The sequence below is a fragment of the Pleurodeles waltl genome, chromosome 6 (assembly GCF_031143425.1).
Source record: "Pleurodeles waltl isolate 20211129_DDA chromosome 6, aPleWal1.hap1.20221129, whole genome shotgun sequence".
Lineage (NCBI taxonomy): Eukaryota > Metazoa > Chordata > Amphibia > Caudata > Salamandridae > Pleurodeles > Pleurodeles waltl.
The window spans coordinates 1,507,978,139-1,509,131,571 of record NC_090445.1 but is presented as its reverse complement, the minus strand read 5'-3'; the positions used below and the strand labels follow the sequence as shown (position 1 = coordinate 1,509,131,571).

The 1,153,433-nt window shown below is 44.4% G+C and overlaps 3 protein-coding genes across 7 annotated transcripts; all 3 read left to right on the top strand.

Moving 5' to 3' along the window:
* Positions 1-74,102: 74,102 nt before the first annotated feature.
* GABRD (gamma-aminobutyric acid type A receptor subunit delta) lies at positions 74,103-223,049 on the top strand. 2 transcript variants are annotated; one of them, XM_069241002.1, is made up of 9 exons: positions 74,103-78,030; positions 151,997-152,109; positions 153,885-153,952; positions 162,973-163,193; positions 165,997-166,079; positions 182,325-182,462; positions 182,853-183,008; positions 188,407-188,618; positions 219,190-223,049. In XM_069241002.1, the coding sequence occupies exons 1-9, from the start codon at positions 77,948-77,950 to the stop codon at positions 219,496-219,498; spliced, it is 1,383 nt and encodes a 460-aa protein (XP_069097103.1). In that variant the 5' UTR covers positions 74,103-77,947; the 3' UTR covers positions 219,499-223,049. The 2 variants fall into 2 exon arrangements, with proteins under 2 accessions (XP_069097103.1, XP_069097104.1); XM_069241003.1 differs by having other exon boundaries at positions 75,841-78,030; positions 182,856-183,008; positions 219,190-223,017.
* Positions 223,050-269,038: 45,989 nt separating this feature from the next.
* On the top strand, positions 269,039-285,431 carry LOC138301780 (transmembrane protein 26-like; the record flags this gene model as incomplete). Its single annotated transcript, XM_069242283.1, has 4 exons — positions 269,039-269,229; positions 279,345-279,480; positions 281,695-282,260; positions 285,422-285,431. Coding segments are annotated over exons 1-4 (903 nt in total), but the record flags the coding sequence as incomplete, so codon positions are not given.
* Positions 285,432-524,296: 238,865 nt separating this feature from the next.
* Positions 524,297-1,128,504, top strand: PRKCZ (protein kinase C zeta). Of its 4 annotated transcripts, XM_069240998.1 has the most exons (19): positions 524,297-524,462; positions 542,005-542,203; positions 633,568-633,689; positions 680,420-680,509; positions 698,405-698,455; positions 884,252-884,337; positions 913,112-913,243; positions 957,429-957,510; positions 961,439-961,491; positions 961,932-962,120; positions 1,007,031-1,007,128; positions 1,012,164-1,012,250; positions 1,014,308-1,014,443; positions 1,017,125-1,017,212; positions 1,035,165-1,035,284; positions 1,043,319-1,043,398; positions 1,059,471-1,059,560; positions 1,099,105-1,099,220; positions 1,125,729-1,128,504. In XM_069240998.1, the coding sequence occupies exons 2-19, from the start codon at positions 542,091-542,093 to the stop codon at positions 1,125,811-1,125,813; spliced, it is 1,818 nt and encodes a 605-aa protein (XP_069097099.1). In that variant the 5' UTR covers positions 524,297-524,462; positions 542,005-542,090; the 3' UTR covers positions 1,125,814-1,128,504. The 4 variants fall into 4 exon arrangements, with proteins under 4 accessions (XP_069097099.1, XP_069097100.1, XP_069097102.1 ...); XM_069240999.1 differs by lacking the exons at positions 1,099,105-1,099,220; positions 1,125,729-1,128,504 and adding an exon at positions 1,074,373-1,074,564 and having other exon boundaries at positions 524,326-524,462; XM_069241001.1 differs by lacking the exons at positions 524,297-524,462; positions 542,005-542,203; positions 633,568-633,689; positions 680,420-680,509; positions 698,405-698,455 and adding an exon at positions 727,375-727,629.
* Positions 1,128,505-1,153,433: the final 24,929 nt, after the last annotated feature.

Genomic DNA, 1,153,433 nt, shown 5'->3' with positions numbered 1-1,153,433 from the left:
ACCTTCTGTGTACCTTGTTCACCTCTCTCGTAATCCTGGGACATAGATACCTCAGCTCTTCTTCCGAGTAGGACTCTAACCTATTCATACCCATAGTCCCTTCCACCAATTCTTCTGCTTCCATGTTCAACCTGACCCTATTCAGATAGTCCTCTCCCTTTCCGCTGGCTGAGCCTTGTGTGGAATTCAGACTGTTGAACCACTGTGTCAGCTGTTGTGCATTCAACCCCATCAGTGTAGCATTCGCATCGACTGCCATTGATGGTTGCGGCAACTTCTCAGTGTTCGATGTTAGCGGTATCATCAGTGGGGGACTCGACCTCACCACTGTTGACTGAGCACATATGGGACTAAACTCCATCAAGGACCCAGATCCAGTTGGCAGAGCCGCTATCGGAGTTGTTTCTGGAGTGTTTTCTATGCACCTCCTTTCCGTCCCATTCTGCACCACTGATCCTTGACCGCTCATACCTAAGCTAGGATGAGTGTACAAAGGTACCGGTGGACCTACAGTAATGGGTAGGGTTATCGCATCTGGATTCTGTCCATTCCCCATGTTCTGAGGCATGTTCATTCCCACACTATGGGTCATCATTGCCGGCATGCCCATCTGGCTCCCCGTCATCTGAGCATGTGCGGTTCCCCCCTGCATCTGTTTTTGAGGCATCAAAAACTGAGTTGATTCAGCTTGTGCCAATGTTGAGTTGCGACCATTCTGTACTCCCATTACGGTTGGATCTAGAACCATTCCCGTACTGTTGTCACTGCTGCAGTACCTTGGGACCTGCGGCTGATAATTTTCTGCTGGTTTCAATATAGGCACATCTGGATATATTCTCCTAACCTGCGGTATCTGCGGGGTAAACAGTAAACTCGGGTCCTTAGATCCCGATGGCGTTTCTGAATTCAGAGTTTCATTATTCTGTACCGGTGCCGGAGGGGCAGAACTGGTACTTGGACCTTGTCCACTCGCTGCATAGGGTGGTGGACGGTCGTTCAGCAATTGGATGATGAACTCCTCATCCTCTGACTCGTCTTCTCTATCTTTGGAACACCTCCTGTTTGTCTTACAGGTAGCTTTCTTGCCTGTCTCTTCTTCTTCCTTAGCAATTGCGGGAAACAATTTTATCCCCTGCAATATATCTGACCTCCACACCTTCTGTGCATTATCCCACCTAGCGTCTGCTAGTGTCTTTTCTACCTTTCTCATCCTGGTCTCGAACTTCTTTTGCTGTTGCTGTCTAGCCATTAGTTCCCAAATCGCTAGAGCCTCAAACTGTGCTGGCCTTGGAGGTACCTTCATGTCGTACATCGGGAATCTCAAATTCTCTAGAATTCTTATATTGAATGTCCCATGGATCGGGAACGCTACGCTCCCATGTTTCTCTGTCAGCTTGTGCCATTGCTTTAGCCAAAGGCACGGAGCTACCCCCTTTTCCTCCATTACAATGTAAGCTGGTGTACCTTCGGGTGGCGTCTCCTCTCCTACGCTCGCTTTAATGTAAGACTCTCCCTTCATCGCACTCTTTAATGCTTTAAAAAATTTCATTTTCTCGTCTTTTATTTCACAAAATTTGTAATCAATAGGTGACTTTAATTCCCGGAATACTCTTCGCCTGCCTTTCCCCTTCCAATCGAGCCCCACGGACTGCGTCCAATCCGTGCGCGACCCTTCTCTGCAACCAACCTATCCCAGCGCGGCTCCTAGTGACGTCACACTCACACACTGCGGCTGACAAAGCCTCGCGGCTTGTCCTCCTTCACTCAGCTCCTCTCGTAACAACTTCTAGCATATATCGCGAGCAACCAAAAAATATAAAACAGATCTGTCGGTTTACTACAGGAAGGGTAACACAATCGCTTTAGGACCTTAGGGATTTTTCACTAGCCTCGGCAGTTATTCCATCTTTCTCGGTCCCCACTTTCGCAAGCAAATCTGACCCGCAGACTCTGCTCTCAACTTGTCAATGATCTATTCTAGTGCACTTAGAATTTGTCAAAGCCCGAAGTCGAAGTTTTCTTTCACTCCCTTAACACACGTACCGACTCGTTGACCACGCCCGATCAACCTATTAAACCGACCAGACCACAACATAAAACAAGTGTCTCATACACTTTTCAACATACTCCGGAGTCTCTTGACCTCGCAGGGCCCGTCTCAACAACAACAACCACGTGGACCTTTTTCTGCACAAAGCGCCACATACACGTGAAGTTCGACGACTTCCCTACTCTCACACTCGGAGTCACACCTCCGCTATTTTCTATGAAGTTCGACGACTTCCCTACTCCTACACTCGGAGTCGCACCTCCGCTATTCTCTAAAATCCTCGCAACCTTTTCACACAATCTGCGGCAATAAGCTGTGCAAGCGCAAAATCCTAACTTCACTCATACCGTCACTAGTACCACCAACGCTGATTCCACACCTCCATTCTTTCCATTCACAAGCTCCGAGATCCCGGGAAAGTCGCGGGGGACTTAGCCCATCATCATCCTCTCAATCTGTTTTACCCAAGAAAAATCTAATTCAACTTCTCGAGTGGGATCTCAAAAAGTCGAAACCGTTAATTCAACACCATGTATGTCTCGAGTGGGGTCCAAAAAGTCGAAACCGTCCTCTGCTACCATCTACTGATAGAGCGTTCCACCCTAATAATTTACCTGTATCTGGACGCTCTTGGGTCGATGTATCTTTTGACCAAGTGGGACACTCTTCACCCGAGAGTAATCAATCAAATCAACAATTAATAATCAATAACGAACATAAGCAATACCCTGATCAACATAACACTTAACAATCAATCCAGAAAACATTTCGGCGAACCATGACCTTTCGGCCATGAATAACCACACCAGTTTATTCAAAGTGAATGCATTTATTTCCCTATATTAACAAAGCTAGCACAATATAAATGTGTCTCAACACCAAGTGATATATGTAAATGAACATTAATAGCTGTCCATAGCGGCGAAACAGATGCAATCTATGCAGCATTTGAATAATAATGCCTTCGATAATAGCAACACAAACCACTAAAACTATAATCTGTAATGAACTAATTGCATACATTGGTCAGCATAACAAGGTCGCAAATTGCATCGTGCATCAAATGAATCCTCATCTAACCCCAAATTAGCATCAGCATGTGGGTCTTCATGCAAAAACAATTTAGCAACATTAATTTGGAAAACTCCTAACTAGGGCTCTTATCAAAAATCAGCAGTTGGTTACCTAAAAAGAAAACACAATCAATGCAATTGTACATTTTCCTTTCATATTTACCAAATTCAATCAGCATTCAAGGAAGTCTTCGTCTCACAGGTACCGGTTTCAATCAGCATGGGACGGGGCAAAGGGGCAGGATGGACGGGGCAATTGCCTCACGGCGGCAAGATAAAACTACTACTTCATGCAAAGGGGTAAATCAAAGTTAAAGTCTCTAGGGCGAGAATTTCTTAAAAGTCTCTAGAAGATGGCAAAATGACGATGTCTGCAAGATGGGCCATAATGGCTGCAATGTCCTGCAAAATGGCGGGTATAGGGGCGATGTCTCTCGTAATGTCTGTAATGGCTGGTAAAGTTCGTAATGGGCAGAAAATGGCGGGCAATGGCTACTTTCTTCTTGTGCACCTGGTTTAAATAGACAACAGTTCAAATCCAGTAGGGTCTGCCATTGGAGGGTTCATAGGTTGGCTTCAAATTGTCCAATCAAAACAACAGTTCTCAAGCTTTCACCTAAGCATACATTATCCTTGGAGTCGGGAACGTAAGTTGCAACATATTTTACCAATTAACTCACTTTCAGAGCTTCCATTGTCCGCACCTGCAGATTGACCTTGGAGCAAAGAAGAAGATGCCAGGCTGGCATGAAACCTTAAAGATAAGCATGTGAACCGATCTCACTGGAAAAGTACAGCTTCAAGCAAGAATACACGTTTATTAGCACATTGGAAAAATACGAGCATCTAAACCATGAGACATGGCAACTAGGCCAAAGCCTCCACTAAAGTTATGCTAAGCTAGAACATTTCAAACAAGTAAATCATAGCACACGTTTACGATTATGTCGGATTAGTGCAATTCTAATACATCACGTTATATAAAGCATGCTTATAAATGTTGGCGAACTACTCTAAGGGCACATTTGTCCCCGTACAATCTTCATTAGTTCGGTTAAAGTCACACTTGATTATTGCAGCACTACGTTTATGCACTAATAAATGTAAAACCTTCATTTCTGCGTCATCACGAATTCTAGGCTCAGACATATAACGGTAAAAGTAAATCTACAAGCCCCAATATGCAATGTGCCATCAGCTAAAAAGGCTGGACTAGTGGAAAACATCTCAAACAAAATGGGCCAGCTGGCACCTGTGTACCATGACAAAATATTTATTGGAACTGAAAGGATAGCCAATGCACAGAGTACCTTGTGACAAAGATGGCAGACACAGAAATAAAGCATTAACTGAAACAGGTCTGGGTCAGAAACTGGGTTACATACAATAGCGCTGAGAAGTGAGGCTCAAGTCAATCAGGATGCATGGCCCATGTATATGGCACCGATCAGGGGAGCAACAAGTCGAATCGGTCTCTGGTTCCCCAGCTACCTTTATTTCTGTGTTCCCATGGATACCTTGATGCATTTGATTAATAGACAATGTCCCATATTTATCTGCACATCCAGAGAGTGCTTCGAGAGCATCATTGCAATTCAAAGACAGATACTGACTGTATGAACTATCGCGAGAAAGAATTAAAAAATGGCCAACGCCAGGAACTCAATGCAGAAAAACACATTATCTCTGATTACTTTCAATTTGCTGTAATGTATGTATCCAAGTACCTTTATTAAACTGGGATTTTCTTAATGAAAGCACAGACAGGATGGTACGCTGATCGCTAGAGCATTAGGAGCAGCATCCAGCCATGAGGTCCAGCTTCCCCAAGGTGTCCGGCACTTAATTTGAGCCGGTGATGCTCAAAGGCACTCATTTTAGGGAACCAGTACTTATTTTTTCTAATCAGACATTTCCCAAGGGGAAGAGAGATAATCACACGAACGTTAAAGGAGAAAGAGAAAAACGGAACAACCCTGACAAAGGGAGAAAACTGGGACCTGAAAGCAAGGCCGGCCTTTGCACCACCTCCGCCACAGATTCCCTCTCTAGCACCCTTTAACAGTGCCCATAAGTAAATCTTGCATAAGACAGAGGACTACAAGGTATAGGAGTCACACGTCATCCATAATGGTAGGTGTCATGTTGTCGCACCGTTCTTGCGCATGAGACCGATAATTAATGACGCCACAGGCTGATCTTTCTGTACCTGATGCCAAGAGAACTCAAATATTCTGTGAATCCTCTTCCTTGAAAGGACCATTGTCAGTCCGAATTTTTTTAATCACACCATGAGTGGCCAACACCTTTTCCACTTTAGGGATGGCTTCTGTCACAGACAGTGACTTGATTATCTACACTTCCGGGTATTGTGAAAAAATGTCAATCATCATGAGCATGTGTCGGCCATCTGGTAGACTTCCGAAATCAAGACTCGCCTACCTCCATGGTTTTTGAGATCGACTTTTGGTTACAATGGGGGCAGGTGGATTCAGTTCTCCTGTCACCAATGGCATGACCGCACCCGCGCTTCAACCTTTCCGACAATCATTGGGAACCATACTTTGGTTTGTAACCTACTCTTGGTTTTTACCATGCCTTGATGGCCAGCATGGGCTAACTGTACGGCTCTGTCCGTGAGACTGCGGGAATCACTAGTCGGTGTCCTCAAAGGAGGCATATCTCATCACTGACGTTCAGTTCTTGTCGGACATGATGGAGACACTCCATGGCCTTCCTGGCTTTTGAAGTGATGGTATGCGTTTGTTTCGGGATACTGTGCCACTGGTTCATTCGTAATGAGTTCATGATTCTTTGTAGATTCTCATCTTCTTTGGTGGCCTGACTGATGGTTTCGAGAGAAATGGGCAAAGGTCGGGACCTTTCAACCACACATCTCATGTATTCCTCAGTCTTGGATGTCTTGAGAAAATAATATGCAGGATTATTGGTTCCCTGGCGATATTCTATCTTGCAGTTGTATTCTTGCAGCTGTAACATCCATTTCTCTATTCGTGGTGGCGGCTTGGAGGATGTGCCATTGAATAGGAAAATGAGCAGCTTGTGGTCAGTAGTGATGGTAAATGGGTGCCCATAAACCTACAAGTGAAAGTGTTTGCACTCCCAGTGAATGGCAATAGCCTCTCGTTCAATTTGTGAGTACCTGCTGCTCCGGGCCCATTCCTTTGCCTCGACCTTTTGCATCAGTACTGCCCCCAGTTGGGCTGGCATCTACTGCTATGATAGTGTCTTTTCTGGGGCCAAAGTACTGCAGAGTTGTGTCTGTGGGTAGCACACCTTTGGTTGCTTGAAATGCGCTCACCTGCGCCAGGCCCCATGACCACACGGTTGCTGCTTTTGTCAGGTCTCTCAGTGGTTGCGTTAAGGAGGTGAGGTCTTTGATGAAACACCCACAATAGTTTACCATTCCTAAGAAACTCCGAACCTCTTCCACACTAGTGGGTAAAGGAGCATTCCTGATGGCATCCACTTTCTCAGGGTCTGGGGCCCTTCCTTCTGCGGAGAAGACGTAGCCGAAGAACTGCAGCTTGTTTTTCAGAAATTCACATTTTTCTTTGTGAAGGGTGAGTTCAGAATCATGTATTTGTCAGAGAACTTTCATCAGTTGCTCATGATGTTCTTAGATAGTTTTCGCATTGATTAGAATATCGTCACTGGCGTTGATAACACCAGGGAGGTCCAGTAGTAATTTGCGGATGGTGTTTTGAAACACCTCTGCAGCACTGGAGATGCCAAAATTTAACCTCCGATAGCGGCAAAGTCCAACGTGGGTTAAAAAGGTGGTAATATATCTAGATCCTTCAGCTAGGACCAGTTGATGATATCCTGATCGTAGGTCAAATTTGAGAACCACTGAGTTTCACCCAGCTCCCCGATTAGGTCATCTATGGTTGGAGTGAAGTGTCGCTCCCTCTTTATTGCTGCGTTGGGTAGTCTCATGTCTACACACATTCTGACCTCTATGTTCTGTTTTGGTTTCTTGGGTACCACAATTGGTGAGACACATGGCGTTGGACGTCTACTCTTTCGATTATCCCAGCAGCTTCAAGCTTCTCCAGTTCTCGTTCCACTAGGGGTCTCAAATGGAAAGCTATCTGCCAGTGTCGGAGGGCCACTGGCTGTATCGATCTGTCCATGTGGAGATTGATTTCCTTGTCTTTGAGGCAGCCAATTCCTTCAAATACCTGTGGGAAGGCTTCTAGAATGTTATTGAGGGACTGGAGATGTACGCCGAACGTGAAAGCCACTAGGCCGAGAGCTTCAGCCGTGTGGCATCCTAGGAGTGTGCATTGGCCTTCTTCAGCCAAGTATCTGTGCTTCTACTTCATTGGATCCATGTCGAATTTGCATCTGGAATTTCCCTTTCATGGTCAGCAGTTGGACTTGCCCATACGCGAACACCTAGGCTTGTGCTGGCTTCAGGGGAGGTAGCAGCTGAAGGCTCTGGTACGTGGCTTTTGACATTATGTTGATGGATGTCCCCGTGTCTACGATGGCGAGGACAGGACATCCCTCGACTAGTGCCTTGCATTTGGGCAACCCTCTGCTCTTCTGCGCCTTTAGTGCTGCAGTGAGGGTGAGGTGCGTCTTTGGTTCTGCTTCAGCAATTGTTTTAGATATGCGGTTTATGTTTTTCCCTCCTAGATACAGTATCATGGTTCTCTTTTGTGCATTTTCAATTTTCATGGCTTTAAATAAATTTCTTATGTCTCCCCCTTTTTTTTTTTTTTTTATATTACGTGTGTGGAAAGTGCTGACAGCACCCAGGTGTTGGATTTACATGGATCTCCAGGGCTCGTGGAGAGTTTCTACACGTTGGAGCCCTCAGTGCGTTGCTGTGCCTTTAAGAGGCTTTCCTGGGACTTTCCTCATGCAGGCAGTGGGCGTGGCCATCCCTGACTCACCGGCTGTTGGAGACGGAGCGCGTCTCTCCTGAGGACACGGGAGCCTCCGTTGAGCCACACGGTTGAGCAGCTGCTAAGCACCAGAGCACCCCGCTGGTATTGCTGTGCCAATCTGGTTGGCTCCGATCGAGGGCACTGACAAGGTCAGTGAGGTTGCTCGTCCTACCATGCAACGGCCACCATTAAGTAGGGAGGGGGGAGAAGAGGACAGCTGGGAGAAGGAGACGCGGCACAAGCACCGCAGGCCACGTGTTGCGGTTCGCGTGCGCCACATATCGGTGAACGCTGGAGGTAAGACCCCCACCTTCGTCGCCAGTGTGGTGTTGTCACGCGGTTCTTGCTCGTGCACCCCAGATAATTAATGACGCCACACTTTTTAATATTTTCAAGTGGCTGGGACAGGCGGGTGAGGCTATCCCTTTCACTCCATCATACTCGTTCTGTCTAGGCCCGCCAGCCGCACCCACATTTATAAACACACACCACATGACCACCAGTTCACAATATAGCAGGAACTACAACAGGGGTATCTCCAAAGCACACCTCGCTACCCAAACAGTAATGGTGGTGCCTGCAGCTCACTGCGTCACAAGTGCGACACTACAGTGGGCAGTATAGTTTAAGAGTGCTTGGTTTGGAGAAGCACAAACTCAGAATTTAAAATGTAACACCATGGGTGGGGGTTGTCTTTAATAAAGTAGAATTGATTTATACCCACATGAACCCTTTTTGCAACGTTAGGCAAATGAAAGACTGGGGAAAAAAATCATAGTGCTCTAATCTCTAGCTTGCAGTAGGCATGCAGCTCTTTGGTGACAATTAATACCTCGGTGCTTTATGTTAGATTTTTAACTTATAGACTGTAAGTAACAAAAGGGCCTCACTGAAAAAGCAGTAACCCACTGACCTATTTGCATTATATGCACTTTGTGATCTGCACAGTGCACATTCTTCGGAGCAGGCATATTAACCCTCTGCTTAAAATTTTACACTGGTCGCACCGCCCTAGGGCTGGCCCTGCCTGAAAGAGTGAGATAAATGGGCAGAGGGTGTCTGGCAGAGGATTAAAGTGGATTCAGGACTATACAGCCTTGGTATTCGGAGTGCTGACATTGAATTGCACCGGCCAGGGCTTCTGAGCAGAGCTTCAGGCACTGGAGTTCATTATTTTACAAACTAAGCACCGGAGGATCCATTAAGTTATTTGCTTCACAATATGGTGCAGCTAGGATCATGGAACCCAAGAGTAAAGTTGTGAATGATGCTTTATTCAGTATCAATAACCTAGACCAAGATTCTGTGGTATAACGAAACCTGAGGCCACCTTGCCCCAATGAAGCATGCGGGGCCCTTCAGCCCAATACAGATTTTCAAGGCGACGATGACAGGAGCTTGAGGGGGCATCCCGAGGACCAAGAGCTTTTTTACTCCCCTGTCCCTGATTACCATTGCAGCGTACATACACCTCAAAATCCCGGAGCCGATTCGCTGGTTGAAAAATCAGATCGACGAACGTATATAGGTGCAGACCCTCTTTTTATCTTCAGTATCCAGGCAAAATGACCTAATGGAAGGCAGAGGGAGCGGTGAGGGACCAGAAACCCCTTGTGTGAAATCATTTAAAGCCAGATTTTCGGAAAATGGCAAGCTTTGCAAAGGCGAGAACTCAAATCACAACATAATAAAATGACCCTGAGAGTCGCACGTGTTGTGACTCATAGTGTCAATGTCGTATTTCAATGTCAGGAAAAAAGCGAGGACTATGTTTTCACTACCTGTTGTGTCTCGGTCAAAGAACCTTCATCAATTACAGCAAACGTCCAACTATATGAGCTTAGAAAGAGAAACCGCAGGGCACAGGGAACACTGAGTCCATATTCTGAGACATCACTTAGAAAGCCCTGTTCTTTGCACAGAAGCAGTCTAATCATCTTAGCTCCCATCTTCTGTTCAAATGACACCACCAAAACACCATATGTTTTCATTCCTGATCTTGCTCTGTTCATTACCTTAAAAAAAGACACAAGACAATGTAAGTGTGCACTCTGAGTGTTCTTGCGGTCTGGGAGAATGATCCAGTGGTTTTGGATGACAGTATATCCAGGAGGCAATGACAGGGACCCTTATAACACCTTGGACGCTGAGCTCACTGCTACCATGTCACACCATGACACTTCGCTGTATCTTTCTCTTCTCAATCTCACTATAATGTTGCGTTTCTTTTCTTTTGCTCATTTATTGTTGCTAGTTCTCATTGTAAGCACACTCCCACCCATCACATTTCTCATATGTTGGCTGCATATTTTGGGGATTATTTATAAGCGGCCTTTGCTGTCAGTGAGTCACTTTTTGTGACACACCGGCGGCACAGGCTGCTGACCCATATCTCCAATGTGTTTTGGGTGGATTTGCTTGGCCTCGTAGATATAGAGTAAGCTTGCATCAGGGATGTGTTTCAATATGTGTTGCGTGGGTGTTCCCATGCAAGTCATGGATTTTGATCTATTCCCAGATTAACAAGGTTTTGTAAACCTTGGAATGAGTTAGAAGCCTATGACAATCCAGGCGTGGTTTATGGGTGATGCAAAAGGGAGAAATGTCTTTATTTCTCCCCATTTTTTGCCCACATAGAAAGAGGAAACGCCTCTTGTGATTGTTTTTGTGCAGGAAGGGTGGCTGCATTGGTGCATCGCTGCAATTTGAGCAATTTAGATCATTTTGATTTATCTCTTTTACAAATATGGTCCAGAGGTTGAAGGACATGGGGTATAAGGATAAGACTTTGAGGAAAGCGTGCAGTAAGGTAGCAGAGAGAAGTCAAGAATCCTTTTCATTTGGTGCTCAGAAATCAAAACAAAGATGCAATATAGATTTACTACATACAGTACAGCACATATGGAAGTGACAGCCTTCCTGAGAAGACATTGGCACCTGCGTAGAAGTGTTCCAGGGTTGAGTGAGAAACTTACTAGAAGCCCACTGTTGACTTATAGGAAGAATAAATCACTAAAAGACAATGTAGTGATGAGTGATATCAGGGAAAGTAAGGGCACACGGTTAAATCCAGTAAGGGGTTTAAAGAATGTGCTAAATCTAAAGCTTGTAAAAATGGAGAAAGTATTATGGAACTGAAAAGAGCAGGAAGAACGGTACACAAAAAACAAAGGACAGTTTACATGCAAGAGTGAGTTTGTAGTATGTATATTGAAATTCAGCTGTCCCAAGATTTATGTAGGGAGTACCATACTCCAGGTTCATAGAAGGATCTTACAACATCTTAGGGCAATTAAAAATTGGGACCTAATATACCCTGTTTCTAGACACTATAAGGAAATACATGAAGGGGATGCGAGAGATCTTAAGTATAGTGTGATTGATGGCATAGAGGTGGATGCCAGAGGAGGTAACAGAGAAAAGAGTTTAAGAATATTGGAGTCCAAATATATACTTGCCTTAAATAGTTAAGAACCTAATGGATTAAATTGTGGGGAAGAACTACATATGCATAGTTAGTGGTACAGAACATTATGCTCATTAGAAAATTTATACAAATTGCAACCCTCTAAGCTGTAGATGTGTAGATTGAATATTGTTCTGTTCAAGGTTCTGTTAAATTTCAATGCTTTTAAATTCTGTTTTTGTGTTGTAGAGCTGAAAAAAGTGATTCGACATTCAAGAAGTGCAATAGAGACTATTATATCTTAATAACTTCAACATGTCAGATAATAAGTAATTCATTTTCATGACACTAGTACGAAGGTCGGATTAGAATTTTTTTGATATTTATTACTGCTAAGCGTGATACAGGACAGGACCATCTTGTCCACTGGGGTACCAGTTCGATGAGATTTATTGCTATTTGAAGAATTTATTAATGATACGGTATTGTGTATATATTTATATCCCCAGATTTGAGAGGTGGGGGGACGCAGGGGACAAAGGTTGGGGAGACGAAGTGGACAAACGATCCAGTAGTTTACAAGGAGACAGTGATGCTGTCCCTGTTTAAACTTCATTCGTTTTAAACATTAAACACATTAGAAACATGGGGACTGAAAAACAAATGAAGTTTAAAAGTACTGCTGAATTAAATTCAGAATGTCTCTTTTCCCAAAACCAAATGTGCACCGCCCGTTACACTAGTTACACTAAAAGGGCCTCAGCTCCCCATTCCCAACTTCCTCTTTTAATTGTTTCTTGTACCGCCTGTGGTCTTTCGCTCTCTTCAGACCACTTGCAAAGTGTCTGTTATAGACTTGGTGGGGACCGATAAACATGGATGAATAGCTTCATTGCCATATTTGTCCCCCTTGACAAATACACTGCAGTAGTACCTTGTCACACTCTGAACTACTTCAAGGAGAGGTTACACAAGTTTCCTTCAAAACATAAATGAACAGCACAGTTACATTATTTTATAATATACACATTTCTACAGCACTTTCCTAACCCTTGTGAGTCCCGAGGAGATATAACCAAATATTAACAACAGGACATAAATGCTAACACTTTTAAAATGTTCTTAGCACCTTGAAACCATTCATAACATAATACACTATTTACACAGAATCTTTAATAAAAACAGTTATTTTTATGTCATGAAGTTCTATAAATTATTTTATTTAATGGCCCAGCCCTCCATATTCATCCGCTCTTGTCATTCCAGGTATTTGTTGCATGTAGCAAAGTGTATTGTATGTGTTATAGGCTCTGTTGCACTGTAAAGTCACGTCGCATTTTCCTACTAAGGAACCAACTTTGCCTTTTAACTGCATGATGCACTGGGTTTGTACCTCTGACAGGTCGTAGCCTTCCTCTCATATCAAAATAGTCCAAACATAAGCCAAAATGCACTTACACACTTCTATCTATCCATATATTAGAATCAGTCAAACACAACCTATCCGTCTCTCCTTTTCACCTCAAATGTATGCATACGAGCAGCGAAACCACATGGTAAGGGCACAACTCTGATTCCCACGTACAACAGACATGCAACCTTTGGGCATTAACCAGTACTAATGAGATTAAACCTTTCCCCATACAGTGTTAAGATTTGTAAAAAAGGCAATGTAATGAATTAATACCATCACAAAAAGTGTTATACTATGCAGCAAAATTTGCTTTTTACTGCTGAATAATTTAGTCAAGGCTTTCACATAATTTGGTCCTCCCTGATCTGAAAAAATCCATCCTTCTGAGAGTAAAGTTTAGTTGGTTAAAATGGAGGTGGTTGAGCCAAAAATTAACAGGGCAACCATGCTCCAAGTCCAAAGTTCTGGTTTTGCTTTTAGAGTCCGTGCACAAGCTGAACCCTGAAAATGTTTGCCATGAAAATGACACACCATACATCACTAAAAATATGATAAAGTCTCTTCAAAATTCGAAAAATTGGGTTAACATGTTGAAGTTTTGAATTAATATGTCCCATTGTAGCACTACACTGAGATTTATTAAGATGATACTTTTTAAACAGGAACTTAGAACTATTCCTGCCCTAAGAGTTGTCATATGAATCGGTTATGCAGCCCACATTCTTATAAAATAGAGCAACATCATAGTCTATTAAATAAAACACAATAGGTTTTGTACAGCAGATACTCTGAAATCATGAACCTGAAGGTGCCTTCATATGCAATAGTGAAGAAAAAGAAGACAGATTTTAAAAAGTATTTGTCTAAGATCAAACAATTTGGTTAAGCGGGGAAGCCATGATTAATCCAGATTTTCTGTTTCACTTTGAACAAATCAGCCACTATACTGGAATTTATTTTCTTTCCTTTTTACTTCAAATGTCAATGTGTTTACCTTTTATTGCATGCAGGGAGAGTGAGGATGACAGGCAGAAGTCACATGAAAGTTCAGCTTGTTAAGGGCTCGAAGTTCCAACGAGACTCCGATCTCAACCAGGGACAGTCTTCAGGCTTGATCTTGCTTGAGCTTTCAGTGGCTCACCCACCCCTAGGTTAATATGATGACTTCATATATTTTTTATCTATAACTGGTTAGTGCACTGTGGACTACTGTAGGAAGCTGGCTATTTATGTAGTGTACCAATGTAGAGGTTCACCATGCATATAGTCCAGATTACCCTTATTGTTTTACAGGGTTTAAATTAATAATCCCAAATGCTCTCTTTGTGGTAGTGTGAGTGAGCAGTTTAGGTTTATTAGAGGGTAGTGTTAAGCATTTGTTGAACCCACAGATTCAATAAATGAGGCACACACTCAAGAAGAAATTTGAGACCAATTTAGAAAAATAACAGATTTTATATTAATTTAGATACCAAGATCTTCGAGATCAGGTAAGTACTTTTTGAGTTAGTGATATTTATACATACAGATGGTGGAACCCTTCTTTCATGGAGCACATCAGGTAACCCACCTTAGGGGTGTGTCTAACCTGGTGGTGCAACATGCCTACTGCATAGCTAATTTCCTACCTGTAGTGGTGAAAAAACGTGCACCATTGCAGGGAGAGACAAAATCAGTGTCATACCTATCGCTAGATATTGTGCTGTTCTAATATCTCCTATTGATGCAGGAAAGCAATTTTGGTTACTTTGCTACTTTGTATCAAACGTTACAAATCTCTCTCTCAATGTTTAAATGCTTACAGTGCTTTAAAAAATATTTCTTGTAGTACTACACATTCGGAATGTACATAGTGCAAACCTTACCAGGACTGATAACAACCTTGGAGTGCCTTTCAAAAGAATAACTCTGACATCAGGAAGCTTCAAATAATTCAATGAGTTAAAGCCTGCACTGGCTCCAAGCAGACCTTAGATTTGCTTATTACCCAAACATCATCCACAAGCATCTTGTTCGACATATTTAACTATACTGAATTTCTATGAGCATCTCAAAGGTCAATGCCACATTTCTCATTGTTTCAAGCATCTCACGACGAAGGGTACTCTGTGTCTCTCACAGCAAGCTTTATGCATTTGAATAACCTGTCACACACACACAATGCATTTCGTTTTTGCAAACGTGTTACACACACAATGCATCTTCTTATGAAGGCATTTCACATACTAGCCTTTATGTATATTTCTCTTTCACATCAGGTTTTTCACATTTATAAAGCTTCTATTTCCAATACACACACACTGTGCCTCTCATTGTGTGACAATCTCCTACAGAAGGCATGTTTCATGTCATGTTTGCTGTGTCTTCAGATACTCAGTTTGTGAGCACTTTGCAGTAATGACATCCATCTGCACTCATTCTTCCCTCAGATTAGACTGCATAAGTTTAAAGATGTTCAATTGTGTTTAATATTTGTGCTGCATTGAGTGCATAAAGTGCCTCGATTTTCATCTTCTAGTCTCAGAAGGGCAAGCAATACACTTAAGCTGTTTGTGGAAGTATCTTTACTCCTCCTTTCAGTTCTGTGCAATGCTAAATCAAATGGCAGCAGAGTTATATGTTAAAAATATGACTGACCATGAGCACACAGTTTTTCAACAGGGAAGGTGGCAATAATAATCATTTTTCCTGGTTACACATTGCCCACAGCACTGCCGTTATGGTGGGGTAGGTTTTGATGTGCCCAAAGATTGCCATTGTGGCAAATGCCACCGCTGGAAGCCTGTGCAGATTTGAATTCAGTGCTTATTACATCATACTTTTATTTAAAAAAAGGGCAAACTGCGATCAGAAATCTTATAGCTCTTTGACTAACTGGACCACAGTTAGTGGCATGCTGCTGTCCGCTAATGTCAGTGATTGCTAACTGGAGAACTGGACGAGGGTTTTTGGTAGTATTGTTTCTACGCGCTTTCAGTTTTTGACACGCAGATTGCTAAGATTGTTCTAGAGGCCTGGAGTAGTGGGAGGTTACTGAATGATGGATACTGTACGAAACTGGTGTTTTGATTGACTGGGATGAAACCCCTTCTCAAGCAACAACCACAATCCTAGTCATGGTGAGCCACAAAAGTCACTAAAGTAATTTGTGCTTAACCCCCTGGTAGCTTGGCACAAAATCAGTTAAGCTTAACATAGAGGTACGGTGTTAAGTATTTATGCAGCACACAAGCAGTAATACAGTAACAAAACAACACAAGAAAAAACCCACACCAATTTAGAAAATAAAGTAATATTTCATAAATAAAATGAGATCAAAATGACAAAAATCCAATCAGTAGAATTGGAGATATGCAATTTTAAAGGTTTAAATAAAAACAGCAGCAAGAATCAGAAAGCTCTAACTGTAGGTATATGGTTGCTAGACTAGAACAAAGTAATAAGTTCAGGCTGACCACAATGGGGTGCAGGTTGGATACAGGCACCAAGTTAGACCCACTGAAAACGGTTACCTTCTCAGAGTCATGCAAGAGGTCAACACCCTGACCCTTAGAGTCACTCTGGTAGTCCTCTGATTTAAGTGAGCGCCACAATACGTTCTCCAGGCCCACTAACAGCATTTAATTTACAGTCCCTGGGGACATGCAGTACCCCATTACTATGGACTTGTAAGTATATTAAATGAGCTAATTGGATTTTAGCCAATTTTACCGTGTTTAAAGGAGAGATCACAAGCACTTTAGCACAGGTTGGCACTGGTAATGGGCACAGAGTCCTAAAAGCCAACTAAAATGGGTTTGGAAAAAAGAAGAGGGAATAGAAAACATTTAGGGGTGGCCCTACATAAAGGCCCAAGTCCAACAGACACTGCTTTTATTATTGGTGTCTCATTGCCTAAGATATTTATAAATTCCAAATCAAGAAGACTTTACATAACCAACTCTCCTTTAGTAGCAACGGTGGGTGGTCAGGGTTTCATCGAGGTAAAAGAGGGGTGCTGGCTTCTTTCTGGTATGATACATTAATCACACCCATAAAAATTCAATGAATGATTAACCACTCCACTTTATCGTTCAAAATGAATCAGGGCTTATTGTACAGTTGACGGTATGGACCGAAACCTCAAAAATGGACACAGAGACACACACACGACACCATTCCTCAATAACAAGAAATTGACTCTTTGCTACCCTTGCCTCAGTTAAATGTATTATCAAGTATGTTAAAGTACTCTTCAAGGCCAGAACCTGCAGTCATACTTTTAAAGAATGATTCCAACACAGAGGGATTCTTTTTTACATAGGTTGAAAAGCTACAACATGTTATCTTAGCTACTCCAATATCTTCTTTGAGGCTGAGAGAAACTTATTTGGTCTCACCAACTGAAAACTTGGTTATGGCCAATTATGCCCCAGAAAAAAACTGAATCATGCCATAATCAACATATATAAATAAATGATTAATTGTTTGACATACAGGCAATAGCAAAAGAATTTGTCCTCCAAAATGAACATTGCAAGAAAAGATTTTTTGAAACAAAATTTCGGGAGTTTATTATAATTGCCTGTAGCAAAAGTAATGGTTTCTGATTAGTTCAGTTGCACTTCAATGTTTAAAAATGTTGTTAAGATTTTGTTTATTCTTCCTTTTTTCCCTTCCACCCTTATTTGCTTTGTGCATGAAGATGCGAGATTCATGTTTATTCACATATTTTCTATTTACTTTCCAGATGTAAGTAACAATAAAGCATACATACAGACTGTGAGGACATGCCCTCCTTTCTTGTTATTTCACTTCAGAACTATGCAACTGCATACATTTATGGCAGTCTCACATGGTTGGCATTTTCTATAAAGTCAATGAAAAGTCCCCAAGGCTGTCCTTGTCACCCCAGAAATGTAGTGTCTCCTACGCCCCTGGAAATGAGAGCACTCTTTTACTTTGACTATCAGCAACAGCTCTTTTGATGAGGGCTGAAACTCTGGAGGAGTGATATTAATAATGCACTTCCATGTTCTCACCTTCTTGTTAGACATCAGGGTGTGACCCCTCAACAAAGATAGCAAGAGAAACCCTCTTCCTGACTCCACATATCTGACACCGAGACAGAGCTGGACGACAAAGGCTACCTTGACATTGTGAGGACCTTGAAACCTTCAGATTCTGCATAGTAGGATCTTCATTGATAGTCGTGAACGTTTGCATGATTTCCCATGGATCTGAATGTTTTTTCAGCGACTGGTTAGAGGAATTATGCTTTGTTGTTGATATACTCGCTGTCCACCGGGAGTCTGAGTGCAGGCGAGGAGATGGAAGGACTGTGGACCCTAAACAGGAGGCAAGAGATGGGAGCACCTAGGACACACCTAGGGGATGAAGACTTCCTGTTAAATTGATCCTGGGGTGCTGAGATGCAGAATGATGAGAAAGTTCCAAACTAACAAATTGTTAAAGCTTATTGAGAGTGGAAAATCTACGACTGCACAAGAAAGCGCAATTGAAGAAATAAGAGCTATGCGAGTCTTCCGGAACCCCATGCAGCCGAGCAGGTAACATACAAAAAAAACAAGCCTTCCGTGATTCCCGGGACCTGCCACGTCCAAGGAGGTATTTCACTGCTTACTGATATTAGAGGGAATCCAATGGCAGACAAAGGAGGCTGATTACAATTATGAAAATATATGTTGGTATTAGTCATGCTTAAATGTGAAAAACCGATAGTTTACAATAGAAATAACACTACAGAAATGTTAGGAAGCCTGAGCTTGCTTCTGCTGGGGTAGCCTGAGTCAGATGAACATATGACTAATTTTATATTTTTTCCACAGTGTAACCAGCTGAATGCATCCTGGTTTAAAGCCACTTACTTCATAAGTGGAACTAGATGTTGTAAAAAACAGTATTACTTTGGTTGCTAGGCAATATGTCTACAGAAATAAAGTGAGCGGTCAAAAGGATTCTGCATCTGGTGCAATCAACTCCAATGTGATTCCAAACCACCACGGGTTTTGCAAAAAACATCTTTCTCTAAAGGTATTCTCACGTATTGGCAAAGTACGGCTGAAGGATTCTGATGCACAACTGATCAATAGTGGCCCCATCATCTTGTGGTTTTCTACGCTGGTCCAGCGCAGACGGGGCCTGTGCGCTTCTTTTGGCTCTTAAGCACATTCGTTAACTCGAAATATTTCCAAGTTAATGCATGCGTTTTCTGACAGCAGGCATGGGAAACACAGAGCAGTTATTGCCTCCTTATGTTTCCGAGCTCTGCTGTCAGAAAACATTACGTAACTTGGAGATATTTAAACATAAAAGGAAGCACGCAGTGTAAAAAAAGCGCAAACGTTGGTAAAGCTATTGCCTTTGTCAATATTTTAGCACATCATGGCTGTTAGATTAAAAAAAAGTGGCTATGACGCAGCCATTGGCACATGTAAGAGCTCGTATAGAGAGACCTATTGGCTTTGACAATACTTGTTAACTTGGGTGATGCAATTTCCTGTAATGCTACCGGGGTTTAAATATCACATGTAATCGTATCCTGCAATGTCACCACGAACAAATGGTATACACTTGTCAATTCCTGGAACAAAAGGTGTGATGCGACTTTAGCTATTCTGGGCATTTTGGTGAATCAATGTCCATGCTCCCAGCACTCAACCGTAGTAAGAAACAGCACATTGCATCCGGTGCATCTGCATATATACTAGGAACACACACTAAAGTGAAAACAAACAGAAGAAAATTGCGATTCAATAACAAATATTCTACAATAAATACAAGGTAACAACAATAAATACAAGGTAACAATAAATACAAGGTATTTTGCAACAGAAAAATACAAAAACTTCAGTGTGTTCCTATTCCACATGTAGGGTCATGCTGTACTCATACTAGTGTTTGTACCAAGCCACTCTCCGAGGGCTGGCTTTCTACAATCACTCCACACCCATCCAACACAGGGGTCATAAGTGACGTGGCACTAGCAAATAAAAGGTGCTGGGAGTATGTGCCCTAGCAAGTTTTATGTACCCCAACTATGTGTCAGTGTGCCTCATTTACTTAGCATGTGGGTCCAGGGCCCATGACATTACAGTGATGGTGAATGGGTCTGATCCAACCGGCTGCGCTGCCCCGAGTAAACTGACGTGTGAAGAAGGGGGAGATATATAACTTTGCAGGTGCTGCCGCAATAACCTGCCAGGGGAAGTGAGCACATCACCCAGTGATGAGGGTGAACCCTTTCCTCGTAGCAAGTAGAAGATAACGGACACTGTCTCCAACATCTCGCCAGTGGAGAAGCAGACAGCAGCGCTGTTGGCAGGACGTCTACGGAGGACGTGCTCATCAAGGTATTCCAGGGCCTGTGACATGATATGCCCCATACTCAGTGCTTTAAATGGGCCGGCACTGAGTACAGGCACTTTTTTATTTTCTGAGGGGGAGTACCTGCACTTCTCAAGAAAAACGTAATACCTTTAATTGGGGAGTACCAGCACTTCTCAGAAACAAGCAGGTACTCTGGCACAGAGTACCTGAACTTCTATTTTTACACTTCAAGCAGTGCCCATACTGGATGAGGCATCCATAGCTGGTTGAGTTTACTGCCACCTGTCCCGGCATGGGGGCCCCGCGGAAATGCTGTACGCAGTCCAGTCTTTCCGCAGGAGCATTCGGGCTGGAAATGACGGCTGATAGTTAGGATAGGCTTGGGAAAGGGTTGGGGAGGGTCTTGAGGGTTAAGATAAAAGGAGGTGGGGGTGTCGCTGCACGAAGTTTGGCCACCTGCCCGCCCTACAGTCAAACAGAGGAAGGAGGGGTCTTGGATGCGGTCGGACAGGGTTGGGGTTGGGGGTGTTTTATGCCAGTCTTAGGGCAGGTTTCTTGGTGCAAGCAGTAGATGGGGGAGGGTGGAGAATCAGATGCAGGCTTGTCCACCCTTCCAGGGGGGAAAAAGAAGCAGGTGAAAGATGTCAGACTGGGGTAGGCCCGAGTCAGGCAGGGGGTATGAAGAAAAGGCGATGTGTGGGAATGAAAGGGGAAATTGAGTGAGCAAGGATACGTGGTGGATTGAAGTGAGGATGTACAAAGGGGAGTTACAAGTTTTAAGATAAAGTTATCATTCAAGTTATGGCTATATTGTTGTGTATCATGATAAGCAAGCCTATCCTAATAAATGGCCTTTTACACTACAAAGAAGGGTGTCAGAGTCTATGTCCCAAAGAGAAATGAGGAGCAGCGCACTCCCAATGAGGCGAGAGCCACACGCAGAAACCTCCAGTGAGGCCCGTACGAATCACTCTATGCAGAGCAGCTGCTTCCAACAGACCTTGAAGCTCCCCCACCCTTTGCCTCCTCTGAGGTGCATGGGAGAGAAATGGCGGCCTTATGAAAAGTGCTTCAGCCAGTAGCCATCTGCAGCACCCTCCTAGTAGGGAAGAAGATCGAAACTGCACCCCAGCAAGAGAGATGACTTGCGACATCAGGGAAAATGCTGCCATTCCATGAAGAGTGGCTGCAGTACCAGCAAAGTTTCCGGCACCACAACCTGGCCATGCCCCGGAGGACGAGTAAGCAACCCGTACAGGAGCGGCCCCATTTAAATTGACACTCTGCTACAAGTTCAAACCCCCTCCCGCAACAGCACATAGCCCGCACCACCATCTCTAACACCCCTGCTCCTGCATTGGGCTGCATGGTGCAGAAACCCACACGGACATCTCAAGTGCCCAGCAAGGTCCACAGAACTCGAGAAGCTGCAACGGCCTCCTGAAGTAACTGTAGTGTAGAGGGCCACCGGGCTCTTCTGTACTTTGTTGCCTCTCGGGCCGAGAGGCAGGGCTTCAGCCCACTTGTTTTAAATAAAGGAGCCGGCTGGCCGTTGTGGTTGTCCGGCATGCTACAGTTATAAGTATATCGTGTGTGTGTCTTTCGCTGGCCTGTGCGTGGCCTCCCAACACCCTGAAGCCTGCTGTGCACCGCTACATTTGCAATGAGGGTGGGGCGCTATCCTTGCCTCCTAGGCCCTCTGGCATACCCTTTCACACCAGGGGTAGCGCCAGCACACGAGACCCGTGCATGTTCCGGCGGACCCTGAGGCACGGCTGCCTCATCTGATCACCTCATCAAAGTTGGCTGGATGCTGCGAGCAGGTGCCACACCACAGCTTGTGCCCCGGGTCTGGCGCCTCGCAGGCTGCTGCAACACGTCGGAAGACCCTGGCCCCACCTCAGGGTGTCCAGCCGTGGGCTACATTCACCCAGGAGCGACGGCCTGTTTCGCACTCGCAGTGGACTCCAAAGCTGCCCTCTGTGGTGCCGGTGGCTGTTAGAGGAAGCAACTGCCCCTCCTCAGCCAAGAGCAGCAGCGCTAAGACTGGGTGTGATACAATGTGCACATCATAAAGACTGGGGGCAGAGATACACAAAAAATAACAGGAAGACAGGGGAGACAGTGGAAAAGTGAGGTGAACTCTTGAATCACAGGGCAGACGCACTAATAAAAATAACAAAAATAAAAACAATGAGCGTATCGCCCCAGCATGACTGCCAACGTGCTGCACCTAACCTGGGAGCAAATGCTTTAGTCACCGCGCTGCCTCCTTTCAGCCGGTTGCCGGACCCAGCCACAGCCGCACCACGTTGGTGCCACTGGCTCGGCAGATTGAGACACTATTTCTGGGCCACCAGAGAAACAGAGGGTGCGGTCCAAATATCACTCATGCTACACTTCAGGGGCAATGAGCTCTATGAACTCTTCGAGACGCTGCCCAACACAGGTGGCTACGATGATTTCATCACAGCTGTGGATGCTCTCAATCGATACTTCGACCCCCAGCTCAACGCCGATTACAAGAGATTCAAGCTAAGGCAGGCAAAGCAGACAGACACAGATTCAGTAGACATGTTTTACGCGTGACTGTGCAAACTCGCAAGCACGTGCACAGGCCTCAATCAGCACGAGGAGAGAAGGGCCCAGATAATCTAGGGGTGTCACTCCAACCAACTGCGCAAGCTCATACTACAACATACCGGCATCTCGCAAGATGAAATCCTAATCCCAGCTCACCCCCAAGAGTTCTCCAACAGCTGCGCAGAGGACATGGCCGCCGCCCTGGGGCAATTCACCCAGGCGCTGAGTTCAACAAAACTGACCCCTGTGAAAGAGGAACAAATCAATCTCCTCCAAGGGACCCAAACAACCTGTGACTTCCTCGTCCTCAGAGGCCGGACGACAAGGGCTGCAGTAACTGCAGTTTTGACCACAAAACACCAAGGGGGTGCCCGGCAAAGGGGAAGGCCTGCTCCAAATGTGGTAAGCCAAACCATTTTGCCAAGGTCTACCGGGGGGGGGCGGCCCAGGCACGGAGCCGCGAGAAGAGCCGCAGTACAACAAGTGACACCCCTCAAAGACTCCTGTGCGTTGGTCTCGGAGACTTGCCCAGGGAGCGCACAGTATGAGGATGAAGAGGACGAGGACATCTTGTTTGCAGGGAGGCCAGAGCAAAAATGGAGACCACCGCCCATGTGCACCGTGAACATCAATGGTGCCCCAGTACAGGCGCTCATCGACACCGGCGCCTCCATAAATGTCTTGGACATGGAGCAGTACCACAAGCTGTCTCCCCCGCCTCCCCTCCTGCCATGTCACACAAAAATCTACACCTACGGGGGCCAAGACCCGATACCCCTGAGAGGGGCGATTGAGGTAGACATCAGCAGGACCCGCCACTTGACAAGAGCAAGGTTCTACATCGCCGATGGGAAAGAGGAGACTTTGCTGGGCTGCCACACAGCCGAAGACGTCAGGCTGGTCTTCTTTGCAAGATAAATACATGACTTCCAGGCGGAGACCGTGCTCGCAGAATTCCTTGGGCTTTTCAGAGGGCTAGGCAAGCTCAAAGAGAAGCAGTTCATCTACATGTCGACCCTGCAATCAAGCCCACCGCCTTGAGGCATCGACGGGTGCTGTTCCATCCACGGCATCTCGTGGAACGGGAACTCTGTACTCTTGAGGAACAGGGATTAATTGAAAAGGTTACAAGCCTGACGTCCTGGGTGTTGCCCCTCGTTGTCGCCCCAAAGCCGAAACAACCAGGGACCATCCACCTGTGTGTGGACAGGTGACTACCTAATGAGGCCATCCAGTGGGAGCGTCACATCACCCCCACTATGGACGACATCATTGCGGACCTCAATGGAGCCCAGTGGTAGCTCAACGAAAGCTCAGTATGCCTAGATTGAGAGGGAGGCGCACGCCATCAGGTGGGCCTGGTAGCATTTTCATCTATATTTATGCGGGCATGAATACTGCCTGGTCACTGACCACAAGCCTCTGGTACCCCTCTTCGCCAGCAGTGCCAGACTTGCCCCACCGAGGATCAAAAGGCAGGCGGGCTCCTCCAGCCCTACAGATTACAAGTCATCTACCAACAGCCCTGGTGGTGCAGGAGATCACCGACGCCTCTAGGGAGGACACGGTCATTGGCAAGCCTCAGGAAGCACTAGCAAATTGTCAATGGAAACGCTTCTTAGATGGTGCAAGGTCCCTCGATCACGAGAAGCGAAAGGCCATGCAACTGGTCTGGAGGGTGAGGTCTGAGCTATTGGTGAGCCGTGAGGGGCTCCTGCTTCGAGGCCAGTGGTTAATGATACTGTGGTCACTCCAAAGTCAGGTGGTGGAGATGGCCCATCAAGGACCCCCAAGGGGCCGCAAAAACCAAGGGCTGGCTCAGGAGCAAGGTTTTGTTCTAGGGATGGATGCCCTGATCGACGAGAAGGTGAGGACATGCCACCCCTGTGCTATAACCTCCCGGGATTCTCCTCCTGCTCCTGTGATGACCAAGCAAGCGACCATGGTCTCAAATAAGGCTGGATTTTCGAAGCTTCCCAGATGGCCGGCTGATGACCGCCATGATTGACTCCTGCACCCTGTTCCCAGTGGTAGAGCTGGTGAACTCCACCACGTTTGAGCATGTTCCGCCAGTGTTGAAGAAGGCAGTTGCAATGCTCGGCCTGCCGGACGAGGTGCGAACAGACAACGGGCCCCTTTTCATGGACAAGAGTTTCAGGACTATTTGCAGTCTCTGGCTATCAGGCACCGCAGAATTAACCAACAGTGGCTTCAGGAGAACAGCAACATTGAGAGGTTTATAAGAACCCTCAACTGAGCCCTGCGGATAGGGGTAGCCCAAGGTGAGGACGCTGAGGCCCGTATTTATACTTTTTGACGCTAAACTGCGCTAACGCAGTTTAGCGTCAAAAAATTTTGCGCCGGCTAACGTCATTCTGAAGCGCCATGCGGGCGCCGTATTTATTGAATGGCGTTAGCCGGCGCAAGCAGACCGGCGCTGCCTGGTGTGCGTGGAAAAAAACCACGTACACCAGGCAGCGCCGGCGTTGGGAAAAGTGGCACTAGGGCGTCTTAAAAATGGTGCAAGTCAGGTTGACGCAAAAAAACGCCTCCACCCGATTTGCGCCATTTTTAACGACGCCCAGACACCATTTACATGACTCCTGTCTTAGTAAAGACAGGAGTCATGCCCCCTTGCCCAATGGCCATGCCCAGGGGACCTATGTCCCCTGGGCATGGTCATTGGGCATAGTGGCATGTAGGGGGGCACAAATAAGGCCCCCCTATGCCACCCAAAAAAAAAAAAAAAAAAAAATTATACTTACCTGAACTTACCTGAATGTCCCTGGGATGGGTCCCTCCATCCTTGGGTGTCCTCCTGGGGTGGGCAAGGGTGGCAGGGGGGGTCCCTGGGGGCAGGGGAGGGCACCTGTGGGCTCATTTTGAGCCCACAGGCCCCTTAACGCCTACCCTGACCCAGGCGTTAAAAAGTGGCGCAAATGCGGGGTTTTTTGACCCGACCACTCCCGGGCATGATTTTTGCCCGGGAGTATAAATACGACGCATTTGCGTCGCCGTCATTTTTTTAGACGGGAACGCCTTCCTTGCATCTCATTAACGCAAGGAAGGCGTTCACGCAAAAAAATTACGCTATTTGCCCATACTTTGGCGCTAGACGCGTCTAACGCCAAAGTATAAATATGGCGTTAGTTTTGCGCCGAATTTGCGTCGAAAAAAACGACGCACATTCGGCGCAAACGGAGTATAAATATGCCCCTGAGTGCTCTCTGCACAAATTCTTGAGAGCCTACAGGCAGACACCCACCACACAACCGAGTGTGCCCCCATGGCCCTTTTGTTCTGGCAGCCACCCCATGACTGCATCCCAGCCGAGGAGGAGTGGCAACCAGCGACACAAGCTGTGGCCGGGGTGCCGAGAAAGATACTCCAAACAAACTTGAAGGCTAGTGAGAGTTGACGAGCGAAGCAACCCGACCTGCGGGTAGGGAATCCGGTCATCCTGAAGGATCACCATCCCACGTGGAAATTCAGAACATCTGGGTGGTGGAGAGAGTCAAAGGAACCATGATCACGGCTAACCGGAAATGGACGGCATGTCACCCGCAATGTGTCTTGGTTGCAAAGGGTGGTGCCCCAAGATAAGGGTACCAGCACCTGGCCCTGAGACGAGGGCAAGGAGGACGCAGGAGGCGGTGACGTGCCCTGAGGTCTGCCGTGCACGGCTACAGTAAAACAGTCGGAAGATGGCAGCAATTGTGAAAAACAGCAAACACATTACATACCCCTCACAAATTGACTGAATGCAAGTACCAGTGGGAACAGCCCTGCACTCAAGCTTTGCAGCCAGGACTGCGCATTTGGAGGAGAGCCGAAACTGGCAGTTAGAGCACTGCACGCCCCCTAGTAGTCCCCTGCTGCCAGCGCATGCTACCTCAACCGCCTGTCAGTGCAGCAATGAAAAGAACAATGAATGGCCCCCTCAATGGCCTCAAGGCGGGGGCCAGAAAGGAAATGATGACCGGCCTCTAGTGTAAGAAAAGCAGAGACTGCCTGAGGGAATGACACCTGGTGGCCATATACCTCCATCGCAAAGAAGAGGAAGACAAGACCTTTCGGCTTCTGTACTGATCTAACTGCCGCGTTGGAGGTAAGGCAGAGCCTACTCATGTTGCACAGACCACAGTAGATTGGACAGAGGACCCCGTACCCCGACCCCAGCGCAGAACAGCTAATGCAGGAAATGGAAAGAAAAAAAACAACAGCCAGCCTGAAGAGACAGACCTGGACAGGAGCTGCAGTGCTGGAAGAGAGGAGCGGTAACCCTACTGCAAGCACAGCACTGCTGCTACCCCCACTGGTAGCAGGGCAGAGGTATAGAGGTGAGACTCTGAGACAGAAGTTAAGTCTAGACTTGGCTGCCCAACTCCATAGAACTAGTGGCCTGGGGCAAAGAGAGAGAGGAAAGAGATTAAGGTACATAAAGTGACTACGCAGCCTTGAGGTGCAAGCACCACGCCCTCGAGCAAAGGCAGAAGGAAGGTATCTCTCCATCTAGGGAGTGGAACACCAAGAAGATCCCTGAGGAAGGAACAGGACCTGCGAGAGGTCCCAGAGGAGAGAAGAGTCAAATCCTACTGACAGGACCAGGCTTGCAAGAGGTCCACGGTGGAAGAAGATACACAGTCTTAGGAACCAGACGCAACCAGCAAGAGATCCATGTGAAGTGAATATACGACACGTGGCAGGACGCCACATCACTGTGAGGAACTTGGTCAGAAGGAGAGAAGAGTGTGGCACAACACCTCATCACAAAAGAGAATGGAAAGGAAAAGAGAGAAACACATGGCACAACACCCCATCACGAAGATGACTGAAAAAGAGAGAATGGTGTGTGACAGACCTGTCACATGGAAGATACCGACAACCACACGTGCGCAGGAGAGATGAAGAGATGTGTCAAGACCAAAGATGGGTACCGCTACCCAAAAGGGTATCAACACAAGCCAGCCACCAGGGTACAGAGACACCACTGGAGACAGCGCAGCGGGAGTACCGAATGTAAGATGCCTGCATGCGCGAACTGCACATCTGCCCCACTCTTGAGGCAGGTGGCATCCTTGCTTGTAACTGCAGTGACTGTCCATGCCAAAGAGGAAGAAGACCAGCACATGGCTACGAAATGCGTCCAGTCATCCTCACTCCAAGCAAGACCGCTACTTGTAGCACGAGTTGTCAAATAGTAAATTTGTCATCATTACCATGTGCATCACCATAACCAACTAAGGAGCATCTCGACGCCAGAGTGGAGCCTTACACCTGCAAACCATCCGGAGACAGACAAGGCACTCTTGGCACCTTGGAGGGCCACTCACTCTGACTATCTGTTAGACTTCATGTGCACATGAGTCCTCCTGGCAGAGCACACCCGACAATGACTCATCTACCCTTGTAGTGCATGAGCCGCTTGCCTGTGGCCCTGTTGGTGATTCTGTAGCAAACCCTTAATGCAGCCAACTGAGAAGGTGCACATACCTATGCAGTTCCATGGAAACCTAGCAAAAGGGCCTCAAGGGAATTCCGGCGTGAGAGAATCCAGGCACGAGAGATGAGTCTGAAGCTGCTCCACCGACAGGCACCGGGAGGCACCGAGGCCTCAGTGGAAGATGCCCAAACATCACACTGTCGTCCCAGTCTTTGCAGGTTTGCCTCTTACAGAACCAGACTGCCTCCAAAGAAACCTCTACAGACCTCCTGATGGACCCCAGTTTAAACTGTTAACATCAACTCCAACACCATGAGAGCAGGCAGGACTGAACAAAACCACATAGGTGGACGGTAACCTTATGGGTCGAGAGATCCAGATACCATCCACACTGCGTTCATCCCTAAAGTCATCCGTTGAAGCTAAGGATGTGATGCCAGAGTGCTCCCAGCTCCACCTGTCCCCTTATCCCGTTCTGTTCTGTGGACTACCTGAAGAGATTGTGAGACTCAATGACATCTTCTTTTGTTAATTATTATTTCCTGCAGGTTGGACTTGTTTGGTTGTTTTTTTAATGAAGTTTAGGAAGGGTGTACAGTCCTGCTGGACTCAAATTAGTGTTTGTACCAAGCCACTCCCTGAAGGCTGGCTTTCCACACTCATCCCACACCCATCCAACACAGGGGCCATGAGTGACGTGCCACCTGCAAGTAAAAGGGGCAGGGCACACAAGCCCTAGGTCAGTTTTATGTACCCCCATCTATGTGTTTGTGTTCCTCATTTACTTAGCATGTGGGCAAAGGGCTCATGACATTACACCACACGAGGAGATCATCATGTTTGTTTTTCATTCAGGAGTCTAAGACGTATGTGAAGAACAAGAAATTATGGTGATCATTTTGCTGTTTGTAATCTTATATTTAACAGCATCAATAGCAAGGCCAGTCCCATCTCATGTGAAAGAAAGGACAGTGTTAGGACTGGAGAGTGGATCTGACTATTGACTCACTCAGTACTCTTCCTGTTTATGGCAGTGACTGAAGAAGATGGACAGTGGGAGCACAGAGAATTCACTAAACAGAACACATAAGCATTGACAAAGTCACTAGGTTTGACTTTGGCACTCAAGAGCTGGCATAAACAATATGTCTGCTACACTGAAAAACAATTAAAAATGTTTATTTGTTTATACAATGCATGGATAAGGTAAATAAACATGTGGAGACAGAATGCCACTTTCAGAAGTAAAATAGCCTCTTACATATGCCAATAGAAGCAAAAGGATACACTCAAACCTTAGAAAGATGAGAATAAAATAATACTAAGGGATGATCAAAGATATGATTGACAATGTCTGCATAGGAAACAACATATTCACCATGAATGGCATATGTGACAATGGATGTCAAGCCTATAACAGGGGCAAAGACAGGGTGACCAGCAGTGCTTTATTTGTAAAAAAAACAAGTGCCTGTGCCCAAATCGTTTCACAGACACCTGCTGCTGGTGCCATAAAATGTCTGATCGCAAATAGCAAGTGTGTGCAGTCCCAGATTCACTTCAGGCCTCTTTAATCCACTGCCAGGCACTCTCTGCCCTGTTATCTCACTCTTACATGTGTCTGTTTTCTCCCCTGGTGGCGGATTTTCTATATTTCTCTTCTTCGGTCTTTTCGTTTTTGTTTGTTTTCCCTCTGTTGGTCACAGGAAATGTTTGATGTGCAAAAATAAGTGCCAGTCCCCAAAAATAAGTGCTGTTGCTCTCCACTGGCAACCACTGGCTCAAATTAAGCACTGGTGACCAGGCTTCCCAGATTTGATGGGACAGTCCTGGTTTTTCACCAGGTTTTCTGGCAGGTTTCAGCTAATTTGCTCATGCCTATGTTTTTGCAGAGAGTGGGCTGAAAAAATAGTGAAACAGGTTTATATATGTTCTAAGACAGAACAAGATAACTACTCTTATAAAAAAGCATTTTTAATATTGAATATATATATTGATTTTAAAGGCACAAAACCAAGCTTAGAGTTCTGGTGAATATTAATCTAATGAGTTCCTACAATAAAAATATCCCCCACTCTCCCTCTTGAACTATCCAACCCTAATGTATTTTGTAGGTTTCTCTCCTCCCTTTGCCTACCGTGGTTGGGAGTGCAACATTAATCCACAATTCCTTTGCTTCCCTCAGCACCTCATAGCCTGTGGTATGTTCTCCACTTTCCCCACACTCTTTCATACTTCCTGGTACATCCTCTACTCTCCGACACCACTCTTTCTGCCTCCATGCAAATATTCATTATTCATTCCCTTTCTCTACTAAACAATGATTGGTGCTTGTATCTGTCCCCACATCTAGCTTGGCTACCTTGAACCCCAACATGCAAAACCCCAGCGGATCTCATGGAATGTCCATGTCATTTGATATCCCAAGAGTTTTAGTTGGAGAATTCCCAGTATCTCCTGGCTGATAACTGCTTCCAGCTCCTGTATCACATCCCTCTAGTATCCTTCATTTTTGGGCATCTCCATATGGTATGCAGGTATGTTCCCTCACTGGAAGTACATCTAAGGCATCCAGGGGTGGTTGCCCTTCCCATTCTGAACAATTTACTACTAGTCTAGTAGATCAGGTGTAGTATTTTTAACAGTACTAACATTAATCAGGACATGATGGCTACTTACCTTGGCTGCATGAGGGCCGCCTCTCAATCTATGGCATCCATTTCTCCAATGTCTGCCCCTGCCCCTCCATCTGGCTTGTAGTGCTTGAAGGTCATCAAGGTACGGTAAAATAGCAATACCACTTTCTGGATTTTTTCTCCCTGCGACACCCATTTTTCCATAGGAGAATGTCCAGGAATATCTGCCCTCATCAACTGCTCTTTCCGGAGTGCATGTGTTAATTGTCAATATTTATGTCTTTGGCTGGTGGCCAACTGATATTCTTGCTGTAAGCTTTTGAAGAATTGTAGTTTTCCGCCCTTAAGGAGATCTCCTAGGACATCTATCCTGATTTTGTCCCACATCCTAAAAGAAAGAAATTGAATTAACACCCATGAAGTTGAGTTTGAAAAGTTTAATTTAATTTAGTCCCTTAGGCCCATATTTATACTTTTTCAGCGCCGCTTTCTGATGCAAATTTACTAAATACAATTGTATTTTGCAAGTTTGCGCCGTTTTTGCATCAAAACATGACGCAAATGCTGCGCTAAGAAATAATAAATATGGGCCTTAGTGCCTCCTTCTCTGTGTTTGTAGTCCTCCTTCTGTGTTTCCTAAGTGTTTCCGTTTTTGAGTTTCAAAATGTGATCACTCTACCAAGAGTGTCACCTTGAATGTGTGCAGTACGTTGCTGTAAATCACTGAGATTAAGGGCCATCCGACATTCAATTAGGCGTAATTTAGAGGCAAAGGAGGACCAATCCATGCGAACATACTCCTGGCATAGGCCTAGGACTGGCGCAGTTTAGGGTGCCAACACCTGGTGAATTGAATCAAAAGGATGCTCCTAAAATGGCACTGCATGGAGAGTTGCAAGGCAAAAAAAAAATGGGTAGGGAGTCTATGCACTCTTCCTATATATTCATCAAAGAATAAACTTGAAAACTGTGAGGAAGAGGGGAAATGGAGTGTCCGAGGGGAATGGAGAGGGAGGAGCGAGCACATGGAGGGCAGCAGATGAGGAGTCAGCCGCAGTAGTCTGAGAAGGCTACGCTGACCCATTTACCTGCTAAAAGCATTGCGGCTGTGCTGCCGAAGTGTCAAGTAGCGTGTATTTGACAATTGAAAAAATAGATCCATTGAAACTTATGAAGTGTAAAACGCAGGTTATCCACGAGGGTTGAACTCGTGGCCTTCAGATTATGAAACTGCCCTAAAAAACCCTTATTTCAAAGATATATTGAGAAAGATCACCAGACAGTTTTTCTGCTGTTTAGTATTTCATGTGTACATATTCTTTATTCATATAAAGTTTAACTCATCGTCGTTTTGATGTTTTTGTTCGTATGTTTGCTTGGTGCTTGAATTATAAACTCAAAAATATTCAAACTAACCAACAATAAAATGAAACCCTAAATCGTTTGGAGTGGCAAACAACCATGGTTTACAATGTAGCAAGAATATAGAGGACAGACTAGCGCACTGTTCTGCAGGTCTAAATGAGCTACTGGCGCGCAAAATACCGAGTCTAGGGCCAGAAGTAGGTAGCCTTTTGCGCCTCGCAAACGGCGAAAAACGCCATTTGCGAGGTGCAAAAGGCCTCACGCGATGCAGAAACACGTTTTGCGAGTCGGTACCGACTCGCAAAATGTGTTTCCGACTCGCAAATAGGAAGGGGTGTGCCCTTCCTATTTGCGACCGCATTGCGATGCAGAGTTGATTTGTGACCGCGAAAGCGGTCGCAAATCAACTCGCAGTTACCATCCACTGGAAGTGGATGGTAACTCATTCACAAACGGGAAGGGGTCCCCATGAGACCCCTTCCCCTTTGTGAAGGCAAACAAAAATATTTTTTCAGAGCAGGCAGTGGTCCTGTGGACCACTGCCTACTCTGAAAAAAACGAAACAAAAAGGTTTCAGTATTTTTTCTATTTGCAGCTCGTTTTCCTTTAAGGAAAACAGGCTGCAAAAAGAAGAAAAAAAACTGCTTTATTCACAAGCAGTCACGGACATGGTGGTCTGCTGTCTCCAGCAGGCCACCATCCCCGTGAGTGCCTAGACTCGCTATGGGGTCGCAAACTACGACCCACCTCATAAATATTTATGAGGTGGGTCTTTGCGACCCCATAGCGAGTCGCAGAAGGTGTCTGAGACACCTTTCTGCATAACATTTTGCGTGGTGCAAATTGCGAGTCGCTGGTACTCGCAATTTGCACCTTGCAAAATGTTTTCTTCCTACATCTGGCCCCTAATGTGCAAAAGACAAAATAAGAGCAAGCCGTGCCTGTAGTTCTCCGCCCACTATCACCCTCGCGATAGTTCATTGCTCGGGATATGCAATGCACTTTGGATACCCCCTGGCCAGGCGTGGCTGGGGGCTATAAATAAAAGGGTACTGGACCGCAGGTGGTCTTTGGCCCCTACCAAGGGTGACCAGATTTTGAGGAGCTAAAACCGGGACAGGTCGGACCTAAGAGATGGACTAACGACTTTACTCTCACTTTTATATCTGGCCTGTCCCGTTTTTTTGTAGCTTTGTGAATGTGCGCCTATACATGTGTGTGTTTATATATATATATATATATATATATATACATATGTATATATATATATAAACACACACTCATACTTACACACATTTACAAGACTACATATATAAAATTAGCTATGGCTTGACATTCCACCCTGCACCCCCAACCCGCCCCCACTAACCTCTCTCTGCTCCCCACTCCGTCTCTCTGCTGGGAGCAGACAGGGGACTGTGTTGCTTGACAGTAACATTACTTTAATTATTTCATACATTGTAGGCGTCTTTAATTTATGCTTCCCTAGATGATCTGACCTTTGTCCCAAAAAACTGGACATTTATTTAATAAACTGACCTTTGTCCAAAAAAACTGGGACATTCATTTAAAATTAGGAGAAGTGTCGGGACACCGGACCAGTCCTCTAAAAACCGGGACTGTCTGGGGAAATCCGGGACGACTGGTCACCCTGCCCAAACCACTACTCTATGTGCACGTGTTCTTTATTGCTTTGTTGGTTGGGCCTATCCCATGGAGGGAAGCGCGCACTTATATATATTGGCAGTGGCGGCCAGCAGCTTTAGGAGGGAGGGGCAGTGGGAAGCACACACACACACACACTCATTCTTTCGCACACAGACACGCACGCACATCCATTAACAACACTCATACCATTCAAACATGCACGGACGCACCAAACATTAATTTTAAAACATCACACACACTCATTCTTTCACGCACGCACGCACGCACATCCATTAACACTCATAACATTCAAACATGCACGCATGCACCAAACATTCATTTTAAAAGATCACACACTCATTCTTTCACACACGCACGCATGCACGCAAATCCATATAACAACACTGATAACACTCAAACGTGTACGCATGCACCAAACATTCAATTTAGAACATCACACACATACACACACACGCACACACACACACTTACCTTCAGCCTCCAGGTCCCAGGAGGGTTGGGACTGCTGCCTTCCCTCATTGGCTGACCTTAGGTCAGCCAAAAGGCAGCAGTCCCAGCCTCGTCACAGAGTGGCATGGGGTCAGTGAGACTGCTGACCCCACCCCACTCTGTGGCGAAGTGTCACTGATTGACACTCGCCCTGGGCGCTTCAGGGCTTAAACCTAAAGCACCCAGGGCGAGTGTCAATGGATGACGCTTTCCTCGTCACCCAGGGGAGGGCCTCGAGGCACCCTTGCTGAGCCGAGGAGGTCACACCCATAGGAGCTGTGACCTCCTCAGCCCAGCAAAGTTCAGCTCAGGCAGCCAGGAGTCTGCGCAAATCAAGCATGGCTTACTCCTGGCTGTCTGAGCTGAAAATGAAGAGTGTCTGTCAGGCTGGCCTTTGTTCAGCCTGACAGACACTCTTCATGAGGGGCAAAGGATGGGGGCGTGGCCCCTCCGCACTAAAGGACGGGCCGCCACTGTATATTGGTCTGCTACAATGCTCACGCAAGCCCTAATTACTCCTCCAGCACCTTCCCCTCACCGGGTTACGCACTCTTTGTGCCATCCCAAGAACTCTAAAATGGAAAGATTCTGACCATAACAAACATTGGCAAAGTCAATAGGTCCCGGCTTAAGGACATATTGACTTTGTTAATGCTAATAGCGCATGCGTGCATACAAAGGCAGCCATGTCATTATCCTCATTTTTTTTAAAATTTACTGATTCCAGATGGACTGGTAGATTAAACAAGCGTGGATTGTGAGACAAATCTAAAGGCTTGAAATCAAAATCCTTCCAAAGTCGTTTGTCACAACCAGCAAAATTAATCCGGCTGCCACACATGGAAGAAAAGAAAGGCAATTAAAGTGATGACCAGTGGTTGTAATAAGTAATAATTGGTCACTAAGATGTTTTTAGATTTTTTTTAAACAATAGACTTTTAAGCAACAGTGCGTGGCCAATTGACTTGCAAGCAACAGTGCATGCGCTCTGTCAGGTGTGACCTAAAAATGTATCTGACCTTGTGTAATGTAACTGGTGCACATGTAAAGAGCTCCAGTGCCCACGGGTCGAGTTCGTGCTATATAAAGCTAGAAAAAGTTTTTTTTTAAAAACAGGGATTCCTTCGGCGCAGGCGCAGAAAACGGCTGCATGATACAGACCGAGGTGTGCGATCAGAGATTTCCCAGCAAGGCTATGCCTCAAAAAGATAAGAAGGGCTGAGTCAGTCATGTCATGCACCTCTGATATTTGACTCATTCTTCCCCTTCCCTGCTACACTTCCAGAGGCACCGAGCTTCTCTATAGGCTCTGTAATATGGCACATCCACACCTTTAACTGGGGCAGCAAGATTTAAAGGGAATCTACACCAAAAATAAGTCGCTCTTGATAAAGACATAATTTCTATTTCATTTGTATAACTGGAATATTCTGTGTTCCAAGAAACAGCACTTTTTCGTAGAAGGAAAGGTGGTGCAGTCTAAAACCTTCTAGGAACTGGGCAATTCTTTTCTAATACCCGTGCAAGAAAACTCACTTCACAAACAATGCACTGGCTTTCAGCCCAGCAGCTGAGGGGCGAACCTTAGCTGAGGGTCCAGGTCATGGTGGTCATGGGTCTGACTGTAGATGTAATCCTTCTTGAGGATATCTTGTAGCAGCCATCTGTTGTGGTCGGGTTTGTTGGAGTTAGACCCCTCTCAGGTGACCATGAGAATCCCTGTGATGCATTCATACTAGGGGGACATGACCAAGGACTCCAGAATCCTTGCATGTGGCGCAGGCAAGGTACATCATACTCTTCTCTCCCTGATGTTTTTAACCTTGAACGAGAATCCTTACGATAAATAAAATATATATGTTTTGTAGGTTCTTGAGCCAATTATACGTTTTTTCTCTCTCCGGCTCCTCTTATTATGTAGGTTCAAATTGATCCTTACATCTTTTCAGCCTGGCACGTACTTTGCTTTAAGATCTCTGGCAAAGAGCCCCCATATGTGGCCCGCCATACATTGCAGTGCCAGTCTGACGAGGAGCAACCCCTATGACGAAGCATGACATCCAATGAATGTGCGAGGGCTCTTGCTTCTACTTTTAGGAGTGCCTAGTGGATCTCTTTATTTTCCTTTGGAACAGTGTACTCATTTGGATTGTTATTAATATTAGAGAGACTGTACACTGGACCACATAATCTCCCGGTCTCTCCTATGGTTAGATACATCTTTAAGTAGACACATTCTGGTCTTGGCACAAGGTTGCATGTCAGAATATTGTATACAGAAATATCACCCGATGCAAACATGTCATAAATAATCTACAAAATTATTATCTGCAAATATTTTAATATTACCTTAAAAGGAGCACCATTATTATTATAGAATATATTTATGTCAGACAATATTCCCCACAACGATGTTCTGGAATGTGCCGGCAGTTGCCTTTTTGATGAATGTAACTCACGTTGACATTGCTTGTAAAGCATTTAAGGCACTTACATGGCCTATCAGACAGTAACACAACCTTGAGGTGTGGGAACGCTCTAATTATTGTTGTTTACCTGGGGTGTAAACGCAGCATGGCCTACTCTGGTTCAATGGCACCTATACACTGCAGTATGGGATTACGGAAAGGAGCCAACCTGAAATTGATGTCATGCGCTCAGGGCTTTCTCTCGCATCTGCCATACGCTGCACAGATGTTTTGCCAGCTCTATGCTGCTTTTTGTGCGCGCGGGGGTGGGGCACCAAAAGCATCCCTGGCATAAATGCTCAAGCCAGTTCACACTAAAATGTTCAAAGCAGCGTCCTGTCGCCCCCTCTTATTCCCTACATTTATTAGTGCAGTTGCGGGCTTCAGAACACAACGTTAGGCCCTGGCACTAGTTATTTTACAAATTAAGCACTGTCTGCTGATAATACTGTTACTGCACTATGATTCGCAGTTAGGCCCTATACTATGTTCTGCATAAAAGGACACTGATCCTGATACACCGCTTTCCCACATTGTTATCAACTTTGGACAAGAGCAAATAAAGCGTGAACATTATTTCTGAGCAATATGCTTGAAGGCGATTAAGCATAGAGCTCATTGAAATGATTATTAAGCCGTCATGACGTTTGCTCTGTGCTGAGGAAGGGGTGGTGGGAGCGAGACGGAACGGGAACGCCCATGCTTGGCCATGCCTTTTGAGGGTTTAGCCCGGCCCGTCCATATTTAATGTTTACTTCCCAAATCCTTTTACCTTTGACCTCCGAGTGGCCCCGGTAGCAGGTAGGCCCAGTCTCTGCTTTCAAAAGAAACAAGAAATCATTCACCCCGTGAAAGCCAGTGTGGAGTATCTGCTCTCGCTGTGAAGCACTCATCTGCAGAACGGTAAAATCTCCCTTCCCATCGAGAGTGATTAAATGATCATTACGTTTAATTGTTCTTGTGGTTCAAAATTAAATGAGGGTGCAGAAAGCATCTGAACACAGTGATAGAACAATCATGCTGCACAAACATAATGCGTTCATTAATAAACTGTGGTTATATATTTATTTACGTCAGAATGGAAACCCACGTGACTGATTTTTCAAAGGATTGTGGGTCAAAGCAAACCACTCACTTTGCGATTTTCATACAGGGCACCATCCTGTCACGTCTATAAGGGTATGCCCCTATCTCACTAATTTCATAGTAGTGCCCCTGCATTTCATTTCATCCAATTATAACCTCAAAGAAAAGCGGCGGAATAACGGAATATGTTTTATTCTTAAATAGCTCTCCCCAGGTCACAACTAATAACGAGAAATGTGTGGAATAACAAGCATACAGAATGATGCCATATGAAATGTTTTTACGGGAAGTGACGTCACAAGCCTACAACACACCTGACTTTAATATCCACGTCAGTCTATGACGGTCTGATATCACAACCATCCCCTAATAGAGAATTCTATCTTGTTGCATAGACACACCCATATTTATGAATGTTCATTTTGTTGTTCTCGTGCCCCCCTTAATGGTAGACGGTGGCATTACAACCCTGCACATGTGCCTGTCTGTGAGTTATTTAAGGTGTCTCCCTGCAGGGTTGCCCGTCCGTATTTATCCTCAAAGGCTACAGTTTTCTCACATTTCTCTTTATTTCCACCCAGGGTTGGAGCTGGACCTAAAATAGACGAGGACACCAGATTAAAGGTGCCCCCCATTTATAGGTACTGGAGGTAGAGGTGGGGGTGGGGTTGCTGCAGCTCCCCCCAAAATAACGCTGCCGAGGTTCAGAAAGTGAATGAAATATAAAGATACGTTTTTATTTTGTCTCATTCATTTCCTGTGAGTTCAAACCTACAGGTCGCATGTTAGGCTATGTATTTGGGCAAACTGCCGCCTTTTCCTATACTATGGAGACTGGTGTTTTCGCTCTCTGACTGCAAATCCTGAGGCTTTTGTACACTAAGCTACGTTACAATCTTGCTGAGCTACGGCGGGCGGGGGCGGGGGGGGGGGGGGGGGGTGTAAAAAGGAAGGCTATGTTTTTTTTAAACACTTTTAAACTTAAATATCTGGAAATGAACTGTGCAAATATTTCAAAAATAACAGCAGTGAGGAAAGCACATGGTGTTCACATCTTGAATTCTAAGGTGTGATGGAAAAACATTTTAACAGGATCAACACTAATCAAGACACTTTACTTGGAGTTGTGCAAATGATACATAGCGGCTGAAATCCAAGCCATTTCTTTTGTGCGCTATATAGTTTTATGAGTACAACTGCACGTCTGAGCAAATTTGGTAGCCATTTCAATGGAACTTGTGCTGTCTGTAACGAGAGTGTGCTATCATACCCTGCTTTAGTAATATATTTGAGATTATGTGCTCCATAATGCACCACCAGCTGCATTCCATACCCTTACCACTTCACTAGTGAAAGGGCATGGCTCATTTGCTACACTTGTCATTAGTGTGAGGCTTAGATTTTTCACAGCTCCGATGACTTCAGTGATATGGCTCTGATTGCAACACCCAACACTATGAATTTGTTACAGCACCTTTGTGTGTAATTGGAGCCTGCCCACGCAATGGGGATAGGGTACGGTGAATGACTGAACTTTGCATGAAGAGCTCTATACAGGTTGAAAGGCTGTGTGTAATAGGGGCTTGTGATGACAGGTTGGCTTCTTCATGAAGAGCTCAGTACTGGGCGAGGCTGTGCGAAGTATGAGCTTGGCCACATATTGGTGCTTAGTCATGGTGAGGGACTGTCTTCTTCATGAAAAGCTCTGTATAATGAGAAGGCTGTGTGTAATTGGAATTTGCTCATATAATGGGGCGATGGTGTGGTGAGGTACTGGCCTCTCCATGAACACTTCTGTAAAATGGTGAAGGGTGTGCCTAGTAGGGACTGGGCCAACTAAGGGGCTTGGGTGTCTGGGGCGAGTGGGCTCTCTGTGAAGATATCTGTACAAGATGAAGGGTGTGCCTAGTAGGAGCTTGGCCACAAAATGGGGTTTGGATGTCTAGAGAGTTACACACATTACTAAGCGTGGCAAGCATTTTTTTTCAGTTACCAAGATCTGCCACTCTTCCGATTTTAGGGCATGTGATGTGAAAGCCAATAGGCTTTCTCCATTCCTCCCTTTTTGAATAAGAACTACCTATAACTTGTGTCAACTGTTAATCTGGCAATCAGGGTGACAAAAGCTGTTAAATAGGTGCTCCGAATAATTTTCTCTTCATTTTGGAAACACCAGCCATTTATGCTATTGGCAGGTCCTTCCAGGTAATACATACATGTAACATTAATATCAAGCCAGGTTGTTTGCCAACATGAGAGCCCTAACTCCTTTGTGTGTGTGTATGTGTGTTCAGAGCTGAAAGTTGACATTATTTGTGCTAACAAGGATTGAAATGTTCTGCTTCAGCTACAAGGTGATCTGGTTTTGCACAAATCAGGCTTGGAAGGAAATAAAAAATGGCAACATTTGCCTGCCTTCTGTGACCTTCTTTAACACAAGGAATGCTAGTGTTTCAGAGCAAATATACGAGAAGCTGTGCACGAGTTTCCCACCACTCTCCATAGAAAGTCATTGGAGGGCAGGCTATAAGGAGTACTCAGGGTCTGGGTGGGATAGAAATGAGCACTAATTAGTCGAGCAATATGCCAAAATACATCTATCCAACTGCAAAAGCCACGGCTGTTTTAGGTATCCAAGGATACTTATATAGCTTGTTATATGAATAGTTAGGGAATTCTAATAGCAGTACATAATAAACATTAGTATCATAACATGTTAGGTAAGGATGAGACTAATGTAGTAGAGAGTGGAGGGATGTGCGATGGAGACTGTTTGAGGCACTTCTAGTATTCACCTTATTCAGAGGCACAGCACTTCTGGTAAAACCCGAGACTCCCTTTCGGCTATTAAGTGAGTTGAATGGCTCTCAAGGGCAAGATAACATACTTTTAGTTATAGTTTATGGTAAACACTTCACTAGTATCTACCCATATGACCCTAACAGAGATGATGCAGTTCATTAAAAAAGTCGGTGGTCTGTGTGCACACCTATCCCGTCAGACTGCACTGTGGGGGAAGATTTTAACCTAGTACTCAAAACACAGGTGGATTGCCCAAATTCCATTGGCTGCACGCACCAGCAGCAGCCACTGCATTAAACAGCATATTGAGGGTCTGGTTGACATCTGGTTCTTGAGACATCCCATTCTTTCGAAGGGTACACACACACCTCCCAGTACACAGGTCCTGAGCATGATTAGACTACTGGCTGGGTCCTGGAATGTCCACACTAAGGTATTGGTGGAATCTACTTTTAACATATTTTTAAATCACTACTTATTAATTTCAACTGTTTGTGCTGCCGATCATAGATTACTGTTTATTTAATTTGTTCTGCTAATCTTTTACCTGATCGAGGGGGGAACCTTTGGGCAATATTGAGGGAAGGGGATCCTTCTCACAATGTACCATGGCAGTGTTTAGAGCCACTTCCGGGGTTGCCATCACTTCTGACTATATCTGCCATTTTGACAGTGTGGTCTAGTCATTTATCAGAAGTCTGACCCAGTATATAAGGCACACCGGAGGTGCACCAAAGGCAAGCCCATCTGCATCCGTCCATGTCCAGCAGGGCCCGGGCCAGGGCCCGGAAACTCTGCTTACTTTAAGATGGGTCGAACTTTTTGATCAGAAGAACTGCACTTAATTAACAATACTATGAAGAGCAATTGTAGGAGGATAATGCAAGTCAAAAACTTACCCTTAGCCTGTTGGAAGTGCAACTGGAAGGGAGGCAGCTGTAGTACATCCACTGGTAAGAGTCCTCCCACTAGTAAGGTTAACTGTTCTAAAGCACTGGGCTATCACTACCAATTGCAAATGTACCTACTGTATTGCAGATCCCTCCCAAAGCACAGAGCTGAGCTATTTCTGTTTATAGAGGAAAGGAGACCGGATGCCATGTTTTTAACAGAAACCTGGCTCAAGACCGAGTCAACCACAGATATTGCCATGGCCCTCCCACTCGGCTATTTAATAGCAAGTCAAAATAGAGAGGGCTGCAGAGAAGGGGGGTATCTATAATATATAAAGAGGATTACATCGATACATTTACTCCCATTGATATACAGGAATGTTAAAGTCTTCCATTTGCTCTAGAGGTGAGCTTGACTTTTACATTCTCTGGGATCGTAGTATACCACCCTCCTGGAACACTCTCCCAATTTGTTGAAGCACTACCGGAGTTAATGGCTGAACACAGCGTACGGAAATCTAACTTCACCTTATAAGGTGATCTCAATTTGCATTTCAAAGGAAAGGGAAGTGAAAATGCAAAACTGTTCTCCAAGATCTTGAAGCACTTCAACTCGCCAAATAGTAAAAACATCCACTCACGAACAGGGGCATCTACCTGATCCTGTGTTCATGAACCTTAATAAGCTGGCCGTAGATGAAGCCCTACCTATGTCTTGGTCCAATCATTTCATTCATAGTCTCCAACGGCTTGTAGTGTTAGAAACAACAACTAGGCAGCCCCTGCCCCAAAAACCCAAGCGACTTAGGTCTAAGCTTAATTTGAGGGAATGGCAGGATACGCTGAATGAATTAATTCCCAGTCTGAAGGGTGACACATCGGACAGGTATAATATCTTTGAGAACTGGCTGACTAAAACACTAAGCTTCAGGTTCACCTGAAAGTTCTTAAACCTAACCAAACTAAAAACAGGGCCCCAGAGTATACACCAGAGTTGACCCTGAGGAAGAAAGAAGTCAAAAGAAGGGAAAGACAATAGAGGCAGGCATACAATGGTGATAGCAAAATTCTATATAGACTGGTCTTAAAAGACTACAAGAAAGTAATACGGCTGGCCAGATGTGAGTATTTTAATGAAAAAATAGAAAGCGCCCCCAATGCCACAAAGGAATTATTAAAGGTAGTAAAGGATTAAATGAGTATCCCTTCCTCTTCTATAGATAGGCCTTCTACCCAATGATGCAACTCTTTATCAAAACAAATTCTCGAGAGAGTTAACAAAATGCTAAATGTATTAGCATAGCCAACTACCGCAATGACTACCCCAGTAAGACAGAGGTCAGGTCCCATCCTGTCAGCCTTCCCTGTTTTGAGTCAGGAAGATATTGAAATCTTCCTCAGATCGATTAAGTCAGGATCCCTTGCAGACCCAGCTCCTCTGGATGTTTTATCTCAGGGTGGGCCCACTCCTATGGCTATCTTTCTAGACATACTTAATCATTCCTTGGCAATGGGCTGCATTGCACGAAAATGGAAACATGCAATGGTAAAGCTGCTTTAAAAAAAAACCAATGGCAAATCCTTTGTTAGCAGAGAGCTATAGGGCGATCTCATTGCTTTCAGCAACAGGCAAAATACTAGAGAAGCATGTTAAGCACCTGAGTATTTTTTTTGGAATCCTATGATATTCTTCATCCTTAGCAGACAGGTTTCAAAATAGGCAGTAGTACAGAAACAGCTTTGCTGACAGCTACTGAGGAACTCAGGGCAATCCTACATCAGGGAGGTTCAGCGGCCATGATTATGCTGGACTTGAGTGCAGCATTTGACACCGTATCACATTCCAAGCTCATCCCTAGGATGGGGGAAGTTGGAATCACAGGAGATAACATTAAATGGCTGAAGGCTTTCTTGGCTGACGGCTTTCTTGGCTGACAGAAGTTTTCAACTGTGTGAAGGTGCTGTGCATTGTGGAGTTCAATCTCTGTAGTGTGGGGTTCCACAAGAATCCCTCTATTAGCTCCACACTTTTTAATCAGTATGTTTTACCCCTTGCGGAGCTCGTACAATCATATAGTTTCACTATTGTGTTATATGCAGAGGACACTCAGCTCATTATGGCCCTTACACCTGAAGTCAGCCACTCCTTCACTCTCCTTAAGATATGGCTTAATAAAGTTATAGACTGGATGGCCGCTAGCACCCTAAAACTCAAAACAGAGGTGATTCTGGTAGACAATAACAGGTCTAGGTGGCCGGAGTTATCCTGGCCAGAACAACAAAGCCAACTACCCAAACTGGCCAAAGCAGTAGAAAGTATTTTTGGATTGGCAAAAATCACTCAATGGAAACACAAGCCAGACAACTAGCCGGCTCATGTTTTGGCATTCTTAGATCCCTAAGAAGACTCCTGTATTTATTACCTCAACATATCAAAGAGTTGTTGTGCACTTTCTTATAAATTCATCATTAGATTACAGAACCCCTTTTCTTAGGGAGTCCAAAATGCGTAATAAGAACACTGCAAGTGGTTCAGAACGTTGCAGTCAAAGTCCTGCTCAAAATACCTAAATATCAATCAGCAAGGCCGGCCCTGGCAGCACTTCATTGGCTGCCTGTCCAAAAAACAATTTACCTAAAGGTTCTGTGCATTGCTCATAGGGCCTTTTTTGGAAAAGGCCCACCCATCATTAGAAAACCTGCTTACCTCATATGTCCCCAGGAGACACCTCCATTCAGGCAGTTTAAAACTCCTGTCGGTGCCTAGGGCCAGAAAAGCAAGACGTTGTGGCCACTCCTTTGCTTACCTGGTACCCAAATTGTGGAATAGCCTTCCTCTCTCCCTCAGATGTCAAGAATTGAAAGGATATTTCAAAAACTTTTTAAAACTCACCTTTTTTGATTGCCAGTTAGTACCAAAACTTCACTTGGAAACTATAGTGTTTATTGCATTAAAAGCTAGGTGGCCTGGTCGTACTTAAACACTATATATAAAACAACTAAACTAATGTGTGCGCTTGGGTAGAGGCGATCAACCATCTTTCTCGCACATTTTCAGATTACGCCCCAGTCAATCTAATATTAGAAAGGCCTACATCTAAACACTGAGAATTCATGTGGAGACTCACTCCTGTGGACTTGCTTGATACAGTGTTTGGCGACTATATTAGATCTGAGATTACGGATCATTTCCAGACAAAAGAGCACTTGGTGGAATCAGAGGATACGGTCTCTAAGGCCTTTACGGCTTACCTGTGCAGTGTGACCGTTCTCCTCAAGAGATCCTCCAAGTTGAAAAGGACACTGAGAAGATAGTATATTGTTGTGTAGCCATTTTTGTTATTGCTCCATGCACGTTATTTTAACATACTAGGCCTGCCGCTGTGCATTTTAACCTAGATAAAAAAAAATCAGCTTCATTTTATTATTCTTACAATAGCAACTTTTGGGGTTTTGTTTTATTTCTCTCTATCTAGATGTTTTTGACTAGGCCAGCACTATGTTCTCAAACAAGACATTCTTGCTCACTCTGTGCTTCTTTCAAGTCTGTAGTAAGATAGGTTGTCGGTGAACGTGGTACAAGTTTTGTCTCTGACATTCATAGAAAAACACAAATCCTTACGTAGGGACTTTTTCTCAGAACATCAGCTGTTTTATTATAAAAACACTTCCCTGTCCATTACACGTTAGAGGGAGATTCCAGCCAGAGAACCACGACTGCATGCTTATTGCTGAACGCTTCGCTACAGCTGCTTATGCAGACTTCAGGCCTTTGCTCAGGTATGGGGGAATGATGTATTCCCAGGGGAACCTGAAGGGCAGAATTAGAGCTTAACACGCTGTGCTATATAAATAGCATAGGTAGGAATTAGTCTATTGACTCTAGTGACAATATGGTAGTGTTATTTTTATGCTTTACTCTCCTTGTCACAATTTTAATCTTGTCATGCTGTATTGTCCTGGTTATTGCAGCAAATGCTTTGCTATCTAAGATGCAGTCGCTTCATTCAAATCTTATTGAAACATATACTGCATCTGTTTGTCATTGTGTATGTGAGAATAATGTAACTGAGAGAAACGGATGGGGCCTGAGTGACCATGGTTTCCCTGAGAAGTCAATTATGTCATGCACTCGGCTGCCCAGTCATCCCTGCCCATGGGTAGAGATGAGGCACTGCTCGTTAGCCAGAGCAAAACAGATTGGGGCGACAGGTGTCACCTGTAGTGGGTCAGACTCAGTCTCCCACACCGCAGGCGATTCTGCCACTCAAAATCCAGTAGTCTCATTACAATAACAAGAGCCTGCGTGACAATATGAAGTGAAGGATATATTGGAAGAATGTGTGCAGTTTTATTCCTACTTTTATACCTGCCACACAGATCCAGACCCCACAGACTACTCCACATTTTTGACCATACAGCTCTCATGTGGCTAGAGGGCCCTGGGGCATTCCCTAGATGCCCAATCATGCCTGAAGAGATTGATATTCAGCCTCTCCAGATGCAAGGCCCTAGGAAGGAAGGATTCCCCATAGAATTCTATAAAACCTATTCACAGCTGCTAGCTCGTACATTATTGCAAGTGTACAACAACAAGGTATACTCAATAGAATCCCTCCCCCCAACCTTTAATGAAGCCACACTCATTACTCTTATAAAACTGGATAAACCCCCTGTACAGTGTAACTCATACCACCAGTTTTCTTTATTGAACGTTGACTTAAAAATACTGGTGAACCTGCTATTATTGCTCCTTCCAGATCTGGTTCTCCCTGACCAGGCAGGATTTATTCTAGGGAGAGCCATGTCACACAATCTTAAAACTCTGTTTGCAGTAATGCACCAATTAAACACCTACTTAAATATGGCAGGGGTTTTACTCGATCCTACCAAGGTGTTTGATACATTGGAGTGGACCTATCTGTTTACCACACTGAATAGGATGGGGCTTCACCATTTTCATCAAGTGGATCAAATTGCTATTCATGACTCGCCTTCTCTTCTGCACTATTACTAGCAAAACACTAGTGGCCTGTGTATGGAGCAGGAATAGGATTCCCATGGTCAAGGAATGGCTGAATTTAATGGTGTATTTTAAAGGCCTATACTATACTGTGATTCCGGAAGCCAGCAGGCCAAAAGACTTTTGGACTCTGCTGCAAACGTCTCAGCTGAATGCAACTGCACAAGGAGACAAACTCGGGTAGGGGTATGAAACCAGTTTGGAATGGCTGCTTACGTGCAGATTTATTGAATATAGGGAGGATTGCACACTATGGGCCTGATTACAACTTTGGAGGAGGTGTTAATCCGTCCCAAATGTGACGGATATACCACCAGCCGTATTACGAGTTCCATAGGATATAATGGACTTGTAATACGGCTGGTGGTATATCCGTCACTTTACCGTCACTTTTGGGACGGATTAACACCTCGTCCAAAGTTGTAATCAGACCCTTAATGTTGTTTGTCACAACTATGTATACATGTCAGAGCAGCTGAATTTTGGCCAACCACTCGCCTCTGAAATAAACAGTGTGCATATTGACTGCAACATACGTTTTGGCTTTGATGTAACACAGATTTGCATGCTTGCCTTTTAGTTTTGTTGGTTTCTGCTATTGTAAAACAAATCAAATACACCATATTACCTATTAAAACTGCCGAATTAAATCATTCTGATACATAAGATATCTGTACAAATAGCGCATAATATATATCCTTTTATTTGAAAAATACCACCATTTATGTGTGTCTATTATTTCTAGAGTTCTAGATGGGGATCTGTATCTATGTACAAAACTCTGAATGCAGGTGAGAGTTACTCTGACAGGGTTATCTGACTCCCAACACCCCTAAGGAGTGAGAGAAACGTGTAGCTCTCCTTTTTTTCTGAAGAGGGTATATTATACTTATTTTCTCTTCGAGTCGAAGACATGTAACCCAGGTGTGACTCTTACAGAAATGGGGTGCAAGACATTTCACCTTCTCATGTAAATTTTGCACCTTTTGTAATAGACTTTTGAGAGGGTTTGGAATATAATTAAAATTTGGAAAAAACTTGATGTAAAATTCCTAAAGTCCTAAGAAAGATAGCACTTGTGCTATTTTGGAAGCTGCAGGAGCTTCCTGGACAGACTTTCACAATCTTTCCCTCTGTTGAATTTTCTCTGCTAACATTACATGCCCTAACTTTCTGATTTTAAAATTATGCATTTATGTTCGCACAGCCCCGTCCCTAGTTTTCTCAAAACATTTACAAATGAAAAAAAAAATTATCATGCACATCCCATTTCTCCACAAACACTAGAGAATCATCTTGAAAAGCTAATTTGACATTCCTCCATTTGAACAACCCATGCTCAATACATTGAACTAGAGCTCCTACTGACGTTGTCCTGAGTAGCATCTTCTTGAATTGATAGACAAACATCCAGGGCAACAAAGACTATGCCATGAGAGGACGAGATTTTGAAGACAGCAGTACATGGTGGTAGTTTGACCATTTCGCTCCATTCACAAATATTTTGCTCACTGAATTATGGTCATCCTGTCATCGATTTTAGTGAGGGGATTCCCGTCAAGCCATATGGCCCATTTCAAATCCAACAAGCCAATACAAACACGTAGAGCTGTGCTGCTTTGGAATGCCACAAAAATGTGTAATTCTCAGAGTGATGATTCTGCAGTTTCGATGCCCCTTCTTCACACATGGTATCAATCAAACTAATGAGCTCTTTCCCGACAATTAGAAGCACATTCCATTGTTTGTGCTTCACGGTTTTGGCATTTTTCCTAAGCTTACTAATTTGTTTGAAAACTAACAGCTCTCCCACTTTTGCTTGAAACACTGCATCCTTCAGTAACGGCGAACCCGCATTCATCACATCCAGTTCTCCATTTTGTTTGATGTCCAAAACTATCTCCATGCACTTATGCCCTTCATGTTCATCATTCCCTGGCACCCACCTACCTATCCCAAGTATCATACCCAAAGACCCCAGAGAAACCTTTCTAGAGTTTCCTGCCCTTTAAGCACCACATATACCTTTCCATAAATTATTTCCTTTAAATTGTATCCAAGCTTTAAGCAACTCAATTAAAACAATTTTAAGTTCTCCGTAGGCTCTAAGACTTGCATCATATTCTTTGAGCCCCCTAGACTGCTGCACCCACTTAAACAATGTCTCCGATATAATGGTAACTTTCACTTCAGTCATCATCAGATCGATAATCATTCCATGAACAACTATTTGAACTTTGGGATCCCAAAATAGTTTTCCATTCATCCTTTTCTCTTCGTTGCCACGCCACATTCCCCATACCTTCCATTAATTCCATCTTCACTCACCACATTGCCTCACCTATCCTATCTGATGCTCTGCACACTCAACAGAAAGGGCAGCCACCCCACAAACCTTGCATTATTTAATCTATGCATGACAAAATGTAGAGTTCACCATACGCCACTCAGATCCCCCTGAAACCATTCTGTCATACACATGTTGAAAGCCCTGCTACGCTTTTTGGTGGGGGCTTTATTGAGGCTACCGTTTCAAAATCTCTTTTCGATGCTGAATACTCAAACTGAATCTCCTCCTGTTTTATTCAGTTCTTTCTCATTCCTCTACAAATTCACAATCCTGTTGGGTATCTCCAGTGCTTTAACATGGGTATGATTCTCGAAGGTCAGCTGTTGTTGAATGTTCTTGTTAGAACATCTTATCACTAATTGACCATGTATCAATTGTTTCTTGAATTTTTCCTACACATACACTGTTCTACACGAGTACACAGAGAGCTGCAATAACGATACTCTTCTCTTGCCTATGCATGTTGTTCTTTAGAAGAAAACATATGTCTTCTGGCCACTAGGTGTTTGCAAAGTTAAAGGTTTTTCCAGTCTTTTCAGCCTTCATTCTACTCATGTACCCTTCAACTTCATGTGGGACAGCTAATTACAAATGTTCAAAGAGGTTCTGTTCCTCCATCTCAAACAGTGTTCTGAAATGCATCTCTTCCTACCACGCTAAAATGAAAACCGCCAGTCGCTCCTAGATATACCTTGAAGCTATAGGTGGCTCCCACTGTGTTGCAATATTATCTCCATGGTGACAGATATAAATGGTCTCAAAAGGCACATTACATGGTGATGAATAAAAGATAAAAAAGGTAAGAATTTGATCCTACAAGAGATCGAAAGAAGAATATGGAACAGTATAGTACTCCAATGAGATGTACAAAGCAAACACACTTGTGATCCCCTTTGCAGGTTCAAATGCCAAACACCAAATCAGTGTTGGCACAAGCGCTTCCGACTTTGGTGATGGGGAACCAGGCTCGAGACTCCCATCGGCTCTTTATCCTGTGATTATGACCAAATCACTTAATGTCTCTGTGCCTTAAAAAAAAATCTGACATTGTACAATGTAACTGGTGTTCATGTAAAGTGCTCCTGTGCCCTTGGGGCAAGTATGAAGCATATACTAAAAAAATAAATACAAATAAATAAGGAAATTGCTGAAGTAAATATTGTAACTCCAGGGGTATCGTGGCATCTCACTATTCAACAACTTTGTGCGACGGTGCAGAGTATTCCCCCGACAGGTGCAGCACAACAGTGCTTAATGCTGTAACTCTCACTCACTTCTCTCAGAGAACTACTGATTAACCCAAACCGTTTGATCTGCACAAGCCATCACTGCATCAAGGCCATCTGCCCAACTCTTGAAAACGGAATCGATTTTAATGACGTTTGGTACGCAAAGTACAGTGCCTGAAACAAAATGGCGCCTCTGTACGGTGACGTCCCCAGAGGGCTTTGGCTCATACGCGCAGGAGTAACCCGCAAGAGAGTAGCTTGGCCAGTAAGATTGGGACAGAGTGAGCTTCAGATTCCCCAACAACCGCGGTGGCATATCATGTAGTGCTGCTTGTTCACGATACTTAAAACTAAATATTATGTGAACTAACCACCGTGTTTTAAGAACGTCAAAACAAAGATGAGAGTGTGTGTGTTTTGTCAGGATGTGCGTGCATGCAAACATTCCAGGTGATATCCGACAGACACCTCACCTTTGCTGACTGAAAGCACACGAACCCAACTATTTACTTGAGAATACATTGTATTAGGGGGGTGTAACACCCAAAATACCTCCCAAGTTACGCCCCCGGTTACCAGTTACCTCTGTGTGCTGAGTCGTGTGGAACAGTTGAAGATTTCAAGTTGTTGAATTACTGAACTATTCCGATCCACTAAAATAAGTAGAATTCCGCTCTGAAACAGCATCCCGAGTTCCTCTGCGCTCTGCCCTGGTTTTCACTGTAGGGATGACAGCGGTAAGATAAACATCTTTAATACATTGCCCCGCAAAGGTAAGAAGATCCTTAGATCGAGGTCTGAGCTTGGAACTAACTGCGAAGTCCTCTGAAATGTTCTCGGTTTAACTATTAACATTCTACCCTATAGTGACATCATGAACTTCTAGAACAGAGCATAACGTAACACAATTCAGAACCTGCCACGAGGCGGGACTTAACGCTTGTGTATAAACAATTACTCCCGGATAAGTACTGTGGGTGTCGTGTAGCTTCTTCTGTTTCTTTCCCCCTTAAAATCATATTAAGTTGCAAATCTAATGCAGGGGCTATTGGTAAAGCGTAGTGTATGTTTTTGATGAGCACAGCCCACAGTTGGATATCTCACACAGGTCTGGGGGTGGAGCTCACCGGGGGCTCACGGGAGTCGTGTTGGAAGGGAGAACCGAACTGTTCGGGTGAGGTCCCTGCTGGGACACTCCCCTCTGTCTCTCTGTCAGCTTCCGGGAAGTAGACATCATCGAGTTGGAGAGGGGAGGTGGAAGATACAGTGGTGAGGGCACAATAGCTCTCCTGCTCAGGCTGGTCTAGTTGCAACTGGAGGAACAAATGTGCAACCACAAATTTGAGGAGGTACATGACCCTTATTGCAGCTCTTATGGCGTGCAGGTAAAAAGGGTTGTGCCTCGTGACTGTTTACCAGCTATCTCCTTCCGTTAGTCCTATCGTGGCCTGGCCACGAGGACAGAAGTCACTTGAGGTAAAAGGAGTTCCTCTGTAAACGCACCCCTGTCTCCCAACAGGGTGTGAGGTAGGTCGACATGCAGGAAAACATATCAGGTCGGTCAGATTGAGAAGATGAGGAGCAGGGTGTGGTTCGGCCTCTGCAGCTTGGACTTCTGACCATGCAGTACGAAAAAGAGTGGGGAAAAAGTGTGTGTGTGAGAGAGCGAGTACAGCCTTTGTCTACAGAAGTCAGAGGGAAGGTGTAGCAGATGGTTGAGGACAAGCGGGATAATTGCAGGGCAACATGATTGTGCCGTGCCCCTGAGCTTGAGCCTCCTTTCAGATTGTCTCTCACTTGTTCATCCAAAATATTGTTCGTACACTCACATTTCCACAGTATTCTTCCTAGCAAGCCATCACATCACAGCCATTTTTCTCTGCCACCTCTTAGATCTCTCTTTAAACCTCACTCTCTGTTCTCAGAGTATCCTTCCTTCTTTCTAGTCTATCCTCGTTCCTTTTCTATTGTACCTCTTTGGTCTGAAGCAGCCTTGGTTTGGCATAAGCACTGTACATGCAAACAACCAATGTAGCATAGCATTGTAACACATCCTCCATGGGCCCAGTTTATATAAGAACTGGCAAAGCCAAAGGTGTTTTTTTGTCTAATGAAAGTGTATAGATTGGCAATGTTATGTTTGTGGTTGCAGACCCCCATATATATGGTTAGGAACTGCACACTCCATCACACACCTAAATATGTTATTGATCACCCAAAAGTGGCATTAAACACACAAGCGTGGGTTCCAAAATCTACATACGTCCACACTCACTTTACTGCAATGCCATTGCCCATGATTATACCCTCACAATAAAAAGTAAGAAATTTGTGCCAAAATTGGTAGGACCCTGGAACTAGCAAGAGATTGCGGCCATTGGAATCATTCACAATATTGGTGCACAGGGGAATCTCCAGTACAGCCACATATTTGTAGAAAGTAGCTTGGACTGCTTATGCATTCTCAGGTTTCTTTATAGTTGCCTAAAGTTGGTGACAACTTCATATTGCAATCATCCTTTATGGTATTAGGAATAAACTGGGACCACCTTGCTACTGGCTTCCAAAGCGGAGGCCCAGAATCTCTTGCAATAGCAATGTGTCTGCAGGGAGGCTTGAGAAATTGATTGCCTAACAAATTCTTCGTTCGGATGGGGGTCGGGGGGCTGCAGATCAGAATTCTTGTATTTTCCATATCAAATTGGGAAGACCTTTTTACAAGCAGACCATGTCCATTAGAGGTGTTATATTTACCATTTGAGAACACAATGAGAGACGGATGCCTGGACGACTGCGACTGCCTCATGATTATCAAAGAAAAGCTTCCCACTGGGAACAGCCCCTGTCAGAATTCTGTCACCCTGCCACTAGTTGTCACTCATGAGGGCCTTTTATGGACCTGCCTTTATATCAGTATAGGTCAGTAAACACATCAACACTTACCACCCTTAGGTGCTCCTTATGACTTTGGGGAGCAGCGGGCCACCCACCAAAGTCCCATGTCAGGATGACTGCATAGGTGGCCATCCCTCCGCGGTACCTATTACGAGTTTCCTGCTCGGCCCACATGCGGCAACAACGTTTCCACCCTCCGGCCCAGCGGGAAATACACCACAATATTGACGCCGGCTCCTAATAGAGCAGGTGGCAATGTTGTGGTGCATCAGGTGCGACAGCACCCGTCGTGTATTTCACTGCCCCTAATTCGGGCAGTGAAAAGCGAGACGGGGCTGTCCATTGGGGCCCTTGCACTGCCCATAATAAGTGCATGTGTCCCCATGGGGTCCCCGGCCCCACCTTTCCACCAGCCTTCGGATGGCAGTGGGACCGCCATGCAAAGGCTTGCGAAAAGGCGGGTCATAATCTGGAGGGCAGCGCTGTAGCGGATTGAGACCACCAGCACTGCCAAGCCATTGGCTGGGGGCAACCTGGTGGTGCCGGCAGTTGGACCGTGGCAGCTCCTTCACGGTCATAATATGGTGGTCGGACCGGCCCTGTCAGTGGTGGTCCATGGACCGCCAGATCCCTATTGAGGCCTTTAGTTTTGTGTCACCTTTTAATCTAGGTTTCTGTTCTAAATCTCAATAGCCTTATGGTACTTGAAGTTCTCTATGTCTTCAGACACTTCCATGATCATGCCCTAATGCTGGTTTCTTGTTCACTAGATTTCTTCCTGGATTCTTCGGTTATTCTGACCCCTTTATATTTGCATTCTGGACCCTTCTTTATATTTGTTCTGGTACATACTCTGTTCCAGGTTTTCATATTCCATGTCTTGTGTCTTCTGGTTCCCCTGCTTTACCTTCCTGTTGTTAGCACTTGTGTTTTCCCTGAAGACTTATAGTTCCCTATTCACTGCCCGTTCAACCTGCTGCAGACCTCAGCTCATGTCCTACTTCCCTTCCAGTCTCCAGTGCTCTGTTTTTTATACTACACTATGCTAAATCCCTAACAGCCTCTTAGAGTCAGTTACCAATCCTTTTTGCGGTATCAGTGTCTGTTCAGTGGTTTACAACTGTAATTGTTGGTGCAAACCATTTATACATAACATTACAAACCCATGGTTTTGTACCTGGACCGTTTATTAAACTGCTTTCATGGACTTTGTGAGTGCAGGGAGGACATTTTACTTGCGTACTAGACATAGGTCACTATCTTTGTCCAGCTACATAATGGTAACTCTGAACCTAGGCATGTTTGATATCAAACATGTCAGAATCATACCCCAAAACTGTTGCCAGTATTGGAAGTATGATTCCATGCACTCTATGGACTCATTAGAGCAGTGTTTTTCAACCTTTTTTGGGCAAAGGCACACTTGTTTCATGAAAAAAAATCACGAGGCACACCACCATTAGAAAATGTTACAAAATTTAACTCTGTGCTTATATTGACTATATATAAAGTAATTCTCTTGAATAGGAATCAAATAAACGCAAAGAAAGTATTTTATAATTACTTTATTATGAAATAGTAAGTAAACAGAAATATGAAAAATTATAAAATACTTTATTCAGTGCGCAACCTGGGCCTGTTTGGCTGAACGGGTAATGGTGAGGGGTCTCTAATTTAGTGCATCGTGCTCCCAAGTGGACAGGAAAACAAGACTGTCCTCGGTTGCGGTTATTGTGCCCCTACCCTTTCTCCTCTCCCAGCTCCCCTATTTCCTTCCCCAGTGCCCTTTTCCCTCTAGGTTCCCGCGTCCCCAGGAGGGACCTTACCTTTGCAAGCCACGACCCTCCTGGGTCGTGGCTGGCTCCTCGGCTGTTCTGCTCCGGCTCTTCTCCGTGGTAGACCTCCTTCTCCTTGTCTCTCGTTACTGCCGCTCTCTCGTCCTCCTCGTCCCGCTCCTTGACTCCAGTTCTTCCTGACTTGACCTCCTTCACTCCTTCGTCTCGTCCTGACCTCGTGGCGCTCTCCCTCTCCGCGTCTTTCGGCTCCGGCCCCTTTTCACCGTTGCTGCCCCAGAAGTCCTCAAGCGTTTCCCTGGAAACAGGGAAACGCGTCATCGACGCCCGGAGCGTTCCCATGGAGACATGGGAACGCGGAACTGACTCATCGGGCTTTCCTGGCGAGAAGCTGGTTGGCGCTGGCGTGGACGTGGTCGTAACGACCCGTTCACAATGTCCTACTGTGATAGGTCCAGGCTGGAGTCTGGACCAATCACAGCCCGGACATCAGAAAAGTGGAGGGTGTCCCCCTGAGGAGCGCCAATCGGCGCCCCTGCTGGCCGAGGGTGGGGTCAAAAACCCCACCCCCCCCATACCCAGGACACAGTCCGGCGCCCACCTAGTGGGCGAAAATGTGACATTTTTTTTTTTTTTTAAATCTTTCGAATTTTTCAATTTTTCCCACGGCACACCAGGCAACATCTCGCGGCACACTAGTGTGCCGCGGAACAGTGGTTGAAAAACACTGCATTAGAGGACCCCCAGCCTTGCTCCTACCAGCCTTCTGGGGTTTTCCGGGCAGCCCAAGCTGCTGCCACCCCTCTGACAGGTTTCTGCCCTCCTGCTGCTTGAACAGCTCAAGCCCAGAAAGGCAGAACAAATTATTTCCTTTGGTGGAGGTAAGCCCTTGCCTTCCCACGCATGACAATACCGCCATGCACTGCATCTCTTGCAGCTACCAAGGCTTGTTGGCATCTCTCCCAAGGGATCTTCAGGCTCTGTGTAGACCCAGCACTTTTCCCTGTGACACACAGCCCTCTGCGTGCTTCTCCTGCGGTGTGGGACCCTTCTTCACTTCTGCTGCATGGGCTCCTCTCTAACTCCTGGTTCCTCTTCCAGTGGGTCTCCTGAGGGGGCTGCCTTTTCTTTTGTGAATTCTCTGCCTAGGTGAGAGCCCCCATCGGGACTCCCTCATGGGTTGAGTCCCCCAGGGCATTGCTGGTCCCCGCAGCTCCACTTTTGCTTTTTCGCAACTTCTGCCTTTGCCAAGGCGTATTGGTGGCTTTTCCATGCCACTGACCAACTGCAATCGTCCATCCTGCGTGAGACATCGACTGCATCCTCCAGGAACTCTTCTCCAGCTCCAGCGCTGCAGTGCTGACTGTCTTCGTCCTACCGTCGACCTACTCCTGCAACCACAGACAGGTGGGTAGTGGCTCCTGCCCCCACCGGACACTTTTGTGACTTCTGGACTTGGTCATCTTCTTCCACAGGTCTTCCTCTTAAGGAATCCACTGTGGTTTCTTGCAGTCTAGTCTGGGTCTTGCATTTGCTTCCTTTTAGTCCTTTTGAGTGGTTTGGGGAAAATCCAGTAACTCTGTCCTGTCTTCCTGTTCGCTGGGGGGCACTGTGGTACTTACCTTTGGGGTTTTCTAGTGCCTCCAGCTCCCCTCTACACATTCCACTTACCTTGGTGGAGTTCCTGCATTCACTTTTCATTTTCTTAGTATATGATTTCAGACCCCCTAGGGTCACTATTGCATATTGCTTTTGCACTTTTTTCTACTGCTTTTAAGCCTATTTCTGAATAATAGTGTACATATCCAGTGTGTTACTTACCTCTTATTGGAAGGTTGCCTCTCTAGTACTTTTTGGTAATTGTGTCACTACAATAAAGTACCTTTATTTTTGTAACACTGAGGCCCTCATTACGAGTGTAGTGGTCTCAAGACCGCCACACTCGCGATGGCGGTTTGACCGCCGCAGACAAGGCGGTCCGACCACCCTATTATAATCTTGGGAGATGGCCCACGGTCCGACCGCCGGCACCACCAGGTTGCTACTTGTCGACAGCCTGGTGGTATTGAGGTTAAAAAAAAACAAAGGCTGGCGGAAAGGGGGCATCGGGGGCCCCGTAGGAGCCCCTGCACTGCCCATGCCAAGAGCAGGGGCACCCATGGAAAGCACCCGACGCACCACAACATTGATTATGAGCCGGAGTCAATGTTGTGGCCCAGCAGAAAACTCCTAATAGTGCAGCCAGCATACCTCCAGCACTGGCGGTATGCTGGCTGCAGCTGCTTCAGCAGTCTTTCAAAAAGATCGCCAAAGCTGTAATGAGAGCCAGGTGAATAATAGCCACCTAACTTTTACCTCATCAGGAGTGACACATATCAACTCCTACTGCTGTAGAGTGCTAACACAAGAGGTGATTTCACACTCTCACATTCCTAAAGCTGTCAATCTGAATCCTGTTAGTTGCCGAACCCATATGTACACCCATGTTCACAATTCATTTCTAAGTTAAGTTGTTTCACACCAAGCCATTGCCTCCACTGTGCCATCAGAGAACTTTACCCAGCTATTTATTTGGTGTACATGATGGCAGGGATTTCGCACTCTTCACCATATATCGTGCAAATACTCAGTTCCAAGAAACGTTGTAGACCCAGCACCATATTATTTTAAACAGTCTATATTTATTGACCTGATAAAACATATTTACACCTAAATGCAATTGTCAAATTAAGTTATTACCAATTTATTGAGTATGTGATATCAAACTTGTTTTATGAATGTCTCATTCACAGTAATAAATACGCTTGGACTAAATCCCCAGGATCCTTCCTGACTTCCTGTGGCTTCGTAAGGCACAGCGGTCTCCTGCAACGTGGGATGCATCTGGGCCAAGGGCGAGCCCATCTACGCCTGTTGGAGTCCAGAGGAGGCTGGGCCACCCCTCTTGGCCCTGCCATCAAGATACTGTCAGATCTCACCTTGATATTTTCTGCAAGAGTGATAGGAAACCTTGTGGCAAATTCCCAACTTCCCTCACCACCAGGACAGCCCAACGGGCTCAAAGCCAATCTGGGCAAATGGGGGAAGAGGGGCTGGAATAGAAAGAAACACTGCTCCCATGAAGTAGCGCAGGTAAGTACGTGTTGCCCAGTGACTTTCTGTATGTCTTTCCTGAGTGAAAAGAGAAACGAAAACAAAGAATGAGTGTATCTATTCTCAACAGGAATTAAAGTCAGTTCATTCAGTCAGATCTTACAAGTGCTTTTAGTATGCCCGGGTAAAAAAAATAGATTAGGTGCGCTTTATCTGCTTACAGTTCAGAACATAATAAAAAATTATCCCATTAATAATCACAGGTTCGTCTCAGTTATGGCACGTAGGAGACCCCAGTAATAGCGTGCCAGCATCAGGTAAGTACGCGCAGTTAACCAGCAGAAAATGTGCCCAGCGCGTACATAAAAAGTATGCGATATTGCTTTAAAAGTTCTTGTTTCTTTTAGCTTCAGGGAAAAGTCAGAAGGTGTAGCAGAAGGAGCCTCCCTTAGAAGTCCCAGGAGGCAGGCTCCGTATCAGATAAGTAAATGCCAAAATAAAATACATCAAAGAATTGCAGCGCTCGTTACCGCAATGTTGGGTAAGAAGCGCGTGATGCTTTAAAGGTCCTTCCTTTCTTCTTTTATAGGTGCAGGTTTGGGGCTTCACGAGGAGACCGAAATCACTGGGGAAGATGAAGTAGACCCGCTGAGGCGCGACGATGGAACGCCAAGAGCGGCGTGACCCGCCAGCGGAAGGTGGGCATGAACGGTGGCAGGAAATCTGCAGGCGCAAAAGGCTAGAGCGCCAAGCAGTCTCCTGCCCTATGGAGGAAGCCTTATGCTGTTCGTGCTCCGCCCGCGCCGCATTCGGAACGCAGCACGCGGCAGGCAAGACAGGTACTGTGTGGTTGTTTCCTTTGCTGGTACATATACTCTATTTGTTTTCACTAGTTGCTTTCCCACTGGTATGCAGGGAAATAAAATACTCTTGGGGCCAACCAGCTTCCAGTTCTCCACGGAAATATCCTGCTATTGATCAAATGTTGGAAAGGGCCATGGGGGTTGTCAGCTGCGAAACTGACAGAGAGAAGGCTTTGGTTGAACACAGGTACGGTATCCTCAGTGACTTTCAATGAGGCGATCTTTGACAATTCTTCTGGTGTGGCCTTGGTGTATAGCCCATCTCAAGTTGTTTACTAAGTTGGTCCCGGATACTGTGGACACCTTTGATTCATCTGTTTCAGACCCCCAGAAACCATTACTACTCCTTCTCTAACTAATAGGAAAACAAAGCGAGGAACCCACAGCAAGAGAAAAACAACATCTAATAAGACGACCCACGCAAGCCAAACTGTAATTACGCACCCTCTCCCCACCATTAACACGGCTCTTTCTATTCCACCACTTCAGGCGGGGCCCCAGGGACCTTAACAATGGAGCAGTTTTGTACTTATCATTGCATGGAAGTTTGCTGTGAAAAAATCAAGGGACATTTTCATGTCTACTCTCTTCTCTTATTGAGCGAATCAAAACTATTGAACTGAAAGTGTCGTCACTATTTAGGCAGCCCAGTCATTTAGAGTTTGTTGCATCAGGAGTTAACACCCCTATATCTGCCACCTTGTCTCCGCCACGCAGTTCATCAATGCTATTTACACTTGGAGAGCCAAAAGGGCAGCATCCTGGCCGGCCCTCTGCTAGTCCTCAAACATCAGGGCCTGGGGGTAAAACGACTTCAGGGCTATGTTGTCCTCTGCTATCTGACAAGTCTAGTCTGAACAAGAGCAGAAGTAGTTTTCATACTAATCTGCATGCACAGGGGCAACCCAGAAATGAATCACATCTTAATTTAATGCAGCCAAAAATATCTTCCTCCGGCCACCTGTCCTAATGTGGCTATTCTTATTGGAGCCCCCCCCCCTTTGGGTACGTAATAAGGCTTTGAACTGGCTTGTATGCAATGTAGGGGTTTCTTTTGCCTTTGCTAATGACATCTTGCTACTCGAGGAGCTGAATGGATTGGGCCTGGCCCAGTTGTTGCAGAAGAGGGCTATGTTGTTGTCAATTTTAGAGCTCCATTTTTTGTGAAGTCTCTTGTTTGGGCCTCTGAGTCGTGCTATGGTGGGGGCAACATATCTTTGGTTCATTTAGGTTACCTTTATAGACCTAGCTTTTTTTCTCATCAAGCACGGCCCACCTCCTTGCTAGTATACCAACAAAAATGTATGCGAGCACTCAAGTCGGTCCCTTCAGTTCTTCTGATGTTTCACAGTCATCAGGGGAGATCCTAAGCCCTCTTCATAGTAGGCAGGTCATTTCGATGTCCTTTCTATTGTGGCTGACTCCCAGGTGGCACTCAAGATGATAACCAAGCTCTTCCCTCTGTACCTTACAGCAACCCCATCCTTCGGGACTATAGGGTTACCCCAAAGGGCTCCACGAATGTTAGCACAAGGAGCTCTTTTACCTCGATGAGTTAGAAAATGGCTGGCTTCAAAACAAGATTACTAACCCAGGTTGGTTACATTTAGTCACAAAATATTGATTTATTGCTCTGCAGGAAATATAGGACAACCCTTCTTCCTGCCCTGGCTTTGCATGTTACTCTTGCCCGAGTATGACAATGCATGTTACCTTCCAAGAAGTAATCCATGCTGTTAGAAAAAAGGCCAAGGTGTAAAGCTCCAGGACCGGGTGAGGTCTCAATGAACCTTATTAAGTGTAATACCTATCTATCGAGGGGGGCTGTTAAAAAAGCTTTTTAATAATTCGTTATGTAGTAAGATTCCAAGCTAGTGGGCCCTATTTCTGAGAAGTTGTATTGCATGTCGCCCGAAATGTTATTGGCCCATTTCTCTTATTGATAGCTCAGTTAAAATCATTAGACAGGTGATTTTTAACTGTCTAAAAACACGGCAAATCATAACAACATCCTATGTCCCTTTCAATTTGGGTTTTGCCAGGGGCTGGGTACAGTGGCACAGTGCTTAAATTTAAATCTAGTTATTGGCAAGTACACCATCGCTAAGCGCTGTCCACCGTACCTGGCCTTTATGGACTTGTCAACAGCATTCAACTGTGTTAGTAGAACCAAACCTTGGTTATTGCTTTTGGACTAAGGGGTTCAGGTTGCATTTCTGAATTTCTTGCGTATGCTTCACGAGAGCTTAGAAGCAAAGGTCCGGTTTGGCTCAGCAGGAGAAATGTCTGATACTTTTCCCACATCCCATGGGGTGCGACAAGGATGTATCCTGGCCCCACTACTTTTTATTATTTTCATGACTAATCTGTGTTCTGATTTAACCAAAGCCAATAGAGACATCCCAATAGTATCTCAAGTTTCTGTACCAGCGTTGCTTTACCCAGGGAAAAAGGTATTCATGGCACAAACTCCAGAGGCATGACGCATGTTGGTGGAATCTTTTATATCTTTTATGAACGAGCTGGACTTGGCCACACATTATGGAAAGTCACACATTATGATATGTGGGCCAGACAAGGAAACCATATCCAAATTAACGGTGAGGGGGAATCACTTGCCATTGTGTGCAATTTTAATAAGCTGGTGATTGTTTTTAATAGTTCAGGTTTTTGGCAAGCACAGATTTGTTGGTCGGTTGGAGTGTTATTTAACATGCCACAGGCTTCACCTTTTCTGAATACTTATAATGCTGCTACTTATAATGCTGCAGTGTGTATCTGAGGCCCTATATGGTGCTGGGATATGCGGACACCACAATATTATGACCTAGCAAACTGAGGAAAACCGCATTTGTATGCAGCTCCTGCATCTGCCTCCCACTAGTTCTCATTTTATTACTCACTTAGAGCTTAACCCACAGCACATATCTGATAAAGCTAAGTTGGCTCCTCTTCTACTCTGTGTTAGTGTTTTGGCCAATACTGATGCTAGCTTGAATATGGACATCATCTTAGATTGCCTCAAATTGGACAACAGCGTTCAATCCACTGGTGAGATTATGTCCAAAAAAGTTTCACAGTCTTGAGCCTACCTGGCTTTAATTGATGCACCTTTCACTTTAAAAACATCAGGTGCCACAATGGTGAAGCTTAGTTTTTTTAGAGTTCCGTCACTTGCTGAGATTGCAGACTCAATCGCGCAAGACCCCTATTAAAGATTATCTCATGTTTTTCGCTCCTGCGGATCCTGTACTATAACTCTCTGACGTTGGGAGAGACTCCTACTTTTTAGCTTTAGGGCTGGTTCCATGTGGCGTTTAATGAGCTTATCCAGTACATGTGGTTATTAGGGGCATCAGTTTTGGCATGTCCTTGTGACGGATTTTTGGAGCAGTCTTTGATACATTTTATGTTTTGTTGTAAATTCTATAAAACATTGTTGGCAGTTATTTAGTAAGCCAATTTTAAAATCTTTGAGGTTTAGGAAATGCTGAGATGCACTGATCTGTCTTTAGTTTTTAAGTAGCCATGATGTTTGTTGTGGCTTTTGCTCCTTTCTTTAAGCAGCTGTGAGAAGCAAGAAATCGATGGAGGGTTAGCGCAATATTAGTTTGATATCCACGGAAGTGGGCAAAAACTGAATCAAGCCTTCTAATTGTGGGAGGTGGTTTGAGAGGACATAAACTCAGGGGGGAACGCAGTGGTCATTAGGATCTGTCTAGTTTATTAACTTTTAGATTGTTATGTTGCTTGTCAAAGGCAGCTGAAGTTTGATTGTATTGTGCTGTTTTTTAATGTTGATCTGGCCATGTAATTATAATGTATTTTATACATATTTTATTATTTATGTGCCTTTCGTGGCTCCTTTTTAGCCTAATAAAATGTTGTGTGTGTAATAAATAGTTATGTATGTAGGTACTTCACACACAGATTTCAATTTAATTATTCCCAACAAAGTAGTAGCCTCATCAGAATATACGAACAAGTGCAGAAAAGGCTGACATGGCTCCAGACGAATACCGCATAAAAATGAGTTGAATCCTATGCAGTATCCGAATGTAGAGTTTACACAAGGGGGCGTTTCTTCATCTCCAGTACTGTGTAACCCTTGGAACAGCAAATACTGAGTCTCCTAAAAACAAACTATCAATGTTTTCTAGTACATGGCCTGGCAATCAAGTCATGTGCCTGGATTGGGCAGTAACATTCTTATACCATATAAACTACCTTTGTCTTGTTTTGGACAGACTATTCTCATATTCTGATTTTTTTCTTACTTTGCCAGGGATATTTGTGTTTCCTTTTACTTCTTTTTTCTTCTACTTCTTCTCGTTAAGCATTGCGATTAAACACAAACATCCACAAACTATAACTTTTATCCTAAGCAGAGCATACCTAAAGGATTTTTTAGAGATATCTATAGCTCCATCAGGCTTAAACTTCCCTCAGATTTATGTTACAAAGACTGCAATAAAGACTGTAACCAGCTCCTTTCTTTGGCTCTGTATTAAATATAAGAGGGATGCACTGACCCTTGCTAACATCCTCAAGTATGTCAGTCCTACCTGCTGCTGTCTTGTTAGAGTCCAGGGGGCATATTTATGAGAGCTGTGTGTCATGTGAGCTCCAGGCAACCTGGTAAATGTATGATGAAAACTGCTAAGTCAGATTTTTGAAGCCACACAAAGCCACTTTGCGTGGCTTTGTGGCTTAAAAAGTCTCGAGTAATACAATGCAGTACAAATTGCTGCGTTGCATTACTCTGCACAAGAGAGGCATTCCATGGGCCTTGTGTGAGTGGTCCCACCAAACGCCCTTGTTTTTTGACACATTCCCAGATTTACTAAACCTGGTAATGTGCCAAGAAGATACGCCTCCCCAGGAGAGGCGTAACAAGGAGAGATATCTTTATTTCTACTCGTTACGTCCTCATTCTGCAACACATAAAGCTAGAGGAATATGTCTCTAAGGATTGTTCTTGTGCAGGAAGGAATCCTACATGCAGTGCAGGCACCCTTGTACCATGGTGTAGAGGTGTCTGCTTTGGCTACAGGCAGCCCATTGTGTGCCAATGCAGGGGTAAAAACAGGAATGCGCTGTATGCCTTAAATATGGCGCATTCCTGCCCTTTTCCAGTGGTGCAGCACAGCAAGGTGACTTGCTGCCCTGCACTGTGCCACTTTGCCATAAATATGGCCCAAAGAGTTTAAACCTTCCAAAAGAGCAACTGAAGTGGTATCCAGGTTCAACCATGATCCTTTGACTGTGAGGTCCATCCTGAGCTCTAACACTGAAGCAGGGAATTGGCATACCTGAATTAGGTAATAATTCATATAACTAGGGTGTGTATCACAACAAATAAGAGAGAGCTTAGGCGGGTTTTTAAAAGTAAAATGTACCTGGGGAGTTACCTCTATGACACACATTACAAGATGCCCCATAACTAGAGGGGGGATTACAGAAACCTCTCATTATCTTCATCACACTTAACAATCAGCACCAGTTGCTGAGCCTGGAACTGGGGAAAACATGCAGGTTCAGAATTTTCCTGAATGGAGTTACCCCATTCAGGGCTTTTCATAGCTTACATATTCCTCTTCTTTTCAGCAAGTGACAAATCTGTGCAGTGAAGCATTGAGTTATACCGGGTGGGTGTCTGCACCCAGTAAACTAAGAATCGTACAGGCATAGGTGGTTGAAGAACGGTTGCGAGGGTGCTGCAGCACCCCCAGAATAATCATGCCGGAGTTCAGAAGGTGAATGAGAAATAAAGATGCATTTAAATTGTGTTTTTATCCTATCACATTTGCAGTGCATTCAGAGAAAAAGGTCAAACGTCAGGCTATGTATGACAAATTGCTTCTGCAAATTGAGATGAATTTGTAAAGTGAACTACTGAACTAGGCATCCTTGGCATGGTTTTACCGTTTTTGCCTTCAGACCTCCTGTTTTTGCTGGTCTGAGGGCTCTGAGCACGTTACCACTGCTAACCAGTGCTAAAGTGCTTGTGCTCTCTCCTTAAAACCTTATGTTGGCTTATACACAATTGGCATATTTAATGTGCTTGTGGGTCTCTAGTAAAGTGGGTGTGCCTGTGCCCAGGACCTGTAAATTAAATGCTACTAGCGGGCCTCCTGCACTGATTGTGCTACCCACTTAAGTAGCACTTTAAACATGTCTCCGGCCCTGCCATTGCAGGGCCTGTGTGTGCAGTTTTAAACTTCCATTTTGACCTGGCAAGGTAAATATTTTGCCAGGACTAAACTTTATTTTTTAATACATATAAGTCACCCATACGGTAGGCCTTGGACAGACAGGAGGGCATGGTGTAAGGTATTAAAAAAGTTGGACATGTACTTTCAGGTTTTACATGTCCTAGTAGTGAAACACTCCTAAATTCGTTTTTCGCTACTGCAAAGCCTACCACTCCCATATGATAATCAGCTGGGGCCCAGCGATTATCAGAAAGCCAGTGGCAACATAGTCTTCCTGGGGCATCAGTACATGTCCTCTTTTGCTTCTTCAAGAACCTGAAGTTGCTTGATCAGGACAGGCGGACAACTTAGGTAAGGGTTGTTCTTGCTATCTCATTAGCACCTAGATTCCCCAAGGTATCCAGAAGTGCACCTGACATCACCCTTCAGGAAATCAAAGACACCAGCCCCCAAAAGGAAGTGTTAGCACACAGCTTCCTCTATGCACATAGGGTTTCACCTGTAGCTACAATAATGCACCATCATGATACTCGAGACTTCAACTGAGGGTACAGTACCCTGGCCTTTTGATGTACTGCCCATGCCTCAGAGCACGTCAATGACTTTGTAGCTGAACTCTGTACATGTAAGGGTTAAAAGAATACCAAGTGATGACACCAGTATGTGGCAATAGCTCACACAGTGCAGCAGAAGGGGCCAGCAAAGCAAATGAGGGGAGCAGGAAAGGGGGCGAGGGAAAGAGCTGGTGCAGCCGTCTATTGTGCAGGAAGTGCAGCCAGCACCTGAAAGTCCAAGCTTGGGAGTTCCAAATATTGTATTCCCCCTTCAGAAATTGACAAATACAGCACCTGAGCTTTCCTGTAGAGCACAAAATAGAATAGCATGGGTGGGAGGCAGTCAACAGCCTCTAGGCAGCCATGCTGACGGGAGGGGGCACCATGCAAGAGAAGCTTGGGGAAAGAAGTGCCGGGAGCATGGGACTGTGAAAGCACCACAGCAGCTCGCAAGCACCTCTGGCCGGGGAGTCAAACAAGGGGTCTGTGCACAAGCACTAGCCGCAATAAAGGGAGGAAAACTGAGTCTGGGAAAGCCTCTGGGGGGTTAGAACAGTGAGAAAACATGCCCTAGGGGAGAAGTAGCTCCACTGACTCTTGAAGTGGTCTCTTGGTGTGGGTCTTAAGTATACTTTCCAATAAGTGAATCTTTACCGGCGCTTTGAAGAGTGTTTTCAAAAAGTCTCTGAAGACTCAGAAAATGGAGATGAAGTGGATACCAGTTCTAGAATTGGGGGACACCTTCCCCCATGGAGAAGGCCCTACAACCCTCTGGACCACATTGTGTAGAATATGAGTCATTAGGAGATCGCAGTATAAACTACTAAAGTTCTTAATAAGAGTACATGCATGCATTGTGTTTCATAATTAAAAGGTAACCTTTGCAAACATTTGAATACAAGGCAGGAGGCCCACCTGGAAAAAGGCAGACGTTCTGCCTGAACCGTGTCACTGAATGATAAGCCACTGGTTCATCAATGTATGCTGTCATTAAATGGTCGAACAATGTTTGGCTGAGTACAACCGAGGTGGCATGGTGAGCAAAAGAACAATGGGCTGGGCTGGCCCAGAGTAATTACCAGTGGCTGAGATTAATTCAAGTTTTCCAGACATCAGTTTTTGTATACTTTAATAGTAAGAATCTGGGCCACACACGAGTGCTCATGACAGCTAACTGGCCTCTTATTTCACAAGTGGCACTGTCCTCCAGGAAGCGGGCATAACTGTTTCCAAGAACAAACTATCACTTTTAATATTTGCTTCGCAATTCAGTTGTATAATTTGGTGTATTTACATAAGACGCTTCTGCATGTCAAATAAATACACTAGTTTGAATTTTGTAGAGACTTTATCATATTTTTACAAGGTGTTTGTTGCGCGAATTACATGCTGAGCATTTTCATGGCATGGCTCCTGCAAGGGCTTTTCTAGCCAACCCAGACCCTTGGCTTGGCTCTTCCTGTTAATTTATTGGCACGCCCGCCTCTAACCCTTAGTTTCAAGATTATGTCTAGGTGCAGAATGTCTGTTTGTGCACACTGGAAGGACTCTAGGAACTCTAATTACATTTAGGCGGGAAAACACATACAGGTGCAAAGATGCATTAGAAGCTAATCATTGTTGCACCTGCGGCAGGAGCGTGGACGCCGTTTTAGGAGCCCAAATCATATTTACAACCAAACTTACATATAGGTACAAAATCATTCTTGGTGTAACATTAGTAGGGCAGAAACACTTTTAGGTACAAAAGACATTTAGGTGCTAAAACATTTAAATGCAAAATAGGTTTTATGCACAAATCATCCTCGTTGCAACATAAGCAGGAACGTTTATACACTTTTAGGTGAAAAACCACATTCAGCAACAAAAAACACATTTAGGTGCACAGATGCAGTTATGTGCAAAATCTCCCTTTTTGCAAAGTCAGAAAGAGTGTGGTGTCACACGTAGGTGCAAAATCACTCAGTATGGCGTGAAAGTGGGGGTGTGAGATGTCACATTAAACGTAAAAGGTGTACATCCCTAAGACATCGATTATGCTTGGCAAAACACTGAAGTGTAAAACTACCCAGCAGGAATGTGAAATACATTTTATAGCTTCATGAGACCTTGCCCGGTCAGCGCTGGCCTCGGTTTAACCTGCTTTCCGTAGCTGGCAATGGGGGCCTGAGCACAAATGGCCGAGAGCACAGGTAGTAAGTAAGGGCGATTGGAGTACTGGCATGGACATCATTTAGAGGTTGCCAGGGGTCGAAGCTGCGACCCCTGGCGTGCCCTTTGCTACCCCTGGCAGTGCCTTTGCGACCCCTGGTCTAAGAGGTGGCAAATTCAGTGCCAGGAACACTGGGGCAGTTCGCCCTCATTGAGGCTCCGCACTCTTTGTTTTCTGTCGATTTTTATTACACTAAAAGTGAATAATAATATTTTATTTATTATTAGTGTAATAATAATGGAGTACAATTAGCTGGAATGTGCTCCTCCGTGGCAGATTCGGTGAGTAAAAAATGCTTTTAGATGTATGTTGTGTGCGTACTTGCGGGTGAGAATGTGTTTATGGGAGCGAGAGTGAGTGAAAGTGTGAATTTGTGTGTATGTGTAAGTATGAGGGTGTGAGTGAAAGTGGAGGTCAAAGAGCATGTGATGTCACTCCCGCTGCGCCTGGCATTTTGGTGAATTGACTTCCATTAGTACTGGCGCATGGCTGACTCTAGTACTGGCAGTTTGGGTCACTGGGAATAACCTTTGTAAGGGTGACAGGAATATTGTGAATGAGTGATTCGAGTGCTCGTTGTGAATGTGACTGAGGTACTGGCAGCGAGGGTGATAGTGAACGTTTAATGTGATGGTGAATGGAATAGTGGTACTGATGGAGTTCTTAGTACTCCTACAAGGGTGCCTGGGTGATAGGAACGAGGGTGTTTAAGTGCTGGTAAGGCTCATTGGAATACTGGCAGTAAGGGTGACGAGAATCCCCATTGTAATGGAAGACTGCTGTACTGGCAGCGAGGGTGACCGGGTCCTCGTAAGACTGGTTAGGGTACTGGCAGTGGGGGGGCGGGGGGGGCTCTGCTCATTATTACAGGTAGTGGGGTACTGGAGGGAGACCGTTCCGAAGTCAGCTCAGAGAAATGCCAATGAGAGTAATGGCGCTGGGGTTCATTCGCAGGTGGCGCTGGCTCTGGAGGTACCGGCAATGGAGTACTGGCAGTGATGTGACCGAGAATATTGATACCGATGTGATATGGGTACTGGAAGTGATTATGACTGGTTCATTGGCAGTGATGTGACTGTCAGTGAAAGGTTACTGGCAGCGAATCGAAGTGACTGAGAGTGCTGGGAGTGATGTGGCCTGGGTATCCGATGTGATGTGACTGAGAGCACTGGTGGTAGTACTGTTACTGGTGGAACTGAATACTGGCAGTGTTGTGACTGAGAGTACTGGGAGTGATGTGACTGCGATTTCGCCGTGACGTGACTGGGAGCACTGGGAGTGATGTGACGGGTGCCTGCAGTGATGTGACAGTGGTGCGACTGGGTACATGTAGTGATTTAATTGAGAGTATTTGTAGTGGTGTGACTGGGGTACCCGCTGTGATGTGACTGGGAGTATAGGGAGTGATGTGACGGCGGTTACGGGACTGATGTGGCTGGGAGTACTGGTAGTGATGTGACTTGGAGTACTGAAAGTGATGTGACTGGGAGTGCTGGTGGCAGTACCGGTAGTGGTGTGACTGGATACTAGCAGCGATGTGACTGAGAGAATTTAGAGTGATGTGACTGAGTACCCGCCGTGATGTGACTGGGAGTACAGGGGAGTGATGTGACTGGGGTTGACGCAGTGATGTGACTAAGAGTACTTGTAGTGATGTGACTGGGAGTACTAGAAGTGATGTGACTCGGAGTATTGGGAGTGAGGTGACTAAGGTACCTTCTGTGATGTGACTGGGAGTACTGGCCGTCATGTGACTACTGGTAGTGGTGTAATTGGGTACCGGCAGGGATTTGACTGAGTGTACTGGTAGTGGTGTGACTGTCTTACTTCCAGTGATGTGACTGGTAGTGGTGTGACTGGGGCACCGCTGTGATGCGACTGACAGTACTGGTGGTATTACTGGTGTGACTGGATACTGGCAGTGATGTGAGTGAGAGTATTGGTGGAGATGTGACTGGGGCACCTGCTGTGATTTGCCTGAGGATACAGCAGTGATGTGTCACAGATTACAGGTAGTGGTGTGACTGGGGAATCCTCTGTGATGTGTCTCAGAGTACTGGGAATGATGTGACTCGGAGTACTGGAAGAAGTGTGACTTGGATACTCGCTGTGATGTGACATGTAGTACTGCCAGTGGTGTGACTGGATACTGCAAGTGATATGACTGAGAGTACTGGGAGTACCCGCTGTGATGTGACTTGGAGTACAGGGAGTGATGTGACTGGGTACTGGCAGTGATGTGACTGAGAGTACTGGTAGTGATGTGACTGGGTACTGCAGTGATTTTTGTTCTCAATGGCAGTAATGTGACGGCAGTGAAAAAAGGGTAGGGGTGCTGGTAGCTATGTGAATAAGGGTACTACTGGTTGTGATGTGACGTGGGCACTGGGAACGTTCGTGAGTGGGCTACTGGCAGCCATGTTTTCTCGGGACACTGGTAGCATGTGGCAGAGGGCACGGGCAGTGATGTAACTGAGGCACCGAGGAAAATGCAAAGGTGGTGAGTGGAATCACTCGGGCTGCATTCCTGTCCATCGTTTTTCGCCCAGTGGAACACTCCAGGCAGAGACTAGCTGTATGCAAATGAACCCAGGAGCTGCTCCAATAGAAACTGGGTGCCCACAGAGATGGTCACCTGGATACTCACGTTAATGGTGCCTGAGGGCAGTAGCAGTACTGGTCACTGGATTCGTGTAGGTGCGCGAGCAATGAAGTGACACTGGTTGCCGACAGTGGTGATGACGCGAGTAATGACAAATTCTGGCTGGGGGTATTGGCAGTGACGGTGAGTAGCGGTAGCAGCATAGTGAACACTTATAAATATAGCGAAGGGGTCTTGCATTGAGAATGATAGTACTGGGACACTGGCAGTACTTTATTAAAACTGTTGGAAAAGGCGGTCCCGTGGGTAATATGACTGTAGGCACTGTTAGTGCGCCAGTGGCATTGCACGTGGCCCCGTCCAGGGCGCTGTCATTGGTGGTGGCTGGATGCAGGGAGCACTGGCACTGTTGGTGACTGAGGCACTCGCATTAAAGACATTAGCAAAGATGGTGGCCACAAGTATTTGCGACTGTGCCACTGGCGGTGTGAAATCGATAGTAATCATGGATGATTGCACTAGCAATGATGGAGGCTGGGGTACTGACAGTGTGGAATCAGTACTAATAATGAATGATTGCACTAGCAATGATTGTGGGGTAGTACTGGCAGTGTGAAATTTGCACTGCCCACGGATGATTGCACTAGCAGTGATGGCGGCCGGTCTATTAGCAGTGCGCTTTCAGTAATAATCGCAAATGATTGCACTGGCAGTGATGGCAGCTGGTGTACTGGTAGCGTACCTTCAGTACTAATCGCAAATGATTGCACTGGCAGTGATGGCAGCTGGTGTACTGGTAGCGTACCTTCAGTACTAATCACAAATGATTGCACTAGCAGTGATGCCTATTGGATTACTGGCAGTGTGAAATCTGCATTGTTCACGAATGTTTGTACTAGCAGTGATGGCGGCTGGTGTACAGTGAGGAAGTAGCACTGATCATGAATGATTGCACTAGCAGTGATGCCTATTGGATTACTGGCAGTGTGAAATCTGCATTGTTCACGAATGTTTGTACTAGCAGTGATGGCGGCTGGTGCACAGTGAGGAAGTAGCACTGATCATGAATGATTGCACTAGCAGTGTTAGCGACTCGGCTGGGGTACTGGAAGTCATGTGACTAAAGTACTGCTGGTAAAGATGACTGGGTCTCAGGGTACCGGAAGCCTCGTTACTTTCAGTATTGAAGTAGTATCACAGAATGCACTGCAGTAATGGGGTATAAGAGGAAATAAGTATTAATTGTGAATTGTTTAACGGCGGAAGGGGGTGAATGAAGTTTACGGGTGCAAGCAGCAATCACACGATGCTGCCCGGGGGTAATGCAATGACGTGTGACTGGGTTAGTGGCAGTAAAGATACTAGAGTATTGGAAGTGAGGGTTGGATTGTTGCCTGCAGTGTAAGGGCTGTAGTACTGACCCTAAGGATGACTTGTGTACTGCAATCGGGGTTTATTGCACAGATGGTAAGTGGGCCCTTTGGCCGCGAGGCTTTCTAAGGTAGCTGCAGAGGTGACATTGCAGCTGATGGTGGCTGCGGTCCTGATCGTGAGTGCCACAAGGGTACTGGAAGTGGGAGTACTAGAACTTGGTGACATAGAGTACTGACATTGGTGTGACTCTAGGTCCTGGCGGTAATTTCACCGGGGTACTGCAGTGTACACGCCTGGTGGCACTTGCAGATATATGCCTGTGGGTACTGGCAGATGTGATGAGATGGGAGGCACTGGCATTGATAACCCCGGAGACGGGGGCATTGGCATCGAGTTGGTGTTGGCAGTGGGGGCTTGTGCACTGGCTCGGGTTGGATACTCTCAGTGAAACTCACAAATTTGGCGATTGATGGATGGGCCGTCCAACTGTGTGTGTACGTACCAGAGTCTGCCCCGTCAGTGCCCTCAGTACCAATGTCTACCCCACCAGTCCCTCAGTACCAGTGCCTGCCCTTCTGGTACCCCACTGGCAGTGACTGTCCCGCCTGTGCTCACAGTCACCACCATACCAAGTTTTCAAGTTTCAAGTTTATTTGTTTATTATGTTACGGAACTCCACTGGAGGTCCACATAAGATGATACATATTTATAAAAAACAGAGAAAAAATAAAAGGGTTAAACTTTCCTAGACAGTTGATTACATTAATACAATGTTAAAAAACACTTAAAATAGTTACAAACTCTAACACAAAACATTTCATTTGGAGGAATGAAAAGGGCTTGTAATAACTCAGAAGCAGTACGAAAGGAAAAAGTGAAACAAATAGGGCTCAGCCACCTGCAACGATAAAGCAATAAGGCCGGACAAATTAGAACAACATGTTTCAAATCTTGGACAAAGTTTACAAATGGTGGAGGAACTGAACCATCTGGCCTGTAATGTATTAAGTGGAAGTTGCCCCTGTCACAGCAGGAGCCAGAACCTTCTCAACCCATGGGGCATGTTCCAGATGAGGGATGGCAGTGTAACCCTCGGCCTTAAGGTTTCAGATAAGATGTGAAAGATCTGCCTGTGTACCTGTACCATTATCTGCCATCCCAAGACCCCAGCACCAATGTTTGCCCCTCAGTACCCAAGCCTACCCTACAAGTACCCTCAGTAGCAGTGTCTACCCCACCTGTACCCTTGTATCAGTGTATGCCCGCCTGTACCGCAGTACCAGTGTCTGCCCTTCTGGTAATCCAGTAGCAGTGCCTGGCTTGCCAGTACTCACAGTCATCCCCGTTCTAGCAACTGCCATTGCAGTACCCCAGTACCATTCTGCGCCACCAGTGCACTCAGTACCACTGTCTGCTCAACCAGTACCCTCAGTACCAGTCTCTACCCCACCAGACCCTCAGTGCCAGCGCCTACCCTATGAGTACCCTGAGTGCCAGTGCCTGCCCGGCCAGTACCTTCAGTACCAGTGTCTGCCCGGTCAGTACCCTGAGTGCCAGTGTCTGCCACATCTGTACCTCAGTAGCAGTGCCTGCCCTTCTGGTAACTCAGTAGCAGTGCCTGTCCCTCTTTTACTCACTGTCACCACCGTACCAATATCTGTCATCCCAGTACTACAGTACCAGAGTCTATCCCATCAGTACTCTCACAACTGGTGTCTGCCCAGCCAGTACCCTCAGTACCAGTGTCTGTCCTTCTGGTAACGCAGTTGCAGAGCCTGTCCTGCCAGTACTCGCTGTCACCACCGCAATAGTATCTGTCGTCCCAGTACCCCAGTACCGGCGTCTGCCCCACTAGTACACTCAGTATCACTGTCTGCCCAGCGAGTACCCTCAGTACCAGTGTCTGCCCCGCCAGACCTCCGTACCAACGCCTACCTAACAGTACCCTCAGTACCAGTGTCTGCCCGGCCAGTTCCGTCAGTACCACTGTCTGGCCCGCCCGTACCCTCAGTACCAGTGTCTGCTCCGCCAGTACTTCTAATCAGGAACAATGCTAGTGTCGCGCGGCCATTGGCCCACGCACACTGTCGAAACCATCTGAGCTGCAGTGAGTTGTGCTGATGCCTCTTCTCAACAATTTTCAGGTTTTTTTTGGCGATTCCTCTGGAATTCCCTCTGCAGTTCGTCGCAGAAGGGACTGATGCGCGAGCACGAATGCTGCCTGTAACAGTACAGAGAGGGGGTGGGGTAATAAGATATATTTTACTAATCAAGCAGTTATCAGGGGAAGTCCAGGGCACCGTATCTTTGCGGAGAAGTGGATGCGCCCCTCAGGACGGAGTGCTTTCCTGCGCGATGTAGCTTGTTTAATGGTGTGTGCACGTCGGGGGGCTTCTCCCTAATAGATAGTTCACTGGTGCATTCCCACTTGCACGTGATTGGCTCTTTTCAACCTGCGCTTCTCAGCTCTGCCATTTCAGAGTGGGATGCGTGTGCTCAGTGCTACGGATCTGTTGGAAGGCGAGGATCAGAGAGCTGTCCGCGAAGAGCTCCGAAGCACCTGGGGTCCAAGGGGCAGGCGCATGCGGGCCCCGAGGGAGCATACTCGAGGCAGTCCAGGGCGCACCAATGAATTGTGAAGTAAGGCTTTTCTGGCATCTGTGCCAGGGTCCCCAGAGGTAGGCGAGTGCCAGGAACCTCCGAAAGCTGTGGGTGGTATCCAGAGAGTGGGGGTTAGAGCCCTAGAGGGAGCTGTGTGAGTCAGGGTGCTTCGAGAACTGCGAGTACAGGAGCTTCAGAGAGTCGAAGGTTTCAGGGCGCTAGGAAGAACTCCCGACAGCCTGGGTCCTTCTCGGAGAGCTGTGGGCGCCAGGGTCAACAGAGATTTGTGGGTGCGAGGGTTCTAGGGGAGAGAAGTGGTTGCTAGGGCACTCGGAGAGCTGCGAGCGTCAGGGCCCTTAGAAAATTGTGAGTGCCAGGGCCCCAAGGGAGCTGTGAGTGCCAGGGCCCCAAGGGAGCTGTGAGTGCCAGGGTCCTCAGAGAACTCTGAATATCTCGACTCTCAGAGAACAGTGAGTGGTAGGGCCCTCGCAGAACTCTGAATATCAAGACCCACAGAGAGCAGTGAGTGCCAGGGCCCTCGGAGAGCTGTCTGACTCCGGGCTTCATGGGAGAGCTGTTGAGCTGTGAGGGCAGGAGCCTCAAAGAGCTGTGAGTAGCAGGGCCTCAAGGGAGCTTTGGGTACCATGACACAAGAGAGCTTGAGTATTGGGGCCTCAAGAGAGCTGTGAGTGCCAGAGCCCTCGGAGAGCTGTGAATGCCAGGGCCCTCGGAGAGCTGTGAGTGCCAGGGCCGTCGGAGAGCTTTGAGTGCCAGGGCCCTCAGAGAGCTGACAGTGCCAGGGCCGCCAGAGAGGTGTGAGTGCCAGGGCCCAGAGAGCTGTGGGTCTCAGGGATCCATTGGACAGCTGTTACCACCAGGGACCTCTAGAGCTTCGAGGCAGAAGCCTCAGAGAGCTGTGAGTACAAGACTGTCGGAGAGCTGAAGGTGCCAGGATCTGTGGAAAGTTGTGGATTCCAGGGCTATCGGAAGGTGGATAGTTCCCCCCTTGCCAGCTGGAAGTGTCAAGGTTGACAGATTCGGTGCCTGGGTCTCGATAACTACAGAGGTCAGGATCATACATGGCTGTGAAGGCAAAGCCCTCAGCATGTTGGTGCCAACGATCCTCGTGAGATGGTGAGTGCCAGGGTCTTCATACACCTGTATGTACCAGGGCTGGAGGAGAGCGTTGCGTGCCAGACTCCTACACCTCAGATGGACCTTGGGTGCCACGTTTCATAAAGAGCTGTGGGCACCAGCATCCTCAGATAACCGTGGGTGCTGTGGTTGTTAAAGAGTTTTGGATGCTGACGGTCCTAAGGTAGTGGTGGGTGCCCAGAGCCCCCAGGCATTAGCGAGTGTCCAGGTATTTGAAGGCCTGATGATGATAAGGTCTTCGCAGAGAAGGGTGTCTTGGAGTTTACTGTCCCATGCGTGCTACAGTTGCCTAAGAGACGTGGGTGCCAAAAGTCTTCCAACAGATGTGAGTGCCCTGGTCTTTGGAGAGCTGTAGGTGCTAAGAATTGTGGGCACTAATAGTTATGCGTGTTCCCCCTTCAGGTGAGTTCTGGCTCCAAGGATCTTTATGGAGCTGTAGGTATTAGGGTCTTCTCTGAGCATATGGAATTGGAGGCACCAGAGATTTGGAGCCTAGTTGTCTTCAGAAACAAGACTGGCAGACCATTAATGTGCCTGTGGTTGCTAGGATTACAATAAATGTGGGTGTGCAGCGCAAATACTGGCTTGGAGTTCTGAGGATCATTAAAGACCTGGAGTATTATAATTTTCAGGGGCCTTGAGTTTGAAAATTTTCGAAGATGTGGAGCTTCGGTGTACAGAGGCATGAAATCTGAGGTTATTTTACAGGCCTAACATTTAGGAGTCTTCCACAGCCTGAAGTTTGAGGGGTTCAAGGATCCGGAATTTGAGGACTTTCAGTGACCTGAGGTCTGAGAGTCTTCAAAGGTTTTAAGTGAAAGTCTGGACAGATCTCTTATTTGGATTACGCAGACACCTTGAGCTTGAGTCTCTACCAAGGCTTGAGGCCCGATAGTCCACAGAATCTTAGAGTGTGAAAGTCTTCAAGTAGCCTGTCTACTAGTGTCTTCTTATTTGTAGGAGTACATGGTCTTCTGAGACTTGGTGGGCTAGGGTCATGTTCCACTGCATAAGGATCATTAGAGAATAGGAGGTGCCATGATTTTCAATGATGTGTTGTGTCAGGATATTACAAGATCTCAGAGTGGAATCGGTGTTCTGTGAAAGGGGGTGTCAGGATTTTTTGGCAGCATCGAGTGCCAAGTTCTTAAATATTTAAAAAGATAAAGCAACATTTGTTGTAAATATAAAGAGAACTTTAGACTCTTTTTTTTAACACCAATGACCTTAGAGTGTCATCAGACAGTTTTCTTCAGATTTCCATGGAGAAGCATTAGTAGGATCATCATAGAGTGGAGATGCCAGGTTCTTCGTAATACTTCATCCTTAGATTCATAGGAGATGTGGTGTTGGGATCAAAAGAGAGGTGAGATGCTGGGCTCTTCATAGCACTGCATGGTTAAATTCCTCAAACATGTGGTGTTGGGATTAGAAGAGAGTTGGGATGTTGTGTAGGACTGAGGGCTTAGATTTGTCTAAATTGTAGTGTTGGGATCTTCAGAGAGTTGGGAAATCAGGTTTTTCATAGAATCCCGAGCTTAGGAACATCAATTATGTCATGCTGGGATCTTCAAAGAGTTGTGATGTTGGGTACTTCATAGTACTCCAAGCTTAACCTCATCAGCGATATACTGTTAGGATCTTTTTACAAGTACTGCAAGCTTTGACTTATCCGAGATGAGATCTTCAGAGTTTGGTCACTTGGGTGTTCTGGGAGTTGTAGTGCCCTGATCTTAGATGAACTGAGCTATAGCTCCCTGTCGACGCCTGGATTGTTGTATCTACTGAGAGGTTTCCAGTAGATAAGAAACACAGCCCTTTGGGAACTGGTGAGGATTATGCCAAGGCTTCCTCTTGCCCATAAGATCTACATGTGACGTGGAAATCCTGCTCCATTTCTCAGAGCGAAGGTGAATCTGGTAGGATTGCACCTACCTGACACTTGGAATTTACAGGGTTCTGATATAAGGGAGTTATGGACCAATGTTGTACTTGACATTTGTGGAAGACTGGTACCTATGAATTACAAGAGTGTTTGGCAATAGGAACTGGCAGAATTCTGACGGCTTACGTTCAGATGATATCTAACCCTTGGGAGAGAGATGGACTTTTAAGATCCCGCAGAGGAAGGGAAATCAAATACTTGGGACAGAGGTGGAAATTTAGCTCCTGGGACATACATGAAAAGTTAACTCTTGAGATAAAGATGGAAGTTTAACACTTGGGACTGCAAGGGAAATCTGATACAGCGATGAAAGTCAAGCACCTGGAACAATCATGGACACGTAATCCAGAAGAGAGTGGGAAATTAAACACTTGGGCCAGAGATGACAGGCTGACACCTGGCACAGTGATGTCAATGTGATGCCAAGGACAGAGATGGGCCTTCCCTCCTGGATCTTCCACACCCTCATCTTCCTCTTCCTCATCCTGGACAGGTGCATCAGGTAAGAAGAGCTCTGCAGCCACAGGCTTAGGATCTGTCAGCTATTGCACCCAATTTTGATTTTGTAATTTATATACAAAATGGGATTCTGTATCTCTGTACAATTAGTGATTTCAGCACAACTTAATTAGTTGAAAAAAATCGTTGGTCATTATAGTAATTAACAGACCTCGCGTGCTGCATAGATGGTGCAAAAATAATTTTCAATAATATTTCTGCTCTTTCTACACAGTCTTATTCCAAAACATTGCTCATGATTTGAACTAATTAAATAATATAATTTCTAAACCCAATACCATTGCACACAGATATGGCACAACGTTCCACATCTAGTTTAGGGGTGTGAATTGCACCAACATTTCTAACCATTTTTGGCCTCGAGGCATCACTGAAATTGTAAGGTTATCGGATTAACGGGTGTAGTTACGCGTATTTGCAAGAGCGTTCTTCGAGAACTGTTTTAAAGTGTCAAAGCGCATAGATTGTTTTTCTTGCCGCCCTTTTAAGGTCGGTGAAATAATGGGATAAACGCGCGGCAACCTATTTGATAAACATCATCCACCAATTCATCCCGGGTAAAACTGCAGCAGCAAACTCGCATGGATTTCGAGTCTGCGCAATGTTAAAACAGGAGACCAGGGTCAGCCAAACTGTGTGATCCTGGACAGATCTCCTTATATTCCCAGGCCACCCTTCCCTTATCTGCAAGAAACACGGCAGCGCCCAGAAACAGGCCGATCGTCAGAATAAAGCGCCGTCTAAAATGCACATTTACTACTGTAGGCATATTGTACAGATGGCGTGAAAACTGTCGAACTGCGAGTCACAGAAAATAAGGACGAATGCATTGATGGGAAGACAATAGAACAGGCGTGGAATAGCAGTGAAAAATTAAAACCATAGAAAACATCGATGACTGCAAATATCACGCAAATCAAGTATGGGGTGGTTTGCGAAGGGGGTGGGCATCGGGAGCCCTGTCAGAGCTCCGCTTGTCACTTATGTGCCAGGCTTCACAGCCCGGATGGTTTCCTGCTCACACAAAGTGTCTCCCCCAGTATGTAAGGAGTTTGCTGGCAGCCAGGCGTGGGCTGGTAACTAGGAGCCAAGTTATATATAGACTCCGTGTGTGGCTCGAGATTTTTTTTTTGTCGTGGGGATAAAGTTTATGTGAAAAAGGGAAAGGGGTCCGGGTATTTGCGGTGGATGTGGACAGAGCATGGGCTGTCCGATTGGTCTGCAGAGCATGGGCCAGGCAGGACGGGAACACTTTCCTTGTGACGTGTGTGTGTCAATGTTCTGAAGTGAGGAGAGAGGTGGCAGGGAACACCGTGGGGGTGGAGGGAAGAAGCGGGGGTTGGAAGCGCGTGGAGGGATAAAAGGGTCAAGTCGTACCGCGAGGGATGAGAGGGTGGGGTAGAGAAAAATAAATAGATATGAGGGGGAAGCGGGGGTAGAGAGGGCGCAAGGCAGAGCGGAGGAGGCGCAGAGGAGGGTGAGAGCGGGGAGGACAGAGGATGCGCGTTTTGGGGGGAAGCGAGGGATGGTAAGGCGGAAGAGAGAGAGAGAGAGAAGGAAGAGAGGTAGACAGAGAGAAATTGGTAATTTATGGGGCCAAGCAGAAGATAGTGAAGTGGGGTTAACGGAGAGGTGAGAGGGTCAGGATGGGAGTGAGAGAGGAGGACAAAGGTACCACGAGGGGTCGTAGACGGGCAAGGCTGGTGTTATTTATATTCGGAAACCAGAAGAGAGGGGAGAAGGAGGGTAGAAACAGCAACCCGGAGGGGAGAGAAAATAAAAGGTGAAGGGTGAGGGAGATGGAAGATTTAGGAGGGGTTAGAAAAAAGGTTAAACCGGCGGAAGGAGCTGCGCATTGTGGGGAGAACACTGGGGGCAGAAGTGGTGTCAACACGGAGGGAAAGGGGCGATCGTGAGGAGGGAAGAGACAGACACGAAACTGAGGGAGAAGAACACATATTTGTAGAAATTCAGAAGAAGAGGGTGCGGGGTTAATTGGGAAAGGCGGGAGAGCGGTGAACGCAACATATAGCGCTGAGAGGAGGGACTCTGAGCAGGGGTGCTGCAACAATATTCATAGTGGGGGTGCTGACCAGGGACACAAGCCCGGGAGGGTGGGGGATGTGGCTTTGGATTCTTACTGGACAAGCTATAAGTGGGCTCCAACGGTGCACTTGGGAATGTTTTCCTAAATATATTAGTGAAATGTATTTTCATTGCGACAGGTACTTTATAGTGAGCTTATTCAACAGGAAAGACATTTGGATGCCAATAAATCATAACTAAAAAGATTTTTGGGACACGAAGAAAAAGATGCCACATGCTCCTTACTATTATAAATTATTCATTTTAATCTATTATACACTATTTCAGTAATTTCATAGGGAAAACTTTCACATTATATTTTACAAAGAATTATTATTTTATTTTTAAAAAAGATGCTCACATTTCAGAGCTCTGACCTGAAAAAGACACTACAGACTTAAGGTACCATATACTGCACCGATCTACATGGCAACACAAAAATGTATGTTACACAGAAGTAACTTGTAGAAACAAGAGTCTTTCAGAGACATCGTCACAGACCACAGCCAACGCTTGTTTTTTACGACACACACACCTCTTTTTCAAGGCTTTCATTGAAGGTACAATTATTCCTCAGATACCAACAAATTCATGTTTCAGCACCGATGAGTTATCAATAAGATCCAGTCTTCTCCCTCCTCAGCAGCACAAGGATTGTGTTCCTTGGCTTTGAACATCCAGGGCAGACTGGTAATGACCTGATTCACCATTCACCCTCTACCATTATTTTCAAGACTTTTTGTTCTGTGTTTGTTGGAAAAAAATAGAAAAGCAATAATTCAGTTCTTCAAATTGAGGCGGATTCTATTAAAGCGTGAAAGGGAAAACCTCGTTGGAAATGTGTCATGGCTCTCCTCTCGTATGAAAGGATTGGTTGATGTATACATATTTGGGGATGCATCCCTTAGAACAGTGTTTCAAAGCCTACTTAAGGGGGTCTTGACTGCTTAGAAAATTAAATAATACTAATAAAGTGTATACAAATAGAGATGCAAAATATTAAATTGAAGGCCCAAAATTAAGTTGGTGTCCTCAGATTGATTTGTGGGAGTAGTGCCCAGAAGAAGAAATAGTATGAAATATGAGTGGCCTTAAGTGAATGAAGAAAAGCTCCAACCTTTCTGTTAAAATTAAAATTTAGATTTTTTAAATATTTGTTTGTGAATTAAATCAAATATTTCATCATTTTTGTATTTCTTTGTTGAATACTTGTTTCTGTATTTTTTTCTTTATTGTTTTGCTGTTCAAATAATCTAAAATGATTAGGCCGGGGGTCCCTGGCTTCTAGTATTAACTCGGTGGAGGTCCCCAGATTCAGGAATGATGCAGTACAGGTCCCTGGGTTCCAGTAGTGAGTAAGTGGGAGCCCGCTGAATTCAAAAGGTTAAGAACCAATGCCTTAGAACATTACATTCATCCACCCCTATTTAGAGAATTGAGGTACCACATCACACTGTATGCTTTGTTGTTAGTATTTGAGCAGCATGCAGTTTTCCCTTGGTGTGGCCTGGGGTGCTTTCAGGATTTCCATTTCAGACTAGAGTCTGGTTTCGTTTGCGATGTGGTGTCTTGGTTACTGCTTTGATTACTTACACATAAACATCATTACTCTGATTCCTATACGTTCGTCGCCACAGTCCTTATGTCATGAGGGTCCTATACAAAAAAACCCATTCAAATTCCATCTTGAAGAAGATACATTTTCTAGGCTCTTTCCCTTTTTTGTGCCATAAACAGAGTCTACGCCCGCATACATCCTGTCTAGTGGTTGCCACTCCACACGCCAGGCAAGGACAAGGTTAAAGTCGGAATGTGACGAGGAAGACCAGGACTCAGAGTAATGATGGTAGCAGTAAGTAATCAATACATCAGTTTCTAGTCAGTCTTCCACACCTCAGCCTCTCATGCAGACGTACCAAAGAAGAATCAACCACTGGGGAGAAAAGAAAACAAAAGAATGCATACGTAAAATACAGACATACAATTTTACTTTCATCAACAAAGGAAACCAATAAGGTGTGGTAAAGTACAGAATACAGAACACAATCACCAGACTCTGCTGAAAAATCGCCACCCAACTGAAGTCTGTAGTAAACTGCGGCATTGTGGTGGGATATCAAAGTGGCTGCATTGTCACATACCTTTAAGGGAAGCCCCCTTGAAACTGTCCAAGAAAAGTAGACACCCCTGATGAAAGGTCCCTGGACTGGGCCCGCAGGAGTTGCTCCCAAAGCAACGTAAGCTGAAGAGATGTGTATGCAGATCCAGTGTTTTAAGACTATGGCGGTCGAGTGTCATACCTTGCCTTCAAGTAAACAGCCAACCTGGCAGAATGAAGCTTTTCTGGGCATATACATAGAAAGGGTCTTGTTTATATAAAAAATAAATAAAACTTCTCTTCAGAAGTAAGAGAGGGATGGTAGAGTCAAGTCCTGGGCACTAGATATCACTTTCCGTATTTCCTGTTACCTCGGAAACAAACAAATGCAGCCTCTCTTAATCCTGCAAGATCACCTCCATAATAGAATGAGGTAAATCAGCAATCCTTGGTAAAGGCAAGCCATCCTGAGCATGAACTGCAGTGCAGGGCCCTCCTCTCTCAACAGCCACACAGGAGGCAAGATTAAATAAACAGTGGGATGCACCAAACCTCTGCTGCCAACCACATTTCTTCCACTTGTGACATCCAGAAAGGAGACAGTGTGATTATAAAAAAACACCATCCCAGTCCTCAGGTACTGTAGGAAGGGGGCCAAGACAGAAGTCACTTTCACAAAAAGATACAGCAGCTTAGTACATTTTTGACCTCACCAAACAAAAGACTTCAACGATGGGAAGACAAACTAAGAGGATTCTTGACAGAAAGGTCTCACCCACTTTACCATGGCATGCTTCATCATTGTCCAGGCCACTCTACCGTGTTAAAACAGTGCCTACAATACCACCGGTGCACACCTCGCATTCGCACTGTAGGTGATATCACAGGAGTTGTTTCTTGACAAATGTGTGATGACTGGAGTGGTTCCCCACCGGTGTGAATAGGTGGCTTGAACCCTAAAGCAATAGAGCAATAACAAATTACCAAACAAGTAGAAGTAAGACTTACTCTTACCTGTATGCACGGACACAAATGTGGGACGGACTGTAGGGGTACCTGTTTTGCCCTGACAAGGGACCAGACTCCCTCCTTTTTTTAGGGGTATCTTTTTATGTGGCCGAAACATGTTGGCAAATGTTGATTATGATGGATGTCTGAGGCACTGACTTACGCTAACCTCCAGTGTCATAATCTAATCCTGTCCTGGGTACCCACAGGATAAAGGGAACTCCTTGGGTTTACCCTGAGGTAGTGTTAGGAATATATCCGGATCCCTTGTTCGACTAGAAACACTTATCTTGTTCACCCTTTTTGAAATTTTAGAAAGGTTGAGACCACTTTATGCACTGCTTTAACACAGTGGGGAAGACGGCCAATGATGAAACATGCCACGAAAAAGTGAGTGAGGCCTTTCCGTCCAGGATCTTCTGAGTTCGTACTCCAGTCGCTAAAGTCTTCTGTTTGGTGAGGTCAACAATGTATTAAGCTGATATATCTTTTTGTGATTGTGAGTTAGGTGTAGAAGGTGAATGGCAGGATAAAATCCTCTGTCTCTTCCTTCAGTGTATTACCCAGGCAGGAGCCCAAGGCATGGAGGTGGAGCAATCCTTCCTGCATCGAACAGTCCCACCGTTCTAGACCCAAGCACTGGCTGGAGCACAGTCACAGGGATATGCAGACGGTTAAAATACACAACAAATTGAATATGGAAACAATAATATATTATTTTATATATATATATATATATATATATACACAAAACAGAACGAAACAAGGTGAATGTTGGGGGCAGTCCCTCTTTATGGCACAAAGGAAGGGGCGGAGTCTAGATAAAAACAGTTTTAATGTGTTGTTTTTAGGATAAGTAATTCCTGTGCACAGATGAGACAAACCTAAGAACTGGGACTATGAAGACAGTCGATGGGTTAACGCTTTAAGGGCTTGGTGCAGAGTCCCAGCGCTTGAAGCAGGGCCAAACCACGAATGCTACCTGCTCTCGGCTATCTCCAGCACCGGCCAGGTGTGATACTCTGTTACTGGCCTTTTTTATCGCCAAAATTCTGCCCTTGGTATGTCCTGGTAACGCCATCAGCAGTCCCAGTCTTTCTGCTAGGTAAAGTCATGAACGTCAATTTGCCAAAATGCTAGGGGCAGCGGAACTGACTCACACGCCATATATATTTATATTTATATATACACACACACACACACACACACACACACACACACACACACACAAACACACACTCTCTCTCTCTCTGTCTCTCTCACGCACACACCATACATTTAAAAGTATGTTTACTTATCTCAGATGCCAGAGAGGGTCATATTTCAACTCATCTTTACTACAGTAATAGTGACTCATATTTTAATCACTATTAGTGTAAACAATCACTGACAGAAAGCAAGAAAAATGGAGCTGCAGCCACGACTGCAAGGAGGAGCTGCCCCTGTGCTCCTGGTACTGATTTTGCCACCTCTAAGTTCAGCGGTCACAAAGAGAGTGCCAGGGGTCGCAAGGGGAAGGCTGGGGGTTGCAGCTGCGACTCCCGACGACCCCTAAATGACGTCCATGGGTGAAGTGGTTCCCTTTCCCTAAACGAAAGACCATGGGCTGAATCAGTCCGTGCAGATGCGTTAGGCGCAGCGTGTGCTTGTGTTTTTCTCCGATATTGAGTCTGTGTCTTATTTATTGAATTCTGGCAATATTATTTTATTTATTTGTTTGGGATCTGGAATGGAATGAAGGGGTGACAGCTTGATAGAGGGCTTGAGGGCAAGGCGCCTTATCTTCTAGATTTTTTCGAAGGGGGGGGGTTGCTGGAGGTTGAAATCTGGGTGAAGTTCTATGCGTGCCACCTGGCCAATTCGTAGTAGCAAGGTGGCTACTATGTTATGGTATTAGAATATAATGCAGGTAAGGAAAATAGACCCCCTGCGGATGCCGGCTTGGTGATAAAAAAACACATAATTGATGTGCAGTGGGCTCCTCACACCTAGGCCCCGGTATCACTGCACTAGTACTAGCTGCCTTCCTGTTTACGGACCTGCAAGGTCCTCATTTTACCTGTCTTTTCCTCTATCCTCCCTGTCCTCAGACGTCCACCCTCTCAGCTTCTTCCTCTTTTGCACTCTCTCCATCCTCTCCTCTTCTGCTATCTCTCACTTCCCTTCTTCTATCTCGTACACGTTATTCATAGTTCTCCTTTCTCTGTGACATCCTTATTTCTGACCCTTTCTCCCCCTATTTCCTTGCCCCTCCTCCTCGTCCTTCTCTGAGTTCTCTTTCCCTTCCATCACTATCCAACTTTTCCATTCTGTCACTCAGTCCACTCCTCCTCTCGTTTCTATCTTTCATACTCTCCTTTTCTTTTGTCTTTATTTTCTCTACTCGATTTTGCCTTTTTCCTCCAGTGCTGCTGTAGAATAAATATAAACACAGAGCAATGCTTCAGTCAGAGCAGGAGGCCTTTCAAATAATTTCAGCTCGTGATGGTCAGGGTGCGCACACACACCTATAATCCCCGGTGCCACTGCTTGGGCTGCACCATTTATAGCTTGGTCCCTGATTCTTTATGGAAAAGACAGGGACTGTTTCAGTTTTTTAGGAACTTTTGCTTCATTTTCAAAGGCTAACTATCCCTCATTTTGAGGGATTGTTTTTTTTAGGTCGAGCGTAACAATACGACCTCATGTATACTTTTAAGTATACTTCTTCTGTGGGCTTACAGCTATTTCATTTGTTAGTCTCAGTGTCATTTAAAAATCCTTGCTTGCCTCTTTGTCCCTCCTTCTGTGTGGGAGCAGGGACCAACTACTGTATAAATATGCTTTGTTCTCTTTATCTGGTCTGTAGGAGACATTTTTTTAACTTTGTTTCCTGCTCCTGTCCAGGGACGCTTCCCTTTTCATTTGCAGAACATTCTTACTCTGAGCTTAGCTGTAAACAAGGCTATAAATCAGGCTGTTACCTTGGTCAGATTTGGTCTTTGTGGGCTCTCTGGACCTTCTCTCAGCTGCCTGGCTGCACCCTTCCTTGGCTTGGATTTTCATGTCTGCCTGTGAACTGAGAGCACGGGCAGAGGATCACTTGTATTTGCTTATAGCCTTGGCACCCAGCACTACCTGGGTTCCGCAATCCTTAGCAACAGTACCCACTGCTGCTCCATACTGGGATCCCACTCGCACCTTCATCAGTGCACCTCAGTTCACACACTCCAAACCCTCAGCGGTGCCAGTGCCAGAAACCCCACACATGCTGTCTGCTAGAGCACCTCAGTTCTTGCAGTCAGTACACTCTGCTGCTCCACTACTTGGACCTCGGGCACAGCTCCATCAGTGCACCTCAGTTCACACACTCCAAGCCCTCAGTCGTGCCAGTGCCAGGAACCCCACACACCCTGTCTGCCGGAGCACCTCAGTTCTTTCAGTCAGTACACTCTGCTGCTCCAGTACTGGGACTTCGGGCGCAGCTCCATCAGTGCACCACTGTTCACACACTCCAAGCACTCAGCGGTGCCAGAACCCCACACACACTGTCTGCCAGAGCACCTCAGTTCTTACAGTCAGTACACTCTGCTGTTCCAGTACTAGGACCTCAGGCGCAGCTCCATCAGTGCACCTCAGTTCTACACCCACAAGGTCACTTCCTTTCCTATACTGGGACCCCGCTCACATACAGTTCCATTGGAGCAGCTCAATTCCAATATGCAGCCCAATTGCTAAGCCAATACTGGTCACAAAAGAGCAAAACACAGGTCAGCCAGTACACCTCAAGTATAACATTCAACCCCACTGTTGTTAGGAACCACCACATCTCCCCCAGAATCCATCAATTCTAACATTCAGTGTACATTTCTTCTCAGTACTAAGGCTCACACACACGCCCTTCAGGACTCCCGCTTCTATGGTTCAGAGGCAATGCCACTCCCATACTGGGCCCCAGTCGCAGCTTCACCAGGGCACCACCAGGCTAACATTCGGCAACACTGGCTCGCCAACACTAGGTTCCATACATAACTCCATTAACATACCTCACTTCTGATCTTGTGTGCTTGTTACTCTTCCAGTACTGCAGCCCACATACAACTCTGTCAGTGCACCTCAGCCGTAACCTGCAGCGCCCCTTTATACCAATAAAGAGAATTACATAGCGCTCCGTTTCTTATTCCTCACCCACTGCCTTTCTGTTATTCCAGTTCTGGGCCGTGACACAGCTCTGTCTATACCTACAATCCTGATCTGATGCACCCCAATATTGCTATATTGGGGTTCACATACAACTCTGCTAATGCACCTCCTGCTGTTCTGCAGTGCCCCCTGCTGTTCCACACTCTGACTTCTGTTTGAGGACGTAGGGGAGTCAATTAAATCTATTCTTAGCTACCATCTTTATTTGGGAGGGTCTGTTACACCTATCTCATTCCGTTCATTCCTTTACTCTGTTTACTCTCAGTGTTTTCTTTCTCCCCCACTTTTCTCTTTCTAGCTGTTAAAATCCACACATTAACAGTTTCGCTCTTTCTTTCAACTGTTTATTTCTACTCCTCTTCTTTTTTTTTATTTCCCTCTTCCTCTTGCCTCCCCCACTTTCAAACTCGCAAAAACTTGGTTATTTCTTTCCTTGTTTTGTTCCACTCTTTTTTCGTCATCAGGCATTCATACTTTCACTATTTTTTCTTTTCCCTTTATTCTTTCTTTGTTTGCTCCTTCCTTTGACTCAGTAATCGTCCTTTCACTTTTTTTTAAATATCTCTCTTCCTTCCTTTCTCTGGTGTTTTTCTTATGTTTATCTGTCAATTCATGTTTGACTATAAGGCCCTCTTTTTCCTGTCTGTATGTGGAAGCCACAAATTACGTGTGGGGACCCAACGTGTCAAAGTGTTTTTCCCATTCTGTGTCTGTGGGAAATGTGTCAGTACATACATGCCCTGGTTCTTTCGCTGCTTGTTTCTCTCACCATCTCTTTTTTTTTTCTAATTCTCATTTTTCTGTTTCTCTTACACTTCTTTCATGATTTTTTCCTCTTTGCCTTTCATTTGCTTGCCTCCTTCCCATTTTTTTTGTCTCACACGTTGCTCTATTGCGTCTCTTAGTTGCGTTTTCTTTTTCTCATTCTTTTTCCCTTCTTTCATTTCCTTGCGACCCCTTCTCTTTTTTCCTTTTGTCTGTTGTATTCTTTTCACTTCTCTTTTTCTGTCCCATCTGCTTTCTCTCCTGAGGCATAGTTCTCAATGAAGCAACATATGAAGAGTCACCAGGGCCCAGAGACTTATGGACCTCACTAAACTCTAATTACTGCTGAATTTTCTTACCAAAATTGCAGTCAACCATTTTCCTTTCTTACTCCAGGGCCCATGACACTGTTACTACACCACTTGTCCTCTCCATCTTTACTCCTGACTCCCTCTTTCCTTTCACCCTCCAGTCAATCCCAAATTATATTTTTGTTATGTTTTTTGAGCATTACACTCTAATGCCAGAAGTTTATTTCTGATAAAGGTTTATATGATAATTGTATATGTTTTAAGATAGAGGAAGAAGGTAAATGGAAGTGCTTTAGTTAAATGCTGGCCACTGGAACTATATAGCAGGAAAAGAGGAAATTATGAGGCAGGGTTGACCAATGTATGTGGCAAGAAAAGTCCAGTTGTGAATTCACAATGCCAATAGCTCCAACTCAAGAAAATGCAGGACCCATTGCATTGCAAATGCTTGTTTTTTTTACAATCGCATGAATGATGATTTTGGCTCTACAATCGCTATAGAATTGCTGCTAATTCCATTGCTTTTCCTGAGAATCATCCCTTGCCTCAAAGTCCACAGAAATGTATGGGAAAGCCACAAATTCCACTTCCATGGAGGGAGTTATAAGAAAGAAAAATGCTTTGCTTTCTCTAAGAATGGTGTAAATGTGGTCCTTGCCTTTCTGTATAGCGGACTCCGGGATGAAGCCAACCGGCACCACTGGGGCATCTGCCTGCTCGATTGCTTAGGCGTGCCCCGGACGCAGATGCAATCATTGTCATAAGATACACTCAGACCTCTAAGAGAAATATCACATGACAGAAAGGTGGAGTTGTGTTACTTTTGTTTGAAAAGGCCTAAGGGCGGTACCAATCATACCTTAGCGTTAATTTTATCATTTTCATGGGGCAGAGTGTAACAGAAGTAATATTGGACTGATTATAGTAAAGTGAGTATACAATGCCCCAAAAAGAATGAGTATGTTCAATCTTATACTACGCTAGTTAAGTCCCGAGCCGTCAGTGTTGGCCAATGCTTAATTTTTAAAACTATAAGTGCCAAGCCCCAAGGTTTTTCTTAGGATGCAACTATCACTGCACCACCTGCTGCCCCCTGCCAGTGCTGCAAAATGCCAGCACCAATGGTCTAGATATTCTCCTATTATAATTTGAATTGCTAAACTGATGTTCTCTGCTGAAAATAGGCAGACAGCTCCATCATTTGGTGAACTGTCATAACAAGTGTCATGTTTAAAGAAATAAGTGCTGATGACAAGCACCGGCACAAATTAAACACTGGTGACTACAGACCGGGAATAATGCAACTGTTCTCAATTGTGGATGGCAATAAGGCCTATGTCACTCACACAGGAAGTACGCAACAAAGATCGGTATTATGTCCATGTCATATTCGTTTCTGTGAATGAAAACAAACATCATTGAGTGCTAGACTGAAAATTGTAGTCTGCGGTTATCAAGCACAATGACATCTTACCACAAGGGCTGCATCCAATGATGAGTCCCAGAATCCCACAGAAAGACTGCAGAGAGCTCAATAGTGCTGATGAAGATAAAGGCTATGCCAGCCGTTGTATTTGCCAACACCTGGCATTTAGTTGTGACCGTCCAGGCCTGTAAGAAAAACATACATTCATTTTTATTCATTAATTCATTCATTTTTACAAATTAAACCCTCCGAGAAAGAAAAATGAGGAATGGTGGAACTGTGACCTCCGATCAACTGGACACTTCACCATTTTTGCACTCTGTTTAGAATTCACGATGTGTCCCATTTCCTTGTGTATCCTCTATACAAACAAGGATGCAATATGGGATTACTATGATTAATAAAACGTATCGTCCCTAAAAAAGAGCAAGGACACAGGTCCTATATTCACTATGTGTCTTTTCCTTCCAATGAATGATACAGTTACTGACATTGTCTACGTTAACCATCCACTGAAAAATGCAAATTAACTCCTTTAAGAACGTTGCTTTAGCTCTGTGTTATATACCCAATTCCAAATTTGAATTCAAGGTTTCTCCGATATTATAAAAATCATGGCAAGGAGGGCTTCAGAATGGGCCTTGATTATAAAGTATTATCAATGGGCAACTGTGAATAGCAGGAAAGCTTTTCCCCTTTGATTCTGAGTCATAGCCATCATAGTCGACTGGAGTTTCTCACTTGTCTTTTTAATGTCACTCATAAATTCATAATTCCTTGGTAAAAAAACATCCTTTATTCGCATTTACCCATCTTTAATTTTATGTGACGTATGGTCCCCTCATTTTTATTTCTCACTGCTACCATCACCTGTACAGGAACAGAGAATCATGGGAAACCCTTACTCAACATGATCTCACCTGTGCATGCCCGTGGCCTATTTTAAACCTGGCACCTTGCCACCCAAACCGCGACCCTCTGACTATCCCTCTCCTTCATTACCGACTTACTAAAAAATGCTGGACTCCTGCCACCATCTCACACCACCCTCAGCATTACTGTCCTTTTTTCCTTATAAATCTTAAAAAACACTAGGCAGGTGTAAAAACACCTCTCTCTGCATAACCTTCACTTCTCTTCGAAATGAAACAATTCTGGTGTCCTTCGCCCATCCACACCACCCTCTTTCCAATGCCTCCAACTCCTCAATACATAAAGTAATTGTGTCCTCCCACTTACCCATGTCGCCCTCTTTTCAATCACCCTCCCCCCAAATATATAAAGATAATACTTGGTTTTCTGCCATTCACCCCATCTCTCTCTGTGCCTCCCCAGCTCCAGGATGTTCTCTCTGCTGTCCATCAGAGCAGAGAGCTCTCCCTGAGAGCCCAGTCACTGCATCCTGGAATTCCCTGTGACATCACAACAGAGGAGTCAACTTTTGTTTTTGACTGCTGTGAAGTAGCAGAGAATAACTGGATTTGGAATCCAGTATTCACTGTTACATACCAATGAGGAAATTATCTACTTTAGATTAATGCTACTCAAAGTCCTACCCTCTAATGTCTGCTGTCCAGATATCATATGCTTGGAAGCTGTCACTCTTCTTCTCTCCTCCTAAGGTCTAGTCCTCAATGCTATAGTAACTCTGGCAGCAGGTGACCTCCGTACATTCTCTGGTGTCCACCCGGTGGCCAGCTGATAGAGGCACAGCATACCCACAGACGTTTCAAGGCATGGGCGAACTGGAATGAACTTTCCCTCAGTTTGACCCCTGTCTGTTCTGTTTCTTTTTTTAAACCTCTCTCCGTCTCTACCTTCCTCTCTACTCCTCTCTCTCTACCCAGTGTCATCTTAAGAAGTTTTGGGGTACCAAACAAGGCTTATTTCATCTGTTTTTGTATGATACAGTTAAAAGTTAGCATATAGTTCAGCACTATTTGGCATCATGAAAGCTTGAATTAACTAGAAATAGGTAATAAAATTCAAATTTGTTCTCTTTCAGGACCACCAAAAGATTTCTTGCCCGGGGCCCCCAACATCCTTAATCTCTTAGCTGCTGGGCCTTTCCCCCCCCCCCCACGGGCTGAGCCCTTTTTTTGGCTATTTGGGGTAGTTTGCGCTTAGGCCTTCATAACTTTTTGTCGACATAAGCTATCCACGCCAAATTTGCGTCCTTTTTTCCCAACATCCTAGGGATTCAAAAGGCACCCAGAGTTTCTGGGTTCCCCTGGAGGAGACCAAGAAATTAGACAAAATACACCGACATTTTTTTTATTTAAAAAACAATGGGAAAAAAAGGCTGCCGAAGAAGGCTTGTGGTCTTTTCCCTGAAAATGGCACCAACAAATGGTTTGCGCTACTAAAATCTCCATCTTCCCAGCTTTTCAGGAACAGGCAGAGTTGAATCAGAAAACCACATTTTTCAGCACAATTTTGGCATTTTACTGGGACATACTTCATTTTTACTATTTTTGGTGCTTTCAGCCTCCTTCAGTTAGTGACAGGAATGGGTGTGAAACCAATACTGGATCCCAGAAAGCTAAGCATTTCTGAAAAGTAGACAAAATTCTGAGTTCCGCAAAGGGTCATTTGTGTAGATCCTACAAGGTTTTCCTACAGAAAATAACAGCTGAAATAAAAAAATATTTAAATTAGGCTGAAAAAACAGCCATTTTTCTCCACGTTTTACTCTCTAACTTTTTCCTGCAATGTCAGATTTTTTAAAGCAATATACCGTTACGTGTGCTGGACTCTTCTGGTTGCAGGGATATATAGGGCTTGTAGGTTCACCCCTAGGTACCCAGAGCCAATAAATGAGATGCACCTTGCAATGGGTTTTCATTCTATTCCGGGTGTACAGCAATTCATTTGCTGAAATATAAAGAGTGAAAAATAGGTATCAAGAAAACCTTTCTATTTTCAAAATGGCCACAAGATAAGGTGTTGAGAAGCAGTGGTTATTTGCACATCTCTGAATACCGGGGTGCCCATACTAGCAGGTGCATTACAGGGCATTTCTCAAATAGACGTCTTTTTTACACATTGTCTTACATTTGGAAGGAAAACATGTAGAGAAAGACAAGGGGCAAGAACACTTGTTGTGCTATTCTGTGTTCCCCCAAGTCTCCCGATAAAAATGGTACCTCACTTGTGTGGGTAGGCCTAATGATCGCAACAGGAAAGGCAATATGGACACATCCATTTTTACACTGAAATCTGACGTGTTTTTTGCAAAGTGCCTAGCTGCACTTTTGAAAACCAGACACCTAGGGGAATCCAGGATGGGCTGACTTGTGTGGCTCTCACTAGGTTCTGTTACCCAGAATCCTTTGCAAACCTCAAAATGTGGCCCAAAAACACTTTTTCCTCACATTACGGTGACAGAAAGTTCTGGAATCTGAGAGGAGCCACTAATTTCCTTCCACCCAGCGTTCCCCCAAGTCTCCAGATAAAAATGGTACCTCACTTGTGTGGGTAGGCCTAGCGCCTGTGACAGGAAATGCCACAAAACACAATGTGGATACATCACATTTTCCTAAAGAAAACAGAGCTGTATTTTGCAAAGTTCCTAGCTGTGGATTTTGGCCTCTAGCTCAGTCGGCACCTAGGGAAACCTACCAAACCTGTGCACTTTTGAAAACTAGACACCTAGGGGAATCCAGGATGGGCTGACTTGTGGGGCTCTCACCATGTTCTGTTACCCAGAATCCTTTGCAAACCTCAAAATGTGGCCAAAGAAACACTTTTTCCTCACATTTCGGTGACAGAAAGTTCTGGAATCTAAGAGGAGCCACAAATTTCCTTCCATCCAGTGTTCCCCCAAGTCTCCCGATAAAAATGGTGCCTCACTTGTGTGGATAGGCCTAGCGCCTGCGACAGGAAATGCCACGAAACACAATGTGGAAGCATCACATTTTCCTAAAGAAAACAGAGCTGTTTTTTGCAAAGTGCCTAGCTGTGGATTTTGGCCTCTAGATCAGCCGGCACCTAGGGAAACCTACCAAACCTGTGTATTTTTGAAAACTAGACACCTAGGTGAATCCAGGATGGCCTGACTTGTGGGGCTCTCACCATGTTCTGTTACCCAGAATCCTTTGCAAACCTCAAAATGTGGCCAAAGAAACACTTTTTCCTCATATTTCGGTGACAGAAATTTCTGGAATCTGAAAGAAGCCACACAATTCCTTCCACCCAGCGTTCCCCCAAGTCTCCTGATAAAAATGGTACCTCACTTGTGTGGGTAGTCCTAGCGCTTGCGACAGGAAAGGCAATATGGACACATCCATTTTTACACTGAAATCTGACGTGTTTTTTGCAAAAGTGCCTAGCTGCATTTTTTTAAACTAGACACCTAGGGGAATCCAGGATGGGCTGAATTGTGGGGCTCTCACCAGGTTCTGTTACCCAGAATCCTTTGCAAACCTCAAAATGTGGCCCAAAAACACTTTTTCCTCACATTACGGTGACAGAAAGTTCTGGAATCTGAGAAGAGCCACAAATTTCCTTCCACCCAGGGTTCCCCCAAGTCTCCAGATAAAAATGGTACCTCACTTGTGTGGGTAGGCCTAGCGCTTGCGACAGGAATTGCCACAAAACACAACGTGGACACATCACATATTCCTAAAAAAAACAGAGCTGTTTTTTGCAAAGTGCCTAGTTGTGGATTTGGGCCTCTAGCTCAGCCGGCACCTAGGGAAACCTATCGAACCTGTGCATTTTGAAAACTAGACACCTAGGGGAATCCAGGATGGGCTGACTTGTGGGGCTCTCACCATGTTCTGTTACCCAGAATCCTTTGCAAACCTAAAAATGTGGCCAAAGCAACACTTTTTCCTCACATTTCGGTGACAGAAAGTTCTGGAATCTGAGAGGAGCCACACATTTCCTTCCACCCAGCGTTCCCCCAAGTCTCTTGATCAAAATGGTACCTCACTTGTGTGGGTAGGCCTAGCGCCTGCAACAGGAAATGCCACAAAACACAACGTGGACACATCATATTTTCCTAAAGAAAACAGAGCTGTTTTTTGCAAAGTGCATAGCTGTGGATTTTGGCCTCTAGCCCAGCCGGCGGGAAACTTACCAAACCTGCACATTTTTGAAAAAAAGACACCTAGGGGAATCCAGGATGGGCTGACTTGTGTGGCTCTAACCATGTTCTGTTACCCAGAATCCTTTGCAAACCTCAAAATGTGGCCAAAGAAACACTTTTTCCTCACATTTAGATGACAGAAAGTTCTGGAATCTGAGAGGAGCCACAAATTTCCTTCTACCCAGTGTTACCCCAAGTCTCCCGATAAAAATGGTACCTCACTTGTGTGGGTAGGCCTAGGGCCTGCAACAGGAAATGCCACAAAACACAACGTGGACACATCACATTTTCCTAAAAAAAAACAGAGCAGTTTTTTACAAAGTGCCTAGCTGTAGATGTTAGCCTCTAGCTCAGCAGGCATCTAGGAAAACCTACCAAACCTGTGCATTTTTTAAAACTAGACACCTAGGGGAATCCAGGATGGGCTGACCTGTGGGGCTCTCACCAGGGTCTGTTACCCAGAATCCTTTGCAAACCTCAAAATGCGGCCAAAAAAACACTTTTTCCCCACATGTCGGTGACAGAAAGTTCTGGAATCTGAGAGGAGCCACAAATGTCCTTCCACCCTGCATTCCCCCAAGTCTCCCAATAGAAATAGGTCCATTCGTGACGCAGGCACTAGGTATAGGCACTCAAGTGGGGTAGTGTTTTTATCAGGACAGGTGAGGAATCACTGGGTGGTAGGAATTTTGTGGATCCCAGCTTATTCCTGTAGTTTGTGTGACAGAAATGCAAGAAAAATTGAGTTTTTATTAATCATTTCAGCTTTGCAGGATATTCTGGGTAAGAAAACTTTGGGGAATCCGCACAAGTCACACCTCTGTGGACTCCCCCGGATGTCTAGTTTCCAGAAATGTTTGGGTTTAGTATGTTTTCCTATATGGCCGCCGAACCCAGGACCAAAAACACAGATGCCTGCCTTACAAAACCATTTTGTTTTGTGATAGATAATTCTGATGTCTCCATAATACGATTTGGGCGGTGGAATTTGGGGTGAACTAAATTGGGGAGCTCCCAAGAGAGCACTCTCTCTCTGTGCTTGCCGCCGAATTTACCTGCTCTCTGGGTTGGGCTAACCCACTATTGCCCCTTTGCAGAGTCTGTGCTTGTGAAGAGACAGCAGGACTGTCCTCATCATCTCCCTCATAATTTACTGGAGAGGAGTTATCCATTGTGACTTCTCCGACTGAAAAATCACTCCCAGAGTCTGTGCCATTGTCCTATCCCTCAGATGCTGTCTCAGTATCTGCTGTCTCAGTCTCTGATCCTATGTCAGAGCTGTCCTCTATAACCAGAGTGACAGCGTCAGCAGCAATCATCCATCAAGATGCCATCTCTGCTATTAGCTAAACTGTTGCTCTAATACACTAGCCTACGTAGACAGTCACAAAATTGCTGGTGTGTGTGTGATACGTGCAACAGTAGAGGTCACCTTACCTGCGCTTCGTCCCTCAATCAGCGCGTTCTTTCAAAACACTCAAAAAACTCCTTGTCATATACCATTCGTCACAGTCTTTAGCACCTCCTGAGCCCAGTCAAACAATCATTATTGGTGCTCCCACTCCGATGTCCTCCTCCTCGGATTCCCTCATTACCATTCAGCAAAAGTGCCTTTCATCCCTCCATAGCGGCGACCCATCCTGCACATACATTTGATTAGTATTATAGCGTAGGAAGTTGCTCACTTTACTAATGTACTCAGCTATTTACATAAAATACAGATTTGCTCTTTGCAGTAGGCATATAAACCTTCGGCGCTTCTTTATGGCACTAAAACTGCCACTAGACAAAAGTCTGATCCTTTTGTAGCCGTAGCAGAAACATAATCACAAGACTTACTTAACTTTTTGTATTGCTGCCTAAAAGCTACAGTTGAAATGCGTCAGATGAAGTATGTGCATTGCTTTGAAGACGCAAGCTGCAACTACAAGACAACTGGTGGCAAATATATATATATATATATATATATATATATATATATATATATATATATATATATATATATATATATATATGTATGTATATATATATATATATATATGTATATATATATATATATATCACAAGAAACTGGCCTTTGATAGCGACGCGCCTCTCTGCCGGTGCAGGTGTTAGGGTTCAGGCCAAGGACCCTCAATTTTAACATCGATTTGACGGCACACACTAACTTTTACTTTGTTTATTGTGGCGAAACAATTCCTGAATTGTGGAGGGGAGAGATAAGTGCCAGAAGGACACTTTTTGGAATGAGCAAATGATCGTAAACATAAAATCAATATCGTTTTTTGCAGGCACGTACCCCCATGAAGGTGAGATCATATCAGGAAATGAAATAACATATTTGCACATTTTTTGTTTTGAAAGGTTTGTGCTGAAATAAGAACCAAATGACATTATTGGTTTCAGGTGTAAGGCAGTTATGGACTTAATGTCCCAGAATGCATAAGTACTTACTTAGATGGCAGGAGAAAAATCGAGAAAGCAAACTAAATCACCTGGAAGAAGACTTGTTTGTCGAAACGCGTCGTGGGGTTTGCTGTAAAGATTTCATGTTATGTGGTGAATAAAGAATGGGTTTCAGTCCCCGGGAGTGCGGTGCTGTTTTCCCTGATGTCATATATATATATATATAGATATATCTATCTACATGGATTTTACTATAGATATATATATGTATATATGTATATTTGTATATATATCTATATATATAGCCATACAGATTGATATATCTATCTACATAGATAAATATATCTATATGTATAGATCTATATATATATATATAGATCTATATTTTTTTAGTAGTTGTATGGTTTCCTTAGGGGCTAAAATGGCCCCCAGGGAAACCCTACAACTACTAAAAAAAAGTATTGCACCCATAGGGGGTCGCCCAGCCCACGGGTGACCCCCGGTCAAATTCTTTCTTTTCTTTTCTTTTTTTTTAAAAATGAACCCGGGGGGGCACGATCGAGCGCAATCGCGCTCGATTGCGACCCCCCGAACAACAATGTGACGCCAGCGTGCCTTGTGGCGAGCTGACGTCACAAAGGTGCGGGTGGGGGGCAGGGGAGACACGGAAAAGCTTCCGTGTCTCCCGGGTAGTGAAAAAAAAAATCCTCGGGTGCGCCGCAACTGGGGCTTTTCTAACCCCCTCCCTGGTGTCGTCGCACTCAATGGGTTAAGATGACACTGGGCCTACCCTAGCTGCATGGCCACTGCCACTATCGCTGGACCCATTCGGGCTCCTCCCACCTCCAAAAAGGCTAGAGCAGCAACATTCTAAATGCTCACGTTAAGAAAACAACAGGCTCGCAGCAACTAATCTTAACCTCCACCACAGAGACTGCTTTGAGATTGTTACTCTTGTAGTGCGACGGGCATTTCAAATATTCCAATTAGACCTCTTGTTGTGCTCCCTCTTGCATTTGCAGAAACAGCTTTTTGGCCGCACCTCTGACAATAAATTAAGAATGTAACCGACTCTCTTTTTAAATTTATAACATTTACTTTCATCTCCTTCCATAATTTATCAAAGCAAACTGAATTCATGTCACTTATAAAGTATAAATAAAAATGGCTGATGTTTTTCATGTTGATCATCATCTCGGCGGGGCTGCAATAAATCAATATGAAAAAAAACAATTACTAAGATGTCAATCTGTTAGGAATTCATATTTTTTTACTTTAATTCTGCTTGGATACTTGGGCTCTCATTACGACTTCGGCGGTTTTCTTGAAAGACCGCCAAAGCCCCTACAGCCACCATACTACCAGTGCTGGCGGTATGCTGCCCGCCCTATTAGGAGTTTTCTGCTGGGCCAGCACGCAAAAACAGCGTTTCCGCCTGCTGGCCCAGTGGAAAACTCACCATAACATTGACACTGGCTCGTTATCAAGCCGGTGGCAATGTTGTTGTGCGTCGGGTGCGACACCACCCGTCGCACAGTTCACTGCCCATAATTCAGGCAGTGAAATGTGCGACAGGGCTGTCCATTAGGGCCCCTGCACTGCCCATGCCAAGCGCATGGGCAGTGCAGGGGCCCTCATCAGGCCCTGACGCCCCCTTTCTGCCAGCCTTTGCAAGGCAGTGAGACCACCATGCAAAGGCTGGCAGAAAGGGGACTCGTAATCCCCAGGGCAGCGCTGCTTGTATCCGGCGGTCGGATCGTGACCCATCTGCCAAGGTCATAATAGGTCAGTCGGACCGCCCTGTCTGCGGCGGTAAGACCGCCATCATGAGTGTGGCGGTCTTGAGACAGCTACACTTGTAATGAGGGCCTTAGTGTACAGTTTTCATGCATATTATACATAAAATATTTATTGTGGAGTTTTTAATCCACATAATGCATCAAATAGTGATTTCATTTTTATTTTGAAGCGCTAATGTCTGCAACTGTGGGCAGTAATTAGTGTTAATAACCCTTCTGGTAGTTATGGGCCTGTGCCACAGGCGAGGGCGCATAGCAAGGACTGGGTATAATTAACAGCTGTTTATGCCCTGCAGGTGAGGGAAATATGGCACCTCCCTCGTCAGCAGGGGACGCTGCTGGAGCACAAGCAGCCTCGCAACTGAATGTTTGGTTCATTAAAAACTGCTGTTTCCTCCCTCACCCTCTTTTAATGGAGCTGTTGTCTGTCTGGCCTACTCCACCTAATTTTAATGAAAGAAGACCAAGCAGCCAATCAAAAGTAGAAAACATGTGTTTACGTTTTCTACCTTTCTTTGGTATATTGTGCTTTCTTCTCGCCAAAATCAAAAGCATGAGACTGTGAAAGGCATGTGTGTACCTTCAGGTATGAGACAAGAGAGGAGGGGGCGCTGTGGAAGGATGGAGCTGTTTTTTAAATCTAGACATTCAGGAGAGCGGCTGTTCCTGTTCTGCAGCATTCTGTGTTTGCCACAGGGCTTCATATAAATGGATAAATAACACAAAAGTTACTGAAGATGCTCTGCAACCCTCAGGTAAATCCTGCCCAAATGTCAAGAACCTTCCATGGCTAATTCTGTCAAGGTAGTTATAGGGATGCCCCAGTACCAACAAATGACCACCTGCTAAATGCTTTTGCTCCCTGTGCACTTTCCCTTCACCCACTGACAACGTTTCTCTGCCTATGGAAATACACGTCAACTATTGTGCCATGTTCTTGTCCCATAAAAGGGTGCACCACATATCACCATCAGTAAAATAAAATAAAAATTGTTGTGCAGCCTGAAAGACAGTGGTCGGGCACCAGACTTTCAGGTTCTTCAGTGGAGCTGCCGTGGCAGAGGCTGCTTTTTGAAGGCACAGACCACTGCTAAGCTGGCAGAGCTCTTTTAATGTCACAGCGGCCAGTCCAGCCAGGATGGCAGAGAAGATGACCTCCATCACCCTAATTGACGCGGACCAACCGCCAGGTTCTAAATCACAGCCTAAGAATGTATATTTGTTATGATGCTGAATGCAATTGAATTGCATTTTTTAAACAAAGAACATCTCTGTGAAAGTGAATCTGGTGTCTTTAGGAGGAAATAGTCCTAACTTTGTAATTCAGTCTGACACACAGCTCAAAACGAATGGTCTTTTTTCAATATACTGTACTAATAGTTGTTATTTTTCCCCAAGTCAGCTGTGATTATTTTTCGCCGTTATATTGATAAAAGTTTGAGTCAGTCTCACTAGGATGTTAAGCTGTGACCTATAAGTTGCTCCTTTATGTCTATACTGGCTACTTTTACCAGTGGGGCTTTTTCCTGGGTTTCTTCAACAGAGAAACCCTGTATTGATTGTTTGGGGAAGCAACACAGCAGTAAAACACACCATGACTCCTGTACTGGAAACCTCCTCATCCCCATTAGGACTGCCTAAAAATATCTAGGGCATCCCTCACATTTTCGGAGTTTTTTGGTCCGGTGTCTTTCACAGTTTTTTGTCAAAACCGCAGCATTTTTCAAATAATGCTGTTAAAGAGACCTTCATTTTTTACATTATTTACCTTACTAAAGAAGCATGGCCTGGCTGATTCCTTTAATTATTAGTAAGAGTCCATGGCTTTATAAGTATGAGCAGTTCATGACCCAATTTAGGTGATTATTGGAAGGCACACTTTACAGATGACCTTTATGAGGCTTCCCTCACATTTTCGGTGTTTTTTGGTCCGGTGTCTTTCACAGTTTTTTGTCAAAACCGCAGCATTTTTCAAATAATACTGTTAAAGAGACCTTCATTTTTTACATTATTTACCTTACTAAAGAAGCATGGCCTGGCTGATTCCTTTAATTATTAGTAAGAGTCCATGGCTTTATAAGTATGAGCAGTTCATGACCCAATTTAGGTGAGTATTGGAAGGCACACTTTACAGATGACCTTTATGAGGCTTCCCTCACATTTTCGGTGTTTTTTGGTCCGGTGTCTTTCACAGTTTTTTGTCAAAACCGCAGCATTTTTCAAATAATACTGTTAAAGAGACCTTCATTTTTTACATTATTTACCTTACTAAAGAAGCATGGCCTGGCTGATTCCTTTAATTATTAGTAAGAGTCCATGGCTTTATAAGTATGAGCAGTTCATGACCCAATTTAGGTGATTATTGGAAGGCACACTTTACAGATGACCTTTATGAGGCTTCCCTCACATTTTCGGTGTTTTTTGGTCCGGTGTCTTTCACAGTTTTTTGTCAAAACCGCAGCATTTTTCAAATAATACTGTTAAAGAGACCTTCATTTTTTACATTATTTACCTTACTAAAGAAGCATGGCCTGGCTGATTCCTTTAATTATTAGTAAGAGTCCATGGCTTTATAAGTATGAGCAGTTCATGACCCAATTTAGGTGATTATTGGAAGGCACACTTTACAGATGACCTTTATGAGGCTTCCCTCACATTTTCGGTGTTTTTTGGTCCGGTGTCTTTCACAGTTTTTTGTCAAAACCGCAGCATTTTTCAAATAATACTGTTAAAGAGACCTTCATTTTTTACATTATTTACCTTACTAAAGAAGCATGGCCTGGCTGATTCCTTTAATTATTAGTAAGAGTCCATGGCTTTATAAGTATGAGCAGTTCATGACCCAATTTAGGTGATTATTGGAAGGCACACTTTACAGATGACCTTTATGAGGCTTCCCTCACATTTTCGGTGTTTTTTGGTCCGGTGTCTTTCACAGTTTTTTGTCAAAACCGCAGCATTTTTCAAATAATACTGTTAAAGAGACCTTCATTTTTTACATTATTTACCTTACTAAAGAAGCATGGCCTGGCTGATTCCTTTAATTATTAGTAAGAGTCCATGGCTTTATAAGTATGAGCAGTTCATGACCCAATTTAGGTGATTATTGGAAGGCACACTTTACAGATGACCTTTATGAGGCTTCCTCCTTCAGGACAGGAAATTAAGACCTTGTTGTCTATATTTGTCAGTTCCAGCATTTTATAGCTGGACCCACATGGACAGAAGAGGAGGCTGCTGTTGCCTTTTATCAAGGTCTTAAAGAGGAGTTAAAGGATGCGCTTCCTCTGGCGGTGAATCAATCGACTTAAGCCACAGTTGTCATAGATCTGACTTTGCAGATAGATGCCCAACAAGGCAGAAAGAAGGTCAGAGGGTTTCATTGTTGTATTTGCTATTCCACCAGCCCAGAAAGTTGGGAATAAAAAACCTCCAGTGAGGAACTGATGCCTGTAGGAAGCAGCCGGCAAAGATCACAGCTTAAAAGGCGTTGGAGAGGCAACTGTGTATTGATATATGCAAATGCTTCCTAGAAGGCTCATTCAATGGTCGGTTTCTTGAGGTGTATTTCCAGCTTCTACCTGGTGCTCATCCAAGATTTCCTGCCAGAGTGAAGACCAGCCTCACCATGAAATTGTTCTGTGTCTGTTTCATGAGTTTTATAGAAAGCACTTGCATGTACGAATGCTCAACCACATCTCCCAGCCCCATAAGCTGTGATCGTGTGACTTAGCTGCTGCTTCCTGCCTGCATCAGCTCCTCACTAGAGTTTTTCTCTTCCCAATCTTCTGAGCTGGGAGAATTTGGAAAAACACTGGAAATTATGCACAGGAATTCACAAAAAATAAACACTCAAATGATGAATCCCTGCCTTAGGGATTCATGTAAAAATAAAATGATGCAAGCTTATTTTCTCGAACAGATTGACATCCACAATACTTCTCTGTAATCTGGATGTCTAATCAAACTCTCAAGAAGACAAGTTCCACAAATGCAAATCTTAAATCCGTGAAGCAAGGGCTCTGACTGCGGCAGCATAACAACTTAATTGCGCACCAAATAAGTTCTGATATGCAAGAAAATTTAGACTCAGTAATCAAAGTGAATCGCGATCATCTACAAACAATGCAAAAGCCCAGGAATTGTGTAACTTGTAGTTCACAGGGAAGATGCCATCCCACAAAGTGCTGTCCATGAGCACATAGCCATCTGCCTAGTGGCACCAATACTATGTACTACCAGCCTTTCCTTTACTGCAGTGATCTAAGCACAGGCAGGTTCTGAGTAATGTGTCCCTGAGCCCACTGGAACATGATCCATCAGTTCGGCTTCTTGATACAGAAGACTTTTCTAGTTTTAGCTTCTGGATGTTGTAAGGGTAGGTATGGCAGATAACGTTGAAGGATTTGATGAGGTCTATTGAGAGCTGGATATTATACATAAGATAAAAACTGTAAAATAAAAACAGGCAGTAGAGGATAGGAAATAAAGGCAGGGACAAAACAAAGGCGAACCTTAAGAACATACAGGGAATGGGCAGATTACAAAGAGCAGTAAAAGGTCTGCAGGAGAAAGTTCCTGATGGGGTACAAAGTTCTCATGCACATATAGGAAGATGGCAAGAGGCATAAAGGACACAAACACTGATGACAATCAGGAATACCAGAGGAGACGAGTAGCCATAAAAAAAAAAAAAATGCATATAAATCTCCCTCAGTCCCTTTAAGTGACAGTACATAGTGTAATTTGGGTTTGCTACATCAGCCCCACAAAATGTATACCATATTCAAATATAACTCATCAAACCAAGGGCTTAAATATATTTCACATGCAAATGTCAAGATCTTCACAACATTGCCGAGTGTCTCTATGTGCAACCAGCCAATTTTTCCAAAATTGAAGGCAGACGATTCATCCAAGCATGATCCTAGTATTCCTACGAGCTTGTTATTATCATTTTAGCCTGCCGTTCAGAATGGATCAGTATGGCAGATGACTTACAATAGGTGGTGATTAAAGAGCGAGCAACTAGCATTCGTATGAAAAGAAAATTTTTACTATTTTCGTTCAATCTGATAATATGATCTACAAACCCTAAAATGGATGTTTGGGGTTCAGAACAATAATTATACAGATATTAATGGTAATATCCTCAAAGATATTCTGCCAAAACTGAGTTTGTTCTCCATAAATCCAAAATGTGTAACCAATTACCTGTGTTATTACACTTAAAATTAATGGCTGAAAACATTTAGTTCAGTATACAGGGGCTGTAATAAAGGATAAAACTGTTTAAAATGTCGTTTTAGCCCCTCTCAGAACTGTATAACTTAAGTTGAAATAGTCTTTCCGGGGTGAAAACCTATTTGAATTCCTGCTTGATTTTTCCATTTGCTCCTAATGCCAGTGTTCAGTTGAGTGCCATGGAACAACTCCCTAAACCACCAATTCAGAGACAAGTTCTGTCTTTTATCACAAAAAGATTGATGTTGTTATTTCACTTTTAGACAGGTGGGAAAAGGTGGATCTTATCTATAAAAATGAAAACTAATAACTTTGTCGGTTGGGAATTTTACCTGGGCAAAGTTTTTAAAAATCTGTAAATATTTCTCCTTCTGCAAAATCTATCTTTTTTATTCCTAATACCTTTCATTTTTGTGTGAGCCCATTTGTAAACGTCTTATTCAGGACTCAAGACAAATGCTGGACACCTGTGCTGCAGTCTTAGCAGAGCTCCATCATTATGTATCTCGGCTAAATCTTAAGTTCAGCATAACAAGTATAGATGAAATGCTAAGATTTATAAAGTCTCCCCCAAATGAATTTGGATGTTATAATGTTTTCCAATTTTTAAAATCCATTCTGAAATTGTTTTGAATGTTTTATATATCTGCACACTTGGCTCTACAGTGTGACTCTAGTAATTTTATCTCATTTTATATTATTGAAATATCATATCATTAAAATCTTTGACTTGACTTGACTTGTCTGAATGTAAACTTTAGTGTTCGTGTGTAATATGTGCAAATCCTGCAGCTCAGAGCCACCCTTTTCTTTAGGCAGTTGTACAACATTAATGTTAATTTGGTGACATTTTTTCCATTTTAAATTGCAAAGATGACCTTCCAGTTTTACATTAAACTGGTGTCCAACTTAGGTGCAATAGTCAAAAAATAAAACAAAAACAAAAGCAGTTTGGCATTTTAATTCGAGTTACACTGTTGACCACAGACAGAGATAACAGCTCCCAGACTCTCAAGAATCTTTTAACCCTATTTGATAATGGAACATAATTGTTTATAAAGAGACCATTATATTGTTCTGAGAAGAAGGCCCCTAAATATGTGTTTAGTTTGTTTCTATGATTAGAGCTTAGGGTCTGGAGTAGAATTACAGAAGTGTCATTAAACAGTGCTGATTCTGTTTTCAATTCATTATTTCCATGTCCTCCCAAAATAGTATTTTTGGATTTGTTTCAAAGCAGTAGGACCAGGTGTCAAAAATAAAACAATGTCATCTGCCTAAAGTTTAAGATTAGTATTCTTATGATGTGGAGCAGAGATAGAGTTAATAGTACCCTATCTAGATAGATTGTGCCAAGGGTTCAAGTAAAAGAGCAAAGGAAATAGGGGAGAGATGACATCCGCAATGTGAATTTCTAATGGAGAAAAAGTTGCTAGCTGTTTGCTTACTTATGATTACTTAAGCTGCCATCCCGTGGTAAAGTGCAGAGATAAACCTCATTAGCTGGAGTGGGAAATCACATTTTCCCAGAATTTTAAATACAATTTTCCAGCTTGTGGTGTCATATGCTATTTCAGCATTCTAATAAGATACTTGTCACTGACATTTTACCAGCAGTCACTATATCACTGAATTCCGACATGTAATGCGTATTGGCAGGAAGGTTTCTGCATAATGCAAAACCATTATGATTTAGAAGTATGAGATGTGGGACAAAAGTGATGTGATGATAGTTAACATTTTATAATTACTGTTAGGTAATGGTATAGGGTAGAACACATCTACCATGAAAAGGAAGAAGTTTGGATACTTTCTAGTATAGTAGTAAACAAAACCTCTGAGGGTTAACCAAAAATAAATAAATGTCATCCACAAAACTGTAAGCCAAAACCATTCTCTCCTGTGGTCCTACTATTAGATATTTGTTTTATCATCTTTTTAATTTCCATGTCTGAAAGGGATAGTCTAACAGGTACCCAGCTTCTGGCGAAAGTGCAGGTAAGTCAGTTCTTTTAAGGAACTTATCTATCTCCTGATCATGATGCTGTGAATCTGATTTTGGTTTATTATATAAAAGGTATGACAAATAGTTTCTGAAAACATTCATTATTGAAGAGTTATAAAAACTCACTGATTTAAAAATCAGATTTTGAATAGAAGCGATCAAATTGTGATTCTGTTTCTCCTTAGAGACTGAACCAATAAAAGACCTATTCTTTCTCCTTTTTCATAACCTTGATGTTCATCCGATACTAGCAAGTTCTCACTGAAAATAACTCTCACATTATATTTATTTGACTTACTGTCAAATTTGTTAAAGTATCATGAGAACTGTCTAAAACATCTCTAGTTCGGATTGACTCAAACTTATTGTCTCCTTATCTTTTTTGATACAATGCACTTTTAAAGGTATAAAAAGATTTGTTATTGTGGCTTTGAAGGCCTCCGAGACCATAATTTGTTGAGGTCTCAATGAGCAACAAATGATTCTCAATCTCTGTACTTCATATTTTTATCCTTGCTTCTGACAAAGTTTTATCAAAAGTCATTTATACTGTATGGCGGGTCTACCACCTAACACCACCATTATATTACAAAGGAGCACAGAACTCTCCCCACTGCCTTGTACAAGCCTTCCTTGCTGCGGCTTTAAACAAGCAGGTCTGCACTGTTGAAAAAGTCAATTGCCATTTAACTTTATCTCTGAATTAGCGGGGTATAAGTGCTACATTTGGGCCTTCAATTTGATTAATTTGCCTATGCCTTAAATTAATTACTAATTAATTAAATAATTATGATTCATTTCTTCCATCTCAATTGCTGCTGGTTCTCTACATATGTGATTATGATTTGTATTGAGTATTTATTTACTTATTTTCTTTCTCCTCTAGAGTCAATCTCTGTTCATGATTTCATTGATCATTTTCATGGTCTGGCCTGACAGCGCAGTTGTCACTGACAATTAGGTGATCATCACTAGTGAGGGGCTTTGACTGTGCCTGCATGGTGGGAGCCAGGATGATATGTTTTGATTGGACAGAATTTGTGTGCTTCCACGAAAATAGTGCATGCCCTCCACAGCTGTGATCATTTTGTTTATTTATCGAGCTGCCTGAGCTTGAACTTTCATGGGCACACATGCTACACTGGAATGATATTAAAGTATCTTAGATAGCTAGATACTTTATGTTGTTTTTCTTTGGCAGCAGCACAGATGGGAGAAGGGCAAATATTTACCTTCATGGATTTTTAGATCTGGCTTGACAGTGCAACCTTCACCTGACCTTCTGATCTACACTAATATTATTGAAAAGTTATTTGCTTCCACACAAATACATATCTATTTCCATGTTATTTATTTGCAGATGTTTCCAATTACCATCCAACCCAAAGCTAGACTTATTGGCATTGGCAATGCTTGTTGTACTTGTGCAGTATAAAGTGTTTACCTATCTTTCCCTGAGCTTGTACAGACAGGCACTGTGTCTGATGCCTTCATAGGTGTCCAAGCTGAGAGGGGTTAACGCCCTGCACCGTCTTTTCCTGTTGATTTTGGCACTACTGTATTTGCTCACACTTGTGGATTAGGTGGCGCTACTCAAAATGATAAACTGCTGGTGGAAAGGAGCAAGTGGGTATTATATTGCTGGGGACGTTGAAGATAACTGTACCTGTTATGCTGCTTATGCATCTCCTGCAATTCTGTTTCTTTGCAGTTTTATGTCGTGTGAAATTGGCCCATGGACATTAGAGCACCAGTTCCTTTATAGACAGCCAGGTTCATATTTTTTAAGGAACGGGTAAGTGATTTGTCCAGAATCACAGGATGTTGAGCCCATGCCAGGATCCAAACCTGGTTCCCCAATTATGAAATGGGCCACTCTACTAGTAACGTCACATTTTTGACCCCTGAATCCTCTTTGACACTTACATGGACTTCTATCCTCTGCTGCTCACTGGGCTCCTCAGAGAGCTGAGAAGATGTTTGAGCAGACTAAGAAGACAGGGACGGTGAGCTGATAGTAGTGGAATAGCATTCCAAAGCTATCATTTCCTCGGCAGCAGCAGCCATTTTCCTCTTTGTCGTGTGGGGTCACAAGGACTAGCTGTCATCAAATGCACATAATTCAACTGCAATTCTTTCTTAATCACAAACTAAGCCATATCCAGCAAAGAAATTAAAAGTTGTGTGAAATATAAAGGGGGCTATTCTAACTTTGGAGGAGTGTTAATCCGTCCCAAAAGTGACGGTAAAGTGACGGATATACCACCAGCCGTATTACGAGTTCCATAGGATATAATGGACTCGTAATACGGCTGGTGGTAAATCCGTCACTTTTCCGTCACTTTTGGGACGGATTAACACCTCCTCCAAAGTTAGAATAACCCCCAAAGTCTTCTTCCGGCCCAAAAACTTCTAAGCCCGTTGAATTGACCCTAATAAAAGAGCCACTGCATTCTACCTGGACATTAATGGAACCAGATCTATAAACATGAATGATTAAAAAGAAAGTGATCAGGCTTTAAATTCGCTATGCATTACAGTGGATCCTAAATCCAAAACCTCAATGATGGAGGATTTAGATAGAATATCTGTAAATGGGGCTATTGCTGGTAAAAGCAGCTTGGATGAATATAAATTTGAAATACAGATAAATAGAGCAGAACAAGAAAACAGCCTAACTAAAACCACAGACTTATAAGACTACCCACGCCTTGTTGTAACGCCTTCTTGCCACCCCTTGAAAGGGATTTACTACTGCAACCTTCTAAAGCCTTGTGGCAGAGATATTGGCAGTAAATCAATTTATGCCTATCAGGAATTATTTAGTAAATTGCTGGCAGGTTTAAAATGGATGTGTTTGGCATATGTGGACGATTGCAGATAGAAATACCTTTTTGAATGAGCCCTTGCTGTTCATATTAAGTTATTTGAGTTGTCTTAGTTCAACAACAAAATAGAAGAGAAACCTATAACCATGGGTAGACCAAAAAGAAACCACCTGATTGTGTCACATTACTGCTACCTAACTGTGCTTCAGAACTGCAATAGGCGGGACGGAGTGTCTTCAAGAGACTCCCATTTTACAAGGTTTCAGACCCTAAGATAGCTCCAGTGTTATCCTGGGTGTTAATCATTCATTGCATAATGTTGGTGCATTAAGAGAGGAGCTTCCTAGGAAGTGGATCCACGAACAGGACTTGAGTCTTCCAGTTTTCATTGCTGATTTTCAATGTTTTTGCACTTCTATTTAAGCGTGGTATTTAAGTGGAAATAACTCAGACTTGACACTGATATAAATTGTGTGCTACAATAACTAGAAGGAATCTTTAAACTTCCTCATCTGGTCTAGACGTTCTCTGCTCTCTCAACCTATGTATGAAAATCAAGGAAACTTTGGGGCCCAATTTTCTGTCTGAAATTAGGGCTTAGTGTCTATGTCAGTAGGGAGCACCTGTAGTATCACCCATGATACAGTAAAACGGTCCATAGAACTTGACGATTGAAAACAAACCCTGATAGGACCCTTCTGAATGGATGGAAACATTTTTTGGCCCTTAACAGGCCTTGGCAGCAATGTGTGTCACAACTTTTTCTGTAGCGCTCTGCTTGATTTTAATCCATCTTTTGTGGCAGTGGTTAGAGGGAATTTGGAGAAGGAGTAGTACAATATCTATATTTGAATTAAAAAATAAATGTTCTAAAGTGTAGTTCCATCTGGTTGGGTGAGATGCAGGTGGACAGTTGTGTTGTATAAACTTTTCATACTATTTCTTCATGATCTCTTCTTCAATAACACAGAATTTAAATATGTTGTCTCTGTAGATGTGGAAGACTAGGTGCACACAAGCCCTTGTATCATAGCGCCTTACATTTAATGTGGTAGATGTTTAGTCTGTGATACAGTGTGATTTCTGTTTGCTGTGTCCAGCTGTTTAGTGTGTTGCTTTTCACGTGCTCTTCAGTTTCCTGTTTACGATTCTTCTACGTACAGAAACTTTCTAATTATTTTTAACCCCTCCATCACTGCCACACAAGGCACAAGTGAGTCCAGAAAAAAGACACTATACATCTTTCTTTTCCCCATGATGGTTGGTACACTAAACTGTTGCCCTAATACTGACACCCGCGGTGATCGTGAGTCAATACATGAACTACAGCAACACTAAAAAGGGAAACAACACTTAACACACACTATCTAGCACAACATATACGAAAGGTATGTGTCTGTTCTAATAAAAATGAACGCAAAGGGTTGATGAAGGTGTAAAGGGTTTGTGTGTATGCAGATATCATACAAGGATTGCCCATATTCGGATGAATATGCAATTACTTTAAAGGATGCAGTAGTAAATGCTTATTCAAATGCCACAAAACACAACCAAAGCCCCTGAGTGTGGCATCTGTCAGACCACTTGGTCCAGAGTCTTGCCAGAGACACTCCTTGATGCTCCTGCTACAATTCACTCTGGGCTATGCCACCTCCACAGACCATTTCTCCCCTATGAATTTTAGTAGAATTTGTATTTAATATCTCTTTATGAAGCACTGGGCACAGAATATAGAGTACACTTTATTTTCCTTGCAGGATTAACGCCTTGGCAAAGGGGTGCCTTTAAAATTGGAGGCAAAAGGAAATCACATTGTTGTTTTTGCTGACATGAGTTTCAGGGGCACCAGAATGCACAGAGCATCTGACCACTACTTACGATACCACATCGTTTGGTTGACTTTAGATGGGCATCTATTAACAACAGAAGGAACTGCACCCTTGTTCCTGACTTCAGATGGAGCTGCAGTAATGACCTGAGGAACGTCTCCTTTTCCGTCCACTTCAAAGGGACCGCTAGTAATGACCTGAAGAATTGCAACCTTCTGCTGACTTCAAAAGGACCTCTGGTAATAAACTGATGATTTCCCCCCTTTCTGCTCACTTCAGAGTGACATCTTCTTGCAGCTGTGGTAATGCACATGTACACTTGCACTAAACTGCAGCCTAAAGAGAAATACACTTATAAAGAAATATTTGTTGGCGATGGATGGGGGTTAGAGTATTATCAACCTGAACACACTGCATTACATACAAATGAAAATCGCGTATTTAAATGTTATCCAATGTGACGTTTTTGTTTATATGTTCACAAATGGAATGCAGCAACATTACTAAGTGACGTTGCAAATAAGAGTGGGAACTAATGATAAAAGAGTGATGGTAAAAAATCTCAAAGTGCTCGAATGATTATCGTGTGATTGTGCAACGGGCGCATGAAACCATGCCTACTAAGTAATGGTGAAAATCTCATATAACACCCAAGGTTTCTGAGTGTAGATCTGATTAAATATTCAAAAAACATGAGTGGCAGCACAAATCTGAGCACACTGAAGGCATTATTGAATGACGGGGTAAATTTAAAAATGCACTAAAGATTACTCAGTTAGGAGGCTAATCTAAACATGCTGACAAGTTTAATGAGTGATGGGGCAAATCTGAACATGCATTAAGGATTACTGAGTGAGAGGGAAAATATGCCCAGTAATAACGGTGGTCATTCTTCTCCTGTCATTAACACTCCTGATATGTCCATTCCAGTGTAAAACTTGCACTGCAATAGCGATGATATAAGCAGCACAAAATTGCTTAGTCCTAGACTGATGGTGGCACTAAAATAACATTGGTAATTCTTTCCATTTTTATAAAATTGTTAATAATGCTTTTTCAGGCTTTGACCTGTAAGATGGCATTAACCACATGTATGCACTTACACATTAATCAATTAATGCACTTACTAATTCATCTAGCTATTGTTAATGTGCTCATGTATTTCACGATTCATTTATGAATTATTCCCCATCAAATTCTTTGTAGTCAATGTTTACATAGAACTGCACATAGACATAAAACGATATGACATGCCGGTCTTTTTTTGTGTGGAACTCTCCACCCCAACGTACTATTAAATTGGAGTTTGTAAATTCCAAAACAACCGTAAACTTACACAAAGTTTAAGTTTACAATTATGATTCAGGCCCTCAATTGACATGAAAAAAGCCATACATTGATGACTACCCACTTCTTTACGTGACTCAAACTCTGGCTGATGAGGGGAATAGACACATAACTCCACTCCCCACAGAGGCTCCATTTTCCAGATGTTCTCCATTAAATCTAGTTTGTAGGAATCCTCACGGACAATGGGGGAATAATTTTAAGCATGCAAATCTGTTATTATTCAATGTAATTCAATTCAAATTCTTTAGTCAGTCAGAATGACCATAAAAGCACAATTTCAGTTGCCCATGGAAAAACAGAATAAAATATATAAGTTTACATTCAGTTTCATACAACATCTCAATCTTAATATAACTCAGCATAGCAAAACAAGTTAGGAAACACTGAGCTTTATAGGTGTGATATGCCTTCAATATATAAAATAAAGTGTTTGTCCAAACATAAAACATTTCAAATTGATAATTTAAGAAGCATAACTTTTCCCCAGCATTATAGCAACCCTGATATAGCTAAATACAGCAAAACAAATTGCAGGGGAGGCAAGACGTTTTAAATATGCTATGCCATCTTTATAGGAGGTTAAGTGCTTGTATAAAAAGATTGTTCTTAAGTGACGGTATAGAGTGCAAAAAAAGCATAAAGTGCACAGTAGTTCAAGGAAACGCAAGCTCACATGGACAGTGTGGAAGGTTGAGGAACCAAGCTTCAACCAGAGGAAAGGCGACTAAAAAGTTAACAGTATTCAATATAAATGTAGTCAAGTAAACTACATTTTCGGGATTTGTAATCCAGGTTAGATACAATTCCATGCCTGGGGTGGAAGAAATTAGCATGTACCTAAGGACTGAAACCTTGCCAAGAGATTTCTCAATTCTAGCGACTTCTTTTTGTGAGATAAATCTTACCTTGACAATTTCTTTTGCTTGAGAGCCAATGCACTCAGGAGAATCAAAAAAGGAATTCATTCCTAGGCCATAAAAGGGGAGCCAGACCCACCTGGTCCTCCAGAAAACCCATCCCCAGCCATGAATGTGAAATACGGCTCAATGTAGTTTTTGGAATGTTTGAGAACCTACACAGGGATTTATTTTCCATTACTTGTAGTTTTCCTGGGGCATTAAGGGCCAGATGTAGCAAAGGTTTTTACCCATTCTGTGTCTATGGGAAAAAGTGTTCGTACATATGGCCTGAAGTTCCCCCAAATCTATTATTATATCTGTTAACATCCAAATTTAACTTCACCTTCAACTTGGAATGAGTGCTTTCATTTTTCGTTTTCATTGGCAAGGACTGTAATCGCCACGTCCAACTGTTCTACTTTGATATGATAATTTCTTCTATTTCTGCAAATTACTTTTTTATACTCTGTGATCAAACTGAAAATTATAGTATCACATTATTTGCTGAGTCAGATCCAATGACTCAACAAGCCTGGTAAGCCTTAATAGAAGTTTAGGAACAATGTGTATAGATGACATTATGTTTATGAAAACCAAAAAGAATTCTTATAAAGCAAACACAGTTGACAACTGAAAACATGATAATTGAAAGCTTGCTAATCGATCAGGTCAATTTCAGGGATTCCCAGATCTACTCTGAAGTGTCCAAGTACTAAAATACAGTACCTACTTTCAGGGAAGCAAATAATACACCTCAAATGCTAAGGCAGTTTTAGGGGTTTAGACAGCAGGAATTTAGCTTTGATGGGGATTTTGGTATGCACTCTGAAATGCAGCCAGTGCCAATCAAAATGTATTTTAAGAAGTCCCAATAATTATACAATAAAACCTACTACCTAAAGAACAAAGTGGCTACTCTATACTTGTCAAGTAAAATTATGGTCCACATTTGCAAGAAACTAGCACATCAGCATCGATGCACCAGTTTTCTTGCACCAGCCCTAGACCCCTTAACAACACCATGGTAGCACTGTATTTATGATACAGCGCTCTATCGCATACGATTCTACAGATGCCTTAGAAATTTTGTTGCATCTGTTGGTGCGAAATGGCGCAGCGCTGTAGTAGCGTCGGTAATCTGATGCTACTCGGTAATCTGATGCTACTCAAGCAATGCGAGAAGGGTCCCATGTTAAAAAGCCCAGCGTGTCTTTAATGCCTGCTCTGAGCAGGCCTTAAAAAAGTGACGCTGTGAAGGCGCAATGAAATGTAGTACATTTTACTGCACTAGTTCTATTTGGCTTTAAAGTGGGAACGCCCTCCCTGCATACAGGTATAAGTTGCGCAGGGCTTTACAAACTGGTGCAATGGTAAATGTGGCACAGTGTACAAAAAAGCGATGCTACGGCAGCGCAAGGGGCTTGTACATAAGAGCCGATGTCTTTATTTTTCCTGGCAATGTCCTCTGCTGGACACTACATGTTTGGTCTTCAGTGCAAGGAGCTTGGGGCACAGTCAAAGGGAGTCTGGAGTCCAGTGGCCACTGGCTGCAGGGCTAGGGACAGTAACTTATCAATGTGTCAATGCACCAAGAATGCCCCTTACATGGTCAGTGGGGTAGGGTTCTCTTTATCTTGCAACCAGATTTTCTGGTGGTGAGGGCATCCATGAGTCAGGGGTCATCCACAACAGGCACCAGAGTAGCCAGTCAGATACTAGACTGGACATTGGTACCAACTCGGAATCAAACATGCAATATCTCCTGAACCACTTCCTAGCCCTAGCCACTACTGATTAGAATGATAATTGTAACCTTTCCATACCCAGGGTAGCCTCATCCAGTATGTGGCATAGGTGAGTCAGTCAAAATCAGGATTTCTGTAGCCCTCAGCCTGTGACTATGGAGGCCAGTGAAGGGCCCCTAGGAGCTTGAGAACGGTCGAGGGGATGGAGCTGGCTTGCTCTTGACTGACCGTGAGGAGACATTTCCAGGACCAACATTTTAACATGCTGGTCATCGTAGCGCATCATGCTATGGCATCCTTATGCCTTCTGGACAGTCTTGGTCCATCTGGTGGTCTTCCATATGTCCTGCTCTAGATAATGTGCTTCTCCTAGTAGTTGCAATAAAGCTTCTCACACAGGCAGGTAGTTATCCCTCATTTCAAAGGTCAGCAGAAATGCTTCATAGTCTTTCCCAGATTACAGGGAGAGTAGCATCCTTCTAACGACCTCCTCTTTGATCTCCCAATTACCTTTCCTTCAGTGGTGTGCAATAATTTATATGATGTTGATAGGAAACATTGAACACTGGTTTGGCTGCAAGGCACAATACCTATCTTTCCCTCTTGTTAAGGCCAGCTAATCAAGTGATTAGTAGTTTTCAAATGTAGAAGAGTTTTTCCAGTTTTGTAGAAGCTTGGCTGACCACTCTGACTTTAGGCAGTTTCGTGAAATGAGTAGAGACAATAGGTCTTCTCCTGAAATATGCAGATCCAGGCAGAATATGGGGTAGGTATTAGGAATGCTCTGTCCTGTGAGAGAATGAGGTGCAATGGATTTGAAGGTTAATCCCACAATCTCCTTGAATAGATGTTATCAGCTCCCATTCAAGGACCATGTGGCAGACAGCAACTAATTAGCCCCAACCTATGTGGTTGAGGACGTTTGCCACTGTCCTTGGGTCTTTTCTACTCTGGGTAGAAAGGACGAGCACTTACCGGCTTCTCAGGAAGATAGTATGTGAGGACAAGAGGTCCAAACGCAACAATCAATCAACAGATACAATAACGCCCAGTGCTTATCTTTTAGAAAAAAGCAAGTACTATAATCACACAACAGAACTAAGTATTTACATTTATGGTAAGCGAATACAGGGTTTTCTACCTAATTGCATTTTATAGAAAATGCTACATATTCACGATCAATTATTATCTCCAAACCAGGATAATTCTACAAACTATCATTCCTGTATCTGGTGGCAGAGGCATGAATTAGGGACTAGTAAGATTATCACGTTTACCCTCATGGGGCTTAGAGTCCAACTCAGTCACTTGTTCTTAATCTTATTTTACTATGGGCAGAAAGTAGGAGTCTCTGTGCTTGATTCAATTGGAGCACATCTCAGTTCTTTTGCTCTAGTCCCTGTTAAGCCTCACAAGGCCAGCATGCAGATTCTTCCAGGCCTGGTGGTGAGGTGTGACGGCTAATGCTTTCTGTCTTCATGGTAGGCTCTCTCTGGTGCCAGGATCTTTGGGTGAAGGCAGAAGTCTGGTCCAGTATCACAGAATAGGTCCTCCATCAGTTGCTGCCTGCTAGTCTGATCGGGCTCACAGTTTCAACATTCATTTGTGGTCTCCTAGGCTGATTGGGCTTATAGTGGCGAAAATGCTGGTATGGCCTTCAGGGCTGTTCAGGTTCAAAGCAGTGGTGAGGTGAATTTGCTGCCTCCCAGACTGATCATGCTCACAGCAGCAAGGTGCAGAAATGGTCTCACAGGTCAATAGGGCTCAGAGCAGCTCAATGCCTTCTTGATCGTCTGGCATCAGCAATAGCAGCAATAGTTCAATGCCCACAGTGGCTGATAATCACACTTGATTTGATGCAGCTTAAGGGACGTTTCTCAGATAGGAGACTGTGGGGCACACTCATGATCTAGTTTGCTCCTTGCTTCATAATTTTATACTGCCTGCTTTGTCTGGGTGCTCAACATTTCAGGTACATGATGAATGTCCCTTCTTCAAGAGTCTCTCCTGCAGGGTAAGGCATACTCCTACCCACTTGCAGCAGACAGGCTGGCTGGGTTTAGGTACAAGGCAGAACCCTAAGTACTCAAGCAGAAAATGCAGACTTCAGGTGCTGTCTCCTTACTTCTAGGAGACTGACTGTCCAGCAGACACCAGCACCTGTTACACAGATTCTCCAGAAGATTATTTTTTTCTTGGCCAAGAAGGACTTAAGGCTGGAAAAAAGTGGGGTCGTTTGGATCCACTTCTATTAAAATTTTCTAGACAGGGCATATGGACCCACTGTCTTAAATGTAAGAATGATTTGTGTTCATCCTCCTTTTAAATCCCCTTTTCAAACTGATTTTAAGAAACAGCTGCTTTGTAAAGTAATGCTTCTGACAACAAGTTGCACTGGGATTTGCTTCATGCAATCGCACCCACTACATGGATACAGTAGAGTGTGAGTTCCCTGCACTTGGCTGTCATCAGCTTTTCTAAAGCAGTAATCATGATAGACACACGGGAAAGCATGGCTTAGAAACTTCCTTTACTGACCACTCACCTCTTGAATCTACCAAAGGGCAGTGCTCAAAAAGATCTAGCAGAAGACCCTTGCTAACAAAGGGCCTAATTTAGATTATGGCGGATGGGTTACTCCATCACAACAGTGAAGGCTATCTCATCCGCTGAAATATGAATCCTATTATTTCGTATGAGATTTATATTTCATCTGACAAGCCATCTGTCACAATTGTGTCGGAGTAACCCATTCACCCAAATCTAAATGAGCCCCAAAATCTTTCTTAAAGCAGCCCTGTCTCCATCCTCCTCACTTTAGTGTCTGCGTCACCCCCTTCCAGCCAAGGGAATGCCAGCACTACACATCGACTATCTGGGGAAGCTGTCCCCACTCTTTATCTTTTTCAGTGCTTTACAAGGAGCATCTAAAATGGATTTGACTTCCTTCAATACTTGGACTCATACACTCAGAAAGCCTTATTACCACACATGTAATATGTGCTTACTATACGTAGACATTCTTGATAAACACAGAATGTCAGCTCAATTTTCCGGGGTTCACTTATAAGTGGAAATTCGAAGAAGAGGTGTGCATAGATCACACTCGAATTGACAATGATAAAAAGGTGTGGTGATTGTAAGGACTCATAAAACATGATATGCTGCTATAACCACTTTCTGTGCTACACCAAGAACAGAGACAGTAGGCCAATGTTCAGTCTGAAAGCACCCTTGCTGTCCTTCCCCTAGCTCACAGAACAGGTCCTAGACCTCACATTGTTATGGAAAGGACTAGGCGTCTGCGCACATGCTAGATAAGCATGAAGCCAAAGCCACCTTAAAAGTCAGTATTCCATATTCACACGCAGTCGGACAATCATGGCAGGAGAACATGCCTGTATACCATGTAGGGAACATTAACATCCCAACATAAATCCCTAGAGTTAAATTATTGTATGTACCTGTAAGAAAAAGTACCACACTGGGTAGGAGGGGGGATGGGGTGTGTGTGTGTGTCTGTGTGTGTATGTGTGTGACCAGCTAGACATGTGTTACAACACCGACAACCACTTTCATTAATAGGTACATACAAGCTAACTCCATTCGTGTTCCAAACATGATGGAGAAAAATTGCTCTATGTGTGATGGACTATATACAGGGAAGTTGTATAAATCTTTCTGGTGCTCATCATGATTGTGACAATGCAGTGCTCCTTGCCTGTAACCACAATACCAGGAGATGTTAAAGGTGATGTGGGATAATGGACAATGAGAGAGGCCAGGAGGGCTGAGAGACTAAGTAAACAGATTCAGAGGAGAAGGAGTACGAGGTAGTGGTTAGAAACATGCTTCAGCTTTACTGATGAGCTGCCTTAAGGTATACGAGACACAGGAATGTGTGAAACATCACCAGCCACTATAATGGGACACTACAACTGTTATAGTACACTGGGGTGCAGCAGGTACCAAGCACTGGAATTAGGGAAGGTTTACAAAAGTTCCATCACATGAAAGAGCAGTGGGGCACCAATCTCTCAAGGAATTTCCAGCAGTTATGAAGTGCATGAGAATGCAAGAAGCATCAATCACTCAAGGTGTGGGTAGTGTTTGCAACAGTTTTGCAATTCATAAGGTTCAATGTGGACATGGATATGGACCTATTTTGAAAGAACTGAGGGTGAGGCCTGGCTGTCAAGCCAAATACACCAATATGATGTGAAGCCTTCAAACCCCAGGAAAAAACGGCCATTGTGTTTTTTTGTTTTGGTGTCCTCATTTATCCAGAGGGAAGATAGCTAATTTTTTCTTAGCATTGGCAGGCGACAAAAAGTATTCTATAGAGGTGCCATGGGAGGTGGAAGGCAGGGTAGGGTGGATATAGAGTACTGAGTCCAGAGTCCCAGAAGGGATGACACAGGAACCAGCCCTCTGACCCAGTGACCCATAACAGCGGAGTGCTAAGACGACACTGCTCTGCAGTGCAAAGGATATATGTAAGTCTTTCGTGGAGCAATACAGTGAGATGGGCGTTGGATATGGATTTCTAGAGAACAGGGTACAATTTCCCTCGGTCTTTGTTTATCTAATTGCGATGATCCCAGTGAAGACTCTAAAGGTCAGATGTACGAAAATGCAATTTTGTATTTCTTAAATAGCGACTTCATAGAAATCGCTATTTAAGAAATGCAAAATGCAATGTACAAAGATACGGTTTAACTAATAGCGATTCCTATAAAGTAGGAATCGCTATTAGGAAATCACTATTAAGAAATCCCATTACATTTGAGTCAATGGGCCGGTTTTGATTTTCCCAAATAGCGATTTCTTATTAGGCTATCGCTATTTAAGAAATGCAAACCAAGGACGGCAATGAGCAAAAAGCCCGCCTTGGTGCACCCCAAAAATAGGGGTGCACCTGTAGAGCATACATATGCCCAAGGGACATGTATGTACTCTATTGCAATTTCAAAAAAGCACTTTGGAGTGCCTTTTTTTAAATTGCAGCTGCTTACCATTGACTTCAAGCCGATGGTAATTGCATCTCCTAAATGCCTATGTCCCATTTAGGACATGCATGGTACATCAGAATGAGAATCGCAAATAGGAATTCCCTATTTCTGATTTCCTATTTTGGGAATTGCAAACTGCGATTTCTACAGGGTAGAAATCACAATTTGTGATTCCTTAAAGGGCTTTGTACATAAGAAAAGCCCATTTTGTATTTCTTAATGGCCCGAAATAGCGATTCGGACCATTAAGAAATGCAAAATGGCTTTGTACATCTGGCCCTAAGTTGTTTCTGTGCCCTTGTCCTGGAAAGGTAATTTATCCCCTCTGCCTTCCTTACTGCAAGGAGTTCGTTAAAGTTCATGTATGAAGATGCAATTTTGCATTTCTTAAATAGCGACTTCATAGAAATCGCTATTTAAGAGATGCAAAATGATATGTACAAAGATACAGATTTCCTAATAGCGATTCCTACAAAGTAGGAATTGCTCTTAGGAAATCGATATTAAGAAATCCCATTGCATTTTAGTCAATGGGCCGATTTTGCATTTCCTAAATAGTGATTTCTTATTAAGAAATCACTATTTAGGAAATGCAAAACCAGCGATGGAAATGAGAAAAAGGCCCCACTTAGTGCACCCCAAAAATAGGTGTGCACCTGTAGAGCACGCATATGCCTAAGGGGCATGTAAGTGCTGTATTACAATTTAAAAAAATCACCTTGAGGTGCGCCTGGTTACCACCGACATCAAGTTGGTGGTAATTGCGTTTCCAAAATGACCAAATTGCATTTTTGAAATGCATAGTACATCAGAACAGGAAATGCAAATAGGAACAATGGGCCGTTTGAAATCGCAAAAATGCATTTTGATATGTAACAAGTCCAATTTACGATTTGGTAACTTGTTACCGAATCGCAAATTGGATTTGCGACTACATACCTATTCGGTATTAGGAAGGGGCGTGTCAAGGGCATACCCTTCCTAATACCTAATCGCAGAGGTATGTATGATTGTTTTGTGACCATGAATGCGGTCGCAAAAAAATCACAGTTACCACCAATTTCAAATTGGTGGTAACCCAATCACAATGAGGAAGGGGTCCCCAAGGGACCCCTTCCACTTTGTGAATGCATGCAAAAACGTTTTTTAAGAGCAAGGTCCCACAGACCACTGCCTTTTCTTAAAAAATTAAATGAAAACTTTTCATTTTTCATTTTTAAACGCATCCTGTTTTCCTTCAAGGAAAATGGGCTGCAATAAAAAAAAAAAGATTGCTTTATTGAAAAGCAATCACAGACATGGTGGTCTACTGAGCCCAGCAGGCCACCATCCCTGTGATTGTAGCCACTCGCAATGGCTCACAAATTGCGACCTACCTCATGAATATTAATGAGGTAGGTCCATTTGTGCACCCTTGCCAATTGCAGTATGCAACTCGTGGAGTTTCATACATTCCAATAGCGATTTGTTAAAAATCACAATTAGGTCATCGCTATTGTGAAAAATGATACATCTGGCCCTTTGTACATTAGAAAAGCCCAGTCTGCATTTCTTAACGGCCCGAAATACCGAGTTGGACCGTTAAGAAATGCAAACAGGCTTCGTACATCTGGCCCTAAGTCCCTTAATCTTCACTCGTTCCACCATTCCTTTGTCTTTTATTATTTCTACCTTCAGTTTTCAGGCACATTTCAATGCAGATGATTCTGGAGTTTACTTTTTATTTATTTCTTTATCTGGCTCTGCCCATGTTCATTTTATCTGTCTGTCTTTCTGCCATCGAAACCCGGATGGTATCTCGTTTCTCCGCTTGAATCTTGCTAAGATGAACATATTTTTCCTGTTACTTTTTCCATTTCCTATTCTTGGAACTCCTTTCTTTTTCCTCTGTTGCTCTCAGTGAGTCGGCCTATAATTAGGGTACAATTGTTTTGTACACAACCTTTTGTAAAAAAATAACTTCTATGTTTTCAAGAACGTGGTGCTTCCGGCTAAAGTCAAATCAGCTAAAAATAGAAAAGAAAATCCAAGCCTCTCTTCCCTTCTCAGCAACTGAACGTCCTATTCAGTCTCTCGCACTCAGTTGCTTTGGTTATGCTCGCGTTCTATTGAGGCTTCCTCGAGAGTGTCTTTCATCCGTCGCCATCTGTATTTTCCACTGCTTTGCGAGTCTTTTACATTGTGTTTGGAACTGTGATCGCGTCACAGCTGATCTATCTTGTTTGCCTTGGTTGCCTATTTTCATTTCGTTTTTATTTTCATTACCGTTGCACTGTTTTTAAATAGATTCAGGGTCTTGCTTTTTCTTACCTTACTGAATTGCCTCATCTTTATCCGTCTACCAGAAATGTAGTTTTAACAAGTCTAGGTTTTTTGGTCTTCCTTTTGTTTCCTCCTATTTCAAGTAATTTTATTTGCCCTTGCCAAACAATAAAGAATGCTTTTCTTGTCTGCATTAGAATTTCTCCATCGTTGACACAGATCACTAACGCTTTACTTTTTTAACGCAAACCCGGTGTTGTACTGGGGATTACTATTCAATGCAAGTCAAGAAATGCATTGGATAGTTTTCCAAAGTTGCGTCAAGAGGCATTCCATGGGTGACACATGGGAGTTCCCGTGCAACTACGCATGGGTTTTATTGCATATCAGATCTACAAACATTCGTACACAAGAATTTTCGCCAAGATCTTACACTTTCTCGTGGCAGGCATAATGAGAAGAAATGTTTTCATGCGTGTTGAAAGCACACAAAGCAAGAACAGGAGTGGCATTGTATGGAGTGGAGTGAAGTTCCATTGTGTGGTGTGGAGCAGAATTGTGTGGAGTGTAGGGGCATTGTGTGGATTGGAGTGGAGTGTCTGTGTGGAGTAAAGTAGCGTTGTGTGCCATTGTATGGTGTGGAGTGGCATTGTGTGCAGTGGAGTGGCCTGGGGTGGCATGGAGTGAAGCAGAGTGGCATTGTGTGGAGAGGAGTAGCATTGCATTGTGTGGCATGGGGTCAAGTAGCATTGTGTGGCAAGAAGTGAAGAGGCATTAGTGCAGTGAGAAGTGGAGTGGTGTTGTGTTGCGTGCAGTGGTATTCTGTAGTGTGGAGTGGCATTATCTGGTGGGGAGTGGCATTGTGTGGAGTGGAGTGGTATTCTGTGATGTGGAGTATAGTGTCATTGTGTAGAGTGGAGTGGCATTGTGTGGCGTGTAGTAGAATTGTGTGGTGTGGTGTGACATGGAGTGGACTAGCATTGTGTGCCATGGATTGTGTGGAGTGGTATTGGTTGGCCACGAGTGCATTTTGTAGTATGGTGTGGCATGATTGGCATTGTGTGCATTGGAAAGTTGCCCAAATTGGCACGGAATTGCTCTATAGTGCTTCAATGCCTTGCATACAATTATAGTACAATATGTTTCCAATTATCGTCACCTACAATCTCTATAAACATCTGATGCCTTTAATCCTGTGCAGCAGCATGTTAGTATGATACATTTTCTGAGAGAACTGGGTTGTTTACAAATAAATGTGGTTTAGACTGGGAGGGTATAGTGGGTGAAGGAACAACATATATTGTACCTGCTAGGGATAAAGGAGATAGAGTCAGGTGGCAGCAGTGTTGTGGAGCTACAAATATTAAAAGTCTTTTCCAAACAGGAGTAGCAGAGGTGCTCAGAACAGATGATCCAGGGTTGAAATCTGGGAGCGCGATGACAAGTCTCTCAGACGTTGAGGTGAAGGTGGGGGATGGGAAGAGCAACAGAGAGAAGGAATGAGCGGAAGGGGGAAGAACTACCATGGACAAAGGGTTTGGAAGGAAGAAGAAATAGTATCTCAATTATAGTGCTAGTAGCGGACAGACACTAATTAAGATGAATTAATCTGTGCTTGGTCCATGCTACACAGACACAAAAGGTGACATCTGGCATGCGCTTACCAGTTAGGAGGTAGCAAATAAGGTGACAATGATGACAATATATGGTAAGCAATGGACGGGTTCCAAGCCTTTGTAGTACACAATACCTGTGCAGCAACAGCACATGCTCTGTCTGGAGGCGAGAACTAAAAATTGCAGCTTTCCACAAATGTAGAAGTAGGATTAAAATTTTGCATCAAGCTTGCGGCACATAATTAATTATTTGACAGCACTCACCAGTAAAAACGTGAATAAATGCAAGTTTTGTACACAGAGTATCATCTGTTTTTTTAATTGCTTTCTCATAAAGGCTGCAAACTCATCCTGCACTTGAACACATGGAAACTCGCCTCTTTCTGTGCGTTGTTGACTCTCTCTAAAAGCTGGGACATGTGTTAAATTAAGTGAAACATGCCAGGATGTGTGGTGAAAAAACAGAATGAAAGCCGGCGAAGAAGAAAAGGGGTGAAGAACTGTAGGAAAAACAGTACAAATGTAGGAGCCTTATGAAGGTTCCTTTTATGGTCAGTAAAAGCATGTTCCAGTGTCCAAAGCACAAGGAAAAGGAGTGTGACATGCATTTTGTGTGCATACATTTGAGGTGTAGCTGGCTCTGCGCCACTTAAATGTACAGTTTAGTTTCAGAAGCTGCTTGTGATCTCTTAACTGTGGCCTAGATTACGAGGGGTGGAATTTCATCGAGGGGAGGGGACAGAAAGGCCTTTGATTCCACCAGACATTTCCCCAGTTGGCTCTGGCCTCTAGAGGCCATTTTGAAAAGTCCATATGTGATCTTGGTGCCTCAGACACTTCCCCAGGTCCCAGAGTTTAAGTGCAGCAGGCACAGGGGTGAGAGGCACGTAGAGAAAGAGCTGTCACAGAGGGAGGAGATGAAAGGAGCGTGGCTGCTGTGAGCATTTTTGCCAAGGATGATTTTCTCTCCCTAGCCCGAGCTATAACTTCAGGTAGAATTTCGCCACATGAATTCCAAGTATGTCCGAGCCCAGAATGACCATGTCTGCAAATTCTGGACCAGATGATTCCGGGAGCAAGGCCACCAGTTACTTGTATACATTCCAGGGGCAGAGGCTGCCGACAGGAGCACAGCCTACCGTGCCTACCCCGGCAGTAACATGAGGGGAGCAGACAATGCCCAACCGACTCGCTAGTCCCCACCGACCCTCCTACAAGCACTTTCTACCCGCTCAGAACAGGTGGAAAATGTTAGCAGTTTACCCCTGTAAATTTGGGAAAACCGCTCAGAAAAGGAAGCAGTACTGGTCTGTGTGGCAATTCCCCATTCCGTGGAGAAAGCTCGTAATTACTGGTTTTTCGAACAGGGATATTGATGGAAATGGGGGATCCTGGCCCTGCGGTGCTCTTGCAACTAAACACATCAATATTGTAATCAGGGCTTCAGTGTACAGCTTAGAGAAGCAACTTTCCGTCTGCCCAGTATGTGGCAAGTACTCATGTGGGCGACAGAAAAGTGCCAGGGTGTATTAGCAATACATAAACGGGGCTTTTTAACTGGGTCACTGACACTTCAGGGAGGACTCCCGGAACAGTGCGATGGCTGCCTTTGTGGAAACGAGCAGAGACCTTCATCAATTTTTAAGCGGATTTCTGCCCTGCTGCTAGAGATATGCCTTTCAAGATTAGCACTGCAATTGAGCTAAGTTTCGCCGTCTCCTTACAGGCCTGATCTGGTAGTTACAAGTTTCTGGTTTATATGGGTCAGATGTTGAATTAATTTCTGTTAAATATTCAGATGCCTGCATTATTCAAAGTATGATGTTATGAACAACCTCATCTCGTACTTTTGCAGTCGGAATCCCCCCATGGATCTCTCTAATGTGCATCCTGAGGGCCGGGAATGGGAGACCCTGGCTCCCCCCTCCACTCCGCGCAGGCCCCCATCCTGGACTCACCAATCATCAAGTATTGAGAAGGCAGCAGGGTAGTAGCCAATACATGAAAATACCCACCCTCTGTGTGTAAAGAACCAATAAGAAGCACGCCTGCGATTCCGCATAAGAGTTCCGTGCGCTCTTCTATTCATCCTTTCACCATTCATTTATCCATCGTTTTACGAATCCATCTTTTTACACTTATTGTATCCGTCCATTTGTCCACCTATCCTCTCCGGCCTTGTTTTCTTTCTTCTGATCAATTTTTCTTACATAAAAAGTGACCAGTAGCAAGGAGATATTTATGGCAACATGTTTATGTTTTCGATGGTAGGAAAAACTCGAATCTCTGCATGTTCTTAAACATTCTGACCTTCAACATTTATTTTTATTTTGGCTGAAATTATACTGAACCTAATATTTTCTGCAATAAATTACTAACTGCTTTTTGCGTGTGTTTGATTTCACACTAAATATTCCACTTCTATTCTTCATGACTGGAAGCATACTTGTCTTTCAGATGAAATAGCAGAACACTAAGGATGTAAGGCGTTTGTGGGAAGAGTGATAGTGTGGCCATATATTATGAGGAACAAAATACCCTCTGCTGAACATTAGAAGGTTATCGATTATCGCAAGTTGTCTCGGAGTTTCATGATCTTATAAATGAACTCAGCCTTTGGTTTCTTTCTTCTAAATGGTCATAGAGCTCCTTAATGACTTGCAATATGCTTACAATATATGGCAAGAGGTACTTTATTCCATATATTATTAGCATGTCACCCACTCATCATATTACTTATAAAACACTTTGACAAAATATAATGTAATTCTAAATAAATGAAAATGTATAAGAATAAGTGCTTATTTTTTAAAATTAAAAGATTTAAAAAATGCAGGTAATCAAAGTTTTATTAGGAGCCTGCACCAGCGCTGTTGAATCCAGGGGTAGCCAGATACCAAGGCTGTCTAGTTTTAATTTCATCACATGCCTTTTCCATCATATACTTCCTATTTATTTATCTTACTCTTTTTTCCCCTTTTCTTCATTGTTTTTTACAACATATAACAGAACCAGTGGCTTAACCGGGCCTCAGCCCTTTGCCAAGAACATACACATTGGAGTCAAAGTAATGCGCACATCTACGACCTAATACATATCAGTATGTTTGCGTTTCAGACCTACATTGCACAAATATAGGATAGCATGTGTGTGTTTGGAATGATTTGTAGGGGTTTTCCGTTAGAAGGGAACAGCTATATAATACCTACTAGCCTGCTGTGTCCGACCCATATTTTGAAGGGCTATGATGGCGTGTTGTTGAGAACATTATGTGATCAGCTATGGGCAGGAACTGGTTGTGTATGTTGTAAGGGGTATTCATGTCTGAAACTGCACCCTTATGGCCTCTGGACATTCGATGGTACTGTGACTGGCCCCAGGACCTTCAAGGGGGCATGGTGCAGCTCTTACTTACCCTCTGCCAATATTCACTTAACTGCGCAATATTAGATTGCGTAGTGGGAAGTGCCCGGTGGGACACTCAGGCTGATCGTGTGCCATTTTTTGCTTCCAGGTTCCTAATGTATAGGTCCCATGTCATTACCCCAGCTCTGTCTCAACTACATCTACCGGTCTCCTCGAGGACATCAAACTCAGCTTCTGCAACAAGGTGTGGAGCCAAAATTGCTTGTCAGGGGCTGTCTGAGATTTGCAGGACTTTGCTATCTGTTGTTTGAGCACTATAAATGCTACGTCAATGGAACTGTGTAGGTACTTATCTTCCTTAGATTTGGGTCTAATGTCCAACAAACATGATTCCAGTGTGGCCAAAACCACATGTTCAACCAAAGCGGAGTTGGTTCCTGTGATCTCTCCTGCCCAATCTCCTGGCAATCCCACACCATGTGGAAAAAACCCACATCAGGTACACTTCATCTGTGGCACTTGGAGGAGGCATTTGGGTACGTGTGTTTTATGCACTTTGGTGTGAAGTACGTCTGCTGTAGGAGGTTAAATTGGGTGTAGTGAAATTATGGATTTCGTGAGACCCCTTTTACCTGCTCCAAGACTTTGGCCCATTGTTTATCTGGGAATTGCGTTTGAAGGTCCAGCATCGAGCATTCGCGAACCCTGGTTGTCTGGTTTGCGGTGATGGGCCAACAAAACGGTATAGAGAGCTGTTATGATGTTTGCGTGCCTCCATGTGACAGTGTGGTGTGTAGCGTTAGTGACATGGGTGGTTCAGTTCAGCTCTGTCCCCATTGTGTGGTAATTCGCATGTTGCATAGATTTGTATGTCAGAAAGTGACCCTCTGTTATGTATCCATTAGCTCCTGAAAGGACTGTAGTACGCCTTCTGTAAAGAGATCCCCTGTATGCTCTTTCTGCATCCCTCCAGCATGCTATATCATAGTGCCAGCTAACCTCTTGGAGTGCTGCCACTTGCCAAATGGGTATCAATGGCAAGTACAGACAAGCATGGGGGTGTGGCTTGTTACAATGTGTATTTTATGCCAGCACTGGTGTGCTTTTCTCATCGGGTGTGTCACACGTGAGGGGTGTAACTCTGGGTTTGATAACCAGGTGTATATATGCGTCCTGTCTAGTAGACATTGGATGCCTGTCAACTCTGAGCAGGAGGTTGTCCACAACCAACACACCAGCCACTGTAATTGAGTTGCTGTGTAATATAGTTTGCAGTTAGGGGCACCAAGTCCCCCCCCAAGTAGTGTTTGTTGTAATTTATTGAGTGCTATTTGCTGCCTACCCGTGCCCCATATCAACTTAGGAAACCTGTGCAGGTCAGCGAAGAAGCGTGCTGGAAGTATGAGTGGTAGGACTGCAAAAACAGTAGTAATCATAGTAATCGTGGCAGTGTGAGAATCTTGGATATCACCACATGACCCACAGGTAAGAGCGGGACAAACATCCAAAATGGGATAGACCTGCTGATCGAACCCAACGCTTTACATACATTTCCCTCTTCAAGGTCGCTGTCCGAGTAATAAAACTTTAAACCTAAACATTTGAATGAATCATACTGTCACATAACTTGGATTATGGTAGCATCTCTCTGTTATACTCTTGGACCGGGTAGAGGGGGATCAGGCAGAATTTAAAACACTTCACCCTGAGGGCCTACATAGTCCCAAATTCACCCAGCATCTCCATCAAAGCTGGGAGTGTGGCACTGGCCTCTCATAAGTAGAAAAGGGCGTTGTCTGTGAATACAGGGATCATATGGTAACCTCTGTGCACCATTATTCCCCATTGTTGTGCCTGCATGTGTAGTCTGAAAGCCAGTGGCTCCATGGCGAGGGTGAAGATCAATGAGGGCAGTGAGTAGCCCTGCCTAGTGCCTCTTTGTATATCAAAATTGTCAGAGATCAACTGCCTCGTTTGCACTCTTGTTAACGGTCGCCCATTTAAAGCACGGATCCAGCTGAGGTATCTCGGGCCTATGTGCATTACTCCATTATCACAAATAAATAGTTCCACCCCAGGGTGTTAAACACTTTTCTAGATCGAGCTACACTGCCACCTGTTCATCCATACTGGTTGGGTTGGCCATCATCAGATGAAGAAGACAACAGATATTGAGGAATGTGTTGCATTCAGGTATGAACCTGTTTTGTTTGGTATGTATTAAAGGACTGATAATGGGGAGCAGACTTTTTGTCATTAGTTTCTTCGATATCTTATAATGTAGATTTAAAAGTGATAGTGGCCTGTAGGAACAAACATATTGCTAGTTGCGGCTGGTTTGAGGAGTACTACTATCAGTGCTTTACGAGGCATGTCTGGGAGATGTCCCCATCCTGCATCTCATTGTAGATTTTGAATAGCTTTGGGGAAAGTGATGTTCTAAAGGTGGCATAGTATTCTATAGGGAGGCCAGCCGTACCCGGGATCTTATTTCAAGCTATTTGAGTGATATCCATATAGATCTCCTCAATTTGAAGAGGTTTGTCTAGTTCAGCTCTCTGGAGCGGATTCAGGTGGGTCAAGGAAAGCCCATGTAAATAGTCCTTTAGCTTGTCTGTGGGGGGCACACTACCTCTGTATCGAGGAAACGATCGAAGTCCACGAAGCGTGTGCAAATTTACCAAAAAGACAACAAACCTAGACTTGAGTCTACCAACACTATGGGAATTGAGGTCACTAACTAACTGTAACAGCAAAAACATGATCTACATTATATAGTGTCCCTGTAAGCTGAAGTACATTGGCATGACAACAAGAAGGGTTGGAACCTGTATTTGTGAACATAGGAGTACTATTGATGCAGACGAGATTCAACAAAACGTATTTGCCACTACATTATGAAAAATCACAGTGCAGATGACATGGGGTGGTATGTCATCGATAAACAAAAGCTGATATGAGCCAGCTCCTCCTGCAATACGAACAGAGATGGGTTTGGCGTCTGCAGACATACATACATGGGTTAAACGACAAGATACAATGGTCATTGTTACAAAAGTAAGCCATATACTAGATTTTATTCCCAGAAAAGCCGAAACAATCTACTGAGTACAGGTAGTAGTTTATAGCGATATGCCATTGATTTTTTGAATTTTTGTTTGATTCAATATCAAACAAGCAGCACCACGGTAGCAACACGGATATAGATTGATACGCTTTGTGTTAGACCCAATATTATAATCCTTTTTGAGACCGCATCAGTGACTGGGAAACTATAAGTTAAAATCCTCCTTTCCCCAACCGTGTACTGAGGGTCCGTAACATAGTTTATGTGTGCAGTGCCATTATGTGATTGAAATTGGGGTGAAGACAGACACACCTGGGGGAACGGACAAGCAAGGGACTCAATTTCCTATCAGCCCCCAATCACGGCAGCATACTGATGACGCAACCGATGCTCGCTGGCTTGATACTTTGCCAACCCACATGCGGGCGCTTATAGAGGAGCATATCCTCCTCCGCACTCTCAGGAAAGTGGCTGGGAGAAGGCTGAAGTAGGTGTGGAAACATGATGCACCCTTTGATGAAGCAAGTGAGGTGGGCACAAGGGACTAGCACAAGGCAGGATCGCCTGCCCGTGCAGATTTCACTCCTTACAAATTGGCAGACTGCCTTTTTAATATTTGGCAGATTGTCACCAGTAACGTTATTCTTACGAGGGTCACTGGGGGCAGTGTGCATCGCAGTCCTCTGCCCTGCCTGCATAGATTATTCGGATTACCTCACTATGTAGTCTACACATACGGAGCACGAGTTATGATTCTCCTAGCATACTGTGATCAGAAATTATATACATACATGGGTTCATGGGTGTTGTATGCTTTATAGTTCTCCACCCTGCCCGCTGAAATTGCTTGGAGTACCTTACTATTAAATTAAGTCTAACAATTAGAGCCTGAGAACCTTCCTACAAAGACTATTTGTTATATTCCTGAATGATGGGTACATTTCCAGTGGCAAGACAAGCTAAAGGGTTGACGAGTGGCAGCGCATGTATAAGTCTTTCCTGCCCACGATCTTAGTTCCATACATGCTGTGGTTGAATGTAGCAAACAATATACACAGGAATATTACTTTGAGAAGTTCTCCAGTCATATTAAATGCCCACTGGGGTGACACAAATGCTCAATATGGAGCACTGTGTTCATCCCACCCTAGGACTGAATAGGATGTGTGTAGGAGATAACTTGAAACAATGCCCACTTTCTTAGTATTTTATTCCTTCCGCAGTGTGAGACTACAAGGGGCATCATCCCCAGTCCCAGACTAGAGGCCCGAATCCCTAAAGTTTAGGGTAAGAGTGGGTGTAGTGATTAACAATGGTTAGCACTATATTTATAGGAATAAGGTCCTGCATGTTGTGTTTTATTAAAATGTAATTTGGCAGCTGTGTTTGCAGTGATTTGCAGTATTTTACCATGAGGCATGTTCACTGAATTGGTTTTTAGTGTGTGCTTTCAATAGAGCATTTTTCTGTGGAGTTGCTCTTCTCATTTGTTTTGTTTCTTTCCATGAATAGGAATCCATAATCAATTGCTGTCACTCAGGTAGGCCTTGAGTGTTTGGATATCAAGTGCTCCTTTCCAGTAGTGGGATAGAATAGTATTGAGCTCTCTTATGTATGTATGGTTGGGATCCTCGGGCCTGAAGAACGCCTAGGTATTTTTAATGCAACTGAATCCCTTCAGGATCCAGAAAACTTTATCTAAGAACTCCCTCTGGGTGCATCTCACTGTGAGGTCAAGCCCGCCCTGGTGGCATTGTCCTACTAGGGTGGGGATAGGTGGGGATAGGTGGTCTATGATAAAGCCTGACACTGTTAAGTATATGAGACCACCTGTTGCATAAGGAAGAATTCCCCACATAGGTCCCAACACAATAGTCTTTAGTAAGAACCCCAAAGAAAATATTGACAGGATCACAACCAAAGCAGTTGCTACTGATAGATTGATCTTATTTCCTCCATACCCATTCTGTAAACTATGCGCATCTCCTCCATTATCACCAAAAAATAGTTTCACCCCAGGGTGTCAAACACTTTTCTAGATCGAGCGACACTGCCAACTGTTCACCCATAGTGGCTGGGTTGGCCATCATCAGGTGAAGAAGAGACGACAGATATTGAGAAATGTGTTACATTCAGGTATGAACCTGTTTTGTTTGGTTTGTATTTAAGGACTGATAATGGGGAGCAGAATATTTGTCATTAGTTTCTCCAATATATTATAATCTAGATTTAAAAGGGACAGCGGCCTGTAGGAGTGACCATCTTGCTAGTTGCGGCTGGTTTGAGGAGTACTACTATAAGTGCTTCACAAAGTGTGTCTGGGAAATGTCAGCGCTCCTGCACCTCATTGTAGATTTCCAAAAGCTTTGGGGAAAGTGATGTGCTAAAGGTGGCATAATATTCTATAGGGAGGCCAGCCGTACCCAGGATCTTAATTTGAACGATTTGAGTGATTGCTATATAAATCTCCTCGATTTGAAAAGGTTTGTCTAGTGCAGCTCTCTAGAGCGGATTCAGGTGAGGGAAGGGAAACCCATGTAGGTAGTCGTTTAGCTTGTCCGTGGAGGGCACACTGCTGCTGTATCGAGGGAATGATAGAAGTCGATGAAGGTGGCATTTATGTCTGCTTGTGTTTTGAGCACAGTGCCACTGTCTAAATGTATTGCCCCTATTGGTGGGCATGTCTGGTCAGCACGGACCAGCTATGTCAACCTCCTACCCTCGCTAAGTAGTCGGGCAAGGTGTTGCCTATAGTCAAGTTTCCACAGACATGCCTCGAGGTCCCTCTGGTCTTTACTCAGCTGTCATACTTGGTCCACCTTTGCAGCCTGCGATGGCAGCTCAGTCTCGACCTGCCTCCTTTCCCATTCCATAACCAGGAGTTTTGTATGTGGGTTCTGGTGGACCCCCCACATGATAGCTATACAGTGCCCACACATGACCATTTTATGAGAATCTCACTCCACTACTCTGGAGGTGGTGGAGCCCCCTTTGGGTTCGAAACATTGGGTAATTTGCAATACCAGGCTTCATGAAAGGGTGTATCCTAGAGTGACTCAGTTTGGAGGTTCCTGGTTGGTATGCTGGATGGTGGTCTTAGAGGGTGCACGCCAGATATTCTTTTTGCACGATTAGAGTGCCTAGTGCTTTGTTACAGAGGAAAAGGTAAAACCTGGTGTGGATGTTGTGGACCGTGAGTAAAATGAGAACTCACTATCCTCAGGATGTTGATGGTGCCATGTACATGCTCTTCTACTATTCATCCACCATCTAAAATGTGTTACTCTACGTCAGAATGCTCCATCCAGAAGAGGGGTGGAGCAGTCTCTAATATATATCTGGGACACACTTAAAATCGCCGTCCCGTATGCCAGGAGTATGAGGGTCACGGAAAAGAGCTGAGGTCAGGTGGTTGAAGAATGCAGAGTGATTAATGTTTGGGGAATAAATAGCTAGCAACGTGAGGGGTGTGCCTTCAATACGTTTTTCCACCACTTCGTATCTACCCTCTGTGTCTACCTTGTGAATGTACATCATTAATGGAACACCAAGGGCTATCCGGATCAGAACACCCTTTATGTATTCCAAAGTGGTAGTGCCATGTACCTGCCCTCTCCACTTTGCAGTGAGTTTTTAGAGTTCAATTTGCATCTATTGTGTCTCTTGCAGGAAAGTTACATGTAAGGCATTTAAGGTAAGCATGGACACAGTACCTTTTAGAGGGGGTGGCCACACCCATTACATTCCAGGTCAGTAGTTTGCATTGAGAAGTTGTGAATAGTTCCGGTGTGCCCGCTGAGTATACCTACTTATAGTAGTGGGTCGTCTTCTCTGTGGTTCCAGGGTGTGGTTCCTCCCTAACATCCCCTAATGTGTGTGTACATGGAATGTTGTCAAGGTAGGCTAGGCAGTTGTATGTGGGTGTCCCTCACTGTGTAACACATATATAAACAGCATTCTCAACCCCCCTCCCTGCGTCCCGGTCTCAGGACCAGGCATTCCTCGCTGCACTGATCAGCTATCACCTGTGTTTTTATGCACTGAATGTGTAACAAGGTCCACACATCCTCGGGATTTGAGAAGAAGTGGGTTAATTACCTTCCATCACCTTGAGTTTTGCAGGATAAAGAAGTGCATGTTTCAGGTCCAAGACCCTCAGGTGCTGTTTGACCAGTGCATAGGAACTGCAGCGGTGCTGCATCTCTGCAGTGAAATTGGGATAGGCAGTGGTGGCGCTGCCCTAGAATTGCCAGGAGCCTTTTGTCTGAAACAGTTGGAGAATCAAATCTCTATAGCTGTAATTAAGTAGCTTTGCAATCACAGGTCTCAGCTGAGCCCCTGGTGGAGGAGGTCTTCCCAGTTCAAAGAAGAGTTCCATGCTCAGACCCTCGGAGTGCTCCAGGAAGCCCAAACAGTGGACATTATTGTGCCTTGATCGCCCCTCTGCATATTCTGCCTTCCGCTGTAGAGCAGTTATTTCGGCCTTCATGCCCGGTAGTTGAGTTTGTAGTTCATGCAGTGTGGGGTGCATCAAGGGTAGGAGCAGAGTGAGTGTCATCCACCAGCCCTGGCAACCTCCTGCACACATCCAACAATACAGCATCTATGTAGGACTCTAGGGTGGTTTTAGTGTCCAGTATTGCCTGTAGTATATTTTTGAATTTGGCAGATTGTCTGTCGAGGGTGGCATCAACTTTGCACAGTGTGCTAACCCCGTGCCTGATCAGAGTCTTGGACTGTTAAATCCCCCTTGGGTGGGGAAGATTATAGCACGTTTTGGCTTCACCATAGTCGCAGGGCAGTGCAGGCTGCACATGGTTGCCTCACCAGCCTCCGGAGGGCGTTCCCATGTCTGGCTCACCAACACCCACCGATGTGTGCCGGGTCGTTGGCTAGTTGGGCCCATGTATGTTGTCTGGGAGGCCAGGTCGCAGTTCAGGGGTGGTTCGGCACCAACCACTATCCTCCATGTAGAAGTGTGCGGCAGTGCAGGTTCACTGATTTATCCAGCGTATGGTGTGGATGAACATGAAATGCTCCCACTCATGACATAGAAGGGCTGGGGCATCGACAGGGCCCTCTGACAGCTGGCCTGCTAGAGCACAGCCCGGGTCTTCTTACAACACCCCCAAGGGCACCAGCACAAGCTGCCATAGCCCCCCTTACTTCTGTGCCCATCGTGGACTTCAGGCCTATGGTCACATCTGCCAGGCCTACACAGGAACCGCAAGTCCCCAGGCCCCATGGCAGCTGCTTTTGAATCTCCATGGTAGGACAGTCTCCCCCTGGTTGTCCACCAATGCCTTATCAGTGGGGTAGGGTGCGGCCGTCTGCCAGTCTGTGCCACCCTCAGTACGGGGTGCTTCAGGCTGTTCGCACGGAGGCATGGGGGGGAAGCAGCTGGCCAACAGCACTAGAACTCCCAATCTCCACAGCCTGGTTGGGGCTGCTCCCGCAAACCTCATCACCACTGGAATCAGTTCACAAGACTACCTCCACCAGCCAGGATGTTTCGGACACACGGGCCTCCCACGAACTCACTCAGTTTGGCAACCTCACTCAGGGTGGCCCATGAACAGGAGCCGTGCTACGGTCCCAGCCTGATCAGCGTCTCCACTTGTTCCCAATGGCTGTGTGTCACCCAATTGCATGCCCCACTTCATTGGGCATCTTGGGGGGCATTCATATGCATATCAATGGAAGTCTCCGGGTTGGGCCGTGCAGGATGAGGAAGGATTCCAGTAAGGCTCGGGCCGGATCTCAAGCAAGCACATCTGCTTTGGTCGTCATCTCAGCCATGCCCCTCTATTTATCTCACTCTAAGTTCGTTTTCATTACTGCTTTCTCCTTTTGTCACTGTTTTCATGTCTTTCTCTTTCCCAGTTATTCACAACTACATTCAGTCCTAAAAGGAAGCGTTGCATCCATTTTTTGTAGACTTGAGTGTTGTGAGCATGTGCTCTACTGTAGAGAATGCAGCTTGGAAGCAGCATCATGGGCATTCGCCACATATGACAGGGTACTTCTCTTTCCCGATTTTACGCACCACAGAGTTGTGCCCTTGCATCCTCATGTAACAGTGTACTACTCTTTCCCAGTTTCCCAACACCAGCAACTGAGGGACTTATCTTCCTCAAATTGCACACTAAACCCCCATGTGCACCATAACCACATTCACAACACACACTTTGGAACTAAATATAATTTCCCCAATCTGTCACCCAGGCTTCACTTACAATTCACAATGTACACCTTCACACTACATAAGTAAACTTTTAATGTACTGTAAGTGGCCAACAAACTGTCGAGATAAACAAAATTGTACCAAAAGCATGACAAATATAGCCTCCCCCTTTACCATAAATATCCCAATTTCCACATATGTTAGGTTTAAACTTTAGGTCAGCCATTTAAAAAAAAAAAAAAAAATATATATATATATATATATATATATATATATATATATATATATATATAATACAAAATTACTTTCAGTTAACTGTACTACTACAGCATTAATCTTAGAGACACAAGAATAACATTTTCCCACATAATAAATGCATCCAATAACTAGGCTAGCCCTTCATTTGTCTTAAACAAAAACTGGCCACTACTTACATTAGTGCCACAAGGTTAAAAGTCATCTGTTCAACAGTGCCCCTTCATCTTTAGCAGTGGTCCATCATCCTTGTCCATTACACTGTTCAAGGTCTCTGGTGCCTTAGGTTATAATGCACTTATAAAACACTGGCAGGATCATCGCATTTATGACAGAATAACTTATTCACCAAACTCTAAATCAAGACATTTATTATAAAAAGTCCTCCATCTACTGCTGTCTTCACGCTGGGTACCACAACTCTGGAACAGTAATCCTTTATTTTTAATGGCTACTATCATGCCCACCTCCTGAAACGCAGGTTTAATATCCTTGTGGAGCCCATTTGACAATCACCTCCATAGGAGTGTTCATAGAAGCCGAGCTGATTCCTTAGGTAGTGCTTCACTTTGCTCTCTAGAAATGCACCCAATATGGGCATGTACCACATTTTTCTCCATTTACCTTCACTGCCACTGGCCACCAAATAATTTGGATACCCAGCCCCCACAAGCCAGCTTATGAGGTTAGTTGCGCTCAGGGCGACAAGCTGAAGATACTCAGTAGCTGATGGCTCACAGTACTCTCAGAATGCTTTACCCCAGCATTCTTAGGACAGAACCCTGATGTATGAGGACCTTCCGCGGTCATAGAAACTGTCATGGAGGGTGAGTTCATGCCTCACACCACAGGGCACTGACGGCTCATGAGCATATTAAGTAGCATAACTCTCACCACAGCAGGCAGCCCATACCAAAAGATGAAGCCATTGCCACTGTCCAAAATAGATGATACAAGCACCACAGTTTTCTCCTTTTCTCTGTCCAACTAAGTGACCCCCACCACCGCTGTACACCTAATGTTCAATTCTGAATGCATTTCTCACATAAAGAAGCACAGTAATTTTGTTCACCACCCATGGTATCACACACTTGCTGCTTCCCTGCATGTCTGATATGATGCTTTGGGCTCTTCAATGAGAGGTATTGCCACAGTTGTAACTCCACTGAGCTGGTTTCTTGTTCTCTCCACTGGGCACTTGCCCACCCTCCTTACTGTGAAGCAAAACAGTGTAGAGACACACTTAGGGGATGCAAGGGTTGGTGCTTTCAATTATGCCCAAATTTATCATACCCCGGTTCTGTCTGTAAAGAAGTGTTGAGGACAGCCAGGCATCACCTAAAGTGGCAGTGTTTCCAGACCTCAGAGAAAGAAAACACCTTGCCCTGTAGTTTGACTGTAGCTCAGCACATCCACCTGTCTCTTCCTTGTCAGCCAACACTAGAAGACAGTGGGATCTGGGAGCACGAATAGGTCTTTGTTGAATGAAAGCGATCTTGCTTTGCAAGTGTCTTTCTTCTTCAATTTCCCCTGGCCTGTTGCCTGTCTGACACATCCTCTTCCCTCTAGCCAGAGCCCAGAAGGAGGAAGCTGCTGGTCGGGCACCTACACACATGGTGTTAGGTTTCCCCCGACCCCAGAGGTGCAGAGCTGCAATGCACAGCTCTCACTACCCAAAGCCTCATGGAAGCCTATGACCAAATGGCTAGGAGCTCTTGACAGCATTTGTGCTACTATCAGGAAAAGTATACCCATTCTTCATGAATTGGTCATGAAAAGCAGATTCAGTCCACACGTTACAATAGTACATGTGAGTGATTGGGGAAAGTCACAAAACTGTGGGTCAAATGTACAAAATGTATAGATTACGATTTCATAATTGTGACTTGTACGTAATAAGAAATCGCAATTCATAGTGTAAGAAAACTTACCTCTGGTAAGCAGCGATTCCTAGTGGTTTGCAAATTGACCTGCCTCTTGAATATTAATGAGGTAGGTCGCAGTTTGCAACCCATTAGGGATTGCAGCCATCACAGGGATGGATGCCTGCTGAGGTCAGCAAACCACCATGGCTGAAATTGCTTTTTAATAAAGAAGTCTTTTTTTTTTTTATAAATGCAGACCATTTTCCTTAAAGGAAAACGTAATGTGTTTCAAACAATAAAAAGAAACATTTAACTTTCAGTTTAGAGTAGGCAGTGGTCCGTGGGACCCCTTCTCGTTTGCGAATGGTTACCACCTCCTTTGAGATGTCGGAAAAAGAATGAATGTTTTGCAACACTAATTCATTGCACAACATTCAGACATGCCACTTTGATTATGTATTAGAAAGGAATGCTCTAAACACAACTGTGCCAAATTCCAAATTGCTAATCACAAATTTTGATTCAGTAACATGTTATCCAATGGCAATTTGTGCTTTGCACATATGAAAAAGCGGGCAGAATATGCCCTATTCTTTGGATTGGGCCTTTTACGACTGCAAATGTCTTTGTACATATAGCCTAAGTTTAGAAATAAAACATGTCTTTACCAAAACTAAAAATGTACTTCAGAGAGAAGTACTGTTATTGCTTAAAGCGAATGAGACAATTCTCTTTGAAGGAATTAATCTATTTACTGAAAATGAATGTTTCTATTTCACTGTGAAATGTCTCATTTTTCAGAAATCAGTACATTGATGTTTCAGACAAAATATTTGCATTTAAGAAACATAGTTCAAACTTTTATTTCATGCATAATCCATTCTGAGTTTGAGATGAATATTGATAGTTTTGGTTCTTTGATTAGAGGAGGCATGTACTGTGAGGTGTGGCCTTGTGTATGCATGTGAATTTACCTGTGAGTGTGTATGTGTGCTTTTGTATGGCTGCCAGCGATGAGACGAGGGTTAGTTGTCTTAAACATAACACAGGCATCTTGGGTGCCTGGCATATTGTGACTGACTTGCTATCCTTGAAAGGTTAATGAAAGAAACCTGATCTGCTGTCCCTGCCATAAATGTGGTACATACCTAACATGTTCTAATCAATCTTGGTGGCATTCAGGCTATGTAAGGAATAATAAAGGCACACACCTGACTCATTATGGGCAGTCATGATGACAGTCATCTCTAGAATAGGATACTGTAGACATCCATTTCAACATTTTGGTACTTTTAGCATAAACGGCCCATCTGTGACATACTGTTAGCATTTTTTATGGATCCCTTCCATAATATTTTCATTCTGGTGCTGGAGCAGGGATCTCAGTAAATTATTGATTTACGAGAAAGATATTAACATTGATCCAGAGAAAAATCCCCACTATTCATTCTGGGCCAGTGGATCTTTGTTAGTTGAGATTAACCAAGAGCTAGCTGTACATCAAATATAAATATCATCACAATACCTATTCTATTTTCTGTCAATAATGAGAGCTGATGTGAGTTTTAAAGGTGTTATTGATCACACATTTTTAGTATTTCATCTTTATTGTGTCAGCAAGTAAATTCATCAATATCAATCATTAGTGTTGATCAAAAACAAGCAGTCAATAAATCATAATAAGCACATTAAGCATGTCCCATAAAGGAAAGCATCCTTATTCTAGGAATGGGGAAGAAAAAGGTGTCAGTTACATCCCATAAAGAGTTCCAATTAGAGAGAGTTCAATAGGCAAAACACCTTGGCATTAATATCAGCTCAGTAATTCAATAGCCAATCAAAGCAGAACGTCCTATGAAGAGAGCTTCAAGAAACTCAGTAGAGTCTCAGCTTGAACAATGTAAGGCATATGCAAGGGAAAATGGTAATTGAATGAGGTAACCTACTCTAGTAACACGGGCTATTATAGACATCTTAATCTAAGCAGTTGCAATATGTTGCTTCTTTTCTCTTCTGTCTGCCAATCCGCTTTCTGATGCTCTCTTGGGATCAGGATTTCTCTCTGTCTACTCACCAGGAATACAATACTCCACAGACGTCCATGTCAAATTGAACATTTTTATCAAATACAAAGTGTATTCTCCTTGTGGATGTACACCATTCATTGGCCTTAGAAATGCTGTATTTTAAAGTATAACCTTCTACATTACCTCACTAGCCAAAATGTTTCTTATCATATGGTAACAATGTTCTTTGTTTAAGTAGAAATATTTGCAGAATTAAGTGAAAACATTTTATACAACTGTTATTAATTATGAAAAAGTATCTATGGGAAGGTCAGGAAAAATAACGTTTCACAGTTTTTGTATTTAAAAGCACTTAATTTCATTTAAAGCTTACATCTTATTTCTGCACATTATAGCATTATTTCAGTCGACATTTAAAAATCTTCGGCACCATCTACCCTTGGTGTAATAATGGCCAAACCTTGAAGTATTATGAGCATTCCCATTGATTTAGTGGCATATCCATGACATATTGTGGGGTTTCTTGTTGGCATTCTGCTATACCTGGCATAAAATGGACTTCTCCTTGATATGTGTTTGAAGTTTTGGTGACATTCTAGGTATCCCTGGTATAATGATGTCTATGCTTAATATACTGTGCGTATTCCTGAAATAATTGTGGCCATCCCTTAGATAGCGGTGAACAACCCATTGTTTTCCTGGTATATTGTTTCCTATTCTTGTTTTGGCAGGGCTGGCACTATGTGTGGTGAAGCAGGCTCAGTGGCACCGGTGCCAGGAGAGGAAAGAGCCCATTGCACACCTGCTTACGCCATAACTACCTACTGATACAGATTAGGGCTTCATTTTATTATCAAATTAATGGGATGGGAGCCCGTTTTATTTGTTTTGCCACCGTTTTTTCAAGGATTGCAGGGGGAGGGGGAGCCCCTAAAAATGCCCCCGCACACACACAGAGGAATGATACTGTCTCTCCAAAGTGCAACCTGTAGGTTCCACACAGCTTTCTGTTACAGGTGAATAACCTACCAGGTCATCGTACTGGTCTTGACATTTTGTTACTTGAAAGGTACACACAGGTCTCTGTTGTAGCCATTCCCAGCTCTAAGTTAAGTATGGGTTTGCAACTTGCAATATTCAGGTTCCCATAAAACGTGCTCAATTCATTGAGCGAGTACCATCTTATTTTACTATCTTTGTATATAGAACAGTCAGATCCAAATTAATAATCTGTCAGACTGGGGGGTGTATTGACTGCACCCAGTAAATGATAATACCACATATAAGATATTTAGATACCCCTGGTAAAATATTTAATGGGTGCAGCAACAAACTCCTGTTGCAAATTGTTGAGGAACAATCGGGAATTACACTCAACATTTTCGTTTATCACCTCAAATTCCCCATATATTGGATTTTTCTAGCACATTTTCTCCAATACATTTCAGCAGGTTTGACCTACCCAAATCTGTGAGGAAAAAATTGCAGAGGTGCAGTTTTTAAAACTTGAAACACCAATCGCTGTGCAAAACCCTGTTTGCTAAGTATTTCCATTTATCTTGTACTCATGTCCTCAGATGCTTCAGTGATTGATTTGATTTGACGGCCATCTTTTTACACTGTTCTGTACAATGATTTTTATAAGCATTAAAAACTATGCAAAGGAAAGAGACTAAGCTAAATGCCTATCCTTTTATCAGTTTCAAAAAGCTGTAAAATTGAGTCACTCCACTCAGTTCTAGTCTGTAAAAGAATGAGTGACAGGGCCCAAAGCTCTGTTCAGAAACCTGTGGTCGCAGTATTAAATGTTGGCACACTGAATACCAAGGCTGTTAGTCTTAAATCCACTTCATGCCTCTTTAGTCCACTCTTAGACACGCCCTGTGCCTTTACCTCACTCTTGCAAGTTCCTACTTTCTCCCTTTGTGTCAGCTTTCCGATCTTTCTCTTCCACCATCTTTTTGTGTTTTCCCTCTCTTTCTCTCAGTAAATGTTTGATGCAGAAAAATGCCAATCACCAAAAATAAGTGCTGGTCGTCTCCACCACCAACCACCGGCTCAAATTAAGTGCTGACTCCACTGGAATTCAAATGTTCGATGAATTGTGAATTTACACACTGAGCTGATCTCCAAGCTACATACCAGAAAGAGGGGCTTGTATGAACTACCTACTGGAATGGTTTGAGCCAAATAAATTGCAGCCATAGTGCAAGTGTACCTGTACGCAAATTTGAGCATATGCTGCGAGTTAAACAGAGGTGATTTGCGAAATATCTCTGAACGTGCCACTACTGAGTTCTATCAGTGCACACTATAAAGAGCGATGAAAGTGCACTTTGAATACTCTATGGATGCTGTAGTACACCACATATCAGCTTAGAGGAACACTATGAAAGCTCTTTAGATGTGCTGGACGTGATAGTGGTGCTTTGTTAGAACTCTTCGAGTTCCTCAACGCTTGGATACCAGTTCCCAAGCGAATCAGGCTATGGGAATTTTGGGAGCTCCTTAGATGCCTTATTACTTACATATCAGCACATGATGCAAGTCAGGATGGAGGTGCATCAAACAATCTTTCTTGCCTGCTCTGTGGCAAACACCTTTAAAAGTATGGGCAAAGTGGGCAATCAACCAGGACCCCACCATCCAAGTGCTCCTTGAGTAAGTGAACATTCTCTCTATCACAACTCTATTCTTATATCTTAACCTCTCTCCTTCTCACTGGCTAACTCTACCTCTGCAGCTCATTGTCCACTGTCATTTTAAGGAGTTTTGGGGCCCCGCAAAGACATACTCTAATTATTTTTGTGTGACTCTGAAGGTTGGTTTAACAAGCATCATGTGGGCTTAAATTAGCCGAAAATAGGTGACAGTATTCAAAGTTATTCCGAACAGGGTCTTCCAAAATATGTCTTTATTATAGTGTCCTCTAGGGGCTGTTCTGAGCATTACAGTCAAAATACTGTGATATTTGTAGCACAATGCTTTGCAGGGCATTCCTTTTACAAAACACTTTTGCTCAAAACTCAGCCTGTGGTGATCAATGGACAATGGGACCACCTTCAAAACGTTCACCACAATGTGTTCTTTCTGTCTAGATCATCTTTGGGTCCCCACACTAGGTTAGTGGGGACCTCAAATAAAATAACCCATACCACCATTCAGTGTATTTTTAAGCTCTGCCTGGAACGTTTGTTTCCCATGCTGGAGTAGTTTGTGGTTTAAGTGCCTAGTTTGAAATAAAAATGTTTCAGTAGGCCTATTAGTCCTTTAGTTATATGCAGGGCCATTGGGATTATGTAGCAGAAAAGACTAAAATATACAACAGGATTGACCAATTTATGTGGCTAAATAGTCCAGTTATGCATTTACAACACCAAGAGCTCCAACTCAAGTGAATGCTTGTTCTATTCCCTTCCCCATTATTTTCTCACTCTGCATGTTCTCTCACATTCCTTCCTTTTGAACCATTGTTATTCTAACCAATTACATTCTGCCTTCCTGTATACATTTGTCCCCTTCTGCCCATCCTCACCTTTCCATACCTTCCACTTCCATTCACACCATGCTGTCCTTCTCCCTACCCCTCAATTACTTAGCACATTCCTCACACCTCCCGTTGTTACCATACCCTTCCTCCCTCCATCACTCTTCCTTACTTCATTCCTTACCACTCCTGATCATGCCCTGACATAGAGCTGTTTTCAGTGATGGGCAAAGTGAGAAATATGCCCAGGTCTCCCACATTCTGACTGGCCTATGGTAATGTGATTGGGATAGTCAAACTTCCAGACATGCGTAAAATATATTGGGGCATATTTAAGAGCCCCTAGCGCCATTACAATGCCACATTAACATAATTATTTTACGCTAATGTGGCGTTAGAAGACAAAAAATGCAGCACCATATTTACAAAGTGGCGCAATGCATACATTGCGTCACTTTGTAACCCTTTGCGCTACATTATGCCTGCACCAGTCATAATGTATGCAAAGGGAGTGTTCCCCATTGGGGGGGGTGCGGGTACAAAAATGGGCCAAGGAAATCTAAGAAATTTCCTTGCGACATTTTTTTCGGCACTTTTAACACTTGCTAAGAGCAGGCGTTAAAAGGAGGCTTTCATTGCTTACAATAGGCCTCTAGGTGCTTTTCAGGATTAGCATCAGAATGTTTTACGCTAATCCTGCAAAGCGCCGGACCAGCATCAAAAATTCAGAAGCTAGTCCCCTAACTACCGCCATGGTGCGCCGTATTTTAAATACAGCGCAAATATGGTGAAGTTAGGGGGTGGCACTAACGGGCGCATGAAAAGTGGCACTGCACCGGGTGCAGCACCATTTTTCTTAAGTATGCTCCATTATTTTGATTTGACAGCTTGGCATAGGCATTTCACAGACGCTTAGGGCTTGATTCACAAAGGTACTTACAGGTAGTAAAGATACAAGTGTGGAATCTCTGCACTCAAGGTGGAATCTCTGTCCGCACGGCACACTATCTGCAGAGCACCATGCAGAGATTCCGCCCTGAGTGTGGAGACTCTGAACTTGTAACTTTACTACACGTAAGCACCTTTGTGAATCAGGCCCATCATGTGCATACCCAGCCTGTTTAATCATAACCTCACATTTTCAAGCTGTAGGTGCCAAATAAATTACAAGAAAAATCTTTCTACCTTATGTCCTTTATCATACTTTTCCCACCTCATCCGTTGTTATCTTTCAGTCTCTGCCTATTTCTACACCTTAATGTTCCTATCCCATATCGCTGTCCACTTTCATCATACCACTTTTTGCCTCTCCCTCGCATGACCGCACTCACATCTTTCTCTCTCACCCTCTGTACCTACCTTTACATATGAACATCTCTTCCCTCTCGTACTGCCTCAGCTGTCTCGATACCTCACCCGTTACTGCATTATGCTGCTTTGTGTTCCATCGCATCTCCCTGCATCTCTCCTCCATCTACATCATTTTTATCTCAACCCCCTATGTCTCATTGCAGCATACTCTCTTTCTCTCTCTCCCTTTGTCCTGCTCTGTGCCATACCTCTTGATGTCTCTCTTTCCATCTGTTTACACATCCCTTCTCCCTTCTTCTCTTTCAGCCCTCTCCCTACCTCTCTTTTCTGCCTGCTTCTTTTCTCTGTCTACCTCTCATGTTTAAACAACTCAAATCTCTCTATGCCCCTCCCTCTCACTGCCTGAGCTCTTCTTTTCTCTAAGCATTTGTTTCTTGTTACCTCACTTTCCTGTCTCCTTTAATCTCTGTTCTGTATGCCAGACCTCTCTCGCCACCTCACATCCTTCTCACTCTCTTTCTTTACATTGTTTGTAAATCATTAACTCCTTTCTATCTCCTTTGAAAACCTTGTTATCTATTCCACCTCAGTGTCTCTATCTTATATTTCTCTCACTCTTTATACCTCTTTATGCATCCGTCTACCTCACCTCTGTCTCCACCTCTCTCCTTTATCTTCATCTCTCTACTGTAGGAGGCTGGCCTGGCTTGTAGTGGGTACCAAGGGGTACTTACACTCTGTACCAGGTCCAGTTATCCCTTATTAGTGTAGAAGAGGTGTCTAGCAGCTTAGGCTGATAGAAAATGGTAGCTTAGCAGAGCAGCTTAGGCTGAACTAGGAGACGAGTGAAGCTCCTACAGTACCACTAGTGTCATATGCACAATATGATAAGAAAACACAATACACAGATATACTAAAAATAAAGGTACTTTATTTTTATGACAATATGCCAAAGTATCTCAGTGAGTACCCTCAGTATGAAGATAGCAAATATACACAAGATATATGTACACAATACCAAAATATGCAGTAATAGCAATAGAAAACAGTGCAAACAATGTATAGTCACAATAGAATGCAATGGGAGCACATAGGGATAGGGGCAACACAAACCATATACTCTAGAAGTGGAATGCGATCCACGAATGGACCCCAAACCTATGTGAGCTCGTAGAGGGTCACTGGAACTGTAAGAAAACAGTGAGGGTTAGAAAAATAGCCCACCCCAAGACCCTGAAAAGTGGGTGCAAAGTGCACCTAAGTTCCCCAGAGAGCACAGAAGTCGTGATAGGGGAATTCTGCAAGAAAGACCAACACCAGCAATGCAACAACGATGGATTTCCAGACGAGAGTACCTGTGGAACAAGGGGACCAAGTCCAAAAGTCACGATCAAGTCGGGAGTGGGCAGATGCCCAGGAAATGCCAGCTGTGGGTGCAAAGAAGCTGCCACCGGATGGTAGAAGCTGTGGATTCTGCCAGAACGAAGAGGGCTAGAAACTTCCGCTTTGGAGGATGGATGTCCCACGTCGTGAAGAAGCTTGCAGAGGTGTTTTCGTGCAGAAAGACCACAAACAAGCCTTGCTTGCAAGGGTTGTGGTTAGGGTTTTTGGATGCTGCTGCGGCCCAGGAGGGACCAGGATGTCGCCAATTGCGTGAGGAGACAGAGGGGGCGTCCAGCAAGACAAAGAGCCCACTCGGAAGCAAGCAGTACCCGCAGAAGTGCCAGAACAGGCACTACGAAGTGGAGTGAACTGGAGCTCACCCGAAGTCACAAAAGAAGGTCCCACGACGCCGGAGGACAACTCAGGAGGTCGTGCACTGCAGGTTAGAGTGCTTGGGACCCAGGCTTGGCTGTGCACAAAGGAAATCCTGGAAAAGTGCTCAGGAGCCGGAGCAGCTGCAAATCACGCGGTACCCAGCAATGCAGTCTAGCGTGGGGAGGCAAGGACTTACCTCCACCAAACTTGGACTGAAGAGTAACTGGACTGTGGGAGTCACTTGGACAGAGTTGCTGAGTTCAAGGGACCTCGCTCGTCGTGCTGAGAGGAGACCCAGAGGACCGGTGATGCAGTTCTTTGGTGCCTGCGGTTGCAGGGGGAAGATTCCGTCGACCCACGGGAGATTTCTTCGGAGCTTCTAGTGCAGAGAGGAGGCAGACTACCCCCACAGCATGCACCACCAGGAAAACAGTTGAGAAGGCGGCAGGATCAGCGTTACAAGGTCGCAGTAGTCGTCTTTGCTACTTTGTTGCAGTTTTGCAGGCTTCCAGCGCGGTCAGCAGTCGATTCCTTGGCAGAAGGTGAAGAGAGAGATGCAGAGGAACTCTGATGAGCTCTTGCATTCGTTATCTAAAGAATTCCCCAAAGCAGAGACCCTAAATAGCCAGAAAAGGAGGTTTGGCTACTTAGGAGAGAGGATAGGCTAGCAACACCTGGAGGAGCCTATCAGAAGGAGTCTCTGACGTCACCTGCTGGCCCTGGCCACTCAGAGCAGTCCAGTGTGCCAGCAGAACCTCTGTTTCCAAGATGGCAGAGGTCTGGAGCACACTGGAGGAGCTCTGGGTACCTCCCAGGGGAGGTGCAGGTCAGGGGAGTGGTCACTCCCCTTTCCTTTGTCCAGTTTCACGCCAGAGCAGGGCTGGGGAATCCCTGAACCGGTGTAGACTGGCTTATGCAGAAATGGGCACCATCTGTGCCCATAAAAGCATTTCCAGAGGCTGGGAGAGGCTACTCCTCCCCAGCCCTAACACCTTTTTCCAAAGGGAGAGGGTGTAACACCCTCTCTCTGAGGAAGTCCTTTGTTCTGCCTTCCTGGGCCAAGCCTGGCTGGACCCCAGGAGGGCAGAAACCTGTCTGAGGGGTTGGCAGCAGCTGCAGTGAAACCCCAGGAAAGGCAGTTTGGCAGTACCCGGGTCTGTGCTAGAGACCCGGGGGATCATGGGATTGTCTCCCCAATACCAGGATGGCATTGGGAGGGCAATTCCATGATCTTAGACATGTTACATGGCCATGTTCGGAGTTACCATTGTGAAGTTATACATAGGTAGTGACCTATGTATAGTGCACGGGTGTAATGGTGTCCCCGCACTCACAAAGTCCGGGGAATTTGCCCTGAACAATGTGGGGACACCTTGGCTAGTGCCAGGGTGCCCACACACTAAGGGGGTCATTCCGACCCCGGCGGTCAAGGACCGCCGGGGCCGGGGATGCGGGAGCACCGCCAACAGGCTGGCGGTGCTCCTCAGAACAGGAAAACCGGCGGTCTCCCGCCGGTTTTCCGCTGTCCTGCAGAATCCTCCATGGCAGCGCAGCTTGCTGCGCCGCCATGGGGATTCTGACACCCCATACCGCCATCCTGTTCCTGGCGGGTCGCCCGCCAGGAACAGGATGGCGGTATGGGGTGTTGTGGGGCCCCTGGGGGCCCCTGCAGTGCCCATGCCAATGGCATGGGCACTGCAGGGGCCCCCGTAAGAGGGCCCCACTTTGTATTTCAGTGTCTGCTTTGCAGACACTGAAATACGTGACGGGTGCCACTGCACCCGTCGCACATACCCACTCCGCCGGCTCCATTCGGAGCCGGCTTCCTCGTGGGGAGGGGTTTCCCGCTGGGCTGGCGGGCGGCCTTCTGGAGGTCGCCCGCCAGCCCAGCGGGAAAGCCAGAATGGCCTCCGCGGTCTTTCGACCGCGGAGCGGCCATATGGCGGCTCCCTCCAGGCGGGCGGCTCCCGCCGCCCGCGGGGGTCAGAATGACCCCCTAAGTAACTTAGCACCCAACCTTTACCAGGTAAAGGTTAGACATATAGGTGACTTATAAGTTACTTAAGTGCAGTGGTAAATGGCTGTGAAATAACGTGGACGTTATTTCACTCAGGCTGCAGTGGCAGGCCTGTGTAAGAATTGTCAGAGCTCCCTATGGGTGGCAAAAGAAATGCTGCAGCCCATAGGGATCTCCTGGAACCCCAATACCCTGGGTACCTCAGTACCATATACTAGGGAATTATAAGGGTGTTCCAGCATGCCAATGTGAATTGGTGAAATTGGTCACTAGCCTGTTAGTGACAATTTGTACAGAGAGAGCATAACCACTGAGGTTCTGGTTAGCAGAGCCTCAGTGAGACAGTTAGGCATCACACAGGGAACACATACATATAGGTCACAAACTTATGAACACTGGGGTCCTGGCTAGCAGGGTCCCAGTGACACATAACAAACATACTGAAAACATAGGGTTTTCACTATGAGCACTGGGCCCTGGCTAGCAGGATCCCAGTGAGACAGTGAAAACACCCTGACATACACTCACAAACAGGCCAAAAGTGGGGGTAACAAGGCTAGAAAGAGGCTACTTTCTCACATCTACCCCACAAAATCTTTCAACCTGTGCATTAACACTTTCTCTCTTGTCTCTGGCTCATCACTGTCTCACCACAGTTTTCCTCTATACCACATCACATTTGTCTGCACCTTACAACTCTCTGTATTGTTTTCTCTTCCTAACAATTCTCTTTAAAATGCCTGTTTTTCTACGCATCTTCTTATTTTAAACCTTCTTCTACCTTACCATTTTTTGACTAATGTTCTCTCTGTCGCCGTTGTCTCTACCATGCAGACCTCTATTCTTTTCTAGCTACCTTATCTCTCTAGATGTGTACCCATGTAACTCTACCTCTCTCTGTCTTGACTTTTGTCTAAATCATCCCATTCTGCTGTACCTCATTCTCTAACTATCTATCTCTACCCATCGCTTCCTCTTTCGGCCTCTCTGTATCATTCTTTGTAGCTTCCTCACCTTTCGCTCTTTACCTTATGTTTCTCTGGCTTGTTTTGCTTAGAAGAATCAGAAGTGTCTGTGTAGTCAGAGTGATGTGTACATAGATAGATAAAAGGAGAGATAGGGCAAGGGAAGAGAATCAAGGACAACTTTGACAGATTTATCCAAGTTAAATGGCGCAGGTCTTTGATTCTCACCTCTGCAGCCAGAATGTCAGGAACTGAAGCAGGTACTATTTGTTTTCGAAAATCACCAATTAAAGGTACAGTTTCAAGCGCTATTTACTTATTTACAGTGGCCACTAAACACTTCAAAAATCTAGATCCAAGTGTAAACAGAAATGAGTTTCTCAATATCTAAGTTTCCTTTTGGTAATGTTTGGATGGAGCAAACTAAGCTACCTGTTGTTTTTGTGTGACCGGTTTCTGGAAGTTTTATTTATAATGCAATACTGTTCGGCAACATGAGGGCTTGCATTAACAGAAAATGAGTTCTAAATTCAAAGCTGCTCGAACAGCGCAGCCACATAAATACACAAGCTGGCACTAAACCTGATTTTCCTCTACACATTTCTCTTTCTTAACCCATTTCCCATCTCTCCCCTTTACACCCTGCACTTCTGCCAAGCCCTCATTTCCCCACCACATTGCTCATCTTTTCTATGCAAACACTGCTCTCCCTGTATCCACCCATCCGTTCTGTACCTAATTCCTTGCAATTGCCCTCTGTCAACCCATCCCTTCATTCCTTGCCTCCTTCCTCACCCTACTGGTCACACCCTGCACCTCCTGTCCAATCCCTCTTTTTATCCTACTCCTCTTCTCTTCTGTTCACAAACTGTCCTTTTACCTACAGCTCCCTTCCTTAACCTATTCCTCTTCTCTACCTTTACACTTTTACCTTTCTATACTCATCCCTCCTTTGTATCTCCCACTCCACCTCTGGAAGCAGCCAGCTCTTCATGCCCTCTACTCCACTCTTAGGAGCCTCATGCATGCATCGCCTGCGGCCTTCTGTCTTCTGTCCGAGACGGGACATGTTGTGCAGGGATGAGTAGGCTGGGAAAAGGGAAGGTGGCTTTGTGGTCCAAACTATCTTACAGATAATGCCCAACAGCTTCTTGTATATCTCAGTGAGACTTTTCCATGGCATCCCCTGCTCTCAGGCTCCTCTGTCCTAATTCCATTTTTGCCTTCTGGCCTCGTATATCCTGAGTTGCAGAGAAGAACGTTCTCTCTCTTATTTAGATGGTCAGCGGCGGGGCTAGCGGACTTCCTCTGTTTGCATGATGACCTTGTCCTGGTTGGGTGGAGTGCAGATGCTAAACAATGCGAGATGAGTCGAGGATTCCTGGGAAAAGTTTATCAGAATGCCCACCTTGTCACTGTCCCCTTGTGTGACCTCCTGTTCCCAACTTCAGCCCTAAGGCCCCCAGTACTGGATAGCAGCTGGGATCAGACAGTGAACAGCCATAGTGCTATATCTGCGTTGCAGGGGTTTTTGAAAGACATACTCGGACGTCACCGTACATACACCCATAGTGCAACGCACCCATGTTGGGATAACAGGGCGTGATGGGCAGAGATGACACACTCTAAGCCGACTGGACGCTCATGGCTGATACTCATGCATCCTCCTTTCTTCTCTTATTTAGCCTCGCCTCCGACATTGGCGATTACAACATCTCCAACACAGACATTTCCTGGCTGCCCAACCTGGACGACTTGATGAAGGGGTACGCGCGCAACTTCAGACCTGGAATTGGAGGTAAGAAATGAAAAGGGGTTTCTGCCATTCCTTTTTTATTCGTGATTCTCCTTCGGAGGGTCATTAAAACCGAACTAATAATAGAGTGGGTTAATATTTTACTGGAGGACCTGACAAAAGGGAGAAAACAAAACTAATAAGGTTTTTTTTGTTTAGTTCCTATTTTTCTGTATGATTTTTACTCTTATTGAGTGGTGCACTTGGGAGCATTGGACTTCCTATAGTGCGATAACGTGCTATTCCCTGTAGAATACATCCATCTGCATCCTTCCTCAGCTCCCCTCTTCACCCTTCCTCGCTCCCCCAAGGAGAGAGAAACAAAACTATTATGTGGTTCTACCAAGCCGTAGCTATTTCATTCAAAAACTTCCAGGAAGGAATGAAAAAAGCACTTACATAGACATTGGGTATGAGAATAAAGGAAGCAAGAGAAGGCAAAACTGCGCACAGACTGTACAGCAATTATTTCTTGAACTATACATTGAACGAGGTGCATTCACCCAGGATTCCTCATTCCAGTCAAAACCACTCCAGAATGCATTGTGTCAGGCCAGTCCTTTCTATATACATCCCCCGCAGGGGCAGGCACCCGGAGACAACAATTCACATTCCCACCCCCAAGGCTACCTGAAGAAATAATGTCATCAACATCCATTTCATGCAAGCTTTCCCTCTGTTTTACAGAGAGAAGGGACATACATGCAGTTTGATAGCAAATACAAAGGGCACCGCATAACGCTCCATCCCTGCTGGAGTATCTGTCACCAGGCGAAACCCCCTTCAGTATTCAACTCCTACTACTCAGGGATGGCAAAAAGGTCCCGGACCACTAGCAAGTCAGTCCTCCCTCCAGTCAGCCCGGTGACCCCAAAAATCAGGGCCCGGACAAGGGACCAAACCAGCAAATCCGTCCAATTTTTCAGGAACCCCTTCCCTTTGCTTAACATTCTGCCTTTGCTCTAGATGAAGGTGGGCAGGTTTCGGAAATTCATCTCCTGATGCAGGGTCCTTGGTCCCTGAGACATTTTGCAGCTGCGTGGTTGAGAGAAGAGTCTGATCATTCACACCACAACTCTTTTAATGTCTCCGTCCGTGGTGCACTCAAATTATGTCACTCTACCGTCACAAGAGTGACTCCGCTGCCAGCCACCTCCCAATTGCTCCTGGCACACTAATGGCAACCCTCTGGTACGTGGCCAGTGCACCTGGCTAAGCCACGAACCCTTCAAACGAAATAATTTTATGTGCATTTGCTTTACCAATTAAAGGTCCAGCCCCCCTCTACTCTGCCAATTTGACCTAACCTGTGATCCTTGACCTCTGGGGAGTTACTATAATTGAAGGTCTGAGAAGCAGGGCCAAAATGTGAAGAATAACCTGCCTGAATAACCGTTTTTCCACTTTCAGTAGGTGAAACGTCCCGGTGAATAACACTCGACCCCAGTGTTCCTGAGGATTTTGTTAATCCCGATGGGTTGGGGAATTCCCATTATCATTTACGTCGGAAACTCCAGGGCACTCGTAATGCGACCATAATAATTCAATAAGAAATTATAAAGAAGTTGAATTTAAGCTGAAACCAAAATCAGAGTGAGTGAATGACTTTGACCCAGTGGTCACTAAACAAGAGAGCAATTTTTTAAACAAAACACTACAGCTTCTGAAGCATTACAGCTTCAGTGTCTGCCCCTGACCACGTGATTCTTCCTTTCTTTTTCTTACTCTTTCTGTGTTGCGTCTCTGTTTGATGCTTTATCTTTTGCTTCTCCTTCTAGGCCCTCCCGTGAGCGTTGCTCTTGACATCGAAGTCGCCAGCATTGATCACATCTCAGAAGCCAACATGGTAAAGTCCTTCTGTTTGCAGGAAGTGTCTGCTATCAAAATCTGCAAAGGGGATAGAAGTGGCATGTGAAAGAGACCTCGGCTTTCCAGAAATCGGTTTAAACTGACGATCACTGACAAATCCCTGCCAGTGCTGTCTAATCAGCAGACTCTGTTTTACTGGGGTCACTGATTTTTTCACATGCCTGCACATGCCCAGACGTGACATTGGAGGGGCAAAAAACAAGTTTTATTTTTTATTCGGGAAGTTAAAAAACAAAGTCAATACAATGATGCAAAAGAGAAGGGTTTGTTTTGATTAGATTTACTTAGGCCCATATTTATTCTCTGTTTGCGCCGGATTTGCGTCATTTGTTTTTACGCAAATACGGCGCAAACTTAACTCCATATTTATATTTTGGCGCTAGACATGTCTAGTGCCAAAATATTGGAGTTAACGACTTTTTTTGCCCGGGCAAAACTACTTTGCGTCAATGAGATGCAAGGTAGGTGTTCCCGGGCAAAAAATGTCTCAAAGGCCCTAGCGCCCTATTTATCCTCCTGTGCAAAAATCACGCTCGGAGGAGGAGGGCCTAAAATAATGGCGCCAATCCTGCTTAGTGCCATTATTTAACGCCTGGGTATGGGGCAGATCTCCATGGTCAGAGACCATGGAAATTGCCCAGAGGTGCCCTTCCCTGTCCCCAGGGACACCCCCACCCACCCTTACCCACACCAGGAGGTCACCTACGGATGGGGGACCCATCCGAAGGTAAGTCCGTGTGAGTATTGTTTTTTGTCCAACGCTGCTCTGGGGCCCTGACTTGGGGCACCCTGCATGGCGCTGGCCCCAGTGGCCATGCCCAGGAGACATTCGTCCCCTTGGCATGGCCATTGGGGTGGTGGGCATGGCTCCTGTCTTTACTGAGGCAGGAGCCATGTCCATGGGGCTTGTGTGCCAGAAAATGGCGCTACACTGCTTAGAGGTATTTTATTTTGCCTCTAAACAGTGTAGCACCATAATTTGGCGCACAAACCCCAGTTCCCCCTACGCCTCCCCGGCCCTGTTTGCATTCTTTACAAGGACGCTAACAGGGCCTTAGCAATGGCTAGTGCCATTCCATAAATATGGTGCCCGGCCCGTGTCATGGAATGACGCTAGCTGGCGATATACTTTTTGTCACAAACCTGCGCTAACGCAGGTTTGTGGCAAAAAGTATAAATCTGTCTCTTAGTGCTTATAAGTATCAGCCTTCCATGATTTAAAACCAGTTGTCTAGCAAAGGTGCTGTGGGCCAGCGTGGAAGCGGGCATCTAACATCCCTGGGTCCCAGTGCTACTACACCTGCTGCATAATTGATTGTTACGCCCCTGTGTGAAACTGACACCAGACTCCACTAAACTGATTTAATGATAGACTCAAACAATTAGAGTTCTGCACAGAAGGCAAGATTTTTTACCTCCTGTCTTAATTTAAGCATCCTTTATGTCTACCTTTGGACAGTCAGTTAAGACCCGTATACAGATCGCTTCTCAGAAGACATTTTCACCACTTCCTGAAATTCAAGCCAATCATGCCATAGGAATATTGATTGCGTGAGCAGTCCTAATTCGACACTGTTTTGGTTCACACTGACGACATGTCTCATTTTGATATCAGAAATAAACACCACTTTGGAGCCGTGCTCACAATTGTGGGAGGAACAGAGGGATTGTAAAGTTTTAACTACAGTGGTATCCTGTGATATCCCTCCTTTAAAACTCAAATTATCAACAATGTCAATAAATCTTCTGGTAGTTTAAGCGCCACAAGGGCAAAGCCTTTGTTGCATTCACTTGACTCCTTGACTGCACTCAAGTGCGCTCACTCTCACTAAGTATATACAAAGAAGTATTTATAATGCTTTTAAATTCATTCTATAGATAGATAGATAGATAGATAGATAGATACAAAGTTGCCAGAAAGCAAATGGTAATAAATGCAAGTTTTGCACCCACTAAACCCCATATTGTCATTCACAAGAAATAGAAAATAAAAAAATAAAAATAGGTAATCCTAAAGACAATTTTTTATGTTGAACGTGTGTCAAAAAGTGCTTTTTTATTGTGCAACCTTCCAAGTAGCTTGCCTTCAGCACAAGTTCTCATTGCAATCCTTGTTCCTTGGCGGTTTCTTTTCTAATTAACATGTTTTAACATAAGTAGTCTCAAAAAGTGTCATCTCAAAAGCTACTGAATTAGAGAATATCACAAAAAGGCTTGCAAGTCAACTCAACCCTGCGCCATCCACAGAAGAGTAAACACTGTCTGCCTCTGTTGTTCCTAGTTCTCTCCCATCTCGCTGCCACCTAGATAACACATTTGGAATATAGTCTCATCCATGTATAAACACAGAAGATACCGAACATACTCTGAACACCCAGTCCAAGTATAAGTCTCAGAATCCATATAGTGAGGGTGTGTAGACACCAAATGAAGTCCGAATCTTTTATTGGTATGTAACTCAATCAAAATATTCAAAGTTTAACAGTTTCTTTCCACAACAGCCAACATGTGTTTCATCACATCTGTGAGTTTTCAAGGCTAGTCAATCGTAAAAAAATAGTTGAATACTAAGAAATGAAGCAGCACCAGCTTAACAGTCAGCTCAGTCGGGCGCTCCAGGACCCCAGAAATCTCCCACCCCACCAACTCCAAGCAGGGACACACCACCGGGCATTCCCAGGCTACATGCAGAAGGTTTACCTACGGATGGCCATATTTCGGATATCCAAAAGGCGTCTCCAGACACGTGCTGTAGTTGCAATGGGGATAAGTATGTCATATGGAAGTAATTGATTTGCACCATCCGGAGGCACGCACATATAGCCAGTTCTCTAGATGCAAGGTATGCTTCCCTCCAGTCGTCCTCATCCAGTTCTACCACCCAGGCCATCCACCTATCTCACAGCATGGCAAGGCCGTCAGGGGCATTAGTAAGCAATGAGCGGTAAATCTGAGTAATGTCTCCCTTCCTCAGGCAGCTTATAAGTAGTTTAGCCTCAAGAGGGCTACAATCCGGAAGGGACAAATTAGGTGACAGGAAGGTCTGTAGAGTGTGGCACAACGGGAGGAAGCAGATGAACTGGGTATTGGCCAGGAAGTATTGGACGCTCAGCTGCTGGAAAGACATCAAGTGGTCACCGTTGTGACACTTCCCCCAGGCGGGTAATCCCAATATTGTCCCACTGCCTGAAGCCCCCCAGCTGAGACACCTGTCGCAGCCACGTGCCCTGCCAGAAAGGCATCAGTTTGGTAAGATATGGGGCACCAGGTGTGAGCTGAACATCTTATAATATTCAATGGTATACCCATCGGGGCCAGAGGGTTTTCACCGATTAAAGATCTGAGATGGCTTCATCCACCTCCTCCTCCTCTGTCAAGGGTAGATCCAACTCTTTAGCTAAAAAGGATGGAATGGAGGGCAGTGGGATATCCCCACGAATGGGGGTGAAGCGAAGCTGGGGAACATGTTCATAAAGACCCTTTTAATAGGAGGCAAAGGTGCGGACGATCGCCAGCAGATCCTACTGCAGAGAACCTGCCCAATCCCTGATGAGAGGGATCACCCGGGCCGACACGTCGCAAGTCGCCAACCAATACAGCAGCTTCCCGTCTTATCCCCCAGCTCATACACTTTCTGCATCAAAGCCTGCCAGCATTGTCTAGCCTGCACAAGGGACACATGTCAAAGCTCTGTGCTCAAGAGCACCAGCTGCCTCCTCAGCTCTGACCTGTCCAACCACAGAACCAGATGTTCCAGGTCCGTTATTCTACTCGCCCACCAAGTTATACATTGAGACTGCAGAGCTTCTCGCCGTCTCACATATCCTTTAATGATTCCCCTGAGGGAAGGTTTACCAGCAGCCCATAGGACCACTGCCAACAACACTGACCCAGAATTCACCTGAAATAATTCCATAGTTCCTGGTCTATGAATTCTACACAATCAGGATCAAGTACCATGCGCTAAAATGCCACACCGGGTGCCGAGTTTGTAAGGGGGTGTCCCATCTCATAAGGAGGGGGGCGTGGTCAGAGATAACAAAGGCGAGAATCTGGACTGATGTTGAGGCCATGATGACCCCTGCTGGGAGCCACAATAGGTGTATCTGAGCCTCTGTGTGATGGGCCACAGATTGGTGGGTGAACACTCTCGATTGCGAGTGACATGAACGATACGTGTCCCAGGGTCCCAGGGAGTCCACCCATGCTGACAAGCATGTCGATCCGGACCACCGGCCAGGGCGAGGGTCAGAAGAGGTGTCTCAGGTAGGGTCAGGGACTGCATTAAAGTCGCCCCCTATTACTGTAGTCCCCTGCTGGAGGGTCAACAGTAGGGTCTGCAGCTTTGCCAAACAGGTATGCAGCATCTGCAGAGGAACATAACAGGAGACCAGGTTGACTTGCTTACCGGCCATTCGGCCTTCTATGCCAATATACCTCCCCTGAGGGTCTGCATGGATCTTGGCTACCAACATGGGTAAGGATTTATGGGGCATAAGGGGTACCTTCCCCGAGCTTCTGGAAAAACCAGCATGGTACAACTGATCGTAGCCAAAACAGCCCAGAAAAGCATGCTGGATATCCACCAGATGGGTCTCCTGCAGGAGTACAACACTGCAGCGATACCTTTTTATATATATCGCTGGGCGGCTGATCTCTTAATGCCGTCTAGAAGACCGTTGACATTCCAAGAGAGTATCACAAGCATGGCGATAGGTTGCATATGAGTGGTGGGCTCGGCTGAGCCCAATCGTAAGACCGGGGCCACCGTGGGCGTGGGCCACCCTAGGAAGACAGGATCATCATATTGTCAAATAAGGCACTCACTGTGAATGCAGCTAACCTGAAAAGCAAACAGTTAAAGAAAACATACCAGCATAGCGCAACACCCCCTGAGCCCCCACAACACCTTAACCCCATTCTTCTACCCCTGAAGAATCCGTCGCCCCTACCCAATGCATTTTTCAGTGACCAGCAACCTAAAACAACTCAGTTTGGGGGAGAGGAGGTCTCTCAGCCAAATCATGCCTTAGATATGGCTATGTCTCCTGACAGCAGCGGATTGTTCAGCAAAAACCCGGGCCACGAGTACCGCTCCAGACCTAGCGGTCCCAGGCAGACGTCTTGCAGTCCTGCCCAGGTCCCAGCTGCCAGGTCACACCCCGTCGGACCAGTATTCAATGCGTGTGATCATTCCAAGGGATCCAGCATCTCCTCCGGTGAAACAAAGAGTGCGGAGGTAGCCGCCAAGTCAGCATCCAAGCCCATCTCCCTCGGCCAGGCAAGGCTCCCCACGATCAGCGCTTGATTTCTATAAGCCTGAGCTCTTCTTCCGTGACTGGGCTGGCAGGGAGATTCCTCCAGTGCCCGCAGGACCTTTCTCTAGCCCCTCTTTCCGCTCTAGGGTCTGCAAGGTGCGCTTTTCTGCCACCCACTTCCACACCCACCCTGGAGTCTAAAAAAAGTATGTGGTAGATAAAAAAATTACTTTAAGGTGGGCTGGGAAGAGAAGCATGCATCAAAGGTTCAGTGCCCGTAGTTTCTGCTTAGCGGCCTAGAAGGATCTGCATTTTTGCTACACTGCTCTAGAATAGTCTGGGAATATCAGAATTCTAGAGTTCTGGTGGCAGAGATCCAGCTGGACCCTGGCCTCTCATAGGATTGCATCATGATCCCTAAAGTTCAGGATCTTCAAGATCATCAAGAGAGATTGAGCACCCACAGGTGGCCGGCGTGCCAGGGAGCAATGTGCCCGTTCTATATTAAAGGTGGAGAGAGCTTCTCTGTGGGCACCCAGGAGCAAACCATGTCTTAAGGGCCATGGCTAGGTTGTTGTGCCGTGCCTGGTTCTCCACATCTTCCGCTCGCTCAAGCATTATGGCCACGAGGATGTAATTTTCAAGACCTGATTTTTTAGGGTAGCCAGGTCATCCTCCGTTGTAGAGATGCGCGTCCCCACCTCGGTGACCCTCCCCGTCACTCTTTGCAAGTCCTGACAGATTAGTGAGAGGTCTACTTGGAGTTCATTGACTTTATGTTCCACAGCCTCCCTTGAGTCCTGGATCACCTTAAGGATGGCGGTGAGGTCCGCCTGCAGCGAGGAGGGCCCCAGAGGAGCACCAGTCACTCCCACTGTGTGGTCCACAGGGGGAGCAGGGAAAGTTTATTAGTTCATCTTTGTCTGTGCCAACGTGGTCGGTGATGGCCTGGTCCATCCCATCTCAAGGTGACTGCGCCTTCCGAGGGCCACAGGGATGGACGCTAGCAGGCCCAACCTACAGCGGTTAGATGCCAGTTGGAGCCAGTACCAGACCAAGGCTAGCCCAGGGGACCACCATCAGTCGTCCACCCCCTAACTGAGGTGCACACCCAGCAGCCCACCCCAATGCCTCTGCACCAGGCTGAGGGGGTATGGACAAGGGGATACACACCTAATTCCCTCTAGGCCCGGGCCTCAGGTACGTGTCATCACCCCCAGGCCAAACACAAGGCTTGCACCCCCATAATAGCTCCCTGGGGGGTTGAAGATCAGCAGGTTACTGTCTGACCAAGGCAATCCAGTCACGAGAGGAGGGGGAGACACAACTCCTAGATAACTCATCCACCCAGGCCCCAGTCTCCCCAACAGGTTCACATCAAAACCCCCGGCCGATGCCAAGGGCCTCCTGCATGCAGTTCAGGTAGGATCCCCATTCGATCCTCAAAGCAGACAAGCCCTGCATCCTTTCTCCAGATGCTCTCCTCTGCACGGCTCTCCCCGTCAGGGGGCTGCACATCTGTGCTCGCCGCAGGCAGTCCCCCACCGCTGGTTCTAGTGACCGAAGGGCTCAACCTGGTGCCGGCAGCCCACAAGGAGGGGGGTAGGGCCAGCAGATGACCCCCATCGGTGGGAGGGATGGGGTAGGGTGCAGATGTAGCAAAGCCCCAGCAGAGCAGCAGGCCCTGTCCGGCCGCCCCCCTTCTCACTTTCAGTCCACCGTCGCCGTGTCCTTACCTGCTTCTGCCAGGCAGGATCAAGTCCCCAGATCCCCCGGCCAGGGCCACCAAGTGATGTGCATGCCGACATGCACACAGCGGAGCCCCTGACTCCAAGATCATCTTGGGCTGGTCTTAGGTGGCGCCCACCATCTTGAAGTCAGGCGGGCTCCACAGGCAGATGTGTTGCGCCAGTTTGGTAGCCCCCTGGCCCAAAATACTCGGTTTCGGGCCCCCCTCTGACACCCTCGGTCGCCCTGGTGTCTCAGGTGTCCACCAGGATCCACACTGTCAGATATAAGGTCTGCCGGATGCAGGGGAACGCAGAGCCTCACTAAAACGAGGCTGCCAAGCTGGCCTACGTGGCCATGCCCTCCGCATTTGGTTAGTGTTATAGAACCACTAGTACCAGTATAGCTTGTCAGAGCATGTTACATTGCTCATACTTTACACAGTCAATGAATCACAGGTGTATAAGTAAGTGTATAAGAAATGTTACATAAGACAGAGGACTACAAGGTGCAGGGGGCACATGCCATCCATACTGGTACGCTGCATAGTTTAAAAGCACTTGGCCTGCGAAAGCATAACCTCAGAATTTAAAGTGTAGCACCATAGTTGGGGTGCTCTTTAATAATAAGAATTGATTTCTACACAAATGAACCCTTTTTTGCAAAATTAGTATACTAAAAGACTGGCGAAAAGTCATAAAGCTCTAATCTATACCTTGCAATATGCATGCAGTTTTTTGATGACACTTAATAGCTTACTGTTCCTTATTAGGATTTTAACTTATAAACTGCAAGTAACAAAAGGACCTCTTTGAGAAAAGTAGTAACCCACTGACCTATTTGCATTATTTGCAGTTTGTGATCTGCATGGTACACCTTCCTTGCAGCAGGCATATTAACCCTCTGCCCTACCTTAAAATGTCCACTAGAGAAAACGATCATCTCTCTTCAGGCAGAACAATAATCACCATAGTTATCTTGACATATTTATTGCTGCCTGAAAATTGCTAGAGGCAAGGAACCCGCAGCAGGTGGTTTCATAACCATAATATACCTGCAAACACGGTGCCCCACCCGAAACCAGCACCCAGTGCCGTGGCACCGGTTGCACCGCCCTAGAGCCGCTGCTCTTGACTTGTATTTCACTTCGTGTTGCACTGTATTGTCACTGTTTGTATCCTTTTAAGACGTTTTATTGTCCTTCTCTCAGCCGTGCTTGGCTTTGAATGTAAACACTTGGCCCCAATCTCTTAGTGCTGACTGTCCTGAGGGTATTTGGGCTCTATGTTCAATGCCCTAAAAATATTAGAAACTTATATGAAAAAGAAAGGTTCCAAACTCGGCCATAAATCATTAGTATTTTGTTCAAACTCAACTTAACACATGGATGTGGTTCTTGCTTCAGTGATGCTATTTAGTGTTTGCTTATTTCAAAACACCCAAAAAGAACTTTCTTCTCAGAATCCAAACACAAAAACATATAAAAACCTCTCACGACAAGCACATGTGATTTATTAATGATCCCGGTGACATCCCATGTATTCTGGCAATCAGGTAAATTCAAACACATACAAAAAGAGATACACGTAAATGAACATAATCAGAACCGAGGATCAACAAGTGTTAGAAGATTTCATGACCTATCTACACGTGCTCAACAGCCTTTTTGGTCTCTGTTGTATGTGTGTTTTGACCATTCTTACTCAAAATAAGGCCCATAATTTAAGCTTAAGAAGAATGTCAGTTTGGGCCCCAAGTTGGTCGGTGCTTGAGTTTCGAACTCACAAGAATTCAGAGGCCTTCATCAGGAAGTGATAATCCTCATAAGTATAGCTACTATCCCCCCGTTGTCATATGAGGTACATCTTTTTGCATTCACAGAATTCACCACCACCCGCACTCATGCATACAGAAGTCACCGCACAGTGCAAAATGTGAATATGTACATTGAACATCTGAGAGATTCACAGTAAGAGAGCATGACTTGTGCTGGTTTCTGCCCCCTCTGCAGGAGTACACCATGACAGTGTTTTTACGGCAGAGCTGGCGGGATGATAGGCTCTCGTACAACCACACAAACAAGACGCTGGGCTTGGACAGCAGATTTGTGGATAAGCTTTGGCTCCCAGATACCTTCATCGTGAACGCCAAGTCAGCCTGGTTTCATGATGTCACGGTGGAAAACAAACTCATCCGACTTCAGCCCGACGGAGTGATTTTATACAGCATCAGGTGTGTCTAGACTGTGATTGACTGCACCTGTGCTACTGTCAAACGAAAGCATAAAGAACTATAAACTACACCCCTGGAAAGTTAAAAAACTTCTCAGCATGTGCTTTCAGAAAGAGACCACAGTTCCACAGCTGGCGATAAGGGATATTGAAAACATGTTTAAGCAGGGCAGCTGGTTAAGAAGGATTTTGAAACTAATGTTTAAGCAGCCCAGCTTCAAACACTAACATTAACATTTATTGCCAACACTTGAAAAGTGAGCCAAGCAGAAAATATTCTTCCAGGAGAGGCTGCCATTGGCTCTTCCCCTTTTATTTCTAATTGTTCTCCACAACGCTGTACCCCAGATTAGGTGAGCTGGATTCATAGGTATTTGTATTAAACTTATGGCCGTGGCCAGCCAAGACCAACCCATATGTGAAGGGGATGTGCAAGGCCTATTAAATGTGCCAACAAATCTTTTATGATATTTATACAGAACAAACCAATTAATGATATTTGACGTAGTTGCCTTACTAGTCACTAAAAACAGGGGCCCATATTTATGAAAAAGTGGAGCATCAAAGCTAGTGCGACACTTTTTCTGCACCCCCTACCTCCACGGATGCACCGTAGTTATGAGACGGCACAACATGGCAGTCGTTAGCACAATAGCGGCAACATTTTTGACGCTATTGTGGCGCTTTGCTACACTAGCTTAAAAAATGTTGATGCTAGTGTAGCACAGTGCAAGAAGACCCATAGGTTTCTATGGGAGATTCATTTTAATGCATGCTCTGAGCAGGCATTAAAAATGACGCCAAAAAGGGCACAGTGAAATCTGTTAAGTTTGACTGCACCATTTTTGCGGGCCTCCTAGCACCGAAACGTCCCCCTTATATACATTATGCCTAGCGCAGGCATAATGTGGTGCAAGGGATTACAAAGTGCAAAGTTGCTCCACTTTGTAAATACGGCGTGTGGGAAGAGACACTTTAGCACCGCCTTAGTGTAAAAAAATGGCACTATGGCGGCACTAAGGTAGCACTAGGGACTCTAAAATATGCCCCACGATGTTTGAGGAGCCACCGGTGAAACAGGCATAGTGCATTAAGGACACCACTGGCATTAAATTACCAGGGAATGTGGGTGGTACTAGTGCAGTTGTCACCAGGCTTTAGTGCCCTCCTGGAACAATATTGAAATTACCTTATGGGTAACACTGGTACAATCAGGGTAGGAGATTAGAAGCACCACAGACAGAACAGAGAAATGGCATAAGGTATTTAAAGCAGCAGAGATAGAGGGCTATTTTCACAATAACGTGGGGATGCAAAGAGCACCACAGGCATGACAGGGACAGGGGGGTCAGTATCACTACTGGCAGAAAATGCGCATAACAGTAGTGACAATGTGTGAGTACAAGAGTCAGGCAATCATGTCATGTTCGTGCTTTTGATAATATGCCATTGCTACTGTTACACTATAGACATGGCCACTGAAATTTTGCGACAACGAATGGCAAACTATGCAGCGTAACGTGGCACATTATGTGGCAGAATTATTATGCAATTTCGTCATTTTAATACATATTAATGCAAATCCACAATTATGCGGAAAACACTGTGGCTGTATAACATATAATTCTAGTGGCTTAGACTATAGAAAGTGCCCTAAACTAGAGGAAGTGCTGACACAATAATATCAAAGTATTGCCATTAGGCTGAAGGTTTACTATGGGCACAGACAGACACTTTCGGGACTTTAAAGAAAGTGTATAGATGGCCGCATTTACAGGAATGTAGACTGGGTATTGGGGACTCATGGCCACAATATTAGGGCACAGATGCCTCAATGCAGGCAGTGCATAAGCCACTACGTGATAGATTGGGGGCCGGCCTATGAAACAGCTGCTGGAACAGCACACAGGGGCCAAGGGCTCCAGCAGGCACAATGGAGCGGAACTGTTGGAGCACCAATGTCACAACAGGGAACGGCCACAAGGAATTCTACTGGGACAATAGGGAGATGGCATTGGGGCTTGTGTGGTACTGTACAATAGAGGGATATTAGGACATATGAACATTACTTTATGGACAGAGTGACTAAGGGGCACTGGGATCGCTTCTGGCAGAGTAGGCGAGGTGCGTAAGGAGCACTACAGCCAGAACAACGACAACATGGGGCCCTATGGGTAGGACAGGGATAGAGCTTTCAAGTAACCTGTAAAAATAAGAACATAACTGGTAAACATGACACGACCAGATAAAGGCACTAGAGCCACCACTGGCACAATATATTACAGTGCTGAAGGAACACTATTTGCACAATAGAGGCAGCGGCTTGAGGACGCTTCTAACAGACTATTGGTATTAATATTCATTATGGAATCAGCATTTTATGGATAGCTCTAATCGTAAAACCAATCAGCCAATCTATGATAATTGTCACTTCTCAACAAGGCCTTTCCAAAGATCATACTGTTTCCTGTTCTGTGTTTATTTTACTCTAACTCTTTAGTCTCTATAGATTGCAGAGTATTACCTTTACATTAAACTTACATTTACATTTCTATCTGTCGTTTCTCTGTTCGGCTTACATCAACTGCTCTGCCCATGCAGTTGCCATAACATCCAGGGAGGTCACAGCATTTCAGTGTAGGCGTTTGCAGTCAGAAGAAGCTAACACAATAAACTGCAACCCAAAAAAACATAAACTCTTAAAAAATATGAAGGATGTTGTTACCTGAATAGCTGATAAAGTAAATTCAAACACAAAAGCGCACTGATCTAACACTATTCTATTTTTTATTTATTTCTTGGAGGATTACCTCAACATTGGCATGTGACATGGACCTCTCCAAGTATCCCATGGACGAGCAGGAGTGCATGTTGGACCTTGAGAGCTGTACGTAAATCATGATCATGTGATCAAGCCATGTTTCGCTTCCCTGGTGTGTCCTTGAGCACTGTGATTCATGCCTCTGCGGTTGAGATCTGTATCCGGACTTTTTAAGCCACACTCCTTACGGCTCAAAAGCCTACTTTCTTAGGATTATAAGATTTGATGTTTAGGTGGGTCGATATATAAAAAACAGTTGATGGATAAGTAGATAGGTGGATGGGTGGGAGGATGGATGGAAGGATATATGTTTAAGTGATGGATAATGAGTAGATAAATAAACCTAAAAGTTGGGAAATTTGCGAAAACGGTAATGCAGACAAGCAGGCTAGTTCCCTTGTGTCGCAGGAAATGGAACAAGTGTTTTGCACATGCTAGTTGTCTTGACAATCTGAGTCCACAAGAGGTACTCGGTGATATTACTTTAAGTGCCATAGTAGAGTCTGTGGACTTACGATGAAAGAGTGCAGCCAAAGACCACGCCATCTACAGCCAAGCATAACTACAGTCACCTAATATCATACTCTAGGGTGACTGGCTATTTGTTTCAGACCTTTTTGCTTGTACCCTCAGAGGAGTGAGGACCTACCAGTTTCTCACCTCTAGTATATGTTCCTCCATTCCCAAGACTGTGTGATATGCATTGCATGGTGTACATCTCTGTTTAACCTGACTGGCACTAGCAGACCATGTGCAGTGTGTCTGGTGCCCAGTGCGTGATCCTACCTAAATTGCTGATTTCTAAGCAAGATGCCTTCGTACTCTGTGACCCAACTTACAGATGGCTGGTGGCCTGGGTAAGACTCATCATCCAGTCCTTACAATACCAGTTTCCGTTGCCTACACAGAAAAAGCACTGTACCCACGTTTGTGAATTGTGTTTGACGTCACTTAGTAACATGGGAAACGTAATCTAGTCAGTGTAGTTGGAAAACATCGAGAACCTTAACCACAAACTCTGACCACCTAGAATCTCCCTGCCAGCACTGTAAGCCTTATCCCAGAGGCCCAAGGAAGAAAGGTGTACTTTTTTCATTAATGGAAGAAAATATTGAAAGTATAGAAAATGTAGAATGGTCAAGTTGTGATTTTCCTTACAAGTATGTGAACACCCACAAACTAGTGAGTTTTCACATTTTCAAACTCCACTATGACCATTTCCTTCACTTATGCTGCCACAGATTTACTCCATCAAACAGCTTGGAGTTAATCCTCTTCCAAGGTGAGAAAGGGGATGGAATATATACAAACCTTGCAACGCTGTACGAGAAGGCATTCCTCCTTTAGAAAATTGTTTTCCCGAAGGTGAATTCACTCAGTACCAAAAACAGAACCAGCAGGCTCCACAACCACTGCTTATCTTCTCCAAATTCATATCACTGTGAAAGTCCAAATCTACATGAATAAAATACAAACCTGATACCTTCTTTCCTCGGTGTCACCACCACTCTGGAGCAGTTAGGGATGTGTCTAGAGTGCAATAATCCATTTCCCTACTAGGTGATATAGGTTAGAAAAACATGTGCAGCATGACACAATGAGTAAGACATTAAACATCACACAAGAAACTAAATGTTCCTCTGCAGACAGTGCGCATTCCGAGGGTGCTAGTGTGCTACGGTATAGGCCTCGGCTCCCTTAGGAGTTGACCGACGGAACGTCGTAATACAATGTTCATCCAGTCAGCCTGGGGGAAACACCGTAATATGGCAGTGGGTGAGGCAGCCGGGTTGACGTCCGCCTCATCTCTGTGAGCTTGGCAGTCATCTCGTCTGACCGTTAAACCCGTAATGAACCCCTATGTTCCCCATGTCTCTGCAGTACTTGCTGGTCAACTGCCACTTGTGCAAAAGAGACATTAACAGAAAAAGAATAACAGAACAACAGACAACACCAATAATCAAAATATTTAAGGAATTGATAAACCCTCCCCCTAATTCTAATACACACTAAGGATGATATAATATTCTACAATGATAATAATAGCAAAACAATAGTATTTCTCAGTTGTGCCAATAGCATGCAAATATAACGCAGTGAGGAGATGGCTAATATATGAGACCTTCAAGTCATGCCCCCTATATCCAAATTTACAATATAATTAGGCAATATCTCAGTCCCTTAGTGTATACCTTTTTACCTAACAAGCAAGCTTCCACCTACAACAAATTCATGATATGAATAAATCAAAGAAGCAACACTTTTCCGCCAGAAGAAATCTTGAATATGAAATGATAAACAGTATAATCAAAACCTACCCTGATCTTCATAGATGTCCTACACTAATACGGCTAACATGCACTAACCTACTACTAATAAATGCTAGCTATTACATCTGAAAATATTAATTAAACTTTAAATGTGTAAAACTAAACCTAGCAAAGATACGTGCCTTATGACCAGCAAACATTGGAAATATACTGTTCTATCTTCAAAACTAGCAAACATTGGGGACGTCAAAAACACTTCTCTAACTCCAGTCCCCCCAAAAATTCGTAAGTATATAAATTGGCATATAAATTGGTGTGGAGGACAGGATTTATTATTCTAATCTAACCCTACAAATAGGGAGGAGTTAAGGTTAACTACTTGAGTTTGCTCCTGACCGAGGAGGTTGTGTGTGGTACGCACGTGCGTGGGGGTTACACCATATCTTGGAGGCAAGGTAGAAGAAGGTGCTCCCTCCGTTGTGGCTGCGTCAGACTCTCAGGACTTGAGCAAGGGTAGTGGAGCAGAGTTCTCTGGTGGGCCGGTCAGGCAGCCAGTGGAAACCTCTGAGGTGGGGGGGTGATGCAAACATTTGGGACTAAGGTTTATTATTATAACCACAGTCCCACAAAACATACCTTTAAGTGCATAATTTTTGGGTGTGTGGGAAATTATACTATTCCAACTCAAAAGCCAACAAACGTAGGGGAAGTTCATAAATGAGGTGGATGGGTAATAGTTGCTATTGTAAGGAGTTTTCCTTACCTTGTGTCAAGCCATCCTGCCGCCACCTGCCTTGCCTTGACAGTGCCGACGTGGGTCCTGCCATGGTGGCAGCGAATGTCCCTGTAGGGGTTCCACTCTCCCCACATCAGACTGAGGATGCACTGCCAACCTTAGCTGACGCCATCCTAGAAGTCTTCAGTTCCTGTCTACAGGTTCTTGGTATACACCATATAAGAGAACCTTACATTAAAATTTCAGAACATCATGATAGGTACATTTCCAGCAGTATTAGATACACATAGATATATTTTATTTATTCATTTATTGTTTGAAATATTAGTTTGTTCCATTACAATCCAAGATGGCCAAACCTTTTGCTATTAGCTCACATCCTGTTCTGCTCTATATAAAGAAGCACCATCACGAAGTCCAGTTTTGTTGCAATTGTTCTGTACTGTACTCGCTCACTGGACTCTGTGGACTCTCATCCATCCTCCAGTTCTTGTATTCCATTAAGTTCCTGTCAATTGCTCAGCCTTAAGGTTTATTCAGGTCTCCATTTTTGCCTCCTATGCTGTGTTATTTTCTGTAGCATTGCTGTGTGGTTTGCTTTCGATTCTGGCATCTGGTACTGCCTCTAAAGATTAACAGTCATTACTCCAGACAAAAAAGCTAATCCGAGTGCCACTCAGAAGCCCAGTCCTTGACAGCAATGCCAACTCCAGTTCCTCAAATATTAGGAAAAGTGCATACATTTGGAGAGGAATGGTAAATATATTATCCTAACTCCAAACCCACGATCGATGAGGATAGTGCGTATAATTGGGGGTTTGCATTTTCAGTATTTCCACACAAAACTAGCACCTCCAAATTATATGATTAAATATCTATAAACCCCATCACCTAAACAACCCAATCTTTACTAGCAATATAATTAATAAATTATATAAAGAAAATATAGTAAAATGTCAAATATAACCCACAAAAACACACCTTGCACTTAAAGTAAAAATATCATTAACTAATAAGAATATTCTAACAGTAAAATATTTCCCATCCAATGCCCTCAATGATTCCCATCACCTGAAGAAAAAAAATTAAGAAACACCCCAATATATATGAACCCAAAAAAACAAATAAAACACAAAATAAAATTAAGATTTGGAATATATATAGCCTTGCGGTCCGTAGTGGGGAGAACTTACAGGGATGCCCTATGCTTTTCAGTACTGCATCCACAGTGTTTGTAAAGTGAGCTGCCACTTTGGGGCAGTTTGGCGAGACTGTTCCTGTCTGTAAACATTATGTATGTCTAATCTTCAGCCTCCAATTGAAGCTTTGTGATCAGATGAAACATTTGTATCGTCATTTAAATGATTTTATGAATAAAGTTAAATCCACTGGAACAAAATAAAAATAAAATTTAGATGAACATGAACATTCACTGAATACCATTATTTAAAACAAATCTAAAAACCATAAGCTAACCGACAACCTGGAAAAAACAATTACTAATTTCCACAAAGTAAACACAGAAAAAACACAACTTTAAAACAAAAATATAATATTAAATACACATATTACAATATTAATGCAAACTTTATCAACTACCTGATATTTAAGTGTACTGTATTTTGAACATCAGTATTATTGACAAACAGAAAAAACACATCTAGGATATTTTGATGTACAATATTTTAGCTGTCACAGTATTTTAACTACGATATTTTATTAAGCCGATATTTAGAATTCAATATTCGAGCACTGTAGGAGGCTGGCCTGGCTTATAGTGCGTAGTTTGTGGTACTTACACTTGTGCCAGGTCCATTTATCCCTTATTAGTAGAATAGAGGTGTTTCTAGCAGCTTAGGATGTTAGAGGTAGCTATGGAAAAGCAGCTTAGGCTGAACTAGGAGACATGCAAAGCTCCTACTATACCACTTATATCATATAGCACAATATCATAAGAAAACACAATACTCAGAGTTACTAAAAATAAAGGTACTTTATTTTAGTGACAAAATGCCAAAAGTATCTCAGAGGATACCCTCACTTAGGAGGTAAGTAATATACACAAATTATATGTACACAAACCAAAAAGAGTTAGGTAACAGTAAAAAAGTAGTGCAAACAATGTAGAATCACAATAGAATGCAATAGGTAGACATAGGCCTAGGGGCAACACAAACCATATCCTCCAAAAGTGGAATGCGAACCACGAATGGACCCCAGGCCTATGGGAGGTTGTAGAGGGTCGCTGGGACTGTGAGAAAACAGTAAGGGTGTCCAAAATACCCCACACCAAGACCCTGAAAAGTAGGAGTAAAGTTACCCTACTACCCCAGAAAGACACAATAGTCGTGATAGGGGATTCTGCAAGAAACACAAGCACCAGCAAAACACTGAAGACGGATTCCTGGACCTGAGGACCTGTAAAGGAAGGGGAACAAGTCCAAGAGTCACGAATGTGCCCACGGGGGGGCAGGAGCCCACTAAACCCCGGATGAAGGTGCAAAAGGGCTGCCTCCGGGCGGAAGAAGCCAAAGATTCTGCAACAACAAAAAGGGCTAGGAACTTCTCCTTTGGATGGAAGATGTCCCATGGCATGCTGGAGGCTGCAGAAGTGTTTCAGGCAGAAATACCTCAAACAAGCCTTGCTAGCTGCAAGAGTTGTGGTTGAGGATTTTGGGTGCTGCTGGGAACCAGGAAGGACCAGAATGTCGCCCCTTGGAGGAGGAGACAGAGGGGGCACTCAGCAACTCAGAGAGCCCCCACAAAAGAAGGCAGCGCCCGCAGAAGTACCAGAGCAGGCACTTAGAAGATCTGAGGACATCAGTCACTCAGAGTCACAAAGGAGGGTCCCACGACATCGGAGTCCAACTCAGCGAGTTGGGCAATGCAGGACAGAGTGCTGGGGACCCAGGCTTGGCTGTGCACAAAGGAAGTCCTGGAAAAGTGCACAGAAGCAGGAGCAGCTGCAAATCACGCAGTACACAGGTTTGCTGTCTGACGTGGGGAGGCAAGGACTTACCTCCACCAAATTTGGACAGAAGGGCCACTGGACTGTGGGAGACACTTGGGACCACGCTCGCCAGGATGAGAGGGGACCCAGAGGCCCGGTGATGCAGAAGTTTGGTGCCTGAGTTAGCAGGGGGAAGATTCCGTCGACCCACGGGAGATTTCTTCTTGGCTTCCAGTGCAGGGTGAAGGCAGACAGCCCTCAGAGCATGCACCACCAGGAAACAGTCGAGAAAGCTGGCAGGATGAGGTGCTACAATGTTGCTGGTAGTCATCTTGCTACTTTGTTGCGGTTTTACAGGCGTCCTGGAGCAGTCAGCTGTCGATCCATGGCAGAAGTCGAAGAGGGAAGTGCAGAGGAACTCTGGTGAGCTCTTGCATTTGTTATCTGAGGAACAGTCCAGAGGAGACACCCTAAATAGCCAGAAAAGGAGGTTTGACTACTAAGAAAGGAGGCTTGGCTACTGAAAGAGGTAAGCACCTATCAGGAGGGGTCTCTGACGTCACCTGCTGACACTGGCCCCTCAGAGCAGTCCATTGTGCCCCAACACCTCTGAATCCAAGATGACAGAGGTCTGGGACACCACGGAGGAGCTCTGGGCACCTCCCCTGGGAGGTACGGGTCAGGGGAGTGGTCACTCCCCTTTCCTTTGTCCAGTTTCACGCCAGAGCAGGGCTGGGGGATCCCTGAACCGGTGTAGAATGGCTTATGCAGAGATGGGCACCATCTGTGCCCATCAAAGCATTTCCAGAGGCTAGGGGAGGCTACTCCTCCCCAGCCTTTCACACCTATTTCCAAATAGTAACACCCTCTCTCAGAGGAAATCCTTTGTTCTGCATTCCTGGGACTGGGCTGCCCAGACCCCAGGGGTGCAGAAACTTGTCTGAGGGGTTGGCAGCAGCAGCAGCAGCTGCAGTGGAAACCCCAGAAAGGCAGTTTGTCAGTACCCGGGTTATGTGGTAGAGACCCGGGATGCATGGAATTGTCCCCCCAATACCAGAATGGTATTGGGGTGACAATTCCATGATCCTAGACATGTTACATGGCCATGTTCGGAGTTACCATTGTGGCGCTACACATAGGTAGTGACCTATGTGTAGTGCACGCGTGTAATGGTGTCCCCGCACTCACAAAGTCTGGGGAATTTGCCCTGAACAATGTGGGGGCACCTTGGCTAGTGCCAGGGTGCCCACACACTAAGTAACTTGGCACCTAACCTTCACCAAGTGAGGGTTAGACATATAGGTGACTTATAAGTTACTTATGTGCACTGAAAAATGGCTGTGAAATAACATGGATGTTATTTCACTCAGGCTGCAGTGGCAGTCCTGTGTAAGAATTGTCTGAGCTCCCAATGGGTGGCAAAATAAATGCTGCAGCCCATAGGGATCTCCTGGAACCCAATACCCTGGGTACCTAGGTACCATATACAAGGGAATTATAAGGGTGTTTCAGTGTGCCAATGAGAATTGGTGAAGATAGTCACTAGCCTGTAGTGACAATTGTGAAAAGCAGAGAGAGCATAAACACTGAGGTTCTGGTTAGCAGAGACTCAGTGATACAGTTATGCACCACTCAGGGAACACATACAGGGCATACATTATGAGCACTGGGGTCCTGCTGCCTGGGCACATGGGCAAAAACAACCATATATACAGTGAAAATGGGGGTAACATGCCAGGCAAGATGGTCCTTTCCTACACAACACGCCCCCCCCCCCCCACAAACAATGGACAATAAGGCTAACCTTGCCCAGATGAGTCTTCATTGTCTAAGTGGAAATATCTGGAGAGTCCATCTGCATTGGAGTGGGTACTCCCAGGTCTATGTTCCACCGTATAGTCCATTCCCTGTAGTGATATGGACCACCTCTACAATTTAGGGGTTTCACCTTTCATTTGGTTTAGCCAAAGTAGAGGTTTGTGGTCTGTTTGAACAATAAAGTGAGTACCAAACAGGTATGGTCTCAACTTTTTCAGTGCCCAGACCACAGCAAAGACCTCCCTCTCTATGGCAGACCAATGCTTTTCTCTAGGGGTCAACCTTCTGCTGATAAAAGCAACTGGTTGATCCTGGCCCTCAGAATTCAGTTGTGATAGTACTGCCCCAACCCCTGATTCAGATGCATCAGTTTGAACAATGCATGAGTAACAATGGCTTTCTATGACAGATGCAGAGCACATGGCCTGTTTTAGCTCCTCAGAAGCTTTTTGACAGCTAGCTGTCCACAATACCTTCTTAGGCATCTTCTTGCTAGTGAGATCATTAAGAGGGGCTGCAATGGAGCCATAATTCTTTATGAATCTCCTATAGTACCCTGTGAGGCCTAAAAAGGCTCTCACCTGGTTTTGAGTTGTAGGGGGAACATGATAGTTTGAATTTTCCCCTGTAGTGGTGCAATCTGTTCTCCACCTACCAGGTGGCCCAGATAAAGCACTTTCCCCTGCCCTATCTGGCTCTTTGAGGCCTTGATAGTGAGGCCTGCCTTTTGCAGGGCCTCCAAAACTTTCCATAGGTGGACCAGGTGATCATCCCAGGTTGAGCTAAAGACAGCAATATCATCTAGATATGCTGCACTGAAAGCTTCCAACCCTTGCAGGACTGTGTTCACCAACCTCTGAAAAGTGGCAGGTGCATTTATCAAACCAAAGGGCATTACTGCAAATTGGTAGTGCCCTCCAATGGTAGAAAATGCAGTATTGGGTTTAGAATCTTCTGATAACCTGATCTGCCAATACCCAACAGTTAGATCAAAAGTGCTTAGATACTTGGCAGAAGCCACTGTATCTATAAGCTCATCTGCCCTGGGTATAGGGTGAGCATCTGTCTTAGTTACTTGATTGAGCCCTCTATAATCTACACAAGACCTCATCTCTCTCTTTCCATCTCTGGTGTGAGGTTTTGGTACAAGCACAACTGGGCTAGCCCAGTGGCTTTCAGATGGCTCAATCACCCCTAAGTCCAACATTTTCTGCACCTCTTGTTTAATGCAGTCCCTGACATGGTCAGGCTGCCTATAAATCTTACTTTTGACAGGCAGGGTGTCTCCAGTATCAATTGTATGTTCACACCAGGATGTTGTACCTGGTACAAGTGAAAAGAGGTCTGAAAACTGACTTAAGAGATTGATACAGTTGTCTTTCTGTTCTCTAGTAAGACAATCTGCTAAGACTACTCCCTCCACTAAGCCATCAGCTTCAGTGGTGGAGAAGAGATCAGGGAGAGGCTCACTATCTTCTTCCTGTCCCTCATCTGTTGCCATGAGCAGGGTGAGATCAGCCCTGTCATGGTAGGGTTTTAGGCGGTTGGCATGAATCACCCTAAGGGGACTCCTGGCAGTGCCTAGGTCTACCAAATAGGTAACCTCACCCTTCTTTTAAAACATTAGATGGGGTCCACTCAATTTGTCCTGGAGAGCTCTTGGGGCCCAGGCTCCAATACCCACACCTTCTGTCCTGGGTGTTACTGAGTCAGGACAGCCTTCTGGTCATGCCATTGCTTTTGCAGCTTTTGGCTGGCCTGAAGGTTTTTACTGGCATTTTTCATATACTCAGCCATTCTGGATCTTAGGCCAAGTACATAGTCTACTGTGTCCTGTTTAGGAGCGTTTAAAGGTTGTTCCCAACCCTCCTTCACAAGAGCAAGTGGACCTCTTACAGAGTGCCCAAAGAGGAGTTCAAAGGGGCTGAAGCCCACTCCTTTTTGGGGTACCTCCCTGTAAGCAAAAAGGAGGCAAGGTAACAGGACATCCCATCTCCTTCTGAGTTTTTCAGGGAGTCCCATAATCATACCTTTGAGATTTTTATTAAACCTCTCAACCACACCATTTGTTTGTGGATGGGAAGGGGTGGTGAACTTGTAGGTTACATCACACTCCTTCCACATTGCTTTTAGGTATGCAGACATGAAGTTGCTACCTCTGTCTGACACCACCTCCTTAGGAAAACCCACTCTGGAAAAGATTCCCAGGAGGGCCTTCGCCACTGCAGGAGCTGTAGTGGTCCTTAAGGGGATGGCTTCAGGGTATCTTGTGACATGGTCCACTACCACCAAGATAAATCTATTGCCTGAAGCTGTTGGAGGGTCAAGGGGGCCAACTATGTCAACCCATACCCTTTCAAAAGGCACCCCAACCACTGGAAGTGAAATTAGGGTGGTCTTTGAAGTGCCACCAGTCTTGCCACTGGCTTGGCAGGTCACACAAGAGCGACAAAACTCTTTTGTGTCCTCTGACATATGAGGCCAGTGAAACAAAGGGACAGGTCTTTCCCAAGTTTTCGTCTGGCCCAAATGCCCAGCCAAAGGAATGTCATGTGCCAGGGTGAGAAGAAACTCTCTGTACTGCAAGGGAATGACCAATCTCCTGGCAGCTCCAGGTTTAGGGTCCCTTGACTCTGTGTACAAGAGGTTGTCTTCCCAGTATACCCTATGGCTATCACTGACATCCCCATTCTGCTGTTTGACAGCTTTCTGTCTTAAACCCTCTAATGTGGGACAGGTTTGCTGTGCCACACACAGCTCTTCCCTGGCAGGCCCTCTGCACCCAAAAGCTCGGCAGTGTCTGCTGTCAGCTCCTCCGGTGTAGGTTCTGCACAGGGAGACGATTCCTCTTCCTCAAAAGGGGAATCATCTGTAGAGGGAGGGATAGTGGGCAGGGATTTACCCTTTCTATCCCTAGTTTTGGGAGCACTTGGTCCATTGTTCCAGGATCCAAGTTTCCCTGTCCTTTTTTCTTCTTGGCCTGAGCCTTGTCAAAGCAAAAATATGCCCAGGAATGCCCAGCATTGCTGCATGAGCCTCCAACTCCACTTCTGCCCAAGCTGATGTTTCTAAATCATTGCCCAGTAAGCAATCTACAGGTAATTCAGTGGCTACCACAATTTTCTTTGGACCAGTAACCCCCCAGTTGAGATTCACAACAGCCATGGGGTGGCTAAGAGTGTTGTTATGAGCATCAGTCACTTGGTACTGCTGACCAAGTAGGTGTTGATCAGGGTGGACCAGTTTTTCTATCACCATAGTTACAGTAGGCCTTAACCTCAACACCATTGATTAGGGGTAGTTGCTTGTACTTACCCATATTAAGGGGACAAGCAACTATGGTGGCAAAGCCAATGCCACCATCATAGACTAAAACAGCCTCTGTGGTCTCCCTTACAAGACCCACCCCAACTACACTGCCAATAGTGAGCCCAGCTACACCCTTGATTGGCTATTAGTAGTAGACTTCCCACCACCACTGCTATTACTAGGGGCACCAGAGGTTGCAGTTGGGGTTGTGGTGGTGGGAGGTTTGGTGTTTTTCTTTGAACAAGTGGAATCACTTGCCAATGGCCTTTTACTTTACATAAATAACACCAAGGCTTTTTCTGATTGTTTGAAGAGGGTTTGGACCCACCACCCCCAGAGGATTTTTGTGGGCCTGATGAAGACTCAGAATGTTTACTTTTGTCCCCACCCTTGTCAGAAGACTTACAATCCTTCTTCTTGCCATCCTTGTCACCCCCTGTATGAACTTTTCTGTTCACCCTTGTTCTGACCCATTTGTCTGCCTTCTTTCCCAATTCTTGGGGAGAGGTCAGATCAGAGTCTACCAGGTACTGGTGTAACAAATCAGACACACAATTGTTAAGAATATGCTCTCTCAGGATCAGATTATACAGCCTTTCATAGTCAGAAACTTTACTGCCATGTAACCAATCCTCCAAGGCCTTCACTGAACAGTCAACAAAATCTGTCTAGTCTTGAGAGGACTCTTTTCTGGTGTCTCTGAACTTAATCCTGTATTGTTCAGTGGTTAAGCTAAATCCATCCAAGAGTGCATCTTTCAAAACTTTATAGTTATTGGCATCACTTTCTCTGACAGTAAGGAGCCTATCCCTACCCTTTCCAGTGAAAGATAGCCACAAGATAGCAGCCCACTGCCTTTGAGGGACCAACTGTACCGTACAGGCCCTCTCAAGTGCAGTAAACCACTTATTAATGTCACCCCCCTCCTTGTAATGGGGGACTATCTTATGCAGATTCCTGGAATCTTGCTCTCTAACATGATTGCTATCAGAAATACTGCTGCTGCCACCATGGGGACCTAATACCATTCTCCGTCTTTCCCTCTCTGTATCTAGGGATTCCCTGTCTAAGGCCAGCTGCTGTTGTTTAAGCTTCCGTCTGGTATCTTACAACCTCAGCTTTCTGAGTTCCCTTTCCATTAAGTTATCCTCAGGGTGGGAGGGGTGGGAATGTTTGGATACAGAGGAGATTTGGGAATTGGCAGAGAGAGACCTGTCCCTGACTGGCTGGACCCTAATAATCTGGCCTCTAGGAGTGAAAGATGCCCTACTAATGTGTGACCCTCTAACACTACCAGTGTCACTAGGTAGCCTGCTAGGGGGCAGGACTTTATAAGAACCCTCCCCAGCATCTTCAGGGACCTCATCTGAGTCTGACTGGGAAGCTTCCCCCCTTTCCTCTCTTTCCTGAGATGGGCCAGACTGGTTCTGGTCATCCTGTAAGAGCAGGTTAAAGAGAAACTCTTTTGTTGGATTCTTACCTATGCTTAAACCTCTATCCAGGCAGAGACCCCCTCAAACATTTGTAGTTTAAACACTCATAAGTTGCCTGAACAACTTTGGGAGTGACCTCTACCAAAGACATGATAGAAAAAGGTTTAAGGATAGTGAGAGAAAAAGTTTTAGAACTTTAGAGAGCACAGAGAAAAACCTTTTTCAAACTTTTGGAAAACTTTTTAAAAGTTTTCAGAACTTTCCAGAAACTTAGTAAAAAGTTTTAGAGTAGAAAAGTAAACTGTTTTGGTTAAATGTACATATACTGAACTATTTGGTATTTGATTTTCTTATGAAAAGCACCAAATGACAAAGTGGTAAAGCAGTTGCAAGTACTTATCCCACATCTGCACCACCAATGTAGGAGGCTGGCCTGGCTTATAGTGGGTATCTTGTGGTCCTTACATCCTGTGCTAGGTCCAGTTATCCCTTATTAGTAGAATAGAGGTGTTTCTAGCAGCTTAGGCTGTTAGAGGTAGCTATGGCAAAGCAGTTTAGGGTGAACTAAGAGACATTCAAAGCTCCTACTATACTACTTATATCATATAGCACAATATCATAAGAAAACACAATACTCAGAGTTACTAAAAATAAAGGTACTTTATGTTAGTGACAATATTCCAAAAAGTATCTCAGAGGATACCCTCTCTTAGGAGGTAAGTAATATACAGAAATTATATGTACACACACCCAAAACAGGTAAGTAACAGTAAGAAAAGTAGTGCAAACAATGTAGAATCACAATAGAATGCAATAGGTAGACATAGGCCTAGGGGCAACACAAACCATATACTCCAAAAGTTAAATGTGAATCACGAATGGACCCCAGGCCTATGGGAGGTTGTAGAGGGTTGCTGGGACTGTGAGAAAACAGTAAGAGTTTCCAAAATACCCCACCCAAAGACCCTGAAATGTAGGAGTAAAGTTACCCTACTACCCCAGAAAGACACAATAGTCGTGATAGGGGATTCTGCAAGAACCACAAGCACCAGCAAAACACTGAAGATGGATTCCTGGACCTGACGACCTGTAAAGGAAGGGGACCAAGTCCAAGAGTCACAAACGGTCTGGGGGGGGGGGGCAGGAGCCCGCTAAACCCCGGATGAAGGTGCAAAAGGTCTGCCTCCGGGTGGAAGAAGCCGAAGAGTCTGCAACAACAAAAAGGGCTAGGAACTGTTCCTTTGGATGGAAGATGTCCCACGGCGTGCTGGAGGTTGCAGAAGTGTTTCTAGGCAGAAATACTGCAAACAAGTCTTGCTAGCTGCAAGAGTCGCAGTTGAGGATTTTGGGTGCTGCTGAGAACCAGGAAGGACCAGGATGTCGCCCCTTGGAGGAGGAGACAAAAGGGGCACTCAGCAACTCAGAGAGCCCCCACAGAAGCAGGCAGCACCCGCAGAAGTACTGGAGCAGGCACTTAGAAGATCTGAGGACAGAGGTCGACTCAGAGTCACAAAGGAGGTTCCCACAACGTAGGAGTCCAAATCAGCGAGTTAGGCAATGCAGGACGGAGTGCTGGGGATCCAGGCTAGGTTGTACACAAAGGAAGTCCTGGAAAAGTGCACAGAAGCCGAAGCAGCAGCACATCACACAGTACACAGGTTTGCTGTCTGGCGTGGGGAGGCAAGGACTTAACTCCACCAAATTTGGGCAGAAGGGCCACTGGGCTGTGGGAGACACTTGGACCCAGCTCCTATGTTCCAGGGACCACGCTCATAAGTATGAGAGGGGACCCAGAGGACCAGTGATGCAGAAGTTTGGTGCCTGCGTTAGCAGGGGGAAGATTCCGTCGACCCACAGGAGATTTCTTCTTGGCTTCCAATGCAGGGTGAAGGCAGACAGCCCTCAGAGCATGCTCCACCAGGAAACAGTCGAGGAAGCCAGCAGGATGGGGCGCTACAATGTTGCTGGTAGTCGTCTTACTACTTTGTTGCGGTTTTGCAGGCGTCATGGAGCAGTCAGCGGTCGATCCTTGGCAGAAGTCGAAGAGGGAAGTATAGAGGAACTCCTGTGAGCTCTTGCATCCATTATCTGAGGAATAGCCCAGAGGAGAGACCCTAAATAGCCAGAAAAGGAGGTTTGGCTACTAAGAAAGGAGGCTTGGCTACTGAAAGAGGTAAGCACCTATCAGGAGGGGTCTCTGACGTCACCTGCTGGCACTGGCCACTCAGAGCAGTCCATTGTGCCTCAACACCTCTGAACCCAAGATGGCAGAGTTCTGGGACACACTGGAGGAGCTCTGGGCACCTCCTCTGGGAGGTACTGGTCAGGGGAGTCGTCACCCCCCTTTCCTCTGTCCAGTTTCGCACCAGAGCAGGACTGGGGGATCCCTGAACTGGTGTAGACTGGCTTATGCAGAGATGGGCACCATCTGTGCCAATCAAAGCAGTTCCAGAGGCTGGGGGATGCTACTCCTCCTCAGCCCTTCACACCTATTTCCAAAGGGAGAGGGTGTAACCCCCTCTCTCAGAGGAAATCCTTTGTTCTGCCTTCCTGGGACTGGGCTGCCCAGACCCCAGGGGGGCAGCAGCTGCAGTGGAAACCCCGGAAAGGCAGTTTGGCAGTACCCGGGTTCTGTGCTAGAGACCCGGGATGCATGAAATTGTCACCCCAATACCAGAATGGTATTGGGGTGACAATTCCGTGATCCTAGACATGTTACATGGCCATGTTCGGAGTTACCATTGAGAGGCTACACATAGGTAGTGACCTATGTGTAGTGCACGCGTGTAATGGTGTCCCCTCACTCACAAAGTCCGGGGAATTTGCCCTGAACAATGTGGGGGCAACTTGGCTAGTGCCAGGGTGCCCACACACTAAATAACTTGGCACCTAACCTTCACCAAGTGAGGGTTAGACATGTAGGTGAATTATAAGTTACTGATGTGCAGTGAAAAATGGCTGTGAAATAACGTGGGCGTTATTTCACTCAGGCTGCAGTGGCAGTCCAGTGTAAGAATTGTCTGAGCTCCCTATGGGTGGCAAAAGAAATGTTGCAGCCCATAGGGATCTCCTGGAACCCCAATACCCTGGGTACCTAGGTACCATATACAAGGGAATTATAAGGGTGTTCCGGTGTGCCAATGAGAATTGGTAAAGATAGTCAGTAGCCTGTAGTGACAATTGTGAAAAGCAGAGATAGCATAAACACTGAGGTTCTGGTTAGCAGAGCCTCAGTGATACAGTTAGGCACCACACAGGGAACACATACAGGGCATACATTATGAGCACTGGGGTCCTGCCTGGCAGGATCCCAGTGACACATGGGCAAAAACAAACATACATACAGTGAAATTGGGGGTAACATGCCAGGCAAGATGGTACTTTCCTACAAGCACCATAGGGAATTTTAAGCTTAGTATGTAATGAAATTACACCTTTATCTACTCAGGCAAGGATTTAGAAATTCAACACAGAATTTCAGCTCACCCCTGCAAGAAGACTTCTGCCAACTGAGGGAGTATTCGTAGGATAGCTCACAGAGCAAGTAGCAGACACATCAGTTGTTGTGAGCTTTGAAATCTGGGCAAGTGTTTTCTAGGATGGCTGGACAGAGTCAGCCATATGTCAACAAAATACTAACTCAGTCCCCATCTGTATTTGCATTTCAGGGGCTCTGCCATGTCAGGGCATATCGCAGATTCCTTGTTGATCATTCTCAGTCTGACACTGTTCGTGGCACCATTGATAACTATATATCAACACCCCTTCTTTACTTGTTGAACTTTCCTTTGACAGATGGCTACTCTGCGGAGGATATCGTCTACCGCTGGTCAGAGAACCAGCCACAGAGCCACGGACTAGAGAAGCTTCAACTGGCTCAGTTCACAATAACCAATTACAGTTTCACCAGCGAGCTGATGAACTTCAAAGCGGGTATGGAGCAATACCTATGTTCCTGCTTTGTGACCTTCCACACGTATGTCCTGCTTTTTTATTTTTTCAAGATCTTGTTTTTGATTACTCCAGTATCAATCAACATAAGGCATGGGTTGCCATATATATTCCACTTATTAAAGAAAGTTGAATCATTGTCTCTCATCCATGACTTAACTGGTACAATCTTGCAATCTTTCATATCGAGAACATCCCAGCCAGCGGTTCCACCACTTAACAATTGAATTTCTTTAACATCTGACTGTTTTCTCCAAATCCTACTATACACTTTGTGCATCAGAGTCCCACTACTTTATACACCCCTTCACGGTAATGATGTAGGCCCTTCAATTATAACGCTGAGTTCTTAACAAATCTCTCCCTCTCCAGCAGGTCAATTCCCCCGCCTCAGCCTGCACTTCCACCTGAGGAGGAACAGATGGGTGTACATCATACAGTCCTATGTGCCTTCGATCCTACTGGTCGCCATGTCTTGGGTGTCTTTCTGGATCACCCAATCAGCTGTGCCAGCCAGAGTGTCACTTGGTAAAATTATTATATTTGATTAACAGGTGGAAGAGGTGGTGATAGGAAAGTACAGCAATCAGAAGCTGTACTTACCTAGATGGATAAAAGTGTATTTTCAGTTTAAACAATGAGCTCTAGATTCTAGAAAAACATTCTGCAATCAATTAACAATTCATTATTTTCAATGAATTGCAAAAATTGCATTTATATATGCTGATGTCTTCTTTAATACTATTATTTCTATGTAAAGCTCTCTCTATTTGTCTCCCTTTCTTGTTCTCACGTTCTTTCTCTTTTGTTCATGCTCCTTCTATCTTCTGCATTATTTCTCTTCCTTTCTTTCTATTCTCTCTATTATATATATCACCCTCTTTATCTCACTCTTTCCAGCCTCTCTCACTCTCACCCCTCTATATATATATATATATATATATATATAATTAGTGTATATACAGACGTGTGTGCAGAGTGTGATATAGCATGTACATAAATAGATAAAATAGATAGATAGATAGATAGATAGATAGATAGATAGATAGATAGATAGATAGATAGATAGATAGATAGAGGATTAGCTTATTTTACATGATGTCTTATTTTGTTAGTGTTAGCCTGCTCCATTGTTTTGTATGGGAGTGTGTTGAAGTGCCAGTGGTGGGCCAGGTTTGATTCTTGAGTGGCTGGGCTGGAGTACATTTAAGCCTGTCACTATGTAATCGAACTAGAAGTGTATTTTGTGAATAGGAATTATATCACTCTTATGTGAGTGGATGCATGGTTTTTTATTAGTGTCTCTCTCCCTAAATGCCTCATTAAATTTCCCTTTATTCCCTGTTTTCCCACAGCTTCCACTTGTCCCTCCCACATTAACTATAACAGCCTATACTTGTATGTGCAGGAATCCCTGTCCCCGGTGAAGAGATCTCCACAAAGAAAAGATAGGAGTGGCAGAAGTGGAGATCTCCAGTCATAAGTTTGTGAATTACATTTTGTAGAATGTCCATTAGTAATACTGGAGCACTTCTTTACATATCCCCAAATACCTTATGTGAATCGGACCCCAAGTTTACCATGTCTATATGGAATTCCCAGGGATTAATCAACAAAGATGTTCTTAATGTGGCCGCTGGTATTAGTGGGAGGTTAGATGTGGAAAACTATCAAGAGATTGTCAGTTCTAGTTAATTGAAAATACCTACTACTCGGAACCCTCGCTCAAGTAGGTACCTGGAGGTGAAGCATTAGAAATGTATATTTAAGAAGCTTTTGAAAAGGTCTGTTAAAGTTGTGACCCATTCCTGAAATATTAAGATAACAGTGTCTTGATAAAATTCATAATTTAATCAAATATCCTTATTCCAGAATTATATTTTGGGACTTACCTCTTACAATTGATTAAACGATTAACAAACAAAGCACTGTATCAAAACGAGTATCAGAGAGGGTTCAAAGTACAATGCGCACATTCTGTCTCCGAAACACACTGCATAAAAGCAATGCACCTGGGGGTGAAGCAGCTTTATTCATACTTAATACTCACAGATGTATTTGCCTTTGATGTCATGTGTGATACTAATTGGTAAGCCTTCAATACAATGTGTAGCAGTGGACACATTCCCTCGCAGCTTGGCAGCCACAATGTTAAACTTTAATTATTACAAAAATACCACAGACTAATATTGTAATATGGAGATGTCACTTTCAAGAACATAATTTGTGGTGATTTAAGAATCACAGAGTGGTTGTGACTGTGTTTGGGAATGGGCATCGTCATGCAGTTGGAATGTTATGAAACTCATGGTTCTTTTGGTTTGGTGAATAACTCACACTTCTGATGTTATTGAGAGTTAACATGGTGGGTTGATACACTTCAATGTGTGTTTCCGTGTGATCACTCATACACCAAAAAGTAGCACTTCATCAGAGATGGCAGCAAAAGGTTTACGTTTTTTAAATACTTCTTACATTTACTGGGAATAATCGGCTGGCACTCTATTAACTGACACCACTTGGAAATTGCAAGACCCCGTTGTACAAAAAAAAAACATACTGTTAACCAGTGTCTCAACAATTAGCTAGTTAAGCTCTGTCTTACACCCAAATTAGAGCTTTGTTTGGAGTTCAGAAGTGAAAATCCTCCCTTCCTTGAATAAGCTTTAAATATGGGGTAGAACCCAATGGCTCACTTTCCTCCATCACAGGGATAACATTTTGTTGGAAATTCTGCCAATAGATTTTGCTAATTGTTTATAGTTTCCTCCTGATGTTGGATAGTTTAGGTACTAAACTCTATATCAGGACCTGAGTGGAGAAACATTACGAATTACCTTAATTGCAACATAGGTTCTGCAAGTCATTGCTGTACAATCATCAGCCACGACTTGGAGTAGTAACTGTGCTGTTGTCAGTTATTTAACAATTAAATGCTCTCAGTTTAAACAAAATGCAAGATTATGACTTGGGAATACTAATATCAGAGAAGAATCCTTTAATTGAATTCCCTCCTCCATTAAGGGTAGACTGGTGAATAGAATTCTACATGTGCATTCTTCTCCAGTTTTATTTCCTCCAGAAATTTGAGATTTTCTGTTACCGCGCAATTCCCAAATATGGACTGCACATTAGGTTGTTATAGGGCCAGGGGCAGAGAGGCGACATTTCGCATTTGAACTCTAAGGGTGAACCCTTTCCCTTATTGTACAAACTGTGATGCACAAGCCACATATCCAACAATAATATTTACAAGTATTAGTAACAGGGGATTTATAGAAACACAGAACAAAAGTCCAAGAGTAGTGAAGCAAAGAAGGAGATAACTTTGTAGGTAAATTTAAATATGTAAGGGGGAAGACCAGGATTACCAAACTAGCTGTGAGCAAGTCACAGTTTGCTCTATGAGCACTGCTGGCCTTTAGTCAAACCAAGTCAGATTCCGAGAGGTGACATTAACGCACACAAATGCAGTTCAAAAGACAACAAGTGGAAAAGCTGCCTGAATGTGCAGTTAAGGTGCCAGAAAGGAGGAAACACAGGAAATAATAGGATATGAAGTTAAGCCGGGATCAACCAAACCCAGCGCCCTTCCTTGAATAAAGAATCAAACGTAGAAGTAAGGATGCAGCTTAGCAGCTGAGATCTTACTAACCACAAAACATCTGAAAACAGCAAATCCTGTGAAAGAGACCATTTTCTATTGGCCTGGATGACCTGGGCATCCTTCATCCTTGGACAGGTTTTCTTTCTTAGGTTGGTACCTATACAATGACGTGTTTATCTTTGATTCGTCCTGAAATGATCTGCCCTACATATGAAGAATGTCTGCCGTGCAATGACTGTATGCAGCCAGTCTCTGTTGCCTTCACTCCTATGTATCTTTGTGGAAGTATGCCCATTTTTCAGGACCCAAATCCTCTCTGCCCTTCTCTTCACACCATACCAGTTACTGGTTTGTTCCTCAGCCTCTGATAGTAGCCAAGCCATGCCCCAGCCACACCAATGGAAGCCCATGAAGGACTGGCATGTTCTGACTGAAGGGGCTGCTCAGGAACTCCTGCATTGCGTGCATGGTTTATTGTAACTAGGCCCGAGGTATTTAGACTTTTTTGACATTTCTTCTAAAAGCTAAATTTTGTGTTGAGTGCTTCCATATGCCACTTTGGCATTTAGCCTATGCACTTGTGAACCCGTTAACAAGCTGGAATATGAAAATGGTTTCAAATGTATTAATTGTTTAAATTCTCCCACAATACAAAATGCAAAAATGCATGGTGCATTAGTAGAGCTCAAAAAGAACAGACCGATGGCCCAAAGAATGACATTGGCACTTATAAAATGTAGAAGTCACAATTAAAGAACCAAACATAGCATCTACATAGGGTAGGTAGAATGTGGTCTTTGATCACAAACTGACATGCGGAAGCATCTGATCATTAGTTTTTAACTCAGTTTATCCTTTACCCACATGGACACTACTCTGATCTAAGGGAGACAGGGAAGTGCAAACTCCGATAACCAACTGGGATGATCACTGACATTACCTATTCACTTGTAGTTCAGTTCAGTCCAAATAGTCCTCCCGCAATTAGGTGAACTCAAATTATTGTTTGTTGTAACAATGAGCTTTACTGCAATAACTTGTGCCTGGAAATAACATAATCCAATTTTCTCCATAAGACATTTCTTCCTTGCCAAAGGAGGCTCTGTGTCACTCATCCTGAGGCATAACCAACACCGTTCCTCCTTTAGAATCTCATTTGCAGGATGCCAGTCTAATCACTTTTTTTAAATAAAAGGACAGGTCCACAATTCACTTTGAAGATCACTCGGGTATTCATAACGTTATCCGTCTTAGCTCTTAGATCTTTTTTACTTGCTGTTGTTGGTACATTAAGGATTCTGATTTTGGTTGCATACCTCGCTTTCTGTAGAGCCTCTCCTTTGGCCTCAAGCCTGATGAAGGATTCTCCAGCGCATCACTAAATTTCATCTTCATGTTGATGACTGGACGAAGCCCGAGAAACAGGACTTTCACTGTTCCCAAAGTCATGGTTTTGCTGGTCCTTTTAGGCTCCAGTGCTACAGTCTTGGAGGCTAGCGTCCCTTCCGATTTCTCACAGAGAGATCCAGAGACGCCTTCAGGGCTTTTTCAGCTTTTAAATTCCTCCACACTACCTTTCTAAGGCTATCACAGACTACTGAGCCCAATGGGGATCAACCTCTTAGTTGAAAGAAATATGATTGTGGTTTTCTTTTTTCTTTTAAACAAGCACAGAATCTCCTCCGCCATTGTTTCTGTCAGAGGTTTTCCAAAACTCCTCATAAGATGCTGCTGTTTCTCTTCCGAAAGAGGAGAGAGCCCCAGCAGCCTTTTCAATGTAACCAGTCAAAGTGTTCCGCATAGGTGGAATCAGCGTCCTTTGTTCGTATCATGGTGGTGTCTGTGCCTACTCCTGACAATCAGAAGGCCTCTGTCAGTCCTGAAGCACAAACAGGAAGCCACTGCTGACCCTCCCTTTGCCCAGTCAGGTGTCTCCTCCACTCCGGTGAGAAGATGAGCAGCTCACCTAATATATTTGAGGGCCCCTATTACCTGAAGAAAAGATTCTTCCTGTGTCACGAGCCCTGGCACTCACTTTGACTCACAGTGAGGTTCTGTCAGAGCACAGCTCACAACCCTAGAGCTGCCATCTTGAATTTCAACATGGACATCAGAAGGGACCCACTTGGAGTGGGAGTCTTCTGAGTAGACTGGAATGGAACGAAATTACGGCCTTGGCCAAATGTTTGTCAATATGTTGACCAGGAACAATTAAAACAGTGATTGGTAGACCAATAATAAATTCGCTATGTATGTACCACCAGGGAATCACTTCTGATCACCATTGAGAATAAATCAGTTTTCTTTTGCTTTACCTAGGTATCACAACTGTCCTGACAATGACCACTCTGATGGTCAGCGCCCGTTCATCTCTTCCCAGGGCATCAGCAATCAAAGCCCTTGATGTCTACTTCTGGATCTGCTACGTCTTCGTGTTCGCTGCCCTGGTGGAGTATGCCTTCGCCCATTTTAATGCAGACTACATGAAGAAGCAGAGGGCCAAGAAGAATGCGAGCAAGCAGAGCGGTGAGGTCAGTCTTGTCTATGAGCATCATTTTTTTTCAAAACACATATACTCTAAAAAAAAGGCAAATTTAACTCATGCTTATCTTGTTAACATGAATACATTATAGTCCTCCTTTTAACAACTAGTATGTGACACTGCTAAGAGGAATACCAATACAGCAATGTTTGTTTTTCTCCTGCGCTGTATACTCCTTGCCCCATGTCAAGTTCTACAGGATGGAATGGAGAATAATGTGGGAATAGAGCACATACAGGGAAGGTATTTGGGAGGAGTTGTTGCCTAATGGTTGGAGTTTCTAATTTTGGAACTGTGGAATCAGATTCAAAAGCAGGCTTTGTTTAACATCCTGTGATTCCGGGTAAATCACTGACCACCCTCCCACCCCGTGCCTACAATGTAATCTGGGGCTCATGCAAAACTGTAAACTGTGCACTTGCATAGCGCTCTATTCACCTGTTAGGGTCTCAAGGCACTGTACGCATACTGCTATGGAACCCCTCCTGGCTTTTCCCTGTGAGGTGCCCACTCCTGGGCACCCCCAGGGTGAAGCCAGGCATCCAAGCACTGTCAGGGCCGTTGTGGAGATTAAGCAAGCTATTGCCCAGAGTTACAGAGTGGGACCCATTAATTAGATTAGGCCATTGTGCCACACTTCTCCATGTAAAGTGCTGTGATGCTTTGGGCCAAGACCATGCTATATAAAACTGAAACTTCATATATATATATATGTTCGATGGCATGTGTAGCTTCAGATACACATGCTTTGCACATCCCGCCATCTAGTGTTGGGCTCGGAGTGTTACAAGTTGTTTTTCTTCGAAGAAGTTTTTTCGAGTCACAAGATCAAGGGACTCCTCCCCTTTCGGCTCCATTGCGCGTGGGCGTCGACTCCATCTTATGTTGTTTTCTTTCCGCCATCGGGTTCGGACGTGTTCCTTTTCGCTCCGCGCTTCGGTTCGGAAAGTTAGTGAAAAACTCGGAAAATTCGACTGTATTGTTTGCGTTCGGTATCGGGTTAGTTACAACAGATCGACACCGAATTTGGAAGAGCTCCGGCGGCCCTTCGGGGTTTTCGAATCCCCGGCGGGGCCTGGTCGGCCCGACCGCGTGCATCTTCAAGGCTAATGGAAAGGACCCCATTCCGCTTCTGCCCCGAATGTCACAACAAGTATCCTGATACAGATCAGCATTTGGTCTGTAATTTGTGTTTGTCGCCAGAACACAAAGAGGATACCTGTGAGGCCTGTCGAGCATTTCGGTCCAGAAAGACCTTAAGGGACCGAAGAGCAAGAAGACTAGAGATGGCGTCGGTACCGACAGGACAAAAACACATGGAGGAAGAAGAGGAAACCTTTTCCATCGAGGATTCAGACTCGGAAGAGGTCGATCCTGAACAGACGCCGAAAACCGTGAGTAAGACGTCGATACACAAGACTCACGTAAAGACCAGTAAAGCCCAGGGGACGCCACCGCCAACAGGCCATGGCTTAACCCGAAAAATAGGTGACCAAGCATCGGCACCGAAAAAGGGCATGCATGTGTCGAAGTCATCTGACTCCGGTCGAGATACCGGCACAGAGCACACTTGAGCCCGAGACACTGGGTCAGAGCAATCTCGGCACCGAGAGAGCGGCACCGAATCAAGTCGGCACCGAGAAATCAGTACGCCGAAGAGCAAAAAGTGTTGTCGGAACCGAAAAAGGCAGCCGAAAAGGTTTCGATACAGAAACATCCGGCCTCGGAACCGAAATCAAGTTCCTACACAGAGGAACAAGGCCTGTCCTCACAAATGCAAACACAAAGATTTGGACAGGAACTAGAGACAATGGAGCCAGACTACACCCAAAGAAGGCTGCACATCCAAAAAGAAACAGGGAAGATCAGTACTCTCCCTCCGATTCGAATGAAACGAAAACTTGGCTTCCAAGAGAAAGACAAGCAGCCACAGGCGAAGGTGGCTAAACAAGTAACCCCGCCACCATCTCCACAACGCTCTCCACAACCATCACCGGTAGCCACACCACCAATGATGCAATCCCCAACTCATACAGGGATGAGTCAGGATGATCCTGACGCGTGGGATCTTTATGATGCGCCAGTGTCAGATAACAGTCCCAACTGTTATCCAGCTAGACCGTCACCACCAGAAGATAGTACAGCCTACGCACAGGTGGTGTCAAGGGCAGCAGCATTTCATAATGTCAGCATGCATGCTGAGCCAATTGAAGACGACTTTCTATTTAATACACTGTCGTCCACACACAGCCAGTACCAGAGCCTCCCCATGCTACCTGGAATGCTAAAACACTCCAAACAAGTATTTGAGGAGCCTGTGAAAGGAAGGCCATTACTCCAAGGGTGGAGAAAAAATATAAACCGCCACCAACAGACCCCGTGTACATCACACAACAGTTAACACCGGACTCAGTGGTAGTAAGGGCAGCTCGCAAGAGAGCGAACTCACACACTTCAGGAGATACACCACCTCCAGACAAAGAGAGTCGTAAGTTCGACGCGGCAGAGAAAAGAGTGGCGGCACAGGCAGCAAACCAGTGGCGTATTGCCAACTCACAAGCTTTGTTGGCCAGATATGATAGGGCTCATTGGGACGAAATGCAACACTTTATAGAACATTTGCCCAAGGAGTTCCAAAAAATAGCACAGCAAGTGGTGGAAGAAGGACAGAGTATCTCGAACAATCAGATACGGTCAGCAATGGATGCGGCAGATACAGCTGCTAGGACTGTAAACACAGCAGTGACAATACGGAGACATGCATGGCTGCGTACATCAGGATTCAAGCCGTAAATACGACAAGCCGTGCTGAATATGCCATTTAACGGACAGCAGTTGTTTGGGCCAGAAGTGGACACTGCTATCGAAAAACTTAAAAAGGACACTGATACGGCCAAAGCCATGGGCGCACTCTACTCCCCACAGAGCAGAGGCACATTTCGTAAATCACAGTTTAGAGGGGGGTTTCGAGGACAAAGCACGGAACCCACAACCTCACAAACAAGGCCCACTTATCAGAGTCAATATCAGCGGGGACGTTTTCGGGGACAATATAGAGGGGGACAATTCCCAAAAAGTAGAGTGAAGTACCAAAGTCCCAAAACTCCACAAAACAAGCATTGACTTAGACGTCACAAATCCCCAACACATAACACCAGTGGGGGGGGAGACTAACCAAGTTCTACAAACAATGGGAGGAAATAACAACAGACACTTGGGTCCTAGGAATTATCCAGCATGGTTATTGCATAGAATTTCTAAAATTCCCTCCAAATGTCCCACCGAAAACACACAATATGTCAAAACAACACATGGATCTTCTACAACTGGAGGTCCAGGCGTTGTTACAAAAAGATGCAATAGAACTAGTACCAATTCATCAGAAAGGAACAGGAGTTTACTCGCTGTACTTTCTCATACCCAAAAAAGACAAAACTCTAAGACCTATATTAGATCTTAGAACATTAAATATCTACATCAAATCAGATCACTTTCACATGGTGACACTGCAGGACGTAATCCCATTGCTCAAACAACAAGACTACATGACAACACTAGACCTAAAGGATGCATACTTCCATATACCGATACATCCTTCACACAGAAAGTACTTAAGGTTTGTATTCCAAGGGGTACATTACCAATTCAGAGTGTTCCCATTCGGGATAACAACTGCACCAAGAGTTTTTACAAAATGCTTGGCAGTAGTGACTGCTCATATCTGAAGACAGCAAATACATGTGTTCCCGTACCTAGACGATTGGTTAATCAAAACCAACACGCAAGAACGGTGTTCACAACACACAAAGTATGTCATAGAAACCCTCCACAAACTAGGTTTCTCACTCAACTACAACAAGTCACACCTTCAGCCGTGTCAAACACAGCAATATTTAGGGGCGACAATCAACACAACAAAAGGGATTGCCACTCCAAGTCCACAAAGGGTACAAGCATTTCACAAGGTAATACAGGCCATGTACCCAAAACAAAAGATACAAGTGAAGATAGTGATGAAACTACTAGGCATGATGTCCTCATGCATAGCCATTGTCCCAAATGCAAGATTGCACATGCGGCCCTTACAACAGTGCCTAGCATCACAATGGTCACAAGCACAGGGTCAACTTCAAGATCTAGTGTTGATAGACCGCCAAACATACACCTCGCTTCAATGGTGGAACAATATAAATTTAAACCAAAGGCGGCCTTTCCAAGACCCAGTGCCTCAATACGTAATAACGACAGATGCCTCCATGATAGGGTGGGGAGCACACCTCAACCAACACAGCATCGAAGGGCAATGGGACACTCAGCAGAAACAGTTTCACATAAATCACTTAGAACTACTGGCAGTATTTCTAGCGTTGAAAGCATTTCGACCTATAATAAGCCACAAACACATTCTTGTCAAAACAGACAACAATGTATTATCTGAACAAACAGGGAGGAACACACTCGACACAGTTGTGTCTCCTAGCACAAAGAATATGGCATTGGGCGATTCACAACCACATTCGCTTAATAGCGCAGTTTATTCCAGGGATTCAGAATCAATTAGCAGACAATCTCTCTCGGGATCACCAACAGATCCACGAATGGGAGATTTACCCCCAAATACTAAACACTTACTTCCAAAGTTGGGGAACACCACAAATAGATCTATTTGCAACAAAAGAAAACGCAAAATGCCAAAACTTCGCATCCAGGTACCCACAGGATCAGTCTCAGGGCAATGCGTTATGGATGAGTTGGTCAGGGATATTTACATACGCTTTTCCCCCTCTCCCACTCCTTCCATATCTAGTAAACAAATTGAGTCAAAACAAACTCAAACTCATACTAATAGCACCAACTTGGGCAAGACAAGCTTGGTACACAACACTACTAGACCTTTCAGTAGTGCCTCATGTCAAACTACCAAACAGACCAGATCTGTTAACTCAACACAAACAACAGATCAGACACCCAAATCCAGCATCACTGAATCTAGCAATTTGGCTCCTGAAGTCTTAGAATTCAGACATCTAGACCTTACACATGAATGTATGGAGGTCATAAAACAAGCTAGAAAACCTACACAAGACATTGCTATGCAAATAAATGGAAACAATTTGTTTATTACAGCCATAGTAATCAAATTCAACGCTTACACGCATCTGCTAAAGACATCGTAAGCTACTTACTGCACTTACAAAAGTCAAAGTTAGCTTTTTCATCCATCAAAATACATCTCACCGCAATTTCAGCTTATCTGCAAATTACGCACTCAACATCACTTTTTAGGATCCCAGTCATAAAGGCTTTTATGGAGGGTCTTAAAAGAATTATCCCACCAAGGATGCCACCAGTTCCTTCGTGGAACCTTAACATTGTCTTAACACGGCTCATGGGTCCACCGTTTGAACCCATGCACTCATGTGAGATACAATACTTAACATGGAAAGTAGCATTTCTAATTGCCATCACATCTCTAAGAAGAGTAAGTGAGATACAAGCATTTACCATACAAGAACCCTTTATTCAGATACACAAGCATAAAGTAGTTTTACGAACAAATCCTAAGTTCTTACCAAATCATATCACCGTTCCACTTGAATCAAACAGTAGAACTACCAGTGTTCTTTCCAGAACCAGATTCTGTAGCTGAAAGAGCACTACATACATTAGACATCAAAAGAGCTTTAATGTACTACATTGACAGAACAAAACAAATTCGAAAAACAAAACAATTGTTCGTTGCTTTCCAAAAACCTCATACAGGGAATCCATTATCCAAACAAGGCATTGCCAGATAGATAGTTAAATGCATTCAAACCTGTTATCTCAAAGCAAAAAGAGAACTGCCTATAACACCAAAGGCACACTCAACTAGAAAGAAAGGTGCTACCATGGCCTTTCTAGGAAACATTCCAATGACTGAAATATGTAAGGCAGCCACATGGTCTACGCCTCATACGTTTACCAAGCACTACTGCGTGGATGTGTTAACAGCACAACAAGCCACAGTAGGACAAGCAGTACTAAGAACTTGGTTTCAAACAACTTCAACTCCTACAGGCTGAACCACCGCTTTTGGGGAAATAACTGCTTACTAGTCTATGCAAAGCATGTGTATCTGCAGCTACACATGCCATTGAACGGAAAATGTCACTTACCCAGTGTACATATGTTCGTGGCATGAGACGCTGCAGATTAACATGCGCCCACCCGCCTCCCCGGGAGCCTGTAGCCGTTTGAAGTTCATCTTCAACACTTGTTAATTTGTAAATATATCGCTTTAAACCACATTATGTACATACATATTTACTCCATTGCATGGGCACTATTACTATAATACACAACTCCTACCTCACCCTCTGCGGGGAAAACAATCTAAGATGGAGTTGACGCCCATGCGCAATGGAGCCGAAAGGGGAGGAGTCCCTCGATCTCGTGACTCGAAAAGACTTCTTTGAAGAAAAACAACTTGTAACACTCCGAGCCCAACACTAGATGGCGGGATGTGCAAAGCATGTGAATCTGCAGCGTCTCATGCCACGAACAGATGTACACTGGGTAAGTGACATTTTCCATATATATATATATATATATATATATATATATATATATATATATATATATATATATATACATATATATATTCCCTGAAAAAAACAAAGGAACAAAGGTTAAAGCAATATTATAGTTAGGGGAATTTGTTTGTGAGAATCTTAACATTTGGAACTAATTAAACACAAAAATCATCAGTTATAGTTAGTAGTGTTAACTATAACTTGCGCCCTGCCATGTTTTGATTATGATCTCACGTATGTCATCCCTCATTACATGTTCTATAACATCATTTGTGATATCACTGATGACATCTCAAATGGCATAATTGATGACGTTACTGATGACATCACTGATGACATCATCCAATGAGTGTGTTAGGTTGTTTTTATAGTTTACATAGTGACTGGTAACTACAATATTACTTTTCTACCTAATTTTGTACAGTCTGTGTCAAGCTAATCAATATAAGTGTTTACAAAATGCATGTCCTCCTAATACACCATAAGTGTGTAGAGGTACTGAACACATTATAAATCTTTGTATTGAAAAGTGACTCTGTGTGCAAGTGAAAGTTGACTTGTAATCATTATGTTCCACACAAGTGTTTTGGTACTACACAAAAAGTTTCCAGCAGGGAAAAGATTCTACGTACTACATACTAAGTATTGTAAGCAGTCTGAGACAATCGTCTGAGAATGACAATTTCTACTTAACATATAAAACTGTGTGCACCAGGTAATAACCTATGTGCATGACTTGTTTTGCTTCAGAAGATGGGCTCTCTGTAAAGTTTTCTCCATGGTATGAAAGCTGCAGGTAGTATAATCTTTACCACTTTCAGACCTCTTTTTTATTTTTAAGTGAATAGGCGGTATGTGGACAAGTTTTTCATAAATTGTACACTGTGCTTAGTAGATACTTTTTAATACTCTGTGGTGTATTTCTAGTGAGAATTTCACTGTCTACAAACAGTGTGGTACAGAGTAAACTCTATCCATAGAGTAAACAGTGTTAACAGTACCAACTTTTCTACTCATATCTACTTCATTTCTCAAGATAGGTTCTGTGACTGTCAGAAGTTTGATACAGGTAAAGACTGTCGAAGTAGGGCATTAGTTATGTAACAGGACTTGACTATCTCGAGAAACTTATTTTTCCCTGAACAGTTGCATACATATTGACCTCAGTGTCAATCTTTTGTCTATGGTTAATATTCAACATGAACTCATCTACCTATGAAGGTTATGGTATGGGGTTAATGTTGAATATAACACAAGCTTGCTTTACCTATAGTGGTTGTTTATATGATAGAATTGAAGATGCTTCAAAATCTTCTGAACTATATTTCCCCCTTTTCGAGCCTCGTTAGGCCCTTGGTAATCCATCCCCTAAGGCCTTATTTATTTTATTTAAGGGGTGGGGGCCACATGGCCTCCCTCCCCAAGCCTCTTTAGGCCCTGGGGACCCTATCTCACAAGGCCTTTTTATTTTAATTAAGGGGGAAGGAGTCGCGTGGCCCCCATGCCCAACCGCATTAGAACATAAACACACACACACAGGCCCCGGGGACCCTATCCCCTAGGGCCTTATTTATTTTAATTAAGGGGGAGGGTGGCTGATATTGACTGCGTAGCCTCCCTCCTCCAACCTCGATAGACCCTGGGGACCCTGTCCCCCAGGGCCTTATTTATTTTAATTAAGTGGGACGGTGGCAGATATTGGCAATGTGGCCTCCCTCCTCAAGCCTCCTTATGCCCTGGGAACCCCATTTTCCAGGACCTTATTTATTTCAATTAAGGGGGAGGGTGGCTGATATTGGCTGCGTGGTTGCCCTCCTTGAACCTCATTAGGCACAGGGTACCCCGTTTCCCAGGGCCTTGTTTATTTTTATTGAGCGGAAGGAGGGCCACATGCCCCGCTTCCTGAGCCTCATTAGGCCCTGGTGACCACATCCCCCAGTGCCCTAGTTATTTTAAACAAGGGGGACCACGTGGCCCCATTCCCAAAGCCTCATTAGGCCCTGGTGACCCCATCCCAAGGGATTTATTTTTTTTAATTAAGGGGAAGGGGGGCATGCAGTCCCCTTTCCCTGAGTCTCATTAGGCCCAGGGACCCTATCCCCTAGGGCCATTACTAAATATAAAGGGGAGAGGTACCATGGGCCCCACCCTCCGTGAGCCTCTTTAGGACCTGGTGACCCAATCGCCCAAGGCCTGTGTTACAAGTGGAGGGTGGCCACACGGCCCCCCTCCCTGAGCCATATTGGCCCAGGGACCCCAACCCCACGGGGCCCACTGTTATTTTTAGGATGAAAGAGGTACGCGCCCCCTTCCCTGTATTGATTTCAGACCTGGGAACCCCATTCCCCTGGACCCAGCACCAACCATAGTCTATTTGGGGACCTCAAGGCCCCTGTGGCACATGGCCCCCTTCCCCAGGCCAATTCTGTCGGCGGGGACCCCAGTCCCCTGGGCCGGGTTTGCATTTTAGGGGCAATGGGGCACTCTTCCCCCCTCCCTGGCCGATTTTACCTCCAGTGATCCCATCCCCAGAGCCCGGCATTATAATCGGGGGAACGCAGCCACCCTCCCATGGGCTGATTTTGGCCCTGGGACACCCATCCCCCTGGGCCTGGGTTTATTATCAAGGGGTACGTGGCCCAACTTCCCCAGGCTGGTTTCAACTCCAGGGACCCCATCCCTTGGGGCCTGCTATGCTTGTGTGGTTAAGGGCAGTACGCAGCAGGGAAATAGATCTAAAGTTAGCTTCCAGCAGGCAGGAGCATTTTTGAAGCTTTTTGAAGCAGACTTGGTGTTTCCTCCCGCTTGCTGGGAGATTTGAAAATGCTGCCACCAAGCAAGACCAAACACAGGTTTTCCTGCTTGCGCCGGTGCGGGCAGGGAAACCGCTATGTCCCAGCGGCTCCTCAAGACATTGCTACTGAGCTGGCCCGGGACTGTGCTTCCCTTGGGGCGTTTGAGGCTTGGGAAGAGGGTCCACACAGCCCCTATCCTTTTTTTAGTGTAAATTTGTGCCTCAGGGTTGGTTCCCTGGAGCCTTTTGAGGCTTGGAAAGGGGGGCACTCATCCAATTATTCCCAATCATTATATGTGTGCCCAAGAGGTAGGCTCCCCAGGACCCCTAATGGCTCGGGAAAGGGGCAAATGAGGGCCTTTGTTTTTCATCTGTGTGTACTTTATTGCCTGAGGACTCACAATTGTGTATAGTTCAGCCTGAGCTTTCAATGAACAGGTGGTGTCTGCGATTGACATATTGACATATTCCTGCACATGTCTGCAATGCTGATATCTAATGGAGTAGTATTTGTATATGCCTACAGTGTAGCTATAGTTTCTATGGGCATAGCTCAGACTTGTCTTCCATTGCTTCAGCACCTTTAATTGATTGTTCACTGCCTAAAATTATCAGCTATATTAGTATCAAAAGGGACAGCAACAGCATGTTAGCAGTGTTCATACATACAGTGGGTGTTTGAATGGGGTCTATACTTGGCAGAGGTATACACCCTTGTCCAAGTAGGGGCCACAATCCTAGTCAAGGTGAGTCACAACACTATCCAAATGATATATACTCCTGTGCCTACCCTCCAGTAGCTTGGCACTGATCATTCAGGCTTAACTTAGAAGGCAATGTGTAAAGTATTTGTGCAAGAATATACAATAACACAGTGAAAGCAGCACAAAAATACACCACACAAGCTTAGGAAAATAGAGACTATGCATCTGAATAAAATACTGTTGAAATGATGCAAATCCAATGTACACAAGCAAAGTTATGAACTTTTAAAGATTAAATCCCACTAAAGTGCTTAGAAACACAATAGCTCCAACTGGAGTTATCACGGTGTCATTGACGGAGTCATTCCCAATAATCATCACCACAGGCATCGATCACGGAGTCACACGGACCCACAGGAACTGTATCTTTTGGAAATGAAGAAACAAAGATTTCGCACAGAGTCGGGAAGATGAGGCGTCACTGGGGCCGGTACAGAGTCAGTCCCTTACGGTGTCCAAGGACTTGAGCTGTCGGTTCCGCACTGTGAGGCAGGGGTAGGCGAGGCGTTGGTTCCGTCCCGTTGCCAGGGGAGCTGGTGCGGCATCGTTGTCGATGCGTCAGTTCCCTGTGACCCGGAGGGGTCGATGGTTCCAGCCAGTCAGGACGTAATGTGTCGACTTTGCAGTGTTGTCATGGCCATGCGTGACGTCAGCGGTATTGCGGCAACGTCGATTGCAGGCCATCAATGCTGCATGCAGCAATGTCCATGGAGCGGGGGCAGGCTGGGCCGTCAGTGCTGGCGCCGCTGAAGTCAGAAAATTAGCTAAAAGCCAGTAGATTAAGTTTTTGCTCACTCTGAGACTTCAGTACAGGAGGCAGGCTCAATTCAAGCCCTTTGAGATCTCTTTTGGGGAAGGAAGGGTTCTTCCATCATGAGCAAAGGTCAGTAGGCAACAGGGTAACGGGCAAGGCAGCACTCCTTCTCAGCAAAGCAGTCCAGATAAGTCCTTTGGGCGGCCAGGCAGGTCTTCTGACAGAGTTCCTGCAGTAGATCCAGAAGTGTCTGATTGGTGGGGTCAGAGACCCAGGTTATATAGCCAAAAATGGCTTTGAAGTGGGGGAAACTTCAAAGAGTGGTTTTGAAGTGCACACGTTCCCTTTCTGCCCAGTCCTGTCTGCCAGGATTCCCTTTGGGGGGTTATCATTCCTTTGTGTGAGGGCAGGCCACTGGCCTTTGAAAAGTAAGTGGGAGCCCCCCCACCCTTCCCACCCCAGGGAGACCCATTCAGTATGCAGATGTGACTAAGTGTCCTGTGTTTGTGGTTGTCTGGGTGAAATGCACAAGGGGGGCTGTCAACCAGCACAGACCAGACGTGGTTTGGAGACAGCCTATAAGGCACAGATGGCAGTAAGTGCTGAGAAATGCCAACTTTCTAAAAGTGGCATTTCTAAAATAGTAATATGAAACTAGATTTCACTACGAAGCAGAATTTTCTATTACCATTCTGGCCAAACTATAAATGACGTAGCTTCTCCTTCCAGATCAGAATCTACCACTCAAAAGTATATGAGGGCAGTTCTAATGCTAGTGTATGGGAGGAGCAGGCCTCACAGTAGTGGAAAACAAATTTGTGAGTTTTTCACCACTAGGACATGTAAAACACATCAGTATATGCCCTGCTTTTTACCTACATAGCACCCTGCCCTACAGGTCACCTAGCGCTTACCTTAGGGGTGATTTATGTGTTGAAAAAGGGGTGTTTAAGGCTTTGCACGTACTTTTAAATGCCAAGTCGAAGTGGCAATGAAACTACACACACAGGCCTTGCAATGGCAGGACTGAGATATCTTCTTTTTGAAAAATATATTTTTATTGGTGTTTCGTAGTTTGACAGTAGCCACAGTATTATACATCATTGTTATAAATGTGTCATTTTGTGCATACATAGTATAGCATATTCATAATTGTTCCTATACACTTTGCATAATTCATTACTTCAAAATAGGCCTAGTTTGCCCAAGCTCTGCTCTTCCTGTTCTGCAGCAGCGTATGAAACCTTTACCAAGTTTCTTTATTACTGGATATCATGCCCTCGGGTGAGGCTCTAGGCCTGAGACATGGTTAAGGGGCTACTTACGTGGGTGGCACAATCGGTGCTGCAGGCCCACTAGTAGCATTTAATTTACAGGCCCTGGGCACAGCTAGTACACTTTCCTAGGGACTTACAAGTACATTAAATATGCAAATTGGGTAGGAGCCAGTGTTGCCATGTTTAGGGACGAGAGCATATGCACTTTAGCACTGGTTAGCAGTGGTAGTGTGCAGAGCCCTAAAACCAGCAAAAGAATTGCCAGAAAAGTGGAGGGAGGGAGGCAAAAAGTTGGGGGATGACCACCCTAAGGCTGTCAATTCTAACAGTGGGACAGTGTCTGCACGTCATCAATAGTTCTACATTGTAATGGGACACTCCCTTCGCTTTTGTATAACATTTCTGCTACAACAGTGTATAAACATCTCTGCAGAATTGTTACATTTATAATTGGCTAGTTAAGTACATGCATTATCAGCAATGCTGTGATATCAGCATGTATACTATTATGTGTCACTAACTATACTTTTACGCGTGGGTTTTAGGCAACATACACCATTACTCATTCTAGAATTCATAGCACACAAGAGAGTTGATGAGCCAGGCGGAAAATGTTCTGCAACACGCAAAATACTTACCAACATTCTGTGGCGATGAAAAAAGTCAATATTTTCAAGGTTTCACAGCCATTACCACTGTGATGTCAAGGCTAGAAGTTAGTAATAACCAGGTGTGGGAATCATCTTTCCTTGACATGAATGTTTTCAATATGGTAAGAATTGTAATCATTATTTGCCAGGGCCAGAAGTGTGTCTTTGGTGTATAATAACACTATGGCCTTTATTACGATGAGATCAGGGCTAACAGTCGACAGAAGACAGCCAGCAAGCAGAATGCCCCACCGGCCACATAAAAAACATCCAGCTGGGCCGGCGGTCAAAAACATTGTTTCTGCCTGCCAGCCCAGCTGGAAACAGGACCTAAACATTGACTCCGGCTCCAAATGGAGCCGGCATCAATGTGGCAGTGCTGCGGGTGCAGCAGCACCCATCGCCCATTTCACTGCCGGTAAATCAGGCAGTGAAATGTGTGACGGGGGTGTGCAGGGGCCCCCCCCAGGGGGACCAGAGTCACTTATTCTGCCAGTCTTTCCCTGGCAGTGTAAACCGCCAGAGAAAGGCTGGTGGTATCAGACTCATTATCCGGAGGGCAGCGCTGCCCTGTCGGATCTGAAACGCCGCCAGGCTGCCTGGTGGCGGGAGCCGGGCAGTGGTGGCATTTTATCCATGGCGGTTCTGCCACGTTCATAATATGGCAGTCTGGACCACCATGCCGTTGGCGGAAATTACCACCACTGCCGGCATGGCAGTCCAGACCACCATGTTCGTAATGACCACCTATGTCTGCTAATTGTCACTAAGTTAAATAGATAAACCACTACTGTTTAATGTTTAACAACTGGCAAAAAGGTATTACCATCCAGTCTCTTCAGTAGGCATGCTGAACAACTGAACTGATGAAGAATGTGAGCCAAACTCTTCTAGACGTTTCTTGTCTACCATGTTTAGGTTTCACAATTGTGCAGATATTAAGGCACCTTTCTTCCCCTATGAGCTAAGGTCATCCAGAGCACCACCCTTTGCCTGAGCAGGCTGTGTGTTCAGGGATGCAATAGCAAATTGTGCTTTCTGTCTTGGTAACTGTTTTGGCTGTGTTCTGTTGGGGCTCTGATGGTGTCTGAAAAGTGAGAAGGTGGACATAAAGCTGAAAAGAAGGCAGAGCAGGACCTTACTTTGAATTGAGGGAGAATAACAAAGTGTGAATGACCTTTGAGAAAGGGTATACATACTCAGGCCCTGATTTATACTTTTTGAGACAAAACTGCACTAACGCAGTTTTGCTTCAAAAAGGTTAGCGCTGAGTAGCGAAATTTTTTAATGCCACTCTGGCGTCAAATTTATACTTTGACACAAGGTGGCACTAAAAAATTTTAAGAGTAATTTTTTTCCACGTTAATCATTGCGCCTTGTTGTCAGGCAAAATGACGTTAACAGAGGAAAAATTACTTTCATCCGGTTTATAACATGGAAACACTTCGCAAAACGGAAATGCACCATTTTTGCACGCAAGAGCGTCAAAGACAGATGCTAATGGAGCAAACAGTGCAAAGGAGCCCGAAAATGGATCCCAGAAGCCAGGAGAGACCCCAGGGGGACCACATTCAACTAGGAACCAGCCAGCAGGACACAGACAAGACCCAGGGGAGGGAGAAGAAAAAGAGGAAGTGTTGGTTCAGTGCAGAGAAGCATAAAATACTGGTGAGAGAGGGGATGGAGCATCAAAATCAACTCTTCGTCACCTCTAAATTGCCAATTGGAAGAAGAGAGGCAATCTGGCAGCAGATTGTGGATACGATTAACAGTGTGGCAGAGGTTAGGAGAACAATGACTGAGTGCAAGAAATACTGACATGACTGCAGAGCAGGACCAAGGAAAAAATGGCATGGAACAGGAAGGCAGCACTGTAAACAAGAGGTGGGAGTCCAGCACCGCAAGAGAACATGGATGAGATGAAGGAGATGGTTGCAGCGGTCATCCCGGAAGAAATCGTCACAGGGATACAAGGACAGGACAACGCAGAATACCAGGAAACACCACAAATGCAGGGTAAGTTACATGGGGGAAATATATATGCATTAATGTCAAGTGCAAGAAGGGGGAGGCACATAGGACTCACACAATGTATGTCAATGTAGCACAGAGGGATACAATGCACATTTAGCAATTTGCACCCTGCCAACATAAGCTTACCCATGTACCTATGCCTTGGGAGTGCCATGCACCATTGAAACATACACAACCTGGACATATTAAGAACACCAGGCCTAAATACCCACATGTACAAATGGATGCCATGTATAATCACTTTGCCACAGGTTGTGACATCACAATATCCCTTGCATGTGGTCACATCAACACCACTAACACAACCAAGACCTCAGAGACCAGGTAATCAGTCAACACAATTCCTGGGGTATCTACATAGTGGTGTCCCTTGCTGTAACATTTTTCAACATCCTTGCCTCATTGCCCAAACGCATGTGTGCTGCGTCTCACAGCACACTAGTCATTGCAACTGTCTCAACAGTACCCAGGCATGTGCCGGTAGCACCACTACACTTAGACAACACATCCACATGAGGCAGCCATCCCCACATCACACAGACAGGGTGTCCTCTGGATGCATGGAACAATGAACTCAACAGTTGCTGGGGGAATAGCAGGCTGGACTGGTCTCATTGGTAACATGCCACTACCCAGACCAACTAAACTGAAGTTGTTTTCAACTACACATCTTGATGCTGAACAGAAATGTGCCACTACAGAAAATATGTACCAGAGATAGCAAACAGTAGGTCACAACAGTCACAGGCTGAGCCAACATCTATTTGGACACAACCATGTCAGACACGTGGCAATGGGGAAATAAATACACACATACAACACATGGGGTATGGCTGTCACATAATGGCGCTTAATTCCACATCAACGGGCGTGGGATGGTGCATGGGCAAGCCTGGTGTTGGTAAGACTGACAGTGCAGTGTACCCATTGCACTTGGCTGTATGACTCACACGTTGTAATGGCGGCTGGTAATATGTCTGCACATGGTAGCTCTGTGGGGCACTTACTAGACATTATTGATGGATCAAATAGAGTCAGTGCCAGTTGTGGCCTGCGTTGGGTGTAACAGGACACGCTGCACTGAGCCCTGCAAATCAGGCAGTGGAAAGTGCAAGGGCCAAGGTATGGGACACCCTGCACTGCCCATGCCAAGTGCAGGAGCTGTGCAGGGATACCCAGGGCTACACCACACCACTTCACCAACAACCATTTCATGGGGTTACACCACCATGCAAAGGCTGGAGGAAAATTGGAAATATACCTGGAGGGTAGTGTTGAACGTATCACTGGTCTGGTGTCACAGGACAGATGCCCCACCAATCTGTCAGCTGCTGGTAACCGGCCATGTCCAGGCCATTGGCATATGGGGCATTACACATTGCCAACAGTTGCCACTTCCACCTGTGCTGTAGGGGGTGAACAATTACACAGTGGCAGTCAGGTGCCCCTTGGACTGATGCACATGAAGGGTGAACCTACCTCAAGCCCTGAAGTACAACTCCTCTGAATTGGCAATGTCCATTGAAACATTTGCCATAAGGCACTGTCACATACAGAATGATGTACACAGCAGAAATGTCAGAACCGTAATGCTCATCCCTGGATTCAACCTTGTGCTTTTGTCACATGAGCCATACTGTCACCATCCTGCACTCATGTATCCTAGTGCAAGGAGGGCTGCTTTGAGGGGGAGGACATAGGTGTTTAGTAGGGTAAACAACCTACACCTACAGGAGTTGAAACAGTACTCTGCCAGGTCCATGAGTGCTATGCAAAGTAGCACACAAACACAAATGACAACATGAGGAGACATCAATGGCAACAAGAGCGCAGTGTTGCAAATATGCCATCCCTGGGGTGGTACAAGGTCTCAGAACAGCATGGGTCAAACAATCATATGTAAATTAAGATTTGGCTCTTCCAAGTGTGCTGCATTCTACAGCTCACACAGTGCCAAAGCGCCATTGGTGATTGTGAATGTACATGAAGGGACACTTTCACGCACATAAACAGTCACACCCCTCAACGCATACATCCTTGCACGATGGTGCAAGGATGCCTGCTATGACGCTGGCAGCTGAATCTTGCACCAGCATGAGGGACAACACAAGGGTGCCCCTTATTCATTTACACAAAGTGCATTCTTGTATCACCAAAGTGAAGTAGTATGGCGCTGATTATTATTGCACAGCAGCGTGCTGCACCACATTTACATCAACATGGGCCTATTATGACAATGATCCTCAAATATCAAGTCAGTGACGTGGCTTGTCAACTGCCACAACACAGACAGACTGATTTTACACCATCTCATTGCAGAGGGTGATGGCTCTCCTGCGGATCTACCTGTCCTGGAGTACCCTGATGACCTGGATGACCAGCTGGCAACTATCAGCCAAGAGACACTCCAAGAAGTCCTTGTGAACATGCAGACACCACCTCCAGTCGCAAGGAGGAGTATAGAATTAGCAGACATCCCACAGGCCCCACTTAGCACCCCAAGAGTATGACCTGCCAGCACCGACACAGCAGAGGACTCAGAGGACACAGACACTAGCTTTGAGAGGACAGTGGTACGAGTCCAGCGGGAGCTGGCCAAGGAGCTGTGGGTAGGGATGCAAACAATGGCAGCCAGCCTTGAGGGGATGCAGACGTGCATGGTCACGGCAACAGAACAGACTGCAGCCAACCGAAGCACACACTCCCCAATACGTGGCGTCCAGGAGTGTCTGAGGGACATAGTTGCTGCCATGAGGGAGAGGCCACAACAACTGCCCTCCCAAACTGGCAGCAGTGTGCCTGAGGGCAATAAGGACTCCATGCACTGGGAACTTGTCTCCCTCAGGGCAGACATGGCTGCCTACCACAGGGATTTTGTAGCTACACTTAAAAACCAGCAGCTACTCCTTGCTGCAGTGATGTCATATGTAGTGCCACAGATGGCAGCTGCCGGGAAGTTGGAGTCCACATCTACAACAACTGAGGTGTGTGTGGCCCCCTCCTCCTCCCCACTACCACTATCAAGGGTAGAGTAGGCACCACACACATCGGAGGATGAAGATGTGGAACAGATCCTCTGCAACGGTAGGAGTTCCCGGTAGCACCAGACCATGCCTCATGGGCAGTGTTTACCTTTGTCCTGTGCTTGGCATCATGCCAGTGTTGGCATTCTGACTGATATGCACTCCTCCTCAACACACTGTTGACTTTCCTGATATGGACTGCTATTGCCCCTAACTTTCCATTTGGCAATTTATGTTCTCCTGCACTGAAAGACACATTACCCAAGCATGTCCCATGACATGTCCCTCAACCATGGACTTGTGTAGTGTCCCATTTGGATGGATTCCACGAATGGGGTCACAGACCTGAACATTGTATATACTTAGCACTGTTACACTTGTAAATAAACACCACATACAGAACTAGCATGTTTACATGTGTTGTGACTCTTCTACTATGCCTAGTGTGGTGATGTGAGTAACATGTCTCAAGTCACAGAGTGTCAGTACAAGAGTGCATGAATATGTGGCCACATATCTATGCACATGGTACCAACATGTTGTACGTCAATGTTGTCCTCATCCCCTACAAGCAAATCAGCTGAATATGTGATACATGTTGAACACATGTATACTACACCCACTACATACTGCAAGAATAGGTGTGAAACAGTAATCAGGCACTATCGTCACATTGGTGTGAAACAGAGGGACTCAAACTCATCCATTATTGCCACTGCTCAGTTTAGCAGGATAGGAATGATATGCAGGCTGTTGTAATATGTTCCCACGGTGCCCAGCGTTCCAAAACAAAACCCATACAATGTTAGCTGAATTTACACACCTATCCTGTCCTGTACATGGGCAACATAGTCAGCTTGAGTGGTGGGAACACTGGATGGCAGGTTGCACAGGTAAGTAGATGTGTTGTAGCTGCCAATGTGACAGCTCAGTCATAAGGAGGTGTTGAACATGTCAAGAGAGGGATTGGGATGCTAGATGGAGTCCCCAGGACAACACACAATGTGCACTGTACACCCATGGGAAGACCCTGAGACCCAAGCATATGACACATGAAGTAAGGAAGTACCTATTACTTTTTGTCATGATTATTAAAACAATAATAATGAACACCTACCCTAATCTAACCTATCCTAACCATACATAACCCACAACAGACCCTAACTACTCTATGCTACACTTAGCTTACACATTTAACGACACACTCTAAACATTTGCCCCCCACCCCCCTTATATCACAAGACACATGCAGGGCAACATACACTAAAGTAAACATTTACCAATTATGACTATATATATATATATATATATATATATATATATATATATATATATATATATATATATATATATACATATATATATATTATTTGTATGTTTTAATTTTTTATAAACGTACAAAAGCCCCAACATCACCGAACACTCGCATAGTAAAACATTAAGATTAGAAAACCCACCCCCAAACCTACTTATTCTAACTAATTCACAAACCTATACTAACCTACAACTAACCCCCTCATACCCACAAAAAAACTAGAAAAAGAGGAAGGAGAGGAGTGAACTTGGATGGAGTGACATAATGCCATTCAGGTTGGCCCTTTTCAGTCTTTTCTTTATATTATTGAGGGCCTTGCTATTCTTGGCCACCTCTTTCTCAATGGAGTCCAACTTTTGGAGGACCTTTTGTAAATCTCTCTGAATATCTGTAATAGCACTTATGTCCATGGCAGCAGATGTGGTTGGCTGTGTGATGGTACTTGTGGGTGCAGCAGCTAGAGCAATATTCATATTGGCAGCTGTGGGCCCCTGCATAGCTGTGGTGCTTGGTCCGGCCTGTGTGGACAGTGTGGGTCCCCCTTGGTTGAATGCCTGCCACACACCAGTGGATTGCTCCAAGCAATAGCGGCGTGTCATCCTCCTCATCCCAGATTCCACTGCCAATATGTGCCTATAGCACACTGCCCTCTTCTGAAAGGCATGGAGTTGGTCATTATTCATGTTGGCAGCTGTTAAAATGAGACAGGCAACCATCAGTGTCAGCATTGTGTGGAGTATGTACAGTAAATTAGCTTACTATCTACATCGATTAACACATGCACTCCTACTCACAATCAAGATGATACAATGGCCCTGATGGATGAAACAACAACGCTGCCTTAGCACCATTTCCCTTACACCATAGCTATCCACAACAAAATTGGGTAACAAACTAATTTATATCTGCTTAGACTTTGCACCATGTGTGACAATGCTGAAGCAGCGTCAAAATCATATTGATCAGGGCCACTATTCCTCTTCGTATGTGTCAAATTTTCTAACATACATCACCTGAAACTTGATGTTGTTATTGGCAGTATGGGATGCGGTTGTTTACCATAAGGGTTCAGTGTTGATAGGTACACATGCAAGCCTGATCAAAATGACTGTCACCTACAATGTGAGCATCACACCTATCTACACATTTGTTGATCCCACCCCCAGTGCCTCAGGGGGTATGGCCATGCAGATCAACATCTCAACTGTCCAGGTCATTAATCAATGTATGCCCACTCAGGGAGTGAACCATAATTTAGCTGATGACAAAAATTAAGTTGGTATCCATAGGTCTATCACTTCTACATTTATGTGTCCATGTGTAGACACCCATCAATACCTGATCAGCCAATACCATTCTTCACACACCCATAACCATGCCAGCACACAATTGGACTTGACCTGCATGCATGCATATTACATTCCATATAGTTGTCATGTAAATGGACTACAAAATTATTGCTAGACGGTTCTAGCGTCAAAATATAAATATGGCGTTGGGTTTGCGATGAATTAGCGTAAAAAAATGATGCTAATTCAGCTCAAACTTAGTATAAATATGGGCCTAAAATGTTAGAAAAGGACAGTGGGAGATTTTGAAAAACAATTGGGGAATGTATCTACCCATTTGAATTCTATTGAAGCACAGACCCTTTCGGGCAGGAGACAGGTGAAAGCCATTTGTGGCTCAACAAATCGTGAGTCTCCTGCCTGAATAAGGTCTATCAGCATGTGTGAAGGGTCTTACTTGTAAGACAAATCTGTATTCTCCAAGACTGGTGCTTCAGGCAGGGTGGACCTTTAATATCATTGCACTTTGGGGTGCTGTGGAGAAAGGAAGAAGGTGTACCTCTTAAACAGAGTGCTTAGAGAACAGGAGCGGGAATGGTGTTCTTGTGTGTGCTTGGGCAGTTTATGTAAACTGCTTGGAAGCACCACAATTAGGAAAACATACATTTATGATAATACATTCTGATGCTGTACCTGAATGAAAGAAGAAGGGAAGCAAGTCAGGCATTCCATAGTTGAAGCAGCTAGCTTTATGACTGAAGTGTGTAGACGATTGTAGCAATGTGCATGTATCCTGGGCAGCGAGTGTTCTTTCACATTCGCTTCCGCTAGAATGACTTCAGACACATTCTATAATTTAACTGTTGCATGTGCAAGGCCTTGCTTTTGTATGTGCTTCAATGCACGAGGAAAGGAATTGCCAAGGCCTGTCCCAACTTCAAGGACCATGCCAGCCTGGAAAGAGTGACGGCTGCCCTTCAGTGCTTTCCATGACTCTCTCTGTGGGAACATGCAATGCCTGCCATGGTCAGCCCGGTCTTGAGGCCAGAAGGCACAAAGGCCCTGCCAGCAGTAGCAAGGGGCAATCCGGATGTCACGGCTGCGACCCCTGGTGACCCCTAAATGACATCCTTGGAGTCCTGTAGTGGCTGCCAGCAACATTTTTTTCATGTTGCTGGCAGCCAATCAGAGGGCTTTCTCACACTGGAGTCTGACTCTCACAGAAGCGAGATGGCCCAAGGGAAATAAAGCTCCCTGGGCCATAAGAATGCTCTTTTTTCAACTGGCACTCCTGTGTAAGTCTCTTAAGACTCATGCAGCCCCAACTGCCAAAATGTACAATTATTTTTTACCCTACATTTCTCAAAATCAATTTGCACCATATCACAAAAAGACCAACATCTAGCTTCATGCCAAATTTGGTATAATTCCGTTCAGCAGTTTTTCCTGTAGCCCGTTTTAAAGAAGTCTGTGGAAAAAAAGTGTGATTTTGTGCATTAGGGACCCCCCTTTTTTATCATCCCCAGCTCGACAGACCACCCCAAAACTTTCCAAGAAAGAGCTGAGGTGGCTGAACTTTTTTCTTGGAAATTTTTGTGAAGATTCATCAAACAAAGTTATTAGCAAACCAAAAAATACTCTTTCTATGGAAAAGCAGACCTAAATATAACTACTGTGTGTTATATATTTATAGTACCTAACGGAGGTCACCAGTGGGTAGTTGCAGTTAGGACCTAGTTTCGATAGAAACATTTTTTTTTGTTTTGCTAATAACTGTGGCGCCGTTGTATGAATCGCCATAAAGTTTTCGAAACTGTCTTGCCACTCACTGCAGCTGCTGTGTGGAAAGTTTTGGGGTAATTTGTCAAGCAGGGGCTTAGAAATAGGGGAACCTAAAACAGGTTTTCCCCATGCAGTTTCCCACAGGGATTTTAGAAACGACTACAGCCTGAACCGCTGAATGACATTACACCAAATTTGGCAGAAACTTAGATCTTGAGCAGAATGATCCCTTTTTGCAATTTGGTGCATATCTGTTCAGTAGTTTTGGAGCTATTAGAGAAAAAAGATTTATGTAAAGGTAGAGACTCAGACCCACTGCAGATCCATGTGCCCACAGCAATGCAGTGATTGGCCGGTCACACCCTGACAGGAAAGTTGGGCGATCATTTTGTGTATTGGAATCGGTCCCAGTTGGTGGGGGAACAAAACACAAAAGTTATAGGAGGAGTTAGGGTAGAGCTACCCTGACCCCATGGGACTAATGGAGTTGGTTGCGAGGGAACCCTAATGGGAAAGAAATTGACCAAAACCTTTCTTGTGGGGGTGCGTGAGGATCCGTGGATAATCCACTGTGCTCAGCATGGCCCTCCCTTGTGAATTTGCTGCTGATCGTTGGATCCAGACCCTAATAAAAAAATCATACACCCAGTCACAGAACCACCCACACACTCACACAATCACACACACACTCACACACTCACTCACCGACCCACTAAACGACTACCATACCCAGTCACAGACCCACACAGCCATTCATACACCCACTCACACACTCATACACTCACACAACCACTCACACACTCATACAGCCAGTGACACACCCACTCACAGACCTGAAAAACCACTTGCACACCCACATAACCACTCACACACATTCACTCACAGGCCTTGTGGCCAACTCCTGGCTGGGCACGGCATTCAGCCATGTGCAGCGTAGGGTTGGCTGGATGTAGGCAATTGGCCACAGGGCCTGGTCAGAGGCCGAAGCCTGCGGCCAACCCCTCGCCGCACACAGCCAAAGGCCCTGCGTGGCAATGGTTGGATTAATATATGGTGATTAAATATTATTTTACGTTAAAAAAACTAAAAATACACTGAAAAACCAAAGGGACGTTATAGTTAGGAAATAGAATTAAAAGAACCTTAGAAATTCACTAAAAAAACAAAGGTTACAGGGACGTTATAGTTAGGTTCAGATTTTAAACATACATAAAACAAAGAAATTCGACAGGTATAGTTATAGTTATCTCAAAAAACTATAACTTGTGCCCCTAAGGTTACTATAACTCGCGCACTCACCATGCTTAGCTAATTACCCCACATATTACATCAGTCATGACATCTTCTATGACATCATTGAGAAGATCAGTGCAACATTTGCAATAAAATATTGATGAGAAAGCTGTGCATGGAGGGGGTGCATGTTATAGTTATCTCTGGGCACAAGTTGTAGTTCTTGAGATAACTATAACTGCCGACTTTCTTTCGTTTTTGTATGTGTAAAATCTGAACCTAACTATAACGTTCCTGTCAGTCACCACATGGTAGTTATATAGTTAGGACCTAGTTTCCATAGACGGAGCGTTTTTTGTTTTGCCTATAACTTTGACACCACTTGCTGAATCTTTATGAAATATTTAAAACCTATACTTTGGTCAGTTCAGCTTCTGTTTTCAAAGTCTTGGGGTGATCCGTCAAGCGGGGGCCAGGAAAAAGGGGGGTTCCAAAACACGTTTTTCATATTCTTTTTTCCATAGGACCTTTAGACACATCTACAGCCCACACTGCTGAATGGAATTACGCCATATTTGGCTAAAAGCTACATCCTTTAGACACATCTACAGCCCACACTGCTGAATGGAATTACGCCATATTTGGCTAAAAGCTACATCCTGTTCTGCAGATTATGCTTTTTGTGGTTTGGTGTGAAAGCGTTCAGTAGTTTTGGGGAAATTATAGTTTAAAAAATATAGATATGTAGGTACATCGATCCTCCGCAGATCCAACTGTCCCCGTGCAGATATTTGATTGGTTGTCAACACTTGAACAAAGAAGTGTTGACAGCTATTGTGGGACTCAGCTTCAGCCGAGTCCCTAAAAAAGTAAAAGAAAAGGGGCCAAGGTAGGGACACCCTGACTCCTTAGCTCTGGTGCTGGGATCCCAGAGGGACCCTGCCAAGGATTAAAAGCATTTTTTTTTTTAAATGCCAGAAAAATCAGCAGATCCCCCCCCCTTCTTTATTAAGCCCCTGGGTGGGCCATGCGCTGTGGGCATTTACATTTTCTCTGCGGGGGGCCTCCAGGCCCACTGCAGCCCAGTGAAATGCCACCTCCCCAGGACTTTCAACAAATTCAATGCAGAGGGACTGCCACCTCCCCAGAGCTTGAAAACAAATGAAATGTGGGTGGGCTGCATGGTCCCCTGAAGCCCTGGGGACCACCACCTCCCAGGGCCACATTGCCCAGCTCGAGGAGCCACTGATGGCCCTAGGGACCGCCACCCCTCAGGGCGGGCTGATGCTCTTTCCTGGGGTGCCCATCAAGTTACAGCAAACTCTGCTGGCAGTCAAGCAGATCTCTCTCATTGGAAGCAGAGGTTTTCTCAGTCACTCTGCCTGCAGGGATGCAGGCAGGGAGACAGAGAAAACTTCTCCCACAGAGAGGGAGCTGCTTTAGCAGCTCCCTCTTTGTGACAGCAAAGGTGGCTTGCACAGAAGGTGGGGAGCCAGTTGGGACTGTGGGGGCCTTCAGGCTCCCTCCACGATCCCCAACATTGTGACTGGATGCCCTGGGGGGCACTCAGGTCACATGGCTGGCCCCAAGATCGGCCCTGGGGAGGCAGATCACGTGGCCCCCTCCCCAAAAATAATTTAAATAATTAGGCCAGTCCCTGGGGTCAAAATCGGCCCAAGAACCCCCCCTCCCCAAAAACAAAATTAGTAGTTAGGCAGGGCGCTGGGGCTGGGGTCCCTGGGGTTGATTTATAATGAGGCTGGGCCTCAGAGAATGGGTCACTGGGGTCGATATCGACCAGGGGGGGCCACAAGCCCCCACCAATAAAATTAGGCTGGGCCCTTGGAGGTGAGGTCCCCGGGGCGGAGGTCGGCCTATGGAGCGGGGCTGTGGGCCAGGTGTGGTGGCCAACCCCAGCACTGGGTTGGGTGGTTATAGGGGTTGGCCGCAGGACCTGGCCGAAAGCCAAGCCCTGCGGCCAACCCTCGCTGCACATGGCCATATGCTGTACGCAGCATAGGGTTGGGTGGATATAGGGGTAGCCAGGCAATGCAGCCAACCCACGCTGCGCACGACCATAGGCCGTGCACAGCTCGGGATTGGATGGTTATATGGGTTGGTTGCTGGGCTGGCCACAAGCCAAGTTCTGCGGCCAGCCATGCGCAGTGTGGGTTTGGGAGGTTATAGGGGTTGGCAGTAGGGCCTGTCCATAGGGCAGGCCCTGCTGCAAACTGCTGCTGCGCACGGTCGAAGGCGGTGCGCAGAAGAGGTTGGATTAACGTATAGTAATTAAAATTACTTTACATTAAACAAAAAGTAAAAATTAACTGAAAAAAACAAAGGTTGCAGGGACATTACAGTTAGGAGACATATTTTAGAAACCTTAGAAATTCAATGAAAAAAGCAAAGGTTACAGGGGTGTTATAGTTAGGCTCACATTTCATATGACCAAACCCAGTGAAATTCAGCAGTTATACTTACCTCAGCTAGCTATAACTTGTGCCCCCATAATACACTGCCTGTGACCTCACATATGACATCACTCATGACATGGTCAGGGACATCATTGATGACATCTCAAATGACATCACTGAGGACATTACCGATGGCATCTCAAATGACATCACTGATGACTTTCTAAAACAAGATTAGAAGCCAATAGTATTTTTGTCCGAGAGGTGGGGGTGGTCAAGTCTGTGTAACATCATTATCATATTACATGTGAGATATAATTATAATATTAAAACAATACATACATTTCAAAAATGGTTTCCATGCCATGTATTCCAGATGTCTTCTGAGCTATATAACTGCATGTTTTATGTGCAATTTGCATGGGAGTATAATTTACATTTTTTTAAATTATTTCATAGTGAGATCAAAGTCTTGTTTCATGTTCACAATGTTAATATTATACAATCATAAATATGTTTTGAAAGCATAAATGAAGAAGCATTTTCAATGCATCGGGGCTCGCATTTGCTCGAGTTGGAGCTATTTGCGTTGTTAACTCCTAGCCTAACTTTTCTTGCCACACAAATTAAAAGAAAAAAAACACAGCACGATTGTGCTGAAATTGAAAACGAAAAAACGAAGCACGATCGCGCTATGTAAACCCCAGCGCAATCGCGCTGCGGGAAAAATTAACAGATAAAGTAGTCCAGAAACCAGGCTCAAAACATCAAGCCTTGTATGTTTCTAGTAGTTTACCGGTGCTGTGTAGGTGGGCTAAATACCGGAAAAGGCATGATGTATGCATGCCTTTCACAAATGAAAGCAAGCAAATTTTAAAGAGCAAGCCCAGGAACCAATGAAAGAGACTGACGTGACCTGGGCGTGGTTTGAGGCCCAAAGAGAGATTACTTTATGGACGGAGCACTTTGCGCTCGCCCATAAAAATGCAGTAAACATTTGCACTCCCTTCTCAGCGCAGTACACTAAGGTAAGCGGCCCATGTGCTTTGCCTCTTTATCGGTGTTGCTGTGTGACACCCCGCTTTTAGACTACATGGCACGCACACCCCAAAAAGCCATTCGTGTTACAGGGAGAGAGCTGCGGACACGAGAGGTGGCTTATGTACACAGCAAAGTAGAGTTATCCGGCTTAGGGAACACTACCCATACAAACATATTGTACAGGATTGCAGTATTAGTTTAGCGCTGCATGTGCCAAATGTATCCCTGAAGGCTTTTGTGTAGCTGAATAAGCGGCCAAGAACATCGCCCAATGAAAATAGAAATAAACATAACATGAACGAAGAAGACCTAGGCAAGAGGATGGATTCACACACATTCACAGGACCGGCTTTAGCACTGGTAGTGCCCGGTGCCAAAATCTTTTGTGAGCCACCCCCCCACCCCGGACCTCCTCCTCGGATTCCCACAGTAGCACCAGGCAAAAGTATCGCTCATCTCTCCATAGCCCCCTCACATACATTTCATTTGTTTTAAAGTGCAAGGATTGCTTTACTAATCCACTCAGCTGTCCAAATACCTGTTCTTTGCAGCAGGCACATTAACCCTCTGCGCTACTTTCTAACGAGTGGAAACTGCCACTAGACAAAACTCCTCTCTTTAGCAGGAACATTAAGTTATCTTTACATTTTTATTGCTGCCTTCAAGTTGGACCACAAGGAGCTCTGATGTAGGTGTTTTTAAATAATGAGTTATTGCTTAACACAGCGCCCCCACCCACACAGGTCAATTCCCCCTCTCCAGATCAGTTCCGGTGCGGCTACACTGGTCGCACTGCCCTAAAGCAAATTCAACGCAGCCAAACATCCAATCACGTAATCAGACGTCCTGTGAGAACTCTTCTTAAAGCAATAAGCAGAAAAAATCAAATGGGGCACACAGAGTTTTTATGAGTCATAAAAGACGGTGAGTCTTTACAGTACACATTGAAAGAAAATGTGTGCATTAAGTCACTAAGCATAAATATACAAAGAATGTGGTCATTTCTATCTTATACTGAGTTTACTAGTGTGTTTGCTGTTCCTTAGTCGAGCGTTGTGTGGCATGCACTGAAACATGCAGAGAAAGATACCCAGGGCCTATTCACAAATTGCATCTTGTAGTAGTAGTGTAGCAAAATATCTTCACAGAACCGAGCACATTCCTATAACAGTACCTTCATTCTTCGAGTTCTCGCTTCAGGCGTAAAAGAAACTTAAGGGGCCGCTCCTACAACGTATATAGAGGGCCTTCCCCAGGACTCACTCCGGAGCTCTCAGGCTGGTACTGTGCTGAGAGGGCCTGTGTTACGCAAATGTCTCCCTCTGTTCTTGGTGACGTTTCAATTTCAGACCTCTCTCCTTTCATCGACACATCTATGATATGTTGGTAAGTTACGTGTTTCCCCCTCCTCTTTAAAAATTGTGAGTTTTTACTCTCCCTCTTGCTGAAGTGTATGTCTTAGCTGTGGCAACTGGTGCTCCACCTGAGGAATTTTGGTTACTGGCTCACCCTTTTTTAATCCGGCTAAAGGCAGTGATAGCTGGCTGGATGTCTTCATATGATCAAAACGCACAGCAGGAAAGTGTGCTTTGGGTCAGCCTATTTTAGTTATAGGCTTTGATTTGTTTTTCACGACCATGGCATCTCATGGGTTTTAATAGTGTATTTTTTTATTAGGTTTTAGTGATGGAGCATCAAGTAGTTTGTTGTTAACACTATAAATGAGATGTGCAGTGTAGCTTTTAATTGAGAACCAATGTTTTCTTTGAATTATTTGTTTTTCTGGTACAACAAGATTTTGGTTGTTTATTTCTGGCCATTTTGTGTGCGAAATCGGTGCTGTTTGAATGCCTTAGCCTGTCATGTCACGCTGTTATTTACCAGATACCACTGTATTTTCAGCCGATTTACTAGCAGCTTTCTTTTAAATAAAACAACTATATCCAAAACACTTTCATCATAACACTTCTACATTGATTTTCAGGAACTTCCACTCTCCTTTAACATTTTTGATCTACTTATGAAACAATGCACATCACTTCATACATCAAATGACAAAACAATATCACATAGCAAAATGAAAAATAGGATTAAACGCTGCCTTTACAATTACAATACAATTACGCTATCTATAGCAGGGGTCTCCAACGAGTAGCTTGTGAGCTATTGGTAGCTCAAGAGCACTCCAGAAATACCTGTCACAGGAAAAGCAAAACCCAGTACCCCATTCAGAGGATACATGGCTATTAAAAAAGGCAGCATTGTTCGTTTTCAGGTAGCCAGTCAAACCAATGGCAGGGTCTCATGATAAATATTCAAACACGCACTGTCAGCCTACAGGGCCTGGCACGTGACCACATATGTCCACTCTCAGTCTAGCAACGGCACAAGGAGATTAACCCGGTAGTAGGTGTTGCTTTACCAATCTGGTTATGAGAACAATGGACAAAGAAATAAGAGCGTCAGCCGTAGCAAGAGCTGTAGCCAATGTGGACTCACTGAAGTGTGGGACTGCTGGAGCCAGAGTGAAAATGTGTGAGTTGGTGTGTAGGATCAGCCCAGAAGCTGAGGAGAGCACGATCTGGGGTCAGAGCTGATACAATTAAGAGCCAAACGTGCATGCATCTGTGTATGCATTTGTGCATTATTTATGTGTGTCTGTGTGTACATGTCTACGATTGTGTCCCCCTAAAAAAAGCAGAATTGATCCCTGGAAGCTATGCCAGGTGTAATGGATCACCAAAAGTATATGCTGCCCTGATCATGAGCGGGTTGGTCTCTGTTACAATTGTATCTGTTCATGGAATGACAGTGGCAATGACATATTAAAAGCAATTCTTGATATATATTGTGCATTCTTGGTTTAGTTGTGGTATACTGTCAGCCGTCATTACCATATTAAGAGCACATCTGGCCTAATTTTAGTCATCCCTGTATAATGGTGGCAACCTCAACCATAATAATGGGCACTGCTGACATATTGTGGGGATCCTGGCCAATTTGATGTTCAGTCTTGGCACATGGTGGCTGTGATATAATAGTGAGCATTACTGCATACTACAGACATCCATGATGGCATTGTCAGCATTCATGGCATAGAAAGTTTGAAAGAAAGTGAGAAAGCGTTGGAAAGGGGTACACAAGCATACAAAAAGGGACCCCAAGGCCAAACAACAAGGAAATATACCAGCAAAAAATGAAGGGAGAGTGTGGTAACAAATGGGGATTAAAGGAGTGGAAAGCAAAAGACAACTTATCTGAGTTGATTGGCTCTTCTTTAGAGTTTGGCAGAGATCAACGAAAAGCATCGAAAGTCCCATCAACCCTAAGTGGACTGCAGAAGTGCCTATAACCTCTAGATAGTGTGGGCGGGACAACTGCCAAACTCTAAATAAGGCCCTGTATTGTAATGTGATACCAAGAAATGTGGGTGGTTAGCTATGAGGAAACAGTTGCATTTTACCACCCACCGTCTTGGCAGACATTGTACGGAACATACATTATGACCACCATGTGATAATAACACTCTTATGATGTGTTCTGATGATGCCACACATGAAACAGATGACCAGGTTTATTTTCCTCTCTTTCTTATTCTCTCTGATTCACTTGCAGGGCAATATGAAGCAGGGGAAAGACACCATCGTATTATTTTCCCTATCTGCTGCTGGTGTCAATCAAGAACTGGCAATATCCAACAGGCATCGTAGGGCACGGAGAAACCTCTTCGCTGCTTCACGTAGAGCCGAGGAGGTGGAAAATGGACGAGCCAAGAGGCAACACAAACCAAAACCTCTGAAAAAGACCCTCAAGTCACTATTCAAGCCAATAGATGCAGATACTATTGACATTTATGCACGGGCAGTGTTCCCAGCAGCATTTGCAGCAGTGAACGTTGTCTACTGGGTCGCGTATACTTTATAACTTTATCCAGAGCAGAAAAACCGGCCTAATGATGGTAATGTCCTTTAATCACTGTAAAATTGGGATGCTCGGATATCTGGGCTGGACAAAGCCTCATGAATGACCTCAGGGTTTCAGATCAAAGTTCTCTGAAAACACACTGAGGGAGACAGGTAACCGGTTGTTACCTGAACCTTTATGCCAAGATCAGTTTCATATGGAAAATCTATTGGACTCCAGAGACTTAACAAGCCAAGTTTCCCAAATCTTCGTAAACATCCATCAGAAGCTGCACTTCTGAGATAAATCTCAAAAGTTGAGGACCATCAAAAAAACGAAGACTGGGGCAGAATGGCACACAATTCCATTGTCTGGCAGTACTTCCTACTAACTGAGCAGGAAGGATATGCAGGTCCATCTGAACTTGATAAAAACTTAATGTCTGTGAACTCCGCCCACGCAACCAATGGATCAGGGACAGAGAAGACTGACTATGAAAGTTTTCACTGCTGATGCCTTTTCGACTAATATGATGTTCTTTAGTTATTTTGTATCTTCCTCCGTAACAAATTTAAATTACTTTTCCCCCACAGCATGGATTTACCTCAGTTGCATGGACCACTTTGCATTAAATGTTTAATGTGTCCAGTGACTTAACATTGCCAGTTTATCTGACTGCATCTCTCTAACACGCTCTTGGTCTCTCTCTCTCTCTCTCTCTCTCTCTCTCTCTCTCTCTCTCTCTCTCCTCCTTCTATTTATGCGCTAAACTCTGTTTTCTTTTCCTTTTTTCTGTTAATCTGAGTTTACCATATTTCCCTGCCTACACCTATAATTCACTCTGTCAGCTCATGCATTTGTCTACGCCATGGTTTTTCCACTTTTTTCAGTAAAAATACCTACTTATGGTCAATTAAAATCCTCCCGATCTACTGATATTAGAATTGCAACAGTGACCACATCTGATAAGATACATTAATGGATACTGTTTGCAAAATTACCAGCAGAGATCACCTTACCTCAATGCATCAGGCAAAGGTTGGCAGCAGTAGTAGAAATGCTTTGTCAATCTGGAAAGCCTCTACATGGGTAGACCCTAACAGCTGTAGATGCAATGCCCGGACCAATTTAATAATATTGATAATAAGTCCCTCCAACAGTGTGTGGTTTATCACTCAAATAGCTTTAAATATATTTGTGAATTCAACCATTTTTCTCCAAACCACAGCTTATAAAGTCTGAAAATACACATAATTTTGTCTTGAATTCACACTTTTCAAGTTTGGAATCCACACATTATACCGCCCAGAAAAAGCCTCTTGTTTACTAGGCTTGCAGGATTACTAAACACAGGAGAGCTATTTACAGGTAGCTATTGATTCCAGTAGTTCATGAGTTAATCGTTGGAGAAGCCTGTTCTACCTAACCTTAATACATCCATTCATCCATCCATCCATATAGCCATTCATGCACCCATCCGTTTTTATTTACTTATAATCTAATGTTTAGCTCTCTACCTCTGGTTCTTTCTATGTCATTATTTTTTAATGTAGGGCATGGTATCCAAAAATATTTGATGATATATGTAGGATATAGAGTACACAAATGCACATCCTGTTGTATGAAACTCAGATGCCCCAAGCAGAAGCAGCAATGTCCTGTGACTCTTTTGAGGTTGAGAGTGTTTCAAGTAAAAGCACTTCTTAAACTTTAAACTGTGTGGGTATCACTCAAAAAGCTACTTGTTTGTGCACGTATGACTTACACCAGCAATTAGCCGCTTTTTATGAGTGCACAATGTTTTTTTTTTAACTCATCGAAGTCAGTTACACACCCATAAAAGGCTGTATTTACATCAATCTTTCAGTGTGAGTAAATATATCCTCCGGGCTGGTTATTCTACGGGTGGAATGCCTGGATAGGTTACGAACACCTACACATTTTGTGGATAGTTACAACCGACCACAGAGCCCTTCCTACCCTGTAAAAGACTGATGATTTTGTCAAATCATGGTCAGAAGGTAATTTGTTTTCTACAGCTGGAAGGGAAAGGGAACACCCCATTCCCCCAAACTGGAGCGAGAATTTGGGAAGAGGTTGCCTGTGGAGAAAAAAAAAATGTGTTTTGCATTTTCGCAGTTTTTTCCATTCCTGAAAATATGTATTCACATTTTCACACGTGAAAAGGAATTCACTTTTTCAGGATCATGCCTGAAAAGCTGGAACAGGTGCTGGTTTGCAGACACATGTTGGGAACATCCCCAGAAACTGGAGGGAGCATTTGTGCAGGGGTTCTCCAGGGTGGAAAATTGATTCGCCTGTAAAGACAAAAAAATGTGTTTTGCATTTGTTCTTTTTTTTATTTCATTCCTGAAAATATATGTGTATACATTTTCACGTGTGAAAAGAAATTCGCTTTTTCAGGATTATGCCTGAAAAGATGCAACTGGTGCTGGTTTGGAGATACAATTGGAAAATTGGAAAGTAGAGTAAATTCCCTTTAGTCGGAAATCTGCACCCAGACGATGTCAGAAATCAGCAGGTGTAAAATGTCTGAGAGAATCTTGTGTATTGACTGAGACACTCCCCACTGAGGCGCTCCATATAATCCGCCTTTAACTGATGACACTGTTATCTCAGTCGGTAGAACTATCACCTTGTCCTGCCTATTGTCTTGTAAACAGGTGACCCCTTAGCGTCAGTTAACAGGAAATAATAGTTGCCAATTAGTGTAAGAGAATCTGTCGCATAATATTACCTTCTGTTCACGTAGCCCATCATACCTTCTGCCGAAGAGCGTTACATTTCAGAAGTTACCACTGCCCAAGGCAATAATTCTAAATATACTGACTAGGCCTAGGTGAGATTTCAATTATGCCACTGTCGTTTCTGAATTTTGCTTTGCACTTGTTAAGGGGCACTCACGAGATCACACCATTGTGCCTCGTTGCATGAATGTGCCGCATTATATATTATAGCATGCTAACACGCGAACAATGCAAGTGACCACACACGGGTGGCTGTCGCTCGCAGTACTTGTGTTTTTGATGTTATTTTTTTTTTTACACTTTTTATGCTTTTATATCGGAACGTTAGCAGTCAGATATAAGGGCCAGTGTTCACTCCTGAAAGTATATGCGCCATATACTGTCCTTCACTCGATTGCCATTCTGTATCAAGCGACATATACATGTCCCACGGTGCTGAGACATACGATTCATACTGTCCTCCGAGAATAACAAGTGGTGGAAAGCCTATTCCAAATTGCAATGAAATGCATACAATTGAAAAAACCATGAAATGTGTTTTATTGGGTCCCTGAGAGGTCACTGTTGTGTGTCACAGTATCAAAAACAACAATATTAACTCCAGATTATCAACTACCAAAATATTGTGAAATAAGTATAAATAGGTGTGTACTGAGTTAGTATTATTAGCTCCACATCTACCTACCACAAAGAAAGATATCTATCTATCTATCTTTCCACTGAAAAAAAGTTAAAGTGATGTTATAGATAGGTATGGTAATAAAATAATTTTACCTTCATTAAGAAAAAAACGAAAATTCACTTAAAAAAAAAAAGTTAAAGTGGCTTTACAATTAGGTGTGATAAAATCTAGTTTTTAAAAACACAAAAAAACACTGAAATTCACCAGTAATAGGTTATTGGCCAAACTATAACTTGCTCCCCACCCATGCATTGTTTACCACATCACACATTACATCACTCATTACATGATAAATGACATCATTGATAACATCATCGAAAAAACCATAGTCGTGGATAGAATAGAGTTTCTGTCTGAACTTGTGTGGGTGCACAGCACTGAAATAGCACAGGTGCTGTAGACAAGTATGGATGTGCATGGGGAAAGCTATATGGTACACTGTTTACAAATCACTAACGTTTTTGCTGCAAATATTACTCCATCTTAAACGAGGTAAAGGCTGAGTGCACCTGATGTGGATAGCTGGCTTAATCAGGTGACTTAAAGCCAAAGGTTTAATCCAAAACATCTGAAAAAGCCTGACCATAGGTTATCCACCTGTGGACATCTGGGCATGTGTCCATGCTAAACAGTGTTTAATCCATTGCTATAGACAAATACTATGTAGCGGGGATGATTATCAATTATGGATGTTTATTTCCAAAACTTGGCTGAAGACGTTGAGGTTGCTTATTATTGAATAATGTAGACTATAGCAGTGTCTCACTTACAGGTGTTTTATCTCACACTGGTGTTGCAACCATGGCTCTAAGGTTGGATGCCACTGTGCCCATCTCAGGAATGTTGGTAGTGTATTATACCACTCTATGGAGGGTTGTCCATAGGGTGGTTTGTAAAAGTTCATGAAGATTTGTTAAAAGGTGCCAACGTTATTAGCAACCCAAAAAACTCTCTTCCTATGGTAACTAGGTCCTAACTATAACTACACAGTGGTGACTGCCATTGTGAAATATGTATACATGTGTGTGTTTATACATATATGTTATATACAGACACATATATATGTTCAAGGTGCGTAGATGTGGAATTAAGAATAGTAAATCTATACCTACCTATAACATTCATATTATTGTGGTAGTCATCATTCTGTGTACGAATTTAGTAGGCTGGTGTTTAAAACCCAATATTCTGGGTTTACACCATAGGGGTTTGCACTTAGAACTGAAAAACTGCATTGACAGACATGAACGTTTAAGATACTACTTATAGGCCAGCTGGCAGTGAGGGGAGTCTGCCAAACGCCACAGGGCATAGATTAATACCCATGTTGATGGCTCTGTTTGTATCAGTGTCCCATCTGCCACTGCATTTGTTTATGACCAAAATTCAGACATGCAACAACTTGCAGTGGAGAGGGAGATCCACAGAGAAGGAATGATGTAGACCTAACACCATGATAGGACATTGATTCCACCAAAAAAGTTGTTCAGAAAGAAAAACCCTCTATTATAACTACAGAAGAAAGTGTCCCGACCAGTGTTCTCTCGTGAGGGGATAGTGCCCTGTCTGGGGATATTCATGAAGTAGGCTTGATTTAACATGCCCCGTACATTTTAAATACGGGTTCTCGCTTTGGCCTAAATAATATTTCATTTTATTATGTATTCAGTTTGTTATTGTTCGTTATTTCATGCAGTAAAAGACTGGCATGTTGCACCCAGGCTCCGCTTTCAGTTTACACGTCCTTGTCAATGAAAATGCACAAGTAAGGGATGAAACGATCGAGTGAGTGCCTGAAAGAATGAAAAGAACAGTGATCTGAAATTAGCACGAGCAATGAATTTGCAAATGAAAGAAGATATGAGTATGAGGTATGACAGAAAAAGAAAGAGAGAAAACCTTCGAACAAGAAACCAAAAGGGGTTGGCCAGAAATTATGACTAAGGGATGTCAGGAAGGGAAAGAGGGGAGCAGGCACTTAGCTGGGTGGACAGCAGTAAAGTAGCCGTGGAGCAAGGAACTAGATGGTTTACCAAGCTAGGCAGCACATCTAATATTTGTGTCCTGGAACAGAAGAGGCCACCCACTTGGTATTCTGGCTCCAGGTGAATCTCAAGAACACAACCACAAGGGAAATCAGAAACTGAAAAAGCACTCACCCGAGCCATCCGAAAGGGTGATTCAGCAGGCTGTGTAGCATGGGGTTCAACAAGACCACAAGCAAAGGTCTGCACCAGTGGTTACCAACCTCTTGACTTCTGTGGCCACCCACTTTATCATTACTGGAACCCAGGGGCTCCCCACTGAGTCATTACTGAAAGCCGGGGATTCAGTGTAAACATTATTGATTTGAAATGCAAAACAATACACAAAAAATAGAGGAACAAGCAATAGTCACATACACAAATGATAACACATTATAACGGTTATTTATAATGCTTTGTGACTGGATGTCCGCGGCAAATCATCCACACGTTATACCGATTAAGTATTTGGAAGGCACCCCTACAACACGTCACTTCCAAACACCGAATAGGCATGGGATGGAATCGCATTTTAGGAATCAGTAAAATTTTACCTACTCTTACAATGGGATTGGTACATCTAAAAAAAACATTTTTGCTTTTGAAAAATCCAAATCAGAATTGTTGTGACTGTAAAAATGCTTTGTATATCTGGCCCAAAGAGACTGAATCTAGGAGTATGCTGGGGAATTAAATAATTTGTGTTTCAAAGAATAAATAAGTATGCTTGAATACTTTCATTACTCATACATGATATTCATTACTGCTGTCATGACTATTGAATGTAACAATGTTTTCCTAGGGCTGGGCTAAAGAATCCTCAGCCCTCTATAAAACTTATTGATCATTTACAGCACAAGAGGCAGAAGCGCTTGATGTTCCAGGAGGGTAAGGGGTGAAAAAACAAGGAGTAGGTCTAGGAGCAAAGAAGATCACTGGTACCTAATGAGAGCAATAGGTTCACGTCACAATCTTCGTCAGAGTCGTTACTAATTGAATACATTGAAGATCATACTTTGGACTGATGCAACAAAGCCACTCATCAGCCACAAGGTGCAACTGTACAGCGTGAATTTAACACAATAAAACAGCAATCACAATTTCATTCAGTGTCTGAGTGTACTACGCCTACAACAAAAGTCTGATCCTGTTGCATTCTATAATATCAACCTGCAACGCCCAGCATACAATTACCGCAGTGTCCAGGTTGTTGTCCCGCAAAGCCCTACAAGAAGACGACAGTGCACTTCTGCCCAAAGTAGTGTGATCTCCTTGGTTTATCCCCCCTTTATCACGCTGACATGTCTTATTAAAATACATTAGGAGAAGCAGGACACAAGGGGGCATGAGGAGCAGTGGAAAGAGAGAGGACACGGGTTGTTAGGGGTACTTAAAACACAATAGATTTCAAACTAACCAGGTTTTAAGCCAGAGACGAGAGTGAGTGTGTGTGTGGGGGGGGGGGGGTGTTGTTTTTGTCACTGTGGGCACGTAAAGATTGAGAATAAAATCAGAAGGATACCTCACCATACCTGACTGAAAGCAACTGTGCCCAACTATTTACTACAGAAGTAATTTTTTAGGGTGGGGGTGTAGCACTCCAAACACCCCACTGGAGCTACGCTCCTGTGTATATATACTGGAAGAGGAAGAGTAAAAATGTCAAAATGCCTTCCCCGCCCATACCTCTTGTGTTAAAAGTCAAAAGAACTGTATCATTTTACAAAACCTTATGAAAGAGCTTGACTTTGAGTCTGAAGGTACCCTCCAGTGTTCGGGGGAAGCTCTAAATATGGGGAATCCACTAGCTGAATTTCTTCCATCATACAAATAGTATTGTGGTGGAAATTCAGCCAGTAGATTGTATTCCATATTTAGACATTGCTCCACAAATTGGAAGATTTTCAGTACTGACTTAATTTTTGTGCAGGATGAACACTGTGAGTTCGTAACAGAGCTCAGAGCCTCCTATGGTTCAGATAATCATTCACAGAACACCTAGGATGTCTGAGTGCCCTACTCTGTGAACACAACCTTCGGAGCACTTCTTAATGCCCAGTGGCTCTGTATGAAGGATGCTTAGGACAGGGCATGATGTCAGGTCCTGCACCCATATCTCACTGTACAATAGTTATGCCCAGTTCCCCTCCCAGGGGGCCTATTTCGGCAATGATGGTGTTCTTTTTTTATTAAAAACATTTTTTTTTTAAACATACAGGCCACAAGATGAAATCTGCAAATAGTGGGTGAGATGTGTTTTTAGACAGTGGAAGACAACGTGCATCAGGCAAGATTAGCTGAAAACTTCGAATGATTGCAACTCATTCCAAGATGGCACAATGATGATCACAATTATTCCTGGGAAGGTGGAGTATTTTACAGAAAGAATTTCTTGGAAGTAGCCCTTTTCCCAGAAATATGCCCCCATTCCAGAACATTTCAGGGACACTTATGAATCTGCAAGCGTTCCTAGAAAGAAACACACCCCTGTTAACTTGGAAAGGGTCATAGTCATACCTAGGGCCTCAGTGCCTAGAGGCTATTTTAAATTTCTTACAGAATTTACCCCTTCACCTATCTTTTCTGCTGGTGGTGCACGTTCCCCATGCCCATCTCTTGCAAATTTGTTTTCCTGACAGAAGATGAGGAAACAGTACCCCACCCCTTGTAACAGAAAAAGGCAGCCAACATGAAATCTTTCAAGTTGCAGTAGCCTGCCAAATAACATGGATCAACAAAATGTCAGAAAACCTCAGGAAAACCACAGATGCCATAATGTGTCTGGCTAGTTAGAGGAATTCAGTTTGTGAAGAATCCCAGGACCTAATGTTCCAAACCTAAACAAGATGTACCCTCTGAAGCTCAACCAACACCTTTTCTTAAACACTATTTAATAGAGGTGCACCAAAACTCAAAAAGTAATCTATTTCAAGTGAATTTCTAACTTCATGCCAAGTTTGGTGTAGCTCTGTTCGGCAGCTTTTGCACTAGTGATAATCACACATTTCTGTAGAATTAAAATGTGAAATGTTACTTCTTTATCACCTCCAAACAATGCTCACTAACTGATCCGTCTGTAGGAACTGAAAATGAATTACCTTAGTTGATGGCATCAGTTGCCTGCGAAATGACATGCAGTTTGTCAGATGGAGCTGGTAGTATTTCCATATTCTACAGAACCATGAAGATACAGTTGACATCTTCATCTCTGTAATTTAGAGAATAGAGAGGCAGCATGTGCATTTCCTTAGCTTCTGTTGACAGGAACAGACATTTTGTTTCACTAATAAATTCCACTCTGTATCAATCTGCACCAAACTCTGAAAAACAAAACTACCAGATAATCATTTTGAGGAAGGAAAATTTGGTGCAGATTCATCAGATTGAAAACCAACGTTACACGGCAGCCAAAAAAGTGGTCTGAGGTGGAATTTCTACAGGGACGTCTTCTGCAAGTAGACCAAAGAGGTCAATAGAACGTGCAACTTATTTAGAAGGCAGGTAGGGCTTAGCTACTTCAAAGCCCTTTATCAGTTTGCTGAAATTGTACGCAGACATTTTTCAGGAAAACCCCCAAAATGTAGACGTTCACTCACTTGAATGAGTTAAGTATCAGTTTATCTGCTTCAGAATATCAGAAAAATTGAAACAATAAGAACAGGTCCTTTTATTAACAGAATTTCCAGAATGTTCTCGAATGGAAATGAACACGGTTGGTTGGAATAATTCAGATATTTTTACGGAGGACAACCATCTAGTATCCTCGCAGATGATTGTGAACATTGAGGTGCTTTCCACAGCAAAGAAGGGAAGATAAAGGAATGGATTGATTTTCAATAAAAAATATTTTTGCAGAAATGCCAGCATTTTTGCGAATAATATTCATAAACCCCACTGAAAGTTTGTCAAGAACAGACCAGAGAAACAATTCTTAGACTAGGTAAATCGGTTCACCGGAATCACTTTGAGTCCAAACCAAGCACCATGTGCACTGAGTGCACCCCACTAGACACAAGAAGGCTCTCATTCGAAGTGGACCGGCAACGTTGCACTGAGCTAAAACAACATTTTAGCTCCGGCAGGTTTTTTGCCAGGTAAAACTTGCTGTAATTTGGGCGAGAAATGAATGCATGATTTCGAGTTTTGCAGTTCGGGATGCCGGAAAAAAAAGTATTCTATTACAGTGTACAGTGTTATTCCCCATTCCAAACTGTGACATTGGAATGGGGAGGGAAAACCGCACTCTGAGAAAACTTCACCATAGGGTATATGTGTTTCCTCAAGCGATAATACTGCACTTATATACTACAACCTTGATGGTGCGGCCCTCAGCTAGGTAGGCAGCGGGCAGCAAGCATTTGTCAAAACTTCAGAGCAGGAATTTAGATCCGCAATCACCTTGAAAATAGCAAGAGGCAGAAAGTTATTCCCCCAGGAAGAATGCAACAGCTGATCCACCAGCACGAACATCCTCCATCCCACCAAAAAAACCCAGAGAAATCACTTGAAATTTGGGTCAAAGTTGTGAGACTGTTTCCTAGAGTAAGGCTTTCAAGTCCGTAACCTACGCCTACCCAGGCTTCTTGGCCTAAAATCCAGATTCCACTGCGCGCAGGGATGCAAGTCTTCCAACTGGGACAGGTAGTAAAAGTTCTGAGTGTTACTTCACCTATTTGCATGGCGGCACACTTCGGTGGGTACCAATTACATGTACGAAATGTGACCCTGAAGCAACCTCAGAGACAGCAGACTGACGAGTCCCTGTGGAGGTGCCTGGATTCAGGTTGGCACTTCACAACTCGCTCTAATTGATATTTTATGGCATTCATTGAAGGAGGCGCAGACACTTCCTTGTACGTATAACAAAAGCTACAAAGCAGTGATTAGAGAAAGTCAATTTGTAGGCAATGCTGTATCTTACTCTGGTGGCTTGAAATGTCCTACCTTTGCCACTTGAGGATCATTAATACAGGAAGCGTCACAATAGAAGTTTATGGTCAGGCCAGTGCCAGCTGTCTGGTCCCCCACCGCATCCGCCGCTTTCTTCGGCTTTTATAATTCATTATTTGGGGCAAAGCGAACACACAAAGCAGCAAAGGCAGAACCTTCGGGATATGTAGGAGCACCGAGAAGATCTTTGCATCAGAATTAGTGCTAGTGATAGCGCAATACAGTAGAAAACTTTGTGTTCGAAGTTGTGATAACTAATGTGAGATCTGTGCAGAAAATTAATTCACAATTGTATGAAAAAAATAGGAACACCAGGCTTCGTATGTGGCCTACATCAGTACTGTGGAAAAGCAAGTCCTCTTCCTCCGCAAGACATGTGTTGATGAGTCTCCAAAGATTTTGAGGGGTCCAAACTGAAGTGGGACCCTTCATGGGATGAGGAACTGTTTCAAAATTAAAAAAAGAAATGTCCGGCAGGGAAAGAGAAAACATGGCAAATCCAGCCTCTAGCGGTGTTGGTGGTGTTAGTTGTTTAATCATTAGTGCATGGGGCAGCTTTGCTTTAAAATCTGTAAATAAATGTTCCAGCACGAGTACTGGAGTCTCAGAAAGTGCAGGACCCACGGAATATTGATAGTTCTGTACTCACCCTTTTGATATGCCTGATGCTGTCAGCCTTGGTGTTCATTATATCCTGAATGACATCCAATGTTCCCAGCGACTCCGACACTCTGTGAAGTGCTAGCATTGCCTTTTATTACTGATCTTAGCTTTACGTGTAAATAAGGTTCATCTTTCTGCAAAGCCTGAGACTCTGACCGGGATCTGAGTGAAAGTCAGCAACACTATGAGCCTGATTAGATTTCGGCGGACGAGTTACTCCCATAGAAATAATAGGATTTCTATTTTGTCTGTCGCAGTTGTGATGGAGTAACCCTCCCTCCAAAATATAAATCAGGCCCTATGTTACGTTAATGGACAAAAATTGAGTAGTGCCAAATCTAATAAGCGCCACATGTCAAAAATATAATTGGCAATGCTCACACTAAAAAAGCTGTTTAAACACTACAGTAACGGCACAAAGGTAACCAGCATAGTTTAATGTGATAATCGCACTCGGGGTACAACCCAGTCCTTAATTTGTGCTTGTTGTTTCCGGTGCTGAGCACCGGCACTTATTTTTGAGGGACGGGGCTTATTGTTCAGCCTCAGGCATTTGCTGCGAGCAAAAGACATATATGGGAAAGAGGATGAAGGGAAAAACGAAAAAGCTCCACAAAGGGAGAAAGTAGAAAGCTGCAAGATTGAGCTGGAGGGGCATGGAGTGGCTCTATATGGATGGAAGAGGCCTGAGATGGCTTCAGGATCACGCCACCTGAGTATTCCATGTTCACACATTTAATTGCAGCACCCGCGCGTTTAAGAGGAGGGCTTTGGGCACGGCACCTTTTTACTTACAAATTATGCCCTGGTACAACCTCCAGCACAAACTTCAACTCAAAGACAGGTGTCCAAGGGTAAGCCACTTTAAGTTTGTACTTTCATAGTAATTACACATCTTATGCTTAAGAACATCATACAATACTCCACTTGCCCCTTCTTTGTGCCTCGTGATGGATCGTTTTGGCCCGTCTTCCATTAATCCCTAGTTGATGGGTCTTCTTCCGACACAAGGAGAGATGTAAGGAGTTAGCTCTCCACCAGTTCTACATTAATTTACAGTGCTACCCGGAACACTGTCATTGACTGCAGCGGTATTTCCTGCGTAAAAGGTGTCACCGCCAACAAGACTCAGTGTATGCTGATAGCTGGCATGCACTACTCGGAGGAGGGCGTTGGAGGTTGCTTACAATAATGTTTTGGGAAGGAACAGCTCCTGTACTTTGTTCAGCATATCCCCACAAACAACAGCTGATACTTCCATGCGATTGAGTCCTGCTAGCCAGCGAGCCATCCATTGGATTTTGGCCAAAAGATGGTAATGCTCGAAAATCAGAGCCCTCAGTCCACCGCTCTTTGTCGGCTATTGTATCCTGGAAAGAGGCACTCTATGTCTGCCTGTATTCCATATCAGATTGTCCAGCATTCCGTCCAGCATTGGGAACACTTTAGGGGGATTGGTAGGTTTATAAAGTGATGGGGTAGTCTTGGGAGCATCACTATCTTGGTCAGTCTGATGTGTCCCTATACTGGGATAGGGAGCAATTTCCAGAATGTGATTTGAGGCCAGAGGGGCCAAAAGTCCCTTATCAAGTTGCCCTCAAGGAGATCGGGAGTAGAGTAGTATGTATTAATGCCAATGTATTGGAACGTTTAAGGCTCCCATCTCATCCAGTCGCTGTCTACCATCATTGGAAGAACCAGGCAATCCTGATGTAGTGTAAACAAGCTGATTTTCGACCAATTAACCCTTAGACCCGAGGCAGCCTTAAAGGTGTTCAGCTTTCGCACTATAGCGTCCACTATATCTCTTATATCCCTAAGATATATGAGGGTTTATTTTGACGTACAATGATACCATGTGGAATGCACCCCGAAAAAGAATACCGTAGGCTCTTCTGCAGTGATGCAGCTGCTGAGCCGGGGGTTCCATAGCTAGAGCAAAGAGCAACAATGACAGTGGACAGCTCTGGTGGGTTCCGAGACCCACCGTAAATGTGGCAGTTATCAACTAACAATCCAGTCTCTAGCTACTGATTCTATGTAGAACAGTTTGACCAACCACATCATCTTATCTCCTATACCCACGTGTTGGAGGACTGAGAACATATAATCCCAGAAGAGCATGTCAAAGGCTTCCTATGGCTCCCATACCGGGCAACCGGAGAAAGGCCACTGCAGTGGGGCTTCCTCAAGAATCTGGTGAAAGATCCTCAGGTTAAGGGAAGTAGACCTGCCCGGTATGAAACCATTCTGGTCGGCATGGACCAGATGTGGCATACACTCCAGTAGCTGGTGTGCGAGAATTTTAATGAGTATTTTATAGTCACATCCCATCAAGGGGTCTCTACCCAGTTTGGGGAGGTAAGAGGTACTGACAATGTGGATCAGCTGTTTATGTGCTTCTCCCAATAATATATTCACAAGGGTTGATGTTATCATTGCAGGATCTGCAGTTCAATGACTGAAGAATGTTCAGTGGATGGAAGGTGGAACGTGGAGACTACTTGGACGAGTTACAGAGCAGAAGTACCATGAAGATGTTAGCAATGGGAGTACTGCCAGGTCCTGCCTTCCTTGTCCTTGAAAAAGTTGTTAGTGGGTGAAGATTTCATTTTGAAAGGACGAGTGAGGCAGTGGGAGACTGTTCTGTTAGGTTCATGCAATGATGACTTTAAAGAATGTACTACTTTTGTTAGGGGTCTCGCTGATGGTACGTTTGTTGAAGAAGTCTTACCATCTGCGATGAGTTGCCTCCAAATGGAATTGAGTTGAGGTTGTTTGGTAGTTGAGTATGACAACTTTTTTTGCTGGAGTCTGATGGCGGGTTTGCTATTGCTATTCAAGATCTTGTGGGTATACAAAGATGTTGAATGTTTTTTAATGGAGCAAGGTTTCGTTGAAATGTGGATGTCTGCTATCATTGATTGTAAGCCTCTAATATCAGTGCTGGTGGTCATATAAGTTCGTCAGGATTGACAGATCTTTGTGCACAGTGCCTCGAGGGAAGTTCCTGAAGGGGTGTATCATTTTCTTCAACCGTTGTTAGTATCAATGGGCTTGGGTAGTATACATTAGGTCAATGATAATGGCAATGTGGTTTGTTTAGTCGGGCAGGAAGGAGAGAGCTGGGAAGGCATGCCAGAAGACACTTGAGATGGATGTGCAGGCGTGTAAAGGGTGTTTCCTTTGCTATTGCATGGCTGTGTAAGGCATGAGGCATGGGTGGTGACAAAGTGATCATGGAGACCATTATTCAAAGTCAAATTTCAAAGCTGCTCTGATAACAGGATATTTCAGTGCTGAAAACATGGCTTGGCCCTGATGGTTAGATGGGGTGAAACGTGATGTCTGCGTGGTTGTTGGAAGAAATTGGCAGGAAAGCAGGCAGTTGGGTGTAAATATTGGTTACTGTCAAGGTGTTAAGAGCCACATTGTGCATTTGAGACAAGATGGACCCTCTTGGTCAGTTCGGCTGATTGATGAACTAAATGCTGTAATTCCTAGGGGCTAGGACATTAACAAGAGCGTGACTTGGAGTGAACCACATTTCTATAATGTGAATATCTTTGAGGTTTTTGATGTTAACAATATCAGGTTTGTCTGTTGGCCGTGTTTGAAAGCAGTGTAGAATGATGAGTATTTTATTTCAAGTTACAGTGCATCACTCAATTAATAGCAAAATACCAAGATTCATTCAAGCAAAAAGTCAAAAACTATTTTAAACCCAGACCATCACCGTGCTCAATAATTCCTGTTCATTTAACTAAAAACATTCATGGCCTTATTTTCTCTACTTGCATTTAAGCTTCAAACCTTTGGAATCCCCATCCTGCAAAGGTCAGAGCCACTGGAATTCACTTAATGTTCAGGAGGATGGTAAGATCTGGCTATTCGCCATTTCATCAAACAAAGAATCTACATGTCCTCCTTTCCTACCTAAAGACGAATACATTCCAGAGCTCAGTAGGACGAAGGAAGTGCCAAATAAGCAGAATTCATTAAAAACAACCCGTAATATTGGGGAGAACCACCCTTCTTTAGAAACTCAACACCAATGCATCTTTCTAAGACACACATAACGATGTGAACACTGCAAGTCCCAATGGTTATTCACTCCTCAAAATCTTGACAGACAAACCTAAACAACCCAGTATCCGGACCTTACGCCGAATACAGAGACAAATAATTTAAATAATGTTCACAATCATGTAAAAAGACTGATGAGCTACTGATTCCATGTAGAGAAGTTTGACCAGTTGCATCATCTTATCTCCCATGCCCACATGTCGTAATCCAAGTCCAGCATTTCAAAGGCTTTTTCAAGTTCCAAGGCAAGGCAGCCAGAGTAAGGCAAATAATCTCAAATTAAGGGAAGTAGACCTGCCTGGTATGAACCTGTTCTGGTCGGCATTGACCAGATGTGGCATAAACTCTAGTAATTGGTGTGCATGAATATTACTGAGTATTTTATAGTTGCATCCAATCAAGGGCAAAGACCGATAGGAGGCAACTTCCAAGAGGTCTCTGCCCAGCTTGGGGAGGTAGCAGGTATGACTGACAGACTGTATTAACACCATCAAAAGCCAAACAGAATTATCAACCTCAACAGGTATTTACATTTCAGCTTTCCTTTCCACTATTTATACTTCTTCAGATAACATCCTACTTCATCATATCATAAAATGCTTGATGCCCATCAAGGGCAAAGATCGATAGGAGGCAACTTCCAAGGAGTCTCTGCCCATCTTGGGGAGGCAGGAGATATGACTGACAGACTGTATTAATGCCCTCAACAGCCAAACAGAACTAGCACCCTCAACAGGTTTTTACATTTCAGCCTTTCTTTATACTATTTATACTTCTTCAGATAGCATCCTACCTCATCATTTCATAAAATGCTGGATGAAAATAATCGGATTTTTTTCTACAGACTATTCTCTCCCATTTCTATTTAAATCATACTCTCCTTACACTCCATCCTCTGCATACATTAATGCCTCTGAGTTTAACCTACACTTTCACATGTTTACCATTTCACTCTGTACTCTACTTCAGTAAACTAACAATATCCCTCCCTACCAATTATTAACTCCTCTTCTACATAACCATTGCATGTGCTATACACCACATTCCTTTAAAACTTAGAATAGGGGCTATTTTCCACATGCAGTAAATACCTCACAGTGAGGTCAAACTAAATAGTAAATACCATTCCAATTCTGACAAAAAGAGAGAGAAAGAGAGAGTAGTGGGGATCGTGATGTGAGGTCGGGCGCTTCAAAGATGGCCACCAGCTGATCATGCTCCCGATCCCCAGTCCTGCTTTCCGCCCTTTTATCCAATTGGAGACACTAGTGGACATAATTAATGGTGGCAGGAGACAGTTCAGAGGTTGGGGATCATGGCGGTAAGTTTATTTTGGTACCTTGAGCCCCCGTCATAAATTATCCCACCTCCCACTTCTCACTTTCAGCAAGCTTCGTTTGTCATTTTCCTGAATAGTCATGGTGACTGGAATTTCAGCGCCTCACCTGTATCGTTTTGCACTTGTCTTTTCTTCACTATGACTGTTTCCCTCCTGCTTTCCAACCAATGGCCATTTACTTCAAGCAGCCTTGGTTTTGCCTTCTGAGGAACTGACCCTGCACCTGCATATTTGGCGCCCTTCCATGGTGTTTACTGGTGTTTTTTCCACCCACCAGCTTGAGCCACTACCATCTTTGGCATTTTGGGTTTGAAGGTGCTCTCTTTGGCTCAACATTTTTCCACCTCTTACCTAGGTTATAGTCGTGCTTCTTTTCGGTACAAAATCTTCAATATGACTGAGGGAGGTGCTCCTCTGTTAAAGAATGGCTCCAACACCAATGCTACCTCTGCCCCTCACAAGGAGACCACTGGAGGCAGTAATAAAAGACTAAAACAAAACCCAACATCTCCTTGGTAATCTCCTTCCCTATCATCATGGAGTACCTAATGGGCAAACTCAAAATGCTGAAACCCTTTTTGATGGAAACCAACACCACCCTCCAAAATCTAGAGGACAAATGGTCTTCTCTTAAATCTAAGGTTTGTGATATAGAGCTCAATATTTGTGATTCTCTGCATTTACCATCATAAGTAGATTCTATGACCAAGGAGCTTGACGCCCTCAAAGACAAACTGAGGATTTGGAAAACCGAAACAGATGGAAGAATCTCCGTGTTTATGGTATACTGGAGGGAACCGAAGGGGTAATATGATTGCATTTCTGCACATCTATTTACCCAAAATTGTGGGTCTGACTATTAGCGCTCCCCTCAACATTCAAGCAGCCCGGCGTCCAGGGCTCAAAACTTCAGGCTTTACTTTTGCTCCAAAACCTAGAGGAATTATTATACTTTTCCTTCAGGTTACAGATCTCATGCACGTTCTCTCCACTTCCAAGCAAAGGAAACAGATGCTTTGGTCTTGACGCAAGATCTTCCTCTCACAGGATGTTTTCTGCGCCAAAGCTGCTCAACGCAAAGAATATCTGGACCTGTGTCACTCGTTGCATGCAATGAATGTTAGATATGGCCTTCTCCATCCTTGGATCTTCAGGGTCACCTTCAAGGATAAGACTACCTCTTTTGATTCTCCAGCCCAACTTCATTCACCAGCACAGATGAGAGGCTACTGACTATGGTGATGAACTTCCACTTATAACTTGTTGTTTTTGCCTATGGTTTATACTTTTCACTGGAGTAATATCATTGCATTTATGCTTCTTTTCTCTCACTAACATTTTCTTTTCTTTCACCCCCTTGCCCCCAGTCCCTTGTCTGTTGCTACTGAAATACATGATTGTGCTTATTGTTCAGCTGTTGATTAGTCCTCCCTCTTTGATTGTTCAACATATGTCTCCCTCTTTGAATGGGTAAGTCCTCTTTCTATGTCTAAACATGTTCCATATTGCTCACTTCAGTTCATGTCCACATCTCCTCTTGTTTGTAACCTTTCTTGTCTTATCTTTGGTCATTTTCCTTGCTTGTTCTTCATATATCGGATAGGGTGGTTCGGTTGGTTCATCCTCTATGGTGCTCCTCTGTGTTCTTTCTTCAATTTCTTTTGTTTCTCAAATGTATTCCCTATGGTTCAGGTCTTTCAGACTCTTCACCATACTCCTCTTCTCTATTATTTCTGGGTTCTTTTCGGACCCATTCCCTGCTCCTTTTGTCCTTTTCTTTACTGTTGTCGGTCCTACTTTTCAATTAATTATTTTTTCCCAGTCTCGTTTGGCCAAATCTGCTATTATTTAGTTGTTCCTTAATATACTTTCCATGTTTGCAAAGGTTGCTGTTTTTTATCCTTTTCTCCAATATTCTAAAGAATACATTTAGAATTGTTTCTTGGAATGTCAAAGGCCTTCAAAGCCATGTCAAATATCAAAGAGTTCCTACACACCTTTCCAACTCTCTTGCCATATTGCAGTGTTACAAGATACCCATCTCTTGGAAAAAGATATTAATTTATTAAAGAAAAGCTGGGTTGGTTCTGTTTATTGTTCTCCTGCACAATAATGGTGTTATGTTTTAATTTCACAAAAGTTTATGTGTCACTATTTTAAAACAAGAAATTGATGTTAATGGTAGTTGGCTTCATTTAGGTACAATCAAAGGATGCCCCTATTCATTTTTTAATATTTACGATCCTAAGGGGGTTGGCACATACTTTTGGGACATCAATGTCATCTCCTGGAGGTGACTGAAATCAATTGTTGGATCCCTTCCTAGACAGAAAATCTGTTTTCAAATACATTCCCAACTACATGCAAAGAGCCTTTCATAGAACAATCTTTGATACAGGTTTAGTTGATGCCTGACACTCTCTTTAATACCGATCTTTTGGAATATTAATTTTTTACCCATTGATCACTCTTCTTCTAGAATAGATTATATTTTTTTTAGATACAAATCTCACACAAAATGTGATCCATGCTAAATTAGGACCCATCCTCATCTCAGATCATACCCCAGTGAATATTGATCTGGAATTCACCCATTCCTCCTCTCGCAACAGTAGCTGACGTTTTAACATTGTTTTATTACAGGATCAGCAGTTTGTCATGGGATTTGACCAATGTATTGCTGAATCTTTTGACAATAACAATAGTCCTGACGTCAAGTTCCACTATGTTTGTTTTTTTTCAAGGCAACTACACAAGGTTATATTATTAATTATGTACTTGAAGAAACAGAAAGCTTCTGCCCAGAAACCTTCTATTCTCCTGCAACATATTAAGGAACAAGAACATAAATATTATACCTCCTCTCATACAAATATTTTAGAACAACTTATCCAGGCCAAGTTCAGATTTGACACAACCTCCAACAATAATGCCAGTAGTGCCATTTTAAAAATCAACACTAAATATTACGGTGGACCGAAAAAGGTTGGCAAGTTGTTAGCCTATTATTTAAAGGGAAAAAACAGATTAAATTGAAGTTATTTGTGAAGCCGCTGGTAATCAACTATTCAAAGATCAGGAGATTATGACTTCTTTTGCTGAATTCTACTCTTAGTTATACACTGAAGACATGACCCCCATTAAAAAATTCCCTAGATTATTTTTTCCATAACATTCCAAAATTACAATCTCCATGGATTGATTTCTCTTTGTTGGAGGGAGATATCTCCTGTGCTGGGATCCGTATGGTCAATTCTAAACTCCCAAAGGACAAAGCACCAACTCGTGACGGGCTACAAATTCTATTCCACATTTTCCAAATCTCTGGTACCCAAGCTTTTATCACTTGTTGGACATCTTCTTGTTTCCGATACCATGGTTGGTTCCTTTATGGAGGCTATGATATGTCTGATTCCAGAGAAAGACAAGAACTTAACTAAGTGCAAAAATGACATACCAGTTTCTCTTATTAATACAGATTGCAAATTATTCTCAAAGATCTTAGCACTGCACGCTTATGAGTTAATTCCCTTTTTAGTTGGTACTGAGCAATCAGGCTTTGTCACAGGTCAAAATATCTCAGATAATTCCCGCACCTTCCTAAATATCATTCATGGTGCCTCTAAAAGCAAAACTCCTTTAGCAGAAGTCACCTTGGACGCTGAAAAAGCTTTCGACCGTGTAAAATAGGAATTTGTGTTTCATGCCCTCAAGTGGCATGGCTTTGGTCCCAGATTCATGCAGTATGTCAGACTACTCTATGCCTCCCCTTCCACTTCAGTTTTCAACAATGGCCTTCAGTCTCACTATTTCGCTCTCACGAGAGTTACACAACAGGGTTGCCTTTCATCGCCTCTACTTGTCATTATTTCTTTGGAACTGTTTCTGGAATCTTTAAGAAGATCCCAGACCTTAACAAGGTATACACACAGACAGCTCAATATTACATTCACTGCTTATGCTGATGACATCTTACTTTATGTCCCCAATCCTCATACCTTTCTCCCTGAGTTTCTTTGTCTGTTATCATAATACTCTTTGGTTTCTGGATACTGGTTAAACATAGACAAATCCGAAGCAATGCCTCAACGAATTCTGCCTCAAAGATATATGTTCAAAAACACCGTTTTTTTGTGGAATCCCTCTAAGATATACTCTTTAGGTATTTTGTATGCTCCTTCCATCAAAGATACCATTAAGGATAACATAGAAGCTCTAAAACATACAATATCTACCCTTTATGCTCAATGTTCCCCATTATATCTTTCATGGTGAGGCAGATACAACGAATATGATGTTGTTGCCTATTAATCATTTTTATTTGCAGATGCTTCCTCTCTTGTTACCTCACAATTTTCTTCAGTTTGTTATCCCGATTCTCATGGAATAAGGGACCATCTCAGATTTCCCTACCTACACTTAAGAAGCCCAAAACAAATGGTGGTGTAAACTTTCTAAACTTTACTTAATATCCTTCTACATTCACAGATGTGGTCCTCTTTAGGAACTTCAATTTCTTCTTCACTTCCGCTTGGCATTCTATTGAGCTTTCTTTAATGTCTCCTTTTTCATTCCTTCGGTTTTCCATTATTGCTCAGAAGCCTAGATCTATGTCTTCTTTTTTTTTTTAATTCACCGAAGTCATATTGCTAAAAAGTTAATTTCTCAGGTTTATACACCCTCTCAATTACTGGTATTATCCCCCATTAACTTCAGTTTAACAAACAAAGTTTTTAAGTGGTCTCCCTGGCTGGCCAATGGTATTACATCGATTTCCCGGATCATTTCTAATAATCAGTTACTTCATTTGAGGATTTATGCATGCATTTCTGTATTCCCTCCTCATATTGACCCAAATACGTTCTTCTCTTAGATATCATCAGACAAAACGTTAAAGATCCTTCTTCTGTCCCCTATCACACTTTTTGCAATTCCATAAAATCCTTTGATTTCTCCACCAAAGTCAAAGCTTCCTTTCTATACGAACAGCTTTCTACTCCAAGTCCAGTCAAGGCCAAAACAAAAACTGAGGAATCTTGGGAACGTTATTTACAGTCCAGTTTCTCCATTTTATTATGAAACAAATTATGGCTCAAAATACATCATACTACCTGTTCTGCAAGCACAACTCAGACTATGAGGGTCATAATGACCCCAGCAGTAGGTCGTAATGTGGCGGTAGTACCACCAACAGGCTGGCGGTACATACCGCCACATTATGTCATTGGCGGGTTGGTTGCAGCCAACCCGCCAATTTACCATTCCTACTGCAATGGCGGTAGTAGCCGCCGGGCCGGAGATAACAATCTCCAGCACGGCGGCCGCTATGGTACTGCCGGTGAAATTTTGTCCCAACCTACCTCCATGGTTTTCGTGGCGTTAGCAATGCCACGAAAAACCATGGCGGTAGGCCCTACCAGTGACAGGGAATTCGTTCCCTGTCACTGGTAGGAGGCTCACCCACCCCTCCAAACACTCCCCAGACACCCACCCCTCCCCCTCCATCCACGCTTCCCCATTCCGATCCCCCACCCCCATACACGCACACACTCGCAGACACGCACTATGCATACACCCACTCACTCACACTGGCATACACGCATTCATTCATGCAAACATCCACTCATGCTCACACACATCCGTACGCACATTCACACTGACATGCAGACACGCATTCACATTTCCATTCCTACACGCATTCACACACATGCATACACCCACACAAACAACACTACACACACAGACGCATTCATGCACACACTCATACATTCATGCACACAACCCCCCACACACACACACAACACCCCATACCCCCCTCCCCTGTCGGAAGCCCATCTTACCTGCATCCAAGTGTTCTTCCGTCAGGGAACGGGACGGGGCGCTGCTACCGCCAGCAGCGCCCGCCAGCAGAACACAGCCAGGCCGTATCATGTGTCATGATACGACTGGCGGCGGTCTACCGGCATGGCGTGCCGGTGGTAGCAGCGCCACCTTAACACCATCCGCCAGTATGGCCACAGCAGGATTTCCGCCCTTCTTATGGTGGAAGCCCGGCTGTGGTGATAATCTGGCGAACAGATGGTAGCCGCAGTGATGGTCTTTTGGCGGCCGTCACCACGGCGGTAGGCGGTTTATACCGCCAATGTCTTAATGTGGGCCTATGTTTTTCTCTTACAATAGGTGTAGGAGGCTGGCCCACAATGTAGTGGACAAAGCTTGGTACACTGTACAGGGGGGGTCCAGGCAACCACACCTTGGTTTACAGAGGTAAAAAGTAGACCATCTAATGCTCTAATTTTGATGGTAGCTTGGTTGAGCAGTTAGGCTAATCTTGCAGAAGTGCAAAGCATTTGTTGTACTCAAAGTATCAATAAATCAGGACACACACTCAAAAGAATAACTTGAGATAAATTTACAAAAATACTTCCATTTTATATACATTTTAAGACAAAGATCATCCAGATCAGGTACAGGTAAGTACTTTTCAAGTTAGGAATTTTTGAAGTTTTAATAAAGTTAGTCTTTTTGTGCGTAATTACGCACCATAGGAATCACTGGAGAAATACTTTGAAAATTCAGGCAACTCCTGGTTCTGGCAGGAGAGCTTCAGAAAGTAGATGGAGCTGTTGCCAGGCCATTGCAGGGGACCACTTGGAAAAGCACTGCACAGGCGGACTTAAAGGTAACTCCGATGGGTCTCCTTGCAGTGTCAAGGTCGCAAGCGGTAGGGGACCTTTAGGGCACAGCTGGTTCTTTGGTGCCGGGCACAGGGCGGCCGGGTGCAGAGCAAATCGGTGAGCCAGGAGCTGTGTGCAAAGGTGCCCTTGGAAACAGGAGGTAGGTCACTTTGAGTGTTGCTTACAGGTCAACAGGGGCACTCTGGTGGGAGGTCCAGGTGGTTCCTGAAGTCCCTCGACTGGGGCTTCCTCCTGGTCCTTTTTCAGTCCGGAATGGACTGTTCTTCTGGATGTCTGACGTGAGGTGACCAGTACCTGGGGCTGTTGCACGTCTGGCCACTGGAGTGCGCAGTGCCACCAAATGGCACACTGGCAGAGTTTGTTCTCATGGTCTGACAGGAGGAGTTTGGTCTGGCTACAGCATCCGGTTCCTGGCTCAGTAGTCAATCAGTGATGTGATCTTCACTGGATCTTTGGTTCCTTGGTGTTGCAGAGGGATGCCTTCTCTCTGGAGGGAGATCTTTGGCACTTTTTGAAGAGTGGAGTTCCTCTGGGGGTTTGTAGAGTCCGTGCAATGTCCAAGCAACTCCAAAGCGGTGATTGTTGCTTACTGTATGCAGCAGGCAGGATTTGGTGCCTTCTTCTTGGTGCAGTAGGAGTCCAGTACTTGGGCCTTGGATCTTCTTTGTTGCTGGGTTTCCTTTGTCCTTCAAATCTGATTTCTTGGTCTAGGGATGCCCACTAAATACTGTCTTTAGTGGGCATTTTTGGAGGTACGTGGAAGTAACCAATGGGTCATCTATCTTAGTGTGGCTACACTGACTAAGTGACCACTTCCTCTGGGCGGAGGTCACTTTCCTACACCTGATTGGCTATTTTCCTTCCATGCAAGATGGAGGAAAATGAAATGGAGGGGTCACCTCGTATGCAGCACCTTAGGGGTGGTGCAAGTCAGGACTGACCACTCCTCTTACCCTTTGTCTGTTTTCCAGCCGTTGCTCCCACCAAAAGTGGGGGTTTGCAAAACCATCTGCTGCAAGCAGCAGGCCTGGGGGTCAAGTTTGGTATGCCCCTTGAAGCTCGCTAGAAGGGCACTGCACATTCCTGAGGGAGGGAGTGATAGCACCTCTACTCAGGATGGGCTTTGTTCTGAATCCCAGAGAGCAGGATCTCTCAACCCAGGAATTCAGAATCTTGTCTGGTGGTGGCAGGCTGGTTGTGACCGGCCAGCAACCATGCCAGGGTAGTTAGCTATTGCAGGGTGCACCTATAAGGTGACCCTGGGTACATTCTGTAATAAATCCAGTACTTGTACCGGTTTGGATTTATCATTCTGAGTTGTTTGATACCAAACAACTCAAGGTTCAAGTTAGCCATCTTGTAGCTGTGAAACTCGTACTGACTAGTTTCCAGCATATATGTTAAAATGGCTGCCTTGTTCACTTACTATGTCCCAGGTTTGGCAAGGACATGGTAGGGGCATATTACTCATGCATCCATGCCGACACATACCATATAGTGCACCATGCCTTAGGGCTGGAAGGCCTGCCAGAGGGGTGACATACCTATAATGCATGCAGTGTATAGTGGACAGGGCACACAGACTATGTGCCATGTCGAGTTTGTCTTTTAGGATTGCATCAGAACACTCAGCCTGCAATGTCAGCTTCTGGATGCATGGCCCTAGAGGGTGGCATAATCTGTGCTGCTGCCCTCAGGAGCTTACCCTTAGTACCCCATGCCCTGTGTACCTAAGTACCATTTAATAGGGAACTATAGTGGCAGCTAAAGGGGTTGCCAATTGTGCCAATGCATCACAACAGTTTTAGGGAAAGAGATCTGGCCCAGGGAACCTGACTAGCAGGGGCCCTGGGCACTAACAACTTTGAGGCTATATCACATACCAGGCAAAAAGTGGGGGCTAACCGTGACAAAAAAAGTATTTTCTCACAATAGGTTGTTTTCAACTCCTTGTTCCTCATACAAAATGAAACTTTTGATTAATAATACTTGCTGGACCTGCAATGCCTCTCAACTGGACCTTCTTCACATGTTTTTTCAGTGTCCAAAGGTCTCCTCCTTTTGGAAGCAGGCATGGAGCAACCTTTCCTAAGAAATATCTAGTTTGATTCCTTAAAACATTGTCCATATCTTTCTTGCAGGGTGTTCAGCTATTTGGTCTGCGGATAAGGTCATGCTTGTTGATATCCTTCTGGTGGTAGGCTTTGAGGTCATCACTGCCAATTGAAAAAATGTTGACAGTATATCTTTTGTCACTTGGTGGAATTTGATCTGTCACAATCACAGACTGGATACTGAAATTCACCCGCACTACAGGTTGCCATTAAGAAGGATGTGCAATGGTTGCCTTTGACTTCTTACCTATCGGACTCCATTATCATTGACATTTGAACCGTTGAAGTTTCCAAATCTCCACGAATGCCTTATATGTCACTTCATATTATTTTTTCAACCTTTTTATATCACTCACTGTATACCCCTTGTTTCTTCACAACTCATTTTACCTTTGTCACAGTCTTTCCTCATTTATTTATTTTTGGGGAGTTCTCCCTCCTTTTCTCCCCACCCCTCAAAAATTATAAAATCATACAAGTGCCACTAGTTTTTTTAATGCACATTCATTGTTATTATTAGTTTTCGGGGTATGTCATATTGTGCTTAAGCCGTGTAATTAAATAGTCTGCTTGTGTCAATCTTTTACTTTTGCAAACATTCACGCTGTTCCTGTGACATGTTCAATCTTTACGTCCATTTTAATATTTTGCTTGTTTTCCCTATGTGATTCCTTTAATAAAGCATTTTGAACTAAAAAAAATCAAATCATATTAAAACAGAATGCAGTAATTAGAATGGTTGGGCCACGAAGTTGATAGTTGCAAGTAGACTCTATGATTCAGTTTCGTAAGGGTTTTTTAAAGTACTGAAACCTTAATTTCAACTTTGTTGGTTTCATTACAACATTTAAACCCTCATACCAAACGAGATTACAAATTCTGCGGTAATGTCACCGTTTTTTTCCTGCTTAATCTTTGGCAGGTAAAGATTGGTGCAACATGTGCACGACCAATACTTCATATTGCACTTCTTGGAGAGGCAGAACAGGACAGACTACTAGTCTTACTAAATTATTCCTTGTTCTGTGGTACACAACTCAGATTGAGGAGGTCGTACTGCGTCCGGTGGTATCAGTGCCTATTGGAGTTGAAATTACTTTCTAAAATAACGAATAATAGTTTATGGGTTACATATAGACTGGAAGATTTACGCCCTGCACTTCCGGACCAGCGCTCTCCATCCAAGAGGGCTTGATGCCAGGACATCAACTGCACAGTCTGTTTTGACTGTGATGGAGAGAGGGTCACGTGGTACAGCACTTAAATGGCCTCGTGAGGACTAAGGGGGCTGCCTTAGAATGGAGTTGCTTCATAAATACTTGCTGCACTCACTCTGACTTCAAGCCAGAGAGAGACAAGTGGAGGGTGAGATATGACGAGGCAGAGGAAGAAGAAAGGAAAGGATACGAAGTGAAAATAGCGACAGAAAAAGAGCGGGAGAAACGCTGTCAGAGAGCAAAATAGAGCCAGGTGAGGAGAAATGAGAGAGAAAGGCGGGGATAGACCGAGGGGCAGTGAAATAAATGAAGTAGGGTAAGATCTGCATTAGGGGATGGGGAAAGGAGGCGGAGGCCGTGATAAGTACAGAAAAGGGAGTGTACAACCGAAAGATTTATGAATTTGAGATAGAGGCAAAGGTGACACGCTAACGGACAGGGAAGAGATAGGGAGGGAGAAAAGAGAGAAGAGGAGAGAGCGAAGGGAGCGGAGAAGGGGTAGATAGTGGGAAGAGTATGAAAGTGAGAAAGGCGAGTAGAGAGTGGGGACAGTGAGAGAGGCAGGGGAGAGATCGAGAAAAGTCTCCTAAAACGTGACTTTTCGATTTGGCGCGACGTTCCCTGGGGGTCCCAAGGAGGAACTGAATCTTCCCGTAAGTACAACACGAACGGAATGGTGTCAGGAGAATGATGAAACAAGAAGCGTTGTTATGTGTCGAGTGATAATGGGATGTGGTGCTCGCTAGTATGTATTAAACGCCCACCCCACCCCGTGCTGTTGTGATGGCCCTGGAGTGCTGAAACTTGAGTTAGCAGCGTGCATTGCTTCATACATGACTGAAAACTAGGGGTGAGGTGAGGGGCGAGCATGGAGGGAGTCAATCATGGCCTTCAGAGACTACGTGCAAGCAAAGTCCCTTTTAGGAATTATCAAATAGTCATGGAAAAGTGACATTTAAAGTGTTGACAAAGGTTAACAATATTCTTACTTAACATTCCTGGTTTCAGTTTAGCTCGTTCAGTTACATCACTGCATTGAGTGACATTTAATAACATAAATAACTTCTGAACGTTAACTGATTGAAGAAGAACTCGTAGCCAGGCTGCAGTGACGCAGTTGACGGGAGTCAATCAACAGATACCTTAGTGTGTGAAGTGCACTTTGCATATTTTTACAATAGTGCCCTATGTGGGGCAGCATTATAGTCTTATCAGGCTGTATGTGAGTAATCATTTTTATGGCACACTTTGAAGTGAATCACTTCTAGGCGCTCCCAAACTTCGCAATCAAGGGCATGGAGGAACGTTGAAATGACGCTATTTGGTCAAGCGCTGCGGCTGGAAAATGAATCAGCAGTTCAGATACTGGACATTATCTTCTGTTGTTTACCTTGTGACCACCTGTCTTTCAGCATACTGTGTGCAGTAAGGCTGACCTGTATGAACACAAGTCTTGATAAATCAATGCCACAACATAATATAAAAAAGTTTGAATAAACTATGTGGGCAACCGTGCAATGGCTCAATCTCAAAAGGGGTAGGTGAGGGGGGCACAGAGGAGAAGGAAGATTGGAAACGGGAGTGTGAGGGTAGCTCGTAAATTAACTGGATTAAAACACTTCTGCGTTGTAATTCATAGGACAATGTTACGTGTACAGAAGGCAGAACACTATATGCATTCCAACACTGCTCTCCTGTCCGGGACTTCACAAAAATAGTATCAAGGGAAACCAGCCCCTCTTTGAACAGGATAACATAGAATGGCAAAAGAAACTGTTCAAGATTTCCTTAAATCCCATTAGAAATGAGAAAAAGATCAGAGCCACTGGGATGCTCACAGTCGGCTCTAAAACAGTTTGACAGTTTCATGAAATCAATGGCCAAACCAGGTAAAGACTACTGGGGGCTATTCACAAAGCTAAACTTACACGTGAGTAAATCTACACATGTATGTCTATTCTTGCACTTCGTAGTAATTTTGCCACTTTAGGCTTTCACCATTTAAAAGTGCAAATTAAAAACCAGGGCATTGAGACGAATTTACAGGTAAAACTTCACAATGTAAGTATACTACTATGTTTATGTATTTATTTGTTTTTGTAATAAGTTACAATAAGTTAATTTAATTTACCTATCGTTCCTATTGGCTTTTATTTTAAGTCACTGCTTTCATTATTTTCTATGGGAGGGTATCGAAGTACCCGTGGTTGGCCTTGTTTGATGCTGTACTTACCACAGCTCTTAGCTGGAGTACATTTACAACTGTTTTGGGCCCTTTTTGGTTGCAGTGGCTAATGAAGTTCAGATTGTGAATATCAATGGGCTTGCTCATTTGTAAGTATGTAAATGCCCTCCCTAAATCCCTCCATAGTCCTTCCTTAACCTCTCCTTGCGCCTCCCAAAACCCACCCCCTTTAGTAGTAAGTATTCCTAATTTTCCAGCCACTCTCCATCCCCCTGCAGTAAGTACTAACAATGTACACGTACGTGTGGAGATCTCCACAGTCGTGGCTGAGACCTCCCCACGTAAAACATAGGAGAGTTGAAGGCATCGACCGCCACACGCAGGTTTGTGAATAGCATTTTGTAGTACATAAGTAGTACTTTTGTAGTGCTAATAAATGTACTACAAAATGCAGTTTGTTAATAGCCCCTTTAGGTTTGAGTGATCATTGGCTTGCCTACCTCTAATATGAACCTGACCTAAAAAGGGATTTACCTTTCCTAGAAGCTCTTTGCTTCCCAACGAGATTTTAGGTGCAGAAGCTGCTAAATCTCCTAGAAACTCCAGGGATAACCCACCTTGGTAACTACTGAAATTCCCAGGCCATCCTCCTGGGGGATCCCATATACTTAGGCTGCTGGAATTCCCAGGCGGTCCTATCAACTCCGGGGAAATCTCACATGCGCAAGTTGTTAACATTGTCAGGAGCTAATATAAAACCCAGTAAGATCTCACCTGTGCAGGCTGTTGAAATTTCCAGGTGCTCCTGTGAGCTCCCGGGAGATCCCTTCTGCGCAGGCAGCTGAAATACCAAAAAGCCCCAATAAGCTCCTCGGAGGTCTCCAATGTGCACTATTTGAAATTACTAGGATCTCCTGTAAACTTCAGGGAGATTCCACCTGCACAGGTTATTAGGCATGAAATAACTCCTGGCAGCTTCAGGAAACGCCCAACCCAACTATACGTTCTGCTTAGCTTTCCAGGAGCTGCCATGGGCTCCAGTGAAATATGTATGTCACAGGCAGCTTGTGTCCCAAGGAACCAGAGGCTGCCTGAGACTCTTCGGGCTCTCATATGTGACACATTTTCAGATTGAATGAACTGTTATCTGTTCAACGTATAGAAGAGACCAGAAATGGAAGAGTGGTTAACTAGAATAGTTGTGGGAGGGTGTAGATAAGGACTGAGATGCAGGATGCATTGATAACTTTAGGACTTTGACATATTCTGAGGCCCATTCACAAAAGCATTATAGAGCATGCAAAACATTGCTCCTATAGTACTAGTTTAGATATCCTTACATATCTTGTGAACTAGGCCCCAAAACATTGAAAATGGGAATACAATGGATACATCCAGCCCAGGGAATATTCATATATAAATAGTACAAACTGAAATGCATGTGCCCTCTTAGCACTTTTAATAATAGGGAGTTGGACATTTCGGTGTTGATTCACAAAGGCATGAATGGGTCAGTATGTAAAAGAGTCAGTAACTTTCTATGGTTATACTACAGCACTCACCAGCAAGAGGAGGAGATTTAGTATGCCTGAAAGTTTGTCATCTGATGAACTAGAAAACCCAATAACTCATTTGGCTTCCACACTTGACTTCATCATGATCCTGGGCAAATCACATTATTGACTCACATCTCTGTCCCCTTTTCCGCCTAAAAACAGGACTGCGTAGAAACATGTACAGATCAGTGTTAAGCACTACATATAATTGGTCATTTAACACCAGTGGTATTGTCCCCAAGTACATCACACACTTTCTGCAGAAAGAGCAATTAATTGACCGTTGACGAGCAGCCTATATTGCTTCTCTGAGCATTTTACTAAGTTGTTCCCAACAGTCCACATATAGTCACTATATGTGCAGGAGCAACACTTGAAAACAACGGGGCCTGTTTACAAAGGCATTTTGAAATAAGTAAAGTAGTTTTTATATAGTGCACTTTTATGTACACTTACATGACTGTGAATTATCCATAAAACATCTAAAATGGAACTATTCAGGAAATATTTACATAGAATAAGTACATACGGATGAATCTGCCACCAGTGCACTTTTGCTGATAGTGAGTTGGATATTTTTGGGTCAGTTCACAAAGGCATGTAAGAGTATGTAAAAGAATATTCCCGTAGTACTACCTCCCCTACTCATAAATGCTTTTGCGAATCATCCCTAGGTGTGTTTACATCATTGTAGCATTTTCAAAGCCTTCACGCCTTTAAAATAACCAATGCATATAAAGGGAGGATTTAAAAAACTTGCAATAGCAGTCAATCAAAAACACACTTTTTAAACCAATAATATTGGGCTTGACCACAAAAATAAATTAATTTTTAACAGAGGGAGCACGAGTTGCCACACATCGTGCAAGTTCAATTCACAACATCTAAGACTCCTGCTTGCACATAACTAATCTCTCAGGATTCAAGTAGGCATAATAGGATTAGATACCCATCTTCAGATTGGGCAAATTGGGGATCAGTTAAGGGGTGCTACATCTTACTTTTGTTTTAATCTGATTATTGGTGCTTTTAGTAGAGAATTGTACATACAGTCATAGTTGTATTAAACATATTAGACAATAAAATTGCTTAATTGATGTGCTTGTCCTGTACAGTGGTGAGTAGAAACACTACAATGTAGGCTGCAGGACACAGAACGACAGATTAAGCACATACCATGTTTGCGGAACCTGTAGCTACTTGATGGCAAGCGTCAGTAAGTGGGCAGCATTACGAAGCATTAAGACAAGTATAGAGTAGTTACAAATGGGTGTGCTAAAATGAGTGTAAGTGCATGGCATCCAGTTTCAGCATCAATGTACAGTGTTCTGTGCGCAGAACACAAACATTGCGTTCCGAATATTCAAACTATGAATAGATAGGAAAACAACATTAACTAACATGCTATTACATGCTTCATTATGTTTCCACCTTCCATATTAACATAGGATCGGACTCACATCATCAATGCGATACACAGCAGATAGTCCCAAGTGCAATGCAGGGAGTGCCAATGTGTGTCGAAGAGCAGGGTTGGTCCATACGGAATCATGTAGACTAGGGTCTCTGGGGATGGCCGCGAATCATGTGGCTCAGATACTTCAGGAGGGTCTGTGTGAAGGCTTGCCATTATAGTGTCCCCCCTGCCTGCCATGGGCTGCCTGCGTACACCCATGGCATCCTCGCGTCATATCCCCACACTTCAGACCTGCGCCCAATTTGTGAATGAACAAATCCAGGCTATCAGGTGTGGAGGGTCAGGTGTCTTCACCCTGCACGTGATCATCGTTTGGCTAGGATCAGTCCAGGTGGTACATCTTATTACTATGAAATGCTCATCTGTGCTCCCAATTTACAGGCTTTCCTTCCTACTTTTACTCTACCTACTACCCCCACCACAGGCACACTGCACTTATTCTTTCATTCATTCACTCACACACTCAATCACTCAGCCTCCCACTCACATATCTTTTAAATTGCTTCAGTGCCCTTATCATGCAACAGCGCCTGGAATATTGAAACATGCTGTGTTGTACTGCACTGCCCAGGGTTACAGTGATTCACCCACCCACTCACTCTCTCATAGCAGTCCAAGCTCCTATAATACTAGTGTGAAATATGTGGGGGCCAGTGCCCTGCATCCTTCCATGCATTCCATGCATCCTAGATGCAAGCCTCTGCCCTCCTCTGACCAAAAGTATAGCGGTTCTGCTGGAGCAGTCTTTCAGAGGGGTGTAACCCAATGCCTGCAGCCCCCTAAAGTGCCAGCTCCCCCTTTCAGAGGCACCCCATTCCTTCAGGAGACTCACATTCAAGCCATGGTCAATGAATGTCTGTGAGATATGGGAGACTGAGGGGCCTCTCATTACATTGTTAAGGGGGGCCCATCATTTTGCATTTACGCCACTGGCTCTACAGGCAATCCAAGGTGAGTCCCTACACTCTTGTACCTATCTCAGACCACCGTAAGGTAGGTGAGAGCTGTAACAGGGCCTTTAGCATCCTGAGGAGAGCACCCCCTCAACCCTGACACCTCTGTGGAGGTGAAAGCACATTCCAGCTCCAGCTCTGACTCCACCATCTCGTTCTTCAGCTTACAGTCCCTACAGGTAACTGCATCAATCAAGGAGGGAGGCAGCTGGCTGCCGTCAGGTGTCTCCACTCTGTCGATTGCGAGCTCACAGACACCTCCGGAGTAGCCCACAGGCTTGAGTTCATTTTTGAATAAGCACAGGGTCACATTTTCCTTTTAAAGTTAAGGGAAGGCTGTGTTCTATTAACGCTATTATTCTCAGGCACAGTCAGATTTAGGACGCAGGTTGGGGCACATGAGGGAAGAACTGAAGCACTGAAGTATTTAACTCTTAAATAAGCCCTTGCCATCTCAATATTGGAATATGAGAACAAAATTATGTTTCTAAATGTTTTTAAAAGAGAGAAAATGAAAATAAACCTTACCTTAATTATTAAGTTAACTCTTCCTTTTAAATTTTCTCCCCTTTAACAAGTGTCGCATTTACAAACAACAGTCCTCTTGCTCCCAGTGAGTAGTAGACACAGTACCATATTTATAACTAAAAAAATACAGTCATTTTTTTTAAAGGGAGAAAAATATTTCAACATAAAGGGCCTAATTACGAGTCTGGCGGTCACTAGACCAATAAACTCACGGTGGAAGTCTGGATCGCCCGCCACATTATGACCCTGGCAGTCCGACCGTCAGGGTACTGCTGTCTCTGCTGGGATTGGTGATCCTGACAGGCTGACAGCGGGTGGAGCTTGTAATCAGCCAGGGCAGCGCTGAACTCAGCACCACCCAGCTGATTACAACCTACAGTGTGCATTACCAGGGTGCAGGTGTCCCCTGTGGGCGGCAGCATTGCCGCCAGCTCGATTATGAGCCGGCGACGCTGCTTTCACCACTTTCCCACAGGGATGACCGTCAGAAACTTTGATTTCCGTCCGTCATCCCAGCGAGAAAGTCATAATGGGGCCAGCAGGGAGGTTGCAACTACAGTGGCGGCCACCCTGTTGGGAGTTAGGTGGACGGGTGTCACCTTTACACATAGCAGGCATCTTGCTCCCAGACATAGGGCCATATTTATAATTGAAAACTACAGCCATTATTTCAAGTAGGAGAAATTTTAAAGTGCAGAAAAATGTTCCATTTTATGAAAATTTTTGCAGAACATTTTCTGCATGTAAAATTTCTCCCATTTAAAAAAATGGGTATATGTTTGTGTTATTTATGGTAGCTGCACAGAGATATGGTGAAAAATATGTCCTGTGTCACAAGTACATATGACACAGGCTCTCAGTCACCCACATACATGAATCCCACTCATAGTCACACATGTTCATACATCCCCAAAACCCACACGCTAACTGGCACATGGCAACCCTGTTAAAGTGTCCCTAGTCAAAGTATTTTGTTCAAACTATAGTATCTGGCTCTATGAACAATAGGCTTAAAGTCAATGAAGCTGGGTGTGGGGATGTCTGCTAACAATGCACAAGTGACTTAGCCTTCAGTAGCTCAAGATGATTTTCACTGATTAGAAGTAGCTCTCACTACAGAAGAGGTTGGAGACTCTGATGTAGACACTGCCAGCTGGAGAGAAGGTATCACCCTCCTCCTCATTCAGGCTCTTGTTTGGCGTAGTACTGCTTTGACAAAGGATCATTATTTTTTACCTTGCCAGCCCCAATTTTGGTCAGCAAAGAGACACTGACCCTCATTAAACAGACACATCCCAATTCCATCCCTCTCTCTCTTTCTCTCTCCCTCTCTCTCATCCTCTCTTTCTCTGTCTCTCTTTCCATCTTTCTCACTTTTTAAACAAGGGTATAAAAAGAGCACCCAGATTAAGAGAGCCATTTGGTGCTATACTAATCATTGGAGGCGATAGACAAAGGGTGAAAACACAACATAACATAAAATAACGTAACACAACATGTATCTGTGTGGTAAAACGCCCAGGAAGGACACACTGTCTGAGCCCTGTATTCGCTATAGATATACAGTAACACATCCAAGAAGAAGAGTGAGCCTGGGGCCAGGACTCGCTATATCTGTACAGTAACATGCTTGGGATATAGAGGCAAGCTCATACCAGGTCCACAGGTGAACAGTACTTCCAGAACACAACATACCACACAGACTCAGTACAGTTCATATATCCCATAAACAGCTGTTATGGGATTCCAAGACCACTTAACTCTAACAAAACCTCATCAAACATCATTAGGTACATCAATTAATACTGAATTGCACACAAGACCCATGTCTCCTAGCTGGTTAAGCGTTTGCTACCTCAGTGGTACATTCCTTGACATAGATCCACAGCTGCATAGAATGGCATCAGAGCCACATGATAAGGAAAGATGTGTCCAAACATTACAACCTGAAGTCCAGCAATAGACAAGAATACACTCCAGCAGAACAATACAAACAGCAACACCCAGCTGCTCTCAAATATCAAAGAAATCCTGTCACTCAACCATTCTTTAGTCTATTGTAACCACTATCTAGTATCTCATACATCTACCTACAGGAAACACAGCCAAATAAAGTATCAGTAGTTAACGACTGCACCAAAAAAGTAAAGGGTGTACACATTTCAAGAGTGTTGAGACCATACACATGGTGGTGTGTTAAAGAAATGCATAACAAATAATGAAAAGCGATATATTGTTTAATATTTACAAACTGAAGTAGTAAATGATATAAACCGCACATCCAGAGCGGTGTCCAAAGTGGTATAACGTATTTTTAGAAGGAATACTAGGTGCGTGTGGTCAAGTGCCCTACTACCCCAATGGCACTGTATAGTGTGCAAAATACACAACAAAACATGAACAAGCAGAACTACTGCACTCAAATGGCGTAATGTTCAGATGTAGTGCATAGAATCATTTTGGTGAAAAAAATGCATAAGAAAAAAACATTCCAGATCCTTCTTGTGTTCCAGTAGATCCTTTATTCGGATTCGATAGTATGTTCATACAAAGCACAGCCAACACGTGTTTCATTACACCTGTGACTTTATCAAGGCTATAGAGGTTGTGTATGAAAAAGTAACTCCCAGGATGACATGTGCGTCGTACCTGGGGAACACTGTAATGTACAGTAGTTAGGTGTACATTCGAATCTTCAGGAAAACCCAAGGTATGTTGATGAATGACCCTGGTAGTAAACACAGGGAGAAGGTTGTGTGTAAAACCCCAATTTGAAGGGGAGGCGTGGACCTTGGTAAGTCCGATTGTGTAGTAGTTCACGATCTGTCTAACAAAAAGAGGCTATATCTGAACAATACGCCATTTGAGTGCGGTGGTTCTGCTTCTTCATATTGTTTAACATGTATGTTTCATCTGATTGACAGACTATTACAATCATGCACATTTATTCAACTTTCACAAAACAATAAATTGATTCATACACAAACCTAGCTGGTAACAGAGTATATATATATTTAATAAGACCTGCTTAATGAAGCACACCATCAATGTAAGAGATGGACTCAGCAAGGATCGATAAGTAATGGTCCACTAGACCTGAGGTCCATTATCCGAGGTTCTCGGCCTTAATCTAGAGGTTGCACTTAATGATATCCGAGCTCAAGTTAGAAAAGGTTACAAGAAATGGTAAACAATAAACATTCTAAAAGCTAACAATGACAACTCCCTACTCTGCAGAAGCCATTTACTGGCAATGGTAGGAATGTCTTCACTGACGGTATGGTTATTGAATTCCTAATCACACTATTGTCTCCTACAGCTGCCTGACTCTTGTGCAGGAGCGGAGGTGGGTGCTATATAGAAGCACCAGTAGACAGCTGTGGTCGAGCGCCACTTTAGTGGCCACAAGAGGACTCTAGATTGCAACAAATGGCCTTATTAGTGACTTTGTGCTAGATATACTAACATTAGGAACTGATTTCCTCATTGCGATTTTCTCTGAATCGTAATTAGGAAATCAATATTCATAATGTATGAAGCTCACTGAGTTTCATTTAGGGATTCCTTGTGAGTCACAAATCAACCTACCTCGTGAATATTAATGAGTCAGGTCGCTGTTTGTGACCCATTAAGAATCACAGCCTTCACAGGGTTTGTGATCTTCTGAGAAAAGCAAACCACCATATCTGTGACTGCTTTTTAATAAAGCATCTTTTTAAATGCAGCCTGTTTTCCTTAAAAGAAAACGGGATGCGTTTAAAAACAAAAAATCAAACTTTAAAGTTTCATTTTTTAAGAGTAGGCGGTGGTCATTGGAGCCACTGCTTGCTCTAAAAAATATTCTTATTAACATTCTCAAAGGTGAATTCCTCTTTGTCAATGACCCACCAGTTGTAAACTGTTGGTAAAGTAATACTGTTTTGTGATCGTAATTCAATTGTAGTACATACCATACCGATTCAGTATTTGGAAGGGACACCCTAAACATGCCCCTTCTAAATACCGAATTGCAATTACAAAATGTGATTTTGTAACATGTTACTGAATCACCTTTTGCATCTTGTGCATTTGAAAATGCAATTTTCCAGTCGCAAACGGCCCGATTCAATCCGTGATTCAAGCCGTTTGCAACTGATAAAATGCTTTGTAAATCTGGCCTTTTGTGGCAAGGGGACAGAGAACGCTAAACAGTAAAATATAATTTTGCCTACACTATGAAAACCTCTGCACTGTACTGCAAGTGCAGTGGGCTGTTACACGGCTAGGTTGTCAGCATCTGAAAGATACGTTACTGGTTTATATTTTGGGATTTCAATTAAAAACGTTTGAACCCCCACCCAAAAAATATTCTAGCACCACTTGATCAACCTGATTTAATGAGTTGCACACACTTTAATATCACTTTCCAGCCCCTGGTGAGGCCCTTATTACATCTTTGTCAGATTTTGGTGCATGAAACCAGGGGGCTGATATCGGGGGTGGTCAGGGCACTGTATCCCCCCATTGTGCTGCAGGGGTCGTGAAGGGGTCAGACTGTGCTCCTGTCTGCAGCCCATGCCCCTGCCCTCTGCAGCAGTTTCACCAAGTGCACATGCCCACTGGGAGAAACCAGACCCAGTGTCTTAGGGCCCAGAGGAATTATAAGGTCCATAGTCACTAACCACTTGGAATGGCCCAGAGCAGAATCCACCCAAGATTTAACGCCGCAGGTGAATGCATCCACTCATAATGAGGATCTAAATACGTTTTTATTATTTTAGCAATACAAAAGTATAAATAATGCCAGCTTCTTTCACTAATAGCAAGTATTCTATCTCACTTAAGTGCCCAGCACTATATCCTACTGATGTGTCTCAAATCCTGTGCTGTGGAACTCATTAGTTATTTAAATGTAATTACTCCGGGCTAACTCCAACGTATGCAGTTACAACACCCCATTAAATATTAAGGCAGATATCCCACCAGGGGCGATAGATCGCAGATTGGAAGTAATCCTTGACAGGAAGAAACACATTTCTTGGGATGCTTCCTCTTCTAGAAATGGAACACAGCACTGATGTAATGCAAGCAGCACTTATGGGATGAGCGACCTCTTAAACCAGAGAGACTTGGACTAGGCCCAGGGCCCTCATTATACAACACTGGAGCTCGCCACTACTCCGCGTTGTTAAAAGGGATCAGGCATGTCCACAAAAGGTTAGCTTGAGAAAAGTAGACTTTCTTGACATAAATCACTATTTCTTTTCTTCCCTTCCTTGGGTTATTTTCACTCTACCTTTTCTCAAAATTAGGGGGCTTATTCACAAAGGAAGTGGTGAAATCTGAACATTGAGCAAGATTTTCGCAGTTTTCTACATTTTTCGGGATTCTCAATATGTCATAGAGTACGCCTGTACACATTATAGGTTTGCGGAGCAATCTTATGCCTGCGTCTTTTGATAGTATTCACCCTTCACAGCAGCAACTATGGAGGAGATATGCATTTGCACATTTCTTTTTTATTATTACAATTTTTTCACCAACTAAATGTTTTTTCCATGTGGAAGATAGCCCTACCCAGAACCCCAGGAAATATGGGAGCGTGATGGTCACTATCACACCCAATTTCCACACTTACACTAGCATTTTACAATTACATTTAAGTGTGAAACCTGGTGTGAAACAACAAATGTGAATGTTTGTACATTTTCTGTGGGGTTGTTCACCGTATTCGGGGGGAATACAAATAACCCTCCATCTGAAACATCCATCTTCCGACTCAGAATGGCAATAATCTCAATTTTTGCAGTATTTTCAAGGCCACAACCCGGATTTATGGATGGATATTGCTGACATCCTTGTTCAGTGGATAAGAATTTGGAAGTGCCAACCCTAAATCTACCTTTTTGTAAGGATAAGTGGACTCCACAACCACAAATGATTTTGTGAATCGAGTTTTTGGTACCTAGAAACACTTATTTTGGGCTTCCTATTATGTCCTGCGAATATTCTTGGATATCACCCTGGCTAAAGTTTATCACAAGGGCCCAGATGTTTGAAATGTAAAAAGTAATTCTTAAATGTTGCAAGTTTGTGAGACCTGCAAATTGCAAATTTCAAACTCACATCTATGACATATGGGAAGTCAATTGACAGTTTTCAGTGCTAGCTAGAACCCGTCCCATTCGGGCAAGGACTCCAGCCCTAACAGCTACTCCCGTGATCTCCAACCTGTCCCGGGTCATAAATACGGGGGGGCAATTCTGGGATAACAATAGCCCGCAGTTTATTCACACAACAGGAGAGAATTACATGGTTGATCAACATCGCATATACTGGTCATCAAACGCCCCATGCATCCCCCCTTAAGTTCAAGATCTTCTGTCTGTTCGTCACTTTGCTCATGACGCTAGTCCAGCACAGCCTCATTTTGTGATGGCCTTTGATGTCTGCTACACAGCGTTTGGCAGCTACTTGCACCTCCGTTACAGATGGGTGGTAACTATGAACTCCGAGGCTACAAGTGCTGTGGCTGTCCGCTGCTGACCCCTTGTGGCTCCATTGCCTCCTATTTTTGTCCCTGCCGTGAGGCATCCCCAGGACCTTGCCTGCTCCCCTTTGTCACTTTGGTGAGGCATCCCAAGGACCAGGTTGGAGCAAGCCTCTTTTAGGCTTTTGTGCTTCTGCCAAACTGAGTTTCTTTCCGCCGCGCTGCCATGTGGTTTACTGACCACAGGCAGCTCCCCCACATGGCTAACAAACCCCATAAAGTTCCAGGGCTCCTACTAATCTCAACAGGAACCTGTCCATTCCTATGCCCGACAAATGCACCCATCCGGTTCGTAGTAGCCTGGTATTTTTTTAGGTTAAGGAACACATGCCTCACTAAGCCCCAGGAGTTTGCCCTACATATTTTTGACATAGATTTGTTCAGTTTTCGTCTGGATCTTTCAAGGGCCTCTTGGTCATTTTGTCTCTTCCAGTGTGGTTTAGCTATGATCTCTGAGCTTAGGAGGTCAGCAGGGTGCAGCATCCACGATAATGCCGTCAAGGCTGACACTAACGCTGACCAGAGTTCTCTTCCGCCCCAGCTCTGCCAAATCGTTGCCCCTCAAGTGGACCACAACTGCATCTGGATTTCCCTTGCGCTGCAGGGCCCACTCCAAGTCATTTATCAGATGGGCACACCTCATGTCTGGCTTTCCCAGCCAAGTCACTTCCGTGTTCTTGAACCAGACTCCTCCGTATTCCTTTCGGGCCGCTGCCCACTGTATGAGTGTCCTACCAACCAGACCCTGATCCTGCCATTGCTCGGGCCTGGTGGGAAGAAACAACATTACTCTTACGGGCCCAATGACCTAATGTAGCGTTTGTATGCATCTGATGACCAACGACCTATCTTTTTTATATGGTCTTCCTGCAGACCCCTTGCTGCTGCCATAGTTGCGGTGCCAATCCAAAAGGAGTGTGATTCAAATCTGTCAGGCGGAAACCTTGCTTTGGCAAAGGCCATCTTAAGCATGGCTGTAAAATGGAAACAGCTGAGAAATGCCCAGTCCTTGTGGTAGAACAGTGGGGGCTCCGTAGGCAGCCCTGGCAATGCATACTCCCTCATGCAACAGACCGGACAGCATGTTCTGTCCTCTATGCAGTCCAGTCTGGAGTATATACCTCTTCTCGTATGATCTGTCTTCGATCAGTGCACAAGAAGGATCATCTGATCTTTATGCATTAGTAAGTCTCCCCTCTCTTAAGCACTGGATCCCAGGGTTGGATTTGGAGGGGCCACAATTTCGCTTATGTGAAAGGCTCTAAAGAAGGTGAGCGTAAAGGCTACCTTGAACATAATGAATTTGTGCCCTTAGCTGCAGATTGATGTCAGTACTGCAACCAGCCTTTTTAGTGTTCCAAAATCTAGTGGCCTGCGCTTGTCCTGCTGCCCCAGCCTTATTCTACCCAAGGCCTTCATGGGCGCTTTACAATAGAATGGCTTGGTAGGATCCATCCCAGATGCCAACTTAGCTTAATAGGCAACTGCTGTGAGGTGTGCCTGGGCCCACTTTTGTGTTCGATTGTTTTTAAATGCCCACTCATTGAAACATTGCACATCTTTTTCGGAAACCGAGCCCCAGTCTGACACTCTTGTAACCCCTTGGAAGATTCCCCAACTCTTCCGATATTGTGCTGCTGTTTGGCTGGTTTGTGCATTTTTCACCAAAAGTTTCAAGTCAGGTTGACCAGGTCCCACAGCATCTCAGAGATTAGGGTACCCGCCGAATCTGCTTGCGGAGCCAGCTCACTGAGGCGCCACCACTGAAAGCGGACACAGCATCAGCACTGCATTATCACATACTGGTATGTGTCTCGCCCTCACTGTTATGTTCCTTTTGAGTTCACATTCCACAAAGTGTCTTAGAAAGCGTACCACTGCCGGGCAGCTCGCAGTGTCTAAATTCATCGCTTGTACCACCTCCTAGTTATCCGACCACAGCTTGATCTGTTTGCAGGAGTGGCTCACGGCAAGCAGAAGGGGTGGTGCGCGGGGGTGGGGGAGAGGGGAAATTAAAATAAAATAAAAAATACAAATAAAAAAACACTTACCTTAACGCCGCCCGCCCCTCCGCTCCTGCTTCTCCTCGCTGCAGACACAGGCTGCCAGCCTGTCCTGCGGCCAATCCCAATGCTGCTTAAAGCAGCGTCAGGATTGGTCGTGAACGCCCAGCCAGGGCACTACCAGGCAGACTCGGAACCTGTGCAGGCTCTCTCCAGCCCTATAACTGTGTTGCTGGGCTGGAGAGAGCCTACAGCGCATGTGTGGTTGGCTGGCCGAGACAGCTGGCCAAACACACATGCGCTCTGGGGGAGGCTTTGCACGCCCCCTCACTGTTTGTCACCCTCGTGGCTCCACCCTTTTTACCAAACGATAATAAACAAAGTTTATTATCGTTGTTTGATAAATGTTTTGCAGCTGTCGCTGCTGGTGGGGGAGGAGGGGAGCGATACTCCTCTACCCTAATGTAGGAGCCGCCCATATCTGTTTGTTGGCTAGCCGCTTCATATGGAAAAGGAACTACTATGGGGGAAAGTTCCAAGAGGGTCATGTTTTTTGTCCTACCACTCTCCATCCAGGATGATGGCCACACTGTGCCCAGTACTGCCCAAAACCTTCTTCCCCTGCTGTGTCGGTGAATAGCTCCAACTGCTGTGCCGTCACTGAGGGGTCTCTCCAAATGATTGTCCTGTTGAAGTTTGTGAGGAACGAGAGCCACTGTCTTAGATCTTCCTTAACCCCTTGTGTGATTCGCACTCTGTGATGCTTCTCTCTTAGATCCCTGCATAACCATGCTAGTCTCCTTGCAAAAGGTCTACCTGCTGGAATTACCCTGCCCGCGAAGTTGAGCCACCGAATGAGTTGTTGCAGTTCGCCCAGCGTTGCCTTTTTTCTCGTCTTAAAGTCCTCTATCACTTGCTTCAGCTCACGTACCTTAGCTTGTGGAAATCTGCATACCCCATCCAGCGTGTCCAACTTTATCCCTGGAAATGACAGGCATGTTGTTGGGTCCTCTTCCTTCGCCAGCGGCATTCCCATGTGTCCTGTGAGCTCCTGTAACCCTTGCAATAAATCCTTGCAGTCTGCTGTGCCCTGTCTCCCAATTAACAGAAAATCGTCTAAGTAATGGGTGGCCCAGCCTTTTTTGAGGTGCTCGTCTATTGCCCACTCTAAGAATGTGCTAAAGGTTTCGAAATATGAGCAGGAGATGGCGCATCCCATGGGCATGCAGCTGTCGTAAAAGAATGGCCCGTCCAATTGAAAGCCTAGCAGGTGGTAGCTGTCAGGGTGAACTGGCAATAGACAGAATGCAGATTCTGTGTCTGTCTTTGCCAATAAGGCACCCTTCCCTGCTGCTCTGATGCGGTCCAATGCATCGTCCACCACTGCATAGGACACTGAGCAGCTGTCCTGTTCTAGCCCGTTATTTATTGACTTGCCTGGCGGGTATGATAGGTGATGGATCAACCTGAATTTGCCCTCTTCCTTTTTGGAAACCACCCCCAGTGGTGATACTACAAATGTGGTCATAGGGGTTGATGGTAGGGGCCTGCCACCCTTCCCAGCACTAGATCCTTGGCTATCTTCTGCCTGGCTATTGTTAGGTTATCCCACACGGATTTTTAATTCTTGCAGAGGCAACGTTCCAGGGGGCCTCTGTAGGGGATGGAAAAGCCATGTCTGAAACTGTCAGTTAGTATTTGCCTGTGCTTTGGGGTAGGAAGCGAACATGTATATGAGCCGACTCACTCTGATGGGGGTTGAAAGGGGGTCGCTGGTGTTTAATGCCCCCCTTTGTCCTTTTTCTGTTTTATTTTTTGTTACTGTGTTCTTTTTTTTAATATTCCCTTTCGCTTTATTGCAAACGATTGCCTGGAGAGCCCCCACTTGCAGTTGCCACAGCTGTGTTTTAATTTGCAGGATTGGCCACACTTGCAGTCATCTTTGTAATACTTCCAGCATGTTGGAATCTTGGCTTTGTCAAGCCTGTTCTCTGCTTGCTCTCTGACCTTGGTGTGTCTGTTTTAGCTTTGCTAAATGTCTGGCGAAAACCATATTCCCTGTCGCCTACCCCTTCCCCGGCTGCCAGCATGTAGTTAATAAACCCTTCTACATCCTGTTGATCCTACTTGATGTTAGGTCATGTTTGCATCTTCTCCCTAAAATCTTCTTTGTATCTCAGCCAGGCCTCACCTTGGTACTTCGGCTGTGCCGCGTGTAATTGCTGTTCATGCAAGAAAAGCCCAGCCGCGCTCCCAGGAAATTTTTCCATGATTACACTAGCCATTGTGCGAAAGGCTTTTAGCCAATTTTCTATAGACCTTTCAAATCTTGGCTTGCGCTTGTCCCGCCACGGTCAGATCTATACCAGCTTGGCGGACCTCAAGCAAGGAAAAAATATAAATAAATTCCTTTCGCCATATATGTTCCTTGACTGTAAGGGGGATCATACTAGCTAAGCCTGTCTCCCTGGCCATTACTGAGGGTGTCACCGAGAGATGGCCTGATGTACTCGTTCACCAGCTTGCCCTTGCCGCTTTTTTGAGCTCTGCCACCTGACCATGCTTTTGTGGGGTCTGACCCTGCCTCTGATGCGGTATTAACTGTTTTCCCTTTGTCCCTTGTAGCGCTAACCAAGGAGTTGTCTTTGTCCCGCTCTGTTTCTGCACCCTTTCCCACTTTGTTGTCTACCACTTGTGGCTGTTCCCTGGTTTCTCTGCCTGTTCTGTTGTGGTGCCCATCCTTCTCTGACCCCTTTAGGAGTCTGCCCCCTTGTGAAATTCCTGACACTGGTGTTTGATCCACGGATAGGCCTGGTACCCTGCAAGGGTTGGTGCTGAAGGATTTGGCCGAGGCCACCACTAGGTAGCTGCAAATGGGGACAAGGAGGGGTGTTGAGGCAGGAACCCACTGTCCCAAACCAAGGGGGTGCCTGCTGCTGCACTGGGACAGGAATACCTCCCATGCCCGATTTGTCCTGTTGCATTGCATTGACCACCCTGACCTGTGTCCCAAAGCTGGTGATGCTCCCCTTGTTTGTCCCCCTATTTTGTGGCCCAGGGCCCTCCCGCTGCTTTTGTCTCTAACCTTCCTGGGTTGCCACCTGGCCGTTGCTGGCCTCCACGGCTGCCGCCATGTTGGCTCCAGGCCCTTCTTCGGTGACCTCTCTGTCCCACTCCATTGATTCTCCAGGAGCATGGCTGTGTGGCTGCACTCTTTCCTCTCTGTTTGTACTCTGCCTCCTTTTCTTCATGTTATGGCACTGTCTCTGTTGCGCCCTGCCACCTGGCCCCCTTGACCTTGGATGGCGCTGACGTTCTGGCCACATGCGCCCCCTGTCCCGGACCTTGGACATGGCCCCAGCACTTCTCATAGTTTACGCTGCTCCAGCTGCCTTGCGACCATCCACATTGTTTGCCTTGCGTGGTTTGGTCCCTGCCTCCTTTTTCTGTAACACAAGCAACTTCCGAGCTTTGTCTAAAAGTGCCTCCAGATCCGCATTCAATTTGAGCCCTTTATGTCTGATGTTTTTCCCTTGTGTCTTTGGGGGTGATGTGGCTGGCATGTCCGGATTCCTATAGAGCGCTGGGCACTTTCTGTCTCTGCCCTTGCTCTCATTCATTGCTCTGTCCATGAAGCCTTCCTTTTTGTAAAAAAAAAAAAAAGAAAGAAAGAAAACCAGGTGCACAGATCTATTAGTATTTAGAGATCAGCCTAAATGTAATGTGCCCCCTTTGACTTGAGCTTGTAATGTTCTTGGATCATAAATAAGCTTTGATTCTGGCCCTTTCCAGTAGATGGCACCCTTTGACTTGGAATTGAGCAGTTGCAACACTATTTCTTTGCCTTCCGGTGTGCGTTCTTCTAGCTGGCATGCGCATTGGCCTTCAAGTGGTTTGCCCAGAATCACAGGACTTTAAACCCCACACAAAATGGAGGGAGCAAGGTGGAAGCCACAACAATCTGCTACACAATTGGTATTTGTATTTATTTAGCATGGCTGTAACTCTTAATGTACCAATTTTGCCTCTGCTCTGCAGACACCCGCACCATGCACTCGCTCTCAATCTTCTAATGAGATTAATACCGGCTTCCCCGTTTTAAAACTGGAATTTCTATAAACACATCTGGAGTCAACCTTTAACTCTCAGCGTGAGAGCCTGTAACCTTGACCATTATGCCACGTTGACAGTCGTCTGCATTAAAGCGCTGCCCACCATCTGCCAGCTCTTTTCGGCAACACGGGTGCCTGCTTACTTCTTTTTGCAGCTGCACACCAGCTCCCAGTTTGCTGGTGATGTTGCAGGATCCGTCAGTCGAGCCGTTGTCAGTTTCTCTCCGCCAACTCCTGCCTCCCAGTCCCCTAGTCCCGGTCCTTGGTGAATGTCACCACTCCTCCTCAGTCTCAGCGACGGTCCTCCAAATGGCTCCGAAGCTCAGAGATGCCGTGGACAATTACAGCACCCGGGTCCTCCTCAGCTGCAATGCCGATCCTCCAAATGGCTCACAGGCTCAAAGAAGCTGACAACAGTTACAGCGCCCGGACCTGCGACATTCCAGTCTCGCCGTACAATGCATGGGTGCCTCTCATGGCCCCCTTTTTTACCTTACATGGTGCTCCCAGATTGGCCAGTTTAAAAGGCACTCACCAATCCGGGCGTGCCATTTTTACAGTCTTATTGCCCTCCCTGGGCTACTGTCCTGCCTGAGGGATGTGTTGTGAGTGGGCCCTAAACTGGTCCGCCTTGCGGACCGGCCCTTCCTTGGATAATCCTGAAGATGGAAAGAGCCACAGAGAAACAAAAAGATGTTCTCTGTTGAGAAGGTAAACATCTTAGTTGAAGACTTTGTAGTCCAGCATAACAAGGATGGGATAATCACACCCACCAGAAGCAACACAGAGGTAAATGTAGCACAGGTGCAAAACCATGTAAATGAAGTGGTTAATACCCAAGGTGATATCTTATGTGCACATGTGTGTGGAGGATGGCTAGCTAACACTCTCAAGCACCCATTAGAGCAGTTGTGAAAAACACTCCACACAGCACCTGTACTAGATTCAATAATAGGACATAGAGGCTGTCATTGGATCAACAGCAGCCCTCATCTCAGAGCTATGCCGTCTCTCCAGTGAACATGGTGCTTATATGTCTATTGGCCTGGTGCAGGTGACATCAGCACTGATACAGTTGAATGCTGTCAATACCTTCATGTGAGAGGTCATAGCTTCCTGTGTGCAGAGTGACAAATCCGCAAGGTAAAGCAGTGTGACTTTTATAGATGTTACAGATGAAAGATACACATGTACCAGAGATGCGGCTTCCTAAGAGGGTGATCCCCGCTCACGAACTCAGGGACCTGCCTCTGTCTAGTGGAAGACGAATTCATGTTTTTTAGTTGTTCTGTTTATGTTATGTATGTGGTATTTTTATAGCGCAAACCTAGCCAAAAGGTAGTGAAGTGCTGTACTGGGTCAAAGACAAGCATGAAGTCAACAAGTGATGGGATAAGTGGCTGGTTTGTGGACCGTTACTGCAATATGATGGAGTATTCTTTAAAGCGGTGCATTTTCAACTCTAAATTGGATTGGTGTTTGAGCCATCCTGATGGACTCAGTAATGAGTTCCACTGGTGGAAAATGGTTGCTTTCCTGTTTTTTTCTTTTTGACGTGTCTTAGTCTGTTGTCTGATGGTGTCCTGGCTGGGCATGTGCCGAGAGCCACCAGAGATGGTGAGACTGTTGTCAAGAAAAGCAAGGTACTGGCCGTGATAGTTCTGAAAATGATGCAGCTTGTTTTGAAGATGGTGCGGGCCAGCAAGGAGAGTCAATAGAGTTCCATTGGGGTGGGGTGATATGATCATATTTCTTCAGGCCCTAGACTAAACTAGATCATGTTATAATTGTGCATTAAAATATAGCTGTGCATTGTCTCATTGTCCTTTGAAACACTACACAGCTTAAAAATGCTCATTCATCATTTATCCTATGATCCGTTCTCTCTGCTGCTGTCACTCCATCTATGTCAGGGTAGGTGGCAGTGTTTTTCTTCATCTATGTCAGCCTATTCCATTTCCACTAGCAGACAACTTCTAATGGCTATGTTGTGCAAAATGGCACAAAATGCCATAATTTTGAAACATGTTTTAGGGTCGTGCAATTTTGCACCTCCCAAAAACATCAGAACCTTTGAACTGCTACTACAACTTTGAAAGTTCTACGGGATAACATGTGTATCTGTGTGTGCACATGTGTGTAGTGTATTGTTTTTCTCCAATATATTTGTAGAGGTGACATTTTTCTTTTCCCATAATGTTAGAACTTCTTATCAGTTTACTTTCCTTTGGGCTCTTTCTTTTTATTCTTTTCAACTTAGCTTGATGGGGCACTGAAGGACTTTAGAGTTTCCTCTCTTGTTGTACTGCTGTATTTACGGAGAAGAACTCCTACAAACTCTTTCTCAAAAGGTTGCCTAATTGTTTAGTCGTGCAACCGAAGGCAAGCAAAGCTAAACGTATTGAAAACATTTCTACATATATGGATTGGACTAATTGCGATTAATTTGGTGAGACAATAGACTTGTATCATGCGAGAGTATTAATATAACCAACTCAAAGTGATCAATAATGGAGCTTTTATTTAATGTGAAAATGAATAAACTAGATATTAGAACAAAAAAGGAGGAGATATATTAAACAAATAGGTGATTTGATGATGTGTCGGAGAGTGAATTAGCTAATAATAGACCTTATGACAAAAAGAGTAGATATTGTATCAGGAGAGAAAAGTAGCATTGCTATCTTAGGTGTGGACTTGACTGGGCTAGCTCTGTTCTATAAAACCTCCTAAATACATAAATACTTAGATGAACACTCTACATTGAAAATTGATGGAACATCATAAACAGCAAAATATGTAACCAATAAAAATAATGGTAAAATGTGTTGTACACAAACACACACAAACACACACACACACACACACACATATATATACACACAAATATATATACACACACACACATATATATATATATATATATATATATATATATATATATATATATATATATATATATAGGGGCCCAGCTCCCCTCTCTGAGCCGATTTTGCCCCTGCCAGGCTTCAGATCTGTGTCTCTGCCCGCAGTGATGGCCAGGCCCTGCAACCAACCCCGTACGCAGCGTTACAGGCACGTTACAGTTATGAAATAGGATGAAAAAACATATAAATTCACTTAAAAAACAAAGGTTACACAGACTTTATATTTAGCCTGAGATTTTACCCATACAAACCATACAAATTCAGCAATGACAGTTAACTCAAGTAACTATAATGCATGCCCTAAGGTAGCTATAACTAGTGCTCCCACCATGCACAGTTTTCTCATCAATAAATTTCAACCAAATGTTGCAGTGATATGAATGATGTCATAGAAGATGTTATGAGTGATGTAACATGTGGGGTAATTAGTGGTACATGGCAAGGGCGAGAGTTATAGTTACCTTAGGGCATGACAACATCAACTACAACATCCCTGTAACCTTTATTTTTTCATGAATGAATTTATTCATATATTCATTCATATTCCTGATTCGTGGATGCTGGTAATTGTTTTAAATATGATTTAAATATGATTTTCTTGTACTGCATCATTTGATGCCAACTGCAATTCCTGCATCTCTCCATGTTCCAGGAATTATATACAAGGGACCCTTTGCAAAGAATACCCTTGATAAATAATAGGAACCAATACAAACTCTTTCTTAATCTTACAGGCCCCCTTGTACCATCATGACCTGCAAGACGCTGTCTGCCTTGGCCAGCAGGCTCATCTTCACAGCCCATGGCTTTCTGCTAGTTTGGATCGTGGTACACATCAAGGGAGATGACAGCTACTACTGGCTCCTGCTCATTGGACTGGGACTTCTGTACCTGGAAATGCCGATCACTCTCCGTTGCACCAAGAAGGGAGAGTGGAAGTGGTAAGGCGGTTCATATTCCTTTCATAACACACCCTTTTAAAGTGCATTTTCTGGACCAAGTACGAATTAAAATTACAACTTTCATGACAAAGAAAATGGAAGACATTATTTAGGTCAGGTGCCAGTCAGAAACCATTTGAATTTTATCAGGAATTGTGTGTGGATTTTCAGTGATACTCCCTAACAGGCTTTGTGATCTTTAGCAGCTTTAGGGGGTGTCATGTTTTTAAGGGCCTCTTCTGTTTGCAGTTTGGATAACAAAAGCCCATAACCCTACAAGGAAATGTCAGTAGGAGACCGCACGTGAACAAGAAAGATTGAAAAATGGGTAGAAAAGGGAAAGAAAGAAGGAATATTAAAAGGAATGGAGGATACAAGAAAGGTAGGACGGGTGAAAGAAGGATGGATGGATGGGTGGATGGAGAGCAGGGTTGGACTGGTCTATAGGGTAATTAGGCAGTGCCCGATGGTTTGCTATGGAAGGTCAGTGTGTCTGCATTTTTTGACTCTTTGTGGGCCTGTTTTATGGTAGGTTGGCCCGGTTTTTACTGTTGACTCCTGTGATATTAAAACATTCATTGTCTGTAACAAGCTCAAATCCATGCAGTCTTTCATACTTTGAGAAATTGGGTTATTGGTTCGGGGGCGAAACCCTACTTAAGCAGCAACCACAATCCTTGTTTGGTTGAGGCACAAGCAAAGGCACAAGCAAATCCCAAATTCAGCTGTGCTCAACCCTCTGGTAGTGTGACACACAAATGTAAGGCTTAACTTAGAGCCAGTGGTTAAAGTATTTATGCAGTACTCTTTTGAAGGTGTTGTATTTTATTCAGTAGCCTCTGCACAGCACAGTACTCTGTGTGTGTTGTGTTTCACTTTATTACTACTTGATGATCAAGTAGTAATAAAGTGAAAACACAACACATGAAAAATCACACAAAAATTGACAAAACAGAGCAATGTCTAATAAATAATACAAGTCAAATGATCCGACCAGTACAACTGTCGATATGCAATTTTTAATGAGTTAAGTGAAAATAGTGCAAAAAAGCCTAAAGCGCCACTCATGGCTATTGCATGCAAGACCAGGGAGAAAATCAGAAGTTCAGGCCAACCACAAAGGATTGTGGGTCAGATACAGGGACCGCGTTAGCCCCACTGAAAAGTTACCTTCTTAGTCCAGTGCAGAGTCCCGTTCGTGGAGAGGGCTGCGAGGAAGCATCATGGACGGTCGTCGTTGTAGCACAATGAGCAAACCTGGCACCACGAACAGTCATCACTGTAGCTCATCGATCCTGTTGTCATCACGAGCAGTCAGGCTGGAGCTTCACAGTGGAACTCCTCATGAGCGGTCGATGCTGTTGTGCTAAGAGTCGGGTTGATAGAACTTTGAGATGGTAGGCATTGTGAACAACAGGGTTTTGGCACCAACAGGCCCATTCATGGTCACCAAGAGCCAAAAAACTTCAATTCAGCTCTACTAAGGCCACACCAAGGGTACCACTTGAGTGGCAGGGGTAGGCTCCAGCTGGATCTGGGTGCTGGTTCAGGTAGTGCGGAGCCTGTTATGTCCCTGTGACTAAGAACAGGAGGCCAATAGACTAACCCTTGGAGTCACTCTGGGAGTCCTTGGGTCAGGGGCAGGTCCAATCCCTCTGATTCAGGCAGGCGGGTATCAGAGCAGCAATCCAGCAGAGTGGCCGTCTTTTTAGCCGCACAGTGGGAGATCCTCCACAGTTCCAGATGTGTACTTAACAGTTGGTGTCTGAGGGGCACTATTTATACCAGGTGCTACATTTGAGGTGGGAGAATCTTCTATAGATTTCTCTTGTAAGTGCACAGGTTTCCTGCCTCCCTTGCCCTGCCCCCAGACTAAATACAGGGGGTATGCAGACCTTTGTGTGAAGGCAGGGCACAGCCTATTCCAGTGTAAGTAGGGTTGTGCCCAGGTCCACCCTCCTATCCTGCCAGTGATGTCCCATCAATGCACACCTAAGCTCTCTATTGTGTGTGGCTGTCTAGGAGAAATACACAAATCCCAATTGTCAGCTGCACCCAGTCCTGTAACCCAGAGACAGGTTGCTGGCACCAAATGGCGAAGACAAGTAAATGCCAACTTTCTAAAAGTGGCATTTTCAAAATTGTAATTTAAAATCTGACTTTGCTATAAGAGGGAATTTTTCACTACAGTTCCAAAGACACCAAACATGAACTGGTTACCTTATGTGATTTGGAAGTTATAGCTTATTAAATATAATAAGGTTTCACCAATGGTATCATATTGGAGGTAAGGCTTGCAGTAGTGAAAAACAAATAGAATTTTTCAATACCAGGACATGTCAAGCGTAAACGTACATGTCCAACATTTTAGGTACACTGCACCCTGCCCTCTGGGCTGTCAGGGCCTACCCTAGGGGTGACTTATATGTATTAAAGAGGAAGGTTTAGGCTTTGCAAAATGTTTATTTTGCCATGTCCAAATGGTAGTTTAAAACTGCACAATCAGGCTGCAATGGCAGATGTTTAAAGGGCTACTTACGTCGGTGGCACAATCAGTGCTGCAGGCCCACTAGTAGCATTTAATTTACAGGCCCTGGACACACACAGTGCCACTTAACTAGGAACTTACAAGTAAATTAAGTATGCCTATTGGGTATAAGCCAATTCTACAATGTTTTAAGGAGAGTGAGAGAGCACAAGCAATTTAGCACTGGGTAGCAGTGGTAAAGTGTGCAGAGTCCTAATGAAAGCAAAAAACAATGTTAACAAAACAGGAAGATTGAAAGCAAAATGTTGGGGGAGAACCACATCAAAGATGCCAGGTCTAACACATACCTTGCAAAACACTTGTACAGCGTGTCTTTACCAGGGGTGTAGTTTGATCAGTAAGACTGCGGGAGTGTGAGCTTCAGATAGTCCAACAATCACCCTGGAACATAATGTTAAATACATTTTAAGACAAGCAAGGCACATGAGAGAGCATAAAGGAGCAGTACAATGGGAGACAAATGCAGATTAGTAGGGGTAGTAAGTGAGAGAAAACACTAAGATTTGCAAAATAAACATTTTTGAAGACTTTAAAAGCAAAGAAGGGGAGAATGTAAGTGTGCTTTTTGTCTTTGTTAATGTAAAATTCCTTGTGAAAACCTACAGGCACCTCACCATACCCGAATGAATGCACCTGTACCCAACTATTTACTTGAAAGTACATGTACATGTAACACCCTTTCAGAAGCTACGCTCCTGGTCTTTGCAAGTTCTGTGCTGCCCAAGTTTGCACTTTTTATTTATCCAATTAAAAAAAGGTGGCCACTTCTATTTTGGTGCCCGGGCCTATTTTCTATCCAAGTCTGACCCTGATGAACAGTTGAAAGGATGGCAGAGTAAAGGGAAATTTGATGGGTGGATGGATTTATTGATGGATGGATAAGTGAAAAGATGGATGTATGGGTGGATGAAAGTATTGATTGATGCTTGCATTGAAGATTGATGTGTGACCGGATGGATGGATGGCATGCCTAATGGATGGAATAGGGAAAAATTGCGCGCTGGATGAAAGAATGACTGGATGACAGAATGTAATGGGGAAATATGTGAAAATCAGCAGGTGGACAGGTGAGTGAATGGATGAATGAAAAGATGCTCGGAGGAGAAGACAAGGGAGCTGTTCTAGGGAGTGTCAGACTTCCTTGCTCTGCTAGCTTGGTGTCATCACAGTTTTGGTTCAAAGTAGGGGGTATTTTAATTTTCTGGCTACTCCCTTGACTAACAAGATAAACATTTGCTCGCTAAAGTCATCCCCATACAGTTAAACAAGCATTGGCATAACCTATAGGTCTCGCCTTCAGGACCTATTAGTTTTGACAATTGATCTTAGCGGAACCGTACATCATAGGGTTGGGGGTGATATGTGGATTGGGCATGAGGAGCAGCAGTGTTCCTCGTTCTGACAGCGTTGCGGCAAGCTGCGGGCCTGGTGAGGCAGACGGGAGAGCCTAGAGCAAAGTTCCATGATGTCTGCACAGAGCATGTTCGGACCGGAGTGGGACTGTTTCGTCTGCGGGCGAGAGACTGGTCTCTGGTCAGATAATAAAAACAAGGGGTAGAGTTGGGCAGTGAGCGCAGAGATAACACAGGGAAGGGTGTGGGGAATTAATGTGAAAGCAACATGGGGTTGGGTAGGATGATGCATACCAAAGCAACATGGTCGAGGAGCGGGACTGTTTACAAAGTCTTATGGACTGCGATTAAAGGTAGCACCGTTGATGCTCGATTACTAACTAAACAAGAGAGCATAGCCCAGATGTGGAATGCCACTAAGTTGTAGTGGAAGTCAGGTCACGTGTTTACTACTGGGATGGCCGCTGAGGGGACAAGCAGCAGACCCGGTGAGGCAGATGGGAGAGCCTCAAGCAAAGCCTCAGGAGGCCTATACAGACCATGGATAAAGCTGGATATTTTGAAAGCGGTAATTAAAAGTGGCGCTAAGGAATGCTGCTAACAAGCTAGTCGGCTACATCAATAAGCAGGGTAGGGTAAGAGAAGAAACTGGCATGGACTGGTTGGGGAAAGGTGAAGAAAGAGACAAGTGAGAGTTAGTCAAAATATGAACACTCCTTTGAAATGCTGTTTCCCCACTAAAAAAAGAGTCCCTGAGGCAGATAGTAAAACAGGATAAATGAAAGGCGACAAGTACTGGGACCCGGCTCTGTAGGCGTGACCAAAAAACAAAAGGGCAGGACAAAAAACAAACATTAACCACTTGGAAGGAAGGATTTTTAAAGGATACATTAACAAACAAATAGCAAGCTAGAGGGTGGGTGGTAAGCCCACATAACAGATACTAGAACTCTTTCTAGGCCTGACCTAAAAAAGGCCCTTTTCAGACATTTTGCAGTTATTTCGGCCTGCCACTAGAAGACATTACCTTTCCTATTGGAAACTTCGCTACTGCTTTTAATTTTTTTAATCTGAAAAACTCACAAGTAACAGTCCCCACCCAGGCACCAAAATTAGGGATGCGGAGGCTGATTCACCTCAATGTTAGGGGGAGTGGAAATGACAACCCCCAATGGCATGTGATGTTTGATCGTGATGATATCACAGGATGTGATGTAATGTGGCATTTCCACTGAAGCTACTACAAATAATGGCTTTATTCTACCTTTGAAAATGTATTTAATTATAGTTTGTTCAATATTGGCACATTCACTGAAAGTTACTAAAAAGAAACATAAAAGGAGCTAGTAGAAGTGTCTGAAAGAAAAGATCTGAGTCATTCACTTTCCCTGCATCTGATTCTTGTCAGTGTAGACCTGCACCCCATATGAAACAGTACTTAGGAAGCCACAATTCAAAGTGCAATTATATTCAGAATAATAAGGCAAGCTAATGCAGGACAGCATCAGAATGGGTTGGACATTTACAGCAGGACTGCACATTGTTTAGAAGCAAAGTAGTGCCTGTCAAAGGCTGTGTTGTAATTTGGTGCATAAGTGTGCAGGACAGCACAGCTTAGAAGAAAACACAATGCATCCCTTATCAGTACAAACAAAGCCACAGACAGATATTAACCATTGTTGGGCTGCATCAGAAAGATGTTATGTTAAATTAAACCTGTATTCAATACGTCAATATAAGTACATTAAAAGTTCCTGAAAACATGTTCTCGTTTAACATAAAAAGGTGAAAAAGACTGCACGTTTGGACTTTACATTTGCAACGTTTGATTTAATTAATGCAAGCTAAACAGTGCACTGTCGCTAAAACAAACGTAAGTTAAAAAACAGTGACAGATCTGCAGTATTTAAACATAAGAACTATTTCCCAAATCATATTAGCATTAAAAACAGTTTTGCACAACGTCCTCTTTGGTGTTCTGATGTTTGCTTTCAATGAGAGAAATAAAAATATGTTTTGTCAATGATAACTTCCTCCTGCACAATTTGCATTACTCACATAATGCAGTCTGGTTCAGGACGCACTTGGGAGTGAATCAACAGATCCTTGTCTGAGGTTGCAAGGGCAGGGTCAAAGGGCATGCCAAAGTTAGCAGCTTTCACCGCTGACTACTTCTGGTTAACATTCGTGAGCAGAATTCATAGAGCTAATGAAGAGAAACGTCTGCCAGCCAATGTAAGTGTACTTGTCAGAATCACAAAGGTAGTATGTGTAACACCTTAAGCCTGTGTTTCAAGCACTGCTGTTTAGGGAATTGTGGGCCTTTTTTTCTGGATTAAAGCCGTGCAAAAAGATACTTAACTAAAGTATTGCACAGAATACGAAGTCACATTTTGGGGACAAATATATTTCTTAGGCATCCAGCAATAAAGTTTCCAAGGAATAAACGCGCCATCCTGTTCTCTGGTATTCTTCTTAAATTAGGATTTATAGCATAAAACACTTTGTGGAGCATAATAGCAACATTGTTTACAAGAAGATCATTGAATGTCTTATATGTTAGAGCAATGAATGCCATGTACACTTTCCACAACTTCCCAAACTCCTGCCTGCAAAGGTGCCTTGTGCTGTTCGTCCCTGCAAAATATAAAAAACACAGAACAACACGTACATTTTTAAGGGATATGCAAGTAACTGTTTTGTCTGTTCTGGCAGCTATTTCAACACTAGTGTGTAAAAGCAGGTGCCTGGGCAAATTGTCTGAGATAAATGATCTACACTTGGGCCTCTGAGTGCTGGTATAAGACCAAAGCCTCCGTTCAAAGTTTAACAAGAGGAGGACCTTACTGGTGTATGTGAACCAAAAACAATTCAACTATTTTGGATTGGAAAACGGTTCTCCCTCTGGGTTTTCTGGAAAGCTGATCTTGTCCAAACAGTCTTATTGTAATAACTTTGTCTGTTGCGTGCTTTACTTACGTGCCATGAACCACTTGTAACTGAAACATTTACAGCACCTTTGGTTGGGTATTGCACATAAGGCCATTGCTGTCCTCTGGCATTGAGGCATGAGCTTCCGGGGACCTCTGCCCTAGAATTGTTTTTGGTTCACATTCGTCCCGATGAAGGCAGTATATAAAACAGCTCGTCCATTTGCCTGTAAATGGTGTTATTTGTAATACTTTTGGACATTATAGGTATAGGGAGCCACAGCAACACTTTTGCAGGATGGAACTGTTAGGAACACCATAGAGCTTTATGGTACAGGCATAACTTAAAGTAAGGAGACAGTTGTGTTTTTGCATTCAGGGAACCCTTCTGAACTTATGGTAACATTTTAAGGCTTGCCTGCTTCCGAGGAAGACTGTTCACAGGAACCTTTAATGTATTTTCTTTTTTCTTTTTTTTGTAAAATCTTCAATTAGAATTTCATACTCTTGGGAGCTTGGAGGTTATCACTACATAGAAAGCTATGTGTCACCCATAAAGAAACAGCATTGATGGATGTAACTTAGAGATCTGATTCCTTTATCAAATTCGAGACAACCTTGAAACTAATTCTAATGACATTGTGAATTATTCCCAAGTGGGTTTGATTACCCTCAGCCCCTCTTAGTTTGACGTTTTTCAAACATTTGACTCAAGGAAATCATTACTCTTGTTCAAGACCCTAGACCATACAGAATTAGTGTCAGAATATCAGAAACAAAAATATTGTGTGGACAGAATATCGTGTCAAAACTATCGCAGACCAAAATATTGAGAAGGTAAGTGTAAATATGTAAGATTTACTATTCTTAACTCCACATCTACATACATTGAATATATATATAATGTCAAGCTACATATATGTGGAGTTATGTATAGTAAAACTTTGATTACCTGTAGAAACGTACCTTCACAATATGTTTGTCCTCGATATTCTTGACACAATATTTTGACCCACAATATATTTCTTTTCAATAATCCGTCTAAACACTGACCGTACGCACTTTCTTCCACTGTAACAGAACAGTATTCCAGTATTACAGGATCAAAAGCTTGCACTTCTGTGGCACTCATGATGGCAAGATACGAGTGAAGCAACTGACTGACATTGATATTGTGAAACATTTTCTCACCGAGAAAAAGTGCATGCAGACAAAAAGCAGGGCCATTCATGGGCAGCACCAAGTCACATGGTAAACAATGTGTGGGTCATAAGTACAAAAGGATTGTCAGTCGCTTTTGCACCTAACTGAAGTACTGGACATCAATGATGCTGTTTTCATGAAAAGAGATTCAGCTCATAAGGTCCGATAGGTGTAAAAGGTATGTGCATTAGGGCGGACAGTATAATTTTGAAGTGCTACTTCACAGGATGTTCTGGTACAGAAAGGGATGGATGGCTTGGATGGCAGTCATTTAAGTTAAAACACATACCATGGGTCTATTTCTGTAGGCCCCAAAGCTGCTAAGCATCATAGCAAATCAAGGTTATTAGAGGAGAATTCTGTTGGGCAAAGCCTGGGTCATCAAGAATCAAACGCTCAAGCTGAGGAATTTGTAAGGAGCGACAAAGAATTTGACCCCTGTCCACAGGGTTCTGCCTGAGGAAGATGGCCTCCCTCAAGAGTGGGTGCAGCACAACTGTCAGGGCCACTTTGGGGACACCAGCAAGACCGAGCACCATGGGCTAACCTTGGACTTTGAAGGGTTCACATACTGGCAACCTCCCACTGCCTGCAGGTACCCACAAAGAGGCAAATCCTGAGCAGGTGTCAGAGTCCAAGCCCAACCCTGCAGTGGGCCCCCTCAAGAAAGAGTGGTACCATCAGCTCTGGAAGCAGAGGTGTCTGTTGAGCACAGGCCGCAAGACTGTGGACTTGCTAAGCCCTTTCACACTGTTTACATCACTGTCTCAGCCTCCCCACTCCACCCCTGTGCTCCATGCTACCCTTGCCCAATACCCTATACTTAAACTCTTCATCCGTTCACGCACATGCCATTCTTTCAGCTATCCAACATGCATTCACTTTTCCCTCCATGCAGCCAATTGCTCACTGCCCCTGCCTTGTATACTGCCCTTTTTCCACATTGTTCCCATCAAATCCTCAGCCTCCCCACATTATCCTTAAACCCAAATCTACCCATGTCCCCTACACGCTGCATTTGAACCTTTGATGTGTTCATGCATTTACTCATTCATCATACTAACCATTCACTTACCCATCCTTGCAGTCACTCTTCAGACCATGGGCTCAGTCGCTCATACACTCACTGCGGCATTATAAAGGATGCCTAGATTCCGAGAATGCTTCAGGTGGGATCACACTGCACACATCCACGGACTCTAACGTACAGTCCCTTCCTTTCTCCTTCGTTGCTCTCATAGTGCCCCCGCCTCATTAACCGCCCATAACTCGGCTTCCTCTCCTATTACTCGTTGACTTTAAGCTTGCTTTTGATCATGTACAGCAATCCACTGCCTTTTGGCTAGCTTCGCACTATAGCAATACCATAAACATACATACATACATGTGCATTCATCTGTGCATTTACTAATCATCCACCCACACAAGCAATGAGCATGCTTTTCACCTACTAGCTAGTTTTATTGGTTTTGCCAATGCCTTTGCAGTTCCCACTTATGAGTTTGTTTCAGTCATGCGTGTCTTCCAGCAATAAACAGTTTATGCTTTTTATTACCCGCACAGCCAAGTGCCCAAACTCAAAATGTTGGGGCACCCCTGTAGAATGCGATGAGGGGCCCTTGAGTCTCACGTTTCTCACCGACATTCCCTGCTTTTGGGCTGAATTGGGCCCCTCGAAGGGTTGGGAGCCCCTGGGGCTTTGGTTTCGCCCCTGGCAGGGCCTCACTCAAGCTCTGAGGTCATTCTTTCAGGGTCTATTGTGTAGTCATTCTCTAATTTTTTGATGTTGAAAGAAACTTAGTTTTCTTTCAATATGTGATTCTTATACAATATCTAGTGTTTATATGTGTTGAAAGGAGGGATAAACTATAAAAATATACATGTCCACATCACCTTATATAGAAATTAGAGAAAGAGGAAAAATGTCATCACGTTGATGTTGTTTGTCAGTTCATTTGATGTTTTTAAAATTACTGCTGCTTTCTGCGACTAAATTATGAGAAAATGTTGATGCTTGCAAAACAAAAACACTTAGTAACAAGAATTAAGTAAAATGTGCTTAAACTCTTCACTTACCCGAAGGTTCTCCCCGATGGTGTTTCTATACCTGTGTACTTCCATTCCATCTGTGGCGCTGCTGGAGCTGGAGCTGCTGAACAGAAGATCTAGTAGCAGGAATTCCTCATCGACCCAGACCTCCTGTAATACGACTGAGGATGTGAGTAATGGCAATTCACTGACCAAGAAAAGAAGAGAGGTGCTCACTTCTTGTGCCTACTGTGATAAGTCCAATAATGAGTGGCAGCATTATTAGTTCAGATTATGCTACTGAAACATTGGGCCGAATTGAGGAATAGCCAGGAGCCTCAGGAGCGGAATTACCAATTTCACCAGTTTTTCCCTGTGCCAGCTTCAGGGAGGTGGTGGTCACCAGGGCCGTATATTGCCCGGGAGAGGGGCTGCATGTCCCACCTCCATGATTCTAATAAAGCTTATGGTTCTGGTGAGGTGGTAGTCCCTGGTGCCAGGAGGTCTGGCAGACACCCCTATTTCTATTTCATTGTGACCCCGGGGAGGTGGAGGTCTCCAAGGCCTGTGGGGGCCCGCGCGCCCCCAGCAATTGTTAATATGTAGCACTAGGGAGGTGGTGGTCGTCCCCAGGGGCCTGAGGGGTCCTTGCACCCCTTAGATATTCCAATAATGTAGCCCCAGGGAAGTGGTGATCCCCAGGGCCTGGGGGAGTCCATGGGCTCCCCTATTCATTTTTGTCTCTTGCCCCGGGCGTTGGTGGTCCCTGGGGCTTTTAACAGCCTTAGGAGGGAGCCTTGTGTGCACTCTCCTTAACTATCAAAATAAGTATGCCCCGGGACCTTGCCCACCCAAGCACAAAATTAAAAGCAAGCATGGGAGACAGCGCTTGCTTTTTTTTATAATTCACAGCAAAATTTGTGACTGTTCGCAAGTGTTGCCACAAATTTTAAGAAAAAAATGTTTTTTGCCCTGGCATGGTCCCAGGGGGACCCCTGGACCAAGGCTAGAGGCTTAGGGTATTCCTACTGTGGCCCCTTTTTTTGTGTTTCATTTTTGGGACTCGGCTGAAGCTCAGTTCCAAAATGGCTGCCAGCACTTCCTACTTGAAGTGTTGGCAGCCAATTAGATCTCGGAACAAAATCAGGAGGATTTGCAGAGGGTCCTTGCCTTTAGATATACAAATTTTGATCTTCTTTAATATCTTGAAAACTTCTGACGGGATTCTGACAAATAATAAAATGTGTGATATACGTACCAAAACCTACCTTTTGGCCAAATTTGGTGTAATTACGTCCACCGGTTCGTGCTGTAGTCGTATTCAAAACCCCTACAGAAATTAAAATGGGAAGCACACTTTTTTGACCCCCCTGTTTATCTCGGCTCCCGCTTTACAAATCACCCGAAGCTTTCCATGCACAACAAGGCCCTTGGGTAAAAAAAAATTTAAAATCATATGAAGATTCGGCAAACGGCTCCAAAGATATAGCCAAGTCAAGAAACGCTTTTTCAATGGAAACTAGATCCTAACTATACCTACTGGCTAGTCAACTGCTCGTCATAACAATGCTGAAACGAGCACCGACGCACTCGGGTTCATGATGCCACTGAGTTTTATTGTTGGTGCATGAATCACAATTCAACCAATTAACGCATTTCAACCATACAAGCGTTGTTCCTCAAAATCACCTGTGATCAGGAAAACAAATTTATTTACACTTTAGAAGTCTCACTCCGATTACATTGTGTATATATATATATATATTTATATATATATATATATATATATATATACACACATACATATGTGTATATATATATGTATATATATGTGTGTGTGTGTGTGTGTATATATATATATATATATACATATATATATATACACACAAACATATATATAAATATATAAATAGGGTTTCACTCACTATTTCTTTGTAAAGGCAAGGTGTTGTAAAGGCATTGTGTGGTACAGGATGCCTGGTAAAGGCATGTGTGGTAATGCCATTCATGTAATGTCATACATCCCTATTGAGAAATATATTGAATTTAACAGGTACTAATATGAAACATACTTAAAAGTTTGGTGATGTCCCTCTAAATTTGCAAAGTGTTTGTTTCTTTGTGTTCCATCTCAGGCCAGGTCCTGTCTGGGTTAAACTGAGAAAAACAAAATGGTGATGGCTGGAAAGCTTGAATTAATCGCAGCCACTGTTGATTAATTCCAGTCTATCATTTTTTGCCGGTCTAGGGTGAAGCGACTATTGGAGACAGGAGAGGATCCAGGGTGGCAGATATTTAAAGGTGGTTTATTAGGAAGAAAATCAATTTGTTGAGTCAGTTTACTGACTGTTTTTGTTATTTGACACTGAACACTAATATCTCTTTGCAGGACCTAGTGAAACAGGGAGAGTTTGGTTTAAGCAACTGGGTGAAAGGCCTGGAGCAGATCATGCTACTAATCCTGGTGATAGTGCGATGGTTAATGCCGAAGGGGGAAATGACACGGGATCAGCTCTCTCAGTTACTCCTGGTCTACATCGGCATGGGGGCCGACATCATGGACATCCTAGAGGTATTTACAGAGCCTGAGGTGGAGACCAACATGAACATCACAATCACCGGGCTGGCACTATTCAGCTGGGCCTTGATGCAGTTCACACTTGTTCTCACACAGACGGATTCCCCCCCAGCATCGGCGCCAAACAGGTCTGTTGTGTCACTTGAAGACTCAGAGTCCCCCGCAATTGACCCGGAACCCAAAGCAGGTTGCTGCAGGGGCTCCTCTTGCTGTATTAATGAAGTCTGGGGATTGGCCATTGCCGTTGGCATGCAGGATGGTCCATTCCTCATCTTCCGCCTCTACCTTATGCTCCATGAAAAGGTTTTGAACCAAATGATGATATTTTTCGCCGTGAAGAATGTTTTGACAGTCTTAATTGAGATCTATAGAATTGTTGTGGTGCAATGCAGGCTTGGGCAGTAAATCAGAGGGATCCAGGAATTGCAAGGCAATGAACTTATGAGGGGTGCTGAATAAATATGTGTATGGTATGATTTAAAAAACCTGTTGTGGTTTCAAGCGTAAAAATTGCCCGCACAAAAGTCTTTCAATGCAGTGCATAATGTAAAATGATGGGCCTCACTGCAGAATATGATGAGGTGTATCCGAAATTCCCATATCTCACAGATATTCTTTGGCACTGGGCTGAACAGGGCCCCCGCTGAAGAGTTGAGCCCCCTGGAATGTTGAGAGCCCTCATTCGCTGCAAGGTAGCAGTGGCCTGTTTTATGCAGGAGCTTCATGGTAACAGTTCTGAAATACCTACTCACATAATTGGGATTTTTAATATTTTGTGGCTGCAAATTCCAAGTTCTATTGAGGAGCATTTCCACAAGTTGGTAAATTTTGCCATAGTAGTAAATATGATAAGAGGTTCAGAAATTAGGTGTGCCACTCGATATGGGCTTGGGTAATAGTGACAGAAATCAACAACATAATATCTTTATGGTCTGCACAAAACTTCCTAATTTTTTTCTGGACTTCTTTGCACCCCTAATCTAAGTGCTCAGAGATTTGATGTGTGCAAATATACAGAGGAAGAGACCCACATATCTGAATATTTTCATGTGGCGTACAAGGCCTTTCTCCTGCTTAGAAAAAAGTGGAAATAGAAATGCCTATTTCTGATATGTGTACTTGTGCATATTTTCCACAAATGCAGGTGATCAACAAAAGCAAGGGGATTTGGAGCACGCCTGGAAATCTAGGACTTGCTTAGATCTCCAAAACGTACTGATTGGGGTTTTGTGAATCCTACAAATAGAGACAGTGTATGCAAATCATTTGTGGAAACGTGCAAATCATATATATTTCCTTACTTATTTGGGGATTTACCAGATAGAATTTATAGAGTGCTTACATAGTGCTTAAAGCCCAAGCATACAGCTTCAAGGGCTGCAAAATATATCTAGTATTAGTAAACCGACTCTATGTTACTCGTGTTATCAATGACAGGTATACAGTATTCGCAAGTACTGACTTATTGTTATTGTGTGTTGATTTTTCTTTCTTGATTCTTCTGTTCTCCAAAACTGATGAACATTTTTATATATGTAAGAAACAGTGGTACACAGGTGAGTGTGTAAGAGAGAACTTTTAAAGAAGAGCATCCCTTTCTAATTAAGTCTGTGGGCTTCCAGACAAGATATCACTTGTTTCTTAGTTAGGCTGGTGGATTTTCAATTACTAACAATTCCACCAGGAGCATCAAACTATGTTCATGACCACCTGTCAAGCCATTTTACATTTTCTTTATGAGAAAGTATACACCTTCACTCAATGTGGCGTCACCCAATGTATTCAATAATTAATGAAAGCTCAATCAAAGAGAACTCTTTTATGATAAGTACATCCTAAAAGACCCACAAATATTGACTTGATTAATTGCCTTATTACAAGTTTATCCATACAAGTCCTTCACACTCCCGAAAGCCATTTTATCTCCATCGTGTTCTTTTGCCACTGGGAGACATCTCACACCATGTAATTCTCTTGAACACCGATGTTTATTTGAGGAGCCTCGTTGACAAACAATGGCCCTCATTAGGGCTTCCTGATTCACAAAAACTACAGCAAGAATGTTCATGTTTTGAGAAAATGTCCAACTTTTGTGGAACTCTCTTAGAATTCAAGGATAACTACTTCAAAATGACGACAGTAATATTTTCTAAAAGTATTCACATTCCTAAAAGTTATTCATTCATATTTTAAACAAGGTGCAACATTCTGCATATGTAAATCGAGCGCAAATATGCATTTAACTTGTTTTAGTTTCTCAGGCACATAAACCATTCTCTAAGCCTCCATAAAATAAGGGGTTGTCCCCTCAGCATTCGTACCGCGGAAACGTTTTTATCCGTGCTTTAGAGAGGTAAACAGTCATAATCATTTCCCGGGTTGCAAATTAACTGCAACATGTACAAGACGTTTATCTGGCAATGTAAATCTTTTTTGCTGTGCACTCATTTTTGGCAGGAGGGCCTCCATTGATTGTCAACAAACTCGACTCTTAGGCCCTCGTACAAATTGTTCGAAATATGACCTAGACATTTCCCACATTTTGAGTTACTGATACCGGGGTATCTGTACCTACGGGGTGGGGGAAATCTGGGTCATTGCAAGCTGGACCATGAGGGTCACCTTCCAAATAAGGGATTACCAGAGAATCAGCATTCTGGTCCCCCAGGAATTTCTCATTTTCCCCAGATATTGACACTGAAATTTCCGTCGTGTATGTGAAAATAAATTGATACACAAAAATGCTGTGGATCTCATAGTTCTGATGGGACCAATAAAAGCTGTCACCGGTCCCATCATAATGAATTGGCCACTCGTAATGAGTGCCAAAGATTCAATTTGCAAATGCAGAAATAACTGACTGTTAGTTCTACTAACAAATTATATTTAACAAATGCAGAGCACAACCCCATGAGGAGATTGTGAACCTAAAGATGGTAACAGAAAATGGATGTAAGCTTGTGTAATATGTGCTTGAATCGGAACATAGAAGTGACATTTATGTGGATACAGTAAGCTACTAATTCACTATATATGTTATCAATTCACCTTTTTTTATTTTTAACAGTTTTTTTTCTAAAGCGCTACAAATAATGTAAGTTGCTCACCCTCAACAAAGTTAAACGGAGCACAACAAGGATAGCGTCCAAGGTCAAGCAAAGCAAATGATGGTCAAGATCCACAAAGGAGTAAGGGCCATATGTACGAACACATTTTCCCATTGACACAGAATGGGAAAAACCCTTTGCTACATCTGGCCCTAAGTGCCGTAGTAGGGATTTGTGCAAGGTGTCAATGGAGCAATTTAAGGCAACTTCCACAGTGTGCACTAAAGGGTGCAATAAAGCATCTGGTAACATATAGGTGGTCATTCCGACCTAGGCGGGCGGCGGTTGCCCCCCGCCCGTCGGAATCCGCCTGAATACCGCCCCGCGGTCAATTGACCGCGAGGTGTATTCTGACTTTCCCGCTGGGCCGGCGGGCGATCTGATTCAGATCGCCCGCCGGCCCAGCGGGAAAGCGCCTTCCACAAGGAAGCCGGCTCGGAATCGAGCCGGCGGAGTGGAAGGCGTGCGACGGGTGCAGTAGCACCCGTCGCGCTTTTCAGTGTCTGCATCGCAGACACTGAAAAGCCTAGTTGGGCCCTGTTAGGGGGCCCCTGCCGTGCCCATGCCATGGGCATGGGCACGGCAGGGGCCCCCAGGGGCCCCGCGACCCCCCCCTACCGCAATCCTGTTCATGGCGGCTTTCCCGCCATGAACAGGATGGCGGTAGGGGGGTCAGAATCCCCTCGGCGGTGCAGCGAGCTGCGCCGCCTTGGAGGATTCTAAGGGTCAGGGGAAAACCGGCGGGAGACCGCCGGTTTTCCCGTTCTGACCGCGGCCAAAGCGCCGCGGTCAGAATGACCAAGGGAGCACCGCCGGCCTGTCGGCGGTGCTCCCGCCCCCGTTGGCCCTGGCGGTAGGGAACCGCCAGGGTCAGAATGAGGGCCATAATGTCCATTTCGCTGAGGAAGGTAAGGCCCTTAGCAGAAATTAATTTTTGCATGCAACGCAAGAAAGCCTTGTGCAAACCCCAATTAGTGGCAGGTTTGATCTTTTAAAATTAGAAGCACTCACGTCTTTCTGTTTTTCCAGATAGTATGGTACTCCTGTTTCAACTTGCATAAAAAGCGCAAACGTGAGGAAAAAGCAGTGGATTAAAAAAATGCTATTTGTTAAAATACAGAGATTGCTGCCCATTGAAAATATGCTAATGTGTGCGCGGGACCAAATAAAAACAATTTCCCGTTTGGATTTTATCATGTGCAAGTTCCTTGCACAGCCATGTTTAAACAATGTTTAGTTTTATTCATTTATTAGGTTGCCACAACATAAACATTTATAAATAACTTTCACGATAAACATTACACTTTCTAAGCTTACACTCCAGATAGATAACACATTATCATAATTAAACCCTTCAGCTCGATTTAAAATCAAAACAGCTGACCCTTACTTATTGATGATAATAGATGACCTCCCAGTCAGGCAAATTGCAAACTCGCTATTTTGTACCCTTTAAAAAAATCTATACTTTAATTTTTCGAAAATTGCTTAAAAACATTTAGGGCCTCATTACCAGTCTGGCGGTCCAAGGACCACCAGTCCGCGGTGACAGTCGTACCGCCGCACTCCAGCCAGTCAAACCGCTACATTAAAACCCTGGCAGTCGGACCACAAGGGGATTACCGTCACCGCCAGGAACATGGTTTTCGGTGGCATGAGAGCAGTCAGAGTCATGGTCAGCCACAGCAGTGCTGAGTTTATCCCCGCCACTCTGATCATGAGTACTGTTTCTGCCAGTATTTCCATGGCGGCGACCCCACGTCGAGGTCAATGCCGCCAGATGGTTTCCGCTGGACTGACTGGTGGGACCCTCTGATTTCAGAGGTTTTCGGCAGTCAGCCCAGTGGAAATCTCACAATGGGCCTTGGGGGTGTGGGGGGGGGGGGTTTCTCTGTGACTCTTCCTCAATGTGGACACTAAATTTTAAGTTGCTTTTGAAAGTAACACCTCAATACTTATACTCAGTTTCCCCTGCACAGAATTTGTGAGAGGGCCAACATGTTTTTCTGAATACCATATATTTGCTTGAGGAATGCACATGTCTAATTTTGAAAGTGTATGCAAATTAGCCAAAAAATAGTAATTCTCCATAAGGTTATGTATAATATAAACATGAAATAAGTACAATTTGCCTGAGCCTTTGTGACTAATCACTGCATTGTATAAACTTTAAAAATATAGGAATTGGCTCACATTTAGTATACTGCTGTTATCATTTCCCAGATTTAACAAAATAGTGTTGTGACATTAAAATAGTTAACGTATGCATTACAAACACCTGAAGAATATCACATAATATGCATTAGTAATTATTTAAGAATAAACATTATGCATGAGATTGTGGGTTTTTGTGATTTGTAAAAACACTGGACAGAGATACCATGGGCCCTGGTTATAGTGTGAACTTGCGTGTGACTACTGTACAGTACGGGGCTCTTGTGGACATTATTTATTCACTGCTCTACAACTTGAGAAAAGTACGTAAATACCTAATAAAAGGAGGAGTGATAAAGGATTTGAACAGGGTACCCAACCTAAGCAACCAAGTTCCTATATTTTGATAGCATTTCCACAAAGAGATGACAGGTAGTGCACAGTAAAATGAGATTCTCGCCTTCTAGATGGGCCACCTCGGTAGACTAACAAAAGTTATAGAAAAAAAGAAAAAGAGAAAAACACTAACATCCAGAAAGAGTCTGAACCTGATGTGGAACACAAGTCTAGAACAGACAGCAGATGAATTGTGGCGGTAGTATGTAAAGTTCTTCTGCTAATTCAAGTGGTGGCCAAGTAAAGATTCTGAATTATTTTATATTCACTTGCTCATTTTATTACAAAATAGATATTTAAAGACCTTCTATTTAGCTAGCTGTGTTATGAACTGGCTATTAAAGTGTCCTACTGGTTAACATTCAGTGGCCAAATGTGGAACATTTTTCTAGAGTTTGAGGTCTACCAGGGGTAATGAAGGTTGTACACAAGTGCCAGATCCATGTCGTATTTTCACAATTTCCACACAGGATATTGTTAAACGCAGTGTATCTAAATATGAAACATTTACAGGGTTATTAGTTATCATGAAAACCGTGGATGGATCAAGCCAGCTGGAACAAAGTCGCCCACACCAGCATATATGAGTAATGAGATTGTCTTCCATTAATGAGAAATTGATTTTTTTTAACCTTCTACTGTATCCATAAGTTATTGATTGATTTTGGTTGAACTACCAATATACGCACTGACCATTTAACAGATCGTGCAAAAGTTAATATTTAATGTCCATTTTTAATTAAATTATGGCACATTATTCATTTGATAATTTCTTTCAATTTTATTGCCAGGTTATATCACAACCTGAACTGCAGTTATAGCACATACATATATTGAACTCATTTGTGGTCTAATTTCGTTTTGTAAATAGTTGAGTATACAGTTTCATCTGACACCTAATAAGACTGCACCGATTTGCTCTGATTGTGAGTAGGGCAACACATGTTTCTGTTGAATGCAAAGACATTTTCTGCTGTGGACTGATGTAAAGCTTTTCTCGACATTTACTGTTTCTGTAAAAAATACAAATGAACAAAAAATGGCAGGTGAGTGGAATTTTGTGTGGTGGTGTAATGGGTCCTACACTACAACTGTATACCATTAACATGCTGTGAGACACAACCTTGTCACTTGTTGAGCCACCAAACCAAGGCACCTTTTCTCAGCCAGCCCTCAGGACCACTTTACAGAGGTTGTACTGGTGCAGGTGCAATACTTCACTGATTTTGAACAACCTGCCTCGTCCCAATTATCATTTTTGCGCAGGTTATTTGATAAAAATGTCCCTTTTGCACCTTTCAGGTGGGGCAAGTGTTGGTGAAAAATTAGGCTGGCATGATTGCAATCCAAGTGTGCAAGAAAATATTGATGCAGGTCTGCACCAGCACTGATGCAATTTATGCAATCTGACATCTAGAGGTTGATACCACACAATCCTAATTCATAGAGGTAGGTCTCTGTTGCGGGTCTATCCCGGCACCATGGAACCAGATTCCTCATCACCTTGACTCAATTTGACTAAGATTCCACTCCTATTCCTTAAGAAGTACGATCACATGAACTGGATTCAATGTAGTTCAAAGTCAGCACACTCCAAGCATCTTAACATGCAGCTTATGATGGTCTCTATGGTACACTACAGTGTGCTGTGAAACTGTAGCAAATGGTGCAGTTTTGTCAATTACTGTTCCATTTGATCAATTAGAGATCCACTTGCTCAATTAGCGATCATCATGATCTATTATTCAGTTAAAAAAATAGAAATGAATGTAAAAGGTGAGAACTCAATTAGAGAGATTTGACAAATGCAGCAACCCACTGAGCTATCCACATAAAACACAGTTCTGTGATATAAATGGCACACATTATTTTGCAGCAGACATATTCACCCTCAGTGCTACTTTATGGTGAGTTAAAAATGCCACTGCACAAACTCTGATCTCTCTCCAGAAGGAACATTAACCACCAGAGTTATCTTGACATTTTCATTGTTGTCTAAAAACTGCTGGGCACATGATGAACACTACTTTTTAAACCAATACATTAATTCTAAACACAGTGCCCCCAAGCTCAGCTCCAGGTGTGGCTGCACCCGTCACACTGCCATTAAGCTGGCCCTGGTGCAACCGCCAGACCGCTAACACAGAAATGGGTGCTAAGTAATCCCCTAAGTAAGGAGTAGTATCCCACATTGACGTCAACATTTTATCAATATGTATGATGTCTAAGACAAAGCATGCCTCCCCAGGGTGGATGCCTTACAGTCGCACAACTCTCCCAAGAAGAAATGTGTGGTCAACAGAATATGCAAATGCGTGGGAACTGGAAACCATATGTAGCATCTCATTAAATCCATTTATGAGTGCAAACCCATGTTTTCTGTGTAGCAAATTTGAATTTTAAATGCTGCTATTCGTCCATTTAAGTGTCATTTAGATGTACAAATAGCTTTATAAATCAATGTCAAGATATCTGCTTCCAATTGGGAATTGCCCAAAGTATCCCAGGACTGCTCAAGAGTAACATGGTGGGTGTTCACACTGTCACAAGAGTGTACTAGCTGGATAGATGAAAACCTTAGAGGCAAAGACTGCTGTCTTTACTGTGACGTTTTGGGTAATATAGGATCTCCTAACCATGAAACTTTTACCTTATTGCAGGCTGCCTATCACAGCCAGACTTTAGGAAATACCTGCAGTTTTGGCAGTGTCTTTTCGAGACAGCGCTACAGAAAATGACTGTACAGGAAATATTAATACCTGCTTTTACAAATATAACAAGACTGCGATGAAGGAAAAATGCAGTATGTCCTGGCAAGGCGCATAGCTTAATCATTTAGATTCGAGCGTGTGGAACAGAGATTACCCAACCATCACTGCCATTGAAATGGCAAAATGGATGAAAATAGTCAAAAATGTAAAAAACGTCTTTGCACCACATAAATGCCATCCGCCCATTGTTTATTTTTGGCTTATTTTGTGTGAGAGGGAAGAGAAGGGGTGGCTGTATACAAGCTCTGCAAGGTTTCACAGAGATGTATTTCTGTGTTGTGAGGGTTTCTAGTTGGAGTGGAAACCGGACCATAGACACTGCTAGCCCGACTGGAGGCTCCTGGACCAAACTACACACACCAGAATCAATGTATAAGGGGGTATCATACCCCAAGCACCCCCGTGGAGCTACACCCCAGGTCGTGGGCTTATACACTACAGCAACTGGTAGACCATTATCAAACCACAAGATTGCATGGAAAACAAGAATTGGCAAAGCCAATAGGCCTCGCCTATACAAGAGATATTGGTTTTGCCAATATGGTTTAGCCTTGCCATACAGCAGCATGGCTGCTTTTCAGCATGAGTAAAGGTTAATCGATAAAAGGACAGTGGCGTTAAGTGAAGCTGAGTGGCATAAGGAGAAGTGTCGTGGAGTAGAATGGAGTGTTATAGAGTGGCGTAGAGAGTCGTGGAGTGGTGTACAGTGCTGTGGTGTGGAGCGGCATGGAGTGGGGTGGCGTGTCATGGAGTGGCATGGAGTTGAGTGGCATAGAGTGCTTTGGAGTGTTGTGGCGGAGTAGGGTGTCATTGATTGTAAGGGCATAGAGCTGAGTAGAATGTCGTTGAGTTCTGTAGAGTGTCCTAGATCCAAAGTACAGTGTCATAGAGAGGAGTGGCATAGAGTGTCATAGAGTGGAGTGGCATAGAGCAGAGTTGAGTGTCACAGAGGGTGTTGCGTAGAGTGGAGTAGAGTGTTGCAGAGTGGCACAGAGTTAAGTAGATTGTTGTAGAGTGGAATAGCATGAAGTGGAGTAGTGGAGTAGAGTGGAATGTCATAGAGTGGAGTAGAGTGCTGTAGAGGGGAGTGGTGTAGAGTAGAATGGCATAGAGGTAGCATGACACAGAGTGGCATAGAGTATAGTAGAGTAGAATGGAGTAGTGTGTCATAGAACAGTGTGGAGTAAAGTGGCAATGAGTGGTGTAGAGAGAGTAGACTAGTGTTGCAGAGTTGCTTATAGTGGAGTAGAGTGTTGTAGAGTAGAGTGCTGTAGAGTGGAGGTGAGTGGCCTAGAGTGAAGTGGCATAATGCACAGTGGTGCAGAGTAGATTGGCATAGAGTGCAGTGGCGTGGACCGCATTGGTTTTTAGTAAAATGGTTTACAGTACATTGGTGTAGAGTACATTGAGGTAGAGTAGAGTGCAGTGGCGTAGCGTGAAGTGGCACATGATGGAGTAGTGCATGGTGGAGTAGAGTAGTGCAGAATAGAGTAGAGTATCGTAGAGTGGAGTGGCACAGTGTAAATTGCAGTGGTGTAGAGTGGGGTGGCAGAGGGTGGAGTGCTGCAGAATGGAGAAGAGTGGCATAGAGTGCAGTGGCGTGGACTGCATTGGTTTTGAGTAAAATGGTTTACAGTACATTGGTGTAGAGTACATTGATGTAGAGTAGAGTGCAGTGGCGTAGCGAGAAGTGGCACAGGATGGAGTGGTGCATGGTGGAGTAGAGTAGTGCAGAATAGAGTAGAGTAGCGTAGAGTGGAGGGGCACAGCGTAGATTGCAGTGGTATAGAGTGGGGTGGCAGAGGGTGGAGTGCTGCAGAATGGAGTAGAGTGGCATAGAGTGCAGTGGTGTAGAGTGCAGTGGCATAGAGTAGATTGTTTCAGAGTAGCGTGAGGTAGCATAGAATAAAGTGGTGCAAAGTAGAGGTGACTGGTGCAGGGAAGAGTGCAGAGGTGTAGAGTAGAGTGGCATAGTGCTGAGTGCCATAGAGTGCAGTGGTGTGGAGTACAGAGGTGCAGAGTAGATTAGAGTGGCATACAGTGGAGTGATGCAGAGTAGAGTGTTGTACAGCAAAGTGGCTTAGAGTGCATTGGCATAGAATACAGCAGAGTAGCAAATAGTTGAGTGGTGTAGAGTAAAGCAATGGCATAGAGTGCAGTTCAAGAGTAGAGTAGTGTACAGTTGACTGATGGAGAGTGCAGTCTTGCAGAGTTCAGTCATAGAGCAGAGTGTCACAGAGTGGAGTGGGGTAGATTAGAGTGGCGTTGAGTGCACTGGGTAGGGTGTAGTGGCATAACTGTAGAGGGGTGCAGAGTGCAGTGGCGCAGAGTGACGTGGGCGTAGAGTGCAGTGGCATAGAATATTGTGGCAAAGGGTGCAGTGGTGCAGAGTAGTTGGCTTAGAGCCCAGCGGCATAGAGTACACTGTTTCTCACTAAAATGGTGTGGAGTGCATTGACATACGGTGTAGTGGTTTAGAGTAGAGTTGTGTAGAGTGCAGCGCTATATAAGAGAGTGGTGTGGAGTGGTTCAGAGCAGAGTGGCATAGAGTGCTGTGGAATTAAGTTAAGTGGTGTAGATTGTTTCAGAGTCGAGTGAAGTGGCATAGAAGAAGTGGTACAGGGTAGAGTGCAGTGGATTAGAGTAGTGGGGTAGAGTGCACTGGGGAAAAGTGGAGTGGTACTAATTAGAGTGCACTGATGTAATGTGTAGTGGCACAGAAAGCAGTGTTGCATGATAGAGTGTCGTAGAGTGTAGTGATGTATAGTAGAGGGGAGTTCCTTAGACTGGAGTGGTGTAGAGTGCAGTGGCGTAGAGTAGAGTGCTGCAGAGTAGAGTAGAGCGGAGTTGAGTGAAGTGGTGTAGAGCGCAACGTCATAGAGTGCAGTGGTGCAGAGTAAACTAGAGTGATGTAGAGTGCAGTGGCATTGAGTGGAGTGATGTAGAGTGCAGTGGTGTAGAATGTAGTGGTGCAGAGTGGCATACAGTGGTGCAAAGTAGAGGGCAGTATTGTGGAGTGGTGCAGAACAGAGTGGAGTGGGGTAAAATAAAGTATGCATAGTGTGGTAGCAAACTGCATTGCAGACAACACATGTTCAACTGAATTGACCATAACTTTTGCACAGACATACAGTTTTACTGATAAAAATATATAGTGGACAAATTATAATGTGTAGAAATGTCATCAACAAATGTATTGATTTACTTTGATCATACTGAAATATTTGTTTCCACCACACTTCAGAATTACAAAAAAAATGTGTTTAATTTGCGCTTACCTAATTCTGATACTCTGAAATATGTGGACACTTCATTTACAGACATTTAAATTTCGATGTGCACTAGACAAAAAATTAAATCATACAGCCTTCCTCCATCACACCTCCAGTAGCCAGCATGATTGTCAGATAAATTGTCTCACTTTGAAGTCATAGATAGAAAAGTAAACACCAGACTCCCTCAGAAGACAGAGCCTGACATTTGACCTCTGTCTCTGAATACACAGCAAATGTGACAAGATAAGAACAAGATTTAAAGGCCTGTTTATAAAAAACGAGTACTTGTGGAAGAATACAGTAAGTAGGATATGGGCCACGAAAGAGACGAACTGAAGCTGGACAGCCTAAAACAAATAAAGCCAGCAAACAGAACGCAAGCAAATCTGAGTTATAAAACACAAAGCCAATAGTAAGTAATAAGCGGAAGGCCGTGCTAGGGAAGCATTCCCAATGTCCCCAAGATATTAGCAAACAGACAGCTGCGCTGTTTGGTATTCGTTACCTTACAAGACTGAGCAGCCCCATACAGCTGTAACAGTAGAGGGCAACTTCTTCCTTCTGATATCATGGCCTCAGGGATGCTGAATACAAACTGATCAATTATAATCAACAGACAGTAGCTCCTCCAGCAGCATGTTGGGGAATGCAGCTGAGATGTGAGATGCAAACTCAAAGAGAATGAACCAAAATGCAGATTGTGTCATTATGCGGCCCCTCCATCCTCATCTAAAACTTACAGGGAACAGCACATTGCCCTATTTTTTTAGGCCTCACCTATCAGACAGCACGAGTGATGCACACGCCAATGAAGTGGATCGACTGCAACATCTTAGTGCTGTTTATGTTTTTTTAGGTTCTGCTGTACAGCATGACTAAAAACCATTAGCAAAGCTACACCTATTTGCTTTACCAATGCTTGTTTTTTTGCTTCCACTTTAAGAGCATTAGATAAGTAGTTAGACATTTGGGGGATCCGGGACTTCCTCGTTGCGTAGGTACAAAAGCAATTTACATAGGCTTAAAATGTATATGTGAGCTGGAGGGATTTACATTTAGATTGCTATCATGAAGGACCCTGTGGGAATTGAAGTCAAATGATGCCGAACAAGGCCTACAAAACCTTTTTACACTTGGAGTCAATATCGCGAGGGGAAAAAAAATTAGATTTACTGAAGTGCGAACATTTACGTCGGTCGTTGAAGAGACGCGTTCTGCTGAAACCGCAATTTAAGCGTCTTCCTTCGAGATGAGTTTATTTCTCGTATTTCGAGGCTCGCCTGAGACCTAATTTATGTGCCATAATTAAAAACGCTCACTGTGGGTTTCCCGATATGAATAATTGGTATAGGACGGAAGTTGTTTTTGAAGGAGAGAATATGTGTGCCCCAGTGGAACCGAGGCCTAGGTGGTTTGTTTTACGTGAAGGAATGCCTGGGCGTCCCACCCACACTGCTGATGGTGGGGCTCAATTTCACTCATCCACACTTAGGGCTCAGAGCACATATGAACCAATTTAAAAGGGGGAGTATTTTGTAAGTGTCCCTAAAAAGTTGTGTGTTTGTTGTCTCTACATTCCTCCTAAAAACACCATTGGAAGGGGCAGATACAATTTTAAGATAAACGTAGCTCATTTTTCAGGTATTTTCCCTTTTTGGCCTTTCCTAAAACTCCACAGCCCAGTACATAATAGGGGGTTAAAACCTATTCATAATACGGGGTTATTACCTAATCTTAATTTAATTTAATCAGGTCCTTTCTTGTGACCTAAATGACCTCTAGTAGATTTAGGCCCTCATTCTGACCTTGGCGGGCGGCGGAGGCCGCCCGCCAAAGTCCCGCCGTCAGGTTACCGTTCCGCGGTCGAAAGACCGCGGCGGTAATTCTGACTTTCCCGCTGGGCTGGCGGGCGGTCGCCTTCAGACCGCCAGCCAGCCCAGCGGGAAAGAGGCTTCCACGATGAAGCCGGCTCGGAATCGAGCCGGCGGAGTGGAAGCTGTGCGACGGGTGCAGTTGCACCCGTCGCGTATTTCACTGTCTGCGCAGCAGACAGTGAAATACATGTAGGGGCCCTCTTATGGGGGCCCCTGCAATGCCCATGCCAGTGGCATGGGCACTGCAGGGGCCCCCAGGGGCCCCGCGACCCCCCCTACCGCCATCCGGATCTCGGCGGTCCGACCGCCGGGATCTGGATGGCGGTAGGGGGGGTCGGAATCCCCGCGGCGGTGCAGCAAGCTGCGCCGCCGCGGAGGATTCAATGGGGCCGCGGTACACTGGCGGGACCCCGCCAGTGGTGCCGGTCCGACCGCGGCTTTACCGCCGCGGTCGGAATCCCCATTGGAGCACCGCCGGCCTGTCGGCGGTGCTCCCGCGGTCCTCCGCCCTGGCGGTCAAAGACCGCCAGGGTCAGAATGACCACCTTAGTATTTATTTAGACAAATATTGTATGAAGCTCGGCACGTTACCTAGGTTACTTCAGAGAGCTAGGAAAACAACAGAAAAACAGGATGAATGAGAAAAGTTGTATTCCTGGAGTTAAGAGTACAACCGATACACTGAAAGGGCTTGGACCTGGAATTCTTCAGTCGTACCCTTGCTAAGGTTAAAACTTCATTATAAATGAAAAGATGGTTTTAGTAATTTCCATAGCTGGCGATAGGAAGAGTTTGATCTGAGCCAAGGATTAAAGATATTCCAATTCCAATTCCAATTCCAGTTCCATGTATTGTTGTCAGCCTATCTGGCCATAACAATTTCATGTTTCCAAATACAAACATCACATCATAATACGTAAAAATTCAGATCTTAAAATACAAACTTAGCAATAAAACTATACTTGATAATCAGTTAATTTGCGTCCACCACAGCACAAAGCCAAAAATACCCATAATTAACATATAAGCGCTTTGCAGCAGTGGCTTACCAGTCAGACCATGTCTCATACACGTAACACTAATCAACTCAATAGAGGCATGTTAAAACTTTATGTTAGGTATAGTTATCCTGGGTCTAAACATATAGGACGTTTGATACGGCCCTCCATCTAGTAGCGTCCCACATTATTTTCCTTATTATACCTCATCCTGCACCAATTTCCCTGAAAAATGAGCAGCTATGGAGCCCCACTGAACAGATATTAGGAGACTAGGAGCTGCAAATGTATTAAAGATCTTAATGTCCATGCTTCCAAGATATATGTTGAAACAGACCTCACAATGTGTTTTTCATCTGAGCGCATACACAACAATTCAGCTTCCTTAGATTTCCTGACACCATATTTTTTAAAAAGTGGTCGTAAGTACAGTTTTCGAGGTTGAATCATAAAGTGACATTAGAAGGAAGTGAAGTAATGTTTCTTGACCACCACAGAGGCAGGGGCAGCAAAGAGATCTCCCTGAGGGAACATGCTGCCACTTATTAGTCACTGAAATCACTAGTAATGAACCCATGCGAAATTTAAAATAAAGGGATCTTTTTTCCTCCAGGTAAATACTATCAATAAAAATAGCTGGTTTAAGTTCTTGGTTAAATATGATATAACGCTTTAACAAAGGACTAGGTGAATCACAAATACTTAATACCTTGTGGTCCCAATATGCCTTTTTGACTGCAGCAAGGCTGTGTTTCGTGTTTTTTTCTGGATGGGACCAGAGTTTTTCTAAGCCTATGGCAGACAGGGTGGTTGAAACATAATTGAACCATGACAGTTTACTATGATGATTTTGTAGATTCATGATATCAATCATTGCACCTTTATATGGTTTAAGTTCCTCCTTTGTCCAGATACGAATCCAGTATCGTATAGGAGCCAATGCTGTGTAATCCTCAATTGTTCTCATTTGTAAGTCTATTCTTATCGCATTCATAGGTGTACCACTACCTAGGCAAAGTAGTCATCGTATACATTTATTTTCAGCTATTTGTAGTGTTGGTTCTTGAATCCCCAGATCTCCGCACCATACTATGCAGCAGCCCTCGTTTTCATTTTATATGCAAGAAGTGCGGAGTTCACCGAGTGATTCCCCGTAGATTTTGCAAATCTGAGTACAGCAACGGCTTGTTGGGCCAAGGAGATATTGCTTTTATATACTTGCGTATTCCAAGTCAATCTATCATCCACCCGGCAACCCAAGTAGTCATAGGTCTGTACTTGGCCCAAAAGCTTTTTATTAACCTTAAAGGTAGGTCGCATCTTCTGTTTTTGGTTAACAATGAGAAACTTTGTTTTACCTTTGTTAATCGTCAGATTTCTTAATGCACAAAAAGATTCAAAGCTTTTTAGCAGACGATCCATTGATATCTTCGTTCTTGCCAGTAGCACAGCATCAGCTGTGAAAAGCAAGATAGGCATGCTTTCATTAGCTACTTTTGGCACATCCAGGTATAGATTCCTCAGTTTTTGTCTCACTGCATTTACATAACAGTTATATAGGGTTGGAGCCATAACATACCCTTGTTTGACACCTCGCTGGATTGGGATCTCAGCTGTGTAGTCATTTCGCGAGCTGTATCTGACCCTACCGGTGTTTCCTATGTGTAATAAAATTAACAACCTTAGGATCTTTCCTGGGATTCTCATTTCCATCAGTAGTTGCCATAATATTTGGCGATCCACACTATCAAATGCTGTTTGAAGATCGACAAATACCAAATACAGCGGGGAGTTTTTTAGGGAGACATATTTGGAGCAGATCATGTTCAACTTAAAGAGTTGAACTATTGTACTTTGGCCCCTCCTAAAACCAGCTTGCTATGGCGTTAATAGATCTCCTCCCTCTATCCATTGGTCTAGGCGAGACTGGATCAGTTTGCGAAAAGTTTCCCATAGCTGTCGAGCAATGAGATCGGCCTGTAATTACACACCATTTCCCGTGGCCCCTTTTTATGTATTGGAACAATTATTGATTTTCTCCACAATGGCGGAATTTCCTCAAAGGACCAAACACTATTATATAGGCGAGTTAGAACTGGTAACCATAGGGATAGTTGATTGTGATAGACGTCTGAAGGAATTCTATCTGGGCCTGCAGCCTAATACGATTTTTGGAATGAGATAGTTAGCGCAATTTCTTTGTCACTGAATTTCTGCACTGGTACCATAGCACAGGGTGTGGCACAGATCGTTTGTATAAGGTTTGTGCAAGAAGGATTAAGAACCAACTCATCCCTTGTTTCATGTTCAGGCCCCCTAGGCCATTGAATCATTACCGCTCGATTCTCAGGAGGAGGCATTCTCGCACTTGGGTTACAATCGCTTCCATCCGACACTTGCTTGTGGCCTGATAGGTTTTCAATACTTTCAAGTGCGATCCTAACCTTTTCTTGGTACAATGCAGTGAAGTGCTTTACCCAAAGTTGTGGATTGATGTTCAATTCTAAGTTTTTTGGAGGTCCTTCACTTCCCCACCTGATTATTTCCCAAAATCTTTTTTCAGTTTCCAGCCGAGATTGCATGTAAGAGATCTCCCCAGAGCTTATGTGGAAAAGTCTTCTTCTTGTGTCTTAGTAATTTCTTGTATTGTTGCCTGCAGTCCAAGAATTGTTGCTCGTTAAAGTTACTCAAGTACCGGTTCTTTAGTGCTAGTGATAGTGCCTTTTTTTGTTTTATGCACTCGTCATCGAACCACCCTTCAGTCTCCATAGGGATATTTTTGAATTCTTAGTTCTTTCTTTCGATGTTTGTATTAGAAAGTTATTGAATTTTTGCAAGAAGGGAAAGCTCTCATTACCTGGCTGGTCTAGAAACATGGAAAATGATGACATCCAGATTTCACTGGGGGCAACCGTATAGGGTTCACCCACGTCTGCCCTTACAATGTTTTTTCTATTTGATCCCAGAGCTATTGTTGGGCAGTTTTCTTTGAGTAGAGGAACAGGTTTCCAGGAGCCCGTGTCGGGATGAACCATCTCCGTTAACAGCGGGTCATGGTCACTCTCGATCCTATCCCCTACTTCCATATCTATGATGTAGTGCCAGGCTTCTATTTTTATTGCCATATAGTCAATGATACTTTGCCTTTTTCCAACTCGGAAGGGGGATTTCAATGCTTTATCTGATTTAGTTCTTCCATTTAAAATGCGAATCCCTCCTTCAATTAGGGCTTCGAAAATTAGTTCTCCTTTCATTGAACCTTGGCATCGTTCGATGGGGATGATTGGAATATTCCATGCATTGTCTTCTTCTGATACTTGTTGATCCCCAAGGATAGGATGGGGTTTGGTGTTAAAGTCACCACATATTAATAGAAAGTTATTACAGAACTGAGAGGACCAGCCATTCGTGGGGCCAGTCATAGAGTCCCACTGGTCTCCAGATCTTTTGTTTAGGATGTGATCCTTAAGCAACCGCACTCTTGGCTTAACTTGAACCCAACTGATAGGTGGAAAATACACAGTCACTATTTCAGGTGGCCACGCCTCATGTTTCACTGGTAGTGTATGGATATCCTTGCTTAATACAATGTGGGTTGTTACAGAGTTTTCAAGTAATGATGCCCTAATCCATATAATCAGGCCCCCTACTGGTCTACCTTTGTTTTGTTTAATTGCGGTTAGGTAGAAAGTGGATAACCCATCTAAATCGATGGCATTGTTGGACCATGTTTCCTGAAAGCAGCTAATATCTTGCTGTTTGATGAATTGTATCGAATCCTTGTCCTCAGTTTTGGCTTTTAGGTCTGCAATATTCCAGCTTAAGATTTTTAGTGGTGGTCTAATTCCATCCTTTATGTTCAAGAGGTCAATTTTTTGCTACATGCTTTTGTATGACTGATCTTCCTCTATCTGTGGCTGTGAGGTTATACCAAGGTTATTTCTTGGGGTTTTGACTAACAGATGGAACCTCATGTTGCTCAGGTTTGTTCGTTTAGGTAATTGTTGTTTGGAGCTAATTGCTCCCTGCAATATCGAGTCGAAGTTATCCTTAGGCTCGTGCTTACTTTGTACATTTTGTGTTTGAGATTTTTCAAGGAATATTGATGGGTATAGTTCCCATTTGCGGAATGTCAATTGTTATTCCCCAAGTCTTCATCAGACTGGACTGGTTTAGGATCTGATTTACTATCCATGATGAGGTCCAGACTGTTTCTGATGAGTCCCGCTATTTGACCCTTTTCTTTGTATGAACCTTACTGAAAGCAAAATCATTAGTCGTTACATTATGCAAGCCTGGCAGAGAGTTAACAAGGTATAAGATATTGCTCCTGTTTAAAATATCTTGGCTTCCTCTTGAAGAATACTCAGGGGTGAACTTGTTCGTGTCTTCATGATCTTTGTTTCTTTCAGCGTGCATCTCAATATGCTCGCATCCTTCCTGTATCTGACTTCTTTGATGACGGCTTTCATCTTTCTCTTTGCTGTTGGCATTTATTACAGGCTCTATGGGCGCCAGCCCTTCCTGATCTTTGCTCCTTCCGTAATGCAACTCAGTGTTCTTATGTCCTTCTTGTGTTTGACTTCTTAAGGGCCAGAATTCCACTTTTACTTTGCTTTCCACGTCGAGTGCGGGCCGTGGCAGTGCGGGCTGGGCACTGTCATTAGATTGCTGGAACGGCCTCATCTGGCTTCTGTGGTCTTCTGGCCAGGCCTGATGACCATATTTGATTTTTGTTAAAGGGGCAAAAGCCGAAGATGTTGAGTTATCTTTAGTTTCCGCATAACTGGTTATTCTAGTGTTTTGTTCACTAATCGCATCCTCAATACACTTCAGCATCCTGGTTTTTCTTTTACTATTTGCTTGAGGTGTACAGTCGATGGTGATGTTCAACTTTTGTTGACAATTTTCATTATGATTTCCTACTGTATTCAAATAGTGTACTTGGGTTGAATATTGTATTTTAGTGGCAGGGGGATGTGTTCCTTTAAGCTTGCTTGCCTCATTTGCCACTCGATTTGTTACTAGATCTATTTCCAACAACTTCTTATTTCTGATGCCTAAGCTAAGTGCTCGACTTTCCCTGTATCCAGTGGGCATGCAATTTATTTGGGAGTGAAAGGTACAGCTTTTGTCACACAGGCGACCTGTATTTTTATTAATGAAGTCGCTGTCTTTGTCCAATATTTTTCCTGAGCTCTCTATCATGATATTTTGATCTGCATTCTGTTGTTGAGCAATCAGTTCTTGTCGGGGCTGTATAGTTTTTTGAATCTGCCCCACTGATCTTGTCTGCCATATCGCATTTTGTACCTTTTTTGCTGTGAGTTTTTTCCTCCCCATAACTTTTTCCCACTTACTTTTCCATTTCCCCTTTGGTAGAGACCTTTTATTCTGGGCCTTCTTTTCCTCCACACTTGGAGCTTCAATTACTAGTGCATAGATTCGACTCTTTTCCTCCATCTCTTCTGAGCGACTGCACGTTTCTGGGCAGTCTACGCGTCTGCGCGTCTTAGGGTCAATCATTGGGCCTCTTCTGCCCATTGGCATTCTTGGCAGTATTTCTTTAGTCTTGAGGTCGTACATGGGTATGTTTTTAAGGCTAAGTCTTCAATTATATTATTAATAACCTTTGGGATTTCCAATAATTTCTCCAACAAGGGACCACATGTTTGTCTATCTTCAGTATCAGCGACGGACTGTTGTCGTGAATTTTCCTTTACAGCACCCGATACCAGGGCCATCCTGTGGTCTATGGTCTTTATTGTTGCTGTAAATTGTCTGATCAACTCAAGTTGGCTGTCAAGTTTAAGAGACTTGGCCGTAAGAGCACTCGCAATTGAATCCAATGTTGTACCTATGATTTTCTTAATGCTAAGAATGAGTTGGTCTAATGGGAGGTCGTATTTATTCTCCTGGCTTTGCCCACATTGATTATTAATTGTTTGTCCTTCCGATTGCTTATCCTCCTTATCCCTGAAGCCTTTTATAATGTTGCCACCCAGAAAATTTAGGTCATCCGATGTTATGCTATTCAATTGGGGTTCTGCGTTTCCGATTGCAAAGTTGTCAAATGAGGAGGGCTCCAAGCTAAATGAGCTGTAATCCTGTCTACATGCTGTGGGATTGTTTTTTCCCGCTTGGCCTACGGAAAAAGACTGCGGCGCTGAGGGCTTGGAAGGCTGCTTAATTAATAGCTGTCCCAGTTCAGTTTCCTTCATGTTTTTGGTCTGGTGTGCTATCACTTCCACTTGGATACTTCCTGTTAAAGTTGTTAAAGATATTCCACTGTCGTCAACATAAAGGTGAGGTTGCTCTAGGGAGGAGGGTATTGTGATTCCAGGGCCTTCAGGCACAACCCTCCAGTCAGCGGCAGCCATTCAATGCACAAACATATATGGCGAACCCCGCCCACATTTAAATATGAAGCCAGGTCTTCCATCTCACTCTAAAGTGGACCAACAACTTCAAACAGCGGGTTCACCCTTCACTAATGCAGGCGTGAGTTCTTGAGTTCCTATGTGCCTGCCCTGGGATCAGCAGGTTCCCTCCACTGCCCCGGCCTGTGCCCGATTCAGCCAATTACAGGTACACCACAGAGTAGGAAAGTGCACCATATTTAAAATATGGGCACTGGAGTCGAGTCCCCTTAGTCATGTGACTTCTCTCTTGTTTTTTTGTCCAAATGGGAAAATCCTTGGAAATCAAGGCATTTTTATCCATCCTCCCTCACCCACTGACACCAGTAACCTAAGATTGTTTGCATTAAATGTAGGGTAAACCATAATGAAAGTTCCTGTGTGCCTGCCCTGGGATCAGCAGGTTCCCTCCAATAAAGCCCACTGCCCCAGCCTGTGCATGATTCAGCCAATTACAGGTACACCACAGAGTAGGAAAGTGCACCATATTTAAAATATGGTCACTGGAGTCGAGTCCCCTTAGTCATGTGACTTCTATCTTGTTTTTTTGTCCAAATGGGAAAATCCTTGGAAATCAAAGGCATTTTTATCCATCCTCCCTCACCCACTTACACCAGTAACCTAAGATTGTTTGCATTAAATGTAGGGTAAACCATAATGAAAGTGTAAAAAACTGCAAACCTATAGCTCCCATCGGAATTCTCCTCTTGCGCTAGTTCCTTTCAGATAACACTGCTCATAAATATCCCAGCATATTACACAAACTCAGGTGGTCATTCCGACCTCGGCGGTCTTTTTTCCAGACCGCCGAGGCCGGGGGAGACAGAATACCGCCATTGCCGGCGGTATTCATGCCTCCCTATTCCGACATTTCCGCTGGCCCAGCGGAAATGGCACATCAACATTGCTGCCGGCTCGTAATAGAGCCGGTGGCAATGTTGATGTGCAGCGGGTGCAGTAGCACCCGTCGCACATTTCACTGCCCGAAATTCGGGCAGTGAAATGCGCGACGGGGCTACGCCTGGGGGCTCCTGCTCTGCCCATGCCAAGTACATGGGCAGTGCAGGGGCCCCCAGGGGCCCCGTGCGTCCCCTTACCGCCTGCCTTTCCATGGCGGTGTCTACCGCCACGGACAGGCTGGCGGTCGGGGACTCATAATCCCCAGGGCAGCGGTGCTTGCACTGGGGATTATGACCGCCAGGCGGAAACCTGGCGGGAAAATGGAGGGGCCGGCGGTATGGCCGTGGCTTTTGCGCCACGGTCATACTTGCTGGCGGGACACCGCCAGCCTGTTGCTGGTGTTCCCGCCAGCAAACCGCCGGCCGCCAGGGTCGGAATGACCCCCTCAGTCTCTACAGCCTGCTTGATGGCAGGGTACTGGCTTAATTGAGTTATACACAGCTTGCAACTGGTGCAATACTCTGCTTAAATAAATGCAAGTCATGTGAAACATGTATAAATGAAATATTGATTAAGGTTTTGTGTTTCATTGAATGCAGAATATAACTGCTTTTGCAAGATTTCTTCTAAGAATCGTCCAGTAGTAATAATGATGTTTACCAAATGCTGTAAATTAATGAGTTTCCATGCAATGGCTGTGTCAAGCTTCTCATAATGATGGTAGTCAGCAAGTTCTATTAAATCCTGTCTGGACATTCAGTTGTGGGCATCAGATGTTGGCTCAATGTAGAAATTTCACCCCATCTCCATACCTGTTTTAGGTCGCAGCCTACGAGACAGCAAAGCTGTCTAGAGTGCTAATGATGTCTTGGGGAATTTTAGAAAGTTGATATAGGAATGCATTCCACCCATTGATTACCACTGGCTTTGAGGTTTGTGACTCACATTTTCTGGCTTTCTATTTGCTGGCCTTATTTGCTTTAGGCTCTCCAGGTTCAGGTTGTCCCTCCTGTTGCCTAAACCACATTTACCGTATTCTTTCACAAACTCCCTTTCTGTAAATGGCCTTTAAAACTTGTTCTTATTTTGTCACATTTCAAAGACCGAGGTATAGTGTCAGGTACTGTCTTCTGAGGGTGTCTGTTTACTTTTCTTTCTCTGACTACAAAGTGGGAGGATTTATGTGATAATCTTGCTGGATACTGGGGGAGGCAAGAGTTTTTTCCCAACACACAACAATATTTAAATAACCTGTGTAAGTATTTCAGGTTATATCAGAATTAGGAACACAAATGAAGCACATTTTTTGCTATTTGTGAAGTAATACTTTAAAATGATCAAAACAAATCATTACACTAGGTGATGTAATTTCCACGCAGTTTAGTCTGGGCACTGTATAGGTTTATTAGTAGAACTGTATGTCTGTGCAAATGTAATGGTCATTTCAATTGAAAATGTGTTGTTTGTAATGGCAATGCATTACCATACCATGCATACGTTGCTCTACACCACTCCACGCTACTCTGCATCACTCCACTCCAGTCTAGGCCACACCAATCTACTTTGCGCAACTCCACTCCACGCCACTGTACTCTAAGCCACTCTGCAAAACTGTACTCTGCACCACTGAACTCCATGTCAATACACTCCACCCCAATGTACTTTACTCTGCAACACTCAACTCTATGCCTTTGCACTCTATGCCACTCCACTGTATGTCACTATAATCTACTCTGCACCACTGCACTCTATGGCACTGCAGTCTACACCAGTTTTACGCCATTACACTCTATGCCATTCTATGCAATTGCAACTGCACCACTCCACTCTACGTCACATCACTGTACTCTGAAACAATCTATGCCATGCCATGGCTTTGTACACCATTCTTTGTACACCACTGTGGGCCACTCCACTCTGCCACTGCACTCTACACCACTCTACTCTTAACCACTGCACTCTATGCTGGTGCACTCTACACAATTGCACTCTATGTCATTGCACTCTATGCCACTACACTCTACTCTGCATCACTGTACTCTATGCCACTGCATTTTATGCCACTGCACTCTACACCACTCCACTCTTAACCACTGCACTCTATGCCAGTGCACTCTACACAACTGCACTCTTACTGAACTCTCTGCCACTGCACTCTACTCTGCAACACTGCGTTCTCCGCCACTGAACTCTATGCCACTCTACTCTGCGCTACTCCACTCTACGTCACTGCACTCTATGCTACTTCACTCTACAGCACTATACTCTACTCTGCACTTTACGCTACTCTACTCTGTACCACTCTATGCCACTGCACTCTAGGTCACTCAACTGTACTCTGCATTTTATGCTATTGCACTCTATGCTACTCGATTATACTCTGCGCCACTGCCCGCTGCATCACAACTCTATGCCACTCCTCTCTGCACAACTCTACTCCGCACCACTCCATTCTGCGCTACTCTACTCTGGGCCACTCCACTCTGCGCCACCCTACTCTGCACCACTCCACTCTGGCCCACTCCACTCTAGACCAATCCACTCTAGGCCACTCCACTCTGCACCACTGCACTCTACTATACACCACTCTAATCCATGTCACTGCATTTTACAACGCTGCATTGTATGCCGCTAAATTTAATGCCAATGCACGCTACATTGCTATGCTCTGCAACACTCCTCACCAATGCACTCTCCACCAGTTCACTCTATTCTATGCCACTCCAGTGTATGCCACGCTACATGACTTCACACTATGTCACTTCAATACACAACATTGTCTGCCACTCCACACTAAACACTCTACTCCACTCTCCACCATTCCACTCTAAAATACTCCACGTGGCTCTCCTCTACGCCACTAATGATTAGCTATGCTGAACAGCAGCCACACTGGTGTACAACATGGCTAAAATACATTGGCAAAGCCAAAGGTTCTTGCATGGGCAAGACCTATTGACTTTGCCAATGCTAGTTACTGTTTGGTGACACCCAGCAGTACCACATATGTCTGCAGAGCAAAGTTTTGGAACTAAGGTAATGGTAAGAGTTTTTTCCATATATATGTTTTGGGGGGTGTTTTTGTAGGTAGAGGGCAGCATTAGTGGTGGAAGTTGACCACCTGAGTGGTGGTAATATGCGGTATAGCTCCTTGGAAGCATTTTGGGCAGAGGCAATTTTTTTTTAATTCAGCACTGAATGGCTTTGATGATTCTGGGGTTTGACAGGGTATTTGGCCTACCATGTTTTGTACAGAATTCAGAATATTATGAAACTAGTGGATTACTTTCAGGACTAGCTTAGCATTGTAAGTGCAGTCTAGGTACATATAGGCACATTTTGGCTGCATAATTATGTACTCTCTGTAGCCTGGTGGGGAGTTTTTTTGGAAGGCCGCACTAGACTGCATTGCAGGAAGCAAACATGTCATAACCAGAGAACATGTTACCTCTAGTCATGGCCAGACTAGGAACCCAAAGCAGCCCTGGCAACTTTTTCTGAGCAGCCCCTGGGGGAGGTGGGGTACCTTTGCACGCATAGTGAGATCTTAAAACAGTGCATGCAAAGGTACCAGGCACAGTTTTAAGACCTCATAGGGGGTGTGTACAAGCACAGGCTTGCTGCAGTTTTGGGGGCCGAGTTTACAGCAATGCTGTAAAACCAGCCCCTGGTCACAAAAACAGCTCCCACAGATCCAAAACCGGCCCCCACCCTTCCAGCCCACTGGGAAAACGCCCGATGCCCACTACAGCCATTCCGGTCTTGGCTCTAGTCAATGGTTAATTTGGAGGAATGGGAAGACTTTCCAGAGGCTAGAAAGTTTGAAATGTCTTATGTTGAAAATATTGTTGTTTTTGTGGTTTGTGTAGGAAACCGGTCCCTTGTTTGCAGTACCCCCCACTCTTTGCCTGATATCTCATGCTACCTTGACGGAGTGTGTGCTAGGATCCTGCTAACCAGTCCCCAGCACCTGTGTTCTTTCCCTAAACTGTACCATTGTTTCCACAATTGGCACATACCTAGCACACAGCTAAGTCCCTGTACAAGGAAACAGTGGTACCAAGGGTTCTGTGGCCAGGGAAGGTCCCTAAGGGCTGCAGCATGTATTGTGCCACCTTAACGGACCCCTCACCAAACACATGCATGCTGCCATTGCAGACTGTATGTGTTGGTGGGGAGAAAAAGGTAAAGTCGACATGGCATCCCTCACATGGTGCCATGCCCACAAACCATGCCCATTCTTAGACATTGTAAGTGTAGTGTGGCCATATTAAGTACATGGGCTGGGAATTTGTCATTACAAACTCCACAACTCCATGGTGGCTTCACTGAAGTCTGGGAAGTTTAGTATCAAACTTCTCAGCACAATAAATCCACACTGATGGCAGTGTTAGATTTATTTTGAAATGCACACAGAGGCCCCCTGTATTTTACCCAACCCTTTAGTGCAGGGCTGACCAGTCTGTGCCAGCCTGCCACTAACAGACAAATTTCTCACCCCATGGGGTGAGAGCCTTTGTGCTCTCTGGGGTTAGAAACAAAGCCTGCTCTGAGTGAAGGTGCTTCACACCTCCCCACTACAGGAACTGCAACACTTGGTGGTGAGCCTCAAAGGCTCAGGCTTTCTGTTACAGTGCCGCAGGGGACTCCAGCTAGTGGAGATGCCTGCCCCCCGGATCAAGCCCCCACCTTTGGCGGCAGGTCCAGCGGGAAAATTAGGTAAAGCAGGGAAGACTGACGACTGCAACTATGACCACCCCTAAGGCTGAAGTGACCCCATCCTTGCAGAATCTTGGTTTGGAGGATAGGGGCCAATAGGTTTAGGAATGTGCTCCTCTCCCCAAGGAGAGTGAGCACAGGAAGGGTGTAGCCACCCTCAGAGACCACAAGAAGAAAGAAGAAGGACTGCTAAGCTGGCCCCAGCAGTGAAGACTCCAGACGACAACTGACTTGGCCCGAGCCCTACCGGACTGTCTGCAGCTTCAAGACTCCTGCTCTAAACAGGTGAGATATCCTGCAGGACCGGCAACCTCTACAAACTTCCAGAGGACTGCTTGCCCAGCAGAGGACCATGAACTCCAGAGGACAGCGGCCCTGTCCAGAGGAAACCTTTCAAAAGGACTGCAGAACCGCCCTGGATCCGCAAGCCCTGCCCACTCTGCACTTGACGCCCACGGCCTGAGTCCAGGTGACCCAAAAGACAACGGAAGGTCACCAGGCGATTCTGACCTTGAGTCCACCTTGGATTGACCCCTCCTCACCAATACAATGACGCCTGCAGCCAGAATCCAGAGGACCCCCCCCTGACTGTGACCGAATCCGATGAAGATACCCAATGCCAAAGGAGACCCTTGCATCTGCAGCCCCCTGGTCTTGGGGAATCCGACCTATGGTCCAGTAATGTCCAACAGGCACCTCTCCTACCTGTCCAGCCCTTGGTTACCCAGAACTGACCACCTGGACCCAGCCTGCAGCATCTTTTGTGACCCCTGGGCTCCCAACATTGAAATGCACTGAGCGTCCAGCTCTGTGTTTTCGCCCTGCACCTAGCTGCCCCTGTGCCCCTGAGAATGTGTGTTTGGTGTAGACCTGTGGCCCCCCGGTGCTGACCTAAACCCCCTAGGCCTGTGTCCTGGAACCACGGGTACTTACCTGCAATCTGCTTTCTACCGAGCACCCTCAGAGGATTCCATTACAACTCTGACACCAACTTTGGCCTCTGCAGCCAGCCGACCCTGTGTTGCTGGTGGTGCACTTTTGGTGTCAGCCTAAACTTTGACCTGTGGATATCCTAACCCCCGTAGACTGGGATCGTAAGTCGTGTACTTACCTGTTATCGGTGTCAACACTTTCCCCCCAGCACTCTATTGACTCCTATGAAAAACTGCAGTGTGTCAACTTTTGAAATTGAAAAGTGTTATTTACTTGTAAACTGCTTTATCTACAAAAAACTAAGTACATTTGATACATATGCTTGATACTTACTTACAACTGTACTTACCTGCAACAAGGACCTTTTGATTCTAGTAATAAAGTAACAAAATAGATTTTTGCTACATAAAACCAATGGCCTGGAGTTAGTCATTGAGTGTGTGCCCCATTTCTTGACTGTCTGAGTACAGCAAATGCTTTGCACTACCCTCTGATAAGCCTAACTGCTCGACCACACCATCACAAAAGAGAGCATCAGAATTATGTACTTATCTACTTTAACTGTTAAGCCTCTAGGGAACCCTTGGACTTCAATTTGGTATAGTATATACAGAGATAGCTTCCTACAGTTTGGATTTGAGGTCTAAATCAGGGATTATCCACAGTTTTTCTTCCTACTGTGAAGGGAAATGTGGAAGCTCCACCCACGTTGGTCGGCCAGAGTTCGGTCACTGTCCCAAAAAGGTAGAGCAATCTGTCCTTCATCCTGTGTTGAATTAGACAGAGGCACTGTGCTATGCTCTTATCCTTCTTTGCACTGGTGTCTTAGCAGGTGTGTATCTGATTGTCATCTACATACATCTACAATTGTACGTCACGTTCATCTAACATTTACACCAGTGGAAGCATGTAATATTGAAGCCACTGAACAGTGTAGGACAGTACTGAGGCTTCAACTAAGAGGATTTTTAGACAAAGCTTAGCTTAGTTCTACAGTTACTGAAAAATGCCCTAACTTTCCATCTGTTCTGTTCATGTAAATTTTCTCCAAACCAAGATGGACGATCTCCTGCTTAACACAGTATATTGTTGGTGTGGTCTGAGTACTGGCAACCCGTGAAAGTGTGGTATTGCCTTGAGACTGTAAGTGGCAGAATATCAACCTAGAAAGCCTGGTGGGTGGACAGGAGTGAATGCCATAGCTAGAGCTTCAGTGCTGCCGCTATTACCAAACCTCCTGGAGGCCCCAGAAGTGTAGCCAAGGCAGCATACCCAAATACCCAATAAAACACAGAAGTAGTTAGGATGTGACTAATAGAGGCACTTCCTACTACTGTTTTTTTTAAACTATCAGATAAAAACATTTTTTAGAAGTATCTGCTTTACCAAGCCAGGTGTTTTACCGAGGTCAAGACCTTGTGGCTCTGCTAGTGCTTATTTCCTCCATATTGTTACCATACAAGTGCGCGCACAACGACAATATTAGAATGCTTTTTCTTAAGTTTTACACACAAGCTCTTCAAAGTGGCCATTTTATGCTTAGAATTGTATGGGTGTGGCTGCCATCTTGGAATAGATATAGGTGGTCATTATGACCCTGGCGGATTACTTCCGCCAGGGCCGCGGGACGCAGTGGCACCGCCGACAGGCCGGCGGTGCCCCGCGGGGCATTCTGACCGCGGCGGCTTAGCCGCGGTCAGAGAAGGGAAACCGGCGGTCTCCCGCCGGTTTCCCGCTGCCCCCAAGGAATGGAGGATTCCGACTCCCCCTCCCGCCATCCAGTTCCTGGCGGTTCTCCCGCCGGGAACCGGATGGCGGGAGGGGGAGTCGCGGGGCCCCTGGGGGCCCCTCAGTGCCCATGCCAACGGCATGGGCACTGCAGGGGCCCCCGTAAGAGGGCCCCAAAATGTATTTCACTGTCTGCCTTGCAGACAGTGAAATACGCGACGGGTGCAACAGCACCCGTCGCACCTTCCCACTCCGCCGGCTCGATTACGAGCCGGCTTCATGGTGGGAAGGTCGTTTTCCCCTGGGCTGGCGGGCGGCCTTTCGGCGGCCGCCCGCCAGCCCAGGGGAAAACTTGGAATACCCTCCGCGGTCTCTGGACCGCGGAGCGGTATTCCTGACGCGCAACATTGACGGGCGGCCTCTGCCGCCCGTCAATGTTGGAATGAGGGCCATAGTCTTAAGCCTTATGAAAAAGTGTTTGAATATAGCCACCACATATGTAGTGCATGAAGCCACATGCAAAGCGATCATCTCAAAATACTTTTAATAAAACGTAAGAAAAACATTTTGAGATGTCCGCTGTTTATCCGTGCACACACACACACGGGTGGCAATGCTGGAATGATTACAACATTTTTCAGGTAGGCCACTTGTAGCTGTTCTCACTACAGACAGTACAGTGGGGGCAGCTGGGTACTTGCTGAGAAATAATTAGATAATGTGTATATAAAAAGAGCACAGCGGGGAGAAAGGGGTTAGCAGCGAGAAGGAGAAAGAGAGAGAGAAATCAGCAGTAGAAGCACACGAAATAAAGCAGAGACCAAAATTCTATTTGTGCCGGACAAACACAAGAATCAGGAGAAAAGCCATCAAAATAAGAGCAGGGAACAAAGTGTTATGACCCGGGACAGTCATGTAGAAGTCCCCATTCGAAACCAGCACTCTCATCCGGATAAGATCAGCAGGCTCAAAGTTGTATCCATTCAAGCATCTTGTGTGTGAAAAAGGGGAAGAAAGGAGAAAAGAAAAAAAAACACACACTGGACGGCTTGATGTTATCTCGGACAGTTACAGAACTACGCTGGTTACAGTCCCATGTGGAAAGGGAAGAAGCTGGATACTCCTTCCAAACCTCGCACAGGAGGTACTGACAAATAGGCAAAGAGGATTAAAATGGTCAAGTGATGTATCATAGTAGCTGCTAATGGATGAAAATACAGCAGAAGCCCATTGCTCTTATGGCTCACCTGATGCTCCAGTGGGAAACCCTGGGAGAAACACAAGAACTAAATGTAGAACTTTTGTAAGCTTGGGTGCATCAGGACACAACATGAGATGTTGAAGGCAAGAGCCTAAATTCGAGTTGAGAAAGTCTGCAGCAAGTCCCACGCTGACACAGGAGGTGACTTAACAAGAAGGATAGGTAGTTTCAAAGAAAGGGAGACCACTGCCTACACTCCAGCAACAAAGTATGACCCCAATGCATCAAGGTACATGCAATCGAATTCGTAGTCCAGTCAAACAGTAATAAAGTCTTCCACCTCCGTAGGCGCAGCAAGTGATGTCTATCCCTCTGCATGTGTTTCTGGGTTTAGCCCGTCATCAGCAGGGAGCAGCATGGTATAGGGGCTTGCTTGAAATGCCGCCAACGTCTTCTCAGGTTTAAGTACCACTCATGGCGCACAGGTGCCTCCCAAGGCTTGTCAGCCGTGGCTCAAATAAGTCAGTTTCAAAGAAAGGGAGCACAATGCCTACAATCCAGCAACAAAGTATGACCCCAATGCATCATATTAAATGCAGTCGAAATCGTAGTCCATTCAAAAAGTAATAAAGTCTTTCACTTCCGTAGGTGTGGCAAGTGCTGCATATCCCTGTACACGTGTTTCTGGGTTTAGCCCATCAAGAAGGATAGGTAAGAAGGGAGAAACACAAAGAAGAGGCAGGGGAAGCAGAACAAAGGTACAAGGGTCACATGTAAGATGAATGAAATGGAACCATAAAACCAAGAAGTTGCAAGGCAACTTGTTTCCGGACCTTTGTTGCTTAAATTGTCCTTGATGTACTTCTTCTATTACTCTGAATGGTTCATTGTTTCTCGTTTGACCTGGAGGGTCCTTTCTTTGTATCTCAGCCTTAGCCAGTAATCTCCATTCTCCTATAGCATCTAGTTATCAGGCTTCGGACTTTTGTTGTGTCACCCAGCTGTTCTTGTTTATTACCTGTTGTAATACTTCTTTCCTGCTTCTGAGCCTTGTTGAGTCATAACACTAATATATAAAGAGATTGAATCATGAGGAAGGGAGGACCAAAAGTCCAGTGCTTAATTTGAGCCGGTGGTTTCCGGTGCGAGGCACCAGTACTAATTTTTGAGGGCCCTCATTTAGTTTTCTGCCTCAAGCATTTACTGCGAGCGAAAGACACATGGCAAAGATGGCGGAAAAGAAAAACGAAAAAGCGTCACACAGGGAGAAAGCAGAACGCTGCAAGAGTGAGTTTAAGGGTCATGGAGTGGCTTTAAATGGATTAAAGAGGCCCAAGATGTCTTCAGGATTACGCTGCCTCAGTATTCCATGTTCACACATTTAATTGCAGGAGCCACGTGGGATTGAAATCCATTTTCCTTTAATTTGGGCACAAGGCACCCTTGCTACATTGCTGCACCACTGAAAAGTTTTTATCGTCACACACTGTCAAACTAGCATCTGTTCTATACCTTGAAATGTTAAGAGTTTGACCCTTATTCTGAGTCTCACGAATAGCAGCTATGTACTTTGGTGCCCTTACACCTTATTTTAACCTGTTGCTGATGACAGTTGTTAAAGGCCCTCTTCCTGAGAACTAGGCCCTAACAAGGACTTATGTCAAGGAAGAACTGGTATAGCATGCGGAACAAGATAACAACATTCCACCCACTGAGGATGGACTTTGCTATGAGGGTCTATAGCGAAGGAGCAGGGCTTTAATGGGCGGGACAACTATGTACGACCAACTATAAAGCTATTGTTATATTCTGCTATGTGAGGGAGGCATGTCTTAAGTAAAATAAAAAAATAACCTCCCGAAAGGCACAAGGGGTTTTGAATCCCCCGTAGCTCCGAATCAGCTAAGCCTTTCAGATTTGCTGCTGTAAATATCTTACCTTTGATTGCCATCCACCTGGTCATAGCAATAAACTACCAAACATGGCCAAAGGTCCTCGACTCCCTCGGCTTCGGCAAACTGCTTTTCTTTTCTTGGCAGAACCCAGAAATCCACTGGATCAGAGAATTGGCCCTTCCCATCTTCCAAGGCTCCTGTGACACTGTGAGGTAAGCGGGGGAGGCTGGCTAGGTGGCCTCGGCCACACCCTCCGCCTGTTTCCCCTACAATGCACATATCTTGGAGAGGCAGGGGAGTGGAAGAGTCAGAACCTGCAGATTAGGACGTTGGAAGGCTGCAGCAGTGGGCCCATACCAGTGATCTAGCCCACCGCTGTTCTAATGTCTTCAATGGCGCTCTCAGCATTTTCGATATTCTAATATTTCTTTGTGGTACATCTGGATATTACTGTAATTTCTGATTTGACCTATCCTTGCCTCCTAAACCAGGCTACATTAAAAAATGTAAATGTAAAATGTCTGTAATATCGATAGCGCTGGCCCACATATAGAGCCAGCGCTATCATCAGAGGGGGTTCCCTCATTGCATAGCGGCGCGGCCCCATGCAAATGAGGGAATCACTTTAGCTCTGCGCTCGCGTCAGTTTACTGACGTTGGCGCAGAGGCAAACATGCCTTTAGAAGGTGCACTGAAAGTGCACCACATAAAGGTGGCACAGTGCGCACTTAGGACCAGATTTAATAGAAAATGACGGTGGACAGTGCTGTGCCAAATTTGGCAGCATCGTGCACCGTAATTTTCAAAACGCAGGGATGCGCCATATTTACTAGAATACGGCGCACCCCTGTGTTTTCCCCCGCGCCGGCACTAAATTTGCTGCTGTGCGGCATCGCAGCCACCCTTACACCATAGTGTACGTATGGCTGTGCTGAGGAGAAGATTGTTTTTGTGCCGAAAGGAGCACCTTCCTGCACAAAAACAATCTTAAATGGCGATTTGCTCTTTCTATGTGTGCTGCAAAATGCAGCACATACAGGAAGAGCAAAAAACGAGGAGAAATGAAAGCATTTCTCCTCGTTGTGCCACTCTAACACCACCCCCCGGGTGGCGTTAGATTTTGGCACTGTCTCATGTTTACGAAAACACATAAATCTGAGCCAGCGTCAAAATGCAATGGGTGTTGCTGTTGCACACCCACATCAACACCCATTGCACGACCCTTCCACACAAAGTGCTGCGTGTGAAGGGCCGTATTTACAAGGTAGCATTAAGCCACAAAAAGTGGCTTAATGCTACCTTGTAAATACTGCGCAGGGAATAGCGCCACCGGAGCGTCACGAAAAATTATGCTTCGGCAGCACAATGGGCTCTTAAAAATGCCCCTTACAGTGTGTCTTCTAAAGGAAGCCCTCTTGGGGGAGAAAAGGGATCTGTAATACCCCTTAAAAATGCGGGTGGGATGCCATCTACATAGGGGCACACGGAGCAGCTTTTGAACAGCTACTCAGTATTTCTCTTAAATGTGCTGCCCCAAAGACAGACAAGTTTGCGACTGCAAATATGGTACACTCTCCTTGTTTGGGACAAACAAGGAGAGTGTGCCATATTCAGTAATATGGCCCCAGGTGCCCAAACAGGAAATTTTGTGTTATTGTATTGTATTGTAATAGTATTTATATAGCGCTTACTACCCCTGATGAGGCTTCGAATCGCTTTTCGGCGAGCAGCACGCTACTCCGGAACCCAAGAGGAATTAGTGGTGGATTTGTATAAGCAAATATGAGTTCATTTTTAGTAATTAGTTTGAGCAGAGGATATGTGAGTTTATTAGTTGGATTGACTAGAGTAATGGAGGGATAAAGGAGGGAAGAATCCAGAAGTGTTAATTCAGAGTTTACAGTAATAGGATGAGGCTGGGGATAGGTAAAGGAGAGATGGAGGAGGAACAAGTCTGTGGAAAGGGTTAGGCAAATCATAGTAGCAGGAGGGTTTTTGGATGAGTCAAAGGTGAGATAAATGAGGGAGAATTCAGTAGGGTTGTTTGGGAGATCATGGTAGTAAAGTGAAGTTTGGGTCAGCTTGATGTGGAAGAGGAGGGAAGAGTTTAGGCAGGGTTATTTTGGAGATGAAAGTAGTAGAATAGGTTTGGGATGAGTCAGAGCGGAAGGGAGGATAGATTGATAGAGACATGACATATGGTGATGGGTAGACAAAGTAAAGCTTACAAGAGAGTAAATTTATATTATTTGTATTTATTTATAATTTTATATATTTATATATTTATATATATATATATATATATATATATATATACACACACACACCACACTTTTCAATCATTTTGATTTTGATTTAATGTATTTATTCATTATTTATTTATTTTCACTTTAATTTACTTATTTATAATTTGAATTTAATTTTATTTATTTTTATTTAAACACACACACACACACACACACACACACATATATATATATATATATATATATATATCGAAGCAAAACAGTCCTCTCACCGCACGTTCCTCGGCTGGTGTCTGCGTCAGGGATGGATCAATTCCCTGTAATTAATTCCTTCCAAAAATAATTCGCAGTACTCCAAAAGACTTTATATCATTATTTATTCTTCTTCAGAACAACCATCCTCATCATCAATGCATTTCGACTATCACAGTCTTGATCACGGTAAGTGATTGCGTTGTTTTTGTTGCCTATTTACATGTACTTCCAATCTCTGTCATTAAGCAGCATTCTGGGAAATGTAGTGCAACTAAACATAATACAACCTAAACACAACTAAAACCATTTCGCACACCACTCTTGCAGTACCCCATATCTTTCTGACATTGATGTTCATATTCTCCTTCCCCATTATCTATACAGGGCTTTCTCATTAAAAGTATGTCAGCTGACAGTTAGCATTACAATTATTCTCTCAATCTGTCAATGTGGCCATCTACTAGATAGTCTTTGCGTTTTTTTAACTATATATTTCCCCACTTTGTTCACCATGAATACATTTTGGTCCACTTCTTTAACACTTCCATCTTTTCTATCTTTGTTATCTCATCAATTACATCACCTTTACCGGGAAACGTAGTCTATGTGTGTCACCATATATTGCATAGGTATATTCTTCCAAACTAGTGGGATTTAATATTACTATTGTCACACATATATATATATACACTTCTTGGACTACGCTCCCCTTCATAAGTACTACTAAACTTTAATTGGACCCCTTGTCCCAAGGAGACATACCCAAAGTTTATCAATGGTCCTAGCCTAACATTTTCCATCTTTAAAAGATGGCTTACCCTTTCAACTAATGTGAAGTTGGTGACATTACATGAATCATATGCATTTCCTTTCTGGCATAGACATTCCATTGTATTTAAATCATACACCGCTCTCTGTACTCTATACTTTAGCCACCAGATCTGTGGACTATGTCTGTATGTTTCTCCCAACCCTTAGCTGCGTGGTTGTTATAAATGACTGTACATTTCCTCATCCCCGTTGAGTCCATATGGCACCTTATTCTTTAGTTTGATAATCATTTTAGACTCCAAACGTCTTAGTTGCAGTATCCTATCACCTCCTCTTTCTTGTTTTTTCACACAGGCAATTCCATAATATCGCATATATTGCCAGTCTGCTTCATCATGGCACTGTAGGTGCTTTGTTAGGGCACAGCCGGTATCTCCGTTTTGTACCGCCCTTATATGTTCCAATACACGTTTTTTTAGAGGGCATATTGTGCTGCCCACATATCGTAAGCCACACAAACACTCTATAACATACACAACAAGGGGGTCATTACAACCTCGGCGGTCTTTTAACAAGACCGCTGAGGGGCCGCCGTGCGGAAGACCGCCAGTAGTGGCGGTTTGCCGCTTGGCGTATTATGACTGTTGGCTGCTCTCCGTCCTTTTTACGACGGAGAGCCGCCAACAGTAATACTGGCAAGTGGCGGGGAAGTGGAGGTTGCTCCACCTGCACGCCAACAGAACACCGCCCAGCGAATCACGTCCTGTGATTCGGCGTGGCGGTGTTCTGTTGGCGGGGTGGTGTCCGCGGAGCAGCCCCCATGGCTCCCGTCCCCTCCCGGAGGATCGACGGACAAGGTAAGTCGATCGTCCGTTAGGGGAGGGGGGTGGGGGGGTGTTGTGTGTTGTGTGGGTGCATGGGGGTGTGCGTCTGTGTATGTAGAGGGGGGTGTGAGTACGTGTATGCTTGCGGGTGTGTTGCGTGTGTTGGGAATGAGTGCGTGTATGTCTGTATGTATGTCTGTATGGATGTGTGCGTGTATGTCTGTATATGGGTGTGCGTGTCTGACTGAGTGTGTAGATGTAGACATGTATGTTGGTGTGTGTGCGTGTATGTGTGTTGGTGGTGCCTGTGTGCGTGTCGTGTGTGTGTGAGTTATGTGATGTTGGGGGTCGGGGTGGGGAGGGGGGCCCTGCCACCTTTGGGGGGTGGCAGGGGTGGTGGGGGGTGTAGGGGAGGGAGTCGGGGTGGGGGGTGGGGGAGACCCCTATCAGTGCCAGGGAAGGAATTCCCTGGCACTGATAGGGCTTACCGCCATGGATTTTATGGCGGTTCCTACCGCTGGAAATCCACGGCGGTAAGCCGGGTCGAAATACCGGCGGCGGTATTGTGACGGCCGCCGGGCTGGAGACCCAGGTCTCCAGCCCAGCAGTCGTCTCCGCCCTGGCGGGCGGAACAGTGAAGCGGCGGATGACCATGGCGGTAACCGCCATGGTCATAATACTAAAAAAAAGACCGCCAGCCTGTTGGCGGTCTTACCGCCGCTTTAACACCGTCCGCCAGGGTTGTAATGACCCCCCAAATGAGGTGTCACATGTTATCTTCTCTTCTATAGGTATATTTCTTCCTTCGAAATCCAAGAAGTCCTTTTCATTGATGCCAATGCGACAAGCCTTACATTTATTGCAACGTGTGAATCCTTTGTTTTTTTCTTGTAGCCAATTCTCTTGTGTTGTCAACTTAAAGTGGCTCTTTACCAAATAGTTTTTCAACGAGGATGCCCTTCTGTACATCACATCCGGTTGCATTCCTATGAGTTTACCAATATCTGGATCTTTTTTTATCACAGTCCAATGTTTATTTAAAATGTTCAAAATTGTATGATTTTCTTTACTGTAGGTCAGAATTAGTCTGATAGTTGTATCATCCTCATCTTTCTGACTGTTCATCAGTATCTGTGTACGTGTCATAGATCTTGCTCTATTTTCCCCTTGTTTCACATCCCAATACTTGTTTCCTCTCTTGAGGAACCTCTGTTGTGTTTCTCTAAACTTAATTTCCATTTCTTTTGCATTGGAACAGTTTCTCTTCATCCTGATAAATTCCCCATAAGGAATACTTTTCTTTAGTGATATCGGGTGGAAGCTTGAGCCATGTAGTACACTATTGGTTGCTGTTGTCTTACGGTGTAGCGATGTCTGTATTTTCTCATCCTCAATATATACAGTCACATCCAAAAATATATTCTTGTCCTGCTCATTTGGTACGTGAATTGTAGACCCAGGTCATTGATATTTAATATGTCCAAGAATTCCTTACACTGTTTCTCTTGACCATTTCAAATCAAGAATAAGTCATCTATGTAACAGTGCCATAAGACAGTTTTTTCCATGTATGAATCATTCTCCTCCCTCCAAGCCACATGTTTCTCCCACCAACCCATGGTGAGGTTTGCGTAGCTTGGCGAAAAGGAAACCCCCATTGCAGTCCCACAGGTCTGGGAATAGAATTGGTGATTAAAGATGAATACATTGTTCCTCAGACATAGTTCTACCATTTCCAATAGCATCTCCGAGTGTTTCAGCTCATGAATGCTTCTCTGTTGAGGAAGTATTCTACTGCTCTAAGTCCCACTGTGTGTGAGATTGATGTATAGATGTGAGAAAACAGGGCTGATTGCAGAGGCCCCCTAACTTTTTGCCCCAATTTTCTACTTTATGCTGGTGTTTTCCTGACTCTGATGGTGCCCTGGGTACTGCTAACCAGTCCCAGGGCCTGTGCTCTGTGTAAAATCAATATGCAAATTAAGCTAATTATAATTGACTAAGTTAACCTACCTATAAGTCCCTAGTATATGGTAGGTCATGTAGGTTTAGGGACCACAGCATAGGTAGTGCACCCATAGGTGCACTGCTGAGGTGCCCAGTGTCATTTTAAAGGCAGGCCTGCCTTGCTGGCTGCTTTTAAATTAAAGTTATATGCAAATTCGACTTTGGAATTAAAAGTAGTTCCAAAGTCTTAAACTACCTTATTTTTACATATAAGTCACCCCTAAGGTGTGCCCTATGTGCCCCTAGGGCTGGGTGCCACGTAACTATAAGCAGGGACTTTATAAAAATAGTTTTATAAGCCCTGGTGAGGTAAAAACAGCCAAATTCGTTTTTCCCTCATTGTAGTAAATGGCCTTCATACGCTAGAATGGGGAGACTTTGTTTTAAATTTTAAAGTCTCCTTAAAAGATGCATACCAAGAATTTGGTATCAAATTAATTGTTGTAATAAATCCCACAACTTCCAATTGTTGGATTTAATATAACTTGTTCAGGTAAAAAGTTTTAGACTTTACCTAAAAAGATGCCAATTTCAGCCCTGCACTGTTTTTGCTGCTGTGCTCTGATTGGCCAGCCTGCAGCAGCTTAGCCAAGCTGCCTTGATGAGGTGTGAAGTGGCCTGGCTTCACACAAAGGAATGTGCTTGTGGGAGAGAATCTCCCCTCAGCAGATGGTGAGGCGGGAAGGGGGAAGGCTGCCAAACTGGTCTTCAAAGGCAGAGAAAGACATTTGGAGCAACCAGCAACACCCCCACATCCTGCAACCCCAGACAACTAGGTGCCCCCTTGATTAGATTAGGAGAGGGCAGGAGAGGGGTGTGTTTATGATTTTTAGCCACACCAGTGGGTGGGCTCAGCCAGATGTAACCTCCAAAAATCAGATTCAGCCATGTTGGATTTTTAGAGAATGTTGCCTTCTGGGATGGATTTTTGCCACACTTCCCAGGTAGTGGTCATCACAGGGGGACGACCCTGTACCTGATTGGAGAACCAGGACCCCCCTGCTTTTCACCCAGGAGCAAGGATAAAACTGGCAGACCTGCACCCACACCTCAGATCCCCACCAGATTTCAACAAGAAAAGAACTAAAGGAGAAGAAGGACTGCCCTGCTGGACCCCTGGCCTGCACCTGGAACCTGCACTCAGAAGGACTGCACCAGCTGCACACTTGGGCTTCACCACAAGAAGGACTTTGCCTGGCTTCAACTGGTTCAAGGAGGGACTCCCTGTTTGCTACAGGTGAAAAATTGCTATCCAGAGTCCCCTGCACCAACTCCTGAAGAAAGTGACCAGCTGACCACTGTCCAGTGGCCAAAAAGGAGTTTGCGCCAGGTGCATTCTGGGAGTGGTAGTCCGCACCCCCCAAGGACCATCTCAGAACTTCTGGACCCTTGGGGTGAGCTGTGGACCCCAAAAGAACCTTAAAAGAACATCTGGGTGAAGCCCCAGAAGTTTGGAGAAGATTTGAGAATTTTTGTAAAAAAGCTCCATAGAGAGACCGACCCGCCGCGGAAATTCTAGCCGGCTTGCCTCAACCGCGACCCGGCCTGATTTGGTGGTTCGTCCCGGTAAAGAAAAATCTCAGAAAAAGAGACTAAGTCCGAAGGTAAAAAGTTGACCGGGACCTCCCAGCCATCGTATCCGAGAAGGGCTCCATGGACGTCGGATCAAGATCCAGGTTTACCCCGGTCGAAGGATTTTCACCTCGAAAAAACGACTAAGTCCGAAGGTAAAAATCTCCACCGATGAATCCAGCATCGCGTATCCGGAGAAGGGCTCCAGGAGGTCGGATAGGACTGGCAGGTTCGTCCCGCTGAAGAAAAACTTCAAAATAAAGACTAAGTCAGAAGGTAACTTTTTAACCGAGGCCTCCCGCGACCTGTAGCCGAGCAGGGCTCCATCGCGGTCGGCCTAAAAGTTTGACTTTGCCCCGGTCGAGGTGCAACCAGATGACCCGATTGGCGCTTTTTGTTTCTAAGCGCTAGAAAAATAATAATTCTTTAAAAATTCATATCTCCGGTTCCCTTTATCCGATTTTATTCGTTTTTGTGTCATTTTAAAGATAAAAATATAAACTATTTTTATAAATTGGTTTTGGGTTTTTAAACTGTTTCCTGTGTTTTATTTAATTACTGTTTTGTGATATTTGAATGCTTTACACACTGTCTCCTAAGTTAAGCCTTGACGCTCGTCGCCAAGCTACCAAGGGTTGAGCTGGGGTTAATTTACTGAGACCTAACTGGACCTAAGTGGAGGTTAGTGGCTTGTTGCTAGGTGTAGGTACCTACCTGCCCTTACCAATAACCCATTTTCCAACATTTTTGGTGGCAGCGGTGGGATCCTGTACTTGTGTTCAGTATCACGTTACAGTTTTAAGTAAAACAAATTAAAAATCCTTTAAATTGTCTTAGTGCAAAAATTGTTGTTGTTTTTTTTTTTTTTTTTTTTTTTTTTTTTTTTACATTTTTTATTTGGATTAATTTCTATTGTTGAATTTTTGTAATTTTTCTAAATTATTGTTTCCAATTTTTGCAAAAAGTTTTTGTTGACACAAAACCAGGGAACCATGGAGCTTGATCTGGCTAGCCTACCCACACTGACAGTAGTCCAGCTTAGGGGGTTGTGTACTGAAAGAGGGTTGCCTGCAACCACTGACCTCAGGAAGCAAGTCCTGATCAAATCCCTGACAGCATGGGCTGAGGCCCAAGAGGTAAACCCAGGGGAAGCTCCAGAGGAGGGAGAAACAGGGGAGGATGCTAGCTCTAACCACTCAGGGGAGGGAGGGCATCTGAGCCTAAGTGAGGATGAGGAAGACCGGTCCTCAGTACATACAGTCACTAGGGGCAAACCCAAAGCAAGTGGTGGGAAGGGGGTCCCTTCAGGAGGAGAGAACCCATCCATCAGGGAAAGAGAGCTGGAGGCCCAGCTAGCATACATAGCTTTGGAAGCAGACAAGCTGGCCCTAGAAAAAAAAAAGTGGGCAAAGAAAGAGAAAAGAGATGGTGGCAGCGACAGAGAAGCTGAGGTGTCCATGGGTGGGGGAGTTTGCCCCAGATTACCCAAGGGGGTGGTTCCTGCTTATGTAGAGGGGGATGATATAGACAAGTGGTTGGAGGCCTTTGAGAGGGCACTCCAAATGAGAAGTGTTAGGCCTCAATACTGGGGTTCCCTTTTGTGGGAGTTGGTCCCCAACTCAGGGAGGGATAGGCTTCTGACCTTAAGGGGGGAGGAGGCAGATTCGTACCCTAGTATGAAGAAGTGCTTAACCAAGAAGTTTGGTCTGACCCCAGAGCAGTATAGAATGAAGTTCAGGGACACCCAGAAGGTCAGTACCCAGTCTTGGGTTGACTTTGTAGACACCTCACTAAAGGCACTAGAGGGCTGGATTATTGGTAACAAAGTAAATACTTATGAGGGGTTATACAATCTGATCATGAGAGAGCACATCTTGACCAATTGTACCCAAGAAAGGTTACGCCAGCATCTAGTGGACTCTAAGCAGACCAACCCTAGAGAGCTAGGGGAGGCAGCTGATGAGTGGTTGAGAACCAGGGTGGTTGTCAAGTCCCAGGTAGGAGACTCCAAGAAGGGGGGGTCAGCTCCCCAAAAACCTAAGGAGGGAGGTGGTAAGCCCACCACAGAGACTCCCTCTGTACCCCAGAACCCTAAGAAGGAGGAGAGTAAATCCCACTCCCACTCTGACAAGCAGAGACAGGGAGACCCAGGGTTAAAAAAGCTCTTGGACAGTAGGGCTTGCTTTGACTGTCAGCAGACAGGTCACTTCAGAGGGAATGCAGCCTGTCCAAAGAAGGTGGTTAGCACTGGGCTGTCCAGTGTAGCCATGGAGGAGGACTCCTCAGATGATGAAGTCCTCCTAGCATTGAGCTGGGAGACAGGACCAGATGGTAAGCTAGTGATCCCTGAGGGTGGAAGTAGGCACTTCCACCCCATTCAGGTGAATGGGATCCCTACCACTGGCCTGAGAGACACCTGTGCCAGTCACACTATGGTGAGTGACCGGTTAGTGACCCCAGACATGTATGTCCCAGGAGAGACCAGGAAAGTCAGGATAGCCACAGGGGAGGTCACCTCCAAACCTGTAGCCATAGTGCCCCTAGAGAGGGAGGGTATCCTTGACTGGTTTAGGGTGGTAGTCAGTGCTGACCTCCCCCTAGATTGTATCCTGGGCAATGACCTCCCAGAGGTGGGTCTGGTCCCAGATGGGGCGGTCGCCCAGGGCGCCCCCCCAAACCAAAGTCATGGGGAGTCAGTCCCTACAGTTAGGAGACAGGGGTCCCCAAGAAAAGGAAAGAAGAAAAGGAAGGGTAGGCCACTCTTAAAGAGAGTTCCAGGGAGCCAAAGGCCTTCTGCCCCAGTAGGGGGGGAGCCCAGAGTTGGCACTGGTGAAGCCTCCCCTGACCCCAAGGAAGTCCTGAGTAGTCAGGCAGCTGTCCAGATGCAGGGTGTTGCCCCTGCACTGACAGAAGGGAGAGTGGAAGGAGGGTGTCTGCCACAGAGGTGGTAGCCCCCCACTCTAGACAGCAAGAGGGGTGCCAGGACCCCAAAGTTGCCCCTAAAGCAGCTCAGCCACCTGTCAGTGGAGAGCTTAGGGTGTGGTTCTGGGTACTGACAGCTGTCAGTAGCCTCTGCTGGGTGCTAGCCTTCCTGGCAACACTGTACTTGGCCTGGGAGGCAGACCCCAGGGCCAATAGCAAAGTAGGCCCCCTGACCCTGTTGGTCATGATGGGGTTGCTCAAGTGTTGGGTGACCTCTTTGGGTAAGCTAGGTGTTGCCCTAGCAAAGTTAGGAGTAGGGGAGGTGGGCACCTCACTACCCAAGTTGGCAGAGAGAGAGGAGGAAGACCCCCCTAGAGGGAAGTTTCAGTTTGAGATGGGTCCTTTCACTGTTGGGATGGCTTCACTACCCAGAGGGAGTGACCATGACAGGAGGATGTAAGGCAGAGTAGGCCCTGCAAAGGGACAGCCAGTTTTCTTCACTGTCTTCCTCGCCTAACAAGCCAGGAAGACTCTCCCAGGGTTGGGCTGAGTCTCCTGGGCGTGTGGGCTGGGGGGGGCTTGTGTGAGAAAACAGGGCTGATTGCAGAGGCCCCCTAACTTTTTGCCCCCATTTTCCACTTTATGCTGGTGTTTTCCTGACTCTGATGGTGCGCTGGGTACTGCTAACCAGTCCCAGGGCCTGTGCTCTGTATAAAATCAATATGCAAATTAGGCTAATTATAATTGACTAAGTTAACCTACCTATAAGTCCCTAGTATATGGTAGGGCATGTAGGTTTAGGGACCACAGCATAGATAGTGCACCCATAGGTGCACTGCTGAGGTGCCCAGTGTCATTTTAAAGGCAGGCCTGCCTTGCTGGCTGCTTTTAAATTAAAGTTATATGCAAATTCGACTTTGGAATTAAAAGTAGTTCCAAAGTCTTAAACTACCTTATTTTTACATATAACTCACCCCTAAGGTGTGCCCTATGTGCCCCTAGGGCTGGGTGCCATGTAACTATAAGCAGGGACTTTATAAAAATAGTTTTATAAGCCCTGGTGATGTAAAAACAGCCACATTCGTTTTTCCCTCATTGTAGTAAATGGCCTTCATAGGCTAGAATGGGGAGACTTTGTTTTAAATTTTAAAGTCTCCTTAAAAGATGCATACCAAGAATTTGGTATCAAATTAATTGTTGTAATAAATCCCACAACTTCCAGTTGTTGGATTTAATATAACTTGTTCAGGTAAAAAGTTTTAGACTTTATCTAAAAAGTTGACAATTTCAGCCCTGCATTGTTTTTGCTGCTGTGCTCTGATTGGCCAGCCTGCAGCAGCTTAGCCAAGCTGCCTTGATGAGGTGTGAAGTGGCCTGGCTTCACACAAAGGAATGTGCTTGTGGGAGAGAATCTCCCCTCAGCAGATAGTGAGGCAGGAAGGGGGAGGCCTGCCAAACTGGTCTTCAAAGGCAGAGAAAGACATTTGGAGCAACCAGCAACACCCCCACATCCTGCAACCCCAGACAACTAGGTGCCCCCTTGATTAGATTAGGAGAGGGCAGGAGAGGGGTGTGTTTATGATTTTTAGCCACACCAGTGGGTGGGCTCAGCCAGATGTAACCTCCAAAAATCAGATTCAGCCATGTTGGATTTTTAGAGAATGTTGCCTTCTGGGATGGATTTTTGCCACACTTCCCAGGTAGTGGTCATCACAGGGGGACGACCCTGTACCTGATTGGAGAACCAGGACCCCCCTGCTTTTCACCCAGGAGCAAGGATAAAACTGGCAGACCTGCACCCACACCTCAGATCCCCACCAGATTTCAACAAGAAAAGAACTAAAGGAGAAGAAGGACTGCCCTGCTGGACCCCTGGCCTGCACCTGGAACCTGCACTCAGAAGGACTGCACCAGCTGCACACTTGGGCTTCACCACAAGAAGGACTTTGCCTGGCTTCAACTGGTTCAAGGAGGGACTCCCTGTTTGCTACAGGTGAAAAATTGCTATCCAGAGTCCCCTGCACCAACTCCTGAAGAAAGTGACCAGCTGACCACTGTCCAGTGGCCAAAAAGGAGTTTGCGCCAGGTGCATTCTGGGAGTGGTAGTCCGCACCCCCCAAGGACCATCTCAGAACTTCTGGACCCTTGGGGTGAGCTGTGGACCCCAAAAGAACCTTAAAAGAACATCTGGGTGAAGCCCCAGAAGTTTGGAGAAGATTTGAGAATTTTTGTAAAAAAGCTCCATAGAGAGACCGACCCGCCGCGGAAATTCTAGCCGGCTTGCCTCAACCGCGACCCGGCCTGATTTGGTGGTTCGTCCCGGTAAAGAAAAATCTCAGAAAAAGAGACTAAGTCCGAAGGTAAAAAGTTGACCGGGACCTCCCAGCCATCGTATCCGAAAAGGGCTCCATGGACGTCGGATCAAGATCCAGGTTTACCCCGGTCGAAGGTTTTTCACCTCGAAAAAACGACTAAGTCCGAAGGTAAAAATCTCCACCGATGAATCCAGCATCGCGTATCCGGAGAAGGGCTCCAGGAGGTCGGATAGGACTGGCAGGTTCGTCCCGCTGAAGAAAAACTTCAAAATAAAGACTAAGTCAGAAGGTAACTTTTTAACCGAGGCCTCCCGCGACCTGTAGCCGAGCAGGGCTCCATCGCGGTCGGCCTAAAAGTTTGACTTTGCCCCGGTCGAGGTGCAACCAGATGACCCGATTGGCGCTTTTTGTTTCTAAGCGCTAGAAAAATAATAATTCTTTAAAAATTCATATCTCCGGTTCCCTTTATCCGATTTTATTCGTTTTTGTGTCATTTTAAAGATAAAAATATAAACTATTTTTATAAATTGGTTTTGGGTTTTTAAACTGTTTCCTGTGTTTTATTTAATTACTGTTTTGTGATATTTGAATGCTTTACACACTGTCTCCTAAGTTAAGCCTTGACGCTCGTCGCCAAGCTACCAAGGGTTGAGCTGGGGTTAATTTACTGAGACCTAACTGGACCTAAGTGGAGGTTAGTGGCTTGTTGCTAGGTGTAGGTACCTACCTGCCCTTACCAATAACCCATTTTCCAACATTTTTGGTGGCAGCGGTGGGATCCTGTACTTGTGTTCAGTATCACGTTACAGTTTTAAGTAAAACAAATTAAAAATCCTTTAAATTGTCTTAGTGCAAAAATTGTTGTTGTTTTTTTTTTTTTTTATTATTAATTTTTTTTTTAATTTTTTATTTGGATTAATTTCTATTGTTGAATTTTTGTAATTTTTCTAAATTATTGTTTCCAATTTTTGCAAAAAGTTTTTGTTGACACAAAACCAGGGAACCATGGAGCTTGATCTGGCTAGCCTACCCACACTGACAGTAGTCCAGCTTAGGGGGTTGTGTACTGAAAGAGGGTTGCCTGCAACCACTGACCTCAGGAAGCAAGTCCTGATCAAATCCCTGACAGCATGGGCTGAGGCCCAAGAGGTAAACCCAGGGGAAGCTCCAGAGGAGGGAGAAACAGGGGAGGATGCTAGCTCTAACCACTCAGGGGAGGGAGGGCATCTGAGCCTAAGTGAGGATGAGGAAGACCGGTCCTCAGTACATACAGTCACTAGGGGCAAACCCAAAGCAAGTGGTGGGAAGGGGGTCCCTTCAGGAGGAGAGAACCCATCCATCAGGGAAAGAGAGCTGGAGGCCCAGCTAGCATACATAGCTTTGGAAGCAGACAAGCTGGCCCTAGAAAAAAAAAAGTGGGCAAAGAAAGAGAAAAGAGATGGTGGCAGCGACAGAGAAGCTGAGGTGTCCATGGGTGGGGGAGTTTGCCCCAGATTACCCAAGGGGGTGGTTCCTGCTTATGTAGAGGGGGATGATATAGACAAGTGGTTGGAGGCCTTTGAGAGGGCACTCCAAATGAGAAGTGTTAGGCCTCAATACTGGGGTTCCCTTTTGTGGGAGTTGGTCCCCAACTCAGGGAGGGATAGGCTTCTGACCTTAAGGGGGGAGGAGGCAGATTCGTACCCTAGTATGAAGAAGTGCTTAACCAAGAAGTTTGGTCTGACCCCAGAGCAGTATAGAATGAAGTTCAGGGACACCCAGAAGGTCAGTACCCAGTCTTGGGTTGACTTTGTAGACACCTCACTAAAGGCACTAGAGGGCTGGATTATTGGTAACAAAGTAAATACTTATGAGGGGTTATACAATCTGATCATGAGAGAGCACATCTTGACCAATTGTACCCAAGAAAGGTTACGCCAGCATCTAGTGGACTCTAAGCAGACCAACCCTAGAGAGCTAGGGGAGGCAGCTGATGAGTGGTTGAGAACCAGGGTGGTTGTCAAGTCCCAGGTAGGAGACTCCAAGAAGGGGGGGTCAGCTCCCCAAAAACCTAAGGAGGGAGGTGGTAAGCCCACCACAGAGACTCCCTCTGTACCCCAGAACCCTAAGAAGGAGGAGAGTAAATCCCACTCCCACTCTGACAAGCAGAGACAGGGAGACCCAGGGTTAAAAAAGCTCTTGGACAGTAGGGCTTGCTTTGACTGTCAGCAGACAGGTCACTTCAGAGGGAATGCAGCCTGTCCAAAGAAGGTGGTTAGCACTGGGCTGTCCAGTGTAGCCATGGAGGAGGACTCCTCAGATGATGAAGTCCTCCTAGCATTGAGCTGGGAGACAGGACCAGATGGTAAGCTAGTGATCCCTGAGGGTGGAAGTAGGCACTTCCACCCCATTCAGGTGAATGGGATCCCTACCACTGGCCTGAGAGACACCTGTGCCAGTCACACTATGGTGAGTGACCGGTTAGTGACCCCAGACATGTATGTCCCAGGAGAGACCAGGAAAGTCAGGATAGCCACAGGGGAGGTCACCTCCAAACCTGTAGCCATAGTGCCCCTAGAGAGGGAGGGTATCCTTGACTGGTTTAGGGTGGTAGTCAGTGCTGACCTCCCCCTAGATTGTATCCTGGGCAATGACCTCCCAGAGGTGGGTCTGGTCCCAGATGGGGCGGTCGCCCAGGGCGCCCCCCCAAACCAAAGTCATGGGGAGTCAGTCCCTACAGTTAGGAGACAGGGGTCCCCAAGAAAAGGAAAGAAGAAAAGGAAGGGTAGGCCACTCTTAAAGAGAGTTCCAGGGAGCCAAAGGCCTTCTGCCCCAGTAGGGGGGGAGCCCAGAGTTGGCACTGGTGAAGCCTCCCCTGACCCCAAGGAAGTCCTGAGTAGTCAGGCAGCTGTCCAGATGCAGGGTGTTGCCCCTGCACTGACAGAAGGGAGAGTGGAAGGAGGGTGTCTGCCACAGAGGTGGTAGCCCCCCACTCTAGACAGCAAGAGGGGTGCCAGGACCCCAAAGTTGCCCCTAAAGCAGCTCAGCCACCTGTCAGTGGAGAGCTTAGGGTGTGGTTCTGGGTACTGACAGCTGTCAGTAGCCTCTGCTGGGTGCTAGCCTTCCTGGCAACACTGTACTTGGCCTGGGAGGCAGACCCCAGGGCCAATAGCAAAGTAGGCCCCCTGACCCTGTTGGTCATGATGGGGTTGCTCAAGTGTTGGGTGACCTCTTTGGGTAAGCTAGGTGTTGCCCTAGCAAAGTTAGGAGTAGGGGAGGTGGGCACCTCACTACCCAAGTTGGCAGAGAGAGAGGAGGACGACCCCCCTAGAGGGAAGTTTCAGTTTGAGATGGGTCCTTTCACTGTTGGGATGGCTTCACTACCCAGAGGGAGTGACCATGACAGGAGGATGTAAGGCAGAGTAGGCACTGCAAAGGGACAGCCAGTTTTCTTCACTGTCTTCCTCGCCTAACAAGCCAGGAAGACTCTCCCAGGGTTGGGCTGAGTCTCCTGGGCGTGTGGGCTGGGGGGGGCTTGTGTGAGAAAACAGGGCTGATTGCAGAGGCCCCCTAACTTTTTGCCCCCATTTTCCACTTTATGCTGGTGTTTTCCTGACTCTGATGGTGCGCTGGGTACTGCTAACCAGTCCCAGGGCCTGTGCTCTGTATAAAATCAATATGCAAATTAGGCTAATTATAATTGACTAAGTTAACCTACCTATAAGTCCCTAGTATATGGTAGGGCATGTAGGTTTAGGGACCACAGCATAGATAGTGCACCCATAGGTGCACTGCTGAGGTGCCCAGTGTCATTTTAAAGGCAGGCCTGCCTTGCTGGCTGCTTTTAAATTAAAGTTATATGCAAATTCGACTTTGGAATTAAAAGTAGTTCCAAAGTCTTAAACTACCTTATTTTTACATATAACTCACCCCTAAGGTGTGCCCTATGTGCCCCTAGGGCTGGGTGCCATGTAACTATAAGCAGGGACTTTATAAAAATAGTTTTATAAGCCCTGGTGAGGTAAAAACAGCCACATTCGTTTTTCCCTCATTGTAGTAAATGGCCTTCATAGGCTAGAATGGGGAGACTTTGTTTTAAATTTTAAAGTCTCCTTAAAAGATGCATACCAAGAATTTGGTATCAAATTAATTGTTGTAATAAATCCCACAACTTCCAGTTGTTGGATTTAATATAACTTGTTCAGGTAAAAAGTTTTAGACTTTATCTAAAAAGTTGACAATTTCAGCCCTGCATTGTTTTTGCTGCTGTGCTCTGATTGGCCAGCCTGCAGCAGCTTAGCCAAGATGCCTTGATGAGGTGTGAAGTGGCCTGGCTTCACACAAAGGAATGTGCTTGTGGGAGAGAATCTCCCCTCAGCAGATAGTGAGGCAGGAAGGGGGAGGCCTGCCAAACTGGTCTTCAAAGGCAGAGAAAGACATTTGGAGCAACCAGCAACACCCCCACATCCTGCAACCCCAGACAACTAGGTGCCCCCTTGATTAGATTAGGAGAGGGCAGGAGAGGGGTGTGTTTATGATTTTTAGCCACACCAGTGGGTGGGCTCAGCCAGATGTAACCTCCAAAAATCAGATTCAGCCATGTTGGATTTTTAGAGAATGTTGCCTTCTGGGATGGATTTTTGCCACACTTCCCAGGTAGTGGTCATCACAGGGGGACGACCCTGTACCTGATTGGAGAACCAGGACCCCCCTGCTTTTCACCCAGGAGCAAGGATAAAACTGTCAGACCTGCACCCACACCTCAGATCCCCACCAGATTTCAACAAGAAAAGAACTAAAGGAGAAGAAGGACTGCCCTGCTGGACCCCTGGCCTGCACCTGGAACCTGCACTCAGAAGGACTGCACCAGCTGCACACTTGGGCTTCACCACAAGAAGGACTTTGCCTGGCTTCAACTGGTTCAAGGAGGGACTCCCTGTTTGCTACAGGTGAAAAATTGCTATCCAGAGTCCCCTGCACCAACTCCTGAAGAAAGTGACCAGCTGACCACTGTCCAGTGGCCAAAAAGGAGTTTGCGCCAGGTGCATTCTGGGAGTGGTAGTCCGCACCCCCCAAGGACCATCTCAGAACTTCTGGACCCTTGGGGTGAGCTGTGGACCCCAAAAGAACCTTAAAAGAACATCTGGGTGAAGCCCCAGAAGTTTGGAGAAGATTTGAGAATTTTTGTAAAAAAGCTCCATAGAGAGACCGACCCGCCGCGGAAATTCTAGCCGGCTTGCCTCAACCGCGACCCGGCCTGATTTGGTGGTTCGTCCCGGTAAAGAAAAATCTCAGAAAAAGAGACTAAGTCCGAAGGTAAAAAGTTGACCGGGACCTCCCAGCCATCGTATCCGAGAAGGGCTCCATGGACGTCGGATCAAGATCCAGGTTTACCCCGGTCGAAGGATTTTCACCTCGAAAAAACGACTAAGTCCGAAGGTAAAAATCTCCACCGATGAATCCAGCATCGCGTATCCGGAGAAGGGCTCCAGGAGGTCGGATAGGACTGGCAGGTTCGTCCCGCTGAAGAAAAACTTCAAAATAAAGACTAAGTCAGAAGGTAACTTTTTAACCGAGGCCTCCCGCGACCTGTAGCCGAGCAGGGCTCCATCGCGGTCGGCCTAAAAGTTTGACTTTGCCCCGGTCGAGGTGCAACCAGATGACCCGATTGGCGCTTTTTGTTTCTAAGCGCTAGAAAAATAATAATTCTTTAAAAATTCATATCTCCGGTTCCCTTTATCCGATTTTATTCGTTTTTGTGTCATTTTAAAGATAAAAATATAAACTATTTTTATAAATTGGTTTTGGGTTTTTAAACTGTTTCCTGTGTTTTATTTAATTACTGTTTTGTGATATTTGAATGCTTTACACACTGTCTCCTAAGTTAAGCCTTGACGCTCGTCGCCAAGCTACCAAGGGTTGAGCTGGGGTTAATTTACTGAGACCTAACTGGACCTAAGTGGAGGTTAGTGGCTTGTTGCTAGGTGTAGGTACCTACCTGCCCTTACCAATAACCCATTTTCCAACATTTTTGGTGGCAGCGGTGGGATCCTGTACTTGTGTTCAGTATCACGTTACAGTTTTAAGTAAAACAAATTAAAAATCCTTTAAATTGTCTTAGTGCAAAAATTGTTGTTGTTTTTTTTTTTTTTTTTATTAATTTTTTTTTAAATTTTTTATTTGGATTAATTTCTATTGTTGAATTTTTGTAATTTTTCTAAATTATTGTTTCCAATTTTTGCAAAAAGTTTTTGTTGACACAAAACCAGGGAACCATGGAGCTTGATCTGGCTAGCCTACCCACACTGACAGTAGTCCAGCTTAGGGGGTTGTGTACTGAAAGAGGGTTGCCTGCAACCACTGACCTCAGGAAGCAAGTCCTGATCAAATCCCTGACAGCATGGGCTGAGGCCCAAGAGGTAAACCCAGGGGAAGCTCCAGAGGAGGGAGAAACAGGGGAGGATGCTAGCTCTAACCACTCAGGGGAGGGAGGGCATCTGAGCCTAAGTGAGGATGAGGAAGACCGGTCCTCAGTACATACAGTCACTAGGGGCAAACCCAAAGCAAGTGGTGGGAAGGGGGTCCCTTCAGGAGGAGAGAACCCATCCATCAGGGAAAGAGAGCTGGAGGCCCAGCTAGCATACATAGCTTTGGAAGCAGACAAGCTGGCCCTAGAAAAAAAAAAGTGGGCAAAGAAAGAGAAAAGAGATGGTGGCAGCGACAGAGAAGCTGAGGTGTCCATGGGTGGGGGAGTTTGCCCCAGATTACCCAAGGGGGTGGTTCCTGCTTATGTAGAGGGGGATGATATAGACAAGTGGTTGGAGGCCTTTGAGAGGGCACTCCAAATGAGAAGTGTTAGGCCTCAATACTGGGGTTCCCTTTTGTGGGAGTTGGTCCCCAACTCAGGGAGGGATAGGCTTCTGACCTTAAGGGGGGAGGAGGCAGATTCGTACCCTAGTATGAAGAAGTGCTTAACCAAGAAGTTTGGTCTGACCCCAGAGCAGTATAGAATGAAGTTCAGGGACACCCAGAAGGTCAGTACCCAGTCTTGGGTTGACTTTGTAGACACCTCACTAAAGGCACTAGAGGGCTGGATTATTGGTAACAAAGTAAATACTTATGAGGGGTTATACAATCTGATCATGAGAGAGCACATCTTGACCAATTGTACCCAAGAAAGGTTACGCCAGCATCTAGTGGACTCTAAGCAGACCAACCCTAGAGAGCTAGGGGAGGCAGCTGATGAGTGGTTGAGAACCAGGGTGGTTGTCAAGTCCCAGGTAGGAGACTCCAAGAAGGGGGGGTCAGGTCCCCAAAAACCTAAGGAGGGAGGTGGTAAGCCCACCACAGAGACTCCCTCTGTACCCCAGAACCCTAAGAAGGAGGAGAGTAAATCCCACTCCCACTCTGACAAGCAGAGACAGGGAGACCCAGGGTTAAAAAAGCTCTTGGACAGTAGGGCTTGCTTTGACTGTCAGCAGACAGGTCACTTCAGAGGGAATGCAGCCTGTCCAAAGAAGGTGGTTAGCACTGGGCTGTCCAGTGTAGCCATGGAGGAGGACTCCTCAGATGATGAAGTCCTCCTAGCATTGAGCTGGGAGACAGGACCAGATGGTAAGCTAGTGATCCCTGAGGGTGGAAGTAGGCACTTCCACCCCATTCAGGTGAATGGGATCCCTACCACTGGCCTGAGAGACACCTGTGCCAGTCACACTATGGTGAGTGACCGGTTAGTGACCCCAGACATGTATGTCCCAGGAGAGACCAGGAAAGTCAGGATAGCCACAGGGGAGGTCACCTCCAAACCTGTAGCCATAGTGCCCCTAGAGAGGGAGGGTATCCTTGACTGGTTTAGGGTGGTAGTCAGTGCTGACCTCCCCCTAGATTGTATCCTGGGCAATGACCTCCCAGAGGTGGGTCTGGTCCCAGATGGGGCGGTCGCCCAGGGCGCCCCCCCAAACCAAAGTCATGGGGAGTCAGTCCCTACAGTTAGGAGACAGGGGTCCCCAAGAAAAGGAAAGAAGAAAAGGAAGGGTAGGCCACTCTTAAAGAGAGTTCCAGGGAGCCAAAGGCCTTCTGCCCCAGTAGGGGGGGAGCCCAGAGTTGGCACTGGTGAAGCCTCCCCTGACCCCAAGGAAGTCCTGAGTAGTCAGGCAGCTGTCCAGATGCAGGGTGTTGCCCCTGCACTGACAGAAGGGAGAGTGGAAGGAGGGTGTCTGCCACAGAGGTGGTAGCCCCCCACTCTAGACAGCAAGAGGGGTGCCAGGACCCCAAAGTTGCCCCTAAAGCAGCTCAGCCACCTGTCAGTGGAGAGCTTAGGGTGTGGTTCTGGGTACTGACAGCTGTCAGTAGCCTCTGCTGGGTGCTAGCCTTCCTGGCAACACTGCACTTGGCCTGGGAGGCAGACCCCAGGGCCAATAGCAAAGTAGGCCCCCTGACCCTGTTGGTCATGATGGGGTTGCTCAAGTGTTGGGTGACCTCTTTGGGTAAGCTAGGTGTTGCCCTAGCAAAGTTAGGAGTAGGGGAGGTGGGCACCTCACTACCCAAGTTGGCAGAGAGAGAGGAGGAAGACCCCCCTAGAGGGAAGTTTCAGTTTGAGATGGGTCCTTTCACTGTTGGGATGGCTTCACTACCCAGAGGGAGTGACCATGACAGGAGGATGTAAGGCAGAGTAGGCCCTGCAAAGGGACAGCCAGTTTTCTTCACTGTCTTCCTCGCCTAACAAGCCAGGAAGACTCTCCCAGGGTTGGGCTGAGTCTCCTGGGCGTGTGGGCTGGGGGGGGCTTGTGTGAGAAAACAGGGCTGATTGCAGAGGCCCCCTAACTTTTTGCCCCCATTTTCCACTTTATGCTGGTGTTTTCCTGACTCTGATGGTGCGCTGGGTACTGCTAACCAGTCCCAGGGCCTGTGCTCTGTATAAAATCAATATGCAAATTAGGCTAATTATAATTGACTAAGTTAACCTACCTATAAGTCCCTAGTATATGGTAGGGCATGTAGGTTTAGGGACCACAGCATAGATAGTGCACCCATAGGTGCACTGCTGAGGTGCCCAGTGTCATTTTAAAGGCAGGCCTGCCTTGCTGGCTGCTTTTAAATTAAAGTTATATGCAAATTCGACTTTGGAATTAAAAGTAGTTCCAAAGTCTTAAACTACCTTATTTTTACATATAACTCACCCCTAAGGTGTGCCCTATGTGCCCCTAGGGCTGGGTGCCATGTAACTATAAGCAGGGACTTTATAAAAATAGTTTTATAAGCCCTGGTGAGGTAAAAACAGCCACATTCGTTTTTCCCTCATTGTAGTAAATGGCCTTCATAGGCTAGAATGGGGAGACTTTGTTTTAAATTTTAAAGTCTCCTTAAAAGATGCATACCAAGAATTTGGTATCAAATTAATTGTTGTAATAAATCCCACAACTTCCAGTTGTTGGATTTAATATAACTTGTTCAGGTAAAAAGTTTTAGACTTTATCTAAAAAGTTGACAATTTCAGCCCTGCATTGTTTTTGCTGCTGTGCTCTGATTGGCCAGCCTGCAGCAGCTTAGCCAAGCTGCCTTGATGAGGTGTGAAGTGGCCTGGCTTCACACAAAGGAATGTGCTTGTGGGAGAGAATCTCCCCTCAGCAGATAGTGAGGCAGGAAGGGGGAGGCCTGCCAAACTGGTCTTCAAAGGCAGAGAAAGACATTTGGAGCAACCAGCAACACCCCCACATCCTGCAACCCCAGACAACTAGGTGCCCCCTTGATTAGATTAGGAGAGGGCAGGAGAGGGGTGTGTTTATGATTTTTAGCCACACCAGTGGGTGGGCTCAGCCAGATGTAACCTCCAAAAATCAGATTCAGCCATGTTGGATTTTTAGAGAATGTTGCCTTCTGGGATGGATTTTTGCCACACTTCCCAGGAAGTGGTCATCACAGGGGGACGACCCTGTACCTGATTGGAGAACCAGGACCCCCCTGCTTTTCACCCAGGAGCAAGGATAAAACTGGCAGACCTGCACCCACACCTCAGATCCCCACCAGATTTCAACAAGAAAAGAACTAAAGGAGAAGAAGGACTGCCCTGCTGGACCCCTGGCCTGCACCTGGAACCTGCACTCAGAAGGACTGCACCAGCTGCACACTTGGGCTTCACCACAAGAAGGACTTTGCCTGGCTTCAACTGGTTCAAGGAGGGACTCCCTGTTTGCTACAGGTGAAAAATTGCTATCCAGAGTCCCCTGCACCAACTCCTGAAGAAAGTGACCAGCTGACCACTGTCCAGTGGCCAAAAAGGAGTTTGCGCCAGGTGCATTCTGGGAGTGGTAGTCCGCACCCCCCAAGGACCATCTCAGAACTTCTGGACCCTTGGGGTGAGCTGTGGACCCCAAAAGAACCTTAAAAGAACATCTGGGTGAAGCCCCAGAAGTTTGGAGAAGATTTGAGAATTTTTGTAAAAAAGCTCCATAGAGGGACCGACCCGCCACGGAAATTCTAGCCGGCTTGCCTCAACCGCGACCCGGCCTGATTTGTTGGTTCGTCCCGGTAAAGAAAAATCTCAGAAAAAGAGACTAAGGCGGTCATTCTGACCCTGGCGGTCAAAGACCGCCAGGGCGGAGGACCGCGGGAGCACCGCCGACAGGCCGGCGGTGCTCCAATGGGGATTCCGACCGCGGCGGTAAAGCCGCGGTCGGACCGGCAACACTGGCGGGCTCCCGCCAGTGTACCGCCGCCCCATTGAATCCTCCAAGGCGGCGCAGCTTGCTGCGCCGCCGAGGGGATTCCGACCCCCCTCCCGCCATCCAGATCCCGGCGGTCCGACCGCCGGGATCCGGATGGCGGTAGGGGGGGTCGCGGGGCCCCTGGGGGCCCCTGCAGTGCCCATGCCACTGGCATGGGCATTGCAGGGGCCCCCGTAAGAGGGCCCCTAAATGTATTTCACTGTCTGCTGCGCAGACAGTGAAATACGCGACGGGTGCAACTGCACCCGTCGCACAGCTTCCACTCCGCCGGCTCGATTCCGAGCCGGCTTCATCGTGGAAGCCTCTTTCCCGCTGGGCTGGCGGGCGGCCTGAAGGCGACCGCCCGCCAGCCCAGCGGGAAAGTCAGAATTACCGCCGCGGTCTTTCGACCGCGGAACGGTAACCTGACGGCGGGACTTTGGTGGGCGGCCTCCGCCGCCCGCCAAGGTCAGAATGAGGGCCTAAGTCCGAAGGTAAAAAGTTGACCGGGACCTCCCAGCCATCGTATCCGAGAAGGGCTCCATGGACGTCGGATCAAGATCCAGGTTTACCCCGGTCGAAGGATTTTCACCTCGAAAAAACGACTAAGTCCGAAGGTAAAAATCTCCACCGAGGAATCCAGCATCGTGTATCCGGAGAAGGGCTCCAGGAGGTCGGATAGGACTGGCAGGTTCGTCCCGCTGAAGAAAAACTTCAAAATAAAGACTAAGGGCCTGATTCTAACTTTGGAGGACGGTGTTAAACCGTACCAAAAGTGGCGGATATACCACCTACCGTATTACGAGTCCATTATATCCTATGGAACTCGTAATACGGTAGGTGGTATATCCGCCACTTTTGGGACGGTTTAACACCGTCCTCCAAAGTTAGAATCAGGCCCTAAGTCAGAAGGTAACTTTTTAACCGAGGCCTCCCGCGACCTGTAGCCGAGCAGGGCTCCATCGCGGTCGGCCTGAAAGTTTGACTTTGCCCCGGTCGAGGTGCAACCAGATGACCCGATTGGCGCTTTTTGTTTCTAAGCGCTAGAAAAATAATAATTCTTTAAAAATTCATATCTCCGGTTCCCTTTATTCGATTTTATTCGTTTTTGTGTCATTTTAAAGATCAAAATATAAACTATTTTTATAAATTGGTTTTGGATTTTTAAACTGTTTCCTGTGTTTTATTTAATTACTGTTTTGTGATATTTGAATGCTTTACACACTGTCTCCTAAGTTAAGCCTTGACGCTCGTTGCCAAGCTACCAAGGGTTGAGCTGGGGTTAATTTACTGAGACCTAACTGGACCTAAGTGGAGATTAGTGGCTTGTTGCTAGGTGTAGGTACCTACCTGCCCTTACCAATAACCCATTTTCCAACAATAGAGGAAAACTACATCAATGGTGACTAGTAGATATCCATCTTGCCACGCAATGTCCTCAAGTAATCTAAAAAAATTCCCTGTATCTCGTAGAATTAACTTAGATTTCTAACCATTGGTGCTAGAAAGTAGTCCACATATTGTGATAGATTTTCGTATAAAGACCCACAGCTGGATATAATGGGTCTAGCAGGTGGTTTGATTAGTGTTTTGTGTATTTGTGGGAGAAAGTACATTGTTGGAACAACTGGGCACTCAATCATCAAATATTGCTGTTCATCATCATTCAATAGACCTTCTGAGTGCCATTTGTGAAGTCTCTTTTGTAGGTCCATGGTTAGATCATTGAGGGGATTCTTTGATATTTTACAATAGTTACATTTAGTTGACGGAGAGCCTCTTCTAAGTAGTCACTCTTCTCCATCACCACAATGTTCCCTCCCTAGTCAGGTGGTTTGATTTCTAATTCCCCATTGTTGGCCAGTTTCTTTAGTGCATCTCGCTCTCCACAGCTCAGTTTCTCTTTATAGTTCATATGTATCGTATTCTCCACTTTTTTTCTAAGTCTGCGAGCACTAGTTCATAGAACGTGCAATCTTGTTTCCTGAGATCAAATTGAGGCAAAATTTTGATTTTGGTTTAAACTTAGCATAGACATGGCCCTCTGTGTCAATATTTAATTCAGGTAGTACTTGTGTTTATGTTAGTTCATCCCATCGTAGATTATGCGCCAGGTCAAACACATTTTTTAGATCAACCTTTTGTTCAATACTTATTTGTAATCTATCCTGTGTCTGGTTAGGTGCTGCTTGTATTTTGGGCTCCTTCTTGGAGAAGAACTTAGCTAGCTTCAGGTACTACAACTAAGACGTTTGGAGTCCAAAATGATTATCAAACTCAAGATTAAGGTGCCATATGGACTCAAATGTTAGGCTAGGGCCATTGATAATCTTTGGGTATGTCTCACTGGGACACAAGGTCCAATTAAAATTAATAGTACTTATGAGGAGGGGGGGCGTAGTCCAAGAAGTGTTTGCAGATATATGTATGTAATACACAAATATGTGTGACAATAGTAATATTAAATCCCACTAGTTTGGAAGAATATACCTATACAATATATGGTGACACACATAGACTACGTTTCCTGGTAAAGGTGATGTAATTGATGAGATAACAAAGATAGAAAAGATAAAAGTGTTAAAGAAGTGGCCCCAAATGTATTCATGGTGAAGTGGGGAAATATATAGTAAAAAGAACGCGAAGACTATCTAGTAGATGACTACATTGACAGGTTGAGAGAATAATTGTAATGCTAACTGTCAGCTGACATACTTTTAATGAGAAAGCCCTGTATATATAAAATATAAGGCGGGGAAGGAGAATATGAACATAAATGTCGGAAAGATATAGGGTACTGCAAGAGTGGTAAGCTAAATGGATTTAGTTGGGTTTAGGTTGTATTTTGTTTAGTTACACTCCATTTCCCAGAATGCTACTTAATGGCAGAGATTGGAAGTACATATAAATAGGCAACATAAACAACGCACTCACTTACCGTGATCAAGACTGTGATGGTCGAAACGCATTGGTGATGAAGATGGTTGTTCTGAAGAAGAATAAATATTGATACAAAGTCTTTTGGAGTGCTGCAAATTATTTTTGGAAGAAATATATATATAGATATATAGATAGATATTCACATACATATTTAATCGTGAGTAATTATACATTTGTTAAACAGGCTTAAAGAGTATGTGTGTAGCTTATCGTTATGACATAGTAGCAATACATATTTCCTAAAGAACTATACATATCTACAATATACACATATTTCGATTAAAAATATTTATCAACACAGGCATATGCAATCCATTGCTGTTTGAATATGGTGGTTATGAAGGAAAGAGCCAACTCTTGAGTAGTCTTCTGAAGACAACATAGTTATCTGTGGATCTTATATTTGGTGGTAATGAATTCCATTGTTTGGCTGCTTGAACGGAGAAGGATGTACCACCTATAGTCTTTTTCTTGTATGGTGGTGTTCTAAGGCAGGGTGCCAATCTTGAGCTGAGGTTTCTTTGTTGAATCTATTTGATTATTTTGTTTCTGATAAAAAGTGGGCCTGTTCCATGTATAGCTTAGGTGGTGATACAAAGCAGCTTGAAGGTGGATCTTCTGGCAATGGGTAACCAGTGTAGTGCTCTCAAGTCAGGGGAGATGTGGGCTTGTGGCTTTACATGTAATAGTAGCCTGGCAGCGGATTTATGAATACGTTGTAGTTTTTTCATAATGGAGATGATCCATGGCAGAGGCCATTGGCATAATCCAGTTTGGATAGTACAAGAGAGATAGTAGCCTGCACCTTGTGTGGAAATCTGAGGTGGGAGAAGATCCATCGCAGAGTCTTCAAGGTGATGAAGCTTCTTCGTGCTAACTTATCCACTTGGGCATTCATTGTTAACTTGGAGTCCATGGTAATTCCACGGTTTTTAACTTCCTCTGATAATTGAGGAGGTGGTCCGAGATCGTCAGGCCAGTCGCACAGTGGGCCATAATTTTTCCAGTCACCACATATGAGTATTTCCATTTTGGAGGCATTTAGTTTGAGATGCTCCAAGTCATCCACTGATCAACAGCTCTGAGGCAACTGAAGATTTGTGAGTTTTCAGTGTCTTTGGGGCATTCCAATTTAAGTAGTATTTGTGTATCATCTGCATAGTTGTAGCATGTGAGTTAAAAATCATTGATCAATTCTGATAATGATATCATGTAGATGATGAAAAGCAAAGGTGAGATGATTGATCCTTGGGGGACCTCTGCTTTTGTGCGGTAGGGTTTGGATGAGAAGGGGGAGAATAGATAATATTAGTTCTGTTTTGAAGGTAGGATGTAATCCAGTCATGAACAGTCCCTTCTATGCCTGCTTCGTGAAGTCTTTGAATTAGGGTGTCATGGTCAACCGTATCAAAGGCAGCCGAGAGGTCCAAGATAAGTAATGCAGCTACTCCATTGCGGTGGACTGTGTTTCAAAGATCATCCCAGATTGTTATTTGTGACGATTCAGTGCCTCTTCTGGGGCGAAATCCAGTTTGGTAGTCTCAAATTATGGAATAGTCTTCAATGAATTGTGACATCTGGGTGACTGCTGCTCTTTCTATCAGTTAGCCCAGGAAAGGTCCATTTGTGATTGGTCTGTAGTTGTTGGGGTCCTGCAGCTCTAGGTTTGTTTTCTTTAATAACGGACGTATGTATGCCTTTTTCAGGTCCTCAAGAAAAGTTCCGGTAGTTAAAGAGTTGTTGATGATTCTTCTTACAGGTGTGGCAGCAGAAGTAGATAAAAGAATGTTCTTGAAGATGTGGGGTGGACAAGGGTTAGAAGGCCAACCAGAAGGCCTGCTTGCTTTGACCAAATCCATAAATTCACCTTGTGATGTTCGTTTGAAGGACTGTAGAGGCTGGGTTGGATCATTATGACCCTCCCTCTTCTGCCGGGCTCAATCATGTCTTCCCTGTCCAAGTTGTTCCTCTCTTCCCTGTCATTTATCGCTAAAGCAATTCCACTTCCCACTCTGTCCATCCATTTTTCTATTCTTGGGGCAAAAAAGTGCAGCTGCCTACTGTTAATTCGGCAAGAGAGGTTTTACATGCTAATATGTCAGTGCGAGAACCAGCTCACTAAACAATATTAGAAGGCCAAAGGCCAAGATATGGGACTTCTTATTTGTTATGTGAGGGTTTGGACCTCACCCTGAGCTTGAGCAGCAATTCAGCCATAAAATGATGGCTCCTTTCTGAGGAGCCACAAGCGGCAAAACACATGATCAGGAGACGTCCAACAGCAACTTCCTATCTATTTGATAGTCAACAACATGAGCAAAATGAACAATGGACTGCATGTCCCAGGATGCATTTGGGAGGACTGTTCAACAATGTTTGTGTGAACCCATCCACTGAAAAATAATTGTCTGGGCTCATGGGACAAACCTGAGCTTCAGATACTGCACCACAGACATTAAGAGACATGTTATGCACACCCAAAATTACTGCTATCTTCTAAGCTGTCATACACACAACATGTCACATTACAGGAGCTGTCCAGTACTAGTCATATACGTTTGATAGGTCACACTACAAATACAGGTAAAAGTAATACTATGGACTGTGAGAGAGCGTAGCTTATATAATTTATATTAACATGAAATGTTTATGAACTAATGTATAATAATGCCGCATAGAAACTGTATTAGTGTATTTTGCTAAAACGTGCACTTGAAATGTGACCACGGGGAGTGTCCGTCAATATATGCGGGGACTAATGAAAATGACTAATGTTATATTAAAGAATGGTTTTATACTAATTATTAATGATTATGTTATTAAAGTTTTGTTATTGCACCTTGTAGGCCTTAATTAGCATGAGTCGAGGCCTAGCTGCCTGGCTCTTATATTAAATGTGTTTTTCTAACGTGCAGTGTTCTGACTTGCAAAAGGACATGAACTCTTGTTTTTTTTCCTTCAAGCTAGAAGCTGAATGTAACTGTAGTAGATCCGTTCTCATGAAATTCATATTGCTTGTAGAAATGTATTAGAAAAAGGCAACAGTGTAGATTAGTATAATGTACAAGGTCGCCCAAACCGGTACAGACAATGGAGCTACTGACCGAAGATGTGCAAAGAATTACAGAAGGATGAAATCATACCGGACATTCTACCCCCTGAAGACGTCAATCATAAGGACCAATAAACTACGTGAGAACTGTTATGGGGTGACAAATTCGATGAGCTAATTCAAAGTTAATTGGGTAGAGATAGTGGGGTGCAACCCCTTAGCCAATTAGATTTTAGGGGAATGTACAACGAAAAAGGGATAAAAACCTATGACACGGGGAGTCACTTAGATTGGTTAGGGAGATGCTATTGATTTTATCCAGAAACTATGTCACTCTGTTTGGTGACTTATTTTGGTTTTACTTAAACCATTCTTTTCCTTAGATTGCCCATTTACACTTTGCCTCCTTATGAGGGAAGTGCCCCTTTTTCCCAGAGCTGAGTTTTGACTGATGGCGAATCAACTGATGTCCTGAAGACGAAGACCGAATCTGAGTGCTGACACAAACCTTGGAGGGTAACTATGACAATGAAATTGTGATTTGTCTGTTTGCTTTTCCTTTCTAGGTACCAACTGCTTACTTTTGACAGAGACCGTAGCTAGATGTTTTCCAAATTGGTGTTCTAAATTGTTTGCATTAAGACCCAACATGCCAATGCTAATCAGTGGTTGGGACAGGGATTCACTAAACTGACGCAAATAGACAAATGACTGGATCTATGCTATGTTGAACTGACGCGTTAATTACACTCTGCTAAAATTGATCTATGTTGACACTGTGTTATGTTCTAATAATTGTGTTCCTTGCTTTGATTAAGTCTTATTCGAGCTGCCAAATCATGACAATGTTACTGAGTGCTTTGCTTTTGAGACTGACACACCTGCTTTTAGAATTGTAATCAATAGGGAATAAACCTTATAAAATTCTACTAAACTGGTGTGGTTATTCATGACTGCAAGGTCATGGTGGTGTCTCGAGTTGATTAATGTCTTTGACTAAAGTGAAATGCATTGTTGTAATAAATATTGATGATATTATTGACGTATTGATTGACATAATGATTAGCTATCTCGTCCTAAGGTGTCTCTCAACTGGGTCAAAAGATTCATTGGCCTAAAACGAGTCCTGATGTGTAATAAATTATCATAAAGGGATGCGTTAACAACTGCATACACCACAATGCATTGGTGCAAACAGGACAGTGTGCAAGATACTCCATTGAACCTGCCTGGAAGGCCCCACCAGGAGATGGGAGCTATTGTTAGTTTTCTGCGCCTACCTGTACACCCCAGCTTAAGATGGTCCTTTTGCGCAGTTCAGAAGCAGCAGGCTTGGTCCCTCTGAATGACTGTTCTACACTGATGTATCCTTCATGTTACAAAATATAGGTCATGAAATGTCCAACAGCTACTAATTTGATGACATACACTTTAAACTTTAACAGTAAAATGAATACAAAGGACTGCATATACCAGAATGCACTGGGAAGGACTGGTGCCACTAAACTATTGTACGGGCTTCTCCACTGAGCAACTTAACATCATTGTGGTTTGTTTCTTTCATCTGTAGTGGCAAAGAACAATACCATACCATGTTAAAATGCAGTAGCCTGGACTATTAAGACACTGAGGGGGTGATTCTGACCCCGGCGGTCTTAGACCGCCGGGGCCAGGGTCGGCGGGAGCACCGCAGACAGGCCGGCGGTGCCCCGCAGGGCATTCTGACCGCGGCGCTTTGGCCGCGGTCAGTGCAGGAAAACCGGCGGTCTCCCGCCGGTTTTCCGCTGCCCCTAAGAATCCTCCAAGGCGGCGCAGCTCGCTGCGCCGCCGAGGGGATTCTGACCCCCCCTACCGCCATCCTGTTCATGGCGGGAAAGCCGCCATGAACAGGATGGCGGTAGGGGGGGTCGCGGGGCCCCTGGGGGCCCCTGCCGTGCCCATGCCAATGGCATGGGCACGGCAGGGGCCCCCGTAAGAGGGCCCCGCAAAGTATTTCAGTGTCTGCCTTGCAGACACTGAAATACGCGACGGGTGCCACTGCACCCGTCGCACCTTCCCACTCCGCCGGCTCGATTACGAGCCGGCATCCTCGTGGGAAGGGAGTTTTTCCCTGGGCTGGCGGGCGGTCTTTTGGAGACCGCCCGCCAGCCCAGGGAAAAACTCATAATACCCTCCGCGGTCGGTATAATGGAGGGCGGAATTCTGGCGGGCGGCCTCCGCCGCCCGCCAGAATCAGAATCACCCCCTGAGTGACCTAGTCACTAAGAGTTCGCTATGAGTACGTGCGACTTAGCCTTGTAGTGCTGTAGGCCAGGAGTAATACAAGATGGCTCTGAATCATCCAGTGAGTCAGTTGCTGCGGTCTTTGGAGCTGTGTCTCCACGGCAATTAAACCTTCTGCTCGGAGTGTGTGGTCTTCTGGTGTGAAGGGCTCAACTTGCAGTAACTTAAAGAGCATCAGACCTATTAAGCAAGTTGGAAAGTTGAGATACAAAATAGTGCTGAAAAGTGAAAGCTAGCCGCTTGGTAACATTTTCCCCCACAAGAACAACTAGCTTTAATTCACAGCCTTAAAACTTGAACGAATCAGTAAGGGACCCTTTTGTAATTCACAGAACAACTACAAATGTTCCATGTTGATAGAAAATTTACTAATTCCACAAAGGAATATTAACCAGCATGTACCATAACCATAGTTATCATTTTTGATTTTACGCAGCACTTCCTACTGAGTGCATTGCAGCACTGTGATAAATTCTAACAGCAATTATTTACCTAAGTGAACCTTTAAGCCAGACATTAATCAAGACCGTCTGATTTAACAAAAATTATCTACATAACTAACTATTTTTGAGGAAGTTTCTGCCATCCTTCTTCGTCTATAGGTCTGTTGAGTCACTCACGCGTTTTTTCTGTCTACTACATCATACTACATGGGGTAATGCGTCAGCCACTTCATCCTTTCACTAACGTCACTGTGAGGGATGGAATTCTTCTTTTCCACAAGTCTCACATCCTCACAGTGTTTTACTTCAGTACGAGGGACTACCACGGCAATGTGTGCACTTTTAGACCAAAGGAATGCTTTTGATTTTAACCAATGTTCCTCAATAATAAAGTTTTACAAAATGCGTGGCAAAACAAAACAAGCATTGACAAAGCCAAAAATCGGGCAGTCAACAGAAAATGTATCAGTGTTGACAGTGCTTGTTTACTTAGTAAGTGCTGCCTTCAGCATTTAAATTATTTGATTCTTGACACTGCATCTTGGGTATTTTACTTTGTAAGATTTAGGTCAATGGCATATTTGTCCCTCGACATTATCTTATATTTACAGCTTCTTTTCCCTAGAACTACTGCAGCATAACGTTTTGATGCATAACCAAAGCAATTATATCGCCCACCAGTGAAATTCTCAAAAGAAATTCAGAAAAAATCAATAATCTGAATTGTTGCTTGTATCATCCCACTTGAATTCTGAGATACTCAATATTGCAAAAAAAAGCTGTTGCATCAGCCCATGAAAAGACACACCAAATGCTCTTTTCAAACTTATTTGCATCTCTGAATGAATAAACAGACTCTCCTTCAAAGCCCATTCTCTGCCAATGAGCCACTCAACTGAATCGTTGCTCGGGCCCCATGGCCAGCACAGGGAGGTACCAACATGAACATGACCATGTCTGGAAGCACCTGCTACAGGGATATAAAGACAGAATGTATTATAATTATTGTGCAAGGTATCAAAAATCACGAAAGTAAGAGGTTTTTCTACTGATCACATTTATATTTGTCTTGTTTTATTCCCGGCCACTAAATTGAACTGCAACACTATTGTGAGAACTAGGATTAGGACCTATAAACTTCAGAGTCAGCATACTAATGAAGAGAACTGGTACTTCGCTTGAATAACCTTTTGGGAGATGAATGAACTGAATCTTGCGTTAGAATTTGGCCTTGGAGCAAGAATACTAAGAAGCATTCACCTAAAATCTTAAGTTCTTTTCAGTCACTTGAGTGCAGGACTTTGCCTGGAAAGCCGAAACCTAACATTATAGAGTAAGCACTAAACGCCTCAGCGTGTGCAAGCAAAGGGAGCCAACTCATCCTTCTTCAGGACATCTTGTTCTAGGCCAGTGGTTCCCAACCTGTGGGCTGGGGACCCCTGGGGGTCCGCAAAGCCTCCTCAGGGGGTCCGCGGCTGCCTAAAACATTTAATAATATTAGGTCTCAGCTATCAATAATGACTCCTCGGGGGTCCCCGTGTTCCAATAATGATTCAGTGGGGGTCCCCGGGCTCCAGGTTGGGAACCACTGTTCTAGGCTATCAGGGACACTTACTATCATCTGTCGCTGTATTACCAGGTCTTTTAGTGTACATCGAGGTAGAAAGAACAAAGCAGTGGAGGTGCACAAAGGTTACGTACAGCTTTAACTTCATTACAACCTTGCTAAGTTGGAGTAAGAAGCGCAACTTACCGAAATTAAAATAAATGCAGAAGGAAACGAAAACGCAAACATGGATGGACTAATGTTTAACTGTTATCCAGAAGATTGTCAGAATGGGATGAAAGCAGGCCAGGGGAGGAAATGGATTATCCACTGCATGAAACAAGCACTGACAAATCCAGTAGGTCTCGCCTATGCAAGAGCTATTTCCTTTGCCAATGTGTTTTAGCCATTTTGTTAACAAGTGTTGCTGCAGTTCAGCATGGCTTAAAGTTAGTGGCATAGAGGAGAGTGGCATGTCGTAGAGTGGAATGGCAAAGAGTGGAGTAGAGTGTTGAAAATTAAGGAAGAGTGTTGCAGAGTGGAGTGGCAGAGAGTGTTGTGTATTGGAGTGCCACAGTGTGGAGTCGCGCAGAGTGGCATACACTGAAATGGCATAGAGTAGAGTGGGCTGGTGTAGAGTGCACTGCGTTGAAGAGTACAGTGGCGTAGATTGTGGTGGCATTGAATTCAGCAGCGCACAATGCAGCCTCATAGAATGCAGTGCAGCAGATCAGGGTGGTGCATAGTACAGTGCAGCTGTGCAGAGTGGAGTGGCACAGAGTAGAACAGAGTGCAGTGGCATAGAATTGAGTGATGCAGAGGGCAGTGGCACACAGTAGACTCAAGTGGCATACAGTGCAGTGACGTAGAGTTCAGAGTAGAGTTGAGTGGTACACAGTGCAGTGGCGTGGAGTAGTGCAGAGTACAGTGGCGTAGAGAGCAGTGACATAGAGTACAGTAATGCAGAGTAGAGTGCAGTGGCAGAGTGCAGTTGTCTAGAGTGCATTGGCATAGAGTGCAGTGGCTAAGAGTAGAGTGGCATAGAGTGCAGTGGCACAGAGAGAAAAAGAGAGGCATCGAGTGCAGTGGCATAGAGTAGATTGTTTCAGAGTAGAGTGAAGTGGCGTGGAGTGGTGAGAGTAGAGTGAAGTTGCATAGAATGTAAAGGAGTAAAGTGGTGTAGAGTGCAGTGGCAGAGTGCAGTGTAGATAAGAGTGCCGTACAGTGGTTTGGTGTAGAGTGCAGAGGCATAGAGTTAAGTGTTACAGAGTAAAGTGCACTGGCGTCAAGTGTAGTGGCAGAGAGCACAGAGGCATAAAGTGCAGTGTTGCACAGTGCAGTATAGTAGTGTAGAGTGAAGTTGTGCAGAGTAGACTGGTGTGGCCTTGACTGGGGCAGTGTAAAGTCAGCAGCGAAGAGTACAGTGGTGTAGAGTAGAGTGGCGAAGAGTGAATTGGCATGGCATTAGAGTGACATCGGGTTGCGTAGGGAGACATAGCGTGAAGTGGCGTAGAGTGCAGTGGCATACAGTGGAGTGGTGCAGAGTGCAGTGGCATGCAGTGATGTAAAGTGGAGTGGTGCAGAGAAGAGTGCAGTGGTGTGGAGTGGTGCAGAGTAGAGCGGAGTGGCGTAGAGTGGAGTATTAATGGTGTGGTAGCACACTGCCATTACAGACAACACATTTTCAATTGAAATTACCATTAAATTTGCACAGACATACAGTTTTACTAATACAACTGTACAGTGCACAGACGAAAATGTTTGGAAATTGCATCACCTAATTTAATGATTCATTTTGATTATATTAATGTATTTGTTTCCATCGCTCTTCAGAAATAACAAAAAATGTCAAGATTGTCACATAAATCCACTCACTTTGAAGTCAGAGAAAGAAAAGTAAACAAACACCCTTGGAAGATAGCGCCTGCCATTTGATCTTGAACGTTGAATGCACAGCAAATGTGACGAGGTAAGAAGGCGATTTAAAGGCCTTATAACAGAAAGCGAGTTTGTGGAAGAATTCAGGTAAAATGGTTTAGGCAACAGGATGGACGAACTGAACCTGAGAGCCTAAAGCAAATAAAGCCAGGAAATGGAAAGCCAGAAAGTGTGAGTTACAAAGAGCAGAATGCCCTCCTAGGTCAGCTTTCTGAAAGTCCCCAAGATGTTGTTAGCAAAACAGACAGCTGGGCTGTCTGGTAGGCTACGACCTAAAAAACAGGTTTGAGACAACCTCAAGATCCAAAAATGTAGCATGGAGCACAAGAAGGTGTTAAGTGTGGTAGAGGCACAGCACTACAGGTTCATTTGTGAGAGTTTGGGTTTACTGGTGATAATAACAGCAACAATTTAAATAGAAGTTCCACGAAAAACTAACAAAAGATTCTGCACTTTGATTTTGGGAAGGTATGAACTGGGGCGGGGGAGTGGGGAGTATCCTGCAGGTTAGTGGGCCAATAAAGAGTACAAATCGATAAATAGCGCTGAACAAGCAGATTCTCACTTAAAACGTACAAGCGGCTGCATAGGAGAAACAATCATTTGTAATGCAAGCGGTCCTGCATATTTCGAGACATATATTTTGACAACAGCGCCCACGAGCACAAACAAAAGAAAACATGAGAAGAAACTGAGAAAAGACGACTTGGCAATATAAAATAAAGTTAGCTTTAAAAAATAAAACTTTTCAGTTTTGTGCCCGCTGGGAATGTTTTTGCCAGTCACAAAAAAGCCTTCTGTTTGCAGGGCACTTGATGTTAAAAACAACAAATAGTACCTCGATCTCGTCGGGAGCAGCGGAAAGGGCACTAATTAGGTTGCATCAATTAGTGCTTGATCCCTGTGCCACACACAGAAACGGAAGTGATGTCAGGAGTGCCTTGACGAATTATGAGGCTGTAAAGAAGAGTGCCACACAAACTAACAAATGGTGAGGGACAGGGGGCTCCTAACCCTTTACTGAACCCAACAGCGTCTCACATAGGAGACGTATGCGCATGTGCATGCACTTGCAGGCTCAACCCTAAAAAAATAGAAGGAAGAAGCAATCTCAAGTAATAATGCTAGTGAATTAACAGCTTTGTGAAAAGCATGTAGCTACTAATCTGTCACAGGAAAAACACATTTGTATGGCGGCATATCCACTTAAGAAGCGATAAACACGAGCTTGGGAAAAGAAATCGTTCTATGATAATAAACGGCTTAAAACTGCCTGAGGCCCTAGACATTTCCCAGCGATCACGGTGCACACAGACTTACAAGAGATATGTGCTAAATATTTGTTTGGGCGCCTTTTTAATGTTCCAAGCAACGGATGGTGGTGCCTGGCCAGATTTGTTGGGTGTATTTTTAAGGCAATTACTGACTGCAAACAAAAGCACTCCACGATAAACATTTAAATATAACCACCGAGGCAACACAGTGTCTGGTATCTTGTTTATGAGTTCTTTTGCGAGAAAACGTAACTTGCACATCTCATAAAATGTGTAGTAGTACAAGTTAAAAAAAAAAAATCTAGCTTTTGTAACTAAGAATGTGTTGAAAATCAAATTACATTGGAGATTCTTTCAAAATAATAGTGGAGATTATTGCAACATATATTGGTAAGTACAACAGGAAATAAGCTTGTGAAGTATTCTGTACAGGTCACTCTTTGTTGTTGCACATTAAAACTATATAATTACCTTTAAATTTGTGTGCTTCAAGTCTTAAACTGCCATTAATCTTACAAAATTATTTTAAATTTGATATTTTGCCTCTAGACATGGCATGTCATTCTGTCGCCTCCACTGACTGGTTAAGTTTATTTTTTTGCAAGACTGCAAAAATGAGGAGGATTTTTCTGTTTTGTGGATGGTGGGCGCCATCTTGGGAGGGTGGAAGACTCCTGATTAAAGTGCACTAGATTTTGTGTTGAACTAGCATGTGCGTCCCTTCCTGTTTAGCTGCAAGTTTTCAGGTCTTCTAGCAGCCTATTTTCTACCTTCCAACATTTAGTACTGGAATTATAGAGTGTAAAGGCCACACTTTGTTGATGCATTTTAAGACTATATTGCTGCATTAATAAGTCCATGTTTTAAAACGTTAAAGTAGCATTCATTTTACAAAATTACTTTGTCTTTCTTTAATTGCATCTGCTGTGGGCACCTTATTCTGTTGCCTTCACCGACTGCTCAGAAGAGTCTGCAAATTTGAGGAGGGTATCTCTGTTGTGGATGATGGCTGCAATCTTGTGAGGGTCAGAGTCTGCTGATCAGAGCACTCCAGTTTTCGCCTTTGACTTAACGTGTGCCACCGTTTCAGCTTTGATTTAAGAACAGGCACGCCAGAAGCACCTTGAAAGCATGTCAAGGGTAAGCCTGTCTGCACCCTTCTTCACCTAGTGTCAGGGCTCTGCACTGTCCAAGTCCAAAACTCAAAACTATCTCTTTCCCATGAGTTTATGGAACGTAATAGGAGGGAACGTTACACTAAAAAGCCCAGTTGGATGAACGTACTGTTGACAAGTCACTTGGCGGCTTCTATACTGCTGATCTGGCCAGACTAACAGTTAGGAAAGTATTTGATGGTGGCAACATATATGGTTACCTAATCAATATTTTATACTTATGTAAGCTTAGCATTCTTGCCTTAGAAGTCATTCCACCAGTCCGCTTAACCAAGTGGCTGGCAGTTGACAAGTGGAGAGAAGATGTTTTATGCCCTTTTTTCCAAAGAAACATAAGCCTTGAAAAAGAAAATGGTGGCTGCATGAGAGCCCCCGGCTCACCGATGGAAAAAGGAGAAATAAATATGGCTGTTCTGGTTGCTGATTCTAGAAAGAGCCAGACTGGTACAAACCAGGCATAGGCCGTTTGTATGGTGGAGATGCAACCTGTGACAAGCGCCTTCTTTGAGTGAGAATCAGAACTGTGTAGCGTGCAACACAGGTGTTGTTGAAAACAACAACTGAGACCTGAAGATGTGGGAGGTGCTGCATGCAGGGAGCGGTGAGTTGTACTAGCCATGTTGCCTGGCATGTAGGTTTATTGAGACATGGGGAATACTGAGATTAAACACAGACGTTCTTGAAGGTGACCATCTAGGCCTGGAGACGTCACTGGTGCTGTTGACTCATTGAGATCTGATTAGAGCTGCCTCTTCACTCGCTAACATTTATGGAATCTAAAGTCTCTTGCCAAGTTTGATTGTTTTGAAACCCCTAAAGATGAGTTTGGTGTGAGCGCACCCCAACATGAGGAAGGACCCATTCAAGGAGATACTATGACCAGGGGTGAGGAATTTATTAAAATATCTACTTGTCCAGGGGACAGGTTGCTTCTCAAATCTACTTGTCCTGTAAAAAGATCTACTTGTCCCTTTGGTGCCATGTAGTGTGGCGACAAATTATGGCAGCAATCTCATTATGTAAGAGCTCTGATAATAACCTCTCTGATTATGCCAGGGCTACTACCATAGTAGGGCTTGACCTACTGTAGCAATTTCCTTATTTTGCCACCTTTCTGCAGATCTGCATACTGGGGCTGGAGGAAGCAGTAAGCAATAGTTCCAGGGCTGGAATGCCTTTGAGTCTGCAAACCTACTAACCTGCATGTTTTAAAGATTTTCACCATCTTCTCTCTAATATTTTCCCATAATAAGAAAGGTTGGACATTTACTCCTGACAATGGCAGAATTAGAACTTCTTCCAGGGTTGGGAAGAAAGTGGCCGGAGGGAAAATGAACTTGCAAAAGCTCAATAGATTTTCACATGAGCAAATCTACACATGTGTATTTACCCATGCTAAAATACAGTTCACAAATATTTTATAGGGGTACGACATATACCATGGGTGCACTTTTGTGACTTTCTTTAAGAATTTGGGGCCACATGTAGGTAGGTTCAGATTTGCGACCCGCAATTGCGAGTCAGAGCGACTCGCAATTTGCGAGTCGCAAACCCGAATGTAGGATGGTGTCCCTGATACCATCTGTGATTCGCAAGGGCTTCGCAAATGCCCAACTAGTGAATAATCATGAGGTGGGTCGCAATTTGCAACCCCCTTGCGAATAGCGGCCCTCACAGGGATGGTGGCCTGCTTGAGACAGCAGACCACCATGTCTGTGACTGCTTCCTTAAAGGAAAACGAGATGCATTACAAAAATGAAAAATGAAACTTTTTCGTTTCATTTTTCAGAGCAGGCAGTGGTCCGCAGGACCACTGCCTGCTCTGAAAAAATGTTTAAAGTGACATTCACAATGGGGAAGGGGTCCCATGGGGACCCCTTCCCTTTTGCGAAAGTGTTAGCACCCATTTGAAATGGGTGCAAACTGCGATTGGTTTGCGCCCGCGTTCGCGGTCACAAAACAATCATACATTGCACTGCGAGTCGCAATTAGGAATGGAACACCCTTTCCTAATTGTGAGTCGCAAACCCGTTTTGCGATTCGGTAACCAGGTTACTGAATCGCAAAACTGGGTTTGTGCATCACAATGTGCTTTTTGCACGTCGCAAACAGCGAAAGTCGCTGTTTGCGACATGAAAAAAGCTACCTACATGTGGGTCTTGGTCCCTAATTAGGTCTGGTGTTAACAAAGACATTTTGTTTTTATTAAACTTCTATTTCTCTCTCTTTCGGCTGGCTTTACTGTGAGTGATCGCATTCTGCTCTTCCACAAGGAGCATATTGGCACACAAAGTAGTTTTGTTCAGTGTCAGGAACTACAGTGGCAATCAGTGACGTAACGAAACTGGAGGGTGCCCCTTTGCAAAGAACATGGAGGAGCCCCCTCTTGAGACTCAGTCAGGGCAGGTGCTGTGCTGAAGGGGCCCCCTGGAGGGCTGCTGCGGGGCCTTTGTTATGCCACTGGTGGCAACGTGTGCTTTTAGAGTTCAAAAACTTTTGGGTTTTTTTTTGCCAGTGTTTGTTACAATGTTGAGGGCCTGGTAGCTCCCACAACAATAAAGTGTTACAAAAGCCATGTCAAAACAAGACACACATTGATGAAACTAAAAGACTTATAAAAATATGTCAGACCAGCTTTGTCAGTGTTTGTTTATTTTCATGCTTCCCATATTCGTGTTGAAAATGGTTACACTGATTTTCCATTAGAAATATTTTTGGGAAATGCTAGCATGCATCAACACATTTTACTAAATGACACTTCATTTGCATCTAATCAGAGAGCATTCTGGGAGCATTATACTTAGCCTCATAGCCTAAACTTTTCAAACATGTGTATACACGTTTTGGTTTTTTTTGTACTGGAACCAACGTCAGTTGTGAAGTGTGACCTTAAAACATTTATTTACAGCACTCACCCTAATAATGAAGGCTTTCAAATAATGAACCATAAATACAAGTTCGAACAGCATTATCTTTTGGAAACACATTACCTCAACTGCAGAGAGTTCCACTCTCTGTAAACAGGCAGGCAAAGGGTTTGTGCTGCAGAGGGTTGGGCCTACTTGTCCCAAGGACAAAGTAAACATAAAAACTTGTTGCACTTGACCCCAAACAAGATGTCCTGGGCGTCGGGAGACAAGCTGCAAGAAAGTGTACAAAGTGAAAACTGAGCACCTTTTGCATACTTAAACATCTTTGAGGGACACAATTATCTAATAAAAGGAAGCAAGCATGCATGGCGCTTACTGCTGGTGCATGGGCACCTCGGTTTGTACAACCCTGTGATGTAAACCCTTTTGTTTAATTAGCATGATGATGCTATTAGTACCTTAAATCTAACATTAAGATTGATTTCATGCATATAGTTTTAACATATAGGGGGTCATTACAACATTGGCGGTAAAACCCGCTTACCGCCGTGCAGAAGACCGCCAACACACCGCCGCGGCCGCGGAATTCCGCCACAGCTATTATGACCCACATCTCGGAATCCGCCGAAATTCAGACACCCACACAAGTCCGCCACACCAAAGGTCAGTGTTAAACTGGCGAAAACAAAACCTCCACCGTCACGCCAACAGAAACACGCCCATGCTATCACGACCCACGAATCCACGCGGCGGTCTTTCAACCGCGGTATTCCATTGGCGGTACACACCGCCGCGCTCAAAATACACACACATCTCCAAAACACCGCCACACTGAACAATTCCAAATACACACACCTGATACACATACAAACACCACTCCCACACACCCAACACAATATAAAACACACACCCACATCACCCACAAACCCCTACGACCAGAAATTTTGAGGAAGCCGAGAGACAGAGAGCACAGCAATTGAGAACCCCACCACACAGAGGCACACAACACCATCACCCATACAACATACCACGCACAAAACACCACACACCACTACACATCACTACACACATCAACACATACACCACCCCACACATCACCCACACCACCCCATGTCATGCCAAAGACACCCCAGGTTTTCCAAGGAGGAGCTCAGGGTCATGGTGGAGGAAATCCTACGGGTAGAGCCACAACTATTTGGCTCACAGGTGCAGCACACCTCCATAGCCAGGAAGATGGAGCTATGGCGCAGAATCGTGGACAGGGTGAACGCAGTGGGACAGCATCCAAGAAATCGGGAGGACATCAGGAAGAGGTGGAACGACCTACGGGGGAAGGTGCGTTCCGTGGTCTCCAGGCACAACATCGCGGTACAGCGGACTGGCGGCAGACCCCCACCTACTCCCCCACAACTAACAACATGGGAGGAGCAAGTCTTGACCATCATGCATCCAGAGGGCCTCGGAGGAGTCGGTGGAGGAATGGACACTGGTAAGTCAAATCTTAACTATCATATCCCCAACCCTACCTGCATGCTATCACACACCCCCACCCTCACCCCCTCCCCTAACACTCCAAATCCTCACTAATGTACTTATAACACAAACCACACATCCCAACACCAAGCCCTGCATGACACAACTAAGCATGGTCACCCCTCACCAAGGCATGCTCACTGCACATACCCATGACAACCCCCTAACCATCATCACACAAACCCACACACAGGAATGCTTGCACTGGGGTACACGCACACCCACCCATTGCACACCATTACACACACATGCAATAATCATGCTCTTATGTCCCTGCAGGACCACTACGGAACGTCACCACACAGGAGGGTCCAGACATCTCCACTCCACCCACAGAAGAGGCCCACAGTGACGACAGCAGCTCTGGCCAACTGGATCCTGATGACCACCCCGGACCATCGTGGGCCTCGGGACAGTCGGTTCCCCTTGCACAGACACAGCCCAACACTGACCTTCCACCCTCTGGTAACACCAGCACCAACCCAGCGGGCCCATACCTCCGTACCCAGGACACGTCAATCAGCGGTGTGTCCACCACTACAGGGAACCCAGGATAACCCACCACCCCAACAACAACAGGGACCTGGGGCAGTGGTAGTGGGCACACGGTCCAGGGGACGGAGGCACAGGAACACAGGGGAACTGGGAGGGCTGCTGTGCGACAGGGGGCGGACAGGCCAAGGGAACCCACTCTCCACGAGGCCCTCTCCTCCATAATGGGAGCATACCACCACTCCCAGGAGACGATGGCGACGGTCCTGGCCAAGTTTCAGGAGACCCAGCGCCTGCAGGAGGAGCAGTATTTGGGGTTCAGGGAGGAGCTCAGAACCATCAGCTCAGCCCTGGGCACCATCGTAGGGGTGCTGAAGGACATACAGAACACCATGAGGGACACCGTGGCACTCCAAGGGGCCCCTGACACTAGCATGGATGATGAACTGCCCACCACCTCCGCCGGCGCTAGTGGACAGGACGCCCCGCCACAGGACCACCACACCGGCACCCCACCCCCTGCAGACGGAGAACCACCCCGCAAGCGGTCCCTGAGATCCAGGAACAGGACAGAGCAAGATGGCAAGACGCCCGCCAGGAAATGAGACCACCCTGATTGTCCTCCCATTGTCCCACTTTGTTACCCTGTCCATACTTAAACTGCCCCAGCTCCACTTCCTATGCCCATATGGGCAGTGCACCTGTGTGACCAATAGACTGGACTCTGCCATGGACATTCCTCCACCATCCCCCATCACCATTTTACATCCCCCCTCCATTTTTGAGCACTTAAATAAACACCCTTGAAGCACAAAAATAATCTGGAGTCAGTCTGTGATTTGGTAAATTTGTATTATCAATGACAGTGTCAAAATGCGTTTTCAATTGTAATGCCAACATACCTATGTCACACATCACAAGTCCATGAAGGATGCAAGCAGATGACACACGTTGGTAACCACACCTGTGAAACCGTAATGGAAAGGTACAACTCAGTTACCAAATACTGATACTAAATGACAGACAGGATACAGGTAGAAGTGTGAAAGTGAATGTAATAGTAAAAAAAATTGTTCTCACCTGTGTGTCACTGGAAATATTGCTGTATGACTGACTCCCTGTTGTCTATGTCTTCTTCCTCAGGTTCCTCCTCATCACTGTCCACAGGCTCCACAGCTGCCACAACACCGCCATCTGGACCATCCTCCTGCAGAAAAAGCACCTGGCGTCGCAAAGCAAGATTGTGAAGCATTGAGCAGGTGTTGATGATCTGGCACATCTTCTTTGGTGAGTAGAATAGGGAACCACCTGTCATGTGGAGGCACCTGAACCTGGCCTTCAGGAGGCCGAAGGTGCGTTCGATCACCCTCCTAGTCCGCCCATGGGCCTCATTGTAGCGTTCCTCTGCCCTGGTCCTGGGATTCCTCACTGAGGTCAATAGCCATGACAGGTTAGGGTAACCAGAGTCCCCTAATAGCCACACACGGTGCCTCTGGAGTTGACCCATCACATACGAGATACTGCTATTCCGCAGGATGTAGGCGTCATGCACAGAGCCAGGGAACATAGCATTTACCTGGGAGATTTACTGGTCTGCCAAACATACCATCTGTACATTCATCGAATGATAACTCTTCCGGTTCCTGTACACCTGTTCACTCCTGCGGGGGGGACTAGAGCTACATGGGTGCCATCAATAGCATCTATGATGTTGGGGATATGTCCAAGGGCATAGAAGTCACCTTTCACTGTAGCCAAATCCTCCACCTGAGGGAAAACAATGTATCTCCTTACGTGTTTCAGCAGGGCAGACAACACTCTGGACAACACGTTGGAAAACATAGGCTGGGACATCCCTGATGCCATGGCCACTGTTGTCTGAAAAGACCCACTTGCAAGGAAATGGAGCACTGACAGCACCTGCACGTCAGGGGGGATTCCTGTGGTATGGCGGATTGCTGACATCAGGTCTGGCTCCAACTGGGTACACAGTTCCTGGATAGTGGCATGGTCAAACCTGTAGGTGATGATTAAATGTCGCTCCTCCATTGTCAACAGGTCCACCAGTGGTCGGTACACCGGAGGATTCCACCATCTTCTCAAATGTCCCAGCTGACGGTGCCTAGGAAGGACAACAGCGACCACAGAGTCAACAAATTCCCAAGTATGTACCCACAGATACACAGAACACGACACCAAACAAAAAACTCTTCCTGTATGTGTGTTGAGTGTAGGCCTAGGTATGTGTGACGCAGTAGTAAATGAAGCCATGTGGGCCCCTGAAATGGCGGCTGCTTGACCTCTAAACTGGGACAATAGGATGTGAGGTATCTGCGCTGGCGTCGCGGTAGGCGGTCTTAGACTGCGGCGCAATGCTGCATTGGTTAACCTTGGACCCTATGGGTCCCAGGAGCCAATGATGAAGTGAGCCGGCGGTGATGAGACGCACCGCCGCGGACGTGACCGCCATTTTCTATCTGTTGAATCACTCGATACCTGATCTTCGACAGGAGAGGACCTACACTGCAAGTGCTGCTGTAACCTCGGTCTGGAAGAGACAATGGCTGCTGCGTCTGGGGAAAGGGCCCCTGCCTTCACTGCTCAGGAGTTGGAGAAGCTCGTGGATGGGGTCCTCCCCCAGTACACGCTACTTTACGGTCCTCCAGACCAACAGGTAAGTACACAGGGAGCACGTTGTATGGGCTATGCCTGGGTGGAGAGTGCTGGATGTTAGTTGGAAGGGGCCAGAGTTCAGGAAACATGAAGGACTGTGAATGCATGTGCCACATGGCAAGGGTAGGGATGGGGGCCACTCACATCGACGGTGCAGTTGGTAATGACTTCTCTTCTTCCCCTGTACATGTCATGTAGGTCAGCGCCCATCAGAAGAAGGACATTTGGCGTGCCATCGCCAAGGACGTCCGGCCCCGGGGGGTCCACCAGAGAAGGGGAACCCACTGCCGGAAAAGATGGGAGGACATTCGCCGCTGGAGCAAGAAGACGGCGGAGGCTCAGCTGGGGATGGCCTCCCAACGTGGGAGGGGTGCCCGTCGCACCATGACCCCCCTGATGTTCCGGATCCTGGCGGTGGCCTACCCTGAGTTGGATGGGCACTTGAGGGCATCACAGCAGACACAGGGGGTGAGTACACTCTCATTCTGCGGACTTTGCGTGCAGTGGAGGGGTCTGGGTGGGGGAGGAGGGATGTGGGTTTCCCTAGGCCATGGCGAGTTCCATAGGCTAGGCCCCTCTGTAATGCAGGCCATGTGCCACTCCACCCCACCTCAGTAGAGTGCCAAGTGCAGGTATACATGCCCCTGTGGCATCTATGTGTGCAGATGTCCACCATAGCCATGTAGGCCAGATCCCAGAAATTGCATCTGTAGAAGCGAAGTGCACGGCGTAGTGCAGGGGGCTGCTGTGTCTGTATTGTCCGCCAACGGTAGCGGTAAGCCATGCACTCAACCTGTCTTTCTTCTGTCGTCTCCCCCCTCCCTTTTTCTGCTCTCCCTGTTCTTTTGTGCATCAGCATCATCAGGCGGAGGTACAGTGGCACCGGAGCACGAGGGAGCTGCATCCCACATGGCCATGGAGGGCCACACCACAGACTCTGAATACACCAGTGGGACGGAGGGCGAGGGGAGCCTCACGTCGGTCACCGGATCACCAAACAGCGACACGGACTCGTCCGTCGATGGGAGCTCCCTTGTGGTGGCGGCACCATCTGTGTCCCCCATTTCTACAGGTACAGCCGCCACCTCCCCTACCAGCACCGCCCTCCCAGCGGCCCCTCAGCGTTCGCCCCGTGCCCGCTCACCGAGGAGGGTGGGCATCACCTTCGCCCCAGGCACCTCAGGCCCTGCCCCAGTCACCCCTGCTGCCCTCAGTGAGGAGGCCATTGACCTCCTCAGGTCACTCACTGTTGGGCAGTCTACCATTGTGAATGCCATCCAGGGTGTAGAAAGGGAATTGAAACACTGTAATGCATTCCTGGAGGGCATTCATTCTGGTCAGGCTGCCCTTCATCGAACCCTGCAATCTCTGGCCTCAGCACTGATGGCAGCCATTGTCCCTGTGTCTAGCCTCCCCCCTCCAACTTCCTCCACCCAGACCCAATCCCCTGTACCCCAGCCTATCCCAAGCACACCATCAGACAAGCATGCATACACCTCAACACACAAAAGTAGCTCAGGCAAACATAAGCACCACACAACCCACAGGCACTCAAACAAGCATCATCCACATACAGACACAACAACATCCACTGCCTCCACGGTGTCCCCCTCCTCGTCGTTTCCCTCCTCCCTCCCAGTGTCGTCTACACTCTCACCTGCATGCACTACATCTACAGGCACTAGGACTCGCACCAGAACACCCAGCACCACACCCCGCTAACCTGCACTCACCACCCCCACTACCATTTACACAACCCCTGTGTCCACTCCCAGTGTGTCTGTGACGCCTCCTCCCAAAGTACACAAAAGTGGGCACCCACACACCCAACATCCATCCACCTCACGACAGCCTCCAGTACCTGCACCTGCACCCAAATCACCTAAAGTTACACCTCCTACAACCACCTCCTCTTCCTCCACTCCCAGACCCCCTCCAGCTACCCATCCCAGTCTTCATCAGCAACTCTTCCTCAGCAATGTTGACCTCTTTGCCCCCACCCCCACCCCTCCAATTGATAGGTCCCGTAGTAGCACCTCAGCCAAAAAAAGTCCAGTACCAGTGGTGCGTGTTAAAGGTGTGTGGAGTGCACCGGCCACCAGGGCAGCCAGTGTGACACGGAGCCAAAGCACTGCCAGTCCACCCCCTGTAAAGCACCTTAAGTTGGAAAGTGGCCGACGGGACAGGGTGAAGACTCCTGGCGGCAAAACTGCTCACAAGGGTCCCAGGGGGAGTGCTGAGTCAGCTGTGACTCCTCCAAAGGTGGTGAAGGGCCAGAAGAAGTCTGCACAGTCTGGGAAGAGCAGCACGGCGGAGAAGGGCGCCATCCTCTCTTGGCGGCCGGGACGCCACCGCCAGCACTGTAGTCACTGGTCCGGAGACCACCGCCAGAGTCAGTGCCCAGGAGGGCAGCACTGTCGTCACTGGTCCGGAGACCACCGCCAGAGTCAGTGCCCAGGAGGGCAGCACTGTAGTCACTGGTCCGGAGACCACCGCCAGAGTCAGTGCCCAGGAGGGCAGCACTGTCGTCACTGGTCCGGAGACCACCGCCAGAGTCAGTGCCCAGGAGGGCAGCACTGTCGTCACTGGTCCGGAGACCACCGCCAGAGTCAGTGCCCAGGAGGGCAGCACTGTCGTCACTGGTCCGGAGACCACCGCCAGAGTCAGTGCCCTGGAGGGCAGCACTGTAGTCACTGGTCCGGAGACCACCGCCAGAGACAGTGCCCTGGAGGGCCCCGGCAGACAAAGCCCCGCTGGGCAATGAGGGACCGTCATGCCACACACCAATACACAGGTCAGACAGTAAAGGCAAGCACCGCTGAACAGGTCAGAGACCGACATGGCAAAGCACCGCTGAACAGGGCAAAGCACCGCTGAACAGGGAAAAGACCGCCATGGTGAAGACCGCTGAACAGGGCAAAGCACCGCTGAACAGGGCACAGACCGCCATGGAAAAGCACCGCTGAACAGGGCAAAGCACCGCTGAACAGGGCAAAGCACCACTGAACAGGGCACAGACTGCCATGGCAAAGCACCGCTGAACAGGGAAAAGACCGCCATGGTGAAGACCGCTGAACAGGGCAAAGCACCGCTGAACAGGGCACAGACCGCCATGGCAAAGCACAGCTGAACAGGGCAAAGCACCGCTGAACAGGGAAAAGACCGCCATGGTGAAGACCGCTGAACAGGGCAAAGCACCGCTGAACAGGGCACAGACCGCCATGGCAAAGCACCGCTGGACAGGAAAAAACCCACCAAATCAAGCATTGTTAGCCCATGTGCAGCTGGGACAGTGACGGAACAGGAACCGTCACGGGGAGCCTGATGCAGTCTGGGCACCAGTCCCCCTCCAGAAGCAGTGGAGACTGTTATCGACTTGAGAGACTGTGGCTTTGCACTCCCCAGGATTGAACAGTGGGCAAACCACCCACTGTAGAGACTTGAGAGACTGTGGCTTTGCACTCCCCAGGATTGAACAGTGGGCAAACCACCCACTGTAGAGACTTGAAAGACTGTGGCTTTGCACTCCCCAGGATGGTACAGTGGGCAAGCTACCCACTGTAGAGACTTGAGAGACTGTGGCTTTGCACTCCCCAGGATACATCAATGGGCATGGAGCCCCGTCGTGGATCTGGCGTGGTGCTGTAATCCGGCTGAGGTGCCCCCCCCTTCCCTTTCCCCTGAGGTGCCTGTTGTATTTCTATCTGATGCCCCTGCAGTGTTCTCTCCGTTTATGGACAGGTATCTAGTGTGGGCCTCACCCATGGATTTTGGGCCCAGTGGTCCACGGACATTGAATTGTGCATACCTGCACTACTAATCGTGATGTATATATTTGGAATGTGTATATATTTATGTATATATGAGCATACTCTATTTTGATACATTACAATGGTTGTACTGATTTCCCTTTGTCTTTGCATTCTTCCGGGGGGGTTGGGGGTTGTTACTGTGATGTTTGGAAATGCATTGGTGTGTGTGTTGTAGTGGGTGAGGGTCAGGGTGGGGGTGTTGCGTGTGTGTGTCCCCCTGACTTTTGCCTCCCCCCTCCCCTATGTCGTAGGTGCAGTACTCACCGTTGTCTTCGGCGCCTACGTAGAAGGTGATCGTAGAGGAGCAAAAAGACAAGCGCAGGGAGTATTTGTAGTTCGGGCTCCATGGTGTCCTCCTTCCTCGTGGAGTGTGTTAAGGTGAGCGTTTTCCCATTGCAAAAGCTGTTTCCGCCGTGTTTTTATCCACGGTGAATCCGCCCCGGAAAAGGTGGCGGATTGGCGGGTTGTGACACTGTGGGCGGTACATTGTCTTCCGCCTGTCTGTTGGCGGGGACCGCCGCACTGCTTGTCTGTACCGCCGTGGTGGGCGGAGTGTTAAAGTGGCTGTCTATGTTGGCGGTTTCCGACACGGTCATAATTCCCTTTTTTTGTCCGCCAGCCTGTTTGCGGTATTACCGCACCTTTAACACCGTCCGCCAGGGTTGTAATGACCCCCATAGTATTTTGCTTTAGTGGTTTTGAGTGCCTTTAACCAATTGTGGTAATACTGTTGCTGTACAAACTTCAGAGACGCTCATGTACTTTTGGCTGAAAGGCTTTGGCTGCAATACAAGGTCCCTGGCAAAGAAGCACCTCGGATCTGAGGCAATACTTCGGTTTATTTCAGAAGCACGTATGTTTAGAACACAAATTGTGTAATGTAGGATTATTTTCAGTAGGTTATGTCATTTCAGGTGTGTAGTTCTACAGTTAATCGGAAAAAAGGGTAAAAAATCGCCATCTGAGTTCATTCTTTGTGGTTAGAACTGGTCTATTACTAGAGCTTCAAGTTAGAGTATTTTCTATTGCCCAGAAAAGGAAATATTACATTTTCAAGCTTGTGTATCTGTTTCTTGATTTTGTTTTGATGGATCTAAAGTCAGTTTGAGTTGATGGGTCTACAATCTCAAGTTTGCAGGTGTTTATATCAAACAGGGGGAGTGGACCTATTCTTTTTAAACCCCAGTCTTTTGAAGTTAGGTAGCGAGATGTGGAGGACGACTATGACGCAACCATTGGGATGATCTGAATGCTACCGGGGATGATGCCAAAGGAAGACAGAAGAAGCCTACAGCTTTCACTGGCACATTTTTAGCTCGCATTTAAATGAAGCATCTTGACCCAAGGCATTGAGAGAAAGGATTTTTTAATGTGAGTAGTTGACACATACTTATAAAGGACTTGGAATGACAAATCCTAGACGAGGTACCTGTGTACCTAAAATTTCAAAGGTATGAGGTTTGGTTGTGTGATCATCAGTAGAGTGCTTGGCTTGCCCCAGGTTGTTAATTGTTACTAATCTTATCACTAATATCTGACTACAAACTAGGATATGGACTAGTTAGTATAGGATTTTGGTTTCTAGATATGTAACCAATTACCAAGAGGTGACTTTATTTTGACGCTAAATAATGATACACCAGGTGATCATACAAATGACGATCGGATCTCCTTTGAGACATGAGTAATGGCTAAAACCACATATTAACAATATTGTTGCTTGTCTGATTCTAGAGTATAGTTCTCAGATAACATATGGGCCTCTTTACAAGTCATGTAAAGGCAAAATTCCTGGGTGAATCTTGAGGACTTAAATACACTAAGGTGCTTCAGAAGTGCATACCCACAAACCAGACCTGCCTACTGAAACACAAAATGCACTTTGTGAGAAGGGAGTGGGACCTTGTGCCGAACAGTACCTAAGAGGCAATTTTGCCCCAATCCACCTCTAACCCCCTTCCTCCCAAAAAAAGCTTGCTGGGGCTGGTGCTGGTGTCCTGGGGCTGTTTTTACACCTCTTAATAGATATTGGCAGTTCAAAGCCTGTGAAACTGAGCTGAGAATCCACTATTTGCAGTAGTTTCCATGCCTTTTTTCTCGCCAATGTGTGATATCAGCTTCCCCATGGGCCAGTGTTTGAAGGGAGACGACATCGTGTGTCACATGATGGTACCTTGGGAGTTGCCAGGTCTGAACAAGCCTAACATAGAGACATTCACAGGTATATTTGCTAACACCTCCTCCTTGAGGATGGAAAGGGGTTCCCTTAAACTTCTTGAGGTTTGTTAACCTTAACAGAAACAAAGAAATACTCATAATGAGTTACTTGAATCTCTGTAACCATGATGCCTGGAGAAATAGAGATACCCGGGAAACAGTAATCTTCACTCAGTGTTTTCTAAAATGAAAAGGTCTCCCTATAACAGAAGGGTGAGTGACATTTGTTATAAAAGCAGATCCAATTTTGCACTATTGAAATACTTGACTCAGGTTGAGATAGGAACAGCTGTAGCTGACACTGGGTATTTCAACAGGTTTAAACAGGTGAATCTGCCTATAATCAAATTGAATTTACACTCATATATGCTGAGAATCAGTTGTTGTTGAAGGTAGGCATGTGCATACCATAGCCGTAGTTAGAACAAGTTAATTATCGATGGAGGGACAGACCTGGTCATCATTAGCTCAATACATTCCTCCTTGTAGAGCTACGTTTGCTGAACTAATCATCATATACAGACATATACAGACAGCTATGACAACAGATTTGCCTGCAGTACATACCCCCACTAATGGAGGCATTAAATCACTTATAATAAAAACTACTTTAGGAACCTGCAAGACAGTTTTGGAAGAACCCCCCTTTTGGGTAACACAGAAAACACAGAAAACACAAAAACATAGATAAGTGCAATATATCCCAAAACAACTCGTTTAGACAAACACAGAATGTGGACATGTGTTTGCCTCCAGGCATGGCACAGCAGAAAGAACAATGAATATAATGGAAATACTATTTGCTTATCTATATATTGCCACACTATACCCCATCATTTCAGTTTCCTGATGTTTCGAGAAAAGTATTTGAAGAGTATGGTGCGTCACCTGCAGTAGATCTTAGGGTGAAGCTTTTTTGTAGTAACAATACATTCACAGAGCAATATCAAAGGAAATGCAGCAATTCTAGCTGTTAGACTGATATATGCAGAAGTTGCTCTTGATAATAGGGACGTTGAACTATCTAAAAACATTTCACAACTATATGCAACTAAGGGGCAATATATTTAGGGTACAGACCCTCTGAATCCCAATTGAAATCTTTAAAAGATGGTAAGAAAGATTCCAAAGTTAGGAAATAGAAAAATAAGTCTTCTGAAAAGCTAACCAAATTTAAAAGTAACATTTATAAGGGAAAGACCTGGTCATATGAAGATAAAGATAATTAGTATAATGTGTAGAAGTAGGAGGAAAATAATGCTTTCTGGGAAAATATCACTCAGATGAGTAATACTCTAACTCTCCTTAAATTCGAGGAAATCCAAAAGGTTCAAATGAAAAAGGAAGAGAACAACAGAAATCTCAAAAGGTTCAGCATCTGGAAGCCTAAATGGCTCATTTCAACAAAAAGAAGGAAGATTCAATAAAGTAAAAATACTCAGATAAGCAGAAAGTGTCTGTGAAGCAGGCAATGAATGTATTGCAGAAATAGAGTTCTTCTGACAGATGAGACATGGGCTCATGCAGTACTAGGCAGTGCAGCTGGATTAACAATAGTTCAACTAGACTTCAAGTGGCAGCAGAGGACAATGTCTACTAAACAGTATGTCCAGGTTAAGGCATATGAGGGATATTTAAGTGAATCAAATCAAGATTTTAAAGTCAAATTACAGATTGAGGTAGATAGGGAAATAATTTATATGGTAGTATTCTGGGCTCATCTTTCTAATGCCTATGTTATCGTACTTTCTGAAAATGACTGGCTTCGACAAGTAGAGACAGAAGCTCCTGAATGAGAAGCGGTAATAATGAACGCCTTCTTTATTCTTGTTCCACAACTTCTTAAGGCTGCCTACACTGAAAATTTTGCATTAAACTGCTTTCTATAAGAATCATTCTGGTTGGAATGTGGGGTCAATTTTACATGCTATTCTCTTACATAGTAAATTACAAGTTCAGAGGAAATATCCAATGAAGCCAGAGGATAAAAGGATTTGGAAAAATATTATATTGTGTTATATTGTCAGTGTATAGTTGCCCCTATGCAATTTACCATATAGTCTCCTATGTTTCCAGTATGAAAAGTACATTTAGATGTTGTCTAGTGGTAGACTTTCACAACTTGAACCAACATTATAAGACAAATGCTATACAGAATGCTCACAGCACAGGTTAGATGCCTACATTAGTCAGTTAAAAAACAAAAAAGCACAAGAGAAGTGAGTAATTGAGTTTTTGTTTACAATAGTGATAACTCCTGAATCATGAAATCCATCTTACAGAATTTTCAATGAATGGAGTTCAGTGTGACCTTTGAAGGCTGCTCCAATTGTATTCAACGATCTTAGGATATTCACTGCAACAATAATTAAACATCTGTAGAATGATTTAAAAGTAGTATGATATGTAGACAATATCTAAATTGCAGATGATGACTTATAAGACCACTTAAAACATGGGGCCTGATTTAGATCTCGGCTGATGGAATATTCCGTCACAAATGTAACAGATATCCAATTGAACAATGTGCTTCATTAAATCCTCCAAATACAATAAAAAGCTTCATGTTTTTATTTTATTTTTTTACATTTGGAGAACATATGTGCCTCAGTATACTAAAAGTCTTAAACCCCCATATCAGGTGGTTACACCTAATTTTACAGAGAAAGACTGGATCTCAAAACACAGCAAATCCTAAAAGGACTTCAGAAGGATGAAATAGCGTTAACCTTCTTGCAAACCTGTAACTTGGTAAGAATACCAATGCAATGTAAGATAGATTTTTTGTACATGCTTTATAACAAGGGTCAGAAAATTCCAATCCTATGCAAGCCATATTTTTTGCTCCTCTGCTGAGGAAAGGTTTTTTCTTCCTGAGAAAATCCTTAATGCAGCTCAGATATCCATTATTAAAGAAAGATCTGTAGCACAAATGTATAAGATCATTTGAAGTGACTACGGTCCCCACCCTAGAAGCTACCATAATAGTTAGCATACCAAATTTCAGGGATTTTCATCTTAGATGTGTGCAATGGTGTTCAACTCAGACTTCTCCTAATATTCAGTTTAATATGATCCCTCATTAAGGGATCATGAATTTTTGGAATACAAACAGTTGGTACCATTTACTCCAAATGTTCTACCATTGCATCTCTATGAGACAATATTTTACACTGATGGTTCTGCTCAAACTGCTATAGGAATGCCACAAATACATTATGTAACTTGTGCAGAAGTACAAGATGTATTTAATCATAGTGCATTTAAAATTATTCAAACGTGCACTAAGCCTTTAGATGATTGCTCTGCTCAAACTGCTGAAATAAATGCATGGTTGTTAGCCTTTCAGAAAGCTTATTTGAAATTACTTACACTTGTAGTGTCAAAATCAGCCTTCTGAATTCAGAATTACAATACTAAGACCATTGGAAACCCAATGGGTACAGAAGTTCAAGAATAAAACCCATGAAAGCTAAACACCTTTGGAAGAGGATAGCGGCTTTGCGAATTAAGCTTCAATTGCTAGATTATAATATACACTGGCACATCTCAGTGAAGGAATTGATATGAGTGATAATTCATGTACAGAGGAAGCAGCTAAAAATTAAGTTTAGAAGTATAAAGGTGCAGCAATACCAGGTCTCAGACTAACATAGACAAAGACATACACAACCATATCAATATAAGCATCAGTTTTGGAACAGTATAAAATATTTCCTATTGGCTTCCCAGTAAAATATAAGTAATCACTAGGGATTAGAGGAAACCCACAGTAAACATTAGTGGGCTTATTGATCGGTATACACCAAATAAAGCAACTTGATTAGATTTAATCGAGGCCGCTCATGAGAAAATTGGATCTGCACATGCAGGAGTCCCAGTGACTACTCAACTGATGAGAGAGATCACTATTGATGACACTTGTTCCTAAAACGGTTAAGGAATACGTGTTTTAGTGTAGAATTTGTCAACTGACTAAACCTTCTACTATCGCAACTTCTCCTCCAGTTCTTTTGATAACGGTAACGCAATATTTTGGCACAATTTAATCTCTTTGCATAAGCCCTTTGCCAGCTGTTAATATACATATCTATTGGTAGCTGTAGATAGCTGTACCCACTCTATAAGTCTAGCCTGAGCATAATGCAATGACTCACACAGTTGCAAAAGTTGTATTGTCTCTGGTTGCTATGGAAGGAGTTACAACTTTTCACACAGATCAGAGTCTGGCAAATTCTGTAAAGATGTTACTTACTGCCTTATATGAAGTGGGAACTATACTACAATGTATTCACCCCTTCCCCCAAGGGAGTAATGACATGAAATAAAGATGCAACAGTACCCTTAGGCAAATCTTGGATTTGAGTGTCCTAAAATGGCTCGAATTCATTGAGAAACCTATACAGTGCATGGGGAGTTATTACAAACATACCATCTTGAGGATTGAGTGATCATATACCTTCTGAAATGTTATTTGGAATAAGAATGTTAATTTCAGATCTACCAGGTCTCATAGATGTCTCTGAACCATCATATTTTGATTACCTGCAGGATTTGAAAGAAACGTGTGAAAAAAACGGAATTCGTTCTAGTCTGCCAGATTCCAGCAAAGTTGCTGGGTGGCATTCAAACACTGCTGACCATGTCTATCAAAAGGCTGTGAATAAACAACATTTGTTCCGTCATGCAGAGAACCACTAATGGTCTTTGCCATAAAGGGAACAAGAATTGTAGTTCTGACTCCTTTGCCTGGTAAGGAGAGCAATCATTTGCAAAGCAATAGGTCTCGCATTTTCTTGAGTTAGAGCTAATGGCATTGTAAATTCATAACTGGACCTTTCTTGCCACATAAAATTGGTCGACCCTGCCTCATAATTTCGTCTTTTCCTGACATATAATTCCAGTTGCCCAGCATTTAACTAAAGCACTTCCATTCACCTTCTTCCTCTATCCTAAAACATATACAATTATCATATAAACCTTTATGAGAAATAAACCTTTGGCATTAAAGTGTAATGCTGAAAACAGTAATACAAAAATATAATTTGGGACAGATTAGGGTGAAAAGAACGAGGGAGTCCGGAACAAAGATGGAGAGGACAAATGGCGTGGTAACGGTGTCATGGGCCCTGGAGTAAGAAAGAAAAGTGGTGGACTGGAATTTTGGTAAGTAAATAGAGCAGTAATTAGAGTTGAGTGAGGTCCCTAGGTCTTTGGACCTCAGTGCCACTGCACCTGTTGCTCCATTGATAACTAGGACTCAGGAGAGAAAGCAGATGGGGCATAAAAAGAAAAGCGAAAGGAATACAACAGACAAAAGAAAAAAAGAGAAGGGGTTGCAAAGAAATAAAATAAGGAAGGGAAAGAAAGAACAAGAAAATGAAAACAGAACTAAGAGAAGAAATAGAGCAAACGTGTGAGACAAGAGAACAAAAGGAAAGGAAGCTAGTGAACGAAACATAAAGAGGAAAGAATAATCAAAGAAGTGGAAAATAAAGAGAAAATAAACATTAGAGAAAAAGAGAGATGGTGAGAGAAACAAGCAGCAAAAGAACCAGGGCATGTATGTACTGCCACATTTCCCACAGACACAGAATGGAAAAAACACTTTGATACCTCGGGCCCCGACAAGTAACTTGTGGCTTCTGCACACAGACGGGAAAACAGACGGGAAAACAAGGGATTTATAGTAAAATGTGAATTGATAGTTAAAGATAAGATAAGATAAGAAAAACACCAGGTCTAAAAAAAAAAGTGAAAGGACGCATACCGAGTCAAAGGAAAGAGCAAATAAAAAAGACATAAAGCATGAAGAGGAACGAAACAAAGAAAGAAACAACCAGGTTTTTGTGAGTTTGAAAGAGGAAGGGGGAATTTTAAAAAAGGGAGAAGAGTAGAAATAAACAGTTGAAAGAAACAGCTAAACTGTTAACGTGGATTTTAAGAGCTGGAACGAGAAAAGTGGGGGAGAAAGAAAACATTGAGAGTAAACAGAGTAAAGGAAAGAACGTAGTGAGTCAGGCAAAACGGACCATCCCAAATAAAGATGGCAGCTAAGAATAGATTTAATTGGCTCCCCCAAATCCTCAAACAGAAGTCAGAGTGTGGAACAGCAGGAGACACTGCAGAACAGCAGGAGGTGCATTAGCAGAGTTGTGTGTGAACCCCAATACAGCAATATTGGGGCGCTTCAGATCAGGATTAGGGGTAGAGACAGATCGGTGTCCCAGCCCAGTGCTGGAATAAGAGAAAGGCAACGGGTGAGGAATGAGAAACGAAGAGCAGTGTAATTCCTGGTATTGGAATAATGGGGCGCTGCAGGTTAGGGTAGAGGTGCACTGACAGAGTTGTATGTAGGCTCCAGTACTGGAATAGTAACAGCCACACAGAACTGAGTTATGTGAGCTCTGGCAGACAGCAAGTGTGGGGTTCTGGCACGGGCACGGCTGAGGGGCTTAGAGTGTGTGAACTAAGATGCACTGATGGAGCTTCGCTCGAGGTCTCAGTACTGGAACAGCAGTGTGTACTGACTGTAAGAACTGAGGTGCTCTGGCAGACAACATGTATGGGGTTCTTGCTTGGCTAAGGGGTTTGGAATATGTGAACTGAGGTGCACTGATGGAGTTGCGCCCAAGGTCCCAATACTGGAAGAGCAGAGTGTACTGAGTGCAAGAACTGAGGTGCGCTGGCAGACAGATTGTGTGGGATTCTGGTACTTGCACAACTGACGGCTTGGACTGTGTGAACTGAGGTGCACTGATGGAGCTGCGCATGAAATCCGTGTATGAAGCAGAAGTGGGCATTGTATCTAAGGATTGCGGAGCCCGGGTAAAGCTGGGTGCCAAGGCTATAAGCAATTACAAGCGATCCTCCGCCCTGGGGATCACAAGGAGGCATATTTGGTAAAGAATATCCAAGCCAAGGAAGGGCAGGAGCCAGGCAGCTGAGAGAGGGTGCAGAGAGCCCACAAAAGACCAAATGTGACCAAGATAACAGCCTGATTTATAGCCTTGTTTAGAGCTACGCTCTTAGCAAGAATGCTCTGCAAATGAAAAGGGAAACTTCCCTGGACAGGAGCAGGAAACAAAGTTAAAAAAAAGTCCCCTACAGACCAAAATGACAGGACAAAGCATAATTATACAGTAGCTGGTCGCTGCTCCCATACAGATAAAGGAGGCACAAAGAGGTATGACTGGCCACTAGATGACACTGAAACTAACAAGTGAAATAGCTGGAAGCCCACAGAAGTATACTTAAAGTATGCAAGAGGTCATACACTTATGCTTGACCTAAAAAGTGGCTTGTTTCCATTAATAAAGAGGGGCCTTACCATGTGGCCAGCTCTGCTTGTACTGCACAGTTACCATCACAACAACTCCAGGTGGCAGCTCAAGAACCAATCCCCATCTGTGAGCAGTCTGTTCCTCTGGCTCAAACTATGGAAAAAAGAATTAAAGTAAATGTTTATGTACATCAAAGTGATTATTTTCAGCTCCTAGTAGTATAATTGCCAAGACCTGAACTTTACACTGGGCCCTTATAAATGTGGTCTAAATTTGCTGCCTGTCTCTATCCAAGAGATTCTTCTGGCGGTCATTCTGACCCTGGTGGTCATGGACCGCCAGGGCCGGGGACCACGGGAGCACCGCCAACAGGCTGGCGGTGCTCCCAAGGGCATTCTGACCGCGGCTGTATGGCCGCGGTCAGAGACGGAAAACCGGCGGTCTCCCGCCGGTTTTTCGCTGCCCTGTGGAATCCTCCATCTGCGCCGCCATGGGGATTCCGACCCCCTCACCGCCATCCTGTTCCTGGCGGTTGTGACTGCCAGGAACAGGATGGCGGTGAGGGGTGTCGTGGGGCCCCTGGGGGCCCCTGCAGTGCCCATGCCAATGGCATGGGCACTGCAGGGGCCCCCGTAAGAGGGCCCCTAAAAGATTTTCAGTGTCTGAAAATTGCGACGGGTGCTACTGCACCCGTCGCACCCTTCCCACTCCGCCGGCTCCATTCGGAGCCGGCATCCTCGTGGGAAGGGGTTTCCCGCTGGGCTGGCGGGCGGCCTTCTGGCGGTCGCCCGCCAGCCCAGCGGGAAACACAGAATAACCGCAGCGGTCTTCTGACCGCGCAGCGGTATTCTGGCGGCTCCCGCCGGCACCGCGGTTACTGCGGCCGGCGGGAGTCAGAATGACCCCCTCTGTGTTTCTGAATAAGACAATTATTCAGACATTGTTACGGGTTTGCTTCAGAAGATTTCTCTGCACCAAGAACACAACTACTACATAGAGAAGAGTGGGTTTCAACACTCCTATTTGCTTTAACTTAAAACTAGCCTGCCTGGCCCTTACTAGGAATTACTCTGATTATGAAGGTACATTATATTAACAACAATTGGGACTTTCCATTGAGAGCACCTTTGCCCCCCACCCTTGGGTACCTATATGTCCAGCAATTTGAATAAGAAAACACCTGGACAAAATCCAATACCATAAGCACTGAGGCCTTTGGCATTGATATATTGATGATATTGTAATCATGTGGTTGGGGGCAGAAGAATTGGCAAAGAATTTCGTGAAAGACCTGAACTTTGCACTGGAACTATCACAAATAGTGAGCAAGCAATGGCAAACAATTCGGTTTCTACTACAGAATAAATGGAAAAAGAGGCACTAAACAATAAGAGACGGCTTTGCCCCAAAGTGTAAAGCATCAAAGAGACTGTGATGTTTGCACACTCAATCACCTTGGAGTTATGTGCTGACAAGAATGCTTGTGATGGTATGCATAATCTGTATTACAGTGGTAGTATTTATTGTCCATATGGTGCTTTGATATTACCTTTCAGGTTTGGATAAATTGGAACCTGCAACTGTATAATTCTGTCCATTGTGAAACATGCAGTGTGTTACCCATATCAATAGTGAATTTGATTTGACAGCATTCTGTTTCAAGGTGAAATCTACTGGGAAAGGTTTCTGTATCCAATCTTGGGACCCACCGAGACTGTTAACAGTTCACATACATTCACGCTAAATCTAGATAACATCACACCCCAGGTCCTAATGCAGTGCTTGGGACACTGAGGTGACTTAGAGACTGTTCAAATATTTCAGTCAATACAATTTATCCTGCCATGGAACTGATAACGCATCCAGCCTTTATAAATTACCTGTATCTGGACACGTTGGAGGTCTGTGAACCTTTTAACCGAGTTGGGGTCTCCAAATCCTAGAATAGTCAGATCACTTAAATCAATAATCAATAGCTATTATAATCGCTAGCCAATACTCAATTATTAGATCAAAATAACACATCAGGAATCAATAACAGTTGGTATGTCGACGCAACATGACCTTTCAGTCATGAATGACCACACCAGTTTATTTAAAGTTAGTGAATTTATTTCCCTATATTAACAAAGCTAAAACGATATATATGAGTCTCAAAACCAAATGATATATGTATACGAACATTACTAGCTGTCCATAGCGGCGGAAGAAACGCAATCTACGCAAAATCTGAATTATGATACATTCAGTTACGGCAATGCAAATCACTAATATTAATAACTGAACTTGACTAATTGCATACATCGGTCAGCATAACAAGATTTCAATTCAACATGGTGCGTCAAGTGAATACCTCGACTAACCTCTAATTAGCATCGGCATGTGGGACTTCATGCAAAACGAATTTGATCAACACAAATTTAGAAAACTTCTAGCTTGGGCCCTATCAAAATAGCAGTTGGTACCTAAAAGGAAAAACACAATGCATAATACAGTTATCCTTTCATAATTACCAAATACAATAAGCATACAAGGAAAGTCTTCGTCCTTCAGGTACCGGTTCGGTCAGCATGGGGCAGATCTCAAAGGGGCAGAATTAAGGGCAACTTTCATTGCAGCAGCAAGGAGAATGGGGCAAAGTTACTGCATGGGCAAGACGGGGCAGATTAAAGTTAAAGTCTCTAGGGTGAGAATTCTTAAAGTCTCTTTCTCTGGAATAGAGAAAAGGGCATCAAGATGTCGTCTAAGATGGCGTCTGGCATTCGGCTTCAAAGATGGCATCAAGGAAAAATGGCTGACTTCTCTTTGTCCAGTGGGTTTAAGTAAGAAACATTCCAAAAAGTTCAGGATCTTCCATTGGAGGGTTCATAGGGTGCCTTCAATTTGACCAATGAATAGTGTCTTTCTCCTAGTACTCATTTAAGCATACATTGTCCTTGGAGCCTTGGAACACAAGTTGTAACATAGTTTGCCAAGAATTTCAGTATCTGTGCTTTTATTGTCCGCACCTGCAGAGACTAACCTTGGATCAAAAGGGATGCAACCATCCTAGCACGAAACCTTGAGATAAGTGTATTAGTCATTTCCACTGGAAAAATACAACCTTAAATGAAATAATATGCTTTTGTTAGTACAAGTGAAAACCACGCAGTTAAATATGAGACCAGGCGACTAGGCCAAAGCCTCTACTAAATTTAAGCTAAGCATAAAACAGTTTCAATCAATAAAATCATAAAACACATTTGCAATTATGACGGAGTACTACAATTTTCAGTTCTTCATGATTAATTAAGCTTGTTTATAATGATGGCGAACTACCCTGAGGGCACAATTTCCCTCGTCCATTATTTTTTTATTCTAGAATCACACTACATTATACGATCTTGGTTACATGATATATGAATATATGTTAGTCTTTCTTTTTCTGCGTCATCAATCCCTCCTCTGATGATTAATTATGTCATCGCATCAAATCTACCCACAAATGTTATTCCAATTAAAATTCTGTTTTAGTAATTCGCCACTTCAGTCAATTCCCTCTTTCTTTTGGTTCCCTTTGATTTTTCTCTGTATATTTCTACCATTTTGTTTTCTATTTTCTCTTCTCTTCTTCTTTTGTTTCTTGCTTTCAATATTTTAATAGCTTTCCATATTCCCCAAATACCTAATAAACAAATTAATACTATTAATATTCCTTTTACTATTTTCAGTAACAATCTGTTCCAAATGTTGCTGAGCCAATTTCCCACGGAAGCAAATCCTTTTCCAACCTTCTCCCATACTCCTGGTTCTTTCAATTCTTTCAAATCTGTACTTTCGTTAGTTAAGTTTGTAAGCATTTTTCTAATTTGCCCACTGTTGTCCGGAATATAAGTACAATAGTGACGTGTACCAAGCATTTTGCAAACGCCGCCATACTTTGCTAAAAGGATGTCTAAGGCAAGCAGATTTTGAAGAGTCATAGCTCTTTCTGCAGCAAGTTCAGCATCCATCAGGATTATAGCTCCTGAGAATTTTGTCAACATGTTATCCACAATAGTAGACAACTTTCGTATCTTGATTGAATTCAATATGACTCCCACTGAAGGAATCATGGCTCCAAATATATCTCCTACCACACCAGAAGCTGTCTCCCTTTTCTGAACATGATGTGATTCAGACAGCTTTGGAAAATTCTTTAAGTCGTCCAGTTGATAAACCTTTGGGAACACTATTCCCAAATAACATCTCCCATACCATCCCTTAGGAAGACGATAATAGGCGTTAAGTCCACAAATATAATATACCCCTGGAATAACTGGGTCTTGTCCATTCAGCATGAACGTCCATTTAGGTTGAAACAAAAACGTATGTTTACATTCACTCGTTCCCACAAAAACTGTGTCATAATATGATTTATGTCTATGTACACAAAATCTCCCTACGTGTAATGTAGTGTAATTTTCCCTTGTGTCTTTATTGCAGCAAAAGCATAGTTATCTACAGATGTCCTCTTGTGTAATTCCCTTTCTAATTTCTCTTTCACCTCTTTCCTCCTATCGTCAGTGCGATCTAAAAAGCTTATTTCCATTGGTGAAAGCAAGCATGTAAGGTTTTCTCTGTGGGCGTGAGCTGTGTGAAAAGGTGACAAAGGCTCAAAGAAACCCCTCATCAATTTTATATAGTAATCCCTTGCTACTTTACTCAGGTACTCGATTATGGGGATATATGCAAATGTAACATCCTGATTGGAATAAAAGTAGTGAATATACTCCTGGCCGTAAAATCTGGTCATTATCAAACTACATGTAATTCCATACGTAAGAGGCATGCTATGATAAGTCACCCCTTCCACTACTGAGGTAGGTATTTGTGTGCATACATAACAATCTTTCGCATCCATTGTCTCAACATACTCACTCAACAAGCGATAGAAAACGTTGGACGAAAGTTCCTTCTTATCATGCAAATGTCTTTCGTCTAGTTCGAGTTTCTTTAAAGGTGTTAGTTCAGTAATAGGTTTAGAAGTACAAGCATCATTCGTCTCTCTCTCATCCTTTCCATGCATTCCAAGAACTATTGCTACAATTATTAGTACGCATGCAGTTATTAGACCCACACACACGTATTTACAACACTTCATCTTATGCCCCTGTGTAGTGTAGCCTGTCATGATCTATATAAAATCAGAAAGTTGAAGACACTTTATCAAATCAAATTTACATAAAGCTGAACGAGTTCAATGTTCACACGATTCTCTTTAGCAGCATTAGTCTCTTATCGGTTTAGCAGCTTTGTCTCAAAATCGGTTTCAAAGTCAATCAAGTTAGCAATGTCTTAGCCGGTTCAAAAGTCAATCAGATTGTTAATGTCTTATTCAGTAATGTTCATGGGATTTCGCTTCTCAAGTACCAAAGTGAAGTTAGTCCTTAATTTCACTGGCGATATGCTTTGTCTTCGTTTCACACTGTTTTCACCTGAGGGCCCTGCAACCGGTTCTGGATGAGTTTGAACGACTTCACCCTGTCCCGCCTCCTTTTCTTCCCCTAGGAGGTCAATCAGGTTTTCCTTTTCTTTTCCTGTATCGGCTGCTTCTGGGAAAGCCCTCCTCTGATCAGGCTCTCCTGTTCCTTCACCTGTCGCAGGCTCTTCGTCACCTTCAGGATCTTTGTCACTTTCTGAGGTTTCCCCTCCGATCTCCTCAAATGGGTCTGTTGTTTCTTCCTCAGAAAATATCTCTCCCTCCTCTATTTCTGCTTGTTCGCCTCCAGGTTCTCTTTGTTCTGTCTCAGTGCCTGGTACTTTCTTGTCAGTCACTGGTGATTTCAGCGCTTCAACTTCCTCTTCTGTGGGGCACGTCACCCTTTTCGTGTGACTGGCGTGAATCCAGTTGGGAACTCCCGCACACTTCACAGCGGTGGTAGTTGTCAGAATCACTTGAAAAGGTCCTTTCCAACGGGGTTCCAAACACGACTTCCTCACGTGTTTCTTTATCACGACCCAGTCACCTGCTTTCAGGGCGTGTCCTGGACCTTGGATCGGTGGCAAGGTGGTTGCCTCCACCTGGTGAGAAAAAGAGCGGACCACATCAGCTAGACCTTTCCAATAGTCTAACACCATATCATCTGTAATATTCAAAAGAGCATTTGCAGGAACTGCTGGAAGCCTCATGGCTCTGCCCATGAGGATCTCGTGTGGGGACAGTCCAGTTTTTCTATCAGGGGTGTTTCTCATTGACATTAATGCCAAGGGCGATGCGTCAGGCCATTTCAAGTTTGTTGATGCACATATTTTCGCCATCCTCGGTTTCAAAGTGCCATTCATTTGCTCCACTAGTCCTGATGCTTCAGGGCGGTAGCTACAATGCAATTTTTGCTCAATGTTCAGTGCTGCACACAGTAATTTTATTACTTCGTTATTGAAGTGACTTCCCCTATCTGATTCTAAGGAGATCGGGAATCCGAAACGTGGTATTAGTTCCCTCAGGAGTAGTTTTGCAACTGTAAGGCTGTCATTTCTACGTATGGGGTATGCTTCAATCCAGTGACTAAAAATACACACAATCACCAACACATATTTCAAGCCTCCATGCACAGGCATCTCAATAAAATCCATTTGCATCCTGCTGAATGGACCACCTGCTCTTCCAATGTGGCTCAAATTTACTACTGTTCCCTTCCCTGCGTTCATTTGCTGGCAAACGACGCAACGATGGCAAACTGCTTCAGCAACTTGACGGAATTTGGGATTAAACCAATCAACTTTGAATAGTCTAACCAATCGCATCCCTTCCAAGATGGGCTTGTCCATGGTACAATCTGGCCAACTGCGTCAAAAGACTGCTTGGTAAAACCAATCTCCCTTCACTTGAAACCCACAAATCATCTGGTTTCTTTACGCATTGTAATTTGCTCCATGAGAGTTTCTCATCTTCACTGACGTCGTTCTGTAAGGATTTCAATTAATCAATTGTATCTACAACCTTTAGAGCAAAAGCTTCACTTGGTTCAAGTTCTGGCTCATTTATCAAGTTCCATTCGTCTCTGAGCAATATACAGTTCAAGGCGCAAAACCTTGCGACTTGATCTGCATATCCATTTCCCAAAGAAACATAGGGGGTGATTCTGACCCCGGCGGTCTTAGACTGCCGGGGCCAGGGTCGGCGAGAGCACCGCCGACAGGCCGGCGGTGCCCCGCAGGGCAATCTGACCGCGGCGCTTTGGCCGCGGTCAGTGCAGGAAAACCGGCGGTCTCCCGCCGGTTTTCCGCTGCCCCTAAGAATCCTCCAAGGCGGCGCAGCTTGCTGCGCCGCCTTGGGGATTCTGACACCCCCTACCGCCATCCTGTTCCTGGCGGTTCGCCCGCCAGGAACAGGATGGCGGTAGGGGGTGTCGCGGGGCCCCTGAGGGCCCCTGCAGTGCCCATGCCAATGGCATGGGCACTGCAGGGGCCCCCATAAGAGGGCCCCGCTTGTATTTCACTGTCTGCATTGCAGACAGTGAAATACGCGACGGGTGCAGTAGCACCCGTCGCACCTTCCCACTCCGCCGGCTCGATTACGAGCCGGCTTCATGGTGGGAAGGTCGTTTTCCCCTGGGCTGGCGGGCGGCCTTTTGGCGGCCGCCCGCCAGCCCAGGGGAAAACTTGAAATACCCGCCGCGGTCTTTTGACCGCGGCGCGGTATTTTGGGGGCGGAATTCTGGCGGGCGGCCTCCGCCGCCCGCCAGAATCAGAATCACCCCCATAGTCTTGTGATTTTGAATGTGCACTGCATTTTACCACTGCTACTTCTCCTGGTAACTGGATGGCATGTAACAATTCCCTTATTCTTTCGCCATTTTTCACTGGTGATCCTGAAGAGGTCATGAAACCTCTTTGTGACCACAACTGTCCAAAATCATGCACTATTCCAAATCCGTACTGACTGTCAGTGTAAATGGTGACTTTCATTAATGCAGAAAGTTGGCAAGCTCTAGTAAGTGCTACCAGTTCCGCTACTTGTGCAGAGTAAACTCCTTGAAGCCAAGATGCTTCCAGAACACCTGTTATTGTACATACAGCATATCCTGCTTTCAATATTCTTAGTGCATCTCTTAAACATGAACAATCAACAAAAATAACTTGATCATTTTCTTCCAATCAGGTGTCTTTGATGTCAGGTCTTGGTTTTGTGCAAAATTCAGTCACCTGAAGACAGTCGTGCTCGATGTCTTCAGCGTTCTCAATTTCGACATTTTCACTGGGAAACAAGGTTGCTGGATTCAACGTAGTGCACCTTTTCAGCTGCACGTTAGGTGAACCCAGAATTATTGTCTCGTACCTTGTAAGCCTAGCACCGGTCATGTGCTGTGTTCGGGAACGTGTCAAAAGTATCTTGACTGAGTGAGGGACCATGACTGTTAAAGGATGTCCCATCACTATTCCTTCACTCTGATTTAGGCTGATACCAACTGCTGCTACGGCACGCAAGCACCCTGGCAGTGCTGCTGCGACCGGATCCAAAGTAGCTAAAAAATATGCTACTGGTCTGTTTACGCCACCATGGGCTTGAGTCAAGACAGACAAGGAACATGCATCACATTCATGACAAAACAATGTAAAAGGCTTTGTGTGATCAGGCATACCTAAAGCTGGAGCCCTGCACATGCATTCTTTTAATTCAATAAAAGCATCCATCTCATCTCTTTTCAGCACTATTTCATCCAGCGCATCTTTCTGGGTCAGTTTCAGTAAAGGTTTTGCTAGAGTTGAGAAATTGGGAATCCATTTGCGACAATAGCTCACCATTCCCAAAAACTTTCTCACCTCTCTTCTCGTCTTCGGTGGACTCATTTGAAGTACACTTGTTATTCTCTCTTTCATAATTCTTCTCGACCCTTTCTCTATTTGGTGACCCAAATATTTCACTTTCTTCTGACAGAACTGTAATTTCGAAGGGGACACTTTGTGTCCGTTCCTTCCCAAATGATTCAATAGGGCAATGGTGTCAGCTGTACAATCACTGTCTGTCTTGGACGCGATCAGCAAATCGTCATTATACTGTACCAAAGTTGATTCAAATGGTAATTCCAATGATTCCAAATCTTTCTTTAGAATCTGATTGAAAATTGATGGTGACTCCAAAAACCCTTGAGGAATTCGACACCAACTGTAGACTCTGTCTAGGAATTTGAAACAAAAGAGAAATTGGCTGTCCTCATGAAGAGGCACAGAAAAGAAAGCTTGTGACAAGTCGATGACTGAGAACCACTCAGCATCACAGGGAATTTGAAACATTATCACAGCTGGATTTGGTACTACAGGACAACACTTGACTATTATTTCATTTATTTTCCTCAAATCCTGAACAATCCGGACCTTTCCACTCGGTTTTATTAGTCCCACGATTGGTTAATTACATGGACTACTTAATACTTCCTTTAGTACTCCCTGTTTTCCAAACTCATCAATGAGTTGGGCGACTTTCATGAGGGTGTCTTGTGCCATATGGTATTGTGGGGTCTGGGGAAAATTTACATTGGGTTTTACTGTCACTTTCACTGGTTCTACTCCTTTGACCAATCCTACTTCTTTTCCTGTCATATCCCACACTTCCTTTCCAACTGTTTCCTGTAACTCAGCAGGAATATCTGCTTCAGTGAGCATTGGGTAAAGAGTAATCAGGGGATACTCTTCGTCAACAGTTTCCACTACGTCTCCTCCTAAACTGTCCTCTTCTTCCTCATCACTGTTTGTCTGAATTTTAATTCCATCATTTGAACACATAATCGAACACCCCAATTTGCACAATAAGTCTCTCCCTAATAATGATATCGGGCTTGAGTCACACACCACAAATTTATGTGACCCTTGATAGTTACCAATTCTGACTTGCACTGGATCTGTGATTGGGTTTGTCAGGTACCTATTTGCTACTCCCACTACTTGAACTGTTCTCCCTGAAAGTGGCAAGTTTGGTACTTCAATGCTTTTGACTGTAGAGCATGTAGCTCCAGTGTCAACCAAGAACGAAACACGGTGAGCCATAACTCTTCCTTCCACATACAGACCCTTTTGATCAACTTCCAAGGATGCTGCAAGCATACAATTTCCCTCCTCTTCTGAACTTTCACTCTCCCACGCATCGTTTATTCCATTCTCACTGTGTAACGGGAATTGGTGTACTGTGTCATTTTGGTTCATCCCTTGACCAGCGACCTGTTGAGGAAGCATTACTTGTTGCTGATTCATTGGTGCTAAGGGTATTTGCATTTGCTGATTAGGTACCATAGGAAACTGCTGTTGCATTGGCTGCAACTGTGCCATTTGTACACGGGGCATTTGTACCTGCTGCGGTGGTATGGGTTGTAAACCTTGCATTTGATTTACGTTATTTTGAAAATTTGGATTTGGACCTCTCAATTTCGGTCCTCTCATATTCTGAAATGCATTGACATCATTGTTTTGCTGACCTACACCTTCCTGCACCATCATTGGACACTCCCGTTTCCAATGCCCGACGATTCCGCACGTGTGACATGGCATCACCTTCTTCATTGCCTGTATGCCATTCGGAATCATAACAGTATTTATATCAGGACCATTATTTACAAAACCTCCTCGGCTTCTGCCTCTCATTTGTGGCTGAAACATAGCATTTCCCTGCTGTTGCTGCTGCGGCAACTGCTGTTGAAAACCTTGTAAACCTTGTAAACCTTGTAAACCTTGCAAACCTGTCTGGGCTGTTCTAAGCTGCATCACCTTTTCTTTCAACCTTTTCTGCTTCGTCTCAATCTCATCACTACAGTATTTTGCATAGTTCAACACTTCGTCGATCGATTTTGACTGCCAACAAATCAAATGCATTTTAATCATCTGGCTGATTTCGGGTCTCAATCCTTCCACAAATCTGAACACAAAAGGAGCATGTCCTTTGCCTCAATCGTCTCCGTGCCACTGTAATTTTTAAACGCTTTCAACAATCTCTCATAATACGCATGTATTGACTCTTTAGCTTCTTGTGCCGTTCTGTCAATCCTCTGCCAATCCACATTTTTCGACGCAACCCTTGTTTTCAAGTGCTCAATCACCTTATGGTATAAACTCATTACCGTAGGTGATGGTGCACCTGTGTCCCCGTCCCTTTCTGGTTCACTTGTCGGCCAACCTACTGCCCTCTTACAATCTTCCCACAAGTCTGCCGGAACCACAGTTTCGAATAAGGTGTTCAGGTCTTCCCAAAGACATTTTGCAAGCTTCACAAATCTGTCTGTTGATACCATTCAATTGGTTTCTCTCTTAATTTAGGGAAATCATCCGTAAAGGGTTGAATATCGCACCTGTGCCACGGTACATGTACAAGTTTTCCCCCTGCTGTTTCTCTCATTGGCAACATGGTTATCAGATCGTCATTCTGTTGTACTTTTTCATTCCGATCTGGGGTACTTTCCTTCTTTTTGTTCTTTTTCTTAACCCATCTACTTTCCCACTTGTCTAAGCATCTCCAGACCTGCGCGCTCTGCAGTATCTCCTTAAGGTGTGTTTTCATCCCTGCAGATCTCATGTGTTCAAAGTCTTTTGTCTCAAAGTCTAGCCTGTAACTTCTGCTCAAGTGTTTAGTCTTACCTATATCGATCCCGTTTCTGTCCGCAATCTCTTGTAACTTCTTATGTATGTTGCTCACTTCTCTTGTAATCCTAGGGGACGTGTACCTCAGCTCTGCTTCTATGTATGATTCTAACCTGTTTAGACCCATCGTTCCCTCTACTAGTTCATCTGCTTCCATGCCCAATCTTATTTTATTCAGGTATTCTTCTCCCTTCCCGCTGGATGTACTCTGTGGGGAGTTCAAACTGTTGAACCATTGTGTTAGCTGTTGTGCGTTCAGTCCCATCAATGTAACACTTACATCAACTGCTACTGATGGTTGCGGCAACGTTTCAGTTTTTGAAGTTAGCGGTACTATTAGTGGTGGATTCAATCTTACCACAGTTGACGGAGCACAAATTGGAATTGGACTAAATTCCAACAAAGACCCAGATCTATTTGGCAGTGTTCCTACCGGGGTTGTTTCTGGAGTGTTTTCTATGCATCTCCTCCCTGTCTCATTTCGTATCATTACCCCTTGGTCGCATGCATTCGGCTTTGCCTGTATATACAATGGTACTGGCGGACCTACAGTGATAGGCAGAGATATTGCGTCTGGATTCTGTCCGTTCCCCGAATTCTGTGGCATGTTAATTCCCACATTATGGTTCATCATTGTTGGCATACCCAACTGGCTCTCTGTTACTCGAGTGTACCTCGGCACTTCTTGTACCTGCTCTTGAGGTATCAAAATTTGTGTTGATTCAGCTTGAATCAATGTCGGTCTTTGATAGTTCTGTCCTCCCTGTGCCATTAAATCAGAAGTCATTCCCATATTATGCTCATCACAGCAGCACCTTTGAACCTGCGGCTGATAATTATCGACAGGATTCAATTTAGGCACAACAGGATATATCCTCTGAATTTGTGGCATTTGTGGTGAAAAGGGCATATCTGAACTGCTCTGCCTCTGTGATATTCTCATATTCGGTGTCACATTACCTTGTATTTGTTCTGTAGGGGCAGTGCTAATGCTTGAGCCTTTTTCGCTTTCCACATATGGTGGCGGGCGATCATTTAACAATTGTATAATGAACTCCTCATCGGCTGACTCGTCTGATCTTTTTGAATTTTTGTTGTTTTCTCTATCTCTGGACTGACTCCTGTTTGTTTTATAGGTAGCTTTTCTTCCTTCCGTCTCTGCTTCATCAGTAATTGCCACAAACAATTTAATTCCCTGCAATACGTCTGATCTCCAAACCTTTTGTGTGGTATCCCATCTAGCATCCGCTAGTGTCTTTTCTACTTTTCTTATTCTTGTCTCAAATTTCTTTTGTTGTTGGTTCCTAGCTATTAGTTCCCAAATTGCTAATGCCTCAAACTGTGCTGGTCTTGGAGGTACTTTCATGTCGTATAGCGCGAATCTTAGATTCTCCAAAACTCTTACATTAAACGACCCATGGATAGGGAACGCTACACTTCCATGTTTTTCTGTTAGTTTGCACCATTGCTTTAGCCAAAGACATGGTGCGACACCCTTTTCTTCAATCACGATGTAAGCTGGTGTACCCTCAGGCGGTGTTTCTTCTCCTACATTTGCTTTTATATACACATCTCCCCTCAATGCACTCTTAACTGCTTTGAAAAAGTTCATCTTTCCGTCTTTTATTTTTCTAAAATGTGTAATCAATAAGTGACTTTAATTCCCGGAATACTCTTCGCTTGCCTTTCCCCACCAATTGAGCTTCACTGACTGCGTCCAATCCGTGCGCGACCCTTCTTGCCAACCAACCTATCCCAGCGCGGCTCCTAGTGACGTCACACTCACACACTGCGGCTGACAAAGTCCAGCGGCTTGTCCTCCTTCATTCAGCTTCACTCAAAACTAATTTCTGCAATATATCGCGAGCACTAACCAAAAAGAAGAAAACAAATCTGTCGGTTTACTACAGGACGGGTAATACAATCGCTTCAGAAACCTTAGGGATTTTTCACTAGCCTCGGCAGTTATTCCATCTTTCTCGGTTTCCCGCTCTCGCAAGCAAAGTTTGACCGGCAAACTTTACTCTCAAATGATCGATGAACTTTTCTAGTGCACCTTAGAATTCGTCAAATCTCAAAGTCGAAAATTTTCTTTCATTCCTCAATACTCATACTGACTCGTTGACCACGCCCGATCAACCTATTAAACCGAACAGATCACAACCTCAATCAAGTGTCTCATACACTTTTCAACATACTCCGGAGTCTCTTGACCTCGCAGGGCCCGTCTCAACATCAACAACCACGTGGACAATTTTCCCTGCACAAAGCGCTACACACATGTGAAATTCGACGACTTCCCTACACTCACACTTTGGAGTAACACTCCTCTAAAATCTTTTAATTGGAGTTCGTAACCCCCTAAAATCCTCACAAACTTCTCAATTAATCTGTGGCAATAAGCTGTGCAAGCGCAAAACCCTAACTTCTCTCATACCGTCACTAGAAACGCCTGAAACATTCTCACACCTCCATTTCCTCCATTCGCAAGCTCTGAGATTCCGGAAAAGTCATTGGGGATTTAGGGCATCATCATCTCTACAACTTGTTTTATCAAAGAAAATTCTAACTTGACTCCGTCTATTGTGCAGATGGGGTCCCAAAGGGCATAACCATCAATCTCTGCTACCATCTACTGATAACGCGTCCAGCCTTTATAAATTACCTGTATCTGGACACGTTGGAGGTCGGTGAACCTTTTAACCGAGTTGGGGTCTCCTCATCCTAGAATAGTCGGATCACTTAAATCAATAATCAATAGCTATTATAATCGATAGCCAATACTCAATTAATAGATCAAAATAACACATCAGGAATCAATAACAGTTGGTATTTCGACGCAACATGACCTTTCAGTCATGAATGACCACACCAGTTTATTTAAAGTTAGTGAATTTATTTCCCTATATTAACAAAGCTAAAACGATATATATGAGTCTCAAAACCAAATGATATATGTATACGAACATTACTAGCTGTCCATAGCGGCGAAAGAAACGCAATCTACGCAAAATCTGAATTATGATACATTCAGTTACGGCAATGCAAATCACTAATATTAATAACTGAACTTGACCAATTGCACACATAAGGGTCAGCATAACAAGATTTCAATTCAACATGGTGCGTCAAGTGAATACCTCGACTAACCTCTAATTAGCATCGGCATGTGGGACTTCATGCAAAACGAATTTGATCAACAGAAATTTAGAAAACTTCTAGCTTGGGCCCTATCAAAATAGCAGTTGGTACCTAAAATGAAAAACACAATGCATAATACAGTTATCCTTTCATAATTACCAAATACAATCAGCATACAAGGAAAGTCTTCGTCCTTCAGGTACTGGTTCGGTCAGCATGGGGCAGATCTCAAAGGGGCAGAATTAAGGGCAAGTTTCCTTGCAGCAGCAAGGAGAATGGGGCAAAGTTACTGCATGGGCAAGACGGGGCAGATTAAAGTTAAAGTCTCTAGGGTGAGAATTCTTAAAGTCTCTTTCTCTGGAATAGAGAAAAGGGCATCAAGATGTCGTCTAAGATGGTGTCTGGCATTCGGCTTCAAAGATGGCATCAAGGAAAAATGGCTGACTTCTCTTTGTCCAGTGAGTTTAAGTAAGAAACATTCCAAAAATTTCCGAATCTTCCATTGGAGGGTTCATAGGGTGCCTTCAATTTGACCAATGAATAGTGTCTTTCTCCTAGTACTCATTTATGCATACATTGTCCTTGGAGTCTTGGAACACAAGTTGTAACATAGTTTGCCAAGAATTTCAGTATCTGTGCTTTTATTGTCCGCACCTGCAGAGACTAACCTTGGATCAAAAGGGATGCAACCATCCTAGCACGAAACCTTGAGATAAGTGTATTAGTCATTTCTTCTGGAAAAATACAACCTTAAATGAAATAATATGCTTTTGTTAGTGCAAGTGAAAACCACGCAGTTAAATATGAGACCAGGCGACTAGGCCAAAGCCTCTAGTAAATTTAAGCTAAGCATAAAACAGTTTCAATCAAGAAAATCATAAAACACATTTGCAATTATGACGGAGTACTACAATTTTCAGTTCTTCATGATAAATTAAGCTTGTTTATAATGATGGCGAACTATCCCGAGGGCACAATTTCCCTCGTTCATTATTTTTTTATTGTAGAATCACACTACATTATACGATCTTGGTTACATGATATATGAATATATGTTAGTCTTTCTTTTTCTGCGTCATCAGAACCAAATGTGAATGCAGATAATTACAGGGACCATTTTTGCTACAAAAGGTATTCTGAAATGAACTTACATTCTTGGAGGACTGTAAGAACCTTCCATAAAACAGTACAATGAGACCAGTGTAGTATTACAGAAATTGATAGTGGGCTATGTTTCAAGTTAAAGTTTCAAAATTACAGGAAAATAACAGTTCTAATGCTGAAAGTTATTATTTTAACACGTATGGTGAAGAATGAACATGGCTTGATTACTAGACACAGGTGTGTTTATTCCGCTGTCTTAATTGATTATGTAAATTCTGGTTCTGAATACCATCCAGGTGTGTTTGAAGACAGGAGCGGTAGTAGGTTCAGGGCTCAGAAACTAAGGCCCAAATTTAAGAAAATCGGCACAGCGTTATATGTAGCACCACTTTTCTTGCGCCCTTTAGCGCCCCCCCTAATGCAACCAGGTGTGCGCCGTATTAAACATACGGTGCACCATGGTGCAGGTTAGTGACTATAGCATCAAAATTGTTGACACTATTGTTGAACTCTGCAGGATTAGCACCAAAAATGTTGGCGCTAATCCAGCAAAGTACATGGAGGCCCATTATAACTAATGGTGTGCCTCCTTTTAATTTTAACGCCTCCCTTGCATATATTATGCCTTTTGCAGGCATAATGTGGCGCAAGGGGTTACAAAGTGTTTGTAAATATGGCGCAACAAATTTGGCCTCGTTGAGCCACATTTGCGCCATAAAACATTATACGCTAATGTGGTGCAAGGAGGCGCTAGGCCCTTATAAATTTGGTCTACATTTTCTGCCTGTCTCTATCCAAGAGATTCTATGTTTCTGAATAAGACAGTTATTCAGACCTTGTTACGGGTTTGCTTCAGAAGATTTCTCTGCATTATATTAACAACAATTGGTAATTTCCATTGAGAGCACCTTTGCCCCCCACCCTTGGGTACCTATATGTCCATCAATTTGAATAAAAAAACACCTGGACAAAATCCAATACCATAAGCACAGATGCCTTAGGCATTGATATATTGATGATATTGTAATCATGTGGTTGGGGGAAGAAGAATTGGCAAAACATTTCGTGAATTGGCTCAATGAAAAAAATAAATAGATAATATTCACAAAGTCAATGAGCAAACATGAAATCTCCTTCCTAGATTTACCAATGAGGGTTCTGGGCTGCACCTTATAGACCAAAGTATATAATAAATCGACAGATATCAACTTACTTGATTGAAAGTGGCCGGAATCATTTGAGCGGTTACTAATAATTAGACGGAACTGTTCTAATCTGGAAGATTTCAAAACGGAGGCTAAAGAACCGGGCAAAACATGGATTGACAGAAATTACCCAAAACATATACGTCAGAAAGCTAAGAAAATGGCTAGATACAATCAGAGAGATTCTTTATTGAACGACAGAGAGAACAGAACCGATGCAGATAATCTGTGTCACTACCTATAACTAACTTGTTCAAATGAACAACATATAAATGAGATAAACTCATGCACACGTGTCCACAACAGTCAAATACTCAAGAAACTAACACAATGTGGAATTTACCACATGTAACTGGACATTACTTGCGTGATCTATGCTCTATTTGCACTGTTACGTCAGATTCCAAAATGATTGATCTAGACCTGTTTAGACCATGGGAACAGTGCCACTATACAAACTGGGAGAGGATATTTTGTGTAACGGCCAGAGCTGCTGACTTTGAAACTGGTAAACCAGGTTCGAGTTCAAGCATTGGCTCAACATCCTGCGATTCTAGTCAAATCACTTAATCTCCCTGTGACTAAAAACACACCAAAATATGAGTATGTCCTTTGAAAATGTAACTAGTGCTTATCTAAAACGCACCATTACCTTTGGGTCAAATTCGTGCTATATAAAAACTGCAAAAAAGAAATTGTGATACTAAAAATGTCACCTATGTGATCAGGTACCCATGTGGTCTAATATATATTGGTATGACCTCCAGATGAATAAAAATAAGACTATGAACACTGCAGCAATGTGAGGTGCCAATGTTCTACTATTAAAATAACCCATTTCTTGGCCTTGAGACACTCAGAAAAAGATTTGAGATGGACAATCATTGAAAAAATACAAAAATGGGTTAATAGATTGAAAACTCAGATAATTGGGCACAACGATTACATTTCATAGAACCAAATAAATTGCTTTGGATAGTGAAAAATATATACAACTGTGTTAATTCTTGACTGGGATCCATCCAGCATTGAACACACCTAAACTAAACCTAAGGTACTCAATAATGTGAACACTACCTTGATAAAACCTTACTGTAGGTTCAAATGATCTCAGCATCAAAGGGCTAAATACATAGATATTGTGACTGAAAGTATACAAATCGAGGCATCATTTATTACCACATTAAGGAATAGTTTATTAAAAGGATGACGCAACCACCATTCGTTATCGATAGGGAAAAATAACAAAATACTAATAGAATAACATTTGCAGGACTGCAAAAAACTCAGCACGGGGTAGACATCTACATTGCTAAGCACCTTCTAACACACACCGCCCAATGCAATGACGTTGTACATGGACGTGCATGTAAGGGATATGTCCGCGGCCTTCAACACTATTTCTCTAGTGCCAGCCACCCCATTCTCTCCAATTTTCAACCTCTCCTCCAGGACAGAATTAATAAGCTGATTTTTAAATCAACTCAGGCTCTCCCTTGGACCCCTGTCCACCTTGTATTTTTCGATTGGACCCCGATCTTGTTTCCTCAGCTCTAGCTCCAATTTTTCAGGGGGTCCTTACTTCTGGGGTCTGTCCAGCATCTTGGAAGGAGGCTACAGTTATCCCCCTGATAAAGAAGCAAACTGGAAATAGTCAGGACCTCAACAACTTGCGTCCCATTGCCCTTCTTCCCTTTCTGGCGAAGATTTTCGAAAAACACATTAACAGGGAATTACTAAACTTCCTATTAGAATCTGGGGGACTAGGTGCCTCTCAACATGGTTTCAGAAGGGCACATAGCACAGAGTCAGCCCTCATTACTTCCTCAGACTCGATTCGGAGAATGGTGGACGAAGGGCAAGGGGCTATTTTGATCCTACTTGATCTGTCCACGGCCTTCGACACTATTTCTCCACAAATTATGCTAGCCCGCCTCTATCAAGCAGGCATTGGAGAGCAGGCCCTTAAGTTACTGGAATCCTTCTTGACAAACAGGTGGACCACGGTTAGCTATGGAGACTTTAGGTCCCCAGCCTGCCTATTACCCTGCGGTGTCCCTCAGGGTTCATCACTTAGCCCCATTCTGTTCAACTTGGATGTTGCCCCGCTAGCCAACTTGATTTGTTCATTTGGTTTCAGACCTACTTCCTATGCAGATGACACCCAATTGATCATCCCAGTTAATAAAAACTGGGAGGAAGTGGCGGATCATTTTAATAAATGCATGCAGGCAGTTAATAGTTGGATGAAATCAAACTGGCCCAAATTGAACGGTGACAAAAACGAAATACTTTGCTTTGGATTAGGAAGTGAACGCTAGAACTCTCGCTGGTGGCCGTCTGATTGCGGTTCAATCCCAGCCCCTATTACCACCACAAGGAATTTAGCGGTCATCTTTGACAATTGTCTCTCTTTTAAACCACATGTAAAACATATAGTGAAAACGTGTTTTTGGACTCTAAAAAGGTTAAAGAAAATCTTCGACTCTCTTCAAAGGGAATGGAAAATTACAGTAAAGCTGGCACTGGTGATGTCCAAAATGGATTATTGCAATGCCTGGTTGCTCAACATGGACAAATCTTCTCTTAACAAGCTACAGCGGATCCAGAATATGGCGGCTAGAGCTATCCTAAACCTCCCTCACTCAGCTTCGGCCAGTGATAGTTTGAATCAACTACACTGGCTCCCAGTGGCCCAGCGCATCATTTTTAAAACTCTTTGCCTGACTCATAAAGCAGTTCACGGAATCGGTTCCAATTATCTGTTTTCTAAACTTTGCTAGTATACTCCCAAACGGTCTCTTCGTTCTTCAGGAGCCTGTAGAATTCAGGCCCCCTGCACTAACAAAGCAAAATGGGGAGAATAAGCCTTTACTGCAGCCACAGCTAAATGTTGGAACTCGCTTCCCATGACAATCAGGAAGGAACACAATTTCTTGAGTTTTAGGAAGTTAGTTAAAACCTGGCTATACCCTCGCTAACTGCTATTTTTTACCTTCTCTGCCTCCCGGCGAACGTGTTTTTACCTTTCTGCTAGCACTTCGATGCCCCGGCCGGAATGTGCTTTACAAATACTAAATACAAATGACGTGCCAGCACCACCATGTACACTGACTTGTGCAGCCATGTAAGTACCCTGTGTGCTTACACTGCTGTGGTGTGGAACACAAGCAGAAACAGAGCAGAACATGAATAGATCTTTCAGTGACATACCACCCTTGGCTTAGTATTATCTTTTTTTCCAAACGAAAACTTATTGCCAGCACAATTTCGATACTGACGAAACTGACTAATGACTTTTATATATAACCATAACACCTTCTTCAAAAACAGAGTTTGACTGCGGGAGCATGTCCTCCCACCTTCCAAAAAAGGAGGCAAATAACTAGTTACGTTTAGGGAGAGACTAAACTTTCACTTGGTACGCCAGTGTGCTCAACTTCACAATTTTGCAACACAGTGCATCGCGTGTGACTATTGCCTGTGTCATATATGTTGTTATATCTATGGATGAGTCCAAACTCTTTCATGGACCATCCAGCATACAATTGGTTTATTTATTTGTCATGTTCTGTGTCAGGGGTTATAATACCCTATATACGTGTTGTTGAATTTGCTGATGGTGCAACAATATACATTTTTAACAGTATTTGGAATAATTGATTGTTTTACACTTTAACCTTTCTCGGCACCAATATGTGCTTGACTCATGAAGCCAAGTAAGCCTGCATGATAATGTATGTTTGCTGTACTTTCACTCGGACAGATTACATATACTGTATATGTGTTGCTAAAAGCGTGTTTTCCAAATGTCCTGATGGACGCCTAGGACCCTAAGAGGTGAACTGAAAATGCAGAAACATGTTGCTGAGAGGTGTGAGGATACTAATCTCCCTATAAACACCTACAATATGCAATTTTTAACCTTAACTGTGATGTCCACTATTAAAGGAATACCAGGTTATCATACATTGCTTCCTGTAAAATGAATGAGCCCACCCTGGTTTTTAGGGACCAGGATGCAACCCAATGGTGAAGCATGACTTTAATAGAGTGTGTGAGGGTCTACCAAAAACACTAAACAATTGTTCCTTCTCAAATGTATAACAGGGTTGGATATGGTCACAGGGTATAATAGTGTGTGAAAGTCATAACACAACATGACCAGAAAAACTTTGGTGTGCATTTCATGCAAGACTTGCTCTCCTAGATTAGCACAAAAACATCTGAGATAATCGTAGTTTGTGGTTACAGAGTTCCCTTTTGATAGAACCAGGGCTTAATTTGTGGTTGTTGATGACGGTGCAAAGCACCGGCACGTATTCTTTAGGGTCGGCACATATTTTGTTGCCTCAAGCATTTACTGCAAGCAAAAGAGTATGGGAAAGACGGAGGAAAAGAAAAACGAAAAAGCGTCACAATGGGAGAAAGCAGAAAGCTGCAAGAGTGAGCTGAAGGGGCAGGGAGTGGCTTTAAATGGATTGAAGAGGCCTGGGATTGCTTCAGGATTACACTGCCTCAGTATTCCGTGTTTGCACATTTAATTGCAGCAGGCTTGTGTTTAAGAGGAGGGCTTTGGGCACTGACACATTTTTATTTCCAAACTAACCACTGGATAGAATATCATGAACATCTGTGTGTCTGGTTGCATTGTCTTGTTCCACGCCGATTGGAGCACAAAATCTTAGAAAGTCGTGGTTGGTAATTGTAATATCTTCCCTGAATTGACCGCAGAACATAATAAAAACGTATTCTTTTATTTTATGTTTTTTCCAAATGTCAGGAACTCATGCTTTGGTTCCGATACGTACAATCGTCACCGTACACAAATACCTATTTGATCGTAAGTCGTAGGTAACAAGCTTGACAACATGTGTACAAGCTATCCCTTTGACCTTTTACTTGTTAAGGAAAAAGGTCACTTTAGTCAAAACAAAACATTACATTACATAATTTTACATTTACTACACCTGTCTTCATCTGAGTCCTCTCCGTTTGCCTTTCGGGTCCTGAAGAGAAAAAAGAGACAACAGGTTAGTAGTCCCTCTGGGGTCCCCGCGGGGGGTGGGCCCCTTCAGGTTTCGTTGACGCTGTCGTCATCCGATCCGTCCATTGCTGTGTAGTCATGCAGGAGGCTGTGGATCATCTTCCGGCATCCCAGGGTCGATGTCTCCTTCTTCCCTACTACTAGGTGGTTTCTGGAAAATAGAAGAACATCTTTAAAGCAGCACAGGAGCCTCCAGCAGCCCTGCGTCCGAGCGCGTGGGAAGCCGGGCACAAACCATACATTACCGAGTCTGCAGTGATGCATGGTGTTGGTATCCAGGCCCCAAGCTCTGTGCTCCATGCTAGGGCCTTCAGAAGGTCCTGGGCGTAGGTGCATTCCCAGAAGAGATGGTAGGTCGTCTCATCTGCAGTGCATCCTCTTGTGCAGGACCTGAATCGGTTGAGCCCCCTCGCATGCATGAAGGCTCTCACTGGCAGGCCTCCCTGGATGGCCACACACACAATGTCCTTGTGTTGGTTGGTCAGGCGTTTGGAGGCTACGTTTCCCCAGACATGGTCCACTGTGGCAGAGGGGAGTGCACCGATTGGCTTGCTGACGTCCCTCGCACGGATCTGTCACTGGACGATCGTTGGAGTCCACTGCGTCGGGGCGGTAGCCACCAGACCATAATCCTTAATGAACTTTTCCAATTCTTTGTAAAACCAAGGGGTTTCCCAGTTGTAGGGGACGGCGCTCTCCTACTCTGCCCATCCAAGTTGCCTCCAAATTGGCAGCAGGAAAAAACGTGCCATCAGGAAGCCGACATGGCTTTCGTCTTCTGGCCTCAGGGTGTTCCTCACGCAGTGGCATACGAAGGTTCCCCTAAGGATGGTGGCGATGTCCGGCAGTCCTTTGCCCCCCTTGTCGTGGGTTTTGAACATCACCTCCCTCTTCACTCTATCCATCTTGGAGTTAGAAATGGAATAGAAGATCATTCTCGTGATGGCCTTGGCCGTTCGAGGCTGCCCTGGCCACACTTATGCGATGTACTGGAGCACTGGTAGGGTCTTGTTCCGCAGGACCAAAGACTTCCCTTCGATCATCAGCTTCCGGAAGCTCCAGAGTCCCAGCTTCTGTTTCGTCTTCGCCAGTGTTTCTTTCCATGATTTCTCCACCACGCCTTCTCCGCCGAACCAGACTCCAAGGATCTTCACGAAGTCCTGCTTGATGGGGTTTGGCAGTGGGTCTCTGGTGGGGGTCCAGTAGCCAAGGAGTAGGGTATCTGACTTGGCTCTGTTTATTTTTGATCCTGACGCCTTCCCAAACACAATACAGGCCTTCTCCAGTTCTTTTATGGAGCACCAGTCCGCCCAGAATACTGAGACGTCGTCCATGTAGAGGGAGCACTTTACCTTCCCTTTGCTTCCTGGGACTGTCACTCCTCTGATGTCCCTGTTCTGTCTGATGCATTTGGCGAGGAGCTCCTAATGAACAGAAGGGGTGAGAGTGGGCAGCCCTGCCTAACACCTGACAGGACGGGGAAGGGGTTGGTTTTCCATCCACTGACCAACGCTGTGCTAGAGGTGTCTCTATACATTGTGGTCACCACGTCACAGATGAAGTCGCCCAGTCCCAGCGCTCTGAATGTCCGGTCCATGAACTCATGGGAGACGCGCTCAAATGCCTTTTCCTGGTCCAGACTGACCAAGGCCGTCGGAACCTTTCGCTATTGACGTACTCGATCGTGTCTCGAACCAGGGCCAGACTGTCCGCGATCTGTCGACCCGGTATCCCACAGGTCTGGTCAGGGTGGACTATCTTCTCTATTACTTTCTTTAGGCGGTTGGCCATTGCCTTCACTAGGATTTGGTAGTCCACATTGAAGAGAGAGCTGTTCCTCCAGTTCTTGAGGTCCTCCTTCTCTGCCTTCTGTTTATACAAGAGCGTTATCATGCCTTCATGCAGGGATTGTGGCACACTGCCCTTGCCCACCACTTCCCCGTAGAGGTCCAGCAAGTCCGGCCCGATCAGGTCCCACAGTTCGACATAAAGTTCCACTGGGAGACCATCACTTCCGGGGGTCTTGCCTCTCTTGGAGGTCGTGGCTGCCAAATGCAGCTCTTCCAGGGTGAAGGGCGCATTCAGGCCCTCTCTCTCTTCCGGACTCAGTGTCTTTGAGATGTCCTTTAGGAAACTGTCCACCTGGGATCTCTCTGACGACTTCGGTGAGTAAAGCTTGCCATAAAAGTTGGTGACAACTCTCATGACGTGCTCTTTCCCACTCTGGAGGTTGCCCTCCGAGTCCCGAAGCTCTACCAGCGGGGCCGAGTGAAGTTTCTTGAAGAAGAACGAGTTGCATTTCTCATCCTTCTCGAGGTTCTCGGTTCTGGTCCGGAAGATGATTTTCCTGGATTCCTCCCTGAAGTGCTCTGCGAGCCCTTTTCGGGTGTCCTCCAGTTCGTCATGCACGTCCCATCCCCTGAACTCGAGTTCAAACAGACGCTGCAGTTTTCTTTGCAGCTGCCTGAAATCACTCTTCTTTTCCCGTGCAGCAGCTCTGCTTGCATCCTGGAAGAAGGTCCGGAACCTATCCTTCACCCCCTTCCCACCACTCTCCGTCGGAGTGAAAGAGGTCCCTCATGTCTCTCCACTCTACATACGCGACTCTGAGGTTCGCCACTAACTCCTTGTTTTCCAGCAGTGAGCAGTTCAGTTTCCACGATCCGGGGCCAGCGGGGAACTTCCCTGTAAGTTCCCCCTCGAAACTGACTGCTCTGTGGTCTGAGAAGTGGACGGCGACCATGGAGCTCTGTCCAGGCTTTACAGTTGGGGAGGTGAAGAGGAAATTGATCCGTAAACACACGGATCTGTCCGGCTTGCTCCGGGAATAATTCCTGGCATTCGGCCCCATACTTCCGATGACATCCCGCAGTGATGCCTCACCTGTCATCTCCACCAACAGCCTGGACGTCACGTCCATCCTCGCAGAGTCTGACCCAGTGCATCCATCCAACTCTACTGTGCTGTTGAAATCACCACCCATCAGGATGGTCCTGGAGGTCACAAGCTGCATCCTGAGCACGCTGAACATCTCGAGCCGTTCATTCTTCTCTGGGGGGACGTAGACATTGATGAGCCTAATGGGCTCACCTGACCACGAGCCGTCCACGACTAGCACTCTGCCGTTGACCTGCTCGGTGACCCTGTCGGTGGTGAAATGCCTCACCTTGATCAGAATGGCGACTCCAGATGATTTGCAGTTGTTTCCTCCAGACCAAAACAATGGCCCGTGTGTCCACTGCCGTTCAAGCTGGCTGTACGACTGGGCATACGGAATCCCGCATTCCTGCAGAAAGCAGACATCATGGTTCTGGGCGGCCAGGAAGGACAACGTGCCAACTCACCTAACCTGGTCCTTCACGCTCCTGACATTTAGGGTGAACAATGATATGGACATTGTCTCAGCACTAGCTGTCAGTGTCTGGGTAAGGGAGAACCGCTACTGGGTTGGGGCCCTAAGCTGTTCTACTGGGGGTGCTGGGACTCCTGTTGGTCCTCCTTTCCCCTGCTCTCTTCCGCGCTGTCGTCCAAAATTACTATTTCGGCTCCTGCCTCTGGGACTTTCGTCCACTGGGTCTGTTCTCTTGGGGCCCCGGTGGTGTCTATCAGAGCTAGCTGTTGGTGCAGCTCCTGGAGTACCGTTTGTATAGACTGGTTTTGTGCGCCTGGGGTGCCTCCCGTGTCTTCTATGATCTCTTCATCGGTGTCGATGGTGGTGTAGCCATCGTTTTGCTCCTCAGCTTCGGAAGTAATGTGCTCCTTCTTGGTGGTGTAGAAGTCTTCCTTCCTTTGCTGCTGTCTCTTTCTTCCTAGTTTTTGGGGGGTTTGGCTCGCCTCCTCGTCCCTCTCCATCTCCTCATCTTCTTGCAGGGGTACGGGCTGTGGTTCTTCTCGTGGAGGAGCCTGTTACCCTTTGGTCCGTGTCCGCCTCCTTTCCTCTTTTTCCTCTTTTTCCTTCCTGTACTTATCGCGCAGCCGCTGGGACTTTACTTCTTTCCAGGCCTTCACTATCTCCTCCTCGTCCTCGCTGCTGTTGTCCACCTTCTTCTTTGAGTGCTTGCTCTTCTTTTTAGTTTTTTCTGGGGCTAAGGTTGGGGTCGGGGTCCTGGTGGTAGCCTTAGGCTCCTTTCCCTCCTCGGCCCCAGTTTCTGGTGTCTGTTCAGGCTCCCCTTGGGCCTCCGGTGGTGGTGCGTCAGTTGCCGCTCCCTTCTCAGGGATTCCTTCGAGGTGGGTGGGTTCCACTGAGACTGCAGTCTCCAGTGGGGGTGCCAGATCTGTCCTCCTCTGGGTCGGGTCCTGGGGATTTGTGATCCTGTGGGGCTGGTCCCTTCGGGTTGCTTCTCCTGGTTGGATCTGGTATCTTCTGGGCTTCTTCCCTAGACGCCTTCAGGAGGGCGTTCACCTTTGCATTGGCAGTAGGGTCCAGCTTTGGTCTGGTGGTCTTCTGGGCTGGGGTTGCTGCAGCTGCTGCTGCGTAGGTTCTGGGTCTGTCAGACTTTGGGCACTGGTAGTAGGTGTGGCCTTCTCCTCCACAGAGGTTGCACACCTTTTTCCCTGTGCATCTGCTCGCCTTGTGTCCGGTTGGTCTGCACATCCTGCAGTACTTCTCGGGCAGTCCATTCTTTTGTATCCCACGGCTTGACACTTCCTGCAGGTAAAGGGTTGGCCCAGGTAACGGATCCTGCCCTCGTCAGCTCCCAAGTAGAAGCTTGCTGGGGGGTGCCTCAGTCCGTCTCTTACTGCTGGGTCCTTGTGGAGGTTGATGATGGCCTGCCAAGTCGTGTTCCATATGCTTCTTTTGTCTCTGACCTTCGTGGATCCTTTTGCGATGGTGCCGTATCTCTGGAGTAGCAATGCGATGTCCCGGTCTGGGATGTGGGGGTTCGTCATCTTCACCGTGATCCTCTTCTCCGTCGATGCTGGCTCCCATCCTGTTGATATATTAAAGGAGTTAAATGGCTTCTCCCCTTTCTTCCCTTGGAAGAACTTCCAATACTTCCTGTATAAGGTGTGAGTGATGAAACTCAAGAGAAAAATCCACCCAGATGCTGATGCTTGGCAGCTCAGCACCTCCTCCCCTGGAATCCCTGCTGGCTTGATGACCTTTTCTAAGAAGAGGTCCCTATCTAGCTTGGGTCCCGCCTTGTCTTTCACCCCCCACCGCATGACTTGGGCGTGCCTCCGGGTGAGGTTGTACCCATTAAAGGGTTCGGGGGCTATCCCTTGCCTGGTCCCCTCCTCACCTTTCCCTTCACCACTTGGTTTGACAGCTGTGGGGCTTTCAGGGTTCCCCTGCTTTGGCCCTGGGGCCTTCTGCTCACCAGCCTTCCCAGTGCTGGTGCTTGCTATTGGGGCTCCGCCTTACTTGCTACCTTGCTGCCCGCCCCTGAGGGGTTGGGGTTTCGGGGCGTCCACTTGCAGGATGCCATTTTCTAGTGGCCCTAAGGCACCAGTGTCCATCTCTTCAGGGATGGATGCCATAGGTTCCACCTTCTGCTACTGGTCTCTCTGTGTCACCACTGGTTCAGGGTGTGCCTCTATGTATCACCTGTCCTCTACCAAACAGACAGCAGACAACTGCCTGTAGTGGAAGAAACACTGCACAGTCACTCCCAAGAGCTAAGATGAGAATTATAGGTGTTATCACCTAAGCATGGATTCCCCTCTCCAGAGGTCTGAGTGCTGGCAGGCCTGTGAAGGATGTTAGGAAGGGTTTTAAGCCTCCAGCATTAGTCCACCCAAACGGCAGGAAAGATAGAGTGAGTAGGGAGCACAAAAGTTACTGAGCTCTAAGAGCTGACCACGCGGTCCTTGGGGGTTCTATTTTGCACCCCTAATGGGCAAACTGACACCAGCATGCTGATGTCCTTCCTCTCCCTCCTTAGAGACGAGTGGGCCTTGTCCAGTTAATTTGCATAAATTTGCATATACAATGCAAATTTATTTCACTTCCAAGTCAAAGTCGTGGACCCAGTAAATATCAAAATTACTCCCACTGGACAGTGGTTTCACTCTGATAAGAACAGATACCACACTTGATCTTAGCCAAAAGGAAAAACTTATGCAGCAGGTAACATGAGTCGCTGTACGTGTAGTGATGTACAGTTTAATTTTTCAGTGCTTTTTAAAATAATTTACCTCCATTTTATTGGGTATACTGAAATATCTGTGCCCCAGCTCTCCTTCCTTCAAAAACCAAGATTTGGTAGTCAGAATGGTGCATTGGACTAACGCTGACTGTTATGATTCGTTTTTTTTCCATCTGTTTTTATTGAGTTTCATTTTATTTCAACATCCACGTGACCGTCATCAGATTTGAGATTTGCATTTACCTGAGTCCTTTAGTGAGTAGAAAGCATTTCTGGCGTTTGACCGTAATGCGATGGGTAGGCGCTGTCGTATAACTGGACATTAAACAAAACTCCCCCGTCGCGAGCACTTTATAACCACAATAAAGATGGTATCACTGTTCTTTTAACTACGCTGAATTTACATACATGTTTTAAAAAGGCTGAAATGCGCAGTGTTATACATTTAACCATCTGTTTGTTCATTTCTTTTAATTGGGTTTCAGGCAGACTCAGTTCGGCGCAGGATATTTAACTATCACAGTCTTAAGGACGCCAGATTTGTACATTTTCATTTTCGACAAGGCTTAGTGGAGCAAAGTTCTACTTTTTTTCCTGTCACTAAATTTTGAAATGAATGTCATCTTATCCACTGAATAGTGTAGAATACCCACTCAAACCAATGTAAATTGATGTAGTTTTGTAGGGGTATGCTCCCATCTACTGGCCATGCTGAAGTATGCACGCTGAATTTGCAGATGAATTAACAACGCAGTTTAGGGGTGGTTACTGCTGGACACAGGGTCTCAGATTTTCTATTGTACGGCACAGGTTCTAGGAGTATGGGTCATTTTACATGCACAAAGCGAGTTTTGGTAAAAGATGAAGATGCACTCATGACGGAGCTAGTTTACACAAGTAGGTCAGGAGAGGGCCTTAAATCTGTATGACAACAGGCACACTTCTCCTCCGTGTACCTAAGGAATATTATTAAATGCTTTAATAAATACCCCTTTATGGACACCTATGGGTGTAGGTAGTCTAGGTGTGCTTGACGTTTGTGTGGTAAATTTACCAGTTACATTTGCATTATGGAATAGATGTGAATTGTGGTAATATAATCAGGCCTGACGAAAGCCACACACATTAAACATGTTGACACTAAGGGGTAATAATTAGGGCCCTGGGACTTACTAATTTCCCCCATTTTTAACCATACAAGCTGGTGCCCCTATTAATAGGTTAGGGCTACCAGGCAGGTATTTATTAAGACTAAGCCTAGCACTACTCACTACCCCATTCCTTTTCCAACAAAGTGTTCACAAGCATCTCACAGGTTGTAGCATGCCCCATTCCGTAAAGGAACGGGAAGTAACAGGATGCGGACAGCGCAAACACCGTGAGGAGTCCAAGAAAAGACAGATGCACCAAACCAGCATGACTTTGCTTTGTGTGAAATACTAGTGCCAAAAGAAACCAGGTGGAAACAATGTGAAAGTGTAATATTGTGTGCTATTTCCATGTGCAGCTTGTCATTTCTGAATAATTACACATTTTCACGGCTTAGCATGTGTTAACTGTCTTTATGTAGAAGTTTATGCTCGAGGGTATACCTCGAGGACTAATCTCTGGCAAGAGCATTGACTCTCCTGTGCGCCACAGCGCTGGACATGCTGCGAATTAAATAGTGTCCACTATTTTACATAGTGCTGTATGCACGGTGATTGTTTCTGAATACAATGGTATAACTTTGACTACATGAGCCAATACCATGAGATACTTAGAAATAAACTCCAATTCATGCAGTGTTCACATGGCGATGATTGATTAAGACACCATTCCTCCCCCCCAAGACTGGAAGAGCGGGGCAGACTAGTACACCCGATGACATATACGCAATTGACAACATCTGAGTGGCTCTCACACAGTGTTGTTCATATTAGAGGTTCTTCATCCAATGGCAATTTAATTAAATAATCTTAACCTTTAATGTTTCGCTTAAAGAGGTTGTGTCCACCTCAAATGTTTCAATGGTGCTCATCCAGAAAAAGAGCACATATTCTGATTTTCTTTCTGTAATTGTATGTTTCCTTATTAGTATTATCTGCCTGTTCCTGCTTTGAGCACTGTAGCACTGGCAAAAAGTACACGTCTGACAATTTCTACAGTATTGTTCCCTTAATGTTAGAACCAGGATCCGAACTATAAAAGTTTGTTAGAAAGTGTTTAAGGAAAGACCATCAAAATGTGTTTTGCACAAGATGGTTTGTAGTCACCATTTACACTACCGCTATATAGAATTTAAAAGGTGGAACACATTTGTAGATAAATAGCCATACGGATACGGTCAAGGTATTTGAGGTACAAACATCTAGCTATAAAAACCACTCTAGTTACCACACCAGAATGTTTGCTCAGTGATTGTTGGAGTTTGTTTTAAAAACCCTGTAAACCCTTGTAGTTTTTTTTTTAAAACCGTCTTAAGCTGTTTATATCACGGATGTGATATGGTGTGTACAAATGGAATAGTTCCAAATGTGAAGGCAATCAAGTATTATGACTGAAGCGCTTTGTTTCGGCTGAAAAAATGTCAGCTATGTCAAGAGTCGTTTTGTACTTTTTACCCACCAAATGCAGCAAGAGCCCATTACTGTGGGCATTCGGTACCACATGTGAGCATACACATGAGTTCAGATTTCTATCACCTAAAACAAGATAGTATGAAAGGTCAGGTTTAACTAAAGGGAAAACAGGAAAATGTTTTGAGTTTACCCCTGAAAAAATTAAAAGTAGGGGCTCTTCTTGTGGAGAGATTCGGAAAGTACCAGAGGAGTGGCCAGCCCCTAAATAAGCTTGCAAGAGGGATTTTCATACATAGTTTTGAGTTTTTGGAGGCAGATTTCTCCGTTGTTTCAGGAAGCGTGTGTGCCACTGGAAATCCTAATCTTCTTTGTCAGACATTTAGGTTTTTTTAGGTGGACAGCCTTGTAAGGTACACTGGTAAATTTAAATTCATGTGTTTGCATCAGAAGGAGCCATTGAAGATCTTTCAGCTCATAGGTTATATGATTTCCATGGACTTTCCCAGCCATTAATCTTACAGCAGCATGCAATGCCACTTTGAGGTGTGTCAATGTGCATTTGGGTAGATCATTGAAGAGTGAGTTACCGTAGATGATCCTATTTAGGACTAAGGTCTGTAGCTGTCAAGCCAAATATCCATCGTAGTCTCTGACTGGAGGAGAAACTCAAGCAAATTTGCCCCTCTATGTAAGATAGTGTCTCTCTGGTGAATCGTGCTCATGCTGTCGGAGAAGACAGGCTGTTTGGTCCTTCATTCCTTGACTACTGATGGCACTCAGGAGATGAGCTCCGGTGCTCATGCCCAGACAGCAAGACAGAACCGTACTGCAATGAGCGAGACTTGCAGTTAGAGTGGATAACCTCTTGGGTGGTTAGTCGCACTATATAAATCCACTGATTCATAGATTGAGATTGCCAGAGTCTCTTTCTGTGCTGTACCTTGTGTGATGCCTACAGGACTGCGCAGAACATGTTTAGGTTTTATCTTATCTCTGTTTCCTGGATTCTGCTCTTCTTCCACTCTGGTCGGATGGTTTGAGTGCCTGCCTTCTTCATACCCACCTTTCATCTGTATCAAGTTCATCATCATTGCCTTGGAGGTTTTTCATGCCTTTGGCTTTTTCCCCTGAATTTGTGACCATTCTTAGAGATACTGATCACTGTAATGGGAATATGTATTCTAAAGCAGCACAGTGACTACAGGAAGTAGTTAACTGTACCTCTGGCAAGAGGGGCGAGAAAAGAAGAAGCATGATTTGGTCCATCTATGGGTCTGAAAGGTTTAATTTTCCTTATCATCCTAAAATGACATTAAGCCACATTCTTGATATGCTGAAGTATACAAAAAAGCGATGGATGGAATGTTTGACTTAATCTAATTACTCGGGCCGCATCCAAATCCATTGTTATTTTGCACACTAGTCTCGCACTCGCTCCAATGGGAACAGTCCAGCCCTGACTGCCAAGCCAGGTCCTCCCGGAACCAGAACCACAAGCCCTTGATTTTCTCGAGGCATTTTGCAAGAAAGACTATGCTTTCCTTAGATCTGATTCTGAGATATATTTATGTGTCATAGCTATGTATCACATACTGGTGACAATCAATACCAAGCTTGTTTAGAAGATTCCCTAGAGGCTCTATGTACAGGTTGGAATATAAAGTGCAATAGTAGATCCTTGGGGTATTCCAACAGAAGTACAGAAGCAAGGGCAGTGGTTGTTATCTATATGTGGTTCCATTTTCCTGTTTTGGCATTGAGCATGGGTTCCTGAAATGTGATAAACCTGTGATAAACCTAATCTGGCAGTACAGTGTCCATGAGAAGCGCCCTCAACCCTCATTACCTTAGAATGAGGCCGCTAGGTCAGATTCCATGGGGACACGAAGAATGGGTCTGCATCAAGGCAACGTGCTGCATAGATGGCATCAATAGCATCTGTAGGAATCCCTCTGAGAACCGTGTTTGCATGAGATGTATTTATACAGATCTTTTAGGACCCCTGACGCAGGTATGTTCCCACACAATAGATAAGGAGGTGTGCTTGGGGCGGCAATTATATAAACAATTCTCTCCAAAAGTACATAATGTTCCTGTCACACGTAATTGGGAAAGGCACTTGATGTGTACACCTATGTGTCTCACTTAACTTTGATGCTGATAGGAACGCCTTCGCAGAGTGGCACTGATAACGTAAAATCAAAACATTTCACTAACAACAAACATAGCAGCCATTTTTTAAAGAAAAAGAAATAATTAAATAAATAGGCTAATACAGGGCAAGCTAAATAGGTTAAAAGTCACTAGGTGACGGGATCACAGGCCTGCAAGCCAGAAGGCTAAGCTAAACTCCAGATTCTCATAATATGAAATAGAATACACTACACCCTCCCCATTGCTGGGACAACAATGATGCCACAGTAATTATGCCAGAGAAGGTGTGTGAGTCCAAGGTAAAATGCTCTGAGCTCAAAAAAATACAAATCTTAACAAACAATAGTTAAAACAGCTAAAAACCTACAAAGAGATAAAAATGTTGACCAAGAAAAGCACAGCAGACCAAAGCCATCTTATCAATAAGGCAATTTGGCATAATACTTTTGGAACTTTGGAATAAAGCCAATGGTCAAATCAGTTAACAATAGTCATAATCTTGAAGAATGTCTCTGAAGTCACCGAAAGGAAGTGCATCCAGGAATGACCACATGACAGGATTGGCAGAGGGGTCCACGGAGCAGAAGTGTGCAGCAGCCGTAAGCGCAGGATCACCCGCAAAGGCAGTACCATCCAAAGTGCCTGAAGGAGCCAGATAGTTGACAAGGTGTGGCTCATAGGTGGCCTCACGGATCAGCCTCAGTCTATGCGGCACAACTGTAAATTAACCCTCATTGGGAACAATAGCAGTTCTCGGTCATCAGGAGGCACCGGCAGAACAGCAAGGCACACCAAAGGTAGACACTCAAAGTTGCAGCAGGAGCAATGGAAGAACGGCTGCACGCACCATAGGATTGGCCGCACTGACAGCGACAATCATTCTCCAATTGTTACAGCAATGGTGCACCAAAGAAACTCACCATGCGATCAAGGCACAGCTGGGCTGGTGGTAGTAGCTCCATCACTCCACTTAGCTGAGAAGGCACAACCAATGCATATTAGGAGCAGCAGCAGTATCCCGCCAATCAATGCCAAAGTCACCGGAAAGCTACCAAATACAATTGTAAAGAGTGAATGGATTGCCAATGGAATGACTCCAAAGACAGTCTGCAAGATGGAAACAAATCCAGACTAAACAGCCCTGAAGAAGTGCACAATCGCCACAGTGCTTAAAGTGTTAAATATTCTGGAACAAGCTCTCCAAAGTGCTTGGGGAAGTTGGTATTTAATATGGGTTGTATCTTGGCTGATGATCTTGCTACCTGGAGAGCATACTTCTCTTTAGCCAATGTCAATGCACTTGTTTCTGGAACAGTAGCACCTTTAGTCTGCTCGGCTTGTCATAAATGACAATAATAGTATCAATGTGAGGCCGCATTTCTACTACTCATATCTCTTGTGTGGGGGGAATACAACATATCCACAACAAGTTACAAGCTTAGTGACTGAAATTGCTTAGGCAATTCTTGGTCTCATACTGCAATAGCTCTGTTCGTTCAGGACCACATATGGGTGTCACCTTTAGAAAACAGGCCAAGTTTGCGACCCCATGTTGCAAAGGCCATTAAGGGACACCTGTTTGCCAGTCATAGAATGACTAACAGTAGTCTCACATTCGCTTCCACTGAGAAAGACCTCTGTTTCACCGTTCAGACATTTGTATTCAAAGGGCAACTCCCGCTCTTCTTTAATATAGCTATCTCCTAGCCGCTCGTATCTGCCCACAGCAAGCTATTTCAAGCATTTTGTAAAACAAAAGGTGGAAATTGGCAGATTTATAATGCCATGTACAAGCCATACTGTTCATGGACTTTCTGCAACCGTGAAAGGCAGCTTTTCTAACTTTTCTATATGAAGCATGGTGAAACTCATTCCCTTTTAGCCATTTTCTGTTTTTCCATGGATAAATTAAAAGCAGCAAACAGGTCACTACTGGTAATGTATTTCTGTGGAACGCAGCCATCTTTCAGAATCTGTAACGTCCACCTTAACTGCATGATGGAACGCAGCTGATTTTGCCCATGATGTAGAAGGGACATGTCATTCTAAATGATGTCAATCGCAGATGACACTATGTTATTAAGGGTGCATATTCTGTTGGACAGAATATTCATGCCGTTTCTTTTTGCGAAAGCTTCTAGATCTCATCGTACATGACGTATAGGAATCTCTTAGAGTGGGACTTTCTGGGACTTAGCAAGAAATCCTGCAAGTTCATATCCGCTGAAAAGAGATGAAGATGTTCCTTAACTGCTGCTAAGGTGTTTGTCTGTAACCATTGTTGGCACCGTTTACCCACACTGTATGTGGTAACTATACCAAAGTGTTGACCCGAGACAAAGCGAGTGTCCGGCCGGCTAATCTTGAAACCCCCTTAGGAATTAACAAAACACTCCTGACACCAATGTGTGTCCAGTGGCCACAATAACCACCCGCCTGGACTGGAAAGTGAGGAATTATAGGTACCATCCTGAACCTTTGCATTTAATTCTTCCTCTGTGACATTTAGGAAGGGTTGCCAATTGGTGAATTTAGCCAGTGTGGGGGTACTGGGCGCATTCATTTCCTTCAATTTTGCTAACTAAAGGCAGATGTCTGCTGAACTGTGTTGTTTAAAAATATCATTTAAACAGGAATAAGGCATGCTCTAAACAAAATCTCCTTACCCTGAATCTGCAAATCTTCTGATCGCCTATACACTTTTTACATCAATAGAGTTCTTCCAGTATTCGTATCCTTCAACTGCAAATCGGGAAACAAAGGAACCTGAATAGATCAATTTAGTGTTATTTAGCATAATCTTCCTCATTTTAGAAGGTGGTAACGTGAAGTAGTATGACTCTGCATTTGTAATGTCATACCCAGAAAAGTATGCAAATTTATCTAAATAAAGCTTTGGGGTCCCCACAGGTGGAGATGAACAGTGTTCCCACTGTGTTAGATTAAATACTGATCTATGCCTTGTTGCTCGGTGCAGGTAGTAATGTCCCCAATTATTACAACAGAACATTTCCCGATAATTCTTTGTGTTAGTGTATACATCATCACTTTCAAATACAGTGTAGTCTTGCAGCGCTGCAAGCACTGAATCTACTGTTTGAACATTCCACTCATCAGAAACAACACCAGGTGTAATTACATCAGTCACTGACATTTTGAAAACATATGGAATTTGTATAACCTCAGTAGGCCTGTATGTATCAAAGGGAACTTTATCTGACACAATCCCATCTGGAATTGATACTGCTGAAAGGTTCACAGGGGAAAAGTCTCCTCGGACCTTATGTGAGGAAAGGTATGGAGTTAGACCTTCATCCACTGCCTCAGCAGAAGAGCGTTTATCAAGAGAAAGACAAAAGTCACAAAACCCATCCATAACAGAAAGGAAATCAATGCCAGAAATGTCCACAGATAATTCAATGGATAAACAAAATAGTTATTTTTAAGCCATATGTACAGCTTACATGTCTTTGAAACAGTTTCAGTTGCACATGCAGATGAAGTCGAAGAAAAGTATCAAGGTCGATAAAATAACCAAAAAGCAGCCTCTGCAAACACAGGAGCTGGTGCATTACTGGTGCATCGATCTACTTAGTGTGGAGGTTCATAGTAGACAATGTCATATAGATGACAGCCACATCTTGGACAGTTCTTCTCGGTGAAGTGGTAACATGAATCAGCAGAAGGTCATTCTCTGCCTTCCTCATGCTCGAGGAGGCATTTTTAGCATCGTTATGCATGCTGGTGTAGTCAGAAGAGTTGTTGTTTCTTCTTTGAAGCGGTATGTCCTGTTGCAGACAGTGAGAGGGGACCGGGAACTACCCAAAGGACTTCTGGGTGTACTGTGAAGGATCAACCCCATGGATGGTGCAATTTGATGTTGTCGATGGAAACAAATCTGTTGCCTTTGGAACCTGACAGCGGTGGTAGGATGATAGTTATTGTGCCTTGTATTCTCAGGACTGGTACCGGTACTCTGTAGGATGGACCGATTTTCCTTCTTCAAAGCAATCTTCTCACAAACCAGATCCCCAACTTCAGGAATGCAGCCTGTAGAAGTTGTTGGTAAATCCCTAATTTCTAAGGCGGCAGCACTGGCGGATGAATTATCATCACAAAATTGCTGAAGCTTCTGTAAAACAGTGAGACGTTAATTTATGTCAAAAGGTGTGTCTGCTGCCACCATACCAGGACCATCTAGATCTGGCACATACATCCATATCCCAAAGAGGACCTCATAGTGAGTGTGTCCTCCCAAGGACCATCTTGGCAGATTATTCAGTGCTCTCTGGACACCACATAGGTGATAAAACTAACTGCAGCTTGCAACACCCTCAGGCGTTGCTATGATGAGATTTAATCTCTGGTCTTGGTTGGGATCACTCAATCTCCAGCCCTAGGAATTGTTGCAAAGGCAACATCCTGTGCACTGATGTGGTAAGAATACTTTGTAGGGTATGCTTTTGAGAGAGCCTTGCCTTCTGCCGAAGCTTTCACGGCGGCCACAATTTCCTTATCCAATCTCGTCTGAGAACCAGTCACTGCAGCAACAGAAGTCCTAGCTACTGTGGATTTGGCTGCTTCATCAGCCCAGGTGTTTCCAATAACATGTACTCCTACACGTTGGTGACCTAATGTCTGGACTACATGAGCATAAGATCAGCCACCCTCCCTAACAGAGTTCTGTGTTTAATGGTGTTTACCTTTGAGTATCTCATCCTGTTCAACCGCCAGTGATTGCGATGATCATTGTAGGACTGGACACGAATCACACACAATCAGTGTGAGCAGTCCTGGATCCATACATGCAGTGCAGTCCCCCAAGGTCTGCGTGTAGGTATTGTGAGGGTGGAGTACACCATCTTTCATCACTCTGCTCACAGCTGCGTAAGCGGCTGAGTATTGATGTTTTGTACTGTAGGAAGCTGGCTCTGTATATACTATATCAAAATGAGATATAGGTCCTGATTTATATTTTTTTGCCCCAGGTTACCGTCATTTTGTGACGCGAAAGCCACGCAAAATTACAAAATACAATTGTATTTTGTAATTTTGTTCCGCTTTTGCGTCAATAAATGACGGTAATGTGGCGCAAAAAGAAGTATAAATCGAGGCCATAGTGTGCACAGAGTCCACGGGTTCCCCAAGAGGCTTGACAGAGGCAAAAATAGATAATACTAATGCTCTATTTGTGGTTGTGTGGTCGAGCAGTTAGGCTTATCAGAGGGTAATGTTAAGCATTTGTTGTACACACACAAGCAATAAGTGAAAAAACACACTCAATGACTTAACTCCAGACTAATGGTTTTTATATAGAAAAATATTCTTTCTTAATTTATTTCCAGAACCACAAGGTTCATTTAGCAGGTTAGTACATTAAATGAAAGGTACTTTGCATAGTAATACTCAGAACTTTGAATGGAATCAACAATGTATACAGTTTTTCTCAAAATGGCAAAAAGCTATTTTAAAAGTGGACTGTGCAATTTTCAACAGTTCCTGGGGGAGGTAAGTAAAGTACAGTTTTTGAGATAAGTAACAAACTTGCGGGTTCAGTCTCCGGGGCATAGGTAGCTCACTATTGAAGATTTAAGATAACCCCAAACACCCAGCAACACAGGACAGGTTAGGTGGAGAGGTCAAACAGGAGCCCAAATAACATGGGCCCCTATGGAGACAGAGGGTACTCCGATTCCAGTCTGCTTGCAGGTAAGTACCCACGTTGTCAGAGGGCAGACCATGGGGATTTGAAGGAGCCCAGGAGGGGTCCCAAGTAGGCACAAAAACCACACCCTCAGCAGCACAGGGTCGGTCTGGTGCAAACAGGATGTCGGGTTCTCAATAGAACTCTATGGAGGGGCCCGGGGGTCACTTAGACGCTGCAGGCAGGGCACAGGGGAGCATCTAGGGCAAGCCACTGACTGGGCAAGGGTGATGGCGCCTGCTGGTCATTGCTGCTCCAGTGGTCGGTTTCTCTCGGGCCTGGGGGCTGCGGGTGCAGTGCTTCTCCAGACAACGGATATCTTTGTCCCGGGAAGTCGCGGTCAGGGGGTCTTCGGAATTCTCTCTGCAGGCATCGCTGTGGGGGTCTGGAGAGGTCAGCCCAGGGTGGACACATAGTCGGAATCGCCTGGGGATTCTCTCTGGCTAGTTGGTTTCTCTGGACACGGGCCGGGAGCGTCAGGTGCAGAGTAGGTTGGACTCACGCTTCTGGAGTGAGGTGAGGGTCCCTTTAAAGATGGTTTCTTTGTCTTCTTGTTGGATAGGTAAGCAGTTCACAGGAGTTTCTTGGTCCTCAGTGATGCAGGCAGTCCCCTGGAGGCTTTTCAGGGGCCACTGGTCCTGCAGAACGCATTGCTTCTTATTTGCAGCTTTTTGAAGCAGAAGATGAGCTGGTAGGGCTGGGCCCGACTCAGTTATTGTCTCCTTCTCTTCTCTGCGGGGTTCTCAGCTGAGCAGTCTTTCTTCTTTCTTGTGGTGGTCAGGAATCTGACTAACTTGGTTCAGGGAACCCTTAAATACAAGATTTAGGGGTGTTTTTAAGGGTTAGAGGACAGTAGCCAGCGGCTACTGTCCCTGAGGGTAGCTACACCCTCCTGGTGCTCATTCCCTTTGAGGAGGGGAGCACATTCCTATCCCTATTGGTCCCTGTCCTCCAAACCAAGATGGAGGATTCTGGAAGGAGGGGGTCACTTCAGCTCTGGACATCTTAGGGGTGGTCCAGGCTGAGGTGGTACTCTTCCTTGTTTTTCCTAATTATCCCTCTGGATTTGCCGCCAAAAGTGGGGCTTTGTGCGGGGCTGGACATCACAACTAGCTGGAGTGCCCTGGGGCATTGTAACATGAAGCCTGAGCATTTGAGGCTCACTGCTAGGTGTTACTGTTCCTACAGGGGGGAGGTGTGAAGCACCTCCACCCAGTGCGGGCTTTGCTTCTGACCTCAGAGAGCACAAAGGCTCTCACCCCAGGGGGTCAGAAACTCATCTGGTAGTGGCAGGCTGGCACAGACCAGTCAGTCCTACACTAGAGGATTGGGTAAAATACAGGGGGCATCTCTAAGATACCCTCTGTGTGTATTTTATTAATAAATCCAAAACTGGCGTCAGTGTGGGTTTATTATTCTGAGAAGTTTGATACCAAACTTCCCAGGGTTCAGGGTAGCCATTATTGAACTGAGGAGTTCGTTTTGACAAACTCCCAGACCATATAATTAATATTGCCACACTCTACTTACAATGTCTAAGAATGGACTTAGACACTGTAGGGGCATATTGCTCATGCAGCTATGCCCTCACCTGTGGTATAGTGCACACCTGCCTTAGGGCTTTAAGGCCTGATAAAGGGGTGACTTACCTATGCCACAGGCAGTGTTTTGTGTGCATGGCACCCTGAGGGGGATGTAATGTCGACTTTGCTTTTTTCTCCCCACCAACACACACAATCTGCAATGGCAGTGTGCATGTGTTAGGTGTGGGGTCCCTTAGGGTGGCTCAACACATGATGCTGCCCTTATGGACCTTCGCTGGTCACCGGGCCCTGGGTACCACTGGTACCTTTTAAAAGGGACTTAACTGTGTGCCAGGGGTGTGCCAATTGTGGAAACAATGGTACATTTTTAGAGAAAAGAACACTGGTGCTGGGGCCTGGTTAGCAGGGTCCCTGCACACTCTCAGTCAAGTCAGCATCAATATCAGGCAAAATATGTGGGTGGGGTAACTGCAACAAGGGCCATTTTTGTGCATGTGCCAACAGCTGGTTGTGCTGAACCATCAGTGTAAATGACAGTGTGGTGTCTGTCAAGCTGCAAGATGTTAAGAGGTGCAGGGTACTCTTTTTCATATTGAAAAAAATGCTTGTGTTTGAAGTTTTGGGTCAAAGATGTAATCAACATAAGCGGCAGTGAGGGAGGTTTCCCATTGAATCCAGCGTGGATGTAATGCTTTAGCGTTAGAAACGCTTGCTTTGGTGATGGCCTCTAAAGCCGGCACTGGGTTAACAATGATGCGTTTCCCTTGGGCAAGTGGCCTCTCCTTAATGACAGCCATCTTGACAGCAGTTAGAATTTTTTCTGTGGGTGCAAAGCGTTGTTCTGTATTGGAATATAAATGTGATTTATATGCTATTGGCACTGTGACATAAGTAAACCCAATGGCACCAGCAATTATTCTGATGACCAAATTTATTTTGTTATCACAGGTGTGTAAGTGTTTTGCTTCTAGCATGTCTTGCTGCAATCTTCTAAGGATGCTCGTGTGTGCAATCGTCCAGTGTCTGCATGAGAAATCTGGGCAAATTAAATCATAGAGTGGTTTATATGCATCGTGCATAGTCAGGAATGTACTTTCCGCCAAAGTTAAAGAAACCAAGTAAAGACTGCAGTTTCTTGCTAGTATTTTGAGGCTGGAGTCAAATAAATTTTTCTAGAAAGTGCGCGGCCAGGCTCTTGCCCTCATTTGGTAGATCATATCACAGGAACAATACACTGAGAAAGGATATTTTAGTTTTCTTGAAATTTAATTTGTAGCCAAGGGCTGCGAATCCTAGATGATCCGATCGACCCTGGCAAGATCAATGTTGAGGTCGTCATCTATGAGATAGATGTGATGTGAGACATAGGACAACGCCTTGGGGTAAATATCATGCAATATTGATGTTACACGGGCTGAGAACTGGACTGTTCTTATAGCCTTGGGGCAAAGGACAGAAGCGTTTTTGTGAGCCGAATGAAAATCGACTCCGGACCCAACTTTCATGTGCCAAGTTCTGGCAGAAGAAATCATTGGAAATATCCAAGGTTGTTTTGTATTTTTTACGCACTATGTTGTTAATTAGTGCTATACTGTATGAATTTTGTATTGCATATGTGCAAGTATGAACGTTTAAGTGTCTGTAATCTAAGACAATTCTATATGAATGGTCTGGTTTTGCAATAGGGAATAACGGGTTATTCATTGCAGAGACACAGGGCTCAATTACACCCTGGTACTCAAGTTGAGTGAGGATCTCCCTCACTGGAGCTTTGGCTTTGTGTTTAACAGGATATTGGGGCTGAGGCTGGGGTGCAGACCTAAGAGGTATTAGATAGTAGGGAGAATCCTTATCCCACCCTACATGGTAGTGGTATAGCGTAAGTGCCTGCGCTAAAGCCCAGTTGACAGCATAGGCTTGTTTTACCACCTCTGCAACAAGATCAGAGAAAGACAGAAAAATGACATCTTCCCCATGTGGGAGCTTACAAACGTTTTCAGGAGGCCAGTCTCTTTCAGGGAATAGGATATCACAACTAAGTTCATCCCACAATATTACACTAATGGTGCACTCTATGTCTCCCTCAATTTGGATATTTAAATCATAAATCCTGTTGGGTGGGAGAACGCACCCGTCCGAAGTCTCGACCTGCAATAAGGTTGCTAGTTGTTGTCGCTTCCAGATGATTTTTCAGACTCTGGCGACATTGCGTGACTTCTGCTGCGCTGTCCAGCAGTGTCACTGCCCACGTCTTGTTCGTCAGCAATGTTCTCAAGATTGCTGGCATTTTTAATTGAAAGTGATGCCACCTTTTTCTTTTTAAATTGTGGCTTTTGTTGTGGGGACTTGTCTTCTTTCTTGTCTGAAGATGGATGTGAGTATTTCTTCCGTTTCAAATAGCCAGTAGGTTGCTCCGACCGGCCCACTCTGTCGCTATGTCTATCCGATGGAAACCTGAGAGGAACAAGAGGGACATGAATCAGTATGTCTGTCAGGAGCTTTTATATTTTCTCTGTTTCTGAGGTTGTATCCCCTTTTGGAGTTCTCCGGGTGGGGAGAGTCTGCTCTCTGACTTCACCTGTCTTTATTTATTTTTTGTTTATCCCAGTGCTGTTTAGAACCCTCCTGTGCTTGTTTGGTACCTTCCTTAGGGGTGGTACTCTAAATTTCAGGCTATCCCGTCCTATACTAGAATAAGTATCGGAAATAATTTTCAGTAGCTGTTTCTCCTGTTCCAGATGTGAAATTTCCTAGAGCTGCTGGCATATGGCCAATACTACCGCTTCCCCTTTATTATTACTGAATATTATTGCGGAGACTGCTTCGAAGTTATGCATCAATTTCATTCCCAAGTCCAGGGCAGGGGCAACTTCATGTTCGTTCTGAATTTGTTTTAACACTTCCGGTAAATTGGCAAGTGTCGGGGTACCATGTGTGGTAGTGTACATTGGAGTGAAGACTATACCCCATCTGGTGCAGTCGTCCACTGAGGGAACCATTCTGAATGGCAAACACATTGCGAGAATTCTTTGCTTCTCCTGTGGTCCTGTAAGGGGAAACACAGATTCCAGCTTAGTTTTCTGGACTATCCAGAATGGGATTTTCTCTCATTCCATGGGCAGCTAGCCCATGATAGAATGTACTGTTTGTTAATTAATCCCACTAACGGCCGATTGGTATCCATCGGGTGCTGGTGGTGCTGAATGCGCTGGTGTTGTGTTCAAAGTTCGCATTACAAACCAAACAAGTTGCCTATATAAAGCTACTAGCTCACTGTGAAGATTACCCAGATCAGCTGCAAGTATGTTTTGTACACCGGGGTGTGGTGTATTTGTGGCAAACATTGGCCACCCTGGTCCATCATTACCTAAGGGACTTAATCTCACGGGTTGTACTACATGTGATAGGGCACCATTAAACCAGTTCTAATGTTCTTGATAAGTAATAGGTATTTCAAGATACTGGGATGCTTGGTTGCCATTGTGGTACGTTTGCAATTCTGTATGTCTGGAATGTGTATGTAGTCCCATCTTCTTCAGGAAAGTTAACCCAGGAATAGAATGTTTCTTTTTGGTAAGCATCATTGGCTTCTACAATGTTAAGCCATGCCCTATTAGATGTAGTGTTAATGCATGTCTGGTATTCTTGTGAATGTATATGGAGTTAGCCATATTGCGAAATGGGTAAAGAGACGGAACACCAAATGGGGAGAAACGTCCTTTTAAGAGTTCGAGCTTGAACAACCTACAGCCTAGTTAGGTGCTCCCTGTTCAGCTGAGGAGGATTATCCGCAAGACCACGGATGTCTCCGTGTAATGGTACTTAGGGTACCTGTGGTGTGTGAGATAGAGATACTCAGGTCATTCGTAAATTAGTGCCAAAACACCATCGTTGGTGGCACCATGTCATAGTTTGACTCTTGGTCCTAGGCGACACTACTGGTTTAGGGATGACAGCACTTTTGTTTGTAGGCGACTAGGCCAATCCTGCAACAAGTCGCAACTGTCAGCCCAACCCTACAGGTTCACAAGCAGTACCTCACTATATACTTAAACAGTAAAAAGGTGATTGATTTCTGGCAGCCTTTACGCATGGACTCAAGAGCCCGACATCTCAGGGGAGTCGTGGTGGAATGGAGAGTACCCTTTTCTCACATGAACAATAAGTCTAAGTCTTATCCAGCAATGAAGGTGATGCAGGAAGGTTTTCAATAGGTTTATTAACATGACTGCAATCTTCTGTAAAATGCATGAGCTGCAATGATTAGGATAGTGAACAATGCAAGAAGCAGAATTGTAAAAATGAGAGTCGTGAATGCAAAGACCCCCACCATCTCGCAATACATGAAAATTTAAAATATCCCTAAAACCTTGGCATGAAGAACCTAATCTCTAAACTAAAGAGAGCTAGGTGTGATAGACCTAATCTGCCAGTACTGTGTCCATGAGAAGCGCCCCCAACCCTTGTTACCTTGGAATGAGGCCTCTAGGTCAGACTCCGTGGCGTTAACAGCGACTGGTAGGAATCCCTCTGATAACCTTGTCTGTTTGAGTTGTATTTATACAGGTCTTGTAGGACCCATGATGCAGGAATATTCCCAAACAATAGATAAGGAGTCGTGCTTGGGGCAGCAATTATATAAACAATTTCTCCAAAAGTACATTATGTTCCTGTCACATGTAAGTGGGAAAGGGACATGGTGTGAATACCTACATGTCTCACTTAGCTTTGATGTTGATAGTGACACCTTCACAGAGTGGCACTGATGACATAAAATCAAACCATTTCACTAACTATAAACATAGCAGTCATTTTGAAAGAAGTTATTAAATATATAGGCTAACACAGAGCAAGCTAAGTAGGTTAAAAGTCAGTAGTTGACAGGGGCACAGGCCTGCAAGCCCGCAGGCTCAGCTGAAGAGTTTTTTAATCTTTTGGCTTGGTTGATTTCATTGCTGAAACAAGCAGATTTCACCTTACCATTTTTTGTATTATCTCCTTCTTTATTTGAGGGTATCTTGGTGATTAGGAGAGGGCTCTTTTGTCACTTTTTCTCTAAGCATCCAACTTAATTTCTTTACATATTTGGGTCATTCGAGTACCATTTTACTTAGTGCTTAGTTATAGACTCCTGTGACTATTTGTCACATGTAGTGCTTCAAGATTCTGGTAGTTCTTTTCACCAGAGGCCCTGGCATTTTAGTTTGTTTAACATTCTGAATGTTAATTAAAATAGAGCAATAACACAGAACACACTACTTGTTTGGCTGTGTTTATTAAAATCAGGACGGTCCTTCAATTACACTATAAAAATCATGATTTTCCATTACTCATTTAATAAAGAAATAGTCGCTATCGATCTTACTTAATCAACAATGTTTTTATCCTAAAAATGGCACCACGTGTCCCTAACTTGAAAAGACTGGCATGAATCGTCCTACCATGACTACTCGTTTTGATAAAAACACTTACTTTTCCGACTATATGTATTCCCCTCCTGCACAGATGCATGATGGGAATGAAGCAATTAGGTAAAGTAGGCAGTGATCAGCCTCGATAGTCGTGTCTTAATGTCGCACTAATGCCGAAATGACAATAGATGTATATATTTCATGTGCACGTGCAGAACATTGTTTCGGTAGTAATAGAACATATACTTGTGATATGAATCAAAGAAATATACAGTGAACTTCAGGTATTCATTCTAATACTGTATCAAAGAGAGAGCTAAACAACGCCAGATTAGTCCAAACAACCGCCTCCGCAACACCCCGCATACTTCTCTTTTCCCAACCCTCCAGAACTACAATGCAGCTATACTTCCTGAACAGGGCTTTTACGTCACTTCCTGCTTAAAAGGAAAACACTTAGTATGTCCTCGGGCACGCTTTCTGGAACAGTAAGTAAAGCTAAAACGTACAGCAGTGTTCATACCGGTAGAGCCAGTTCCTAAAGGTCAACCAAACACAACAAATACTAAGGAAAATAAAGTTAGTGAGAGACGGGGCAGAATGGACAGACCAGGATAGGCACAACCTGGACTCAGGAGCCTGTTTTGAGTTAACAAATACACGAGAGAGAGAGAAAGAGAGAGAGAGTGTGAGTGCATGTGTGGCTTTTAATATGATGCACCATCTTGAGAGCGGCGGCTTGTACCTTTTTAAAGTGGTGGGGCGAGTGAAGTGCCCCACCACTTCGCAAAAAACAAAAAAAACAGTCACTCCTTCCAAAACCCCAAAATAAATGACCAATCTGTCCTAAAGCACAAAGAACATTAACTATAACACAAACACTGCACTTACATGCACTTCACACTTACATGCAGTACGTACATACATAATATTACACACATGCATTACACACACATTACACATTTAAAAAGAAAAAGGCACTTACCCACGGGCTGCGCGTCCTCCTCTGTGTCCTGCTCTCCGATGCCGGAAAAGCTCCCCTAACCAATCCAGGCGCTGCTTTCATGCTGTTAACCAGCATGAAAGAAGAGCCTGGATTTGATGGTGCATTCTGGCTGGACACTCCTTCAGGCCCTGAAGGCCTGGTCTGGTCTCCACAGAGCTGTTTTAGACAGCTGAGTGGAGAGCTTCAAAGTGTGCATGTCACTTTGTCTGGCGCAAAGAAGTCAGCCAAAGTGACATGTGCACTTTGGAGCGTCCCTGCCAGGCACTGCTCCAGTCTTCTGCTGTCGGAAGCAGAGTCAGTCCTCTGCTGCCGGAAGCAGACAACACGGCCAGCGTGTTTCTGGACTGGTGCGTGCGCATTGGGAAAAAATAAAATGGCAATGAAATCTTTTTATTGTTATTCTATTTTTTCCTGCGCGGCTTCCCTGCACTCGAGAAGGAATCGCCACTGCCTCTTGGTGTAAACAGTTCTGTATAAAGTAGGTTGGAGTTACCTTATGAATCAGGAAAACATTTTCAAGTCCTGATTGTCCAGAGAATTCAAAGAACTCTTCGATCTTTGAAAAGTCCTTCAGGCAAACGTGATGATAGTTTCTGAAGCATGATCTAAAAAGACTGTAATTAGTTGTTGCTTTTGTATTTATATAGCACTTCACCAGAATGTTGTGAAAGGAATAGCCAATCAGATTCCTAGGAATGCAATCTGCATTTACTGCAACCAGGCCTCAGCTGCAGCTCTCTCAACTGCCAGGTTGCGTTTCAGAGAACCAGGAGGAGAGGGGTGGTAACAGAGCTGACAAATACAGGGGCTATTCCTGCTGGACCTCTTGGCGGCCCTCAACAGGGTCTCACACCACATCCTGATACACAGACTTCACGAAGCCGGCATCAGAGACAAGGCCCTTGACTGGATCCAATCCTTCCTCTCAGACAGAACTCAATGAGTGAGACTCACCCCTTTCCTCTCGGACCCCACACCCACCACCTGCGGAGTTCCCCAGGGATCCTTCCTCAGCCCCACGGTGTTTAACATCTACATGGCACCGCTGGCCACCATCGTCAGAATCTACGGAATCAACATTGTCTCATATGCCGACGACACCCAACTCATCCTCTCTCTATTCAACTAACCCAACACATCCACACACAACTTCCGCGAAGCCATAGGAGTAGTCGCCAACTGGATGAAAAACAGCTGCCTTCAACTCAACGCAAACAAGACAGAAGTACTCATCATGGGCCCTCAACCCAATGCGTGGAACGTCACCTGGTGGCCACCCACCCTATGAAACCCACCTACCCCAACGAACCAAGCCCGCAACATCGCGATCATCCTTGACTCCAGCCTCAACATGGACCACCAGATGAACTCAGTCACTTCCACCTGCTTCCACATCCTCGGCCTCCTAAGCAAGACCTTCAAATGGATCCCCCTCGAACACAGAAAGACCGTCATACACGCCCTCATTACCAGCAGACTGGACTACGGCAACATGCTCTAGGCCGGGATCAACAAGAAACTCACCAGAAAACTACAGAACATCCAGAACGCTGCCATACTGATCCTAGACCTGCCGTGACACTACCACATCTCTCAATACCTGCACACACTACACTGGCTTCCCATAGAAAAAAAGAATCACCTTCAATATCCTCACCCACGCACACAGAGCCCTCCACAACACCGAACCACCCTACCTGAACAGGCGACTCAACTTCCACGTACCCCACAGGACCCTACGCTCAGCCCAGCTTTCTCTCGCCAAAGTACCCCACATCAGGAAAACAAGAACAGGGGGACGCTCCTTCTTCCCCCTCGCAGCCACTGCCTGGAATGCCCTTCCGCTCCACATCAGACAGACCACCTCCCTCCTCAACTTCACGAAGGAGCTGAAGACATGGCTTTTTGAAGAACCACCTCAATGCTGACACTACACGCCCCCCCAACACATTGAGACCCTTGCGGGTGAGTAGTATATAAACACTGATTGATTGATTGATTGGACTGGTACCAGGTAAGTAACCAGTGGTACTGCCTGACTCTGTGGTCAGTAAAGATCCTTTCATTGCCTATAAGAGCAATGGTGATCTCAAGTTCACACACTGCTTCTGTCCGTGTTATACGCTAGGGTAATGGTTCTTAACCTTTTGACCCTTGTGGACCCCCACTTAATCATTAGTAGAACCCAGGACCCTCAGAGAATGAGTAATGGAATCCAGGGACCCCAACAAGCCATTACTGGAAATCAGAGACCCCAGCCTAAGCATTTTTGATGATTTGAACTGCAAAACAGCACACAAAAAATAGATGGAGTTTTTCTAAATTAACCTGAATCCATTCATCGTTCACACTGTGTTCTGTGTGATGCACCCGCACTGTTTCCACAAATCAAACTGAAAATACTAATGTTATTTTGAGTCTCCAATTACTAATTCATTCACAATTTGAGAACGTTTTACAATTTTCAATTATACATTTTGTTTCTTTATTTATATACACTTTATTAAACTGCACATATTTTATTTTCTAAGCAGTCTGGGATCCCCTGAGTAGGCTTCGCAGACCCACACCGGTCCCCAGACCACAGGTTGAAAACCACTGTTCTAGGGGATGCATTTCTTCAATCAACTTACTTATTAGGAGTAAGTGTCTACATGACCGAGTTAGATCTGAGGCACGCAGGCTTCTTGTCATGCAAATTCTTCTATATTGTTTCCCTAGTGCCATGAAAAGCCGGTTTAAGCACTACATATCTAAGACGTTTTAGAACATAAACTGCATGACACAGACTAATCAGAGGAATGCCTAATATATAACTGGCTAGTACTGAAAACTTTAGTTATAAAATTATTTGCTGTGATGAACTATCTCGATGTTGGCATTGTTAAACACAACATTAACATTAGTTATTTTTTCTATATCAAGTAGGTTATTTTAAAGATTTCCTTTATCTTCATCCAGCTGCTATCACTGCTGTACTCCAAGATGCCGTGTCCCTCTATCTTTCCTGTCTTATGAAGCTTAAACTTCCGCACGTAGTTTGTGCTCTCTGCATTGCTTCTTTAGAGAGCTTCTAAAAGTTATGGTAACTCTACACTACATTCGGTTATTGCTTCGTCTGAGGCCAGTCCTTAGAGGCACAGAGAACTTGGGGCAATAAAGTAATCCTTACAACAATTATTGCCCATCAGTAATGGAACCTCAGGAATCGGATACCACTGCAACTTCACTGAATACTAGAGTTTACCTTTTAGGCTCTGACTGTAAAGGCATAGTGATGGTGAGGAGTCAAGGCTTACTCTTGAAGGGTAGTGTGGGATGGAAAGCTTTTGCACAAATACTTTGTGAAGGATGCACAAGAGATATAGGCCCTCATTTTAACCCTGGTGGACTTTTGAACGCCAGGGTTAATGTGGTGGTATTACCCCCAACAGGCTGGCGGTACATACCGCCACATTATGAGTGTGGCGGGTTGGCTGCAGCCGACCCGCCACTTCTCCACTCATATCAATCTCCGACCCGGCGGCCCACAGAGTACCGCCAGCGGCATTATGAGCCGGCCTATCGCCATTGTTTTCCTGGCATTAGCAAAGCCACTAAAACCATGGCAGTAGGATCTACCGGTGACAGGGAATTCCTTCCCTGTCACCGGTAGGAAGCTCCCCCTCCATCCAAACACCTCTCTGCTCCCGATTCAAACACCCCCACCCCCTCCGATACACGCATTCCCCCCCACCCTTTCCATAAGCACACACACACACACATTCCCCTCCCCCTACCCCCACTACAGTCACAGCATCCCTCAAGCCACACCCCCCTCCCTGTATACACGCACACATACACCCACACGCACCACGCATACACCCATTCACGTACACTGGCATACACGCATTCACTCATTCACTGGCATACACATACGCATTCGTCCAGACATACTCACACACATTCTTACACACAGACACACTGACATGCAAACACGCACTGACTTCACCATTCTTACACGCATTCACTCACATGCATAAAACACAACACACAGACGCATTCACACATTCACTCACACACTCAGGCACACACACACAACTCCCCTCCCCTGTTGGATGCCCGACTTACCTTGTCCAGCGAGGAGGTTGTCCGGTAGGGAACCGGAAGGGGCACTGCTACTGCCAGAAACACCCCGCCAGCAGAACACCATTAGGCCGTATTTCTGCTCAAAATACAGCTGGCTGCATTCTACTGGCGGGGTGGTGCTGGTGTTAGCAGCGCCAGGTCACCACCGTCTGCCAGTATTAACACTGCCGGATTGCTGCCCTTATTGGGCGGAAGTCAGACAGTGCTCATAATCTGGCGGACGGATGGTCGCCGCAGCGGTGGTATGTTGGAGGCAGTCACCGCAGTGGTAGGCGGTTATTACCACCAATGTAATAATGAGGGCCATAATGTCTATTTACATCCATATAAACAAGCAACAGCAAAGCCATAGGTCTGAGTTTAATGTGACAATTCTGAAAACTCAGGAATCCAGCAAGGAATTTCGTTATTATTTTAGGGTAATAGTGAGAACAAAAGGTAAACTCAAAGTTTTTACCAGTTGCCCCAGGCTAGATTGAAACCCACAAGCCAGAAACCCCAAACTGACAGAAAAGTCCCATATTTTTAAAAATAATACCCTGAAATACTGGTTTTAGGTGAGGAGCAAAAGAATCTCTTAATCACTATTGGAAGAGTTGGTATTGATGTAGATACAGTGGTATTGTAGGAATGGTATTGTCAGTCATAGTATTGCTCTAGTTTTGGTGGTGTTAGTGTGGTATTTGGGGTAGGGGTATTGATAGTGACGGTGTTGATGGTGGCATTTGTGAGAAATTGGGTTACCACTTGTCTGGGGTGTGAGTCCTGGTAAGGCAGAAACTACATTCTTTGTCAGGGTGAGGCACAAGTCAACCCCAAATTACCCTGTGCTCAACAGAGCAGTCAGACCTAACATTAGGGGTCACGTGTAAGGTATTTGTGCAACATTTCAAACAGTAAAACAGTGAAACCACCTCAGAAAAAGGATACCACACCAAGTTGGAGTAATAGAGCAAAAATGTATTAATAAAACCAAAATTAGGTTATGAAAGATTGAAAACCCACAGGAAGAATTCAAGTTTTCTATTGACTGCAAATGTAGACATTTGATCCGAGAGCCCGGAAGTCCAAGGTTATTTATTGATGTCCATTTCAAAAAAGGGTTGTAGATGTATGAGACAATAAGACAAAGAGCCAACACGTGTTTTGCCCCCTGTAGTAGGTCTATCTGGGGCTTTTTCAAGGCTGTAAGATATAGGTGGTAAGAGTTCAATGTGTGAGAAGGCTATTGAAAGAGCAAAGAGCTTGGTGTCATGCATATTAATTGATGTGACATAGGGAGGAAGGAGTGGCAAGAGGTATCCAGTGAATTTGATGCAGGTATAAGAAAGGAAGATGTAATAAGGGGCATCCTCTTGTGAGGGGAGTATGGGTAATATCCAAGAGAAGAGACAAAAAAGGTTCCAACCGATGTTATCCCGGAGTTAAATTTTAAAAATTAAAATCAACTTGGTGATTCTCTTTATTACTTATTGCTAATCCATGCACGTCTGAATGTGCTATTGGTTAGTGAGACAGATGCTGGCAAGGAATGATTAGTAAACTGTCCTCTTATAAGTGCAATATCTCCAAATGAATCTATTGATATTATGCTGCCAGTAAGTGACATATGGAGACAGCTCATGCCTAGTGAATGTAATCACAATAACTCCATTATTGGGAACACTTATTGTTGGTCATTATATTCAATCTGTTAGAGAATATAGTATCATTGAAGGTTCTATCCGTCTGGTCATATTACAGTTACATATGTCAAAGAGTGGTAACAGTATGATCAATTTGTATCTATAATTGTGAGCAATTAGGTAGCTTGTATTGAACATAATGAAGCGGAAATGTGGAAATCATCTTTTAAGGAGACACAGCTATGACATGTTAATCTGTGTATATGAAACTTGAGTCAAATCAATTTGCCAAGAGAGAATACCTATGAATATTTATAGCAACCATTGTACACATATTATAGATGGCATAATGTAAGGCAGCCCAGAAGGAAGTGTATTGAAATAATAGTTAGTACACAGCCAATCTTATCTCAGAGGTGAAGCTTAGACTGTCTTTGAATTTAATTGATGGTTTAAAGTTTATCGAAAACAGTGTCTCTATTACTGGGATGTTGAACATTTTGAACCCTTGGTTATCGGGCCACTTACCTAGCCATAGGAGAAAATGCCATAGGTCTACTTCCCGGGATGAATCCCACCTCGCTATACCAGCATTTCAGGCCGGTGCCGTATTTAATGTATTCCTAGATGTAGTCCTTCTCTTGTTATTGGTACCCGGAGAAACAAGTGAATAGAGAGGCATGAAGACTACGCCCATATTTAAATGGTCTTCGACAGCAAAAATGAAGTCAGCAAAAACAGGAGGTTTGAATGCAAAATTTAGGGAAAAACCACACCGAGGATGCCAGGTCTAAAAGTACTCTGTGGTATTAGCAGTTGATTTGGTATTGCTGGGTTTGGGTGGTGATGGGTGTATGGTGGTATTGAAAGGAAGCAGTTTTAGTGATGTCATTCTTTGGCTTTGGTATTAGTTTTATTGAAGGTGATATTAGTGGTGCTAGATGTAGTATAAATGCATATGGTACTAGCGGTGTTAGTACTGTGGTGTTGGTATTTGTGTTCAAAATATCTGCTGCAGTTAAATAAAACTGCTGCATACAAAGCATTCATCAAATAAATAGTTGAATATCACTAAAAGGGTGATGGTTCAGTGTACACTTTAGATGTGAAATGCTCCCTAATGCATAGCCATTTAAACACAAAACAAAGACAACAAAATGATAGAGCACTGTACAACATGGTAGCGAGAGAGAAATGAGCAGTGATTGAAAGAAGCTGATCCAAATAAACCAATGATTGAAGAAGGCTAACCCAAATCCCACTCTATCTGTATTGTAAGCAACGCAGGTGGTCATTTTACATTGTTAGTGCGCCATGTTCTATATGAAGTGTATTGCATGACGGAAGATCAAGTGTTCAGGGTGGTCGAGAATTTGTATTCTCTCAGTCCTGGAGGTACGGCATGTCTCCAGTGGCAAAAATGCATCTTAGATGAAAGATAAATGAGATATACAGGCCTCAGGGAGGCGATGCTTCTTAGCAGTCGGTAAGGGACTTAGGGCCAGATGTAGCAAAGGGTTTTTCCCATTCTGTGTCAATGGGACAATGTGTTCGTACATATGGCCCTTAGGAGCATATGTACAAACGCATTTTTGCAGTCGGAAATGGCCCGATTCACCATTACCAACTGCAAAAATGCTTTCACATATGTACAGTGAACAGACTGCAATTTGGTAACATGTTACCAAATTGCAATTGTGTTTACTGATTAAGTATTTGCAAAGGGCATGTTTAACGCTTCCCTTCCAAATACCAAATTGCTGTGCTATGTATGAATGTTTTACGACTGTAGTGCTTTCCTCTTATTTAGTTTCTAAGCACTAACATAACACAACAGAAATGCACTTCTGAGGTCAAAGAAGACTTTTATTGTTGTTAATTCTTCCCCAACCCCAATTTTTATGTATGACGAATTAGTAGCTTTCAAGTCCGCGTTAATCAAACAAAATATATCAGTTTGCAATATACACAGCAGGTTATATTTATAAGATATTGAATGCAAAGCAAAACAAATACTTCACCGTGTGGGAACTATCTACAGCTTCATCTTTCTAAGGTCTGCAAGCTGATGACCCCTGTCAGCCGCGGGAAAGAGATTCATCTACCCACACGGGATTGCTGTCAGCTGGCGCCAAGCTCCAGCACGAGGTCCGGCAGATTAGAATCTGACCCTCTGCAGCCTGTTACATTCGTTACAAAGGTGTGCCCCCTCCTCTCAGACCTGGGAAACTGAGCAAGCCTTTTGGAGACTGGCCAGGTCTCCAAGACTACTCCTGTTCCCAAGCTCAAGCAGAGAGAACAACACCATGTACTCTCTCTTATCATGTCTAGTCTACTGTGAGAAAAACATCTTGGTTCTCTGGTGCAAAAACACAGCTTGGAAAAATACAGCTTGGATTCTCAACTGCAATGTCTAACTCCACGTTAAAGGCAATGGGCAGCTAACCTAGATATCAAATGCAATGTCATGTTAAAAGCAATAGGCAGCTAACCTAAATATCAAATGCAATGTCTAGTGTCATGTCAAAGCCAATAAGCATCTAAGCTGAATACAAAATGCAATGTATAATATCATGTCAAAGCCAATAGGCAGCTGAGCTGAATATAAAATGCAATGTATAATATCATGTCAAAGCCAATAGGCAGTTAAGCTGAATATCATGTCAAAGCCAATAGGCAGTTAAGCTGAGTACAAAATGCAATATATAATATCATGTCAAAGCCAATAGGCAGAATATCTAATAGCATATCAAAGTCAATAGGCAGCTAAACTGAATACATCATGTCAAAGCCAATATGAATGCAATGTCAAAGCCAATAGGAATGCAATGTCAAAGCCAATAGGCGGCTCAACTGAATACAGAAAGTAATGGCTAATGCCATGTCAAAGCCAATAGGCAGAATACAGAATGTAATGACTAATGCAATGTCAAAGCCCATAGGCGGCTAAACTGAACAAAACATACCATGTGCTACTGGTGAACATTGAGCAACTAATATGCGCAGTGGTGAAACACAAAGTCATTGGTCAAAACAAAACTTATCAAATGGCAGTACAACGACTGAATTACACTTTCATAATATTCATTTATTTTACTGACACCTCAATGGTGGTGGTAACCATTCGCAAACGAGAAAGGGTTCCCACGGGACCCCTTCCCCTTTGTGAATGGTGAAACAAATATTTTTAAAGAACAGGCAGTGGTGAACCACTGCCAACTCTCAAAAACTCAAACGTAAACATTTAATTTTATTTTTCAAAATGTATTATGTTTTACTTTAAGGAAAATGGCCTGCATTTAAAACAATGCTTTATTATAAAGACATGGTGCTGGTGGTCTGCTGACCCCAGCAGGCAACCATCCCTGTGATGACAGCAATTCCTAATGTGTCGCCAATTGTGACATACCTCAGTAATATTCATGAGGTAGGCCCTTTGCCACCTCATTAGGAATAGCTATTAATATGCTTTTACATTTTTGTATATTAGGAATTGTGATTTCCTAATTGTGATTTGCACAGAATCGCAATAAGGAACTCGCAATCCATACATTTTGTACAATGGCCCTTTGTCTAATGCCACTTGGCACACACAGCACAGCAGCACACTAATCCCAGCAAGAAAGGAAGAACACATAGGACAAGCTGGACCACTTGCATTAAAAACTGTATTGAGTACGCAATGTTTGTTGAGCTGTTCCTTCTCATGCCTCTCGCATATGTTGAAAGTGTGTACTCTTGGATGAAGTCTTGGCCCATGCTGGGCATGTATTCGTTCATGAAAGAATATCATGATACACACAGCAGACACATGAGCGTTTATAACAGGATTGATTAAACAGGTTCTCAGCTTGCAGGGAAGTCAGACTACTCCTCTCTTTCAGGTCTCTGCAACAAAGGCTTCTGGCTGTTCTTCAAATCTAGTCCTGAATGTGATGTGGGAGAGCCTGTTGTCCTACAGGTGGTGCGATCCTTCTATTGCTGATCAATCCTTCTCTGGCTGGTCACATACATTCTGATGACAGCAAAGGGTAACACGTTTGCTTTTCCTGATGCCCAGGACAAGCTTATAACATCAGAACATGTCATTTAAAGGAACACATGCAAAGACTTAGTATGGGTGTAGTGCTTGAGATTTTAGGGAGAGCCATGTAGGATTAAGTGCATCTTCCTTAAACTTGTTTTTGGGACATTCTGGGATCAATGTGCCTTTTTAAAAGAGATGATGTAGGAAGTTCAAACTAAGAAATAATGTGCACAGAGTCCAAGGGTTCCTCTTAGAGGTAAGATAGTGGCAAAAGTATATAATTATAATGCTCTATTTTGTGGTAGTGTGGTCGAGCAGTAGGCTTATCAGAGGGTAGTGTTAAGCATTTGTTGTACACACACAGGCAATAAATAAGGAACACACACTCAAAGACTTACTCCAGGCCAATAGGTTTTTATATTGAAAAATATATTTTCTTAGTTTATTTTAAGAACCACAGGTTCAAGATTTACAGTTAATACTTTAAATGTAAGGTACTTCACTTAGATACTTTAGGAACTTTGAATGAAAGCAATATCACATACAGTCTTTGTTAAAATGGCAATAAGCTATTTTCAAAGTGGACACTGCAAAAATCAACAGTTCCTGGGGGAGGTAAGTAAAGGTTAGTTTTGAAGGTAAGTAAAACACAAGTCTCAAGTTTGGGACATAGGCAACCCACCGTTACCACACACCAGCAGCTCAGGGCCGGTCAGGTGCAGAGGTCAAAGAGGTGCCCAGAACACATAGGTGCCTATGGGGAACAGGGTGCTCCGGTTTCAGTCTGCCAGCAGGTAAGTACTTGTGTCCTCGTGGGGGCAGACCAGGGGGGTTTTGTAGAGCACTGGGGGGGACACAAGTAGGCACACAAAACACACCCTCAGCGGCACAAGGGCGGCCGGGTGCAGTGTGCAAAGCAGGTGTCGGGTTTTGTATAGGAAACAATGGAGAGACCCGGGGGTCACTCTAGCGGTACAAGCAGGCATAGGGGGGGCTTCTCGGGACAGCCACCACCTGGGCTAGGCAGAGGGTTGCCTGGGGTTCACTCCTGCGCTGAGGTTCAGTCCCTTCAGGTCCTGGGGGCTGCGGGTGCTGTGCTGGTTCCAGGTGTCAGGTCCCTTGTTACAGGCAGTCGCGGTCAGGGGGAGCCTCTGGGTTCTCTCTGCAGGCGTCGCTGTGAGGGTCCAGGGGGGTCGTCTCTGGCTACTCACAGGCTTGTAGTCGCTGGGGAGTCCTCCCTGTGGTGTTGGTTTTCTGCAGGTCGAGCCGGGGGCGTCAGGTGCAGAGTGTAGAGTCCCACGCTTACGGCGGGATATGTGAAGTCCTTGGAAGTTGCTTCTTTGTTGCAAAGAAGTTGCATATTTTTAACAGGGCCGCTGTTCACAAGAGTTTCTTGGTCCTTTAGTCCAGGGCAGTCCTCTGAGGCTTCAGAGGTCGATCGTCCCTGTCGGATGCGTCGCTGGAACAGGTTTTCGAAGTTGGAGACAGGCTGGTAGGGCTGGGGCCAAAGCAGTTGTCGTCTTCCTCCTTCTCTGCAGGCTTGTAGGTCAGCAGTCCTTCTTGTTTCTTCAGGTTGCAGGAATCTGATTTCCTGGGATCTGGGGAGCCCCTAAATAAATACTGAATTTAGGTCTGGGAGGGCAGTAGCCAATGACTACTGTCCTTGAGGATGGCTACACCCTCTTTGTGCCTCCTCCCTGAGGGGAGGGGGGCACATCCCTATTGGGGGAATCCTCCAAAACCAAGATGGAGGATTTCTAAAGGCAGGGGTCACCTCAGCTCCGGGCACCTTAGGGGCTGTCCTGACTGGTGGGTGACTCCTCCTTTTTTTTCTCATTATCTTCCCTGGACTTGCCGCCAAAAGTGGGGACTATGTCCAGGGGGCAGGCATCTCCACTAGCTGGAGTGCCCCGGGCCATTGTAACACGAAGCTTGAGCCTTTGAGGCTCACTGCTAGGTGTTACAGTTCCTGCAGGGGGGAGGTGTTAAGCATCTCCACCCAGTGCAGGCTTTGTTTCTGGCCTCAGAGAGCACAAAGGCTCTCACCCCAGGGGGTCGGAAACTCGTCTCTCAGCGGCAAGCTGGCACAGACCAGTCAGTCCTGCACTGAAGGATTGGGTAAAATACAGGGGGCAGCTCTAAGATGCCCTCTGTGTGCATTTTTTAATAAATCCAACACTGGAATCAGTGTGGGTTTATTAGTCTGAGAAGTTTGATACCAAACTTCCCAGTATTCAGTGTGGCCATTATGGAACTGTGGAGTTCGTTTTCACAAACTCCCAGACCATATAATTAATATGGCCACACTGTACTTACAATGTCTAAGAATGGACTTAGACATTGTAGGGGCATATTGCTCATGCAGCTATGCCCTCACCTGTGGTATAGTGCACCCTGCCTTAGGGCTGTAAGGCCTGCTTGAGGGGTGACTTACCTATGCCACAGGCAGCATTTTGTGTGCATGGCATCTTGAGGGGGATGCCATGTCGACTTTGCCTTTTTCTCCCCACCAACACACACAATCTGCAATGGCAGTGTGCATGTTTTAGGTGAGGGGTCCCTTAGGGTGGCACAACATATGCTGCAGCCCTTAGGAACCTTCCCTGGTCACAGGGCCCTTGGTACCACTGGTACCTTTTACAAGGGACTTATCTGTGTGCCAGGGGTGTGCCAATTGTGGAAACAATGGTACATTTTAGGTGAAAGAACACTGGTGCTGAGGCCTGGTTAGCAGGGTCCCAGCACACTTCTCAGTCAAGTCAGCATCAGTATCAGGCAAAAAGTGGAGAGGGTAACTGCAACAGGGAGCCATTTCCTTACAGATGATTTACTTGCTTCATAAATGGGTAGCAAAGTAACGTTTTTCAGACCAATCTGTTTACCACCAGTACAGTAGTCTCCTTCAACACCAGTATTCAGGCAGGCACAACTTAACTACAGCAGAAAGAACAGATGATGAGCAGAATGCTGAACAATTCAAACATTCACCCCCACTCATAAAGATCTGGGTGTAATCCAGCATTTTTTTTTGCCCACCACACCACCCCAGTTTGGACCCAGCCATATGCAAATCAGTTGTGACCCTGAAGCCCATGGGAACAGTCAAGCCTGAAGTGCCACGCCAGGCCATGCCTAGACTGAAAACAAGCCTTCTGGGACCGGTTTCGAGGTATCATCCCTCATCAGCCAGGCTAGCTTGAATCCAGTGGTGCAGTGAGCATGTGACCCACGTCTGGGCGTACCATTCCCACTTAGGGGAAACAAAAGCAAAAAAGAACAGATGATGGACGGAATGTTAAACAATGCAAACATTGACCCGCAGTCACAAAGATCTGGGTTTATTCCATTGTTTTTTGTCCACCACACCACCCGGGTTTGGGTCCAGTCACATGCAAATCAGTCTTGGCCCTGCTCTCCATGCGAACAGTTCAGTCCGAACTGCCAAGTCAGGTCCTCTCTAGACCAGAAACAAGCATCCTGGGACCGGTTTCGGGGTAACACCCCTCATCAGCCAGTCCAGCTTGAATCCAGTGGCACAGTAAGCATGGGACAGGACGAGTATGAGTGATTTGTGAGTTCCTTGACATATGGTAGTCAATACAGAATTTTACCCCATCTACTGGAGTGGGTGGCAAACCATCAATTTTGATATCAGGCAGCCAATCTATGCTAAATTTAGATTCGTGTTGCAGGCTAATGCGGATCATTTTTAAAAAAGATTTAACTAATAAACATTCAGTGACATCTAATTACAGAGGTTTTTTAGGCAATTTTCAGTAATACAGCTGTTGATATTTTTAGGTAAAACTGGGTATAATATGCTTACTAGTGATTGGCAACCCCCTACTTCCTCATACAGGTTGAACAATATGGGTGCAAATGAGTGATCCCCCAATTACCCCAAACATGATTTAGATAAGGAGAGGAGTGTTGTTGTCCATCCTCACCAGTTGTTTACATTTAGTTAGGATTGAATAAATTAGTCTCTGGAACTCACTGCTTGCGTAGGCGAGATTCAAGGATAGTACTGAGCTGCTTGTGCCTTATCTTATCGAACACTGCAAATAAATGAAGAAAGAGACAGACATAACCATTATCCAGCACGTAGTGAATGTGATTTAGGTTTTTAAGTAGTGCAACTTTAGTACTTCACTCTTTACTACAGCCGGATTGGTATGGGGCTAGCCGCTTGCTTTGGTTAATAATAAAGGCTAGTAAGTCAGCTACACATTTGTCTATAGGTTTGATCAGCCATGGTAAAATAGTCACACAATGGTAGTTAGAAAGTAGGTTAGATGGTAATGCGGTTTCCTCAGAAGGGGAGTAATCTGATCAGTCTTCAGGCAGAGAAGATGTCCTCTTTCTAAGCAAACATTTACTATGCAACCACAGTTTTCTGAGTAGGTGAAAATAGTTTTTTTGTGATCAAGTCTGGAATTGACATCTTCAGAAAAAAGTAGGTGTGACTCTTTCATGATCTTATTCAATTAGTCTTTTTCAGTCTGTCTCCCTCGTAAATGTGAGCAAGTTGGACCACGTATAATTTTAGAGAGGTGGAAAATAGGTTTCTTCACAAACTATCAGACAAATACCATATGCTTCCTCGTGTCATCTACATCAGACTCCTTGGTGGGAGTGAGGGAGGTATAGGAGTGCGATTTGGGCCCGTTGGAGGGGGAAGACTGGATTGAGGTGGTGGCCGCCCCCAGGCAGGCAGCAATCACATCTCAGTTTTGTTTGATCCAACTTAAGTTGCTGCATCACACATGCCTCACCTGGGCCAAGTTGTTCAAGATGGGATTGATCCCCTTGAGCACTTGCCTATGATGCAACGACTCTGCCGGAGACTTAATGCATGCATTCTGGCACTGCCCTACCCTTTCTCCCTTCTGGAACCAGGTACTGGACACCCTGGTCGGGATCCTGGGCTGGAAAATTTCCAGGGACCCCAAACTGACCCTATTGCATATCACAAAGGGCACTGAGGGGAACAGATACCAGAGGGTGTTGCTGTGGTTAGATTTAATGGTTGCTAAATGGGACATAAAGCAGGCGTGGAAGGCCACAACAGCCCCGCCTGTCACCGAATGGGCTGCAGGTCTGGATCGTTGTAAGGGCCTGGAACACCCAACATACCTGGCGTGACGGTGCCAGTAGAAACATTAGAACATTTGGAAGGGAAGGGTCAAATTCAGAGGTATCTCACTAGAACCATGTCCACCAAATCCTGGTCAACAAACAGAGAACTACACTCACATAGAGGGGCCGTAGATCAAGCATGGGCGGATTGAGCCACTCAGGATCTCTATCACATGATCAAGCTGTCATAGTGCTTTTGTATACTGTAGGAAGCTGGCTCTGTATACACTATATCAAAATGAGACATAGTGTGCACAGAGTCCAGGGGTTCCCCAAGAGGCTTGACAGAGGCAATAATAGATAATACTATCTATTTGTGGTACTGTGGTCGAGCAGTTAGTCTTATCAGAGCGTAGTGTTAAGAATTTGTTGTACACACACAAGCAGTAGAAGAAACACACACTCAATGACTTAACTCCAGACCAGTAGGTTTTTATATAGAAAAATATTCTTTTGTCACTTTACTCCTAGAACCACAACATTCAAATCAGAAATAATTACTGTTGCAGGTAAGTACTCAACACAGATATCAATGTAACTTTGTTTCACTTTAGCAAAGAAAACAGTTTTTAAGTAAACAGAGAATATCTATTTCAAAAGTAGACACAGTGCATTTTCAGAACAGTTCCTGGGGGAAGTAAATAAAGTACAGTTTTAGAGGTAAGTACACAACGTACAGTTCCAGTCTCTGGGTTGTAGGTAGTCCACCCACCACCAGCAACATGGGGCCGGCCGGGTGCAGAGGTCAAAGTTGAGCAATTTTAACGTGGGCTCCTATGGAGACAGGGGGTACTCGGTATTCGTTCTGCCAGCAGGTAAGTACCCGCAGCTCGGGGGGCAGTCCATGGGGGGAATTAGAGGAGCACTGGAGGGGCCCCAAGTAGGCACCAATCCCACACCCTCAGCAGCACTGGGGCGGCCGGTGCAGGGTGCAAGCAGGGCGTCAGGTTTCCAATGAAACTCTATGAGAGGACCCCAGGGGTAACTCAGGTGCTGCAGGCGAGGTCCAGGGGGGTGTCTCGGGCACACCACCGGTCAGACAGGGAAGAGGACGGCCTATTGATCGTTGCTGCACTGGTTTTCGATTTCCCCAAAGCCTTGGGGCTGCAGGTGCAGTGGGTCCTTTGGCGTTGGTTATCTTCGTCCAGGTCAGTCGTGGTCAGGGGGTATCTTTAGGATTCCCTCTGCAGGCCTCATCGTGGAGGGGTGGAGAGGTCAACCCAGGGTGGGCACTTGGTGACCGTCGCCTGGGGGTCCTCTCTGGTCGGTTGGGCCACCTGGACTCGGGCCGTGGGCGTCGGGTGCAGAGTGGTTAGGACTCGCGCTTCTGGAGTGAAGTGAGAGTCCTTCAGAAGAGGTTTTTTCTTCTGTTCTTCTTTTGGCAGGGCCACTATCCATGGGAGTTCTTGATCCTCTGTGATGCAGGCAGTCCTCTGGAGGTTTTTCAGAGGTGCCTGGACCTGCAGGATGCATCGCTTTTCCTCTGCAGGGTCTTTGAGGCAGGAGACAGGCCAGTAGGGCTGGGGCTAAGTCAGTTGTTATCTCCTTTCCTTCTCTGCTGGGGTTTCCGCTAAGCAGTCCTTCTTCTTGTGAGGTCGTCAGAAATCTGACTCTCTGGGTTCATGGAGCCCTTAAATACAAGATTTGGGGCGTTTTTTAGGGTTAGAGGGAAGTAGCCAATGGCTGCTGTCCCTTAGGGTGGCTACACCCTCCTGGTGCCCACTCCCTTTGGAGAGGGGGGGCACATTCGTATCCCTATTGTCCCTGATTCTCCAAACCAAGATGGCGGATTCTGCAAGGAGGCGGTCACTTCAGCTCTGGACACCTTAGGGGTGGTCCTGGCTGAAGTGGTGACTTCTCTTTGTTTTTCCTAATTATCCCTCTTGACTTGCCGCCAAAAGTGGGGTTTTGTCTGGGGGCTGGGCATCCCCACTAGCTGGAGTGCCCTGGGGCATTGTAACACAAAGCCTGAGCCCTTGAGGCTCACCACTAGGTGTTACAGTTCCTGCATGGGGGAGGTATGAAGCACCCCCACCCAGTGCAGGCTTTGCTTCTGGCCCCAGAGAGCACAAAGGCTCTCACCCCAGGGAGTCAGAAACTTGTCTTTCAGTGGCAGGCTGGCACAGACCAGTCAGTCCTGCACTGAAGGATTGGTTAAATACAGGGGGCATCTTACCTTTGTGTGCATTTTGTAATAAATCCAACACTGCCATCAGTGTGGGTTTATTATTCTGAGAATTTTTATACCAAACTTCCCAATATTCAGTGTGGCCATTATGGAACTGTGGAGTTCGTTTTCACAAACTCCCAGACCATATAATTAATATGGCCACACTGTACTTACAATGTCTAAGAATGGACTTAGACATTGTAGGGGCATATTGCTCATGCAGCTATGCCCTCACCTGTGGTATAGTGCGTCCTGCCTTAGGGCTTTAAGGCCTGCTAGAAGGGTGACTTACCTATGCCACAGGCAGTGTTTTGTGTGCATGGCATCCTGAGGGGGATGCCATGTCGACTTTGCCTTTTTCTCCCCACCAACACACACAACCTGCAAAGGCGGCATGCGTGTGTTAGGTGAGAGGTCCCTTAGAGTGGCACAACACATGCTGCAGCCCTTAGGGACCTTCCCTGGTCACAGGGCCCTTGGTACCTCTAGTACCTTTTAGAAGGGACTTATCTGTGTGCCAGGGGTGTTCCAATTGTGGAAACAATGGTACATTTGTTGTGAAAGAACACTGGTGCTGGGGCCTGGTTGGCAGGGTCCCAGTACACTCTTAGTCAAGTCAGCATCAATATCAGACACAAAGTGGGGGGTAACTGCAACAAGAGCCATTTTCCTACATATATCTTATCACATTGATGTAGCAACTACTTTACAATGTCTTTCTGTAATTTTATACTATCTGTTTTTTTGCACTATATCGAATGTGAAAATTGTTTGGTTAAAACGAAAATCAATAAAATGTTTTTTTTAATAAAGTTAATAGATTTCTTCAATCGAGTTCCTAGTTTGCATAATTTTGTTTGAGAAGTAGTTGACAAATTCCATTGATTTGGGATTTACATGGCTTTTTGGGCAGTAGGGCATTTGGACTAGAGTTTAACAATTTGGAAGTTATTTGGGTGGATTAAAACTTTTTAAACTGGAAGTGGCGATATTTAGCCTTGGAGGAGATCATTTAATTTGTGTTTTTTCCCTGGTGGATTTTAGAGTGGAAAATGTCCAGGATGTCTCATTGCTTTTCTGATGTTTAATATTCTGATTTCCCTTCCACTTAGGAATAGTTGAGAGAAACGGTTGTAACACTGGGTGATTAATATTTTCTTTTTAAAGGGACCAAGTGTGTTGACTTCTTTATGTACTTTGCTGCATATGGCAAGGATGCAGTGATGTCTTGAATTCAAACTCTCTGTATTACACCACACTTAGGGCCTGATTTATAGTTTGGCGGAGGGGTTACTCCATCACAAATGTGACGGATATCCTGTCCGCCGATTTGAAATCTCTACAGGCTATTATGGGACCATAATACAGTGGATGGGATATCCGTCATGTTGGTGACTAAGTAACCCCTCCGAAAAAAACTCTAAATCAGGACCTTAGTGAATAAACAAAGTCATAGTCAGAAACATGCCTGGAAGGTCTTCTAAGTATAAATGAGGATGAAGGGTGTAAGCATGCCGGTGTGTTTGTAGCACTATGTAAAAAGGGATAATGAATTGGGCTGACCAGTCTATTCCAAGAGGAACTCTACAGCAGTATGAACGTGGATGGCAAGATCTAGTACTTTGCCCTTTAATTGTGATGGAATGTGGATGCCTGAGTTTCAGGATTAGCTACACTAAACACTTTTGAAGGGTCTGTAAGTTTCAGAGGACTGTCCCAATCAGTGTTGATATCGCTAAGAAAAATAATTCAGTGATTGCTGTTCTGCAGTGTAGAATGAGATTCGGATATAAAGGTTTTATGGAGTCTAGGGGGATTGGAAACTGTGTATACAAATGACAGAATTGGATTTAGCATCCAAAGCCACCGTTTAGACTTTAAAGGAGTATTCTGCACACTTTTGCAGGTCAGGGTACTTAGATGCATAAGAGTAAGCCCACCACAGCTCTATTTTGACCTGTCAGCTTTTATAATCATGATGTCAGATGGAGCCAATAAGTCTGTGAAGCCCGTAAGACTGACCAAAGCCAGGATTCGTGGTCAAAATCTAAATTCAGGTTTTCATTGTCACTAGTGTTGGTAATAAATGCTTGATGTGCATTAGTCTGGGATTTCAGTAATGTGTTTTTAGAATTCTTGTCTTGCCTGCTAGGGAAAAACATATTATCGTTTTTATTAATGGCGAAGTAACAAGGAGTCTGTCCATGTAAACACATGTTGGGGGTTTGTGGACTGATTGAAAATTGTAGACTTCAGTGAGTTCAGAGTTTGACATGAAATATTGAGCCTTCTGAACATTTCAACAACAATTGTATGGTTGTTTCAACAACCAACAATGGCATATGTGAATTTATTTATCTAAATATTTCTAGAGCGCATCAAAGGATCCTCACGCTAGGGAGATTAGTAAAGCAGGTTTAACAACTTAGTGAATAGTGGCTGTAAAAAAGGGTTTTGTTGACATCAAAATGTGAGGTGGTCATTTTTTGGGAGCAGAGTAAGAAGGGTAGAATGTGCAAATAGTTAGCTGCAAGACAAGAAAATGAGTGACCTTCCATGCAAGCCTTGGAGAAGTGGTTGTAGTAAAAAAGAATGACTAACGCAAAGAAGTCAACTGGGAGCGTAGCAGAGAACTTTGCCCAGCAGATAAGAAGTAATAACCCCCTGAGTATGGCTCAGAAATAGGTCTATAGAATCTTGAAAAGAATGTGTTTCCAAATGGGCAAACAATCGTGTTTGTATGTTTAGAGATGATGAATCTTGAAGAGAGGTTGAATATCAGCAGGGCTACTGAGTTTTGGACTAGTTAAAGTCCGTACTCGTGGGTGTACTATTCAGAAGGGAATTGAAGTAATCTAATATTGAGATGATAAGAGACTGAACAACTTTGTGATGCAGATAGCTGGAAGTAAAGAAGAGCTTTTATGAGAAGGAAACGGACGATTGATTAATACCCTCAAGCTGTGAGATTAAGAAGTGAGGGGTGGGAGCAGGACCTAGCTTGGGTGGCCACCAAGCAGAACTACAGATGTTTGGGTCGTTCTTAAGAATAATGAGCTTATATTATCTCTCTTATGCTTTACAGTTGGAATTTATCCAAGAAGCCACTGCTCTCATGCATTCCCTAGATTTGATTTGGGTCTCATTAAGATTACCCTTGAAGGCCACTGCTAATTGTGTATTGTTAGTGTGGGCCTTAAATGAGAATCCAAATTAACGTATTTTGAGAGAGAATGCGAGCATACAGAGATTGAGCAATGGAGGACTTAAACCAGAGCCCTAATGTAGTGCACAAGTTACTTTGTCTAGTGGAGAATGAAACAGAGAGAGAATTGAACTGCTTCTCCAAGACTAGTGTGGAAGAAATTAAACAAGGCAAGGGTGTTGTCAAGAATACCAAGTTGAGATAAGCATATAAATAGTATGTGATGGAAGACCATATTAAATACTGAGCTGAGGTCAAGGAGGATCAAACGTGCTTTTCATCCTTCGTCAAACGAGGGACAAGGTCATCAGTATTGGTCAAAAGAGCAAAAGAGCTGTTTCTATGCCACAAAGGGATTGAAATTCTGACTGTGAGGGTTCAAGAACGCCCTGTCTCTTGGTATATAGTGAAAGTTGTTTATTGACCTCTGTTTCAAGCAGTTTGTCCAGAAAAGGTATGAGTGATGTAGAAGAGAAATTAGTTGAGTGTGTGACAGGATTCTTCATGAGAGGTGTGACTAACATCATTTTTTCAATTATCAAGAACCCTTCCCAGGGCCGGTTTTAGGCCAGTGAGACCGGTGTCACCACACTGGGTGCTGACTTTGGGTTTGGGTGCCATGTTTACAGGTATATTATGGTTTTAAAATCACCCGCTGGGGTGTTTCTTGCCTCCAGCAATATTCAGCCAACAATAAATATGTCAAGATAACTCTGGTGATTAATGTTCTGCCTGGAGAGACGTCCTAGTTTTGTCTAGTGGACATTTTAAGGTTGCGCAGAGCCTATGCCTGCTGTAAGGAACGTGTACCATGCAGATCACAACTGCAAATAATGCAAATAGTTTAGTGGGTTACTACTTTTGTCAAAGAGGTCATTTTCTCTTGCAGTTTATAAGTTAAAATCCTAAGAAATAGTAAGCTAATACATGCCATCAACGAACCGCATGCATACTGCAAGGTATAGAATAGAGCGTCATGATTTCTTTCATTGTCCTAATTTTGCACAAAAAAGTTAATTTGTGTAGAAATCAATTGTTATTATTAAAGAGAACCCCCCAACCGTGGTCCTATACTTTAAATTTGGAGTTTGTGCTTCTCCAGACCAAGCGCTTTTAAACTATACAGCCTACCAGTATAGATGACATGTGCCTCCTGCTCCTTGTAGTCCTCTGTCTTATGTAACATTTCTTATACACTGATTTACACACCTATGATCCAGTGTCTCTGGGTAATGTATGTGCAATTTAAAGTTCTTTGACACCCTACACCGGTATGAGAACTAATTAAAAGCATCTGAGAGAGAGTGGTTATGGAGACTTGAGAGGCGCTGTGAAATGGTGGGAGTGAGAGAAGGTGGAGGTGAGGTAGTTGTAAGGCGCCAACAAACACAGCACTAAGACCAGCCCTGACCGTTACAATAGTAAATGAGCTGTTACTAATGTTAGACAGTACAGAACTTATGCTGTCCAAAACTTTACTAAAGATATAAGCAGGACATGGGTTTAAAGTCGAGTTCCAGCTGCAGCTATCCCCGATGAAGAGAATGCTGTTGAAAAGTCAGTGAGAATAGTAGACCAATGCTCAGGATTATGAGTGATCAGATAGATAGATTCGTGCACAGTTTTTTTCAGGATGCCACTGTTTTGATTCAAACCTTGGGGGGTGGTAAATCTCTTAAATTTGAAAGAGTATTCTTTAGATGAGTGGGGGGGCCTGTACACCAGGCGGCAGAAGGTGTATATTTCTATGATGCAACGTTTTTAAAGGCGTGACTGTGTCCAAAGCACATGTTGTCCATTTATCAAATGTATCCCCAGAATCTTGATATCTGAATTCTCAATGAAAAAAGGAGAGTGAATAAGGAGAGCATGTGAGAGGGTTAGAGCATTAATCTTAACCCAAGCTCTAGTCAATGTAGTTGGACATGATGTTGTAGAGGACTTCTAATTTATGCTGAAGGAGACTCCAAAATGATCACTCCAAGATATCAGTATTGCAGTGGCAACATCTACATCATTATTTGAAAAGATGGGTCCAAAAGATGTCCTGTTGTATGAGCCGGCTCACTTGTAAAAACCCAACACAAAGTGCTTTCAGGGAGTCGACAAAAGCAGAGAAAAGTAAAGAGAAATTGGCTGTGTCTTAAAATACCATTGGTAATCGACCACATTAGACTTCATTATAATGTAACTATTTCACTTGTTATTATTAAAAAGTGAAAATTGTACCAGTTCGTTTATATTTACTTAACCATTATTAAATTATCAAATTGTCCCAGTTCTTTTAGGCTTCAATTACTGCGCCATTCTTGCATTCATTATTCACCATTGAACAGTTGTATTAGATCTGATCAATTGCTACCAAGTTTCATATTTGTAGAAATGTCTTAATTTAATTGTAATTGTAATGCTGCATTGCAACATTATTTCTTCTATTAGCTTTGTGTTTACACTATATGTAGGTGTTTTATTGAGTTAAATTAATTATCCCACTAATTTTCATCAGGTTTTCTCTTACAGCCGGCTCTGGTAGCAAATTAATGGTTAATTACAATTGCGTTGTCACAAGAGTTTTGATTAGGAGTATTTTTTTGATTGACAGTAGGAGAGAAGGTACCAGTTTCCTGAATTTGATTGTGATGAGGCAAAATGGTGTTCTACATTCAAGTACACAAAAGTTATGTCTTTTAATGTGCAGTTTAAAGGGACAAAATACATTGTTTCTGTTTTAGAAGGACAATGAGTCCAATTTCTATGTTCACATTAATGAGTGTAGGAGGCTGGCTCAGTTTATGGTGTACACCTACGGTGTGGCACCGTATACTGAGCCTAGACAACCCTTAGTGATAGTGTATAGGTGTCCAGATAGCAGAAGCTCTGTATGGGTAGCTGAGGCAAGCAGCTAAAGCTGATCCAGGAGGAATGTAAAGCACTTGCAATAGCACAGTAGTCAGACAGTAACTCACTCACAAGAAAGAACCACACAAGTGTTGCAAAAATAAAAGATACTTTTTTTCAGCACTACTACTAAACTGGGATTGGTATATCCCCTTTGGAGGTATTACACACAATATATACACATAATAACCATCAGAAATAGCATAAAAATACACAGGACCCGAAGGGAAGGGCCAAACCACTAAAAAAGTGGAATGTGAAACAGTGACTCCAGCCAAGGTAAGTGTGGTAGTTAGCTAGGGAGTGTGGGGGCAGTTATGAACACCAGAGGTAGGTACAATAAGTGACCTCAGCAACCAGGAGTAAGGTAGTTACCCACCCAGTTGTCCCATGGACTAACACAGAGAGGAATTGTTGGAGTTTGTGGAATTCAGGATCCTTCCCAGGGGACCCCGGGAATTCAGCAAAGAAGAGGATGGATGGATAATGTGCCTACACCAGGATGCCCAGAAGATAGGAGTAACTACAGCAGGGACCCGGATGCAGAGGGAAGAAGGGACTCTCTCTGAAGACGGTGGATGGCCCAGATTTTTCAGATGCTATCACAACCCATGGACCATGCCGGTGGAACCCAGGGATGGATTCTGGGTGTGGAGGACCTGCAAGGGAAGGAGTCAGAGCCCAGCACCCTTAGAAGTGCCCATGTGGTGCAGGTGGCAATGCCCACCCTCCTGAAGGTGAAGCTGCTGCAAGTTGGTGGAAGAAGGAGTCCAGCTGTGGGGTCCAGGAGCTGCAGAAGATCCCAGGAGTCACCCATGAGCTGCCTCTCGATGGTTGTGGATTGCAGGAGGGTTAGTGACCAGCCAGGTCACCAACAAGCACTGGCAAATGCAAACAGGAGCTGAAGAAGAGTTTGTAAAGTTTTGGGGACCAGCAAGGTCTAGGAGACTCTACCCAGGTATGGAGTCAGAGCTGGCCCTCAGCTCACAGGAAGGCCAGCAGAAATTGATGCAGCTCCAGTGAGTGACCCACAGGTGGTAGACACAGGGAGTCACAAGGAGGCCTTACCAGCCCAGCAAAATAGAAGTCCCATGTCGAAGGAGTTGCAGGACAGGAGCTGATCTTCGGTTTGTAGATGCTGGAGGTCGGGGCTTCTTGGAGCCTGAGGATCTTCTTGAGGAAAAAGCAACAAGCCTTGGCAAGTGCAACAGTTGCGGTGCACAAAAGCACAAGGGTGCCAGTCCAGTGGTCGGGGCCCACAGTCTCTCAAGTTGGACAGATGACAAGCAGGACCCAGAGGAGGCCACAGACTCACCACCTGTATTGCAGGATCTTCGGAGAACGGTGGACGGCAGACCCCACCAGCAGGTCCAAATTGTCATGAGGTGTCTGCGGTTGCAGGGGAGTGACTTTTTTCACTCCAAGGGAGATTCCTTTGTGCTTCTTGGTGCAAACGGAGCCCTTGTGACCCTGGAAGATGCACAGTCATGGATGTTGCAGAATTCTTTCAGGATCCAGAGAAACAATGTTGCAATGGGAGCCTTCCCACCATAAGCAGATTTGTTTGGTTTCAACGAATACCAGCAGTGGTTCCAGAGGCCAGGAGCAGAAGATGTCTTGCAGTGAGTTCCTGGTAGTGTCTTGCTTGATGAATCTGAGGACCCTCCCACGAAGGAGCCCTTAAGTAAACCTAAAAGGGGGTTAGTCACTCTCTGCATTGACCCACCTATCAGAGGGGGTCAGGGACATCATCTACCTGGTCTAACCAGTCAGATGCTCCCAAGGGCCTCTACACATTGTATTTCCAAGATGGTAGAATCAAGTGGACAACTGGCAGAGCACTGTGCACCTCCCTAGGGGAGGAGCTGGACAGGGGTGGTCGCTCCCCTGTCCTCTGTGTAGTTTTGCGCCCGAGCGGGGTTCCTGGACTGGTGCAATCTGGATTATGCAAGGCTGACACCAAATGTGCCCTTCAAAGCGGTCTGGTGGTGCTCAGAGGTCCCGCCACCCCTGCCCTTAGACCCCTAATACACAGTGAGTGGTAGTCACCCCTCTACCTTGCAGGAAATCCTTTCCTCTGTTTCTTCGTCCTGAGCCTGGCTCACCAGCAGGAGGGCAGAGCAGTGTCTAGGGTCAGCAGCAATGTGAGCTGGCTGCTAGACCCCGCAAGGCTGCATAGGCAGAACTGGGTTATCCTCTAAGGAACCCCCAGAGTACATGGTATCATGCAACTAACACTGGAAACTGTGTAGTTGCATGATTCCAACATGTTTTATACCAAACATGCATAGGTTTGGAGAAGCCATTATGTAGTTGGACCACTTGTGTTGACCAATGTCCAGTACATACCTTAAGATGGCTTCCCTGCACGTACAGAGCCCGGGAAATGGCCTGGGGATTGTGGAGGCACCCTGCTAATGCAGGGATGCCCTCACACTTAGAGACATGCTCCCTGCCCTAGGGCTGAAGGGCCTACCAGAGGGGTGACTTAGAATGTCTCAGGTTTGGTGGTAAAAGGGTGCATGCACCATTTCATGCAGGGTGCAATGGCCTGGCCTGCAGTCACAGTTTGCATGGGCCCCCATGGGTGGCATAATACATGCTGGTGTACCAATTCCCTTGGGACCTAGATACCATAAACTAGGGACTTACATGGGTGCACCAAGATGCCAGTGGTGGGTGTAAGAAGTTAACAGCAACTAAATTTAGGGGCGAGAGCACCGTCACTGGGGTCCTAGTTAGCAGGATTCCAGTGAACTACAGTTCAAACACACTGACATCGGGCAAAAAGTGGGAGTAACTATGCCAGAAAGATGGCACTTTCCTTCAATGGGAGGCCTTGTAGCCCTTTTCATTGAAACTAGGAAAGATGGAGAATGCTTCCTGCGGGGGGATGATGTCAGTCATATAGTTTTAGCAGGTGACCCTCAGCAATTGGCCTCTGAGTGGCACAGTGCATTACAAAAAGTTGCAGTTGATGAGAAGATTCAAAAGATGACTCGAGTCTTGCGTTTTTACCTCTGGACGGGCTTACAGTTTAGGATTTTTTTAGCCAACACTTAGTACAGCCCCAAAAAGTACTTTCAAAAGTGCCTTATGGAACTCTCAAACGTGCTCCGCATTGCAGGAATTAAGGGGGCTACTGTTCCCAGATTTGGTGGGTAACTGCACCAGAGGGGAGGGGGATGGTCATTCTGGGAGAACCCCAGTCATGTAATCTCATGGAAGCTGACAGTCTCTTGCCATCTTCCATAAGGCATGCAAGGTGATACATGGACCAACAAACTTCTGAAGCTTCTGCCTCAGAACCTCTGAAGCTATGGCTGAGGAAGTAGAGGATTTAGATCTCATATGTGTGTCCTCACTGTCAACTGGCAATCTCTGGTTCTGGCAGCTTTTGAAAGCGTCAGCGTGAAAGGTGGTATATTAACCACAGAACTTCTGACAGGCTTCAATACATCTGAAGAAACTGTCAGTGAACATGCTGGTAGGTACTAAAGTTGGGGAAGCTGGGGAATTGCCTCAATGTACAGAAAGAGCTACTAGATGATGAGAATAGCTGTAACAATAGACCAACATAAAATTAGCTGCTCTTTACTTTTTATTAGCTGTAATATTTACGCTTGAATTTTCCGAAGTTGTGCCAAAGATGTAGGAGACTAGTGCTGAAGATCGGTGTAGATGGATGGTCTGTAGTATGGTCAATATTGAAGTCTTAATGAACCCTTATGAAGGACTTAGACCTGCTAACGAGATCAAGAGTTTATTGATGCAGAATAATTTTGCCAAGCTACCGAAAGACATGCCACACTTTTTTCATCTGAAAAAGTATACCCTTACATAAAAGATGACTTTCAAGCTCCATCTTAAAGTACGACCAAAAGAATCAGGAAAAGGTCTAAAAAAGACACAAACAAATGGACTTCCAATTCAGGAGATTGGAGCTGTGTCCAGTAGTAGTAATCACAGTGAAAAAGGCATATCAAGACCCAGGGCTCCAAGAGGACATGGATATATATTAAGTCCTCCTAACTCTCATACCCGGTGGCCTCCCAAACCTTGGGTATCTCCAAATTCTCTATTGCAACCACCCTCTTTTGCAGACCAAATAACGGTTCCTTTTTTAAGGCAAAGCAACAGGAGATCAAGAAGAAGAGGATTCCAACAGGTAAACTGGAGCCACACCTCCTTCCGATCAGATCAGGACCATGAAGAAGGAATCAACACCATCAACCAGTCACAAGACAGTTTGATTGTTAATCTGAGCTACTGAATAAGGGTTTACGTTTGTGGCACAGTACAGGTGATGACTCCACGATCTTAAAAGAAGTAGCCCAGTACTTTAGAAATGTTCGCCTGAAGTTCTTCTTTGATCAGACCTCTAAGGATGATATCCTAAGAGAGGATTCCAATATTGGGCTGAAGAAGAAGTCTACATTTAACTCACCATTGCAAATGATACTGTCTGAGATACTACCATTTTAGATTTCCACAGCTTCAAGACACACATGAAGAAACCTTTTCACAATCTTTCAAATTGAAAGCTAGAAATTACCCACAAATTCGGCTCAGATACATGGATAACAATAAAGCCAGCCGACCAGTGCTGGCCATTGCCATTTTTGACAGAAAACCTTATCAAGCTGAATGGCCATGTTAACTACAAAACACCAAGGATAACCAAATAGTAAGACGAGTTCCCACAAGGAGCTGCAGAACACCACCATATAACTTGTTGAGAAAGGCAATGAATCTGGCTGTATAACCCCAAAGGAAACAGAATATTTGATGACTGATCAACATGTATACACTTCCAAAGCGTTTCCAGAGGCTGAGGGAGGCTACCCCTCCCCAGCCTGTAACACCTATTTCCAAAGGGAGAGGGTGTAACACCCTGCTTTCAGAGGAAATGCTTTGTTCTGCCTTCCTGGGACTGGGCTGCCCAGACCCCAGGAGGGCAGAACCCTGTCTGTGAGGTGGCAGCAGCTGTAGCTGCAGTGCAATCCTCAGAGAGCTGGTTTGGCAGTACTGGGGATCCATAGTGGAGCCCCCAGGATGCATGGAATTGGCTCCCTAATACCAGATTTGGAATGGGGGGACAATTCCATGATCTTAGACATGTTACATGGTCAGATTCTGAGTTATCATTCTGAAGTTACATATAGGTATTGACCTATATGTAGTGCACCCATGAAATGGTGTCCCCACACTCACAAAGTCTGGGGAAATGGCCCTGAACTATGTGGGGGCACCTTTGCTAGTGCAAGGGTGCCCTCACACTTAGTAACTTTGCACCTAACCTTCAGCAAGTGAAGGTTAGACATATAGGTGACTTATAAGTTACTTAAGTTTAGTGAAAATGGCTGTGAAATAACGTGCGTTATTTCACGCAGGCTGCAATGGCGTCCTATGTAAGGGTTTGTCTGAGCTCCCTATAGGTGGCAAAAGAAATACTGCAGCCCATATGGATCTCCTGGAAACCCAATGCTCTGGGTACCTAGGTACCATATAGTAGGGACTTATAAGGGGGGTCCAGTATGCCAATTAGAATTGGTAAATGTAGTCACTAGCCTATAGTGACAAATTTCAAGGCAGAGAGAGCATGAGCACTGAGGTTCTGATTAGCAGAGCCACAGTGACACAGTTAGGCACTACACAGGCATACACATTGAGCACTTGGGTCCTGGCTAGCAGGATCCCAGTGAGACAGGCAAAAACATACTGACATACACGTACAATTGGGGGTAACATGCCAAGAAAGATGGTACTTTTCTACACAATCCCCCCTCCCCCCAAACGAGGGACAATAAGGCTAAACTTGCCCAGATGAGTCTTCATTGTCTAAGTGTAAATATCTGGAGAGTCCATCTGCATTGGAGTGGGTACTCCCAGGTCTGTGTTCCACTGTATAGTCCATTCCCTGTAGGGAGATGGACCACCTCAACAATTTAGCGTTTTCACCTTTCATTTGTTTAAGCCATAATAGAGGTTTGTGGTCTGTTTGAACAATAAAGTGAGTCCCAAAGAGGTATGTGTGGCAGTGGGTGTGGCGATAATAAGGACTAGGATGCTTGAGTGGGTGAGAATCAGTGATTTTATTTAAAGTTTTTTTAAGGATATGTGAATTGTCCAAGAATATATGGGTGGTGTGCTCTTCATAACCAACTGCCTCTTCTCTCTTTTCCAGGTTCCCTCTTGACTGGCGAATATGTCCTTCTCGGGCTCCCAGATACACCGGAAATAAGAGGAATGGTGATATGGGTAAGTCGGGAGGGTATAGAAGTGGAAGTCTTATTAGTAGTGGGGGGGAGAGAGGGAGGGAGAGAGAGAGAGAGAGAGAGAGAGAGAGAGAGAGAGAGAGAGAGAGAGAGATAGAGAGAGAGAGATATAGATCCCTTCGGCAAGTGTTGAGTTTGAAATTAGCGTGTGCAGAAAACAATCACCTCTTAGTGTCTTCTTAGAACTAGGTTTCTATCCCTGGGTGCTCTTTAAGTCTTGCTGAGTAGTGATCTTTGGCTCTGTATTTTGGCTCTTTCTCTTATTGTTGTCTTATTTCTTCAGACTCTTCTTTCATCTTATTGCTTCCCCTTTTCTTCCCCTCCCTCTCCAGATCTCCCCTCCCGTCTCTGCACTATCCCCTCCTCTCCTCTCCTCTCCTCTCCTGCCGTCACTCTCCCCTTTCTGATAGAGTTTGTCCTTTATAAAGGACCGTACCTTGGTTAGCCACGTCCCTCCTGGGATGTGGCGGAGTTCGCGTCCTTCGGCTCTCCTCTCGGTCCGAGCTTGGTTGCTTGCCTCTGGGTTGTCCCTGCTGTTCTGGTTTCTCCTGTGGTCTTTCGCTCGTTCGTTCCCTCTTGGTTCGTCTCCGTCGGCGTTTCCTCCTTGCTTTTCGCGCCCCGCGCGGAGTCCATCTTCTTTTTCTATACTCTCGGGAACCCGGATATCCGGGTTCCCTAGGAGTTTTCCGGCGTCACCGTTGTCATGGCATCCAGGCGTGGCGTTGTCTCCGCAGCAGAATCGGGACACCATTCCTGATTCTGGGACGCCAGGAGCCGGGTTATCTGATAGCCGGCTACAGTATGGTCTCAACTTTTTCAAGGCCCCGACCACAGCAAAGGCCTCCCTCTCTTTGGCAGACCAACGCTTTTCTCTAGGGGTCAACCTCCTGCTGATGAAAGCAACAGGTAGATCCTGGCCCTCTGTGTTTAGCTGTGATAGAACTCCCCCTACCCCTAATTCAGAAGCATCAGTTTGTACTATTAATTTTTTGGCGTAACAAGGGCTTTTGAGACAGGTGCAGAGCACATGGCCTGTTTGAGCTCATCAAAAGCCTTTTGACAGCTAGCTGTCCATAATACCTTATTAGGCATCTTCTTTGATGTGAGGTCATTAAGAGGGGTAGCTATGGTGCCATAATTCTTGATGAACCTCCTGTAATACCCAATGAGGCCTAGAAAGGCTCTCACCTGGGTCTGAGTTGTAGGAGGAGTCCATTCCATGATGGTTTAGATTTTCCCCTGCAGTGGTGCAATCTGTTCTCTACCACCCAGGTGGCCCAGATAAACCACTTTCCCCTGCCCTACCTGGCACTTTGAGGCCTTGATAGTGAGGCCTGCCTTTTGTAGGTCCTCCAAACCTTTCCACAGGTTGACCAGGTGATCATCCCAGGTGTAGCTAAAGAGAGCAATATCATCTAGATATGCTGCACTAAAGGCTTCCAATCCTTGGAGGACTGTATTCTCCAACCTCTGCAAAGTGGCAGGTGCATTTTTCAGACCAAAGGGCATAACTGTGAACTGATAATGCCCTCCAATGGTTGAAAATGCTGTCTTTCATTTTGCATCTTCTGCTAACTTAATCTGCCAATACCCTGCAGTTAAATCAAAAGAGCTTAGATACTAGGCAGAAGCCAGTGTATCTATTAGCTCATTTGCCCTGGGTATAGGGTGAGCATTAGTTTTTGTTACTTGATTGAGACCCCAATAGTTCACACAAAACCGCATTTCTTTCTTTCCTTCTTTACTATGTGTTTTGGGGACAAGCACAACTGGGCTGGCCCAGGGGCATTCAGAGGGTCCAATCACTCGAAGGTCTAACATTTTCTGTACCTCTTGTTTGATACAGTCTCTGACATGATCAGGCTGTCTATAAATTTTACTTTTGACAGGTAGACTGTCTCAAGTGTCAATTGTGTGCTCACACTAGGTAGTTTTTTCTGGAACTAGTGAGAAGAGGTCAGAGAATTGTCCAAGGAGATTTATGCAGTTGTCCTTCTGCTCAGCAGTAAGGCAATCTGCCAGTACAACCCCCTCCACTAAGGCATCAGCTTCAGTGGTGGAGAATAGGTCAGGGAGAGAGTCACTCTCTTCTTCCTGCCCTTCATCTGTGGCCAGAAGCAGGGTTAAGTCAGCCCTGTCATAGTAAGGTTTAAGGCGATTGACATGAAGCACCCTACGGGGGCTTCTGGCAGTGCCCAGGTCCACCAAATAGGTGACCTCACCTTTCTTCTCCACAATTAGATGGGGTCCACTCCATCTGTCCTGGAGTGTTCTTGGTGCCACAGGCTCCAATACCCATACCTTCTGTCCTGGGTGGTACTGTGTCAGGACAGCCTTCTGGTCATGCCATGGCTTTTGGAGCTCTTGGCTGGCCTGAAGGTTTGTGGTGGCCTTTTTCATGTACTCAGCCATCCTTGATCTGAGGCCAAGCACATAGTCCACAATGTCTTGTTTGTGAGCTTTTAAAAGTTGTTCCCAACCCTCCTTCACAAGAGCAAGGGGACCTCTCACAGGGTGTCCAAAGAGGAGTTCAAAGGGGCTGTAGCCCACTCCTTTCTGGGGTACATCCCTATAAGCAAAAAGGAGTCCCATGATCATGCCTTTGAGAGTTTTGTTAAATCTCTCAACCAAACCATTTGTTTACGGATGACAAGGAGTGGTGAACTTGTAGGTAACACCACACTCCTTCCATATTGCTTTGTGATATGCAGACATGAAGTTACTACACCTGTCTGATACCACTTCCTTAGGGAAACCCACTCTGGAAAAGATTCCCGGGAGGGCTTTTGCCACTGCAGGAGCTGTAGTGGTCCTTAAGGGTATGGCTTCAGGATACCTAGTGGCATGGTCCACTACTACTAGGATTAATCTATTTCCTGAAGCTGTTGGAGAGTCAAGGGGGCCAACAATGTCGACCCCTACACTCTCAAAGGGCACCTCAACCACTTGCAGTAGTATTAAGGGGGCCTTAGGTGTGCCACCAGTATTGCCATTGGCTTGGCAGGTCACACAGAAGCGACAGAACTCCTTTGTGTCCTCTGACATATGAGGCCAGTGAAACAGTGGAACAAGTCTGTCCCATGTTTTACTTTGGTGCAAATGCCCAGCCAAAGGAATGTCATGAGCCACAGTCAGAAGAAACTCCCTATGCGGCAAAGTGATGACCAATCTCCTGGAAGCACCAGGTTTAGGGTCCCTTGCCTCAGTATAGAGAGGGTTGCCTTCCCAATAGACTTTGTGGGTATCAGTGACATCCCCATTTTGCTATTTGGCAGCTTGTCGTCTGAGACCCTCTAGTGTAGGACAGGTATGCTGTGCCACACTCAGCTCTTCCTTAGCAGGCCCCTGCACCCAAAAGCTCAGCAGTGTCAGCTGCTGCCAGCTCCTCTGGTGTAGGTTCTACACAGGGAGAGGATTCCTCTTCCTCCAAAGGGGAATCTTCTGGAGAGGGAGGGACCCTGGGCAAGGATTTACCCTTTCTACCCCTAGCTTTTGGGAGCACTTGGCCCATTTTTCCAGGATCCAAGTTTCCCTGTCCTCTTTGCTTCTGGGTCTGAGGACTTGTGAGAGCAAAGATATGCCCTGGAATTCCCAGTATTGCTTCATGAGCCTCCAACTCCACTTCAGTCCAAGCTGATGTTTCCACATAATTGCCTAGTAAGTAGTCTACAGGTAAATCAGTGGCTACCACAACTTTCTTTGGGCCAGTAAACCCCCCCCCCCCCCCCCACTTGAGATTCACAACAGCCATGGGGTGGCTAAGAGTGTTGTTATGAGCATTAGTCGCTTAGTACTGCTGACCAAGTAGGTATTGTTCAAGAGCAACCAGTTTCTCTATCACCATGGTGACACTGGCTCCTGTGTCCCTGTAGGCCTCAATCTCAACACCATTTATAAGGGGTAGTTGCTTGTACTTACCCATATTAAGGGGACAAGCAAGTAAGGTGGCAAAATCAATACCACCATCAGAGGCTAAAACAGCCACTCTGGTCTCCCTAACTAGACCAACCCCCACTACAGTACCAATGGTGAGCCCAGCTACACCCTTTGTCTGGCTATTTGTAGTATTTGTAGTGTTTTTCCCACCACCACTGCTATTACTAGGGGCACTAGTGGACGCAGTGGGGGTTGTGGTGGTGGGAGCCTTGGTGTTTTTCTTTAGGCAGGTGGGATCACTTGCCCAATGGCCTTTACGTTTACATAAATAACACCATGGCTTCTTTTGATTGTGAGAAGGGGATCTGGACCCACCTCCCCCAGAGGAGTTTTGTGGGCCTGATGAAGACTCATAATTCTTTTGTCTTTGTCCTCACCCTTGTCATGAGATTTACCATCCTTCTTCTTGCCATCCTTGTCACCCCCTGTATGAGCTTTTCTGGTCACCCTTGTCCTGACCCATTTGTCTGCCTTCTTTCCCAATTCTTGGGGAGAGGTCAGATCTGAGTCTGATGCAACAAGTCTGACACACAATTATTCAGGATATGCTCTCTCAAAATTAGATTGTATAGGCTTTCATAATCAGTCACCTTACTGCAATGTAACCATCCATCCAAGGCCTTCACTGAACAGTCTACAAAGTCTGTCCAGTCTTGAGAAGACTATTTTCTGGTATCTCTGAACTTTATCCTGTATTGTTCAGTGGTTAAGCCAAATCCATCCAAGAGTGCATCCTTCAAAACTTTGTAATTGTTGGCATCACTCTCCCTAACAGTAAGGAGTCTGTCCCTAACTTTTCCAGTGAAAGATAGCCACAGCATAGCAGCCCACTGCCTTTGATGGACCAACTGTACCATACAGGCCCTCTCAAGTGCAGAAAACCACTTGTTAATGTCATCCCCCTCCTTGTAAGGGGGGACCATCTTATGCAGGTTTCTTGAAACTGTTTCTCTAACAGGATGACTATCAAGATTGCTGCTGTTGCTGCCACCATGGGGAACTAACCCCAACTTCTGTCTTCCTCTCTCTAGATCTAAGGATTCACTATCTAAGGCCAGCTGTTACTGCTTTAGCCTCAGCCTGGCCTCTTCTAACCTCAGCTTTCTGAGGTCCATGTCTAGAGTGTTGTCCTAAGGGTGGGAGGCTGGGGAAACCTCTGATACAGAGGAAATGTGAGAATGTGCAGAAGTGGACCTTTCTCTGACTGCCTGAACCCTAGTGACCTGACCTTTTGGAGTGAAAGGTGTTCTACTGCTGTGTGATCATCTCCCACTACCAGCTTCACTTGGTGGCCTGTTAAGTGAAAGGTCTTTTGAAGTACCCTCCCCAGAATTCTCAGGATCTATCCCTGAATATATATGGGTACCCCCTCCTCTACCTCCTGATCCTGGGTTTGACCATACCATTCTGATTCTGGTCACTTTCAAGGAGAAGGTTAAGAAGGAGATCCTTGGTAGGATTCTTACCAATTCCCAAACTTCTTTCTATACAGGGACCCCTCAAACTTTTAAAGTAAAGATTGTCATAAGTTGTTTCACAACTTTGCGAGTAGCCTCTACCATAGACATGGTGAAAAGAAAGAGGTTAGGGGTAAGAGAAAAAGTTTTGAGCTTTCAAGAATAGAGAGAAAAAACTTTTTCAAACTTTTTAGAAACTTTTCAAAAAGTTTTAGAGTGAAAGTAAGACTGTTAAGTTTACTTGTGTATATTTCTAAGTATTAGGAATATGGTTTTCTTATGAAGAGCACCAATGACAAAGTGTTAAAGCAGTTAAAAGTACTTATCCCACCGCTGCACCACCAATGTAGGAGGCTGGCCTGGCTTGTAGTGGGTACCAATGGTACTTACACCTTATACCAGGTCCAGTTATCTCTTAGTAGAGTGTAGTAGTATTCTAGCCGCTTAGGCTGATAGAGGTAGCTATAGCAGAGCAGCCAAGGCTGAACTAGGAGACATGCAAAGCTCATGCAATACCACTTATATCATATAGGTACTATATCATAAGAAAGACAATACTCATAGTTACTAAGAATAAAGGTACTTTATTTTAGTGACAATGTGCCAAACATATCTCAGTGGATATACTCCCTTAGGAGGTAAGTAACATACACAAAATATACACAAATAACCAAATCAGGTAAGTAAAACAGTCAGAAAGTAGTGCAAACACTGTAAAACACAATAGAATGCAATAGGCCTAGGGGCAACACAAACCATATACTAAGTAAGAGGAATGCGAACAACGAATGCACCCCTAGGCAAGTGTAGTGTGTAGAGGGTCGCTGGGAGTGTGAGAAAACACTATGGGTGTAAAGGAGACCCCACTCCAGGACCCAGGAAAGCAGGAGTAAAGCACTACTATTTCCCCCAAAACGCATTAAAGTCGTGATAAAGGATTTTGGAAGGACCACAACAAACTGCAAAGTACTGAAGATGGATTCCTGGACCTGAAGACCTGTAAAGCAAGGGGACCAAGTCCAAGAGTCGCTTAAGTGTCCAGGGGGGGCAAGAGCCGTCTAAACCCCAGATGAAGGTGCAAAATGACTGCCTCCAGTTGGAAGAAGATGCAGGTTTTGCACCAAGTGCAGAGGAGTCCTGGTGGATTCTTGAAAGTCATAATCTGAAGAGAAGCCCACAGGAGAGACGCTAAATAGCCCTGAGATAAGGATTGGCTACCTACCCAGGTATGCACCTATCAGGGGGGGTCTCTGGTGTCACCTGTTGGCACGGGCCACTCAGAGGCCTCCAGAGTGTCCCCACACCTCTGAAAACAAGATGGCAGAGTTCTGAGACACACTGGAGGAGCTCTGGGCACCACCCCTGGGGTGGTGATGGACAGGGGATTGGTCACTCCCATTTCCTTTGTCCAGTTTCGCACCAGAGCAGGGACTGGGGTTCCCTAAACCGGTGTAGACTGGCTTATGCAAGGAGGGCACCATCTGTGCCCTTCAAAGCATTTCCAGAGGCTGGGGAGGCTACCCCTCCCTAGCCTGTAACACCTATTTCCAAAGGGAGAGGGTGTAACACCCTGCTCTCAGAGGAAATGCTTAGTTCTGCCTTCCTGGGACTGGGCTGCCCAGACCTCAGGAGGGCAGAACCCTGTCTGTGAGGTGACAGCAGCTGTAGCTGCAGTGCAAGCCTCAGAGAGCTGGTTTGACAGTACTGGGGGTCCATAGTGGAGCCCCCAGGATGCATGAATTAGCTCCCTAATACCAGATTTGGAATGAGGGGACAATCCCATGATCTTAGACTTGTTCCATGACCATATATTTGAAGTTAGCATTGTGAAGCTACATATAGGTATTGACCTGTATGTAGTGCACGCGTGTAATGGTGTCCCCTCACTCACAAAGTCTGGGGAAATGGCCCTGAACTATGTGGGGGCAACCTTTGCTAGTGCAAGGGTGCCCTTACACCTATTAACTTTGCACCTAACCTTCAGCAAGTGAAAGTTAGACATACAGGTGACTTATAAGTTACTTACGTTTAGTGAAAATGGCTGTGAAATAACGTGTGCGTTATTTCATGCAGGCTGCAATGGCAGTCCTGTGTAAGGGTTTGTCTGAGCTCCCTATGGGTGGCAAAACAAATGTTGCAGCCCAAATGGATCTCCTGGAACCTCAATGCCCTGGGTACCTAGGTACCATATACTGGGGACTTTTAAGGGGGATCCAGTATGCCAATTAAAATTGGTAAATGTAGTCACTAGTCTATAGTGACAAATGTAAAGGCAGAGAGAGCATGAGCACTGAGGTTCTGATTAGCAGAGCCTCAGTGACACAGTTAGGCACTACACAGGCATACACATTAGGCCACAAACTATGAGCACTTGGGTCCTGGCTAGCAGGATCCCAGTGACACAGGCAAAAACATACTGACATACATGTAAAATTGGGGGTAACATGCCAAGAAAGATGGTACTTTCCTACATTAGGTTATCTCCTCACTTCAGGCAGATCTCTTTGGAAAACAGCAGACTGGGAAGAGTAAACACTACCATGAGAGTTTTACAGCCAATGCACTTTTTCATTGTCCCTTACTAATTGTTGGCTGCATGAGGCATTGCTGCTCTGTGGCTGTACACTCGATGTGTGCTCTGATAAGACGTGCTTCATTGACATTGATTGGTTTACCTTCTAGTTGCGTGGAGCGTATTACCTTTCAAAACCAATAAACAATCTTTGAGAGTCACCATACCTACGCATATGCAGGAAGGCCTTGGCATTGTTTTAAAGGATACTACTTCTGACATTGACCATACTTAAGAACACGTATGATAGGCTTGAGCATCCAAAACATGCATGATAAATAAAGGCAGCTAATTTGCCATTTTAAGGACACCACTCATAACAAAACTGTATACAGATTTAGCAACTATTCTCTCTCACGGACAATCTGCATGTGTATTGGAAATTTGTTTTTTCTTATGTTTTTACCTATTTCTACTCGGATGAATTTTTTCTGAGTAAATCATGTTAGTCCTTGTTCTTGGACCAGTTATCAACCTGTTTTAGAAATTGAGAACTGACAGCTGCGGGTAAGAACAGACACATACTTTTGATATGCCGCTTGAAGTCAGTGTGGGAACCACTCTCTTCCCATTCATGTTTTTTGAGAGAACACAACCAGCATTATTGGAACGCACACCATTTGTTCTGTTACTCACATGCATTCCGATCTTATGGATAGGATAGTGTAATTTAATTATTTATGTTTCTTTTTGTATTTTTAACTTCTCTCACAGGTGGTGACAATGGTGAACATATCCACATTAAATTTGGTACATTGGTTGCATAATTTGAATTTTTCAAAATGAATATCTTTTTCAGCAGTCACAAACTTTTTCCCCGCACAGTGATAAAGAGAAGAGAAAAGATTTTAGTCCTGATAAATGCGCCACAGTTCACTGTAGGGTTTACGAATTGTCAAAATTTCCAAACTGGCAAAACATGTGGACCTCTTCATCACCACTGTGCCGAAGTTACACACTCCTCATATTTTAACATAGCCCTCGCGGACACGCAATTTTTTGACTTATTCCACCAAGAGGCATTTTTAACTCTTGCACCGCCAACACTAAACTCTGCCATAAACCCCCATACACACCGTAAAGCTCATGTAGGGCCCTATCTTAAAAAAAAAATACCATAAGGGCCCTTCCCCAGTCAGGGGATTTGTAGCCCACAACACAGACCTTGGGGATACTGGAATGAGGAAGAATCATATGATGAAGCATGCCACCTAAATGTGGGTGAGGGTTTTCATCCTAAAAACAAAGATTTGCTTTAATCAAGATACACTTGGTCTGTGACCAATCCGATTTAATGGGTCCATTTAGACCTGATTTATTCCTTTTGCATTTTTAAAGTACGTTGGGAGTTGGGATTAATAATTTGTGTGTATATATATATATATATATATATATATATATATATATATATATACAAAACATAATATTTTAAAAAAATGTTCTGTAAATGTGTAGGAATTTGAAATTGGAGACTAACAATTAAGTTGGTGTCCATCAAGATGTTTTACCTTTGTTAATCAAATAAAATATTTAATAGTAATAATAATAATAATAATAATAATTTGCGCCTTTAATGAAAGCTTGTGTCTGTATTTTTGTGTATTGCTTTGAGGTTCTGATCAGCAAAATTATTTAGACTGGGGTCCCTGGGTACCACTAGTGAGTCAGTTTTAATCCCAGATTCGGAAAGGTAAGTATATCTTTATTCGGCAACTGTGTATGATCATAAAAGCACAAAATAAAATCCATTTTACATCACACAAATCAAAGAATAAAAACATTTAATATGAATAAATCAGATAAAAGAAAACATTCTTTAAAAAAAAAAGCAGCATAGGAAAACCCATCCAATGAGCAATTAAGGTACATAAATTCTTCTTGATATAATAACAGCAATAATAAAGTCAAGTACAGCAGTACAGATTCCAAGAATAATCATTCAGCAAACAGCTAAAGTGCATATGTTCTTCTTAATTTAATAGCACCAGTAATATAGCTAAGGACAGCACTGCAAATGTCAGCAGAAGATAGACTTTGAACGTAAATCACCCCCTCTTTAGAAGATGCAAAGTGCTTATTTAAGAGAATTGGAAAGCAAAAACCGCCGTCTTAGGGAATCTTACAAGTGTTTTAAAAGAGCATAAAGTGCAGAGTGGATTCAGCAGTGACAGCATCGCAAGGGCAACGTGGGAGAGATGTATGCCAAGTACCTCCTATGGGAAAGATTGCAAGGAAATGGACTGTATTGTTCAGTCTCAGCCTAGTGAGATAGAATATGTGCCCTGGGTTAGTTATCCAGATTAAATGGGGCTCCATGCCTGTAGATGTAGAGATTTGCATGTACCTGATAACTGGGGGGATATCCAGAGATCTCTCAAGTCGGGTTTCCACTCTATATGACTCATACTCCCCTTTAAGTATCTTTTCAGATTTAGGAACAATACTTTTAGGTCTGCCAAAGAGGTGAATGTAGCCCAGTTTATAGAAAGTATGTTTTATAGAAGCCAGGCATGGGATAGCGGTCATGTTGTCTAAGCTTAACAATCTGTTAACACCTGTCTTGAAAATTGTGATTTAGGGGTACTTCATTCTTGTAACCATAAAAGAAGTGGTGCCAAACTAGTTTGATCCTTCATGAATCCTAATCCCAGTCCCATGTGTGCTATAAAGCTGTTTTCAACTAACATGAATTTTTCCCGAGATAGCATAGCCCAACACTCCCCTCCATAAGTGCCCACTGATAGGTATTTGCATTATATAGCTGGACCGTCTCTCGAACCGGCTTTTGGCAAATCTAAATGTAGCACTGCCTGCTGCCCCCATTTTTTGCACTGTTTTGAGTCATTAACCTATCCCTTCGCCCATTTGCATCCAATAAAATATCTTAATAATTAAAGGTAGATACTATACCAATAGGTCTTCTCCCTATTAAAAAGTTTTTGATTTATTGTTTTTGGGACCACATGATATAATAAAGGACTTTTGCTGATTCACCTTAAGTTTGAGTCTAAACATGAATTCATTAAAAGCGTTTAAAAGCTTTTGAAGACTGTTTGCTGTCCGACCTAAAAGGACTGCATCATCTGCGTAAAGCAATACCGGAACTGCATGGGTGCCAGTTCTGTGGATGTCTTTATTACATGATCTTAATACTGCATCTAAGGATGTTAATATAAAATAGGAAAAGGAAGGGAGCTAATATGCAGCCCTGCCTAACCCTTCTGGCCTTCTTTGTTGGAGCTGTGCAATCCACAGTTCTGGAATAACACACTCTAGCCGTGGAGTCACACTGTAAACGCCTTATGAGATCTAATAGGGTGGCATCAATTCGCACCTGTTCCATGAAATCCCACAACAAATCCTGTTTACAAGGTCAAAGGCACAGAAGAGGTCTATAAAGGCGCATATGCAAGGCCCCCTTCTGGCTTTGACGTAGTTACCCATAAGATTAAAATTATGTGCCTGCTCTACTGTCCCTACACCTGGTTGGAAACTTTATTCGACTGGCCAAAAAAAAGGAATTAACCTCTGCCAAGTGCTCCAATTTACCCAGAATGACACGCCCTAAACTCTTCACTGTCGAGTCTATCAGCTAGATTGGGCGGTAACATGCAGGTGAATTCCGGTCACCTTTTTTGTAGATGGGTACTGTTATAGATTCTCTCCATAAGGGACTCGGGCTGCCCTGGACTTCAGCTGTCTACACGTTTGTAACCAGCAGGGCCCAAAACTGTACATTTAGATAAAACAAGTCAATTGGTACCCCATCAGGCCCGGGAGCTTTCCAATTTGTGGCACCCATAATGGATTCAGTTACAGAAATTAGATCTACAAGGTCAGCTATCCAGTTTTCACTTATAGGGTGAAAATCAGGTCCATTTTCCATAGCATCCAGGCCCTCTCTTTTATCCGGATTGAAGACAAGAGGAAAATAGTCAACCCCATCTTGTTCTGGAATGTGACAGTCAACCTCTAGAGACAGAATGTTCGAAAAAAGGGGTGGTTAACTATTTCACAAAAACGTTTGGTGTCTTTCAGCTGTACAGCTTTATTTAGATCCTTCCATGCATTTACCCTGACGTTTTGTTTTCTTTGATGGAGTGCTTGCTTATACTTGAACATTGCTTCTCTGATTTCTGTAGTGTTGTGTGGGGTAGTATTGGTGGCCACCTTAAGGGCTTTCTGTGCTGCAGTGCACTCAGGGATAAACCATAAGTGGCCAACTCACTCTTTGGATGTTTTACTTGATACAAGTCCACTGGTTATAGCTACGCAAATCTCCATAAAACTGTCCAGCATTTTTGCAGGATCATCCACCGTAGAGAGACAGCCAAAGATCTCAATAGGGTTTGCAATGATCAAATCATTAAAAAACGTTTTTGAGTCAATAGAGGCCCACTTTAAAAGAACTCTCTTATTCACTGAATAATTAACAGAGGGTATGGTCTTAGCAGGCTTACTTTGCTGAAAAAAGGATTACAATTTTAAGATGACAGGGTTATGGTCACTGTGTGGAATTGAGCACACCTCGTAGCCTACAAGATGCTGAGCCTTGATCCCTTGATAGCAGGACAAAATCCGTCATACTGCCCTATCCCCTTCCTGTAAATGTGGATAGGTTTACTTTACCATTTCCCTGGGCATCAGATGGAAAGATTAGATTGTGCGATAAAATCAGTTGATTTAAGGCTTCACCATTGTTCGAATGTACAAAGTGACCAATATCATCACCTTGAACATTAGTAAATCCACATGTGCGTTCCTCATCATACAAACATTTGGAGACATTAAAGGGCATATTTATACTCTGTTTGTGCCAATTTGTGTCAAAATTTCTGACGCAAATTCAGTGCAAACCTAACACCATATTTATACTTTGAAGCCCGACCCCGCGAACGTCATTATTCAGCAGTGTGCGTCCTTTTCTGGATGCGTGAAACCGCCTTGCGTTAATGACATGCAAGGTAGGCGTTCCCGTCCCAAAAAATTACTTTAAGGCATGAGCATCTTATTTATACTCCTGCGTCATTTTGTCGCCCAGGAGGGGGCGGGCCTTAAAAAATGGCACCCAGCCTGATTTGCGCTGTTTTTTAACGCCTGGGTAAGGGCAGGAGTTAAGGGACATGTGGGCTAATTTCCATGGTCTCTGACCATGGAAGCAGTCCACAGGTGCCCTTCCCTGCCCCCAGGGACACCCCCTGCCACCCTTGCCCACCCCTGGAGGACACCCATGGATGGGGGGACGCATCCCAGGTAAGTACAGGTAAGTAGAGGTAAGTGTTTTTTTTTTTTTATGTGGCATAGGGGGTCCTACCTTGGGCCCCCCTACATGCCACTGTGCCCAATGACCACGCCCTGGGGACAGAAGTCCCCTGGGCATGGCCATTGGGCAGCGGGCATGACTCCTGTCTTTCCTAAGACAGGAGTCATTTCAATGGATGTTGTGTGTCAAAAAATGGCGCAAGTCCGGTTAGAGCCATGATTTTTTACTCTAACCTGACTTGCACCATTTTTTGACACACAACCCCCATTCTTCCATACGCCTGCGTTGCCCGGTTAGAGCCTTTTTGTTTTTACTCTAACAAGGCCGCACCGCCGGCTAACATCAATCCATAAATAAGGCGCCCGCCTGGTGCGTTGGAATGGCGTTAGCTGGCGGTAAAAAAAAATACGCAAACCTGCGCTGTCGCTGGTTTGCGTCAAAAAGTATATATATGGGCCAAAATTTGCCCGCACATATGATTGATGTGTGAGTTTTCCCTTGTCTACATACTCAGAGAATAGCTTCCCCAACTCATCAATAATGCCTACTGGATGCGCCGAAAAAAAATTAACATAACAATTAATTAAAAGAATAATAAACTGTTTTGATGAATAAAGATTTAAAACTTGATAACATGGCCTTGATGCTAATATTTTCACTTCCAAATTTCTGATGGTACACGCCACAAAATTAGCTAGGCCCCCTTTTCCTATTCCAGCAACAGATGGAGTTGCACCAGTACAGTAAGATTGGAACCCACTGATGGGTATAGTATCAAAGACCCAGGTCTCCTGGCAACAAATTAAATCAAATTTCTCAACCAAATTCAACCCGTCCTCATTTTGAAGTTTGTGACAAATCCCTGCAACGTTTCAAGATAAACGTTGCATGCTTTGACCGCATCCATTGGTTCTCGGCAGGTAGATATTTGATCCAGGCCAATTAGATGGATGAGTATTTAAATCATGGGTATTTGCCCTCGGGTCTGGTGAAATCGATGCCCTATTGTTCTCCATTGTATAGAGCTAATCGTCTTCCATACCAGACAAGGCAATGAACCTATTCCTAAGTGGTAAAGAAAAGTTTAGTTGAAATCTGTTGCGAGGATGATTTGAACCCCCTGACCCAATTTTCCCTTGGGGTGGCTGGTTCTAAATGCCTATTGAAAAATCCAAGTGCCAATATCTTCATGGGGTTAGGTTTTACTGTGCCATCTCTTACTTGGGCAAAAATATTCCTCATAAACGTAGGCGTGCGAAAATGTATAATAAGTGTCACCTGGATAATTCCTTTCTAAAGGTCCAATGCCACCCACCCGCCGTTCAAAAATAATCTTATTACTAAGGTCCCAATGGCAGTTTACTGTACGGTTTAACCGAAACAGGACCTTGTTCCTAAGGGATCCTGTTGATTCGGAAAAGCCTACTGGCATCTGAGGTACATTTGCCAAGATAACATTGGTGCAGGAGGAGAGATAAATCACAGCTGGTGGGGGCTGGGTTTATAAAATTACTTTCGCACAGTCTTCCCAGATGCAATGCAGAAGCTGGGGACATTTCATCTAGAGAAAGGGGTTGTGTGGTTTCAATTGAAGTAATAGCCGCATTTGGGATGCCAGTCCCACCATGCTCACTCATTTCCTTACTACCACTGGAAAGATGCGTAGAAGTTTATGATGGTTGTGGGGCCAAGGTTGCAAAGCCCTGTAAGGAGGGCAAATCGGTAGATTTGTGTGGTTAAGCTTTCTCTGTATTACCAAAGTTACTTCCACAGGTTTAACTAATTTGCTTAAATTAGCCTCAATAGTAGCAATCGATCATAAACAGGACGCAATTCAACATCAAGGAGATCACAAATATGATTCCGTAAGGACTCAAGGACTCCCAAAAATCGGCGGTCAGAGGTGAGGTAGGTACTAGGTCAGGAGCTCATATATTTACAATGCCTATTTAGATTTACTCAACACAAAAGGATGATGGACAGAGTGTTGACATTTTTCAAACACTCACCCCCACCCCCACTCATTGATCTGGGTTTAATACATGGTTCTTTTGCTCACCATGCCACCCCAGTTTGGACCCAACCATATGCAAATCAGTCTTGACTCTGTTCCCCATGGGAACAGTCCAGCCCGAACTGCCAGGCCAGGTCCTCACTGGATCAGAAACAATCACCCTAGGACCGGTTTCAGGGTATCACCCTTCATCAGCCAGGCTAGCTTGAATCCAGTGGCACAGTGAGCAAGGGCCCACGTCTGAGCATACCCTTCCCACTTAGGGCAAATTTAGTAACCCAAAAAGATGAGGGATGGAGTGTTGAGATTTTTCAAACACTCACCCCCAGTCATACATCTGAGTTTAATCCATCGTTCTTTTGCTCATCGTGCCACCCCAGTTTGGAACCAGCCATATGCAAACCAGTCTTGACCAAGTTCCCCATGGGAACAGTCCAGCCCGAACTACCAGACCAGGTCCTCTCTGAACTGGGAACAAGCATCCTAGAACCAGTTTCAGATTATCACCCTTCATCAACCAGGCTAGCTTGAGTCCAGTGGCACAGTGAGCAAGGGACCCAAGTCTCGGCATACCATTCCCACTTAGGGCAAATTTAGCAACACAAACCGATGATGGGCGGAGTGTTGACATTTTTCAAACACTCACCCCAGTCATAGATCTGGGTTTAATCCATGGTTCTTTTTGACATTTTTCAAACATTCACCCCAGTCATAGATCTGGGTTTAATCCATGGTTCTTTTGCTCACCAAGCCTCCCCAGTTTGGACACAGCCATATGAAAATCAGTCTTGACCCTGTTCCCCATGGGAACAGTCCAGCCCAAACTGCCAACCTAGACTGATTTGCATATGACTGGGTACAAACTGGAATGGCATGGCAAGCAAAAAAACTGGTGGATTAAACCCAGATCTCTGACTCTGAGTGAATGTTTGATTTGCTCTGCATTCTGTCCATCATCTGTTGTTTTTGCATTTGTCGCCCCAAGTGGGAAGGGTATGCCCAGACGTGGGTCACGTGCTAGCTATACCACCAGATTCAAGCTAGCCTGGCTGATGAAGGTTGAAACACTAAAACTGGCCCAAGGATGTTTTTTTTCTGGTCCCGGGAGGACCAGGCTTGGCAGCTCAGGCTGGACTGATCCCATGGGGTACAGGATCAAGACTGGAATTGCATTGCAAGCAAAATCTGATGGATTAAACCCAGATCTGTGACTGAAGGTGAATGTTTGATTTGCTCTGAATTCTGTCCATCATCTGTTGTTTTTGCATTTGGCACCCCAAGTGGGAAAGGTATGCCCAGACATGGGTCCCGTGCTTGCTATACCACCAGATTCAAGCTAACCTGGCTTATGAGGGGTGACACCCTGAAACTGGTCCCAGGATGCTTTTTTCTTTTTAGTCCAGGGAGGACCAGGCCTGGCTGTTCAGGCTGGACTGTTCCCATGGGGAACAGGGTCAAGACTGATTTGCATATGGCTGGGTGCAAACTGGAATGGTATGACAAGCAAAAAAAACTGGTGGATTAAACCCAGATCTGTGACTGGGGGGTGAATGTTTGATTTGCTCTGCATTCCGTCCATCATCTGTTGTTTTTGCATCTGTCGCCCCAAGTGGGAAGGGTATGCCCAGACATGGGTCCCGTGCTTGCTGTGCAACCATATTCAAGATAGCCTGGCTGATGAAGGGTGATACCCTGAAATTGGTCCAAGGATGCTTTTTTTCTGGTACAGGGAGAACCAGGGCTGGCAGTTCGGGCATGGGGCACAGGGTCAAGACTGATTTGTATATAGCGGGGTCCAATCTGGAATGGTATGGCAAGCAAAAAAACTGATGGATTAAACCCTAATTCAGGCAGTGAAAAGCGTGGTGGGGCTGTCCATGGGGGGCCCTGCACTGCCCATGCCAACTGCATGGGCAATATAGGGGCCCCTGATACCCCGTTTCCGCCAGCCTTTCCATGGCGGTTGGACCACCATGCAAAGGCTGGCAGAAACGCAGATCGTAATCTGGAGGGCAGCGCTGCTTGTAGTGCTGCCCTGGTGGTTTAAGATCACCGGCACCGCCAGGCCGTCAGCTAGCAGCAACCTGGCGGTCAGACCACCCCTGTCTGCGGCGGTCCAATCGCCACCGCTAGTCGGGCGGTCCATGGACCGCCAGACTCGTAATGAGGCCCTTGGTCTGTGACACATCCAATTTGATGGGTCCATTTAGACCTGATGCATTCCTTATGCGTTTTTGCAGTATGTTGGGATTAATTAAGTGTGTGTGTGTGTGTGTATATATATATATATATATATATATATATATATAATTCACATAGAAAAGTCTCGGAATGAAGGAACTCCACACAGCGGTCCTGGATGGGCTCCGAGAGGCCCTAATAACTCTTCCAACACTCCTTCAAGTAACAGGAGACCCAGGACACCTCCAAGGTGCAAATCAATTTATTTCAGCACACAAATCCAACGCGTTTCGGCAACAGCCTTACTCATGGATACATCATTGTTACAGTGCTCCAAGCTAAAAACCATGTAATAATAAACATAAAAAACAGACAAAATCTCAAATCCCCACCAAAGGACACAAACTGTGGCGGCCATCTTAAAGTGCATCTATAAGTAAAATTTCACAGTAGTTTGTACCATAGTCCTTTAATATATATATATATATATATATATATATGCAAAACATAATATTAAAAAAATAAAATGTTCTGTAAATGTGAAGGAATTTGAAATTGTAAACTAAAAATTAAGTTGGTGCCCATCAATATTTTCTATCTTTGTTAATCAAATTTAATATTTCATAATTTATGTATTTGATGAAAGCTTGTGTCTGTATTTTGTATATTATTTTGCGATTCTGATCAGCAAAATAGTTTAGACTGGGGCCCCCGGGTACCACTAGTGACTCAGTTCCAACCCCAGATTCAAATAATAATTCACTGGGGTTTAGGTCGGGGCCTGCCACGGAAGTCAAAAGTTTAAGAACCACTGTTCTACATCATTGTCTAGCTCTGTGACATCCTTGTATTTACGGCTTCTCTGTCTGAACTTCGCAAGCCTGTGTTCTCTGGTTCTTTCAGATCAGGTAAAAAACCTGCTATATTCTCAACTACAAAAGTACCTCTTTGAATGCCACCCATTCAGTGGCCTCGTCGATCCTCCTTAATATGCTTCTAGAATTACTACATCTCATTTAATCATATCCATCTGTTGTTGCCATAAAAACATCTCATGCCGTTCACAGGGGGCTACAAAACATGGAAAAAAATTGATGACATACGTATACTTTGGCCTTACAGAAAGTCATTTGCCTGTGACTCAGAGTTATGGTGTGGAAATGGACACCCGCTAAAACTATGCAAGCCATTTAGTACCTACAGATCATCAAAAGATGCTACACACACGCTAATACATTTCCTGTTGTGTAGCATGTATCATAGCTAAATGATTCTACATAGAAATCCGAAATGTTAGACATCAAAAATATTTTTACATTGGCATCAATATCTGAAAAGTGTATTTTTATTTTTACATTAACAAAATGTTCAAATCATTGCCACGTGCTGTGGATTTTGTTTCCCTTCTTAATGTAATTCTCATATCATATATTATATATATATATATATATATATATATATATATATATATATATATATATATATAGTTATGCTAGAAGCCCTTTCTCATCCTTGAGCTCCTGACAAACTTGAACCTTTTAGCATTCCTTTACTAACACCTACCACCGACTCTGGTCAGGATTCGCACCTTTTTCTGCAGTAATACAGTGAACACAAAATGCTGTAGCTCAGGAAGATTAGATATTTAAAAATAATACAAAGTGATCCTACAAATCTTCCTTTTTCAAAGCGAAATTCATCTACTCGTGAAGAAAGTGTGTAATTAAATAAAGTAGTAGTGTCCACGGATGGACATCCAATCTTCTTTTCCCACCACTCACATCGTGAATCAGGTTGCATCTGAGTTTGTTACCCACTAATAAAGATACACCAGTTTTTTCATGCTTGCTTTTTGACACATGCAGTACACTCCTAACACCCTCACTCTGTGGCGTGCTGGGGTCAGCTGCAGTAGCTGATCCGTTTGAACAGCTATTGTTCTTCATGCTTCTCAGTGGATCTGGGCATTTCATCAACATGTTCTGTTTAAATTATTTGTGCCCTGACCGACAAAGGAAAGTGTGTCTAGGTGGGGGTTATGTTATTATCTCTCCTGTCTGTTCTCCAAGCCTTCCCAGGCCTGCAGGTGGCATGCAGAAGCTGATGATCTATCACAGTGTAAACATGATTCACTGAATGCATAATTCGGACTAGATTGTAGTCTAGACCAGTAACTTCCATTGGTCAACATCAGGGAAGGTGAAAGAACTGATCTCCGCAGCCTCTCCTTCACACCACCGAAACAGGGAAGCCCTGTAGAACACACCCAAGACCGCCCCAACATGATTAAAGGTTGTATAAAGTAACTAGAAAACTTAAATGGTGCCACCAGGTTAGAAGGACTATGCCAATTGTTTCTTGCCTACCTCATATATGGGATGCTGAGAGCTCATTTCACTTCATTCATCTTCGCTCCCTCTTGGGACTTTCTGTTTGTTCCTTTGCTCAATTTGTCTATCTCCATTCGGTGAAATATAACTAATGTTTCTGAGATGCGTTACCATTCAGACTTCTGTTCTTCAGAGTCTTCCTCTGGCAGGAGTCCTGGAGATACAATTCTGTCTGGGCCGATTAGAGTTAAAATTGGATTGCATTTATTGTTTTCTAATATTGTAGTTTTTTAAATCCAGGTCTCCATTTTCACCATAGCTCGGGGGAATCAGGAACTTCTTGCTTTGCTTTTAGGTTGTAGGTGTGTGTGAAACCCTTTTGTGTAGAATGTTCAAGGTAAAGGTCCCATGTGTGTTAGAGGCTTGGACAAATATTCTGGTAACCAAGCTGACAGCACATACCTTTTGGTGGGTTGTTCACCTGAGTACCTGTACATCTTCCTAGTCAATCAAATGTTAGGCTACCTAAAAAGGCCTAAAGGCCTACATTCTCTTGTGCATTACTGACCTACATTAAGTTTTCCAAAAGGGTCATGAGATTGGGATGAAGGAGCTTTGCATAGATGTGTGTGAAACACCTCTTTATCACCATCTGAAGATGTCACGTTTGACACCAAGTGGCACTGAAGAGTGTTTTAGTATAAAACAGCTATAAGCATCATAGTGAAGTCTGCTATCTGTGCCCAAAGCCAACTTTAACACAAGGTACTCCTATCGCAGGAGTGAAACAAAACACAAATAGGGTATACCAAAGACATAGCCTTTGCACCCAGGACCCCCTAATACCGGAGGGAAATAAAATATAAAGAACGCCAATGACAACACAAATTATCACACATCATACACCTTTTACACTACAGCCACTAGGTCCAAATGCAAAACTGTAGCTGTGTGTGGAGATATCTTTTATATATGTGTTCAGTGGGTATTAGAATGTGATGATGTAGGTACTGAGATCATATGGAATGTAGGAGCTGGGAGGAGACTGGAGTGAAAACGCTGAGTTGTGCTGAAGATGTCTTGTTACTTTTAACTTGGAATAAAGCTACAGAAAAAGACAAGAAGGTGGAAAGCGTGATCTTTACATTGGTGACGACGATTTTCCGTGCAGGAGACGGATTGGTTAAACATCTTCACTCCTGGAATGAAATGACAGCTCCAGAGTTAATTGGTTCCTCTAAACAAGAAACTCTGTGAAGGTAACCTAATTTCTGGGATGAAAATCTAAGGATAAATCTATATTTATTGTACAAAGGTTTAAAAGAAATGCTTCAAATGATTGGATGAACATATGTGCGCGTGCATCGTGAACTCGTTGAAATAATTGTAACGATCGGGCACTTCATTTTGCCTTACTTCACTTTACTTTAATGGAAAACTGGGAAACTGTGGAATGTGAAGACATTGCCTTTAGTGGCATTTAAGTTTTATTAACTGAAACGACGCTACTTTCAATGAGCGCGTTGCCGTTCCAGTTAACGTTACAGCTTGTGGACTGAAACTGCCAATCGACATGGCCGCACAGCTCACGTTAATTCCGTGCCATTAGTACAGTAGCAAGTATTTCGTATTAAATTTTATGGGCAAATCTTGAAAATAATCAAAGCGTGTAAAACGCCCAAGGCATAACGTGCGCTCTGCAAACGGCTGACAGCTGCGCCCGCGACCGCCCAATGCAAAAACCGAGGCCCGAGGCATAACACGTGCGCTGCCGTGTTTTCGTTTCCTTTTCGTTTAGTCCGTCATGTGTCACTAACGGCTATTAGCTCACACAACGCGGAACACAGCGTGTATACACGGAAACACAAGCACTTATAAACACTATAAAAGACTTATAAACAAGCAATTTACGAATATACAAGCATTTAACTTACCGATTCCTTTCCATCAACCACCTCCATTTCCTGTAAAGAAATAAAGGAAAGACAACACTAATTTTGAAAAAAAAAAAAAAAAAGATAGAGAAACAGAGGAAGGACACCATAAATGTGTGCAATGATAAGAATAGTTGCAGATGGAAATTGAATTATTCTACATGAGCAAATTGAGTTGCATGTGCTAATAGTAACAAGAAATAATAATAAGAAATATAGATCTGAACTGTCCACTTCAATGAACACAATGGGAGATCAAAACATGTCCTCGCCACCACCTTTCTTAGCAACACCGGGCGAACCACCCATTCCATGGAAACAGTGGAAAAAAATGTTTATATCTTACATATTAGCAATAGGGGGTGACAGTTATGGCCCCCTGAGGCGGCAAGCAATTCTTCTACACCACTTAATTATCGAAGGAAGAAGAATATACGAGGATCTACCTGAAGTTTCTTTGGGTATGGGAGATGGACAACCAACAAATGTATTTGACATGTCCATGCAAATGCTGGACATCCAATTTACACCTAAGACTAATCTTGTCATGGAACGTCACAAGTTATTTTCGAGAGTGCAAAGATCGGATGAAGATATAGCGTCCTATGTAGCAGCCCTAAGGGGACTTGCATTGTCCTGCCGGTTTGAACAGTTAGCTGACTCTTTGATAAGAGATCAGATTGTGAGATGCACGTTTGACAAAAGAATAAGGGAGAAGTTATTAATAAAGGATTCCAATTTGGAAGAAGCGATACAAATTGCTAAAAGGATGGAACATACGGCAATTTGGCTGCAGGAAATGGGTGAACCTAATAAGGATGACAAACAAAGCATTGTTGATGAAATTAGAGACAAAACTGACTTGCATATAAATATAGAAAGGAGCAAAATTGCGAGAAATTGCAAAGAAATAGAAGGAAGAAAACAGAAAAAGTTTGGCCGCAGAGAGATAAAATGTTATCAGTGTGGTGCTCCTGGACACATCGCTTCTAGCAAAATGTGTACAGCCAGAAATGCCATTTGTCGCAGTTGCGGCAAGAGGGCACACTTTGCTAAAGTTTGAAAATTAAAGTTCAATGGTGGTGGTAGTACACAGTTCAGGAAATCCAGGATGTTTGTGAAAGTATTGAGGAAATAATCTTAACTGTGAACAAAGAGCTTGAGAATTATGATGCTTGGAGTGAAACTTCACACATAGAACCATCGGATGGGCAAGTTAAAATGGAGAGCACTGATTTGTTGGAAAAAACACATGCTAAAGTACTATTGGTCAAGGTGCCAATCAACTTACTAGTGGATTCAGGATGCCTGTTCACGCTAGTTTCAAAGAAAGTATATGAAGCAAAGTGGACACATTCAAAGAATGTGAACTTGATGGAGCCTGATATAAAAGCTGTAGGCTATACTGGAAAAAGGATTGAGATGATTGGAATGCGATGGATGACGATCTTCTTTAAAGGTAGAGCTGTTAAAGGGAAGGTATACATCACAGACTATGGAACGAATCTATTGTGTTGGCGACATCAAAGAGACTTGGGCATAATTTTGGATCCCAATGCCAAAGAACCAGTAATGATTACAGAAGGAAAAAGGATTGAGGAAGTGGGTGTAAAGCTGCAGCATTCTATAATTGAGAAATATCCGAAAGTTTTTTCTAAAAAATGAGGTCTTCTAAAGGGTTTTTCTCACAAGATAGTGTTAAAGAAAAATGCGAAGCTTGTGGTTCATAGAGTACGGAATGTTCCAAACTTGATGAGAGAGCCACTCAGGCTGGAACTAGATAGGCTATTGAGAGATGACATCATCAAACCCATCGAGTCTTTTGAATGGCTTTCTCCGGTTGTAGTGGCACCAAAGGATGATGGAAAGATTTGTTTATGCATTGATCTCAGAGACCTAAACAAAAACATATGGGTTGACAGACAACCTTTACCGAACATTTCAGAGATGTTGTCTGTGAAAGGGAAGGGATGTATGTTTAGTATTCTAGACATGTCATCTGCCTATCACCAGGTTAATCTGCATGAAGATTCCAGACACTTGACATCATTCGTAACGCCTTTGGGGGCTTTCCGTTACAAAAGGATGCCATTTGGTCTGGCATCTGCTTCTGCAGTATTCCAGAGGATAATGGGGGAGATTTTTGGCGACATGGCTAAGGTGTTGTGCTTCCAGGACGATATATTAATTGTGGGAAGCAATGAGCCTGAACATGATCTTTTATTTAAAGAAGTTATGTGTAGACTAGAAAGAAAAGGTTTAACGATTAAGGAAGAAAAGTGTCAGATTCGGAAACCTGAAGTAACATACTTAGGGCACACTATAAGCAGTAGTGGTATTAAACCTAAAAAAAGTATTGTGGCTGCAATTGGACGTGCACCCGAACCTGGCTGCAGGGATGAGTTGAGATCCTTCTGAGGACTTGCAGAATACTGTGCAAAGTTCATAAAGAACTTTACTGAAATAGTGGAGCCCTTGAGGAAGCTTATGAAAAATAGGTGTGATATATGATTGGAATGAGGAGTGCAGATATGCTTTCAAGGAAATAAAGAAATGTATCTTGGAAGCCCCCAATTTGGGGGTGTTTGATGTGACTGCTAAAACCTACATAACCACTGATGAAAGTAATGTGGGGATTGGAGCAATATTAACGCAGGTTAAGGAAGGAGAGGAATATGTCGTAGGGTTTGCCTCCAGGAGGTTGCAGGGTGCAGAAATTTCGTATTCTGTTTTAGAGAGGGAAGCCTTGGCTTGTTGCTGGGGAATCAGTCACTTCAGATTTTACCTGTGGGGAATACCTTTCAAATTAAGAACAGATCAAAAGCCATTGACATATATCTTTAAAGGTGGTCGAGGATTAGAAGGCAATGTAACTCCACGTATTTCAAGGTGGTTTTTTTATCTGTAATGGAGTATAACTTTGATGTTGAGTTGTGAAATGGAATACAAATGTAGTGGCAGATTATCTTTCAAGAATGCCGATAATTGTGGATGAGGTCATAGGAGAAAAGATTGAGGACACCATAGAAGCAGTTTTAGGAGAGTTAGCAGTGAATGAAAGTGAGTGGGAGAGCGTGAAAGCTAATGACTCTATTTTAAGAACGGTGGAGGATAGAGTGGTGAATGGATGGGGGAGTGAGGATGAACATGGTAGTGATTTGTCTAGCTATTTTAAGGGGAGAGATCATTTAAGCATACAGAACGGGAGAGTGTTTAGAAGAAATCAAATTATTCTGCCAGAAAGTGTGCAAAGACACATTATTGACATCACGCATCAGAGGCATTTAGGACGAGGAATGATGAAGAGGAAGGTAAGACAGTCATTTTGGTGGCCGAGAATGGATAAGCAAGTAGAGGAAACGGTGGAGAATTGTGTTGCATATGTTAATAGCGATAAAACTAAATTTCTAAGGCAAACCCCATTAGCGCCTGTGAAGTTTCCAGGTGGACCCTGGGAGAAGTTGGCTGTAGGTTTTATTGGTCCGGTCCCCATGCTGGGTGCCAAGAGCAAGTATATAATCCTGTTAGTGGATTATCACACTAAATCGTTCGTTATCAAGGTAGTCAATCAAGTAAATACCTCAAAGGTTATAGAGTTTTTCGAGGAAACATTCATGGAAGAGTGGATTCCTAAAACAATTGTATCAGATAATGGTGTACAATTTGTGTCATTAGAAATGACTGATTATTTACGGAAGATGGGAATCATACATGAAAGGGTTGCTCTGTTCCGTCCACAGGCCAATGGAATGGTAGAAAGAATAAATCGTATAGTCATGGAGAGTATCCAGTTATCGTTGGCCAATCATCTTCCCTGGAGAAGGGAGTTGAATAAAATGATGTGGACATATCGCACAACTCCACATTCGGTAACAGGAGTGTCACCATTTGTATCATTAAAAAGAAGAGAACCTGGGGTGAAAGAGTGTCCAGTGTGGTTGAGGGTAAAGGAAAAAGTAACAGTGGATAGAAAAATAGTAAGAGGAAGAGTTGAAGAAATGCAAAGGAAGAACATACAACATTATAATAAGAGAATGGGGGCGAAATACAGTCAGTTAAAAGAAGGTGATTGGGTGGTGACAAGAAAAGGTGGAACTATATTAAAGGGGGATAGCAAATATTCTGCTCCCCAGTTAGTGAAAGAAGTAAAAAGAAATGTGGTAATCCTGGAGAACGGCTCGTCGTGGAGTATGGGAAATGTGTGTAAAGCTAATCGTTAAACTCATAGTGTTGTGTGACTTTATGGGAACTTAGGCCCTCATTATGACCTTGGCTCTGACCGCCGGGCGTCCGCAAATGAGGCCGCACTCCCGCCGCGGTCATTTTGAGACCCGCCGGCCCAGCGGGGATCTCGGCCGCAACACAGGAGCCGGCTCTAAATGGAGCAGGCGGTGTTGCGGCCGTGCGATGGGTGCAGTTGCACCCGCCACGCTTTTCACTGTCTGCAAAGCAGACAGTGAAAAGCTGCACGGGCCCTGTTAGGGGGCCCGCGACTCCCCGTACCGCCAGCCTTTTCCTGGCGGTTCAAACCACCAGGAAAAGGATGGCGGTAGGGGGACTCGTAATCCCCTGGGCAGCGCTGCTAGCAGCGCTGCCCTGGCGGATTAGAACCGCCGGGGCCATTGTGGCGGAAAACCGCCGGCCCCGGCGGTGTGACCGCGGCGCTTCCGCCGCGGTCGTAATGACCCGGAATGCACCGCCAGCCTGTTGGCGGTGCTTCCGTCACAACAGCCCTGGCGGTCTTGGACTGCCAGGGTTGTAATGACCCCCTAAATGTTAGTTGCTAGGAAAAAAAAAAAAAAAAAAGGAGGAAAAAATGTGCTTGTTTTTATCTTTGTGCATTTTTATAAGGGGGGAGGTGTGTGGAGATATCTTTTATAGATGTGTTCAGTGGGGATTAGAATGTGATGATGTAGGTACTGAGATCATTTGGAATGTAGGAGCTGGGAGGAGACTGGGGTGAAAACGTTGAGCTGTGCTGAAGGTGTCTCGTTACTTTTAACTTGGAATAAAGCTACAGAAAAAGACAAGAAGGTGGAAAGCGTGATCTTTACACTGAGCTACACAGCTATAAAGGAAGTGGGAGTGGAGGATTCCGCAGAAACCCTATAAACTGCAAGCTGCTTACACTTCTCCAATATGGTTTGTCAGACACTTGTATAGCACAGGTACCCCCATAGAGTGCACTGATGTTGTTGAGGGGGAATCACCACTGCCAGTGAACAGAGTGAGAGATCCTCAAGGAACTACATTTTCAGCCATTTTCTAAAAGCCAAGTGGCCCTTATCGTGGGACTAAAGAAATGAAAAGAACTACAGATTTTTGAAGTTATCAAATAAGGATCTCCCACCATTCGAGCTCCGTTGAAAGGATAAAGTAATTATTAGGGCCCGCAAGGTAGAACTATGAGAGACGGTAAGACTCATAACTGTAAACCTAGCATGTGAGATAAACATTCCATAAAAACTATATGCTACTCGTCAGGAAGTCAGTGAAATTAGACCAGATGTGACGAGATAGAGGAAAAACATGAAAGGGCGATAATTGGAACAATTTTCTAAGCTTTTTCAAGTCAGGTCAATCTTCTTAAATCTCTTTTTCTGGGTCTTGAGAATCCTGTTAGTTTTTCTCCTTAAGCAATCTACTTTCTAACTTCTCTCTAAACACCATAGTTTCTCAGTTAATTCTATGTTGGTTCCAGTTTTTGGATCCTGGTCACCCTGCATGATGTGATTTCATTAAATCAAATCTCTACCTCGTTTATGTTATACATTACGTATTCCCTTGAATTAGAAAACATCACCCTCAACAGTCTTACATTTTCTTTTAAGGAGTCTTTAATGTCCCCTGAGGCACCTTTTGAACTTAATTATATTATATTTTCTATCAATTAGTTACTAAGCAAGACATATTGAAAGCAACGTTTATCTGGAAATTCAGTTGCTGAAGTGGCTCAACGGATGTGAAGACAGCCACATACATAGTTTGGCACGTTAAAGAGAGGTAAAGACAATAAATCACATGTAGCAATCCTTTAAACAAGGGCAATAGGTATACTTTATCCAGGACCACCAGAAACAGGCTTGTGAAAGGAAGACAGGCATTTTGAAAGAAGGATTATCGGACCACTTGACCAACAAAAAAAAAAGTTAATACTGAAGTCCTGCGCCATAACCTGCCATCAACTAGGAAGACATTACCACTTCAAAGAAAGACAAAGCCAACTCTCCCCTAAGAAGATCACTCTGAACCCTTACATTTTCACATACTAATTCAACTGAAAAATGGGGCTTCATTTGGTAGTTGATCTGGGGGAGGTGGGACGGGATAGGGTGAAAAGACAATCTTATTCAAGCCAGGAAAACCTTGCAATGGATTTCGATTGTGCCGCACTTAAACAGAAATTCTTTTGCATTCTATTTAAATGTAAGGACTTTATTTTCTAGCGGCAGTGATTCATTAACCTAGCCAATTGCACAATTGTCCAATGCAGGTGAAAAAAGCTTGGACATCTAGGAATGATCTGGTGGAAAACCTTCACAGATTGTGCAAGAACAGAACCCTTCTGGCACTGTTGCAATGACTAGAGCTTAGAAGAATGAGGTACTTCCCTTCAGTAATGCCTTATCTGGTAGAAACTCTACCTAGCCGCAGATTCCTTTCCTTCCTCCTGACTCGATGTAGACATTTTCAAGCTAAACCCCTGCTAATCGGTAGATGGTGTAGTTCGTATCTGCATTGGCATCATCGGCATGTGCATGGTGCATATATGTAGGCTCCACCCAAGCGTTTCTGTCGTCCGTTTCTTTTCATGACTTTCCATGCCGGAATTGTGGAGCCACAAAGTATACTGACAGACTGGTGTGTATTGGAAGGGTAACCCTATGAAATCAGTTCACAGAATGGGGAGGATGGAAGAATTGGTAAGGAAGCTGCAGTTAGATAAGAGTCTACCCACCATTCCTTAACTTCCATTCATCGGAAAAATTAATTTAAAAAAAAGCATCAATAAACACAGGTCAGCAAGAACCTCTTCCTCCAGGACTAGCATCTAGCTTCAGAATCTACTTTGCAACAAAGAGACTACTCCCCTTTAGGTAGCTGGTGACTTTATCACTGACATGAATGAGTCCTGAATGTGTCCTACTAGACTTCTCCATTGTCTGAAACACAGGGAACTATTAAGTATGCATCCACAATCTGGAAACATATAATGGCTTCTGCAAATTGGTCCTGTAGTGAATATCGTCCTACCCAATCAATCGCCACAAAATCATACAAATGTGGACTTTTAGATCTCAGCAACTGCCAGCCTCCTGAGGCTGTCAAGGATTTGACGCTGCAAAGGTTTATTTTCCCTTCTTGATTGTCTGAAAAAAGGAAGACTGATTCCAGTACTCACAGTATTATCCCACACATAATAGCTTGTGTGAAATGTAATAGGTGTCTCTTTCAGCGGGTTTCAGGTTGTAGGGAATACACAAGTGTAAAAAGGTTCCTTGGCAATCTTATAGAAGTTGTTTGGAGATGAAGTTAAACAGTGACATAATCAAAAAGACACCAAACGACATCAGTAAGTAGAAATGAGCTAGGCTTAATATCCAAATGTAGAACCCAGAAGAAAATCAAACTGCTAGAAGCTTAATCGGAACAATACTAGCAAAGGGATGAAGAATGCAACAAATAAAAGTAACAAATGTGCTGCAACTCATCTTCATCTTGTATACGGTTCAAACAGAGACTGACATCACAGAAAAATACTCTATTACGTCTTGAATTGGAAACCTCAGAAAACATGCTTTAGACAGACCTTCATTTTGGAAAGTGATGTTTATAAGGTTTTTTGTGCCCTTTTGCTAGAACTCATGGGGTTCATTTAACAAAGAAAGATTCAGGTTTGACTCTCTTTTTGTCAGGCATATCTTTGCAGCCCTGCAATCTTGATATTCTACTCTCCAAGTGGCTAGCAAGACACCCCTTCAAGTGACTGCGAACACAGAGACAACAGGACAACCCAATGGCAAGGACATTCAGCCCTATGCTGAGGGTGGCATCTAACAACATATTGTCAGGTAGTGCGTGGAGCACAACTTTGTCACATAAACATGTTTAGTCTCTGGTAAGCTCTTGGTACTGCTCTCAGCACGGATGTAAGAGCACAATACCATAGGACTCCTATCCGTCATCCCATCATCTTGAATCTCTAAACAGAACCCCATGAAACCTGTCTCACCAAAACAGTATTGTGGAAGTAGAACGCTGTACTCCAAAGTTCAGTGCAGCCCAAAATTCACAACACCCAAAATGTACTTCTGTTGATTCAGCTCCGGGGTTGACTTTGCATAATAAGACACTCTCCCAATCAACCACGATTAGTTTAGCAGAGCAATAAATAAGTAACTGGGGCCACTCAATAACTGACCTCTATATCAGGGAAAAAGTTAAAAAACTTTGTTACAAAATCTTAAAAATCAAGCCATACGGAATACATGGTAAATGGCATGAGGGCTCAAATGCAGAGTACATCATCAGAAATCAGAATAATTTTAAGTCCCAAATGAACTGCAAAATAAATAGAAATCAGGCAGCATCCCTAGCTATAAGAAGTTCAGGAAAACCTCTAACATCAAACTGTCAGAATCATAAAGAAAACAGACAGCATCTCTTGTAGACGAGTAGGAGGCTCTGGCTCACCCCCCACCTCCCCCCCCCCCCCGAACCAACACAATACACAAGTACTGTATACAAAAAAGAGAAAAACATGCAATTTCATTGTAGCACAATCAAAAGTAACCAAGTCAGAGCTTTACACATCACAATAAAGCCTATAACACTATTCTGTTTTAAGTAAATGCCAAGCAGTTTCTCCATCGTGTTGTCACAGGAAGTTCAATTAATATGCAACATTTCTAAATAATTGGCTGTACACAAGTGGAAGAGTGCTGACAAAAAATGTACATGTAGGAGAAAACCCATACATAATTTAATCTTCACTTTGCCAAGCCTGTAGGAAGAGAAGATACGCAGAAGGGTGAGATGGGTGGGGAGAAACAGAAATGGAATGACAATGCAGCATCAGAACAGCATCGTCAAAACAGAGTTTTCAGCAAAATGTGGCCCGACTAAAATACATTATTAAACACACTGCTATACATTAAATAAAACCTGTTACGACCATATTCACATTATTTATTATTACCACATTCGATCCATTAATAAAATATTTGACAACATTTATTTGCACGCAATAGTATACAATTCAGTCAGTACGCTGATGGCATGCAACTCAAGCTGGAAATCTCCACTGCTCACGATATTCAGCGACTAGGAACTTGCAGCAATTTCATTCAAATCTGGATATCCAGCAACTACCCAAAACTCAACCAGAAAAAAACGAATTCTTCCTCTTTGCCTACAGTAACAAACAACCCAAAATTCAAATATAGCTCTTTTAAATGAACCTTGACAACTTCAAACCCAAAACGTAAATTCAAAAACAAATGAATTGGATTCGTCTTTGACTGACTTCTTCTTCAAAGAGCAGTCACCAAGAAAACCAATACAGAATAGTACCATCTGCCCCTCAAGAGTCAGTCTCTTTAGCTGTGAAACAGGATTCAGAACAAGTATATACAACACTTTGCTCTATGGTCTCCTTATCATCAAACTCATCCTAAATAAAGGAGTTCACTCATATTAGCCAAATCCTGAAGGAATTAAATTGTCTTTCTCTGCAAGCTTGCATCATTGTCAACATTAGCTACATCACATAAAGACCTATCAGAACACAAACCTAGATCAGTGACAGTTCCTAACTAGAAGTCAGGGTATCACGAGACTGGAGTAAAAAAAACTGCAGAGAAGAGGAAAACAGAAGGTAAACCTTCTCAATCTATATTTTCAGAGCTTGAAAAAAGATCTCATTGAACATCTTAACTGCTTCAATTATCTTGCAAATCAGAAAGGACCTGAGTCAGCTCTTCAGACCGCACTATGGGCCATATGTACGAACACATTTTCCCATTGACACAGAATGGGAAAAACCCTTTGCTACATCTGGCCCTAGATCTCTACACGGTAAGGACCACTGGGCTGTCTCAATGTCATTTACACTTTGCTTCCGCCCTTGAAAGCGTAATGCGGGTATAGGAGGCAAGATGGCGATCGAGTAACATGGCCGTCTCGGAGCTCTCCTATTTAGCTCCTAGGCCATGCAAACTGATGGTAAGGACCGGGAAATGAAGCCTGAGTACTATTAGTATGACTGAGATGCTGCTTTGCCCAAATTGCAGAGTTTTCCCCCTACGGAGTATTCGCTGGGCTTTGCGAGCAACCTGTGTAGCGAAGACCCCTGCTTGGTTCACAGCTGTGACGTCCGGACTGTGCCGTAGGTGTTTGGCATCTTTGGCGTGTTTGCTGCCTTGCTCCAGTGTTTCCTGGGGCTGAGTATGCCACCTAAGGGGTCGCGATTGCAGTGAGGGATGACGCAAGTGCTGCGGTCTTTGAGGAAGATGCATCCAAAAAAGGAATGTGGTAGCCTGGGAGCTAGAAAATCTGCATTAAATGCCCATGGCAACCAAAAAGCCCTCTGACCAGTGCTGGTGAACAGGAAGGCTGCTAATCAAGATGAACGGCTCCAAGAGCAGAATGGACCGCCCTCGCAGCAGACAATAGTGGAATATTTCTCACCAGCCTTTGCATAGACTGGGATGGGGGCTGAGACAGCACTGGAGGATGGAAACCTAGAGAACACTGGTAAGAGAGAGGATGGTGAGGGCCACACAGAGGTGGTGGAGGGGGCATGGAATCAGGAGGATTTAGCTCTTGCAGCAAAGCAGGCTAGTATGGGGGACCTGTCTGCAGTGGGATTAACCTCTGCTGCAGCAGTTGCAAAGATGAATGATGTGTTTTTGGCTAAACATGTGCCAATTGTGATGGAAACAGTGAGGGAAGCAGGGGAGGAATTGGCAGGGCAGCATTTGCTTGATAATTCACCTCCGGTTGTTGATAATCCCCCCTCACTCAACTATCTGCGAGTCTCATAAGCTCCCCCAACTTCATGTTTCATCTAGCCCCTTAAAGAGAGAAGTGAGTCCTAACAGCCTGCGGGCAAAAACTCTTGGTAACAAGGTGGATTCTCGTAAGCATGAGCATAAGTTCTTTTCGCTTACCAATGGGTCATACCCCCCCCTATTCGAGCTCTAGTGAAGGGGATGAAGATTTGCTATCAATAACATCAGGGGTGTCACACTCCTCAGAGGTTAGTTCAAGTGGCTAATCGATGTCCCAGGTAGCACTGTTAAGCAGAGAAAACATTGGAGGTAAAAGCCGAGATGGGGTAGTGCTAGAAAGAGTAAAGAGCAGAGTAATTCCCCTGTAACTCAAGCTTTGACATACAACTATTCTGCGACCAGGCAAATTCATTTGGAAGACTCCATGCACATAAAATCCTGCCCCATTGGGAGAAAAAACATCAGATCCCGGACATTGGAGAGGAGCACTTGCTGGGTCTGATTTATAACTCTATAAAACAGCTGCAGGATGAGACCTATATTGAGAGTCGTAGAGCTTGTCTGGAAACCGAAAAAATTCAAGATTTTACTAGGAAAGATAAGACATGTGCGGAGATTGGGATAGGATCTCTTCCATGGAAGAGCGAGCTGCGGCACTAGAACAAGATGTCAAGGTGCTTAGTTTCAGGGCCAAGCTGAAACACAGCGAGCTGATTTGAAACAGCAAGATGCCTGATTTGATGTGGATAATGGAGGTCTCTGAGAGTAGACAACATAGAAATAACTTTTGATCTCTGGGCCTAGCAGAGGGTATAGAAGGCAGTGATATCGAGGCTATCATTGTGAATCTCTTGAGAGGGTTCTTTCCTGAACTAACAATAGGAACTGGGACTTAGAAGTCCAGCAGGCGCATCGCTTTCCTCTAATGCCCAAAAAGCCACGATCTGGGGAAGTGGACAGACATAGAGCGGTACTAATCTATTTTGAAAGCTTCCTGTTGCGACAAGCAATTTTTGAGAAGGCCCGTCCTGATGCCGAGCGGTGCTATGATGGTTATTCCTTTTTTGTTCACCTGGACTTTTGTCAAGGCACAGTGGAAAGAAGATGGCAGCTGAGGCAACTTATTAAATCTGTGCAGGATCTGGAAGGAGAAGCTTTCTTGCTAAATCAGGTTCATCTGAAGATTGTCTTTGATGCAAGGCTTGGACATTTTCTTCGGAGATAAAATCATCAGAATACCTAAACGACCTCTCCTGGGGGGCCGGAAAGCCTCTTATTGTTCTGTTGGACGGCTGGGCATGAATGGGTATTATATGCTATATGGCTTTTTGGGTTTGGGGGAAGGGTGGGTAGTAGTTGTTTTGTTTGCTTGGCTGTGTTTGGCTTGCCATAACTCAGGTTGAATAATGTTTTTAGAGGGGGTGATTTGTCTGTCTTACGATGAAGGAGTAGGCATGGAGGGGGAAAATAAGGAGGGCGGAGATTTTGCATCTCCCATTTTTATGTAGGAGGTGTAGGTTTAGCAGGCATCCTGATGGATTAATATTCCGTTTATTTGGTATTTGGGAGCTGGGAGAGCACGAGATGGGTGGTTCGATGGTCATCATTCAGGCTTTGGGGAGCCTGACTACCTTATGGTGCGGGGCAGTGGGAAGGTGGAGGGGGGATTTTGGGTGAGACTCCAGTTGGGGGCTGTGGGGTTGGGCATGGGGGGTGAGGGTGGGTGGGATGGTGCAGCACATAAGGAGAAGGGTAGTTTTCAAAGGGGAAAATGGTTTTCAAGTGAAATTCAGGAGATCTGCATTGATTAAGGAGGATGAGTAAGATAAGAATAGCTTCTGTTAATATCTGTGGCATGAATGATGTTTGTAAGAGGAGAAGAGTGGCTCAAGATTTGAAAATACTGCAAGCAAACATACTTCATTTACAGGAGACACATATATAAGAATCCAGGAAACATCTGCTTGAAACTATAGGTTTTAAGCTAGTTGAGTATACATCACAGGTGGTAAGGACCCGAGGGGTTGCTATCATGGCCCGGGGTAATATGTGTAGATTTATCTACACAAAATCAGATAGGTTTGGAAGATGGGTGATTATCGAATGTCAACATCCGAATTAACTTAGCAACTGTGTATAGTTCAGTCAGTGTTTGATTGGTTGAATATTGAACTGGCACTCTGGCCCACGCCAATAGTACTTTGAGGGTACATTAATTTTAACGGAAGCGGGGACTGGGTACAGAAAGGGCCATGTTCATACACAGGATAAAAGGCAAGAGTCTGAGGGTACCTAAACCATTTAGGGAATAACCATGAGTTGGGTGCTGCCTGGAGTAAGCTTAAAGCATCATATTCGGGGTACACTTATCATGCGGCACCACATGGTTCAAATGCCCGTTTGGATTACATGCTTGTTTCACACATCCTTCTGTAGGGAGCTAGGATCGCAAACATTCCCCAGAATCATGTCCCACCATAATTTTCTGGTTGTGGATCTGGCAGGGACGGGCTTGTGGTATATGGCACGAAACTGGACTTTTGATCGGGCACTTCTTTTCGAACATGAAGGGTTCGATTTCAGACTTTTTGGCAATCAATCGAGGGAGTGCTTTGGTGGTGGCCATCTGGGATGCTTCCAAGGCCGGAGTTCGGGGGAGACTTTTAGCTTTGGGCTGAGCTGCCAAAAGAATGAAAATCGGTTGCTCATAGAGTTATATAGGGCCTTCGAGGAAGCCGAATCCCAGTTAATTTTAGCGGTCTCTGAAGGGTTTGATATAGACATGGCTCAAAATTGGGTAGCACTGGCTAGAGCAACAGTTACTGATATCTCTGGTAGGAAGGCTGCTGAGAAGAACACGACCTGAAAAAGGGATTATTATGAGTATAGTGAGTCAGTGGGACACATGTTGGCGGTCCATGCCAGGCAAAACACACTGTTTGAAATAAGGGCGATAAGGGACATTAGTGGCAATTTGTTCTCAGACCCCAATGAAATCTGAGAGGCAATCTAGAGTTTTTATGGGAGGCTGTATAAAGAAGAAAAAGAAAATGACAATCTGGAAGAGGATACTATGCATTTTCTTGACTCAGTTCCCTTTGAGAGAGTTAGTGTAGATGACAGAAAGTTACTCAAAGTCCATTTATCAGTGGAGGAATTGCAGACTGCTATATTGAGCTTGTCCTCAGGAAAGGCGGGGGGACAAGATCCGCTAGAGTTTTATAAGGTGTTTTTTTCACAATTAAAATCAGATTTCTTATCCACATTCTTACAGATCCAATTGGGCTTGCCAGCTCCAGATTCATGGTCCTTGGCAGACATTATCGTTTTACCCAAAAAAAGGCCACCGGATGAGCCAGGGTCATACAGGCCGATAACCCTTATTAACAGCGATACTAAAATCTATTCTAAAATCATAGCCTCACGCTTGAGCCTAGTTATAGGTTATAGATACATTATTCTCACCAAGACAGCATGGGTTTATACCAGGGAGGGGAACTACTGATCAAACTGAGCAGGTAATTACTCTTTTTGGTGCCTCAGCTGTTTCTAGAAGTCCTATGGCCTTCATACTCCTAGATGCAGAAAAGGCCTCTGATAGGGTTTCCAGGGAGTTTTTGTGGACAGTCATGGGCCGATTTGGAATAGGACCTGGGTACACTAAGGCAGTGAGAGCAGTGTATTGAAGCCTGATTGCTAGATTGCAGCTAATGGGGGGCAGTCAGGGGAAATCCAAATTCAAAGAGATACCCAGCAGGAATGTCCTTGCTCCCCCTTGTTATTTGCGCTCTATATTAATCCCCTGATATAGAAATAGAGCAGAATCCTTTGACAGTTCCTATGCAAAATCAAGGTTGGGATACTAAGCAGCTTGCTTATGCGGATGATGTTGAGGTAGTTACACCTAGTATGGGGGTGGTGCTATCGCAGATATAACAAGAAGTGCAGATATTTGGGCGCCTTGCAGGCTACCTGCTTAATCAAAGTAAAACTCAGGTGGTAATAAATGGATGTCTACAGTTTAGTGATGAGAGAGTAGTTTGGAGTGCTGTATACTTGGGAGTCACAATGACCGCTTAGTTGGGTAAATTGGTTGAACTCAATTTAGCCCCAGTTATCGGGAAGGCAAGTAGGGATTTGCATAAATTGGATAATTGGCACTTATCTATAGTGGGCCATAGTAATATTATTAAGATGATTTTTTTGCCAAAAGTGCTGTACTTGTTAAGGGCCATCACTCTTGAATTTAGCAGTTGTTGGTTCAAGGCCATGACTATATGATTTTGCAGTTTATCTGGGCATATCCTAAGATCAGAAGGGCGCTCAAATATTTAACTCTTCCCTGAGACAGGGTGGGTCGGCAGTTCCAGACTAAAATATCTATTAATGGACGGTGGCTTTTTCAATATATGGGTTCGCTTTTTAGGGGTCAGGAAAGAGATGGCAGGGTTGGTTGAACTCCATCCATATATGAGGTTTTGCTAGGGATAGAAGCCAGAGGATGCTTTTTATGACAAGTTGAATCCAGCTTCTTTAACCTGGTTTGAGATTCTGGAAGAAGCATATAGGATTTGGTTTTCGCACCATAAAATAAACTCCCTGATCTCAAGTAAATAACGCTTGTTCCCCAGATATGAAAGATGAACCCCATCCTGCCTAAAAGATTAAAAATCCTCTTTCTTGATGTCAGTGCGCTCAATCCAACTTAAAACACTGGCCCCACAAAAACATGTCTATGTTCACTTTCCTCCTGGCCTTTTCTACTTCTTCATATCTCATTGCACCCCTACAAAATCTACGTGGGACCAAAGCAGTCCATACTACCCTTATACTCACCCAAGATTTACCTATCACATCCAAGTCATGCTTCATTGCTTTCAACAAACCGAAACCTAAACCTGAATCCTGACCAGATCGTTCTCCCCTAACTGTAGTATCAAGACATCTAGACAAGGCCTCACCAAAATTAGATCAGACAACCAAGGAAGGAATTGACCCCACTTCGTTCCACCCTTCCCCAACCAAGCGATATTAATGTCCTCAAATCGAAAACCCAAATTCTTCCAATATGGTTTCTGTGCTGCATGTTACATCACCCATTTTATACAGGAATGGCCCATGATCCATACAGAGAACGCCACCTCAAGTGGTTTCTGTCACAAAACCTGAAATGAGAAAAGGATGTTCCTGTCCAAAATCATGACTGTTCAATTTCCTGACATATCATACATAGCACTCTGATGCCCATCTCCTCAGCTGTTGCACTTCTTGCAGAGGAAACCCCAACCTTGCTGCTTTGGATGCTGCCCCAATTCTGAAGGAATATATGCCAAAGTACCTGGGGTTCTCTCCTTTGGCTGCCAGCATCCTCATGAAGGCCAATAGTTGACCTGCGGTCAACCGTAACCCATCCTGATGCCTGAAAACATAAATTCCTGTACAACCCCCCACACACACTTTAAATGTGTGCCAAGCACCAACTGAGCACATTGCACCCCCAAATCCTATAATCTCTAATCCTGGCACCTTTACTCACCTGATCGGTTTTGGACCTTGCAAGAAAAATGTTTACCGTCTTGTATGCATCCATCACATGTTCTACCTTCAGTCCCCCACTACTCGTACTACCCAGTAACTCAGAAATCCGGAAACCCCCAAAAACGCCCACAACGTGCATAGTTGGCACAATAAAACCTCAAAAGTGGAATAACAAAAATCAAACAAGCCACTGATCAACAACAGCAAAAGTCTCATTGTTATTGGCTCCCTGATGAAACGCTTCCTCCTGCATTTTTTGGACCAAACCTCAAAAATTCTTCTACCGATATCACCAGCCGACGCTTTACAGCCCCAGTAACACCGTAGAAACTAATCCCTGCCACCTTTCCTGCAATGGTCGCTGTCTAAACCTTCCTATCTATATTAGCAATAATGAAACGCACTACATCCTACTGCCTGGCTGCAATACCTACATCATGTTGAGCCCTCCATTACGCCCCACTCCACAAAAAATCTTCCCATGCTCTTCTGTAGGTAGTCTTCGTACTCAATGAAAAGAAAAGGAATTTTCAACCAACTCCATAACTCTCACTCTGCTAATTTCGGTACTTCTGTTGACACTTGAGTCTCCAACAAATCCACTCCGGGCACCAAACCATGGAATCGCTGCCACTGCAAACAAGACAAAGGCCCTCATTACAACCCTGGCGGTCGGTGTTAAAGCGGTAGTAATACCGCCAACAGGCCGACGGTAAAAAGATGGGATCACGACCACGGCGGAAACTGCCAACACAGACAGCCACTTTAACACTCCGACCGCCACAGCGGTAGCAACAAACACCCCGGCGGTAACCGCCAACAGACAGGCGGAAGTCAATGTACCGCCCACCCCATCACAACCCACCCATCCGCCAGCTTTTCCGGGGCGGTACCAACGCCATCAAAAGCATGGCGGAAACAGTACTTGGAAGGGAAACCACTCACCTCTCAACAAAGAACCAGGACGCCATGGAGCCTGAGCTGCAGGTCCTGCCCATGCTGGTTTACCTCCTCATCAACCACGAGTACGAACAGCGGCGGCGACGACGACCACAGTGAGTACTGCACCTAGTACACAGGGGAGGGAGGGAGGAAAAAGAGAGTGACACACACACGCAACACCCACACCCCCACCCTCACCCACAACACCATACACAAAAACACATGCATCAACATTACATTTACACCCCGTTACCCCCCTGGAAGAACGCAAGGACAAAAGGAAAAGAGTCAAATCAGTGATATTTTAGAAATAGTCAGATATACGTAATTTGAAAAAACAGTATTTACAAAAATATACAATATGTACATTATCCACTCAAAATGTCCATCGGCCACTGGGCCAAAACTCATAGGCCAAGCCCACATTTGACTCCTGCCTCAATACGGAGAGAACACTGCAGGGGCATCAGGTCGAAAACACACAGGCACCTCACGGGGATGGGGGGGGGTCACCTCAGCCGGAAGATGGAATAACCCCACTGCTCCTGGAGGGGGCTCCATGTCCACAGCGATGTCCTGGGGAGTGCAAGGCCACAGTCTCTCTAGTGGGTGGTTTACACACTGCTTGGTCCTGGGAGTGCAAGGCCACAGTCTCTCTAGTGGGTGGTTTGCCCACTGCTTGGTCCTGGGGAGTGCAAGGCCCCAGTCTCTCTAGTGGGTGGTTTGCCCACTGCTTGCTCCTGGGGAGTGCAAAGCCACAGTTTCTCTAGTGGGCGGTTTTCCCACTGCTTGCTCCTGGGGAGTGCAAAGCCACAGTCTCTCTAGTGGGTGGTTTGCCCGCTGCTTACTCCTGGGGAGTGGAAAGCCACGGTCTCTCTCTAGTGGGTGGTTTGCCCACTGCTTGCTCCTGGGGTGTGCAAGGCCACAGTCTCCCAAGTGGATGCATATCTCCACTGGTTCTGGAGGCGGCTTTGTGCCCAGTGTGCTTCATTCTGCCAAGGATAGGGTGAGTGGATGCCTTCTTCCACTGCTTCTGGAGGGGGCTTTGTAACCAGTGTGCTTCATCCTGGCAAGAATGGGATGAGTGGATGGCTTCTTCCACTGGTTCTGGAGGGGGCCTGGTGCCCAGTGTGCTTCATCCTGGCAAAGATGGGGTGAGTGGATGCATATCTCCATTGGTTCTGGAGGGGGCTTTGTGCCCAGTGTGCTTCATCCTGCTAAGGATGGGGTGAGTGGATGCATATCTCCACTGGTTCTGGAGGGGGCTTTGTGCCCAGTGTGCTTCATCCTACCAAGGATGGGGTGAGTGGATGCATATCTCCACTCGTTCTGGAGGGGGCTTTATGCCCAGTGTGCTTCATCCTGCCAAGGAGGGGGGGTGAGTTGATGCATATCTCCACTGGTTCTGGAGGGGGCTTTGTGCCCAGTGATGCAACACTTGGGGTATGGCAGTTCACAGTCCCTCACCTAGGTGTCTGAGGCACAAGATTTGCAGGGACCAGGTTGCATGATAGTCCATGGAGGCAGGGCTGGACTCCATCCGGTGGCTGCTACGGCTGCAAACTGGTGGTAGTGATGGTGCTGGTGGGGGTGCTGCCTGTGGTGGAGGTAGGCTCCAGCCCTTCTCCTGCAGCCTCAAACGGCTGCCCACTGGGGCTGCTGCTGCTGGTAGTGGTGCTACTTACTGTCAGCGGTGCAGGTGGAGGTGGTTGCGGCGGTGCCTGCGACAGTGCTAGTGGCGGTGCAGGTCATGGTGCTGGCCGTTGTGCAGGTGCCGGTGCCCGCCGTGGTGAGGGTGCCAGTGCTGCCGGTGGTGGTAGGAGGCTCCAGCCCGTCTCCTGCAGCCTCCAACCGCTGCCCACTGGGGCTGCTGCTGGCAGTAGTGGTGCTTGCGGCGGTGCAGGTGGCGGTGCTACCGACGGGGCTGCTGGCGGTGCCGGCCATGGTGCATGCAGCGGTGCTGGCGGTTGTGCTGGTATCCACCAGCCCCTTCACCTGCAGCCACAGACGGTTGAAGTGCCTTGCCTGGTGTTTTGTGCCCCTTCCTCACCTTGGTAGATGGTGGTGTGACCTTGGGTCTGGCAGCTGGAGTCTTTGAGGTGGGCTGCTGGGTGGTTGTGGCTCCTTCCCCTTGCTGGATGCAGCCCCCCTCTTCACCTTGCCAGGTGGCAGAATGCTTTTGGCCTTGGCAGGGGTTGGTGGCACACTGGCTGGGCTGACGGGTGCCCCCTTTGAGCCTCTGATAGCTGCAGGAACCACAGCGGACGTCGACTTGGTGGCTGAGGTGCTGGGCTGGGTTCTGGCCACCCTGGCCCGAGGGGAAGGACGGTGGAGGGGTCAGAAAAAGCTTCTTTGGGACACTGGGGTGGGAAGAGGGTGAGGGTTTGGGAGTGGAGGAAGAGGGAGTGGTTGTAGGAGGTGTCTGTCTGTTGAGTTTGGGTGCAGGTGCAGGGCTGGATGCTGTTGTGAGTTGGATGGCTGTTGGGTGGGTGGGTGCTTGTGTTTGTGTACTTTGGGAGGCGGGGTCACATACATAATGGGAGAGGACACAGGGGACGTGTGCAAGGATGTGGAGGCGGTGACTGCCAGTGAGGGGTGTGTTGTGATGGGTGTGCTGGTGATGGAGGTAGTGGATGAGGATGTAGTGCCTGCAGGTGTGAGTGGAGAAGCTACTGGGAGGGAGGTGGAAGACGAGGAGGAGGGTGACACAGTGGAGGCAGTAGATGTTGGTGTGTCTGCATGGGGATGGTGCTTGTGTGAGTGCCTGTGAGATGAAGTGAGGTGCTTGTGTTTGCCTGAGCCACTTTTATGTGTTGATTTGGGTGAATGCTGGTCTGAAGGTGTGCTTGGAATAGACTGGGTTTGAGGGGATTGGGACTGGGTAGAGGAAGTTGGAGGGGGGAGGCTGGAGACAGGGACAATGGCTGCCATCAGAGCTGAGGCCAGAGCCTGAAATGCTCTCTGTTGGGCCGCCACTCCAGAGTTAATGCCCTCCAGGTATGCATTTGTTTGTTGCAAATGCCTCTTGACACCCTGGATGGCATTCAGAATGGTTGACTGCCCAACAGTGAGGGGTCTCAGGAGGTCAATAGCCTCCTCACTGAGGGCAGCAGGGCTGACTGGGGCAGGGCCTGAGGTGCCTGGGACAAAGGAGATGACCACCCTCCTGGGTGAGCGGGCACCGGAAACACGCTGAGGGGCTGCTGGGAGGGTGGTGCTGGTAGGGAAGGGGGGGTGGCCTACCCTGTTGTTGGGGTGGGCACAGAGGTGTCCGCCACCACCAGGGAGCTTCCATCGAGGATGAGTCGCTGTCTGTGGTCCCCCCTCCTATCCCCATAGTGGAGCTCCCCTTGCCCTCCGTCCGACTGGTGCCCTCACCGTCGGTGGATTCAGCCTCCAGGCCCATGTGGGATGCAGCTCCCTTAGTCGCCGGTGCCTCTGCTCCTCCACCAGATGATGCTAATGCATAGAAGGACAGGGTGACAAAACAAAAAGGGGGGGGGAGACAGAGGATACACTTTGTCAATGCCAGCAACACCACTACCGTTGCCATACACAACACACAGGGAGCAGCCCTATGCACAAGGCCATGCACTACCAGTTACTAAGATAGTCACCAGCCCATGGGGTACAATGCCTAACGCCATTAGCTTCACAGCTGAAACCCACAGGACCCTGCCCAGTAGCAGATGCCCACTATTGGGGTAGGAGTGCTTCAGAGCCTGCCCAACAAGGGACCTACCTTGCCATGTTCGCACTGGCCTAGGGGCACCCACAGCCCACATCCCCCACCCAGGTAAACCTTAACATGCGCACAGTTATGATTCTGAATCTGTACTCACCCCCTTGTGGCTGCTGCGATGCCTTCAAGCGCCCATCCAACTCCGGAACGGCCACTGCCAGGATGCGGAACATCAGGGGGGTCAGGGTACAACAGGCACCCCTTCCTCATTGGGAGGCCAGCCCCAGCTGGGCCTCCGCCGTCTTCCTTGCCCAGCGGCGCAGGTCCTCCCACCGTCTGTGGCAGTGGGTGCTCCGCCTGTCAAAGACCCCCAGGGTCCGCACCTCCTTGGCGATGGCACGCCAAATACCCTTTTTCTGATGGGCGGCGACCTGCATCATGCTCACAGTGTACTCACCTGTTTGTCTGGAGGACCGTAGAGTAACGTGTAGTGGGGTAGGACCCCATCCACCAGTTTCTCCAACTCCTCCGCATTGAAGGCAGGGGCCTTTTCCCAGACACATGAGCCATTGTCGCTACCAGACACAGGTCACAGCAGCACTTGCAGTGTAGGTACCCTCCTGTTGAATGTCAGGTAGCAAGTGAGTGAATAGGTAGAAAATGGCGGTCACGTCCACGGCGGTGTGTACCGTCACCACCGGTGTACATCGCCATTGGCTCCTGGACCCCATAGGGCCCAATGATAACCAATGCAAAGTTGTGCGGCAGTCGTCAACCGCCTACTGCAACAGCACACAACACCAGCAGAATTACCTCACTTCCACTTGTCCCTCCACACAGGTCAGGCAGCCGCCATTTCAGGGTGGCACAGGGCATGGCACCTAACTGCGTCACAGCAGACATTGGCACAGCAACTGACTCTCGGATTCACATACTGGTTCTGTAAAGGAAAATATGCATCATTATTGCAATAGATGTGTGAATATGACCCTCTGCTCACCGTATTCCTCCATAGGCTTCAACCACTGAGGATGAATATGAGATGACGACATCCTTCGGTGTACAGACCCCTGGTGGACCTTGCGACAATGGAGGACAGACACATTATCCTAACATGCAGACTTGATCGGGCCACAATCCAAGAACTGTGTGCCCAATTGGAGCCAGACCTGATGTCAGCTATTCTCCAGCCCACAGGTATCCCCCCTTTAGTGCAGGCCCTGTCAGTGCTCCATTTCCTGGCAACTGGTTCCTTCCAAACAACAGTGGCCATGGCAACAGGGATGTCTCAGCCCATGTTCTCCAACATGTTGACCGGAGTGTTGTCAGCCCTGAAACACATGCGCAGCTACATCGTATTCCCCCAGGTGGAGGATTTTGCCACAGTGAAAGCTGACTTCTATGCCCTGGGACATATCCCCAACATCACTGGCGCCTTTGATGGTACACATGTGACATTTGCCCCCCCCCCTGGATAAATGAACAAGTGTTCAGGAATAGAAAAAGCTATCACTCTTGAATGTGCAGATGGTGTGTTTTGCGGACCAGTACATCTCCCATGTGAATGCCAAGTATCCTGGCTCTGTGCATGACGCATTTATTTTGAGAAATAGCAGCATCCCATATGTGATGGACCAACTCCAGAGGCACCGTGTGTGGCTAATAGGTGAGCCCAAGGTCCCCACCCAGTATGAGTTGGTGTCTGGGTATGGGGTGGTCCCTAAGGGTTAGTGTATATCTAACAGGTATCCCTCAATATTTGCAGGTGACTCTGGTTACCCAACCTCTCATGGCTACTGACCCCAGTGAGGAATGCCAGGACAAGGGCAGAGGAACGTTACAATGAGGCACATGGGCAAACAAGGAGGATAATTGAAAGAACCTGTGGCCTCCTGAAGGCCAGGTTCCGGTGCCTCCATCTGACAGGTGGAGCCCTGTACTACTCACCCAAGAAGGTGTGCCAGATCATCGTTGCATGTTGCTCAACCTGGCCTTGAGACACCAGGTGCCTTTTCTGCAGGAGGATAATGGTCTTTTGGCAGCGGTGGAGCCTGTGGACAGTGAGGAAGAGGAGGCAGAGGAAGAAGGTGTGGACAACAGAAGTAATATAATACAGCAGTACTTCCAGTGACACACAGGTAAAACACTAACTTCACTTGACATTTCAGTTTTCTGTTGGACATTGTACATGGCAGCCTGATTTTCCTATGTCTATGTCCACTTACTGTACCCTTTGGCATCTCTATTTTCAGATCTCTGTGGACCACTCTGGCTCCTGGTGTGTTTACTGCTGACCACTAAAGGTCATTCCAATGTAAATTTAACTGTACATATGACTTGCAATGCTTTGATAATGTTGTACTAATACATATTTGAATCATTTGACAGACTCCAGATTTGTATTTGTCCCAAGGATGTTTATTTAAGTGCTCATAAGTAGAGGGGGATGTGCAATGGGCCGGGGTGATGGTGGAGGAATGTCCAGAGTCCAGTCTTTTGGTATCACAGGTGCATTGTCCAAGGGGACATAGGAAGGGGGGCAATAGCAGTTCAAGGTGGACAGGGTGACAGAGTGGGACAGAAGGGTGACAATCAGGAGAGTCTTATTTCCTGGTGGGGTCTTGGCAATGTTCTCTGGCTTCTGCCTGGGTCGCAGGGACCGTTTGTGGGGTGGTTCTCCTTCTGCAGGGGGTGGGGTGCTGGTGGCCTGTTGTTCCAGTGGCGGGGCCTCTTGTCCACTAGCGCCGGCGGAGGTGGAGGGCTGTTCTTCGTGTGTGGCTAGTGTCAGGGGCCCGTTGGTGTGCCACTGCCTTCCTCATGGTGTTGGCCATGTCAGTCAGCATCCCTGCAATGGTGACCAGGATGGTGTAGATGTGTTTGAGGTCCTCCCTGATCCCCAGGTACTGTCCTTCCTGCAGCCGCTGGGGCTCCGGCAATTTGGCCAGTATCTGGCCCATGTTCTCCTGGGAATGGTGGTCTGCTCCCAAGATGTTGGTGAGTGCCTCCTGGAGAGTGGGTTCCCTGGGCCTGTCCTCCCTCTGTCGCACAGCAGTCCTCCCAGGTTCCCTGTTCCTGTGCCTCTCTCCCCTGAACCGTGTGCCCACTGCCACTGACCCCAGATCCCTGAGATCGTCCTGGGTTTGTGGGGTTGCCTGGGGTCCCTGTAGTGGTGGACACACTGCTGATTGACATGTCCTGGGGACAGTGGCATGGGCCTGCTGGGTGGGTGGTGTGGTGGTGTTTCCTGAGGAGGGAGGCTCTGTGGTGGGTTGGGACTGTGGCAGAGTACCCGACTGTCCAGAGGTCCCTGATGGGCCAGGTTGGTCATCGTGATCCAGGCGTGCAGAGCTGCTGTCGTCACTGTGGGCCTCTTCTGGGTGGGGACTGGATGTTGCTGGCAAGTCCTCTCTGGTGACGTTGAGTAGGGGTCCTGTGGGGATGCAAATGCAGTGTTATTGTATCTGCGTGTGCCATCTTATGCACAGGTGTGGTGCCCTGTATGGTTGTGATTTCCCTGTCACCTTTGCCTTCTGTTCATGGTGTTTTTTTGGGCTAGGTGATTCTCTCTACTGGGCATGCTGTGGAGATGGGTGTCCATGCAGGTCGGTGATGGGGGTCCATGGATTGTTGTGGCATGCAGGGCTTGGTATTGGGATGGGTGGGTTGTGATATTGGGGAATGTGTGAGGTGGGGGAGTGATGGGAGTGAGGGTGAGGGTGAGGGTGGGGGTGTGTAATGGCATGCAGGTTGGGGGGTGATAGTAGTAAAGATTTGACTTACCAGAGTCCAGACCTCCTGCTACTCCTGCCAGGCCCTCAGGATGCATGATCGGCAAGACTTGCTCCTCCCATGTTGTTAGTTGTGGGGGAGGAGTTGGGTCCACCGCCAGTCGTCTGTACTGCTACCTGGTGTCTTGCAACCATAGAACGCACCTTCCCCCGTAGGTCGTTCCACCTCTTCCTGATGTCATCCCTTGTTCTGGGGTGGTGTCGCACGGCGTTGACCCTATCCACGATTCTCCGCCATAGCTCCATCTTCCTAGCAATGGACGTCTGCTGCACCTGTGATCCGAATAGCTGTGGCTCTACCCAGATTATTTCCTCCACCATGACCCTTAGCTCCCACTCTGAAAACCTGGGGTGTCTTTGGGGTGCCATGGATGTGGTGTGAGTGATATGTGTGAGGGTGTGTGGGGTGCTGTGTTGGGGTGTGTGGTGTGAGGTGCGTGGATGGTATATTGGTGATGGTGTTTTGTGGCTCTGCTAGAGTGGGTGCTCCTGGCTTGTCTCTCTCTGTGTGCTATCTTTTTTTTCGCTGTAAGGGTGTGTGGGTGTGGTGTGTGTATGTGTGTCAGATGTGTGTAGTTTGAATTGTCCAATGTGGTGTAGTTTTGTAAGTGTGTGTGTATTTTGAGCGCAGCGGTGTGTACCGCCAGTGGTTTACCACGGTTGAAAGACCGCCGCGGTGATTAATGGGTCGTGATACTGTGGGCGTATTCCTGTTGGCGTAATGGTGTGGGTTTTATTATCGCCATTTTAACACTGACCTTTTGTAAGGAAATGCCTCATTGGCATGGTTACCCCCTGACGTTTTGCCTTTCCTGATGCTAAGTTATGATTTGAAAGTGTGCTGGGACCCTGCTAACCAGGCCCCAGCACCAGTGTTCTTTCCCTAAACTGTACCTTTGTCTCCACAATTGGCACAGGCTTGGCACTCAGGTAAGTCCCTTGTAAATGGTACCCCTGGTACCAAGGGCCCTGATGCCAGGGAAGGTCTCTAAGGGCTGCAGCATGTCTTATGCCACCCTAGGGACCCCTCACTCAGCACATACCCACTGCTTCCCAGCTTGTGTGCGCTGGTGGGGAGAAAATGACTAAGTCGACATGGCACTCCCCTCAGAGTGCCATGCCAACCTCACATTGCCTGTGGCATAGGTAAGTCACCCCTCTAGCAGACCTTACAGCCCTATGGCAGGGTGCACTATACCACAGGGGAGGGCATATGTGCATGAGCATTATGCCCCTACAGTGTCTAAGCAAAACCTTAGACATTGTAAGTGCAGGGTAGCCATAAGAGTATATGGTCTGGGAGTCTGTCAAACACGAACTCCACAGCACCATAATGGCTACACTGAAAACTGGGAAGTTTGGTATCAAACTTCTCAGCAAAATAAATGCACACTGATGCCAGTGTGCACTTTATTGTAAAATACACCCAGAGGGCATCTTAGAGATGCCCCCTGAAAACATACCCGACTTCCAGTGTGGGCTGACTTGTTTTTGCCAGCCTGCCACACACCAGACATGTTGCTGGCCACATGGGGAGAGTGCCTTTGTCACTCTGTGGCCAGGAACAAAGCCTGTACTGGGTGGAGGTGCTTCTCACCTCCCCCTGCAGGAACTGTAACACCTGGTGGTGAGCCTCAAAGGCTCACCCCCTTTGTTACAGCGCCACAGGGAATCCCAGCTAGTGGAGATGCCCGCCTCTCCGGCCACTGCAACCACTATTGGCGGAAAGGCTGGAGGAGATCATTAGAAAAACAAGGAGGAGTCACCCACCAGTCAGGACAGCCCCACAGGTGACCTGAGCTGACTCTTACTTTTAGAAATCCTCCATCTTGTAGAAGGAGGACTCCCCCAATAGAATTGGGGATGTGCCCCCTCCCCACAGGAAGGAGGCACAAAGAGGAAGTAGCCATCCTCAAGGACTGTAGCCATTGACTACTGCCCTCCCAGACCTAAAGACACCCCTAAATACAGTATTTAGGGGCCTCCAGAACCGAGGAAGACAGATTCCTGCAACCTGAAGAAGAAGAAGGACTGCTGACCTGAAGCCCTGCAGTGAAGACGGAGACAACAACTGATTTGGCCCCAGCCCCACCGGCCTGTCTCCCTACTTCGACGAAAACTGCAACAGTGACGCATCCAACATGGACCAGCGACCTCTGAAGCCTCAGAGGACTCCCCTGCATCCAAAGGACTAAGAAGCTCCCGAGAACAGCGGCCCTGTTCAACAAACTGCAACTTTCTGCAACAAAGAAGCAACTTTAAAGACTTCACGTTTCCCGCCAGAAGCGTGAGACTTTCCACTCTGCACCCGATGCCTCCGGCATGACCTGCGGAAAACTAACACTACAGGGAGGACTCCCCGGCGACTGCGAGCCCGTGAGTAGCCAGAGTTGACCCACCTGAGCCCCCACAGCGACGCCTGCAGAGGAAATTCAGAGGCTCCCCCTGACCGCGACTGTCTGTAACAAGGGACCCGACGCCTGGAACCAACACTGCACCTGCAGCCCCCAGGACCTGAAGGAACCGAACTCCAGTGCAGGAGTGACCCCCAGGCGACCCTCTGCATAGCCCAGGTGGTGGCTACCCCGAGGAGCCCCCCTGTGCCTGCCTGCTTCGTTGAAGAGACCCCAAGGTCTCCCCATTGCTTTCAATACAAAACCCGACGCCTGTTTGCACTCTGCACCCGGCCGCCCCGTGCCGCTGAGGGTGTACTTTCTGTGCCTGCTTGTGTCCCCCCCGGTGCCCTACAACCCCCCCGGTCTGCCCTCCGAGGACGCGGGTACTTACCTGCTGGCAGACTGGAACCGGGGCACCCCTGTTTCCATTGAAGCCTATGTGTTTTGGGCACCTCTCTGACCTCTGCACCTGACCGGCCCTGAGCTGCTGGTGTGGTAACTTTGGGGTTGCCTTGAACCCCCAACGGTGGGCTACCTTGGACCCAACTTTGAACCCTGTAAGTGTTTTACTTACCTGTGAACTTAACAATTACTTACCTCCCCCAGGAACTGTTGATTTTTGCACTGTCTACTTTTTTAAATAGCTTATTGCCATTTTTGTCAAAACTGTACATGCTATTGTGATTATTCAAAGTTCCTAGAATACCTAAGTGAAATACCTTTCATTTGAAGTATTACTTGTACATCTTGAACCTGTGGTTCTTAAAATAAAAGATATTTTTCTATATAAAAACCTATTGGTCTGGAGTAAGTCTTTGAGTATGTGTTCCTCATTTATTGCCTGTGTGTGTACAACAAATGCTTAACACTACCCTCTGATAAGCCTACTGCTCGACCACACTACCACAAAATAGAGCATTGGAATTATCTCTTTTTGTCACTATCTTACCTCTAAGGGGAACCCTTGGACTCTGTGCACACTATTTCTTACTTTGAAACTTTGATTACAGTGTGGGTCATAATACCTGTAGCGGAATACCGCCGTGGTTACGGTATGTTGGTGGCCGTCAGCACGGAGGTAGGCGTCGTTTACGTCCAGGGTTGTAATGAGGGCCAAAGTGTCCGCAATGTTATTGGCTGTTCCTGGCACATGTTTGACCCTAAAAATAAAGTTAAACATCAGACAACCTAACTTGAATCGTTGTAACCATTTAACCAATCTCCTATTCCTTGCTTTCTGACCATTCACTAAATTGACAACCTTCCTGTTGTCAATGTGAAAAGTGGCAGTTTTGTTCTCCATCAACTTACCCCAGACAGATAAAGCTACCAGCAGTGGAAAAACTAAAAAAAGGCAATGCTTCTCTGCAATGGCCATTTTTCTGTGCACCACCTGTCATCCCAAGACAAGCCAAACCCTTCAGAGCCTCCTGAATCATAGTAAATTTGCACCATCCACTGAAAATCTTCATCCAGGTACCCCAGCAGTACTGAGTTGGAACCCCTGAAAAACATTAACCATACTTCCAAATCTGACCTCAAAGCTGCTGTAATTCTGTGATGTGTTCACCTGCCATCACAAAACCCAGCCACCTATAAACAGCACGGCCAGCTAGTACCACTCTACAGGCGAAGTTAAGATGACCCAACAATTGTTGCATTTGCTTCAACGGCTATTTGATAGCCAACATTGCTCTCTCAATAATTGCACCATTTTTTCCACCTTCTGCATTGGGTCCAATTCAATACCCAGCAATACCATACTTGTATTGGGACCTTTTGTTTTCTCAGGAGTTTATGGACCTCCCATCTCTTGTGTCAAAATCTGAAAATTAGTTAAAGCTGCCTGACATGTATCAATGCCTCCTGCACCAAAGAACACAAAGTCATCCAGTTAATGAGTAAGTAGCTCATATCCTGTGCTGAAAGTGAAACACCATTGCAAAACATTACTGAACATCTTAAATAACCGGCAAGAAATATTGCATCCCATAGGAAGCACTTTGTCAACATACATACTGTTCTGGAATTGAATACCTAACAGAGAAATGACCTCATCATAGTGAAGCCATCCAAAACTCCCAAAGTCTGTGCATGCTTTCTGCATTGTATCTATGTATTTAATTTAAATATAGATACTGATCTATCAGGATACTTTTCGCAATAAACACTAGCGTATATAAGGAACTCCAATGTCCATGTATCAGTGTTAGTGGATACCCGGGGTCTCTTTGCCAATTCTCACGCTTCCTCCCTCAAAGCTTTTTTTCACCTTCAGTTCCTTGTATAATAACTTGAAGACATCCACAAATTCCACTTTCCAAATTTTTTCTTTAGTGAAATTAGAAAGGTGCACCCCAAAGACATTGATAACCCCGGTTATGGTAACCTATTAAAAACTCCACAGCCTTTGCAGTATCCTCCACTTTGCTCTCTTCTTTACCATAAGATTTTTCCTTACTGCCTGATGTATCCTCAGTGCTTGGCTCCCGATTGTTCTCATTTACACCCAAGATCCCACTCAAGTTGTCACCTACCTTCGAATCGCTAGTTTCCATCCCCACTCCTTATCCACAGTGGAAGTCCCTAGCCCTAAATCCACTGTGACAATATCCTTGGCACGCTTCAAATCCCAACTGTGCCACTACTATTTCTCACCATGTCGCAATCTTTTGCTTTCCGATACCGACTGCTTCCTTCCGCCTCTCCCCTTGGATTGCCTCCATTGCCTCTTGGTATCCACAACCAAGTCTGCTCCACATGTTCCTACAATAAAGCACTAGTACGAACAACATTAGCTTGCCTCCACTTTGCCGGTTTCTTTCCCAGCCTCTGTCCGTTTTGTCTTTTGCTTAACCCCTGCTGCAGCGTCCCCGTGGCCCCTCCCCCCACCTCCTCTCTGTCCGTCCTCCTTTGTTCAACCCCTGCCGCTGCGTCCCCGCGGCCCCTCCCCCCACCTCCTCTCCGTCCGTTCTCCTTTGCCTAACTTCTGCCGCTGCTAATCCCTGCGGCCTCACCCCTCCAGCCTTCCCATTCGCCCAGCCCTCCCTCCTCCCAGCTGCCACTTCCTCCTTCCTCCTCATTTATGGCAGCCGCGGCACGGTAACAGGAGCAACCCTTGACCCTGCTTCCAGCAGGCAGGTCGCTCCTCGCACCTCCGCCTCTGCGACATAATCAACTCCTCTTTCGACTCCGCCACCTACTCAGACCCCTGGAAGCACGCAGAAATCAATGCTCTCCTAAAAAAAACAAAGTCGACCCGGAGGTCCTCTCCAACTATCGCCCCATCTCCCTCCTCCCTTTCCCCGCCAAGGTGGCCGAGAAACTAGTCAATGCCCGCCTATCCCACTTTCTCAAAGAAAACAACATTCTTGACCCCTCACAATCCGGGTTCCGCAAGAACCACAGCACGGAAACCGCCCTCATCACATGCACTGACGACATCAGGACCAAAGTCGACAAAGGAGTGACCGTCGCACTCATCCTCCTAGACCTTACCGCAGCCGTTGACACTGTCTGCCACCACACACTCCGCACACGCCTCCACAACATAGGAATTCGCCACAAAGCCTAAGACTGGCTCACCTCCTTCCTCACCGACCGGACCCAAAGAGTCCGCCTTCCTCCTTTCCACTCCACCGCTACCAAGATAATCTGCGGAGTCCCCCAAGGGTCCTCCATCAGCCCCACACTCTTCAACATTTACATGATCCCCCTAGCCAACATCCTCCGACAACACGGAATCACTATCCTCTCCTAAGCAGACGACACCCAACTCATCCTCTCCCTCACCCGCAACCCCACCACCGCCAAAACCAACCTACACGCTGCTCTCCTCGACACCGCCAACTGGATGACAACTAACCACCTCAAGCTTAACTCCATCAAAACCGAGATCATCATCTTCGGCCCCAACAAAACCATAAGGGATGACTCCTGGTGGCCCACCGCCCTAGGCCCCGCACCCACCCCCGCAAACCACGCACGCAAACTCGGCATCATCCTGGACCCCTCCCTCTCCATGACACAGCAAATCAATGCACTAACCTCCTCCTGCTTCCACACACTCCGCACTCTAAAAAACTCCTTCAAATGGATTCCCCCAGAGACCAGGAAGACAGTCACCCATGCACTCATCAGCAGCAGACTAGACTACGGTAATGCCCTCTACACCGGCACCACACTCAAACTCAAACACAAACTCCAGAGAATCCAGAACACAGCCACACGCCTCGTCCTTGGCCTCCCCCGCCACGAACGAATCTCACCACACCTCAAATTCCTTCACTGGCTCCCCATAGACAAGAGAATCACTTTCAAGATCCTCATCCACGCACACAAATCCCTCCACAACACCGGCCCGACCTATCTCAACAAAAGAGTGAACTTCCACACTCCCACCCGCAACCTCCGATCAGCCGACCTCGCACTAGCTACAGTCCCCCGCATCCAACGAACCACCACAGGAGACAGGGCTTTCTCTTACCTCGCCCCCACAACCTGGAACTCCCTCCCCACCAACCTCCACAAAACCAAAGACCTCCTACTCTTCAGAAAAAACCTCAAGACATGGCTGGTCGGACAGTAACCCCCCCACACCCCCCTCACAAGCGCCTTGAGACCCTCACAGGTGAGTAGCACGCTCTATAAAACATTTTGATTGATTGATTGATTGTCTCCATTTCTTGTTTTGCCAGGGACCATTCCACATGTCTCCCGCCAGGGAGGTATCTCCTCCTCTTCCAATTCACCATCATCGTCCTTTGTATTAGAGTTCACACTCCATATCCATGACAACCTCAAGGCCACTACCACTCGGACATTCACCATCACCCACTCCTCCATCAAACGTCTTCCAATCAATCCTTGACATTGCTGCATCCTTGATGTCGCACACCGAATCCTCCCTCAATGTTGGGATTGTCGCTGCAAACCTCTCCCTCACTTTAGGCTGGATTACCCAGGTCGCCTGAAACCTGGCCAGGAACTTTTCACCACAGCTGTCTACATTTTCCAGCATCCCCGGGATCTGTGGGCTAGTGAACTGTCCCCCTGCACCTGTTGTAAATTTTCTGCCTGATCAGCCATCCACACCCACCTACCCTGTGCTCCGCTAGGCATTATATCCCCCATCTGAAAATTGGTTCCTCTAGACTGGTTCATATGCTGTTCATCTGCTGAAAATTGTAACTCCCTCTTTCTTGAGTAAGCTCCTGTGTAACCCTAGAACCCTGCTCTTCATCACTGTGTTCTTGCAGCTCCTCCACTTTCGTTTTACTCGCCTACGTTGGCACAGATTTTTTTTTACCTCTTTTGGAAGCATTCTGCATTGTTGTGCTGCACCAGGCTTCCTCCCTCCCAACCCCAATCCTCTTTCAGTTTCAACGCCTTTAACATGATTACTTGTGCTGTCAAGGTGTGTGTGAACACTCTGGTGCCATCTGGTATGCTTTTACTGACACTGCACTCAGCGGGGGAGAGACAATGCTGTGCTCATCCTCCCCGCTTGTGCCACTGGTGTCTCTCGCTGCCTGTACGAGCTGGCTGATCCCTCCAGAAAATCCTCATGTATCCTTGCTCTCCCATGGCCCGACTTCACCCCCTTAGTTTCGCTTGCAATAGTAAGTGCGCTTGCGTTCCCACGTGAAGCACCTTGCACTTCACTACCAGATGCCGCACTTTGCAACGCCACCTCTTTTATTTTTAATTTGGACTTTGCCGGTGAACAAGCCAGTAGAGCGGCAACAACTCCACTAGCAGCCAACTGCTTGGGCTGCTCCGTACCCACTCATGCCTGTCCTAAGACCCATGGCCTAACGGGTCCTACCTTCCTGCCGCACACAACACCCTTAAGGCCTATTAAGGCATAGTCTGGGATTTTTCCGCCATCCTCAATTTGCCGAATTATAATTTTGACAATGACACCACCAGCTTATTTCTGACACTAAGTTAATATGGAATTGGAAAGAAACAGTTAAGTCAAAACGTGCCTATCCGCTAAATGCAAAAAACCTCTAGCCTGCCTACCAGGACCACATTGCTCAAAATGATAGGTCACCTAAGGCGACACGGACCTAACTGCTAATCAAAACCCTGCCCCTCCCTTAAACTGACCAACAGGAATGCGCCACCTGCCCAAAGCACCCTGGTGGTGGACACCTTAAGTGCCACCATTGGGAACTTTATTTACAATGCAAATCAGGGTCACCAAACAACACTTGTCCTCCATCTACTCTTTGCCAGTTGGCTGCAACCATTGCTCCAGTGTTCAATCAACTTTTCAATAACTCCCTTTCTGAAGTGCTGGAAAAGCTGGTTATTTGCCAGCTTAGTTAGAAGATAATACACTTCTGCATTACATCTCATCTGACTTCCACCCCAGTCACAGCACAGAAATTGCCCTTTTGAAGGTTACCGGCATGCTTAAGAATGCTCATGATACAGGAAAAAGTGACACCTTGATCCTATTAGATCTATCAGTGGCATATGAGACAGTTTTAATCCAATTTTGTTGCAGCGGTTGACTGAGGTTGGAATTGGCGGTGCTGCCTTAGCTAGTTGAAGTCTTTCTGGGAAGATTGGAAACAAGAATTCTGCCTTTCCCCATTTGTGTCATCTTGTAAGAAATTAGGGTATGAGGGGCCTCAAGACTCTTCATTGAGCCCCACATTATTCAACATAAGTATATATAACCCCCTTAAACTTATTCAATCACATGGTTTTAAAGTCATCTCTTATGCTGTTGACCCACAGCTGCTCCTAACTACATCTCCATCTTCTTCCAATTTAGCTGGTTCCTTCACATTCTGCCTCAAAGATGTTTTGCATTGTTTGCAGAAGAATCAGCTGCAGTGCAATACAGAGAAAACCAAAATAATTGTATTTGTTCAGTTGGACAAGCTTTGACTGTATGACTGTTGGTCTAATAACCTCCCTCTGCCCCTGAGCCCTCCAGCTCTTTTACAATTATGGGTTTTAAGTTGGATGTTAAACTCTTTTTCCAACCACAGATCCTGCCCGTTTACTGAGATTTGGTTTGCCCTAGTGAATGTAATTCACGGCTTGACTATTCCAACATTTTCTGCCTTGGCCTTCCCGACAAATTTATTAACAGATTGCAAGTGGTCTAGAACATGATTGTATGCCTCATTCTGAACATACCCAAGGAAGAACACATGTCCCAACATGTGTGCAATCTTCATTGGCTTTCTATTGGGAAAAAGATCCTCCTCAAAGAACTTACCATCACACATCGGCCTTCTACAAACATGATCCACTGTATTTGATAAACAGGATCACACATTAGCATTCCTCTAGATCCCTTCAATCCACCTCTGCTCCGCTTGTCACACTGTTTAGGTTTCGCTGTATCAGTATAGGAGTCTGTTTGTTTGTGGTTCTCACTAGCATCGAATGGGACCAGCTCCCATACACCAGGCGTCCTTTCATCATAAATCATCTTTTAGGAAAGCTTTTAAAACTCACCTGTTCCCTAACAATTGATCCACCAGGAATATATATTTATGCTTTGCTTTAGTGCTGAATCATTCCATGGAGTAACCATATGCTCTATAAATCCTTATCCATCCTTTAAATGCACAAAATTGAAAACTAAAGGAGAAATGTGCACAAAAGCTGAAAGACTACATATTGTGCTGTCTGAACATTCAGAAAAGTTGAAAATAAACACAGACTAAAATGTATTGTACTTTTCATTATTTTGGGATTTCAGGTCTGTTACTTCTGCAGATTTGTTTAGATTTTTTCCGCAAATTAGTGGCCTTTGCGGAATGGTTTAATTGGAATTGTCAGAACCCTGTAGCCCTTAAAACATTGGAATACCTGCTGCTTGCTCAGGACATGACTACATGGATTGGTGTCAGTCACCAGACTAGTGCCTTCAGGTGTTGATGTAAAGTGTGTTCAATAGACAGCTTGACGTAGAGGCTCAGCTTAATTTATTGTATAAAGAGACAGTTGCAGGTTTTTGAAAACAGTATGAGTGGTATAGCTGAAATTGTGCCACTTACAATGGGAGCGGCAATGGTGCCAGAAACACTTTGGTATTAAAATCTACTGAAGAAAAACTGGAACTGGAACAAAGGAATAATTGGCCAAAAATGCTATAATGGTGGTGTTTTAAGCTATGTGATTTATTGAGAAACTGAAGTCTGTTTTTGCGTACAATTACATCAAGAGATGCAATGAAGGAAAAACTATCTAAACAAATGCATGTGAATGTCTTTTATTTACTGACATTTGAAAAAGGCATTTTGAGCTGAAACGCGTCATGCCTGGTGAGATGAATGTGGCTGTGAACCCGGGGAGTGCTCCATCTGGCTCTGAAGTGGAGCCTTTTTTGTTAGCTATATTTTAACGTGCATGCCACTTGCACGAAGTCGGCACCCTTCTCTAAAGTGTTTGGCAAAATTAGTGGCCTTAGTGGAACGATATATATATATATGTATATATATATATATATAGGCAACTGCCCGTTACTCCTCTACTGTGCAAAAAATGATTTTGCACACCTAATATTACATTTTTTATTTAACTTTCTGCATAAGACAGTACCCAAACCATTCCACTTTTTTTTTTTTTTACACCAATACTACACGGCATCAACTAAAAGAATTGGTAAAACTGATACGTCAAAAAAAAGGCAAGACTTATTGGCTTTCTCAATGTTAGTTGCCTCTCGTGGCAGATCGAAGGCTGAAGTAGGGGACCCTGCTTACTTAGTCTAATACATTTCGCCGCAAGGCAGTCAGGCAGTGCCTGATGTGCTGGTCTGACAGGTCTGCGTGTGGGTCTTTTTTTGGCTGCTTGTGGGCCTTTTTAATGGTCTGATCGGCCAGTTTTCACTGTTGATTTACCTGATATTAACACATTGTCTGCAGCCAGCACAAATGCATGCCTGGCAAAACACATATAACTTGAGACTGTGAGAGCTGAGATTTTCTTGATAATTTGTTTAGTCTTTACGTAATTATACTTACAGATTAATGTGTGAATTAATTTAATAATAATATTGAGTTTACAAGAATTGTGACTAACTGAATGGCTACCTTCATATATAAGGCCTATATTTTGTTTTTCCATGCTAACTTAAGCTGATGAAATTATTCTGTCTTTACAAAAGAGTGTGTTTCTTAACTAAAATAAATGTCAGAAATAAATGTGTATTTAGTGTCCTCTGCTGGACTGAAGTAGAAGCAGGTGCAAGGTCATTGTGTAATGCAAGTTGTGTAAAATGTTTCTAGTGTGTTCTGTAGTCTGACTGACTTCATTGCTTGTAGTTATGTTTCTCACTTGTATGTCTTTCCTCAAGGGAAAAGAAGTGGTGTGGTAACATATTGAGTAATCGTTTTTCTGTGACTTCGTATTCCGGTGGAGTGAAAATAATGGATCCACAGATGAAACTGGAGAAGAGGAAATGCAGGATACAAATGTATTAGTTTAGATTTCGTCAATAGAATAACGGCAAATAGAAGGGCTTAGAGTAAACTAATTGTATAATTTTGATATCTGTTAATGTTCTGATTGTTCATAACTTTCTCACCTCATGTTTTATCCAATCATTTTCATTTAACAGGTTTAATTTAATGATCAGTCACCATTGATCGTGGCTCATTCTTCTTTGGGATTTTGGCGTATCCTGAGTTCTACAGATTCTATTCTGCGTGATCTGTCACTTTGACATTTCATGTTCTCACAGAAATTCCATTGACATTCTGGTACTTTTATACACGTTCCTGGCCTGATAATGGTGCCTAATGTTGCTGTTCCCATGACAAAATAGATGTTGTTGCTGACAACCATAGTGATTTGGTATACTCGTTTGTCATTTACAAATGATTACCCCAGGTTGAGGGAGAAACCAGTGGAATGGTATCAGCAGACAGATAGGTTTTTAGAAGCTTGTGAAATGCCTGCGGGAGGACTTGAATACTCTTTTTGAGATAGTTGTTCCAGCAGGTTTGTGGACTGGGAGTAAAAGGAGTGCATATTGGCCTACAAGTGAACCCCAAAGAGATCAGAAAACAGGTGCACCATTCTCCTGAAGTAATGAAATATTACTATAAGGTCATTGAGTTCCTGAAGACAAGAATTTTGCTGAAAACATTGATTGGCAAAGCATAGATAGAACAGCTCAGGAAGGGAAAAAATCGATTAATGCGTACTTTGAGAGGTTGTTAAAAGCGTTTAAACATTACAGCGGAACAGAAACAATCAAGCCGAACAACATGATTAATTTTGTGTTCAGGTTTGTCAAAGGATTGAGATCAGAGATTAGCAAGATGATTAAGAGTCATTTGATTTGCTGGCATGCAAAACTGATCGATGTGGTGTTGCAGTATGTGAAAAATACTGTAGTGATGAGATTGAATTCAAACAAAAAATGTTGAAAGAGAAAGCGATGGTGATGCAGTTTAAAGCTGCACAGACAGGGATTCAAGGAAATTTTCAGCAACAGCCACAGGGAAATGGTATGTTTCAGAATCAAGGCAGAGGTAGAGGCTGTGGTGGAATGACACTTCTGGTTGTTAATCGAAATGTGGATTTGAATTCTGTGGTGATGCAAGGAGAGCAGCAGGGAAAAAGAATGTTACCTTGTCATTTTTGCGGAGCAATTGGACATTGGAAACGGCAGTGCCCAATACTAAATCAGGAAGGTGTTGTTCAACAGACAAATGGTATCAACACTTTCCAGAGCATGAGAGGACCAAGAATGACAGGTCAAATAAAAAAAATTCAGAATGATGTAAATCTGATTTAGGGTTTCCAACTCTTACAACCAAATGCAGCATGTGCCGAATGTACAACCGCAGGTACAACAAGTACAAATGCCCCAAGTACAGCAGGTACAGCCACAAGTGCAGATGGTGCCTACACAACAAATTCAAATTCCTAGACAATTACAAATACCGCAGAGCCCTATGGATCAGAAACAGGTGATGCTTTCTCAGGTTGTCACAAATCAGAAATTAAACCACAGTGACAATACAGTACATCAATTTCCTTTACATAGTGAGAATGAAATAAAAGAAGTATGGCTGTCGGATTGTTCAGATGAGGAGAAGTGTGTGTTTCCACAGGTGCATTGCCTGTCGACAAATGAACGTTGGCAAAGGGACAGTGGCCAATATGGAACATATTGGCAAGGCAGGGGGACCATTTAGCAGAATGTAAATGAATTTCAATGAGATGTCTGCATGTGCTGGTTTGAAGTTTGTGTTGGTTATTGTGCACATTTTCAGTCACGGGATTGAGGCTTACCCAACAAGGAGAAACGATAGTCTCACAGTAGCAAAATTAATGCTTAGGGAGTTAATTCCACGTTTCAGTTTCCCAATCTCTTTGGAATTAGATAGAGAAAGCCACTTCAACAATGAAGTGATTAAGTTGCTATGTTCAGCTTTAAACATTAAGCAAAACTTCAACTGTAGTTACCGCCCAGAAGCTTCAGGACTCGTAGAGCAGATGAATGGAACTCTTAAGTCCAGACTGGCAAAGATGTGCGCATCTATGAACTTGAAATGCCAGATGCTTTGCCATTGGTTCTAATGTCCATAAGAAGTACACCTGACAAGAAAACAGGATTGTCGCCCCATGAAATCCTCATGGGTAGAGCCATAAGACTACCAGCAGTACCTGCAAATGCTCTTATAAATATTACAGATAACATGGTGTTAGACTACTGCAAAGTTCTAGCTGATGTGGTTCGATCTTTTTCTCATCAAGTGGAAGCAACCACACTTCAACAACCTCAAAGCCAAGTACACAACCTGAAGGCTGGTGACTGGGTCGTCATTCGTAAGCACGTGAGGAAGTTGTGCTTGGAGCCAACATGGAAAGGACCCTACCAGGTGATAGTAATCACAACTACAGTTGTGAACTGTGCAGGACTTGCGAACTGGGTACATGCAAGCCACACTAGGAAAGTGAATAATCCAACGGAGAAAGAAGAAGAGCTTTTGAGATTACCCGCAGCTAAACGTATTCAGGGGCAAGAGAGAGAAAGAGAAGAACTGGAGACTGTACCTGAAAAAGTTCCAATTGATTTACCCACTCCTGTATCAGACGAAGTGGAGAGTATCTTGGAAGAGGAGGGTGAATCATCTTCAAATGAAGTAGTAAAAGAACTGGTCCAAGGAGAACAAGAGAGAGTACCAGTCGAGAGAAACACTGCTCAGAGGAGGGTGTCCTCAGAAGCAGGTGGTTTGACAAGTGACTGACCCCAGTGGAAAGGGAGTCGAGACAGATCCAAGCCAACAGGGTCTGACTCCTCCTGAACGAGTTGTGGGAAAGTCAAAGGAGAAGAGTTTGAGTTCAATTCTGAAAAAAGTATTAACAAGAAGACCTTTGAAAGGTGAAATTGGCCAGAGAAAAGCTCAGAATCAGGAAAGATAAACGTGGTTCCAGGAAAACGAGTTAAACGAAGAAGATTATAGTGAAGAAGCTGGTAGTACTTGAAGAGTGAAAATAAAGAGACTTGCAAATCGAAGATACTCTGGTCCCGAATGGGCATATGTAACTGCAAATGAATGGCAAGAAGAATTTTTGAATTTTTGTTTTGACAGAGACATTCCGAGTTTATATTTTGGTAAGTGAAGAGAAAATAAAAGACTGATGCTGATTTTTTTTTAATTAAATGAAAAGACGTTTGATGAAGTCGTACTTAAAGAGACTTTGATAACCTGACTTGACAAGATACTAAGGAGGTCATTACAACATTGGCGGTAAAAGCCGCTTACTGCCGTGCAGAAGACTGCCAACACACCGCCGCGGAATTCCGCCACAGCTATTATGACCCACAGCACGGAATCTGCCAAAATTCAGACACCCACACAAGTCCGCCACACCAAAGGTCAGTGATAAACTGGCGAAAACAAAACCTCCACCGTCACACCAACAGAAATACGCCCACACCATCATGACACACGAATACACGCGGCGGTCTTTCAACCGCGGTATTCCATTGGCGGTACACACCGCCGTGCTCAAAATACACACACCTTTACAAAACACAGCCACATTGGACAATTCGAAACACACACACCTGATACATATACACACACCACACCCACACACCCAATACAATATAAAACATACACCCACATCACCCACAAACCCCTACGACCAAAATCCCGAACGAAGGCCAGAGAGAGACACCGCAAACAACTAGCAAGCATCCACAGGCACACAATACCATCACCCACAGAACTTCCACGCACCTCACACAACACACCACTAAATATCACCCCACTTATCACTACACACACCACCCCACCCCACGCATCACCCATACCACCCCATGGCACGGCAAAGACACCCCAGGTTCTCTGAGGAGGAGCTCAGGGTCATGGTGGAGGAAATCGTCCGGGTAGAGCCACAGCTATTCGGATCACAGGAGCAGCACACCTCCATAGCTAGGAAGATGGAGCTATGGCGCAGAATAGTGGACAGTGTCAACGCAGTGGGACAGCACCCAAGAAATCGGGATGACATCAGGAAGAGGTGGAACGACCTACGGGGGCAGGTGCGTTCCGTGGTCTCAAGAGACCACCTTGCGGTTCAGCGGACTGGCGGCGGACCCCCACCTCCTCCCCCACAACTAACAACATGGGAGGAGCAGGTCTTAGCGATTCTGCATCCTGAGGGCCTCGCAGGAGTAGATGGAGGAATTGACTCTGGTAAGTCAAAGCTTTACTATTACATCCCCCAGCCTACCTGCATGCCATCACATACCCCCACCCTCACCCCCATCACTCCTACTCCTCACAAATGTCCCACTATCACAACCATCCCAACACCAAGCCATGCAACACCAAAGCATGGACACCCATCACCAAACATTGGCCACCGCACATACCCATACACCCCCCTAAACCATCATCACACAAGGTCCTACACAGGAATGTAAGCGCTGGGGTACACGGACACCCACCCATTGCACACATAGATGTAATAAACATCCTTTTATACCCCTGCAGGACCCCTACCCAACGTCACCGGACAGGAGGGTCCACACATGTCCACACCACCAACAGAAGAGGCCCACAGTGATGAGAGCAGCTCTGTCCAACTGGATCTAGATGACCAGCCGGGCCCATCGGGGACCTCTGGACAGTCGGTTCCCCTCACACAGTCACAGGCCACCACAGAGCTTCCCCCCCTGGAAACACCAGCACAGCACCCACCCAGAGGGCCCATAACTCTGTCCCCAGGACATGTCAATCAGCAGTGTGTCCACCAATACAGGGAAACCAGGCTAACCCACCACCCCAACAACAACAGGGACCTGGGGGCAGTTGTAGTGGGCACACGGTCCAGGGGACGGAGGCCCAGGAACACAGGGGAACTGGGAGGGCTGCTGTGGGACAGGGGGAGGACAGGCCCAGAGAACCCACTCTCCACAAGGCCCTCTCCTCCATCATGGGAGCCTACCACCACTCTCAGGAGACGATGGCACGGTACTGGCCAAGTTTCAGGAGACCCAGCGCCTGCAGGAGGAACAGTATTTGGGCTTCAGGGAGGAACTCAGAACCATCAGTTCCACCCTGGGCACCATCGTAGGGGTGCTGAAGGAGGTACTCAACACCAGGAGGGACACTGTGGCACAACAAGGGGCCCCTAACACTAGCATGGACGATGAACAGCCCACCACCTCCGCCGGTGCTAGTGGACAGGAGGCACCGCCACAGGACCACCACACCAGCACCCCACCCCCTGCAGAGGGAGAACCACCCCGCAAACGGTCCCTGAGATCCAGGACAAAAACAGAGAACGATACCAAGACCCCCGCCAAGAAATGAGACCACCTTGAATGTCATCCTACTGTCCCACTTTGTCACCCTGTCCATCCTTAAACTGCCCCAGCTCCACTTCCTAAGCCCATTTGGGCAATGCACCTGTGAGACTAATAGACTGGACTCTGCCATGGACATTCCTCCAACATCAACCCTCACCATTTTGCAACTCCCTCAAATATTGAGCACTTAAATGGACACCCTTGAAGCACAAAACAATCTGGAGTCAGTCTGTGATTTCGGAATAGTGTATTAGCAATTACTGTGGAAAAATGCTCTTTCAATTGTAATGTCAACATACCTATGTCACACAGCTGTAATCCATGAGGAATCAAAGCAGATGTCACACAGTGGGACCCACATCTGTGAAATCGTAAGGGAAAGTGACAACTCAGTGACCATACACTGGGTGAAAACGACAGACAGTAGAGAGGTAGTAGTGTTAAAGTACATGTAGTAGGCAGGTTTGTATTCTTACCTGGGTCTCACTGGAAATATTGCTGGATCACTGAGTTCCTGTTGTCCATGTCCTCTTCTTCTGCTACCTCGTCTTCACTGTCCACAGGCTCCACAGCTGCAAAAACACCGCCATCTGGACCATCCTCCTGCAGAAAAGGCACCTGTCGTCACAAAGCCAAGTTGTGAAGCATACAGCAGGCCAGATGATCTGGCACACCTTCTTTGGTGAGTAGAATAGGGATCCACCTGTCATATGCAGGCACCTGAACCTGGCCTTCAGGAGGCCGAAGGTCTGCTCTATTATCCGCCGGGTTCACTCATGGGCCTCATTGTAGCGTTCCTCTGCCCTTGTCCTGGGATTCCTCACTGGGGTCAGTAGCCATGACAGGTTGGGGTAACCAGTCACCTGCAAATGGCGAGGGACAACTGTTAGACACACACTAACCTGTAGGGATATCCCCAGACCCAAACAACCATTCCCACTGACTTGCTTCCAGGTGCTCACCTAATAGCCACACACGGTGCCTCTAGAGTTGACCCATCACATAAGGGATGCTGCTATTCCGCAGGATGTAAGCGCCATGCACTGAGCCAGGGAATTTGGCATTAACATGGGAGATGTACTGGACGGCCAAACACACCATCTGCACATTCATCGAATGATAACTCTTCCGGTTTCTGTACACCTGTTCACTCCCGCGGGGGGTACCAAAGCCACATGTGTCCCATCAATGGCACCTATGATGTTGGGGATATGTCCCAGGGCATAGAAGTCTCCTTTCACTATGGGCAAATCATCCACCTGAGGGAAAACGATGTAGCTCTGCATGTGTTTCAGCAGGGCAGACAACACTCTGGACAACACGTTGGAAAACATAGGCTGAGACATCCCTGATGCTATGGCCACTGTTGTTTGAAATGACCCACTTGCAAGGAAATGGAGTACTGACAGCACCTGCACTTGAGGGGGGAATTCCTGTGGGATGGCGGATAGCTGACATCAGGTCTGGCTCCAACTGGGCACACAGTTCCTGGATTGTGGCACGGTCAAGCCTGTAGGTGATGATCACATGTCTTTCCTCCATTGTCAACAGGTCCACCATCGGTCTGTACACCCGAGGTTGACGCCATCTCCTCACATGTCCCAGCGGACGGTGCCTATAAAGGACAACAGCGAGCACAGAGTCAAACAACTCAGAGGTACGTAAACACAGCTTACACCGAACACAAATCATAATCCGATATTTGGCCTGTATGTGTGTTGAGTCTAGGCCTAGGTATGTGTGACGCAGTTAAAAATTAAGCCATGTGGGCCCCTGAAATGGCGGCTGCCTGACCTGCAAAGTGGGACAATGGGATGTGAGGTAACTGCGCTGGCGTTGTACACCGTCGCGGTAGGCGGTCGAAGACCACGGCACAATCCTACATTGGTTAACATTGGACCCTACTCGATACCTGATCTTCGACAGGAGAGGACCTACACTGCAAGTGCTGCTGTGACCTCGGTCTGGAAGAGACAATGGCTCGTGCGACTGGGGAAAGGGCCCCTGCCTTCACATCGGAGGAGTTGGAGAAACTCGTGGATGGGGTCCTCCCCCAGTACACACTACTCTACGGTCCTCCAGACAAACAGGTAAATACACTGGGAGCATGCTGTATGGGCTATACCTGTGTGGAGTGAGATGGATGAAAGATGGGGTGGGGGGATTGAGGCGTACATGAAACGACGGTGAGTGCATGTGCATCATGGCAAGGGTAGGGATGGGGGCCAATGACTGTGACGGTGCATTTGATAATAACTTTTCTTTTCCCCCTGTACAATTCATGTAGGTCAGCGCCCACCAGAAAAAATATATTTGGCGTGCCATCGCCAAGGACGTCCGGACCCTGGGGGTCTACCACAGACAGAGCACCCACTGCCGTAAAAGATGGGAGGACATTCACCGCTGGAGCAAGAAGACGGAGGAGGCCCAGCTGGGGATGGCCTCCCAACGTGGGAGGGGTGCCCGTCACACCATGACCCCCTGATGTTCAGGATCCTGGCGGTGGCGTACCCGGAGTTGAATAAGCGCTTGGGGGCATCACAGCAGCCACAAGGGGGTGAGTACACTCTCATTCTGCTGATTTTGCGCACAGTGGAGGTGTCTGGGTGGGAGAGGTGGGCTGTGGGTTTCCCTAGGCCAGGGCGAGTTTAGGAGGCAAGATCCCCTTGTGCTGGCAGACCCTGTGGCACCCCACCCCACCTGTGTACAGTGCCAACTACACCTAGTCAGGCTCCTCTGAAATTGATGTGCGCAGATGTCGTCCATAGCCTTGTAGGCCATGTCCCAGGGATTGAACAGTGGAGGCCAAGTGCGTGGCGTAGTGCAGGGGGCTTCTGTGTCTGTCGTGTCCACCAACAGTAGCGGTAATGCATGCACTCAAATGTCTTTCGTCTGTCGTCCCCCCCTTTTTGTGGTCTCCCTATTCTTGTGTGCGTTAGCATCTTCAGGCGGAGGAGCAGTGGCAACGGAGCAGGAGGGAGCTGCATCCCACATGGCCCTGGAGGGCGAGACAACGGAGTCGGAGTACACCAGTGGGACGGAGGGCGAGGGGAGATCAACGGCAGAGACAGGAGCTGACACCAGTGACACGGACTCGTCCTCTGATGGGAGCTCCCTTGTGGTGGCGGCAACATCTGTGCCCCCCGCACCTACAGGTACAGCCGCCACCCCCTCTACCAGCACCGCCCTCCCAGCAGCCCCTCAGCCTTTGCCCTGTGCCCGCTCACCCAGGAGGGTGGGCATCACCTTCGCCCCAGGCACCTCAGGCCCTGCCCCAGTCACCCCTGCTGCCCTCAGTGAGGAGGCCATTGACCTCCTCAGGTCCCTCACTGTTGGGCAGTCTACCATTTTGAATGCCATCCAGGGTGTAGAAAGGCAGTTGCAACAAACAAATGCATTCCTGGAGGGCATTCATTCTGGTCAGGCAGCCCTTCAGTGAGCTTTTCAGACTCTGGCCTCAGCACTGATGGCAGCCATTGTCCCTGTCCGTAGCCTCCCCCCTCCAACTTCCTCCACCCAGACCCAATCCCCTCTACCTCAGCCTATCCCAAGCACACCTTCAGACCAGCATGCACACACCTCAACACACAAGGGAAGCTCAGGCAAACAAGCACCACACATCCCACAGGCACTCACGCAAGCATCACACACATGCAGACACACCAACATCCACTGCCTCCACTGTGTCCCCCTCATCCTCGTCTCCCTCCTCCCACCCAGTCTCGGCTACACTCACACCTGCATACACTACATCTACAGCCACTACTGCCATCACCAGCGCACAAGCCACCACACCCCGCTCACGTGCAGTCACCACCCCCACTGCCATTCACACTTCCCCCGTGTCCTCTCCCAGTGTGTCTGTGACGCCACCTCCCAAGATACACAAACGCAGGCACACACCCACCCAACAGCCATCCACCTCACGACAGCCTCCAGTGCATGCACCTTCACCCAAAATCACCAAACCAACACCTCCTACAACCACAACCTCTTCCTCCACTCCCAAACCCCCTCCAGCTACCCGTCCCAGTGTTTCCAAAAAACTTTTCCTGTCCAACCTCGACCTCTTTCCCACACCTCCCCCACCCCTTTCGCCTCCTAAGGCCCGACTCTCCAGGTCCCAACCTAGCACCTCAGCCACAACATCTCCGGGACCAGTGGTGCCTGTAGTCACCGGAATCTAAAGTGCACCGGCCACCAGGGCAGCCAGTGTGGCACGGAGCCACAGCACGGAAAGTCCCCCACCTGTGAAGCATCTAAAGTTGGCCAGTGCCCAGCGGGAGAGGGGGAAGACTCCAGCCACCAAAGCCGCTCCCATAGGTACAGGTGGGAGTGTGGAATCAGCTGCGACACCTTCCAAGGTGGGGAAGGGCCACAAGAAAGTCATCAGGTCTGGGAACAGCAGCATGGCGGAGAAGACCGCCATCATCCCCGCTGCCCAGGAGCCCACCACCAGCACCTGCCCTGCTGCCCAAGAGGCCAGCACCTGCCCACCGCCAGCACCTGCCCTGCTGCCCAAGAGGCCACCGCCAGCACCTGCCCTACTGCCCTGCCCAAGAGGCCACCGCCAGCACCTGCCCTGCTGGGCCAGACAGGACCGCCAGCACCAGCCCTGCTGGGCCAGACAGGACCGCCAGCACCAGCCCTGCTGGGCCAGAGGACCGCCAGCACCAGCCCCGCTGGGCCAGACAGGACCGCCAGCAGCCCCGCTGGGCCAGACAGGACCACCAGCACCAGCCCCGCTGGGCGAGAGAAGACCGCCAGCACCAGCCCCGCTGGGCCAGAGAAGACCGCCAGCAACTGAGTCACTGCAAAGGACACCGCCGCCACAAGCACCGCTGAACAGGGCACCGCCGTCACAAGCACCGCTGAACAGGGCACCACCGCCACAAGCACCGCTGAACAGGGCACCGCCGCCACAAGCACCGCTGGCCCATGAGCGCCAAGGATACTGACGCTACTGAGTCCGTCACGAGCAGGATGAAGCACTCTGGGCACCATGCCCCCTCCAGAACCAGTGGAGATTCACATCCACTACCTCAGTCCTTAGCAGGATGAAGCACTCTGGGCACCATGCCCCCTCCAGAACGGGTGGAGATTCACATCCACTACCTCAGTCCTTAGCAGGATGAAGCACTCTGGGCACCATGCCCCCTCCAGAACCAGTGGAGAGATGCATCCACTACCTCAGTCCTTAGCAGGATGAAGCACTCTGGGCACCATGCCTCCTCCAGAACCAGTGAGGACTGTCATCTACTTGGGAGACTGTGGCTTTGCACTCCCCAGGATGGCACAGTGGGCAACCCACCCACTGTAGAGACTTGAGAGACTGTCGCTTTGCACTCCCCAGGATGGGACAGTGGGCAAACCACCCACTGTAGAGACTTGAGAGACTGTGGCTTTGCACTCCCCAGGATGGAACAGTGGGCATGTGGCCCTCTCGTGGATTTGGCGTTGTGCACTCAACCGGCTGAGGTGCCCCCCTTTTACCTCCCCCTGAGGTGCCTGTTTTCTTGCTCTATGATGCCCCTGCAGTGTTCTCTCCGTCATGGTCGGGGATCTTGTGTGGGCCTCACCCTTACGTGTGGGCCCAGTGTTCCACGGACTTCATTGGAGTACTACCTGAACTACTAAGCTTGGTGTATATTTTGTTTATAGTGTATATATGTATTTTTGCGTACTTGATTTTAATATAGTACAGTGGTTACACTCATTATCTTTTGTCTTTGCATTCTTCCAGGGCGGTTGGGGGGTGTAACTATAATGTATCATGCTGTATTAGTGTGTGTGTTGTAGTGGGTGAGGTTGGGGGTGTTGCGTGTTGCTTGTGTGTGTCCCTGTTTTTTCCCTCCCCCCTCCCCTGTGTCGTAGGTGCAGTACTCACCGTTGTCTTCGCCGCTGGCGTTCGTGCTCCTGGTAGAGGAGCAAGAAGCTAAGGGCTGGCAGGATCTGCAGCTCTGGTTCATTGGCGTCCGTATTCCTCGTGGGGTATGTAGAGGTGAGCGTTTTCCCTTCGAAGTCCTTTTTCTGCCGTGTTTTTTGTCTGCGGTGAATCCACCCTGGAAAAGGTGGCGGATTCTTAGGTTGTGATACTGTGGGTGGTACTTTGTCCTCCGCCTGTCTGTTGGTGGTGAGTGCCGCGCTGTTTGTTTGTACCGCTGTGGTGGTCGGAGTGTTAAAGTGGCTGTCTTTGTTGGCGGTTTCCGCCATGGTCGTAATTGCAATTTTTTTACCGCCGGCCTGTTGGCAGTCTTACCGCCGCTTTAACACCGTCGGCCAGGGTTGTAATGACCACCTAAAACTGATTTGACAAATATTTACTGAATTTTGACCAAGAATCCTGATAGTGTGAATGAACTGTTGAAAGAAAAAACTCAAAAATTAGGTGGGATTGAAGATTGAAAATCGAAGACTTTTGAAATTTTTGTCCTTTGTTTTGTTTTAGATTTTTGCTGCATAGCCAAAATTTTATTTTTGTTTACTTCTACTTTTTGATTCTTTACAGACCATAGGAAACTTTAGTAATCAACACACTAAGAATAGTTGTTGTAAATGTATAGGTATTAGTTTGGCATTTGTTTGTGCAATAGTATGTTTGTTATTGACTGTGAGTGTGATTGTCTTTGAGACAAATGGAGCCAACCATACTATAAAAACAACAATAACTGCTAGTCCTTTAGAGTCTACTACTACTCTTTCAGCAATAGATGGTATTTATCATCTATTTCAAACCGTACACGAAAAGAAAGAACTTTCTTCTGTCTTCTATCGCTTATTGCGTGAGTATGATGATGTAATGAATGTGAAAGATTGTTACGTCGGTACACAGACTCCAGCTTCTGTTGAGGGAATTGCTTATCATAGATTACTGCTTACTTATGCTCTAAGTTGTAGTCTTTTACTGACACGATTCTATAACCAAGAATATATTCAATATTTCTTTTCTAACTATGATGTATTTTCTTTTGTACCTTTAATTAGATACTTAAGCAGAGTAGCAAAGGATAATGACATAGTTTTAGTAAGGGGTTTCCTTGAACCTACATTAACCTTTGGAACAGCGTTTGCACACCGCAATAATCTTACCTGTTTACTTTCACCTGTAGAAAATAAGTTTGTAGATAACACAGAAGATAGGAGAATAATCAAAGCTAAGCTGGATATGGGAGTAGTTCCCCATAGACCTGTAATTGATCATGCCTCCAATGACATCACTAAACAAGAGAAGTTAGCATTAGATATACAACATGTAGGAAAGCTTTGTATATATAGGCTGCAAAGTTACTTTGATAAAATATATGTGGGTACAAGTGACTGTAGACATGTGTTTTTGTTTCAGAGTAAATGGAATTCCATGTTAAATGGTTAGGATCCTCCACAGTGCCTGAAGTATATTTGTGGGAAGAATGCTTATTATCGTCTTCCTAGAGGATGGTATGACATGTAATTTGGGAATAGTCTTTCTGAAAATGTACCAGCTGGAAGACTTAAGTAAGTTTCCTAAATTTACTGAAATTCGAACTAGACACAAGCGAGAATCAGTTTCTAGAAGTGTGGGAGACATATTTGTAGCAATAATTCCTTCAGTGGGAGTTGTTCTGAATTCAATGAAAATACAGAATTTTTTTAATTTAATGATCAGTCACCATTAATCGTGGCTCATTCTTCTTTGGGATTTTCATGTATCCTTAGTTCTAGATATTCTATTCTGTATGATCTGTAACTTTGACATTTCATGTTCTCCCAGATAGTCTATTGACATTCTGGTTCTTTTATGGTTTAGTGTATCTTATATACCAAATTCTAAACCATCACCTCAATAACGCAGATATACTAATTAGAAATTATTAATGAATGTTTAAGTAGTTTGAGTAATTAACGTGGAAAAATAATGTGCACGTTTGAAAATGTGCCCTTGTAGAGCGATCACCAAGATTCATAAATGTACTAATAAAATGAATAACATGTATGAAATATAGAAAAACGTATTGAATAATGTAGTAGTATGTCATATTGAGATATATAACATATGTTTTGCATTATATTGTAGAGCTAACTTAGCCGAAGTTGTGGCCTAGTTTGCGAGACCTTGTGCAGAAGTTGAATATTAACACGCAATGTAGAAAAAGCTAATGTGCTGGACTGACCCTGAACCGCTTATTGTTTAATAAAATCTGCTCAGCAAAAATCCTATCCGTGAACCGATGAACAGGAGATGACGGAATAAAAGTTTGTATCAAAACCAGTGTAAAGCAACCTGGATGTATTTTCCCAGGACTTGAACAATGGAGACACTGACTGGAGAAGAAGATGCAACATTTTCGATACCTGACGAGCCGGATGACGAGGACATCGTAAAGTGAACCAATCAACTACATGGGAACTGTGTAATGTTAGAATTCATAGATTGGAAAAACAAGGACTATTGGATAATGCAAAATTGTGTGATTAATTGTCCAATTAGGAATTGGGGAATAGTCTGGGTGTCTTTGATATAATGCCGTGACAAAGGGAGACGTTCGAGGTTAGGCGTGGATGTTCGAAGAGTTTCAAGATTCTGTCATTGGGCTTATTCACTTGAGAGCCTCATGTGATGCTGATCGATTGATGACCTGAAGATGAAGACTGACTTTGTTGCTGATCCATATCGTGGATAAGTAACTATGACAATGTGACTGAATTACCTTTTGTGCCTTTTCTTGCTAGGTATCAACTGTGCTGTTTAATAGTTTTCTTTAGCTAGATGTTTTCCAAATTCATGTTCTAAATTGTTTTCGCATGAAGTCCCACATGCAGATGCTACTCTGGGTTAGGTGAGGTTCCTACCTTATGACATTGACAAACACAGACAACTGACGAACTGGTTTGCTGAACTTCGCTATTCATGTTGACTTATTCTACTGCTTTAGAATGTACACTGATGCAAGTTTTGATTAGATTATGTATTTGAATTAATACGGATTGCCTTGAATAAAGTTTGAATTAACCCCATGACTTAGTATTGCAACTAATAAGAAAATAAAATTGATAAAACTTATATTGAGTTCTGATTATTCATGACTGAACGTCATGGTGTGATGCTATTAACTGCTGATTAGTGTTTTTCAAATGGTTGATTTGTGTATTGATGAACATAGGTTACACAGTAGCTAGGATACTCCATGCGAATCAAAAGGTCCATCGACTTATACGCGTCCCCTTATAAATTTACTAATTAAGGACCGAGTGCGCTAACAACCCCTACCCTTATACCTGTTCCTGTACTGATGTTGCTGTCCCGATGACGAAGTAGACGTTGTTGCTGACTACCGTAGTGATTTGGTAAATGTATGAACTGTGAATTGTTATTTGTCTTTTGTTTTTCAGGTACCAGCTGCAAATGTTTTTTTACTGCTGCATATTTTTGATAGCGCCATAGGTAGATGTTTTTTAAATTTGTGTTACTGAAACTTTAACATGAAGTGCAACATGTTGATGCTAATTAGTGTTTAGTGAGGTGTTACTCACATGCTCATGAATAATTATTTATATTTTTGTCTTATTATCAGATGTATTCAATTTCTCTTGCTCAGATTCTGTTGCTACTGTTTTGTGTAATAACCATTATTATTTGTCTTTTCTCATTGATTAAACTTGAATATATCCGTTGTTCGAATCAGTCTTTGTTGTTTCTCTACTTGTATCATTTGTGTTTGAGAACTGTTTTCGTGACTTTAATGTTGTTAATATAGGGAAATAAATTATTAACTTCTTAATAAACTGGTGTGGTTATTGAAGTTGAATTATCGTATGTTGTATGTAATGTCTAGGACATATTTCAAATTACATTTTCTTTAAAGCAGATTCGGTTTGATCGACCTAGTATATGAAATCCACTATCTAGTCTCTTGTGACTAAAATATAGCTGGGGTTTCTCCGAGTTAAAACGTCTTTACAAGTTTAAAATTGACACAATTTTCAAATGGACGATTTTTTTTTTTTTTGATTTGTTAATATAGGACACTTTTTTGGTGCCTAGGCCTATTTTCTAACCCACACCAACCCTCTGGCTCGTCGCTGACAGTTACTGTGCCTCCCATGGAGCCACTTGCTCTGGAGTCCCTGCGGTCTCATTCCCTAAGCCTGGCACAATGTCCTCTGTTCCATAACACACATACACGTGATAGGGATAATGTTGAGAGGGCCAGCTTGCCTTACAGCTTCTGACCTGGCCCTTGTGTGTTAGAGCGCTTTACTGAAGGCGTCAGAATCCTTAATAGCACCTCTAAAATTAAAAACGCTTTGTGCAAGATATGTAAGCGTGCTACAGCCAGTTCTACTGAATCCCTATATATATATACACACGTATATATATATATATATATATGAAAAGCAACACACAAATCACTGGACTCGCTAACTAACGCATCGCTTCAAAGCTCACGTTCGTAGCGCATAGCACTACACTACAGACATCCCGCAGGGAGCTCTAGACTTTCCAGGTCGCACCTAACTGACTTGACAACTCGTCGAAGCTCATAGGTACCTAACCTGCTGCAAGGGCCCTCGCTTCTTCCTCTTAGGTGAGCGCCACACCAGGATTTGCAACAATGACAGTCATCCTCACTGCAAGTTACAGGCAGCCTTCTGACCCCGATACCTGCACACTGCCTCGCACTGTAGCAAAACTACTCTTCTCTTTTCAGCAGCTGGACAGAATTCAGACAGTTTGTCCAAAGGCAGCCTTTACAGAGACTTTGGCGTCCAAATATAAAAAAAATGTATAACAAAGACACCCTTCCAAGTACACAGCCGACACGCCGTAGCCTGCTGCTCGCATAATGCGCGGGTGTCCGTGCCCACCTACAGACCACATAAACGTAATACAACACAACACAACATAAACATAAAACCGACCAACTGAGCCCGTCTCATCAATCATTTCCGGGGCAGCATTGGGTTGTTTCTTCTGTGGTCTGTGGGGAGTCTTTTCCGGGGCGTGCCACTCTTTTGCTAACCAATCGCACAATTCTATGGGGCAGAGCAACCGCCCATTCTTTCCTAGTACCGCCCCTGCCTTGTCAATCTGTATAAGCTAGCTTTCCCATTTCCTCTACCTGTCTTCACTTATTAAAGTCGGTTAAAGTTCTTCGTATATCGAAGTGGGACAGAGTCGAAGTGGGCAAGGCGGACCTGCTGTTGTATTTTAAGATGCGCTTTCTCGGGCGACGGAAGGTAAGAACAGCTTTTGGGAACATCCCACCTGCTGCGGGGATGGTTGTTACGTGCGAAAATTTGATTTTTTTCTGACAACACAGGTGAGAGGTATTTGTAACAAGCAGATGAAAGCGAAATAAGCCGGGGGATTAATTCGTCGCCTGTTCTTCGCCGAGTCACACGCAACAGGTGCCTAGGAAAAAAAATCCAATTATGTTCTCATTATCAACTAATCTTGGAGGGGGTGGAGCTTTGTCTGCCTTTGCAAGGCACCCGAGAATCTCCTTTTATATTTTTTGCTAGAAAGCGAATGTATACATGGCACTTAAGGGGCGGCTAGCGCCGTTCGTTTTATTTTTAATCGAAATGAATTTAAACCCTTTTTTCAGTTTAAATTCCTCGGGTAAGATTAATGTTTTAAATGGAGTTAAGAAAGTATCTGAGACTTGCATTCAAGATGAGGTGTGTCACTTCTTTTGAAGATTCAGGAATATCTTCATTTGAAGTGTGCGCTGGGTATTTGACTCTGCTTTATACTACAGGTCCATTTCCAAACAAAGTTGCAACGTTTTTTTATTTCAAATTCTGTATCACAAGTACACGGTGTTTTCTGGTTCAGAAAAATGTATGGTTCTATAAGGGCTTTTTGCTGTGAAGTGAGGGGTAACCTGAGAAATGCAATTAACAAATATTTCCAAATAAGACATACTCTGCACTCCTGTACTTATATTTTCTTTTTGTACCGTATGAACCAAGAGATGTTTACCTTTCCTTATTATCCATATAGTCTGTTATAAGCTGTGGCTCTTATGTATTTTCATATCTTATTGATATATTTAAAGAGTTCTGACACCCGCTGGGCTCGTACGTGCTGTAAAAAGTGATAAGTAATAATGGACATTACATAGTAAACCCTTAACAGCATGGGTTAAGTTTGAGCAGTGATGTGGTATTCGACCTGTACAAACTGTCGCTAGAGACATTAAAGTTATCCTTGTTGTGTCACAAAAGAGTGAGTTGAGAGTTCACATTAGGGGAGGTCCAAATCAGTGACAGCACTAGGTTTACAGTAGGTATGGTTTGGGAGTCAAAGTGATGTGAATGTTCTCTGCAGAATGTGATCTTTAAATGAGAATCACTGTGATGTGACACATGTATTGTATGCCGAATGCTCTTTGATTTTCAGGGTGTGATAACAAAAGTGGTACTTCCTTTCCATTTCAGTTGGCAGTATTGATTATGGAAGTTTTGTGAGCAAACCATGAACTTCTGTCCCAAAAACAAGTGTCTCGAACATAGTAAGCTTTGAAAGGGATAACACGTACTTACTTTTGATAAACTGCACATTTTAGATAACATTTGCTAATGTTTTGTATTGTGGGAAAATGCTTGCCCCTGTCAATAAATGTAAGATGGTTGTTTAGAAATGTCTCCAGAAAGGTTTTGGTAGTTGGACACCTTATGTTCACGAGTACGTCACTTATTGTATTGAAGAAGAGGTGTCTTACTAATATATTCTTCTGCTGCGCTGATCTAAATTAACATTGAGTGACATGATTTGATAGTACTTATATTGTTTCAGAATCATGAGATCTGCTTCCCAATCCCAGTTTTTACTTGACTAAATTGCCTGATCATTTGCAATTAACGTTGTCTGCTTGTGCATCTGATTCCTTGTCAGTCAAAAGTTATGACTCCTTGCAGATAGGTCAATCTGAAGTATTCAGTACTATAGGCATAAACAGGCATTTATATTTATCTTGTGAATTGCAGATTTTCCTTGTTGTTAATAAAAGTCTCCAAGATAGAACAAGCATTAGCAAAGCCAATAAGCCCCACCTTTGATACCTATTGGTTTTGCCAAATGTTTTTAGCCATTCTGCACAGCTTCCCTAATCCTGTCCAGCGCGGTTAAAAAAAAAAAATCCTTTGGCGGAGCAGCTTTTTATCTGCGAAGTATTTGTGCAGCTTAAAAGTGAAAACGCAGTACAAGGAAAATTCCACACCTGTGTAGAAAAAAAGCGTTCTTTTTAACAAACTGACACAAAAACGATGAAAAAAACAGTTAGCAGAACTGGAGATATGCAGTTTCAAAGTTTGAGGTAAAAAATAGTGCTTAAAAGCACAAAGCGCCAACTGTGGTTATCTAGTCGTGCCAGACTGGGACAAAGTCACAAGTTCAGGTTGACTGCAATGGAGCACGGGCTGGATAGAGGGGCCAAGTTAGGCCTGCAGAGAATTGCAGCTTATGTCCTTGATTAGGTGTGTTCCGCCAAGTGGGGCGATTCTGATGTGTGCTGCTCGGCCCGCATTGAGGTGCGTCACCCTGCGTCAGTTCTCATGAGGGGCTGTGATTCAAGGTCTGCATCGAGTTGTCACGCTGTGTCAGTTCCATGGGGGAGCTGTGGGGTTGCCTCACTCTGCATCAGTTCGTATGAGGATCTGCTAGGGCTGCGGTGCGAGCTCAGCGTAAATTTGCATCTTGTGCCTGTTTCGATGAGCTGTGAGGCTGCGTCGGATTGCATCGCACTGTGTCAGTTCTGACGGGGACCATAAGCTGGACTGGTAGAGCACCTTTAGTTCCACTTCAAAGTGTCCAGGACTGGGGAGGCATCACTTGGTGTGGGTTAGGACTCGCAGCATTCAGATGGTCCTAACCCAAGATGATCGGAGCCTTTTCTAATGCTCTGATGAGGAGGCCAGTCAACTAGCCCTGGAGTCATTCTAGTGGTCCTGGGCTCAAGGTTCCGGTCCAGTTTTTCCTCCTCTGGTAGTAGAGCAGTTTTGCGGTCCTTCTGAGTCTTCCTCAGGTCCAGAAGTGATATGAATATCAATCAATATTTATACCCAGTGTCCACTTTGAACTGGGAGAAGCTTTTGGACTCTGCCCCTCTCTCCCTCCCCCCCCACATGCCCCCAATAGAGGTGTCAGGAATTTCCTGCCTTGGTCTAAGTCTGCCACGGGGCACAATAGGTTAGTGTGAAGTCCTTTGTGTTTGAGCTGAGCCAGTGTCTTCAAAATGCTAGTGTGTTATGTGACAGCTGCTATCAAGTCAGAGATGACCCATCCTGCCAACACCTAGATCCCCTTTTGTGATGCTACTTGGGAAGAGTATTCAAAGGCCAACTGTACCTAGTCATGTGACCTAGGTTATAGGCTGCAGGCACCAAATGGTTAGTACAAGAAAATGCCAAATTTCTAAAAGTGCCATTTTCAGAATTGTGACTTAAATCCGACTTTACCGTTAAAAGAGGAATTTATATTACAATTCCAAAGGGCTTATTTTGCCATATTAAACTGGCAGTTTAAAACTGCTAGCAGGCTGCAACAACAGGCATGTTCTACAGAGGTACTTAAGTGGGTGGCACAATAAGTGCTGCTGGCTCACTAGTAATGTTTAATTTACAGGCCCTGGTATAAGGTCTCCCACTATCCTAGGGACTTATAAGTAAATGAAATATGTCAGAGGTGTAAGCAAATGAGCACTGGCTAACAGTGGTATAAAGTGCACAGAATTCTAAGGCCAACAAAAACTAATTCAGTAAAATAGGAGAAGTGAAGGCAAAAAGGTTGGGGGGAGACCACCCTAAGACTGACTGATCTAACAAGCCCCAAATACAAAGACTAACCAGAGGCATGACCCATTTAACTCAACAAATCAAAGCAGAAGAAGACACAAGTTTAAAGGATTTTCTAGGACCTAAAGGTTATTAACTGTTGTAAGGAGGCAAATGTTCTTCAATGAGCGGTCTTTTATTTGTATGTTTTAAGGCAAGAGCCTCTGCAAAAATTATGATGTTTATGGAAATAAGGGTAAAACAGAATCTAAGCCTGTCTTGGTTCTTCTTGAGCTATTGAAATGAACCCCTGACAAAGAATATTGCCTGGCAGAAAGCTCTAGTCCTTTATATCAGATAGTCGTTTAACGTAAACTAAACACAACATAGATAGCTTTGCAGATCTTGTTTTTAAAGATGTTAAATTATCACCATCTCAGTCAAGAAACAACCTAAAAACAACATTGACATCCCTTTATGAAGTGTACTTGCCACGAGGAAGATCAGGGATATGTTCCCCCTTTAAGAATTCGCAGGTGAGATGGTGTTCACCCTCTGGTTTTCCATCCACTCAAAAGCGTTCAGCTAAGACTCGGATTGGTAAGTATTGACAGCTCTGTGAGATGAACCTTGACTTTCACTGGAACTAGAAAATGGCATTATCAGGGTTACATTTGCTGAAATGGGATCTGCACATCTTCCTACTTAACCTCTAAAGATCTTACTGACAATAATCCATCCACAGACAGGAGAGAAAATAGGAGAAAAACAGAACTCCTGATGATGTTGCGATATGGAAATCTTTCCGTGCAACATGCAGACAGCTCATCACTCAGGGTGGTGTAACCCGCGTGGTTCAGTCTAGCATAATCACACAGAATTATCTAAGAATTATGCCAGAAGAGTAATTCTGCATTTAGCTTTATTTCTTAGTGCAAATGCCCATTCACATCCAAAATGGATGTAAGTATGCATTTTGTACTAAGAAATAGCGGTCAGTACAGAACATGAATAGCGAGTGCGAGCAACCCGCTCGTGCTTGCTAGATGTGCTCTGGGGGTAGGATTTTTTTCCCCTCCAAATTACTCAGTTATGCGAGGAGGAACAATTGAGTAATAATGGGTAATTCTGCATCCAAGAGGAACAAGGAATTAATGAAATTACTCAGATTACTCTGGTGTAATTGAAATTCTTTCCAGGCTTACTCATCACATCAGCCAAAGGAAAGTACTATACCCAGAACAACAATTTAGCAACCAACCAAAGCAGAGCGTCCTTCAACACAATCTAGCACTGCATCCACCACATGCCAGACACATCCATTCCTCTCTCTACAGAAAAGTGCAGGGCCATCAAGCTCTTCATCAGTGAAAAAAACAGAAGATTTGACAGCACCATGCCTGCTTTATGTCTTGCGTCCACCCCTTCCCATATAGTCCCAAAATGGTCAGCCTTTCAAGCCCAGTATGACTTGGATCACACTGTAGCATGGTGACTGTTACCTAACACATTGTAGACCATGCCCTCTTTTCACAGATGGATGACCCCTATCTCCTGATATTGTTGGACCTCTCAGCTGCCTTCAACACAGCCTACAATCCCACTCTCTTATGCACCCTGGAGTTTCAAATGGGATTCACTAGCAATCCCCTTCACTACCTCCAGGTTCCCTACTCCCTACTCTTATCTTTATCCTCCACATGAATCTGCTTAGTGCTCTACTCACATATAACAGCATCAAGATTCACCACTATGCCAATGATAAACAGCTCTAATTGAAAATCTCCTCTGGTTCAGACATTCACTGTCTTGAACACTGCCAGCAAACCACCCAGAACTGAATGTCCAGTGCCTGCCAGAAGCTTAACTCAAACAATGTTGAATTCCTATAGCTTGCCAAGAACAGCAAACGAAGCCAAGCTCAATGACATGAATCTAGATAGCTTCAAACGCATCTTTCACTGAATGCTAAATGACGTGGGTTCGCTCAGTACCAACCTCACCCGCAAGGAACACATTGCCAAACAGTCAAAACCAGCCTGGTACCAATTCTGTCTTCTAAAGAAAGTTAAACTGTTGCTTCCAGAAAGTGATTTTTCAGAAGTGCTGTTCAAATTCATGCACTCTCACATGTAAATGGAGGGTAATGTCCTGCTCCATCATTTCCAAGACTCTATCCTGCATGCCACAGCAAGTCTTTTCTTGGGCCTGAAAAAATATGATTGCATGCTCCTCATTTAAATGGATCTCCATTAGCTCCCCTTGCAGGATGCACTACTTTCAAAACCCTCTGTATCATTTAGAAAGCCATCACAACCAGCTCCCTTGTTTATTAACTTGGCTGCACACCTGCAGCCAAGATGCCATCAGACAGCAGGACCTTAAAAAAACTAACAAGGATGCAGGCCCTTTCCATTTGTGCACTCAGAATCTGGAACAACATCCCTGTATTCATCAGGACCACCCCAACGGTGCTTCATTTTAGGAAAGAGTTGGAGACTCACTACTTCAACTAACAAATCACAAGGTATTAACGGTCCACAACTCAACTACCATTCCTGTCCCTCGCAGACTTTGACCCTGTACCACTTTCGCTGATGTTTGGCTAGGTTTATGGTATAGAATTATCTTATACATACATACATGTAGCTTTTCTACTACAACTCTGAAGTTCAAGGGAGAAAAAGTGCCAGCCAAGAGTAAGGAAATGTCTCTAAACATGCTGACAGAAAAGTAAGAAATCTAACAATGAGAAATTGGATCTTTCTAAACCAATCTGTCACTCCATCAACTATTAATGCAGCTAGAATTTACAGCAACCTCCTTAGACATTTTTGGGATTCATACTAAGGGAACTTAATTTATTTTATGCAACAAAGGGTGTCCAGCGCTGTGATGGTATTAATTGTGTTTGACCAATGACTTTGTGTTTCACCACTGCGCATATTAGTTGCTCGATGTTCACCAGTAGCACATTATATGTTTTGTTCAGTTTACCTGCCTATTGGATTCAACATGGAGTTAGCCATTTCACTCTGTATTCAGTTTAGCCACCTATTGGCTTTGACATGGCATTAGCCATTACATTTTGTATTCAGCTCAGCTGCCTATTGGCTTTGACATGATATTAGACATTACATTTGATATTTAGGTTAGCTGCCTATTGGCTTTAAAGTGGAGTTAGACATTGCAGTTGAGACATTGCAGAGATGTCTGTGTTCTTCCAAGCTATGTTTTTCCACAAGATGGACCAAGCTGTTTTCTTCACACCAGACCTTAGCTGATAAGAGCATGTAGATTTTGTGTTTACCTCGCAATCCAGTCTGAGAGCGGAATGGCTCAAGAGAACTGGCCATTCTCCAAGGTCGTTCAGATCTCACACTGAGTTTGCTTTTAAGGATGACTCTGGGCTACAGTGAGTTAGATTCAAATCTGCTTGACTTCAGGCTGGAGCTAGACGTCAGTTGCCAGTCTCCCGTTCGGGTAGATAATCTCTTTCTCGCAGTTGACCGGAGTCATCAACTTGCAGATCCCAGAAAGATGAAGCTGAGTTAGGCCCACCTTGCCCATACGGTGATGAATTTTGACTTTTATGCTTTGCTTTGCAATTATATTATGCTATAATCATATATATATTTGCTATGTACATTGCAACTGAGAAGTACTGTGATATATTTTGCTTTCATTGCTGTGACTACTTTTTAAACGTGGACTTGAAATCTACTAATTTGTTCTCTCAGGTACTTGTGGGTGGGGGAGAATTAACAACAATAAAGGTCTTCTTTGAACTCAGAAGTGCATTCCAGAGAGGTTCTGTAAGCTCCGATAGGAGATATGTAGGAAAGCAGAACAAGCGCGTCCTGTCCCCCCAGACTGTTTTCTAATAATACTGTTTAAAGAGGCTTCAGTATTTTTTTACAGGTCTCTCATAGTTGAAGTCAGTGCTGTTTATCAGAGGAATGAGAGAACATAATTCCTTTTTAAAGCTTTGCTTTCTTTCTCGTTATGAAAGGCAGAAGAATTTTTCAGAAGGCATTAGACTGAGCTCTATTGAAAGAAATGGGAAAAAGAAATAATGTGAAAAAATTAGTTAGCAATTAAAATCCATCACCAAAGAAGTTACTGTTCCGAAGTGTAAACAAACATAATAAAGACAATGAAAGGTTAAATCTACTGAAAAACCAATATAGAAAGTGCATCTGTAGGCCAGAGTCTCTCTTTTGCAGTTTGAGTGCTTGGTGCAAAGAGTCCCTCTGAAAATGGATGCTTTCTGAGTCCTTTGCAGGAATGAGCAACCTCAAGTTAGGACGTGCTAGGAGCAGTCTTGACCAATAATTAGGGACGCATTGGAAAAAAGACTGAGCCGGCTGTTTAGTAACACAAAAGCGAACGGCTGCCTGAAAGTCAAACACGTATGTGGTGAAGTATTGCCTGAGGAGACAGAAAAGCCCCCGAAGCGATGTCGGGTCTGCGTTTGAGAAGAACAGAAGGGAGGGATTAGCTGGAAAAAGTAACAAGGAGACGTACAGAAGAGCTATTTAGGAAAAACAAAGAAATGTGCGTAAGGCACATTTCAAATAAAAATACTTCCTAGGCAATAATGCATTTATAATTATATTAAAGGAATACTTATCTTGTCTGCGAGCAGTAAGAAAGGAGTACTTATTTCTTTCAGTCTAGACTATAGTATGGTTTTTCCATGTTAATGTTGTACTACTGCTTGATTCCCATTAATTATTTTTCGCTAAGTATTGTGGGAAGTGTAGTTTTTCTGTTTTGACTGCTACCTAAGATAAAGCAAGGAAAGAAACATAATAGGATCCCTCGTTCTTGTTATAAAATTCAGCTTGATTGAAGTTGGATTGGTGGCATTTAACTAGAGGAAAATATCAACTATCATCTTCTGTAGGGTTGACTTAGAAGATACAAATATCAGCACAGAGGTTCCAGTTCATTACAGTTTTTTTCAGATGTGTTGCCAATTACAAAAGTACCCTGCCGAGCTATCTTTACTGACAGTCAACTGACAAAGAAAATATTCAGTTAGAAGGTTTAAGATGATTTCCAGTCTGTCGCTTGAATTGTATCAAGTCTGCTACTCCTTCCATAGGTATTGCAGTAAATGCGTCTAGGAAGGATTTAAAAGCAAATCTCACCATATTTCGCTCTAAGCTATTTTTAGGGTGTATACAATATTTATAAAGCACAAATCTAGTGAGTTGTACAGAGAACATGTGGTGGGGAGGCACTGGCAAGAACGACTGAAGATTATGGTGTCAAGAACTGTTAGAATATGGGATGAGCTGGCATCAGGGATGATTAGATGGTCACTGGGGTGAGAGGCGATGGCAGTAAGGATGTAGTGGTAGTGAGGCCCAAGACAGGGTGATCATGTAATATTTACAGAAAGGTAGGGGAGATGAGGGGGGAAGGTGGCAGGGAGACTGTAGGGTTGTGAGTGGAGAGCTGAGGAGATTGCCAGAATACTTCTAGGTCTGGCAGCAAGGTGATTTCAGTTTTTGGTACAATTTTCTAATTTGTTTGCTAAAATGATCAGTTGAGTAAACCTTTACTGTCGAGATAAGTGTGTAGACAGCAGGTCCACTTGAAACTTTGTATGCATGAAGTCAAGCTGTGACTAGACTCCTCCACTGCAAACCTGACACTCTTTTGGTGAGTGCAGTCAACACTCAAATGCCAATTTAGTAACTATTTGTGGGCCAGACTCTAATCTTTATTGAACTACTCTGTCACGTTTAGTTTGTCCTAATAAGTTCAACCAACAGTTGATTCGTTAATGGAGAATACTCTCAACACAGCTGCTTAGGTCAATCAAAGCAAAACGTAATTCTAATATAGCCTTAGAACCCGCCGTAGCGGGCTCTGCCGGCTATTAAAGGCCTGCTCCCCGCGTTAAATGCCCGAGCCGAACGCGAGCGCATTTAACAAGGGAGAGGGACTTTAATAGCCGGTAGAGCCCGCTACGGCGGGTTCTAGGGCTATTAGAACATTCTGCCACTCAGGGCAGAATGTTCTATTAAAAAAAAAAAAAATGTTCACGGAGCCCGAGGGGATTAAAATCCCCTCGGGCTCCGTGAGGCTTTGTTCACAGCTGCTGCTGTGAACAAAGCGAACATTGGAATGTTGGCGCTGCGGGCTTTTACCGGCCAGTAAAAGCCCACAGCACTCCATTGTTTTCAATGGAGCCCCCAGCATTCCAATGTTCTAATAAAACACATCCTTAAAACAGATGAGAATAAAAGAGCGTCAAACAAATATGAATAAATAATTTCGTGTAAAGGAAAAAAAAATACATAAGCTTCTCACAGATAACACCTGTGATGGAATCCTTCGTATATAAAATGCAAGAATGAGGCACCCAGAGACACCGCAGATTTTTCTGCAGTAGCTATGCCTAATAATCTGATTTATCTCTAGCTAGATCTGTAAAGTACTTCTGTGTTTCAGCTAACAATTAAAACATCTTTTGAAAGTTGTACTATAGTTGTATGAGGTTGACGGCACTTCTCTTTCTTTTGTAATTGCCTTTTGTCAGTGTGCAGTTGTTAAACATTGCATAAACTACAAGCATTAACAATGCCAGTAGTTCTGGCATTGACAGGTGCAATGGTTAATATGTATTACAAGCCTATGCCACAAAAGGAAAAAGAAAATGTGCCAGAAACCTAAACGTGGCTGTCACGTGCTTTCATAATGTTAGTCTAAAACAGCACATTTTAAAACATTGTTGTCACAGAACAGGAATTATTTATGTTTAGGCCGACGAGAACAGTGTGTCCATGCACTGAAGTAAGCCAAAGGGAAAAGTGGGCTTACCTACTGTCAAATGTTGTACGGCGCTGTGGAGAGAGGTAAAATCTGAATGACAGTTTAACAGACAAGTGGATGAAGCCTACTGACCCAAAGCCCCTCTATATATATATTTTTTTTTTGGAAACATAATAGTCAAGTGCGACCGCTAAAGCAGTGTCGAAGGCCAGGCATAAACAGTACACAGCTGAAATTGAAACAAAAACAGAAAAAAAGATCTAAGTGCATACGTAAAGATTGCAGAATTAAAGTCTGTTACATGTGGTGATTGAACATGCAGTTCCAAAATATAAGGTTTAAGAGCCATAATCCACCAAGTACTGGTAAAGCCAGGAAGGCTGACCTTAGCAAACTGGTTTGGTGGTTAAATGTTTTTTTTAATTGGAAACCCATTCGATCCACATAAAAAAGAAACATGGCAGCTATATGCTTAAATAAAATAATGAAAAACAGGTCATTTTAGTTGGAAAGTATAACTGCTTCCTAACAAACAGCTGTGCTTAGAACTGTTATAGAAAACCCTTTTTTAGTTTTAATGCACATCAAGGGAAAGTATGATTATTTTTGACACAAAAAGGTACTATTGGCTTTAAGTTACTTTAACCTAAAGTCCTAGTATAAAAACACAAGGATGACTTAAATAAATAAACCAACATTTTTGAGGCCGGTAGGTCGCGTTTAATGTGCCAACACATTTAAACACTGGCATTCACAAATGCTTCCATCACACTTAAGACTGTCCTACTGGCTTTGCCAGTGCCAGGAACAAATAGCAAAACGGCCTGTGTATAGAACGCATCAGAAGCTGAAGTACTGAATGTAATAAACAGCTTGATTGAGTGCAGTTTTCAGATGTAAAACAGTGCTGTATGCCTTGGGATTGAGGCATGCCCTCGAAAATAGAATGAGTATGTAGGCCATGGTACGCTGTGACAGAATAATACTTCCCTGGATCGAACCAAAGCCCTCCCTCCCTAAATATATTTTAAAGAATCGGGAAGAATTCATCTTGCAGATAGCTGTGGCATCTAGTTAGACAAAAAAATTGAAAAAACGGAATTGTAAAAGTAAAGCATTGGCCCACCAGCTCTGGTACTGAAGAGCTTTTCTTTTTAGGCTGACGTGCAATTGTGAGAAGGGAACTGCTGTCATTCACAGTGCTAGATGTGAACTGACAAATAGCTTCGTGTGAAGCCTCTATGTGATTGTTTATGTGTTCTATTTGCTATGTATAGTATTACATGAGGTTGGTAAGAGAGATTACGTTTTTTTTAGGCCAGACCTTGAGGGAAAACGTTTCCTCACTGTAGTTAATAGCAAATTAAAAATATTGACTGAAGTCCAAGGTGCTCAAAAAGTTTGTGTGATAAACATAATTATCCAATTTCTATTTTTAGCACATGTTATTCACTCTGTTATCCCTTGCAGTGACTGTATGAATTTGCTTGCTTCTTGTGGTTAAGTGTGACTGCTGGCTGCCAACCACATTCATCAAATGCCTAGATATTTGAGTTTGTGATATTACCATTTCAATCCCAGCGATTCTAATATTGCTGGGGTGCAGTAGATGTTTAATGCAAATACCTCTGATTTTTCTTTGTTTAGGGAATACCCTAACACAGCTGAGTAACTATTTATTTCTTCCATAATAAAGGGGATGGCCTTGTCTGCTTCTTCTTTGAAAATTAGTACATGACCTGCATAGGCCCTACAGCTGGGTTTGACAGCTGGGAATGAGATCACTTTGATTTTAACATTGGCTCTTAATGAGTATAACAGTGGTTCGGTAACCAGTAAGAATAGGCGTGGCGCTGGGGGCATCTCTGTTGTGTGCCCCGTAACAAGCTAAACGAGGAGGAATGATGCAGTTGATTCTTACTTTTGCTTCCTTTTTTGAGCATAAGACCCTGATCATGTGAGTGACATTGTTTACTAGTAATGGTCTGGCGCCAGTCAATTATGTGAGCATCACTAGAGGGGCTTTGGCTCCACCCACATGTTGGGAGCCAGGAGTACATGTTTTGATTGGGCAGACTTGTGCTTCCACACTAAGTGCTTGCCCTCCAGCACCTGTGATTATTTTGTTTATTTATCCAGCTGACTGAGACTCAACTTTCATGGGCACGCATGACATGTTGTAAATGTGCCTTAGATAAGTAGATAGTTTATGGTGTTTGTCTTTCTTTGGCAGCAGCACAGATGGGAAGAGGGTAGTTATTAACCTACGTGGATTTTTAAATCTGGCCTGGCAGTGCAACCGTCGAATAACCTTTTAACCTACACAAATAGTATTGTACAGTTCTTTGCTTCCACACAAGTACTGTCAATCCCCATGCTATTAATTTGTAGTGTTTCCCACTAGCATACATAATTTCGTGAAAGCCAGAGTTGTTGGCATTTCCAATGCTTGTTAAATTTTTGGAGTAGAAGCTTTAAGAAAGTCCAGCAAATCCTGTCAAAGGCTTTCTCCACGTTTCAATGCTAAAGTGGCCACTGCGGATTTCATGATTATTAATCTTTGTTAGTATGTGACAAAACATCCTGATATTGTCATAGGCTATTCTTCCCCTCGAGAATCCTTTATGTCCTTGGTGTATTCATTTGTTAATAAGTTTCTCAAATATGAATGCTGGGATATTTGCATAGATCTTATAAATAATCAATATTTATTAGTGTTGTTGATTTTAGGCCCATTCCATTGTATGTGAGGACAGTGGCTTCAGTCAGCCTTCTTGTTCAGCCACTAGCCACACCCCGGAAAGTGTTATTTATAAGTTTTGGACCAATCCTTTGTGCGAGTGTCTCTGGTGTTCTTTCCACGAAGGATATGGGCAAGTTTGATATCGGCACACCGTGAGAAATTCAGTAGTCTTACTGACGCCCTTTCGCTATGTGCGACGCGCTGAAAACCCCTCTGGATCTTCGCAAGCACCAGAAGTATCCAAGCAGCGAGGACGCTTATTGGGGGCCTGAGCTCGGAGTAGGACAACGTGCTGAAGGGCATCATGGATGCATGAGAGGGGGGAGAAAGATACAAGGGTGAGAGGGAGCTCCTGAGTGCTTGGCGACAGACCTAGGTATAAAAGAGAAACCTACGTATGGGGTAAAGACGGAGGGAGAGGAGAGCACATGGAACAATAGTAAATGGAAAACAGAAATGCATTTTGAGTACAAAGAGGGAGACCTGGTGTAAAGGGAGACAGGAAACAGACCAGAAAAGCCTAGAGCATGAGAGTTACCTATAGTCTGCTCCGTTTCTGGACTTCTGTATGCAAAAAATCTGACGTCTGCACAAGGAACAACACTAATTGAAACCAGAAAAAGCTTTTTTTTTCCCGTAATAACAATTGCCACGTCAGAAATGCATGTATTCTCAGCTGGCTGACATTTCAGAATCGAATGAGTAACCACTAAGCTATAGCATTAGCCTTTTTAAAAGCATTCCTGAAAATTGTTTAGTAATTAAAGCTGTGGTCTGTAGGTGCACAGTGAACAGCTTACTACAATCATCTGTGAACTCGTGGCCTTTATGGAATAACATCTTTCACTGTTGTAGTAAGCAGAGCCCAATGTATGGGAACGTGTGATTCTGAGTTTGCTTCAAAAACATACTGTTAATTTGTATAGAAGGTTGGAGCCCACTCTCGGGTGAACGGAAGACATCTGGAGGCATGAGAGGGAGAGACACAAAGGTACAAGCGAGTGAAAGACCTGTAAAAGAGAAGAAGTGAGAGAGACAACATGGGTGTGGCAGGGAGTTCCTCTGAGTATGAGGAAGATGTCTGAAAGCGGGACTGGAAGGAGTGGTGGGAAGGAACGAAAGCTAGTGGTGAGCGAGACGTGGCAGCAGCAAGGCATCTCTAATGATATTAGAGGGAGAGAAATCTATATTATTTTGCAATGTGCTTCCAAAATCCCGAGCACAGTAGATCCAAATACCGATACTATTTTAAAATAAAAATATTGTCTTCGCTAATAAGAATCGGTAATTCACAAATATAAATAGCACATAGCTTTGGGATTTGCTCCCACAATGGTGGCAGCGGCAGGCTAGCATTGCATGGGAGGTGTCACCTCTGACACTACAGCATTACCTTCAGAGTGTTCTGTTAATTGGTTACTAACTCGAATTGTGCTTGGTCGGTGCATAATGCAAAGGTTCGTGGTTTTATAGGGAGTAACATTTTATGTTCTTGAACATCGCAGCACCCAACAAAAAACGTTATTCCTCCTTTGTGATCAGATTTTGCTTTACAACCATACATTTAATGAGTGAGCACAGCTAGTGCCTGTTATTTGGGGTACATAAAAAACATGCAAGAGACCAGAAGTGATTGGACGTTAGTAGTTTGCCAGGAGCTACCAGGACCTTGCGCCCCTGCCCAATAAGAAAGTGATCAAAATAACAAAACAGTAGACAAAAATTAAAAAGAGGAAAGGAGACATTGGCTTAGGAGCTGAAAGTGAATCACACTACTTTCCTGGTAGAATGGCACATTGAGAAGGCAAGATGCCATTACTCGCAGCAAGCAGGGCCAGTGGCTGAAGTGGGCTGACCCGTTGTCTCCTGCTGTATGCTGTGGTGGGTGGAGCAACGTGTGAGTCTCAAAGTCCCTTTATCACAGGGGTAGCTCCCCCATTGGGGTGGAGGAGCGTCGCCTGCCGGCCAGCAGCTGAAAAACACTTACAAGGAAATTATAATAAACTGTGTTTATTGTCATTTCCTTGTAAAGAGGCACAGCCACGGGGGTGATGAGCAGTGAGGGGGAGTGCTCAGCACGTGTGTTTGGCCGGCCGTCTCGGGCCACATGCGCAATAGGCTCTCTCCAGCCCAGCAACACAGCCTGCACAGGCTCCCTGTCTGCCTGGGAGCACCTATGCCAGCACTCGAAGACGGAGGAGTGGATGGAGCGGTGCTGCGGCAAGCAAGGTAAGTGTTTATTTATTTTTTTGTAATTTAATTTTTATTCCCGCCCATTCCGCGCGCTTAGAGCCACGACTGCTCCATCTGTGTATATTATAAAACATTTTTTTTTCATCACTAGCCTAGTGAGACAGCTCAAGGTGTGTCAAAGGTCAGAACAAAAAGAAATTTGAATAATACTTAAGGACAATTCATTTTACTTTGCAGTGCCAATAGATCCGCACTTCTGGTTAAACCATCAACATTATGTAGCTCGGTGTAAAAGGAAAAAATCTTAATCATGGACAACCAGAACATAATACTGGACAAATCTGAAACCTTATATTGTACTCCTAGTAACAAATAATGCTTTCCGGCAGTCACAGACCTTCATTTCTACAAATTCTTACTCAATCATAGCACTATAAAAGTTAAAGGCAGAATATGCAAAGTATATTTACTTTCCATTTAATTGCGTAGATAAGGAAACTCAAACAACATTTATTGTTTGGTGACTATGCAAATGTTTAGCTGCTTGGCCCAAAAGTAGATGTATTATCGCTTGTCCAAGTTTAAGAAAAAAAAAAAGAAAAAAACACAACTGTGCTTCTAAAACAAAGCAGAAATCCTAAATAATGGTTCCCTTGTAGTGTCATTTGTGGCTCATTTTTTGTTAAGTAGAGGGAAATTGTTCAACAAAAACAACGATTTTTGTGATAATTGTCAGTTCAAAAAATAGCCCAGGACTACATTGTCAGCCTGCTGTGAAAATCTATCTTAGTTCTTTCATTCAGATAATATAAATTGTGAACAAATGTGCTTGGTGGTCATATAGAAAAAACATAGTACTTGATATAAAGTACAGATGTGTGTGATTATACCCAATACCTAAAGGCGTTATAATTGGTTAGTAAATATAGCGGGAAAATACAACAGATACAAATGCCATATGCATTAGGTTTATCCCTGGTTCAAGGGGCTGACGGTGGACAACATTTCAGCTAAAAAATTGCTCAGTGGAGTCATGGAAGCTGGATCTAGGACAGGGAATCACAAAAGATCGTTGCACTTAGTACACAAATATCAGTAAACTTATGCTATTGAAATGTATACATAGAGCAAACTTTGTTCCTGCTCAAGATATGTCAATAAATTAAGCTGCCATGAACCTCTGCTGCAGGAGTTTGCAGGGACACTCGGTTCTGGTCTACAGATACATAATTTAGAAAAGGATGGTTCGATGCACAATTAATGTGTATGTAATGGAGGCCATTCCAGAGAAGAAAGAAGAATAAGAATGGGTGTAGATTTTTGGGTTAAGGAGGCTTAATACTAGCTGAAAGATTTCTAGCAGTGTTGTGAATGATGAGGAAAGTACCTTTTATAAGCAGAATAGTTTCATGATGTGCTACAATATGCGAGGATCAAGATGTGCTGCATGATGCGAGGATCGGTAACCACAGCACTGATAAAAGCAGGGGGAGGAACTTAATCGTAGATGAGAGTTGGAAATCAGATCAGTGGAATTAACTTTGCAGAGGAGTGCATAAGACCACGCCTGGTGAGACGGAGAGCTGGATGTATCAGTCATATACCGAAATATTGCAGAAAAAGTGGTCTTGTGCAAGTGCGCTATAGGAGGAGCGTTTGAAGGTGGATATGTTAAATAATGAAATTAAATGCATTAGCTCTCAGACGTTTCAATAATTTAAATGCTCTACATTTTTATTCTGGCAATATTATTTCGTTTTTGTTTTGTGATGGGTATTTACTTCTCTTTTTTTAGCGTTCTTTGAAACTACTGCTTTCTGGTATCCTCTGTCTGATTCAACGTTGATGTAATGTTATACCTCTGCATATGATATTTTTGGGCCTCATGTGGGGGTGATGCTTTGATCTCAGTCTGCATGTAGCACAATCATTACAACCATAATTTAAAATCCTTTTTTTTCAGTGGTTGAAGTGCTTTGTTGAGAGTTCAGAGTGACGCCTGTGCCTTTGGGACGCCCTCTCAACCCCCCCACCCCCCAAACAATCTTTTGTTGCTACAGTTACACCGGAAATCTTTGCTTCGGCTTCAGCTTTGTACTTTTACATCCATTGCCGATGGCGCAGTCCACATTTCACAATTAAAAACAATTGCGTTAAGTGGCTAAAAGTAAGAAAATTAGCAAATTAAATTGAAATGTTGCCCGAGAACCATTGAAGCTTTCAAAGTTAATTTACAGCGACCTGGTTAATATTATGAATATCTGTATTTATTTGCAGGTGAATTGGTAGCAAACCAGAGGAAACAGGAGTTAGTAACCTGGCTTGTTCAGCTGCGCAGCATTGGTTTGCACCTGTTAAAGTCCATGATATCAACTCTTCGTAAAGAATTTGAGGACCCTCGTAACATGCCTAGCAGGATGGGATCCAAAATAGACATGCGAAAGAATTTAATCAGAATGAAAGCACATTATCATGGGTAAGTTGACCCTCATGTGGAGTATGTTAAATATCGGAAACAGCTTAATTTGTTTTGTTTCTTTGAACCTGAATATCGCTGCTTTGAAAGTTTTACAACAGTAAGAGTTCTCCACTTTGCTTTTGATGATACAGTAACCTGGGAGTTGTAGCAGGCTGGAGTCGTAGAGGTCTTTAAGTGGAAGATGTTTGTCCTTTGTGGCAAGAGATGGTTGTGTTCGGCCTGAGATACATGTTGCAGCAGACTTTCCACTGCAGCTAAATTTTCTAGTATAGCAGATAACGTTTTTAGATCTGTATAGAGTGTATTATAGGGGGGCGGAGAGATGCGTGATGAACGCTTTCATACGTGTTTAAAGTTACTGTATTCCAAGCATGCCATCGTGGGTTTCTTGGTGCAGCTAAACGTGCCAGTTTTACAGAGAAATTGAGCTGGATAAGTGTATGCTTTCGTAACAAACCCAATTCTCAAGTGACATTCCAGAGATGCTCTGGTCAGGATTAGACGACCACTTTACAGGCCATAGTTTCTCTGTTTAGCTGGTCACCCATTTTGCAGTCAGTATAGCTGTGGACACAGTACCTCTGTTAGAGAGCCCTCTTGGGAATTCAGCAATGGTCAGTGAGGCACTGATTCATCCATGAAGTAGCAGAGCAGGAAACAGTCCTGTTTTAAGGGCTCTTTGGAAATTAAAGTGGTCCTCTACTTTCCTCACTGCAGTTGGTAAAGAGTTTACATGGAGTTAAAATGTCTGCCTTCGGCGAGGTTTGTGGAAACAAAAAATCTCCATCCAGAGTTACGTCTTTAGGTGAAGGCTTAACCTATGCCTGGAAATACACATCACCTAGTGGAGATACCCTGGTTCGGTTCCTGGCAGTGCTGGGTGTATAGTACAAAGTGACTTAATATGAGATTTGTTGAGGGACCCGCTGCCAGTAGAGTTATTAACATGAGATTTTAAGAAAGAATAATGAAAGTCCATTTGCCAATTTCTTAATCGTCTGAATTTTGCTAAGCAGGTATGCTGGAGCACGATGATCGAATCTGTTTATGTAGTCCAGACCCACCATAAAAGTTTAAAGAAGCAATGATTTCCCAGTAACTCATACTTTGATAAGAGGCAGTTGGTTCTAGGAAACCTGAACAGATGAACAGTGTTTAGGTAACCGCAGTGCGGCGCTAGGTTGATGCTGTAAAAAGTTCTTTGAAAGTGGAGGATGAGTAGATGAGGCGATTAGAGTAGTATCTGTTTCCGAATTGCTGCTTAATAGTGTCTGACCTATTGTCAGTAATACCTCCCGCTCGTGGGGTGCAGTGTTTTCCTTTGAAAATAGTTTTAGCATTTGTTGGTGACTTTTGTGATTGCTTTTTACCATGCAACCACATTCTGGCATCTTTTGTGTACTCTTAACGCTGTCTTTTCTCTCACCGCTGATTTGATGATATTCCTGCCTGGGGAATGGCAGTCTAGTTACCACTGCCCTCAACACAGGTGTTGATTTCTGGGTGCAGATATATTTTATTTATATAGTGTCTAAGGGAGCGGTGTTGAGCACTTTCGAAAGACCCCCAGGGACGAAGTTTGCCTCAGCATGAGGCACTTAGTTCATAGTTATGGCAGCAAACTTATGGCACAATGTGTTTGCTTCAGCTGCATGCTTTTTCTTATTTCTATTATCGATTTTACAGTCTGTATGGTTCTACTGTCTGAAAGTAAGATCGTCATCAGGCAGCCTGTTGACACTAAACAAAAAAAATCTTAATAAATATATAATTATGTCCCGACCTTCAGCAGAACAAAGTTGCAGAATGATATTCAGATTTATCACGTGTGGTCCTGGGGTACCACAGTGGCTTCTACATGCTATTGGATTAAGTAGTTAGAATTTGTCAGAGCATATCAAAGAATGAGAGCGATGGCAGCTGTGGTTTCCTGCTCTTAAAGTTGAACACAGAGTGTGAAATGACTTGAAATATAGGCTGCATGTGAGTTGTTGTGCACATAATAGTAGTATATTTATTTATTTTGTTTATGGTGGGGCAGCACTGTCTCACTGTTTGAGACCTAATTGTCCTCCAGGCCACAGATGACAATGCTCTTGCACGAATAGTAATGGAGTCATCTAGAAGGTTGTTTGCTCTTAATCCTTTCTTTATGTAGCCTATTAGTACCACTGGTGATTACTAAGAACATGTTACTGCTGTGAATAATTAATTTTTTGGCAGGGCCAAACTTGGCTTAATGTCCTTCAGTAATTTTGGATTATCTGACTAGGTAGTTCTGGTATTCAGCAGCCCTAGCATTCAAAAGCACTGCAGTGGACTCCTAAGAAAAACATTGTGTCTCTGCAGTACATTTTTACAAATTAAGCATTGGATAGATAACTTAGTAGAACTCAAGTACAAGGCATCATGACATAATATGGAATAGCTGGTTATCCACTCTACGTCTGTGAACTGGTCACATGAAGTTTTCTAAGGTGGTAAACAACCAGTAGCAACTTCTTGTGCTATAGTTAATTTTTTCTTAACATTTACTGAAAGACAGAGCCCTGGATTGACCTACTAGTTTTTTTTTTTTTGGGCCATCTCATTAAGCCTTGGAGACCTATAGTTTTCAATACTTTACATTTGATTATGGTGGTCCTTGGTTCTATCATAATGCAGTGGCTATGCTTTCTGTCTCAGCTCTTGATCCAAAGGATTTCCTCCAAATTATTTGTTGTCCCATCCTGGAGCATTTCCGTATCACAGTGTTCTAAGTGGATGAGTTGCATCCTTCCACTATTGACTTTAGGGATCTTCCCCCCCCCCCCCGCTGTATCTGAAAAATCCATGTGATTATCTTTATTTCTTTGTTCCTCCTGCTTCCCGTGCCTCCACTCTGCGTCTGCATTTTAACCCTACCGCCCAGCACATTGCTTCTTTCTTCCTGTTTTTATTATCCAGTGCTCCTGTACGCTATTTTTTTGTTCTTCCATGGTCCACCACGCACGTAGAATGTGTATGTTTTCCTACTATTACCATGTTGGTAGCATTTAGAATGTGGTTTCCTCAACTACTATGTGGTGGTTAGAAAAAGACTAGCACTTTATATTTTGTACTGATTTAGTAGATTTGGGAAGATGCTCCCCTCATCACATACACCTTTAGCTGTTTAAATTTGTTCTTATTTTAACTTGCTGGTACAAGTCCCTTTTCCTTTGTGGCCTTCTCTGTGTCGTGTTTTGTAGTCTTTAACTGACAACCACTAGTCCTTACCTCCGTAGGAAATGTTATGAAAATTAGATCATTTTAAACGATCAATCAATCAATCATTCGCATTTATAAAGCGCGCTACTCACCCATTAAGGGTCTCAAGGCGCTGGGGGGGGGGTCAGTGCTCAAAGAGCCAGGTCTCGAGCTGCCTTCTGAAGGAGAGGTGATCAGGTATGGCGCGAAGGTGGCTGGGCAGAGAGTTCCAGGTCTTTGGAAGGATCTTCCTCCGGCGGTGGCTTTGCGAATGCGGGGGACGGCTGCCAGGGCTTGTCCGGTCGAGCGTAGCGTGCGCGGAGGAGTGTAGAAGGAGACGCGGTTGTTGATGAGTTTGGGTCCGAGGTTGTGCAATGCTTTGTGTGCGTGGATGAGGAGTCTGAAGGTGATCCTCTTGTTGACTGGGAGCCAGTGGAGTTTCTTCAGGTGTCCGGAGATGTGGTGGTGGCGGGGTATGTCCAGGATGAGTCGTGCGGCCGCGTTCTGGATCCGTTGAAGTTTCTTCTGCAGCTTGATGGTGATGCCGGCGTACAGAGTGTTCCCGTAGTCCAAGCGGCTGGTGACGAGGGCGCGGGTGACGGTCTTCCTGGTGTCGATGGGGATCCAGCGGAAGATCTTGCGGAGCATGCGGAGGGTGTTGAAGCATGCTGAGGTCACTGAGTTGACCTGTCTGGTCATGGAGAGGGATGAGTCCAGGATGAAGCCGAGGTTGCGTGCGTGGTTGGTGGGCTGGGGAGTGCTGCCTAGGGCGGGAGGCCACCAGGAGTCGTCCCAGGCGGTGGGAGTAGGGCCGAGGATGAGGACCTCCGTTTTCTCTGTGTTCAGTTTCAGCCGGCTGTCTGTCATCCAGTTTGCTACTTCCTTCATACCGTCGTGTAGTCTGGTCCTTGCTGAGGTGGGGTTGTTGGTGAGGGATAAGATGAGCTGGGTGTCGTCGGCATAGGATATGAGGTCGAGTCCGTGTTTGCGTGCGATGTTCGCTAGGGGGGTCATGTAGACGTTGAAGAGAGTGGGGCTGAGGGAGGATCCTTGGGGTACGCAGCAGATGATCTCCGTGGCTGTAGATCTGAAGGGGGGGAGGCGGACTCTCTGGGTTTTCCGGAGAGGAAGGAGATGATCCATTCCAGGGCCTTGCCTCTGATGCCGGCGTTGCTGAGGCGGCGTATTAGGGTACGGTGGCAGACAGTGTCGAAGGCCGCAGAGAGGTCCAGGAGTATGAGGGCCACGGTTTCTCCCTTGTCGGTCAAGGATCTGATGTCATCCGTGGCTGCGATGTGGGCGGTTTCGGTGCTGTGGTTAGCTCTGAAGCCGAACTGTGTGGGGTCGAGGGAGTCGTTGGCTTCCAGGGCGGTGGTGAGTTGGGCGTTGACGATTTTTTCAATCACTTTGGCGGGGAACGGCAGGAGAGAGATTGGCTGGAAGTTTTTGAGTTCCGTGGGGTCTGCTGTAGGTTTCTTTAAGAGGGCGTTGAGCTCTGCGTGTTTCCAGCTCTCTGGGAAGGTGGCGGAGGTGAGAGATGCGTTGATGACGTCCCGGAGGTGGGGGGCGATGATGTTGTCGGCTTTGTTGTAGATGTGGTGTGGGCAGGGGTCGGATGGAGATCCAGAGTGGATCGAGTTCATGACGCGGGTGGTTTCCTCGGTGGTGGTTGGGGTCCAGGTGAGGATGGTGGTGTCGTTGGTGGTGGGTTCCGGTGGAGGGTTCGTGTTGTTTGTGGTGAAGCTGTTGTAGATGTCGGTGATCTTGTGGTGGAAGAAGGCTGCGAGGGAGTCGCAGAGGTCTTGTGAGGGAGGGATGGAGTTGTTTTCTGCGTCGGGGTTGGAGAGCTCTTTGACGATTCCAAATAGTTCTTTGCTGTTGTGGGCGTTGTTGTCGAGTCTGTTCTGGTAGGCTGTTTTTCGTGCGGCGCGGAGGCGTTGGTGGTGTTGGCGGGTGGCGTCCTTAAGGGCTGACATGTTCTCTTCGTTCTGGTTGAGGCGCCATGTCTTCTCGCGGGTGCGGCATTCTTTCTTGGAGTCCTTGAGGTCGGGGGTGAACCAGGAGTTTTTTTTGTGGTTATTGGTGTTAGCTTGGGTCTTCAGGGGGGCCAGTTGGGTGGCGCAGTCGGAGATCCTGCTCGTGAGGTTGTTGGCGGCTTCGTTGGGGTCTGTGGTGCTGGTCGGTTGTTTCTGAGCGAGGGTCGATGTGAGTTGGTCTGTGGTGGTTCGATTCCATTGTCTTCTTGGTGGTTGCTGGGTGTGGTGGTGCACGGTGGTCTTCTTGAAGTTGAAGTGGACACAGCTGTGGTCCGACCAGGTGAGTCCGGTGGTGTGGCTGAAGGAGATGTGTTTGCTGGAGGAGAAGATGGGGTCGAGCGTATGTCCGGCGTGGTGGTGTTGACTAGCTGTTTCAATCCCAGGTTGGCGAGGTTGTCCAGTAAGGCCGTGGTGGTGTTGTTGGTGTGGTTCTCCAGGTGAAAATTGAGGTCCCCTAGGAGGATGTAGTCGGTGGATGACAGTGCGTGAGGGTTGACAAAGTCTGCGATGTCTTCGCTGAACTTGGTCCGTAGTCCCGGTGGTCTGTACATGAGGGTGCCTCTGAGGGTGGTCTTGGGGTCGCTGTGGATCGCGAAGTGGAGGTGTTCGGCGTCGGGGAGTGAGTTGTCGGTGTATGTCGAGATACGGATGGAGCTTTTGTGTGTGATGGCGATGCCTCCTCCGGTGCGGTTGGTGCGGTCTTTCCGGATGATTTTGTAGCCGTCGGGGATGGCTATGGCAATGTCGGGTGCCGAGGAGGGGTTCATCCAGGTCTCGGTGAGGAAGGCGATGTCCAGGTTCGTTGAGTTGATGAGGTTCCACAGTTCGATGGCGTGTCTGTGGACGGATCGGGTGTTGACCAGGATGCATTGGAGATTGCTTCTAGGGGAGTCGATTTTGACGGGAGCGGTGTGAGTCCGTAGACAGTTGAAGCGGCAGTTGCTGCAGGTAAAAGGGCCGTGGGTTCGTTTCGGGGTGGCGCGGTAGCAGCCCGGCGTGCGGCCGGAGTTGAGGCTGGCGAGGGTGGTGGAGTCGTAGGTTTGGCGGGGGTTGCGGGGGCTAGGGGTTTGGGTGCTGGGCGCGGTCCAGGCGCGGACGGGCGCAGACGGGCTTGCCTTTGGCGCGCCAGCGGCGCGCGTCCGCTGCGCGGCCTCACAGAGGCCGCCATTTAAGGGGGTAGCCTGGGAGGAGGGGTCAGCTGGGAGGCGGGAGGCGGGAGGGTAGGCGGAGCGGCGAAAGGCGGGAAAAAGCGGGAGAGGCGAGGAGCAGAAGGTGGGAAAAAACGGCGAGAAAAAGGCCTGAAAAAGGACGAGGCGGCCAAAAAGCGAGTGGGAAAAACAGTTGAGGGGGAAAAAACGGCGAGTGGGGGCAGGAAGACACGGCGGACACAGTCACTCGGGGTACAAAAAGAAGAGGGGAGCGCGATCACACAGGGCAGCAGACACTCGGGGTACAGAAAGAAGAGGGGAGCGCGATCACACAGGGCAGCAGACACTCGGGGTACAGAAAGAAGAGGGGAGCGCGATCACCCAGGGCAGCAGACACTCGGGGAGCAATCAGAAAACAGTCAACGGGCAAACAGGCAGAAGGCACACAGGAGCTGGTGGTGCTGCGGGGGCAGGGGAGCGACCTACCCTGGGGTCAAAGGTCGCTACCTCTGCCTCGCAGCGGCCGCCATTTAAGGGGGTAGCCTGGGAGGAGGGGTCAGCTGGGAGGCGGGAGGCGGGAGGGTAGGCGGAGCGGCGAAAGGCGGGGAAAAAGCGGGAGAGGCGAGGAGCAGAAGGCGGGAAAAAACGGCGAGAAAAAGGCCTGAAAAAGGACGAGGCGGCCAAAAAGTGAGTGGGAAAAACAGTTGAGGGGGAAAAAACGGCGAGTGGGGGCAGGAAGACACGGCAGACACAGTCACTCGGGGTACAAAAAGAAGAGGGGAGCGCGATCACACAGGGCAGCAGACACTCGGGGTACAGAAAGAAGAGGGGAGCGCGATCACACAGGGCAGCAGACACTCGGGGTACAGAAAGAAGAGGGGAGCGCGATCACACAGGGCAGCAGACACTCGGGGAACAATCAGGCAATCAGAAAACAGTCAACGGGCAAACAGGCAGAAGGCACACAGGAGCTGGTGGCGCTGCGGGGGCAGGGGAGCGACCTACCCTGGGGCCAAAGGAACGATCATTCACCTTTCTTCAAATCAGATATTCCCATCAATGCCAGTATTCCACTGTCCTCTTAAAAGTGAAGTCTGGATAACCAGTTATTAAATTTAATTAGGAATGTATTTAGAGAGCGTTTTTCTTTCTCTCTCAGTTTTGATACATTTTTTGCTATTTACAGCAATAATGACAACAAAGTTACACGCTCAGTTCAGTCATATCCAGATGTTATGATGCACAATAATCCAGAATTAAACAACATCACTATACTAGAAGGTTCACCTTTAATGTAATAGGACAGGTTATGGTGTTTTTCGGAGTAGAAACTAAAACCAAAGTTTAAAGTGTCATCCCTAGATGTACAATTATATCCACAGTTAACCGTAGGGTTCTAAGTTTTTAAAAAAAAATCAAAATACCGAATGTTCTCCTTTGGTCATCCTTAATGGCAACTGGCCATTTCTGTTGTGACATTTCGTATTGGGCGACATCTATAAGATGGACAGCAGCTATAGTGAACATGGTCACATTTCTAGACATAAGTAATGATGGAGGTGTGTGTTTCTGAACCGGCCATGGCTGTTGCCAGCATATCCTTGTCTATTTTTGCTATCCTGTGTTCACCAAAGTTTTATACAGAGCACCAGAAGAGTATTATTTTATAGATGTTACTTAAATAGTATTTCACTCAGTGTTAGGACTGTTTCTAAGCACCCCCTATTGTGACAAATGTGGGAAGTTAAGGAAAAGGATAGATCCAGTGGGGAAGTCTGGATTAGAACTTTGGGATGCACATTTAGCATCTCAGTCTCTTGAACACAAGGTGTCATTGATAAAAAAGTGTATCATGTAACATTTGTGATGTATTCAATGAATCGTTGTAATACCTCGCAAACGTATACCAAAAACGTTGTGGGTGGAATGCTTGAACTAATCTCAGCAACTGGTAATTACTCGGGCTGCAACCCAGTCCATTGTTGTTTTTCACACCATTCAAATATCACAAGCATTTATAATAATTCAGTGAACTCCGCCAAGACAAACGATGTTTCAGTTTGTTAAGTAGAAAGGCACAGGAAATGCTGATCATTCTTCAGGAATGCTTAATGAAGGGCATTGAATTGCTATGTAGTTGTGACTTCTTTTATTCAGCTACTCATCCTCTACCACCAGAACTGTCAGATTAATATGGAGCCTGTTTTTCAGGTGACCTGGAACATACCTAGCATTCCTACTGGATGACGAGGCACAGGCCGGCTTTGTTTTAGCCCCATGGTAGCTTATGAACGGACATCTCAATCAGATGCTTAAGTGGCAAAACCTGTATTTCCTGATGTACTCTTGAGATGTGCCTGCTTGGTGAATGAGCAAATGTTCACGAATCTTGCGTATGCTTACTAGTCGGTAAGCTGGGACCACAGGTGTCACGAGGCCTGGGAGGATAGAACATTAAAATCTGAGTGCTAGGCCAAGAGTTTTTTTTTTTTTTTTTTTAATGGAAAATTAGTTTTCCCAGAAACGAAATTATTTATAGTTAACAGTGCTCCAAGGTGGCAGTCTCCTCATGGTACTGACAGCTGTCAATTCACCAAAACGACAAGGGTAGTGGAAGCAACATTGGACTCCCTTTGATCCCTGCTGATGACTTACCAGGGTTGACCTCTTGTCCCACCCTTAGCCACTTACCATTTACTGCAAAGGATCTTGAGGAGGGCCAATGGTTGCGGCTCGTAAACGTGGACAGAGATGTGAGAGTCCTCTTATCTTGCTGGTGCAGGGGTAGCAAAGGCTAGTTCTGTGGTGCAAAAAGCAGGCCAGCTGCTTCTACTCCTCCCTTCTCCCAATGGCGTTCTTACCAGTACCCTGACACTTGGGGTGCCCGGGGAATTTTGCACCTCCCTTAAGCTATTCTGAGCAGGAGAAGAGATTAACTGAGCTCCTTAGATATCACCTGCTTTCCTCTTAGGGTTGTGCTTGAAAATAATCAAAAATCATTGAATTTAGTTGTTGTACTGTGATAAACTATATAAGGTCAGCGAAAGGTTTCTGCATTATGTTAGTACATAAAGAAATACATTATGGTCCACATTATGACTAGTGTGGTTTTTGATACAATATTCATCACCTGCTAAGAGTTTTACTCATAACATGAGATAAAACGTGTTTGTTTGTGCTTACCACATTCCAAGATCCGTATGGGCTGCTACTTTCCAGGGATGTATCTCATTTTAATATGCAGCAGATTTGACCTGTCACAACTTAACCGGGGATTCAGTATTCATCACACTCGTTTTAAGTAAACCATAAAAAAACACAAAAACAAAAATCCCCTGAAATCAGATGCATGTGCTAGTTAGTGTCCCCCTACGTGTAATGAGGGCATTGGTTTAGGAGATTAGCTCTTTCGTTGGACTGTTGCAAATAATATGCAGACACTGCAGCCATGTATGGGCTGTTTAGGCCACAAGAACCTCTTTTATATGAAGAACCTGGAGCCCTTGTGTGCTTGTCACTACTCGATATTTGTTTAGGTAGATAGAAAGTGGATGTCGTTTTAAGTCAATGATTCCTGGCCCCTTCATTAAAAGCAGAATCAAGTGTAGTATAGTCAGACCTAAAGATGTCCTGCTCCTCTTTTTTTCTCTCACTTTCTACGCTTTATCACATTGATGTAAATTTTCATTGAAATAATATTTTTGCCTGTGAAAATATGCACGGTACACATTTTCACGGAAGTGTAAAATTGGGTGTATTTGTTTTTTTCCTCCACATGGATTAGGTATATCTATTTTTTTATTTTTATAAACACATTTTTATTGTTTTCCAAATTATATGTTTTCAAACATTTAGTACACACAGAACGAGGCAGTTAAATTTTATGCATTAGTGACATTTGTTTACATAGCTTCTTAAGGAGTATATGTGTTGCTTCAACCAGGCACAGTGGAGAAGAAATTGTTTCAGTCCGGCCTATGACAGCTCCCCAAGCCATGGACCCCCATATCTTTTCAAATTTCCGAGGACGTCCTCTCGATTCGTATACTCGTCTCTCTTGGTTTGCACACCAGTCCATCCCTGTTCTCAATTTTTGTATGGACGGGCCAGAGGACGAGGTCCAGGCTGCGGCAACATTTCGTTTTGCCACTAGCAGGGCTGTTCTAATGAAAGCACGGTTAGTCCGTGATCTCACTACCCCCTCCATGACCCCTAGAAGCACCATGCTGGCAGAGAGCTGTGGCCCAGTCCCCAGTGTCTTGTTTAAGTCATTCAGTACCCTTCCCCAGTAGATCTGCAAGGTTGGACAGGACCAGACCATATGGAAGAAATCTGCGTGGTCCCTGCTACAGCGAGGACAACAGCTATTTGGCCACAGTCCAGCTCGGTGGAGTCTGACAGGTGCTAGGTATGCTCTGTGTAAGTAATAAAACTGTATGGTGCGTAGTTTCGCTCATATGGCTAGGGTCCTGGGGGCCTCTAATGCCTCTGACCATTCCGAGTCATCTAGGGCGCCTACCCACGACTCCCACCCCATGCTTGTCAGATCCGTACCCTCTGGTGTGTTGTTAACTAACATTTTTATAAATCTGTGAGACTCCTTTCCCTCCCAGGTTCCCCATAAGTAGTTTAGCTTCGAGGGGGCTGGATTCCGGCAGTGGGTTCTTCGAGAGACGTGTTCCTATGGCATGCCTAAGTTGGAGGTATCTGAAGAATTTTGTTCGGGATAACTTGAATTCTGTCTGTAGTTTTTTGAAGGACTTTAGTGCTTCTCCTTTCCACACATCCCCTACTAAAGAAATCCCCAACAAGTCCCATTCCACAAATCCCTCCAGCGCAGCAGTAACACTCATCCATTTCCCCCTCCACAACGGAGTCTGCAGAGTAACTACAGCGTTCCAGTGGGTGTATCGTAACGCCGCTCACCATGCCAGAAAAACTGCTTTAGTAATCCCACCCATGCAGTGAGGGAGAGGCGTACCATACAGCGTGTCAAGGATATGTGGGAAACCCAGAATACCTAATTCCACCTGGTATGCCGGATCTGACCACCCTCTGTTAAACCAGTCATGAATTACCAGTAACTGTGTCGCCAGATACTATAGGTATGGATCGGACGCCCCCAGGCATCCCTCATATATTCCTCTCCTACAGTACTTGGCTGCCACTCGATGTCTGGCTCCTCCCCAGAGGAATTGTGTTGTGGCTGCGTCCAAGGCCCAAAACCACGAACGAGGGATTGGAAAAGGGAAGTTCTGGAAAGCATACAGAAATCTGGGTACAATCATCATCTTATACAGGGCGACACAACCCATTATATTCAACGGCAGTGTCTGCCATCTGTGCAGGTCTGCCTTGACCCGTGTTAGTAGCGAATCCACGTTTTTCACCCAGGTCAGCTCCGGCAGGAGGGTCACACATATGCCAAGATATTTAAAACTCAGTCTGCGGAGGGGTATCATGTCTTGCCAGTCCAAACAGTCACTGGTGTTTGTCAAGGGAACCAGCACTGACTTGGTGGGGATCATTTTCAGGCCTGATGCCCTTGGAGTTGGAGGCTGCGTGGGCCCAATATGCTTGGTGTGCCCATTTAGAGTAACACATCGTCCGCGTTTAGGGCTATTTTGTCTTCCCTGGCGTGTCCCCATTTCCAGCCACAATACTCCGGGTCTGTCTGGAACATCTGGGCCAGGGGCTCTATAACTAGAGCAAAAAGGAGGTGGGACAGTGGACGGCCCTGTCTCGTTCCCCTTCTGACTTCAAAAAGTGATGACATGGTCCCGTTGACCTGCACTCGGCCCGAGGGATCTGCGTATAACGCTCACACTAGTCGACAGAACCTTGGTCCGAAGCCCGCCTTCTGAAGCACCAAGAAGAGTAAGCTCCAGTCCACCGAGTCAAAGGCCTTCTCAAAGTCAATAAAGAGCAGTGCTAAATCTCGGGGCAACCTATGTCGCTCATTAAGAGCCACATGAAGGCGACGGATACAGTGACGTGTGCTCCGGGTTGCCATGAATCTGCATTAGTCTAAGTGGATCAGTTGCGGTAAGACTCTTTTAAAGCGCGTTGCAAGAATGTTGGCAGGGATTTTGACCTTGCAGTTGATCAGCGAGATCGGCCTATAGTCCGCACAGTGCAGTGATGGGGGTTGGGATTTGGGGATCATCACTATGATGGCTTCATCTAATCCTTTCGGAAAGCACTCTTTTTGTTCCACCTGTACAAAGAGGGCCATCAAATGGGGTACCAGTTCTTTCCTATATTTCTTGTAGTATTCTGATGGGAATCCGTCTGGGCCCGGGGTCTTCCCAGCTCTCAGCCCTGAGATAGCTCCATTTATCTCTTCCTCACTCAGAGGTTTGTCCAGGATCTGTACCTCTGAAGGGGGCAACCGGGGCAGGGAGATGTCGTCCAATAGCCTACGAGCACAGACCGGGTCAACTAATTCTGAGGCCCTATATAGCGCTTTGTAGTAGCGGGCAAAGGCCTCTGCTATGTCTTGGTGCCTCTCAACCTTACCATGGTCTCCATCCCAAATTTCGGGAATAATGCCTGAGGCTCTATGGTGGGAAACCAGCCAGTGGAGTAATTTCCCTGTCCTGTCCCCCAACCCATATATTCTCGCGGTGCTCGTTCGCCACAGGGCTTTTGCTGCTTCTAGGGATAGGTCCCTGATTTCCTCTCGTATTCGGGAGAGCTGTTGTTCCCCTTTCTCGCTAGGTTCTTTCTCCTGTACATGCTCGAGCTCTGCCGCCTGCTTCTCTAGTAATTCGATATCATGGGTTTTTAGGCGCTCTAACTCTCTTATTAGGCCCTTGGCCGACCCTCTCAGTACAGCCTTTCCTGTGGCTCATAAGGTGCCAGGAGAGGACACTGATCCATCATTCAGGCTAAAATAGTCGAGTTGCGCCTGTTGCATTTGCCCTACAAACTCTTTGTCTTGCAAATACCAGGCGTTTAGCCTCCACATGGGGCGGTTCGCCTGTCGGGTATGGCCTATAACAAAGCGGAGTGGTGCGTGATCAGATATGCCTTTCGCTAGAATCTCAATGTAAGTTAGGGCGCTGCAGTCTGTGCTAGGCAGCAGTATCAGATCAATTTGAGACTGTGAACCATGTGCCGCCGAGGTGTGGGTGAATTGCCTATGTCTCGGGTGCCACAGCTGCCATATGTCGCAGAGCCCCGTTGCCGTCAACCAGTTCGCAAGGCATGTCGCAATTTTGCGCCTGTGAGTTGTTATTGGGCCCTCTACGTCCAAGGTCGGGTCTGGGACTGCGTTAAGGTCACCCCCTAGCACAGTGAGCCCCGAAGGTAGGCCCTGGAGAAGTTCAGTCAGCTCCTTGGTGGTTCCACACTGTAACGTTGGGAGAACATACACACTGACTATGTTGATCGTCACCCCTTCCACTCTACCAGTAATGGCCAAAAACCGACCCTGACTGTCTCTCCAGATCTGCATCACCTTCAAGGGAAGAGAGCGGTGCAAGAGAACCGCTACACCTCTTGAGCCTCGTATGAACCCCGCGTGGTAGACTCTCTTCTCGCCAGGAAGGGGCATCTTTCCCCAACAAGGTCGGTATCTATGTATGAAGCGCACTGCAGTGCGCTTGATTTTATCTAAGAGTCCATTGACATTTCATGAGATGGCCTGTACTGGGTTCATCGGGATTTGTGTAAGAAACTGTCTTGGCTCTGCCCCTCGGGTGTAGTTGCTCTGGGTTTGAGGTGTTTCCCTTCCTATTCCCCATGTGTAGATTTGAGAGCTTGGAGAGCTTTGTTGTAACATTTAGGTCTGTCTGCCGTTTGTCTTGTACTTTAACAAAACCCAAAACCAACAAGCATGTCAACTTGACACTGAACAGTAACATATCCCCTATTGTAGGACTTAACTTTCCTACCCCCCAACTCCCACCCCACCCCATACTTCGCCCAAGAAGCATCTGTCACGCTTACCCATGAACATCGCGCCCTTAACCTGGTGGGATGGTAACAGTAACAGTAACTGTAACTAGTTGAGCAGTGGCACCAATTCCTACTCCTGCTCTGAAAAAATGGGTTGATGGGTGTAGCTTTTCTGCAGTCAGATGACATCAACTGTTCAAATGAATGCAGGAAATTCTAAAGTATTAGCAATTGTGGATTTTCCAGTTCAGCTGTGCTGTGTTTAGTCAGTGTGTTCTTAATACACATGAACGCCCAGGCACCTACTAGGTAAGTTGCAATCAAATTTGCCTCTTTCTGGCCATTGTTCTGATACTTCTCTGGGTGTGGCCTCTCCTTTGAAATCCAGATATCCGGTCAGAAGTACATGTGAAGTACAAGGATCACTCCCCCACACTTTCTTGATCCAAGCTGAACCCTTGCTCTACACCTGATAGAATGTCTCTTTTATACTGACACAAAGGCCTTGGGGCTCTCCAAACGGGACCTGCCAAAGAAAAAAATAAAAGCACATAGCTGGTAACACTGGCCGACTGTCATTTCACAAATCTGATCTTTGTTTTGGTGAGCTTCCCACACAGACGTTCTAGGTCAGTGATGCTCGAAGTGCGGCCCGGGGGGCCGCATGCAGCCATCCTGACCTTTACATAAAGCCCCCTGGTCAGCCGCAGCACTGGGCTGCTGTGTACTCGACTCAGCAGTAGCATCAAGGAAAAGTTATGTAAACAGGAAAGCATTTATTTCAAGGGTAATTGAAATTAAATAAAGGAAGTAAGTGGGGTGTCTGCACTCCTTAGCTTTAGGAACACTTTAATTTTTAAAGACATCTTGCAGCAAAAGTGTAATAATATGATAGTCTGTTCAAAATTCAAAAAGTGTATTTCATTAACATGCAGAGCCATTTCTCCTTAGTACATCAGATTATATTAGTGCACTGAGAAGTGGTTTTTTTTTTTAAGTGATAATTTTGAAACATGAATTTAGGAACATTATTCATTCTCTCGCCCCCACCCTGACAACAGTTCCAATAGTGAACCACGACCTGGTTAGTAGTTATGTGCACCCTTTGGGTGGCCTGGGTTCCTGTAATACATGAACAGCATTATTTTTATTAAATTAAACACAGGCGAAGGTTTTCTACAGCGCAAATCCTACAGTCCCGTATTTCAAAGTCTTATATGTGATAATGAAGAAAAGGAGGGAAAGGGAAATGAAACAATTGCCTAGGATCCCACTATTGGGGTAATTGAGGACAGTGGTGTTACTAATCCAGATTTTATGGTTTCACGTTGTGCAATTCAGCCAGTAGATGTATATGCTTAGTTTCCTCTACACCTATTTTATTGCCAACCCCCAACCTGCCTCCCTGCCCCCCCCCCCCCCCCCCCAAACCTGTGATTGCCAACCTGACTGGAATTGATGCGGCCCGTGGGGCCATCACTGACCACACTTTTAGCCCCCTTGGACAATGTTTGAGAGTATGTTCTAGGTCCTTCATTCTGGGACCAACATCCACTGTTTCAGAATCCAATGTCTTTTCTATATGTGATGTTGGGAAGGATACCAGATTATTACAAGTTCCCAACTTCAAATACAAAGTGCCCCAGTCTGATAAAATCCCTGTTTCCAGGTGTTGATTCAGTTCTATTCACTGAACTGAGCCAGTCTCACATCTCCCAGAATGCATTTGGTAGTTAAATTAACCCGGGAGTGGAGAACTTCTAACTTAGTGACTTCGAGTCACGTGGTGCTCTTGGCTGTTGTTTCCTCAGTGAAGACACGTTCACCTTATTGCTAATTTTCCTCTTAAGATGTAAATTATTACAAGAGTTAAAAATATAACAAGTGTTTACAACAAGCCCTTCCCTGCAGCTTTGAAGCATCGCAGTCAGAGAACTGACGAAGTGGTTATGGCTTCTGGAACTGACTTGAACCTCTGTGGTGACTGGTTATTATACACACGAGGCCCTTCACTTTCTGGGAAGCGTTTCGCAATCTTGGGAGTGAAGGCTGGAAGACCTGTGGGAGGACCGGTAAACTCCACATTCCAGACCGCATGTCATCTTGCAGGGTGTGTTCCTGTCCAACTATTTTCACTATGCGAGCAATGCGCACTTCAAGTAGAATGTAGCAACATCAGCTCAGTGAGCGATTAGATATGGTTTTTACTAACCCATATTAGGGGAGGGGCTTCTGTTGGAACAACACGCTTTGCAGGCCTTTGGTCACCTGCACGTAATCTCAGATTGAGCATTCAAATCCAAGGAGGCAGTCGCCACGTGTCTACCTTCCAGTGTATATATGTCCTCTCTGTTCAGAGACCTTTTGCCTCTCTCCTGGGATTTTTCTCACTTGCTTCTCCCGCAGTTTATACCCAGCTATAAGTGAACATATTATTCTCTGAATCCATCCCTCCGTGCCCTCTGCTGACTGGGTTGCTAAACTTTTTCATTATTTGTTGTCTTTCATGGTTAGTGGTTGGTTGGTTCTGTGTGCGAGGGTCTGGCTGAAACCCTCTTGTTGTTCTGATGGTCTAGCATACGGCACCTTCTCGGTGTCAAATGAGAAATAAATTAATAATAAGGACTTCTTGAAGTCTGTGCTTAAAAGGTTTTGGGTTTAATTGTTTAAGACCTGACATTATAATTTTAAAAACGTTACAATATGTTTCATTTATAAGATCATAATAAACTGGGGTGTAGAGCCAAGTGGAGACTTGTAAAGCCGCACAAACAAGAGACAGTCCATATTACTCCCTGCTTGGGTGTAGTTTGAATTCGTTGACATTCTCTGTCATCTGCAGCTCAAAAAACATACTCCGGCCAGTGATAACTCCTCTGTTTATCTGTCTGAGTGTCATTAAATTGAGTAGAGGTAACACCTGCTACGGTGCTTAGAAATTGCAGCACTCTTAATCAGCACTACATAACAACTATTTATCCTTGGAAACAATAAAAAGAGCAGCGTTACAGGTCTCCTCCTCAAAGGATTCCATATCAAATCAAAAGGAGTCTTCACCCCTCACTATCCCGAATACCCGCAGACAGACCCAAAACCTACTGTGAGTGGGGCCCTTCCACCTCTGTAGGTGCCAAAAGTGCACAAAAGTAGCACCTACAGTCAGTGAAGAACGTCACCCACCCTCCCCTCGTGCTAGGAGGGCCAAGAGGCCATACTGATGGGAAAAAGTAGAAACGATGGTGAAGAAAGGTTATCTGGTCTGATCAAACACACCCTTGGGCACTTCATTTGGGTCAATGTGTTGGATCTAAAATAATCCCTTCGGATTTAGGGCAAATAGATTTCAGGTCTCTTCAAATGTTATTCTAGCTTTTGTGGTAGCTTGAACTAAAAGTAACAAAACTGCTCGTCCACAAAGAGCAGCGCCAGCTCGTGGCAAGTTTATTTATAGCTAAAGGCCTATTTTCTGGAGAAAAAAAATCGACTTTCTCACGTAGTAGAACTGGATGGTTTAAAGTCTATCACGACAAGTGCAAAATAAGCGATCTCCCTTCATTTTCCCCCTTTTTTAAAAACTATTTGCTAATATTAGAAATATGTCTCGTCGACCATGTCTACCTCCCATAATGTTGACAAGACAAGGTAGGCTGGCACCTGGGTGAAGTAGCATGGCGTGTCAATTGTGGCTGGCACTGCTCCTCACCAAACAACTCTTATATATTCCATACACAAGGTGTGCTTAAGGATTGCCATACGTATCTCGGAACAATTCGAACATGTTATTTATTGCATGAATTACATTAAGGCATTTATATATCATGCATGCTAACGTAAGTTAGACTCACTTTGACGATGATAGACAATAAAGGGAGTTTAGACCTGCTGTCATACTGTTCAATTTTGCTAGGTTCAGTACCAGTTCAGCTGCCAGTTTTAAACTTGTTTATCATAACTTAAGCACTTGCACGGTACAGGCTGGAATTTTTGAGAACCTATAATGCCTGTGCGATGTATTTTTTGTCGAAGAAAGGCAGCACTTTAGCTGCTGATACAAACAAAATATTGCAGAAGGAAGTACGTAGCCAGTGTGTGTCTCAAAGTTGAGCTCTGTATCCCAGTTGATGCCAAGATTTGATCGTCTTATTCACAAAGGACATTTTTCATGTGTAATCTGCTCTTTCTGACTTGTTCACATAAGTATCCCAGGTCTGAGTTCCATTTTGCAATGGTCCACAAGAGAGCCTCTATTTACGTATCCCTTTGAACCCTTGTTTAAGAGCTAGGAATTGCCCTTTTGGGCCCTTAACACATTCTATAACTGTGTTGCAACTGCTATTTAAATAAATTGCAGTAAGTGCCCATGACCGTCTTGGGTTTATGGACTCTGTCATCGTTTCTTCATAGGGTATTGTGTGGGCCTGCCCCCCTACATTTCCTTAGACATGGTTCCCCTTGACTGCTACTCCCCTTGAGGCCGTGATCAATAGCAATAAGTCCATCTGCCTCAACCATTAGAACAAGTTTCCTTCACTGAGACAGATTACTAACATGAGTGAATTACCTGATCTGCTCTTCAGGGACATATTTGTAGACAACTGCGTTTAAGCCAACTACTGTTTTTGTAGTTTAGAACACTGCATGGTTGTCCTTTTGTAGTTGCTCCTTTTGTTCATATTTTGCTTTGTATCACTTATTGACATTTTCTAAAGTTTTCTAATAATTTCATATATACTCATCTGTTCTGTTAGGGTGCTCTGAATCCTTTATTCGCTCAGCAGCCTTTCCCCTATTTTTAGGTCAAGCCTACTAGACAGTGCATGTGCTGTTTGTTGCGAAGCATATTGTGGCTTACTAAGAAAATGGAGGGGTTTGGAGCCCTCTCATTGCTTACCTTTGGTTGGCTTCTTTGTCATTCTCCAGCTGCCTGCTTTTTATTTGTGACCCAGCTTGTCAGTCTTGAGCTTGTCCCTCCCATGGAGCGTTGTCTATTTACACTCTGTTCGATTGACTGGCATCCCTACTTCCACTGCTTGCTTTTCCAGCACTACTTGTTTTCATTTGTGTAAAGTACTCCATTAGAGTCCTGTGTTTTCGATCTATCTCTCTTGTGTACGTCTCTCCCCCTGCACCTTTCAGTGGTTTCTGTAGCCCGACTGCTTCTCCTCGCCATCCTTACTCTTGCACTCACCCTTTTGCTTCTCTTCATTGCTTCCCCTCACCAGTGCCTTTTGAGTTGCCTCCCCCAAATCCCATGTTGCCTTCACAGATACTGTGCAGCTTGGGTAAAACCACTGGCAAAGCAAATGTGTCACAAAAGTGAAACTTACTCGATTTGGCAATGCTTGTTTTTTAAATCCATTTTTTAAATTATTAATATTATTTGTTTCAGTTACTTTATTGCATATAATTCTTGGCAGGAAATAATATGAGGGCTTCCCTTCAGATATGTTGCTTTTTTGTGGTTATGAAAATACTCTGTTCCTACTTATGTTACGTAATGTATTTACTGTGGTGCTCACTGAGCAGCAGTTAGAATATGCTTTGCTGTTTTTTTTGTCTTCTAAAATCTATTGCACAAAACCTCTGTCGTTTTTAACAATGCTACGTTGTAAAGTTTGTTGCCTGCTCAACGTTGAGAATCTATGAGGGAATCCACGGTTTTGCATGTATTTTCCCGGTCTTTGTTTTGATGCCCTCCCACAATTTATTGTGCATATACTTTGGGTTCACCACCATTATTGGTGTTCAGTATATGCTTTGTAATAGACCCACCCTTTTCTGTGCTTATACCACAGGATTTGTTAAACTCTGGAGGCTCATCCTTGTGCGGTTTTTCAACATCTTCTTGCATTTAGATATACACGACAGCCTTAGTGTGGTTGATAAAGTGGGAAGTTGTTGTTGCAGCTCTCATTTTGATCTTTCTGCATGTTGGCAATTGTTCTCGTATTAAGTACATGCAGTCCTGCTATATATTTTAAATAAACTGCTGCTGTGTATGCCAGAGATTACTCTCTGAGAATTAGCTATATTTTCATTTATAATCTATGTGGTACTAGACACTTATTTCCGGTGTGCCATATGTCAGTTTTGTGGTCCTTTCTGCTCTTTCTGTCCTCCACTGAACATTCTCTGACTAATCGCTATCACCATTCTCAACACTGCTGTAATAGGAGAATCTGCACTTATTGACCATTTGAATTTTTTTAAACCATCAACTGCTTAAGAAGAGACTCAATCCGTGGAGTATTTCACTCACAAGGGCACTTTACAACTATAGAGCCTCCTGCGTGGTGGGAAATCTATTACTTTGTTGTCAATTGTTTAGATGAAGTGCAGCCTTTCGAGTTGCTCACCATGGAGTGATGAAGGCTTGCCTAATATTGGTCTGAAGAGAGGGAAGGTAAAGTGTACTTGGGGAAACAGGGGCCGTAGTCCTGTATTAAAAAAGCATTTGCTGAATTCGCCTGACTTTGCTGTGTGGGAGCCAGAACGGTTTGTTGGTCAGGCTTTTCCTGTAACAGGTGTCATTAGGCTCTGCCTCGGGTTTAAGATCAGAGTATACCACAGTCTGCGCCCATTGGCTGTCGGGTTCCTACCTCCTTGTTTCTTCTGTTTGAAATGTGTTGTGATAAGATGCTGGGACTCCAGATGCTGCATCAGTGTTGGACATGTGTGAGATAGTTATCTACCTTGGGTCTTTGGGCCAGTAGGATTTCTGTACGGTGCATAGATTATTGAACTTGATTTTTGTATCCACCGACCCAGGGGTCTGCTTTGAGTATTGCGGCTGAGCCTCCACAGGTTTTGACAAGCTTCTTTGTGAGGTAGTCGTCCTTGTTCTCTGCCCCATTGTAATCCTGATTTGGGGTGCAAATAGGAGTAAGTGTGTTTGAATCTGGATTGCAAGTGGTGTACCACACTGATCTTACTGCTTTCACATATCACTGGGAGAAACCTGCAGAAACTGAAAAGGAGGACTGTTGCTTGAAAGGGATGAACACTTTCTGTGAGCAGGACAGCCATTCTGCGTGTTGTGCCTTGTTCTGGGCATGAGAACGCAATTTTTTTTCAGGCAGTAAGGAATGTGGTAAATGCTTGACGTGCTGATACACTCTCATTAAATGTATTGCAGCAGCGACGAGAAGTGCAGGTACTCCCCTGTTCAATTTAATGATGTGCAGGTACTTCCCTATTCAATTTAATGAAGTGCAGGTACTCAGTACCGGTCAGTACCTGCCCATTTAAAGCACTGCCCACTCTGCATTATCTGCGTTTACAATTTTAAAGGACCATAATGCCGCAACAGGTAAAGAGGCCCTCGTTCTTCCTGACACGAGGGCGTGGGCATCTCGTCACCCCTAGGGATGGATGGCCTTTTGGTGACATTTCAGTGGTTGCTGTGTGGGCTGCTTGCTGTGAACTCAGATCCCGAGGGAGGGTTTGCGGAGAGTTGTATCCAGGATTATAGAACAAAGGATCAGCGCCGACTCCGCGCAGTGGTCTCCATGGAGCTCGACAACACTGCTTTCCATGCTCCTGAATGTGCTTTGTGCTAATCACTCAGACTGAGAACACGAAACCACTGCGCTTGCACAGGAAACTATTAAAAGTTCAGCGCACATAATGCCAAATCTTTACCTGCATCTCTCTGGCTTAGAAATCATGGAACACAAACCACTTCTCGGGATCACAAGTTATTGTCCACGTGTCCCGTTGTTCCACTTTGAATTCCATGTAATTTAGCACAAGCACAGTTACTCTCCGGGTAGCAGGAAGGACGATTTTTTATTATTAGACGTCTGTATATCAGTTAGCTCTGAATCGATGAATCCCATAGCAATATGTTTCCTGTGCAGATATTTTCCTGCTGTTTTATAAATGTACTGGCTGTTCAAGAATATCCTGTTTATTCTTAAAATAGCGCTTTTTGAATTTGTTTTAAAAATGGTACTTCTCAAATGATTTATAGGCCGAATGACAAATAGTGTGCATCACGCGCAATGCTTCTCTCTGTTGCTTGGATTGGGATGGTCATTTGAACAGAAGTCACTTTAAGTCCATTTTGCAGTGCCAGTGGTAATGCACTGTATACACTTAAAATCGACATTATCGGGATTGGTTGAATATTATGTTTCACATTAATTAATGGGTTAACAAATACTTGTATAAGAAATTCCTCACAAAGGAATTACATGCATATTTAGTCCAGTCAATCGTGGGGAGCAGGTGGGGAGGCGCCCTCCGTTCCTTTTTAAAGATGAGGGAACACCCCATATTAAAGGAGGTGTACGGAAGAAGCCTCTCTGAGGAATTTGTTTTTCCCTTGTAGACGAGAAAAAGTTGCATGTGCCAGGGCGAGGGCGCAGGTTATAGTTACCTTAGGGCACAAGTTATAGTTACTTATGTTAACTCTAACTGTAAAAGGTGCATTTCTGTGGTTTTGTACGTTTTAAAATGTGAGCCTGACTATAACATCCCCCGTAACCTTTGTTTTTTAGGTCAGTGGTTCCCAACCTTTTGATTTCTGTGGACCCCCACTTTAACATTGATGGAACCCAGGGACCTCCACTGAATCATCTTGGGAATCCGGGGACCCCCGCCTGAGTCATTACTGAAAGCTGGGGACCTAATTTGTCAATAATTCTATTCCTAACTGCAACATCCCTGGAACCTTAGTTTTTTTCCAGTGAACTTCTATCTTTTTTTAACGTAACGTAATTTAAATTATTGTACGTTAATTTAACCACTGCTGCGCATGGCCTTTGGCCGTGCAGGGTGGGGGTTGACTGTACAGGCCAGGCCCAGCGGCTCACCCTTATAATCACCCAACCCCACGTCGCACATGGCCTTCGACCGTGCGCAGTGTGGTGTTAGTAGCAGGGCCTGGCTCCCTGTAATCACCCAACCTTGCGTCGCTTATGGCCTTTAGCCATTTGCGGTTGGGTTCGGTCTCAGCAGCAGTTTACAAGAAAGAACCCACTTGTCACAGTCAGTACATGAGATACTGTTCTGGAAAAAAAAGGCAAGGAAGCAAACACCTCCATCAAGGAGTACAGATAACCTTTCAAGGTGGAAATGCAGTGACTACAGTTATAGTTACCTTGGGGCACCAGTTATAGTTACTTGTGCTTACTCTTAACTACAATAGGTGGATTTCTATGGTTTTGCACATTTGAAATGTGAGCCTAACTATAATGTGCCTTTAACCTTTGTTTTTTTTTTTAAGTGAATTTCAATTTGTTAAATTATATAACTATAACACCCTGTAACCTTCATATCTTTCATTGATCTTCTATGTTTTTTAAACATAAAGTAATTTAAATTACTATACTTTAATAAAACCACTACCACACACAGCCTTTGGCTGTGCACGGCGGGGGTTGAATGCAGGGCCTGGCTTTCGGCCAGGCCCTGCAGCCCAACCCTGTGTCACACACGGCTTCAGTGCGCAGCATGGGGTTGATCGCAGGGCCTGACCCCCTATAATCACCCAACTTTGCGTCGCACACAGCCTTTGGCTGTGCATGGCGGTATTGGGTCTCATCCGCAGTTGACAAGAAAGAACCCGCTTGTCACAGCCACTACATGAGACTATTCTGTTAAAAAAAAAATGCAAGGATCGGAAGTCCTCCATCATCGATTACTGATAACTTTTCAAGGTCGAAATGCAGAGAATACACACTTGCTTTGCCTCAGCCATGCTCATTAGTACATTACAGAAGTGGAGCTTCAACATGGACACCTGCTTTGTTTGCACCTATTCTGTAAAATAAGCATCTTGCCAAAATTAATCCTGCCATGTGTATTTATCCAAAAAGAGGCCACCATTTTGTGCAAAATGTCTACCCAACTGCAATACTTTCTGATGGCTAATTAGTGATTGCTACCTTCTTTAATTAGTGATTACTACCTCCTTGGGTAAATGTATAGTGCATCTCCTACAATACAGCTGCAAAAAGGATGTCTCTAGTAAACTTGTGTGTCTGTAACTTTTCCAATGTGATTGTTGCTTGTTGGTCTTCATCAGATAATATTCAAGGTGGAACCGCACATTTTATTTTTTTATTTTTTGGGGACCATGGGAGGAGTCTCATGGCTCCTGCAGTTCGAGCTGGCTCCCGCCTCTTGCGGGTACAATGTATTCACTTGTTTTCCTGCACGCATATTTGCATGTAGGGAAACGGATGAAAACCCCACTTCCAGCAGGAGGGAAGGTGGTGGTACCCGGGGCTGCGGGGTTCCAGTGTGCCCCCCCTCATGTTTTTATTACATTACACTACATTTGCCCCAGGGAGGTGCTGGTCCCAGGGGCTGCACGCCCCCCCTTGCATTCATTTAATACATTTTACCCTGATGAGGTGGTGGTCCCTGGTGCTACTATACGCCCTAGAAGGGGTCCGGGCGCCCATCCTCCTTTTATCAGCCCCAAATGCCCCTGGGACCTTGCCCACCCAGGGCAAAATAAGAGAAGAGCATGGGAGACCGCACATAATTTTTTTTTTTTAAATCTCGGAAAAATCCACCCATCCAGCCACAATTTTTTCAGAGATTTTATTTAAACAAAAAAAAGCTTTTCAGTCATGGTGGGTCCTTGGAAGACCCCTGGATCAAGGCTAAGGGCTCAAGGTATCCCTACCATGGCCCCTTTTTTTTTTTTTGTGGGACTCTGATGAAGCAGAGTCCCAAAATGGCTGCCAACACTTACTTGTTGAAGTGTTGACAGCCAGTCAGATATCAATACTGGGACAGTTGGATCCACAGATCCTCCACATCCTTAGATAGCTATATTTTTTTAACCCATAATATCTCCGAAACCACTGAACAAATTTACACCAAATTTGGTGCAATTCTGTTCAGCATTTTGGCCTGTAGACGTGTCTAAAGACCCTATCGGAAAATTAGTAAGGAAAATGTGTTTTGCACCCCCCCTTTTGCTCGACCCTGCTTGAGGGATCCCCTCGAAACATTCAAGACAGCAGCTGAACCCACTGTTGTATCAGTTTTGACAACTTTGTGAAGATTTTTCATGCGGCGCCAAACTTATTGGCAAAACAAAAAGACTCTTCCTATGGAAATTAGGTCCTAACGAGAACTATCTACTGGCGAGTGCCAGTAGGTAATACATATAAAACGCTCATACATAGGTGCACACAGCAAACCCTCCTCACTCTTTGTTATGTTGTTGTGTCATTCAAATGTTTCTTCGACCAACTACAGCATGGGGCTTAATTCACTGTGAATATCTACAAGAGCCCATTTGCACACAAATCAGTTCCAAGGACTACTATAGTAATGTGTGCTTTTTGAAACAAAAAACACATATTTGCTTTTAATCAATGTTATTTATTGTATTAGTGAGGGCCTAGCAGTTCCATAATTTATTTTTTCAAACACCATGTTAAAACACGCATTGTTGAAGTCTGAAGCTGGCAGCCCAAGCCAGACCTATTTGCAGTGCCAGTGCTTGTACTGTGTTCTGGTAACTGTGTTCCTTTCCATGCCATTTCTGCATTTATTACTGTGTAGCGGGATGCCATTTAAACTTACAAAGTAACCCATTTATCTTCCATGAAGACACCAGCATACTTAATGCTTGAAAATGATCCGTGGTCTGGCATGTTACCGAACGAAGTACAAAGCCTATGTTTACCCCTGGTCTAAGAAGGACATTTCTGGATTGAGCTTTGGGTCTTGCCACATACATCACGATCTACGCCAACGGGAAGGCAGAGGACGCAAAGGTGTGCTTTTGTGTTTTTTTTTCCTGTTTGTCAGAGGCGTTGAGGTGAGACCTTAGAGTTGTTTATCATTTTAACGTTTTGAAACCCCATTTATTTACCTAGTAGGTGTACATTAAAAATGTGGTTACTTTATAAGAAATCAAGTTGTTTGTCCAGGTGCTTGAGCAAACTGCTTGTTCACCTCACGTACAGAGCTCCCCGGGAAGAGATTACTTCCAGCTAACCTGGAAGACCTCATTAGGAGGGCTTCAGACACGTTGGACTATGATGATGCACTGGTAGTCAATAAAATGCGGAAGGGTCGTGCTGCTCAATTAAATTCTGCTCCCTGTCAGACCAAAATGACAAACTTTCTGAATGTGTGCATGTAAAGAATGCACTATCACAAAAAAAGACCATGTCCTCTAGAAATGCACACCAGGAGGGCTGTTTCTTATTGATATTCCCCATTTTGCTTTGTAAGCTACTGAGTGCATCAAATAGTTCCAGAACATCAACACTTTGGTACTCTTTCAAAAGGGGGCTTGATCGAAGCGCCCAGTCTAATAAGCTTAGAGGGCTTCTACTTTGAGGGAAGCTCCTTCGGGTTTTATAAAGCTGAGTAGGAGACCCTGAGAGTGACCGTCCTGGGCATGATTTACAGATCTCTATCCATCACAGGTTAATATAAGAGAATAATATTTTTTTTGTAAAGAATCACTACATATTTGGCAGTAGATGCAAGTGTTGAGCATTATTGAACTATGGACACTCCCAAAGACCAAGAATTAGTTTTCCCCAATAACTGTATTAGTAATTATTAAAAGGGCGATATATGAAGTTCAAATGGCAGCACAGACTCCAAATACTTAAAATCCATCGCCATCCCAGAATAACCAAAATTCGAAAAGGATGCCTTCAAATATAATCCTAGCTACTTCAAAATGCTTCATTCAGAAAGGCAAATCTCGACAGCCACAAGACCAACAACTTTGAAACAAGCAATTAATTTTTCTTGGGTGATATGTCTGATTTTGTCAGAGTTTAACCTGGTCCTGATAGGACTTTAGTTCCGCAAGAGTCATTTGTTCCTACACCTGAAAAAAGATTTCATGGTGTTTGATACCTTCTTTCAACTTCACTCTGTCGACTGAGGAGACAGAGAAAGACCTTGCTTCTAATTTGTCATGCAAAAGAACTGTATATGCTTCCAGACCATTTCTGACTGGCTCTTCCACAGTGGAGCAATTACATACCTGAAATTCACTTTAAAGAGGCCTGCTTTACTAGTGAGTGCCTAGGGGGAGATAGGTTCAGCATTCTTTCCAAATAGATGTCCATATTTGCCAAGTGCAGAATGGGGTGAATTAAGACTGGCTATCAATGAAGCTCCTGCTTTGGTTGGAAAGATAAATATCTTGAAAGGCTGTTATTTTACAAGGTAGCATGCTATTGACTCTTTCCTCATCTAACATGCATGTTATCTTGAATATTATGCCCAGTCAGCCCTTGGTGCAGAGTTCTGTGAGAGGATCTGGTTGTACTTGTTATTGGCTCTTGTGGCTGCTGACCTATACCAGGTATACTACCCTGTGTCATAGCCAGGCACCCTCCTTTTACTAATTATTTTTTGTTGTGGGAGAGGGGCTGTATGGAATATGTGTGGGCCATGGCCAGGCATGTGTAATCCATGCTGCCCAGTAAGACTGCTCTACCAGCACGTCCCATTGGGCATTGAGAAAACTCTCCTGCTAAATTTTCTAGAGGAAGTGAAGGGGTAAGAGTGGGCCTGTGAGATAAGAAACAAACCAGTTGTCCTTGATCTGAGATCACCCTATTACCTCACCAAGGGAGTGACCAAAACTCCTTAATACAAATGTTTACACTCCAGGCTAGTCACCCTGCAGTATGAGGTGGCTAATAAACCAAACTGGTGATTCAACCAGCAGCGGCCTGTCTGTACGGGCTGAGTGGCACCACCCCCCTACATTTTTTCGATGTGAAGAGTGTCTGTCAGGCTGAACAAACGTCAGCCTGACAGATACTCTTCTGGTTCAGTTCAGGCAGCCAGGAACTGGACATATGCTAAAGGCGCAGACTCCAGGCTGCCTGAGCTAAACTTTGCTGGGCTGAAGAAGTCACAGCCTTGTGGGCGTGACCTCTTCAGCCCGTAAAAGGTGCCTCAAGGCCCTCCCCCTTATGATGAGGGGGAACGTTACTGATTGTTTCAGAGCTGAGCGCTAATGTTTTAAGCCCTGAGGTGCCCAGGGCCGTGTGTCAATCAGTGACACCTCGTCCCAGCAGCAGCCAATGAGGGAAGGCAGCCAATGAGGGAAGGCAGCAGTCCCAACCCTCCCGGGGCCGCTGAGGCTTCCCTGTTGGAGCTGCACAGGTATTTTTGTTTTTTGTTTTGTTTTTTTCGTGCGTGCATGTATAAAATGTATGTGTATTTGTTAGTGAGTGTTGTGAATGGGTGTGTGATTGTGTTTGTGAACGAATGGGTGTGAGTAAAGTACATGTGTAACCTCCCCCTCCCTCGTACAGTTACCAGCCGCCCCTAGATTCTACCTCACAGAAAACATTAGTCTTGCCCAAGTGCATCAGAAAAAAAAAATCCTTCGGATCTTGTGCCATCAGAGGCAAAGAAAGTGGTTTCTATATATTGGCTCATCCACTCTCTTATTCCTCATTGTTTGTGTCGCCACCCCCCTCCCCAATCACTCTTTAGCCCATCACCCACTCTTGTGCACCTTTCCACTCTCTCATGCCCCCTCATCTCCTCCACGAACTCTTGTCTAATAATTAGCTCTTTCTAGTGGCTCACCCATGTGCCTTAACTAACTCTCTGAAACTTTGCTCACCCAGGCGTACACCTTCCCATCTGATCCTAATTGTTATTTTTTAATAGGCTAAAATATGAGGCTTAAAAATCAAACCAATGGAATAGTTGAAATTGTGCATTTCCCTTACTTATCTATCAGCTAAGCTTCAAAAACCCTAGGAAGTGTTTTAACATGACCCTTTGTTACAGGAAGGGTGCGTCTTTTATGCAGTTTTAGATTTATTTACTTTTTGTTACTTTTGGATATTTCCTGCATGGGCCATTTGTCTGCCTCCGAGAACTGTAAGAGATAAGCAGTAAACATCTTAGTTGAAAAATATATAACATTGCAGAAGCAAACACACAAAAGGTTATGGCAGGAATTCCTGCAAGTTGTCCAACCACTGGCAATCGCTTAGTGTAGGATTCCAACTCATTGTTCTTTTGCCCACCGTGCCTCCTCATATTAGACCAAGCCAAATGCAAATCAGTCTTGCTCTTGCTCCAAAAGGAACAGCCTAGCTAGAACTGTCAACCCAGGTCCCCTCTGGACTGAAACACGAGCAACCCAAGCCTTAGTTGGCACTCTTCAGTCTGGTGCTGCTTGGCTCCAGTGACACCGTGAGCATGTGACCCATGACTGGGCATACTCTTGCCACTTAAGGCAGACCAGCAAATGCAAAAAGTGATGAGTAATGCTTGCAATTTTTCTAAACACTTTGAGTTGCGCAGGGTAGCATTCCAATCCATTGTTCTTTTCCCCCCCCACCATTTCATCTCCGATTAGACCGAGTCAACTGCAAATCAGTATTGTTCTCTTAATAAAACGATTTAAAAGGTGCAGGACACATAGGTATGGTGTGCATAATGTTCCTGGAGTCTTCTTTGTCACTATTTAGGTTATAGAGGAGACTCTTCTTTCCTTTTTGAAGCTGCCCCTTGCACTGTGGTATTATTATGTCATATTCTTTTGCCACTGTTCCTCTTTATGCATTCCACAGGGACCATATTTTTCCCATTTCATTGAGCAGACTCTGCCCTTCGTACACAGGCTTTTCCGCCAGCTTAAACCAATCAAGATCCCTCTTCCTATGCTGCAGCCTCTGGGCCTTGAATGCTCTCTATTGTCTGGCAGGCTTCTGTGTTGCAGCTGTTAGCTCCATGTGGAAGAAGATCTTTTCAGATCTATTCAACTCTGCTTCTCCTGAGATGCCTATGATGAACAGCTATGGGTTAGTGGGTATCTCAGTTGCAATCATTTCATTAATTATTACAGTTCCACACCCCTCATGAAGGGCACCAGGATGGGACAGTCTCAGCAGTTTATATAGAGGAAACCACATAGTTATCTACACCTTCTAAGACAGATTTATAGTGGTCCTCCCATTCTTTGCCAGGCTTGTTCCGGTTAATTTAGATCTATAGTTGGACCAGTCTGAATCCTGTTTTATTACAGCCTTCCTTGAGGAGCTAATTGCCTTAGCAAGGAAGCGAGGAAAGTCCCCATCAGGCATGTTTAAACATCTATTCACTGCATTGTAGCACAATATACAGTGATTTTGAATGATGTGCTTGTAGTTTAAAATAAACATGAGTGCAGAAAAGTTGACATGGCCCCTCCTTATTTAAGACTGTTATTTGCTACTTCATTGAAACATCTTTAATTACCATAGTCTTTTCAGTACATCCTAAAGGTGAAGAAAACTTCACAAACAGCTTATGGTGCGCTGAAAGACTTTTAACAAGTTTTATATGTAGCCAAGTTATTAAGCTGCTTTGTCTAGCAGCCATGGTATACAATTTCCGAAAAAATGCAGATGAAGCAAGTGGTTTTTGCCTTTTTAGGTCTTGATGAAGACTGTTTTGAGGGGTCCATGAGATAATACAGTATGTACAGTGAGAAGCAAAATGTCAGTACCCCCTCCCAGACGTTCGAGTTTTACGTGTGATTCTCATTTCCATCTTGCCATATTTATTCGCTTTTGGTGAATATTGGGTGTCACTCATAATGGGTGGCATATTTATTTCTGCACCTGCATGCTGCTACTTTTTTGGGGCAATAGTCTGACGAGTCCACATAGGAAAGTGTCTTCTCTATTTACATTTGGCTTTGCAAATAGTAACTGTTGCATGGTTGTTGGTATATGCCATCTTTCAGTGGTACCCAGAGCATTATACAATACAGGAAATGCAAAGTTGCTGTGCCTAGAAGTGATTCAGTAAGCAGCACTGGCATACTGAACAAACACCAGCATACAGGTACGGTTGAAACTTCCTGCTGCCGTATTGTTCCCACTCCTCATTGCCTGTACCCCTGTAACCATCCTCTCTTGCCTAGACCCGCTCACCCCCTCGTCCAGTCTCTCTCTCTGTCACCATCAGCATGCCAGTGCCTCAAAGGCATGCAGTCAGCTGTCGCCATCCCGCATTTGGCACTTTGAACATGGTTGCTTCAGTAATTCTGACAGTGCTCTCGGCTGCTTTTGGGCGTAGGCTTGCTCCTGTAATCTCTCCTGTTGGTATACCTAACTGATGCCTTCGGGCCATTCTGCACTGGATGACAGGCTGTTTTGAGCCGCACGCCAGTAATGCTGTCAGTGGTTTCTCTTCTCAGGTGACTAGTGGCTGCTGCATGTCTTGATGTTCGGCCATTAAATCATTGCCGGCACATTGTGCATTTGATCACTTTACCTTTTTTTCCTTTTCTTTTGTTGCCCAAAAAATTCGCTGTGCTATGCTGTGGCCTGTGCAGGAGACAGTGCTCTGAAAAGTGTGCGCAATAACACATCTAGTGGTTTGTTGCACTTTTCAGGGCAGGCACTCTGGTAGAACAGAGCAAGCAGTCTGGACAGAGAGGAGGCAGATAGAGCAGCCGGCTATTGTAATAGCAATGCCCACATCACAGATAGGGGACTCTGTCCTAGTTTGCGCAGTGGCTCACTTTTAAACAGGAGCGCCGGGCGCAAATAGGGACAGTGTGCCCTATTACAATTAGTGCTCTGCCCTAAGGGCAGCCGTGAGCCCACGTCTGCCCTGGGGACAGTGCATCCAGTAAAATACAGAGTGGCTGTTTACAAGCAGCTCCCTGTTTCAATCTCAACAGTGCAGGTGGCATGCTGCCTACACTTTAAAGAGGGGGTAGGGCGATTCCTTAGCGGGAAGGAGCAGTAAGTTACTGTGCCTGCCCGTAGGGAGATGTGTGCGGGGGCCAAGCAACAACGTAATCTGCCTCCAGGGGGCTGGCATAAAGAGGCATACTGACAATGTGCCACCGTTTTGTGGTGCACTGTCAGTGTGCTTCCTAAAGGAGCTTTTGCCTATGCACTGTATTACAGATACAGGCACAGAGGCAAAGTGAGTCTTTCATTCATTCATTTACATGGGGTAATTCTCCCATGCAAATGTGGGAACACTCTCTGAAGTTAGCCCTGGTGCTACATGTGTACCAGGGCTTCTAGTATTTCAGAAGGTGCTGCCCGAGAGTCTTCAGTAGTGCCCACGTGGTGCAAAAAGTGGTTGAACGCCCATTGTGCCCCAGGGACACTATGTGTAATGCCATAAGCGAGACCCAGAGCATATGAAACTAGAAGCATGGCACATCCAGGTCCATGACCCTCTTGTCGTCCTGATAAACACAACAAGAAAAACAACTATAACCTTCCACACTAGGGGGGGCGTCCCTGGGAGACCCTCTTAAAACAGCCCAATCACGAACTGTACCTTATATACCAAAGCACTTCTCTATCAACACAGTTTACCTTAAAATCTACAGGAAAAACACGTTGGGCCCATATTACAGACTGAGTGCAATGTCCCTGTTTACATCATGGAGCACCTTTAAACAGGTGTACCGAACGCAAACGGGCTGTGCGCTCCGTTATGATGAATGTGTTGCCCTCAGGGTAGCCGTAAAGTCACATTGCCCTGGGAGCAGCACATTCGGTGATATATAGAGCAGTAGCTTCAAAACTGCTCCCGCTTTCTCTGTGAAGGCAGCACCTGCCTGCACTCTAAAGAGGGGTCAGAGATCCTCCTGCAGGCAGATACAGTGAGTGACTATTAGTGCGCCTCCTAGACTTGATTGCCTCTGTACTAACGTCCAGAATATGGTATAAATGAAGCAACAAATGACTGCCTCATTTGCATGCGACCACACACCCATGCAAATGAGTGAAAGCCCTCTGACGATGGTGCTGGTGTTACTTGTGCACCGGCGCTATCAGTAATACAGAAAGTGCTGCACATTCGTCTGCAGCCCCTTCTGTAATGCCCTAACGCCCAGGGGGTGCACAAGGCGGGCTCACATGCCTGTTACACCCTCAGAGCACTTTGTATACTCCCCTCAGGAAATTTGCAGTTTCGCAACAGTGAAATAATGTCCCTTGATTAATGTTGTGAGTAAACTCTTTGTTATAGTTTGGTTAGTACATAATAAAGGGACACGTTTTTGTTTGTCTCCGTTTTCCTGTTGTAGGCTAAGGCTGTTGATGTGTCTCCTCATTTACAAAGCCTATGAGGGTGACTCCATTCAGAGGCGTAGGAGACAATGCATTTCTGGGGGGACAGCAGCAGCCTTGGGGACTTCTCAATTGACCCTATATAAATCACCCATTGTTTGTGAAGTTCAGGCTCCGATAAATGTACACAATCATATAGTTAGGATGTGAAATAGGGAGAAAAGAAGGCATGTTGTCAGTTTGAAAGTATGTTTTATTGTTATTTACATTCACAAAGTATTGAGACCTAATGTGAAAAAAACATGTTGATTAACCTTGCATCTTCATGCCCAAGCAAATAAAGATAGGAGGGAAGAAAGGAAGTACATACCTTTTGTGGCCCACACTGATCATGCCTCTCACCTCATTCAAATTGAAAGCAGCTGTTTAAAACAACAAATGGAGACATTGCTTTTCTTTCTGCTTCTCTATTTTAGTTGCTCAAAATTACAGAAGTCACAAAATAAGGCAGTGATTTCAAACCTTTTGACTCCTGAGACCACTGAATCACCACTCAAAGCTGGGCACCCCAAGCAATTTGTATAATTCAAATTTCAAACATTAAAACAGTAATTCACAAAAAATACACAAGCAAGTTCACACCAAACAAAAACTCGAATTACTAAAGATCTAATTATTATTTTATATTGAAGAATCTAAATATTTTAATGGGAAGGTTGGTGCTGCATCTCAGGTGACTAACTTTTCAATGTTTGGTCCGATTTAGGAAAGCTGAATCCTCAGGTCAAATTCTACATTTCCCAAGCGATTTCTGTTTTTATTTTTTAGGTGCGTAAGATCTGAAAAGGCCTTTTCACATAAATATGTGGTGGGGAAAGGAAGTAAACCATAAGGGCCTCACATCAGTCCATAGCCTCTTTGTCACGTATAATTCATTTGTTTAATAGCACCCCTCATACCACTGTAAGGTGTTGGAGCACTTTACAGGGGACTTCAAGGTGTAGGATTCACATGTTATCCACACTGGTAGACATTTTCTAAAAGTGCTTGGTGTGGAGAAGCACAAAGTCGGGATTCAGAACACAATGGCTAGCTTTGACTTTAATAATAAGAATATATTTTGACACGCAAACCTTTATTAGCAGCATAAGAAAAATGAAAGACTGGGGAAACAAAACATAACTTCCTAGTTTGTGCCTTGCAATTTGCATGCAGCTTTTTGATGGCAGTTCGTAGCTCACTGTGCTAGATTACAATTGTAATTTACGAGCTACACAGTAACAAAAAAATCTCTGTGGCAAAAGTAGTAACCCACTGTGCTAGGCACATAAAATACTGTTCTTTGCATGATACACATTCTTTGCAGCAGGCATATTAACCATCTGCGCTACCTTAGATGAGTGAAAACTGCCACCAGACAAAACCTCTACTTCTATCCCAAAGGTACATTAATCACCAGAGTTATCCGGATGCTTTTATTTTTGCCCAGAGCCTCCGGTGACTGCCAAGAAACAGGGGTGGTGAGGCAGGGGGATAAAAAAAACCCACTTCATCAGTGTATGGCTGCCATTTCTCCTCCGTCCTTTTCTCTTCCAGGGTCCCCGCAGCATGGAAGCACACAGGCTCCCAGACTCCCCTCAGCCAATCAAAATGCTGCTGTCACCAGCATGACAGCATCGTTGTGAATGGTCTGAGCAGCCTGGTTCAGCACTCAGACAGGGAGTGGGAGCCTGTTCATGTTCTCCACCTGGCTGTGCAATACAGCCGGGTGGGGAAATACTAAGTGTGCATGTTTGTTTGGCCGGCCCAAGATGGCCTGCTAAACCGTAATGCACACTTATTGTGCACATTCCACTCTTCCTCCAGCCCACCCCGCCCTAACTTTGTTCCGCACTGAAAAATAAAATGATAATGACACTGTGTTATTATCATTTTATTTTTCCTTTTATGTTGTGCTCAGAGCAGTAGGGCAAAACTCCTCCCCCTTAGCGGAGGAGCCACTGCTGCTGGATGTACAAGGAACTTTGCAGTGCTTTTAAAACTGCTGTACAAACGAAGTAATAAATATAAAAACACATGTTTCTAGATGCCCCAGCTGGAGAAGTGCCTTTCTGCTGGCCCAGGTCTGCGGATTCCCTGGGAATGTCATGGACCCCTGGAGGTCCTTAGACCACAGGTTGGGAACTGCTGTACTAAGGTTTTAAGTGTCTTGTGGGTAAGTTGATGGTGTGACCATGTATTATATGGGTTATTTCACCTCTTGGTGTAGATAAGTACAAGCCATCTTGGAGTTACATACTTTATAAACAAGTTTTGGCAAAGCCAATAGGTCTTATCTATGCAGAGCTATTGGCTTTGTTAGTGTGTTTTAGCCATGTTGTAAGCTAGCATGGCTGCTGTTCGGCATGGCTATAAGTTAATGGCATAAATAAGAATGACATGTCATAAAGTGTTGTTGATTGGCGTGGCATAGAGTGATGCGGAGTGAGTAGTGTCGTAGAGTGGAGTAGTGTCAGAGTGGAGTAGAGTGGAGAGGCATAAAGAAGACTGGAGTGGCATAGAGTGGAGTAAAGTAATGTGGAGGGCCAAAGAGAGAGTTGAATAGGGTGTTGTTGAGCATAGTACATTGTGGTATAGCGCAGTGGCATGGAGTATCATAGAGTGGATTGGAGAAGAAAATCGTAGATTGAAGTGGAATAGAATGTCATGGAGTGGCATAGAGTGGAGTTGTATGTCATAGAATAGAGTGGAGTAAAGTGGCATGGAGTGGTGTAGAGTCAATTGTGTAGAGAGTCACAGAGTAGAGTAAAGTTTTGTATTATGGCACAGAGTGGAGTAAAGTTTAATGGAGTAGAGTTTCGTAACAGAGTATTATGAAACTTAATGTTGTAGAATGAAGTGGTGCAGAGTACAGTGGTGCAGAGTAGATTGGCATAGAGTGCTTAGGTTTTTAGTAAAGTGGTGTAGAGTGCATTTGTGTAGAGTGCACTAGTTTAGTGTAGAGTGCACTACTCTAGTGGGAAATAGTAGAGCTGCAGAGTGGAGTAGTACTGCATAGATTACAGTGGCACAGAGTGAAGTGGTGCAGAGTGCTGTGTCGTAGGGTGATGTGGTGCATGGTAGAGTGGAGTGCTGCAAGAAAGAGTGGCGTAGAGTGCAGTGACGCAGCATAGAGGGGTGTAGAGTGTAGTGCCATAGAGTGCATTGGTGAAGAGTGCGGTAGAGTGGCACAGAGTTGAGTGGTGGCGAGTAGAGTGAAGTGGTGCAGAGTACAGTGGTGTAGAGTTCAGTGGTGAAGTGTGCACTGTTGCAGAGTAGAGTGTCATAAAGGGCAGTGGTGTAGAGTGGTGTAGAGTGCAGTTGCATAGCGTGGCATAGAGTACAGTGGTGCAGAGTGGAATAGAGTGGCATAATGTGCAGTGTTGTAGTGCAAGGGGAGCTCATAGAGTGCAGTGGCGTATAGTGATGTAGAGGGCAGTGGTGTTGAGTGCAGCGGTGCAGAGTAGAATGGAGTAAAGCAGAGTGCTGCAGTAAAGTACAGTGGTGTATAGTAGAGTGCATTGAGCTAGTCTACAGTGGTGCAGAATAGAGTGGACTGGCCTAGACTAGAGTGGGGTAGAGTGCATTGGCATAGAGTAGTGTGGTACAGAGTAGAGTAGAGAGGTGCAGGATGGAGTGGTGCAGAGTATATTGCAGTAGCATGGAGTGATCTAGAGTGGAATGACATAAACTGGAGTATGTATAGTGTGGTAGCACACTGCATTACAGGCAACACATCTTTAACTGAAATGACCATTACATTTGCAAAGATGTACAGTTTTACTGATAAAAACATACAGCACACAGATGTTAATGTGTTGAAATGTCATAACATAGTGTATTGATTTGTTTTAATCATCTTAAAATATTTGTTTCCACTACACTTATATTCTTAAGTATCTTCACATTTCATTCACAAACATTTGAAGTTTATTGTGTGGTAGATAAAAATAGAATCCTAAACCCTTCCTCCACCACACCCCCAGTAGCTAGCATGATTGTCATATAAGTTCTCTCACTTTGAAGTCAGAGAAAGAAAGATAAACTCCAAGCTCCATGGGAAGACTGAGCCTGTAATTTGACCTTGGTCTTTGAATGCACAGCAAGTAAGACAAGATAAGAACAATATTTAAATGCCTGTTTACTGACATCAAACACTGGTGGAAGGATACAGTATACAAGAGATGCTCTACTGGAGAGACAAACTCAAGCTGGACGGCCTAGCTCAAATATAGCTAACAAATAGAAACCAAACAAATGTAGGTTGCAAAGACAAAGGTAAGAAATTGGTAGAATACATTCCCAGGGAAGCTTTCCAAATGTCCTCTAAATAACTTTAGCAAAGCAGACAGCTTCGATCTAATGAACTCAGCCTTCAGCCTAGTTCCTATATATTTTGATCGAATTCCTCTGTGACTGAGACAGTCAAACTGTATCTTGCTATTTAGGGCCCTTTACACACGCTCTTATGGACCAGGACTGCTGCATTGTCCTGTAACATTATGAAATGTGTGCAGGTTTATGCAAATGCATTGATACGAAAATTGTATTTCTGATGCCTGGGTTGGCTATCACCAGGGCCACTGGTATTATGCGATTGTGCGCTGCAGTGTTTTTCGCATAGTTATGGATTTACTGCATTTGCCACAAAATCTAACATCTGCAGATTTAAACAAAACCAGTTCAAAAGTTACTAAAAGCGCTGCAACACATGTTGTTGCACAGTGAAAGGCCCCTTTGCAAACATTGGCTGCTAACCTTTCTTTTGCTTGTTGCTATATTTAGGTGTTAAGCTGGTATTAATGAGGTGAAACCTAAGCCCAGAGAGTGTTAACAAGTGTAAAAATGACAAAATAATGAAATACTATCACATTATGTTGCATAATTTGTCTCTTCTGCCTGCATAACTTAGTCAACCCTGCCATATAATTCGGCCCTCTCCTGTCACATAATTCTAGTGGCCCTATCACTAATGTATCCTCATGTAACTGTTATTCTTTATTTGCCATTTCCTCTGTCTATACTCATAAAAATTTAAAATTAATTAAAACAAATTATAATACAAGCCAAATGAGAATGCTAAATACAGAAAAGATAATACGCTTAAGTATGTGACAATAATAACAACATAACTAATAAAGCTAGGGAAACTGCCTAAACTGAAATGTGGATTCTTCTGGTTAGCCACACTGTAATCCAACCCTTTATTACTTAGATAAAAAAACATTTGGCCCGATTCACAAAGGTAAACTTGGATGTTTGGTCTAAATTTAGACAAAATGTCTAATTTAAAAATGTTTGGGAATTCACAAAGGGCATTTACAAGTAGTATCTTTACGTCTGCACTTGAGGCAGATCTCTGTTACGTGTAAATTTTAGAAAGAGATACCCTTCTAGAAGCTAAATTGTATAGTGTGCAAAGATAAAATCTCGCCTTCTCTGTTTGTAGGAAGCTGGTTCTGTATATACTATATCAAAATGAGATATAGTGTGCACAGACTCCAGGGGTTCCCCAAGAGGCTTGACAGAGGCAATAATAGATAATACTAATGCTCTATTTGTGGTAGTGTGTTCGAGCAGTTAGGCTTATCAGAGGGCAGTGTTAAGCATTTGTTGTACATACACAAGCAATAAGTGAAAACACACACTCAATGACTTAACTCCAGAACAACAGGTTTTTATATAGAAAATATCTTTTGCTAATTTATTTCTAGAACCACAAGATTCATTTAGCAGGTAAGTACTTTAAATGAAAGGTACTTTCCATAGTAATACTTAGAACTTTGAATGGAATCAACAACGTACACAGTCTTCTTTAAAATAGCAAAAAGCTATTTTAAAAGTGGACACTGCATTTTTTAACAACTGCTGGGGGAGGTAAGTAAAGTTCAGTTTTTGAGGTAAGTAACAAACTTATGGGTTCAGTTTCCGGGGCATAGGTAGCCCACCGTTGAGGGTTCAAGATAACCCCAAACACCCAGCACCAGCAACACAGGGCCGGTGAGGTGCAGATGCCAAACGTCAAAATAACGTGGGCCCCTATGGAGACAGGAGGTACTCCGGTTTCGGGCTGCTTGCAGGTAAGTACCCTCGTTGTCGGAGAGCAGACCAGGGGGGTTCAGAAGAGCACTGGAGGGGCCCTAAGTAGGCACCAAACATGCACCCTGAGCGGCACTGGGCCGCCGGGTGCAGGGTGCAAACAGGGCCTCAGGTTCCCAATGGAACTCAATGGGCAGACCCGGGGGTCACTTAGGCAATGCAGGCAGGGCACAGGGGGGCTTCTCGGGCAGGCCACTGGCTGGTTAAGGAGAAGGGCTGCCTGCTTGTCACTGCTGAACCAGTGGTAGGTTTCTTTCAAGTCTGGGCGCTGCGGGTGCAGTGCTTCTCCAGGCGTTGGATATCTTCGCCCCGGGCAGTCGCAGTCAGGGGGATCCTCGCGATTCCCTCTGCAGGCGTCATCGTGGATGGGTGGAGATGCCAGTCCAGGGTGGACACCTGCTTGAAATCGTCTAAGGGTCCTCTTTGGCTGGTTGGTTCCTCTAGACACGGGCCAGGGACGCCGGGTGCAGAGTAGTTTGGACTTGAGCTTCTGGAGTGAGGTAGGAGTCTCTTTAAAGATGGTTTCCTTTTCTTCTTGTTGGACAGGTCTGCTGTCCACGGGAGTTTCTTGGTCCTCGGTGATGCAGACAGTCCCCTGCAGGCTTTTCAGGGGTTGCTGGTCCTGCAGAACGTGTTGCTTCCTCTTTTGCTGATTTTTGAAGCAGGAGATGGACCGGTAGTGCTGGGGCAGAGTCAGTTGTTGTCTCCTTCTCTTCTCTGCAGGGTTTTCAGCTCAGCAGTCCTTCTTCTTTCTTGAGGTCGTCAGGAATCTGACTAGCTTGGTTCAAGGAGCCCTTAAATACAAGATTTAGGGGCAGTTCTAGGGGTCAGAGAACAGTAGCCAATGGCTACTGACCCTGAGGGAGGCTACACCCTTCCTGTGCCCACTCCCTTTGGGGAGGGGGGCACATTCCTAACCCTATTGGTCCTTGTCCTCAAAAACAAGATGGAGGATTCTGCCAGGAGGGGGTCACTTCAGCTCTGGACACCATAGGGGTGGTCCTGGCTGAGGCGGTTACTCCTCCTTGTTTTTCCTAATTATCCCTCTGGACTTTCGACCAAAAGTAGGGCTTTGTCCCGGGGCTGGCCATCTCTACTAGCAGAAGGGCCCCCCCCCACCCCCAGGGGGTCAGAAACTCATCTGTCAGTGGCAGGCTGACACAGACCAGTCAGTCCTGCTCTGAGGGATTGGGTAAAATACAGGGGGCGTCTCTAAGATGCCCTCTGTGTGTATTTTTTAATAAATCCCAAACTGGCATCAATGGGGGTTTATTGTGCTGAGAAGTTTGATACCAAACTTCCGTGTATTCATTATGGAACTGTGGAGTTCGTTTTGACAAACTCCCAGACCTTATACTTAATATGGCCACACTGAACTTACAATGTCTAAGAATGGACTTAGACATAGTGCTCGTGCAGCTGTGTCCTCACCTGTAGTATAGTGCACCCTGCCTTAGGGCTGTGAGGCCTGCTAGAGAGGTAACTTAACTATACCACAGGCAGTATTTTTGTGGGCATGGCACCCTGAGGGGATGACATGTCGACTTTGCCTTTTCCTCCCCACCAACACTTACAATCTGCAGTGGCAGTGTGCACGTATTAGGTGAGGGATCCCTTAGGGTGGCACAACACATGCTGAAGCCCTTAGGGACCTTCCCTGGTCACAGGGCCCTTGGTACCACTGGTACCTTTTACAAGAGACGTATCTGTGTGCCCGAAGTGTGCCATTTGTGAAAACAATGGTACATTTTTAGGGAAAGAACACTGGTGCTGGGGCCTGGTTAGCAGGATCCCAGCAGACTCTGTCAATTCAGCATCATTATCAGGCAAAAAATGGGGGGGGGGGGAGGCAGCTGCAACAAGGGCCATTTTCCTACACTGTTTCACTAAACAAATACTCAGGCACAAGTCCTAAAAAAAAGAATTAGGGGGACTAACCAAGTTAGGCAGTATGCAAGTGACATCACAACATATGACATCATGGCATGTGACATTGCACTTGGCATCACAACCAATGACTTCAAAGAAGGTGGCATCAGATCTGAACACCTCAAGGCATATGTTTTGCAGGTCTATCATGAGTACATTTGGGCGCTTTACTATATGTAACAAATGATATTTTGCTTTGGGGTTGTGCCAAAAAAGTTAGACAACATTGACACAAAATCTGGACCTCAATTTATAAATGAATTTGTTTTAGAGAATCTGCCACAAAGAAATTGGCATAAGGGAGAAATTTAGCAGTAAATCAGTTCAGCTCAGTTGGTGCAAAGTCTGCATTTTGCATCTTGTGGGGAGGGTTAAGGCATTTCAGAAGATATCTTTGTGTCCCCAGTATATCTCAGGGAAAAATAATGTGTGTGATGAAAAGTGCTTGGACACCCTGTATTGGATCAAGTAGCACTGTAAAAGAAATAAAACAGAATAGTGGTATTTAAATTGTTATTTGTGTAAATACTGGGTCAGACAAAACATCTGACATTCTTACCGTGCATGCATATCTCTTATATGCAGGAACTGAACAAAGTCAAAACTTTGTCTCTCTGGATACCTGTGAATTAATAGCAAGCTGTGTGCTTTTGTTTCCTAACTAGGCTCTAAACAGCTTCCAGCTATAATAATCAAACAAAAGGAGGCGTGATGGCCCCTTAATTTCAAACTTTGTCGTGTGCCAGCAGAAATGTAAAATCAGAAACCCTCTCCCATGCTGCCCAGAAGGAATTAAAGCGCTTCTGAAAGTGTGTGCAGGCGCTTCTGAAAATGTCAAAATGCATGGGACGAAATGGCCCTGCAAATCATAGCGGTGAGAGGGGAAATTATTTTGTTTCCTTGTCCCCTCCCCCCGCTCCCCTCAACCTCGTGTCCCCCACACTCCCAAATCTGGGGGAAGTACATCCCCCGCGTCCCGCACACTTCCTACGACCATGACTCCAGTGCTTGCACAAAACTTGGCAGCACTTGGCCACATTCCCTGTGCGCCTTAAAAGCAACAGGACTGCTCACAGGTCAGCTTGGCTCGCTTTTGGGGGATATACTTACGTGATTTTGCCCTCTCACCCCCCCACGCAATGATGTATCTTTCCATGAATAACTTGTTGACATATTTTAGCACAACATTCAAGTTGCCTGAAGCGCTTCTCTCGGTGCCAAGATCTACGTGCCGTTTATGCAACCAAGTGAGCCACGTTCCTTAAACAAGTTTGCTTGCTTTCAGTAATCATCAGTGTTCGTTAAAATACGTGTTAAGTGTTTGGGTATGACATGCTGTAAAAGCCATGACGAGTCATTATAATCAAGGCTACATTAGATGGGGAAGTCACAAGCACAGACCTGGAAATACCCTCATTTGTTGACACTACCAATTTACAACATCTGTGGGAACGTGGCATATGCATTTTCCTGTTAAGGCCAACTGTCGTGATGGATACCCATGCATTCATCCATTCATCATGCACGTACCTATTCATTTATTCATTCATCCATTGTCCTTTTCACACATTCGTATTCTCTTTCTCCCTTTCAGTGAATGTGGTTGCTCAGTATTGTTAATATGTCTGCATATTGCAGGATAGATTTTGTGTGATTCCACACTGACAGTCACTGCATTTTCGGAGGAACTGTGGTGTAGGTCATAACCTTTTAGTGGTTGGTATTGTAGGAGTGGAAAACCAGTAGAGCAGATAAACAAAGTGTCCCCATTAATGAGAGCTAAGACGTCATTAGGTAGCGATGTTCCATTCCTATGGTTTTCCAACAACGGGTGACTTTATATACAGGGAAAAGAAAGGAGTCTTTTATATGTATAATTTAGAAGAGGGAAATGGAGAAAATGGATTGACTGGATCAAACATGAATTGGTTGCCCAGGCCAAGTATGGAATCATTTTATATATTTTCCCATGCATCTTCACTATCATTATCAATACTTTTTTTGTGTGTGTGTGTATATGTGTGTATATGTGTGTGTGTGTGTGTGTGTGTGTGTGTGTGTATATATATATTTGTTTTGCCACAAATCCACAATTCATAGGGAGCCATGAAATATGAGAAATAGTTCACAGTTGCCTGTGAAATAGTTATATTATCATCTAATTATAGCTCCCCCAGTCACTCTGCTGAGCTTTAACACTGTCAGGTCTACTGGTATTGTACAGCATGGATCAGTGGTTCCCAGCCTGTGGTCTGGGGACCCTTGGAGGGTCTGTGAACCCACCACAGGGGGTCGGTGCCTGCTTAGAAAAATAAATAATATTAATAAATTAGGTCCCCAGCTTTCAGTAATGACTCAGTGGGGTGTCCCCAGATTCCAATAATGAGTCAGTGGGGGTCCCCAGGTTCCAGTAAGGAAAAAGCGGGGATCCAAAGAAGTCAAAAGTTGGGGAATCATTGGCATGGAGACAGAATTATGCATGAGTTACCTAATTTATGTAAAAAATGCAAATTATGAAATACAACTCTTTTAGTATTAAAATATATATATTTGTTTTGCCACAAATCCACAATTCATAGGGAGCCATGAAATATGAGAAATAGTTCACAGTTGCCTGTGAAATAGTTATATTATCATCTAATTATAGCTCCCCCAGTCACTCTGCTGAGCTTTAACACTGTCAGGTCTACTGGTATTGTACAGCATGGATCAGTGGTTCCCAGCCTGTGGTCTGGGGACCCTTGGAGGGTCTGTGAACCCACCACAGGGGGTCGGTGCCTGCTTAGAAAAATACATAATATTAATAAATTAGGTCCCCAGCTTTCAGTAATGACTCAGTGGGGTGTCCCCAGATTCCAATAATGACGGAATAACGGAAACGGTGGAGCATGCATTGTTTTTCTGCCCCACCTGTGTAAAGGCTAGGAAGGAATGTATACTCCAAGTGTGCCAAACTTTAGGAGTTAAACAACATGTTGAGGCCCTTCTTATTTTGAGATATGACACAAGTCAAAGCACTGTCTTTGCTGTCTCCCAATACCCCGTGTCGATGAAGAGGATCAGGCGTATGATGTCTAAGCCCAACGCAGGTCCTGACATCATAAAAGCACAGGGTATTTCTATCCACTCTGCTCCCCCTTATGCATTAGCACTTTGAGATGTATGTCCCAAGTCTGTATCTGATCATTGTTGTTATAACATACAGTGCTTTTATAGATTTATGTTGTTCCCCATGCACTAGGTCCTTGAGAATGTTTGGACTAAGATTGTACATGCCAATTTGCTGTGACCCATTTTACTGAGTGTATTAAATGTTTTTTTTTGTATTGTTCTTAACAACATTTTCATGAGGTCTCTCTGACTTAATCAGTTTTTACTGTTGGTGTATGTTGCTTGATTTTACTGTTTTATCATCTTAATATTATCCTTTATTGTTCTTTTATGGCTTGTAGCTGAAATTAAGATTTGAAAATGGCGAAATGTTATAACTATATATGCTGAATTTCTATGGTTTGTGTGGATAAAACGTGAACCTTTTGTGCGTGTGACCTCCTGATATTAGGTTAAAGTGACACGTAATGTGACATCTACTACTCTAAGAGGTCGACTCATATCTTTTGACCTACACCGGGGTAATGAGATCATCAAATCAAACAATGAGAATTAATAGCCATCAACAGTAATAATATGCAATAATGAGTCTGTGATTTATACACACCATGACCTATGTGGCCATGAATCACCATACCAATTTAGTAAAGTTTAAACATTTGTTGCCATTATATTCGCAATGCTGAGGTCACGTAAATGATGCGCAATACAGAAACAACACAGGCTGTCTGAAGAATCTCAGTCTCATAAATACAGTCACCATTAAACACTCAAAAGAATTATACAGAATAACAACAGAATTGTACGGAAAATAGCTTCAAAATTAATTAGTTGTGCAGTTGAACCAATCCTAATCAGTTAATATAAGGTTAAATAAATTGTTGGGTCAGACATCCTAACAACCAAATTCTAATTCGAAAAGCATGTGTGAGGTTGGGCTTTGTCACATGCAAAAAATAAAAACAAGTATTTGCAATGCAGTGGGTCTCGCGTTTGCTGGAGTTACAGCTATTAGCATTGTAAACTCCTAACCAGACTTTTCTTGCCACATAAATTTGAAAATGAAAAGTAAAACAATTTCACATAGCTAACCAGACTTTTCTTGCCATATAAACTGAAAAGTAAAAGTTTCACATAAGCGAGCCGACGGCCGCCATCAGCGCAAAGCAGACACACAAAGGGAAATAAAAGTTCATTTGCAGTGAAACCTATTAGCAAAAGTGCAATTATCCATGTAACCAGCAAAAGTGCAATGACCAATGTAACAGGATCGATGTTGTGCAAAGCGCTCGACTACTGCCCAGTGAGATCGCGCTGCTAAATTAAAGAGAATAAGTAGTCCAGAAACTGGACGGAAAACATCGAGTCTCGTATATTTTCAGTAGTTGGTTGGTGCGCTCGAGGAGGGCTAAACACTGGAAAAGGCATGACGTATGCATGCCTTTCACTAATGAAAGCAAGCAGATTTTAAAAGGCAAGCCCACAAACCAATGAAAGTGACTGACGTGACATGGGCGTGTTATACAAAAAGGAGAGGGATAAGAGGGTATTATGGTCCAGTGTACAACCCCCAATAAAGCTATAGAAAAATATTGGTACACTGTTCCAGTAGAAGGTAAGGAAAACACATGGGAAGGTCCTAAATTTTAGGAGCAAATAACCTCACACATCCGAGAGGATGTCATGCTTCATCATCGGTACAGCTCCTCGTCAGACCGGCGCTGCAATGTCTGACGGGCTCCACCCCAAATGGGGGGGCTCTTTGCCGGAGATCTTTTACAATGATGGTGCCATGACCCCAGGATTGAATGGGGGGAGAAAAAGGGAAATAGGAGTGAAAAATGATTAAAATTGGTTCTCACGACCTCCAATGGTTAAAAAAGTTTATTAGACCAGATGGAAGGTCGGGGACCAAGATTAAAAACAGAAAATATAGTCAAACGAGTGAAATAGAAATTATGATCAATCACTCTATTGGAGTATAAGAGTGAGAGGGAGGTAGGACAATTTTCAAACCACCCTTTGCATGGGTCAACATGTTTCGCATCCTAGTGGCCCATCCGGGTCCATTGATGCTTCGTCAGGACCAAGTTGACTATCTAATTCTCCTAATAAAAAGGGACTAATGTGTCTTCTTAATTCAAATCCCAGCGTTACAGGTGGCTCACAAAATATGGAACAGACATCAGGTCACTTACATTAGTCAGGAGCATACGTTTCCTAACTAAGACCCTGAAAAATGAAATAAATCAATTGATTAGTTAGCAGGATGAAGCAGACCTATCAAAAAGAGTGCTACAAACGTGAACTCGTGTAAAACAGTGTCCGTGTAGACAGGTGCAAAAGTGCATATAGACATATGTAAACAGAGCTTACCACCCCCATTAGGGGATTATGCTCCATAGGCCAACGCGAACCAATGGTCGGGCGCAGTTACCAGTCTAAACAGGAAAGCACAATCACATCAACAAAGAAAATTCATGAACAGCAATTAATATAATCTAAGTACGTCTTATAAATCAGAAACACGTAGATTTAAAAAGAAATTGGTCAATTAGGTTCACATAATCTGCAAATATTTAGGTATGCTCAAAGTTGGTATCGCATGTAACATGGTAGTTCCAGTTTCATAGAAGCATATTGAAAAAGGCCAAAATCACTATGGACAGAGAAAAGGAAAAAGAGAAAAAGGGGAGGTGCTAATGATAAGAGTATGGACGTAAATGCCGAGGCAAAGCAATCACGCAAGGTCCATGGGTGTCCCCCTAGGGAGTCATAACCAAAGCTCTAACTGACTCGAAAGTAGTCAGTATCATGATTTGCGCGTTGTAATGGTTATAAAATAGAGGAATCGTAATCGCGAACCCCATGGAGATTGGGGTTAATACCGGCACTTACTTGGAATGCTGCCGCGACCGGAGAGAGGACCTACCCGGGTCCGCGTATCCTGGAAAGTGCCAGGATGTCGGTAGACCGGGATGTTAAATCCTCCGACCCGGAAGGGGAAAGGAGGTGTGGCCGCGGCGCGTTAGAGAGACGTCCGGTCACGTGACGCGCGATTCTATTGTAAAATAGAAATCGAGAAAGGTCGTGGTAGAAAACTCACGGAGGGCATAGAAACAGAAAAGGGATTAAACCGGGTACTAATTGGGAGCTGTGAATTCAGGAATCAAAGAATGAAATAAAAGCAAAGTTTTACAATGAAAAGTGTTAATTAATAACCTGTGTCTCAATGTTGGTACAGATATGCCCAAGAATTGTATATGGACTAAGCTATGTAGGGAGAGCGAATCACTATTTGAAAATACAGAAAATACAGGTTTTTTAAGTTGCAGTAGTCTGGGAAGGCGTTGATATATATCAATGCAAAAAGGCAAAATTAGCTACTAAAGCTAATCCATGGGATATCATCATTAAGTCCCTGGAGATGGGTGCGTAGTTTGAAAACCCATCGTTGTTCTAACTTGAAGAGGGAGTTAACATTCCTGTATGGGTGGGTTTGAAGAACCACCCACCACATATCGTCTGGGCTATGTGCAGCCTCCAGAAAATGTTGGGACAATTTAGTAGTTGCACGACCACATCTGATGTTACTACGATGTTCGTTTATCCTAAGTTTCACTGCTCTGGTAGTCATTCCTATATACTGTAGACCACATGGACAGGTGATCATGTACACGCAATTCTTGGTATTGCAGTTGGTATGTTTTAACTAGTCGCCATATCCCAATGAGTTCAAAGGTGATGAATTTTAACTGTTTGGTAAGGGTACAAACACTACAGTGTCCGCATGGGAAATGACCAGTCACTGGAGGGATGTCCCAAAGGGGTTGTGTACGAGGTTGTACAGAAGTGGGACGGGGTCTGGTATGAACCAGTAGGTCCTTGATATTGGAAGTACATTTGAAGGCAAAAAGAGGTTTGGGGATCTGTTGTCCTCCACTGCATAGAATAGCCCATCTTTTGTTAACTATTTTTTTAACAGAGTTGGACAAGGGGGTAAAGGTAGATACACAAGTAAGCTTGGTATCTGAGATGTGAGGGGTACTTGACAACAAAGTGTCTCTGTTACAAGATCTCGCCCGCTTGTATGCGGTTTTTACCACAGTATGTGGGTAATGACGTTTGTCAAGTTTATCAGATAATTCATCTGCTTGGGCTTTGAACATATGAGTAGAACTGCAATTACGTCGGAGGCGTAAAAATTGTCCATAAGGAAGATTGTTTCTAAGTGCCTTCGGGTGGTGGCTCTCATACAGTAGGAGACTGTTGCGGTCAGAGGTTTTATGATAAGTGTGTGTGTACAGTTTCCCATTTTCTATACAGATCGTAAGGTCCAAAAAGGGGATCTGAGTCTCTGAAACGGAGGATGTAAATTTCAAAAAGGGATTCAATGAGTTGATCCATGTGATGAACAGTTGTGTATCTGCCGGGGTGCCTTGCCAGACGATCAGGATATCGTCGATATACCTCCGCCATAGTTTAATGTTAGTTTGAAAAGGGTTTGTGTCGGGTAGAATAAACCGTTTCTCAAAATCAAACATGTAGAGGCAGGCCAGACTAGGGGCGAAGGTACTGCCCATTGATGTACCTCGGGTCTGGTGAAAAAGCAGATCTTCAAATTGGAAAAAGTTCTCTTTTAGAGCGAGGGAGGCACAGTGCATAATAAAGTGCACTGGGGACGTAAGAGGTTGGTCCACCGCCAGAAGAGCCGTCTCTATAACTTGTAGAGTAGCATCTTGAGGGATGTTTGTATAGAGAGCTTCGACATCCAAAGTGATCAGGGCATGTACTTGTACAGATGAGTTGATGGTCTCTATCAGATTCAAGACATCCTTGGTATCTTTCAGGTAAGTGTAAGATGATTGGACAATAGGTTGTAAGAATTGGTCACAGAAGATGGAGAGAGGTTCAAGAATGGAGCCTATGCCAGAGACTATTGGACGGCCTGGGGGGGGGTGTTTTGCCCTTATGAATTTTAGGTAGGCAGTAAAAATAGGGAGTTCGTGGGTTCTGGGTGTCAAGGAACTCTGCCTCCTTCTGTGAAATCCATAGATTTGCTGAAGCCTCCTCTATCATACCGCGTATTTCTGTTTGAAGTCTCTCAGTAGGATTAGTGGTGATCCGGGTATAGTAGGTGGAGTCCTACAGTAGACGGAGACACTCTTGTCTGTAGTCGGCTGAATTCAGAATCACTGTGGCTCCACCTTTGTCGGCAGGTTTAATGACAATACTTGTGTCGGACCACAATATCTTCAAGGCGGTTCTCTCGGCAGTGGAAGTATTAGAGAAAGAGCGTTTTGGTTGTAAAACTGATAAATCACTTAAGACTGCTTGTTCGAAAGCTAATAGCTCACAAGGCATCGCAGAGGCAGGGGGCATGAATTTGGAGGTTTTTTTTAGGCCTGTGTCAGTCAATTGAGTAGTATCGGGTCTGTCGTGAAAGAAAAATTGTAATCTAATTTTCCTGAAAAAGTGGGACAACTCACAGTGAAGACGAAAGGGATCTTCTTGTGGTGTGGGTACGAAGCCGAGTCCTTTGTTCAGGACTGATCGTTCAATGGGGGAGAGTGGTCTAGAGGAAAGGTTGACAACTAAATCCGATTCGGTGGATTCTTCCCTTGGCTTCTTGTTATCATCTGTGGCTCGTCCTGGGCCCAGTGGACCCGTCTGCCTCTTCCTCTCCTTCTGCCTCTTCCCCGGCCGCGACCTAAAAAAGGCACATATGGGAACATTGGGCGTGGTTGATAGAAAGGGAAGGGTTGTTGCCAGGCTAGGGATTGCCCAGGTGGATATTGGGGATAATGGTAGAATGGGTGAGTACCCTCTTCATCCGTATTCCACCCATCAGATGAAGAACTGTTACTGTATTTACGTGGTTTTTTCAATGATGTGGAAGATTCGTCAGACGAGATGGAACGTGTGTCAATGGTGAAATCATCCATAATATAAGGGTAGACTTTTTCACGGCTAAATCTGGAAATGTCCTTTTGCAGCTTGGTGATCTTCTGTTGGGTCAAGAACTCCTTGGTTTCATTGAGTTCCGTGTTAATTTCTGCTAGACGGCTTTTAAAGGCAGTTATTGAGATCGAGGTCTTCAGTGCACCTTCTATGAGAGAGATCTGGACCGAAATGGAATCGGCTAAGCGTTTTGATGTATTAATAATCAGCACCAGCCAATCTCTGGTGCATTTCCATGCTATTTGGGCCCAGTCTTTTCTGAAGGCTAGGTCTTGGAGAAAGATCCTGGGCATATTAGAGACAAGTAGGCCATTAGGGGCAATATTTGCTCTCAAATACTCAGTCATGATAGTTCCATGTAGGACGGTTTTCACAAGGTCACGTTTTAGAATGGACAACTTGTCCCACTCTTCTTTGGTAGGGCCAGAAGGTCCTGCATTATCATGTCCCAAAATAGAGGGAGTCTGCAGAATGGCAGAAACAATATCCTCATCAAAACTTAACCCCTGGAAAGTATCCATCTCGGAGTGTGTTTAGTGGGCCAAGAAACAAATAAAGTAAATCCCACAGCTAGACTGCTGTACTAATATGTTATACAAAAAGGAGACATGGGCGTGGTTAGAAGCCCAAAGAGAGATTACAGCACGGGACGGAGCACTTTGCCCTTGCCCCTAACAAGACTAAAATTAATTTGAAAGCACATCTAACTATGGTGCTAATAAAAATATGCAGTTGGATTTATAAAAGGAAAAACCTGAAAAGTAAAAATAGTGCTTAATTTGTGCTTATTGTTTCCGGTGCTGAGCACCAGCACTTATTTTTGAGGGTCGGCGCTTATTTTTCTACTTCAAACATTTGCTATGAGCAAAAGACACATGGGAAAGATGGAAGAAGAGCAAAACGAAAAAGCATCACAAAGGTAGGAATCAGAAAGCTGCCAGAGTGAGCTGAAGGGGCAGGGAGTGGCTTTAAATGTATCGAAGAGGCACGAAATGGCTTCAGGATTACGCTGTCTCAGTATTCCGTGTTCGCACATTTAAATGCAGCAGCCGCATGTTTAAGAGGAGGGCTTTGGGCACCAGCACATTTTTATTTACAAATTAGGCACTGGGAAAAATAAATGCACAGTGGTTATACCTCTCTTAAATGAGACAGCAGCTTGCAGAGTCTTCATCATCTGGGCACGGGAACAGCAGGTCTTCAAGTGGTCAGCATCAGGAAAATGAAAAGGGAAAACAGTTCAGTAATGTTGGGCCTAATGTAACTGAACTGTTAAAATCATAAGTAGCTGGGCAGAAGGGCTGAATAGCAGAACTGAACAGAAACTGAACAGAATCTAACTCTGAATAGAACTGAACTTACATCATCTGAAACTTGCTAAATTTAAGTCCAGAAAATCACTAGCTAAACTTCTACTGGACAAGACTATGAGGTGTGGTAGTTTATACCCAATTAATTTTATCTGGGCTTCTGTTGTATCTTTCTTTGTTCCTTTTCCAAGATAGACTCATGTTCACGCTCCCCTCTGGAGGGCAATTTCCTCAAAAATATAACTTTGTAAAAACAGCAGCATAGAACATGACATTTAGCTATTTAGTTAACGTTGCTTCCTATCAGAAACAAAAGCTGGTGTTAAAACTTGCAATATTTATCACAAGCAAGTGCAGAAGAAACAACTAATAAACAATGTTTGCAAAAGCATGTCAGCATAACATTTCAATACTCTGCTTCTGGAAAAATACTAAAACGTAGTCCTTTTTACTAATGCTAATTCATAAGGAATAAAACATTTCTAACCATTTCAAGCCATTAATTTTGTAGCACAATTAATCATCTTTTGTCAGTACATGTTATCATTAATCAAAATACATTTTCACAGACATATATTAATTCACATAGAAATCAAAGTGGCGGACAACATGTCTGCCACACTTTAAACCTACACCTTTTATTTTTCTAACACACATTTCTCTATGTAGGTCTTTTAATACACGTTAATCATTTTTATTTTAGTTACTCATTTTTTATTAATAATGTTTGCTCTCTAACAACCTAACTATAACATCCCTGTAACCACTGTTTATATATGTGTGTGTGTATATGTTGAGTTTATTTCCACTGAAAAAAACAGCTAAGGTTTAATTATCTTGCAGTGAATACAAACTCTGAAAACCCGTGATATTCCCTAGTTATGGTATGCAATTCACACCATAATTCAAGCTTCTTATCATGCCCAATACACCACTTTGCCAGTGGCACAGCCAAAATGCTGACAACCAATAACAAAACACTGCAGTAACAGTGAGTGAGTTTCAGGGGTTTTCCAGATTTGTATCTGCTGAGCCACATGTATCACAGCCAAAACCCTGTTAAATCTGATTTATGGTTATTGCTCAGAGGCACAAAACCGTTGAAATCCACCAGTTACCAGTGCACACAGCACAAGACCTAACTCCTGCCACCCACCACCCTGTTCTCTTGATTGCACTTTTTTATGTTTCCCTGCTGGTGGCAGTTTTATGAGCTATGGCATGTGTTGTGAGGCAGCAGGCTTTCAACCATGCTCTGTACCCACCCCTCCCTGAGTGACAGCTTTGTTAGCCTCTATGGCCAGGGCCTGTGTGAAGCCAAATGCAGGATGTCTTAGTCCTTGACTTAATTAAATAATTTAATTATTACTTTTTTTGATTTGTGGATCCTTATTTAGAAATAAAAATCCAGTGCAATCTTCATGCCTACATAGCCACAAGCCCAGGTAAAACATCTCAGTCTAATGCTGCTATTTAGAAGGTTTTATTTGCAAATTCGCATTAGGCACGCATGCCTTGGATAAGCTAGCCATGGGTTCACTGTACCTGTGCATGAATCTTGACCTGAATTGACAGTACCTCTTTTGTATCCACATATCTCCGACACTTAGCGCCGTTTGGGGAGCAGGGGGCCTGTATTGGTACAGCAGACTTCTGCTGTCATTTTGGGGCTCCAGGGATCCAGTGACATATTTGCTTTTTTTTAAATCCACTGCGTGGTTGGGAACCTTTGAGGGTTCCTCCTCCTAAGGCAAGGGGGTTAGGACAGATCTACCATGCTCCTTTACAAGGCCTTGAACTGTTTTGTTTGGAATGCGCATATCGTGCTTGCATTCTGGAATGGCTTCCACAAGAGAAATCTTTTCCTCTTGAAGCAGCCAATCAGAACACTGAGATCTGCAAAACTAGCTTGGAACCACTGACCTGAAATGGGCTATAGGAGAAAAGACTTTCTCATTTAAATTAGTTCCTTTGTTTTTTTTATTTTTTATTTCTGAACTTGTGGAGGATCTGCAAATCCCAAATCAGTATGGATATAAAAAACTGAACACTTTGAAGCCCACTTATCAACTTTTTCAAACATTTGTCTCTCAAAAACTACGAATTGGATTTACACCATACCAACAAAAGCATTCTTTTTAAAGTTCAGCTTTCATGCCAAGTTTGGTGTAAATTTGTTAAGCTGTAGGGGCAGGCAAAATGATCAAATGCATCTTTTTCCACTTCCCTCGTTAACTATATTTTTGCCCAGACCTGTAGGAGAATTGGCTTGCTGGACCCTAGCTGGCTACGTCAAGTGATTCTTAAATTTGATAGAAATCCGTTCACGGCATCAAAAGTTATAAGCAGCTATGAAGAATTCCTTTTCAATGTGATGTGCTGCTGAAAGTGGCAATCTTAGCTATTTAACTTAAATGTATACAATCGTTGAAAAACGAAGTTAAAAAGTGAGGTATAGTTCTTGATCAAACAAAGAAAGCCACTGAAATTAGCCAGTTATGGATAGCAGTGCACACAGTGCACACCATAACTTGTGTTGCCATATTGGTTGTTGTCTTGTTAGTTTAATTTATGTTTGTGTAGTTAATTCGTTTTTTTCAGCATGATGGGTAGCTCTAATTATGGGGTGTTGTGTGATTTTCTACCCATGGCTGCCTAATTTCAGCGGTTTGGGGTGTTTGAGCTAGAGCAATAACACTTTTTGAATTTGTTTTATTCAGTGAATTTCATGTGCTTTTTATGATGTACTTAAATTCCAACCTCTGTAGTGCAGTGCTGGCCGCAAGTCCTGGCCTGCAGCCAGACTTTGCACCCAAACCACCATGGGTTTGTATTAGTGACAGGGTCTGCGTCCTTCCCGATTCAGGAGGCTCACCGTTCCTGTGCATGTCACAAGTCAAGCACAGTTGCAGCTGACCGCAGGGCTGGGCTTTTGGCCAGCAGGCTGACATAACTGTTGCACACAGCATTAGTTGGCTGTGCGCAGCAGCTGCTTTCCCTGTTTTATTAATTGTAAATTAGTTTTCAATATTAGCATTTTTGTACTTGTAGTTAGAGAGTTGACAACACTGTGTACGGAGGTGCACGAGATAGAGAAATTTGAAGGCAATACGTAAATTAGAAATTGAAGGTTTAAGTAGTATTTTGGAATTTGAAAATGTTGAGTATTTTAAGTTTGTTTGCTATAGAAATAATTAAATTATAGTAATTTGAAGATGGTGCATACATTATAAACTTAAGTTGTAACTATAACTTAAAAATTAATGTTTGTGTAGTTTAACTTTGGTTTGTATAGAAAGAATAACTTTTTCCTAAGTTTTCAACCTTTGTTTTTTAATTGAATTTCAGTGATTTTATTTTTTTATAACAAATTGTCAGATGTCTGACTAGATGTTCCTACAGTACAATGGAGGACAGCGTCGTACAATGAAGTGTCACAGAGTGGAATGGCATACAGTAGAGTGGCGTAGTGTGGAAAAGAGTTGAATTGAATAGCGTGGAGTGTAGCGTGGCATACAGTGGATTTGTGTAAAGCGGAGTGGCCTACAGTAGAGTATTGTACTCTGGTCGTGTGGACTGCTGTGGAATGTAGTGTTGTGGCATGGATTAGCGTACAGTGGCATATAGTAAAGGGCTTAAAGTGAAGTGGCATACACTACAGTGGCATATAGTGGTTGAATCCTGCGGAGTGGCTTAGAGTTGAGTGCATGGAGTGGCGTAGTGGCATGAAGTAGCGTGTGGTGTATGAGAGTGTAATTTAGAAAGATGTAGCATGAAAGTGGCTCAAAGGATGAGAATGAAATTTGTCAGGAATATAGATTAGGTGGTGGAAAGGAGAATTTGTAGTATTCGCTCTATGTTGGTCAAGTAGTGTTAAATTTCTAAGTGATACAACATTTAGTTATATATTGAGCCACAGTATACCATGGTTATTTAGCGGTATATTGCAGAACATTCCGTTCACAATGCAGTATATTGTTTGCTAATGGCTGCCTTTAGAAAAGTAGAAGTCAGCCATGTAGTCTTAATCACACGTTTGCTGTGTTCTGGGTTAGGGCTTTAGATAATGGTAAAAAGTATTTTTTATTGATGTTCCCTACTTATACTTTTTTAAAGTGGTAATACGTAGGGAAATGTGTTTATATTTTTCTCTGTTTTTTTTTTTTTAATGTTTCTGGAGTACTCTGGTGGTACTTAGAAAGAACTGCAATAGTTACAGGAAAAATAAAAAAAAAACATGAAAAATATAAATAATAAACTGTAGTACACTATGGGCCTCATTACGACCCTGGCGATCTAATGAGCAGTAGTGCCGCGGTCGGACCGCCATCACTGCCAGATTATGGGCCTGATTCTAACTTTGGAGGACGGTGTTAAACCGTCCCAAAAGTGGCGGATATACCACCTACCGTATTACGAGTCCATTATATCCTATGGAACTCGTAATACGGTAGGTGGTATATCCGCCACTTTTGGGACGGTTTAACACCGTCCTCCAAAGTTAGAATCAGGCCCTATGTCTTCACAGTGGCCTGGCGGTCCTGGTGGTCCTAATCCACCAGAGCAGCGCTGCAAGCAGCAGGGGAATTACGATCCAATTTTCCGCCACGATTTCATGGTGGTAACACCAACATGAAAAGGCTGGCGGAGACTGGGTGCAGGGGGCCCCAGGGGAGCCCCAGCACTACCCATGCATTTGGCGTGGGCAGTGTAGGGGCCCCCAGGCCCAGCCCTGTTGCAGTATTCACTGTCTCCTTTGCATACAGTGAACATTGTGACGTGTGCTGGCGCACCCTACTCACTCTTACGAGCCGGGGTCAATGCTGTAGGCCATTTCCCGCTAGGCCAGCGGGCAGAAACTGAGTTTCTGTCCGCTGACTTAGCAGGAAACTCGTAATGGGCCCGGCGGGGAGGCTGCCACACTGACGGCAACTTACCTGTTGGGACTTCAGCAGACTGGCTTTTCCACCCGCCAAAGTCCTAATAAGGCCGTATATATGTGAAATAGTGTTGTATAATGTATTTTTTCTACAATTTGTTTTTTATTTTCTGTAAATGGCACAATACTTCCAAGGTAGAACCTTAGGACTTTGTGATTTAAAAAAAATAAAGAAATATATAAAAACATTGAAAATATACTGTAGTACACAGTTTGTGAAATTTAGTGTAGTACAGTACATTTTACATTTTGTACGTATTTTTTATTTTTTTTCTAACTACATCAGTAATTTATAGATGGTAGCCTAGTACTCAGTTACCTTTTTTTTTTAAATATATGGAAACATAATAATTTTCCCTACTTATTACCACATTAATAAAGTGGTATTAGGGGGGGGGAAATTTAAGACCTCCCACTTACCTTTTTCTAAGGCCATAACCCAGAGCACGGCCAAAGTCTGCAACTTTTAGAGCCTTTAAACATTAAAAATACTTACTATACTATCTAACAGGATCAACCACACATCACAAAGTATATGCCAACAAAATGTCATTAAAATCCGAAACAGTGTATTTAATGGGGAATGGTGTTGTGCATAGCCCCCCTCCTGAGCCTCCTTCATTATAGGAAGGAGGGTGCAGCCCCCACCTCGAACTTCCTACAGGCCCTGGGAGCCCCATCACCCAGATAAGAGTAATAAATGAAGGGAGAAGGCAAGTTCCCCCCCACCCCCGCCTCAAAGAGGCCCCAGGACCCAATTCACCACAGTTGTTATTATAAAAAAAGAACAGGGGGCGCACAGCCCTCCTCCCTGAGCTATATTATGGCCCTGGGATCATATCCCTTGACAGGCTCAATTGACAGCATCTCAGGGACCCAAAGCCCGGACATTGGTTACCCTGCCCGCAAGAGCAGGGGCAGGAAACTGTTATGTGCGCTCACCTGGCAAAAGCAGAAAGCTGCTCCGTCTGAGTGGGAGCACATAAGCTTTCCCCTGCCCACTCTCCACTATTTTTAATTAATTACTTTTTTTAAAAGCCCAAATCCTGCCAGCTCCTGTGCGGCCCATGGGGCAGCTTACAGGAAGCTGGCTGGGGCTTCCCCATACCCCCCCCACAAGAATAATGCTGGGGTACCCCACTAAAAACAGACATTAACTGCTCCTGTGTTTGCAGGAAGCTAGCGGGGCTCCCAACAAAAATGAAAAATGTGGGTTTCCCAGGATACCCAAAAATTCATTTAAAAACTGTTAGTAATAAATAGGCTCCAGTATCTGCTTATTTATTATTCACTGCTCTGAGAAAGACGAACCCCTTAAAGCCCTGGAAGGGCTTTATTGTTTTAATTTTTTTTTTTTTACTTGGTGGTGCTCCTAGATATGGCAGACCTGTTGTGGGAAACCGTAAGTCTCCTTGATCAATAAATCAGTGGCCCAAGGAGAGCTTAGTTTTTTTTTAAGCTCTCCAAGCTGGAGTAGTATGCGTTTCAGCTGGAGTATAGAACACCCCAGTAGTGGGTTCTATGATTCACTTTATGGCCTGAAAAAAGTTATTTTTTAAAACTGACATGTTGCTGTCTGTAACTGCTGCCCCAAAATAACTGACTTGCACCCCCGCCAGGCACTGCTTATTACCACCAATATTACATCACTCATTAAATATTGTATGACATCATTGATAACATCACTGCAGTAGCTGAAATAAAAGCATTGATGAGAACACTGTGCTGCCTGGAGAGTTTCGGTGTGATCAGTCAAGCGGGGCCAGAGAAAAAGGGAGGAGGGGCCTCAAAGCACTTTTTCCCCATGTTAATTTCCATAGGGATTTTGAATACGACTACAATCCGAACCGATAGGCTGATTTAAACAAAATTTGGCAGAAAGCTATCTCTTGGTCCAGAAAGCACCCTTTTTGTGATTTGGTGTAAATCCGTTCTGTAGTTTTCTAGTGATTAAATGAAAACCAGATTTGTATATGTAGGGACGTGGATCCTCCGCGAATTCAGAGAAAACTTAAGGCCCTGCTTGGCGAGCCACAATCTGACAGAAAAGTTGCAGCTGCCATTTTGTTTCTCGCATTGCGTGGGTGGTGGGGAAAAACAGTGTAAAAACATATAAGTGTTCAGGAAACGGGCATTCTGACCCCATAGGACTTCCCCCAAGGGCCTCTCATGTGCAAGAAATTGCGCTTTGATTATTTTTTTTTCCCGGCCAGTGCGTGGATCCTCCTCAAATCCAGGGGAAATGCAAGGCCCGGACTGACTGGCCGCAACCTGACAGAAATATTATTGTGTGTTACAAAAGCCATAGAAATTCACTGAAACAAACAAAGGTTACAGAGACGTTATAGTTAGGTTGATGTTTTACTCCTACAAAACCATAAAAATTCAGCAGTTACAGTTATAGTTATACTAATCTGAAGAACCTATACCTTGTGCCGGAAAGTAATTTTGGGCAACGAGTTACAGTTTCTTCACATAAGTATAACTATAACTGTTGAATTTATATGGCTTTGTATGGGTGTGTGTATATATATGTGTGTGTGTGTGTATATATATATATATATATATATACACACACACACAAGTTATAGTTGGAGTTATCTCAAGTAACTATAACTTGTGCCTTAAGGTAACTATAACTGTTGAATTTCTATGGCTTTGTATGGGCATGTATATATATATTTATTATATGCAAGTTGGAGTTGGAGTTGGAGTTATCTAAAGTAACTTTAACTTGTGCACTAAGGTAACTATAACAGTTGAATTTCTATGGTTTTGTACTTTTAAAACGTGAGCCTATCTATAACGTCCCTGTAACTTTTTTTTTTTTCAGTGAATATATGATAGTCACCAGAATCCCAAGATGACAATATATAACTATGTTACGCACGTACCATTATGTATTTTTTTATATTTGACCACTGATTAGAATTAGAATGTTTAGCTTTCTGTCTTAAATACATTGTTGACAAAAGAATGGACCTGGTGAGGATCTGAAAATGTATGCTTTTCTGTGGCAGCAGAATTATGGATATAATGCACTTACAATATAATTTGCAGATTTCACAAAGAATGTCTCTAGCTACAGTGGGTACAAATAATACCGCTAGAGAATACGCTGTATAATTTGAGTTTTATGCTGCATAATTTAGAAAATCTTGCTCTATGACTTGTTCCTGCAGGCCACATAATAATTCTAGTAACCCCGACTTTGGTAAGGCTCTGAAGAGAGTTGTGGGCATTGTCCTTTCGATGATGAAATCCATATTTCACATGCAGTCATAAAATACTACCCACATTTAAAGTTTGGTGTGAAATATGGGTTTTATGACACTGCATTTTGAGCAATAAGAGTAGCCAATTGTGCAATATGCAGAGGATGTATAACGCATAACTGTATAATATGTTTGAATATTGCTATTGAGGTGTTTAGTTACATCATAACCCACAAGACCTAAAGTCAAATGATTTGTAAATGTCACCAGAACACTGCCCCAAAATGGCAATCTAGACCACATTACACATAGTATTGGTTATGTAATTTTTAAATTACTTAACTGTTTTTGGTATTAGCTTGAAAAACTACCATTGATTGAACTAGAATGTTTAAAGTTTGTCTACTTTTCTTGACTAATGTGTTAATGAAGAAAATGGGCAATGAGTATCAGTGGATTTAGGTTATTCTGTGGCTGCATTGTTTACTTATAATGCTATGATCTTTGTTTACCACATTTTAGATTCCCTTACTGCATAATTTGGTCTTCATACCACACAATCATAGTATCCCTGACAACTTTACCACTTTGTCAAGTAGTTTGGGTACTGTCATAATGATGATGATCTGTATTTCACGGATCTCTGTAAAATATTTTTGATATTTCACGGATCTCTGTGAAATGGTTTTTGTACTACTTCATTTTGTCCAATAAAAGCACCAATACGTGTTATATGTGAAATAATTACCCAAATAATGGTGGGATGATAAAGTAACATATAACCTGAGTACAAGGTACACAGACTGCTGGGCCTTTGAAGATTTGATGCATGCACTTGTTTATCCTGGTTGTTGTGTGATGTGGTTTTAAGTATGAAATAAATCATTTTGCTCATGCATTTTCCTAGGCTTGATAAATATGTTTGCATAAAATAAACAAGCACTAGCAAAGTCAGTAGGTCTGGTGTGGCTGTTTTGCCTTGTTGTGGTATGTGCAGAACATTATTGTTGGGGAAGCTGCTATGCCCTCTCCAATAAAAAAACATAATCATTGACTTAAACCAAAAATATTGTTTTGTTTCAAAAAGCATACATTGTGTCAGTCTATGGCAATTAAGGGAACTACTTTGTGTATGACTGTAATCCTTTGAAAGGACAGAATGCTTTCACTCACAGTGAAGTTAGCCATTGGCAGACGTAAGCTGAACCTTTGCTCATGATGCATACTGTAGTGGGTGGAAGAAAAAGTGAATGACACAATAACAGATTATTGGTTGAAGAGCAGTTGCGATTTGCGGGGGTGGGGGGGGAGTGCGGCGTGCTGCGGAAGGGGGAAATCCCAAATCAAAAAAAAAAAAAAAGAGGCAAAACTTACCTTCCTCTCCGCCACGCCGCTCCTCGGTACTCACAGCAAGCACAGGCTCCCAGACTGCCCTGCGGCCAATCCTAAAGCAACTTTCATGCTGCTAGCAGCTTGAAAGCAGCATTAGGATTGGCCGGAGCATCCTGGCTTGGTGCTCCGAAGCGGAGTGTGAGCCTCTGCCTGCTGTCTCCAACCTGTCAACACAGTGCTGGTTCGGAGAGAGCTCAGTGCGCATGTGTTTTTGGCTGGGCAGAGACGTCCAGCCAAACATACATGCGCACTCAGGAGAGTGCTGTGCACTCCCCCTCCATCCATCTCATGCCCCATGGCCCGCCCCTTTTACAGTTATTGTTTTATTGATAAAGGTTTGCAGCTGCTGCTGCTGGCAGGGTGGAGGGTCGGGGCACGCTCTTCCTCCATAGCAGAGAAATCGCTGATGATGAAGAGGGCTGTCAGAAAGCATGTATAAATACGAATATTAAACATGCAATTTTAGTAAAATCAAAAGATTTTGGCTAACTCCAGACCTAAATTCAATCGTGGAGACCCATAACCCCATCTTGTAGTTTGATTAAGCACGTTAATAGCAGGCATTGGGATGTTGAACTGCAGTGATACAGTGGAGTGTCCTGATGATTGCATATGAAGGTCTTGCATAAGTAGTTCTTCCGTAGAACAGAGGGGAGATACATTCATGAGAACTGTGGGAGCCCCCGATATAAGGCGAGTGTGTAAGGTGTGTTGTTGGTTTTTATACAGCTTTTTCGCACCATTTCAGCCCCGGATAAACTATCAATGAATTCATAGCTTTTGTTTTGTCATGCAGTTCGGTTAATCTCTTTATCTCGCGTCCATATCCGCTCAAGGCATTTGGAGTCCAGGGGCCCTATTCCGTGTCTACCACACAGTTCCAGTCTATGCACCTCCTAAATGTGAGTGCCCTCTTAGGCCTGGAATGTGCACCTCATTGCAGTAGGAGCAGCGTATCGTGGGAAGTGGATTAACTAATTTAAACCTCCAGGCGGCCTTTCATTGCAGTTATCAGACCCAGCCTCCACCTTTATGTGAGAACCAGGATTCCCTGCACTCACGGTCCATATTACAGAAGTGTCCGCGAGAACATCTGCTGCCCCTTCTGTTATACCAAAGTACATATGGGGTCGCATAATACAAGCACAAACGCCTGTTGCACCCCTGGTGCTCTTTTTGTAATAAGGCCCTAAGCCTGCAGTCTCAATTGTTTTGTCCCCGCCGAACATTTTCTCAATCCTAGTTACCGAAGTGGCCGATTTTAAATGGTACACTAGGTTGCTGTTGTTGGGGGAATACAAACTCTTTAATTGCATAGCAACCTTTGTGGGCAGCAGTAGCTTTGATTCTGTAAATCTACGTTGCTTTTCATTAATGTCCTCTTTAAACTTTTCGTGACATTTTACTCCTGCGGTTGATTTTATAGATTGTGATCTCATGTGACGTATAAAACAATCAGACGTAATTAATGAGCTGTGTCCGTGAGATATACAGAACGGTAGTTGAGATATACAGAACGATAGTGAGGCATTTCCTTCAGGGTGTTTTATTTTAATTGTGTGCATGATGGGTAATGTGATATTTGCTTCAGTGGGGTCGAGGAATGGGCCTTGTGTGTGTGTGTCTGTGCATATATATATAAATATGTACACATATGCATATATATATATATAGAGAGAGAGGTGTGTGTGTGTGCTAGTGATACGTTAGTTGGTGTGCCTCAGAATAAATTATGAGACTATTGTTTTTATTTCTCACTTTAGTGAACCCCAGTAACATAAGGTCTAGATCAGTTTGGGTAGACACATATAGCTGTATGAATGGAGGTATGGCGGGTGCTGAATGCTTTGGAGTACTGCCACACAAGACCACCGATAGTGACAAAATTCAGGGCTGCACTCATCACGTTTGTGTTAGTTGTGGAGCTGGAGCGGTACTTCAGACTAGGTAACGGCTATGGCTCAAACCTGGTCTCCTTGAATGTTCTGTACCTTCAGTAAATCATCACTGCATGCAAACTAGTCTTTGTCTGACTAAGAAAATTGATGTGCTGGGTTAAAAAGTCCCCTGCAAGCTGTGCTGCCAAGCTGTTTAAAGTTGATAGGGTTGACTGATCAATTCTTCCCCCACGCCCCACCCCTCCCCCCAGTGACCTCAACATTCATGTTAGCCTTCTGAACATACTCCCAATAGGGACTCTGAGACCCCCTGTGCTAGACTGTTCCTCTTCGTCACCAGGTCAGTAAATGCTCCTGCAAATCTCCAGTGGGGCTGGGGAAGGGTTGTCTGTCACAGTCATGAGAGCAAATCTTCTTTATTGCTAGACTATCCCATGTAGTGGGGACCTATGAGCCCACCTTAATTGCTGCCTGAGTCTTGATGATCAATTCTACTTTACGCCTGTGGCCTGGGTATTCACAGGGATTGCTAGAAGAGGATGCTTTAAGGTTGGAGTAAATTATCATATTTTCCTACAACAGCCAGTTTCTCAATTATAATTGTGTTTGAAGCCCTGGTCAGCACTTAAATGGTAAGTTGTCTCTAACTTCGTCCCTGCTTTCTGTCTGGTCTTTAATACCCAGAACATAGACCGGATGTGTTCAGCAGACCTTTAGGAGGCCTATTTTTAGGTGTGCATCCCAAAGGGACACAGGAAGTACTACAGATTAATAGTGGGAGCGGATTATACAGTACTGGACACAACTTTAACGGTTTAGTTCTGCCCCTATGGTCCTTACCACACTCCTGGCCCCTGTGGTGGCATACCTGTGACAGCAGAAACTCCACTTTAACAAGAATTCCAAGTCTAGTCTACCCTGGACACTCAACATCCTCTATACAGTTTGGTTCTCAGCGAACTGTCTCAGATTCAGTGTGGATCTGTTTGGAAGGATTTACTCTGCAGTGCCAATTCTGCAGTATAGCCTGGTATAGTCCTTTCTTTCAAAACAGATAGTAGCTAACAATAGTCATGCAGTGGGACACTTCTTGACCTGTAAGACAATGCTAGCTTAGCAGTTTCTCAGGCTTCTGGGATTCCAAGCATTTTTTTAGGTTGAGCCTGTGACAGCGCACCGGCTGCATGCGCTCTGTCTTGTGAGATGTATTGTTTATAATAAAAGGCTTGGAGCCCACCCACTACTTATTATTCATTGTCTTCACTGTCACTATTCTTTGCTGACTCCTAATTGGTCAGTGCATGACAAGTGTTGCTTCCTTTCCTTTCCATGTAGCATTGACTTAGAACAGATTGATCCAATGTAATTGATGCCTGTGTGCTGTTCACGCTACACTTGAGGTACTATTTCTACTTACCCCCCTGCCCTGTGTGCGTGAGGCTTCTGTCCACCCCAACCCACCCATTCTCCATATTGCCGCCACCTTCCCCACACCTCCCTAGTTTTGCGTTTCCCCACTCCTGCTTTTGCAGATACCACCTTCCTCCCCACGCCACCCTTGTGTTGCTTCCAACTGCAGTCTGTTGTTGCTACTCCCTCCCCCGCACCTCCCTTTTTTTTAACATATTGTGTGGCAACGCAGTCTGCTGTGCAATATGGCTTATTAAAAAGTGTGATGAGGCGGTCAACACTGGCCGTGTCCTAGCGTTTTTTTTAATTGATTTTAGGCCATGTTACACAGCAGTTCTTGCTGCTGTGCAGCATGTCTAAAAAACATTGACGAACCCAACAAACCTCATATAGGTGAGATCTTTTGGCTTTGCCATTGTTTGTTTAGGGGTGGTGCCTAAAGTCTGAGTTTGATGTACATTCCCTGCAATTTCATCGGATGGATCACTATGACCAGCTGTGCAATGAAGAATCGGAGCTCCCATTAGTCTACTGATCTGTGTTTCTGATCATAAAATAGTAGGAGCATGCTCCCGACCTCTTATGGCGCTATCTAGTGCCCTTACTCCATCCAGAGCCTAGCATCATCACTGGGTCTTCGGTGTACATGTGGGGTGCCACTGTAAGGCATTTATCCATCAGTGCTTTGTGGAATAAATTAAGTATGTACTTGCACTTAAACGTGTAGAAACTTTTTGATATTGAAGTCTTTCCTACTGTGGTGGAGGGTGGTGATAGTCCACATAGATAGTACTACAGGCCTCTTCTTTGGAAGGAATCAAGTGGGCATTTATTACAGTGGTGTCAGCTAAAGTAACCTGTGAAGAGCTTGTAGCTTGATCTGCGGGCATGATTGATATTTCATCACTGTCCAACCACCTGTAAATATATCCTTACATAGATGTCTTGTATGGAGGTGGTTAGGTCAAAACATTAGAATCACATAACAACAAATGTTAGCAGCTAGCCTCTCATTCACTCACCTTTAGTGATATCACCGGCACAGGTATGTAGCAGTGCATGCATATCACGTCGTGTTGGAGATTGCCGGAACCGAGGACCTGTTATTAGGATCAAAAAATTAACTGTTTATAGTTGGTCCTCATGAGCCCTATGTTTTGTTTCAAATTGCAGAGAAAGCATACATATTCCTGCATATCAGATTTTGAAGACTCTACTATACACAATTTTGCCAAGAATTCTTTTATCAAGCCCCCCCACTTCATATTTGGGGATATGGATGTGCCCTGATGAAGGTGGTTCCCTGGGAGGTGTGACACCGAAACGCGCATTTGCAATTGAGTTTTTCTTATGAACACAAGATCAACACTGTATTGGGTGATTTGTAGATTAAGGCCAACAAAGCATACATAGGACTAAATGGACTATGAATGAATATAGTATTTTATTTATTGTTTGAATATTGTTTATGCCTTAGATTTTTAGTAAGGAGTTGAGGCACTACAGGGAAACTGTTTGATGTTAAGTATATGTGGTATTTTGAGTCTGGAAGGGAAATGAGTGGTTGTATGAAGTGGACAGTATGATGTATTTGTATTTAGGGGGGATTTTGTGAGTTATTGTCTATTCCTTATGATTATGCTACATTAAATATGATGAAATTACACTGAGCAGATCATGATTTTGGTACAAATAAATAGGAAAAGATTAAATTTACATATGGGCTCGAGATGTATATAATATAGCATGTTATCAATTAAAGGTTTGTTTTACTAATACAGGGTGGCCCATTGGTTTATGTAAGCTAAAGTAACTTTAACAGCAGGGGATTGTCACTAGCATGTTCTTGCTGGTGTCTCGAATATCATGGATTGTCAATGCCAACTTGATTGTTAAAGTATGCATCACCACTCATTGCGTGTGAGATCCTCGTAGCTGACTTTGAGAGCGGAGCCCATTCACTCATTGGTGCCTTGCTACTCTCCTGGGCTCCGGTTGTAACCAGGTTGCTTGTTGGCTGAACAGGTTGTACATATCTCTAGGAGCAAGTCTGGAGTGCCTGGCATAGGATTGATTAAGGCTTTTTTGTACACATTTCCATTAAAGCTATGATTTGTAAGGGCCTGCAGAAGTTTAGGGAGGGCACAGAGTGCTTGGGACCCAAGTGGCTCTGGTCTGACCTTGGCGAATTTGGAACGGTTCTGCCCCCACCCAAAATGAGGTAGCTGCTGTTTATGGAGGAAGTTAGATATATTACAGCATTCTTCCTTGCCATAAGCACTGAGTTAGACCACATTGTTCCTTTGGAGTTGACCTTTCATCATCTTGGCCTTTCTTCAGAGATCAGCCGCCAAAATTCTACAAGATTAAAGGTGAACGCCACTCAGTCGAGCAGTAAGTCTCCGAAATCACCCCACAATTTATAGTTGTTTGCTTATGATGCAGATACAGAATAAATCCAGTATTGAGATAAACCAGCTTAATCGGCTCGTTTCATTAAATTACATTGCATCCTTGGCAAATCTTGAATGGCAAAAATCTTGTTAGTTGACTGACAGAATGTTCAGTGCTCTCCAGGAGTTGTGAACCAGCGAGCATATGGGCTTAACAGATACTTACACTCCCATGCAAGTGAGAACTTCATCCATAAGTTGTGGCACCACACTGGAGCTCTGGGGCACTGGGGTACCTGTGCCCTCGCAAACCTACTAGTGTGTCATGTGTGCATAGTATACCTACAGACACGAATCTCTGCAAACCAGATGATGATCGGTTACAGAAGTTTCTGTAGCAATCTGTCATTTTTGCTTGGTCTCGCTCCTCTGGCATTTTTTAAAATTATTTTTCTAGACTTCGATTGTGACCTTTTTTGACAACACACATTGATGTGTGTTGTTAGCTGTGAATCCTAAATACAAAGATTTATTAATTAGCTAGACCTAAATGGCATATCCGGACATTTTATCTAAGACTGTAAAGTTATGGAGAAAGCAGTACTAATGTGATGGAAGGTCTGCAGCCTGGATTTGCATACTCGTGCGAGTGACTGCTAATGATAAATGCTAATTTCAACAGAATGAGTTAGGCATTCACTTAGAACTACATCTTTGTGACATTGTTCTAAACAATGCAATTCTAAATAGTTGACTAACCTATATTTGTAGCATCCACGAAGCACGTATGATTTCCAGCAGGACACATTTTTGCCACCTAGACTGTGACTGGAATAATAGGTGGTCTTCCTCTACACTCGGAGCTCTGGTTTTACAGAAATTGAAATACTATTGTAGGATGTACCCAAAGACCTTTATCTACTGGGATCAGCTTTCACCCCCATCACATTGCAATAACCAGGCCTTAAGTATGGGCTTGTAATGTAGGTCTCACTGGAGGCACCCCTTTTTCTTTGCACACCTGGAGTTTGCAAAGGAAAGGTTACAATCGGTGGGCAATAAATATGCTTGAAAAACATCACCACCCACTTCTGAGTTGCTCCCATAACTAGTGTCAGACATCTCCTGGAAGTCAGACTATTGCTGGAACTTGCTGAATGAAGCTGCATACTCACAAGGAGCCTTTGAAAGCAATACGATTGACCCACCTGCCTGTTGACCACTAGCAGGAGGGCTTGAGGGAAACGCCCCACTGCTGGCTTGTACTTCTTACCTGGAACTGGACTCTCTTCTCAGGATTGGTAGCACAGATCCCCTCCCACTCATATATGCCCAGGGGAGTGAACATAGTCTGCTACTTTATCACAGACAGGTGGGCAGGCTCCTTGAAGAATGTATTACGTTGACTTCCCTATAGCTGAGGAATATCCCCTTCCCCCTTGAAGAGGCTGGTTAGTCGAGATGGGATGAAGGAGTGCTGGTTCAAGGTGTGACTGCTTTCCTGAAGAGTGGGTGTCCCTCCGGTCCGAAAGGTCTGGGAGAGTATATTAAAGACTGTGGTGGACTGCCTGCCTTTCGCATCAATGTGTGTGAGATCAAGCAGCTCCTTTAAAATGAAGTTAGAGGCAGTGGTGACACCTTCTCCTTCCCTCCTTATGCAAGTCCCAAGAAATTGCACAGCCGAGGAGCCTGATACTTCGTTACAAGAGGAGAAAGGAGCCGACATCTTCATTTCACCGAAGAAAGTGTACACCAGCCAAGAAGGTGATCCTTTCTCTGACTGTGTGTCTAGTAACTGCTTCCTAGTGACTGTGAGTGTTCTTTAATGTAAGACTAGCCGGTAGGCACAAGTGAGGATAGCAGTCTGGAAGGCTAATATTGGAATGAAACATTTCCACTAAAAATAGTAACTCTTGATCCTATGAACGTGCTTTTGTCATTTTGCTCTTTTATCATGACACGTTTCAAGGCTCCCTATGTTCATTTACATTTTTTTGTTTTTTTTTTGTAGTGAAAGCTACTCGCACATTGAGAGTGTTATAGTGCCAGAGTGGGGTATGAAAGTTATTTATTTGGTAATTGCTCTTATTCTGTAGGGATTGTCTGATTATCAGCTTGAGTCTACAGTCCCCCAACATTTGGCCTATTTTGAATCATAGATGGGACAGTTTTGCAGGAAAAAAAAGAAACGGATGAGGATGGGAATCTGCATGGTGAAGACACGTCAGCCTATAAAACGAACCCAATCATTGACAATGGAAGAGAACCTAGGTGCTAGGTGGAACCGAGTCACCATGACAGTAGCACTCTCCGTGTTCACTATTAGAATAAGGATGAAACCTTCTATTTAATTGCTTGCGTTTTAGGGCATGTGTACGACTATCTTGTTTGTTGTCTAAGGTTCCAAAAGTGAAGATAAGTAGGTAAAGGGCTCTTTTCACAGTTAGAGGAATGCCGAGATTTCTATGAACCGTTATCAGTTGGGTCAAGGTTTAACTGGCAAGGTTAATATTCACCATATTTGTTTTCAAATCATTTTGTGTAAAGCAAATCTTTTTATTGCACAGAACTGAAAAACCCAATTTCAAAAGACAAACATTGTGATGTTGGTGTCTGTGTAAGGAGTTTTTTTTCTAGACGATTACTTTCGACCTTGAACAAACACATCGTTATTTTACACTGGCACCATGTAACGCTTTCCCATTTGTTCACAAACAAAGAGCCAATCAGCTACGAACAGTCAAGTTGCAAAGAGAAAAACATGATCAGTCACAACTGGCGTGAATACTCAAGTTAGGGACAGTAGGGAAGTCAGGAACCATAAAGCATCAGGGTTAAAACATCACCTATTCAAACATAGGTGTTTGTCTTCATTTGTAACCTCAGATTAAGGCCGGATGATGAATATAATGAGGGAATTGGGAAAAGAAAAGAAATCACTAAGGAGATTTCACACCGTGATATTGCATAAGTACAACCTAGAAATAAAATCAATTCTCTTGGTTAGGTAGAGGAGAAATAGAAGGGGTCAGAGGCAAAAAGCTCATTCTTTCGAGGCACACAGGAGCACAGTGTGTGGATAGAAGAGTCCTTTTGGAGGAGCATGATGAAACGCAGATGACAATGAAAAGTCAAAGACAGTAGAAATTACCCTACTTTGTTGATGTCTTAGTCAATGGAAGCAATGATGCTCCAGCCTGTCCTGCTCACTGCAGATTGCTGGTCAACATTGTCATGCCTGTTCTTGAAAAAGTATTGGTGCGGTTCACACACGAGCTGCTCATAGAAACTTGCAGACCCCCCTCACAGAATGGGTTTTGCCTGGCTCAGCTGTCTGTGGTAGTCCTCTTTCTCTGAGCTCTCCAAATGCTGGGAACATGTTGGGCTTCTCCTACTTTTTATCCTTCTAGATCCCCAGACACCCATTACCTTCGATGCACATGCAGCCTTGTAGACACTACAGGAAGACCCTCTGCTTTACTAGCAGAAAGTGCAGCCTTCAGTTGATGTCAAGAAGGCAACATTCCTGGTCACACAGCAGCTGTTGGAGTAGTCTTCAAAGCACTCCCTGGCTTTGTCAGCAAAAACTTGGAACAGGAGCCGGAACCAGCCGGAGTGGTATGGATCCCAGTTTCACACACATTTTCCAGGCAGAGGATGTGGATCCACTGTCTAAGGCTTCAGAACTGGATTAGCTTGGATCTCTTTTAAATTTCATTTTCTGGCTGTTCCTCAGACACATTCTTGGTGTCAAAGTGATGGCTTCATTCACAGGTATCAATGTAGCATGCTCCAAGCACGACTATCCAAAACGTTGGCCCAGTGAAGTATGTGATCTCTGTCCCTGGCTGTCATCAGCCTTCCTGAAGCAGCAATTGGAGACAGACAAAAGGGCAGGCCTTGCCAAGAAAGTACACCCCTCCGATCTTCCATATGGCAGTACTGAAGATGTGTTTGCCAAGTCACTACTTGAAATTGCTATATTAAGCCTTGTCTCTGTCCTCCTTCACTTCAGTGTCTAGGTCTCCACCTTTCAGACATGGGATGCAGGCAATACACTTCCATGGTATGTGGAAGCTGCTCACGTTCTCTATTTTGTGCTGGACCCTTCTGGAGGGGGCTTTGCTTGTTAGTTCGAGATGGAAAAATCTGGATCCGCACAGATTTGCATAAGGTGAGCCTTTGTCTTGAGTGGTATGGTGGGCTAAAACGATTAATTGGAATGCAAGCATTCCATCATCCTGTTGTTGTTTTAAAGCAAGGGCATCCAAAATGAATCCTACCAGCCCCGGTACTGAGAGGCATGCTATATAAGGTCACCTTACCATACATGTGCTAGATATTCACTGGGCACACGCACACACGACATGCACTTATATTATCACTATGTTCTGAGGTTGAGATGACAGCAGAATTCAGTAGACCACACTTTAAAGAAGACAATTCTGGACACATAAAGGGTTACAAAAGTCGTTTGGTACACCCCTCCAGATCACAGAAATGGTATCTGGACCTTTCATTAACAGGGAAAGGTTTAGCTTTGGCACACATGCCAGGTTGATACGGAGGTCAAGGAAAGTTGGGATACCGGTTTGTCATGGAGTTGGGCACTTAGAGCACAAGTTATATGCCCATTTACTATTTAGAGTACATTCCTGTCCCAACAGCTGGCAAGTGAATCTGGTGCTGCACCACCACTAAAATAGACCAGTCAAACAAAGGGGAAAGATGCAAAATGTTTTGCAGAAAAACAATGTGCTTTCTTGACAATCACCACTGGGTCCATTTGCATTTACAGCAGTACATCTTCAACCGCCCTCATATTGCTCTCTGTAAGGGCTAGAGAGGCGTCAAAGCAATGCTTCTGCATTGCTAGCTGGGGTCTTTTAATCATGCATGGTCAATAGCACTGCAGGGCAGCTGTCCATACGAAGCGACTTTCAGGCTTGTTTTTAGCTAAGTAAGAATAGTCAACACTCAACTTCCTGTTCTGACAGAACCCAGCCATATGCAAATCTGCCTTGACCCTGCTCCTCATGGGAACAGCCCTGCCTGAAATGTCACGCCCGGTACTCTCTGAACCAAAGACACGCAACCTAGGACTAGTTTCACCCTGATAAGGACTCAATAACCCTGTCGAGCTCGATTCCAGTGGCACAGTGAAGACGGGACCCACGTCTGGGCGTACCGTTGCCACTTAGGGTGGTACTTATAACACACAAAAGGTGATGAGAGGAATTCTTGCAATTTGTCGTACCACAGGCAATTGCTCAGGGTAGCATCCCAACCCATCGTTCTTTTGCTCACCATGCCACCCCAGTTTGGACCCAGCCATATGCAAATCAGCCTTGACCCTGCTCCTCATGTGAACAGTCCAACCCTAACTGCCAAGACCGGTCCTCCCTGAACCGGAATACAACCCACCCAGGACTGGCAACCAATATATCTACTTCATTAAAAAAGATTAGCTGAAAAAACGTTAAAGGTATTGCTACATGGAAATCTATAAAAAAAAAAGCTTCTCAAACCTGGTAAAGAACATATTGTAGACGAATGGTAGCTCCTCTGAAGTTATGATTAGAATGTATTACCCGTTGAAAATGCAGCGCTTTTTGTATTAACCTTTGCCACATTTGACATATCTACATGAAACGTCCTCAAATTAATTTTCAATTTTGTTAACTCCATGAAGGTGTGCGCACTTTGATGAAGGAATTAGGTTATAGCTGTAGGTACCCAAAAATATGTGTTGTATAGAATGAGACACCCATGTTATTTTTTGCCATTGGATAGTGCATTACCAGCTAAAGAGAACAGCACTGCATTTCACCTGTACATAGGGCACTTTCTTCTGTGTGAATTTTTAACCTTGCTGCATTTATTTCTGTCTGTAATTATGTTCAGAAGGTGTGTTCAATTTCTAAATTAAAAAATAAATACATAATTGGGTTGGATTAGTAATTTGTCAATGGATTTAATGATGCAGTGCGACTAGGCCTAGGTAATTTATTATACTGGTTTTTCTTGGATAGTTCCCATTTTTTGGTTTAGGAATTTTTTCACACAATATTTTCCTTGAGCGGATACTTTTTGTCAGAATCTTTGCCCATGAGAGACTCCGTGTCCGTGAGGTACGTTCTCAATTTCACGCTAATGGCCAGCAAAATGCATTCTGTGCAATATTTGTAATTTTTGCAAAAAATGTAAGTGTATTTTGCTATGAAAAAAATACGGTTTTGTCCACCCCCAAGTACGACCATCATTAGTTATTGTGAACTGAATACCTTCTAACTAAGCCATGCTTAACCACTGCATGTGTAAAAATAAAAATGAATTACCAAAAGCTGTGAGTGGTTCTGTTCCAACCATGACATTAAACTAACCCCAGGTAAAGTTGCATTCTGATACAGATCATAAGAATCACTGAAAGGAACCAGTTATTGAAGATGATGGGTGAGGATAAAATTCCTCATACATTGGCAAAGCCAATAGGTCTTGCCTATGTAAGATCTATTGGCTTGGCCAGTGTTTTTTAGCCATGTTGCAAATGGCTGAAAGTAACGATCAAAAGCTTTATGGCAGCCTGTGTTGCCTGCATTATAGCGCTTTGTTTTTTCACTTGCAGTTATGCAAGGAGGCCGCAAGCATACTCCTGGATCTTTGCATTCACCCCCTGTTTAAATCGGGCAAGCATTTATTTAAAGTTAATTGACGTGAAAGAAAGCCAGTAACTAGGGTGTCCCGCACAGTTTACTTTTAGTCCATCTTCATTTTTAAAGACGTTCTGCCACAAATGTTTAAAATATGAAAAAGTTTCTTCAAAAATGTCAACAGTGTATTTTATTCACAGGCAGAGTACTGGACCATCTTAGTAGTACATCAGACTAAATCAGTGCTAGCGATTTGTTTTTTAAGGAATAGTTTTCAAACATGAATTTTGAAACTTTCATGTTTCCACCCACCCTGGCAATGCCAATAGTGAACTAGGAGGCAGGTCAGTTATGTGCACTCTTTGGATGTCCTGGATTACTATTCTACAGGGACAACAATTTAGTAAAATCAAATGCTGGAGAAGTTTTTGAACAGTGCACACCCTGAAAGCATGTATTTCAAGATCGTTATTATGTGTAATAATAAAGAACAAGCATTGGAAAGGTCAATAGGTTTCGCCTATGCGAAATCTATTCTTTGTCAATGTTTTTTGTACATATGGAGAGGACTATAATAAAGATGTGAAGTAATTTAAAGAGCTGACAACTTGAGGAACAGGGTTTGAGTCTCGATGTCCACTCAGCATCCTGTGATCCTGGCCAAATCATGTAATCTCCTCAGTGTCATGAAAAAGTGTCTTTGTGCAATATAACTGGTGCTCTTAGAAAGTTCTGAAATACTTTATAGAACTTTTAAGTGCTTTTTATGAATGCTGCCCGTACTGTGAAAAACAAAAAGTGAGCCATACACTTTTAGGTGTGCCAGTGTCCTAGGTGAGGAGAAGAAGCCTGCAAGGGAGGAAGCCTGTGAGGGGACAGAGGAAAGGTCAGGAAGCATGGCAGTGGAAAAGGTGGCATTTGCACTGCCTCGCAGGGAGCACTAGGGCGGCAGATGGTCGCTAGGGAGCGGAGAAATATTGGCCATTGCTTGGTCCGAGTTGGAGGTAGAAGTAAAATATAGCAATAATCAGTGTTCAGTGTGTTTCTTATAACTTTTGGCCCCTGTGCCACTGTACCTGCTGCACCATTCAAATCATGGCCCTAGTTTCCTGCAAGGTAAGTACACATGTGACTGCTTGTTTGGTAGTAAAATATAACATGAATCTGTGTTCATTGGGTTTCCTAGATCTTTTAACACCTATGCCACTGCACCTGCTGCACCATTCAAATTGTGGAACTAATACCTGCAAGTTAGCTGCACTTGATACTACTTGTTCTGTGGGTTTCGTAGAGCTTTTGGGCACTTTGCCACAGCACCTACTGCTCCATTCAAATCGTGGCCCTAGTTCCTGCGAGGTAACTGCACTTGTGACTGCTTGTTTAGTAGTAAACGTTAGTAATATTTGGTGGTCAGTGGGTTTCCTAGACCTTTTGTCCCCTGTGCCACTGCACCATTCACATCATCATGACCCTACTGCTTGGAAGGACAAATGAAGAAATCGTTTAAATCCAGTAATATATGTGATTAAATAAAAAGCACATTTGCAGTTAGAATGCATAATTATTGTGAGGCTAAATATAAACACAAGAACTTTAATAAAAAAGTGCCTTTAAAGTATCCAGCTCTCCAAAACAAGTTGCCACAGATGTCATAAATAAAGCACATTCTTTAGACATCAAACAGAGAAAACCAAGAATTGTTAAATTGTGTTACAATATGTCTGGCCATTTCCTGTGAAAAGATCTTATCATGTGCATGATAGTTAAAGGGTCATTAACAATGTAAATTGCCCATGATATCCATATGTTAGGTTGAAGCTGAGACTGAAATGTGGTTTTGTACTTTGTTCCTAAAAAGGCAGATTCACAAATTAAATGGACTCGCCAGAGAAGAGGTATTTTGCAATAAAATATTGTAAATTTGGAAAAGTCTCTGCAATAATTCTAAAAATGTATTTCATTCACATGCAGAACTGTTTCATCTTAGTAATACTAGTACATCAGACTAAATCAGTGCGGTCCCAGGCGCTCTCCAGGCCTTTGCATGTGGCCCCTGTTGAAAATGGGCAAGAATTTATTTATAAGTTAGTCAACGTGAAGCAAAGCAAGTAACAAGGGTGTCTTACACACTTAGCTGTCGGGACACCTTCATTTTTAAAGACATTTTGCAAAACGTGTTAAACATGAAACTGTGTCTGCAAAAATTCAAAAAATGTATTTCATTCACATTCAGAACAGAACTGTTTCATCTTAGCAGTACTAGTACATCAGACTAAATCAGTGCAGTTTTTTGTAAATAATAGATTTGAAACATGATTTTAGAAACGTTCTTGCTTTCACCCTTCCTGACAATGCCAATAGTGAAACTTAATGCCCTATTAATGAAAGGCAAATGTTTTATGCTGCTAAGGAATGGGATACCTTTTGAGATGGCTATGTCTAAAATAAAATTAAAAACAAAGGCACAACAAGGCTCTATGGAGAAGGTATGCAGCGTTCCTGTTTCCCATAAATGCTTTGCGAGCTCGAGAGCCTAAAGCAAATTAAATCTGGCAAATGGAAGCCAGAAAATGTGAGTTACAAACCACAAAGCCAACGGCAAGCAATGGGCAGAATGCATTCCCAGGTCAACTCTTTGAAACTCTCCAAGATGTCTTTCACTTACAACACTGTTGCGCTGCTTGGTATGCTGTGAACTAATAATGCCTATAAAATCTTAACTAGCTTATGAATATCTTCAGTACTTTACTACATTTGAGTAGCAATGTTATTTGTATTCTACTGTGCATACATTTCGTAATTTGGTAATGCTTTGCTTTTAATTGTTACACTTTTTGTGGAATTTGTTTACAAAGTAAAATATATTAAAAGTTGAACAAACCATATTTCTCTTAATAAACTGCACAGGATGTCACAGAGAACTTCACAAATTACCTCATCGGTTTTCATTGGTAACATCACATATCATGCCAGTGAAACCAATGAAATGGCTATAGAAACACAATTATTTATTTGTGTGTAATTTTTATTTCCTCATGTGTGATTATGCACGATTGTGTGAGGATATTAACCCTGCATTTTCTTAGTGCAAAATGCACCCTCTTAGCTAATTGGACTGAGGATGCATCTTCTGCCAAGAAAATAGCGCAAATGCAAGAGAAGAGGGGACAGAAGCAGCTATCGGTCTGTTCTTATACTCTTGGGAAGCCATTTTGAAGGACATTCCTCAGATTTACATGCACTGGCTCAAAGAAAATTTTGCCAAGGCCTAGTTTTAAGTAGACTGAAATAATGGGCACTCCACCTACCTTCCGAAACTTCCTTAGAAGGAATATTGGATGTAATTGGAAGACTGGTATTCACAGGGATTTTAAGTGCAGGTGAAGCGGGAGTATTGCATAAACAGTTAAAAAGCTTAGCAACAAACTTAGTATTATGCACGTAGCTCATCAGTGGAACAGAAAAGTAGCCAAGCCTGCCAGAAACGAAATTTCAGTTTTTTATTGTTTGCATTCCTCATAAAAATGTTTAAAGTAAACTTTGCAGCATGATCAGTGCCTCTAACGCATTAAATACACAAGAGTTGGGAGTTTTAACAGTAACACAGGGAGGGGCTCTTAGTGTAGGTAGAGGCTTCTTGGTCTCTCTCTTATTAATAAGGTTAACTCTGTAGCACACAGTTTTGTATGATCACTACAGTGACCAAGAAAGTCCACGGCTGCCAATTTTTAACTGGATTTTACCTGCAACCTATATGTGTTTAATGGCAAACCAGATATTTCGCTTGCAAAGTGGTACTTTACAGCGCTTAATTCAGGGTAGACTCTAGTTATACTGAAGGCTGGATCTTCCATTACTGGTTCCAGATGAGCAGCTTCTTTTTGATTCTTGAAGGGCAAGGAGAGGGTTTGCTGGATTTTTTTTAAATTTTGTTTTGATCAAATGTGTCATGACTTGCTTAACCCGTAGGATACCCGAGGCGAGCTGGTCTCATCCAGGCACACAGTTACTGTGTGCCTGGGACGAGACCAGCTCGTCCTGCACCCGACCTACACCCCTCAATCGGGAAAGGAACAGAAATTGCTTCCCCTTCCTCCCCCGATTCCCCCCCGTGACGTCAGCGCGCAAAGCATGCTTCCAGCGCGATCCCAGAAGAGAAATGTTTTTGAATTTCTCTTCCGACCGGGAGGTGGGGCGGGAGAGACAAGAAAGGACAGGATATACCTTACCTTTCCTTTCTTGTCTCCTACTAGACACCAGGGTATTTTTTTATTTTTTTTAGGTACTTTCAATAAAGGGAGCGGCCCCTTGGGCGAGGATCGCTCCCTAGTGGGCCATATTATTTTTAGGTCATTTCTGCTCTCTCGCGGGCAGGGGGCAGATCGGCTCAGGCACAACTAAATTTGGCACAGTAATGTAGCCAGTAAAGTGACAGTCTTGGTAGTTTAAAACCGATTCAGTCTCGGGCACTGTCTATAGGGCGAGAATGGGCAAGTTAATATAACGTTTCGTGAATGAATGTAGGGGCTGTTCGTATGCGTTCCACTATGTCGGAAACTTTTAAATCCTACATTCGGAGATGTGTACTTACAAGGAATGTGTGTGTTTATTTTTCTCTTCTAAACCTTCAGGGGTTCCATTTTTTTTTTTTTTACAATAAAGAACTCTAAATAAAAAGCTGGAAATGCCCTCGGTCAGAGACTGCTTTCGTTATGAAGAGCATATCCTACCCAGGATGCTGGAGAGGTGAATACATTTCCTACTAACTAGGAAAGGCATTAGTGAGTTAGCATTTTATATCAGCTTGAGTTTAATTTGGGTAATCTTGCCGATCAGAAAGCTGGTAGAGCGTTGGATACTATTAATCCAGAGGTTAGAGAGAGCACACACCTCTCTCCTGGATGTTTCCCCAGAATTCAAGTTATTACAACCTGGGCGGAACTAGGAATACAGTCCTGGAGGGACATATTGTTCAACAAGGTTTCATTAACTAGTACAATCGTGGGGCTGCTTCTTATTTTAGATTTATTTGTGCATTTTAATCTTTGAGTATCACACAGTCCTTTCTACGTGTTTCGGAAAGGAACACTCGTTCCCCAGTACCTCCCTGTTTCCTGGCTACCTGGTCTTACTAACAAGTGAAGACTTACTGATGCATTCATTTTCTATGTTATGAATAATATGGGTACTCCTAAATCTATCCAGAAGAAAGGGGAATCTGGGATATGGTTTGTTAGAAGCAAGACAGCATATGTTAACTTACACAACACCTCCATAGATTATCATTACCCGCTTACGAATTTTAAATGTGCTCTATGCCCCCAAGAAACCACAAGATATTAATGGCAGCAACAAGAGATAAATGCGTATGATAATGGACACATACTTAAAAAACAAGTAAGTGACTAGTGATTGGATTTTACAATGATTTAACATTTTGGAATAAAGCCTTTCACAATTGACTGTGTTCTGCATTACTATAATTTTTTCACAGCCCAATGTTTATCTGGTCTTTTCACCGATTTACTTAAGTTACAGCGATGCTTTACTGGACTGGCTTTCGTAAAGGCCTAGTTGGAAATTGCTCTCTAGCAGTTAACCATCATCATACACTAACTTACTAATGGAATTGCCTGTGTGTAATGGTAAGAGTCTGTTTACAGAGGTAATTTGGTGGATGCTTCCCCTCCAAGGAATATTTGGAATGAATATTAATGACGCTTATCACGGTTGTTTCTAGACGGTAACATAAATCCAATATCACAATCATTTTTCTGCGTCCGGTTTTATTAAAGGTTATTTATTTTTGATATGTGGAGGGAAAAGACTGAAGCATTAATTTCCCCGGGACAGCATTCTACTGAAATGTGCCTGACTGTTGATAACCTCATTCACTTGTTTCATGTGTGCTACGAGTTGGAACTGTGTCAACTAATGAAAAATGCATTCATCTATGATAACAATGGTTATGTTAAACATCATCTAGGTTTGATTGGTATTATAAAGCATATTAAAAGCAATTTGCATGTAACTACAATTAGCTCACAAAGATTCAGATTATTAGAAGCTAGCATCTTAATTTACTAAGTATTCCTGTGTATGTTTTAAACAAGTACACATCAGGTTGTTTCGGACAGGCCTGTTCTCCCCTTGCAATTCAATTTTATTCCGATTAGGTGATTGATTATATAAGAGTAGATGTAGAGAATGTTATTTCTGAGCTACTTAGCCGGACATTTTTCTTTGTGAATAGTGGCATAAGCCATTCTTCAAACCCAGAGATTAAATGACCAGCAATTAACTTCTGTATGTTCTATATTGTGTTGTGATAGGTGCAAACTCCTGAACATCATTTATTTTGTCAAGCTGTTGTAACACTTGCTCCGTTAAGGATTATTCAGTGTAAACTTCTGTTAGTTATGTAAGGGTTTTGTTAATACTAACTAACATTTTTTTTAGAACATCTGAAATTGTAGAGCTAATTTTGTAAGATGAATAAACTTGAAGGTAACCCATAAAAAAACTAAACTATCCCCGTTAATTTAGAAATCATTTTTAGTACACCCTCCAAAATTTCCGTAATCAAGGAAACTAAGAAATGTGGAAAATTCTGGATTTCTTTGCTATTTTTGATGTACAAAAATTCTTAATTAGAAGACTTAATTTGCATCACATAATGATTTGCAATCTGTGACCTCTTATTGGGACTCTACTAAAATGCATTTGGAAAAAGTGGATGCAGTTTGCAAACAGACTTCCTAAAGGCCACTGCCTGCTGCTGAAATTCTTTTTTTGACGACTGCCACAAGGGAGAACCTTCCTATTTGCGAATGTTTTTCACTAATTTGGATTTGGTTGTAAAATATAAACGTTTTGCGACCTGATTTCGATCTCAAAGCATTATTACATACAGTTAAGGAATCTGTATTTGGAACGGTGCCCATAACACTCCCCTTCCAAAAAAAGATTCTGTATTTTGTCTGGATCCCAAATTGCGATTCCGTAACCTGTTACTGAATCGCAGTTTGGGTTTTGTATATTTACATTTAAAAATGCAATTTTGCAGTCTTAAAGGCTTTATTTTGGCTTGTGTGATTGTGAAATCACTTCGTACGTCTTAAGACTTGCTTTTCGAGCTTGTTATGATCACCCATCGTGCCTCAGCCGTTGTAAACTCCCATTTGAGAGTTTCAAATGTGTATCCATTGCTGGGTCTGGACTGGCTAGCTCATTCTAGCTCTGCCTCCACCTGAAGAACAAACAGCATCATAGTATCCCTTGTAAGTCTGGGGACCTGTTTCTTCATCCGTTTCCAGGTATACGTAGACAGGTGGATGATTGAAACAAATGATAAGCAGGAGGCATGCTGTATGTTGCCCCTGTATCAAATTCCACAACTTGTTTCACAGGACAGTAGAAAATTATTAAATGGATAGGAGGGCCACTCATCAGAGGGGAGAAGAATAGCCTGTCCCTAAACCATATGTAGATGAAGAGACATGAGGCACAAAAGACCGAATAGAAGGCAGACTGTCAGCCCGCACAGGCAAGGTCTTTCAACTCCCCTGACTTGATGCAAGTATGACAAGTGAAATCTTGGGCAACAACAGAATAAGGTAGGAGCCAACAGAAAGACTTACATGGAAACTTTCCCAGTGTTGGTGTCCAAGGGAAATTGATCTGTTACTCTACCTGTAGTGCTGCCTTTAAAACTAGGTTTTGACAGATACCTTGGCTAGGAACCTGAAGTTGTTCTCATTTTTGCGTACTGGATCGTTCTGCTACTCTATGGGTGCTCTAGACACAGAGGGACGGTTGGAAAATCCTGGAATAATCAAACATTTAATACAGCAGCCCTGATAATTGGCACTTTCCGATTTGGAGGAGATCCATGGGGGAGAGGGGTGTAGCTTGTGAAGCCTACAGTTCAGAGGTAGACGGAAATAACACCAACGAAGAGTAAACTGGAATGATCATTATTGGGTGGCCCGCTCTACAGCAGGGTGACTAGGACCGGGTAGATCAGGTCCACAGTTGAGGAGCAGGTTCAAGAATTGCTATGGAGCAAACAACTGATATGCGTAAGTTACTCATTGCCACATTGGAAAATAAGGTGAAGAGATAGCGATGCAAAAGAGTAGGAAAACTGAGGCTGCCAACTTCTGTATTTAGAATTGTGTTAGTTTGTGGCTACATATGGAGGGAGTAGGACCCGTCTCATGGCTCTGTTCTTTTGATACTGATTTGTGGTTCACTCTCCTGGAACACACTTGAGGGACAGGTGTGCCTTATTATGCGGAAAGTTAAGGGAGCAGCGAGAAGCTCAGAGAGAAATCTCCCCCCCCCCCCCCCCCCCAATTGCCATACACTAGGGGGGTTCTCTTGTGAACCTGGTACATTGACAGTGGCTCCCTTTTGAAGAGGCTTTTCGACAACATGGTGAGATGCATGCCAGACGCAGGCTTGTGGAACTGTAAGAATGAGGCACAGGTTTCATGAGGCCAGTAGCAGAGGCAGTGATGATTTCACTTAGAAAAGCAGCCTGCAAATTAAAGGCAGCATGCGGAGAGCTCAGCAATGGCAAGTTAGACATCAGCAGAGGAATGAGAGGTGGTTTGCAAGAGTGTTTGATAGTTCGACTATGCCACGAACAATAGAGGTGAGAAGGAGGAAAATTCTGTCGGAGGGGACGTACGGGGACGACAAGGCTTCACAGAGGCAGGTAGATTCCTTGCCACTTAGATCCACCTGGGGCCCTGAAACAGCAGGTATATATGCACTTTGTGAAGGTCCATCCCACCTAACAAATGGACAAGTTGGACGTTTGCCCCACTGACAAGTCATTGTGTAAGACTGACACCTAGGGGTCTTTCAGAGTAACAATTGACATGCAGTATTATCAATCAATCAATCAATCAATCATAGCATTGGTGAAGTGGAGCACTATCACCTCCAAGGGTATCTGGGCGTTGAGGGTGCCGTGTCTCCATCGAAAAGCCACGTGTTGAGTCTCCTTCTGAAGTTTGTCAGGGAGGGTGCTGTTCAGAGGTGGCGGGGCAGGCTGTTCCAGAACTTGGCTGCTGTGTAGGAGAAGGAGCGGCCTTGCTGCAGCTGCAATGGATGTGGGGTGTGTGCACGAGGTTTAGCGAGGCATAGTTGTCTTGCTGGGACATAAAAGCTCACTTAGTGGTTGATGTAGTCTGGCCCTAGGTTTGTGGAAAGACTTGTATGTGAGGATTTTGAATTGGCATCTCTTCTGGATGGGAGGATTCGTTGAGTGTTGTTGGTGTAGGAGACTATATTGAGTCTGTAGGATCTGATGATGTCTGCAAGAGGAGGTCATGTAGATGTTGAACAGGGTTGGGCTGAGGGAGGATCCTTGGGGTACGCTGCAGGTGATATTCTTGGGTGTAGAGCTGAAGGGAGGAAGGCGGATGCTCTCGGTGCGGCCAGAGAGGAAAAAGGTGACCCACTTAAGGGCATTTTGTTGAATGCTTATGTTATGGAGTCTGTGGGAGAGTGGTGGTCTACTGTATTGAATGCTGCGGAGAGGTCTAGAAACATCAGAGCTGCCGAATCTCCTGAGTCAAAGAGGGTCCTGATGTCGTCCGTGGCAGCAATCAGTGTAGTCTTGTGCTGTGGTTGACCCAGAATCCTGATTGTGAGGTGTCGAGAAGGTGGTTTTGTTTGAAGTAGTCAATGAGCTGTAGGTTGATGGCTTCCTCAAGCACTTTGGCCGGTAAGGGGAGCAGTGAGATCGGTCTGTAGTTTTTGAGGGTCGGCAGAGGGTTTCTTTAGGATGGTTCTGATCCCTGCGTGCTTCCATTCGTCCAGGAGGGTTGCAGTGGGGATGGGGGTGTTGAAGATGCAGGTTAGTTCTTTGGTAAAAGTGTTTCCCCCGAAGTTGAAAAGCCAGTGGTGGCAGGGTTTGGTGGGTGTACCGAAGAGGATGGGTGACATGATGGCTGCGGTGGTCTGTGTGGTCATCTGGGACCAGGAAGTTATTTTGTAGCTGGTGTTCACTGCTTGAGAGATGTTGTCTAGACTGGAGGTGGAGGGTCAAAATTATTGTATATGGTGGTGATCTTCCTGCAGAGGCAGTATGAGGGTGTAGCAGAGTTCCTGCAATGGGTGGATGGTGGTCTCTGTGGCTAACAGGTTAGAGAATTCCTTTTGTGTAGTTGGCTATGGTGTTGATGCGAGCAGTGATTGCTGCTTTTTGTGCTGCCTTGATGTGGCAGTAGTAGTTGTTGAGGGCTGCCTTGTAGGCAGTTCTGTCGAATCGGTCATGGGTTACGTGCTACTATTTTTCGAGTCTGTAGCAGTCGCATTTGGAGTTTCTGAGCTCTGGAGTGTACCATCTTGCTGACCTGGAGGGGTTGTTGGTTTTAGCTGATTCAGCAGGGCGACTCTGTCGGCAGATTTTGTGATCCAGATGGTGAAGTTTTTGATGGCCTGGTTGAGGTCGAGGTCTGCCGTAGACTTGGATTGTGCATTGCCTAGGGCCTGTTCCCATAGCTTAGGTGGGGGTACTTAGGTGCTTGGAGGTGGTGTGCTGGAAATTGGAGATGGTACGTGGACAAAGACGTGGTTCGTCCAGGTCAGTTCATTCACATGGGTGAAATTGATTCTGTTGCTAGAAGTGAAGATGGCGTCCAGTGTTTGGCCGGCTTTGTGCGTGGGTTTGGTGACCAGTTCGGTGAGGCTGATGTTGCTCAGATTCTCTACAAGGGAAATGGAGTTGGTGGTGTTGGGGTCGTTAAGGTGGAAATTGAGATCGCCCAGTAGGACATAGTGTAGGGAGTCGATAGGGAGGGAATGAGGTTGGCAATGGCATCGCAGAAGGCTGGGCATGGTCCCGGTGGTCTATATGTGAGGGTGCTTTGCATCGTGGTGTTAGCATCGGCCTGGAGTCGGAAGTTGAGGTGCTCCATGAGGTGCGTTGGATCGTCGGTGCATTGGATGATTTCCTTGAAGATAATGGCGGAGCCCCTGCCATGTTTGTTGGTGTGGTCTCGGTGTATCATCTTGCAGCCGTCAGGGGTGGCCATGGTGATATCTGGGTGTGAGTAGAGTGTTATACATGTTTCAGTGATGAAGGAGACATCCGGGTCGTGGGTGGTGATGGTGTCCCAGATTTCCTTGTCGTGTTTGCATAAGGTGTGGGCGTTTTGCAGGATGCATTGGAGTTGTGCTTGGTGGTTTTTAGTCTTCTGTGTGGGTGCATTGTGGGCATTAATGTGCGCATGTGGGCCCATTTTGCGGGAGAAATGGCTGTGTAGGCAGGTGAAGGGTCCTTTGGTTGAGCATGGGGAGGCCGTGAAGCAGCTGTTGATGGGGTGTCTGACGTTCACGGCATGGAGCTCCTTATTGGTGGAGAGTGGGAGGACCAAGGATCCTGGTGCTGGGTGCAGTCCAGGCACGGACGACTCACCAGTGGCACGCATGCTGTGTGGCCCCACTGCAGCCTCCACTATATGTCCTGGGAGATGAGAGGTGGGAGTGGCAGAGGTGGGAAGTGGGAAGTTGGGAGGGCAGGAGCAGCACTGGCATGAAGGATGCGTCGGTAGGGGCATTAGCAGATGCAATCAAGCTCAGGAATGCAGGCGGAGCTATTGCAATTAGACTCACAAATGCAGGCAGAGCTGTTGCAGTCGGGCTTAGGAATGTGGGCGGAGCTGACGCAGTCAGGCTTTGGAATGCAGGTGGAGCTTTCGCAATCAGGCTCAGTAATGCGGGCTTAGCTATCAGCTGCAGGCAAGAGGGCCGTGGAGCGGCTGGGGAGCTATGGCTGTCCCAATTCTGTCACTGAAGGAACTTACACAAAGCATTCACTACAGCATCCCGTAGGGACCCCCTGGGACAGGCATATGATTTGCTGACACCCTAAAATGGCACTGAAAGGAAATCACATGACAATAATTCACCCTAGCAGGGATTTCCTGAGATCTTAAAATGTTGCTTATCAATGGGGTCATCCGTTTTACTTAATCATCTGCTGGCTGGACCAGGTATGTGCTTCGAATCCTAGAGGAAGAGAAGGAAATTCAGCAGATACCAAGAGATTGGGTTACAGAGAAAGAGGAGGAGGAGGAGAGCCCTCCTAAAGAAGAGAGAGAAAGGGAGGGATGCCATTCAGTGAGGCAGAAAGTCCATGAAATCCAGCAACCCTGTTAACCTTCAGTAGAAGCTCTAACCTAGATAGGAAACAATTGATCATTAAAAAAAAGAACAAGTTACTTACATTCAGTAACACTTTTTCATGTGGGTTAGAATATCTCTCCAGCTGCCAGACTGAATTCACAGATTTTTGTTTCTATAACAGCACTTCTTCGTGCTACTGGGTGAAGTGGTGCAGCTCTGAACAGGCTCCATACCGCCCTGGAAGTGACAGAGGAGAGCTGCATATAAGTACTACCCCTGCGTGCAAACCAAAAGATCTTGCAGGGCTGAGGGAGCAAGTGACTTTCCCACCAGACCTGGCTATCAAAGCATTGGAGGATTTGTGAACTTAGCCATCAGTGTATATGTCTCAGTCTGAGAGATGTCAAGGATAGGCACTGCGTGTGCTAATGAAGTGATAGAGTACTTAACCCTGGTGGAATGGGAATTCTGGAGGCTGCTTCTTGACCAGTGTAGGCTGATCATAATGCACAGAACTATCTAGCTTGACATTGTCATCTTCCACACCACCTTCCTTTTCTTCGCTCCAGAGAATCCCACGAAAAGCTGATTGCGTGCTTAGTGGTTCTTGATACAATCTATGTAAAAGCTTGAAGCTATTTTACGGTTCAACTGATGGAGTCTCTCCTCCTCTTTTGAGGGGTGAGTGGGAGCAACAAACATGTGGTAGAGTGTTCGATTTCCCACTGTGAAAGGGATTCACAACTTTTGGCCTGTGCACAAATTTCTCTGGTAAAAGGATGGTGTAGAGCGGTTGCGCTGAAAGCGCAAGAAGTTCATTCATGCAACAAGTGGATGTTGTTGCAATGAGAAATGTGGCCTTCAAGGTAAGGAGATGCAGCTGTGCATAGTCTCGATGGGGCATACACATGAGAAATGTGAAGACCATGTTTAAGTCTCATTGTGGCATCACAATGGCTTGGGAGGAAATATGTGTCAAACCTTTATTAAACCTCATCACAACAGGGGATTTGAAGGAGGACTTTTTGTCCAGCAAACATTGAAGGCCAAAAGAGCCAACAAAATCCTCTCCCTCTGAGGGCAGCAAGTAATATGCTTGAGGCATTTAGGAAGGAGTGTTGGATTGGAAATTTTTGTTTTGTGGAATTTGGGTGGAGGTAGTTTGCTGGAGTAGAGAAAGACTACTAGTCAACCTAACTTGGGGTAAACAGTACAATGTTTGGTATGATCGGCTAACAAAGACAGGTCATCTTGGGGATATACCTTAAGGTTCATGGTTGGGTAAACTACTTACCTTTATGTCCTTCAGTGTATGGTGACTTAACGATCCTAACAAGAGGATGACAATTCTTAGAGCTCAGAAATACACAAGCGGTGATATCTGCATTTTACAGTAGACCCATCTGCTCACATGTGGCACATGGAGGCTTAGAGCATGCCCATCCACTCAGCAATTTTTGCCTTAGCCAAAATTAAAGTACAAGGGCTTGGTATTCAGTGCTTACCCTGCACTGGGTTGTTGAAAAACAAATTATCATAAAGTGGGAAATTGACTCTTGTTACATGGATTAATGGGTGGCTAGTATACATCTCCAAACCAGGGTCAAGAGGGCTTTCTCAGATGGACGATTTGGAAACTGATTAGTCTGGGAACCACCCACCTTCGCATGAGGTGAAGCTCGAATCAGGTGCTAGATGGATAGAGAAATACATTCGGAGGTAGATACTCTTTCGGAAAAAAGATAGAAGTGGTTGCCCGTAATAGGGATAATTGCCTTACTCTCATTTATTGGAAGTTACTGCTTCGATGGTAGGATTGACATGATCGAGATAGATCAACTTTTGGGATATGCCTTTCTAGAGGCAGAAATGGAGTAATAACATTGTCAGAGAACACGCTAGTCGCTTGTTCAATAACGTGTGGAGAGGTAACACAAAGCAGAGAACCCGTTTGACACCTTGACGATGATATTTTTAAAGACCCAGTAGGTAAACAGGTGATTATATCCCAAATTAAAGAAAACCTCTTATTCATCAAGACAGGGGAGTGTAACCTATTGATAGTTTAGGGCTATCCTAAATAGTGCTGAAATGGACTTACATTGTGGAAGTTGCTAGGGCACAAAATGGGAAGGAGGATATCCTGCTTTTCTTCCAGAGTGGACTGAGGGAATTTGAAACACAAGAGAACACCCTCACAAAAGATATTGTGCAAGGTTTTAGCAGTGCGTGGTCTACTGTAACTGATGGAACGAAAATAAAATGGAATTTGCTTTAGCATGAGCAAAAATATTAGGTGTGCAATCAAGCTAGGAGGATGCTGTCATCAAAACCTGTGCAGATATGCAATCAGTCATTTGTAGCAACTATTCGCAAAAGGGCATGATATTGACAAGGAACAGAGATAAACTAAGAGCATTCCATAAATGTTATCAAGAGATGTAAGCCAGGGAACCGTGGTGGTGGCTGAAACACTCTGTTGGCAGAGCAACTGACATTGAATAGACCAGTCATATTCGAGGTGGTAATTAAAGCCGTCAAAGCTATGAAATTGAAAAGAGCTCTAGGGTCTGATGGCTTTCCACCTTTTTACAAAACATATTGGCCAGCATTGACAGGCATACTAACAAGGGTATACAGCCATTTTGCTAAAAATCCTGTGGTGACAAATTCCATGACAGAAGCTGGGATATCTGTTCTTTGGTGTAGAGTCCTGAGGAGTGTCAATCCTGTCGGACATCTCTCTCCTGAATGTGTAAGTGAAGATCTTTAAGAAGGTACTGACTCTTCACCTGGAGGATTTGTTGCCCCATCTGGTCCACTTTGACCATGCTAGTTTTAGCTAAAAGACAGGGAGGAGATAACAAACAATAAACAGAAGAGAGAGACTATGCTCGATGTTCAGAATGCATTTGATAGGGTTAGTTTCGGTTTCTTTAGTTTGAGTGTGTTTAAACTTCAAACGTTCTTCTTTGCTAGCTCTTCTTCTGATATTTATGATGTTATTTGCAATGTTTCCCTCTCTAGAGGTTCTTTGAAACTACAAAATATGTTGTCTGGCGCATATTCTATTTAAATGTCTGAATCTTAACACCTTTTCACCAGCTTAAGTGAGAGTTTTACATCAAACTGCTATTCATTTTCACCCCTCTTTCAGGCCCTAGGAATGAGTAATGCACTTAAGGAAACTAAGTTTTCTCTTGAACATCTGTTATAATAAATGCAGCAGGTGGCCTTTCTCAGCCACTGGATCGTAGATTGTCTTAGGAAATGGTATAACAATTCTTTCACGTGTGCGTTTTCTGATTTTGTTTGTCCTGGTCCTTTTTAATGAAAACTTGTGGAACTTTGAATGTTTAATCTAACCCATATTCCCAGCGTCTCATCTAGTATATCTTTATAACTTTATTTTCTGGGACCCATTTTCCCTTTCTGTGCACGAAATGTAGATTAAAAAGTGTTAAATGAAAGTGTCCAGATAGGGTTTTTGTGATTTACACAACATACGTATGTGAGTAGGATAATAATGATTTTTTTTTTTTTTTTTTTTATCTGTTCATCCAGTCACAGTGCCTCTATTGTTGGGCAACGCATACTGCTCTACGCGGACACCACATTTCAGGATTTAAAATCCTTATATTCTTTGCTACTCATGTACTTCTCATAATTGGACATGTCTGTCTCAATCACTACTGTGCTGCTACAACTGTGACTGGAAGGATCTCCAGCAGGGTGACATGTTGCTTGATGATGTATTTTTGGCACTGTTGGTCGTGAGCGCTAACAGCAGGTTCCGCCACTGACTGCTGCCACCCTCCGACCTCTTCTGACCCAAAGGAGGGGAGATCTGATTCAACTCTATGTTTAGGAAAAGCGAGAAATGTTGCCCTAATGGCACTGATGTATGTGGGGTCGGCAAATACAATACCACTGGGAACAACAATTATGATAGTGGGTGGTGTGGTGGCCGCGCAGGAACTGTGAAGGGAGAATGGTGGGAGAGGTTGCGAATGTGCCGAGTCCACTGAAGGGATGCATGAAATATAAGTGAACGGAAAAGCATGGCAGGTCACATCTGAGTAGCACCAAGGTTAGTGATTCCAACTGTTGCATGAACTTGATCACTCTTCAAGGATTTTGTATTCACATGTTCACCATGGTTTTTAAATCGAGAGTGCAAGCGCTTTGACCTGTTCAGTATTTTGGGCTTTTACTCACACCCATCACTTTCACTCGTTCGTGGGCTTGTCTTTTAAAAATCCTTTATCAATGGTAAATGCTATACATTTGTCCCTCCTTGGGGAGGTTTTGTTACCGCCTTTCAGGCTGACCCTGTTACAAGGATAGTTGCGCGATTGGGGATTGCTGATATGTTTAACTGTGAGAGAACTTATTTTTCCTTTTGTGTCTTTCCTTCGCGCTCATGCTCATGTCGGCCATGGCGCTTTGAATCGGCTCGCCTATGTCAACTAATGTTTTACTTTTCATTTTCAATTCATGTGGCAAGAAAAGTCCATAGCTCTAACTGGTGCAAATGTGAGATCCCTTGCATTGCAAATGCTTGTTTATGTTGGTAGTGAAATAAGTGAGTGGAGCGCTTACCTCAGCAATAGCAGGGAATAAAAGGAAGATGGTGACTATGAATAAATAATATAAAGTATGGCTTAGAGGAAGTTTTGTTGTGATTTCAGTTGAAAAGAGATTTGGCACAGTGCACTTTGAAACGAGGATGGTATGCCATTTTCTGAGGAAGGCGTTGATGCAGAAACATGCGTGAAGAAAACAAGCCACAAGGGGATCTTACAGATCCCCCAACTTGAAACTGAAGAACATTAGTAACAAGGGAATTTTGTGGAGCCTGCAATGTGTGAACAAAAATATTGAAATTGTATTGAGTAAAAGATTAATGCTGTGCAATATGTGTCAATCTAAATTCTATGGTAAAGTTATGAAGAGTATAACATAAAATGTTGTATGTAATTTTTTACTGCCAAAAGTGTGCGTTGGAAAGAGATGTCATAGTGAATGCATGTGTTGATTGGATAGGTTACTTGTTGGATTTTTAACTAAGGTCTTTTTGTATAATTGCACATGTGATTTCAAAGATTTAATAAATTTAGTTAAATAGATATTGTGTAGATTGTGACTATGGATTAATCAAAATAAAAAGGTTAGAGTAAATCAAGCGTTCCTCGTTTGCCATACATTTCAAAGGGTAAAGATAAATGTTTATTTTGATATATTAGAGGGTTTTCTGTTTATTTCCTGTATTTTGCAACAACTTCCACCCCCGTTACCCTAATTCAAGTTCCATGCTGACCGTGTACTCCTAGGGATAATGTAGAGCGCAAGGAAAGGATTCTTGACAGGATTCGATTCAGGCTGGATGACATTGGTGTTTGATATTCTGGGTGAGCTCACACTAGTTTTCCAGCTTATCCTCTGGGTTGATAGTATTTAGATCTACTTTTGCAAAAACAAAATGTCATTGTGTATGTATCTTTCACTTGTGTGTGATGCCACATTCTTGTATCTGAGTTTCTTTTTCAATTTCAGAGATATTCTAATCACACACTTGGACATATCCACCGATTATGAAGAACTTTGCAATGAAGTGCGAACTATGTGCAGTTTACATCATGGAAGACCCCTTACTCTTAAATGGATTGATGATGAAGGTATTTTAATGATTACTTGAGCAGTGTTTGTTATTAATCAGGCTCAGAGCATGTAAATTGTTAATGTGAGATATTCTGTACTGACACTTGTCATCTGCCTCTTTTATTTATTATAAGGTTCCTAAAGTTCTGATTTACAAGAACTTAAAATAATGCACTGGTACCCTCTGAGTCCAACCGATGTCATTCATAACATAATCTCTTTTGAAGCTCCAGCTTCCCATCACTCACTTATTATGTCTTGCATTGCTGGGAACTCTTAGAAGGTGCTTTCCCTAAGAATGGTGCCATGTTGGGGTTGGAAAAGAGAAAACTAGTTACCGACCTGTAACACTGTTCTGTGATTTAGAATCATACTGATAATTGTCTTCCTGTTACCCTTCTCTCTGCTTCTACCATTGTAACCGGTTATATCACAAGTTGTATGTTTAATTTCTCTCCCTTCTCCATCCTTTTCAACACTCCCTCACACAGTTCACTCTCCTCGTGAGGAATGATGGTTTGAATCTTGTAGATGAGTTCTGAGAAAGCTGCTAACAGAGTGAGCTTGCAGGGTCTCTGCTCTCAAGGAATAAACTTCTTACTAACCTATTTTGCATGAGTGCATCAGATATGTTTTGCAATTTATCGTAATTAATACTATAGGAGAGATGTGATAGACAGCCTGAGATTCATATTTGAAGGATATATTGGAGATGGCTTCAGAAGAGAATTGTAAAGTGAGAACACAGAACGGTCAAGTACTGATCTATTTGTACTCTAGCACGGTGGTTGTGAAGTTTAAAAGATACTGCTGACTACCTTTGAGAACAAGTGAAGTGGTGGACATTTTGGACCTGCTAATGTATTTGTTGACAATAAATTTCAAACTGCTACTAATGTATGGTGTAGGAAAGTCGCTTGGGGGGATTTAAATCTATACTACAGTGGAAGGTACTTAGTGCCAGTAGGGCAAGAGTCCAGAGCAGAGGAAATCTGATTTTTCTAAAGAAAATTTGAGTAGGGCCGTTCCTAAGAATGTAATATTGCAGATTTACCGGGCAACACTGTCTAGGATTGGGTTCCCCAGATAATTAGGAATACAGAACAGGATAGTGTCACTTAAAAGAAGCTGAAAATGAACAAAAACATATATTTTAAAGTTCACTTATTTCCATCAGAGTGAAACCGTAGAAGAAGATGGTGCTGGTCTTGTCTCTTAGACGGTAGCGCCCAGGCTCAGTGTGGATTCACTGCTCCCTGGAGCGAGAACCGGACTATATAAACAACATTTTTATGGGACACCTGGTAACATAATACGGCCAGTTCCGATATGAGGATGTCCTTTAAGGACAAAGGGACAAATAACCATGTGACTTCAGCTCGGAAGAGGTGCTGAAGATTGCCCAAAAATCCCTCTGAAAGTTGATCTGCTAATAAGAGTAATAGTTAGCGCAGTCTCTGTAAGAAGTAACAGTTTGTTTTTGGTACCTTATGCTGCTGATTGAATATTCTTTGTACTGCTTTTTCACGCGTATGTTTAAATAATACTAACATCTCATTATAGAATTACAGATTTTGGGAAATAAAATTGCACTTGTTTTATTAGCCGGCGTTTTCTGCCTTTTATCAGTCGCTGTTTACTAACCTGATGCAACCACAACTGTCAGAAATTGTTTATTAAAAACACTGGTCCATCTTTCAGGTCGAAGATCATGCAGAGTCATATTTGCCACCCCCAGTGATCTTTGTGAAATAGAACACTGGTCAGTGAATGGCTTCTAAACGGGATTTAGGTCCTTTTTAAATGTACATGTAAATATGCTAGACGATATGTAAAGCTAAAACTATTTTAACCTAAGGATGGCTCCCTACGTTGTGCCAGCAGGCTGCAAGGTGTTGGAAAGAAGTTCTGTAGGTACTAGGGATAATATTTTCATCTTGCTTGATTTAGAGTTATATTTTACAAACGCACTAAACCCATTTTGTGATTTGGTAACTGCTTAAAGACACTTAATTAAAAAGTACATGTTTTTCCCTTGAATGCATACCTGTTCCCTTTAAGGAAAACGGCTGCATTTGGCTGGGGAATCGCGAAAAAAGTAATATATTTACATGTGATTAAACATGGCGCTTGGCTGACCCAGCAGGCTACCATCCCCGTGATGGCATCTTAATTTGAGTGAGTCACAAAGTGCGACCACCCCCAGTAATATTGATGAGGTAGATCGCATTGTGACCTACTCCAAAAGGTGATTTTGCGAACAGACCTATTAATGCATTGGTTGGTTCGCAAGACTAATATCATTTGCCAAAAAGTCAGTGTGCAATTTGCACCAGCCTTTTGTGATTGAAAGGCTAGGACATCGGGCCCTTCGTCGCTCTTAAATTGCAAAGAATTCATACCTTGGGAAAGACCTTGGTGAAATTCATTCTTTAACATTGGAATGCCGTTTACAGGTGCATTTATAGAACAATCATGTTTATTATAATACATTTGTTTTTCTTTTTCTACAGCAAGTACTAAACGATGGTTAGGTTGATATGTCCATTACTCTACTGGATCCCTACCTTATGAAATTTACTTTTATTACTTTTTGTCCTATGCTTTTTCTCGCTCTCAATGCATGGATACCATGCCACTTATTTACGGGACCCGCAACTGCTTCTGTAGTTGTTAATTCGGTGCTATGCTTGCTGTGTGGTCCTATTTAGAAATCTTTTTGCTGTTTTTTCTCCATTGCCTGATTTCTTCATCCTGGGGAGCATGCACCACAGTGCCACTTTTGTGGGTGATGTCCATCTTGTAGCGCACCATTTCCAGGAATTGACCTGCATAACAGTTGCATCTCTTGCTTGTAGAATAGTCTCCTGGTGCACACTGTTAGTGTGTGTTCTACTATATGTACGAGGTCCCTCTGTAAATGTCTGGACTGCAAGAAGAGTAAGGATGGACGGAGCACAACTGAGTTTTATTTCATTTTTACAATGAAGAATCATGGAGGAAAGTATCTTGGCCATGATGCAGTACAGTACATTCTTTCTTTCTGCTTTCTTTCAGATAGTGAGGCATCCTCTCACCCCTGAATCACCTCCCTCCCGCGTGGTCACCCTCATTGGTCTTACTCAACGAGTGCAAGTAATCCTAGGGATGCTAAAAATAGTTTGTTACAAGAATATGTTTTCCCCTTGTACCTAACAACGTTCCATCCTGATCCGGATGTCCCACGCTGCAGTTGAACTAAATGAGTGAGTCAGTCTTACCTACTGGTTGCAGTGCAGCTCAACAAGAAGAATGAGTAAGTGTCCTACCACTCTAGGGTCTTTCATCAGGCAGTATAATCAGGCTCCTTATGTGGTTAACCTCTGACGCAGTTGCAACCAGGCCAGGGAAGCCCCATTCCATAATCCTACTAAACCATCAGAGTGCAGCCCAGCTTTTATACTGCGGGTGGCAGTGGAGAAGGCTGCACCACCCTGTCAGCAAGCATAAAGGTTTGGCACAAACAAAAGGAAAAAGTGTAAGAGGTATGTTTCCCCGAGCCTACTATTAGCCTTGCCTGCAAATGAGGAAGCAGAGGCACTAAGGCATACCAGATCTAACTACATTACCTCTGAGGGCACCTTTACAAAGCACTTTTGTTGTAAGTTGCTCTTACTCCTGACACAGTGTATCCAACACAAAGAAAAGACTGGAACAGAAGCAGGAAACTTGACTTCCTCTTCCTGGGGTGTGGGGTGGTTCCTGGAAGACACTAATGCATAGCATTCCCAGGGCATTTTAGTAGTGTATCTAAAGAGTTAAAGGTGTCAGTCAATAAAGGGTGATATATTCTCATGTAAATAGACCATCTTTGCTTGCCAAGCAGAGCTGACTTGCAGATCTGCTGCATGAAAAGAGTTTGCAGGGCATACTGGCAAGTGAATAGAGCACTGAGTAGAACAACAAGCATTTGCAATGCAATGGGTCTCGCAGTTCCTTGAGTTAGAGGTATTTGCCTTGTAAATTCATAACTGGACTTTTCTTGTCACATAAATTGGTCAACCCTACCTCTATAATTTGCTCTTTCCCTGCCACACAATTCCAGTGGCCCTTAATATAAATAAAGCACTTCCATTTACCTTATTCCTCTATGTGCAGCCAAAAATGAAAATGTTGCCATTTAGCTTCCTAATTTAAATCTGCCATGCTTATTCCAGTAGAATACCACTTTCACCACCCCACCAGCAGAGTTGCTGGCTGGATAACACAATTCCCAAAACAAGACAGCCACGGAGGAGGAACAATAGAAATAAACTAGAAGTGTTGGTCATTATCGCAATAAGGAGAGATTAATAAAACGTACAATTATTAGATAAACCCAATAAAAACCTTTATAAGAAATAAACATTTGGCATTAGACCAGGGGTCTTCAAACTGGGAGGTGGGCCCCTGTAGGGGGGCTCTAATGATTCCAGTGGGGAATGGTGGGAGGAGGGGCAGGCTCTGGACAAAATGAGCATCATGCTGATAACAGGGCTTTGTTTAAGCTGAAATAAATGAGCAGCAGGAAATTACTTTGTAATGGTCCGTTACTAATATGTTTTGTCATTTATATCCAAACTGGGAGAAAGTGTCCAAAGGGAAGAGAGTTAAAAAGACATTGAATGGCAGGATGGGCTATTATTTTGGGATTCCCCACTAACCAAGTGTGAGGACCCTGGGATGATGTAGACAGAATTACCAGGCTGTGGTGAATGTTTGGAAGGTGGTCCCATTGTCCTAGGACCACGACAAGCTGTGTTATGAGGAAAAATGTTTTGTAAAAGAATGCCCTGCAGAGCATTATGGGAAGAGGGAGTGCAGCGAATATTGTAGTATGTTGACTGTAATGCTCAGAACAGCCTCTAGAGGACATCACAATAAAAATAGCATTTGTAAGAAACCTGATCATGTAATCATACAGTTGGCCCTAGAGAGCATTACCTCATGAAAACAGAATGACAGATCATTGCATCCCTCCCTTTCTTCCTGTATGTATGATCAAATGATTATAGGTAGGAAGGAATAGATGTAAAGGATTGCACATTCACAGACTACAGGCAGAGTAGGGTAAGAGGGGAGGCAAATACCCTCATTAAGGAGGGAGGAGTTCGTTGTTGGCTTATTTTTTATGGGGAATTGAGTTTCACCATATATTAATAGGGAGGCACAGGCGTCTCTCACTTCGTAATGATCGGAACAAGGAGGTTTGGGCTCAGAGTAATGGAATTACGTTAAAGTAATATAAGCATTACAGAACTGAGGTCGTAAGGAGACCCAGCATATGAGCCAAAAGGGGCTATAGAGATATAACTTCTTGTTATACAAGTCCCTGTACCTTGAACGCTAAAATACAGTCAGATATAGCAATATGAATTTCCTAGACCTCACAGAGTGAGGAAAGGCAGTCAAAAGTAATAGGTAATTGTGGTCTAAGTAAAGCACCGTGGTAACTCCAAAAACTGTTGATCAGGAAAGCAAAGAACACAATAGAAACTGACACAAAAATTGAAAGAGGACCGAAGATCCCAAAGGGCAGTCAAACTAGAGAGATAAAATTAAAATACTCTGGGGCCTATTCAGCAAATGATGTGTTTTACGGAGTGTATAGGTAAACAAGAGGTTTTAAAGAAGACTTGCTGTGTGTTTTCTCGTGGCCACCTATGCAGTACTTTTTCCTCATGTTATAATTAGGAATATTTGTGAACTGTGATGCTCATTTCTCCTACTGTCTCATATATGCAATATATTAGAGAGCACGTGTAAATAGTGATAAAAGTAAGGAAACAGTCTAGCATTTGTGGTAAAATTAATACCGTCGTAGTCTCAAGGAAAATCTGCTGGATTCGACTAATCTCTGTGTGTTAATCACTTCGGAAATGTAGAAGGCAAGTATGGCTCAAAATTCGTTTAAAATAGTTTTGAAGATCTGACCACAGCGCAAAATAGCTTCTTGACTTGGATTTGTGGGGAACGGAACCAAGTAATCCTCTGAATGCAGCTTATTTGTGCAGAGATGGTTGCTTTTTATGTATTTTTAAGCCATCCTTTTCCCCTTCTCTGTCTGCTCAGTCGGCTGGGGCTGCCTCACCGCTACCAGAAGCTGCGTCCAGCGGACGAAAACTCCGGGCTTGCCCATCTGAAATGTAAATAATGAAATCTCATTCTTATGCAGTGCTGCATAGTGCACGTCTAGAATTGTAAGCACGGTAAGTAACATAAGCTTCCATTATCCGAGCTAACGGTACTCAGTTTACCGACCATGGATGAATGAAAGGCTAGACCCGCCTTGCCGAGATAGCAGCTGTGAACTTCAGATCACTGCAGGCGTTAGTGGCGAGCACTAAAATACAGGACATGTAATCTCATATGGGAACCGATTGCAGCCCAGACAATCTATGGGTTTCCTGATGTAAGTTAAAAATGTTTGGATTACGACAATAAAAAGACTCCACATTTATCTGGGCGCCCAGCATTGTTTCCAGTCTCTACGTATAACACTTTTGTTAGTCCAATAAGTAGTTCAAAGAAGATTAATTTTGTTTGTAAAGCGCATTTTCACTTAAGTGCTGTGACAGGCTTTACTAACACCAGATTTAACAAACAAGGTGCAAGAGTGAGTTGACTTTACTTAGCGAGCGATTATTCACTTGTCGAGCACCAAACAAAAGCATAATTCCCAAGACCTCTGCCCTACATTCCCTTTAATCCGTTACCGCAACTGAAAAGAATGTGTGAACCTTATTTCAGTGGAATTTATAAAGACGTGCAGAATTCAACAAAAAAGCATCGATAACTACGGAGAATACCCTGCCATTGAGAGTGCACACAGTTCATCACGGAAGTGGGGGAACACTTTGGGTATTCGGCCAGTGCATACATTGGGTAGAGGCTCCTCCAAAGAGCGGGTAATTCTTGTACAAAAAACTGTGCAGAATTCTCCACAACGTGATCAGAATTACTGCACCATCCTTACACAAGTGCGAGGTCAGCATGCCCCCCTTTTTTCTGGTGTCCATAACGTTCGGGTAACCGGCCCTAAAGCATCCGGGTCCGAAACCCGATACACAGGGAGAAGAAGGCCACTCGTTTCATTGTTGTGATTCATACATTTAATGGAAATTGAAAATGCCATTAAGAAATCCCTTGTCAGTCAAAGAAACGGGGCACAAAATACACGGTCGCGGGAGAGGTAAAGTAACTAACTGATCTTCTCCTTGGATTCGGTGCGGCGGAGGTGGGGGTGCGTGGTAAGCGAGGAGCTCTCTTGTGTGAAAAGTTAGAGAGTGGGAGCATTCTGTGAGAAATTATAAGGGCAGAAAGAAGGTTATCACGGATCTGGGGTACCCAGTAACCAGACGAGCCCGGGCTAGGACGAGCCAAGGAATCAAAGAGCAAGGACTTAAAGCGACACAATGAACCCGCCTTGGCATTCAGTGACAAGAGGAACATTAAACCACGGGGAACTAGTGACCTGCGATATCGCAGAGTCCAGTCCATGGATCCAGGAACCCCAGGAGTCCCAAATCACGAGGACATAAATCAGGGGACTGGACATTCGATGACAAGTATAGCAACAGTTATCATGTCAATTCTCACTCACCCTAGTGATAACATTTATGTGCACACACAACATACACACCGGGGGGAGTCTTTCTGTGATCTGCTTCATATATTAGAAGATCTGACAAGGACCTATATGGTATCAAAGCAGAGGTGGCCAGTATGGTGTGCCTGGAAGTATGTGAGACGTCACAGAATTCCTGGGCAAGCCCAATTGTACTAGTTGCATAGCAAGGTTCCACCGACTGGTGGTATTGCATGGACTATCATGGCCTCATCGATGTCAGCAAACCCCATAGATATTCAGTTCTCACGGCAGATGGGTCTGTAGGCAAACTGGATGCTGGAAAGTTTTTGAGCACCTTTGATCTGTCTAGTAGATACTGGCACATAGCTCTTCCCCTAATGCAGCAGACAAAATATCATTTGGGATTCTAAGAGACATGTTCCAGATCATGAAGAATGCCCACCTCTTTCCAGTGGTTCGGGAAATTGCAAGTCCATTTTGTCTTTGAAATCGTCAGTCACCTGGTTAGATAAAATTGTGAACTTTGGGGCTCTCTGGAAGACGTGAAGAAGATTCTGCAGGCCCTGCAGAAAGCAAAGTTAACTAAAGCTAACCATCGAGTTAAGCAAGTGCAAGAGTTGATAGAGAGATTTACCTTAGACTCCATATAACCAGCAGGAGGATGAGGTCTCTAGAGACTAAGAACAAATTGTGATGGACTAGGCATTTTCCTAGACCAAACTGAGGGCCTTTTTAGGGCTTAAGGGTTTTCTGTGAGTGACTGTTGTTCTTTTGATCAGGCCTTGATAGTTAACAATTGGTGGCAACTGATATATAGTCATGTGGTACAGGACTTAGACATGCACCCAACATTGAAGAGTCTGCCTTCTGGCTCGCTCGGTTACAATCTGTAGAGTCTGCATGAGTGTAAGAGATATGTGTGAGGTAGTTCTTGGAAACATGAGCGGTGGAAGCTATGAGGGTGCTTCATAGCTTTAGTGGAATTCAGAATGTTTCCCCCATTCTCGGCATGTCTCCTTGCCTTGCTGTCTTCTCTTACACACCCACCCTAAAACCCTTTTTCCTACTGCAGTAGCCATTTTAAGAAAAGTATCTCCACCTGTGTTAGGATTCACGCTATCTTCAAGGATTGAAGCCCACAACAGCCCCATTGGTTGAAGACTGCCTGCATCTGATACACTCACTTGTGGACATTATGGAATGTGTACCATGCCTAAGGAAACCGGAGTGACTGCCACTTTTGCTAGGTGATGTCAGTGGAGCGGTGAAAAGCTACACGTAGAAGTTATTGATTCTTTCCTCATTTCTGGGGACAACTTTGAATATGAATGTCCATTTGGTTTGGGATCAGCTGCCACTGTTTCTGGGTAATCGCTGGCCCGGTGAGCTAGATCAGAGCTCACCTTTTAATCAAGAATCGCAGTCCGTGATTACCAAGACAGGGGCATAAGATAGTTTTGCCTCTTCTAAAGGAGCAGGACATATATGCCGGTACTAGAGACAGTTCATACTGCTGCTTTGACCTTAACGAACAAGAAGCTTGTCTGGTATGTGGAGAACCTGCCCTATTCAAGCCCAGAGGTCCAGGTTCCGTGCTCCAAGTATTGCTGAGAGGAACCATGAATCTCAAAGTGTTGCTCAGATTTGATTCCTGTTGTTGCTGCCCAGCCTGACTCAAAATGGCTGATCCTGAGAGTAGAGCTGCTGCCCAATTTGGTCATGAGAGCACAGCTATTACCCCATCTGAGTCTGAGAGCAAAACTCTTCCTCATCTGATTCTGAGAGCAGCACTGTGCCCCAGCCCACCACCCCCCTATCAGATCCTGAAAGCAGCTCTCTTCATTCCCATCTTATCCCGAGAGCAGAGCACTTCCCATTTCTGGTCCTGAGAGCAGAACTTTTTCCCAGACCTGTTCTCCCATCTGGTCCTGTGATCAGAGCTCTTCGCAATCTCTCCATGTTCATGTGAGAGGTTCTAGCCTGCGTGCATTATATGCCAGGTGAGGGAAGAGTCACGTAGCCCATGAGGTGGGCCAATGCTTAAAACCCCTACTGCCTCATGCGCTCTTTCTCCTTTTGTGCCTGTTCATACCTATCGTGTTGTGCCCATGAGTCTGCTGTCTTCTGTGGTCCTCCCTTGGCATCTGACTGTTGGCCTCCACTGCTGTCCATCCTGGGCCTTACTAAGCCCGTCAATTCTTTTTGTGAGAACTGTGTTGGCACACTGGTTATCACATCTGCAGACCTCCAGAATCGTATACATTAGTCTCTACACCCGTGTGCCACTTCCAGCTTGTGCCACCTAACTGTGGGAGCTTGTAAACTCCGAGTTTCCTTGCAGCAGCTGCATGTGATCGCTTCTCCCACATCAGGACTTTGCATGGCAAAGTCCAGCAATCCAGTATATCGGCCACAATAATGCCTTGTACACACCACTAGAACTTAGTAAGGCTATTGATGTGAAGACTCACACACTTCCATCCAGTGCTGTAAAAGGACTGGTATTGTTGCGTACTAAGTGCCTGCACTTCTTCAATTTTAAAGGGACCGTACCTGCACTTCTCAGCAAGGGTTCTGCACTTTTGATGTGGGAGTACCAACACTTCTCAATAGCAAACAGGAATTCTAGAATAGAGAGTACCTACACATTTATGATTCCATTTCAAGCACTGCCCCCACCCAAACCGGACGCTGCACTTTGGCTCTTCCTTAATGCAGTTTTGCTCAGTCGGACACGGCTACTGTGTGCAGACATAGACAACACCGAGAACTGTTTTAGGATCAGTATAAGTCTTTACCCAAAAAGCTGAGGTCAGAATCGTGTTCAATTTATTCTTTTTTAACTAAGCATTTAAACAGAACCGACAAAAACTTTTTTTAATAGACATAACACTGGCAGAACACAATTTGTTATTGTAAGTTAATTGTGTTTGAACCGAATGTAACTTTCCGCCCCAGACCAGTCTTCGAAGTAAGCTTATACTGTTCGTCCTTGCCACACTGTAATTCACAGCCCTAAAATATGGGGCATTTCCAGTTCATCCAGTAGCTTGTAGTAGTATGTGGGTCCAGTGCATCCCAAGACAGCAAGTAGTGCTTATCACCACGATTGCCCAGTTGCCCTGGAGTCATACCTGCACACCTGACACTAAAGTCCTGATTCCGAGTGATTTAGTGTTTCCTGGAGGTAAAGCCACCCAGGGAAATAGTGTTACATGGATGGCGAGGTTTTTCCACCAGCCATATTTGCCTCTCCATACTGGGTTTAGTGGGTATGATAACACAATTTTTAGGTTTTCCCTGCACAGCACTTAGGCTGTGCTTGCGAACTCTCTTGTATTTAAAAAAATATATATATAAAATGGGCCTAGAACCTGCTCTTTACTTTTATTTACCATTTGCTGGCTCCCACATGACTCATTTCCTTGCTGGTCAGTGCCTCCTCCTTGCCTCTGTTGTCGTGCTGTGGAGCCTGGACCAAGTACTGCTTCTGGTAGCCAATCTCCTTCCACTCACTGTGTCTCCATGCTTCTGGAGGTGCTTTTTAGATCTCGGCAAGACAATGCATGCGCTGTCTCTTCAAGCATATGACTCTCCTGGAGCATGGCCTTTTGTCCTTACACTGCTTGTGCTTTTGGGATACGCATCTTTTGTAGCTGGCTGTGTCTGTGTTAGCGTGTTCCCCTCCCCTGCCCATTTCTGTGAGTTTTGTTTCATCATTCCGGGCTTGCTTCAGGACTGCTTCCAGCCCTGGGAGCAGTGAGGATAAAGTAATGGGCTGGGAACGGGTGAAGCTGAACCAAAGAGTGGTGGGAACTCTGCAATAAAGATAAGGATGTGTAGCACCTACACCCTACATTACAAAGACCCCCTCCCAGTCACTTGCGAACCACAAATCCTGCTCCTTCATGTTTTCTTTTAATATAGCGCAACCTTGACCCGAAGGTATAGGAGTGTTTTACGTGAGCATCAGTTACATTACACAAGAACACGTTCATTTTACGTCGGCAGAGGGAGATTAAAGTGATTAGTGCTGAATCACAGGATGTTGAGCAGACACCGAAACTCAAACCTGACTCCCCAGCTCCAAGGTTGGCAGCTCTGGCTGTTAAGTCACATCCTCTGTCCTACTGCTTCTCATGGTATTTTCGGTACGTCTATGATACCACAGAACCCGTGTGTGGTCACGTATCAGGAGCATCTCCCGCCTTTTAAACCCTTTTTATTTATGATCACCTGTTGTTTTTGTAATTCAGCCATATCGCAGATCATTCCAAAGGGACGTTAATAGTTTTGAAATAGTCTTGTGGCTTAGTCTACTAATGCATTAACATCATGAATCGATGGTTACCTCCTGAGCACAGGTTCAAATCCTGGCTAGACGTGCACGTTTCAGCCTTCAAAGCTGAATAAAATGAGCCATTAGGCCAGATGCCTTTGTCATGCCACATAACTCAACACCACTCCACAAAATTCCACCCCACCCCATGCTACTTCACGACACACAATACCACTCCTGATAATTACACTCCTTGACACACAATCTCAATTAATATAATTCCACATTATGTAATCCCTCATACCACATAATTACTATCCACATCATTCCAATGCATACCATGCCATATAATTTCACTCCACTCAACGCCGTACAATTCTCCGCCACACAGCTCTATGCCTTACAATTCCACAACAAACACTTCCATCCCAGCCCACATAATTCCACTCCAGAGCACAGAATTGCAATCCATGTAATATAATTTAACATCATGCCACATAATTCCACTCCACTTCATGCCACTCCGCGTAAATCCACACCATGCAACATAATTACACTCTACGTTATTCCACTCCGTACCATGACACACATTCACTCTTTCATATTTCAACTCCACACCACATATCCACTACTATCCATAACACATGGCAAAAAGGCATTGACACGGTCAGAGCCAATTGCTTTCTGATAGCTGAGACCTAGTGGCCTTGCAAATGCTTGTCATTTTAATTACAGACAGCAGGAGCATTATTTTCTGACTCTCTTTACCGCCTTCGTGAGGCACTCTCAATCCAAACAGCAATCATGGCAGCTGTCTTTCTCCCAGTGCAGCAGTTGAGCTCTCTTCCAAACGCTTATCAGCCTTTGACTTGGTGACAACAGAGTTACAAGGGCCAAACAGCCGCGGCCTTGATGCTGGTTTGGAAAGCGAGGCCACGGTCCTGAAAAAAGAAAAACACTCCATTTTCACCGGTGCTTTGGTCTGTGCTCTGGCCCTAATATATCACTGTGCTTCTTACTACACTTAGGTGGATACAAGTGCCTTATTCATAGTTTGTGTCAAGGTCTTGTTAACGTGTGTCAGGTTTGCTGGCTTGCACTACAGTTTTGTCCTGATGGTTGCCAGGTACATGGGAAAAGGTTTTTGAGTTTGAATCCTTGTCAGTCTAGCGTTTTCCTTTGTTGGAATGCTTGTCTGTAGAATCTTTTACTTACAGGGTAAAGTTGGCCACGTCATTGCATTCTCTTTTTTCTTTTTTTTTTTTTACTTTAAGCTGTGTTGCACAGCAGATTAACTGCTGTGCAGCTGGTAAAAAACATTGACATAGTCAATCGATTTTGCTTAGGCAAAATCTATTGGCTTTGCCAATGCTTGTTTTACTGCATTGTAAATCCGTGAGTTTTCCTCATTCCTGACTGCAAAACTCAGAATTGCGCCTTTTTTCCCCTGCGCAAATGTTACCAGTCATAGGCAAAATGTATATGTGTAAAAATTACATATCCAAGTGCTAATTGCGCAGGGCTTGGCGACTGGCGAGTGCAAATGAAGGGTGGGGGACGGGGGATAAAGTGATGGGTGGCTCAGATGTGGGTGTTCACTGATTACAAATCTTGGTGCGGGAACAGGAAGGGGGCCGATGGTGGGCACCAGCACTTATTTGTGGGGACCGGGACTTATTTTTCACCTTCAGACTTAGACTCCGAGCAAAAGAAAGAAATGCAGAAAAGGGAGGAGGAAGAGAAACCTGAAGTGTAGGGTGGTGGAAGAAAGGGGCAAGGGTAGAAGGGTAACCAGCATTGCTGTTCAGCAGGTCACAGCATTCAACTGCTCCCAGGGCGGGCTCCTAATAACAACTTTGGGCCCCTAAGGACAACCTGGGACCCCTAAGAACATCCTTGGGCCCCTGAACTAATTGACATTTTTGTTTACACATTGAACGGCGTCTCGGGCGTTTGATACCCCCAAAGCAGGTGTACCCGTGGGAGTAAGTTATAATGAGTGGAGTGCCTGGCTGGACATGTATCTCGAAAACCAGTAATGTTTTAGTGGTTTAGGAGTATGGAAAAGATACGGTAAAGGATGGGTGTTACCATAAGATAAGGAGTGTAATGGAGAGGGATAGTTGTGCCTGGAGTTCGCTATGTGTTGAAACTTGGGGTTGTTTGAAGGAATATGTGGGGAGGAGGATTGGAATCAATTAAAGGTGATTATCAATGGGGGGAGGGAGGTATTGAAAGCAATTTTGGAATTAGGCATGAAGGGCAGTAATGTGGGCGACAATGAGGGAGACGAAATAGCAGAATAAAGCGTTGGTGAGAAAAATTGTAAAGGGCCCGTCCTGTTTCGATCCGCTTCTCGGATTCTGCTGCAGCTGAATCCACTCTCAAGACGCTGCACTTCAATTCAGCACTTGCAACTTTCAGATGTGAAACCTGTTTCAAAAACAAAGGTAGATTAATTTACTATATGTTATTACGACTGTTCCTTTACTGCAGATTTTGTTGGCCATCCGCATTAGATCCTGACCCCATTACTGGAAGTTTTCGTTTGTTAGCTTTCTGGTTTCCAAGCGCTGCAGAAAAGGCTCACGATTAAGTGTTCTTCTAACTGGTCCTATTTGGAAACAACTTGTGGAAAATTAGCACCACCTAGTGTCAGGACGTGAAACAGCGCTATGGTACTTGAAGTATGTGTGGCTGGGGTATTTCCTCACTTCCTCGGTTCCTTGCACTTTAAATGTTCTTCATGAGATGGCCTTTGATAGTCATAAGCACTAAATAATCCTGCCTATACTTGGTATTAGGGAGTTAATGTTATAATATGTGCATATATTTTACATTTAAGTTTTAATTGCAGGACAGTTCGTCTACATACTTTTGCTTAACTGGATGTGGTGGGATGTTTTCATGGGTGGGCGTTTGGGCACCTCAGGTGAAGGTGGTAGGGGGTGTATCAGTAATATGGTATGCTATGTCACTGGTAAATAATATTGTTCTCTTCTGTAGTTTTAGATTCTCAGATTGCATACCATCTTAAACCCCCCTCTACCTGTTTCCAAAGTAATGCATGAAAAACATGAACTTGACTTTAAACTGTAGATTGTTGTTGCTGCTTTTTTCTATTGCAACCCATTGATCTCCGTCCTTTACATGCCTTACTTTCTGAGTTGTCTACTTTAAGTCGCATGTCTGTCTCTTACTTTTCAATATTGTAATTCTGCAAATTGCCCACAACTCTCCTCTTAATTCACAACCTCTCCTCTTTGAAACCATATCCCTGACACCTAACAATAACTAATATCCTCTATCCTATCTATTTATTCCACCAACCACTTTGTTTGAACTCCCTCTAATGATCACACCTAGTTCCTTTTAATTTGTTCTGATGGATACTTCTAATTGTAGATTCGTCACCTTGTGACTATCCGTAGGCGCAAGGCTGGATCCTTCAACTCATAAGCAGTGCTCTTCCTAGCTGGCGGGTGGCACTGGGCGACTCCGGGCTGATGCCATTCTCAGGAAGTGAGGAACAGAGCTGCATATAAGCACCACCTATGTGCACTGACTTATGTTTTTTCTTTATGCATCCTCGGACGTGAATACTGAGCTCTTCTCCTTTTTCTTCAACTCTGTGAAAATTTTCTTGCAAGTGTTCTAGGGAGATGTCAGTCCCTTAAAATGACAGGGTTGAAAACTTGTAAGGACTTTCAAAAGCATATCTCTGTGATAGATCCCCACAATGTGTGCCCTTTGTGTCTGGGCTCAAGACATGACTCCAAAGACTGCAACGACTTCGCCCAGATAAATCTAGAAATCCTCCATGACGGTAAGGAGACGCTCTGTGGTGAAGCTGCAGAAGGTTCCACGCTGGTCCTTGTTCCCGGGGCAGATCTTCTTACACAATAAAAGTCTTCAGGTAAGTCTCAAAAGAAATATAAAAAGTCCAAACAGGACTCAACCCTCTCTTGCCAGTCTTGTTCTCCAGAGAAGGCATGAGGGTATCAGTGTGCCTTTATGTCATGCTTCTGTTCCACTGAGGAGCCGCTCTTATCCTTGGTCGTGGTGCACCCAGAGTTCCTGAATCAATTGGCCAATTCACAGGAGGTCAAAGCCTTTCAATGACTCATGCTGTACATCTTGGTCATGCTTCCAGCTCCCACTGGCATGCCTTTGGGCCCCAGGGGTCCTGGGAGATATTCTGCCAGTTTTCTGCCAATGGGCTTGTCCTTGGCACTGTCTGTGTCCCTTCAACACACTTCCGGTTCTTTAGTGGTTTCAGTACCATCTTGGGACTCTGTACCGAAATCCATGCTGGTCCCTCGAACGTCTATGCTGAAACACTGGCGACACAAGAGGAACCGGAACTCCAATTGTAATCTGATTACGAGGTGGTGTCATCCCTACCGAGGCCACATCCAGATCCTGGTGAGCCGAAGCCTGTACTGAATTTATTGGACTCGGACACAATTCCACTTTTTGCCACCCGTACATAATCACTAGCTCCTTGGCTTGAGTCACACCTGAGCAGGCTATATGGAGATGATGGGAAGGAGGCAACTAGTACATGGTTTTATAGAATGCTGATGGGATGGACACCTCTCCCGGTACTGGGTTGGTTTTACCCCCCAAGCCCAGGTCCAGCAACAGAAAAAATACATCTTTTGCTACTGCGATTTGGAAGAGTACTAAGGTCCTTGACCTCCATCTTCCCACTATGGAGGTAAAAATGAATTTGCTGAGATAGGTCCTGAAACCTTGACAGGCACTGACCGAACATTCAATGAAGCCCTTATAGACACACTGTTGGGCACTTGGACTAAAACTTGCTCTAGTTTCCCCAGTGATCTGACAAGTTGTCTGAAAACTTGGTGGTACAGGCATCCACAAGCAGAGTAAACCTGAATGGCTTCCAAACCACTCCTCCTGACAGAGAGTCAAATCATTTGGGTACCTTTGATAAGCGAATGTTGTCCTCAGCCAGCGTTACTTGGAGTTTGGTTAATGCAAATTTACGATACCCACACACTTTGAGACATGGTTTCTGCGATATTACTGGTGGTGCCGTATGGCTTACATGCATCCTTAGCCCAAACCATTCAAAATGGTCGGGTGCGGCCAAGTTCACCATTCGCTCATACATGGACACTATAGATTGTCTGATAAGGGCTAAGGAAATGGCTTTGATGCTCTCCCACGGCACAATGATGATGGACATACATTTCAACTGCTCTCAGCTTTTGGTCAAAAGGCGAACTCGGCTCCAGAGCAATTTAAGGAGACCCGAGCCACAGCATGCTCTTTGGGCCCTTCAGTGCTAGTTTGGCAATTCCCCCAACAATTTTGTGCTTTTCAGACATATGTAAGGGGCTTTGCGCATCAACGTCATCAGGCTTCACCGCCTGTAAAACAGGCCTTTCAACTCTTTTGGGGTCGAGCCATGGGCCCAAAAGGCTACAACCTGGCCATCAGAGAAAATACATATCTTAGTCATGTACCACTCCAGCGACAACCTCGCAACTCTTAGTGTGCCTTTAATGGCACACAGCCATCCAGTAGGAGGAAGGTTCAACTACTTTCTGCAAGGGTGGCAACATATTTCAACCAACAGATGGGCCCTGCACATTGTCCAGCTGGACTACACCTTTCCATTCCTTTTTAGGTCTCAGCCTACCAGACAGCAGACCTGTCTGGTTTGCTAAAGACATCTTGGCGACTTTCAGAAAGTTGCCCTAGGAATGCATTCTCCTTGTTAATTACCATTGGCTTTGTGACTTTTAACTCACAATTTCTGGCTTTCTATTTGCTGGCTTTATTTGCTTTAGGCTCTCCAGGTTCAGTTTATCCCTCTCATTGCCGAAATTCGTGTTTACTGTATTTCACAAACCCACTTTCTGTAAACAGGCCTTTAAATCCTGTTCTGATCTTGTCACATTTGCTGTGCATTCAAAGACAGAGGTCAAATGTCAGGCTCTCTCTCCCAGGGAGCGTGGTGTTTTGTTTTATTTCTCCTTTCTTCAAGGTGAGAGAATTTATGTGAGAATCCTGCTGAGTACCCATATAAGACGAGAAGGGATGTTCATGATTTTTTTTTTTCTTTCTAGGACACAACAAAAAAATGACCAGTGCTGATGTTTCAGAATATATCAGAATTAGTACAAATGAAGAGACATTTTCTTTGTAAGCCTGACGTGTGGTGGAAACTAATATTTGAATACGATCAAAACTCATCAACACGTTAGCTGATGACATTTGCACACATTATTGTTTTTGTGTAGTAAAACCCTATTTCCCTGTAAATGTAATGGTCATTTCAAATGAAATGTGTTTCTGCAACCGCAGTGCACTACCACATCATGCATACCCCACACTACACCACTTCACTCAATCTAATCCAATCTACCCCAGTCCACCCCAGTCTACTGCACTGCGCTCAAATCCTACCCACTCTGCTTCTATCTACCCCAGTCCACCCCACTCCAGTCTACCACACTCCAATCTACCCCACTTTACTGTACCTCAATCCATCCCTCTACAATCTACTCGAATCCACTGCAGTCTACCCCACTCCAGTTTATCTCACTCCACTCTCCACTGCAACTCCCCTATATCTCACCCCACTCCAATCTACCACACCGTCCCACAATCTACCACACTCCAATCTACCACACTCCTCTCAAATCAACCCCACTTTAATCTCACCCACTACACCCTAATCCACCCAGTCTACCCCACCCTCCCCAACCCCTCTCTACTCCACTCCAATCTACCTAACTCCAAACTGTCCCCACACCAATCATCCTTCTTCAACCTACTCTTCTACAATCTACCCCACTCCAATTTACTGTACTCTAATCCACCCAATCTACCCCACTGTACCCCACCCTAATTACCCCACTCAGTCCACTCCACTCCACTCCAGTCCACCAAACTCCACTCTTCCCCAATCTGTCTCCCTCCACTCTATTCCAATCTATCCAGCTCCACTCTGCTCGCCCCACCCCAATCTACCCCACTCCATTCTACCCCAATCTACCACACTCCATTCCACTCTACCCAATCTACCCCACTCCACTTCAGTCTAATCTACCACATGCTACTCAAATCTACCCCACTCCTGTCCGATCCACCCCACTCCAATCTACCCCTCCTCACTCCACCCCAATTTCCCCAACTCCAATCTATCACATCCAGTCCACCCCACTCCGATCTACCCTACTCTACTCCAATCTACTCCACTTCACTCAAATTTACCCTACCATAATCCACCAAATCTAGCCCACTTCAGTCTTCTCCACTCCACTCCACCCTAATCTACCTCACTGCACCCTAATCTACTCCAGCCTATCCCACCCCACACTTCTCCTCTCTGTTCGTCGACTCCTCTCCAATCTACCTCACTCCAACTCAGTCTACCCCAAGCCACTAAATCCTACCCAAATCCACTCCAGTTAACCCCAGTCCACTGCACTCCACTCTTCCCCAATCTACCCCCTCTAAACTCCCCAAATATATCTCACTTCACTATCCCCCAATTTACCACACTCTGATCCACCCCGCTCCAATCGACCTCACTCCAGTCTACCTTACTCTCCACATTCTACTCCACTGCACCTCATTTGTCTACCCCACTTCAGCTTGTTCATGTATACCCCAGTCTACCCACTCCAATCTAGCGCACACTACTCCAATCTACGCCACTCCCCTAGTCTATCCCTCTTCACTTTATCACACTCCACCCAAATCTAACCCACTCCTCTTCACCCCACTCCAGTCTAACCCAGTCCACCCCACCCGATGTACCCTACTCTAATCTACCCCACTGCCTTCTAACCCACCCAGTCTACTCCTCTTCAGTCTACTCTACACCATTCTACCCCACTTCACAAAACACCCCCACCCTGCTACAGTTTATCCCACCCCACTGTACCTCAATCCAAACTACTCCTCTCAATCACCCCTCATCAATCTACTCCACGCCAATCTACCCCACTCCATTCCAATCTACCCCACTCTGCTCCACCCAATCTACCCCATTCCACACTATTCTATCTCACTTCACTCCAGACTAGACTCCACTCCAATCTATCCAGCTCCACTTCGCCCCACTGTCTCTCGATGTTTGCTATTAATGGCCATGATTAGAAGCACCACTGTTAACACCACAATTGTCATCATCATCTTGCCCACCATTACCATCACTGATGTTCCTATCGTGACCACCATGATTGTCACCACTATTATTACCAGCACCATGATTCTTACCACATTTTACCACAACTTCCAATGCCACCACTTCACTAGCCCCATTACCACAACCACCATTATTTCTATCAACATTTCCTCCAACATTACTAATATTACTATTGCCACCGCCGTGACTGACAGTTCCCACTTGGAGACTGTAGCCGACCCTGTTGGAAGATCAGGTATTCCGGGAGGTGACCGATAAATGCTTTCCCATTGTTTTGCAGGCAACTGGGAAACATCCACATCCAAACTTATAGACTGGGAGGCCATGAAGGTAGTGCTTCGAGGACATTGCATCAGAACAGTAATGAGTGCGAGGGTGATTCTGCATAGGGAATTGGCCTAAGTTGAGGTATCTCTGGGTGCACTGGAGACTGCAGCCAGACCTGATCATACAGCATAGTACGCACTTACTGAGGCATTCAGTAAGCATGCACAATTAATAGAACAATTACACTGCCTAGATTTACTTGCGTACCAAGCCAAAATGCATGCAAAAGGGGGTAAGGCAGGATGAATGTTGGTCTGGCTCTTAAGCAGGGTAGACCCAACCACACCAGTTGCTGCCTCTGAAAGTGCAGGTTAGAGTGTCCTTGTTCAGAAGTGCAATGCTACCTCGCTTACTATATTTTCATAACCTCCCAGTCCACATACCAAGATCTATGTCCAATCTTTACACTCAGCATATTTGGAATAAAGGTCGTCGCGAGTAGTGCTTTGCAAATCGCAACTGCCAGTTAGTAAGGGAGGCTTAGGGGCCCCAAACTTCAACATTATTATCTGGCAGCACAGCGTCAGTGGCCCACGTACTGGCTGACAGGATGATACATAGAAGAGCTAGGACTTCCCTTAACTCCCTGGCTGCTTGTTGTGACTCAGTAACCTTCCTACCACAGACAAGACTCTCACAAAGGGCTAATGGGTTACTGTTGATTGCATTTGAGTGCTTTAACCATAGCTTAAGACTCATGCCGAGAACGCCCAACTATTCACCTGAAACCCTCTCCTTATCTACATTTAACAGCATATTGGGCGAGGCAGGGATGAGCATTTGGAGGAAGGCATGTGTTGGCAGGCTAGGTGCATTATTCCAGGAAGGCGCACTCAGACAATATGAACAGTTGTAGGAGGAGTATGGGCTTCTGGCAGGGCATTTCTTAGCACATAGAGTTTTACTGATGAAGCTAGTAAGGCTCTGGAACATCACAGACATTGAACCAGACCAGCAGCCCGGGATGTCAACAAATAGACGCTGATATGATACATATATTCTGGGACTGTTCTGAGGCAACAAAGCTGTAGACCTCACTATGCAGTGCAATAGAACTGGTAAGTGGTCGCACAGATGTATGCACGAAAGAGGAGTCATTACTTGGACTGTTTACGCGATCAAAGGTAGCTAAGGCCACAAAAAGGCTAATTGAGTTAGGATTATTATTAGCCTGTATTCTCAGCCATGTGTTTGAAAGCCCCGGTGCTACCCAGTCTGGCACACTGGCTCGCGGTGACACTCAAGTGGGGACAGGCCGAAGCAGTGGCACTGAGATGGGAAGAAGATAGAGGAGCTATACAAGTATCCTATAGCAGCAGAGTGGGAAGTGCTCCTTTTAGATCTGCAGACACACCAGGAGGAGGCAGACGATTCCCAGAACGCACCCAACTGACTTGTTTAGCTCATTCCCCCTACCCCTGTTAATTTCTAGTAATAACTGTACCACCAGAGATCCCCTATTGTGATTAACATGGTCCCTGTCTGGATAGGACCTGTTACATTACGGTCATTTTCAGCACACTTAGTGAAGCATCGCATGATAAAAACTTATTGTTAAGTTGTAATAAGGGGAGAACTGAACTGTGCCCTCCTGAGCTTTATTCTGTTACCCTATGTAACCCCATGATGGGATCGCTGATAGTATGCATATACGAGGTCATTGCTCTGACAACTGTAATTGTGAAGAAATGCTAAGAAAAATGGTTAAGAAAAAAGGTGAAAAAAGAGGACTACTGCCACTTCCGCATTTGCTACACCCCACCATAACCGACACCAGCATTCCCACCACCACATCCAGTATAATGCACTAACACATTTGCCTCATTATAGATCTTCACAGCCACCATCATTCGCCAACACAAACATCATTATACATAAATCAACAACCATTTTTCATTGATACAATCAACATGATACTCCAGCATATTCACCACCATTCCCAACAGACTACCCATCATACGTCCACACAACCAACATCATACACGAACACACCCACAATCCTACAATGACACATCCAGTATTGTATGCCAACACACCTACCATTCTATGTTGACACAACCAACCAACATACGCAGGCCCATGCTCCATAATACATACACTGCCTACATAATATGCCAAAAAGTTCTGCCATCATACGTCCAGCTAACCAACAACTTTCACCAACACAGCCACTATCATACCTCCACATAATCAGCAAACTATGACCACACATCCACCATCGTAAACTGACACCCCCACCTCATATGGCCAACAATATCATACTCCAGCACCTACACCATGATATGCCATCATACTCGCAATCATACATCACATACCCAGCATCCCACACAACACACAAAAACTAGAACAAAAAATCACAATGAAATTACCTGGGGGAAAAAAAAAGAAAGAGTTGAAGTTGATTGATATGTTGGCAATGGTATTATTATAAAAACAGGCATGAAATTCACAAGTTACACTGCTGCCTTCATCTTCTGTGTCAACCCTGCGTACTACATCAACTACGCTAACCTAACCCAAGGATACTTTGCTCTTCTTCAAAAGAAACAGGCCTCGGGAGAAGGGCCCTCCTTTCTTGAGAGCAGATCCTCAGCTGGGCTTTATTATTGTTTGTTTCTGCAGGAGGAAAATCATGCACACCTGCTCCTCTTTCTGCAGGTCCTCTTGGCAAAAAAGTAAAAGGTTTGACTTAACAAGCAGATATGTTTGTGGGACTTCTGCAAAGTCATATAAAAGGACAAGTGGCTATTTTGTAAGTTTCCACCATAGAAAGCTATGAAGAGGTTGATGCAGTACTATCATTTAAGACTACAAGCTCTAAATATCCTTCAAGACAGGCAAATCTTAAAAAGAGTTCTAAACTCAGAAAAATGTAAAGCTAATTAAATCCTTGTACTTTATGGTTTGGATATGTGCCAGAGACGTTAGGGACCATGCGTCCTTATCCTGATTGTAAAGAAAACCCTTAAATTCCTGAATAATCCAGGAGACTACATTCACCAAATACAGCATTCATCCTTCAGTTGTTGCTGCACTCCTGAGAAGGAAAACATATTTATTTACCTGTACCTCAACATTTAGCTTGTCAAAGACTACCTTTCAGGCAACTTGTAAAGATGACCAAGTACCAGCCAGTCAATAGTCTTCAGCATCTGGGCTTGCATGTCTCTTAAGACAACTTTTCAAACCTTCTGCTGCCTGAGAGCAGCACTGGACACTCACGGTTGGTTCAGAGTAGAGTGTGGCATCTATCTGAAGTGGCCCAGAAGTGCCAGATCTCTGGCAGCTGAAAAGATGGGCTGATTTTTACTCTGCACACCAACAGGGAAAGGACTGGACTACAACCAATCAATTAACCTGCTACAGGAGGTTCCTTTCATCAGGACATTCCAGTTCAAACAATCTTCAGATTCCTACCTAACGGAATGGGGGTGGCATATGGATCGCCTTAAAGTACAAGGTATGTGGTCTCAGATAGAGGTGTCATACCAAATTTCTGGAAATCAGAACTGTTCATCTAGCTCTTTAAGCCTTCCTGCTAGCATTCAGTACAATCTGTTTGTTGAGACCAACAATTCAATAACAATGTACTACTTGAAGATCGAGGCACGCACAACATCCAGAGACAAGATGTCAACTTAGATATGGTTCAAATCTTTGGAATTAAAGATCAATGCAGTTCACCTGTCAATTGTGCAGAATGCAAAGTCCCTTAGCTAGATGTTTCAGGGAAACCATGAACGGCTTCTAAAAGATGAGGTGTGCCACAATGTCTTGTTTAAGTGGAGCTGTTCACAGAAACCTATTTTTGTGAATGCAGAAAACAGAAGATGCTCAGACTTTGTATCAAGGTATTGCCGACCAGGAATGAAAGGGACTGCCTAATCAGAGACTTTTCTGTCCCCTTTCCTACCAACACCCCTCATCCTGTGAGTCATTATCAAGCTGGCAAACTTCAAAACAGGTTGATTCTGGTGGCTCCATAGTGGCCCTCACACTGGTATCTCCTTCACAAAATTTAAGGCCCAATACTTCGCCCCAGCCTTCCATCATTGAACTCCGAGGGTTGGCTCTTGAACCCATATAACCCCTTCGCTGCCAGGCCTTTTCCCCCTCATGTGCCGAGCCTTTTTTTGGCTATTTGGGGCAGTTCGCGCTAAGGCCCTCATAACCTTTTGTTTACATAAGCTACCCACGCCAAATTTGCGTCCTTTTTTCCAACATCCTAGGGATTCTAGAGGTACCCAGACTTTGTGGGTTCCCCAGAAGGAGGCCAAGAAATTAGCCAAAATACTGTGAAAATTTAGTTTTTTTTTAAAAGTGGGGAAAAGGGGCTGCAGAAGAAGGCTTGTGTTTTTGGCCCTGAAAATGGCATCAACAAAGCGTTTGCGGTGCTAAAATCACCAGCTTCCCAGCTTTCAGGAACAGGCAGACTTGAATCAGAAAACCCAATTTTTCAACACAATTTTGCCATTTTACTGGGACATTACCCCATTTTAACGATTTTTTTGTGCTTTCAGCCTCCTTCCAGTCAGTGACAGAAATGGGCATGAAACCAATGCTGGATCCCAAAAACCGAAACATTTCTGAAAAGTAGACAACATTCTGAATTTAGCAAGGGGTAATTTGTGTAGATCCTACAAGGGTTTCCTACAGAAAATAACAACTGAAAACAAATAATATTGATATTGAGGTGAAAAAATCTGCAATTTTTCTCTACGTTTTACTCTGTAACTTTCTCCTGCAATGTCAGATTTTTTAAATCAATATTCCGTTACATCTGCTGGACTCTTCTGGTTGCGGGAATATACAGGGCTTGTAGGTTCATCAGGAACTGTAGCTACCCAGAGCCAATAAATGACCTGCACCATGCAGTGGGTTTTCATTCTATACCGGGTATACAGCAATTCATTTGCTGAAATATAAAGAGTAAAAAATAGCTATCAAGAAAACCCTTGTATTTCCAAAATGGGCACAAGATAAGGTGTTGAGGAGCAGTGGTTATTTGCACATCTCTGAATTCTGGGGTGCCCATACTAGCATGTGAATTACAGGGCATTTCTCAAATAGACGTCTTTTTTACACACTCTCTTATATTTGGAAGGAAAAAATGTAGAGAAAGACAAAGGGGAAATAACACTTCTTTTGCTATTCTAAGTTCCCCCAAGTCTCCCGATAAAATCACATCCCATTTTTTGACAGAAAACAGAGGTGTTTTTTGCAAAGTGCCTACCTGTAGATTTTGGCCTCTAGGTCAGCCGGCACCTAGGGAAACCTACCAAACCTGTGCATTTGTTAAAACTAGAGACCTAGGGGAATCCAAGATGGGAATGACTTGTGGGGCTCTGACCAGGTTCTGTTGCCCAGAATCCTTTGCAAACCTCAAATGTGGCCCCAAAAATGTTTTTCCTCTCATTTCGGTGACAGAAAGTTCTGAATCTGAGAGGAGCCACAAATGTCCTTCCACCCAGAGTTTCCCCAAGTCTCCCGATAAAAATGGTACCTCACTTGTGTGGGTGGGCCTAGCGCCCACGAAAGGAAATGGCCCAAAACACAACGTGGACACATCACATTTTTTCACAGAAAACAGAGGTGTTTTTTGCAAAGTGCGGAAATGGCCTAAAATAAATTTGCCCCTATTCCCCCCTCCCCCCCCCCCCCAAGGGAGCTCCCCTTGCGTGACGGCACAAAAAAAAAGACCAAAAATCGGCCGATCTGCCCCCAAAGCTGGCAGAAATGGCCTAAATACAATTTTCCCCTCCAGGGGAGTGACCCTTGCCTAAGGGGTCGCTCCCCATCTCTAAAAAAAAAAAGAAAAAAAAAAGCACAAACATTTTTTTGCCCTGGCGCCTAGAGGTTTCTGCTCCCCGGGGGCTGATCGGTCTAATAAGAATAGGCCGATCTGCCCCCAGGGGGGCAGAAATGGCCTAAAATAAATGTGCCCCCCCCGGGGAGCGACCCTTGCCTACGGGGTCGCTTCCCTTGCCTGATGGTGCAAAAAAAAAGATCCCAGGTGCCCAGTGGTTTCTGCCCCCCTTGGGGGCAGATTGACCTAAAATCGGCCGATCTGCTCCCAAAGCGAGCAGAAATGGCCTAAATACAATTTGCCCCTCCAGGGGACGCTCCCCATCTGTAAACCAACAACAACAAAAATCCCTGGTGCCTAGTGGTTTCCTAATTAAAATAGGCTGATCTGCCCCCCTGGGGGGCAAAAATGGCCTAAAATAAATTTGCCCCCCAAGGGAGCGACCCTTGCCTAAGGGGTCGCTCCCCTTACGTGAAATTCACAAACAAACAAAAAACCTCCCTGGTGTCTAGTGGTTTCTGTCCCCCATGGAGGCAGATTGGCCTCATAAAAATAGGCCAATCTGCCCCCAAGGGGGGCAGAAATGGGCTAAATATAATTTGCCCCCTATGGGAGCAACCCTTGCCTAAGGGGTCACTCCCCACCTCTAAAACCAAAAACTAAACAAAAACAAAACAAAACAAAAAAAAATTCTCCCTGGTGCCTAGAGGTTTCTGACCCCCCCTGGGGGCAGATCAGCCTTATAATAGGCCGATCTGCCCCAAGGGGGGCAGAAAAGGCCTTAAAAAAAATGCCCCCCCCCCCCTGAAAAGACATCCCTGGTGTCTAGTGGGCGTTTTGACAGCCGGATTGCTTTCAATCCGGCTGCCAAAACGCAGAGAGAGACTTCAAAGGGAAAGAAATAACTTTCCTTCCCTTTGAAGCCTCTCTCGGCCTCCCCCATGTGATCGGAGGAGAAATGCAAAGCATTTCTCTTCTGATCGCATGGGAGGAGGCTCTGTGACAATCCGCACGCACTGACGTCACGGGGGTGGTGGGGTGTGGGGTGGAAGGGGAAGGGCTTCCCCTTCCATCCCTGACTTTGGGGGGTGGGGCACTGTGCCGCAGGACGTAACCATTACTTCTGCGGCACAGAAGGGGATAATATGACCATTTGAATCTCACTCTGGGTTGTATAAACATTTAAAAGGAAGTCAAATGTCCATCCTCCTGGCCTCTTATGCTTTCATATTGAATGAGATTCGGTATTGGATGTGCTCACTGTCAAGAAAGTGTGATACTACCATATCTTTTCTACTTGGCCAGGCCATGGCTATAGTTCTCTTCCTTTTGGAGACTCCTTACAACTTCCCTGTTGATATAAATCTACTTCACACACTTCTTTTTTCAAAGTACTTGTGATCAGTTTTCCTGGCTGATAAAAAAAAAATTACTTCTTCCAATCAAAAGACCGCCGCTTCATTAGAGCTCAATATAGTCCTTTCAAAACCCATAAGTCCTTTTTTTGCCTGTCTACAAAGCTTCTTTACAACATCTTTTGTGGAAGGCTGTTGTTTCATAGCTGTCATCTCAACACATAGGCTTACGTTCCTTAAGCCCTTTATGCCCATGAACAATACACATTATGACTTCACCCCAACACTAGTTTTGACTTCATGTTAATCGCTCTGTTTTCATTGTTCCAGAACGTTTGCTGTCCAGCATAAAGGCCTCTTCCCACATTGGATATCACAGGATTGTTCATATTTTGCCTAGACCGAACTAAAGATTTTGGAAAGGCTTAGCAATTATTTGTCAGCTCTGAGCCCATTATTGCAGGTCTTCCCACATTTAATCACTCAATCTTAGATGGATAGTTATTATCATAATCCTTGTTACCCGAAAGCTAACAAGACTATGACTGTTGGATCTAAAGCACACTCTGTTAGATCGCAAGTTGTACATACTTCTTTGTTAAGGAACATTTTATTGTGGCTATCTTTTAAAGCACCCATTTTGAGGCATGTCCAGACTTTTACAAAGCATCTCTCTCTTGGTTAATTTCTTTATTGCCGAACCCCAGTCAGTTCGAGGCTTCTTTGAGGCACCCCTTTGTATATAACATAACTTTTCTCCGTTCTGTTACACCACCCAGTCAAGAGATGGCTTCATACCCAAGCCAGTCCTTATGACCATCAGAGAAGATCCCCTGAAGGAAAAGGAACATTTACTTTCTTATAGTCCAAGTTTGCCTTAGAGGGAATCCCCGATGAGGTCCTAAACAATGCTCCCAGCTCATCCATGGAAAGGTGGAGACGTTATTGCTTACTTAGCTTGGCCTTTACTCCACGTAAAAACAAACTGAAGCATCTCACACAGATGCAGTCACTAATGATTAGATACTGGTGGTATGTGATTCCTTAAAGAAGTATGTCTGTTTTAAGTGTCTACCTGCTACTTCCTATCTTCTACACTGCCCTGGTTGTCTTTCACATTTCACTTTTACTAAACTAGTAGAATTTTTAAGTTGGCATTGTCTTCTCGTTTGTTTTAGAAAAATAAACACAATTTGGGCAGTATAAACTGGATATATACTACAAACTAGGTTTTTTAAAGAAAACATTGACATTTCAAATTAAAGTATAGAATATATTTTAATTTTAAAGTGCTGCTTGCTTTGGTGGAATCAGCTATTAATTACTTCAATTAAGATTCCCCTGAAAGAGATCTAGAACATAAGTAATTTTTGTTCTTTATCAGTTTCCTTTATTTATAAGTTATTTATAAGTTATTCTTTAGGTGTAAGGGCATTTTATTTGTTGTTCACACTTTACTTTTCAACTACCCTGCTAATTTATACACGAGAAACTGGACCACAGTCTACTGTCTGGGCACTCCTATCAGTTTGTGCCATTAGTACAGGAGGATTGTGCCATTGCACATCCTGGAATCCATTTAAAAACACAGAAGTCTTATTGCAAGTAAAAGAAGTCCAGTACTAGGGATGATGTTTCGGGCCATGCATAGTCCCAGACCCCCCTTCTGATCTTTTGAATTGTACAGGGATAAAAAAATAAACTAAAAGGTGTTTACTAGGCCAGTTTCTGTGATTCTTTAAGGAATGTTTGCAAGTCTTGCCCAATGTTTTTCAAAGGCTCTTCAAAAACCTGAAGGTTGATAAATCCGTACATGACCAGTTTCTGCTTTCAGATTCACAGTTCTGTTCCAGTTCAGAAGTGTGGTAATTCCAGTTCTGTTTCAAAGTGTTGTTGGGCCCTGCCAGGTCTTCATAAACTAAAATCCATTTTCTCCCTTTGAATACGAAATTAAGTGGTTAATGTATAGGGAATCAATATGTGACAGTGACACTAGTTTCAAGACCTAAACTACTTAATATCTTCATAGACTGCCGTCTAGTCATTGTTATTTCTCGAGAATGTTGGGACAAATAGGATAGACATTCCTAATTTTCAGGCACCCTTGGCACTCTTTTCGCAATTACGAACTGTGGACCTGGCAGCTTACCCTTTCTATACTGTAGCTTCTGCAGTGAATAATGCATCTTAACATAAAGACAACTTCGAGCCTTTTTGTGGGCTAAGCCTAGGGACATTCCACCTGCGTTGACTTCAACTACTTCTTGATGCTTTTTTACCGGAGGGTGGTCTTACCTTTTTCCATCCCTCAGATAGACCTGTTGATGTGTATATGTAATCCATTTGATTGGTCCAGTCATAGAGTGTTGTGTGCGTATGCACATTCTTTTATAGAATGTAGAGGCTGGTGACACGAAGGGGTTCTAGTGTCTACAACGCTAGAATCCTTCTTGTGTCATTTGAGCCTGGACGCGTCGGGGTGTAGACCTGTTCCCTTTTTATCTTACTGGCACTTCTAAGAAAAGAAGAATTATACTTACCTTGGCTCCGTCTCTGCTTCCACCGTACCCACTTCAATCTGGCGATGAGGGTGGTGAAAGCACAAGCTGCTGTTACTTCGGCCTTCGTAGTTACTTCAGCCTTCGTAGTTACTTCGGCCTTCGTAGAGATTAAATTCTGGATGGGCTCCCACTGCTGGATCGTCGTCGAATAGGTTGTCCAAATGTATTTTTATTGAGGCGGACATTGGTTCGTTTTGCCGACATAACGCATCAACGCGCCTGAGCGCAAACCGTTGGCACTTCACGAGCTGCCCAACGCACATTGCTTAGTCGCGTGTCATCTCCTAGGCAACGAGACGTATTCGAGACGCACCTCTTCAAGATTAGCACGTTTCCGTAGGAACGGAAACATTGCGTGCGTCCCAGCTTCTCGTAGAGCTTCAAGCAGAGTGTCTCCTAGGAAACTAGAGATGCTCTGCACGCTCTGCACGTTGTTTCGGCTGCTTGCTGTGTTCAAGCCAGGTGATCAAGCGTCCCCTAGGCAACGAGCATTACTGATTATATATTCCTCATGGGAATAAAAGCAACAATAAGGAACAAGCAACAGAACTATTTAAAAAAAATAAAAAATAAAAAAAATAAAAGGAAAAAGTAAATAACTTTCAACCAAGAAGGGAACAGGTCTAGGAAGTTACTCCTCAAGCCAGTATTAATAAATATTATTGGATCGGTGCATCTAAGTGTGGGTGACATGGCGCAGCCTACTTTTACTATTGTTCCTCCACAAGCATTTTGGGCTGCAGGGAATACCCCACCAGTTAAATGGACAGAATGGAAAGACTATTTCCTGAACTATATAGGGGCCATTAATCTCGAACATAAAATGCCTGCAGAACAGAAGAAAAGACTCTTACTACATTCATTGGGACCAATAGGTTTGAAAACGTACAACAAAATGCAGAAGAGCTGTATAAGTGGAGACGCATGCGTTTTTGGTGTTGCTATGCAAGATCTTGATAAATACTTTGCACCCAAAGTTTGTATTAGAATTATTCGTTACAAGTTATTTCAAAGAAAACAAGAGAAGGGAGAATCTGTAGATGATTATGTAGTAGACTTAAAGAAATTGGCCCTTGATTGTAAGTTTGGTCCAATACAAGATGATCTGATAAGGGATCAAGTGGTTATGCATAGCAACAATCAATCCATTCAGGAGAGGTTAAGGATTAATGGCGATTCCCCGTTGGAGGAAATTGTGGCTATTGTAAGGAAGGCGGAAATTTCAGAAAGGTGTGTTTCAGAATTGAAATCGACTGAGAGGAGCTTTGACAATGTCTACAAAATAAACAATCGTAGAACAGTGAAGGAACAGAAAACATCACAAAGTAGCGATGGTGAGAGAAGGTGTTATAGGTGTGACAGCAAGGAGCTTTTAGCATACGCTAAAACGTGTCCAGCCTTGAAACTGAAATGTAGTAAATGTGGTATTGTGGGCCATTTTGCGAAGGTCTGCAGAAATAAAAAGAAGATGGTCAAGTGCATATTGGATGGTAATGCTCACATAGGAATTGAGCACGAAGAATATTCCTCTGAGTCTAAAGATATTACTGAGGATGGAAGCTTTAGCTTGAACATAACAGATGCAGAGACCAAAGGGAAACCAATGTGTGATATGGAGATAGGTGGAATTCCAATTACTATGTATGCTGACTCTGGCTCACCTTTCACAATTGTGAATGAAGAAGTATGGGATAAGACATTCGTGAATAAATTAGGCGGACAACTTTGAAAACCAGACGTTCAGCCTGAGAGCTATACAGGAGACAAGATTGACCTCATAGGTTTTAGATGGCTCATATTCGCCTTCAAAAATAGTTGTGCTAGAGGAAAATTGTCTGTGTCCAAAAAGGGGCCATCAGTCCTTGGATGGAAAGATCAGGGACAGCTTCATGTGATCTTAGACCCCCAATAGCAATGAAAAAGTGTTGATAGTAAGTGATGGGTATTCTCTGGCTACGGAAATGGAAAGAAGATTTCCCAGGGTCTTTGGAAAACTGTTAGGGAAATTGGTTGGTTTTGAGCATGAAATAGTATTAAAGAAGAATGCTATACCAAAAATTCATAAGGTGAGATTGGAACCCTTGATGATAAGGGATGAATTTTCGAAAGAATTGGAAAAACTGGTAAGGATGGACGTCATTGAACCTATAGAAAGTGCAGAATGGTTATCACCAGTGGTTATTGCTCCACGTAGCAATGGGAAGATCCGCTTATGCGTCGATTTAAGATATTTGAATGAAAATATTGTGATCGACCGATTTCCATTACCAAAAATCACCGAAATGGTTTCAAATCTTAAAGGTGCAAATTGGTTCTCCACAATTGATTTATCGGCTGCTTATCACCAGATCCCTTTGAGAACTGAATCTAGGAAACTGACAGCTTTCATCACACCTTTTGGTTATTACCAGTACAAAAGGAGGCCTTTTGGACTAGCGTCTGCAGCTGCACTTTTTCAAAGATTAATGTATAAGTTATTTGGAAAATCCTTAGGAGTTATGTGTTTCCAAGATGACATTTTGGTGTTTGGGCATGATCGGAAGATGCATGATGAGCGGTTAGGACATTTTTTGGGGGTGTTGGAGAGTTAAGTCTTGACTGTGGAATTGAGCAAGTGTAAGTTTGCCAGGAGGAGTGTGGAGTATTTGGGGCATGAAATCAGTGGCGATGGAGTGAAACCGAAAGCGTCATTGGTTAGTGCCATTGTTAATGCAGCGACCCCCACTACAAAGGAAGAAGTAAGATAGTTTTTGGGTGATGGTGGAATTTTGTGCGAAATTTATCCCAAATTTTGCAGGAAAAGTTTACAATTTGAGGCTACTTCTTAAAAAGAATGCTCATTTTATTTTGAGTGATGTATGCGAACGGGAATTTGCAAGCGTAAAGGATGATTTGAGCACGTTTGCGAATTTAGGAAGTTTTGACCCTGAATTGGATACCGTGGTGACTATAGATGCTAGCAATAAGGGTTTAGGAGCCGTTTTATCCCAGAAAGGAAGAGATGGAAGGGAGAGAATAATATTGTTTGCTTCCAGATCACTATCGCCCTCAGAGGAGAATTACTCAGTCATTGAAAAGGAGGCTCTAGCATGTGCTTGGGCTAGGAAAGACCTACTTACAAAGCGGAGTAAACACTTCTGGGAGGTTAGGCATGAACTTTCTGTTGAGGGAAGCTTCATCCTGAGAGGGAATAAAATCATTCCTCCATGTGGTATGAAAGGTGTTGTTTTGGATCTGTGCCATGAAGGCCATTTTGGCATTGTTCGTACTAAATCTGTAGTTAAGGATTTATTTTGGTGGCCTGGAGTGGATAAAGCGGTAGAAAGGTTTGTAAGATCCTGTGAAGTGTGTTCCTCAGCGGACAAAAGTTTGTGTACTTTGAGACCACCTATGGATCAAACTTTATTGCCCAAGCAACCTTGGGAGTGTGTTGCTGTTGATTTGTTTGGTCCTGTTGATGATGAGCAAGTGTGGTTGTTCTTATTGACCTATTTTCTAAATGGTCAGAAATTGGTATAATAGAGAGTGCGGACACAGCTTCTGTGCTGGAGTTTATGGACAAAGTGATTTTGTCGGAAGGAATTCCTATGAAGTTGTTGAGTGATAACGGTGTGCAATTTGTTTCAAGTGCTGCTAAGGTGTATTTTGAAAGGTTGGGAATCAAACACAAAACTACGTCTTTGTACAATCCCAGTGGCAATGGTACTGTTGAGAGATTCGATAGGGTCGTGAAGAATGTAATTCAAACCTCTATGAGTAAAGGTGATTCACACACAGATGTGTTCAAAGCGGTGTGGGCTTACAGGATTACTGAAAATCCTACAACAGGTTTGAGTCTGTTCGTCATTATGGGATGAAGAAAACCCAGGGGTAAGCATAATCCTGCATGGTTGTGTGATGCTGGTGTGGAGCATTGGTCACTGGAATTGGTGAGGGATAATTTGGATAAATTGCAAGAAAAAAACAAGATGTATATGACCAGTCTCATCATGTGAAACCTGTCAAAATTGCTGTTGGTGATTGAGTACGTGTTAAGAAGCCTTATAAAGTTAAGAAGAATGAGAGCCAATATTTTGAACCAGAACAAGTGGGGGAAGTGTTGCATAATGCTGTTAGATTGAGTGATGGTCGGGTCTGGAATCTTAAATGTGTCGCCTTATTTAACAATAGGCAATGTATTATGCAGGAAAATGTGGGTCTTAGGAATGAGGGAGAAAGGTCTGATTGGTTAGAAGATGGGTTAATGGATATGAGAACTTCTGTGGAGGGTGATTGCTCTTTTTCTGCGACCCAACATTGTTCCAACGATAGTGAAGGTGGGAGTGATGTAGTGTGTGATGGTAGTGATGATGATTTTGATGTGGAAGGTGCGATGCAAAGGGAGAAGAGGAAAGTAACTCGTCCAGGTTGGTTGAAGAATTATGTGTTAGGGCATAGTGCTGCCTCCGACACAGACTCCGGATACTCTTGATGGGAACTTCCTCCTCTTATATTTTATCACTATATAGTTTTGTTTTTGTTGTTTTATCTATTTTGTTTCTTAGTTATTTATGTTAAATTAAGGGAAGGGGATGTGTTGTGTGCGTATGCACATTCTTTTATAGAATGTAGAGACCGGTGACACAAAGGGATTCTAGTGTCTAGGACGCTAGAATCCTTCTTATGTCAGTTGAGCCTGGACGCGTTGGGGTGGAGATCTGTTCCCTTTTTATCTTACTGGCACTTCTAATAAAAGAAGAATTATACTTACCTTGGCTCCGTCTCTGCTTCCACCGTACCCACTTCACAGAGGTGTGCCCTTGATAAAATTAACAATGATTCACAGAGGCTGTCAGGAGGAAGGGTCCTTAAGGGATGCTCTGCCTGTAGATAGTAGGGAAAGGTTCCTGTATGCATTGTGTCATTAGATTGCCAAGCTTTTATAGAATCTACTAGAATTCCTGTGCGACCAGAAGGTGCCGGTAGCTCGTGTCTTGCCAAGCAGGTTTTGTGTTTTTGTTAGGTCTTGCTTTGGCCCCTCCGATTACTGCACCTACTTGAAGATCTACATTCTCAGAAGCCGGGTCTGAGTCTATATCACTTCCCCAAGTTATAATGAACACAATTGTTAGCTAATCTTCAGTCCCTTTTTAATATCCTGGAGAAATTTGGAAATTATTTGGGAGTCAGACATATCTTCACAAAACTGCAGCCCAAGAACAAATAAACCATGATTTGATTTTTGGCTGTAGCTAAAACACCATCCATTGTGTTTTTTTTCTTGTTAACATTACCTTGCTGTTGTTATAGTAAAGCTCAACTATTTACTGGTATACCAACATGTGCAATATTGCTTGGGTTCCCTTACTGATAGAAGACACCCTTTAATAACCACTAAGCATGAGTATTTGACCTAGACATCCTTCAGCCAGTTAGTGACTGTGACAATTCTTTCTCGTTCAAGCTTGACACGTGTGGATTTGCATACAACTTGCTTTATGAAGGTATATTATACTGGAATGCACTTGACTACAGTTATTGTCAAAGTGTTTAATTTCTGTTATCTGACTTATCTGTTGGAATAAGCTTGATGCAGGGACGGTCTTGCTGCATTGAGACAGATGTGTATTCCAAACTAATTACACTAATCCAGGCTTGTTTGATGCAGGGTGCAGAGCGAAGTGACAACAGTTCAGGTAGGCTTGTAGAAAAGGGAAGGCAGGATACTTTCTGGCTACCAATGTCCTTAAGAAGCATCCTCCAGTCTTGGGACTATGTAGATTTGGAAGAAGTGGACTGTAGACGGGTCTCCTCGACTGCGTCCTGCAGCTCCTCGGACTGGCACTTTTCGCGCGCCTCGCTCGGAGCTCTCGCGCGTTTCCATGGAGACATGAGAACGCCTTCGGGCACTTCGAACCCGGATTTCCGGGTTCCACCTTCAAAACAGATGACGGACTCCAGGAGAGGAGGAGGAGTTCTCTTGGGGGACGAGACTGACAACGGAGGAAGAAAAGACGCCGCGAGCAGAGGAGCCGGGAACCCGACCAGAGGAGATTCCAGCATACCGGGGAGATTGCGAGCAGAGGAGCCGAGACTCGGACAAGAGCATTTTCCGCCACGACCCTGGAGGGTCGTGGCTTAACAATGTACGGTCCTTGTTACAAGGACGGCGGCAACCTATTTCTACTATTGGGAAAAAGGGGGGAGGAGGCAAAGAGACGAGGGTTGGGATTGAGAAAGGGGGGGTCACGGAGAACGAAACTAAAACGGGTGACAACTTGGGCTGAGCACGGAAAAGAGAATTGTCACAAGTGCATCAAACCCTCCACCCCTCACTACCGGGCATACCTCTATACCTCTCCTCCTCTATCTCACTAGTTTCCCTCCCTCCTGCATGTTTTCACACTAAAAACGCCAGAACCCCACAAAACCACTTACCTTTTGTTTTCGCTCCTGTGTTTTGTTTTCTGTTCCAACTGGGAAGTTACGCGACCCAACACCACCCAAGAGACCTAAAGGAGAAGAAAAGAACAGAGACATTAGGAAAAGAAGGAGCCAACTGGAACTGTTGCTATCAGATTTTTGTTACCACATTAACGGCCATTACTTATTGTTTCAACTTTATAAAGAAATAAAAACTTCCCTCTCTACATACGGCCCAGAGTCCTCTGTACCGCCGATCCCCACCACATGGACATTTATAGTGGAGTACCCCATTTCTCATCTCCCTTCAATACCCTTTTTCTCACTTAGTGGGAATAAGATGCCCAGTTATGACAGAGTACACTAGTGAAAGACAGCAGGAAGTCTCCCCATTTAATGGGGTATGTATTAAGGCCTTATCACTTGACCACTGATAACCTCCAACGACTTTTTGTGATGTAATAGCCTGATCAGGGAGATGGAAGTTATCTGTGTTAAAAGCAGCATTACTTTGGTGGTCTCCTTTCTCACACCAGGGGTTAGTATTAAGCAGGTAATCAAAATATAAAATAATGTGGGGGTGGAGGGTGTGATACCCTTTCCTGTGCAAGACACTTGTATCCGGTTGGTCAGAATGAAAAACCATTGCAAGCATTGGCAAGGTCTGACTTTAAAGGAGTGCTGTACGGCAGTGTGAAACATTGCAAGTAAAATGCATGGGAATTTATATGTATTGGCTTGAATGCAAAGACATGTAGAATAATATTGGTATAGGTTAAAAGGTTATTGCCAGTTGCACTGTCATGCCAGACTTAAACTTCCATGTAAGTTAATGAGTGCCCTCCTCTCATCTCTGCTTTTGCCAGACAAAACCAGCATAAATTATCTAGGTGTCTAAGACACTTTAATAGCATTACAGTGTCATTTGTGTGCCCCTGAAAGTTTGAGCTCAGGCAGCTGGATATATAAAATTATCACATCTGTGTGAAAGGCAAGCACTTTTTTGTGGAAGCGTACATCTTCCCCCAATCAAAACATGCACTCGTGGCTCCCAACATGTGGGTGGAGCCAAAGCACCTCTCCAGTGGTGCTCACATTATTGTCTGGTGACAGGTGCTCTATCAAGCCTGACCATAATGAGGAGCAGGATATCAGCTGGATTCTGCACCAAAAGCTTTCAACACTGCACTTATGAATTGGTAAGTACAACAGAAGTAAGACAAGCTGCTCTCACACCTCTAATAGGAAACAGTGATTCGCAAATGCTGTTATCATTATCTTTAATTTCAGTGCTTTTCCAGTTTGAAAGATTAGATACTTTACAATTTTGCTTTGAGGTTTCACACAGTATATCCATGTAATATTATTTGGATCAATGTAAAAAGAGAAATCCATATGTTGAGCTTTATCTGATTTTTTTTAAAAAAAGTTTTATTTCTCTTTGTAGCCATTCTTAATAGAAATTGAACCACATTTTTATTTTGTAATTCAGATATCATCAGAATCTATAGTTCATCATGATCAACAACTTATTATTAGTAATATTATTCAAAAGTATTTCTTGGATGGGGTGTGGTCTGGCCACCAGCAATGATGGCTGCGTGATTCTGGAGCTCCTTGCACCAGCTGGCACGCGATGGAAGCAGCAAACCCTACAAACAGCATGGGCATGCAGTTGAGCCCTAGAGACACCCCTTGGACTCGGGCCACGGACTGGAGGCTGGAGGGCGGCACCCTCAACAGTGACCTACTTTGGCCACCACCATCGGTTACACTGATCCTAGGAGGCCAGGAGGAACAGCGGCCTAAAGTTGAGACTGCCGGCGGCTGCCAACTCCTGTGTCTGTGATCCCTGATTGTCGGCTGGCGCCGATACCAATCGGGAGAGGAAGCTGCCTGAGACCGGACAATGCTTCCAGGGGACTACCACTATCTCTTCCCAGGCCTCCTCCCCCCTGCTGATGAGACCAAGGGTTGGGACCATCTGCACCAATAGGGGGCAGCAGGAGCCCCGTCTCTGCCTCCGATGTCTGCTCCTCCACTAGAGTGGCCCAAGGAGGGCCCTCAACACCCACAGTCGATCACACGAGAGTTGGCAGACACGGACGGCCTCTTGTGAATCGCACAAGTGAAGTGACGCAATCTCTGCTCCTGCCCAGATGCTGACTGTGAAGTGACACAGCATCGCTCCCCAGGCCCTCTCCATACCTGGCTCTGGGCCCACGCCTTCTGCGTCCCCTCTCCTGAGCTGGGCCAGCGACAACAAAATCATTGGCAACTGCATAGGGACCAGATTTCTGCCCACAGCGCTTGCCCTGATCGGCATGGTTTGCCACAGATCTCAGGCTATCCGCAGGGGCCTGTTTGGTGACGAAACGTGTCCACACCTTCCAGCTATCGCCTTCTACACCTTTAGGCCAGAGGCCCCAGCAACTTACAGAAGCTGCGTGAACCAAGTGAGTGGCCCGAGCGGGAATGGAGAGACTACTGGTGAGTGGCCCGCACCATGGCCACCGCATGGAGAATGCCAGCTACAGGCCAGCCTGGGACCTCTGCTGATTCAGCGCAGGACACCACAATGGAGCGTATCCTCCAGGAAGTTAAGGCAGTGGGTGGCCAACTGGAAGGGATGGACTCCAACATCTCGGCACTTACAGCCGACAACAAAGCCATGTGATCGGACATAGCGGGATTCCAGAACCGAGCGGCAGGCTTGGAACATCGCGTCACAATGGTGGAAGATAGTCTCTACACCATCCTGGCGCGGGACTAGGAACTCTTATTCCTCTGCAGAAAAGTCATCTACCTAGAAGACAGAAGCTGCTGAGACAGTGTCAGCTTCTTAAGCTTTTGGGAATGTACGGAGGGACCAGATGTCAAAGGCTTCTTTAGGGACACCCTGTAAAGAAATGGCTCCCTGTTGCAGTTACCCCCCCACTTTTTGCCTGATACTGATGCTGACTTGACTGAGAAGTGTGCTGGGACCCTGCTAACCAGGCCCCAGCACCAGTGTTCCTTCACCTAAAATGTACCATTGTATCCACAATTGGCACACCCTGGCATTCAGATAAGTCCCTTGTAACTGGTACTTCTAGTACCAAGGGCCCTGATGCCAAGGAAGGTCTCTAAGGGCTGCAGCATGTCTTATGCCACCCTAGAGACCCCTCACTCAGCACAGACACACTGCTTACAAGCCTGTGTGTGCTAGTGAGAACAAAATGAGTAAGTCGACATGGCACTCCCCTCAGGGTGCCATGCCAGCCTCTCACTGCCTATGCAGTATAGGTAAGACACCCCTCTAGCAGGCCTTACAGCCCTAAGGCAGGGTGCACTATACCATAGGTGAGGGTACCAGTGCATGAGCACTGTGCCCCTACAGTGTCTAAACAAAACCTTAGACATTGTAAGTGCAGGGTAGCCATAAGAGTATATGGTCTGGGAGTTTGTCAAACACGAACTCCACAGCACCATAATGGCTACACTGAAAACTGGGAAGTTTGGTATCAAACTTCTCAGCACAATAAATGCACACTGATGCCAGTGTACATTTTATTGTAAAATACACCCCAGAGGGCACCTTAGAGGTGCCCCCTGAAACTTAACCGACTATCTGTGTAGGCTGACTAGTTTTAGCAGCCTGCCACAAACCGAGACATGTTGCTGGCCCCATGGGGAGAGTGCCTTTGTCACTCTGAGGCCAGTAACAAAGCCTGCACTGGGTGGAGATGCTAACACCTCCCCCAGGCAGGAATTGTCACACCTGGCGGTGAGCCTCAAAGGCTCACCTCCTTTGTGCCAACCCAGCAGGACACTCCAGCTAGTGGAGTTGCCCGCCCCCTCCGGCCAGGCCCCACTTTTGGCGGCAAGGCCGGAGAAAATAATGAGAAAAACAAGGAGGAGTCACTGGCCAGTCAGGACAGCCCCTAAGGTGTCCTGAGCTGAGGTGACTCTAACTTTTAGAAATCCTCCATCTTGCAGATGGAGGATTCCCCCAATAGGGTTAGGATTGTGACCCCCTCCCCTTGGGAGGAGGCACAAAAAGGGTGTACCCACCCTCAGGGCTAGTAGCCATTGGCTACTAACCCCCCAGACCTAAACACGCCCTTAAATTTAGTATTTAAGGGCTACCCTGAACCCTAGAAAATTAGATTCCTGCAACTACAAGAAGAAGGACTGCCCAGCTGAAAACCCCTGCAGCGGAAGACCAGAAGACGACAACTGCCTTGGCTCCAGAAACTCACCGGCCTGTCTCCTGCCTTCCAAAGATCCTGCTCCAGCGACGCCTTCCAAAGGGACCAGCGACCTCGACATCCTCTGAGGACTGCCCCTGCTTCGAAAAGACAAGAAACTCCCGAGGACAGCGGACCTGCTCCAAGAAAGGCTGCAACTTTGTTTCCAGCAGCTTTAAAGAACCCTGCAAGCTCCCCGCAAGAAGCGTGAGACTTGCAACACTGCACCCGGCGACCCTGACTCGGCTGGTGGAGACCCGACACCTCAGGAGGGCCCCCAGGACTACTCTGATACTGTGAGTACCAAAACCTGTCCCCCCTGAGCCCCCACAGCGCCGCCTGCAGAGGGAATCCCGAGGCTTCCCCTGACCGCGACTCTTTGAATCCAAAGTCCCGACGCCTGGGAGAGACCCTGCACCCGCAGCCCCCAGGACCTGAAGGACCGGACTTTCACTGGAGAAGTGACCCCCAGGAGTCCCTCTCCCTTACCCAAGTGGAGGTTTCCCCGAGGAATCCCCCCCTTGCCTGCCTGCAGCGCTGAAGAGATCCCGAGATCTCTCATAGACTAACATTGCGAACCCGACGCCTGTTCCTACACTGCACCCGGCCGCCCCCGCGCTGCTGAGGGTGAAATTTCTGTGTGGGCTTGTGTCCCCCCCGGTGCCCTACAAAACCCCTCTGGTCTGCCCTCCGAAGACGCGGGTACTTACCTGCAAGCAGACCGGAACCGGGGCACCCCCTTCTCTCCATTCTAGCCTATGTGTTTTGGGCACCACTTTGAACTCTGCACCTGACCGGCCCTGAGCTGCTGGTGTGGTGACTTTGGGGTTGCTCTGAACCCCCAACGGTGGGCTACCTTGGACCAAGAACTGAACCCTGTAAGTGTCCTACTTACCTGGTAAAACTAACAAAAACTTACCTCCCCCAGGAACTGTGAAAATTGCACTAAGTGTCCACTTTTAAAACAGCTATTTGTCAATAACTTGAAAAGTATACATGCAATTTTTATGATTTGAAGTTCCTAAAGTACTTACCTGCAATACCTTTCGAACAAGATATTACATGTTAAATTTGAACCTGTGGTTCTTAAAATAAACTAAGAAAAGATATTTTTCTATAACAAAAACCTATTGGCTGGATTTGTCTCTGTGTGTATGTACAACAAATGCTTAACACTACTCCTTGGATAAGCCTACTGCTCGACCACACTACCACAAAATAGAGCATTAGTATTATCTCTTTTTACCACTATTTTACCTCTAAGGGGAACCCTTGGACTCTGTGCATGCTATTCCTTACTTTGAAATAGCACATACAGAGCCAACTTCCTACACACCCTCACAAGCCTTATCTTCGATTTCCCCTCTGGAGTTCAAGTGAGTACACTGCATTGGTCCGATGTGCCCAAACGGCCCTATGGGGCCCCGTCCCATCATCGCCTGTTTCCTGCACCACAAGCAGGCGTGGCAGCTCCTCACCGTGGGCCACTCTCATGGCCCCTACCGACATGAGGGGCATGAGATTCGCATAGACGCAGACTTTTCGCAAGAGACCAATGACTGGCACAAAGATTTCTTGTTCCTCCGGACTAACTCCGTCAAATGGACATAAAGTATGGTTTGTTTGAGCTAGCCCAGATGTGGATAATGTCGAAGGATTACCAAAATCACCAAAATGTCGAAGGATTTCTTTGACCCATAGGATCTGCGCATCTTCCCAGAGGGTCTCTCGGCCTAGAAAGTGACCATTCGGGATCAACTGATGCCCGATGCCGCACTCTCTAACAGAGAGCAGCTCACCAGAAAGAACTGCCCGGCGACATTGCCTACCTTACTTGACTGCACATTGGCTGTCCCTCGCATCTTGTGCAATGCCGTCTGGAACGAGCCGGCATACCTCTCAACGAACTGTACACGTCCAAGGCTGAATACGCTCTGCAGCGGCTGAAGAGACATAATTGCGAACAGGGGGAGAAGGCAGGATGGCTCTTGGAGGCTCAACTGCGCCAACCTGAGGCATTGCAGGCAATTCATGTCATTCACTTCTCGAGCGGTGAGATCCTCACCCCTCCTCAGGACACTGTCCAAAAGTTTGAAGCGTTTTATCGAGAGCTATACACCCCGGAGTTGGCGGCGAACACCAGAAAGATGGAGGTCTTTCTGGAGGGTGTACAACTCCCCAGTCTTTCGGACGAGGGCCAGGCCCTGCTGGATGGTGAGATCAGTAAGGCCGAGATAGCACAAGTTATCTAAGCTCCCATATGATATAGCCCCCGTGGAGGACGGTTTCCCCGTTGAATTTTATAAATGGGCTGGGGAGGAGGTCATTGACTCCCTACACACCACCTTTCAGAAGGCTGGCCAGGCAGGCTCCCTGGGCTCTATCTCCAACAAGGCAGTGATAGTGGTCCTCCCTAAACCGAGTCGGGATTCCCTCTTGTGTGGCAGCTATAGACCCATATTCCTCCTGAACCGGGATAGCAGTCCATCTCTGCAAGGTCATTCCGTCCTTGATACACCATACCCAGGCGGGATTCATAACAGGACGCTCCTCTAGAAACAATTTCTGCACTCTGTCCACACCCTATTGGGGGGTGCAGGGGGATTTGCCAGACAGTGCTTTCGCTCTATCCCTCAACACCAAAAAGGCATTTGATCGCATAGAATGGGGGTACGTTTTTGCAGCCTTGCGTAAGTTTCGACTGGGAGACCAATTTATTGCCAAGATTCGCTTGTTATTATGATTGCCCCACAGCACAGGTCAATTGCGACGGCTTCTTGTTGGAGCCCTTTCTGATCCCGAGGGGCATGCGGCAGAGCTGCCCGCTCTCGCCACTTTTGTTCCTATTGGCGATGGAACCCCTAATGGCCACCATCCGACAGTCACCTCTTATCACTGGGATACCCCTTTGTGGGGGGTGTCCAGACTCTACTTGTATGGGGACGATATCCTTCTTACTCTGACAGACTTGTGCCGATCCCTCCCGGCCTTATTGGAGGGCTTTGGCGATTTTGCATCCCTGTCCAGATATTGGGTGAATTGGGACAAGAGCGAGGCCTTGCCCCCTCAGCCATCACCATATGTTCGGCTATTCTTGGTTACTCCTTTCGATTGATGTCATATTTGGGGATCCTCGTGGGCCTAAATCATATGGTGCTGATGGTTCCACTGCTGTTGTTCATGTGTGTCCTCGGCATGCTCCCTGACGACACTCTGACTTACAGATGCAGGGATCCAAGCCTTTGTGACGGGCTCCTTCTGACCCTCTCTGACATCTGCTAAGATCATGGTGCATCGATTGTGTGGGGGCTCCCATTGGTGGAACACTATGCCTTGGCCCTCCACCTATAGCAATTAGCACACATGCACCCTGAACACACCCGACCTGCCGCAATGAGTCAATACTGAACAAATGGTACTCTCCAGTCAGCATGGCCTTGACCACCTTTCCCGCCCTACAAGGACAGCACACCTCAGCCTCTCCCACCAACCAGATACTCCAAGCCATGCACAGGGCCTAGCTCAGGGCACATCGACTTCTTGTTGTGCACCCCCGCCGCCACACGTGGGCCCACCTATGGGACAGTGACTCCCTGCACATTGGGGGTGAGACCCTCCACAGGGAACATTGGCTTGCGGTGGGTATCCACAACATTGATCAGGTCCTGGATGATGGTGACCTTAAGTTGTTCGGGCACCTCTGGGAGGAATTCTGCCTCCTATCCTAACAGGTGTGGCAACACCTACAGCTGCAGCACTGCCTGCAGCGATGCATGGGAGCCAGGCCATGGTACCTTCAGACCTCGCCCATGCTGTCCTATCTCGGAACCCGGGTCGCTTCAAGGATGTGATGTTGGGTCTCTACAAAGTCATTACACGCCATCTTTTCTCGCAGCCTTTCCTTGACAATTTGCCCATCAAATGACAAATGGCAAACCCTAGATGAAAGATAGTTGCCTCAAACTGAACTCTGACAAACCAGAAGTCCTCATCCTCTGCTCCACACCCTCTGCCTGGAACGAGTCCTGGTGGCCCACCGCCCTCGTAAACGCCCCCACCGACCACACCCCTATCGACCTCGCCCCCAACCTCGGCATCATTTTATACTTATTGCTCTCAATGGACCGACAGGTGAACGCAGTCTCATCGGGTTGCTTCCACACCCTGCGCATGCTACGAAAAATCTACAAGTGGATCCCCACCGAAGCCAGAAGGACAGTCACCCAGGCCCTTGTCAGCAGCCGCCTCGACTACGGCAATGCACTTTACGCCGGTACCACCGCCAAGACCTGGAAAAGACTACAACGCATCCAGAACGCCTCCTCCCATCTCCTCACGAACGCCCCATGACACAACCACACCTCCGCCCTTCTAAGAGACCTACACTGGCTGCCTATCGACAAGAGAATTGCCTTCAAGCTCATGACCCACACCTACAAGTCCATACACGACACCGCACCAGCCTACCTCAACCACAGACTCTCCTTCTACACTCCCACCACACAACACGGCTCCGCCGACCAGGTCCTCGCCAGCGTTCCCTTCATCCGGAAAACCACAGTCGGAGGAAGATCCTTCTTCCACATCGCCGCCAAGACCTGGAACACCCCTCCCCCCCCCCACATCCACCTCAGGCAATCCCCCACCCTGTCACAGTTCTGGAAGGACCTCATGACCTGGCTCTTCGACTCATCCTCAGCACCCTTCTCTGCCTCCCCCAGCACCTTGAGACCCTCATGGGTGAGAAGCCGTGCTTTACAAATCCCTGATTGATTGAATCCTGCCTGCAGATGGAAATTGAAGAGGACGACTGGCTGGGTATCATGGAGGATCCGGACAGGGGCATGTGGGAAGCCCACCTTAAATTCTGCCTCTTCAAGACACTTCACGATTGCCACTGGTCCCCGGCGAAGCTGCATAGGGCAGGCTTACTGCCCCATACAAATTGCTGCGATGCCCGGCCACCTGCTGCGACCTCGCACACATCCTATGTGAAGGGCCTTTGATCCAGCTCTTTTGGACGGTGGTCGGGACCGCCCTGGGGGCCCTCCATGACACTTACGACACCCCTTCCCACTCTCTAATTCCCTTACATGATGTGGGAGACTCCCTGGATCTATCCCGTCCACAACGCCACCTACTTCACACAGCCTTTGCACCTGCCAAAATCTGCATTCTTCACCACTGGCAATCCCTCACTCCGCCCTCGCTGGAGGTCTGGGCTGTGGCAATGGTCCAGGCAGCAGCCCATGAACGTGTCAGTTACAATTTGCAGGACCAATTGGCAGTATTCCTATAGACATGAACGCCTTTTCTTTGGGATGACTCCTACCATGTTCGCCCCCTCTTGTCTCTGAACAGACATATGTCCCTTCCCTCCTTCCCCCTATTTTCTCCCTGTCGTCTCTCTCTTTTCTTTCATTTCTCTCTCCACCTCTTTTACTCTCTCCCTCCTCCACAGCAATATGTCCTTCCCCCCACCCCCCACTCACTCCCCCCCCCCCCCCCCCCCCCTTGCCATATTCAGGGCCTTTCCTGTTTCAGTTTCCACTCTCGTCTACGAAATTGCACCCCCCCCCCCTTTCTTCTGCCCTGCTGACTGTCTTTTGTCGCCAGTCTGGGTCATTCTCTGCTTCTCTTCTCTTCCATATTCCACTCCCCATCCTATTGGCTGTCTGAGTTCTACTCTTTTCAGCGGGACAACAAGGTGTCTATTGCCTCAAAGTCGGGCTTTTCATATTTGAGATTTATTTTAATGTCATAAGCAATGTGCGTTTATCCTCCCTCCCCTTATATTTCTCATTTTATTTCTCATTTTCCTCTCCTTTCCCCACACCCTTCCACCCTTCCCCCATCCTGCTACAATTTGTATTTTGTATACTGTTTTGTACTGTAGCGTATCCAAGGTCCATTGTTATCTTTTCTCAATAAACACTTTTCTCAATAAAAAATTACAACACAGAAGTATTTTTTCTCTCACTTTCCTAGGTGATCCTTGCACCATTTCTTCTCAGATGGAGCTGGAAGAAGCTTTCCGCTTGTATCGCCAGCATGGGGAAGAGCGTCTCCTCATTCACGGTCAGTTCTTTGCCAAAGACTATACTTAAAACACAAGATAGCAATTGCTATGTTTCCATCAGAACTAAGTAAAATTCAACAATAATTGTGTATTATGTATTTACAGTCTTCATATTGATAGGACATATTTAATTAAAAAAAACAGATCCTAGTGAAATCGCTTAAGGAGTGGTTCAATTTTATACCTCTTGACAGTGTCTATAAAGGGACAGCACCAGCAGATAGTGACGGATTCTCATTATCAGCTGGCAGAGACTGCTGCCTCCAAAAAGGCAGCTTTTCACGAAATTGTTGAATGCAGATGAGACTGGATGCTGCTACAGTTTAGTGCCCATATGTGCATAGGTATAAGGAATGCTGTCATGAGAACTTTATAGATGATAAACCTGGTTTTGAATGCTAGTGCAAGCTGTTGTCACATTTCTTTCTCCATGATGAGGTATGCTGTAGAATGCAGGTTGCCCATCATTAGAGCTATTGTGACTCCTTGGAGACCACTTAGCAGGATGTTGCTGCAAACCCGGTGCCAAATTAGAAGGGTTTGAACAGCAGTTGTGAAGTATCTTTTTGGGATGAACTGCTTCTGTCCCTTTTGTAGCGAGAGATTAGACAGTGCTATTTGGTTTTCATATCAAAGTGATCCTTGAAGGTAAAGTTGGTGTCCAGGAGAAATTAGAATGATGTGGCTTTAGGTGAAGGTTGGGGTTCAAATCTATCCACCTTCATGTCTTTGGGGTAGGCTTGGACTAGTTGCTTGGTTTTTGTGGTGAGTAGCAGGAATTCTGTTTTTGTCGGTTTGTATTTGATGGGTGCTAGGCATCCAGGTCTGTATGAGGTGCATGGGATCTGTGAGGATTTCTCTGCTGCGGCAAACAGCTCTCTTTCGATGTCTGTATTTGCCCTGTGGTGATTTCTGTTTTTTTTGTATGCTGGGTGCCCCTGCTTGCCCCCCAACCTGCCGACAGGCATTTCACCACTCCCAACTGCAGCGCTGTTTAATTAGGATCTGCAGTGTAGAAAACAAAATGTCCTTCGGCACAAAGTCTGCATATCTGTGCTTGCATTGTATGAGATGTTGGATAACTGGAACTGAGGAGACTTTCAAGTTGATGGCAGCTGGTGTAATGGTGAATTTCGATGCTGTTGTGGTGAATGAAAGTCTAAGGGGCTCCACGTAGAGGTAAGAAATTACAGTGGGGTATGTGGAACCGAGGGGGACTCAGCAGATGACTCTGAACTTCTCTGTCAAAGAGGTGCCCATATGAACAAACTACAAACTAGTGTAAAGGAGGCACATTGAAGGATGTTGCAAGTGAATCCCATTTGAGATTTTAGGGTGTGGATGAGAGTGGGAAGGGCAACCCTATCAAAGGCGTCTGAAATGTCCAGTGATATCAGAAACTAGGGGTCACCTTTATCTGTGATCAGAGGAGTGTCATCTACAATTTCTATGGTTGCGGTTTTCTTATTGCAGCATGATCAGAAGTTGGTTGGTTTTCAGGTAGGAGATTGGTTAAAGTGGACGTGATCTTGAAGTTGTACTTAGATTGCTTGTTTAATAATCTGTCTGTTGGTGAGTGGTGGGCCAATAATTGATGAGGTCAACCGGGTCTAGCAATTTTTGCTTTGTTTTCTAGCTTGTCTTGCCTAAAAGCATCCTTGAAGATTCCTTGATTGAGGCAGTCATTGACAATAGTGTTCGGGTTTAGAGTTTCTCCATAGAAAGCTTTAATGAAGGATTGAAGGCAGCGGTGTGGAATTCCAACAGCCGGACTCCCGAGGATATATTGTTTGGGGTAGGGACAACAACCTTTCAAATGTATTTTGTCCTTGGGAAAAGTAGGCCCAACCCCCTGCTGCACAAAACCCTTGGCTGCCAGTTTACAGTACCACATTATGGATCAGGGAAGAACATTGACTGACACTAAAGTAATATTTGTATCCATATGTTAATGCTGTTCAAACTTGTATTTATGATTCATTAACCCACAGTCTTTATTCTTGGGTGAGCGCTCTAAGGAAATGTTGTAAGCTTGGACTGCACTGCTGACAGTGGTCCCAGTGTAAGAATGTGTACACACATTTGTAAAGTTAAACAATATGAGGCTATATATAATGCTCCCAAAATGCTGTCTGATTAAATGCAAATATTTGCAGAAGCTCGAAAACAACATTGTCGAGTCTTTGCTTTTCAATTAAATGTTCACCAAAAATACAATTAAGAAAAAAACTTTTTTCCACACTAGTGTGAAATTTTAGGTACCATTCCGTTAAGCATCATCTACTAAAATATGTTGATGCATGCGGGTATTCCTGAAAAACTTTCCTCATGGAAAAGAAGTGCTACCAGTTTCAACAATGGGAAACACAAAAATAAACAATCACTAGCAAAGCTAATAGGTCTGAAATTGGTGGTCAGTCTTTTGGTTTTATCAATGCGCAGCTTATTTTGATATGAGTTTTGTAAACCTTTATTGTTGTGGGAGCTGCCGGGCCCTCACCATTACAAGCACTGGCAAAAAGCAATAATAATATTGAGTCTCAAAATTCACACATTGCCACAGTAGTCTCTGGCACCAAAACAAACTACTATGTGTACCACTGCTCTCCTTGTAAAAGAGCAGAATGCTGTCACTCACAGTGAAGCAAGTGTATAGATAGAGATTTTGAATAAAAACAAAAGGTCTTTGTTAAGTCCTGAACTAATTAGGAGCCTAATAGTTAAATAAAGGCACAAAAGTGCACCCATTGTACATGCCCTTGCTTTAGTTCCAATTTACAGCTTTTATGAATTCACAATAATTCACAGAAGTAGGCCAGGAAATCGTACTCTTAGAAAATATTTGTGAACTGTATTTTGGCACAAACAAATATGCATTTGTAGATTTGCTCCTGTGAAAATCTGTTGACTGTGTACAAGTTCACTTTCCCTCCAACCACTTTTTCCCCCAAACCTGGTAGAAGTTTTATTTCTGCCCTTGTCAGGAGTAAATTTCCAACCTTTCTCATTGTGAGAAAAAGCTGGTGAAAACCCCTAAAACATGCAAGTTAGTAGGTTTGCACAGATTCCAAAGCGCATTCCAACCCTGTAACTATTGCTTAACGCTACCTCCAACCCCAGTATGAACATCTGTGGAAAGATGACAAAATGCAGGAATTGCTAGAATTCAAACCCTACTATAGTATGAGCCCTGTCATAATAAGAGAGGCTTTTATCAAAGCTATTATATAATGTGATCGCTGCTGTAATTTATTGCTGCACTGTGTGGCAACAAAGGGACAAGTGGAGTGTGTTTTACAGGACGAATAGATTGATGAAGCAACCTGTCCCATAGGCAAGCAGTTATTTAGTTAATTCCACACCCCTGATTGAAGGGTAGGACATTTTCATAGGATGTGGCTTTGAGAGCATTGTGGATGTTACTAAGGTCTGCGAAAGAAAGGAGTTTGAAGGATAACATTGCCGGATGCTCTTGGAGAGGGGTGAGTGTGCAGAGCAAGTTAATATGAAGTTAATATTCCAATGAAAACCGTATTGCCACCAAATGAAAACGAATTATTTTACATGTTCAAAATGCTGCAATACTAACGTATCCATTCTTTGGTCAGCAAGCTTCGAATATAGAAGTCAGCCATCTCAATTTTTAGTGTGTGCAAATGTTTATAAACATGACCTTACTGAGAACTTCTCCATACAGACCTTAGAATAGTCATCAGAATGAATGTTGTACTTATGCTGTAGTTTGTGCCACAAATATGAAAGTATCTTGCATAATCATGGTGAAATATATCCTTTTCTTATCAGGAATGTTTGTTCTTTTATGCCAGTGACGTAGTAGAAAGTAGGGAACGGAAGGTAGAACAAAAGTACAAGTTCCGCTCAACAGAATTGAGTTGCTTTGCTCTGGGCTACTAATTTTAAACTTTTATGCAATTTTTATCACTTCCTATCATACCTCTTTCCTGCTTCACTAGTATATCCATTACACATTTATAGAAATGTCTTTTAACATTACATTTAAAATATGTGGATTTTGTGACGAATAGTGTTAACACAGCCCTCTTTGTGTTGATATTCTTGTATGTTCATGCACAATAAATATAGAAAGTGAAACTGCATTGAATGCTTTCATTCTGATGGATACAACTACCTGTGGATTCCTCACCTCATGAATACTCCCATGGCGCCAGCATTCTACGGAAATCTTCTTACTAGTCTCTGCACGTCGACGAGGACGTCACTGTCTCGCACGCGACGCCGTCTGACGTCATACAGGCAATAAGAGGTCCTCGACGACGTGCGGACGTCAGTTCCCTTTTTTCCGTGCATTCGAAACGGTTATCTTCGAGGGAGCAACTGTTACTCTTGCGGTTACAGTGTATATCTTGCTGCGTACTCTTTCTCCGTGGAAATAATGTCGCAGAGAAAGTCTGGATTTAAGCCTTGTCGTGAGTGTGGAGGCAAGATGTCGGTGACGGATCCTCATTCCGATTGCCTTTGGTGTTTGAGCTCCGACCACGACGTCTCGACTTGTGATTCATGTCAGCACATGAATCCGAAGGCCCTTAAAGAACGTGAGGCGAAGCTGTTTATGGCCAAGTCAAAGGAGAAGCATCACAAGAAGTCTTCTCCAAAACATCGGCGTCATCGAGACTCCCGGCGCCGTAGAGAATCTCGGCGTCATTCAAGGGAGGCTCGTTCCAGGTCTCCGGATCGGCGCCGAAAGACATGGGAGGTCAGCCCCACGGTGACGCCGCATCCTTCGACGCCGTTGCCCTCTCCGGCGTCACCAACTTCGCCTGGACAGGCGTCGGTGATTGAGGTATTGGAGCCTCAAGTGTTTTCTCCGGCGCAGACGCCGAGGCCGGAGTCGGGGTCGCCTCCGAGACAGGCACCCCAGTATCCGGCTTTTCCCACCCCTGGAGCCGATAGTTCCGCATTCTTGAATGCGATGTATGCCATCTTCCAACAGATGGCTCCAGGGGGTGCTCCGGCTGGGCCTTTGGCCTTTTCTTTGGGTGATCCTGCGCCTCTTCGGCCGGCACCCTTTATGCCCTTTCTCCCGTTTGGGAACGTGGGCTCGGCGCCAGTGTCGGCGCCGGTGGCCGCTCCGGTGGCTTCAGAAGGATTGGCCCCGGGGATTTCCATCCCGTCGACGTCGGGATTTCGGCCTGTGACTCCGGTGGGTCCATCTGCTTCAGCTGCTCTTTCGTCGGCGCCGAAGTTACATGTGGCGCCGGACGCGGCGTCGGTGGCTTCTGAAGATCGGCGCCGATCTTCGACTTCGGCGGAGGCATTGTCGACTCCGCGTATTGAACAACGACTTCATTCGAGGAGACGTGCTCTCCGGGTACTAGAAGAGCAGGAGTACCAACGAGCCCTAGAGGAAGGAGAGCTAGAGGACTCGGGTGATGGGCTGCGTGGACTGGAGTCGGCCAGTGGGCTGGACACTTCCCCTGAGTGGGACCTTTCGTCCCCGGGGGAATATACTGAGGAAGCTGCTTCCTTTCATACAGTGGTACGGAAGGCAGCTAGTTTTTTGGACCTGCCTTTGCCGGTGGTGGAGGCAAAACAAAACCTTTTGACGGAGGTGTTGCATCCGGCCTCAGCCGCGGCGGAGCCTCTGTTACCTTTTAATGACGCTCTGCTGGATCCGGTTTTAGAGGTGTGGAAGAGGCCGGCATCTTCCCCAGCAGTTCACAGAGCCGTGGCCAGGAGGTATCGGACGGCTCCAACTGATCCTGGTTTCCTATCTAGGCACCCTACGCCGGAGAGCTTGGTAGTGCAGGCCTCCTGTTCGTCCAAGTCAGCGCCTGGTTCTTTCCCGACGGTGCCTGGGGACAGAGACTCAAAAAAGCTAGAGGCGCAGTCGAAGAAGATTTTTTCGTCCTGCAGTCTGGCGTTAAAGGCCACTAATGCGACCTGTATCCTGGGGAGGTATATTCATGCTCTGATGGATGACATCTCCTCTTCGTTTACAGAGCTTCCCCAGGGTCTTTTGGATCTTGTCTCTGATGCCCAGGCTGCTGCGACCCAAATTATCCAGACGGGACTGGATACCACCGACTCGGTAGCCAGAGCAATGGGCACAACTGTGGTGGAAAGGAGACAGGCCTGGCTCCGTAACTCGGGCTTTTCGGCAGATGTACAGTCCACATTGTTGGATCTCCCGTTTGATGGGGACAAACTGTTTGGGGCTAAGGCTGATTCGGCCTTGGAACGTTTTAAGGAGAGCAGGGCCACGGCTAAGTCGTTGGGACTCCAAGCTCCTTCTTCCACGGCCTCTTCCAGATTCTTCAGGAGGTTTCGTGGATTTGGGCGTGGCTCTTCCTCCTCTTCCTTTCGGGGAAGATATCAGCAACCTGCCTCTTCCCACCCCTATAGATCTTTTAGGGGGAGGGGTAGGGTCCGCACCAGGGGAGCCTCTCAGCAGCACTCTGCCTCTTCCTCATCCTCTGGCGGGGTGCAGCAGGGGAAGCAGCCTTAGGCTTCCACCATTTCCCACTCACTCCTCTCCTGTAGGGGGAAGATTACAGCATTTTCTCACCAAATGGGAGACTGTTACGTCGGACACTTGGGTTCTCAGTGTTGTGGGAAAAGGCTACACCCTTCCCTTTCGGGAGTTTCCGCCCCTCATCCCGCCCCGCCCTTCGTATTGTTCACAAGAACACCTCCTGTTGCTAGAACAGGAGGTAGAAGTCCTCCTTTTAAAGGGCGCGGTGGAGTTGGTCCCGGAGCAGGAAAGGGGTCAAGGAGTTTACTCAAGGTATTTCCTGATTCCCAAGAAGGATGGTCGTTTGAGACCAATTCTGGACCTGAGGATCTTGAATTGGTTCCTCAAGCAGGAAAAGTTCAAGATGCTGACCCTAGCACAGGTGCTTTTGGCGTTGAACATGGAAGACTGGATGGTGTCTGTCGACTTGCAGGATGCTTACTTTCATATCCCGATACTCAAGTCACACAGGAAGTATCTCCGGTTTGTGGTGGGATCGCAACACTACCAGTTTGCGGTCCTTCCGTTTGGTCTTACTTCAGCACCTCGAGTCTTCACGAAGGTGATGTCGGTGGTTGCGGCAGAGCTCAGAAGGAAGGGGATAGCAGTATTCCCTTACTTGGACGATTGGTTGATCAAAGCCAAGTCCCCGGAGCTTGTGTTGCGTCATCTGCAGTCAACAACCCAGTTGTTGTTCGACCTGGGCTTTTCGGTGAACGAGCCCAAATCTCACCTGGAGCCCTCTCAGCGCCTCCTGTTCATAGGGGCAGTACTGGATACAACATTGGGTCGGGCCTTTCCTCCGCCTCAGCGGATTCAAGATATTCAGGATTTGGTTCCAATGTTTCGAAATGGAGCGGTAGTTCCAGTCCTCAAGGTCCTTCGTCTGCTCGGTCTTTTTGCCTCCTGCATTCTGTTGGTCATGCATGCTCGCTGGCACATGAGGGCTCTTCAGTGGTGCCTCCGAAGGCAGTGGTCTCAACACAGAGGGGATCTAGAGGGTACTGTCAAGATCTCCAGAGATGCTGCTGTGGATTTGAAGTGGTGGATTGCAAGCAACAATCTTTCACAAGGAAAGCCGTTCCAGCAGTCGCCACCAGTGGCCACAGTCATAACGGATGCTTCCACTCTAGGGTGGGGAGCTCATCTGGGGGATCTGGAGATCAAAGGTCTTTGGTCTCCAGAGGAACAGATTTTTCACATCAATCTGTTAGAGTTACGGGCTGTACGTCTGGCTCTCAAGGCCTTCCTCCCTTCCCTTCGTGGTCAGTCGGTACAGGTCCTAACGGACAATACTACCACGATGTGGTACATAAACAAGCAGGGAGGAGTGGGGTCGTACCTTCTCTGCAGAGAAGCTCTTCGACTATGGTCCTGGGCAAAGGACCATCGGATTTGCTTGATAGCAAACCATCTGGCCGGAGTCTTGAACGTGCGTGCGGACAGTCTCAGTCGCCACTTCTCGGCAGACCACGAGTGGCGTCTCCATCCAGATCAAGTCCGTTTAATCTTCCACAAGTGGGGGTTTCCTCGGGTAGATCTGTTCGCCACTCGAGAGAACGCGCATTGTCTGTTGTTCTGCAGCCTTCAGTATCCGATGCAGGAAGCGTTGGGGGACGCGTTTCAAATGACCTGGTGCGGCCAGTTGCTTTACGCGTTTCCTCCCATACCCTTGATTCCTCGAGTATTGAGGAAGATTCGCCAAGACCGGGCTCTAGTAATCTTAATAGCTCCGGATTGGCCAAGGAGGGTGTGGTACTCCGACCTTCTCCAACTCTCAACGTGCCCGCCGCTCCGTCTCCCTTTCAGGGCAGACCTCCTCTCACAGTCGCAGGGGCAGGTTCTACACCCCAACCTCCAGAGTCTGCACCTACATGCCTGGAGATTGAACGGGGCAACCTGAGTTCCTTCTCTCTCCCGCCTGAGGTAGTGGATGTTATATTAGCGGCCAGGCGACACTCCACTAAATCTATCTACGCTAATAGGTGGTCTAAATTTGTTGCGTGGTGTGGAGAGAGGCAGATTGATCCTTTACATGCTCATCTATCGGACGTTTTGTCTTTTGCTCTATCTCTGGCGCAGAAAGGCTGTGCAGTGGCTACCATTAAAGGTTATTTATCGGCCTTGTCAGCCTTCATATGTCTTCCAGACCAACCATCTTTATTTAAATCCCCTATTGTTATCAGATTCTTGAAAGGTCTTCTAAATCAATATCCTCCAAAGCCATTCGTTATGCCGCAATGGGATTTGTCCTTAGTCCTGACTTTCCTTATGGGGTCCCCTTTTGAACCTATGCATTCTTGCCCCTTGAGGTATTTGGTTTTAAAAACAGTCTTCCTGATAGCTATAACATCAGCAAGGAGAGTGAGTGAGTTGCAGGCCTTATCAGTAAAACCCCCTTATACAACTTTTTATGGGGATAAGGTGGTGTTGAGGACCAAGGCTGCTTTCCTCCCGAAGGTTGTTTCACCCTTCCATTTGGCTCAGGCAATTACTTTGTCCACGTTCTATCCTCCGCCTCATCCTTCCAAAGAGGAAGAAAGACTGCACCGTCTGGACCCAAAGAGAGCGTTGAGCTTCTTTATCGATAGAACAAAGGATTTCAGGCTGGAGGATCAGCTGTTTATTGGATACGTGGGCAAGAGGAGAGGAAAGGCAGTCCACAAGAGAACACTATCCAGGTGGGTTGTTCTTTGCATTAAAATATGTTACTCTTTGGCAAAGAAGGATCCTCCTGAGGGCATTAGAGCTCATTCCACCAGAGCTAAGTCGGCCACTTCGGCCTTAGCCAGAGGTGTTCCTGTGGTCGACATCTGCAAGGCCGCAACTTGGTCGTCCCTTCACACTTTTGCAAAACATTACTGTTTAGATTCTGAGGTTAGAAGGGACGGCCATTTTGCACGGTCAGTGCTGCAGGATTTCTTGGTTTGACCATTTAGGCACCCACCGCCGGGCGTGGTACTGCTTTGGGACTCTATTCATGAGGTGAGGAATCCACAGGTAGTTGTATCCATCAGAAGAACGAGTTACTTACCTTCGGTAACGACTTTTCTGGTGGATACATTAGCTACCTGTGGATTCCTCACGGTCCCACCCGCCTCCCCGTTGCCTTTATGGTCTTGCCAAGTAATCCTTGAGTGTGCTCCTCTTGGTCTTTGAGGGTGCAATAGATGTATATATATAATATATTTATATATATGTAGGTATATGTCTATATATCTTTATGTATATACTTGGTGTGTGTATATATTTTAAAAGAGAGAGTTTTATATATATATATATATATATATGTACATAAAAAGATTTACAGTTATTCATACAATGTGGTGTATTTTTACATTATAATGGATGTTGCTTTGTTCTTTCATTGCATTGCCTGGTTGTTCTCATGCACGTAAAAAATGATTGGTACTGACGTCCGCACGTCGTCGAGGACCTCTTATTGCCTGTATGACGTCAGACGGCGTCGCGTGCGAGACAGTGACGTCCTCGTCGACGTGCAGAGACTAGTAAGAAGATTTCCGTAGAATGCTGGCGCCATGGGAGTATTCATGAGGTGAGGAATCCACAGGTAGCTAATGTATCCACCAGAAAAGTCGTTACCGAAGGTAAGTAACTCGTTCGTTAGTGACAATGCTATTTATACATCTGTTACAATGTCTGCCAAAACCCCAAATATGTTGGTAACTGTTTAAAATAATAAAGGTATCTGACCCAAATTCAGATTCACACAGTTGGGTGTACGAAAGTAACCCAAAACAGATACCATACCCTGAAAAGGTAAGTACCCTCCCAAACACATTCCAAAAATCATAGCTTTCATCTTCAGTCAGCTTGTATATACTGGCCCATACCCACATCTTGCTATGTACAAGAGATGCAGTAATGTCTCCGGAAGAAGCAAAAGCACCAGAGTAATTAGGCACAAATATTACTGAAGGGAGGAATAGACTCGTAGCTGGAGATAATTCCTAGATTTTGTTCTGTTGATTCCTTTCTCAAATGTTTGTTTTCATATACCACGCTGACTTGTTTTTCAACTGATGGCAATCTTGTGCTGTTTCAGACTGGTATAAACAGTGTCTTGTTTAATCAGCTGCGAGACGAGACATACATAGGATGCTTTATCTATTCCCATTATTCCCCTGGCTGATAGGTTATGTTATAACATTTTCTTGTGTGTTAATGTGGGGTTTTGCTTTTGTGTTGGTTGGTGGATGTCTGGTGCTGGGGACAGTAAGTGACTGCTGCTATCCACTACCCAGCCAAATATTTATTTTTCCTTTCTGCTCGCTCCTGCTCCTTTCACTTCGCTCTCGTTGTCTTTCATGTCACTCAGAGCTCCTCGGTGAAAAACATTCCTGTAATTCACTTTTTACCCATGTATGGACCCCAAAATCGTCTGCCCTTGCTTTCAGCTGTTACCAGAGGCAGAGAAGTAATGTGGGCGCGCCATGCATAATGTGGTCTTTCCTTCATGTTCCAAATTTTTTCAAAAAATAAAAAAATCACCCGCCATCCTTAACTAATTCCACCACCTTGCCGGCCTTTCTTTCACCTCCTGCAGCTGGGCTTTCTTATTTGAGTTGAGACAAGCCCAATCAACCTCTTTACAGTGTGGCAACAGTGGGTTACAAGTTTTTTATTTTTGATCGACTGTTGCTATCTCATAGCTCTGAGTGTTCAGTTCAGAAACTGATGTAAATAATAGAGGCTCTCTATGAGAACCATACATAATTCTGTATACCTATACAATTTCTGAGCCAGAGAGCAACTTGGTGGCGTGATAGGCGCGCATTTCACTAGCTGTTCAGGACATGTTAAGGCAAAGACCTCTGAGTGTGAAGTAATGCCCTCTATATGGCGCTAAAAGCAATGGCACTCGCCCATCAGGGAGCAGCCTTTCATTAGCACCCAGAACTCTTAGCCTGAGTCTTGGCTGCCATTGGGGTGTCTCCATTGAGACCCAGTAATGTTGCCTGGGCCAAGGCATCAGTCACTTTTGGGAGCATTAAGGACATGAATAGGATTTTGGTCCCGAATCCTACAGAATCTCTGCAGCAAAAGGTGACACCAGCAACCAACTTCCAATGTAAGAGGAATAGAGGCAGTAAAGTGTGTGCAGTCCCACCGTTGTTATATGGTGGAAAGTTATATGGGAGAAGTTAAGGAAAGTTATGGAGTGACACCAAATGAAACAATCCTGTGCATTGGCTTACAGAACTTTTTGAGCAGTCCACACAGTAAAAGGCCCCAAGTACAGAGCCCTGTGAGAGGCCCAGCCAGCATGCACAACCCACTGCAGTAGGAAAAAACGGAAAAGGAACACAACCCTCACGGTAAAGCTGGAGACTATGGAGGGCTTCTGAGTGACACAGTAGGCTAGGCTATGGGTGGAATTGTTCCAGTGGGCATCTCAGCCATAAACTTATTTGAATCACTTCATTCTTTACACAGACTATTAAACACAGGGGTATTAATACTGGACCTTCTGAAGCAGACTGAAATCCTTCAGATGCTAAGAGAATTTCTGCTGGATACTTATAACTTAAGATTCCTCACCCTTAGAATACCCAAATTTGTTAGTCTGGATTGGGAGAATGTTACAGCAATGCTTCTGTGTGCTGTGATGAATCTGTAATGAAGTGATGGAGCTTATTCACATATAAGTGCCACCTAAGCGTGCTGACATTTATTCCATTCTTTTTTACGCTCTGCTCACAGATCCAGATCTCCGCCCCAAGTTTGTATTTTTTGACAACTACAAGATTGACCTCAGACATTGTGCTAAGGATTATGACTTCCCACGAACACAACAGTCTTCAAGCCATGTCAGGATTGCAGGAAACAGTTGTCTGTGAAGAATAGACACAACTTAAGTCTATGGTGCTTGGGATCCAGTCAAAACTCAAAGTTATGCAGTAAATGCACCCTTATGCACCCAGGCAATCCAAGAGTGGGAGGTGAAAATGTGATCTATCATAAGAACAGGTCAGGGTCAGAAGTCGCTAAGTCAGAGGGTACTTCTTATCCTGTTCAGTGAGTCAGTGCCATGTGAAGTCCCCTTCCTGCTCAAAGTCTTGATGACATATTGTTTGGGGTCAAGGACAACAAGTCTTCATGTTTATTTTGTCCTCGGGACAAGTGGTCCCAACCTCCTATGGCTCAAACCCTTTGGCTGCCAGTTTACATTACCACATTATGGTGCACAGAAGTTAATTGTCTGCAACTGAGGTAATATTTGTGTCCACATGCTACTACTATTCGAGCTTGTATTTATGGTCCATTAATACAAAGCCTCTATTATTAGTGTGAGCCCTCTAAATACATGTTGTAAGCTCGGACTGCAGAGCTGAGAGTGGTTCTAGTAAAAAAAAGAATGTGTATACACGTTTGCAAAGTTTAACATGTAATGCTCCCAGAATGCTCTCTGATTACATGCAGATATTTTCAGAAGCTAGCAAGCAAGATTGACAATTATTTGCTTTCAAAATAAAATGTTCACAAAAAATGCAACCGGGGAAAAAACGTTTTGCTAAATTATTGTGAAATTTTAGGTACCATTTCTTTGAAACATCATTCAGTGAAATGTTTGTTGCATGCTACTATTCCTAAAAAAAATATTTGTAATGTAAAATGAGTGAAACCACTTTCAACAAAATTATGAGAGACATAAAATTAAACAAGCACTGGAAAAGCCAATAGGTCCAACACTGGTAGACAGTTTTTTGATTTCGTCAATGCGTGTCTTATTTTGACATGGCTTTTGTAAAACTTTATTTTTGTGGGAGATGCTGGGCCCTCACCATTGTAAACAAACTTTGTCAAAAAGCAAAAATATTTGTTTGGTTTCAAAAAGCACTCATTGCCTCAGTTTCTGGCACAGAGCAAAACTATTTTGTGTGCCAATATGCTCCTTCTAAACAGCGGATTGCAATCACTTTCAATGAAGCCAGCCGATGGATGCATAGAGAGTAAGAATTAATTTTAATAAAAGCAAACATTCTTGGTTAACGCCAGACCTAATCAGGGGCCCAGTTTTTATAGAAAGTCGCAAAAGTGCACCCGTTTTACTTAAGCCCTTGTCAGGAGTCGATTTCCAACCTTTCCAGTGTGGGGAAAAATTATGGAAGAGCTTGTGAACGCCCATAAAACATACAGGCTAGTAGATTTGCAAAGACTCAATAGGGCATTCCAACCCTGTAACTTTTGCTTACCACTGCCTCCAACCTCATTATGTAAAGCTACAGAAAGTTGCAAATTAAGGAGATTGCTAGTATTCAAGCATTACTATACTATTAGCCCTGGCATTATCAGAGAGGCTATTATCAGAGCTCTAATATAATGAGATTGCTGCCACAATGTGTCGCCGCTGTACATGGCACCAAAGGAACAAGTAGTTTTTTTTACAGGACAAGTAGATTTATGAAGGACCATGACCTATGGAAAAGATGATATTTTTTAAATTCCACCCCCAGCTATTCGCTTGGAAACCACAGGTTGTGTGGACTTTAGTGTCTTGCTTTGATAGGTTGCCTGGAAGAGACTATCTGAGTTTTCTGGTGATGTCCAAGTGTATATGAGGGTCGCCCTTTGATGGTTCTAGAATTTATGGACCGATGGCTGGTTTGGTGCTCAAACCATTTAGGGATAGTGGAGCCACTGCACAATCTTTAGGACTCTTGTCTCTTGCAGAGCAGTTCAACAAATAGTGCAGGAATTTGTAGCAGGCCAATATCTCTGCTCCACCCAGGTTGTGACAGGTGCATCATTGCTAAATTGTATGGGTCATCTAAGTGAGATATAGAGCAGGTGCTTCTCGTCTCTGGTGGAGAACCTTCTCTGTTTGTCTTCTGAAGCTTCAGGTGACCCATCTGGCTTTCCTTCCATCCATCAAGGGAAGTCTGGTGCAGATTCTCACTGACAACCCGACTGTCATGTGGTACTGCAACACACAGGGTGGAGTAGGGTCCTAGATCTTGCACCCGGGACTGCTACACCTCTGAAATTGGCTTGACTAGCAAAACCTATTTATGTTATCCCAACATCTAGCAGAATCTCTGAATGTAAAAGCAGGCAAGCTGTAGAGAAATCATCTGAAGGATCACGAGTGTCATTTCTATCCTGAGGTGGCAGGGGACATCTTCAATTAGCAGGGAATGGCCTAGTTGGATTTGTGCATCACAGTCGAAAACATATAGGGTCAAAACTACTGCGCACTGGTGTTTCATCCAGGAAAGTTACCGGAAGATGCACTCCAACAGGGACACTGCTCTCCTTACGTATTCTTGCCACAGCCTCTCCTGCCTTGGGTTTTGTGGAAGGTCAGGACAGGCTTCGGCTCAAATCATCTTAATAGCCCCAGACTGGACCAGGAGAGCAAACTATACCAAGTGCTCCTGAGCTTAAGCATTTGCCCTCCGATCCAGTTAACCAGTCCACCTGCCTCGGTAACCAGAGAGCGTCCTGTACCAGAGTTTCTGCAACCTACACCTCAATGCAAAGTGGTTAAGCGGTAGCTGTTGAATGGACTTGATCTACTGGTAACAGTAGCCAATGTCATTCTTGCAACCTGACACCCTTCAATAAAGTCAATATGTGCTGTGCACTGGGAAAATCTTTCTCTCCGGTGTGGTGCTAGTTACACCTGCCCTTTGTAGGCCAGAATTTCAGATGTAGTGTTCATTCCATCATTGGCCCAGCAAGACCTTTTCATTGGCACCGTCAAGGTTTATTTATCTACCCCTGTGTTATTTATTGTTTTCACCTGATCATCTCTATTTCTCTGTTTAAATCTGCTGTCTGGGTGCCTTTTATCAAAGGTCTGATGTGTTTCCCCTGGAGACATTGCTCATGCCACCATGAACTTAGTACTGACATTTCTTAAGTGCTCACCTTTTTAGCTAAAGTACAGCTGTTCACAGCAACTTCTGACACTTAAAACAGTTTTCCTGATTGCCATTGCCTCTGCACACCGCGTGAGCCAAATGCAGGTGCCCTCAATTCAAATGTCATTCACCATTTCCTCCTGTATGTATTACTACTGAGGACCTGGTTGACCTTCTTTACCATAGATGTGAAACCTTTTCACAATTGGCTAATCTATCACCTATCATCTATTTTTTGTACCACCTCACCCTTTGAAAGAGGAGGAGAGGCACCTTCAGCTCAAACCAAAAAGGGTTTGAGTTTTTATATCAACTGCACAAAATAACATCTTCATGATGATCCGCCCTTTGTGGGATTTTCTGGTGCAAAGAAAATTAGTGTTGCAGGAAAGAACCCTGTCGAAATAGAAAGTCTTCTGCTTTAAAACCTGCTATGCACTGGCCAAGAAGCAACCCCATAAAGTTGTGGGCTTATTCCACCAGAGCTAGTGGCGCTATGACAGCCTTGGGAAGATGGTATCGGTTCAGGACATCTGTCTGATTGCGAGGTGGGCATCCATGCACACATTCAACAAACCCTGCTGCTTTGAAATCCAGGTTAGATGGGAGGACCATTTTGCCCACTCTGTCCTCCTGCAATATTTCCTAATCTGAGTCTGCTCCTTAGTCCCTCCACCTTTAGGTATATATTCTAAAGTTGAGGAATCTGCAGTTAGAAGTATGCATCAGAAGAATAAGTTACTTAGTTTGGGTTACAATCTTTCTGGTGGATACTCTGGGTAACTGTAGATTTTTAACTGCCTTCACAACTCACAGTTCAGTAGAATAGACTCATGAATATCAGAGTAAGTTTCCAAAGTTCAATATTGGCACTACTGTCACATCAGTTTAACAGTGTTACCAAACGTGCAGTTTATTCGGAGGGCTCAGAGTCTGAGGCAGCTGAAAGAGAAAGATTAAGGGCCTGATTTAGAGTTTGACGGATGGGGTTACTCTGTTACAAACGTGACTGATATCCTGTCCTCCCTATTACGATCCCATTATATCCTATGGGAATCGTAATATGGCGGATGTTATTTCCCTTATGTTTGTGATGGAGTAAGCGGTCCGCCAAACTCTAAATCAGGCCCTAAGACACTGATGTCAGCGCACCAGATGGGGTATAAAGTCACTGTGGAGCCACGAGCTACCACCTACTGATGTGCAGGAGCATTATTTCAAAATTCTCTGTATCAGTATGGCGCATGTAGCTATTCTGCAGGTGAAGAATATTTAGTTCCAGTGTCCACCAGAAAAAGGGTTACTAATGGTAAGTAACTTGTTCATCTTTTTTTTTTTTTTTTTTTGGGTGTGCTTCCACAGGATTTCCATGGAATCACAGTCACACAATCAGACATTCATCTATCCATCAACGTACACAACCATCCATGCACTTGCATTCAATCATCCATGGTTTCAGTCTGTCTTTTACTGAGCCCACTGATTCATGCACTCGGTTTCTGATCCATCCGTGCACTGAATCATTCTTTCATTCACCCTCTCACCTACCCATGCAATGAGCCACACAAAATGGGCAGTTATTGGCATTTCATTTATTAAGAAAATGTTTGACGTACAAACTTTGTCTGTTCTTCCCTAGTTAAGTGTTATTCCTATATGTTGTCTTCTTGCACGTAAAGACCGAGCCATTCATAACACTCCACTCTTCGTTGGGTTTTGTTAATTTTAGCACTCAGGACGTTCAGTGTTTTGCATACTGTTGATTTAGCCGTGGTGTGTGGGCTGGCATGATGCACATTTTCCACCTCCTCAATAGACCACTGTTGATGTAGGACTCTGATGTGCCTTCTCCCAAAAGCTCCTCTAATGCACATTTGTTTTTATTTTTCTAAGTACAAACTATGCCTGAAAATGTCTCCCCGTGCGGTATAATTCTAAATGACAATGCTTTGATTTTCCAGTGACAAGCAACATACATATTTTTAGAATATTGTCTCTTTCCTTGTGAAGTCAGGCTGTATGTAGCGTAATGGTTTGAATTTCCGACTTCCCAGACACCCCGGGCACGACAGTGCTCGCTTGGTTTTCTGCTACCCCTCCGCTTTCATGTTTGTTAGTCACCGGCTGGACAGGATGGCCGAGAACCGTAGAGGCGCTGGCCTGGTTTCCTCTCCGCTCTCGCCCCTGCTTCCCACCCTTCCTCCCATCTGTGGACTCCTTTCAGCATTCCATGACGAGCTGGCTCCATTTCTGAAGTCCGCGGCCAACGGCTCATTTCGGTGGCAGTTGCTCTCGGCACATAAGAGGTCCTTGGAACTGTGCAGGCGAAGGAAGAGAGGGAAAAAACTTCCAGGGGGTGGATGGGAAACACGTCTACATGTTCCTTTGCGCAGACTGTCATTTCCATGCTTCGGATTAGGGAGCCGGGACAGATGCACTGTTACATTGAGCCATAAAGTACTCCTTTTAGTATAAAGAGCTATAAAGTGGTGTTTTTTGCCGTTTTCTTTCAGTTTTTGCGAGCATCCCAGAACAGCCCGGCATGCCTTGCCCAGGAGAAGACCGTGAGTACCACATTATACTAAATCATTCTTGTACTCGGGATCGAAAGTGCTGCTTTCTGTAACAAAATGGAGTAAAATCGGAGCTATGTTTACAAGTGTGTTGACATCGTGGAGTGGCAATGCAGATGGCAAAGCTTTTCAGTGTGCGTTTGTGTGTGTGCAGTGTGCAATTAACGGGGCAACCTTGTGTTACCATGTGTCTTCAGGTTGTGGTTCATACGTGCTAGTCTGCGGAGGCTGCTCCAAACCTCACTTACTTTTTGTATAATTCCCAAGACATGATGATCTTCCTCATTGTGTCAATGGATTTGCTGATACAGATAACTTTTCAATGTGTATCTGGAAGAGAGGTGTGGCTAGTAAAAACTGGTGCTTATAGTCCTAAATAGTGTTTTCCGTCCTGCCTGATGATCTCCAAGCCTCGTTCCAATGTGCATCATTGTACTGAAATTCTCAACACTGGACTCAGTGGACAGTTTCTTAGAATCTCATGATGCTGTTTTACAGAGCGGCTTCCAAGGCACCCTGATTCTAAAGTATATTGTGGTCGTGTTTATCAATAAATATTGTCCTCTAATTTATGTTGCACAGGAAATGACGCTGGTGCAGATTGAATCGTAAACCCTGAGCGGTTGCTTTATTCTTTGAAATATTCTCTCTGCCAACCAGAATAATATATATGTGACATAATTCAATACTGTTTTTGAATGTATTTGTTCCGAAAGTTATAAGTTTATACCGTCATGATCGTACTTGACTCAAAAGCAGTGTAGGTTAATTAACAAGGAATGTTCTATTGTGGTCACCATTAATTAGGTGACATCTTTCTTTGGTAGGTCTGGATTGACGGTTCTGCTGTCTGCAGACCTTTGGGTACCAGTAGTTTGGCATGGACATACAGTGGTCTTTAGCGCCGCTCTAGAGTTGTATTCTCTTATGTCATGCGATTGGCTGTTTGGATGAAACCTTCTGCCTTCCATTGTAGTGCCTAACAGGCTATGTTAAAAATAAGTATACTCCATAATTGCACGTTAAATTATTTTTTATACATATGTTGTATGTACGAAGCAATCTTCTTTGCTATTTATCACAAATTAGCATTTTTTGATTGGCAGTATTTTCTCCCCATCAGGACTCGCATGTGATTCTGATCCTAATATAGCCTTCTATTATATTTTTATTGTTCAGCGTGGGGCGACCACCTTTGTAATAGGCAGAGGTAGCAATCACAATGCTGTGGATTCTATTTTCTCAGCTCCCTGAAGCTTCCCCTCGTGACTGACGGAACTGACTAATATTTTTTAAAAATCTGAGATTCCAGCTGCATTTCCTCACTCCTATAGAGAGTGAGACTTTTATTTCAAATTCTGTTACTTTTAATCTCTTGGAATTTCTCATTATTGTTACCGACCTCAGTGATACTCATTTTTTCAACTCAGAAGGATGAAAGGCTGAATGGACCCCTTGGGATTTGGACCTGTGACCAGGAGGCTAAAAAAAGATTCTTAGTCCACTGAGATACGAAACATCCAAGTCAGACATAGTGGCTTTGCCAATTTGTATTAATCCTCGCTGAAAGATGCATCCATAGCATTTAATAGTGTTCACTTTTATCTTACAGTCTATTTTTCCACAATTATTAATTTTCCCAAAATATTTCATGGATGTATTTTTTTGTTGACATTATATGTACTTTTTACCCAAGTGTGTTGGTCCGTATTAAAGTACCTCTGTAACCTGTAATCCATGTTTTGCAACATTCAGTATGGTGACTATCACATTGCCAAGGAAATGGGAGTTTGAGGCCTGGTAGTGGTTCGATTTCCTACTAACAAAAGGAAGTGATAACTCTGCATTTCCATTGTAAGTCTCCTGCCTGTCCAGCAGTCTTGCTGCCTATTATCAAGTGTCCCTCCCAATAGTAGGGGTACTTGGGATTTGCATCAAGATCTGTTGGCGAAACACAGTCATGTTGACTGATACTAACCTACTGTTAGCGATTATCTTTTTGAATGTAATCAGTTTATGCCAGTTATACACTCTTTGACCTTCTTTATTTTCCTTTGACAGAGGAGTATATTTCCCATTTGAAAGGGCTCCGGTATAGTCCACCCTCTTTTTGCATTTTGGCGGTATTATATGTACTTTTTCAAATCATGTATAGGGCCTGTATGAAGTCTCTTCAGCATTAACACCCATATAATGTGCGTATGTATGTCATTGCATGCATTGTGTAACCATACATGCCTAGTTGCAATTGTGCTATTGTGTACAGCAATTGACAGCCCCATTGGTCCAACTTTGCGCTACCTTATTACCCACTATAAAATAAAAGAATAGCCAGCAGACTGCTCTCTTAAACACTGAAATCAGGTGACTTGAATCTTTTTTCCCCGAGTATATTACTTCAGTGTTCAGTGAGTTTAAAAAAAAAAATGGTTTGATGATGCCTCCAATGAGTTATCGGAAGCTCTTAATGGCAACTGTTTTACATTCACAATATCAACTTTTATTCTAGGAAACAATAAAACAATCTTTGGCCCATAATCTTTCATCTTGGCACAAATATAAAGATGAACAGAATTGAGCACCATTTTGGAGGAGTCTGAGACAATCTGGCACTAGCTCCTCATTGATTTCAGCCTATCGTGAACTCAACATCTAGATATCATCGTGGTTGCAAAAAATGGAAAGTGATACTACTTGTCCAGTTATCTGAAGTCTAAATTCAGATAGCATGTCCATTTTATCATCTGTGGCATTTTTGTGTATGTGTTTTCACATGTGTCTGACTGACTGAAATTTCACTTAAAGCTGAAGGACTCTAGAATGAGAATACCCTCCATGGTCCAGGGTGGCCTCACCAGGGGTGGTTTATGGACCTATCTCAAAAGGTCTCAGGAGAACTACATGACGAATGTATCTCCTGTCTGTCAACCTGAACCAAAACAGTCTGTCATCATCGTACTTAGCAGCTATTGAATATCCACAAAAAGACCACTTGAGTCCTCCTCCAGAACATGTGAACATCCTCAAGAAATCCAAGAGACAGACACCAAGACTTTTATGATTTGAGACGAACAATGTTCACCATGTTTTTTTTTACTTGAGCATTAACCCAAGAACGGTTTGTGAAGAAACAGTATTGACAGAGAATATTTATTAGACTTACCCAGGCCTTCAATTATTTTCTGTTATATTGTAATGTACGGTTATACCATTATAGTGATAAAGACTTTTCTTAAACTTCAAAGAAATTATGCCCCCTCAATAGAGACTTTCATTTGTAAGCTTAATTACACCCATACCACATTGATGTTCCCCTTTTGAATGTGTGCAAAGCCTGGCCAGCCCTATCTGTTTTGGAAGTTGCATTTTTGATAGTTATTACATAAGCGTTTTTGGTAATTAGCACATAAGCAGGAGAGGTACTGTGAATCAGATCATTTAATCAAATGAGCCCTATACTAATTCGAACAATAAAAATGTCTCTTTGAGCGCCTCTCTTCTTCCTACCCAAAGTGAACTCGATTTTCACTCAATTAGTTTCACTTCTTTACAGTTTCCCAATTCATTTGACTGCTTAAGAATCTTCCTTTTGTTATAAACAACAGTGGAAACCCATGGCTAACAAGGGGACTAGGGGTTCACATAAAATTATTAAAGAAACAATGGTCCCTAATTGAAGGATGACTATATATATATATATATATATATATATATATATATATATATATATGTATATATATATGTATATATATATATATATATAGGAGAACAATCATTCCCATTTGCACTTTCCAATCAACACAAGATATATCGTTTTAGCAGTTGAATTACACGAAGAAATTAAGTGGGAAAAATGTTCAATAAGAACAGACTTAGATAGTTTCATAATCTACATCCATGGACCTGAAAGATGTATTGCTCCATCAGGAGAGTTTGAACTTGGAAGCAATGAAGAGTTTAGCAGCTGCAGATCTATGAGGTGTATAAAATGTTGTGCCGCCCCCATAGATACAAAGACTTAGCAAAATAGAAGTACGATAGAAGATTCTATGAAGAATACAAAGAATGTTAAGGACATTTCACTTTTTGATAGGAAGCCAATATTTATCTTTGTCAGAGACTGAATCAAATTTAAACTATAAATGGTTGCCTTCCCTTAGATGTAAAGGGAGTTAGAAAACCACTTTGAGTCTGGGATAGTCACAATGTGAGCCTTGACACACGCAGACATTCCAGAGGAACCTCCGCATTGGGTGGGCTCAACACTGTGGGTGTCTAAAGAACAACATCCCCAGATCAGGCGATGTGGCCCAGGACCCTCAATGGTGGTTGAAGGCCACCAACCTGACTTTCAGTAGGCTATTTTCCTCACCCTTCCTAGAGTTCATGGAGGGACGAATTCATCTGCTCAGCTGAAGCCATCTCGTTGAGATCAGAGGCCCGTGGTCTCTGTTTGCCAAGAGGCAACACATCAAACTTACAGTGCTGTGTGCTACCTGGCCAGCTCTCAAAGCCTTTCTGCCTTCTGTCAAAGGCAGCCTTATGCAAATTCTAATGGTCAACATAACCGCCATGTGGTTCTCTAGCAGGGAGGGTTGAGTGGGGAAATAGATGCAGTGCCATGATGGGCTGATGCTGTGGCACTCACTGGGCCATTGAGGTCACACTTATGGTCAACCATCAGTCAGGATTCCTGAACACCAGAGCCAATGAGCTCAGCAGATGATATCTAGAACATGGAGGTAGCGCAAGTTGCCTTCACCCAGCGGGGCGTGCCTTGGTTAAATCTTTTCACCACCACAGAGAGTGCTTACTGTAGTGTCATTTGTGCTCTAGAGTTTCTGCCTCAAAGCTCCTTGTGAGATATGTTGTGCTTTTGGTGGGAATATGGTCTCATCTACGCTTTCCCACCTCTGTCACTACTTGCCAGGGCTCAGAAGACTGTCAGGAGAGACTAGGCTTGAATTATTCTAATAGCCCTGTAGTGGTTTGGAGCGCATGGTACTCAGAGATTCTGAGCCCATTTGTTCTTGGCTTGCTACCTGGGCAGAAGGACTTTCTGTCCTAGCAGTGTGTTGGGTTCTTCATCTGAATCTCTGCATCCTACATCTCTATGCACTGAGATTTAATAAAATAAGTTGAGTAGTTTTGACCTGCTGTTAGAGTCAGTAGATATCATCTTGGTGGTGCGCCGTCCATCCACAGGGTTGATTTATTGTTGACGTTGGGAAACGTTTTTGGCCTGGTGCTGGGACTGCCTAATCTATCTGTTGAAAGCTATACTTTTTGATAAACTTCTAAGTGTACTGTCATTGGCCCAGAAAGGTCTTGCTGTGTGAACTGTCAAAGGTAATTTGTTGACCCTCTAGGTCTTTGTGTTTGTCTTCTTACCCCCCCCCCCTTAGGGCTTAGATGTGTTGTTCCTCCTGTACCATTTTGCTTTTGCACAGCAGGGTCTTAACATGTTTGCTACCTTCTTAATGGCCACATTTTTCAAGCATATGCACAGCTGTTCATTGATACTCCTGACCCTTAAGACTGTTCTTCCTCATTGAGATTATTTTGTGCCCCTTGTTAGTGAACTCCACCTGCTGCAAGCACAACCATCCTTACCACCTTCTTTCTGCTCGGGTTGGTCCACTAGGCTTGGCATTCTTTCTACCAAAGGTAATGTTGTCCCTCTATGTGGGGCAGTCTATCGAGATCCTTGCTTTTTTCTTTCCTCCTGTCATGGCTACTCACCTGAAAAGCAGGTTGTCGGCATGGGGTGATGAATATATGCCTGACCACCCAGGACACCTATTGACACTACTGGTCTCTGCAGGTGTTCCGAAAGGGAGGGGTAATTGGAAGAGACAGACATTGGTACACCTTGCTCTATGGTCCAGCCTGGCACCCGATTTCGTGGGAGTGCAAAGGTCATCTTCAGTGTTCCATCAAGCTGTATTATCTAAGTGTGAGGGACAAGAGGCACAGGGATTAGTGTGGCACGTTCTGGGAAACCTATAGTGCTAATTCAACAATAATGTTGTTAAATGAAACAATAATGTTGATCACCTGACACCTTGGCAGGGAAGTCCAAATTATCTATTCTTCACATGCTCACATGTTCTGCTCTCACCCCGGGGTCGTTCATATAAGGAAGGGATCAACTCTCCTACAGTATACACACAGAGCTCTAATAGTCAGGGCACATTTAAAGGGTATAAAACACACTATCAGCATCAGTAGGTTCACTCTGATCTTAATGTTAGGCAAATGATAAGCCAAACATCAATAAAAAGGTAAACAAAACAATAATACAATGAGAAACAAATTGTAAATGCCACATTAACCCTCTCAAGCTCCTATTCCCTTGGTTTCTGTGTCACACTTCAATACACAAATAACAGTTCACCCATGTACTCAAGGCACATGAGTGTTCTCAGCACAACGAGTATCAGCAATGTCTGTAGGGCAAGGCACATCAAATAACCATTAGTAAGGAGCAACAAAGTGATTAGTAATGTTCAACAATGTTCAATGTTCAGAACTCGCAGCACACCAAGGACAAGTTCTATTAGGCCTCAATGAAGGTCAATCGTGATGTGCGTAATAAACTTGGTCAGGAAACTCAACTTAAGTCACCAAAACTCTAAGATCTCTCAGCAAGCGCAAGTTCACTTAGCCGACTTGGGCGGATTGTTTAATCTGATGAGATGCGTTGCTGGGTAGAAGTGTTGGGAGGCAGCAGCACAAGCAAGCAGAAAACAGCTGGTGCGGTCTGACGCGAGCAGAATCAGCTGCTGCAGTCCAACACATATGTGAGTTGCTATTGAAAACCAGAAACATAGCCAAGCACGGCAGCGCACTGGGCGTGGCTATTTATAGCCAATTGGAACAGCCGGTTGTGAGCACGTGGCCTCATGCGCCGCAGAGGGATAACAACATATGGGTTGCCTAGCAATGTGGAAAACATGGTACCGTGCCCACTCAAAATGCGCCAGTGCACAAACATGATCTAATGAAGCAAGCATTGGCATAATAAACAAGCATTGGTTCTGTAAGCCAGCATCGGCACAATAAACAAGCACTCGTTCTGTAAACAAGCAGTGGCACATCATAGAACTGGTCCAGACAAAATACCCAGAGCAACATTAAGGATGAATAAAAACCTGATTGACCCTGACCCCCTGAGGATGGTGGCAAATAGTACGGGGCATGGCCTTCAGGTTCCTCACAGGACCACATACTTCAGAGGAAAACGAGAGGCCTCATCAGTTGGACCACAGGAAAGGCCTTAATGTTTACATAGATCGAACTAAGTAGGACCGAGTGGATGATTGGATCTTCGTGGGGTTCTCTGGTGTGAAGAAGTGGATAGTGGTCCTGAAGGGGACTTTATCTATGTGAATGGTTTTCTAAATTAAAATATGGTATGCTTTGGCCATGAAGGAATCTCCAGAGGGCCTTTGGGTTCATGTTACCAGAGTTAAGGCTGCCTCTTTGGCCTTAAACAGGGATTGTCCCAGTGATGGACATCTGCCAGGCAGCTACATGGGTGTCCATCCAAACCATCACCAGACATTACTGATCTACTGCTTTGCATGGAGGGAAGTTTTGCCCACTCTTTCCTGTAGAAATTCCTGATGTTCACTTCCCACACCCTCCGCCTTTTGAGTGTTACTGATGGGTATCTATTAAAAAAACGAGGAATGTGCAGATACTCTAGCTAACTGCAAATCCCTCATCCCCTGCCCTTCTTCCCATTCTGTGGAGTGCACTTTGTGGTTTTGATAAAGTTCTATTTTAGATTCTTCACATTGTCATGGTTCATAGTCTAGTTCTCCACATTTAAGGATATGGAATGCTTTGTGGTAAATGGATGCTGGTGCACAGTGGTGGTGCCTGTATATGGCATTGCCATGTCACCTGCAGAGGCAGTACAAAGTCACAGCAGAGTCTAATGGAACCTCCTACTGATACCTGGAAGCATCTACTGGAAATGTTTCTGGATCAGTCTGGATTCTGGGGAAATACATAAAATGAAGAATCTGCAGTTAGATAAAATATCCACTAGAAATAGCAATACTGAAGGTGTGGGTGTGTTTGTCAAGGCGCTATCCCTTCTATACAAACATATTCTGCCAATGTTCTGCCAATTTTGCTCTACAGGACTCTATCTTTGTTCAAACACTCTTTAGTGGCAAAGTGCCAGATGTTAAAAAAATGCAATTTTGCATTTCTTAAATAACGAGTTCATATAAATCGCTATTTAGGTAATGCAAAACACTATGTACATAGACACCGATTTCCTAATAGCTATTCCTACAAAGTAGGAATAGCTATAAGGAAATTGGTATTAAGCAATCCCATTGCTTTTTAGTCAATGGGCAGTTTTGCATTTCTATAAACAGTGATCTCTTAATAAGAAATCACTATTTAGGAAAAGCAAAACCAGGGATGTTCAAGGGCAATAGGCCTTCCTTGGTGCGCCCCAAAAATGAGGGTTGCACCTGTAGAGCACACATGTGCCTAAAGGGCATGTGTGTTCTCCTTTCAATTTGAAAAAAAGCCCCTTGGGGTGCTTATTAGGGGCGAACGCAAAGCATTCAGTCCCCTTATGTAATCTCTCTTTGGGCTTCTAACCACTCCCATGTCATGTCAGTCACTTTCATTGGTTCGGGGGCTTGCCTTTTAAAATCCACTTGTTTTGGATTTGGGTGTTTAGCCCTCCTCCAAAGCACCAACCAACTACTGAAAACATACGAGGCTTGATGTTTTCCGTCTGGTTTCTGGACTACTTTTTCTCTTTATTTGGCTTCGCGATCTCGCTGGGCAGTAGTCGAGCAATTTGCATGACATCGATCCTGTTACATAGGCAATTGCACTTTTGCCAGTTAGATAGATAATTGCACTTCTGCCGGTTGCATGGATAATTGCATTTTTGCCGTTAGGTTTCACTGCGAGCAAACTTTTATTTCCCTTTGTGTTTCTACTTTGCACCGATGGCAGCCGTCGGCTCGCTTATGTGAAACTTTTACTTTTCGGTTTATAGGGCAAGAAAAGTCTGGTTAGTTATGTGAAACTGTTTTACTTTAAATTTTCAATTTATGTGGCAAGAAAAGTCTAGTTAGAAGTTTACAATCCTAGTAGCCTTAACTCGCGCAAACGCTAGACCCATCGCAAATGTTTGTTTACAATTGCAACTGGTTACCACCAACTTCAAGTAGGTGGTAATTGCATCTCCTAAATGCCTAAGTCGCATTTAGCAAATGCTTTGTACATCAGAATAGAAATCACAAATAGGGAATCCATATTTGCAATTTCCTATTCTGGGAATCACAAATTGCGATTTTTACAAGATAGAAATCACAATTTGCAAATCCTTTAGGGCCTCTGTACATAAGAAAAGGCGTTTTGCATTTCTTAACTGTCCAAAATACTGAATCAGACTGTTAAGAAATGCAAAAGGGTGGGGGGTGGAGCTAGCCAGCCAGCAAGATGGCTGGCACTCTGTGATGCTCCGCTGAGGCAGGGGGCCTTTTCAGTCATTTCTCCGTTCAGGACAGATCTGCTGCTGTGACGGTGCAGCGGGGGTGCACCTGTATTGGTGCTGCCCTGACTGCGCTTGGAATAGCCGGTGGAGGCGGCGGCATTGTATAGTAAGGCGGCGGAGGCGGTCTGCCTCGTGACGCGACGGGTTGGAGAGCCGCGGGCGCGTGCCGTTGGTGTTTGGTCTGTGCTGCTCTGACGGCGGCGGTGTTGCTTCGGCGCCGCCACAACTTACCTGGGGGGCTAAGCAGGGGGCCCGATCGGCAGTCATTTCGGACCGCGGTCCCCTCGCAATTTTTGTCCCTGCGGGCTTTGGCGGCCTCGGCGGGGGTTGGGCGCCACGCGGCCTGGAAGTACGAGTGGGCGCGTGGCGCTGATCAGAGCGCTGCTGCCCTGTGGGGACTTTTTGGGGCTAAGTGCTGCTTGTGTTCGCAGCCGCGCCCGCTGAGGGCACCTGTTGGCCAACGGACATGCCGGGGGGCCGTTCGGCGGTCGGGTCGGACCGCGCCCCTGACTCTCCGGTTCCCTGGTCGGGTGGCCGGCTGGTGGCCACGTTATTGGCGGCTGCTAAGAGGGTCTGAGGCGGAGTAAGAAGCAGGACCCTAGATCTGTGGAGTTGGGCCTTTGGAGCCTTTTGGGCCTGGAGGATGAAGATACTGGCGGAGCGGCGACTCCTTGCTGTGGCTGACACCAGGCTCCTTGTGTAGTGGGGCCTGTAGTGTGGTCTGGATGTGGCGGTGGTTGGCCTGGTGAGCGACAGGAGGTGGCGGAGTGCCTGTACCGGCGGAGCGGTGGGTGGACGCGCTGCCTGCTGTGGGAGCGGTGGACTGGCTCCACGAGCCGTGAAGCTGTGGCCGACGGATGGTGCTGTGGGGATCCGGCTCCCTGCTCTCGGTGAGGTAGCTTGGTCTAGAACTGAGCCCATATTGGAGATTGGACGGCGTTGCCGGTGGCGGAGGGGGCTGGTTAGCGCGGACATTGGTGGAGCCTGTGAAGGTGGACTGGTAGCTGACCTGCGGTGGCCAGTTGCTTACGACATTGGTGGTGTGTGGCTGGTGACGGACTGCCACTTGTGGGATGGGAAAGGCGGAGCAGAAACAAGCGAAGCTCTCCTTTAAGGGGGGCCGGCGGAGAGGGGGAACATCTACTGCTCAACCAGAGGAGCTGGTGATGGAAGAGGGGCCTTCGGATGGGTCGGTTAAGGCTATGTTTTTGGAGTTGAAGACAAGCCTGGCCGGAATAGATGGGAAGCTGGACCATCTAACAGAGCAGCTTGATCGTATCAGAGCCCGGGTGGAGGATCATGATTCCCGTATTGACCAGTTGGAGACGCGAACTTCTGGGCTGGAGGACACGCAGCGCGACAAGCGTGATAATTTGCTGTGTATGGAGAGGGTGCTGGAGGTCATCCGAGCTAAAAATGAAGATTTGGAGGCTCGATCGCGTCTTAATAATCTCTGACTGGTTAGTCTTCCAGAGTCCACTGATATGGGCAGAATGGAGGATTTTGTGGAGGGAATGCTTTCTGACCTTTTCCCCGGACAGCTGTCCCGTCTGCTGGTGGTGGAGAGCGCATCGGTCCCTTGGACCCCGGCCCCCTCCTGGGACCCCTCCGCGCCCTGTCATTATTTGGCTTCTGAATTACCGTAATCGGGATGCGATTCTGTGATTGGCTAGGGAGCGCCGGCCGGTAATCTATAAGAATACTGAACTGAGTTTTTTCCCGGATTACACCCCTGGTGTGCAGGCTGCGCGCAGGGCGTTTTTGCCGGTGAAGTGCTCTCTGGCCCAATACGGATCCTAGGTTCTCCCTCATTTACCCGGCGAAACTGAAAGTGCAGCATGGTGGGACCCTTCAATTTTTTACGGATCCGAAGCTGGCGGCGAAGTTTGCCAAGACTCTTCCTCGGAAATCTGTGGCGGCGGCCCCGGATGATCGTGCTGTGGAGCGTGAGTCCCTAAGCGACAATGATTGACTGCCGTGGACATCACCTGTGTCTCCGGACATTTGAGTGTGCCGCTTGCATCCGGTTGTGGAACCTTCTATGTTTTCCCTCCTGATGATGCTCCTTAATTTTGGGCCCCATGCTCGCCCTTCCCTGTCCTGGTTAGGACGACGGGTTGGGTGGCTAGCTTCCCGCCCGCTGGTTGAGTCCTGTTTCTGTGTTTGGTTGGGTATACTTGCTTCATGGAGGAGGGCTTCTGACTTGACCCGGTTGGGGGGTCTGCGTGGGTGGTGGTTGGGGGGGTTTTCGGATTTGTTGTTCTATGCTTCTTTGATTTCTCTTAAATGTGTTTTGGGGTTGAGTGAGGCTGGCCGGGCTGGGAGAGTGGCAGTACTGCACTTTGTGTTTGGTGCGATGCAAGGATGACATCGGTGGGTGCGACTTTGATCCTTTGTCTCACTTGGAATGTACGAGGCCTGAATGAAAGACGAAAGGTGCGACTTATGTCAGCATATGTTAAGCGGCAGAATGTAGATATATGCATGCTACAAGAGACGCACTTAGTGGCGGCTACTCTGCATTATTTAAAGGCAGGGTGGATTGGGGATTGTCACAGCTCTGTTTATTCGCGCTATGCCAGGGGGGTAGCGATTCTAATACGTAAGGCGTATGGTGCATTCGTAGGATTGTTGTTGACCCTCATGGACTCTGTTTTATTCAGCGGAACACTGCTGGACAGGCCGTGTCATCTCGTGTCGGTGTATGGACCTAATTCAGATGATCCAGAGTTTTTTTGTGAAGTCTGGCGACTGACTGAATCGTTGGGGGGAAGTGCGGTGCTTTGGGGGGGAGATTTTAATGTCACTCTTGACCACATTCTAGATAGAGAGAGCGCGGCTTGGGTACAGTATCCGTCGGCTGCGCATGTTTTATCTGCGATTATGGAGGACGCTACGCTGGTGGACTTGAAGCGGATGAAGCACGGCGTGGCGAGGGAGGGCACTTGCGTCAACTATGTGCATAGTAGTTGGTCGCGTCTTGACTGCTGGCTGGGTTCGCGGGATGTGGCTCTGTGGACCCGATCCGCTGATCATTTGGCCCGCACGCTGTCGGATCATTCACCGGTTCGATTGGAGCTGGAGATACCTGGTGGGCCTGCGCGGGCTTTTATGTGGCGGTTGCCTCAGGGGGCGCTCCGGGACGAGAAGTTCCGCGAGGAGATACGCCGCAATATTGTTTTATATTTTGAACTAAATGCGGGCATGGTGCGGTCGGCTGGCACGTTGTGGGAGGCTTTCAAGGTGGTAGTTCGTGGACTCTGTATCTCGAAGCAACACGGTGTGCTGTGTGCGCTGCGATATGAGCTGGCTGAGCTGGAGGCTCGGATAGCGGAGCTGGAGTCCCGTTTGGTGCAGGATTGGTCTGGTGATACGCAGTCGGCTCTTCAGGCTGTGGTATCTTCGTACGAAGAGGCGTCTCTGAGGGAGATACACTTCCTAGGGAAGTTTGCGCAAGCACTGCGATACGGAGAGTGGGACAGAGCTGGGCGCACATTGGCGAATTTGCTCTGCAGGCCGTGGGCCAGCAGTTATGTGACTGAAATTAACAATTAAAGAGGGGAACGGGTCGTGGGAACGACTGAAGATCTAAAGGTATTTACTACATTTTTTCAGGATATGTACTCGGCTCCTTCAGTATTATCTGAGGAGGTGATCCAGGGCTACTTTTCGGAGATTAGTCTCCTCTGGTTTGATAGAGCGCACAGGGAATATTTTGATGCTCCTATTACTGAGGGAGAGGTTAAAGCTGCGATTCGTAGTTTACCTGGCGAGAAGGCCCCTGGTTTGGATGGGCTGACCCCAGCGTTCTACAAAGAATATGCTGATATCTTGGCGCCCCATTTGTTAGAGGTATATGCAGAGGCCCTGAGCGCCGGGGCCCTTCCGGCTTCTCTGCGTGAGGCGCTTATCGTTACGATTCTTAAGCCTGGGAAAGATGCATACAGCTGCGATTCGTATCGCCCGCTCTCTATGATTAACATAGATAACAAAATATTGGCAAAAATGATAGCGGCATGGTTGCAGCCGCTGATGACTAAGTTGGTGTTGCCGGATCAGTCAGGATTTATTCCGGGACGGTCCACTGCGCACAATTTACACACCTTCTTTGCTGTGGCTGGCTCAGTCGCTGCTGATGACGAGGCTGTGGTGGTGTTTTTGGACGCTACAAAGGCGTTTGATTCACTGGTATGGCAACATCTGTTTGCGCTCCTTGAGAGAGTGGGAATGAGTGTACGCTTTGGGAATTGGATACGTTTGTTATATTCGCAACCGGTGGCTCGTCTCCGGCTGAATGGATGTTTGTCGGAGCCCTTCGTGGTGGAGCGTGGAACCAGACAGAGGTGTCCTCTGTTTACGTTGCTTTATGCGATAGCAATGGAGCCTCTGGCGGCCTTTCTGCGACAGCACCATGGTGCTAGAGGGTTTCCGTTTCGTCAGAGATCAATTTTTATATCTATGTATGCAGATGACGTTGCGCTGTATGTGCGGGAGCTTGCGCAAAACTTGGACGTGCTGTTAAATGAGATTGTCCGGTTCGGGCGAATCTCTGGAATAACGATAAACTGGTCTAAGTCTGTGGTGTTGCCTCTTTCGTCCGGAACAGTGGTTTGTTATCCTCTTGTCTGGGCGGATGGCCCGGTCAGATATTTGGGACTTTGGTTAAGTTGCGATGTTGAGACGCTATGGGTGGCCAATTATGGTAAAGCCATGTCTTGGCTGGAGGACAGAATTGTGGCGTGGCGTTCTTTGCCTTTGTCTTTAACTAGACGGATTGCGGTGGCAAAGATGCTGGTATTGCCCAAATTTTTATACTTGTTTATTAATCTTCCTCTGGTGCTTACGGCTGCTTTTCTGCAGCGGCTCCGTTCTGCAATGGTTTGCTTGGTCTGGGCTGGGGGGCAGCCTCGCATCACATGGGAACAATTGGTGCTACCGTTTGAGTTGGGTGGACTTGCAGCCCCTGATCTGGTGCTTTATTATTATTGTGTGCAGGCTCACTTTGCATATTATTGGATTCGGCCGATTCGCTATTTGCCGCACCTTGCCCCGGAGAGTGATGCGGTGTGGCCAGACGGGCTTGAGCGAGTGTTTGGGAATTTATTGAGGGCTCGTTCCCGGGGCGTGGATACAGTGGCCTGTATCGTTAGGGCCTGGACGGTCCTGCTTAAGCGATCTGGGGTGTGTGTGCCTTTTGCACCGTCTATGTCCGTTACGGCTGTGGCGGATGAGGCGATGTTTCATGATTCGCAGCTGCAGAATTTTCTCCGTACTTTGGACTTGGTATCCTTGGAGGACTGGTTTGCCGATGGGAGGTTGAGGTCCCCGGGGGAAATACTGGGGGATGGGCCTGCTAATGCGCTGCATCACTTGTTTGTGCTGCGGATACGCACTATGCTGAGCGCGTGGTATCCCAGTCTTCCTGAGATTCCGCCGACTTGCCGCGCGTTGGAGGTGCTGTGGAGTGTGCAGTCGCCGAAGAAGCTTACTTACTAAATTGTATGGCTGTATACAGGAGCAGGGGGAGAGGACTGGGGCTGGCTGCTAGGGCGAAGTGGGAGGCTGATGTGCGGGAGGACATTTCAGAGGATGTCTGGAGGGCGTGCTGTGCGCACATGAAGGAGTTATCGCCCAACTATAGGTTGCGCCTTATTCATTTTAAGTTCCTGCACCGCTTGTATTATACCCCTCGAAGCCTGTGCCTTATGGGGCTGCGAGCGGAGGACGCCTGTGTGAGATGCCAGGCTCCGGCCGCTGATTTCCTCCATTTAGCGTGGCACTGTGCGGAAGTATATGGCTTCTGGAGGGAGGTTTTTCACGTGCTGGCCCAGATGACGGGGCTGGAGCTAACTCAGTCTCCTGTAGTAGCGCTGTTGGGTAAGGTGAGTGGGGTGCCATTGACTGTGCGGCGAGTAGTCAGTATGCTGCTACTGTTAGCGAAGCTTAGGGTGGCAATTTGCTGGGGTTGACCTCTTCGAATTTCAGACTGGCTGCGGGATGCTGCGTTTTGCCAGGAGCAATTGATAATTTATTGGGAACTAGCGCCGGAGGGCTCTAGACCACGAGATATTTGGGCGCCCCTCCGATCCTATCTTGCGTCTGTGTCTAAATGAGGAGCCTTTCTGCTGACTGGATATCCTGATACATTGGTTAGGTCCTCGCTTCTGGGCGTGGTTGCTGAATGAGATGCTTGCCGATGGCCGATGGTGCGGACTAGTTCCTCCCGGCCTCCTCTGTGTTTGTTTTTTTTTTGTTTTTTTTCCTCCTTTTTTCTGTTAATTGTTTTTTCAGGGTTGGCCCCTTGGACTTGGCGGTCTGCTGAGGATGGTTCGGATGTGTGATGTATATACATGGACATTTGATATCGTTACTGGACTTTGCCTGCTAGAACCTCATGGATGCCTAGAGACATTTGGCACTGTCTGTGCCTGGCGAGACTTTGTGGTTAAATTAAGTTGTCAATGCATTTGTCCTTATATTGTGTGGGCTGAAGGGGCAACCTTGTCTGTTTGTTGTCTGTTGTTACAATAAATGAATAAATAAATAATAAAAAAAGAAATGCAAAAGGGCTTTGTACATCTGGCCCAATGTTCCTAAACAGTTTCTTACGTTTAGATAATAAAATCAAACTGGTGTCCTAGCATCTACATAGTCTTAGGATTTGGTTGTAACATGGCTAACTCGAACCTAAAGATGTCTCAGAGATGGCATTTATATCCCTCCACACACAATACTACCAGAATTGTACTGTGGTGAATTTGTTACTAGGTTTGGTAATTCTGGCAAGGTCTACTCTTAGTTCATTAATCCCAATAGCCAAACGTGTCTTCCACACGTTTCCAATCGCTGAACCTATTTTAAGAATGAAAGATGTCTATGTGTCAAAGAGGACTCTAATATTGTTTTTGCTTTTTTAGGGTGAACTGGGGCTTGCACCAGCATCATAGGCCATGAAAAGGGTAGAAGATGTCGGTATTGGGATGACTTCTAAAGATGAGATGCTCTATTCTTCCCCATTCAGACAAAAATGCAGGTTTTCATTGTCTGTGTAAAAATGTGCTCACAGCATTTAGTGATGTTGTTTTGATCAGCATAGTCTTTCTCCAGCCATAGTTGTGTCTGGGTGTTGGTAGCACACATCTGACGAGCAGAGGCAAAGATGGTAAGTTGCACTTTTGTTACCTTCTAGCTTAGCCAGTGCTTGTTGCTGATACTGTGCAGTATAGGTAAAAAGCAGAATGTATTGCCGATGTTATTGTTTGCATCTGCAACAAAAAAAAGAAAAGAAAGAGCGATGACGCAGCCAGTGTTGAGGGACGCATCATTTCATAGCCTTGTGTAGGCATACTAGTTCTAGGGTATTATATGAGTGAATTGTTCAAACAGTCAGTCATATGTAGAATGCGTTGCTGTCACCACGGGGGTATCTGGGGAATGGGGTGCAATGTCTCTGTCAAAAAGTCAGCTCTTGAGTCACTTCTTGAAGTCTGCCAGCGAGGGTGCAGTTTGGAGGGGGAGGGATAGGTTGTTCCAGGCCTTGGCGGTGATGTAGGAAAAAGAGTGGCCGGCGCTGTGCACAGATTCTGGGTGTGTGTGTGCGAGCCCTGAGAGGAAGAGCGCAGGTTTCTGGTGGGTTGGTGGAAGTGTAGACTGTGGTTGATGTAGTCCACCCCTTGATCGTGTGGAGCTTTGTAAGTGTGCATGAGGAGCTTGAAGTGACATCTTTTCTAGACGGGGAGCCATTGGAGGTTTGTGGAGGGGGATGATATGGATGCACCAGGAATTGTCCAGGAAGAGTCTGGCTGCGGTGTTCTGTATTGTCTGGAGTCTCTTTAGGAGCTGTTACGACATGCCGGCATAGAGAGCATTACTGTAGTCGAGAAGGCAGGTGATGAAGGCCCGGGTTACAGTTTTCCTGGTGTTGGCTGGGATCCATCTGAAGATTCTGCAGAGCATGCGGAGCGTGCGGAAGCAGAAGGTGGTGACTGTGTTGATCTGCCGCTTCGTGGTCAGCTCACTGTCGAGTATGATGCCAAGGCTGCGAGCGTGGTCAGTAAGCGTGGAAGAGGGTCCGAATTTAGCTGGCAACCATGGTCCCATTTGGAAGTGTTTTTCACGAAGATCAGGACTCCATCTTGTCAGAGTTAAGCTTCAGACAGTTAGTTTTTATCCAGTTGGCTATGGTGGTCAGTGTTGCAGAAGATGGTTCTGGTGGTGGAGGGTCTTCAGTAAGCAGGAGGATCAGTTGAGTTTCGTCTGTGTAGGAGATGATGTTGAGGCCATGGGAGCAAACAATGTCAGCCGGTGGGAGGGGGGGTGTCATGTAGGTATTGAACAGAGTGGGGCTGAGGGATGAACCTTGGGGTACGCCGCAAATGATGATCTTGGGTGCGGAGGTGAAGGGCGGTAGTCTCCCCACCATCCTACGACAGACCCAGGACCTGCTGGCCTTCAGAAGACTCCTCAAGACCTGGCTCTTCGACCAGTAGCACCCCCTCTCCCCAGCGCCTTGAGACCCTCGCGGGTATGTAGCGTGTTTTACAAATGCAGTGATTGATTGATTGATTGATTGATTGATTGATTGATTGATTGATAGTCGGACGCTCTGGGTGGGTCCTGTCAGGATGGAAGCACTCTATTTGAAGGCCTCATTTTGTATTCCAATTCTGTGGAGTCTGTTGATGAGGGTGTGGTGGGACATGGTGTGGAACAAGGCTGATAGGTTGAGGAGGATCAGGGCAGTGGTTTCCCTGTGTTCGAGGAATTCTCTGATGTCGGTGGTGGCAATGAGTGCGGTCTCGGTGCTATGGTTGAAATGAAAACCTGATTGGGAGGTGTCTGGTAGGTTGTTTTCTTCCAGGTAGCTGGTGAGCTGCTGATTGATGGCCTTCTTGAGTACTTTGGCCAGGTAGGGGAGTAGAGAGACGAGTCAGTCATTCTAGAGTTCAATGGGGTCAGTGAAGGATTTTTTCAGGAGGGGTTTGATTTCCACGTGTTTCCATTTGTCTGGAAGAACTGTTGAGGTTATGGAGGTGTTGAGCATGCTTGTGAGTTCCGTGCTGATGAGGTTGGTTCCAAGGTTGAGCAGGTGGTGGGGCATGGGTTGGTGTGTGCCCCAGAGTGAATGGATGGCATGATGGCTGAGGTTGATTGAGTGTTGAGCGGTGCCCATATGGTGCTGTTGTTGTGGGCTGGGGAGTCGAGAGAGCTGAGGTTGGAGGTCATGGGTTGGTGGTTGAAGTTGTTGTAGATTTTTGTGATCTTGTTGTGGAAGTAGGCTGAGAGGGTGTTGTAGAGTTCTTGGGGCGGGTGGATGGTGTTCTCTGTGGCTGCTGGGTTGGAGTATTATTTGACTATTTTGAAAAGTTATTTTGTGAGGTTGGATGCTGAGTTGATGTGGGTCGTCGTGGCCGCTCTCTTGGCCTCCTGGAATTGTCGGTGGTAGTTGCTGAGGGCTGCTTTGTGGGCTGTTCTATCAGAGGGATTCCTGGTAGATCGCAGTTGTTCTTGAGTTTGTAGCAGCTGCGCTTGGTGGATCTGTGCTCCGAGTATACTAGCTGGTGTTTGTATAGGTTTTGTTGGTTCTGGCTGGTTTAATCAGGGCAACAGAGTCGGCGCTTTCGGTGATCCAGGAGAAGTTCAGGATGGCCTGGTCAAGTTGCATGAGGATTTGGGTTTGGATTAGCAGATTGCCTGCGTCCACTGTGATTCAGTTACTCTGCTCCAGTTGCGGTAGTTGGCTCTGTGGTTCTCGGTGGTGGTGTGTTGGGCATCGGTGATAGTCAAGTGGACAATGCTGTGGTCTGACCAGGAGAGTTCTCTGATGTGGCTGAATCTGAATCTGTTGGTGAAGGAGAAGAGGGGGTCGCAAGTGTGTCTGGCCTTGTGTGTGGGTATGTTGACCAGTTGGGTGAGGCCTATGTTACTCAAGTTCTAGAGGAGGGAGGTGAATTTGGCATGTTTGAGGTCGTTGATGTGGACATTGAGGTCGCTGAGTAAAATGTAGTGGTTGGAGTTAATGGCCAGTGGTACAATGATATTGGGGATCAATCAATAAATTGGGGGTTTCTTGTAGAGCCCGAACTGGTCATCCTTGGGGGTCTCCAGGCACTGGTTTGGTGCTGCGGGCCTCGCCTGGTTGGCAGAGGTGATTGTCGATGGGCCAGGTCTTGAGCTGTTTTCTGAAATCCTCCAGGGAGGGGGAAGTATGAAGGTGGATGGGGAGGTTGTTCCCGGACTTGATGGCGAGGTAGGAGAAGGATCGTTCTCCGAAGTGTTTGCAGGCCAGGGCGAGGTTGGCTGAGCTCTCTGGTCGGTCGGTGGAACGAGAGGAGGTTGTTGATGTAGGTGGGTCCTTGGTTGTAAAGGGCCTTGTATGTGTGCGTAAGGAGTTTGAAGAGTCATCTTTGCTGTAGGGGGAGCCAGTGGAGGCCTCTGAGGTGGGGATTGATGCTGGTCTTTCTAAGGAGGTCGAGGACGAGTCTTGCTGTGGTGTTCTTGATGATCTGCAGGTGGTTTAGTAGCAGTTTTGTGGTTATGACACAGAGCACGTTGCTGTAATCGAGGCGGCTGGAGATGAGGTCCTGGGTGACTGTCTTCCTGGTGGAGATGGGTATCCAATGGAAGATCTTGCTGAGCATGCGAAGGATGTTGAAGCAGGCTGAGGAGACAGTGTTGCTCTGTTGTTCCATATTCAGGTGGGTGTCCAGTATGATCCCAAGATTGCGTGCATGGCTGATGGAGGGTGGCGGGCCACCACGAGCCGTCCCAGGAGGGAAGGCTTGTTTCCGAAGATGAGGATCTCTGTCTTATCAGAGTTCAGCTTCAGGCAGTTGGACCTCATCCAGGCTGTGATGTCTGTCATGGTGTTTTGGAAGTTGGTTTGTGTGGAGGTGGGGTCATCTGAGAGCGAGAGAACAAGCTTGGTGTCATTGGCGTAGGAGATGATGTTGAGTTATGGGTGCGAGCGATGTTGTTCAGTGGGGTCATGTAGGCATTAAAGAGGGTGGGACTGGGAGAGGATCCCTGAGGGGTGCTGCAGATGATGTTTTTGGGGACGCAGAAGAAAGGTGGAACGAGGCTCCTCTGTGCTCGGCCGGTGAGGAAGGTGGAGATCCAGTTGAGTGCTTTTTCTTGGATGCCGATGGTGTGACGTCTGGTGATTAGCTTGTGGCGAGAGATGGTGTTGAAGGCTGTGGGGAAGTCAAGGAAGATGAGGGTTGGAGTTCCCCCGAGGTCGAGGAGGCGTCTGATGTCGTAAGTGGCTGCGATCAGGGTGGTCTCAGTACTGTGGTATGGCCGGAAGCCAGATTGAGATGGGTTTATTAAGTTGCTGTATTTGATGAAGTCCATGAGTTGACGGTTCATGGCTTTTCCATGACTTTGGTGGGGAACAGGAGGAGCGAGATTGGTCAGTTCTTTTTTAGCTTGTTTGGGTCGACTGATGGTTTCTTCAGTAATGGCTTGACCATTGCATTTTTCCATGCGTTGGGCACGATGGCTGTGATGATGGAGGGGTTGAGGATTTCCATGAGGGCTGCTCTGATTACTTTTTTTCCCTAGATTGTATAAGTGGTGCGGACAAGGGTCCGTGGGGGAACCAGAGTGGACGGAGGTCATGATGGCGAGGGTATCCTCTGCAGAGAGATGCTTCCATTCGGAGCGCTGGGGGGGGTGGTGTCCGTTTGGGTGCGGGGTGGTCGAAGTCGGTGGGCTAAGTCTCAATGTTGCTGTAGATGGCTGATTTTGTGGTGGAAGTAGTCCAGTAGCTTGTTGCAGAGGGCTTGGGAGGGGGTGAACTGTGTTTGTCGTGGCAGGGGGGCAGGAGAATTTTCTGACGATGTTGACGAGTTCTCTGGCATGGTTGGTCCTAGATTCGATGCAGGTGGAGAGAGCTTTTTTCTTGGTTTCCCTGACATGGCAGTGTTATGTCTTGAGGGCGGACTTCAAGGAGTCAAGGTTAGCAGGGGTCTTGTGGGCGCGCCATTGTCGTTCTGATCTTCTGCAGTGTTGTTTGAAGGTCGGGAGTTCTGGGGTGAACCATGTTGCTTGTCTGGTGGATTTGTTGATGGTGGTGCTGTTCAGTGGGGCTATGGTGTTGGCAGTGGATGGTAGCCAGGTGGAGAGATTCTGTACGGGGAGATCCAAGGTATCAGCGGCGATGGGTCTGATGTTCTTGAAGATGGTGATCCAGGGAGTTTCTGTGACTTTTCCCCAGTTCCTGTGGGGGGGTGGAGGGGGGCGCATGTTGAGACGTTGTGAAGCAGGTTGATGATGAAGTGTACGATGTTGTGGTCGGACCATGTTACATTGGTGGCATAGGAGAATTGGTTCTGTTGTTGGTGGCGAAGATTGGGTCCAGAGTGTTGTCCTGCGCTGGGGGTGGAGGTGGTAGCCAGCTGAGTGAGGCTGATGATCATGTTTTCGAGGAGTGCAGTGGAATTGCATTGTTCGAGTCTTCTCAGTGGAAGTTCAGGTCCCCTAGGAAGATGTGGTGGTTGGTGTCCAGTGCCAAGGGGGCAATAAGGTCCGGTATGGCGTTGCAGAAGTAGGGGCGATGATCAGGTGGTCTGTGGGTGAGGACTCCTTTTATGGTGGTGTTGGCTTCTGGTCTGATCTTGAAGCTGAGGTGTTCCAAGATTGGTATAGTGTCGTTATCCAAGGCTGTACATTGGAGGGAGTCCTTGTGCATAATGACGTTGTCTCTGTCGTGTCTGTTTGGGTGGTCGCGGTGGATCATCTTGTATCCGGGGGGCATCGTGGTGGCAATGTCTAGGGTAGATGTGGTGTGAGCCAGGTTTCTGTGATGAAGATTAGGCCAGGAGAGAGGGTATCGATGGTGTCCCAGATTTCCATAGTGTGCTTGCAGACACAGTGATCGGATGTTGAGTATCGAGCAGTGGAGTGGTGGTTTGTCTTTGGGGTCCTCTGAGTGGGGGTAGTGTGGGCTCCTATGTTGAGGGAGAATCGTCAGTTGCAGCAGGAGAAAGGGCCTTTAGTGGATCATGTGAGGTGATTCTGCAGTCCGTGCTGGAGGTCTTTGGTCTGAGGATCAGGATCTCATCAGGGGTGTACCGGACTCGGGTTTTAGAGTCTGGGGATCTGGCACTAGGCACGGGCAAACATTAACCAGAGCCAACATGGGGACAGCAATACGAATGGGGGCACGCGGAAGCAAATGGCAGGACAGACAAGTGGGACACAAGAACGTCATTAGGACAGGGGATGGACCAGCAGCACAGCAGAACTGACGACCAGATCGCTACCAGGCAGGAGTGGCAAAGCCAGGAGAGCCCAAGATGGAGCTGAAAGTGAGAAAGAACAGCAGGAGGAGCAGGGGTCAGTACCTGCTCAATAGGGATGTGCAGCGACTGCCATTAAGTTAGTCCTGGGGAGGGTTGGGCGCAGTGGGAGGCGGGCAGGGGAAGGGTGCGTTAGAGAAAAAAGTTGGGAAAGGAGGTAGCAGGGGCACGGGATACCACAGTAACAAACCAGAATGAAAGCACAAGAACAAAACAATATCGGGACAATATGGGCAAACAGTAACCAGAGGCAACACGGGGACAGCAATACGAATACGGGACACGAAGGCAGGAAGAACAAATGTCAGGACAGACAAGTGGGAAACAAGAACATTATCAGTAGTGGGGATGGACAAACAGCACACTCGAACTGGCGACCAGATTGTTACCAGGCAGGAGCCAACAGTGGGGGAACTAGGCTCGACCCTAAAAACTAGCAGAACAGAGGTGGATGTCATTTAGATGGTTAGACAAATAAGAAGTGAATTTTGTAACGCAAAAGTGTTTTTGTACTACATATCGCCCGGCAGGTGGGCTCTCTCTTAAAAAACATAAAAAAAGCACAAAAAAACAAAATAAGCATAACAATTAACAGAAAATGTGACAGAGCGTGAGGGGTTTGGAGAGCAACAGAGAATCAGGTGGTGAGGCAACAGGGAGTGGGCTGTTGGCAAAGCAGCAGCAGAGGCACTTGAGGCTGGGCCGAGGAGGCTCTAAAAAGTAATAAAAAAGCTACAGAAGGCTGAGTTAAAAAATGGATGAGTTTGAGGACAGGAAGAGTGAGCATGATGGAGGTGTTTGGGGGAGATGAGAAGCTGACATGGCAGAGAGCTAGAAAACGCATGCACTCTTGTGGAAAGCTGAAAAGTAAAGTCGTTCCTTAAATGTGAACAGTGGAAGCATGCAAGTAATCGAATCATATGAGTGGTAAAGAGGGTATACCCAAGGGGAGAGACAAACGCAAGAGGAAGACAAACTATTGAATAGGAAGCAAGTAAAAGCGTGACACAGCCAATCAGTGGTAAGCAGTGAATGGTCTCTACACCCACTGTAGGTTTTTGGTGTAGTCCACTAGAGGCTTTCCCCTACACACAGCTATATTTTGCTGCATAGCCGAGACATGACAGTGGAGTACACATTGCGTTGAGGGGGAGGAGGTTAGCGTTATTGTGTTGAACTCTTTTACCCCAGAGAGATTGAGCTGTACATATTCTGGTCTGCTGCCTCCCATTTGATAGGAAAGATGGATAGCCTAGTGAACAAGTTTGCAACCCAGAGGAGAACAGTTATTACCGTTCAATGTTAAGTCATTTTCGTTCAATGTTAAGTCATTTTGTCAGAAGCTTACATGGGTCACAAGTGTCTGTAGTTGTAATACCTTAAAGTCTGCTCAGGCATGGCCAGATTGGAATCAACTATTTTCATTGTCACATTATTGTGGTGGATATCTTTATGGCTCCCAGCTGTGCTTCTGTGCCCACTTTTGCTGTATTGATGTGTGGATTTTGATAACTTTGCTGGCCGCTGCAAGGATTGGTAGAGTAGCCATGCAGAACCTTCCTATGTGAGGTGTTTTTATTAATACAATAGCACTTAATACCTCCGTTTTGCAGTTTGTAAATACTGCAAATAGAAGATGCAGAGTTTTTCAGGCCATGGAACGACCAGAGGCTGAGTTTGGCCTGCCAAGACTGGAACTTGTATTAAGTATTTTATTTTTAAATAATATGTAAATTGCTACTCCCAACCTGGGGTAACTGGGCCCTGTATAAGCAGCAGTAGTTGCAGCTGCAATAACAAATCCACAAAGAGTAGAGAAGCTTTAAAGGAATAAATACTAATTCATCATGTATTAAAAAAAATAAGCAGGGCAGAAAACATTAAATAGGAAAAATAGAAAGGGCTGTAATTTTCAGGGGCAGCATATGCTTGTTTGAAGGCAACTGTGTTTGGGATTTACATAAAATAGGTGCATATAATGTCCTATGGAACTCTGTTCCGCTTGTGCACAAAATCTCAGTCTTGGATCTGGAAAAACTGATGGACATCTTTAAGTTATTTTTACTTATTAAGGTTGACTGTCTTGCATTAAATTGTTCATAGATTCACGTTTTGAATTATTCATTGTCAGTATAGTTAACAGAACTATTGAAGAAAAGCATTTATTACAGCAATCTGTGTCGGCTGACTGCATCATTATTTTTATTGATCGTGCACTAACTGTGGTGGATATTTAAAAACTTTGCTCGTTGAGAGAGCTCTAAAAATTAGCCCTGCTTTTCCAATGTTTTCTACCTCTTCAGTCAAGTTTTCCATAGAGAATCTATACTTTCAGATAAGGACTTTTGCAACGATTTTCTTTTTCCCTTCTACTTCCCAACTACCACTTCCAACACACGAAGACTTCTCTTTGGTTGTGGGCAAGGAGAGAGCTTATCTTTCTGGCAGCTGTGGGTTTTTTTTCCATCCATGTGGCAGAACACCCGTCTAAAAAAGCAGAAAGTAACTCTTCAAATCTTTTAAAACATGTAACTTCAAGAAAGTACGTTTGGGCCACCATAGAATGTATCCCTTATTTAGATTCCAAGTGTATTCCACACCATTGCAACATTTGGAATCTTTTGCCAGCAAAACCTTAAGAGATATGGACAGAAGAGGGATCTTATCATTCCTTTGAAGAAGTATCCTGAAGTTTCCTCTTAATTCTGTGTGAACATGTGGGATACAAGGGTAGCACGTTTTGACCTGATCTAACATTCCTTTCATAAAGCCATTCCTTCTTGTTCAGCCAACTTGCATTTTTGAGGCTTTGAAATTTCATATGCCTTGTTGACTAGCTCCTCGTCGACCAGCCTGTGAACTTAATCCTTGTCAGCTACAAGCATTTGCTCCCTCATAAACACATCTTTCATTGATGTCAAACCATTAAGAGGTTACGTCGTTATCAACAAGAACCTCACCAACCACTTCCACTTGATGAGACCCTCGTCAGCTAGTCTCTTTTTGGCCATCTTCTTACTTACATGAACAAAAAACTTTCAGTTTCAATGACCAAAAAAACTTTCAGCCTCATTGACCACCTTGGCAAGACCATCCTTTTATGACAGCATCTGTGTCTCCTGCCTCCAGCCGGTATCCACCTCCTTCAAGAGTTACTGTGGTGCCACAGGCCTCAACTGAACAAAGTATTGCAAGAACCCTGTCAAGCGGCACTAGTGCAGGAGAAAGTAATACGCTCTTTATGTCAAATCTGGCTTGCAAGGACAATCCTCTGTAAATTTCAACTCCTTTGAATGACATGACAGATTATATGAGAAGGAAGCCATGGGAATGTATTTATTTATAATATCCTATTAGAGTTGTATAAACAGTTTCTTGTGGATCAGGTTCCAGCAAACTTCCTGTCTTACCTGCAAACTGTGGCGGGCCAGTCTTATAAAGGTTTTTCGGATAAAATCTCCCAACAAATTCCTATTCCGGTGCCACTGACTTTTAGAACTGATGAGCATTTTTCACTGGTTTCACAGACTCATGCTTAGGCCCTCCTTTACTGCCTCCACCTTTGGGGATGGAACTTCAGGTTTCAGCACCTGATCTTCCTAGAATATCATTGTCTCCAGTACAGTTGCAGTTATAAAGGCAAAGCGAGTGGAAAGTGGCTCAAGAGAAGTCACAAGATTCTGTGGGTGAGATTGACGGATTTGATGGGCATGGTGAGACCATCACATTGGTAATGGAGGACCCCAGTTGTATAACCTGGTCATTCAGCATTAGATAATATAAAAACACTCAATTGGTGAAGGAAGCCTCGAAGATTTCCAACACATTGATGGATTGATACTCACCAAGGAACAGTCATGTCTGGTACCTTTTGAAGTTTCGTTTCTAGAGGGTGCCCTTCTTGGCACTGTAACCCAATGTGTATTATTCAAAGGAGAGATTTGAGAAATTGATGGGTCTCTCCTGACTCATCAGGAGAATGTTAGTATGTATATTTATATGTTAAATTGCAGGTTCATGAACAGTGCGCAAAGTAACTTTCTATAGAAACCTTCCTGATTATTAATGTTTGTGAAATATGAAAAACATGCTTTGCAAACATTACTGGTGTGCCTTTAGGGGCTTGTGGGTCGTTCGCAAACATTTATTATAAATTATGAATGGTGTATGTAGGCGGAGCATGAAAGCTTTCTACTGAGCAGAACCTCATCCCCACCACTTCTTCCTGCTCTTTTGCAGGTAGTCTGGAGCGAAATCACATAGCCTCTCTCTCTAGACAAGCCCCTAGAATGTTTGCATGTAGCCCTTACTGTATGATGAGAGCCATGCTATCCCAGACTCATTTCTGAGGGGGGGAACCTTTGCCACAGCCTGATTTGCTGGATTTTAAAAAGTGTCATGTAACTGGACTGTTATGCAGCATTGGACTTCTGAGTAGTAACCAACTTCATGAATATAAGATGGGGCTGCAGTTCTTTTGTTCTCTGACCTGAACGGAACCATTGTTGCTGCCATTGTATCCAGAGTGTGGAGATGGCATAGTATCCACTTTCCTGCTTGCTGGAGCTAAGCTGAAGCTCTGTTTACCTGCTGTAATTAGCCCTTTCCCAGTGTAGAAGTCTCCAGCCTGGCCCAGGATCCCAGCAAATCAACGGGCACCCTGAGTTTACTCTACCCATCACCACAAGACAGAGGTGGGCTCTTGTGAAAGCTGCATTTGCAAATATCTGCTCAAGTCAATATACATTAAATATAAATGGTGAGATGCAAAGTGTCCTCATTGTGGTGGGAAAAAAAATCTGTTTTGAAAAACTTTGTATTAGGAAGTCTTATTCGCTAATAGCTGTTTGTGAACTTAATGATATAATGTCCTCATTACTTGCATTGTTTCTGTGCAATTTTTCCTTTGTCAACATGCCCAAACTGCACGAAAAATAAATGTTCATGATCACTGGATTATTTTGCAAAATTGTACATTGCTTCACCTGTGGCCCTTATTTTAAGATAGTATTGACTTTACCTCTGTTGCGAGGCCTGTTCACCCACCTGAAATAAGCATTTTATTGTGAGATATTCTGTCCGTTGTGTAATCACTATTTATTACTGAATACTGTTGATTATTGTTTAGTATTGGGTTTTGTGCACTTTTTATCTGTGCAGTAATTATGGGTAATACGAGTTTAAATTAAATATGTTGTGGTCACACTACACTTGGCTGAACCCTTATGCGTTTTTACGCTTTGGCTAAAAAAGGCGCTGAAGTTACCCCAACTTTTTGTTGTGGACTGTGTACCTTGAATGGAGTTTGCTGCAAACCCCAGCTTTTTCTCATTTATACGGTCCACAGTCCTCCATAGTTACCTGTGGGTGCTGGTATATTACACTAAAGGCTAAATATAAATGCAAGTATTTGTCATGGTCTTTTGTAGGGAAAATTGTTTTTTTTTTCTAGATTTTATTGGCAAATGGGCAATAGAAAGCCAACAATCTTCTGTGCAGGGAGTTTGATGAAAACATCTCATATAGAAAAACAAACACTAATGCGCCTAACTGGCATCCATATGAAATAGAACAAAAATCGTTTGACTTCATAAAGGTTCAAGCTAAAGTTTAGTAATTGGAGTAGAACAAGTGCAGATTAATTTTAAGACGTGGTCCAACGTGCTAACTGATTTTAAATGAGGAGCACAAGTTACCTATGTTTTGTTTTCTGCTATGTCTGGGCTCGCGGACTCTTGACAAACCTCGAGTGTTACCCACGCATGTGACGCCCCACGTTGTCCTGCTTAAGGAAGGAAGATAACACCTGAAATGGTGGTGGTGCTGCTGTGTTCTGGCAAGCATCAGCTTAAATAGATACATACTTGCTGATTGTGTGGGCACGCCTGCGAACAGTACGACGGTTTGCACAGTAAGACCATTGTCTGCGACTTCCCATTGTAATTCGTGAAATGCACTGCTGCTGGTGTGACGGGGCTCCGAGGGGGAGCCACTGGCACCGAGAGTCACGACGCCCCCGATGCGAGCAGCTCCGTGACGTCCAGGCCGCGTTTTCGCCCGCGCTCAGCTGTTCGCCACAGCCTCTCCAGGGAAGTCAGAACCACCCGTGCCTGGCTATGGGAGGCAGAGATGAGACAGCGAGAGAACACGCTAACCAGTCTTCCATTAAATATGTGCTCCTAATGTCCTGCCTATTGTCCTTGGTGCCCCGTGGTAGACAAAAAGCACCAGCACTCACACAAAGAGGGTGACACTGTGTCATTTCACGTGCCCTGCACTGTGAGGCAGGCTGGGTTACTTGCCGAGGAGGCTAAAGATATGATCTAGTGAGTAATGCATTCGTTTCTATAGATTTTACTGACTCCCATCTTGCCGGTCTGACTTGCTCACCGATGCAGTGTGTGTGTGTGTGTCTGTCTGTGTGCGCGCGCCCCTGTGTGTGTCTGTGTGCGCCCCTGTCTCTGCGCCTGTGTACGCCCGTGTGCGTGCGTGCATGCGGTGCACTAGTCAGCATTTTGGCTATCATGTAGTCGCGTTGCCTACAGCCGTGTTGTGTCATAGATACGGACGTCGCAGGTGTCTCTCCACAGTGCGCGCGTGCGGGGATGTGGCTGGGATATTCTCTGGGAGAATTGAGACAGAAATCTCGGTGAGCGGGCTGTGCTTCTTCCTGCGGGCTGATGGATTTTAGCCGAAGAAAGCAATAAGGACCATGCAGAATGGCCGATGCTTCCGATAGGGGAGATTCATGACCGAAATGTATCCAAAGAAATCGGATGGTATGTATTATGCGGGGCCCTGCCTTGGGAGCTGTCCGTGAAATAGTCGGCAGCACTTGTTTTGTGGACGGCGTTTTTTTTATATTAATATGTTGCCATGCACCATATAATAATTGGATTTTATGTATATGCTTGCGAACCACTGTGGCGCAGATCCTGCTTTGTGTTATCATGTAGGGATTATTAAATGTAGATTAATCAATTGTACGTGTCCAACATACGATGCTTTCAAACACATGGCTTTATTACATCTCTATAGCCACTGCGCATGGGACATTTTTTATGGGTATTTATAGAAACACATGGCACGTTGTGTGGAGGAGGCAGGTTTGTGGGAAGGGGTTTTGGGCCGCTGCACACCTGCAGTTGTTGGCGACAGAAGAGGGTCTCGTTACCAGAACATTAGAGCTCCACATTGCTCGCTGTTCAGCATCAAAGGGGCCCTTCTCTGTCAAGCCTTTCTCGCTTGCAGATGTGTTCTGAGACAATAGGCAGCCCGGTGTCTGATGCCCCAGTGGGTTGCCGCCTTCCCTTCTGGGCATTACACATGCCCTTTAAGCCGCGCATGCATGCGGATGCGTCTGCTGGTACGTGGAGGTGTTTTCTGCTGTCGGTGCACGAGCTCTGCCTTTGACGCTTGCCTTTGGCTTGCATCCTTGCTTTTTAGTATTCTCCTAAAATTGTATTTGACGGCCAGCGAGCAGAAAGGCAGGGAATGCTTTATCGCTTTAATCTGCGCCGCTCGGCGCAGGTGCGCATTGGGCTTGCGGCGCGCAAGGGTTAGTCAATGTAATTGCCACGGTGCTCTTGAAGAGGGGAATCTGGGCAGCGTGGCGAGTGTCCCCTGGCCTTTGAATGCTGTGCTTGCACATGCGGCCAATTGTGTCCCCCCTTCGTTTGTTAGTGTGCTGGCTAAGGTGGTTATTCTGAGCACGGGATGAGCCCCCCGCCCCCTGAAGAAAGGAAACATTGCGCCCAGAGCGGCCACTGGCAAGATAATATGTGGGTGGCAGCGGGTAAATCACGCCCTATTCTCAACCTGTAATCATAAGCGCGTCTTCGTGGGACGAGTTATCGGACGTGGACAAAGAGGCCTGATTCGACCCCCCTCCCCCATTTAGTGGGAAATGCTGTGTAGCTCGGCAGTAGGAATTCACCATGTCACGCTCTCTCAAGGGTACATGGACTCTCTTCCGCCTTTACCCAGCTCGCGCCACGTTATCTGAGATGTTCGGCTGCATATTCTCTCTTTTGCAAATCATGAGTCTGTGTCTATATGTCAATTGTAGAGAAACCACTGCTTTACCACATCATGGAAAGAATAGTATTTTACAAGGTTTATAACGTTGGGTGATTTATTACTTGTTGCAATTCAGCTCTCTGAATGTATTTTTACACATTTCTAATAAAATCTCCTTTTGGCATACATTAAACAACATAGACTGGTCGTTCTTTCTGACCTGCTTCTGTCATCCATGTTTCTGTAGATAGTGCCACACAATGTCCTACAAGTAGTCACAGCCAAGTGTCACCTGACTGAAAGGAGGTTAAGCGAATTGCTTCCACTTTTCTGCATGTGCTGTCAACGCGAGAAGCTCTTCCTGCGCCTTTTTCAGCATCTCATGGCATGAGCTGAAGTCTTTAACACCACTTAATATAACAATATGCCATGCTTTTCAAATTCACTTAGTCAAGAAAGAACACCAGCAGTACGTTCTGTTAGTTATAAAAATGATAGAATGCAAGATTTACATGTTTTTCCCCATTCATAGATGCAGATTTACGACTGCCTGTAAGGTTTTGTCAGGAAGATCTCAGTTATTTGAATATTTTTAGTTTCTGCTTGAATGTTACCTTTTCACTCAGTTTTAGTAGAGAGTCAGGAGATACGTGGCCTACAGTTGAAATTGTTTTATTACTTTAAGGATTGTCTTTCAAAGACGTCACGTCATGGCTTGATGTATGAGTGTCCATATGTTTACTACTCGTAAGAGGCTAGGTTAGAAATTGTTCTACCCTCAAAACTCTAAGCAGTGTTAATAACTATGATTTCTGACTGAGTATTTTTCACATTGCCTGATGTGATATTTTGTGATGTTAATTGACCACCTTTTGCTTTTCAAAATGCTTAGAAATACCACTAATCTCAATTGAATGTAAGCAATATGGATACTTTTTGACAGGTGCTTGTAACACCAGTTTCAGGGATAAAAATATCTTACTATGAAGAAAAGGTATAAGTCCGTTATTAAAGAAAAACTTGGATTACTTGACGATTAACAATACATTGTTTACATTTTGTGTAATGAAGATATACTTCCCATTGTATATAGAAGTATATTATTTTTTTCTGCATTTGGAGCTTGCCAACCCATATTTTGTCTGACTGCCTATAGTGCCTATACTTAGTCTCATGTCATAAACTTAGTTTAATTGAAATTAGGACTACGATTAACAAAATGTAAAGAATGTATCGTTAAATTTAACGGTAACTAAATTTTTTGTCACTGAAGCATGAAGAGGTTTCTCTCATATTATGGTATATGATATCAATATCTACAACTTTGATCTTATATGTGCCTTCCAAAACATCTCTGAAACTAAAACCAGTTTTACTTCTTTACTCCACCCTCATTGGTAAGTCATGCCATTGAGACTGTTTGAGGCACTTGCTTAGCTTGCCATTTTGGGGACGTGGCCACAGAAGTTTCAGAATTGAGATGGGATATAGCGGTACCAGAGAATTATATTCTGTGTTGACCCGTGTTATGTATTACATGACATTTGAGACACGTTTATAATTTTTTCAATCCTTATCATGGAGTCCAGTGGTGCAAGTATGTTCATACATGACCATCTCAAACACCGTGTCATCCTTAGGTTTCTTTTGCTTAGTAATCTTTCCCTTAACTCTTTTCCTTTTCTGCCATCCATATCTCCAAAGAATGTTACCCATGCTGTTCCTTATTGCCTCTTATGTTTATTTGCCTTTAAATCTCCAAAACATGTTTTCGTATTTCTGATCTTGTTTTTTATATTGCATACTTTCAGTATGATCTCACATCTTTTTGTACTCCTCTCTTTAATTTTTTATGCCACCAGTCTTTGATTTAATTGCAGACCCAGCCACCAAGTCTTGCTGCCTTCCGCTATCATCTGTGAATATAGTGTTTTTTTGGGGGCAAGTTACTCTTTGATATCTTCCTGTTTTTTTGCTAAGGATTGGGAAAACGGGTTGAAAGAAAATGCATCTTGAATTACCCCCCCATATCACCAAGTGGTAGTACAATGATATATACAGTGAGAAAATCACTTTGTAGGTCTGCCTTTTAGAGAACGTTTCTTTTATTTCCTTAATAGAGTCCAGAAGACAGTTTTATATTTTCAGAACTTTGCTATGAATATAAGGTGCATTTCAGTTTTATAGGTCATTTTTTATGCTAGTTTTTTATTTCTATTTTTTTTAACTCTTCGTTGCATATCAGTGTGTGTTTCGAGTTTTTTTTAAATTGTGTATTCGTTTTATAATTTGAAGTGGGCCAGCTAAAGCCCTTCCCCCTAAATGTATTGTCATAAGACAAAATTAATTTTTTTTCAACCTTTGGTTAATTATGGCAATATTTTTTATTGTTTTATTTTTTTACTGTGATGTTAGCGGGGCACACCTGATAAAGGGTAGATGAAATATTTGGTTTTTCATGTGTAGACAAATTCATCTCTTTGGTATATCAGTAGTGTTTGAGTTTTGCACCCTGGAGTGCAAACATAGTAGCAACTGAGAACCCGACACCTTTCTCCTGAAAATATAACTCTTTATATGGAACACTTCGGTCATTGAGTGACATTCTACACGCTTATGGTATTTTAGCCTATTTTAAGAGAAGTACTTTTGTAGGTAAAATGTTTTTTTACTTTTTTATCGAAAAATTGTTCTACATAGGCTGCACTACCTTGAAAGTTTACCACAGGTTCTCAGATTTCAAATAATAAGGATATATAGATCTGTTCTTATTAATAATGTGAGAACCTGTACTGCCTTTGCATGTCTTTAAAAGTGTTGCAGATTTTATTTTGTAATTCTGTTTGAAAGTTACTGACATTTTCGGATAATTTAGATTAGAACTTAACAAAACTAAGAGCAACTTTTCAAGCCTCTGTCTTCGGTCTGTCCGTTTACATTTTTCTATGTCACCATTTACTGTAGCCTGAATTTGAGTCCAAAAACGTCAACTGATTTATTTATTGGCTTGTAAAAAGTTTAGGATCAACCCTTTCTCACAGACCGCTCTTTGATACCTACCTATCAGAGGGAAGGGTTTCATTTCAGACCATTTGCTTGATTAAATAGTGATCACTATTTTTGTTGAAATTGTGGACCTATTATTTTCTTATTATAGCCACCCCCCCTCCCCCGAACAGAGAACCCATATGTCACCCTGAAATCTCACTGAAGAGAATGGTTTGTAATGCAGACTGGTGTGGAACCGTCCCAGGGGCAAGTGGACATGTGAGTACACAAAACTGTTGGTTCCCTCAATTAGAATATTTGCCAGCAGAGATGCATCTGAAGATCGATGAACTCATATTTTGTAAACGTATCACATTGCCTGTGATATTCTCTGTCTGAAAAATGCCTTCATGGGACCAATTTTAGAGCACACTTTAATTTAGTTCCTTGGCCTTTTCAGCTGCAAAGAAGAGACTTTCTTCAGATCATACTCTAGTATAGGAACCTTCCTAGCAGCCTGAATAAAGAAGGAGGGGCAAGAGTGAGATGTTAATTTTAATGAGCGCCTTCTCGCACAGTGTATTTCCACTGACAGGATTCTGCACCTCAGTGAGTCGCAGATGTTACAGACATTCTTTTGGTAGCATTTAGACTTGTAGGTGGGCCATATGCATCCTTCACCATTACTTTTGAACACTTGTGAGCAATCCTTGTCTTGTTTAATTGACAAAGCATAATTCCACTGGTCTATTTGAGCTCCTGGCCACTGTCAAGGCATGCTCCCATATAAGAAATCTGCATTTGAAATGAAATTCGTGTAAATGTAGAGATGGTACTATTTTATTCTGTTAGGTGATGTTGTATTTCAAATAAAAAGCTTATTATATTTGCTTAAAGTGGAACATATTTTGAAAATCTTGTCAAGCCAATGTATAAGATGAAAATAACCACAAAATCGCTCCAAGTCGTTTTCAGTGTTTCATTAAAGATATGTTAGTCACTTTATATAAGTGACCGAGCAACTGTGCAAATTTAAAGATTTTAGTTTTTTTGTATGCTTTTATGTTTTAAAATAGTCTAAGCACTGTTCTGTCAAGCTAAAGTATGACAAAATACAATTCTGTAATTTACCTTAACGCAAGGAGGTATTGTAATAGCATTTTACGCCATCCAAGCAAAAAAATCGTGAATGCATTCAGATGTCAGCTGAGATCAGGGGACAACGTATTAGTAACTGAACAAAAACGGATTTAACATTTACCAAAAAAATGACTATTTAGCCTAAGCGTTCACAAACTTTTCCTAAACGTGAGATTGCCTGACAATTCATCAGTTTTACGATGTATTTATTAAACATAAATTACAAACGTAGAAATACATTTATACCAAATAATAGATTAACAAAATATTCATAATAAAAAGGAAATATTTCATTGTCACTGAGTCCTCATAGAATCTCTTAAATTTCATTGGTTGCTACTTTGGTTTACGCACAGAAGGTTCCACCTCAGTCTCTGAACATAAAGTGAAAAAAAATCAAGGTTTGGGTAGAAATCTAGTCTGCCCCTGGCCTGTATCTCGGACTGTGCATTGTTTGATATGTGCTGATGTTTGAGGATGGTGCACTCTGGCTTTTACTTTTGGTGACTTATTTTTCACTATCAGACATTGACACAGAGCAACAGGAGAAAGGCAGAAATGGAGAAAGGAGGAGAAAGACAAAAATGGTAAAACAGCAATAAAGGGAGAGAACAAGCTGGAAAAAGACCTCGTAAGAGTGAGCTAAAGAGATGGGAGGTGTAGGATATTGGAAGAAAGAGGCATGATGTGTAATAATATCTTAGTTTGTATTAAAAAAAAAAAAGTACAAATTCACTGAAAAAAGAAAAGGTTAAGGTGACATTGTCACGCACTGATTATGACCTCACATAATACATCGCTTATGATTTTTCAACTAATTTTTATTAAGGTTTTACGCTTTACATCCCTTGTGGGTACAAAACAATCAAGGGAGGCGCAAACAGCAATGAACAGTCTTGTTGCAACTGTATTATTACAAAATACATGAAGTGTTCAAAATGTTGGGTAACAGGAAAAAGTAGTCAAGTGAATAGTCTTTTTTCAGGAGGTGAAATCACAATGGCTCAATTCGAGCTATATGTAAGTGAGTGTGTTTTTGTGCATGTTTGACCAGTGCCCCAGCCAACAGTGATTGGTTTTGAGGGTTCTGCTATGGTTAAAAAAATCCGGTATAAGGGGATGGATAGAACCTCCTGTAACTTTTAGGGAGTAACAAGAAACTAGGGCAAGGTAGGGGATTAAGGAAATAACAGGATTGGGTGGGGATCATGGGCAAGAGAGTTGGATCGGTATCAAGGTGGAATGGATATGAAAACTGGAGAGCACAAAGAGGGCGGTAGATAAATGGGTAAGCAGCTATTAGGGCTTTCCATCCCTTACGTGGCTGCCCAGGAGACAAGGGGAAGGGGCCTTATGTGTGCATGGGGGGCCCGGAAGGGTTCATAGAGTCTGTGTCAGGGGATCCTCCATTGCTAACTGTGTCTCTGGGAATTAATAAAAGATTGTAGAGCTAGGTATTTTGGTCTGGGGTGGTCTTCTGTAATTAAACCCTTGAAATGTGAGAGCATAGTGTCCCAGGCGGCTGCTAGGGGGCGCCTGTGGATTCGCCAAGCCTCTTCCCAGTGTAGTGCAGAGTTTTTCGTATCCTCCCAGCGCAGTAATGCCTTATGCCATTGAGGTAAAGTCTGGGAGTGTCGGGCTTTCCAGTGTATGGTCAATAAACGTTTTAGCAATAGAAGACCAAGGTTAGAGAAGCGTACACGCACATTGTGATGTGTCTCCCTGCACATATTACATCACTTATGACATGTTCTATTACATCACTGATAACAGAACTGATGACATTATTGATAACAACACTGTGCATGGCGGGAGAGTGAGCTATAGTTCCTTGAGTTTACTATAACTGGTGAATTTCAGTGTTTTTTGTGATTTAGAATGTAACATTTTAACTGGCATTTTCATCTAATTATCAAGTCACTTTAACCTTTTTGTTTTTGTGTGTGTGTGTGTATATATATATATATATATATATATATATATATATATATATATATATATTATGTGTGTGTGTGTGTGTTGGTGATACAGAATGCGGCTTTGCTTACTAGCCATCCTTACATTTGTCACAATTGCTTCCTCAAAATCAAACTTTCATTCAGAACATACCTTCAGATATCACTTTTGTTTAAGCATCAGTTCTTTTTCTGTCTTTGTTAATTCAAAACAAATGTGGTAAATTGGATTCCTTTGTGTAAATCTAGAAAATGTATACATGCCATTTAGTTGTAGTAAGCTCCTAGTAAATAAGGATTGTCTCGTCAAGCATCTGAAAAGCAGTGTTTGTGATGATTCAATACTACACAGGTACAAAGTGCAGGCTGCAGATAATGTGTAATGCTTGCAGTGGGGGTCCGTAGAAGATTTTCTGCTTTGGGGCAAGCCTCATGTGACTGGTGGTGGACATGTCTGTATCCCTGGGGTCCATACTTGACAGAACTTTCAAATAGCGGCCACTTAAACCCCAACAAGATGAAACTACACATTAAAGTTGTTATATCAAGGACTTTCAGGTCAACAGTTTTAATCTTCCTGCTCTTAATGCAGGGAAAATAGTTAAAATTATAATAAACGTCACCACTTATATCCATTATCTCGGTAAAAGAGGGTGAGATAGGATAAATTCTTCCTGTGCAAGGTGGTCATGCTCACTGTGTTTTGGGCTTGAAAATATGTGATCGCTTTCTAGCAGGCACCCTCAGTCAGCCAAATGTTGCGTCTCATGAGTAGACATTGCACTTGGAGGTGAAATATTAAAATTTGCTTGCAATATGAGACTTTAGGTGCATATGTTTGCCACCTGTGACATCTGTTATGTTCCATGGAGTTTCTCCCTTGGCTTGATGATAGATTGCCATTCCCCCCAACGAAAAACTTAACTGCTCTGACCTTGGTTGCATTGTTCTTATAAAACCTTAAGAATTCCAAGACACTTATGGTTATCTGTGCTTTGATTAAATACGAGCGAAGAGCTATGCAGTGCTTTTTGACAGGTCTGATTGATCACCTATTTAGTGGCTGCCCTTGTGGACAGTTAGAGACAGGGAAAAGGATCACATTCTCCACCACAGTTCAGCCGGCCCGCACATATATACCTTGCTATTGAGTCCAGCAAATCTCCTAGGATATCGTAGAGATGCTTCTTTCTGCCTGCGGGCTATGAACTTAAGTGGTCTAAGGTAGCATCAGTAAGAACATTTTCAAGTTTGGTGATTGCACAGTCAACCGTTTTTTCTTGCTACACAGCCAACATTTTTAGAGGTTTTATTGTTGTTGGTCCATGATGGGCTCAAGGTTGGTATGGTAACTGCTTACTTAGGAGCTATTTTATTTTTTTCAAGAATAGCATAGAATTCAATATTAGAATGTATGCATTAAAATCAACAAAAGTAGGTCCATGAAAAGGCATAACACTACTGATGTTTACAGTTGATTTACTAACTTCAAACTATCATAAAAGTGCAGTTCCTACCAATATGATCATGGCTGTCCAAAACGTGGTCTTTTAAGTCCGTCACACATTGTTAATCCACACAATCTGGGTTGTTGTGTTGATCTCAACTAAATAGCATTGGCTGATCCAGGGATTAATTGAGTGCTCCTGTCTTTGGTGGCTTTGAAGTATAACAGATTCCGAAACCGGGTCTGATGTGAAGGTCCAGTTTTTTCACACTGTTGCATTTATATTGTGCAACCAAGCAACAGTGTTGCATTCAGGTGAATCTTCTTAATGGTTCCAATAGATAAACATTAGAAGAGGTGGTCAATGTTTCGCCTTCTGATTTGCCTCCCACTGGCTAACGCTTATTCTAGTATATTCTGTTATAGTTATAGGCCCCTTCCATATACAGCTGTGCAGCTTGAGGTGTCCCATCTGGGACAGGAAACCTATTTAGACTTTCCAGAGGCACACAAGGACCTGGGTGGACAGCACCATCCATTCAATAGCTTAGGTACAGTAGTATGTTTATAGATTTCTTGGTTTGCAGGCAAGCACACTTTCAGCCACTGCTTAGCTATTTATACCCAGCTCCAGTTGCAGCCCATCTCCATTCATTCAAACGGTCCATCATTTGCTTCAGCAAGTACAGCCCTGAAATCAACCCACAGTTCCCATTAGCGGAAACTGCCTTTAATTCACAGGAGAGTCTGAAACATTATTGGGTCAGGTTTTGAGACTTGGTCTTTGCTTGAATTAGTAGGAGAGAATCCCCAGAGATATATTACTCATCTTAAACTCCTTCAGTAAAATAAATATGCTGGTAGAAATATATCCCTAGGGCATGAAGTTCCAATTCGTTCAACATTTTGTGGAATGATTTTTACTCCAGTACCTGTAATACCACAGATATTTTTAAGTGAGTCACCGAGGGGCAGAGGATCACGTAAGGTTGATTCTCTACAAGCTTCTAATGGGACGAACTCATAGATCCATAGTGTTAACATCAAGTTTCTATCCACCCTACCCCTGGACAGAATCAATGTGTCAAATTCTGTAGAAGGAGCCACAACCAATAAATTTCTGATGGATACAACTACCTGTGGATTCCTCACCTCATGAATACTCCCATGGCGCCAGCATTCTACGGAAATCTTCTTACTAGTCTCTGCACGTCGACGAGGACGTCACTGTCTCGCACGCGACGCCGTCTGACGTCATACAGGCAATAAGAGGTCCTCGACGACGTGCGGACGTCAGTTCCCTTTTTTCCGTGCATTCGAAACGGTTATCTTCGAGGGAGCAACTGTTACTCTTGCGGTTACAGTGTATATCTTGCTGCGTACTCTTTCTCCGTGGAAATAATGTCGCAGAGAAAGTCTGGATTTAAGCCTTGTCGTGAGTGTGGAGGCAAGATGTCGGTGACGGATCCTCATTCCGATTGCCTTTGGTGTTTGAGCTCCGACCACGACGTCTCGACTTGTGATTCATGTCAGCACATGAATCCGAAGGCCCTTAAAGAACGTGAGGCGAAGCTGTTTATGGCCAAGTCAAAGGAGAAGCATCACAAGAAGTCTTCTCCAAAACATCGGCGTCATCGAGACTCCCGGCGCCGTAGAGAATCTCGGCGTCATTCAAGGGAGGCTCGTTCCAGGTCTCCGGATCGGCGCCGAAAGACATGGGAGGTCAGCCCCACGGTGACGCCGCATCCTTCGACGCCGTTGCCCTCTCCGGCGTCACCAACTTCGCCTGGACAGGCGTCGGTGATTGAGGTATTGGAGCCTCAAGTGTTTTCTCCGGCGCAGACGCCGAGGCCGGAGTCGGGGTCGCCTCCGAGACAGGCACCCCAGTATCCGGCTTTTCCCACCCCTGGAGCCGATAGTTCCGCATTCTTGAATGCGATGTATGCCATCTTCCAACAGATGGCTCCAGGGGGTGCTCCGGCTGGGCCTTTGGCCTTTTCTTTGGGTGATCCTGCGCCTCTTCGGCCGGCACCCTTTATGCCCTTTCTCCCGTTTGGGAACGTGGGCTCGGCGCCAGTGTCGGCGCCGGTGGCCGCTCCGGTGGCTTCAGAAGGATTGGCCCCGGGGATTTCCATCCCGTCGACGTCGGGATTTCGGCCTGTGACTCCGGTGGGTCCATCTGCTTCAGCTGCTCTTTCGTCGGCGCCGAAGTTACATGTGGCGCCGGACGCGGCGTCGGTGGCTTCTGAAGATCGGCGCCGATCTTCGACTTCGGCGGAGGCATTGTCGACTCCGCGTATTGAACAACGACTTCATTCGAGGAGACGTGCTCTCCGGGTACTAGAAGAGCAGGAGTACCAACGAGCCCTAGAGGAAGGAGAGCTAGAGGACTCGGGTGATGGGCTGCGTGGACTGGAGTCGGCCAGTGGGCTGGACACTTCCCCTGAGTGGGACCTTTCGTCCCCGGGGGAATATACTGAGGAAGCTGCTTCCTTTCATACAGTGGTACGGAAGGCAGCTAGTTTTTTGGACCTGCCTTTGCCGGTGGTGGAGGCAAAACAAAACCTTTTGACGGAGGTGTTGCATCCGGCCTCAGCCGCGGCGGAGCCTCTGTTACCTTTTAATGACGCTCTGCTGGATCCGGTTTTAGAGGTGTGGAAGAGGCCGGCATCTTCCCCAGCAGTTCACAGAGCCGTGGCCAGGAGGTATCGGACGGCTCCAACTGATCCTGGTTTCCTATCTAGGCACCCTACGCCGGAGAGCTTGGTAGTGCAGGCCTCCTGTTCGTCCAAGTCAGCGCCTGGTTCTTTCCCGACGGTGCCTGGGGACAGAGACTCAAAAAAGCTAGAGGCGCAGTCGAAGAAGATTTTTTCGTCCTGCAGTCTGGCGTTAAAGGCCACTAATGCGACCTGTATCCTGGGGAGGTATATTCATGCTCTGATGGATGACATCTCCTCTTCGTTTACAGAGCTTCCCCAGGGTCTTTTGGATCTTGTCTCTGATGCCCAGGCTGCTGCGACCCAAATTATCCAGACGGGGCTGGATACCACCGACTCGGTAGCCAGAGCAATGGGCACAACTGTGGTGGAAAGGAGACAGGCCTGGCTCCGTAACTCGGGCTTTTCGGCAGATGTACAGTCCACATTGTTGGATCTCCCGTTTGATGGGGACAAACTGTTTGGGGCTAAGGCTGATTCGGCCTTGGAACGTTTTAAGGAGAGCAGGGCCACGGCTAAGTCGTTGGGACTCCAAGCTCCTTCTTCCACGGCCTCTTCCAGATTCTTCAGGAGGTTTCGTGGATTTGGGCGTGGCTCTTCCTCCTCTTCCTTTCGGGGAAGATATCAGCAACCTGCCTCTTCCCACCCCTATAGATCTTTTAGGGGGAGGGGTAGGGTCCGCACCAGGGGAGCCTCTCAGCAGCACTCTGCCTCTTCCTCATCCTCTGGCGGGGTGCAGCAGGGGAAGCAGCCTTAGGCTTCCACCATTTCCCACTCACTCCTCTCCTGTAGGGGGAAGATTACAGCATTTTCTCACCAAATGGGAGACTGTTACGTCGGACACTTGGGTTCTCAGTGTTGTGGGAAAAGGCTACACCCTTCCCTTTCGGGAGTTTCCGCCCCTCATCCCGCCCCGCCCTTCGTATTGTTCACAAGAACACCTCCTGTTGCTAGAACAGGAGGTAGAAGTCCTCCTTTTAAAGGGCGCGGTGGAGTTGGTCCCGGAGCAGGAAAGGGGTCAAGGAGTTTACTCAAGGTATTTCCTGATTCCCAAGAAGGATGGTCGTTTGAGACCAATTCTGGACCTGAGGATCTTGAATTGGTTCCTCAAGCAGGAAAAGTTCAAGATGCTGACCCTAGCACAGGTGCTTTTGGCGTTGAACATGGAAGACTGGATGGTGTCTGTCGACTTGCAGGATGCTTACTTTCATATCCCGATACTCAAGTCACACAGGAAGTATCTCCGGTTTGTGGTGGGATCGCAACACTACCAGTTTGCGGTCCTTCCGTTTGGTCTTACTTCAGCACCTCGAGTCTTCACGAAGGTGATGTCGGTGGTTGCGGCAGAGCTCAGAAGGAAGGGGATAGCAGTATTCCCTTACTTGGACGATTGGTTGATCAAAGCCAAGTCCCCGGAGCTTGTGTTGCGTCATCTGCAGTCAACAACCCAGTTGTTGTTCGACCTGGGCTTTTCGGTGAACGAGCCCAAATCTCACCTGGAGCCCTCTCAGCGCCTCCTGTTCATAGGGGCAGTACTGGATACAACATTGGGTCGGGCCTTTCCTCCGCCTCAGCGGATTCAAGATATTCAGGATTTGGTTCCAATGTTTCGAAATGGAGCGGTAGTTCCAGTCCTCAAGGTCCTTCGTCTGCTCGGTCTTTTTGCCTCCTGCATTCTGTTGGTCATGCATGCTCGCTGGCACATGAGGGCTCTTCAGTGGTGCCTCCGAAGGCAGTGGTCTCAACACAGAGGGGATCTAGAGGGTACTGTCAAGATCTCCAGAGATGCTGCTGTGGATTTGAAGTGGTGGATTGCAAGCAACAATCTTTCACAAGGAAAGCCGTTCCAGCAGTCGCCACCAGTGGCCACAGTCATAACGGATGCTTCCACTCTAGGGTGGGGAGCTCATCTGGGGGATCTGGAGATCAAAGGTCTTTGGTCTCCAGAGGAACAGATTTTTCACATCAATCTGTTAGAGTTACGGGCTGTACGTCTGGCTCTCAAGGCCTTCCTCCCTTCCCTTCGTGGTCAGTCGGTACAGGTCCTAACGGACAATACTACCACGATGTGGTACATAAACAAGCAGGGAGGAGTGGGGTCGTACCTTCTCTGCAGAGAAGCTCTTCGACTATGGTCCTGGGCAAAGGACCATCGGATTTGCTTGATAGCAAACCATCTGGCCGGAGTCTTGAACGTGCGTGCGGACAGTCTCAGTCGCCACTTCTCGGCAGACCACGAGTGGCGTCTCCATCCAGATCAAGTCCGTTTAATCTTCCACAAGTGGGGGTTTCCTCGGGTAGATCTGTTCGCCACTCGAGAGAACGCGCATTGTCCGTTGTTCTGCAGCCTTCAGTATCCGATGCAGGAAGCGTTGGGGGACGCGTTTCAAATGACCTGGTGCGGCCAGTTGCTTTACGCGTTTCCTCCCATACCCTTGATTCCTCGAGTATTGAGGAAGATTCGCCAAGACCGGGCTCTAGTAATCTTAATAGCTCCGGATTGGCCAAGGAGGGTGTGGTACTCCGACCTTCTCCAACTCTCAACGTGCCCGCCGCTCCGTCTCCCTTTCAGGGCAGACCTCCTCTCACAGTCGCAGGGGCAGGTTCTACACCCCAACCTCCAGAGTCTGCACCTACATGCCTGGAGATTGAACGGGGCAACCTGAGTTCCTTCTCTCTCCCGCCTGAGGTAGTGGATGTTATATTAGCGGCCAGGCGACACTCCACTAAATCTATCTACGCTAATAGGTGGTCTAAATTTGTTGCGTGGTGTGGAGAGAGGCAGATTGATCCTTTACATGCTCATCTATCGGACGTTTTGTCTTTTGCTCTATCTCTGGCGCAGAAAGGCTGTGCAGTGGCTACCATTAAAGGTTATTTATCGGCCTTGTCAGCCTTCATATGTCTTCCAGACCAACCATCTTTATTTAAATCCCCTATTGTTATCAGATTCTTGAAAGGTCTTCTAAATCAATATCCTCCAAAGCCATTCGTTATGCCGCAATGGGATTTGTCCTTAGTCCTGACTTTCCTTATGGGGTCCCCTTTTGAACCTATGCATTCTTGCCCCTTGAGGTATTTGGTTTTAAAAACAGTCTTCCTGATAGCTATAACATCAGCAAGGAGAGTGAGTGAGTTGCAGGCCTTATCAGTAAAACCCCCTTATACAACTTTTTATGGGGATAAGGTGGTGTTGAGGACCAAGGCTGCTTTCCTCCCGAAGGTTGTTTCACCCTTCCATTTGGCTCAGGCAATTACTTTGTCCACGTTCTATCCTCCGCCTCATCCTTCCAAAGAGGAAGAAAGACTGCACCGTCTGGACCCAAAGAGAGCGTTGAGCTTCTTTATCGATAGAACAAAGGATTTCAGGCTGGAGGATCAGCTGTTTATTGGATACGTGGGCAAGAGGAGAGGAAAGGCAGTCCACAAGAGAACACTATCCAGGTGGGTTGTTCTTTGCATTAAAATATGTTACTCTTTGGCAAAGAAGGATCCTCCTGAGGGCATTAGAGCTCATTCCACCAGAGCTAAGTCGGCCACTTCGGCCTTAGCCAGAGGTGTTCCTGTGGTCGACATCTGCAAGGCCGCAACTTGGTCGTCCCTTCACACTTTTGCAAAACATTACTGTTTAGATTCTGAGGTTAGAAGGGACGGCCATTTTGCACGGTCAGTGCTGCAGGATTTCTTGGTTTGACCATTTAGGCACCCACCGCCGGGCGTGGTACTGCTTTGGGACTCTATTCATGAGGTGAGGAATCCACAGGTAGTTGTATCCATCAGAAGAACGAGTTACTTACCTTCGGTAACGACTTTTCTGGTGGATACATTAGCTACCTGTGGATTCCTCACGGTCCCACCCGCCTCCCCGTTGCCTTTATGGTCTTGCCAAGTAATCCTTGAGTGTGCTCCTCTTGGTCTTTGAGGGTGCAATAGATGTATATATATAATATATTTATATATATGTAGGTATATGTCTATATATCTTTATGTATATACTTGGTGTGTGTATATATTTTAAAAGAGAGAGTTTTATATATATATATATATATATATATGTACATAAAAAGATTTACAGTTATTCATACAATGTGGTGTATTTTTACATTATAATGGATGTTGCTTTGTTCTTTCATTGCATTGCCTGGTTGTTCTCATGCACGTAAAAAATGATTGGTACTGACGTCCGCACGTCGTCGAGGACCTCTTATTGCCTGTATGACGTCAGACGGCGTCGCGTGCGAGACAGTGACGTCCTCGTCGACGTGCAGAGACTAGTAAGAAGATTTCCGTAGAATGCTGGCGCCATGGGAGTATTCATGAGGTGAGGAATCCACAGGTAGCTAATGTATCCACCAGAAAAGTCGTTACCGAAGGTAAGTAACTCGTTCATCTACATGCTTAACCAAAATTATACAATTTTATCAACATGTTGCAAAATGGATTCATGCTGCCAGAGAGTACAGTTCAAAATTTTAGTCATCCATCCCTCACTCTAGGATAACGCATGCTCAGAATGTGCACCTCATCAAGATCTTTCAGTCACAGTACCACTCAGCTGGGCAAATAATTCGAGTGATTAAAATAAACAGTAACATCCATCTCAACAGAGCTGTACAGATTCTGGCACCTTATGTTTCTGTGTACACTGATCCTGTCAACCTGAAGGCTTTTGCTTCCAGTTTGACCGTCATACTTGACATTTAGTTCCAGATTGCTGGATTTTTTTGTGTGAATGCACACACACCTGTTAACGTTAATTTAGGGACCCAATGAACATGGCCATATAATGCAAGAGTGAAGGGACTACGCGGACTGTGCTTTTCAGAATTCTCTTTTTTTCAAAGATTTAATGCAGGAATATTTATTTGATTCAATTTTATAACTTCCATGGTCATCCAAATGGACTATATTTAGAATATGTACTCATGAATGGAAGTCAGTACCAATGATGTCCATGGGTGTGTCCGTAAGTATGCTTCGACATGTCAAAGGGAGAATTCTCATGACGTGAGAGTGTTATTAGTCTTTAGGACTCCCAATGTATGTTTTGAAAACTCTAATTATTTTTAGTAGTGTCTATGTCTGGCTCTCTAGCCTCTAAGATATTTTGTGCTACATGTGTTTGTATTAAGTTTTGCAGCACTGATAGAGAGCTTTGCCAAACTCACTGTTTAGTTGTGTATTGCAGTCTCGCCTTTCGAAGTGAGTCCTTGAGATCCCATTGTTCTTGAGGCATAATTTCACAAGCTTACCCTGTATCTCCCAGAATCGTTTATCCACATGCAGGCGGCAGTATGCAGGTTTGATATCTCTTCTGGATGCATGTGTTCTGCCTTCTGTCCATACTTCTTGCAGATAAGAAACTAGGGTTCCAGTCCTGGGTGCTTTGGTTGACATGGCTAAGTTACTCACTTCCCAAACTCTCTGGTACTTCAGAAGTTGTAGAATCTTGTCTATGGCCATCCATCTATCAACAAGCTCTCGGTTTATAAGCCCCACATCCACTGGAGCACAAGAGGTTCACTTTCAGGTTCTCTGAGGCCCAGGCATCTTTTGTGATGAGGCATCTACTCTAAAACGGAGACAGGAACTGGGGGTCAAAGAGAAGGCAGCTATTGAGCTTATTTGACTCTTTGTTGTGTCATACCTATTGATGTCAAATTTACTACTTCCAATATTATTTATTTATGCTAGGCTTGTTAAAGGATATTTCCAGTCTTAGGTAGCTTTTTTTTTATCAGAGAAGTAAGACTATTCTCTGCCCTCCGGTTGTCATTTAAAAAACACTATTATTCCTCATTACAGGGCTATTTTATCAAAGAAAAGTGTACTTCTTGCTTGACTACAGCCCTTAACCCATGCTGTGGCAATGTAGACTCAATTATTTTTAAGTCTGACTGTAGACGTTTTAATACTAATTCTTTAAAATGTGCAGAAGGTGGGCTTTGGCTCTATCCAGAACACTTTTAATTACTCATCTCATCTAATTGGCTCTTTGGTGAATCATTCCACCTTCCAGTAAGTTCTTCCATTGGAATGCATGTGGGACAGTTTTATGTTTTAAAATGACACTCATGCATCAAGCTGTCACATTCAGTCATGGATGCCTTATGTTTTTTTTGCTACTTACTTTCACAGCATTGACAAAGCCAGTAGGGACGGCTGTAATGTGATAAACGTCATATGTGCACACAACACATGTAAACAGCATTTGAGAATACCTGTGCTTCCCTACATTGTCACATTATAGCTAGATCTGTTTGCTTCAATCTGAAGTAGGAAATGGGTTGGAGTACATGGTATAAAGTTTTTTTTTCGTTTTTAAGTACTGACTGTGATCACCACCCTCCAGGCATCTCATTTAAAAGGCTAAAAAAGTCAGGTCAAAGTATAGATTTCCCTTAAGGCCAAGTAGTATTTTGTCCCTTGAATTTATCAGTGACTTCTGTTTGTTCTGTGAAAGTTCTACACTTTCTTTAATTTTCGACTCTATATGGCAATCAAAGCATTTTAGTTTCTCTATTTTCCTTTCTTATCTGCATCTCCTGCATTCTATAATCCAGGAAGAAAAAAAAGGAAATTATGTCTAGAGACATTTTGTACACTTCACTTTAAGTGTGACTCAAATTATTCTAAGATTGCTAAACCCAAATAATAGTCTACCTGTCGATTTTCCTTAAGAAATTAAGTCAGTATTGACAATATGCAGATCTTTTTTTAGCTGTATTTTGCTCTTAACTTGATTTGTTCTTTTATTAAGACGTACATCCTGCTATGTTTATAGTCCTTGCATCCAACTATTTTCTGTCATTGTTTTTAATGGTTCCTTTCAGCCTTTAAACTCGGACTCTTGCGTCTGGTGTCGTTTGACGCCAAAGTATTGGGACACTTGCAAAACTTGATCGGACAGTATACTGTCCTGGTGGTGGTACATTGGGAAGAATACAGTGTACTCCCCTATAGGTTTCAGTTTGTCTTTACACCCAGATATAAATTACATAGTAGCATAATATCCATTCCACTTTTTTCTTCTATTCTAAGACGCAATATAAATTTGCCACCTTGACTTCAGTCAGTTGGAAACACAATCCCGAAAAGTGCACCCATTCTATGAAAGACCTACTGGACCATAAAACTGGTAGAAATGTGCTATCTAGATGGTCATACTTTAACCCAAAATCGTTGTTGCCTGCTCCTTCTAAATGTATGGTATGTAATGTAACAGCCAGTGCTAGGATTACCCAAACAGACTAAGCACAGTGGCGGTAGCTGTAGTCAGAACTAATGTTGCTTTCTAGGAACAATACGTTCAGTTTCCTTTTTGGGAAATGAGCAATGCTTATTTCAGTCCTTGGCAACGTTCAGGGATTTATTTACTAAAAGTATGGATGTCCTGAAGTTTACAGACAATTTTTGCGAAACTGATTTCTACCAAAATGTTGCTTTCCGTGAAAATATCATAACTAGACTTAATCCTAACAAACTCCTTTTGATTTTGGTGGAAAGGAGATTTTCCATGAAAAATGTTGCCGGCAAAAATGTAAACCAAAATGTTGTGTTAGCCCCAATTTATTGGGTTCACACCTGGTAAATCCCCATGTTTACTCAATGTTTTGAATGATCATTGATACTCTCCCCCTGAGACATAGGCCCTCATTATGAATTTGGCGGGCGGCGGAGGCTGCCCACCATATTCATACCGCCACCTGACTGCCAGTACGGCTAGAAAACCTGCCCTATTACGAGTTTCCGCCCTCTAGCTCTGCGGTGAAAAAGGCCTTAACGTTGACGCCAAGCTCCTGTTGCGCTTTCCACTGCCCATACTTTGGGCAGCTGAAAGCGCAACAGGGCTGTCCATGGGGGCCAAGTGCATGGGCAGTGCAGGAGACCATGGGGCCCCCGGCACCCCCTTTCTGGCAGCCTTGGAATGGCGGGGCTACCGCCATGTAAAGGCTGGCGGAAAGGGGACTTGTAATCCGCAGGGCAGAGCTGCATGCAGTGCTGCTCTGGCAGATTGAGACCACCGAGACCGTCGGGCTGTCTGCAACCTGGCGGTGCCAGTAGTCCGACCGTGGTGGCTCCGCCATGGTCGTAATGTGGAGACCGGACTGCTGCTTTCGCAGCGGTCCGACCTCCACCGCAGCCCTGGCGGTCTCATGATGGCCAGGGTCGTAATGAGGCCCATAATCTTGAGAGACATTTTTTGGTAACTTCACGTCTTTTTGTCTTGTGAAGTTGCTTAATATCGTTGTTGTATGTCCAGCAAAGCACTACTACTTCACTTGTTGTTTAGCACTATTTCAGTAACTTCATCTATATTGTTTATCAAATTCATACCCAGGTCCATTGCAGAGAAGGCACCATGTTTCTCTTGCATTTGCTTGAGGACTTCAAGTGACACAGCTGTTAAGAATATGACATCCATGGTAGTGTGTAGGGTCACAAATGTGTTTCCCCATGAGTAGCATTGCTGTGTGTTGGGCATTATCCAGTAGGAAAAAAACATGTTCGTTATCCAATGTTCTTCCTGCAGAGTTGAATCAGGATAAACAGCCTCCAATTAATAGGACCTCTAGCTATCTAAAATCGAATGTATATTTCATTTAATTTTATTTAGCTGCATTACTCCATTTATATTCTGAGAATTAATGAGCGTTTGTGCATTGAGTCGTGCCAATCATGCAATGTACTTTAATACAAACTGTCTGAATTGGCTGTATAGCACTATTTCCTCCATCAACAGTTCCCTAATCTTTCCTGTGGGTAGTTGATCTATTTCTGCCAAAGGTGCACATGTAGCTAAAGAGGACCACTTCTCTCCTGGCAATGTCAGGGTTCCCAGACACACTGAGTATTATTTGCGGTAGTCTCTGATGAAAAACACTCTCGTGTACTGTGTCATTTAACAGCACTTCAGTAAATCCTTATAGGTGATATTATGCTGCTGGGTCTGTTTGGGCAGATCGTTTCAAACTGTAGAGTGTTCAGAAAACTTCATTTGGCCAATGGAATACTTTCAATATACCTATGAGGGTCATAAAATACCTGTGGGCATCTTTGGTTAAATTTGTGGGCAGGACGCCTATTTGGGGTACAGGTGCCAGCTCCAGCATTGGCCACCATATTTTATTCCTAGCCTATTGGGATAAAACCCAGTAAATCCCCTAAGCCCCAGAAGGTATATTCAGTCTTCTCAGAGAAAAGGAGAACTGTCTGGTGTCTCTGATCCATCCCCACGGAGTCTGGCTGTAGTAGAAGGAAGTGTTACGTTTTAGACAAATATGTCAGAGAATAGCTCATTCACTGTATGAAAAGAGCCTTGGGTCCATATCCCAAACCAATATGCACGTGTTTAGTAATTTACTGTATGACTATTTATTATACAATAATTCTGGTGCATGTGATTTGTAGATAATATAAGTGTAATAAACAACTCAGCAATATTACTAATTATGGCAAATATTAAATATGCTCAATCATATTTATTCACACACACCTAACCTATTAGCTTTTACCGAAGTTATAACTACATGGTTTGGCATGTTCTGTTTAATATGAAAAGTCATTTAATGTCTCCCCACTTACTTTGTATTGCCTTCAGACCCAAAGTCAGAACTTTGATTGAGAGTCCCCTCCAGCAACCAGGCCATGTCTAACTGTGCCCTTGCACCAGTAGCTTCTATACCTTAAGCATGCTGTTCAGTGAAGTGAGGAGGCTTTGGTTCATTCTTGGCTCCTGTAGCATTACACTGCATATTAAAACAATGCATCTTTAAAGGTGCACACAGAAACGTATTGCTACTTTCTTCCTCAGGATGAGTAACACAGGATCATCGTACTTTGTAGCTATCTTTCAGCTGCTGAGTTTATAGACTGTGCCATCACTGGAGACTTACCATTTTCCTACTTAGTTCTGTTAGTATGACTAAATACAAAACAAATGGCAATTGAACTACACTATTCTTAGTTACACAAATAACAGGTTGGCCTACTTTCTAGCACTCCTCTTGCACCACACATTTCAGTGTTTTAAATGCACTCTAACAGAGGTATTGTTAACATATGTATGTGTCTTAACTTTGTAAAGCAAAAAAAGCCATAAATCCAATAACATGATATCACGAAAGCAATAGTAAATGAGTGTCCCATGGAAATAAGTAAATAGCACCGTGTTTTTATAAAAGGCTAAGGCACCCAAACAGCACAAACTTCCCAAAGCCATAAATCACAGAGGAAGAAGATTCCAATTTGAGAATTCCTTAATTGGACCTTCTGCCAGTGAAAAGATGGACACCTCTCACTGCTCAGTTATTGGGTATGATTATAAATTTAGGCTTAAGAGCACCTAATGGCTGTCCCCTATCCGATTCAAGCGGCAAGCCAACCTTTAAGAGATTAGACCACTCAAGCTGGGTAGATTATATTCTGCTAGACATAAGCATGCTGTGGTGAAATGGATTTATGTTCATGCACAACCACATTTAGGGGGTCATTACGAATTTGGCAGACGGAAATGCCTATCCGGATGGGTAGGCTGCCGCCAGTGCAGCCGCCTCCCCATTACGAGTTTCCTGCTGGCCCATCAGGAAACGGCCTACAGCATTGTCTCCAGCTCATAATAAAGCCGGCAACAATGCTGTAGTGCGTTGAATGCTCCAGCACCCGTGACAAAGCAAAGCAGACAGTAAACATTGTGATGGGGCTGGCCTGGGGAATCCCTTGCAATGTGCATGCCAAGTGCATGGGCAGTGCAGGGGCCCTCCTGGCACCCCTTGCACCCCATCTCCGCCAGTCGTTTTATGGCGGTGCTACCACCAGGAAATGCTGGTGGAGAAGGAAGTCGTAAGCCCCGATTTATTAGGACCACCAGCCTGACGTTAAATCATAATCTGGCAGTGCTGGTGGTCTGACTGCAGCCCTTCTGCCACGGTCGTAATCTGGCGGTCAGACCGCTGTATTGACGGCCATCCGACTGCCACCATGACAACCACCAGGGTTGTAATAAGACCCTTAGTGTCTCAAATGTACAAAAAAGTAGCAGTTACTTGATAACAAATGAAAATTGGTAGACATTTAGCCAAGGACTCTTCAGGAATCCTGAAGGCTCATAAGGGCACTTTTGATTATTTAAAAATTATATTCTCTTGCAAATGCCAGTTTGTATCCAAATAGGATAAAACACTCCTGGTTCAATAAACAGTGCAATGAAGTAAGGACATCACTTATTACTGCTATTAACTTAAAAGAGCAAGAGGAAATAAAAAAGACTAAAAAAAAGTATAAGTGAACACAATCAGGAACATGGGCTAACTCAGAAAATGAAGTGTAGTGGGATCTGGCCGAAGCAGCCCAAGTAGGGGGCAATAAACTATTTTGACATAAAATAACTCATAGAAGTTGTCATTCCAGACCTACAATTGACTCCCATATTGAACCTGGGCTTGGGTCAACCACTTTGAAGCCTTTTATTCAGCCTCGTGGATGGATACAATGAGACTGGGGTCACTAGCATACTGGAGTTGAAAGATGCAACAAGCTCCCTAGATGTTGCTCTTGATTAGTTTTACGATGTCATTATGGGGATTATCTCCGAGAATGCCAGGGGCCTGCTCGAATCCCAGGTGAGCTTTTTGTCCCAGAACCATCAAGTTTGGACCCCTACCTTAATGAGCTAACTAGCACCATTTTGAAAGGGGCCAATCTGCCCAAGCCTAGGCGATATGCTGAGATCATACCAATATATAAGAAGGGCAGCCATGATGACTCTAGCAATTTTAGGCCCATTAGTATAGTTGGCAGTCTTCAAAAACGATTCTGCTGTCAAATACTGGGGACAATTCTAGAGTGGGTCAAAGAAAACAACATAAAGACTGACCTACAAGCCAGGTTCTGCCCTAAAGGCATTACTCTTGATCAGAGTTTCTGATTATGTACAATATATTGAAAAACTGTATTGTTGGACAAAGACCACCCAAATATGGCATTGTAGACCTTCAGTCTGCTTTTGATTTGATACCCTGCAATAAGATTTGGGAGGCCCTGGGCAATGTGAGTCTTCCTGGGAATATGCTATTGATACTGATAAAGCTTCTTGAGACCAACTGTGCTCTGGTGAGATGGGACAATGGTGGCGAAGTGACAAATTGAATTTTGGTAAGGGTGTTAATCAGGCATGCATCCTTGCACCAACTCTTCTCTTTATATATAAACAATGTAATAGATTATCTTGACTTCCCCACCTACGACGTACTGAACATAGAAGGTAAAAAGATACAAGCATTATTATTTCCTGATGATACTCTTTTAATTTATAAAAAAAACTTCCTCTGGGCTTCATGTATTGGTTGATCAGTTCTTGGTGTTTTGGGCGGATCGAGGACTGAAGTTAATACTTTTGAAGACCAAATCTGTGTCCTTTCAATCCATATAAAACCAGGAAGTCCCACATTCAGACATACTGCGAAATGATTGAGCATGTTACAGATTTTAATAGATTTTGAAATTACCATGCAAATTGTCTTGGGAGCAACAGTTTAGAAAAAACTTATTAAGATTGTGGCTTAAATCCTAAGCCATTTTGAAAATATTTAAGAATACAACCACAAGAATGGTTACACCCACCATGAAAATATACAATGTTAAGATAAAGGAAATGGTTCTGTACGGTTCAGATTTATGGGGATATGTTAAAGTTCAGCAGTGGCTGAAAATAGGTTTTTACTATCACTTAAAATCTTCCACAGAACACCTCCATGTTCCATTATTATTGGACCAAGGCATCTACCATATTACATACACAGTCAAGTTGAGACCATTACTGTATTTCCATAGGTTGTGACACACTGAGGCTCATATAGGTGAGCTATTGAAGAGCCACTGCAGCCTATCGAGTATCAAATAATTCCTTAGCAAGAATACATCAAGAACATGCTTTACAAGTTAGATATAGCCACTCTTTGGGATTTTCCAAAAAATGCTTGCTGGATAAACACATCTTTAACAAAATAAAAATGTAAACATTATTTGTGGGAGACAGAGACAACAAAATGCAGCTCTGATAATATAACAGATTTTTGGACCACAAGTGTAAGCCACATTTGGAACCTTTTTGTTAATATACCATGTTATATTGTCAGACAATTATATGCTAAGTTTAGATATGAAATACTGCACTCGGATAATTTTTGTAGTGGATGGGTCAAGAAATATTGCTCCGCTGACAGTTGCCCAGCATGTAGAACTGTGACTGAAAACAACCGTGCACCCTTTTTTTTTTTTTTCAATGCTTATGTGGACCCTCGCAGGAAATGGACTCTACCTGTATATCGGCAACTGGGGGTCAGATAGCATACAACAGCTTTAAGAATTTTAAGGGAGTAATTATTGTCTCTTGTGTAGCAACATTTCTACCTTCTGTATGGATAATAAGGAGGAAATGTTACTTAGTTGAGCAACATAATCCATAAAGAGCGTAATGATTTGAATCCACATTGTACCGCACATTTTGGGTGGGCAGAGAAATATAATGTCCATCTTAGGTAATTTGTAATGATGATGAATTGCTCAGTTGTACTTTTTAAACTTTCATTGGATGTTTGATTTATGAACTGCAGCCAATGTGGTTTTATCTAGTTTTAACAAAATGTATATGTATTGATATATTGATTGTTTTAAGATGATATGTTTTAGGTATGTTTCATAAGAAATAAGCAGTTTTGATGATAAGTTCAGTAATTAAAATGTTATGTCGCCAAAATAAATACAAAAAACAACAGACACTGGCTCAAAATTACAATCAACACATAATGTTGTGTCTGCATTGTAACAAAAGGGTTAATTGATGCCCTAGCCAAAACAAATAATGGGGAGGCAAATGGGACAACACGTCCACCCATGAAATGCCATGGTCTTGCACAGCCCACTAAAGCAATGGCACATCATGAAAAATGCTGAAAGCCAGTGGCGGAAGTAGGCCCCAAGTCCTGCCTCTCTCTGTTCTTATCTTTGTTTTTATTTTATTTTTATTTTTTAGATTTGATGACATGAGGGGTTTCAGACGGATAAAGCTGTCTGTAGCCAGATCTAAAAAACTGAGTGCAAAGATTAGAGGATTATCCCCAGCTATTGCTGCAAGGGTTAGCTGAGCAAATGTAACTCCTCCATCTTTGGATAGTTGTTGGAATATGTTGGTTCTTTAGGAACAGGGTCAGCTGATGTTCGTGACCACACTGCTTCCAAAACTGAAGTCAAAGAAGAGTGAACACCATACATTGGTGTTCCACCAAGATTGAGCATGTCCCATATTCTCTTTAACCTCTTCATGGCGCTACTGGATAGAGTTCTGCAGACTCCTGTGTTCTGTATTGCACATGTTCTGAAGACGCTCAAAGACTTCTTTGGATGGTGGAGAATTGTCAACAGATTCTCTCATGGTGGCAGAACATAAGCTTGCTAGCACGTCCACATTCGACCCCATCAACAGGCACTGAATGTTTTATTGTAGTGTCTTGTACTTTGTCCTTACCAAGGTTGACAGACTCCTCTCCAAATTATTCTAGAGTCAGCAGCCAGTCTTCTGCTAAAACCTCTAAATTCTTTCGAGAAAACTCTGGTTGAGAAATTATGTTTCCTGCCTGTTAAATCAAGATGTTCCATCAAGGTGAAGTGTAATGCCTACTATATCAAATTTGGATTGCCACCTAAATTCATCAAATACTGTACAAGATGTTCTCTCAACGCAGCCTGCCAGTTATGTCTTAAAGTTTCTCAGTTACATAAATCTACGAAAAGCATTTTATTTTCTCACCACCAAGCTCTGAAATACTTCCCCTGCATTCTCTCTCTCGCTCTCTCTCTCCCTCTCTCTATCGCTCTCCCCCTTCTCTCTCTCTCTCTGGCTCTCTCTCTCTCTCTCTCTCTCTCTCTCTCTCTCTTCATCTTCATATACAGTTGTAAAGAAAGAAACCAAAGGTCGTATGTGTTTGCGAAAACCTTTTAGCTCTTGTCCCTTTCAGTTGAATGTCTAGCACCCAGAACGGCGTGTGATGAAAATTAAAACAAAATCTGAGATGAAGTGGGCTTGGACGGATTAACAGGCACCCCATTTGTGAAGGAAATCTAGAGTCCTCTTTCAACTCATAGGTGTACAACAGCTGAAATAAAGAGAGAGAGAACTGAGGGCCTGGAGTTTTTGGACCTGCGTAGAGGTGGTCTTTGTTGTCCATCTCTGCGCTCAACACATTATACCTGTTTAAAGCTCCAAGAAGAGATCAATTTCCATTTAGAATTTTAACAGTTAAGCTACAATCAAATTAGCATAAGAGGTGATTGAGTGTGAAAACCGTAACACTGTTTGGATATGTATGAGCAAGAATAGAAGTAGTGTGTTATTTTGCCTTCTTAGATTCCCATCCTTTGAGTGTGAGATTTTTGATTTCTAGCAGAATATATTTGGGCATAAATATTGGCTCTGGTACATGTTTTACCCTAAAAGAGTCCGAGGACATGTAACAAATAGAGGTTTTTGAATCTAATACTGAGCGCTCGTACCCTAAACAGCTCCAAGTGCTGAGGAAGAGTTTATGCATGTTAATCTCTCAAGATGTCCGCTATTTCTCCATGACCTGTCCTTGCTGAATAGCACAGTGAAGCACGCTTTACATATGTCTACTTTAATGACAAGCTGGAAGTACAGCAGAGAGAGAACGCTGCTGAGGTCATTACCAGGTCACCATAGACGTGCACAATCGGAACCCCTCCATTGGGCCCTTCAGTGGTATCTAATTGAAAAGAACATTGAATAGTAAAAAAATAAATTAAAAAAAAAGGTTTTCAGTTTCAAAATCATCCATCATCTGGGACTCCACCAGTGGAAGAGAAGGCTCAGCTTTACCAGCCAGCTTAACATGCAAGTGTAACCAGGCATCCTGATCAACAAATGATTCAGAATGCACAGCGGGTCACAGGTTGTGTGCCCTCCTCTGTAGACTGCCACCTCCGCAACCACTTTTTAAAGCCTACAGAGCCATTTCTTGCATCTTAGAAAAAGGCCTGTGCCTCACCTCTTGAAGTAGCACTGACTGGATTCACAACACCATATTTCTCTGAAGTAACTCACTGATGAGACCAAAGAACACCACAAAGCACAAGGAGAAGGGAACGAGGGCGTGGAGCTTCAGTTATAACTCATTTAGGCACGAATGCTTGGTGGAAGAGGTGAATCTTCAATTGTTTGAAGCTAGAATGGTAGTTCCAAAGGGAGAGACTTTGTTGCTGCGGGCAGACACTAACCAGCAACCGTATCTTGACAGGAGCAGTGGGACGGTGCTGAAAGCCCGACCTTGAGCATCTGCTTATGCGATATGGAATGAATAAGTGGGAGAGGTACACCTGAATTTTGCTGTGCAAGGCTATGTGCTTCATGCAGAGACTTTTAAATTCAGTCCTATGTTTGATGGGCAGCTGGTGGAGTGAATTTAATTTTCGGCTCATATATTCGTAACTTTTCAAGCTGAAAATGTTTCAGGCATCTTGGTTAACGCTGTAGGCCTGATCCCTTCCTCTCTCTAATGCAGCGCCCTTGAGAAGGGTTGAGCCACACCAGTGGTGCATTGATGCAAAGCTTGCACTGCAGCAGCCATTAATATACTGGGCCTGTCGATTGATGGCAAGCGTCCAGCCCTCTCAAACCAGCATCATTCATGGACTCTGATTTCACACGCAACCATTGGCTGGTGTGCACTCTAGCATTTACTTTCCTGGGATGTAGAAGGAAGGACATTCAGAGAGCACACTTCTGGCTTAAACACGCTTTGTTAGACGCCTCCCAGCGCTGTGCTCACGTCATTCCAGTTTTGATACAAAGACCTTGATTGGTAACATGCAAACAATGACTGCCTTGAATGTGGCTTCGTGAAAACATTTGGCAGCAAAGTCTGTATTCTCCCTAGTGAAAGGGTTAGAAAAAACGTTTTTTCTTAATGACACAGACTGTGTACTTCATGATTTTTAGTTTTCATTTTATATTTAAAAGTATGCAATTCTGTACCATAATTTAAAGTGCATATTCACCCTTCACCCCTTTCTTTAGCCCAGTAGCATAGCGAGGATGCCATGGGCCCTGGTGCAAGCAAGACTACTGCTGAATTGGGTATATAACAGCAGGTTTTGGGTTCAGAGGGCACCACAGAGCCCAGGACTTCAGTTCCAAAGCACCTGCTGCAACAATGGTAGCTAAATACCTGCCTTGATGAAACATGTCCATACTTAAAGCATGGATTGTCTTCGGATCTATGGAGACCATTTCAGCTCTCCTTTGTCTGGGATTCCATGTAGAGTTCAAACATACGTTTGGGTATTACCTACACATATTTGCTTCTGGGACCTAGCATCCAAAGTTAGTTGTACACATTGTTAGAAGGGTGAAGATGAGCTAGTTCCTATATCTTAGTTGTGAAACCAATTTACAAGATAGAGGTAATGGAGGCAGAGACAAAGGCTAGTCTGTGGGCTTCCTTTCCATCAATTGTTTTTGTTTGATGTGCAGAAGCTTTAAAGTCTTACAAATTACAGATAGTTTTGTTGTATATATGAATATATTGCTGGTTGTATAGCATAAACACAGAGAGAGACAGAACACTGTGCGTAATGGGATGTGTTTGGAGATGTTTAAGACTGTGTGCATAAAGGGGAATTGCTGAGTTAGATTACATTTCACACATTTAATTTTCAAATTTGTAGGCCTAGAAGGGCATGTGATTTATCTGGACTTACAAAATACTGAGTTAGACACAGTTGCAGGATTCAATAGAGTGCTTCTGGGAACCTAGTGGATAGAACATTATTGGCAATGCCTTAATGGGGAAAAAACAAAATATTGCTCTTTGGCTTGGTTAGCCTTTCGATCCTCATAGCTTGGCCTGACAACTTAGGCTCCTTGTTTCGCAGCTTGGCAAACCAAGCACACATCATTGGAGTGATGTTAGCGTTCTCTCATCCTCCCCGCAGATAAATGTAGTATTCAAAAAATGAATTCTTCCACCTATGTCAAACAAAGTGAAATGTACCATTGCTGCATTACTCACAGAAGATTTTATTGATTCACGCAGTGGTCATATCCCTCCTAAACTATTGTAATTGACTACACTAGTCTCCCATCACTTCCCTTAAACTCCAAGAACAAGAGTGGTTACACTTGTATACAACTGGAAAGGAAAACACTCTTGTCTTGTCCACAAGGCAAACAACTGCATCCCAAACTATGGCCCTCATTATAACTTCCGTGGTCAAAACAGTTGACCACCGAAGTCACGCCCGCCAGGAGACCACCAGTTATAGAGGTCTTGAGACCACCATATTATGACTCCTGGCAGCTCTCTGCCATAAATTGGGCAGAGAGCCGCCATCAGCCATACCAGCAGTCGGTGGTCTAGTGGAGGTTGCTCCGCTGGCACCGCCACATCAACACAACACTGCCCGCCGTATTACAACTTTATAATCAGTGTTGTGGTGATGGGGCGGTGCCGGCGGAGCAGGCCCCATGGGCCCCTTCCCTCTCGGATGATCACCACGAGCAGGTAAGGTGATCGTCTGACAATGGAGAGGGGGCAAGATGAGTGTTGTGTGCGTGAATGGGGGTGTGCGTGTGTGTGTGCATGTATCTGTGTGAATGCATGTCAGCGGGGTGGGTGGGTGTCGTGGACTTGCGTATGTGTGTGCATGGATGTGTGAGTGTGGTGTGCATGCGTGGATGGGGGAGCCGGGATATGTTTGGGGTGGGGGAGGGTGGTGTTTATGGGGATCAGAGGGTGGGAGGGGGAGGGTTGGGGGAGTCGCATTCAGGCGACAGGAATGTTAATTCCTGTCACCAGTATCCTTTCCACCAGGGATTTCCTGGCGAGGTTGCCGCCAGGAAATCCCTGGCGGAAAGGAGACTCATAATACCTTTGGCGTTATAAGGTAACTGAAGGTGGTACACTTTCGGCCCGGTGGTCCCACCACCCTGGCGGTACAGGCGGTGAACTGGCTGCTTTGCAGCCCATTCACCGATGTGGTCATAATTTGGCGCTCCTGCTCTGCCACGCTGTTGGCGGTGTTACCGCCGGCGTGGCGGAGCTGGACCGCCAAACTCATAATAACCACCTATGTCTCCTATCTATTTGTTCCCTACCAAACTCATGAAGTCTCAGTTGTATAAATAAGATTGTTAACTCTATATTCATATATTGAAGATTTGGCACTGGAGCCCTTCTTCATCAGGGTACCTCCCTCTGGATTTCCTTGCTCATTCACTGCCCAGTCACTGCAGTCTGGAAGATGTTAATTTCAGATTCAGATAAACTTTAAAGTCTTCGCTTTTCTCCATGGCCTTATCTTCTTCCTAGTGACCACCTCCTCATCTTTATCCTAGTCTGCTGATCAGATGCCTAAGAACGGTACGCGGGCTCTGACTACAGTTTACCGAATGCTTTATCTTCATTTCATTATCGACTTGGACTGAAAGGCCCCTTGCCTACTCTAGACCAGTTCCAGGTCGAGCATGGCTTCCACTTATTGTGCACTCTGAAGCTAACAGGTGGCCATAAGTACCGTGTAACAAGTACTGTAATTAAACATATTATGTTGAAAATTAAGTGTTTGCCCAAGTGCATGTTTCAAGATATTATTTGACCTATCTGCATGTGCAAGTTCTGCTGTTTTCACTGCAAGTACAAATTTAAAGGCTGTTTTACTAACAAAAGTAGACCCACGTTTCATTGTCACCATGATCTCATAGTACTTTCTTCAACTAATTACTAAAGTTTTTTTTTTTTTTTTTTAATCAATAGCTTTATTTTCTGTCTCTCTTTCACAGAACCATCACCAGGGAATGACAGTGAAGGTGGACTTCTCTTTTCATTCACTACTCCTACTATTTGTATTAATCAGTAGCCTCTGGCATGGACTCATAAAAGGGCCATTTAATTCACCTCTCCATTGAACAAACATTGTGGGGTTTCTGCTTGCCCTAGCAAACAGGCTGTAGATAAACATTTTATTTACAACATGTGAGGCATGGGAGATCTAATAGGGAAAGCTATTTCATATGCAGTATCCAGCAACAGGGCTGAGAGCTATTGAGCACACCTTCAGGTGGTTAGAGGAGGTCCTCCTTGTGTTTTATAGATGTTAGATGTCTGGGCAGCTTACTTTTTTCAGAACATGAAACCACTTTCTTGACAGGGAACAATACTGAAGCTATCCATTTGAGACTTGAGGATTCCTTATGGCTGTCCTGAAACACCTGCCTGGTCTTCACTGATTTTGTTCTAATGTTGGAGAATAGTATTGTCTGACCCTCCGTTTTCAATTTCTTTTTTGCTGAATCCTATATATGTAGCGTGTCTCTGCTTTGTGTGTCTTGCACCACCACAATGTCTGTTCCACTTCCCTCTTTACTTTTCTTTCTCATGCATGTTAGAATTCAGTACATTCTGATTTGGGTGGTTCTGGGGAAGAGCCCTTTGAATGTTTTCAGTCTATGTCTTGTGAAACAGCTGGGATTCCCAGCACCCTCGGCACACATTTTTAATCCTTTGAATCATGCTACCCAGTTATGATTGAGTGTATGGGACAGTCCAAGAATTTTGCCTGTGTCTCATTTTTGTTCTTCACTTTTCCCTCAGAATCTGTGCCTTGCACTCCGTCTCTTCAGTTTTGACTTACGCGCCACTCCCGGTTAATTTGATAGATTACCTAATGGAGTTTAGAGGAGGTTCCAATTACTTCCTTCATTAACATTGCTAGGACCACCATGGGCTCTTCAGGTTGTCTCATTTTGTACAAATAATTGATTGCCATCTCGTGAGGGGTAAAAAGAAGTCTGTATCTTCGGCCTTTAGGGGCCCGCCTTTCTTTTTTCCTTCGCATCACCTCTCAAACGGATTGCTCTTTGCTTGTGATGTGGCCTGTTAAGTTTTCTGCCGGCTGTGGCTGTGACACTGCCGCTTATGGTCTGGAAGTTTCACAGGTGCTGGTTTTGCCAGCTCTCTTCTGATTGGCACCCTTCACTCTGAGCTCGTTTGTCACTCTGAGTGCCTGAAGGATAATTGTGAGGTGTGGTCACCAGCTTCCAAGTGCACGTCTTTATATTCATAGATAAGCTTCCATTACTTTTGCAGTAAGTATCTAGTGTTTTTTTTTTTTTCATTGCCAGTGTAGACCAACATCCCAGGAAAGATCAAAACGAGACTAGGAAAAGACTGCGTTTAGGCATAGGATCATTCATTGTGCCAGGAAAAGCAGCTATCATTCATTCTGTAGCTAGCCACGCCTCATTATTGAGCTGCTTTTCCTTCTAAAACCTCAGAATTAATTGTGAATTGAATGTGAACTAATAAATGTGGGCTACTTTAATGATTGAGCAGTGACAGGTTTGTTTCTCAGAGTTCAAACATGGGTGCAGTTTATAGGTAGTGAGCGGCTTTTAGGGTCTGGGGTTGGGAGTAGTTTAGATGTTAGGGATGGGTGTACTTTAGTGGTAGAAATTGCTTTTAGGGTTTAGGGATGGTCAGATATGGGTGGAGTTTAGGCATGGTGAGGATTTTTAAGGGGAAGGGATGGATGGTGTTTAAGGCTGGATAGGGATCTGCGAATTAAAAGCATACAAAGTAATTGTTCGAAAATGTAAAAGTTATTAGTCAAAATGCTATCCTCTGACATAAAGCACTGAAATAAATACCTCCGACAAAAATGTTTCTGAACTTAAGATGCATCTGCATCTTAAAACACATAAGCATGCAAAAGCTGTTTTCGAAACAAAAGACATTCTATGTGTTGATTTTCTGTGAAATGGTAAATGCGATTCATCCTACAACTTTCCATTAAACTGTTGAAAAATGGTTTCTAAGTAATAATATTCCACATTCTTTTATCTGTGGAATCACATGCAACCTAGGGACAGAATAGTTAGCTGGATGATAAGAATAGAATGATCCTTTAGACATTGATCTATGGATCTGTTACATGACTGGTATATTCACCTAATGATTGGACAGCCCACCTACAACCTTTTTATTGGTATTTATGCTCCCAGTCGGACTACAGTTTGTCAGTCACTATGGAAGCAAAGGCCAAGTGTGGGCCTTTCTTTTACCAAAATAATCTTGAAGTTGTCAAACTTTGTGCAGGTCAAGATTAATAGTCCAAGAACGTGTTTGATTGTTATATGGAACCGACACTGTCTTCGGCAACAAAGAGAATTGACAAGTTGAGTTTTTAAGTCCTATCTATCTCCCTGTTTGTGTGAAAATTAGTGCTATTGTGCCACATCCTTGAAGTTTTCTTTTGTCAAATGCTGTGAATTCTGCACATGCTCAAGCAGAAACTCTGCCTTGTCCTCGTGATTACATGTTTCCCAGCTTCATTGAAATAAAATGTGGTTCACGTGGTCTCCATCTTGTGGTTGTATAGAAGAATTGGAATACTATTGCCAGCCATGCCACGAGTGAAAAACAAAATTGCATGTTGATAATTGTTTGACAAATTAACTTTTTGACAAATCTGGTTAATTATTTGATGGGAGGAAATTTAATTTAGATCTCTAATATAGTATGGCATAGAGCTGGACTAGGTGAGTCCGTACCTGACTCTTTACTCCTTATGCTTTTACCTTCCTGCCCAGTCTTCCAAAAACACATGGTATTTGGGGTCTATTGAGTAGCCAACATTTATATCATCTGCTGATGTGGTAACGTCTAAGTTCTCTGTTGGCATTCTAGCATTAAAAATGTATGTTTTTGCATCCCAATAGATGATCTTCATTTCATGTCTATTCATATGAACTAAAACTTCCATAGACGTTTGGCTATTGGCACAGCTATCAGCCAGTATGGCATGTCAAGATTCCGATTTTCTTCATGATCAAACACAACCTTGTACCGAATCAAACGTATTCCAATGAAAGTGCTTCTATTAATTGATAGTGAATCTTACTTGTGATAAACTGAAGTAAGCCCTTTTCACTACCCTTTCTTTTGCTATTTTTCACAAAAAAATGAAAAAATGACACATAATTACTTCCAGGTTTAAATAGTTTGCCCTCATTTTCTTAAACTTCTAAAGTGATGAGAGTTTTTTTTTTTCCCCAGAGGGGCTTCTCCCTTTGGAACTCCATTCTAATTGTCTTGAGATGCTCAGAGACCCTAACACAGTTCTATAAAAAGCTGATAGCTCATTTACCTGTACTGAAGGAGCCCATGGTTACTTCCCCTAACGTCTTGCATTGTTCTACCTCCCTGCTACTACTGCTATTCTTCTTCACCACCTCCTCATTCTCCTTGTCACTTTACATATTGCTTTCCTTATGACCTCGTCTCTCCTCTCATATTTAACTTCACTCTTTCTCCTGCCAACTCCATTGGCCCACTTCAGTAAGCAACCTTATACTTCAGCTTCTGACAATTATTTCACTCTTTTGTCCTAGATCTGTGTCTTTTCCTGTATTCTCTATTTTCTGATTGTGCTTCCTTACATGATCATAACCATATGTCTGTGTTAAAAGCTTTCTGTTGTGGAAGAAGATGAATTTCCTCTTTGTTTAATATTGGTACCCTCTTGTCATTATTATTTATAATAGATGGCCTACATCTGTTTTTGTTGTTCTGTACAGCACGTTGAAACTTTCTTGTAGAGTAGAACTTTATAAAAATACAAAATAGATACGTAGATACTGCTTCTTGAGGACACTTATTCGCTTGTCCTATGTTTTAAAATGAGCTCAGAGATGATCTTGGTTTGCTAGAACAGGATATTTTGCCTTGAGTGTTTAAACATTGTTCTCAGATAAGCAGCAATCCATGTGCTAGATGGTTCAACTATTTTACTTTAATAATACTCTTAAATATTAAGGATTTCACTTTATGAATCTCTCACAATGCTAACAGAACCTCACGCTTGTTCATTGAGTGTGAACATTCCTCTTCCTCGATCTCAAACTTAAAAACTACTAAATATTTTATATTGTCATAGTGTGCCTTTGACAATGTTTTCATTCTCTTTCTTCTCATTTGTGTGGTAAATATTGTGATTTACAGTACTCAACTTGTTATTGGTCTAACTCCAGACATCACTGTGGTCCTAGGAATATAGCACTTTGTGACTTCTGTCTTTTCCTTAGTTTGTTATTCATTCAGATGTCTGCTGGCTTTCCACTTGGGGGAGAGCACTAGCCTAACGTTTTCAGGGCCATATGTATGAACACATTTTCCCATAGACCCAGAATGGGCAAAACCCTTTGATACATCTGTCCCTCAGTGACTTTCTCCGGTTCATGGTATTCATCTTTGTTAGACTCTTCCTTTTAGAGAAAATTACTCTGGAAACAGTAGACCCACCCTAGGAGCAATCATACTGGTTTAAACCTCTACCCCTTATGTGGCATTTGGTTTAATTAACACATTTCCATCTTTCCTGGATAGTCTTTCAGAGATCCTGCTTACTGTCACTAGGTTGCCCGTAGATGTGGCCTTTTGTTCTTTGTATCCTCACTTAAACTATTGACTTCTCTCTTTAGCTTGTTTTTATGTTACTCAGTTTCCTCTTGTTCTTCCTTCATTCATCGCCACAATGTTTTATTTCTTTAAGTGAGTTTAGCCATTAAAAATCCTCGCTTAGTATATTACTCTGTATCTTGCCTTTTACAAAGTTATTTTTTGGTTCACATGATATTATTAGAACCTGTGACGTACTCCTCTTTGACTTCAAGTTAAATTTTCATTGTTGACTTCCATGTTTTGCTATGTAGCAAATTAAATTACTTTCACGTTTTATTTTCAGTTACTGCAAGGCAGACCAGAGCAGACGTGCATTCTTTTGCCATGATTATGATGAATGTAGCCTGTTTCACTGCTTCTTTGTTAATATATATTTCCTTGGAGTGCCCTGCTTCTCATCTGGCACTTCTTCCGGCTGTAAGCTTTCCTGAGCTGCTTGAAATCCTAATGAGGCTCCTCTCTACATTTCCACTATTGAGAGAGAAGGATTTGAGCCAAACAATATTTAAAAACTTAAATCAGCTGCTTGATTAACACCGCTATGAGGATGACAGGAGGCGCAGGGGAGAGGCAATTGCTCCTGTTTTTCAAAGATGAGGCATTCCATTTCCTCAGTTACTTCAGTTAAAGGGCGTTATTTATTCCATGCGTAAGGAGTAGAAGGATGCTAGACAGCCGCAACTTGCTTTCTTGATTCAGGCTGAAGTGTGTATTTAGTTTACTTGTGTCATTTTTTTCCCCACAGATACTACCAGTGTTTAGACCTGGAGCAAAAAATACACACCATTTCTAGATTTGAGAAAGTTGAAACTACAGACAAAACTTTGATCTGTTTGAATGCCACTTGACTTTGCAACCACATACAAACTACAGAATAACTCTCTGGCATACAGTGCTTCATTTCACCGTCATAGTAATACCAAATCGATAGGTTGACTTGGTACTAGACCAGCTAATACAGAAGTCAAAAGCCGGCCAACATTAGTATTTAAACAGGAAGAGAGGTGTTATAAAAGTAGGCCTCAATCCTAAATTAGATTTATGATCATTGTCCACGTCCTATCAGCCAGGTCGTACAAGAGCAATATATTTAGTGCGCTCAGCACACCCCTAGTAGGTCAGAAGACGTTTCTTTGGCCTACAGGGCTGTGCGACCGCAGTAGAGAAAGTCAGTACACCTCGTCTGTAGGTCAGTGAAAGCAACAGTCTTGCTTGTGGGGCCCTCTGCAAAGATTGAAGACCGAGAGCCCGGAACAGGAGAAGGAAAAAGTCCTACTTGACGTGAACGCACCTAATCCTGCTCCAGGTAAATTTGTTCCTAAGGGGTTGTGGTAAAAAGGCAATGTGCAGTTGATGCACAAACGTATTGGAATGCAAGGGTACGGGTATTTGTTTTCCAGCACGATATGCGTTCAAATGCTAAGTGAATGGCACATTTCGACTTTTGCAACATGCCCCGAGGCGCTGTTATCTTTCAGTGGTGCTGCAATTAGTGTTTTTTAAGAAATCAAAACTCAACCACGATTATTGAGGAGCTGGCACTGATGAAATAACCGTTTTAAAAGTGAGTTTTTGTAGTGTTGTACTGTTAGTGTTCATAGCACGCGTATGTCGAGGCCGGGGATGTGTTTTTATTGTTAAACCCGTATTGGCCTTTGAATCTGACTTCAGTGACGGGTCTGTCCCTTGCCCGGGTGTGTCCGCCTAAACCCGTGCCCTTAACAGTCTTAATTCCAAGATACAAACATCTATCTCCCCTATTGTCCAAGCCCAGTTAAATAGTTACTTCACTGAGATGAGCGGAAGGTAAACCAAGGAGAGGCCTTGCCGCGTTCCCAGTAAACACTGATTCTGTTGTGGTTGCGGCGCTCTAACTCTCCAGGGTCTCCATTTTTCTGAAATCATTCTGTTTTACCCAAATTACATTTTCTATGAAAAACCACATGCCGCAGGTGAGTGCAACGATCCTTGCAGCATACAGATTTGAAAGTATGCTGAATTGACTCCCTGTAGCGCAAACGTGTCCCCATTAGGAGAAGTTTCTTGACAACCCTTGGGTTTCACCAAGCTTCACAGTACCTACTCAGGAGGAGCGCTTGGTGAGGTCACTGTGGCCTGCCTGGACTACAAGATATATATATATATATATATATATATATATATATATATATATATATATATATATATATATATATTTTTTTTAACATCTTGTGATATTGCTTGAACTTGCACTTTTGCGCCCCCACCTCCACTGCTGGCTGTGTTCTGCTATTCCCTCAAATTCTATTTCCCTTACACGCATGTTAGCACTGGAGTAAATTAACTCAGAAACGTATGGTCTAAGAGTATCGGATGATTTACATCGTGTTGCAAGAACAATAAACTGTTTTTAATATCCTTTGTTATATCTAGGCATAAAAGCAGGCACAATCATTTTGCTTTGTTTCATCTATTTAATTTTCAGCTTTCTTTGCAGGAGTTAGTTATCTCTTCCTATTTTCAAAGTGACTGTTCTCATAATCCAACCTCTGGCACTGATCCAACTTTTTCATGTCTATGCATCCAAGAAAATGACATCTACCTACTGCCTTTTCACCCTTCCAGAAATATAACATTCATGATCTTCCCCTTCCTTTCCCCGAGTTACTGGCCTAGTTTCTTGTCTCCTATGGCAGAGTTTGGAAGCCACCAGTAGATTAATTTGTCTCTGATCTTCCGCATGTTTTGCCATTTGCCCTGACGTAGTTGCCGGCAGTTTCTGCTGTTTCAGCTGGTCCGGCTTTGTTTTTTTCCAGTTTTCAGGCTAGAAAACTGTGGAAGGCGAAACTAGATTGCTTCAGAAGTTGACATTGTATTATCTCACTTAGAGAAACTGTGCAAACCTAGTGTACCTATTGGAGAGCGCAGTTGCTGTCCCTTAGTAGAATATATCATGGATTTGATAACAGGGGTATGACCAATCGTGGTTCCCTTGTTACTGTGCCATAAGATCCAAGCTATACATTACTTACAAGACCTATCAAGGCAGAAACCGGTCGTGGGTTGCTTGCATTCTCTTCTGGAATGTGCCTTGCCTGACAGTTTGGGATGGACATTTCTCATAGCAGCAAGGACAATACTGATTTGCATAACGTGAGCCGTTCACTGTAGTGACACAGTGGGTGAAAATCAGTGGTTTGGGGTGCTACCCATATGGATTGTCAGCATTTAGGCTATTTCCAAGCATTGCTTTCGGCACCGTTTATGTGATTGAACATGATGTAAAGTGCCCTGGAGTAACTGTAAGGTCAGAGTACCTTTATGCCAACATTGTGCCCGTTACTAGAACTGATTGTCTTTTACATTCTTTTTCTACAGGTAAGCCATTATTTATTTTTCCAGTAGTTCTCCTACTTCCTGGTTTTGTGTATAAGAGAAACAATGCAGGTCGGCCACTGTACTCCCTCAAAGGCCCATGATTAGATTTGATCAGCTCAGGTTACCCTAACCCTTAACCAGTGTGATTGATAACATCAGCACTATAATCGGAACAGATTTGTACCTGAAAAAACGAAGCTCTATTCTTGAAAGGAAATAAGATTCAAGGTCACCCCTTGTTTACTTTATTCATTTGCAAGTGAAGTAAATGAAATTACTAAGTGTGTCTTATAATACACATCTACCAATTGTATGCCACTTACATGTCCATCCAAGCTTTCGAAATTGTTTATCAATAAAACGTCAGTAATTTAGTGAATTTTTAGTATTGTATCTAAAACTTGTACCCAATTTGTACAGACTTTAGGATATTTTTGTGGAAGTCCTTAGATGGTAGGCAGAAAAATGTGTTTAAATAAGGGATGGTGGAATTGTTCATACCAAACCGAGGGCTGCTATTCTGAAGCAGGACCGTGCAGGGAGCAAGGCCAGGACTGAAGGAGGCATTCATTTTATAGGTATTTATATGGTATGAGTCTCACTAAAGCACCACATGACAACGTAAACCGACTGGTATTGAAAGACAATTCAAGCGCTTGTGGGTTCACGAGGGTGGGAAAAGAGGGGAAAAGATCACAGTAAAGGCTTAGGCAGCCTGGAAGATTAAATTGTTCTCGTTGACATATTTATATTTTATTATTTTATCCTACTTTGGTTAGGTTCATCACATAAATGCAATGTATTTGTGTGCTAATACTAGGCGAAAGCCAGGTTTGACTCTGTGCATACTAATGAATTTCATTTAAAGACAATACAATAACGCTCAAAACGTACTTGTGAAACCAGCAGTAATAAAGCGAACACATGTACCATCAGTGAATTCGGGATTACAGACTTAACGTTCAACATGCACAGTGCTCATCGTGATTTTAAAAGCACTTTTTTATTATCAGCAGTGGGACCTGTGAAGTGGCACACCTGGTCTGTACTTCAGAGCACTATTTAAGGAATTGGTCTTTGTTTGAGTCACATTGTTCCTGTACTCACGAGCATGTCTTTTAGTTGCAGTGACAAAGGACAACTTGTACCTTTTCATTATTGCTCCTCCACCCCCCCAACCTTGTGTTAAACTTTCTTTGTTTCCCTAGACTGATCTGAAATTTAGAAAAACTCTGAAAAATCCTGTTTTTTTTTTTACACTAGTCTTTTCCCGTTTCACTTCGAATTTATATTTTAGTTGTACGTATTCTTTTGAAGACCAAGCTTAGTTTTCTTACTAAATACGCAGCTTGTCTTGTTACCATAGGCATATAAATAGAACTAGCCCCCACCGGGTATCAGAGCAATTTATATTTAATTGATACGGCGTGGAAGTAGAGACTCGGTGTATTTTTTCATAACGAGAAGTTCACTTTTAAATTACATATCTCAGCGGTACAGTTGGATAACATTTAGTAGAAGATTTTGACAAGTACGTTTCATTGTGAAACAGTCTGATTTACTCTGACGAACAGGCATCTGGTTGACAAGTTTCTGTGCCACCTGTCCTCAGAGTTGGTGACACTTCAGCAGGGGTGTGATTAACATGCGCTGCCTTGTTGGGGCCGGCAGTTGTTGTACGTTAAATGTATTATTTTCATTGGGAAAAAACATAGATCCACTTTACATGGATGTTTGTACATCGTATTTTTAATTATTTCTTTTAGTTGAGGTCCGAGTTTTTTATATATATATATATATATATATATGTATATATATATATATATATATATATTGCATGGCGAAGGTAACTCCCATTGCATTGCACCATGCAACGTCCCCAGTCCCATTTGATATTCTTTAGATTTTATTCCTTTTTACTTCCGACATTAATCTTTTACTCCGTAGCGCCTGTTATGTTTTTTGTCTTTTGTTTTTTCCGCACACGCGTTCTCTGTTCTTATTCTTCATTCTTATTCTTATGTTCCTATTGTTCTCCTCATAAAATGCAGTGTGAACACTAGTATTCATTGTGGTCTTATGGCAACGAGCCTTAAAACTGGTATTATAGACTTTTTCTTGTTGGAAATGAAAATGTAATGTATTTGTCCTGCACCTGTTTATCAATATGACCGCAGGCAAAGAATCGTAAATATTAAATGCATCGGTTTATGTTCTGATTAAATGGTGGTGACGGTTTGCAAATTTCCCTCCCCTCTAAACCAAAATTCACCACCCTATGTTTGTGTCTTTTTCAGTTTGCTTAATGATAAATAGGATGAAGATTGCATTCAGATAAATACCAAAAAGGAGTTTTGCTCAGTAATAGTTCTTGTATTTTTTTTTAAACACAAGTTGATGTTGCCTGTTCTAGAGAGGTTGTGGACATCAATTGTTTCATGTTTCTCTTGGAGCTGTGATCTCTATCTTGTTGAGTCCCCCTGAGCTTCTCTTGTACAACTTGTTTTATTTTTGGGCCCAGAATAATGTGCTAAGAACGTTCGACTTGGCATACTGATACTCTGCAAAATGGGTTGATGGCTTAAAGCAAAAAGCACAAAGAGTATCGCGTTTCTAATGAAGAATCACTAAGGTGAAATGATTCTTGGTCTACACAAGCTTTCTGGTGGCCACAGAGTGATGATGTTGGAAGCTATGCATAGTTGAAGTGGGGCAGATGTTTGTGTAGAAGTCACTGGACAGTGAAGCTGTAAAACTCACTCCCTACATTTGCGTTCGTGAGTGAGAAGTAGATCAGGTGGATGGCATGTTGACAAGCAGGCAAGCCACATGTACGGCGGCAGAGTATGCACTGAAGGAAAGGAGGTTGGTGTAATAACCAGTGTGGTCATGTTTTTTCTTTGCTGAATGAGTTTGTTACCCAGGGGCGGCTCCTCCCTTAAGACACAGGAGCGTAACCCCACTGGATTGTGGGGAAAGGAAAAATAAAATGATAATAATGCTACGTTAATATCATTTTATTTTTCCTGGGAGAAGGGCGCAGGGCTGGACCGGAGGGAGGGAGCCGAAGGAGGGCTATGTGCACCACACAGTGTGCATGTCTGCGTGTTGGGCCGGCCAAACAGACATGCGCACTATGATTGTACTCTACCCAGCTGTATTGTACAGGCGAGTGGAAAACATGCCCAGGCTCCCACTCCCAGTCTGAATGGCGAAGCAGGTCTCTCGGACCATTCATGACGCTGCTATCCTGCTTGTGACAGCAGCGTCGTGATTGGCTGGGAGCCTGTGTGGAGTGCAGCCAGGAAGAGGACGGAGGGGAGACGAATGTGTCTCTACCACAGGTAAGTGTTTTTTTTTTTTTATCCCCGTACCTCCCTGTCCCTCCCTGCCCAGCCGCCACTGGTGTTACCTAGGAATTTTGGAGGTGTTGCTTTTCAATAATTAAGCTCTTCTCTGACTAGAGCAGATGTGCATTTGTGAGCGCTGCCCTGCAGGGCCTCTACCAGGCTTAATGCTGCATAAGTGATAGACACCTGGAATAACCTTTCAAAGGGGGGGATACGGCCATCGCTCCTCACCTGTCAAGAAGGATTTGAGTTCTGGACAGTCAGAAACCAGGCCTCATTTAGCCACTAGCTGGCAAAGCCCCTCAAACCTCTCCACGCCATGAATCTTGACTTAACCTGGTGTGAAGGTACAGAAGAGTGAGAGAAGTTGCCTCAACATACATTTCCATTGTGAGGTAGTAAGAGGGAAACACCTAGCAAGCTACCACTGATGGCCACCAGATATGTGGGCAAGACACAGGACACTATCAGGGACCACATCTTTCCAAAGGGAGGGAGAGGCTCCTTCCCAAACAGACATCGCACCTCAGTCATTGCCGCGGCTTATGCGTTCTCAGAAGGATATCACTGTGCCAGCCCAACACATAGATTGACACGAGAGTGGACGTAACCGCTAGGACTGCTGTTAAGGCAAGTTGTAATTCACTATATATTTTTTAACACGTAGTGTAGGTGTGAACTAATAAGATTACAATCAATCAAGATGGGCTGAGTTCCCGTGCATGATATAGAAAGTAGAGAAGAGTGTTTACTTCACTAGTGTACATGTTTAGAAGAGAGCTACTAGGATATGTGATAGTGTACGCTTCGCCATGTGAATGAAATCACATCTTGCTCATTATTGTGCCCTTCTGTCATTACTTAATTCCTCATAGAGCAGGATCCTCCAGGGGTCAGTTTAGCACACTTAGTTTGATAACAGGTTACATACCTGTGCCATATCGAGAATTGTAAAGCCAGTTGGTCTCGCTTTGCCAATGTTGAGGAAATGACGCAAGTAGCTTTAGCAGTGCCCAACTGGCAGTGTTAGGAGTATAGAAAACAATGAATGAAAATATTGTTTTCTATACTTTCCAGATAGCAGTTGCATTGGATGATGCAAATTGGTTCTTTGTTATGCTTAAGCAATTCCCCAGGGACGGGAGACCGACAGAGAATAGTGAGGAAGCAGTCCAATATAGAGGAGGGAACAGAGATTGACAAGAAAGTGATCTAATCATGAGGAAGGACTGACTCAGAGTAGTATTGTATAGAGTGCTATCTGCAACCTTAGTGGTTAAAACAAAAAAGCACAGCTACATTTAATGAAATAGGTAGCCACTAGTTCTCTCGTGCTCCGTATTAAATGTTTCTTTTAATTTGACACAGGTTAATGAGTAAACATAGCTAGAAGTCGCAAATTCGCCAAATGAATTATGGAAAGGAAACTGGTTTGAATCTTCTAATGGCTGTTGCAACATGCATTGCTATTTGTAAAACTTTTTGCGTCCAGTTTAGAGATAGGGCTTTGAGGAGTAAAGGTAAAGTCTTTGAGTACCTCGCATGCCACAGATTAGACTGATGTGTCGACACAGGGATCTTCAGTGTTCACTGCAGAATTACTTCATGTGGACAGAGAGTAGAGTCCTGCCTGGTTTCCACACAATCAATCAGGGAATTTGTAAAGAGCACTACTCACCGTGAGGGTCTCAAGGCACTATTGGGGAGGGGTGCTGCTACTGCTCTAACAGCCAAGTCTCGAGAAGTCTCCTGAAGGTAAGGAAGTCCTTGGTCTGACGCAGGTGGGTGGGAAGAGTGTTCCACGTTTGGCGGCGAGGTGCGAGAATGATCTACTGCCAGTGGTTGTTCTGCGGATGCGTGGGATGGTGGCAAGGGCAAGGTCGGTGGAGCGAAGCTGTCGGGTCGGCGTGTAAAAGGAGAGCCGTCTGTTGAGGTATTCTGGCCAGTGTTGTGCAGTGCCTTGTGAGCGTGGGTGAGGAGTTTGAAGGTGATTCTCTTGTTGATGGGGAGCCAATGCCGTCACTCAGGTGTGCTGTGATGTGGCAGTGTTGGGGGATGTCCAGGATGAGGCGTGCCGAGGCGTTCTGGATGCGTTGCAGTCTTTTCTGGAGTTTGGCCGTGGTTCCTGCATAGAGTGCATTGCCGTCATCCAGTTTGATGCTTGCGAGGGCTTAAGTGACTGTTCTTCTGGTTTCCGTGGGGATCCATTTGTAGATCTTCCGAAGCATGCGGAGGGTGTTGAAGCAGGAGGAGGAGATGGTGTTGACTTGCTGTGTCATAGATCGTGAGGAGTCCTGGATGAATCCCAGGTTGTGTGTGTGGTCGATGGGTGTCAGTGCGGTTCCCAGTGTGGCAGGCCACCAGGAGTCGTCCCATGTGGAGGGGTGGAGCCGAAGATGAGGACCTCAGTCTTGTCGAATTCAGTTTAAGGAAGCTGTTCTTCATCCATTCGGTGATGGCCTTCTTTCCTTTGTGGAGGTTGGTGTTGGCGGTGGCCTTGGTGAGGGAGAGGATCAGCTGGGTGTCATCGGCATATGAAATGATGTTGAGGTTGTGAGATTGGGCGATGTTAGGGAGCAGATGTTAAAGAGGGTCGGACTGAGGGACGAGCCCCGGGGTACGCCACAGATGATGTTGGTAGCTTCAGAGCGGAATGGAGGGAAGCGGACTCTCTGAGTTCTGCTGCTGAGAAAGGAGGTGATCCAGTCCAGGGTCTGTCGCGAATTCCTGCAATGCTGAGGCGTGTGCGTAGTGGTGGCAGACAGTGTCGAACGTGGCTGAGAGGTCCAGGAGGATGAGGGCCGCGATTTTGCCATTGTTCAGTATGGTTCTGATGTCGTCGGTGGCGGCGATGAGGGCAGTTTCGGTGCTGTGGTTGCAGTGGAATCCGGATTGGGATTGGTCCAGAGTGCTGTTCCCCTCGGGGAAACAGGTCAGTTGTTTGTTGACAATTTTCTCTATGACTTTTGCTGGGAAGGGGAGCAGGGAGATGGGCCGGAAGTTCTTTAGGTCCTTTGGGTCCGCCTTAGGTTTCTTGAGGAGGGCATTGATCTCAGGCGTGTTTCCAGCTCTCCAGGAAGGTGGGGGACCCGAAGGAACCGTTGATGATCTTCCGGAGTTGGGGTGTGATGACGGAGCTTGCTTTGTTGAAGATGAGGTTGGTGAGGGCAGGGGTCAGATGGTGAGTCGGAGTGGATGGTGTTCATGATTTCAATGGTGGGTCCAGGAGAGCAGGAGGCTGGTGGGTGGTGAGTCTGTGGTGTTGGTGGTTGACAGGGGGGGTCTGAGTGCTGGAGCTGTCATGGATGTCTGCGATCTTGTTTTGGAAGAAGGTGGCTAGGGAGTCGCAGTGGTCTTGTGATGGCGGGATGTCGTTGCCATTGGAGCCGGGGTTGGAGAGCACCTTCACGATGTAGAAGAGCTCCTTGTGGCTGTGTGCGTTGTTGTTGATGAGTTCTTTGAAGGCGGTTCTTTTGGCGGTTCGGATGAGTTGGTGGTGTCTCCGGATGGTGTTTTTGAAGGCTGTGTGGTTGTCCAGCGTCTGATCTTGGCGCCACTTCTTTTTGAGTCTTCGGCATGTTTGCTTAGATTCTTGGAGGTTGGTGATGAACCAGAAGTCCTCTCTGTACATGCTTCTGTTGGAAGGATTTATGATCAAGGCGAGAGTGTTGGCACAGTCGTTGATCTATTGCCTGAGGTTGCAGGCAGCTGTGTCAGTGTCGGTGTCGATGGGTGGGTTCCGGGCCAGGTTAGTGATTAGCTGGTCATCAGTGACCTTGTACCATCTGCGGTGGGAAATCCGTTGCGGGTGATGGTGTGTTGTGGGTTTCTCGAAGGATAAGCGGATGCAGCGGTGGTCTGTCCAGTGGAGTTCGGTGGTGTGGTTGGTCGAACTTAAAAGATTCTAGAATGAGTAATACAAAGTAAAGGACATCGTTTCTTTTGCTATAGTTTGTTCTTCTGTGTAAGTTTGAAATCTGGAGTGTGACAGGACGGTATTGGGGAGTGACAAGAAGCCTCCTGATCTCTTCTTGTAGACTTGCACAGTCTTTTAGATTTTACAAACCTTTATATGTGGCTATAAATCAGTAAATGAATAAAGGTTTTAAAGGCCCCTTTCTGGATTGTGTTAGTTGAGTGGTGAAAGGGTCATTTTAATGACAGCATGGCTTCCTATTAGTGGCAGAATAAACAATCCTAGACTATCTGAAAAACTCTACTGTGTGACTGAAGGCCACGCTTTGTCTCCTGAAGACATCCGTGCAGAACATGCCAATTATTCTATACCTGTTTTTTTTCGTTTCCATGTGTTAAATTAATAATGCCCTCTTCAGTGTGTGGCTCCTCCTCTAGTTAGGTCTTCTTGTCCAAAGCTCTTGGATGCCTGGCACAAGCACAGTCTGCTCTCTCACTAGTAACTGTCACGATATCTGAGATAGTTGTAGTATGAAGTGGACACGTCTGCTACTCATTTATGTTGTCAACGTTGGCGTCCTGTTTCCAGCTGCTCAGTGTAGCAAGGAGGATTCTGGAACTGTAAAGTCTAAAAGAAGTCTATAACTACACGCAATATCCAGAAGTATTTTCTTTGGAAATGTAAAAATGTCCACAATTTTTGTTAGCAATTCTAGACTGTGGGAAGGGGATTCTTTTGATCTAGCTCTAATCTAGAAAGTCTTAAAGAGGTCTTTTTGCTCTTGGTTATTGGCCACAAAATGGTATATTGAAATTAAATTGTATGGGGTATTTATCAAGAAGGGGTTGTTGTGATGGCTCCTATTAAGATCAATTATCATGAGCACCAAGCTTGAAAGTGTTGTTCTTTACTTTTCATAGCTGCCAGGTTTCGTGGATCCATGAGCTGCTGCAGTCTGCATTTTTTTCCTTTGAATTCTTGGACTTGTAGTCTGGGTTTTATAATGGAATTAGATCCAGATTTTAAATAAAAAACTGGACTGGAGCAGCTCATCACAGGAGGACCTGTGAAACCTAGTAGCTAGGTCTAATCCGATTTCTTAGCTGTGAAATACATACAGTTTCTCACTGCTTTGACATCAGTGAAAATAAGCTGTGGTTTTCACTAATACAAAACAGTGATCAAATGGGCTCTGGAAGTTGCTGTTCTGTCCCTTCCTCTCTGGGGCTCCAGAGACACTTTGGTGGTGATGGAAAGGCCGAAGAAGGACTAGAGCCTTTCCCGCCTTTCCGCCTCTCTTGGGTCTGTCATCTTCAGGTCTGTGGAGTCCCATAATTGAATGCTGATTTCGCTCCATGCTGGGAACACTAGAGCAACTTTTAAGAGCACTTGTCTATGCTCAAGACTCCCACCCCAGTTTGGACCCAGTTATATACAAATCAGTCTTAACCCTGCTCCAATTGGAACAGTTCAGCTGGGACTGCTAAGTCAGGTGTCGCCTGAACCGGAACACAAGCAACCCAGGACCGGTTTTGCCCTTGCTATGAGTTCATCAGTTGGGTACAGCTTGGTTCCAGAGACACTGTGTGCGAGAACCACGTCTGGGCATACCCGTCCCACTTAGGGCTACACAGTAAGTATATGAAACATCGATGGATGGAATGCTTGAATTAATCTCAATCTTGATCATGATTAGCAGTGGCTGAAATTAATTCAAGCATTTCATCCATCACTGTTTTGTATACTTATTCTCTCCCTCAAAGTGGGATGGGTACGCCCAGCCGTGGGTTCTGTGCACACTTGGTCACTGAAACCAAGCTGTACATGGCCGATTAGCCCATAACTAGGATGAAACCTCCCCTGCGTTGCTTGTGTTTCAGTTCAAGGAGGAACTGGCTTGGGAGTTGGGGCTGGACTGTCCTATTGGAGCAGGGTCTGGACTTATTTGGATATAGCTGGATCCAAACTAAGGTGACATGATGTGCACAATAACAATGGATTAGGATATGCCCGAGTGATTACCGGTGGCTGAGATGAATTCAAGCACTCCATCCATTACTGTTTTTTACACTTTTTATTGGATGTGTGTCAGACACTTTTTAACAGTAGCAATTTCATTCCAGTTTGAACATTAAGTACTGTATGTTTTTTTCATAGAAAAATATTGTTGCGGGCCCACACATTCCACACCCCGGTGCTCTTGACTAAAACATTAATACACATCTCTCTGAAGAACCTAATAATAAGTGATATATCAAATATTTGAGTGACTAAGCTGAATAAAAAGTTAGAATCCGCTCTTGGATCTCTTCGCAGTTCACCACAGAAGGAAAGAAATCCCAAAGGTTTTGTCGCGGGAACACTTGATGAAAGAAATATTGAGCTCGAAGGTAGTCTGATGTATTGTCACTGAAGAAACCTACTGTATGAAGATCACATTCTTGACAAACAATGAAATCCTGCCTCTTTGATCTGGGACTGAATAATTTTGGGACTCCATAGCTACACCATGTTTATATGTGGCAAAAAGACACGCTTAACGCTAATTTTACTTAAAGTGTTGTATATTTGTGAAATGGAACGAACATTAGGACATCCAAATTCGATGTTTCAATTGCTCTCTTAAAATTGTGATTGTGTTCTTTTTTTATGTAGGGATAATACCATTCCTTTTAAGTTGTGTGTGGAGTGATCAAAAACCAGGCCTTAAGCTACAGATTTATCCTATGATAGTGGCAGATTCCCTGTAGGGTAGCAAGGCAGCGTGGGTGGCTGTGGGCTGCATTTGTTGAGTGATGGTGAATGCCGGTGCCTGGCTGGCTGAGCACTTGTGAGGGTGTACAGATGTTCCAAGTAACATTGTGCGCATGCTACAAAAGATCTTCAAGTTGCTGCCGCAGAACACCAAACGGACCATCATACAGGCACTCATCACTTAAACTAAGGCCGCTCATGCTGCGCCTGAATCTCCAAGTGACTCCTAACCAGACTTCAGACCATCCAGAATGCCGCTGCAAGACCCAATCTTGACCTATGACTCCACACCCACATCGCATCGTACCTGAAGGAGCTTCATTGGCTCCCTATTCACAGGCGCAGCTAATTCAGTCTTCTCACACACCCATGCAAAGCCTAACAGAACACTGGACCAGCATACCTGAACAGCCGCATACATTTTCACCAGTTGCCAGACCCTTATGTTCTGCCTCACACTCACTTGCTCACACGCCTTGCATTCACAAAAGCCGAGCAGGCGGTCACTCCTTCTCCTACGTCGCACCCAAAATATGGAACAACCTCCCACAACACATCAGAGTTTCCTCCTCTCTTCTTAAAATCCACAGGCTGAAGAGGTAGCTCTTCGAATAACTCTACAGGGACTACACACATACACACCTTCTCAAGAGCCTGGATACCCTCACAGGTGATTTGTGCACCATACGAAGTCAGTAAGTGTCATCGGTTAAGGGACTGTCCCACTGGACGGTCCTAGGCAAGATAACAGGCTTTAAACTGACACCCAGAATTCCTGGATTAGGAAATTAAGGGCAGGGGCGAGAACGATAAATCTGAACTTGTTAAAAATAGAGGGTTAGGGCTGCCAGGGACAGAAAAGTTTGTAAGGAAGCATGTGTATGTTGTGGGGAAATCAGAATTGGTATGGTGTTTTTATTTTACATTGTACTTCTTCCTCATCAGTTTTCCCCTCGTAGCCAGCAAAATTACACTATCAGGCCGCATCTGTATTCGTAGGGCAGAAGTGTTCAAAAACGCCTTAATTAAGGCACTCCATCATTCGTAACAGAACTCCTCGTTACTTAAACCAGAAGGGGCGTGAGAGTGATGATTGCTCAGCTTAGCAGGCTAGGAGGAGAAACTTAAAAATATATATATAGCAGTGAGTTGTGGTATATGAGAACAGGGCTGCCCTAGCACCTTCCTGGAATCTCAATTGGGTGGAGTGGGGGACTCAGAAAGAAAGTTTATAGTTAGATTGCTGTTTGATTTTTGACGAGTATGGTCAGGGTCTCACCTTCCTGTAGGAACCTCAACTCGGTAGATGATATATTAACCCACCAAGTGAGGTGTGTGTGTGTGTATGAGTGTATGTGTGTGTGTGTGTGTGTGTGTGTGTGTGTGTGTGTGTGTGTGTGTAACCTTAAGTTCTTGGGTTCAGTCTTGTCAAGGTTGTTTTGGTCTGAACACCTCATTATTTAACCACAGAAATAAAGCCGAAATATGGGTGGAGTAGCTCTGTGGTCTCTGTCATCGGTTTTCACATTCACGTAGTTATGCTAGCACATAGATGTAACACTTAGCATTGAAAGTAAATCATTTGAGCGACATTCCATGAAAATCGTTTACACAGTAAATGCTATTAATAGCATACATCGTTATTTTGGGCACCTCGGCACCCTGGTTTTTGACATTAATTGTCATAGAAACCGCAGTATGCAGCCAGCTGCATAAAGTAAGACTGCAGTAAAGGCTCTTTGTATGTTCATCTCATTGCACTGCCTGCTTGTACCAAATAACGCTGTTTTTCCCCAAGCGTCGTCTTGTATGTCTTTGAAATTTTTATTTTGAAAATGGAAATAAAAATTAACATTATTAGTATCATTCTTGCATGTGCACAAACATGTTCTTCCAGTCCTTGTCTTGTCGGTCTTTCACTTCGATCATTTCCATTAGAACGCTTTTTCAGTTGCCCAGGTACTTCAGGTATAATTACAGCTTTTTTAACATTGTTAGTTTATTTTGTGCACCCCATGAAATAAATAGACTTGTTACTGCAGCTGCCTATCCAGGTTAACGCATGCTTTGGAAAAAAAGGGCTTAAATATGTTACTCCAAACCTCTGCCACCCATTCAAGAATGACGAACAACTAACTTCATGGTGATTGTGGTTTTGTTTCTCAGTCCTCCTCAGGTGGTTGGAAAATTGTTTGCGCCAAAGACCGAGTCAGTGTTTGAAAACAATGTGGCAACATTACATTTTTGCTGTGGCCCCAAGTGACAGCTTCATGTGCCTAATACCCCTCACGGAGAGAGAGGTATTCTGCTAGTTGCTTGTCCAGCGATGTTTCCGAGACTTAACTTCCCTATCAAAACAGAGGTAGAGGTGAAAAAGTCCCTTTATCTTTTTTTCGTCTGACTAAAACTGATTGGGGCGAGGGGTTATGCATTAAAATACACATCTTCCTTTGGAATGTGGTACTTTGTTTCCAAGGCCTTGAAAACAGTCAACTAAGAGTGTAGCTTTGTTCAGGTTGTGGACTATTTTGATGGATTGACTATATAAAATCATAAGAATCATCCCAAGAAAATATACAGAAACATGTTTCGATGATGGCATTAAATCCAAAGCAATGCAAGTTCTTGTGCATCATTGTTAACAGTGTTAAACTGTTATGAAAGATGCATCTAATCTTTGTCGTCCTTACTTTGTGAGTGTTTCACCATGTGAACTAGATTTACCCAAGACTAATGTGAAGAAAGATTCTTCACGTAATCAAATATAGGTAAAGTATCATAAAAACATCCCCTGCCAGAACTGATCATAGGTCCTGAAATACTGTTTTTTAATTATAGACAAAACGTATTGGCTGACTAAATTTTAAATGTGTCTGCTGTGGAAAATCTGAATAAATATGAATTGAAACAAAGGCATGGTAAAGTAACCTTGTTTTTTGTCTCAAAATATTCTTTCTGTTTATGACATTAGCCCATGTCTCATATAAATTGTAGCTATTGAGTGCAGCCCATTCTTGTATGATGTATCTTGATTCATGCTAGAATATTGATCTGTTGTGGAGTGGCCGATTTCAGTTTGGTTATTTTAGGAAGGAAGAGCTAGAAGATACTACTTTTTCTTGTCCTCCATTTAATTTCTATCTAGACGTGCCCTTTTATATGACTGTGTTGACCTGCCTACTTTTCCACAGAAGGATATGTAATTGCATGCAACAGTCTGTAAAGTCAACCGGAACACATTGTATGGCTGGCTGGGTTGCATCCAGTATAATTGTTAAGCTACATTTTATGTATGAGTTTCAAATTAACACACTTTAATTTTACATTTGAGTTTGTCCAACAGCCTGCTTGTCATAATCGCCCTTTTTTGGCACCTACTTTTAGGTATGGAGGATTCGTAAACAAAATTGTGCTCTGATGAACAAATTAATGGTGATGAGAGTCTTAACCGGTTATTTTGGAGCATGTAGGGATATAAAGTAAAGCCAGCCTGAGTATAACTGTGAAGAATATATACAAAAAGTGAGGTTATTGTGGCCATATCGACTACTCAATGAAGTAGTTTATTTTCACAGCAAATCTCATTCAAGAAGTTTACTTGGAACATTGGAGTGCTTAGTTATAAATGATTTTACTGGGCTTTGTACAATAAATTGATTGGTAAACAATTTGTTCTTTTTTGGCTTTGGTGGCTTTTTGTGACTCATGGAAATGTTGTACACCCCTTGCTATTAAGGTTTCTCGATTTTGTGAGATCCTGAGACCCTTAGCAGGATTTAGCACTACCTCTCCTCATTTGTATAGATTTACCTGGAGGTTTGCTCATGTTCAAGTTACACCGATCAATTGGAAAGACTAATTTCCTTATACAGGTACATTGCTTATTTATGGAAAGGTGTGATATATTAAAAACAATGCGTCTCACTTGGAGATTTCTACTTCATATGCTGAAGAAATTCCTGCATATCCAGATTCTGTGAGAGTAGCCTTGTGAAAGACAAAACATTTGGGTCTTGAGAACATTTCTTTAGTCTTGAAGATATTTTGGCTCAAGGTGCATCTTCTGATTAGGTAGTTCCACACTGATGCACTGACAGTTCTAATTTACTCTGAAGGTGAGCTGTCACTAAAAGCAGTGTTTAGAATTTCCCTCTATTAATCACTCTACTACTAGGGGCTCAGCAGTTAAGAGTGGACATCTCTACACATTGTAATTACTAAAAAGTAGGTATAGCATCCAGGTTTTTTATCACCACACTTGCTGTGTGTTGTTTATCATTCAGCATAAAGTGGAAATTGCAAGTAAAGTTTAAAAAAAAAGGTTTCTATTTTTAGTTGTCTATTGCTTTCTAATATTGTTATTGCTTGGTACCAATGAGATTTGTGTTTTGTAAGAAGAAGTCTGTTGTTTGAGTTGGATTACCCTTGAGATATTAGAGAGCCCACGTATTTTCAGTAGCTGGTGGATTTTCTCCAAAGTTTCTTTTTTGTAAGGAGAGGTGCATTTTTGAAGACTCCTTTCATCCAGGAAGTACAAGCTCGCTATGGTTCAACACTTACTAAATACTTTTATTTAAATGCTATTTAGAAACAAAATATTTTTTCCTGAATTTCACTTCTTCAGACCAGAAATACGATGATCAGCCCTTAGTATTCACTAGTCCCACTGGTATTTACAAAAGGCCTGGCCAACATTCCAGCTCATTGTGTGTCCCTATGTAGCTAAATAAATCACGAGGCCACTTCCAGGGGGGGTAGTTTTTCAGACCACCACATTGACTGTCCTGTTTCTAAACAGGAACTTACCATAATTAACCATTGGTCTACCCCTGGTTTGAATCGGGTGTGCTTATTTCGTTCTTTGGGTTTAAAAGGGGCTCATTTCTGGCTAAAGAAAACATCCACTTTCATGAATTAGCCTATTCATACTCTTGCATGACGCTCTATATCTAAGAAGAATGTTCAACAACCAGCTTAATTTTGTGTCGCCATGCCTCACTCTTGTAACTATTTGCTATCCCTATTATAAATGTCTATACAAACTGCAAAGTTCAACGTTTAGGAACTGTGAGATTTGGTCTTCTTCAATCACCAGCATTTGACCTCTGGTTGGTAACTCATTGGAAGAAAATTCACACTGGTTTACGGTCTGCAAAGTTAACGTTTGAAGTGTGTAACCAATAGGTTTCCTGCCTGAGACTTCAGCAAGTAGAAGTGTTACATGTGATAAGGCCCTCTCTTAGACCAAAGCTGGCCTATTCAAGCTCTTGGTTTCTAGATAACATGCCCTAGAGTGCTTATTCTGGGCAATTTTTTACATCCTGGTTCAAATTACGGAAGCTCGTGGGGAAAGCATAATATCAGATTTTAGCTACCCAGGCTGTTAGCATCATCCTGAACTGTAAGTCCTAAAACAGAAATTTTAACTTGGTGATTAAGAAGCCGTGTTCTCTTTGTATTTATTACCGAAAGTTAATTGTTATAAATGTTGCCTATATAGATAGGAGAGCAATCCATCTGTTTAGCATTTGTGTCTTCTGATCCTTCAGAGAAGCACATACATTAACGGATGATCACACGGAGGCTACCGACTTGAACAATGTCCTGTGAAATTTTCTATCTGTTGCTCATTGTCCAAGAAAGATTGATATTTGGGAGGATGTACTAAATACCCCAAAATTGCTAACGAAATCAAGAGTACTTGGGCAACGTTTTCAAGCCACGCGAATGACCTAACAATAAGCTGTTAGTTATTACAAAGATGGCAAAATGCATACCTACTCCTCAACACAGACATAAAATATATTGAACAGCAAGTGGCAATGGAATGTGCTCTACGGTTTTCATAATACCTATAACTAGGATGTTTTGCTAATTCGGAACACCTTCAAGCAGCACTGCTTTGAACAACTTAGGTCTGGGAGAATGAAGTTGCTTGCAGTAGCTCTAGTGGGCTCCCTCGCATCAGACGTATGAATAAATTAAGTCAGTTCTACAAATAAAAAGGCATAGTCATCACAATCCAGAATTACTGAGTTGATCAGACAGGTAACTGAGATCTTGGAGCATAGCATTTTTGTCTTCCAGCAGAAAGACTTGTTTTATTTCGAATAATCCAGAAGGGAATACATTAATTCAAGTTCAGAATATTCTCAGTTAGTATCTCTGATACATTTTCAAATTTGACGTGCATTGCTGGACTGTCTAACAAAGTTGTTTTGATTTACAAGGTCTATGAGTATGCGTTAATCATCAATTTCAATTGATAATGCTAGCAGCTGTGTTTCATGTTGCCTCACTCTGAAGAGACGTTTCTCGCAGCCCACTGCCTGGCTTCTAGTTGCAAGTTGATGTAGTTTCAGTAAGGCTTGGGTCCCCTTTCTGCACTTGAATAACTATTTCTCATGATTTCATTCTCAGGATGTGACCTTCGTTGTTGCAGCCACCGACATTAGTGAGTCGTGTTCTGTCTGTTGAAACACTGTTAATAAGTTGGCTTAAGACGTTCTATTCCCCATTTACGTTTTTTTCTGTTTTTCTTGCTCATTTGTTACATCCCTGGTAGGGCACTGATTGTACAGATGTTTGTTTGATTGGGAACTAAATTCACCATTATTAGCTCATATACACGATTGGTATCCAGTGGAAAATAAATGACAGAAATTAAGATTTAGTGGCACTAATTTTTTCTGTCATGAATCTGGCCCTATATTCTCCCTTTGGAAGAGACATAGCTACAGCCCTAGACCTTTTGGATGCTTTCACGGTGGGCGACATTTGCAAGTCAGCTGTCCGGAGGATGTTTTTAATTCAATTAGGGCGGGATTGTTTTGGTGTATACGCTTACCACTCCTGGTGTATTCTGTCAAGTCTTTCATTTGGTGACAAAATGCATTGTGGGAATTGGACTCTTTGCACCAATGAAACTAATAAACCTCATGAAAATGATTTGTAACAGAAAATGCCAAGACTGAAAAGCAGATATTTTGATGCCACGCATCTTAGTGTGAACCGTAGTCCTGGCTGAACAAGCAGTGGACAGTGTTTTGAAGTTTATCACATGGTGATTGATCCAAAACAGTGTAGAAGTAATGTCTTGTTAAAGACAATAGAACAAGTGACACGTGGGTTTCTTTGACAGTGTGTGGCTCTGACCCTCCTTTGAGTATATCCACTGCCGACCCGCCTTTGTTATTTGGAATGGTCGTCCCAGGAACTGTGCACCGTGGCATGGTGTGCAATGCCATCTATTGTCTTTTTAAGGCTGCTGGTGCTCTAGTTTCAGGTTGGCGTTGGGTAAAACCCTTTGCTACATCTGGCCCTAAGTGTATTTGTAGCCATTTTAAAAGGCTTTTGTTCATGCCATTGACTACAGGCAGATGTCTACCTTGAATTGCTATGAAAGAGGAGATTGGAGGAACATATGCTGTCAAATAAAACATATCTTCGGATAAGGGAAGGAGAAGTAAATTATTTACAAGATTCGTGTATGCCCTGTTCTTGCCTCCTTTCATATGATTAAATCCAAAGCCAGACATAAGTTGTATTAAGAGCCTCCATGATTTTGTCTACGTGTTGCTGCCCTATAAAGTGCCCACTTCAGGATCATGGACATTCACCAGTACAGGTCCCTATGCCGGCACCTGCTGCGCACTAAGTCCCAAATTAGGTGTGCGGGGCAAATAAGATACACTTTAGCTATACTTGACGTACATCCCTAGGTATTATCCCTCCAGGATTGGTCATGTAACTGTAAGTTAAAAGGATAATTGCCTCTGAGCATCTAAGTGAGATGCTTAAAGTGGTGCATCCACTTTTCCCACTGGAGCAAGTTGGCTCGCCTTTTGAATGGTTGACGTCATGGGATTTAGGGCCAGATGTAGCAAACGTTTTGCGAGTCGCAAACGGCAAAAATCGCTGTTTGCGAGTCGCAAACCTGAGTTTGCTATGCAGAAATGCATTTTGCGAGTCCGGACCGACTCGCAAAATGCATTTCAGAGTCGCAAATAGGAAGGGGTGTTCCCTTCCTATTTGCGAGTCGCAGTGGTATGCAACTCCATTTGCAACCGCGTACGCGGTCGCAAATGGAGTCGCAGTTACCATCCACTTGAAGTGGATGGTAACCCACTCGCAAACGGGAAAGGGTCCCCATGGGACCCCTTCCCCTTTGTGACTGGACCCCATATTATTTTTTCAGGGCAGGTAGTGGTCCAAGGGACCACTACCTGCCCTGAAAAAATTCCGAAACAAAAGGTTTCGGATTTTTTTTTAAGTGCAGCTCGTTTTCCTTTAAGGAAAACGGGCTACACTTGAAAAAAAAAAATCTGCTTTATTTACAAGCAGTCACGGACATGGAGTTCTGCTGACTACAGCAGGCCTCCATATCAGTGAGTGCCCATAGTCGCTATGGGGCCGCAATTTGCGACCCACCTCATTAATATTAATGAGGTGGGTCTTTGCGACCCCATAGCGACTCGCAGAAGGTGTCTGAGACACCTTTCTGCATATGGTTTTGCGACTCGGAAATTGCGAGTCGCTCGGAGTCGCAATTTCCGAGTCGCAAAACCAAGTTTTGCTACATCTGGCCCTTAATGACTACAGCTCACTTACAGGCAGATACATGTAATGTTTTCTAGTATCTGTTACATACATGCAGTGTCTAATACCACATGCCTGCCTTCACCCAGCAAGGACACAAAACTCCACACCAAGACGCTAAACACTTCCCAAAGCAGCAACGTTGGCAAATACTTAAAATTTCACGATTCACAACACATAGCATACATTTGTCCACTTTCCTCGATATTCATCCACATGCAGATGTAAGTCATCATCACATTGAAATTAACTAGCAAAAAATAGAGCTAATTAGAGCACCAGTTCAATGAAAGTTCAAAGCTAAATGGGTTCCCACTCCTTCAGCCCATCTCATCAAGACTTGCTAACCTTGCAACATAGACACTATTACAGTGATTCTATACTCCTATTAGTAACAAAACTGAACAGGACCAATACAAATATATCTGATTACAAATTCCACATTTGTGCAACCCAACCACTCAAGGCTTGGTTCCTTTTTAAGGTCGAGCCTTTGAGAGCATGCTCTAGCACATGCGTCTCGCTTCCGAGACACTTAATCTTAACAAAAAAAGGCTTGGAGTCTGCTCGTTGCTTACCGTTTGTTGGCATGCCTGGCGCACTCTTCTTTACAGCCTTGTAATTTGTCTCTGCAGGCCTGGCATCATTTCCGTTCCTCTCTGTGGAGTAGGAACCAAGCTCTGATTGATTCAACTTAGTCAGTGCCCGATTGATTCAGCATAATCGATGCCCGTCTGCTGCTCCCAAAGTGACTGAGATACTATTTTGTTCTTTCTAACTTCTAGTGCCCTGCAAACAGAAGGGGTGTGAGTGACAATAACGTGCCCTTAAGGACAAACGCACTTGCAAAGGTTTATTTTCTATAGTTAACTTTCTTTTATTTAGCCAAGTCTTCTTTTCTCACATTTCAGTCTTGTTTTGTTTTTGCTCATGTGCGCTGTTCAAAAGATGATGATTGTGTTGTTCTAAATTTCGCATTTTCTTTCTTATGTATAATTTCTGAAATTATGCTTTAACACATAATCGTGCAATCCACCTCACTCCAGTCTGCCCGAATCCAATATACCCCACTCTAATCTGCCCCATTCTAATCCACCCCATTCCAATCCATGCCACTCTATCCTACTTCACTGCACACCAATCCACCCCAGACCAATCCATTCCACCCCACTCCAATCCAGACCACTCACCCCAATCCAATCCATCACACTTCAGTCCTCCAAAACCACTCGTCAGCCCCACTCCATTTTGCCCACTCCAATCCAAAACAATATGCTCCACTTCAGTCTTCCGCACTCCACTTTGCCCCACTCCAATCCAAAACAATTTACCCCACTCCAGTCCAAAGCAATCTACCCCACTTCATCACAATTCACCCCATTCCAATTTGCCCCACTCTAATCCAAAACAATCTGCCCCACTCAATCTAAAAAAATGTGCCCACTCCAATCTGCCCCACTCTAATCTAACACAGTCTGCCCATCCCAACCCAAAACAATGTGCCTCACTCTAATCTGCCCCATTCCAATTTAAAACAATCTGCCCCACTCCAGTCTAAAAACAATCTACCTCAACCGAAAACAATCTGCCACACTCCAATCTAAAACAATAGACCGCACTCCAATCCAAAACAATCTGCCCCACTCCAATCTAAGGCAATCTGCCCACTCCAATCCAAAACAGTCTGGTTCACCCCAAGCTAAAATAATCTGCCCCACTCCAGTCCAAAACAATCTGCCCCACTACATTCTGCCACACTTCAATCCAAAACAGTCTGCTCCACTGTCCAACAATCTGCCCCATTCCAATCTAAAACAATCTGCCTAATTCCAATACAAAACAATATTCCCCCACTCCAGTCTCCCCACTTCAGTACAAAACAATCTTCCCCACTCCAATCCAAAACAATTTGCTCCACTCTAATCCAAAACAGTTTGCCCCCTCCAATCTGCCCCATTCCAATCCAAAACAGTTTACACCACTCCAACCCAAAACAGTCTGTCCACTCCAATCTAAAACAATCTTCCCCACTCCAATCTAAAACGATCTGCCCACTCCAATCCAAAACAGTCTGGCTCTCTCCAAGCTAAAATAATCTGCCCCACTCCAGTCCAAAAACATCTGCCCCACTATATTCTGCTACACTGCAGTCCAAAACAGTCTGCTCCATTGCACTACAATCTACCCCATTCCAATCTAAAACAATCTTCCCCACTCCAATCCAAAACAATCTGCCCCTCTCCAATCCAAAACAATTTTCTCCACTCTAATCCAAAACAATTTGCCCCCTCCAATCTGCCCCATTCCAATCCAAAACAGTTTACACCACTCCAACCCAAAACAGTCTGCCCACTCCAATCCAAAACAATCTTTCCCACTCCAATCCAAAACAATCTGCCCGCTCCAGTCTGCCCCTCTCCAATGGAAAAAGATCTGTCCCACTCCAATCTGTCCCACTCTATTCCAAAACAATTGGCCCCACTTCAGTCCAAAACAATTGGCCCCACTTCAGTCCAAAACAATCTGCCCCACTGCAGTCCAAAACAATCTGCTCACTCTAAAAACAAGCATTTGCAATGCAATGGGTCTGGTATTTGCTCTACTTAGAGCTATTAGCGTTGTACACTCCAGCCAGACTTTTCTTGCCACACAAATTGAAAGAAAAAAAATGAGCGCAGTCGCGCTATGTAAAACGCAGCACGATCGCGATATGTAAACGCAGCGCGATCACGCTATGTAAAACGCAGCGCGATCGCACTGAAATGGAAAATCAAAAAACGGTTGCGCTATGTAAAACCCATCGCAATCGTGCTGCGTGGAAAACAAGAAGATAAACTAGTCTGGAAACCATGCTGATAACATGGAGCCTCATATGTTTTCAGTAGTTGGCTGGTGCGCTCGAGGAGGGCTAAACACCGGAAAAGGCATGACATATGCATGCCTTTTACTAATGAAATCAAGCAGATTTTAAAAGGCAAGCCCACGAACCAATGAAAGTTATAGGTGTGAAATGGGTGTGGTTAAAAGTCCAAAGAGAGATTACAACAGTGGCGGAGAGCTTGTGCGCTCGACCCTCAAAAATCTGCCTCACTCAAAAACAAAATCTGCCTCATTCCAATCCAAAAAAATCTGCCCCACTCCAAACCAAAGCAATCTGCCAACTCCAATCCAAAACAGTCTGCTCCACTCCAATCCAAAACAATTTGCCCTACTCCAGTCTTCCACACTCCAAAACAATTTACCCAACTCCAATTCAAAGCAATCTGCTGCATTCCACCACAATCCGCCCCATTCCAGTCTGACCCACTTCAATCCAAAAAAACTGCCATACTCAATCCAGAAACATTTGCCCCACTTCAATCTGCCCCACTCTAATTTAAAACAGTCTTCCACACCCCAACCTAAAACAATCTGCCTACCTCTAATCTGTCCCATTCCAATTGAAAACAATCTGCCTACTCGAGTCTAAAACAATAGGCCCCACTCTATTCCAAAACAATCTGCCCAACTCAATTCCAAAACAATCTGCCCACTCGAGCCTAAAACAATAGGCCCCACTCTAATCCAAAGCATTGTACCCCACTCCAATCTTAAAAAATCTGCCCCACTGTAGGAAAGTACCATCTTGTCTGGCATGTTACCTCCATTTTTCACTGTATGTATGTTGGTTTAGCCCTTGTGTCACTGGGATCCTGCCAGGCAGGACCCCAGTGCTCATAGTATGTGCCCTGTATGTGTTCCCTGTGTGGTGCCTAACTGTATCACTGAGGCTCTGCTAACCAGAACCTCAGTGTTTATGCTCTCTCTGCTTTCTAAATTTGTCACTGAAGGCTAGTGACTAAGTTTACCAATTCTCATTGGCACACTGGTACACCCATATAATTCCCTTGTATATGGTAGTGAGGTACTCAGGGTATTGGGGTTCCAGGAGATCCCTATGGGCTGCAGCATTTCTTTTGCCACCCATAGGGAGCTCAGACAGTTCTTACACAGGCCTGCCACTGCAGCCTGAGTGAAATAACGTGAACGTTATTTCACAGCCATTTTTCACTGCACATAAGTAACTTATAAGTCACCTATATGTCTAACCTTCACTTAGTGAATGTTGGGTGCCAAGTTACTTAGTGTGTGGGCACCCTGGCACTAGCCAAGGTGCCCCCACATCGTTCAGGGCAAATTCCCCGAACTTTGTGAGTGTGGGGACACCATTACACACACGCACTATACATAGGTCACGATGGTAACTCCGAACATGGCCATGTAACATCTCTAAGATCATGGAATTGTGACCCCAATACAATTCTGGTATTGGGGTGACAATTCCATGATCCCCTGGGTCTCTAGCACAGAACCCGGGTACTGCCAAACTGCCTTTCCCGGGTTTCCACTGCAGCTGCTGCTGCTGCCAACCCCTCAGACAGGATTCTGCCCTCCTGGGGTCCAGGCAGCCCTGGCCCAGGAAGGCAGAACAAAGGATTTCCTCTGAGAGAGGGTGTTACACTCTCTACCTTTGCAAATAGGTGTAAAGGGCTGGGGAGGAGTAGCCTTCCCCAGCCTCTGGAAATGCTTTGATGGGCTCAGATGGTGCCCATCTCCGCATAAGCCAGTCTACACCGGTTCAGGGATCCCCCAGCCCTGCTCTGGCACGAAACTGGACAAAGGAAATGGGAGTGACCACTCCCCTGACCTGTACCTCCCAGTGGAGGTGCCCAGAGATCCTCCACTGTGTCCCAGACCTCTGCCATCTTGGAAACAGAAGTGTTGGGGGCACACTTGGCTGCTCTGAGTGGCCAGTGCCAGCAGGTGACGTCAGGGACCCCCTCTGATAGGCTCATACCTTTCTTGGTAGCCAAACCTCCTTTCTTGGTAGCCAAACCTCCTTTTCTGGCTATTTAGGGTCTCTCCTCTGGGGAATTCTTCAGATAACGAATTCAAGAGCTCACCAGAGTTCCTCTGCATCTCCCTCTTCGACTTCTGCCAAGGATCGACCGCTGACTGCTCCAGGACGACTGCAAAACCGCAACAAAGTAGTAGGGCGACTACCCGCAACATTGTAGCGCCTCATCCTGCCGGCTTTCTGGACTGTTTCCTGGTGGTGCATGCTCTGGGGGTCACCTGCCTTCACTCTGCACTGGAAGCCAAGAAGAAATCTCTTGTGGGTCGACGGAAGCACCAAACGCAGGCACCAAAAGACTGCATCACCGGTCCTCTGGGTCCCCTCTCATCCTGACGAGCATGGTCCCTGGAACACAGGAACTCTATCCAGTGACACCCACAGTCCAGTGATTCTACAGTCCAAGTTTGGTGGAGGTAAGTCCTTGCCTCCCCACGCTAGACTGCAAACCTGTGTACTGCGTGATTTGCAGCTGCTCCGGCTTCCAGGATTTCCTTCGTGCACAGCCTAGCCTGGGTCCCCGGCACTTTGTCCTGCAGTGCTCAACCCGCTGAGTTGGCCTCCGACGTCGTGGGACCCTCCTTTGTGACTCTGAGCCAGCTCCGGTTCACAAATCTTCTAAGTGCCTGCTCCGGTACTTCTGCTGGTGCTACCTGCTTCTGTGGGGGCTCTCTGAGTTGCTGTGCGCCCCCCTCTGTCTCTTGCTCCAAGGGGCGACATCCTGGTCCTTCCTGGTCCCCAGCAGCACCCAAAAACCTCTCCTGCAACCCTTGCAGCTAGCAAGGCTTGTTTGCGGTATTTCTGCGTGGGAACACTTCTGCAACCTTCAGCACGACGTGGGACATCTTCCATCCAAAGGAGAAGTTCCTAGTCCTCTTCGTTGTTGCAGAATCCTAAACTTCTTCCATCCGGAGGCAGCTTCCTTGCACCTTCATCCGGGGTTTCCTGGGCTCCTGCCCCCCCTGGACACTATCGCGACTCTTGGACTTGGTCCCCTTGCAGGTCCTCAGGTCCAAGAATCCATCTTCAGTGTTTGTTGTTCTTGAAGAATACCCCTATCTTGACTATTGTGTCCTTTTGGGGTAGTAGGTGTACTTTACTCCTACTTTTCGGGTCTTGGGGTGGGGTATCTTGGACATAGCTGCCCACTCCAATCCAGAACAATCTGCCCCACGCCAATCTGCCACTCTTTAATCCAAATCAATCTGCTACACTCCAATCCAAAACAATCTGCCCCACTCCATTAAAAAATAATCTTCCCCACTCCAGTCCAAAACAATCAGCCCCACTCCAGTCTGCCCCACTCCAAAACAATCTGCCCCACTCCAATCCAAAACACTCTGCCTCACCCCTTTCCAGTCTGCCTGAATCCAAAGCAATTTTCCCTTCTCCAGTCCAAAACAATCTCCCCTTCTCCAGTCCAAAACAATCTTCCTCCACACCAGTCTGTTCCACTCCAATCCAAAACAATCTGCTTCACTCCTAATCTGCCCACTCCAATGCAAACCAATCTGCCACACTCCAATCTGCCCCTCTCTAATCCAAATCAATCTGTTCCACTCCAATCCAAAACAATCTACCCCAGTCCAATCTGCCCCACTTCCATCCAGAACAATCAGCAGCAATCCAACCTCCCCTGCACCAATCAAAAACAATCTCCCCCACTCCTGCCCAAAACAATCAACCCTGCTCTGGTTGGCCCCACTCCAATCCAAAATATTCTACCCTCTCAAATCCAAAATATTCTGCCCTCTCCAATCCAAAACAATCTTCCTCGCTCCAGTCCAAAACAATCTTCCCTTTCCAATCTTCCCTCCTCCAGTCTTCCCCACTCTAATCTGGCCCACTCTAATCCAAAACAGTCTGCCCCACTCAAATCTACCCCACTCAAGTAAAAAACAATCTGTTTTACTCCAGTCTGCCCCACTCTGATCCAAAATAATCCACCCCACTCCAAACTGTCTCTTTCCGATTCAAACAATTTGCCTCCCTCCAATCCACCACAGTCAAATCCTAGACTAGCCACCCCACTCCAATCCCCCCATTAATCAGTCAGTCCACCCACTCAAACCCATTTAACTCCACTCCACTCCAGTCCAATCCACCCACTCCAGTCCATCATTTCCACCTTAATCCATCCCTCTCCAATCCAATCCACCTTAATCCACCCCACTCCAAACCACCTTAATCCACCCCACTCCACGTCTATCCAGCAAAATCCACCCCACTGCAATCCAGTCCACTCAAATCCACTCCACCCCAATCCATGTCAATCAAATCCACTCCACTCCAAAAAGTCCTCCTCACTCCAATCCACCCCACCCCGATCCAGTTTCCCATCCCATAAACCTCAATCCATTCCACACCCATCCAATTCAGTCCACACCACACCAATCCAATGCTTATTACTGCACCCCAATCCAGTCAACTCCAATCCACTCCACTCAATCTAGTCCACTCCACTGCAATCCAATCCACATTACCCCATGGCAGTCCAATCCACCTCACCCCACACCATTTCACCCCACGCTGATCCAACCCATAGCACTCAATCCATTTCACCCCACTCCACCCCACTCTTGTTCACCCCACCCTGCCCTAATCCAATCAACCATAATCCAATACACTCCAGTCCAACTCACCCCAATCAGCACACCCCACCCTAACCCCCCACCCCATTTCAATCCAGTCCACTCCAATCCAGTCCACCTCAGTCCAATACACTCCAATACAGTCCACCTCACTCTACTCTAATTCAGTCCACCCCACTGAGTCTAGTCCATACAACCCACCCACTCCAATTTCTGCCACCCCACTCCAAACCAATCCACCCCACCCCACTCAAAAACCAATCATCCCCATACTAAACCAATCCACTCCACCTCCTTTCAATCCACCCCATTCCAGTTCAATCCACCTCACTCCAGTTAAGTCCTCTCCAGTCAAACCCACTCCAGTCCAGTTCACCCCTATCTAGTCCAATTCACCCCACTCTAGTGCAATCAACTCCTGTTAACCCCACTCCAATTCAAAATACTCCAATCCAATCCTGTCCAGTTCATTCTACTCCACTCCAGTCCACTTCTCTGCACCCTACATTACTACACCCCACTCCAAACCACAGCTCTAACCCAGTCCTTCCCAATCCACTCCACCCCTATCACTCCACTCTAATCCACTCACTGCAATCCAATCTAATCCTCCCACTTCACCCTTAATCCATCCCACCTCACCACATCCCAATCCTCCCCACTATGTCACCCACTTTGCCCCAGTCCAGTCCACCCCTATCTACTCCAGTTCAATCCACCCCACTACCTCAATCCGCTCCAACCCATACAACCCAACTCCACTCCACTGTATGCCACTTCACTCTCTGACACTGCAGTCTACAACACTCTCTGCCACTAAACCACTGAAATCGACTCACCTCTACTCAACTCTGACACTCTACTCCCCCTTACAAGAGTCTAATTTACAACACTTCTTGCCACCAACTGTTAACCATGCTGAACAGCAGCCACACTGGTGTACAACATGGCAAAAACGAATCTGCCACTATACCACTGAACTCTACTCCCCTGTACTCAACTCTACGACACTCTACTCCCCCTATGAGAATCTAATCTACAACACTCCATGACACCAACTGTTAACCATGCTGAACAGAAACCACCCAGGTGTACAAAATGGCAAAAATGAATTGCCAAAGCCACTAGCTCTTGTATAGGTGTGACCTATTGGCTTTGCCAATGCTTAGCTCAACTTGTGGTGCAGTCACCAACCTGACGATCAACGCCCCCTCTACTTGTTACGTGCAACACATAATACTAATTCCTCACAAAGAATTACTTATAGGACAAGCTCCAGTTCACCACCTCGGACTCGAAGCATCTTTACCCATTGGCACCCTTGGTTATAGACAAGAAGGAACCCAGCACGGACTAAACAACAAACCCTGACTGGCGTACATATCATACTCAACATTTACGTTGACCGGCAGTCTAACCACAAGCCCCGCAGAATCACAGTGGAATCCAGTGGGGATCCTCTTTGCACAAGAATGCCCCAGTTTGTGTTATGCTTTTCAGCTGTCAAGGATTGACAAGAAATGCTCAAACCCTTGCTATTACTGAAACATGAACGGGCAGTTACGTAACTAACCGCAACAAACAAAGTGTGATTTACAACAACAAATCTACTGTCAGCAGTAATAGAACAGTAAACAAATCGACAACAAATCTAAAACAAGTGTAAAACACATCTAAAACAAGTCCACAAATCAGCACAAGCTGTTTCTACCTGGAATCCTCAACAGAGACTGTGAAACAGACCGCCTTGAAAAGTAGCAGAGGTGTCCGCGGCCCACATCCTCTAGAACACATTTAGTTTCATGACGCAGCTCATAATAGTTTTTCCAGTCAGGCATGAACCGTGCTATTCCAAATATATACAGTATAACGTATGATAGATACACTGAAGCTTTAGAGATCCTCCCCACACCGCTTAACCTGGTCACTTCTTCCGAAACATTCTTTTATTCTGAATGTTCCTACCTCAGAGATTGGTTCTGTAGTGTCGTCACCCACTTCCCTATCCAGGACCTTGTCTCTTTCTGGCCTTTCAATGTAGGGCTAAAATAAAACTGGTAACCCAAAGTAAGTATCTACACAACAAAAGGTCATGCGTCACAACAATACTCAGGATTAGGAATTACATCTATATGCATTGGCAAAGCCAGTAGGTTTGGATTTAATGTACAGATAGACACATATGCATGCACACGTGCTCTTAGCTCATGTTATCACATTACGGGCTTTGTCATTGTTTACCTTTTCCATAGCGTTTCATATTGTACTACTTCTCTTTCCAATTGTGTTCGTGACCAGTACACCACTGTGTATGTCAGTGGCAAGTATTTTACCCAATGAACCATTCGAGCCGCAGAATAATTGCACACCTGGGACCTGTTTAATAGTTTGGACGGGTTACTCTCTCACAAATGTGACAGATTTCTTTCTGCCGTATTACGATCTCCATAGGATATGATGAGGTCGTAATAACGGTGGACAAGCTGTCCGTCTCGTTTGTGAAGATTCAGGGGGTTTGGACAAGGAACTTCCTTTCAGGTGAGACCCATACCGGCAGGCCAATAACTGTCTAGCCTTCCCTATAGGTCCTATAGAGGGCAGTGTAGGGTTAGAACGAGAGGGGCCACCCAGCAGCACCCTGCCTCTGCCTCTTCTTCCGGGGGGGTGCAACAGGGAAAGCAGCCTTAGTCGTCCATCGATTGCATCCCATGCTTCTCCTGTAGGGGGAGGGTTGTTTCATTTTCTCCGCATGTGGGAGTTGATCACATCGGACTACTGGGTTCTCAATATTGTGGGCAAAGGTTATGCCCTTCCTTTTCGGGAGTTTCCCCCATCCCATCCCTCCCTGTCCATCCTATTGCACGGAAGACCATCTCTTGTTGCAGAAAGAAGTTCTAGTCCTTTTATCGAAAGGTGCAGTGGAGTTGGTTCCAGAGCAGGAAAGGGGTCAGGGTTGTTATTCGAGATATTTTGTGATCCCCCAGAAGGATGGTCGTTTGAGGCCGGTCCTGGACTTGAGTGTTTTGAATTGGTTCCTCAAACAGGAGAAATCCAAAATGCTGACCCTAGCGCAGGTGCTTCTGGCGTTGAACAAAGAAGATTGGATGGTGTCTGTCGACTTACAGGATGCTTACTTTCATATCCCTATTCTGAAGTCGCACAGGAGGTATCTCCTGTTTGTGGTAGAGTCACAACACTACCAGTTTGCGGTCCTTCCTTTTGGTCGTACTTCAGCGCCTCGAGTCTTCACGAAGGTGATGGCGGTGGTTGCAGCAAATCTCAGGAGGAAGGGAATATCGGTATTCCCTTACCTGGATGATTGGTTGATCAAAGCCAAGTCTCCGGAGCTTGTGCTGCATCAAAGTGTGGTACTGCTTTGGGACTCTATTCATTAGGTGAGGAATCCACAGGTAGTTGTATCAATCAGAAGAACAAGTTACTTACCTTCAGTAACGCCTTTTCTGGCGTTACCTGTGCATTCCTCACGGTCCCACCCACCTCCCCGTTGCCTGGTTGGTCATACCAAGATTTCCTAGGGTGTATGTATATAAGGATGTTTATTTATACTTGATTGGATATGTGTATATATATGTACAAATATGTGTGATATATAGATATTTATATTTGTATATTTGTGCTGTTTTTATTTGATTAAATATTGCGTATTATATTTGATTGATGTAGTCATGTCAAGTATGTGATGTCAGGGATCACCTGTTCGCCTCAAAGGCACGTAAAAAATGGTGAAAACGGACGTCAGCACGCTGGTGAGGTCCTCTTATTGCCACGATGACATCAGACTGAGTTGCGTGGGAGTCGGGCAATAGTGACGTCCTCGTTGACGTGAAGAGCTGGGAAGAAAATTTCCATTGAATGCTGGTGCTTTGGGAGAATTCATTAGGTGAGGAATCCACAGGTAGCTAGTGTATCCACCAGAAAAGGCGTTACCGAAGGTAAGTAATTTGTTCTTTAGTCCTACAAACTCCCAAATATAGGTCTCATTCTGTAGACCACAGATTTTTTCCTGATACCTCTCCACTCTTTAGCCCCTGTTACTGATATTTGGGGGTACTAGTAACTCCTGGGGCAAACTTATTGGGATTACTGGGAAAACCCAGAGGCTTCCTTGAGAAATAAGGAATGATTGGGGCAATTTCTATTTCTAATTGGGAGGTCCACAGGTGATTACACATTCTCCCTGAAGTTCCACCGAAAGACTTCAGCCTCATTCAGCAGCTGGAGCTCCCAGGCAAAACGTTCTGGGTCTGTGTGGTAGGCTATGAATTATTCTTCATTCTACATGTTCTGTAAATATGATTCTTGTACTTGCATGTACTTTCCAAATTAATTGGAGGTTATCTTTTTCTTCATCGGTCAGGTATTGTTTGTGTTTATATTACATTCCGAGTTCTCTTGGGGGATTCTGTATCAGTTGAATCTGGCTTTGACTGTGCATGGATGCTGCAAAAAAGACCTACTACTTTTATACATAAAAGTGCTGTATGTGTCTTCTCTACTAAACTCAGTCTGCCTAACTACTGTGGACCTTGTCGTTACAAAGGGCCTGTAAAAGCTGTTACCGGTCCCATTAGAATTAAAATTCACCTTTTAATTGAGGCTCATGCGAAGGACATTTTAGACCAGCTACATCTTCTGTTTAGAGTTTTAAACACTTGGGGGAGTTTTACGAAAAACTGAAAGCATTTGCCTCTGTCTTGATGCCTTAATGCAGTGGTTCTAAACCCGTTTTCTTCGGACCACTGGGGATCCGCAAGGTCTTCTCATGGGATCCACAACTCCTTAGAAAATAAAATATATTAAACAGATTAATAAGGTGTATATAAATAAGATGTAAAGCTTAAAATTTAAAAAGTTCTGTAAATGTAAAGGAAATTGAAAATGGAGATTAAGAAATTAAGTTGTTATTCCCAGATTGATTAGTGGGAGCAGTTTATTTAATGGGAAGGTTGGATTTTTTTTAAAAAATCCAACCTTCCCATTAAAATGTTTTGATATATTTGTTGGAAATTAAATTATTTCAAAATGTGTGCATTTATTTGTTGAATGCTTACTTCTGTAATTTTGTGTATACTTTTGTGGTTCAAAAAAATGAGATTGCTTAGACTGGGGGCCCCTTGATTGCAGTAATGACTTAGTGGCGGTCCCTGGATTCCAGTAATGATTGAGTAGGTGGTCCACAGAAGTCAAAAGATTAAGTACCACTGTTTAAATGTCCCTGCCCCCTTTGCTGAAGTCTACTAGCATGTCTTAACACTGATGGGTGGGACCGGGACATGTTTGCATGAACTAAGAGGCATTTTACAAGGTGGAATCTCTCCTCACAACCACACTCTGGTCTCCCTCTGTGAACTGGCTTCATTTTTTGCTGACTAACTCAAGAGGTTTGGAGAGGACTATGCACAGTATTCCTGGACTCTGCTCGCTTTCTTTTGCCAATTCCCTTGAACCATTTTGGCTGCTGGGAGTTTTCATATGCTGGCTAAGTTCTTGGTCTCTCACATTTGCCATACCCACTCCTTGAGTTATGGAATGTGGGTCATAGACATTCTGTTGCTTAAACTGTGACGTGCATCATTTTACTTTAGTGTCTTGGGCCAGACCGTCCTATGTACTATAGCTAATTAATTTTAATTGAAATCGTTCAAGAATAGTTTTCATAACATGTCTGTTCCAGGGTGCATTGTATGTTTCAGCAAGCAATGCAGTTTACCCATCTTGCTTGAACAGTAATCTGCCTATGTTGTCACCACCTATAAGTGCTGTATAATGGTATTCTGTTCACAGCGCTGGAATGTGAAGAAGCCAGACACGGTTGGAAGACTTACTTGCTGTCATAGCTTGGTACTCTTCCATAGGCTCTCAGTTCACGTTTTACTGTGCTCCAGACTTAATATTGTGTGAAAGAGTGACATTGTGTGATCTGATGCTACGGATATCTAAATAATTTATGGAAGATGTGCAAAAGGTGCGAATGAGTACTGGTCCGGCCCCAAGCCATATAGCCGGCCTGCACAACATTAGTCACATTTTTTATTCTGTGTCGGGACCGGAGGCGAAGATTATGCTAGTTTAAAGCTTTCCCACCACAAGAGAAGCCATACTAAGGACTGTTTTAAAGTAGAATCTCTTAAAAGTAGAGTCCGAAGACCATTCCGCCACATTGAGTTTATCCTCTAGGCAAGCCCCAAGAGACCATGCTTTTGAGGACATGGCCCCCTGACAAAATGAGCACCAAAAACTTGGTATCAAAGCCAGCTTCTTGCAACGCCCAGCAGACCCACCGAGTAATAGTTGGAGAGGAGACTGTCCAAAGAGGTTTTCTGAGGGTGATCAACAATTGTTTCTCACCATGGGTTCGGAGCTCCTCCATCATAGACTCGTAACATTTGATGCATCTGACTGCATATAACTTTGGGGAATCTGAAAAATAAGGATCAGATGCCACATGTGAATTGCGTTTTGTCCTTCAAGTAATGTGGAACGTAATGCCCTCCGGAGTGAACACCCTACTACTGATGTCCAGCGCCCAAATATCTGATACCCGTTTGCAAGATATGAGAGACACAAGCTGGCCAGTTTGGCCGAAAGTTCTTTACGCAAAAGATATTTGTTGGCTGGCCAAGATAGAAATAGATTGAGAGCCTGGTTGACATCCCACAACGTAGAATACTGAGGTTGTGGAGCAAGGACTAAGCGGATACCCATCATCAGTTGCCTCACTAATGGATGTTCTCCCACCAAGTGATCACCCACCGGTGTGTGTCTTGTTGAGATCGTGGAACTGAAGGTGTTAATTGATATATAGGCTAGACCCTTTGAGGGCAGGAAATTCAGGATATGTATAACCTCTGCCCCCACTGGATCTGTAAATCTCGCCTTAGTGTCCTTACTAGAATTTAAAGTTTGTTATGATAGCTAGGACATTTTTCATTATCGATCTCTCCTCACCTTGGTGAAGGATCCTGTAAATTAGAAAGATGAAAATAGCTGTACTAAGAGTTACCATAGTGAATAAAACATCTATCTTCTTTGTATTTGACCCTATCATCAATTTATTATTGGGCATCTCAATGTCTGTATGAATGCATTGCTTTCTTTTTGGATTTCTCACCATCATGATTACTGTAGTTCTTATTTTTTAAGGTGATCAAAGCTCAGAATTTCCTGGATGTATAACTTAGTAAAAGGAATTCCAAAATTCATAGCATTGTTATTCCTCTGTTATGATGTATGGTCTTGTTACCCAGGCAAGAGTCCTACAAATTATAAAGCAGTACCTTTAGAACATTTTAGAGGAGGAAATAGTCTCAGTGGAAATAACTCTGTAGAGAGAAGCATGTTTCCATGTTTCCACCTCACTTGTAAAATTCAACTAAACGTTTTAGTGGTGAAGGGTTACGTCATGATCAAGGTGTATTTCCTAGTTGAGCACCATGATCATAAGTGGGAAGCCTTTGAACAAAGATACAAACTATTTCCAGTCACAACTGCAATGCTTGGATCCACTCTGGGAGTGTTGCTTTCAGAGTGACAGAATGCTACACTGGAGGGATAGTATAGAACAGTGGTTTTTAACCTGTGATCTGTAGCTCCCTTGGGTTCTGCCAACCCTGTTGGGGGGGAAAGGGGTTTGACTGTGACTGCTCAGATTAATAAAGTGTATATAAATGCAGAAGAAAAACTTAAACATTTAAAACGTTCTGTCAATGTGTTGGAATTTAAAATTGAAGACAAAAAATTAAGTTATGTCCTCAGATTGATTTGTTGGAGCAGTTTAAATGAATCAGAATATAGTATGGACAATGGGTGGCCATGGTTGAATATAGAAAAAGTCCAACTTTCTATTAAAAATACATATCTGAAAGAGACTTCTAGTTGCAGATTCCTTACCGTAGAATTTCCCCCAGGTGTCGACTGGATCCGGAGATTTTTCTTCGATCAATGCCCTTGCGCGTCCGTAGTCGCCGTGATGACGTCGGAAGTAATACATAGATGCTGCCTCAGCACAGTGACCTTAGTTCCTTTCTTTCTGCGCCGATCCGGAGAGGGCTACCCTGGTCTCCTTTTGACCGATTTCAACCCTTTTGTTGAGTTTTATGTGAGTGTTTTGGTGCGTCGAGGATGTCCCCGAATACTGGGTTCAAGCCGAGTGAGGACTGTCACCGCAAGATGTCGGTGACGGTTCCGCATTGGGTTTGTTTGCTCGACTCCGCATAGGTCCTGGTCTCGCTCGAGAGGAAGTTCTTGAGACTGTTCGCACAGCCACCACCACTCGTCTTCCTCCAAATCTTCGGGTACCGGTAAGAAAAAGAAGTCAAAGCGGTCTCATCGCACTTCGACTTCGCCCGGTCACTCGGCTGATGCGACGCGGGAGGAGTGTAGACGCTTAAGACCTCCGTATTCGGAGCCTGCTTCTGGGTCTGCTCCGCGCTTCCCTGAGTTTCTGGGAGCCGGAGTGACCCCCACCCAACTTAAAGAGTTCTATGAGGCCATGCGCCTCATATTTGTGCGGACTGACCCCGATACGGCGCCTTTGGGCCTAGGGGTTGGGTTGATGGGCCTTCGGGTTCCGTGGCGGCGGCTTCGGCTCCAGCCACCGAGATCCGCACCGATGCCGGTCGCACCACTGAGACCTTCCCCGGCGCTGGGTCGATTGTCGACAATCCCGACGTTGGTAGTGCCCACTATCGGCGTCGACCCTGTCCTTATCCACAACTATCCTGAGTCGGAGTGGCGTCAGCTGACTCCGCCTCCGTCTTCGATGGGGCCTACTCACCCCAGGTCAGAATTGGACCCTTTTTCCTATGGGTGAAGGATTAGAGGGATCCCCGGACCCTTATAAATACCAGGATAATCCATCTTTGGACTGGGCACAGTAATTGGGTAGGCCAGTGGACTGGACACTTCTCCAGATGCTGACATGCTGTCTCCTCCTATCGTGGCTACTGCGGAGAGAGCAACTTATGCTATATACGGCTGAGGTCCTTGGCCTTGAGCTACCTACTGTAGAGGTCAGGTCCAATCTCCTGACAGAGGTGCTTCAGCCAGGGCTTCCACATCTGAGCCCCTTTTACCATTCAATGAAGCCCTCACCGATGTCCTTTTGGGTACTTGGTCCAAACCCAAAACAGGGGCTCCTGTGAATAGGACTATTGCACGCCGTCATTGGCCCGCCCCAAACAACCCTAAATTCCTGTCCCAACACCCCATGCCTGAGAGTCTTGTTATCCAGGCTTCCTCTTCCTCTGGCGCATTCCCTTCCGCACCCCCGGTTAGGGAATCAAAAAGGCTGGAACACTTTTGGAAGAAGCTGTTTTCTTCCTCCGGTCTCACGCTGCGGTCTGTGAACACTGCATGCCCTTTGGGACGCTATACCCACTCTTTGTGGGATACGGTTGCACAAGTTCTGACGCAGATACCGGAGGAGGCCCGTGCTATCGTCCTCCAAGCTGTCAACGATGGGAGAGATGCAACGAAGTTCACGATCCGATGTGTGCTGGACAGGTCCGACTCTCTGGGCAGATCTGTTGCTACGACGGTGGCCTTGAGACGCCTGGTTGCGTACTTCTGGTTTTTCAGGGGAAGTCCAACAGTCTCTCATGGACATGTCCTTTGATGGCTCCCGTCTCTTTGGACACAAAGCGGACTCGGCCTTGGAGAGATTCAAGGATTCCCGGGCTACGGCTCGGTCTCTTGGTCTTTCCATTGCCTCACGCCCCCAGCAGTCCACTTTTCACCCCTTTTGTGGCCATGGAAGGGGCTCCCTGTCGCGTCCCCCACCCAGCACCGTACCACCCACGCTGTTCAGCCGCTTTGTGTCTGGGGACACGGAATCCCATGTGGCATGGGACAGGGAACCAGAGGTCTGCCTAGTTCACCTCTGACCCCGCTGCAGCCTCCAAACCCGCCTAGTCCATCCCCTCACTCCCATCCAGTTGGCAGCAGGATTCATCTTCACCACTGAGAATCCATCACTTCGCACAGGTGGGTTTTGCAGATCGTTCGAAAGGGCTACTCCCTCCCTTTCCAATCTGCCCCACCGGCCATGCCTCCATCACTCAGCCAACTCCCGGAGGATCAATTGGCACTTCTCCGCCAGGAAGTCACAGCTGTCTTGGCCAAGGGAGAAATAGAGAAGGTCCCTGTGCCAAAAGTAGGTCGTGTTTGTTATTCCCGCTACTTTCTGGTGCCAAAAAAGGATAAGGGCTTATGTCTTACCCTAGACCTTTGGGACCTCAACTACTTCCTCAAAAAGGAGAAATTCAAAATGCTTACCCTGGCTCAGGTTCTATCTGCCTTAGACCCAGGAGACTGGATGGTAGCTTTGGACTTGCAGGGCGCCTATTTCCAAATCCCAATCCTGCCTGTCCACAGATGTTACCTACGATTCGTGGTAGGTCACGAGCATCATCAGTTTACTGTGCTCCCCTTCGGCCTTACCAGCGTCCCTCGGGTGTTCACGAAAGTAATGGCGTGGTTGAAGCTCTTCTGCGCAGGTTAGGGGTCTCAGTCTTCCCCTACCTCAATGACTAGATGTTGAAGGTGGACTCGCCCCAGAAAGTCGTCTCCCACCTTCAGACTAAGGCGAGCCTCCTGCACAGGCTGGGGTTCACTTTAAATGTGCCGAAGTCATACTTGACTCCCTCTCAGATGCTCCTTTTCATCAGAGCTGTTCTGGACACAGTGCAGTTTCGGGCTTATCCTCCCGAAAAGCGAGTCCATGATATTCAGGCTATGATACCGACCTTTCATCCTCGGTCTTGGGCTTCGGTGAGAATGACTCTGGGGCTACTGGGCCTCATGGCCTCCTGCATCCTGCTAGTGACACATGCCAGATGGCATATGCGGGTTCTGCAGTGGGACTTAAAGTTCCAGTGGGCGCAGCATCAGGGGAATCTCTCCGACATGGTCCAGATCTCGGAGGGGACTGCGAAAGACCTGCATTGGTGGCTTTCGAATCCGCATTGGGTCCATGGCAGATCCCTCTCCCTTCCCCAGCCAGATCTGTCTATAGTGACAGATGAGTCGCTTCTGGGTTGGGGCGGCCACATGGGAGAGGCGGAGATCAGAGGCCTCTGGTCGCCGGCAGGGTCTGGGCTCCATATCAATCTCCTGGAGCTCCGAGTAATCAGGCTTTGTAAGGAAATGCCTCCTTGGCATGGTTACCCCCTAACTTTTTGCCTTTGCTGATGCTAAGTTTTGATTGAAAGTGTGCTGGGACCCTGCTAGCCAGGCCCCAGCACCAGTGTTCTTTCCCTAAACTGTACCTTTGTTTCCACAATTGGCACAGCCCTGACACTCCGATAAGTCCCTTGTAACTGGTACCCCTGGTACCAAGGGCCCTGATGCCAGGAAGGTCTCTAAGGGCTGCAGCATATCTTTAGCCACCCTGGGGACCCCTCACTCAGCACATCCACACTGCCTCACAGCTTGTGTGTGCTGGTGGGGAGAAAAAGACTAAGTCAACATGGCACTCCCCTCAGAGTGCCATGCAACCTCACACTGCCTGTGGCATAGGTAAGTCACCCCTCTAGCAGGCCTTACAGGCCTAAGGCAGGGTGCACTATACCACAGGTGAGGGCATATGTGCATGAGCACTATGCCCCTACAGTGTCTGAGCAAAACCTTAGACATTGTAAGTGCAGGGTAGCCATATGACTATATGGTCTGGGAGTTTGTCAAACAGGAACTCCACAGTTCCATAATGGCTACACTGAAAACTGGGAAGTTTGGTATCAAACTTCTCAGCACAATAAATGCACACTGATGCCAGTGTGCAATTTATTGTAACATACCCCCAGAGGGCATCTTAGAGTTGCTCCCTGAATGCCAACCCGACTTCTAGTGTAGGCTGACCAGTTTCTGCCAGCCTGCCACACACCAGACATGTTGCTGGCCACATGGGGAGAGTGCCTCTGTCACTCTTTGGCCAGGAACACAGCCTGTACTGGGTGGAGGTGCTTCTCACCTCCCCCTGCAGGAACTGTAACACCTGGCGGTGAGCCTCAAAGGCTCACCCCTTTTGTTACAGTGCCCCACGGCATCCCAGCTAGTGGAGATACCCGCCCCTCCGGCCACTGCCCCCACTTTCAGCGGCAAGGCTGGAGGGGATAATGAGAAAAACAAGGAGGAGTCACCCACCAGTCACAACAGCCCCTAAGGTGTCCTGAGCTGAGGTGACCCCTGCCTTGAGAAATCCTCCATTTTGAGTTTGGAGGATTTCCCCAATAGGATTAGGGATGTGCCCCCCTCCCCACAGGGAGGAGGCACAAAGAGGGTGTAGCCACCCTCAAGAACACTAGCCATTGGCTACTGCCCTCCCAGACCTAAACACCCCAGAACCTAGGAAATCAGATTCCTGCAACCTGAAGAAACAAGGACTGCTGACCTGCAAGCCTGCAGAGAAGACGGGAGACGACAACTGATTTGGCCCCAGCCCTACCGGCCTGTCTCCGGATTCGAAAACGTGCAACCAGCGACGCATCCGACAGGGACCAGCGACCTCTGAAGCCTCTGAGGGTTGCCCTGGACTAAAGGACCAAGAAACTCCCATGAGCAGCGGCTCTGCTCAACAACAGCAACTTCTTTGCAACAAAGAAGCAGCTTTCAAAAACTTCACACCGGCTCGAGATTCAGAGAACAAACACCACAGGGAGGACTCCCTGGCGACTGCAAGCCCGTGATTAGCCTGAGGCGACCCCCCTGAGCCCCCACAGCAACGCCTGCAGAGAGAATCCAGAGGCTCCCCCTGACCGCGACTGCCTGTAACAAGGGACCCGACACCTGGAACCAGCACTGCACCCGCAGCCCCCAGGACCTGAAGGAACCGAACCTCAGTGCAGGAGAGACCCCCAGGCGACCCTCTGCCTAGCCCAGGTGGTGGCTGTCCTGAGAACCCCCCCTCCATGCCTGCCTGCATTGCTTGAGTGACCCCGGGTCCCTCCATTGATTCCTATCTGAAACGCGGCGCCTGCTTTGCACATTGCACCCGGCCGCCCCTGTGCTGCTGAGGGTGTGTTTTGTGTGCCTACTTGTGTCCCCCTAGTGCACTACAAAACCACCCTGGTCTGCCCCGCCCCCCCCAAAGGACGCGGGTACTTACCTCCTGGTAGACTGGAACCGGAGCACCCCTGTTCTCCATAGGCGCCTATGTGTTTTGTGAACCTCTTTGACTTCTGCACCTGACCGGCCCTGAGCTGCTGATGTGGTAACTTTGGGGTTGCCTTGAACCCCCAACGGTGGGCTGCCTATGCCCAGGAACTGAGACTTGTAAGCGTTTTACTTACCTCACAAACTAATCTTTACTTACCTCCCCAGGAACTGTTGATTTTTGTACCGTGTCCACTTTTAAAATAGCTTATTGCCATTTTAACAAAGACTGTATATGATATTGCTTTTATTCAAAGTTCCTAACTTACCTGTGTGAAGTACCTTGCATTTTATGTGTTTACTTCAAATCTTGAACCTGTGGTTCTTAAAATAAACTAAGAAAATATATTTTTCTACTTAAAAACTATTGGCCTGGAGTTAAGTCTTTGAGTGTGTGTTCCTCATTTATTGCCTGTGTGTGTACAACAAATGCTTAACACTACCCTCTGATAAGCCTACTGCTCGACCACACTACCACAAACATAGAGCATTAGAATTATCTAATTTTGCCACTATCTTACCTCTAAGGGGAACCCTTGGACTCTGAGCACACTATTTCTTACTTTGAAATAGTATATACAGAGCCAGCTTCCTACAGGCTTGCGTTGAAAGTATTTCTTCCCTCTCTCAAAGGGAAGGTAGTGCAGGTGTTCACAGACAATATGATCTCCATGTGGTACTCCAACAGACAGGGCAGAGTAGGTTCCTGGACCCTTTGTCAGGAGACACTATGAGGGTCATTCTGACCCGGGCGGGCGGCCAAATGGCCGCCCCGCGGTCAAACGACCGCGGGGACCATTCTGACTTTCCCGCTGGGCCGGCGGGCACCCGCCAAGGGAGCGCCCGCCGGCCCAGCGGGAAAGGGCCTGCAACACAGAAGCCGGCTCCGAATGGAGCCGGCGGTGTTGCAGGTGTGCGACGGGTGCAGTAGCACCCGTCGCGATTTTCACTGTCTGCTATGCAGACAGTGAAAATCATGCTGGGGCCCTGTTAGGGGGCCCCTGCAATTCCCATGCCAGTGGCATGGGCAGTGCAGGGGCCCCCAGGGGCCCCACGACACCCGTTCCCGCCATCCTGTTCTTGGCGGTAAAAACCGCCAGAAACAGGCTGGCGGGAAGGGGGTCGGAATCCAGCAGCGCCGCCATGGAGGTTCAGCCCAGCCAGGGGAAATCCGGCGGGAAACCGCCGGATCCCCTTTTCTGACCGCGGCTTTACCGCCGCAGTCAGAATGGGCAATGAAGCACCGCCAGCCTGTTGGCGGTGCTTCCGTTGCCCGCGGCCCTGGCGGTCTTGGACCGCCAGGGTCGGAATGAGGGCCTATGTCTCTGTACATGGCTGGAACAATAGTGCATTACCCTGGTGGTTCAACATCTGGCGGGTTATCTCAACGTCCAGAGCAGATGAACTTAGCCATCGTTGCACAGCTGATCACAAGTGGCGTCTCCATCCGGAAGTGGCAGAAGGTCTCTTTCAGCAGTGGGGAGAGCCTTGGTTAGATCTGTTTGCCTCCGTAGAGAACACGCAATATCAGCTGTTTTGCGTGTTGGAGTTTCCAAGGTGGCACTCACTCGGAGACACTTTTCGTCTTGAGTGGAACCCCAGCCTCCTTTACGCCTATTCCACTTGTGCTCAGAGTTCTCAAGATGATCAGGAAGTCATCTTGGTGGCTCCAGACTGGATACGGAGAGTATGGTATCCAGAGCTAATGTGTATGGGCATCAATCCTCCTCTCAGACTGCCTCTTCGGGCGGATCTTCTGTTGCAGCAGCAGGGGACGGTTCTCCACCAGAACCTGTCCAATCTCCGCCTTCATGCGTGGAGATTGAGCGGCGCCAGTTGATGACTTTTGATCTTCACCCAAAGTCTGTGATGTTATCTTGGCAGCCAGGCGTCCCTCCACCAAAACGGTATACGCCTGTCGTTGGCATAAATTTGTGGCATGGTGCACCAACAAATCTGTTGCTCCCCTCTCTGCTCCTCCATCTGAGGTTCTTTTGTTCATTCTTTCTTTGGCCCAGCAGGGCTCTGCTTTGGGCACCATTAAAGTGTATTTATCTGCCATTTCAGCTTTTCTTAGGTTACTTGATCAGCCCTCACTCTTTATAGCTCCTATTGTGAGTAGTTTCCTAAAAGGTCTCACCCATTTATTTCCTCCCACTCTATTTATCATGCCTCAGTGGGACCTCAATCTTGTCCTTACTTATTTAATGTGTACTCCCTTTGAGACGATGCACAATTGTCCCTTACGGCTCCTCACCTTCAAAACTGTCTTTCCTCTGTCATCACTTCTGCTCACAGGGTGAGTGAGTTTCAGGCCCTTTCGTCCAAACCTCCATTCTTTTCTGTGCACCCTGACAAAGTAGTGTTGCGCACAAAGGCTTCCTTCCTTCCCAAGGTGGTTACACCTTTTCATGTAGGTCAGTCCATCACCCTGCCTACTTTTTACACCCCCCCCACATCCTTCCCATGAGGAGAGAATCCACCATCTGGACCTAAAAAGAGCATTGGCGTTCTATCTTAATCGTACTAAAGATTTACCGGTGGACGATCAACTCTTTGTCGGGTATGTGGGTGTGAAGAAAGGGAAGGCGGTACAAAAACATACCATCTCTCGATGGGTATTTCTTTGCATCAAGATGTGCTATGCTTTGGCTGAGAGCAACTCCCTGAGGACATTCATGCTCATTCCACCAGAGCGACTGCTGCTTCCACGACGTTAGCACACGGAGTTCCTGTCCTGGATACCTGCCAGGCAGCTACGAGGCATCCCTGCACACGTTTGCTAAACACTACAGCCTGAACAGTCAGGTCCGTCAGAATGGTCGTCCAGTCCTAAAGGACTTTCTAGTATGATCTTGGTTCGCAGCCCACCTACAAGGATGGCATTGCTTGGTTATCTATTCCAAGGTAAGGAATCTGCAACTAGAAGTCTCTATCAGATGTACAACTTACTTTCGGTAACAAAATATCTGGTAGAGACATATTCTAGTTGCAGATTCCTTACCAACCCACCCATCCTCCCTGCTTGCGAACTGATTTCTAGGGACAGGGATTCCCCCTTCAGGTCCTTATCTCTGGTGCACCAATCTCCGTGTTCTTGGCGGGTCTGCGCTTTGGCGTGGAAAGTCGTTAAAAGAAACTGACATCACTGCACAGAGGCGGCTTTTATGTACTACTCCCAACATCATCACGGCGACTACGACGCCAACGACGCCCGCGGAGTCAACCGATGACACCTACCGACGCACAAGGGTATTGCTCGAAGAAAAATCTCAGGATCCAGTCTGACGCCTGGGGGAAATTCTAAGGTAAGGAATCTTCAACTAGAATATGCCTCTACCAGATATTTTGTTACCGAAGGTAAGTTACTTATAGTTTTTTACTTAATTTTTTTAATATTTGTGAATTTAATAAAATATCTCATAATTTATGTATCTATTTGGTCAATGCTTGTTTCTGTATTTATGTGGATTGTTTTGTGCCTTCAGTCATCAAAAGTTCTTGGATTAGCGTCCCATCACGCAAATAATGAATCAGTGGGGGACCTTGAATTCCAATATTCACTAACTGATGAGTCCCTGGATTCCAGCAGAGATTAAGTGGGGGTCTGCAGAGTTCAAAAGTTTGAGAACCACTGGTATAGGATACTCTTCTGGTTAAACTCTAGCCTGTGTACATGGTAACTTCAATTCATTACTGTTCAAAATGTTTGAAAGAAGCTGGTGGTCTTGTTATGTTTTGGAGAGAGCACTAATACACTTCACACAAAAATTTAAATATCTGTTGAAACAAAGGACTTACTTTGAGCCATGAAGATGCGTTAGAATGGCCTGGACTGAACATGGCAGAAGAATCCATTACAATCTGCAAGTCCTTGATAATTATGCACTGAATGTAGTTCTCGTTGGTATCTTGAGATACAGTTCCCTCCACTTGATGATCTTGCTGGTACTGGGGGAGAAAGTAGTCACGATCCTGGTTTCTGGTTGCGGCAGCAGCAGTATAAAGTGAGACCTCCCTCCAGGGGTAGGCTGCAGCATTGATAGTCCCCGGAAAGCAGGGAAGTTGTGTAAGTAGCCTTGATGAAGAGGAAGAGGTTGTGGAGCCGATGAGACACATTTGAGCTGCCAAGAACAAGTGGCTCCACTTGCCAGAAAAATGCAGAACTTCTCAGTAATGGAATGTGTTTGTGTCTGACCTTAGGATTAGATTGTCATGTGCTAACTGCATGTCTTTGTGATGTTCCGCTACCTTCATGGAGCTGTTCCTCATGATCATTCATATGTAGGAAAGGTTGTTGTGCTTTCTGGGCATACCACACCACAATCTTTGTAACACATGTCGAAAATATTGCATCCCCTGCATCTGCCTGGACACTGTATTGTAAGTTACTCTCGCTAAGCCGATATGGAGGAAAGAATAGTAATTATATTCTTACATTATCAATATATTGGACATGATATAGTGGATGCAATATGTTTGTAGGTTAATATTGTTAACATCAGTAAAGTGTCACATGTCTGCTTTCTACACTGAGCTCTGTCTGTGCTTGTATTGCAGAGTGCACTGTGGGCTGCATAGAGTGAGTTGTACTCAAGCTTTGTGTTTAATTTGTCTTGCTGATTGGTCTTTAGGTTATACCTCCATAGTGTATGCTGCTCACTTTTTGCTTTGCCGGATTCAGTAACCTAAGAATATCCCTCTGACAGTATTGCTGGATACATTATGTGGAAGGGGAAAGTCCTCTGCTTTTAAGTTATGGCAGTAGGAAGGAGATGGCATAATTGGCAGTTTTGCAAGTGGAATAGCCTGGTGCAATTTACTTTTGAAGTAGCTGGTTTGTGTTTTTGCTGCAGGCACCAAATGTTTAGGACACGAAAAATGCCAACTTTCGAAAGGTGGCATTTTTAGAACTGTGACTTAAAATCTGTCTTTACCATTAATTAGGATCTTAAATTACAATTCCTTAGAAACCAAACGTGATATTTCTGCCTGCTCCAAACAAAAGTAATCACTTATTAAATTAAATATATTAAGATAACCTATGGGGGAGGTAGGCCTCACATTAATGAAAAACAAAAATGGGAGTTTTCTCTACCAAGACATGTAAAACTTTAAATTACAGGCCCAACTTTTTAAATATAGCACAACCAACCATATGGTCTGTTTAGGGCCTACCCTACGGGGTGACTTTGTGTTAACCCCTACGGTGCCTTGGACGAGGTGATCTCCTCTTCCTGCACCCGGGAACCGGGGAGAGCGTTAGCGCTCACCCCATGTGCCCCCCACCCACACACCCCCGGTCGTGGATGGAAGGGGAATCCCTTCCCCTTCCACCCCCGACTCCACCACCCCCCCTGTGATGTCAGCGCGCATTGTGCGCTGATTGTCACAGAGGCCTCCTCCTTCGTGCTGGAAGCTCAGCTTCCAGCGCGCTCGGAACAGAATTGCAAAACATTTCTCTTCCGATCACGTGGAGGAGGCCGAGAGAGGCTTCAAAGGGAAGGACTTGTATTTCCTTCCCTTTGAAGTCTCTCTCAGCGTTTCAAAAGCCGGATTGTAAAGCAATCCGGCTTTTGAAATGCCCACTAGACGCCAGGGATTTCTTTTCAAAGTGAAACTGGCATGAGGGGAGCGACCCCTTGGGCAACGGTCGCTCCCAGGGGGAGCATTTTTTTTGGAAGGCCTTTTCTGCCCCCCTGGGGGCAGATCGGCCTATAATTAGGCCCATCTGCCCCCAGGGAGGGGCAGAAACCTCTAGGGACCAGGGATAAAAAAAAAAAAAATTGTTTCGTCTTTTGTTGTAGAGCTGGGGAGCGACCCCTTAGGCAAGGGTCGCTCCCCTAGGGGGCAAATTATATTTAGGTCATTTCTGCCCCCCTTGGGGGCAGATTGGCCTATTTTTATGAGGCCAATCTGCCCCCAAGGGAGGCAGAAACCACTAGACACCAGGGAGTTTTTTTTGTTTTTTTTGCGATTTTCACGCAAGGGGAGCGACCCCTTGGGCAAGGGACGCTCCCAGGGGGGGGCATATTTTTTCTTGAAGGCCTTTTCTGCCCCCCCTGGGGGCAGATCGGCCTATTATTAGGCTGATCTGCCACCGGTGGGGCAGAAACCTCTAGGCACCAGGGATCATTTTTTTTTTTGTTCTTTTAGAGGTGGGGAGCGAGCCTTTAGGCAAGGGCCACTCACCTATGGGGCAAATTACATTTAGGCCATTTCTGCCCCCCTTGGGGGCAGATTGGCTTATTTTTATGAGGCCGATCTGCCCCCAAGGGGGACAGAAACCACTAGACACAGGGAGTTTGTTTTTCTTCGTGAATTTCACGCAAGGGGAGCGACCCCTTAGGGAATTCATTTTAGGCCATTTCTGCCCCCCTGGGGGGCAGATCAGCCTATTTTAATTAGGCCGATCTGCCCCCAAGGGGGGCAGAAACCACTAGGCACCGGGATTTTTTTGTTGTTGTTTTACAGATTGTGAGCTACCCCTTAGGCAAGGGTCGCTCCCCTGGAGGGGCAAATTGTATTTAGGCCATTTCTGCCGCCTTTGGGGGCAGATCGGCCGATTTTAGGTCACTCTGCCCCCAAAGGGGGCAGAAAACCACTAGGCATCGGGGAATTATTTTTTGTGCCGATGTCACGCAAGGGGAGCAACCCCGTAGGCAAGGGTCGCTCCCGGGGTGGTGGTTGAGGGGGTGGGGGGGCAAATTTATTTTAGGCCATTGCTGCCCCCCTGGGGCCGGCTGAGCTAGAGGTCAAAATCCACAGGTAGGCACTTTGTAAAAAACACCTCTGTTTTCTGTGAAAAAATGTGATGTGTCCATGTTGTGTTTTGGGCCATTTCCTTTTGTGGGCGCTAGGCATACCCACACAAGTGAGGTATCATTTTTATCGGGAGACTTGGGGGAACGCTGGGTGGAAGGAAATTTGTGGCTCCTCTCAGATTCCAGAACTTTCTGTCACCGAAATGTGAGGAAAATGTGTTTTTTTAGCCATATTTTGAGGTTTGCAAAGGATTCTGGGTAACAGAACCTGGTCAGAGTCCCACAAGTCACCCCATCTTGGATTCCCCTAGGTCTCTAGTTTTAAAAAATGCACAGGCTTGGTAGGTTTCCCTAGGTGCCGGCTGAGCTAGAGGCCAAAATCTACAGGTAGGCACTTTGCAAAAAACACCTCTGTTTTCTGTCAAAAAATGGGATGTGTTCACGTTGTGTTTTGGGGCATTTCCTGTCGCGGGCGCTAGGCCTACCCACACAAGTGAGGTTTCAGTTTTATCAGGAGACTTGGGGGAACATAGAATAGCAAAACAAGTGTTATTACCCCTTGTCTTTCTCTACATTTTTTCCTTCCAAATATAAGAGTGTGTGTAAACAAGTCGTCTATTTGAGAAATGCCCTGTAATTCACATGCTAGTATGGGCACCCCGGAATTCAGAGATGTGCAAATAACCACTGCTCCCCAACACCTTATCTTGTGCCCATTTTGGAAATACAAAGGTTTTCTTGATAGCTATTTTTCACTCTTTATATTTCAGCAATATAGAATTAAAACCCACTGCAGGGTGCAGCTCATTTATTGCTCTGGGTACCTAGGGTTCTTGATGAACCTACAAGCCCTATATATCCCCGCAACCAAAAGAGTCCAGCAGACGTAACGGTATATTGCTTGAAAAAATCTGACATTGCAGGAAAAAGTTACAGAGTAAAACAGAGAGAAAAATTACTGGGTTTTTTCACCTCAATTTCAATATTATTTGTTTTCAGTTGTTATTTTCTGTAGGAAACCCTTGTAGGATCTACACAAATTACCTTTTGCTGAATTCAGAATTTTGTCTACTTTTCATAAATGTTTAGGTTCCTGGGATCCAGCATTGGTTTCACGCCCATTTCTGTCACTGACTGGAAGGAGGCTGAAAGCACAAAAAATCGTAAAAATGGGGTGTGTCCCAGTAAAATGCCAAAATTGTGTTGAGAAATTGGGTTTTCTGATTCAAGTCTGCCTGTTCCTGAAAGCTGGGAAGCTGGGGATTTTAGTACCGTAAACCGTTTGTGGATGCCATTTCAGGGGAAAAACCACAAGCCTTCTTGTGCAGCCCCTTTTTCCCATTTTCAAAAAAGAAACAATATTTTCACTGTATTTTGGCTAATTTCTTGGCCTCCTTCAGGGAAACCCACAAAGTCTGGGTACCTCTAGAATCCCTAGGACGTTGGAAAAAAAGGGCGCAAATGTGGCTTGGCTAGCTTATGTGGACAAAAAGTTATGAGGGCCTAAGCGCGAACTGCCCCAAATAGCCAAAAAAAGGCCTGGCACAGGAGGGGGAAAAGGCCTGGCAGCGCAGGGGTTAAAAGGGAAGGTTTTTGTGGTAAATGATTTATTTTACAAGGTTGAAATGGCAGTTTAAGCCTTCACACACACAGGCTAAAATGGTTGTTCGGTGATGTTGTAAAGGTCTGCTTAAGTGGGTGGAACAATAAGTTTTGCAGGCCTACTAGTAGCATTTAATTTACAGGCCCCGTGTACCTGTAGTCCCACTTTCCTAGGGACCTAAAAGTAATTTAAATGTGCCAGTTAGATGTAAGCCAATTTTACCATTTGTAAAGGAGAGAGCACAAGCACTTAAGCACTAGTTAGCAGCGCTAAAGTGCACAGAGTCTTAAAAGCCACCAAAGCAGGTTCAGACAACTGGAGGGGTGAAGGCAAAATGTTTGGGGGTGACCCTGCCCCGCAGAGAGGGTCAGGTGCAGCACTCATTGACCATGCAATAAAGATTATTAGAATACTACTCTGTCACCCTCCAACATGAGGTTTTCCATGGAGGGGATTTTGGAAAAATACACTAGCGTGCATGACATTCGTTTTAATGTTAAACTCTGCACCTTTCAGGAACACTGGTCGTGTTGCTGTATGTGCTGAACCCCGCATTTTATCCTTCAGTCTGCCAGGTGAAAACCACCTGACAATCAACTCGCAGTTTTTTTTACAAGACCAGTTGCAGTTCCTGAAACTAACACTGCTGCGTCTTGTTTCTGCTACTGATCTGCATTTATAGCACGTGTATTCCCCAGGGGCGTAGGAACATTGTGCTCTATTTTACAAGAATAAAATTAGCTGCTGTCATGTCAGACCCACTTTCATATCCCTTTCCAAGTGACTGCAAGTTACGCAGAATGGATGATGCCTTTTATGCGGTTAGAAGTGATGAGACCGTTTCTACACATACTTGCCCTTCCGCTTTACATGCTCAATCTGGGCCGGCAGTTTATGCTTCCGAGTTTGTTAAAATAAGTGCTGTTTAATTGGGGTAAATGCTTATTCTGTTTAGGTTCAGCGTTTCCAAACTACAGATGCAGCAGTAATGATTCAGAATGAGGTGCCATTTATGTCCAGTTATTAATTCTGAATGCTGTCTAATTTAAATTAACTGTCATTTGGGCTTCTGATGGATACAACTACCTGTGGATTCCTCACCTGATGAATACTCCCATGGCGCCAGCATTTGACGGAAATCTTCTTACTAGTCTCTGCACGTCGACGAGGACGTCACTCTAGCCCACGCAACGCCGTCTGACGTCATACAGGCAATAAGAAGTCCTCGCCGACGTGCCGATGACAGTTCCCTTTTTTCCGTGCATTCGAAACGGTTATCTTCGAGGGAGTTACTGTTACCTTCGTGGTTACAGTGTATTGTCTGCTGCGTAGTCTTCTCTGCGGTAACAATGTCTCAGAGGAAGTCGGGTTTCAAGCCCTGTCGAGAGTGTGGGGGCAAGATGTCAGTTACAGATCCTCACTCCGACTGTCTATGGTGTTTGAGCTCCGACCACGACGTCTCGACTTGCGATTCATGTCAACACATGAATCCGAAGGCCCTCAAAGAGCGCGAGGCCAAGTTATTCATGGCAAAGTCAAAGAAGAAGGAGAAACATCATAAGAAGTCTTCTTCGCCAAGGTCTCACCGGCGTCATCGAGACTCCCGGCGCCGTAGAGACTCACGACGTCACTCCAGCAAGGAGTCTCGTTCGAGGTCACCTTCGGCTCGGCGTCGGAGGACTTGGGAGGTCAGCCCCACGGTCACGCCGCATCCATCGACGCCGTTGCCCTCTCCGGCGTCACCGACTTCACCTGGTCAGGCGTCAGTGATTGAGGTGGTGCAGCCTCTTGTGTTTTCTCCGGCGTCGCAGACGTCGAGGCCGGCGTCGGGGTCGCCCTCGATCCAGGCACCCCAGTATCCGGCTTTTCCCACTCCTGGAGCCGATAGTACCGCGTTTCTTAATGCGATGTATACCATCTTTCAGCAGATGGCTCCAGGAGCTGCTCCGGCTGGTCCTTCGGGGCCCTTGGCCTTTTCGTTGGGTGATCCTGCGCCTCTTCGGCCGGCACCCTTTATGCCCTTTCTCCCTTTTGGGAATGTGGGCTCGGCGCCGGTGCCGGCGTCGGTGGCCGCTCCGGTGGCTTCGGATGTTTCGGCCCCGGAGGTTGCCCCTCCGTCGAAGTCAGGATTTTGCCCTGTGACTCCGGTTGGTCCATCGGCTCCAAGACCTCGTCCTCCGGCTCCTGCCTCGGCGCCGAAGCTGCCTGTGGCGCCGGACGCGGCGTCAGATGCTTCTGGAGATCGGCGCCGTTCTTCGACGTCGGCGGAGGCCATGTCGACTCCGCGTATCGAGGAGAGACTTCATTCGAGGAGGCGTGCTCTCCGTCTTTTAGAAGAGCAAGAGTACCAGCGAGTCCTAGAGGAGGGAGAGATTGAGGACTCTGGAGACGGACTGCATGGTCTGGATACAGCCAGTGGGCTGGACACTTCCCCTGAGTGGGACCTTTCATCTCCAGGGGAATATACGGAGGAGGCTGCTTCCTTTCATGCTGTGGTGAGGAAGGCAGCGAGCTTTTTGGACCTGCCTTTGCCGGTGGCAGAGGCAAAGCAGAATTTGCTGACAGAGGTATTGCATCCGGCCTCTGCTGCAGCTGAGCCTCTCTTGCCATTTAATGAGGCTTTGCTGGATCCGGTGTTGGAGGTGTGGAAGAAGCCGGTGTCTTCCTCTGCCGTTCATAGGGCTGTGGCCAGGAGGTATCGAGCTGCACCATCTGACCCTGGCTTTCTCTTTAGACACCCTACGCCGGAGAGCTTGGTGGTGCAAGCCTCCTGTTCCTCAAAGTCAGCGCCTGGTTCCTTCCCGACGGTGCCTGGAGACAGAGACTCCAAGAAACTGGATGCGCAGTCCAAGAAAATATTTTCGTCATGCAGTTTGGCGTTGAAGGCCACCAACGCCACGTGCATTCTGGGGAGGTACATCCATGCGCTGATGGATGATATTTCGTCTTCATTCACGGAGCTTCCCCAGGGTCTTTTGGATGTGGTCTCGGACGCCCAGGCTGCCGCGACCCAGATTATCCAGTCTGGGCTGGACACGACCGACTCGGTGGCCAGGGCGATGGGCACGGCTGTGGTGGCAAGAAGACAGGCCTGGCTCCGAAACTCAGGGTTCTCTGCGGATGTGCAGTCGACCCTGCTGGACCTCCCGTTTGATGGGGACAGACTGTTTGGAGCCAAGGCAGATTCAGCCTTGGAACGATTTAAGGAGAGCAGAGCCACAGCCAAATCGTTAGGACTGCAAGCTCCTTCTTCCTCTGCCTCTTCTAGAATTTTCAGGAGGTTTCGGGGATTTGGGCGTGGCTCTTATTCCTCTTCCTTTCTGGGGAGGTTCCAGCAACCCGCCTCTTCCCTCCCCTATAGGTCATTTAGAGGGAGGGGGAGGGGTGGGGTCCGTACCAGAGGAGCCTCTCAACAGCACTCTGCCTCTTCCTCGTCCTCTGGAGGGGTGCAGCAGGGGAAGCAGCCTTAGGCTTCCACCGTTTCCCACTCACTCCTCTCCTGTAGGGGGAAGATTACAGCGTTTTCTCCACAAGTGGAAGTCTATCACAACGGACACTTGGGTTCTCGGCATTGTGGGAAAAGGCTACGCCCTTCCCTTTCGGGAGTTCCCGCCCCTCATCCCGCCCCGCCCATCTTATTGTTCAGAAGAACACCTCCTGTTGCTAGAACAGGAGGTTCAAGTCCTCCTTTCAAAGGGCGCGGTAGAGTTGGTCCCAGAGCAGGAAAAGGGTCGAGGTTGTTACTCAAGATACTTCCTGATTCCCAAAAAGGATGGTCAGTTGAGACCAATCCTGGATCTGAGGATCTTGAATTGGTTCCTCAAACAGGAAAAGTTCAAGATGCTGACCCTGGCACAGGTGCTTTTGGCGTTGAACAAGGAAGATTGGATGGTGTCTGTCGACTTGCAGGATGCTTACTTTCATATCCCGATACTCAAGTCGCACAGGAAGTATCTCCGGTTTGTGGTGGGGTCGCAGCACTATCAGTTTGCGGTCCTCCCGTTTGGTCTTACTTCAGCACCTCGAGTCTTCACAAAGGTGATGTCAGTGGTTGCGGCGGAGCTCAGAAGGAAGGGGATAGCAGTATTCCCTTACTTGGACGACTGGTTGATCAAAGCCAAGTCCCCGGAGCTTGTGTCGCATCATCTGCAGTCAACAACCCAGTTGTTGTTCGACCTGGGCTTTTCGGTGAACGTGCCCAAATCTCACCTGGAGCCCTCTCAGCGCCTCCTGTTCATAGGGGCAGTACTGGATACAACATTGAGTCGAGCCTTTCCTCCGCCTCAGCGGATTCAAGATATTCAGGAATTGGTTCCAATGTTTCGAAATGGAGCGGTAGTTCCAGTCCTCAAGGTCCTTCGTCTGCTCGGTCTGTTCGCCTCCTGCATTCTGTTGGTCACGCATGCTCGCTGGCACATGAGGGCTCTTCAGTGGTGCCTCCGAAGGCAGTGGTCTCAACACAAGGGAGATTTAGAAGGTACTGTCAAGATCTCCAGAGATGCTGCTGTGGAATTGAAGTGGTGGATTGCGGGCAACAATCTTTCACAGGGGAAGCCGTTCGCGCAGTCGCCACCAGTGGCCACGGTAATAATGGATGCCTCCACCCTAGGATGGGGAGCTCATCTGGGGGATCTGGAGATCAAAGGGCTTTGGTCTCCAGAGGAACAGGTGTTTCATATCAATCTGTTGGAGTTACGGGCTGTACGTTTGGCTCTCAAGGCCTTCCTCCCATCCCTTCGTGGTCAGTCGGTACAGGTCCTGACCGACAATACTACCACGATGTGGTACATAAACAAACAGGGAGGAGTAGGGTCGTACCTTCTCTGCAGAGAAGCTCTTCGGCTATGGTCCTGGGCAAAGGACCATCAGATTTGCTTGGTGGCAAATCATCTGGCCGGGGTCTTGAATGTACGTGCGGACAGTCTCAGTCGCCAATTCTCGGTAGACCACGAGTGGCGTCTCCATCCAGATCAAGTCTGTTTAATCTTCCAGATGTGGGGGTTTCCTCGGATAGATCTGTTTGCCACTCGGGAGAACGCGCATTGCCCGTTATTCTGCAGCCTCCAGTATCCGATGCAGGGAGCGTTGGGGGACGCGTTTCAGATAACCTGGTGCGACCAGTTGCTTTACGCGTTTCCCCCCATACCCTTGATTCCTCGAGTGTTGAGGAAAATTCGCCAAGACCGGGCCCAAGTCATCTTAATAGCTCCGGATTGGCCAAGGAGGGTATGGTACTCCGACCTTCTCCAACTCTCACTGTGCCCTCCGCTCCGTCTCCCTCTCAGGGCAGACCTCCTCTCGCAGTCGCAGGGGCAGGTTTTACACCCCAACCTCCAGAGTCTGCACCTACATGCTTGGAGATTGAACGGGGCAACCTGAGTTCCTTCTCTCTCCCGCCTGATGTAGTGGATGTTATCTTAGCGGCCAGGCGACACTCCACTAAATCTATCTACGCTAATAGGTGGTCTAAATTTGTTATGTGGTGTGGAGAGAGACAGATTGATCCCTTACATGCTCATCTGTCACATGTTTTGTCTTTTGCACTGTCTCTAGCGCAGAAAGGTTGTGCAGTAGCTACCATTAAGGGTTATTTGTCGGCCTTGTCAGCCTTCATTTGTCTTCCAGACCAACCATCGTTATTTAAATCCCCTATTGTTCTCAGATTCTTGAAAGGTCTTCTGAATCAATATCCTCCAAAACCATTCGTTATGCCTCAATGGGATTTGTCCTTGGTCCTGACTTTCCTTATGGGGTCCCCTTTTGAGCCTATGCATTCTTGCCCCTTAAGGTATTTGGTTATTAAAACAGTATTCCTGGTAGCTATAACATCTGCAAGGAGAGTGAGTGAGTTGCAGGCCTTATCGGTTAAACCCCCTTATATAACGTTTTATGGGGATAAGGTGGTGTTGAGGACCAAGGCTGCTTTCCTTCCGAAGGTTGTTTCACCCTTCCATTTGGCTCAGACAATCACTTTGTCCACGTTTTATCCTCCGCCTCATCCTTCAAAGGAGGAAGAAAGACTACATCGCCTGGACCCAAAAAGGGCGTTGAGCTTCTATATCGACAGAATGAAGGATATCAGGCTGGAGGATCAGCTGTTTGTCGGATACGTGGGCAAGAGGAGAGGAAAGGCAGTCCACAAGAGAACACTCTCCAGGTGGGTTGTTCTTTGCATTAAAATCTGTTACTCTTTGGCAAAGAAGGATCCGCCTGAGGGCATTAGAGCTCACTCCACCAGAGCTAAGTCGGCCTCTTCGGCCTTGGCCAGGGGTGTTCCTGTGGTTGACATCTGCAAGGCCGCAACTTGGTCGTCCCTTCACACTTTTGTGAAACATTACTGTTTGGACTCTGAGGTCAGAAGGGACGGTCATTTTGCACGGTCAGTGCTGCAGGATTTCTTGGTTTGACCATTTAGGCACCCACCGCCGGGCGTGGTACTGCTTTGGGACTCTATTCATGAGGTGAGGAATCCACAGGTAGTTGTATCCATCAGAAGAACGAGTTACTTACCTTCGGTAACGACTTTTCTGGTGGATACATTAGCTACCTGTGGATTCCTCACGGTCCCACCCGCCTCCCCGTTGCCTTTTTGGTCTCTCCAAGCAATCCTTGAGTGTGCTCCTTTTGGTCTTCAAAGTTGCAATACATTTTGCATGTATGATATTTGTATATATGTGTATATTTATATATAAATCTATATATATATTGGGTATATACATGATTCGTATGTATAAATATATTTATTTGTTTAAAAAAAAAAAAAAAAAAAAGGGTTATATTAAATCTACAGCTATTTTATTGCAATGTTGTGTGATTTACAATATTAAGAGATGTTGCTTTGCTCTTTCATTGCATTGGGTTATTATTATTATTCTCATGCACGTAAAAAATGTTGGTACTGTCATCGGCACGTCGGCGAGGACTTCTTATTGCCTGTATGACGTCAGACGGCGTCGCGTGGGCTAGAGTGACGTCCTCGTCGACGTGCAGAGACTAGTAAGAAGATTTCCGTCAAATGCTGGCGCCATGGGAGTATTCATCAGGTGAGGAATCCACAGGTAGCTAATGTATCCACCAGAAAAGTCGTTACCGAAGGTAAGTAACTCGTTCTTCTGGATCAAGAGTATAAATTCCATGCTGGATTCTAGTCACAAGCCCTAATGTTGCTAAAGTTACCTTCGGTTTGGTAGTCTGTGATGTCAGATGTCGCATTCGCATGTTTTTTAAAGATGGTTTTAAATCTTAGTAGGTCTGAGAAGACGTACAGTGGATCCACCGGAACCCAGTAAGCATTTTTGTAGGATTCTGTAACTTGTTTAAATGTGGCCCTTTACTCGGCCATCGCTTTACAGTAAAAAGAACTGCCAGTGGCAATGGCAGTTCTTTTCACTTGGAGCAAATTGGGTCCTCTTGAAGCCAAAGCAATGTTTGTTTGTGGACTTCCAAAGGCCATAAATTACCCTGCCCCTGTTTTTCTAGTGTTTAATTTGTATTTAAAAAAATTAAGTGTAGGCGTCCAAAGCTTTTCTTGGGTGTCTTGCCAGCACTGCCAAATGCCGAGGTCAGCTAATACCAATATCTATCCTTGAGTTCACCTCAAGCCTCTATTTTCCACCACCCTACTATTTCCGTCTCTGACTCACTCTTGCAGGTGCTTTGTCACCTCTGCTTTCTCTCTCTGTCGCTGTTTTCCTATATTTCTCTTTCTCTTTTCTCACTTTTGAGCCTTTCTCGCTCTTGTCTGGATCAAATTCGAATGATGATGAAAAAATCCTAGTCCCCAAAAACAAGTGCCTGTACCCACCAACTGCGATGACTGGTACACATTAAGCAGCATGTGGCCTTGCGGCCAGAATTCAGAATATGTCTCCCGTACAATTTGCACATTTCAGCAGTTAACCTGTAGGCTTAAAATCTGTAGTCTGCTAGTTGAAATATTGTGGTGTACAGCAAGAATGCTACCTCGAAGCCATCTTCTGCAAGTCAAGCCAAAGATTACTGAATCAAGCGAGCCTTCTATAAGGTGAATTGTCAGTTGTGCTGCAGCACAATGAGACAGAGTCCTTCATATTAGCTGCCACCCCTCAGCTTAACACCATCATGATGGGCAAACACAGAGCAAGCTGGAATTCTACTTCAGGCTCCTCCGACCCCACACCACCTGCGGTCCCACTGATCAACCCATGGGCACCCTGCAACATCTGGAATCCACTCTCACCAAGCACACCGCACATTACGAAAAGGTCCTCCGTGTTATCTTGGACACAAAAGCGTTGTTGGAGGCGAAAATAGACGCTATCTCCCCGAACATGAACCCATTGAGTAAGACCACCACAGAGTAGCAGACCACATAGACAATGCAGAATATGCGCTGACCTCCGTGGGCTCCACACTGTGCGAACTATGAACACAACTGAATGTCATAAAAGAGGAGGTGCCCTTGCTGAATCACAATGCAGAGGACACTGAGTGATGATCGTGGAGCAGCAACATCCACTTCCTGGGCTTTTCAGAACAACCAGAAGGCCCTGGTGCTGGGATCCTCATTCAAAGCTGGCTGATGACCATCTTGCTGGAAAACAAGGTCCTGAAGCTGTTCTCCATAGAACATGCCCACTGTGTCCCTAGCAGGTCACCACCTGGAGCGCCACCAAGACTACTCATCACTCGGTTCCTCAACTAACTGGACTGAAACTGAGTCCTGCAACATATCCATGCGAGAGGCCACTAGCGATAAAAGAACACAAAAATAGCAGGGCGTTGTCACTGGACATTGAAAAGACGTTTGACACCCTGAGTTGGGACTTCCTACTTCTGACCTTTGAACACATGGGGCTCAACCCTGCCTACCTTGGTTTTATCTACACACTGTTCGAGAGACCAGACAGGCCAGCTGATATCACAGCTTCTCAATCCAGAGAGGCACCAGACATGGATGTCTACTCTCCCCGCTCATCTTTACCCTCACAACGGGACTGTTCGCCTGCCAACTATGACAAAGAGCACACCCTGGAGAAGCGTGACCTGGGCACACACCACGTCATCTCGCTATATGCAGATGATGCCTTCGTTTTTTTTTACAGGACGTGGAAGCTTCCCTGCCAAGCCATTGCTTTTATTGGGCGAATTTGGGTACTTGTCTGGCTTAAGGAGAAATGGCCTAAATCATGCATATTCTCCCTGGTGCCACTTCCTGAACAAAACAGGGCTGACTCAACAAGATCTCATCACCGACGGTGCTATGATATCTCTAAATATTTGGGGGTCCAGGTATACCACTCGGACAGAGAAATTAGAGAGGGCAATGTTGACCAAGCAGTGGGGTCCATCTGTAAATCTCTGCCATTTTAGCGATTGCTACCTCTACACCTAACCATGTTGATTTCCAAGATGTTAGTGCTACCCCAGACACTTTACTTTTTGTCAGCACTCCCAATAGTTTGCCCTAAAAGCTTCCTTCACGAACTTCATGGCCTATTACTTGACCTAATATGGAGCGAAGGCTGATGGCGGATGACTCATAGCTCCCTCCAATGATCCTTAACCGAAGGGGGACATGGTGCACCCAGTTTTGAGCTGTATTACGTAGCGGAACAGCTGCAATGGCCAATGTCCTGGCTACGGATAACTGCATGCACCAAAAAGGTAACCATCTGCAGGATCCTAGGTAGCAAGAGGAGTATCTACACGTGGCTGATGGACCCGGATAGTTGCTGACAGCAGGAAACACATGAGATGACTGTGGCTTGTCTGTATTGGCACAGATTTGTACACAACAAAGGTACCTACATTCCATATTCTCCATCCATAGCAATATGGCACCTGTTGCGACTAGGGAAACAATGATGATACAACACTGGTTCATGGAGGGAAGCAGGAGTCTAACAGTTGGGGGATCTGTGCCATGAAGGCATCCTCATGTCCTTCCAAAACAGTATGGATACTTATGATACTTATGATATAGGAGCTGATCACTTACTGTCATTCCAAGCCATACAACGCAATGCGAGCCACAGGCAACGTTGGGGAAGCAGAACTGCCTCCATCCCCGTGCGATATCCACATTTAACTCATGGTACCACGCCTCACGCTATCAAAACCCTAAACACATCCCTCAAAACCGAACCACCAGGCTATGCAGATGGAGCGCGAGCCAAATGGGACGGCGTCCTACCGTAATCCTTATCGGCCAAGGCTTTGTCTAAGGTGCTTCAGCAGGTGAAAGAGGTATCCCGCAAGCAGAGTCTCCATTTCATGCAAATTAATTATGTGTGTCACGCTTGCCTCTCCCCTCAGTGCATTAAATGCACATTCCTAATTCTGAACCGTGAGTGCTTCAGATGCAAATTAGCAGTTGCTGGTTTCTGTCACACGGTATGGGAGTGCCCGATGCTACAAATGGTCTGTCAGCAGTGGTGTACCAAAGGGACCGCAGCCCGTGCGGTGCTGGGGGCTCCAAGTTTCAGTGGGCCACCATCAGCAAAACTGAAAGGTGGTGGGCCAGGGAGGGGGGCTCCCTCCATGTACTTTGCTGGGGGGGGGGTCCCACTGAAGATTTGTTACACCACTGTTCGGCAGGAGACACTGTTACAGACCTCACAGAACACACCCTCATGCATGCATTTGAGTCCTGCTACTGGGACTTCGCCCCAAAGCCAAGGGTGGCAGACACCTTCACAGGTTCATCACCCTTCCTTTCATCCTGTTTAAAAGACAGATAGCAATGTCGTGGCAGCTGCCTGCACCCCATGGATCCCAACAATGGCTGACTGTACCGCAGGCATGGGTGTGTGCAGAAGCAAATTAAATTGTATAAGATTAAGGGGTACTCTAGGACCGGCGACGACTGTTGGGAAAAATACCTCGCAAACATTGAAGCAAAAAACGGCACCCACCCACCCTGAGGCACACACCACCACTACTAGTCAGAGATCACATTTGCACCCCAAAAGGCAGGCTACCTAACCATGAGAGCAAGAGCCCACTAAGGAGACAGAGAGCAACATACTGAAGGGATACAAACCAGGTTATGGCCACTGACAAGCATGATAACCCCCAACTTTGAAGCCCGTCACTGACTTGTCCGAACTGATGCCACCCTAGCCCACAGTGACTTACATTATACTCATGAGAAGTCCGTCCACACCACTCAAACCCAAGACTGACCAGTCATAACAGGCCCAATTGCATGAAACAGCTCTCCTATAATCTCACCAGACCCCACAGGTTACAGTTGTTATACTTTATGGATAAATTCTCTTTATTGTTTTAGATAAGGCCTCAGTTGGTAGTCATAAGCATAGGCAGCTAGTTGCCTACAACCCAAAGGGCTGTTAGCGTGAGTAAACACAAGTGGTGATTAACACAGCTTTCTGCCGACAATCCTGGGGCCGGCAGCAATCCAGAGGTAAACTAACAAATCAAAATAACAACCCCAAACTCCCCCCTATCCTTCTATGCGAAAACTGCTATGCGGTCCAAGATTATAATCAAGGCCTTCTGGGTCCCGTACAACTGTCACTTGATTGTAGCGCATGCTGGCCATGCAGTGTGCCGAATGATGTGGCGTGTAGTGTATGTTCTCCCACTCTGTCTGTGAACGCTCTACCCCACTGTGTCTCCCACCTAAGATGGCCTACTAATCCAAGAGGTTGTACTTGCGTAGACAACAACACATAGATCTCTGAGATGAGACGTCAGTTGTCTTTTTCAAGGAACACCCATTTCTCAAATGATGTAATGGGTCTCTGGGTGTGTGGCTTAATTCCTGGTTGTGTGACCCAATGCCAGATCTACAGGTATTAAAGTTGGTCAGCCTCCATCAACCTATAGTCAGTTTTTAGTTGTTCAACAGGATAATGCCTTGTGGGTCGAACAGGCAGCCCACTCTCTTGCACCCACCATCGCCTTTACTGTTCCTTGTGCATTCCGTGGGAGAAGTCTGGATTGGCGAAAATTGGGGTGGTGGGAGAGGGAAAGGATGTTAGGCTAGCTTTGGTCGCCACCTCATCCCACACTCTGAAGACTGTACCCATAACCAGGGAGGAGTAGTGTCCCCACGCTCGATGTTTGCGTAGGAGCCAGGGTTCTTTCCAAATGTGGAAATTCGCTACTGCCTGGTCCATAAAACACCAGTGCTTGCTTCACGGTGAGCGGGCACTGCACTCTACTTAGTTGTTATACTTTAATTTGCTTCATACTCTTCTCTTCTTCTTCTTCTTCTTGTCTATTGATTGGCAAAAGCTGTTGTCAGGACATGCTGTTATCTTGATCACGAAACAATGAACTGTATTGAATTGTTTTAACTGCATCTTAGGTTCATGTCATATAATGCAAAAACTCAATAAAACACATTTAAAACAGGTTTTAAAATGTTTACAAACAAGAAGTAATTGCAGCCTTTGTTTGTGTAAAAAAGACAAACAGTACTTCTTGTCAGAAGATACTGCGATGACAATTATTTAGCAACTCTTCCTACTGTGTCAACATGTGCCTCACTGCGAGTAATATCTGTTGTAAAGATAAAGTGATCACAGTAGTTTCAGGCTGTAACCACTTGCTCCAACGAGTGTAAACATTATCTTCAACTCAGGAAATAATGTAGACAACTGCTTAATAAGGGTGAATAGCATAACATAAGCAGAATTAGGTTTTGGTGAGGACATCTGTCTGCGTCACAAAGGGCTCACAAGGAAAGCTGTTTAAGCTTCCCAACAACATTCTCCTCCTCACTTCCGTTTAACAAAAAAGTATATTTTGTACCTAATTCTTCCATAGCACATTGGCTAAGACTCAGGACCATCACTTTATCCCAGTAAAAACTGGACAAAATTAATTGCTATTTAAATGAAAGTCACACATAGTTTTCCCAACCCAAACATTGCTATCTGTCTAGTATTCAGAAAATGTCTATGACAGTTCATTCCTGCTTTTCCATTACCTTTTCCGGCCCAACATGCCACATACGGCGTAAATTTTGTGACCCTAATGTACAATTGTCTTTGACTTATCACTCAGGGCTTTGTAGAAAAAGCTGATCAACCTATATTTCATTTTGCATTCAAGTAATATATCTTTGGTAGGTTACTCATGATATGTAAGAGTCTATGTGGTGCATAGACTCTTGCATATCATTTACAAGCACAAGCATGCGTCATAGCAATACAACTGGCACATGTCTTTAATACTGTTTTCACAAGAGTAACAAACTCTCTCTCTTGCACTCCTATGTGTGATAACTCACGTCAGGGTTTTACATGTATAAGATCACTATATTCATTGTTTTGTACTGAATTTCCGAGAGATTCATTTGGGAGTCATTAAATTCCAGTGACTGTTTTGTTAGCTCTGTCTTTTTATGGCACTAAATTAAGCAGTGTCATATATGAGACTTGGCTACAGATGTGAAGTGGTGAGACAGTTTGTCCAACAATAGCTCTCACCCCCTTACTTGAGTGTGGTCTTGTAGGTCATTGTGACCTGAAAACACCGCCCACTATTTGCCACTCTTCTATTACACGGCCCTTTTAAAAAAGATGATCAGATCACTCTGTAATATGTGTCCTACAACCACAAACAAGAACGTTATGCAGGTAATTGGAACCCTCTGAATTCTCCTTTTCAACCATTTGTTAATTGACAATTTGCTTATTTAACTCGCCTTTTATGCAGTTGGATAATACACATTTTTGGTTCACTGTAGCCACATGCCTGTACAGTTTGAGGTAATGTCATTTGAATTTGACTCTGTAAGATGTGCTGCCCCTTGCTCAATGCCAGAGGTACAGTCTGTAACAGACGTTTTTTATGGAGTTCAGATGCTCACAGCATTAACCAAATCCATTGATTATTTAATACACTAGGAATGTCTCCAATACTTCTTCACAACATAAATTTCCATTCAAGTTGAATTAAAATCATTTGTCTAAGAATTGGCCTTTACAGTGATACTCTTTGATAAGTTGTTAAAATGCTTCCTGTCAGCATATGTTTTACCTTATGAGATTGAATCCCAACAATTTACTCAGGGCTTTATAATACTTTGGATGTGTTTACTGCACAGGATCCCCAGTGTGTAGTCATATATATCTTTAAAAACAAGAAGGGATGTGTATCGCAGTTGGGTAACAGTAAGCACTAATAATAAATGACTGGATAGGGAATGGGGTCTGGTAAAGTGCATTTGTACATGTTTTTGAAGTGTGTTCCTGACTTGATACCCCTGTGTGACCAATAATTAACTACAGCTTAGCACCCTGTGATTACTTTGTGTGACCTGTACTTGCCATATAAGTATTTATACGTGTGTGGTGTGCACAAGGTTTCCCCTTTGCTGCCCACGTTCTCTCATTCATAGTCTTTTGTAGAATTTCAAAAGAATACTTTACAAAGAGTTTAAAAGCCAAAGTAATCCATCACATGTGACTTTGCTTTTTTAAGCAGTGCATATTTGTATTGGTGGCTTAGTGCCTTGAATTATTTTATTGCTCTTTGGGTGTGATCACTTCTATGAGTGAGTACCAGCTGCGTTTGCCCCTAAACAAGATCTACAAGTGCTCCTCACTTCCGTGCCCTTTAAAAACCCTCACTCACGAACGACACAAATGCTGGTATCTCTGTTTTTTTACTTTAATTATGTTGAGGGTGTACATAAGTCCATTAAAGATAGATGATTTGCAAATTTCTAGTGTTTCACTTTTGTCCTTCAAAGTTCTCTACCTCTTATATCCTGAGCTGCTAGTCCAGAGTTTCAGCATGAAAGCTCACACCAAGGTACAAATCCCAATAGATCTACTGCAAGTCATTTTAAAAATATTTCCGAGTTAACAAACAGGCACCTGTCTGTACTAAGATCATAAAATCTCAATCATGAGATCAAGTGATTGTCATAAGTGGATCCCACAACCTATGACTGCAGATGCATGTATTGTTATGCTTCTTTGGAGAAGCATTTATGGACACATATTGTAAGCCCACAAACCGTGAACCTTTGGATAATAAAACTTTCCACTATCTCTGAGCTTTCAAAGTTGATAGCACCGAATTTACAGTCAACAGAATGTTATTTATTTATGGTCTCTGTCCTTACTGTTTGTTGAAAACAAATTTGTCGCAGGCCATGGCCATTAGTTTGCTTCAGCTGGTTTCCAACATAATGCATGTGATAAACACATTGAGACTTTTTTGCTTTAAGGTAGTACAGCTCTGCCAAAGGGGGAAAATAGACACAGCACGTTTATAACATATTTGTTAACATTAAGAAATTAGAGTGTCAAATTGGATAGAAAAACATTTTTGATCCCCAGAAACCTTACTCATAATATTAACATCATAACAAATTGTTAAAGTAAACCTCATGGTAATTATAATAATCTGTTTACATCAGTGCTTTAAATGGGCCGGTACTCACCGGTACTGAGTTCACCGGTACTGAGTACCGGCACTTTTTTATTTTGAGAGGGAGAGTACCGGCATATCTCAAGATATACGTAATACTTTTAATTGGAGAGTACCGGCACTTCTCGGAAACAAGCAGGTACTCTATCACAGAGTACCTGCACTTCTATTTTTCCATTTAAAGCACTGGTTTACATCAAGAGATTCGAGTACAGCCATGGCCCTTGATTAGGGGCGGAGGGTCCCTGTCCTCCCCTCTCTTTTGCAAATGTGTGTGAAGGTACCTACTGTACGAAGAGATCTAGTCACATTGCCTTTTCTATTGTTACCCTTTCTACCAAAAAGGGAGAAACCAAAGCTAATTTATACCTCTTGTACTAAAGTAGGAGCATTTAAAACTTCCAAACCCACCAACTCATTTAGGACATTGTGAAGCTGTCTGACAAGAAATCAGAACTCATCTCATCAACTTCAGATCAACACAGTAATCGTAGTTAAGCACCCTATTCACAAATACTTTTTCCCTAAGTGGGTGTTACCAGCGCCATATTACAATAAAATGCCTATTAGTAAACGGAGATCGCTCCAGCGATTAAAATATTGTTTATCTTGCAGTACCAATTTGTCAACTGTTATGGGTGTGACTTGCACCTACTCACCTAAAAATATGTGTCATTGTTTCCAATCTGAATAAAGACTTTAGCCCATTCCAATCAACAAAATAAAAAGTTGGAGTTTTTTGTTGTACCCTCTCTTTTCCTCTGCTAGTCCCAGGACGGATATTATAGTGACCAAACAATTGTCCTCTCATGCATGCAGTCGATCTTTGGTTGCGGCATAATCCGTGGACAGCACTTGAATGCTTGGATTATTTGGGGGAAGAATTTACATAATGAGGGACACATCATCCTCCACAAGCGTGGCCAGGCACTGGCAACGAGCTCCGCCCCCTCCTCGCGCTTCTCTGTGGCGTTGTACACAGTTCTCCAAAAATTGCTGTCTTTTTTCTCTTCATGTATTATTCATGTTTGTTGGCGATAAATAATACACAGTTGTTCTTTGTTTAGATTAAGTTTTTGTTGTGGATTCTGCAAGTGTACAGCTCGCTGCCAGCGAGTTATTTTCATAATTATTGTTAATGTTTGTGATTTACGTGTCCTTGGCAGTTTCTCTGTACCTCACTTGTCTGTGTGGTTTATGCTGATACCTCTTTAAAACCCGTAAGTCTTTGTTTAAATTCAGTCCACCTGAAGTCGTTAAAGCTCTAATGGCGGAAGCCTTTAATGCTGGCATAGGTCATCACTAAAAGAAAACCGATGTAAGATCGGTTTGGGGCTTACCTATAGGGCAATCAGGCAGTGGCCATGGGGCTGATCTGATAACTCGGTGTGTGGGCCATGGTTTTTGAGGTTTCTGGCCCTGTTCTGTGGTCTGGTGGGCCGGTTTCTGCTGTTGAGTTCCCTGATATTACTACCAACATTGCCTTCAGCAAGCACAAATGCATACAATCTCCCATACCTTGCAAAACACCTATACTGCGTGTCTTTACAAGTTCAACATTGTCCTATTTGTAAACGTGAACCATTTGGTTTAGCTATCTGATTTGCTAATGTTGGCACTTTGGTGCCCGTGCCTGTTTTCTATCATAGTCTGACCTTGCTTAGGATTTAATTAAAGATATTTAAAAATATAGCATCTGCGTCTTAGTGCATTGCATTGGTGGATGTACTGTTAAATACAAGTTGCAAAGTGCAACATTTTTTTTTTCCTGACAGAGGTATAAAAAGCAGTATGTTTCCTGCAGAACGTCTTCTTCTTTGCCAGACTCCTATTCGTTTCTAACTATTCCCTTTAAATAAACCAGCTGAAGTCAGCCAAATGTTTGGCATCTACTAACGCGAACAGATGTTGAAGTAAGATCATTTAAACACTCGCGTGCCTTTTGTGCTGGGCTAAGACCCTGTCCTGTAAACGGTAGTTGGCTGGTGGTGCGTCCTTGAAGACCCCAACCGGACAAGTCTTCCCATACCCAGAAGATAGAACAAAATTTTGGCATGGTCAGCTGTTCATGGCGGCGGAAATGAGCTCTTGAAGCTACATGATGTCGACCCACCTGACCACCTTAATCCTGGCACCTGTGGCATAATCACTACACCCACCAGTTGATTGCACTGGATATCTGGGGGGAACAATCATTGGGTAAATATGCACTACTTTTTAGTAATTTGGCCTTGATGGTAGCACGAAGAGAACTCCTCAAACTTTGGGGTGCTAAGACGTTATTGACTAGGATGGAATGGGAGGTAGGAATAGATTGGTGCATGGGAGAGGAGCAACATATTTATCTGGCTAGGTGATGTACCTGGAAATTTGATAAAGTCTGGGGCCCATAGAAAGAAGTGAGGAAGGGCATGGTGTAAATTTCCAGGGGAGGATCAAGATGTGTTGAGATGGAGATCTTTTGTGGACCGTGCTCACAAGGTTTAGGGAGTGGTACTCACCGGAGAGATCTGGGGGTTATGGAAAGAAATGGTAGTCCAGTCCGTGATAATAAATGGTATGTATCCTGGTGGATGAGTACCTGTCCGCAGGCCTTCTGTTTTGGAGGATTTTGTTACTGTTGTTGATTTTGTCAAAACACAAAAAAAAGTTTTTAAAAAAGAACAAAATTCTCGGGCAGTGCTGCCTGGTAATTTGAGTGAGGGCACACATGCACACACTCACACGTCCTATCTACATGCACACCTACTCACATCTGTACAATCACAAGCACATATGTACACATACACTAACCATTCACATGCACATGCACATACACAGGCACACACCCATTAACTGCACACACGCACTAATACACGTGCATTCATACATACATTCACATGCACCAAACATTAAAAAAGAAAAGAAAAACTTACTGGGCTGCAGCAGTGATCTCGACTGGTGGAAGGAAGCCTCTGAGGTTCCTGGAGTGTTGGAACTGCTGTCTCCTCCCATTGGCTGACTTTGGGCCAACCAAGGAGCGGAGGTGGCAGTTCCTTACTCATCACAGAGTGGGATGGGGGTTAGTGAGAGATGTTGACCTCACCCCACTCTGTGACAAGACGTCACTGATGGGCACTAGGCACTAGGCCCTTGGCACTTGAGGGCCTAAAACGTAATCGCCCAGGTCCATATCTGTCAGTGGTGTCCACCTTTGTCATGAGGAGGGGACCTCCAAGCGCTTTGCCGTGCTGAGGATTTCACAGCCCTGTAGACGTGACCTCCTCAGACTGGCAACGTGCAGCTCAGGCAGTGAGGCGCCTACGCAATTAGTGCATTGACTGTGCCTGACTGCCTGTCCTGAACTTGAAGAGCGCCTTTCAAACTGACCTATTCTCATCCCGAAAGACACTCTTCATGTTTGCAAAAAGGTGGGGCCGCTCCAGCTTTAAAAATGGGCCGCACCAGTCCTCTGAGAAGCAAGAGTTAGTCAGGACAGCACTGGCCGGGGTTCACACATCAGTGAACAGTTTCTACCGGGCCTTTGGAATCTAAATAATCTCTGCAGCCGAGTACCAGGCTCGAGATGAAGAGGAGTCATCCTAAACCTTAATCCACTGAACTGTTCCAAACAGTAAGTGGGCGAAAGATAACGGGTCATTAACAGAGGGAACCTTAGAGGGTGATTAAATGCACTGGTAAGACCCACTTTCACACTCCGTACTGTGGATCTGCCCGAAACTCTGTGGACACTCACAAGGCATGATTCTCACACAGGAATTTCAGGCATGCATAATGCATATTTATTTTGATGGACTGAGAAGAACTTAGGAAGGAGTTACTCCCATACACTGACTTGCATTACTTCTTACTCGCCTCAATTATTTTTTGTATTCAACCTAGGGAGAAATATTTTACTGAAGTCTCTGTTGGATAGAAGTGTCCCAGTCTCAAACTGATTGAATTTAAAGTCTCTTCTTGGAGTAACACAGATGGTGAATAGTTCCAAGAATAAATGAGAAGGCACATATAAGGTGCCTAGTGTGAGAGGTTTATGGTTCCTGACACCCAGCAAGTTAAATGGCTGTGGTCATTGGTCATGTGTGTAAATTAATCTGAATTGGTTATATCTCAGATTTTAGTGTGTTACTTTATGCCAAGCTTTGCTGCCTGCCTCTTTTGTTCGTGGCAAGAAAGAACCATATGTGCCACATAGCCTGCTGAGTGAGTGCCTTTATTCCCTATAGGATTATGGACTTGTGGTCCCAGCGGATAGGTGGAGGCATCTGTACAAAGAAATATGTTGTAGGATAATATTTGGGGCTCATTCAAAGGAGGCAGAATCTGATGCCCTTTACCACATTTTCAACATTTCTTAAAGAGGAATTACACAATGTATAGAGACCAGGAGTCATTAATCAGAGAACGTGTTAGCTTGAGCTTAGATTAAGAGTTGTTAACATGCAATATTCATACTTATTCACAGTGTGACTTTACAAAAGGATGTCAAAGCTTGTTTTAATACATATCATGACAGCTATGCAAAAAAAGAACTTGAGATGTGTGTAGTATGGATATATTGTTGAATATCCTTGGATAATGTACTGATTAAACATGGCCAACCTCGTAAACATAACAGTGGTCCAGAGACTTTTGAAAAAGCAACATAACCAATCTTACTTCCATTAATAACAACCTCCAACTTCCGCCCGAAACATGACAAATGTGAACGTCCTTACCGAACACTACGTCCAATTCATGTCAGACATGTTTGATCCAGTTACTCCGAAGCAGCGTAAAAGAATACCTAGTAGACACTCCAAACCTTGTTTCAGCAACAACCTTAAGGAGGTTAAGTGGAAATTAAGGCTTGCCAAGAGATCATGGAGAATCTGTCCCTTCACAACACACCTTAAACACTTAAGGACAATATGAAGCTACTATAACAAACTCATCCGGAGCTCCAAAGCAGAATATTTAGGATGCAATTGGACAATGCTAAAAATAAACCCAAAAAACCTTTTTAAATCCTAAAACAACAAGCTAGCTGCAGATCTAACTACCCCTTGAAGATAATGTGTCACTCCCAAGTGTTGAAGATTAATTGCTCATTTTATTGAAAAAAAAACTAGGAAAATTGAATCAGAACTTCAACTTACATCTCAATGCCTAATTAGCAAGGCCCAACCCATTCTCCTCTCTGTCCTCCCCTGATCTGGTCCCCTCACACAGATTTAAATACAAAAAATAATGCTACTTGGAATACCTCTAAACTTCTGGATGAAACTGAGATACTCAAAACAGTAATAATAATTAAACCCTCTAACCACTTCAAAGATGCTTTGCTTGCAAAACTGATCAAAGAGCTTACTAAAATTGTCAGTGCAGCTCTCTCCCAGTGCACAATTCCTGATTGCATAAAGGTAGGACAGGTTACCCCAATCTTAAAAAAACATATGCAGACTTATCGGACCTCAAACAATGTTTGTCCAGTTACTAACACTATGACACTAGCAAAACTACTAGAGAAATGCGTACATTTACAACCCTGCAACCACATCAAACAGTTTTAGCTCCGAGACCAGTGCCATTCTGGCTTCAGACAGGTCATAGCACTGAAACAGCTCTGACACACATTGTAGATACCTCCCTGGGACTGCTTGTTCAGAACGAACCCTGCCTGCTTATTCTCCTCGGTCTCTCCTCTGCGTTTGATATGGTTAAACGTGACAACTTGATAGACTCTCTTTCTGTCCAAATAGAGCTCAATGAATCAGTCAGTCAAACACTGTCTGATATTACTCTAGTCTCGATTGGAGTACCTCAAGGAATCGCACTCTCACCAACACTATTCAGCTTGTTCAATGGAACCTCCTACTGAAATTCTTAAACACGCAAGCATACCGTACCACAGGTATGCGGATGAAACAAAATTATACTAGAGTACTACCATCTGAACAAAACTCTGAACTGCACCCTACTGAAAATCCAACAAAGGTTACCCCTCTATGTTAAACACACTCATGAATGAATTTCTCCTCATCAACCCCCCTCCCAGTCTCTCTACCCGCATAGATGAATGGCTCACAACAACTTACAGTGCTCAACTGCGCCCCACACGTTGTTGATTCCATTAAATTGTTTCATTAGACAAAAACCTGAATATGCCAGATCACATTAGTTCACCTACTAGAGGAGCCGAAGACTTACCCCCAAATGACTTTCAGTTAGAGGTCCAATCGCTGGTTGTCTCCCACCTCGACTATGGGAGTGCTACTCTTTCAGGATTTCCCAAAGCTAGTCTGGCTTCATTAAGGGCCACGGTAAACTCCGCTATGAGGCTCATCATGGGATCCAGTAAATATGGCCACAATTACACCAGATCTAAAGCATCTCTATTGGCTCCCGTTTGAAGTAAGGATTCATTTGAAGATAGCCTTTATGTCACACAACTCTTCATCATAAAAATCCGATCGACCTGGAAAAAAAACTTGAACTATCTGGTGGGAGTTATAAGAAGTACTAAATCTCTATTGTTGAAGCCACCGAAGTTCAACAAAAAGAAAACTTTTAGTTCCCCCTTATCTAGTGTTGCCCCTAGGATATGGAACTCAATTCTTCCTGACACCAGATCTAATCCCTCAACTACCTTTATCAAAAAAAGAAGTAAAATTGCAGTTGCTGAATAGATACCTTCAGCAGTAATCCTGAATTGCACTAAGCTTGCCTATTTTTCCTGTATACATTTATAGATCCTGAATCTAGCAAGTCATTTGTTTACATTGTATATACTTTGTTTCTTGCTTGTTCCCTTTTGCTTTTCGATCCTTCGACCTGATTGCTATTCGTACAACATATTGCTATCTGTATTTTTATCTGTTTATTACCTGTTTTTGCACATTTGTTGTGTTTTAACTTGTTCTGCCATCTGTACAGTGCTCTGATACCCGAATGGGACATGTTCCCGCTATATAAAACTTCTTTAAGAAATAAAGAATGCAAACTTCTTAAAGAGAGCTGATAGGCAACCGAGACATTGGGAGGTTAGAATTACCTGGTCACAAGTCACAATGGCTATTAGGGGGCCGGCCCAAGTGACTGTGCCAGTGCTCGCTGGCTTCCTCATGGAATTTCATCAACCATTTGTAGATATTTTGAATAGAGAGTTCTAACCCAGGATTCCTTATCTTTGGAATACTCCCCAGGAGTCAGACTGGACCTAAAAACGGTTCAAGCAGTACCTCTGCATGCCAGTAGGTAGCACCTTGTGGCTACACACTGCAGCTGTTCTGTCCCGGAAATAATATGCTAAGTCTGTCTATGTGCACTCCTGATTGCTAATGTCAATTCCTTTCTTTGTGCGCTACCAGATAAGGATTCAGAGCTGCTACTTGTCTCTTTGAGACCTCTATTACCTCAGAGAATTAGTGTCATCTGCCTTGGGTCGAGCCGTGACTCAAAGACCTGCAGTAACTGCACATCAGTGGACCCAAAGGTCATACGGGACTGCAAGGTGAAACTGAATGTCGCCTGACGAAGACTCCTTGTCAAGATAGGTCCAAGGCAAAAGGTTGATCTTGGTCTCGGTCCTGGTCCAGACGTCGCAGGAGTCGATCCCAAGACCATTCGTCGTCAACGTTCCCAATATTCGGGTAAGACGAAGAAAAAACATTAAAAATTTCAAGCCAGACTTTGCCCCTTCCAGTCACTATTGTACTCCTGAGAAGGCATGAGGGTGTCACCATACCTCCAACTCTCACTCCCAAAGCTAGTTTAATTCCAAGCCTATTGCTCAGCTTGTCCTGGCACAACCTAGGTTTTGGGGCAGTCTGTGACACCAAAGTAGATCCAAGAGTTCTGCATGGCCATGTGCGCTGACTCTTCAATTCACTTCCGACTCCCTCCGGCACATCTGCGGGCCCAGAGGAGCCGTCCATCTCAGAAACCACCAGTGTGTTCACCCTCTAAGTCAGTTGGACCCTATGACCACACCCACCACTCTTGGGCCTTCCCTGGCTGTTGTTATAACTCCACCTCTGGTTAAACAAGCCACCTCAGTTTCCAGAGCATTGACTCCAAAGCCAATTCCATTGCCGCAGAAGGACGAGGTGCCCATTGTGCTCTCAGACTCCGAGTTTGCATGGCTGTGACCTTGGCCAATGCCACACTCTGTTTCGGTCAAACCATAACCAGCACTTTTTGACATCCCACCTTCCCCAGGAAGATCTCATATAGTGCATTCCTTGTTTGGCACAGATACTGGCAACGATTATGACGCAGCTGATTTAATTGGCCAATCCTACCATGCAAAGAATTGGTATGAGTAATCTCCAAGAGGCCAGTAGCCTTGACACCTCTCCTGATTTTGACCTTCTCACACCCCCAGGTTCGGTGCCCAAGGTTCATGACCTTCAGCTCTCGATCCCAGAGGTCAAAAGCAATGTCTTGACCGATATTCTCCAGCTAGAGCAACCCACCACTGAGCCTCTACTACCGTTTTACGAGGCACTTACTGATGCTCTCAGAGGGGCCTAGGCCAAACCTTGCTCTGGCCTGCCAATAAATAGCCAGATTGCAATATGCCATCGATCTGCCCTAGGCGACCATGCATTTTTGTTTCAGCCACCCACATTCGAAGAGCTTTGTGGTGCAGGTATCTACTAGTCAAACAAACCCAAATACTTTTCTGACTATTCCCTCCAATAGTGAGCCTAAAGAGTGTAGACCTGGAGTATATGGTATTTTCTTTCATCAGTTTGGCCCTCAGGTCCATCCATGCCTAATCCCATGCTCTTTGGGATCTGTTGGCTCACCTCCTCCCAGGTGTTCCGGAAGACCTTTGACCTGACCTGACCCAAGCTGTAGAGGACAGTTGCGACGCGGCCAAATTCACAATTTGTTGTGGGCTGATCAATTCCATCTGGTGAGCCATTGGCACTATTGTTACCATTTGTCACCTAACCTAGCTGCGGTTGACAGTTTTTTCAGGCACAGTTGTCCCTTATGGACATGCTGTTTGACAGCATTTGCCGTTTTGGGTACAAAGCAGATTGCTGTTGGTAGTGGCTCGAAGAGAGCAGGGCCAAAGCCCCCTTCCTGGACTTATCTGTTCTACCTCCCAGCTGCATCAGCCCTACTTTCCCTTTGGGCCTTTGCAAAGGCAACCCATACTGGCAGCCACTTCAGTCTCGGCAGGGTGCCCATGATTTTGAGGCTGATTCATTAACCGACCCCCCCACTCCCCCCACTGTCATGGTCAACAAGCCAGTCAGTCTACTTCCTCTCTGCAGCCCCACCTGCCAAACCCCTTTAGCGTGCCCTTAGTTGAGCACAGCCACCTGGTTGAAGGCAGGATCCAACAATTATTAACTGGCCATAGCATTGGGCAGGGGGTCCTGTAACTTTTCGAGACAAGATAATTGCCACCCTGCTTAGGGTGTCTGCTTCCACTGACCCCAGACCAACTGATGGAGAAACATCTGTCCATCTTACGCCAGGAAGTGCAAGACCTTTTGGTCAACGGGGCTTTTGAGAGGTGCCTGTGCCAGAAGTGGGCCTTGGTTATTATTCTTGGACCTTTCTGGTGTCAAAGATGGACAAAGGCCTTCATTCCTTCTTAGACGTGCACCCTCTCTAAGCCTTCCTCTGGAAGGAAAAATTCAGAATGCTCACTCTAGCCCATGTCTTCTCTGTCTTCGACTCTGGAGATTGGATGATGGTGTTGGATCTGCACGATGCCGGTTTCAGTATCCTCATCATGCTGGCCCATTGACGATACATGCGCTTCGTGGTTGGACAGGAGCATTTTCAGTTTGCAGTGCTTCAGTTTGGTATTACCAGTGCTCCTTCAGTGTTCACAAATATGATGGTAAAGATAGCAGCAAACTTTCGGATATTGGGGTTTCAGAATTCCCTTACTTTGAAGACTTTCCTGTCAACTCTGGGGTTCACTATCAACATGTCGAATTCACACTTACTCCCTCTCAGACTTGACCCAAAATCGGAGCCATTCTGGACATGGTTCAGTTTCATTCTTTTTCCTTTGAAAGGAATGTTCGGAACACTCCTGCTATGATCCTTATCTTTCAGCATCTGTCTTGGATTTCAGTGAGATTGACTCTGAGGGTTCTGGGATTTATGGCCTCCCGCATCCTACTGGTCAGGCACATCAGAAGGCCTATGAAGGGACTGCAGTGGGATCTGAAGTCTTTGGGCCCAACATCAGAGGGACCTCTGCAATGATGACCAGATTATAGAGAAGATAACAAAAGATGTGGTGGTGGCTACTGGAATGCAATTGGGTCAGGGCAGACCCCTCTCAGTGCAACCCAGAGCTGAAAGTGGTGACTGAACGAGAAAAACAGCCCACCTCCAAGAATTGTTCCACAAAGTGGAATCCCTCAAGATTATAAATAGAGGCAGGTCAACCGTTAGTCATAAAATCAACTGTGCTATAATCAAAATTGTTATTTTATTTGCTTATATTCATCATTATACTTGATAACATCATCTATAATAATTGTATTCAACTCTAGAACCTAAGTATCATACTCCCTAATGGATACAATCATAAATAATACCATTCAAACCACTCTCACATCAAACTCACCAAATAAAAACTCTAAATTGATACCAGCAGGACAGTTTTACTCTGAAGGACTCCCCTCCCCCAAAGACATTCGAAGCTAAATACACAGATATATTGCACAATATTATCACAATGATCGATCTTTTTTATTTTTTCAAAATCACAATATTGTTGGCCTCCAAAGAATTAGTTGCAGTTTGCTTAATGCATCTTTATATTAACCATCATTAAAGTCCATCAATCTTAGGGTAGAGCATCACAGTTCATAATGCATCGAGCGAGTATGACTTTTTGAGTACTGGAGTGAATCAAGGAATGTGCTATTGGGTCCCAATTCTTGGTTTATGCATATCCAAGCCTTGATTTCACTCTTACACATATCAGGATGCAAAGATCAGACATCTGATGCAGCAATCCTTCCACTAATTCTTAAGGAACTGAAACATAATGTAAATAATGTATTTAGCATCATACAGCAGGTGGACCCAAGATAAAGGTCACCAATCTAGATATCGCTCTACATCTGTGATAAAGTATGTGCTACCATACATTGCCTGAAGTCCTTACACAAAAACCTGCTAATTATTGGATTACATTGTAGTTGTGACATCACAAGTTAACTGTAAAAAGGGAAATGGTATAGTTATGCTACTATCAGTCTTTATTACAGTTGAATTGTGGCATCACTGTGCCTGCTGCCAGAGATAGCAGATACAAGCACTGTCAAAGGCCACTCACAGAGCAAAGCATGTACCGACTTGTTGAACAATTAAAGGTGAAGACTACCTTTTCTCATACTGCTAACCTCTAAGCTTGTCATCGTTTTAATCTACACTTCGATGTTTTTGTTTATAGGTATTACACTTCTGTGGTTTAATACAAGGAGATGAACTATATTGTATTTTTACACACACATTCTAAAGCACAAAATTAGCTTCAATACATAGTTTTGTTAGACTGATTAACATATTTGCAAGAAAGTACAAGCTGCTTATTGCAGTGCTCATGTTCATACTTGATATTCCAAGTATCTAACATATAATCAGCAAACCGATGGGAGGCCTGCAGGTGAGGATGCTGACGGCCTGGTAAAGTATTATAAGGAATCAAATACCCTCTACTATTTGTTATCTCTTCTCCCATTTGTTTATTTTTTTAAACAGATAACATTTAAAATAGGTTTTGTTTTGGGTGGTTCTCAGTGTTGTCTTTCATGACCTCCAGGTCAGTAGCTGCGCGGATTTGTAGGTAGTATGGGTAAAGAAAAATAAAAATGTTTCCTAATGAAGCTTAAATGGTTTCAAGTATGCAGCTATTTAAACTGTTCTACAATGCTGATGCTTTCATATCAGTGTATTATATATGCCTTCTTATTGTGTTAAATCCACTAGACATTCAAGCATAATAGTACATTTATCAGCTAACTGTAGAAATATACTTGTTTCAGCATTTTACACTGAACAAAAAATCACTATGGATAACTACAGGTAAAATTACCAAAAAATAAATCGGTATAAGTATAAATTGAAATTAAAGAATAAACAAATACCATAAAACCACAACCCTAATTATAAGGTTGTTGGAATTCAGTTCGAGGTTCTGTCACCGATATGCAGCTTGCATTTAGTTGTAAAATCTATTTTATGCAGTAGTTATAAGTCACTTTCAAACGCGGCTCTAGTTCGCATAGTGGTTACTTGCAGAGAGACTCCTTTCCTGTTATAAAAGCAAGTAGTGGAAAAAAATAAAGAAAAATTCCCTCTTTTTGACTGACTGAAATAGTTCAAGAACAATCTGAAAAGTTAGGCCTCGTATTTGTATTTCTGCTCAGTGATCTGCATTTTACACTATCCGAAGGCACTGGCAGCAGATATTGTTTTGTCACAATCCAACCGTAATCACGTTTTAGAGTAATTTCAGATTAAAGTTTTACTGCAATGTTACAGCTATGCCACAAATTAAATTGCTGTTACAGGCATTCTCATATGTTTTATTGTTCCTCTTTGACATCAGCTTCTATCAAAGTCGGAGTACATCATAATCCATTGCTTCGTAATTCTCAGCAAACCCCAAACCAGAAATGTATATTGGTCATTGCACCTCTAATCCTTTCTTCTCCGCCCCCTTTTCCCTTCTGTTCCGAGATGCTCCTCCCCACATACTTGACTAGGAAATTGGGACTGCACTTACTATCACGTACGCCTGTTATACACCTTCTCCAGTGCCATGTCGTCTCTAGCCTCATGGATGTCTCTATTTTTTATTTCACGAGTATCTGAGCACTTTTACATGACTTAAAAGGGTCCGTTTAGGAAGCTATCTCTAGTCTCCTGGATTAATGACGTCAGTTTGTTGCCTTTACAGTCCCTGGGCCTTCTTCAACGGTCATCATTGTACTGTTGGCCAGAAAGTCAGACGAGCTTGAATCCACCAAGCACTGGGTTTAGCAGTGCTCAAAAACACTGCAGAACCTCTGGTGACACTCCTTTTCAGGACGTCTTAAATGTAAAGGAAAATACCACTGCTTATCCAGTATATGTCTAGCACCATCATCAACAGTGCCTGAAACCTGTATCCTGAAGAACATAATAGCATATACCAGGATTCCAGAAGCAATACAATTTCCAGTTAACCTTAAGGAGGAATTAGGTTTCATTAGAATAATCACCTGGCCGCTTGTGGTTTAAGCTATCATCAAACCTACATATGCCCCACTGTACAAAATCTCTCAGTTCCTCAACAAGCCAGTCTCATCCACTCTGTGTGCACCAGTGCCAGTTAAGGTGCAGCTCCCGTAATCCAATCTTGCAGGCTTTTCCCGCACTTGTAGGAAACACACTGGCACTACAGGGTTCTTTTGTTCGGCTAAGTGTATTCCAAATGGTTGAGTGTTTCAGCATTGGCGTTTGTTGTACTAAGAGACTACAGCTATTACAATATATGTCCAACAGCACTATCAACTTTGCCCGAACCCTGAATCTCCTTTGTGTTACTAGGTGTTCCTGGCCTTCCAGAAGGAACGCATTTTCACCTGAAGAACCTTAAAGAGAAAAAGGTGTTTCTTCAAAATAATGACGTGGGTGCTGGTGGTTTAAGCCATCATCAGATGACCAACTAGATGACCCACCAGCTAGAGACAGTCAAAAGGTCATGCACTGTTTTAATAGATTAACTATTTTTAGTGTAAACGGATATGTTGTCATGGTCAACTCCTCTGTGACTTACACTCTGCAGATGGTATCCAACCACTAATCAGTTTCTTGATTGATCCAAGCGCACGCTAAAAACAGAGCACTTTCGTGTTAGCCATTCACAACTGTACGCAGATGAAATGATGTGCATTAAATTTCAAGAAAGCAGAGGTTCTGAGTTTGGGTGTCTTGTTAGATGGTGAGCTTCCTATCTACTCTTTGATTGTATCTATTGGTAGTATAAGCTTTTTAGCCTTTTGTTTAACTTGAATCCATCACATTATTGGCTTTTCCGCAGAGTTCCTTCCGTGTTAACTTTGGTTCCGTCATGCAAATGTGTAGTATCAACCTCTCCCAAACCTTTATGCTGCGGCAATATTCTTCCCTGGTGCTTCTCTGGAAGCTACATCATGCCTCTACTGAAGGTCCAACATTGACATCTTGTTCATAGATAGTTGAGTTCTAGAACTTGTGTATAGCTTCGCAAGCTTTCTGCAAATATTAATGTTCTTAGAATTCCACTTTGGAACTCTTTCCCCTTCCACCGTGTGTGCATATCATGCCTACCTCGCTTATGAAAGCAACATAAGCTCCTCTCTTTAAACCCGAAGTGAAACAGTCATCTCTTCCATATGACTGCTTTGAGGGACGCTGGAAACTTTCAAGACTGACTTGCTACCAGCTGTGCTTCGTTCACAGTGTCTCCCTTGGTACCAGGTAGTACCAGACCCTGATTAGGCACCAGGCACTTTGGACCTCTACCAGCTACTCCTCTTGAGCAGTGTGGGACGCTTGGGTATTGAACTAACTGCAGTGGTTGGCGCCTGAACTGCATAGGTATTCCTGGAAGGTAAACCTCCCTGGCCCATGGCCAAGTGAAACACCCAACGTGTGATGCACACAAGAGCATGAGGGGGTTTCGGTTGCGAGGTGGGCGCATGTACATGGGAAATCCGAGTTCCACTGCATGTTCTTCTGCCAGGGATCTGCAAGGACTCTAGTTCCTCTCCCACACCCACGAAGAGGCCTCTGCTCGGCTATTAGAAGGTCATAAGGACAGGCGTGGGAGGAGCCTTGTGGAGTAAGGAGGGGTTCGCGTGGTTCCTTTAGCTTAATCAGCCGCTGAACATGCTGCTTCTTAACTGTTACATTTGAAGGACAACGCCGTGACAATTTTGCTGGGTTATAAAGCACGTTGTTAATTAACCCCCCCACAAACACCACCTCTTCCACCCCCCCCCCCCCCCGACCCCCCTCAAAAAGGCTTTTCTTAGTCTTTTCGTATTTGCCTGGGTGCCCGTTTGCACGTTTTTCCTATTCGTAATATTGTGCGTGGCACAGTTTAATATTTAATGACTCTAGATTCTAATGACGTTATGTGGACTATTTTCATAGCATTTTCCATTTTCACATTTTCATAAGAGAGAAACCTTCTTTCTTGTCCTCGTGTTTGTCGGACACTGATGGTATAAATCACTCTGGGTTTTGCACATCATCCGAGGATTTGTCTGCAGTCAACAAACATTCTCTTTGAAAGTTAAATGATGTCATACAACCTTCAGACACAAAGGGCGCAGGAATCATCGTGGAGAATACAGATGAAATGGGTGCATTCAGTATCCGAGTTAACGAGGCAGTGTAAATTACTAGGCATGTCCACGGTGACTAGTGACGATCTGCACATCTTCTAGAGTGATCTTTGAAGGACGTCTGTAAAAGAACCGTGGTATAAAACTAGGGGCAGATTGAGAAGAAGCAGTTTGGAGTATTTAAAGTAGTACTGCTTCACCTACTACAAACTGCAATATACACGTCTAAGGCCGGAGATCACCACCACCACGACCATTGCTTAATTTGAGCCGGTGATTGCAGGTGGGACCCACAGACACTTTTGTGGACCAGCGTTTATTTTTCTTTATTAGACTTTGACCCTGAGCAACGGGGGTGAAACCAATAAGGGGGAACAAGGAGGAAGAGAAAAACTGAAATAAAGTTACAAAGGAACACAGCAGGGATGCAAGAGTACCTGAAAGAGTGAAGTAAAGAGGAAGTGAGAGCCTGGTGTTGGTTTAAAGGGGCATAGGTGGAATCAAGACCAGGCAGCCTTGGTATTCAGCACCCATGACATTTGAGAGCGATAGCCAGAGGCTTCAGAGGAAAACTTTCGGCCCAGTCACTCCTCCTTTTCCATTATAAGCACTGTTCTCAACCGCTTCATTTTCTATCTCAATGGCGATCTCCACCCTGATGGCAGAGATCTCGGCCCAGGTAAGTATGGGATTTAGTAGTAAATGTGACAGGGACAAGGAAGTGGTGGGAAAATGGGCAATAATTGCTACAAAACAGATGGGCTGTAAGAGAATTTGATAAGGGGATGGTGGCGAGTGGACATGCAAATACAAAACTCACGTTCACATTAGAGTAAGCAAATTGCTATTCACAAAATACGCTTAACTTTACTGCATCCCTAATGCTGGAAAAACAGGCTTATAGATGCTCAAATAAAATGTCAAGCATCACACTTGTCCAGCCACTGGTGCTGCATCACACTTCCAAAGAAAATGATGAGGCAGGCTTTAAGACTAACATCCCATAGAAAATGAATGAAAACATTAGTTCTAATTTTCACATATGGCAATAGCCAGTATTGTAGTTCGGACCTAGTTTCCATAGAAAAAGCATGTTTTGTTTTGTCTATAACTTTGTCACCGTTTGATGAATCTTCAAAAAAATTTCAAAACTAGTACGCCAATCACTTTAGCTGCTGTGTGGAAACTTTTGGGGTGATTCGGCAAGCAGGAGTCCCAAAAGTATTTTCCCCATTCAATTTCCCATAGGGATTTTAGACATGACAACACCCCAAACCGCTGGATGGAATTGCACCAAATATATCAGAAAGGTAGTTCTTAGTCCAGAAAGAGCCCTTTTTGTTATTTGACGCAAATCTGTTCAGTAATTTTGAAGATATGAAAGGAAAAAAAATATAGGTATCTAGGGATGCGAATCCTCCACGGTTCCAATAGATCTCATGCTGGGATCTGTTTGCCTGCCAGCACTTCAAACATGGATACCACCGGGGCTAAAAATGTTTTTTTTTTAAAAGAAATTCTGCAAAACAGCAGTGGATTCGCGAATGCCATTAGGTAGCTAAGCTGGGCCCTCGCCATGCACTGCCAATTACCCCACCACATATTACGTCAATATGTGATGTCTTCTATGACATCATCTGTAATATAATTGCAACATTTGCAGCAAAATTATTGATCTGAAAAGTGTGCATGGCGTGAGTTGTAGTTACCTTAGGACACAAATTATAGTTTCTTAATATAACTATAACTGCTGAATTTCTGTGTTTTTTTGCATGTTAATTCTGATGCGAATTATACCGTTCCTGTAACTTATTATTTTTTTTTTTTGTTTAATTTCTAAGGTTTTCAAATGCTAATTCCTAACTAAGAGGTCTGTGTAGCCTTTTTTTCAGTCTATATATATATATAGTTTAAAAAACGTATGTGTAGGTAATGCTAAAATGTATTTTATAATTTATCAATACACTTAGATTCAAAATGGATTTAAATTGGTAATTTTGTGTAAAAATTCAAAACATTATTAAAATTTCAGCCCATGACTTGAGACTTTGTCAATCTCATGTTGGCTCAGCCCAATGGAATATTAATTTCTCACTAGATCCTATTAGCCTGTTGGGTTTTAGTCTTTAGTTTTTTCCCTCCTTTAGAATGCTTGCATTGAACTGCATGAGGGACTGCTTAACAACTGTGGTGCTCTTTCTGCTCCTGCAGGCTCCCTCATGGTTTCTTGCTCTAATGTAGTAACACTACATGTGTTAGTACATTAAACCAGATCTGTTGGCTTTCCAGCTGCTTGTTTTGGTAATAAATGATTGGTTGTCCTGAGTTTAAGTATTCCAGTTTTATTTCTGACATGGTTTAAACTCATTTTCTATATTTATGAATAGCACAGGGGAGAAATGTTTTATTTCCATTAGATTTTTTTGTGTGCAGCCACTTGTTCAGTAATATACATAGGTATATGTATGTTATAAGAGTTTGAAAACATCTTTCTGCTGGACCAGACTAACCTGCAGCTCCATATCAGATGATTGCCTATGGGGTTGTATGACTCATTTAAGCATTGAATATTAGCGCAGACTGTGTCCCAGGTACACCTTGTTGTTAAATAAGTAATTTGTTTGTGGTTTTGCTAAGTTAAATTTAAAAAGAAATCTCGCTAAAGCTAAGTAGAACTAAACTCTGTACATCGTGAAAATGTTAATTGTCTGCATGCAATTGTCTCAATATATCAGTTGTATCAGGGGAGTTGTGGAACAGCATTTTTTATCTTGGTTGATTATCAGATGATACGCTGGACATAATCCAACCAGAGTTCTGAACTATGACAAATGAGAGCAAAGTTCAGTTTGATACTTTAGTAACCATCTCAGATTCGAAATCCTTATAGATAGCTCTTAAGGGGGTTTGTATGTGTTTGTCTCCTTCATAAAATATTTGTGATGTGTATTTAAAAATGATCTCTTCCATATTTGTTGAGAAAACTATCATATGTAAGTAGTTCATTAAATCTTTAATCAGTGTAACATAAGGATTCAGGAAAAATACTAAATACTTAATTATTTTTTCACAAATACTTTAAAATATAATAACCAAGTTATAAGATGAGACTCAAAAGTAAAGCTGAAACCTAAACCTTCATTAATAACTTTTTTGACGATGTAACTTCACAATATGTGATATTAATAGGATGATACCAATTGGAGGTTTCTAATGGCTACACAGTAACATTGTGTTTCTTTAGGTGATCGCAGCTAGACCTTCATAATACCTTTTTTTTATGGCAGTCAGCTTTGTTTTTACGTGATATTAGACAGGGCAAAACTCAAAGCGATGAGAGGCAATAACAAATGCCTTTAGTATGTGGACAGTTAACGGGCAATAGTGTAAACACTGATGAGGTATGTAATGGAACAGCTGACTGAAATAGTTCCACCAAGTTCCCCGTATCTTGCAGTGCTTTGTAGGGCATCCTCTGGCATGATGCATCACTTCCTCAGTATGAGAGTATTGATGCATGCTGTCTAACCAAATCTCAGGCACTAGGGCCTCATTGAACAGCCAGCAATGAGCAATGTCCCAGATAACCAGGAGAAAACTCATTCCAACTAGTGACTGTACCAAGCGAGGGCTCTCTGTCTTCCATGATCTCAGAAAGCCCAAGTTTGGATTTTAGAATATTAGTGTATCCCATTACCCACAAAAGAGTGAACACAAGATCTTACAAGTGCCCCTTGATTATAGTCCTGGGCGGAGTTCCCTGCCCCGTTACTGGGGCAGGGAACAACACGATGTGCCTCCAAGCATTTTTCGGCCTTATTCTGCATGAAGAGAGACTTAAAGCAAGGGGAGTACGTTAATGATTAGTTATACGGGCAGAGAGAAGGGAAGCTCCCTTATTACCCGACCAAAGGAATGTACCTTTAAAGTCTCATCGTTTGGTGTTAGAGATGTTTTATCTCCGTTTCTACAGTCTGTTGGTGAACAGCATGTCCCATGTGGGCCAGGGGACATAGTTTACAACATTATGTAATAACAATCGTTATTCAAAATATAAGCATTTAATTTCTACTAATGCTTTTGCATGCACTGGTACAGGAAAAAATGCCTACCTGTTTTATGTATGCTAGTTGTCAGGGCTAGAAAAATACTTTATTTTCATAACCAGCATATTTTAATTCACAGATGTCAAAATGTTGGTAATCTCACTGAGTCGTTGTGCTTATAGTCTTTACTTTTGCCAGTTTAAAATTTTGCGGTCTAGTTGTTGAACTGATAGTGGGGGCAAATAAAAGATTTTCTAGAATGTGTTTGTCTTTGAGGCATGCAGACGCTGCATTATACATCTCTTGGGACTTAATGCATTGTCTAAGTAGGTGTTGGCCCATCTTCCAACGTGCACATTTTTTTGCATCCGTGCTTGTAAAAGGATATTTTGGTTGATTCTTCCAATACGAAATGCTCTCACGTTTCTAGGTGTCTGCTCAGATGTATTCATTTAAGAATCTAAACGATGCACAATTGTGTTAAAATTATGTGAGCAACATTATACGGGAATGACTGAGCCTGCAGTTCGCTGTAAAAGCAAGTTTGATGGCAAGATTGCCATAATTCAGCTTGATTTTCTGTATTGATGAGATGAGATTACTTTTTCTGAAGCTATCAGCGTGGTATGCAGTCAGTCATTTGATGTGGCTCAGTGACTCAGTCATCCCCTGGCAAGGGAAAAGCTATCATCTTTCCCCGTACCAGTCAGAGGAGACTGTCTGAACGTTCATCCAATTTCCAATGTGTGAAAGCTGTCCACATTGGCAGATACACTTTTTGCTTTGCAGCGGGTAGTGGGGCTTTTTGGTGGCCAGTCGTTTCTGCCTGTTTAGTTCACAGCTCAGAGCCACCATCAGCTCTTCTAGGGAGCCCATGAAGGTGCTAGTAATAGATATGTGAGAGTGAACCGTGCCCCACTGTATGTTCTTGTAGCCTCCTTCATCAAAAGAATCAGCAGTACCACAGCGGACAGTTTTATTAGATATCATCACTAGTGGGACTTTTCTTTTTTAGGGAAATCTTTGACCCGATCTTCCAGGACCACGTACAACTAGCTTATTTCTTGGGTAGACATGGGGTTCACATTTAGATGATAGCATAATGCCGGAGCATCAGAGTGAGTTCCTGAATGACGTTCCTTCAACTCCTTTGATTCTAGTATCCTTCAAAGAATCAGAGAATGTGGATGTTCAGTCATTCTGCATTCTTTTGTTTGGCCCTCACCAGGTGGATCTTCTTCAACTGCTTTGGAACACCCACATCTCACCCCAAGAGGAGAGACCTCGGTGTATCAAGGGGGAGAAAGTGTTACAGCCTTCCCTACCTTTGTTTAACTAGAGCACATGGTCCTGATTTGCTATGTTTTGCACTTCCACTTCTCTCCTCCAAAGACTTGAAGGGCCCAGACACTGCTATAAAATCCCACTAGGCAAAAAAACAAGATATCCAGCAGCTATAGATTTGTTTTAAGTATCTAAGCAAAAACCTTAATTTTTTACTGAATAGTCATTTCTTTGTTACAAATAAATCAGTTAAATTCCAGAGTCCACAGATCACCTGTAAGGTACGACTATATCATATTAAGGAGTGACTCATGGAATTTTGGAAATTTCTGGACTAAATAATTCGGGGAGTGGATCGAACTTTCATCTCAGTGAATAATTGCCTTCACTGCACAGGATATTCTCCTCCCACAACTGTCACTACCTGGAATGGCGACTGCTTGCCACTTGATGGTTAAGCAGCTTTTATCTTCAATTTATGTATCACAGTGCTTCTTTTGTTAGGTTTACCCTTTATGTATGTGTTTTTGTGATATACAGGTGATCTGTGGACTCTAGAATTTAATTGATTTATTTGTAATAAAGAAATGACTATTCAGTAAAAAATTAAGGTTTTTGCTTAGATACTTAATACAAATCTATCCCTGCTGGATATCTTGTTTTTTTGCTTTGTTATTGTCCCCAATCCAGTTGGGTTATAGGGACCGCCCCTCCCTTGGTTCTTAAAATCCCACTAGAGCACATGTGAAGGACACTTATCTGCTCAGTTGATCATGTAATTTTTTTATCCACCTGGCTGTTGTGGATGTGAAGGTCAACACCTTTGGGTCATCCATGTAGGTGTTGGACCAAACTTGAGTTAGGCCTGAATAGTTGATCTCCAAATCAAAAAGGTTGTCGAGACATCTGACTAGCCTAATGCTTTTCTTTCTTCAAAAAAGCCCTACTTCGTCTTGGGACCTAAACCTATGTTTGAGTTTTTATTGTGAAATACTTTTTTCTTCGGGACCATTTATTTAGTTAAACATATATGTAAGTTGCATGACCTCTGCAACTTGGGCCTTATCACCGTTTTTCCAAAGGGATATAGTAGTTCTTAGGGCCCATCTCTATTCATCTGAATGTTATGTAGAACTTCTATCTGAATGAAGAGGTCGTTCTTTTCAAGAAGTAAATTTGTGGCCATGATTCATTGGACTTTTTCGGGACAGAACTCAACATTCTGACACATCTTTATTTAATTTTTATTACATAAAGAAAACATATTGCTAAAAGTCTGTCAAACTTTCCATTCACTTCTTGGTATTTCCCATACTGATTAATGCCACAGATTCATCTTTTTAAAACCAAAATCGATACTACCTATAATTCAGGGCGAATTGCTTTTAATTCCTTGTCCAATTGTAGGCTTATATTTACTAACGTTAAAACTTCATTGCAGACCATAAAGAGTTGGGCACTGGTGACTGACAGCAGCCTTTGTTTCTTGAGATTAATTCTCCAATATTTAATGTCGGGAATCTAACAATGCAGGCATTTTCATGTCCAGTGCAGATGGTTATATTTTCTGATTTTAAAGTGTGGAACAATGTTTTTTTCAAGCAGTGGTCCTCTTTTCTGTGTGTTTGCCCCAGTTTTTAATAGGTAGTCCACAGCCTACAACGATGTCCTGCCTTTTGCCACTTACATGACAAGCCTTTAGTTGGGACACCTGGAACAGCCTGTCAGGGGTGTCTATCTCTCACGTTTTCAGTAGTGAGCTGTAAAAGAGGTGCCTGACAGTGACTGGGAGGGAAGAGCTGCATTATAGTTGGGTTTGTGCACAACACAGCTTCTGGGTGCCCTTCATGTTTAGAGATAAATTACAGAAAGCAGTCACATATTCTCAGATTAGTGGACAGGGGCAATGGAGCATATGATTTTCCCAGGATCAAACCGCTGTTAAAGTTGAAGGCCAAAAGTGCCCCGCACAATTATTTGCTCCAAAATATTTCATTCTGGTGAATAAACTATGAGCGTAGGCACTGTCCCTCTCCCCCAGGTAAAATTAAATGCATTTTTCTTTTAATTTCAATATGGTAAGGTTTGGAAAACTAATGAAAATGTAAATTTTGATTATTTTGTTGTACCTTATCAGAGTGCATATTTCAAAGACATTACCATAATGTAAACATGGAGATAATGTAAGCAAGGAAAAAGTCAAATTTAAGACAGTAAAGGTGTCAAAAAGTAATTTTCCCTTGATCATTATATATTTATGTATCCAAAAGAAAAAGAAAACAGACAACCTCTGGCAATCAGTCAATGATGTATGTGAAGGCAACAAATCATTCTTAACATGTGCAAATAAATAACCAAAATGGGAGAGATGAAGGGAAGAAAAAAAGAATAATATGAAACCAAACAAAGGACAGCACATAAGACAGACCTAAACTCGCAGCACATGGAGGTTCAAAAGAAGATTGTTCCAAACCAAATCATATAAAGGTCACAGACGTGACAGGTAAATACTCCTGGCTTTTCCAAAAATTGAGCAAAGGGATAGGTTCCAAAAGTGTTTACCCAAGACAATTTAGCCAAATGGTGAGGGCTGGATTAACAATAATGTGTCCTGGTCTATAGTTTCCAACGAGTGCACTAGACGAGAACAGGGATGGAAGTGATTGTGAAGGCAAGGCTAAGGGACTAGTTTTCCCAGGGAAATTATTGTATTGTGAGCATGCCCATATTTAAAATTCACTATGTAGTTCTGGCATATATAACTTGAGAATTCAGGTCGTGTCCTCAGCCATTGGAAATATGCACATGCTAGACCATATCTAGTTATGTTGCCTGCTCAGCCCAGTAGCTTGCTCATCTTGTTAAGAATGTAGATGCTCTAATCATATAATTAGGATGGTCGAGGCGTAGGATTGGGACTGGTGGAGACTTCATAAGGCTTTGTTAAAGGCAAATCAGAAAAACCTGAGACAGTAATCCAAGTCAAACCTTATAGGTTTATTCATAATTAATATGGGTTTATTAAAAATTGAGATCATTACAGAAAGCAAAACGTAGTTAGCTAATCAATTATGAATTTGGTTAAATTAAATAGTCAGTTATATTCTGCGAGAGGAATAAAATAAGGTCAGATGTTTAAGTAAGCCAAAAGCCAGACCTAAATATAAAGCTAATAAACTTAAATATAGAGAATTAGAATCTGTCCCTAAAGAAGGAAGTCAATTACTATGTATATATCAGATGACAGACTAGTGTGGAGTCTTCTTTCCAAGAAATCCAAGAAAAAACAAAGTATAGCTCAGCAAGAGGACTGGCATTAAGTCTGCCTCAAAAGGAAAGCCAAAAAAGACTAGCACATGTCCCAAAACATTATCTTTTATAGGGTTTTAGACCGAAAAGCCACACACCTTCAGTGGTGCTTCATGACTTAACAGGGTTAAACTAACAGTGAATCATTTATATTAAGCTAGTGACCATTCAAAAGAATAAGACACATTTAATAAGATACATCTAGAAACACCTACTTCTACTGTATATGTATGGGGTGTGCATAGGAAATGGAGGAAATTACATGACGTTTATATGATACAGAGATACAGGAGACAGTTCAGCAATGAAAGGTCCATAAGGAAATATAGCAGCAAAGGTCCTTGAAAGTTACAAAGAGAGAAACATTCTGAACATTTAACCAGTGCATCATAGCCCCTATTGCAAGGAAAGAAAGTGTCTCCCTTATGGCTCTGGGCCCTGGTGCCATTGCACCTGCTGCACCATTTGAAGCTACGCCCCCAATATCACCTGTGCTGGTTCCGTACAGTGACAGATCATGTTGGCTCTATGGGCTCTCCTCCAGGGCTTGCTTTTTAGGGTCGAGCCTGCGTTGCATGCGTATATCAGCAAGACGCTTTAGTGTTCAGAATAGGGCTCGGAGCCCTGTCGACGTCACGTCAGTGTTTTTCATTGGTTCGTGGGCTTGCCTAATAAAATCTGCATGCTTACATTAATCGAAGGCATGCATACGTCATGCCTTTCCGGTGGCTAGCCCTCCTCGAGCGCATCGACGAAGTACCAAAACATGTGAGGCTCGCTGTTTTCTGTCCGGCTCGTGGAGTACTTTTTCTCTAATTTACTAGCACAATTTCGCTTGGCAGAAGTCGAGCGCTTACGTACATAAATGCACTTCTGCCGATAGGTGAAAAGTCGGGTTAGGAGTTTACAACGCTATCAGCTCTAACATGAGCAAACGCGAGACCCGTTGCATTGCAAATGCTTGTTTCAATTGGCTTTGACTGTGCATAGGCTGACAGACATTTCTTATCAGCCCTGCGGGTCTTTGAAGAATACATAAAACACAAACTGCTATCTTTCCTTTAATTCTACAAACTGAATTGGCTCTGCCCTGTTGCCTCTCCGCTAACCAGCGTGCAGTAACATCATAGCACCTATCAATTGTATCGTCTTTTTATTTTAAAACATCTCTTTGCCTTTTTTTCATTTCTGTATGTAAGTATTTCTGTTCGGTCTGGAGTGAAGTGCCGGACCCCTCTCTGGCAGCCCTTTATGTGTGACTACTGGCGCGAATAATGGCGCCGGCTTTCTTTTGCTTGAACCATAGCCAGTGGTACATTTTTTTCAGATTAGAGAGTGGAGCGCAGAAGACACCGACCTAGACTGAGTCTATCTGACCTTTAGCCTTTGAAATGCGAGTTTTTGCTGCTTCTGTTCCCTAGTGTGCTGCTCTCGCGAACCAAAATGCTGGCAATCTACTGTTGGTACAAAATACAATATGGATGTCTCCCTAAAGCTCTGTAGACGCGGTTGTAAATTGTGCTTGTGTCAGCCTTGCCCTATGTAAATTACACAAAGCTAGAGGTTACTGGGTGATTTAATTCAGCATCAATTCTGTGATAATTGTATAAAACAACCTTTAAAAAAACATGCGCAGACCCTTATTGTATTACCTGCGCATTGTTATTTGTTGATTCAGTAATATTTTAATGATCATTTAAATAGGATGCAGGCCGCAAACTTAATTGTTAGTTTATTCTAGCATATGACGTATTGTCACATCACGGGCACTCATTTTATTAGTTGAACAGTCTGACGTTCAAATTTGTGGCATACAGTTGATCTCTGCAGTGCTTAACAGAACCCCCTGAGCTACCTTGCCAGTTTATTTTGTTTCATGGTCGGCTCATCTGCAGAGTGCCAGATGGAGGATCCGACCAAAAGGGCGTGGGTGTGGCCACATTGGCAGGCTGCAGCTTTCCCTCTGACTCCCAGGGCAATACAGACAGGGCTCACCTCTTGTATTATAACATTATTGCCGCCTAGCTGCCAACACCCACTCTGCTGCCCGCTCTCCAAAGGAAAAACCTGGGCACGATACCTATCTTGAGATAGCACCAAATAAAAACAAACTTTCAGCTAAGATTTAAAAATTATACGTGCGATTTTTGCTTTGTTTGGGATTGTATCCACCCATCTGTGACCACTCTAGCACCTTGTAACCGTAATTGAATCGCTCTTGTGCGATTTGTGGTAGACTGTGGCATTTATTAAAGAGGAATAGAGCTGGGGTGTTGTATATAGCATGTGGATTTGCTGGCTGTGTGTTTGGTTGAGTGAGAAGTACACAGGCCTCCTGCCTCATGGGTAGAGTTTAACATGCAGAGCTTGCTAACATGACATCTGTTGGTGTCTTTGTGAGCAAGAAACAATATGGCTGACGCGGATAGTCGAGCACAGCGTTTTTTCGTCGTCTACCAAATGCCAAACCAAATGTAATTTGTTAGAAAGCAGAAACTCAACAGCAAGTGATTATCGTGGACATCAGGTGTATAGGTTTAGCACAGTGAAATAATTAAAAAGAATTCATATTGTATGTGTTGTATATGTTCTGATTTTTTATTTATTTATAAAACATAAATATTTAAAAAATAGATCTAACTACCAAAGCTTCCATCTCAATGCCTTATTAGGACAAACAAGCATCATTTTAGCAGTTGGTTTCAGCAATGGCACAAAATTCAATTTACTGACCAAAATATGTCCATAAAGTTTTGCATATGGACAAACATTATCTACTCAACTCAAGCAATTTACAAAATAACAGATTCTCGAGTCATTCCATACCTGTTAGCATAATTAATAACCTTGTTTGTTAAAGAACTGAGCTCTCCAAGCCCCTCGAGCACAGATATATGGTTAAATAAAATAATGTATCTGATGTTATTGACCATTTCAAGCTTTCATATTGCTCATGTGAGAAAGTGGATTATTCGTTTGAGTGAATGGCTGCCCTTCAAAAGTAATAATGTCACCATTCTTGTTATGGCCAGTAAAGGTTTCAGTAATTTAAACCTGAACTCAATCCCTGGTAGCTATGGTCAGGATCTTAGGAATTATGCGATTGTGCAGCTACAAAATGTTTCATATAATTATAGATTTACTACATTTGCCAAATAATCCATCATATGCTGCATAATCTGCAGATTTTAACAAAATGGTGTTTCCTAGCTCAAATGGTTAAAAAGGTAATAAAAACTGAGCAAAACATTTTGCTGTGCAGTGGAAGGCCCTTTGCAAAGGTTGACTGTTTACCTTTCTGTTTCTTATTGCTATATTTGGGTGTTAAACTGATACTAACAAGGTGCTACCAATGCCCAGATAGTGTTAACAAATCTGAAAATTACAAGATAATGAAGTCATACTATTACAAAATGTGCAGTATTATGCAGGATAATTAGCATTTTCTTGCCACATAATTTACTCAACCCTACCACATAATTTGGCCCTCACTTCCCACATAATACCAGTACCCATGGCTATGACACAGAGCAGACAAGCTTAATTTAGGAAAATGTGTAAAGCATTTAGTACTGAAAGAGTTAAAAATCAAAAACACAACACAATAAAAACATTTTGCCAATTTATTAAAATACAGAATATTTGAGTGAACAAAATGATACCAAAGCAACAAAAGCCCAAAAGGAGAACCGGAGATATGAATGTTTACAGTTTTGAATAAAAAAAGCTTTAAAAAGCACAAAGTGCCAGCCATGGGCAGCTATACCGGGGAACCAGTAATGTTTTAAGGCCGAATGCAATTGAGCCCGGGCCTTATGCAAGGAACAGGTGTCTCAGTCAAAGAGTTGCCTCAGACTTAGATTTGTTTCTGGAGAAAAGATGGTCCTTGATGAGTCATTGGCAGGGCACGCAGGATAAGAGTCTGGGTCCGAAGATAGTGGGTTACTGAAGATCGAGGCCCATGGTTGGTCGTCAATGAAGTTGGGAAACCAGAGAGCAGGAGAAGTCCTGCGGCTGTGCCAATGAAGGTCTCGACGTTGATCGGCTTTAGCTCATGATCACTCTTTGTGAAGCCCTCTACTTTTGGAATTTGAAACTTTTCTGGAAGTCAGGTTTCCTTCAGCGGAACACACCACCAAATTGAGGCTGACCGTTCAATAGCTTTTACAAGTCCTACTCTTAAATACCACGCAGCATGCCTAATGGCTACTTAAGGCTAACTTAGGGGTGACTTATTTATTAAAAAGGAAGGTATAGGCTTCTCTAAAGGAGTTATGTTTACAGATTATGTTTGCAGTTTAAAATTGTGCATCCAGGCTACTGGTGGCACAACTGCTGGCATGTTTTCCATTGTCAATTTAGTGGTGGCACAATACGCGGTCTAGTTTACTAGTGACTTTTACTTTACAGGCTCCGTGTACATCTTGTACCATATACTAGGGATTCAGGAGCGTAACCAAATTCAACATGTTTTAGGGGTCAGAGCACATCCACTGGAACCTGATTAGCAGAGCCCCAATGTATAAAGTCACAAAACCAGAAGAATAATTTCAAAACAATGTTGGTGATAGGCCAGAAAGAGGTATTTTCCTACAGCTTAGTACAAGGTTTACCTAAGTAACATTCACAGTACATAAAAGAAGTATTTTGTTACTTGGGGAGCATCAATCCAACCTAATAAACACCATTTAATGGCTGCTTTTAATTATGTTAACTTTGTTTAAACAAGATAGGACAACCATAACATTTTGGTCATTAACTTGTCTGGAAGGAGAACCCACCAGTACTTCTCATTAAAATGGTGCAGAGCAGCCAGTGTCGCTCTCTTTGAATGCTTTTTGTTTTGTTGCTTCCATTGGGTCTCCCCAATTGCATCCCTTGATGAAATGCAGTTCCCATGTAACTGTAACACTTTTTTTGATCCAGAACATTTACATCAGTATATCAGGATCCATGGAAAAGGCTTGTTCAAATGTCAGTCGGACTTTTAGCTCTGTCAATTTTCAGAGCATTGCCCTGAACACATTTACACATCCGGTCTAACATGTAGTCCATGTGCAGTTTGGTCATAAAGGAGCACGTTGTCTGATCAATCTTATCAGCTACTGGCCGCCTGTCATGTCACTTTCAACGCTGCCACCAGTCAAATTCACCCAAGAATCTGTCTTGGGTCCACTCATTCTCTCGTTCTTAACCACATGCCTGGTTCACATCTTCTCCTTGTTTAGGTTCTCCTACTCACTGTGCATGGATGGCACCAAAATATTATTGTACTTTTCAACTTTATCACAGTTTCTACAATCTCATGCATCAGAATGCTGTGCTGCAATTCGTTGCTGGATGGTTTTATATTCCTTCATGCTGAACTCCTCTAAAATAGAGGTCCTTTACCTCCGTCCTCCTCTAGAACTACCTCCATTTCTAGATAAGTCTACTCTCCGCCAAACACATCCTCTTTTGCTACCTCGTTTAGAAAACAAGGCATCCTTTTCAACCCCTCCATGTGGCTGGAAACTTTCAACACTACTACAGAAAAATTTTAAATCCTAAACATATGCCGAATCTGTTCTCATATCTCCTTCTGCACAGCCAAAGCACTAATTAAAGGATTGCATTTAACAATCCGGACTGCTACAGATGCCTCTTGTCAACGTATCACTTCCCTCAACAAAGTTTAAAACTTTGCCTTGATGATACTATATGGAAACACTCCCACATACTTTTATCAATATCCGGTAAGTTAACTTCCTGTCTTCAAGCTCTTACCAATATTCTTCAATATCTGTACTTATCAGGATTTCTGATACTCTGTCCTATCGAACATCTGTTTACTCTTGAAGACCAGGGATGGTAAATTTTGCCACAAAGGGTCCTCAAAAGTTAAAAATGTTGTTTTGTATATATACATAATGCTCAGAGAGCCTTCCCTCTATACTTCTCCATCTTGTACATCATTTTTGCTTTCATGATATTAAGATGTCTCTCTGTTGTTGCTGTTCTGTCTTTCCAGACAACAGCGTATGTACACACCAGTTATGACCTCATTGGTTTCTTTTCTCCACTAAGTTTATCTGTTGGCCTGTGTACTGCCATCACACGTGGCTGTATGTACATCATTGCTGATCTAAAAGCTGCTCAGTGCTCAAGATAAATACAAATATTAATAATACATGAATGAACAATATAATAAATAGTACTTCTCAATCCAACAGGAATCTGTGGGAAAAGATGGTAATCAGATAAGAATTTGGTGCAAAGACCCTCCTATAAGTGTTACATAGAGTTTGAAAGAGCTTACATAATTGACAAACTCCTGCGCGAAAGACTGGGTTTGGAGGGAAAACAGATGAATAAGCTTTGGGAATCTAGTGAAACGTATTTGGATGTCTGTTGGTTATAATAGTAAGTCAGAGGTAAACATAACAGAGGATTTGTTTCCAGAGTAAAGCACTGTCAAGTTTCTGAAAAGCTTCGGGAAAATCACTGAAAGCATAGTGGAGTGGTCCAGCAGCTTGAGGCAAAGTGCGGCTCCATAGAAGATAAATGCCACTCTGTGTGCGCCGAGAGACAGAAACCCATCTAGGTAATGTGATGGATGTGATTAATGTAAATCCAGTTCTGCAATGCTGTAAGGGTAATAGTGTGTGATAAGAGCTTAACTGGGAGACGTAGCATCAAGAGGAGCCGTTACTTGGAGTATGGAATTTCCTTTTTTTGTATGGCATGATTTCAGTAAAACTATGTGTATACTTCCGCCCACTACAGCATAGGGAAGCGCATCAGCCATAGGCTAACTTAACTGTGAGTTACTGTATTTTTCCGTTTTACAATGAGCACATCTGCACACAATAGGGCCCGGGTTGTTATGGCAATGTGCTTTTTGAGACCAAACATATTTTAGTTTTCAGACAATGTTTTTCATTTCAGGTTGACGAGGGTCCAGCAGCTTCCTCAATATTAAAGTTGTACAAATGCCAAGACAAAACAAAAAAAGCACTGACAAAAGACTAAAAGACTGAAAGGCTGACGCCAAATGTCATGCGTATTAGCGTTGCCAATGCTTGTTTAAAAACTGTGACTGATTAGCGTTCCTCTCAACTCACCAGGAGCATTGTGTTAAAAAGTGGAGGCATACACCTTACCGCCATTGTGGATATGTGGCATACTTTCTAGTGGTCGTAAGGGGCCCTTTTCATCCTACCTTTTGTAGCGTTTTTGAAGGAATCTAATTGTAGTATTGTGTTTCCAGGGCGCTGTTTCCAACCTGGTTATTATTGGACAAGGTGCGCACAAGCGTCCTTTCGGGTGACTTATCCCCCAACCCCCTTGAGGCTAAACCTCCAAAACATCTTTCCGATTGGCTGATTTTACCTCCTTGAACGTCGCTTCCCAGTGTTTCGTTTGAGCATTTTGCTTGTTTCTATTTACTTTCTTTTTTACCGATGTCTTTGCTTATCCAATAGAGCACAGTGCTCATTTTAGTATTATGATCAGGTGTTTCCACTGCTTAATGATATTGCATTATTTGCTGTTTTTCTTCTTTTTTGAACTGCCAAGACGCATCTAATTTTTTTCTGAAAACAGAAACACGAAAAGAGGTCAACCGTTATTTGTGAAAAGGTAAACCTGGGGAATGGAATGGTTGCAGTAGGTTTGCTAGCTTGGTCAGAATACGCCTGCCACCACTTCTATCGGTTAATAAAGCAGAGCATTCTGGGATGTGTACTTGTCAGCTGGCTTAGCTAAAGCAATACTCTGGATGGAATGATTTATAAAGGCAGTCTACAGGACTGCTCGTCCAGTGTTTGCTGTAGAAGGATTGATCTGGCAAGCCACAGTGTCTCTCATATGTTAGTATAAAATATATGAATGCACTGGTGTGCTGTTAAGAGAATAGCACTGAAACGTAGGATACAATGGACGTGTAAAGGGCATTGTGCTACCTTCAGGTGATCATTCCAAATAATGCAAGGACCGGTTGGGTATATAGACTGAGGTATACAGTCTATCAGAAGAATACATGAATTGAATTTTACTGTTGAATATACGTTTGATTATAGCAGAGATGCTTAGGATGGGCTAGGGCACGGAAAAACACGGTGTCTTTGCCTACAGGCGAACAATCAAAAGAATATGAGGACTGGATGGCATAGAGACCAAAGTATTCCACTTCCCATCAGAAGTGATTTCTCCAAACAGATGCCAATGATTGAACAGACATTGACACCTCTTTTACCTGCACTTTAGGTTGATAAATATTAAGAGGGCAGGAAGCCTGCCCCCCTCCCTCTAGCAGCCATATATCTGCCCCTATGCCTCCCAATGACTGTTTCAGCTTGAGTGATATCTGACTTTATCTGTTGTAAGGTGCTGTATTCAATCTGCATGCTTGCTGAGTGTGTGGTAGATGATGTTTGTGTTTTGACCTGCTTATTTGGGTGGCAGCAGTTCGCTCTGGCATTTTCTTTACCACCCTACCTTGTTTTCTTGGTCTTTCCAGTCAATAAATGTTCACACTTGTAACTCTCCTGATTTCCACCTGCTTCCTCCCTGCCAGCTGGATGGTGAAGGGTTCTCCTCCCCGTGCACACTTGCTTCTTTTGGGAAACACAAAAGCTTAGCGGAACACTTCGACCTCATTCCCTTTCTTCTTCCACTCGTTCCTCGTTTCTGTCCCCCCTAATGCATTGAGGTGACTTTAGAAACAGCTAACATGACATATATCTATTGTTCTGTTTGCTTTAGTGACTGCAAGTCCGGTGGTCTGTGCGCATGACTCTGTCTGTTGGTCTGTGTGTATTGGTGACTGTATTTTAGATAATCTCTGCTTATGGAGGCCTGTATATCTGTCGGCTTGAATGCCTGTCGGTCTGTGTGCATTGCTGACTGCATGCCACGCCTGTGTGCATGACTGTTCGTCTCTCTTGGCCAGTGTGCCTCTGTGACTGTAGGACAATTGTTGTGTGTTCATGGCTACCTGTTAGTCCATGCTCACGAATACCTTATTTTTTTGTGTGTGTGCGCGTGCTTGAGTGTTACTATGGGTGTGCGCATGTCTATAGGTCCACTCACTCCTGATAGAGGGAGCCGCATCCACTCTCTCCTCAGATACCACAAGTTGTTTTTAGTTTCTTTGACATATATACATATATATGTATATATTGCGTAAAAGTGTGTATGAGCTGTATTTATTTACTAGCGATGGACAAAATTTCTTCCTTTTCGGTGAGAGGGTGGTATTTTTATGAACATACAGGCAAGGGCCTATAAAGAGGGAGAGGGCCTTTAACAATGGGGTAGCCCAAGCAACAATGGCGATAATGTGATTAGAACATTCTACCACTGAGAATGGAATGTTCTGAATTAAAAAGAGAAACAGAAAGCTAAACATTGGAATGTTGAAGCTGAAGACTTAACTCTGGCCATTTTAGCCCTGAGCCACCTCATTTTTTTCATGAAAGCTCTCAGCATTCCAGTATTCTAATTTCTTTTTAATTGATTGATATACTTACCCTCCTAAATTGTCCCAAAATATCAGTTTAGCCCTTCGGGATTAAAAAAGATGAAGTTGTAGACAACCATGTGCCAGGTATTCTGCTGTGTCCCCAGGATCTGGAACACTGTCCCATCTCAGGTCAGCTAAGCTCTGTCCCTCCTCCACATCATTAAGGGAAGATGTGTCTATTTTACCAAGTCCTCTTCACTTTGTAAATTTCATTGGACAACCTCCAAGCCCTTATAAATTCTTCCTGGTGACCTCTCTGCCCTGTTGCTCATCGGCTCCAAGTTACACAAGCTTCAGTTTGAGCCCCTTTAAAAGGGCTTGTTAAGGGGAGGTACCAAGACGATTGGTGCTTTTAAAAATGCACTTTAATGTGGCCCACAGCCTGGGAGCGTCTTATCTCCCAAGTGCTGCTCACTAGAATCCCCAGCCAGTCATCTTTGCATTCTGTGAAGCCTTCAATAGAAGACAGACTAAAAACACAAACACATAGATTCACAAAATAAGACCCAACAGGTCCCTTCCCCTTCCTGATCTTAACAGTGCCCTCCCCATCCACACCCATACCTCTAACCGTATGCCCTTGTCTGCACCTCCATAGGCTTGTTGCTCACTTCCTTTCCCTCGCTTGCCCATCTTAATCCTCCCTGAGTCTCACCTTCGTGCAGTGGGCATCCCCTCCTCGCCAGTGTATGTACCCCTGCCACCTTGTAGTACCTCCTCTTTACAGCGCTCACTTGCTTTGAAGCCAGCCTGATCACTCTGAGTTCATCACATTCGTACCTGATAGTATGGGTGACTTATATTAACGAGCCCATTGTTTTCTTTGGACCTATTTTAATATTGGAAAGGGTATAGACGTCAGATCAGGCATTTAGTCTGAGCTCATAATTAAAATCCCTAGGTAGTGCGGCTCACTGTTTTTTCTTATTTTTCGCGTGTTTGTGCTTCTATCTGACTTTTTAAAACTAAAAGTACTTCAAATGAAACAGTCGCGAGACTGTTGGATCTTCAGTCATAATGAAATGAGACGAAAAAAGAAAGCGGAGAAGAAGAGGTTTAACATGCAGAATTGCATTAAAAAATCTGTACCAACTGCAATACATAATTGATGCATTCATACACAGAGGAACATGCTGTACAATTAAATTGAAAAGTTGATTTATAGCAAACCAGTTACCTCGTTTTTATACACTGTAAACTCTAGAGAGTTCTGCAAACCCACGATTAGAGCGCATTACCTTTTATTCACTTATGTTTTTATGGAACCTTACCTTTCTTTTGCTGTAAATATATATGTAACAGATTTGATCTCACTGCAGCCTCTTAATGTTTTTTTTTACTTTAGTTTCTGAAGTGTGGCTCTCCGTTTGATGAGATTCCGCGCCGATTGTCAGAATGTTCAGTGCACTCTTCATTTTGGGTGTGTTTCTTTTTTTTTAATTTAGCACCCAGGAAGCGGTATTTAGTTGGTACCGACGTTTAGCGCTTTAAATATAACACAGTGAAGACCTAAACTTGCATTTTTAATAAACAATTTTTTAACAAAAGCTATTTGTGTAGCAGTAATTAACTTTCTTCTGAGCTAACTTAGAATAAGGAAGAGTCTATAGTATCTTGTCTTTTGGCTAGCTCTGAAAAGGGAGATATTTTGTGTGTATTAAATCTTTAATTGTTTATTAACATTGTTGATTTTTTGTGCAATGGTTGGGATTTGCTTTTGTGCGACTTTTATAGTTTTAATGAGCCCAAAAAAGTGTTTGTGTGATTGCACTATAAATGTTAAGCATTCAAATATGATAAATCGAAAAATAGAAGAAACGTAATAATTCTGGATTTTGATACATAAACTACATAAAGTGATCAAACTTTCGAGTTTGTCCCTTGATCAACTCCTCTATCTTGGCGAATTGTCATTGTGTAACCTTTCTGCGATTGAACCCATAAGTAGGCTGATGAGAATACGGAAACAAAATCCCTTGAGTTCCCTTTGGGGGAGGATGCAGAGTAACCTGCAGCAGGATGGCTCTTGGATACCTCATTGGGAACCTACAAAAACAGACCTGTCAAATCAATTTTGGTACCTTGAAGATGGGTGCATAGGGCTATATTTTGGAATCTGGGCCCCAAGTCCCTGCCTAGCCTGTCAGTTCTTCATTTTCAATAAACGTCCCATACACTATATATGCACTGAAAAAACACGAAGGTTACAGGGGCGGTATAGTTATGCTCAGATTTCACTCCTACAAAACCAAGGAGTTTCATGACATTTAACTGAGCTAACTATAACTTACGCCCCACAATGCACTGCTTATAACTTCACATATTACATCACTCATGACATGGTCAGTGACATCACTGATAACATCATTCAGTGAGTGTGTTTCGAAAACGTTCCTGAGAGTTAAATGCAGATACTAAGCTACTGCATACTTTAAATTACTATTCTTTCTGCACTACTGAGTGATTCTATTTCCAACAGAGGTAATTTGAGTGGCTGTGTGAGTGTCTGAATCTGTGTGTGAGTGGCCGTATGGGTGATTGAGTGGCTGTGTGAGTAGCTGTTTGGTGAGTTAGTGGTTGTGTGAGTGGTTGTATGTGTGAGCGAGTGGCTGTGTCAGTAGCTGGTGAGTGGGTGCGTGTGGCTGTATGGGTGATTAAGTAGATGTGCAAATAGCTGTATGGATGAATAAGTGGGTGTGTGAGTAGCTGTACTTCTGAGTGAGTGGCTGTATGGGTGAGAGGCTGTGTGAGTCTCGTATGGATGAGTGAGTGGGTGTGTTAGTGACTGGGTGAGTGAGCGCGTGCATGAGTAACTGTATGGGCGAGTGCACTTGTGTCAGTGACTGCATAGGTGAGTGAGTGCATGTGTTAGTATCTGTATGACTAAGTGAGTGGGTGTGTGAGTATCTATGTGGGTGAGTGGTTGTGTTAGTGGTTGTATGGGTGAGTGAGAGGGCTTGTAAGTAGCTGCATGGGTGAGTGACTCAGGCCCTCATTACGAGTTTGGCGGTCAGTGGACTGCTGCGGTGGAGATGGTGGTTGCACCGCTGCGGGACTGGTGGTATAGACCGCCATATTATGAGTACTGGGAAGGCACCTCCAGAACACAGTCAAGTTTCTGTCCGAACCACCAATGTCGACGAACTGTTGTTGCAGGCGAAAGGCCTTTTCAGGCCAGTGGGCACAAAGTTTCCACCCAACGTATTACGAGGTTGCACACCGCCAGGACTTCCGGGGCAGTCTAACTGCCACGAAAACCATGGTGGAAACGAACAACATAACCGGCTGTAAGTACCCCATCCTAGCATACACTGGAGGGAAGGTCATTAGTACACACACACACACAAACGCACAGTCACCATTCTTACATGTGCAAAGAAAGTCAAGACAAGCTATGTAGCATTGACACCAAAGGTGCAGTTGTAGATAAATATTATTGGAAATATAAAAAATGTAATGATAATAACTATTGACAAAATGCCACAAGGCCAGTGCATCGCTGTCCAAATGTCCTGGGCACACTGGGCATGTGAGGAGTGCCCAACTTGACTCCTGACTGCAATGTGCAGACCTCCACAGGGCATCAATGGGGCATGCAGGCACCTCAGGGATGGGGGAGGGGGATGTGTGATCAGGGTTTGGATGGGGGGGTCCTTCCTCTTCTTCTCATGTTTCCCCCCATTTTCCTGCTTTTGGTGTTGGCGTAAAGGTGTACAGGGGGAGGAGTGGAGGAGACACAGATGGCAGGGGGGATGTGTGAGTGAATGTTGGGGTGGTGTGTGCAGGTAGGGTGGATGTGCTGCATGTGGTTGTGTTGACTGTTGTGCATGCGGATGCGGTGTATGGGGTGCATGCATGGGTGTCAGCTTTTGTGGTGACGGTGGCAGTAACAGAACATGTGTCTGGCCCTGGGACTGATGATGTGGTGTCTACATGTGTGAGTGGCGATGTGACTGTGAAGGGGGAGCAGATGGGGAAGTCAGGGTAGGTAGTGGACGTTGGTGTGTGTGCATCTGAATGGTGTGTGTGTGCTTGGCGGTGCTGGCGTTTGTGGTGCATTTGAATGTCCTTGCACTCTTGTTGTGTTGGTGCGGATGCATGCTGGCTTGAAAGTGTGCTGTGGATGGGAAATAGGAGAGGGATGTGGGAGTGGGAAAAGGTAGTTGGAGGGGGACGGAAGAAGGAACACTGGCTGTTGCCAGTGAGGAGGCCAGAGCCTGAAACGATCTCTGAAGGGCAGACAGGGCACCGTGAATGCCATCCAGGAATGCCTTTTACTGTTGCATCTGGGATGCCAGTCCCTGGATGGCATTCACGATGGTTGTCTGCCCAACAGAGATGGACCTCAGGAGGTCAATAGCCTCCTCTTTGAGGGCAGCAGGGCTGACTTGGGCAGGGGCAGAGGTGCCTGCGGCGAATGAGATGCCCACCCTCCTGGGTGAGAGGGCGCAGGCAACTGGGTGGGGAGCTACAGGGAGAGCGGTGCTGGTAAGTGGGGTGGTGGACAGGGATGGTGCAGGCATAGGGCATGAAGGTTCCGCCACCACCAGGGAGTTACCATCGGAGGAAGAATCAGATGATGCTGTAGATGTTTCAGTCTCCCCCGTGGTGCTCCACTCGCCTTCCATCCCACTGGTCCCCTTGGCTCCGCTGGTATCAGCCTCCTGGGTCCAGTGGGATGCAGCTTCCCCACTTGCCGGTGCCCCTTCCCCTTCAGCAGATGATGCTGCTGCACACAAAGACAGAGGAGCAGAGGGAGAGAGGGTGGGACAGTGAGAGACAGGGTGGGAGAAAGAGAAACAGGGAGCAAGTGGTCAATGCCAGCACAACAGCCACATACTATTCACTACAGCATACTCCAGTGCCATGTCATTACATGCCATGCCTTCACACACACATGCCACTGCAATGACAGCGCATGCGTGCCACCTCAGTCATGCACATGAGTTTCACACATGCTGACACACATTAAATCCTGTACAGGATGAAAGCCATACCCTCAATACATGTCTGACCCACCCCATTGGCTCACGGCTCTATACGATCACTAGACCGAAACTTTGTACTCTGCGGGCATTTGGAGGCATACTTCAGAGCCACATAACCCAAGCACAAATAGCTGTTTGATGTGAAACATCAGACTTCGCAGACTACAGGTTTCAGACTTCGCAGACTACACATACACCACATGCCAGCAGATAGGGATATGGCCCCAGCAACACTGATTGGATAGTTGGGAGTACAATGTGTGTGAACTCCAGAATCAGGAATTTTTTCCACATCTAAGACCCTGCTGATGTACTACACAGTTGCCCTGTCATCGATGTCACTCAGCAATAAAGTCAACCCCTACTCACATCCTGCTCGACATATGAACACATGTATGTAGCACATCCGGCATCAAGGTGTCCCAAGCCTAGTCATACAGTAGCTACCTAGCACACATTCCACAGCCTTCCCACACTGCACAGGCTACACCTATCACTCACCACATAACCTAAGTATGGATGTGAACTTACCCCCTTGTGGCTGCTGTGCTGTCCTCAAGCGCCCATCCACCTCAGGGTACACCACCACCAAAATGTGGGACATAAGTGGGGGGGGTCAGGGTCCGACGGGCACCCCTCCCTCTTTGGGAGGACGTCCCCAGCTGGGCCTCACCGGTCTTCCTTGCCCAGCATCGCAGGTCCTCCCACCACTTTCCGCAGAGGGTGCACCGCCCAGCATGGGCCCCCAGGGACCGCACTTGCTTGGCAATGGCACAACAGATCCCCCTTCTTTTGATGGGCGCTCAATTGCATGGATAACATGGAGAAAAGGAGACAGTCATGTAGCGTGGCATCTTAGGGACTGCATTGGACACAACACATTCAAATCAAAATCAAATCAAATCATAAACATTTATAAAGCGCGCTACTCACCCATGCGGGTCTCAAGGCGCTAGGGGGAGGGGGTTACTGCTGCTCGAAGAGCCAGGTCTTGAGTAGTCTCCGGAAAGCAGAGTGGTCCTGGGTGGTCCTGAGGATGGTGGGGAGGGAGTTCCATGTCTTGGCCGCCAGGTAGGAGAAGGACCTCCCACCCGCCGTGGTGCGGCGGATGCGAGGGACGGCGGCGAGAGCGAGGTTGGCGGAGCAAAGAGGACAGGTGGGTGTGTAGAAGCTGAGGCGGCAGTTGAGGTATTCGGGTCCCTTGTTGTGAAGGGCTTTGTGTGCGTGGGTGAGGAGTCGGAAGGTGATCCTTTTGTTGACGGGAAGCCAGTGCATGCAGGTGTCTCAGGTGGGCGGAGATGTGGCTGTTGCGGGGTATGTTGAGGATGAGGCGGGCGGAGGCGTTTTGAATTTGTTGCAGACGTTTCTGGAGTTTAGCGGTGGTTCCTGCGTATAGGGTGTTGCCGTAGTCCAGGCGGCTCGTGACGAGGGCGTGGGTCACGGTCTTTCTGCTGTCGGCGGGGATCCAACGGAAGATCTTTCGGAGCATGCGGAGGGTGAGGAAGCAGGAGGATGATACGGCGTTGACTTGTTTGGTCATGGTGAGAAGTGGGTCCAGGATGAAACCGAGGTTGCGTGCGTGGTCTGAGGGGGTCGGTGCGGTGCCAAGGGCCGTGGGCCACCAGGAGACGTCCCAGGCGGTCGGGGTGTTTCCGAGGATGAGGACTTCCGTTTTGTCTGAGTTCAGTTTCAGACGGCTGAGTTTCATCCAATCTGCGACGTCTTTCATTCCATCTTGCAGGTTGGTCTTGGCGCTGGTGGGGTCCTTGGTGAGGGAAAGTATCATTGAGTGTCGTCGGCGTAGGAGGTGATGATGATGCTGTGTTTGCGTACGATGTCGGCGAGGGGGCTCATGTAGACATTGAAGAGAGTCGGGCTGAGCGAGGAGCCTTGTGGGACGCCGCAGATGATCTCGGTGGGGTCTGAGCGGAAAGGTGGGCTCTTTGGGAGCGGTTGGAGAGGAAGGAGGTGATTCAGTCCAGGGCCAGTCCTTGGATCCCGGTGGAGCGGAGGCGGGTTATTAGGTGCGGTGACAGACGGTGTCGAAGGCAGCCGAGAGGTCGAGGAGGATGAGGGCGATTGTTTCTCCGTTGTCCATCAGGGTTCTGATGTCGTCTGTGACTGAGATGAGGGTGGTTTCTGTGCTGTGATTGGCTCGGAATCCGGACTGAGAGGGGTCGAGTAGGCTGTTGTCTTCAAGGAAGTTGGTAAGTTGCTTGTTGACGGTCTTCTCTATGACTTTGGCAGGGAAGGGGAGGAGCGAGATGGGGCGGAAGTTCTTCAGGTCGCTTGGGTCCGCCGTAGGTTTTTTCAGTAGGGCGTTGACTTCAGCGTGTTTCCAGCTCTCTGGGAAAATTCCCTGAACACACGCACATTTCAATCTTCCAGTTGTCCCCACAGCCCTTAGCCAGGCCCTTCCACAAGTCACTCATCCTAGACCCAAGGCCCCCACCCACACTCGTACCATTCACAGACAGTACAATCATAGTGCACTCACCTGCTGCCTTGGTGCCCCATACAACTGGGCATAAAGGGGTAGGACACCCTCCACAAGCTTCTCTAGTTCCTCCTGTGACAAGGCTGGGGCCCTATCCCCTGCAGCATGTGACAACTTGGCTACCAGTGGCAGAACACAGCAGCACACGCAGTGGGAGGTATGCTCAGCACGAGTACCAGGAGACAAGTGAACATGAGCACGTGAAATGGCTGTCACTGCCATTGTGGATATCACCGTCGCCGCTGGCAGTGATCACGATTGGCTCATGTCTGTAATAGGCACCCAAGTTAACCAATGAGGAGTTGCACAGTGGTTGCGACTGCCTACTGTCATGACGTCTTACGCCAGTGGAATTCACTCCCTTCCATATGTCCTGTGCATGCATGTTCTTTGTGACTTTTTTTATTGTTTAGTTTAGTGGGAACGATGTGTAGCGGGGGTGTGAACTAGCCTGATGTCACTACTGACATCACACCATACCGCAAGGTGTTTGTGACCTTCCCAGTTCGACAGTGACAACAGTTTGTGAACTGTGATGGCTACTGTGTTTCTCTGCAACCATGGATGCTTTTTGCTGTATATATATATATATATATATATATATATATATATATATATATATATTTTCTCTCTCACTCTCATATATTATATTTTTCCTGGCGATTCAGTACACACCTACTACCAGAGTGCGATGCATATGATCGTGCTCAGATCTTCGGTAGACCTACAAAGTTGACTCTTGAAAGTGGAAGCTCATGGTGCCTAGTGATGGTAGAGTCAACAGCTGAGTGTTGTTCCTGACCTGAAACTTCGATAGACTCCTGGCAGTCACTGGATCTGTATGTGCACCATATTTGGTCAGTGTGGGGTAAATAAAAGGCAAAAATAGAGTTTTGGGGGGAGTGGACAAGCTTTTTTTTATCATAATCTAGTTTCCCAGTTTTGCAGTTGTAAATAAATTTATAAAGGTATATAAAAAAAAAACAGGTACCTAGCAACAGTGTATTCTGAGATGTTTTCATAAGTAATCTGAACCACGCGGGTCAAAATGTTAAAACTAATCTACTTAAAATATATTGAGAGGGCAGATAATAGGCGTTTCACACCACGATGCTGTTATGACATAAGGTTGCCATAGAAACTAGGCTAGTTGCTATTCAGTGTGGCCAAGCTAATAATAGACATTGAGATAGAGTACAAAATTCTCGAGTGGCAGTAGATACCCTATAGTTAGTTTGTCGTGTTTCAAAAATATAGAAACTATTTTAAAGAGACTACGCTTATTTTAGAGTATGTTGACAAATTATGTAGTGTCATTGCTTTTATATTGGCATAAATATAATAACCAGCCGACAATGAGGCCCCTATCTATCTAATGAGGCCGCCGTGTTAATTAATGTGCTTAATGTGCGCTCATTTTTTAGGGTCGAGCACACAAGCGTCGCAGCCTATTGTAATCATTCTGTGGGCTTTTAACCACGCCCACTCTTACTATTCATTCTTTGTTGTGCTTGTCCTAAATGCTTCATTTTTATTTGTGCATTTTGTGAAATGTCCTTCGTTTGTGTGCTGAGTTCCCTCCCCAGGCGATTTAATTAAGTGAACATTTCTGTTGGCCATCACACTATGTCACGCTTCCTCCTGTTACAGAGTGTGATGGCCCCTCCTCCATTTCGGTTTGCCTTTCATCCCAGCCGCAATCCTTTCTAGACATTCACGCAGGGAGCCAATAACGCTCACACTGATGGCAGCGGTAGCGCTTTGAATCGGCTTGCTTCTGTCAACTGTTTTACTTTTCATTATCAATTTATGTGGCAAGAAAGGAATTTACAATGCTAATAGCTCTAACTCGAGCAAACGCAAGACCCATTGCATTGCAAATGCTTGTCTGCTGGGTTGATAGCTCGAAAATCTAGTAACACAAAAAAGTAACCATTTTGGTATTCAATCAGTTGCAAGGTTGTTTGTGTTAATTTGCTATAAGATTGCTTTACCTCTAAGGCTGCAGTGTTTGACTTCTGACTTGAGAAGTTTCTGTAAAAAAGCCCTGCAAACGTTTATAATCTTTGGCCTAAGCAGAATGGTCAATTTTTAGGTCCAGCCTAAACAGCACCACTGCACGTGTGGACATATTGTTATCAATTTTTAGGTTTCACTTGCATCATGCATTCCCTGTCAGCAAAATCTATTGTTAACCAAAACAAACTCTAAAAAGGCTTAGAGGCCGCCCATTAGTTAGCATTGGATGGCCTCCTGCTTTTTCCTGCTTCCTCCCGGCACTTCCAGTGTAGATCCCTGCTATGGAGCTTGGAGCTAGAACAGCTTTCTGTCCTCGGCCAGTGTCTTTACACTGGCCTCACGCCCCTGAAGGTACTTTTTTTAAATTTATTTTTAATTTAGGACATGCACTTTCAAAGAGTGTATGTCTGCATTTGTCTATCCCCACTTGTGGTGCTCGATCCCCACCCTCTTCCTGCTGTCCCGTATTTTGGGGCTCCCACTCCACTACACCGCCTCTTTGTTGCTTCCCGCTTCCCACCCTGCTGATGCTGCTCCGACCCTCTTCCCCCTCGCCTCTCTCAGATGTTGCTTTTGCTTTGTAATTTTTGTAGGTTTATGAAATTCGAACTTGACCCGAACATATTGGAGCGGTGTACATAAGCACCAGTTCTATTACACAAGGACACAGTTAGACACAGGGATTTTAAGTGAGATTCCACCTTCCATCCTCCCCTCTTGTTTTTGCTGCTCCCACTCTCCTCTCCACTGTCTCCCTCCTGTGGCTTGTCCCCCCACATGCTTGACTTAAAAAACAAGAAAAGAAAAGAAAAAATATGATATGATGCAGTCAACGATGGTTGCGTCATAATGCCTTTTTCCCTTTACTTTTAGCCATGTTGCACAGCAGCCCACGCTGCTGTTCAACATACCTTAAAGTAAGTTTTTAAAAAAGCACTATGAAGTGATAAATGCTGGCTGTGTCATAGTGGTTTTTTTGTCTTTACTTTAGGCCATGGGCAACATGTCTTAAGAAAAAAGGGGTTGACAAAGCCAGTAGGTCTTGCGCAGGCAAAACCTTTTTGCTTTGCCAGTGTGTTTTTCAATATACATAGAGTGGGCTTTGGCTCCAACTCACCTCATGCAATTGGCTGTTTGGATTTTCATTCCACCTTCCAAGAATTGTGTTTTTTTTTATTTTATTTTGAAGTGACCTTGTGGCTCTTGCCCCACTGATTTAAATTATTGTAGTAGTTTGGGGCATAGGACGAACAAGCCCCAGTGCATAACATTTTAGCCCTAGATTCAGGGAGAGTATCATGCCACAGTGCATATCTCTGTCAGCGTGGCACACTGATTCCATTTTTTGCATTCTCCCTAAAAACTCCATTGCGTACAATCCAATGAAGTGTGGGATTTGGGTCATCCCCTTGCTAATGAGTGGATGGCTCTTTTGTATGTCTTTTGCCCACTTTTGATTGAATGGTTTTCCTCTCTATTCATCTGTTTTTCCTGCCTCTAGAGCATTTCCCCTATACCCTTGCTTGATGAATTCTGTACTTTCAGGGCTAACATCATGGAAATATTTTGTTTTTTTTCTGTTATTTCTCATTTAGCATTCAATGGGAGTGCATGCCCTTCTCCTAGCTTTTGCTCTTTTTGCACAGAGTACACTCTTGCTCTTTTCCTCACTCCCGCATTCTCTGCCAAGTTGTCCCTCCTCCCACCTCTCCCTCCAATTCTCTGACACCCAACACTGCTTCTGCTTGGAGATACATTCTCACTCCCTTAATTTGTGACACACTCTTTTCTACTACCTCTCCCACCCCAGCCTGATCTCGCCCCTCCCCCCTTCTCTCTCTCCACTTGATCCATTCTGCCCCCCCTTAACTCCACAGTAGCTGCCGCTGTTGGCTTTGCCAGTGCGAGTACTTTTAAAATTGCAGCGGGTTTTGCAACACTGGGGAAAACCAATAGCATTGACCAGCCATTTTGAAATTGTATGTCCTGTACATGGCCACCATTGTAAGTGGCACATAGCAGCTTAACTCAGTGACAGACATTTTGAAAGTCTAAAAATTGTATTGTTATAATGACTGCAACATTGCATCACACAACTTGACAGCGTCCTTGGTACTTTGTATAATTTGAAGATGGGCTTCACGTCTCATATCCTGACCCGTCAGGCAGCTGTCGTTGGGCGCTTATCCAAATATCAGATATAGGGAGAAAGTGTTTTATTTTGCCTATGAAGGTGAAGTTTAAATGAGAGGATGGAAATAAGTTACCAACTTGTGACTGGAAAGTTATTGGAATTGGAAAGTGCAAGGAGAGGACCTCCCAGAAGCAAAAGGAATAGACCCAGTGCAAGGAGTGATGCATACAATACATTTTCATGGAGTAAAATGCAAGAAAGTGAAACAACGCCTAGTCTTCCAAGGCACTGAGACAATGTTTCCGGTTTTGTACATCAGCTAATGATGAGAATTGAAGATCGAGTTCAGTGACAGCAGTGTGCTGTGAATGGAGATGCTGGTATCGCCTATCTGATTCATCGGAGACTGTTAGAAAAGGTTTGTACGTTTGGTTTAAGAGTATATGTATGTATTTTGTATTTATATACACTAAACCTAGCCAAAGCAGAGTGCCCTGGAGTGTCAAATAAGTAATAGCGGTAGTAACAGGGCTCTAAAAATGAACGTAGACTTTCAGTTCCTGATAGTATAGTGTTCCTTAAAAAGACGAGTCTTCATTACTTTTCTAAACTGGAGCAGCGTTAGTACGGTCCTGATGGATCCAGGTATGTCATTCCAGATTCGTGATACATAAGTGGAGTAGACTTTTTTTCCCTATTTTGTGTATGTGCTGCTTTCTCTTCAGTCTAGTGTTGTGGCTGCGGGTTTGCCGAGATCCTCCAGATGCTGCAAACTTGTCAGCCAGATAGGTGGGTATTAAATGTAGTTTGCTAAACAGAAAGAGATCAGTGTGAGTGCTCAATATGTCAATCCTGTAAGGGGACTGTTCTTTCAGCTCATACAAAGCAACTTTAGTCCTCAGGCATAATATTTGAGAATCATTCCAGGGTCTATTCAGAGCATCTTCTTCTGCTTTCTCTTCCTTCTTAATTTGCAATGTCAGGCTGCTAGCCGACATTGTCGCGTATCCCCCCTCCCCTGACCTCTTGCTGATTCTGTCCCTGTTACTCATTCATGCGTAAAAACCTTCCCTCTTTGAAAGAAAAAAATGTATCTCTTTTGACATTTGATTAAGTGTCCATATACTGCATTTGTTATTTTCAAGTAGTTGTAAAATTTTTACGTGTCGCGTTATGACACACAAAATATCAAGATTTTGTTTTTTCACACTTAAAATTTTTTGGGGGAGTGTTCTGATTTCAATGACTTTACAGATAAATAACCTGGCAACAGTGATTTCAATTGACGGTTTTTCTCTCTCGGGCATTGATGTGCCCTATTTTTTGTGTGTTTGTATATTTTTAATACATAGTCTTTTCACTCCTACATTTTTGGTGCTACCATTCTAATTGAAGAGAAGTTCTGCACTCATCTGTTATTGTTATGTGCCACACATCAAAGTGCCAAAGGCATCAAATTATCACTGAAGTCAGTATTCCATACTGTTGCAGATACTATTTACATAGAGTCCCATTCTACAGGAAAACATGAAGCTCTTGACCATATTGTGGCATGCGAGTGCAAAACTGTCAGCAGCTGAGGACAGAGCATCTTGTAAAGGTAGTTACTCCTGCGGGCCAATAGCACAGCCTAGGTTGGCAGTAGCTGTGTGCTTACCTGCAAGTTGTCGGAGGCTGAAGAGCATAGATGTTGTAGACCTCCCAATTTCTGCGTTTTTCATACCGTCATCCCTTCCTTTGTTGAACAGTTCGAACCAAGTGTAGTTTTTGTTCTCTCCCCCACATTTTCTTTTTACTATACCTTCAAAAAGTGTCATTTTTTATAATTTTATTTGTATTATGTACTGTTCTGATAGAAACATACAGCACATATTCTTCACCTTGGAAGACAACAAGCCACCAGACTGGATCCTGAGATTTTTCAGAGTTTGCAGCTGTGAGTCTATACATCAACTTTGTCCCGCTCTGGAAGTGATATTGGAGCGCCACCCCTGCTTCCTGACATCAGTTCCTTTTTTTTCTATATCTTTGAATGCCAACGTAGAGCTTGCTTCCAAACCTTTTTCCTAATTTTTAATGAGCTTTTTGCATTAAATTCGTTCACAGTGTGCAAGAGAACATGTACCCACCTAGACCCACAGGGTTTACGTTTTGTAGAAACTGTGACAAACAGATGTCTGTGAAAGATCCCTAGGAGGTAACCCTTTAGTGTTGTCATATGACTCCGTCTTGTGAGGACTGCGCCCAGATGAACCCCAAGGTGATCCGGGAACGCAAAGCCAAATTCTACCTCGCTGAGTCACGCTTCTAGACGAAGTTGAGGGACAGTCCTACTTCTGCTCTTTGAACCTACTTGCAAAAGATCTTCCTCCCGTTCAAAATCCTCAGGTAAGGTGAAGAAAAAGAAAAGCAAGCGTGGTTCCTCCCCGTTCTGCCACTCTCAACTAGAAAAGTCAGACAGAAGTCACAGTGATTCTTAGTCTCTGTCCAAGTGTCTTATAATAGAACCGATCCCCCAACTTATTCTGATGCACCCCAAATTCACAGGTTTAATGGTGATGTTACAGTAGATAGAGACTTACAAAGATGCCATGTTAGGAATATTTGGCACCCTTCCGGCTTCCTCTGGCACGCCTTCAGGCCCCACGCATCCAAGGAGACCTTCAGTCTGCTCACAGTCAACAGATCTATCCTCAACGCTGTCTGTGCCTATTGACTCTGTTACATCGAAGCCAGACCTAGTGCCAGCGGAATACCCAATTCTTATGTATAACACCGAAACTAATTCAACACGACTTCGAACAAAGTCTCATTCAGTACAAGTTTCTTCTGTCGTGTGCCTGTGGGGGAGGTGAAGTGGGAACACGGCCCATTGTCAAGGAAAGTGTCCAAACCACTGGCCTCTTGTAAATACATTAGGAAGTTCTTGTCATCCTTATAGTGAGATGTGTTCATTCTTTTTGAGGCGTCAGAGGAGTATGGGTCACAGGCAACATGAAGGTCCATCCCGTCAGCAGCATGCTCCCCAGTTGTTATGAAGCTGGTGCCAGGGATCTGGCCATTAACGTCCAGGCCAGCAGGGTTCATGTACTACCCACTCTCCCTGCCCTTTGTGCTTCAGCTTCCAAGCTGCATTAGTTTGCCATTAGCGGCACATGACCATCCTTCCAAGGGTGGCAGGGCATTACATCCTACAAGCGGGTCCTCCAAATTGTCCATAAGGGTTAACATCTGCCTCTTCTGTCCGAACCACTGCATATTCCACCTACACCAGATTGGTTTTTAGGGGACCATCTGTCTATTTCAGAAAGTCCTGGCCTCTTTGAACAAGAATTGCTCTACATTAATTATGCTTTAACTTATTCAGAAATTGGAAAAAGACTGAAAATGATTAATCATCACAATAAATACTTGACTGCTGCTTTGTTTCTCTTTCGGGATTTCAACTGGAAGTGAACTACTTCACCAAGTCATTCATTCCGATTTGATGGTATTACACTGAGGTGACAAAAGTGCATGGTGTACTAACTTCCAAAGGGCAACATTCAAATGAATCATTCTGGTCTCTCAAAAACCTGTCTAGCGGACACGAAGCAAGCCAGTGAAAAAAAACATTTTTAATAGTGTTGACACCACCATGCGTTATTGAATACTTTGAGATCCATGTGCCAGCTGTCTCTTCCTTCCAGTAACTTTGCCAATTGATTTCTTTTCAGCAGTGCAAAAAAGTTGCTGCACTACTGTTTGACTAAAAGTCAGTTGATTAAATTGAAAGTGGTTTCTATCTCCCTGGGTCCCCGCTAAAGATAAAAGAACCTTATCTTGCCCAGCATATACTAACTGCGGTGAACGCTGGTGCAGTACATACTGTCCTGTTGCAGGTTCTTTATACCGGAAGATCACTGAGAGGTGTTGCCTGTGCACAGCCCTAGTAAATAGACTTACGAATTACGGAATGCGTCATCCTTGCAGCCAGATGCAGTGTTTTGGCATGGAAGAGAGGGCAGTGATTGCTTGGTTCTTCTGTGTTCAAGGGACTCTGTACCAGACACTCAAGGAGTTCTGATAGGGTGAAAGGAAATCTTGAATTCCTTCTCAGTGCTGTATCCGGGAGAACATACTTGGAGATGGCCAGAGCACAGTCTGTGGTTTGGTGGGTTGTCGCTTAGCAACTATTATAGAACAAATCTGTTGCAGCAAGAACATATCAAGCACCAAAGCATTTCAAAATCTAGTTAAGCATATCCTATAACAATTAACAATCAAGATCTGCAGCTGTGTGTAAATAACTTTTGTGAAGTTTATCATAAAAATACAAGGCACAATCTCTTCCAAAGGTCATTGTTATGAACTTGTATTGAGATATAAATTTCGTAGGTTGCAATAATTGCCTCAAGAATTTTCACTTATTGTATTATGTTCGCAATGTAAAACCAAACCAGGAAAAGCAGTGTAGATGGGCAAAGCAGAAAGACTATATGTGGAAGAAGAGCCAGATGAATGTATCTAATGACGCCACAGCGTGTTAGCTACAGCCTATGAGCTGCAATCCATGTATTGTATTGTAATCGTATTTATAAATCGCTTACTACCCCTGACGAGGCATCGAAGCGCTTTTCGATGAGTAGCACGCTACTCTGGAACCCAACAAGAATTAGTGATGGATTAGTATCGTTAAATAATGAGTACAGATTAGTATTATTATGAGTTAATTTGAGCCGCGGATATGAGAGTTTGTTAGTTAGATTGACTGAAGTAATGGAGGGGTGGAGGAGGAAAGAAATCCAGAAGTGTTAATTGGGAGTATATCCTTCATTTACTCAACCCAAAGGCTTGGGATGAGTAAAGGGGGGTCGGAGGGGGAAGAGTATGTGGAAGGGTTAGGGAGAGCATAGTAGAAGGGTGAGATAAATGCAGGAGAATTTAGTAGGGTTGTGTCGGAGGTCAAAGTAGTAGAGTGAGGTTTGGTGAGTTAGATGTGGAAGCGAAGGGAAGAGCTTAGGCAGAGATATTTAGGAGATGAAAGTGGTAGAAGGGATTTGGGATGAGTCAGAGTGAGAATGGAGGATAGTTTGATAGAGACATGACATATGATGATGAGTAGATAAGTGTGATAAGATGAGATCAGTAAATCATAGATATCTAGTATAACAACCCACCCAGGAGCCATGCAATGATCCACGAACATGCCAAGCACAGAAACAACATGTACACACATATATATTTATATATATATATATATATATATATATATATATATATACACACACACACATATGCACATACAATACATAATTCAAATCATGGGTAAAAAATACTTAGTCAAACAGGTTTAAAGAGTGTGTGTGTATTTTATTGTTATGACATAGTAGCAATACATATTTTCTAAAGAAACTATAAATAAATAGAAATATACATAGAATCTGAAAAAAATATTCATCAACATAGGCATATGCAGTTCATAGTTGTTTGAATAAGGTGGTTATGAAGGAAAGAGCCAACTCTTGAGTAGTTTTCTGAAGACAAGAAAATTATCTGTGGCTCTTTTAGTTGGGGGTAATGAATTCCATAGTTTGGCTGCTTGGACGGAGAAGGATGTACCATCTATAGTCTTTTTCTTGTATGGTGGTGTTCTAAGGCGGGGTGCCAATCTTGAGCGGAGGGTTCTTTGTTGGATGTATTTGGTAATTTTCTATCTGATAAAAAGTGGTCCTGTTCCATGTATAGCTTTGTGGGTGATACAAAGCAGCTTGAAAGTGCATCTTCTGGCAACGGGTAACCAGTGTAGTGCTCTCAAGGCAGTGGAGATGTGGGCTTGCGGCTTTACATGTAATAGTATTCTGGCTGCGGAATTCTGGATACGTTGTAGTTTTTTCATAACAGATAGAGATGATCCATGGTAGAGGCTATTGGCATAATCCAGTTTGGATAGTACAAGCGAGATTGTAGCTTGCACCTTGTGTGGAAATCCGAGGTGGGGGAAGATGGGTCGTAAAGTCTTTAAGGTGATGAAGCTTGTGCTTGCTAATTTGTCTACTTGGGCATTCATAGTTAACTTGGAATCCATGGTGATTCCTAGGTTTTTAACTTCCTTGGATAATTGAGGAGGTGGTCCGAGATCGTCAGGCCAGACGCACAGAGGGTCATAATTTTTCCAGTCACCACGTATGAGTATTTCTGTTTTGGAGGTATTTAGTTTGAGATGGCTCCAGGTCATCCACTGATCAAGGGCTCTGAGGCAACTGAAGGTTTGTGAGTTTTCAATGTTTTTGGGGCATTCTAATTTATGTAGCTACGTCATGTTGTGATTTGGGAATCATGTACGTTTCCTATTAATCTGGCAAACAAAATTGTTTGGGTGCCATTTTATGCAACAAATGGTTAATTTAAAGGGTCTGTCCACTTCTAGTAGAGGTGAAGGGCAAGATAAAGGTCTGCGTTTCTTTTCTGCTTTCTTTGAGTATATTAGAGAGCATATGTTAAGAAGAGAAATAACTTACATTCTGAGCTAAGGACAAATTGTTGGAGAGAAACTTATCACAAGCAGACTAAATACAATTAGAAAACAATAACATCATGGAGTAATTACATAAATTAAGCTTTAAAATCTGTCTCCATGCTGAAACCTAGTAGACACACCCAGTTACAATGGTGTGGGTATTACTTCCGCCAATCACCCCTCTGCAAAGGAGTGCAGGAATGCTGAAAGTTCTTTAATAGCTCTACAGATATTGTTTTATTCACCTCGTGAGCATGAAGAATACGAGGATGCACAAATACATATATTGCATGATGCTATCGCTCAGCTTTATGTACATGCTGACAGTGTTTGTGTGTTTACATATCATTTAACTGATTAATTGTAATGTCTGTTGCATGTTGTTTTACAAGCCTGATGGAGAGCTTCAGATCTTGTATTTTGGGGGAATGAGAATGCTTATCTTAAGAAAACGATGGTTGAGCCGAATCGTATCTGAAGTGCAATGCTCGTCGTACGTTTTAGGAGGGTGGCTGTTTTGGGGGGGGGGGGGGGGAGTTCTTGTTTGAGTGTACCAGGCATTAACTATGGTATAGCTGCATCTACTCTGGGCAGCTGCGTAGGAGTCTCGTGCTGGCAGCTGCCTTACAAGAGTAGAATATCTGTACTTTAGAAAAAAAATGTATGTGTTTAAATGGGGGTCATGTAGCTGGGCTCATTAAAGAAGATACTGTTGCCGCACAACACAAAATAGAGTACGTACCAATCACAAAATGGGAGAATTAAACTGAGAGTTGTTTTCTCTTCAATATTTTTTTAGGTATTTCTCAAGGGAAGCTCTTTAAGGTGAATAGTAATCTTGTAGAGTATACGCAGGGCAATGCCAGTGTTTTGCATTTATTATGTGTTTAGAAGAGGTTCAAGGTTTACTTTCATACCCCCATACTCTTTTCTTGCCAGTATTTAAACGTATCATGTTCCTGTTTATTTTGGGCTTGACTGTTAACTGCTTATTTCCATGCTAGAACAGGGGGCGTACTGATTTTTACCAGTTTACCCCCAGGCTGGGTGGCACCATTTCTTGACAGAAGCCATCCCATGGAGCACGCAGGTTAGATGGTTAGATAAAAGCAGGACTAATGATAGCATCGTTTCTCGGGGGCTCCTTCCACCTCTCACATCTGCGCGACCCTGGCAAAGAGCTGACGGTTCTGTGCTACACACATGCAGCTGTGGTAACTAGGAAGCTAATACCGTAATAATGACTCCCCTGGGTGTCTCCAGAACTTGAGATAGAATAGGATATTAAATAGTTCCAGCTCCTTTTCAGAGGTAATAAGCAAGCTCTATATAAATGCAGTTACATTTCAGTTATGTGACCCATTATTACCCATTTGTATTCCATTTTTATTGCGTAGGTATTGCCTTTTGGTCCAGTCATTATTTTGCTGTTTTCTTCATGAGGGGCGTGGTATGATGTTGTGCACCAGTTGCACACATCAGTGGGGGAAAAGCCCGTCTTAATGCTCCTCCCCTGGGGCTCAGAACAGTGCCTCGGGCCTACCAGACTGACAGTATCTTGAAGGCACCCGCCTGTCTGAAAAGCACACTAAGCACATATGTGCCATCGAGGTCCTTGCAAATCTAGCCGTGACGCATTTCCCTTTCGTAGCACGTTTCAGAGGGGCGTGTAACTGATTTTCACATACAGAACGCATGTGTAGATGAACTCACTTAACACTGCTCACTGGGGCACATGTCCTGTGTTTTTAAAAGTGCTAATTTTCATTTTCACCTAGCTTGGAAATCGACGCGGTTCAGTGGTGATGTTTCAACTGCGCCGTTGGTTACTGCGGCTTTAATCGCTCCATCTGCCCCCTCACCCCCGCTCCCCCCTCGCATCACTAGGATGTCACGAATCTTATCAAATAATGTGATGGCGAAAACAGGGTGTTGGAGGCATGAGGCCACATCGCCAGGCGCTGTCAGTCTTTGATGTGGCAGCACAGATTGTTATTTGTGCATTAGGAGTCAAGGTGGTTCTGAGCACCATCATGCTTCGCAGTTTGTATGTTTGTGTGTGTCTGTATCTGCCTGCGCCTGCTGTGGCACCATGCTGCTCGCTCACACTCCCCTCTTTTCCCCCCCTCAGAATCGATCTACCGACGCGGGGCCAGAAGATGGAGGAAGCTGTACCGGGTGAACGGGCATCTCTTTCAAGCCAAACGCTTTAACAGAGTGAGCAATTTTAACTAATCTTTTTTTTAAGGAAAACTGCATCGTAGGAGCTTGCATAATGTGTTGATTGCCTCGAAGAAAAGTACTGCCCTACCTCATGTTCATGTGCAATGCCGTGCCGTGTATGTCAAGTGCAGGGGTTCTGTCTGAGGGAATCCCTGTGTTCGTCAGAGGCTAGGGTGGATTGCTTCTAACTGTTCATGGGCGTTATCTGTAGCGCAGCAGGTGCAGTGACACCAGGGGTCCGAGGGGGATTCTGCACCCTAATGGCAGCATTCGCGTACCCCAACACGGGGTGGTGGGATGGGGGTGGCATTTTGCTTTATGGTATTTGGGCTCCCGGCATCCTCGATGCGCCACTGCAAACGCTTATGAAGCTCCCAAAGAGTCTTACTTTTCAAGATCCCGAATGCCTTTTTCGCTAAGGTTGCATATATATTTTTAATGCTGTTTGTTGTTTCGACTTTTTCCCTGTAACTTTGAAGAATGTAACTGAAGTCCTGCCATCCTGGACATTATACAGGCAAACATTGTTACGAGGCATATGTTTGAATTATCTCTTATTTCTTTCTTTGCATATACTTAATGTGAATGGGCGATGCCATATTTGCTGTGACAAGGTATGATGTTAATTTGCTTGATTGATTTAGATTGCAATGGCTGCATCGAATCACCATGCAAAACACTATTTTCATGTAGCTCTTAAATTCTTTATTTCTTTTTTTTTTTTTTTTGATTCACTATTCCTATGAAACCTTTTGCTAAGCATGGCCTTTACCTCTCATCTTTTCAGAATTTCATGTTGAACCTATTCAACACTTACCTTTGTTTCTGATTCACCAGAAATGAGGGCAGTTACTTTATTGTAAGATCCGTTTTTTTCGGAGTATTTTAGGGTTTTTGAACTTTTTTATGAAGAACTTAACAATCCATACTGATATGCCTCTAGACGCCAGCAAACAATCAAATAAGTCGTTCTTGGCATCACAATAAGGTCCAAAAGTGGAATACGATAGCTAAAATATTTATACTTTTTCCCTGGACGGTATGCTTACTAAGTTATATAAAACTGTTCTCCCCTCTGCAAGGCAAGTATTGTCAGAAAACTACCCGTGTACTAATCCTGGAGCAGAGTCTTGCAAATCCACTTCTGATCCTCAAAGATTGAAAAGGATTTGTTAAAAAAATCCAAATATAACTCACGTTGTACAACTTTTGCCAGACTTGCTAGAGCCACACTATATATCCTTGCCCCTGGATAGGGCTTCCAAGCAAATTGAGAAATTTAAAAAATGCCTTTACCTGAACATTTGGGCAGACTATGCTCTTTGTTACTGAGTACCACGTTGGTCACTATCGCAGAAAGTACTTGGGGGTTGTCCCATGCTCTTTGAAATTGATTATTCCTTTTGTCCTAGTATGTGTTATCACTCCCCAGGTGGCTGATAAAATTTCAGCTAAAGCCTTTGTTCAGATGATCCATCTGCAAGGACACAGGTCGACTTGCTGGTATGGCTTTATTCAGTGAAAGTGAATACTAAGAAACTTTTCAACTCCATCTAAAGTGTGGATCAAACAAGATACATATGATTTGACTTTACACTGGCTACATATAATTTCCAAGAAACACACGTCGAAAGTTAAAAACGTAATCCTCGCCTCCTGTAATGTCGCCCCACAATACCAGACAGAGAGGTCAAGTGCCTGTATTCAGGAGGCAAGAACATCTCTCGATCTGCACTTTTGCCATGAGATGCCATCATTGTGGGGTGAAGCAGTATTATGTTAAAGTCACTTGATGTCTTAACTTTCGACCTATACTAGGAGACTGGGTGTGAGTTTCCACACCTGGTGAAACATTGGAAGCAAGTTACCATTTTGCTGCTGTGTCTGCTCTTTGCCATACAAGGACTGCTGACAGTGGCATGAACATTAAGTTGGATGCCAACACTTCGTACTTCTTCTTCCCCAAAGTAATGCACAAGAAAGCCTTCAACCTCTGTAGGACTGAGCTATTTTATGACTTTTGGAAGCCAATTTAGATGTTTTGAAGTAGCCTGAAGGTTACGTACCACAGCCCAGTGCCTATGGAAAGGGCAAAGTATAGCATCTGGCCTTGACGTAGAGATCACCCTTCTTACTGACACTCTAAACAATGACACGTTTAAGGTTACTCTACCGCACTTTGTGGGAATTTAAGTGCAATCCTGCTGCTTCTATCTGCTGTGGAGTATAAGAAAAATTAACATGTGTTTAATTACGGGCTGTCAGCTCAGGACATTCAAGTCTTTAGAACGGCTGTGAGGTTAGGCTGGCTCCTTCAAAGATTTGTCTTGCTGGTGCTTCCTCTGTATGGTGGGTTTTGTGTTTATTTTTTTTAGTTGCATAATACGTTTTTTCACAAGAACAGTATAGGCATCCGCATTCACTCTTAATACTTTTTCTAATGATTCTGTTATAACTTCCAGTTATCAGGAGAGGATATTTCCTCCTCCTCACCATCCCTTCCCCCTGTTTTAGGTCGAAACCTACCAGACAGCTCAGCTGTCTGATTTGCTAAAGACTTCTAGGGGACTTTCTGAATGCTTCCTTGGGAATACATTCTGCCTGTTCCTTAACGTTGGCTTTCTGTTTGTTACTCAGAGTTGCTTGCCTTCTATTTGCATGCTTTGTTTGTTTTAGGCTATCCAGCTGGAGTTAGCTCCTCCTGTGGAGCATAGCTTGCTTACTATGGCTCATTGTATTCTTCGACAAGAGCATGCGTTCTGTAAACAGGCCTTTACGTTTTGTTGTTACCTCATCATATTTATTGTGCACTTTACGATAAAAGTACAATGTCAGGCTCTGCCTTTCGAGGGAGCTTGGTCTTTACTTTTTTTTTCCTTTGACTTCACAGTGAGGGAGTTTATGTGGCAATCTAGCTGGCCACTTGGGTTGTGAAAGGAAAGTCTTTTTTCTAGCACAAACCAACATTTAGATGGCTACAAATTAACTGTGCAGATATTTCAGATTATATCAGAAATAGGAAAGCACAAAAAAGCACATTTATTTGTAATTCTTAAATGTGGTGGAAACAAATAATTTAATATGATCAAAAGAGATCAGTACACAAGTGATGCAATTTCCACACATTATTGTTTGTGCACTGTATAGTTTTATCAGTGTCTGTGCAAATGTAATGGTTATTTCAATTAAAATATGTAGTTTCTAATGGCAGTGTGCTACCACACTGTGAATACCCCAATCTGTGCCCCTCCAGGCTGTTGTGCCCCTTAACTCTATGCCCCTCCAGTCTACGATACTCTGTTTCACTCTACGAAACTCTGCTCAGTAACTCTACACCACTCTGCCACTCTACCCTATGCCACTCTACAACAGTCTACTCCACTCCGTGCTCCTGCACTCTAAAACACTCTACTCCACTCTCTCCACGAGTCTCTACTTCACTCCCTTCACATCACTCTACTTCACTCCCTCCACAATGCTCTACTCCACTCCCTCCACAACACTGTACTTGACTCCACTTCCTCCAAGACACTCAACTCTACACCGCCATATAACACTCCACTCTACTAACTTTTAGCCATGCTGAACTGAAGCCACACTAGTGTACAACATGGCTGAAACACAGTGGCAAAGCCAATAGCTATTGCATAGGCAAGACATATTGGCTTTGCCAATGCAGGTTCTTCCTAGATTCCTTCTCTGATTCGTATAGAATAGTGCTCTACTTGGATAATTGTAGCTGGCTGCAGGCTCCAAGGCTGTCACATCCTGTTGTATGTTGTCTTATAGTTTCAGAATCCACAAGGTAGATGATTTCACAGAAAAGGAAAATATAGCATACATCCCCTTATTTCTTTGTTATAACCTTCTCTCTACCCAAAACGTAATGCACTACTTTTGTATAACAGTGCAATCCATATTTTGTAATACAAGATCTTAAGTGCAGACTAATTTGGAACAGTGGTACAATGCTACAGCAGCATATCTTTTATCATGGTTTCTCTGAAGAGATGAGTCTTGATGGTCCTGCTGAAGGAGAATGATGATGAAATGATTCTGACTTCTCTCTGGCCATTGCACAAGTTTGGAACATAATAGGAGAATGGTAGTTTATCTTGTTTTAGCCTTATTTGTTGTGGAATTTCCAAAGTAGGCACAATTTGATCATCACCTCTCATGTACTTTTTTCAGCATTTGATTTGGGTTTGCAAGCTGGTTGGAAATAATTATACTGAAGTGACTATAACCAGGGCCACTGAAATTATGGGTCACGGAATGGCCCAAAGTATGCGGCTGGGTTTACTAAAGTATGCTGCAAGAGAAGGCAAACTATGGGGCATTATGCAGCACATTTTGTGATATTATTTAATTATTTTGTCACATTTGCACTTGTTAACACTGTCTACTCATAGTTCCACCTCATTGGTACCAGGTTAACACCTAACTATAGCGATAAGCAACAGATCGGTATCCAGCCACCTTTGTGAAGGGCCTTCCACTACAAGGCAATACGTGTTGCCGCATTTTTCTTAACTTTTGAACAGTTTGAGCTTAAAACAATATTTTTTGTAAAAATCTGCAGATTACATTGCAGATGATGGATTATGCGTCCATAATTATGAGAAAAATGACACACCCGCGTAATTGCACAATTACTGTGGCCCTGACCATAACTCGGCTACCCGCCATGAATGGTGTTGTCATGAATGGTGTAATTTCAGTTGTCTTCCAATGATTCAATGTCAGACAATAGGTCTGGTTTATATATGTTGATGTGTTGCCCCCCCCCTCCCCCCCTCCCCCCCCCGATAAAGCAATACCTGACTTTTATAATTTGGACTTCTGACCCTTTCACCATACCAGTGGTCTGTATAATGACAGCATTTATATTGTTAATTTAGGTTAAAAACCTCTCCGAAATTCACAGAAAAAAGACTGAGGTGACATCATAGCAATGTGAACATGTCAGTTGAAATGTAGAGTTTTAGGCAAAAAAAAAATCACTGAAATTCACAAGTTATAGTTGACAGAAGTAACTATAACTTGCACCCTCGTCATGCCCTGCTTTTTATCTTAAATATTTCGACACTTTTGACGTGTTCTGTGACATCGTTGATAACATTACTGTTGACAACTAAAAATAAATCATTGGTTTTAAAACTACTTGGAAGGGAGTACAAGTTATAGTTTCTTGACTTGATTATAACTGGTGAATTTCAAAGTTTTTTTCAGTTTTAAATATACCTTCACTCAACCACGTCTATGCCCCGTTAGAAAGGGGGTATTACATGAGTGCTATTGGCTTACTGGATGAATAATTCTGCATCACAGTCATTATCAAACACAGGAAGCTTTCCCAAAGACCCACACATAGCAGCTTCATTACAAGGCTCTGACTTTCTGGTCAATGTTTGCCTTACATTGGTTGCAATGGCAGCTGATAAATGTTTTTTTTCCCAGTCTGAAAGTTCTGCAAGAATACCGAGGATTGGTGCCTTTTTACACAACCTGGGTTGCAGGATCAGCTATGAAAATTTTACAACCACACTATGTTATTTAATCTAGTTCATGACTACAGTTCCCACTCAAAGATAACAAAAGCATTTCCTCCGTAATTCTCCGAAGTCAGGCTTGCATTTTTTGAAAGAAATAGTAATATGCCCTTGTCAGTACTTCATTTTAGAAGTTCTACTTTTTTTCTAACGTCCGTTGGGCATGTACCTGCTACTCGCTCTTAACCCGCGGTCCCCGCAGTAGTTTCCCTAATTATCAGTTTGATTAGATTCTGTGGCACACACATTAGGTCTGTGGGAGTCCTCTCAAAAGAATTTGCTCTCCGTAAAATAAGCATTTGTTTTGTTGTCTGGCAGCAGGGTATTTGCGCATGAGATACTTTTCTGCTGCTTGCCAAACCTCGAACCCTTTGCATTTTCAATTGTACATGGGTGGGAAAAAAATTACAATTCAGTGCCCACATGCAGTGCTGGCAGAGTAATGGCAGAAGAGCATCTCATGAGGACTGTGCCTACTGCATCTATTTTTACCACAACTGTTGAGAAGATGTGAGGTAGGTTTACTCTTCATGCTTCGGCCCAAAAAAGAAGCTTTTTTTTGTGATGGGGGTTAGTATTGTTGGAGCAGTAGCTTTCTGAAACAGCAATAAAGAATTGAAATATATGCTTAATGCACACACTCTACGACTAGTAAATCCTATCCCCAGCATGACAGTTGCGACCTCCCTTTACTCCACTACCTTTGAGCTTCGAGTGGTCTGCCTTCGAGGTGTCTTCTCTGGAACATCTCTGTCTCTTTTTCTCTTCAGTGCAATAGTTACAATCAGCACCCATGTCCACTTCTCGTCCCATCTTCTCCATGTGACTTCAGGGAGACTACATCTGCATCACTTGAATTCAAGGGATTTAACTTTGAGAGATCCAAGCTTGCCTATATCGTTTTGTGAGCCATCCCATCAGTATTAAATAAGGGGAGGAATAGGGATCACCAGTACAACAGTCACTGCATTGATTTTCTTATAGATCCTACATCACTTCCTCTCATGGCCAGTGGGTCCAGACAGAGTGAAGAATGGCTGTGCAGATCTGGCCAAGGAACACAGATGATGCACAAGCAGGAGATCAGGCGTAGTGTATCATAGTAGACAGCTGAACACATGGGTCACCAAGAGTCTTGTTTGCATCACAGGAGAACATACACTGTACCCCTTTTTATTCTAATATAGACAAGGAGCACGCCAATCTGAACGGCTTCATTTTGCTTTACAGCGTTTTTTGATGCAAGATGAACACAATTATCAAAAACGTTAAATATTTCTTATTGTGATGAGTTAAATTTAATTATGTGCACAGCAGCAGATTAGGCCAGTCTCGTTGTGTCCTGTGTGGCAGAAACTCCTACTAAATGAAGGAGGGGGAGTGAGTCCTTTGACGGGCTTTCTTTCTTTGTCAGTCTTTTTTATAAGAGACTAGAAATGTTTCAAGCAGAATGCTTAAATACCTCGAGAAACTGGATGAACATAGTGCTGCTTTCTGGATGTCAAAAATGTGTAAGATGAATTCACCTATAGTAGGCTTGGATACAAGCTCATCGAACAGCAATACTAACCCAGAGACCGTGACTTCTGAGTAGTATAGGATCATAGTCTTCAGTTCTTCAGTAAGAAAGGGAAGGACAAGAAAGACGTTGGGACATCAGAGTTAATGTCAACACATTTTGGCTCTACTTTATGGAGAATGACTGTACAAAATGGAGCAATCTGCATATCTAGAAAAGGCACTACATAACGGGGGAGGGGAGGCTTAGGGATTGTTGTCTGACCTACCACAGGAAGATACCCTCGGACCCTAATTCAGTTTGTTGGATTGTAGGTGTGGTTTGTTACATCTTATAAAGTCCAATACACCATGTTTGGAATTTACTGAATTTGATAAATATCACCTATTCCAAGGTTTTTGAGAATAGCAAGTTGATTTTGGTGCTTACCCTACCAAAATCTGCATGCCTCGGGTCTGAGAGCAAGACCTGAGCACCACTTCCACCTTCTAGGTACCTGCCCTGCAGTCCTTTGGTTGATGCCCAAAAAAAGCAAATTGGAAAGTTTTGTTTATTAGGATACATTTTTATGTTATATATATATCTGAAGAGCGCACTATCATTCGCGAGGGTATCCAGGTGCTTTGCAGGTGTAGGAAACTGGCCCCTTAACTAGGACCATGAACAATATTACATTGTACGAGGCGTATTCAGACTTCATAGCTCTCCAAACATAAACCTGTCTCTGTGGCTACTCGCTCATGATATACCGGTCAGGCACTTGTGGCGCATAAATTCATGAATGAAGAGATTGCTTTAATAAGCTACACATTCCTAACGAAAAGAAGAAAATACAGAAAGGAAGAAAGAAAAGAAGATCTCTAAGAAAAGAAAGGAAAGCAAGGAGGGAGGGAACGAAAGAGAAAATTAAAGGAACAAAGAAAAAAGTGAGAGAGAAATAGAAAATCAATGAGAGATCAGAGAGTTTGGCCACTGAGCATTACCAATTGGAAGGGGATGAGTGGTGTATAAGACTAGGAAGGGAAGGCCAGGGAGATTTCAAGCAGGCACAGTTAATTGTGAATTTCATTCAATCATCCCTTATTATGTAACAAGGAACAGATAGACCACGGTGCTGTCATTATTGCATAGTCACCGGGTAAATACTAATTCTGGAAGACCTGTTTGAAGAAATGCGGTGCATAGCAAGTAACTGAGATGTACAGATATATTACACTGTGTCGGCATAATGATGCTGAAAAGATGGGACACGTATTAAGTGCAGGGAGAAAGGGTAAAAGAGACTGCAAAAAGAGGAAAAGAAAGAAATTAAATGTTAAACTTGAGAAATAAAGGAAATTAGTTATTGAGAGAAAAAAGGAACAAAAGGAGAAACAAACAAAACGTAAAATGAGAGGGAAAAAGACAAGAATGAAAAGACTGGGAAAGAAATAAGCACATAGAGAAAGAAAGCAAGTTAGAAGAAGAGCATAATAAAGGAGAGAAAGAAGAGAGAAGGAGGAAAGCAAAAAAACTAAGGGGTGAATTAAAGGCGAAAAAGAGAGGAACGAATTGAACCCAAAATATAAAGAATAGTAGAAAAATGAAGAGAGCAAGAAAAACGAAAGTTCAGAGAAAATAAAGAGAAAGGAAGGAAGACCAAGAAAGAAAAAAATAAGACAGAACGGCGGACAGGCTTTAAAAAGAAATAGCGAAGTAACACAAAGAGAAAGAAGTGGAAAAAAAAGAAGGAGGAAGCAAGAAAGGAGAGCAAAATAATTTTATAAAATGGGAGGAGAAAAGCAAAAGAAAAAGTCAAAGAGGTGGAAGGAGCGAAAAGCAGTTAATGGAACAAAGGAAACAAAGAATTTTAAGAGAAGGGGGCTGGTAGTCACATACCATCTGACAGGCACGCAGTTAGCCTACGACCTGTTGGGGACCCCTGATCTAATGCTCACAAGACCCCTTTCTCACTGTTTTTCATTCAGGTTCATGCATAAGCAGAGCAACAAAAGATGCTATGAGCACAACTTCGTTCCTCGCACACAACATCAAACGCTAGCCATATCAGCCACAGCCACAAACTCTTCCACCTGTAGCACTCATACAGAGTAGCATGCTACCCGTCCACAAATGTGCCTGTGCGCCTCATCAGGGGTCTGAAGAGAACTTAATAAAGGCAGCTAGAATACACTACTCTTCAAGTATATAAACTTTTTTGGGTGACCTTCAGCCATCAGTCGTAGTTTGTATAGCTCTTAGAAAATGCCACCTAAACATGTCTACTGATACAATTATTTGAACTTCAAACAGGAATGTTTTTGTTTTAAAGCCTTCCAGAAAGGCATCAGTTGTCTCTGGAGCTTCAGAGATCTTCTGGTAGATCAAAGCTATCACCTGAAAGGGTCTACATCCAGCTTTGTTTCTGCTGCTCCTTAGGGGAATCAGAAATTTCTTTATCAAGGAGCTCATTGTCGGCTGTTTCATATCATACGCAGTGCTTAATTTGTGCTTGTTGTTTCCGGTGCTGAGCACCGGCACTTATTTTTGAGGGCCGGGGCTTATTCTTCAGCCTCTAGCATTTGCTGCGAGCAAAAGACACATATTGGAAAGACGAGGAAGGGAAAAACGAAAAAGCGTCACAAAGGGAGACTGTAGAAAGTTGCAAGACTGAGCTGAATGGGCAGGGAGTCGCTGTAAATGGATTGAAGAGGCCCGAGATGGCTTCAGGATTACGCCCCCTCAGTATTCCGTGTTCGCACATTTAAATACAGAAGCCGTGTGTTTAAGAGAAGAGCTTTGGGCGCCGGCACCTTTTTATTTACACATTAAGCACTGACAATACGCTCTGTGTAAAATTAGCTCAGAACTCCACCACATACTACCTTATGGGTTCGCACAGCAGTTTTAAATTGTGCAAGACAGGCAAGTTCCTTACACAGGGCTTATCCAGCTGGTTATCTGCCTCCGAGTTTGCAGCACACACAAGCGTTATTCACCAGATTGGCAAATGAGGACCCAGAATTGCCACAGGTTTTCCTAGATTCTAGTACGATTTGTGATCCTTGATGGGCACAGCAGGTAGAGGAGCTAGGGTGGGTTTTTGGTTCAGGGCAGGCTTAAAGGTTGCTGAGGAGAATGTTGTATGAATAACCTCTGCTGTAGGTGGGGGATCTGGTGGTGGACAGCCTACCCCTGTGTTCTCCACTGGCACTAAAGCCCCAGTGGTTTTACCAGATGTGTTTCCACACCCAGTGAAAAGAGGCCCAATAATTTTGAATGTGAAAACATCATGCCACTTGGAATCAGATGGAGGGGTATTCTTCCCCTAAACCCCATCACCCAAAACATACTCCCCTGCCACCACCACCACCCACTGGGGGACCGATACTGCTCTGTCTGACTCTTAATGAGTCCGAGAACCTGTTGGTACTCCAGTCATTAGTGCATTAAGACAGACAAACATAGAAACTAGAATGGCTCTTTCCACCACCTCACACTGCACCTCTATCTAACATGGATCATCCTTATGGGGCGGCTTGTGCCTTTTAAAAATGAGAAACTATGTGTGCACTCTTTACCCTTTGCTGCTTTTTCTTCCTTCGGGCTCTTGATTTCGTTAAATATCCTGTGATTTTGCTGCTAGCTGGTAATAATGTTTGCCTTTTAATTCCTTTGATCCGAGTTTCAAGGCAGTCGGTAGGTGGCCAGTCTCAGCACGGTTTCCTTTCATCTCGTAATTTGACATTTGTCGTTTTGGATCCGTTTTGCATGTTCTGACACCTTTACTGTAGCTTTATACAGTTCAGTGATGCCTCATATTGCTCCGCAGTGTCTTGGCACATAGCCATAAAATGCTGGATGCCGTCTCTGCATCTAAAATTAAGCTTTTGGGTCCTGAGGTATTATTTCATATTCCCATTAGTGGCTTTAATTGCAGTAATTTAGACATTAGGTTTGTCTCCGTTTATCTTGATGCTGCCTTGGCAATTTCTTTAAACTTGCATTCATGAAATAGAGCTGATGTTATCTTTGAAATTCATATGTTAAATGTTTCTTCTTCATTTTTACTGTTTACTTTATCATATTACTTTTTATTTTGATTATGCTTTTACATTTAGGTCTAGCAAGATAATTTGTAATTCTTTTTTTTGTAACTTCAGTCGTTTATTTTGGCTAGGTTTACTGTTTTTCTACAGAATGTTTAATTATATATGGGTACTTTTGATTTTTCTTCTCTTTTTGTATTCAGCTGCATTTTAACTCTCAAGAGAATTTTTGCCATGTGTCTCATAATATTTTTTCCTTGGTCAACTATATATTTTGTTAGCCCGCTCGTTTCAAGTTGTTGTTTGGTTCCCTGTTATACTGAGCATCACTTTGTCACTGTGAACGTGTGAACATGGTTTTGTCTACCTGCTTCACCAAGAAACTCCAGTGTACATCTTAAGTACATTCAGGAATTGGTGTGGTTGATGCTCAATGTCAGCTTTGACATTTAAGTGTTACTGTGCGTTGGTATAATGTATTACACTTTTCATCTTGCAAACCTGGCCTTTTGCAAAGCATCTAAACTCATCAGGGGGTGGAAAAAACTAAGGAACATGATACGAAATGCATCATTGAACAGTTAACAAGGAATTAATTGGTCATACGGGATCAAAATTGAAGGATAAAAAACAAGTTGGAATGAGTAGTTGTAGGGCACAGAATACCTGGAGACTGGCAAATCAAAAGTAAAGGGATTCTGGTAACGTGTTTTCTGTATTATTTCTACTCTTGTGCCCTGAATTAGAAATTAATGGAAGAGTCAGTAGATGAGAAGGAGGAAGGTAATTAGGGACAGAGTTCCAATAAGACAATTTGATGGCTATTCTCCTTCGTTTCTATTTCCATTTTGGGTTGTGCTTGGTTTCCTCCTCCTGTCTTGGGTATTAAAAATACCTGGAAGAAGCTCAAGGATGAAAAAGTGATACGTTCTGATACGGTCTTTGAAGTTGCCTGTCCCGCTGTGGGAAACTTTGTTCAACAATACAGACTTTTTGTCTAGCTTCCTTTTAGTTACTGTCCAAAACCACTTCCCTTGGGTACCTACAGCCCAGAGAGGGAGATGCAGCTGGAGGAAAAGAAAGGCATGGCCACCAACATTTGACTCCCTTGTGTAAACAGATCCGTGAATTTGCTGCTAAACATCTATAACTCTTGCTAGTGTTCAGCCATTTTGCTACGTACATTCAGTGCTGCTTCACAAGCTCTTTGAACTTCTCAATTCTATGCATAATGTATCTATGAAATCTGATCAGATTCCAGTCGCTGTATCCTTGCTCCACTTTCTGAGTGGGTTTTAGACCCTATTTGTCACATAAAAAGGCAGTACACTTACAAAATTAGAAAAGTTCTACCAGACTAAAGTCCTTGGTCAATCCCAGATAATGATTTAGCAAACAGATATTTATGTTCATTTGGAATCTTGCAGGCCCCCACGCCCAACCTCAGTGATGAATTATTTATTTTGTAGTTTTTTGAATTGTGAACATATCCCGATGGCCTCAGAGTGCTTTTCATGCCATACAGACATAATGGCACTTGTTAGGTACTATAAAAAAAAAGGACCTTTAAGAACCATTTTTTTATTCCTGCATTTGTATAAAATGCACTCAACCACAAGGTATTATCACACACTACGTTTAAACAAAACAATGCTTGACATCATTACAAGAAACAAGTACATTTACATTACAACATTGTAGGTAGATGACATTAGTAATTAAACACTCTAGAGTTTAAATCATTTAAAGAAACGTGTTGTGTTCTATGAACCTGTCAAGAAAAAAATAGGATGTTAAGCTACATTAATGAGATTTTCATAAAGTAATTCCATAATTACCTAAGATCAATGTAGAATCAATAAAAATATCAGATATTAGTTTACCAAAACTAATAATATATACAATGAAATGATTTACAAGTCAAAATGTATAAGTAAATAGTAGAACAACGTGTTAAGGGAGAAGAACAACTTAGTTAACAGAAATTGTATATGTAAGAGTAGAACTTGGAGTATAAGGTGAGTGGGTAAATCAGATAGCATATTTTCAATCATTGCTTCAAGAGAGAGACTACACAGGAGTCCTGCCAGAAGCACAGACATTCGAAGAATTTCAAGTTTTAGAACCACAGCCAGAGAAAGGTGACAGTGTAGGTTTTTTCTTGCACAATGGGTGTTCCATTAGGAGCAGTTCAGCACCACACTGAGTGCTGACATGCTGAAATACTCCACATTTTGTTAGATACGAAGAAATGGCAGCGTTTCTAATTTTGTATGTAATTTGGGCCATTTATAAACAGATCTGATGTAAGTGTGTACTCATTTCAGCTTCAACTGAATGGGCAAAATTTAATCTAGAAGTTTGCTTCCAATAATAAGACATGGTGCTTCAGTATGCATCCGAGCAGGATTTGCCTTAGCCAAGCCTTACACTAAAGAGTGTACAGTTGTCGTGAGATGTTGTTCTGGGAGGGAAGGTTTTTTTCTGTGCGGTATTAGGCACGCTTGACCATGTTATGTAGGTGAGGATGGAGAATCTACCTTTTGCAGAGAATGAAACAGAATGATTTAGTACAATCACTGATCAAAGGTTTGCAGTCAAAAGTGAAAGATTGTAGTTGTAAGAAATGGGAGTATTAGCTGAGGTGGTTATTAGCCCCACCTCTAAATAATAATCACAGTCTTTGTCAGGGTGAACCACTGAAGTAACCAAAATAAACATGAGCTTAATCCTTTTGTAGCTTTGAACAAAGCAGTCAGGCTTAGCTTGGAGCAATTTAGAAAAACAGAGAAGATTTGAATAAATAAAATGACACCACTGCAACAGGAGTCCAAAATAGTGAAATCGGAGAATTTAATTTTTAGAGCTTGAATAAAAAAATACCACGAAAAAACACGATTTGCCAACCGTTGTTTTTGGTCGTGTTAGACTGAGTCAAAGTCAAGGCTGATGCAATGGAGTATGCGTCAGGAGGAAGGGCCAGGTTCATCCCGTAGAAAGTTTGCCTTCTGACTTGGAATCTTTTGTGGAGAATAAGTGATCATCAACGATTCATTGAGGGGTCAAGCTGAAAGCTGAAGCCGAACTGGGTTCAGTGTCCGTGTGCTGTTGAAGTGCGGGGCCCAATGTGGTTGTCTTCCAAGTTGGGAAAGCTCTGAGCATGAAAAATCTGGAGTCTGTTTCCAAGAAGACTTCAATGTCTATCATCTTTGGCTTGGCGTCAGTCTTGGTGAAGCAAGTTGAGGCTGACCAGCGATGCTTCAATGGCGATCCAGGTCTCCTTGGCTCTCCATGTTAAAAGTTGGCAAAAAGTTTCTAAGTCTCACTTTTTGCAGTTTAGGGACCGGGGTAGTACACTCTAACACCTGGGGACCTGGAGTGTAGCACCAGTTGGGGGTTAGGACTTATTGCAGCATTGGCCAAGGCAAGCTGGTCTGGTTTTCGGGCAGGTTTCTTCTGATCTTCACAATTCCAGGAGTGTTATGAGAAGAAGTCTGTGGGGTCCACTTTCATGCCCAGCTCAAGCCTGTTGGTTGAAGGCAAGTCTTTGTCTATGCCTTAAAACCAGTTCTGGTCAGTTCATCTACTCCCACTTGGTTTGGTGTCCGCCTGACTAGAAACAAAGGGGAGACAGGCCTAGGTATGAGCTTTATCTGGCAGTGACCAAATAGGCATGTTTTGAAGCTCAGGAAGGGACAGGCATGGCTATTCCAGTGCATCCTGCAAGGGAGGAGTCCCCATCCCCACACTCAGAGCCTCCTGTCCACTGTCCCGAAGCCATAAACATCACACCATAGGATAACCACAAGGGTATCTGATCTCGGTTGACAGCTGGGCACTGCTGGCAGGAAAGCCTTTTAGTTTTAGGCAGAGAAATGGCAACTTTCTACAAGTTATTATGTTGTATTTTAAATTGCTATTAAAATGAGTCTTTGAGCCATGTTTCTGTTCCCACACTAAGTGTATCACTTATTAAAGGTAATAATCCAAACCAGTGTTAACCTGTAGGAGAAGCAGTCATGCCATAGTGAAAACCATTTTGGAGGTTTTTGCACTGCCAGGACATGTAAAACATTAAATAAAAAGATACGTCCTACTTAATAAATACCATACACCCTGTTCTATGTGTTTTTAGGGCCTACCGTAGGGTTAATGTCTAAATATTAAAAATGAAGGGCTAGGCCTAACAAACGTTTTTTATGTTGGGTCAAAATGGCAGTTTAGAACCTCACACAGAAGTTGAGGTGGCAGGCCTAGAGACATGGTTACAGTGCTACTTTAGTGGGTTGCTCAAGCTGAATGAGTGCTACAGCCCACTAGTAGCTTTCAGTGTACAGGCCCTGAATACAAGTGGTACAGTTTACAAGGGACATAAAAGTAAATTAAATGTGCCAATTAACAGCATGCCATTTCTAACTTGTAGGTAGGAGCAGTTTACCACTGGTTCGCAGGAGCAAAGCATGCATAGTCGTATTGCTACCAAAACTGGGTTCAGCAAAAGAAGCCACACATTTTGGGCAATACCACGCAAAAGATGATCATTCCAAAAGCCAGCCCAGACTAAACTGGCTTTTTTTTCCAAATGCTGGGCCAAACAGTATCAGAAAGTGGGATCAGTCTTGTTTCTTTCTCAAGGAAACATACTCCCTCCTGAAGCCCATCTTCAAAAAAATACACTTGTGATAGGAAGAGCCCCTCGATGTAATGAAATGCTTTCACAGTGTCTAGGGACGGTATCACAATTTGTGCCCTATCTTAGAAGGATTATGTACATAGATCTGTGAGGCATAGAGCCTACCTGATCTTGGTGAAGCTGGAAGGTTGTGGACAATAGGAGCCTGCTAGTGAGAACCTAGCTAGTGTCTTGGGTTGCCTGTTCAAAGGAGAAATTCGGGGATTTGATTGAAACTTCTGCAGTTTCCGCTAGTTATGAATACATTCATAGTACATGTATCACAGTAGCAGAAAGGCATCCCTCAGAATTAAAAGTCTAAAATATTTGTAAAAGCTTAGAACTAAGCATACTAGAGAGATGATTATTCAGGAAGCCAATGGGGCAGGAACTTAAACCAATGTAGTTGGTAGCTGGTTCGACCTCTCCAACAGTGATATTTTTCTCCATATTCCGACAGAATTAGATAGTTTGGGAGATTTCCCACTAATTAATCACCTGCCTTGTATAATATACATTAAAGACCTGAGGCACCCCTTAATCCTGCCGCACTATCCATCCTTGCACAGCCTCTGTCCTTCGACATCTTCCACCATCCCTATCCACCAGGCTACCTCTTTGCAGCGCTTAGCCACCCAGTCCGATTTCTAGCTTTGTTCCCTGCCTCAGACCGCCTCCTTTATAGTCAGACATAATCTGACATAGTGTACCCAAGTGGCATCTGTGACAGTGTTTCTATATTCATCCTCCGTTTGTTGTAGTATCTGCGGGTCGCCTTGAAATTATCTGCAGATAAGTTTGTATCCAGTGTGAACAGTGGTTTCATGATTCCTGAGTTTCTCAGCTCATTGCCTCTTTTTAAAGGCACTGTTAGATATCACATGTGCCTAGAGAACCAGTTTATAGGTCTCCGAAAAAATACCTACAGATTCCAATGATTCCTTATTTTCAAGAATGAGGGGTTGAAGTTCATGGGTATTCTGATAATTAGTGATCTCAGTGGTATCATGAGTCAACCACTTCTTCTCAATTCCCAGATGTCAGTCACAGGAGACAGTGGTCTAGAATCCCTTTAGCAACACAAAAGGATGATGGACGGAGTGCTGAACAATGCAAACACTCACCCCCAGTCACAGATCTGGGTTTAATCCATCGTTCGTTTGCTCACCATGCCACCCCAGTTTGGACCCAGCCATATGCAAATCAGTCTTGACCGTGTTCCTCATGGGAACAGTCCAGCCCGAACTGCCAGGCCAGGTCCCCCCTGGACCAGAAACAAGCATCCTGGGACCGGTTTCAGGGTATCAGCCAGGCTAGCTTGAATCCAGTGGCACAGTGAGCACGGGACCCACGTCTGGGCATATCCTTCCCACTGAGGGCAACTTTAGCAACACAAAAGGATGATGGACAGAGTGCTGAACAACAGGGTCAAGACCGATTTGCATATGGCTGGGTCCAAACTGGGGTGGCATGATGAGCAAAAGAACGATGGATTAAACCCAGATCTGTCACTGGGGGTGAGTGTTTGCATTGTTCAGCACTCCGTCCATCATCCTTTTGTGTTGATAGAATCTCTTTAACCAGGAAATATCTGCACAGAATTTGCAAAGTAATTTGAACTGGGAGTTTATAAATAGTTCCTATCCATCCAAACTATCAGCCCAGATGCTTTATCTTTCAGGCACGGGGTCGCTAAACAGCTCAACCCATACAGCCTACGTCTCTTGGCCCCTTCTCTGTAGCCCACACCAAAGAGAGGCAAGATCCCATTTCAGCAGTCTCCAGTTTTCTTAACTTGGGTGGAGTGGAAGACGGTAGTTTGCGCTATCCTATTCAATAAATCTTGCCCCAGTCTATCATATCATGGACTTGTACCACCCAGGAATGAGGTATAGGTAGTTGGGGACAACATCCAGCTTTGATTGCTGCTTCCATGCTGCTTCTTGTGCGCCTTTCGCAGGGCTTGATGTTAATGCATTTGAGCAGCCCCTGTCTTCATGTCAACTAGATCTCTATCAGCTTCAATCCATTCTCCACAAGGGGGAGCCACCACTGGGAAAGTCTAGCAAACATTTATCACCTGCAGCCTTAGTAACACCATTCAGAGATTAATGCATGCTCACAGCAACTTTTCAGCTGTTTTGGGAAATAGCTGTGATCCAGGCAAGAGGGCCACAGCAGAGCAGAGGTCCCCAAGAAACCCCAATGCAAGACGTACAATTGTGTCCAGGAATACTGGTACCATTCCTAGGTTCCAGAACTGCCCTCCCTCAGCCAAGTTTGGGGCAGGGCACATGTTGGGGATCACCAAGTGATTTGTAAACTCCAAATTAAGTGGCCGATTTGTAGTCCTTCTGGCAATACCCCATTGGAAGAAGGTTGAAAGAAATTCAGTCTTAATTAGTTTCAGCATCAAGTGTTTGAGTGTCCTCCCGCCTTGAACGATAGCAAGAATTTTACCTAAATTCGAAATGTATTTTTAATAGAAATCAGCATAACTATAATAATGGTGATAAGAGATAGTAGAGTTATTTGGGATATCCCTTGGATGTTCTAGAAAGAGATTAAAATGGGCTATTTAAGAACTGATCCTATGGTAATCCTGGTATGTTTGCTTTAGCACATTTTAGATCATAAGCTAAAACTAACCAAGACATCGAAGTAATTGTTCATTAAGAAATTACTAAAATTCTACAAGAGCCGAGGAAAGGAGAAACAATCCTATTGTCACTCAAAAAATTGTGAGCATTCGTTGTCCCTCCTTTAAATGTGACCTCCAACAGAGGGCACATAAGAAAGACATCCTCCTTGCTGGTAGTGTTCGATCTGCAAACGCATCCAAAATATGCATTTCCCAGGTACAGCATGTATGTTTTTATTAGGATTATAACCAGCCTTTGTGAAATCAGATATCTTTTTAGGAAGATCAGAAGAATAACCCCAAGGAAGGAGAGAGTGAAACATTGGTGCAGTTGTACAGAAGATATAAAATATTCCGAGATGGTGACTAATCTAAATCAAAGATGAAAAGAGGAAACAACAATAGTAGATGCATCATCTAGCTCATAGAAGATATCTAGTTCCTATTTTAGGAAGAAGGCGAATTAGTCATCATTGCCTTATAGTGAAAACATATAGAAACTTCCTGGTAGCGTGACAGGCTTATATTTACTTTGTTGTTGTTTGGAAAAACTCGAATGTGTTATATATCTGCGCTCTGTGCATTTATGGATTCTCTTGTCCATTTAGCAACGCCCCTTATTGCTGCACCACCTCACTTCCTTTCTCATGTGTATATTGTTTATTCTTTCCCTGGCTTGAGCACCATGTTAAATGTCCTCCTCCTTTCTTGTAAGGATTGTTTCTGAGCTTTCAGTGTCACGCCTTTTACCATTAAATGCCATGTAATGGTGATCTTTGTTTGCGTCATTGCCATTTTACATTATGATTTAGTAGTATCTTCTTCCCCTGCCATTCGGTTAGGTAGTAAATTCAGTTCTTCAAAGCTCTAAAATTTAGGAGTGTTGCTAGAGCTGCTGCTAAAGTTGCATAGAGGTTTACATTTATAACAGACAAAAAGAACAACTTTAGTGCCCTTTAAGACTATTTAATTTTGTATTTACTATTTGAGAACATAACTTGGGGGCATGGTTAAGCATAAGATCACGAAGTCATTTTTAAGTAAATTCATAGTACACCCTATGAAAGGTGAAGGTTTGCATTTGACATTCTTTTAACATTTAACCACTACCATCTCAGAATCGGATTCTCTCTGGGTTGTAAGAGAGCAACCGACTGACATTTGTCTCGTTGATTTGTTGGTTACAGCTCAGTTGTCAGTAATTAGGAGCCTGCCTCATTAAGCGAGGTAGCAGCAGGGCCCATGGCTTGCCACTCTGTGCTGACATAAGGAAGATCAGAGTTGAAATTTCAAGTCTGTCAGTGGATGAATGGAAGTCTTACTGATCTAGGATGCTGACATATATGCTGCAGTAAGTGAGTAAATGCTTCTTACAGCAGGGCCCCAAATCATTCTATAGTCGGCCCAAAGGATGAACAGTACATTTATATAAATTCCCCAAAATAAATCTGATGCAAAGTTGAATAACCCAAAATTAACAAACCAACCATTTCTCTAGCATTAAGAAACATTATTAATTACAATAACATTCTTTAAAAATTGATTTGTCAGAAAAACATATACCACAAAGGTGAGTGTTTTATGTTGTACGTTTCTGCAGTAAAAAAAAGAATGCCTATCTTTCACTATCTTACTGTGGTTTCTGTTTCGTGCTTCTTTCTTTAAGGGCTTTAAAAGAGCCACATGCTTCTAAATTCTACATTGCCAGAAAGTGAACCTTCTCTAATTTTAATTTGTCTGCATCACAGTCATGTCTTTTATAAAGTAAACTCTGTAGGGTACCTGCCTTATTGCTTGGGTGTCTTCTACAGTTCTTCTGGGCTCCTTCTTTGGGTCTCTTGGTGTTTATTGGGCAGAGGAAAATTTCTCATTTCTGAAGACACTGCCTTTCATTCTCGGCATGGCTGTAAAAACTCCCGAAATGTTTAAGATGTATCTTTAGACCATGCAAAACAAGTGCTTACATTCCAAACACATTACTGAAGATTTCAGCAGTTGACAATCTACACTTAACTCCAACCCCTTCCAGCAGGCCTCCACCACCCCCCAGGCCTCACCTCTGCAGTTGATGTCTCCACGACCTCCGCCTCATTTCCAAATATTACTGCCACCTAACAACTGACATTTCATTTCAGAGTCAGACCCCCAATGTGCAATGTGAAATTATTTCTTGAACTACAACCTGCATCTGTTTTGACCTTGACATGCCACTGGACCACCCTTAGGTGAGTTTTGGCACCCTTTTCCAGTGGCAGCAAGAATGGTGCTTTTTGCTTGAGATCCTTATCTAGACACCTAGAAGGAAGCATTAGTGTGGACATGCTGGGCAACATGTACAAAAATCAGGTTTAGTCAGAGCGACTCGCAATTTGCGAGTCACAAAACCTGATGTACAACAGTGCCAATGACACTGTTTGCGATTCCCAATGGGGTCGCAAATGCCCTACCTCATGAATATTCATGGGGTAGGTCGCAATTTGCGACCCCATGGGGAAATGGCCGCCCTCACAGGGATGGTGGCCTGCTGTAGACAGCAGGCCACCATGTCTGTGACTGCTTTTAAATAAAGCAGTTTTTTTAAAAATGCAACCTGTTTTCCTTAAAGGAAAACGAGATGCATTTCAAAATCAAAAATGAAAAGTTTTCTTTTCATTTTTTCAGAGCAGGCAGTGGTCCGTGGAGCCACTGCCTGATCTGATTTTTTTTTTCTCGCTACCGTTCACAAAGGGGAAGGGGTCCCATGGGGACCCCTTCCCTTTTGCGAATGGGTTAGCACCAGTTTGAAACTGGTGCTACCTGCGATTGTTTTGCGACCGCATTCGCGGTCACGAAACAATCATACATACTTATAGACTTTTCATCCTTGGCGTGGTCTCCCTTAACTTTTTGCCTCCGTTTCCCAGGTTGTTGGTGTGTGCTGGACTCTGATTTTGCTGTTTTCGTTACTCTGGGCACTGTACCACTGCTAACCAGTGCTAAAGTGCAAGTGCTCCTTTTACAAAATGTGTATGTAATTGGCTTATCCATGATTGGCATATTTGATTTATTAGAACGTCCCTAGTACATTGCACTAGAGGTGCCCGGGGCCTGCAAATCAAATGCTACTGGTGGGCCTGCAGCACTGGTTGTGCCACCCATATAAGTAGCTCTGTAATCATGTCTCAGACCTGCCACTGCAGTGTGTGTGTGTGTGTGCAGTTTTAACTGTAAATTCGACTTGGCAAGTGTATCCACTTGCCAGGCCTAATCCTTTCCTTTTCTTACATGTAAGGCACCCCTTAGGTAAGCCCTAGGTAGCCCCAAGGGAAGGGTGCAGTGTATGGTTAATGTAGGACATAAAGTAATGTGTTTTATATGTTCTGACAGTGAAATATTGCTAAATTCGTTTTTCACTGTTGCAAGGCCTGTCCCTCTCATAGGTTAACATGGGAGCTACCTTTAAATATGATGAAAGTATAGATTACCTTTAGGAGCGGATGGACATGTGGAGTTTGGGGTCTCTGAGCTCACAATTTAAAAATACATCTTTTAGTAAAGTTGATTTTGAGATTGTGTGTTTGAAAATGCCACTTTTAGAAAGTGAGCATTTTCTTCCTATATGATTTCTGTGACTCTGCCTGTTTGTGGATTCCCTGTCTGGGTCAGTTTGACAGTTGGGCTGGTTGCACCTCACACTAGACTGTGACACAAAGGGAGCTGGGGTGTAGTCTGCATTTCCTGATGAGCCATCTGTGCTAGGAGGGAGGGGAGGAGTGGTCACTTACACCTGAAAGGGCTGTGCCTGTCCTCACACAATGCAGTCTCCACCCCTCTGGTGAGTGTCTGGGGCCTGGCCTGGGCAAGGCAGGATTTCACATTCAAGAGAGACTTTGCTTTGTAGTAGGCATACTTCAAAGAAGAAATTGGGTATAAGAAGGGCACCCAAAACTACAGACTTTAGAACACTTCTTGAAACCAAGAGGAACCTCTGCCTGGAGAAGAGCTGAAGAGCTGAGGAAGAAGAGCTGGCCTGCCTGTGGCTGTGCTTTGTGGAGCTATCCTGCCGTTGCTGCTTCTGCCAGAGTAAGAGGGCAAAGACTGGACTTTGTGTGCCTTCCATCTTGTGAAGATCTTCAAGGGCTTGATTTAGAGCTTGCCTCCTGTTGTTTGAAGTCTCAGGGACAGCAAAGACTTCTCTCTACCAGCACCTGGAGTCTCTGGAGAGACTCCTACTCTGCCCTGTGGTGCCCATCCAGTTCCTGGGCCCCAGAAAGGAGAAGCTGGCAGCCTAAGAGTAAGAAATCCACGCACAGAACGCCGTGCGGGGAAAAGATCGACGCGACTCTGATCGGCAGCCGAAAAATTGACGCGCCACCGGCTTCGCGGCTGAAAATCGGCGCTCATCTGCAACGTGACCGAAGAATCAACTCGTGGAGCTGGAGAAACGATACACAGCATCGCTGATGGAGGCTGGGAGATCGCAACCCGCGCTGCGTGGTTTTCGGATAATCGCAAGACTGGATTTCAGACACAGACATCGCTGGGCATGTAAAAACAACGCAAGGCCTGCCCGGACCCGAGCGTGCTGATCGGATCGACGCATAGCTCTCCTGTGGAGAGAAGATACGACACGCCCGACCCGACGAAAGGAGAAACGACGTAAGGTCTCGCTCGGGAGTGAAATTGATGCATCGCAAGCCCTTTTTGACACACACTCGCCCGTGCAGGGTTATTTTTGACACACCCAAGGTACATTTTCACACTAACACTGTTAGTGTGTGTTTAAAACTACATGAAGACTGTTTTTGCTCTTTAATTGATAACTTGACTTGTGTATTGTGGATTTTTGTCATTTTGGTCTTGTTTTGTTTAGATAAATATTTCCTATTTTTCTAAACCTGTGTTGTCAATTTGTAGTGTTTTCCTTAAGTTACTGTGTGTGTTGGTGCAAATACTTTACACCTAGCACTCTGAAGTTAAGCCTACTGCTCATGCCAAGCTACCAAGGGGGTAAGCAGGGTTTAGCTGAGGGTGATTCTCTTTTACCCTGACTAGAGTGAGGGTCCATGCTTGAACAGGGGGTAATCTGACTGTCAACCAAAGACCTAATTTCTAACACATACCATCTGGAAATGGAGAATTGGCCTGTTTGCGACTTGAAAAATGCTATTTGGGATGTACAAAGTCCAAACTGCGATTCAGTAACTTGTTACCGAATCGCAGTTTGGGTTTTGCGATTCGGTATTAGGAAGGGACGCCCTTGTCACACCCCTTCCTAATACCGATCCGCAAAACCCAAACTGCGATTCGGTAACAAGATCCAGAAAACATTTGTCCTATTTCGCTGTTCTCTTTTTTAGCGATAGTTACAGAGAAACGTGAATAATATACTGATGAAATATCTAGATGGTAATCTTATCCTAGATGTATCTCAGAACGGCTTCAGGCCAAGGTACAGTACAGAATCTGCATTACTCGCGGTCACAGAACAACTCAAACCCACCTCTGCTTTTTTTTTTTTTTACTCCCAACACACGACAGACAATTGTTCAGGGTGCATTTCTTTCTCAGCTATATTATTGCAATGTCCTTTCTTTGAGCGCCAACAAATCGGTCATTAGAAGCCTCCAGTTGTTTCAGAATGCTTTGGATAGATTGCTGTTTTCACTTCCCAAGTTTTGCTCAGTGTCGCGAGCGCGTGCTGATTTGTCACAGGGCCTCCCCCATCGAAAGAGAAATGCTCAGCATTTCTCTTTCAATCACGTGGGGGAGGCCCGGAGAGGCTTCAAAGAGAAGGAAATCTATTTCCTTCCCTTTGAAGTCTCTCCCAGCGTTTCAAAAGCCAGATTTTTTTAATTTATTTTAGCCCATTTCTGCCCCCCCCTGGGGCCGGCTGAGCTAGAGGCCAAAATCCACAGGTAGGCACTGTTTTCTATGAAAAAATGTGATGTGTCCACCTTGTGTTTTGGGCCATTTCCAACCCTTGTTGTTTTTGCTTTGTCGCCCTAAGTGGGAAGGGTATGCCCAGACGTGGGTCCCGTGCTTCCCATGTCACTGGATTCAAGCTAGCCTGGCTGATGAGGGGTGAAACCCCGAAACCGGTATCAGGATGCTTGTTTCCAGTCCAGGGAAGACCTGGCCTAGCAGTTCGGGCTGGACTGTTCCCATGGGGAACAGGGTCAAGACTGATTTGCATATGGCTGGGTCCAAACTGGAATGGCATGGGCAGCAAAAAAATGATGGATTTAGGCCCAGATCACTGTACTGGGGGTGAATGTTTGACAATGTTCAGCATTCCGTCCATCACTTGTTGTTTTTGCTTTGTCGCCCTAAGTGGGAAGGGTATGCCCAGACGTGGGTCCCGTGCTTCCCATGCCACTGGATTCAAGCTAGCCTGGCTGATGAGGGGTGAAACCCCAAAACCGGTCCCAGGATGCTTGTTTCCAGTCCAGGGAAGACCTGGCCTAGCAGTTCGGGCTGGACTGTTCCCATGGGGAACAGGGTCAAGACTGATTTGCATATGGCTGGGTCCAAACTGGAATGGCATGGGCAGCAAAAAAACGATGGATTTAGGCCCAGATCACTGTACTGGGGGTGAATGTTTGACAATGTTCAGCAATTCCGTCCATCACTTGTTGTTTTTGCTTTGTCGCCCTAAATGGGAAGGGTATGCCCAGACGTGGGTTCCGTGCTTCCCATGCCACTGGATTCAAGCTAGCCTGGCTGATGAGGGGTGAAACCCCGAAACCGGTCCCAGGATGCTTGTTTCCAGTCCAGGGAAGACCTGGCCTAGCAGTTCGGGCTGGACTGTTCCCATGGGGAACAGGGTCAAGACTGATTTGCATATGGCTGGGTCCAAACTGGAATGGCATGGGCAGCAAAAAACGATGGATTTAGGCCCAGATCACTGTACTGGGGGTGAATGTTTGACAATGTTCAGCATTCCGTCCATCACTTGTTGTTTTTGCTTTGTCGCCCTAAGTGGGAAGGTTATGCCCAGACGTGGGTCCCGTGCTTCCCATGCCACTGGATTCAAGCTAGCCTGGCTGATGAGGGGTGAAACCCCGAAACCGGTCCCAGGATGCTTGTTTCCGGTCCAGTGAGGACCTGGCTTGGCAGTTCGGTCTGGACTATTCCCATGAGGAACAGGTGAGCAAAAGAACGATGGATTAAACCCAGATCTATGACTGGGGGTGAGTGTTTGACAATGTTCAGCATTCCGTCCATCACTTGTTGTTTTTGCTTTGTCGCCCTAAGTGGGAAGGGTATGCCCAGACGTGGGTCCCGTGCTTCCCATGCCACTGGATTCAAGCTAGCCTGGCTGATGAGGGGTGAAACCCCGAAACCGGTCCCAGGATGCTTGTTTCCGGTCCAGTGAGGACCTGGCTTGGCAGTTCGGTCTGGACTGTTCCCATGGGGAACAGGGTCAAGACTGATTTGCATATGGCTGGGTCCAAACTGGAATGGCATGGGCAGCAAAAAAACGATGGATTTAGGCCCAGATCACTGTACTGGGGGGTGAATGTTTGACAATGTTCAGCATTCCGTCCATCACTTGTTGTTTTTTGCTTTGTCGCCCTAAGTGGTATGCCCAGACGTGGGTTCTGTGCTTCCCATGCCACTGGATTCAAGCTAGCCTGGCTGATGAGGGGTGAAACCCCGAAACCGGTCCCAGGATGCTTGTTTCCAGTCCAGAGAAGACCTGGCCTAGCAGTTCGGGCTGGACTGTTCCCATGGGGAACAGGGTCAAGACTGATTTGCATATGGCTGGGTCCAAACTGGAATGGCATGGGCAGCAAAAAAACGATGGATTTAGGCCCAGATCACTGTACTGGGGGTGAATGTTTGACAATGTTCAGCATTCCGTCCATCACTTGTTGTTTTTGCTTTGTCGCCCTAAGTGGGAAGGGTATGCCCCGACGTGGGTCCCGTGCTTCCCATGCCACTGGATTCAAGCTAGCCTGGCTGATGAGGGGTGAAACCCCGAAACCGGTCCCAGGATGCTTGTTTCCGGTCCAGTGAGGACCTGGCTTGGCAGTTCAGTCTGGACTGTTCCCATGAGGAACAGGTGAGCAAAAGAACGATGGATTAAACCCAGATCTATGACTGGGGGTGAGTGTTTGACAATGTTCAGCATTCCGTCCATCACTTGTTGTTTTTGCTTTGTCGCCCTAAGTGGGAAGGGTATGCCCAGACGTGGGTCCCGTGCTTCCCATGCCACTGGATTCAAGCTAGCCTGGCTGATGAGGGGTGAAACCCCGAAACCGGTCCCAGGATGCTTGTTTCCGGTCCAGTGAGGACCTGGCTTGGCAGTTCGGTCTGGACTGTTCCCATGGGGAACAGGGTCAAGACTGATTTGCATATGGCTGGGTCCAAACTGGAATGGCATGGGCAGCAAAAAAACGATGGATTTAGGCCCAGATCACTGTACTGGGGGTGAATGTTTGACAATGTTCAGCATTCCGTCCATCACTTGTTGTTTTTGCTTTGTCGCCCTAAGTGGGAAGGGTATGCCCAGACGTGGGTCCCGTGCTTCCCATGCCACTGGATTCAAGCTAGCCTGGCTGATGAGGGGTGAAACCCTGAAACCGTTCCCAGGATGCTTGTTTCCAGTCCAGGGAAGACCTGGCCTAGCAGTTCGGGCTGGACTGTTCCCATGGGGAACAGGGTCAAGACTGATTTGCATATGGCTGGGTCCAAACTGGAATGGCAGGGGCAGCAAAAAAACGATGGATTTATGCCCAGATCACTGTACTGGGGATGAATGTTTGACAATGTTCAGCATTCCGTCCATCACTTGTTGTTTATAAATGTACAATAGCCAGAAAACATTTTCTTAGGGGTGAAGGCATGCCTCAAACAAATGTATTAACGATCGTTATGCAATTAAAGACCGATACAGCTTCCAAGAAATTAGAAGCATTGAGGCTGATTTTGCAATCTAATAACTGAAAAGCTATATTCAGTTTAAAAGAGTCTTTGAGGGGGCTTCCTTCTAGACTGAACTATATTCTTTGTTCATCCAATGTGCTCTTTCTCTATATGAACTGATCCACCTTCATCTTGTTGCCTGGATCCCATCATCATTCAGCAGAAATCCTTGAGTGCTACTTAATTAATTTATGCACCAATTTCATGTGATTTCAAGTACTAAATGTTTACAAAACACTCCCTCTACTGTCCCTAATAATCTTGTCATGGGGAAAATTGTTATTCGTGTCTTCTGCCAAGTGAGACACAAATTTCTTCCTCCCCGTTAGGGAAGGTTATCACATTTGCCACATGAGCTTTTTTCTTTTCACCCTCTCCCCAACACCCTAATTGGCACCAGTCCTGCTGGTTGTCCAAAACCGCACAAGCCTTCCAAAAACTCCTGTACCTGATTTATATTTAGGAGGGCAGCTCATTACTCTGCCAGGGAGATTGAGTAAACTACTCTGTGACCCTTACAGCAGTGCTGCCTACCTAGTTTATTTAGGAATGATCCCCAAGGTAGCCGTTATTTCTTGAAGCATTGACAGCAGCCACCATCACATCGTTTCTTGTCAGTGCATTTTGCAGTTTGGTGCAAAGCTAGGTCAAATTGATGGAGCAGTAGACCATATTGTGTTTTTTTTATATATATATATATATATATTTTTTTAAGGAAGAAATTCCTAAAGCAGGATTTTCTTTTTGAAAATAAATTAGAAAATGCTCCCCTCACTGTGGTAGCACTTAGTTTTCACTCCAGCAGGGTTTTCCTGGTGGTGACAGGCAGTGAAAACTGACCTCTAATTCCACCTATCTTACTACACAGGGCCAGTGGAGGGGTGAAAGCACGGTGGAGATGTAGGACTCTGCACCATGATTAAACCTATGTTCTGCCCACATTTACATCTGGTAGGTAGACCAGTATGTTGGCAGGAAAGAAAGACTAACATAACTGCAATGGAGTTCCCTCTCCACCAACAAATAAATTAGGTTGTCTCTTCATAATTGCGGTCTGTGTACTCCAATAACGAATGTGGCCCTTACTAGCACCCAAGCTCTCATTCCTCCATTCTCATGCCTCACTGGGTAATTTATAACTTGCCTACTTGTTATGCACTTTATGATATGATCTCTGTTACTGTCTCACTCCCTAAACTGCTGTGCTTCATCTGGTTACATGAATGCAAGTTATTGCTCTGTACCTTAGAACAGTGTGTAGTTCTATTAGAATGCTCAGTTGAATTAAAATAGTGAAAATGTGTTTGTGCTAAGGAGATAACTTGAATAATGTGATGTGCTTGCAGCATTTTGTTTTAATATGTATTCATGTTTTGCTCAAATTATCCAACCCAAAAGCCATTCCATTTAAGCAGATTGTGACAGTATTGTCTTTTTTTTCGGCAGAGAGCATACTGTGGCCAGTGCAGCGAAAGGATATGGGGCCTTGGAAGGCAGGGCTACAAGTGTATCACCTGCAAACTCCTGGTCCATAAACGTTGTCACATACTTGTTCCACTGACCTGCAAAAGGCCTATGGTAAGTTATTTGTAGAAGGAAGTTCTTGATTCATCTGTAGCTCTCCTTTTTGTTATTCTTTATTTCATAAAAAATCTTTTGTGCAATGTATCGCATACGCGTTGTCTCCTCATATTTTTAAATGCAGTATCCTCCATTAAACAATGGCTGATTGCTAGAAATAAGATCTTTAGTGCCTAAGTACACAGAACGATCACTGAAGGGTGCCTCAGAGGCTGGATGACAGTGCTTAAAGTATGAGTGACTTTGGGATGTGGCCTGTTCTGCTTGTACAGTACTGGGGATCAAATAGGTTTACCCACCTGTGCCACAATTCCCCTAGGATAAATGGTGCATTGGCAGATGTAAAGTTGCAGTAATATACCAGGTAGCAATATAGAGAAATGTACAGCTAAACGTAAATCATGGAGTGCACGGATACCATTCAGTTAGATTTTGACTTCTAAGACTACTTTGGGAAGTTTTAAGTCAGATCGTAGTGCTTGGATAGGTGTATACAAATCGTCATGAGACTCCTTCACCTGTTAATCCTTAGTGGTCCGTTTTTATCATCTCACTTGCTGGTATTTAGGGTTTTTATGAAGACCATAGTGCGGGCTCAGGTTTAAGAAGAATGTCTGGTTGATTTAGCTGAGGTTTCCTTTTCTCTTGAATACCACTATCTGGCTGTACCAGAAGATTTGTAAATTTCCATTAACTTTCACTTTTAGTCAGTAGGTCACATCACAGACAACGTTCAGGGTTAGACCTTTGCTTGGGCTTCAGGGAGAAATGGAGACAGGCATGACTTGGGTGCCTTCAAAGGGGTGAAATGATTTATGATCGTAAAGTGGGTCTTCTGTATCACAGGAGCCATATAACAATATGACCATGTGACTCAGCTGCTCGCATTTTCAGGTTTATTTTTTTTGCCTGACCAAGGAGCATGACACATCTGTGGTTGCAATAATGAAACATGGTGCTGATGATGATAAGCTAAGGATCAAGGATTGTGGACTTCATGGAATTCAGTGCAAGACAGAAGGCCTTTGGTGATAGCTACCCCTGGGTTCTACTGCATTGTAGTTGTATGATCTTATGTGTGGGGGACCCAATCGAAGCATTATCCATCCTAACCGTAACTAGGATTAGATCACCCAGCATTCCCATACCATCACCCCATTGCTGGTCTCACTACTATAAACTTTCTTCTCACCAGGATTCTGTGTGGTGTCATAAGGAGTAGGCATACAAGGGGATGAAGGGGTCCTGATGCCACCCATGTGATATGATATGGTCTGATACTTAGTGACCTGCAGTTATCTCTATGTCCTCCTGTGTAGTTACTATACTGTCTTGCCGTCCAGATTTGTGGGTAAAAGAAGAAAAGGCAACACAAGCTGCTCTTCTGAAGACTTGTTTTTATGATAAAGTCTCTTCGTATCTTTTGCCTTTCCTTAGGGGACCAGTAGTTTCCTAGACATTTTCTTTAACTTTTAAATAATTTCATTAAGTGGAGAAATTCCCTGCATTGTTTTCCGACTTTTGAAATACTCCAACAGCAAAGGTAATTCCTGCTTCACCTTATTTTAGAGCATTTTTTGTTGTTTTCCAATTTTAGCAGTGCAGGTTTTCTGTTATTCATTTTTGCGGTTGCACAGAACAGCTAAATGCTTCACTAAAGAAGTCCTGAAACTTTGCGAATTGATAGCTGATGTGCATCAGTAGTCAGTCTTATCACAAAGTCTCCAGTATTCTTCTATATAAGGTTAGGAAATAAGGTACAGCCTGCACGAACACCAGGAAATCCTAGAAAAATTATATGATCGCATTAGGATGGCATCCCTAGTGGCCACAGCTCTAGTTTGGGCAAAATGCGTCTGAAGATCCCTTTAGGCTTAAATAGTTCCCATCTGAAGCTTATTTTGCAGATTGTTTCATGTCTTATGCTCAGAAGATAGTAAGGGATCCACATCTCGTAAATAGTCATCATATTTTCCTCGAAGCAATACAAGTACCTACAAAGGTCCTTCTTTTAATATTTGCAAAGAGTTTAAAGTTCTTTAAACAAAGGAAATTAAGTATTACCCATGCTCCATCACTGAGTCTTTCAGAGATTAATGTGCTTTTTTGAACATTCCTATTCTTAAAGTGGATTCCTCAGAAAAAAATCTTCTAGTTTCCAATTGACCACCCGCATGGAGTGCAGCAAATCCTACTTTTATCTAGCCTACCATCATGTTTTTGGCGCCTTTAGACCAATGACAAATCAATTGTCTATGTATGTACAACATTCAGCAACAGATGAAAGGTACAGCAAGGGCACTACCTGCCTTCATGCTGCTCTTAGTTAACAAATTTGTAATTCATTTTTTGCCTGCAAGAAGTCAGGTCCCATATTGGGATCTCAATGTGCGTTGCCTCTTATTTATGATTTCCTACAACCCAGTGTACCTTTCTTGAAATATAGCTTTTGTCATAGTGATGGGATTAGCCAGGTTGTAAGCGAGTTGCAGGCTTTCGACATGCAAGAACCATTCATATAACTCTTTTTGTAGAAGGTAATGTGGAGAAGACAACCTAGCTTAATAACTAAAATCATCTTGGATGTTCTCTTAAACCAAATGCTGTTCTCTTAAACGAAATATGTAAAATAAAAGAAAAATGCCATTTGGTTTAAGAGAAATTTAAGTGGCTTGCAGCATTGGGCAGTGTATTGGCCAGCTTCTGCCATTGGCTGACTTTACTGTAAGTGACAGCATTCCGTTCCTTTACATCTGCTCACAAAGTAGCTCCCTCTAGTGCCAGGAAGCACTTCAGCAATCTCTGCTTTTTGAAATCAAAAACTATTTCAGATTTTAGCCATTTGTTTTATATTGGCGAAGGCCCAGCAGCTGTCCCAAAAGAATAAGTTACTTACCTTCGGTAACGCTTTTTCTGGTGGATACAGTAACTACCTGTGGATTCCTCACCTAAAGAATTCTCCCCTTGCGCCAGCCTCAACGGAAATTTCTTCTAGCTCTGCACGTCGACGATGACATCACAATCGCCCGACTCCACGCGAAGCCGTATGACGTCATCTAGGCAATAAGAAGCCCTCGTCGACGTGCAGACGTCAGTTATCACCATTTTTTACGTGCCATAGAGGCGAACAGGTTGTCCTTAAAGAGAGCATAGTCACATCAAATGAATGAAAACAGAACATTTATTATAATAAAAATAAAATCAGATAACAGTAATAACTGCTCTATATAAAAGTAAAATATGTCATTCAAGTCCAAACATGTTTTCCTTGAGCTATCTAAATTAGAGAAAGAAATGTATATACAGATGCCACAACTATATACATGATTCAGGTATATACAAATATACAAGGCAAAGGATGCTCACCCATAGATTTTATGGTATGACCAGTCAGGCAACGGGGAGGCGGGTGGGACCGTGAGGAATCCACAGGTAGTTATTGTATCCACCAGAAAAAGCGTTACCGAAGGTAAGTAACTTATTCTTCTGATGGATACACCTACCTGTGGATTTCTCACCTAAAGAATAGAGTCCCAAAGCAGTACTACCTCCAGAGGTGGGTGCCCGAAAGGTCAAACCAAGAAATCCTGCAGCACCGAGCGAGCAAAATGGCCATCCCTCCTAACCTCCGAATCCAAACAGTAATGTTTAACAAAAGTATGGAGGGACGCCCAAGTCGCTGCCCTGCAAATGTCAGCCACAGGAACACACCTAGCCAAAGCCGAAGAAGCAGCCTTAGCTCTGGTAGAATGGGCACGAAGCCCCACAGGTGGTTCTTTCTTCGCCAAAGAATAACAAATCTTAATACACAGAATGACCCACCTGGATAGCGTTTTCTTGTGGACAGCTCTACCTTTCCTCTTCCTCACGTATCCAACGAAGAGCTGATCATCTTGCCTGAACTCCTTCGTCCTGTGGACATAGAAGCTCAGCGCTCTTCGTGGATCCAGCCGGTGGAGCCTCTCTTCCTCCTTGGATGGCTGATGTGGAGGGTAAAAGGAAGAGAGAGTAATAGACTGCCCCAGGTGAAAGGGTGTAACAACCTTCGGGAGGAAAGCCGCCTTGGTCCTTAACACCACTTTGTCTCTATAGAAAGAAAGGTACGGGGGCTCTACACTAAGAGCCTGAAGCTCACTGACCCTTCTGGCCGATGTTATGGCCACCAGGAACACAGTCTTGAGAACTAGCAACCGCAAAGAGCAAGAATGCATCGGTTCAAATGGGGACCCCATTAAAAATGTTAATACCAAATTAAGGTCCCACTGAGGCATAACAAATGGTGATGGTGGAAATTTGTTAGTAAGCCCCTTTAGAAACCTTAAAACAATAGGAGATTTAAACAAGGAAGGCTGATTCGAAAGGCTCAGAAAAGCCGACAGTGCAGATAAATAACTCTCGACTGTGGCAACCGCACAACCCTTCTGTGCCAGGCAAAGTGCAAATGGCAATATGTCAGACAAATGAGGCTTTAAGGGATCAATTCTATTCTCTCCACATCAGCATACAAATTTAGCCCAACGACTTGCATAGATTGATTTGGTGGAGTGTCGCCTGGCCGATAAAATAACATCCACCACTTCTGGTGGGAGAGAAAAAGCACTCAGATTGCCCCGTTCAATCTCCAGGCATGAAGGTGCAGGCTCTGGAGGTTGGGGTGTAGAATCTGCCCCTGCAACTGCGAGAGGAGGTCCACCCTGTAAGGGAGACGGAGCGGAAGGCACTGAGAGAGTTGGAGAAGGTCTAAATACCACACCCTTCTTGGCCAATCCGGAGCTATTAAGATGACCTGAGCTCGGTCTTGACGGATCTTCCTCAGAACTCGAGGAATCAAGGGTATGGGGGAAACGCGTAAAGCAACTGACCCTTCCAGGACATCTGAAACACGTCCCCCAAAGCTCCTTGCACCGGATACTGGAGGCTGCAAAATAGCGGGCACTGCGCATTCTCCTGAGTTGCAAACAGATCTATCTGTGGATATCCCCACATCTGGAATATGTACAGAACCAGATCTGGATGAATCCGAGGTGAATCCATCGGCGCCGTAGCAGGTGTAGTAGGTCTTCTAGGCGACGTCAAAGGCATCGGCGCCGGATCAGCTGCAGCAGACAAAAATGGTGTGAAAGGCGTCGACTTGTAAGACGCTGGAACACCCAAATTAAAGGCCAAAGGGCCCGACGGACCTGCTTGTCCTCCACCCGGCGCCATGGTGGAAAAAATATTAAACATGGCATTCAAAAAAGCTGCAGGATCCGTACCCAGCGCCGGGAAAGCCGGGTATTGTTGTTGCACCGGCGCCGGCATAGACACCGCAGATGGACCAGGCAACTCCTGGTCAGGAGAACCCTCTGGTCTCTGAAGAGGCTCGACCTCGAAAACCGACCCAGGTGAAGTCGGAGTCGTGGGAGGTGGAGGGGTGACGGTCGGCTAATCTCCCACGTCGGACGGTGCCGAGCTGACGGAGATGCCGATCTGGACCGGAACCGTCCCTTACTCGATCGGGAGTCGTGACGGCGCCGAGAGTCACCATGACGATGATGAGCCCTCGAGGATCTTGAAGAGGACTCCCTTCGATGACGCCTATCCTTCTTTTTCTTGGAACGGGCCAAGAACAATTTTGCCTTTCTCTCCTTGAGTGCCTTCGGGTTCATGCGCTGGCAGGAGCCGCATGATTCGACCTCATGGTCGGAGCTCAGGCACCAGAGTCAATTCTCATGGGGATCGGTAACCGACATACGACCCCCGCACTGGTTACATGGCTTAAAGCCGGATTTCCTTGGCTGCGACATTGTAACCGTCGAACCGCAACTGTAGCTCCCTATGAGCCTCGATGAAAAACTGTTACTCGGAGGCACGGAAAAAAGAGAACTGACATCTGCACGTTGACGAGGGCTTCTTATTGCCTAGATGACATCATACGGCGTCGCGTGGAGTCGGGCGATTGTGACGTCATCGTCAACATGCAGAGCTAGAAGAAATTTCCATCGAGGCTGGCGCGACGGGAGAATTCTTTAGGTGAGGAATCCACAGGTAGGTGTATCCATCAGAATAAAATTTTATAAAAAACAAGAAAAAGCAAAAAACATTGACAAAGCCAAAAGGCTTGCAGTCAGCACCAGACCTATAATGCAGATTTATTCTGCCCTCTGTTGCTTGTTCCTCTTCTTCACCTCAAGCAGCCTTTGCCTAAAGCCATTGCCTGCAAATTAGGAACGAAATTCGAGTGGTAGTTTGTAAGAGCTGCCTCACATATCTATGGCATGGTTGTTTGGAGAAGTACCATCCAAGTGCGTTCCTGTGCCACTGTTGGACCACGATCTCTTACACCTGTTTGTCATACAGACAGCATAAAGGGAATGGAGGATTTTCTTCCAGCAGTTGTAGCATTTTGTTTGTAAAAAGGTTCTGTGGTATGCACATGTGACGCAAGATCATACGCAGTAGTGAGCATCTCCTTTTTTTGGAGAGAAGTCATAACGTACAAGAAAGGTGCAAGCAGTATGTCAAACAAGCGACCCCCACCTAGAGTACCTTAAGAATTGTTCTAGTTTAGTCCCATTGTCATGTCCCAAAGAAGCAGCACATCTCAACTAGGATCAGAAGGCCCAGTGCAGATGTTCAATCAGTGCCAGTCACAAAAGAAATATGTAGTCCGCATCGAGTATCAAGTCCCACTTGTCGGCTCGTCTGGTGACCTTTTCACTCCTCTAAAGGCATCGCTGACTGCTTTGTCACCACCAGCATACCTGACAAGAGTTAGACAAACAGTTAGTGGGTAAACTCCATACCTCAGTGAATACCATCTCTTCCCTCAAAGCTAAAAAAAAATCACAGTGAGCTAAATCCTAGAGCATATACATATATAAGATTAAGATTAAACATGAAAGAATAAACACAACACCTAACTATCCTTTGAACTCAGAACATGAAGCATGATATTTTAGAGGATTGTCCTGAAGCGGTTGATCTTCACAGTGCTTCCTTCCTGCTTTGCACTTCGTTATGGTCGCCCTTCTTGCACTCGCCTCTCTTCTGTTGACTCCTTTTTTCAGCATTTTGATCCTTGAGTATAATTGGGACTGAACGTTCTTCATCAGAAGAGCATGTTGAATTTAGTGGCAGTGTCAATTAATGATTTGGTGCTGAAAAGGGATGACTTGTTTGGGCCTGGTAGCTTGTTTAAATGATCTTTAACATACCTGTCGTGTAATTGTATGTGTTGCTTGCTTTTGTATTTTTTTGCCTTAGAGAAACATGCCTTGTGTTTATGCAAAGCTTATCTCCTTGTGTTTTTGAGAGCCTAAAAAGGAAAGCATTACACAAATATTAATAACTGGATTCTTTGTCTGAGTTAATGGGCAGCCTTGTATAAAAGAAGAGGTGCGCTTTAATTTTTGAGGATATCTGTACTTCTATGGAAATGTTTGTAGTTTGACTGTCTTTTATTGTAATCTAATTACTTGTTTCTGAATGTTCTGATTTTCTTCTTGCTGCTGACTTGGTTTTACTCCGTTATTGCCCCTCTTTGATCTTCGTCTACCCTTGTGTTTTTTCTCATCCTTTAACATTCTGTTTAAGGCATGCATGGTATGTTCCTTATGCACAGCTTGTCTGTATTGATTAGTATTAATTTTGCTTTTTTTATGAATACTTTCTCGTTCTGTGTCCCTTCCTGCGTCTGTGCTCTGTATGTATGTATGCAAATTAAAATGTTGAGAATATATATTTTTCTCATTTTCTTTATTCACTTTTTGCAAATGAAAGAGCACTGTCATGCGTGCAGAGTAGAACCATCCGGGTAACTCCCTAAATCGGAGCAAAGAACAGTAAAATCAAATGGGAGGTGTAGGCAGTCCGGGGGTCGGAGGGGGAGGCAAGGAAACCAGGAAGTGACACACAAGCACAAACGTATATTCCCTGACAGACCTATGTCGGACTGTCTGTTGCAGCATTTGGGAGGGGTGGGGGGAGAGAAGGGTTGGGGTGCTCAGCAGCGCTGCATCCTCAGACCATCCATCTAACTCTCAACATGTTCACATCTCATACCCCTCCAGCCACTGAAGACCTGCAAACAGGGTCAGCTGGGATTCGAGTCCTCAACTACTGCATGGGTGGCCGCTGCTGCCATCCCCAGTGAGATCCAGGCAGAGCCACTGAGCACTGCCTCACCGTCTTACCCAGAAGGTCTACCATTGTGCCCCAGATCTCTGTGTCCCTCTGCATTATCATCTGAGTGGACCCTCCGGGGCCGACACTTCTCAGCCACAGCCCTCTCCAGTAAATCAGCCCTCCATTTACTCCCTGTCGATGGTGCAGGGCTTGCCCAGTGAACTAGTCCCAGATGGGCAAATTGGTGCCTCATCTTGCTACCCTTTTTTTAGCAAGTGGCAACATTCTTAATAGGCAGTGTCCTATTATTAGTTTGTCTTTTACACCAGTCGCCCTCTGCACCTCCCACAATATCTCCTCCCAAAAGGGTCTCACAACCTGGCATGTCCACATGACACGTTTAAAGTCAGCGGGGGACACCCCGCACCTCCCAAACCCAGCAGAGTGTGTTGGATAAACCCTATGCAGGCAGTGCAGAGTCAGATACGCTCTATGAAAGTAGTAAAATTGTGTCAACTTAAATTAAGTCTGGTGTTGCTGGACACTTCCTGCACCTGTGCCCAGGCACGCCTTCACTCTTCCTCTGAAAGGGGGATTCCAGGTCCCTATTCCAGTTATCACACACATAGGCGTTAGATCTGCCTGTCGCTTTTTAGCACAGCATATAACCAGGAGATGATACCTCTGGTGGACCCAGGGTCCAACATCACTTTTAAGATGTTTGATTTGTTAGGTTCATCTGGGAACGTCGTCCACAGTTCCCTGACTGTCCGGGCCACACTGACATACTGCAATAATTGCCCTGGGCTGATGCTAAAGTTTGCCCCTGCCCCCTCCATCATCGTGAAAGTGTCTGCTGTCTGAGATCGCCACTTTACCCAGCGTGAAACATTCATGAAATTCCAGACGCGACCACGTGAGTAACCGTCATCTCCCTTGCTTGTGCGACCTGTGAAACTATAAAGGGGGTACCCGCTGGCAATCTGCAGCCTCACACAAGTAACTTGGGGAGGTCATCCGCATCAGCCGATTCCACCCCCACCCCCCCCAGTAGCATCTTTTCCAAGTTGGGGCGGTTTTCGCACCACAAAGCAGTAAATTGGAGTAGACTGGCCATGTCCAGGAGGTCCAGTCCACGCTCAGCCAGATCTAGCTTCTGGACCTCAAGCCAGACTCTGCTTAGCTTCCCAGCCCACACCAGGGACACCAACAAACTGTCAAGCCTCCAAAATAGGGAGGTCGGCAGGATGTAGAACAAGTTTTGCTAAGCATAAAGACATCAGGGCAGCAGGACCATCTTGTTTAACGCCACATTGGCCAAAACAGTGGCAGTGTCTTCCAGAGCTGTACAGAGACTGTGAAATCATCCATCACTCTATCCATGTTTAACTCAAACTGTTTAGGTGGGTCATGCATTACCTGCATTCCTAGATACCAGAACTACTGCATCTCCCACGTCAGTCCCACTGCAGGGAGATTGGTCTTCGCACTATCAATTAAGGACGCCAGGAGCAAAAGCACTGTTTTGTGAGGGTTGATATGTAGATCAGACACCCTCCCAAAGTCTGCTATTAGCGGCAGGAGGTGGGGCACTGAACGTTCCAGATCGGTTACATATAGCAGGGTGTCATCAGCGTACAGTGACACAATGTGTGTCATATCACCCACCTACAAGCACACATTGTTAAGTTCGTCCCTTAGATGTATCTCCAATGACTCCATCACAAGTGTAAAGAGGAGTGAGGACTGTGGACATCCCTGCCTAGTCCTTTTTTTTACATTAAATGCATCAGACACTACCTGTCCAGTGCACACCCTGGGTTCCTTATACAAAAGTTAAATTCATGATAGAAATTCTGGACCCAGTCTCATCTGCTGCAGTACTTCCTAGAGGTGTATCAAATGCCTTCTCAGTGTCCATGGTTACCAACACTTCCTTTACCGCCATGTCCCGGGTTTCATGCAGCACATAGCAAACTACGCAGGTTTATGTGGGTTCCTCTTTCCAGCATAGAGACACATTGAACCCTGTGCATTAAATGCGTAACCATTGAACCTAATCACAATGTAAGCACTTTCGCAGGAAGCTTGATATCCACGTTAAGCATGGATAGCAGTCCACTGGGTCCTTCACAGGTTTTGGAAGCATTATTTTTAGGGCCTCATGCATATGGGTTGACAAGGTGCTGGCAGTTTGTGCCTCACAAAGGGTCTTTAAAAGAGGAGGAAGCAGGGAGGCGGAGTATGCCTGATAAAATTCAACATGGAGACCATTGAGTCCTGTACACCTACCACAGACCATGTCGCTGAACGCCTCCTGCAGCTCCTCCATCTGTATGCCTCCATTTGAAGGCTTGTGTGGCTGTAGGTACACATCCTACTCTTCATACTCCTGCCATCTAGTGGTAGGTTCAGAGTGTTGCAAGTTGTTTTTCTTCAAAGAAGCATCTTTGAGTCACGGGATCGAGTGGCTCCTCCCTATCGGCGATATTGCTCATGGGCATCGATTCTCCGGCGTTGCGTTTGGACATGTCTCTTCGGTCCGTCTTCTCCTTGCTCCGGTTTCAAAACCTGCCTTTCAATCTTTTACTCCATCGACGGTGTTGTGCTTGATCATGTTTTTCTCACATTCTCGCGCTCGTCTCACTCCGTTGGTCTGAGAACCAAAAGCATGACCTCTGGGGCACCCTCATCCGGTCGGGCCTACCTCAACATGTTGCACTGACTAGTATGCTGTGCTGATGGAATGGACGCCATTTCGCTTCTGCCCTCTGCCACGAAAAATTCCTGAACACCAACCAGCATCTGGTGTGTAACCTGTGCCTCTCCCCTGACCATCAAGAAGCCTCTTGCAATGCCTGCAGATCTTTCCGGCCGAAAAAAGACCCTTCGGGACCGAAGAGCTTGTCACCTGGAGATGGTGCACAATACTGTGGAAGACACTCTGGACATCTTCGGGAAGGAGCAAGCACAGGAGGAGCCAGAACAGAAGGCCTTCTCCATCCCGGAGTCTGATGTCCAGTCGGAAATCAAAAGCCACAAGGTGACATTGATGCAACCCATGAGTACCGTTGCACCTACTTCTCTCTCTAAGATTGCTGAAAAGCCTCCTACCGAGGTTGCCGGACCGCCACTGCCACCAGGCCATGTCCAGTTCTATAAAACAGGCTCCGATGCTCTGCCTTTCCAGCTTGGCAGTTAAAATTGCCATGGCCATGACATTGTCATTGACCTCAACATCTTTAGTCTGAGATATTGTTGCTATTTCTGTCCGACCTGCAGCACCGACCACTTCTGAGCTGAACCAGCTCCACCTCTGCTGTGGCTCCGACAACAGAACACCAACCAAAATCTTTGGTGTCCAAAACTAGGGATTCAATGTCTTTGGAGCCAAAAGACTCTAGTCAATCTTCAGCCACACCATCTCACGTTGAACCCATTTTGGAGACATGGGCGCTTGCCAGAGCCGCCTCTACATCCTGAAAGGTACAGGATGCATTATTGCTTCCGCCCCTGTCACCTTCAAGAGGAAACTATCCTTTCAGGAGGCTCTGTATATTTCACCACCTCCAAAGAAGACTAAGGGCAAGGGAACAAGCCTTCCCCCTCCTCAAACATCTTCTCCACCACCTCCACTCCTTCTTCTCCTCTACCCCCTCTCCTTCTCATTCACCTGCTACTACTAATGCAGGAGATTTAACACTACTTGTGTGGGACACAACTGGATCCAGATCCATGGGACGCATACAATCCTGATCCCATGATTTCCACAAATCTAGGTTTATAACCTGGACAACCCTCACCACCAGAGGATGCCACATCATCCCAGCAGGTAATAGCTCGAGCAACCACTTTCCACAATGTTGAGCTGCACAGGGACCCCATTGAGCAAGACTTTCTTTTTGATACATTAAAGTCCACACATAGGTATAGCCAGTTCCTCCCCATGCACCCTGGCATGCTTCGACATGCAGGCAAAATTTTTAAGGAACCAGTCAGCCCTAGAGTTATCACCTCTAGAGTAGACAAAAAATACAAAGCTGCCCCCCTATCCACCTTACTTAAGATCACAGGTCCCGCCATATTCTGTTGTGGCTACCACTACATGCAAACGGGCCAATAGTCAGGCCACAGGGTACTCTCATCCCAAGATAAGGGGAGCAAAAATATCGACACTGCAGGTAAGAGTCGCCAACTCACAGTCTTCACTTGCGAGATATGATCCGACTCACTCGGATGATATGGAGGAGCTAATCCAGTATCTCCCACATGAGCGCCAATAACGGGGACAACAGATTGTCACAGAGGGGAATATAATTAATAATAACTCCATCAGATGTGCCCTCGGTGCTGCAGTCACGGCTGTACTTTATTTACACTTCGACAAGCAGCATCTTTTCGGTCCTCAAGTGAATTCCACCCTTGAGAAGCTGAAAAAAGGTATGCATTGGGTACTTTACAGTCCCTCTAACAAAAAGGTACTTTTTGTTGCCCCACATTTAAAGGTGGTTACACACCAACAAGCACTGAGGCCTCCACCTCTCAGCCCAGACAGCCTTCCAGTTCACACTCAAGAGGTTTCTACAGAGGAGCCGATAGAGGTAATAACACCTGAGGTAGAGGCAAGAGCACCTCTGCATCAACATCTAAACAGTGACTACCTAAGCCTTCCCACTCCACACCTGTTGGGGGACATCTTCAATCTTTCCACTCACAATAGGTCAATATCACTTTGGACCAGTGGGTCCTTTCCATTATCCAACATGCTTACTGGCTGGAGCTCATTACACTCCTCCAAACATTCCCCCTCGCTCTCACAAGCTCTCTTGAGAACACCTTCTAAAACAAGATGTACAATTCCTTCTTCTCAAAGGGGCCATCGAGCCAGTTCCACTACAACATCAGGGAACAGGAGTAGACTCCCTATACTTCCTCATGCCCCAAAAGAACGAGGAAGGTCCAGGATGGGCTGTCTCAGTCCCATTCTGGACCTAAGGCCCTTAAACCGGTACATTCTGTCAGAACACTATCACATGGTTACTCTTCAAGACGTTAGCCCCTCTTACAACAGGATGACTTTGTGTTGGCCCTAGATCTGAAGGACACCTAATTCCATATTCCCGTTCACCCTGCACACTGCAAATATCTCAGATTGGTAATTGCAGACAAGCACTACCAATTCAAGGTTCTTCCTTTCGGACTCACAACAGTTCCCAGGGTCTTCACAAAGTGCTTAGCAGTAGTAGAAGCACATCTCCGAAGAAAAAACGTATACGTATTCCCAGTGCTTAATTTAAATAAAAAGGTGCCGTTGCTCAAAGCCTTCCTCTTAAACACCCTGCTGCTGCAATTAATTGTGCGAACAGGGAGTACTGAGGCTGCGTAATCCTGAAGTCATCTCGGGCCTCTTCAATCCATTTAAAACCCCTCCCTGTCCCTTCAGCTCACGCTTGCAGCTTTCTGTTTTCTCCCACTGTAAAGCTTTTTCATGTTTCTCTTCCTCCTTCTTTCCCAAATGTGTCTTTAGCTCGCAGCAAATGCTTGAGACAGAGGACTAAGCGCCGGCACTCAAAAATAAGTGCCGGTGCTTAGCACCGGTTACAACAAGCACAAATTAAGCATTGCGTATTCCCCTACCTGGACGACTGGCTCATCAAAGCCAGCATGTTATCACAATGCCAGTGTCAAACTCAGATGACAGTGGACCTTCTGCACGTTATGCTTCACACTCAACTTTCTCAAATCCCACCTTCAACCTTTTCAGATACAGCCCTATCTAAGAGCTATTCTTAATGAAGAATTGGGTGCAGCATACCCCCAAACAGCCTCCTGTTCACTTCAAGTCACTTCTCCCTCAGTTTCAAGAGAATTCACCTTACACAGTCAGGACTGTTATGCGCCTGTTAGGGATGATGGTCTCCTGCATTGCCATTGTTCCTCACGCCAAACTCCACATGCGTCCCCTACTGCAGTGACTGTCTCGTCAGTGGGCTCAATCACAGGGTCACTGGGAAGATCTAGTGTGGTTCGACCTCCATACTCGCCTCTCTTTGCAATGGTGGAACACAACCAACCTGTTGAAAGGGCGGTCTTTTCTAGACCCGGTGTCTCTGATCATTCTGACAAGAGACGTGTCACAAACATGCTGGGGTGCTCACCTTCAATAACTCTTAGTACAAGGCCACTGGGATCCCCATCATCAATCTCTGTATATCAAATTCCTCGTGCTTCAGGCAGCATTTCTAGTCTTGAACGCATTTCTTCATCACCTTTCTCACAAAGTTGTCTTAGTCCGCATAGACAGCATGACAGAAATGTACTACCTTCAGAAACAAGTGGGGACGCGATCACTCCAATTGCCACACTTCTCTCAGACAATATGTAAAAGCGCTCTTCATTGTCACATTCACCTGGTGGCAGAGAATCTTCCAGGGATGGACAGCGAGTTTCCAGACCTGCTTCAGGATGCAGCAACAAGTTCACGAATAAGAACCCAACCCGCAAGGCCTTCAAAAACACTTCCAGGGGTGGTAAACACTGCAAATAGATCTTTTTGTCACAGCAGGAAACACAAAATGCCAAGACTTCGCCTCCAGGTACCCACATCTTCTATCCAAGGGCAATGCTCTGTGCATGAACTGGTTGGGGATATTTGCCTATGCTTTCCACCTCGCCCTCTCATTCCATTTCTAGTTTGATAGATCAGGCAGGCATCTCTCAACATGATCCTTGTAGCTCCCACATGGGCGCAGTACCCTGGTTCACCACACTACTGAACCTTTTAGTAGTCCCCCACAAGAACCTTCCCAACAGGCCAGAACTTCTCACTCAAAACCAAGGTCAGGTGAGACACCCAGATCCCAATTCTGGCAACCTTGCGCTATGGCTACTGAGGTCACGGAGTTTGGTTTCTTAGATTTTCCTCAGTATGTATGGACATTCTCCGAGAAGCTTGTAAACCCACTACCAGAGCATGTTATGCAGAAAGGGGAATTACTTTGTTTGCTACTGTCAGCCCAAACACATTAATCCTATTAAAACTACTGTCAAAGACATTGTCTGCAACTTACTTCAGCTACAAAAAGCAAACTTAGCTTACATCTCCATTTGTTTACATCTTGCAGCTATAGCTGCATATTTACAAAACACACCACATACATCCCTTTTTAGAATTCCAGTGATCAAAGCATTCATGGAAGAACTTAAACGGGTCATTCCACCAAGAGTACCTCCTACCACCATCATGGAACCTCAATATTGTCCTTACCAGGCTCATCTGTCCTCTTTTTGAGCCATTTCACTCATGTCCTCTTCAGTACCTCTCATGGAAAGTGCTTTTTTAGTTGCTATCACATCTCTCAGACATGTCATTGAGCTCCAGGCTGTAACCTTGGAAGAACCATTCTTCAAAATTCATAGGGACAAAGTGGTTCTTTGCAGTAATCTGAAGTTCCTCCATAAAGTATTCTCTCAATTCCATATTAATCAATGCAATGAGTTACCACTCTTCTTTCCCGAGCCTGACTCAGTTGCTGAAAGAACCATTCACACTTTAGATGTTAAACATGAATTAATCTTCTTCATTGATAAAACTAGAGAGTCTAGAAACACTAAACAGCTCTTTGTAACTTTTCTCACTACCTCATAAAGGCAGTTGAATATCCAAAAGAAGCATAGCTAGGTGGATAGAAAAATGTATTCAGACTTGGTACACTAAAGAAAAAAGATAACTTCCTGTCACTCCCAGTACACACGCTACCAGGAAGAAAGGAGCCACTGTGACTTTCCTTGGAAATATACCTACAGCTCACATTTATAAGGCACCTACGTGGTCTACACCACATACATTTATAAAACACTACGGTGAAGATGTACTTGCATGCCAGTGTAGGCCCAGCAGCATTAAGAACACTTTTCCTGTCAACTGCCAACTCCCACAGGCTAGCTGCCACTTTCATGGAGGGACTGCTTTGCCATCTATGCAGAGCATGTGTATCTAAGGCCACACATGCCATCTGGCAGAAAATTTTAAGCATCTGTTCGTGCATGTAGTGCTGTAGATTCACATGTGCCCCCTTCCGGGACGCCTGTGGCCGTTTCAGTTACTTTATACTTGAATATAGTTGTACATATATATTTACATTTGCATGGGCATATTTTTTTCTATACTGCCGCTACACTCCTTTTCTCACCTGCTGATGGGAAAATAATCTAACAAAGGAATCCGTGCCCATGTGCAGTATTACTGAGAAGGAGTAACCACTCGATCTCTTGTCTCGAAAATGCTTCTTTGAAGAAAAAGAACTTGCAACACTCCAAATCCAACAGTAGATGGCAGGAGTATTCAGAATCTACAGCAGTAAATGCCATGAACAAATGCTTACTGGGTAAGTAAAATTTTCCTTCTAGCCCCTGTGGGCCTGCGTCAGTCAGGGGAACCTCGATACGGTTTACAAAATTTGCCACTGTGTGTGCTCTTTTGTCCGCCAGTGCGGTATACACCCCTGTCAAATGATCTTACAGCAGGAAGTTAATCATTGGCTGCCCCACTGATTTCCCGCCATCTGGCTGATTAAGGTACAGAATCAACTGTTGGTGTCTTTCGCATTCAAGCAGCAACGTCAACATTCATCCCAACCTGTCCCCCTCCCTGAGCAGCTGCTGTCAGTAATCTCTCCACACACGATAAACTAATCTGTCCTAGGTGGAAGTGACTTGCCTGCACGCCTCGGTCAGTCCTGCATCTCACGCTGCCTGCCCCACCATCCTTCATTGCAGATTGGTAAGGAGTTACCTTCTCTAGTTTTTTTCTGGTGCCATAAGTTTTACTGAGGCTCTCTCCCTGAAAACCATGTTCAAAGCTTCCTATTCTATTCCACGGGACCCAGCCAAGTTCTAGATGGCATTGAAGTAGCCAGTTGCATGTCTACCTAGTATTCCAGGTCTCCTAGTGATTCTGGCCACAACCACCACAGCAGGATATCTGTTCTATGTCCCCTTACACCGCATCCCAGCAACAAAGGGGCATAGTCCGATTAAAAAAATAAAAAAAAATGCACCTAAATGCCTTGCTGCTTAGATGTTCAATGCCCTATTGTTCGTTAATAGGAAATAGTCTAGCCGGCTTTGAGCCATATTTGTGGGCGTATAGCAAGAAAATTCCCTGGATATGGGATGGAGGTTCCACCAGATGTCCACAGATTGCAACCTGGCCATTGTCTCCTGCAACCTCGCTATAGTTTGGGGTTCATACCTAGTCTGGTGGGGTGCCTGTCCAGGACACAGTTAAAGCACGCAGATCACGCAATGGGCATTCTGACATAGGGCATGAGCTCAGCTTCCAGTGCCCCAAAATTCCCACAGTTAGTGTTAAGTGTGTATATATTAAGGAGGCAAATCTCCCTACCATTTAAAATGCCACACAGGAGCACATAGCGCCCCGCCACATCTGCAGTGTGTCCACACAACTGGAAAGGGACTCCCCCTGGCATAAGAAGGTTGCCTATGAGAAAAGTTGCTCCCTCAATTTTTTATGTCATTTTTTGGTCTCACTATCTAATAAGTATTTCTCTTGTAGTAGCAAGATGTGGACTCCCACCTTCCTAAGATAGACATGAGCCCTATATCTTTTAACAAATTAATTAAATTCCCTCACATTTAATGTGCGGAGTCGTATGTCCTCTCCTATCATGGGTTATTGCAAATTGCACCAGTCCCGCCAAATGACCTCCTTAACCACCCCGCCTCCAGCTACAGGACCAATAATCACTAATTGTTGCATATAAATAAACACTAATGCGCAACTGCCCGCCAACCTCCCTCCCAGGCTAAACACATATGAACCCAACTAGTGTCTCCCCAACCATTGATAGCCCCACCCACCCAAATTAACTGAAAACAATATTATAGCAGTGTGCGACGGAACCCACCTATTGTCCTTCTGGGAGAGTAAAAGTCTTCTGAGGGGTGACGTACGGACTAAGCAAACCCTAGTGGTTGCCCACAACATAGACCAGTCCCCTATGGTAGCACTACATGTTCCGCATACTCTTCCTCTCACCAATCAATCACATCCACAACAGAGGAAAGAAAGAAGAAGAAAACGAGATAGAAGAAAGAAGGGGTGAATTACCAATTGTGATCAAGGCTTGTTCAGTGATGCAGCACCAGAGCACCCTGCATTCCCCTGCTTGTGGTATTTGTCTAAGGCAGTGTCCCTGCAAATGGCCAAGTTCATACACACTCTCCCAGTAGGGCAGCAGTGCAGTTCACAATGTACAGTACCTTATGTGCTGTGCACCTCCTGTAGGGTCTGTCTTCCCGTTGCACTCAACCAGTCAGCTGCATCGCCATGGGTAGAGTACCTCCCATTGTATAGCCTGCTAGACCAGGTCACTTTCTGTGTCACGATCTGAGCGTCGTCTTCCAGATTCAAACCAGCACTAGAGGGGGTAGTGGGGGTGACCGATTTTACCAGTGCCCTGGTTGTCTCCCTCTCTCATTGCTGGAGGTCTAGGTCCAGGGTGCCATCACCCTTGCTTCAGAGTTAAATAGTTGTCTTTGTCTGCTTTTCCTCTTGGTGCAGGTATTTTCTTCCTGCTCCTTCAGCTCTCTGCTGTGGCACCTCCCAATACCAGGGTGGGGATTCGGTCGCATCCTCAAACTTCTAACCAGTCCCAGGCATCTTCTGTTGCAGTGAAAAGGTGCAAACAACCCTCAAGTAGCACTTTCCATTTAGCCGGATAGAGCAGCATGTAAGTGAGTCCCATTGCTTTCAGTTTTTGCTTGACGTCATTGTAGTTAAATAGCTCTTGTGTAATCTAGGAAGGTGCTTATATTATGGTTCTCGAAGAATGGATGTTCCTTTCGACGTACTTTCTATAAAATTGTATCTCAGTCCCTATTGTTAAGGATCTTTGCTACAACGGTTCTCAGGGGACCTTCCGGCTGCTGCGGCAGGGCCAAATGACCTGTTTACTCCTTCCACCACAAAGAGCTGCAACAGCCTCATGCTTGGGATCACCTCTCTGATCCATTCCTCCAGGAATGTCTCCGCGGTGCCTCCCATGATCTTCTCAGGGAACCCACAAATCTTAAATTGTATCTGCAAGACCGCCTCTCCACATCTTCTGCTTGGTCCTCCAGTTTTTATGAATGGGACTAGAGTCTAGCCATCGCAGCTTTCAGCACAGACATATCCTCTTGCATTTTGAACACCTGCTGATCTGTTTCGACTTACCGTTCTGCTTCCTTACGCAGATCTGTTCTCAGAAGATTAACATCCAGTGCCATGGCTTCGATCTTCACCTGTACCACCACCTGATGCGTCAGTAATTGCTAGGATCTGGTCCCCCGTTGATTCCTGCGGGTCCCGCCTTCGATCAGTTCTATCTGCTGGTGGGCCCCCTGCCTTCTCGGGGGCAGTGAATCAGTCTATTTTTATTTGTTGCGCACCTCTGGGCGCATTGTCCTTGTCTATAGTTCATAATGAATCAGAGCAAGGTAAGTGTCCGCTGGGTATATGCTTATCGGGTACAAATATCTGAGATCCTCTCTTCGGCAAGGCCGACGGACCCCCTCTGTCACTGCTACCCACCGCACACCTGGACCGTTCTGCAGCACGTTATTGGTGTTAACTTACTTGCGTTTTGTCCCCCCCTCCCCACATCCAACTCGCAACACCCACAGTAGGTCCACTGAGATTATTGTGTGGTCTAGGCCTCCCCTCATTCACCTCTTGTAGCGGGACAGATGCACTGAGGCGAAATCGAGTCAACAACCGGTAAGTCCATGTGACTCACAAGCGGGACCCACAATTTCTTGGCAAATCTCAGAGCCCCAAGCCTCTGCAGTGCGGTATATCCACCATGTGTCTCAATGCTGGGGGCCAGGGTGCACAGGGACCACACCATCTGGGCAATGCTGGCTGGGCTCTCATGCCTGGGTGCACATGCCTGTCAGTGTCTCCAGGCCACAGTAGAGTCTGGTCTGTGCAGTGCTGAAAGCTAGGGGGCCCAAGCCCACAACAGCCCCACCCCCTTTGCATACTCCTGAATTGCTGCAGTAGCCTCCTGGGGCAGGGACGATGGTCCCCCGCCGGTTGTTGATGGGGCCACTATGGTGCGGCTGAATGGCGATTCCTTTTGCTTCTCTGGGTGGGGGGTCTATGCTTCAGCAATGCAACTTACTGCTCAGCCTTCGTGTCCAGGCTGAAGCTGCCGCTGCCAGTGCGATTGCTAATGTACTTGGCCGGAGGGCGCAAGGCTCCTCTCAGGCCTCCAGTTCCTGTGGCTGCTCTGGCGAGGCACCTGTTCCCAGGCAGCATTTCCTCAAACTCCAGATGAGCAGGGGGTCATCGAGGCAACCCTTGCAGGTGCCCCATGGCTGGGAAGGAGTCACAGGCTCCGCAGGGACCCCGGGTTGGAAGGATTGATAAGGATTTTAAAGTTGCACTGTGAGCTCGCACTCAGCACTGCTGGTCGGCCATCTTGCAGCCTGACAATAAAAGGTTTGTAAAACTAGGGCAACTGGAAGCCCATGTTGGTTGTCCATGGTAGTCGTACGATTCGTTATGCATACATTCATTCAAGTGTGCTTACAGCTGCCACATGCTCAGTCCAATACATTTATTAGTTTGGTTTGGGGTGCTGCTGCAAGTTAAGGGGTCGTTTGTTCACTTGTAGATAAAAAAGATACTCAGAATGAAACCAGAGCCGTGACAATCAAGAGAAATTCCTTAGCAACAATTTAATTAAAACTTGTGTGAAATAACGACTTCAAACATTATTGTTTATTTATTATGTTATTTGCAGTGGAAAGTTGACAGAAGGTTTTGGTAATTGTTATCAAAAGTGTTCCATTCTTGCAATTATGTATCAGGTTTAAAGTGCTCCTCTGTATTGCATGTTATTGTATACATTGATAAGGAGCTGAAGAGTTGGATTTATCTGTATGTTATAATCTCCTGATAACTTTCTTTGTAACGCGGCACTTCCCACTCAAACCTCATTTTTTCTCTACTTGTCCTCCCACAGCTGCCTTTTCCATATTAAAGGCGGACATTTGTAACATTTAAACTTGCTTTACTAGGCGAACCAGGTTTATCTTTATCTACTCTATTCTTGCCCAAGCGTTTAAGAATCACTCATTTGGTTTGGTTCAGTTTTGTGTGGGAACCACTTAAGTACTCAGGTATACATGCTTGTGTGATCAATATCTGGAGTCATTTGATGAGATGATGGTGGTTGCTTTAGAAGACTGTTTTATTCAGTAGCCTTTGACTTTTAAAAAAAATGTTATTCTGTGTAGTGTGCAAATGTTTGTAGGTTCCAAGCAGAGTGGTCGCCCAAAGCTAGTGATCGTCAGGTAAAACTCCTGAAGCGGCGCAGGACAAGGTGCGAGATCACATATGCCACACGACCTGTTTGTTGATAGAACAATCGGTTCTGCCACATTAACTAATATTAAGGCCCTGCATTGAATTTTAGCAGCATCAAAGAGTAGACTGTGAAAATCTATTATTGAGATCCCGGGCTAACTTCAAGCGCTATTCTTTGTACTCCAAGGCTGCCTGTTTGCAGAGTCTGTGGGGTGTCACTTAGAACAGCAGCATGTGGGCGTACATGAAATGTTTAACCCATTGCTGTCCGTTCTGTTGATGGTTCCTTTAATCTGCATTACACTATAATAAATGACAATCTGGTCATTCAGTGTTTGGCTTGTTTCCAAGTATCTGTTATTATTATTATTACTCTGAGTTTTTCGTTTTCCCATGAGTCCCTTGTTTCATTATTTTCCATTCTTTTGGGTTATGTCCTTTGGCTCATGGTTCTCATTTTTGTTCAGAATAGAATTGTTTTCTTTTTGTATGTTACCTAGGTGGTGGGTACAGTTGTAAAATTACACTCACCTTCGTAACATATAAACGCAAAATATCATAGTTGAAGTATTCCATGGTAAAAAATAAACAATTATCAACCAGGAGCGGCTCGGGGCAAGGAGAAGGGGCGGGGCGGCGCATGGGGGGAGAGGGCGGGGAGATGTTAGGAATTAAAAGTTTTTTTTTAAAAACACACACCTGAACAACACACTCCGCTCCGGCTTCTCCTCGCTGCAGGCTCTGGCTCCCAGCCTGCCATGTGGCCAATCCTGACGCTGCTTTAAGCAGCGTCAGGATTGGCTGGGAGTACCCAGCCAGGGTGCAAACAGGCAGACTGGGAGCCTGTGCGGGCTCTCCCCAGCCCAGCTGCGGTGATGCTAGGCTCGAGAGAGCCTACAGCCCATGTGTATTTGGCCAGCCCGAGACGGCCAGCCAAACACACAAGTGCTCTGAAGGGGAGTGCTGTGCACTCCCTCTCACTGCTAGTCACCCCAGTGGCCCCTCCCTTTTACCAAACAACAATAATAAACAGTTAAAAGTTGTGCAGCTGTTACTACTGGCAGGAGGGCGACGATCCACCGCCCTAATGCCTCTCAGTCTCTCTCCTAGCGCTTGAAAACAGATCGGTGTGGTGCTACTGGGTCTTGCAAAGCCAACAGCGTACCCACGAGGAGGCGGATGTCTCATGCCTCCACTCACTGCAGGGAGAGCAGTGTGTGTTATTTAAGTACATGTATGTGTTGTTTTTCCATATAAAGTGATTATTGCTGCTGGCTCTGTTCTTTAGGGTCTAGATATAAGGATTCGGTGGAGTCCTGTTGTTATTCCTGCAGTGCAGTTGTGTTGGGCTGCCCGGCCCTCACCTGTCCTCCTGGCTTTGAGGCCACTGCTGCTTCTGGACTCTCTGGGTGGCTGCGGCAGCTACTCTCGCTCTGGCTGCAATTGTACCTCCAAAGCTCTGTGATCGCAGCTCTTGCAGCTGCTTCTTCACTTCCAGGCCCCCATTCCAGGCCATAAGCTGCAGCCAGCATCATTGTATTGTGACCATCAGCACTCGATCCTGCTGCACTTCCCAATGTGGTTGATGTGCTGGTGTACTGCAGGAAGCCTCCCAACATCCACCCCTCAGTTTCTGCTGCCTGTGTTGGGCTAGTAAGAACTCTCTGGAGTTACCCCTTCTCTTTACACCATGGAGCCCTCCTTTTCAGCTGCCTGTTATGCCATTCAGGCTGATAAGTTCGGTTATGGTGGAACTCTTGGTGTGGTCATGTGGATGTTCTCTTCAAAATCAGCGTGGATTACAAAGGCTCACTGGAAGCTGCAGTGAGCAGCATTATCCCCAATCTTGTACCAAGCTGTGCCCCCTATTCCCCTTTAGTTAATGTGTGTCAGTGAGGGTGTCTGAGTACATGAGAGACGTAGACTCTACGTGTTGGCTAAGGTTACAAGGGTGTACAGCTTAGTTTAGTCATAGCCAGTGCTTCTGTCTACCTTTCTCTTTGCATATCACCCCTTGAGTTGCTCTCCTGATTCTTCTCTTCAGATTTCTTTATAACACCAAGTGCACTCTGGTTTAAAGGCATACCTTGTCCGTTATACAGCTGTGCTAAAATTCAACTTTGCGTCCAATATTGTAGTAGGAAAAGATCCCCATACATGTACCAGCCAGGTTTACCTCTGTACAGTGGTGTACAGTGCAGGGCTAAACACAGACAGGACCTGTGAATACAATTAGGAAGTACCTTTTGTGATCACTGAGCCAAGTCTGATCCAGGAGGCCGGCATCTGGTTTAACACAGTCAGCACCAGAGCAATGAACGCAGCCTAATATATGGCCAAGGCTGCACAACTTAAACAAATGGGCAACGTGCCCATCTCTGCATCCTATGTGCTGTCTGTCTGGATCGAGCCCCTGATTGGCCAGAGGTACTCTGAAAGCAATAAACATCTGAGAATAACAGTTGCCCTTTGGCTACTTTTCATGTCTCACCTGAAAGTAAATTTTAGTTTATCCTAGTTGTTGTAAACTCCTTCCTGCCAAGGTTTGGAGAGAGTATTGAATTTGACTGGTTGGTAGGTTGCCGGGCAGCTTCATTATACTATTCATTATATTTGGATAAAAGCTGACCTCTTTAGGTTATCTCCATTCATGTTTTAGTTTAAGGAGCTATACACATCTGCATAGAGAAATGGTGGGACCAGTGGAAGGATCTTTGACTGTGTCCCTTTGAGAGGTAAAGACCATATCCTCAGGTATGGAAAAGACTGTACTGTTGCTACAAGGAGAGAAGGGTGGAAAACTAGCCTTTTTCTGTTGGTGCCTAAGTCCAGAGTCTTACACAGTTAGTTTTCATGAGGATAATGCTATCAAGACTAGAAGCATGTTATCATTTCTTTGTGCATCCCATTCTGCAGTAATGCTGCTGTGAGTGTGTGGTCCAGTTGCAGGTGCTCCTGCATTAATACGTTCAGCCTCTTCCTTGATGCTGGTGGCCTGAAGAAATGTTTATGCTTGTGCTTCTTTATCTCCATGTGCTAACCCTCCCTTATTCAGCGTGACTGAAGATCTAAGAAGGCCTGTTTGCCTGTTCTCCTCCATTGTTGTGCTTTTTCTTCATCATTCTACACTGATATCAGCATGAGGCCTGAGAGCCTTTCTCCAGCATTGTTGATGGAAGGCCCCCCCTACTTACTGAATGGCTTCCATTGCTGAAGAGCCAGACTTCTGAAGTTCAAGACCCCATTAAGTGGACGGCAACTCCACACAGTCTGTGGTCAACAAACTGAATGACAGGTGCCCAACAAAGGTTGTGCTAGGCAATATGGACCCTAAATGTCTTCTCCTGGCTGGACACAGAACTGAATCATGTATACACGTGTGCAGTTAATAACCACCGAAAGTATGTGATGTGCCACAGTACCAAAACCGCCCTGCTCTCAGCCACAGATGACATTCGCTTCCTCCTCGACCAAGGACAAATAGCAGCCTGCATCCTACTTGACCTCTCAGCTGCCTTCAATACAGTATCCCACTGTACACTATGTGCTAGTCTCCATGCAGCAGACACACGAGGCAAGGCTCTTCAATGGATTCACTCCTTCCTGACAGGCAGAACACAGAAATTCAGGCTCCTGCCCACCAGTCGGAACCCACCAACATCAGCTGCGGGGTACCCCAAGGATCATCACTGAGTCCCACGCTGTTAAGTATCTACATGATCCCACTCGCCCCCATCGTCAGCAAATACGGGATGAACATTGTCTCCTATGCCAATGACACCTAACTGATCCTCTCCCTGACCGAGACCCCATCAACAGCCAGGAAGAATTTGAGATGGGATGGAAGCAGTAGCCACCTGGAGGAGGGAAAGCTGCCTCAAGCTGAACTCAGACAAAATGGAGATCCTTGTCCTGAGACCCTCACCGACGGCCTGGGACGACTCCTGTTGGCTCGCAACACTCTGCAAAAAAAACCACCCCTATAGACCACACGCCCAACCTCTGCGTCATTATCGACTCAATGCTTACCATGACCGGGCAGGTCAACTACGTTGCCTCCACCTGCTTCCATACCCTCCGACTCCTGTGAAAGATCATCAGATAAATACAAACCGACTGCTGGAAAACCGTGACACGCGCCCTCATCACAAGCAGACATGTCTGCGACAACGCCTTCTGTGTGGGAACCTCCAATAAAAACCTGAACAAGTTCCAAAAGATCCAAAATGCTGCTGCCAGACTCGTACTACACCTCCCCGCCAAGAACACATTACAGAACACCTGCAAAACCTCCGCTGGCTCACCGTCGAGAAGAGGATCAACTTCAAACTCCTCATACACGCCTACAAAGTCCTCCATGATGAGGGACCCAACTACCTCAATACCAGGATCAACTGGTACTCATCTCTGAGACCCCTCTGATCGTTTTCATACCTGGCAACAAAAAGCTGGAATACCTTACCACTGCACCTCTGGCAGTCACCATTGTCGCCTCAGTTCAGGAAGGACCTCAAGACATGGCTCTTCGACTGATCTGTGGGGCCACTCCTCAGTGCCTTGAGACCCTGTGGGTGTGAGTAGTGTGCTATACAAGACTGTGATTGATTGATTGAGCTGCCACCATATTCCCAGTAGAATTTTGTCCTGAGAGAGGAGTTAGAAAGTAACAAGGCGTGTTTTCAGAGTGATGATACCATGAAACGTATTAAAGTTACTGATTTTTACCTTACTAAAGTCTTGTTTCTTTTTCTCACAAGAATAGCACTGCTTAGATAATCTGTTTATTGGGAGTCCTACTTGTGCCACCAGAACTAGTTCTAGCCCACTCCATCCTTTGGGAGCCTAGGCTGGTGGCTCTTGCTAACCACTGGAAGTCAAGCATAGAATGGAAATACTTAGTTAATCAGTGAGCTTCCTTATGTTCCTGGGTTCCAGAGACGGTGCAGATGCTTGTCACAAGGATCGCCTGGCTCTCCTGGAGTTTCACACAGGCCCTGAAGCACTGGTGCCTAATCAGAACTTTTATAAGTGCCGCTTTCAGTACTTAAGACTTGCATCACACGTCCAGCTGCCTGCTGCAGTGCCACAGTAAGTTTAACAAGCTTCCTCTGTTCTGGGATACCCCATTAGGAAGGAGAAGGCAAGTTAATCCATTTTATGTGATCCCACCATACCTGTGGGGATAATTCCCAGCCGTCCATAATTCTACTGCTGGTTATTCCAGTGGCACTTGCCCTGAAGTGTACCCACAGGAGCTACTTCCAAGGCCCTGCCCATATACCTTACATGCCACCACCAGTTGTAGATGAAGCCAGTAGGAAGGTCTCTAGGGGACCTTTGAGGCCATCTGCTGGGACCCCTCCCAGCGCTCTCACCTTAATCTTTTTTTATTCGCTGTAGCTGGCCACTACAGCTTTGTCTATTGAGTGGGGCTATTCGTAATATTTGGAGGGGGAAGTTACATTTTTGGGAGCTCGATTGATTTCTGTATGACATTCAGGAGCACTGTTGTTCCGGACTGAGCTTGTGCAATGTGCTACTATTCAAAGGAGAGGTGGGGGGAGAGTTCGTGTGCCTAGCAGCTGGCCGCCACCCCATAGAACTTACCAAAGTTTTTAACTGGTCTTCTCTGCCCTTCTTCACTGTTGCACCAGTGTTTTCTACGCTGCTAATGTACAAATAGATTTTGGAAAAATAACCAATTAGTCCTTGATAACAATGCATCACTTTATTATAAACTTCATCTTTAGCAATCCATCCCTCACCTTTTTCTCCCCACCCTTTCCTAAAAATTCGAAGTTAGGGAAAATGTAATCTTCATCTTAAAAATGTCCCTCTGTTTTGGGATTGCCATCTGTTAGTGCGCAGCGCCCTCTGCCTGCCAATTTGTTTAATCTGTATAGGCTATTTACCGCCATTATCTTTTTGTAGCGATTTTTTCTGCCTGTAAATACGTTATTTATTAATTAATTTATTTATTTTGTTACATCTCAGTTTATTTTAGTGTCGCTGTTCGCAGTACTTCCCTTTTGTAAGGTTAATTTAATTACAATCCGTCCAGAAGCCATGCCGAGTATATGGTTCCTTGCATTATTTTGGCCGGGAGAAGGTCTGTGAATCGTGTCTTCGTGCCACAACTGACTTGCCATGCTTTACACAAGCTCACAATCACCGACATAAGACAAGGTAACGCAATAAGATAAAATGACTGTAGTACTGGAATTAATGAAAATGGCGTTCCGCGCCTTTTAACACTCCTGCGATGAGATCACCGGAAGTTATATCTCTGAAATAAAAAAGTAGGGTACATTTTATATCAAATAAAATAATTTACTGCATAAACGGCTACTTAACTTACCACAAGGTGTCAGCCGCTCTATGTCTCAGGGGTTGACGCAGCCTCTTTGGAAAATATCTAAGTTATAATAAATACCATCATATGCCATTGGGAGCTCATATCCCGGAACCTGCCCATGGTTTTGAAGTCCACGTGCAGGTTAGACTTCTGTTGACAACTACCGCTTCCTATGTCCTGCCCGCCTCCTGTGTCCAACTGACCATGCGATACGGGGGTAGTGCGAGGGCCAGCAATGGGTCCAACCACAGAAATACCTAAATGTAGTCGTTGTACTCTCAGACAGGGCCATATTGAAGTTGTCTGTGGAAGGCCATCAGGAGCCATTTTCAGAGTACAGGTCAGTCATTTTTCCGGGGCCTGTTAAAATTTCTCCTGGTAGGAGTCAGGCAAGTGGACACTCATTTACTACAAGGAAGTTCATCGCCCCTTCGGTTTGTACGCATCACTTGTAGATCCAGGTGGACTGTCGCAGTCGCTTGGTGGGTGGGTGGGTGAACATGAGATGCAGAAGCCACATGTGTTCAGAGTATGAGGCCTCAGCCCGTGGCGCTATGCAACACATCTGTGCGCGGATTCTATGTCATGCTATCCGAAGAGTTTCTGCACAGGCGAGTCCTGCCGGGAATCTGCTGGGTGGTTCACTCTGAAGCACCCGAAGCAGCATCGTGTGCTTACTGTTGTGCTAGATATGGCTTGCACTTCAGTGCTTATGCTGCGGACGCCACGACCCGTGCCGGGTTTGCAGAACAAGCCTTTGTGTTTTGGTTCTATTTGCATTGCCCGATTTTAACTTCCGGTGCTGCAGGTGTGGTGTCCATTCAGATGACTTGGGCCTTCAAAGATGTTTTTAATAACGTACAGACCAGAAAAAAGAGAGCCCTACTGTGTAAGAAAGTGTAATCGGCTTTGATGTAAAACGCTCACCCCTCCAGCATTACCCCTTGGTGGCCTACTCCATCATAGGGTCCTTTCCGTTCCGCAGCGGAATGGGGCGTGCTACTACTGGTGAGAGACATGGGAGCACTAGATGGTTATTGCCATATAATTGGAGAAGCCTGGCGGTAGCTCAGTGCGCGGCCCTGTTGGAACCTCGATCCCTTAACAAGCTGAGCTTTCATATGGCTTCTGCCTGCATGTTACCCCGCACTCTGGGTGTGGTATTACCGGCAGAGATGTCCACTTTGCACCTGGGCGATCAGGTTGGAGTCTCGGTGTCAGTTCAAAATTATGTTATTCTGGGGGAAATCACTTCATTTCTCCATCCCAATAAAAACGAATGGTGACCTTGTGTAATGTAATTGGTGTTTATGTAAAGCACTCCTATACTTTCTGGTCGAGTTAATGTTGTATAGAAACCGCCGACAGTTGCACTTAGAAGGCAAAATAAAGCCTTAACAAAAGGAATGTTACTCTATAATTATCTGGGCCGGTACAGGGTTTACAAGACCGTTGTTTTTGCATCTTAGTTCACTAGAGTTTCATGTTTAAAATCTTGCACTTTAATAAAGTTCTTCTCAGTGCAGTGCTGTAATGCGACTTATTAATGTCATTTTTTTCAGTGCTAAATAAACATTTGTTTGCATCAAGAGGCATTATCATATTGATGTTTCCTCTATGATTCACATAACAAACATTTTCAGGGCTCAGCTCGAGCACGGGCTCTAAGACCCTTGGTTCATCTCGCCACGTTAATTTGTTGGCTCGCCCACCTCTATTTTTGAATGGTTATGCTGACGTCCCCAGAGTATTCATGTGGGCTTACCAACTGCTGCAAATGTGGTACAGTGTGGTGCTGAACATGGAGACGTAGCACTGCTGTCAATAATTCTTTCCTCGTGTATCTCACCCTTTATGTTTTTCATAAATAGTGATTTGGCTCCCCCTACTGTTTACTTGACGAACAACTTCGAAACTAATGAATTCTTTTACACAGATTTTCTTTGGTATTCAAATTACATAGACATGTAAGGATTCTTGATGTGTGTTCCTTTCAGGACTCTTACCAGTTGTATTCTGAGACACTAAAATCTAAAGACTTTCTCATTCCCTTGATTTATGTATGTACTATAATTGATCTGCTGACCTTGTCAGTTCAACCTCTATATTCTACTCTTTTTCCTGACAAACTAGTGCATAGGACATGTCCATCCTTGCACTTGAAAGTAGTGGCACCTTTCCACACGGAGCAGTCCATCATGGTTCCTATGTTATTTTCTTACCCCTATCTCTCCAAAGAGGAGGGCAGGCTGTACCATTTGTATACCTTGTTTAAGTTTCTAGATTGATAAGACTACAGAGATTGATGGGTTGTCAGCTGTTGGTTGAGTTCACTGGTGCAAAAAAAAAAGAAAGGCAGTCCAGAAACAGACCTTGTCTCGATGGATTGTTCTCTGCATCAAACTGGGCACAAAGGATCCACAGACAGCCATGAGGCTCACTCCACCAGATCAAAGGTGAAACTACTACTTTAGCTTGTGGAGTTCTGGTTTTTGGACATCTGCCAGGCAGCAACATGAGCATCTGCCCATACTTTGACCACGCCCTAGTGCATCAGTTCCAAAGTCTGCAGAGAGGTTCTTTTTGCTAATTTGGTCATCCAGGACTTTGGGGTGTAAAGTCCACTCCCCAGGTGCACTTTTTTGATAGGGGCATTGCTTTGGTTCAAATTCACCAGTTTAGGAATCCTCGGTTAGAAGTATCCATAAGAAGAATAGGATACTTAACTTTGGTTATCACCCTGTTTAATCACAGGTTCCTCACCACTTGCTCACCTCCCTGGTCTGTGGAGGGGACTTTCAGATCTTAATAAGATCTCAAAGTTAGCTTTCACACACTGCCAGTGAGGGATCAGTCCTGTTAACTATTCTCCGCATTCTGACGCGAGGTGGCCTAATTATTAAACTGAAGGCATCGCAAACGGGTGCCATCTTATGCGGCTCCATGCCATCACCTCTGGAGGCAGGAGAGAGTCTCGGTGGACATCGATGGCACAATTTGTCAACACAAAGAAGCTATTGAAAGAGATTTCAGATCTAGTGCGTTTCCCGGGGACATTCAGATGCTGAGGAATCTTTGGTTAAATAGTGTATACACCTAAAGAAGTGTTAGCAGATGGTGAGAAACTTATTCTTTCAAACCGTGGATGTTAAGAGACATTGGAGGGGTAGCGGAGGACATGAATGGAAGGTTATGGAGGGGATGCTTTAAATTTGTATTTGCTTTCTGAACTCCTTAACCTTCACAGAGGAACAAAACTCATTGTTTTCTTCAAAGTAGATGAATCAAGGATCAGAGACGGGATGGTTTTGCCTTTAAATATTTTTCTCTGCTCTACCCCTTAGGCACGTGTGCCTGCTTTTTCTGCCCGTACAATATTCGCAATAGACACATTTCAATCATTGAGTCACCCTCTCGTTCATTTGTCCACTTAAGAAACAAAATGCTCATGTGCTCCCTCTTCCCCCACCCCTTGCCACCACACCCTTTCCTAAGCTCACTCAGCCTCTTTTCCCTAGCAGTCCAAAATGCACACACCAGCCTTTCAAATGGAAAAAATCCAAATTGATACAAATATCCTGCTCACTGCTTCGCTTCAATACAGCAAGACAGCCAAACTGATAATTATGGCTTCCTGTTTTCAGTTATTTGTTTTTTTGACATAACCGTCTGTATTTATACATATTTATTTTTTGATAATTTTAACTGTATTTAACCATATTTATTTGGGGTTTTGTAAAAAAATTAAGCCAAAAGTATTATATTTCCACATTCATTTATCTAGATGTACACTGATACTTGTACAACTTTCAAATTTCAATGACACGAATACCCAATAATGATAGATCATGACACTGGGTGAAAACATGCATGTTTCTCTGTCCTTCTTGCCCACATCTACAGCTGTTTAAGCCTAATAAAGAAACTTTATTTGTTTTTTTGCCTCCCTTACTTGTCCATCCGAACAGATATTGGCCTGAAGGTCATGACTGTCTTAATTTATAATCACAAAAAAAAAAAAACACGTTTCCACGTTTGTCCATATGTAAAAATAAATGCAGTTCGGAAAATATTTTTTTATGTGTATAGTTATCAGTAAAAAACATCAAAAATTGAAAACTGGTAGCCTTCCTCAAAGTATATCAATTTACCCTCATATTACTGGTGATCCTTCTTTCACATGACACAGACTCTGGTCTGTGCTGGATTCTTGAAGGTCACACTAATGGCAATGTCACTCCGTACAAAGCTCTGTTAACATAACATTACATTGCCGAAATCTAGCAGTGAAACGGCCAGAGCTCTGCTCCCAGAATTTTCAATGCATTCTGAACAAAACCAAACAAAAGCCCATATCCTCGTGGGATCCTGAGCACAGGGGCTTCACTAGTGCAATCATACAACCTTAAACTAGACGAGTTCCAGTGGATGGTCTTCAGCTTCCTGAGAACACTCCTTAGCAAACTCTGGCACCTTCGCCATTTCAGAAATCTGAGCACCTGGGAAATGAAGGGCAGTGTATATGTTAGCGCTATCTCTTAACTACCATCTCCCTCTTCAGGATGTGGGCCTGTAGGTAAATGTGCTGATTTGGGAGAGAGGCAGCGGCTGCATTCTTGAGCAGACACTTTTAAGTCAGGGAGGAGGCGTTGGTCTTCTATTTCTCACCTAGGATCATCCTGGATCTATTATTCCTCAGACAGACTACATTTAACGTTCAGTCCCAGCAGACCCAGTTTCATTAAGCAGACCAATAGCCACTCTTTCACTCACACACTCACTTCATCACAGCTGTTTGCATGGCTAACAATACTGTCTAAAGAAACATCTGTATAGTCCAGACTGTGGACAACCAGTCGTCTATCTTAACGGAAAACATCACTCTCCTGATGCACCCATCCTTACATAACACATTTAAAAAACCGATAGCCAACTAATTTAAGTTAAAACTTAGAAATCACAAACCTAGACTCTTAGCAAATGTATGTAAAACATAGACAACCAAAACCTGAAAACATGGAAATTACTGCCGAGAAAATAAATTGCTAATGTCTGATGGTAGAAGGTGCTAGGCAAATGCGTATAACCTAACGTAACCTATATTGCTCACATGTGATCTTACCGAGTGGTCCAACAGCTTACAAAAGGATGGGAATGGGCATCCTGAATACAATAGGGTCTGGGTTGGTGATTATTGGGGTTGGTGAGGGGGATGCGCGAGAGTTACCTATGTGGATAAAATGAACAAATTATTCTGTATCTGTTTCGTTCGTCTTTCGCCTAAAACAGTGCACACACCTTCAATGAAATGTGATTGCACATTAATCTAATCTGTGGGGAAAGTACTATTCTGATGGATACAACTACCTGTGGATTCTTCACCTCATGAATACTCCCATGGCGCCAGCATTCTACGGAAATCTTCTTACTAGTCTCTGCACGTCGACGAAGACGTCACTGTCTCGCACGCGACGCCGTCTGACGTCATACAGGCAATAAGAGGTCCTCGACGACGTGCGGACGTCAGTTCCCTTTTTTCCGTGCATTCGAAACGGTTATCTTCGAGGGAGCAACTGTTACTCTTGCGGTTACAGTGTATATCTTGCTGCGTACTCTTTCTCTGTGGAAATAATGTCGCAGAGAAAGTCTGGATTTAAGCCTTGTCGTGAGTGTGGAGGCAAGATGTCGGTGACGGATCCTCATTCCGATTGCCTTTGGTGTTTGAGCTCCGACCACGACGTCTCGACTTGTGATTCGTGTCAGCACATGAATCCGAAGGCCATTAAAGAACGCGAGGCGAAGCTGTTTATGGCCAAGTCAAAGGAGAAGCATCACAAGAAAAAGTCTCCTCCAAGACATCGGCGTCATCGAGACTCCCGGCGCCGTAGAGAATCTCGGCGTCATTCAAGGGAGGCTCGTTCCAGGTCTCCGGATCGGCGCCGGAGGACATGGGAGGTCAGCCCCACGGTGACGCCGCATCCTTCGACGCCGTTGCTCTCTCCGACGTCTCCAACTTCGCCTGGACAGGCGTCGGTGATTGAGGTATTGGAGCCTCAGGTGTTTTCTCCGGCGCAGACGCCGAGGCCGGCGTCGGGGTCGCCTCCGAGTCAGGCACCCCAGTATCCGGCTTTTCCCACCCCTGGAGCCGATAGTTCCGCATTCTTGAATGCGATGTATGCCATCTTCCAACAGATGGCTCCAGGGGGTGCTCCGGCTGGGCCTTTGGCCTTTTCTTTGGGTGATCCTGCGCCTCTTCGGCCGGCACCCTTTATGCCCTTTCTCCCGTTTGGGAACGTGGGCTCGGCGCCAGTGTCGGCGCCGGTGGCCGCTCCGATGGCTTCGGAGGGATTGGCCCCAGGGATTTCCATCCCGTCGACGTCGAGATTTCGGCCTGTGACTCCGGTGGGTCCATCCGTTTCATCTGCTCTTCAGTCGGCGCCGAAGTTACCTGTGGCGCCGGATGCGGCGTCGGTGGCTTCGGAAGATCGGCGCCGATCTCCGACTTCGGCGGAGGTGTTGTCGACTCCGCGGATTGAGCAACGACTGCATTCAAGGAGGCGTGCTCTCCGGGTACTAGAGGAGCAGGAGTACCAACGAGCCCTAGAGGAAGGAGAGCTAGAGGACTCGGGTGATGGGCTGCGTGGACTGGAGTCGGCCAGTGGGCTGGACACTTCCCCTGAGTGGGACCTTTCGTCCCCGGGGGAATATACCGAGGAAGCTGCTTCCTTTCATACAGTGGTACGGAAGGCAGCTAGTTTTTTGGACCTGCCTTTGCCGGTGGTGGAGGCGAAACAAAACCTTTTGACAGAGGTGTTGCATCCGGCCTCAGCCGCGGCGGAGCCTCTATTACCTTTTAATGACGCTCTGCTGGATCCGGTTTTAGAGGTGTGGAAGAAGCCGGCATCTTCCCCAGCAGTTCACAGAGCCGTGGCCAGGAGGTATCGGACGGCTCCAACTGATCCTGGTTTCCTATCAAGGCACCCTACGCCGGAGAGCTTGGTTGTGCAGGCCTCCTGTTCGTCCAAATCAGCGCCTGGTTCTTTCCCGACGGTGCCTGGGGACAGAGACTCAAAAAAGCTAGAGGCGCAGTCGAAGAAGATTTTTTCGTCCTGCAGTCTGGCGTTAAAAGCCACTAATGCGACCTGTATCCTGGGGAGGTATATTCATGCTCTGATGGATGACATCTCCTCTTCGTTTACAGAGCTTCCCCAGGGTCTTTTGGATCTTGTCTCTGATGCCCAGGCTGCTGCGACCCAAATTATCCAGACGGGACTGGATACCACCGACTCGGTAGCCAGAGCAATGGGCACAACTGTGGTGGAAAGGAGACAGGCCTGGCTACGTAACTCGGGCTTTTCGGCAGATGTACAGTCCACATTGTTGGATCTCCCGTTTGATGGGGACAAACTGTTTGGGGCTAAGGCTGATTCGGCCTTGGAACGTTTTAAGGAGAGCAGGGCCACGGCTAAGTCGTTGGGACTCCAAGCTCCTTCTTCCACGGCCTCTTCCAGATTCTTCAGGAGGTTTCGTGGATTTGGGCGTGGCTCTTCCTCCTCTTCCTTTCGGGGAAGATATCAGCAACCTGCCTCTTCCCACCCCTATAGATCTTTTAGGGGGAGGGGTAGGGTCCGCACCAGGGGAGCCTCTCAGCAGCACTCTGCCTCTTCCTCATCCTCTGGCGGGGGGCAGCAGGGGAAGCAGCCTTAGGCTTCCACCATTTCCCACTCACTCCTCTCCTGTAGGGGGAAGATTACAGCATTTTCTCACCAAATGGGAGACTGTTACGTCGGACACTTGGGTTCTCAGTGTTGTGGGAAAAGGCTACACCCTTCCCTTTCGGGAGTTTCCGCCCCTCATCCCGCCCCGCCCTTCGTATTGTTCACAAGAACACCTCCTGTTGCTAGAACAGGAGGTGGAAGTCCTCCTTTTAAAGGGCGCGGTGGAGTTGGTCCCGGAGCAGGAAAGGGGTCAAGGAGTTTACTCAAGGTATTTCCTGATTCCCAAGAAGGATGGTCGTTTGAGACCAATTCTGGACCTGAGGATCTTGAATTGGTTCCTCAAGCAGGAAAAGTTCAAGATGCTGACCCTAGCACAGGTGCTTTTGGCGTTGAACATGGAAGACTGGATGGTGTCTGTCGACTTGCAGGATGCTTACTTTCATATCCCGATACTCAAGTCACACAGGAAGTATCTCCGGTTTGTGGTGGGATCGCAACACTACCAGTTTGCGGTCCTTCCGTTTGGTCTTACTTCAGCACCTCGAGTCTTCACGAAGGTGATGTCGGTGGTTGCGGCAGAGCTCAGAAGGAAGGGGATAGCAGTATTCCCTTACTTGGACGATTGGTTGATCAAAGCCAAGTCCCCGGAGCTTGTGTTGCGTCATCTGCAGTCAACAACCCAGTTGTTGTTCGACCTGGGCTTTTCGGTGAACGAGCCCAAATCTCACCTGGAGCCCTCTCAGCGCCTCCTGTTCATAGGGGCAGTACTGGATACGACATTGGGTCGGGCCTTTCCTCCGCCTCAGCGGATTCAAGATATTCAGGATTTGGTTCCAATGTTTCGAAACGGAGCGGTAGTTCCAGTCCTCAAGGTCCTTCGTCTGCTCGGTCTTTTTGCCTCCTGCATTCTGTTGGTCACGCATGCTCGCTGGCACATGAGGGCTCTTCAGTGGTGCCTCCGAAGGCAGTGGTCTCAACACAGAGGGGATCTAGAGGGTACTGTCAAGATCTCCAGAGATGCTGCTGTGGATTTGAAGTGGTGGATTGCAAGCAACAATCTTTCACAAGGAAAACCGTTCCAGCAGTCGCCACCAGTGGCCACAGTCATAACGGATGCTTCCACTCTAGGGTGGGGAGCTCATCTGGGGGATCTGGAGATCAAAGGTCTTTGGTCTCCAGAGGAACAGATTTTTCACATCAATCTGTTAGAGTTACGGGCTGTACGTCTGGCTCTCAAGGCCTTCCTCCCTTCCCTTCGTGGTCAGTCGGTACAGGTCCTAACGGACAATACTACCACGATGTGGTACATAAACAAGCAGGGAGGAGTGGGGTCGTACCTTCTCTGCAGAGAAGCTCTTCGACTATGGTCCTGGGCAAAGGACCATCGGATTTGCTTGATAGCAAACCATCTGGCCGGAGTCTTGAACGTGCGTGCGGACAGTCTCAGTCGCCACTTCTCGGCAGACCACGAGTGGCGTCTCCATCCAGATCAAGTCCGTTTAATCTTCCAGAAGTGGGGGTTTCCTCGGGTAGATCTGTTCGCCACTCGAGAGAACGCGCATTGTCCGTTGTTCTGCAGCCTTCAGTATCCGATGCAGGAAGCATTGGGGGACGCGTTTCAAATGACCTGGTGCGGCCAGTTGCTTTACGCGTTTCCTCCCATACCCTTGATTCCTCGAGTATTGAGGAAGATTCGCCAAGACCGGGCTCTAGTAATCGTAATAGCTCCGGATTGGCCAAGGAGGGTGTGGTACTCCGACCTTCTCCAACTCTCAACGTGCCCGCCGCTCCGTCTCCCTTTCAGGGCAGACCTCCTCTCGCAGTCGCAGGGGCAGGTTCTACACCCCAACCTCCAGAGTCTGCACCTACATGCCTGGAGATTGAACGGGGCAACCTGAGTTCCTTCTCTCTCCCGCCTGAGGTAGTGGATGTTATATTAGCGGCCAGGCGACACTCCACTAAATCTATCTACGCTAATAGGTGGTCTAAATTTGTTGCGTGGTGTGGAGAGAGGCAGATTGATCCTTTACAAGCTCATCTATCGGACGTTTTGTCTTTTGCTCTATCTCTGGCGCAGAAAGGTTGTGCAGTGGCTACCATTAAAGGTTATTTATCGGCCTTGTCAACCTTCATATGTCTTCCAGACCAACCATCTTTATTTAAATCCCCTATTGTTATCAGATTCTTGAAAGGTCTTCTAAATCAATATCCTCCAAAGCCATTCGTTATGCCGCAATGGGATTTGTCCTTAGTCCTGACTTTCCTTATGGGGTCCCCTTTTGAACCTATGCATTCTTGCCCCTTAAGGTATTTGTTTTTAAAAACAGTCTTCCTGATAGCTATAACATCAGCAAGGAGAGTGAGTGAGTTGCAGGCCTTATCAGTAAAACCCCCTTATACAACTTTTTATGGGGATAAGGTGGTGTTGAGGACCAAGGCTGCTTTCCTCCCGAAGGTTGTTTCACCCTTCCATTTGGCTCAGGCAATTACTTTGTCCACGTTCTATCCTCCGCCTCATCCTTCCAAAGAGGAAGAAAGACTGCACCGTCTGGATCCAAAGAGAGCGTTGAGCTTCTTTATCAATAGAACAAAGGATTTCAGGCTGGAGGATCAGCTGTTTATTGGATACGTGGGCAAGAGGAGAGGAAAGGCAGTCCACAAGAGAACACTATCCAGGTGGGTTGTTCTTTGCATTAAAATATGTTACTCTTTGGCAAAGAAGGATCCTCCTGAGGGCATTAGAGCTCATTCCACCAGAGCTAAGTCGGCCACTTCGGCCTTAGCCAGAGGTGTTCCTGTGGTCGACATCTGCAAGGCCGCAACTTGGTCGTCCCTTCACACTTTTGCAAAACATTACTGTTTAGATTCTGAGGTTAGAAGGGACGGCCATTTTGCACGGTCAGTGCTGCAGGATTTCTTGGTTTGACCATTTAGGCACCCACCGCCGGGCGTGGTACTGCTTTGGGACTCTATTCATGAGGTGAGGAATCCACAGGTAGTTGTATCCATCAGAAGAACGAGTTACTTACCTTCGGTAACGACTTTTCTGGTGGATACATTAGCTACCTGTGGATTCCTCACGGTCCCACCCGCCTCCCCGTTGCCTTTATGGTCTTGCCAAGTAATCCTTGAGTGCGCTCCTCTTGATCTTTGAGGGTGCAATAGATGTATATATATAATATATTTATATATATATATGGGTATATGTGTATATATCTTTATGTATATACTTGGTGTGTGTATATATTTTTAAAAGAAAGAGTTTTATATATATATATATATATATATGTACATAAAAAAGATTTACAGTTATTCATACAATGTGGTGTATTTTTACAATATAATGGATGTTGCTTTGTTCTTTCATTGCATTGCCTGGTTGTTCTCATGCACGTAAAAAATGATTGGTACTGACGTCCGCACGTCGTCGAGGACCTCTTATTGCCTGTATGACGTCAGACGGCGTCGCGTGCGAGACAGTGACGTCCTCGTCGACGTGCAGAGACTAGTAAGAAGATTTCCGTAGAATGCTGGCGCCATGGGAGTATTCATGAGGTGAGGAATCCACAGGTAGCTAATGTATCCACCAGAAAAGTCGTTACCGAAGGTAAGTAACTCGTTCTTCTGGTAGGAAACATCATTTTGTTAACACAGTCCATTCAGATATTTGTGGATCTAACTGAAGAGTCACTGATTTGAACTTTTTTTTTAGCTCACTGGGAAATGGCGACATGTTTATTTATAGTTCTGTGATGTGCCAGCCTGTGAAAGGAAGTGCTGTGAATATAAAAGTAATTCGTTCAAAACAAATTTCACACAGTATAGAAGAGGCTGCTGTAGCTTGAAATGTTTTACCTGCCGTATAATATAGGCAGCACACAGTAGAAAGTAGGCTGAAAAAAGTGTAAAACAAGATTCCACTAAATGTGCAGAAATATTTAGAATATAAACGCTTTCATTGGTTTATTTATTTTTAGTAAACATGATTTTACCTGGTTCTTACCTTTTTAAAGTTATGTATTAATATAATAATTATCACATGGGACTCATTCAAAAGCGGTACTTTCTTATTTGTCCTTAGGAGGAACCTAGAGTTACTCTGACTTATTAATCAGACCAAAATTAATTACAAAGAAGACAAAACACAGAACTGATATAGTTTCCATTTTGTAATGTTTTGACTTCAATCAAGTTTTACAATCAACAAAATAAGTAATTATAATGTAGATGATGCTATACAATTCCCAATGACTGTATGCATTGATTGCTAAAATTCATAACAGGGTTTGCATATGTCAGTATGGAATCCATCGAACAACCAATCGGGAGGATTCTTTGATGTTTGGACCCCGTGTGACTGGTAGGGTCTCTTCAGGACGTAGTCATCTGACTACAAGGCCCACACATAAGGGAAACAGAAATAAAAACAACATTTCCAGGTTCTGTGCTTTTACATGCTGTAAACTTCCATTAAGCAATCAATGAGTAACTCACCCCCCAATAATAAGTTCACTTGTGTAACAGGAAGAACAACAAGGAATTCAAACTATTTATAATAAAAGGAATTGATAATCATCATCCAAATCATCACTACTCAGTACCCATCTACACATTGATGGTTTATTAGCACAAGAAAAGACCGTGCATCAAGTGTGCCTACAAGGTGTCTCAGTCAGAAAGGGAGAGACAGTGGCACCTTGAATAATGAAGACGCAGCATGTCACAATACACAGTGAACGTGTATATGTGTCACGTATATGTGTCACGGAAAGAAACAAAGGTTACAGGGATGTTTTATTTAGGAAATAGTAATAAAAAACATAGAAATACACTGAAAAACCAAAGGTTAGAGGGAGGTTATAGTTAGGCTCAGATTCTAATGTACAAAACCATAGAAATTCCCCCGTTATGTTTAACTCGAATAACTATTACTCGCGCCCAACCATGCACAGTTTTCTCATCAATAATTTTATTGCAGATGTTGCAGTAATAATATCAAAGATGCCATAGACCTTGTCATCAGTGATTTGATATGTGAAGTAATTAGCTGTGCTTGGTGAAGGGACAAGTTATAGTTACCTTAGGGCGCGAGTTATAGTTACGGCCTTTGGCTGGATGCTTGCTGGGGTTGGCCACAGTCTGGGCCCTGCGGCCACCCCCGCTACATAAAAAAAAAAAAACTAGAAATTCACTGAAAAAAAACAAACCGTTACAAGGACGTTATAGTTAGGTTCTGAATTTACACACACAAACCATAGAAATTCAGCTGTTACAGTTAGTTATTTCAAGTAACTATAACTTGGGCCCTAAGGTAACTTCTGCTGCAATGCACAGCTAATTACCAAACATATTACATCATTGATGACATCTTCAAAGGCATCATTGATATTATCACTGCAGCTTTTGCAATACAATTATTGATGAGAAACTGTGCATGGCGGGGACATGAGTTATAGTTACCTTAGGGCACGAGTTGTAGTAACTTGAAATAACTCTAACTATAACAGCTAAAAAAGATTTTGTATTGTTTTGTGCATGTAAGGGCAGAAGCTTACTATAACATCCCTTTAACTTTTGTTTTGAGTGGAAAAAAATATATATATACATGTGTGTGTGTGTATATATATATATGTATATATATATATATATATATATATATATATGTATATATATATATATATATATATATATATATATATATATATATATATATATATATATATATATATAATAATTATGTAGGTACCTTAACTATACTTACCTTGCATGGTCAAAGCATGTGTGATAGCCGTTCAACTGTATAAAGATGCATATGCTAAAGCCAATGGACCTTTAATAAATCGTTGTTACACTATACTATAGCCCAGTGGTTCCCAACCTGTGGTCCGGGGACTCCTGGGGATCCGCAAAACCTCTTCGGAGGTTCCACGATAGCTTAGAAAATTAAATAATGTCAACAGATTAGGTCCCGAGATTTTAGTAATGACTCAGTGGCGGGTCCCGAGATCACAATAATGATTCATTGGGGGTCCCTGGTTTCCAGTAATGATAAAGTGGGGATCCACAGAAGTCAAAAGATTGTAAACCACTGCTATCGCCTGTAGGCAGGTATTTTTGTTACATGTAGTCTCAAAAATTACCTTAGTAGACATGTGACTTGGTGGCGATTACCATCCTCTGACAAATCGTGGAGGTAGATTTGCACTGTTAAAATCCTTGTTAGGCCCTGTAAGACAGGTTGTATTTTGTTTACCAGCTGTTCCTTTTTTTGGCCCATGTTTTCAGTTTTATGGCCAAGGAGTAGTTTCTGGAAAAGCTAATGCTCAATGTTGGAAGCTTGAGTTGGCTACGGCGTGAAGCCAATTTAAAGTTAATGGGTTCTTTGGGAAAAGCTTGTTGAGATGCAGTAGGACTGATTCCCTTAATAAAAGTTATAATAAAATCTGTAGATCTAATGTATGTTAAAGATAGTAACCCCGTTAAAGATTGTAGAGATATTTTTTAACTTGGAGTCTCACAGATTACCTTTAGCAGTTAAAGGTATTGCTGGGTATTCCCCTTGACAAACCCTGGGGGAGATGGTTTGCACATGATGTACCCATTTAGGGAGGACTGGCAAGTTTAGGTATCTGTGTAACTGTCAGGCTCTTGAAAATACAAAGGCAAGTGCGTACATTGAGAGCCTTCAGATCAGCCTTATTCTGCCAACAGCATGTTCTTTCATTAATATTCTTCTGCCTATGATAGCAAACAGTATAGTGCATTGTTATCACACTTCATACATTGCCTGTCTTGCCATGTGTGTGATGGCATTTTGCCCTGACCATGTGTGCACATCCACCTGAAAATGAGTGTTCTTCTTTGCCAGGGATTGTGGGCAGTTTTCTATTGCAAAATAATGCATGTGAGATTTTTTTATAAATCCAGGGGAAAAATAGAATTATGTTTTATATTGTCTTTCACTTTCTAACACTAATGAAGACTCAAACAAGGACTATTCCAAAACTTCTGCCATTGCAGGGAAATGTTAGAAGTGCAAATATTCAAAAATGCCAATTGACCTATTCTCACCAGTGCCAGGTGCTGATTAAAACTGGAGGCGCCTTAAAGTGTACCACAAGAACCCCAAAAATTACACAGTTGAAGTGATGTTGATGTACATTTGAAATCGCTTTGTATAGCAAAGGCTTGAAAATTATTATTACTTGTTTATTTTTGGCATATGTGTAGGTAGTATTGCGGCGCACGGATTCAAATGACCAGGCACTCCTGAAATTTCTTTAGGTCTCTGGTAATTTGAGGATTTAAATTGATAGAGTTGATGAAACTGTGTGTTTTTTACATGCTGTTTTTGATTCTACTGGAGTTGTTTGGAAGCATTCTAATCATGCCATTAAGTGTAATTTATAGGACTATTGTTCGTATTGTATTTGCTTTACAAGTCTTAAAATTGTAGAGGATATCTTGTTTCATGTTTGCATCAAACTTCATTCAGATTACAAACTGCACTTTGTAACATGTACAGTAGTTAGTAGGTACGCACAGAAAAATCCAATTTATAGGACTATTTTTTATATTGTATTTGCTTTACAAGTCTTAAAATTGTAGAGGATACCTTGTTTCATTTTTGCATCAAATTTCATTCAGATTACAAACTGCACTTTGTAATATGTACATTAGTTAGTGCATGCGCACTAAAAATCCAATTTATCGGACTATTTTTTATATTGTATTTGCTTTACAAGTCTTAAAATTGTAGAGGATACCTTGTTTCATGTTTGCATCAAACTTCATTCAGATTACAAACCGCACTTTGTAATATGAACAGTAGTTACTATGTACGCACTGAAAAAATCAAATTTACAAATCTACGAATGATAATCTCCATCTATCCTATTTCTTAACATTAATTTACATTAATATATGAACATAAAAGTATTTTTACGATTTTTGTTTCAAGATTAATAAACTTTTTTTTGTTTTACAGTTCCTTATACTTTACCACAGCTAGATCTGTGCCATCGGGATAGTAGTAAAGTACACTGATAAATTTAGGTGGAAACATGCAAGTTTACATTTTGTGTGTACAAAAGTAGTAAAGGTATTCAAAAACGTGAGCGTTAATTTATACTTGCAACTTACCCCCAGCTGTAGGGTACCTTTGGAAATACCCCCGCACCTTCATATTTGTTTTATGTTTGAAAGGTGTTCATTTTGTTAAGCAAGCAGGGTTTTGATGATCTTTGCGTGGTTCCGAATTTGATACCTTTTTCTTTCTTTCTTATGTGGCTAGAGAGGTTGTTTTTCATGTCTGCTGCTCAGTCTTTAACATTAGTTGACTGTAGCATGCCGCCTTCTGCTGAGATGATGGTCAGAGGTTAGACAAGTCTGTCCCTACTTCTTGCCTGTACAACATGGAGGAACTGCGGACATTAGACCTAAAGGTCAACGTGATACCGTTTTCCGCTTGAAGTGGCTTCTGCAGCACCTGTTTCCAGTTTTTTTGATTCAGTAGAAAGTAAACAGTGATCATCATTCTTATTTCTTTTCTGCCACATGTTGCCACTATTACTTTGAATAACATTACATTGTTCTCTTTTTGATAGCATGTGCATTTGTTTTCAGGATTCGGTCATGCCTACCCAAGAGCCTCAAGTAAATGATAAAAACGATGAAGCTGAGCTTGCCTCGGATGACACAGATGAGGGTAGGTTATTTTATTAATTGATCTTAGAAATGGATATGTTGGTACTGGATATGCTGGTCGACAACTCAATTAAGTTGATTGAAGTTTTTTTTTACTAGTGTATCATTTGAACTTGTGAAGATTTAAATATAGTTCTTCTGGTGTTTTTTGGGGCCATAAAATATCTCTTGTGTCTCAATCTTTTAATAAACTCATCCCTGGAAAGGCTAACTTTATAATATGTATCTTCTCTGTTAGAGCCTGTTTTCAAGTCTGGTTTTGACAACCAACTGTCTCGAAAAATAGCATACCAGAATAGTTTCGGCTCCGTGAGGCACAGCTCTGAGACTGCTAACGTTTCAGATACTAAAAATGCAAGAAGATTATGGCCTAGCAGCAACCATTATGGTTTGGCCAGCACACAGTCAACCCTGATGGAGTGGTTTGCAACCAAAGCTTCCTTATGTGGGGAATCACTAGTGGAAGGCAAGCACCATCTTAAGGACCCACAGCTATCCCATCTGTGATCACATCTGTGTCTGGATACAGACAGGAAGTTTCTTTCTAACCTGAAGATGATTGAGAGCTATATGAAGGGTACTCATGAGTAGCATGTGCACTGTGACACCTATCAGCTAGTCTCATATGTAGGAGTGTCTAAAATACAAGTGTGTTGAGGGTGTTTGTACACAAGCTTGGATCGTTGTGGGACTGCTGCTTTTTGAAGGGTGGACCCTGGTGTTCGATGCCATATAAAAAGGGTTCCTCGTTTAGAACAGCCATTGAAAAACCATTAGCGACACCAATTTAGATGCTGTTACTCATGCCACAGCTGTTGAACCTGTTCTGTGCCCATAAACATATCACTATTGGGAACATCCTTCAGCATTTCTTTGTTTTTTTGTTTCATACTTAATACAGCACCCTATAAGCAGCTACCAGCTGCTTAGCAGTATAAATCACTTAGTTGAGAGGATCAGATCATAATGAAACAAGCATTAAAATTAACTCTGACCTGGTGTCAAAAGGAGAACAATCTCAGTGCAGCCATGCCGTTTTAGGAACTGATACCCTAGTGACTGTGGTCAAAGACGTATTGCTTTCAGGCATATCTTGAAAACGTGGTAGTGAAATGACATCAAATCACAAGAAAAGTTTCGGTACATAAATGTCTCAGTGCTCCGAGCAGCATACTTGGAACTGGTGGGTAAGAATCAGTGCCTTGGTGGAGAATTGTTTTCAGCATCTGGAGCATACATGTTTACCACAGTACAACAAAAGAAATTCCCAAACTTTCCAAGTCCTTTTTAGGAATCAGAAAGGCAATGGAAGGTGTGGTTTCTTCCATTATGTGTGCCATCTTTTACCACACTGAGACACATGTGTCACTCCCGAATATAGTTTGACTGAGGCTTTCCTGAAACTCTATCTCTGCCCTTTGAGATGTTAACGAGTATATTTCTGAGGTGCTAAAGAACAAACTTACTAAGCATTACCTCTGAACGGGAGCTGTATACTACTTTAATATGGTGACAGTTGTAGTAGATTGTAAGCCATCTCGACAGAGCCAATACGTTTGAGCCAAGTTCCTGGCTGTCATGGTCAACGGCTCTATTAGGAACTTGATTTGCTCGACCAGAGGGATTCCACTACAATTGAGTTGGAATGGAGCTGTTGGGACTGCATGAATGTCGCTTATTTGACAGTGAAAGTACCTGTCAGACTAATGTTAGTCACGCAAATAAGACAGAAATAGAAACTGGCAGAAAAACACAGAGGGAATGCATCTAATACATCTCATGAGGTGACAGTATTTGTCTGGTGTAAGGAAAAGAATGGCCTTGAAACTACCAGTTTGGGCGAGTTGGATTCGGTTTACATGCTTGTTAGCCATATTTTTTAACTTGCCTTTCAGATTCAGAGTAGACCCTTTTGAAAAGAGAGCAAATACAGATATTACATCACCTCTTCTAAACCTGATATTGTTCCTGGATCTTGGAGTTTTTGCTACCTGGCTATTTGACAATTGCAGCAAGTATCTTAAATTCCCAAGGAGAACGTCGACCAGACAAGCATAGTTCAACAGATGAAAGTATTCTGTGATTGTGGAAAGTGTGGTGTCTGCATCCCTGGCTCTGCTCCCATCACTTACTGTGATACTACTACACTCATTTTAGACTGCACTTAGTGATGTTTTCTAAAGCCTGAAAATGCCAACTTAAACATCTTTGTTATTTCAAGGGATTATCTAGTTAATCATGAGAGGGTTGTTCATAACCTTTCCATTTTGCCCTTAATCCCTAGGCACCCTCCATCTACCAAAGTCTAAAAAGTACATGAAAGCAAATATGGTTTTCTCTCTCTCTCTCTCTCTATATATATATATATATATATATATATTATAGCAATTCGACCCAATGTGCAAGGTGGATCTAAAACCCGTAATCTTGAGTCCTGCATTGCTCCCTTTGATTTTCTGTGATATATGTCCGTTTGTTGCAGGCATGCGCCCATAAATAGCTTCATACCAGATGCTTTGAGGGCAAAGTAATCTTGATAGCAAATCCAACATTTGACTGCCAGGTCTGTTTTGAGTTCCATATGAATTAAACTGTGACCTTGCCCATTTTCTATAAGCCTGTCCTCCCAGCTGAAACACACCATGGACTTAAAGAGAGCTCTTAGCTACTGTATGGATAGTTCTAAAGATTGTTGTCTAATACCTTTGCACAATTGCAAAGAACAAGTCTTTTCCAAACAGGCAATATAAACAATATATTATTGTATTATTGACTTTTGTCATAGGAACCTGTCGATCATTTTGATGAAGTGTGACAACATAGTCTGTGATGGGAATGACATCAGCTTCAGTAGCGACTCCACTGCTCTTTCACCACGGTGCACCTCACTCCTTATTGTCTTTGATTGTGTAATGATTTATTGTTGTAATCTCGCAAATCTATGCAAAATCCGCAGTTGGAGGTTTAAAAGTTATATACCAGAAATTGCAGTACTCCAGAGTTGATATCTTTGTGGTTTCACGTAGAAGACACAGGGAATAGTCTCTGCACCTCAGTGGCCACGTAAGGAAGCTAAAAAAAAAAATGAAGTGAGTGGGCTTCTGTGTGAGTTCCTTTATACATATCCTACATAAAGGCAGGTTCCCAAGCGTGATGAAGAGAAATGAGTAACACCATTTGAAGCTGTGGAAAGCTACCAGGACCGAAGATCTGTGGTTACAGGTAACTAATCTTTCATTTCAGGGTGCTTTTAGTGTCTATGGAAAGGCAGTATGACGCAGAAAGACTGCCACATGTGAATAGCATGGTTACTGTCGCGTGTTGTTCGTGCCATTTTGAGCCAGACTGGCCACACTTTACAAAGATAAACCTGCTTTAGGCTAGGGCTGGCTAAGGGCTGCTTTCAGGACCGCATTCGTTAGACCCGGAGAGCAGTGCACACGTGTTTTCTAAGCCCTGTAGGCACGTACACAGGATTTGCTGCTTTGAAGAATTCGTTCTCTTGTGTTCCTTAAATATTGAGAGTTTTTTTGTGTCCCTTCACAGCTGCCCAGAAAAATTATTACTTTTTCACCAAGATAATTAAAAAATGGTGCTATTCTAAAGTGAACTATTTGACCCCATTATTTTAAACATGAACAGTCTTGCGGAGTCTCGCGCCCTCCATCCCACCACCGCCCATAACCCTCTTACCGCTTGCATGGTTCGACACTATACAGGACATACTGAAGCACCTTCCAGCTCTGTCAGTTTCCAGTCCAGCTCCCGCTGCAAGTACTGACCCCACGTAAAGTAACGGGTTAACCTCTACATGTTGTCAGGCAACACATTATCTTTTGAGGTATAGAATATGGAAGATGTGCTGTAACAATGTCATTATTAATATCAAGTTCTGATAAACACACAACTGTTTTTTTTTTCGTTTTTAGTTCCTTATATTGCTCCCAGCCGAAAACTTGACAACAACAAAGATGATTCTGAGGTGAGCAAAATGTCAATTGACACTTTGTCATTTCTCACAGATTAGCAATATGCTGCGAATAATAGTTAATTTTGGGTCAAATATTGAAAGCATCACTGTCATTCATTACTGGGGTAGAAAGTTTTGGCGACATCTTGGAGTGGTTGTGAACGATACAAGACTAGTGGAAGAGTGTGGCTCAAGGGTTCAAGAAAAGTTTGGCTTGATGTGAATTTCACATCATATTTTCCATATTGGTTCTTGTCTTGGCATTAAATCTCTCTCCCTTCTTTTATCTTTCCCACTCAAATCTTTACTTCTTACTCCTCTTGATCCTTTTGTTTTGGTAATAAATGGGGCGGGACATTAAACTAAAAGAGCGGGACTTGGCCAATCAGACGCAGCTCAGAAGTGCTTTATGATCCGCACTCTTTCATTGAATCTAATGTCTCACTTTGCAGGATATCAAGCCGGTCATTGAAGGGATGGAAGGAATTAAAATCTCTCAGGGCCTTGGCCTGCATGACTTTGATCTAATCAGAGTCATTGGACGAGGAAGCTATGCCAAAGTTCTTTTAGTACGGTTAAAAAAGAATGATCAGATATATGCTATGAAAGTTGTGAAGAAGGAATTAGTCCATGATGATGAGGTAAGGGTTTGAGTACTGTATATCCATTAAGATTTGTATGTGTTTACTTCCACGTTTTGATGTTTCAGTGCTTTGTTCCTCTAAAGGAATTTAAGCATAAAATGCATGCAGCTTCAGACCATTCCATCTCTTTGAAAGGTCTGCTTGCAGCATGTTCTATCCAGTGTTTCTGTTTTTTTGTTTCTATGTCAATGCTGCCTGTTGTTTCTTTGCGGACATTGTCACTTCATTACAACGAAAACTGCTACTGAGTCTGTGTCCGAGTAGGGTCCTAAAAAAAATATTCAGAAAGACCCCCTAGGACCTGTGTTGGGAGAGACATGCTTTCAGGAAGGCACATGTGATGGAAAAAAACCATGTAAATTGCCTGACCTAGCAGTTTATATAGCAGAAGAGGTTACCAAAATATGGGAAGAAAGTCTTTGCATACAGTGGTACAAGACAAAGATGTACAAATTGAAATATTTCTGGTTACATAAAAATCTCAGATGCCCGAGTGATAACCAGTTGAGTGGAAGATTTTGGGCATACTTATGGATAAATGAATGTCAGTAGTACACGGTGACAGGATTGGTGGCTAAGGATGGGCATTGTGACAGAGTATGTCACTACATAGCCAGTGAGTACATAAGGAGTCTTTACATGATGGTCACTGCATCGGAAGTTACTACATCAAGAGTGCTATTATACATTTTTTTAAATGTTTACTTAGAACTACTTAATTAAAGTTAATACTAAATAGAATCAAATTTAAATTTAATGAAGACTAGAGACTCAGCAAATTGTAGGACATGGACTAACTTATGAAGGGCGGGTTCAGTTTCCCTAGCACACGCCCATTTGTGTGGAATATTGCAGAGCAAGATGCCTCCTGGAAGGCAGAGGTGCACTGCTGGCCAGTGAGGACATGCAGGTTGTTGCGCGGGGGACACAGTGGGTAAATTGATCCTGTCTCCCCGTGAGTCGACATATGGAAATCTGTAAAAACCCTAATTTTCCATAGATACAACAGAATATTTTCCCTATCCAGAATGTCGACCATTCTCATTCACTGCCACTTCGTGGGTATGGGTGTTTGTGACGGTATAAGAAACAGGAGTTCCATCCAGTTTGTCTGATAACCTGCCTGTCGTTGAGTTAAACACACTCGTGTGTAATTTGCACCTTTCCTGGCCTCTCACCCTCCTTCCCTCTGATCTCCGCTGTTTGGGCTTGTGTTTTTCTTGTTTTTTGTACCTCTCAACTGAATGGTACTTGTAACTTGCTTCTGCCCTGTACTGAGTTGGAGACATTTTCTGCCTGCTTCTTTGTCTCTTGATGGAACAGGAGAGATTAGTGCACTTTGTGGTGCCATTAGAATTGGGTGCCCAAACCTCTTACCAACGTCTGGGTTTATTATCCGTTCATTTCATCCTACAGGAGTCATCATCTGATTACCTTATTTGTTCCACTATTTTGTTCCTACGTTTCCACAGAGAACTTGCTATCCGGAATAGTCCGTATTTGTCCTGGGCATCATGAGTGTTACACGAGGTCATAAACAGTTCTTGATGCAGTGCACAAGTTCTGGGTTGTTTATTTAACCATAACTGGGAAGTTGTAATTGTTTTTTATTTTGGTTGGGGGGGGCAGGGTTGTAACCATAAATGCTCTTTAATTGTGTTTTTTTTTCAGCCGAGTTTCAGAGGTCTTTTATACATGCATTGTGGTGTTATAAGTAATCCTAACCATAACTTCACTTTGAAAATTTATTTTTGTCAGTGAAATACTTGGAGTTATTTTCCAAGGTTTTTTTTCATTATATTCAAAGTGGGACAGTTTTTTGCACCACAATAATAGCTAACCATTACTGCGTGCACTTTTTGTGTGTGCATCGTAGGAGATGTCTTCAGTCACTGTACACAACTTGAAGTAGTTACCTTAACCAGCTTAACACAATTTTTATACATGTGAAGGAGGGGTTTGCTGAATAACATGTAAAGCCCTGTACCATAACTATATACCTAGGACTATGGGGGTCATTATGGCCCTGGTGGTCACCAGACCGCCAGGGTCACGGTGGTGGTCAGACCGCCGTGGTCTTGGTGGTCCGACTGTCACATTATGACCATTCACTTGGCATGGGCAGTGCAGGGGTCCCCATGCACAGCCCCATCATGCATTCTACTGCCCGGATTACAGGCAGTGGAATGCATGATGGGTGGTACTGCACCTGCTGTACTGCCACATTGCAGCCGGCTCCACTAGGAGGTGTAAATCAGTTGTGTAGTTTGGAGAAACTATGGTTAGCAAAATAGAGACAGTTGGTCCTCAGAGACCTCAGTAGTTGACCACTTGCAGGGGATTGGGTATGGTAATACAATCTTATTGTATGTTAAAAAAAAACCCTCAAAAGTCACTGAGCAAACCAAAGGTTAGATACAGTATTAATATCTATCTTTATTTTTAAAAACTCAGAAATTTACTGAAAAAACAAAGGTAAAAGTGACGTTATGGTTAGGTGAAAATGTCAGTTAAAACCTACTGTTTTAAATTAAAAATCCTCTAAGATGCAAGTTATAGTTGAATAAGCTAACTAGAACGTGTGCCCTTTCCATGCTATGCTTTTGACCTCAAAAAATTGCATCACTTATGATATGTTCAATGACGTTATTGATGGCAAGACGGCTATCATAATTGAAGACAAGACTGAGCATGGTGGGCGCACAAGTTCTAGTTAGCTCAGTGAACTATAAGTAATGAATGTCAGTGTTGTTTAAAATGTTACATTTTAACTTATGTTTTCACCTATCAATCAGTGGTGTGCAATACCAAAAAAACGATTCTCAAAGGTGATGCGGGTGAAAAGGTCCTGTGTGTTTATTTCAAGGGGCTCACAAAATAGACGCGTTTCAGCATCACACCTTCAAATGGGTCTCACAATGACTCTTGATGGTTATCCTTATATTACTTAGTCCTTCCTTAATCTTATTGACCCAACCTCTAGAGCACCCCACATCACCTTTCCAAACATTGGACTGACTTGTTTCATCCTCCATTTTTGCTTCCAAAGATGTTCAACCCATGATTGCTGAAGTAATACTACATTTCAGAGGTCCTTGGGGTGGGGTGAGGGGGCGATGGGGGGCACCACAGTACTCGCAAATGTCAATATCACCAATCAGTTAAAAGGCTAATGTTATGTAAAAACAGCGCATTATAGACAAACGTTATTTTGCCAGGTATTTTAAATCATGACCATCTATAAGGTTCTAAACGGTAGTTCTAAAACAAAATTATTTTTGTTCTTTCTAAAATATTTCTGAAGTGGCATGTGCTGTTCATAAAGAATTTTTATTTATCATGAACGTGATGAAAATCATCTTTTGTACATGAGCCAAGGTCCAAGTTCCTTCAATGTCCTAATAAAGTGACGTGCTGTTCTTAAGAAGTTATTGTTATATAATATGTTTACTGTTAATGGTGCTAAGACCTTAACTTGCGTTAAAAAATCAGCAATTCACTGAGAAAAACAATGTTTAAAGTGATCAGGCATTATGCAGGGGCTTCATCCTACCCTAGGTCTTCCTCTCTCCAGAGTGTCCCCCTTCCAACACATCGTGCTCTCTGCAACACACCTCCAGAATGGGGCAAAAGTCCTTGTCCTGCTAAACAGAGGGGACATAGAGATGTTGCCTCTGCTGTGCACAGAATTGTCTTGTTCTTACCACTTGGTCCCTAATAACGACAGAGCTATGAGACTTATCCTGTATTTCTGCCGTATGCGCATGTTCATTCAACATGACAAATTCAGGATTATGCCTCTGAGTCATCATTTTGTCCCTGAATGCAAGAGATTGGTAAGCATCCATGTTCCAATTCTCCCCACCCACATCCTTTACCTGAGGTCACTGTATCCCACTATTATTTCACGGTCTTATCATTCAGACTGCCAACCCCACAATGTATCTTTGCAAAATCGTTGGCAGTCGTGGCAGCTTTAATGCAGTATATGGGAGTCCATGCATTTCTGGCAAGTAAAAGCAGAGTCCCAAGTGCTGGTTGAGGGCTACCTTCAGGGCACGTTGACTCCCCATCCCCTCCGCCGACACAGCCTATGCTTTACTATCAAAGCCGCAAAGTCACACCTCCCTTGATCCAGAAGTTAACCTTCAAAGTAGTGGCATTGGAGACGACCCACATGAAGGCTTTTCCTCCCACCCTGAGGATTGTGGATATTGAGGAGATGAATCGGAGGTTTCCTACTCCAACACAAATTCCAGTTCTGCACATCTTAAGTCCGCTTGCCCTCATGCACCTTGTTGGTGCATACGCTAGATGGTGCATGAAAGCCCTGCACTGGTGCCTGGGGCAACAGTGACTCAAACATCAGATGAGCCTCATTGATCAGCTGCAGATCCTCCAATCAGGCCATGCAGGTCTGCACTCTCAGGATGGATCTCTACATCTTTATAGTGGATCATTCTTTCAGTTCTGTGCAGGCCCATGCTGCTGTAGTCCCAGATATCCAGTCACTAGGCTGGGGAGCTCATTTGGGCGACATGTCTGCACGAGGCCTCTGGTCTGCATCAGAGCATCAGCATCTACATATAAATTTGACTGTGAGCAAAACAAGGGGGAATTGTCCTGGTGGGGGCTCAGCTAGAAGTTTCTCTCATTGTAAAGACAGATATTCTGAGTCATTTCCCTCTAGAAGAACATAAATAGCAACTGCATCCCGTGACAGAGGTCATCTCCTGCAGATTGGGGTGTCCATACATGGATCGCTTCGTCACACCCTGTTCAAGAAATGTCCTCAGTTTTGTTTCATATAATAACTTCTCTAGAGTTAACAGGGGTATCTCTTGAGGTTCCGCAGTAATCAGGACCCGCTGCACGCTTTGCCACTCATTCTATTGATGTCAAAAGTTCTGCTGTAGTATTGGGCAAGATGATCCTGATCCTTTGATTAGTCAAGAAGGATCTGGTATGCCAGTCTGTTCACACTCTAAATTCGGCCATATCTTCTTCTCATGGACACAGTGGACCTCCTCTCCCAGAAGGATGGCCTGATCCTTCAACCTTACCACAAAAACTGGGGTTACTTCTGTAGAAAATGTATAATGCCAGTTAGCCCTTTTGTCTTCCTGATGAAGTTGCAGCTGTTATCTTGGTGGCCAGAAAATGTTACAAAGTCCATCAATGAAGGTTTCTGTAACAAATGTGTTCCATTTTGCAAGCCGGAATGCTTACAAACGTTATCTGTGACATTTAAATGTAAATATTTTCAGGAGGAAAATATTTGGGATTTGTTAACAAATAGAACTAGTAATCAGAAGATTCAGGAAAAGTTGCCAAGTGTGAAACAGATTACATTGGAAAGGGTGATACAGATTGCAAACAGGATAGAAAATGCATTTAAATTTATGGTTGAATTAAATTATAAAGGCAAAGTTAGAAGGGGAAGAGATAGTATGGTGGTGAAAATTGTTCAGAAAAATAAGCGTGAAACGATATCAGACATGCGAAGTACTGAAGTAAGTGCTAAGATAGTGTACAACCGAAGTGCTTCAGATGTTGAAGTATAAAGCAGCATCTGGCAACATTACAGAATGGCCCAGCTATAAATGTCCTTTCTTACTTCAAGAAACTGAGGTGTGTTCTTAGTGTTTGCAAGGTTAATCTAATTGAAGTCAAGAGTATGAATACTGTGCTTGAGAACAATAAAGAAGGGCAGATGCTTAATAATCCCCCTGGTTCACCCAAAGCCTTCCACAAGGGGGCAGTCGCCCCTTGTTCTTTTTTGTAATGCTTTTTTTGTGGGGCCTTCAACCATATTTCGCTGCCTAATTACCTAACTTTCAGAATAGCAAGCAATGACTGGGCCTCGTTACAGGTGTGAAAACAGTGAGGATGGAAGCTGCTGATTTTATGCACAAAGGAAGAGCAGGGGTATCCTCTGACACTCCCACCGAAGATGAACAGACTGCAAGCCCCTCTTAAAAGATAGTGGTAAATACCAGACTTCTGCATGTCTAAATAGTATATAAATAATTGATGTTACTATTACCCAATTTGTGGCAATCAATTTACCCACTTTGGAAGGATGAAAGGCTAAACCTGTATGAACAAAAAGTGAACAGAATAAATGCTGTGTTCTGACATTGGCTTAAAGTCAGAACATTCTTGTGATCATTCTGCTTAACTCACATGATCTTATTATGTTTATAGAAGAGGATTTACATGCGGTTGTAATTGCCAGCATTGTGCACTCTGATCTGTGTGTAACTTGTACAGCACATGGGGTCACCAGAGAGACCGGCAGCAAGATGGCAGCACTCTGCTGAGACTGCCGGCCGGAGGTGAAAATCCTTCATTAATCGTAGACTTTGTGGGCCATCCAGGTCTCTGAAATATGTGACTGTAAGCAGACTACAGGCTGCAATGGAATCAGCCTCCCTTGTGTGACTGCTGGTGTGGTGCAGACATACTGCTGGCCGCGGGGTGCGGCCTGAACTAAGAGGCAGCGGCTGTACCACCAGGCTGAGCCATCAGCCGCACGAAGGGCCTATCTGATCTGTGTGCCTGACGCCCTCTCCTGCGCTACGGCCAGAGATGCGGGACTGCGGAAGGGGCACAGGTGAGGAGGTGGGGCCGCCTGGATCGGAGCAATGCTGACTCTGTCTCACCGATAAGGAGCACGGTCTGAGCCTGCCTTTGCCGCTGAGGGAGCGATGCATGCCTGGGTCGGGACTGGGCCCTGCCTTGCTGTGCCTGCCCGTTGCCTGGCGATTGGCACTGACTGGGCCGGGATGCAGGTCTGCTGCGCTGGGGAGGGTGACCGAATGAGGGCTACCAGGGCTGGCTGGATGACGTATGTGCTAGCTCAGTGGAGGCCCTCACTGCAGGACTGTAGGATCACGGCGCAGCCACCCCTGCCACTGATGCTAGTGCCCGCTAGTCCTGAACCGGGCAGGCCCATGCGCGGCAGATATTGTGCATGAGTGCACCTGAGTAAGCGGTGCCGGGCGCGGTGCTTGGGTTCAACTGGCTGCCTGCTGGGCCATACATTTATGAGGAAGCCCGTGCTGCATGGTTGGACAGAAATAATTTGGAAAAAATTGGACGCTGGCATTGACTTACGTTGGAAGGGCTCCTGTCTCCTAGCTCCATTGGCTGCGACTAATCTACTTAGTCAGTAGGTTCCACATTGGGAATAACTGCTGGTGAGCGCTTACTTATTGTATCTGGCCAGTGATAGACATGAAGCATCCCCCTCGCATTTGACATACTGCTCTCCATATGCTGAACTATTTTCCTGGGTACTGAGGGCGAGATGAGGCCTGCCCGAAGAGTGGGGAGTGCCAGGGCCTGGACAGTGCCTGGGAAGCCTGAGAACTGTGGCCCTCAAACGGTGCGCCTCAGCCCACATGGGGCATCACTTTCTTACTATTGCACTTGACTCTCTCGGACTTTGCTGAAGTTCATCATCAGGTGCTCCCTCAGCCTGTTCGTGCCCCTTCTGAATGTACAGGGAATGGCGGGCTGATGGGGTACGGGATGACCGGTGGGCTCACCAGAGAGGGGGAGTCGGATTCCATTCTGGTAACTGGTGAGGGTGCCTGATACACCTATATTAGGATCTTGGGTGCCTGCTCCGCCTGAGCTGGGAGCGGAATAGCAGGTGACAACTTAGATCCACAAGACAGTGCGCACTTGGGCTACAAAGATGGGGAAGAGAGACGCAAGGCAAACTAAACTCTCCTTCGATAATCATCATCAAGCACACACTATGGAATCACGCAACAAGTGGTGCAAGTGTTGCGCCCTGCGGTTGCGGATAAACCTGCGCCATCTCATGTATTTGGATTTAAAACGGGGCCTGACAACAATTGATAAAATAGACCTTCTCACTGACCGTGTTGACGGTTAAAAGAAAAGGTTGACAAATATGGTGACTGCTTAGATCAGTTAGCGCGCTGAACGTCCGACGCAGATGATGCCCACTGTACAGACAGGAAAAAGCTTTTGCACATGGAGAAGTCCTAGAAGTAATACAAAATAAGAATGAAAACCTCGAAGCATACTCCAGTCTGAATAATTTGCGCATACTAGGTGTACCGGAATCAACTGCAATGGGCAGAATGGAGGACTTCATCGAGAACATGCTGCGAGCACTGGTGACGTTTTTCCTCATTTTCAGTGGAGCAGGCACACTGGCCTCTCAGCCGCAGACTGCCCCCCTAGGGCCCCGCCTCACCCCATTATTGCACAAGTCTTTAATTATCGAGATCGAGACACAGCACTGCGCCTTGCAATACAGCAGGTCTGAGATCTCAATATTTCCAGATTTCACTGTGTCGGTGGAGACGGCGTGCAAAGAAAGAGCTCTTCAAAGCACGGTTGGAAAGTACTCACTGCTATATCTGGCAGAGCTGTGCGTCACTCACATCGGTAAAACCTCCATCTTCACGGATCCCAAAAAGGGCACCAAATTCACCAAGACTTCCTGTCAAAATCTGATAACATATCGGAGGTCGAGACGACCGTGATGATTCACGTCTTAGTGACACAGATTAACAGTGCTGTAAAAAAAAACTGATGATCAGGAATGACCTGCTTGACTGGGTCTGATACTGTGATTCAATGATTCCCCACCCCCTGAGCTTGTCTGCCTATTATCACCATTGCCTGAGGCTGGGAGAGATGAAGGGTGGAAGACATGCAACACTCCTTACATGAATATCACTGGGCTGCTGTATAGTCCTGACTGGTGTGCTGTTTGCCTCCAATGTATGGTACCCCCCCATCAATGGAGATTGGATGCCCCTACTGGCGTTTTCTCTGGCCACCCAGCTGCTGTGCTGTGGGGAGAGTCTATCTTCCTGGACGGCTTCTTGGGATGAGTCCCACTATTGACAATGTTTTCCTATGGACAGGGATGTTGGGTGGCCAAAGAGGGTGGTTGATGGGAAGTTATTGTTTTCAAAGTTATGGGTTTTCAAAGATAACATTTAGCTGTTGAATGTATTCATTGTTTTCACCTCTGATGTCACTCAACACATAGAACTCACTTCCCGTATGTGTGTGCGCACGGCAGGAACTCAGTATATTTGCAATCTTTACAAACACTGTGAATGCATCACATTAAGGTCTTAACATGGAATATTCACGGTTTCAAATACTTCTGCAAAACACTCCTGTCTTCGCACATCTTCAGCGACACGCTATAAATATCTGCTTCCTTCAACAGTTACATCTCACTACAAATACACAGAAGCCATTGCGCTCAGGCTGGGTTTGGAGAATGACATGCAGCCTACTACTCCAACTATGGTCATGGGGTAGTGATCCTTATCAGAAGAGACTACCGTGGCACACATGCCGAGAAATTTGCAACATACAAGGCAGACTTGTCATACTCTCGAGTTTTGCTACATCACACTGTCACTCTTATTTCTGTATATGGCCCTATTATCGACGACCCCCAATTCTTTATTGATGTTTGTTGTTTAACTGGAACAGTAGGCCCTGGGGCGATCCTGTTGGGGGGGGGGGGAGTTTAACATAGTGCTGCACCTTTACTTAGACAGGTCTAGTACCACTAGACACTTTCACCCCCCAGGCAGCAGCGGCATGAGCCGGTGGATCCGGTGGCATGTAAGATATGGGCATGGAACGGACTCCAACACTGAGCACTCCTTGAGCACCTTTTTGCTCCTGCAGTGCCTCTTCTTGATCATCCTGCATTTCCTGTCACTGCCGACCCAGTTACGCACACCAGGCTGCGCAAATTGAACCTGACATCTGTGAATGACATTTACCCCAAAGACACCTTTATTGCATTACATCAGGCTCTACCGGAACATGGTACAAACCTCCTTGATGTGTTCACATACTATTAATTTTGGGCAGCACATAGAGCGTTATATTGTACATTTCCTGAGGCTCCCCCTATGTTCCAGGCACTTCAGATGACACTGACCAATCCATCCCTTGCCAACTGATAATGCGGCTTTACGCGTAAATGCAGGCCGCAGCACCAGTTTGCACCTCAAAAAGTAAGATGGTGTGGGATGTCAGCCCTTACAGATGAACAGTGGCGATATTGCTGCATGCAGACAATGCAGACAATGCAGACACGTACGCATTCCCCCAACTACAGGCTTTGCCTTATCCATTTCAAATCTATACACCGATTACACTTCACCCCCATGCGCCTACTCCACCTGGGCCTGGTTGTGGATGCAGGCTGCCTACAGTGCTCCCTTCGCACTGCCAATTTCTTACATCTTGCCTGGAATTGCCCCAGCATCTTTTATTATTGGACTGAAAAATTTGCTAGAATTCAAGACATTACGGGGCACCGACTTGAGCGCACTCGTATGGTAGCGTTGTTGTGATATGTTAAAGACGTTCCCACTGAGGCTTGTCAATTAAGAGCGATTCTTTTACTGCTTGCTAAGCGTAGGGTATTGATGCAACAGAGCACACGGTGGGCCACTTGTAGCAGACTGGCTTGCTGATGCTGCATACTGTCAGGAGCAGCTTGCGCCGTATTGGGATCTTATGCCTCGAACATCTCGTTCCAGAGATATTTGGCTTCCCCTTGAGCGATACCTGCATGCGCAACCCGTCACAGCAGATGCTCAGTGACATATTGTAAATGCTGTGCCCTTGACTAAATTAACGGTGATGTTGACAGATTTTGCCCTTTGCGCGGTCGTGGTGATTGGGCTTTGTAACTTTGCTTGACAGACCTTTGCATCCCTTTCGTTTTGGACAACTCCATTGGCTCATGCGCATGGGAGTGACTACTCTATATTCCCCTCCCCACATTTTCGTTCTTTTCCAATACATCTGCCTTCTCTACGCTTGTCAATATTCTCTTCAAAGAATCATTACCTTGCAACATCCATAATATAGGTTTATTTATATGCATAATGTTGTTAGAGATAGCTATATCTCCATGTTGTACTCCGCTGTATTTTTTGTTTTAAAGAACAACACAATTTTAAAGAAAAAAAACTTGCACAGCACTGTTTAAGATCCCATTAGGGGCATTTCAGCTTTTCATCCTTTTGATATTTATAACATGGGTATCACTGAGTCATGGGTATCATTTACAGTAGTACAAATTAGCAATATATACTTGACCAAATACCATATAAACACAAGTTACTATATATTTGGTAATGGGAAAAAAACAACAAAGGTATCCATGGATGGTACTTACAATAGCTATAGGCAGGAGCACATAAAACAAGTCTCAAAAGTACTGACAGGAAAACATATAATCACTTGACACAAATATCTTAACTATCCCTGAAAAATCTAGGAAGAGTGTTGTGGAGTACTGGTGTTCATTTACATTTAGTTAGGGATAGTGTATCACTGTGATTTGTTTTTAAAGCTCAGTATTCTTCACCCATATTGCCATTAATGAATTATGAATTAGGTGAGTTGGTTAAGCAGCACTACATAGCTACATAGGAGACAGTAAGAAGTTATCTTTCTATGTCTGCTTAGTCAGTGGCATGCAGAAGCAATATTTATGGTCAGTTCACCTTGTACATGTTAAGTTGAATCCTGTCTATGTGATGTGTGAATACTGCTCCGATGTACATTTGTGTTGTGAGAGCACATTCATTGGTTAAAATATGCATTCTTTGTACAATCCTAGGTTCAAATGCCTGTCGGATTCAATGAAGGTACACTTTTCTGTCCAAATGTACGTTCATTACAGTTATTGTACATTTGATAAGGGTCAATTGCAAGCATTCCAGATAGTGAACATGGTAGATTTTGTACCAGCTTCCTCAAGGAATGGCCATTTTATTTTGTCTGAAGAGTTAAGGCAGGGGCGGCCATTGTTCCACTCTAGCATTTTCTCCTTGGGCTGCAGGGTAGATGGCTGTTTTTGGAGCAGGTTGGACTGCTGTGGCCCAGCTGTAAAAGTCCAGTAGCTTCAGTTGAGGGCCGGATTCAGTGCTGGTGGCACTCAGTGTGACAGTCTTTGATACCCTCCTCCCCCCACAAAAACAAACTTCCTTCTCCACAACTTTTCTCACTTCCATGCTCCACCGGTGCCCCTTATCGTTCCATAACCCCTCTCACATACATTTCATTTGTTTTATAGCGCTACGAATACCAGTGTAGGGTTTGGAGTACTTTACATCACATACACAATATATTGAGACAATAAAAGTAGTCTGTTATTTACCCCTGCGTGAGGGGTAGGTTTCTCGATGTTTGACCATCTGTGGAGAGGTCCTTGGTGGGGAGATTGACCACCATAGCTACAGGCCACACAAATTACAACGGCAGTTATGTTTTATACATCATCATGTCTGTGTGGCCCCCGCTATACCAGGATGACCACAAAATAACAGACTCCTGGAAAAGGAACAGAGATGGGTCTATAAATTGCAAACTAATAAAGGAGGGCTCAATGATGAAATACCTTGGAATCCATTGAGCCGCCGATAGATCAAATAACACCAGTAAGAATATATATCAATAATACTAATATAAGTGACTGATATTGCTGACTTCCAACTACGAGGATGTTTCCTCTACTGATCTCAATGTGGTCGTAATATCTGAAATCTGTTTAATAGCCTTTTCTGGCAGTTCTTTGCCCCAACTTATGAGCACAGGCCCCATTTATCAGAATTGTATGAACTGTTACAGTAAATCACAATGAGGGCTTAAATTCCCTCAATATAAGAAAGCAATGGCTAAAATATAATTTACAAAGAGGTGAAAATATCAGGCACCCATGGCACTACACTTTCCATGAAGCTGAGTCCTCAGGCGAGCACATCCCTGTGCGATTTCCTGCCTTAGCGCCTGATTACGAGTGCACTCTGCGCTGGGAGCCCCGATGGGAACACTGTCGTCTTGATAATCTGGACGTCCTTGTCCAGCGATGGGGGCACTGATAGCTGAGGCATTTCCCTCTCATTATCGACACCTGCGCTTCTCCCGGGGGATCAATTACTTGCTCATTCCAGTTGGTCCATGTATTGCCTAATGAGGTCCAGCTGGTTGGGACCAGGGAGATAAAATACCCTGATCTATAGCACTTCGGGACCACGAGCTGGAGGAGCGGGAGCTGAATAGGTGATCAGAAGGGTAGGGACCCTTGACGAAGTAAATGAAACCTCCATTTCAACCACTAATGCCGTTACTTTTTAGAGCACCACATCCATTTACATTATGGCCTTTGTTCCTTCCCCTCCAACCCCCTACTTCTGTTATAGTCAACTTGGGGTAGCCAGGATTGACTACAGGGCCAACCAGTGTGGACTATAGGGCCAACTCCCACCTATGGATAATAATTACCCAATAAAAGGGCAAGTGGTGATTTGCAATCTGACTTTCAACTGTCCCACACGCAGTTCTTCAAATATCTCCAACTCCGACATGCCATGGGCAAGCACTTGTCCAGCACAGACTTGGTGCCGGAATACAGTCCACTAGAGGCTAATCTACTAATGGCTGACTTGGGGAAAAAAGGAGTATCCCAAATCTACAAAATGTTAATTAATAATGCTCCAGGCAACCTAAAACAAATCAGGAACAAATGGGAGGGCTGGCCGGGATCCATTGAGGAGACTGACTGGGTGGAAGCGCTAATGGCACCCAGAATGTTGGCGGTGTCCACAAGACTGCGTGCAGTGCAGCTATACGTTTTGTACGGGGCTTCATTTCTCCTGACAGACTATATTGGGCGGGGCGTCGCCCCTCCGCTCAGTGTCCACGGTGTGCAAGGGACTTGGCAGACTTCTTCCATATGGTTTGGACATGTCCACTAATACAGGTATACTGGGGTAAGATAAATTGTGAATTGAACGTTGTGCTGGGAACGGAGCAACAGCTGTTCCCAAAATTGGTTCTGCTGGGCGCAATGGAGGAGTTGAAAGGCACAAGAGCTGACCACACATTTTTTGGGGCGACCATGCTGGTGGCAAAGAGAGACATTGCAGCTGCCTGGAACTCTCCCAATGGGCCGTCCCTCCAGAAATGGAGGTGCAGAGTGGACTGGTGTGCAAACCAAGAAACATTGGTTAACGAGGCGAGGGGCTGTCCCCATAAGCTCAAGAAGGTGTGGGGGAAATGGCTGTGTCTTCTCCCGTGAACCAAACATGCATGTTAGGCTCTCTCCTGTATAGCAATGTTGTGGATCTGTCATATGGTTAAAAGATATTGTCATTGTAAGTATGACTCTACGCTGACTGCGCCAGACCTTACCTGTGCAATGTTTTTCTTCTTCCTTTTTGTCCTCTCCCTTCTTTTCCTTCTTTCAACAAAACCAATAAAAATGGTTTATTAAACAAAAAGGGGGTAAGTGGAAGAAAATATAGCTCGTCACTGTTCTTTGTATGCATCCCACAACCCTTTTTGGGTCCATTCATGTTCGTTTGTTTGTGTGTGTGCATTGTTAAAAACATATGCCTTGCTCAGAGTATAGTGTGGTCACTAGTGGACGTTTAAACTGGAGACAAAATATATATAGAACAGCAGATGCACCAGAGTTAAACTTTACTATGTTGTTGTAAAGCTACATGCACAACATGGCATGATACGTTGAAAACGAGTGTGGCACCAGTATATGATGTGCTTTGGCCACAACTTTACGAATGTGAAGAAACACATGCATGTGGGAGTTGTGCGTGTCACGTTTATGAAACCACATACGCTAACACAAATGTTTTATGCCACACATTTCCTGTCTTTGCAGGTGCAACTTTGATTGGCAAGTATAAAACTGCTGTGTGCATGCCTTGACTTTATGTGCATGCCATATGACATTTTCTACATATTGAATATACGTCACCGGGGGAATATTGGGAGAACTTACCCACCCTAGTGAAAGCCCATGACCTAATAGGCCAGTAGCATAAGGCTAAAACATGTACGCGCATTAAAGGGTCATAGGACTATAATATCCTTAATCCACATTTTACAGTGACGGTTGCATCTAAAGGAAGTAGGAGTGTCGCCCCACCCCCTGCGAGCACAGCAGGTGCATGAAATGGACCATTAATACTATTTTATAATTGGGCACTCATGCGCTGCTCTAGCGGTGTGTGAGGGTGGGGCTGATGACAGCAGCAGGATCAGAATGATTTGTGAAACTGGCTGCTGGTGCGCATGTCGGATTGGCCAGCTGTCTTGCGAAGGCCAGCACAACATGCGCACTTCACACCGCACAGTGTTGTTAACCTGCTGGGGATTGCAGGCACAAGTACCTAGGCTCAAGAGGAGCGCTGGATTAGCCTGCTTAAACCAATCTCGGTGCTCCTCTCATGCTGAAAACACCATGAGAGCAGCTCCGGGATTGGTTAGGTTTCCCTGTAGGCTAGTCCCTACTGCAATAGTTGATCCATTTATATTTACGGCTGCGAGGATAACTCATCTGTAGGAGGTGTCATTGCTTCACCTGAATGCAGAGTTTAAACTCAGAGCAACATACGATCAGCCTTTCCTCCTTCCAAGGTCCATAACATAACGTAGTACTGTTTTCATTGGTACTAACACCTGTCCCTTCTTAGAGTGCTGTAAATCCGACATCAATGTATGAAGTGCTATTTAAACAAAAGCCAGCAAAACAATATGGGTACCACGAATTTGCTGTGCGCTTTGGCGCACTGGCTTCCATGATTGTGTCTCTCAGTGTTTCTCCCCTGAGTGTCTATTGTTGTCAAGTCGTCTTGTATTTGGACACAAAAAATAAGCAGATCTGAAGGAAGGAACAGCGTGAGTACATTAAGGTTGATTAAATTTTACAAAAAAGCGTGAGTGCCAACATATCTGCATTAGAGCCTCCGCCTGGGCTCCTAAATGAGAAATATGGAATCGGTCAGTGAACTCCTTATTGAATCCCGGCCCCAGGTGTGGCAGGGACCTGATGGCATGAAGCGCAGCTTTCACTTTCGCTGCTATGAAGTTCCCTGCCCCTACGCATGGAAGACGCTTTCGTTGGTGGTGGTAGATGGCTGACGTCAGCCGAGACAACGAACTCCCTTTTTGGAGACTCGATTTTAACAATCTTGTGCTGACCTCACTGATGGTGGTATACAAAAAGCAGCTAGTCGTGGCATTTATTTTTATCTTGCTAAAAGAAATGTGTGCAAATGGCTAGCCTCCCACCTCTGACTGCTGTCATCACCGCCAGCGAGCCAACATTCTGCATTTTTGCACCATGGCAAATTACTGTCCCGCCTCTGAACCCACATGATGGCGGCCCTCTGCGACGATGAGCCCGTTCCAGTCTTCCTGTTGTGTGCCGTCTGGGAATGTGCCACAAGTCACTTATTGCTTGCCGTATGCGGCTGGCTCCTTGTTGGGCTTTCACTGCACCTCTGTTGACACTTCTCGAGCCCAAGAGCCACATTTACTAAACCTAGAGCTCAGGTTGTGCCATGTCGTTCCCTCTCCTGATATTCTTTTCTATGCACGTATATTTAAATTCGGCACTCGAGGGCAGTGAGCAAGGCTAGGAGCAGGTGAGGAGCCGGGAGGCTGCCAGCGTGCCTCTGGCCTCCGTGCGGGTTGCGTCCGCGGTCTCCCAGACTAAACCGGAACGGCACGACAGGTGAGCACTAATAAAGAAACCCCATGCGCGTGCTCTCTGCTCTGAACGTGTCTGACGAAGGTGGGGTTGCAGGCTGGGGAGTTTGTTGGGGTTCTGCCTGCCAGTAGCGTTTATTCTTGCTGCGCCACACGTTCAATAGGAAACGGCTCCATCCTCTCTCCAGTGAATGTTACGCCACGCAAGCAATATGTGTACCTTCTGTTATTTAAAAATGTTTTTTTTTTTAAATATGAATTTAGTGAGTTCTTGTACACCATCTACGTGGCCTCGTTTATGATACCTTAAGTAGCATTATAGTCTGCGAAATCAAACGTCAGAAGACTTTGTTCAGAGCATATCCTGAACTTGCGTATTTTAAGGTGGACTCATGTGATAATGAAGAAAAGTGGGATTTGATAAAGTAAAACATTTGTCTAGCATCACACAATTTGGCCAAGTGGGGAAGCCGGCATTGGTCAGAGGATTTCTGCTTTTACATTATGCAGTTCAGACCTTGGGACCGCGTAGCTGCCTTGCTCGTGCCTTGAAAGTTGGAAAGAACTTTAATGCCTCACCACTTTCAAAAGTCACCAGCCGCTACTGCCTTTTTAGTTAAATGTTTTTTTTCTTTCCCATCAACCCCGCTAATAAAGGAATACCAAGGGAGAGGATGAGGGATTTGTAGTTGTTACGCCCCGCACCCCCCAGATATTAAAAAAGCTCCCTGGACTATGGAGGAGCCCATCCTGACTTTTAGGGGTCAGGGTGAACTAGATGATGAAGCATACCACTACTAGAGTGGATGAGGGTTATATATATAAAAATATTTTTTCCACCTCTTTTTTTAAGTGGTGTATGGGTGTGGCATGTAACTCCTCTCTTATAAAAAGTCTTTCCTGAGAGGGGATACTTAAATGTTGTTTGTATACCTTTTCAGCACTAGGCGTATTAACCCTGTGAGCTATTTTATCAGGAGTGGAGACTCCCACTAGACAATAGTCCAGTCTCTGTAGTAGGAACGTCAATCACCAGAATTATCTTGATATTTTTATTGTTGCCAGAAAAATATAGGACATACAAGGAACTCTGCAGCAGGTGCTTTTTAAATTGTGTTTCTTCCAAACTCAGCGCCCCTCAAGGTCGGTGCAGGTTTGCCTGAACCAGTTGCACTGCCCTAGAGCTGACACTGCCTCAGTGTTATCAGTCATTTCCTGCAATGTGGGTTAGTTTAATCATTACCATTGGGGCTGACTTTAGTTTCAAGTCCGGCCCTGGTATAAGAGCTGAGTTTGTAGAACTTGCATTTGTAATGGGGCCGTGGCGAGCTGGACAAATAGTGTTTTCAATATATTCATTGAATATATTTTTTGTGTGATTGCTTGCACTATATACAAGCTTTGAACATATTTAAGGACACACGCACAAAATGTAGGAATTGTGATTTTTTTTTTTCTTTTTTAAATAGCGAGTCCAAATGGATTGCATATCAACCTACCTCATGAACATTAATGTGGTAGGTTACAATTTGCGATCCATTAGGAATAATAGCCATAACAAGGATGGTGGCCTGCTGGGATCAACAGACCACCATGTCTGTGATTGAATAAGGCAACATTTTCTTTTTAAGTGCCTGGATAAGTTTAAAAAGAAAAAAAAAGAAACTTTGAAGATTCATTTTTTTCTGAGTAGGCAGTCGTCAGACGGACCAATGCCTGCTCTTAAAAATATTTATTTCCCATTCTTAAAGGGAAAGGCGTCCCTTGAGAACCCATTACTGTTTCCAAATGGGTTACCAAGGAGTTGGTAAAATTTGAATGTTTTGCAGTCGTAACTCAGTCGCAAAACATTAAAACATCCCTTTCAGATTCAGTATTTGGAAGAGACACCCTAAACATGTCCCTTCCAAATACTGAATCACAAACACAAATTGCTATTTAGTAACCTATTGCTGAATCGCAATTTGTGTTTTGTACATATTTAAAAGCATTTTTGCAGTTGGAAGCGTCCCGAACTGACCATTTCTGACCGCAAAAATGAGTTGTTCGTATGGCTCTTAGGGGGTCATTCTGACCCCGGCTGGCGGCAGAAGCCGCCGGCCTGGCTGGAACCGCCAGAATACCGCTGCGCGGTCAAAAGACCGCCGCGGGTATTCTGGGTTTCCCGCTGGGCTGGCGGGCGACCGCCAAAAGGCCACCTGCCAGCCCAGCGGGAAACACCCTTCCATGAGGATGCCGGCTCCGAATGGAGCCGGCGGAGTGGAAGGGGTGCGACGGGTGCATTTGCACCCGTCGCGATTTTCAGTGTCTGCATGGCAGACACTGAAAATCTTGGTGGGGCCCTGTTACGGGGGCCCCACGACACCCCATACCACCATCCTGTGCCTGGCGGCCAAAACCCCCAGGGACAGGATGGCGGTATGGGGGTCGGAATCCTGCTGCGCCGCCATGGAGGATTCCCCAGGGCAGCGGAAAACCGGCGGTACACCGCCGGTTTTCCGTTTCTGACCGCGGCTGTACCGCCGCGGTCAGAATGCCCAAGGGAGCACCGCCAGCCTGTTGGCGGTGCTCCCGCGGTCCCCGGCCCTGGCGGTTTTTACCGCCAGGGTCGGAATGACCCCCTTAGTGTTTTTTCTGAAATGGAAGAGGCACTTTCCTATTAAGGAGCACATGGGTTAAGTAGATTATATGTACATGTCAAGTTTTGTGTAATTTGATGGAAATATATTTGAGGAGTGTGTACTTTAAGGTGATCTGTTAATTTAATTTAAATTTGAGTTAGTATATCATGGATATTGTGAATCCCAATCTAACAGTGAAGCCTTTCAATTTCGAACAAATATATTTTGAGCGTTTTGATAAATGCTGGCAGGTCTTCATTTGAGCACAAAGAGTTGGGGCGAGTTTTTCAAAACCACCTATTTATAACAGAAGGAGTGGCCATCTGAACAGGGACCTCTGAAATGCTGATCATTCAGACCTAAGACTCCATTTGGATATAAGATCAAATTCCTTCTGGAGAAACTTTAGTACAACCACATGAATAGCTTTCTGAATCAATCATAGGATCCCTGTAGCCATCAGAGACCACCCCGATGCTGCTCCATTTTAGCATTGAGCTGAGGGCACTCCACTTTAAAAAACACTGTATCACAATGCAATGTCAGCCCAATAACCAGCTACCACTCCTATTACTTGTTGACTTTATGCTTGCCTTTGATCCTGTACAGAGTTCTGCTATTTGCTAGTTTAGGCTATGCAAGTACCACATACATAAACACATCCATTGACATTTCCATAATCTAACCTAACTGAGATAGTCCCTCGAATTGCAAGGCTTTTCTCATTGAAATGGAGAAATATAATACTTTTTCTCACTTTCTTCAAGATGCCAAAATAGATAGAGCTTATTAGTTTGGGGAGTATATGTTAAAGCTAAATTGAGCAACATATCTAGGTTTCTGCCTTCACTAGTGTGGGTAAAAGCCAGAGGATTGGGGTCCACTGAGCAGTGGTTCAGATGGTAGGGGAGAATATTCCATTAACAAGAGCAGCTCATTTTTTGGTAAAGTTCCATTTTAATGTGTTAGCTGTCTTCCAGTCTGCAACTGCTACTAAACATGCTTGGAATAAAGAGGAAGGCTTGGCCAAAGAGTCATCTAGTATCACCAATATGTTTGGGCTGTCTGCAAATGCATAGATTATTGTGCAAGACAACCTGGTCTATGTCTTCAGTAATGTGATGTATGTGCTAAATAAAAAAGATCCTAATGAAGACCCGTGCGGCACTCCACACTCCAGGGAAGTAAAGTATAACTCCTATGGTATCTATGAGAAACACGTTTAGAGTAGTGATCAAAAATGAACCTCAAAATTCAAATTTCAAACAATGAAATGCTTACTCTGTGGTCACCAAATCCATATGTGTTGCCAAATATTCACCCAAAATGGCTTTTATAATTGTTGTGAATTTTACTCAAAATGTTGAACGTTTAAAAAATAGAGTTTGAATTCTCACATGAAAGGGTAACTTTATATGACCTTTTGTGGCACTACTGCGCTCTTGTGCCACTATAATATCTATATGGCTGTGTGTGTACAGGATAAATAATGGGGAAATGTGTATTTTATTTCTATTCAGCAATGTGAGAAGCTTAGGGCTTAGCATATTTTTTATAATATTCAGGGTGCAAATGGTTTTAAAAATAAAAAAGCAAAAAAGGCCTGTGCAGCAGTTGTAACATTTCTGCTACCAAAGAAGGTCATTCGAATGCTATGTGTTGGCCATTTCTTACCAGTTTCAAATAGAAACATACCTCCATCCCTCATATGCTGGTAGTCACAGAGCAGGACTTGGCAGCTGGGAAGATGAACTATGCATCTTGTTTGATGCTGGCTATTGTGTTTCCCTTCTGTTATTCATTATGAGTGGGAGCAGAATATAATTTCCTCCAGGAGATGTGAAGAGGGATAGTACATGAGCAAAGATTATCATTTGCACACACTTAGTTATGTAATGACTAGGTGGGATTCTTGTGACATGATAATAAATCATGAGGCACTGATTTGTAAATGTTAGCAGGACTCTAAAATGTGTTATCCTTATGTATTTTTATATTTCTGTAGTTGCAGCTCGGGGTGTACTGGGGCTGGACAGCGCACGGGAAGGGGAGACCACTGAGTGAGGGGGGATTAATAAAATATATATTTTTTAAAATAACACTTACCTCCTCTGTCATGCCGCAACATTCCTCTCCCTCGTTGTCACTGCAGGCACAGTCTCCCAGCCTGCCTTGCGCCAATCCTGATGCTGCTCAGAGCAGTGTCAGGATTGGCTGGGAGCCTATTGCGCATGTGTGTTTGGTCAGCCCAATGACTCCAATGGCCTGCCCCTTTCGTAAGGAAAGGATGATACATGTGGTTTATTATCTTTTTCTTGGGAAAGGAATTGCAGCGGTTGCTGCTTGCGGGGGAGTGGGTGGTGAGACTCCTCCACCCTAGCGGAGGAGCCGCCACTGTATTTGTGTTTAAATTAGTAAAATGCATATTTTTACCCTACTACACTACTCAGTTGTATGCAGTACCTTGATATAATATACCTTCTAGGCCTGCTGTTTACAGAAATCCGAAATTCACGTGGATAGTGTATTTTCCACAATTTATGGAAAATAAATAACTCGGACATTTGCAATTATTCCTGTGAAATGTGTGATTTGAACACATTGCTCTAAGGACATTAGAATAATCAAAACTTTATAAATATTGATTTTGATCATTTATGTATAGGTTTGGTGCCATAGCACTACATAATTCACTGCTCATACATTGTAGTAATGGTGTGACATGTCTGTGTCTAGTCAGAACTGGTATAAATAATGGCGTGAGTCCAGGCATTCTATCTCAGTTTCCTGCTTCCAGTACCCATTGGGCATGGCCTGCAGCTGTATCCAGTGATCACTAGGCATGTTCTGCAGACACGCCCTGTGGCACATACCCCTTTGTACTGTATTGATTGGACATGGATCTCAACATTACCAAGACGTGTGGCTTTCTAGACCTGTTGAAATTAGATAGGTAGATGTCCTGCCTAAAACAGCAGATTTGTGAAACCTCCTCTTTTATTTTTGCCTGCCAGCCTTCGCACTTTAATGGCCCACCTATGCTTCTTCATGGCCCTCCCAGTTCTAGAATTCTGGAGCAGAACCTGGGCTGTAAAGACCCCCCTACCCCCACACATAACGTTATTTGTAGTGACAGTTTCTTGGCCTTGCCCACCCATTCCACCACCCCGGACCTAGATGCTGCGCGGGTTGGTTTAGTAATGCTAAAAAGTTTTAGCTGTCAAATTTTAGATCATGGGTGAAGGGCCACAAAGGCGCTTAAGAATAGTGTGATGGATTGACTTGAATATCTGCATCAGCAGCCTGCGAGCTCTGTTGACAGGGAGCCATCTGGCATGGCGACATAGAATGAAGCACTCGGACTGTACGAGGGTGTAGTCAGGGGAAACACGTTTGGGAGGGGGCGGGCACTAGTTAACTGTTGCGGGATTAAAATTTCCAAAATGCCAGTGAGTTCCTATGTGCTTTCACTATGTGGAAAGGACTTGCTGAACAGGCGTTCTCCTGCCAATTATTTGATAATGTGCTGCCCTACTTGGTGGTATAACTAAGCATCCACACTCTTTATTTTATAGCACGACAAACTTTTTCGAACATTTTTACCATAGTCTTATATAGAGCCCAACCTGGCAGGCTATACCGGTCATTAAATGCTTAATACAGCGTTGAAGGCCCAAGCCGAAAGCAAGGATCTTTAACAAGGGAGCAGGCCTTTCATGGTAACTGGCTATATATCAGGCTATTAGGGCATTGACCCTGCAATGTGCCGCCTGCAATCTGAGTGACAAAGGCCCCGAGGCCTTTCTTAACACATTAAAACTCAGTGCAGCTCGGGCTGAGCCCGGTGCGCACGCACACTGCTTGTCGACCACGCTGTCCTTGAATGCAAATGGGGCCTCAATTAAAATACTTAAAACGTTCACCCGACAAGTTTCATTTTATCGGACCATAAAAAAACTCTTACCTGTAGAGGCAGGAGGGAGGTGGGGCTTACACAGTAATGGGCCTGGTTTTGAGGTCGCCGCTCGGCTTACCAACGACATGCCCATTGTATACAATTAGAGAGACTCCACCGCTGTGTTGATCATCCATACAGATGCAGAAGCTACGTGATGGCTGGCATGGACTATGTTCAACAAAGCTTAAAAACTGACACTTTCAGTTTATTGAGAGCAACATAAGTGATGTACTGCATAAAAAGGAAGCTGCGAGACCCGTTAATCTGCTTAGATCTTTGTTCAGTCTGCTGGTATGAATTTGGAGCATTGTCAGACTTGCTCAGTTTGTCATCCTTCTAATTACTATCCAGCTGGATTGAAATATATACCATAAAGCTCATTCCCATATGTCTTTTAACGATCAAAGTGGATGGATTTAAAACGGGATCTAATTTACTTGCTATGCTCTAGTTGTGGCACGGCTAGTCACTGGTCTTGAGAGAACACTATGTTTACAATGTTGTGTGAAATTACTTTGTGGTGTTATATGTCACAATGCCTCTTTCTGGAGTTAGAAGTGTTAACATCTGCTCCTGGAATATAAATCCTTCTGCAGCTTTACTCCAGAGGGCCTTTACCAGTGATTACAGATCTGCGCAGTTCTATTGACGTCAGTGGAGTTCTCAACATTCCAATGCTGTAATTTGTTATGGTGCATGGCCCAGCAATCCGCTGCACTTCGTAATGCTTCAGGCAGAATAGCTTTTCATGTTGATACTGAATGATCCGTTTTCATAGAGCTGCATATTGCTGTTCCACCACGCGGTGTCAGTGTTCAATTAGAATGGGACACTAGAATCTTCGAAAGTATTTCTGTGTCCGCTGAACAATTCGGTCGTCCATCTGGCGTTGCTGTTTTCATATTAAAACAAAATTTTTCTTTAACGTGCATTAGATTCCTAAACACGTCATGCGTCAGTATCGTAGCAAGATTTAAGAATTATTTTGCAACAGGACAACATTTAGTTTCAGTTGACACGTAACGTGATCATGAAATTCAGTTCACCAAAACGCCAGGGATAGCGGAAGTGACATCACTTGCCATCTAACCTTTGCTTTCACTCAAACATGAATGCTTACACATAAGGACACATACACATATACACACTCACTTTCACATAAACCCTGACCCGCTAGCACGCACACAACATACATTTTGCATTCTTAACCTGCCGCCAGGAAGTGTCATTCCCAGCTAGTTGTAATCAATCCATTGTTTATTAAACTCATAGTTAATAATAACATATTATTCAATATTACTATAGTAAAAAAAGGAAATTGTTGCCCCAACGTCCATAAGGGCGAGTGGACATTGTGTTTCTGGCTCTGAATTTGCCATCTCTGAGGCCAGGGGTTGCACAGGCAGTGCGACCCCTAAATGACGCCCATGAACGTGATGTCAGCGTAACCAAAGTTTCACTATTTTAATAATTTTGAGATGTGTATATTGATTTCATACTTTTACAAACCGCCGTGGGGCGTTGCTTTCCGGACACTTCAGAGTGACTTTTTTGGTGGGTGGGAGGGCAGCAGTCTATGTGGCACCAACAACAGACGGGGTTGAAGTGCATCCAGGAAAGGAGAAAACTATTGGCCCATACGACTGTTCCTGAATGCAGTAGGTTTTAGCGCAGCCTACAAACCAGGCTATTGTTGTGATTGGACTAAAGGAATTGATGTCCACATCTCACTGTGCTCTGTGTGCCACAATTCTCATAACCAAATGTAATTACTTAGGAGCTGTCTTGGCTTCAGTGCCCAAAGAGTTCGAAAAAAGGTGGCCTGTCTTTATTGATTACTGCTTCAATTTCCTCATGGCTCCATCCATGCTACTACGAAGTAAACGTATCATTAACGTACACTACATTAGAGCGTGGGCCCAGAGGCAATGCCGTACCTAAAGGAGGCCTGTGGTGAATGCCTCTTGGCAGTGGTAACAAGAAGTCGGGTCCAGTAAGTCTGCGAAAAAGCCCACGAACGGGCTTAGTTCAGATTGGTCAAAAAACAAGTAGTGGAGCACACATACATATGAGTCCTAACTGTCCAAAATAATGAATTCAATAGTCATTTTATGTCAGTGATGATATGTGAAGATAGAAGAGAAAACAAAATATATTCAAAAGCAATAATTACTAAAAATATAAACAGGTATGTGACAAGTTACTATATATATCTCCATTTATTCAGCACATATATTTCCATTACAAAATACAATTCTTAATAATCATAACTCAAGTACATTAAAAAATATTAAGTATTGATATATAATCCAGCCTAGTTTTAAACAATTCAAGAGAAGTCCATCTGCAGATATTCTCGCAAATGTTGACAGGATTCAGCTGACACGTGTTTTGTCCTGTTGTAGGACTTTTTCAAGGCTGATTAAATAACAACATATAAGCACAATATTACATATATTATAATTACAATACAATAATCAATCAAAATGCAATATGTTACAAAAATTGGAAAACTCCAAATATCATGCCACCATATATTTAAGACAAATAGCAATATAATAACCATTTAAACATGATCAGAAAGATAAATCACATACCTTAAAAACACCAAGTGATGACCCAAGTCTATTTAAAAACAAACACCACTATCCAAGTGTCGAAATACAAAGAGAAATTAAGAAAAATAGACGATAGAGAAAAAACCTCGTGATCCCATGACTCAAAGATATAATAGGATTGGTGATTTATAAATAGATAATATCCCATAAAGTAAAGATTGCGCCACTAATTATACCTCCTTGCAAATTAAGAGATCCATTTTAATCCAAGAGACCACTAAGGATATAGAAAGAGAGTCTGTTGTCATATACCCACAGATTGCACTAAGTCATGTCACTCAAAGATGTCCAACTCAATTTTTCAACCAACCTTATACTTGTTATTTAGTATGAAGGTAAGTTTCCTACGTAGTACATCAGTTCACAATTCCAGAATGGGATTCGTAGATTGACAAAGCCAATTTGTTTCTCAAATACCTCACATATATTTATCTAAAGTGAACAAAAGAAAGCAAAACAAACCAAATTAATGTCCTACCACAGAGTTACAAAACCCTTAAATATATCTATTCAAACATAAAATAAAGTAACATTCCATAAACAGTTAGCACCAGATGTATGGGACAACTACAGAGTTCCACTACTCAATGGTCCTAGTAGTGTTTGTTTACAATTCAGAATGCACTTAAAAGTTCATCGCCTAGGCTTGTAATATGCGATGACTGAAACGATCATACGTTGTTGTCTCAATCTTAAGACTATAGTCCATTTAAAACACCACAATTTATCACCCAAAAGAGTAAATTCATATTAACAATGTTATATATTGTTAAGTTCTTATGTAGTCCCTATCAATACTAATGCTACCATTTGCATAATACTCTAAACTTTTCATTATAAACGAGAAATAAGAATTTTATTACTATTTACCTTCGTAGTCTACATGCGACTGCAAATACAAGTGGCATCCATATTTATCGCTGATCAACCCGAAATGCAAAAAATCATCTCCTCAAATAGAGCGGGAGACTCGAATCAGACGCATCCTCGGGCATCATCAGAAAGCGTCTGGGAACGTCCTAACAATAGCAGTCACCGTATTTAAACGGCGTATGCCGCAAGTGTAGCATCACTAATATGTCATTCATAAGCATGTTGGGGAAAAATTCCAAATTTCATTCGCCAATTATTGAAGTTAAGATTGTGATCGGACACCCGAATTTACCATAGGACTCAAAATTCACCAAACTAATCAACTCAAATTCGGCGCCCGTTTTGAAATGGGCTAACGTCCAGTTAAAAAACAAAATAACATTGACTCAGATGTAACAGCCCATCGTTATATTAGTCAGTCTGATATTGTAAAATAAAATAAAACAATGAAAGCAAATGTGGGGCAATATTAATGTTAGCCCCTTATGGCACATATGTGTGTAGTATGCAAAACACCTCTATATGGTCAATTTTTATTTCTCCATATGGAGCGCATGTCATCATTTTAATATGTTGATCAAATGGTTAAATGAAGCTATGTGACTCGATTATGACCTGCTTTTTAATATCACAATCTTTAGAGTGTGAAGAATTAAGAAAAAGTAAAATAAAAAAGAAAGGATAGAAACCACATGAAGATTAGGATGTACCAATATACAAGTGAAACCTCAAAAAGTGTCATCATCATTCACAGTTTATGGCAAAAGTTATTTCCAGTGATCTTATCAAAAATAAGTATTTAATGACATTGAATACTCATCTAAATCAATAAAGTATCCATACAATATTAAATATGCTTTCTTAATTCCTATAATTACAGGAAATGATGCATCTCATGATTCAAATTTATGCCCAGTTCTATACTCCTGAGTCTAATTATCCACCTGGCCTCATTTCTTCTGAGTTCAGTCTCTCGATTACCACCTCTAGGATGTATAGGGGGTCTAGCTGATACCCATGTATTTAATCTGTGGAACCTCTGATGTTGGATGTTCCTTGTTAATCAAAAGTCATTGTTGCCAACGTTTTTTAGTATTTTTTTATTAGTTCAGATTGGTAGCGGTATTTAAACCCACATTAAAATGCAGGCCGGGCCCCAGAGTTAAAAGGCCCGAGACGGCAACAATGCGGAAGCAGTAACTACATTGGAAGGAATGACTGCTGCTTGATTGGGACCTGGACGTTTTAGCCGCACTCCAGATCCACCAGGAACAACAGCGTGCTGAGTCAACAACTTGCTACCGGGATCGACACCGCTGAAGGTCTGCTGATGAACCAGGATCCCAGAGGACACCTACGCTGTGAGCGGCAGGAGTGACAGCGTGCATCGAGGGTGGCTCGCAGCGGATAATAAGACTGCGAGCGGCGTGAAAAAAAGAGCTCACCCCGAGAAGCTGGCCTTTGGTGAGCGGCCGGCTGAGACCACTCCGAGAAGAAATAGCAGCTGACGGCTGCAGGAGGGGCCGGGACTGGAAGAGGCCAACCCTCTTTCCTATTTCCCGTTCCAGATGCAGCAGAGCCCTTCATGCGTGTGACAGCACTGGGGGGAAAAGGCAGGAAGGTGCGGATCTCGCATGATCAGGATTAGAGGCTCAAGGTCTCAAGAACGCGGGGGCACAGGTGGTGAGTCTGAACTGTGGCAAGGGGGTTTTAAGATTGAAAGAGCATTTGGGGCAGAAAGGTTTGCAAGGGCTTTGACTGTACTACAATCAGGAATATGGCAGTGGATTGCTGATCGGCGCGTGGGGTGGGGGGTGGCTCCAAAGGTGACCAAGGATTCCAGATGAAAAATGAGTTACCATCTCAGTCCTCATGAAAGAAGGGTGCTCGTAAGTGGCCACAAATACCGCCCTGGGACAATAACACTAAAAAACCTAACCTGAAATTTGAATATAAATAAAAAAAAAAGAAGAAAAGCACAGTAGCAGTTTAACGTGCAAGGCAGAGCACAACCAACAAGGGATGGCAAAGGGTGAAAGGAAGCACCCTGCCAAGCTGGCATATTATGGCGGTGAGACAGTTCAAAAACAGAAACCCCAAACAAAAACAAGGGTGACCTCATCTCCTGAGCTAGATGACGCCATGCACGTGATGTTGATGGCAGCCTGGTGGTTCAGAAGAGGAGAGCTTGGGTTGACGCACAAGTTTTGCAGCCAAGGGAACAAGAGCAGCACCAAGGGACATCCTGGCAAACTAAACAGTGACTAGTGCACGGGAGCGACAGGCCTTTTCAAAGCCCTCCACGAGAGAGGCTTGGAGCCATAACAGCAGCCTCTACAAGGAACAAAGCACCACAAGGGACATAAAAGAAACGCAACAAAGGAGAGCGGTCCAAGGAAGCGAGCAGGAGCAAGTTGCCAGAGTATCACACAGCGCCTTTGGTGGTAGACAGCAGCTGAGATGGGGGTAGCTCCAGCGAGGAGGATGAATCACCGGCGTCGCCTGCAGTCAGCATGGCAGCGGAGCAAGGAGGTGTCTAGCAAACCAAGGGACATGGTGAGACAATTGTGCAGCGCAAAAAGGGCAAGCAAGCGTGGGGAAGGCTAATGGAGCAATTAAAAACCTGTGGACACAGGAGGGGGTAGTGAACACAATATAGCAGGGGACCCAAAGCGACGGTGAGACACATTACTGAATTCCACACCAGCAGGCCGGACCCTGCGTAGGGGGGATGGGTCCCCTGGCTTGACTCAATGCAAGGGAACCAGGCACCACGCAGCTCTTAATTGCTGGGCATGGCCTGGTCCACTGAACAACTTTTCAATGGGATTTAACACATTCTTTTGGCATAACATGCCACGAGGGGCAGAGTACTTACAAGCGCCAACAGGGGGCAGCGGGACAGCATCATTTCCTGCGCAGACAGAAACAGGGAGCAGATCGTCAGTAGCTGGCAGCCCTGAAGAGGGCACTGGCTCCCAGGGAGAGGGCACAAGGGCTGAGCAAGAACCATATAAAAGTAAAGACAGTGACAAAGAAGCGGGAGGAAGGGTAAAGAAAGAGAATAAAGATCCCACTAGGGAATGAGCCAAGGGGACAGGTCAATCAGTAGAGTAGAGTAAACCAGCAAGTGCACATATCCGGCCTTCGCCTGAGGATCTGCTGATGATGGCAAGGGAGACAGTCTGGCTAGCCTCATTCCACTTGCAGTTAAGGAGAGTATTTGGTGGAAGGAATTTATCAACATTTTTTCAGTCCTGGAGGTGCGCAAAGCAGGGAAAGACCTGACAATACAGGATGAAAAGGATGAAGAAAAAAGGGAAAAGCGTAAGCCTAGGGTTGAGAAAACTATTGAGAATTGTCTCAGGGCATTGGATTCTAGCCAGTGTATATGTGGAAAAATTCCCAGAGAGCGCAGCAGCATTATTCTTGTACGAACAGCGAGAACACGCAGCCCAGCAAAAATATCAGAGCGAGGCATGGCTGCGGTATGATGAGGGTTTACGGGAAAATATGCAAATGTGGCCCCAATATTGAGTAGGATCAACAGGACTTAGAAGGGTACACAAATCATATGGTAGCTGCCAGGGAAGGGGTGTCTAATTGGGAACTCACTTTTCGTCCTCAAGGAGGAAGAGGGAGATCTGACAAACAGCTGGCCACTAAAAACAGGCCCACAGCAGCCAATAAGGAGTTTCGGAAAGGGCCAACAAACTGCTGGATGTTTGACAAAGGTGAGTGCAAGTAGGGGCAGGCTTGTAAATTTAGGCATTGCTGCAGCAATTGCGGGGGGGCCACCCGCTACAGGAATGCAAAAAAACAGAGAGTTGGAGGGGACCATAAGGATGCCAGAAAACAGCAGAACAGCCAATAGTGAAGAAGGCAGGAGACGTCCAGCAGTCACCCCGCCACCACCACCACCACCACCAACTCCCATTTCAGCCAGCAGGTTGCTGCAATTGTTGGTCGGATCCACAAAGGCTGAAGATAGGCAATTGCTAGCTGAAAGTTTTCATACAGGTTTTATGATATTCTCCCATGTCCCCTGTGAGCTCCACATGTGTAGAAACTTGAAGTCAGTCAGGGAGAACATTGAAGCAGCCAAACAGAAAATAGACAAAGGCAGAGTGGCAGGCCCGTTCTGGGATCTCCACCTAAAAAAGAAAACCTCATAGTTTCCCCTTTGGGCCTAGTTCCAAAAAAGGAACAGGGTAAATACAGACTGATACACCATCTTCAACATCCACCAGGCGAATCAGTGAATGATAGGTCAGAGCAGGGCAAGTGTTAAATCTCTTATGCAACGGTGGACGACGCAGTTGAACTAATCAGAGCACTGGGCAAAGCTGCCCTTTTAGCAAAGGCGGATATTAAGTCCGTATTCCACCTCCTGCTAGTCCATCCTGAAAGCTATCATTTGCTAGGTCTCAAGCTAAATGACCAGTTCTACTACGACAAATGTCTCCCCCTGGGGTGTGCTATCTCATGCGCATAGTTTGAGGTGTTCAGCAGTTTCTTGGAGTGGGTGAGGTCACGCAGTCCCAAAGGGGGGTGTACCCACTCTGGATGATTTCCTCTTTATAGGAGCTAGAGACACAACAAACTTTAAATACTTATTGCAATCCTTTAGCGAGTTGACATAAGAGCTAGGGGTGCCATTAGCAAAAGAGAAAACGGAGGACCCAGTGACGACATTAGTGTTACTGGGCAAAGAGCTTGACACAGTCAAAGTAGTGTGCTTGCTTCCTGAAACAACATTGGCAGACTTGAGAAGATGGTTTGAGATGCTTGGCAGGAAGAGAAAGGAAACTCTGGGGGAGCTTCAGCAGCTATCGGGGAGACTGAAATTTGCCATCACAGTTATACTGAGAGGCAGGCCATTCGCCAGGCACCTAGTATGGCTAACTAAAGGGCTAACGGAAAAATATCTTAGGGTCAGATTGACCAAAGGGGTGAAGGAAGACCTGGCACAGTGGCTACAATTTCTCGCTAACTTCAACTGGAGCCTTATGTGGAGAGGACCTTGGGTGCCGGGCAGCCAAATAGAGCTATTCACAGGTGCGGCTGGGAGAGAAGGCTTCAGCGCAATGCTTGCCTCAGCATGGATTGCGGCACGGTGGCCTCACATGTGTGAGCGGAAGGGCATGACACATAATACTACATTACTGGAACTGTTTCTCATTGTGGTAGCTTTTACAATATGCGTTTCATGTTTAGCTAATAAGCAAGTCACACTGTGGTTAGACAACCATGCAGTGGTGCCAGGCAAAAAATTTGGGCACAGAACCCACCAATGATGCGCCTTCCACAGCACCCGGTGGGAGGCCAATTAAAAGGGAACATAGGAATCAGGGCAAGGCATATACCAGGCTGTTAAAATAACATTGTTGACACCTTATCTCATTTCCAGTGGCAGAGATTCAGAGAACTGGCACTGGAGGATGACAAGGAAATTACGCAAATACCTGGTCACCTGTAGGAGTTAGTGGACCCGAGCTGTCAACTTTAGTGGCTCATATCCTAGCACAGAAAACTAACGCAAGATATTTTAAGTGGTGGGAAACATTCAGTTGGGCAACAGGGGTACAGGAGCAATGTGCGGGAACTGCACAGGATATGCAAAAGTTAATCACAGAAGCATATGCGAATGGCCAGAGCAGGAGTTGGGCACAGACTCATCTGAGCACAGTAGCTTTTTACGCTACGCTTGCGGGAGGGAAAGACCCTACTAACACTTTTCTGTGCAGGACGGCTATGAAGGGCTGGGGTAGGTTACAGCCCAGACAACAAGACAAGAGGTACCCAATCTAGTTCAGCATCTTGAAGCAGCTGTAGGAAAAGCTTTCTGAGGTTCGCATAGACAAGCATGAGCAATTGCTATTTAAGGCAGCCTTTAGTTTGGCCTTCTTTGGAGCATTTAGAATGGGTGAGCTAGTAGCGCCAGCAAGAGCAAAGGCTGGGACAATGTGCTTTCTAGGCAAGGATGTAACATTCGGGCAGTATTGGGTGGTGATGCACCTTAGAAAGTAAAAAACGGATCAGTTAGGCAAGAGTAAAAGGTCACGGCTAAATTGCCTTGAGAATAGCAGCTTTTGCCCAGTGTGTTTGTTCAGGGCATATGTAGGCAACGGCCCCCGCCAGTCAAGCCTTTATTCCGGGATAAAGATGGTTCCCACTTAAGCAGGTTCCAATTTATTGCGGTCATAAAGATTACACTGAAGAGAGGTGGCCTCAACCCCAACAGCTGTGGCTTTCACTTTTTCAGAATAGTTGCTGCAACCACAGCAACAGCTCATGGTCAGACAAGAAGTGCATCAAGCTCACAGGGCACTGGGAATCCAGGGCTTTTGAGGTGTATATAAGGCCTTCCAGCTCCTAATTTTACTTCTCTTCCGACAGGCCCTGGTGAGGAATGCTGCACATCATGGATCTTGGGCCACTCATTCGTATTCAGAGCTAAAAAACGGGCAGAAGCATGGAATGCTTATCGGGGGCTATTATTACGCAACACAAAAGTGGTTTGGCTAGGCCAACCAAGTATGAGGTGGGAGCAGCTGTTGTCAACTGTAAAAAAGGCAATCACCACAGAAAGCCATCCAAATGCATTAGCTATACATCTGGGTGGAAATGACCTCGCAGACATGGGGAGGAGAGAGTTGCTGGGGACATGATAGCAGTTCTGGCAGCAATAGCATGGCTTGTGTGCCCGGCTGAGGTAATATGGTCAGAAGTCATAGCCAGGGAGGCATGGCGAGGGGCTCGGGACGCTGGGGCCGTTGAGTGGTCCAGGAAAAAGCTAAATATCTCTATGTCCAAACTATGCAGAGCTAACTCATGGGGGTTTGTGATGCATGGTCTCTTTAAGCTAAGGTTACCGGGCAGCAGACAGGGTGCTTTTTTCAGTAGTCCGCATTGACATGTTCTTGCTTAATATAGTTGGGGAACTAGAGCACCTTGGTTTCTCATGAAGCAAGAAGGTGGAGCTGCAGTGGTCGTAAAACCACTAGCAGCGTGGCGGAGGGGTTCAATCAGCTGTGAAACATAGTGCTCAAAAGATGAGGAAGTACATCAATAGTGCATCTGGGTTGCCTGACGGCAGGGGCGGCAAGGGGCAAACAAGATTTGGTGAAAGGGGCAGCAGCAGGCGGGCACAGCACTTGTAGCTTGGGCAGGATCAGGAACCGCCCACAAAGACTTGGCAGCTAGGAAAGCCTAGCCCCGGGCACATGCTGGACACCGATGGTCAGAACATACAACAGCTTATGAAAGGATTGTTTGCATGAGTCATATGGTTGACCTCCATTTTGTGCGTTTTAACAATGTATGATTTTAATAAAACTACGGCTGTGTCTAGCCAACAATGCGTCCATCGTGATGTATTGGGTAGGGGGTGAAAAATATGGCAGTGAGTTGAGTGGTTTCTTGCACATCTAGGAGGGGTTACGATGCTGTTGGTGTGTGACAGGGTTAGCACAGTTGGTTGACATTCTGAGAGACAGCCCTCCAAGATGCAATCTTAGAAATAATGTTTGCTCTTGCTCCAGTTAGATCATCCTTAAGTCTACTTTTTCAGAAGATCTGTGCCTTCTTTTGTGAAGCGATCAATTCACTGAATGCCATCATGGTGCAGTGCAATTGGGTTAAATTATGCATGAAACACTTTTGTATGGTGCTACAAAGATTTGGGGACAGATGGACCTATCTTATATATTTTCACTGAAAAAGTCAAAGGTTACAGGAACGTTATAGTTAGGTTGACGTTTTACCCATACAAAACCATAGAAATTCAGCAGTTATAGTTATACTTATGTTAAGAAACTATAACTTGTTGCCCAAAGTTACTTTCCGGCATGAGTTATAGTTTCCTCAGATAAGTATAACTATAGATATAACTTTAACTGCTGAATTTGTATGGTCAACCTAACTATAAAGTCCCTTTAACCTTTGTTTGTTTCAGTGAATTTATATGGTTTTTGTAACACAAGCACCGGTTGCAGCCAGCCAATCTGGGCCTTGCTTTTCCCTTGGATTTGAGGAGGATCCGTGAATCTGCTGGAAAAAAGAGGGAAATTTTATGTCCATAAGCGGTCCCGAAAAGGGCCCCCTCCATGTGTCCTATGGGGTCAGGATACCTGTATCCTGTCCCTTTATATGCAATGCGAGAAACAAAATGGTGGCCCCAACTTTTCTGTCAGGTTGCAGCCAGCCAATCAGGCCCTTGCTTTTCCTCTGAGTCCGCAAAGGATCAGAGGTGGATCTGCGTCCCTATATATGCAAATTTAGTTTTCATTTAATATCTAGAAAACTACTGAACGGATTTACACCAAATAACAGCAAGCATTTGAAATGCAACGGGTATCGTGTTTGCTCGCGTTAGAGCTATTAGCGTTGTAAATTCCTAACTGGACTTTTCTTGCCACATACACTAATAATGAAAAGTAAAACAGTTTTACATGCGAGCCGATGGTTGCCATGACATGCAAAGCACTCGACTTCTGCCCAGCGTGATCGCGCTGCACAGGAAATTAAAAGATAAAGTAGTCCAGAAACCAGCTGAAAACACGGAGCCTCGTATGTTTTCAGGAGTTTACCGGTGCGCTCGAGGAGGGCTAGAACACGGGAAAAGGCATGATGTAGGCATGTCTTTCACAAATGGAATCAATTGATTTTTAAAAGGCAAGCCCACGCGTGACATGGGTGTGGTTAGAAGCCCACATAGAGATTACAGCATGGTCTAGAGCGCTTGCGGGCGCTCGACCCTAAAGTCGAGTTCAAAATCCCTATGGAAATTAACATAGGGAAAACATGTTTTGGGAACCCCCTTTGTGTCAGCCCCCACTTGACGGATCACCCTGAAACTTTCCAGACAGTAGCTGAAATGAGCGTCACACTTTTTGGGAAAAGTGTGTGAAGATTCATTAACCGGCGCCAAAGATATAGGCACGTCAAAAAACGATTTTTAATGGAAACTAGGTCCTAACTATAACTACCTACTGGCAACCGCCAGTAGGTAATATGTATGTGTGTGTGTGTGTATATATATGTATATATATATATATATATATATATATATATATATGTATATATCGATAGATAGATATCTCAATGAAAAAAGCCAAAGAAAATTCTAAAGTGATAGTTATAACTTACATTTACAATTTATCCACCGCCTTCAAATTGTTATATGCGGACCTTGTTACACACTCTTTTCAGCTCACTAACCAGACAACACTAACTATAACTCCCCATTCTACCATGCTCTGTGTTGTGACAAATAATGTTATTAGAAAGGTTATGTGTTGTTATGAAAGCTATGATTTCACACGTTACAAGTGATGGTGTGTGCAAGGGTATAAACAGTGCATGGAAAAGGCATAAGTTACAGTAAATGGACTGTAGCGAGTGAGGTGACAAGACTGTGTGCGTGTTTTGAAGGTGGTGCATAAGTTATAAATTGAAGTTTTAATTATAAGTACAATTTTTTATGTTTGTGTATTTTAAGTTGGGGTTGTATAGGAAGAATACATAAGGTATTTCTAACTATAAATTATCTTTAAGCTTTTTCTTTTTTGTACGTTAATGGTTTTAATTTTTTAGTAAAAAATGTGTTTCAAATCATAGTGTGGAGTGTCATTGATTGAAGTGTTGTAATGTGGAGTATATTACAGTACAGTGAAGGAGAGTGTTGTATAGTCTAGTGTCGTAGAGTGGAGTATTGTAGAGTGGAATAGAGTGGAGTGACGTAGTATACAGTGGAGTGAAGTGTTATACAGTATCATGGAGTGGTGTATCGTACAGTGGAATGGTGTGTTGTATAGTGTAGTGGTGTGTTGAATAGTAGGGCTAAGTGTTACACATCGGAGTGTGGTCGACTAAAGTGTCATGCAATGGAGTGTGGTGGAGTGTCATCGTTCAGAGGGCCGTAGAGTAGAATAGAGTGTATCAGACTGTTGTAAAGTGTAGTCGTATTGAATGGAGTAGAGTGTTGTATAGTTCAGTGTAGTGTTGTGCTGTAGAGTGCCAGAGAGTCTCATACAGTGTAGTGTTGTACAGTGAAGTGTAATCATTTGTGAGAACACAGTACATGGTAGAGTTGTAGTTGTAGTTATAGTTAGTGTTGTCTGGTTAGCGAGCTGAAATGTTCCAACAAAGTCTGTACTTTTAATAATTTGAAGGTGCTGGATAAATTGTAAATTAACGTTATAACTATACCGTTAGAATGTTTAAAGTTTGTGTAGTTTAAACATGGTTTGTGTGGGAAATTTCATTGAATTTCAATGTTTTTTAAAAATTTGGAATAAAAATGTGTTTCAAATCGTAGAGTGCAGTGTCGCAAGTGGAGAGTTATGAGGAGTGTTGTACAGTGGAGGACATTGTTGTAAACTCTATTGTCATAGACTGGACTATTGTAGATTGGAAATGAGTGAAGTAGACTTGGGTGTAGTAGCGTATTGAACAGTGTAGTAAAGTGCTATTTAGTGTGGCATAGTGTTTCATATAGTGGAGTCAAGTATTGTAGTCTGGAGCAGCAAGTTGCACAGTGGAATGGCATGTGAAACAGTAAAACAGGATGTTGTAAACTGTTATAGAGTATAGGAGGAGTAGAGTATTTTAGAGTTGAGTAGTGTGAAGTAGACTGTCATAGAGTGGAGCACCGTCAAGTGGAGTGTCACACAGTACAGTGGAGGAGAGCGTCTTTGAGTGGAATTCCGTGGAATTTAGCAGAGTGACGTATCGTAGAGAGAAATTGAGTGCTGTGTCATCGAGTGCCATTCAGTGTAGTGACATAGAGTTGAAGGGCATAGAGTGGAGTATAGTGTTATAGAATGAGAGTGTAGTACAGTGTTGTAGAGTGAAGTTGCATACAGTGGAGTTGAGTGTCAGACTGTGGAGTGGCGTATAGCAGAGTATAGTACTGTGGCACAGAGTGGGATAAAGTGTAGTAGAGTTGAGTATAGTGGAGTACACTGGAGTGGGGTAGTGTAGTTTGCAGTAAAGTGTAATGGAGCGCTGTGTTGTAGACTATAGTGACGTGGATTGCAGGAGGGTAGAGTAGCATAGCATACAGTCGACTAAAGTGTCACAAATTGAAGTATCATGTTGTATAGTAGTGTGGTGGAGTGTTGTACAGTATTGTAAAGGTGATGTAAACTACAGTAGAATTGATTGGCATACAGTATGGTTGTTTTGTGTAGAGTGGAGTAGTGTATAATACAGTACAGTGTTGTAGAGTGTGGTAAATTGGATTGGCTTACAGTGATATAAAGTACAATTGTCATGAGTAGTGTGGAGTGGTGTACTGTGGAGTAGAATGGAGTACTGTGTTAGAGTGAAGTAAAGTGATGTGCAGTGACTTACAAAGAGTTGTGTACAGTGTCATTTAGTGGGCTAGAGCATCATAGTGTTGTACAGTAGCATATACTATAGTTCAGTGTTTTAGAGCGGAATATAGGGGTATAGACCGGAATAAAACATCAGAGTGGCATATGGTGGTGTAGAGTGGAGTTGCATAGAGTACAGTGTGGAGTAAAGTACAGCAGTGTATTGGTGTATCGTAGAGTAGAGTGTTGTGAGTATAATGGTGTACCATAGATAATACACTGTTATACATTTGAATGGGGTCTCATACAGGGGAGTGGAGTGCTGTGTCATATAGAAAAGTGTTGTATAGTGGAATAGAGTGTTGTACATTGAAGTGTATGGACAGTGGAGGTATGGGGATAGAGTGGAGTAGAATGTCGTTAAGTGCCAAGAACTGTGATAGACTTTTATAGAGTGGAGTTATAGAGGCTGGAGGAGAGTGTCATACAATGGAGTGGTGCAGAGTGGATTACCATAAAGTAGAGTAGTATACAGTGGAATACTGTACAGTGGAGTACTGTACAGTGGAGTTTAAAAGAGTGGAGTGGCATAGAGTGGAAAAGCGTAGAGTGGAGTGGTGTACTGTGGAGTAGGGTACTGTGGACTCGCGTAGACTGAGATGGCATACATTTAAGTGGTGTAGTGTAGGGTCAAGGAAGCTGTTGTAAATTGGAGAGGCATCTCATACAGTTGAGTGGAGTGCCTTGTCATACATTGTGGACAACTGTTGTAGAGTGTACGGGCATAAAGTTGAGTGCAAATTTGGGAAGTGGCTTGTACGCAGATAGAGTGGAGCAGAACTTAGTAGAGTGGCATAGAGTGACGTAAAGTTTTGTAGAGTGAAGTTACATAGAATAGAGAATAGTACACTGGAATGGCGTAAAGTGAAGTAGCGTACAGTAGAGTCACACAATGTGAAATAGCGTCGACTGGTGTGGCGTAGAGTGTAATAGTGTATACTGTAGTATCATACAGTGTAGTGGCGCAAAGTATAATAGCTTATAGTGTTGTAGCTTACAGTGAAGTGGTTTAGACTGGAGTGATGTATTGTGGGGTGGGGTACAGTGTAGTAGCATACAGTGGAGCCGCATACAGTGGGGTGGGGTAGAATGGAATACCATACAGTAGAGGGGCAAAGATTGTAGTTGCGTACAGTGTAATATCGTGGAATGGAGTAGCGTAGAGTGGAATAGTGTAGAGTGGAGTACAGTGGAGTTGCGTCTGATAGATTAGCGTAGAATGGAGCAGCGTAGAGTGGAGTGGTGTACACTGGAGTAGTGTTCAGTGGAGTGGGATAGAGTGAAATAGGATATAGTGTAGTGGAGTTGCATCCAGTAGGCTAGCATAGAATGGAGCAACGTAGATTGGAGTGGTGTACATTGGAGTGGTGCAGACTGGAATAGTGCTTAGTTAAGTAGCGTAAAGTGAGATGGTGTAGATTGGAATGACTTACAGTGCCGTGGGCTAGGGTGTAGTAGCACACATTTGAGCGCAGTCCAGTCGAATAAAGTAGAATGAAGGTGGGGTAGAGTGGAGTGCCATTAACTAGAGTGGCATAGAGTGGATTAGCGTACAATGGAGTGGCACACAGTGGAATGGCAGAGTGGAATGACATTCGGTGGATTGGCGTAGAGTGGAATAGCATATACTGGAGTAGCGTATAGCGGAGTGGCGTACACTGAAGAGGCGTAGAGCGGGGTTGCATACAGTATAATAGCTTAGAGTGGACTGGCATACTGTGGAGTTGTATACAATCTAATAGCATAGAGTGGAGTGGCATAGAGGGAAGTGTTGTACTGTCTAGTGGCGTAAAGTGTAATAGTGTATAGTGGAGTGGCGTATAATGGAGTGGTGTAGACTGGAGTGGTGTACCATGGGGCAGAGTGTAATAGTATACAGTGGAGTGGCATACATTTGGAGTAGGGTCCAATCGAATAGCTTAGAATGAAGCGGCCTAGAAGGTAGTGTCATACACTAGAGTGTTGAAGAGTGGAGTGGCATACAGTGAAATAGAGTAGAGTGGAGTAGTATACAGTGGAATAGAGTGGAGTGGTATACAGTAGAATGGTGTAGAGTAGAGTGGAGTATAGTGGAGCAGCGTCCAGTGAAGTGACGTAATTGGAGATGCGTTACACACAGTGTACTATCAGAGAGTGGAATCTCGAGCAGTAGAGAGGTGTAGAGTGGAATAGCTTACAGTGGACTGGCTAAAGTGGCGTGGCATATGTAGGTATGTGAAATTTGTGGGTTATTGTGTGCACAGTAAAGCAAAACACCAAATTGCAGTGCCTTGCATTTCTCCAGATTTACCAATCAATGCAGGGCCACGCAAGGTGGCCTTATGTTCCTTTTTTAATCTAACTTAAGTATTGAATTGCACTTGCAACACCATGAGTGATGCAAGAGTACCTCAATCCAATAATACAGCTAGGTCTTAGTTTATAGTTTGGGCCAAGGTACATCATGAAACTATGCAGGATACTGCAGTGCATGGTGATGGCAAGCCATTATATAATTGGATAATGGCAGTTTTTCTTTTTTAATGAAAAGGTAGCTATATTGTTTTTTGCTACAGTTTGACTGTGTTTCATGTTAGGGCCTTAGATATAGGTAGTAGTAGATCCTTACCTATTGCCACTTTATTAAAGGAGTAATAGGTAGGGATTTTTTTTATTTAAATATTTTTAAATAAGTTTACAGCCTTGTACTGCTCTAGTTTCACAAAATATTTTGTCGCAGTGACTGATACCACTAAGTTTAAATGCCTTAAAATTTTAAAAATACTTACCCTTCTTAACTGCAGTACCCAAAAAGCATTATTTCTGCACCATAATTTGTAATCCGGCCAAATTTCATGTGAATCCATTCAACCGTTTTTGTGATACGTCAAATACAGTAGTCTATGGTTCATGCATTGGTGGGGAAATTTGTTTTAGACCCCGTTTTATCTTTGCACCCCCTTTACAATTTACCAGAAAAAATGTACTTCATCTCAAAATGTAGAAAATGCTACAAGTCTGGAAAGTTTTATAGTGGTTTGTCAAACAGATGGAAAGTTGTTAGGGAGCCAATATCTGAGAATTCCTATCTGTGGGAATACTAACTATACCTACAGAGTGGCAATCAGATTTAATGGGATTTTTTTCTTTTTATTCATCATATTTGTTATGTATTAGCTTATTGGTTTACATAATCGTGTGATATAAATGTGTCTTTTAGTTGTTGATGTAGTAATTCTGAAACTTTACATATGTAGTCTAGTTTATTTTTTTGAGCTTCTTTATTACTTTTACTGTGATTGTGCTGCATATGAAGCCCAAAGTGAATGAAAACCAATCATTGTTGTTATAAATATTATTACGATTATTATTTTTCCCTAAAGGCCAATTATCATGTCCTTCATATTGTAGTTTTTGTTTAGCTCACTACTAGGTCAATATTTTATTTTGTTGAACAGGGGTTCATTAGAAAGATGTTTTTTGTTTGGCTTGTTGAGCCACTTTTCTTTTGTGAACCAGAGTATGCAAAGAAAACATATATAGATTAAGCTGTATTCTGCGTGTTACGTATTTGTTTAGAGATTTCCATTAGCATGTGACCATAAATGAGTCTTTCAGTTGTGTATATAGTAAATCTGAAACTTTACATCTGCAGTCTAGTTTATTTTGTGGGCTTCCCTGCTACTTTTAGTAGATTATACGAATGCCTAAGTGACAGCTGTAGTGAGGTCTTCTTTTATTCAACTCAAAGTTTTAAGGATTTTACAGTTTGTCCCACATGAAAAACCAGCTGTGGTGGTTTGTGCCCTATTAAATTGTCATCTTGATAACTAATTACCCTGGATATCAGGCTATGAGAAAGTAAACATGCCAGATGTTACTAGTTGGCTTTTATATTCGTCAAGATAATGTTACTCATTTACTTTGTCTAAGAACCCTCTACTGGCTCGCAGTCAAGTCTACAGTCCCTTTTACCTATTGAATTGGTTGCCCAGTTCCTGAATGGCTTTGCACCAGTCTATGTGGTACAGAAGGTCACCATATACTGGCTGCTTTGAGCTAAATCCCTCAGTAGCTATATTTGTTGGTGTTACCAAAGCCATTCTCGACACTGGACTAGGTTGCCTACTTCTCAAACCTTTATAAGAATGCTTGCTATTAATTCCATTGCGATCACCACACTGCTGGCTCCACATGATGGCTTCAGAGAGTTTCAATATGTGCATCTTGTTATTTACAGTATTACTCCACTTTTTCTAATGTTATGATGGTTGTGCAGTAGTAACCTCTGCCTTCTGCACACCCAAAGGAGGGCCATCTTAGTAACAGTGAGGTAGGTTCCCCTGCACTATCTTTTCTTCAATAAACTTGCATACTTTCGGAGTAGCTGATTCCCTGTGGTTGCAAAAGCCTCAAAGGGTGGCCAGTAAGGAACAGCAGAGTAATCCCATACATCATGAGATAAAACCAAGCCCTGCAACTTTTCTGTGAGCAATTAAGAATGTGATTATAAAGTGGTAAGTGGATAGCAAGCTTGCCAGGATGTGCAAAGCTCATATCTGACATTAAGGTACATACTCAAGTTGGCACATTTGCATCTGGCTTTCCGCAACTTAATTTTGATTTTAGATGAAAATAACATATTGGTTGTAAAGTCCAAAGAAAGGATGGCATATAATTGCTACATTATGTCTGCCTTGAATCAAAATATACCCTGATCAAATAGAAAACCAACTCCTTGGACGATATTATCAAAGTAACTCAGGTAAACACTTCAAATGTGCTTTCCCATGCAGCGAAACTTGATGGGAGCTGGTAGCGGACCATTGTAAAACAGAAAATGCCTTCTGGTAAGTGGCTTAGACTAAGCATTATCCCGATCGAGCACGAGAAATCCAGTGGCCTACATGAAGCAGAAACATGTTCGCACAAACACTTAGGGTGGCTATGACCTTTTTCCTCTTTTGACTTCAGGGGGAAATATGTGAATGAAGATGTATTCCTGCCAAAACACAATTTAAGCATTTCTGGTGTGCATACGCATCCAGTGTCCTGTTGTTCAAGCAACGGGAAAAGTGACAGAGAGGTGGGTACTTAGCACAAAGGAGGCCCACATAGAGAGTGTTTCATAACAAGTTATAAGGAGCTTTGTAAATAAGAAAAAAACTGATACTCATCCTGCCCTTCAATCCTGAACACAGCACATTTTCTCTGCTTTTAGAAATTAATGTAGGTATGGAGCCCCAATGGGCCTTCTCACTCCTCTTGACATACAGTGATACAGAGGGGTCCTGACAAGTGCGCAATTTGATTTCATAGATTAGAGTAAGCCACTGTGATAACACATCGGTAAATAACTACTCCTGGAGGAATAAACCACATTGGGAAGGTTCTCTTTGGGATTACTAAAGGTCAGACATGTGGTTTGTTTTTTTCTGGTTAGAATAATGTACTGAATTCTGATCATCTACTGTACTGTATAGAATACCATACTATACTAGACCGTTTTTTTGTTCTAACCATTAGGAAGGAGCTGGGAACAAGTTTAACAGAGTGGCCTGTGTTTTGGATCAGTGAGGGTCTGAAGTTAAGGATTCAGTTACCCTTAGTGAGGCGAATTTCACTGAAGGATCTATTTTGTAAATACAGACTCCATGCAAGCCCGAAAGTGATCTTGTTCAAGCTTTTATATGAAGAAAATGACCACCCCCATAATGGAGAACCAACTTTTTCTTATGCTTGTCAGACTAGTAGCGGTGAAAAAATGAAACATGTCTGCAAAATTACCCAGCATATACTCAAGCCACTCCCATCTGCCGTTGACTTAAATTCTAGAATTGGTTAAACAAATGTTGTAGATCACATTCATGTGCAAGATATCCAGCAACTATTGTGAAGATGAGGTTTTGCAGGCGCTCTTCTGCAAAAAGAGTGGAGTAAAAGTGAAGTCACCTTCTCCTTTTTCTCTTTCTTGATCTGTGTCCTGACACCTTGGTTAAGGAGAAGGTCTTTCTTGATATGAAGAAAGGCTTTCTTGCCAGGAGACTTTAGGATTTGTTGGCCCTACCAGTTCATTTGATGGTGACCCATCGTAGGAGGAAACGATTTTTCAATAAAGGTGACTCGTTGAAACTGTCTTACTGTGCATCGATGAGACCAAGGATTGATCCTGTGTTGACTTATTTGTAGTGTTTTTATTCCTCTAATATTTTGACGCTTGTGGGCATATCCCAAAGGATTACAGACTGAGTTTTTTGCCCACTGTTTGTAGCATTGCAAAGCTACCTGTCTGGAAAGGGATAGTCAAATGAGATGTAGCATTACTGGGGCTGATCTTTCGTTTCTGTGATATATCTTAACTTTCTTTCTGTATGCCTCAGTTAACTGCGTGTGCACTGATACACAGGGCTGTAACATACGTGCATGGTATGTACTGCTCCATAAAAAAGGAAAGAAACCACTTAATGTTAACAAGAAAAAATGGATTTTCTGGCATCCTGTGACATGCACAGCAGAGTTACTTGGTAGGATTTATAGATTCAGCACCTGTGAGTGCCCAGCAAACTAATGTTATGTCTGTGTTAGACTTCAACATATTGTGACAGGAAATAGGTGCAAGTTTGAATCTTAAAATCTACTGAGTACTTCTTAATATTAACATGGGGTTTTAATGCAGTCTTCTCACGCTGTCTTTATATACCCGTCTTTATATACCCGTCTTATGGACCACCTCACCCTGACATTTTCAAGTCACAATCCTTTCATGCTTTTCAGAAGGGATGTGTCAATTATGAAGATGTTTGTGCAGTCACAGGTCTGGAGTAGGTGTGCATAAGTGTTTCCATTTAAATTTCTGGGCAAAATAAACTTCTGTGATTAACTGACGGATCTGAAATTTGAACTTTTGTTATTCATTTTTGCAGGATATTGATTGGGTACAAACGGAGAAACACGTATTTGAACAAGCCTCCAGCAATCCATTCCTTGTTGGTTTACATTCCTGCTTCCAAACAACAAGTCGGTAAGAAGATTTTTAATTCTCAAGCCACATTACTGAACCCCACTTTTAAAATATTGCACTGTGTGGCCTGTGTTACTTCTCTTTTCAGTCATCTCCCAGTGTCATTATACATTTGACTGTTTTATCCAGATTAATCATTTTCAAACAAACACTTCTATCCACTTACTACTGACCCTGTTCTGACATTTATATGGATCTGATCATGAATAAGACACTCTGGGCCTGATTACAACTTTGGAGGAGGTGTTAATCCTTCCCAAAAGTGACGGTAAAGTGACGGATATACCACCAGCCGTATTACAAGTCCATTATATCCTATGGAACTCGTAATACGGCTGGTGGTATATCCGTCACATTTGGGACGGATTAACACCTCCTCCAAAGTTGTAATCAGGCCCTCTGTGTCTTACTTCGTATCCTCCGCTTATTTGAATCTTTAATTGTTTTTGAGAGAATCTGAAACTGCTTCTTCCTTATGAGCTTATATTTAGGGTCTGATACATGCACATTCAATCCATGCACTCGGTTCACTGTTTCAGCCTCATACATGCCATGAACTGCCTTAATCTCACCCTGTGTTTTTCTTTTGACTGTTAGGGAAAGATGTGCCTAGATATACAAAAAGTGATGGATGGAATGTTTGAGTTAATCTCAGCCACAGTTAAATACTCCAGGCCATATCTCAATCCATGTTTTTTTCAGTCACCATGCCACATCAGTTTGGAGCCAGCCATATTTAAATCAGTCTTGACCCTGCTCCAGTGGAAACAGTCCATCCCAAACTGCGAGGCCAGGCACCCCCTGAACCAGAACACAAATAACCCAGGACCGGTTTTGCTCTACTTAGGGATCATCAGTCGGGTGCACCTTGGTTACAGTAACTGTGCAAAGTGAAAGGAAGAAAGTGAGGATGAGAGGGCCACTGGAAACTAGTTAGATTGGCTGCTCAGCAAGCTGTTTTTGGGCACAGTTGAACATATATTCAGAGAGAGCTACGGTAGCCCACAAAGTGTGACAGTGGCCCCAGTGCTTAATTTGTACATTAAGAGGTGCCGGTGCTCAAAGCCCTTCTCTTAAATACAAGGCTGCTGTAATTAAATCTGCAAACACTGAATACTGAGGCAGCGTAATCCTGAAGCCATCTCGGGCCTCTTCAATCCATTTACGGCCACCCCTGCCCCTTCAGCTCATCCTGCAACGTTCTACTTTCTCCATTTAGGACGCTTTTTAGTTTTTCCTTCTTCCGTCTTTCACATATGTGTCTTTTGCTCGCAGCAAATGCTTGAGGCATAAGAATAAGCCCCGGCCCTCACAAATAAGTTCCGGTGCTCAGCACCGGAAACAACCAGCACAAATTAAGCACTGAGTGGCCCACTTTCGGAATGTTACTGGAACTTTGATCTGTGATATCTGTGAGAATTATTGTCTGCTTTTTTCCTTATTTCTCTCGGAATACTAACATAAGTTCACCTCTTCACCCCATGATGACGATGAAGACTTTTAGTGTGTACTCTAAGGAGCATTTTGTTTGCACATAGTCTGCCCCTTGAAAGCCCAATTTACCTTGAAGTTCATTCAAGGGATTTGTTTTTCATGTGACTGTTCGTCCTTTTACTTTGTTCATTATGATGTACCTTTTGTCCTAATTTGAATATTCCAACTCAACTTTTACTAAATACAAAATGCCTTATTGATTTCCCGACTTTGCTGTTTTTCGCTGCCCATTTTATTAATATTCTCTGTATTTTAAAGCAATGTTTCCTTTGTTGATGACATTCATTCTCTGTGGGTGGAAGTGGATGCTTTCAGACCCTTTCAATTTTCTTATGTCACATCTGTGTTGCCTTGGGGTGTTTGACATTGTTGGGGTGTGCACCTTTTAATCACCTCCTTATTTTGTCTTGCCTGATTTTTGACACTTGTTTTTGATAAGACACCTTTTTTCTCATCACCCAGACGTTTTAAGAAGAATTATCATCATATTTATTTGAGCCACAGTCGTACTACTTGTACCCTTGGCCATCTATCAACTATCTTTATTTATGTTCACAGTGACTGTGCTATTCACTTTTTGATTTTGTTGCTTGGATTAGCTTCCCCTGACTCTTGCAGTTTTTGAGCCTACTGTTGCATGATTGTATCCATACCATCCTATAGTCACTGACTTAATTGATTTGCGTTAGCAATTCATAGCTTAATGGGATCCATGTTATCCCCCCTTTTAAAAGTGGTTTCTGGATATGTATGGATCTCTGCTAGATTTAATGATATTTTTAGAGGCTTTAGATGGGCAAAAGAGGTTTGCAACTGGTCAGTGATTTCTGTACGAAGTTTCTGCTGCATTAAGGTGACAAATGTAGTTCTGAGAGTTCATCTTGCTTAACCTTCCACATAGAGGACTTTGTCCTGTCTCCTCCATACTCATCAAGGAAGGATTTTGAATGTTAGTTTACTGCCTTGAAACTGTGAAGAAAGTACATTGCAAAATGTTGTGTAATACATTTTGAGTTTACCTGGGATCTCAGTAGAAACACTGCAGTTTCCTTCAAACCCTTCTGCTATCAAATTCCTGAATATTAGTCATATGCTAGACCAAATCCTTAGGAACTATTGAAGCTACAGGTGTTGCTTGTGTGAGAGCTCATCTTTGTCCAAAATTTTATCTTATGAAGCTTCCAACTGCTTGAACCGAAAGTGGTGTGGCCCTGATACGTACTTTGGTGCTCCTGATTGGGACTGCCTTTGTTTAGTGGAGTGAACCAATTACAGGTGAAACATTGTCATAAGAATTTCATACATACCGTGAGAATACATGACTCTTGGTGTTTGCACCAATAGGAAACAAGCTGGAAGAAACAATTTGCTACCAAATATATTCCAGGATGCTGTCAGGCTAGTAATACATTGCGATTCAACCAGTTTTACAATTTTAGCTGCACTGTTAAACTGATACATTGTTTTAGTATCAGCTGGCATAGTAGGAACAGTCCTCCAGTCGACACAATGGGAGAATGTCTCTGAGAGAACTCTCTGCCTAGTCAAGCAAACACTAGACACTTTATTTAGACCAGGAAGACATCACGTTATATATTGTGATGTTGAGGCAAGATGGAGGACATTGTAAACATGGCCTAATGTTAGTAAAAGCTCAGTTTGTAATATTTATTATTGACACAAAATTGGCTCTCACTTTTCTGTCGTTCTTAGACATCAATTTTAGGGTCATAGATTGTTCTGCTTAGTGGCACCAGATAAAGGATATGGCATTGGGCACATTTCTGAAATCCTTTGGTGAGCTTTTCTTCTTCTCACTCAGATTGCTGGACCTTTAGGAAAGGAGGCGGTGATTGCTGTAAGACCCCTTGGCTCTCCTGTCCCTTTTCCCCTTTTCTATAATTGAACTCTTCAGAGTCTACAAAAAAATCACACTTTCATTGTTCAATCTATTGAAGCTCCCAAACCAACAGGTAAGTGTTCTAATCCTCATGTTTGGGGGTTTATCTTACTGCAGCATAAGTAGCCTTGTCAGGCACAATGAGCCAATGTTATGTTGCTGCTCAAGTGGTTGCCCCAGTAACCAGGGTTCTGTGGGGTCATGGGATTCTGGGTGCTTAGTTATTCCAGAGCAGACGAGGGAGCTTCATCAATCCTGATCATGTGTTAGTAATGAAAAGACACTTACTCGTTTCCTGCCTTAGGTCTTCTCTTCAGTTTGGCAGCGAGTGCCTGCTGAGGAATACAATAGCTATTGTAGAGCAGAATCCATGTTGAGTTCATCATTGCTGTACAACCACCAAGACATGATGCCCAGAACAGTCAATAAAATTCGTACTCTCGCGGTATGTGCATAAAAAGGACTACTTTGGAAGTGTAGGGAATTGGAGAAGTCCTTCATTTCAGTGATTGTACCCTTCAGGTACCTTCTCAAGACATGTTGCGCCCTGCAGGCACCCATACGAGCCGCATTAATCTCAAGCAGCTGCCTGATCCTTCTCGAGAGATGCACCAGTGTGAGTGTTGCTAGCCACTTCAGTGTCATGGGAGTGTGCAATCCACACCGCAGTGAGATCCATCAGTGTGAGGGTGCATGTGCTCAGTGCTTGACCACCCAGTGTTGTTAGAACTTCAGAAAGCACTGCACAAAGAGAAACTTGCATGTTTCCTGCCACAGGTCTTCTCTGCAGTATGCACAGGCTCTGTTCAGATGTACTGACTGGAGCTTTTTAACCAGCTTTTTTCCTTTTTTTTTTTTTTTGAAGTCCGACCACAGAGTTGAGGAAAATGATGTTTTGTCTTGATGTAGATGAGAGGCTTTTATATTCTTTTGAGAGAGCTAAACAAGTCCCTCACATCCTCTCCAATACTTAAGACTCTGGCAGCAAAGTTAGATCTCCTCCTCCATTCTGAGGTATCAAAACGTATTGATTGAAGAATGTCACACATAGGCAGACCTCTTTGTTCCACCTTACGTGCGGTTTCTGTAGCTCTGCCTCATCCTCCTTAACAGGGGTGGCATTGGCGCTTTCTTGCCCTTTTACATCTCTCTGCAGCTGCAGGCAAAGGTGCCACTGACAGACCACAGCAGTGTCTCATTCACATACATGGCACAGAGCAGAGGGCATGTCACAGCTGAAGTCTGAAAAGGGCATGCACCCGAGAGACCACCACCAGCAACTTCACCACACAGTTTGGTTGTCCTTACAATATCTGCACTAAAGTAGTACTGTAAAGTGCTCCTAGATTATTCTCTGACACTGTGATGTTCTATATTGTGAAACGAGAAAAGATATACATTTTACGTAAAATTTTTGGAGCTGTGAAAATAGGGCTTAATGTTCACTTGTTTAACTCATTGTTTTTTTTCTTGGGACTGTAACGTTTTGCATCTTGCAGGCCCCTGATTTGTGCCTGGAATAGTAACCACTGAATTATTTCCACGCCTTGCATGATCACAGAATATGCACTAGCTTATGAAATGATGAAACATATATTTTTATATACAGAAGCTTAAGTTAATTGCATTTCTTATTTTCAGGTTATTTCTAGTCATTGATTACGTAAATGGAGGAGATCTTATGTTTCATATGCAACGTCAAAGGAAGCTCCCGGAGGAACATGCAAGGTATAGCTAACAAAAAAAAGTGGGGGGCAACCTTACCATACATAGTTCAAAACTGACAGTTTATGTTTGTAACTAACAACTTCTTGCACAAGGAGAGGGACACAAACGGAAACTACCGCCTATTTGATGAGTGTAGAGGTCCCCCAGTGAGGTAGCATTCCCTGTTGTTTCTCACCTATTTTAATGTGGTCATCCAGTGAGTGATCTCACAGTAGGTCTCAAACCTCAAGCAGACGCCATCACAGAAAAAAAGCTGGAATGCCTGTTGTTGGTGATTGCTGGAAATACAGCTCTGAGGGTAAAGAAAACTGTTTTATTTATCTCCAGGGGATGGCCCATTCCATATTACTAATCATTAGGAAGTCAGGAAACATTCAGTAGTTTATTACTGAGGCAAGTTACCCGCTATACAAGTTGTTTTAAACTCTGGATGTAACAGTGTCGTCTTCATAAAGTTTTGGTCAAAACCTTACAGAGTTGCTTCAAGCAAGGAAACAAGTAGTAGGGTGACTAGGAGACACATGTGCATCTTAAAATGAGATGGCCAAAGGCAGCTCTTCCGAATAAGAACACTTTAGTCCCAGATAGATGCTTCACGTGGATGATCACCTCGTTGGGGATTGTTGTTATATGAGCTAGTTGTCTCCCTGCTGTTATCTAGCCATCTTGGTACCCCATGAATTTAAATATGGTAAAAGTAATTGACTAGTATTGATCCAGAAATATACAGTTTTTGATCTTTCCTCTTTCTCCACTTGCTCGCTACAGAATTAAAACTGTAATATCTGTGATCTAATAAACTATTAAAAAAAAAATACTAAATTATATTGTGCCTTCTGTTAGTCACAGCGGTAGTCATCATTTACGGGGCTTAGTAGAATGGTACAAGATTCGATGCATATTGTATAATTGATTGAAACATTTCCTTCACATTTATTCTGAAGCACAGTACCTAATCACTTTTACCTGTTCTGTTTTTAAGATATGTTCATGTTCTGGGTAGGGATGAGTGAAGGCACAGAGTAACTTCTGTGGAAGAAGATGCTGGGACTCATTTGAGAGTTCTTTCCACAATTACTGACAAGTCACAGAGTATGAGACAGAATGCTCTGGGATTGGATTTGCTGTGCAGTGCTGCCCTGACCACACCAAGTATGACAAGTTTTACAGCCTACTAAAGGTGTGTACTGTCCCAGATATTTCTAATGGCTGTCCAGGATACAACCATAGTGGTATAAACACAAACTAATTTTAACCAGTCAACAGGAGACCAATTTGTGTTGTTTAAACAGCTTTGATGTTTCAACCAATGTGATTGGAGCCCTTCAACCAGTGAGAATTTACAGGTGTTTGGATCATGCAAACAAAATACTTAGGGCTGACTGCTCCTTCCTTCGCCCATTGGGAGCCACCAATGTGACAGCAACAGGACCACGTCCCATTTCTAAAACAGAGGTTTTTTTAATTTGCCCCCACTGTGAATCAAAAAGGGTAGGTTACAGCACTGGCATCTTTTGACAAATTTTAACACGTTCTAGGTCCCTTAGTATATCAATGAGTAAATGATTTATAAGTGGATTCCTGATGCAGTGCTTAATGCTGTGGTTTTATCAGTTCCTTAAAGCCAGGAATGGCTGAAGCGAAAATGAGTCACCAGGAGGTATAGTAGTTTACCCAATATTGTATAATTTAATCATGTATAGAGACCTGTGTTAAAGTTCAAAAGTTATGATTTTACAGAACCACGCGTTGAGCTCTTCCATTGTTTTATCTCTGTTAAAAAAAGGCAACTTGACCAAGAAATGTTGTGGTTTAGAACATCATATTTATACAGCACTCCCACATGAGGGTTTGAAAAGCATCTAAACATTGTGCCTGATGATCTCAATCACCATGGGTCACACGTATTTTGGGAAATGTAAGAAGACAAGAATTTACATATCTTGTGTGGTTTATGTCAATTATAGTATTTTTAGCTTTGGTTATCTTCTGAATTGTATTCCCGACTGTTTCTTTCAAGACGTTTACTCATATAATATTGGTCTCTTTGTTCAAAGATTTTATGCTGCTGAAATTTGTATTGCTCTAAACTTCCTGCATGAGCGAGGAATAATTTACAGAGACTTGAAACTAGACAACGTTCTGCTAGATTCAGAAGGGCATATCAAATTAACTGATTATGGCATGTGCAAGGTAAGAAATGTTCTTTCATATTGATGCTACAGTGGCTAATAGACTGTTCTACCATAATCACTGTTGAACTATGTAAAGGCAAAAACAGTCCAGTAGCTTGTTCTTAAAGATATTTTTACACTGCAATATCTATCACACGTCTCTGGCACCATCTCACATCGTTTTGCGGTTCTATAACCAGTTCTATAAACAAGGAAGGTATTTGATCTTCCAAAAAATAAGAGAAAAAATTGTGATTGTTCTACCTCTAAAAGTGTCTGGTGTTGGTATGTTTTTGGTTTAAAAAGTTGAACTCCGAAGTAACCATTTCTAATATTCTCTATGTCTTAAAGTGGCTTCTTATCACAAAGTTACAGGGCCAAGTCGCGTGCTTATTCTCCAAAAGGATTAAAGGGAAACAGCTTTGATTAAAAGGAAGATACTGAGAACATGACAAAGAAGTAGTATGATAAGATGGTGCCGGAGGCTGACTTGACAAACCAAAACAAACCAGCAACAAATTAAATTTGAAAGGGAACAGCCTGAACTTGTTGCTTCTTATTTATTCCTGTAATTAATTGGTTCAGGAAGGTTGTAAGCATTTCTCTTTATATTGCTATGTCTGTGCTCATGCAGGGGGCCAAAAATGATTATGGCCCTCATTATGACCCTGTGTGGCGGTTTCACCGCCATGGACCGCCGATGCAGACTGCCATATTACGACAGCGGTGGTTTGGCTACTGGCAAACCGCTGCATCCCCTCCCGCCCCGCCCCGTTACTGCGGCCTGTCGGGTCTGGATGTTTCTGCCTGCAGCCCGGCGGGAGTTGGATGACTGCTGAGGTCATTCCGATCCGGGACACCACCAGCATTTTACTGGCTGTCTCATCACTACAAAATGCTGGCGGTAAGGTATCTCGATGACAGGAACTTGCATTCCTGTTGCCGGGATACCCACCAAACACCTCCACACACATGCATGCATGCACCAACACACACACACAAAACCACGCACACACACTCACAACATTCACCCCAGTAGACACACATGTATAAGTCATCACTGGTTATTAACCAATTTATTTATTTCACTCATGCTGCACAGTATCGGCAAAAACTTAGGTGAAGCCAATAGTTGGAAAAGTAGTTTATCTGCTTAGTCAGTGCTTGTTTGTCTTGCTTTTTAACTACAGCAGAATATGTGGGAGAATTTTAATCACAATGGATTCCAGATCTGTTTGTGTTTCAAGTGCTTGTTAAAGTAATGGCGGGCACCAGAATGCAATATGATCCGTAGTTACCTCCTATATATGACAAGTGAGTTATATTTAATAAGAAGTGGGTGGGTTAAAATGCTACAAACAATTCCAAATGTTTTTTTAACACGTTTAGGAATTCGTGTAGATGAGAAGATTAAAACTGCACATTTGAAAAAAAAGATTAGGTAAAAAATTGTTTTTCAGAAAAATGTTAGCAATTTCAGAATGAACAAGATCCATCAAAGCAATTTCATACTTCATATTCAGGTGCTAAAACTATTGAAGTTGGCCAGTTACGGTTATCTGGGCACACAATAACTCGCCCCCAATGCTCTGCTCCTACCCCACATGGGATGTCATAGATGACATCCTGGTGACATCCTACATCAACCAATTATTCACCCCAGCAATCATGTCATTTGTTTGAATGTTTTGTTATTTACTTTTGTTGTTTTGTTATATGCTGTTATTTTCTGTTGTCTTATATTATCTGCCATTTGGTCCACTCTAGGGCATAGTATCCATGTCTGCATAATCCACTGCATAGAGCATTTACCCAGGTGCGGCATGGGGTTGGCACACATTCAGCATCCATGCCACTTGTACATAACCCACTGTGCACACCTTTTGGCTGTGTGCAGTGGGATTGACTGGAGGACTTTGGTTTCTGGCTATAACTCACTACCCTGTGGTAGCTGCAACAGAAATTGTCCTGTGGTCGTCAGCCAGTCAGATTGCTCAGGTTTGTGTACCAGACCTTCCATTGGATGAGAGGAGAGCAGATTTACAGTAAACCACAAAAGTCCTCATTCTGAATAAGGTTCTAGTTTCATGCCAAATTCAGTGTAATTCCATTTAGCAGTGTTTGCTGTAGCGAAGAGGTGTAATTTGTTTGGAAGCTTGAATGGGAGGCACCGGTATCTTAACACCTTTACATTTTTCCACCTGGACAGATCTACCAAACACACTCATAACACTCAGAACCTTATGATGCTTTTAGGGGTTAATTGTGCAGAGATGGACTGGAGGCCTATGCGTTATATGGAAATGGTGGTTTATCAATATAAGTCAAGTATTGGTTCACTTGTTTACAGGGCAACCCCTATTTATATACAGCTAATTCACTGTTCATGTTCACAGTCCATGGAGATTTGGCGAGTAGGGTGCAGCTGAGATGAGGGTGAGGAAGATACCGGAGATGAAGCAAAAGGCAGAGCATAAGGAGGCTTGTTTGTTTTAGTTTACATATTAAGTATTCCACAACTGTGTCCATCTGCATTGATGTCAAGTTAAGGATGTTATTGGTTTGTGGTGCATCTATGTGGTCTGCTGCAGTATGAGCTCTCTCAAGGGCCCACCAGTCGAGAGCCCTTTTTTAGTTTTACAATTTTAGTTTATCTGGCATATTTCAGTTTGATGCTTTAAAAGAGTTCTACCATTTTAGGAGGGGCTGGGACCCGGTGACACTACAAGCACTTTCTGTGGAACGCCAAATTACATTGCACCTGAGATTTTAAGAGGAGAGGAATACGGTAAGTGCTTTTCTCCCATTCAAGGATCATTGATTTTCGATAATTAAGTATAAATGATCATGTACATCCTACATCATGTCTCTTGCGTTCTTCAGCCAAATTGTTAAATGAGTTGGGTAAATGTGTAGTTTTTTATTGTAACAGTGGTAATCACCTACATACACAGGACAAGAAGTTCACGTCCTAGTCATTGCTTCTTAAAAGACCTGGATGGGAATTTCCTGTTGCCACATTTAGGGGTTAAATTCCGTCAGGTGCAATACTTCTCTCTTTTGCTGTCAGTGTAAGGTTACTTCTATTGCTCTGATCCAGATTGTAACTGCAGTATGTGTAGCACGTTTCCACTGATTCCGCCATTTGCTACTTGTTCTGTTTGTTAGGGAAACCTGCACTACTGTTGTGCTGTTCCTGTTCAAAGTGTAATGGAAGCTTGCATGAATTCTGCTTCCACATTACCTGTTCCGTAGGTTTGAATGCCTTATACTGCTACTGTTGCCTTTTCTATACTAGTTCGGTGCTCTTGGTTACCCTTAAGAATATCTTTTCACCATCCACATACTTAAACTATTGGCTTTGCCAAGGCTTGTTTTGAAATGTGCACCATCATGTAAGGGGTGTACTGATAGCAATACTAAAGTACAGAAGTGTCCTTAGGATGCAATTTGTGGGCGTTTTTTTAACCCCTTGGGCATTATATTGTAGATGGGGACTAAGATTTTGCCGCTTTTTCTATAATATTGATCTCTTGGGAGCACATTTTAAGTTTACCTTATCTCCTGGGCGTTATCCCTCATTTGCATGGGTTGTGGCCCACGGAAATAAGTAAATGGTTTTACAGATGTGGGAGCAGGGGCAACGAGGCTGTCAGGGGGGCTGTGACTCCACCATAGAGGACGCAGCGTACAATCTTTGTAGTTCACCCCAAGAAGACGGCCCTTTGGATAGTTTCCAAGTAGCCTCACTGAAAAGTAATCACGCATTGCATCTGCCTGCAAGGTGAGGGGCTGGGGGTTGTGGGGTTTCGATTTTCTTGGTAGAAATGTGGGAAGACAGAATAGTAGAACATTTGTTATTATCAAACTAATTTCTCTCCAAATTTGGTTTCCAAATGTAAGCAAGAATAGATTGTGTAAAGTGCCCGCTAAATAACATAATAGTATGGATAATTATGAGTTGCATAAATAACCACCATTCCTAATCTCAATATATTGTGCGCATTCCAGTGCATATGTCTGATCACGCAATATTAAATCAAGAAATCAGTGCACAGTCCTAAAACTGTCAGGCCTCATTTTCTAAGCAGTAGTAGAGATGTGCCTCGTTACGTCACTAAACAAAGTGCTTTCTCTACTTATCCTGTTTAAATCACCTTACAAATGGGTGGGGGCCAGTGAGATTTGATGTTTGTTAGGCTCTCAGGTATTTCAAAGGCTTTCTTCTTTGGTAACTATTTATTTGAACGACCTTTAATTGCAGTCGGTCCAGATAAAGTACATTGTTCACTGAAAGTGTTGATGCTGAGCAATGTATTGGAAATATGGTAGTCACTGGGAAACGCAAAGGTGCGGGCAAGTGCCCAAATCCTGCAGGCTATGTAATCTACCGAGAGATGAATCCTACTTTCCAGCACATAAGGGCTGAATGTGCGATTATTCAGCGAATCCTGCAGGGCCGCAAATCATTGTATGAAAGCTTCCTGTTTGAAGAAGAAATTGGCCTAATATCAATAGAACATATCCTTTTCTGATGGATACAACTACCTGTGGATTCCTCACCTCATGAATACTCCCATGGCGCCAGCATTCGACGGAAATCTTCTTACTAGTCTCTGCACGTCGACGAGGACGTCACTGTCGCCCACGCGACGCCGTCTGACGTCATACAGGCAATAAGAGGTCCTCGACGACGTGCGGACGTCAGTTCCCTTTTTTCCGTGCATTCGAAACGGTTATCTTCGAGGGAGCAACTGTTACTCTTGCGGTTACAGTGTATATCTTGCTGCGTAGTCTTTCGCTGTGGAAATAATGTCGCAGAGAAAGTCTGGATTTAAGCCTTGTCGTGAGTGTGGAGGCAAGATGTCGGTGACGGATCCTCATTCCGATTGCCTTTGGTGTTTGAGCTCCGACCACGACGTCTCGACTTGTGATTCATGTCAGCACATGAATCCAAAGGCTCTTAAAGAACGTGAGGCGAAGCTGTTTATGGCCAAGTCAAAGGAGAAGCATCACAAGAAGTCTTCTCCAAGACATCGGCGTCATCGAGACTCCCGGCGCCGTAGAGAATCTCGGCGTCATTCAAGGGAGGCTCGTTCCAGGTCTCCGGATCGGCGCCGAAGAACATGGGAAGTCAGCCCCACGGTTACGCCGCATCCTTCGACGCCGTTGCCTTCTCCGGCGTCTCCAACTTCACCTGGACAGGCGTCGGTGATTGAGGTATTGGAGCCTCAAGTGTTTTCTCCGGCGCAGACGCCGAGGCCGGCGTCGGGGTCGCCTCCGAGACAGGCACCCCAGTATCCGGCTTTTCCCACCCCTGGAGCCGATAGTTCCGCATTCTTGAATGCGATGTATGCCATCTTCCAACAGATGGCTCCAGGGGGTGCTCCGGCTGGGCCTTTGGCCTTTTCTTTGGGTGATCCTGCGCCTCTTCGGCCGGCACCCTTTATGCCCTTTCTCCCGTTTGGGAACGTGGGCTCGGCGCCAGTGTCGGCGCCGGTGGCCGCTCCGGTGGCTTCGGAAGGATTGGCCCCATGGATTTCCATCCCGTCGACGTCGAGATTTCGGCCTGTGACTCCGGTGGGCCCATCCGTTTCAACTGCTCTTCGGTCGGCGCCGAAGTTACCTGTGGCGCCGGATGCGGCGTCGGTGGCTTCGGAAGATCGGCGCCGATCTCCGACTTCGGCGGAGGCATTGTCGACTCCGCGGATTGAGCAACGACTGCATTCAAGGAGACGTGCTCTCCGGGTACTAGAAGAGCAGGAGTACCAACGAGCCCTAGAGGAAGGAGAGCTAGAGGACTCGGGTGATGGGCTGCGTGGACTGGAGTCGGCCAGTGGGCTGGACACTTCCCCTGAGTGGGACCTTTCGTCCCCGGGGGAATATACTGAGGAGGCTGCTTCCTTTCATGCAGTGGTACGGAAGGCAGCTAGTTTTTTGGACCTGCCTTTGCCGGTAGTGGAGGCGAAACAAAACCTTTTGACAGAGGTGTTACATCCGGCCTCAGCCGCGGCGGAGCCTCTGTTACCTTTTAATGACGCTCTGCTGGATCCGGTTTTAGAGGTGTGGAAGAGGCCGGCATCTTCCCCAGCAGTTCACAGAGCCGCGGCCAGGAGGTATCGGGCGGCTCCAACTGACCCTGGTTTTCTGTCCAGGCACCCTACGCCGGAGAGCTTGGTGGTGCAGGCCTCCTGTTCGTCCAAGTCAGCGCCTGGTTCTTTTCCGACGGTGCCTGGGGACAGAGATTCAAAGAAGCTAGAGGCGCAGTCGAAGAAGATTTTTTCGTCCTGCAGTCTGGCGTTAAAAGCCACCAATGCAACCTGTATCCTGGGGAGGTATATTCATGCTCTGATGGATGACATCTCCTCTTCGTTTACAGAGCTTCCCCAGGGTCTTTTGGATCTTGTCTCAAATGCCCAGGCTGCTGCGACCCAAATTATCCAGACGGGACTGGATACCACCGACTCGGTAGCCAGAGCAATGGGCACAACTGTGGTGGCAAGGAGACAGGCCTGGCTCCGTAACTCGGGCTTTTCGGCTGATGTACAGTCCACATTGTTGGATCTCCCGTTTGATGGGGACAAACTGTTTGGGGCTAAGGCTGATTCGGCCTTGGAACGTTTTAAGGAAAGCAGGGCCACGGCTAAGTCGTTAGGGCTCCAAGCTCCTTCTTCCACGGCCTCTTCCAGATTCTTCAGGAGGTTTCGTGGATTTGGGCGTGGCTCTTCCTCCTCTTCCTTTCGGGGAAGATATCAGCAACCTGCCTCTTCCCATCCCTATAGATCTTTCAGGGGGAGAGGTAGGGTCCGCACCAGAGGAGCCTCTCAGCAGCACTCTGCCTCTTCCTCATCCTCTGGCGGGGTGCAGCAGGGGAAGCAGCCTTAGGCTTCCACCATTTCCAACTCACGCCTCTCCTGTAGGGGGAAGATTACAGCATTTTCTCACCAAATGGGAGACTGTTACGTCGGACAATTGGGTTCTCAGTGTTGTGGGAAAAGGCTACACCCTTCCTTTTCGGGAGTTTCCGCCCCTCATCCCGCCCCGCCCTTCGTATTGTTCACAAGAACACCTCCTGTTGCTAGAACAGGAGGTAGAAGTCCTCCTTTTAAAGGGCGCGGTGGAGTTGGTCCCGGAGCAGGAAAGGGGTCAAGGAGTTTACTCAAGGTATTTCCTGATTCCCAAGAAGGATGGTCGTTTGAGACCAATTCTGGACCTGAGGATCTTGAATTGGTTCCTCAAGCAGGAAAAGTTCAAGATGCTGACCCTAGCACAGGTGCTTTTGGCGTTGAACATGGAAGACTGGATGGTGTCTGTCGACTTGCAGGATGCTTACTTTCATATCCCGATACTCAAGTCACACAGGAAGTATCTCCGGTTTGTGGTGGGATCGCAACATTATCAGTTTGCGGTCCTTCCGTTTGGTCTTACTTCAGCACCTCGAGTCTTCACGAAGGTGATGTCGGTGGTTGCGGCAGAGCTCAGAAGGAAGGGGATAGCAGTATTCCCTTACTTGGACGACTGGTTGATCAAAGCCAAGTCCCCGGAGCTTGTGTTGCGTCATCTGCAGTCAACAACCCAGTTGTTGTTCGACCTGGGTTTTTCGGTGAACGAGCCCAAATCTCACCTAGAGCCCTCTCAGCGCCTCCTGTTCATAGGGGCAGTACTGGATACAACATTGGGTCGGGCCTTTCCTCCGCCTCAGCGGATTCAAGATATTCAGGATTTGGTTCCAATGTTTCGAAATGGAGCGGTAGTTCCAGTCCTCAAGGTCCTTCGTCTGCTCGGTCTTTTTGCCTCCTGCATTCTGTTGGTCACGCATGCTCGCTGGCACATGGGGGCTCTTCAGTGGTGCCTCCGAAGGCAGTGGTCTCAACACAGAGGGGATCTAGAGGGTACTGTCAAGATCTCCAGAGATGCTGCTGTGGATTTGAAGTGGTGGATTGTAAGCAACAATCTTTCGCAAGGAAAGCCGTTCCAGCAGTCACCACCAGTGGCCACAGTCATAACGGATGCTTCCACTCTAGGGTGGGGAGCTCATCTGGGGGATCTGGAGATCAAAGGTCTTTGGTCTCCAGAGGAACAGATTTTTCACATCAATCTGTTAGAATTACGGGCTGTACGTCTGGCTCTCAAGGCCTTCCTCCCTTCCCTTCGTGGTCAGTCGGTACAGGTCCTAACGGACAATACTACCACGATGTGGTACATAAACAAGCAGGGAGGAGTGGGGTCGTACCTTCTCTGCAGGGAAGCTCTTCGACTATGGTCCTGGGCAAAGGACCATCGGATTTGCTTGATAGCAAACCATCTGGCCGGAGTTTTGAACGTGCGTGCGGACAGTCTCAGTCGCCACTTCTCGGCAGACCACGAGTGGCGTCTCCATCCAGATCAAGTCCGTTTGATCTTCCAGAGGTGGGGGTTTCCTCGGGTAGATCTGTTCGCCACTCGAGAGAACGCGCATTGTCCGTTGTTCTGCAGCCTTCAGTATCCGATGCAGGAAGCGTTGGGGGACGCGTTTCAAATGACCTGGTGCGGCCAGTTGCTTTACGCGTTTCCTCCCATACCCTTGATTCCTCGAGTATTGAGGAAGATTCGCCAAGACCGGGCTCTAGTAATCTTAATAGCTCCGGATTGGCCAAGGAGGGTGTGGTACTCCGACCTTCTCCAACTCTCAATGTGCCCGCCGCTCCGTCTCCCTTTCAGGGCAGACCTCCTCTCGCAGTCGCAGGGGCAGGTTCTACACCCCAACCTCCAGAGTCTGCACCTACATGCCTGGAGATTGAACGGGGCAACCTGAGTTCCTTCTCTCTCCCGCCTGAGGTAGTGGATGTTATATTAGCGGCCAGGCGACACTCCACTAAATCTATCTACGCTAATAGGTGGTCTAAATTTGTTGCGTGGTGTGGAGAGAGGCAGATTGATCCTTTGCATGCTCATCTATCGGACGTTTTGTCTTTTGCTCTATCTCTGGCGCAGAAAGGTTGTGCAGTGGCTACCATTAAAGGTTATTTATCGGCCTTGTCAGCCTTCTTATGTCTTCCAGACCAACCATCTTTATTTAAATCCCCTATTGTTATCAGATTCTTGAAAGGTCTTCTAAATCAATATCCTCCAAAGCCATTCGTTATGCCGCAATGGGATTTGTCCTTAGTCCTGACTTTCCTTATGGGGTCCCCTTTTGAACCTATGCATTCTTGCCCCTTGAGGTATTTGGTTTTAAAACAGTCTTCCTGATAGCTATAACATCAGCAAGGAGAGTGAGTGAGTTGCAGGCCTTATCAGTAAAACCCCCTTATACAACTTTTTATGGGGATAAGGTGGTGTTGAGGACCAAGGCTGCTTTCCTCCCGAAGGTTGTTTCACCCTTCCATTTGGCTCAGGCAATTACTTTGTCCACGTTCTATCCTCCGCCTCATCCTTCCAAAGAGGAAGAAAGACTGCACCGTCTGGACCCAAAGAGAGCGTTGAGCTTCTTTATCGATAGAACAAAGGATTTCAGGCTGGAGGATCAGCTGTTTATTGGATACGTGGGCAAGAGGAGAGGAAAGGCAGTCCACAAGAGAACACTATCCAGGTGGGTTGTTCTTTGCATTAAAATATGTTACTCTTTGGCAAAGAAGGATCCTCCTGAGGGCATTAGAGCTCATTCCACCAGAGCTAAGTCGGCCACTTCGGCCTTGGCCAGAGGTGTTCCTGTGGTCGACATCTGCAAGGCCGCAACTTGGTCGTCCCTTCACACTTTTGCAAAACATTACTGTTTGGATTCTGAGGTTAGAAGGGACGGCCATTTTGCACGGTCAGTGCTGCAGGATTTCCTGGTTTGACCATTTAGGCACCCACCGCCGGGCGTGGTACTGCTTTGGGACTCTATTCATGAGGTGAGGAATCCACAGGTAGTTGTATCCATCAGAAGAACGAGTTACTTACCTTCGGTAACGACTTTTCTGGTGGATACATTAGCTACCTGTGGATTCCTCACGGTCCCACCCGCCTCCCCGTTGCCTTTCTGGTCTTACCAAGTAATCCTTGAGTGCGCTCCTCTTGGTCTTTGAGGGTGCAATAGATGTATATATAATATATTTATATATATATATGTATATATGTATATATCTTTGTGTATATACTTGGTGTGTGTATATATTTTAAAAGAGAGAGTTTTATATATATATATGTACATAAAAAGATTTACAGTTATTCATACAATGTGGTGTATTTTTACAATATAATGGATGTTGCCTTGCTCTTTCATTGCATTGCCTGGTTGTTCTCATGCACGTAAAAAATTATTGGTACTGACGTCCGCACGTCGTCGAGGACCTCTTATTGCCTGTATGACGTCAGACGGCGTCGCGTGGGCGACAGTGACGTCCTCGTCGACGTGCAGAGACTAGTAAGAAGATTTCCGTCGAATGCTGGCGCCATGGGAGTATTCATGAGGTGAGGAATCCACAGGTAGCTAATGTATCCACCAGAAAAGTCGTTACCGAAGGTAAGTAACTCGTTCATCTCTTCCCCTTTAACAGCCACAAAGAAAAAATACAGGTTCATAGCACAGCAGCAACCTAAAATGTTTAATAAAGTGTCAAAAGATTTACTGCGGCCTTGTTGTAGCTGGATCTCATTCGAACAGTAGACCCCTTAGCACATTTATGCTGACTTTCCTGAAGAGTTAGGTTTAATCTCCAGCTGGCACCACAATCGAAATAGGTAAACATACTTCTGATTCATTGTGTTAGAAAATGTGTGCTTCGGGGCTAAATTCTGAGTATTTATTTTATTTCGTTTTGTTATTATTCAAAATTCAGTTTTGAGTTCTTATCAAATCAGTACATAGTAGAAACTTCTACATAACGCATCTCTTTACATAAAAAAACAAAAACAAAGCAAGCACATTACATTTCCGTACTATCGATACAGACGCAGCAGTGCCTGATTTATGTGGGCCTACCCGGTGCTTGCACAGTTTGATGTTCAGGAGCAAGAGCCTCTTGAAGGGTTCTCCACCAATCAAATGTAGCGGAGGTTAATCACTCTTCAGTTCTTGGCTAGAGAATTCAGATTATGATGTTCAGCCAGACATAAGCCTTGTGCTCATTTAAAGTTGATTCTTACACGTGTGGTTGATTTTATGGATTTGCAAATATGTATTATTTGTGGTTTGCGCTGTAGTTATTATTTGCGTTGCACTTGTATAGGGATGTACTTGTGATAACTTAGTTGTTCACTTCTTACAAGTGTATTTCAAGAATAGGGACTTCGCATGTCAAGGAAGGCAATCTATATGAAGAAGATGTGATTAAGTGAAGAAACTTTACGTTCGATGGCATGTGCAGCTGCAGATACACATGCTGTGCACATCCCGCCATCTGGTGTTGGGCTCGGAGTGTTACAAGTTGTTTTTGTTCGCAGAAGTCTTTTCGAATCACGAGACCGAGGGACTCCTCCCATTTCGACTCCATTGCGCATGGGCGTCGACTCCATCTTAGATTGTTTTTTTTCCGCCATCGGGTTCGGACGTGTTCCTTTTCGCTCCGTGTTTCGGGTCGGAAAGTTAGTTAGAATCTCGGAAAAATCGTCGGTATTGTTTGCGTTCGGTATCGGGTTAGTTACAACAGATCGACACCGAATTGAGAAGAGCCCCGGTGGCCCTTCGGGGTTTTTTCGATTCCCGTCGGGGCCTGGTCGGCCCGGCCACGTGTCTCTTCAAGGCTGATGGAACGGACCCCATTCCGCTTCTGTCCAAAATGCCATAGCAAGTATCCATATACAGATCAACACCTGGTCTGTAACTTGTGTTTGTCACCGGAACACAGGGGAGGCCTGTCGAGCGTTTCGGTCGAGGAAGACACTCAGGGACCGAAGAGCAAGAAGACTGCAAATGGCGTCAGCGCCGACAGGACAAGGGTGTTTCGAGGAGGAGGAAGAAACATTCTCCATCCAGGAATCGGACTCGGAGGAGGTCGATCCCGAAGAAACGCCGAAAACCGTGAGTAAGACGTCGAAACAAAAAACTCACGAAAAGACTACCAAAGCCCAGGGGACGCCTCCGCCAACAGGCCATGGCTTAACCCGAAAAGTAGGTGACCGTCCATCGGCACCGAAAAAGGGCGTCGAAGTCATCCGACTCCGGTCGAGATACAGGCACGCAGCAATCCCGGGCACGAGAGAGTGGCTCCGAAAAGATTCGGCACCGAGACAGCGGCACCAAAGTTGGTCGGCACCGAGAGGGCACGACGCCAAAAAGAAAAAATATTTTGTCGGAGCCGAAGAAAGCAGCAGAAAAGGTTTCGGTGCCGAAACATCCGGCTTCCGAACCGAAAATGAGTTCCTATTCAGAGGAACAAGGACTGTCCTGAGCCAGATCACGCGCAAAGGCGGCTCTTTATTAAAAAAGATACAGGGAAGATCAGCACTCTTCCCCCAATCAGAATGAAAGGAAAACTTGCCTTCCAAAACAAGGACAAGGACAAACAGCCACAAGCAAAAGTGGGTAAACAAATAACACCACCACCATCCCCACATCACTCTCCACAACTATCACCGGTAGCCACTCCACCAATGATGCAATCCCCAACACATACGGGGATGAGTCAAGATGACCCTGACGCATGGGACCTTTACGACGCACCAGTGTCAGACAATAGTCCTCAGTGCTATCCAGCAAGACCCTCGCCACCTGAGGATAGTACAGGCTACATTCGAGTGGTATCAAGGGCAGCAGCATTTCACAATGTCAGCCTTCACTCAGAACCCATTGAAGATGACTTCCTTTTTAATACACTGTCGTCTACGCACAGTCAATATCAAAGTCTGCCAATGTTGCCCGGAATGCTAAAACACTCCAAACAGGTGTTTGAGGAGCCTGTCAAAGGGAGAGCCATTACTCCAAGAGTAGATAAAAAATATAAACCGCCACCAACAGACCCAGCGTACATCACACAACAGCTATCACCAGACTCTGTTGTAGTTGGGGCAGCGCGCAAAAGAGCCAGCTCTCATACCTCAGGGGACGCGCCACCTCCAGATAAAGAGAGTAGAAAATTCGACACAGCAGGCAAAAGGGTGGCGGCACAGGCAGCAAACCAGTGGCGTATTGCAAATTCGCAAGCTTTGCTAGCCAGATATGATAGGGCCCATTGGGACGAGATGCAACACCTTATTGAACACTTGCCAAAGGAGTTTCAAAAAAGAGCACAGCAAGTGGTCGAAGAGGGACAAAATATCTCCAATAATCAAATTCGATCAGCAATGGATGCTGCAGACACAGCTGCTAGAACTGTCAACACAGCAGTAACGATAAGGAGGCATGCATGGCTGCGTACATCAGGATTTAAACCAGAGATACAGCAAGCTGTGCTGAATATGCCATTCAACGGACAGCAGTTGTTTGGGCCGGAAGTGGACACTGCAATTGAAAAACTTAAAAAAGACACTGACACGGCCAAAGCCATGGGCGCCCTCTACTCCCCGCAGAGCAGAGGCACATTTTGGAAAACACAATTTCGAGGGGGGTTTCGAGGGCAAACCACAGAAGCCACAACCTCACAAACAAAGCCCACTTACCAAAGCCAGTATCAGCGGGGAGGTTTTCGGGGACAATATAGAGGAGGACAGTTTCAAAGAAACAGAGGAAAGTTCCAAAGTCCCAAAACTCCTCAAAACAAACAGTGACTTCAAGGTCACAAATCCCCAACACCTAACACCTGTGGGGGGCAGACTAAACAAGTTTTACACACATTGGGAGGAAATAACAACAGACACTTGGGTCTTAGCAATTATCCAACATGGTTATTGCATAGAATTTCTCAAATTCCCTCCAAACGTCCCACCGAAAACACACAATATGTCAAAACAACATATAGATCTTCTAGGGCTAGAAGTTCAAGCATTGCTACAGAAAGAAGCAATAGAATTAGTACCAAAAGATCAATTAAACACAGGAGTTTACTCACTGTACTTCCTGATACCCAAAAAGGACAAGAGCCTGAGACCGATACTAGATCTCAGAACATTAAATACCTACATCAAATCAGACCATTTGCATATGGTTACTCTACAAGACGTAATCCCACTGCTCAAACAACAAGACTACATGACAACACTAGACCTAAAGGATGCATATTTCCATATACCAATACATCCTTCACACAGAAAGTACCTAAGGTTTGTATTCCAAGGGATACATTACCAATTCAAAGTGTTGCCATTCGGAATAACAATTGCGCCAAGGGTTTTTACAAAATGCCTGGCAGTAGTAGCTGCACATATCAGAAGGCAGCAAATACATGTGTTCCCATACCTAGACGATTGGTTAATCAAAACCAATACGCTAAAACGGTGTTCACAACACACAAAATATGTCATAGAAACCCTACACAAACTAGGTTTCTCAATCAACTACGCAAAGTCACACCTGTAGCCGTGCCAAACACAGCAATACTTGGGAGCAACAATCAACACAGCAAAAGGGATTGCTACTCCAAGTCCACAAAGAGTACAAGCATTTCATAATGTAATACAAACCTTGTATCCAAAACAAAAAGTACAAGTCAAAATAATACTGAAACTACTAGGCAAGATGTCCTCATGCATAGCCATTGTCCCAAATGCAAGGTTACACATGCGGCCCTTACAACAGTGCTTAGCATCACAATGGTCACAAGCACAGGGTCAGCTTCTAGATCTGGTGTTGATAGACCGCCAAACATACATCTCGCTTCAATGGTGGAACAGTATAAATTTAAACCAAGGGCGGCCTTTCCAAGACCCAGTGCCACAATACGTAATAACAACAGATGCTTCCATGACAGGGTGGGGAGCACACCTCAATCAACACAGCATCCAAGGACAATGGAACATGCAGCAAAAACAGCTACACATAAATCACCTAGAACTGTTAGCGGTATTTCTAGCGCTGAAAGCATTTCAACCCATGATAACCCACAAATACATTCTTGTCAAAACAGACAACATGACAACAATGTACTACCTAAACAAACAAGGAGGGACACACCCAACACAGTTGTGTCTCCTAACACAGAAAATATGGCATTGGGCGGTTCACAACCACATTCGCCTAATAGCACAATTTATTCCAGGAATTCAGAATCAGTTAGCAGACAATCTCTCACGGGATCACCAACAGATCCACGAATGGGAGATTCACCCCCAAATACTGAACACTTACTTCCAAATTTGGGGAACACCACAAATACATCTATTTGCAACAAAGGAAAACTCAAAATGCCAAAACTTCGCATCAAGGTACCCACAACATCAGTCTCAGGGCAATGCGCTATGGATGAACTGGTCAGGGATATTTGCTTACGCTTTTCCCCCTCTCCTTCCATATCTAGTAAACAAGTTGAGTCAAAACAAACTCAAACTCATACTAATAGCACCAACATGGGCAAGGCAACCTTGGTACACCACACTACTAGACCTGTCAGTAGTACCTCATGTCAAACTACCAAACAGACGAGATCTGTTAACACAACACAAACAACAAATCAGGCATCCAAATCCAGTATCGCTGGATCTAGCAATTTGGCTCCTGAAATCCTAGAATTCGGACACTTACACCTCACACAAGAATGTATGGAGGTCCTAAAACAGGCTAGAAAGCCTACCACTAGACACTGCTATGCAAATAAATGGAAAAGGTTTGTCTATTACTGCCATAATAATCAAATTCAACCCTTACACGCATCTACAAAAGATATAGTAGGATACTTACTACATCTGCAAAAAGCAAAACTAGCTTTCTCTTCCATAAAAATACATCTTGCTGCAATTTCAGCTTACCTGCAAATTACGCACTCAACTTCATTATTTAGGATACCAGTCATAAAAGCGTTTATGGAAGGCCTAAAGAGAATTATACCACCAAGAACGCCACCAGTTCCTTCATGGAACCTCAACATTGTCTTAACACGATTCATGGGCCCACCTTTTGAGCCCATGCACTCTTGTGAAATGCAATACTTAACGTGGATAGTTGCATTTTTAATTGCCATCACATCTCTAAGAAGAGTGAGTGAAATTCAAGCGTTTACCATTCAAGAACCATTTATTCAAATACACAAAAATAAAGTTGTTCTACGAACAAATCCCAAATTTTTACCAAAAGTAATCTCACCGTTCCACTTGAATCAAACGGTAGAATTACCAGTGTTCTTCCCACAGCCAGATTCTGTAGCTGAAAGAGCACTACATACATTAGACATCAAAAGAGCACTAATGTACTACATTGACAGAACAAAACTAATTCGAAAGACAAAACAACTATTTATTGCCTTTCAAAAACCTCATACAGGAAATCCAATTTCAAAACAAGGCATTGCTAGATGGATAGTTAGGTGCATTCAAACCTGCTATCTTAAAGCTAAAAGAGAACTGCCTATTACACCAAAGGCACACTCAACTAGAAAGAAAGGTGCTACCATGGCCTTTCTAGGAAATATTCCAATGAACGAAATATGTAAGGCAGCGACATGGTCTACGCCTCATACATTTACCAAGCACTACTGTGTAGATGTGCTAACTTCACAACAAGCAACAGTAGGCCAAGCTGTACTAAGAACATTATTCCAAACTACTTCAACTCCTACAGGCTGAACCACCGCTTTTGGGGAGATAACTGCTTACTAGTCTATGCACAGCATGTGTATCTGCAGCTACACATGCCATCGAACGGAAAATGTCACTTACCCAGTGTACATCTGTTCGTGGCATTAGTCGCTGCAGATTCACATGCGCCCACCCGCCTCCCCGGGAGCCTGTAGCCGTTTAGAAGTAGATCTTAAACATTTGTACATTTGTAAATAGATTACTTGAAACTTTATTATGTACATACGCATTCACTCCATTGCATGGGCACTATTACTAGCATACACAACTCCTACCTCACCCTCTGCGGGGAAAACAATCTAAGATGGAGTCGACGCCCATGCGCAATGGAGTCGAAATGGGAGGAGTCCCTCGGTCTCGTGACTCGAAAAGACTTCTTCGAACAAAAACAACTTGTAACACACCGAGCCCAACACCAGATGGCGGGATGTGCACAGCATGTGACTCTGCAGCGACTAATGCCACGAACAGATGTACACTGGGTAAGTGACATTTTCCTTCTCAAGTTATCTCACAAGAAAAACATATGCAGGCCTTCCCAATTCTTAGCATCAAGGTGCTCCCCATATCTACAATTTGGTCTGTTCCAAAGGCAGAATCAAAAGCAGTCCCGGCAAATATGTTCATACTAACCCTGCTCCCTTCTCCCATCTCTCTTTTTTATCTTTCTTTTCCGCTCTTTTCCTCCATATCTCCTAAATCACTCACAATTCCTGCTACAATTAATAAGGGGAAGCTGGGAAAAGTAAAGAAGATTCCAAAAGCGGACCCCTGCCTTCAAAAACTCCAGCCCACCGGGTAAATGCCCCATAGAATAAATAGGAGGTCCAGGGCTGGGCACGGGCGAGAGTTGCAAGTAGATTTCAGGCCCATGGGATGGAGCATTTCAGCTTAGAGCCAACTCTAAATTTGGATCAGATTGCACGTGACCGAAGTGGCTACACAAATGTGTATTTGTCGGTTAAGTTTCTGGCCTCAGTCCAGCTTCCTGTAATCAGATGATAGAACCGAAAATGATGGCCACAGTTACGACTAGTGAAGATGCTGTTCCTTTAATTGTATGATCACTACTTCAAAAAAAAAATTTTAACCACAGATATTGGTTATCTCCGAATAGAAGCTGTTTTTGTGGTACAGATCGGGTATGAGCACATTATTTCACTGAAGGCTTTTCCTCCAGGTCATAACTCAAGAACATTGCTCAATCACATTGGAGGCATCTTTCACTGTGTTTTACAGCACTACATGTAGACTATGATGGAGATCGTTACTTTGCACCATTTAATAGTGCACCATTTCAAGTTGAGTACTGCTCCCTGTGGTACTCTCTGTCTCCAAGGCCGAGACTGGAGATGACTATGACAAATTTAACAAGAATCTTTCAGGATTTGAATCTGGACATTGGTAATCAGATAATCCAGACTTCTCTGCAGTCTCGGTCTCTGTGTTCTGCCGAGCCAGATGCTCAAGACAGTCTTCCTTCTTCAACCAGACTTCCCAAAACCCTTGTTCTTCTGTAAAGCTTTGTCAGCATTTCAGACATATTCGATTGAGGGTATGTACTCAGCTACCTTCACTGGTCAGCTGACTAGATTCCCGCTACCCTGCATCTGCAACATTAATGTACTGTTATGCTCCATTTGCATGTCTGTTTGTCTCAAAAGTGCTCTGAGTCACAAATTAAGGGTGTTAATACTGCTTTACAAAAACCCAAATATAAACATTTACTAACTGAAAAAACTCTGTAAACATTGTAGGTAAATGCAAGGCCGAGCAATATTGTGAAATTTTGTGTGAAATAGCTTAACTCTTGCGTATGTCTAAATTTCAAATTGCGCAAAGATTCTTAACAGTGGTCTTCAAACTTTTTTATATTGTGCCCCCTCTCAATGAAAAAAATCATCGAGGCCCCTTTCCAAAGTTTTACAATTATTCTATTAAATTGGAAATATTTGAATAGATCTCGACTTAATAAAACAGAGACATACGACTTCCAGAGTTTCATGCTAATCCATCCCTGTTCATAGTTATTCCTGTTGTGCTGTGACTGAGGCAGATGGAATAACAGTAATGCCTACAGACACCCAGATTGTAGACCGCTTTACAAATGCTACCAGATAGCAAATTAGTACAGTTCAAGAGGCAAGTATGTTTGTAAGAGATAAAGTACAAACCTAGCTACAGAGAAATGGGATGCTTGGCTAGAAGTATGGTGCACACTAGAGATTCGTCTCTGCTGCTTATCCGGCACATTCAAAGGACTTTGATGGTCTGGCTGCAGATGGCCAAGAAGAATACTGCTCCGATACCATGGCAAATTTGGAAAGTTAAAGGGCATCTGAAATAGCAGCTGATGGTCTTATTCATGCCAGAGGCAAATATGGTTAAGGGATTGGAAGGCAGAAAATGATAGTAGACTGTCTTATTAAAAATCCTTTTTTTTTTTTTTAGGAATAAATGTTTTTGGAAAACCGCTTGATTTCATAGTCACTAAAGATTAAAAAACATGGACATTCTTTTCCTTACAAGGAGAAGTAAAATTCATCTTCCCAGGATGCTCATTTAAGCATCTGGGTTCGAGATGTGACTGATCTTTTGTGCTGACTATCGTCAGACTAGGCTGCACTTCAGACCTTTACTCCGAGCCTCCACCGCAGGTTTTAATCCCTATGCCCATACCGAAGAATAAGGTAAAAATAAGGTAAAAAGCATCAGCCCTTTGTGAGGGAGTACTAGAACGATTCAGAAAAAGGACAATTCTTCTAGTTCCAAAAAAAGAGCAAGGATTGGGAATAAACTTTTTCTGGTGGAAAGCAGCCAGAATCACACCTGAAATTACTCAACAAATGGGGCTCCACGAATCATTTCAAAATGGACTGCCTTCTGAGGATGTTTTCTGTAGTTCTAGTAGGGAAATTTATGGTGAAGTTGGGCTTGCAGAGCTCCCATCTCCTCATCCAGATTCATCAAGAGCACCACAAGGTCTTGTGGTTTGCCATTCTTAGTCCTCACATTCAATTCAGTGTTCTCCCATTCTATCTGAAGTCATTTCTGGAAGTGCTCACAAAGGTTTTGGCACCATTGATGACTCTGTTGCAGGTTGGCTGCAGGGTCAGGAAGATATGTCAGCATCAGTGTTTATCTTCCATGTGCAAGTTTAATCTGGGATTATTTTTGTTTGCCATTTTTTAAAGTTGGAAATCAATTTCCATGAACCGTGACACTTCTTTTAATGTCTCAGGAAGTAGTCCTTAAACTGAACTGGTGGATCGACCCTTTGCTTCTGGGAGCCAGGACAACTTTGAGTTTAGTTCAACCCAAACTAATCATGACCAATGCAACTGGGCGTGGATGGGGAGGAGCAACATTGGACACCCAGTAGATTCACGACAAATAGCCCTTTGAGAGCATAAGGAATTCATGAACTGAAAAGCATTAGAGGAAGTGACACAGACTTTGCTGGGTTTCTTCCCCTTTGATTCAGGCCATTCCTGTATTGATAAGAACAGGCAGGAAGGCACTCCTTCCCAGGATTTGACAGAGAGAGAAGAGCTGATCTTCAGTTGGACAAAGAAATAACCCGTTTCCCTTACAGCAGTTTATATCCTGGGAAAGGAAAATGTGGTGGCAATAGACTCACCAAAATGTATCCTTCATTGCAGGATTCATTCTTTGTGGAATTAGGTGACCACTTCATATGTTTAAGACTGTAACGAGGAAGTAATTACTTGTAAGCAATTTTAGCCTTATGAGAGAGGTCAGAAGAAAGAGAAATAGTAATGTACTGGGTAATCAGGTGTTCCTCTGGCGACCAAGAGCAAACAGGAAAATGGCAATGTGATTGATGTTGTGGTCATTAGACATAAGTATGTGTGGCTGATAGGAATAGGAACACGCTTTCGTGTCCCAGTAGACCTCCTGTAGTGGATAAGGCATATCACGCTTCTATGGTTGCCACTTTTAAAAAAAATCAATTTCATTACTGCATAAATACTTAAAGGATTGAATATTATCTGTACCTCAAGCATGCCTAGATTGGAAAAATAATTTGAATGATCATCATTTATGTTTAAAATCTTAACTAGTATTTTCATTGTATTTGTGCTGTGTATAGGTTTCAGCGTGGACTGGTGGGCTCTCGGGGTGCTTATGTTTGAAATGATGGCAGGAAGGTCTCCTTTCGACATCATAACTGACAATCCAGACATGAATACCGAAGATTACCTGTTCCAAGGTGAGTGCATGAGTTCATTTGAAAAGCTCCTTATGTAATTGAAACTGATTTTATTGACATTTTAACTTGGTCTCAGAATCAGAGTTTTAAAATTTCCGTAATTTAATACAAAAATAATTCTCCCATATACTATACAGGTATTTCTTCTAAAATACTAAACATTAGATCATTATAATTTTTTTAAGAATTGAGTAGGCAGCAGCCTTGTGGTCGGCTCTTCCCCACCCACGGATTAAAACGCACCACAGCAAGTAAATTATGAATAAAAGAAAGTTTTCTTTCCAGGAGATCGTAGAATTCTTCATCTTATGAAAAAAGACAAGCTATATGGGTATCCTGATTGTTAGATACCTTTGGGATACACCTTATTTATTCCAGCACTTAGTATTGAACCATCATGTCACTTTGTTAGCATTAAAGGCGCATTAGCCCAGGACATCACCTTTCTGTTTATTGGTGATGTCATTAAAGTGGCATTGGTACAAAGGATTGGGACTAAGAAACCTATCCCAGTAACCCCAAAAGAGAAGACTTACATGTGCCTTCTACTCAGCCTCCAGATTAATTGTTGGTAATGTGATGGGGGTTAAAGGATAGGTAGGATCATTCCAGCGATAACCTTTACCTGTACCCTGGCCTGAGTTACAGACAAGCCTATTGCAGTTGTACGTTTTGTCTGCATTGACTTGTGAGTTTGCTCTCTTTTCCATGCCTGGGAGTTTTTTTTTGTTCATGTACCCACCTCTGAACTTTATAAACATTCTTGCAGCCACTGTGAATGATGCATGCTTTGATTTTATCTATTACTATTTACCAGCTCAGGTGATCCACACATTAGCTCCTCGATACAAGACATTGCCTGTAAATTAAATAACATATTTATTACGATTGTTAGCAGGTGGGTACACATATTCCCTTGAAAGAGATTCTTTATGATAAGGGCAAGAATTCTCCGCCATCATATTACATACAGTATCTTGATGGGAGAAATTAAAGACTTTCTAGATGAACATGTCATTAGTTACAACATGCATGGCTGCTATTTTTTATTTTCCAATTCATAAGTGACACATTTGGCATCTTCCTCCTAATTATTGCAGAGTCAAAGGTCAGAATCCCCGCTCACCGTTTAATAGAATTCATACAATAATTATTACAAAATATTTTGCAAACATGAATACAAGAAATGACACACCGATTATTACTTCTGGCAAAATTGAAAGAAGGTCATAAATATGCTTTATATGTGCCCTTTTGTTCTCTTCCTGAAAGGGAAGATAATTGATAGTCCAAAGATCATCCTCTGAGAATCTTAAAGTCTGGGTTTGTGGCCCAGGATATTCACGGGCTGTTCATTTCATTTAATTAAGGATAAATATACCCCCTCTGAAATAGGATAAAGTATCCAATTCAAGAAAATAGCTTCAAGTATAGTATCATAGCGATATTTTGAATTCCCATTTGAGGACTACAGAGTATTTTGATGATTCATTTCCGACCCCAGCGAGGTATCTTTTGTTTTGCCCTAACAGATTGTTTGCTATTGTTGTCCTTGCCCGAAAGTGCCTGGCCTAAGAAAAGCTGCTGAAACACATCAACATGAAATGGAGGTTTTGTGCAATGAAAATAAATGATGTTAGTTTATGTTATAGTAAGGTATTTAGGAAACAGCCCCTGGTATCACTAACCTCGACATGAGGGCACACTTTATAACACCGAAGCCCTCATTACGAGGCTGGCGATCTTAAGACCGCCACCCTCCCCATGGCGGTTGGACCACCGCAGACAGGGCGGTCCGACCGCCCCATTATGACCCTGGCTGATCCACCACAGTCATGCCGCCGAGACCGCCAGTTGTAATCCGCCAGGGCAGCGCTGCAAGCAGCGCTTCCCTGGGGATTACGAGTCCTCATCTGCCAGCCCTTTCATGGCGGTAGACACTGCCATGGAAAGGCTGGCGGAATAGGGGCAGCGGGGGCCCCTGGGGGCACCTGCACTGCCTATGCACCTTGCATGGGCAATGCAGGGGCCCCCATGCACAGCCCCATCGCGCATTTCACTGCCTGAATTACCGGCAGTGAAATGTGTGACGGGTGCTGCTGTACCCGAAGCACCTCAACATTGCTGCCAGCTCGATTACGAGCCGCTTCAATGTTGTGGTGAGTTTTCCGCTGGGCGAGCAGGTGGAAATGCTGTTTTCGTCCACTGGCCCAGCAGAAAACTGCTAATAGGGTGACAGTCATACCTGGCTGTATGATGGTTCCCGCGTAATGAGGGCTCGAGTCTGTTGAACTTTTTCCACCGTGCATGAAGTATTATTCTCTGTTCAATTTTCGTATCAGATTTAGTATTAGTTTTTATGTTCTTGAGCAACTTACATTAGAAGTGGAGATGAGGCTATTTTCCCACCCACATGTGCTCCTTCATGTCTATTCTGTAAGGATTCCTTTTTAAATTACAATTCTAGAATAGATGCTGCAGTCTACCTAGATGTTCTTCACCTTGATTTTAGGGTAGCTTTCATTTACCAGTTTTGTCACCATAGTCCAATATTTTATGTGTGGGCCAAACATTTCCAGACTGCCAATTACAAGGGCCACTGGGCTCTAAATGAGAGCGAGCTTGTTGCGGCAGGAATATCCCACCAAAGGCATACGGTTGAGACCCCTGCCATGCGACCCTGACTTCATCTGATATCCGGGTTTTCAGATGTGTCTAATCTAGCATGTACATGAACGCCTAGGCCGGTCACTGATTTACTACTGATTCTAAATCTGTCTTGGACCTAGAGTGGACCCTCAGTTGTGGCAGTGGCACTACAGTCTCTGTCAGGAGTACACATGTGTAGCACATGGTGACATCATAATATGTTTTGTAGTGATTATAATCTGCCAAGTCGTTTTTACCTGTGTCACGTGAATGGGAACCTTCTGCTGCTGATGGTAAACCAGGAAGCCTAGTGCCAAATCCCATGCATCTGGAGTAGTGCATGTACGTTCGTGGAGTTTGCTATGGACTGCTTAAGAGCCTGAGCAAACCAGAATGACACAGACTTGCGGGTTCCATTCATGTGCCCAAAATAAAGGCGAGGTTGCTTTCCTAGACAGTGGAAGTGTATTGCTGAAATTCCTTAGACTGAGGGAGGGTAAACCAGAAAGTGAAGTGGGGAAAGATAGACAGGCTTTCCCTTAGAAATTTGATTAGCGTCTTTGTGATACAGAGGGCCGCTGATTAGTGTTCCTTAGGCTGCCATGTGGTGTATGGCAGGGATGAGAAGGGGGGCTGCAGTTTCTGTTGGCAAGGTGTGAAGAGCCCTTTAGAAGGGGAACATCCCTCTGTCCCATTTCTTAATCACTATCACGTGTGTCTGTCAGTACTGAGGTGCAGACAGCCCACACCTCTGTGTGCCTCTGTTGTGGATCTTTTAACTGGAAGATGATCCTGCTGTAAACCGTGTCACAAAACTAAAAAAAAGCTGAGGCTGGAAGACAGCCTGCACAGAACCCCTGTGAGGGGAACAAATCTAAACTAGTGCTGCAAAGACAGAATCCAAATCCCCTATCTGCCAACTTTGTATAAATGTAGGTGCTATTAACCCACTTGTTGTTCCACTTCCAAGTTTAGTCTGAACAAAGAGAGAGGGCCAGGAGGGCCACTGAGAAACCAGGGCTGGTGTCTGCCAGATTGCCAGCTTCCCAGAGGAGAGTATGATCTGGAGGAAGAACTGCCTTGATGATTCCAAGGAACCCAAGAAGTCCTGCTTCAGCGAGGTGAAAGGAATGAGCCAATGCAGCAAGTGGAGCTGGCTGTTGGTGGGGCTTGAAGCAGTTAACCCTAGTGCGGGAATGCATCTTCTTGAGGAACCCAAACTGCATGACTGGTGAGTTCAAAGTTGCTGACCAGCGCTACAGATCCTCGGAGGAACCGTGGCACTTCTGAAACATGCTCAAGCACGTCCTATGTCATCTCTGTTGCGGCTGGTGTTGCAGTTGTGGAAGTATGCCCAAATGGTTGTTCTGAGTGAAACCGGGAACAACATTTGCCCCATGGCACTCAGTGCATGTCTGCAATCCCATATTACCGAGCCATGGCACCACTGTGTGGTCCCAGCAGCCCTGAAAAGGAAGAATGTAGGACCTGTGGTACCAGCCCAGGATACTCACAGTTAGTGGTTAGTACTGCAGTGAACCCAAAGAGTGCAGAGTGCACTACTCTGCTCTGAAGTACAAGGCCTGCCAACTAAGTCACTGATCAGACTGTTGTCATCACACCCCAAACACCACCAAGTATTCAACCTTTAGTGGGTCAGTGTGCGCTGAAAAACCAGTAGAGCCCAGAAGAGGGCCTTTTCCAGAAGCTGCTACTCTAGGTGCTGCCACTCAGTGTAAAGCCTTCAGCTGCCCCACCTGAGCAGGACCACCAGGTAACGTGATCTTGGTCCTGCACATGACCCGTGAACCCTCCTGCCTGCTAATGGCCCATTTGGCTCTGTGCCACCAGAAGCAGAAGGGATGAGAAACTGCAAAGGCTAATTAGCCCCAAGTGATTGATTGTTGAGAGTGGGTAAGTGACACACATGATCGAATAATCAGCACCACCACTACATTTCCAGAACCACAAGCTGATAAGAGTGGAGGGAGGAAGGGGTGTTATGGCACTCGATTCCAAGCCTCGAGTATTTAACGCATTTTTGTAGTGTGTATTAATGTGCCTTTTGGTGAAAAAAAAAAAGGTACTTTTCTACTTCAAAAGAGAAGCACTGAGCTGGGCAATGATAGGTTTTTTAGCTTCTGGCAGAGGAGGCACAAAATCTGAACAGATATACAATACAATACATTATGAAAATCAGGGCCACAAGCTAAACTGTATATAATGTTCGCAAATAGTTCTAATGATGCAGAATTCTACTATCAATGAAGTTAGGATATACCAAGAATGCTAAAGGCACAATTCCAATGCAAGCAGTTTGGATATAAAATAATATAATTTGCAAAATTTTACAACAAGAATACTCTACGCAAAATGGAAGAACTTACATTTTCCTTCCAAAATATCTCTTTGGGAATAGTGTCTCTGAGTTTGTGTTGGCACACTGGGTGTGGCGGAAGTACTTTAACTTCCCTCATGGTGCTAGAAACAGCGGCAACACCCCGAAAGCTTAAAGGGCTCAAGATGGATGATAAAGGTCCCTTGACTCAGTTAGCTGGTCCAGGTGCTGGACCGCTGCACATGGCAGGCCAAAGAGAGCATTAACGAAAATGCTAAAAACATAGTAGTAGTCTACCCACCACCCATTGTTCCTCTTTTCCCCCCTTTCCCTTCTCCATGTGGAATTGAAAATATAGGTGAAAGCCTTGGATAACCAACTGCAGTAAGTTGTGGACACTCTGGTGCCCTGGGACCAATGTGGCTTCATGTCAGGCTAAGCCACGAGACACAACATCCAGTGTGTACAGAATGCCCTGGCTGTATCCAGACTGCCAGGAGAAAAGGCGCTAGTCCTTGTACATTTTTAATAAGGTTTTCGACTCCGTGGACTGGATGTACTATTTGCACTCCTTACTAAAATTAACTATTGTCCTCGGTACATAGGGGTTCGTTAAACTGCTCTATGGTGATCCTATGGCCCACATCAGAGGCTTGGTGTCCACTGTGTTTCCAGGAGACACAGCAAGCTACAGGGATGTCCCTTGTCACCTCTGCTTTTTGCACTTGCTATCAAACTCGTAGTGGAATGGCTAAGAATTGCTATCAAACTCGTAGTGGAATGGCTAAGAATGAATGCTCTGGTCCAGGGGTTTGAGTGGCATCCCAACCTGTCAGATGAGGTAGCACTATACACAGGCGATGTTCTGGTGGTCCTGCAATGGATAGCCCATAGACCCTCCACATCTTGCAGATCTTTGAAGATCACTCATGAGGAAATCCTTATGGTATCTCCTGGGAAATAAGATGCAGCCATTTATCAGAGGCCAGAGACCTGAAAATAAGAAAAACTGGGTTCTTGTACCTCAGGATCTGTGCTACAGAGAATAGCAAAATGGCCTGGGATGAGAATCTGCAACCCCACCTCAACAGATTACAAAAAGACCTTGACTTCTCGTCTATGCTTCCTCTTTCCCTAATGGGCAGATCGCCAATCTTTAAAATGGTCAGTCTCCCCTGCCTACTGTAATAACTCCAAAACTTCCCTTACCCCATATCTGGGTCCTTCTTTACCAGTCTCAAAGCGGAGTTGCTTTTCTTCCTCTGGAACAAATGGCCACCCAGCATAGTGCTCGCCAAATGTTTCAAGTCCACCTTTGACGGTGGCTGGGCTACTCCTAATATTCTCTCCTGTCTTGGAGCATCACATCTGGTGGTATTCAAAAAGTGGTGGTTTGGGGGTGCACATGTTTCAGAGCCCTGGTAAATGCAGGGAACCACAATCGCACATGGCCTATATGGAGTTCCAAACTCCTCTTCGCTTCCAACGCCGACAACAATGTAGTATCCCATGTGTGGTGTGATACTTTTTGAGTGTTGATTTGGGCCAGACATCTTATGCGAGAAACACCGGTGGGTGCTGGCTCCCACAGGTGACTGCATTGGAGGGTTTTGACAGGTTAGACCTCATTGGTATCTCCACTATGGTGAACATGATGATGGGGAATACAATCAGATCCTTTGCAGACCTACATGAGGGAAATGGGCTCCATTAAACCCAGATCTGTTGCTTCCTTCAGATTGGACATGCACTTGTGCCCTATGCTTCAGACCTGACAGAGCTGCCAGAACTCAGCCCTCTGGAAGCTCAAGTACATCTAATCCTACCTGTTAGGCACAAATTATGATTCCTAAATAACGCATTGGTCATCCATACCCAGATATATTTCACACATTTTGGGAAGTGTGGGTAAGGGACTTGGGAGTGATGGTCGACGATAACAGGCTAGAAGCACTAATCTTACCAAGAGACTCGGCTGTCACCGTCCAGTACAGACAATTTAAATATCCAAACAGGATCTACTTCACCGCGACAGGCTAAGGCATATGGAAGGGATTACCTCTCTACTAATGCTACGCTGTTACACACACCATGGGGACCTCCTACATACAACATGGGGACCTCCTACATACAACATGGGACTTCCTGGTCTTAGTCCAGTTTTGGATAGGCATCATGACTTGTTTTGGGAACGTCCAGGGGGTGGTCTCTGCACTGTGACCCCAGACTCATTCTCCTACATGTTACGAATGAGCAAGAAAGCAACAGCTATAAAATAACTCTACTGTGGCTGGGTCTCGTGGTAGAAAAAGGGAACAAAGCCAGACATTGAAAGGCCCCATCCCGGGCATAATGGATGGCAGGATTATATAAATGCCTGGGCCTAGAGAAACTGGTCTACAAAACTAGTAGCAGCCCAAAAAAGTGCATACAAATCTGTAGTGACTGGGCTACTATAGGGGGATATCTAGCACCTTGAATATTATTGCACCTCAGCTCTTGACAGACAGCGTCGGTCAGGGACACCTGAAGTAGAAATCCAGATTTCGAGTAAAAAAAAAGGCGCTAAAGATATTGAGTAAATGCAATTCGACAGAGGGGGGGGTTGTGTGGCATCCACGGGTGAAGGAATAGCGTTGAGTTAATCTTTTGGACAGTGTTTTATCTAAGTGTGAGAAAACCAATAACATTTAAAAAAAATAATGCACTAGACGACATTTTTTGAACAAACTTTGTTTTTGGAGTGAAACTTCTTATGGAAGCGAAGTTGGGAGAAGTGGTGAAACTCCACAGAAGTTAGATCATGCTTGAAGTGCAAAGTTTCGTTCTTGGCCCAACTTTGAGGGCAAGGTTAAAAACTTCACCGTCCACTCATTTATGTTCATTTAGTACAAAAATCTATTTTATGTTTTGTGAAACATACTGGCTTGCTTCTTTCATGTAATGGATTGCAGAATGGGGGTTACAAATTCAATTTGCTGGTAAAGAATGTTGGGTGGACACAAACAGATTTTGTACTACCATATTATTTTTTTAATTTTCAACAGTCATTCTGGAGAAGCCAATCCGAATTCCAAGGTTCCTCTCCGTTAAGGCCTCAAACGTCTTAAAAGGATTTTTAAATAAGGTGAGTCCTACTGGATTGTGTTTTTATACTATATGCTTTCACTTAGCCAGGGAGAAAATAAAAGGAGGCTCTAAAAAGTGTATTTATTCAGTGCTTTGTATAGATAGCTGATTTCATGCTAATCTCCAACTTTTTGTATTTGAGGGGATGACAGAAATTCCCCGTTACATTTGTAATATATGCTTCAAGATGTGAGCTCTTTCAGCATAGACTGTTTCAGTAAAATTGATGTAACTCCAAGGGAACCCCATTTAGGGCCTTGTTTGCACCCTAGAAAGCTACAAATATAAAGAAATAAAAATGTTTTTCGCATGAAACAATGTGGGATGAATTTCTGCAATTTCTTAAAAGAAGCACGCTAAATGTAATACTGGATTATGTCAAATATGATGGCTCTTTAAGGAGAGCGTCTAGAAGAAGAAACACGCCAGCAAATGCTCTGCACCTAAAGGGTTCAGTGTTGTGAAAACAGGAATTACATCAAGCACTCATGACAGTGTTGGGCTTTGGGGCCTTCTGACTGCTGAAATGCCAAGCCACGCATACAACCAGACAAAATCCATCTAGAAAATGCTTTTTCAGTGAATTGTTGGGAGTGCATATCTTTACTTCTTCCCATCTTTCGCTTATCCTCAAGGTGATTAACATGCTTGGAATGTTCAAGTCAAGCACGATCCACATTTTTCATTCCTGTGCCAGGCAGATATTGTACAGTATACAAGCCTTCCTTCCCTCTTATGTCCCTAATTCAAACACTCCTAACAGAACAAAAATGCTTTCCCTGGTGAAAGGGAAGGTTTTGGATCTCAACAAAGCATCACTAGCCTTGGCAGACAGATTTCTGATTAAATACATCTGTATCGCACCCAGGAATGTGGGAATTTTATGGGTCCGCCTTACTGGAATGTGGGCTGTGTGTGTGTCCAAAACTCTACATTTCTTATTATTTCAAACAGTTATGTACAGTGCAAGGGTATCTTACATATTTATGCATTAAGTGAACTTAGATCTACGATACAAAACAGGTTAGGATTCATTGGTCTCCCTTTACAGAGGTGGGGAGGCAGCTATCCCACGTGGCATACTATAGATGATTCGAAGTATTGACTTGAAGGTTTATTCGATCTTGTTAACATATTGAAGTTGAGTAAGTTCGCTGAGATTTTCCAGCATTGATTATTTTTAAATTGATTTGTGCTTTCTTTCTTTAATACTCCAGTGCCAGGCTGGAAACACTTACAGCCAGTCCGAGGTGAACTGGCCAGAGGCCATTTGGATTTTTTTCTATCACGTCTACTTAGCAAATCTCTAGGGTGAATTCCTACTCACTTAAAGACCTTTGCACAGAAACACACTTAGTGAAAGAAGTCCACCACTGAATAAATAGCATACACTTGTGGTGAGGCTCAATACCTGCAGAAAGACTTCTCCCTATTTTTGAGGGATATGTTTTGGAGCAGATGCCATAAATCTAACCACCTGCAATATGTCTGGGTCAGCGCAGATGAAAATTGTCTTATTAAAAGGCTAATGGAGATTTTGGAAATAATTTATATCAATGAATCCTTATGAAGTAAGGAACTAATCTGCTTCGAGCAGAAATAGCCATGTAGGCTACTAGCTTTTTGAAGACGTGGTGTCACCTTCAAAAATTAAAATATGCCTCTGTTAGCTCAGAATGTTCACTGAAAAGTCACAAATGCTTTGGAGATCTGAATATTAAGCAACAACAGAATCAGGTGGTGAGGAATCCAACTGCCAAAAGTTCAAATGTGCTGAACTGAAACCCATGGCACATACCCCGGAACAAAATTTAAACAGTGGGTCAGGCTTCTCCCTCTGTTAATTGCCCTGGCATCACTGTATTAGACACCTGCACTTCTCTCAGGATCTGGGCAGTTCTGTGCTGCTACACTGATACCTTCTTTTCAAAGCCCTTTCCCATCCACCTTTGTCTAGTTCACCATAGTTCCTGTGGTGCTCATCTTTTATGGTTACATGTTACGTGATAACAGTTTCCATAATAAGCAGTCACAGGGAGACTTCTGATTTGAAATAGCATGTCACAAATGAAACCATATTAACCCAACCATGTCGTGTCACACATACTCCCCCAGAGCAATCTTACACAATGTACCTGTTAATTTCGATACCACTGACACATCAGCATTGGCAATCAGCAATCAGTCAAAGGGTGGTCAGCCTTTAGATCATGATTGTTATCAATATCCCCATGCAGCTAAGAGCTCATTTGGCCTATTAAACTTGTCAGAAGCCATTCCACCTTATGAGCTGCATCATAGTCTCCGTACAAGTAAATGATTAGCTGGTCATTTGAACAAGAGGGCATCTGAATGAGAGAGCAGGTAGCTGCGCATATGTCCCCAGGAAGGGAGTTTAGCTGCAGGGTTTCTGCATAGAGTATCAGTTGGTTTGTTGCAGTATATAAGATCAGTCAACCACCCTTTACATTTAGGAGCCCGTCCCCTCCCCCATCAGCAGGCAGTTCTCTGTTTCGCCAATAATAGTGCCAAGGCTACAAACTTTGTAGAACAAGGCTCCATCTGTTGTGAATAACCTAGCAAGGCCAGTAGGGGAGTGAGTTTAAAATTCGGGGCCAGCATTTCCCTCAGTGCTTTTTCTATATCTGATAGAGACTTCTAGTTGCAGATTCCTTACCTAAGAATTTCCCCCAGACGTCAGACTGGATCTGGAGATTTTTCTTCAAGCAGTACCCTTGCACGTCGGTAGGTGGCGTCTGTAGACTCTGCAGGGGTCGTTGGCGCCGTAGTTGCCATGATGACGTTGGGAGTAGTACATTAGACACCGCCTCCGCGCAGTGACGTCAGTTCTTTTCTTTCCGTGCCACGCGCTGATCCGGAGAGAGCTACCCTGGTCTCTTTTTGACCGATTTCCAACCGGTTTGCGAATTTTTAAGTGAGTTTTTGGTGTGTCGAGGATGTCCCCGAAGACTGGGTTTAAGCCGTGCGAGGACTGTCACCGTATGATGGTGGTGACGGATCCGCATCGGGTTTGTCTGTGGTGTCTGAAGCGTGACCATGACCCAAAGTCGTGCTCTGAGTGCCGGGCCATGCCCCCGAAGGCCTTGAGAGAGCGTTCCCTCAAGCTCATGGCGGCCCGGCACTTGACTCCGCGTAGGTCCCGGTCTCGCTCAAGAAGAAGGTCTCAAGACAGTTTACGGAGCCACCACCACTAGTCTTCCTCAAAATCTTAAGGTACAGGTAAGAAAAAGAAGTTGTAGAAGCGGTCTCATCGCACTTTGACTTCGCCCCGTCGCTCGGCTGACGTGATGCGAGAGGAGCGTCGATGCTCAAGGCCTCCATCATCGGAGCCTGCTTCTGGGTCTGCTCCGCGTTTCCCAGAGTTTCCGGGAGCCGGATCGACCCCCGCTCAGCTTAAGAAATTCTACGAGTCCATGCGCCTCATCTTTGGGCGGATCGACCCCGAAAAGGCGCTTTCGGGCCCAAGGGGTTAGGTTGAGGGGCCTTCAGGTTCCGCTCCAGCAGCTTTGTCTCTGGCCACCAAGGTCTCCTCCGGATCCCCTCACGGATCTGCACCAGTCGCACCACTGAGACCTTCCCTGGCACCGGGTCGATTGTTGATGCTCCCGACGTCGGTAGTGCCCACTATCGATGTTGACCCGATCCTTATCCTCGACGACTAGGACTCAGTGGCATCAGCCGACGCTGCCTTTGTCTTCAATGGGGCCTACTCACCCCAGGTCGGATTTGGACCCTTTTTCCTATGAGTACAAATTTCAGAGAAGGATTAGAGGGGTCCTTGGACCCTTATGAATACCAGCATGACCCATCTTTGGACTGGGCACAGGTATGGCGAGGCCAGTGGATTGGACACTTCCCCAGATGCTAGAATGTTGTCTCCTCCTACCGTGGCTACGGCATAGTGAGCGACTTATGCTATGGTGGTCAGTAGGGTGGCCGAGGTTCTTGGCCTTGAGGTACCTACTGTAGATGTCAGGTCCAACCTCCTGACAGAGGTGCTTCAGCCAGGGGCTTCCACATCTGGGCCCCTTTTACCTTTCAATGAAGCCCTCACCTATGTCCTTTTGGGTACTTGGTCCAAACCCAACACAGGGGCTCCTGTGAATAGGACTATCGCACGCCGCCATTGGCCCGCTGCAAACAGCCCTAAATTCCTGACCCAACACCCCACACCTGAGAGTCTTGTCATCCAGGCTTCCTCTTCCTCAGGCGCATTCCCTTCCGCACCACCGGATAGGGAATCAAAAAGGATGGAACAATTTGGGAAGAAATTGTTTTCTTCCTCCAGCCTCACGCTGCGGTCTGTGAATACCGCATGCATTTTGGGCTGCTATACCTACTCTCTGTGGGATACAGTTGGGCAAGTCCTGCCGCAGATACCGGAGGAGGACTGTACTATCGTCTCCCAAGCTGTCAACGATGGGAGAGATGCAGCGAAGTTCACGATACGCTGTGAGCTGGACACGGCCGACTCTCTGGGCAGATTGGTTGCTATGATAGTGGCCTTGAGATGCCACACCTGGGTGGATACAACTGGTTTTTCGGAGGAGCCCTTTGATGGCTCCTGTCTCTTTGGAGACAAAGCAGACTCGGCTGTGGAGAAATTCAAGGATTCCCAAGCTACGGCTTGTTCCCTTGTTCTTTCCGCTGCCCCTCACCCGCAGCGATACACTTTATGCCCCTTTTTGTGGCAACGGAAGGGGCTTCCTGTCGCGTCCCCCGCACAGCCACTGTGCCACCCATGCTGTTCAGCTGCTGCGTGAACGGGGACTCGGTATCCCATGTGGACGTGGGACAGGGAACCAGAGGTCTGCCCAGTCCACCTCTGTCCCCGTTGCAGCCTCCAAACCCCCCTAGTCCGTCCCCTCACTCCCATTCAGTTAGTGGCAGGTTTTGCCATCACCTGCCCCACTGGGAATCCATCACTACAGACAGGTGGGTTTTGCAGATCGTTCGAAAGGGCTACTCCTTTCCTTTCAAACCTGCCCCACCGGCCATGCCTCCATCACTCAGCCAACTCCCGAGGATCATTTGCCACTTCTTCGCCAGGAAGTCATGGCTCTCTTGGCCAAGGGAGCTGGAGAGAAGGTCCCTGTGCTAGAAGTAGGTTGTGGTTGTTATTATGCCGAAAAAGGACAAGGGCTTACGTCCTATCCTAAACCTTCGGGACCTCAACTACTTCTTCAAGAAGGAGAAATTCAAAATGCTCGCCCTGGCTCAGGTCCTGTCTGCCTTAGACCCAGGAGACTGGATGGTAGCGTTGGACTTGCAGGACGCCTATTTCCACATCCCCATCCTCCCTGCCCACAGATGTTACCTACAATTCGTGGTAGGTCACGAGCACTATCAGTTTACTGTGCTCCCCGTCGGCCTTACCAGCGCCCCTTGAGTGTTCACGAAAGTGATGTCGGTGGTTGCAGCTCATCTGCGCAGGTTAGGGGTCTCAGTCTTCCTCTACCTTGATGACTGGGTGTTGAAGGCGGACTCACCCCAGAAACTCGTCTCCCACCTTCAGCGAGCCTCCTGCACACGGTGGGGTTCCCTCTAAACGTGCCGAAGTCACATCTGACTTCCTCTCATCTGAGCTGTTCTGGACACAGTGCAGTTTCAGGCTTATCCTCCCGAAATGCGAGTCCAAGATATTCAGACTTCATTCGGATCTTTCAGCCTCTGTTTCGGGTTTCGGTGAGACTGACTCTGAGGCTTCTGGGCATCATGGCTTCCTGCATCCTGCTAGTGACACATGCCAGATGGCATCTGTGGGCTCAGCAGTGGGACTTGAAGTTCCGATGGGCGCTGTATCAGCGGAATCTCTCCGACATGGTCCAGATCTCGGAGGGGACTGCAAAAGTCCTGTTCCGCATTGGGTCCATGGCAGATCCCTCTCCCTTCCCCAGCCAGATCTATCTATAGTGACAGATGCGTCGCTTCTGGGTTAGGGTGGCCACATGGGAGAGGCAGAGATCAGAGGCCTCTGGTCTCTGGTGGAGTCTGGGATCCATGTCAATCTTCTGGAGCTCTGGCCCATCAGGCTTGCGTTGAAAGCATTTCTTCCCTCTCTCAAAGGGAAGGTAGTGCAGGTGTTCACGGACAATACTACAGTCATGTGGTACTGCAACAAACAGGGCAATGTAGCGTCCTGGACCCATTGTCAGGAGGCACTACGTCTCTGGACATGGCTGGAACATCAAGGAATTACCCTGGTGGTTCAATATTTGGCGAGTTCTCTGAACCCCAGAGCGGACAAACTCAGCCGTCAATGCACAGCCGATCATGAATGTCATCTCCATCTGGAGGTGGCGCAAGGTCTCCTTCAGCAGCGGGGAGAGCCTTGGTTAGATCTATTCGCCTCCGCAGGGAATAGGCAATGTCACCTGTATTGCGTGTTGGAGTTTCTAAGGCGGCACTCGCTCGGAGACGCTTTTCATCTCAAGTGGAACTCCGGCCTCGTCTACGCCTATAGCACTTCTGCCCAGAGTTCTCAAGAAGATCAGGAACGACCGGGCCCAAGTCTTCTTGGTGGCTCTGGACTGTGCACGAAGCGTATGGTATCCAGAGCTATTGAGTATGGCCATTGATCCTCCACTCAGGCTGCCTCTCCGGGCGGATCTTCTGTCGCAGCAGCAGGGGACAGTTCTCCACCCAAACCTGTCCAATCTCCACCTTCATGTGTGGAGATTGAGTGGCGCCAGTTGACGACTTTTGAACTTCCACCCGAGGTCTGTGATGTTATCTTGGCAGCCAGGCGTCCCTCCACCAAAATGGTAGACTCCTGTCGTTGAAATAAATATGTGGCATGGTGCACCAACAAATCTGTTGATCTCCTCTCTGCTCCTCTATCTGAGGTTCCTTTGTTCATTCTTTCTTTGGCCCAGCAGGGCTCTGCTTTGGGCACCCTTAAAGGGTATTTAGCTGCCATTTTGGCCTTTTTTAGGTTACCTGATCAGCCCTCACTCTTTAAATCTTCTATTGTGAGTAGATTACTGAAAGGTCTCAGCCATTTGTTTCCTTCCACTCCATTTATCATTCCTCAGTGGGACCTTAATCTTGTCCTTAGTTATTTAATGGGTACTCCCTTTGAGCTGATGCACAATTGTCCCTTACAGCTCCTCACCTACAGAACTGTCTTTCTTGTTGCCATCACTTCTGCTTCCAGGGTGAGTGAGCTTCAGGCCCTTTCGTCCAAACCGCCATACTTGTCTGCGCACTGAGAAAGTGGTGTCCACCATCTGGACCCAAAAAGAGCATTGGTGTTCTATCTTAATCGTACTAAAGATTTCCGGGTAGACGATCAACTCTTTGTCGGGTATGTGGGTGCAAAGAGAGGGAAGGCGGTGCAAAAAGTACCATCTGTCGATGGGTATTTCTTTGCATCCAGATGTGCTTTGCTTTGGCTAAGAAGCAACCCCCTGAGGGCTTGCGTACTCATTCCATCTGAGCGACTGCTGCTTCCACTGCGTTAGTACACAGAGTTCCTGTCCTGGATATCTGCCAGGCAGCTATGTGGGCGTCTCTGCACACGTTTGCTAAACACTACAGCTTGGACAGTCCGGTCCGTTGGGGCGGCTACTTTGGTTGTTCGGTCCTGCAGGACTTTCTAGTATGATCTTGGTTCGCAGCCCACCTCCGAGGATGGCATTGCTTGGGTATCTATTCTAAAGTAAGGAATCTGCAACTAGAAGTCTCTATCAGATGTACAAGTTACTTACCTTCGGTAACGAAATATCTGGTAGAGACATATTCTAGTTGCAGATTCCTTACCGACCCACCTACCCTCCCTGCCTGCAAACTGATTTCTAGGGACAGGGATTCCCCCTTCAGGTCCTTAGCTCTTGCGCACCAATCTCAGTGTTCTTTAGCGGCTCTGCGCTTTGGCGTGGAGTCGTTTAAAGAAAGTGACGTCACTGTGCTGAGGCGGTATCTATGTACTACTCCCGGCATCATCAGGGCGACTACAACGCCAATGATGCCCGCAGAGTTGACCCACGCCACCTACCGATGTGCAAACGTTTTGCTTGACAAAAAATCGAAGAAATGTCTGACACCTAGGGTAAATTCTAAGGTAAGGAATCTGCAGTTAGAATATGTCTCTACTAGATATTTTGTTACCGAAGGTAAATAACTTGTACATCATGCCAATATTCTCTTATACATCCACATTCCTATACTAAATGAAGGAAGTCAGCACCCTCTGTGTTACACCTGTGTCATCTTCACGTAACCGTTATCTGTACAGCCTATGTGGAGTGTAGTAAGCTCTAAACTGTATAGTGAGTCCCCGCCTAGTTTCCACACTATACAAATGGATGCCCCAGTATTTCTGGAGGGTGCCTCCATTTGTAATCTAATCATTTGAGTGCGGAGTGCATGAAAGAAGGCACATGTGGGACGATAAGGTATATTTAGGGAAAAATAGAGTTTAAGGTGTATAATCATCTTCATTCAGCCTATACGGCCAGCCAAGAACAAACGCAGAGATAGCCATCTGGTGGAACTATCAATAATCGCTGAGATGGTACTACCATAGTTCACTCTCAGCGTTTCCTGTTTATTTAAAGGAATCTTAACCCCTAGGTATTTGAATTCCATAGAGCACCACTGCAGCGGATGGTCGGTGTAAAGGGCTGCACTTGTGGTGTCAGTGGGAAGATGTGTGACTTCCCCCCAATTAATCTGTATGCATGATAACTCCGCTAAATAAACAAATTCACATAACACTTGGTTCATGCTATTCCCCAGTTCCCTCAAGTATAACGTAATGTCATCCATGTAAAGTGACACCAGTGGTGTCTTGAGGGATATCAAGGAACATAGTCTGTGTTTTTGCTGTCATTTGGCAGCCAAAGGTTCTACAGCCAGCGCAAATAGGAGCTGTGACAGCGGACATCCCTGTATAGTACCCCTATAAATGAGCATGGGGCCCAACGTCCGCATGTATTTGTATTCTGGGGGTGGGGTGTGAATATAACAGGGCCATCCAAGCCAGGAACCCTTCAGGTAGTCTCATACGTACCATCACAGCCATCAGAAGTTCCTTTCAAGGGAATTAAAAGCCCTTAGTGGTGTCTAACTATGGCTACAGCATCAGTTAATCGCCCTGGAATAAACCCAGATTGGTCCGGCCGTACCAAAATTGGGAGAAGGGGAGGCATTTTGCAAGCATTTTAGCTAGGATTTTGACGTCACTATTGATAAGAGATAATTGTATATGAAAGTCGCACTCATTGGGGTGTTTCCCAGGTTTTAGGAGGGCGAGAATCAACACCTCCCACATAGTGGGTGGTAGCACGTCTGCCTCTTTAGATTACCGATATACTTTGATTAGTGTGGGTATCAGTAAGTCAGTATACACCTTGTAAAAGTTTGCCGGGAGGCCATCTGGTTCCAGGGTCTTTCCAGACTGCAACTGCATAATCGCTTCCCTTATTTCATCCTCGATTAAATCTGGGGCTAGGAATTCATGCTGCGTATCACTGATCCAGCCCAGCACTACCTCATTTAACCACTTGGTGAAATCAGCCTGCACAACCCTACGTCAGCCATAAAGGCTTGTATAGAAGCATGTGAAGATTTGCTGTATACCTGAGGTTTGGCTATTGATATATCCCTCCGGTGACGTAATTTCAAGAATATCACTCGTTGCCGATGGTCAACGAGTCATAGTAGCCAACTCGCGGCCTGGCCTTTCTCCTTCCCCATAGGCACAGGCTGTGGAGTGTTTGCCTCTATTTAGACTCTCTCTCTCCGCTACTCCCTTATATTCTGATAGGGTCTCACAGTCTCTGGGTTAGTGGGGGTTCCCAAGAGAGACTCAAGCAGTTCTAATTTTTAGAGGTCAGTTCGAAGGGCACTCAGCACTCCGCAGCCCTTCAAAATACAAACTCCTCTAATGATAACCTTGAAGGCTTTCCATGCTGTACCAGTAGACGGGACAGAATGACTGTTTCTGCTCAGAAAATGTACAGTTTTCTGTCTTAGTTCCTCCCCGAATGATCGTCAAGGAGAATTTCAGCATTCAATCTCCAAGCGTTTTTGTTGTCGGTATTGTTAGATAAATTCAGCACTAGAAGAACAGGTGAGTGATCAGAATATGTTCTCGCAAGATGCCGGGGTTCTTGTATCCAGGGATCGATTTTTCTGCAAATAAGCCAGTAGTCCATTGGAGACCAGCTATTATGAACATCCGAGTAGAATGTACCCTCCTGGGCTTCAGGATTGACCAGTCTCTACACATTCATTAAGGAGTTTTCATCCATTATATCTGTGACGTGTTTGGCAGCTACACTGTGTGCAGAAATGGCCGAATTGGATCTGTCCTCTGTGGCCATTAACACCCAGTTAAAGTCCCACCCCAAAGTACGAGGGATGGTCCAATGTCTGCAATAAGCCATCATATCCTATCAAAGAACACGTGGTCATCAACGTTAGGTCCATAACAATTACCTTTAACAGCAGCATACAATTTCAGTCTGCCCCAAACTATAGTATATCACCCTTGCTCATCATTTAGGGACCCTTGGAGTGAGAAGGATACTCTCTTGCAGATTACTATGATGGTTCAGCAAGTATATGAGGAATAGATAAAGTACTGCGTACATGCGGCCCATCTTGTTGCAAAAGCTGCCACCGCAGAAGACGAGAAGCCGGTCTCCTGCAGGAGGGCGACTTGAATGTTGTATCTATCCAGGAAGGCTAAAATATATCTACGCTTATGTGGATCCTCCAGCCCTCTTACATTCTACGTCTGGCATCTCAATGGCTCACTGGGGTAGGTACTGCATGTTAGGCACCCCTGGTAGGACACGGAGAGGGTTTTGTGCAGTGTGGTAGCTGGGACAATAGTTGAACAAGAGCAGTGCTCCCTGTTGATACCTGTGCAAATCATGGTTAAAGTGACAAAACCTGATAACCGTTAATTGCTCCAATAATCTTGTAGTTATTAATAAACTCCACGCACTAGCGTTAACCTGTGAGGGTCTTTCCAAGTGCCAGGCATGTTCACCCTTGTCTGCGCAAGGGTGCCTGCGGATAGAACAATATCATTAGCATTTTCCTAGAGGTTGAGAAGTCTGTGTCGCCATCCAATTGAAATGTAGCCTTTGAGACTGGAGGGGTGCAAGGGCCAAGAGTCCACCACCTAGCTCAGAGGCCCAAGATGTCTGTCTATATCTGATGTGGGCCACATTGATCTAAATCGCATTCTTTTAGTGTCCTTTTTCTGCAAACCAGCATCAATTTTACACAGAAAATCCTGGGCTTATTGGGGCACACACCTGGTCCTTCCCCTGGTAGGTAATTTGCAGTCAGGCTGGATACAAAATTGCATATGGAAGTTTTGCCTTGACAGAGCTTCTGCTTTACTGACACAAACTTTCTCCAACCCTCCTGTACCACTGGGGTGAAATCGATGTATATAGACACAGCGTTACCATCAACATTCAATGGTTGTTGCTCCCTGGCCAACCGGACTGCTGAATCACAATCCTTGTAATTTAAGAGCCAGGAGATAATTGGGAATGCAGGGGCGCCCAAGGGTGGTTGAGACATGAGGGATCTGTGGGCTCTTCCAACCATACAAACCCTGGAGAAGGAATTAGCGCCAAAAAGCGTAAGCAGGAGTTTTTCTACGTGCTTGTTGATTCTGGTACTGTTACGATATGCAAATTGTTGTGCCCTGAGCGTGCATCTAAGTCTTCCTTCTTGGCCCCTATGAGTTTTAATATTTTTCCATGTTCAAAAGCTGTTTTGTGCAGGAGGCCGCAAAATATCTTCGACTTGAGAAAGCTGTTGCTCCGCTTCCTGCAACCGTCCATCATGTTTCTCCAGTTTGTGTGCCATCGTATTCAATGTGGTACACATGGTGTCCATTTTAGTTTCAATCAACTATAAACTCCATTTCCTAGCAACTAGCAATGTTTTCATGTCTAGGTCTTCATGGGAACTGCCTGGAGACCGCTCCTCTACCTCAGAAGCTCCAGCGGTGGCACTTGCCAACCTCGCCAGTCACTGCTGGTCAAATTGCAGTTTAGTTTGCTTGCCCTCAGCTTTGCCCATATCTGCAGCACACTGCAGCGCGGATATCCTGATATTGCAAAGTACAATCTTTACTCATCCAGCAGTCCACCTATGTTGCAAGGAAGGTCAGCCAAAGTAGATACAGTAGGGAAGTGGCGAAACTGACCAGGGTGATTCTATCCTCCGCGTTGGAGACCTGAGAGCAACTTCACTATATCACGCCAAAGGTTCTTTTGCAATATCAGTCGACAGTATTATATTTTACTTGTCTCTTCACTGCCCCATGTGTGTTGTATCAGCGCGGTCGAGCCTTTTTTCCACAGGTAAGGAAGCAGCTGGGCACGAGCAGCTGAGGTGCACGTGGGTACGACAGCTGATGCTGTGTTGCAAGTCTCAGGGGAGTATGTAACTACGCCCTAGGTGGCTGTCAGCAGAGCAGGCACGTTGAGTATTCAAAAATCAATGGAACCCCCTTTACCCCATACTCCGTATGTTTGTGCATGGACATTGCACCCGTATAGTTCTGCTAGAGAGGCCCAATATGAGCGATTATGTCCAGTAACCAGCTTGGTAGTCAATGGGTCATCGGGCGCACAGGTATCAGTGCCTAATACACCGCGCCCCTCTCCTGTAGCTCGAGCACCTGCTCCTCGCTGCCAGTGATTAGGTCCGCCGCCGCACTCACCGCTTAGTGACGAAATGGTCCCTGGTTTGGCCCAGAGGCGAGCCGCACACACCCAAGCCAGCACCGCCCCCACAGCTGCCGAGATTTGGCCCCGGCACCGCCACTGCATCCGCTCTCCGCTTTCTCCACTGCGCAGCCCTCGGTTTGCCCACTGCATGCCCAGCAAATCTCAGTGAGGGCCCTGGACAGGGTCACTAGGCAGCGGGTCTACCTACCTCTGTTTTCTCTGCGCATTTCCCCCAAGCAGCGACAGTGTACGGGCACCGTGCTGCCGCCATCTTAGGCCTTAAACGAGATCCACGCTGCTGCTTGGCACACAAGGCTTCCGGCCACTATCCGAGAGCTGATTCATCACCCTTGGTAGCAGGACTCCGACAGGTAGCGGATAGTTGATCAGTGCGTGAGAGCAAAATGCTACTGATTGTGGTGGGTTTCAACCCCAGGTCGCAGGAGACTCAACGATGTGCTGCCATCTAGCGTGCCGGCACTCTTGCTTCACCCCCCCTTTGACCATAGGTCTAATCATCATAGAACAAATTATAAAGGCCTTCATAACAACTGCTTTGATGAAGAATACATAATGTTCCTGAGTTAGAAATGTAGTGTGTACATAGTTAACCGAGACACACGGTCATTAGGACCACAACGGTGGCCGAGAGAGCTATTTAAAGCCAGCAGCTTCCCTTTCACTACCCCCAGAAAGAAACAGGATGTCTTCCCATTGTAATATAAAACGGAGTTGCAGAACCGGTTGTGCTCCATACTCTACTCCCTCCGAGATCAAAACAGGAATAGTGAGATGTGATAAGTTAATCTTGAGATACTCTGCAGAAACGTCTAACATGACAATAGCTGTCCACTAGAATTAGAAAGAAACACCAAATATACTTCACTGCTATCAAAGATTACGTCACATGGGGCACATAGTATAAATTACAAGAGTTAACACTTTTTGAACATGTGCCACGCTTTCGGAGACTGTATTCCAGGTATGATGCTGTAAAACACTTTTGTTAAAAGGCAATTGCAAGGAGAACTTAATAACCAAGGGACGTTTAGCAAAAGTCTAATCAAACTAGTGGAGCCCTTATTCATATTCACTCTTATGTTACCCATCATGTTGTGAGGGAGGGTGGAAAGGTTAAATGTAGCTCAGCTCTAGTGTTACGCTTCAAGTTGTAGCTGGGTGAGGGGTGAAAGCTGATTAACTATACTAGAAGTATGTGAAACCCTGCATACGTCGTATACTAAATACACAATAGTCCTGTGTGGGCAGACATGCTTCAAATGTTTGGCTTTCAACGAGATGTCAAGCAGCAATGATCAAACAGTCTTTTGATGAGCGTGATGTTATTTGGCAAACACACTAGACATTGAAGCAGCCTTTCACTTCTTATAGATTCCAGTTTTTTTCCAAGACTGACTTACCTGGGAACGGATGCAGCTTTCTGCACAGGTCAAAATGTTGCTTGGAATTAAAAAAAAAATCAGCAAACACTCTTGAATTTAGTAGTGTTATTGCTAAAGGCAATCCAAATTCTACTAAACAATACTACCATGAAGTGGCACCACATGGGAGACAGAAAGGGAGGGTGGGAGGAGGTCTTTTTCAGGTATTTCCTGGTAAGGGAAGAGGGAAGGGTCAACAATCCAACTGTTCAACATTGAATTATAAACCAATTCCTTGTGAATATGACTTAATTTCAGTTCATCATATTGTCACTACAAAGGGCAATTATCTTTGCTTCCGAGACCTTCAGCAGGTGTATCTTCACATTGAGGTTTGTGGTAGAAGGAAATGCTATTGCAGACTTCATTCTTTTGGGCTGCCTGTTAATTGCAGAGAATGCATCAATGCTCTTGACCTTTTTTGTTTTACCAGTACCAAAAATGGAGGGATGAAATCTGCAAAGGTATGAGCCCTCAGACATCTTTATTACTGTGTAGTGTGACCCTGGAAGCATCTTACACTTTCTCTGGCGATTTGGATAATCCATTTTTCTTTGCAGAAGGGATTATCTCCGTAGGCTCGGCACTGAAGTGGTTATCAAATAAAAAGGGTCTGATAATCCAGCCTCTCAGGAGCTCAGATCTCTGTCAAGGTTTGCACTCTGTTAGGCAGTTACTTTTTGATCATAGAGGTAATATCGGTATTGCATCAGCTGCCAGTCATTCGTACCCTTCCTCATATAATCGCCATTCTTCCCCTGCTGGCTTGAGCATATAATACACAGCATCACATGAAGACCTTTAGAAAAAAGTTTCTCGCTTCTTTCACAAGTCCAAGGGCACCTCTTGTCGAGTTTTACACATAAGATCAGTTGAACTATATGCCAGTGCTTTCTCTTATACTTTTGGGTATGTAAGCAAGGCAGGAAGAGGGAGGATGTTTTAGACCACCCATCATGTCTTTATGGTCTTGAGTCATCTAAGACTCATTTGTATGGGAGAAAAGAGAAGTGAAGAATATTAAACTTTTTCCTCTATCAAAAACACTTTACTTTGAGCATCCCATTCTGTTTCAGATGTCCGTCATTGTCCTGGCTTCCAAAGGTGCAGTCACACAACTGAGACACTCTGCCTCACTGTACCTACTGGAGTGACCTAGGACCGCAATGATAAAACCATGGTTCCCTGATGCCTTTAGAAGAAAGGGACCTCCAATTGTTCATTCAACACTTGCCTAAAAAGTGCATCAGCTATTGGTAGTCAGTTTGGAGGAACAGTTATCTCAATTCTTAATGTGCAAATTGACTTTACCTAATCATATGAGATTTGCTTTCAGGCCATCTGAGCACCAAACAGATATGATTGGGTGAAGCAGTGCGAACTGAGCATCGATTCTGGTCTTGGATCCATTACCACTGGTCCGTTCCAAGTGATTAATTTTACACAGGTCGCTCAAATTTCTTGCTAATGTGTTTACTGTCATACTATGCTTTTTATTTTTGGTGCTGAATTAGCGAGAGACGTAATAGTGGGTTACCACTGATATTTTTGGTGTTCGTTTCCATTTCTTTTTATGGTGTTGTTTGTTAACTTGGTTGTGTGCTTACATTACGCTTTTAGGGAACCTTCAGTAATTATGCAAATGTCATTATGTAGAGCCTATTGATGCCAGGGATGGTTCATTTTATTTTTTGCATCATCGCTTAAGCTTGTTAAATGTAAATTGATTGGATAAGGTGGGTGAAAAATTACAGTTTTACACGTATTGCTAAGATTTTCCCTATTTTGTTAATACAAAAAGAAAACTAGAATTTCATAAACTATGGTACTAATATTCTTTAGCACAGATGTCAGTTTAGTTGTTGTTGTTCATATAGCCCTTATTTTTCTTTTTGGCCAGGATTCCAAAGAGAGACTTGGGTGCCAGCTACAGACCGGGTTTTCCGATATCAAGTCCCACACTTTTTTCCGCAGTATAGACTGGGATCTGGTAAGAACAAATGTACCTTTTATTAAATCACTCATTTTAATCTTCAGATCAGCTGTGATGTAACAGAAAAGCATTGTATTACACTAGATTAAATCTAGTTCAAATTTATGCTTATTTTGTGATTAACACTTTTCACCCTGGGCATATAGATTATACATTTACAAGACGGCGGTCATTAAAATAGATTGCTTAAAAGTATTGGTAACAATAATAAGGGGTGAATGTTATGCACTTTTTATTTTCTCCCTCTCACACGGACTGCTAACTTATGGATAAGAATAACAATAATTGTAATTTATTTAGGGCTTTGCACCACATTTCCGGTATTTCTATGGACTGTAAAGGACATGTATTGCTGTTTTCCAGTTTAATAGTACTCTGTTAGAAATTGGGGTTTGTAGTTGGCCAGAGGTATGCATCCTGTCCAAGAAGGGACCACAGTCCTGGTCAGGATAAGTCAGTCAGTCACACACCATAAATTAACCTGTGCTCACTCTCTGTTAGCTTGGAACAAAGCAGGCAGGCTTAACTTAGGAGGTAATGTGTAAAGTATTTGTGCAACACTTGAAACAGTAACACAGTGAAAACACCACAGAAAGACTCCATACCAAGTGAGAAAAATAGATATTTATCTGAGTATAACAAGACCAAAACAACAAAAATCCAAATAGTAGAGCTTGATATATGAATTTCTAAAGAATAAATACAACTGTAGTGCTTAGAACCATTAAGCGCCAACAGGGGCAATCTGCTTGCGCTAGCCCGGGCAAAGTCAAGAGTTCGGACCGGCCCAGATGGAGTGTGGGCCGGCTACAAGGACGAACCTTGTTCCACTGAAAAAGTCCCTTGTTTAGAGAGTTGCATTGAAGTCGAGAGCTGATGTGAGGAGCAGCGGGGGCCAATGTGGAGGTGATGCGTCAGTTCCGATCCATGCAGTTGAGGATGGATTGTTGGCGAACCCTTGGTGAGGAAAGTGGTATGTCATTGGTGAGGCACGTAGCCGGCGATGCAAAGGGGATGTGTCAGGGATGAAGACAATGCTGTGATCAGCAGCTGCACAGTTTGTACTGCGATGTCCTTGTCCGCAGTGAAGATGTGTTGGTGCCTCTTCTCTGCAATGTCACAGAGTTGACTTCATGTCGGAAGGCCATTCTCCCTGCATTCCCAATTAACCCTCAAAGCCTGTGAGAGAGGGTTAAATGGTCACAGCTGTGGTATGTGGTGATCACTTAGACTTCCATCCTGCTGATGGCCGTGAACAGACTACGTTAGACCTGTCAGACTTAGAGTGTTCTACTACTTATAATAAACAATAACCTGACTGGTCCTAAATAGATCAGTAGTGTTGCTGTATCACCCCATATAAAACCCATTTCCTCATGTAAATTTATCAATTAGAATGAAAGAATTTTAACTGCCGGCTGTTCCATGGTTCCGTAAAGATCTCCAATCACAGCTATTGGACATAAAATAGACGGCCACATTAGTATTGTAATACTTGTGCCAGAGGGAAAAAATTAGACATGCAAGTTTACAGACCACAAGCATTAGAAGTGAATAAAAGCATGCAAGATGGCACAATATATTACAACGGTTGGAACATAGCCACAGAAACCCCACCTGTATAACAGAATCAAAATCCAAGAACTCTGCTCAAACCAAAAACGAGGGGATGACCTTCGAGGACAGATATTCCAAACAAGCAGCGGAGCTGGAGTACACAATGCCATCAAGGAACTGCTGCGTACCCTGCTTTACTCATCTCTGTAATTTCACAGAGTTGGCAGCATGTCATAAGACTATTCTCCCTCCATTCCAAATTAACCCTCAAAGCCTCTGGAAGAGGGTTAAATGGTCACAGCCAGTGTTCCCTTTAATTATTTTTGTGTTTGTGCTGCAGTGATTTGTTTTTGTGCGTACATTTTGAGATTGTGTGCACAACTGAGTGAAACTATCAAAAATTATACTACATTCTATTAACCCCCTCGGGTGCCCTGGACATAACGCATACGTCCTGGGCAGCACCTCTCGGGTGCCCTAGACTTAACTGTTACGTCCAAGTAGGGGCCCTTGGGGGAAGCGTTAGCCCCCCCAGGGGCCTCACACCCCCTGCCCTGGGCAGGGATTGAAGGGGAATCGCTTCCCCTTCCGCCTCCTTACCCCTCCCCCTGTGGCGTCTGATGACGTCAGTGCGCAATCACGTGCTGACCTCATCAGAGGCCTACCCCTCCACACTTGAAGCTCAGCTTCCACCGCTGATCGGAGGAGAAATGCAAAAGCATTTCTCCTCCAATCAAGTGGAGGGGCCGAGAGAGGCACCAAAGGAAAGGAAAGGACACTCCTTTCCTTTCCTTTTGATGTCTTTCTCAGCATTATTGCTGCCCGATAGCATAGCTATCGTGCAGCAGAAATGCCACTAGACACCAGGGATTTTTTTTTTTTTTTTTTTTTTTTTTTTTAAGTGTAGCGGCCCCTTGGGCAAGGGCTACTCCCCAGGGCGGCAATTTATTTTTAGGCTATTTCTGCCCCCCTGGGGGCAGATCATCCTATCATAGTTAGGCCGATCTGCCCGTGGGGTGGGAGGCAGAAACCGCTAGACACCAGGGATCATTTTTTTTCTTGTTTACTTTATATGTGAGGAGTGACCCCTTAGGCAAGGGTCGCTGCCCTGGAGGCAAAATTAATTTTAGGCCATTTCTGCCCCCCTTTGGGGCAGATCGGCCTATTTCTATTAGGCCAATCTGCCCCCAAGGGGGGCAGAAAGCACTAGACACCAGGGAAATATTTATTTATTGATATTTATACATAAGGGGAGCGGCCTCTTGGTCAAGGGCCCAGTTTATTTTTAGACCATTTCTGCCCCACCCCGGGGGGCAGATCAGCCTATTATATTTAGGCTGATCTGCCCTCGGGGGCAGAAACCGCTAGACACCAGGGATACATTTTGTTTTGTTTACTTTATTTTTTTATATGTGGGGAGCGACCCCTTAGGTAAGCGTCACTCCCCTGGGGGCAAAATCAATTTTAGGCCATTTCTGCCTCCCTTGGGGGGAGATCGGCCGATTTTTATTACGCCAATCTGCCCCCAAGGGGGGCGGAAACCACTAGACTCCAGGGATTTTTATTTTCTTTGTCAATTTCATGCAAGGGGAGTGACCGCTTAGGCAAGGGCAATCTGGTGTGTGTGTGTGTGTATGTGTGTTTTATTTGGGGGGGGCAGCCCCTTGGGCAAGGGTCGCTCCCCATGAGGGCACTTTACTGTTGGCCATATCTGCCCCCCTTGAAAGGCCTATCTGCCCCAAAGGGGGCAAAAAGCTCACCAGAGACCAGGGAAGATTTGTTTTTCAAAATAAGAGTGTGGGAGTATGGCCATACCCCCACCCCAAAGAAATGGGGCCAAAGTTGTTCTGCCCACCAGTGGGCAGATGGAGCAAGTACCCCCAATCAACACCCCGGGGGTGGGGGGCAGAAAGTGTACTAGATGCCAGAGAATTAAAAAAAATATATAGTGGTGTGGTTGCTACCAACCAGTATGGGCATGGTTATGCCCCACCCCAACTGAAGGGGGTAACAGTCTTTTAGCTCTCCCCCCCACACACTAAAACATCTTATCCCATGGCAAGCAAGAGGGCATTTGATTATTTTGGGTTTTGGTTTTACATTTGGGCCATGAGAGCTTGGCTAACTTTCAAAATCGTCCCACTTAGAATGGTGAGAGCAGAATTTTTTTGACCTTAGGACACTGCCATGTAGAGAAATCCTCAAGACCTAGATGCTTCTGAAAACTAAACATCTGGGTGAGACCAGGGTAGTGTGCTTCACATACACCCGGACCATTTTCTTACCCACAATGCCCTGAAAACCATCAACTTTCCTGGAAATCACAAATTTATTCCCCATTTTTGTAATGGAATGTATGGAATCTGCAGGAATCAACAAAATTCCTACCACCCAACATTGTCTTATTTACACAGATAAAAATGTTGCCCCACTTGTCAGCCTAGAAATGTTTTTTTTCAAACCGCCCTTTTGGACCCGCTTTGGTTCCCCCTCAATTTCAACATGTTTTTGGCTCTTCCCTGTCACATGCACTTGGCGCATCTACACAAGTGAGGTATCATTTTTACCGGGAGACTGAGGGGAACGTTGGGCGGTAGGAAATTTGTCCCGGTGTGGTGATCCCACACAGAAATGTGGGAAAAATGTGATTTTTTTTAAAGCTAAATTTGATGTTTGCTGAGGATTCTGGGTAAAATAAATACTGGGGGATCCACGCAAGTCACACCTCACTGGACTCCCTCGGGTGTCCAGTTTTAAGAAATGTCTGGGTTTGGTAGGTTTCCCTGTATGGCTGCTGAGCCCAGGACCAAAAACACAGGTGCCCCAGCTCCCTAATCCTTCTCCCCAGCAAAAACAGGTCGTTTTTTATTTAATAATTTTGATGTGTCCAGATAGTGTTTTGGGGCATTACATTTTACGGGCACTAGGCCTACACACAAAAGTGAGGTACCATTTTTATCAGGAGACTTGGGGGAACACTGGGTGGAAGGAAATGTGTGGCTTCTCTCAGATTCCAAAACTTTCTGTCACCGAAATGTGAGGAAAAAAAGTGTTTTTTTGGCCAAATTTTGAGGTTTGCAAAGGATTCTGGGTAACAGAACCTAGTGAGAGCCCCACAAGTCACCCCAGAGATCAAAATCCACAGCTAGGCACTTTCCAAAATACACGTCAGTTTTCAATCTAAAAATGTGATGTGTCCATGTTGCTTTCCTGTTGCGGGCGTTGAATCTACCCACGCAAGTGAGGTACAGTCTTTATCGGAAGATTTGGGGGAACACAGAATAACAGAACAAGTTTTTTTGCCTCTTGTTTTTCTCTACATTTTTTCCTTCCAAATGTAAGACAGTGTGTAAAAAAGACATCTATTTGCGAAATGCTCTGTAATTCACATGGTAGTATGGGGACCCCAAAATTCAGAGATGTGCAAATAACCACTGCTTCTCAACACCTTATCTTGTGCCCATTTTGGAAATACAAAGGTTTTCTTGATACCTATTTTTCACTCTTTATATTTCACCAAATGAATTGCTATATACCCAGTATAGAATGAAAAACCTTTGCAAGGTGCAGCTCATGTATTGGCTCTGGGTACCTAGGGTTCTAAATAAACCTACAAGCCCTATATATCCCTGCAAGCAGAAGAGTTCAGCAGACGTAACGGTATATTGCTTTCACAAATCTGACATCGCAGGAAAAAGTTAGAGAGTAAAACATGGAGAAAAATGGCAGTTTTTTTCAACTCAATTTCAATATTTTTGAATTTCAGCAGTGTATTTTCTGTAGGAAAACCTTGTAGTATCAACTGAAATGACCCCTTGCTGAATTCAGAATTTGGTCTACGTTTTAGAAATGTTAAGCTCTCCGATATACAGCATTGGTTTCATACCAATTTCTGTCACTAACTGGAAGGAGGTTAAAACCACAGAAAATAGTAAAAATGGGATATGTCCCAGTAAAATGCCAAAAATTGTGTTGAAAAATGTGGTTTTCTGATTCATGTCTGCCTGTTCCTGAAAGCTGGGAAGACAAAAAGTTATGAGGGCCTAAGCGCAAACTGCCACAAATAGCCAAAACAAAAGGCCTGGCACTTGAGGGGGAAAAGGCCTGGCAGCGAAGGGGTTAAGACCAGAAAGGACACGTGCCCAAACATTCACAAATTTAAAAATTAAGTAGTGAATTGAAATAGGTCTGCACTTATACAGGCACACCACTTATCCTGCACTGGCAATACACTCTGGGAACCTGGCCTCAGGCGCAATACTCACCCTGCACTCTCCGCACATCACTCACCCTATACTAAGAAAGACACACCACTTACCATACACTCACATAGACACATTGTTTATCCTATTTAGGCACTTTGCTTACCTTGCATAGATGTTCTCATAAACACACTGAACTCTGCTTTCCGGCACATTGTTCACTGTACACACACAGTCACACCACTCATTCTACTCTCACACACCGACCTGACTCACCATACACATGCACACCACTCATTCTACACTACACAAGCAATCCCTTCACCCTGAACTTCCAATACAACCACTTCTTCTGCACTTATGTTGCTCACACTGCATTCATAAACCACTCATTTTTTACTCACAAAGGTACACGTCAAACCTACACTCACAATACACACCGTTCAACCTGCACTCAAAATACACTTAGCTTACAGACTTAACACTTTTCCTTCTCATACAGGCAGACTGCTGACCCTAACTCACACTGCTTACCCTGCAGGTATACAGACAATCCCTTCACCATGCAATTCTACTAACTACACATCACTAACGCTGCACTCACTCTAAACTGTCAGAGGCACACCCCGACCCTCCATCCAATCAGTCGCATCCCTCACGCTATACTCAAACAGGTATATTGCTCACCCTGCTCTGCTCATGTGCACTCACCAAGAAACAACTCATTTTCTTCACTAATATAGACGTACCCCTTCTAGGAGTTGAAGTACTGCCAAGGAGAAGGCAATGTTATCCCTTGATATCAAAATATGTGGCATCTTTGATATAACAGGCATAACCAAATAAGTCAGTGAGGCAAGCAGGAAGTTTGAAGCAAACCAACCAAACTATGGGAAGAAAACATTACACAAAAGAAGAGACTGTGCTTGGAGGGAGACTGGTGGGATTCCGGTAACAGTGGGAATTGGGGTTGAAAGCTGCGCAGAGAAGAAAGCGACTGTCCTGAGTGTATAACTGTCCCAGTAATCTGCAGTGACGGGGGAACGATAAGAGAGCTTTAACTGTGGGAGGCTGTTGCACAAAGAAAATGAGACTGCAAAGAAAAAACGCATACCAGCAAAGTAGCAGTGACAGAGAGTGAACGAGAGCTGAGGCAACTGTAACTATGAAAGACAGCTGTGCAAAGAAGAAAACACTGCTCAGCGGGGCGACCAGGAAAGACAGCAGTTGACAGCAAAGGTTTGGGACTGAGACAGCATTTGTTGTGAGAGAGTGTTGTGTGGAAGAAAAAAGTGTCTTCCTAACCTGCCAATTTAAGAACTACCCACCTCACTACAACTGATTTGCAGTTCATGGCACAATACTGAATACATTTGCATTGCAGTGTTGTGGAGCAGGTGCCTGTTTTTGCCAAGCTGAAGCTAGTTCCTAATCTCGTTTTTTGGCTTCTGGTATACTTGGAATCCTTCCTTCCTTGAATCGTGACTTGTGCAGTCAGGAGCCACCATCTTTCAGTACTTTCATTCTAGTACTGTGCAGAAACTCATTCCTAGACCAACATCACTCTGCAACCCAGGCGCCATAAAATACAACACAGTGCTGTCTGCAGCAAGCATGGCAATCTATAAAGTGGGGGAAACAAAGAGGATAGTGGGAAGAAGGAATGGGCAGAATGCAGATTCAAAGCACATCAGCCTGCTCCCCTCTTCCCAGGATGTGGCATTACAGCCAGAGCTGCTGACTTTGGAACTAGGGAAGCAGGTTTGAGTCTCGATGCTGGCTCGACATCCTAGGTTTCTAGATAAATCATTTAATTTGCTAGAGTTTATAAACAATGAATGTGAACTGGTGCTCATGTAAAGTGCTCCCATGCTTTTGGGTCGAGGCCTGCTATATAAGAAGCGCAGAAAAGTGCACAAAGAGATAAAAGCAAATCCTTAACATAGGGAAAGACAAATAGATACCAATTTAAAGGGCACCACTAACTTAAAGGCCATGGGTACCCTGGGTAACATATACCAGGTTCTTAAAAGTGAGGTATCCTAAGCCAATTGCGAGTAGGCCAATCAAACATACACATTTTAAGGTTAGGGCACTGGCACTGAGGTCCAGTTATCAGGACTCAGTGCACTCTGAGGCAAAAACCAACAGCATCAGTCCAAACCTTTGGGGGTGACCATACAAAAAGTGTAATTTCCTAACAATTTAAATACAGGGCTCAATTATGGTCAAGATCATATCTGTTGTGAAGTCAACAGTTGGGCAAGGACATCCAGAAAGCAGAGTTCCTCTTCAGGCTACAGTCGACCGGTCACAAATGCAGATTAGGTCTAGAGGTCCTGGAACAAACCTATGCCGCTTTGAGCTTTCCTCAGATTGATCGTTTTGTGACATCGGTGAACAAGGTGCCCTCTGTTTTTTTTTCCAGACATTACCCTCATTAGGACCCACTCTAGGATGCATCTCCTTTGAACCTTAGATTTTCAGTATGCCTTCAGTCCTTTCTCTCTGATCTAAAGTGTTCTGCAGAAGAGCAGTTTCACAAGTCCAAGGTGGAATTGATGGCACCAAAATAGGTCAGCCTCCTAGCAATCTCGATTTACTCCAGGCAGTGCTCAGGAGAAAATTCTTACATGAAACAATAGGAAGATCTTTCATCCTTACCTGTCAGCACTAAGCCTGGATCTTGAGAGGCTGCCTATCTCTGTTAGAAATTACCACTTAAAATGTTTGATGTTATTCCTAAGCAGACATCCACTGGGACTATTTACTCCTGCAGGAAGCCAATGTTTTTGAATGAATTTCAAAATTGATCATTGGATCCATTACAATCTGATCTCACTGGTTTTACAGTCCTCCCTTTCCCTAACTGAGAAAGGTTTAAATATTGTTGTCTCATAACTCCTTTAGGTGTTTTTCCATTATGTAATAAGAGATACTCCCTTCAACTGTAGCAGATTGCACATGAGATCACTTGACCCTGGTGTCTTAGGGCCATATGTACGAAAGCTTTTTCCCATAGACACAGAATGGGTAAAATCCTTTGGTACATCTGGCCCTAAGTTCCAAACCCGAAGTTTCCTAAATAGTTTTTTCTCTTATCTCCGAAAGAGAAGAGATCTCATTGTCATGTGTCCATGATGGATTTCTCCATGTCTAATGGTGCAACGTGACCTTCAGAATGAAGGAATCTGCTATCTCATGTGAGCAGTTTCGTCTTCGCCATCATAAAGTATGGGCCACATAATGAAAACCCATTGGTGTATGAGTGAATCTTTTCTACCACATAAGTATCTGTGTCAGATACAGGCATTCCCCAACATAGACAGTGCCACCTGTGGGCCACTAACACTCTGAGGTGCAAATCCTGGATGCCACCAGCAAACCAGTCCCTTGATTAAAAAGCCCACCAGCACGGGGATGTAGGGCAGAGAAAGGTTTACATTGTTCGGAGGGCTGCAATCCTTGATTTGAATTTCAGAAGCATCTTGCCCTACCGGTAGCCATTTTGGAAACTGAAGGAATCTTTTTAGGGAACTTCTGTTAAACTGATCTGAGTCTGATGGATCTGCTTCTGTAAGGGACGGTACAATTCCCCAGCAGTCCAGCCTCACCCTTTAGCCTACTTATACTACTTGTCACTTGCCCATTACCTTTTCCCTTGGTCTTAGTAAAAAAAGGCTCACAAAGACCCTAGAACGTATGTGATGATTTTTCTACCTCGATATTTTTGAACTTCTACATTAAAAAATGAACTTAATATTTTTTCTCTTTATGCTCCATGTTACCCAATCTTCTCAACTTTGATATCTGTTGGCCAGTGGCTTTACAGATCTATTAATGGTCAATAGCAGTCCAGTCTTCAGGATAGTGACACCGTCTGTTTTAGGAAATTAAGATCATTTTTGTAATATAGAGCAATAACTGAAAATGTATTTGATCTCCTGTCTTTGCTGCATTTCTGAGGCTATATTTAGTGCTATTAATTTCAATATTACATCCAGCCTCTCTTTTCCCTGGGTATCTAGCTTTATACAGATGGCATGTGTTGGACTTAGTCCAAGCATTTGAGCACCTCAATTACACATTTAGCAGTTATTTTGCTGATGGCAGTTGTTTTTTAACGGCTTCTGCCAAGTGAAGTTGAATTAATGTGCACCACCGTACTTCACTGTTAGAGTGATGTCCTTTGGGAAGCAGCAAAGAACTTCATTCAGTAGAATTAAGCCAGCGATTATTGAATGTTACAGCCACACAGGAGTTTCTGCTTGGTTTCACGACTTCTGTATTTTTTCCCATTCTTTTCTTTTTCATTTCACTGTCCATTGTGATTTGTATGCAGTGATTCTTTGTTTCTTTGCCTTCACCTTTGACCAGTATCCTTAATTTTTGTGGAATACGGACGACCAGCATGTTATGCCGAGAATGTCATAACTGGCTAGTGAAACATTCGAAGTGTCATACCACATACAAAACACTAGAAGCTTTGGCAGTATTGATTTGCCAGGCATATAACACTGCACATTGCCTTGAGATTAGTTTAGAGCACTTTTATTGATAAGGTTTAGGTGTAAAAAAGGAGTAATGGAATTTACACACTAACTGGATGTCCAGTCCACTCTTCTTTAAGGATTCCTCTTTAGAGCAGACATGGATTACTGAGCTCAGATTGTGGCAATCAGAGTCTTTTACCAATGGTGTCCTGGGCTTAGTGTTACTATTGAGCCCAAAATTAAGTACAAGTACGTCCAGTTCCCATATTACCCTCTAGATAGAGAAGGCAAGCATCTGAAAGCTTCTCAGTGAAGTAGTTTGGGAATAGTGACTCGGAATGTAATTAACAAACATTTCTGCTTATGAAAGAAACTACACTTTCAATCTGAACACAATATAATGTTGTGCATAGTAATCAGAGGGCAATTTAACTAATACACCAATCGCCAATTCAACAGTTACTGTGATTTTGGGCAATAGCCCCTGCTGTTCATCTAGGACAGATATTAAGCAGTATCTCAGTACAAAAATGGAACGTTATTTCTATTGAGAGCCTTCTGGGATAAGTACCTCAGGACCCATTGGTCTGGCTGACCTTTCCCCAAGAATTGTATTGATGCTATCTCAATAAGCAGTATTTCCCTTCTTTCCTGTATTCACAATTGCACAGCACTCCTTTTTTGGTGTTCATGGAGCGCAAGCCCAGTCTAAGGGTATTAGTGAGTGCACTTCTACTTATGTGGTATGCTTCCTCACACGGCCCACAAGCAGAAATCACTGGCTCTTTGCTCCAGCTATGCTGATGTTTTGAGTGTTCGTGTGCTCACCCATTCTGGTGATGATCAGCAGCACCAGTATCAGTGGTAGAGAGGCTATGCTCAGGTCGTGCTGGTTGTGTCTGGTGCATCTAGCTGTGCTATACCTTCTTCTGGCCCAGACACATGCTCACCACCCTAACAAATCTAGGAACCCATCTCTGATCAAGGCATTACCATCACCTCTGTAACCAATGTTTTCTCTGACAATGGGAGCTGTCTTCCTCCTTGATACAGCACCTTCGGTGCTCGGGTTGATTGATTGAGATCACCAAATGCGGCCAGTGCTCTCAGTGCCTTACACTGCTAATTGCTAAGGTTTTTTAGTAGGAAAGCCTGCAGAAGACATAAGGCACAGGCACTCTGGCTTTTCGGAAAGGGCAGTGGAGTTTCCATACCCCTTCAAAAGATTCTCTGTCATCTGTTCTTCACATCCAAAAGTCTGATCCACTAAAAATGATTCTGGAATGTGCTAGAGGAATCCCCGAATTCAAATTGATGTCTGGAGATCTCTCCAACCTCCATCTTGGGTACCACATGGGTTTCAGGAAATCGAATGAATAGCTGTGTAGCCACAGCCATATGAACAGACTCCGCGAACAACCTCTGAACACATAAGCAGCTTATACTCAAAGCATGCATCTACTGCATTAATAGAATAAAGAACCTAGTTGCAGAGGACCAGCAGAACTATTTTAAAAATATGAGATACCAATAGGCGATTCATCCTGGTGATAGGTAGAAGGCTTGTCATAGCCACCGGAATATGTTGCTGCCGGCATTATCAGTCCTCTGCAGCCTATGGACTGGCACACTCACATTAGACAAGAACAAGGTCACGTGGTGTGACTCCAGACAACAATGCCTCACTTTAGGTCGAATTTCATGTCACAGAAAACACTTGACGCTTGTACATGCTTGGCGTATGTGCTGAGATGAAAAAGTCAAAAACCTATTAAGTCAACAGATTAATCAAAATCTATACTTTTGAGTATTTTCGTTTATTTATACTTAATACTACCTGGGTGGAGTGTTGCCTGATCCAATGGACGCACTAGCATTATCTACAATTACTTATAGAAAATTTAGTATAAACACTCATGGAACATAAGTAGTCCATCTGTGTTTTGCGTGTAAGGGCTACAAGTCTGCAATTCCTGTTTGTTGGTCTACGGAGAAGTCTGAATATTACTTGTAGAGCCTCGATCACATGTTCATGAGGTTGTTTGTCAGTGCTTTACAGGACCTTGTTCTCTAGTCACAAAATGTTACTTTAATAGATTCCTGTGTGCTCCTTATTTTGGCAAGCAGTAGGGTAACCGAGAGATGATGGAGAAGAACTTAGAAACTTCAGAACAGGTTGTCTTATTTTTGTTACTCAGTGCTTATTTCGCACTACATGCCCTCTTTGCCAGTCTTCTGGTACTTGCTCAGCCAAAATATTTTGTAGCACAGCAGTACTTTACTGTGAAGGTCTACAAAACAATAAACTCGTCTGACAATAAACGTTAAAGCCATACTATCAAACTTATGATGAGCATTTGGGGATAAATCAGCTGCCCATCAAATTTAGATTGTGATAGCACCAGACTCAACCTGTTGGCTAGCCCTACTGAATTAGGGAAATATACATTTTCTAATATTTGTGATTTCTTAAGAGGTCAGGTCTTATGCTGTTAGCTAATCTGTGCCTTTGCATCCTGACAACGCATCATTCCACCCTCCCCCCCCAGGGACGGGGATGCGGGAGAATTCCGCTAAGTGAAACTCCGTGAGTTTCTCCCACCCAGTGGTTTCCAAACTTTTTAATGCTGCGCCCCCCAGTTGAAAAATAAAAATCATTGCCCCACCTCAGAATTTTTCACAAATATTTAATAAAGATGGCAATGCTTAAATATGTCTAGACGTATTTAAACATTGCAGTTAAATAGTGTTACCTTTTTAAAAATGCAATAACATGTGCCCGCTTCAAACAAAAGACTGTTATCTGTGTTTTGCTTCTTTTGGCCTGAGCATGCCCCCCCCCATCACTTGAGGCACCCCTTGGGGGGCCCGCTCTTCAGTTTGAAGATCCTTGCTCCCACCCCTATTGCTAATGCAGGTTTTACCTTATTTTAAATCCATCTATTTTTGTCCTCTACTTTACTTCTTTCAGTGAGTATGCACTTAATTTGAATTCATGTAATCCTTTGAGCCCCTTTTATTAAATGTGTTGGTTCTTTGTAGGGTGTTTGCCTGTAGTAGTCTGAGCTCTATTACTAGAGTTGTCTTTCCTTTGTTTTTGCTTCTCTGTAGACCCAGTGATTTGCACCCCATCTGATTTTCTCTTTTCTGCAATTTTGCTACAGTTTCAAGCTGATTACCGTTTTGCATTTTTGACTGGTTCCTCTGTTCTCTACTCCTCTTTGATTTTGAGACATTGCTGGTCCTCGGTCACATATGTGAAGATATTTTTGATGGCTTTTTGTTGCTGTAAGCTGTTCATAATTTGACTGTAGTAAAATCACTTGAATACTGTCTGAAAGACATACTTGTAGCACAGAAATTTGGTGTTTGTTAAACCTGTTCCAAAAGTTTGGAGCACACCTTGGTCCACATCTATGAAGGGACTAATGAGGAAAATTACTTGCTTTAACGTTGAAATTGCACATATGTTACTTTGCAACCCAGAAACACTTATTATGTAAATGGGCTTGCAAGCTAGGAAATGTCTTGATAAGGAACTGTGGGCCACATGAACAAACAATTTTGCCAATTCCTATTTGTGATTTTTTGCAACTTGCAATTAGGCATATGCAAAATGGTATGTGCGTTAGCATGTTGGCCCGATTTAGCTATTGGTGTCGCAAAATAGGAAATCACAAATTGCAATTTCCTATTTGTTCGTAATTTGCCAATGTGTTTGCAGATTGCGAGTCAGTTGTAATTAGCGACTGCATTCAAAAAATTTAGATTCTGCTTCCTGGGTCAGGGGAATGACCGCACAAACAGGAAGTGCTGCCTAGGAGAAACCAGGAAACCAGGCAGAGTGAGGAGGGGAGTTTTGCTGCCAAACCCAAGTGACCTCAGGATCCCTAAAAGCACCCAAAAAGACCCAGAAATGGCCGGCCAACAGACAGAGAAGGAGGCGGGCTGAGAAAGCAGAAATTAAAGTTCTCTTAGAAAGAACAGGAGATATTAACTGAGGAGTGCTGCAATAATCACGAGCAGCTATTTGGCCGTGCTTCAATGACTATGCAAAAGTCCTAGAAATGCAAGATCTGGAAAGAGATTCAGCAAAGGATAAATGCTGTGGGAGTGGCAGAGCATTCGTGAAATAAATAAAGAGGTGGTACGACCTGCCTGACTGAGTCTTGGGTAACAGGAGGTGGACACTCAACTGTTTCCCCACCCACAATAATGAAGTCAGTGGTGGAGACCACCCTGTAGCCAAAGGCTGTAGTTGGTTTTGGGACCCTGGACAGGTTTGTGCCTCTACCCTCACAAAGTACCTACTGAACTTTAATCATGACAACAATCTGGCCTTAAATCTGGTGTCCACATGCATGTAATACAACCTCAAACACACACATCTGGATGGAGTTGTTTTTACATGTGCAACCAAACCCACACAGTGCATTAAGGGAAATGTAGCCATAGACTGAAACAGAGTAGTCAGTATCAGAAATTTGTAGAATAATGTAGTACGACCAATGAGTATCACATGTAACATTTTTAATGATATCCCCATTATCCAATTAGATACACCTGTGGATGAAATTGAAGGGCCAGCGGATGAGGGTGAAGACCTGGCCAGATGTAGGAAGACCAAACAGAAGTGCCTGAGAGCATGCTCACTACATCTCATGGCCACACGAGCACTGTGTCCTTCTCTGCACAGCCAGCAGCAGTAAAGGGTCAGGATACCACAAAGCCCCCCACCCCAAACCAGCAGCAAGTCATCAGGTCCCGACAGCAGAGCTCCACTCTGCATTGGCGGGGGCACAATCACTCAAAGCAGACTTCTGGGTACCAGGCGACTTCTGAACAAAATGTGTATATGGCAGGCTGAAGGAAGCGATTCTGCAGGTTCAGCACAGACAGCACAAACAGATGAGGATGATAAACCGTACATTGAAAAAGGGGTTACGCACATTGTCAAAGCAGTTGGCTGAAAATCAGGCCAGTAATGGCCACAAAAATGGACCAAATAACAAATGCTATAGCCAAACGCTACGCTGCACAGAGATGTCGGAGGACAGGAGAATGCAAAGGCGCAGGGAGAGGAGCAGTGCTGTGCTCCTTTCCCTGTGATGCCCATTGGAAGACTTGCACAGGCCACTAGACTATCCAAGCATACTGTGGTGCTACAGGTGGAGATGGGCCTCTACAGTGTGGATTTCTCACCGGGCCTTGGCCAGGTAACTGCTGCAGTGGAGGCAATCCAAACTGGCCACATTGCTAGTGGTGTGGGTGCAGAGGCTCCGGACAATGAGCGTCAACTATCAGCAGCATCTCTGCCTCAGATGCCTGTATGCTGCAACGCAGAAGCAGCCTGCACTTCTGCAATTCAACATGGTGCTAGCTCACATACTGGACACACTTCCAAAAAATAACAGCTAGGCGGAAGTCAGGGATTGGCTATGTTTGTCCATCACTTTAGTTGTCAGTGATTTAACTGACCTACATGTTTACTAAATGAGTTTATGATTTTTTGTAAAGGACAGGTTTTCTTTCAAGGTTTAACACCTGCCAGTAAAGGTAGCTTTAAGTTAAGCAATCAGTCATTTGTTGTGGAATTTTGTTACAGTATTGTGTAGATGAACATGACTTACCATGCAAAGTAATGTCTGGCAATGTGGTCCCTGTGCCTTCTCCCCTCCGCTGCCCTTCTTGCCTCGTTTCGCTGCTGGGAAGGTGGGCCAGGATCCTCATCTTTGTAGTCACTTTCAGACACCTCAGTGGGTAGGCCTCTCCTGCAGGCAATGTTGTGGAGAATGGCACAGGTTGCCACAATCTTTCAAGAAATGTCTGGTTCATACTGCAAGACACCCCCAATCTTGTGCAGGCACCTAAAGCAGGACTTGAGGAGCCCGAATTACCACCTGAACATCAACCTGGTGCACCTTTCTCCTGTGTTATATCTCTTTTCATGTGGGTTGGTGGGAGACCTGTACGGTGTGGGGATCCAGGGCCTCAGGGCATACGCACTGTCACCTGACAAAAAAATATCTGAGTGAGATAACATACAATTAGTGAAGACTGAGCAAAAACCTATGTGTTATCATTACTTTACAGTACATAGTAGGTAACTTCATCAAACTCCCCTCTTTCCAGTTGTCGGTAAATCCCACTGTGACTGAACATACAGGAATCGTGTGCTTCCTGGATTTTGTGCTGTTATAAATGTGATGATATTGTGGGCATTGCAGACCACTAGGATATTCAGGAAGCTAGTGTTCTTACGGTTCTTGAATAGGTATTCAGGATGGGATGGGGAAAATGTGGTCACATGGGTCCCATCTATACACCCCATAATCTGTGGAAATCTGGCTATCCGGTAGAATTGCAATTTCTCAGTTTTAATTTCACCATCATTTCTGGGAAGGTAAATGTGGCAGTGTATGTAGAGGAGCATGGCTTCTATGAAAATGTGAAAAAAAACATGAGTGGGCACACTGCGACACCACTCCAGCCACAGCTGTCACATTTTGGTAACTGCCACTGGCCAATAGGTGAAGGGAGAAAAACACCTGTACATGGGTGGGGAGTGAATTGCTGCGGTGCATTCTGCTTTCAGTGTGAGGCTTTAAGAGGGCTATTAACTCCAAGATTACATTGCTACTCAAACTGTATTGTTCATAGAGCTTTTCCTCTGTCTTCTCAATCATGGTCAGCCTGACTCTAAATATCCTCTCCTGTCTCTGCCTCCTCCTCTGCTGAGCAGCCAGTATGCCCATCCTTCTTTATATCACATACAGGGCAGCCATTGTGAAGCTCCTGATGCATTCTGGGGCTGATTTTGTACTGCGGAACCAGTTACCACCTAAATTGAATTGGTGGCAAATTGAACTTGCAAACAGGTCATTTTGTGACTTTTCACAATTTGTGACTCGCCTAAGCATACCGTTTGCAACTCTAACTGTGACTCGCAAATTCTGGTCGGAAAAAATACCAATTTGCAAATCGGTTGCATCGCAGTTTTCATTAAGCGAATGGCTGTTGTACATCGCATATGGCCCTTTTTACATTTGCAAAACAATTTGCGATTCACAAATCGTTCATACACGTGGGACCTAATTCCGTTAGAGAGAAATAAATGCTGGGTTGATACTTACTACCAGTCTCACAGAACCTAACCTGTATTGTCTATCTTCTTTGAAATCTATTCTAGTCAATCACATCGAGAAGTTCAAAGCATCTAAATGCTTAACTTTACTTGAGAACTTTAATACATTGGATTCTTGTCTAGGATGGAACCTATTCTAATAGTGTGGAGCCTTGGATGGCGGTTTTGCTGCTGCTGCTCTGTTCCTTTAATATCTGTCTCGCTTTACACATCATTCACTGGATGAGACATAATTGTCTAAAATGTATGTCCAACAATACAGATCATCATCGCTTATGCCTCCCTTTCTACTTGGAGGTCTTTATCCTGACACCTATTGATTGCTCCTCTTTCTATATATTGTGTTAAACATTTTACCTTGGTCATTGGTATAATCTCTTTGATACTCAAAAATCCTCCTACATGTATTATGGCGACCCTGTATCTTGATCATGCACTTCACCTTCTGGGTGTCTATTTATGGTGCATAATTTCTATAAGTCTGCTGGGTAACCTACATCAAGGACATATTTCCCATTTGTACACTTCCATTTAAACCATTTCTGACACATTTTGAAAACTTTCTTTGCATTTGCACTTAAAAAAGGCTTTGAAAAACGGGTTCTATGGATTACAACTATCGCTTTCCTTAATATCATCTTTCTGGGCTTATGGGTGGGGGGTGGTTCTTAGAACTTTGGTATTTCTCATTTGTTATTCACCTGTCGGGCAAGCTCATTGCCAGGTTTTTGGTTTCCAGTGTTTGGATTAGCAATAGGGTTGTCATTAGTCTTTTAGGGCCAGGCCTCCTTTTAGGTATTTGTGCACTTATAAGCTCCTGGTCCTTGGAAAAGTTTTACTTATATCTGTAGGAGGCTGGCCTGGCTTGTAGTGGGTACCAAGGGGTACTTACACTCTGTACCAGGTCCAGTTATCCCTTATTAGTGTAGAAGAGGTGTTTCTAGCAGCTTAGGCTGATAGAAGGTAGCTATAGCAGAGCAGCTTAGGCTGAAATAGGAGACATGCAAAGCTCCTACTATACCACTGGTGTCATATGCACAATATCATAAGAAAACACAATACACAGATATACTAAAAATAAAGGTACTTTATTTTTATGACAATATGCCAAAAGTATCTCAGTGAGTACCCTCAGTATGAGGATGCCAAATATATACAAGAGATATGTACACAATACCAAAAATATGCAGTAATAGCAAAAGGAAGTAATGCAAGCAATGTAAAGTTACAGTAGATTGCAATAGAAGCACATAGGTATAGGGGCAACACAAACCATATACTCCAAAAGTGGAATGCAAACCACGAATGGACCCCAAACCTATGTGAGCTTGTAGAGGGTTGCTGGGACTGTAAGAAAACAGTGAGGGTTAGAAAAATAGCCCATCCCAACACCCTGAAAAGTAGGTGTAAAGTGCACCTATATTCCCCAGAGAGCACAGAAGTCGTGATAGGGGAATTCTGCAAGGAAGACCAACACCAGCAATGCAACCAAAGTGGATTTCTGGACGAGAGCACCTGTGGAACAAGAGTCGCGACAAATTCGAGAGTGGGCAGATGCCCAGGAAATGCCAGCTGAGGGTGCAAAGAAGCTGCCACCGGATGGTAGAAGCTGTGGATTCTGCGAGAACCAAGAGTGAGAGAAACTTCCACGTTGGAGGATGGATGTCCCACGTCGTGAAGAAGCTTGCAGAGGTGTTCCCACGCAGAAAGACCGCAAACAAGCCGTGCTAGCTGCAAGGGTCGCGGTTAGGGTTTTTGGATGCTGCTGTGGCCCAGGAGGGACCAGGATGTCGCCACTTGGATGAGAAGACAGAGGGGGCGCCCAGCTAGTCAGGGAGCCCTCACAGAAGCAGGCAGCACCCGCAGAAGTACCGGAACAGGCACTTAGAAGAGGAGTGAACCGGAGCTCACCCGAAGACACAAAAGGGAGTCCCACGACACCGTAGGACAACTCAGGGGGTTGTGCACTGCAGGTTAGAGTGTCGGGACCCAGGCTTGGCTGTGCACAAAGGAAATCCTGGAAGAGTGCACTGGAGCCGGAGCAGCTGCAAATCACGCGGTACCCAGCAATGCAGTCTAGCGTGAGGAGGCAAGGACTCACCTCCACCGGACTTGGACTGAAGAGTCACTGGACTGTGGGAGTCACTTGGACAGAGTTGCTGAGTTCCAGGGACCATGCTCATCGTGCTGAGAGGGGACCCAGAGGACCGGTGATGCAGTCTTTTGTTGCCTGCGGTTGCAGGGGCAGGATTCCGTCATCCCACGGGAGATTTCTTCAGAGCTCCTTGTACAAGAAGGAGGCAGGCTACCCCCAGAGCATGCACCACCAGGAAACAGACGAGAAAGCGGCAGGATCAGCGATACAAGGTTGCAGTAGTCGTCTTTGCTACTTTTTTGCGGTTTTGCAGGCGTCCTGAGCAGTCAGCGGTCGATCCTTTGGCAGAAGGTGAAGAGAGAGATGCAGAGGAACTCTGATGTGCTCTTGCATTCGTTATCTAAAGAATTCCCCAAAGCAGAGACCCTAAATAGCCGGAAAAGGAGGTTTGGCTACCTAGAAAGGAGGATAGGCTAGCAACACAGGTAAGAGCCTATCAGAAGGAGTCTCTGACGTCACCTGCTGGCACTGGCCACTCAGAGCAGTCCAGTGTGTCAGCAGCACCTCTGTTTCCAAGATGGCAGAGGTCTGGGGCACACTGGAGGAGCTCTGGGCACCTCCCCTGGGAGGTGCAGGTCAGGGGAGTGGTCACTCCCCTTTCCTTTGTCCAGTTTCGCGCCAGAGCAGGGCTGGGGGATCCCTGAACTGGTGTAGACTGGCTTATGCAGAGATGGGCACCATCTGTGCCCATCAAAGCATTTCAAGAGGCTGGGGGAGGCTACTCCTCCCCAGCCCTGACACCTTTTTCCAAAGGGAGAGGGTGTAACACCCTCTCTCTGAGGAAGTCCTTTGTTCTGCCTTCCTGGGCCAAGCCTGGCTGGACCCCAGGAGGGCAGAAACCTGTCTGAGGGGTTGGCAGCAGCTGCAGTGAAACCCCGGGAAAGGCAGTTTGGCAGTACCCGGGTCTGTGCTAGAGACTCAGGGGATCATGGAATTGTCTCCCCAATGCCAGCAATTCCATGATCTTAAACATGTTACATGGCCATGTTCGGAGTTACCATTGTGACACTATACATAGGTAGTGACCTATGTATAGTGCATACGTGTAATGGTGTCCCCGCACTCACAAAGTCCGGGGAATTTGCCCTGAACGATGTGGGGGCACCTTGGCTAGTGCCAGGGTGCCCACACACTAAGTAACTTAGCACCCAACCTTTACCAGGTAAAGGTTAGACATATAGGTGACTTATAAGTTACTCAATTGCAGTGGTAAATGGCTGTGAAATAACATGGACGTTATTTCACTCAGGCTGCAGTGACAGGCCTGTGTAAGAATTGTCAGAGCTCCCTATGTGTGGCAAAAGAAATGCTGCAGCCCATAGGGATCTCCTGGAACCCCAATACCCTGGGTACCTCTGTACCATATACTAGGGAATTATAAGGGTGTTCCAGTATGCCAATGTGAATTGGTGAAATTGGTCACTAGCCTGTTAGTGACAATTTGGAAAGTAAAGAGAGAGCATAACCACTGAGGTTCTGGTTAGCAGTGCCTCAGTTAGTCATCACACAGGGAACACATACAAGGCACACTTATGAGCACTGGGGCCCTGGCTGGCAGGGTCCCAGTGACACATACACTAAAACAACACATATACAGTGAAATATGGGGGTAACATGCCAGGCAAGATGGTACTTTCCTACAATATCCCCATACCACAACCCTACCAATAGAACTCTGTGACAACCTATTCAATTTACAGCAAAATCACTGACATTTACAGCAACCTCACACCCCAATTAGATTCCAGCAGCTCATTACTAACCTGCCCATCACGACAACTTGATCAGAAAGAAGTCCTTCACCAGTGAAGAAACAGCTGCAGTCAGGTGGACCATCCAGCTTGGGGCCCCAACGGACCTTTGCCCCTCACATCTATAACCTCAGTACATCACCATTCAGCACAGCTCTCACCAACATCATGAACACCTCCATCATCTCTTCCACCTTTCCAGAAGCCTTGAAACACACAGCGTTAACACTTTCCTTAAGAAAGCCAGTTGGCCAACTTCTGACCTATCTCCATGCTTTCCTACCAAGCTAAAGTAATTGCAAAGGTCATCAACAAACAACTCACAAACCACCTTTCAAATCACCAGCTACTGGACAACTCTCAATCAGGTTTCAGAAGGAATCACAGCACAGAAACACACTCACCCCAGCCACCGATGAAATCAGGACCATCCTTGACCGAGGAGAAACAGCCGTCCTCATCCTGCTTGACATCTCCACGGCTTTTGACACAATCTCCTGCAACATACTTTTCAGGAGGCTACACTATTGTGGTATCAAAAGGGCCGGCACTCAGCTAGATCTGCTGTTTACTCACAGTGAGAAACCAATGAGTCACATTGCCACCCTTCACATCCGAGGCCAAGAAACGTGCATGCAAAGCCCCCAGGGTTCATCCTTCAAGCTGACCCTGTTGAGCATCTACACCGTGCTACTCACCAACATCATCAGGTCTCAAGGCAACACCATCATTTCCTACGCAGACAATACCCAACTCATCCTCTAACTAACACACAAGACGCCCACCACCAGAACTAACTTCACCAACTCCATGATCTTGGTAGCGGAATGGATGACAATCAGCTGCTTGAAACTGAATGCCACCTGGAGGTTGACGAAACTAGAATCCACACCACACCTCATATATCTGGCGTAGTTGCTTGAAACTGAATGCCAGTAAGTCGCAGGTACTAGTCCATGGAAACAAGAAGTCCCGATGGGACGCCACCTGCATGTATGGGTTTGTGGGTAGCAAAAGCATTTGTAGGGGTTGAGGGTGGGTATGGGATTTTTAGTGGCAATGACCTTCTTATGGTGGGCATGGATTTTTGGGTGACAAGGGCCTTTTTAGGTTTTAGGGTGGGTATGGGTTTTTGGGTGGAAAGGTCGTTTTAGGGTTTAGGGTGGGAATTCGTTTTTGGATGGCAAGGTTGCTTTTATGTTTTTTACACGGTATGGGTTTTTGGGTGGCAAAGCCATTTTTAGGAGTTAGAGTGGGTATGGGTTTTTGGGTGGCAAGTGCATTTTTAGGATTTAGGGTAGGTGTGGTTGTTTGGATGGCAAGGACATTTGTAGGATTGGTTGGGGTGGGTTTTTGGGTGGCAGGACATTTTTAGAGTTTAGGGTGGGTATGGGTTTTTGAGTGGAAAGGGCATTTCTGGGTTTTAGGGTGGGTATGGATTTTTGGTTTGCAAGGGCATTTTGGGGTTTAGGGTGGGTATGGGTGGCAAAGGTTTGTGTGTGTGTGTGTGTGTGTATACGTGTATATATATATATGTGTGTGTGTGGTAGGATTATACCTACCACAATGTTTTCATGGTAAAGGCATATGCATGGTAAACGTTTTTGTTGCAAAGGCATGCGTGGTAAAGACGCATGCGTTGTATTGATGGCGTTTTAAAAGGCATGCATGGTTCCGTCATACAGCCCTACCAAGGCATCTCTAATAAATTCAGGGCTCTATAATAGATTTCAGACGAGCCACGCTATTGTAAGTGGACCAAGGTGGTCAAATAGTATCTCACATTCCAAGCCTGTAAGATGGGGAGCAAGTGTCTGGAGAGCAGAGGTTTATACAAAGGGCAAAATCACATAAAGTTAGCTGTACTTTGGTTAGATGTTTTGTTTTATAGGGCCCCTGGGAAGGGACCTGAACCAGGTACCCTATACAGGAAAAGCAAAAAGAAAGTGCACAGTGCTTGATCTCTGCCTTGTAATGTAGAATCTGTGTGCAAGTTACATGTTAGTACAAGATAAGGCTCCATACCCACAATGGTAATCAAGTTGGAGTAATTAGTAATAGATTTCAAGGCTTGCACCTTCAAAACGAGAGCATTTGAGCAGTGTTCATAATACAAAATTTTCACTCACTCTTTCATCGAAGCCGTAATCAAAGCTGGATAAATAAAACATCCCGTAATGCCTCGCTGTTCAAACGTCCACTTGATAAAGGTTAACCAGGAAAGCTCCCCCATTTTCTAATCTCTTCCCATTTTCTCTTGAGCTTGATAATCCTTCAGTACTGACCTTGAGAAATTTGCTTTAGGTGTGCATGAGATTTTGAGCCATAATAATAAAGGGACGATTTGGGCTGCATCATCTATATAACTTGGGGCTAGTTCTGTGTGCCCGATAAATGAGGGCAAGAATGCAGAATTGACAGAAGATGGGTAACAAATGTGTTCTCTTTTTCAGAAGGATATCTACGTTAGTGTATCCCAATACTTCAGCAGCATAGAGTCCTACTGGAATGCATCTGATTTTGTATGCTCACGGTAACTCCTTTATTGGCTTGGAGCCCAAACTGGATGAGAAACAGAAAACTGCTTTAGTGGCTCTGTGAAGTTGTTGTGATCTAATATTAGGAAGATGGCCCCAATTATAACCAGAGTTGAGTGGTATCCCTAAATAAGTAAAAAAATAAGAATAAAAAAAGGACTCTATCCAATCTTACCCCCATCAAAGCGATAAATTAAGGCCTTGGTCAACCGTGCCTAAGCCTGCTCTGAAGCCAAATTAAACAGGGTATAAAACTTTATTGGTTTCTGCTCAAGCCTAGAAAGTGGGACCCTCCCCAAAGTGTTGGTGGTTGAATCCAGTAACAAAATAGGGTGGTAGCAACTGGTTTGTGTCCTCTATCCTTTCTAAGAACTTGGGACTATAAAAGCTTCCCTCCATAAAGGGGCAATGGGGCCCTTGATTGATGCTTGCCCTACACTAGTGACTAAAGTCTATGTCCCCTTTAAGTACATCCATTTGGTGTTCTGTCAGGGCCTGGGGCTTAACTCACAACACTAGCTTTAATTGCCCTCTAATTTGAAATTTGGGACTTCAGCTGATACCAGGTCAGAGGTATCTGAAAGATCCTCAGCTGAACGATTACTAGAAGGTTTATCTGAAGTGAACACTTTGGAAAAGTAAGTTGTTCAGGTATTGGCCAAAATTAGGCATTCTATCTTGGTGGTATAATGGTTAGTTTAAAAAAAGGGTCTAATCTGGTCCTTTCTGCAGCCAAGTGCTTTTTATAGGCCCTTCTGGCAAGTTTTGCGTGTTCTTTGTCTCTGGAAATGGCTTTAAACACCTCTTTAAGAAGCTGATTAGCATAAGAGGTTGCGTCATACTATCTGCCTATTTGGGGGTGCATTTCTTAGGATTCCTGACTAACAAGATTTGGGCCTCTTTTGCACATAGGGAAACACATCTGCTTCTGGCTTAAGCTGGTTCAGCCACAGGAGATGAGCAAAGTTGAGTCATCCTCTTCCGCCTGGATTACCTCTTTAAGAAAGTTGTTTGGGTTGATTTTACTCTATTTCAATCTTACACCTTTGTTGGCTGACTAGTTTATATCCCCTAACTTTTTAGGTTTATTGCTTTTTCTATTTCCATATCAAATACCCTGGAAAGTGAAATATGGTCACTCGCACAATCAACATTAACTTTAAAGTCAGAAGTAGATACATCAAAATCCTCAGAGATCAAGATGAAATCAATTGCACCGCATTTACCATTTCCTTGAAATGTTGGAGGTAGCAGATTAGATAAGAGATTTGTGTCAACTGCGAACATTATATGTTTTTTAACGAGGATCCAGTTTAAGGCTTCCCCAAATGGACTATGCCTAAATTGGGAAATGTCGTCTCCTTTCACATTCATCAGACCACAAACTGGCTTCCAACTAAATTTACAAGAGGCAATATAAAAATCACATGGCGAGCAACGTAGTTTCCTAACTTTCACATCTAATAGTTTACCGACACTGTTACAGTCCTCCCCCCAGCTGGAGGAGAGATTGTTGGGTTACTGTAAGTTTGAAACCCAATCATCTAAGTCCTTTGACGACATACTAAGCCAAAATTACAGATGAAATTTAGCCAGGCCGGATTATGAAGCTTATTACGCAAGGTGGCTGTATTCCAAGAAGGGGCACCTGAACCACTAATGGTGGCCTCCATGAGGTTATACTTGACAGTCATATTATGAGCTTGTATGGGACGGACTCTGCCACCACTATCACCTAATGTTCTTGACTCCCAGCTCGACCCATATTCTCATATGGGCTTAACCCAATCAAAGTGGTTAAGGTCCAAGAAACAAGTCCCTGCCGCAATGCTAAAACTACTTGGAGTGTCCCTTCACGCAGCTGACCCACAAGCAATGTTGCAGTGAGCCTGCAAGTTTAGCTTATAAAAGTATTCCAGCACAAGAGCCGAAATCCCCTTCTAATGATTCAACAAATTACTGAGGTGATGCAAAAGAATACTAACCAGCCTACGGTTTTAAAATTTTAATACTACGCAGTCCCATTTCCCAAATTCCAGGTCATTGCTGACCTGTCTTACTCTCCTAAGAGAATTTTGTTAAACAAGTTATTGGGGCACCCAGAGTTCTCCCTCAACCAGTTAACCACTTTTGCTTTTAGATCAGGCTCCTGTTCTGTCTTGCCCACAGGAACGTTTCTTAGAACCAAAACATAAGCGGTACAAGCTGGATAAATGAAGATGTACATTATTATCTACAAAACTTGAGTTTACCGTTTTTGTTTTACAAGAGGGAGACTTGGGTATGGCACAATCAGTAAGGTTATTTACACACTGGGTACATGACTCAAAAGTCTCACCTCCTGCTGCGTGAGAAGCCTTAATAGTACCATTATTGGAAGGGTTATTATGATTAACTGGAACTCAATATACAATTTTGGTAGTGGAAATGTTACCACAATGACACTGTATTCAGGATCTCAGACTGTTATTTGTCCTCAATTGTATTCAAGCGGTCCTGAATGTCCAGGCAGAAACTCTGTAACACATTTTCCAGTTTCTTAAATAGTCACAGTGTGCTTGAAAGGTTGATTGTAAACTAAATATTCTGATCCCTGTTTAGGTAGTTACCCTGCCAGACACCATAGAACATGGGCATTCACTCAGTGGTTTGTCAAGAGTGCTCTTCCCTCTCATTTTGTGTACACCCAGGTTTCTTGTTTGTTTTTTGCGCACCCTTCCTTTCTTTTCCTTTTAGGCAGAGGAGAATTGGGAGAGTCTGTATGAGTCTCAATAATATCTAAATGGGAGTCATTCGAAACACAGGGATTTTGAAAAATACTAGGTCCCCTGTTAGTTAACATGAGGTCAACATGTCAGTTGAAGGGCTATTTCTATTGTGGAGTCACCAAGGCTCTCTGGAGGACCCAGTAGCCATTATGGAAGGGGTCAAGAACCTAGATTGACACTGTACCTTATCAATCCTTTCCTTCATCAAATTAATTTGATATTTGTGCAATAAATCATGCATTAACACAGTGCAAATACCTCAAAAATACACCACACAGGTTTAGAAAAATATGGAATATTTATCTGAGTAGATTAAGGTCAAAACTATCAAGATGCAATAAGTACAAGTTGAAATATCACTTTTGAAATGATAAATAGTGTCTTTAGTTCTTAAAAAGCAATAAGTGTTTTTTGCAAGCACAAAGTACCTGGTTTGCGTCTAAATTATCTGCATGGGACCGCAGAGGAGGCGATGCGTGGAAAATAGGGAGGTGTGCGTCGGTTTCTCCGGGCGAACACAGATGATGCATCAATGCTTTTCCACACAGCAAGGGCTTTGCATCGATTTCCGTTGTGCAGATTTTGATCCTCTTCGGGTTGCGAGATATTTGGACACCCCGGGAACGAGGCAGAGAAATCCTGGGTATGCAGGACAAAGTCACAGGACCTGCGTAGATCCGGTGGGCGATGCAGGGAAATTTCTGTTGCACGGCAGGTGCTGTGTCAGTTCCTCTCACAGGAAGTCAGGCTGTGTCGTTCCGTCTCGGCTATTCGTCGATCCAGTGCATCGAAGTTTCAGTCGCAATGCTGGTGCTGCGTCGAACTCCACTCAGGGTGCCAGGCTGTGTCGTTCCGGTTTGGCGTTGCAGTGATTTTCTTACCGCAGGCTCTGCGTCGATTTTTGCCACACGAGTTCTTTGTAGAGATGAAGTCTTTTTGGCCCTGAGACTTCAGGAAACAGGAGGCAAGCTCAATCCAAGCCCTTGGAGAGCACTTCTCAGCAGAGCCAGAGGGCAGCAGGGCAACAGCAAGGCAGAAGTCCTTGACAACAGTCATGTGTGTCCTTTGGGCAGCCAAGCAGCTTCTCTTGGCAGGTTACATGTTCTGATTCAGAGTTCCTTTCCCAGTAGCTATCTTTTCAAGAAGTGTCTGAGTTGGTAGGGTCAGAGACCCAGTTTAAATACACAAATGTGCTTTTGAAGTGGGGGAGACTTCAAAGAGTGGCTTAGAAATGCACAAGATCCCCTTTCACTTCCATCCTGTCTGCCAGGGTCCCAGTGGGGGGTTTGGCGGTCCAGTGTGTGAGGGCAGACCACTGTCCTTTCAAATATAAGTGTCAGTCCCTCCATCCTCCCAGCCCAGGAATACCCATTCAGTATGCATATGTGTGCACGTGTGACTGAGCATCCTGTGTTTGGGGTTGTCTGAGTGAAATGCACAAGGGTGCTGTCAACAAACCTATCCATATGTGGATTGTAAGGCACAGAAGGATTTAAGTGCAGAGAAATGCTCACTTTCTAAAAGTGGCATTTCTCAAATAGTAATATTAAATCAAACTTCAGTCAGCAGGATTTTGTATTACCATTCAGGCCATACTAAATATGATCCTGCTACTCCTTTCAAATCAGAATCAACCACTCAAACAGTATATGAGGATAGCCCTAATGTTAGCCTATGAAAGGAGCAGGCCTCACAGCAGTGTTGAACAAATTTAGGAGTTTTACACTACCAGGACATATAACTACACAGGTATATGTCCTGCCTTTTGCCTTCATAGCACCCTGCCCTATGGGTTACCTAGGGCCTACCTTAGGGGTGACGTATATGTAGAAAGATGGAGTTTAATGCTTGGCAACTACTTTTAAATGCCAAGTCGATGTGGCAGTGAAACTGCACACTCCGGCCTTGCAGTGGCAGGCCTGAGGCATGGTTAAGGGGCTACTTAGGTGAGTGGCACAATCAGTGCTGCAGGCCCACTACTTGCACTTAATCTACAGGCCCTGGGAACACTTTACTGGGGACTTACAAGTAAATTAAATAAGCCAATTGGGTATGACCCAAAGTGACCATGTCTTAAGGGAGAGAGCATATGTACTTTAGCACTGGTTAGCAGTGGTAAAGTGTGCAGAGTCCTAAAACCAGAAAAAACAATGTAAAAAAAAGTGGAAGGAGGCAGGCAAAAAGTTAGGGGTGATCACCCTAAGACTGTCAGGTCTAACACAACCCACATGAAGTATGCAGCCTGCCTCAGGTGCGCAGTTGGGTGTTGTGGGTCTTGAAGTCCCCCAGGTCCTGATTCCAGCGCATCCCATGCTGCAGGCTTGGAGTCCTCTATATGAGTGCCCAACCTTCACAAAGTACTAGGCCCTTCCTCAGTGGCTCAAACGGGTGCTGCCGGCCTTGAAGTCACCAGGTCCTGGTTCCAACACGTCTGTGGGCTTGAAATCCTCAATCTGAGCACCTGAACAGTGCGAAGTACACAGCCGCACCTCAAGGGTTCAGCAGGGTGTTGTGGACCTTGGAGTCCCCTGGTCCTGGTTCCAGCATGTCCCACAACACATCAGGGCCTCCTCCTCGCTACTTAAGTTTGCAAAAAGTTGAAGACCTGGCTCTTTGAATTATTAAGGGACGCTTGCACACTTTGCTCAAGTGCCTGGATACCCTTACGGATGATTAGTGCACTGTACAAATCAATATAACATCCCTTGTTGTCTTGTTTCTGCCTTTTTGTGTACTTTCATTGTCTTGCATAACCCAGCCAGAGGTTGTATGTCTGCTGCTCATAATTTTCTATAGGTTTCTTGAATCTGAGGAGCTTAAATTGGTGGTTATGCTGTCTCTTACCTGGCTCCTTAAGTCATTTTTAGGCCCTAGAACAGTGTCTGACTGTTAAAGATCTTGAATGGTCCTCAGAACATATTTTTTATCCTCACACTAAGGTAATGGTGTGGGACCACTGAAGACTTTTAGGGGCTGTGAAATCTGATTTAACAGTGGAATCTCGATATATTCTAAAATGAGTCATTTAGGCCAGTTTGAAAACGTACAAACTGGTTTATGACAGGCTCATGTGGCTATTTATGCACTTAAATCTATCATGACCTGGGTGCAAGCCGCTCTCGTTTTGCTCAGGCACTTAACCGCCATGCAAAACGAGTGAACAATCCAATTTCACATTACTTCCCATTGTTTTTTTGTTTTTTTCATCTAGGTATTAATTGGAGGCAAAATCACACCTGATGGAATGTCAGGGTTTTTTTGTTTTCACAGTTAACACCTAGGTCTAAATAACCGCGTAAACGAATTGGTGTTATAGATGGGACCAGGTATTTTTTATCACAACCATCTCTATACAAAAGTCTCACCTTATGGCTGATAATCAATAGGTTTTCATAAACGCGAAGAGAAGTGCACTCAAAGTCTGTTCAGATCTGGGGTTATGTGATCGAGGCAACTCCAGAAGGAACTTCTGATTGTTCGTTTTGTCAATTGAGGGGAAAATGTGTCCTCTGTGTGTGTGTGTGTGGTTTTTTCTTTGTGCTGGCACGAAGGGGCTTCCGTGATGAGTGATAGAGTGAAGAAAGTGAGAGCATTTCTTGGGTAAGGCAGTTCAGTATGGAGACCGATGGAGACTTGCGTAGGAGACTCCCAGCTAGGGGCAGCAATAGCTCCCAGAAATGTTGCTTGTTTTGTTCAAATCAGTTCAGTTGAAGGACCAATGTGATGCAAGCCTTGACATTCCAACAGTGAATAAGCCCTGTGCTGGAAGCCCCAGTGCGGCCTGATTACATCTCCCCTGTGCAGCTCACTCTGTGCCTGCCTGTGCCAGTGCACAATATGGTCTCGCTCACAAGCCTCAAAAGGTGATCATTCCAGGTACTCCAGGCCATTTCACTCACACAGTGGTCATCTCAGATAGATACAGCCAACTCTGCAGTTCTGACAGTCTCCTATCTCAATCTCCGTCATTCAAGAAGATAAAAACTGAAGTAGTCCTTTGCAGAGATCTCACCGAAATACGGGAGCAAACGTCATTCGAAATCTTTAAAAATGTTTTGACATTTTTACTGTTGGAATGTCGACTCTTACTTGGTCAGCTCTTCTTTGTATCAATCAATCAATCAGGAATTTCTAAAGCGCACCACTCACCTGTGAGGGTATCAAGGCGCTGAGGAGGTGGGGGGCGGGGGAGGTGCTGCTACTGCTTGAACAGCCAGGTCTTGAGAAGTTTTCTGAAGGTAAGGAGGTCTTTGGTCTGTCGCAGGTGGGTGGGAAGAGTGTTCCACGTTTTGGCGGCAAGGTGCGAGAATGATCTACCGCCGGTTGTAGTTCTGCGAGGGCGAGGGCGGCGGAGCGGAGATGCCAGGTCGGGGTGTAGAAGGAGAGCTGTCTGTTGAGGTATTCTGGTCCGGTGTTGTGCAGTGCTTTGTGAGCGTGAGTGAGGAGTTTGAAGGTGATTCTCTTGTTGACTGGGAGCCAGCGCAGGTTTCTCAGGTGGTCTGTGATGTGGCAGTGGGATGTCCAGGATGAGGCGTGCGGAGGCATTCTGGATGCATTGCAGCCTCTTCTGGAGTTTGGCTGTAGTTCCTTTGTAGAGGGCATTGCCATAGTCCAGTTTGCTGCTTACGAGGGCTTGGGTGACTGTTCTTCTGGTTTCGGTGGGTATCCATTTGTAGATCTTTCGGAGCACGCAGAGGGTGTTGAAGCAGGAGGAGGACATTGTGTTGACTTGCTGGGTCATGGATAATGAGGAGTCCAAAATGAATCCTAGCTTGCGGGCATGGTCTTTGGGAGTCGGAGCAGCTCCGAGAGTGGCAGGCCACTAGGAGTCATCCCATGCGGATAGGGTGGAGCCAAAGATGAGGACCTCCATCTTGTCGGAATTGAGTTAGAGGCAGCTGCTCTTCATCTATTCGGTGATGGCCTTCATTCCTTTGTGGAGGCTGGTCTTGGCAGAGTCCTTGGTGAGGGAGAAGATCAGCTGGGTGTCATCGGCGTATGAGATGATGCTGAGGTTGTGGGATTGGGCGATGTTAGCGAGCGGGCCATGTAGATGTTAAAGAGGGTCGGGCTGAGGGACGAACCCTGGGGTACGCCACAGATGATTTCAGTGGCCTCCGAGTGGAATGGGGGGAGGCGGACCCTCTGGGTTCTGCCGGTGAGATAGGAGGTGACCCTGTCCAGGGTTCTGTCATGGATTCCTGCATTGCTGAGGCGTGAGCGTAGGTTATGGTGGCAGACGGTGTCGAACGCGGCTGAGAGGTCCAGGAGGATGAGGGCTGCAGTATTGCCGTTGTCCAGTATGATTCTGATGTAGTCATGGCGGCGATGAGGGCGGTTTCGGTACTGTGGTTGCTGCAGAATCCGGATTGGGAAGGGTCCAGGGTGCAGTTCTCCTTGAGGAAGTTGGTTAGTTGTCTGTTGACAGCCTTCTCGATTACTTTTGCCGGGAAGGGGAGCAGGGAGATAGGCCGGTAGTTCTTGAGGTCCTTTGGGTCCGTCTTGGGTTCTTTGAGGAGGGCGTTGATCTCTGCGTGTTTCCAGCTCTCCGGGAAGGTGGTGGACTCAAAGGAACTGTTGATGATCTCCGTAGTTAGGGTGCAATGACGGAGCTTGCTTTGTTGAGGATGTGCTGAGGGCAGGGAACAGATGGAGAGCTGGAGTGGATGGTGTTCATGATTTCAATGGTGGTGTTGTTGACGAGGTCCATGAGTGCAGGAGGTTGGTCGGAGGTGACTCTGTGGTGTTGGTTTGTTGCCGGGGGGTCTGGGTGCTGACGCTGTTGTGGATGTCTGCAATCTTGCAGTGGAAGTAGGAGGCTAGGGAGTCGCAGAGGTCTTGGGATGGTGGGATGTCACTGGTGTTGGAGAGTTCCTTCACGATGTTGAGGAGCTCCTTGTGGCTGTGTGCGTTGTTGATTTGGTCTTTGAAGGCGGTTCTCTTGGTGTCTCGGATGAGTTGGTGGTGTCTGCGGATGGTGTTTTTGAAGGCTGTGTGGTTGTACATAGTCTGATCTTGGCGCCACTTTCTTTCGAGTCTTCAGCAGGTTTGCTTAGATTCGTGGAGGTCAGCGGTAAACCAGAAGGCCTTTCTGCCAGAGGGATTCTTGATTGGGGCGAGAGTATTGGCGCAGGTGTCGACCCATTGCCTGAAGTTGCGGGCAGCTGCATCAGTGTCGGTGGTGTCGATGGGTGGGTTCCTGGAGAGGGTCGCGATAAGTTGGTCTTCAGTGACCTTGTTCCAACTGCGATGTGGGATCCGTTGTGGGTGGTGGTGTGTTGTGGGTTTCTTGTAGGAGAAGTGATGCAGCAGTGATCTGTCCAGTGTAGTTCGGTGGTGTGGCTGAAGTAGACGTGATTGCTGGCGGAGAAAATGGGGTCGAGTGTGTGTCCTGCAGAGTGGGTCTGTGTCATGACGAGCTGTTTGATGCCGAGGTTGGAGAGGTTGCAGGGTGGCAGTGTTGTTGTTGTTGGTGTTCTCGATGTGGAAGTTTAAGTCCCCGAGGAGTATGTAGTCAGTGGATGCGAGAGTGTGCGTGCTGATGACGTCAGTGATGGAGTCGCTGAACTGCTGTCAGGGGTCGGGGGGCCTGTAGATGAGGGTCCCTTGGAGGGTGGTGTTTGGGTCAGTGTGGATCTGGAGGTGCAGGTGTTTGGTGGTGCTGAGGGTGTCTTCGGTGCTGGTCGTGATCCTGAGGGTGTTCTTGTGGATGATAGCGATGCCTCCTCCTGGTTTGTTGGAGCTGTCCCTGCGGGTGATCTTGTAGCCGTCCGGGATGGCTATGGCGATGTCAGGTGCTGAGGAAGGGTTCATCCAGGTCTCGGTCAGGAAGGGTGACGTCTGGGAAGGCTGAGTTGAGTAGATTCCATAGCTCTACTGCGTGCTTGTGGACTGAGCGGGTGTTGAGGAGGATACATCGGAGATGGTTGCTTCCTGCCTTGGTGGGTGGGTCGTTGGCGTGGAGGCTGGTGAAGGTGCAGCTCCGGCAGGAGAAGGGTCCGCGGGGGTCTGTGGGAAGGCTTAAAGGTAGGCAGGAGAGCGGCTGGTGTTGAGGACGTGGAGGTTGGCAGCGTTGTAGAGAAGACTTGCGTGGCAGCAGTGGGGGGATGAAAGCTAGAGGTTCTGCCGCTGGGCGCGGTCCATGCGCAGACGGGCTTGCCTTTGGGGCAGCCGCTGAGCGGCTGCAATTAAGTAGGGAGGTGGGGGGCGGAGAGGACAGCTGGGAGGCGGGAGCGGGGTGAAAAACAGCACGAAAAAGGGGGCAGGTGCAAAAAGGGGGTGGGCCGCGGGGGGGAGAGAGCAGAGTGAGAGAAAAACGAGGAAGAGAGTAGCACGAAGCAAAAAGAGCACAAAGGGACAGAAGTGAAGCAGAGCAGAGAGCAAAGCAGAGAAAGGAGGAGAGAGGCAGAAGGTAGCCTAGTAGGAAAGCAGAGCCTCTCCCGCTAGACACCAGGGATGAGGCGCAGGCAGAAGCCTGCGGGTGGAGGAGGGCCTCGAACTCCTGACAGAGGTCAGGAGTTCAGAGGAGCCAGGGAAAGGGCTCTACTTGCAAGGTGGAGCCACGGGAGGCAAAGCAGTATACTGACCAGGTCAGCACTCAAAGTCAGCACTCTATGCACAGGGAATTTGTGATGTGCTTCTGTCAGGAGTTCAGAGGAGCCAGGGAAAGGGCTCTACTTGCAAGGTGGAGCCACGGGAGGCAAAGCAGTATACTGACCAGGTCAGCACTCAAAGTCAGCACTCTATGCACAGGGAATTTGTGATGTGCCTAGGAGTTATTCCACCCAGTTTTGATACAGGGATAAATAATATGCTTGAATGTACTTTTACTGTCTATGGAACTGGAGTCTTCGCTTTGCCACCCGCTGTACTAACACCCATGGCCAATCCTTCTCAAACTGCTTTCATCCAGATTGCCTGGCCCGTGCAGTAGACAGCTTCTAATAAATGTTCACAGTGTCTATGACGATAATCTAAGAGTAGCTTTTAATAGATATTGCCCTTTGCTGAAGGCATTAATCGATATCAATAACGCGCCCAACAGTAAGCATGAGTGACAGGTCATAAAGAGGGGCGAGGCTAATGGCCACCAAGCAATGCCAGCAGCATGAGGGCAGTTAGGACCTACCACACACCTTACAACCACGTGCAGACACACTCGCCCTGTCTGCTTAACGTGTCCGCTGGTCACTTGCACTGGACCCAATAATTCTTTCAAACAGTAGTTTATGCTCTCAGTCTACGCCTTTGGCCTGCCTTGGCCAATCGCATCACTCCATGAAGGTGCGAACAAAAAATGTTTCTTAACACAAAATCCGAGTGAGCGTTTTCTGTTACCACCCATGAGAAGAAGTAACTGAAAACCACTTCGCAAATATAAAAACAATAATAAAAAAAAGCACGATGGCAAGTGAAGGCGACCGACAGAGCTGAAAGTGCAGATGTTAGGGTCACGACTAAACAGCATAAACGCAAAGGTAGCAGAAATGACACCATGCACTCTTCGGACCTGACGACAGTGGTGTAACAAAGGCGCTCGCTGTGTGTGTGTGTGTGTGTGTGTAGGGGGGGGGGCGGGTTGAGGGCGGATGGGAGCGGGCGGGGGGGGCGAGATCCAGCGGACCCCTTAGCACAGTACTCTTGGCTAAAAGCTCATGCGTGAGTCTGGGGTGTGTGGTGAGCCGGGCCGGGCCGTCCATGTAGTATGCAGCACCCACACCCTTCTATGTTTCATTACGCCACTGACGACAGACACAATATGGACCATGTCACAGACCTTTCCAAGGCCCATTCTAGCCATGGAAACGGAGGTTTATAAATGGGCAGGAAGCACAGTCAAAATTCAAATGGGTATAGGAAAAGTATTTTTTTTCCGCCACAGCCGAAAATTTATCCTTTTTGTAAAGTTGCAACAAAAAAAAATCACTGGCAAGTTTGCATAAGCACGTATAAACTAGTGTGGATGTCAAACAGAAGCCCAGGAGCAGTACTCCTTCCCAGACTTTCTTCTGGAAACCGTTGTTGACTCCAAAAGCGAGTCAGATATAGACTCCAAACATAGGAGGAAACCCAGGAGAGTAAACTTCTGCCTTCTTAGTGGATCTGGCACAGAATGCGAGAAGGCAGGAGTCACGCATACAGTATACACTGAAGGACTTCATATGCCACCAAATTCTGTGGGTCCGGTGTAAACTCTTTCGGAGTTCACCAGTGAAGGCGCTGTTTAACTAATGTGTAATCCTAATAGTGTGCGCTTTTTCAAGGCAGTTCCTTCTTGCATTGAACTTGTTGAGTTTGCTTATTATGTCCCTCATCGTGCACCCTTCTATGAAATGATGTACTTCAGAGACGTGATGCACCTCAGGAAAGCTCAGTTTAACTTCCCAGGAAAACGCCTAATGGATTTAATGTCCTCTGTAGTAGTCGCCATGGGAACAAGTTAAACACTTCCTCTAAAGTGTAAACAGAACACAGGCGGAGGAGCTTGAGAGCAGGTGCTCAGAGTACCTGACTCATTCTCCCTATTAAAAGATGTATATTGGTAATTTTACTAGTTTACGCACAATATTGTGACTCTATGCAGCCTTATTTGTATTCCCGCCATCTTCCAGTGGCTTTATGTGTCATCTCTGCCTGTGACGTGGAAGGGAATGCATTTCATCGTGTTATTTTCGGTTCGCCTGTTTTTGAGAACATAGTGTTCTGGCAAACACGGAGTTGAGGGAGGAGGTAGGCGGGATTATTAATTTCACTTGATTAAATAGGGTGGGCGGGAGGGGTTGCTTGTCACCAAGGTGGGCCTCATCAGTTGCCCTCAGTATTGACAACACACGGATGAGTAAAGATGCGACCCGATGCTAGCTAAAAGTGGGACAAATCAGTGGTAGATAATTTCATTGCCCTTATGCGTTGTTTAATGTGTATGAATGAATCACATGCGCATAGTATCAAGCAGGAGTACACAAAGCAGTTCGAGGTCTGGATGAGAGCATGTGTATTGTACTTTGTTTTGCTTTCTCTTGTTACTGGTTATTTGTTGAGCACAGCCTTCCCTGGTACTTTGCCTCTTGGCGCTGTATGCATACTTCAGTCAGTTATAGTGGCTTTTCTCGATTTATGTTTTCCACAAAGGTATTCATTCATGAACAACCTGGATGGTTTCGGTGTGTGTGGCTATTTCTACAGCGATCTTGCGTGTGGGCTTGGATGTCTTTTCTGACCTTCTATATTAACCCATATGGATATCCACTCTGTAGAGGGTTGTCTTGGCTTGGTGGTTCTCAGTGGGGTTCTCTTCATGAAATCCTCCACTTAACCCACGTCAGCTGCTGTATTCCTACCTCTCTGTCAGTCTACATGGACCCCTGTGTGGATAAAGCATGAGCCTATGGATTACGTTCCAGGAGTGTTACCTGTTTCTAAAACTTTGTATTGACTACTGTAGTTTCTGGAATGTGTTACCATGATACAGCCTTTCCTTATACCCTTGTCTCTGGTCCAGGGGCTTCCTTGTCCCTGGTACAGTTGTTGAATTTCCCCATGCCCCCATTTGGTGAAGAACAGTGATGTGCCTATGTATGGTGACTCCCACAGTTTCTCTATTTGGAGTGTCTAGCTGCAGGAGGATGGGCCGCATCAGGAGATTTAAAGTACATAATTCTGCTTCATAATGTGCTACCCATGTTAGGATGTCCTTGCTTATAGGTACAGGGGAAGTGAGACCGTCTACAGCCTTTGAGGGTAACCTGATTTTACGTTTTCTTGCTGTCTAAATAGTGATTTAAATGCTTGTGTTTAAGGGCAATGGGCCTCCACTGTTTCGGGGTGTAGATTGCTGCTTTCCTATTAGATCCCAAACAGTTGTGTTACATGAATTGACATTGACAGCGATGCAGCCAGGCTGAAAATAGAAGACCTACTGGAGCTGCAGGATTTTCAAAGTGAGCATCTGGAAAAAGGGGACTGGTATTTGAATAAGCATGTCGTTATGTTTTTTTTTTGTTTTTTTTAACAACTTGGTTTAATGTCTAAACATAGACCGCATATACACAGGCTCCCACATATACAAAATATAGGCTACCAATCTTATCTCACATTACCATCACGGTACAGGAATGCTTACCTCTGTTTAATTGCTGTATTAATTGAAACGTAAGCTTTGTAAGGACAGAGGAAAGACCAGGCCAATTGAAGGTGTAAGACTCGGAATAATCGGAGCAGTTGGAGAGTTATTTGTCAGGAGAAAGAAATTGCTAGCCTGCATACAGGTGAGGTCTGACACCAAGTAAGGAGCTCACCTCTCACCAGTGCTTAATTTGTAAATAAAAATGTGCCAGTGCCCTAAACTCTTCTTTGAAACCCTCGGCTGCTGCAATTAATTGTCGGAACACGGAATACTGAGGCGGTGTAATCCTGAAGCCATCGTGGGCCTCTTTAATCCATTTACAGCTACTCCCTGCCCCTTCAGCTCACTCTTACAGCTTTCTGCTTTCTCCCTTTGTGACGCTTTTTCGTTTTTCCTTTCCTACGTCTTTCCCATATGTGTCTTTTGCTCGCAGCAAATGCTTGAGGCCAAAGAATAAGCCCCGGCCCTCAAAAATAAGAGCTGGTGCTTAGCACCGGAAACAACAAGCACAAATTAAGCACAGCGTCTCACGGAAAAATATTTAGGTTTACATTGGAGAGAGAGAGAGGGGCTTCTGAAAACCAGCTGTTTAAATTAGTTACACTGAAGTTCCATCAGAGAGCCTCTTTGTCCCAATCCTTTTCTATACAAATTCAACTCAGCCATCAGTTCTAGGTAACTAGATGCAAATTATTCTCTGCTCATGGTAAACCAAGTGAGAACTGCACAGACACAGCACATCCATAGTAAGAACTGCTTATAGTAGGCATTATAGTATGCATTAGAAATAATGTAGTGGGTGACTCCTTTGATGTATGCATGTATGTTGTATTTGTATAGCACACACCTAACCTAAAGGCAACAAAGCACTGTACACGGTCAAAGGCAAAACTAGTCAAGTAATGAGTGGAGTGGTTCTGTGTGGATAAGTGAGGGTGGACTGTTACTGCATGAAGATGTACTCTTCAAAAAGGTGCGCCTTCAGCTCTTTCTGGAATTCAGGGAGAGTTGAGGTGATCATGAGAAATATGGGCAGCTTCATCCAGATCCTGGATGCATGCATGGATGGAAAAACCTCATTGCCTTGCTTTTTTCTTTTTCTGGATTTCCACTAGAAAAACATGGAAAACAAAATCAGGCTTATTACCGTGTGCCTGATATAGATGAACCTGGATTCGCCCTCCACACCAAAAATCTAAGCACATGAAAAGAGGTGGTTAAATGGCCTGCAAGTCAGTTGCTGATTGCAGATTCTAAGAGTCGGTCTGATGAACCATTTTATTGCATTTAGGATGGTTCCTGGTTGTGATACACTGAATGTGGTAACAGTGAGACTGTTGATAGCAGATTTAATCTGAGCTCCTTTGTGCACACATATCGTGATGGATAATGAGCATAAATCATCGCTCACACGCGCATAGAGATTCGTAAAAATGTGTTGTATTTCAAGTCATTTTACCATTTGAACAAGTTGTTTTCTGTAGTAATTCTTTGCATCATTCCATAATATATTTTTGTCAAATTTTCAATTTTTTTTTATCTTGCTTGCATGCTTATATAATCTTTACTTGAACAATTTATTCTGTATATTCTTCAGTAGACATTTGGTTAGATCCATTATTACACTCTGATCTTTATCAGTCCATTATCAGCGGCATCTTTACTTCCCATGTCTGACAATATAATATCAGTTCATTTTCCTACTTTTCACATCCCTGTCATGTGGAGCTTGACTAATTCTAGCACACTGGTTTTCATTGGATGGTCTTCCATGAATTGTGGTAAAGCAAATCTTCCTTCCTATTCCAGCTGGAGAAGAAGCAGGTGGTTGCACCGTTCCAGCCGCAGATCACGGATGACTATGGTTTGGAAAACTTCGATTCGCAGTTCACCAGCGAACCCGTTCAGCTCACTCCAGACGATGAGTATGTTTTTTTTTTCTAAATGTCAATTCAGAATTTGGAAGCGTCACCTTTGTCTTAAATCACCACATCATACCGCTTGTTATGAAATCGGGTGGCATTGCTATCTGAATTATTAATTTGTTTAGAGTTGCCAAGCGCTTAGGGTGGGCTGTAACATGTGGAAGGGGATCTTCTTGTACCTCCTCCTTTTTTAATAGTAATTTTGATTTTAACTACTATTTTTGATCATCATTTATGAATATCTGAATATATTTGACAGTTTTGAGATGTTTTATTCATCACTAGGTACAGTGAAGTTCGCATTGCTGAATACATTTTATTAGCATTGTTAGAGCAGGACTGAAGTGTTCCAATTAGTGAATTCGATAACGTCGATTTTAAAATGGGGTACAGACTACTACTTAGGTTTTTTAGGGATTGGGTGTCCTAGCATTTATAGCACATACTTTTGGCTCTCTTGTGAAAGGCATTCTCCTGCCTCCTGGGTTGCATTGCATTTTGTAGTCCACCGGAAGGTGCACTTCTGTGACCTTACTTCATACTGCCGCTGTAATATATTTGTTATGTAGTGCATCAATGGGAGGCGCTAGAGCATGTTAGCATGTTTCTTTGCAAAGAAAGCAGCTGTGCAGTCCCACATTCTATTTACGTGAAGGGCATTGAGACGTCCCCTTTTTACTGAAATTGCTTCAAGTAAAAACAAAAACAAAAAAAACACTTTGTTTCTTTTTTTGCATTTTGCCAAGCCATTCTTGTGGTGCCCGGAGACTGTTCTGCTAACAAACATTGCCTGATGTACCTGGAACCGCTGCAAGTTGGCTGAATGTTAAGAACTCTTTTTTAATCTTTGAATCTCAGGGGTACAGATGATGGGCAGTGATTCTTACTCTTGGGTTTAGAATGTTTATATACAGTTAAGCCTTGACTATATTGCTCAGGGAGAGGGAGTGTACTGACTTTATAAAAAGTAGACTTTTAACCACAATACAGGTTCATTAGCATGATAAAATAATGTTCTCCTTAGATATACAGTAAGTTACCTGCAATACAGAAATGTGCACTAACTGCCTCTCCCAGGTGTGCAGGGGTAGCCTGTGCACACTGGGCCCCATCCACCGAAAAGAAGTAAATCTGCACATGCAGAAGTACTCTGACGATTAGGTGAAAGATTTACTACTTTCACAGTTACTGGCAGTGCTCTGACATTTTTACACAGTGCTATTCCACCAATTCAGTATTGTCTGCACACAGAATTCCAACTTGTGAAAAACAGCCCAACTGTGTTTCTTCACTTTTTATTTTTCCTTCACGGGAAAATATTTTATATTTTTAAACCGCTAAAATTTTTGTTTTGTTTCCCTTTTCAACCCTCGAAGGGTATTATGCCATTCCTCTGGTGGAGCCAATCTCCAGAGGTTTCCAGGGTAGGTAGGGATTGGAGAGAAGTTGTGAGTGCTCAGAACTCTTCACAAGGAAAACAGTGCCTTGAGCTTCCTGTTCCTCATTCCTGTGCAAGGTTTAATGGATAATTGGAGAAAGCCATGTTGTGGAATTACACAGTAGTAAATGCATTTAGACTTGCTCAATGTTTTTGTGGACTGCTTACAGAAAAATGTCTCATACCATTTAGTTTTTTACCCCATTAAGGATAAAAAACCAAGAGCAAAATAATTCCTATTTATCCTTGTTTTACAAACTTTACCTAAAGCATCCCTTTCAGGATGCAAGGACCCTTTCCCACCTATGTGGCATGCTTCATTATCGGGTCGTGCTCTAAACTGGGAGGGCAGTTCAGTACTCAGCAGGTCCCTCAATAAAAGGGGGTCTTCAGTGGAGATTTTTCCTGCCTTTGTACCAGTGGGGTTGTGGCGATAGTGGGTGTAATGAGAAATTAAAATTGCCTATGGATATCCAGTATGCACTGCTTTTATCAGCTTTTATCATCTGAAGATAATGTATGGCAAGGTTTAAAAAACAAAACATGGACCAATTCAACAGGAGTTAGTCTTTGGTCCTTTGTGTTTTCAACATGTTTCATGCTTTGCTGCCCATCTTGGTCAAGTGGTGTTCCCACAGGACCCTTATATATGTCCCTTTAGTCTTCTTGCATAGCCTTATCCTATTTTTCAATTTTGTATGTGTGGATTCAAAACCCCAAAAAGTGTGTCCCTAATTTTGGGAACTAAAGTGCTTCTAATTTGGGGAACCTGTAAAACAAAACAGCATATAAATGTTGTGAATACATGGTTAGGGAGCCAGCGGACCAACAGATCGGACTGGCAGGAGAGTATGCGGGTTCATTTGACCCTGCTAATAGTCCTTCACTGCAAGAGGGAACAGTGAAGTTTGGTGCACTTTTAATGAGGACCTGCAGGAACACTTGTGCAGGCCGCTGGGATGAAATGAGACACTCACCTGCAACGCTATCATGTCACAGTTGGCCATAGGTGTTTGAGGTAGACTGTAAAAGTGGATTGCATCATAGTTTTTTTGAAAGTTCTTCTCATACTCACAAACTTTACTGCAATCCTATTACAGATTATTGCAAAAAGTGCAACTCGAGGCAGTGGTATTCTTGCGGTGGTGCTGGCACAAGTCTTTGGTCTCCACATTTAAGGCAGTGAGCCTCCATGCAGCAACCAGGACTTGGCCTTGGTTCTGTGTGCTGGTACATCTGGTTCTCCACACGCAGGGTAGTTCACTCCCTTCTTACATCAATTCTTAGGGACACAGCAAGTTTGGTCCTGCTTGTGGCTGAAGATGGCTATTCTTCCTTTTTCTTCTGCAGCTCTTCCGTGACTTGTCCCAGAGCTTCCTCCCTACATCAAGGTGAACACTTTTTCCAGATTTATGATATTTATCAAGTGGGACGAACCATCCAGTCACTCAGAAAGGGTATAACACTTACATTGTTTTAGAAAAGGGGTCAAAATAAGTTTAAGTACGTCTTGCTCACTTTGAATTTGGTCTTACCAAAGCAAACCTCTCTGGACCCGTGGTGATGGAAGGCACCCCAAAATGTCACCAGAATAATTGTATTCAACTGAGACACTCCTTTTGTTTCTCCAATTCAGAATTGAGTGCACATACAATTCTAAATTGGCAAAGGCAGTCTTGCTGCAAGAGGTGAACTGATAGGATGAGGATGGCATTCAGAATCTTTATTTGTTGGCCTTGCCCTTGACCATAGCCTTTGCCACTGATGTACCTGCCCAACCTTGCCTGTACCAGTAGGACAAGCAAGGTGGATTCCTTCCTTTTTATTGATAGTTTTGTGACTCAGATTCAGACATGCAGCAACCTGTTTAGGACAGTGAAGTTGTACAGGGGTAGTTTCTACACACGCAACCACTTACTCCTGAGCCAATTCAAGATGATAATCCTGGCCCAGAACCTTGTGTCTTGGATCATTAACAATGTTTGCTGTATTTTAGTTAAACTCCTGGACACATAATTTCACGCCTGACTTGAGAAAGCCACAAATAGGTCTGCCATGTGTGTATTGTGTGACAAATTGAAAAACATTAGAGGAAATGTATGCGTATATATCCATCCATATAGATATTGTTTGCTGTTAAGAGTGCAACATTGGGTCTTATTCTGTAGCATGAAGCTCTCTAATATCGTGGCTTCTGAACTTCTTATTGTCTGCAATGATCTAAAATGTTCATTTTTTTTAATATGGTTGTCTTGTTCAAGGAGTCAAGTAGAGGCAGCCATATAGGCCTCAAGAAAGTTTGCCATATGTTGACTGCACGTTTAACTTCAGTCCCGTGAATTTAGCGAATCTAGTTCTACCACAAAGAGATGTATAGGGGAATTGGTGGCTTTCCAGCTTTAAGTGATTTTCTGAAGGGCAATTGCTGCTAGCATGTCAAGCAGTTTAATTTAATTTCTAGTAATTGGTGAATGTGGCTTGAGAGCTAGTTTATTTTAGTGATAGTTTGGGATCTTGTGGTATAATTCTTATTGTCACCTGAGAAATATGCCCTATTAGTACCTTTGTTTCAGACAAAAGAACTACTTTTACAGAAGAACAGTGTTCCATTCCTGCCTGTGCCAGCAAGAGTCCTTTTCTGTTGTACTTGACAAAGCTTGTTCTGGGTCATCGGTATAATGAAATAAATCAATTCATACAAAATAATTTATTCAGTTGTAATTATTCTTCAGACGTGTTGAATGGCTCAGGTTTGGGAAAAGATGCAACATCACCAGAAATATGGAGATCAGGCCTCTCCTGACCCGTTCTCTGTGCTTTGCACTGGTTAAAGTGTTGGTATGCCCACCCCAGACTCTTCCCTGTTGACTCATTGTGGGAAGCCTGATATCTTTAATCACCCCTGTCTGACAGTTGGCATAAGGACACAGTACCAGATGTTGCTTTAGGACTCAATTGGTGCAGAAAGATTACCACCCTTAGCCTTGAAGGAAAGTGGGTGTGGTGGGAACACTACTGAGTAGAATCCTTAGTAAATCCCCCACCAAAGACTTTGCATCTGTGGAACCCTCTGTTTACTACCAGGTGCAGGAAGTCTGGGAGAAGCTCACTGATGAGACAGTTATTGCCACATCTTTGAAGGTAAATGTTGAGCGCCCAAGTATAAGAGTGTCTTTTTCACCTGGATACCTGCAACTCAGTCTGCGTTGTGATGGCAGCCTCCGTAGAGGGAAAAGTTCAGTCCTCTCACATGGACCAGGAGGCAAGGTTTGCATGTTTCCATTCACACATTGAAAACGAACTTCTTGTTAAAAAAATCAAGCTAACTTTCCCTACCTGTTAGTGCACTGAAGTTACTGAAAGGCAATATGCAGTACTTCACAAAATGTCTTAATTAGTAAATAATTGAAGAAAGAAAGAAAACAACTACTGTAGAAAGTAAAGTTACCAGTCTAGTGGTTTACTCAGGCAAGCTTTGAGTGATTTCAAGGCAAGCTATGGCTAGCATTTCAAAGTCAAATTTGACCCAAATAATTCCCTCTTCTGACAGAGACTATCTAACTACAGATTCCTCACCTTGTGTACTTCCCCAGGCACCAGACTGGTTTCGGAAATATTTGCATGCAACTGCCTTGCGTGTCGGATGGAGACGATGGGCAAGGGAATTCCCATACCTCAATGGCTGGTTCCTTAAGGCAGAGTCACCTCAAGCAGTTGTAAGCCACCTACAGACGAAGACCGACCTATTGTCATAGTTTGGATTTTCCATCAACGTGCCAAAGTCACACCTCACCTCTTCACAACTGGTTTCCTTCATCAGAGCCGTCTTGGACACACTGTTTTTATGAACCTTTCCTCCTCCTCCTCAGTGTGTACAAGACATTCACACGATGATCCTGATGTTTCAACCCTTGACCTGAATTTCAGTGAGAGTGGCTCTGAGTCTTCCAGACCTCTAGTCCACCTCCTTGTGGGTAATGCTAAGTGGCAAATGTGGGCTCAGTAGTGGAATCTATAGTCTCATGGGGCTCAGCACCAAAGGGAGTTGTCAGAGGGTGTCCAAGTGTCGAAGGAGACTGCAAAAGACTTGCAGTAGTGGCTGCTTGACCAGAGTTGGATCGGCAGCAGATCCCACCCAGTGCTGACTCCAATGATGAATTCATTCTTACTGGATTGGGGAGGTCACCTGGGAGAAGAGGATATCAGGTTCTGTTGAAGACTTGTCTCCACATCAACTTGTTGGAATTGTGAGCTATTTGCATAGCACTAAACCATCAAAGGGGAACGGATATAGGTCCTTACGGACACCATTACTGGCATGTAGTACTGTAACAGGGCAGTGTGAGATCGTGAGTCCTGTGCCAAAAGGTGCTGTGCCTCTCGAAGTGGCTCGATCAGGGCATCTCCATTGTTGCCAAGCACCTGGCATGATCTTTAAACACCACTGCGGACTAACTCAGCCAATGTTGCCTAGCAGATCACGAGTAGTGGTTAAACTTATTGGTTGCGCAGAGCATCTTCCAGCAATGGGGAGATCCCTGGCTTGCCCTATTTACCACTGCAGAGACTGTACAGTGCCCAAGCCTTTGCACATTCAAGTTCCCAAGGTAGCGCTTCCTCAAAGATGCCTTCTGCCTGCATAGGGGATCAGGACTCCTGTACCCCTTTCTGTGTCAGCCTTTACTGCCGAGTGCACTGACAAAGATCAAGAAAGACTGGGCACTCCAGTTTTACTAGTGGCTCAGGACCGGGCAAGGAGAGTGTGGTACTTGAAACATCTGGCCTGTGGCACATGTCCTCCAATCTATCTGCCCCCTTGGGAGAGCCCCTTATTACAGCAGCAAACCATGAAGCTTTATGGTGTTTTGATTAGATTCTCTAACTCTTACCTAGACTACAGGCCTTGTGGTTTTTGTAAGCTGCATGCCAAAACTGGCAGGCGATTTATAATCATGAACTGTACTAAAGCAGCAAAGTCAAATTCAATAAAAGTTCAAGGAGGCCAAGGCACACACTGTGTCAAGCCTTTATACTGCAGGAGCATAATGCATTCATGCAAACACATAAAACAGCATAATTCAGTTTCTTGTCAAAACGCCAGAGTTGTTAGTCTGGTCTCTCAGAACTTACTCTGTAGCTGTGGTGCCAGCAATCTCCACATGTACAATTTTGCACTAGTAATGGTGTCACCACGTGTATCTGATTTAACTTCAACCTCTGTTTTTCTTGCTCAGGGCGACTTTAGAATCTCATTGATACGCAGAAGGTGCATAGGTGATCTTTTTGTTAAGAAAGCTCATCAGCCGGTCTTTTGGGTCTTTCTAAATCAGTACCTAACACTCTTCCATTAGCAATATTATTTGACAGGAATATTATTTTCTTATTAATAATTCTTTAAAATTCCAAATATTGACGCACTAGTATTTCTATGCTTTGCATGCAGCTGGGACGCTTTATCTGATGTATCTGAGCAGCTTTGCAAGCCTCTCATACAAACCGGTCCTGCTGTATCAGCTTGCCCATCCCGAAAGAGGAAATTCTTTCCTCACAAGTAGGTTTGCTTTTTGATCCTTTCACACTGTCCCAGTTACACAATGCTGTGGGTGAGCGCTAATTGTACAATTGACTTTTTTTCCAGACTCTGTGGTGAGGCTTTCGTACCAACAATATGCTGCCACGGTTGCCAGCATCCAATTGAGTTTAGCGGCTATTGTGTCTTATCCTGATATAAGAAACGTTTCTTCACAGGTTATACCTGAGCCAGTATCCATGTATTTTAACTTTGACCGTGCAATATACTACCTTGGATCTATGCTTCCTGCAAATTGACTTTCCTTACAGACAGTTTTGGTGAGACTCTGGTTTATGGTATAACGTTTGGCAGTCAGCATTTCCTGGAATTTAGCAGCTTCCTTCTCCCATGCCGGGCTAACGTCCCAAATTCTGTAAGTTCACGGCTAGTTATCCTCCCACTACTTATTGTCTACGTCTTTCCCCTAATTTTGTTCCTATTCCTTTGGACTATTTTAGTGGATCACTCACAATATTGACTAATTAATTGTGAGTGTAACTTTCTCTTGATTCACCCTTTCATGGTATTTCAGTGTGGTGTTGGAGACTAGTAACTAATGATTATTCTAAAATCTGTATAATTTGTCAGGGGTGTGGAATTTATTAAAATATCTACTTGTCCAGGGGACAGGTTGCTTCTCAAATCTACTTGTCCTGTAAAAAGATCTACTTGTCCCTTTGGTGCCATGTAGTGTGGCGACAAATTATGGCAGCAATTAATAGCCTCTCTGATTATGCCAGGGCTACTACCATAGTAGGGCTTGAATACTTGGAGTTTCAATCCCTACTGTAGCAATTTCCTTATTTTGCCACCTTTCTGCAGATCTGCATACTGGGGCTGGAGGAAGCAGTAAGCAATAGTTCCAGGGCTGGAATGCCTTTGAGTCTGCAAACCTACTAACCTGCATGTTTTAAAGATTTTTACCAGCTTCTCTCTAATATTTTCCCATAATAAGAAAGGTTGGACATTTACTCCTGACAATGGCAGAATTAGAACTTCTTCCAGGGTTGGGAAGAAAGTGGCTGGAGGGAAAATGAACTTGCAGATGCTCAATAGATTTTCACATGAGCAAATCTACACATCGTATTTACCCACGCTAAAATACAGTTCACAAATATTTTATAGGGGTACGACATATACCATGGGTGCACTTTTGTGACTTTCTTTAAGAATTTGGGGCCATAAGTAGGTAGGTTCAGATTTGTGACCTGCAAATTGCGAGTCGCAAATCCGAATGTAGGATGGTGTCCTTGACACCATCTGTGATTCGCAAGGGCTTCGCAAATGCCCACATCATGAATAATCATGAGGTGGGTCGCAATTTGCGACCCCCTCACGAATGGTGGCCTGCTGGAGACCGCAGACCACCATGTCTGTGACTGCTTTTCAATAAAGCAGTTTTTTTGGGTTTTTTTTGTAATGCAGCCCGTTTTCCTTAAAGGAAAACGAGATGCATAACAAAAACGAAAAATGAAACGTTTTCGTTTAATTTTTTCAGAGCAGGCCCACTGCCTGCTCTGAAAAAATGTTTACAGTGACATTCACAATGGGGAAGGGGTCCCATGGAGATCCCTTCACTTTTGCGAAAGTGTTAGCACCCATTTGAAATGGGTGCAAACTGCGATTGGTTTGCGCCCGCGTTCGCGGTCACAAAACAATCCTACATTGCACTGCGAGTTGCAATTAGGAAGGGAACACCCCTTACTAATTGCGAGTCGCAAACCTGTTTTGTGATTCGGTAACCAGGTTACTGAATGGCAAAACTGGGTTTTGCATCGCAATGTGCTTTTTGCATGTCGCAAACAGCGAAAGTCGCTGTTTGCGACATGCAAAAAGCTACCTACATGTGGGTCTTGGTCCCTAATTAGGTCTGGTGTTAACAAAGACATTTTGTTTTTATTAAACTTCTATTTCTCTCTCTTTCGGCTGGCTTTACTGTGAGTGATCGCATTCTGCTCTTCCACAAGGAGCATATTGCCACACAAAGTAGTTTTGTTCAGTGTCAAGAACTACAGTGGCAATCAGTGACGTAACGAAACTGGAGGGTGCCCCTTTGCAAAGAACATGGAGGAGCCCCCTCTCCAGACTCACTCAGGGCAGGTGCTGTGCTGACGGGGCCCCCTGGAGGGCGGCTGCGGGGCCTTTGTTATGCCGCTGGTGGCAACGTGTGCTTTAAGAGTTCAAAAACTTTTTGGTTTTTTTTTGCCAATGTTTGTTACAATGTTGAGGGCCTGGTAGCTCCCACAACAATAAAGTGTTACAAAAGCCATGTCAAAATAAGACACGCATTGATGAAACTAAAAGACTTATAAAAATATGTCAGATCAGTTGGCTTTGTCAGTGTTTGTTTATTTTCATGCTTCCCATAATCATGTTGAAAATGGTTACACTGATTTTCCATTAGAAATATTTTTGGGAAATACTAGCATGCATCAACACATTTTACTAAATGACACTTCATTTGCATATAATCAGAGAGCATTCTGGGAGCATTATACTTTGCCTCTTAGCCTAAACTTTTCAAAAATGTGTGTACACGTTTTTTTTTTTTGTACTGGAACCAACGTCAGTAGTGAAGTGTGACCTTAAAACATTTATTTACAGCACGCACCCTAATTAATGAAGGCTTTCAAATAATGAACCATAAATACAAGTTTGAACAGCATTATCTTTTGGAAACACATTACCTCAACTGCAGAGAGTTCAACTCTCTGTAAACAGGCAGCCAAAGGGTTTGTGCTGCAGGGGGTTGGGCCTACTTGTCCCAAGGACAAAGTAAACATAAAAACTTGTTGCCCTTGACCCCAAACAAGATGTCCCGGGCGTCGGGCGATAGGAATTCCACATCCCTGTTTGTAGATGTTCCTCCCTTTTCATTTTGATTTTCGGACGTCCTGGAATCATTAGAGGTACCTCTGATTAGCCATGTATATTTGTAACCTTTAACAGCTCTTGGGTTACTACATTGACTGAACCAGTGTTTATTTGCCTTGTAGGCAGCATTCACGATTCTAGTGCTTTCTCTGTCCTGATGTTGACCATAAAATAAGAATGGTCGAAACGCCGTCAACATATACTGGCAGAGAAATGGATATCTATTGTGTTGTGATATTTTTAACATTAGAGTGATTTATTTCATGCACAACAAGTTTTGTTAGATTTCTTTTCGCTGTTGTTCTTCTCCTTTGTTGTGCCGTTGTTCATATCACGAGCACTGTGTATTCACCTTGTACACTTTGAATGTTGATGCTGTCTTATATTTATAAATTTATATTGAATTAATACTGTGGGACTATTGTATTGTGCAGTTAGAGTGACTTTTTGTAATTCATTGAGTGTATTGTTTGTGGCTTCCCCTTCCTTTTTTAGTGACTCCCCTTTGGGAACTGTTGATGGTTATACAATATTCAATATATGATGTACATGCTATGAACATGATAGGCGCAATTATGATGTACATGTAATGAATATTATAGTTGCATTTCACTGCTGAAAATGTCATATGGGAAACAATTCTCATGATCAGATAGATGATAGACATAGTGATTTGTCATGTCTTTTTGATACAATGAATTTGTATTAATTGAATAATATAATAATTACTTTTCACTTATTTAATATTTGTGGTGCATTTATTTTGTTTTGTGTGAATGGTTCTAGTATAGAGTTTTTTCTCCCCACAATTCTGTGGTATAATGGTTATACACTCTACCCCGGTCTCTTATGGGTGTATGGGTTACTCTTGTATCTCAGATTATATTAAAATCCAATTATACATAACTTTTTTTGGGCATGCTGAAACACCTATGATTAAAATGGTAATTACCTTCTGCAGTTGGGGGCTTAACTAGAGCCATGCTAAATTGCTGAAATGTGTTGTAAGCCACTGTGTATTTGTGGTGTGAAGTAGCTGTAATGTTTACCATTCTTTCTGTATCCCAGTCCTGCCCGTTTGGTGGTCATGCGGAGAACCAACACTTTTCTCCTTTTAATGGGTTGCCAGAAAGAGACCCTTGTGTCTTTGCAACCCCCCCCCCCTTTTCCTGGTTGAGAATTATTAAATGGTCTGCGAAATTTGGGTGATTTGCAGAATCGTTTACTGTAGATTCCTGTCTCTCTGGGTGTATGGGTCTCATTGCCTAGAGGGAGTTGGTCAATTAATCTGCCACCTAACCAACATGTGTCATATGGAATGCCCTCTAAAGGTACCCAGCACTCTTCCACTAAGTGTGTGTGAATAATCAGTGGGTTTAGTCGGTGTCGGTTCATGGTGTGAATTGTAGATAGTCCTAAAGATGGGCACTCCAAGAGAGAGAGCACTACAATCTAATATAGAACCCAGGTAATTTTGGGTGATTTTGGTATGATTTACTATATATCAGTGAACTTTTGAATGAGTGTCTATTGACTTTGTGTCTGTGCTCTTTTCCCCAATGTTTTCTGTTTTCTGTTTCATTGTTAACTTTTGTTCCTGATTCACTACCTTTGCTCTTTTCTCTTGTGCATGTCACCCTGCACTTTTCTTTGAGCTCCTACACCCCGTTATTTCAGCCCTCTGCTGTATATATCTTCACCACCAAGAAGAGGGGGAGGGTATGTGTGCAGAATACCTAGAAGATGCATATATTGACTTCCACACTACAGAGAAGCTTGTAATATTTTTGAAAATTATATCAAGCAATAAATAATACTGTTGGAAAGTCTTGGCATTCAGCCCGAAGTTGCCACCAAAGTTATTTTCCAAACTTATGATGTTGGTAGAGGCTTGTCTCTGGAAGACTCAAATGCCTGGGTTGACTTTGACATTTGGCCCCTGTCAGATCACATGGCAGATGGGGGGGCTAAAGCAAGGTGGTTATGGCTGTTTACCTTTGGTGTTCTATAGGCAATACTACAGTCGCTCTACCAACTGGGCCTAGTACACCCTTTCTGCACTTGATTCCATGTGTAGCGAGGGCGAGCAGTCAGAGTCTTCTCATTCAAGTAGCTTGGGAGTAGGGGAACAGACTCAGAACTCAAACAGTGAAACAACAGACACCATAAGTTGCTACCACAGCAGAACAGAATAGTACACATCTACGTAGTGGGTATGACTACTCATTTAAATTATCTCACCCATGGGCTCCTAGTATACTCTCCATGGTGCCTTGCCCTCCTACCCACTCAATGTCATCTCCAAATGTCTGTGGTGACTTCCGTGCAATTTGAGTTTAGGACACATTAGACACGGGTGCACAGGTCGGTTCAAGAGTTATGTGCAAAGTGTCTTAACAGCAAGGACAATTTCGTACTGAAGTATTACCATTGTGCGTTCGCTTTAGCCTTTCTGTCTTTGTCGCCTGGGTCTTACGTTACATACTGACCAGAGACCCAGCTTGGGTGGCACTGGATGGTGCACGTTATGGCTTACACTAACAGTATCTTCTTTGGACTTGCTTCACTGTGGCAGCTGTCTCGCTCCTGGAGGTATCAGCATGGCAGGCCACACTAGCAGGTGCTAGACATAGGTAGTTGTGGTATCCAGGTTGGGTATTACTCCTGCTCATCGGCAAAAGTGGCTCCTAGGGGATTGTACTACATGCCAACAGTAGCAGCACGAGTCCTTTGGGCATACAGCAGTGGTGCTAGATGGCATCTTTTTGCTTGGCTCAAAGCTTCTTTATGTAGTTCACCACAAGAACCATGATGTGAGAGATTTTACAGCATTGGTCGGTCCCAGTAATGCTCCCACTAGGCAGTCGCTAGGTGTTCCAAACTCTGGGAAGATGACTGGGCATCTTCTGAACCTTCTCTCCTCCAACATCTCCTCCAACCTATAAGCAAGAAGCAGGCATCTAGGTGCTAGGCAGACCCACAGGCTTTCCAAGGAGATTCTCTGAACCTTGTCCTCTCATATCTGGGAGACTGACTATATGCTTATACCAGCACTGATTTTTACAGCGAATCTGATTAATAGTGAAGCTTGCCCATACTCTTTAAAGAAGAACGTGGAAATGGAATGTTGGTGGTTTGAGTCCCACTCTAATACTACTGTCAAGGTGGAGAGTGGATCCACCGTTAAAGGTTCTGTAACCAGGTTTGAGGTGTCTTGAAATTTTAATTTCTAGGGTGTTGTGCAGACCTATGTGCAAAGTGCTAGTTCTCACAGCAGCCAGCGATGATGCTGGCTATAAGTAGGAATTTCCAATGCAAGGGCCCAGTGAAGTATGAAGACTCTGCACATGGCTGTTCTCAGATTTCCTGAAGTAGCAGTCAGGGCCAGACAAAAGGGTTGTTCCTGCCTAGAAACACCCACCTCTATCAACAGAATCACCAAACACCCCCTTTCCCTCACCACCTAACTAAAGGAAATGATCTGGAATAATCTAATAAGCAATAACTTGCTAAAAATCCTCACATAATTTCTAAGGGTGGCCATACTTCTGAGTCACTTCACTTCTGAGTCTGTACCCATCAGACACAGGAATGCAAGCAATACACTTCTAGTGCCTGCGGAACCACATGGAAGTGGACATTTTACCCAACTGGTGTTGGTAGGTTGCACTCCCCTATGACACAAAAAATGTCTGTTGATGACTACCAACTCACATAACTGTGTATGTTGCCACAACCGCTTCAAGTCAGCAACCCAGAGCATGGGCAGTGGTTCCATGTGAACAACACAGCAGCATGTTTGGTGAGCCCCTCCAGCTCACAAAATCAATTCTGGTGCTTGGCATTACCGTGGACAGGGCTAGGCTACAGTGTACTTACTAGAGTAGCATGTTACCTGATCCAGTAAAATGTCAAGTTACCAGTTTCACATGCCATTTGGTCTTTTAACTCAGGAATACTATGATACGATACAAGAGATATTTCTGTCCCAAGGCCCCTCGAAGGTGAATTCTCATGTTTCCACACAACATTTGAAATTCTTTAATATTTGGTGTTAAGGAAGAACTGCAGGGAATTATTGTCTTAAGTGCAGAAAATCAGGTACTTGGTAGCTGTATTAGACACAAAGGAGGCAAGAGAGTGCCCTTTAAAGGACAGACTTTATTCAGTAGAGAAGTATTTTCTTCAAACCATCGTTCTACTGCTGCCAGACAGACACTTGTCACTCTTTGGATTGATTATGTTCTCTATTTTTATTGTGCTTTATCGTCAGTTTCACATGAGAATTTTTCAGAAGCGTCTCAAGGATCAATGGTTCAGGAAGGAAGGATAGTCAAACATTAATAGACTCTTCAGTGCAGTATATTCCATATCTATTCCTTTGTGTAAAGCATGAAGAGAAGGATCATCTTTTGAGTCACTAATAGCTGATGAGATGGGGACCCTGGCAAGGACCATCTAAAAAGTCACTGGTCATAGCAGACAAAATGTAGCATCAAAATGCTGGAGCTGAGGGGAGATAATATATCCCTTAACTTACTTCTCTTTCAGTAGCAACCTATGTGGCCATGACGGAGACCCTACAACTACCATGTATGTAAATAATACGTCAGATCCTTTCCTTATGTGGGTGATAGTGTGCTTATTTGCTGGTGTGATTCTGCATTAACAGTTTAAAACAAACCAGGTTTTATTTAACCTCAAGTGATCTTGGATATGTTTTAATTTATGTAGGGAAAGAGTTCTTAAAATTTGCCATGTCTGTGGAGAGAGAGGTTCTCCTGATGTGTTTCTTCTTGTATTGTGAATGATTAACCAACAAGCAAGTTCAGACTAGAGGTTTCTGTGAGTATCTTTGGAATTATAATTGGATGAAGCATGATCCCTTTACCATGATCCCTTGCTACTGCCTACTGAGCAATGCAGGGTTGATTCAATACCCAGTGCCAGTGAAGAGCTTTGTGTACAGGTGAGGTGCATTCCCATTAGCTAAGGTGTATAACCGTTCTAGCCTCTATATTTTGGATCCTACACACTCTTTGAAATAGCAAAAAGGGTGGCATTTTATTCTATTCGAGTCAGGAAAAGGTTTATTACGGCCTGCAGCTTCTAAGGGGAACATTGACGAGGGAAGATGTGTGTTGAAAGGCTTGCTTGTTGAGGAAACTGTTTCTTGTGACTTGAGGGATCATAAAAATGTTGAAGTCAGTGATCACTTCCGAATAATTTATGTTGCTGGTGGAGGATTGAATTCATGGTGCCAAGTAGGTGGTCATAAGGTGGTAGTTTTTTCCATTCTCCAGTGGTAAGTATAGGATTGTTGGAAGAGTTAACTTTAAGGTGGTTAATCTGCCTCCATTCATTGAAGGCTCTGAGGAGTCTACATCCTTCAGTTTTTCAACTTTTAGGATCATCTTCTTATTAGCATAGTTATAGTAGGTTTAGTTTAACAACTTGGTGAGGTCTGGTAGAGTTCGAAGAGGAGTTGTGAGTTGATCAAGTCTTTAGAAAACACCAGGAATGGTGTTGAAAGGAGCTGCTCTGAATAGGGCACCAGTAAGGTGCTGTCTGTACTGTAAAAGTAGTAGGATATGATGCATTTTTGGATGCGTTCTAAAAAGCAAAGTTTACGTAGTCTCGGAATCAGGGTCGAAGGTAAAGGGCATGTCAACTTTTGCCCACAGGTTTCAGATCTCCCCAAGCAGGATTCCGCACATCTTTGTGTGTGTAAACCCATTTAATGGTCATAGAAGAGACAACTTTTTTTCTGTGAAGTCAGAAAGGTGAGGTGAGGTAAGGCTTTATTCCAAAGGTTTTCGAAGAATGGCCAATTCAAGATCGTCTGTTCTTTTTCTGGTAAATTGTAGGTGGTCTTGTGGGTAGAGAGGACGGTGCCTAAAGATAATGAGTTGTTAAAAAGGTTCATACACTGGCAAGCTTGAAGTATTTAAAGGTTTGTGCCACTAGTTAGTGTAATGTTGTAGCCTGGTGACCTGCTTGGCGTAACCAGTTACCTGAATTCATAGTCAGAGAGTTCTTTGAATGTGATCACTTACTTTTCCCTGACTTTCTCTGACTGATCAATTTGTTCGGTCATTGTGCCAGGGCCAGCATTTTACCAGGAATTGCCAACCTTTACCCTGGGCTATCTTATTGTAAAAAAATTACCTTCTTTATGCTTGGGCTATCGTGTTGCCAGGGATTACAGCAATTGTATAAGGGCCAGCATGTTGCCTGGAATTACCACCAATGAATCCTGACCAGCATTTTGCTGGGAATTTCCACCATTGTACGAAGGCCAGTATTTTAACAGGAATTACCACCATTGTGCCACAGTGAGCATGTTTCCGGGGAATTATGCCCACGTGCCAGGGCCAGGTTTTCTACCAAGTATTTCCACTTCTGTTTGCACCACAGGAATGGCCTGAGTGTGCTAGGGTGAGCTTGTTACTCGGAATTACCACCACTGTGCTAGGGACTGCATTTTACTAGAAATTATAAGCATTGTGACAGGGTCCGCATAGTGCCAGGAGTTACTTTCACTGTTCCAAGGCCAGGATATTGTTAGAGAATACTACCATTGTGCCCGGGCCAGAATGTTGCAATGGCTTTACACCAATGTGCTAGGTCGTGTAATTTATCAGAAATTATCACTATTTTGCCAGGGCTGGCATGTTGCCAAAGGCTTCCACCACTGAGCCAGTGCCTGCATTTTGGAAACCCAGCAGATTCCCATGAGGAACTCCTTGCTATGTGAGAGGAAGGATAGACGTTTCAGCAGGCATAACAGTTGGTTGTTGGGTTTCCCTTGAAATGTGCCAATTGCCCATTTCTCTCTTAGCTCCACAAGGCTGCCCTATGAGAAGCATTGAAGCAAAACCTAAAAATTAACTTGGAGCAGGGTAGACTTCTAGATTAAATATTGACTGACTTTAATGTGGTGCACTCGAGAGAGATAATGAAAGAACCCATGGTACCAAATTTTAAAGGCAGAAGGGACAATATGATCATTGACTATATTTTTGTCTCTTCCTTTTTAACACAATCTGTCCATAGTTTTGAAGTGCAGTGATCGGCATTTAGTGATCATAACCCGTTAGCCCTTTTCTATGGACTGGGGCATGCAGCAGGTGATGTCAGGGGAGAAGGAACCCTCAAATAGTGAGATTGTCCCACAGAATCAGGGTCGCAGATTAAGATAGAGCAAGGTCAGTCAAGCCTCCTTTATAGATTCTTTGTATATGGTATGTGATTCAGATTTAGAACAGTGCCTAAGCACACTGACGGATGATCGATTGCTCCTGGAGTCCTTTGTTAGGAATTGTAAACAGATTAATTCTAAGTTGAGGGTCACTGGGAAGTTGGGACCACCCCTGGGGGAAAGGTGGTTTGTCACCCATTGTTCTAAAGCCCTCTGCACTCTGAAAAGGGTGCTTAAGGAGACCCCAAAGATTGGACGCAAATTGCTAAACTTTGGAAGGAATATGTCAGCCATTCAGATTTATAAGAAAGAGATCAGGGAACAAGCATGGGTTGATGTAGTGAATCCTCTGTATCTGAATAACAGTTCTAGATTTTGAGAAGTTGTTAATCGCCTTTTTTTTTTATTTTTATACAAGGGAGAGGAATAGGGTCATAGATTGTACTATCCCAGCTGGTGGGTGGGTAAAGCATGTTGCAAGTATTTATGGTGGTATAATGGAAAGCAAGACCCCTGGAGTTTGTAAAGGGCCTAATGAAGATGGGGTAATTTGGTTCACAGAAGAGTAGGTGGGGGCTGCTATAGTAGCAAAGTCCAAGAATAGGGCCCCACGACCCGAGGGGGTACACGTCAATTTATTTTTCCAAGACATTCAGCTATGGACAAAGGTCCTTACTCATATATTTCATGCAGTTTGTGGAGTGGGCCCTCCACCCACTTGGCGAAGTTTGATCGTTATTCCTGTGTTTAAAAAAGAGGGTACGGCAGACCAAAGTTGTTACAGGCCTAGTTCCTTGATTGACTTATCTGTGAAGGTGTTTTGCTTCGCAATTTTGGCGAGGTTATCTGACTGCCTAGAGAAAAGGAATATGATTTCTTAATTCCAATATGGCTTTAGGAGGGGTAGGTGTACTCTTCTCCAGTGATTGAATTTGCATTTATTAGTGGGGAAACATGAGAGGCTCTATTGAGCTGTTATGGTTCTGGCCTCGGCATTTCCCAGGTTAATAGAGCCAAGTTCTGGGTCATATTAACTGAAATGGGGTTGGATGTTAACCTTTTTAACTTCTTACATAACTTTCACCAGGACCTAACGGCCGCAGTAAGATATACAGCTGAAGGCTTTCTCACGGATCAGATAAACATCCAAAGGTGTGTGGGGGCAGGGCTCCATTCTGGCCCCATTGTTGTTTACTTTATACATTAATAACATGTGTCCAGTGTTAAGTTCTACCACTAACGATATTCCCCGGGTTGGGTCATTGGGGGTACCAGCCCTGGTCTATCCAGATGATACGGTGGTGATAACAAGAACTGCCGTGAGGCTCCAAAGACTCCTTAACTCCTTCATTGATTTTATGTCTTCTCTTGATATGATATAAAAGGAAAATATTCACAGTCCCACAGCATGGTTATAGGGAATACAGCGAAGGGTAGTAAGACATTTTATGGGGAAGATCAGGAGGTGTCCAGGCTTACGTTGTTCCCATATCTTGGTGTTATTTTTTACGACAAAGGCTCATGCGTACCTCAGAGAAGGATAAAAAGAAATGCATTAGCTATGGCCGTGACCTCACTTTATGATTTTGCAGATAGACTGGAGTACAAACTGGTATAGGCACTGCCTGAGGTGTATGGAGCTAAATGTGAGGCATAGCAAATGATAGCAGTAGGATATGGGGTTACAAGGACAGCGGTGAGATTCAGAGAGTAGACAAAGCTTTTGCAAGAAGATTAGTCTGTCTCCCGCAGTCAGTTGCCACCTTTGCTGCCCATGAGGAACTGGGATTGGATTATATCTCAGACAAATTGGCTCTAGTCCCTATAGCCAGTTGGTTTCGAGTTTGGTATATCCCAGAGATAGTCCTGAACTGCCTTTGCACTTGAGAGAGGCAATCGTATTACTCCAGTATTGGAACTTTCATAGATTCACATGCTTGAATCATTCCCCGTCGTCGAGATGGGAGTCCCGGTATAATTTTCATAAGTAATTTTAAAACATATTGAAGAGAAAAAGGCCCTAGGCCTCTTCAATTTGATAGTCTATCAGAGTAATTTTGTGAAAAGGACCAAACTTGATCCTCCACCAATCAGGCGACAGCACCCTTCAGAACCTCCTGAGAGAAGCTCTAGCACCTCAGATTTTCTACCGCACGTCGTGCTAGGGAGTCTCTTCAGAGCTCTGCTCTGTTTTCACACCTTTATTCAGCTCTTTTTCTCTCAGAGAAACTCATTTATTTGGATTTGTCAGCTATTTTTCAACTATGTCTGACAAGGAAAAGAAAAGTCTCTTCAGAGACTGCAAGACTTGTGTGAAGAAAAGACTTCATTCTGAAGATCCTCATCAAGATTGCATTTACTGCCTCTATCCAGATCATTCAGCCAAGGACTGTAAGATTTGCCGTACTTTTTCTTCTAAGACCTTAAAGGATAGAGAAGGCAGATTATTAATATGGCTGCAGAAACTGAAACATAGGAAAGATCCAGTTTCTGATTCTGAGAGTGAGGAATCATCAACATCCAAGAGATCAACTAAAAGGGCAAGATCACGCTCTAGATCTCCCTCACAAACCTCAAGGAAAGCCCTCAAAAAGACTGTCTCAGGGTCTTATAAGGGTCGCAGCCCATCTTCTTCCCCAACTAAACTCTCAAGTAAGGAGGGGAAAGACATTCTTCCAGTTCTGAGAGGCACAGGAAATCCTCATCTGTTCCACCATCTGTGCCTTTCAAAAAGCCATCTTCTGTGACTGGAAAAAAGGCCTCGTCGACGGATTCCCCGTCGACGGCACCGTCGGTGGGCGCATTGCCGACGACTCCAGCTATTTTAGGTGTTCCATCGTCCACGGCTCCGTCGGCGACATCGTCGATGAGTACACCACCGTCGATGAGAACTACAACGACGACTTCAGCGTCGACGACAGTCTACACCTCGTCAGTGTCCGCTTTACTGTCGACGACGACTTCGTCGACGGTAGACTCGTCGGCGAAGCTTGCGGCTATTAAAATAACAGTGCGTCCAGCGTCGACGGCACCGTCTACGACAAAGTCAGTTTACACGACCGTCGACGAGGGAAAAATATCAAAAAAGAACAGAAAAATTAACTCCAACCCACACTTCACCTAGTAAGGTATCCTCCCTGGTACCAGTACATCTTTTGGAGGGAGATGAAGATTCAGATGAAGATGGGCCTTTTGGTACAGCCCACAGCCCCTCTGAATTGAATGTAAAATATCAGGAAGAGGAGGAATATGAGGAAGCCTATGATCCCCAGGCTTCTTTGGAGCATCAACAGTATCAACAGGGAACGTATATCCCTTCCGACCTGCTTACTGGCCTTAGAGCCATGTTGGTGGATTATAACAGAAGGTTTCCTCCACAGGGAGAACAGCCTCATCCATCGCCCATTTCTGGTCCTTCTACTCCACATCAAAGACCAACATCTTTGCATCTCACAGATGTGGCCACCCCAGACATGACAATTCCCCAAGACACTGACATTTCAGAAGGAGATCAAGAAGAAGGAGAGCTCATAGATACTCACTCAGAGTGGGACGAGTATATTATTCCTGCTCCATCTTCTCCTTCTCATTCGAAAGTGGAGTCCCCACCTGAGGACATTGGAGGTTTTCACAATCTCTTAGAGAGGGCAGCCAAGCGTTTTGCATTACCGCTACCTACGTAGCAAACAGATTGTTTCCTTTATGATTTTAAAGAGCCCTTCCAGAAGTCTGTGCGTTCCATCCCGATGGTGAACTACTTGTGGGAAGAAGGCCTTAAAGTCATGACTAATCCAGCAACAGTCACAGCAGTTTTACCACGTCTGGATAAGAAATACAAAGCTCCTGATGATGCCCCAACATGCTTGACAGGCCATCCTCCTCCAGATTCGGTAGTAGCTCAAGCGGCTCAAAGAAGATCAAAGAATCCTTCTGCTCCGATTTCCGCGCCCCCAGATAAGGAGGGTAGAAGGCTAGATAACATAGGAAAAAGATTTTCTTCTATGGCCAGCCTAGTGCTTAGAGCTGCCAACTCCTTGGCTATTTTGTCTCGATACGACAGACAGCTTTGGGCGGATATTGCACCTTTCATTAATCAACTGCCGGAAGACGTAAAATCAGAGGCAAATAAGACTGTGCAAGAGGGTCAACGCACGTCTGCAGAGCTTATAGACTGTGCAATGGATATAGCGACCACTGCTTTCAGACAGCTTGCAGGTGCTGCTGTATTAAGAAGACAGGGCTGGCTCAAAGCCACCTCATTTCGTCCAGAAGTCCAGAATAAGATCCTAGACTTACCCTTTGATGGCCAAGCGTTATTTGGGAAACATGTGGACGAAGCCCTACAGTCAATTAAAACGGACACGGACACTGCAAGGTCACTAGGGACCCTGCAATATCGGAAATCATCCTTTCGTCCCAGGGGGCGCGGCCAGCCCTCTTACAGAGGGGGATATCAACAACAGAGATACTCTTCCTATCCATCATCTTCACAACAATATCGGCCATATTATTCCCAAAGACAACCGACTCAACCAGCCTATAATAGACCGGCAGGCCGTGGACGCTCAACCCGCCCTGCTAAAGATTCAGCTCGTAGAACCTGATGTTTTCGAGGCGCCGGCTACGCCCAGTCTTCCTCCTGTCACCCTGGGCGGAAGAATTTCCTTATTTCTCAGTCAATGGCAAACCATTACGTCAGACAAGTGGGTCCTTCAATTAGTGGAACGGGGCCATGCTTTAGAATTTGTCCAGAAACCTCTCTCCAACCCTCCCCGCAGGACTCTTTCAAGATACCCTCAACAACTCAAAGAAGAGGTCTACAAGCTCCTTCTCAAGGGAGCTATAGAGAAGGTGCCTCGGGATCAACGAGGAACAGGATTTTATTCCAGGTTCTTCATAATTCGAAAAAATCTGAAGGATTGGGGACCGATCCTCGATTTAAGGCAACTAAATGTATACCTAAAGAAGCAATCGTTTGGAATGATCAGCCTGCAAGACGTCCTTCTGCGTCTCAATCAAAGAGATTTTATGTCATCGCTAGACCTCAAGGACGCATACTTCCACATACCAATCCACCCTGCCCACAGAAAGTATTTGAGATTTACCGTAGCCGGGAGCCATTATCAATATTGCGTCCTTCCCTTCGGGCTCAAATCAGCCCCAAGAATATTTACCAAATGCCTAGCACCAGTGGCAGCCTTTCCCAGGAGAAGAAAGCACCAGGTCTTTCCATACTTAGACGACTGGTTAATAAAGGCAAAGACTTACACAGGAGCACACAAGTCAACAAGAAAGTGCGTTTCCTTGCTGACCAATCTCGGATTCACGATCAACTGGGAGAATTCCAACCCTCTACCAGGCCGCAGTATTACTTTTCTGGGAGCAAAACTGAACACGGAATCCGGCATCGCATGTCCTACGTTAGAGAGACGACAAAGGTTATTAACCCTAGGGAGTTTCATACACAAAAAACGAAAGGTTACAGTCCGTCTCTTCAAATCATTATTGGGCATGATGTCTTCATGCATACCTCTGATCCCTCTGTGTCGGCTGAAGATGCGCCCCTTGCAGGAGCAGCTAAACCGTCAATGGCTTCAAGTATCAGGAACTTTCGAAGACCAGATACAAATTACTCCGATAATGATCAAAACCCTCAAGTGGTGGTCTCAAAAGCATCATCTCTCAATCGGTCTCTCGTTTCTTCAACAGCCAGCCCCGTGGACCATAACAACAGATGCCTCACTGGAAGGCTGGGGCGCAGTATTACAGGACCTGAAAATAAGTGGCAAATGGCCAACTCATCTGGCATCAAGGCATATCAATTGGCTAGAACTCAGGGCAGTGCACCTCGCCTTACAAGCGTTTCTCCCAAGAATCTATGGATCGCAAGTGGTGATAAGAACGGACAACACCACTACAATGCACTATCTCAACAAACAAGGAGGTACAAGATCTCTCACCCTCTCCAGGGAAGCCCAAGCGATCTGGAACTGGGCCTCGCAGCAGGGCGTCACACTATCGGCGGTGCACTTGCCGGGAATAAACAACAAGCCAGCAGATGCACTCAGCAGGCAGAAATCGGACTGCCACGAGTGGGAACTAGACCTGACGGTTCTCACCCAGATTTTTTCCCAGTGGGGAACACCGACAGTGGATCTGTTTGCGAAGAAGGACAACGCCAAATTCCAGTTCTTCGCAAGTTGGCATCACTAAAAGGGATCTTGGGGGACTGCGTTTTCGATAGTCTGGTTAGACATCTTTGCTTACGCCTTTCCTCCCATTCCGTTGATACCAAGGGTCCTCACGAAGATGAAAACAGAACCGTGCACTCTCATACTGATAGCCCTGTACTGGCCGCGCCAACATTGGTTCACAGAGCTCCTCATTCTCTCAGTCAAACCTCATATTCCGCTGGAGCCGTTACCTCATTTACTAACAATGAACAACGGGCAAGTTCGACACCCCGATCCGCAGTCAATGCGGTTAGCGGCATGGCTCCTCACCACAGAGAATTTGCGCATTTGAATATCCCGCAGGACTGCAGAGATATTTTGTCACAGGCCAGAGCGGATAGCACTAACAAGACGTATCAGTGTAAATGGAAGAGATTCTGTGCCTGGTGTCATCAGCGTCAAATCGACCCTTTTCTTTCACCACCAGAAGAGATGTTGCCGTATCTCTTAGAGTTAGCTCGATCTGGCTTAGCACACTCGTCCATTAAAGTTCATGTAGCAGCCATAGCTGCATACAGACGTTCAGATGACACACCCTCGCTCTTCTCTTCTCGGCTGATTAAGAGATTTCTAAAGGGGCTGTTCAGGGTTTACCCTCCTTTCAGACCTCCTTCGTGGAACCTGAACATTGTTTTGGCACAACTGATGAAGCATCCTTTTGAACCGATCCACCGTGCTTCCCTCAAACATTTATCGTGGAAGGTTGCCTTATTGATAGCTCTTACATCAGCTAGGCGGGTCAGTGAGGTACAAGCGCTCTCCATCCAAGAGCCATTCCTACAGTTTAAACAAGATAGACTACTAATGCGCACTAACCCGCATTTTATTCCAAAGGTTCCGTCAGACTTTCACATTAACGAACCTTTGGTCTTCAAGTCTTTTTTCCCTCATCCATCTACTCCAGCGGAGAGAGCATTACACTCTCTAGACGTGAAAAGATGCGTTCAATTTTATTTGGACAGCACTAAAGCTTTTCGGCGCTCTAATCAGCTATTTGTGGCGTACAGTGCCCCTAGGAAGGGGTACCCGCTATCCAAGCAGAGTATTTCAAAATGGATCGCCTCTGCTATTCGCTTCTGCCATCAGGCAGCGGGCAAACCTTTGAAGTCATCTGTGCATGCTCACTCGACGAGAAAAGTGTCATCGTCAGCGGCACTGTTTGCCGGAGTGCCACTACAAGACATATGTAGGGCAGCAACATGGAAGAGCTGTCATACCTTTACTAAGCACTATTGCTTGGAGTCCCTCTCGCACGGAGAAGTAGAAGTGGGCCAAGCGGTTCTCAGGAATCTCTTCAGGTGAAGGTGAGCCATTTCTCCTACATCCCTCCATCCTAGAAAAGGTATGCACATTGAAAAAAGAAAAACAAAAATGTATCTAAAGATAATAAGAACACTATCATAATCCCATAAGTAAGCGGGTTATCAGATATTGATCAGGTTACATTAGTGTCTTATGTTTTAATACTGGTTTGTTACTTAAATTTCATCATGTATCTTCACAGGAATATCCCTATTTATATTAGAGATAAAAAGATACTTATATTTATGTATATATACGTGTGTATAGATAGTTGTGTATATATGTATATCTATATATAAATATATATGTAGGGACATATGTCAGTACACTTATATACTTCATCAATTTATACATGATGATGATAAGGCTTTGTGGTCTAAGATAACCTGTTTATTAAATGGGTTGTCATTTTACAATGTGCATAGTTATTGCTTTCTACTCTGATTCAAGCATGTGAATCTATGAAAGTTCCAATACTGGAGTAAGAAAATAAGTTACTTACCTGTAACTGTAGTTCTCCAGTATTGGAATCTTTCATAGATTCACATGCGACCCACCCACCTCCCCAGAGAAGCTCACTTCACCTCTTTCTTTCTAGTAGTACATATACTCATCGTAAAATACGCACTTGTGCGTGGAAAATCTGAGGTGCTAGAGCTCCTCTCAGGAGGTTCTGAAGGGTGCTGTCGCCTGATTGGTGGAGGATCAAGTTTGGTCCTTTTCACAAAATGACTCTGATAGACTTCAAATTGAAGAGGCCTAGGGCCTTTTTCTCTTCAATATGTTTTAACATTATTTATGAAAATTATACCGGGACTCCCATCTCGACGACGGGGAATGATTCAAGCATGTGAATCTATGAAAGATTCCAATACTGGAGAACTACAGTTACAGGTAAGTAACTTATTTTCTTGCGTGGCTGCGGTATATTAGGGACACTTTGGAGGAGTTGGGTTGTCCTGCCTTCTTTGAGGCTCCTGCACAAATTAAAAAGAAGGATGTTAGGTGGGTTAAGAAGCAATTCATGGCAAGAGCCAAAGCTATAAGAGCGAGGGAGGAGCTCCTAAAGCCGGGGCTCCGCTCATATGTTATCTCAAAAACAGTTATAGGCATGGACCCTTATTTGGTGGCAGCAAATTCTCCCCATCGCCTTTTCTTTTAACACTGTTCAAATTAAATCTTCAGCCTTGGCTGTTAGTAGATCCCCAATTTGTTCATATTGAGTTTAACCAGAGACCAAGTTCCTGTGATAATTGTTCCATGCATGATACTATGCTTTTTATTTTTTATTTTTTTGAGACCACTATATCTCCGTGAGACAGCAATATATCTTGCCATTGCTGAGGGGGGAAGGTTTTTATCAGGTAAAGCCTGCTTTGATCTACTTACAAATGTTACACTCATCCTCAATTTGTTATAGTGAGGCCATGTTTTTTTGCAGGGGCTATTCAAGGTCAAAGCTAGGGGGTACAATTGTGCCGAACTATGCGGTATATAGCAATTTGTTTTTAGGATGTACTTTAATAGTTGAAGTATATGTCTTTTAACGGAGTTCTCTACTCAATTGTAAACTCATTATAGTGTGTGCGACCCAAATGCTAGATTTTTCATATTTCTGTTTTGTTACTATGGATATAATGTACATTGTATTTACTATTTTTAGACGATAATGATGTATTTCGTTTTTGAATGGATTTATTGTGTTTATTTTTTTAACCATTTTAGATGATGATGAATTGTATTTTATGTGGTTTTAATGGATTAGTACCAATCCGAGAAAAAGAATAAAGACAAAAAGAAAAGAACTTACTTGAGAATTAACTTGTTATATAAAATCTGCTCTGGCCAGAACGCAAGATGCTGATTTTTTCTTTTTTTTCTTTTACAGTGATGTAATAAAAAGAATAGACCAGTCCGAATTTGAAGGATTTGAGTATATTAGCCCATTGCTGTCTATGGAGGAGACGGTATGAAGGAACACCATCTCTGCAGACAGATAATGAGACTGAACCCCCCATTTTGTATCCTTAACTACAGTATATGCATGCGAGGCTCGGGAAGTGATGAACTGTTTGGAACGAAGATCAGAGCTAAGAAGGAAACAACAAGGCTGTAGAAACTCAGACACGGGGAACAGGACTTTTTGAGCGGCGTTTTCCATAGAACTGTTTTGGTTCGATAGACGTTTTGATGCTGACGCGAGCAGCTACGTCATTATCAAAGGAATTCAGGTTTTTGAGCTTCATGAAGGGAATACAACGTTCATCCACTACATCTGAGTGCTAAAGAATGCAGGGGGCCAGAGAGAAGAGAAACTCTTTGATGCAGCATTGCCAGGTTGCTTTTGCTGGTGCAACTGATGCCGTTCGCTTAGCTTTCTAAATCTTAGAATGTACCGTCCTAAGGAAATGCGTGTGATTTGGGGAATTTATTCTTTTGATGCCTTTTTTCACAAGTGGTACATGTACAAAAACGTCTTGACATCAAGAAATGGAGTTGTGTTTTATTGGCAATTAAAGCATGTTTAGGTACAGACTCGAAGTGCCTAAATGGGATGCGCTGCATCAAGTAAGGGTTTTACCTATTTTCAGAACAGGTTTCATCAAAATAATCTTGTCATGCAGTCATCTTGATTACACCAAGAAACAAGCAGTGATCTAGGTCTCAAAACTAATATGGAGAGCGGCTTTTGAGGTACAAAAAAGGGGCAGAGCGACATTGCACTTCGAATAGGAATGCCATGCCAATTTAAAAAACACATCAAAAGCAGTTAAACCTCAAAAGCAATAACCGGCCAGAGTATGATCAAGGAAAATACCAAATTTGCACATATGGTAGTTTTCTGCCTATTTAAAAAAAACAGTGCCTAAGTCCTGACTTGCTTTGTATGATAGATATTTGCTGATTTTTTTTTTTTTACTTTTAAATAAACAAATTCCAAAAATAGCAAAAATCTCATTTTTGAAATGGTATTAATATCTGTAGCCTTAACTTAGAGCAGCAGTAAATGTAGAATATCAAAATAATTTTTTTTTTCTAATAAAGCACACCTCCCACTTCTAATAACCTGTCTCTGGATCTGAATACTCCATGTACATAACTTTATTTTACATATGAGAGCGGAATGCTTTGTAAATTGAGCCTCTGCATTTGCGCCACCGCTGTAGTTACGCAAGAGGGCGAGAAAGCACCTTAAATGTGCAGATTTAGAAGTTGTTCATTATGCCTTCTCTTTGTAGAACTTGTATTATATTAGGGGACTTATATCAAAAGGGTTGACCTCAAATAGTTGCTGTCTGTAAAAAAAAAAAAAACGAAAGAAATCCTATTTATTTGAGGAACAAAGTGTGTAAATTGCTTATTTTGTAACTTCTAAAATGGCTTATAACGACCTTGTTGCCTCTGCTGCAGATAAATTATAGAGGCAAGGTCTTAATGTAACTACTTTTTGTGGGTTGTAGTAAAAGCACGTATGGGTAAAACTGTACATAAATTAAACTTTGTGCCATGACACCTTGCTGAATTTGATAGAATGCAGGTTGAGCCAAGGTTTTTCTCCCCTCACTTCCGTTATTTAGTGTTTGAAATATAGGTTTCTCAGGGTACAGCACTACATTAGATAAGGAACTTGTCCGCTTTCCAAAATTCACTAGAGTCAACAGGTGCTAGGAGGATTAAACAACAAAAGAAAGCAGCTCATTGATCAACTATTTGTTATACCATCCATTGCAATTTCACTTACAATGACTGGAGAATCTTACCACCAGAATGATGTACAGCTTTCTTACATTTACGCTAAATTGAGCTTGTTGCTTTTTCCGGTCAGCATGATAAAACATGTCTGCCACCCAGTATTTTCACAAGTAAACAGGATTTTGCCTCCAAGACCTGATTTTTGTATCACTCAGGCAATGGAAGCAGAGCCTGTCTTTAACCCCCTTTTTACTCAACAATATATTAATGTTCATTGAACATATCAAAGATTTAGTAAATTCCTTAGGGATTTTACTGTGCAGGTTTCATCATAAAGCATTCAGCTTTGCAGCTCATATAGAGGTACGTCCATGTTGCTATTCGATAAGCCTTTGGGATACAGAAGTGAGGAATTTTGCGAAACTAGTTCTGCTTGCTCACCAGACCTTAACGTGACTTGCAAATATGTTTTGGGGTGGGACAATGCTGGGTATAAGAAACAGATGTATATTTGCTAAAGAAACACCATTTTATATTATTAATTTAAGGCATTACAAATGTTGCTGTGTTGCCAAATAGTTTGCTGGTTACACGTTTGGTTGCTCGTGCAAGTGTATGAAAATGTTCTGTTCATAATGAAGGGCAAAAAGTTTTATATGAAGTTCTTGTTTTATAAATTAAAGAAAATGAAGGATGTAAATGACTTGTGTGGATTGAAAAAGAAAGAAAACCTAATATATTGCAGATTGACCTGGTACTGGTATATAGTTGTCCTATTTGAACTAGTAAATGAAAATCTAGCTAATTTAATGATTGTAAACAGTAAATATGTTCTTGTAGTTTTGTATAATTATTTAGTTAAGATCTTTGCTGCTCAGTTTTAATTGTGCAGAAATGGTGTACTAATCCATAACAGTGGAGATCATTTATATTCTTGCACATCAATTAAAGTCTTTAATGAAAAGCTGTTACGTGGACTACCCAGTTTGTGGTTTGTTTGTTTGATGGCATGCTGTAGTGAAAACAGAATATACTGTAATAGAAAGAAGTCCTTAGTTTCTGCAGGACTACTGGACTGCTCCAGTAAGAGATTATCCAGAACACACGCAGTGGGCAGGACCAATACATCTTGAGACTTTAATTGTGCTGCTGTAAGCCCACCATTTATCACTTTCCAGATGCTAGCTATTACTTGCAAAGATTCTTTAATGGGTTTGCAGTTACATCACAAAATAATACTGGACTGATATTGTCCCGACAAAACCTATTCAAATGAAATTAGTACAGCAGACATGATCCCATCACCACAGTGTTAGATCTGTTAGTGCTATCACTATTAAAGACGCTGTTTGATCCGGAGCATACCCTCAATTGTGGAAAAGGGCAGTTGTAATGCCTTTGTTTAAAAAAAAAATAATAATAATAATTTAGATCCCTTAGATCTGAAATTTTTTATTTAGGCCCATCTCTCTTTTGACCACTCTGTCTAGAATCTTTGAGGAGCATCTTAACTTAGAACTGGTGGCTTACTTGGAGAATCATGAATTTCTAGCTCCCTCTCAATTTTGGTTTTGAACTAATCATGGGACTGAAACCACTTTGGTCAGCTGTAGATAATATCCATTGTGTGGTCGATGCAGGGCAGGCTGCAGCTCTGATCCTTTTGGATCTAGCCACAGCCTTTGACATTAACTCTCCTGCCCTGCTGGCGGAACACCTGTGAATACTGGGCTTTCTGGGTCAGCTCTAGATCTGGTAACCTCGGTTTCGAATGGCAGATCCCAGACAGTTGTCATAAACCAATTTAGCTCTGATCCCATTTCTTTGCCATGTGGTGTGCCGCAGGGCTCATCTTTCAGCACAACCCTTTCTAATCTTTGGCTCGCCTCTGGTCAATAGCGTCTTGTGAACTGCAGGCCTTATGTCATACAGATGACACACAAATTATTGTGTCCATCACCAAGGATGTGAAGACCACTGCAGCCAACTTCAAGAATTGTATGCAACCAGTTTCATCTTGAATGAGCAGTCACTATCTTAGACTAAATGGCCATAAGGCTGAGGTTCTGATTTGTGGTCATCAATCCTCTATTTGGAATAACTCTTAGTGGCCAGACACTTCTGGGGTGTTACCTACTCCACTAGAGTTCACCACAAATGTTGGTGTACTTGTGGATAGCAAGTTACTGTTTGAACTCCAGGTCAATCAGCTGTATGGTATCCACTTGTTTTTGGATTATACGGACATTGAGAAAGGTGTTTCCCTTCTTTCGCTGAAAGCACGTAAGCAGGTTGTACTTGACTCGATTTCCTGTACACTCGACTACTGCAATGCTCTTCATTTGGGGATCAATAAAACCGCAACTGCTGAACTTCAGTTAGCACAGAATGCAGCCGCCAGACTTATACTTGACACTCCTAAACATCTATCAGTCGTGGCGGGTATCTCCGATTTGCACTGGCTACCTGTGAATAACCACATTTCCATTAAGACCTTGTGCATTGTTCATAGGGAGGTGCAAGATATTGGGCACAGAGCTTTGACTAGTATGTTCCAGAGTTATATCCCCACTAGACATCTCCAGTCTGACAATCTTGGGCATTTTCCCAAATTTAGGAAAACCAGGTGGGGGTGGAAGGTCTTTTTCTGTGGCTGCAGCAAAACAGTGGAATTCTCTTCCACGAGTTATTAGTGATCTACAGGAATAAAATAGTTTCAGAAAAGCACTGGAGACCTGGCTCTTTACTATGTGATTGATTGTATTTTGCTTTTGACATGAGTTTCTTTCTTTCCTTGGAGCTACCCCTTCCCTTTAGGCGCCTTGACGCCTTTTGGTAATTAGTGCGCTTTATACATTTTTATCATTTCATTTAATCCAAGTAGTATTATTGGTTGAATTTTTCCATTACCAGGACACAACTGAATCATACATAGTTCAGTTGTGCTTTCACAGATGTGCTAAGTATGTCCCACAGCATAAGGTCCTCTAGATTCAAAGGTTTTGGAGTCCCATCCCTGAGGCTATCATAGGCTCCTGTTCTGAGTCTAGTTATGAATCGCACTTTGAATTTGATCTCTAGTAGCAGATAACCTTTATGGTGGGTTTATTTCTACAGTTCTGAACAAATCTTGTGGTACGTTGGTTAAACATTTGATTCGGACTTTGTATCTCACACAGCAATTATTTATTGTGGCAAGACTAAGTACTTCTTTTGTTTTTATTTTATTTTCCAGTAGTTTTGATATAATGCATCTTGTGCATGGGGGGATGCTTTGTGAACAGGAGACTGTGAGATAGCTGTGTGTGGGTGTGATACATTTTGTGTAGAGAAAGTAGGCTATGTTATTTTTAGGAGTAATTCCATTCCTCTAAGCACTCTCTAAAAGTTTGTTCATATGCCCTCCTGACGATCTCCTTATTTTCTTTGTGAGTTTATATTTGTATAATGGAAGGGATATTAATAGCACTCAGACAGTCTGTGTGGCTTTAGCAAGTGTGAGGCTCTCTTGTAGGCACTTTTAAGCTGGGCCAATTGTCATGAAATTGCTATAGTGGAACGTTTACTTATGGTTAGCCATTCTTGGACCTTGATATGTTATCTGGAAGAATTCTGCTGTTGTGTGGACTCTTCTACAAAAGTGTTCATTGTATATTGGGCCTGTCACTTAGGTTTTAATAAGGCTTTAAATTCTCTTGCATTCGCTTGAGGAAACGTTGCGTTTGCTCTTGCCTTTTAAAGATGTTCCTGGGTTCGTTTTGATCTTCCGTTTGATCTCTGTGCATCTTTGACCTTGTTTTTCTAGCTTATTCAATGAAGATGGCTAGCAATTAGATCAATATCAATTAACAGGAATGTTAAATTTTCAGGTGTGTTCCATGGAAAATAAATCAATAGCAATGAAATAATAATTAGAGTAATAAACCTTTTTCTTTGCACACATTTGCAATTATCTGTATCCAAGATTTTTAGTTTAAATAGCAAATTGGATAAAATATAAGCTAATACAAGGGAAAAACAAAAGCTAAGTAGTGCTAGGTAAGCCTCAGGTGGAATGCTGTTATGATCTCCATTTCGTCCAATGAAGCATCCTTTTCCTATTTTTATTCTTATTAACATACACAGTTAATGCAAGGGAAACTATTTCATAGTTAGTCACTTTTCTTGCTGAAATAAGAGAAGCCAAAAACAGTTATGACTAATAATATGGGAAAAGAGAGACTTGGGTTTTGTGACATAACATTTATTTAAAAATGCAAGAGATACCACCAAGATGTTTCATTTTTAATCCATTTAGGAGTGTAAGGACAATCATCAGAAAGCCATAACCATGCTTCCCATAAACAAAAAGCGGAATATTGAATATGAAAATCTGGAAACTTCACACTACCATAAATGTTGCTTTTTTAAGTTGATCCTAAGAGGTTCTGGATTATTTATTGTTCCATAAAACTTTAGACAGAATTCCTGCAGAGCCAAAAAAAAAGGATGAATGCAATTTTATTAGGGCTATTTAAATGGGATAATTAATAATTCAATGTTACATCATGTAAATTGTGTCCAATCTGCCCTACCGAAAAAGAAAAATTGGACACCACCTTTGTATTAGTTACTTACCTTTCTATAGAATATACTTTTAATTAAGATTAATTTTTCCAACAAAGATGTGAAATCCAGAAACACAAACGTTTGATTAGTGTGTTGTTCAATGCCAGGCTGTAAGATTCAAAAGATGACATATGGCAAAGGGAGTTAAAGAGACACATATGACACATCCATTTAAATAAGTAGCCTGAGACTACTGAACAAGCTTCTAGTCAATAAAAAAAGACATTACACTTTGGAGGCACTTCTGTCTCCACTTAACATCATAATGATGAAACCTAAACGTTGTTCGAGGACTATTACATTATTTTTTTCCAGGGAGTACTCTGATGATAAAATACATAAAAGAGATGGTAGGGCATCCTTGTCTTGTACCTTGATTGAGAGAGAAGTACTGGGTATTTAACAGCATTAATAATAATAAATGTTTTAGGGGAACAATAAAAGAAATATAATTTTTACAATTTCAGGCAAGAAGCATGCAACTAACAGCCCATAACAATCTACAAGGTCAAAACCCTTTTCTCTATCCAAGCTGGAAAGGCCGATTTGAAGCTGTGGGAATTATCTGTCATGTTAAAGAAAAAGGATTCTAGTGTTACGAGGTATCTCACTTCCCATAACAAATCCAAACTGATTTGACTTAAGTTTTGGCGTGCATTTCTTTACCCCTGAAAGTAATATTATAGGAAACCTCTTACAGTTCCAATTCATTAAAGAAGTTGGACAATAGATTTTACAGTGGTCTGGGTCAATCTTTTTTTAGGGATCAGGCATAGCATGCTTTCAAGAAAGGACTCCACAGATTGGTTATTATCATAAATGGGTAAGCAGTTTAAGTAATTTTGGAATTAAGATCCTTGAGAAATATGTATAAAGGTCCATAATAAAGGCATGTTGTGCAGGATGTTTTTTACCCTTTTTTAATATACAACAGTGTTTTGTATCCCAAAGCTAAATAGATTGTTTTCTAGTGAGGACCTATCTACACTAATAACCCCTTCATTATCATAAGTCCAATTCACTGGTGGAGGGAGTATTTTCAGAAGTGTATGAAGTCTCATAAAATTAAAGAAAGCAATCTAAAATCCTTGAATTCAGGAACATGTGCATGAAATTATCAATAATGGAATAACCCTGCAATTTCTCTTTTAATGTTTATACAGCGAGCAAGCAATTTCCCTGACTGCGACTGCCATAATGTCTTGCATTAATTTTAAGCAAATACCCACACACAGTTTTGAAAGAGTGCCTGTTAAAAATTCAAACTTAGCTTTAGAAACTTGCTCAATGCACTCCTTGTCATTTGATAGAAATATCCAAGTCTTATAATGTAACATTTTTCAGAACCGTTTTCAAAGCTGTAACAAAATTAATAAAAACCCTTGCAGCAGTTTTAAAAACATCCAATATAATATTAAACGTTGTGATAGAGGTTTGGTAGAAACTAAAAATGTCTTTAGCAAATTCTTCAAAAGCCATTCTCTTTAATCATCCCATCCAAGTCAAACCACATTAGAAGTGTAGTCAGAAATTACAATATTTATTGGCATTAGCATACATAGTTCATAGGAGAACTAGACATGGTAAAAATCACAGCATAACAATGCAGTGGACATTGTTGTGCCTTTTAAGTTAGGACACATAGAATAAAAGCATGTAGCGTTGACAAAAGACTTGGATGGTGTAATTGTTTTTTAACTAGAATCAGGGCAACTAAAAGAACCCCTTACCCAAACATGAGAGAAAACCCATTTTAAACAGAAGCATCCAACACCAAACAGGGGTGTGGGATTTAATAAAATATCTACTTGTCCATGGGACGGGTTGCTCCTTAAATCTACTTACTTACTTACTTGTCCGGTAAAAAAATCTACTTGTCCCTTTGATGTCATGTAGTTCAGCGACAAATTATGGCAGCAGTCTCTATGTAAGAGCTCTTTTAATAGCCTTTCTGATTATGCTAGGGCTACTATTATAGTAGGGTTTAAATACTTGCAATTTCAATTCCTACTATAGCAATTTCCTTATTTTGCCACCTTTCCACAGATTTACATACTGGGGCTGGAGGGCTCAGTAAGCAATAGTTCCAGGGCTGGAATGCCTTTGAGTCTGAAAACCTACTAACTTGCATGTTTTAAGGATTTTCATCAGCTCTTCTCTAATATTTTCCCATAATTGGAAAGGTTGGAAATTTACTCCTGACAAGGGCAGAAGTAGAAATTCTTCCAGGATTGCTGGAAAAAGTGCTTGGAGGGAAAGTGAACTTGTAAACGCTCAATAGATTTTCACATGAGCAAATCTACACATGTATATTTGCTCGTGCTAAAATACAGTTTACAAATATTTTCTATGAGTATGATTTCCTGGCCTACTTCTGTAAGTTCTTGTGAATTCATGAAGGCCACTAATTCAAAGACATACCATGGGTGCACTTTTGTGACTTTCTTTACAAATTGGATCCCTAATTAGGTCTGGCATTAACAAAGGCATTTTCTTTTTATTAAACTTCTATTTATCGATCTGCTGGCTTTATTGTGAGTGATCGCATTCTGGTCTTTCACAAGGAAGTAGTTTTGTTCAGTGCTAGGAACCACTGTGATGATCAGTGGCGTAACGAAACTGGAGGGGGCCCCCCGCAAAGAACATGGAGGGTCCAAAAATATATATATATTTTTTTGCCAATGTTACAATGATGAGGGCCTGGCAGCTCCCACAGTAACAGTGTTACAAAAGCCATGTCAAAACAAGACCACGCATTGATGAAACCAAAAGACTCACAAGAAATGTCGGATTGTTTGGCTTAGCCAGTGCTTGTTTATGTTCACGCTTCCCATAGTCTTGTTGAAAATGGTTACACTGCTTTTCCATGAGGAATATTTTTGGAAATACTGCATGCATCAACACATTTTACTAAATGACGCTTCAAAGAAAATAGCACCTAAAATGTTTTTCCTTTTGCATTTTTTTCTGAACATTTTATTATGAAAGCAAACAATCATCACTCTTGCTTACAAGCTTCTGCAAACATTTGCATCTAATCAGAGAGCATTCTGGGAGCATTAGAATTAGCCTCATATTGTTAAACTTTTCAAATGTGTGTGTACACTTTTTCTTTTACTGGAACCACTGTCAGTAGGGCATTGAGACCTTAAAACGTTTATTTACAATGCTCACCCTAATAATGAAGGCTTTTAATTAATGAGCCATAAATACAAGTTCGAACGACATTAACATATGGACGTACATATTACCTCAACTGCAGACAGTTCCCTGATCTGCAAAATGGCAGCCAAAGTGTTTGTGCTGCAAGGGGGTTGGGCCTACTTGTCCCAAGGACAAAATAAAAATGAAAACTTGTTGCCCTTGACCCTAACAATATGTCTTGGGCGTCGGAATATAAGAATTCCACAACCCTGCAGAGGCTTAGAGTTTGGGGCCTGCATGTGGGAGACCATTAGACAGTAGAATTAGGACATGAGGCAGGTATCAGGAAGGTGTGCACTCAGATGGTAAACCAAGAACTCAAACCCGACAGGCTGAGAGGCCCAGCTTATGTATGTTGTATGGTGCAGACCAGGATCATCCGTTGTTCCCTGCTGACATCAGCTCTGACCCTATGTGAAGAGGGAAAGTGCAGCAACACTAGGGCCCAGATTTTCTTGCGGTCCGTTGTGCCCCCCTAACGCCACCATGTGTGCACCGTATTTAACATACAGCTCATCATGGTGCATGTTAGGGGTAATAGCGTCATCATTTTTTACGCTATTGTTGTACTTTGCAGGGTTAGTGCCAAAAATGTTGGTGCTAATCCAGCAAAGTATATGGAGGCCCATTAGAAATAATGGTGTGCCTCCTTTTAATGCCTACTTTGTGCAGACATTAAAAAATGCTTCAAAAAATGGTGCAGTGGAATCTCATAGATTCTACTGAGCCCTTTTTGCAGGCCCCATAATGGGGGAACGCCCCCCCCCTCGCATACATTATGCCTGGCGCAGGCATAATGTGGCACAAGGATTTACAAAGTGGAGCAAAGCATGCGTTTTTGCCACACTATTGCCACATTAGCGTAAAAAATATTGACACGGATGTGACGATAGTTGGAGCTAGACCTATAGGTCTTCAGGGGGGAGTTTTGACCTTCATAATGTGGACTTATAGTTGTTCCAGAAGTACCTCCTGTTGCAGCGCTATAGGATATTTACGCAACCCTCCAAGTTCCTCAGTGCACAGTGATGTGTGTTGGGCATTATACCACTGCGGCAGCGCCCTCCGCCATTTATTGGGCGAGGCAGAACTCTTCCACATGATGGTGACCGCACATCGAGCAGCCAGCGAGGCGGATCAGCCAGCCGTGGCCCAGCCCCGTCTGCCTTAGACCATTTTCTTAGGCCTAGCAAGCAAGGAGTGTCAGTGGCAGCTGCCACTGCGTCGGCTTCTAGCGCCCATTAATGGCCGAGCCCAGGACAGCACCAAAACTTGTGGGGAAAAAAGATGGCATCTAGGGCCAGGCGTTTGGGGCAATGTGCAAAGGAGTCTGGAAAAAAACCTTTCTAATCTGTATTGGTTAAGGGATGATGTGTATAAGATAGAGAACTGTATAAGTTGAAACCGACAGTTGCACGATAACTTGTGAGGGTATTGTACCACATTCTGCCATTTCTTATCATTAAATGCTCTGCCAGCATCAGCCTCCCAGTTGTTCCAGAGAAGGGACCACTCCGTGCCAACGGACTGCAGCTCAGCACCATAAAGCCAGCGGACAAGCATGTGTGTGGGGGCAGTTACTGCGTGGCTATTTCCCGGAGATAGCGTATTGCTGCCTTTTAAGCGTTCATATGTCATGAATTGCCCCTCCTGTAGACCATCTTGCTCCGGGAGCTCATGGAAGCTCATCAGGGTCCCTGCATTATAGGTATCTCCCACTTGCGGGATATTAGTAGTGGTCCACAGGGTCAGAGCCCTTGAAGAGGGCCTCAAAGTTTTACTGCTTGTTACTAGGAATATGTTTAGTTTTAAAGTTAGTTTTCCCTCAAAAAAGCTCAATCTGGTTCTAATTAAAACCAAGCATAAATCAATGGGTAGAGCATTGTCACTTTAGAAGAAACACACTTTCAAAAAGCAATATCGACTTGTGTCAGACCATCAACACTCATAACACAATCTGGCCTTTTTTTTGTAACATTCACTTTTCTCTATGTTCCATCAATATCAAGTTCTTAGCTTAAAAGCTTATTTAAAGTTTGATATATCATACTTTTCTTGTTAACAGCTGGATGAGAAACACATTCTCTAACCCAATCCTTAAATTTGTCATCCTCTCCAGACCGATGGGTTTCCTGTTAAAACGATGTACCGGTATTAATTTTAGACATATGAAATATCATGTTCTCATTTTTATTGGATTTCTCGGGCCTTTAACGTTTCAAAACACATCACGCAAAATTGGTAAGAAATAGTATGTGTACTGAGTCACCTGTACATTGTAAAAAAAAAAAAAAAGCCCACAGATTGAATTGTATCGGCACCATCAAATGTTTAATAGGAACTGTCCAATAGCACTGAGAAAAAGAAGATAAACATGGAAAAATGACACAAGAAGATCCAAAAATAAGTACCAAAAGAGACTGCGCGTGACAAACAGCACTACCACTGTGGCTATGATAAAAAAAAAAAAAGAAGAAAATGTAAATTAGGAAGGTGAAAACCAGATAGAAGTATGGCACACACTTCCTCTCCTCCCCTTTCTTGCAAGCAGACATTCGTCAGTATTCATGCGAAAGAGATGATCACGGCTGAGCCCAGATAGTCAGTGGTTAGAGACAGTGGAAGACGGCGCAGTGGACATATTTAGAGTTTGAATCTGAGACAACTAAGGCCCATATTTATACTTTTTTAGCTCCGCATTTGCGCCGCTTTTTGACGCAAAAGCGGCGCAAACTTACAAAATACATTTGTATTTTGTAAGTTTGCGCCGCTTTTGCTTCAGAAAATGACGCAAATGCGGCGCTAAAAAAGTATAAATATGGGCCTAAGTGCAATATTAACCTGTTACTACCTTGGTTGATGTTTCAGGCCCATGGTGGTGGAGCTTTATTAAAGAATTCAGGCAGCCTGCAACGAGTTAATTGCATTGGCTTTTGCACTTGCATTAGTTGGGGCCTGCTACCAGCCCCACATCACATTTGTTGTGTTCTACCTCACAATTCCCTCAGTTTCTCATTAGGTCTTGTCGTTGTCCTGTATTCGTATGCTACTTGTTTCACCTACCTCCTAGACTATGGCCGCTGTATTGCATGGGTCTGTCAAGCAGTCCAGATCGGCTTATGGTCGAAAGAGTAACACCCGCTGCCGAAACCAGTAACTTTTCAAACATACTTCAGCTAATACCAATCTGCCCTTAAAACCTACACACCTGCTGTCCCCGTCTCTCTGCCGCCGGTTCATTCCCAACGGACTCACACCATCAAGATAGTGTGGTGCCATCAGCCGACAGGGATGCTGCAGTCTCGGTGAGCTCCGACGTTCCTATTGTAGGCAGCAGGTTTCTGCAGAGGTATTTATGAACTGGAGGACTTTCAGTGGATCAACACGCTCTGAACGTGACAACATTATGTGTCTACATACATAGTGAAGAGAACATTGTAAATCGGGTATATCCAAATACAGTAAACAACGAGTGAATAAAAAGTATGCTGAAAAGAGATACAAAATAATAAATTATTCTTCACAGGAGATATACAAAAAAAAAAAAACTAAAATCATAGCACAGAACCAACACGAAGACTCAATAGGTAGCAGATGACGCCTGTAAAAGGACAAAACACAGCAATTAAATTGGTGAAGATTAATAGAACAAAGAGCCAACAAAACGCTTATAAAACCACAAAGGAAAAATTGGATCGTCAGATAATATAAGGGCAATTAAAGTAGGAAGAACACATAAGCAAGCAGGCAATCAAGTATGTTGAGATTTATAAGTATCCAGTTCCCTTTATTTAGGCACAAAGGTAAGTAAATCGTTATATAGTTGATTTGATAGAGACTTTTAGTTGCAGATTCCTTACCTTAGAATTTCCCCCAGTCGTCAATCTGGATCCCTTGATTTTTCTCAAGCAGTACCCCTGGCGTCTGTCAGCTCTGCGTCCATCATCAGTGACATGCGCTCCCATATGATGTTGTGGGACCTATAAAGGGGCCACCCCAGCTCGGTGACGTCAGTTCTTTCCATGCCAGCCAGAACAGACCTGAAGAAGAGCTACTCCAAAGTCACTTTTTGACTGGCCTTTTTTCAACTTATTGTTGAGGATTTTTGATTGTTGACACTCCTGGTGTGTCAAGATGTCATCATGTAAGACCAGGTTCAAGCCCTCTGTATCCTGTCATCAGGCGATGTCCATGATGGATCCGCACCTCGTGTGGTTGTGGTGTCTAGAGCACGACCACGACTCAAACTTATGCTCAGAGTGTTGGGCCATGAGTCTGAAAGCTTTGAGGGAGCAGTCCCTAAAGCTTATTGTGGCCCGTGCTCAGCTCTGCAATCGGTCGAGAGGAAGGTCCAGAGAACGGTTGCGGAGCCCCAATTTTTCATCATCCCACCCCAAGTCCTCGGGATGGTCTGGTAAGTCGAGGTACAGAAAAGTTGAAGGAGAACAAGTGTTCTTCGATTTCACCCAGCCTGTCGGCCAACAAGAGAAGAGAAAATAGGTGTTGTCATTCCAGGCCTCCGTACTTGGAGCCTGCATCTGGGTTGGCTCTGCGCCTCCTCGAGTTTCCGGGAGCTGGAGAGGCCCCTGCCCCACTCCAGGAGTTTTATGAGGTCATGTGCCTCATATTTAGGTAGTATGACTCCACCAAAGAGCCTTCAGACCCCGCAGGGTCGCCGGGGGCACCCATGGATCCGTTCTTAAATCTGAATCAGTGTCAGTCATACCACCTCACTCTTCCCCAATGTCTGTTCCGAACTAGACGTTTCCAATGCCGCCTGTGCCCCCAGTGGACATCGACCTCATCCTCATTGCTGACTCCGACACAGAGCCGGTTGGCCTCGCGTGATGCAGATTCCTACTTAGGGACATTGCACCCTAAGTTAGATCCTGACCCTTATTCTCTTGGGTTTGGGTACAGTGAGCACTGGGAGGGGTCGCTGGACCCTTTGGAATACCAGCTGGAAGATCTCATGGACGGGCGGATGGACCTGGTTTGAGGCCAGTGGTCTGGACACATTCCCTTACACTGGTATGCTTTCACTCCCTATTTGGGCTATTAAGGAGGGGGCGTCCTACTCAAAGGCAGTGAGAATAGCAGAGGAAGTCTTGAGCCTCAAGCTGCCTTCATTGGCAGTCAGGACTAACCTCCTGACAGAGGTGCTTCAGCGTGGGGCTTCCACTTCTGAATCCTTTGGCCCTTTAATGAATCCCTGGGGCTTCCACTTCTGAACTCTCTTAGCCCTTTAATGAATCCCTCTCTGATGTCCTGCTGGGGACCTGGTCTAAAACCAGCACAGGGGCTCCAGTGAACAGGACAATCGCCCGCCCCCATAGAGCCACTTCAAATGATCCAGTGTTCTGATGCAACACCCAGCCCCTGAGAACTTGGCTGTTCAAGCCTCCACGTCCCTGGGTACATTCCCTTTCGCTCCCAAGGGTAGGGAATCTAAGAGGCTGGATCAGCTTGGGAAGATGTTTTCTTTCTCCAGCCTGGTACTTCGGTCCTTGAGCACCGCATGCCTTTTGGGCAGTTACACCCATACTTTATGGAAAACGGTTATGCAGGTGCTCCCAAAGGTACTGTAGGAGGCCCGGGCCATTCTCTCTCAAGCTTTTGCTGATGGGAGAGATGCAGCGAAGTTCACAATACGACATTGTCTGGATACAACCGACTCACTAGGCACCTTGGTTCCATTAACGGTGGCCTTGAGGTGCCAAGCCAGGTTGAGGACATCTTTTTTGGGGTTGGATGTCCAATCCACCCTTATGGACATGTCCTTTGATGGCACCCATCTCTTCGGAGACAAAGCAGACCCAGCTCTCAAGCACTGTATGAAGACCCAGGCTGTGGCACATGCCTCTCAGTCTCTGCATGGCTGCAGACATGGTATCCACTGTTCTCGTGAATCAGGAGTCAGAGGTCTAACCAGACCACTGCCTCCCCCTCAGCAGTGGCCTCCACACCTTCCTAATTTGACGCTTCCCCACCAGGGACCAGTTGGAGGCAGGATTCCCCATCACCTGCCCCGCTAGCCGTCCATCACGTCAGACAGGTGGGTTTTTCAAATAGTCTGAAGAGGCTACTCCCTCCCCTTCGGGAATACCCCTCCATCCATGCCACCATCCTACAATCAGGTGACAGAGGATCACCTGGCACTTCTACGCAAGGCAGTTAGGGTGTCCTTAGCCAAGGGAGCCTTAGAGAGGGTCCCTGTTCCAGAAGCAGGTTGTGTTTGTTATTCCTGCTACTTTCTGGTGCCCATAAACGACAAGGGACTCTGCCCTATCCTAGACCTTTGTTCCCTCAATCTCTTCCTCAAAAAGGAGAAGTTCAAAATGCTCACTCTGGCTCAAGTTCTATCTGCCCTGGACGGTAGCAGTGGACTTGCAGGACGCCTATTTCCATATTCCCATCCTGCCTACCTACAGATATTTCTTGCGGTTGACGTAGGACATAAGCATTTTCAGTTCAACGTGCTTCCCTAAGGCCTTACCAGTGCCTCCTGGGTGTTCACCAAGGTGATGGAGGTGGTCGCAGCTCATCTGCACAGGTTAGGGGTTTCAGTCTTTCCCTAACTCAACAACTGGCTATTGAAGGTGGGCTAACCCCAGGCTGTCGTGTCCCACCTCCAGACCACGGCAGACCTCCTGCATTTGCGGGAGTTCACTATAAACATGCCGAAGTCACACCTGCCTCCCTCTCAAGTACTCCCTTTCATCAGAGCTGTTCTGGACATGGTGCAGTGTCAGACTTATCCTCCTGAGCGGCGAGTCCAGGATATTCAGGCTATGATACCAATGTTTCAGCCTCTATCCTGTTGTTCGGGGAGAATGACTCTGAGGCTGTTGGGCCTCATGGCCTCCTGCTGGTGACATGCCAGATGGCATATCTGGGCTCTGAAGTTGGACCTGAAGTTCCAGTGGGCGCAGTATCAGGGGAATCTCTCCGACATGGTCCAGATCTCGGAGGGAACTGTGTAAGAACTACAGTGGTGGTTCTTAAACTGTGATTGGGTCGCAGGCAGATTCCTCTTCCTACCCCAACCACATTTGACAGTAGTGATAGATCACTCCTGGATTGGGGTGTACAGTGGTGGTTCTTAAACTGTGATTGGGTCGCAGGCAGATTCCTCTTCCTACCCCAACCACATCTGACAGTAGTGATAGATCACTCCTGGATTGGGATGCCCACATGGGAGAGGCAGAGATCAGAGGCGTCTGGTCTCTGGTGGGGTCTGGGGCTCCACATCAATCTTTTGGAGCTCAGGATGATCAGGCTGGCATTGAAAGCATTCATTCCCTCTCTCAAAGGTAAAGTAGTGCAGGGGTTCACAGACAACATCACCGCCATGGGGTACTGCAACAAGCAGGGTGAGGTCATGGACCCTTTGTCAGGAGGCTCTCTGCCTCTGGACATAGCTGGAACATCAGAGCATTTCCCTGGTGGTTCAACACCTGGCAGGCTCTCTAAATGCCAGAGCGGACAAACTCAGCCGACAATGCCTGGTCGATTACAAATGGTGTCTCCATCTGGAGGTGGTACAAAGTCTCTTTCAGCAGTGGGAAGAGCCTTGGTTAGATCTGTACGCCTCCGGAGAGAACGCGCAATATCAGCAGTTTTGTGCGTTAAGAGTTTTCAAGGCGGTGCTCGTCGATGCGTTTCACCTCGAGTGAAGCTCAGGCCACCTGTATGCCTTTCCACCCATACCACTTATGCCCAGAGTTCTCAAGAAGATGAAGAATGACCAGGCATGAATAGTTTGGTATCCCCAGCTATTGAGCATTGCCATCAATCCTCCGATCAGACTGCCCCTTCGGGAGGATTTTCTGCCTGTCCAGTCTCTGCCTTCTTGCATGGTGATTGAGCAGCGGCAGTTGACAGCTTTTGACGGTCCGCCCAAAGTAAGTGATGCTATCTTGGCAGTCAGGCGTCCATCCACCAAAAAGGTGCCTGTTGTTGGCATAAATTTGTGGCATGGTGTACAGACAAGTCTGATGACCCTGCCCCCTCCCCGCCCATCTTTCCGAGGACCTCTTATTTATACTTTCTTGGGCCCAGCAGGACTCTGCTTTGGGCACCCTCAAATGTTATTTGTTTGCTCTTGCTGCATTTCTGAGATTATCTGACCAATCCTCTTTGTGTAAGTCTCCTATAGTAAGTAGGTTTCTTAAGGGTCGTGCCCACATGTTTCCTTCATCAACATTCATCATGCCCCAAAGGGGTTTGAATTTGGTTCGGACATTTCTCATGTGTGCTCCTTTTGAGATGCTTCACAATTGTCCTCTCAGGCTTCTCACATTAAAAACAGCCTGCCTTGTGGCCATTACATATGCCCGCAGGGTGAGCGAGCTACAGGAATTGTCATCTAAACCAACCCTACCTATCTATCCTGAAAAATTAGTGCTTCAAATCAGAGCTTACTTATTGTCAAAAGTAGTTACTCTCTTTCATGTAGGCCTTTAAGGAAGAGGAGAGATTCTACCGCCTGGACCCAAAAAGAGCGCTGGTGTTCTAAGTTGACCATTCCAAAGTGTTCCAGGTGGATGATCTTTTCTTTGTTGGGTATCTGGGTGCAAAGAAAAATTGGGCAGTGCAGAAGAGAACCATCTCTACATGGATCGTTCTCTGCATTAAAATGTGCTACACATTGGCTACAAATTGCTATCAATGACTTGTTTGAAATGACCTTCTTTTCTCCTAAATTTACCCACAGAAACAGACTTGTCTTTCTATATCTGGGGAGAGACAGCTTTTGCTATCTGCTAGAATGTGTGTATCAACAAAAAAAGTTGTATACATATAGGATGACTGAGTATTTTCTAATTATAAACATTAGCCACAACCGTAATGAAGGCACATTCTTTTTGTTGATGCTTGCTGCAGTAGTTGCTACCCTTGAGCCATTCATCCAATAATGCACACACCAATTAATCTATCCATCCATCAAACCATCCCTTTTGCACTCACTTTTCAATCTGCACTCAGTCACTCATCCATTCAATACCCTTTTGCCACAATGCTCCTCTCACTCTCAGCCTCACCTTGCTACCCCTGCCCTAGCTCGATCTACTCACAGATCCATCTATCCATTCACTCATGCATGCACTCACTTGTCTATTCAGCAGTCTATCCTCTCACATTTAGCCATGCATACAACTCCTCAGATCACTATGCCTACACCATATGCACTTCCTCCTACATCCCTTACTGCACTTGCCTTACCACTCCACCCTTACCTCATACACTGCAACGCTACCTTCATCCATTCATGAACTCAACCATTCATCCATCAATCCTTGCACTACCTTTTACGTCCAATTCAACCATTCTTCCTTATATGCACTCATCTATTCATCCAGCTATTGAATCATTACCACATTCATCGATCTCTGCAATCAAAGAAGCATCTTCACTAATAAGCCTGACCCATTGCCATTGCTTGTTTATTCTGTTAGCTGTCAATAAAACAATGGCGCTATCTCCGAGGGTTGTCTGCTTAGGTCCATCAGATGCATCCAAGGCTGTTGACAGGGAACCTAAAACAGCCTTGAAAAGTATTATCAGACGAGTCTGGTTACTTCTTTTAGCGAGAATGAAAAGTGAAATGTGGGTTTGGAGGTGGTTTGTCCGCAACCCCCAAAGAAATGTTTGAAAAAAATGTTGGAAATTATGCATTTTGCAACACATTTTTCATTATATATTCATACTACATCAATTTTAAAGCACAGCAAATTATGCTTTTACAGTAAACCATGATACATATTTGTGTTGGGAAGAAGGGTACAGACTCTTACAAAGAACAAAAAAAGATTTCAATGTTACCTTGAGATGGAGGTGATGGTAGACATAACTTACAGGATTCAGGGCCTCATTCTGAGTTTCGCCAAACTCGTTAGGTCGGAAGACTGCCACTCCGGTTTTCTACCCGCTGGCCCTATTATGAGTTTCCCGCTTGGCCCAGCAGGAAATTACCCACAACATAGACGTGGGCTTGTAATCGAGCTGGCGGCAATGTTGGGGTGCGTCGGGTACAACAGCACCTGTCATGCTTTTCACTGCCTGTAATGCAGGCAGTGAAAAGCGCGACGGAGCTGTCCATGGGGGACCTCTGCACCCTCTCTCCGCCAGCCTCTGCATGGCGGTGGAATCGATATGCAAAAGCTGGCAGACACAGGAGTCGTAAACCCCAGGACAGCTCTGCTTGCAGAGCTGCCTTTGTGGATTATGACCTCCGCCACCGCCAGGCCATCAGCCACCAAGAAAGTGGCGGTGCTGGAGGTCGGACTGTGGCGCTTTCGCCACTGTCATAATGTGGATGTCTGACCGCTGCGTTGGCGGCGACCTTGAGTCTGGCGGTCCAAGGACCACCAGACTCTTAATCAGGGCCTCAGTGTTTGATACAAGCTGAATAGGATTCCTGAACTGTCCTTATAACAAGAAGATATAAGCTTCTCCCTGCTGCAATATAAACTTTAGATTTCAATATGTAATTTTCCCGACAAAAAACGTAGGTGCTGATTTACATAGTGCAGTGCCACTTTCCTTGCACCCCTTAACGCTACCAAGTGTTGTTCCGTATTTGAGATACGGCACACCATGGTGGTAGTTGGAGAACTAGCATCATCATTTTTTACGCTAGTTTGGCGCTTTGCAGGATTAGCGTAATTTTTTTTTAAAAAAAACCCTAATCCTGCAAAGCACCCAGAGGCGCATAAATAATGGGAGCCTCCTTTTAATGACTGCTTTGAGCAGACATTAAAAATGCACATAAAAATGTCTTAGATTTCTTTGTGCCATTTTTTCAGCTCCCCTTTCAGGGGGACGCCCCTCCTTGCATACATGATCCCTGGCACAGGCATAATGTGGCGCAAGTGGTTACAAAGTGGCGCAATGCAAGCAATGTGGTGTATGATGGGTGCACTGATAGTGCCTGCAGTTAGCTAACCCTCCTGCCCAATGCAATGGCCAGTAGAAATGCAGTTTTGATGGTCAGAAGACTTATAGGTCAGTTGTGCATAGGCTCAAAGAGCGACCAAATTAAGAATGTCAATATAAGGTCCATTAGGGCATGATGATGGGTTTTGGAGGGAAAATATGTGGTAGTCCTTGTAGGAAACGAGTCACACCAGGTGACAAACAGTGATGGCTGATCTGTCAACCACAAGAATGCTGATAGAACCAAAAGATACCCTTTAACATTGCCCAAAGAAAAGTCTTGGAAGGCTAACAAGAGGACAAATAACAGAACCTCAGATAAAGGGGATCAACATTTTTGGAAGCACACCAAGCCACAAATTTGTCCCAACAGCAAGCATATTCCGTCTTGGTTGAGGAATGCCTGCCTTGCAGCATAACACTGCAGACATCTGCAAGGAGGTCAAAAACTGCCAACTGTCGCCACTCAGTCTCCATGCATGAAGTTAAAGCGTGCGTAGATTCGGTTGCAGGACCCTGCCCTTTTCCTGTGACACTAGGGCCCATATTTATACTTTTTGACGCTAAACTGCGCTAACGCAGTTTAGCGTCAAAAAGTTTTGCGCCGGATAACGCCATTCTGAAGCGCCATGCGGGCGCCGTATTTATTGAATGGCGTTAGCCGGCGCAAGCAGACCGGCGCTGCCTGGTGTGCGCGAGAAAAACCACGTACACCAGGCAGCACCGGCGTAGGGGGAAAATGGCGCATGGGCGTCTTAAAATGGGGCAAGTCAGGTTACGTCGAAAAAATCATCGTAACCCGACTTGCGCCATTTATTTTCGACGCCCATCCCCCATCAACATGACTCCTATCATTGTAAAGATAGGAGTCATGCCCCCTTGCCCAATGGCCATGCCCAGGGGACTTCTGTCCCCTGGGCATGGTCATTGGGCATAGTGGCATGTAGGGGGGCACAAATCAGGCCCCCCTATGCCACAAAAAAAAAAAAAAAAATACTTACCTGAACTTACCTTAATGTCCATGGGATGGGTCCCTCCGTCCTTGGGTGTCCTCCTGGGGTGGGCAAGGGTGGCAGGGGGGGTCCCTGGGGGCAGGGGAGGGCACTCTGGGCTCATTTTGAGCCCACTTGTCCCTTAACGCCATGCCTGACCCAGGCGTTAAAAAGCGGCGCAAATGCGCCGTTTCTGGCCACGCCCACTCCCGGGCGTCATTTTTGCCCGGGAGTATAAATACCACGTAAAGGCCTGGGAGTCATTTTTTAAGACGGGAACGCCTCCCTTGCATATCATTAACGCAAGGAAGGGGTTCACGCTAAAAAATGACGCACACTCCGGGCACTTTGGCGCCCGAAGCGTCTAACGCCATAGTATAAATATGGCGTTAGTTGGCGTTAGTTTAGCGTCGAATTTGCGTCGAAAAAAACGACGCAAATTCGGCGCAACCAGAGTATAAATACGGCCCTAGATCCTCCCGTGAAGGCAGCCTGGTTGGAAGCTCACGCTTAGAAGGTCGGGACACTATACTCTCCGCGCCTAACCCGGAGCCAAAAGAATGACTTGGGCCAAGTTGTTCCTGATCTTCTTAAGAACTCTGGGCAGGAGTGGTATTGGCGTGCAACCATACAGGAGGCCTGAGCTCCACTTAAGACTAAATGCATATCCGAGTGAGTCACCTTGGAAACTCCAGCGTGAAGCAGTGCTGACATTGTGCATTCTCAGCAGTGGCAAATAAATCTAAACTAGGTTCTCCCCAATTTCTGAAGAGAGCTTGCGGCTCCTTCAGATAGAGACACCATTCGTAATCCGCTAGGCATCGAAGGCTGGGTATATCTGCTCTGGTGTTCAGAGCCTGCCAGATGTTGAACCACCAGGAATACATCCTGATGTTCCACCCAGGTCCAGAGAAGCAGGGCCTCTTGACCTACAAGTTACTTACCTTTGGTAACGATATATCTGGTAGGGACATATTTTAGTTGAAGATTCCTTACCTTTGAATTTCCCCGGGCGTCAGACTGGATCCGGAGATTTTTTTTCTTCTAGCAGTACCCCTGCGCACTGTTACGTGGCGTTGGTCGACTCCGCGGGTATCATGGTCGTATATAGGCGCCACCTTGGCGCACTGGCAGTTTTTCAGAGATTTCCACATTAGTAGCGCAGAGCCATGAAGACCACTGAGAATGGTGCGCCAGAACTAGGGCCCTTAACGGGAACTACCTGTCCCTAGAAATCAGTTCGCAACGAGGGGAGGATGGGCGGGTCGGTAACGAATCTGCAACTAGAAAATGCCTCTACCAGATATATTACTGAAGGTAAGTAACTTGTACATCTGATAGAGACTTCTAGCTTCAGATTCCTTACCTTAGAATAGATACCCAAGCAATGCCATCCTCGGTGGTGGGCTGCAAATTAAGATCACACCAAAAAATCCTGCAGGACCGAACGGCTAAAATAGCCATCTCTGCGGACCTGACTGTCCAGACAGTTGTGATTGGTGAACGAATACGTTGCAGTGTAACAGATATCCAGGACTGGAACTCTGCATGCTAAGACTGTGGTAGCAGCAGTTGCTCTGGTCGAATGAGCTCGCAAACCCACAGGGGGTTGTTTTTTCACCAAAGCGTAGCACATCTTCTTGCAGAGGACTACCCATCGTGAGATGGTCCTCTTCTGCACCGCCTTCCCTTTCTTCGCACCCACATATCCCACAGAGTTAATTGTCCACCCGGAAATCTGTGGTACGATCTAGATAGAACGCCAATGCTCTTTCTGGATCCAGACGGTGGAGTCTCTCCTCCTCATGTAAGGGATGTTGGGGTGCGTAAAAAGTAGGCACGGTGATAGATTGGCATACGTGAAAAGGCGTTACCACTTTGGGAAGAAAGGAAGCCCTGGTACGAAGCACCACTTTATCAGGATGCACTGCTAGTAATGGTGGCTTTGAACAAAGACCCTGAAGCTCACTTACTCTGCAAGCAGAGGTGATTGCAACCAAGAAAGCTGTTTTAAGTGTTAAGAGCCGTAAAGGACAATTGTGGAGCGGCTCGAAAGGGGCATACGTGAGGTATATGAGGAACAAGTTTAAATCCCACTGGGGCATGATGAATGGAACAGGAGGGAACAGATGAGTAAGACCTTCAAGAAACCTCCCAACAATGGGAGAATTGAAAAGAGAAGGTTGGTCTGGTAGCCTTAAGAAGACAGAGATGACAGACAAATATCCCTTAAGGGTACCCAGAACAGAGCCCTGCTTTGCAAGAGAGAGAATAAAGGAGAGCACCTCTAAGAGAGGTGGAGAGGGGATCAACAGATTTGTTGGTACACAATGCCACAAATTTCTTCCAACGAAAGGCGTATCCTGTCTTGGTGGAGGGACGCCAGACTGTCAAGATGATATTACAGACTTCGGTGGAAGGTCAAAAGCCATCAACTGTCGCCGCTCATTCTCCACGCAAGGAGGGGACTGGACAGGTTCGGGTGGATAACCATCCCCTTCTGCTGCGACAGAAGATCCTCTTAAAGGGGCAGTCTGATCAGAGGATTGATGGCCATGCTCAAGAGCTCTGGATACCAGACTTTTCGTGCCCAGTGCAGAGCTACCAAGATTACTTGGGCCCAGTCTTGCCTGATCTTCAGAACTCAAGGCAGAAGTGGTATTGCCGGTACGTCGTACAGGAGGCCTGAGTTCCACACAGGACGAAATGCGTCACAGAGCGAATGCCACCTTGGAAACTCCAAAGCGTAAAACAGCTTACATTGCACGTTCTCTGCAGAGGCAAACAGATCTAACCAAGGCTCTCCCCACTGCTGAAAGAGACCTTGTGCCACCTCCAGATGGAGACGCCATTTGTGATTGACTAGGCATCGACAGTGGAGTTTGTCTGCTCTGGCGTTCAGAGAGCCTGCCAGATGTTGAACCACCAGGGAAGTGCCCTGGCATTCCAGCCATGTCCAGAAGCGAAGAGCCTCTTGACAAAGGGTCCACGACACCACTCTGCCTTGTTTGTTGCAATACTACTTTCCGGTGGTGTTGTCGGTGAACACCTGCACTACTTTCCCTTTGACAGAGGGAAGGAATGCTTTCAATGCAAGTCAGATTGCCCAGAGCACCAAAAGGTTGATGTGGAGCCAGGACTCCGTCGGAGACCAGAGGCCTCTGATCTCCACCTCTCCCATGTGGCCGCCCCATTCCAGGAGTGCTGCATCTGTCACTACTGTGAGATCTGGCTGGATAAGGGAGAGGGATTTGCCCTTGAATCAATATTGATTCGACAACCACCACTGCAGGTCTTTCGCAGATTTCCCTGATGCTGCGCCCGCTGGAACTTCAGTTCCCACTGCAGACCCACATATGCCATCTGGCATGTTGGACCAGCAGGATGCAGGAGGCCATGAGGCCCAGAAGTCTCAGAATCATTCTCACGGAAATCCAGGATAGAGGCTGAAACATCAGTATCATAGCCCAAATATCCTGGACTCGCTTTTCGGGAGGATAAGTCTGAAACTGCACTGTGTCCAGAACAGCTCCGATGGCAGGGAGTGTCTGAGAGGGAGTCAGGTGTGACTCTGGCACGTTGATAGTGGACCCCAGCGAATGCAGGAGGTTTGCAATAGTCTGGAGGTGGGAGATGACTTTCTGGGGCGTGTCTGCCTTCAACAGCCAGTCGCTGAGGTAGGGAAAGACTGGGACCCCTAACCTGTGCAGCTGAGCAGCAACCACTACCATCTCTTTCGTGAACACCCAAGGGTCACATGGAAGGCCAAAGGGGAGCACAGTGAACTGAAAGTGCTCGTGACCTACCATGAATCGTAGGCAACGCCTGTGGGCTAGGAGGACAGGAATATGGAAGTAGGTGTCCTGCAAGTCCAACGCAACCATCCAGTCTCCATGGTCTATTGCAGAAAGGACCTGAGCCAGGGTTAACATCTTGAACTTCTCCTTCTTGAGGAAGAGATTAGGGACCGGAGGGCTAGGATAGGGCGAAGACCCTTGTCCTTTTTGGGCACCAGAAAGTAGCGGGAATAGCAACCACAACCTACTTCTGGCGCAGGGACCTTCTCTATGGCTCCCTTGGCCAAGAGAACCTTGACTTCCTCGTGGAGAAGAGCTGAATGATCTCCTGACAGGTGACCGAATGATGGTGGAGAAAGTAGCCCCTTCAGACAATCAGTAGAACCCACCTGTCTGTGGTACTGGATTCCCAGTGGGGCATATGAGTGCGAATTCTGCCGCCAACTGGTCCCGGATGCGACAACGGACTAGGAAGATTTTGAGGCACAGGAGGGGCGGAGGTGGACTGGATGGCCTGCTGACTCCCTGATCCACAATGTCAGTGGATCCCACGTCCACGCAGGGGTTGTGTAGCATGCGCGGGTCGGTGGGTTGGTGGAAATGGACGCAGTTGGGTGCCCTTTCCATAGCCACGAAAGGAGCGAGAGGCGGACTGAGGTGGGCGAAGAGCGGCTGCGAGGCCAAGGGACCTAGCTGTAGCCCAGGAATCCTTGAAACGCTCGAGCATAGAGTCCACATTGTCTCCGAAGAGATGAATGCTATCAAAGGAGATGTCCATCAAGGATTGCTGGACATCCCCCGAAAAGCCAGACGTCCTCAACCAGGCGTGGCGTCTCAGTGCCACTGTTGATGTAACCGATCTTCCCAGTGAGTCGCTCAAATATGAGGTGCATGGCCTCAAATCTCTGGCAGTTGGGCAGTAGTCTCTCCAGGAAAGTTGGGGAGGTGCAGAGCGGGCCCAACCCAGAGGCAGGCTCCGTGGCTCATACATGGCACCAGGGGCTACACTGACATTATTCCAACGCCTCATTGGATGACTTGGATTGGAGGGGCGAAGAACGCTTTGACTTCTTAGACTTTTTGTGGGACTTACTCGATGAATTTGAGAGTGATGTCTAGCATGTGGAATGGCTCCATGAATGGTCCAAGACCTTCCCCACAAGTGGGACCTGAAGCATCATAGTCAACCATACTCTGGCAACAAGGAGCTTCAGTGGTCGCTCCCATAGTGCCTTGGGGTTCATGGGGCAACAGTCCTCACAGGACTTGGAGTTGTGTTGTGGCTCTGCTCCAGGCACCAGAGACAAACACGGTGAGGATATCTCAGCGAGATCTGAGTGTGACAGGACCACAGGGTTTAAACCCCAAAGGAGTTTTGGGGGACAGTACACACTGGGAGACTAAGGCCCAAATTTAAGAGGGCCTAGCATCACTTTACTTTCATTTTTTTAGACGCTAAGGTGGCCTTTTTCCCATGCCATATTTACAAAGTGGTGCAAGGCATAATGTATGCAAAGGGGGCTTTCTCACGTTGGAAGGGGGTTGGGGGAATGGCAGAAAGAAATCCAAAGGATTTCTTTGGATCATTTTTTTGTGGCACTTTTAACGCCTGCTCAGAGCAGGCATTAAAAGGGGGGCACACACCATTGTTTACAATAAGCCCCTATGTACTGTTCAGGGTTAGTGCCCCAATTTTGCCGCTAACCCTGAACAGTACATCAATAGTGTCAAATATTTTGCCATTACTGCCCCAGCCCCATGATGCGCTGTGTCTTAGATACGGCGCACACATGGTGGCGCTAGGGGGGCGCTAAGGGGCGCAACTGGGTGCAGCGCCACTTTCCTTAAATCTGCCCCTAAGTCTCCAATTTAGTCAACAAAACATCAAGAAAACTGTCCTAAGTGGACAGAGGTAGCTCTTCTCAATCTGCGTTGATAGCACAGAAAGAAAGAACTGGTGTCCAAACACTAGAGTGGTACCTATATAGGCACCGCACACATCACTCCCAGCGCAGATGACATCACAGCCACTTACTAGCGGACAGAGATACTGCTCAGAAAGTTTCCACATCCAGTCTGATGTCTGGGGGATATTCTAAGGTAAGAAATCTGCAAGTAGAAGTCTCGATCAGATACCTAATTTACAATCATCATAGAGGCAAGGCACTTACCACTCAAAATGCATTTCAGTGGTTGGGCAGGAATGTGGACTGTTGCATAGTTGCCAACTCTACTGATATAGGAGGCAGGCTACTGATTTGTGGCAAACACAGCCCACAGACACCTCTGGGTCAACATACTACTTTTTGGGAAGCTACTAAATGAACACCCCAAACAAGAAAAGCGTTACCAACAAGTCCC

Coding starts and splice junctions, on each gene's coding strand:
- GABRD (XM_069241002.1), top strand. CDS start 77,948: ATGCCAAGGACAGAGATGGGCCTTCCCTCCTGGATCTTCCACACCCTC. Junction 78,031..151,996: donor ATCCTGGACAGGTGCATCAG/GTAAGAAGAGCT, acceptor TCTCTTATTTAG/CCTCGCCTCCGACATTGGCG. Junction 182,463..182,852: donor GCTGATGAACTTCAAAGCGG/GTATGGAGCAAT, acceptor CTCCCTCTCCAG/CAGGTCAATTCCCCCGCCTC.
- PRKCZ (XM_069240998.1), top strand. CDS start 542,091: ATGATATCAACTCTTCGTAAAGAATTTGAGGACCCTCGTAACATGCCT. Junction 1,007,129..1,012,163: donor TGCTTCCAAACAACAAGTCG/GTAAGAAGATTT, acceptor TCTTATTTTCAG/GTTATTTCTAGTCATTGATT. Junction 1,035,285..1,043,318: donor CGAAGATTACCTGTTCCAAG/GTGAGTGCATGA, acceptor AATTTTCAACAG/TCATTCTGGAGAAGCCAATC.